Source organism: Strix aluco, chromosome 6 (assembly GCF_031877795.1).
Source record: "Strix aluco isolate bStrAlu1 chromosome 6, bStrAlu1.hap1, whole genome shotgun sequence".
NCBI classification, from domain to species: domain Eukaryota; kingdom Metazoa; phylum Chordata; class Aves; order Strigiformes; family Strigidae; genus Strix; species Strix aluco.
In genome coordinates, this window is record NC_133936.1 from 21,864,229 (window position 1) to 22,831,960 (window position 967,732).

At 38.4% G+C, this 967,732-nt stretch overlaps 13 protein-coding genes and 1 pseudogene across 41 annotated transcripts; 9 read left to right on the forward strand and 5 right to left on the reverse strand.

Moving 5' to 3' along the window:
• The first annotated feature begins 65,229 nt into the window (after positions 1-65,229).
• On the forward strand, positions 65,230-292,128 carry B3GALT1 (beta-1,3-galactosyltransferase 1). 4 transcript variants are annotated; one of them, XM_074829020.1, is made up of 7 exons: positions 65,245-65,390; positions 101,441-101,616; positions 111,662-111,725; positions 165,898-166,037; positions 226,995-227,098; positions 286,516-286,554; positions 287,121-292,128. In XM_074829020.1, exon 7 carries the CDS (start codon positions 287,350-287,352, stop codon positions 288,328-288,330), a length of 981 nt encoding a protein of 326 aa, XP_074685121.1. In that variant the 5' UTR covers positions 65,245-65,390; positions 101,441-101,616; positions 111,662-111,725; positions 165,898-166,037; positions 226,995-227,098; positions 286,516-286,554; positions 287,121-287,349; the 3' UTR covers positions 288,331-292,128. The 4 variants fall into 4 exon arrangements, with proteins under 4 accessions (XP_074685120.1, XP_074685121.1, XP_074685122.1 ...); XM_074829019.1 differs by lacking the exons at positions 101,441-101,616; positions 111,662-111,725 and having other exon boundaries at positions 65,230-65,390; XM_074829021.1 differs by lacking the exons at positions 65,245-65,390; positions 101,441-101,616; positions 111,662-111,725 and adding an exon at positions 163,440-163,504.
• A 17,069-nt stretch (positions 292,129-309,197) lies between these two features.
• Positions 309,198-415,275, reverse strand: STK39 (serine/threonine kinase 39). Of its 2 annotated transcripts, XM_074829029.1 has the most exons (17): positions 415,053-415,275; positions 392,324-392,436; positions 387,134-387,242; positions 385,677-385,818; positions 383,457-383,512; positions 378,489-378,598; positions 378,293-378,394; positions 377,967-378,100; positions 374,538-374,586; positions 374,366-374,431; positions 352,541-352,663; positions 352,380-352,412; positions 350,336-350,403; positions 331,461-331,513; positions 329,521-329,589; positions 314,775-314,839; positions 309,198-310,684 (listed from the first exon to the last, which is right to left on the reverse strand). In XM_074829029.1, the coding sequence occupies exons 1-17, from the start codon at positions 415,171-415,173 to the stop codon at positions 310,610-310,612; spliced, it is 1,488 nt and encodes a 495-aa protein (XP_074685130.1). In that variant the 5' UTR covers positions 415,174-415,275; the 3' UTR covers positions 309,198-310,609. The 2 variants fall into 2 exon arrangements, with proteins under 2 accessions (XP_074685130.1, XP_074685129.1); XM_074829028.1 differs by lacking the exon at positions 329,521-329,589 and having other exon boundaries at positions 415,053-415,256.
• A 42,033-nt stretch (positions 415,276-457,308) lies between these two features.
• CERS6 (ceramide synthase 6) lies at positions 457,309-592,976 on the forward strand. 3 transcript variants are annotated; one of them, XR_012623786.1, is made up of 12 exons: positions 457,309-457,705; positions 497,722-497,827; positions 500,292-500,422; positions 529,589-529,646; positions 552,741-552,791; positions 556,477-556,569; positions 562,726-562,854; positions 567,021-567,127; positions 583,640-583,796; positions 584,812-584,835; positions 587,708-588,778; positions 589,398-592,976. XR_012623786.1 is itself a non-coding variant. In XM_074829024.1 (11 exons), the coding sequence occupies exons 1-11, from the start codon at positions 457,536-457,538 to the stop codon at positions 587,867-587,869; spliced, it is 1,188 nt and encodes a 395-aa protein (XP_074685125.1). In that variant the 5' UTR covers positions 457,309-457,535; the 3' UTR covers positions 587,870-592,976. The 3 variants fall into 3 exon arrangements, 2 of the variants coding, with proteins under 2 accessions (XP_074685125.1, XP_074685126.1); XM_074829024.1 differs by having other exon boundaries at positions 587,708-592,976; XM_074829025.1 differs by lacking the exon at positions 584,812-584,835 and having other exon boundaries at positions 587,708-592,976.
• Positions 592,977-601,702: 8,726 nt separating this feature from the next.
• Positions 601,703-606,286, reverse strand: SPC25 (SPC25 component of NDC80 kinetochore complex). Of its 2 annotated transcripts, XM_074828278.1 has the most exons (7): positions 606,143-606,286; positions 605,463-605,620; positions 605,309-605,374; positions 604,354-604,500; positions 604,095-604,199; positions 603,770-603,868; positions 601,703-602,844 (listed from the first exon to the last, which is right to left on the reverse strand). In XM_074828278.1, exons 2-7 carry the CDS (start codon positions 605,614-605,616, stop codon positions 602,711-602,713), a joined length of 705 nt encoding a protein of 234 aa, XP_074684379.1. In that variant the 5' UTR covers positions 605,617-605,620; positions 606,143-606,286; the 3' UTR covers positions 601,703-602,710. The 2 variants fall into 2 exon arrangements, with proteins under 2 accessions (XP_074684379.1, XP_074684380.1); XM_074828279.1 differs by lacking the exon at positions 605,309-605,374.
• A 689-nt stretch (positions 606,287-606,975) lies between these two features.
• On the forward strand, positions 606,976-619,774 carry G6PC2 (glucose-6-phosphatase catalytic subunit 2). 2 transcript variants are annotated; one of them, XM_074829027.1, is made up of 6 exons: positions 606,976-608,663; positions 613,432-613,505; positions 613,831-613,940; positions 616,391-616,502; positions 617,347-617,462; positions 618,653-619,774. In XM_074829027.1, the coding sequence occupies exons 2-6, from the start codon at positions 613,456-613,458 to the stop codon at positions 619,162-619,164; spliced, it is 900 nt and encodes a 299-aa protein (XP_074685128.1). In that variant the 5' UTR covers positions 606,976-608,663; positions 613,432-613,455; the 3' UTR covers positions 619,165-619,774. The 2 variants fall into 2 exon arrangements, with proteins under 2 accessions (XP_074685128.1, XP_074685127.1); XM_074829026.1 differs by lacking the exon at positions 606,976-608,663 and having other exon boundaries at positions 613,288-613,505.
• Positions 619,775-622,994: 3,220 nt separating this feature from the next.
• ABCB11 (ATP binding cassette subfamily B member 11) lies at positions 622,995-669,996 on the reverse strand. Its single transcript, XM_074829967.1, has 28 exons — positions 669,921-669,996; positions 664,905-664,926; positions 663,454-663,501; positions 663,310-663,358; positions 661,124-661,365; positions 659,411-659,498; positions 658,343-658,476; positions 656,304-656,475; positions 654,464-654,588; positions 653,528-653,702; positions 650,213-650,326; positions 648,135-648,245; positions 647,085-647,210; positions 646,103-646,306; positions 644,670-644,840; positions 644,092-644,293; positions 643,289-643,367; positions 642,206-642,341; positions 640,502-640,663; positions 635,270-635,374; positions 635,010-635,171; positions 632,695-632,898; positions 629,276-629,517; positions 629,009-629,165; positions 627,781-627,978; positions 626,779-626,985; positions 625,759-625,905; positions 622,995-625,028 (listed from the first exon to the last, which is right to left on the reverse strand). The coding sequence occupies exons 1-28, from the start codon at positions 669,994-669,996 to the stop codon at positions 624,828-624,830; spliced, it is 4,059 nt and encodes a 1,352-aa protein (XP_074686068.1). The 3' UTR covers positions 622,995-624,827.
• On the forward strand, positions 655,889-688,300 carry DHRS9 (dehydrogenase/reductase 9). 2 transcript variants are annotated; one of them, XM_074829030.1, is made up of 6 exons: positions 655,889-655,927; positions 657,657-657,831; positions 682,318-682,666; positions 684,276-684,534; positions 685,551-685,714; positions 686,586-688,300. In XM_074829030.1, the coding sequence occupies exons 3-6, from the start codon at positions 682,348-682,350 to the stop codon at positions 686,810-686,812; spliced, it is 969 nt and encodes a 322-aa protein (XP_074685131.1). In that variant the 5' UTR covers positions 655,889-655,927; positions 657,657-657,831; positions 682,318-682,347; the 3' UTR covers positions 686,813-688,300. The 2 variants fall into 2 exon arrangements, with proteins under 2 accessions (XP_074685131.1, XP_074685133.1); XM_074829032.1 differs by lacking the exons at positions 655,889-655,927; positions 657,657-657,831 and having other exon boundaries at positions 682,301-682,666.
• A 2,849-nt stretch (positions 688,301-691,149) lies between these two features.
• Positions 691,150-700,101, forward strand: LOC141925242 (retinol dehydrogenase 7-like; annotated as a pseudogene).
• Positions 700,102-702,352: 2,251 nt separating this feature from the next.
• On the reverse strand, positions 702,353-829,447 carry LRP2 (LDL receptor related protein 2). The gene is made up of 79 exons (XM_074829033.1): positions 829,318-829,447; positions 810,200-810,307; positions 807,932-808,054; positions 805,315-805,431; positions 796,698-796,808; positions 796,401-796,514; positions 795,015-795,131; positions 794,076-794,219; positions 792,604-792,723; positions 790,167-790,295; positions 788,573-788,742; positions 786,134-786,357; positions 785,148-785,354; positions 783,454-783,656; positions 782,689-782,829; positions 781,550-781,753; positions 780,478-780,670; positions 779,171-779,296; positions 778,744-778,874; positions 777,846-777,983; positions 776,684-776,965; positions 775,274-775,513; positions 774,566-774,685; positions 774,059-774,175; positions 772,962-773,339; positions 771,813-772,061; positions 770,824-771,035; positions 770,166-770,350; positions 768,430-768,658; positions 766,796-766,973; positions 764,689-764,817; positions 760,548-760,714; positions 758,543-758,686; positions 757,493-757,602; positions 756,170-756,347; positions 755,624-755,837; positions 754,907-755,146; positions 754,585-754,773; positions 752,556-753,476; positions 751,862-752,027; positions 750,853-751,011; positions 748,726-749,015; positions 747,209-747,412; positions 746,580-746,822; positions 745,401-745,526; positions 743,584-743,703; positions 742,626-742,757; positions 741,487-741,688; positions 740,743-741,038; positions 739,715-740,231; positions 737,657-737,809; positions 737,004-737,174; positions 735,769-735,992; positions 735,184-735,361; positions 734,097-734,293; positions 732,307-732,552; positions 731,254-731,382; positions 730,436-730,555; positions 729,748-729,864; positions 729,360-729,476; positions 727,834-727,971; positions 726,965-727,087; positions 725,905-726,033; positions 723,705-723,836; positions 722,579-722,710; positions 720,387-720,530; positions 719,421-719,586; positions 716,826-716,954; positions 715,826-716,046; positions 715,201-715,377; positions 714,356-714,475; positions 712,003-712,093; positions 711,349-711,416; positions 711,069-711,189; positions 708,785-708,914; positions 706,449-706,568; positions 706,249-706,356; positions 704,981-705,052; positions 702,353-703,925 (listed from the first exon to the last, which is right to left on the reverse strand). Exons 1-79 carry the CDS (start codon positions 829,409-829,411, stop codon positions 703,764-703,766), a joined length of 13,986 nt encoding a protein of 4,661 aa, XP_074685134.1. The 5' UTR covers positions 829,412-829,447; the 3' UTR covers positions 702,353-703,763.
• Positions 829,448-856,453: 27,006 nt separating this feature from the next.
• LOC141925522 (uncharacterized) lies at positions 856,454-890,936 on the forward strand. The gene is made up of 35 exons (XM_074829968.1): positions 856,454-856,610; positions 857,403-857,971; positions 859,493-859,513; positions 860,977-861,036; positions 862,234-862,287; positions 862,588-862,632; positions 863,448-863,474; positions 863,784-863,828; positions 864,467-864,511; positions 865,163-865,216; positions 866,462-866,530; positions 867,202-867,270; positions 869,184-869,252; positions 871,389-871,457; positions 871,898-871,966; positions 872,058-872,126; positions 873,253-873,321; positions 874,499-874,570; positions 875,086-875,154; positions 876,438-876,509; positions 877,382-877,450; positions 877,862-877,930; positions 879,634-879,702; positions 880,855-880,923; positions 881,606-881,674; positions 883,127-883,195; positions 883,875-883,943; positions 884,802-884,882; positions 885,690-885,725; positions 886,850-886,886; positions 887,007-887,564; positions 888,229-888,470; positions 889,057-889,147; positions 889,228-889,317; positions 890,725-890,936. The coding sequence occupies exons 1-35, from the start codon at positions 856,454-856,456 to the stop codon at positions 890,934-890,936; spliced, it is 3,603 nt and encodes a 1,200-aa protein (XP_074686069.1).
• A 1,657-nt stretch (positions 890,937-892,593) lies between these two features.
• On the forward strand, positions 892,594-905,503 carry BBS5 (Bardet-Biedl syndrome 5). Of its 2 annotated transcripts, XM_074829059.1 has the most exons (13): positions 892,595-893,240; positions 894,879-894,961; positions 895,778-895,843; positions 897,672-897,721; positions 898,403-898,530; positions 899,416-899,551; positions 900,548-900,643; positions 901,145-901,207; positions 901,722-901,856; positions 901,971-902,054; positions 903,828-903,851; positions 903,967-904,069; positions 905,144-905,503. In XM_074829059.1, exons 1-12 carry the CDS (start codon positions 893,179-893,181, stop codon positions 904,066-904,068), a joined length of 1,029 nt encoding a protein of 342 aa, XP_074685160.1. In that variant the 5' UTR covers positions 892,595-893,178; the 3' UTR covers position 904,069; positions 905,144-905,503. The 2 variants fall into 2 exon arrangements, with proteins under 2 accessions (XP_074685161.1, XP_074685160.1); XM_074829060.1 differs by lacking the exon at positions 900,548-900,643 and having other exon boundaries at positions 892,594-893,240; positions 903,967-905,503.
• Positions 905,504-906,644: 1,141 nt separating this feature from the next.
• KLHL41 (kelch like family member 41) lies at positions 906,645-919,293 on the forward strand. 2 transcript variants are annotated; one of them, XM_074829056.1, is made up of 7 exons: positions 906,645-907,839; positions 910,567-910,724; positions 910,817-910,924; positions 911,760-911,945; positions 913,760-913,906; positions 914,769-914,905; positions 919,275-919,293. In XM_074829056.1, the coding sequence occupies exons 1-6, from the start codon at positions 906,730-906,732 to the stop codon at positions 914,878-914,880; spliced, it is 1,821 nt and encodes a 606-aa protein (XP_074685157.1). In that variant the 5' UTR covers positions 906,645-906,729; the 3' UTR covers positions 914,881-914,905; positions 919,275-919,293. The 2 variants fall into 2 exon arrangements, with proteins under 2 accessions (XP_074685157.1, XP_074685155.1); XM_074829054.1 differs by lacking the exon at positions 919,275-919,293 and having other exon boundaries at positions 906,646-907,839; positions 914,769-915,799.
• Positions 918,365-938,076, reverse strand: FASTKD1 (FAST kinase domains 1). Of its 18 annotated transcripts, none has more exons than XM_074829045.1 (16): positions 935,367-935,712; positions 933,307-933,396; positions 931,939-932,443; positions 931,501-931,569; positions 930,408-930,533; positions 928,838-929,233; positions 927,576-927,686; positions 926,313-926,444; positions 924,838-925,324; positions 923,991-924,105; positions 923,176-923,304; positions 922,288-922,419; positions 921,128-921,241; positions 920,712-920,853; positions 919,554-919,668; positions 918,365-918,522 (listed from the first exon to the last, which is right to left on the reverse strand). In XM_074829045.1, the coding sequence occupies exons 3-16, from the start codon at positions 932,271-932,273 to the stop codon at positions 918,433-918,435; spliced, it is 2,493 nt and encodes an 830-aa protein (XP_074685146.1). In that variant the 5' UTR covers positions 932,274-932,443; positions 933,307-933,396; positions 935,367-935,712; the 3' UTR covers positions 918,365-918,432. The 18 variants fall into 18 exon arrangements, with proteins under 18 accessions (XP_074685146.1, XP_074685144.1, XP_074685140.1 ...); XM_074829043.1 differs by having other exon boundaries at positions 935,263-935,712; XM_074829039.1 differs by having other exon boundaries at positions 933,307-933,393; positions 935,066-935,712.
• Positions 938,077-938,178: 102 nt separating this feature from the next.
• PPIG (peptidylprolyl isomerase G) lies at positions 938,179-967,113 on the forward strand. Its single transcript, XM_074829053.1, has 13 exons — positions 938,179-938,307; positions 946,713-946,792; positions 946,900-946,974; positions 949,081-949,188; positions 949,691-949,735; positions 951,676-951,763; positions 952,890-952,919; positions 953,008-953,147; positions 962,544-962,748; positions 963,793-963,960; positions 964,481-964,565; positions 965,403-965,539; positions 965,838-967,113. The coding sequence occupies exons 2-13, from the start codon at positions 946,732-946,734 to the stop codon at positions 966,955-966,957; spliced, it is 2,262 nt and encodes a 753-aa protein (XP_074685154.1). The 5' UTR covers positions 938,179-938,307; positions 946,713-946,731; the 3' UTR covers positions 966,958-967,113.
• The last annotated feature ends 619 nt before the right edge of the window (positions 967,114-967,732 follow it).

Consider the following 967,732-nt stretch of genomic DNA (forward strand, 5'->3'; position numbering starts at 1 on the left):
ACAAAAGCTGTTGCCTTCAGCCTTTGTCACCGCTAAGCAGTGTAAGGTGAGCACACACAGCACGGCCAGAGGTATGGCGGAAAGCATACTTTACCTTCATGCCTCACTAAATAATACATTGGCAAGGCAAGCACGTAAGAGATTTGGTGTCTTGTAACTACTATCAGACGTGCGTCTATCAAGCTTCATGTTCGTTAGTCAAATGAGACCAATGAATTAGAGAACATTTAAATTTGTCTTTCTTTAAACAGGCACACAATGAGTGCAGCAGAGTCACAACCAGAAAACTTGACTGAGAAGAACACAGCGGTAAGATAAGCTCAGTACAAATATGAAAATTAATGCTTTTTTTTTTTAAATAGGCTGTCTAGTGTGGGGCCTGATACTGCTCATGTAATAAATGAGAATGAGAGGATGAAAGGAAAAAAATAAGCATGTCTTTATTCAAGTCCCATGAATATGAATAATGCACTTTCTAGTCCTCTCTTATTTTGAGAACTATTCGATGAGAAAACCTGTTGATTTTGCTAGTAAGATATGAGAATTGTTGTCCCAGTGTGATTTACCTCAAAATACTGGAACCTTGTTACATTTGCTATAATAGGGGTCTGCCATAATTTAGAGTTGAAACAACATTTCTTAAAGTTTTATTATTTAGCTATACATATTTGTATCTTGATAAAGGCTGGCATGTTAACTGACAGCCCAAATTAATCTATTGTCTGAAAATACGACTAGGAATTTGGAAGTGCTTTACATTTTGTAGTAATCAAGAACTATTTTAGCTTTTTTCATAAACTTGTCTGAGCTGCTTTTGTTAAGTGTCTGAAATGTAAATGAAGAAATGTTACAGATACTTGAGGCTCTGCTTACCTGCAGAAAAAACTGCAAGCTTTTCAAGCAACAGTTTCAGAAGTGTGCACCTAGCTATCATGTGCACATTTAAAGAGTCCTTATGATAGAAGAGATCATTTAGTAAAGCAGCCAGTGAATACTGCAGTTGGACTAGATGATTGTTGTAGATCCCTTCCAACCGAAAAATTTTATTCTATTATTGACTAGATTTAGAGGAGAATTTAGGCAGCTAATAGTACTCTCCTCAATCCCCCTGCCTCCCTTCCCAGCATTGCCATAAACTAAGGGGTCAGCTGCTTTTTGTTCTGTAGCCTCCTCTGGATCCTGGGGGTTGTTCCTTAATGGTTTGGAAAATGCATTGGGTTGAATGATATACAGTCTTCATTTGCAACATGTTGGTTCTTCTCTCATAATTTATACCAAGATGGCCTGTGGATCCTCATGCCAGGGATCCCTGACAGTGCAGATTAACTGAAACCAGATGTCCAGAGTGCGATAGAAGGGGAGCTGTCACAAGCAAGAGCTGGATGAAGTAGCATGGTAGATCATGGAAAGGACTTCTCAAATCCTGTCCTCAAAAGATTTTTGGTTGGCTTTTTTTTGTTGTTGTTGTTGTTGGCTTTGGTTTTGTTTTTTTTTAATTGAGAAGGAAATCCAGCTCAATCTGCAATGGCAACTGGCAGCAGTTTGACAACAGACTGTTTTCTACTGTCAGGAAAGGACTCACCAGTATAATATGCATGATTATATCATCCCACAGGGATACAGCTAAATGAACAAAGCAACGTTATTCACAAATAGTTCTACAAATAAACTATCAGTTTAGTATTTTTACAGTTTCTATTTACTTGTTTGCTAGTGAAAAAATTACATGTAAGAAACATTTAAGATAGCGAGAATATGATGAAAATGCAGGTAGACATTTTGGCAAAGGAATACACAGCAGAACTGATGTAGTTTTTCTCAACAGCTCTTTTAATTACTTGCATGAATATATCCACCTACCAATTGAATAAATAGTCTGAACAGTAGAAAAGGGGTTATCTTATTTACAGTGCAAGAGAAAAAATACCATTTCAATGATCCTACTGTGAAGACAGATTTATCAACAACTTCAGGTTTAAGAAAACCCCTGAAATTTACTGGATATCTGCAATTCATGAGTCTACAAAATCTACAGGCCTTCCTATAGCTTTTTGCTCAGGAAAAGTGTACATTTATCAGATTTATTACATGCAATGAAGAATTACCATAGGCCTCTTACAAAATCACTGGGAAAGAAATCCAAAAGATCCCAGAGAAGAAACACAAAAAAAGCAAAACCTACAGTTTGATTGCAGTGTTTGAATGCTGTACTATCACTGGCATCATAAAACAAACACATTCATGTAAAAGGTTTATAGGTAGCATTCACAAAGACCCACTTTTGAAGGATATATAGCATTTTAGGTAGTTTCTTCACAAAAAATTCCACCATCAATTTCTGCTAGAATGACTGCTCACTAGCTAACTTAATTTGAAACTGCAATCTTCCTATCTCCAACACATCACTTTTGGCCACAGAGTCTCCCAAACCATGGAAAATGAGAGGGCAATGCTCCCTGCAGTTTCAACCTGGCTGAAACCTTTATCCTATCACATTGATAATTTTTGTTTTTAAATATATTGTTCATTTTCATGGGCTGTTGTTTGACCATTATGAGCAGGGGTTTGGTGCAATGGAACTGAAAATATAAGCGTAACAGATTAAGTTCTGCCTTGCCACAAGTCCCACACATGGGCAGGCTCCTATTCTGCAGCTCTTGGGAAGAGAACAGTCACAGACCCGCAGATGTGAATTTGCCCGCAATTTTAGCAAATTGGATAGTGCAATAAGTTTATTGTCGCTATGAGAAAATAAATCACGATAAGCTGGGGGGAGAAGTGAATAGGCCAGAGGACAAATATAACCAGACAGCTGAGAGCTAAAAATAGTGGAAAAAGAAAAGATACTTAATAAAAGCCATAATATCTGTTCTCCCCTTCACTTAAAAAAGATAATTTTAGAGATGGCCAGTAAAAGTTAAAAAGTACAGTCAGCAGAGACAGTATGAAATGATAATAGTGATTTAGATCAAAGTACAAATCTGCACTTTTCTTATTTCCTCTATTTTCTTCCTACATTTTCATAAAGGCTAAGGCTCTACAAAGCTCAGGAAACAATTAAAATAACTGACAATTTTAGATATTCAGTATTCATCAAATATTTTAGTTGAAATAAATTCCCGGTAGTATTCTACAGTGATTTAAACTACCATGAACAGGTAGGAAAGGAAATCAGAGGATCAGAGATCAGTTTCAGAGACAACAGTAATAAAATGTGAAAACATCAAATTACCTCTAGGACACACCAGATTCTGGTTTGGGTTTTCTAGTGATTTTGTTTGTTGTGTTTTTTTCTCCCCATGTTTTAGAGAGAGACTTCCATTAAAATATATCTTTAGGAAGTGGCTTAAAGTCAGATTTAGGCCTACATTCAAATTTATTCCTGATGCAGATGCTACAATGAAATACCTTTTTCAGGGCAGGCGTGTTTGTGTGCAGCAAATGACCAACTTTATAAACCATTGAATCTCCGCACAATTTCACTTCAAACAAGCCAATTCACACATGTGAACAAAGCAAATGTGTTTGTTTTACCTGTCAACTAGCAGCCATAAGTTCCACACTAGATGAGGGTAAAAGAAGCTACCATTCTTAAATCTATTTTGAGAGCTGCAAGGGAAAAGGAGGTGAACTCCAGACTATTTTTGAATGACAGCATAATACCTACTCTGAAAACCACTGAAACCAACAGAAGGACCCACTAGCAATGAAGCAAAATATAGGAGAATATGGATATTGCATAAGCACACTTACCTGAATTAGGAAAAACACACTTCACAGTCTAAAGTCAATCCTCAGATGCAGTGTAAATCAGGAACGTTTCTAACATACAGCTATGAGTTAGGCTGAAGATTCTTGTGACTGGTGAATTTAACAGCTGTTCTTCATTTTGGGTTAAAAGTCAGACCCATTTAGGATATTTGATGGAACCAGACAGCTTAGAACAACAGGTACATGTGGTAGGGGAAGGAAGGGTGTTGTGGAGTGCATCAAATACTTATTGTGCCTCCTGTGTTTTTTTTCCTCTTAAGCAAAATATTATAGACCATGCTAAATCTAGTTAAAAATTGACTCAAAAAAACCCACCACGCCCAACTCCCGGCAATGCAGATTTAAGCTCAATCAAGTGTAAGCATGTTAAAGGACAGTTAAACCATAACAAACTCTCTTGCTAAGAAGGGAGGGGCTAATGAATTGAGATCTTAGCTAGTAGTTGGGTCTCAGTTCCTGTTAACATTTCTTTCTCTTTACTGTTTTAAATGCATGTTCTTTCTACTCAAACTCATTTTGAATGAGAGATGAAAAATTACATTTGAGTATTTGCTACAGGGCAGAAGACCTCAAAATCAAACCTTTTACGAGCTGATTTCAGGAAATGGATAACAGATTTCAGCAACTGGTGCAAAATGATAGGATGGCAATTTTCCTTCCCAAATGTACTGTAAGAATGATGGAATAAGCCTTTGCGAAAACACAGTCAGCTGATCAGGAAGACTTGATATCAACACTTACTAATTTACCTGCCAGAAGAGTTATGGCACAATCAGGATCACTGTATTGGGATGTGTTTCCAGACTATCCAAGCACTTTCACAGCTAATGCAGTAGCCCTTCTGTCTCCTGGCTGCATTAAAATGCTGTGTCTCACTCTACAATACTGACAGCTGTATCAAATCTAAAAGAAACTAGCAGTCACCTGTCACAACACCTTTCAGTGCAGCACACACTGATTACCAGGCACTCATTCATTAGCCCCACTTTGTTTGAAATTCTCCCTAATTGTGTGCTTGCTGCTTTTCCATTCATGATAGACAGCAATTCTGCTGGCAAGTTTAATAATAAAATATCTGAACAGCACCCTTAATTCACTTTTTAATTAACATATTCTTGCTGTATGAACACACTGAACCCTGTCACTGATTCTTACTGGATCTGGTCTTACTGGATCGCACTTTCCACTGGGAAGTGGTTTCTGTCCCAGATGCCAGCCTGTGCCCCAGCCTGTCCCATGACCCACCAGGGCTCTCGAGCCACCCCGCAGTGGCCTCTGCTGGCACAGTGCTACCTGTCTCTGACCCCAGGTTCCTGTTGCATTGACAGGGCACGCTGGAGCTGGCAGACTTGCCCCTGCAGAAGGGCTCCGTGGAGCTCCTCAAGCAGAAATGGGAGTCCACCAATGCTACAAGACCTGGCCTGACACTCCAGTATTCACCAGCCCCCGGGTCCCTGGTGCCGGATAAGATCAGCTGCAGCAGCACCATGGAGAAGGTGCCGGCAGACAGCAGGAAGGCAGATGTGTTCAAGGAGACTCTAGGTGGCCCTCAGCAGATTGAGCACTTCCCCATCACTGTGGAGGAGCTGCGGAGCCACTTTGAGGCCCTGGGTGGCAAGAAGGTAAGTGCCTGGGCTGGGCAGATGCCTCGAGGGAATGGAGATGGGCCCTAGGGTGGTTTCCCCAGCCTCACACTGCCCTTCTCTTGTGCCCCACCAGGGATGGGCAGTGCCAGCCACAGCTCCTGTGGATGTCCTGGAGACAATTTGTATCAGTATGTTAATACTAAGTGTTCCATAGCTTTCTTTATTCTATAATGTTATTGGTCTGGGTCATTTTAATAGTTTCTGACTGGTGCCATCTGCCAACCTGTCAGGTAAGTTAGTGTGTAATTGTGTTTGGCCAATCTTTTTAGGGGGGGAGACAAACAAGATATTATGACCTGACAGAAGAGTTCCCAAATTAAACTATTTACAAATGTTCTAAAACATTCTGAAGCAATTGCTTCTTATTTGTAGAACATCACTGTCTACCTTTCAGCTGAGAATCCTGATGTCACTTCACCCATTGGCTTTCACTGGCATAACATGACAGGCCTGGACAAATTTCTACCTTTATTTGTCATCAGATTTTTGTCTGAGAAATGTCTGTAATTTCTTTGAACTATCTGGGGAGAAGCTAGGCTTTTTTGAAGTTTAAAAAATGCCTCAGAGAATTATAGCATACTGAAAAGGTTATTTGTAATCTTAATTAGGGCAACTTCACTAGTTTTTATGACTAAATGTCTTTTACCATGCTTTACTACTTCTGTATGAAAACTAAAATGTTCCTACAGGTTTTGGTTGCTGATGGAATATTTTATACCTTCCTCATCATAATTCCTCACTTGTTCAGTTACCAGGTTAAAAAAACCTATGTAAATAAATAAAAAATACCCTTTGAATAATTTTTACCCCACTTCTCAATCAAAGATATACTAAAACTTGATGTCACAACGCAGTGTTCTTCTAACAGTTAGTTACCTTCTAACCTTCTGACTGCTGCAGGATAACCCTGCCAGAACATGTAGTCAGTCATTTACTATTTAATTTTAATGCCCAGAGTGATTTAAACATGGTTTTCTGGTCCAGAAACTAGAGTTCAGAATAATGTATGCTGACTGTGATATAATTCATACACAAAATCCTGCTATTAAAAGATATCAGAAAGCTTTTTTTATGTGAATAGTAAAATAAAAATTCATGTGATTCATGAAAATCTTTTCATTGGCTTTAGACACATAACACAAAAAGTAGCAGGTACCAATAAAATAAAGGTTAAAACTTTATGGGCTTATTGAGCACTTTAAAGACCATATAAAATAGTCATAGACTACTGCTAAGTGGCATACTCAAATGATTTTAAGGTGGAGACCTTTTTGGTTGATCTAACTTAGTTATTTTTTAATAATAGCAAAATAAACTTTATTTTCCTATGAAGTACTACAGTATTGTAGACATGATCATTCTTGGTTCATTTTTAATCTTATTGATTCAAAGAGCTCCTTATTGAGTGAGAAAATAATTTTTTGGATTTAAACAGCATTCTTCACTTGACAGGATTGCAGACCTTTATTTAAACAATAATTACCAAGAAAGTAAAAGAACTCCTTACTCCCAATCTGAGAATTGTTACACCAATTAAATAGTACTTTGTTAGGGTTTCTTTGCAAAATTTGCTACTGCTCCACCTGCAAATGCTTTGAATTCACATGCAGCTTAGAATCTGACCATTAGTATTATTATTTCACTGATATACTTTATAAAAATTATTTCAAAGTATATGTCTTTTTCCTAGGTGTTCCTCCAAGTGAAAAACTATCATTTCTGATACCAAAGGGAAGCAAAGGCTTAGTAAAGAGTGGGAGGTGGGGAAAAAAGAGTCAAGGAGGTGTTACTTTCTTCTTCTTTATAATTTGTTTGCCAAGAGTGCTGCGTATGAAATGTATTTGAGTAGTGCTCTAGTTAAAATTATTTTTTTTCTCTGGCCAGCCAGAAATGAAAAAAGAGGTGTACTCTCTAGAGGGCATGCCCTCTTGCTAAGCCATTGAAACTCATGCAGGAATTGCAACTGTTAAGATCAGTATCTTGCAAAGAACATTGAAAAGCATATGGTGCTTATAAACTGGGAAGTGACAATGGGTGGAAAAGCACGAGAAACAGCCACTTTTTTCAGAATTCAAGTTGAAAAGCTTGAATTCTGTTATTCTGTTCAGGTAGCTGTCTTAGGAAGTAAGATTTATATTGCCTTTGAGGATTTATTTCCCCAGCATTGTAAAACATCTTGAGGTTTCCAAGATATAATCAATATAAAATGTAGAAAAATGGAACCCGCATCATAGAAGACTTTCACAATGTAAACATTACTTAAACATATTTACTTAAAAAGAAAAAATTGAAAGTGAGTCTACAAAAAAATGTAGGCATTCATACCAAGGGTTTCTGATGCTGAAGAAGTATGAATACTTAAACTCAGGTCATGCACTTACAAATCTTGGCAACACAGACCAAAAGCAGGACTGGCAAGATTTAAAAAAAATGTGTGAACTTCATAGGCACAGGAGTTCTGTGAAAGGATAGATTATTTCAGTAATATGGAAAGTTGGAGCCAGACTGGTGCTGGTGCTAACAGTGACATCAACATCTATGTCTAATGGCACAAAAACTATGTAGAAATTACTGATTCCTCCACTGGTAACAATGAATAAGCATGAAAAAAAAAAAATCATCTGAGATAAATATGATCCACAGCAATCTCAGGTTTTGCATATGTAAAGCCTGGACTTTGTATCATATTTTAAATTCATGTACTGAAGGTATTTAAAGGTGCATATTAAGCATTTGATCTGTATGTATCTGGTTAATAATAAGGACCCTAGATGTTAGAGATGACAAAGGCATTTATTAATAATAATGAATGTTAAGTATTTTAATAGTTAAATATTACACCATGAGATAAGATACTTGTCATGAAAAACAATAGCAATTTAGTATGCCTTTGAAAGATACATTTTGACTATAGTTCTATCAAATAATCAGTGATACCAGATACTTATATCACAATATAATGCAAGGCTGTGCAAAGGTTTTAGCAAACTGATTGCTTAAGATTCAATCTCTTTCAGCTATAGTACATTTCCATGGGCAGGAGGATTGAAGGATGGAGAATGAGCTGATGCATTTTCCTTGCATTTTTGTAGTGGTTTCACCCAGATAGAGAAGGTTAGAACAGTTAGAAATGGCTATATGTAAAACTAAGTCAAAGCCATAGAAATCACAGTGGAATTTTTAAAATTTAAACAAAATGTCTTTTAAGGCTTAGTGCCAGCTAACTATATTACAGTTACATTATGCATAAATGAACATGCTTATTAGCCTTATGCTTAGAAAAAGACTGACAACTGTTGTAACCCTGCTTAAAGTCTGACTAATCAGGCTTTCAAGACCAGGTCCCATCTTATTACATTATTCCATATGAAAACCAGATTTTATTCTAAGAAGGCAAAATACTGCTGATTAAAAATTCTAAAACCTCTCATTCAGGTTGCATTTCCATTGCAGTGCTGTTATTTGTATATGTAGAAAATCAATAGAGAAAAATCAGGGCAATTAAATAATGCTAAACCATGAAGTGACTTCTAAACAATTAGATGGATAATATAAAGAACCCTCTGCTAGTTCAAAAGTGAAAGACATTATTATAGGCAGCTGCAAATGTATTTAGACTTTTGGCATACTTTTCTTCCTGGTGGCTACATGATGAACTATACCCAATCCTAATTATTTGAATGGAATTAACACTTCATATTGCAGTAAGAGAATACAAAAAAGAGTAAATACAGTCAGGGACTAAGTTTAATAATTTTGAAGCTAAAGCACTTGGTAAAGTCAAATTACTTTTGCCTGAGTTTATCCAAGTGGAACTTAGATGTATTTCCTTCTTGGGAGTATTAATAAGTTAATAATTAAGTCTGTTGCTGGAGCCTTTTAATGAAAGCCTATAGTATCAGGCCTGTCCATGTCTTTCCATTATTTAGAAATAAACTGATGTCCCATTCTGATAAAATGAAAAGTGTTTTCCCATTTCCTATAGGAAAAAGCTGTTTCTTAGGAAGTAATAATATATTAAAACATTGATTTACTCCACTGACTTATCACTCCCATGAAACCACTACTTTAGTTTATTAGCACTCAGAGACATTGGAATGTTAAAGCAACTAAGGCCTGTGTTCACAGAAAAGTGATTACGTATGCTTTGTCTTAAAAGATGTTAAAGTATCCCAACTGAGAAAGTAATTCCATACTTACTTTTTAGAGAAACCTATTCAAAGAACTCATTAAAACCATTCATTTAAATAATCTGCTATATGTTCATTAAACTGTGTCCTTTACAGAAAACATATGAACTGCTGCCAGAAAGTAAATGAAGGGAACAGATGTTTAATGCAAAAGGTTAGACCTTCATTAACATTGTTTAAACAAGGAGCATCTTTTTTCCCTTAACACTCTCAGAAACATTTATATTAATTTAGCAAAGCCATGTAATGCAGAAAAGAATGGAAAAACCCCACAAAAACTCTAGGTCAGTTTTGTACCCTGTTAGCACTTGCATCATTTATATTTTTGTAAGGGATGAATGAAAGCAAATAGTGAGGAGTGCATGGGATGGCCAAATTATTACCCTTGCTGAAAAGCTTGTTATTGAAGAGAGTGCTATATGGTCAGCCTTCTGGATTTTGGCTTCATCATTTTCTTAGCTCATTCTTTTCGAGACACAATGCATTCCTCTGCTTTGTTTTCATTAACTTTTTTCTAATGGAACTTGAATTGTAGATCACGAAGAACATGTTTTGGTAAATATTCACATTCTTTTTTCTTCCTCAAAGGAAAACTTTTCTTCCATACTTTTACTTTCTCGGTAAATATATCAGCTTTTTACAGGTACATTACAAATTATCTGAAGAAACAATCCTCCTCCCACTTTGATTCTTATTTATTATTCTTATTTAACTCACCTCTGAACTGGAGTAGCTTTTCACAGTTTGGAAGATGTATTAAAAGATTGCCTTTCTAGAAACTGGACGTGTTGACAGAGTTCTCACTGATCTCTACAGTCTTTTATGCCTGGGAAAGCAGCTGTTCTGATGGTGGGAATGGAGCTTTCCAAAGCAAATTTGTTCACAAACAGTCCCATGAACTATTGCAGTATAGTATATATATGTATACACACACATACATATATAAAGGTCTTCTATAAAGTATTGCTGGTCCTTCCTGTTTAATCGGTGAATTGGCAGTGATTCACACTCCATCCTAGTGTATCAGTTCTTCAGTTCTGAACTATTTCCTCTGTGTTAATTACACTGTTATACTTTCATTGTATATACACCTAGAAGTAACTGTTTTCTGGAGAATGCACCTCCCCTCCTCAAGGTGTTACACAAAACTGGATTTGAAATCAGCACAAATGATTCACACTTGTGACAACCCCACATTTCAGACCTTCCCCTCCACCATGCACCTGTTAACTAGTTTCTCTAGCAGCCTGTGCCACTAGTTTCACTAGTTGACTAATTATTAAGTAACTATGCTTAGACATAGTTTTCCAATTAACAAGTTCTAGTTTATTCCCTTAACAGACCTTCAAGAGCTCTTTTATTCTTTTGCCTTCAATTCAGCTTTACCATCTTTTGGGCTTTATTTGGAGGTGTGTACAGCAGAGTAAACACTCTGTAATAGGATTTCACCTTAAAAGGGTAGAATCATCCACTTTTCCTCAGTGTGAGATGTTACTGTTTGAGCTACGGCAACAAGAAAGCTTGCTAGAAAAAAAGTAGGACAGATCAGTTGGAAAATTGAAATTTGTGTGTCACCAGTCTCTTGTAAGAAATTAAATTTGGGTTTAATCTCATTTACATATAAAATACTGTTGAGCAGGCTGCATTTTCATAAGGAACAGGATGGGATGGACTATAGTCCTATGCCCTCAACTAAACTTTGTGAAGGCCGTCTCCTTTGTGCTGAGATTTAATAGAAATGTTTTTTGCTTTGCAATGTTCTTGTTGCTTACTGCTTATTCAGAATCTACAAAGATTCATCATGCATCATGTGCTGCAGATGAGGGTGGCTTATTTTTAGAATCCCTTGTCCTCAACAAAATGCAATGATTCCAGGTGTGGGTCTCATTTTTCTCTGATTATTGTCTGGCTCTATTCTCTACATTCTTTCTGCTTCGCTCTTAGAAAGACTTCTTGCCTGTTTTTTTGGCTGTTCTAGTTTTAATTTAAAGAGGCACTTTTCATCTGTTATGATGAGTTGAGTCTTTTGTGGAGTACAGTTAGCTAATAGAAAAAATGATTTTGACAGTGCATCAAATGCTACTTCCTAGGATAACTGACTTTACTAGGAAGGCAGTCTAAAAATCTGAGAGCTCTTTCTGGAACAGAGAAACATTTAAAAAAAACACAAAGCACATTTTTCTCTACAAGATTAGGTCCAAATTTTCTTTTTATGCTGTTGAATACAGTCATACTTCATCATCCCATGGTATCAGTGTTGTGGTTTAAACCTGGCTGGCAGCTAGGCACCATGCAGCCCACTCACCCTTCCCCACTCTGGCGAATGGGGGAGCGATTTGGCGAGGTAAGAGTAAGGAGACTTGTAGGTTGAGATAAAAACAATTTAGTGATTGAAATAAAATTAAAATAATAATGATAATAATAATAGTAATAATAGAAAATACAAACAAGTAATGCACAGTGTGATTGCTCACCACTCACTGACCAATGCCCAGCCCATTCCCAGCTAGCAATCCCAGAGAAGAGAGAACCCTGAAACCACAGTCCCAGAAGCGAGAGTTATCAATCCTCATCTATACACTAAGCATGACATTACATGATGTGGAAGATTTAATTGGCCAGTTTTAGTCCATTGCTTTGGCTCTGCGCCCTCCCAGCTTCTTGTTCACCTGCACAAGGGCAGGACATGGGAAGTTGAAAAGTCCTTGATCTCTTAGCAACAACTAAAAACATCAGTGTATTATCAACATTCTTCTCATATCAAATCCCATACTGAATCCAAAACACAGCACTATTCTAGCTACTAAAAAGGGGGAGAAAAAAAAAAAAAAGCTCTATCCCAGCTGAAACCAGGACAAACAGATATGCCTACAAAGTTGCATATTTACACAGCAGTTTAACAGGTATTGTAAAAGTCTGGAGAGCGAGAAGAGGTGCATAGCCGAAAAAACCTTTTTAGTAAAACAGGGATTCTGACAGTTTTTGAGATATTTTCAGGACTTGCACCTGTATCACTGCACATATGACATTGTTTTGCCTTTAGTTCTTTCAGTAAAGACCAGTGAAGTTAAAGAGAACTGTGACTGTATTTTGTGCTAACCGAAATTCTACAGCTGAGCCTGTAATCTGGAAATGGAATAAACAGAGGAGAATCTCATTCACTTCAGGAAAACTGAAAGAACTAATAGCATCAGGTTGGGTGTTTCTTTCAAAGTGCTAATACCCTAATACGACTATTTGTAGTAGTAGAATAGACACGTCTATGTATGTTTCTATAAGCAGCACTGAAAATGGCACCAATGAAACAACACTAGCCTGTACGGAAAGAAATACAATGTTGCCTCATTTTGCTCTCCCTCCTTGTTTTTTGGTAGGATTTATGGGAGTGTGGGTTTTTGTTTGTTTGTTTTTTACTTTTCACAGTGCAGTGTAAACTGTGGTGGTTACAAGAAGAAATTAGATTTTGAAAGAACCTGACTAACTTCATTTTTTTTAAGCTGTTAATTTTATTCTGAACAGACAGGAGATTTGATATTTTTAATATTTTTTAGGGCCTGATTTAGCAGAAATGACCTTCTGTAAGTTGAGGACTATAGCAGACCAACTAGTCTTTGGCTCTAGTCTCCAGAAGGCAGAGAAAAGCAGAGAAGCTCTGCCTTCCATATGCAGATGCTATCTCTAATCTGACTGTGCTATGAAGCAAACACACCAAGAAAATGGAGAAATCAGGAAAATGACCCTTGGGGCTTCTTAGGAAGGGCACACACACACACAAAAAGTCATGAAAGGGTTGTTCTTTAAAGATATGATCGCTTAAAAATGACCCAGAAATTGAGTGTTTTAGTAAATCTTTAACATTTTAAAATCTGCGGAGATCAATAAAGTTAAAACCTTTTAATTTAGAGAGATGTTCACAGAATCACAGAATCATCTAGGTTGGAAAGGACCTTGAAGATCATCTAGTCCAACCGTTAACCTAGCACTGACAGTTTCCAACTACACCATATCCCGTTGTATGTGATGTCCACTGAATTTTGTACAGTTTGATCCTGAGGGTGAAGGACTGTGCTTTCTGGGTCATCCAAAAAATTACCTCTTTCCAGACACATAAGCCAGTAAATACCTCACCTTACCCAAGTCTATTTTTGTTGTATGGTTTCCAACCTATTAGCCAGCGGCATGAGAGCTTGATAACCTCTGTGGGAAACTGACCATAAAGCACTTGGAAAGGCACAGCTCCTTTCCACGGTCAGTGGCCAGAAAATGACATTTGGAAAAGTATGTTTCATTTATAACATGTTCTTTAACTTCATCTCCACATTTAGTTTAATTTTAGTTTGCAATATTTTATAGACAATACTTCTTAAGATAAGTAACTTCTTCTTAAGTATTTGTCACTTGTGGCAGAAAGTAACAAATCTTAAAACATTTTCACTGTCATTCTGTCTGCTGGTATTTGGAACAATTTACCAGCCTGTGGTATCTTAATCAGTTCTTGAAACATGAAAGTGATGTGGAAAGATGGGAAGTAAATACATCCATTACTAGCATGCCTTGGGAAACAGCACTTGGAAGGAAACATAACATCTGGGTTAAGTTGATTAGGAAGGAAATAAGCTTGTGACATAAAGTCTGAGAAATCCACAGATGTTGGTATGCAGGGGAGAGCAGATTCATAAAATAAACTGGAATGAAAGAGACGTTACTTGCTGTTGCAGAGTACAATGTGTAGTATGTCATATGAACTATTTCAAGTGAACAAACAAATAAGCACCTGCACCAAAACATACTCACAATTACTGGCTATTTCAATAGGCTATTAACTATGTAAAATAAAATCTCCAGTATGTCTATTCCTGTTATCTTTTCTCCAACCTGTATAAAGTTTGTGAGAACAAACTGTTAACAATTCTGTTATACTCTGACAGTATCCAGTAGAAAGAGAAATGGACTCACCATGTTTTCTGAAGTTGTTGTCTTGAGGTTGAAGTAAATGGGTCCAAAATAACCATACCCAGGAATTTCATGCTATTGTTCTGAATTTTCATGAAAGCAGAACAATTTCTGGGTTTTCGAAGAGAAGCACAGCATAGAATATTTTCCATCTTTGTATGCCCAAGGCACAGGTAGTACCAGTAGGTGGGTAGATGCCAACATGGGCCATTATAGTACAGAAGGTACAAATGACCTGCTAAATACACTTTACTACATTAGCTGTCTTAATAGATCCTTCAGGGATCCTTTTCACAAACAAGATCTCTCATGTGTGCTTCTGTTTGTGCTGCTTTAGCTCTGCATCTTCTCTCTTTTTGCTTCTTTTTGCTCTGTTGTATCTTTCAAAAAAAGTTCTGTAAAGATGGCATCCTTTTTTAGATGTTTGCTGCCTATATTTAAAGTAACATGGCCTGTTATCTTAAAGCTGAGCAATCTCTAGCCATTTAGCAAACGGCAAAGAAAAATTAAAAGAAAATACCATTGCCATACTTTAACCTTGTTTCTTGTGTCATGGTGTGATGGTATGTTTGATTCAACTGCAAGACTTGAATAATAACATTTGAATAGTAGATGTTACTCAGGATTAGACAGTTCGTGAACTGGGTATACCCAGGCATGTTCAAGCTATGCACTGTCTCTCTCTGAAGCTGTTTATATGAGATTGTGTCACAGATAATAAATATCATTGCTGACTATGGGTATGAAAATGGTCTAGCAATACTAGTTTTGAGAATCTCCCTAGTTATGCCTACTGTCTCATCATTTACCATAATTTATAGCTCATCTTGAATTCTCTGTAGCTACATCTCTTACATAATACCCTCTTTATACACTCATTTTTAATCTTCCATTGTAGAATATCTGTTTCATTTTCTCTCATTTTCAAACATCAGTTCAGTACCCGACCAAAGAAAATGCTATTTCTTAAAAATGTGGAATGTTGATAATACATAATCTCACTAGCTTTTATAGATAGTAATACTGTGGGGAAAAAAGTAATTTAAAAATATGCAATGAATATTAGACAAAAAAGCCTTTGCTTAAGATAATTAGTTGAGCCCATATAAGGATTGTGTTAAAAAACCAACCAAACAAACAGAAAAAACAGTGGGGTAAATCTTAATTAGCTCAGTGAGAAAAAATTTATACGGAATTTTAAATTCAGGAGTGCTGTAGACTTCACCCAAAGTTCCCAGCATGTATCTCTCTGGTGGCGTGCAGAGCAAACAACTTAGAAGGTTCACTTGAAGTGCCCTGTATTATTACTGAATAAATGAAAAGTTATGGGGACTTGAACACATATTTCTTACTGCAGTCTTGGAAGCAGTATCAGCGAGTACACCATGTGTTTAAGTTTTTAAAATTAGTATTTGTTTAATGGAAATAAACACATTTAAGACTAAATGTCTCACCTGGTTGGTTGGACCTCTTACTAAGGGAGAGATTGTGTTTTGTAAGACTAAGCCTGTGCATTTTTCTTTTTGCTCTTGACTACAACAGAGGGATCTGCCTCAGTTGCTCAAACAACTGAAGGAAAATGCTGCCTCTGTCCTGCTTCTACAAGTGGTATCAGTGGACTCTGGGAACTAGCATGCTCAGTATTACTGGAAAATTATCAGATCTTAGAAGCCCGGCAAAATTTTGGAAGGAAGCAAAGTGGAGGGTCGAGGGAGAAGATGGGTGTATGTGAGAATGTGCAGCTAAGGTAGAGTGCCTACTAAGAACTAGAAATATTAGTCATTTTGTAAGTCACTTGTTTCCCCACTCTGCTAGTGCTTTTGTTTCTGCTTTGTTATTTTTGTTTTGTTGCACACCACAACATACTTCTAATAATCTCCAGCTATTTAAAATAATTACAAAAATCATGAAGTAGCAAATGACTGTGGAAAATAACAACAGAAAGAATGTAAATCTCTGCAGCAATACCAGACACAAAATGATCGTGTTAGAAAACATCGCTTTCAAAATAATTATTTTGTTTTGCTTATAGGCAGAGGCACACACTGAGATATTTTAAGAACATTAAGAGGTCTAAACTGATACGCCTCTGAACCTAAGTAAATTTCAGCAAGAGAGTGTGCAAAGAAAAACACATATTGTCAGTGAATTTACAAGAAACAAACAAACAAAAAACTCAAGCCCACACATGCTCTCATGAAACCCCAAATAAATAACTTTGTTTTTTTCCAGTCCCATACCTGCAATTAACAGTAGCACTGATAAAATAACGGTACTTAAATTTCCACTATAAGGGTGAAAACACAGAGAGTTATAAAATTACATTCCCTAAATATGCATTGTAAGAAAAAAAAAAAGATAATAAAGAACAAAAGTATAAACTTAGAGCTGACACAGGAATTTAGTATACAGCACTGTTCCTTTCACAACTGCAATGAAAAGGGGGTACTAAGTTTATTGTGGAAGCTTTAAATAAAACTTTATTGTGCTAAAACAGAGTAGGATTATTTACAAAAAAGTGGGTTTTTTTTTTAAATGTGGTAAAACTTTTTTCCAATTACTTTAGAATTATTATTTAAATAAAAAGGACAAGTTATCATGTTTGATTGAAATGTTTGGTATATGTATGTAAATAAAAAAGTGAAAAAGCAAGAAGAGATAGAAGAGGAAAACTACTGTGTTTAATTTTTGCTGTTTCATTAATTTGTGCCTCCTATGTGGTGAGATTGAATTTTATGCTGCCCCAGCTCATGATTTTGGAAAAAGAACTCTGACATCATTCTTGGTTACTAATCACATTAGTTTAGAAAACAGTTTCCATGATTTGAATCAAGCCTGAAAATTGTAGCCTGTTAATGCTGGTTACAAAGTTATGCTGCCTGTACCCTCTCCGGTCTTTTCTTGCTGTTCTTTCTAATCCATATTAAACACAGCTGTCTCAGATCTGGACTTCTTATTCTGCATGTTTTGATGGTAATGTATTGCCAGTGATTTATATAGACTTCTAGTACCAACTTAGTATAATTTCTGTTTGAGATGTATATGATTTTCAATTTCAATTTGCTTTAAAAAGCTGTAGTAAGATTTATTTCTACCAAGTTTTTTACTTTACAGTTTTCATAAATTTTATCTTGATTTATTTTTTTACAGATATTGTAGCTGGCCTACTTTGAATGCTGTTACTCAATCACTGTAGTATCACATGCTTGAAAAAAGCTCGTTAAAACATGTTTGATCACTGTCAAATTACTTAACCATGGCCTCAGTTTCCTTATGTGCTTCTAAAACACACAACTATTTTGTCCTCCAAAAATGCCAGTAGAGATGATGGATCATTGCACAGTATTGGTTTAGTAAGGGAAGTTTCTGTAGCTACTGTATGTCATATAGTTGTCTATTTAATCCACTGTCCAGTTGCTGATTCAGCACAAATATTCATTATCATACTGTGGAAACTGCTATAACATTTCAAATCAGCATAATAACCATGAGCTGCATATAACTGATATTCCTTCTGTGGGATAGAGTCTGAACAGCTCAAATAATGTATGCCAAATGCTGTTAACAATTAAAAGAATTTCCCTTTTTAGCTCAAAGAATTAGTCCATTGCTTTTTAAGTAGTAAGTCCAGGGACACTGTATCAATTTTGCTATGCTGATAAATGGCAAATCAGTGGGAGTTTTGGTAATTAAGAGTGAAATCTATAGGCATTTCAAGGCAGAATTTACCCCCTCAATGTTTTTTCTAGTGTAGAGCCCCATTCTGAGATGGTGTTGTGGTTTAACCCCAGTCTGCAACTAAGCACCACACAGCTGCTCGCTCACTCACCCCCAGTGGGATGGAGGAGAGAATCAGAAGGGTAAAAGTGAGAAAACTTGTTGAGACAAAGACAGTTTAAGAGTTAAAGCAAAAGCCCTGCGCAAGCACAGCAAAACAAGGAATTCATTCACCACTTCCCACTGGCAGGCAGGTGTTCAGCCATCTCCAGGAAAGGAGGGCTCCATCATGCGTAATGGTTACTTGGGAAGACAAGCACCATCACTCCAAATGTTCCCCCCTTCCTTCTTCTTCCCCCAGATTTATATGCTGAGCATGACATCATATGGTATGGGATATCCCTTTGGACAGCTGGGGCAGCTGTCCTGGCTGCGTCTTCTCCCAACTTTTTGTGCACCCCCAGCCTACTCACTGGTGGGTCAATATGAGGAGCAGAAAAGGTCTTGACTCTATGTAAGCACTGCTCAGCAGTAGGGAAAACATCCCTGAATTATCAACACCGTTTCCAGCACAAATTCAAAACATAGCCCCATACTAGCTACTATGAAGAAAATTAACTCTATCCCAGCCAAAGCCAGAACAGATGGCAATTCTGCAAATAGATCTTTTTCCCCGGGTTCACAACAAGCTCTTTTCAGGGTCTCTGTTCCGTGTGTACCCAGAGTTATTTTGTACCCTTCCTCCAAATGAAAATACTGTCTTATTTTAAAACTGTCTGTAACAGCTGAAAAGGATAAGCATCTCTGGAGCTGGTCTGGGGACAAAATGAATGAGCAGCTTCCAGGCAGCCATAGGGGTTTTTTTAAAGCCTCTTGAGAAATTCTGTCTTAGTGAAGTGGTGCATTGCAGAGAATCAACTGAGAATCGTGGCTTTGTCTCAACAGTTTACTTACTGGCTTCATGGAGTTTATGCAGCAGGTGTTATTAGCACTCCTCTGTAATAGTCACTTTAGGGGGTTTGTCATCAATCTTAATAATGCCATCAGCATTCCAGCAGATGGTAGACATGATTCCATGCACTCCCTGCTTCTAAATTGCACCAGAATGGATTTCCATCATATTTTTAATTACAAATGAGAAATATATCAGAAACAGACTTGTCTCATGCTGGCATTTCCAAAGGCTTTTTAGAGGCAGGCCAGGACTATGTTGCTTTATCTTTTATTTTTTTATATTTCACTGAGACTGAGTGATTCATGGGAGATATTATCAGCTCGTTCAGCACTAGAATTAACCTCAAATCATTCCTGTGTACTCTCCAGTGAAGCAGTCTCTTGTTTTGAATTGGAATTTGAGATGCCAGCTTTTTGTAGGCAATAGTAAATGTTAGGATCCAGTCCAGCAAAGTGCTTAGATGTGAAGTATAACTTGAGTTGCTATTGAGAACAATTATTTGAATAGCAACCCTCAAATATTTAAAGTTACAATCACAATAAAATGCATTGATGAGTCAAGATTTTATGTGACTATTTTTAAAGCAAATATTTAATTTCTAAACATTTATCCTACTGCTCCACTCGTTTCCTACCTCAACATCCATTTATGAATTTATTATTTTCCTTTCAACTTATGCTTTTACCCCTTCTCTTTGGGCCTATTCCTTCTACCCCTTTTTGTATTTCTTACACACACATTCTTTTAGTGGAGACCATAAATAAAATGAAGTTAGGTGGTAACTAGCTTTCCTTTAGGTAGCACGTGTAACAGAAGTACTTAAGACATAATGTGATGGGGATGAGTGCATTTTTTGAACACACTTAAAGATGTCCTTTTAAAAAATATTAAATTCTTTGAACATTAATAGCAGCTTTTGGCAATCTATTTAATATACTGATTGCAAATTCCTCTTCCAACCCAAGGTAGTTCAATGTATGCAGAAAAGGTAGTAGTAATTTGGTAAATAGTTTTCCTCTATTTAAAACTTTATGTGTTCTGGCTTACTGACTTTTAGATTAGTGCAGGACTGGATAGCAAGTGGAAAATCCACTATCTAAATGAAGCATAGTCACTCAGTAGGCCACTGAAATTGGAATCTTTATCGTTGGCATTTCTAAATGTAATGACTGTATATTCCTTGAAATTTGGCACTCCAGTGCTTTATTCTTTTCATCATGTCTAGAGTATGAGATCAGAACATAAAAATAGCTTCTTGTGTCACCTTTTACTGAGCAGCCCATTCAAAAATAGAATATAACATCAGAGGCAGTACGTAAAACTGAAGTAATTACATGATAGAGAGTTACTTAAATATAGACAGATTTCAACAAACTATGTCCAACAAAAAATGGAATAAATTCTGTTAAACAGGGTGCTCCACACAACAGTCTATGTCCCAACCGAATAACTGCTCCCACCAAGAACACACATATAGTTACAAAAGCTTGACATGATTTGAACCATGCATTAATCAGAGAAAAATAAATAATTATTTTTCTTTTAGTTTTCATTTGGCAACTTTTGCAAGAGTTGCATATATTAGCCTCTAATTAAGCACCTCTTGGCACTACCTCTGTGCTTTTTCAATAAGTGTCATTTATGTTAATTCTATCATTAAGCAGATGTCTTTGCCATTCACTAGGTTATCTGGGTAGATGCCCCAATAAAACAGTATGCAAATTCAATTTATCCCGATTAAAAGGAATTTATGGTAATTGTAATACCTTCCAATAACTTTTTCACAGTAGGAAATAATCATTTTCTGAGAATAAATCTGTGCTCTAGCACTTCAGCTGGAGCAATAGTGCAAGAAAATCATCCTTCAGAGGCCCCACTAAGATAGGGATACTGTTTGCAAAATGGGGCTAGGGCAGGTGGAGACTGTCATGTGGGGGGCACTGTGCTAGTAAAAGGGAGGGACAGAAGAGAATGCATGTGGTTATAGAACTGGTTTGTTCAGAGCAAAAAGTTCTGCACAGTGCTGAGCACACAGTTCCTCTGTCCCAGACCATCATCACTATATATCAGAACAGTACCATCTTCACAGAGACCATTAAATGGACCATTCACCTATATAAGGATTCAACATATCAGGGATTTAAAGAATATGGATTACTGTGAAACAGTGTGGTAAAAGCTAAAACTAGCTATGAAAATAATTTAATTAGAAACAACTAAAAGAGAATCAACGTATTTAAAGTTATTGATCCACTACAGTGTAAGTATATTTTATGGACAAATATATTAGCAGACCCCCAAAATGTCTGTGTAATTATAGAAGAAAATATAGTTATTCTTTTCTGGGTACATTATTACAGGCAGCAGTGCACAGAAATCAAAAGACAAATTAACAAAGAGATTTGGAACAATAAACACCAGTGTCAAACTACTTAATATGAAGCTACAGTAAATTACATTCAGTCACCTATAACAAAATGCTTCACGGGACTAGGATGACAAATTAATACCATGGCATAAAACTGAAGAGAGTATTCCTAGAATTGGTAATTCACCCTGTTTACTGAAATCTCCAAATTACAAAAATACCAAATAAAAACCCCACTGCAGTCTTGAAAAATGGGAATAATGCTTACTACAAAACAAAACCTGAGATTTAGACAAGTTTGCAGGTGGAAAAATCAAATGTTAAAGAAAAATGGTAATATTTATGTCTAAGCAATTTGTAAGTATTATCCCAGATTGCCAGTTTTGACACATATGCTTTTTTGAACACAGGAAAATAAGGTGAATGAAAATACCTTCTGCCATAGTGGCCAACATCTCAGAAATCTGTCCATAAAAGAATTTACATGAAAATCTACATGAAGTAGGACCAATATTCCTGTAATTGAGATTTAAAATGGTCAGAAAAGATACATTAAATTTTTTTTAAATTCCTATTAAAATAAATGTTTGAAATACTAACTTATGTAAATTTTATACATAATGGAATTGTTAATGCAGAGATGAAAATTTGAAAAAACATTATAGAAATATGCTACAAGTTAATAAAATTGAGTTAAGAAAAATGCAAATCAAATTTATATTGGTCCCTAGCTTGCAAGAAAAGAATAAGAACCAGTAAATTCTGAAGTTTTTTAGCTGTTACTGGTAACTACAGAAAAATATAATAGGAATAAAGAAAACCCTAGATGAGTTTGTTCTCAAAGATGCCAATGGTAGTTGAAAACAGTATATTTTGAGTTTTCTATTTTGTTCTAACACTGCAGAAGTTAGAACATCATTAAGGTGATTGTCAGGTGTTGACTACTGACAGTACACACAATGCTGTGGCAATATGATCCCGAGGCTGTTCTCATTTATGCCAGCTACTGGCTGATAGCAGAACTGGAGAAGTAGGAGACAGACATGTTCAGGCTGATCTAACAACATGCACAGCTCCATTTTTTTAATTTCTCCTCTCCCTCCCCCGTCCTTCATTTCTCCTCTGCATAGCCATTTCTGCATCACAGATTGTCCATACCAGCTTTCAGACATAATGGTCAGCTCTTCAGCTGTTTTAAACCAAAATATCATAACTAATACTGGACTGTAATTGTAACTGATAACCATCTCTGAAAGAGGGTACAAAATGAATAGCAGTTTGAAGCCATAGCCCTTCCCACACAAAATACACTATTCATTTCAGCCACCTGCTGCCTCCGGATACCCTTGGCACATAAGTATCTCATTCCTCTCAGCATACCTATGTTCTGGCCAAGCTCTCTACCCTACCTGTGCTGCAACTGCCCACCTGCACTGTCATGCCTGTATCGTAACCCAGCCTGGTCAAAGGTTTATCTTACTGGCACTGTGCCACTGTGTCATTTCTGAGTGGGATGTACAACCTGAAACTAGTTTGGACTAGTGAGGAAGGGTAGAAGGAAGTGTTATGAAGCAGAAAGACAGCTACCTCCACTCCACAAATCTATCTCTTGCTATTACCCTCAAAAAATACTTTCCATAATAGCCAAGGAAAATATGCTGCTAACTGTAAAAGCAATTAGAGAATAATTCAAATTACTTTTAAACCAATTATGTCCTGTAAACCTGATAAATAAAAGGCAACAAACCCCACAGTATTGGTTAAGATCCCCTATGCCACCTTTAAATCTAGCCACATTTAGGTTTTCCAGTGTGTTGACTGTACCTCCTGGCCTAACTGCTAAAATTAGCCACTGCATTCAAGATTACCTTTCAAGTTCAATTCCATATAAACAGTAGCAGCAGTGCTCTTTTGGGGAAGGGGCAGGGGGAGAGACTGATGTGACAAGATAACTGACGATTGGTGATACCATAGGCATTTTTTGTGAAAAAAGGGGTTTACAATACTCATGGTAATAAAACATCTTTAGTGTCTATGGTCTAATCAGTCATGTGTTTCAATGCTGACACATCATGCAAAAATCTTTCAACTGATCTCAAGCAAAAGCTACCGTAACTCACAGAAGTAGACAGATTGTTATAAAATTATGAGTTCCCATAACACATAACCTATTGTACATGTACTGGAAGCAATAGTCTTGCAAAGAATGACTACATGTCAAGAAATGAAGTGCGACACATATTTAAGATAAAAGCTATCAGCAGATATGAGGAAAGTGGAAATTTATTAAAGATGGGTGAAGCACAATTGTCCTTGATTGATAATGATACACTCATTTTAAAAGTATATTTCCAATGCTTGTTCACTATTAGTTTCACAGAATTCAAGGTGAATGTATTAATTGATTATATGTTACTGTGAAAATGGCTTTTACAATTTATATTATTTTCTTTGTAAGAGCTCTATTTGAGGATTCATTAAATTGCATTGCATTAAAAAATATTTTATTTTTATTTTTTTAAATAGTTACTGGAAAATACTCTCCAGTCTATGATAATCACTTCAGGGGTCAAATTTCACTGCTTCTTACACACCATGCATAATATCTAAATCTAAAAGCAGTTAGGAGTTACTTCAGTGAGATCATATACAAGAGTAGCATTAAATTGGTATAAAATAATAAAGCTGTCTGCAAACAATAAAAAAGAAGTAGTCTAATGAAGGCAGTACATTTTAAGAATGTATGCCATTTAAGTAATTAATGGCTCTAGCAAATACATTCTGCAAAATCTTACTGGAGAGATTTATACAGTCACCAGAACAACTCTCTTTGGATATTGCCACCTCTTTTACAGGGACAGCGGCAGTGGACATGCAGTGGACCTTTCATATTATTCCCTTGCAAAAAAAGCATATTTTTGCTACTCCAGCTGTTTCAGTTATTTACCTAACAGAACAGCTGTAGTTGAGATTTTACAGCCTTTGTGTCCAACTCCATACCAAGTAGCATATTGCATGGAAGAAAGGAGAAGCACCCCAAAACACTGTCTTCAACACATTAAAGTCTTGCTTAGCAATAATTTACTTATTTTGCCTTGAAGGGCTGAGGCCACAGTGTGATGATGAGATACTAATGCTCTTGCGTAAACTATCTGTATGGAACATTGACCCACTACAGTGATAAGCTAAATTCAGTTGATAAGTCACAGCAGAATTGAAAAATCAAATTTCTGAAATACAAATGCCCATGTACATCTGGTCTCCAAGCCATCATTTGTTGTTTTTGTGTATCTTTACATACAATAAATGAAATAAATAAAATTTCCTCGGTCAACTTTTCTGTGTACAAATAGTGTTTAAATAAGAAATTGGTGTCTTTTATTGTGATCCTTACCACCACCACCACTCTTCTCTTGTGGAAGAAACCACTGCAAGAAATGGCAAAAGAAAACTTCTAAGGATCACCCTCTGTTGAATGATAAATTGGACAGCACACATGAATCCGCAGCCTGCAGTGCTACAGAAACTTACTCTATGGCATTCTGGAGAATGCATCCCCCAAAATAGCACCCCCTTCTAATCTGCTGCCTCTTCATATACTCTCATCCTCCCAAAACTCACATCTGTTTCCTACCAGTAGCTTTTAACACACATCCTCTTGATGTCTTCTAATAGGAAACAGAAAGTGAGAGAAGTTCACTTTCATCAATATCGAAGCGTCAGCCTGGGAGCCATTCTGTCATTTCTCTGAAGGAGTCTAGTGTGAAAAGAGGGAGAGCAATCTTTGAAAAGATGTCATCGGAAAATGGCCACAGCAACAGCTCTGAAGGTTAGCATTACCACCTTGATCTGATGTCTTGTTTTACTCTAAAGCAGTGGTCTCCAAACCTTTTTGATGGTGCAGCCCTATCATTAAAACATTTTTGAGCATGCACTCCCAATGTTTGTGTATGTATTTATTTACAAATTGGATACATGTACTACTCTACTAGTACATTATGTACATTGGGCAACATACACACCAATAGATATTAAAGAAGGACAATGGATGAAATAAATTTTTAAAAATCCCTTTAAAAACTGTTTATTTACAAAAAATATTTTCTTCTGCACCCCAATGGACTGTCTTGCACAACCCCTGGGGTGCACATGTCTCACTTTGGAGACCACTGCTTGATGGTATCAAAGAGTGTATGTATCTTTGTTTTGGTTTAACAGAGAAAGAACATGGATGATACAATTTTCTGAGAGATCACCTATTGACTTTTGAGTGTGTAGGACCTGACTTTACGTAAAACAACAGATTACCCAAATAAATAGCACAGAAAGACTTGTCCGCTCTGCTGATAAAATTAATAAGCCTTTTACATAGTATCAACCAATTACTGACTCCACTCTTTTTTTGATCAGAAAATGTTTAGCCTGCATGTTTAGTAATTCCAGACTCTAGCAGGTCAAAGACAAAAGGAAATTTCAGTGCACAACATCTTTTCTAGTTAATGATGCTATTATGCTCATTGTTCAAACTAAATACCCAATCTTTTATCAGGTTTAGCTTTCAGCCATTGGTTATCTTTTTCCCTCTTTTTCCTACCAAATTAAAGAGGTCTTTAACACCTGCTAATTTCTTCTTGGAAGGATGATTATACACTATGACCATATCATCCCATAACCTTCTCTTCCATCAACTAGATACAGCTGGAGTTCTCCATGTTGGAATATTTTTTTGTGACTCTTCTCTACATCTTCTGAAGTTTTTCAGGTATCTTTTTTATAATACGGTTGTAAGGACCTTTTTTTTTTCCCTTGTCCTTTTAGACCCTCCTAGTTCAAAGTTTTTCTTTTTCCTCTCTAACAAGAGAACGAAATCCTCCGTACATTTCAGAATCATTTTTTGGTCCACCGGGAATAACAAAGAATATGAACTATGTAAAAATGCACAGCCAACAATTTATGCCTCTTACAAATTAAGCTTTTCCTAAAAATGTGACAGACCCATAGGGGATAATGTTTTTCTGTGCTCCTGCGAGAGCCATAATACCCCATTTTGCATTCAGACAGTCTTATGAGAAGTAAATTCCCTATAGACTAATTTGAGTGTTTGAAAGCACTGGTGAAAACTCTTAAACTTCTAATAACTGAAGTTAAGCACTGAAATCTGCAACTCTGCACTTGAATAAATATTCAGGTCCTGAAAAATATATGATAATGCTGATCCATAGATTATTTCTCCCATCACCATGAGATCTGAGTTTTCTATAACCAGTGACAATATAAGTCAACTTGCTTCAATTTTTCAGCAAGAACAATACCCTCAAACCACTAAAGTGCTATGGAACATTTTGCTAAATGTTTCAATTATGGCAAAATTTTATTTTCCTAGAAGAGATATTGAGCAGCATTTACAGCAAGCTGTATGACTGAGTACCAACAACTTCTATTGGCTCCACTGGAAAACAATGAAGGCAATGCTCATACTGCAGTTCAACCTATTGTGAAAACCTGGAGAAGCCCGTAAGGGATAGCTAATGTAGTCATATAATTGGAAAAAACAGCAGAAAGCCAGAATTCACCAGTCCTACTATGCACAGAAGATTTGTCAAGCTCCGTTTACTTTATAGAATTGATGTAACTGATCATTAATAAAATAATTAAATTATCTGAAATAGATACTATTGTATGAGTCCCATATGATAAAGGCAAACAGCTTTATGTTGGCATACCTCACCTTGGTAAATATAAGGCTCTTCTTACAACTATTTCATCACAGGCACACATTTATCCCTGAAAGAATCAGAAGATACTACACCTTTAAGTTCTCCTGAATGAGCAAAAGCTTAGAGCAAAATGAATGAGCAAAAGCTTAGATCATATAATCGCTTATACCACCACGAAGAGTTTCACATTATGTTATAAAACAGCTAGCGTCTGAAGAGAGGGCATTTCCTGTTTTAAAAGCTAACAAGAGAATAGTTTCTATTACCTTCACTCCCCAGGTGGCTAATAATATCTATCTATTAAAATGTTTTTTAAAACAGTCCATTAAATTCATTGGCCCTGAATCAGCAAGGAATTAAATCACATGTCTAACTTTAAGCACATGAGTATTCCCATTGTGCTTAATGAAACTATTCACATTAAGTAGAATCCAAGAATCCCTTGTTCTATCAGAACAATACCAAGAAAGTTTTTAAACTCCTAAACATTCTTGAGAATTAAAGCAATGACTTATAAATATCAAAACTGACACTGTTTGGCTACAGTGGATTATCCCTCTGTGTTGCCAAAGCATACTTTCAATCTTTTCATTGTTTTGGCTAGATTTCATTTAATGTGCAGACTTCTTACTTGAAGAACAGCAATCTTCTCTCTCTTCTGATTTCTACTTTCTCTAAAACTTTTTTTTCCTTCCAGCTGACTTTTGTTTATTCTTACTGCTACTTATTCTTTCTTGAACTGTAGCAATTCTTTTGGTTATCATGATTACATGCAATATACAAATGTACTGCATGGGATAAGCGTAATAAAAATTATCCTCATGTAAGTTATGAGTAGAGTCATGTAAAAATACTAAGAAATTGAGTATGTTTACAATAAGACCTCTCTTCTATGCATGTCTGCATCTATGATTTTTACTGAAGATTAATGTTGCTTGTTATATTTGCTTGCTATATCTGGACCTTAACACCTATGCCAGCTAAAGAGTTTCACAGTGAACAGGCAGAAAGGCCAGATGTGCCTTTGAATTTTTCCCTGTTTGGCAGGATACCCCTTCCCTGGCACTCTGTTCCGTGCCAGGTGAACAGATAGTTTTTTGGAAAGTCTCTTTTGCTGCTGCATTTCATAATGTTAAAGGGAAAGCGTGGGTACGTCAAAAGAAAAGTGGGAATTTTTTTATCTGTATCTTTTGTGTTCTCATTCACTGCCTTGGTAAAACAATACAATAACCAAAAGTGAACCAATTTAGGTAAGAAGAAATGTGACTGACTGGGCACACGTTTTGTAATGCATATATGTATAACAATATGTATTACAGTTAGGCTTCCAGAGCAAGGAGTTGACTCTGGCAAATGCTATGCAGGCCTCAGGCCCTAAAAACAGCCACCAAGTTCCACCCTGTACACTTGGGGATAAACCAAAATCAGTTGTGCCCCTCTACTTCCTCCAGGAAGGGATTCAGTGGAGCTGGTCTCCACTGGGTAGTGTATTTCAGGAGACTGGGAAATTTGTCTTAAAAATCAACAACAAAAATTTCTTAGGAGAGGATTTTGAAGATTTTTTTTCTTTCTAAAGAGAAGACCAGTTCTGTAAATGGTGTTGGTTTGCACTGAATGGTAGAAAAGGTAAATGCACTCTAGTATGCCCTTGGTGTTTTATATGCACATTATGAGTTAGCCAACACCGTACAAAGAGAAGTTACTCATTTCTTAGCAAAATTATGGTAACTGAGTTGATTTGGTTAATTTAATAAGTGTGCAAATCATCAGCAAGATGAAAAAGTATAAAAGAATTGTACACAGTAAACATAAATATGTTAATGTGAAAAAAAACCAGCCCTGTGCTTCACTGAAGTGACAAAGCACATGCAGAATGAGGAAGACAGTGTCGGCAGTGCCAGAATATGTAAGAACACAAGTAAACTGCCAATGGCTTGCAGAAAGCACACATCCGCAGCTTCCTCTTTGACCTTCCTTACCTGTTTGGAAATGGATTTTAAGATTTTAGTTTAGGTAGCTACTGGCTTGAATTAAATACATAGAACAGAAGGACATATCTACACTGTCTCTTCCTGCCCCCTTCTCTCCTTTTTTAAGTCAGTAATTTCCTCAACTTTAAGAAATTCCTAGGTATGTGATGCTGGAGGCGGGGGGCAGGGTGGGTTTTGAAGGGTTTTTTTGAGATAATTCGGTTCAGCTACGGCCTGTTTCTGTAATTTCAGAAAATACAATTGTTTAAAAAAAAAGCAATGCAGGTTGCAACAAATTTATTCTGTCCTATTATGCAAGGACAAGGAGAAATATAGATGGATTTAGGGAAGATCAGGGTGCTCTGATATCTGCAGCACAAGCACAAGGATTAAAAAATTAGATTCTGGTGGATTTACTAAAATTATATCCTCTTGAAGTCTTAAAATTCTCTCCCCTCCCAAAAAGGAAGGGAGTGTCCTGCGTATAGAGATCCAGTGTCATTCAACCCAAATCTCCATGCACTGTTGAAAAACCCTGGCAGGACAAGAGGAACTTCCAGCCTGTGGGATTATATGAGATCTCTTCTGCCTCTGATCACAGACAAGAGAGGTGCTCACAACATACTTTTTTTCCCTTTGTATGAAACAAGAAGGAAAAATATCTTTACACTAAAGTTAAGGCAATTTTCTGGGTATATGGAATTTTTCTAATATAGTTATATGAATGTAGAAAGCAGCAACAAAAAAATTCCTAGTGCTAGTAACTCAGTGCTGTTCTTTCAGTGCTCTGAACTGTTGTCTCCACATTCACTATGGCTGAATTGCAGATGCTTATAGATAAGCCTATAACCTTCACACCTTGAAATAAGGTTAAAATGCAGTTAATAAATTAGACAATTTTCAATGAGGTTTTAGTAGTACTAAACCAACTAAAACATACTCTAATGCAATATCAGTAATCAACTGAAATCTACAATTAACTCAGAACAGACTCTCTGTTAAGCAAATGAATACTGTAGTGTATAAAGCTAATTAAAACATAATATATCTAATTATAATAGGTTATTTGTAGTACTTAAAAATGACTTTTTACAGTAAAAAATAATGCAAATGAAACACCATCAAGAAAAATATGCTATGCTTGCTGTTAAAATTGTATGGGTTTTTTTTAAAAAAAGCTTTTTGTTATTTCCCCAAGGAATTTCCCCCAGCTCCAAAACCTTCATTGAATTAAATTTTTCCATACTCAGTAAGTTCTAAAATGAAAATAAGATACAGTTGCTAAGAAGTTGATAATACCGCTTCTTTCTACTACTGTTTTTCTTCCAAGATCTGGAAAAAAGGTACCTGTTTCCTTCTTAGAAAATATGATGTCTGTTTGTCTTACAGTGGGTTCTCGCAAACTTGTAAGAGGACTACTTAAAGAGACCTCTCCCAGGACTGATAACACACTGCTGGATTTCCAGGAGACTGTCTCCTTGAAAGAAAGAATGGCAATGTACAAGGCTGCTGTGTCCAACAGAGAGAGTATCAACTCCTTTGTTCATGTAAGACATCAGTGGTTCCTTAACTTCTTAGCTCTGTGTTTGCTTTGCATAGTGACATATTCTACTTATTTATACAAGCTGACTGATGGACCACTATGGGGATCAAAATTTGAAACCTAAGTTACTAAATCTACTTAGCAAACATACTGATGCATCAGTCTCTGTCTCTACTGAATGAGATTTTTCATGCTATATCCCTTTGGTCATTTGGACAATTCCCTTTAATTCATTGGAAGGACTGCTCTTTTTATTCCACTGTTGCATGAACTGCATTTATTAGGACCACAGGCTTGAGACAGATTACCAACACAGTTATTCTTTCAGTTCATAATGACAAAACCCAGTGGTTTCCACATTATTAAAAATATTATCAAATAATAAAATCATATTCAGAAGCACATGAAGTTTTTTTGCTGTTCAAAGAATTTGAAATTGCCGCATTTTAAAATAGAAGCTCTATGAGACTTTCGAAAGTATTATTTTATAATAAAATTATTAAGAAATGGGCATTATATGAAAAATATTTAGGAAAAAAATTTAGTTTTGATTTACTCATCTCTCTACATGTCTATCAATAGGGATTAGGTATTTTACAGCAAAGTTTAATATTAATACCAAGTAGTACATAAAGTATTTGGCTAAAAGAACGTGTAATCTATTAAAATAGAGCAAGACCACTTTATCACACATTTAATTATCAGTCAGGAGTATCTGAGTATCAGGTCTTCAGATCTCAGCCAGGAAAATCAGGAAAATCTGCCTCAGTTCTGCAGAAATACTAAGGGGTAAAAAGTGTATTTTTACCATATCTTTAAATCCTACCTAGAAGTTGTAGCTCAACTCCCTTCTATCATGAAATGAAGGCATTATGCTGGTTTGCTACAATGTTAGAATGACAATGGTCTTCGTTTACGCTAAACTTTCAGCACATGGGAAGAACACCTTTTTCTAAAAAGGCCAGAGTAATCAGAAAGCGCATCTGGCAAAAGAAGGACTACAAATCAGTTCTCACCAGCCAGCATCTTTGTCCATATGCAGGAAGAGCTGTAGGAGGATTCCCAGTCTTACCTCCACTTTGGACTTGGGAGAAGCGGTCTGCAGCAGCCGAAGGGACCTTCTGGGTGCTTGCATAGCCCAGAAGCCACATAGTGAAAACAGTCACCAGCCAAACTTGCCGTGGTGAGTGTGGAACACTTTGGTGTTTTCCAACCACCAAATTCCCACTGGCTGACTTCCTTATTTCCTCATTGCTTGTGTGTATTTGGAGCAGATTCCTGCAGTTCACCTGGCTGAGAAGGTTCCAACTCCCTACTTTTGCAACTGGAAACATTGCTGAAGTTAGTACTCTCTCTCAAAAGGAAAATAACTGCTTGAAGCCTGACCCTACCTAACTGTGTTGAGCACATAGGAACTACTTGATTTACACTCTGGAACTCCTTGCAATTTCTTGCTGAAAAGAATGGTTACCTGAAAAAGGAACCGTGTATCTGGTTCTATTAAGGGGAATTAATACATTTCCTTAAAGGACCCGTAACTGCACTTACCCCCTCTAAATATCTCCAGATGGCTGGCAAGGTGTGCCTGAAATGTTCATTCACTAAAATAATTACTTTTCACATTCACACATCCATGTTCATAGAGAATTGTGCTGCCTTCATCACAGGGAAAAAAAAAAAAATGTTTTTTATGATCTGCTTACTTACTCATCAGGTGTAAGCACTAAACCTAAGTTTACTTAGTAACCTTCATTACAAGGGTATTTCTAATTAGTGGTGGTTTATTTTCTGCATGCTGATTAATAAGCTCAAATGCTGAAACCTTCATTCTAGTACATCTAAGAGGTGACACATATGGGACAGAACTAGAACAGGGAGCCTGAGGGTAAGGGCACTCTTGTGATCTTTGGCACTGTTAGTGAAGAAAGATCATCTCACAAAGGCCTGCCTGATGCTCTCTGCATGTTTTTCAACAATGCCTATTGAAACAATACAGAGAGGGCCAGGTGGCAACTCTGAATGCAACAGAACTCAAAACAGACAAGTAGAAGAGGGAAGAGCAGAGAAGAATTGTTCTGGAAAATGATTGCTACTGACAATCAAGTAGATGGAACCTACTCCTTTTGGTGCTAAAGATTCAGGCCAAACATGCATATTTTTCAAATATACATTGGCCTTAGTTCTCCAGATCACAATGTATGGCTCTTGTGCAGTGGTCTGTGAACTTGCCAAAAACAGCATTTACGATTCTGTGAGTCATTCCTGCAAAGACAGAGTATTACATGACTGATCCCCAAAAATACAGAGGACATCACTGAGTCCTCAGACACTAGTTTAGGCAGAGATGAATATGCAGTTACATCAGCAGGATCTATTTCACACAGGAACATTTATCAGCTAGTGTTAAATAAGTCCTAGATTGCAAAATTCCAAAATAACTTCATAATTTGCAGGTCCTAATTTTTGGTTGACAAGTTAAAGTTCTAAAATGGGCCAACGAGATTCAACAGTTAATGTTAACAGTATGTATATGTTTTGTATTTTGATGACAACATCTGAAAAACAACTGTATTATTACTGTATCTATTGTGAATGCTAATGTTAATTCATGTGTACTGTCAAAATAAGTAGGGTTTACAGATTACGTCAGTGGAGGTTGCCTATAAGAGGCTACAGACATAACCAAATATTTCCAGATTTTTCATGTGAAATTTATAAGCATTATAGCATAGTGTTATTAATGAGTTTTAAAAGAATCAACTCACAGAAGTATGTTCTTAGTGCAAATGGAAAACAACTGGCCTTATTTTATCACTCTAGACTTCAGAGAAAACCAAGTTCTGTACTGTGCCTGGTGGCCTGGCAGCAGTGAGGAAACAATTTGAGAAAGTGAAGATGACCTCTTCACGAAAGACCTTTGCTCAGTACCAGCATCGGCACAAATCTGTACAGGTAACAATAGCATTTTTAGTACTAACAAAAGAGGTATGCCCTGCTAGATAGCTTGAGGAAAAAGTATGACTGTTTGCTTTACTGAAGAATTTTCGTTATGACTAAGACAACATTTCCCTAATGTTCATACTCACAGAATTTTCTCTTTGAGATATACTACAGGAATCATATATTTTTTTATGCAGATGAACACTCAATATGGGCAATACTAGACTTCCAGCAAATAGATGAGTAAAGCATATTACTACCATATCAGTATTTTATGCTGAACCTTGTCTGTAAGACTGTAATTCATTATCAAGTATCATGGTGATGTTTTGCATTTACTGCACTTGACATGATGTTAAACCATCTCTTTCAAAAGGGATTTCCTGCTTCCATTGACTTGAATCTAATAAACTCCCCTAAACAGATCAAAAATTGCACAGAAGAACTCAGATGCTACATAAAAGTAGAACAAAGCATCAGCTAAGTGTTATTTTAGATAAAAAGTCTTTACATTTTATTACTTTATTAGCATATACCATGAAAAATTGTTGTAGGAGATAATGATTTTGGACTATGTGAAATCCTCTATAATAAAACACATTGCACAATCTGTCCTGTGCACTCTGAAAAACAGTAATGGCACAGTAAATTGCTTTACCATCCTGCACTTCTTGGAGAGATTTTTAAGCAATATTGCTCTCCAACTTTGTAGAATAGGTCACATCAACATTCTGCCATAGGTTCATTTTCATGTTAAATAAATAACATCATATCTACCAGTCATCTCTTATTTCTTACACATTAATACCAATATCAACAATTTGCACAGACAACAAGCAAAACTGCAGTGTGTAGGGGAGAAGACACAGTTTGCTGCAGATGTATTAAAGCATTCTTAACTAAACAGAAAAATCCCATATTTGGAAATAATCATATTGGAGCATAATCCCTGGTAATAGGAAGTGTTATGCACATACTTTTCTGATGATGTGGTCCAACTTAGCTGCCATTTATCTAGATGAAGAAATGCAGAACCGTGTACAGAAATTATGTGACTTTTTCTCTTACCCAGAACCAAGTAACTTCATTTCTATGATATGAAGGTGCATTTTCCCTGGCCTAACAGTGACGTCTAGCTCTCCACAAAGCCACTACAATGGTTCCATTTCTTCAACAAAGATGTGACCTCTAAGAATACTTATCCATGTATTTGTCCTCTGCGGCTAGTTGAGGAGGCTCTCTCAAATCTTCAGCAGAAATAGTCACGTTCACAGGAAATAAAATCACTCAGACTATATGGAACAATCTTTAAATTTAGGTTAAATAACTTACTGCAAGACCATAAAATCCCATTTCTATATAACATAACTGCACTCTCATGGAAAATGGGATTATACACTTAGGTAGCTGAAAGATTATTCAAGGTCACTGAATCAATCCTGGGGCAAAACAGAGAATTCATTTAGTTTCAGGACAGATCTCCAGATCTGGATAAATTCAAACTATTAATCCAAGCTAAAATATGGAAGCAATTCATTTTTTAAACAGTAATCTAAATAGCTGAACATTTTACTACATATTCAATTGTTGCATAAGGAGTGCATGGCTTTTCATTCAAAATATTGATATCAAATATGCAAATAATAACTATTTACCTTTCTGTTTTTCTCAGGCAGCAGTCATTACTCATAGCTCTCTTCAATGTAAGGGAGATTGGTTCCTTGTGAAAGGTGCCATATTACCAGTAGCATGCACTAAACTCTTGTCCAGAATGGTGAGCAGCAATGAAAACTGATTATAGAATTGCCATGTGCTCACAAACTCAACCAGTTTGTTTAGAGACCTGGTCTTTAATTGACCACAGGCATCATGAGCACCTTTTATCATCAGCCATCAAGCTGAGAAGAGGTCATGAGCTTCAGTGTTACTGTTCTGCAAATGTCAGCCTGGAATGATTTGCCACACCAGCTCAGCTAGCTAGATACTTAAAGTCTCACTAGCCAGTGTGAGAAACAAGCCATTTCTGGCAAGTGAGCTGAACCTCCTACATAGGAAGGATGAGTGGAATATATTGAAAGTATCTGATATTCACTCAACCCTATAGTATCATGTGTCAGGAATGACACAGGTATAGCTATACCTCCTTCACTGAGGGTCATTCCAGACAAATTTTCTAAGACTGACAGTGTAGCAATTGCCAATTTTCTAGTGATTGCACACGATAAGACTGAATAACAGGACAATGTTAGTGAATGGTGAAAACTTTAGCTTTTTATGAAAATATTCCACATGGTGCCCAAAACACCCTAAGTATATACATACAACTAAGCCAGGCTGACAAATCATAGAGATGAAGTGCAGGTAAGTGAAGTTCTTATAAGAAATTTCTTCAAGACTCTCACACTACTGATGAGCAGATGATACCTCAATAAGAACTTAAATAGGTAAAAAAGCATAGTTTTGAGGAAGAAATGAAGATCCACACCAAATAAATCATCAGTCAGTGATTCTACTGTTACTAATTTTGTAACTGAAACTCATCATGTACTTCCACTGCTGCCTAAAGGGAACCCCAAGTTCGTATACACTGATGATCATTTAGAACAGTAAGTTTTAAATCTGCCAATACATAAACGATATTGTATTAGCTAACTTCACACAGAGCTTATATGATGACCATAATGTACAGTTCAACTAAAAGCAACATGCTTCAAATGTGAGCAAGTAAAAGGCTTTCTTGTGCTTGGACAAGCTTTTGGGCCATTTGATCCCCTTGAACAATAAATACATACACAGATAGAGTTGTTTACATGTATTATGTACACATACAGCATACATATTCTGAGCCTCAAAGCAATTTTATTGTTGAAAGGGAAAGTATGTTTTGTCTGTTGTCAGAATAGAAGGAAACTGCAAAAATGTCAACACAAAAAAGCAAACCTTGGTCTAAAATACACAGAACAGTTACTGAAAATTCAAATCTTGGCACATTTTGCAATAAGAATTCTATCTAAATTATTTCAGCACAGAGGCACTAAAATTGATGTATGGGCCACTAACATATAAAACACGTGTAGCAATTACAGTTCTCTTCAGTAACAGAATCTGAATGCCCACATAAAAATGCACTCCTCTAACAAAACATATACAGACTTATTCTCAGATTTACAGCTTTATTTTTTTAATAGTATTGTTTTAGGTTAGAATGACTTTTTATTCAGACCACAACAGGACACTATAGCCCTCTGTATTATGTACCATACAGATACGCATGGGAAATCCAGCAGCCCCCATAAAAGGTGACTTGAAACCAACGGACAAGAATGGAGGGTGATGGAAGTCTGAATTAAAAATAAAATGACTGTAAGAAACTGTTCATGAGCTAGCAGTATGCTAACAATCATCCAGCTGACAGTGTTTTCTGAAGCTTGCTCATGATATGGCATTGAATAAACAAAAAGTAATTGAAAGGTGATCCTTGGGACATGGGAAAAGCAGCTGTGATAGTTGTCTTTTCACTCCTGCCACCAAAAATGACTTTGGGTTCTTTGTCTGTCCTCCCCTGCACAGCTGGAGGGGAGCTGTTTCCTCCTGACACCGTGATGTGAGATCTGGTTGATTAAACAACCTTCTTTGATTTACTAACACACAGTATAGCAGGAATTGTGTATTCCACAGAAACAAATAGAGGGATCAAGCTCCCACAAGCATAACTCTTAAACAGTATTAAATCTAGATCATGATCTTCAGCCACAGTCCTGCGTTGGAGGCAAGACCTATCCTGCTTAATAAGATAAGAGCAACCTTAATCCATACAGACCATCAAATAATTCAACAGAGTATTCTCCAAAATCTATGGGGTCTACAAAACATGCCACAGACTCTAATGGGGTAGACTAAACTAACCCTATCTACAGGATATCCCATTCTATATCCAACAGTTGGTTGTTACAGAGGAGGGATGAAATCATGGGTCTTCCTGCTCTCCACTTGTTTGGAATAATAAACAAGCAGCATTTTACCCTCTGTCACTGGAATTTCAATTAGCTATCTTGACAGACACACAAAATATGAAAACCTCCAAGTCCCTCTTCCTCCCTGCGTGCCCAGAGCAAGGCCATGTAATTATATTGTCAAAATCTGGCCCATAATGTTTAGGCTGCATTTTAGACAGCCATAGCTGTCGCATTAAACAATTATAATCTTTTGCAATATGGCAACTACTTCATAAGCTGTACCAAAGTTACAGCAATAAAGCAGTAGTGACATTCAGATTAGATTTGCTTCCTGACTACATTAAGCCTAATTATATTCGATTTTAATACCCCATACCATTCAAAGGACACATAATGACTATCATGAACATATTTTGTGTCTCATGAATGAGTTTCTGCAGTAATGAGAGCTTGACTTACATATCTAAAACATGCACATTTGAACAGAAAAGCATATCTTAAATGAAAAAAGCATATATATGCATAAATATATTGAAAAGTATATCCATATAAAATGAAAAGGCATATTATACATACACCTACACGTAATCATTAAACAGAGAATAGGTGGAAAAATTTACACTTCGTTTGCTTTGCACTGCCTCTTTTCAACTTGGTATGGGGTTAGCTCTGTGTCTCCCTCACAACTGTTACACATACAGAACTTGTGAGTGTAAACCATGCTCTGACTTGCTCTCCTCAGGCCTCACCTCATCTTTACAGTTCAAACTTTGAGGTAGGTAGGATTAATTTTGATACTGGTAACACATTAAATCACTTACTGGGCCAGTAATCAAAAAAATTATTCTATCTTTTGTTCATATGATTTTAATTCATGTTATAGTTGAAACAGATGATTTGGCAGCACAGAGGTGGAAGAGAATTCCTAAAGCCCACGAAGGTGATGCATGTTGTTTCTCTGCCATAGAACCTAAGAGCCCTTGCTTCCTATGTATGGCAGAATTTATGGGCCAGGCAGTGGATGCTCCCCTGTATTGATTCAGTAGGAATGTTAGTGGATATGCAAGCAGTGTAAGCATTCCTTAGTTTGAAGGTGTATTCCTTAGTTTGAAGGAATAAATCCCATAAAGATATGCTTTGTCATGGGATGACTAAGGGAGAGAGCTAATTTCTTGCCCCACAATTAGCTGGATTTCAGGAAGGTGCCAGGATTTGAGATGCAGTAAGTTTACAGCTCTCTGTTGCACCAGAGATATAGCAGCATTCTCAGAAACACTGTTGCCTCCATTCACATTACATTGAACGCTTGGGAAGCTCTTTCTGGAGGGACCAGAAGCTCCTTTCATCTGAAAGCTTATTATCAGTAGAAACAATAGGCAAGCTCCCTTCTTGCAAAGGAAGAAGAAAATTTAATTTGACATGAGTGAAATTATTTGTTAGATGTCTCTGTGTGCATGCTAGTGTGCATGAGAGAGGAAGCAAAGAACTGCTATCTTAATAATATTGGTCATTTGGATTTTTTTCTTCTAACCACTAAATCTCAAAGTATGCCATGGACACAGGGAATGTGATGTAACACAGGTTCTGTAACAGGCTTTAAATAAGAAAACAAATCACTGCCAGAATCTGGAGTCAAACTAAACATAGATAACCTCAGAAATCAGTCTACACAGACATCTCAGACAGTGGTTTAAACTCCAAATGATATGCTCGGTTTATTACACTGCAGTTGTCAGACTTTAGGTACAATGCTAGCCTGTATATTTTATAGGATCTTCTGGTTAGCCTATGGGTCATATTTTTCACAACTGCAATTCAGCATGATTTTTGCATCAGAAGAGCTGTGTAAAGCATATGCAGGAAGTCAGCATCTCTTACACAGACATATTATTATAGTTCATTTTACAAAGTTGCATTAGCCTCACGCCCACTGATAGGTAACAAGTCGATGGCACAGCATATAAAGCCAGAACCAGTCTTCCTAGTCAACTCTGTCCACCCTTCCAGTCTAATTATACATTGTATGTATTCATGCAGCTTTCCATATCTGCTGGTCAAAGTCTGGCTGTGGTAACAGAAACAACTTGACATCTTCTGTGTTATAAAAAAGCCTGTTTCAATTTCTATGGCAACAGATATCAATCATAATAACAATGGTACTATTCTGTAAAATGTCTATTCTAGTTACACCATTTACATTAGAATTTATTTGTGAAAGTCCTTCATAGGCAGAAAAAAAAAAAGAGAAATCCAATTTACTATTAGCTGTTAATGTATGATTATTTTTATTTGTCTTTAGGAAATGTCAAGTAGCCGGCGGCACACAGTATCAAGCAGCACCAGGGAAGCTAAGTGCAATGAAATGCCCTCCAAAGAAAGTCAAATGGAAGCCTCTCAGACACAAGAGGTAACTAGATCAATTAATAATCCTGTCACTGGACAATTATACTGATGCTGATACATATCTGCTTTGCTTCTTCCTCTTCTACCACTTGGTACAGTAAGATCTAGATGTTCTGCTGATAGTCTCCCTCATTAGGCAGTGCATAATAATTTTTTAAAGGTGTTTTATTAAGTGTTTTTAATTTGTTGTTGTTTTAACATGGTAATTAATTAGGTTTCCGTTCATATTTTTCTTTGATGTAGCATTTTAAATATGTTTTCAGAAGTATGGAAAATTCTTACATATCGCACTAAATCCTGTAGTAAAGTGAAGGTTTTGTGCACAGGTTTCTCATCGTGAGCAAGTTACTCATGAGATAAAAATGGCTTCTACATTCACTCAGCACACTGATGAAACAGGTAAGAAGTGGCATGAGAATAAAGGCTCACAAATGAGCAATGGCAAATGTCTTTACTTACACAGATGTACCGCTCTTAGCATACAAACATGAAAATGCACATTGCTCCGAACTCCCAGGAAAGCACACTCATTGACTTCAATGGGATTTAAGAAACAAGTTTAGAATTTGGTACAGAATTTGGCTTTTGCACAAGGAGGTGGTTTTACATACATGCTCAGTTGCTTGAAATAACTGGGGACTTGAAGAATTGTCTGAAAACACAGGCAAACACTTGCCCATGTATATACAAAATCATGGATCATAAAGGTTCAATTTATAGATAAACTGAACAGCCTTGCAGAATATGACCAGTGTTAAAACACTGATGGTGCTGGTGGTGGTATTAGAATTCACATGTTATATTCTCCTACAGACCCCAGCCAACCCTTAGCCCTTCCACACCACTCAGGTGTGGCAAAACAGTAGTTGATAACATATTCCTCAACAACTATTCAGTCATTCTCTCTATGAATTTCTGTTCATGATCAAGTGACTGTCTAGACTTCTGCAAGGCTAAATACAATTTTTATAATGTAACAATGTTTTATAATTCACTAACAAAGTCAATTTCATGATACGCAGGGTGGAGGAAAAATTATCTTTTTTATTCTTCTTCCCATTGCAGCAATCAATGCAGCTCAGAATGAAGAGCTCCCAAAAACTGTAACACAGATTTTAAAAGAGCAGATTGAAAGGACAGCTCAGGAGAAGGCTGTTTCCTCTGACAGAGTGACTGCAACACCTGCAAAAGAACTAAAGGTCTGTGCTTTTAGTAAGAGGGATCTTTATGCAAATTAGAAGTGGTGAAGTTGACATTGGTCCATCATGCAGTCTGAATTTTTATTTTAACTAATTGTGATTAAAAAGGTAGCCTATGAAAGTGGTGGGAATATATGGATTTTAGGAATTAAGTGCACATAACATAATATGAAGTACGTTAGAAGGCTCAACAAGTACTTAGACTATGTGACAAACTTTATAAAAACTTTTGCATTCCTGTCCTCTGAGGCTGAATACAGTCTCCTCTTTCCTTGGTTTGAATCTGTAACTATGTATAATTTCTGTCACCACACATTCTCAGAAGCACAGTAATTGTCACTTTCAGAAGAAATGAAAATGAGCATAAGCCACAGCGTAACTTTACATTATGCTTATAATGCAAACTTTGCATGTGTTGCAGCAAAAACTCCAAGACTGCTCAATCATCATTTTGCATTTTGTATGAATTCCACATTTCTTTTCACATACATTCTATGGTGCAAATAGCACAGCTCTTAGTTCAAAAGATTGGTTTTATGCATTCTGAGCAAGAGCTGATGGATTGTGTCTTTCCCGATCTTATTATAATCCTATTCCTTGGGTCCTTGTAGAACTAGCTTATGTGAAGAACAGAAAAATTGTTTTATATGGTACTATTCTTTAAAAAAAACCCAACTACTTTTGTTCCCTAAAGATGAAAAATACGTACCAGGAAATTACATTGCTTTCCACAGTTAGTTCATCTTCTGCTGCTACTACTTCAGCAAGCAGACTACAGGAAACTTCTACACCAAAGAAAAAAACAGGACAGAACGGCTACTTCTGCAATGATTTGCTCCAGATCCCATAAATATGGAAGCACAGAAAAGTTTTCCACTACTTATGCAAAAGCTCCATTGGAAATGACAGCAATTTCCCAGTCCACTAAATCATCCAGCTCTCCAGCAAAACCCACTGTCTCCACAGATCTGTACCCGAAGCAAAGCAATTTATGTGAACTAAGACATATATACAAATGCCTCCACCCACAGTTAAGAAAATGCTTAGAGAAACATTACCTGAATGAAACTTCTAATATTTTATCTGGTGAATGTGAAACATGGAATATGATGTCAGATGTGCAGCAGGCTAGATATGGCTTTGCCTTCATCATTCCAATGTTCACAGGACTAGAAAAACAATGCTTAGAGTGGCGTGAAATTTGGAGAGGAGAGGTCCTCTCTATAAGAGGGGTCTTTGAAAACTAGCCTTTCGTTCCAATTAAAGATGACCCTCCAGACCCAGACAAAGCTAGAAGCATTGCAGACTAGGAAACCATCGCAGGTGGAAATGTTAAATGCATAGCCTGCATGTTTCAGAACCAGCCTCCTGATGCACTGCGTGCACACGCTCCAGGCTCTGCAGGAACTATGGTCAAGGCTCCTGCATTAGTTAGATGAGATGTTCACGCTGTCACGTGGATGTTTGAAATGCAGACACTGGACTCTATGAATAAAAATTGTCACGATGAGGAACAAACATCAGATGAAACTCACATCCAAGAAGTTTCTAGTGGTGCTGTAAAGACTCTGAGGCACATGCTGGAAGCACAGAACCTGGATAAACTTGGGCAGATCAACCCAGTGGATGTCCTTAATTTGTTGCAGCTGAACTCTGAGCTGAAAGAGTTTAAAGGAAATGCGAAGAGAAGCATAAAATATTTTGAACCTCTGCTGCTGTCTGCTACCAGAGACAACTTTGGTCAAAGACTGGAGAGTGAAGCTGTCCACAGAGAAGACACTGAAAAGAGACATTTCCGAGTAGTACACTGAACATTTAAAACCTGTTGGAAATTAAAATGGTACATGGACTCTCAGTGGAGGAAAGCATGACTAGTGCTGTGCACAAGGCAAAACAGTTAGTTGAAACACAGCCTTGGCACACAGAGGATTCAGAGGAATTAAGTCCAGCTAAAACATCATCACAGAAATCAAACAAGCAAGATCAAGGTCCTGCACAAGATGCAGCAGCCCCTGTAGCACCAAGCAAAGCATACTTTCCAATTCCAAATTTGATGGCAATAATATGCGAGTAGTATAAAAGTACACGATAGGAATTCAAACAGTTGTCTATGAAGACCAGAAGGCTGAGAAGCTGAAGACGCAGGAACTGTTGTGAAAGCCTCTAGCTACTACGTCTTCCACCATTATGAGGATTAATGTGACAAGAGCTATTCTGAAGAATAATATAGAGCAAAATAAAAATTAAAAAGATACTAAAAATAGACATTAAAATTAAAATAGCATTACTGTTGTATTTGAGAAATATTAACATGATAGAAAATGTGCACAGAATGCACCTGACTTCTCATGCTTAAAATTAATGCAACATCCTCTTAACTGAGGTAAAATGTTGCCGGTATAAAATAACTGTAGAGATAAAATAATGGTCATGTTTTGTGCACATCTGGTTTTAGTTTACTAAAGCACAAGATGTGACTTAAGACAAAGTGAACTATGTTTTGGTGGGATTCCTGTTTGAGTAAAATTACTGAAACAGTTTACAAATTAATATGCAATTTAAAAATTTTTTCTGGTACTTCCTGCTGGGTGATTTTACCAGCTGATACAGCCCTAGTCTGAATTAAGGCAGCAAACCCATTTACCTGATGTCAGAGTCCAGGTTTCACATCACTAAGGAGTGTCCCTCAAAAAGCTGAGCCTGTTATTTCAGATTGATGTAAACTTTTAAAATATATGAAGTATGTGAACATATATATGAATATTTATATATGAATATGAAGTAAACATTGAAAATAAAACATGACTTCTTCCTCATGGTACATATGTTACTTAAAAAGTATATTAAAATAGTGTTTAGATTGCAAAGTTATGCATCTGAAACTTAGAAAATATCACATATGCTATTGCATGATGAACATCAATGTTCTCCTTTTGTGCATCTATTTTGGGCACTGAATATAGATGGGATCCTGTAGGAAAATGAGATGTTACCATAGCTTTAGCCATTTGAAACACACAAACAGAATGCTGATGCTTGAACAACACTGAAAATGGCAGAACAAGGCTACATGCTCCTGTACCTGCCTAACTCCTAAACAGAAAGCTCTGCTTTGAGTTTACCAACTCTGTGCACTAAGAAGAGAAGGATGCTACCTCTGTTCATGCTAGGAGCAGAATTAAACATGAGTAGCTTGTGATCCTGTAACATGAGGCACAGTCTGGTGGTGGTCCAGCAAAATAATTAATGTGGTGAGTTGGCCCCGGCTGGCAGCTAAGTCCACACCCAGTCGCTTGTTCGCTTGCTCACTTCCCCACAGCGGGGAAAGAATCAGAAGAGCAAAAAGCAAGACAACCTGTGGGCGGAGGTAGAAACAGTTTAATAGCTGAAGCAAAGCTGGGGGGGCAAGCAAAGCAAAATAAGGAACTGATTCACTGCTTCCCATTGGCAGGCAGATGTTTAGCCACTTCCTAGAAAGCAAGGCTTTAACATGCACAACAGTTACTTAGAAAGACATGCCATAGCTCTGAAACTCCCCTCTTCCTCCTCCTTTCTCTCAGCTTTTATTGCTGAACACAATGTCATACGGTATGGAATATCCCTCTGGTCAGTTGGGGTCAGCTGCCTTGGTTGTGTCCTCTCTCAACCTTGCGCATCGCCAACCTGCTTGCCTGGGGTGAGGAGGGGGATCAGAGTGGGAGGAAGAAAAGGCCTTGACACTGCAAGCATTGTTCATAAATAGCTAGAACACTGGTGTGTTATCAACACTTTAGCCACAAATCCAAAATGTAGCACCATGAGCTGCTATGAAGAAAATTAACAGCATCCTAGACAGACTCAGTATACTTAAGCATGTTAAAAGTGTGTAGAAATACCCAGAACCAATAGAATACTGAATTCTCTATATTGTCAAGCCTCTGGATTTCATTTGGAATCTCTTCTATCTGGTAAATACTGATGATCTCAACTACTAGACCAGTCTTTTCCCCGCTGATTTTGTAGGACTGTTCACATGTGGTGGGTTGACCTGCCTGACTCCCACTCTCACTCATTCCCCCTCATCAACAAGACAGGGAGAGAAAATAGGATGAAAAAGCTCATGGGACAAAATAAAAACAGGGACGTCACCAATTACTTTCACAGGCAAAATAGACTTGACTTGGGGAAAATTAGTTTAATTTATTACTAATTAAAATATATTTAGATGGTGAGAAACACAGACAAACACTAAAAGATCTCCCCTCCTGCACCCTTTTTGCCATGCTCAACTTTACTCCTTCACTCCTGACTCTTCTACTTCCTCCCCCCAACCCCAGCAACACAGAAGGGCTAAGGAAAGCGGGGCTGGGGTCAGTCCACACCGGCTCCTCTCTGATGCTCCTTCCTCCTACTACTTCTCCCCTGCTCCAGCACGGGCTCTCCACGGGCTGCAGGGAAATACCTGCTCCCCTGCTCTCCTCAACAGGCTGCAGGGGAATCTGCTGAGGCACCTCCTCCTCTCCTTGTTCTCTCACCTTGGTGTTTGCAGGGTTGTTTCTCACACTTTTTTCCCTCAGTCTTGCTGCATGTGCAGCATTTTGCCCCTTCCTGAATACGCTTTCCCAGAGGCACCAGTGTGGCTGAGGGGCTCAGCTGCAGCTGGGGTGGGCCTACTCGAGCTGGCTAGAACTTGCTGCATCCAGCACAGGGCTTTCCCCACCTCTCCTCACAGAGGCTGCCCCTGCAGTCGCCCAGCTACCAAAACTTTGCCACTGACACCCAATACATGATTCATTTTCATGAAGATGAATGTTGGCTCCACTATTCAGTCTTGGAAGTTGCTTTGGGATAAAATTCCCTTAAAGTTCCTCTTTGTTTTTCCTTTCTCTTGACTGTTGCCTTCTGAGGCACAACACTATCAACTGTCCAACTAAATGGAGCATAACCATCCAGTGATACAGTTTTCCAGGAGACAGGTCACCATTTTTTCTCCTCCCAATTACCTTATCTCTTCCTGTATCACAAAGCTTGTGCCTTTCCTCTCCTTCCTCTTTACGTTCAGAATACTTGCATACCTGAGAATTCTAAGCTGAGTCCGTATGTTTGGGTCACACCACCAGCTGAGCAGTCCATGCCTAGTGAGGCAGGAGGCACTCCACACCTGCCCAGCCTCACTTTGTCAGGCTGTTTGGAGACTAAGTTGAGGCTACACTTGAGGCTTTCTATTTCACCAGCAACAGTTCTTTGGGGGATTTTTTTTTTTGTTATTTTTTACTGGTGGTTTATACTTTTTGAAGTTCTACATGATTTTGAAGATATTTAATTTTCAGCATTTTTCACAGCTCTCATTAGAGGCACTAGAGATACACGACAACTAATGCTGTAGTTATAAAATCTACATCACTTTCTGTCTTGATCTGTGAATTGCTAAAAAACCAATACCAGCAGGCAAACCATAAACAGACACAATGCTGAAAGGGGCCAAATTTTCTGCTGATGTCAAGGGGCGTTACTATTGTCAATGGAGATATATTTATACAAGCAATTATTTGATCCACCCTATTTGTGTTTGTCTGCTAGTATGGTTTTCATAGCCATAGTTCAATTCAGAAATCAAGACAGAAGAGCATCATGCGTTATTCCAAGCCCAACAGATTGTCCATTATTTCCTTCTGCCCTTTACTGGTATGAACTAAACCTTCTATTCATACTTTACAGAGAACTAGTTCCCTTTATAATTAATTATACTTCATAAAATAAAGGACTTGATATAGTTAGTAATGTAATTGTAGCTAACTCAGTCTTAAAAATTAACTGAAGTATCAGTTCATGAAAATGAAATGAAAAATTTAAAAAACCACAAATAATTGTGTCCATAGCATATTTGGACCATATCAAGCGTACATTCTGCAGGTTACCACAGAAGTGGAACTCCCTGATGTGCTTTTGGCATTATTAAGCAAAACTTTATCAGAATTTCAAACATCTACCCCTGTTTATTGATCTCTAAATCACACTGTAGATTGAAAGATTATACATACATTATACTCAATTCCACTTTTACTAGAAACCTTTTATTATCCTATCTCATTTCACAAAATAAATAGTTATTACAAGTAAATGGGAAATATTGTACCTGGTGTAGCAAAATGAATAGTCCTTTCAAATGCATAGATTTCTGAAAAGGGAAAGGTGAGTAGTTTTTCACTTTCGAAGTATGACTGTTAGTTGAACAAAAATGAAGCCCTAAAATTGACAGCTGAGATACCAGTTAATGGCTAAAGAAAACTACAGTTTTAGCAAAACATATGGACTGATACAGTTAAAAATAAATCATAATATGTGGCTTACTTTAACTTGTAACTTTCTAATATGTGGTTTTAGAAACTGCAGATTCAGGAAAATGAAACGTGCAGACTATGTCAACAGAGAGTTTACCCAATGGAATGCCTAGTTGCCGACAAGCAGAATTTTCATAAATCATGTTTCCGATGTCATCACTGTGGCAGTCAATTAAGGTAAGAAGTAACTGCATGTTCACTCACAGAATTCTGCATTTGAATATAAATACAGACAGTGAAATTATTCAGCCTGTAGGATGTCGGGTTAACAGGGAGGTACCCTGGGTTCCCCTTTTCTTCTCTGCTACTGACATCTGTGCTGTGACATGGAACGAGTCCTTTAAATTCTCTTAAGAACAGCTTCACCCCCATATCTTCCAAATTCTTCTGCATATTACTTCCTACTGACTGTTTCAGACCTTCAGGTGAGCTCATGAACCAGAAGCAGCAGACACAGAAACTTGGGTGGAATTTAAGACATCTGAACACAAACCAAATTTCCTATCACTTTTCTTCATAAAATTAGTGATGATGGTTCTCCGCATTAGGAAACCACTCTTGTAACCTTTATATGAAATGCAGTATTTATTGCTCTATCAGACTGCAAAGGCCAACAGTTCTGATTTTAACACCTTTGAGGTTACACACATTTCCTTTACTTCATTTAAGAGCAGAATCCAAATATAATTAAACACAAATTTCTATAATTCTCACAAAGGCTAAAGAAAATTGGCACTGTATTTTTTCCACCTATTTTGTAGAAAAATAGAGGATTCAGTCTTTAATATGATGAAGAAAAAGGTCCCAACAACCCTGAAGTGCTGTGGAACATTCCTATTTGAAGCTTATGCTGTGCAACAACTGAATAATTTTATGTTCTTTCTTAAATCACAAATCATGGCTCTTCTCCTTCACTTTGACTTTGAAATTGTATGGGAATTTGCAATTAAAGGGTTTAGCTACTTTTTTTTTTTGTGTGTGTGTGTGGTCAAAATTGGCCAATACATTGGATTTGTTCTCTTTTTGCTCTTCCTTTCTTTATATACACTGCCATGTAGGGGTACCTGAAATACCAAGTAAAGTGTAAAATTCACAGTAGATTTATGATATATGAAAGTATAAAACAAATCTTCTTCCATTCGGCAGCTTGGGAAATTATGCATCTCTCCATGGAAAAATATATTGTAAACCCCATTTTAAGCAGCTTTTCAAATCAAAAGGAAATTATGATGAAGGTTTTGGACACAAGCAGCATAAAGAATTATGGAATTCTAAAGATCGACGTATCTCAGCTGGCAATATTCATGCTGAAGAAACAAATCCCATTAATAGTAAACCTGTTGATCCTAAACCAATTACAGAAATAGATCAAGACTTGTACTCAGGTTCTGAAGGTACTCGTCCTGATATTTTGGATAATAATTTGAAAAAATCCACAGAAAGAGGTAAATTAAAGATGACATGGCCTCCTTCAACACATGATGCAACACTTAAGAAAACATTTTCTATTGAAGAAGTGGCTAACATAAATAAGCCGAAGTGGCCCCCAGAAGGTTTGGCTCAAGAAGGTTCTAGTTCACATACAAATAAACCTCTGTGCAATAAAAACGGTCCTCAGGAAAAAAATCCTGTGAGAGAGCAAAATAAAAACAACACTGCAAATGCACAAAATCAACACTCATCCTTTAGCTCTCTGTCTGAAAAAGAAGATGCAAATATCTGTAAAGCAAAGAAAAATGAAACAGGCAATAAGGGAAAAGATGAGGAAGCTGGGAACGTGCAAGATAAGCTGAATAAAACAGGAGGATCACATAATAGGGAGGAAAGTGGAAAGGATATTAATGAAGGTGATAATGTGATTTTGCATAGTGCTGGGAAGAAGCAAGAGAAAAAAATTAATGAAAATGATGATTCAGAAGTTGTACAGGTTACTAACATTGATGATGTAACAGTACAAAAGAACCACAAAAAAATCAGCTTGAATAACAATAACAATAACAATTATGCCACTTTTTCACATCTAAACATTTGTAGGCAGGAAACAACTCTCTCAGCTATGTCTAACCCAATGACAGCATTAAGCCATGCAATTTGCACTGTATCACAGCATGCCTTTGCAAAGTTGGAAAATCGGTCAGGAAATGAAGAAGTATTTGAGATGTATGAATCTCATGAGAGCTATTCTAGCAATACAGTAACTGTTTCACAGGATGAACAGAACTCAAAAGACGAAAGTGCTGTTACCTCCAGTAGTCTTGCTCAATTTAATAAAGATGCCACTTGTCAGAAGTCCTGTACTAATAGCACATTAGTTTTAAAGGGGGCAACTAATGCAACATTCCCTGTTGATACTGAGTTGGTATGCATTGAAGAAACAACAAAATATGACAAAAACTTGAATACTATTTTATCTGACAGTCTGAAAACACCTTTTCTTAGAAAAGACAACCTGGTTTTAGTCTGTGGTCTAATAGACTCTGTAGACATAACTAAAAATTCCTGCAACCCATATTCAAAAGAACACAGGAATTACGATACAGAACTGAATGATATTAATACCTGTCAAGAAAGTGAAATAATCAAAGTGTCAAAGAATGACCTAAACACAAACTTACATTTACTGAGCTCAAGATATACAGCTGTTCCATCATTCCAAGGCGAGAAAGTCAAGTACAAACAGCTCACTGTAGAAGAACAAATTAAAAGAAATAGATACTATGATGAAAATGAATAAAACAGCTAAGTGATCAAATATGTCTGTCACTCATTATAAAGCATGTCATAAATGGGTATTTCTTCAGGCCAGTTATTTTAGTCCTTCTTGACAAATTTAATATCCACAGGTTACATATGAAAATTTGTATTATATACTGTCAATTACTTGGACTTTATTTACTTAGTTTATATTTAAGGCAATAAAGATGCATAAAATAGATTTTTTTTCAGTCTGTAATTAAAACAATTTGTCTCTCTATGTTCCTGATCATTGCAAGAAATATTTCACTATATGACTGTCCTGCAGAAACATAATAATTCAATTTTACTGTTTATCATTTGTAACAAATTAAGATGTGAAGCACCTGGTGTGCACAAAAGAAAATATATTTCCATAGTTTTTTTCCTTATGTATTGTTATTATTGTAACTGAGCTATTACTCCATGACATATTATGTACATTTGTTGTATTCGCTCATACTAGAAGATTTGGGGTTTGGTTGGGTTTTTTTGGGGTTGTTTTTTTTTCTTAATATTATGCAGTACTTGGTTTGAAATGGACCCATTACTGAGTAGTAATCACAACTAGTTGGTGAGTAGTACTGTTTTACTATATTCCTAGAGCTGCTACTAAGTCATTATACTGTATGACAGAAAAAGAAGTGTGTCAATTTTAACACATGATAAAAAGAAACATCCTAGGGAGAGCTGGAACAAGGTTCAGGAACACTGGGCAATTAAAACTAGTGGTTGTTTCAGTAACTAATTCAAAGTCATTTTAACTGAAGCAGCTCTCCAGTTTCATATTTCAACCTGTACAAACTTATTCAGATTTAGCACTTTTTTCCTTAACACATCTATGGATTAACATTTGCTCTCTTAACACTATTCCAGCTTGCATGAAACAGCAACATATTATTTAACTGTTGGCAATGCATAATAAAAAAGCAGTTTACAAAACAAGTATTTTGTGAAATTTTTTTAATATTAATTTATACATACTATTTTTATTAAATGGTTTGTGAAATTCTTCATGTGATAATTACTTTAAACCAAAGTGTTTGCCAGCATCAAAGGAAAGGATAATCAAAATAAAGTTTTCAAAATAATTTCTGAAGTATCTGACAGAGACAGGTGTTTGGAGTAATTTACAGGAAAGACAGGTTGATGTTAAAACATTTAAGAAATTATTGTGCAGAGTTCTAGAACAAAATATCTGCTGCACTACAACCCATTGCCCAAAGCAATGTGGGGTATCCACATATGACTCTTCTATACCTACACAGAAATAACTATAACATATACACACACACACGAGAAAAGCTATACATAGTATTTGTTCCACAAGTGAAGCCTCCTCTTTATGCATCATGCTTCACTCCTCCAAAGTATTCTCATGAAATGCAGAAATATAGAAAAGACCCCTTAAAATGAATGTTCTCAGAAGAATAATTAGCCTTCACACAAGGCACTCAGATACCACTGTATTTGATAACTTTGTTAAAAAGCATTAGCCTATAGGCCATTGTGAACATTTAAAAATTATTTTGACAAGATCTCTCTCTTATTCCTTCCCCTCCCCCATCCGTTTGTAACCATGATAAATTATTTTTAAAAACCCAAGAGATTAATAAATAGATCTAAATGACTTTGTTTGCTTTTTTGAATAGATAACAACTAAAAATAACATCAACAAAATTCCTGCTAAGACAACAAAAAACAATCTCAGAAAATGCAAGCCTGAAGAATATAAATGGCATTTGTCTAAAATACTTTGAGCTCTGCACGGACTAAACTTTAGGTCTCCCCCATTCCCCAAAATTTCTTATTAGGTATAAGATCAGTTTTGACTGTATTAGTTAGGCAAGAGGAATGATCTTGAGGGTGAAATGGTGGGTGTTTGTTTATGTGCACGTACATAGGTCTGATCGTATGCAAGTTAATAATTCAAGTGAAAAGCTAATATGGTTGTAACATTTGCACCTGAAGCACACTTCCATGCCAATTTTCATTCTCCTGCATATTCTGATGAATTCAAACTTGTATCCTACAATTTAGAGGAGTGACAGTTATCAGTTATGATAATAAAAACTCATTTACACCAAAAAATTAATGCCTGTGAAAATATCCTTACAAAATACAGACCTTTTGGCTTCCCCTAAACAAAATAAAAACACCACCAAAAATGAGTCACAGAAAAAGCATGTTCCTTTTGGCCAGCTAGAGATGACTGAAATAAAGGCTTTGATGAAATAGAAAAAAGCAGGACTACAGGAAAGTTTTTATTCCCAGAGGGAATAATATGTAAAGTCAACATACATAAATGACCTGCCATATGGGGCAAATCTCCTTGGATATTCCATGATCAGGATTCTGTTTAGAGCCTTCCTCTAGTGGACTCATTAGCTTTGCACTCTCTTCTCTCAGTGGGTGGCCTTTTTTCTTTCTCCAGTTGTGAGGATGAATGTTAAGGAAAAATTAAAGGATATTGCATAATTATTTCTTTGAAACACAAGCCAGGTCTCCCATCATACTGTCTCGGAGTTCTTATACAAATCATAAGGATGACACCCTGTAAACCTGTTCTATAAAACTAATAGCCACGGGTAATAAAAAATTGTAAAAGAATGTAAATTATCTGAAAAAAATTGAAGTAGAGGAGTTCTTCAGAACTTCAGCCAAAAGCTTAGAGCAGGAGTAATCAGAGACAAGATAAGGCTGGAACTCACTGAGATGAGTGTCTGTCTTAGCCCTTTTCCATAGAAGGCAAAAGAGATGGGAGATGGTGTATGCCTGAGTCACCCTAATGTATACATACATTACCACTACAAAATCCACACTCATATAGCAGCTGAAAGTAGAATTGGGATAAAAGCTTTAGCTAGAAAGTAGCAACCTTACAGATTTTCTTTAAATTAAATGCTAAATGAATAGTAACTTCGTAGCTGCCAGATAGCCTCATGCATTTTGGTGAAACCATACGGGTTTATTTACTGCAGCCAAGGAGCAGGTCTTTATGGTTTTAAAAGAACTAACGTCCATTAGAGCTGTACTTTTGTGAGAGGAAATTGTTATTCTAAGTTCAAATATCTTTAAGTTAACCTCTAGGATTTCTAAGTTTTAGCACCCAAGTTTAAATAATGGGTCATCAGTACCAAAACTCCCCTTCTCTCAGCAGGATAACTTCCTCTGGCTACTCCTAGGTTTAACCCCTTAGCTCATGGGCAGGATATTTAGCAATGCCTAGAAACGGGACCTCACAGTCATGGAGGGCAGAGCTGATCTATTTCCAGCACAGCTGCAGCCAAGCACTGTTCAACAGCAAAACCATACTGAGAAGCAGCAGTGAAATGAAACTTCTCCACATCATTATTTAGTACAGGAGATGTCCAGTCTCAGAAGTCTATTTTCACTAGGTATTACTGGCCAGTGAAGACGTCCTACTGCTTTTAGAACACAGCATGGTTCATGTATTCTTGTATACTCAAAAGCACCAATTAGAGAGATTAAAGAGCCTGATTTAATGTCTTGTTAAGGAGCTTCTGAACTGCTGGGCCAGCACTGGACTTTAGAGGACTTCTAAATTTGCAGTCCCTTTGCAGCTTTATTAACATAATTGGCACGAAGACTTACTTAGAGCTACTTAAATTGTTTTTATAGATGCAGCATATCAGCTGATCCCTTTGGAGTCTTTGTAGAGTCAGGGGCATCCTCAAAACTATAGAGGCACCTAAATAACACTTTTACTATACTGCTGAAGTGGACTCCTGCTAGGTAAAGGACTTGCTGAAAGCAAATGCTTGATTACTGCAAAAAGTGTACTTACCTTGTCTGTCTTCCGTTAAACATTTATATCCTTCATACATATTAATAGGCGTACCTACACTAGTATCTTAGAAGACATAGTGCTCAGCATGGACATCAAAACCATGCTAAGGATCTGCCTTATTCTAACAGAGCATTTCTTGCAATATCCCTCCCCTAAATAATTATAGTTCAGGCCTTATTTCCAAAGTGCAGGATAATCGTCAGAATTACTTATATAAGATTTGGGTCACTTCAGTCAAGTACACCTCCAATTGTTAGGTATAATTGCAAAAACATTAAGTACCCTGGGTATACTCACAAAAACAGGAAAACATGAAGTAAAAAAAGAGACAGATTAAAGCCTTTGTCTCTTTTCATGCTTTCATCCATTAAGAGGCATCTAAGTTAAATCCTTTGGGTGAACTTTACTGACTTTCACAAGCAGCATTTCACCTTGTATATGGGTTACATTTGATGATTTTGACATGAAAAGCATTTTTAAATGTTTTAAAGAGAGGAAATGTGTAAAAACGGGCTTAGGAACATAATCAGACTGACCTTACTTTTGGGCTTTCTAAAGCATGCAATGACAATTTAACCATGAAAGATCTGAATTTTCAGTATAGTCCTTAAACAAAAAATAAGGCAGCTGTGTACTGCTTCAGGAAAAGAGGTGAAAAATTCAGTCTTACCTCTCCATGGAACTATTTTTTATACCTTCCTCACCTCCTCTCTCTTAGGGTAAGGTGCAGGGAAGAGTAAAAGAGAATAAAGTCTTCACATGTATTATGAATGTGTTTTTCATTAACTGAGTACAATTTTATTAAAAACAGACATGAAAAATATACTACACATTTGGAGCAGGTGATTTTCAAAATCTCATAATCTGGTTATATAAAAAAAACCTCCTAGAAAAACCTCAAAGGGACATCCACATGATGACAGCTAATTTCAAACCCTTTTGGCTCTCGACACTGTCACCATCACTATCAGTATCCGTTTAAAATTACTTTTAAACTGATGTAATAATACACGTGACAGATGCTGACAAGGAGTAATATTCTATCACAACAGGTATTTATGAAAAAGCCATTCCTTCCCCACAGAAACAGCATATTCCAAACTGAAAAGAAGGCTTTTTTCTAGTCACCCTTACTGTAGAAAAAAAAAAAAAAAGACCAAATACTTCATTTCATGATAAAGAAAGTGACTTCTCAACAAAAAAGGAAGATGACTTCTCAGTACAAAAGGTGAAATAGTTAAAAACTTAGGGGTGAATGGAGGTATAGCTGTACCATGAGGGGATGGAAAAGTAGAGTACTTCAGTATACTGTTCGGTAAATTAGATTATGTCATCTTAACTGTAATATTGGTGCACATATTATTACAAAAAAGAATAATCTAAAAGAAATAGTCTCTTACCACTTAGAATATGCTTCCAGTTTCTCTCTGATCACAGTCAAGAGCTCTACAGGATATTAGATAAAAAGGAAGAAATAGAAACTATGAATTCAGCATGTATAGCTGGACACAAAAAGTAATTTTGCAGTTTCAATCTTAAGAGACTTTGTACGGCTTTTCATAAAGCAATATTAGAGTGGAAATAGCACATACAGAGTGTCATATACTGTTTAGAATCTCTTTATTGTGTCCTATAAGCTGCTATTCTAATTTGCCAGGACAGTACTCTTGTATCGAAGGCTACAGATTGAGTCTTGGTGGCTTTGACAGAGGAAACTATTTTGCCAGGGTGGGCAGTGGTTTTTATGTGCCTGGAAAGAAGGTAATGAAAAGTTGCTTTAACAGGCTCTGGCAGCTATCCATGCTGACAACATGCCATAAAACAGAAACAGTACGGACTCAGCTTCTTGGGCCAGAATGTGAAGCCTAAATCGTTTTCTTCAAAACACAGTATTATGACAACAACCAAGAATACCTTTATATGTTCCTGGAGGCATCATGATATGAAAAGCTGGCTAATAATATATGGCAAACTATACTTGAAAATGCTAATGTTATAAACTAAAATACTGCGGAGTACTCCAGTATGGGGCTTTTTTTGTTGTTAAAGAAAGTATATGTGCACTATAGACAGCAAGACAGGAAAATGAGGAAAAAAATGAATAGGGATAATTTACCTTATTTGTGAAAGTCTGTGTGAGAAAACTCAGCTTTATAAATTCTTCCAAATAGCTTCCAACAAATTCAGTGAGGCTGGGATTAGGTCTCCAAACATTTATGTTCTGTGATGACTTTCAACACTACTGCAGCACTCCAGAAAACAAACCATTTTCTTTAACCAGCTACAAAATTCATCATCACCTCTGAGAGACAGAGATGACATAGCAATAAACAGCATTATCAAATGGAAATAGCCAGAGCACAGAAACATAAAGTAAATTATTATGGTCAAATGTTGTGGAAGGAGTTGAAAGAAGCCATGAAGACAATCTGTATTTGGCAGTCCTCTGCCAGCCCCAAAACAGATACATACATTTCTTTATATGGTCACTCTTAAGTTCTGCACCAAGTTTATCCAAATGAAGGACTTCATCAACACCATCTCCCAAATACCCAAGATAAATAATGTATGAATCAAAAAAAAATTCCTTAAATTCATACAGCCACCCTAATCCAAACAATTTTTTAAATTTCTATTGTAACCACTGTAAAGACTAACCTCAATTTGTTTTTGTCTTAGGGAAAATTTCCTGTGCTAACTTCACATCGTCCACTAAACTTCTTGTAAAATACTAAGGAACTGCTGTTTCACTGGGGATGTTCGATGTCATCAAACTATCACTGTATGTTGACAAAGAGACATTCTGTAACACAGATCCTTGTATGCATTTGTTTGCAGCTGAAGTTCAGGTGCTCACATTGCACCTGTTAAGACACTAACAGGTGTCAATCTGGAACTTGTTCTATCTAGAAACTCAAAACCAGAAAGGCAGAAAATCGAATTAACCATGGGGAGTTTCTTTGTTGACACTAAGAGTATTGTGCTTATAATGTCCTGTCTAGAAAAGGCCTTCTGAACTGATAAACAACCTGCATGTGAATGGAAGAAACCTGCACTCAGTGCCAGAGTGGAATTACCACAATCCTGTTTAGTAGTTTCAAATTAACATTCAGTGAGAACTTCCTAGCAACGCTTTTTTTCAAATGAAGACTTGGCTACATAGAAAAGGTGGCTAGCAGATGAAACTCTGCACCTCCTGTACTGTTACCAAGTTTGTTCCACTTCTATGTACATGTATTACTGTATTTACTAATATATACTGTATTACTGATTATTATGTGACCATAATTTTTAAAAATTAATAATAATTCACAGGGTCATGAAATAAGGTCAAATGGACAACCTTAAACAACCTTCAGTGTTCCTTTAATATATTTACTGAGGACATACATACATATGTGCCAAATGTAATTACAATGGTTAAGTTCCGGAAGTTCAAAATCTGGATCCACTTAAAAGTTCTGAAAACTGTTAAGGCCAGCACCAAAATGTCATGCTTTACGGACTGCTGGACTTCTAAGTTTTGTCATATTGGAATAATTCCTAATATTAGGAATAATTCCTCATAATATTAGGAATAATTCAGGTCTTGGAATGATATAAAATTCTAGAGATTTCTATAATTATTCTTCTTTAAAACATATTAAGTGCTTTGGTGGAGCAGAAAAGACACCAATACCTATCTGGGGTGACTTCTGTAAATGACACGTTCCTACTCAAGTAATATTATCCTGCTAAGCTGTGATGCTAAAATCTATGCTTTATTCTATCCCACACTGTCATGTATCATAGAATCATAAAATCATAGAATGGTTTGGGTTGGAAGGGACCTTCAAGATCATCTAGTTCCAACCCCCTGCCATGGGCAGGGACACCTTCCACTAGACCAGGTTGTTCAAAGCCCCGTCCAACCTGGCCTGGAACACTGCCAGGGAGGGGGCAGCCACAGCTTCTCTGGGCAACCTGTTCCAGTGCCTCAACTGAGGCATGGACTCTCCATTGAAGTGCAGAAGGAAAATCCTTTATTATTAAAATGGTACATACTTACGCTCTCACTACCTTAGCTCTTACTTCATGATAAGCAAATCAACAGCTAGACAGTCATCAACACTCTTATCCCACAAACAGTTGCATACCACGCAGGCAGTCTCGGTGCTGCCATTTTCTTCACCACACTAGCACAGCCTGGTATCTCTCTTCGAAGGCCTGTTTCTCCTCCAAACCTTGCTGCTTCTCCAGGCTTGCACAGAGTAGAGTAGAGCTGGCGCTTCTCCAAGCAAGTGCAGGACAGAGCTCCTGCCTGGCTCACCAAGCAGAGTTCTCTCGAGCAGAGCTCTCCACCTTTGCTGAGCTCCCCAAACAGAACTCTCTAGCTGAGCTGACCAGCCAATGTCCATTTGGCTCTTGAGTATTGAATCTCCCACAGCTGTGAAGGGCTGACAGGCCAATGCCGACTTGCCTCTTAATCATTTACCAGTAACACATGATTTAACTCTTAACATATTGAATCTCCCACAGCTGCACAGAGCTGACACTCCCACACCTCACCACCCTCACAGTAAAGAATTTCTACCTTATACCTCATCTAAATCTGCCCCTTGTACCATCCCTACATTCTCTGATAAAGTGTCCCTTCCCACCTTTCCTGTGAAAGACATGTCTTAATTGTAGGAAAAGGTAATACTATTCTAGTAATAGTCTTGCACACTTGCTATTTAAAATTTTCTGGTTTCAATTGCTTATAATTTTGTTTGATGTTATCTATTTGGGTTGAAGCTTTCTGCACATAGGAAATGACAGACAGACTGATTTCTTTTTAAAACTTTACCAAAAAGGCTTCCTCCATTTCCAGGAAAAACATTTGGTAAGGGTATAGAATTTTGCCCATGCTAAAATATCTTTGAATAAACTTAAATCAATCTAGTGCCTCAATTTTTACATGGTTCTATTTTGACTATATTTACAATATAGATTTCAATTCCAACATCTCACATTATTTTTTTTATGGTCCAGATCATGTCCTGGTGAGATATAGCCAGCAGAATGTTTTTAGGACTTCTTTCTGAATTGCTGCAGCAGCTAGAAGATACACAGGAGACTGTAATCAATAAGGCCTGAGGTCATATTTTTAATAATTCAATAAATCAAAGTATTAAATAATTGTGCAAGTAGCAGGATTCATCCATTCTATGCTCTAAATAAGGTAAGAGTCCTAAGAAAAACACCATGCAATCACAAAATTAAAGACTATCAGACAGCTTTTGAGTTCAGGCATTCTCACTTTCAAACTTAATGTTCTTTTAATGTAATATGTCTGTATGTATATAAATAGATAGATACTCATGTATACATAAGTAGAACCACAAGCAATCAGCAAATTACTGTAACACCAGCAGTGTATATATAGAACTAGCAACCTCAGTACCACTAAATTGCTTCATAATCTGGTGGCTTCACTTTTTCCCTTCATTCTTTCTAACTATATACTTCATTTTTTCTTTTATCGTTCCTCTGCTTGCATTACAATCTCTTTGGGGCTGCAACTATGGACAACTTTTTCTTCCAGATGATAAGCAAAAGGACACAGCCTTCTTCTGTCTTTACTTTGAATAAATTTCGGCAGCAGTGTCCTCAAGCCCCTTTCTAGGCAGACATTCTTATCTACATGGATGCCACAAACAGAAACAGTAATTTTTCTTAAGATGCTCTTCAATGAAAATAAGGGTGACAGAACCAGGCCAGTGTGTTAATCATAAAATAGTACCAATGATGACAATTCCAACCTTTGCAGTGCTAGTACCAAGGGACGTGAATCCTGAATTCTGGGAGATGTGTCCTTTAAGAAAATGGAATTTAATGTCAAGTCACACTCATCTGCTGGTCACATCTCCTTGCTGGTTAGCAAATCAGATGACATCTTCATCAGATGACACAGAACCTAGCTCTCTGATTTCTGAATAGCAATTGCCAAATCATCCTGCAAGAGCCTGAAAAAGAAAATTGCATGCAAAATTATAAAATAAGTGAAAACATTAATCATGATTAAACAGAACCACACTGATTTTTGCCAGCTGGATTCAGCCACTGACTGTGATGTGAAGGCTCTTCTCTCTTGGTTAACCCAGTTGAGAGCTGGATTAATTTTTTAATAATTTCTTAGGTAATAGTGCAAATGTTTGTCAAAACAGATGATCCACCACAAAATTAAATATGGGGTGGGGAACAATAAAATATCTACTATATTAAAAACAAAGATAAAAATACCTAAATTGGCTGGACCAGTGGACAAAAAAAAAAAAAAAAAAAAAAATGTTCTTTCAATGTCCTGGTCACTCATGCAAAACAGAATTGCTTGGATCTGAAAAAATGCTCCACCGCTCATCCCTTCCTCAACACAAAAGGCCTATTTTACATCACTGTTCAAGGCAGTCGCAAAGAAATATGTATTTATGGAGTCTTTAAATATTTCTAAGTATATTCATTATGTTCATAGTGACATTGCTATGAAGGACACTATATAAATGGAAACTGCTACTTGCAACTGATTGCTTCAGATAAACAAACATCTTGAAGGACTCACCCAGAACACAAAGGAAGTTGCTTTGCTTTGTTTATGGGGAGATCAGCTCTCTCAGGCTGACATAATAGATGGTAGATAAAATAACAAAAGGAAAAACTTCTTTATGCAGTGTGAAATCGGATCACAATGCACTTCCAGAAGAGATCATGTGAGCAAACTCTTTGGGGCAAGAACTTTGTTTCCTTACTTGTCTACATAGCACCTAGCACATAACTGGGATTTGCATCTCACAACATACATCTACATAATATTAACAAATGGGTTACCAAACAAGGTTAAATAACAGTAGCAAACTGTAATGCATTTAAAAAGAATCAAATATTCCTCCCACAGATCTGTAAAGGCAGCGCTTCATCTATGCATCAGTTAAATATTCAAACCCTACCAAAAGGGAGGAGTGAAATAACGTTTATCTCTAAAAGCTTATTTTACAGTTTGATGTAAAACATCTGCTGATACCCTATGCCTCACAGAAGGGCTCAATTAATACTTTGTTTGCCTTCTAACACTAACTGCCAATACACAGCAGGGACAGTTGACCCCAACTGACCAAAGGGATATTCCATGCCATACGAGGTCCTGCTCAGCAATAAAAGCTGGGGAAAAGGAGGGGTGGAGGGCACATTCATGGTTACAAAGTTTGTCTTCCAAAGCAATCACGGCATGTACTGACGTCCTGCTTCCCAGGAAGTGGCTGGATGCCTGCTGATGGGAAATAGTGAAACAATTCCCTCTTTCAGTTTGCTTATGCACGTGGGCTTTGCTTTTCTTATTGAATTGCCTTTATCTCAACCCTCAAGCTTGTCCAAATTATCTTCTGCCCCTGTCCTGTTGAGGAGGTAGGGGAGAGAACACCTGGGTGGGCATCTGGCTGCTGGCCAAGGTCAACCCACCACAGCAGGGAATATCCACAGTATTTCATAATTTGGAGGTTTTGTCAGCCTGGAGATGATTTTGTTTTCTGGTACTCCTCCTGGACATCAAACCCATACTGTAGTTATTCCTCTTAGGAAGTTGGTCTGGGATAGACTCACCTATTTACTGCCCATACAGTTATTTCCTAGTAATCAAAAATGTGACTCATATCAGAGAACAGTAGCAGGTAATGATGTAATTTATGTATGTCTACAGGTAGAGCCTTCATCTGAAAAAAATGGGGGCAGGGCATCAAGAGACGAAGAAGGCAGATGAATCAGTGGAGAAATGACTAGATGAAGCATAAAAAATCTGAAGATTTGATGTTTAGTATAATCAGTCTCCAGCTGGATGCACAGTTAATATCAAAACATAACACTAAGACGCCACTTACTGCTACCTACATTAGCAAAATATCAACTCCCTGTGAGGTGATTCTCTCCAAAACCAATACATTTCTTATGTATAAAAAGATAGCAGAGATGAAAAAAGTAAAATGCCTGCATGAAGTCATGAACAGAACAGGTGAAAACATAATTGGGAGTGCAAACCACTTTCTTTAATTGGGGAACCACCTGGGGCCACAAAGACTTTCTGGATGGAGATGGAGTAATTTTTCAAAGCATGCACATTGTTAGTAGAAAGCAGAACCTCTCCTAAAACCTGAGGTTAAAGACCAAAGGATATACAGCAACTGCATTTCTTTTTTCGGAGTTGAATTTCAGCATAGTTCCTACTGCCTGCCAAGGTCCCCAATACCAGCACTTAGACCACAGTTCACACCTTGCTGGCAGTCTTAACAGCTAAAACCATGATTTAGTAGGTGTGATTCCTGACTTCTGCTGTCAACCCTAGAAGCCTGTTGATCCAGGACAGAATGGACTCCTGCTGACAGAGCTATATGGGGATTATATTTCTTATACTGTTTCTGCTGTGAATAAGAGTAGTTCAGCTCCTGTTAGTACTTTCCAAAAATACTATATTGTTTTCCAGAAAGAACTGTCAAACTCTTCTGCTTTATGAGAGTGAAGGCTAAATTACAGTTTTGTGGGCTAAACCAATCTATGCAATTTTACTGGGATACAAAAAAAAACCCCAGTTTACCAAAGTACTAAGAACCCCGCTAAATTTTAGAAAATGTTACGCATACTGTAAAGCACTTTAATGAACAGGCCCATATTTCAGGTGTGCTGCTTTCTCTTTCCCACGTTTTCCGCAATTACTCCACCAATTATTTGGTGGTTCTATGCCTGTAACAAGTCTCCCCCTGAGAAGTTTTGTCTCATCAACAGGATATTTAGCTGTTATGTGGTATGCTGTCTTTCTATTTGCAACAATTTTGTTTAGAGATCTTCAGCACTTTTGAAGAATTGTCTTAAGATATATTACTTGGTTTTTTTCGTTTTTAGCTAAACTGCTGGTTTATCCTGGCAAGTAATGATTAGTTACCTCACTAGCCGAGTTGCGTATACGCTTGCAAAAAGCTGCTGTTGAACCTTAAAGGCTACTCTTTTAACATGAAAATAATGTTCAGACAGGATATCTGAATTTATGTTTACATTTTTAGCTAAAGTTTAAAATATTAAAAATAATGACATTTATGTTCTAGTTACTATGAAAGAGCTTCACTTATAAGGATTATTTCTCATATTTCCTCCTTCTTTGCCAGAGTTATAGAGTTATAACTGTGCAATGCTTTAGTTAGTTCTGCAACATCTATAAAACTGTCAACAGTAAATAAAGTATATTTGTTGTTTGTTTTTTTCCAAGATAAAGATATGGCTGACATCAAATGTTAAAAAACCACCTGCTTTAACAAAGAGTAAAAAATCTCATACTTTCTGAGAAGTATAAAATACTAACAACACTGTACTTTCTCAAGGCTTGAAGTGGCTCCTGAACTAATAAAACCAATTTGCTAGAAGAAAGACATCTCTGACTGAGCTATTGCACAGTGTCTAAATTCATTAGCATTTAAAACATTTCTTATTTCCTTCCAAACAAAAGTGGCTGTATTCAGTGTTCACAGCGACACAGTAAACTCAAATGTATCATTGCCACCAAAAAAAAGGTAAACTGTTGAAGAGTGGGAGGAAAAGAAATCTGACGTTGTAGTGGATCAGTCTCACCAGAATAAAACTGGCATTAAACAGTTGCTATGAAAGGAAAGGGCATGACTTTCAGGTTGTTTAACAGTAGTAGCAGTTCTGAACTCAGCAAAGATGAGGGTACCCGCATGATGCTCATGTTTATTTTCTTCCTCCTCGAGGATCCACTTGAGGTAATTTTTATCTTTGTTAACATGTGTTTCTACCTTTCTCTTTCTTCACTGGTCTGCAGCTCCAATTCTACACCTGAATTTACTGTTACCTTTTAGATAATTTAGATACTATTTCTTTGCTACCCCAAACCCAGTTTTGTTCAGCTCCAGGGCTGCATTTCTTTAACTGATCACGGGTAAGCCACTTAGAGCCGTAAGGTCTCCAGTACCAACTCTGTGCCCCTTCCCTTATCACCTTATGCCAGGACTCCTCTGTGGTGCATCCCAGGTCTTCACTTCTGCAGGGCCTTTGCTACCCTGCCAGGCCTGCACACCTCTACACTACATCACTGTGGTTAGGGTGCAGAAGACCTCATTCCACATAGAATAACAGGGATGCAAAACTAGGATTGTGCCCCATAAACAACAGTTAGCCAGAGACACCTGGGCCACCGGCGAAATTTCTGCTATAGCTGAACTAAGTGAAACCCGGGTGCAGGCAGGTCAGGCACAGTCGGGGGCCAAGCCTCAGTTCTGAGGCCTTGTAAACTCGCTACACGCCTCGCAGCGCAGTGCCACCCGTGGCGGCAGAGGGCACCGGAGGGTCCACGCGGGGCGGCGCGGCACACCCACACCCACACCGCAGCGCGGCGCGGCAGCTGTTAAGGACGCGGTCCCCTGTCCGCCGCGGCGACGCCAAGGTCGGCGGCAGCCGGCCGCCGCGGGGATGTTGCCGGCGGACGCGGTTTCAGCCCCGCGGGATTCTGCCGGAAAAGATACATCCTCTCCCCCTTTCGTAATTTTTTTTTTTTTTTTTTAAACAAAGCGCCTCGGTGTGAAGTTCCGATGTTCCTGCACACGCGAGGGAAGGGCGACACGCTCTTCCCACCTGAAAGGCCGGCCCTCAGCCCCGCTCCCGTTTTCCGGAGCGGCTGGGGAAGGGCGAGACCGGCCCCGCCGCACACGTTACCGTTGCCGGTAGCCACCGCCGGGGCCAGAGCGAGCCCCGGAGAGGCCGAGGCCCTGCCCCAGCCCCAGCCCGCTCGGGCCCAGCCCGCCGATCCGCACGGCCCCGCCGCCGGCCCTGTTGGCGCGCCCCAACGCCTCACACCCGCGGCGACCCCCGCTGCCCGCCGCGGCCCCCCCTCCCGGAAACAGTGCTGCCGCAGCGGCGAGCTCCCATTGGCCCCTTTCCGTCACACCTTCCCGCCTCCTCGGTGCTGAGCGGGCGGCGATTGGCTACTAGACGTTGTCAGTCGGAGAGGGCGAGCCCCGCCGGTGCCCGGGCTGCGCTCTCCTGAGGCGGGCGCTGCTGCCGGGCGCCGCGGCGGCTGGTGCGGCTGCGGGCGGAGCAGTGATGCCGGCTGCGGGGCGGCGTATGGCAGCGGGAGCCCGGCACGGAGCGGCGTGCGCCCAGGCGGGCGAGGGCGGCGAGCGCGGCCGGTAAGGTCCGGCCGCGGGGAGGGCGGATGCCAGCATCCGTGCGCGTCCGATACGCCTCGTGCTGAAGGGGCCGGTGGCAGCGCCGGGCAGCGGTACCGGCACGGGCAGACCGGCGGGCGGGCAGGGTGCCTGGGGCGGGCGGCAGCGCTGGGCGGCGGTGGGCCGCGACGGGCCGGGGTCGCGGGCGGGCGCGGTCCTCCGCCGCCCCTTGCCGTGCCCGTCGGAGCGGTGGTCCTGGCCGTGCACCGTCCCGGTCCCCGGGCGGGACCGGCGGCGCAGCGGGAACTTCAGTGCCGCCGCCCGCTTGGCGGCGGCCGGCGGTGCCACGGCGGGGGGCGACACTAGCCCGCCAGTCGGGTCTGGCGGAGGGGCTGCCGCGCTGTCCCCTCCGCTCCTCCGTTGCCTCGGGAGGGCTGGGGGCGGGGGCGGCCGGAGCGCGGGGGCGCCGCCGAACGGCGTCGCCGGTGGCCCCGGCGCTGCCGGTGAGGGGTTGCCGGGGAGGTGGGGGTGGTCGCTGGGAAGGGGGGACGGCGCCGTGTCCCCGCACCCATCCGGCGGGGTGCTGCGTGTCCCGCTTGCCGCGGGGGGGAGCTGAGGGGGGCGGCAGGCGGGACTGCCCCGCGGCCCGGCTCGCGCGGGGATCTCGCGCGCGCGTGGGGAGCGGCAGCCGCCAGCGCGGGCGTGCGCGCGGCCCCGGGCCCGGTCGGTCCGTCGGTCGGTCCGTCCGCCGGCGGCGCTGGGGCTGAGCGGCTCGGCGGGGGCTTGAACTTCCCCTCGAGGAGGGTTGTACTCGACCGTGGTCCTGGACGCTCAGCTGGGTGATTCACACGCGGGGGAAGCTAACGAAGGTGGTGGTCTTGTTGTGACCGCTGACTGTGTCTCAAAGCTAAAACTGTTCAAAAAAAAGTTGTTTTAAAGTAAGTGTAACGGTGACGGTTGATATGTGACCACCGGCTGTTGAGACGGAGGAATTCCAAAGATTAAATCCCCTTTATCCATGCACACTTCATCATTATTCAACCTGCTGTACTTTTAGTGATAGAAGATGATATTGGAAGGCTTTGAAGTCTTGTCAAATCTTGTTGATTAAAAAACCCCAGCGTTTAGGTGCTCTTTATAGACGTTAAGGTAAACATTTGGAATCGTGATTATATAACATTTTAAGGAATCAGGATGCTGCCAGACTTTGTACTGATGGACCTGCTCCTTCAATCACAGAAATCAAGAGGAGTCTTGACACTGATTCAGTAGGAAGCAAGATAGCATCCACACTTCACAGTTGAAGAGAAAATAGTTTCTGTTTTCTCTTGATTATTTTGTGTGTGATGGGTTGGGCATTTTAAACATTAAGAAACACTGTCTGCAGAAAACACAAAAAGTGTTTAATTTGATTCGGTTTTTCCTTCTTTTGTGGCTGTAAGCTTCCTTCCCTACTTTCTAGAAGTGCTAGTAGATTTGGTTCTCTCTTTCTTGATACGGAGTATTCTGATCCATTAATTCAGTTATAAGGACACATTTGATCACGTGATGCATGACATGCTTTCAGAATTTTTTAGAGTCATGGGATAGATGGCAAAGATGAATAACCAGTGTAAGCACCGTTACAGATACATGCTCTGTTTTGGAGAGCTGAAGCCCAGTTTCACAGCTGAGGGGAAGGCACTAGTAAGTAGAGAAGATCTGAAGTGCGGAACATATAACTGATACAGGTTAATGTTGTTCCCTCCCTGCATACTTACCCACTAAATAACGTTTTTGACAGAACATATATTGCTACTGAAATTTGAGTTTCTTATACATTACAGATTCTGGATAGATCCAGATAGATCCAGCAAATGTCATATTGGCAAGCCAGTTTTTCAGAAACCTCATATAGTTAACTTGAATCAGTGTCTTCAGAGTATTTTAGGTTAATTTAGAGAGCAATCCTGATCCAAATAGACTGCATGTAGCTATGATGCAATGTCTGAGATGCACCCAGTTGTGCCAGACTGCCTCATACCTCACCTGTGTTTTCCTTATGTGGTTTCTTAGGAAAGAAACCCCTGAATTTTTGTGGTGGTTTTGTGGCACAGACCAGTGGAATTTTTGCGAAGATTATAGGCTGAAAACACTAAGCTTCCCCCCCCCCCCCCCCTTGTGAGTGACACCAAATTTTAATCTAAAAATCTAGTTTATGAGTGGGTAAACTGTATCATTTGTGGTACTCTTTTCACTGGGATTGTTCTCAGGAAGGCAGACATACAGGAGAATGTATGCAGTGTGTTCGCTACACAGCTTATCTTTGTCTTAACTACTTTTTTTCCTCAGAGTTCTTAGGAACCCTTTTTCTAAATGATCAAAATATTTCAATTGTATATCTTCAGAAGTGTGCTCGATTCAGTGTTGATTTCTCTCTTTGTCTGTTAATAAATAATGAAGTTTTTTGGAGCAGGGAGCATCCCACCACTAAAGTGAATATAGATGTATTAACTATTGTTAAAAAATATTTATCAGCTATAGACTTACTAATAATCATAATTATTATCATTATATAATGTTTATACCTGGTTAAAGCTAGAGGAGAACACAGAAGTTTTGGAGATTGTTAGCTTGCTTTTCATAGTTTTTTTCTGTAGAAAAGAAAATGAGTCCATCTGCATGCCTCCCAACTAAGGACACTCATTAAAAAACAAAAAAAATCTTGGATTTTTCTAAGCTGCTTTTGTAGTAGTAATTTTTACAGGGAAGTATTGCTGTATGCAATATAATAGGAAATCTGGAACTGAAGCAGTCAGTCCTGTCACATTCTCCAACCTGCTGCCAGTTTAGTTGCTTAAAGATGGATACTAAAATATTATTGATGTAATTTGCCACGAGTAGTAGTAAAATTATTTGTTTTGATACAGCTAGAGAAAACAAGTGGCATGCTTTTTTAGAAAGAAGTACATATGTACATTTAGTTGAACTGCTGAAGACTTGCAGAAGATCGTAGAAAAGATGAATGAATGATGGATCTCCTCGTTGTATTAGATCATGCAAACAGTACGCTGATCTTTTTGGAAAAGCTAATGCTGTTTTTGAACTGCAGTTAAAATACTGACTCGTAGCTGTTAGCACTGTCTCCAGCAAACACAGCGACTGTAAATGCTGATGTATGGAAGCTCTGCAGAATTCCAGATAAACAGAAGTATAAAATGTCTCTGCATTCAAGTGTTCCCTTTGTCACTTACTCACAGGCTTCAGATGTTTCCAAGCAGTGATAGTATCTGCTGCTGCCTAACGCTGCCATAGGCATATGTGAATGACCAAGATTGCTGTTCTTCAGCTCCTGTGTCTCCAGTGAATGTTTTCCAAGGAACTTAACAAAAGATGCTCTTAAACAGGACATGGGAATTCAGCTCCTGATGCTGAGGACACAGCTCTTCAACAGAGTAACAGAGGGAGAGAGGTGAAGATGGGCAAGTTGTTCTTTGATAGGCAGGCAGGCGTAAATTTCAGCAGAGCTGTGCAGACTGCAGATGTGTTGGTGGCTGAGATCAGCTTTCTAGAGTCCATCCAGGAGAAAGAAAGGATGCACAAGAGTCGCTCTGAGCCTTGGCCCTGCTTGTGGGTAGCATTAATACAGAGATAAATCAAGGTGTGATAAAGAATTACAAATGTAATTTACGACCACATCCTCCTTCTTGTATCACTACATAAAATGTAAAATTGCTAGGTATTTTGCAGGTGTAGTAGGGGGTGGACACTCTTCTTTAACCTTCCTGCATTCTGATTTTTCTGGCTCTCAATTTAACCTCCCAAACTATTGGGAGTAATCTAAATATCTGCAATAGTTACTCATCAAAACTGTACTGTATTATTAATTTAAGTGTATAACGTGTATATAAGTGTATAATTTATAACATAATGTATCACTATCCATATTTATGAAATACATAAGTATACATTCTTTTCTTCTGAATAACAAGAAGTTACCAAATACTGGAGAGGGAACTAATGGTTAAGAGTGAAGTGAATGAAGAATACGCTATACAACTGAAACCATGTGAGAATTCTGTTCAGCTATATTTATTAATTTCTGTGGAGTGTTGCCAGCATACCTTCTCCCTTTGCAGAAGGTGTTCTGTATTATCAGTAGCCTCAAAATATTTCAGTTATAATATGCATATTTCATGTATAAATACTTTCCATAGAAAGGAGGGCAGAAAATACCCTACAGATACTGGCTTTTGCACTCACTTTTTAAAGACTGCCATCTGAGTACCAGTAAACTTTAACTCTTACTATCTTTTGAGACTTGCTGTAGTATAAATGTGGATGACTTGCATGCCTAACCTTGCTTCCCTTTGAGCTGTTCTGCAGCTCTGCTCTTTGAGGGGGTGATGTTTGTTTCTTTTGTCCCTCAGCAGGTGGCTACATTTTCACTGAAATAGCTGATCCTGCTGTGGAACAACATCTGTGGCTTTGCAGGGGGTCATACTGGCTGGAGTAATTCATATATTTCCTCCTGGGTCTGACCCTTATTTTTGTTTAAAGATATAGTACTAATTTATTGCTTAACATAGGCTATTATATGTTAGACTTTATACTGAAGGTCTGCTGTTATTCAGATCTGATCTGTATCTTTCACAGTGGTTAAGAAGCAGGGGTGTAACCTTTTTTTCTGTTTTTTTCAGAGCTTAACAGAAGACATTAGAGGCATTGAAGTTAAGAATATCAGAAAAGCTCTGTTGGGTCAGATCAGTGGGCTTTCATACTCAGGTTTCAGTCTCCAACAGTGATGTTAAGGGATGCTATTTAGGGGCTGCACACAAATCTAGCCACCTTATGTATCTGTTCCCTTGTATTCTCCCAGCATACTTAGTTTTCATGTTAGGGATGGTAGGTATATATCTGCTCAGGGTTTTTAGAGCCTGTTTGTGGACCTGCCAACCAAGAACCTCTCTTTTTTCAAACTTGCTGATGCTCACTACCTTCACAATCTCCTGTGGTGGCACGTTTCAGAAGCTTACTGCTAGCTTTGTAAAGAAGCACTTTAATCTTTGGTAAACTGATGTCTTACTAGCTTTGTTAAATGTCCCTTAATTCTATTACTGGAGGATTTAGCTAGCAGAAGTTTTACATTAGTTTACTTACCACCTTCATGGTTCAATTGATCATATCTTGCTTCAGCCTTCTCTCCAACTGAAAAGACTCTTTAGTCTCTTTTTTCTAAGGCAGGCACTTCATCCTTTTGATGTTTTGTTTGCCCTTGGTCTGACTAGAGTCTGTCCTTGAGATGCAGAGACCAGAACTTCACACGCTACTTGAGATGTGGGTGGACTAAGTTTGTATAAATGTGCTCTATCTTGTTCTCAATGCCTTTCCTCATGATGCCCAATGTTTTGCTAGGTTTTTTGGTTGCTGTTGAACATAAAACTGTTAATTCCAGGGAATCTGTCAATAATCACTCCTAGATTTCTCTTCCTCGTTTCTCGGCATGGTGATTTAGATTATATTTCACTAGATGAATTAGCTTACATGTATCTAGACTGAAGCTCATTTGTCAACTCTTTGTCCACTCTGAGTTTTGCAAGGTGCTTCTGGAGTTCTTTGCCATCAGCATGGCATTAGTTCTGTGCTGGAAGGCAACTTCTTGTCTTTGTCCTAATTTTGCCAACAGTATAATTCCTTAAGAGTTTTTTTGTGTGTATGTCTGATGTTTGAGAGAGTTAAAAGTGTTGTGGCAAATCAGTCAACAGGTTCATAGAACTTAAAAATATCTTGTAGGTAACACAGGCTTTGCTTTTTGTTGTTGTTTTTTTTTTACTTTGAACCTCAGTAAACATGAACTCAGAAGAAGAACAGGTTAAGGCTGTGTCCACAAACCCGGAACAGATAAAAAAAGAAAGAAAACTCTGAAAGATTACATTCATAGCACTTAATCCAACTGCAGTGAATGGGAAAATAAGAATGATGGTACATGGTATTTGAGCTGCATTGATTGCTTTTAAAATTATGCTTAATTAAAACCAAAGAAGCTTTTAAAAATATCAGTGTGCAAAGTGATGTTTACTCAAATAACTTTAATGTTTTCCTAGCCCCTCTACAGATTGACTACACGACAGTCTTAACTCCAGTACCATCTAATTAATCACTTTCCATTTGTGAACTACATTTCATAGTAACATGAAAATAATAAGCAAAGCTTTTCCCTTCCTCCCTCCCAGTTTTATTAGAGGTTAGGCTGGAAGCCCACCATGTAGAAAGGATTTCTTCGTGTTCCTTGTTCAAAAACAGGCTGGTCATTTGATATTCAGAGCATGTAACTTAGAAGAGCTGCTGCATTGCAAACAGCATTAAGAGTGAGGTTTAAAGAAACATTAGAAATGTATTATTAGTGTGCTGCATTATTACTTGGTGTTATTTAGTAATAAATGTGGTTTCACAGCAGCATGACTCCAGCAGTGTGTCTGTATGATCCTGTCTTCCCTTCTCACAAACGCAATGACTCCATCCTTCCTAACCCTTTGCAGAACCACTTCAGCACATTAGTCTGGCAGAAGACAACTCCTCCCCCCTGGCCACTGGTTTAAAAAACAAAAACAGAACAGAAAACCACTTTCTGCTAGCTTGAATCTGCTTCACAATGGACCCTATGGAGGCTGATGCAAGGGACGACATAGAACTATGAAGGTAAATTCAAGAGGAGAGCAGGATGGTTGACAGGCAGCAGTTAAATTGCCTTATGTGCTTGTCAAACCCCAGCCTGAAGTGCTGTTCTGTTCCTTGATTTACTGTTGTTAAAGTACTTGGCAGAAGTACAGGACCATTTTAGCAGTCACCCTTTTGCTTTGTTAATTTAAATATTTAGCTTCAAAGAATGTAAAATGCAATTCTTTAAGGAAGGCCCCAGCTGTTCTACTATCCATTGATGAGGTCATCTCCTGTGTAAATCTGTCTTAAAGACTGTGATACCAACTGTAGTTACTTGCAGCAATAGGATTCTTCTTTCATTTTGTTTTGTACCATAAGACAGTTCACCAAAACAGCTTTTTCAAATTAGCATGTGTTCAAGTATGTAACAAATATAACATTTCTGCTATTTGAATTTAGTAATGGGTCATTTAAAGTCAGCTTCCTGATCTATTTCATGAGTGCTGTTTGCCAAAATCTGTAGCAACCAAGCCAAGGCAGTTATTTGCCATGGGAAAAAGTTTTGGTGTATCCCTTTTGCGTGATCTGCTTGAAACCCGCCTAATGCTACTATGACAAACAAGTCCTTGTGTACAGTAGCTGTGAAGCCATAGTCAGCTTTCTGTTAGCTGATGCAGCTTAAGATTAGTTTAATGGGGAACAGTGAGTTCATGGTAGCCTGCAAAGATGTCATGGATGGACGTGACCAGTGTTAGTGTATAGGCTGTATAGTCTTTCTACAGGCCATGGTAGTAGTAATTGATGAATCTGTGCTGTACATTTAGAAGCATAATGATAGAGCAGTGCCACTTGCACTGCTTATCTGCCTTAAACAGACTATCATTGTAAAAAGTGGAACTTGTCTTCCATTGTTTAATTATGACAATATCTTCTTGTGTTAAGATGTATGCAATCAGTCATCTTAACATTTTTATAAGATACTTCAGAATCATCAGTCAAATTTTAATATATTCTTTCCTAGAAAAATAGTTTCATGTAGGTAGGATGGTTCATGTAAAGGAATCCATGCTGCTGTGGGCACCCACAAAATATTCTAAACCAGTTAATTTCTTCTATGTACATTTTCTAAGATGACACTTTAAATCTCAAAAAATCATTTGGTCTGTTAGGCAGTTAGTAAGAGTGGCATTAGTACATTCATGGCATTGTACTGTAAAAAATTATTTTGTAAAAGTTAAAGCCTTCAGAATTTGAAAGATCTTTCCATGTAGAAAAATAATACATTTTGCTTGGATTTCAGACTTTGTAGTAAACCCACTAGGCTTTTTTTTTGCCAAGCTTTTGAGTATACTAGGTGTTTATTAATAGGCCTCAGAAAATGCATCTTATCTCAAATGTAATCATAACACAAATTCTGCTATATGTAGTTCACTACTGTATTTGCTTAAAATAAGCTAGGAAATAACATACCACTGCTAAAAGTTGGCTGAAAGATTCAAACGTATGAGCATAGCTGATCATACTACAGGTTTTCATCACATGAATTAAGCTTGAAATGAAAGTTTCTCACCAAGTTAGTGACAACGAGGCCAGGTTGAGTCTGATGTCTCAAGTTTATGTAAACTTGCTTGGGATTCACCTCTTATCTTACCTGTTTGTTAAAGAGCACATTACTACTGCTCTGTAATACCTATTACACAAATTTTTTTATGTTGCAGCTCAGGTGTAAAAATGTTCTGCAAACTCTGAAGAGACTGGCCTACTTGCTGGAAACTTTCATGTGCAGATTTCAGATTACTGTACAAAGTCAAACATTCCCATTGCTAAATTGGGTTGAAATAGACTATAATATAAAGTCTGGAAAAGAATCTGAGCATCTGCTACTGATGTTGCAAGTTGGAGCATATTAAACATTTCACATGGAAAATATACTGCTACTGCGACAAAATTGTTTTATCCATATCTTCTGTCTAGTTTATAGAATTAGAACTCAATGGGAATAGAATTCAACACATTATGTCCTAGTTACAAGTGAGGAGGAGATACTGAAATACCACATTATAGGTATCTTACTCTGAATATTTCTCTGGAGAAAATACAAAGTCTTTATAGGTGTGGGTATGAACAAAAGAAGCATATATAGAGGCATCAAAAAACTAGTTAAACTAAGAAATAACTTACAGAAGTTCTATACTGTTTATTCAGTAATATCCTCACTTAAAAGGGAAATGAAATACTATTGTTTGTTACTGGTGCAAATTCTAAACATAAACAGACAACTCTGTTGAAAAGTTCCAAACTAAAATGTTTGCTGTGAATTGTTTTTTATTTGTAGAGAAGGAACAGTAATTCTTACTCTTTAAGGTTTTATATTGATATCACCTGAAGTCTTCTGCAAAGTGAATTTGGTACTGCACCTCACTTTGTAAAATTGCTCTTTGTCATCTGACACAATTAGTGCTGTAATCTCAGGAATGGTCATGACAAAAGTGGGTGGCAAGAGAATTTTCTGGTAAAAGCAAAAAGCTCACCTGCAGGTTTTTGGAGAGGGAAGTCGTGCCATAGCATGAGCTGTCCACTTTCAGACATTTTGTCGTTCCAGTTTTCTGAAACAAAATTCATTAATTCTTTTAGAAAGTAAAACAGAAAATGACACACTGCAAAATGGCTCAATAAAAATTGCACAGGAGATAACTGAGTCCTAAGTAATAGGTTTTCCTCTAAAGATATTACACTGTACTAGGTATAAGACTATGCATCAAGTCATAGCAAAAATGTGTGAATGAATTGGATGACACAGCAGAAGCGGTGGATCTCATAACAGGAAGACTGTCAGGGTAGGCTTCTGCTAGGTTTTGTTTGCCCTGCAAGGATGTCTTGGAACAGTCACCCCACCTGGGGGTGGAAAACTTCCCTGAGCCTCTGCCTGTTGCTGCATTTCATCACTGACTTTTGACTGAGGCATCTGACTGTTGTTGGCTGGGTTATTGTAGATCGTTCTGGCTGGCTATCAGGGGATCACAGATCCACTTAGAGGTAGGTGCCAAGGCATAGGAGTTTGAGCCTGGGCCAGACAATATCCACTTTATATCATTTTAAACTATATATTACTATATTAACCACAGAGTCTGGGGATGCCATATACTGGTTAATGTGTCACAGCTGAGGTCACCTGGAAATCATCTCCTTCATAATTTGAAAACTCTGAGAAGGGAAGATTTCTTTATGACCCAATAAAAGTAAGCAACATACAAGTGCTAATGTGTCTTTTATAAAATATGTCCCTGTTTATATTGGACACACATATTCTTATATTTATATATAGATGTCCTGTGCACACACCTGCAGGGCTATGATCTTATTGGTATCACGGAGACATGGTGGGATGGCTTCTATCACTGGAGTGTTGGAATGGAAGGATATACAGGGCCTTTAAGAAAGACTGATAAGGGAGATGAGGAGTGGGGGTGCCCTTTATGTCAGTGACCAACTGGAGTGCATGGAATTCTGCCTGGGGATGGATGAGGAGCCAAGTGGGAGCTTATGGGTAAGGATTAAAGGGAAGGCATAGACAGGAGATGTTATACTGGGGGTCTGCTACAGGCCACCCGACCAGGAAGACCAAGTGGATGAGGTCCTCTCTAGAGAGATAGGAGCAGCCTCATGTTCACAAGCTGTGGTCTTCATGGGGGACATCAACCACCCTGATATCTGTTGGAGGAACAACACTTCAGGGCTTAAGCAATCCCTGAGATTCCTGGAATGCATTGATGATAACTTCCTTCTCCAAATGATAGCGGAGCCAACAAGGAGAGGTGCTATGCTGGACCTTGTTCTCACCAACAAGGAGGGGCTGGTGAGGAGTGTGAAGCTCAAGGGCAGCCTTGGTTGCAGCGACTGTGAAACAGTGGAGTTCAAGATCCTTAAGGCTGCAAGGAGGGTGTGCAGCAAGCTCACTACCCTGCACTTCAGGAGAGCAGGCTTTGGCCTCTTCAGGGATCTGCTTGGCAGAGTAACATGGGATAAAGTCCTGGAGGGAAGAGAGGCCCGAGAAATCTGGTTGATATTCAAGGATCACCACCTCCAAGCTTAAGAGCTATGCATCCTGACAAAGAAGTCGTCAGGTAAGACTGCCAGGAGGCCTGCATGGATGAACAAGGAGCTCCTGGACAAGATCAAACATAAAAAGGAAGTCTACAGAGGGTGGAAGCAAGGACAGGTAGCCAGGGAGGAGTACAGAGAAACTCTGGGTAGCCAGACATCAGGTTACGAAGGCCAAAGCCCTGACAGAATTAAATCTGGCTAGGGATGTCAAGGGCAACAAAAAAGCTTTTACAGGTATGTAGATGATAAAAGCAAGACTAGGGAAAGTGTGGGCACTCTCTGGAAGGAAAAGGGACACTTGGTCACCTGGGATATGGATAAGGCTGAGGTATGCAGTGACTTTTTGACTCAGTCTTCATTGAGGTGGGGACTGGGAGAAGGAAGAACCACCCACTGTAGGAGAATATCAGGTTCAAGACCACTAAGGAACCTGAAGGTGCACAAGTCCATGAGAACCAATGAGATGCATTCATGCGTCCTGAGAGAACTGGTGGATAAAGTAACTAAGCCAGTATCCATCATATTTGAGAAGTTGTGGCAGTCCAGTGAAGTTCTCACTGACTGGAAAAGGGGAAACATAACCCTCATTGTTAAAAAGAGAAATAAAGAGGACCTGGGGAACTACAGGCCAGTCAGTCTCACCTCTCTGTCCAGCAAGATCATGGAGCAGATCCTCCTGGAAACCATGCTAGGGCACATGGAAAATAAGGAGGTGATTGGTGACAGCCAACATGGCTTCAAATGCCCTGACAAATTTGGTGGCCTTCTACAGTGCGGTTACAGCACTGGTGAATAAGGGAAGAGCTACTGATGTCATCTACCTGGACTTGTGCAAAGCATTTGACACTGTCCCGCATGACATTCTTGTCTCTAAATTGGAGAGACATGGATTTGATGGATGGACCACTCGGTGGATAAGGAATGGGCTGGATTGTTGCAATCAAACAGTTGTGGTCAACGGCTCAATGTCCAAGTGGAGAGCAGTGACGAGTAGCGTTCCTCAGGGGTGGGTGTTGGGGCCAGCGCTGTTTAACATCTTTGTTGGTGACATGGACAGTGGGATTGAGTGCACCCTCAGCAAGTTTCCCAACGACACCAAGCTGTGGAGGGAAGAGATGCCATTCAGATGGACCTTGACAGGCTTGAGAGGTGGGTCCATGCAAACCTCATGAAGTTCAACAAGGCCAAGTGCAAGGTCCTGCACATGGGTCGAGGCAATCTCAAGCACAAATACAGGCTGGACGATGAGTGGTTTGAGAGTAGCCCTGTGGAGAGTAATAGTGGAGAGAAAACTGACTATGAGCCAGCAATATGCATTTGCAGCCCAGAAAGCCAACTGTATCCTGGGCTGCATCAAGAGAAGCATGACCAGCAGGTCGAGGGAGGGGATTCTCACCCTCTACTCCACTCTTGTGAGACCCCACCTGGAGCACTGTGTCCAGCTCTGGGGGCCCCAACATAAGAAGGACATGGACCTGCTCAAGTGGGTCCAGAGGAGGCCACAAAGATGATCAGGGGGCTGGAGCACCTCCCATGTGAGGACAGGCTGAGAGAGTTGGGGTTGTTCAGCCTGGAGAAGAGAAGGCTTCAGGGAGACCTTATAGTGACCTTCCAGTACTTAAAGGGGGCTACAGGAAAGATGGGGAAGGACTCTTCGTCAGGGAATGTAAGGATAGGATGAGGGATAATGGTTTTAAGCTGAAAGAGAGTAGGTTTAGATAAGATATAAGGAAGAAATTCTTTACTGTGAGTGTGGTGAGACTCTGGAACAGGTTGCCCAGAGAAGCTGTGGCTGCCCCCTCCCTGGCAGTGTTCCAGGCCAGGTTGGACGGGGCTTTGAGCAACCTGGTCTAGTGGAAGGTGTCCCTGCCCATGGCAGGGGGTTGGAACTAGATGATCTTGAAGGTCCCTTCCAACCCAAACCATTCTATGATTCTGTGATTTTCTGGGTGGTCACTCAGCCAAGTTACTGCATGCTTTCATTTCACTATTAGATCTTATTTGAGGTGATTGCCCTGTAGTGAGACTTCTGACATGAACCAAACAGGTCAATTATGACATCTGAGCAAGTCCTATGCACTTTGTACAGGTGTCAGTGAAATGAAAACTCAGACTGTGTAAGACCTTTTGAGCTCAGGTGGTTTTGACTCTGACTATAGGTTACCTGCTTTTTTGGAACTAACTTAGAGTGTGTACTGTTCAGAATTATTGTTAATGCAGTTCTTCCTAACAAAATACCAATAAGAATTCAGCATGGTTTTGCCAACTTTTATAGATCTACTCAAACGTTTTTAAAACATGTTTTTCTCATCTTTCAAACTGTCAGTTTTTATGTGCTTGGCCAATATGACCTATAAGCAAGGTTACGCTTGGGTACAACATGTAGTTGTTCGAAAGTAACTTTTAATCACAGTTTTAACAATGTGGCCTCAGGCAGCTGTATGATAAATATTACATGTTTTTACTTTTTAAAAGCTGTAATTAATTTTATAATAAAAAAAAGCATGTGTGTGCAGGTATAAAGAAGTGTCTACAATCCTGTATGTTGAAATGTCCTCTGAATAAAAAGTACAGTGATTAATCCCAGAAATCAGTTTTAGTATGTTACATTACAAATGCTTTTAGTAGTACTTGTTTCTTTATGTCTTTGAGACTAAGTTACCTGTAGAACAAGTTAAGAAGTTTCTACACAGTGCAGCAGAGACATGCTGTCAGTTTTGGCTCCTGGATTCCCTGTTGCTCTGAACACCAGAGCAGATCTGCTTAGGCCAGAGATGATCAAGAGTAGCAGTCTTGGCTGGATGTGGTGGATCAGTTTCCAAGTTACATTCTGGCCACTTGCATGCTGTAACGAATTAGTCCCAACCGCTAGAGAGCAGCTGGGAGAGCCAGATGAGATCTGCTGGGTCTGAAAGTACTCACAGATACATGGACATACCAGTGTATATGTACCTGGTGGCACTTGTAAATGCTTGGATGGGTGAAGCTCAAGGGTACTACAGTTAGATCCCCAAGGAGCCTTAGCCAGGTGGCCTAAGCCAAATCTGTGTTGGTGCTGAGGACACTACAGAATCAAGTAGCTGTTAATTGGCTTTGTGACAGCCTGCTTCTCTTGCAGAGTGGAAACTTCATGTACCTGAGGGCCTGGCCTAGCATTTCCACAGTGATGATAAAAATGCTGCTCAGAACTTTAGTTTCATCTTTTCTCAATGCAAAAGCTTTCTAAATATGCAGTACATACATATTTATTTATGCATGCCTAAATTGTTAATCTGTTATGTTGTCTTGGGTACTGCCTGTGAATTCTGTAATTACTTCAGTTTTGTACGTGTTATTCTTATGTGCCAGGATTTTGTAACTCACTGGATGACGTTTTTGCCTGATTTGCAAAGAAGAGCATAGTATTAATAAAGGTGGCTCTAGTTTGTCATCCGATGGACTATTTCCATGGAGAAAAATAAAATAATTTGTTTGACTTTCGTATATTTTCATTGGTGAAAAATAAAATCATGTCAAGCTTTTGAAGGTGACCATGGCTTTCCTATGTAAAACAATACAAATTGTTGTAGTCTTAGTTTCTTTTGCTATATAGTAGCTAGGTCAGAATATAGCTGTATTAGATGGATAAGAATGTAGTTACAGTACCACGTTATCTCACAGGATATTAAAATTTATGTGATTGTTCTTCTCTGTCTTGAAAGACAAAGATTTATAGTCTTTGAACAGTTCTGATAGGTGGTATTACAAAAGATAATTAAAGTATCGTGGAGATGACATGTGGGGTTTAGAAAATCTGTAGTGAACCCCAGACTGGTTGAATTGAGGACTCCAAACTGGAAAAACACTTTTTTTTTTTTCCACTAGTAAAACTTAGTTAGGCTAGACATTTTTTGATGAGATGCAGTGACATGCTTAAAGACAAATAGATTTTCTAACTGTATAAGTAATAAAACAATATATTGTAATGAAAATTCAGGAGGTGTTTCCTATGAAGCATAGCGCTAGTATTTCACGTATAACCAATACGGAAGTGATTAAATTGCTTTACAAGGAGAAGTTGGTACCACGGTAGCAAGGAATATTACAAGCTAATACTGCATCTATCTGAAGATGTATGCTTTTGTGGTTATGAAATATTATAATAACCTTGCGCACCTCTAGAGAAGAACCTTAGCTATAGCTCTCTGGAGTTATTCTTCAAACAGTATTATTATTCTACATAAATAATTTTTATGCAAAGAACATTTACAATAAACAGAACCATAAGAATGAAATGACCATATTCAATGTTAACAAATGCATAAAAGACAGGCCAATATACAAGTATGTAGATAGAAATAACATATTAAAGAAAAGTAAAAATAGTTGATTGCCAAGTGAGTTTCACATTAAAATCTTTATCCAATGCCCACTGGACTAACTAGAAAGTGATCTTGTAAGTCCTCAGTCAATTTCAGTGAACTTTGAGTCCTTTTCCTTCTTCCATGAGCGTGAAAAGCCAGGACTTCCCTGAATTTCAGTGAATCCACCTTTAAGGATTTAGGTAGTTAATACACCTTCAGTGCATTTAACAGCTTTCTCTTGAACACAGTGTTGTGAAGATTTATAGTCTCCTTTTCCCCAAAAACTGCAGCCTGTGGGTTCATCAGGGTAGTATCTGTACTGTTTCATAGTGGTTGTTTTATCAGGGTTTAGGAGGACTTTGCTTTCATAGTATTTGTTTACTGTCAGGAGCACCTTGCTCAGTTTTTGTCCTGTATTTGTTCTGGAAAGAGTGAGAGAGAGAAAACAGTGAAAACTGTATGAGTTTGGGCTAGAAATTTAAGTTGGCAGCATAGTTAATATTAAAGTTGACATGCATTTTAAGGTTTCAAAGGAGTTTTGAATTCTTAGAGGAAATGGAACTTTGTTGTTCAGCTCATTCAGTTGGTTGGGGTTTTTTTTCTGAAAATGGTGCCTTCCAAGCAAAACAATAGTCTCTTGTCCATGTAGCATTTCAGATATTTAACTTTAATTGGTATTAGTGGGAGTTTTGAATGTATATTCAAGACATAGTACAATTTGATATTCAAGAAAGTAAGAGAGAAATGATGACAAAGATAAGATGAATAATGTTTTTCTCAACCTGTGTTAAAATTTTTCTGGCTTTGTATAAGGGGTAAACCGTGACACTTACTGGTATCTTTATATTTAAATCTTCAAATATTTTTATTTTCTCTTTTGCACAGCAACTTGTGTACTGCACTTGGCTTTTTGAACCAGTTAAACCTTCTTTCTTTCCCAGGCTGCTTTTCTTTCTTTTTTAAATTTATTTTATTATTTTTAATTTAACAAAATGTAAACAGATTTGCGTTTTGGAAAAGGAAAAGTCAAATAAAAAAAATTGTATGCTCTGTTTTACAAGGATGGTTTGAGCACTCCTAGGAAGACTGTATATTATTTTTTGTTTTTCTCTGAGTGTAAACTATGAAAAACTATTTTTCAGTTTTTTCTCTTCTGATCCAAGTGGATTTTCATACATAGGAAGACATACCATATGCATAAGGTGCTTTGTTCCCTTCAGATATACAACTCTCTCATCATTTGGGGAGTAAGTATAACCCAGTTATATCTCGTTAGGAGGAAATACTGAACTGTATTGACAGGTGTTACCTAGAAATTTTTGTGCCTGTTTTTAGCTTAACAGGGAAACAGCTTTGCCTCTCTTCTTGCTATATTACACCTTGTTTATTGGTATGAAAATTGTTCTTTTGATTAGGTCATTAAGATATATACAGGAGACCTGACCTTGCAGACCTAAAGTACATGAAGCTCATAGAAAAGTCAGCAGGATGTTTGTTCATGAAATGAGAATCTTGCTGAACTAAAGACTGTACTGCTACTATTAAAACTTTGCATCAAGCTTAAATTCATAATACCATACCAGCTACACCATATTGAACTGTCGTGGAAATGCAGTTTGAACTCCAGTGTTCACCAAAGTGATGAATACATGGCTTTAATGGAAATGCCATTTTTTGGTGCCAGGTAGTTACCCAGTCACACTGAAGATGATTACTTTGGCTCAGGAATTGGAATGTCATTTAGCAGTGTTCTAGCTAGGATTCATTTCAGTGGCATTTTATTAAATATGCCCTTTTCTATATAGCATTTGCCTTCTGGTGGCAGTGACATATGACTTCTTAGAAGATGCATTTCTGCTTCACAAAGTCAGATGGTCTTCAGGACCCTGTTCTAGGGTCATGTCAAAACTTGACATAAACTTGTATGTGAATGTCATTTGCACTTCTTATTGGGGTCAGTTTCACAGAAGGGTATCAAGAAAGATGCTTAAGGTGTAGCCCCATGCAACACGTGCAGTGCTTTTTGTCAGAGAAGTATCAGTCAACAGAGGTGTTATTTATTGTCTTTTCCTGTTCTACTGAAAGGACAAATTTCATTCCCTCTAGAACTCTGTAACAGTTGCAGAGATAGCTAGAATTTCCCAAAGGGAAAGGGTAAGTTTGCTCTGCTTTTGCTGTTTGCTGTTTGAATTGCTGCTGACTGTGGCTAGCTAACAGGTGCTGTTTTCCATTCTGGAATTGCTATCTTTTTGACCATCCACAAGGCTGCATGCCAGTGGAAGCTGATGTAAATCCTAAATTCTTAAGCCTTTATAGGATTTCTCTTTTGAATCGATAAATCTGCATGCGTGTACTTATTTTTAGACCATTTGCAACTGAAGCACATATGTTTAACAGCATGATAGACAGGGTACAGGAGAACTAGTTAGGCATGATTAGCAATTTTGGAAGTATGAGGGCTATATGCCTTTTAGAAAATAATGTTGCATAATGGGTGTTTTTGAAAGTGCAGTAGGGGTTTTTCAGTTGAATTTGGTAGTGGTGACAGGTGTTGACATCTGTAAAACTTGAGCTCATCTCTTTATCCACAAAACAAACACAGCACAAGTAGCAGCAACTTAATCTCCTCTGTGCTAGTATTTTTATTTGTCTTTTATAATTTAGTATCAATGCCGAGTGACCAAATTTATACACATGCTTTATTTTTTGCTTAGCTACTGCCTTCAGTTAAAGGTTTTTCAGGGTTGATTTTAAATTGCCAACAAGTGTGACAGTAGCAGTGCTTTTATTTTTGATGTGGACAAAATACGCAGTAAACTACTCTAAATGAACACAACTACACTGAACTGAACTCTGCTCTCTCTGTGTGCAGAACAAAGATACCCAAATGTCTCCTGTAATAGAAGCAATATAATCACAATAGCATGAAGCACCTTATATGTTAATTGGCTCAGTTGAGAAAATATAATTGTGTAAGAATAGTGTAACACCTAAATCGAGTTGTCTACCTCTTCACTAAATCCAGAGTCAGTCATGTGACTTTTAAGGATCTTGTAATTTTTATGCTGAAGCAGAAAACAATAGTTCTTGTAGCAGAACTGCCTGTAAAATCTTAATTAAGATTTCTTCAGTGTGCACTGCTTTCTTGTATACCAGTATTATGTAAAGACAGCAAGAGAGATAATGCATTAATGAATGTAATTTGGAACAAAAGTTTCTCTAATGTTCCTTGAAATATTTGCTGTTCAGAAAAAAGAATTAGAGAGAATGGAGCTGTAATCTAATAAAGATGGCAGAAGTTAGTTTGGGAAAATTCTCTATCGTTTTGGAAAAGTCAGAAATTCACCTTACACATCACTATACACTGTACAGTACACTGTACAGCTCAATTTTCCAGAGGCTGGTGCCTGACAGGGGATGTGATATACCCACTCAGTGCTCAAGTGTCTATGAGGTTATTTCGGAAATGAGTCCCATTATCTGACTCAATTCTTTCTGGGGTACCATGCCACCACAAGACTTTCAAGGCCCAGGATACTGTTCCGGGCAGTGGCATGGGGCACGGCTTTTATTTCCAGCCATCTGGTGATTGCTTTCACCATTGTGGGCATGTAGCATTTGCCATGCCGAGTTTGTGGGAGCAGGATATAATCAATCTGCCAGGCCTCCCCATATCTATGTTTTAACCATCGTCCTCCATACCAAACAGTTACTTTTTGGCTTGATCACAGCCCATGTTTCACATTCATGGATAACTTGTGCAATAGTGTCCATGACAGATTGAATCACTAGGAAATATACTTTGCATAATGTAAGATCAGCACTGTGTTATACTCTGGCTATCCTTGTCTGCAGTGACTACCACCATGTTAAGTAATAAAGATAATCTAAACATGGAACCTAATCTAATCAACTGTAGAGATAGACCCATAGTACAAAGATGCATAAAGTTAGCTTGACATTTTTTGCTGAGAAGCCAAATGAATAGTCCGGATTCAAACACACTGTTACCAGAAGGTATCAAAATGCATTGTATGCTCCAGTCTTCCCCTTTTCAGCAATTCTCTCACAATTTTTTTGGTAATGGTTTTGGTTCACTAGTAGGGCCCTATACAGCAGCACAACAATACCAAACTAGCCATTGCCTGAATGTGCTAACCTCCTCAGCCTGGATACATCAGATTTGAAGGCTCGACTTTACCCTTTCCCATGGAGGAGGGGAAAAATTCCTAAATTTTGATGCTGTTTGGTGGAAGGTTCTATTCATGTGTGAAGTATTAATTAGCTGTTATTACTCAGTTATTTCCTTTAAAATATTTTACGGTGTGTTAAATGAATACCAGTCTCACAACAGTCACATCTTATTCACTAGGTGTGATTTAAGGATGAGGCTAGTATTTTTAAATAAGGAGTAGTAATTTCTGGGTTTCCGCAGATATTAATTAAGTTCATTTAAATAGATTTGGGGTAACATAGGAAGCAATAGCCTATTTAAAAGGCTTATAGTCCTATTCAGTATGTGAATGAAGTCCAACCAAAAGACCCTTTCTGGTGTTCCGCAAAATAAATCCAGTGTCTCTACTCTTGCGAGCATGCTAGGAGTTTCATTTCTCATATTAAATGGATTTCTAGCTCATGACATGGTTATAATTCTTGTATAAATGGTTAGCTTTTATTGGGAAGATATTTCTTGGTTTGGAAATTTTTTTTTCCTTGGTGCTAAAATTATTGAGGTAGGAGGTTTGCAAGAGAGAAGCTTCAGTATCAGAACCCAAACTAAGCAAAGGGCTAAAAATGCATCTTAAGGACCATTAGTCAGAATAATTTGAGCTGACAGTAGCCAAGATTGTTTTATATATGAAGTTCATAAAATAGCAAGTTGGTTTCTTTAGCTGGGAAAAATACTTAAAGGGGTACATTTTTGCTGTGGTTGCTAGGGAGCAGCTTATACTATATCTGTGGGATATAATGGGAGTCACGTGTGAAATGCACTATGCTGATAATTTATTTCAGAGTGGTTAGAGCTGAATATTACATTCACAGAGTACATCTCATTGTACAAAATAAGATGATGAGATGGATGCTGTTAGTAATGTTAGGTGACAGAACCACTGTGGTATACAAGGTACAGTACACATGTCAGTAGGCTGTCAAGGGCATGATTCATAGGTGGGGCTATGATTAGGTGAGCAGAAAACTAATACAGTGGCTAGATGGGTGGAAAGAACAGACCAGGTGAGAAGAAGGTAAACCTGTATTTTTATCTATTTGACAGATCTGGGAATGAACAAGGTCCTGAGAATCCCAGGTCATGTATTCTTTTTAAGACAAGCGCATTGACTGGGAGTCTGTGTTGCCAGTAGTATGTTGTTTAACAAAAGAAGGATGGGTAAATCGTAAGGGGATCTGACTGACCCTGCTACAAAGTGAAGTTGCCACTGCATTTGGAAAAACAGCTGCTTAGTTATGAAATGTCAACATCTTTAATAGAAACCTTTATAATTACTTGGTTATAGAACTTCATTATTTTCTTTCCAAATCTGTCTGATTGGAGTTATTTTTGTTGAAAACACAGCCTTAACAGTTTATTATTATAACTGTAAATGTAATACATAAGTTGTACAACCATAACACTGATTTCTTATTTTTGTAGCATTAAGCATTTCCAAAAATTATCCAAATATCGCTAAAAGTTTCCATTTTAATATCATATTTAAAATTTCACAAATATTTTTTCCTTATTGAATCAATACAGTGATACTGTCTTGAAGCTCAAATTAGTTGCTTCACTCCTTTGAGCACTGGTGCAAGTTTTTCTCACATACTATACACAGAGATTGAGTGTGTTTTCCTCAGCAATTACTACATTTGTTCAAAGTGAATTAGAAAATCAAAAACATTAGGAACTCTCTTTAATTAGATGATTAAAGAACCCAGCAAGCAGTGTGACATTCAGATGAAAATGAAAGGTATTTCTTAGCATTTTTAGGCCATGTTAGAATTCAGATAGAACACTAGTTGTGCTGTGCAGTTAAACTGCCAGAAAAAGGTTTGCAGTCTCTGGAAATGTTGTATGGCATATGTTCTCAACCAATTTTATCTTTCCAGGCTCAGCCGCCTCACCTTGAAGGATGCTTTCAATAAGCAATCTTACTGTAAGCAGTCTGAAGACATGCTGTAATTTCTAACAGCAATTTGAAACCCATTGGACTTGGCCTTCACAGAACTTTGTGAGCAGATTCTTGACTAATATATACTATCAAAATGCAGTTGAAGTTAGTGAAGTTATGACCGTGTACACTAGTCAAAGATTTTTCCCCCAAAAATCTTCATAATCTACTTTCACAGATTACTAGCTTCTCCATAATCTACTTTTGCAGATTACTAGCTTCTCCAACCTTTTCTAAATGTTAAGAGTTTTTTTTTCTTCTCTGCTCAACCTTTAGGTACTTGACTCTTCCTTTTAGCCTTCTTCCAACAGTTTAACTTCGGTAATTTTTTCATAACGGTCCAACATTTTTTTCCCCCAAGAGATCTTTTGGTATTGAAGCAACATCTCAAATTGATTTCAAAGGCTCTGTTCACTGTTCAGACTTTGTGTGATGCCTTCTTTTAAATACATTTGCCCCATGCACATTGTACTTAGAAAGCTATTTAATTTCAGAAATGGTCCTTATTAAATACAATTCAGAAGCCTTCTTCTGTAACATTTTATGTTTTTATATAATTGATTTCTGTGTGGCTTATATTATCATAAATTTTAATTATTGTTACGTACATTGACATGCTTTTCATTTAGCTGTTTGGGTTTGCTTTTATGAATGAAGCATGTAAAACTAATAATTCAAAAGAAGAAAGGACTAGACATTGTAGTTGCTGTTGTATATAGTTCTCTATTATCCCACCTTCGTTCTACTTTACTTCGGAAATAGCATAATAACATTTTCATTATTAATACAAAGAAGAATGTTTTATAAAGAAACAGTTTAACATCTGGAAAATCTTTTTTTTTTTTTTATATATCTCTTAAAAGATGAAGTACATTATTTCCTCCCAGTCAATTCAACTGTTCAGACCTGGACAATGAGCATGAGAAACACCAAGGCAGAGTCAAATACTTTTTCTTTCCTAGGTATAGTGAAAATCTCTATATGTTTTTTAAAGTATCTACTGTTGCAAATCTTCCTAAGATAATTTCTTTCAGTTGAAATGGTTGGTACTTCCAAGATTGTTGTTTTATTACCCATAATGATCCTAATATATAAACTGTTTCTTAAAATCCTTGAAAAGTCTGTTTAAAAGGTAGCTAGGACTAAGAGATTCTTACTATGCATTCTTTATGTAAAGCGTTAGAGCCGCTGGAGCAGTAAGAAAACCATTAATTGTAGTTGATTTTGTAGTTTGGCATTTTTCATGCCCTGGATAATGCCGATTTTATTTAAAATAGCAGATCAGAAGAGAAGTTTTGTGTCCCTGCTGCAGTCTTTTTGTATTAGATTTATAGTGTGCTCTCCAACTTCCGTAACTCTGTGGAAGGGGTTACAATTTGCTTTTATGAACCTGAAGCAGAAGATTTGGTGCAAAGTATTGGATCCAAATATCCAATGTCTTATGGGAAGAAGGGACAAAACTTGAAAAATAAATCTAGAACTGGATTATGAATATTTAAATGGCACTGCTATTTAGAAAGGGCAAAACCCATCCCATCTGGATCTTTTAGCCACTTAATAAAAATCTATCTATTTTTTGCTGAAGTCCAGCTCTAAATTCTTAGCATGTTTTTGTGAAACTAGATAAAATGTTGTTATATCTTGTTTAAAAAAACCCTTTCAATCTGCAAATGCCAAGTGAGTTGTCAGATGTTCCCAGAGATCATACTCAGTCTTTTATATTGAAATATTATTTTTCTTCTATGCCTGTGAAGGCAAATGTGATTTTTAGGTAAATATCTCTTCATGAGGGGTATTTATAGCAGATTGCAGTCAGTTGATACTCTGCTGGAGTTAGTCCTTGTAGTTATATTCACAGAAGTCTATTATAGCAATGTAGTTTAATTTCTGAGATAGCCATATAACATTGCAAAATGGAACATCTTTCAGAGAGTCACACGTCATTTTAGAGCCACCCTATTATTATTGGTAGTATTATAATAGTGTTACATATCATGTTGTTATTATTATAGTATTCTTCCTTACATGTATGTAACTTCAATGCCTTTGCATAAGGCAGAGTAAATGTAAAAAAGGACAACAACCTTTTCTCTGAAGCACTTGAAGTTTGCCATTAATGATTCAATCCACATTAGATATATGAATTATAGGGTATCTCTGACTTTGTAATTTTTGCTGTCAAGAAAAAACTTGTTTAAAGGAAGGGAAATATCTTCTAGTAAGCTAGAAGCCCATTATATATGAAGCTAACTAGAAGCTTGTTGACAACCCACTGATTTCTCTACCTTGGGAGATCTCTTAGGTCAACTGAGAATTCAGGGTTTCATCACAGATAACAAAATTTGTAAAGTCAAGATGATTAGCGATGTCTTTCAGACTGTCTGCAAATTGTCTTTGCGCTTCCAGTATTTTTTCGTTTTTAGATACCACTTCAAGTTGATTTGAGGAGAAATATTCTAAAACATTACTAGCAGAAAAAGGATGTAACAAATAAGCACATTAGCAGTAACCTGTTTTATACAGTAGCTACCTATTAAATTGATATTTGCATATGCTAGTAAAGTATATTTATATTTTGTGGACAGTGAAAAGGCTCATCATTTATCAGGCTTGCTTGTGGTTTTGTTTTGTTTTTAATAGGAATTACACTTTTCACAAGATTGGGATTTTCAGGACCTACAGAGGAAAAGCACATAGTAATAGTAGTGCATTCTAATTTTATCATTCACTGTACTTCTTGTTGATTTTGTTGGAAACAAAATCAAGTAGGCTTTGGCAGATATTTATAGGAGGCAAAATGAACATCTGTGAAATCTCTATTTCCAGAGCAGCAGTCACCCAAAGTGTAGGCACTTGTATGTAAATCCTGAGCCCTCTTAGGGAAATGTTCAGGAATTTGAGGTGTGGCATAGGGAAAATAACTGGAATACTGCTTCTGCTCCTTTAATCCTTATAAATACCTACCAATACAAATATGTAGCTTGTTTGGCTGGAAGGGTACACTGAACAGTGTTGGGCTGATAAAACCTGAATTAGCAGTAATAGTCCTGGAGGCAATAACAGTCAAGAGTTGACATAGTGTCATTACGCCACTGGCATAACTCCTGTGTCTGAGCGAGGGCTGGCGTTCAGTTAGTTTGTTGGTTTACACAACATATATACAATTCTTAAAAGTCCAGAGAGGGCAATTTTGTGATTAGTAGACTAATTTCAAGGTTAAATTCTGACTCCTTGTCTTTAATGCCACATATTCTATTTTCTTAACGCTACACTCTTCCTGATGAACTTACAAAGTTTGCAATCAAAGTGTATTCTTAGTGCAGACAGCAGCCAAACTGCAAACAAAATCACATGAGTTTGTATGAGTGTACTGGTGGATGGTATTCAAAATATATATAAAAAAAAAAAAATTGCACGAGTTTGGTTTTGTCTGACTTTGCTGGTGGGATAAGGTTATGTACCTTTTTAGAAGCACTGGTATTCAGGCTGACAGCACATTTCATCATTCATCATGGGCATCAAGTTGATGGAAACAAAATAGATCTTCAAGTGCTCATTTTTGTAATATGCTCATAATCAAGATGTTAACTCTTTTCTCATGGGCTAACCACACATACAAAATTACTCACTTTGTCAGTATTTTACTAAAGACATCTTTCTTATGCCAGTACATTTAAAATGTTTTTATTAGATGGTAAAGTCCTCATACTTTCTGTATGATTTAAGTATGTGACGTGTCAAAATTAGATATCGCAACTGAAGCTGGATATGAACAATTCTGATAATGCCAGTTATTAACAAACAGTTTTTCAAAATAAAATAGTTTTGGGTTGGGTTTTTTTGAGAGACACATCTAAGGAAAGTAAAATAACAAGAAAGGGATTTCTGGGATTTAAAGAAACAGAAATAAAGGCTCAATTAGCATGAACAAAAAATGCATGCTAAGTTTCTCATAACCTCTGTTGAAGTGCCTTTCCCTGAAATATGATCATAAAATGCTTATTTTTATCTTCTGGTCGTATTGCATGATAACCAATTTCTGTATTTCAAGTCTTTAGCCATATAAAGCTGTACAAATCCTAGTGTATCTAGGGAAGAAACCTGCAGTACCAAAAATCTGAATGTAAGAGAACTATAAAAAGAAATTAAATATTAGTCCTCAAAGGGATTTTTGAAGCCATAGTGGATAGCTAGCTTTAGTCTCTTTGAAAGATAAATATTATATAAGAACAAAATTCATAACAGGGAAGAGTAATTTGAAAGCATGTATTGTCCATTTATGAATTATGTTTATGTGTACAGATCCAAATTAGGGAAAGCAGTACAATGAATGTTCATTGGAAGAACTGCAGTGTAATTAATCTTCAAACAAGCTTCCTCCTTCCCAATCATGTATTTGTTCCTCTCTCCTGCTTGGGATAGTTTGGGGTGCAGTAGACCCAGATAACACCTGCATGTTTGCAAAAGGCTGAATGAACTATGGGCTGCTCAGAGACATGGGCTGGGGGAGCGAGGATTCTTCTCTGCTGTTCATGGGCTAGGGCTAGGAGCTGTTTCAAGCAGACAGCACTGTAGCTACTCGAGGAGGTAGCCTAAGGTGGTGTACCTGTAATTAAACAGTTTGGCATTGTTGTGCAGAAGTGATCCAGAGATTCTGAACAGTAGTGAATCATCTTATTCTGCCGTTGCACCCTTAATTTTCACTGCAGTGTTTACCCCATGTATTGTATTTCCACCCAACTTTGGAATGGCTATAAATTGCTTATGCAAGCTGTAAGGCAAAGAAAAGGATCTATAGGAGTGAGACAAAATAGAAACTTGAGTGAATTACAGCCAAGGTCCAACAATCCTTCTCCTAGTAAAGACTCCACTATTGCTGCTCAGCAGGCAAATATTAAATTTCAAACATTAGTTTTGACTCATTAAAATCCCTTGGTCCCTCTCACCCTCTCTGTTTGCTGACAGAAAAGGTGGTTCTGCAGTGTAGTTCATTTGATAATCCTAGCAAATGGTTGGACTGTTCAAGACCAACTGCTACTGTTGCTAGACATTTTTATCATGTTTGTGGATAGTTTCATATTACATTAGCAGAGATATTTTTCTGGATCATTCAGCCAAGCCAAAATCAACAATATAACAGAATGGGGAATATTACTTAGAATTAAATTTTTGGCATAGTTGAACATAACTTAAAAAATGCTTCTATCATAGTACGTCTAAATGTGATGTATTTAACGTGATATTTTAAATACTAGCAATTCAACGGTTAATGTACTGAATCTTGAGATGTGCTCTGAAAACTGCTTTCCATCAGGGGTTCTCAGGGAATCACCTATGAACTTGTTACAGTCCACAGTAACTTTGCATATGACTAGCAAAAGGTCTCTGCCGTCAATCTGTCCTGACTAGACCCAGCTGGTGAGTGTGGCTGTAGGAACTACAGGTTGTCTCCAACTGTTTGAGGATTGAGGTGAGGTCAGCCAAAGCAGGTAGTTGCATTCCAGTCTGTGAAGAAGAATTCAAGCTGAATTCTTTTAGAGCTGACTAGTATCAGTCTACCCTGGGAGTTACCATCTCTTCCTCCCTACCCACATACTACCTACTCTTTTTAGAGCCACAGACTTACATAAGAAAATCTTTCAGTGATGATTATTGTAAGTCTGAGCAGAGACCAACTGATGAGCAGCTTCCTTCAGCTTGCTACAGTGTGGCGTCAAGTTTTGAACCACCCTTGACTCCAGTCACCAGCTATAAGGACAGTCAGTCAGGCATGAATTAAGTGATGTTACCGAGTTCTCTTCAATGCAACTCTCTACATGTAAATAAAGTTGCAGGAGTTGCACTGCAAGCTAGTTTTGTTATGATAGTGCCCTTTGGTAGATGTTCTAACTTCCTCTGGGAAAGAAGCTGAGAACTCCGGGTTTTTTTAACTGATGAAGGTACCTAAATCAGTAACAATTACTGTCTTCTTAATTTAACAGTTGCTTTTAAAAGGAAAGTAAGAAGGCCCACTCAGCAACTACATCATTTGTTATTTTTGCAGATTCTGGAGATGCTGAACAGGCATCACGTCCTCCATGTGGGTTATGCTTGCTTAGTGCAGACTTGGTTTTGTTGTTGGGGTTTTTTTTAGCTGCCAACTAATTTTAAGAAAACTTGTGATCAGCATTTCCTCGATGATAAATGAAGCAGGTAAACAACTAAGACAGAGCTCTTTGTCTGCTATTCTGAAGTATGGGACCAGTCAGATTGATAGCATCCGCAGAACAGCACAGTCACTTGCACTTTCCTACTCTCCTGCTGCTGTGTTTGGTATCATAAGGTATGGGGTCAGGATGGAACACCAAAATTAATCATTCCAAGACCTTGATGAATGGGGAAGGAGTTTTTGTTCACCCGTTTTCTAAATAGAATGTGATGCAGTACAAGGATCTTTCAATAGCACTGTATAGAGGATCCTTTCTATGCCTGCATTAGACAACCAGAAGGGTAAATGACAGAGTTCATGCTTCCCTTTCCTAGGAAAGAAGATTGGCGTGATACATTGACTAAAATGGCGAGAGCTTGTAGTCAAAAGAGAGGCCTCTAATGCCACAAGCTTGTCATATACATTTGTCTGTACCATATCCTTTGTGTCCATGTGTCTGGCTTGTGGACAGCCTGCAGACCACCTACATGCATGAATTTAATGCCCTAATGTTTTTGGGTTTTTTTGGCTACACCTGACAGGCAGATAGTAGCCTTCTTAGAAGGTGATTTGTCCGAAACATTACAGGAAGTTTCTGTGATCTAATCTGGTATGTTCTAGATATGCAAAACGTAACAGAAGAACTGCATTAAGTATATATTCTATAGTTTTCATGAATCTTTGGATTCAGAGCTCCCTGGAATTAAAAAAAAGTATATGTAATAAAGATACTTCTCTCTGATAATAGCAGTTTAATTTTGCATTGTTTTTCACCAAAATCAGTGGTCCTCCAGATAATTGCCTCTAATTTAAATTCTAAATCACTGTTAATACCAATTAAGATTACTCTCATTTGTAGTCTTTGTTACACATCTGATGACAGAAAAGATGGTTATGAAATATTGGTATGGTACAGGAGTCCTTAGCCTTGCTACCAGTCCTTTATCAACTGAAGTGCAAAACTTTGAGGGGAGCAGTTGGGCTTCTGACACTTTGAGAAGGGCATCTCCCTTTGACAGACCAAGCTGTTTCAAACCACGAGTCAAGAAACAGGGTTAATAGGTGTGAAAATCAGTTGCCTGCAGACCATAGCCAACAAGAAAAAGGTTAAGGCAAGATTCAGACAAGCAGTAAGGCCAAGAAGGTAAGAAGTGAAGAAACAGTGATGCAGCTGCCATTTGTTTACTAGTAACCACACCTAAAACTATTTGTCCTGTACAGAAAACCAAAGGAATTAGTCATTAGATTATTTTGGAAATCTTCAAAAAACCCCTTGGAAAAGCTATTGCTTTCTACCTGTGCATTTAACATGTGAATTATTTTAATGTAATTCTTTTTATTTTTCCTGAACACTGGAGTGCTTTGTTGAGAACAGACATCGTCATACAGCAGAGATGTACTTGCAGTTGACACATAGATAAATGTCTAAATTATGCTGTATGATGATAAGCATTCAGAGGCTATAGTATGTCCACACCGTTTTTTCATACAGAATGTCAAGAACCTAGTAGACAGAAACTGTAATGATGATTGGCACCTATAGGAGGTAGAATAATGCAGGCAGCAAATAAGAAGAATGATCCTGTTCGAGCCAAAGGAATACCTAGCCTGACTAATTGGGTGGGGGAAAGTTTGTACCATTTTTATAATTATGTTCTTCATATGTATGTCCTGGCCTATCAGTCAGCTTTCTTTATCTGAAGCCAGCTGGCAGGTGACAGTGCAGTTTATCAACGACTAGTAAATAAAATGTTACGCTCCAGAAAAATTCAATTCTCAAAGCCCAGCCCTAAAAATCAATAAAGCTTCTCCTCCAGCTGAAGCATCTTATAAACATTAAGCTTTCAAATACAGCATTTTTCCTCACCTTTCTTAAAAACACAGATAAAAACTAAAATCAAATTCAAACCAAATAAAAATTAAAAGCTACAGAAACTATGGAACTAGAAACTACAAACCTGGTTTTAATTTTCATAGACTTTAAACTTTTTTTTTCATTGGGGTTGACAAATAAACTATGGATGCAAAGATTTATTATACAAGTCCTTATAAATTAAAACTATGTTTTGAGTTTTGAACAGTTACAGTAAACCCTTAGTTTCAGTTTCTGAAGCTCCTGTTCCCAAGTAGAACATAACAAGACCAGTTACTCAGTTGTATAAGATTTTACTGCATTAAGGTGTATCATAATACACCTAATAGTGTCATCTCAGTACCCAGCTGTGGTTTAGTTTGGAGTATCAAACTATAAAGAACTAATAAAATCCAAGTTAATCTTCATTAGTATTTACATTGTTCCCTTTAAATATTTTGATGCGATCTCATTCAGGAGACGGCAGAGAAGGAGTATGAGCAGTCCAGTCATGGAGGCAAAAGGGTCTTGTGTGCAAAGAATCTGAAGCCCACATAAGCTGCCAGACAGTGCAAACACCTTTTCCACCTCCCTTCCAGCACCTTCTCTTGTTCTGAAATATTTTCTTAATAGGGTCAGTTTAGTTATCCAAATACTTATCTGGATCAAACCGAAACCCAATTCTGCTATCTTATAGCAGAGAAAAATTTAATTGGTCTCTGAACAACCTAAACTTTTGAAGACTTTTATGTCTTTGAGCTCTCGTTTAAATGGTTACATTCTAGCTAAGTCTTCTAATGAAAAGAACTTGCTTTTCTATCTAAGAAATCCAAGAAGAATCGGTGTATCAAAGCTGAAAATGCTTTAACAGATTATATAAACTTCCCTGGCATTGTGGTTTTATAAAATGAAACCTCCGGGAATTCTTTGTGTCACGCTGTATTTCTGTAGTCTACAGTGTTGCAGTTTTGCTCTCAAAATGACTGAAGTAGTCAGGCTGCCTTCTGTTAACTTTTAGGATATTAATCATTTGATGCATTCCCCTTCTTTCTGATCTTTTCCAGAGCCTCTGGAGCTCTCTACCTCAAAGAGGTTCCTACAGATTGCTGTTGGTGCAAACTAAAGCATTCAGCCCTTCATGGAATCAATGGAGTCTGATAACTTTATTGTATAAACATCCTTAAAAAGATTCTGGGACCTTCATTGATTGACACTATATGATTAATTGTCCGTTTGCTCTGTATTCTGTGTACAGAGTGACTTGTATTATTTTCTAATCCCATGATCCTCTTCAGAGAAGCCTGTGCAGATCTCTGAGGAAATACCTATTCAGACCCGATTGCTTCAACCCTCCTCCGAGATGAACCACCACACTTTTAAGGTGAATCTCGAATGTAATCAAAATATTACAAAAAATAGAAAAATATCCGTATGGAATTCTAACAAATTGATATGTTGGAGAGCTCATGTTCACTAACATATGTTTTTGCTCCAAAAAATGTTACACAATAGAGAAAGGAAAGAGTTTATTTTGTTCGTGATTATGCAAAGAAAAAACATGCTTGAATTTGGGGGGTTTTGTTTGGGTGGGTTTTTTGGTGTTTTTGTTTGGGTTTTTTTTGTTTGTTTGTTTTTAAACTGGGCTGCTTGAGTGCTCATAGGTTTCTGGACAGGAATACTACTAGTACTCCTAATACTTTAGAGGGTTGTGTGGCACACTTTCAATGGGGAAGAATTACCATCCCCCAACTTGAATATAAATCACATGGATAAATTTACTTGATCAAAAATAATAAATAAAAATATTTCCAAAAGAAGAGGAAATACAAAGAAATCATCATCAGATAAGACCCAGAAGTAAGCTCAGACCTGTGTACTAGAATTGAGCCCATTCACTAAATTAAAAAATTAGGCATAACATTCATGTATTTCTGATAGTTACATTTTCTTATCTTACAGCTGAACATCAAGAAGGACATTATATTCTGATATATTTGGTAACGTTATCATCTTCAATAACTAGAAATCCATTGAGGCTTGTATTTCTAAGTAGCATTAACAAGGAGATAACTGCTAAAAATTCTGCCCAGTGTGTGGAACAGGCATTTTGGGGGTTTGTTTTGTGTCAGCTCACTCTTTATGCTATAGCTGTAAAAAAGTTTTCACTAAGGGGAATACAGAAATATAAGAAAGAACCTGAAAGTCAAGAGAACTTTTTGCCCAGTTTTTGCTTGTCTTGGTAGTAGAATTTATTTTTCTCTACTGAGTAAAGTTTTACAGGCACTGGGAATAAAGTACTGCATGTTTTGTGATCCCACTCAGAAGATCAGTCTGTGTGCTGAGAGAGTCTATCACTGGCCCTTTTTTCCACTCAAACTGGAGCTTTCCTGGTTTTGGCTTGCTCCCCTGCTAGCACGCAGCAGGCCTCCGTGCAGTCTGTGACTGAATGGCTGTCCATGCCTTATGCAGCAGCAGAAGGAACTCCTGTCCTCAAACACACCTGCAAATTACCAATCTATGTTAAGAATGTGTCTTTTCTGTAAATAGTTGTTTTCATTTCAAAGCCATTTTCATCACTGAAAGTCTTTGACTTTTATTGATAGTAGCTAATTGTTATGGCAGATGAACTTGCTGTTGGGAACAAATAGTGTTCCAGCACCTCTGGAAACAATACCATGTGACACTGTGATGCGACTGGGTAAATTCAGGACACCAGGTTGAGGCTCTGTCTGGTTCTAGCTAGCTTCCTAGGATAAAGATTCCCTAGTTCTTTGGCTTTCTAAAAAATTATTTGCCTACATTGAAAAAAGAAAAAGCTACTGGGAAAACATATACAGCTTGCCATTTTGAAAGCCTATGGAGAAAGTGAAACTAATTTGCTTCGCTTTGTCATCTGGATGATAAAATAAATACTGTAATATATTTTTTTAAAAAATCATTCTTCACCAAATGATAATATTGGTGCACAGAAAAGAGGAGAGCTGTGTTGTGCATGGCTCTCCCCTGATACTACATTTGCTTTATTCTATTGTAATTCCCATGTAAATGCAATTACTTGTATGTTAACAATAAGCAGAAAAGTCAGGACCCTTCTACCATTAGAAAATCTATATCATCTTCTAACAAGATCTTTTTTCTTCCTCTCACTCAGCTGAGAGGGAGTTCATCTGTGATGAGGCTTGTAGTTTTTACATTTCCTAAAAAACAATGTGGATAGAAGGTTCAACTTAATGAGCTTGAAACCACACGTGACCAAAAACATTGCCACAGCAACCTTCCTAACATTACTTATGGATGTAACAGGGACAGTCAACACCTATTATGTCATCTTCCTCATTGGCCCCCACCCCAGGCCTGCTGAGGTTTAGAGCTGGAAACACAGAGCCCAGCATTCAGCTACATTCTTACGATGAGGTGTGAGAGTCCTGACCAAAGCCAGCACAAACAGTGAAAAAAGGGGGAATTTGTAATAATGGTGAGAGAGATGGTACTGACAGTCTGACATGGCAAATCCTTGTTTGCAGTGGGAATGACTTGCAGTTAGCAGATAAGGTCAGACAGAGGATGTTTCCTATCCAAGTCATCAGCTACAAAAAATGTTGCTACTTCACCCCTAGGCAATCGGCCTTGTCATCTACACCTGCCTTTACCATTTTTCCCTGATACAAACCTGACCTTTTTATTTTTGAAGCCTGTATGCTAACTATGCACATGTGTATCCTGGGTGAAGAAGGTAAAGGGAGGAAATCTATTATCTAAACAAACATTTAAATACATAAACAAAGCAGCCAGTTCCTTAGTTTGTTCCATAAGGTATTCTGGTAAGTAAATACCTTATTCTTGACTGTATTCATAGCTGTTTTGCCAAGGAAGGTTCTACATTAAGATCTAAAAGACTTGTATAAATATATCACCCTCCAATATTTATTCTTGGTTTTACTTTTGTGCTATTCCTGAATCATTCCATCCATGGTCTGCATCTACGTGTGCACAGATGTACCAAAGGTCACTGATCCCCAGGGGAAAGTCAGACAGTGCTGCACTGAGTAGGGAAAACAGCTGCTTCTGTTATGCACACCCCAAGGATAATCCCTCTCAGAGGAGGCATGGAAGAGGCTCGTGGGTTTCTTGGCATTAATTTCTAACAAAGATGTGAAGTTTTTGATGCTCCTTTTCAGCCTTGAATTGGCTAGCTAAAGAAGCATGGTGGTTTGAACCCTCCCCAAAATCACTTGAGGTGATCCACTCCAATCTGTAGAGAAATGTCATAACCTCTTTGGGTATATGAAAACCCAACTCTCTCTATTAATTACATGAAAGTGGCACTTTTTTTACTCCACTTTTACCAAACCTGTTGCCTGATATTCATGTGAAAGAAACATTTTTACACCTTTTAATTCCAATTATACTCTGAAGAGTGAAGCATGGCAGAAGTTTAATTCAGTGTCACCTTTTTTTCTCCCTGAAAGCATCAGTGAGCATGCAGAGAATGCAGGGAGACTGTGCAAGTTCTTACTGTACCTTTAATCTACTAAAAGAATCCTTTTCTTAATAATAATATATGTGAAAGAATGAGCTTCAATGGACTGATTGGTTCCAGGTGCTCTAACCATATACCTCAAATGATAACAGTGAAAGCAGAGGTTTTAGGGATAGGAGTAAGAAAAGAACATATTTAATATGTTCTTTTAAAAATAACTTCATATCCATTCATTTCTTGGGAACTAATCTAACCACACACTTTTAATACGTATTCAGTTTCTGCACTAATCTAGGATTTTCAGTTTTTGTCAAAGCATCCCTGCTGTACTTTTGTCAAGCAGAGTTTGAATAAAATGCCTGAATAGAAAGTAGAAGACACTAAGGAAGAAATCAAGCAATACAAAAAAAAAAATCATCTATTGTAATAACTACATAATATATTGCGCAATGAAACAAAGGGAAAGCTCAGTGATTTTCCAGTGCGCTCTACTGGCATTCAACCTTCATCTGTGTCATACCTGCTATAATAGTGAATTAAAATAAATTAATTTTCAGCTTTCATTGTTTGTTGTGCCCTCTCTCCTTCTACTTAACTTACTTATTGTTATTGAGTTGACTTCCATAAGGCTTTCATCAATTTTTGTGGAAAAGACAGCATACGTTCAGGCTTCTAATCTTTTAAAATAGGGAACAGATTGCTAGATAAAATGGGAAAATTATTAAATATAAATTGACATAGCTGGAAATGGAATCTTTAAGCTCTGAGTTATGTCTTATTATCAGTTGAATTTTGTGTAACGAATCAAAACACATGGAAATAAAAGTACAAAGGGAAAATTAAATCATTCTGTTTTTCAGCTTTTCTTTAATAAATGTTTCGTTTTTAGTAGAGAAGCAGAGCATCTTCCCTTCATAATTATAAGCAAAAAACAATGAGTTTGAGCTTGAATGAGGATCCTGGTAAAGTAGTCTGGAACCAGAGGGGTAGAGGGCAGGAGGGTACACAGGAGGGTGACAACTCCTGGAAATAAAGTGTGTGTGTGTGTGTGTGTGTACATTCATATACTCTGAAGGGAGGACAGAGATGAAACAGGAGAGGGTGACAAGAGATCAGGAAAAATTGATGGAATACAAGCATCTAGGATATAGAATGAAGAGTAACTCAGCAAGGAGGTTAAGAATGGAGGTGTCGGGATGTGTTTCCTAAGCAGACTGCTCCTACTCTGCAGGCAAGAGCTATGTGACTGCAATGAGAAGATGGGAGTGAGACCAAGGAGGAAACAAAGCAGAAGTGGGCAGTTAACCCACAAAAGTGGGTTATTTTTGAAAAGGACAAAAGTCAGATTTGCAAGCTGAGTCAGCATTATCACTAAATATCACCTAAATATATACTCTGAAAGCTCCCAGGAACCTGACATTAAGCTTTTAACTTTCCTGTTGCATCAATATAAGCAATAACTCACACTTTTAAATGTTTATTTTACAATCAGCATTTCAGCTAAGCCAAGTGGATCCCACAGACATGTAAGCAATTCAGTTGGCTTTCACAATACAAACGTTTTATACTTGCACACTATTATTAATCACTGTTTATGGTCTTAACACTATTTATAGTAGTCATATGCTTCTGGATAGTAGTTTTGTTAGCCAGAACTGATGCAAACACTGACAACGTATTCTGTCCTTTTTAGGTTTTTTTCTTTAGTAACAGTATAGCAATACCTGCTAAAGATGAAGTCTATAGCATGTTTGCCAGAGAAATAATTTGAAATGGCTACTTTTGATGGCTTTCTTTGCACCACAACATAAAACCACAATTTATTATTTTGTTGGCAGACTAAGTAACTGCAATTCAATAACTCAGAAGCTGAGCACAGGCTGATGTAGGACACTGTGCATGTGCACTGCTAAAGAGAGCGACGGGGCCCCAGAGCATCCCCCGTGATGGAGTGCAGCACAGGGCTCTGAGTCATTGCCCGTCCCGGCTGCCTTGTGCTACCGCTGCTGTGTTGCTGCCAAACCTGAGCTGCCTCTGTGCAGCCACATTTGTGCCTTTCACTTCTCATTCCAGGATTGGACTGTATGAAACCCATAGAAATAATTGAGGTGTACAGAATATAAAGATCTCACAACAGTGTATTAAAACAAATGATTGTATCACTAAATCCTCCCCTGTGATTTTGAAGACATACAGAACCCATGTGTTTCTGTGTGCATCAGGAGAACTTGTAGAGTTAAATTTATATAATCTGACAATATGCAACATTAGTAGAATTGCTTCTGGCTTTCCACAGGTATTCTCCAAACATAAACTATTTTATGTGCTGAAAATCCTGAGATGGAGCTGTTGAGAGTAATTGTGGAAATACAACTTTCCCCAGGAGTGATATGCTTTTGGAATCAGATTTTGAATCCTTTTTGTTATGAAGAAGATAACCTACTGTTTAAAGACAACTTTACAGTTTCTCAGGTTTGCATAATTATACCTTCATCTTACCAGCTCACTGTGGAAAGTATCATTATGGAAGATGAGAAAATGTTTTAAGGGTGATGGAAGTCTTTTTATCCACAAAAATCATTGGTAGTCCTCAGCTATTCTTTTAAAGTATCTGTCTAGACATACAGAAAAATGCTCTCGTAGCTTGTCATTTTAATTTTATCACAATCAGGATAACATTTCTTTCATATTCACATACAATTATTACCTTAAGAGAACACTAAGGTCATGAAAGAAGAAAACACAACCATAGCAAACTTGGGTATCCTAGTAGCTGTGTTTTCCTCTATTATTCACTGAGCTATCTTTGGTTCAAAAGCAGCGTACAGTGTTAAAAACACGCATTTTCTGAACTTGGAGTTCAGAAGGATTTCCAAAGGCTTCCTGATCAAAATGTGCCTTTTTCCAATGAAAGCTGCAAAATTGCCTACTCATTGCAAGGCTACTAAAGACACAGAGATGGATGACTTTGGATCAGTGATATGCTTTCTCTATGTTATTATTTTAGTGATAAAGCAGAGCAAGAGGAAAAGCACAACCTCTCAGTGCCGACATATGACCGAAGTATGCAGACACATTTGAAAAGAATTAATTAAAAAACTGAACACATGGCAAGAGAGATTTGAGAAGTTTGTCTTCCAAAGATTTTAAAAAGTTGACTTCCGAGAACAGTCTAAGTCGTGAGGCAGCCTATTCCCAGTTAAGAACTTTACACCTAACGTCTATTAACGTAATGAAAAAAGATTCCCTTGGACCTGGATGATTGTTCAATTAAGTGTTCGTCTGCCTAATGGCAGATTCCTCACCTTGCAATGCTGACCTTTGTATGAGATCACTCTGGATCAGCGTGGGCTGGGCAGTAGGGAGAAACACAACAGAAGGGAAAAATAACTGGAATGTGATTCAGAGCAAAGCTTTTGTCTTCCTTTGCAACATGTGATCTTATTTAGAGTTTTAAGAAGGGGATGCAAAAAATACTTTCCTGTAACGCGGTTATGCTTTTGTGATGCAAATTGATCTCATGTTTCACAGACCATAGGAAATGCTACACTATACAGCAGACTACTAAAGAGTGACCAGTCACTGATTAGTTCTTTTTATATCAGTGTTTTGACTGTGGAACAGTCTTGTTGGGTCTACTAACACCTTAAACCGTAGTGGAAGGCAATCAAGTCAGACTGAGAACTCAAATTCTCATTATAGGAAACAGCATATAGTACATAATAGATTAAGATACACATTCAGTGAAGTAAAGGTCAAGTACCACTAAGACAAGAGAAAAATGTACTGCACATTCTGCTTATATTATGCTTAAATTATAAAGCAGGTTCTTTGTCAAATGTGTATTCTGGTATTCCCAGAAAAGAACTTCATGGTACTGAGGATTTAGATTATTTATCTTTTTAAAAATCAAAATATTTATCATACTAAACTCACTTGAAGTAAACAAATTTGGTGTAAAGATAGTTATTTAAAGAGAGATAATATTTTATCTCTGCCAGTAGTAGCAGTATATGTGAAAAAGCCAATCAATTCTGTCATGGACCAGGATGGTGGTTAAGAAATGGAAAACATTTCTCCTGGCAGGTTCACTATTCATTTCTGACACCTGGCTGGTACAATATTGAGCACTTAAATTTATGGAAGATGATAGTCTGAAAATAAAGCATTATGCTTTCATCCACAGAACCCCCTTCTGAATTTCTTCACAGCTGATTTGTACAACTTTTTTTTTTTAGTAAAGGATTTACTTCAGAAAGTTTCCTTGTAACTGCTTGGTTATACATGGATAGCCATTCGCCTTTCATGCTTGTAAAAATTGTATGAGATCTACCTAGAAGCCTTCTGCATCTGTTACAAGACTAGGTTGTTTTTGTTTTCCTTTGTATTTGATGGGTAATTTAATCTACAAGCAGAAAGCATATTTTGCTTGCATATTGTTTGTAGCAAAGGCTGACATTTTACTAAAGTTTTTTGGCACTGAAACTTGCAAGTCTACTGTTGGCAAGAAAACACTCTCCCACCTACTGAAAGAACAATAGGAACCTGATTTTTTAAATGACGCTCAACAGATGAAACAGGTAGACTCCTTCCACAACCCTACATTTATTCATTTTTCTATATTGCAGTTGCCTTTAAAATGCTAGAATTGTATAAAATTGGTCATACAGCCCCTACTGGAAACAAGCTTCCTTTTTTTACTCGCTATATAAACACACAATTGCAGAAATCCCAGAAGTGTTTATTTTCATGTTCCATAGCCTGTGTCCAGAAGTTTTTATTTGTTTTACTAGCTGTAGTGAAAACTAACCTACATGTGTTTTTCTGTAGATTAGCAAACCTATACAGAAAATAAGTGCTCAAAGACAACAAAACACCCCACATTTCTTGCAAATGCCAGAATTCGATATATTTCAAAACTGGTCAGCTACAGTGCCACAGTGAAATAGCCTGATACTAAGAACTGTACAATATTTGCATCTCCATTTAACCTTGATTTTCTGTCTGGGTGCTGAGCCCTGAAAAATCAAAGCTGGTTTGTTTAAATGCTTTCATACTATTCTTGCTTATGGGATCGACTGCAGGATTTGGGGAAAAAAAAATCTGTGTGATTTCAAGCTGAAATCTCATGGGAATTGAAGTCATTTGAGTAATGGCCAAGATTTTCAAAGAGACCTAGAGTATCTCTGATTCCTCCTTCTGAGAAAGGCAGAATCAATATGCTGTAGACACATTAATTAGCTAGTCTAATTAAGGTTTTATAAAAATTTGCAAATAAATGACTTTATCTTCTTTTGTATGAAACGTTCTTTGTTATACTCTGTTATGTGTGCTTGTTAAAAGACCACCCACAGTGGCAGTATAGAAGGATTTTACTACTTGGGCATAGATTGAAGTGCATGAAATGCAGAAAATCTGCAATCACTTTGCAGTTGTGCTACAGGCCTTTGGTGCAGTACAGCACATGCACCAACTTGGGAGCAAAGGCACTTGCTCTGTTGGCAGTCCAGAAGGGCAAGTCCTGAGAAGAGTTAAATTAGAGGGGATCTGTAAAGCTGCTTTGGGTGAAAATCAAAGCTATACGGGGGGAAAAGACTTTCAGGGACACATCTTTAATACAAATTTTGAGAAATATTTGACTCTGTAGTTTTAAATGAACATTTAATTTAGCTGGACCAATGCACTGACTCCATTTGATTGCATTTTTTCTAACAGATAAATTTGAAATGTCTTTATGTGGTAAAGGAGAGCCGTACTCAATACAAAGTGTTTTAATATCTGGGCAAAATTTATAGCAATAAAGATGGGTTGTGTAGATGGTCCACATTTAACATTGTTAAAAACAGTTGTGAAATCCCTATCTTATCCATTCTGTATTACAGTTTATTCTTCAGAAAGTAGAGGGAGAGAATTAACAGGGGGAAAAAAAAGAAAAAAAATGACAACTAAATTAGCTGGTTTACAGAGATTACTAAAATGTTATAATTGCATACAATTATCTGTAACTAGATAGAAAAATATGTGCCAGTGGAGATGTAACATGCAGTTACTTCAGACAGCTGTTATTTTCTACCAGAACAGTCTGTGCTCAAATACGTAAAATCAGAGTAATATGAAGGGATATTTTTATTTTTTATATTTTAAGGCTATAAATTAGCTCTCTCAATTTGTTGAGATACAATCTATATTTCTACACAGTACTGATCATTGTGGGAGAAAGTGTTTTGAAGAAACTTATAAGAACTAGATTTATTGTCCTTAATTCCCTGCTAATTCTGTGCAATTATATTTCAAGTGGGGGGTGCACAGGACCATTGCCATTTAGTGTAGTGGTCTGGTCAAGACCTAGATGTTCAGCCATGGCTGAGGAAGCAGGCAAAGCAACTGTGGTGAGTGACTGTTAGTAATTTCTGTAGAAGTTTTAAGCTAATTTGTAAGAGGGGTCTTGTCTAGCTTCCTTTCCTCCTCAGCTTTACATAATGACTCTGACCTAAAGAGTCTGATGAAGTCTGTAAATCTGGACTTGACAGGGCTGATCAGGACAGCCTGCAGACACTCTGAGCTAGTACAATTCATTCTTCATAAACACTGAATTCACTTTTGAGAGAAAGTGTGGGAAAACTCATTTGTTCTATAAAAAACATTGCCTCAGCAATGCACCCCATAGATTTACAATAACTTTTTCTTCTAGTAGCTTGCATATTGATCTTTGGTGACTACACTGTACAGTAGCCCATCTTCAGTGAACTGTTAAACTGTCATTTCCCTTTTAGAACGAGTTAACAGTGAAGTTCCAGCTCATTAATATGAGTTTTCCTATTGATTTCTGTAGCACCTGGACTTTGTGTAGTATGAAAAAGTTTTACAGCCTAGAATAGCTGTATGTTAATTACTTTGTGATACCTACACATTTGTAGAAACAGAACGTGTAATTCATATAATTTCAGTTTTTGAATAATCGAGGGCATTTTCTGAAGAGGAAAACATGAATAAGTAGGTAAAAAGATGAATAAATCCAAGTAAGTGCACAAGACAAGAAATACATGTCTCTCACTGATGGTAAAGTTATAGAAGATTATTTTAAAAAACAAGTTGGAAGAATAAGGAATGTGATCATCAGATCTTTAACACAAGAAGAATGAATGACAGTGAAAAGAGGAACAGCTGAATATGAATGTAAAAGTATGCATATGTTTTGGGGTTTTTTTAAACATGTGTGACACATAGTGCCATAACAGAGGTTTCAGTAACTTGGAGTTAGCCCCCATTTAAAGGTAAATGATGTTGTCTCTCAAAATAAACACACCAAAATGTAGAAAGAGACTGAGTCTTTGTCTTTAAGAAACACAAGTGTGAAGGTGGTGTAGCCAAATATTTTTTATACCTAATACAAATAGCAATTATTTCTAATGCAGGTGAGGGAAAAGAAAATGTTAAAAGTGAAAAACATGAGTATTCACTATGAAGTTAAACGTAGTACAAGCAAATCAGAAGGCCTTTTCAGAGTTTCACATCTGTCTTATAAAACAAACATTGTTCCTGTAAGGCCCATGTCAGGCTAAAGAAAGAAGAATAGAAGATTTGTCTAAAGTGCTTCTCAGTTACACAGAGACAGACAATAAGTAGTACAGTATCATTTCGAAAGATAAACCTGTTTCTCAGAGAAAGTCACAGATGTCTACATTATTAAATTGCCTTTTATGGAAAGTTTTGAAAAAGTTCTTAATCTTCATTGTGCGCTAGCTATCTCATTTTGGAACTGGCAGGATTTGTACATCCAAGTTGGCTTAAACGTTGTACAATATAATATTATTTACAGTGTTTCCAGTAAGAGGAAAAAATATTTTCTGAAGCATTAAAATCAAGTCAACACTCCATTACCTGCAATGAAAACAGACTGGAAGAAGCTCTCCCAGATTGAGGAAGAATTTATTTGCACTGCTTCTGAGGCTTGGTGTGCCACCTGTGACTGGCTCTCCCAGAACTGCTGAATGCGCACACTGCGCAAACACATAGAGCCAGGTCAGGTGCTGCATCTGGGTCTGCCTGACCCAGTAAGACATGTTGGAACCAGCAGGGCATGGCAGGCATGTTCAAACTGGCTTTGCTTCAGCACATTACCACACAAGTTGTGTCCTATTTGACCTCTCCAGGAGCCACATTCCGGGAGTACCCCAGAGCTGGTATCACCTTGTTGGACCTGAGCTGGCCTGGACTGTATCAATTTTTTTTTTCCTCTGGTCATAGTACCCATAACCCAGGCACTTGCATACAAAACCAAGGCTGCACACAATGCATGCACAATTCTTTCTTATTTACAGAATGTTTTAGCAGGTAACCCCAAGTGTATTGTCTAAAGTATTTAATTCCTCTGAAATAAGGAGGAGCTTATTCATTCTTTATTGAAGTAAGCTCCAGAACTTGCAAAAAGAAAAAAGTCCTATTCTGCAGAAACAGAAAGAACTATGCCGGGAAGCAACACCTGAGAATAACCACTGGACAACCGTTGCATGTCTGAGTAGCTGGAATCTTGTCTCAAAGAAGGTTTAGTTCCTTTGTACCAATGTGTTAGTCTTAAGTGACATGCAGAACAGGCCTAGAAAGTAAGGCATAATACTTTTCTCCAGCTGCTGTCAGTGAGGCATGTGAAAAAGAAAACATCACAAAACCTAAACAGATAGCACCAAAAATTTAAGTCAACTCCAATTCTATTTTTGTTAGCTTTGTCATTTGCTGGCATCATAAGGCACACATAGATAACATTGCCTGTCTTTTTGTATATTAGAATATTTTTAATTGCTATGTCATTAAAAATTGTGGGAGGGAAACGGGAATTTGTCTTCAGTTGACCTTGCCTTTTTGATCCCTTCAATTTCAGCTAAACCTGAAGGTAGGAGGAGAGCCATGAAAAGCATGGCAGCAGACATGGCTACAGACCTCAAATTTCAGGAAAAGAAGCATTTTGGTAAAGGAGAAATATAGGGGTTAGGATCACTACTGAGTGAAAAGATGCAGTATGGACTTTACTATATTGCCAGGGCGTCCACGCAGAGCAGAGATACTACAAATGAAAATCCAGAATATAGTAGGGCTCATAAGATTTGCAGGTTGCAGGACTGCTTGTTTTTGCAGAACTCTTTCGTTTTCTGTCAAGATAGCATATTCTTAGTTTACATCTATTTGTTGGGCGTGTCTGCTGCCTCCAGTCACTGCAGTGATGGGAACCTCATCTACCTCTAATGAATCAGCAGATACCGTGTATTGGAGAAAAGAAAGGGGAGGAAAAATTGCTTTCTTAACGACATCCTTGTAAGATGGTTGTAAACTGGCTCCATCACAATCTAGGCTAGACTAGCACTGATGTTTTCCAAAAATAAACTTCTTAAATACACAGATTTTAATTTTGTTGTACTTAGAAACGTTAAATAGTCATTTACCTCGACTTCTGCTGTTTTTTCTGATTATCAGTAGTTACTCAGAAACTCAGAACTGCCCTTGCAAGGCAGTTCCACCTTCTCCTGACTTGAGTAGTGTATTTTGCAACCAACATCATTATTCTGGATTTTTTTCTTCTAACCTTTTTTACTAGGTCACCATCTGTTACAGCAGCTGCATATTTTGTGTGAAGTAGATAGGATACTGATTTTGTATTTAGGAGCATGCACCTATGAGAACCCAGTGTCCCCCGCTGAGCAAAGACCTTAGCTGAGCATGGAGCCAGTGAGGAGGACCTCCTGAACCACCGCTATTACTCCCTGCAACCCCGGGGCGTTTTATTGTTCTTGAGACCCACTGGCATCAACTGTAGGAAGGACATTAGAAATAATGGTAAGCAGTATTGAAATATTTACAAATGTGTAATTTGGACAGGGATGTTCAGCACAATAGGCATGCCAAAGTGCTTCCAGTTTTGGAATCATTAAGATTAATCAAGTATGAGGTTTGACTCTGCAGTTGTTACTGAGTAAAGACTACAGATGTTTTTCCTTAAAGGTTACCATAGGAGTCATCTTGAATATCTTAGAATAGATGCACAGAATGATCTGAAAAAAGTAAAAGAATTAAATAGCTGATGCCAATATGCAGCTTTCAGTAAGAAGCACAGATTTAACAATATCTGTAAAATACACATGCTGAAGGAATGCTTTGCATTTAACAGATTATAGTAGAATAAATCTGTGCGAAGCCTACCGGGAAGGCAGCAGTAATACCACTGATTTAGGATGTACTGGACATATCTTTGCAGCAAGTGTCCGTAAGGAAGGCAATAACTAATCTAATTTTTGTGCGAATAAGGTGATGGGAAGTGAATTGATTGCTACTTCTTCATTATATAAAATTATGACTTGTTTGAGAAGATAGCAGTTTGGGATTTGATGTACCATTTAAAAGTACTTTTTGCTGACAATACCTTGTGATATAGTTGGAAGGATTTACTTTTTAGAAACATTGCAAAATTAAAACCAGCCAGCCACAAAAACATCTCCTTCTCCCTGCCCTTCTTTTAACTTGAAATAGCAAGTGTGTAACAGACTTCACCAGCAGTTTACACTCTTAACCACTTCCTCAATGAACCTGACCAACAAGTAGATACAGTTATGGCTGTATATGCCAGCCATATATATGGAGAATGAGTTAGTCTTATGCAGAAGTCTGTCTCCTCTATTTTTTATAGATCCATAAATAATGTGTATTTATGAAAAAGTATATATTTCCAAAGATATATACATAGAAAATAGATATACAATTATCTACATTTGTATATATTACTAATAGCAGTTAACTTTTAAGCAGTTCAGGAAATCAACTTGACTCTACAGCACCTCATGATATGCCAACCTGCTTTTAATAATAGAAAAAAAATGCAGATTTCCACTCACATGTACAAATTAAGAGGACTTCCCTGCATCTGGAAGCATTTATGTGACTGCTCGGAGAGCTAGTTGCAAGTGTGTCAAACAAATACCATGCAGCAAGGGAACTAGTTCTGCTTCAGGCACCTATGGACCACATGCAGTGCCAAGTCTGGAACCTTTTGATAGCTGCAGTTTTTTCATAGAAACTGTCTATTCACATGAATAATCAGTTTCCTTAGTGATACTCCTTTTTTTTTTTAGTAAGAACTCATCAGAAGAAAGCCCCTTTTTGTTTTAGCTGCTTTTTCAAATAGTTTCAAATTAGTTCATGACTCCATGCAGACTTAGTTCATCTGCAGGATGACAAAAAGCTTTCTTGATCACATGAATGTAATTTTCTGTTAATGAGAACTCTTGAGATTTCTAACATCAGCAGTGAATTTACAAAAATGGCTTTTTTTTTTTTTAAGATTCATTTAATGAAATACTACTAAATTAGGTCAGGCATGAAAGTTTATGGCTCATATCTCTAGAAAGAACATAACTGTTATCATTCACTAGTAATAATGTATTTTAATAACATTCATGTTAAATCTCTAAGCATCCCCATTTGCCTCTATTTAAAACTACTGTAGTATAAATGAAATACCGGTCCCATGTTTCAGATAAAGCTAAAAGTGAGTCCTGTGACTAAACTATGCTGGATGTGATTTAAAGAAAAGTTTCACTATGCTATATAGAGCTATTAATAAAATTATTTAAAAAATCAATAATGGGATTTATTCTGCTTCTTAATACTATTGATTTTTTTTTTTAGTGCAAAGAGTAGATCATATTAAGCACAATATATATTTTCTAGTTTCATTACTGAAAATGGCCTTTTTCTGTCTTTGAATAGCCAATGCTCCAAAAAGAAAAGAAAAAAGATATTTTGTTCAATGTATTACTTTCCTATCACAGTTTTGATTTTCATTTAGAGACCTGAAGAGTTTATATGGTGCATCTAATCATAATTTCTCTCTATTTCACATACCTTGCAAAAATTGTTCAACAAACTTATTTTTCTATAAAAGAAATAATAAAAGTCTGTCATTATTTGCCCATTATGCTATGAAGATTGCAAACAGACTGCATATAGCAGCTTTGTGATCATAATCACTGTCAATGGTAAACAGAAAAATTATGTTTAAAAAAAGCCAACCCTTATTTGTAATACGTAACCAGTGTTAGATTGATTTTCCTCTGGTGGGTTAATATTTAAAATAGGGTTTACAAGATTTCATTGACCAGCTGGCATTTTCTTTGCCATCCACAGGGGTTTTTTCCTCTGTCTTCAAGTGTAACAGAAGTTATTTTAATTAGTATTTCATTAGTATTAGTAATTTAATCTTTATGAGATAATTGCAGGATGGCTCTCAGGATGACTGATAAGAATTCAGGTGTAAACCTGGTATCATTGGAGCAGAGATGGTTTGACTCTGCTGGAGTTTGAGCTGTCAAATTCCTCCATGGAGAAGTAGAGACTACTAGAAAATATTTTTCTGCTCCTAGAAAATTATGGGAAATAATTTAAAAAGCAAAAAGAAATGCCCTTGTTAGGTAATTTCTGTTTCATATAACTTTTTTAACTCTAGATTAATTTAAGCTGTTTGTTATTTCAGGATGCAGAAGACTTGGTGATGGGGGAAGGCATGTGAAAGAGAAACTAACCAACAAAAGGCAAAGGTCAGGTAGAATGAATTGTTAGACTTACTAAGAAAGAATGCTGAATTCCCTTGTGCAGGTTGTTCCTCTAAAGTAAATTCTTTCTTCAGTTTGGTTTTGTGGTGCTGCAGTACTGGGCTAGACTCTAGACTAGAGACCAGTAGCATCAAGAAATCTAGTGGTAACTCTTGAAAGTTACTGAATTACAGTGTCCTACTTATGAATATTTGGAGAATATATATCCAATCTTTATTATATAAACTCCTTTGTATCAACCCTTGTGTTTCTCAGAGTGAAAGCTGCAGCATCATTCAGGGCTAGTAGGTGGTACTGGATTTTGTAAAATCCAGTTGTAAAACGCGAAAGTTTAGTGCCAGAGCTTCAGGTGGCTGTCCTTGTACTTATCAAAGAACATTCTAGCAGACCTTGATACAAACCAGGAAACCTCTTACTACAGTTTTCCACTCATTAATGGTTTTCCCAGTTGGCAGTATGGGAATAAAAGCTCTTATAAATGGATTGAAGGGGTGCGGGGAGAAATACAAGGAGAAAATAGTTATAGGAATTAATGAAGAGAGGATGAAATTTATCAGTTTTAACATAGTTGACATGCTGAATAAATGTATTTAAGGAAACATGCTGTCTTCCAAGGGATAGGAGGATCAGAATATAACATAGCACGTGTAAAAACAGCTATTGAAATAATACAAATAAAGAAATGCTTGAGAAATTTTAATATTCAATATATTGTCAACATTTGCGCTCATTTTAAGATGCTAAAATAAATTGTTAATGAATTTTCTGAACTTCTGAGAATTAGTTTCGTAAAGGCATGGACATATTTCCATGAAATCTCTGAAAAGTGCAGGTAGAGAGAAAATGAAAGCAGCAGCATCAATCTTTGTTCTAAATTTTAAACCTGAACAGTTTAGTGCTACCTGCCATTGTCCATACGTTTGCACCAGCTGGTGGTATTGTTCAGGCTTACACTATGATTCATACGCAGAGCACACTCAAAAACTGTGTATGTCAAAGATACTGTTAATTCTCTTGTAGTTTCCTACTAAGAAACTAGGGGAAAGATGGCATACGTAATGTTATCTCTGTGTTATGCCAGAGGTGTCAACTGAACAAATTGATGATTTATTTCTGTGCTGAATTAGAACAGTGTTATCACCACAATTGTCTGCTACTTACACAAAGGCAGAAAGTGCTGGCAACTATTTGGGACTTTTAAATTGTGATTTACAAGAAAGTTACCTAGACTGCTTGGTTGGGAATTTCTTCACAGCTTTGTTCCCCAGTCTCCTGTGTTTGTTATTCATCATATTTCAACTCATTCTTCTTTACCAGTTATCATCTCCTAATAGTCCAGTTTGTGGGTATGTGAGTAGGCAAGAACATTTGTCATTTTGGCTCCTTCTTTTAGTTTTAGTCTTTTTCCCTTTGTTTTCATCCTTTAAGGTCTTACCAGAAAATGCTTTAAATCTGTTCAGGTCAACAACAGAAAAAGAATATCTCTCATTTGAATAGTTTTGGCTGAATGAAAAGTAAGGGACATTTATACCATAACAAGACTGTAAGTGGTCTACATGCTAGTCCATAGTTATTAATGTAGAGCTGCAGTTCAGTGTTTACAAGTTGTAACTACCCAAATTAAATTATATCAATTAAATACATTTTAATTTAAGAAACTTGTAAGAGTTGAAAAAAAATCACTCATACACTGCAAAAGTAGGTCTGGCCATGATTAATGCAATGCTGTGTTTGTGAATGGATAAATAATTCATTATTCCATGAAATAAGTAGTCTGACTGAATATTCACAGATATTCTGTTACATGCAAATTAAGTAAATACCAATTGATCCTTGGGGTAATGTTACCAATATGGCTATGTTTTATAGTGTCTACGTGAGAAGATAAATTTGTGAGGAAAAGAGTAAGGTGAGGTCAAGCTGTGAAAAAGGCAGTCAAAACCTCTGAGGGGGCAAATGAAATGGAATTTAAACGTTCTCACACCCTGACAAGAAGGAAATATTTTGTTTATCTTTTTGTTGATAAGTTGCCTGAAAATGTGGTTGTTAATGGTACCTGAATATGATGGTGACAACGATGCTATCTCAGATCAACACATCAACAGTTTAGGGTGGTATATGAGGAGCTCAGATGCCTTGGAATCCGTTGATTACTGAAATATCGCTTGTTCATATGTCAGAAAGAAGTCATATTATATGCATCCTTTGACTCTTTAGGAACTTTCTTATGTTGGCTAACTTCATTATTTTACACAGACAAATGTGATTTTTTTTTTCTCTTTCGTCCCTTAATGCAATTGTATGAACAGAAAGATTACATGTGTACACAGTTTTTATGGTTTGCTTCTGAAGGTCCTATTTTTTTTGTCTATATACAGCTGATAATGAATCACATAAGACACATTACCAAGCATGAAACCATTGCTTTTGACATGATAAAACTGGGGAAGGGGGGAATCTGGCATTAATTTTTTTTTTTGTCTTTTTGTCTTCTTTTGACACTAATACTAATTTAATATACAGTGCTCAGTATTCCTTAGTTATTCTACGGATAACATCTGTGAAAATCCCAGATCACTCCTGGATGACCCAAAGAGGACAGAACACAGAAGATTTCATATTCCAGATCTTTTTAAACCAAAGCCTGAGGTTTTAGACTGAAATGAAATGTGGCACCTTCTGTGAACTGCATGAGAAGTAAGGGGGGAGGGCAAAGCCTCCTGCTTTCTTTAGTATCTCCTTTTTATGACATATTTCTCCTACTGTAACAAGCATTTACATTTTGAGAAGCCAGAAGTCAAGTCATTTTCTATAAACACATACTGGTAGGGAGGTGTGAACTCCTTTGACATCATTCTGATCCTGTTTGAATGTCAGTGGTTAAAAGTTCACTGCTACCATTCTGAATCCTTTAAGGAAAATTAAAGTCAAAGAGAAGCAGACAGAAAAGTTCAAAGGGGGAAAAAAAGGGGAAGGGAGAATGAGGGGAAGCAGTAGAGAGCTCTCAAGTAAAGCATGGTCAGTGGGAAGACTCAGGAAGAAATGGGGAGGTAACAAGGTGGTAATAACTGACATTCTCAATTTTCAGTGAAATGTGGATACCTGCTATATAGGTTATCCTTCTATTCCTGTCTGTTCATATAGGTCACCTCCTATGCCGGTCTACCTTCCCTGTGAATAGGATAGAGAAGTTTTTGCCTCCCTAGGAAGTAGCAAAGTTTTCTCTTAAAGAGAATCTTTAAATAGTGTATTTTTTGTTTTTAATTTTTTATATATATATGTATGCATATACATATACACATCTATATTATATGTATATGTGTACAGAATCATAGAATCATTTAGGTTGGAAAAGACCCTTAAGGTCATCGAGTCCAACTGTTCACCTAACACTGCCAAGTCCACCACCACTAAACCATGTCCCTAAGTGCCACATGTACATGTCCTTAAATATCTCCAGGGTACCAATTCCCTGGGCAGCCTGTTCCAATGCTTGACAAGCCCTTTCAACAAAGAAATTTTTCCTAATACCCAATCTAAACCTCCCCTGGCGCAACTTGAGGCCTTTTCCTCTCTATCACTTGTTACTTGGGAAAAGACAGTGACACCCACCTTGCTGTAACCTCCTTTCAGGCCGTTAGAGAGAGCGATAAGGTCTCCCCTGAGCCTCCTTCTCTCCAGGCTAAACAGTCCCACTTCCCTCAGCTGCTCCTCATAAGACTTGCATATATGTGCATACATATATGTAATATGTATATGCTATGTATTTTTAGTATGTACATATATATGCATATATATGTATAAAAGCCCCCAGATATTCTTACTTTTATTAACTGGTGCCCTTTTAGAATGCTGAGTCGTTGCCTAGGACTATTGCCCTGTTTCAGGGCCTATTTTTTAAGACAATGTCTAGATAACAAATAACAGGCAACAACTTCTATGTATGTATGCTGGCAGTTTTAGGGAAATGTAGAGCTAAAGAAAAGTTTGTACTTTGCAGACTTTATTCTGAAAACCATGCAAATGCAAGTCTAAAACAAACTGCTGGAATTCACATGCTAATTACATACTATTTTATGATATAATACATTAGTATATATTTAGTGTGATAATTATATTATGTTCGTTATGGTTCACATGTTCTATAAATAGCAATTTCTAGTACTACAGAGGTGATACATTTTACAAGCTTAAAAGAGACCATAATTTCTGCAAGCTAACAAAATAATGTCAATTTAAAATAAATAGTCTATTATTTTATAACAAAAAGTGGACCCCTATGATGGGTAAATCACTTTTCTATATACATTTCCAAGACAGTATGTAGCTCTGAGAGTGCCTAGTGAGGGTAACACTGCCAGCTCCTGGTTATCAGAATTATTTCTTCAGGTAAATTAGCAGGGAAGTGAAAAAATCTCTTGCAGTTCTGTGTCCTCTGTTTGGCACTAAGTGTAACAATTCTATTTACCATGGATTTTATGACTCCACCTAATAATCAGCAAAACTGAATTCTCAAATGGCTAAGTCAGGCTGAAAGAAGGGGTCTTTCAAAGCACTGAGCTCCCTCTAGTTGTTGGATATGCACTCAACTGTGTTTTCATCCACACTAGCGGCTAACTGGCTAACTGGAAACCACAAAAAAACCCCATCATGTCTCAAAGGCTTTTAGTCCAAAGAGTCATAATGCTCGATGGAGTGGTAAACTAGTGTCAGGGTATTAGGGTGATTTTATGCTTTCCATATTTCAAAGGGGAGTGGAGTTCTTTGCTTGACTGAAGAGACAAGACCACTCAAGCTGAAAAAGGAGATCTCAGTAGAGACAAAGTTGAGAACATCAGCTATATGTCATTGGAACTGATCGAAACCCTGTCTTGTTTTAGCTTGGTTTAAAGAGAGTACAATGCCATCCAAAAGCAGTGTTGTACTTACAAAAACTATGGAGGGTTAAATCATGTTGCAATCAGCTGACTTACTATTTAGGTGGGAGACAGTAATGTTATTTTTCATTGTATCCTGTAAAGTATGTGAACTGATCCATCACTTGTCTAATTTCTTAAATTATTTTAGAGATTGAGACTAGCATTTTAATTACATTCCTCATTTACCTAATTTAGTTAATCAAATATTAAAATATTACTGTGACTGATACTGCAACAATATGAAAGCATTTAGCATCAAATATCACCTCATTAAAAGCAAGATTTAATTTTTCATACTCCTTCTGTGTCTCACAGTAAGCAACAAAAATACTAGAGAATCAGTAACAACAAAAGGTACTCATTCAGGTTTCACATTTTCTTCCAGCACGTGGCAAATGCTACTGCATCATATAATACCAGAAGACAAGAAGTAAAACAAATGTAGTTTCTTCATATTTAGCTCTGTCAGTCTAAAATAAATTATTTTTAGAAAAAAAATAGCATTAGACAAAGTCGCTTAATACCGAAGCCTCAAGCTGACATTCACCATCCCCTACCAGAAAGAAAGGTAATTCTAGCTATCTCTGCTTACTGTTGAAAGTTTGCAGCACCATCCAATGGCTACGTCTACTGTTAGAGCTTGTAATACTTCTCAGACTCCAAAAACGCCTTAGTAATCTTTGCATCTATTCTAGAATTTCTAGACCTAGATGAGTTTGGCCTTTTGGGAAATTTGGCCCTGTAATTATGTTGCTTTCATGCGAGAGTGATTCTTGGAATCCATATATCCCCCCTCTGTCTTGTCTAATGTTGTACATGACCCAAACTCTCTCTCTTCAGAGGCCTTCCTGTGAATGGTTTCTAGGTCTGCCTTTACACTATTGACAATTACTTTTCTGTCACTCATTTATTCTAAAACAAAGCCTAAAAATTAAATGTTCCTGTCTATGTAGAGACTCCTCAGGATTCTGATGATGAACAGCAGTTTCTTTCATTTTCATTACTCTAGCACATAAAGCTGTTGAGAGTGACAATGGAAAGAGAATTGGCTGGCAGGTTGGTTAGAGAACCCCTGCGATACATACAGCAGTGATTTTGTCAAATGTTGTATAAAAAGTAGAGAGAGGCATGTAGCAGTGAAGATGAGATAATGATACACGTTCATATCAGGATGTCAATTTACTTAATTAAAAGAGAATAATTTGAAGTGACTGGAAAAACTGATGGAGTATGTGAAGTTGTGTGTGAAGTCTTTTTTCCTGTTTCTTAACTGAGACAGCATTGACTGGCTAGACATAATACAGCACTGTATATGCCAGCAAGGTACAAGATTGTAGCTAACTGGAAAACTGCTTGTTCTGCAGCAGGAAAGCTAGATGATAAGCTCTGTAGTGTGTTATGAATTTAGCTGCTTGAAAAATGAAAACCGGTTTGAGAACTCTGATACACAGATTTTAGGATAGCCAATGAAGAAAAAATTATGGTAGCTGTCTAGATGTCTTGATTTAAACTTGGCTTATCTGGCAAAACTGGTAGTGGCATTATTGTATCATGATTTCACTCAATAAATGCATAACAAGAGTGTTATTAGGAAATAAGCTGAAGCATTTTGGAACAGAATAGTTCAATGAGGCCGGAGAGGGAAGAATAACCTTAGGTAGAAGAGTTAGTAATAGTTGCAAGTAACTTCTTACTGGCCAGTCTAAAGTTTGAAATATTTGCCTGTCTCATTCATCTTGGGAGAGATATAGGACATAAAATCTACTATTTTTTGACATTGTGCTAACACTCAAGTATCAGGTAATGTACATGAGGATTTAAACAATAAATGCTGGCTTTTGATACTGGTTGTAGGGGGCTGAGGTTTTCCTCACAAAAATAATTATCAAAAAAATACAACAGGCATAAAAGAAAGAGATTAATCATTTAAATCACATTTTTTAAAAGTAATTCACAATAAACTGCTACTTAGAACACTAACATGCCAGTTAAATATAACTCCTTACTGTAGAATCATAGAATCACAGAATGGTTTGGGTTGAAAGGGACCTTCAAGATCATCTAGTTCCAACCCCCTGCCATGGGCAGGGACACCTTCCACTAGACCAGGTTGCTCAAAGCCCCGTCCAACCTGGCCTGGAACACTGCCAGGGAGGGGGCAGCCACAGCTTCTCTGGGCAACCTGTTCCAGTGCCTCACCACCCTCACAGTAAAGAATTTCTTCCTTATATCTCATCTAAATCTTCCCTCTTTCAGCCTAAAACCATTACCCCTCATCGTATCCCTACACTCCCTGATAAAGAGTCCCTCCCCATCTTTCCTGTAGCCCCCTTTAAGTACTGGAAGGTCACTATAAGGTCTCCCTGAAGCCTTCTCTTCTCCAGGCTGAACAACCCCAACTCTCTCAGCCTGTCCTCATAAGGGAGGTGCTCCAGCCCCTGATCATCTTTTGGGCTTCCTCTGGACCCACTTGAGCAGGTCCATGTCCTTCTTATGTTGGGGCCCCCAGAGCTGGACACAGTGCTCCGGGTGGGGTCTCATGAGAGCAGAGTAGAGGATGAGAATCCACGTCCTTGACCAGAAGGCTGGCTTTCTGGGCTGCAAATGCACATTTCCAGGTCATTTTACTTCTTGTCAACCAACATCCCCAAGTCCTTCTCCTCGGGGCTGCTCTCAATCCACTCATCGTCCAGCCTGTATTTGTGCTTGAGATTGCCTCGACCCATGTGCAGGACCTTGCACTTGGCCTTGTTGAATTTCATGAGGTTTGCATGGACCCACCTCTCAAGCCTGTCAAGGTCCATCTGAATGGCATCCCTTCCTTCCACAGCTTGGTGTCGTTGGGAAACTTGCTGAGGGTGCACTCAATCCCACTGTCCATGTCACCAACAAAGATGTTAAACAGCGCTGGTCCCAACACCCACCCCTGAGGAACGCCACTCGTCACTGCTCTCCACTTGGACATTGAGCCGTTGACCACAACTGTTTGAGTGCAACCATCCAGCCCGTTCCTTATCCACCGAGTGGTCCATCCATCAAATCCATCTCTCTCCAATTTAGAGACAAGGATGTCATGCGGGACAGTGTGAAATGCTTTGCACAAGTCCAGGTAGATGACATCAGTAGCTCTTCCCTTATCCACCAGCGCTATAACCACATTGTAGAAGGCCACCAAATTTGTCAGGCACTATTTGTCCTTAGTGAAGCTATGTTGGCTGTCACCAGTCACCTCCTTATTTTCCATGTGCCCTAGCATGGTTTCCAGGAGGATCTGCTCCGTGATCTTGCTGGGCAGAGAGGTGAGACTGACTGGCCTGTAGTTCCCCAGGTCCTCTTTATTTCTCTTTTTAACAATGAGGGTTATGTTTCCCTTTTTCCAATCAGTGAGAACTTCACTGGACTGTCACAACTTCTCAAATATGATGGTAATCCCTTATATTAACCTGATGACTACATGTTTTGTAATAAACAGATCTAAAAGTAGTGAGAATGCCAGAAGAGTCTTTGCCAGTAAAATAAGAACTCATGCTCAGAATCCATAAAGCTTGTCTTTAGTTAAGTGGTAATTTTCTGATAATATGCACGTTTTACAGCATGTATATGTCAGTGTCCTGATACATCTTAATTTTTCGTGTAATTATACCTTAGTTCATTTAGCACAGGGATGCTTTGTGTATGGAATGAAATATATTGATGAAATGTCACTGTAGAAAACCTGCAATCTCAAGATTCAACTGCATAAATAATACTGGCAGCTTTGCTACTAGTCTACTTTCAACATCTTCCGTCCAAAAAATACATGGCAATGTATTTCCCATATAGAAATACTCCATGATGCTATCAGAAAAACAAGACCAAAATCCCAAAACATCTACCTATTAAGCTCTGTCTGTATAACTGTATGCCTTCCTCTGCTTCTTTTTACTAGCCGTTATTGTACTTTTACCTCTTAAGAGAAATTATCCAAAGGCTTATTTTCACAGAATCACAGAATTGTCTAGGTTGGAAAAGACCTTGAAGATCATCCAGTCCAACCATTGACCTAACATTGACAGTTCCCAACTACACCATATCCCTCAGCGCTATGTTGACCCTACTCTTAAACACCTCCAGGGATGGGGACTCCACCACCTCCCTGGGCAGCCCATTCCAACGCCTAACAACCCGTTCTGTAAAGAAATGCTTCCTAATATCTAAACCTTCCCTGGCGCAACTTGAGGCCATTCCCTCTTGTCCTATCGCTTATTACTTGGTTAAAGAGGCTCATCCCCAGCTCTCTGCAACCTCCTTTCAGGTAGTTGTAGAGGGCGATGAGGTCTCCCCTCAGCCTCCTCTTCTCCAGACTAAACAACCCCAGTTCCCTCAGCTATTCTTCATACAACATGTGCTCCAGACCCTTCACCAGCTTCGTTGCCCTTCTTTGGACACGCTCGAGTAATTCAATGTCCTTTTTGTAGTGAGGTGCCCAAAAACTGAACACAGTAATCAAGGTGTGGCCAGGTACAGGGGTAAGATCACTTCCCTGTCCCTGCTGGCCACGCTATTTCTGATACAGGCCAGCATGCCATTGGCCTTTATGGCCACCTGGGCACACTGCTGGATCATGTTCAGCCGGCTGTCAATCAACACCCCCAGGTCCCTCTCTGACTGGCAGCTCCCCAGCCACTCCTCCCCAAGCCTGTAGCGCTGCTGGGGGTTGTTGTGGCCGAAGTGCAGCACCCGGCATTTGGCCTTATTGAAGCTCATACAGTTGGCCTTAGCCCATCGCTCCAGCCTGTCCAGGTCTCTCTGCAGAGCCTCCCTACCCTCGAGCAGATCAACACTCCCACCCAACTTGGTGTCATCTGCAAACTTACTGAGGGTGCACTCGATCCCCTCGTCTAGATCATCAATAAAAATGTTAAACATTTCTTGCACCCTGAGTTTTAACTGTTACTTGAACCATTGCACTAGTCCCAGTTCTAAACCCAAATTTTGATGTTCTTTAAAATAATCAAAATGCAGTGGATTTTCCTGTTTAGAGACACTTCATAGGAGACACCAAAACGGGTACCAATTTAGGCTACAATTTCATGATGGGGTCAGTGCATGTAAATTGTGTGTCAGCTTTGTTTGAGTACCGAAGTCATCCACAGTCATGCATTGCTTGAATATGTATCACAAGGCAGTTTGATACAATGTGGCTTTTTGATGGCAGAGGTGGCTATTCAGGAGCAAATGACACTGATTTGTTCCAAATGCCGCTGAAGTCCACATGTTGTGTGTACATACCACAGCCTCAGGATTAGACTCAGAGAGCTGTGGGATTCACTAGTGTCCCTGCTAGGCTGACATCTAAAATGTTTCTCTGCCCTACTGTCTACTAATAAAATCCTTAAGTGCTTGAGTATTTTTCAGAAGGAAGATGAGAATACTAAATACCCTGAAGCTTGGAGGATTCGCATCGAAACAACCAAGTTCTAACTCTGTCTTCAGTTGATATTTCACTATTAATGCAAAGTCTACCAGCTTCCACAAGTCCATTTCAGAATACTAATGCTACAGTACACTGGCAGGAGTCTGATATTTGGGCAGATACAAAATACACATTTCAAGCCTCGTAGGGATTAGGCAGGGAGCTAAATCCTAAATTTGGACCTATTTTTTCTGACGCCTTCTTAATGGCTCTGAACATTGGATGAATCGATATGAAGCTTCTCAGCTGTTTTTTGAGAGAGTACAATATCTGGCTTAGACCCAGCTTGGGGTCAGTGCTCATCACTCTGACTCCTTGGTGGAAATGGGCACCTTTCTTAAGTATCAGCGTGACAGGCCTCCGTTTCCATCCCGTGAATGCAAGTGGCTACCTACTGACTGGTTACTGTAGCAATCATTTCTAAGCATCTTGCAATCCCTGTGGATACCACAGAGGAAACTTGGTACTTATTTCAGGACTGTGATTTCCGCTAGAGATCAGGGACCTAATGAATATATGCTCCCTGCAATTTAGTCTGTGTTTTAGTAATCCCCAAAACAGTCTATATTTCATTTCTCTGTGTTTTTCAGAGGATATTTTGCATGCCAGAATTTCTTTGTCTGTTCATGACCTTCTAATATCTGTTATGTGAAATTGCTGAGTACAAAACTGGAAATATTTCTTGTAACATTTAGTAGGACTGAGCAAATACTTCACAAAAATGAATAATTTAATAGCTTTTAATCTCTTTGCTCACAATTGTCTGTGAATATATTACCTTCCTCAAAATATAGTTTTTATTAATTTTTCTGCCAAGATACAGCTATACAGTGTAGTATAAGATGTAACTAACATATGTTTACATTGATTTATCTGCTTGATGTTACTCCATTTGACTATGCAGAGCTAATTTTAAAAAGAAGGTAGTAGAAAAAGTAATATGGAAACAAATCAGTGGTTGGAGATATGAAAATGTTTTGTGACTTTGTAATATTAAGAAAATAACAACTGGGCAGGTAGAAGGAAAACATCGAGAATTGGAAATAAACGTTTTAGTGAACTGACTAGCCAGTGTGCAGATATTTAAGTTGGCAGGGCAAAAAGTAGTACTTGTAAAAAAAGCTATCCTAATCGTACAGAGGTTGCATGGTAATGTGGGATCCACGTAAACACGGGGAAAACAAATGTCGTAGAGCAACCTACAAGATCTGTCTCTTGTGAGAGCAAGGTAACACGGAAGATCTAGCTCAGGTACGTAGGCTGGACAGTGTATCTTGGCATATAGAGGAAAGGTAAAAAGTACTATTACAAAACTGATACGCACTCAAAGGAGATTGCAGTAAGAAGTCTCTCTTAGCACAACAGTACAGCGAGGATAGGGTGCCTCACAAATTATGAATTTCAGCTGCATCACAAAGTGTAAATTTTCCTGGAGGGGGAAAATTGAAAGGTAGAGAGATCACAAGTGCAGCTTGTCTCTGAACTATGACAGAAGTTATGGTTAGAACTAGAAATAAATCTGAATTTGCCTTTGAATATTATTTAGGTGACAAAAGTGATGAATGAATAGGAGCATGAAGGTGCATCCTCATCTCAGAATTTTATATTGATGGTTTCTAAATCTAGGAGTGTTTTTCTCTAATATGAACAGAGTGCCTGTGCATACTGCCTGTATAGTACAGACAAATGTAACTGAGAGGCAAAAGACAGTGGGTTTTTAACCCCTAGAGGTTGTATTATTTGTTAAACACAATAGGAATTTATTGTCAAACTAAAAAAAGTATACTGACTGCATTAGGAGGATGTATAGGTCTTGGGAGCTAGAGGAAGAATATACAGATTGTAATAACAGCATAATGATTGTAAAGTCATAATGTTGGAGACTCATTATATATAGATGAGGGTTCAGTATAGTTAGGAATACCTATGTATTTGTGACCTTTCTCTGAAATATAGAAATGGTGCTTAGATGTGAAATTCATTATGGTCTCCAGTGAGACACAGCTATTAATTTTTGAACTGATTAATTTAGGTTAGTTTTGATGAAAGACTTCATAGGACTAAGTATAGAGATACCATGGGCAAGTGTACTGTTTTATAAGTAGGTATCACTGGCCTAACTAAGCTTTTAAAGGTAGCCATTTTGTCAAGTTTTTCTATATACAAAATTACAATTAAGTAGAAAACGTAAAAATAAAATTCATTGTGTTATTCCATACATGGAACATGGTTTTTAGTCTTTGTAATGAAACGTGCTTCACTAGAAGCACAGATATGATTAAAGAACCATAATCTTGAAGAAGAAATGGACAGAAGCATGCAGGCTGTTCTTCAGTATATGAAGAACTGCAAAGAAAATGGCACCTATAGGTTTATCTAATAAATTGTTTCTTGTAAACTGTAGAAGGTAGGAATATGTAATCATCATCTGGGCAGTCCTTCAGGAAGATTATCTGGATTTGCACAGACTGGGAACATCATTGGGAGTTTCAGCCTAAACAACAGAGTTTGGAAATTACAGGGAATGGAACAGGTGTTAAATCCTAGAGATAAGGCATGGAGTTTAGATCATTTAGTGAAAACTTTTATGCTGTGTTTATTTTGTGCCTATTGGGTGAATAAATTGAGAAAAATAGCCATCAGAGATACCTGGTATTATCACAAAGACTGAAAATCACTGCAAAATTAAAGCATGAAGAGAACATGTTATGTTAAGTCATTCTCTGGGTAGCAAGTGTAAATCAAATTGCATACACCTCCACTGAGAAGAGACAGTACATTCCTCATGTTTGTGTGTTACATGCTCTTAAATTTGCTGATTAATGAAGAACCGGTCCCCTTGACTAAGTCTCAGCTGTAAATCTCAAAGGATTAATGTGCACATCTAATGGACACTCACCATCATAACTGACTTGTTATGGCTAATAATATCTGTAGTTCCATAGCACTATTGCCTTTATTAAATGCATTTACTGAATATTGAACACCCACAAAAGTTAGTCTTGAGAGAGCTTTTCTAAACAAAAAAACCAGAAATAAAATGGCCTCTTGGCTGTGCCAGCAGGTTGTTTTAAAATGATAGAGTAATAATGTTTTGCAGTTTTCTGTACACTTTTTCTAGTGAAGTGATATATACAAAATATAATAAATTTAAAATTTTAGCTTACAATTGGTTTACTGTATAGACAGAATTAAAAAATAACAGATAATGTGTTTATAATATGGAACTCTACAATTAACTTGAGTGTTTAGAAAAATGATGAAAATTATTCACTCTAAAATTATTACTTCATTTACACTATGTCTCTTGAAGCATCTAGCATCCAACCAGATGTCTCGAATTAATTTGAGTGCACAGGAGTGATAAACTTTCAAAGCTCTGCTGACCTGTAGTAGCTATCACAAATTGCTGTACCTGATGATCTTATCCTTTTGCTTTTATGAATAATTTTATCTTTGGCTAAAGGTCAAAATTAGTCCATTCAATAAGCAATTTAAAATTAAAAGCTGTAATAATGGTTCAGTAAAGTTCTGTCATTCTGCTGCATAAAGTTATTAAATACGTAATTTTATGATTAAATTTTCTACTTACTAGTCTTCATGTGTTAAAGGAGTCTGAAAATACCCCATGCCATTGTCTGAATAGTGTATACAAGTACATTTTTTACATAGATTTACTTATGCCTGTAAGTTCTGGGCTGTGTTTGGTTTTAAACATATTATTTTTCACGGGACTTGCCTCAGAAGTCTTAACTGTGACTTAATGAAATACTTGTTCTGAAGCAATAAGATAATTTTTTAAAAGAGAGGTGTTCATCTTTTCATGCATGTTGAACTAAGGTTTCTGAGTACTTCCAATAGAATAATCTACCCTGCAGGGTTTACTTTTATTATACTGGTTTATATCACATAATTGTCTAAGCACTACTGTTACAAGATATGGATATAACAGTATCATCTCAAAGAAAAGATAAATTTACTCATAATAAACTACACTAAGAAAGCTAAAATAAAATTTTTTTGAAAAGCAAATTTTGTACAGTAAGAATTTTTTAGTATAAATACGGAACTGTATCTTATTGCTAGTAACAGTGTATAAATCTTGAAAGTAAAACCTAATTTCTGAATGGATAGAACAGAAGAAAATCTGACAGATTTGTTCATGTATTCCTTTTTGCAAGGGGAAGAATCAGGAACAGGAATCAGAAATTACAGTTAAAAATTAATCTAATCAAATTTGACTTAAATCTACCCAGTTTTCTTAGAGCATTGTGTAAAGGTTTTACTTGAGTATGAACTCACATTTATTTCATGGTCAAATACATACAGGTTTTATATTTGCTGAAGTTTTCCAGGGAAAGCTTAGTCCTTACTGTGAGGGTCTATGTGCAGGCAACAACTCATGTTGTGAATCAAACACTGCAACTCAGTTATAAAGTACAACTTTACTTGGAGAGATAAGACCATAGAACCATAGAATGGTTTGGGTTGGAAGGGACCTTCAAGATCATCTAGTTCCAACCCCCTGCCATGGGCAGGGACACCTTCCACTAGCCCAGGTTGCTCAAAGCCCCGTCCAACCTGGCCTGGAACACTGCCAGGGAGGGGGCAGCCACAGCTTCTCTGGGCAACCTGTTCCAGTGCCTCACCACCCTCACAGTAAAGAATTTCTTCCTTATATCTCATCTAAATCTTCCCTCTTTCAGCCTAAAACCATTACCCCTCATCATATCCCTATGCTTCCCGATGAAGAGTCGCTTCCCATCTTTCCTGTAGCCCCCTTTAAGTACTGGAAGGTCACTATAAGGTCTCCCCAGAGCCTTCTCTTCTCCAGGCTGAACAATACCAGCTCTCTCAAGATTAGGAAGACTTCTTTAGTTTGGCTGCACTTTTACGTATTCTGCCTTGTTGAGATTGTTGAATAAACTGAATTTATTCCATATTTAATATGGAATGTAATTTCCTGGGAAAGTCAAACTGGAAGACAAAACTCCATGAACCTGGACAATGTAAATTATTTATATAAAGACTATATTACTAGAAGCTAAGCTGAACTAAAAAAAAACAATTCCAGGGGCAGGGGAGTGGGGGAGAGAGGAAGGAAGGGTTGAGCTGTTTATTAAAAAATAGTGATCAAGAATCACAAGTAATTGTTAATGTTTTAAAAGATCATCTGAACAGTTTCCTAAAGACAGAGATTTAGAGACAGTGAATGTCTCCAGAGAGCCTTTATTATCACAACTGCTTTAAAAAAAAAAAAAAATAATACATGCAGGGAAAAAAATAATCCTGAGTTCCCCATTGTATGCTTCATTTTGTGAAAAGTTATTTTCTATCTTCCACCCAAGAAAAGGTATTACAACTCCTGCTGTACACATAAGATTGCTTCAAGCCCAAAGTACCTGAATCTCCAGATTTTCTTGTTGAAATCCATTTAATCAATTGCTGAGATGCAGCATACTAGTGCTTACTAGTTTAAAGGTATAATATAAGCTTCAGTACAAGTTTACGAGGTGACACTTGTTCAGCCTCAAAAAAAGTCTTTGAGTTTCAGCTCGCTGTGCCTTTTCACTTGGCCTAAATCCCTTGATCTGCTCTTACCTGGGATGCTACAGAGAAGCACAACAGTGCACTTACTAGGAGGGCTGAGGCCACTGCATTTGAGGCATTTGCAGCTTTCTCTAGCCCAAAGACTTCAGGAAGAAAACTTGGTATTTCCTATAGTTGCCTGGAACATGAACAACAGGAACAGCAATACATGAAAGGAACCTTTATAACACTGACAATATACACAGTAAAAGCATTCAAAAGCATGATATGGGTTAAAAGAAAGTATTGTATTTGGGAAGCTGGGGCAAAGAAACAAACCTATCAGGCCTAAACAATGACTCCTGCCAACTTTTTTCTTGTGTTCATATATTCACTTCTATTCAGGTTTCTTTGCTGTGCCCTTTACTGATGGTTGAGTGCTTGGCATAAGCCCTGCCAGCACATTCAAATCTGTGAGGGAGCAACACTGAGCCTCTCTGTCAGAAATCCTGCTTCTTCAATGCCCCAGGCAGGCCATGAGCAAGTCTGATAGCTGCCCAAGCAGTGCGGGCACAGATTAATGATTACCTTGTCCAGTTTCTGGCCATTCTAACACAGCCCTGGGCGGCTGCTGGATGCCATCCAGTCAGCAGTTTTCCAGTCCAGGAAGCTGTGGGTAGCTGTGAAGAAGCACAAACCACAGCTATCTGTCCTTGGCCTGTGCAATAACAGCCCATGGTCAAAACCCAGTCAAAGATAAAAGAAACCCAGGGATTTGGCAACGCTGTTTACACTGGTGTATGACATCTCTCCTGTTTATAAGGGCACTTGGCTAAACTTGCTGTTCATTTTTGGGATCACAGCATGGTATTTTAGTCATATTAATGAGCCAAGATTATGCTGTGTGGCAATCTACTGTACCAAAAAATTAAAACCATATTGCAGTGTCTATTAATTAATATTATTCCAGCTACTAATTTAGTTGCTGTTTCATTGATATAATCTGCCCAAATTCTTAACTGATGATGCGTAACAAATCCAACTCATTTGTTGTGACTGATGACATCAGGGGCTTTGTAATAGTAACAAATGTCAGCTATTAGATTTGAACCCCTGTCCTTCCATTTGAATTTTGTGGGAGGTTCTTTAAACTCAAGGCTTCAGTGGGGAAAGAAAAAACCCTCCCAAAGTAATATGAAGATGGATGCAACCTGTACAGTTCTGCACACTCTTTGCTTTTAATCTTCTTTATCACTATGCTGTCAGAATATATTTAATATCATTTAAATTCTGATCTAAGAGAATTAGGTTAGTTCCATATCCAGTGAATGACTTCATTGTTTTGGAATAGTGAAGTCTTTATCTTGTAGAATTAAGTTGCTGGCCCAGCATTCCATTAGCTTCAGATTATTAATGCAAATTTAAGTACATTAGCACAGTATTTAATATAATGGGTCCTAGCCTTCTTCAGAATTCCTGGGACCTTGATGAAGAAAGCTGTCAAACAAAAAGAGCCTGGTAGTCACTGGTAATGGCATATATTTAAGTTTACATCCTCCTACACAGCAAATCAGTTTGTTACTTATTGACTGCTGGATTGGGCAAAGTTGGCTTTAGAGACAAGGTGGGGGTCAGCTGGCCCAACAATTCCTGGCATACATCAGTGTGGTAAACAGATGGCTAATGGGCATGCACACATGGTTTCCTATACCCTCACATAGGCAAGGGAGAGTCCATAGGTACAAGGATTTTGTTCGGAAGAGGCTTAAGCTTATCCATCCATTTCCATTCGCTGCTCCTGCTAAGGGACATTCACGTTCCAACTGCAATGCTGTGGCTCATCTGAAGAACCGGGAAGAGGGCAGTGTTGCACAGCGTATCAGTAATATCAGCACCATGACAGGGCAACAGAGGATGGGAATTAAAGGAAGATGGCTGATTTAAGATTTACAGTCTTCTGTATAAGTCTTCACCTTAATCCTTGCTATTTTTTTGCCCTCTTAATAGGATAGCTTTGGGTGTGGGGAAGAAATCTTCAAGAGTGACATAAACTGTAGTTTTGACCTGTGCCAAATACAGCAATATGACATAACTTTGGCAGAGATGATTTCTAAATCTGAAAATTACTTGAGTGCTAAAACGACAAAATAAAAGATGAAAAGGCTGCTGTATATCAGATTCAAAGTTTATATTTTAAACATGCCAGTAAGAAATATGAAAACATCAGTTGCACAAAACTGAGTTATCAGACCAATGCAGCTCAAAACTGAGAATCAAACATGACAGACTTATGGACATACATTTTTTGTGGCTGAAGGAATAATTTCTAGGATAGAGAAACAGAATATGATCTAGTCATATGATATACCAAGGATCTATGATCTCCAGAAGAATATTTTTTATATGCGTGTTTATCTGAGGTGCTAGTTGAGAGTAAAATCAGAGATTATTGTGGTTGATTGACTAGAATCAGAACAGGCTTTAGCAATTACAAATGCCAGAAATACAAGAGGTGAGATATTTGTACATACATATTTTTTGGACATTCAGGGCATATCTAATACCAAATAAAACTAGCTCTAAGGTCATGCATCAGTCTGGAGATTACGATATTAGTGGTTTTCATGAATACAAGGTCACAATATTTTAAGTAAATCATCTGACATCAAATGTAGTTTGACAGAACCCAGTAATATGAAACCCACAACTGCACTGAATGCTTGTCTAATTTTGCTGATAATTAAAACTTACCCAATGACCTGCACTAACAGAAGTGAAATATGATAAAGCAGTTAGTTTGACTGCTGCAAGTAATGCTAAACAGTCTAGATTTGATCCATGCCAATCTTGTAAACAAACAGTTATTTTTGTTACTTACTGAGATTGGGGAAACAGACTTATTTCATGTAGATGCTCAATTTGCTGTTATTTTTTCTCAGTCCTATCTCCAGAGATAGTTGTCTCAAATTGTATTGTGCTGTTGCTCTATGTGATGACATTTGAAGAAAGTTTTCTCAGGCAAACATACATATCCAAGGCCCAAGAGTGAAATGGTGATGAAAAAAGGCAGCAGCAGCCTCACACCAACCCCAGCACTGACAAGTTTGATCCCGAAGATCAATACTAAGAACTACACAGAATATAGACACAGCTCCAAACATCATTTCAGATAATTCTTGAAAGGAAGGACCTAGAAGCAAGTCTCTAGAGAAAAAAACATTTGGGTCCTGCCTTGCTTCAGGAGGCAGGACGCACGGACACCTGAATCTCTGAGGGAAGGAGCAGCCTGCTATCCTGTATTAGGACCGGAGGCCGTTATGTCACTTCAAGCACTTGACATTCCAAAAGAAGTAAAAAGTACCATGAATATTGAATTATGAGCAACTGAAAAGAACAACTTTACTCCCCTAAGATTCTGCAGTAATACCACAGTCATTTAAATCAGCTGTCTAGCAGATGTGGTATCTGGAGTATGCTCTGTTAGAAGAAGCCTCATAAGCATTGGGGTGACTTTATGTACTCTTTTCTCCTGCATGTCACTGCAAGACCTAGCAAAAGCAGAAGGTTTGATGATATGTGAGGAATCCAGAAGGAGAACAATTTTTGTACACAAAGATGCCTTGGACTCCAAAGTCAGTTTTGATGACACATTTTGGAGAGCACTCCTATAATCCGAGTTTGACAGATACAGCCAGCATCCTCTCTCTGAAGAGGACATAATCTCTCTGCTAATCAGTTACTTGCAGGAGGATTCAGTAGCACATGGGAAAAGAGGAGATAAAAGATACTCACTCCAATGGTAGTTGTTGTTCTTTGAGAATGTTATGTTTAGAATAGATTCCAGAATCTTCTCCCCGATTCATTAGGATGTAGGCGGTAAGGGAAACCTGGAAGATTTTGGCTTTCGAGACTTTTATATCTTTGCATGGAAGCAGAAACTGGCACAAGGTACTTCTGTGTGCTTATGTTGCTGTTCCGGGGTCTCCAAGCTTGCTCAGATGACAGGTAGAGGTCCTGTATAGTAAAAATTATATTGGCAGCAAGATCTTCAACCACTATAGCTTTTCTAATGGAAATGATGATAAAAAAATGTGGAGCATGAGGCAACATATTTTCACGAGGGAAATGGGATACTAGAAATCATCTGCAATAGCTAAGGCAAACACAACATTTATTCATTTACCATTAGGTGAAGGCAGTGATGCACCTACAAGCTTCATTCTGTACTTGACCAGTTATTACTGAAGGAACCCAAGTATAGAGAATAACCATGAATGGGTTTCAGATTTTATTTGCTTTGCCAGAGACATCCTGAATAGCAAAGACCTGATGCAGCAAATATCCTCTGAAAGGGTGTACAAGGATTATGTTTGCATGATAGCCTGATATTAAAATAAGGATAAAAATAGAGAATAATAATAGCCACACTTTGAAAAAAAATTATTTTAGTATGCCAAGTGTGTCTAAGCCCATATTTAGTGCTAAAACATTTGTTTTCTTTATAGGTGTCTATGAATAAAAGAGGTATAACTTTCAGAAAACAATGACAATGTTAAGCTCTCCTAAGGAAATGACTAATTCCATCATACATTCACAGAATCATCTAGGTTGGAAAAGACCTTGAAGATCACCCAGTCCAACCCTTAACCTAACAATGACAGTTCTCAACTACACCATATCCCTCAGCGCTGTGTCAATTAGCACTGAATTATTTATATTTTCTTTTTTAAAATTAACTTCAAGTAGAAGGAGATTAAAACTACGGTTGCAATATTTCTGTGACTGTAAATGCAGTGTGTTAGTGTGAAGCAAATTGTATGTTAAGGCTGTTCAAATCTGTGGCTGAGGCCACTCCAGGCAGAGCTAAAGTGGAAAGCCACAAGGATGTTCTGTGGACAACAGTAATCCCAGATACTGTTCTGTCTGTTCAGAGTTATACAGGAGAATTCACAGGTATGAGGTGTATGAAAAACATACCTTTTTGAAAACTCATTCGTGCCTCTGATCTTTCAAGATGATAAATGCACTTTCAGTTTCAATAAGGAGATTTTAGAGAAAAATAGAAAAAGGAGAACGAAGATGATGAACTCACAGGGGAACATTTTAAGTGAACAGACATTCCAATACCATATTCTAAGACAAATGTTAATTTTTCATTTTATGACTCTTTCTGGAAAAGTTTATGCCAATTTAATACATATAGAGGCTGGGAAGGATAGTATTACTTGGGAAAAATTTATAAATGAACTTTTTTTTAATTATTACAAATTATTGCAGTATGTTATCCAGAGGTTCTCAACTTTAAATGCCAGTGCACAGACACAGAACACAGGACTTACAAAAACAAATTATGGTACTGTAACACAATTTAACTTTTCTAGGTAGGCTGGATATGTAAACTCCCTTCTATGTAGGGTCAGAGTAATGTATTTATTGAGGTTTGGTTCTAGATTCTCTGTCTTTCTAAGTTTTCTTTTCTCTTTTTGCTTCTTTTGCTAGACATCTCAAAACATTAGCATCAGCAGCAGAAAACAGATCTGTAAATCAGCTTTACAGAGCAAACACAGAAATACCGGAGGAAGTAAACTTAGGGATAAATTCTACTACTCCTGCATTTTTCCACATATTGCAGAAATGTGGTTTTGTGCCTTCTATAGACAATCTTGTTACTATGCAAGCTACTGGAAATGGCTGAAATCATTGTGCCATTGTATAAAGGTAGGGAATATTTTTTTTCTTTGATGAATGGAAAGCAACAGTTAGAGGTAAAATTGTGTCAAAATTGTGACAAAGCTGAGGAAACAAGTCTTAGCCCACGAAAACTAATATTTTAGGTTTTGAAGATGAATTATAAGACAAGGAATCCCAAAGCTCTTCACACAGGGAGAATATTGCCTACTGCCAAAGCATTCGTACTCTGTAGATTTCACTGAAAGCTCCTCTTAAATCATTATTAAAATGACCAGAATGCAATACTTCTAGCCAATCAGTGAGAACAATCCTAGACATGTTATCAAAATACTGAAAAAAGACAAAGAGCAAAAATGAGTTGGATGCACTGTTACATCCTAAGCAACGTGTTTATAGAGAAAATTATTCATTATGTCAAAATGAAGTACAGTAATTTAAAAAATATAAGTATATGCATAAATATATTAGCAAACAAGGAATCTTGTAAACATTAACTGAAGAAGTGTACCCATTTTCTGTCACACTGGAAAGAGCCCTCCTCATTTCTATAATCTTGCAGTCAGGTTGTTAAGAACATATAATGCTACATGTATGTAATTTGAAAGCCAAATCATATCAAATTGTTTCAATAATGGAAACTGTACGTGCATCGAAACCGAAAGTACCATCATTAAAGGTGCTTAAACATATTCTGAACAGAAATTTGCATTTCTGAGTATGAAAACCTGTGCAAAAGCATGTAGAGCAAAAAATGTAGGAGATTGCTATGGAAGTGTTAGCTTTAGGTTACTTTTCTCCCCATTTATCTTGAGAATGAGGGTGCTAGCTAGAGGTGTGAAGCAGGCCCTGCCTCTTCCTGCTTATATAGCAGTTGGGTTTTTTTTCTTTTGTGAAGTTTTAACCTGACATTTCAATCTAAGTAAATCACACCAAGAACAGAGGTGAGACTTTTTTCAAATGCCTGTATCTTGCACAAATCCTTCAGTGTTTTAAAATGACACTACATTCTGTGATAGCTTTTTCTTCTCAAATTGCTTTATTCCATTTCTGTTGCAAGGGGAGGTATTCAAGTCTGTGGATAAACATAGGTCAAAGTCTCGTATGGTGTCATACATTCTTCTGGGCAGCTGCAGCTGAGCACATTTCATAACCTGGTTTTAGGTTTGCATATGAAGAATCGTAGACAGTCTCAAGGCTACAAAATTCACCTAAGCCCCAGACAGCCCCATTCACTAATTAAGATGTGAATTTTGTTTCCTTTTAAGCTTGTTCTTTTCACTGTCCTGACCTCTGTCTTGTTAGGGTTCAGCTGTAGCCTATCTTCCTTCCTCTGTATATATATATTTTAGCTAGATATTATAGCTATATATTTAGCTAGATAGCCTGTCATCTGTGTCTAGCTGGCAGGTCTACATCTCCCCATGTAAAAAGATTATCAGTATATATCAACTCAGAAGATCAGTGTGGATTTCTACTGGTTGTCTTTGTCTGCATTTGTCTCTTCCTCTTTTCAATGGGATAAGTGACAAGGTCTTAAATTTTCCGCTATAAATCTTCCTACAATTTCCATGCTATCAAGGCTGGTTTCCCCCTCTGCTCTCCCCAAAATGATAACTTGGGTCAGGAAATCCATGAAGAAATCCTTGTAGGACTTGTGTTAGGAATCCAACCTGAAGAACACAACATTGTGAAAAGGGCTACAACAGTTAATTTTTCTGTGCTTCAGAACAGTCAGTAATCTGGTGCTGAATCAGCCCTCTAATTGATACAAACTGCATATACTCCAGTATTAAAGTAGAAATAATTCTTATTTATAAATAATGTGCTAATATTATGTTTAAGACACTAGTTTGGAAAATCCTTTAATCACTCCCATGAATTTTAATACATAGTTCATGTTAATGCAGTTTCTGTAAATAATTTTGACATCAGGTGCTAAAAAGAAGAGAATTGCTAATTAATTCCAAAACATGTATGAGCAAATCCTGAAATTTCTTTAACTGTAGAAATCCTAGCATGGGTTAGTTATTGATGAATAATGTATAAATGGTGAAAAAAAAAGTTATTTATGGTAGGAAATGTTTATTTAATTTTGTCCTTAATGAAAAATTTACATGATTTTGAATGTTTTTCTCCCCTGGAACCTGAGTACTTGTATGGAATCTTAATCTTTGTTATGGTGAAAAAGAATCCACACTGTCTATGTAATACTTGAATTAATTTTTAACTATGGTTAAGAAAGCATGATGTAGCTTTACTTTTAACGACCCTGTTGCAACTGGAATAGCTCCATCAAGTGAAGTAACTCCATGAAGTGAACTGCACAATTCTAGGATAACTGATAGCAGAATCTGGCACTTGTGCTTCTGTGAATATTAATGTAATGAAGCATTTCAATGCACACAAGAATTTAAAAAATATTATTAATCAAATAAAAATATTAGAGTTACTAAGATTCATGATATGGGCTTGACTTACGTAACTAGAAAATAATGCTACAAAATGTAAATAAATAACTAAAATGCTCAAATATTTCACAAGGTTAAAAATTTGCATGTTTCTGTTCCTGCTATCTATCAGATAGATATCCAGAAATATTCCATAGGACCCCATTCTGAAATCCTTTCCCCAAGGGTAATATTGCATTACCATTCCTTAATATTCTTTATTTCTCCTGGTCCTTTTACCCCTTTAGTTACCTAGATGTTAGTCTTTTGTTCTGACTGCTGATTGCTTTTTGGTTCCAAAGAACAGAATTAGTCTGGCTGCTGCTCCTAAGTTACGCTGTTTTACCATCAGATTTAGTGTTGTCTTTGTTCTTTCTCCAAAGGAAGCGCACAATAGACTGTGCAATGCTTAAACAAGGATCCTTGTAGTATGGATGATTTAGCGTCAACATTCCAAGTGATCTAAGAAAACATACTGTCTTTGTTTGAAATAATTATAACTACATAAATATTCCATAAGCCAACAGATACAAATATTGCCAAATAAGCTGCATCGTTCAGTTTTCATTGCCAAGAGTACATTTTGAACTGGCCAAGTTGAAGTGACTTTCTTTTTGTTTCTGAAAACACAGTGTGGGAAAAGTTGTGTACAGCTTTTTTGAAAGCATACAGGTGCAAATCATAAAATGTTCGATTTATGATTATTTGATTAAACTAATGCACTGCATATTGTCATCACTTTCAAGCCTTATGGAAAATTTGAGCTCTAGCAACAATTATTTATTGTTAGGAAGGAAATGAGTAGATACAGTCATTGGGTATTCACTTTAAAAACAGGCTATCTGGTATCAAAAGCAATGTTCAGTGTACTGCTCACAGGGCTGGCATGACATCTCGAGAGCTCCAGAAACCAATTCATTTCAACCTCTAGCAGCTCATTTCCCCTCCTACTGTTTCAAGAACTCGGAGCCAAATTCCTTCCCCCATGTAGTTTTGCTGAAACTGTTTGTGTTACTGTAAGCTAAGATGAGTTTAGTACTGTCTCTCTCCTTTCTCTTACATGTTAAATCTTTTGGGACAGATTTTCTTTTATCTTATGCTGGTGTTTCTCTGTTGACCTGAGTAAGGGGTGCTGATTACTTTTGTCTAAGTGAAAAAACCTGGGATCTTTGCAGTATTGTGTTGGAAATTGTCATTTGATGAGTAACTCTTTCATTCAAGTCAGATGTTTCTTGATGCCATCCTGAGTTAACATGGAGACAACTCAACTTGTGAAAATGGGAGCCCTGATCCTCTATTTCAAACAGTCAACAGGGCTTTTTTCCTCCCATTGGCTTCCAGGTTGAGCAGGGCTTACTGCCTGATTGACACTACAACTCCATGGCTGCTTTAATGCAAGATACGTACGGGCAGCTGCTGAAAAGGGTGACAGCACCTTCCCTTCCCAGATTTGCACGTTGGTGCAGTGAGTCTGACTGAGCCAACTGAAAACTAATCTTTTTTTTTTTTTCTAGATTAGTTTTTAGCCAGATTAGCCCATGATCCGATTCATTGCCTGGCTGTGCAAATTTTAGCCTGGTGATGTAGGGTTGGTCATGAGTAGAAAGACCAATGGGAATCACACCTCCAGTGAGGGGCTGCACTCAAATCAGGTAAAGGTGACTGTACAACTACAGCTGAATTACAGCACCTTGTCTTGACAAAGCAAAGGAAGAAAGGAGGATGTGATGATCTGCTGTTAACTGACCATGAAGCAATCCCATATTTTCACCAAACGCATAGGAAGTGCACAATGAATTCGGTTTCTTACTGGCCTGGGTACAACTGTGTCCTGGTTTCGGCTGGGATAGAGCTAATTTTTATTTTTATTTTCCTTCCTTCTTAGCAGCTAGAATGGTGCTGTGTTTTGGATTCAGTATGGGATTTGATATGAGAAGAATGTTGATAATGTACTGATGTTTTTAGTTGTTGCTAAAAGATCAAGGACTTTCCAACTCCTCGTGTCCTGCCCGTGTGCAGGTACAAGAAGCAGCTGGGAAGGAGCATAGCCAAAACAACGGACACAAATTGGCTAGTGGAATATTCCATATCACCTAACGTCATGCTCAGTATATAGATAAGGATGGCTCGGGAAGCTCCTCTGGCTTCTGAGATTGTGGTTTCAGGATTCTCTCTTCTCTGGGATCAGTAGCTGGGAACAGGATGGGCATTGGTCACGGCGTGGTGAGCAATCACGCTGTGCGTTACTTGTTTGCATTTTCTATTATTACTATTATTATTATAATAATTTATTTTATTTCAATTTTTAAATCGTTTTTATCTCAACCTACAAGTCCCCTTACCCTTACCCCTCCAATTGCCTCCCCCATTTCCCAGGGTGGGGGAGGGTGAGCGAGTGGCTGTGGTGTTCGGCTGCCAGCTGGGTTTAAATCACAACTAACTGTAACACACTATCTGTCCTGTTTCTGATGTGACAGAATTCATTTGTGTCCTGTGTTTTTCCCTTTTGCTCAAATGTATGAAGTTTAATTAATGACTTCTGTTAAATAAAAGAGGTAGAACAATAATGGAGCAGAGTAGCAGGATTACAATGACAGAAATGCTCACATTCAGAAAGGCAGAAAGCAATTCTAATATTGAAAGAGATATATATAAAGGGGTAGAAAATGGAAACAGCAGAGCATATCTATAAATAACTTCCAAATGAGTATGCAGTATATGGATGAGATGAAAACATTTTTACTCATGCAGAGCTCCTAACCTATCCTCTAGGCAGAACAAGTACTCAGCTAACAGATACTCTGTATTTCAGGTCAGGATTTCTAGTAAACTGCATGGAGTTCTTATAATCTGTCTTTCTATTAACATTTTAAGTGCACAAAAAAAGCATTAGAAGGAATACAGAAATCAGAAAGTATGGTGGAAAAGAACAACAAACCGAGAAAAAAAGGAATACAATCAGGCATGGGCAAAAGAGCATTAAATTAATCATGTGGGGAATAGTCCCAAAGTAAATCCATAATATGTATCATTGTGGGTTAATCTCTGTTGTAAATTACTAGTGTAAGTTATAGAGTATAATGCCACTACTAAAAGCTAAAGGAACAAATAGAGCACACTAAAATTAGTACTGTCTTAGCCATTAAGACAAAGATATTAACAGCGTTTGACAATGTATTTTTTTTAAACTCATGCCTTACTACATTCTGCAAGCATCTATGTCTTAAATGCACTAGATGATTGTTTCATCTATTTCTGTTATCTAGTAACTAATTCAAAAGACCTTATAAATATTCAGAGCATTTTAAAAATGCTAGAGTAAATAATAGTTTAAAAACAAATAATACATAAATATGACTGGTTTGCAATACAGGTGTTTTAATGTAATTATAAGTAATTGATTTCATATGTACAGCATATACCCAACATGACTTGTAGAAGTGTTGAGCTTTTGTCATTCTTTTAGTAACATTTATCTTTTGTAAGGTAGAGGCACTTGTGAACACAGACTATGTAACTTTATGGTAGAGTACTCTAGTACAGGTAAGCAAAAGTGAGACACCAAGTCTCTTGGTATTGTTCCTTTTTTAGCCAACTCCTAACCCTGATGTCTCTTGTTCACACACTGATCCAGTATGCCTTTGCAGAACTCCTGCTGTTGGCCCTTCCCCATATTACTGATAAATACTAGGGTGACATTTCTTAACTCCTCTATAAATGGAGACAACATTCACAAGACTGGTAAATGACTGAATAACACAACAAAAAAAGAAGACTAATGCTATTAATATTTGGAGAAGTTGCAAATCTTGGCTGTGGCACACAAACTTCCAGTTTTCCCATGACCTGACCACTCAGAGACGAGAGACAAAATCTGAAGCAGTAGCAAAATCCTGTTATTTATGGGATACTATTTGCTGCTTGTGCAGAGCTTATATCTATTAACTCTACAATTTCAATTCAACTTCCTTAAAAGCTTGAGTCCATGTTTTATTATCATGCTGCAGCAGCAAGAACAGGGCAGAAAACAGTCTGAATTCCAACATTACTGAAATGAGAATTTTCTCAATAAATAATATATCAAAAACTGGAGGACTGGATGAAAGAAAAAACTTGAAAATATGCCGTGCAGAGTTTAAAATACCATAAGCGTACACTTGGAACACAATTATTATAATTTTTTTATGACCCTGTGATAGAAGGCTGTAGAGGGTGCAGCCATTCACTAAAGCATGGGTCCTTACTTGCCAAGTAGTCCAACATGAAAATACTTCATACTTTTTTAAGGAGGAGTAAATTCTAACAGGTGGCTTATTCTGACTTCATATGGTTTGATTCAAATTAGATTTAACTGTCTCTATAAGGACAGAAGATGTCTGGGCAGATACAAATAAGTGTATCTTTGCTGGTATCATCATGATTGTGTCAAAGCTTCCTGGTATACTGTGAATGAGCTGCTCTTCCCCTTAGCTGACCTAAACTCTGTTGAAGGAAATACCAAACTTTGAAGAGGTAGTTGAGAATACAGTTCAACACCGCATTGTCTTGGCAAAGCCATAACCCAGCACTGTAAGGACACATACTTAGCCAATTCCTTTACAGAGTTCATAATACTACTAAGTAAATAACAGTACCATAACACAAAGGCTATGGTGAGGTTTCTTGCTATGGTAAAATCTCCTAGAAAGTTTAAGTCCAATGGGTGAAACACAACCCTTCTGCCAATTCAGTACTTGAAATAAGCATCAAAAGTATACAGAGCACTTACACAATTTATAACTTGTTCCAGAATTACCCAAAACCTAATTTACTTAATCATGATTAAGAGAGGTCTTGTTATTTACAGTATAATATTGAAAAAAGTCATAAAAAGAAAACTACCAAGTAGTAACTTAAAAACTACATATATTTGCATGTGACTCAGGAGTCTTCATTCTTTGTAAGGATTGTTAATTAGGAAAAAAAAAAGTCTTGTTATGATTTTTGTTTCCTGGAGGCAACAGGAGAAAACCAGCTTCTGTCAGCTGGCAGCCTAATGTGTACAACCATAGTGACAACCTGGTTAGAAGGTCGTGACACAGCCTGTCTGTCATCTCTTCTTTTTGGCACAGTTACTTGCATAGCCTGAATGCTAGAGAAAAAAACGAGAATGCTAAAGACATTGTCCTTGTCTCAGTAAGGATGTTTTCTGTCCTCTTGATGAGCTTGTGCATGCTGGTCTAGCATACCTGTGTGTTCAGCAACATCTTAAATCAGTTGGGTTCTCAACAGAGCTGATTAAAGCTTTTTGTCAAAATGTTCTGCTCATCATTATCAAAATCTGTTGAACAATAAATACTTGCAAAATATTGTTTATAAAAACAAACTGATGCTTCTTGAAATTTAAGTTTAGGATTTAACTACTCCAGCTAGGAATATGTCCTAGTTTGACATTTTGAAAAGAACAAAGAAGATCCTGTGTAGTCTTTGTTTTGAAACAGCTTTTTTGAATGAAATTTGTACATTAACCAAGTCATAAAGAGGGTCAAAATTCTTTTGAGCTTATTGATAGAAAATGCTTTGATTAAACCCAACTGATTTTGGTATGGATAAAGATTCATTCAGTTAAAAATTTCAGAATGCTTTGTTTTCCATTTTGTACCTGAAAAACTGAAGTAGGAGAGTTTCTAATGAAACAGAAAATCTGGTTCCTCTATTCAAATTTTAGCTCAGTATTAAATGTAGTTAAGTTGCAGTTCAACCTAGAATTAATTACTGGCTTTATCAGCTACATATAATGCATTTGTATTGCTACTTTAGACAAGAAGATACCTGAATGCGTATGAAACCCACTGTTCCTGCAATTTGGGGATGAATCAGTAGGAGGACTGAACAAAGAAAGATAGTACAGTCAGTCTTCACATGACAGAACAAACGAAAATTCTTATCTCTACCAGAATACTGTGCAACATAAATCACAAGAGAGAAAATAAATATGAAAGACCAAAGAAAAGAGAGGCAGCACACTGAGCTTACATGTACAACTGAAGAAACGAAAGGGAACAGAGAGCTAAGTATCACACCAGTATAATGGTGAAAAACAAAATATGCAAAAAATCTGCAGAAAGATTCAAAGCATTGGAATATACCAACAGGCATGACTTCACTACAGAAGCAAAATCTCAGAATTTGTTCATACCATTTAAAGAATTTTCAAGCATTCTGTAACATGTCTCCCATGGCCACTTGCAGAAATTAAAAATTACTGTATTTTGTAATTTAAAAATCCCCCAAATCTATGGGAATTATAAGATGACTGTCTGTGGAAACTTAAAAACACCAGTGTTTTATTTTTCTCCCTAGTGAATTTTATATTCTTTAGAAGGCACTAATCTGATAGCTGCATGCTGTTTATACACTGAACGCGCTGTCACATTCTACCAGCATCCCTAAAATCTCAAGCTGGAGGAATCAATTCTAATGTAAATGAGGGTAGTTCGATTTCCCTGAATACTGAAGTCCTTGTTGAATCTGCTGAGACTGACAACATGGTTGCCATCTGTCCAGCTTGGAATGTGGCAAAGATAAGCAACACAGTCAGAAAAAACCCTATTAGCTGCCTAGCTGTTCTTCTCTTCTCAGTGCACTCAGAGTCTAATTATCAGGAGGTGAAGTGCTCTGCATTTCAGCCAGCACAGTCATCTTCAGAAGCATGCAATGCTGCCTGCATTTCATTTCATATATTAGAATGAATATGAGGAAATTTTTGCAGGTGACGTTCCCAAAACGTTCAATATCAGACCTGTTCTGCTGCAAATGAAAGCAATAAGAGGCTGACCCCAGATGATAATGACATTGAGCCGATAGTGCGTGTGACACTCCTGCCCCAAACGTGCCGTGAGGCACAATCCCTACTTGGGGATTTTGTGACCTTACAAAAAAGTTAGAAGAAATTCGCAGCTTTCTTCAATGCATTGAACTTCAACACTGGCTCTCACAACAGAATGTGTATCTGTTAGCTTTCACTACAAGTTGGATGCAGGCATTCGATCACGTGAATCAGAAATACTCGGAATCTACCTTGTCACATAAGGAAGAAGGGCTAGCAGCATTAGGAGTGTGCCTTTTAGCAGGGCACTGTTTGGAGGCTGCAAAGTTGCACTGGTCTTTCAGCCTGGAAGCTGATGTGGTTGACAGATCAGAAATAAAACTGCAGATCACAGATAAACCCTGGTGCAGGATTCAAGCTGTGCTATGCATGTATGGTATTCGTAACTCACTGCAGAAGGTATGATATGGGAATGAAGGGGAGAGGCTCGTGTTCAGTCTATGAGATTTCATATAAAAGACTCAAGAAAAGAGCAGTAACCGCTATTTCCTGTAGATGAGTTTCTTTATTCTTTCTCTCCTTTTTTAATTTTTGGGGTTTTTTGTCCCCTTCAACCTTTTAATTTTTTTTCCATAGGATTTGTCCACTTCTGTTTAATTTGCCCACAAGTTTCAAAAACAATAGGGATGGTGAGTCAAAAGAGAAGGATGCAATCTAGTCATTCTCCTTGCTGTCCAATGTAAATAGAATACAACACAGTTGAAACTCAGAGCAATAAAAAACCTCTTAGCTAAAATGTTAGTATTTGGAATTTTGTAGCTTTAATGATGGGTTTTTTCCTAGTAGAAAATCACACTTAGATGCAAGAAATCATGGAAAAGATAATGCTCTGCTAAGGCCTGTGAAAATGGATTCAGCGCATCATAGAAAGCTATGCTTTGTTCCCAGAGATAGCTGACTTTCCTTGCTAGGTTTAAAAGATAATGTCTTTAACTTTCACCAATGGGAAGATATTTTAGAGAAATTTTTGGCCCGTTTCAGTTTGGCAGTGACCAAAGTTAGTATTCTAACAGACCTGCAGCCCTTAGTAGTATGCATTGAAAAAAATTGGGTATAAACAGCTAAAGACAAACACATACTCATAAATTAATGTAACAGTGTAGTAGAGGAGCAAACTGGTAAGAAGAACGTATAAGAGAACCTACCATGTACTGCTGCTAATATGCCTGAAGGTTAAATTGTAGTACAGAAAGAGCAGGCAAGTTACTGTCAAAAGGCATCATTTCATCTTGAGAAGACAGTGTTAAATTAATAAGAATGTCAAACAGAAACATATTTGGCCATCAAAAACATGAAGAAAGACAACTCATATCTAGCAAGACTAAACAGAATTACCTCACTAAAAATGTGTTCTGAACAAAAGACAATGATTATTCTCATTATTGCAAGTAAACAGACAAAAGGAAAAAACTATGTGAAAATAGCAGACAAGGTAGCTATATCAAATACTTAGGACTGAAGAGTAAGGAAATATGTGCCTGGATAACAAGATTACAATAACCTGTTCATAACCTTTAACTTTCTAATATGATTCACTATAAAGCTACATTTCACAGTTCCAATTTAGTTTGTAGTTGCAAGCATTTTGTCTATTTGAGAATACAGCATGAAATAAAAAGGAAGACCGCGAAGGACATCCTTAATTTCATATGAAACTGGATCAAGCTCCTAAGCTTTTTCCTACATTTATCAACATGAGATGGGGAATAAAAATATTGTCTATGCGCGTTCTGTTGAATTTAAGCTACTAAATGTGCTGGGGGAAAAAAAAAAAGTTCTTTCTCTTCCTTGCTATATTGTTTATTAATTTTGTGATCTTGCAGACTCCTCTGATAGCATCCTTATCAGCATTAACTGCATACTGTACTGTGTGCTCCCAAGAGAGAATACTGAGATAAAGGCTTTGCAGGGGTAGTAAACTGTGCTACCACAGGAATCAGGAAAGCCACGGCGAGATGACTTAGATACCTGAAATGACTACCACTGACTCAAATTCTTGGCCAGTTTCATGGCAATCTCTCAATAGAATATGTCAGTTCTCAGTTTGTCTTTCTTCCCTATAGGGACAGTGAACATTATGGCCCTTTTAAAGCCTTGTATTTCATTTATATTACCAAAATCCTACTGTACATGCAAACCTATCATCCCTAATGTTCAGTATGTCCAAGTCAGACACCTGAATTAGAATTCTGACTTTGATGGAGCATCTATCGTATATTTTCTCATTGTGTGTATTTGCCCAAACTTTTCCAAAAGTTTTTTCCATACTATCTTGTAGAGCAACATATATGGAATTTAAGTTATAATTGTGATACAAGAGTGAAATTCAAGTTTGTACTGTGGTTATAATTGTGTAGCTGTCTATCAGGACCGTGCCTGTGTGCCCACCCAGCACACAGCCATCAAATTCCAGCATTGGTCCAGGAACTTCCCAGCTTGTCTCTGTAGAGGTGAGCCCAGCAAAAGACAAGGGGATTGACTGAACATTTGACTGTCTTCACAACAAAGTATTTAATTGTTGCAGGTCTACAGGTGGGAATTTCAGACTGTCCTGGAGACTCCCAAAAGCAGCCTCTGCTGTGCATAAGGCACTTGATAGACACTGTATTAATGCTTGAATTTGTTAATTAACACACTGGATAGAGAATCTGTCAGTCTGAAGGAGTCCCCAAAACAATCTCTGCAGCATTTTCCTGCAGATGCAAGAACAATAACACAAGACAGTCTCTTGTATGTAAATAAGATACTAGGAGATGGTTTGTACATAGTTTAAGATGATTGATAGAAACGTATCATACATAGGCTGGAATGGTCACCTAAGACCCTATGTAAAAGATTTCAATAAACAGATTTTCTCTGTAAATAAATACTCAGTGAGTGTCTGTGCAACACCACTAGTATATGTGCTGAAATGGACAACTCTTAGCCAGTTTTGTTATTTTTGGGAGGCACTTTCATTTCTCAAACTGTACTCCTTTAGCATGCAACCGTGTTCTGCTCAGCAGCTGTTTCAAGTGGTAGGATTCACTGTCAAGTGATAAAGCTGAAGAAATTCTAAATCTAGAACTTATAATACTTGTAAAGGATACTTTTTTGTACTGTTTATATCAGGAAAGGGAGGTCGGCTTTTTCTTGTATTTTAAGAGAAAATTCAAAGTAGATTTTGGGTGTCTTTGACAAAGAACATCTATCAAAGCAATTAATTACCAAGTTTGGGAAACGAGATGAAGTGAGTTGCTGGAAATATCTAGAAATATTTTTCTAGCAGTGTTTATGTGCAGACTTCACAGTTGCACTTTGACATTTGATTTTAATTTCTTACTGTACATTAAGGGAAATTGCTTATTCCTCTAATTGAACCATGATAAAAGAAAGGATAGCTTCTTCTAATTAATCTTCCTTTACTTTTAAATATGTTTGTTGAGTTGTTAACTAATGCTGAAGGATACTTAGTACTAACAGGTTTAAAAGGGAAAGTAGTGCTGTGTAATCTCTGTGAGACAAACAGCATATTTGACAGAGCGAGAGTTTAAATTGCTATGTCTTACTGGAGGTGTAAAAACACAAGGAGCAGTGCTTTCAATGGATTCTTTGGCACTTGCATATAGTATTTCAAAAAGTATGATCCTTAGAATTCCATATTCAAAAATTATGCGTAAAAAAACAAGCTATCTGACTGTTTGGAACAAAAATAATACCATCACTTTGTTTTATTTGAATTATTGTTTACTCACCAAAAGTCATGAAATATTTTTGAAATCCTACAAAGCACTGTGTGGATACTTATTATTTATCTATGAATAGTCATTCCATCAAGAGTCATTTCAATTTAGAATCCTATCTGAAAGACTTTCCACTGCTTCTCTCTACATTTTGAAGTGATATCCTTTCCTATCACTTGATTTTGTAAAAATAGTTGTAGCATTTGATTTTAGATCACAGAAAAGCTTTGTTACTGGTTAAAACTGAGTCTGCATTTCCAGTGTATCAGAGAAACAAAATGAATGGTTGAGATAAAAATATACTGGTTCAAATATTAAGGTAGGGAGGATAAATTTGTTTTGCAAAAGAGTACTTCAAGTCTCTTTGCTAGCATCAGCGTAGAATTTTAGTACTGTCCAGCAGTAAAGGAGAAAAGAGATCAGGTGTTCCTCCCATTCCTATCTAGATGTGTATATAGACAGTATAATTTTGATTAACTGAGTTTCGCAAGAGCTGGAACTTTTTAGCATCCCCGTGAACCAAGACTGCAAATCAAAGCTTTTTTCAGTACTTGCTTATATCAGAATAATTGCATATATCACTTAGGCACCAAGTTTGAAAATATTTCAGAAGTGTCTCACGTTTTTAATGTTGGAAGGTATCACAGGAATCAGCTACAGATATTGCACAAAGAAGAAATAACCTTTGGCAAGATGACTTATAGACCAAACTCACGATATTCTGGGACTTGATCATAAAATTGAATTTTAGAAACTGTTCTACAGTTTCTAAAGATCTACAGTTTGTATTGTTTGTGCAGCTGTTAATGACACTAAATCATTATAAAACACTAAAACATAAAGTTCATTAGAACTTTATGATGAATTGTCTGATATATGGTAGATTGAAAAAACAGTGAAGGATCATAAATAAAACTACTTTTAATAACCTAGCATGAATGGTCAGTGAAGGATCTTAACACGACTTTCCTTCACAACTTGTGAATCATTTGTACCTCAGTGAGTTTCAGGTGGCAGGACAATAGCATTCTTATATAGGGACAAAGCAGCAACTCTAGACATACTCTAATTCTGTTTTTTTCTTCTAGGCTTTGAAGCAGTAGTCTGGTTTTATTAGTTGCAATGGAGGTATTCATGTTTTGGTTACCTTATTGCTGCCGACTGTGCTGATGAGGCCACAGTGAATCCCACAACTTTGTGTTCCACTCTCTTTCCACACAGACACCACAGATTTGTGCTTTATAAAAATAGGAAATATCTGGCTCTTAAAGCAAGCTGCCACCACAACCATTGTCAGTCTCTTTCTTGGCCTAAAACTGTATTGGCATAGATGGAAATGTCCTTGTGGACCACAACACACTATGGATTCAGGGAACAGGCACAGGCACAGGTCAGAGGGTACAACAGGAATGACATACAGCATGTTCCTACTGAAATACTGTGCTCTATTGCAGGCCACTGCTGTGTAACTTTTCCACTGCGTTTTTCCTGAGCCACAGAAACCTTGTTCAGACTCATAGGCAGAATAAAAAGAGAAGTGCAAGTATGCAGAAGATAAGACACAGTTTAGGATCTCTGCAAGAATGTCCTTGATTTCTTTCTGATTCTCCAAAATCTACAACCTCTGTGTGCCAGCATGGAAAGATGACACCACATGGTTAATTGATGCAAGTGAAATGTCACAAAGAGCTCTTTCCTTTACAAAATCTTCCCTTGATATAGAAACAAGAGGACTGGCTCCCTGTTTTGATCTGTATTTCTCCAAGTAATTATGCATATATTGGTTTAGGATTCTGAATTACCTGAAGGTGTCCTCTAAATGTTAATTCCCTTTTACTGGTATGATAGGATATATTTTGAAACAATATGATCAAAGATTCCTAAGACAAGCTGAAATAGCTTTGAAGATCATAAACAGACTTCTGGGAGGTAAAACCTACATGGAAATTATTTAGTTAGATTAAGATGCAGAATTTGAGACAGCTCTTATTATTTCTGGTAGGAGGATGACAAATATAAGGGCAGAGATGAGTAAGAGTTCAGGGATCTATATTCTGCACGGCTTCTGAAATTTATTGCAATGGAATAAAGCCAGATTTTTAAGGAGCAGCTACTTCAGAATTCAAATGCCATTTTTTTTCCACTCAAAGGTGAATAACTTCAGGGAACTTTATCTCAAATCTAATGTTTAGGTATATGAAGTACTCCCTCACTTCATCTTGGGAAAATCAGTTGCACACTGTTAAGGAATCTGTAGTCTAGCTCTAATGCCTCTCTTTTTTTTCTTTTTTTTTTTTTTTTTTTTTTCTAAATTTCACAGGATTTTGCTTGCATTTGTCATGCTTAAACGTTTTATGTTATAAATATTTAAAGGATCACTTGAAGGTGACACAACTAAGGGAGATAATGACTGTTGAGATTAGACTCTGACTGAATTGTTAGATACATGCTAAGAGAAACACTTGGAAGCTTCTTAGTTCAGGTGAACTGCTGGTAACCTCAGGCAGATACAGAATCATAGACATCTATTTTAAGCATACTCCAATGCAGTTCTTCATGTAAGGCAAAACCGATCCTCACGAAAGAAATCCTTTCATCATTGTTTCACCTGCATGCTGTCATCATAATTAAAAAAGCTTTTCATAGGAATTTCGTATTTCCTCACTATTCAACACTAAACAGTAGTTCCTTCTTCTTGTCAGGGGGTTCTTAGATGGCAACAAATAATACCACCACACAGAAGATATATGAGCTAACTCAAGCTGATGAAAGCTCAGTTATTAAGAAATTAAAATTTCAAAACTATTGTGTTATCATATAAAATATTAAGGTCGACTTTCTGATTAAAGTTTTAACAGATAATTTTGACTGGTTTTTTTGTCCTAAACATTCCATATTTTGGTAGAATTCATTTCACATCATGGACAACCAATTATGCCTTTGCAATTAATGGCTTGAAACATTTTAATTTCATTGAGGCTTAGGAGGCAGGAAGAGGCGTACATAGGAGAAATAGTTTGGGAAAAACAGTTGGAACTGGCAAAGGCAGCAAGAGGTAGAGAGTTGGAATTGAGAATGTGAGACCTGATGATTAGTAGTTTTCTTAAGATGTCTTCTGCTTGGGCCTTGTAGCTAAAGATAGGGGCCTGGCCTTCTTCCCTGCCAACCCCTTATAACGATGCATATAGTTCTTGTCTCATTGACACATGACTGTTGTCATCATCCACCTTGCTGCCCCTGCAGGACTGAAAGGATTTTGCTGCTAGTCTACAATTTGCTAAAGTCTCCATATAAGCCCAAACATTATCATTAAACATCCTAGACAGTTATGAAGTACACACATTAAATTAAATGAGTCACGGAGATAGAAGTACTCAGAGTCTGTTTATGAAAGATTCTTGCGGAATTTTAAAACTAGAATTTGGACTAGATTTTTTTCAGTACAGGTTTGGAACACAGTCACAAAGTTTGGGCTCTTCTAGCTTCCCAGACAACAAAGTTGTCTTATCATAGCAACTACAAGGTTGGGGAAATGTTGGTTCTCAACAAAACCTATTAATATTTTACTCCAAATTAAATCATGTGTTGGAAGGTAGAAACCACCTTTATTGCATCATGTGACAATAGTTAAAAAAGACCTACACACCCTCTGCCAACAAATAAGAAACAGCCTTATGTTTGATCAGGAACATCATTAAAACTAGGAAGGCAACCCAATTTATGCTTTACTGTCCAAAATCCCACTTGGTTTCCTCTAGGAGCAACACATCATGTACTACTACCCAGCTGATGCCTCTCCACATTAATACAGGAAGCTATTCACAGTGTTAAAGGAAGAATTCTTTAGACCACAGAAGAAACAAAAATCATTGAGTGTTCCCTCTGCACAGGTAAAGGGAAAAAAGCTGGGGAAGAGCTAGGAGAATTGTAAGTTGGTGCTGCGCTTTTGTTTGTCAGCAGGCACTGTTATATCTTCCAGTTTGCAAAGGAAGTCTAAATAGCAAATCATGTTGGAAAAGAGGTTGCTAGAGACAGTGGATTTGCTGCAGTGGGCAAGCTGCAGACTTTTTTGTTGTAATTGCAGTCACAGAACTCTTCTGATTTTCCTTTCTACTGAAATTTGGTCATTCCACAGTGCTCTATCATAAAACCTCTGGTTGTTTGGCGGTGTCCCGGTGCCAAGATTTGATAACTTATTTTAAAACTCTGGCTTACTTGGCCATGTACTAGCAGCACGATTTGATAACTCATTTCAGAGTAGCATGAAATAGGACCATCTGGCCATTAGCATTTCCAAGGCAAGTATCGTGCATTAAGCCTGGGAAAGGCTACAGGTCACCAGTGTGCTCTACTTTTGACAAATCTTCGTGGGCTGTTTTTCTGAGATTGAGTTTGTACTTTTATTTCCTCCTGTGGAAGCCTAGTTATTTTTTATTGATTTCCATTAAAGTAAGAAGAGCACTGATCCAGAAACAGTTCATGAATTGCATTATCCAGTTTAATTAGAATGAACAGAAAGTTTCTCCACAGACAGAAGAATCAGCATACAGCCTAAAATGCAACTTTGGACAGTGATGACTGAGGCTGACGATGAACTGAAGTCACAGCCAGTGCCAATTACTCCTTCCACTCATGATGCTACAGCACATAATGTTTTAATATTTAGAAATACATAGTAAATATGTCTGTTTAAATTTCTTTCTCAATTCTAAACCATGTCAGAATCAGTCCAATAATGAGTTTGAATTAAGTCAAATTCTTGTTTGGCTTTTTCTATTTGCCTTTAAAACAATATTTTTACATCAAACCAGTTAAACATTTGTAGTAGCAAAAAGCTTATAAGCTGTATACACTGTTGTTACCATGCACCTGCAATAATTTTATGGACAGGATGTGAAATCTTAAAGATCACTGGTAAACCTGCACTTGGGAGAACATAAAGATACACACCAGCTGAGAACTGTGCCAGGGAAGTTAAGGGAAAAAGAGCATGCAGAATCTTTCCCAGAACCATGTAAGCTTAAATTCTGTGATTGTAGCATGATGATACCCAAAAACTTGCAAGAGATAAAATGCTGTCAGGTGGAGGCAGATACCATACAAGCAGTTCTCAGATTCTGGCAATAAATACCTTGCGTCTCCTTCTCAGTACAGGCACAATGTTCAGGGAGGGCAGGGTTTGATAGACTCAGGCCATTCTGGGAACTGTCATAGCTCAGTTTCACCATGTTGATGCTATATTGTCAAAAAATTCAAAAGGAAACTAGAGATTGAAAATACACCATAGAACTCATCTTTCACTTTGAAATGGTGGGAAAACTACTGTGTGATTAGAGAGTATGAGGGTACGGCCAAGCCAACAGTTAGGTCTCCAGAGATATTCCAAATGTGATATTAACTTTTTTTACTTCTTTGACTTGAAGGATAACTTAGTCTCAACAGATCATACCTAGAGTATTGGGTCACATACTACACTAACTGATGAATTACAACTAGCTGTTACTAACCTTTGGCTTTTTATACATAATGGATACAGAACCCATAAAGCATATTCTGGATTCACTGCTAAAGTCTATATCTTACCTTTGTAAAATGGAGTCTTTGTTTCATAGAAAGGAATGAAATATCAAAAAGTCTACATGTACTTTCCACTGGATTTGGATCCTCCGGCAGTGGGACACAGAAACTAGATGCTTCTCAACAGAAGAGAATTTCTGACAGTTTGTTCCTCAACACGGAGGCCTAAAACATAGTTGCAACTCTGGTACACCATCTTAGCTAACTAAGAATACCTGAGTTTTGCCAATACAGATTTATACTGTGGCCACTTCCAGCTTCATATTATGCTTGTTTGGGTTGTCTCTTCCACCTGAGAATTGAGCTGGAAATTTTTCTAGCCATTAATCACATATGATAAACACCTCAAAAGTACTAAGAGAGAGTGCTACATCATACACCGTAAGTAAAGACAAAAAAATATGCTGGATTCTGTGGATTAGTACTAACCTGAAATGTAGTTTCTTCCAACAGGCATTACTACAGCATTTTAGAGCTGAAAACTACTTTACCAGTGAAGGTACTTTTTATCCCTATAAGATAATGTCACGGTAGCATGTGAGGCATGAGAGAAACATTACCATTCAGATTTTCAAATTTTGAGTTTGTTTTGTTATGAAAGGTTTACTACTGAGGCCATGTCTGCAAGGTGGTTAAAAGTAGGGTTGCAGCTTGCATAAACATATCCAAGCAAAGCATCATTTTGCCAAGGCATAGGCGGTAGTTTAGGCAAGGCCACACAGAGTTCAGTGCAAGCTGACCACCTGTATTATAGGCTCCTGTGTAGATTGTGCATCCCATGTAAAGTTCTTTTCTGCAGCAGATGCAGAGTCAGTGTTTGAGTTGTCAAACATAAAGTTACTCCAGCTACAAACACAGTACACAAGAGGACACAAGAGATCATGGGCAGGATAAAAATGGAGTAGCTAGTGAGTAGATTGCTTTACATTATTTTCATTGTTAAATAGTAAGAATGTAATTTTAAAATAATATTGGCAGAGCTTAAATTCCGCATAGCACTCTCCTTTGATTTGCAAATCCGATCAGTGAAGTTAGTGACGGCAGGGGAGTAACATCCCTCTGTGTGGAGAGAATCCATGGCTGGAAGGGAGGTGGCACAAACCCCTCCATAGCTAGCAACATTTTTCCCATCGAAATGTAATGTTGGTGCCTCGGTCCTGTTCCAGGACATTATACTGCAGGCAAAACTAGTTGACACATCTGCTGATCCACTACCTCCAGCATGTGTGGTCCAGGATCAGGAGAGGAGCTGCCCAGCAAATACATGACATGCTACCACCATGGCCAAGGAGCATGAAACTGGACGGGAGGTGGAAGAGTGAATCTGTACTAAATGAATGAGACCTAGCAGGCATCTGAAATCAAATCAAAGTAAGATGAAGTAGAATGGATGGATTAAGAGAGTTGATAGAGAGATAGAGGTTTTCTTAATACAGTCTATGTAGAAATAAAAAAAATCATAGGATCATAAGGTATTCTGTCACTTTAGAGCACCATTCTTATCTCTTCAAGAATTTACAGCAACTCCTCACAGTTTATTTCTTAAAACCCCCACCTTTTACCTTTTCAAATGCAGGTTGCTTACATGCATAATATACAGTATGTGCTTAGTATTCATGTAGGGTTTATGCTGGTGAGAATTTTGTCTTCTACTTTGATAACACTTTCTTAATTTGGAAATAAACCCAGCTTTAAATCTTTTCAAACAGAAAAACACAGTTCATTTACTTGATTGTCCTCCCTATGAATCATATAATATATACTGAGAATCCGCTGTGGGGGAAAAGTATTCTCTCTTTTCCTTTGTGCACTATAATGTATCTGTTTCTGCAGCAATAATTTAAAACTCCTAAATGTTGCTAATGAAATCCTCTGTTATTACAGTTCTGGGAAAGAGATATTTAAATACACAATTTCTGAAATCTATGGCCTTGGGAAATGTTAAAAAGGTGGCACTGAATTCTTTGAATTAGGAGAAACAGTATTAAAAAAGAATATTATGCATGAATTCTGCATGTGGGATTTTTTTTTTAACTAAATGCTCCCAAGATATAATTATTTTCTTAGATGTGGTAGAATTCTCATAAGCAAAAAGATCTCCAAAATTAGACAGTTTTGCCATCACAAATATATCCTCGTCTTAGTTATTCAGTTGACATTTCTACTTCTAGCACTGGACATGTAGAGGCAATGTAAATAAAGCAGATATTTAAGCACAGGTAGGTCTGACAGGCCTATGAATGTGCATGGCTAAGATGCGCATACTTCTGCTGGAGATGGGAAGCTCAGCACAGTGCAGTGATGCTTTGAGAGTTTAAGAGACACCTTACGGTCTGCAACTAGAGCATCGTGGTTACATGCTCAAGGTTAATCAATAATCAGAGTTAGGTGAAGAAGTTACCACAGAATCAGACAGGCAGGAGCTCTTGATTTTCATTTGCCTCCTTTTACAGCATGTGGTACATCTCTTTCTCAGTCATGTAAGCACTTTTACCAGGTAACCTTCCTTCTATTCTAGATGCGGGATGTGCTGATGTTGCACAATGCCTTTTGCTCCCTTCCTATGCCACGTAACAGTTTACAAGGATTTGTGTGTTTTCAGTAAGTACTTAAGTTTGTGAGTAACTAAGTCTCTCTCTAGGGAGAGAGAGATACTTTTGTTTGTTGGTGTACAGGAAGGTGGAATTAAAAAGAGCAACTATTCATGTGGATTACTCTTGACAATGTCATTAGGTAATTGTCTGAGGTCCAGGGAAATTTATTTTCTTTACCCTGATGGTCCCGTGAATTAAAAAATTAGGTATTCTCGTAGAATTCACCACATAGTTGGATGAAAATCAGATCTGCTATTCAATCTAGCATTGTACATGGGCCTAACCCTAATATTTTTCTCAGCTGTTCCATTTTCTGTACTCCATTATCATTGGTTCCTTAATGTGAGGCACTAAAGGCTGACTCTGCCCTGATATTTTGCATAGATAAGTACCTTCTCTCAAAGAAAATGACATGAACTGGTATCGTGATGACATTCCTTGAGAAAAAAACTTCATTGCGATTTTCTAGTTACATATAAACAAATTTATAAATTGCTTATATTAATTTTGCTCCAAAATGTTTTCTCAGAGATGTCTAAATGTATTTCCACTTAATAATATTTCTACTTAATAAGTTGACTTAGTTTTCTACCAGAAAAACTTGGTACAATGAGACATGCTAATAAGCACAGCTGTATGTTCCTTTCTTACTTACAGCTTTTTTGCGTGTTAAAGAATATACTTCTGACTTGTTGGTTTAGCATCTTAAAAAATGTAAAAAGAAAAATAGCACTTATGACATGCCAGTTTGAGTATGCATAGTGTTGTAAGAATCAGCTAGTGTATTTTTCTTCAAAAATACTGGAAGTTTTGTAAGAGAATTTGAGGATACAGAAAGAAAACTTTATAGTGAAACAATTAAAGTCCCTTTGTCAGATTCCTCTGTGAATTGCAAATATATTGCACATATAGCAGAACTGGCCATTGTAATTCCCATGTCATTTGAGAAATCATTCTAACACCAGTTATTAAAAGCATCTCTGAAATATTATCTTGAAAAACTGAAGACCAATGTTTATGTCCCTGAAATACATGAAAGGCAGAGTAGATAGATTAGATATCTAATTGTGCTGTGGCTGCAGGGTTGCAGCTGGTAGGCCTGGAAATGAACCTGAAAAACTCTTTTTTTTTTTTCCCCCCAGAATATCCACCATTAGAAAGCCAATATATAACAACTTATGATCCAATAGTTCTCCCACCTTTAGTATAATTGTTTTACGAGCTGAAACACACCATGTAATTGTCACACATACTTAGGACTGTCTCACAAAGCTACCAGAATAACTGTTTCATTATGGACGGAATATTCAAGAATGTATTCTCATTACCGGACTTCCCAATCAGATGTCTAATGCTTCAGGAAAACATCAGCTGATAAAAGAGATTTTGAGTGGGAAAATGCCTGACTGAATTTTAAAGTCTGTTCATTGCCAGTGAGAAACCCATAGTATCTCATTCAACAGTAATGGACACTGGGCTTAGAGGGAAAGTAAAGATAAGAAAGAATTAAGTCATCTGAATCTAGTCAAGGAGAGAGTGAATTTTTTCTTACATTAATTCTACTATACATATTCCCTATGGCAAGCATAATGGAAAATAAAGGTAAAATAAGATTAGTTTGTGTAAAGTCTTCTAAATATAGAAAAGAGATAAATGCTGGCTTATCTAATTGTTAAAGACACTGCTAAAAGATAATCATTAACCAATGCAGCGTGGTGGGAGTAATATAAAGTAGGTTAATCATCTGAAGCTCATGCAAGCCATGTCAGCCTCTAGTTAGTCTTTTCCCTAAGGTATAAACATAATTTGAATTTCAAAAAAGAGTTTAACAGAACATTCTTTCTTTTCTGAAAAATAAGGATTCGGAGCATAAGGAAATCAACTTTACCTTTTCTAAATTTCTGTGTAATCATCTGATCTGAGCTAGTAGCCTAAAATTGGGAAGTATGAATACTCCTCATTACCTCCCCAGAAGGCATTGGTAAAGCTCCCACCAAGTTCTGAGTCATTGGTCCAGGATACTAAGTACTTTGAAATTCTCATGCAGATATATAATCTCTGCTAAATGAGAAAGCTTTTATGCTATGCTATGTTACATGTACATGCTCTCTATTCCATGGGGATATAAAACCATACTACATCAGTGAAGTCAATGTAGGTAATTTATACCATCTGGGCACCTGACACAAAAAAAATAGCTATTTCCCAGTGTAATATTCATAGAGATGAAAAGCAAACCTAAGAGGAAAAAAAACCCCATAATTCAATCCATGACCATATGTATAGAAAAGCAGCATTTGTTTTAATAATTTTTCTTTTTTACTTCTAGATTTCAAGAATTCTAAAACTCAGTTTTTCTTCTCACAATTGTTAATAAAATGTAGTACTGTAGGACTGAGGAGCTGAAATTTAGTGAGGAATAAGAGACTACATTAAATCTAACTGATCTTAGGCAGCCATCAGTGATATTAATAACAGTGAGAAGTGACCTTAAAAATACTGAGCTCTTGCATTGTATTTGTAGGATAGGTGAATGTTCTCTCTCAACCTGCCCTCCTCAGCACTCTAATTTTAAAAATCTAACTTTTGCATTGCTGAGAATATTACATCCTTCATTTGGAAATGAAAAAGAGCCTATCTATTAAAAAAATATATTATTTTAGTTGTTTTTAAGTCCGGCATGGCTGGTTTTGCTTAATTTTAATGGCTTCAAAAATTACTGGTTTTGTAAATTTTAGAGTAGTAAAGAAAGTACTGAACTCACATGAGTGACTAAGCTTCTTGAGTCAAAATATTTGTCTTGCAACTTCTGTTCCTCAAAATCAAACTCAACAAAAATGACAAAAAAATCTAATCACAGTTGAACAAAAAGTCCCACTGCTATGCTACTATTGAAACAAAATTGCTAAAAAAATATCCACATTTTTATGTTTGCCTATTAGATTTAAATTTCTCCATCAAACAGTTAAGTTTGGGTAGTAACTGAGAGAGCTTTTGATTGAGTAAGTACTAACTAGTGACTTCCTAATGAAAGTCACACATAAAGAAGTTACTTAGCTGTTGAAGCTTATGAATATGGAGAATAAAGGACTGGGCAGTTTAATAGCATAAAAGAGATGCTATAAAGATAATTTTATATGTATTAAAAGCAGTGTTAGAGATTTTTTGGGGGGGGGGGGGGGGGGAAGGTAGGGTAGAAAAATTCTGCTGGGAAAACACCTGAACATCACAAAGATGAAAACGTCTATACAAATGACTGTTACTTACTTTAGAGGTTTTTTTTCTTTTTTTAACTGTTTTTACTAGACTCAGATTAGCTAGCCAGCTCCTCAGCATGTGGTTTGGATTCTGCTTTTCTGGAGAGCCTTACCACAACTTTCTCACGGGCTTTTTTTTTTTTTCTACTTTTTAAAGCTGAACTGCTTTAAATGTTACAGGTTACACTGTCTTAAATAAGTCTTGATTTTATACTTGTGTTCTTGGGGGCCGTGGAGGGAAATACAGGTGGCTTGGGAAGCTTACAAGTTTTTCTTGGAATATTTGTGAAAATCTTTTTGTATCATCCCAATACTATTTTTCTAAGAAATGTTCTGATTACCTAAACTGACATCTTAGCAAAAATTAACAAACCTATTTCCCATTGAGCATTAGTTCTAGTTTAAAAGCACATCCATCTGTAAGGCACTGTGGACTTCAAAGCTGCTGAATCAGCCACATACCTATGGCATACGTAACCTTGGAATTCACAGTATTCTCTATATTAGATTAATATTTGCCCCATTTTCTAGAACAATGCCAGACCCAGACTGATGATATCACCTTGTTGATTGACCCTGCTTTTTTTGTTTTAGCTGCCCTATTCCTTACATTATATTTAGAATAATCAAAACCTGACGTATTTATAAAACGTATTCAAGACATACGCCTCCGTAGCTGATTCTTTTCACACCTGTAATTTAGAAAAGATTAATTCTTTTCCCTTTGTAAAAGGAAATGTAATTGCCATATATTCTCAAGAGCCCAAACTGAGTTCTTCCATCTGATTTTGTGCTTCCTTCAAATTGTACTTTTTTAAAGAAGGAAAGGAAGATGGAAAATCAAACAAGCTAGTTTGGATTTTATGAATAAACCCCCAAACCCCAGATTCTCAGCACACAGATGAAAATGAATTGTTTATACAATACTTCTAAAATTAATACAGGAAGCTTTCATTTCTCTCTAGAAATGGAGTGATCAGGGAACTGATACAAACTTTTCAAGAATGATACGTTGAGCTAGGTTCTTTTATGTAACATCTTTGAAAAGCTTCACATTGGAAGATGCAAATCTTTGAGTAAATCAAGATAAAATTATGACAGTTAACCAGAAAATAAGCCTGATTTATTTTCTATTTTCTGTTTAGGTATACTGCAACTCTCTCATTCTTCCTTATAATAGTTGGGAATCATAGAGTCTGGAATGTATTTCTTACCATTGCACAAATTAAGGAAGTCTCATGGTCTCCATTTTATAGAAGAGGGAGAAAAGCCCAGAAGCTATGCAAGGAACGTGGGTTTTACCAAGTCCTACTCACTGGCCTAACTCTGTTATAATCCAGACCTAATAGGTAACTACATCTTTGTCACTTTGAGAGAGCAAACTCATTTTGAAAATATACGCGCCTACTTAGTGCTATTAGTTAACATGAAAATATTATGTTTTGGCTTATTATTTTCAGTGATACTGGTTATCTTCCAAGTAAGGTGGAACTTTTATGATTAATTTTAGTGTGACCTGAATGTGTGGTTTTTAAAAACAGTTCTACTAAAAAAAAAATTACTGATCAGAGTAGTCCCATGTGTCAATTGTGATCACAAGAGTTTCTAGAGACAAGAATCTCTTAATTAAATTGAGAGGGTATGACCTTAGTTTAAAATTAACTTCTTCACAACCTTTTGGCCTTCCAGAACAGAACAGGGTTTGGTGGTCTCTGAAGTGTGCCTGAAGGCTTGGTTTGAGCTCTTAGCTTTTCTGTCCATTGCATCTATTTGCTCTTTCCTATCCCGCATCAGTGTAAAACAAATCTTATTTACTACTTGCCACAATAAAGATTGGGAGCATTTAGTGCAACAAGTTTTACTGCCAGATAAGCCAGTGCCTCTGTCAGGAGGAGGCCTGGAGGCAAGAGAACAGAAGTGAGAGTGTGACTATTCACGTGGTGTGGTTTGGACTGAAACAAAACGCATATGCTCATTCAGTTTTCTGAGCCTTTCTACCTTGTTAATTTGGTTAGCAAGCAACTTAATAATCCTGATAAACTTGCTTTCAAACTCCTGTCTTGGCTGTGCTACTTACAGGAGGAGCAGGCAGAGAGAAGAAACAAAGCACTGCTTCCTTCCTTCACACCCTGCAAACTCTCTCTCTTTGCACCTTCAGTTCCTCTCCTGTAACTTTCACGATGGTATTCCTCTGTTGATGTGTTTCTGTGTAGCATACTTCAAAACATGATTTCTTGCATGTAACCGGGGAGAGGGGATAATTTTGCATAAGAAGAGTAAAATCAGAGAGATATCTTGAATGTAAGTTTAGGACATAATGGAGAAGTTTGGAGGATCCATCATGTATGAGATACCAGGACCAGAGGGACCAGGAAAGAGGTAGATTGAGGTTCAGATTACCATTGCAAAGTTCATCCAACTCAAAAACACAGATGGCAGCAAACTGGTAATGCAGGCACAGTTAAATTCTTATAAGCTGCTGATTCTCATTTTGCATGCTTGTTTATACATAGCCCATTTGGCCTCCATCAGCAGAGGTGTCTGAGATTTGTAACGTGAAGGTTCACAGATGCATGAATATCTGAGCATTTATTATTTTATCCAACCAGGTTTGTTCTACTTTAATCACAATATAATTAGCTTTCAAAATAAGATATATGTCTTCAAAAAGCACAGTGGGGGGGTAAAATAGGTACTAAATAAAATCTTATTAACTGTATGTAAAATGAAAAAAAAAATCATATAAAGCAGCACATAAGGCTAGTCATAGTTATAAAGGGGGGAAAAAATAACAATTATTTAAGGAACAGAGATTAACTATTTGGAATTCCTATCAGCAATCAACTAAATTAGTAATAGATACTGGTATTTCTCAAATACTTGATAATAATTAATGAGATGATAAAAGACATTTCAAAATAAAAAGAAATAAAGGACTTTTTTTTTAAAGTATAAATCAGCATAATGAGCTAAAAATTAAGAAATAAGACCCTCTTAATTTAACAGTAATTTTTAATCTACTTAAAAAGAGGCAGAAATATCAAATGATACATTTGAGATAGTTTTGCAGTTAACAGTTGATCTGTTGTACATATGAACAGTATTCAGGGCAAAAGAAAATACAGCCTGTTGTACCACACCGTAATTAGCAGAGTAATTAAATAAACTATGATCTGTATTAAAGTCCATGTCTAAGAAGACATTTCCCATCTCAAGTGGCGAACTAGTATGATCAGTTTTCACATCAAACTACAGTATTTCTGGAGCACAGATTAGCATCAGGATGGAATCAGTAATGCTACAATGATGAAAAGAGGCACAGAATCAGTCCTCCTTTTTATACAAAGGATTATGAAAGGAATAAAAAACCATGGAAAGTGTAAGCATATTTAATTGTTCAATTGAGTTAAAAGAGGTTAAATGGATTAAAAATAAGTAACTACTTTTTTTCAGTTGACAAAGCATCAGCTGTTATTTATTTCATCTGGAAACTGGAGACCAGTTGGTTGGACTAGTTGGTGAACTATTGAAAAAATAATTGTGAGAAAGTTAAAGTGCCCACTGGGAAAAACATAGTTCAATTAAGCACAGTCTGCACAGGTCAGTCAGAGGAGGTCACACTTTACTCTCACGCAGCAGTACGGTGAAGATGTTATTGCCATGACTGATGAAAAGAATTCAGTAGATTTATGATACCCTGATTTGACAATGCCCTTCCCTCAGAAATTAATGTCTATAGGACAGTGTTAGGACATAGGGGGTAAATGAAACTGCTAGGTAAAATAAGATGTGGAAAAAATGCATTTGAAAGCCTGTTTTTTCAAGTTATTTTGGGAGGAATTATGTAGGTCTAAATCAAACTTCTAGTACACCCATACTATTTGGTTTGGGACAAGGATGCTTATTCTTTCCTTTGAAATTGCAACTGAATTTCAAGGTGATCATATTATCTAGATGAATCAGTAGATGACAATCAAAGTTTAGTCTATACAAAAGTAAACCAATATAAAGGGTATGACATGCATACACCTTGCATAGTAGTGCCATTCAGAAATGAGAAGGTGTGAAAAATCACTGAGCAGTGCACTTCTGTGTATTGTTAAGGACAAGGCGGCAGTATCTCAGACTATCCAAACTATGAAACACCGTGCAAACATGGACTTGTTTCTGTTATTTAAGATGCTTAATAGGGACCAGCTGGGCAACCACTTATCATGGGAAAATAATATTGTTTTGTCCCATGCCAAAACATGAGATCTTTACCAAGTCTTTTTGGAATGCCTGCCTGGAAGATATAGCAGTGTAAAATTATTTTTCATAAATTCTATCAGTGCCTCCTATAGAACAAAAACATTCCTATACAAATATTAAGCTACCTGATACAACTTAGAAGAGCAGATCTAGTACAGAAGTTGTAAGAGTTTTTGGTATCACAGGGAAGGTGTCATCTTCTGTGAAACGCACTAAGTTTTCAGAGTACTTGCTGAAGAGTTCTATCAGATCCACATTAGAAGTTCTCTTAAGATTTTGCTGTAACTGAAACTTGTAACATAAAAAAAAGAATAATTGATTTTTTCCTAGATGAAATTTGAGACAGTATAAAGAAGTAATCAGAATTATGAAAAAGACAGTCAAAGTCAAACTGGGCCAGAGAATCAGAAATTATGAGTACAAGAGATGAGCTGGGATAAGGGATAACTAAAGGTTGGATAAAACATACATATCCACAGTGATGGGACAGTATCTCAAGATTCTTAGAATCAATTAAAAATTTCATTTGTTTTTTCTGAACTTTTATTCCCCCTTGTTCTGGCCTGAAGGGAAGGGTTTTTTCCTACCTTTGTGAAAAGTGTTTTCTAGAAGGGAGACACTCTGCCTCTTCTGGTTCATTTCTTAAAAGATGCTATGGTCCTTGGAGCATTCAGCCCCACTGTAGGTACTGTTCACACAGAGGGATCCTTCTCCAGTGAACTCAAGACTCCAGACATTAACATGATTTACTCCACAGCATGCAATGTGTAAACACTAGTCAGTACTCTGAACCCTATACATCTCTGAAAACTGAGATTTCCAGATGGCAAAGAATCTGATCTAACTTGGTTAGTGAGACAGTGTTGTAGAAGCTAAAGGAACTAAAGCAAATGGAGTGACACCGCTATCCGATTATTTTTGAGCAATGGGAAAGGTGTAGTTCAGGTATGGGCAAGCACTCCAGCTTATTAGCATTTTAACCAAGCCATTTTTATGTAAAGGTTTTAAAACAGAACCAAGTTACCATGGAAACTGATTGAAGCAGAGACTTACTGTAAATTCTTTTCTATACAAGGATAACAGGACTGACAGGTGGGCTGTAAAAGGAAAATGAGTGCAATATAGAGTTCGGCATGATGGTCTGTTTTCTCTTCCTAGAAGTGTGTCTTTTATAGCTCTGCTTTATCTCTACTGTTTTCTACAGTGATATATTGAACATATTTTAAAAGACACTCCCACCCAAATGAACCTTTTATTTTGTCATAATCCTATTTGCAAGGGGATATGCATGCTCTAGAGAAAAGAGCTGAAGGGCAGGGCACTTCACTTATTTTCCCAAATTATTATGTCTTGCCAGAATCATCAGGGAGGAAGAGCCATCACTCAGGAAACGCATTTGCATAAAGTGCCCTTTGCTGCCAATGTTTATATTTTGCTCCTGAAATATGCTCTAGGTACGTTCACACCATAGCAAGTGCTCTCCTTGTACAATATGAAAGAAGGTAACAATAGTGTTTTTAGTGAAGAAATACCCCTTTTCGCTTTCTCAAAAATTTTGAAAATACACCTATTTGCGGCAATCCTATGCAAAGTCAAAATGATTCAGCTCTGTAAATATCTTTCTGAGTCTGATGGATGATGGTAAGAATAACAGATTAGAGTACACAGCCCCCAATATATGGTGCCAGAGTTTTGGCAGAGAGTGAACAACAGCAGAGCAAGTACCTTTTCCACTTTAAATAGATAGCTGTCAGCACTGGAAAACATTTCAGCATGTGAATATGCAATATCTTTTAAAATCTGTGCTGGTTGTTTCTACCTGCTGTGCTTAATTTCAGAATCTTGTGTTATCATTAGAGAAAAATAGTTCTCTTTTCCAATATAATTTTCTACCAAAAGAACGGCAGGAGAAGGGGGAGATCCTTACTTGAACTCGTCCTGATACTCTTCTAGCCTGAAGTTTCTGCTTCTTGGTTCAAGCTCCCAGCTGGAGCTGTGTTTGTACATGCCCTCCTGACATAAGCCATAAAGCAATTTTCCTCCGGATTTTAAGAGGTTTGCTGTCATCAACACTCATAGCTGGTCCCAGTGCACTAGAATCACAATAGATAGTCACCTTTTCCAGCATGTTTGCCTTACAGCTAAAAGTAATGGCAACAGCTGGTTTTGTTGTCAAAAGTAAATATACTTCTCACCTTCAGCTTCTGCCTTCCTCAGCACTGTGGGGGTGGGGACATGACAGATGGTTCCTGCTAACTAATCACAGAAAACATGGTATTTGGTGTATAGCATGAATTTCCAGACAAATTAGAATGCTTTTCATTTAATATCCTCCCTGTGAAAAGCTGGACACCTTAATAAAATGTGGCATGCTCTAAGGAAACACATATGACATGTTAAAAGTGTATGATGATGTGACTAATGGCAGAACTCTGCAGTAAATGATGCACAAGCTAACTTACTTGTCGTAACTGAATTTTGATGACTGTGTTTATTATATGTAAAGCTATTTGGCAGTGAGACAAAGGGAAACATGGAGGAAGGTTCTGCTGGTTTTAGGCTAAGTTCATCTTTGATTCAGGGCTCAGTCCACCATACTATATTTGTGTGTCTCTGGGCCACAGAAGGCTGCTGGTCCAGGCTCAGTGGCAGGCAGGCTTATGCAGAAGCTTGTGCAGTCCTTGACACTGAACACTCAAGGGCTCCATGCATTAAAGAGTAGAACCATTTTTGTCATTTAAAGGAAGCCATTTTAAGTATTCCTATGCTTTTTGTCTTCATTCTGACATAAATCCTACTGCAAAAGGGCCAACAAATATGGCTGTTGTCCTTCTTGAGAAAATACGTTCCCCATGAATATAGAAATTATTTTAAAGATATGCTTTTAATTTTAGAAAAAATGTCCCTAGAGTCTACAGTTAATTCAATTAAAATTCCTTAGCACCATTATATGTTCCCAAATTGCAATTATTTTTCATACCTGCTTGTATGACAAAAATATGTCATTTCAAATAATCATGATCAGATTCCCCATACAGGTATTTATAGCTGTCTTGGACTTAATTATGTCAGAGGATTAGAAATGAGAATGTTGGGAATAGCTAAGTTCATAAAACAGGACAAATTTTAATTTACAAACTCTTGCCTAAAGGCATGATTGCTCAAAAACAAAGGTGGGGAAAAGAGACACAAGAGATGAAGTGTTGTTAGGAATTGGGGAAAAGCCAGGAAATAAGATCTGGCAAAAAAACCCACAAAGAGTGATAAAACAGAAAAGGAAACAGGCAAACCTCCTTTAAATTGCAATTTAGAAAACTGCCATTTACAATACAAGGATAATTCTTGCAAGCCTCATCAGTATTCTGTGAAGATCACTGAACCCTGCAAAAGTGTCTCAGATAGGCACCTTGTTGTAAACTTCAAGATCAGACCTAAAAGAAAATAGATACATGCTGCAACTAAACTAGTCTGTGGCACTTCTAAATACGACTGGTCGCTCTGAAGGTGTTGCTTGGGCTTGCAAAGGACAACTTGCCAAATAGTAGTAGTTTCTGTTTCTCATACGCCCACATGTTTTGTGTTGTAAGACACTTATATTATTTTTGTGTTTGTGTTGCCACATATTTTTTCTGAAAAAAAGAATTATGTAACTAGATTTTGTGTGTGGATTTAAGTGGTTAGCAGTATAAAAATATGGCAGTATTCACATGTGCAAATTGATTACATCAGAACTTGACTCCAACGCTCTCATTGTTCTATCTCTGTTTTCATGGAAGACAGAAAGAAGAGTAATTTTAAAAAGTCTTTTATTTACCCATATGTAACTCACGGATATTTGTCAATGCAGGTTTATCAATATACAGTCCGCACTGGTTTCATATGTGACAAGGAGGCAAGCAAACAGTGGAGAATGGCCGTAGATATGATGCAGATAAGCAAGAAAGAAAAATTAAGGACAAAAAGACAGAGCAGTTTCTAAAAAATCAGGTAAGGAATTCAGGTGATTCTGTATGAAGTGTGAATGTTACAAAGAATCGTATCAAATAGTTTATGCTTATCTTGCACTTCCTAGTATTTCTGAGAATTACTGCTATATGCGTTTATGGACATACATACACACACACACATATATACCCTACTTACACCCGCTCGTACAATGAATTTCCTTTTTGAGCAAAATTGCCGTTACCCTCAGTGCAAATATTTACTATACTGGTTTTTTACATTTCTTTTAATAAAATCAATTTTCTGTATTTCATTCTATTTTGTTTAAATAAAACATTGTACAAACAAGTCATATTTTTACAAAGGAGTAAAAGAGAGTTATGCTCTGTGTGTTACTGTTCTTTCTCAACCAATCAGTTCAAAGTTCTCACACCTTACATTATCGTATCCTAGTACTCATCTCTCAGGGCATTACATGTGTGCTGCAGAAAAGCAGCATGTGTTATGATCTACCTCTCCCTTCTTACACTGCTGACAGGTGGAAAGTTCATTTAGAGCCCGAGCACACTTCTATTTCCTAAGCCTGACTAGAGAGGAGTAAAAATATATTTGCCAAAAAGCAAAGCTGGAGGAACAGTGAACAACAATTCATCCTCTGCTCCTCTGCTCCCCTGCTTGGGAGAAAAGTTGCTGTACCACTTGTAGTGACACAGTGGGAGCAGTAAATGTGGTGGAGACTGTACATTCTCTACAGCCTAAAACAAGCTGGGAAGCTAAGCTAACTGCATGCTACATGATGCAATTGTTCATGACAGAAACATTCTCTTAACTTCTTAGATATACTCACTTTTAGAATAGACTGAAATTACATTTTTGCCACAAGCATAAGATGGAAACAAATACTCATAACTAAACATTACATATCCATCATTTGCCTCTCTGTCTGATTAATCCTTACCTCTCCCTTCTCCTCACAAAAGCAAAGCTAACATGAGATCCTGGTATACCAATACACGTCAACTATTAAGAAATGGTTACTTACAGGGTTTCGCATTCCTGAGTAACATCATCAGCTTATTGCATCCGTTTAGTATATCCACAAAAGAGTTCCCTTTAGAGTCTAGACTTGTAGAAGTGCTTTAACCCTTCTCCAAAATGCCTATGTTATGCTTACATTTAACTTCCACAGAACAGCACCTAATGCTTCCAGACAGCATGTTTCAGATGACTGACTCTAAACCTACAGAAATTCACTACAGAAATAACACACTCTGTGAATTCCCAGAAGCTCTACAGACATTAAAAACAAGCAAACAAAAAACCCCAGTCAAGCTTCCCAAACTACATAAAACTCATTATTACTGTTACATCATATCAATTATATATTGCACGATTCATGATAATGCAATATTGTGTTTATGCTAACTTTTTGCAGTTTGGTAAGATTACCACACATTGAGACATTCTGCCTCTTCCTTTGTACTTTGTTGATTCTTGCAAAATGACAGCTGCTGCATTTATGTTAAAAAAAAGGCTCAGAGTATCAGCAAGGATGCCTCTAATGGGAGAAGCAGCATAATACAGCTAGAGTTTCTCTAGGACATGCAATATTCATCAGTTACAAACTTGGGAATGTCATATTGTAAAAGCTACATGATAAAAGATACTGTGTGGTGTTACAGCTGATTCCATTTGCCATATGGCATGTTATTACTTTATATTACCTTGGGGAGTGCACTAAAAGTGAAAGGAGAACAGAACTCTCTCAAGGTATACAGAATAATAAGCACAAGTTGTATAGTTCTTAATTATAGCAATAAGGTCTGTAACTGAAATGGAGATGGAACTAAATACGGGAGTCAAATGTACGCTATACTACTCTCCAGCAACTGAGAAGTAATAAACTTGTATCAGGAATATGCAAACAGGAAGAAATTGCCAGCCACCATATGTAAAACCCTAAAGACAACCTCAAAGCAGGTTGCCTCAAAAGTCAGCAAATGCTATGTGCAATACTACACACATTACCACAGTATGGTTTTACATCAAAAATACAGTTTTACATGGTGTAGGCTGGAGAAAACATTAAATCAGTGATCTCTAAAAATGAGAGTCCATATGCACAGCTATAATAAAATCGAATGAATCATTAGAACAATAAAGTGTGAGGGAGTATTTGCTGAAAACAATTCAAGTAAAAGAATCCTAAATTAATTGTGTCAATTTGATATCAGGGTGAGCTGTTTACAGGGCCTAAGAAATCCCAAAACAAACAACATCTCCAAATTTAAAAAGGCTCTCCTTTTACAATATATCATAGTTCACAAGCAGATTGTTATTAACATGGCCAAAACTTAGCCAATATTTCAGGAAAGTAGGTGCAATGAAAAAATTCTTCATAATTTCATGTGGCAGTATTTGCCTGCAAATTCAATTCTTCCCATGCCAGTACATTGAGCTTCACCCCTCCCACCATGCAGTACCATCTTTGGAAGTGTGTTCTGACTCTGAAGCAAAATCCAGCCAAGGTTAGATCATCCTTTGGGAGCTATTATTCAGTCACCACTTAAATTTTAAATGACAATTTTTGTGATACCAAATAATGGAAATGTACAGGCTCGATGGTTTTTGGAACAGTTTGGCTCTAAACACCATAGTCCATTAGATGAGGCATTTCAAGATCTGTTACAGGAACAGAATATTTTAAAATTATTCATGTTAATTGCGCAATACTTCAGATTACATCTTCAAAACTATCATTTATTCAAGTGTTCAGTTTGGGCAGCCAAAAAGTAGATCATTCCCTTTAGCCAGATCTTTAGCAGGAATAAATCAGAGAAATTCTAGCAACTCAGTATTTCCTATAATGGGTTATGCATTTTGCTTTCCTGTTAGTTTTTACTGGCTGTTAGGAAGATAACTTCTTTTTTAAGTCAGCTAAGTGACTCAATGCCATTTAAAGATAACAGAACTTCACAGTAAAATGAGTAGAGGATCATGGCTGTATGCCCTTGTAAGCTTTGCCCTCCTTGCCATCACTACCAAAACCCACTGGGTACAGTTTACCCGTCTCAAGGTTTGACACTGCACTGGTTTACATTTGTAAATACTTGCAGACCAGTGATGGCGGGAGGGGCTGAACTGCAATTGCTGTGCAAATTACTGCATCCATTTCCATTTCTCAGCTAATGTTAACACAAACTCATGACACATTTTCCACTGTATTATCAGAATCTATGAAGTTTTCACACATTTCAGTCTGAATGCTACTCATGCTTATTCCACGCATAATCTTCTGTTCCAGCCATAAAAAAGGCTGATGCAAAAATGACTGATGTCACTAAATGAGGGTTATTATTCAGTGAGAGATCAAAAGAGGGAGGAAGGGAGGAATGGGAAAAGCCAGTTCTCACTATTGTACTCAAGGGTGTTCTTCCCTTTTTAATTAGCAGGAACTTTGAATATGTGTTAAATGACAGCTCAAGTTTAAAGACTCCATGTTGTAAACATACTTGCTGAATTAGCAAACATTTGTCTATTATTATCTTCTTTAAAGGAAAGCTATGTATTATTACAAGCGAGAATAATATTTGTATATTTTTTCCTTTAAAGAATGCATTCAATTCCATACTCATGAAAGATAACTAGTGTTTGACAAAATCGGTGTTGACCTTACTCTAATAAACTGACAATTTACAACTACATTTTAAATACTTTGATTTCTCTTATTCTGGTAAACTGTTACCTTGAAAACAAGCATAAATGTATGCATTATTTCATGATAAATTTTCAGTGCAGCAGTTTTAAATTGGTAATGTAAAAAAAACTTTTTTAAAAATACTTAGTAATTTCTTCTGAAAAGATAAAAATGTTTAAGTAAATATCAGAAATGGAATATCAGTATGAATTCTTCAACCTAAAATCTTATCATAACATGGTAATTATTACTACTCTTATTTTTTAATAAATTGACAACCTATTCAAGTTTCACATTGAACAACTCAGGAAAACATCAAGAAAATAATAAACAGAAGAGTTTAGGAGTTGAATTCAAGGAAAGAATCATGTTCCAAAGTTTTCTCATTACAAAGTTTTTTGTGCTAGTTCAGTTAATTTAGGTGGTTAATTTTTTTGATTAATTGATCATGACAGTATTATAATATAATATTGATTGTATTAGATGTATATACTTTCAAAGTCTTCAATTAGTTTAAGAAAATGCAGATAGGCCAAAAATTTGCTATGCTTCAGAGGAAGAACATCCAAATACATTTAGCAGGAAAATCACAAGTATCTAACCACAGTTTTTAAGTAACCAGGGGGTGAACGGTGACAATATCTTAAGAGAATTTCAGAGAAGACAGACTCTTAAAGAGATGACCTATTTAAGTAGTATATTGTGCGTTATAAAACCATACTGTCAGCTATGCACGCCAATTTTAGTGAAAATGCAGTATTTAAAAATTTGGAACACTGATTATATAAACTAGAATAATAAAATTGTTAGTATGGTCAACCTCTGACTTTCATTTCCAGAGGCACTAATATGCTCAATTTCATAGATACACCTCTACTTGTAAAAACGAGCAACTGCCCTGTGCTTTGGAGGTGCCTAGGACCTAGCTAAATACAATTTCTGTATCTATTTTAGGGCTTCTTTTGATATGTATTCAACTATCAATTCTCATATGTTTCTTCCAAAAAGATACTCTGCTGGATATTTGCAGGATATTATGAACAGATGTTACTCCTGCTCTGCTGATTCATGGTAGAGGATTTATATCTTTTGATGGATTATGAAAAGTGGATGAAACCATAAGTGAACAACACAGTATAGTAAACAAAATATTTAGGATTTCACTGCTTTTTCTAAATGAATTTATTCACAGGAGATTATAGACCAGTGCTTTCATACTATTCTAAATCTTAAGTCTTTTTAGGACATCAAAAGCTGACACTCTCAAGGTGAATCACTGGTGAAGTCTCACATCCTGATCACCCAGCGTGATCTGTATTTGCTGTAGGCCAGAAGATACCTCAATATCATTTGAGAGAAAGGACCACAATATGCCCTTAACGGTCCAACGTTATTTCAATATCAAGAATTTTCAGGGGTATAGTAAGCAGATCCTGTTTTGCAAGCATGGCTTCTTAACTGCAGTGCCTGCATTGCATGTTTGGCCAATCCAGTCACTAGTAAAGTACTGAATGGTTTCCTATCCTTCTGCTCACATATATGTTTTTGATATACTGTATAGATTAAAAAAAAATAAAACAATTATTTGAAGTAAACAACAGAATCTGAAAAAATAACAAGATTAAAAGTATATAACAATATGTTCTGAGTGAGTCCATTTTATTTGAATGCTCAAGTACCACAGTGGAGTCTCTGCCACCGTATTTACACCCTCATCTCCAAGAACACTTCATCTTCTGCTCAAGCCTGCATCCTAAAAGTAACATTAAGTGCTTTCCTGCAATACACTAATGAACTACATGTGCAGATGATCTCTATAATTTCTTATTTTTAAGCCATGTGACTGCAATAATATGCTGGCAACATATTATGTTATAAATTATACATAACTGTATAGAAATAAACCTTCAAGCTATGTAAGTCTCCGTCAAAATGGAATAAAGTGGGAGAGTTTTTTTATAAACTGAAAAATACAAGACTGAACATTGTGCTTACAATAAAAATAGCCTTTTGTAATTCCTTGCTTACACCACCAAAGGACCACCTGATTTCTATGAAGTGAGTTAAAACAGAAGAGGTATAAATTCCTTTTTGCTGTTTAGAATGTTATTGAAATTTTTTTTGACCTCACAGATTACAGTAAATGTGATTAATGGCTGCTGATAATTGGAGTTTCTTTCCAGTGGTTACTGCTTGTCAGTAACAATTAATAGCTCCACAAAACCTCCATTCATTTCACAATATTAAAGAATGATGGCTTATGGGAATTATGCTAAACTAGCACTTTCAGTCAGATTTTGAATTTTATAGTATATTGAATAACAGTTTATGGTTTTATAATAGCAGTGATGGTTTACTGTTGTATGGTAATCACTCTCATTACGTGTATGTTTATCTAGAGAATTACAATGTTTATAGTCATATTAAAAATAGTCAATTGTATGTTACCATTTCTTTAAAAGTATAAAGTGTGTTGGTATTTATCAGTAAAGATGATTTTGAATGTCAGTGACATAGGTTTTGTCCCAGTATTTGATAGGGAAGATGCAATGGTTAAGGGATGCAATAACAGTTTAAGTTCCTCAGTATCAAGCACCAGCTGGTATGGCATGTGGCACAGCCACTCATTTGTAAGTCTCCTGCCTACAGTTGGCTGGGCTGTAGATGTAAGGCAGTAACTGTCTCATCTGATCATTTCCAGAACTGTAGGAAGAGAGGAGGGGAAATCATCAATAAAGGGAAAGATACTTATTTTGGAGAGACATTGAGAAGCATCTTCACCTTTGGCCTTTTCTCCAGTAAATAACTTCCTGCAGTCAGAAGGAAAAAAATAAAATACCAAACCACAACAGGAAAGGTGAAGGAATCAAGGACTGGCATGGAGAGAGAGAGAATGAGTTGTGTAAGATAAAGTTGATTGAAAACGTCATCTGAATTAGGACAAAACAGTGCATAGAGTTTGATGTGAGAAACTGAAAAGGGTATAGTTCTTTTCTGTGACAACATTAAACTTAACAGATCAGATTTTTAAAGTTTCTTAACGGAGAAACCAGCAGGCTCTGAAATTTAACATGCTTATAAAATAAATCTTCAAAATATAAGTATACTAATAAAAATTCTGGCCCTTATGAAGTCACTGCATTTTTAACATTGACATCTGTATTGTCAGGATCCGAGTCATAGATCATCTAATAAAGTTCAACAAAGTGAAAAAAGGAGCAATGTGGAGAAAGTTTTATAAAGTTAAGTTCTTAGCAAGGCACATACTGATTTCACTTGCATAAGTGTTTTTGCCTAGGACTCTCCTTGACTTCAATTTTTTGATGCTGAGAATACATTTTCTATGAGAATACTCTAAATAAATGTTTCTTCTACTTTGTATATTTATTTCAATATGCTCTTAAAATTTACTGATAATTTTGATTATTTTTCTAATTTTACTTATGCAAATTATCTAATGAATCTCCCAAATAAGGAAAATTCTTGTAATTCAATCTTGTAATATTCTTCCAGACAATTAAGTTATCCTTGTGTAAAACAAGATAAGATGAGAATCTGTCCCATGAAGCACTGAATTATTTTAGCAAACAAGGTTAAGGAAAAAGTCAACAATGAAAATGACTGTGTTATTTCTAATGAAATTCCAAGTCAAAACTGCAGCCATTGCACATTCTATTTCCACCAGTAATGATAATTTCGAAGTCAATGCCAAACTCTGAAGTCAGTGAGAAGAGGAGCAAGACCTTTTTATTACTATTTGATTAGTTTGTGCAAGTTTGCAAAAGCAGAAAATTACTGCTGGTGATAGGGGAACCTCAAAAGAAGTACTTGTTCATTTCATTGGAACAATCATAATGTAGAAGTTTGGATGATTATACAGAGATATGTAAACCTGTTTGATTTATTTTAATCCTGGCCTTCAGACCATCTGTTGAGAAGTATTTTTCTTACAGTTTCATGATACTACTATTAGTTATTTGTTGTATACTAGCACCTAACAGCCCTAATTAGTAGTTGTTCTACTGTGGCAGGTGCTGTATAGACCATGGTGAAATCAAGTGCAGAATAAGATGGGACTAAATACAAAAATTAAGTACCTTATGGAACTAAATACAAGAAATAACTAGTTTTGCAATTCCCAAGGTAAATTTTGGCTAAGTGTACACAAGGTGTTATTTTAGAACAATTATTTTTCTTATAATTTCTTTTCAATTTCCAGTGTTTATTTGGAAAATAAAACACACCAAAAAAAATGCCATTGAATGAATTAACAATTATGATGTAAAACATCATGATTAAAGAGAACAAAGTACACAGTATGTATGTCAGGAATCTGATACAAAAGGACAATAGAGTTCAAAAATGCAAATCAGTTCTATTCTTTGATCTAATCTAATAAACCCTTAATCTTTCTATTGTAGAACACAAATTCAGGCATTGCAATGCCTGTAGATCCAATTCTAATCTCTTATTCAGACAAATCATTTTCACTTCTCAGTAACTCTCAGGTTTATAATACCAACAAAAAGAGTTCCACAATGTATGTCCCATATCCAGTACTGAATTTATTGGTTGGGGGTTACTTATTTTATGATTGAAGAATTCCTTTTGCAAGAGAAAAATGAAGCTTTTTCTTCTTCTTTTTTTTTTTTTCTGAACGCTTAAATATTGAACTTTTATTTCTTTTTCCAAAAATCCATACTTCTCATTCCTTCTGTGACATTCTTAATAATTTTTTAACAGCAATGGTAAAATATGCTGCTCAGTGTCTTGAAGCCACAATGATATTCAGCCTTCTCTGGAAAAGAGACCTTTTCACTTGCACTCTGGTTTTAGTTCAGTTCAGCTACAATACAGGAAAACTGAGCAATAAACCATAAAGTCAAGAATAGACTTCTTTTTCTATATGTATGTAAAGGTAATGTTACTTGAAGTCAGCAAAAGCAGTGGTTACTCAGCACCTGAGAAGACTAGATATTGCTAAGATTCTCCAGCCAAAGATCTCAAGGTCAGTTAAATATAAATTAAGATCCTAAGAAATGGCTGTATCCTCATTTTCTTCAGCACACTGTTGTCATTATGAGTATGTGAAGTATTTATAAGCTTCTTAATAAATTCAGTTACTTCTGAATGGTGACTCTTAAAAAACGTATAGCAAGAAAGACCTCCAAGTACAGAAACGTCAACTATGAAGTAAGTTTCTCTAATGGGAGAAAGATTATATTCTACCTGCTTCAGGTTATACAAGCATTTCTAAACTCAGTCAATTTTGAGTGATAAACAAAGGGAAATTTCTTAAGCTGCACACACAACAGCCATAGCCACCTCAGGTCTCTGACTGAATTTAAGCGTCTGGCCCAAAAAAGAACAACATGAATAACCTTTTATTAGTGTTCTTCCTTAAAAGAAGATGTAAAATTTATGCTCTGCAATCAGCAAGGGGCAGCATATTCCTTTGTGGAGGAAGTAATTCAGTCACAGTTTCCACAATCCTGATCCTGGTAGTCTTGTTCTTGCTGCTTCCCACATCCTCATGGCCACCTGCACAGAAAGAGGAGTGCAGTGGACATGCAGAGTCTGCTCTGCTTTGGTGCCATGACAGTGGGCCATGTAGGACAGCTACCCAAACAAGGACCAGAGGGAACCTCTCCTCCCTGGTAACTGCCCCACCATAAATGAAAGGTGCCTTACTTCTCTCTTACAGAGTGATGAACAATTAGTAGTACCACTGGATAAACTTAAGTGCTTGCTACAGGATAGCTAGGCATGCTATATGATTGCGTGCCATCCTACCTCCAGGTCTCCTTGTCCTTCTACCCATCCCATGTCAAAAGGATGGCTATGAACCCATGCTTAAGGAATGGTTTGGACTGTACACCACCTCCCCGAGTCCTCCCAGTGCTATATCACATGAGGAAGCTGGCCTCCCAGCACACACGTGCGTATTTCCATATACCCACACTATATAGTCTCCTGGCTGCTGGACAGAAATCCATATGGTTTTATTAAATGGTACTTCCTCTAACGTTATGCTTCATCCAGCCGTTCAGTGTATTTGATAATGAACCCAAACAGTAATGAGAGACTTGAAATAAGTATCCTGAGTAAAAGCCAGTGCCTTGAAGTCAATTGAAATTTTGCCATTGACGTAAATGAGGCCAGAATTTCTGCCATGGTCCTAAAACTGTTCCCCCTTAAGAAATGCAGCCTATTTCGGTAGAGGATTCCTTACCAACCCCCTACTCCTATGCATGATAAACCTACAATAATTTTACTTGAGTTTAGTATCACAGTTATGCGCAGTGTCATTTCAGTTACATCATTGCAATCATTTGCAGTTAAGATGCAACTGATAAAGAAGTTTATCCAGAGTCTTCTGAAAACATCATGTAACTGCAGGTCTTCTTCCTTAATACTGCTTCATAGCTGTGATCTCCACAGAGCACACCTTGATTTCCAAATGACGTCAGTTTGCTTTCAGTGTCTGAGACAGAACACTAATGGCTATTCAGTGGTGTGGGAGACACCTTTATAGTTGTGTGACTTTAAAGGCACCTCTTTAAAAGAGACATTATTACTACAACTTGGCGCATTAGAAGGGTACTTTTCATTACAAGTGAAAGTTTCACCTTGAAAATTCAGTTTTTCATGCTCATTTAGAATCCGTAGATATGGACTGAAGTTCAGACTTCGTGTTCTGTCTAGCTGTTAACCATAGTAAGGTTGTGCATATGGCACTTTGATGTGAAACTGGGATTATATTTCATCCTCCATATTGTATTTGGACTTCTTCTGGCTGCAGTTATAGTATCTAATGTATGTGTTTGCGGTGCGGGGGAGAAATATTGGAACACCTATGTTAGTGAGTCATCAAAGTTTTAAGTTATTGTTAAATGATTCTATTGTTGGACAGGAGTCTTTTGATTAGGGTTCTTTAGAGATACTCCACCTTCTGATAGTCTTAATAATTGTTGTGAGTAGAAGTTACTTTTTCATTGCCATCCTTTTCTCATAGAATCTCAAATGTTGGATACAGAGCCTTTCAAAGACAGATTTTCTGAATGATGATGCATGGGAATACTTTCTTAATTAGTTCAGATGTTTTGGGTACAAATGGTTTTTAACAAAGTATGCTGCAAAATCCACATTGGTAATTCAATCACTGTTTTCAAAATGTAGTATTTTACAAAACGCCTAGGGGAACTAGACATTTCCTCTAAGAAAACTCCAGGGGAATGGGAAAGCCAATACATCTGGGCAGAATGTCAGAGCCTCATTAGCTGTCCTTTTTTGGGTGTAGCTTCTGCCTGCCTTTCTTGTTCTCAAGTGCCCAGAAGTTTTAGTGTGCCTTGGGTCATCAGATAATTAAAATATGCATACATGCAATAGCATAAAACTCATCAGAACATGCATGTAAAAATTTAGAAGCTCAGGCCCAGATGTTTGCTGCTTTGAAGAATTGTTTCCTTCTTATTTTTTTTACTAAGAGTAGCACCTGTAAGTCCTGAGAACAGCAAAGCTAAGTGGAACAAAAGCTATAAGCAGAAAGGAGGAATAGGCCATGCAAATACTGTTTTGTTACAATGAAATTGAGGTTGTCTACGTATGCTCTCTAAACTCAGCCAGAACTTCTGCTGGAAGACCTCTCACTAAAGCATTAGCTACTCCATCTTTTCAGGGATGCTGTCTATTCTAGTGGTTCTGTCCAGAAAACTACTGCAGTGAAGTGGGAATAAATTCCCTAACACACTGTACGGTGCTCAGGAAGACTGTATTTAACATCAGAGATTAAGATCATCTTTTACCTTTACTCTAAAAGTAAAGGCTTTTAAGAGTTTTGGGATTTTTCTGCTTATTTACTAATTATGTGTATGTTATGACTCTAGTGCTGGAGACTTTAATCTGATTAATAGAGGAAATAAAAAACTTAAGGTTTTACTGCTGCTATGTTCACTCTTGCACTTTGTAATTTAATTCCTGAACTTCAGGAGAAGCAGGATTGTTTTAGTCTACATTGCCTTTGTTAAAAATTCTCGTCTACTCCTGCCTTACACACAAAAAAATAAACTCAAAGAGTTTGGCTACAATTTTCAATAGAAGACTCATCAGTATTTGCTATAATTTCACCGCAGGAAAGACCACACAATTATACTAAGAAGTTTCCCACAGAGGTCTATATCAGAGCTTCTATATTCACATCATTGTTATGCTTATCAGGTGCATGGATTTCAGGCACTTACCTTCTCTGACTTGTCCTTCTTACCTTCTATAACTTATGTTTAATAAGCAGGGAAGAGCTCCTCTGAGCTTTACTAGCAGGAGATAATTGTTCTATACTCTCTGCAGTTTCCTCTCCAGCACTATAACATACATCAGTTGCTAATGGTTAATTACTTTGTGCACTTGCAGTTCAGTCTCCCGAGGAGTGAAATTAAATTTTGTGGTTTTAGCCTAGGAGAACATGGACTCAAAACACACACACATTTAAAAGTTTTTCTAAACACTAGTCAAAGCAGTTCCTTGGCACACAGGACGGGGAGTTGCAGGCCTGAGTTTTATTCCAGGTGGCACGTGACTTGATGTTCACTGATGGCATCAATGGCCAGAACTATTTCTTTGCGCCTAACACTGAGTATGCCCTTTCCTCTCGGTGAAAGACTGTTTATCCACTCCTGCAAGAGTCTGTACATACCACTATAACTAAATGATTCAGTAATTCAAGAAATTACTCATTCTATCTGAATTTTGCTTACATTTGCCTGAAACTAACAGTTGTCTTGGCAAGAGACAACCAACCAGCCTTGGAGCACTGTCAATGTTAGGAATGTAACACTTGAATTCATTCATCCTGGAAAGTTGAGGAGTGCATTGTCATCCTCTGCTCAGACTTAATTGGATAGCTAGTATTTAAATGTGTGCACTGAAGAGAACAATTGTGTTTTGCCCATTTTTACTAGAAATATTGCTGATCCCTATGTGCATTGTGTAAATTATGCCCAGATATCTTTGAAAACATGATAAACAGAACTGGTTAGAAATATTTCAGTGAAAAGGTTGTCTCAAGATCTGTTTTCATAAACTGGAAGTATTTTCCTTCAGCATTTTGGATTTTATGAATTTTCACTGAATGAAAATCAGATTCATAGGATCCTTTGTCTGCACTCCTGACAGGTTGTCCCAAGAGATCCAGAAATTTTTCAGATTTTTTTAGTTTTGAGCAAATATGATGTTCTGAGAAAAATTGGAATCAATTCTTGCAAAATGGAAATCCTCTTTTAATAAGCTTTTTAAGGCATATTATTTTCCCTTTTCATATCTCGTTCCCAAAGTATGACCTCTAAGAAGTACTTGCAATTTCCAAAACTCCTGATGGCCACTTAAAGCCTTTATAAGACTTCAGGCAACTGCAGTTATGTCAGCATACAACCAAAAAAAAAAACCAACCTCCCAAAAAAAGGCCAGACAAAAGAAGTCCCAGATGCTTTTTCAGGTACAGAACTGGTGCAACTTTCAAGAAATAATTTTTGCCGGAGTTTTTTGTCTGCTTTGATAAGTTTACCTGATATGCCTATATCAGCTACAAATTGTTTCTACTAGAGAGCAGGCTTTATCTTATGATTTGTATGACTATCAGTGATGATAAAAACCCAGCAAAATAAAAGGCTTTTCTCAGGCTAGATAGGGAGCTTAATTAGCATTAATTTAATTGAAAGCAACTCTCACTTTGTCTCGCTTATTTCATAGAAGAGCTGCTGCTATGTTGCCATCTTTTTCCTTCCTATAGGACAAACACACCTTGACCTCCTCCTTCTGTCTTTTTCAGTACAAACAATTTGTATGAAGTATTTATATTGTTCTGAGGTAAAAACAAACAAACAAACAAAAAAACCCAAACTTGTCTATAGTTCATTTGGATTTGACTTTGATGAGGGCTCTTCTTCTTGAATTCACAAGAAGGCAAGCTGACCCAAAACTTATTTTCTTCATAAAAGAAGCAAGCAAACAGCAACCCAAAAACATGAAAAAAAAAACCTCCAAAAAAACAAAGGACATTGGGTTTTTTTCAATTAAGAAGAGGAATATATTTGAAGGAAATAGACAAGTTCTGAAATCTTTTAAGGAATTTTTTAGCCAGCTGTAATAAAAGAACTGACTTCTAATATTTTTGTTTCTTTGAAGCAAAGTTCTTTATCTTCTCTAATGCTAGGTTGCAAATACCAGCAGGAGAACTGCACAGTAATTTATTAGTGCCTGGAAACACCTGAGTTCACCGTATGGTTCTTCTGTAGACAGTTACAGTTCTGAGTTTAAGCTATGCAGCATTTCAGAGTGAACTACATCAATTTACATAACAGTGCTATCTGAGATTTCCCCTCAGCTAGTTTTAGTAGGACTAGGCATCCTAGACAAAGTATGTGTAAACTCTGGGCTACTGTCTGGCAGCTCCACAAAAAAGACAGAATTCCTCATAAATGTGCATTTCTCAGAATCACCACCTTTAAATTAGTCATTTAAGAATAAGGTTGGCTGCTTTCAGTTCTTTCAGCATATAAACAACTGAGCTGAGCTTACTCCACTGACAGATGGGGAGGCTGCACCACAGTTCAACAGAGTAACACATAGCTTTTTGTTGTACAATCCTCCTAACTATCTGCTCGGCCTGGCATCCCACTTCCTTGGGGGCCTGAACACATTTGGACTGATACTGTATAAAAAAAGCATAGAATTAAGTGCTGTCAGACTGGCTGGTTGTCTTTGATTACTTCCTCTTGGAAGCAAGAATTAGAAAATAAACCCTTTAATACTACCATATTACTTTGAAAGAAGAATTTCTTCATGCGAAACCTCTCCTGCAAATACTATCAGATAGACCTATATTTTTCGTATTTTTCTACTGTGGCTACTTTAGAAAGGGCAGTATTCTGACGTTCTCTGCAATTTATTTCAGCCATTCAGCACAACTAAAACATTTTGTAAACTCGGAGCTTGACTATAGATTAATGTGATAAATTATGCAGAAAACAATTGATGAAGAAATGGTTAAATGGGCAAAAAGATCTGAAAACTGAGTGAATGTGCACCAAATTCTAAACACTTCTATTATCCTTTATTTTGTTTCTTTGAGAGGGAAGAAGACAGAGCATATATTGCTTGGATAACCTTCTCTTATATTTAAAATTAGAGTCAGTACTCTTAAATTGTGAGACTTCATTTTCTAGAACATTTACAAAGATTAAGTTTCCTAAGTACTTCAAGTTTTTGGCTATAAAAAACTTCATATATTCATACTGATGAAGAAAACAATCACAACTCTGGGCCCAAAATCATGCAGACTTTGTAATCCTCTGAATCACAGCAAAGTGGCACTCATCTTAAATTTCAGTGAAACTAGGTTTTTTGTTTGGTTTAGAGAGTATAATTTCATTGGAAAATACTTCTGGTTAAAAACATTTCTGACTTTTTAGTGTAGAAGTTGTAGCATTTGTGTTGGAAAATCATTCTTTGGTAAGAATGCTTCCTGAGCAAAAAGACATCATCACTTTAAAAGATGACAAATACAGTAACTGTTTTTCATTTGGAAATAAGTAAGCTGACATAAAGCACAAGAGAAATGTGCTTTAACTGTTTCCCAACATTTTCTTCAAATAAGAAACAGTAACAAAGAGCTCTGGGGATTTTTTTTTTTTTTTTACATTCTTTCTAATTGATTCTTAGTGGCAAAAACTGGTAGACAACCTGTGTGATGAAAGACAGAATGTTTCCCCAGAAAATGTCAAGGTGGAGCTGAATGCTTGTAATATATTTTGTGTGTGTGTATTATAGTCTCATTTACTCATTTTACATCTTCCAGTTGGAAAAACAGTTAAAAATATTTGAAAAAAAAAAAAAACTAATGAGAAATATAATTTTAAAATAGATACATTTGGAATACATAAATATATATTGCAGTCACCACCAAGTTGGGTGGGAATGTTGATCTATTTGAGGGTAGGAAGGGTCTACAGAGGATCTGGACAGGCTGTATCGATGGGCCAGGGCCAACTGTATGAGGTTCAACAAGGCTAAGTGCCTGGTCCTGCACTTGTGTCACAACAACCCCATGCAACACTGCAGGCCTGGGGAAGAGTGGCTGGAAAGCTGCCTGGTGGAAAATGGCCTAGGGGAGTTGGTGTACAGCCAGTTGAATATGAGCCAGCAGTGTGCCCAGGTGGCCAAGACCAACAGCATCCTGGCTTGTGTCAGAAATAGTGTTGCCAGCAGGACTAGGGAAGTGATCATCCCCCTGTACTCAGCACTGGTGAGGCCACACTTTGAATACTGTGTTCAGTTTTGGGCCCCTCACTACAGGAAAGACATTGAGGTGCTGGAGCGTGTCCAAAGAAGGGCAGTGAAGCTGGTGAAGGTCTAGACAACAAGTAGTATGAGGAGTGGCTGAGGAAACTGGGGTTGTTTAGCCTGGAGAAAAGGAGGCTCAGGGAAGACCTTATCAGTCTCTACAACTGCCTGAAAGGAGATTGCAGTGAGGTGGGTGTTGCTCTCTGTTCCCAAGCAACAAGTGACAGGATGAGAGGAAACAGCCTGAAGTTGCACCAGGGGAGGTTTAGATTGGATATTAGGAAAAATTTCTTCACTGAAAGCACTGTCAAGCATTGGAACAGGCTGCCCAGGGAAATGGTTGAGTCACCATCCCTGGAGGTATTTAAAGACATGTAGATGTGGCACTTAGGGACATGGTTTAGTGGTGGACTTGCCAGTGCTAGGTTTGTAGTTGAACTCCACAACCTTAAAGGTGTTTTCCAACCTAAATGATTATAATTTTATGCTATAACCCTTGCCATAAAAAAAAAAAAAAAAAGCATTTACATTTCAGAAAAAAACCATCAGAAATTTAATGATGACTGCAAAAGGCTTCTCTACTGCTATTGTATTTTACTTGAAAGGTAACAGAAAAAACTAAAATTTCAAGATCCAACGCTGTAATGTCCTACACTGCAGTTTTACTAAGACAGAAGGGTCTTCTTCATTGACTTGGTTAGTTGTATTTAACTAATAATTCTAGATGAAATTATTATATCAATAAATTATTTGTTAAATTAAGTCAAATTACTGAAAGAAGATTTTCAAATGAGGACTAAATTCTGGAACTTCTATGTTACAGTGTCTGGGTGCTATATATGCAGGTTTTTGCTGGGTTTTTTTTAAAAAAAACCTTTAAAGCTGTGTGTTTCATGAATTCCTTGTTGTGCTCCATTCTGCTGTATACTTTACTTACAAGTTAAATTCTCTGTGAAGAAAAACCAAAATTGTTCATGAGCTCGGCAATAAAAGTTTATTTTTTTGTATGAGCCAACAATTTTCAAGTGAATAGAGACTTTATAAAACATATTTTAACACTCCTGTAGATTAATAACATGTTAGAAAAAGACATGTTGAGCTTAGCTCAATTATCCTTCCATCCCAATTATACTGTGACATTAAATCTTGTGACATTTAATAAGAAAGGCCATTTCACCCATGGCTGCCTCAACTGCTGACAATTTATGCAACAGTGTTCCCTCCTAAGAAACTATTCTAAAAGAAGGTGGCTTTCTCACATGCTGATATGTCTAACTGCCCATATAAATTAAATAAGATGCAGCAAAATATATAAAAATGTTCATCTTACAATTACCTGGTGCCTTTGACTACAGAAAGAGGAATTAACCAGGCTGGCATAAATTCTTTTTGGGATTGAAGTAGCGTTAATGAGTTAAGACTAAAATAAGAAAGAACCAGGGTACAAAGTAACAAAGTATTTGCATGTAGATATCTCTCATTTCTTTATTGTGTTTCACATTTGTGAATATGAATTCACAGGTTTAAATATCTTCAGTTTTTTATTAAAAAACTGCCGTTAAACAAAACTTTTAGTGACACCACTAAATAAGCCACTGGAGTAAACCTAGTGTTGTCTCCCTCAAGGCAGAACTGAGTGACAGTCTTTAGGACCAGCTCAAGATTCTTTCCAGGACAACAAGCATACACACTCCTTATCACAGATTGTAAGCAAAGAAATCTCAGCCAGCTGTTCATCTGGCTCCAAACTGGCTGTTGCATAGCTTGGTCCGTATCTGAAATAACTACCCTTGCTGATAGGCAACTGGCTTCAGGATTTGAGCTACAATGTCCATGCAGCACCAAGCAACAACATATGAATGCATCAGCTGGCTTTGTAGATGTCTTGAGGATTTTTGCAGCAAGTCCCACTGCGTGGTGGTGTAAAACAATGCTCATACCATTTCAAATTAACCTCTAAAAGTTACAAGTATATCGAGTCAGGTGTATTTAAGACCATCATTTTCATATTTTCAGATAACTATGGAGTCACACACTTCAGTGAATGGCTTGGCTTTCAAAGAGTCTGAGTTCATATGGCAATTTATTTTACTCCATTATAAAATAGAATTTTATGGTAACGTGGCACATCTGGTCTACTGTTTAGGTAGGACAGATGTTTCAAATCACATATCCAAGCATTGTAGAGCAGGCTGTTTGCTGCGCATAAAACCTCTGTGATAGTCACAAGGACTAAAGGATTGCATCCTGCCTCATTAAGACTGGGTAAACTAATTCATGTTCATGCTCATGGTAGAAATGTTATTTTTTTCTGTGGCTCTATTCTGCCCAGCAATAGCTATTCTGCAGTTTTTCTGTAATGTTACAACAACATAAAGTATAGGAAAATTTGGTAACAAAAAGCAAAATTAAAAGCTTGATCTTATCAATCTTTTTAAAGGGTAAAAAAAAGCAGCTAAATTTTAACTACTCCATGCTATGAAAATCACATGCTTTTACGGATTTGTGGGTGAAGAGAACAGCGTGTGTCTTCATGTATATTGCCAAAAGTTAATCCAGCTGCTCCAGCTTCAGGGCATGCCACAAACTGCTGTGCAGGATGGATAAATGAGTGAATCATTGAGCCATGATCTTCATCCTTCTTTGAAAATCATAGTTATTTTTGGAACCAACTTATAAAAAGTTATTTTTTTGTAGAAAATGCCTTTGCAGGAATAAGCACTGTATAACATCTTCTGAAAATATGAATTATAGAAAACACAGTGCTTTCACTGAAGATGCCCCTGGCAAGGACGTTATGGCAATATCAGATTTCATGCACCTTTTCACAGAATAAAGCATTCATGCCTAATACAGAAGAAGACAAAGTGTTTACATTTGTGGCAGAAGTAGATAAAACCACAACCAGCAAAACACACTAACCAAAAAAAACCTGGTGGGAAACCAAAACAATTAAACTAAGGTCTGCTTCTTAATTGTGGTAGTTCTAAGGACAAGAGAGAAGGAAGAGAAATATTCCAAAGCCCAAGCCCATTTTTCTCTTTTAATTTCTGTTTCTTGGGGATAAATTTATGTTTATAAGAAGAGTCAGATTTTTCTGCACATTGAGTACTGAAGCTAAATACCACCAAAATTTCTTTGGCACAGCTCTAACACTTGTGAGCATTTTAATGACAGCATAATAGATTTACAAGCTTCCCCAGCATAAAAAGCCACAGGGACAGGTCTAGGTGTTGGCACAGAGCAGTGAGCTGCTCACTTGAAAGCTTGTTGCCTTTGCATGTGCTGGGTGAAATGGATGCTGTCTTTGAACGCTTGCTCCCTACTTGCACAACCCTCCTCTGCTGACGTTTGGGCCCTTGTGTCCTTTCAGCCAGGAGGAGCCAGTTACCCATGGTGGTGGCACACAGATACTGTCCCTAACTCCCTCTTCTCTTAGGGTTGGTGGCAGAAGCAGAAGGCCCTGCTTCCTGAGGCCTTCTCACCATGCTCTGTGGTCCCTTTGCCCCCGCACCCCACAGGGGCAGCCTGGGTGCAGAAAATTGTGTCCATAGGAATGGATTTTGTAATGGTATTTTGTTTCTTCTGCTACGGCAGAAAGTTGATTAAAGTTCTCTGGCTCGCACTAACAGCTATAGTAACTAAGCCTGACTCATGCTAACTGCTGTGGGGTGAGATCCAGCCTGCCTGGGGGGAAGGAAGGAAGAAGAGGTTCTCAGAAACAGGGGGGACTGCAGTCTCTGTACAGAGAAAGGGAGAAGGGGAAGCCATGCCAATGAGCCCCCTTTCACTTGTCCAGACATTCACTGACCTCTCCTAGCCAGGTTCCCAAATCTTTGCTTCCCTTCCAAGCCTTCCCCTCTCTTCTCACTGACTGAGCCCTGCTCTGCCAGTGTTGCAAAACTGACCTTTGCCATTCCAAGACAACAGCCTGTTTTCCTCCATTGCCGAAGGGCCTCAGGCTGGGTTTTGCTGTATTTCTCCATCATTCTTTAACCACATATGCACATTAAAAAAACATTTTTAGAACTGCATCAGCTACAAATGAAGACCAGTAGGGGGTTTTGGGGGATTTTCTCCTGTGCACTATTGCTCCTTCAGTAATTACACTAGAAGTCAGAGATAATAATAAAAAACATGTACATAAACCCTTTACACCACCAACCTTTCTTCTATTACATAGGAGAACAGGGCACAAGGATTAGCTACTTCTTGTTTATGCATCTAGAGATGCAACAGAATCTTCACCCCAAAAAGGTATGTTTTTTATTATTTCAATTCAAGAAATAATTAGAAATCGTTCGGAGCCTTGGCGTAGTATATTTGACTCTCTGCCAGATAACAACAACCTTTTTTGAGAAATATCAAAGCTCACATCGAAGGTTTCAGTTGAGGGCTGGTGTTGCTATGTCCTTTGAACAAGGGCAGTAAAATATTTTGATTTTTGAATGCGTATTGATACAGCAAGTATTCAATTAAAATGAAAATTCAAGATTTGATTCTACCTCTATGAAAGCCACTGGGAAATTTCCCTACAGTTTTTATGTTTTGCAATTATAGCTCTGATTTCTGTTTTGGCTTCTAGAGGTCCAAAACTAGTTCATTAATTATATTCCAGAATTATAACAGAACTCTCCAGATGCAACATTTTGTTAAATTCTGCTTTCTTTTCAAAAGTTATTCTTCCACTGTGATCATAAATGTTATTTACACCAGGATTCTAGAATCATTTGCAAAACTGGAAAATAAAATCTGTCATTTTTCCTGTTCTGCATGGAAATTAATATAACAGATTGCTTAATTTGAAAGAGCGTATAAGCAGTGTTGATGAATTGCTTTAACTATCAACATGACTGGGAGATAGTAATAAAACTTCCTTGATATGTAACCATCAACAATGCAATTTTTGAAGGAGATGATGATTATCTGTGGATAAAAAAGAAATTCCATCTCTACCATGCATTGGTCTGCAAATGTAAAATTTATTATAATTTGTGCTGGAGCTGAAGAATGGTACCTTTGAGGTAGGTGCCATAAAAACTCAAAAAAATCCCCATAGTTATGGCACACACAGTGTAAAATAAAATCACAGGTCTTGGTAAGAAAATAATTGTAATTACTTTGAGTAGCCTTGCATTACTTTTCTGTTCACTAAAACCTAATTACTGATAAATAACTTGAAGTAAGTCCATTTTCTCCTCATTGTAGCTGAATTACATTAATGGACATTATGGGTCTGATTGTGCTTCTTACAAAGTCTATTGCAGCTTGTCAGCTTTCGTTTAAATTCTAAGCTCTAGAAAACTTTTCTCATGATATCTAGCACAGCACCTTTTACTGTATCCCTATTATTATCAGTCTAATAACATGACATAAGGCATGCTCAGAGAGTCAAAACACTACCCTTTGCTTTAAATTAATGTATACCACTGGGACTTCTCCTTATCAAACATTGAGTTGTGAGTGACATAATTGTTACAAGTGAAGCAAAGTTTGTAGGCAGAGAGAATATATTTTATTGGACCAACTGACATAGCTAGGAAAAACAATCAACAAACCCAGAAAATTTTCTGTTCCCAAAAGCATATTTCATCCAGCCATAGCAGCTGGTTTTAGCAAAATTCTCCCTTCCTACAACCTTGCCTTGGATTGTCACAAATAAAATGCAACCAGTACAAACATTTTCAAGTAGTGATGATGCCATGGTAACATGCATAAATATTGGGTTTTGCCTGTACTGAGGCAACATACACCTACTGGGAGGGTTAAGAGAGAGTATTCCACACGAAAAACAGTTCCTGCAAATACTAGTCCCCTGCTCAAGTTCCCCTGCAAAATTGTACTGGTTTATATTTAAAAATTTGAATAAAGTCTCTCTTGAGATAAAGTCTGTCTTGATCTCTCTTGTTTAACACAAAGAAAATAGTGTTTTATTCACCATATAGGAAAACTGGGAAATAAGGTACACTAAGCGTTGTCAACTGCTTACTGAAAACAAACCCACTTTGACCCATTCAACTATTCTAATCCTAGATGATAAACATCAGATTTCCCTGTGTGAAGGCGATGTGAAGAATACAAGGAAATGCACTTTAAATGGCTAGACTAGTATATAGCAACTGAAACAATAGAAAGGGTACACATTTTGAGCCTTTAATTGGTGGTTTTCTTTAAGTAGCTTTATTTCCTAGATAGTAAAATAGACTCCTGAAAGTATTGCAGTACAACTTTCCATAACCCTTTCCTATAGGTATACTGTCTCCCTTCTTACAACAGTAGAATTTGCCATAGGCTTACTGTATCCATAAACATTGATAAGTGTTTTCACATATGAAGGAAGGTGCAAGTGATTGCTTTTCAATAGCCCTCAGCTGTGCAAGCAAACAATTATTTGTCACAAGCAGGAAGGCCTGTTTGTGTGGAACAGGCAGGCAGCTGCAAGTGTTTGGAGTCACACTGACTATCCTTTGAAAACATGTTCCTTAAAGCTTCAAATGAAGCAACAGTGGTAATAATTATCAAATGCTTCAAGATAATGCTAAACAGAGTTCCGAGGCTATGACAATGCAGAAATAATTCACTATAAACATACATCCCTGATCCTAATGCCTGAAGTTGGAAAATATTTATGACAAAGTAGAGCTAAGGTCTGATTCCACTGCCATTAAAATTGATGGGAATTTTACCCCTAGCTTCCATGGTAGCAGTTCATAAAAATGTATTTACTGGGGAAGGCAGAAGTAATTCATATGTATGACTGCATGAATGCTTATACATATGCATACAGATATTATAGCTCAGTACATTCCTTTTTTTCAAAGTCAAGGTACTTGGAAAAAAACCCAACTCTGTCCTTTGTCTAATTTTATGTTCCTACATTCTTATGATATATTTTAGTATCATGTCTTCATGTTTCCTATAAGCTTTCTTTTATGTCTAAAAACACACCAGTAATAATATCTTCAAGCTCTTCTATTTCTGCTATGAGTTAAATTTATATATATATATTATGGCCAAGTTTCTGTTTAAAAAACCCTTATCTTTGAAATAGGATTTGAATTTCCTTACTGTATTTAAATGCCAGCAGTAATTACAATGCAGGACTTTCTCTCATGCAATTTCTTTGGCTTTTTAAAAGCAAGAATTAGAAGTTTGATAGTAAATTCAAATGAGCATATTACATGGTTTATCTGAAAATGCAGAGTCAGATTCAATTAAACACGATTAACCTCAAAAACTGCCAACACTTCTGAGGGTGAATCATATCCCTCCCAGCAGTCGAACCTTCATGGGATGAGAGTCTCTCATAAGGCACATAACGTCCTTCAGCCCAGAGGGACTGACTCTGCTGAGCTCCTGAATGCCCACGTTGTCCAGTTAACATCACTGCAGGTAATTTGTGCAAATGAAGCACAAGGATTCTTCATCTTTACAAGAGTTTCTTGTGCTTAATGGGTGGAGGAATTGAAGGACCAGTGAACTCTAAGTTGTATGGGACTGATTAGCTGTATCTCGGAAGAAGGGAGGCAAGAGATGCAGACTAACCACTTCAGTACAAAAATAGTAATCATAGAGCAGTTCTTTACCTTAGAAAAGGATTAATTTTATTCTCTACAAAGACAGAAGTAACAAATCCAATAGCTCAGTCAGCTGGAAGATCCTGATAGGATTTGGCCAGAACTAAATCAATAAGACTTAACAGAAATATAGCAATACACCTATAGAAGCTACTTTGTTGCTCATAAATAAGTCAGTAGTTAATGACATCTTGGCCTCCTTCACGTGCTCCAGCAGTGTAAGTAAGACCTTGTACTGACTAAAAATAGCTATCTTAGGATTCCTTTGCACTCAGGGTCCTCCAGAGGGAAGACTGAACAGACTGGCCCTGCAGAATATCTCAAGAACAAACATTTTTCAGGATGCAACTGTAGTGGTATCCTGGCTTTTCTAACTGGACGGTTAGGAGTTGGGAGCTGGAGAAATAATTTGTCTCTGTAGATCATCTCCATTTGCTGATTTCCTAGAATCGTGCATTAAGTTCAAGATGTATGAATTTTTACATCTCATTCTATATCAGCCTGCAGCAGGTACACATTTATGTGAAGTTATAGTCCAAACATTCAATTTAACAGAGCCACATGGTCACAGAAAACCCATTCTGTTACTTATGGCTGTCTATCCATTGAATAATTGGCCTAACCTACCTCTCTGAGTGCCATGCTGAATTTTCCAGCTTTTATTCTAAAATTGATTTCTTCAGACTCATCAAAAAATCTTTGTTCTTCTGTAAAATCGTTTTTCTTTTATCTGGAAGCCAATTAAAATATTCAGAAGTGTATGTAGTGAATGGAATGAGGAGAAATGGATTTTGGCTATCCCCATGCTATCTGAGGAGAAGAGATGGAGTTAAGAAGCCTTAAGCCACCCTGCTTGTGAGCGGAAAGATGGAAAATTTAAAAATTCAGAGTAACATTTTACTGACAGAAAGATTTTAAGTGCCTGAAAGGAGATGATCTTTTAACACAAAGTGCCTTCTCAGTGACAGCTGTAGTGTTAGTTCCATGACTATAATTAATCAGTAGCACAACATATACTGTTAGGCCAACTAGAAAGGATTTCTGAAAAGATGTAACACATCCAAAACACCATCTAACTTCACTAATCTCCAGTTTAATAATATGCTCTAATAAGCTTTAATGCTAGTGCTCTTTCAACAAATAGATTTAACTAGGGAGTCAAGACTGAAACACATTATTAATATGGGGGAAGATTATTTACATTCAGAAAGGAAAAACAGGGCATATATCTGATGGAGTAGTTGATAAAAAAAGTCAAAAAATCACATCAAGGTCAAGAGGAAAATTTTAAAAGGATCTATACAGACAAACTATAAAAAACACTGATGTGTTGCATATTCAGTGGTTCTCAGTAAAGTGGGGTAAGAAGTTTCAGACAAATTAGAAACTTTATTCTAGTCCCTCTGACCACATCTGAATTGTAACCTAAAAATCATCGCATTGTTTTTGAAAGAAAAACAGAACTACTGATAGGTCAGCTTCATGACTGTCAACCCCCCTGCCCAACACCTCCTCCCCCGTGCCCTCCCCGAACAAACACCTGAATGTCTTTGAACTGGGCAACTCATTACTTAGATGTCAGCCAAACAATAGGAAAAAATTGGTCAGTTCTCTCCACTACCTTAATTTGACCGCACCTCTTTCCCTCCCAGACATCACCATAGCCACCATGCTAGGGGCTATTTTAAAACAGTGTCTCTCTTTTTTGTCTGTTAATACTCATTTCACTTTGAAGGGGTAATTTCATGCCCATTCCATATTCCAGTTCCCAGATATGACAGTCATCCTCTGTCTCCTGCCCTCTGTCACAGTGCAAGTATTTAAAAGTAAAATGCTAAAAGAGGGGTTGAAATGATCTCTATGGCTCCATCCCTTCCAAAATATTATCGCAAGTATTCTTAAAATTCAGTCTGTCATGTCTACAATTTTCTAATAAATACCAGTCTTGTTTGTATCAAAAGTTTTCATTTTCTGTTTTGTGGGAATAAAAGCATAGAATCTAAACCAAGTTGTTCTCTCCTTTGGACCTCCACTTACAGCTGTGAAAAATTAATTTTTCACATAGCTTTAGTTTTCAGATATTTCATTCTGTGATTTTTTCAGCTCACAACAAAAAAGGGTGTATCCATTTGTCCTCTGCATTTCAAATACACAGAATGATGCATAAGTTTATCAGGTAAAGAATATAACACATTCTTTGTTTTATATTGGTTTCTTTAGAGATGATCTTTCAATGAAGCAATTGCCAGAGCATGCTATAACCAAGTATTCTGTGGCAAACACAAAACTCTTTGTCTTGCACTAAAAGACTAAGACTTAGGCATATCTTCACCTACAGTAAACATTAGCATTTCCATTCCTCTCTTCAAAGGGTGTCAAGAATCACATTGTTAAACAATCACCCTTTCCATTATCCCTTTGAAAAAAAATGAAAAATTATGAAATAGGAAAGTACTACTGTGAGGTAGCTGAAACTGCTAATGTAAAAAGTGACTTGTACTAGAATGACATAGAAAATGTTCATAACTGGCATTTGAGGAAGGGCAGTGATGGTACTACTTCTTTCACAGAGTAATTTGCACTGTGAAGTGAAATTCTGTTCCAATATGGTAACCCAAGGCCCCTAACAAGATAGTAAACAGATGCATCACAACTGGTCACCCTTAAGGTAGTAGGTACGTCGTACGCCAAGTACCAAATGAGACTGAATGCTGTGTGAAATGCAGCTGTGTTTGTAGAGCATAGTGCTGTTGCAGAAAGATGCAAAGTAATTGTAGCTGCCTCAGAGACCAGAAGCTTTACAGTTGTATCAGTGTGGCCATGCATCCAAGACACCGGTTAAGAAACCTCCTTTTCCCTTTTCTCCCTCCTGCTTAAGCCCATGTGACCTGAGGTATAGTCACAATCTCAGCACGTTATTAAGTGAGGGTGGTACACAGAATCAGATGGCTGGATCTCCCACAGGCAGCCTTGGGCTCATTCTGCCTGTGCTCTGAGCTAGCTGGATGTAAGTCTACCTTGATTAGGCAATACTCTGCTCTTGCCATGTCTCGCTGTATTAGCTTGAGTACAGGCCCTTCAGACAAGCATCAACTAGCTCCACTTCCTGTGATCCAGGAATGTCTATTTTAAGAGACTGAAAAGTCATTTGAATACGTGGAAATTTTTTTGTCCTATATTGAGGAACCCTTTGAAGGTTGTGGCTGTTCCATGAGCCAGCCTTTTTCGAGCAAATACAAGAGGTACTGGTAAAGTAGCCATGCTTGCATGAGGCTTAGTCCAAGCTACACTGCAACCGGTTGTGCAAGGCACTGCATCTAACCAACTCTAGCATCTTTTCTTGATATTGTATTGGGTTTTGTTGCACTGCACGGCGGTCTAATAGTGCGCTGATGTACCTCACGAGAGGCAAATTCTTCCGTACTGACTAAAATATGTTATTAATTACAGGCCTCTTTGGGTTATGTTAGCGCTTGCTATATGGCACTTTACGATGCATATACAAATCGAGTGCAAACAGAACACAGCAATATCTAAATTTCCCCCTGATATGTAGAGAGGCATGCATATGTTGTCTTCTTTTTCAGTGGTACTTTTAAAACATTATTAATTTTAGCTGTCAGGAAGACATTTTAATAGTATTTAAGGGTGTAGTATATAAATTCTACATTTAGATTCTAAAATGCTGCAGGATAAACAAAATCTAAAACAGTTTATATAAATATGCTTTTACGATAATATCTAGGGTTCCAGAATTGTACACTTGGCAAAGAAAAAAAATCTATTATCCAGCAACTTCTTTGCAAGTGTTTTCTAAACATAGTAGCTACATACATGACAAATACAGCTTTATCACCAAAATGTTGCATTTCTGTGTTGATACTACTACAAAGTGTTTTTATTTAATTGTAAAAGCAAAAGTTGTCTGTATATTCTGGTGTTGAGTAATAAAGACATTTTAAAAGTGTAAGAGAGACACAATAACTCACAGTCTAATGAAAGGGAAAAAGAACATAGCAAAAAAAATATTCAGAGGGGAACAGAGAAAGAACCACAGAAGAATAGTTTTAGAACAGATAGAAAGAAAAAAGGGGCACAGGAGATAAATATGTGTAGTTAGTAATCAGGAAATTTAATTCTGACAAGATATAAGGAGAAGTATTAATGAAGACATCATTTGTCTAGTTTGGAGAAAAGGAGGCTGAGGGGAGACCTCATCGCTCTCTAAAGCTTCCTGAGGAGGGGAGGTACCCAGTGATAGGATGCATGGGAATTGTTCAAATCTGCACCAGAGGAGGTTTAGACTGGACATTAGGAAGCATTTCTTTACTGAGAAGGTGATCAAACACTGGAACAGGCTTCCTAGAGAGGTGGTTGATGCCCCAAGCCTGTCAGTGTTTAAGAGGCATTTGGAGAATGCCCTTAATAACATGCTTAAACTTTTGGTCAGCCGTTAATCGGTCAGGCAGTTGGACTAGATCATTATAGGTTCTTTCCAACTGAAATAGTCTATTCTATTCTATTATAAAACAAACAAAAAATAGAAAAATCAAAGAAGCGGGAAAGAGAAAGGACTGACAAGCAGCGAGAAGAGCAGGAGAGGAAAACTAAGGCAAATACAACTGTTCAAGACAGGTATGATGTGGTGAGGGGAGGGAGTTAGAAAAGAGCTTGATCTTCAAGAAGTGTCGTGGTTTAAACCCAGCTGGCAGCCAAACACCACACAGCTGCTTGCTCACCCTCCCCCATCCGGGGGGTGGGGGTGAATTGGAGGGGTAAAGGAAGGCTCGTAGATTGTGATAAAAACAGTTTAATAATTGAAATAAAATAAAACAATAGCAACAAAAGAAAGTACAGATGGGTAATGCACAATGTGATTGCTCACCACCCACCGACTGATACCCAGCCCATTCCTGGCTAGTGATCCTGAAATACCAAGATCCCACAATTGCAATCCCGGAAGCAAGAGAGAAGCCCCTCCTTCCCAGATGCCCCTCCTTTATATACTAAGCATGATGTTACATGATATGGAATATTTCATTGGCCAGTTTGGGTCCAGTGCTCTGGCTCTGCTCCCTCACAGCTTGTACACTTGTGCACGGGCAGGACATGGGGAGTTGGAGAGTCCTTGATCTCTTAGCAACAACTGAAAACGTCAGTGTATTATCAACGTTCTTCTCATACCAAATCCCATACTGGATCCAAAGCACAGCACTGTTCTAACTACTAAGAAGAAAAATTAACTCTATCCCAGCCGAAACCAGGACAAGAAGTCAGAGAGGACATAAGTGAGAACAATTAGAAAAGGAAGTTTCAGTTCCCCATTACCATATGATATTCAAGAATCAGATTTCTTACAGTTTGTTCCTGCCCAGGAAACAGACCTGCCTCTCCATGTCCTGATCTGGACACCATCAGCATAATCTCATGGGGATGAACTTGGTAAGATACAACTACTTAGATAGAAGCTAGGAAGACCAAGATGCCCTAAGTCAAGAGGCTCCTCCCACATCTCCTTTTCCCTGGTGCTTATATAAGCTTTTCATTTATCTGTTGGTTTAGGAGGAAAAATTACTTTTTCTGTTTGTTGAGTTTGCACTCAGGCTTCTGTGCCTCCATATGCTGCACTCATGCTTGTACCCCAAGCAAACTCAACTCCCTGAAACCCTAGATAAATATGGGGGGAGGCCATCAGACACATAGAACAACTGTTATCATTTTCAGCTTCCAGTGGTCTGTAACCTCACCCACCATCGTGCTGGGGAAGGGGGCCAAATAGGATCAGAGAGCACCTAACACAACAGATTTATACAGGCTGCTAGTACTCACTGCCTTTTTCTGCCATGCAGTGTAACTACAGCATTCATCCAAGGAATGACAATAAATGGCCTTTCAAAAAGTGCCCTAAAAAAAAAATATATATATAAGTGCAACATTTATCTAGGAAAAAGATTCAAATTTTGGGTCCCTAGTGACATGCAAGGCAGAGATAATATCAGCTAGGAAAAAAAAGAAGCAAAAGCAAAGATGTTCTTAATGATACACAAAATTCTAATTAAAATGTCTCAGCAAGCATCGAAATTTATTTGCCACTGATATTATGACATGCATACTGGATTGAATGTGTAATCAGTGCTGATCCATTCCAAGCTTTGCAGTATCAGCAACATTTAGGGCAGACCACAACTGGAATTACACAAATAATGAGGACAGCTCAGAAAGAGAGTTTGGAAAGGTCCTCTAAATATCATTCAAGACAACAGCGAGATTGCAAGAAATTCTGTGACCTCAGAAAACTGTCGGTCTCACTTCTTTTCTGTCTTGTTCTCCTTCAGGCCTAATTGAGATCTCTGCAGCTGGGTGCAGTATCTGTTCCTTTTAACAAAATGTCAATACTGGGGAATTATGTGTCAACATAACTGCTATAATTCTTTAAATCTTAACAATAAAGATTCTTTATTCCTGCCTACAGTCCAGATCAGGACTTGTGTGACTGTGGAAGCCTAATCCAATTGTTCTTCTGGAAAGGACAGCATACATATTTTTAAAGGACTTTTTGACCTTTCTTGGTCCTGTTGCTTCATTTGTTCTTTATAAACTGATACACACATACACTTTTTAATATCTCTTAGGATGAATACGTTGTTTAGTATGATCATTTGCTTATAATTTAATTACTGCTTTTCTTCTGAAAAGCCAAAGCAGAAGCATCTACAATCGTTTATAATGATCCAACTTGAAGTGATCTACAGTTACTCATATGGCTTTATTTTAAAAAATAAATCTCAGTAGTTTTCTTAAGGACTGTGAGGCCTAGTTGAACAACCACTGAATGATTTTTAATTGTTTTAAAGGATTTAGTGTCTGCTGGACCACAACCTGCTTCCCGGATTACATAAGGCCTGACCCTGACTGGAAAATAAATCTCAAGTTGCAATCATGAAAATTATAATTTCTTCCTTTTCTACAAAAAGCTTGCCAAGAAAGTCCAATGAATTTCAGAAGTATGTAGGGGCACTGCTGTTAAATTACATGGAAATCTGAATACTCCTTCATCATCTTCTTCCAAAGTATTCTAAAATCTAAGTCAAGTGTATTTGAATGTTGCACCGGTACAAACCTGCTTGCTTCTCTAAAAGGCCACCAAAATGTCACTGAAGTTAAAATGGATGAGTTAACCTTTTGAGAAGTACTCACAGCACCACAATTATTCTGACCTTTGACTGTACAATCCTTTAACTTTGCTAGCTATTCATTTAATGCCCATTTGTATTTTTTAAAATTATTATTACATGATTGAAAACATTTGTTTGCCAATCCATCACTATGACATGTAGCAGTTTGCAACAATGAAGTATTTTGGTACAGACAGTTTTAATTATTTAACCAGTAACAAGTAAGGCACGGAGCTAGATGTGGGGGAGACAAAAACTATGGGAGAGGCAGAAGCCCACAGAGTATTGGCATGAATTATTTTTACAATCATCTTAATACATAAAGCTGTTTTGGTGGATAGATAGGTGTTGAGATTAAAAAAACCAAAAACACCCCCCCACCCTCCAAAAAAAAGCTGATGCTGGTTATGGCTCATCCTTCAGCAAGAAGCACAGATGACAGGCTCATCTCCACAGCCTTGGTGGCTTCATTTCAGCTGTGAGAGGAGGGGAAGAGGCCACATCCCACTTAATCCTGTAGGGCTAAGGTAGAACAGGGATTCTCACCTTGATTTTGTTCATAATAAAAAGGTACTTGCATTGCCTATCAGTAAAATATTATCAACAGTCATGTAACAACAGCCTATCCCCAGACTCCTTCCAAGTCTGGTGACTGCTAAACCTTACCAGTAAATCTGTCTCCTCCACTGATAACAATTAAGCTGTTGAACTTGATCTGCAGCCTACTAGTTGAAGCACTGGTGACAGTACATTTTGGCCAGCAAAGTGACTTCACAGCCCAAGTGATCTCTTGGGCACTTCTGCATGTCCAGAACAGTTTTTCTACATGCCCCCCCTGTCTCTGAGTGTAGAGGATCTAAGTTTGTAACACCATTTCAGAAAGAAAACGTCCAGTCCAGAAGCTTGAGAAAGTCAGAACACAGGTCTGCCCAAACCCCATGTATGAAACATAATCATAATGGGGGAGGGAACAGACTCTGATACCTAAAGGAAATATAAAATTCAGATGTAAAATCATCACATCAGCCAGTATAAGAGCATAACAGCAGCAACAAAACAAAACTAGTACTTATATTGAGTTCCACTAGCCATGGCAGTACTTTTTAACCTGTTTTCCTGCTCAATACCAACCAGTGTGTAATCAACATGAGGTCTTAAAAGTCACTCAGGTGCACTGATATATATAAAGGCCAGAAGGCAAAAGCATCCAGACCTCAGCAGTTCAGTTACCTACACTTCTGTCAGCACTTCCTTATCAACTGGAAATTTTTAATGCCATTTGAAGCAGAAAAATTGAGAAATGTCAGTTTGAAAAGAAGGCAAATTAGACAACTAAAGCAAAGACAAAAAAAATCTATCATGAGCCAACTCATAGATATTAAGTATCTCAGCAACTGCAATGCACCAAACTTGAAGGCAACAACAAAAACCAATTTAAACCACAACCAGTGCATGTAGCTCTGTTTAAGAAAGTACAATATTCAAAAAAGTGTACTTTTTATTAACAAAATTATCATTTTAACTGTTTTATAGGAATCTTAGAATAGCTCACAATGTCTGTCACAGCAAGCTAAAAGGACAGTATTGTAGCCTGACCTTCCTATACAAAGGAGGTCTATACATCATTTTAAGTTATTTTGCTGCTACTATATTATTTACTGCAACTGTAATGTCTCTCATTTATCTAACATTCTCAAGATATGTATTAAGAAAGAAATCTGGGAGTTGACAGTGAATATTGTTCCAGCATTGATGATTCTTTCAGCACACGAGAACTGTGACAAGTCAGTCTTGCACTTCAACCTTGAGGAAATTTTAATGAGTAAAGAAGCAATGAATCTTCCAAGAAGTTCGCTAGAAACATGCCAACTTAAACAAGAATAAAAAAAAAAAAAAAAAAAAAGCCAACCTAGAAACAAGAAGTTTTAGTGGAAGGGAAAAAGCCATCACTGAAGTTTCTAAAGAGGTGAGGAAAATGACATGTTAGCAGGTTTAAATCACAGAGGAAATAAAGTAAATATCAAAAGAGAAAAGCTGACTGCTGCATTCCCAGTGGAAATGCCTTAAATTAAAGCAGAGAGATGCAACAGTGAGATCTTACAACGCTAACCTTTTGAGATCATGTCTGCATTGCAAAACTATTCGCAAAGGATAACTAAACCGTCATCCTCCTGTCTCATCCTGTGTACAGGGTTCAGAATTAAAGGCTAGATATTGAGACAATCCCTTCTCTGGCTGTTCTCATAATCGGAACAGCAGGAATCTAATGCAGTCATTCGTGAACATGAAGAGCTAGACTGGAAAGTGATTATGTCACAACAAAAAATGTCCATTAAATATGTTATTAAATTATCAGATTAAATATATAAGAAAAAAGCTATAACGTTAAATATCATATCCTACGAAGTCAAGTCATAGCATTTTCCTTTTAATGGAACCTTGAAAATGTGTCAATTATATCCCCATATCTTATTCATCCAATTGACACCTTGGCTGGCCGGCAATTTTATAGTTTTCAGGCAGAAACTGTAAACCTGGAAATATGTATACCTTATTTCTTACAATTGTTTTTTTAAAAAAGGCTTTATTGAGTGTGCACTGATGAAAACAAGTATCACCTGTATATTTACTCCTGTGTACAGTAGAGGCAGTGGTATGCAGGACTGCAGAATGCCACAGCCATGCTATCCCATGAAAATGCATCAAAGAAACCAAAGGGAAAGAGCACCACAAATCATTTTAATAATTTTTTTCATGAGAATTTGCCAATTTGTCAAAATCACACCATTATGTAGAGAACTGAATTATTTCAGTAAAAATATAGCAGAACTCAAAAGCAGATCTCCAGTAGAAGAGAACCAGCCTCTCAAAAAGAAGTCTGCCTGGTTTTCTGTCAGCACATTATCCACTTAGCCGTCAACCTGCTGAAGGCTAAAATGTAGAAACTAGCACAGTCTGAAACATGCACGTGTTGCACTTACCTTCTCTTCACACGGTTTATCAAGCATAAGCCTGAATAACTTAATTCTTACAGTTCTGCAACTAAAAATGCCTGAAGTATAGTATTTCCAAAATGAAAGTTCTTCAGATTTCTCACATTGTCCATCAGGCTAGATTTAAGTTGAGTTAGGCCACTGGAAATCCATTTCCAAAATTAAAATCGTCATACATTTTTACAGTTTCATTGGGTACAACAGCTAAATGTCAGTGGTAACATTGGGAGTAGCATCACCATTTCACTTGGCAAGTAACTACTAATTAGGTAGCTGGGCCTTATGTATGGAGACATAACGATGGGAACATAAGTAATCACCAATATCCAGAATTGACAGATCGTATAGTTTTTTATAAGTTTACAATTCAATATAACTTGGCATTTTAATCTTCCATGTTGGAAACCGTGTTACTCCTGGTCTAAAATGATGCTTACCATTATCGGCAAATGTGGGTAAACTGTTCAATTTCTTCAGAAGCAAGGATGACTGTCTCAAAGCAGGCAATGAAATAGTTCTCCAACTGCCAAGATCTGGGCCAGAAATTTAAGATGTCACCTCGAGATTTCCTGATAAACTATGAACAGATCTGCATTTAACTTTACATCTAATGTTTGTTTGGTGATCAAGGTGAAAAAGGTACAAAGTTCAACCATCTTCTCACTGTTTCAGTGTAGGAACAGTATGGTTCAACATTGAAAAGATCAGCATTCAGGAATTACCAGATAAGAAGTGAAAACTTGCCAGGTACTCCAGACATCAGTTTCTGTTACCCAGAGCTGCGAAGCTTTTATCTCATTCTGTGTTGCAGTCAAAGAGGTGATTGCTTCTGCTGCTCACTAATGTTGCAGTGGTTCCAGGAATTAGTTAAAAATACATTAAATTGAAGTCCTTTTTTTCTTGGCTATACATATTTAAAAGCAAAGAGTTTATAGTTGTCTGTTCACACATTCTATGTATACTGCAGAACCTGGTCTTGTATGAACATTACCTGTACTATGTTTTCATGCACAAGCTTTTCCATTAGAAGAAAGGAATTTTGATGCAGTCCATTGTGACAGATTAAAAATATCTGAACAGTTTTTCAGGGATAGAATTCTCATTTGCTAATAACAACATGCATCCTTTCTATTAAACACCAAATTTAACCAGCCCTAATCTAACACTCACTGGCATAACAGCAGGAAGAAGGTACAATAAGGTCTGAAGTAATACTGCTATTTCCTTCTTAAACAGTGTAGAGACATGAAACCCAAAGCATTAGACGTGGAACACATTCATCTAGGAATCTAAAGTATTTGTGTCTTAAAAATGGGAAGATATAAAACCAAAAAGCATAAGAAAGGAAACCTTTCAAATAAGCCTTTTGGGGACTGGAGTGGAATAAATGCTTCTGGAAGTTGAGAAAAAAATAGTTCTCAAGGACACGTGGTAAACTATCATTTATCACTCTCTCTAAATGCATGATATAGATGTATGGTTAATAATGCTCACATTTACTCTCAATAGTGTACAAACTAGGGTCTGAAAGTAACACAATCATTTGTAAAGCCAGCATATGTTCCTGTGATATGTAGGAAGAAATATCTTCTCAAAACTACATTTTTGCTTTATTGGATATAAAACTGTGAGCAAATCCCTAAAATCTGCCAGTTGTTGATAAGCACAGACAAATTTATAGACTCTTGCACAACTTAAATATTCTGTAAGTTTCCACAGGAACGTTATTTTACTATTTATTAATTTTTGTAAAGCTCCAATTCCTAAATAGTTTATTCCAGTAAGACATTTTTGAAATAATTTCTACTGATAAACATTGTATAGCATTTTTAGCTATATATGTGCAGTGTTTTTCAAACCCTAATTTGGATCTGATACCCTGATCAGGATGCTATGTAAGATATTGGAAAAATTATAATCAGGTAGATGGGATTTCTGCTTCACTGAGCTTACATTCATTATGTGTGACTCAAATAATGTAATTCTTTTACTGTTCTGCTTAAAAGTGTGGTTTTGTGTAATAAATAGTAATACATATCTTCCTAATTTCCAGAATGATTTCCCACAAAAACTTTATAAACAATGAGAAATTATTACAACACAGATGTGTACTCACTGCATTCACAGATAACTAAGTAAAAGCCCATAAGGCCTAAAGCAATTTCCTTAGAACACAAAAGTTCTGATTTCCCTGCAATGGTCTTGAACCAATAAACATCACTGTATTTACTCTGTAGCACATAAGTAGGATATAACCACCTAGGATAGTTAGGGATCCACCAAAGATCCCTATTACCAGCATGGTAATCCAGCAGCAGCATTTACCCCTCTGGCCTAAAAACCCAACTGCATTTGAAGTAGAATCTCCACCCTTGGAGATACCCAGAAGCTGTCTGGACATAGTCCTGAGCAAACAGCTCTAAGTGACCCTGCTTGAGAAAGGAGGTTGGACCAGATGACCTCCAGAGGTCCTTTCCAACCTCAACCATTCTGTGAAAATGGGAGCTGTAAGCCCATGTTGTTACCGCACACTGTAACATGCAGCTACACATGCTATTATTACCAGAAATTAATATATCATGCTATGTGGCACTTCAAAAATAAGTACCCAGGCCATGCCTTTCCCATTCATTGCCTGCGACTAGCCAGCCTGTTCCACCTACCTATCTATGGTCTAACCTAGGATCCAGCAAACCCTTGGTGGTATGCTTACCTTCAGATACATAAACAGTCCAGCACAGTCAACCAGCACTTTTATATGTTTGAAGGCAAATAGACCCATTCATTTATATTAGATAAATGCCTTTACATATGGTTGCCTTTAGTAGAGCAATATGGTGCTTAGGATTTATGATTTACTAGGGTTTATTACTCCTGTGAATAGTATCTGTATTTTGAACTCAGAACCTGTCATGTTAAAATAATACAAAACCAGTGAGAAGAAATCACATACCTACTCTGAGTCATTTCAAAGTCAGCACATGATCTCTCAACAGTAGAAATTATTAATAATTTACTTGCCATTCATAATTTAGTTGACAAGTTTTGCCTTTTTTACTTCCTAATGAAATGCCTATGAGTGGATCACAATTTTCTCATATTTATTATTAATTACAACTATTTGCTGAATAATTTCTGCAAACAGTTCCTCTTTTGTAGCTCACTCCCATTGTGAATGTTTATTATTCAAAATTTAGTCTGTGAAACTACTTACCTAAGCCATATATTATATTTTTTCAGTGTTTGCCTGAACATTGCTCTTATAACCAGTATGTGTTCTCCCAATACCCTCTCCTTTGGTATAAACTTAAATTTTATTCTTCTGTGAACATTCCTTCTGCAAAGTTTATTTGCTAGAATGTTCATAAAAAGCAAACACCTCGAAACAGTTGAATTTTAAAATCTGTACAAATATTGGGGGATATTTTTCTTCAGGACCAACTAAGTCTACCAATAAAAGAGTACAATCTCAGTTATTGAGCTGTTAAACAAATGGCCAAACATGAATCACAGAATCACAGAATCATCTAGGTTGGAAAAGACCTTGAAGATCATCTAGTCCAGCCATTAACAGAACACTGACAGTTCCCAACTACACCATATCCCTCAGTGCTATGTCAGCCCGACTCTTAAACACCTCCAGGGATGGGGACTCCACCACTGCCCTGGGAAGCCCATTCCAAAGCCTAACAACCCGTTCTGTAAAGAAATGCTTCCTAATATCCAGTCTAAACACTCCCTGATGCAACTTGAGGCCATTCCCTCTTGTCCTATTGCTTGTTACGTGGTTACAGAGACTCATCCCCAGTTCTCTGCAACCTCCTTTCAGGTAGTTGTAGAGGGTGATGAGGTCTCCCCTCAGCCTCCTCTTCTCCAGACTGAACAACCCCAGTTCCCTCAGCTGCTCCTCGTACGACATGTGCTCCAGACCCTTCACCAGCTTCGTTGCCCTTCTTTGGACACACTTGAGTAATTCAATGTCCTTTTTGTAGTGAGGTGCCCAAAACTGAACACAGTAATCGAGGTGCGGCCTCACCAGTGCCGAGTACAGGGGTAAGATCACTTCCCTGTCCCTGCTGGCCACGCTATTTCTGATACAAGCCAGGATACCATTGGCCTTCTTGGCCACCTGGGCACACTGCTGGCTCATGTTCAGCCGGCTGTCAGTCAACACCCCCAGGTCCCTCTCTGACTGGCAGCTCCCCAGCCACTCCTCCCCAAGCCTGTAGCACTGCTGGGGGTTGTTGTGGCCGAAGTGCAGCACCCGGCATTTGGCCTTATTGAAACTCCTACAGTTGGCCTTAGCCCATCGCTCCAGCCTGTCCAGGTCTCTCTGCAGAGCCTCCCTACCCTCGAGCAGATCAACACTCCCACCCAACTTGGTGTCATCTGCAAACTTACTGAGGGTGCACTCGATCCCCTCGTCTAGATCATCAATAAAGATGTTAAACAGGAGTGGCCCCAAAACCGAGACCTGGGGGACACCACTCATGACCGGCTGCCAACCGGATTTAACTCTGTTCACCACAACCCTTTGGGCCCGGCCATCCAGCCAGTTTTTTACCCAGCAAAGCGTGTGCCCATCCAAGCCACAAGCAGCCAGTTTTGCCAGGAGAATGCTGTGGGAAACGGTGTCAAAAGCCTCACTGAAGTCAAGGTAGACAACATCCACAGCCCTTCCCTCATCCAATAAGCAGGTCGCCCTGTCATAGAAGGAGATGAGGTTTGTCAAGCAGGACCTGCCTTTCATAAACCCATGCTGACTGGGCCTGATCATCTGGTTGTCCTGCATGTGTTGTGTGATGGTACTCAGGATGAGCTGCTCCATCAGCTTCCCAGGCACCGTAGTCGAGCTGACAGGCCTGTAATTTCCCAGATCATCCTTCTGACCCTTCTTAAATATGGGTGTCACATTGGCCAATTTCCAATCTGTCAGAACCTCCCCCGTCAGCCAGGACTGCTGGTAAATGATGGAAAGTGGCTTGGCGAGCACCCCAGCCAGCTCCTTCAGCACCCTCGGGTGTATCCCATCCGGTCCCATAGACTTGTGTATGTCTACGTGATGCAGTAGGTCACTGACTGTCTCCTCCTGGATTGCAGGGGGGTCGTTCTCCCAGTCTCTGTCTTCTGGCTCAGGAGACTGGATTCCCTCAGTACAACTGGTCTTGTTATTAAAGATTGAGGCAGAGGCGGCATTAAGCACCTCAGTCTTTTCCTCATCACTTGTTACCATGTTTCCTCCTGCGTCTAGCAGGGGATGGAGGCTCTCCCTGGTCTTTCTTTTGCTGTTGATATACTTATAGAAACATTATAGAAACATGGGCACCTCAATGCAAGAGAGATATCGAGGTTCTGGAACAAGTGCAGAGGAGGGCAACGAAGCTGGTGAAGGGCCTGGAGAACAGATCCTATGAGGAGCATTGAAGGAGCTAGTACTGTTTAGTTTGAGGAAGAGAAGGCTGAGGGGAGACCTCATCACTCTATACAACTACCTGAAAGGACATTGTAGAGAGGTTGGTGCTGGTCTCTTCTCACAGGTCATTAGTGACAGAACAAGAGGGAATGGCTTTAAACTCCAGCAGGGGAGGTTTAGACTGGATATTAGGAAAAAAATTTTCACAGAAAGAGTGGTCAGACTGTGGAATAGGCTGCCCAGGGAGGTGGAGGAGTCACTATCCCTGTATGTGTTTAAGGGTCATTTAGATGAGATGTTGGGGGATATGGTGTAGGGGAGAACTTTGTAGAGTAGAGCTGATGGTTGGACTCGATGATCCCAAGGGTCTTTTCCAACCTGAATGATTCTGTGTGATTCTGTGATTTCTTGTTGTCCTTGATTGCTGAAGCCAGATTAATTTCTAGCTGGGCTTTAGACCTCCTGATTTCTGCCCTGCATAGCCTCACAGAATCTTTGTAATCACTGTGAGTGGCTAGCCCCTTCTTCCAAAGGCTGTAAACTCTCCTTTTCTCCCTGAGTTGCATCCAAAGCTCCCTGTTTAGCCAGGGTGGTCTTCTCTGGCACCGGCTTCTCTTACAGCACCTGGGGACAGCCTGCTCCTGTGCCATTAAGACTCTTCTTAAAGAGTGCCCAGCCTTCCTGGACCCCTTTATCCTTCAGGACCTTCTCTCAAGGGATTCTCTCAAAGAAGATCCCATTTTTGAAGATCCCATTGTTCTCAGACAGTGAAAACAAGAACCATTGTAGCATCAAAATTTGCACATTTCTTGTACCCAGTTTTTCCAAGTACTCCAAGAACTGCTTAGAGCAATATGGCAATCATCTTAATTGGTACATCATTGCAGGGCCACTCTAAAACCACTATGTTTACTGGGAAGGAGAAGAGTAAATGGGAATATGCAAAAAGGAAGTGCATACATCACACACCTCTCCTATAGCCTTAGAAATTTCATTTAACTGACCTCCAGGTGTTTGTAGAGATCCTCTTCACATGCCAAGAACTTAAAGCTTTTTCACTTTGTTTTTCTGGTTTTATTTGATTTCAGATTTTTGAGACTTGGCATACATTTGCTCATGTTTTCAGACGTCTTTCAGTAACCATTGGGACCCAACAATTTTTTGAGACTCTGATTTAGCAGCTGGGATTTTAAGGAAAACATCAACTATTGTGAGATATGTAATAAATCTGAGAGACCTGGCATTGTTGAAAGGCACTAGTGTTGCAGAGTGCCTTTACAAATTTAAGAGAGGTAGAATATTTGCCCAAATTCAAACAGCTACCCAGCAACACACATCAAACTACTGCTCAACACAGTAGCATTAAGATTTAGAACTGAAGTAAGATCTAAGTGACACACAAATTCATAAAGGCCTGTCTGCAGAGGGATGAATTTTACACTGACTCACCTGTCAAAGGTTATTAATTTCATCAGAACTCAGAGGCACTAATACTATTAATACTAGCAACGATTTGATTCAACATTCAATGATGGCTAGAATTAATAGTTCCACTGTATTCTAATGAAATCATTTAGAATTTGACTCTTTAGGAAACAACTCTAGAAAATGGTACAACTGCAAAACAATTTTTTTAAATTTGGTCCATTTCCACTAGTGGGTACTAAGACAACTCAGCCATATCTTTCTTTCAAAGAAAGATCTCACATTTTACTCAGGGAATTGCTACTTACATTCTCTTACCAGTGTGCTCTGATCTTTGTGCTGGTGCTGCTATTGTTTAAAAATGAAAATGGTGCAATGGAAAGAGTGCTTTAGAATGAAAAAGCATTTGGAGCACAAGACTGATTCAGAACAGTAGAAAAATATAGTAATTAGGATATGTTTTAATCAGAAAAAATATCAGGAGGGAAGGATTGGGGGTTTTTTTCTTGACTTGTCAAAATCTCTATTGACAGCATTTCATATTCCTTTCACAAATTTTACATATTCTCTAGCTATTATCTCTCCAATTTATTGCCCCCAATAATATGGATAATTATCCTAGGATCATCACTGCTCACAAGTCTCCTAAAGGTTAATGCTTTTTTCCAGCTGGAAATCTATTCACTGGTTACGTTTCCAACTATCTCTTCAGAGGTAAATTGCGTGTAGACAATTGTGGGTCTTTCTCCTTCCAGGTTAGGAGCTGAGATTTTCCCTTTATTACGCAGCGTCTTGGTGTGGGTGAATCCACAGACCAAGCCATATGTACCAAATGCAGCACTCACATAGGGAAGTGTAATACATTTCATGTCACAGTACCAGCCACAGTTAAGAAACCATACTCTGCCAGCTACATTACAAATTATTCCAAGTATTAGTTGCTGCATTTTCTGAAAATTCAAAATTTTTACAGCCTCATCAAGAAAGCTTGGTTGCCTAACTTGGGTGTTTTTATCTCAACTTTAATGTTAGCTCCCAAGTCATAGCAAGGCACCACAGCTAGAACTGAGCACAGCAAATTAGCTCCAGATTCTGCTGCCATTGATTTCAGTGTTCATACCACATTTTTTAAGACACTGCGATTGCTAATGAGTCTTGTAACAAATTTCTGAGATGCTTTGAAGAGGCACATCACTGTTCCATTTCCTAAGGAAGAAAAAGGTTTAGTGAGTGCTTACCTATGGTCAAGAAATTTTTCTTAAAGTACTCTAATGTGGTTACCCTTTAAACTAAAAGACAAAAAACCCAACCAACCAGGCTTCTAGGACAAATATAGTTGTTAGGTCACAAGATGTCAGAATTTGCATCTCCTTCCCAAATAAATTATATACTATGTGTACCTGATGGCCTACTAGCTTAGATTTCTTCAGGTGCATTTGCTGGCCACTTCATGTCATCAGGCAGTGGAGATAAAAAGATAATTAAAAAAAAATTTAAAACGAAAAACCAAATACCAAGGGATTATTCCTTTTGTTCCCATTTATGATTCCCTTTAGAAATATAGGAGTTAGCTATGAAAACTGACACTAATATCTCTGAAATAAATTCTGGAGGTCCAGCGAATTGAACTTCCTTGAGGTGCATTTTTCTCTTTGTTGCCAGGATAGGTTCATCAGGACAATCTAAATCTGTCAGTAGTCCTTCAAAAACCTTTTAGCAAGCCTGCAGTAACACTGCCATAGAGACATAGATAAGTGACATTGATTATAGAAAGAAAATTCTACCTAGCTTACTAATAATTGCTGGCAAAGAATACACACAGAATGCATGTGCATGCTTCACTGGAATAAAGAAGAATTCTATTTTATTTATTAAGAATCTCAAAGATAATTTGGGATTTTAATCTTATAGGGCAGAGTTATTTTTCCTTGGGTTATCAAAATACAGAATAATTTTGCAACCAGTCATATGTTTTCAATTTTGCAGCCTTCTTTCCTCAGATTTAAAGCAAGCTTCCATGAACTTAACAAAATTTAGTAATATCTAACTAGCTGACACTGCTGTAGGTCTATAATTGCGTCTCACCTTGCAACACTACTTTGTCTAAATGATTTCTTTTCCCTTTCGTCAAGCTACTGAATAATTCCAAACACGGCTGCTGAAGAATTACTTCTACACAAATATTTCTTATTAAAATATCATACAGAAAATAAGATTTCTTATTCAGATGTAGACAACATTTGCTGAAAGACATTTAATATTAATTTAGAACCTTCTTACTGACAGCTGCTCAGCAGGACAAAATCTCTTCATTTGATTAGAGTCTTGAGGCAGTCTCATGAAGGTTGTTACTGAGAAAGAGTCATTAGGGTTCTCCCTCTTTTTCACCTTCAGTTATGGGATATCTAAATGTGCAACAAGGTTTCTTCTTTTTTTTTAATATATATATTAAGAGTATGGTTATATTCATATAAAAGCTGACTAAGGATGAATAAAAAACAAAAAGGCAAAGTTTTATAAAACTAAGGAGCTACATAAAATTTAAAAACAGTAGAAATTTTGAATGGTGGACTGAAAGACAATGTTAGTAAAATAGTTGCTTGAGGGTGCAGGGTGGTATGATTTTCTGATTTATTTTCTATATCACTGTCTCCATTTAGCTATAATAAACCACAAAGTATAGTTCTGCTATTTAAAGAATAAGGGAAAACTGTTAATTCTGCCTAACACTTGAGGCTTCTCTAATCATTGCTTCCTACTGATAATTAATGTTTAGAACATCCTTTGTACTTATTTAACTTACTGCCTTTCCCCAGTGACCTAGACCTGAATGAATCAGACCTAGAAGATGGCAAAGGCCATATGAGGTACAAATGAACAAAACAAATTAGCCACTTAGCCACTAAAAAAAGGTAATTTTGAAGTCTTCCATCCATCCACTGTGCCCACCCATTAATAATGAAATGTCAGGTTCTAAGGAGATATGGCTCAATTTATCCACAGAGTACTGAACAACCTGTCCATGACCACAGTCGTGCCTCCCTGTGGTATTGTGGTTCATAATGAAGTAAGTGTAGGATGCAGCCTTATTCCTGGCTCTTGTGGAACTACTTCAAAGATGAATTACATGTACATTTAGGGAAGTTTCAAAAAAAACAGATCACACACAAAACTAGTTTGCTCACTTTTATCTCCTGGATCACTTGGATCACAGCTGACTACATATCCGTATGGTCCCAATGATAGTGCATAAAAAATTCTTCATTCTGTTCTTGACACTCATTCTCCTGAAGCTTAATTTAGGTTAATGTAATATCTTGGGTATATGGTTTTATGTCCCTAAATGTACATGTCCTCAATCTAATACACTGTTCTGCTGAAAAAAACCTGCAGCATACTGTCTGTGAATTTATTCAATGCCTTATCTCCATCCTCTCCCATTCTATACACAAAAGCTGAGCAAGACAGCTCAGTTTTGCTGCCATAAACACAGATTCCATCTAAGTGGATTTGGATAAGACAAAATGTTAATCCTGACCTGAACTGGCATTTATAACTAACCACACAGGTAGACAGGATTTAGGATGTTAATTAGGTGTCATACTGCAATGCTTAACTCGTAATTCCACAATCAATGGACTTCAGTGAAAAGCTGGCTTAAAAAGTTCCTGACTTTCCTTTCTAGCACCATAACTCCTTGTGAAATTCTGCTATAAACCATGCCATGAACTGATCTCAGTTAAAAATACCTCTCTGGAAAAGACTGTTCCGAAGTTAGTATGCCTATGCCATAGAAATATGTAGTTCTACCAACACAGTTGAGAGACCTATCTTTCACCACATGAGGGCAGGACGACGTGGTCACAGGTGTTTAAACCAGCCTCAGCACCAAAGTCACCATGCCCTGACTTTTAGCCCCCAGAGCAGGCTTGTCCACCTTACCACCTTGTGAGAGAAGTCCTTGACTCTGTACTTCCAAATTTTCAAAAGTGGGCTTCTTGCATTTTTTTTTTTCAAAACAGATTTATTCACAATCTCCACCCTCTTCCCAGCAATCTCTGAAAACAACTTCTAATATAATGACATTAAAGAAGATGCCCATTTGAAAATCTAGCCTTAAAAGAATGGTACAAAATAAGTCAATTTACTCAGGAATTCCCAGCTTCTTCTATCAAACCAATTTTTCAGTAAAGATGTGTTGAAGATATCACCAGAGAAGAATTCTGAAATGTATCATTAGGTCAATCCAGTGTATCTCACTGTGGACCTGAAATACTGATATAATTATAAAATAAACAGTGGCATGGGCTGCATCATGTAGATCCCAAGCATGTGCATTTTGCAAGTGACAGGAGTGAAAATGCCAATGGAGGTTTTAAGCTAAGCTCAAGAACAAAGATTGTTCTTGTTACTACTTAAATAAGATGACTTCTTTTATGGGCATAAGAGGGAAAACAAAAAATAATTTAACATATATCTTGCTAACTCCTACTTCTCTGTGAAATATTAAGCATCAGCATTTTTTTAACGTGAAAAGAAAATCTTGTCACTGCAGTGCACAGGAAAGGTGACGTTCAGAGGATAAAAGCCAGCTGTATAGAGAATGACCTTGATGTTTGTAAACGCACCTTCCTTTGGTACAGAAATTGAAAGGAGGCCCAGGTCTTACGCTAAAGAAAGTAGAGTGGAGAACTGAATTTTCCTCTTAGTTCTGCTGCTGATTCCTGCATGATCCCAGTCAAATTGTTTCAGTCAAAATTTTCACAAGCAGCTGCTGTGTATTCTGAGCACTCAGTCTGACACACAACAGATTAGGTTTGCAGAAGTTTTAAGAATTCATAGCTACAAGTAAAGTGAATTGACTTGCTAGTTTTAAAAACTCCAGCTCTGGACAAATATTAAGTATGTACTTTGAGAAATAAGGTAATGATCATTTTGCATTAGGCACCCAACTGGTCTGTGGTTTGAGGATATATTACCGTGCCATAGTACCATGTTGTAAAAAACATGATAATAATAAGCACTCATTTCACAAGAGTATTATAAAATGGAGACACTAACATTTGTGAACTCTGAGATATTGTAGTTTCAATGGAGCCCATGACTCTTATGAAGAAATCAATAGTGTCGTATTCAGAGAAAGATTTGAGTGTTGCAGCAGGCAGGGGGGCCACAAACTGAATGAAGCAGATTTTTAAATGACATATTGGAAAACTGCCCATTAAATGAGTACTATCCATCTTGTGACCTGAATGAGGCAGCCAGGGAATGAGTTGAAGAATAGTGTGCTCTCACATAATTAAATGGTGTATCATAATGCAAACCCACATTTTAGCCCAAATACTTTAAAAGTTTGGCTAAGCTCCTAGCAACTGAATGTGAACTCTTGTAATGAGAAATTCTGGGAAGCTTAATTATAGTCTTGTTTCCTGTGTCACATCTAACATACACTTATTAGCAAAGTCCTCATGAAACTAATGAAACACTTGGCAGACTAACACAAGAACATTTTGGAATAACATTGCAATGCTGGAAGATCAAATCCTTCAAAATACTTGGTTTTATGTTGTAAGAACTTGAAGATGGAAATCCTCTTTGGAAGGAGTATGTTTCTTAGCTATTTTTATGCAAGACAAGAATTATGAATGCAACAAAACCTTACTTGGACAGGATCTGTTCATGAACTGAGTCTAGTTATAATCACTCAGATTATGATCTCAGAGTCAGTGCTATTTAATTAGTATTTAAGTACATGTACTGTAGCTACATTTAATTACAATCCCAGATTCTTATCTATTATCTGACAGATGATTGCTACTATTTAGCATTCAAACAGCCTCCAAAAAATAGGAAGTGAAAAACCTAATATGAATAACAATAAGCAATACAGCATGCTGTTACACAAAAGAAGCCTACAATAAATGCTAGATCACACACACACAAAAAATTAGTCACCGAATCATTATCAAAGTATTAAAGAAAAAGGCAGCCCTAAACAAAGGTTTTCTCTTCTTTCTCTGGTGGTATTTTGTGTTTTCTCTTTGTTTAGATTCTGATCTTACATTTCAGTCTTACAGATTACAAGCTTGTGTGGTGGTGCCCATAAGACCCTAATATCACAGATAAATCTAAAGAATCAGAACCTTCAGATACATATTTCCAAGGATAAACTTGAGCACTGCCTCCGTACTGATGCTGTACACTATATACTGCTATACACTATACTGTATGTTGTCAGGCTTTGTGATACTATAGTGTTACTGCCTCCATTTGTAAAATTGAAGAATGCCATGGTATCAACTGGTATCAAAGACAGGACAGTGATGTTTGTAATTAAAAAGTAATATTGCAGTCGAGTTATCCTCATCTCCAACTTCACATACTTTCCAAATTTCAAATATCTCCTCCCAGTTCCTCCACACAGGGACAAGTAGGGAAAAAAAGTATGAATAATGCATAGCAAATCCTGCAAAATTTCTTCTCATTTAAAACTGAGCTTTAAGCTAAGTTTCCTAAATACCTTTAAGATATAGTTTAAGTGAAAAAATAACTTGAACCACATAGTAGTAAAGGTAACAGAAAAGAAAGGTCAACCTTCACAGAGATTATACTGATATAATAAGTAATGCTTCTGCACCCCATAGGAATATCACAGAAATATCTTCAAAAGCAACATCCTTAGCTGTCCCACTGCCCCAAGAGACTCTCCCCATCTGTGCAACTACAGTGTTCAGTATGTATATTAAAATTTACCAGCTAGCTGCTAGCAAACAGAAGGTATAAAGACTGAGTTGTTCTTTTCATTCTCTTAGCAGGGAAAGTAATTTTGGTCTCTCTCTATTCATGCTGATGATTTTCACAAAATGTGTGTGGGATCTTTAGGACATCTATCATTCTTTCAAATTTGGCTGAATTTACCACTGAAAAGTTATGGTTAAATATTTGTCAAATGTGCAATTAAAAGTTAAAAAGAGATAGATGATGTGATTGTATAAGACTCATTTCTTTGAAAGGGTAGATAAAAAATGAAGGCTGAATTCTGCTATTGTGCATAATCATTGGGAAGGAATTTGAGGAAAAACTATGGGATCAGTTTTTTAAGCAACAGAAGCAATTGTGGTAGAGTAAGACAGAGGTACGGGTTGCCAAATGGGAAGGAACAGTTTGGTAGGGAAGGATGTTATGTTTTCAAACTTATTAAAATGCATTACAAACAATCATAATGCACAAAAATAAACACATTGGCAAGTGTCTTTCTGTTGACCAGCACTTCCTAGTTTTAAAAGCACCAGCTGCTAAACCTGGTATAGTTTCAAAAGCATATGTAAAAAGGTAAGTGACAAATACACATAAGTATGAAAGCTGTATACTGAAATCATATGTTCCAGATAGATTTCAGCTCTTTGATGGGACTAAGATTACTTCTGCGTACACAAAAAAATGTGAAAAGGATTTACAGGGGCAGAAGGTGGGAAGATTAAACAAGGGGAAAAATTAGTTTAGCTCATGGACCTAAAGAGCCAAAAGCTAACTTCTTCACATGCAACACTAGTGCTAAAATCACAGCACAGCTCAGTAATATGAAAATCCTGATTTAGCCTACGTACACAAAAGCCCTTTATTTTCATCTATCTAAATAACTCCCTTTGCTGACAGGATTACAGTCCTGCGCGTTAGAAGTGAGTACAAGATTAGACTGAACTGTTCTTTACATACAACATTTCCCTATTCAGAGCTTCTGACCTAGAATTTTGTCTTTTAATTTAGTTATCCATTGACTATTTTATTATTTTACAACCAGAAAATCAGTGAGTACAGCAGTTCAATTAAAAGCTCTGCATCATTTCACTGGTTCTTTGAACAGCTTGTAACTACAACATACATCAGTGGTATTGCTGTAAGACAAAATTCCATAGGATTTTGCCTAATATTCTGGAAAAGGAAATTTAAAAAGATCAATAAACAAGAAATGATCTAGTACCCCTATCATGAAACAATAGAGTTCTCTATTCTTAGAGAGGCCAGGAGAGGGGGAAGCAGAACTGACATCCTGGACTTCCAAAGGGCTGACTTTGTCTTGTTTAGTCACCTGCTTGACAGGATCCCTTGGGAGACAATCCTGAAGGGTATAGGGGTCCAGGAAGGCTGGGCACTCTTTAAGAAGAAAGTCTTAATGGCTCAGGAGAAGGTGGTCCCCAGGTGCTGTAAGAGAAGCTGGCAACAGAGAAGACCACCCTGGCTAAACAGGGAGCTTTGGCTGCAACTCAGGGAGAAAAGGAGAGTTTACAGCCTTTGGAAGAAGGGGCTAGCCACTCACAGTGATTACAAAGATGCTGTGAGGCTATGCAGGGCAGAAATCAGGAGGTCTAAAGCCCAGCTGGAAATTAATCTGGCTTCAGCAATCAAGGACAACAAGAAAAGTTTCTATAAGTATGTGAGCAGCAAAAGAAAGACCAGGGAGAAACTCCATCCCCTGCTAGACACAGGAGGAAACATGGTAACAAGCGATGAGGAAAAGGCTGAGGTGCTTAATGCCGCCTCTGCCTCAATCTTTAATAACAAGACCAGTTGTACTGAGGGAATCCAGTCTCCTGAGCCAGAAGACAGAGACTGGGAGAACGACCCCCCTGCAATCCAGGAGGAGACAGTCAGTGACCTACTGCATCTCGTAGACATACACAAGTCTATGGGACCGGATGGGATACACTCAAGGGTGCTGAAGGAGCTGGCTGGGGTGCTCGCCAAGCCACTTTCCATCATTTACCAGCAGTCCTGGCTGCCTGGGGAGGTTCTGACAGCTTGGAAATTGGTCAGTGTGACACCCATATTTAAGAAGGGTCGGAAGGATAATCCAGGAAATTACAGGCCTGTCAGCTTGACTTCGGTGCCCGGGAAGCTGATGGAGCAGCTCATCCTGAGAACGATCACACAACACATGCGGGACAACCAGATGATCAGGCCCAGTCAGCATGGGTTTATGAAAGGCAGGTCCTGCTTGACAAACCTCATCTCCTTCTACGACAGGGCGACCTGCTTATTGGATGAGGGAAGGGCTGTGGATGTTGTCTACCTTGACTTTAGTAAGGCCTTTGACACCGTTTCCCACAGCATTCTCCTGGCAAAACTGGCTGCTTGTGGCTTGGATGGGCACACGCTTTGCTGGGTAAAAAACTGCCTGGATGGCCGGGCCCAAAGAGTTGTGGTGAACAGAGTTAAATCCGGTTGGCAGCCGGTCATTAGTGGTGTCCCCCAGGTCTCGGTTTTGGGGCCACTCCTGTTTAACATCTTTATTGATGATCTAGACGAGGGGATCAAGTGCACCCTCAGTAAGTTTGCAGATGACAGCAAGTTGGGTGGGAGGTTGATCTGCTCAAGGGTAGGGAGGCTCTGCAGAGAGACCTGGACAGGCTGGAGCGATGGGCTAAGGCCAACTGTAGGAGTTTCAATAAGGCCAAATGCCGGGTGCTGCACTTGGGCCACAACAACCCCCAGCAGCGCTACAGGCTTGGGGAGGAGTGGCTGGGGAGCTGCCAGTCAGAGAGGGACCTGGGGGTGTTGACTGACAGCCGGCTGAACATGAGCCAGCAGTGTGCCCAGGTGGCCAAGAAGGCCAATGGTATCCTGGCTTGCATCAGAAATAGCGTGGCCAGCAGGGACAGGGAAGGGATCTTACCCCTGTACTCGGCACTGGTGAGGCCGCACCTCGATTACTGTGTTCAGTTTTTGGGCACCTCACTTCAAAAAGGACATTGAATTACTCAAGTGTGTCCAAAGAAGGGCAACGAAGCTGGTGAAGGGTCTGGAGCACATGTCGTACGAGGAGCGGCTGAGGGAACTGGGGTTGTTTAGTCTGGAGAAGAGGAGGCTGAGGGGAGACCTCATCACCCTCTACAACTACCTGAAAGGAGGTTGCAGAGAGCTGGGGATGAGTCTCTTTAACCAAGTAACAAGCAATAGGACAAGAGAGAATGGCCTCAAGTTGCACCAGGGAGTGTTTAGACTGGATATTAGGAAGCATTTCTTTACAGAACGGGTTGTTAGGCTTTGGAATGGGCTTCCCAGGGCAGTGGTGGAGCCCCCACCCCTGGAGGTGTTTAAGAGTTGGGCTGACATAGCGCTGAGGGATATGGTGTAGTTGAGAACTGTCAGTGTTAGGTTAATGGTTGGACTAGGTGATCTTCAAGATCTTTTCAGATGTGTGTGATTCTGTAAAGAAGTGATTGTTACCACTTAAAGGCATGCTGATTTACCTCACTGTTGGGGATTCTTCATGGGCTTTCTCTTCATCCTCTCATATGACACCATGTATTTTTAATGTTGACACATTTACATTTTAGAACAACCCAGAGACCCAGCTTTACTTGTATATCTTGCTAAATGTAAATAAAATTCAATCTGAAATGTATCAACTATTTCTGCTCACACCCAAGGTATCTATTCCTTTCCCTGAATTCTCCATAACACTTCACTTGGATTTATAAATCATATAGCATGTTTGGTGTAGCAGACTGTATTGTTACCATAATTTGTGATTATGTTAAAAATCTCACAATATTTTATAAGGTATTTGTCTTAGGTTTTCAGGTCCCTCAATCAAAAGTGTTTATGAGGAAGTCTTAATCTGTCCTGCTTTCAGTTTATTTGCTGGCTGGAGTTAAACCATGACATAATATCTTTTGGTTGTAAATTAAAACTGCACTTTTAAGTGTTACAGGGCTTAAAGATTATTTTTTTAAAGCCCAGAATTATTTAAAAAATGCATGAATAAACAACATTAACAGGGAACATCAGAGATTGACAGATCGCTTTACAACAGTAACCTGAGATAAGCGTTAAGTCTAGCTTCATACTGACTAAAATTGTCATCAAAGTCTCTGCTCAACTTCCCATTTTGCATAATAGACGAAAGATCTACTCTAAAATGATCCTAAGTCAAGAACTGGAGAAATAGAATCCAAGACCTGGAGTATTGCCAGTAAGGAAGCTAAGTGAACATATCCCAGAGGGGGTTGTACTGCAAGTGGGAGATCTAGGGGTAAGAGCAGGTATCAGGGGCTAAAGAGCCAGGCTAATGAGCAAGCCACAAGACAAGGTTGAGGTACAGTAATATACAGTGTGAGTAAAAAGAAAAGCAACCTGCTGAGTGTCCTAGAGCAATTAGTGTGATTTTTTCCTATGCCAGATTGGTAGGCAGCTATCAGTCAGGCTGAGAGACCAGTCTTCAATCCTGGTAGACCAGCCAGGTGGCTGGCTAGAGTTGAGTCTTGGAAAAAGACAACACAAATTTCCAGCTGAATTCTATAAACACAGGATAATTTCCATACACAAGTATAACGTGAAGACTTAAAATAGATACTGCTACAGACAGTATGTAATAAGTGGCCTGATTAGATCATTGAGAGCTTTGAGTTGCCAATGATCTCAGCCCATTGTTGCCTTCTGCTTTTATCCTTGCCTTCATTTCAGACACAGATTTTAATGAGATCCACAACTTTCTCCTTATATGTAGATATATTTTTTGAAATAAGCAGTACTTTATATGTGTGAAAGCAAATGTACATGGCTGTAGACAGTTTATTTTATATGCCTTGGCAGAAAAAGTGTCTGCAATGCCTGTTTTGAACCCATCAGCACAGCGGTAGACATAGTGAAGAGAGTAATGGTGTATTCTTCATCTGCAGCTGAAGTCTCTTGTCAATTGCCAGAAAAGGGAAAGAGGAACATGGGAAATACAGAGAGGTGATAAAGAGACAGAAGTTTAATAGCAAGTATACCAGGAAAAAGGGTATGAAATACATTTGATATGGGTGAAAGATGTCAGCTTATTGCTTTTTATTTATAGACCTGCACAGATGTGTATAGCGCTTTGTCATACAAAAATTAAATTGATGCAGATGGGTCAAGCAGTAGAGATGTGAGATCAGAATTGGTATGAAGAGAGTATTAGAATGAACTAAATTATTAGGGAATAGGAACTGCTTTATCCTCTGGTCATCACAATAAATATTCAATACATTATTCTGAAGAAATGTTAAGTATCTTACTAATGAGGCCTAGGGTGTCATTGTACAATGTAGGGTGCTCAGACAGAAACTAGTGATAAGCAGATAAGCCTTTGGTAAAAAAAAAGGTGTAAGACTTCAAAATACGTAATAGCAAAGGCCACACCATGCACAGACATACCCAAAGAAGAGGTCTAATATCCTAAGCAGAAATTATTTCCTGAATGAAGTCCTCTCAAAGACCACCCTTTTCTACAAACTACAGAAACGATACAAACTTCACAAACAGAACTGCTTCTGAAGTCCAGAAGAAACACCAGTTAATTTCTGCTCCCAAAATACACCATAAAGGTATCAGAGTCGAGAAACTTTGTCTCAGAATACATCTTTCATATTTGTACACACTTAATTGTTCTGAGTGATGCAAGACTTTTTTATTTACTTCATTAATACTTGAATTCATTTACTTCATGAATACATGAAATAAATGGGGGAAGAATTCAAAGATTCAAGAGCAATTAAGGGACTGATTGAGAGCTAGATCTAGAATAATGCTCAGCTAGCACCAGTTTCTCACATTCTGACCCAAAAATGCGAGTGCATTGTAATAGTTATGACTACCCACCAGGAGGTGCCATTTGGGGTGCCACCACCTACGATCTTCTTTGTGGAAAGGAAGTAAGTTCTGTGAAGGTTGAAGTAACAGAACGAATCAGATTAGTTTTCTGTGAAGTTAATTATTTACTTCGTTCTTCTGAAAAATTATCACAAGGCTTGTATGAGGATAGTGAAAACATGTATTGTATATATATAAATTTATATAAATATATAAATGGCATAAGTCACTGTAGCAATGCTTTGAAGTTAATGAACCTTCTCAGTTCATTATAGATAAAATACCGTGTTTCCACCTATGATATAATATGAATGAACTATTAGTTGTGTAAGCAACTTTTGAATTTAATTTCTGGTACTGCAGAAGCAGCAACAGTGATTTCATACATTTGAGATATATATAAAGGTAGGGCAGCAAACACTAACTCTTCAAAAACTCCCCAAACTCTTTTTAATTACTTTTCTAAATTTTTTAAAATGAAGACATAAGAACTTTCTTTTTCATAACACATAGCAGATCTTATTTTTATTTCTAGCACTGTGAAACAGTAATGGTTTATTACTTAGTACTTGATAGGAGAATGAGTGTTATTTACAACTCTAAATGATTCTGAATTTTCAAAGTCTTTGATTCAATTTCACAAAGCAGCAAAATTATGTTTTAGATTGCATGCATGAGAGAATGTGAACTTGCTGGAAAACAGACAACTCGAGAATATCTCTAATGGGAAATGTTTCAGCTGAGAGAAAAAATAAAATGCATTTCTTAAAGCACAATGAGTTATTTTTACCTGTCTTTCTTCTTATGTTTAAGTGCTTTCTTTTTTTCTTTTAATGAAGGTGCTATGGCAGAGAATTTATGTTTTGGTTGAACACAGAGCAAGCAGCAAACTAAATTATATACTCAATACAAATCTCATGCAATAATGATGAAATAAGTGTAAAATGACTGTAACCAAAGCAGACGCTTTATGAAGTAAAGTATCCTCTAAATTCACTATGTGTAAGCAATATAGAGAAAATGGAAATGCATTAAAAAAAAGATGAAATTGTAGACTAGACTGGCTGAAAGTTTTAATGAGACTGTAAAATATTATGATAAGCCTCTGTTTAAAATATACCCGGCCTTTGTCATTGCCATATAAAACAGATAAAAACTTAGCAAGATGTCAGGGAACATAATTAGAAGTCAAGCTGGCATGGAATTATGGTGCTCAACGAACACAAGGAGCCAGTTCTGAGCCCCTGGCCTGTGATGAGAATTTCTGCTGACTTCAGCACTGAGAAAAAAAAAACCTCAAGTAATTGTGGGCTGCAGGACTGGACCTTGGTCATTATTTAATCTAAAACCAGAAGAGCTTTAGTTTAGTAAGGGTGGCGTGAACTTTGCAACGAACAGCTATTTAACAAAGATGTCAAAAGTCTGCTGCTGCTACTAACTAAAGAAGCAACCGCTTAATCTCACGCAGCATACAGATGCCCTGCTTAAAATATAAGGCAGTCTTTACAAAAGAAATGGATATTTATAGTCAAACTTATCATCCTTACATTGTCATATACAGACACACACAATACTCTTTATTAGATTTGTTTAGTTTCAGGGTGGTTTTTTTCCTAACTCAGAGGCTGTATTTTAATAGAGGCATTTCACAAAAGGTTTAAGGTTTAGAATTGGATAAATTCCATTCAGCTTTCTAAGGATAAAATATGCATAACAGGGCTGCAATTCAAGATCTTCTAGGAATAAAATTTCTCCTGAAATATCTGACATTTCCAAATGGAAATACAATCAGAACAAATCAACACTTGAGATTCAATTCTAAGTTTACAGAAACAGCTATAGAAAATAAGAATGACAAAACATTTCATTCTAAAATATGAAAGTTTTGAGCATAGCCAGTGGTTTCTAGTTCATCAACAGTTCATCAGTCTTTATCTTAAAGCAGGTATGATAGTGGTCGTAATTGTTTTCTGTTTGCTTAAAAATATTAGTAGTGAAGCTTACTGAACTAGTCTGGCTTGATTAAATGCATGGCAAAAGTCAAGCAATGCCTATTTTCCCATGCAAAGGTATGCAATGACAGATGATCCTACACCTTTCCTTTCAGATGGAGTCAAAGAAACAAGGTAGCACAAATGCCTGTGAAAGATAGGGGGAATGAAACAAGTCATACACCAGACATCATCCTCTGCAGGGATAAATTCTTCAGTGATCTGGATGTCTGGGGAAAAAAAGAGGGCTGAGGAAAAAGAACATGCCTTAAACATGATCTTCATCATTCTAATGAGTTAGTTACACATCCCTCTCCTATTGCTAAGTAGAAGGATCTATGATGATAGCCATTCTGCGGAATAGTCACCATCACAACATCAGATTCCTTACACAAGCTTGTCTGCTTAACACCTTCTTATTTGTGCACATACCCAGTATTTTCTATTTGTACCTGTCTGAGGAAGTTTTATATATACAAATTTTAAAAGTATTCAAAGAAAAACAACATAATCTACTGCTAAAATGGTTGTCAAGAGTCAGAAGAAAGTATTATCAGAAACTCAGAACTGGATATTTTTAAAATTATCTCATTCACAGGTCATCCTATACTAACCATATACAGACAACAAGGTGCTTTGATTCCTGTTTCTATCACTCAAAATTATTAATACTAAATATTCTAAAAAATGTCTCCAGACTCCCCACCCTATTTCTTCTTCTGTGTTCTAGAAATCATTTTATATGCTGCCCCCACTCTCCCCTGTCCCCCTAAAAAGCTTGACATTACATGCTTTACTGAAAGATTCATGATTAATCACAGCAACGTTTCATGTGACTATTTAGTGAAAAATAAAATTAAAATGATTTTTTTAAAAGGCTTATTTACGAGTGTGGAAAGAACAGTTAAATTAATAAGAGCAAATAAGGACCTAGTATACTGAAAGCATACATTTTCTTTATAGCAGATGAGATTCATGTTCACATCTAAACATTTTACAGACCTCTATACATAGTTACACATGCAGTAATATAAACTCACTGCTAGAATAATTAAAGCCACATATATACTGTTTGGGGGGGCTATGGAAGAAACCAGCATCAGTTCCTAGGGCAGTTAGTGAGCAGCAGCTCATACCCACAGTGCTCAGACCTAGCAGGAATAAATTTGACATGTTCTTACCACATCTAGCTGGTTTGCTTGGGAAAGAAGCCTACAAGTCAACAGGATATGAAAGATGCGGGGGATCATGGAATCAGAATCTGGAACAAAAGAAGTCAGACACATTGACCAATAGGTGTTATCTTCAGAAAACTTTCCTCTTAGTCCTAACCTTTTTACACTTGCTCTTTCTCTGTCTTCTTGCTATGTTCTCCTCTGGTTTTTTGCTATCCTATTTCAAGTTTTGTTTCTAATAATCACTGTTGTCTCTCCAATCTTTAAGTTCCTTCATACCTTCATTTGCTCTTTCCTTCATCATATTCCTTGCTATATTTTTCCTGTTTGTCTATGTTTATTTTTCATTTTCCTGACCACCTCCCCTCAGCTTGTCCCTACATTCGCTCAAGCCCTTGCTAACTAATCTAAATTGGCTTTAGTCATGGCTTGAAAATGTTAAAACCTCCCTCAAGTCTTTATACTTCTTTCTTCCCCCTCACAAAGAAGCGGTTGCAATTTCAGTAAGAATAATAAGTGTCAGGAGGAAAAACTGCTTGCCCAGAACCTTTTTATTTTTTTAAAGATTTTGGAATAAGTAACTAAGAATAGTAGATGAGAATCCCCAAAGATACAAGAAGAAATGTTAACAGCCACCAGTTACACCGAGTTTTATGTTTCTTTGTTAATCTACTACTTAACAGTGAAACAGCAAAGCAGAGACCAAGGTTATTACTAATCACTAGTTTGAACTTTGAAATTAAGCAAAGACATATTCAGACAATTCAATAGCAGCATTTTTGTGCAAAGACACATACGAGGTGAAACGAAAGTGTTATTTACAGACCATTCAATTCATCTGCGGTGGAAAGAAGAATAATAACTTTTTTTTTTTTAATACTACAATACCTAGTATTCTGTAATTACTTTCTACCAGTAAAAGTATTAGGGCCTTCTGACTGCTGGCTAGCATGGTTCTGGTGGGGAGGATGGCTGAAACACACACAGCACACTCCCCATAGTCAGTCACACCTGGATTAGGGCACACAAAGTTAAGGTGGGGATCCTGAACTCCCATGCCCCCCAAAATCTTTCTGGCATATTCCTTTACCAATTATATGAGTTATACTGTTGTCTTCATAATCCACTCTCTCATTTGTGGTCATTTACATTGTTGAAAACTAAACTGAAGTAACTCATTTGAAAGGTTTATCATTATCTGAAATAATGAAACCTACTTAAACTTAAGATTCTAATTTCATATATAGAATGGAATCTGCTGTTTGGTTGATCTTAGTAACTGAACTAATCCATTAGACTAATTCATACATATTGCATATACATAGAGAACAGAATACATTTGTTTCAACTTGCAGCTTAGATGATGAAGCTCAACTCATTTGCAAATGATTGTCTGACTGACAAAAATACAGAAAGAAACAATTTCTTGGTAAGAATAATTTCCTGTATGGGAATCTTGCTGGATACTCAGTTCTTGATAGATGCTCCAAAAGCAGCAAATATACCGGGCATTTATTCCCATTTGTACTTGTACAGAAGATTATGACCTTTCTTTTCACATTATGCCCCACAGCTGTTTCACAGTCACCTTATATTACTTTAATAAGCTAACTTGTACAGATGTTTCCTCCAAGCAGAACAGTGGAACCAAAACCACAGAGATGATAGCACAAGGAAGCATTTAAACTAGCGTACCATCTTTTGTAGTGGGTATAAACAAGACCGAACACTTGCATTTTGACCACTTCAGAGATATTTTCCATTTGCTGCAACTTAGGTTAGCCTTAGCACTTGGGTAACAGTCTCCAGCACATAATTGCTGAGGACTGCCAGGCAATTTTTAAAGGGCTCTCTTCTCTGCAGTGCATACACGTTCTTTCTCTCTCCACTTAAGGGCAAGAAGCCCCACATTTAGTGATCAGCAAGACCCTTGTACAAGATTGCTCTCTTTTCTAAAAGCATTCTCTAGGGAATTAAAAGCGATCAAGCCATTTGAGAAAGGGCAATCTCAGTCTGGGCTGAATACAAATCAAATATATAAACAAAGTTGCACATCATTTAGAGTTACTGCTGATAAGTTTTGACAGCAGCATGGCCTTTTCCTTTTCCTTGGACTATCTTCTCTTCGTGTCTAACTTACATAGATCAAAATAATTATACTGCTCTTCTGTACTACTATCAAGATGTTCCTGACACTACATGCTGCCAGGTTTCAAGGGGCTGAAGAGTTATCTATTAGGGCAGACTTATTAGTGACCATTACTTTTAATAAGGATTTAAGAGTGCCTACTTTGTGTGTTGCAAGCTTGTTTGTTTTCAAAAGAATTGTAGTAGTAAATAGTAAAATTCAGTCTGAGTTTAATTTCCAAGGCAATTCTATGCTTTCAAAATGATTAAGTTATAATTCCTTTCCATCTTTAAATTACAAAAATCAGAAAGAGTTCCTCACTGTTTTGATCCTGGTTAAGATTTTAAACTGTCTCTTTCAGACAGACGGCTTAAGAAAGCTGGATAGTTTATCTCCTACCTGCTTAAAGGAAACATTATTCCATGTCTATTTTATACCAAACTTAGACTGGAAAAGGAGCAATTGGTAGGGGAGGGGAAGAAGTTCAATGACTACGGAGATATGGAATTTTCTAGTAAGTCCCAGTGGAAAAAAAATAATGGCAATCATATTAATGTTTCTGCAACTCAAAAAAAAAAAAGAAAAAAAAAGTAGCGTATTTGTATCTGCATAAGTAGAACTGTTCTGAAACTAGATTCAGATCGCTAATGTTTTCTAATTGAAGGAAACCGAACAGTGATTTTTCTTCCACTTTAGTTATGAAACCAAGACAAACCATTTCCTTCCTGTTTATCCCACCACACCCCTTCTGAGCTATTTGCCTTATTCATAGGCTACATCCCAATTGAACAGAGATTTGTTTAAAGCTAGGAGAAGATGATGAGTTTTGAATGGGACTTGTTTATGGCTGAAGACTGTACACCAGCCTCTAGCACTCATGATAGCCAGCACTGCAATGCCCACTCTGAATGAGATAATATAAGGAAGGTAATCTACAGTCAGCTAACAAAGCTAAAAAATTCAGGTTTTGCCACATTAAGCCCTAAATTGCATTTTATAGATTGATGGATAAAGTCTAACCAATCTTTTTTCCTATGAAGACAAAACACCATATTTGATTTATGTTTTATTACAGAAGTAGTGAGCCTAACCCCTAAAATGAATATTTTTAATTAGAAAATTATTTTGAAAAATTTAAGACAATTGTGAACTTTTAATTTGAACTATTAATAGGAAACTTTAAAAGGAACTGAGAGAAAATCAGACAGAAAGCCAATTCCAAGATATTTGAGTTACAGACTTTTTCATATTTTTGCGTTGCTGCACCAAAATATAGTGGCTATTCATGCAATGCCTCTATGCAAGAAAACTTCCTGTTATAAATTCAACAAGAATGAGAGCAATTACATATTCTGACCTATATTTCTTCATTTCTCAAATATTTTGAATACAAGAGTGATTTCTATTGTATTCTACAATTTTGCAAGTCCACTAATTGCAAGACATTCTGAAAGAACTGTAAATTGTCTGGATGGGCATCATCCAATTTCTAACAGACAGGTGTTCATATAAAAATTCAACAGTATCAGCAACAAGCTGGCAGTTACTGGTGGGGTGAGGGGTGTTAAGAAATTATTTGGCTCACAGCTGAACTTCCTATTTAAACACAGGGATGATCAAATTAAGTCAAGGTCAAGTATGCAACAGAGCAGCTGTGCCATGCAACAGATAAGGACTGCTGGTATATATATAGTAAATTTGTTCTGATTTTCTAATCTGCCATTTTTGTCTTGCAATTCAAGGCTGCTGCAGGAGAGAAAGTGGCCTCCTGCACTCTCAACATTTACTTCGGACTCTCCAGGCTCAGCTCCTTCCCAGTCTGCTTGGAGCCTTCATGGTGGAGCAGCCCCTTAGCACTCACTGCACCACTTCAGTAGCCCACCTCTGGTCTATGAGCAAAGCTTTACAGCTGTCCAATATGGCAGAATAACCAATAAACCCTCCCCCCATGAGAGATGTTTAAATCTCCCTAACAGAATGAAATGGCTGGACTGGGGGTGAGGTTCTTGCCTGCAGAAAATTTTACTCTCACATGTAGCCCATCTAGAACTCTTATTAACCAGTATAAATATGCTTTCAACATAGAGCGGTTTGGGGCCCTGTAGTGCTTTGGCTTCATAATCTATGATTTTCCTGTTTCAGTAAATGAAAATAAATTGCTTTATGGCAGTTAATGCACAGGTACTGAAAACGATAGCTGTAATTTTTTGGTACCCATCTGTCCTCCTCTTACTCCATCTGTTTCCTTCACTCATTGCACTGGAATCCGGCTTCACAAAATGGAATCCAAACCTGTTCGTGTAGCACAGTGTAAGTTACCTAGTTACCCAGCTGAAAGACATTTTTGAAATAAATCACTCTCCTTGTACTCTGTAGAAGGCAACAGACATTGATTTTGTTGTTAATACATGTCTGAGCAATCCTTCTTTCAAAAAAAGATACAACTGTCAGTAAATTTCCTCTAATTTCAGATTGTGCACTTCAAAAGAATACCATAAAGGCTCATCATCTTAATCAATTATTGATTACACCTTGGGACTTTCCACCGATTCCATTTGATGCTGCTTTTAAAATGGTAAGTACCTACATAACTGTACAATATTATAAACTGGTTTAGATTTTTATAGCTAATACAACAGTATAAATGCACAGTATTATATGATTTCATTGGATAGTACAGCTTTTATTAAACTGTGTTGACTGACTCTTTATTGTTTAACAGCTCTTTGGGCTGTTAATGATTAAAGATTTTGATTTGACTCTTTACACTAAATGTAAGTATTTAAAGGGAAAAGAAAACCTAAGAAAGTTCTCCCCCCTTTACAATCCAAGATGGAGGATACAATATAAAGGCTGAAATTAATTATTTGAGAAATTTTGTGTAGCACAAATACAAAAGCCGCTACTAAAAAACATTTGTTCTATACGATACTTCCATAGAACAAAGGATACTTCCATTATTATGTCATCTTAAGGCAGTGTGATAAATGAAGTCATTCGAAGATTGAGAAAGGGGGGGTTTGCTGTTGCTCTATAAAAGGACTCTCACTTTAAACATAAGTTTCTCATTATTCATGGTGTCTTTCTTTTCTATACTAACATGGTATCTAGAACATCTACACGCTTTAAATACTTTGTTTTATGCATTTACCACTTCATTATTAGCATCATATTAAAAGGGAATAGTTACATTTTATTTGAAGCTACAAAGGACTTCTGACTGATAATGAATTCATACAGAATAGAACATACAACAATACTAGCATACAGAATACAGTTCACAGGAACATGCATTTAAACACACAACCTGTGACTAGGGTGATAGTAACTCTACTCATCACTTTTTTTTTTTTAATCTCACATGGTATTTTATCAAAATTTCAGTAGCATTTTTTGAGTAGAATTTATTGAGTCAAAAGCAGTACATTACCTAACGTCTTGAGACACAGAAGGTGTATTTATAATATCTGGGAACTGAAAAATATGTAGTGAGAACTTAAGTTGGAAATTAAATGTTTTTCCAAGATGAAAAATGGAAACAAGTGTTGATAATAGCACTTTGTAAAATAGAACTTTCACGTTAGAGATCCATTACAGTGATGTAGGTGACTAAAAAAAATGAAGACTGCAATTCTTTTAATCTTTATGTGTACATTTAAATACATATAGCCCATTTCTCCTTTCTATGGCAGAGTTTGAATTACTTACAAATGAAAGCAAAAAACAAATGGCTGGTATTAATAATACAGAAAAAAATAAAGTCTATATACCTCCTGTGGTCTTTTAAAAAGCACTAATAACAAAGTATTTGCATAAAGTTAAAGCAAAAAACCACTTATATGTGAGAAAACATGCGTCTTTTTGACATCTGCGAGGTACTTCTCTTGATCTGCTCTATAAATAGAAACTAATTATGGAGAGACTAAAAACAAGACAATGCCCTAGAAAATAAGAGAGACTGTCTTTTTAAAATATACTCAAAATAGCGTGAGTAAATCTGTATCATACAGATACACAACCATGAAACACATCTGAATTATAAATCCTTTTCGCTCTAGTCTTCCTCCTTTTACAAGCAATGCTTAAACTGCCACCAACTCCATTCAAAACAGAATCAGCCTTGATGCATTCTTTCTCTAGTAATATTTTCTGGCCTACAGAGTATCAATATTAACTGTGAATGTCAGAAGAAATGTACAGGCTCTAGTGAAAAGAAAAAAGTATTCAGTCCTCTAAATGAATGCCTGAGCTCTGACTTTTAAGTGAAAACAGAGATCAGCAAGTCAGCTGCTGTTCATATTGCTTTCTTACTCATAATCAAAAACCAGAGGCTTGCGGAGTGCTTAGTAACATAAACCATTCCTTCCAAGGAATTTGATATGAGGGGTTTTTTTTAAATAACTTTATTTTCCTGCTTTGGTTATAAATATAATTTCAGAAACAACTATGATCCAAGGCTAAATTCCAAACCCAAAAGCTGACACAATATAGGGGTCAGCAGTGAGATTGAAATTTCAAATTAAATGCTGAGTCAAGCCTGTCAAGGTGGGTGTTAGGGCTTCTCAGTTTCAAAGAGTACCTCAGCTGCTGTCTTTGGACAGTAATGTTTCCCAGGCTCACTGCAGAAGTGCATATCAAGTTGTTTCCTAGAGTAAATATATGTTTATATATTGGCAAAAGGAGGCTAGCAAGGGACAAAATAGAAAGCATTTCAGCCACCCAGAGCTGGAGAGCACCATTAGAGGGTCTGAAATGGAAAGTTACCCATTTAACTGTGAGGAAAGTTTTCTTTCTTGGGAGCTGGGGGGAGGAGGTGGCTGGATGGAGCTGCAGAGCTCAGCCAAGTTAAAAGCTGCGTGCTGGATTTCACAAAATTAAATACAACCATGGCCTTTATTTTTAGACATCTGCACTAAGAGAAGGGAGATTAAGATGCCAGAAATTATTATCCTTCACAGGCAGAGTCACTCAGGAATCCGATCTGTATGATTGCAGATACTTGCAAACATTGATTCGCCAGGATACAGCACTGAGCTACAATTCACACAGTTTTAGCGCCATGCAACAACCCAGCAGTCAAAAAATTTGTCCCATTAGAACAGTGTACAAACTGACAATCTGCTATGCTGATTTACAAAATCATCATGGGAGGGAATATCTTTAGGTTTGCCTTAACCTACCATCTGTCCACACAAAAAGTCAAAATGCATTAATTTACATACAACATTTTGCCAGCCAGTAGCAGCCATTAAGCATTATTCCTTTCCCTCACCCTTCACCTTAAAAGGGATTATTCTGTATCCCCCTTCAGTCACAGCATATATATTTTCTGTGACGAAAATAAACCAAAGCAACTGGATATGTATCAGTGTGCAAAAAAGCACAATCTAGGGTGGAATACAGTGCAGTGCATACACTCTCTATTTGCTATATACTGCTACCCTGAAGTGCAGAATATTTGCACAAACAGAGGGAACGTTCAATGGCAGCAGGAGGCAGCACTTGTACCCTAGACCAGTCCTAGTCTGTGCCTTCAGAGACCTATTTCAAACCAGCTGGACATTAACCTAAATAGCATTTACTTGAGTTTCAAATAAATTACACATTCTTAGTCCTAACTTCCTGTTTCAAGAGTGCAACAACATTTTAATCTATCCTAAAGTGAAGACAAAATGAATCATGTAAGTCTAAGTGGATGTATTGGGCATGCTAAATGAGGAATGGGCATAATCATTTAAAGCAAAAGCAATTAGATCACAGGGAATGCATTTAAATAGTTACAGCAGCAATTATTCCATTTCCAGCTACTTGACACTATAAGACCATAACCTGAAAATTTAGTCAATGACTTTTAGTTTGCAGACAAGTGTTAAACAGCAGGATTTTAGCTTTCCATGGTTAACTGATCAGAACATGCTTTTCATTCATTCTTGTTTTTCAGATTTTATTGTTAATGCATAAAATCTGGATAATACTGAAAGCTGAAAGTGCAATGTCAAATAAATGGAACATAATATCAAACTAACAGGGCCTGTTGCACTTTTTGATTATTTTTCATATTTAATTAACTGAAAACTTCACTTCTGAATTTTAATTCACTGACAAATAACGTCATTAACACAAAATTATGATTGCCTGTGGTGTTTCATGTCCTTCCAGAAGGTTGACTTCAAAAACATACAAACTTTGGAGGGGGATGGTGGCAAGAAGGAAACACACTGGAACAACCTTAGCTTGCAAAATTCCCCTGTACAAACTCAAACTGAATGGGATCGTGGAGGTGAGAATAGAGCAGGGATTACATAAAGCAAGTTGTGGGAATGATGACTGGAGGAACCTGGCAAAGAAAAAGGGAGGATCCTTAAGGCAGGAGATACAACAAAATAACTATCTGCATTAATTTAAAGAAAAAAAGGAAGATGTTGATGATGTGTTCACATAGCCTTTTGAAAGAGAGGGAAATAAATTGGAAGAATTAAATAGGACTTCTCAATTGTTGGAGGGATATGCCTCCTTCTTTTCTCCCTTCCACCTCCTGCATCAAGTCCATCGCTATCAGTAGAACATTTTTCACCTTCTCAAATAAAGTTACGAACAACAGTTACGAACATGGCAAAAGTTGCTCAGTTGTGCCTGGTTCTCTCTGCTACTGAATAATCTATTGTAATCAATGTTTTAAAGAATAAACCCAATACAATTTTCATGAAGTCAACCTGAGGAGCTATACTAAAATTACAGTTAATTATGTATGTATACACTGAGTTTAGCCCTCTGTAGAGGACCCCAGGCTTGGCATGAAATTGCTCATCAGCTTGATAGACTGACAAGAACAAACTGCACTGGTGTTCAGCTCACCACAATGGTGATATCTACATTGCAAAGCAAAGAGGTGAAAATTCACTTTACTCAAACATCATATCTCGTAGAAAGAAATAGCATTTACCTCTTTTATTTATACAATTTAGAGGACACTGACATGCATGCATACAAAAAGGAGCACTGAGTACTGTTCTGTTATTACTACAGGAGAAGCTGCAGAAGAAATGTGTGAAAGAGAACCATATATATGCCCAGTCCTCAATAGGTTGCATATTTGTCCAGAATAACCACTGAAGGTGTGCCAAAACACACCATGCTAGTGGCCAGTCTATTACTTGCTTTATTGTGCCAAATCATTTATAGATAAGTCACAACTGCTTGGTAGCTCACACAGGAACTTTTGATCTCTTCTGGTCAGGCTATTGCAGCCACCTATTCTCCATTTCTTGCATTAATCCTTTGTCCCTTCCTTTCAGACACTACAGCTTTTGGCTGGGATAGAGCTAGTTTTCTTCATAGCAGTTCATATGGTGCTGTGTTTTGGACTTGTGACCAGAACTGTGTGGATAACACACCAACGTTTGAGCTATTGCTGAACAGTGCTTGCACAGCATCAGAGCTGTCGCTGTTTCTCATGCTGCCCTGCCACTCAGTACGCTGGGAGTGCACAAGAAGTTGGGAGGGGACACAGCCAGGACAGCTGACCCCAAACGACCAGAGGGATATCCCATACCATATTATGTCATGCTCAGCACTGAAGCTGCAGCAAAGGAGGAGGAAGCGGGAACATTTGGAATTATGGCATTTGTCTTCCCAAGTAACTGTTATGCACCATGATGCCCTACTTTCCTGGAAATGGATAAATAGCTGCCCACTGGGGTTAACCCTCAACTGACACAAAATACCCAGTTATTCTAATTAGTAGCAAAATAGCCATGTCCACTGTTTTCTTTGTACCTCTCTTCAGTTATTAACAGAAAACTCAATGCATTTACTAAGCACTAGAATGGAAAGAATACAAATGTCAGGGTTTTACAAGGTCACAAAATACTCATGTTTAACTCTGGCAAGTTTGTGTAGAGAAAAAGTACCATGAATGGAAGAGGTCTAGACGGCATCATCTATCTAATTTTATCAGTATTTCCTTTACTCCTCTGCTTCTATTTCATTCCTACAGACCGTGTCATCTAATTAGTCTTTGTTTTATAAGTTTATTGAAATAGAGTTCTGTAGCCAGGCCTATTAGTCGTGCTTAGTTTATCTGTTACTAACATAAGACATTCACAGAGGCAGATAGCTCTTACTTTAAATCCTGTCCTAAGAGACATAAGCTAATCTACTGCACTGATAAAATAAGATTGGTTTAGATTCACATATACCATAAAAATCCTCTCAAATAATATTTCATATGCAGACCAAATCCAAACCAAAAAATAAATTACATTACATAGTTTGACACAGAAATACAATTGTTAAAATTGCATAAGCCTAAGTAGGTCAGAACACCCACCGACTTTCGTATGAAGTTGTGGAGTTCTGTACTTGTCCTCTCTCTGAAAATATTTATCTATGTGAAATAAAGTATTTTGCAAAATGTTTTTGATTTCCTAACTTTATTTTCACAGGGTCATAAGAATTTTCTGTCTAAAAGACTGTGTTAGAACATCAGGAAAATACGTGCAAAAATAAATATGTTCTGTTTTCAGAAATTATTCAGTTAAGAGTAACTGCCATATTAGTGAATAACAAACATTTCAGGTAGACTAAAAACCATTTTTCTGCTAGAAATGCATTAAAGATGTAATCATAGATTTTGCTAATACATCAAGAGTTAAGCTCAGGAAAAGATCAAAATGTGTTATTGACTGCAAAATAAAAAAAAAAAAAGTTAACAGCCATGTCTACGATTGGAATTTTCATTAAAACAATGTAAGACCTCTGGAATGTTTCTCTGTAGATGGCCTGACTGTCTTCTATAATGACATAATTTTGCAGAGAATAATCTTTTGATGAATGATTAAAATACAGAAGCAAAAACACATTGAGAAAGAGGTAGCAAATGTTTTACATTTCTCTCGATTTATTTTTCCTCCAGGAGTAAAAAATGCTTCACAAAAGGAATTTAAATCTTTGAAGAGTAAAATATGCTAATAAAAAACAATCTCCCTTATGTAAAATAATACTATATACACATGACTTCTTCAGAGGCAAAGCAGGCAAGCTGACTAGGTAACATATTTGGCACAATGTCAGTATAGAATATCAGAGGGAAAGAAGTAAGAGAAAGAAGAGTTACATTTTGAAATTATATTACTATCACAGCAAAAAAAGATGTAGATCTTTACCTGATACCATTGTCTCTCAAAGAACACTAATCCCATTTATCAACCAAAAATAACATTTACCCTCCTTCAAAAGCAATCTGGGAAATGGATCTTTGTGCTATGTATAAAGAGCACACAGCCTGGATACAGCTTTTTTAGTTAGTCATCATAGCTGATCTAAAAGCTATGTGAACATTGCTACTCAGACATTATTATGGACCAAATGACCACTCTTTCAACCTCCTCTTATCTGAGCTCAGAGTGCTTGTCATCAGAGAGATATGAAAACACACTCTCTGCTTCAGTAGGTTCTTAGTTGTTCTGCACTGAAAGCACTAGGGGATTCCTATAACATGAATTTAATTTGGGTAGCAATGATATTATGAGGCATCACTTTACATGCACAGTGCAACTCATCACATGGTAACAGTCTGAACATTCATAAACATCAAAACAAGTGTGAACATTTTTAATGCTGGGGATTCAACATACCAGTGATGCTTCTCTCACCACCATGTTTTTTCTGGTACTAATACGCACACACAGATAGTCTCATATCCTCATCATTTGCCTTAACATGATGTTCTAAACATTTTTTAATATGCCCATAAATCTTTCTAAATCTTGTTGCTTAATCTTCAGTTACCTTGTTATTATCTAACTTCCCAAACAGTAGTAAATTCTAAACATTTTCAGCTACCGAATAATCATTATCTTAATCTAGAATTTGTAGTCAGAGGAGCATAACTCATTTTTTCCACCAAGTACTTCAAAAAGTAGCAGCCAATAACAAATTTTAACCTTTCATTTCCATATTGTGCTGAATGTCACAGTGAGCAGAATGAGTTTTGTCACTGATTTTAATGAGACTAATCTTCTATCTAATTAATATATTTCCTCTTAACAAGACAAAAGTTGCTAAACTTCCAGGCTTTAAATCTCCACTTGAAAACTCTAGTTTCTTCATCAGAGACTTCTCTAGGAAGTATTTTTGACTTGTACCCAGACAAGTGACCCAGAGTGCTGCAGGACAGGGCTAGCATAGTGTTATACTTGTCACCCAAAAATAGAACAGATTGTTTTGGAATCTTACCCTTAAGCATATTTAAGCATAGATTCCAGAGACTATGGACTAAAATACAGCACCCTGAATTCCATCTCATATCTTCAAAATCATCTGTTTTCCTACCTTCTCCATCTGGATGACTCTACTGAAGAGCATATATTGGTCTTTGTTTCAGAAGGAGCTAAAGTGTACTTGTCACAGCTAGAAGACACAAAACAAAACACAAGAAAAGTCTTTTGTGGTATACACCTTCTAATACTAGTCTGGGCAAAGGGCCAGGACTAAGCATTGTACGCGTTTGTGTATCCAGAGCGCAAGGAATTTGACAAGTTTTCACAAAGGAGAGCTTATAGCATTGTGCTCCTGATCAAAAAAGTTTGCAGCAACTCCAGCTTTAAGCAAAATAAAAACAAACTAGATTCTAGTACTCAAGGGTGTCAAAGCCTGAAAGAAATCTGGGGAAGAACAATATTTAGGCAGTCTAAGTGTCCAATTCCACCTTGAATACAATTCTAACATGATCGTGCAGATGAATTTTAATTCATTAAATTCTGTGTAGAAAAAAAGTCTGTTTACAAAAACAAAAATTGTATGACACAAATATTTGAAACAAAACCCTTTCCTCCAGCATAATGGAAAATGGATGAGAATTAAGGATTCTTTCTCCAACAGGTATTTAGCAGAAGTTTTACTCATCTAACTACTTTTGCAATGACAAAAATCAGTCAAGTATTTTTTTCAAAATAGGGATGAACAAAAGTTATCTCGTGATGAGACTTTAATTCCTCCTCTTCAGAATTTTATTATGAAAGAGATTTAAGAAGAGGTTCAGCTGTGCCAAATTAAGCTTGTAATGACTGATCAATAGATAGGATATCAGATTCAAAACCAGAATCTCTTCTATCGAAGGAAAAAAGGTGCTCCTGAGTACAAAAGCAGTATGCTTGTTGTCTGGCTATACATAATACGGCCATTATCGTTTCTTACTAGACAGCATATCAGGTAAGAGCTTCAATTACTGTCCTGCTCTCTTTTTGTTCACTGATCATAGCATAGGGATGTGGATAAGACCCAAGAGTCATTCTGGGGAAAAAGAAATTAAAAGAATGCAACTCAAACTCACCAGTTAAGCTACATTCCAGCTTGAAAACTGCTTTTAGTCACAGAATGGTAAACATATGCACCTTGCCTCTGAAGATGATGAAGTGGGCTTCAAATACATATCAACAAGAAAAGTATATGGTAACATTAGGAAGTCTCTTGTTTCTTTTTAATTGATAGCTCTTGAGTTTTGTTCATAAGCAATACTAGCACATTTTTGTGTTCAAATAGAAAGAAAGACCTGCCTTTGTAAAACTTTGGTTCTGCAGGAACACCAATGATATTTCTGAAAACAACAAGATGACCTTGGATCTTTAAACTGGACACATGACGTCTGTCTTTCAGATCAGTGTCTGCTCAGCTTTGGAAAAAACAGCAGCCAGGTCATCATGAGTTAAGGAAGTTGTTTGAAGCTTTAATAATGCACTAGTACTTCTATTTCAGTTAACACATATTTATTTTGAACTTTATAATACATTAGTTTGTCTGGTTTTGAAGTTACAGATGAGTGAATTTATGATTTTTTTTTTTAAAGGTAACTTTAATTCTTTCAGCCAAGATGTCCTGCCTATACAGAACTGATAACCATAATAAGCATCAGCAAAGATGTTACTCGCTTTCACCATTTTGCTATAATGCACCTAGATATAGAAACAATGCTTACTAATGACAAATTCAGAGCAAAACTCAAGCCCATGAAAATATATATAATTCATACGTTAGAATCTTCTTGCATATATATGGATTTTCTTGACAATCAATTCACAAGAAGAAGGAAGCTTGGGACCTAGAGGGTACATTTTCCAAGCTTTATACAGGAGGTACACTTATTAATCCTATTAATGAATAATAGGTTTAGTGTATACACCACTTATATGTGGCTTTCAAAAAGGTCCATATTTAGACCAAATTTAAGGAAGCAGATGAAATAAAAAAAAAATCCTAGTAACGTCAGCCAGTGATTATTCCATTCTATTCGTGTATAAGCTGCTCAACAGTACTTTTATCTCTTTGTTGGAATTACCACTGCTGGAAAGCAGTAATTCTAAGGCAGATTTTATTGTTTTGACTACTAACATAGAAATGTTCTTGTCCTGCTGAATCTTCCATTTCTTCTTTCCACATTGTAAAAACAGGCACCCTGATGTTTCTATACAAGATACTACACAGCATAACTGTGTCCTCTATGTTAAAGAGGACATACAGGTTAATGAAATGTAGGATCAGCATTTCTCTGACAGTGTCTGCACATCTTCTGGTTGCCAAGCTAAAAGATACTTTCAAACTTTTTGGTTTTTCATATATGAAAACAGCTTTTGGGGAAAGTGTCCAAACAAATATCTGTGGATGAGAGTTTTTTATTTGCTCACAGAACAGACACTACATCATGAGGATAAAAACTTATCCACTTCATCTCTCACAAGCAATCTAAAAAACTCCATGTTTAGTTGCCTGAGAATTTGCCTTTCTTATTTCTTTAATCTTGACAAAAGGACCATAAAAGGCATCAGGTAAAGTCAGTTTTCACAGTTACTATGCTAGATCATCTTATTAGGAAACAAATCAAAACCACAAGCTCATTACACAAAAGCTGCAAAACAATTTCCTTACAAAAGTGATTTTGGCCAGAGTAAAGCGACACAAAAGGATTATCATCAAAAATTAAAATCAGCTATGCATCAGCTCAGATATAAACTAGCTGACATTCCTTCCAGGTGTCTGTGTATCCATCATACCCTGTAGAATATTTTCAGGTTGAGCTTTGTTGGACTATTAACTGTTTCCACTTAGAAGAATATACATCAGAAATAGCTGATAAAAGCCTTTGAAGAAAAATAATTGAAGCAAAAGTTGGATACATTAATTTTCTTTAACTTTATCTTGGAAAGAGTACTATGGTGAAATAAATTGCATAGGGCTACTTCTGCTGTTAATTTTCAGCAAAACATGAGCATTTCTACCGCTGCCGTTAAATATTCTGAAATCCAAACACAGGGACTTTACATGAAAACCAAGTATTTCCCAAGGTACATGGCAAAATCCTATTTACAGAAAAATTCTAGAAAAACAAAAAAAGAGAGGAAGTTTAAACCAACTGAACAGTGACAGACAAAGGCACATTTTAGATGCAGTAATAAGTTCACACCCTTGAAGCTTTTCAGTTTCATAGATGACTGAAATTTAATATTCTTAATTCTATGCAGGTGATTATTTTTACTCCTATAAAGCTAGCACAAAAATGGCCTAAACTATCACAGAACTAGTATCTTCTGGTTTATTCTATAATTTTCTGTGCATGGTAAAGGAGTGAGACTATCACTTAGGAATTCTAGTGAAAGGTATGGAGTGAACCTTCATCACAGTGTTCTGAATGTCTCCTACCATATAAGTTCAAAGCTGAAGTCTGAAACCTAAGTATTTTGGACAGTGATCCTGAAACACAAAAATAAGCTGATTTTGAATTAATTAATGCCCAATTACACAACAATCTTCGTAAAATACCACAAAAAGATAGCTCCTCCCCCAGAATATCATCAAACACTCTGGGAAATGAAGTGTTTCGTAAAACAGAAGTGTTTAGCAATTCCCTTTTTCTGCTCTGTGCATCTGGTGTAATTCTGAATGCAGAGCCTATATATAGCCTCTCTGGATGAAATAACCAAAGGGCAGAGCAATGACAAACTCACTGAGTCGCCCAAGCAGAATCATTCCTCAGACTCCCACACACAGGCAACAAGTTGATACATACAGTGGCCAAGGATGGGTACTACCATTCACCAATGATACCCTCAGTTTCAAGCTACCTTTTATTAATAATAAAGTAACATTCAAAGCACAAACCTTGCCTATTCCCAGTTTCCTATGGGAGTTATCATGTTGTTTCAATCACTAGTCAAAGCACTGAAGCTACCAAGCAGGTATGTTGGACCATACAAACCCTTCTTGCCAAAATACAGAAATGGTTTAAGGTCATATCCCAGTTCTGAATATTTCTGAAGAAGAAAACAGAATCTGACTTATTAGCTTTAAAGGACAGATGACAACTGTAGAATTAAAATTGCATCAGGGCATGACAGGCAAGGAAGGGAAACATTTCCCATTATAGTGACTGAACATGCTGAGGGTGCTGCTGAGACACTGACCTTTGTGAGGAGGGAGATTAGGGATGGGAAGCATTACACATCTCTCATCTTTCTTCCCCAGTAACAGCCAGTCACTGCAAGAAAGGGTACACTGCACATATATAAGGTGCCATATTTCTGTTAGGAGGGAGATTTTTCTTTTTTTCCCCTCCATGTTCTGCTGTAATTCATTTCCACTTGGCATTCTACCTGTAAAGCTTGACCAGTATGGGCTTTTGTACAGAAAAAGCAATAGCTGCCCTACAGCAGAGAAGTGGAACTAGAATGCAAAAAAAAAAAAAAGGGTATTTTAATGCTCTACTTTAACAAGGATTCAACAAGGTCTGCCTGATTACCTTGTTATAATAATTTATTTTGTTTGGTATTTTCTAGTAATTTTAAACTTGCAGTGCTACTTCATGTCTCCATAGAGCAAATATTCCTGTTTTGCACAGATTATTAATTGGTCGGAAAGGTATTTGGAACCTTAAGGTCTGCACAGGCTCCTTGGGTTGGATTAGTGTTACACATCACTAATGGAAATGTGACTAAAAGTATTGATTAAAAATAGCTTAATGACATTGTGGTTAAGCATCATTTGAGAGTCCTATCTCAGGGCAAGTAGCTTCTGACATATGCTTGATCATATTGGAAAAGTTATCATTTTTATCCTTAGATATATTTATATTTTACAAACAGACTAGAAAAAGAGATGAGGGAAAATGTAAATCTAAAGGAACATAAACCAACTAGAATAATATATGCAGAGCAGTGTAATTGGCAAGTTACTTAAGCACACACTAGCCAACACTTCTGGGGATAATAATAATCTTTTCACTTACTTCAGAGCTATGTGAATATTAGGTTTCAGTCTTACTGCACTTGTATGCAACTTAAAATAACACAATATCCATGAAAGTCTTTGTACTTGTTATTAGAGAAAAGGTCTTTCTTTTCATGCCATATGTAGTATCAAGGTATTAATATGAAAGCTCTGTTTATCTAAAGAGGCCATCTGGAGCTCTGCATCATATTGTCATCACACAATGCATTTATTGTACCTCTAGCTACATAGTTATGCATAAGTAGCGCATGCAAATCAGATAGATGGTTCCAAGGATCAAACTTTGCCCACTGCATGTCAGGATTATGTCAATCAAGTGCTAAGAACCAGCCATTATACATCTATTCTATTAAAATGCAAACGACACAGAACTTGAAGGTTCTGTGTACATTTCAGGAGGATCGTAGTGTTCAAAAGAATTAAACATTAAGAGGTACCAACATGCAAGTGAGTGGATGTTTAGGCTACTCAATGTGCTTTTATTTTCTAGCATTTTCTGCTCTTACAGGTCATAAAGATTGTCTAAATGCATACAGATTAGAAATTTCATTACAAAAATCTGCTCTAATGCACAAGGACATTTGCTTCAACTGACAAAGAATGCAGAAGGTATTTGAAAAAGACTTTTAGTTGACTTAGCAAACATGTCAAAGGCATAGTGAGGTTGCATGGTAGCTGGTCAAGACTGTCTAACTCCATGTAACAGGATGGATCATAATACAAAGTAACAGTCTGTTCTAACCTCCTTAAGAAGTCCATGAAAAGTACAGTTTGGCCTCACACACGCTGTAGTTGAGAACTATGACTAGCTAGAGCTGGGAAAATCTAGCTCAACTATAAATCGAGACTGTCAAGAGGAATGAGTGGCATATCTGATTTATAATGCATAAATGAGAAAGGAAGAAGGAGTAAAAGACTATGGACAATTGTTAACAAAAGACACTCTATAAACATAATAAAAAGGCATAGTAGGACACTCTGTGGTACAAGAAGAAAGTATCACTGCACTTTGTTTTCCCGTAGTAGCTGAGCATCCAGGATGCATGTTGCTTTTTCAAGGGAGCAGTGAGAGGCCTCAAGCAACAGAACAGATGATTCTTTTAAATTCTGGTTTCTGTGACAGCATAGACAGTCAGTGTATACATAATGAGAAGTGCCCCAGCCTCCTCCTTTTTCCTCCTATGGCTGAGCTGCACTAGACTCCTACTGACTTCAATGGTTTCAGTGTGGACCACATTCATTCTGGAATTTTGTAGCATTTTACAGTCCACTGTAAGATGTTGATTTACCTTTATTGTTCCTCTTCTTGATTTTTACTTAAAGCTGTTCACTTAATTAAATCCAAGCATTTAAATGGTCTTTATGACATTACTCTTAAGATATTAGAGTGCTATTTTTGCTATCATTACAAACCCAATTATTTGTCTACTTGGAATTTAAAAAGTAAAAAACCAAACACAACTCATCTGTTCTCTCCTGCTCTCAATGTATGGCTAAACATTTCTCAGATCCTTGTAATTATGTAGATACAAACTTTAATTTTCACAGAATAAAACATCAGGATATTTCTAACAACACACAAAGAATAAAATGGCTCTGTCAGAATTCTGCTTTTCCTTCTATGAGGATTTTTCTCAGTGGTCTGAAGAGTGTACCGTGAAGAATCATGCATGCCAAGATAGGAAGCATCTTGGGTGTTTATATAAATATCTATGCCGAAACTGATATACATGGAGTTTTCTGGACATCACCAAATGTAACCCAACCGTCAAATTTTGCAGAAGATTAAGAGTACCTCAGAAAAACTTCTGATAAGTAGAAAGCTCTGTTAGATTACTTTCAGGTTAATGGTTGCCTGATATTCCATGTAAATATGAAACTATTTGTAACTATAGGATTCAAAAGCTAATAATCATCTAATCTTGCCAAAGAAAGACTCTAGTAAAGGGTTTAAAAATAGATTTTTACTTCCCATAGAGCACTCCCCATCCTAAACAACCTAAAACCTCACAACCACACCTATGACAGTAATCTGAAACTATCACTATATTGTTAAAAAAGATTTGGGAAATTCTGTCATGTGACATAAGCATATATATGTAGTAGGGTGGAAAGAAAAGACAGCTCATGTCAGTCAAACTATGTATAATGTAAAATTTGACAAGCAGATATTTCTGTAACCAATGCTACTGCTTAAACATAAGCGGTGCTAAAGGCTTGAACTAAAGCAAATGCATCTTTCAGTTCACTTCAAGTTGTAGAAAAAGAAGAGGTAAAGGACATCTGTTGGGATCACTGAACCTGAAAAAGATGTCCTCTGTGACATCCCAGTCTTCAAGCAACTATAGTACTCATTGCATGATCAAACCCAGATTTTAAGACCACTGATGATAATAAAAAGCAAAACTGAGGAGCTAATTTTTAGATGCCTGGAGCACCATTCACTTGAGGATAATAACAATCATGGTACTCTGCAACTGAGCTGTTCTGAAGTTTTTCACACTAGTCACCACACAATTTGGCCATCCAAAAGTCAGACTTTAATTTTCTAGAAGTGTCCTTCACTAATGGCTGTGTACAGCTGGGAGCAGCTCAGTGTAAAATAGAATTTATGTACAACTGGGTAGGAAACTATTGTTTACTTTTTAGAAATTGAAAATACTGTCCTAAATAAAATTCAACCTAGCATATTTCTACTAACAAAAAAGTCAAAATTCAAGCTATTCCAAGTGTTTAGTTTGAGCACTTACTCTTGCCATGCTGAGGTCTGAATTTTAAAAATCAATAAAAAAAGCTCATTTTTTACCAAAAAGATCCAGTTTTGAACCTGGAAACCAGGATACCATGTATGAAGAATTTTAAATCAAAACCAAATCATTCTAAGAAAAATATGTGTTGCATGCATATGTAAAACAGAATTTCTTTATGCAATATTTATTCAGAAAAAAAAAATATGTTTCAGATTGTAATATTTTCAGAAAGATAAAAGTGATTAAATTTGTGGTAGCTACATACAACATTCCTTTCTGACTAAAAGGACAGAAAGGTAGTATTGTATGGTGACTGGTTAAAGGTATTATCTTTCCATATACTCAGTATTAATATATGCCCACATGTACTCAGTCTTAATTAATATAAAATACTTGTAAACTTAGTTTGGTGTTTTTCTAGTGCAAATATTTCAGCACTGATTCAGCATTCCCCAAATTTGTCACCCTTGTTGTTTTCTATAGGACAGTTGATGGAAAGGATCCTCAAAATCTTAGTAATCCTATTACTAATAAAGCTGTAGCCTTCATAGGTTCTTAGTATTTTATACTCTCAGTCGGGTATATAACTGCTGATTATTTGATTGTAATGAAATCAAGGAATGACAGATCTTTTTACAGATGTTCAAAGAATTATTCATTCTTATTAAGAGATTTGTGACATATGCAGACCTTGTAGTCTTAGTAACGCTTAGCTTAAAAATAATCAACAAAATATTAATCCGTATCTAAATGTCATTGGGAATGTCAGAGAAGCCTTTGAACAGCAAAAGCACAAGCTGCCTTAAATGTACCTGAAATCCCAGGCAGGGTTGAAAAAACATAACACAAGAGTATATTTTTCATCTTCCTGTGAAAGTGCCGCACATTTAAAACCATCACTCATAACAGTAAATCAAAATCTCTCAGTATTGCTTGTTGAAACTGGCTTTCAAGATAGAGGGTGAACAAAAAGACCTTTCAAAATCAGTTTTAGGGAATATATAAATTGTCTGAACACTGCCACGGACAATCAGTTTTAATAGCATATGTCCAACAGCCTAGTATGGTTACTTGCTGTTCTGGGAACCTGCCAAAGAAAGGGACCCATCCAGAAATTATGAGGAAAAAAACACTCAAGAGAAAACTGATAATAACCCATAATTTATATTCTTCTTTATCTATTCTAAAGCCTTTCATTCAGTATCCATCATCATAAAATCAGTGTTCCTGACACAGCATGGATTAAATCTTCATTTTAATAGAGAAATACTTTTTTTAAAAAGCCTGAAATTCCCTATCTGTTGACAAACTGTACAGTAACACATTCAAGATTTATCCTACTGTGCAACTTTCCAGAAGAGGATCTGAGAATTATTAATGACAAAAGCATCACTGAACCACTGAATGATATAAGACCACCTGAGTCTTGTAGATAGAGAACAGCTAAACAGCAGAGGCCATACACCAAATCAGCAGGAAACCTTATAGCACAATTAATATCTCCTAAAATATACTGCTGTTCTAACTTCTAGAAAATGTTTCTACCGGAGGAGAATATTTGTTAAAGCAGTAATTACCTCTCTTTTTCTAAATAATTTAAGTGAACCTTATTTCTGACAGACTGGCAACTCTACTTACCAAGGGTTCATTTTACTATTTAATGTAGAGCTTTGGTGAGACCAGCTTGATAAGCACTACCTATCTGGACTCTTTGTAAATAAAGCTGTATCTGCCCTGAGAAAGCATGGCACGGGTTTGTGCTAACAAGCAGTGTTCTGTTCAACCACTAAGAAAATCTTCAATAGCTAATAACAACAGGCCTTGATAGCATTTCAGATGCTGAGCCCAGAGCCCAAGAACCCAGAGCACGGCTGGCAGACAGCTTGGCTTTAACAGGGAGTTCTAATTCTTACTTCCAGGTCTATTTGGTCTATTTCATTCTTTTGTATTCAGAATAGCAAGAATGAGATTAATACCTTAACTTGGAAGGGCTCAAATACAGAACAGATATGAGATCTGTAGCTTTGCTTTTCTGCAGTGACTCCTACTTTACCAGTTTGAGACAGGCCCCCAACCACCACTGTGAAGCACTGAATTCAGTGCACGTGCCTGGAGGCAATTTTGGGGTGCCACACTGCACAGCAATAGACTAACATACTTTATTTGTAGCTGCCTATACCCCCTTACCGAATCTACAAGTTAGGACTGCAGCTAAAGTTGAGACTGAAGAAGCCTCTGAGCTTCTTACAAAAGGAGAATTTATCAAGGAATTTTAAAAAATATTTTGACATAGTCTGTGACATAAAAATCAACCTGCCTCTCACAGGATCTAAACATTTAAGACTCTCTTCTTTCTTGGCTTTTTTTGCCAGACTTCTGATTTTTTTTGTCTCTGCAATTTATGTCGATACTGCAACATTTTCAGGAACAATGGCACGTGAAATTTTAAACCTCTATTTCCTTTTCTATAACACTTCTCATATTCCAACCTGTGCTTTTTTTCCACTGTAGCTGAACACACTTTAATTTCTTTTCCACACCTCTTTTCAGATTTTCCAGTAGTCAGTGGCTGCAGTTATCAAAGCAATGCATTATAAATATCTGCAACAGTAGGAAAGGCTCTGCTAACATGTGTTCTTAGGCAAAAACCATACAGGAATACTGAAGTATCATTTTAAAATAACATTAGTTTCTGGACAGATGTGAAAGAGTTTACTTTCATATTAGTCCGTGTAAGCCTACATAATCTAACAATCCAGGATCTAAAATACATGCTTTGTGCATCACTGCATACTCATCTGACAAGTTTGATAACATGCTTTGGCTTGCTATGGATGACTGGAATTTTGAAGAAACTGTGACTGTGTACCCCAACAAGCTCACAGAAATGTACAACTTCTGGTGAGATTTGAGAAGTGCTCTGTACTCATCTGACTGCTTTTACAGCACAGTGGATATCAGCGTAGTGGATATGAGTGGTAAAATGCCTGTTGATTTTAATAAAATCTAAGTTATGCAAATGATGGATGCATTGAATCTCTAACCCTTACTGGGTACCAGTTACTCTGGGCACTGTCATTTCCTGGTGTTTCGTGTACTTCCAGATGTAAAAGCCCCATAAACTGAAATGTTTATATTTTAGTTTTTATAAATTATGCTTTCACAAGTCCAGCTACTCAAATCTACATTAATACAGCTCTGTTTTTATGTAGCAGATGGTTCAATGGGACTGACCTTCTCAGTCTGCCTAATTTCTCCCCTTAAGCCAAAGGTTCATTTATAACTGTCGAATATCACATCCTTTAGATGTCAAGCACACTGAATAGAGGCATGCTTTTCCTAGAGGACAGAGAAGTGGTAAAAGATCTCAATAAATGAAAGAAATTACTATGAACTTTCAGGCAATAGCAGACATTTTCTATCAGTTCAAACTACTTATGCCACTATTTATAGAAGCTACTTTGATGGTAAGGACTTTTCAAGGCTGATACGCTCTTGTCTGGAGCAGGATAGGCAGGATAGAAGGATATGCATTTTACACAGAGCCTGGAATCCGGCCCTAAGTTACAGTGAAGCTGGAGTGAGTCAAACTTTCACAATTTATATTTTACAGAACAATGACAGTTTAAAAAAAATTTAAAAAATCTCAAAATCACATTAGCTTATATAAACAACACAGAAAAGCAAAATTCTAGCAAAATCAAGCCACCTCTGTATCTCTTATTCTCCCTGCCTAGCATAAATAATATTAAATACAAAATACCTGGTTGAATGAAGAAATATTTCCTTTTTGTTATTACTGCTCACTGTTAAAGCTGAATATAAAACATTTCATTACTTTATCACTCACTTTAGGCTTCAAAACCCAGTGCATTTAAAATAAACCTTTGCTGGAAGCTTTGTTCAATGTTTCGATTGTAACAAAGTCTATTACAATAACATGCATGAGATCTAGAGGTTCAGTACAAAGATGAGTGTATCTTTCATATCCACAGCAGGGAGATGGTTATTTCCTCTCCTGTCAGGATGATTTATTCAATAAAAAGAGAGAATATAAATTTTAAAATGCACCAATTTTCTTCTGCACCTCAAGAAATACCAGAGATCTTACAAAATTAAGAAAATGGATTCCACCATAGATATTACAGCAAACTGCAACCTGGGAGGAAAAAAAAAATATATATATTGCAAAGACTTTTATACTTTAGGGAGTTAACTCAAGACAGTCTGTCCTCTGTGTTCCCTAAGGTTTTGTGCTCCCTCCCAAATTTTTATTTCTCTTACTCTTAAGGAGAAGTTTATGAAATTTTCTGTATAGACATGTATTCTGTATAGACCAGTCCCGGAGATTTCTGGAATGTGTGGCAGATAACTTCCTGATGCAGCTGGTGAGTGAACCGACCAGAGAAGGTGCCCTGCTGGATCTCCTCTTTGTGAACAGAGAAGGACTGGTGGATGATGTGGCGGTTGGAGGTCGACTAGGGCACAGTGATCATGAAATAATAGCGTTCTCTATTTTTAGAGAGGCCAGGAGAGGGGGAAGCAGAACTGACATCCTGGACTTCCAAAGGGCTGACTTTGTCTTGTTTAGTCACCTGCTTGACAGGATCCCTTGGGAGACAATCCTGAAGGGTATAGGGGTCCAGGAAGGCTGGGCACTCTTTAAGAAGAAAGTCTTAATGGCTCAGGAGCAGGCAGTCCCCAGGTGCTGTAAGAGAAGCTGGCGACAGAGAAGACCACCCTGGCTAAACAGGGAGCTTTGGCTGCAACTCAGGGAGAAAAGGACAGTTTACAGCCTTTGGAAGAAGGGGCTAGCCACTCACAGTGATTACAGATGCTGTGAGGCTATGCAGGGCAGAAATCAGGAGGTCTAAAGCCCAGCTGGAAATTAATCTGGCTTCAGCAATCAAGGACAACAAGAAATGTTTCTATAAGTATGTGAGCAGCAAAAGAAAGACCAGGGAGAGCCTCCATCCCCTGCTAGACACAGGAGGAAACATGGTAACAAGTGATGAGGAAAAGGCTGAGGTGCTTAACGCCGCCTTTGCCTCAATCTTTAATAACAAGACCAGTTGTACTGAGGGAATCCAGTCTCCTCAGCCAAAAGACAGAGACTGGGAGAATGACCCCCCTGCAATCCAAGAGGATATAGTCAGTGACCTACTGCATCACATAGACATACACAGGTCTATGGGACCGGATGGGATACACTCAAGGGTGCTGAAGGAGCTGGCTGGGGTGCTCGCCAAGCCACTTTCCATCATTTACCAGCAGTCCTGGCTGCCTGGGGAGGTTCTGACAGCTTGGAAATTGGTCAGTGTGACACCCATATTTAAGAAGGGTCGGAAGGATAATCCAGGAAATTACAGGCCTGTCAGCTTGACTTCGGTGCCCGGGAAGCTGATGGAGCAGCTCATCCTGAGTACCATCACACAACACATGCGGGACAACCAGATGATCAGGTCCAGTCAGCATGGGTTTATGAAAGGCAGGTCCTGCTTGACAAACCTCATCTCCTTCTACGACAGGGCGACCTGCTTATTGGATGAGGGAAAGGATGTGGATGTTGTCTACCTTGACTTCAGTAAGGCCTTTGACACCGTTTCCCACAGCATTCTCCTGGCAAAAGTGGCTGCTTGTGGCTTGGATGGGCACACGCTTTGCTGGGTAAAAAACTGGCTGGATGGCCGGGCCCAAAGAGTTGTGGTGAACAGAGTTAAATCCAGTTGGCAGCCGGTTATGAGTGGTGTCCCCCAGGACTCAGTTTTGGGGCCACTCCTGTTTAACATCTTTATTGATGATCTAGATGAGGGGATCAAGTGCACCCTCAGTAAGTTTGCAGATGACACCAAGTTGGGTGGGAGTGTTGATCTGCTCGAGGGTAGGGAGGCTCTGCAGAGAGATCTGGACAGGCTGGAGCGATGGGCTAAGGCCAACTGTAGGAGTTTCAATAAGGCCAAATGCTGGGTGCTGCACTTCGGCCACAACAACCCCCAGCAGCGCTACAGGCTTGGGGAGGAGTGGCTGGAGAGCTGCCAGTCAGAGAGGGACCTGGGGGTGTTGATTGACAGCCGGCTGAATATGAGCCAGCAGTGTGCCCAGGTGGCCAAGAAGGCCAATGGTATCCCGGCTTGTATCAGAAATAGCGTGGCCAGCAGGGACAGGGAAGTGATCTTACCCCTGTACTTGGCACTGGTGAGGCCGCACCTTGATTACTGTGTTCAGTTTTGGGCACCTCACTACAAAAAGGACATTGAATTACTCAAGTGTGTCCAAAGAAGGGCAACGAAGCTGGTGAAGGGTCTGGAGCACATGTCGTACGAGGAGCGGCTGAGGGAACTGGGGTTGTTTAGTCTGGAGAAGAAGAGGCTGAGGGGAGCCCTCATCGCCCTCTACAACTACCTGAAAGGAGGTTGCAGAGAACTGGGGATGAGTCTCTTTAACCACGTAACAAGCAATAGGACAAGAGGGAATGGCCTCAAATTGCTCCAGGGAAGTTTTAGACTAGATATTAGGAAGCATTTCTTTACAGAACGGGTTGTTAGGCTTTGGAATGGGCTTCCCAGGGCAGTGGTGGAGTCCCCATCCCTGGAGGTGTTTAAGAGTAGGGTCAACATAGTGCTGAGGGATATGGTGTATTTGGGAACTGTTAATGTTGGGTTAATGGTTGGACTGGATGATCTTCAAGGTCTTTTCCAATATAGACAATTCTGTCATTCTGTATTCATGTAGCTTATATCCAAAGACATAAAACAATCTGCTTTCAGTGCATTAATTAACAGAAGAAATTATCTACAGGGAATTTTAAAAGCTGAAGTTTAAGCAGGAGGGTTTTGAAAGCATGAAGTATGAGGAATAAAGAAGGAAAAGACACACAGTGTTAAAAAATAATCAGGTCATTCTCTGTATTATGCTTCTTCATAAGATATAGGGGATAGTACAGTTAGTCCCAGCAATAGAAATGGACTATCTCTAAGGGTCAACACTCTCTTTTACGGGTTCAGAGCCCAAATTTTTGTATTTCATTCCCATCTGACATGTTATCTGAATCACTTGCTCAATCTCTTTCCTTGAATGTATTTTCCTAAATCATGACAGGAAGAGTGGAAGTAGTTTAAAACTTATAAAATCTTAAATTTTCCCTAGAAAGTTTTGTCTTCTTAATTGCAGGAAATGCAATTGCAGCAGGAAAGGAACAGAAGAGAAAGAAATGGAACTTGGTCTCTGACAGCTTTCTAGAGCCAGCACTACTGTGGTGACTAGTACTGGCACTATGAATACTTTCAGGAGGTTCTCGTTCACTGTAAAATTTTGCAGCAATATTGGAAAACAGCAAACAACAGTGTCAGGAGAGGTCACAGTAACCACATCCTCTAATGAAGTTTTGTTTCATACTCTAAAATCAGGGAGTCTGGCAAAGCAAAACTCACAAAAGACTATGATCACTAACTCTCACTTTCATGTTTACACCTTCTGAATTCGATTTTTAAAAAAGAGATTTTTCACCCAGAATAATAGCCTTTGGCAGCATCTAGAAGAATGACACTGCAGTGAAATCCATAACACAGACTGTGAGCAGATGTCATGACAAGATGAGAACAGAGTCTTGCAACAAAGGAAAGTGACCACACACAGTGATAGTTTGTGAGGATGAAGCAAGCATTGTTAAGAACAAAAGAACAATGAAACCATAAAATGATACTATTTCCTCATCCAAATTTCTCAACAGCTTCATTCAGTGCCCCTTCTTATAAGCTGGTAATTAGGAACATTTTAATTATATGATTGTAAGATGAAGACAGCCATGATAAAAGGAATCACAAGGCCAAACTTAGACGATGTAGATTCTGCTAACATGGGATATATTTACTTGCTCATTTTAGACAGACCTCTTTTCGCATTACCCTGAACCGATGTGGATTTAAGATCTCTGTAATCACATCTAGCAAGGTATTGTGTTCAAAGTAACAAGAGCAGTTATTCAGTAGGGTTTACTAGGCATACAGGACTTCTGGGTCACATCTGGTTGATGTCTTCTATTTTTTATTTTTTTTTTTCAACTTTATAGACCTACATGTAAGTACATATAAATTCACATTCTCTACATTGTTTTATATTGTTTGAAAGGCCAGCATAGGTCCTCAATTTTCCCCTCTCTTTACACATATGTGTATCTCATAACATATGCTCCATGTTTCTACTAAGATAGATAGACGAGTGAATCCAACTACCTTCCATCAGCTGTATTTCTTCATGGTCATCCAAAGAGGGGTCTCTAGTCCCTACAACTAACAGCACAGTCCTCTTCTTCCATCATCATTTATTATTACATGTAGGCAAGGGACACACATGTTCAGATACTGACCTGCATATCTGAGGCATGATCCTAATGAGTTATAAATACATTCTGGGGAGTCATCAAGAGGAAATCAGAAAGGTGCATTATCCAATAAAGCGAGAACAATCGTAAAACCATCCACATTTAGTCACTTTGAAGAAATTAATGCATTTCCCCAGACTCCTTTTTTAAAATCCCAATCATCCAAATAAATGACCTGTGAAATAAACTTCTATCTAAATTAGTCCATAACCTTCAAGTCTTTCCCCCACCAAAATCTCTTGAGTCTTTAACAGGACCACATCTCACTTATAAAGCAACCTTTAAGCTTCATAGTTTTATTCCTCAAGGAACATATCACAGAGAAACAGTGCAATTTCCCCTTTATTTCCCTTAGTTCTAGAAAATATATCACAGGAATGTCCAAAGCACCATTAGACTGTTGACAATTGGTTACCATTGCAAAATGCAGCAATCTGATACTGCAAACATCTTGTCAAGAACATGCCCTATGTTCTTTATGTAAATTGACTTTTCTATTGTCTGCATTTTTTCATTGTGTAATTACTGAGTCAGCTTATCCCCAGACTTATCAGAAGTTATGAAACTGCAGTCAGTATCCATAACGTACACCACTAAAGGCCTTGATGTATATTGTTCAGTGTGGAAAACAACATGAAGTGGAAGAAAAAGCACCACTTCTCTACTACATTTCTCATATGCCATTTCTTTACAACATGGTATATTGTTATTCCAGATATGTATTTAAGTACTCATAATAAATTCTTCTGTAATTTACATGGATAGGAATCACACTGTGCTAGAATATGTAAAATAAATAGCAGTATTTTACTTTTGTACCACAGACATAAGTCACTTGCTAATTGGATTCTCACATTTGGACATCATCCTTTAATCTCATGCTTCATTGACCAGGAAACAGTTGCATTTGTTCTGGACTTCCTAATTGTGATATATATCTCTCTGATAGTATAATAGTCAGTTAGACTCACCTGATGCTTAAGAAGTGGGGCCTGAGGAAATTACAGGCACCCTGTCTGTGAAACATCCTCCTCCTCACTGTGTCCTTTAGATGACATTCACAGGAAAAGTAGGAGTGATCATTGTGTCTCATGGCTCCATGTGAGACACATAGAATTGCTGATCCGTATTACACCTGAGTGGATAATAAAAATGTTAACTTCCTTGAATTTTTGCATGGCAAATAAATATTTAATGAAATATTTGGCAAGAAGTATCAGAAATTTCTAAAGCAGGTAGAATAGTTTTGGTTTAAAAACACAGGGTAAAATCCCACAAGCAGAGCCACCTGTAAGTCTACCTATAAGTAAACACAGCTGCAGATCAAAAATGTCCCAGCAGATCCATTTGCAAGCTATTGTCAAACAACATTGCAAGATCCACTGTAATGAGGACCCTCTGCAAAAACAAAATAATCTTGTTACCTGTAATAACAGATATTGCAGATGTAATAGCTTTTTTTTTTTTCTTTTAATCTCTAATTTAGTTAAGGATACCTAATTCAAAGCAAAGCAAACACACAAAAAAAAAAAAAAAAACCAAAAAAAAACCCACAACAATCTCATTCTACTTCTTCAACTGTTAAATATATTATTGGTACCATACTGTGAAGTTGTTCAAATTTATCAGGGTTGTGTCAGAGACCCAACTGCTAAATTGCACAAGATAAGAATACAAAAACATCCTCTCCTAAGAAGGAAAGTCACCAGACAAGGTAGAGAGAGCAGCAGAATCACCCTTGTACTCAACAGAGAATTTGTAATCAATTTATAAAATGCACTTAATAATCTGTCAAATTTGTAAGGGTTACAATAATTCATCCTTTTTTCAATTCACATTTTCTGTATTAGGTCTCCAGAATTTCTTCACTTTTAATACTAATTAGGAGATGACTAAATAAATGCTTAGTCTCCAGTATTATGTTTATTGCCCCCTTTTTTTTTTTTCTTTCTTAATTTCACAAAAAAAGTCTCAGTTCTTTATTTTAGATTCTAAATCACTTACTTGATTTTCTCCAGACTCCTTAGCATTTCCTTTTTAGAATATTCAGGTACTTGGGTTTTGTTAGCACAAATAGAAAACAAATTTCAAAACTGAATGTATGAGAATTCATAGAAATAGAATGGTAAATTCGCACACACATGAACCTGTTCTAGAAACACTTGTAAACTTATCCAATGAATAAAATAAAGGTCTACTGTTTTGCTTATCTGAACAGGCACAACTAGTAGCACAGCATAATTTTTAAAAATTTGCAGTCCTTATTTGAGATAAAAGCTCAGAAGACATTTTGGCAAATAAACATGAACACTGAGAAGAAATCAGGATCTAATTATTGATACTGCACAAACAGAAAAAGACTACATTAATCATATAAATTATTCATTCCACAAGCTATAGGCACAACTGGGATGATACATATTGATGAATTTTACTTTTAGCTACTTTTTAGGCAAACTAAAATGTCAGGTTTTAGTACTTATATATAATTTCATGTAATGCTACAACTAACATCTCTTTAGAACATTAAAAGTATAGTCACCACTACCAAAAAAGGAGAATGTGATAGCAGTTAGCACCCCAAAATTATTAAGAGAACAGGGAGCAAACCCACTAATAATTTAGCAAATAATATATTGCTAAATGTCAACTTTTACATGGTATCCATCTCACTTAAAAAAAGTGACATGGAAGCAAAAGAAGTGGCTCACTTCAGTTATGAAGTCCCTGTAGCAAGATAGTCCATACATGAATTGGTTTGCTTTTGATCTTAAACGTTCATTTAAGTTGTTTCATATGTATCAGTCAGCAGGTTCACAAAACAAATAAAGAGACAGGCACAAGGATCCATTTTGGAAAACAGACCACAGCAATACTAACTTTTCAACAAGCTGAAGGGTTGCCACAGGCTTTTTGAGGCCTCAGGCAAGTGCATACCGCTGCATGTATATAGGAAGTCCAACATACCACTGTTATACGTGTGGGGCAACAAAAGGCTTCCTACACCTGCCTGGCAGACCTCCCTGCACGCAGCCGTGTGCAGGGTGGCCCAGCTCACGGCTCTCCCTCTATCTCACATGTCCATTAACAGGTTCACTGTTCTGGGGCTGATGAGCTGAGCAGGGGAGTGAAAATAGGGAAGGATGCTTTCTTGCATGTAAATTCATGGTTATTTCTTCTGAATAATCTAAGTGTTTCTTGCCTTAAAATGACACTGTGGTCTATCACCTCACCTGCTCTCAAGTACTGGCTCTGTACAGCCCATCTGCAGCACTGGGCGTTACACCAGACAGCTGGGCGGGCAGGGAGAGACGGCAGTGTCATATAACCTGCATATATGTGAGTCCCTGATCACAGACTTCCATTCGGAGATGGTATTTTGATATAGGAATGCAACTTGAAAATACAAATCTTCAGACCTCCACTGTAAGTACAGGAGAGTGACTTCAGTGGGGCAACAAAAACTTTTTATCAGCTGACGTCCTGCCTTGTAACTCCTACAGGATTTATAGGATTACATTCCTAGTGTCTTTTGAAAGTCTCACTGCCATATAATTCTTTACTTTTAAGCCTCTTTTTCACCTTCTTTTAATCACAAAAGTTCTCTCAAACCCATGCAAATATATTTTGAAACACAGATTCTTTCATGTTTAATAAAAGATTACTTAAATTATTTTCAGCTTTGTTATCACTGAATATTGTGAAGTCTTCCAACGAACTGAACGAATCTCCCTTCTGTTCAAACAAATCCACTTCAATGTTAACATTGTAAGGACTTATTTAGAATATAAACAGTATCTGTACTGAACATGCAGACTTTCTTCCACAGAAGCAAAACAAAACAGGATTCTTTGATATATTCCCTGTTGTATTGCAAATCATAAACATACTTCAGTTCTTTCATTGTGTTTTGCATAATATTATCCATAACACTTTCCCTGTTTATTTTTCATGATTATTACAGTCAGGCCTTACTCAAAACTAGAATCAGCCTGTCTCACAGGGCACCAATTTCTCTGGCTATGGAAAGGGCTGAATAACTCAAAGGACCCCAAGCCTCATTTTCAGTCCTAAACTTGCATCACAAATCTGGAAATGATTTCACATGCGAGTAACTTTATAAACCTTTATAACTTAATTAACCTGGTGAGATGGGACTTGCTGTGCTGGCATCCAAGCAAGGCTGCTTGTGCAGCAATGGCTAATCTGGCCCAAAAACCGTGGGCCCTTGGCTCTTCGCTGGGCTCCCAAGATGGCTGCCACCACCAGCGCCCGCCAGCGCCTGCCTTCCTCCTGACTGGCCAACCGCCTGACACAGACCTCCGAAGAGGTGAGCGGTGTGCCCTGACTGGCTCTCCAGTGAACAGGTAGAGGCAAAACTCCTGCCAGATTAGTTGGCAGGGTCTCGCCTGCCAGGAACCCTGTGGAGGGAGCGGAGCAGAGGCTGCTCCATCCTCAGCCATTAGGGGAGCTTTTCCAGAGAGCAGCTCACCCCTGGGGAGTTGCCTGAATTCAAGGCGATGCTATCAAGATTAAAATATCTTTTTTTTCCCCTCCCATCTTTGTGTGTGAGCACTGTGCTATCAGCCTTTCAAATTATCCTTCAATTGCGTTCCCAATTCACTTTTTGACAGCAATGCCACTCATATTTTGCATTTAGTCAGCACAGAAGCACAGCATTAAACATTTTCTAGTTAATGTCACATTCTAGTTCTGGTTTTATTTCCAGCTCTGTCGGAGAGATCTTAAATTCTAATCAATCTGCCTTGATGGGATTTTATTTTCAATTCAGGAATATATTCTTAATCGGTCTTATAAACCAGCTTCCACTTTTTTATATCTACAGGGTCTATATTTAGAGCCTTAAATACTTGATTATCATCCTATTAAAACAAATCTATAATCGTTTAAAGACCAGTCAAAGAAAAAGAAAAATCCTCACTGTTCTGGACTGCTAAAATCTGTGTACAGCTACACAACTTCTCTCTGTCTCTCAAAAAATTGATTTTCAGGGCTTTGCCATGAGCCTTTGCAGTGTTTAAGACAAATGGATTGTATTATTGAATCCAGCCCTCAGGAGTCTTACTTCAAAATAAATCAAACCCAGAACAATTCTTTCCTGCAGGCCCACTAAAAACCTGGATAGAAAAATAATTAACAGCTTTACAAAAATAAAATAAAATCTACATTTTATATGACTAGAGCAGTATATAGAACACTATTAGCATGTTTATAACAATTAAATGAAAAATGCAGATAACAGTAAAAAAAATAACAACCCTAAGGTACAAGGACAGTCATCACCAAGTAGGCAAAATTAACTAATAAATTATTGTGCGAAGTTGTCATTTAATATGTAGCTGTCAACTGCTTCAGTTTCATTTTGTCCAAGGTCTGGAAAATGAGGTCAAGATCAGTTTCTGCAGATTAATTCAGAGAAAACTGTTGTAATAGTCACAGACTTTCTGAAAGGTGAGCATTTTCTGTGGGCTCATTAAAATCCTAGGTAGAAAAAAAAAAACCCAGTTTCAAAGTTCAAAATAAAGTGTAACATTCAGACAACTAACCATGTATATTTATATACTTAGAGAGTTCTCTATATAGGTACATACATACACATTCACACTTAAATATGTTATACAAGTAATTAACCATAGGTTTAGTGACTCATGTTTTCCTCCCACACATACATGTGGGTAATTAATGTGCATGGGCTAATCTTTTACTCTCTTTTATCCTTGTGCAGTTTACAAGCTCGGGTTAGTATAACTGATTCTTCCCTCCCTTGCATTACTGATTTATTGCTGTGCAAAGCAGCTACCTGTTAGGTGAAATCTGAGGCTGCTGACACCTTAGGGGCTGACATTGCTGAGGTTTCCCTGCAGCTACACTGCCATTGGGTGGGCTCTGATTTTCTGCCCCATCTCTGGAACTGTTTGCTCTAATTTGTTCCAGGTGGCTGTGGTCCTCCCACAAGATCTTAAATGGGGACTATAACTCATCATACATATAACCACCCTGCTCACCTGCCAGTGTCCCATGACCAATACAACTTGTTTACTAGCAACTGCAAGAGGCAACTGCATCGATTTCTGACTGCCAGAGGAATCCTATTGGGGACTTGAATCTGAGCACTTGTAGGAAAAAATATAAACATTAGTATGGGAAGGAGGGACATAAAGGGCATACTCGGTATTATGGGCATAGTAACTGATTTTAGATTTTTTCCTTATATCATCAACAATGTCCTAGGTTGCTCTTTGTGCATGAAGAATATATTGTTCAGTTACCTTTGCAGAATGCAGCTGTAAGAATGTAAGAGCTTTCCCTGAAAACTGCAAATTTAACCCACACTTTTCTGTATTTCTAATGCATAGGAGGATGTGGCTGATTTTTTTGTAGTTGCTTCACATGTCCTCGCAAATTCATAATCATTTCAATTAATGATGGCCAACAAATCAGTCCAGGAGCCTGATCTGACCTATGAGCCTGCCAGATTTGGCTGCTGGGTGGGGGGGTCAGATAAAAAGCCAGCCAGAGAAACAGAGAATTTGGCTGTATCAAGCAGGGTTTCCTAGAAAAAGCTGCTGTTCACAGGAAATGTAACTATAGTGGTTTGGCCTATCTACCCGCCTGGGAATGAACATGTGCCCCAAGAATACAAAGGCTGGCCCTTCACAGCTTAAGCTATTCACATTTGCCTCTAACTTTAGTTTCAACTTGCATCTCTGAGACTTCTGAGTTGTTTTAGCCTTGTTAGATCAGATTTCCTGTCTCTGCTGCAAATGCCATTCCATTTTCATCTAAGCAGGTGTCCCTGAGTTCCTCTTGACCCAGTCAATTATAGAACTTATTTTTCTTGTGGCCAAGCTACATTTTTCCTCTAATCCATTTAACCAGCCTACATTCGCTCTCTGTGAGGTGAAAAGCAGATCTGTAGCTGGGGGCATTTATTTGTTCCATGACTCTCTGAAAGAAAATAAATTGCCAGTACAAAACCATACTTCTCTAGAATGCATTCAGAAAGGCCCACACAGCTTCTGAGAGTGCAGGAGAAAGCGATTGGAGCCAAAGGGCGCCATGTTCCACTTCTTGTATATGCAAAACCTGGGGCAATGCCACACACCCACCCACTCACCGAAAGGTCCCACAGTGTGGTATTAGTAGTAGTTGGTTATGAAGGGGTCAGTCAGTGCAGATGATCTGTCCAAGTTTTTCTATGCATGATATTGACTTCTGCAGAAATATTACACTGATATTTAAAACCAGTTATTTTTTTTTCTTATGTAAAACTAAACTCATGAAGAAGAGGAGATAATCATGACTTCCTATTGAGAATCAACATTTATGCCAGTAACTTTTGGCACACCACCAATCCATCTTCATATCTCAGGTTTTTTTACCATAAGTTATACCTTAGACCAAATTCTCCAAGTTTCTGAAATCTGCACAAAATCCTCGTCTCACCACTTCCCTCGTTATATGTCACACAAGCTCCAGAGCATTATTTGTCCCTTGGAGGCTGCCAGCACCATACTACTGCCAAGCACCACTTAGAGGCTGTCTAAGCCTCCTTCAATTTATCATAAGGATATTGTCTTCACTGCCCCAGTGACAGGATGCAGCATCTACCCCACTAAATTAAAACTTTAGCAATAGTCTAAGATCAAGCTCTGACCCAGGACAGACAGGTCTAGTGGGTTTAAAAAACTAGTCCCTTCTCTGGAGTGCCTGATAAATAACAACTGCTGCTGGTGCTCTGTACTTCTGGAGAAAGAAAAAGGTAGTAGATACCCTAGAAGCTGGTCTTCAAAACATACATGTAGGTGATTTTTCACACTTGGATAGGGTGTTAGAATCTGAGGATGTAATCTTCCTTTTTTTTCAATGTGTAACATCAGACAGTACCACAGTATGAACAGAAAAAGCTGAGAGAGGAAAAAGCCAAGTCTTGTGTGCTCATCTAATGCAGATGAACATGTACTGACTTGTATAAATCACAACCCTCTTTATTCTGAGTTAAAAAATAATAATGATGATAATGTCACTGTTCTGATATTTTATTTTGAAATGTTGTTAACTTCAACCCATATCTGCGTTCAAAAAGAAACAATCTTACAAAAATAATTTTACTCCCTTCAACTATTTTTTTTTCATTCTCTCTGGTAAACATGAGTCCAACACTCTTTTACTTTGGTCATTAGAGAAAAACTGCTTTCTTCTTGTGTGAGAAGCAGTACCAGATCTCAAGTTCTGTAATGAGCTGTAATGAGGTGATGAAGATGCAATGAAGAAACACGCCCAAAATTGCAACACTAGTAGCTGCAATTTTCTGTAAAATTCCTGAGTGCTCAGTTTCCTATTTCAGATCAATGCATAAATTATAATTTAATTTTATTGCAACTTCCACTATGTTCCCAGAAGCACTCAGAGCTGTAATTTGCCATTTTAGTCTAAATGGAAGGAGTACTTTCTGCTCTCGCTTAACCACATAACCTGATTGACTTCAGTGAAACAAGGCGGCATAAGACCAAGTCAAGTCTAACTGCAATTATAGTGTGTATAAAGCACACTACATTTGCTATTTACAATACAATGTCAATGTTTTCAAGTGAGAGGTCAAGGCTGATGGCATCACATTACTGCATAAAGATAAATTTGGTCAAAGGAGCAGGAATAATACATTGCGTGTAACTTGAGTTCTGCTTTAGTGTATTTCATTTGTTAACACTTCCATTTGGTATTCACCAAACTATCAAGTTAATGAAAAATAATAATACGTTACCATAGTGCTGTGTTTTAGGTTAAAAGATGGCTACAGCATGTTATGGTTCTGCTGTTTAATTTAAATTAGGTAATATAACAGGAAATCTTACAACCTTTCTTGAAGACACTTTCTATATAGAGAGAACATTAAAGGCATGACATATAATTAACCAATAAAGGAGTGTTTCAAAGCAAATGTTAGAATACTAAATAATGAGTGAAATTCAGGCTTGCTGCAACTCCAGTGAAAGGATATAACTGCTTCAAGCTCTGCAGGCAATCTTTAGAGGTTGAATTTTCACATCCCCACACCCATGTTTTGAAGAGCATGCCCAGCAGCCATTTCACCTCCTCCTCACCCAGCCCTTAGTCCTGTTCTGAGAGGCATGACACTGCCTTAACAGCATATCATGGATCACATCCATATCAAAGCATTCACAATACAACGGTCTCATAAAAATCACAGAATTCACAAGTTCCAGCTATACAAAGCCCCCAACTGCCAGACAATACTGTAAATGTATAAAAATATCTGCATAGCCATTTTGCATTACAACTTGGCAACACAAAATTACAGTAATTATCAATAATGAAGTCTCTGTCAGGCTTCGGTGATGGGAAATCTGAAAAAAACCACTCACAGGGAACATGCCTCTGCCTTCCCCACACAGGCATCTGTTTAGCTGGTGCTTTCCAACAAGGGCACAGGATTGCACAGCCTGAGAGTGAGGAAAAGCAAGGAACAAGCCATTCTACCCACCACACTTTTCAGTCACTGCAAGGTGAAGACCCCTTTGGGAACCAAACTTTAGGAGGGGCTCAAAGCAACAGTAGTTTCTGCTCTGTAAGCCAATGGCAACAGTGCAGAGGACAGCTGCAGGCTTGACAGCTTCTGCTGCTCCAGCATGCACAAGGCTAGTCCTGTAATTGGGGATCCACAGCTTTCGGGATTTGTCCTTTGCCTATACTACATCACTGATGCAAATCCACATAGAGATTTAGATTACTTTGTTCTCTTCCCTATGCTTTCTATTAAATCATGTTTACAGAGGATTAAAACCAGCTGATAAGTAAGGCTCCAGTGATAATGTGAAACAAACATTCAAAGTACTTTAGATAATACATGCAGAATTTAGACATATTTTCCTCAGACAGAATCAGAGGAATAAAGCAGGTCACAGTAAGGGCAAGTCAACTGGCAGACACAACCTCAGCTGGTTAGGGCAAAAGAGCATTTTGCTGGCAGATGTTAAGCTTTCCCTGCCCATCCTCTATGTTGGAGTCACATGGTTGTGGCTGGCCACAAAGAGGAAACAGAGGAAGTCCAGGACTGTCTGAGAAATGCTAAATAAACATACTCCACAGCTTCCACAAGTCTCCAACTTTTCAGCCTTCACCAAAAAAAAAAGCATTGTTGTATATTCTGAAAAGAAATGAGTTTCTTACTAGCAAGTTAGAAAGTAAGAACAATTAACTACATAGCCATACCCTCCTGTCTCTCTATCCTGCAAAATTACCTGGCCTTGAAGAGAAAGACAAAGTTTTTTAAATTATGAAGACTTTAAAAATGTGAAAAGTTACATCTCAAATCTGGACTATAAATAATACTGAAATGTCATTATTTATCAGAAAGTTTAAACGAAACAGGTACCCAGTGGCTTACTGAATTGGGAAGAACACTTGGTGAGGGTTGTTCACTGAATTTTGCTCCAGCATAGTTCTGATTGGTTTGAGGTGCAAAAACAGTTTGCAGTTTGATAATGTAGGACTCTGATTTTGATTATTGAGAAAATGAACGTTGTTCTATGCCTCTTTGACAGAGATAGCAAACATCGTCAGCATAGTTGGGGAAGACTGTAGAATGGCCTGGCATATCTCTTCCCAAATTCATGACCAAAGAATAAAAGTGATCCAAAAGATTGTAGCAGGAGGAAATGCCTGTCAACTCACTCACTACAGCTGACTACGATTGCATGATAAATTACGTTTTGTGATGTTTTTTCAGACTAGCTTTAAAATCCTGAAGTGTCTAGACATAATATATTATTGGAATAACAATATGAGCATCATTAGAGAAATGTATTTCACAAAATTTAAAGGTTTGAAAAGCACTGCTACTGTATAGAGTTTTACTACTTTATTTGGCAATCTGTGTGCAGATTTGTCACTTGTACAGCTGTTCCTAATAGGGTCATTTCTGTAACAAGTGTATGGTAGTTTGTGTTTGAGGATGATACAAAGTTTGCAATAGTAGAATCACACAATCATCTAGGTTGGAAAAGACCTTGAAGATCATCTAGTCCAACCATTAACCTAACACTCCAAAAGCATTCCACATTATAAAATCACTCAGCAGAGTGATTCTTCACTATGAATGTCCCCTCCCTCAAAGTGTTCCAGGCCAGGCTGGACAGGGCTTTGAGCAACCTGGTCTAGTGGAAGGTGTCCCTGCCCATGGCAGGGGGTTGCAACTAGATGGTCTTGAAGGTCACTTCCAACTCAAACCATTCTATGATTCTATGATTTGCTTGCTATGTGAGGTGATTGGGTAGTCTGCTCTGAAAAGCTCAATTTCACTTCTGTTGAAATGCCTTGGCTTTCAAAGTGCTTAATCTTATTTCTTGTATGGAGGATGTGTCATCTGGTCTGTCAATGTTCTGGAGAGGGTAGAACTTCTTTTCTCTTTAATCATTGTCATAAAGTTCACAAAATCATTTGTTTCGAACTACCTCAAGTTTGAGATTCTAAACTGAAACTTGATTGCAGAAATGTCAGTGCTCTGTTCAGAGATGGCAAGGACATCTGGTAGCTAGGGAACATTAAACAAATGTCCTATTACACCTGTCCTGTATGGAGGTTCATTGAATTAGTAGCTTGTAGGAACTAAAACCACTCAGCTTGACTTTTAGCTGGTGACACATCTCTCCTGAAATTCCTGGCAGCAGCAGAACTTTCAGTGCTTAACTTCATAGGCTAGATGAGCAAAGAGTCTAATACAAAGAGAACTTTTAGATCAAAATAGAAAATTTGAAATAAAATGCTCTAAGTAGCGGAGCTATATTTGCATTAATAAGCATTTATGGACAATTATTTCTGCTGTTTATATCCTGTACTACCTGCTGGCATCTTATCAAATGAGATCCTATTAAATCAGGTTATATCCCTGAACTTAAAAGCTCACAGTCTAATGAAAAAAAACAAAGCCAAGCAAAGCAAATTACATAAAACTATAAGTAGAGAGGAAAATGTGCAAGGTAGGAAGGATAATAGGAACTAATTCATGAATTTTCTAAGTAAGAATCACTTTGTAGGGAGAGATAACACTTTTTCTGAGACAATATTATATAGCAGACAAAAGAACAGACATGGTTTTAGGCATGCAACACCAGCAAGGCCTGAAAAACAAACCACAGACTTCAGCCTAAGGGCAGCTTGCAAACAAATCTCCATGTTTAAATTAATTATGGTAATCATTTATAAAATTGAAAAAAAAAAAAAGCACCTTTAGAGAAAAAGGGAATGTTAGCAAAAAGGGAGATGATTAGGTCCTGGGGGATAAGCTTGACAGATAACCAATTAATTGTTGTCCTTGGAACACCAATGGTGTCTTACACAGAAAACTGCAATGTGCCATAAAAAACAATATTTATTGAATAAATTATTTGTATCCAAGAGTCCTAAGAAATTTCTTTTCCAAGCTCATCTTCCATGCAAGGATGATGTCAGAGATGAAGCTGTATTCTCACAACTATACACTTTTATCTGTTCTCACATACTTGAATGAATTCTCTCAGTGCACAGGAGTTATTACATTTTCTCTGAAGAGCTTTCCCAGGGTCATCTGATGCACTGGGTGAAGTTTGTTGCACGCTAGAAATCCTGTGTGTATGAGCCACTCCACAATAGGGAGCATTTATTGTAGTGGCTTTTGCATCTATTTCTTGGCTAACATCTACTTTATTTAGTATATTTCTGTCTGTAAGAACTTTCTGATGACAACAGTGGCAAGAAACAGCAGGTTGTTAGAAGGCAGGGAGAAGCATGTCTGGAAAAATTATTTCACTGTATGATCTACTGCCAGGAGAAATTATAATTTAAATATACTCAGCATCTAGTTAATTTGCATGCTGTTTTATACCAATGTAAAAGTCAAACGAATTATGTTCTTGTTAATGGACTTGCTTAAAACAGATTGGGTCAAAATACAGATATTTATACACCATAGTCCACTGAAAATGTAGCTCAGGTTTTATTTTATTGCAGTTTTTCAAGGAACTTTTAAAAGGAAGTATTCCCTGAGACACAAATATTCATTTCATTTGATACAAAGATTTTTCCCCTCTATTTTTGTTCTCTTAAAAAAGAATGGTTAGATTTTTGGAACAAAAGAAAAATGGGCAGTAGTTTTACCACAATAAAGGAGGAATGGAATGGAATGGAAGATACAGCAAAGCATAAAAACTGTAACAATGAACCTCCTGGAAATCTCAGCATCTCATTCAAACTCATACTAGTCATAGAAGCAAAGTTCAGGATGATTCCAATGGGAGTTGTGTCTGCATAAGGATAATGAGACCAGAGATGTCTTTGAATAAGAAATAGCCCAACTTTTAGATAATTACCTGATACCAGAGCTTTTAAGAATAAAATGAGATATTTTCTTTTGAAGTTTTAAAATAATTCTAAATATAAACTGTATCTGTCAACTTAAGCAATGTTCTGTTTATTTTATCTCAAAGTTTTGTTATGAAGAAACCAAACAAAAGACGCTTTTGGTCAGTATTGCTTGAAGACTGAACTTGATCTCACGTTTTTAAACATAGATCTTTGAAATCAACATTCAAATTTCCAAGTTTTATTTATATCCCCTTTTGAAAAGTGGAGGAAAAATGATTCCCAGAAAGATAACTTTTCCAAAAGAAACTTAAATGAGCGAAGTGATGAGGAGACCTTCATTCTCATTCCAGTGACCCTGATTGTCCTTGAATACTGCCTGAGCAATAAATAATGGCAAGAAGCGCATATTAGTAGTCTTGCATTTTAAGTGTCTGGATATAGCATTAACAAAAAAAAAAAAAAAAAAAAAAAATCTGTGTTCCTCAACTCAATTTGGAAAAATACTAATAGTAATTCCAAATAATTGAACATATTACATAAAACACTGAAAAAGGATTCTGCATTCATAGTTACCCATAAAGAACAGGCTCTTCTGATGGTATCAGAGGTTGAAGGAGACAATGTTCCCTGGTGGTGTGGCTTTGGGGAGGCTGAAGAATCTAGAAAAGTTGTCCAAACACACTGACTAGTTCACAGCAGAAGTCTGCTTCAGCTTGTACCGTGTCCATGGCTTTTCAAACCTCGTATGCAAAAACCCTGTGTGGGAAGCATGTGCAGGTATGTCCAAATAATTGCCTGGAATTTACAGTCTTATATTAGAGTTCAACATGTATGTATAGTTTTGTGAATTTTGTCCAGAATAGCTTAGCTAAAATGTAAGCCTTCAGTATTTTTAGTATTTATCATGGTTATTACTGAAAACAAATAAGCAAAATAAAGTAGCTTTTATAGGCTGGCTTTTTCTGATTTATTTTTCAAGCAAATGGAAACAACTGTTAATTCAGAGCTCAGACAAACTGGTCCTGACAACTATGCTACAGAAATTTGAAAGGGGAACTTTTTGTCTAAAAGAAAAGGGCAAGAACTCTGGCTGTGTGGTTGACAATATGATTAGGGCTTCTACTTTACATAACGTGTGCCAGCATCATCAGCATTAGAACACCAGTGTGGGTGATTTTCTGACAGAAAATAGTATTGTCATGAACATTTGCATTAGACAACTGCTTGGTACATTTCTTTTGATAACTTCAGCAGCAACTTTATCTCAAATCTCAATTTTAAAATCTGGAGCTGTCGTTCATCAGAGGGGTGTTTAGGCTTCCTTTAAAACCATTACACTTTTAATGCTAACCTGCTGGTGTTAAGAAGCATTGCCACTGCATGTTTTATTCGACAAGACTTAAGAGAACGTTTTGTCAGATGTGCTTTCTGTCACCCTTTATTACACTAGATCTTTTGATATTTGAACAGAAAAGCTAGAAATAAGGATGAAGGTCAGTGAAACGGGAGGAATATAAAAGTTTTCTTCACTATTCCTGTTTTCATATAGTCCATCAAAACCACAATTTGAAAATGTCAGATAACATGAGTTTCATTTTTATTTTGATCACTTAACTGTGTGATAATATAACGTAATGGCTATGCAGCATATTTATCATGAGGAACAGGGAATATAGTCTGACAATTCTAGATTACTGTTCTTTATACAGGGAATTTAGTGCTAATTATGCAGTTTATGTGATCTGGTATTTTCAAAGGAATGTCCCTATATATTAGAAGACAAAAGCAAATATTTAAAGGTTTGGAGCTCAGATGAGCATCTTAATTTCTGAGACTGCAATAGCAAGCTGTAAATCTCAAGTGAACATGCACTCTTTCTTCAGCTATTTAGTGTTTACATTTCTAATCATGATAAGAAGTCAAAATTAAGATATATTTAATTATCTTAAAGCTTTTAATATGATTAATTTTAAAAATTAAATCAACATTTTCACATCTAAACGTGTTCAAATCTAAATTAGTATGACTTTTGGGGTTCCATTCATATCAAAATTCTGATCATTAATTTTCCCACCACTGTAAGCAATATCCTTATTAAAGGAGATGCAGATTTTTAGCTAAAGCCTGAAAACATGAAAGTTGCACAGATCAATAGCTAGTGCAACTATCTAATGAGACGTTATATTGGACTGTACATATTTACTCTTACATAAGTCTCAGCATCTCCACTACCGACACCATTGATTTTAAAGAGTCATTTCATCAGAAACAGATTACTTCTCTTCCCACTGCAGACTAGATGTAGCAGTTGGCACATAGGAGCTGTACACACAGTGGCTGCTGCAGCTTAGTTGTCATTTAGGAGAACCTGAGAGTTACTTTATCTTGACTACTTTAGGTTCATTTCTGCACTGCTTGTAAAGCATAACAGATAATAAAGCACAAAACAAGCGGAGTTGTATGTGAGACCATCAGAAGTCCATCATCAGGATTTTAAAAATTTTGTTTGGCTTGTAGTCTACTTGTTTTTTATACTGTTGTTTTTCTAATGCAGAGTAAAGACTCTAAAGGCCATATTTATTTTGAAAATAATGGTGTTTATATTAAAGTGCTTGAGAGCATGAAAATCTTGATCTGGGCACAGCCCAGTTCCTTACTGCCATTTGTTGCTAAGTTTAGCTCCTACCATAGTGCCAACAGAAGAGGAATGCAACATTTTGCTCCTAAAAAAAAAGTCTTATAGAAGTGATAAGCAGACATGCTGGATGTGGATGAGGCTTGAAGTCATGACGGGACAGAGGTGATAATGAGAATTTTTAAAGTAGCAGACATGCTACTTTAATCATTTGTGAGTTGAAAAGCACAGGTTCTCTTTGAGTTAGCCACTGGTTCTTTCAATGTTTACTAGATATGATACAGTATACCAGGAATATATAAAATTTCCATCTGGTATTTAAAATCCCAGAAGCCTGACTGCCTCTTTAAATGTTATCACGTGTTAAAATAGGAAAAGTCAGATGTCACATTCACAAAGTCAATGTGCTGCATCTTAAAATGCAAGAGCTGCCACTGCTAAATCTAGTCTGTCAGCACTGAACAATTAATCAGTTAAACAGCATAAACTTTAGCAGAGAAATAAAGCATTGCATGTTGTGAGATACAAACAGGCATTCGTAGACCAGGACAATTATAGGCACAGGAGACAGAAAAGCAGACATCAGCAGGACTTTGAAATGACCTCGGTAAATTAGCCTTTCCTCAGAAGACATACTGGATTTCTCATATTTGGAGTCTGTGGCCATGCAGTTGCTGCTGATCAGATGTTGCTATAGCTATACATCCTTGGTAGGAAGCTGCAGATGTTCAGCAGTTAACTAGCTTTCCATGAGGCAACACAGGGCTCATAGTAAAGAGCTCTGTTTCTTAGAACTTGTCCTGGTTTGAGTGAGTGGCAGGGGTTTTTGGTAGCAGGGGAGGGGGCCAGAGCAATGGCCTGCATAGCAGTAGCACAGCAGGCTACATAGCAGTCTAGGCTCTATTCAAAATACTTTAAAAAACCAAATATCATAACAGGCCTGAAAACATACTAGAAACATACTGTGGAGCCATTTCAGAAGTATTTAAGTATTTTGGGTGCCCTTCAAGAAGAGACTAAGCAACAAAAAGAACGCAAACATCACAAGATCCATCCCAGTAGAGAAGAAACTGAAATGACAGCAAAAACAGTAGCACATGAAGAATCTTGAGACTCATTTATAAATTTAAATGTCAAAACTGTAACTGGAAACCATATCTGTATGTGCACGTGATCTTGGAGCAGAGAGAAGAACGAGCAGCAGAAAGGAAGAATCTCTCCTCAAGTAACCTCTGGCAGCACTGGTTGTGTAAATGCTATTTACACTGGAAGGCCCAGGCAGATTGCAATATCCCTCACAAAAGCAAGAGGAAAGACAACCACAGTCTTGGCCAAAAAACCTTTCGTTAGCCACTGAGAAAGCACTGCACTCCAAGCTGCGTGCAAGTCGTGGGTCCTTCTGCTGACTTCAGCAATAGATACCTGGGCTAGGTTTGCTCCCTGAAGGTCTTTTCTTATGCACTGGGATACAAACAGCTACACTGTTCAGGCAAACCCTCAGGCAAGGTCTTTGTGATAACATTCAATACAAGATGCATCTGTTCAGGGCATAAGAAGAAAACTCCAGATGACATTATCAGGCATCCACTGTAAACCAAAGAACTCCTCACAAATGCGATGCCTATAATTAAATGCCCCATTTAGACAGAACGCAGAACAGCAAAATGAGCTGCATGTTCAGTTTTAGCTGGCTGAGAGTACTTCTGCAATCACCTTGTTCTTGCTCATCAAGTCATTAAATTGCTTAATATCCAGTGGACATCAAGAAAAAGTTCCATCAAGCAGGAGAACAGAAAGTGTATTATTAGGCTGCATACAATCACAATTAATCACACCTCACGAGCACCTCTTCTAGCACTCATTGCCCTTGAAAGTTTGGGATTGTTTCAGATCATGAAAAAACACTGAAAAAGTTTAACTTACATGTATGTGTTCCCTACCACTTCTAAAAGTGAGACACAGAACTGGAAAATTTTATTTCATGAAGCATACCAAAATATAATACTATCTGCATTCACATTCATGCTACCCTAAACCTGTAGCAACTAAAATCATTACTGACTTCTGAAATCTTAGCACAATTATTGTGCTACAACTGCTTCCATCATTATTTAAATATTTCATCCACCATTGAAATCAAGCACATGGCCATTCCTGGGGAGCTTTAAAGATACCAATCCAGAATAGTTTTACATGGCCAGCTTGGAAGTAATGGTCAAGTTACAGTAAAAAAGAGCAGGGAGGAAAGAATTGCAATGACATACCTGAAACAAATAGTGCCGTGTATGGTGTTCTCTGATATCTTCAGTCTAACGAGACAAACCAACATATTCTGTGAAGCAGATGCAAGCTGCAGTGATCTATTATGCAGCAGGTAACAGTGAAAGGTGTAGTTTATTCTGGAATAAGAATTGTTCAACTCCAATTAAAAAAGTGATAGTGCTGGGGATAATGATAGCAAGAAGCTGTTTTCTGTAAGTGCTTTGTTTGATTAAGTCTGCAAAAGCATCTGATCACACAGGGGCAGTTTTAAGATACAAAATTAAGTGATTCTTGTCGTCTCCAGAATAGTTTTGATGAAAATTCTTTCATCTAGATGAATTGAGCTCTAAATTACTGTTAGAATAACACTAGGCTTGCAAATCACTCTCAACTCTTCACTAAATCCATAATATCTGCAAATGACTTTAGCTCTGTCCTTTACTGTCATAATTTCAGAGAAAATACCAAGTATTTAAAAGGCAATTCTAGGATGCACTGGATCAGAATATTCTGTCTATTGAGAGTTAAAAATAGAGTTTACAGGGTTTTACATTTCTGCCACCTGAAAATATTGAAAAAATAGTAATCTGTATGGTACATCTCTAGTTTGCCAACAGCTACCAAATCCAGTGTGAGCTTTCCATGGATTGTCCCGGATTTTTTGGTAGAAAGTTACAGAACTAGGTTCCCAGGCCTTAACACAGAACTTCTGGGATGCTGTCCCAGAGCCAACACAAGAGGCAAAACCACTAAGCGCTGGCTCTGAAGCAGACCCGGCCACACAGGGCTTTTGTGCTCACCACCACTGCTGGCCGCGGGGAGGGCAGTCCAGGCGGGCACTCTCAGGCCGGCCTCTAGAGCATCTCAGGTCTCTGGCCTCCATCTTTTTCATGCTGAATGAGGATTGGGTAGATAAGAATTGCATGTGTAAAGCATTGTTTTAGCACCAAAAAGATTCTTTACTGTGGGGTTGTAGCGCCAAGATTCACCACTGCTTTCGTAAAAGAGTTATCCTGCTTTGTAGCTTATCGGATCAAGAAGATAAGAGAGCACTGCAAACAGGAACAAGATAGTGCCAAGCATTCACAGCTCCCATTAAGTTCAATTGTATTAACACTGACAAATTTTGTATAAACCTTGTAACGAAGGGATAGTAGCTGTGCTAATCAAAGGTATTTTTCCTAGGTAGAAAGAAATGATTGAAATAACACACTACAGCAGGCTGTTACAGTCTTGTGGTCCTGACAAAGTTTTATTGAAACAAAAAGTCAAAATCCTTAAAAAAAAATTTCTTTCATCCCCTGGCATTTAATCCCAAATGTCAGTAGTAAAGCTATAACAAAATGAGTTTAATAGGCTATGTGGGCACCCAAGATCAATGGCCAAATGGAGAAGAAAGGCTGAATTGAAATACCTTGCTATATTCCTTTTCTGCATGTATCAGGTAAAGTTACAGCTAAACAACATCTAAATAATACTGCAAAAGTAAATTCACATCTCTCAGCAGGTTTTCAGGGACTTAAAGGAGGTCTGCCAACAGAGATGATTTAATTGGTTTGGTACCTATTTTTCAGACTGGTTTCTTATGAGGACTGTAAAATGCATAATCCATCCTACAGAAAATTGCCCATTCCCTCTGAAGGGCAGTTTTTAAACGGCAGATGCCTAGGGGCACTGTTATTTGATAGGGGCCTAATTTATGGATGGCATTCGAGGCTACAGATGTCAGCTGTATAAAGACAACTCTCTGCAATATCTCTCTCCCTCCAGAACTTGAGATGCTGGAGCATGCTGAAATTTAAGACCCTCTTCGGTTTCTCTAGAGGTGTACACAGAGAGACGTAAATGCCTTAGAATACATAATCTTGTGCTGCAGTCTCTGGCTTTGTATTACAAAGCAAACTTTTTTGTCTTCCATTTTATTTTATCTACAGGGGTGGCTGACAAATGACCTACCTCTCAATTCAATATATCTACTTTTAGAAACTTACAGTTTTGTTCTTGTCACTGCTGGTTTCATCATTCCTCAAATTAAAAGATGATACGTCTAAACTTTTAGTTACTTGACCAAGGCAACCAAGAAACCATTTCTCATGTATGATACCATCTGATGGCTCTTCTTCCTTATGTGCCAGATAGAGCTATAATTTACAGGTTGTTTCCTGCCAGCCAGGATAATAATCTGGTATTGTTTGAGGCAGAAAATCCTTTTGGTGGTCCAAATGCAGCATATAGGGCACCTAAGGAATGTTTGTAGATTTTGTTTGTTGTCATATCACTCAGATGCTGAAAATCTCATCTACACTCCTTCCAGACAGCCTAAATTAGCAAGCCTACTCTTATTTAGCTTGTCAGATCACTCTTAAAAACAGTTCTTGTTTTTTGGAGGATTTTTGCTTTGCTTTATAGCTCATGGCAAAGCAATCTTCTTACATGTGTTTTTCACACAAGCTGTCATTCTCAAGTATTTAAAAAATATTATATAATACTGAGTATCCTGCTCTCTCCCGCTACATGTCAGAGACTATTTGTAGTAGCTTATTAAAAAGGCAGTATATCACCATATTAAAATTGCTTTTATTATTATAAATGTCAGTGCATTAATTTTAAGTCACCACCACTTTGACTATCTTGGATTGCTGGGAGATTGAATGAACACAGTCCCTATAACAAAAAGTGTTTGTGACAAATAAAGTTAAAGCTGAAAGTTGATGGAGATGATTGACTTCCCCCAACTGTTTTTGTCTCTAAAGCTCTCTATATTGGAAGCTTTCTAGATTACAGTGACTAAACTGTGTCTACATGCCACTCTCAGGGGGTAACTTTTTTCCTAGATGTGTTTAATCATTCTCAAACACCCAAGAGCCAGAAGGTAGATTACTCTGCCATTTTGTGACCTAGTGAAGGTGCAATTCATATCAGGTTTATTTTGAAGACAAGTACCTACAGGAGGAAGAATCAGATATCAAGGTGTTGAAAAACTATACACCCTTTAGTTGGAAAACTATTCTATCTCATTTTTAGCTCTATTTATTATTATAACTTCATTTAGATGCAAGAAGTTATTTTTTAAAGTTTCCTGGGAAATTCCAAACTCAAAGTGCATTTCAAAAGCTAATAAATTACTTAATCACATCCATGGAAGAAGATCATTTGTGACACCAAATACTTCTTGCTTTTACTTTAGATGTACTATAGAGAAAATCACAGGCAAACCCAAAGCATTATTATTTTTAGCTGACCTGAGGGATTTAGTGACTTAGGTTTGAGGTACAGAAGAAAAAAGGGATCAGCTGCATATTGGCTCTTACCATCCTAACAGTGGACACTTTAACCAACATTTGGACTGAAAACATACTAAATTTCATCACTCTCAAAACATTGGATGAAACTTGTTGACAGGTTTGGCCTGATGACAGAGATTTGACCCTACATGCAAGAAGTGTAGGAACCTGATGAGTAAGTGATTGATATGCTACTTTCAAAATTGCAGCTTGGGATTACATTTTGCCATAGTATTATACAATGCTTGGCAAGCAACGAGCAGTCTATCCCTCGTTACACCATCTGGAGAAAAAAACAACAGCAAAAAAGCCCTCGCACATGAACACTGTTTTGGCAAAGGCACGTGTGGGAGAATAGCCTACCTGAGCCAAGAGCTGTCTTCGGCTTCTAAAAAGAATCTGGCTGATTCAGAGGCTTGTGACAGCCCCTCACTATGTTTTCATTTTACGTCAAAATCAGAAAATCACATCAATCTTTCAAAGAGCAGCACGTTCTCAAACACTATACTATTCATGCCCTTTAAAGCTGCTATATGCATGAACAAGTTTCCTGTTAAAATCCAATTAAGTTTCCAGTTTAAGTTCAAAGGGATCTCAGGAGAGTCAAAGGATACAAAGATTCATTAGGTATTGAGAAAACAAATGAAAAAAGGGAGAGCTGTTTTTTTAATTCTCAAGAAGTGCTTGAATTGATTTTCAAAATATTCCAGTCATCACTGAAACGTAAACCTAATATTTAATAGGCAAGCAAAGGCTTTTTAGTTTATTACTTGTTTGCAATTGATACAAGAGGAAGAAAGGAACTCTTTTCTTGGTCTTATTCTAGTGTAAGGAAAACTTGGGGCTACTGCAACAGTCCCCGGAGGAAAAAGGGGAGCCCTCAGCTCTCTGATGATCATTTAAAGCAGGAGCATGACCATGAAAACAGGTCTGCCCGTTTTGCCCCATCCTCCCACTTCAGGCTGATGATGGTCCTTAGCTGTACTGATCCAGGCTTTTGTTGGGACCATGAGGCAGATCTGACTCGGGAACTGATCTGACTAAAATTAATCATAAAGTATTAATGAATGCATGGATATTTTTTGTGGCAGTGCCAGTTTACATACACACTGTGGCTCTGATGTCCCAGGTGCAGATGCAAAGATATATTTTCCATCTTGATCTCATGTAGTATTTCTCAGCTCCTGAAGCACCCGTCTCCAAAGACAAAGCGCAAACAGCCAAGGAGGGGCAAAACAACCCCCTTTCTCTTCCTCTCACTCCCCCCTGCCCGCAGGCCGGGACTGTTAATCCCCCTCAGCCACTAAGGGGTTCCTGACTGCTGGGAGGGCTGTGCCCTGGCTGGAGGCGAGGGGCTGCCTCCTGGCAGCCTTGGCCCTGCCATCACCCAGCAGCATTCTCTACTTCTCCCCCCGTCTTCTGCAGGAGGCATGTGTAGCAAGGGGTTGAGAGGCAGGGAAGACGATCAGGAATAAGGGTTAGGAAAAGTAAAAAAAAAAAATAATTTGACTTAAATCATCTCAAAAACTTGCCATTTGGAGTTTAATTGATCCAGCCAGTGGACAGGGAGAGATGGAGATTTTACCCAGTTTGTGCATATTTTTCACAGAATAAATTAATGCCTCACTGAAAAGGTGGCATTTCAGGCAGCCTTACTGCATGGCTCTGGAATTATTCCCATTGTTGTTCACACAAAGAGAAAATAAACTCAACCACTCGGCTTCCTTTTCCCCGAAATATATGTCTAAGATCACAGCTTAGAAAGGAAACTAAATGGCAGATGGCAGCATCTTTGCAAAATATGTTCACTCTGAGCTATACAGACTGGCAAATTAATTTGTTCAAAGAAAAAGACAGAGAAAGAGACAGCTTTTCTTCGAGCAAGGAAGAATAATAAAACACTGAAGTTATCTTTAAAAGTACTGGGGCAGCTCTTAGTTATGTTGTTACCACATAACTAAAAGAAATTATTAAGAAATTACTTACATCCCTTTGCTTTGGGGCATTAGTCTTCATTGCATCAGTAGCAAGAAGAGCTTTTAGAGAATAATTTGAAGTTTTATGCATTTAGATTTTTTTGTCCTCCCCTCACCTTGAACCACACAGTATGGGGAGACTTCACTCTGCACACCCCAGGCAGGATTGCCTGTTCCTCCTTTACGTACCCAGCAGGGTTTAGCCAGATACCCCCTGCCTCTCCAGCAGCTCTTACGCCGCTTTGCATGAGCGTGCCAGGAAATCAATTATTTTCTCCCGAGCAGCAGGGCAAAGCATTACTGATGTTTGCATCAACCCTCATGTTTCCTGGCTTTTTCCATATGAGGAGAGTGAGTCAGAGCACACCTTCTTCCTCGCCACATAGAAGGCGCCAGAAGAGACACTGGCTGTGTCATCTGATGGACTCCCACATCAAGCATTCGGTCACACAGCAGAGCAGTGTTCCTCCCATGGCCTGTGTGATCCCACAACAGTTGGCCCGCCAGCTGCTTTATTGCATTTCATATCATTTTTGCTTTGTGCTGCCTTTGATATCAGAATAGCTGGGAAATAAATGGAACCACAGATTGCAGACTGCTTTAAAATCTCTTTTCTTCAAGAGATCTCTCGGATTAAAATAATGCTGAAAGGAGACTGCTGAAAGCAAGGGAAGGGTGTAGGATGTTGAGGGAGACCTGCACAGAGTTTAAACATGCTCAGGAGAATCCCTGTTGTTTCCAGCCACGCTATAAGCCAAACACCTTCCTCCAGAGAAGGTCTGAGTTCATGTTATTTATATAGCAATCTCTTCTGATTCTACTCAAAGACTAAGGACCCCCAAAGTTTGGAAAGTGATCAAAAGGGGGGTTTGATCTTTTGTTGCTTTTATAAGAAAAAGAGTCTCCCAGAAGAATGTCTCTCTGTGAAACAGCTCTATTTAATCCTTTCAACCCTGAGGTATGTATCAAGATTTGGACCCTTAACTTGCTTGGCAGATTTTATTACCGTATCACCTGCCTCCTTGGGGTATACAAGTGCTCAGTGAGCTTGTGTTTATAAAGCTCTTGAAGGTCCACAGATAGAGAGCTAAGAGAAGCAATCTATATTTTTACACTGTATATTCATGTACCCTCTTTCTCCTTAAGGCTTGGCCTTGAATACATGGATAACTAAGGTATGGTATGATTCCCCTTGGGCAGTGACAGAACATGTTTACTGTTTATTGCTTCACAAAGTTGATTACTATCAGTAGTGCATTATATTCCTATCCAAGCAGAAGTCAACATACACCAAAGAAAAGTGGGTGATAAAAAGAGAATTTTGTCTGTTGAGCTGCGTCAGAATCAAGGCAGACAGCCGTCCTCGGCGTCAGCAATGCTAATGGCACAATGCACCAAAGCAGAGCAACAGAAAGCACTGAGTAACACTGCGTACAAGTTGCTGCATAATATCTCTGGAGTGGCACTGTAATTGCATGCTTTATCCATGCCACAGTAGAGTCTCAGTAAAAGTCGAGCTGGGAGGTGGAGGAAGACTGCTTTCCCTGGTTTTCAACTCTGAATATGCTTGCGGCCATCCTTTACATAACACTACTTTGCCTGTGTTTTGATAAATCCTTCAATATAGACAATGAGTCTACATTTACACCTACATCAGCCCACTAGGGACAACACAATTACAGGTGGAGAAGCCAATTGGAGAGTTTCCAATTACTCTGAGAAGTCGCAATTGCAATGGTTATGCTTCCCTAGTCACAATAGGAAAAAGAGAAAGCAAAATGTGCTGGCAGCATAATGAGCCCACAGAAATGGACCCTGTTATGTTTAGGGAAAGAAAGACAAACACACATGCACACATATTAGGAAGAAGTTTGCTTAGCTATTTTCCTAGTCACCAGTCACTGCAAATACCCCTAATTAGGAAAGCTCACAGACAAAATATGTAAAAAATCAGAGTTTGCATTCCTGACTACTCACACAGTTCTCCAGGATTTGAAATTTATGCTCCCTAGTGAAAACTTTAAAAGTACACATGAAGGACATCTCTAATGACTTAAGTGATAAAAGTGAGTTGAAACAGGAATTCAGATTTACTCTTTACCAGAATGCAGTTCTTCCTGCAGCTGTATTAGATACCAGAGATTATCAGCCATATTCTGCCCAGCTGGGAGATAAGAGTTATTAACTGAGAAATTCTCACGAGCTGTTCATCAATAACAGTTTGTGAGAAAACTTCCTCAATTTTTACCTAAAACAATTCTCACAGGGCTCAAGTTAAACTCCGATCTGAGCAGAAATGGAAAACCTGTTAACTGGCTGCTTTCTCCAGAGACACCCGGGTTTCTTTCACTGAGACTAATAGACAATGTTCACAACTTTCGTAAAGGGAATAAAGTGGAAAAATAAAGAAACATTCTTTGGGGAAATAGGGTGGACTAAGTAGGCATAGCTGATAACCCAGAATGGGTTTACAGTTAGCTAAGGAGGCAGCAACCCATTTACGATCCCAAACAGTATTTTTCAAACTTGCGTCAGCTGAGAGCACAATTTGCTGCACTTTTGAAATATCGTAGAAGAATGAGGACAAATTTACTCCTGTGAATTCACAAGGATATATATTTACCAATTTACTACAGCATGCACTCCTTTATTTGATTCATCCAAAAAACTCCAGTTACTATGAGCCCATTTTTAAATCCTTACCACAAGAGATAAGCCTCTTGTGTTGAGTGTATGTTCTGTGAATGTGTAAGTGTAAGGTTGTGCAATAGTCCTTTCAACCGCCAGCTTCAGAAAACTAAATGCTGACAAATTGTCTGGGGTCATGTCTGTGAAATGCTCCATAGTGCTAGCTGAAAGAGCCTGACACCACCTTGTTCTCAAATGTTAATAGCTTTGCAAAAAATGCCATCTTCTGCAGCTGAAATTTTTCTTGTTCAATCCCCAGTAAAAGTAGGTTTTCATTTAAGTTCAAGCAAAACCCCATCTACCATTTAGTTATGACAAAGCGAAAAGAAACACGTTTCTAGTCTTTGTTGTAAAGGCAATTATATATAGCTAACAGCCAAAAGTGCTGGCCCTCAGCTGGATGAAGCTGAGCGGAGGTCAGTGGGCCAGTGAGCATGTACACCAGCTGATGGTTACACCAGCTCCTTAGGGGGAAAGCACCACTCCCTGTATTTAAGGCAAACAGCCAAGCCAATAAAATGTCATTCCAGCTCCTTTCAGTGCAAAGGAGGTGGCAAATCCAACTTTTCCAAGAAGACTATCCCTTCTCTGCAAAGTAACTTGTTTGGAAAGCCCAGCCGGCAGTGCTGCAGCTGGAGAGGCACCAGCGGAGCACCCAGGAACACCTACCCACTGGAGGGAGGGGAGGGGGCCCAGCCACCCACCACCTGGCTGCCTTACAGCTGCAGGTTTGTGCCTCTGCCAGATTTAAGGCAGTGCTATCAGAAAACCGTGCCCAGAAAAGTTCCTATAAACTGAGGAATCTCAATCATGACTAACCAATTACCCAAAAAAAAAAAAAAAAAAAAGAAAAGAAAAAGAAAAAAGTGTATGCCTAGGAAATGTTTTTCACATATTTGAGAATAAGTCATCTGGCTGAAGTATGGGCCATATTTTCCAAGTTGAAGACAAAAGTCATTTGTTTAGTTGGGGTTTTTTTTCATGGTACAGTTCTGTGAGAGACAAGTGCAATTTTGAAAGCAACAGCTTGTGTTAAATGTATCAAAACTACTTCACAAAGAGAATTAGAAACTTGACGCTTGGCTTATAAACAGCTTACGGTGACAAATGCTTCAGAACATAGCTTCACATTAATTACTGTAATGCAAACATGAAAAAAACTGAACGGCGACCTGTTCCTGGATGGACAGAGCAAGGCTCTGGGAAACTTCAACATGGGGAATATTTCCAGGGAAAAGAAAAAAAAAAAAAATGCCCATGTAGCCACAGTGTCACAACATCCAACAATTTCCCTGGACATCTGATAATATCTACTGTTTTTTCTTAAGCACAAAAAGTTGGAGCTATTCTACTATATGATCACCAAAGTTCACTGTTTACAAAATTTTCTAGCCTCATTGCTTTGGAAGAAATGAGAAAATAATGTGAATTCTAGCTATGTTTCAGCCCTTTAAAAAAATCTGTCTCCATTATTCACAGGTAAAAGACATATAACAATTACAATAAATACAGGTATCATACAGATATGCCTGAGATATGGAAGAAAGCCTCCAGTAACTGTCTATCAGTAAGAGCTATGCTCTGAGGTTATAAAAATGTATTTATACATAGCAATAATCAATGTTTCCAGCCTGAGGTGCCCACAGTTTTGATGAGGTTAAAAGCAAAGTTCCCCAAGGATCATGACCCATACCTTAATGGGCAGGTTCAAAACTGTTTTAGAACTTTTCCCAGTAAATCCAAGAGTTTTAATTGTTTGTACTTTTCCTCCAATGCCCCTGATAGCATGTGAATTATGGGAAGTAGGTTCATTATCCAGTTCAATGAGTTATCATCACCACAGACACTGTGATTTCAGGTGTCCACATAATTGTTGCTCCTCTTTTTTGTGACAAAGATTAATTGAGAATGGCAGTGCTGCTAGGTTAAGCATCTATATAATCAAGGCCATTGTAATCTATTCTTGGTATCATAACCCAGACCAGCATTTCACAAGCATTGCTGTGAATACAAAGGAAATCAAATAGTGAAATTTAAGTTTAAGGCAAGAACAGCAGTATATTTGATTTCAAACACTATTACTTGAAGGTAATTTAACCTATTGACTCTGGTAATAAATTATGTAAAATTCTTTCATGAGTAATAAAGATTTTGTTAAAGCAGTTCTAAAGGTTTTCCCCTTCATTTTTTCTTTTTTTTAAAGAACTTAAAGCCTCTTTTTTTTTGTCCTAAACTTTCATTAGATGCAAAATATTGTAACCAATTGGTGGTGACATGAGCTAAGGAACCTTGCTGTGAGATTTCACAATAGAGCACAGCACAATAGCTAAAGAAAATAATGGCTGTGGCTATGGTAACCCAAAGTGAAATACATTATTTGCATCAGTTTATAACCATACTGAGATGCAATTTATATGTTACTGCTCTAACAGGACACAATTGATGTAATCAGAAATGACCTATCACAACATGAAGTCACAAAGTATTTTTCAAAATTGTTTCTGAAAAGCATTCATGGGAAAAAATGCACAGATCTGACACTTGACATCTCCTGGGCAATTTTAAAAGAAAAAAAAAAAAAAAGAAAAGAAAAATGAAAACTATTTCTGCTTAAAATTATTCTGCTCTTTCATTTTATGTTCTTCATTTCTTTTCTCTCCCCTTTAGTTAGCGCAAAGGATATACGCTTAACATGCCTGCTACTGAAGTCAGCAGCAAAACTGCCATTAAAAGCAGCATGTACTGGCTCCAGGTAAACCACTTGCAATCAACAATACAGCAAGACAGAACTGCCGATTGGCATGTCCCAAGTTCTAATAGTATTTTGAGTTGAGTAAAATCTAGCTATTAACCATTCTAGATTAATATCTGACCAAGCATAGCTGGTTTGCTAAAACTTGAGAAACCCATCCATCGTACAGACAGTCCTCAGGGTCTTGTCTGTCCTTTCATCTCCTTCCCCATGGAGTCAGCTGTGTGGTACCACTATTGGAGACTTTGGAGAAGACTAGGCTGTCACAAACATACAATGACTACGACCAAGAGACTTGTTTTCAGAAAATGACCAAAACAATAAGAAGGCTACTGAAAATACAATGTTCAGACATGCCCCATGGGATAAAGAAAAAAATTCCGTTTCCTATGAATCTTACAAAAATCGTACTTTTTTTCTTCTTAGCAAACCAACTGTGTATGTTTTGCTTTTATAAAATACCCAAACCCAGACAGCCACAGCGTCCAGTTTAAAATCAAGATTCAAGCTTGTGCATCACCACTTTGTCCTCCACCACCAGCACAGTGGGTTCTCCAAGGCCAGTTTTATTCGTAGTCAGATTTACTAGGAAGAAAATGCAGCTACAGAAGCCCCACATAGCACATCTGGTGCAGACCAGGCTCCTAGTCACCACAAGAGAAGGCAGCTACTCGCCAGTCATGCTGAGACCAATTGCTATCACCCAAATCCCTGAGGAGTGCTCTGTGTATATGAAAATCACTGAAGAGTGTGTGTGGCCAACCTAGCAGCTCTTAAGTCACTGCTCAGAGAAAGCAGGGAAATATCTTCTGCATAGAAAATACTTCCTGAGCTGCAAAACTTGGGTGGGAATTTATAGCTACAAAGCTCTTGATGTACAAACCAAGCCAGAAAGAAAAGCTGCTCAAACCAACACTGAGATCCTACCTCTGTACATTGCCAGCAAAGGAATGGTCCTTCATGCCAAACTCACGTTTCCTAACCAGTAGCTTATCCCACTCTCCTCATCCATGTTAATTCTGACACTGATGTTGATCAAAATATTCTTAAATATTTCTTTCAACTGTTTGATCTTCTCCAACTGAAAAATTGCACTTCACAGCTTAGTCATGGTGGAAAGTGTTTACTTTTTAACTTGCAAATTATTTTGTGGAGAAAAACTAGGTGCATAATTCATTCTTAAGCATGAGAAAAAAGCAATGAAAATACAGTTTAATTGTTTTAAATAGGCTGTCTCAACACTTCTTGAAAAAGAACAGAAAATCCTGTTTATTTTATAGAGATACATTCACTGAAAAAATATGAAGTGGAAAATACAAAAAAAGTCACTGATACGCAGATTTGCTTTCATGTAGAGTTAACTTTTAACTCTTTTTAGAAGACTCAGCAGTAGCTCTTTAAAGGTTAGAGAAGTTTCAGTAGCATGGGCACATTTACTGGAAATTCTAAAACTTGCATTTTCCCTATATAAGACTTAGAAGCTTTACATAAAATTCCCTGATGCATAGTCATTCTTACCTTTCTTTCACATTAAGAGCATGTAGTAAATATTGAAAAATTATTTATAAATCCCAAAATTATTTCCAGAGATCAGCTCTTCAATTCAGTGATGAAACACAGCATAAACCATCTGCAAATCAACTTTCATGAAGAGAACTGTTAGTATGAAAGAATCACTTGTACAAATGCTTGCTTTCACATTCAGTTACTGCTTAGGGTAAAGCCCATCATCAATATTGCTGTGAACAAGGAATGATTCTCTATGTACAAATAGCATATCTTAAAACAGCCTCATTTTCAGAAAATACTTGTCCTTGTTGTCTTTGAAGGAAGAGAAGGGAAGACAGCCTCTTTTAAGGTACACCTTACCTTACCTTACTGATTCTTCTAAAAAACATGGATATGAAATGAATGCTTGTACTTTCCTCCCCTCAACTCAAGACTGTGGCTCCTACATCTATTACAATTCCTTTCCATATATATTCTGGAGAGGAAGGTCTTTGTAGCACTGATTTGGTTTCAGGTCCATTACACCCAGGCACAGCAAAAGCATTTGGAACATTTAAGAAACCTTCAAATGAAGTTGCCAGAGAAGAGCTTGCAATCTCCTGTTAAATCACCTATGCCATCTGTCCAGAATTTCCTCAAGAAATTACTATGAAAACATAAAGCCAAGAACACAACAGCATCCCCAGATTTCTTTGTAGATGTGTTCTTAATGTTCAGGATAATTATCTTCTCAACAAGCTTCAGTAATAATCACAGACTTTTCCTGAGGCAATTTAAGGACTTCATAAATGGTGAAGATATTTCAGTGTCTTGGTCTACATACAGATGAAAGCCATGATCATAGAAAACTCTTACAAAAATGTCTCTTCAGGGAAAATGAGAAGAGTTTGCTACATTTGCTAAATAATTTAGCAGCTGCATTCCTTTTTTTTTTTTTTTTTTTTTCCCAGGGAAAGGAATAGGTACATTTTGGCAGAGATGCACAGTGCTAATTGGACTCAGTCATGCTCTGCCTAACAGGCTCCTGGGTGTCAGAATGAGCAGCTGCGGCCTCCCTCAGCTTCTCACCCGGCATCATCCCAGGGGCTCAGCATCCTGACTGCCTCCATTCAGCACCTACGTTATGCCTCAGCAGTAGATAGTGACACGGTCTGGATTACAACTATGGCAACACACCAGGCTTCAAGACCTGTGGTTTCTATCATGTGCGTCCACCATGATCTAGTTATATTAATGCAACTGCACTTACATAGGATGGGATTTCTTGAAAGAAAAAGATCAACAACCTCTCAGCAGACACAGCAGCATTCCAAAATATTGGCAAAATATTGCAGTTGGCGAGTAACATTTGCTGAACTCATTTCACGTCTGCCTGAAAATTGCCCATGAACAGTTAGCAAGATTCTGAAATGTGCTCATTATCTGGAGGATTATTCTTGATGTGCAGTCAGCTCGTAAAAGGTTTGCTGCAAATATTCAGTCTCCATCAGGTCAATTACTTACAGAAGTTACACAGTACTGCTTTCTGTGCTCTGACCCGGTGGCTTCTCTGGCTCACACAGCATGAGCTGTGAATAGTGCAATTAAGTGCAGAACTTTGAGTCACAGTATGGAAACATGATGCTAAACATTTGCTTTTTACAATCATCTAACCCTAGCAAAGCTTGAGCCTTTGATTACTTATAGTATGACAGCCAGGTTGGGAAAAGGGTCAGATTGAATTAAAACATTTTTAAAAACAAGAATCCAAGAGCTTAACGTTGCTGCTGCCCTGCTAAAAAGCTTTCTTTTACCCCACAGAACAAAGGAAAGGAGGTGACATTTCCCTTTACCTGTGCCAATGTCCCCAAACGTGACATACCCTATCCCAACAAACAAAAATATCCGAAGCTGATGAAGCTTTCTGCTCTCCCTGTGACAACCTATATCCTGCTGTAAGAGGGTCTCCAAATTTCAACACCAAATTCAAGAATATCATGGCAAAACTAAAAAAAAAAAAAAAAAAAAAAAAAAGTCATCCTTATAGTGGCAATATACCGAATCCAGTAGCAGGACTAGAAACACAATACATTAATTAATTTGCTCCTTAAGGCAGCTATTGATATATGTACTATTGACTAGGTTAAAAATGTTCTGAAGAACTTCTGGGCAAACCGGTAAGGGAACCACAATAACATGAAGATATTGAAGTGCTTTCCATTGTTATTTAGACGAAAGTAGTGACCTTAGTTCACATACCTTATTCTTCCTCTTTTCCAAATGAGTAATTAACACAAATTTTACACTCTGATCTCATTCCTTGTAATTCACATCCTTGATATACAAGTCCCGCATTTTGCATGGTGGCAGAGTTTAGTTTCAGGTCACAACACATGACAAAGAAAAGGTTTGCTGTCACAGACTGAATAATTATGCAAGATACCTGCAACACAGGAGTAATTCTAGGAAAGCCTGAGTTAGGCACTTGTTTAAGTCCTTGATGAATTAGCATCATTTTTAATAACAGAATTTGGCAACCTCTGAAATTCTTGACTGCTAAGTCATCACAAAATATGTATTTCACTGCTTAGTTCATGTTTCCTTGCCTAATCAAGCTATGTATTTTCTTGCTTGTGCAAGCTAAACATTACTGGAATTACTGTGCAGGAACAATGTCGCCAGAAATAATTTCTAGGAGCATTTGCCATATGGCCAAAAAAATACACACAACATAGCTACTTATCTAACCCCCTCTGCGATCCTACAAAGAGTGAGAGAGAGATCAGTCCTGAAGGTGACAATAATCCCAGCTAAAATAGCAGACCAAGACTCCTCAGTAAATTTTGTTTTGTATTTGCACTATTTGCTAATTTTGTTTGTGCTGTTTTCTTCCAAATCTGTTCCCCATATAGAGCAAAAAGCTCAGGTACAGCAGGAACGTGAACTTTAATCTTCACATCTTCACCTCACAGCAGAGTGGAAATAGCAGTTACCCATCTCAGGAAAGCAGGGAGCTCTCTTTTTGTTTTTCCCCTCAATCTTCCTAAAAAAGAATTAAATCTAAAATTTTGCTTGTCAGGAAAACTACAGCCAGTTTACTTTTAACCACTTCACCTACACTTTGCTCAAAAATTACCACAGGAATGGTATAAACCGCTCCAAACTGAAGAACACCATCTAAACCTCTTATTTTTCTTTGAAAAAAGGCAAAACAAACAAACAAAAAACCCAAACCAAACACAACAGAAAAAGCTAAATGTATTTCAAGAGACAGCAATCCAAGGGCCAGTATAAGAAATATTCATCCTGGACAGTTATCTGTCGATTTCATAACTGAGCAAAAAATTCCCTACAATAGCTTGGAAGCTTTCTTCAAAATGGTGTAAGGCTTTTGTTGCTTCTAATGCTTTCAGAGCACACAAGATTGGATATCACAGCCATGACATTGCTGAACTGAAAAGCTATTTTATGTAATTTTGCAGTTTGTAAGAAGCACTGGTTACAGTTTTCCTTTCCCTCAGATATCTTCACAGTATTCATGGTAACTAATGCACCTACCTTTATTACAGAAAAGATGTAGAAGAATGTACATGTTTAGAGAGTGCAATATATAGTTTCCTAAAATAATTCATCATATGCAGAATATTAGAAGTATTTGTGAGACCTTAATGCTGGAGTCCATTAAGAACACTGACCTACATGGTATGAGATATCAGAGATTCACAACAAAGCCAGAAAGAAGACAAACCTACCAGATCAGGGATGCATTTTGCCTTTCTCAGAACTGTATCCCGCTGACCCCAGTGAGTTGTTACAGCAGGACAGATCCCCTCTCCAGACATTACAGTAGCATTTGTGTATATATTTGTCATAACTGTATTTGTTTACAAGGATGTACGTGTGTGCACCAAGATCATTGTGTTCTGCAGCCCTGTGGGGCAATTAAAGGCCTCACTTAAATATACTGCTACTGCTTGGTGGAAAAAGATCACAAACCCCAATTCCTGACAAGTAAAAAGGAGATCACACTCAACCTATGCCTCATCAAATTGCCCCAGTTATAGGGCAAAACCAATTGAAACTGATGAAGCTCTGAAACAGGCCACAAATTCACATTATCCTATTTTGTGGAGGGGAGAGGAGTATGTGGGTTCTGGTCATAACTAAAAGTGCATGTCATGAAGACGAGCAGGAGAGCGTTAGCTATAAGAATCTGTGAGGAGATTATAGTCTGTACATATTTAGCAGAAGTTCTGATTGTTTCTCTGTACACCTCAGCATGAAATAGTGACACAGGATAACAGTCCTTTAACTCTGATAGCCTGCCTAGAGGGGGGGAGCTCTGACTGCACAAACCCTAAGCAACAGGCCATGGGGCCACCTCCAAGGCTACACACTCATCTGCTTTTGGAGAAAGGGAAAAAGAGACCGTACATATCCACGAGGGGTGGGGGGAACCACAGCTCCTTAAAAAGCATTCTGATGGAATCCAAGCAATGTGTCAAAGCAGTGTGGAAACAAAGTATGTTTCTAAGACAGGGCTTCTATCTTTTATCTGAATACATGTATGTTTTGTTCTATCCAAAGTAAATATTAAATATTTCAAAGACTCTTGTGTAAAGCTCATCTGTTGCATGCTTCTACTATCCTTTAGCTCTGAAGCAATGCAATGGTAAAACCCAGCAACATGGAGCCTAGAGGCACTCTCCAGCTACTGGCGTGCCTTGGAGGAATCAGCACTGATCCAGCAGGCTTAACGCAGCTTGTCTCGTTTCCATGAAATGATGATAAACAGAACTGGTTCCCAGAAAACACACTAAGAGCAAAGGAAGCTTCAGGGCTGGCACATTCCCTGGATCCAGGGAAGCCTCCCAGCTCCCCGGTGCCGGAGGCAGGACGGGTGCAGCAGCGGGGAAGGGCTGCCGGCACACGAACCCTGGCCCGGCAGGCAAGTGCTCTGCACGCCGGCCAGCAAAGTGACAGTGTTAACAGGCTGCCACTGTGATTTATCTTACGTGGTATACAAATGATGTTTCCTCATGAAAAGTAAAGACTAGTTTGGGGGGAGAGGAGAAGGAAGCCAACAAGAATAACTGAATTGTGTTAATTTATTTCTAGACTTTTATGGAGTCTACTCCGATGCTGATCTTTTCATGGGTAAGACTATGCTTATCTCTCTCTCTCCTGTACCTTTACCAATCAGTCCCATTCTGTCTGATTTTCACCGAAGCGTGCTCTTGTTAGCAGGACAGACATTAACAACATTTAGATCAAATGAGATTTGTAGGTATTCATGTGCATAGTTGCCACTAACGCTATTAATCCTAAAATATATTATTTTTCATTCTTTAAATAATTTTAAAATGTTCCATGGCATATTTTTGAAAGATTGTTCATAAAAAATGCTAGGAAGTAAGAAAATGCTAAAAAAGAGAAAATTATTTTCATATACCTTTAAAATTATCTTAATAGACAACATGCTATGCATGCTTAAATTTTTTTATGTATTACTATCTATGAGAAATTATCAATCATTACTTCAGTTATATAGCTATATTCTAGTATACTATCTTCTATTGTGGTACTTCATGAGAAAAAAAAGGCTGTCCGAGAAATGCATTAAGATGCTTAGCTTATTAATGGCCAGTCATATTTAACCTTCAATTTTCTTGCCCTAGGCTTTTATGATTTAGCAATGGAAAATTTTCCTTCATATTTTTCAGAAATAACAGAAAATTCCAAGAAATGGAAGCTGCTGCTAGTAAAAGAAGAAAAGCTGAGTATCATCAGGGTTAATAGCTCCAATTTGAGATCCATGAATGATTACAGAGTTACTTTTGTATATCGAACTTTCAAGTTTCATTAATAATATGGTGCCTCTCCAGGACATAAGTGTACTCATGGTACGAAGGCTATTTATTCATCACATGAAATAGAAGAGCTAGAGGAACAATGGCTTCAAAGGTCTCATGCTTATACATTTTGACAGTAGTTTGTTGGGCAAGCGCTCTTTGGTACTTAAGTATAACTCGTCCTACTTCTTCCTACACTGGCCACAGACAGCTCAGCAGCATATCCATAGCCAGAAAAAACGTTTCATTTGGCAACATAAGAACTCGACCTATAAATCCACATTCCTTTGACTTTCTTATCAATGAACCCAACAAATGTGAGAAGAGTGCCCCTTTCTTGGTCATTCTTATCAGTACAACTCACAAAGAGTTTGATGCAAGGCAAGCCATCCGAGAAACATGGGGAGACGAAAACAACTTTAAAGGAATTAAAATTGCCACACTATTTCTTCTCGGAAAAAATGCAGATCCTGTGTTAAATCAAATGGTAGAGCAAGAAAGCCAAATTTTTCACGACATTATTGTGGAGGATTTTATCGACTCTTATCATAACCTCACTCTGAAAACGTTAATGGGGATGAGGTGGGTAGCAACATTTTGTTCAAAAGCAAAGTATGTTATGAAGACAGACAGTGATATTTTTGTAAATATGGATAATCTTATTTATAAGCTGCTCAAACCTAACACCAAGCCAAGGAGAAGGTACTTCACTGGTTACGTTATAAATGGAGGACCAATAAGAGATGTTCGCAGTAAGTGGTATATGCCAAGAGATTTGTATCCTGACAGCAATTACCCACCCTTCTGTTCAGGCACCGGCTACATTTTTTCAGCTGACGTAGCAGAACTGATTTACAAAACCTCCCTTCATACCAGACTACTTCATCTTGAAGATGTGTACGTTGGACTCTGTCTTCGGAAGCTGGGCATTCACCCCTTCCAAAACAGTGGCTTCAACCACTGGAAAATGGCCTACAGCTTGTGCAGGTACCGCAGGGTGATCACAGTGCACCAGATAACACCAGAAGAAATGCACAGAATTTGGAATGACATGTCCAGCAAGAAACATCTTAGATGTTAAGATTTTTACAGATGTAAATACCTTTTTTTAAAAATTTTGGTTTAGTCTGGTTATTTTTTGACAAAGTGATCTGCTGATTTACAGGTTAAACTGTGGGATATTAACTGTGAGAGGATTTTTAATGACTGATTTTTCATTCTCGTTTTGACTACTGGTTTACAGACTTCAGGCTCTTTTCATAAGGACATTACACCAACCAAAAGGATCTAGAGTCAAATCTCAGATTTTGTATATTATCCTCTATTACATATATCAGCTCCTACACCTGTACGTAAAAGGACAGTAATAAACTATTATGAGCTGCTTAACAGTTCATGCCCCAGCCTCTGAGATAAGATTCAGGCCCTAAGCAATGAAGAATTACAAGCATACTTTTATTCCTTTTTGACACATAACAACCATCTCTATTTAGAGCTTTGTTAATAAATTGAGCGGTATACATCCGCACTGACCTTATACACCTATCTTGACATATATATTTTATAGTACAACGTGTGTAATTCCCAAACAGCTTACTGAGGTATATAGCAGAATTTAGACAGGTAAGACCATCAAAGTCTCATAGGCCTTAGAAACAAACCCACACACTGAAGTATGTTTTTATGAACCAAATGGTATTCCTTTAAATTATTTCAGAAGATACCCTATTTCTTTCCACTCCCTAAAGTAGTCCCTAAAAGATCTTATACGAATTTAAAATGAAGTAGAATCTGTAGGTGAAATAAGACAGGGGAGATGTATGAACAACTATCTTAAAAATACATGAAAAAATTATTAATATCCTTTAACTTTTACTTTCAAAGCAAGTGCAATGTTTCTCATTAGTATCTGTGGATCTCTCCATTAAGCATCTTGCATAGCAATATATAATTATATTGAATGATAACAGTGTCAATAAGCAGCATTTCTTTAACATCAGTCAGTGCACTATTTACCTAAAAAGAGTAACACAAAAGCAGCTTTTTAAGGGTAAGCTCTACTTTTTGCTACAGTACATATATGAATGAGATTCTACCAGATTTTTAATGGTGTAGAAAAGTAGAATTTTGTCCAATAAAAGAATGCAATCAATTTTCTGTTGATTGTGCAGAGGACATTAACAGTTACATACAACTTTCACAAAAAAAAATACAGGGCTTTTAAGAATCACCTATTAAACAAATTCTAGCCTTTTTCCAAATCTGCAGCTCCCAGGTTACTCATTACAGAGCCAATACTCACTGAAGTCCTTCTTAAGAGATCTGCAGAGCATGCAACAGAAATCAAATACACAAGATTTTATTCAAGTTTCATAATGTGCTTATGTGTTTTGAATATGAATGTTAATGAAATGTCATGAAAATTATTTCCTGGAAAATTCTTCAATAAGTTCAAGCCATCTCTATTCAGCACCATCTTCTAACAAAGAGCTAAAATATGACATTGCTCAGCAAATAACTTGGAATGAAGAATTCACAGTCAAGTTACAAAGATATAAAACTCACCAAATATACTATTAGCTATAGATTACTCACACTGCCCACAGCACACACAAAAGTCTCATTCACTTCAGCTGGCATTATGTGTAACATATAAAAACTGTTAAGTCTGTACGTTATTCAGGACATCTATAAAGTTGTCAGAAATTAACTGAATAAGAATTTAAAGGAAAACTCTGACCTGATTTTGCCATAGGTGTACATAGCACTTTAGACCAGTCACAGAGGAATGAAGATGCTATCCCAAAAGGTTTGCTGTTTCATAACAAATTTTTAGTCTTATTCACAGATGTAGCACTACTGTTTCGAAAGGAACTACTTGTAAGTAAGGTAAAGTGTACCTGGCCTTCAAGTCACAAGCAGTAATTGTCTCAAATCTAGTTCAGATCTAAAGGTGAAGTTACACAACAGACAGCCCAGGAGTTACTGCTCATCAACAGGAGCTGGTGCACCCTTCATAAATGAAAGTTGGTAATTTTATTTAAAAATACTGAATCTCTTGCAGCATAATTAAGATTTATCCTTCCCTAGTTGACCTAGTCCTTATTAAAGTTGCTCTTGCTTCCTGTCAAACTCAGAACTCTAGCTAAACAAGGTCTAACTAATTGCATAGATGAATATAACACACAGATTGGGCGAACTTCAGCTTTCCTTACCCAAGCCCCAGAATATGCTTGTTTAGGAAGGAAAATGAGAGAGGAATTCATCCCCAACCCTGTGGTAAATCAGACAGTATAGATGCCATCCTACCGGAAACACACTTTGTAGTAATTTCAACCCACAGGCTGCAATCACTGCTGCTATCCCTCTGCACTGTGCAGCAATTTGGGGTTTCTGAATTTACAGCTGAGTGGATTTGGTGGCCTTACTTCTCCTGCTGATGCCTCTGTGGCCTTTGGTTAGTAACCAAGGGGACAGCAGGGCTCCCAATCCAGATACTTCAGGGCTCAAGTAGCGTGATAGCCTTGAATTTCTCCTAGTACAAGTAGACTGCATTAGTGATTGGAAGGTACACCTTGAAAATAGTATGTGAAAAAATGTATTTCCTGCCATTTAGAGATAGATCTTCAACAGAAATGTAAATGTTCATCTTGAAACCGATGTACATATTTCTAAGGCATTTTCTTCTGTATTCAGCTGTATATATGTGTAGAGTCTGCTTGCTATGTAGTATTCTGTTATGCATGGAGCTGGGTTAGGCATTATATTTGTCCAGTGTTTCAAAAGCCTTAAGCATGTGTGCCCTAACTTCTGAATGTACAAGATTTTTTCTTTTATTGTCAAGTGAATTTAAAAGAACACAACAAAAGCCTAATTTTCTACTTCTATTAATTTTCTGATACTAGATTTCACTAGCTTGTTACACTTACATAACAGATTTTATTATTTAATATTGCAGTATTGCAACCTGGAGCTAGAAAGGGAGCAATACGTCCACTCATAGGGGCAGTTTACTGTCCCTTCCACTCAGTATTTGTGCCACATGGGGTAAACACTGTTAACAAACAAGTGTTTGCATTAGGTTTCCTTTAGTCAAAAGAAATATTTGTGTTATTTAAGGGTCATTTTGTTTCACAAACAGGCATGGGACAAATGACAACTTGGTTAACTGCTAGCTTCTAGTCACTTCAAAAGTGTGACTATAATCACATTTCGATTCCAAAACCTATGTGAATAAATCACATTGAGCAAAGAAGGTAGTGGAAAAATGCCTCTCTAAGGAGGAGTTTTTCACAAAAGCATTTTTTTGCTAAAACTGTGAGAGTATTTAAACAGAAGTCTCAAGGTTCATTTTCCATCTTTCCTAATAATAATGTTAACTATCAATTTTTATTCTTTACAGGGGATTTTTTTTGTCTTTACAATGTAGATGGCAATGGCAATTTGTAAATGAAGAGTGTAATTAACTAGAAAAGCTTGTCAACAGTAACCGAACTTTTGGTGTATCATTATATATGACTGGCTGTACTTATGTATTTATTTGTTTAAATTGTATATATTGTTTTATCTATAGTGTCTGTAGGAGTGCATTCTTTTAGATTAAAGTATTATTTACAGTTTTGTGGGATTGCCAGCAAAGCTGCTAATCAAGATACTATTTTTTTGTATCAATGTCAAATAATAAAAAAAATTAAGAACAAAATCAAATGAAAAATTGAAGGTGTCCTATAAGTTCTCTTCACTTCTTTCTAGAAATGTAAATATTATTATCTGAAAAATACAGTATCAGTGAATAGGCTCATTTGTCATAGGGAAAAGTATTGTGCTGTAAAAGCAGATTTTTAAAAAATAATTTGAAAAAATAAACACAACAAAAATATTACTTTTATTCATTATTTGTGCAACAACTTCATCAAGCTGATGTCTATACTGATGAGGCATACTACTTCATTTGACACCAAAGACTTAAGTCTTAAAACAGCCTTGGCAATATCTGGCAAATTAGCAGATGGGTTCATCATCTGTTTTGCCCTATTCAGCTGCTTTGGAGTCCCCAGCTAATGAGACTGAAGTTCAGCAGTTCTAAGGCAGCAAAGCTGTTTGACTGCCTTGGCCTTGCAACATAATTCTTCCGCTGCCTCCTTGCTACCTTAATGCATGTGCTTATAGCCATTAAAGCTACACACAGGAGAAAAAGAGAAAGCGCGAATGTCCCAAAAAACACATCTTGGAAAACCACAATAACCTCACTTTGAGTTGCCGTGTGACTGCTGAGGGGGGGATCCATGCAGAGGGTGGGGATCCTCCCCTGGCTTCTTAGAGCCAGACACTGACCCTGACAAAGCCTTTTGATTCCCCAGGCCCCCAAAAAGCACCAGGAAAGAAATGAAGCAACACAATCTGAATAATCCCAGATTATCCAGTTAGACTCATGTAGTGCTTGTCTCCCAACACAAATATATTAACATGCTGTTTTGTCCGGTAGGAAAGCCTGAGCGACCTTTGAGTCTTCACATCAAAATACAAACACAAACCAGAAGCATATAAAAGCAGGACAAAGTCCCTTGTATTTTAAGAGCTAGTCAGAGTAATTCCTCTCTCTCCATTCTGCCCTTTGCAGTTTCCTATCCACAATGAAGTATCTAACCTCTGACTACTGGTTTTAGAGCTCAGTAACCCAAACTCATTCATGAAATTGAGGAGAAAATAACACACACTCCTGAGAAGAAACATAGCTTTTGCAAACCGAAGTGTATTTATTTTGGGTCACCTGTTTCTGTAGCAAGCTTCAACTGCTTCTGAGTCCTCAGGCATCCCAGGAGCGTCTGCAGCAAATTATAACAAGATGCCTTAAAACAACTAAGAGTTTCACATACAGTAAAATCCTCTCCAATCATTTTAATTTTTCTTTCGTTTTCACCACAGCAGCCTAATTGCAACACTTACATAGTGTTTAATATACAGCTTGGAGATACACAGATATTAGCACTAGTAGGGTGGATTTCATGTAGTTTGATTATCTTAATTACAAGCATTCTATTTTCTCATTTACTTAATTGATTGTTATAGATTTCCATAGAAATATGCACTGCCCTAAGTGAAAACAATATGTAAAAAAACTTAAGAGAGCTGAAGCTGACCTATTCAAGCATCAACATGCCAGAAAAGGAGATCTGTATGACATGAAACATTGTACTGAATAATATCTGCTTACTTTCCTCTTGTTAAAAATAGGAATTTATGAAATGGAAGAAGAGGAGTCTTCTGGGGAAAACAATGAATATGCCTTATTGATTCAACTGCACCTGTAATAGAGTTGTCTCAAGTATCTCCTCTGATGACATGCCTAATGCAGGAAAAGATCCATTTTTCTGCTAGGTCTGCATGTTAGCTGACTCTACATTATATCTCTGCCTCACCTGAAAGAGCTAAGGAGAGCAAGAGGCGATTTATTTGTCATGCAAGATTTATCCTTGAGCATTTATTCTGCAAAGGCAGTGTTACATATCAAGCTGTGCAGAATTATGTGCAATGGTTTTGTAATCCAGACAACTTTTATTTAAGGGAAGAAAATATCCCAAACTTGAGGTGTGCTGGGTAACACCTAAAATATCTGCAGCTAAGTCAAGACTATCAAGAATAATTTCAATCCTTATGTCCCTTTTTTCTTTAGGAGTTCCTTTCTCTGGCCTATTTACTAGCATGCCCTCTTTCTTCAAACAGAAAGCAGACCTCTCGGGCACCTTAGTATAGCAGGAAAAGCAAGGGGGAAGCAGAGAGCTCCCTACAGTATCATTAGGGAAGCGCTAGCAGGCCCAGAGTGCAAAATTATTTAGCAGGACATCCATCCTCTTTTGGCAATAAAGATAGCAGCAACATAAGTGAGATAAGCCACAACCTGCGCCTGGACTCATCCATCTTGATACACCAGCCATTGGGATCTAAGTGCATCATGCTCAGATCATGCATTGATTCTTGCTTAGCATAAGACATTTATAGGAACATCTTAAAAGAAAAGCAGTGCAAAAGTGTAGCAAGAGCTGAAAGGAATAAAACATTTTGAAACATTCTAAAATTTTTTATTATTTATTCAACTGCATTAAAATCCCCTCAAAAAGAATCTTCTATTGCGAGAATTTTCACCAGTTATCCATTATCCATCAGATTTTATCCTCATACATATTCAAGGAGCAATAAAGTAAAACACTGGTCTCAACTACCTGCTGTACTGCAGACTGCGTTTGGATTGAGCTGTGTGAGGCGAATCAGATTTGATTCAAGTCAGAAGCCCCATCAGTTTCAATGGATTTATGTCTGTTTACAAAGAGCTTACTTTCATTCTCTGTGTCCAACCCAGGTCTTACTCCTACTCACAGTGACATCAACTGGGATATCATCAAGGTTTCTGGGGAAGAACACTGTATTCCAGACAGTACTTCACTCACCAGAAACTTAAACTCTTACCAAACACAAGCAGGAAGACAAAGCAAGTAGCAATCTCTCCAATTTCCCATTAAGCCTACTCCTTATGAAGACAAAGTAGAACATGGGACCTACTGGTTTGTAATCTGTGCCATGAAAGCAGGCATATCACATTAACTCTTGACAGGAGAGGGATCTATGTTATCTACCACTTGGCGCTCTGCCAGTTCACAAACATGTTATATTCTGCTCATAAAAAGTCTGTTTGGCAGCACTAAGAAATACATGCCACTGGTGAAAGCAAGAGCCCCAGAGGGCCATACCTACCTCTTGCAATCACTCCTTTTTCATTCCCTACACCGCTCTCATTTTTGCAGTCATTGCATTGGAGAAAAAATGGTGGTATAATGATGCCTTTCCTAAACTTCATTCATCTGGAAGAATCCAAACAATCTAATGTATCTATTCAAACCAGACACAAAAATAAGAATACAGAGTTTATGACGAGATGGTCCCTGCCTGAAAGGTTTACAGTCCTACCCTGTCCAATACCCGGCCAAGTGAATTCAGTGAGTTTCAGAGAACAAGTACCCCTTGAACTAGATTCTTCGAGAACCTTTTCTTTGGTATCATCTGGTATAGTTTTAGGTATATGGAAAACACAGGTCCATCATCTTTCATCTTGCCTCTGCCTGCAGAGATCATTGCACAGCCTGACAGATCTTGCTATCACACACTTTCTATGGTTTTTTTTTCCTTATTCCTTTTACATTCCTTCCTCACATAACCTTGAATTCAAACTAACATTTTTTCACATCTCATTTTCACTTCCATTTAATCAAGTATACCTTATTCCATAATTTCAATGTTTTAATCTTTTTATCTGCTTCTGCTCACTATGTTGCTTCCACTTTCCTCATATCTTTCTAATAGTCAGACATCCAGCATTGAACCTATTGCAAGAGTATTTTCATGAAGGCTGAGCACAGCAGTGCTTTTCTCTGTCCCTGTTTTTGAGGTATCAACGACTGCATTATTGGATTAGTTTCACCAGACAGGACAGCTTGTCTTACCACATTTAAAACACAAAACTAACTTTTGCTAGCATCTGGAAATACATGGCTAGAGTAGCTACACACATGGCAGGTGTCAACATACCCACACTATTTTTAAAAGTATCTAGTTAATAAACTTTCCTTATATAGAACACCGTTTCCCCTCACAAAGGCCACTAAAAGGTCCAGATCATTCAGGATAAAGTCAGCGAGATGCACTGAGGCTTGGTGTTATGGTTGCCATCACTTTGGAACCACTTATTTAGCTCCCAGTTTTATCAAGTTTTGGTTGCAGGATGGTTTAAGAAATGAAGTATTGCTGCCTCTCGGGAGTGGTATCCTGTACTGACGAGGCTGACTTTACACTTCCCAAGCACCATTTTATTCTAACCAATTACAGCATATCTGTACTTTGAATTACAAACTCTGCTGATGCCAAGGTTGATGATGGGCTGCTTTAATTGGTCATTAAAAGCCAGTATTATTTACTGCCTTGTTGCTTGGATTCAGCATTTCTACACATGGGGATAAAAACTAATGGTCTAGAATAAAGAATATATACAGCATGTAATTAAAATTACATTTTTTAATAGAGGAACATACATGCACACAATGCAAGTGCTGGCATATACTTAGAAGCACAGGTTATGGAAATATACATTTTAATTTGTATTATACTGCAATTTAGCTGTTACTTGAAACAGATGGGTGAGTCGTGCAACATTTTAAAATTGATTTAATTACTTGTAAAAGTATTGGCTTGTGTTAATTAGGTGCAATAAATTACACAATGGTTCACAGATTCTTTAAAAGGGGGTTTGAACATGTAGTATCTATAGGAAAACAAACTGAGCCTTGCAAGCCAGTATTTGATGAAATAGTTATTGGCTATTTGTTTTATCAATACAGAAACAAGATCAAAAACACTCACCATTCACACAAGACAAAAATGTGCCTAACATGACAGGTATTACTATATATTTGTACCTCAGAGATAGGTGAACGTCAGAAATATCATGTAGAAAATATATCCATCCATATGCTTAGAAGAATGATCAGACTAAGTAAATGTAACTGATTACCCTTACCCTCCCCCCCAAAAAACTAGTTAAGTGTGCAGTTGAGGTAGCTAGTGTGAGATTACTACTGTTGTCCTTGTTTAGGGCAAATTCATTTGCTAAAACAAGTCATATGGAAGAAGGTCCACAGGTTAATCTGAACATGTATTAGCCTATGAAATATCGAGATGTCTACTCTATTCATTTTCAGGTTTAAGCTCTAGATGTTGCTTGTTGTCTTGAACTTCAGGGATACCCTGTAACAAAAACCTTCATGCCCAAGAAACACCAACTCTATGAAAATAAACTACAAACAAAAACAATGCATCAAATAATAAGTCTAAGTAGACAAGTAGAAAAACATCTTGCCCAGTAAGTACCACAGAGGAGTGCACCCCAATTAGATAACGAAACAAAATCTGTAGGGCAAGAACAGTTATTAAACTCCCTGGTTGCAATATTAGGAAAGCAGATACTAGCAAGGAAGGTCCTTTGTGACTGATGAGGCTGGCAGGTCCTTCTCACCTCTAAGATCTGCCCTCATAGCATGGTTACTAAAGAGCACAAATGAAACATATCCTGACCCACTGAGATCCTACATCCTGGAGACCCACATCAGCGCCAGGACTGGGTGCTTTCTAGCATAACCAGGCAGAAAACTTGCAGGATCCTTGGTTACACCTTGGCACAAAGTTTCCACTTGGGAACAGCACATTTTACCTTGGAGAATAAATCATGGTGTCCCCAAACATTACTTTTTAGGATTTCTAGGCTGTAAATAGAGTGAATCCTTAGCAGATAAATTTGTCTCATTTGTGATAGATCATCTATTTCCTGGACATTTTAGATGATGAAATGCTTTAAATTTTTTTATAATTTTGAAATTGCTGTGCTGGAAATGTCACTGAAAACAAGCTTCCACTTTTATCTTCGGCTAAGCCCAAGAGAAATACCTCTTCAGAGGAGTATATTACATTTAATTTGAATGCTAGGACAGCCACATCAGTAAGTAAACTAAAAACCATATGGATCGTCAGTCTTAATACTGCCACCTGCCCATGTTTTCCCTTTCCAGCTCTGATCATCAATCATATTTCATTCTCTTTTCCATGCCCTTCAGTTCAAAAGTACCTAACAGTTTGGGGGAGGGGCGTGGTTTATGCATCTCAATTTCAGTAAGGCTGCATTTTAAGGGGAAAAAAGATGCTTAATGCTATTCAAACGTTTTTAAAGACAAATGGAAAAAACCTGCACCTATAAAGCTGTACTTGTATGTGCAGAGCGGCTGGCAACATGTACATGAAATATTGAAGTAAAATTGTAAACATTTTGTTGTTCTTTGACATGTGCTATGAGGATGGGTTTCAGCTCATGAGGAGAGATTAGAGCAAACAGGACTGTCCTTTCCCAGATTTTACTTCTACTAATTATGCTATTGTTTGAGAGCAAGCAAACCTGAGCTAGTCAAAGATTGCAGGTTGGACTAGATGACCTTTTAAGGTGCCTTCCAACCCAAACTATTCTATGACTCTATGTTCCTGCTCATTGCAGGGGGCATTGGACTAGATAACCTTTTAAATTCCCTTTCAAACCAAACCCTTCTAAGACTCTATGAAAGGAAGGAAAAACAACATTACTGCCCATAGGAGAAGAAACTTTACACAGGAGACAGAACAAGCGAGCCTTACATATAAGGACTGGACACAAAAAAACTTGGAAGCTGCAGAAGTTTTAGTGGAAGTGATACACTACAGGTGACAAAACTACTCATATCTTTGAAGCGTATGTCAGGTAGTGACGAAACTTTAGAAAAACACACGTTTTGAAATTTTGTGTAGACCACCTGTCTCCAATCTGCAAGTTTCTTTTCAGTTTTCTGTATTGCCAAGAAATGTATTTACTTTAAGCAGTAATTCACAATAGGTGAGGCAACATCATCTGTGGGATTTGCAGCTGCCTGGAATGCATCAGACAATTGGCAACAGATTTATCTCAAGTATGTATTCGTGAAACTTCAGTTTGAATCATATCAGTATCCACATGATGACAAAAAGCAGCATTTTCAAGAGGAGCAGTATGCGGTCTTCTTCCCACAACTCATTCTAAGACATCTTCCAATAAATTCCGTTCTAACAGTGCATTTAAGCCAAAAATATGTATTTGATACCTCAAATTTAAATTACAACATAGACTTAATTTAGCTATAAACCATGTTTTCTATTTCCTCAACACAATATGTCACCCATAGGTAAAATTACTAACATTTACTTCAACTTAAAAACTTTTTTTTTTTGGTCGAAAAATTTCTTCCGTGCTAGTTTGAAAGCATATCTAAACCAGAAAGAAGTCGATAATATAAACTTAAGTGGTATACACCAAGAACTTACTTAGTGTCATCTGCCTGACTGAAAATGGAATTTATATAGGTACAAATTTTGTATCTTATATCCTTGTTCCTAAATTTGCCGATAACTTCACTAAGAGGCATTACATACAAAAAATCTTTCTTTGTATTAACTTACTATAAATTCAGACAGTAATATTGCTCAGTTCTATGAGAACAGATAATCTTTGAAATCCTCTCCAGAAAGCAATAATTTTACCTTTAATGATAAAAATTATTTTCACAGACATTTCTTTTGTGACTAAGACAATGATTATGATCTTTGTTAGATAAGCAGAAAAAGCCTTAATTTCCACTGTTTGTTATGTATTTATATTAGCTAGTGTTAACATGAACTCATATTTGTCTCCAACAGAAATTTTTAGAGTGTTCTCACTGAGAACTGAGCACATAAGCAATTGAAATGGTATCTGTTTGGTTTTTTTTTTCAAACACCTTTGAAAGTAGTAACAAATTGTTTAAGTGCACAGATTTATTTTGTCAAGCATTAGTAATGCTCCATTAGCTTAATTTGTGTTGACATATAAACAGAACCCAAGACTAGTCAGAAAAATGCAAGTTCACAGAAGAAAAACACAGTGTGTACATACCAATGTACATCACAGAAGAGAAACACAGTACGTACATTGAAAGAAAGGACCAGTTAGGTATACATCTGAAATACCAGCTACAAAACAGGTTTGGATTTTTCCCCCACATTACACAACTGCACAGACAAAGCTGTGGTTTGGTTTTGTTGGCAATTATAGTGGTAGCTTTTAAAAACCGCAAACGACTGCTGGAATAAATCAAACCTGGAGGAGTTCATATTACAGAACATTTAGAAATTGCTCAACAGTTACTGTGGCTGCATCTTGGTCTCCAGTGATGACTGTCAAGAACTAAATCAAGGAAAGCTGCAAGCAAGCTCTGAAATGGTTTACTGGAAGGGGCAGTTCCCAAGTAACAGCAGTTATAACTTCTGAACAGTCTTCACATTCATCGTACACTTCCACATGAACCACAATGCATCTGTGGGGCTCGGAGATTTCCGCATTAGGCAGCAAGTTGTCCACGGAAAGGGCAAAGGGGAGGGAGGAGGAGGGAGACTGAACAAGGGGCCTGAGACCTCTCACACCAAGTTAAGTGCTGTGACACTGGGACCCACCTGAAGAGATAAATCCTCTTGTAAAAAAGAAAATTTCAGAACAGAGGGAAAGGAAAATAGATTATTTTGTGAACTGCAAGGTTCACAACTGTTTCATATAAATATATGTGTGTGTATATATATAAATTTGGAATGAAAAATAAACACTTTGGAAAACTGAACAGTTACTGATGTGATTTTTGGAAAAATCAAATGCCACTAGTAAAATTAAATTGGTATGTGAAGTAGTGGAGTTTTGTTTGTTTAAGAAATTGCTACCACGTACTTTCTAGGTAGGAATCAAGGGTGACATATGAACAAAGAAGAGCAACACAAAAGCATGCATGCTCCTCCAGGATGGATTAAATACTTTATCAGTAACTCTGTCCTCATTCTGAATTTTTTATAGTCATGTAACTCAGTATAAAGCAAGCACTAAAACCACCAAGTGAAAATAACTGAATTCACAGGAGAGATGTGCTGGTGCAGGGTGAGATAACCAGAGCCGAGGTACTTGCTTTCAGGCGCTTATAATTTACATATACACTATGATGTAACAAAATACACCGTATCTACTGGCAATGCTGCACTCACCATCCTGCTCCACAGAATTTTCTCCTCTTCTCTTTGACTGTATGATAGGTATAACTAATAAGCACAGACTGAGCACTGAGACTATATACAGGCAATGTTCTGGAGGTCCACACATGCTCATCCTGCTTGCACTCCATGCACACACAGGCTTGCTCCCCTCTGTGCTCTGCAGTGACCAAATACCAACCTAGTCTCGATAGGAAAAGATGCTTCAAGCCACAAGGACAACATGTCACAGCAGAACTGCTTCTCATGTCACTGTCTGCTCTCATAGTCCATGGCTTTTACACACCACTCTGTGATGATTTCCAGGCAGCTGCACTAACAAACACACTCTCCAAGGGCTGTGGCCTGTGTGCTGCCTTGGAACGGCAATCTGCAAAGTGAACTGCATCCCAAATGCAGTGGGTGCAGGGGAAGCATCACTTCTCAAATTCAAGTATGGCTTAAAAAAAATTTAAAAAAAAAATTTGTTTTCATGGACTATTTTTGCAAAAGTTGCTTTCTTCTTCCAGTTGCACCTAGGGAGGATGCACCAGAGCCAGCACAGGGACCAGCATAATTCCAGCTTCAGCAGCACAAGCTGAGCGCAGGGCCATCCCCAGTGCTCAGCAGCGCTCAGCTCCCCAGTCTGGGAAGACCTCTGTGCAGCTTTGTCCATATCCCAGCCTGCTAGCTGTGTTACAGCTGCTTCACATTTGCAAGGATCACAGCACTATCCTAAGCTGATTCTCTATAAAGCTTCTACAAAACCATGCTGACTTTTAATAGCATTTGGAGCCTCTGTTTTAGGTGAGATTTTTCTGGTAAATACAAGTTAATATAAGTTAACATACTACCTGGTTAATACAAGTTTAGTTCTAGGAGAACATGAATGATGATGACTGTTCAGTGTAGAAAAAAAACTATGAGATAAACATATGGGGATATACAGAGTTACAAAATATTATAGTACAAATAATTTTTTTCTATGCATTGCCTTGGCAGTAATTAGCTTAAATAAATATATTAAAAGGTATATTTGATAGGTGGTAGCCCCACGGATACCTGGCATATGCAACAAAACAGGCCTTTTGCAATTATTAACCAGTCAAAATTTTATCTGAGGCTAAAAAGCACTTTTTGTCTCAGCTGAATTTCAGAATACATTATCTGCAGGTTCCAGTATTTCAAAGTATATCCCTCGTTAAACCAAAACAGTACCAAACATTTTCAGGATGCCAATTTTACAGCAAGTAAAACACTGTCAATTTTCTGTAACACCAAAAGCATACATCTAACATACCATAAATGGAAAACAAATCTGTTTACTCTCCTGGACTAAAACTGAATGTTTAATTCACTTTGTTGTAATTTTTTGCATCTAACAGCTGTCTTCCATTTAAACTGACATCAATTTGATTTGCCACAAGGTCACTGAAGTACTCTTCCAAAAGGTATTTTTAGGCCTTTGGCTTGTACCAGAAGAGAGAAGAATATTAGATTTACTTCAGTACTGTTACTCTTCGCATAAACTCTTATGTTGTCTAAAACAATTTATAGGGCATATACACATGTAACAGCCCCAGATGTCTTTGGATTTAAATACATATAGCCTTACTATAAGATATTATCTGCAATTACTTTATTAAAAAATAGTACCTTTGCCTATGAAGACCCTGCTCACCGATGCTGACAATGGAATATAATGATAAAAAAAAAGGAGCAAAGTAATACTTATTTGCTTGAACACAGCCCTGCTTTGATTTCTGCAGATCGATCCAAGCTACGCTGAAGGACAGACCTCGGAGATTCAGACTTTTTTGGCCTTGTAAATCCAACAAGGAAGCACTGTTATACAATACATATAAATCCATGAACATAAAGTAGTTTTAAATAATAGTAATTTATACAATGCTAAATTGTAGCTCAATCGCTCTCATCCAAAAGTCTAGATTTATCTTTATGAAAATCCTTCTGGAGAAGAAAAAAGGTATCAGGCAACACACAAGTACAGGAGTCTCCTCACCCTTTCAATCTTTTGTGAAGCATCAGGTTTACGGATGACTTGACTGTGCCCTATCTGACAGACAGATTTACAAGGTTAGCACTGAACCTAATCAGAAACAATCAGAAAACTCTTTCTCTCTGGTGTCATTTTCTGCTTGGATGGCTCTGCTGTGCTATTATAAATAGGAAAAGCTTGCAGCACAAGCAGGGTGGAAGACTTCAGGGAGATTTTAGTAATCACCTTCCATTCAAATCACACCTACTCTTTAATCACGATTGGATCCTTTTCCATTTTATAGCCCCAGGAGTAAACTGAGGAGCTCATAATCCAAACAGATAGGGAGTGAAATTTTAGTCCCACTGAAGCTATTGTAAAATATTATTAATTCATGGGGCCGAGATTTCAATAATGGTCTTTCCCTCTGGATTCTCTGTTCTATTTTAAGGTGTTTTTCTCCACCCTCTTATTTCTCATAATATAGAGTAAGTGCTCCAGTGAAGTTAAAGTTTGTTTTAATCAGAGGTGCTCTACCAAAAAAAAAAAAAAAAAAAAATATATAGAATTCTGAATTTAACAAGATTCTCAGCTGAGTTTCTGAGATGCTGGGAACAGTTCCAGGTTCAACCCCAATCACATATCTATTGCGCTTTTTCTCAGCATGAACACTTCACAAAAACCACAGCCACCAAAACCTTTCCACAGAGCTGAAAAAAATGGTTAGGAATTTTATTTAGTATCACAAATTGCACATCTTGCTCTGTCAGAAAGATACAGCTTTCAGCTTATGCTAAAAACTCTGCAAACAGCAACCTAGAAAACCATCCAGTGTATTTCTTGGTTTAAGTAAAATCCTTTGTCTCTATTGCAAAAAGAGACATAGGAAGTTTACCTGTAAGAAGGTAGGTACTTTTTGCATCAGAATGGCACACTGCTGACTTCTTGCTTCGGCAACATACAGGGCCAAAGGCATTGCTCACTGTTCACCATGAGAGCGACGAGCAGCCTCACCAAGGCCGCGACGTCCCGCTGTGCTCTCGCACAGGAACCGCGTCCCACCAGACAGGGTAGGAAGGGAGCACTGGCCAACGGGACTGACTGATCCGTGGGGAAGCTTGGGAGAAGAGGGAGCATTGTCATCCACACCTCTCTGGTTCTGAACAAGCTCATGTTTGCCAACCATTTGATTTTATACTCCTTTCTTTAATTTAGTTCTTTTTGTTCTTTCTTGGTCAATAATAGAGCACTAGCACAATGCAGGGCATTAGCAAAAGATACTCATTTGTCAGAACAAAACAACCAAACTTTCAGCAACCTTAGTAATACAAGTAACAACAGGTTAAGGTTAACATAATCATGGCTTACTTGGGTCCCTCAACCTTCTTTGATATATTGGAGAGAATAGTAACTGTTGGAGATATAAGGAGTTTTCCTGGTAACAGTCTTCATAAACTTTCCTTGCCCTTTGCATTATGAAACAGCACAGCTACAGGCTCTAACATCAAAGTGCCTCAGCATTGGGTTTTTTTGCCTTTCTTCACCACCCCCCCACCCCCCACTGAACAAGTTCCAAGCTTTCAAAAACATGCAGGCAGAAACACAGGCCTCTTCCTTAAAGAGGCTTTCCAATTTAGCACTGCACAGTCCATCTTCCAGAATACATAAGTCTTCCTACTGGGAGATATAATCTTTTTGCCTATTTATGTGTTTTTATATGACATGAGTAGCACTGAGTCCACCTCCTCAAAACCATTGGACACACTCTGGTTCATTACTTATAATTGCCTGTTGATGACAGCCACATGCTCTACTTTATGTGAAATGACAGTTGTGTAACCAAAATTACCTTAAATTCCTTTACATTTTGAGATGTCATACCTTGATTGTTCTCAAAGGAAACAAAGCTAGATCTATAGGGTCTACAGATGCAGAGTGAACATGACAAAACTAGAAAAGCCTTTTGCTCTAAGTAAATCTGAAGAACCCCAGCATTCCTATGCATGAGCAATGTCTTTCCTTAATGAATCTGAACTACTACATGGATTAAAAAGAACCAAACAACCATTTAGTTTCTTTCCAAAATAATAAATAACTAAGAAGTTCCATATTTGAAAGATAGCTGGTTTTCATTAATTATTAAAATTTGTACCTACGGGAAAAAACAAAAAAGGAGAGGCGTGTGTTTTCCATCTACTCCAATTCTATTTCTCATAGCTGTCCCTCTACATAAACACATCCACTTGCACAAGTGATTTTCTACACCCTACTGAGTCAACAAACAAGCAGAGCCTTTCAAATTCACATTTGAAAACTAGATGGCAAAATATTCATACTCTGAGAAAGGACAAGATTGCCTCCCTATTGGTTTATGCAGTGAAAATTAAAAATTTCTCCTTCTTACCAAACACTCTTCCGAGTCCCTGTAATTGCTCATTGATCCACCATTGACCATATTCTGAACGTTATTAGAAGCAGACAACTTTACAACATCTCAGATTACAATGACTATGCAAGCATCTTGATGAGCATCAATCTAACAATCATAAAGCAGCTATAAAACCACATTTTTATGTGCACTGTAATGTTACTCTTAGTCATTGAGAGAAAATTAATAACTAAAATGTCACAATGCTCAACTAATATGCCTGGATATTTTATCAGTTGGATCACTGTGTAATAAAACACAAGTAAACCAGAATTTGTTGGAGTTTTCCTGGTTTGAGTAAATCCAACTGCTCCATCAGCTCATTAGCGGAGCACATGCCCAGGGAACTAGAATGATGTAGGCTTCTGCTGCTTTTCCAACTTCTCATTTTAAAGTAATTAGCATTCTTAAGAGCATGCACATGCATGAGTACCTTGCAAGAGGGTGGAAAGGCTGCCCACTTGATGCAGTGGAAAAACCCACAGCAGTTGACTGAATAATTATATCACAACTGATCCAGAAAAAAAAAAAAAACACCACACAACTGCTATTTGTTATCAACAAGGTTGCATATTTTTTTTCTGCTCTGAAGAAACACTGGGGGGGGTGGGAGCATCCTCTGCTCCATGCTAAACAAAAATCAGCATTTTCAATGCACTCAATTAGCAGTGTTTTAGGTCTGTGTCAGATTTCTCATCAGAACTAATTGATTTCAGGCACAGGCCAATATCACCATCCAACCTCATTATGCAGAGGTAGGTGGTGAAAAGGAAAACAAATCTCTGATTAAGAAAAGCATGAGGGGGAGGCACACCATTTACAAGCTGCACACAGCGTTCCCTCTCAGAGAAATAACAGTGTTTAAAAACATTCTGAAGGGATGCCCCACAATCAAATTTTATAGGACTGCTCTGGAAGCCCCCAAATTGGAGATTTTAAAATAGACCAAGCTGGCTGAAAAGCCACACATTCCATCTTTATCTCAGGAGAGAACATGGGGGAGAGAAAATTCAATGATGTTTCCTGGCTTATTTCCCTGCTCCCCCTTCCACCTCCACGCACAAAGCAGAAGCGTGCTCTGGGGCAGGGAGGTTTATACAGGAAACTGCGGTAGCACACAGGATAATATTTCCAGAAAGCAAAAATATTTATCACAACTAGCTAGCTGCATTGCAGTTTGAATGCAATTCTCTGTATGTGTCAGTGGGAATATCTGAGGTCAGCACTTGTCAGAGGAAAGGGACATGCGCTCCTGTTCTCTTGGTGTGAAAAGCATATGTTGCCAAAGTGGGAGGCAGCTTTCCTGGCCTGAAGCCCACACTAGAGTCCCAGGAGATAAAAGGCTGGAAATGTCCCTCCCTCTCCCACTCCTTTATACATGCACAAACCAGTTATTCTCCAGACCTGGTTTTGTGCAGAGCTAAATTCTATGTTTATATTCATCCTTTTTAACACTTTGAAAATAATGAATACAGAACTGTGTTTCATCAAGTGACTTCCATCTCAGTCCACCGCACAGAGCTACTTTCAGCACACTGGCAGGGCTGGCTCCACAGACATTGACATTCATCAGCCCACAGAGCCTCTAAGTGCCCAGCTGCAAGCACTGGCATATAATCATCACTATAGATTATTATATTTTTAGAACCATCTAATTAAGCCCTATTTTCCTGGCCTCAGAGACAGCTATATGGTAGCTCACCTGTTAGAGCTTCACCTCGTTAATTAGAGACCTCTTCCTTCAAACACAGCCAGGTGCTCCAGCCAGCAACAGACCCAAGATATTAAGGTACAACATCTTTCTAACAGGAGCACCACAACTGCATTGGGGCAAATCATGTCTTACATATGACAACTGTACCCATATCCTAAATGCTTTTCATGTAAACATGAATAAATGGATAGTTGATGGTTTTCTTTTTTCCATTGTTATTCAACAGATGATGTTGAATGTTAATACAGTATTATAGCTAATATAGTATATAGTATAGTTAATATAGTATATTATAGTTAATATAGTATAGTTGGATGTTAATATAGTATTCAGAAAGCAAATTCCTATCTATTTCTATTCAGTTTCTCCTTCCATCAGTTGCACACTACTTTCTACTGCAACCTACTGTATATTTTTTTTACCTTCTTTATATAGCTGCAAGAATATACTACTTATGAACTTCGTTTTAACAGTCACTAAAACTTTAACTACCTTTTCTTTCAGGTCATTGTCCTTCTGAACTTATTTTGCTTACATTGTATTTATTCACAATACCTTAGTGACAGCAAATAAAATTTAAAAAAACAAACACAGCTGTGATAAATAACACTGCTGCATGAATTTGCTGTCTCACTGAACCAAGGAAGCTCAGTGAAGCTTTGGCATGTTTCTGCATCAGACTGCAAGTGAGCAACAACTGTTAACAGCTTTATCTTGGTACAATACTGCTGACTGCTTCAATTAAAGTATTACATTCTTCTTTATTTAGATACCTCCTGCAGCCCCAAGCAGTACAGCAGATGAGCACTTTTGACAGTTGCTACTCATACCCCAACACCTTTTCCCCAGCCTTCAGGGAGGCGGATAGTGAGTAGAACACAATTTTCATCCAATTATATATTCCCACTTCTTTTCTAGATCTGTGAAAGCAAGCTTCCCTGAACGTTCACTTCTTTGCCTGAAAGCTAACCAGCTAACTACTTTGAAGGTGGATTAGTCAGTACTGGTGCAACATTTGGAGAAGCATCCATTAATGTACATAAAAATAATCTAACAGCAATGCTCTTAACTCCTTTGGATCCTGCTCAGTAGCCACCCCATCAGAGCTTTGCGGGTTATCAACTGTATCACTGGTAGATGTACATTTAAGGTACCTTTTAATTTACTCTTACTCCCACACAAAGGTTGCTAATGAATAATTAGCTGCCAAATTGCAGCCTTCCCCCCAGATCAGACACAAAGCAGTGCCCTCTGTTCTCACCCAGCACAGCCGAGGCAGACGCTCCCCGGCCACAGATGGGTGCAAGCCCAGTGGCACAGCCTTCGCCCCATGGCTGTCACAAGTCCCCTGCCCAGCTCCTCCTCCGGCTGGCCCCAGGGAGCTGGGCACAAAGCGTGCACAAGCTAAGCGAAGCAAAGCATCAACCAAAGTAAGGCAAGAGATAAATGGCAGATTACAGGCCAAGCTAAAATACTGTTGATGTGGAAGAGATACCGAGCAGATTATCAATAATGCCACACCTGCACCTGCAAAGACCCCCCAAAGCTAAGGAAAGGCACACCATTTTTGTCACTGAGGAAAGGCACACTTACCGTTCTTGTTTGCTGCCTTCAGCTGGCTGCAGGTCAGGCCAGGCCTGGTCCCACCACAGCACAGGGCCCTTCCACCCCACAGTGCAGCACCCAGACCCTGTGCACTGCCAAAACCCCGGCCCTGGGGTGGGGAGGTCCTCACACTAATGGCCCTGAGAGCACCAACTGCCCGAGGAGGGCCTGAACTGCCCCAACGAGCCTCAGCTGTGGCCACCAGCCCTGCAGCTGGGCTGGGGCAGCAGGTGTCAGCCCCGGCCCTGCCCTGGGCCCCTCTCACCCTCTTCTCCACATAAACCAGCACCCCACAGGCATACAGGTCCTCCCCCAAATAACCAAATGATTTCCTGAAGTACAAACCCCTCAGGAGTCTTAAAAATGGCTTCTCCAAAGCACTGGAAAGCAAGCAGTCAAGAGCAATCCTCTCCCACGAGCAAGTAAGAAGTGTTTTCTCCCCTTCTCCTCCCCCAGGTGCTGCTTGTAAACTAAATAAAGGCAGCAGACATTTATAACACCACCCTGCCACACAACCATCGAAATGCACACAGAGCATGGAAATTCAACATACGAACATGTTTGTGCAATACACTTTTATTTTTTTAACCTTTGCAGTCATCTTGGAGTAATCATCATGTAAACAGTAGGATGGGATGGGATTACATTGAGTCATACGCAAATGGCTCTAGAACACCTCAACAATTATGACAAGGCATTATAAATAACTTCTCTTAATAATATATATTTGCCATTTTCGGTACATTAAAGAGCTGCCGCTTATCTAGGATTATCTAGGAAGTAGTTTAAATTATAACCTCTGAGAAACACATCTCCAAATTTGAAAGTCTTTCTAAGCTTTGCTAGCTCCATAACATCTATGTCACAGGTTAAGCATAAGACTACTTGGGTCAGAAGTGTTTTCTTTGTAACAGTTTTACTTGATCATTGCACAAAGCCCTATTATTTTTATTCCACCTTGGTATTTTGCAGAACTTCAAGTAAGGTTCAGTTCTGTTCTTCAAGTTTTTATCACCTGTATGAAACTGGTTTCTATCATTAAGGATAAGTTGGATCAGAGATGGACACAGTAAGCAGTCTACCTTAACGACAACAGTTCAAAGTAGTTCTAGCTCATAGACTACCCAATAAAGCATAGTCAAAATACTCTTAACACCTTTGCTACTGTATATCCCCTCCTTGCTCAGATAACTATATATATTCATATATATTGTACCAAATGTATGGTACTTCTAGAAAATGGAGATTATTTATTTAAGCAGCCTCAGGCACATTCTTAAAACATTAATGTCTGCAAGGCACCTCCCACTCCCTCGACAATCAGTTTGTGGACTGGTTTTTAGACACACAACCAACAAAAGCTTGCTAATGCCTAATTAATTAATTTCAAAAAAAACCCCCTAGAAGTTACCAAATACTTCAAAGATATACCTGAAACTTTTTTAAATAATGGGAGATTAACTGCAAATAGCACATAATCAAGTCAAATCATTTTCTTATTACTAGGATGTGTAATGCATAAATATATGAAAAATAAAATTCACAGTCAGTTTTAAAACTAGAATTCAAGTTTGGCTAATAATTCTTAACTTTTATATTTATGTTAATTTCTAAATAGAACAGAACAGAAGCAGTATTATCAACCACAAGTACAGGTAAAATTGTATCACTCGAAGTTTATGAAAGAAGTAAGCTTGATAGAAAATTCCTTTTGTAACCAATAAATACAGCCACCTGAGTGCATTTCCACAGGCTTTTCACTTAGGGGGAATCCAAATCAACTGCTAAGAGACATTTAGTAGCATTTTGAATGTTAGCAGCAGCGGTATAGCTGTGGGCTTTGCTTTTTCTGACTTTGTGAATTGCTAGAGAATGAAGCAGAACTCAGTGTGTGGTGCATTAATTTTCCTTTGCATCTAAGCTGGCCTCTTCGCAATCTCACAATTCGGCTTAGGGTCAAGGGACAGACATCAGCTGACACTTAACTGAGCAAATCCAATCAGTTTCACTTCATCAGGAATCTCAGTGCCGTCACAGCCAGAGGCCTGCAAGTACAAACAGAAATGTTTAGTATATCATGCTACAAAGGAGGATTTGACAGCCAGGCTATAAGTTTTCCCTGTATCGCCTAGTCAGCAAACACCTTACTTGAAGGAAAGCTTCCAGAGTGCTTGGTGTATCCTCTGTCAGTGTCAGCCAGCTGCATCTTTAATTGTAGCAAAGTCTTTTAATCAGTATTAAAAATTATGAAAAAAATACTAGGAAATGAACACTTAAAGACCCAAATTCTTTAACCCAAACTTTTCAGACTGGAGCCAAATTTGCTTTTTCATGTGAGCATGCTGATTTCACTCATGAAGAGCAAATAATCTACATGTATAGAATCCACCTTTTACTGCTGTGCCATAGACACCAAATATCTCATGAGTCCAGCTATCAAGTCTGCTTGGAATACCAATCCACTGAATTTTTAAACAAGAGATTAAAGCAGTCTATGAAGAGTAAATACTAATACTTGCAAAAGGACAGGTCCTTTCTGTCAGTACAATCTCGTACTTAAAATTGTATAGTTGAGATTCTTCAGTAAAGTCTGTCACAGTACAAACTGGCACAAGTGATCAGTTCATTTTTCACAAATAACAGCAAGAATATAAAACCACGTTGTTCTGGACTGAACTGTTACTTTAAATCTGCTTTAAAAAAATTACACACGCTGTAGGCAAAATATTTTTATATTTTGATTTTTAAATACAAATTTGCTTCTGTAGGACAGAAGTGGCTACATTTTAAATAAAGTTTTTTATGCATTCTTTGCCTGTGTGGTAAATCAAAATAATAATACAATTGTACGAACAGTGTGTAATGGCAAATTACTTATGACAGATGCCTTCAGACTCTTTGGCATATCCCCCCAAAAAATGTCAGAACAATTGGTTCACCCTATAAAAATGCTCTTGATCCTTTTATGCCTTAGTAGCAGTTGAACCCTTTAGTAGCACTGGTTCATGTATGTGCAATATAAGGAAAAGAGCTCTCAGACTGTGCACACAAGGTGTACTGTGTGACATTATCCATTGAGTTTTCATGACCAAAAATAAAATCCCTTTATACTTGTGGAAGCATTACATCAGGCTACTCCTTCAAATTTACTTTGATCAGACACAGAGAACAGAAGTTCTCTCTTCAGAGATTATTTCACAGGTCTTATGCCAGTGAAACAGCAAGTTAAAGGTCTGAGCTCATCACCATTGGTTACTATTAAGATATCACAATGGTTTCTGGATTGGGAATTTACTAAATAAATGGCATTTGAATTTTGCACTTAAAATATCATGATAAAAAGAGCTACTACTACTTAACATCATTCTACACTCTAGCTAGCTATCAATCTCCTCAAAGCCATGCTAAGTAACATATCTAGATGCATATAAAATTTTAAATGCCTACCTTATCAATAAATATTGTCTAATATTTAATGCACCTGGAACCTATTAGCTTATATTTTGTGCTTAGTGTAAGTGCAACTACTATACACAAACTGCAACATAAAAGCTCAGCTCTCAGTATTTGCAATTCACTGTTTAGTGACTGAACGCATTCTTTCACATTAATTTTTTTTTTCTCCCTTTTTCATATGAAAAATCCTTACATAAAATGCAAATTATGCTGTGCAATAATTTTGTGTTTCCTTGAGTGTTGCCAAGATTACTTGTGTATTAAAGCAGCCTCCTTCCCAAAGTGTGGACAGCTGGATCCTGTAGGGAAGTCATTCTGTGTTAGCCCAGACAACTAAGGGAGGTTTAATATAGAATGACATCACTGTAAGATCAAAGATGCACTGTTAAAAAAAATATGCAAGATGGAGATCCAACCTTAAAGACAGATTTGTCCAGGCACCTCACTTTAATAACTTTCTTTACCATTTTGGCAATTTAAAGACAAAAATGGTTAAGACATAAGTTGTTCTTTTTTCCCCCGAGATCAAAATAATTGCTGTTTGAATAGAAATATACCAGCAAAAGCAATCTGCAAGCAGCAAAATACTAACCAGATTCTTGTCCACAAACAGTAACTAATTCTAGACTAAAGAGCACATTTCAATTAAATTCTCTGAATGGATATAGGATTAGCTACATGTAGACTTTGAAACCCCATGAAATATTTACCAACAAAATGTGTTTCGATCAAGTCGTATACAAGTGCTCTCAAATTCAGTGAGACCTTGCTAAGAGGTAACAAAGACTCAGTAGGGCATACAAACAAATGACAGAGTTCTCCTAGGCAACAATTCATTTAGCAACTCCACTACACAATATAGAAACAGGCAGAAATGGGACATATATAAAATTAATCCAAGAATAGGAATAAATTTGGATACTTCCTGTGGTTATGTTCTTTTCCCGGGAAGTAGGGAACTAATGCAGGAAACCTAGGTTAAAAATGTCAGGAAGAAACATAGGTTAAAAATTAACCTCAGGAATTGTTACCTAGCCAACGGAGCCTACCTTGAGAAGGAAGAAACACACTGATTTTGGATTGTCTATTAATTCTCATTATGGTAGGCAGTAGGTTTATAACAGCACTCACTCACTGGAATCTGAAATACCATGTGACACTGACTGCACCCCAGCAATAAATCTAACTGAACCACAGAAATAGCCTAATCTAAATTTTCAAGGGAATTTGTTTTCAACGTATATAAACATTAACTGAATACCATGGGATATTACATTTTGGAATCTCAAGCCTATATTTTATGTGTGCGAACTAGAAACCCAGACTTCTACAGAGTCTCTGGAGTATCTACGTATCTAAATGCTCTTGGTGAGATGACCCTGACTACACGATAAAGCTAAATCAGATGTTTAGGCAGCAAGAGCACAGATCAGCTGCAAAAAGAGAAACATTTGCCTTTAAGCTATATTTAGACAGTAAGGGCCACAGAAACAAAACAATTTGAGTCAGATGTCCTTATTCCCTCACGCCAACCCCTTCTCAAAAGAAATGTGTAAGTCTGCTTTTACTGGACTTCAGAGGAAAAATGAGTCCAAATTATTTGGCCAGTTAAAAGTATTCAAATCTATATTTAACATGTGACATGGGAAGAACAATCCTGAATTAATACATTATCATAAACTAGGTCACTTACTCTCTAAAAATGGCTCTCTACAGCCCATGTGAAGCAGCTGCTTTTATAAACAAAGCTGTGATTCTGGAGACCTGCTTATCTAACAGACATTCAGTCTAGTCTTTCATACACAGCTGAGTCACTCTCAGCAAGGGGTGTTGAAAGCTAATTGGTAAGAGTTTGGTATTTACATAGCTAATAATTCAATAGCTTTAGGTATGTAAATTTTTCAACTTAATTTTAGCAAGAAATAAAAACAAATAGAGCACACCAATTCTGAATTAAGTGTTTGCAATGTAGATTTATTAAATTAGATCTATCGTGATAGCATCAATATCGACCAAAATTAAGACCCATGATCCAGGGCACAGAATGCAGCACAGAAAACAGTCCCATGCCCAAAACCAGGGTCTGATGTTGTACATATACAGAAGACAGAAAGACATGGGGAGGGAGAAACAGTAATGAAATACAGTGGGAGCACGATCAACAAGTGTGGATGGTCAACTGAAAGAAGGTTGAAAGGAAGAACTACAGAGAAGCAAGCAACGGAGAGGGAGACCTACATGCAAGAAAAACAGTGGCAGGTGTTGGAAAAAACGAGATTGGAACAAAACATCCATTAGCAGAGGACACTTCAGCCAGGGCAGAGCTGATGGAGTGAATGAGAGTTAACCTAACAACTACAGTCTTCTCTGCTTTACTTGTTTCTGCAATTCTTCCCAAAGGTTTTCTCCCTGCAGTTTCTCACCTAAACCTCAGGCTTCCTCAGAACTCATCTGAATGAACCTCCTTCCCCTTGCACAGTTATGGAGCTGTGTGACTGTACATATCCCTAATGTCCTGTCAAAACAGGATTTAGGTTTTTTCTCTCACACATGGCAATTTCAATCATCTTATCTGTCAACACATTTACTCAGCAAAATAGCTGTAAATGAGAGAAAATCCAGACTCTGTGTGAATACCATGATAATTAGTTTGTTTCTTCCCTTCATGCTTATACTTACCAACTTAAAAGTCAATGTTTTCAAGGCCTTTGGATCATCTACTATCTTCTGTAAGTTAGCAGCAACTGTAAAATAAAGTATGAAAAAAATATGATTTACAGAAAATTGCATTCGACATGACATCAAGCCTCATGTTGAATCTTCTACACACACACACGTCTGTAAATTACCACTTGAATCATTTAAGCTGTCATTTGAAAGTCAGAGGGCAGTTGGACTGCCATAAATTCTGCCTCCTTTCTTTTGCAGTCACTAATCTATGTGACCTGATTTAGGGGAAAAAAAATCTGCCTGAAAACCAAATGACAGAAGAAAATAACTACTGATTTTCAGTTTAGTCTATTCCATAAACAATTAACAATCACACAAATGCAAGTGCAAGGCAAATGGGAAAATCATGCAGCCAAAGGTAAGCTGATGGCTGTCATGATGTATATCATGTTTCTACTATAGTCAGGGCCACCATCAGCACAAGTTTTCAGGAGAAGGCTGAGCTCACTGTCCCCTCTAACTTCTCTTTCTCCTGGCTCTATGTGTGCGCTTCTGTCCTTTTTTTTGGGCTGGCATTAGTACCCACATAGACTCTTGGTGATCTGTTACAGCTCACTACCAAAAGAAAAATGAGCAAAAATAGGAGAGTGATAAAAAAGAGCTGATCTTTAAACTACTCTCTCAGTAAGCATGACCGAGATTTGTGATGTAACAGCAATAAACAGCTTAACTAGATCTACAGAGCCCAAGTGTCCAGAGAAGGAAGCTGTATGCCATAACAGAAGTAGCAGGAAGGGAAAAATTTACTCCCTGAAAACAGGAGGGGGCAGGAAAATAATAAATCCTTTTTCTGTCAAAACATTTAAGTCACACTTTTACTTCGTCTAGTCTTTTACAATATTGCTACTATTAACCTTGACCAGAAAATTCACTGCTTTCAGTTTTGTACGTTTACTAAACTTGCTCCCCAGCTTTGTACAGTCATAGATCCCGAGCTAACTCAGACCAAATCGTTGAGGGCCTTTGTTCAAGACTGACTTATGAGAAAAAGATGTCATCAACAGGACCTCTGCATGAGATAAAGACTCCATACTTGGCAGAGCTGTTTAGACAAGATTTTAAAATGGAAATAAACAGGTATTAAGTAGCGAACATTTCTTAGTACACTGAGTAGGTAAGTACCATAAAGCAGAGAAGCAAGAAACCCAATGTTGTCCATAAGTAATACTTTCCACAGAATTCATAAGGTGGAAGATATACAGCAAATGTTTGCATGTTGAATGCCCTATTGCTACAAACTCAGGTTCCTACTTCCTCCATCTAACATCACAATGATAAAAATTTCACTCCTACCATGCCTGATCATATAAGATTCACTGTGTAGTAACAGAAATTGGCCCCACAGAAGAAGTATAGTATTTGGCAAAGGAATTTAGAGAAGTAAACAATTAGGCCAAGCTACCTCTGTTAAAGGTAAGGATTGTTTATACACTTGTAACAAATTTGACTGGGGATGAAAGGGTGTTTGAAACTAAAAACAAGCGTTAAAAGCAAGCACAAGATACATTTTGTAGAGAACACTTTCTGGGAATAAAAAAATTAACCTTCACAGTTAAATGAACTCAACTACAGGCACTACAACAGAAAGTCTTTAAGTTTTTAAAGCTTCATTATTCATAATCTTCTTTACTCTAGTCATTACAAACAGTTATTATTTTAATCGCACAACTCACTTCCACAATCAGTAAGTCAATTTTATTCCAATACCTCCTACCTGATAAAATACATGCAAATACAGATAATGCTTTTCCTTACAATTAATACTTAGAACCTCATAAGCAGGCAAAAAAGGAGTGTTCAGTCTCATAGCTCCTAAAGCCAGGAAGCCAGCTTCAATTTTTTATGTCTTAAAAATCTCTAAAATAGGATCATGTACTCAAGAGCAGCTCTGGCTTATCCAAATCCCCGTAAAACATGTTTTCAAAAAAAAAAAAAAATTTAAAAAAAGGACAAATTCTCCAGCTAGTGTTAGCTGGCTTCACTGAAATGGAGACAAAGTGCTACAAAACCAGATGAGAGTTGGGTCCTCAATCCAAAGATATTTAAGTTCACCTATTATAAAATGCTACAACCAGATGAGCTTCAAATGCACACTCGTCTTCATGAGGGGCAGCCTTCCATTTAATGTTGAGCAGCTGTAGAACAACTAAGGCAAGTTAGCATGCTGCTTGGTTATTTCGCCTGAACGCAAAAACTTCCAGCTGCCCTTAGGCAAAGTTAAGTGGCAGTTATTATTACTGCACTTGCAAACAGCAGCCCATTATCGGCAAGTGTTTAAATACAGTGGAAAGCAGCACTGAGGACTGCCCAAGTAATATCAAAGTCTTAAAAAACCCTAACCTTCCTGCTGATTCTTTAACAGGGAAGAAATTAAAATTTTCAAAGCAAAAAGAGCAAAAGATAAACTAGCAATATATGTAAATAGTTAATTCTAATTACGTTTTTTTTTTGTTAATTAAACACCATAACAGATAGGACTGATATTTTAGATGGATATCCTTCTTCAAGAAAACTGCTTTTCAAAGAACGGTGCTCATTGAAAGGCTACAGGGACAGTTTCATTTGTTCACTTGTCTTTACTTTTAATAGGAACACAAGGCAAAAACTTTTACACACAAAATGCTAGAGAAACATCTGAAGCCAGCATATGAAATATGTTTTATTTTTCCTTCTCTGACAGGCTATAACTGGAGTGGGACATGTTCAATCAAACAAAAGATTAGGAAGATTTAAGGGAATAATGCCAGATGTTTTCAGGCTACGCTTGAAAATGAGAAGGCAGACCTGCAAAGAGTCCATAACATTAGAATACAAGTTTACATAAACAATAGTCACACCTGAAGTTTCCTACAGAGAGATCTTTTCAATTTTGATTATACACATTCAGCATTTTTCAAGTAAAACTAGCATTTCACCTGTGACTTTCGGTATTCTGTGTTTTACATTTTCTGGTCTTTACAGAATGGCAATAAAAATGATTTTGCCAAAATATTGTCATTAATGCTATTCAATCAAGCCACTGTGAATGTGAATCCCTCAAAGGCCTGCTCTTTCTGCAACATCTGAAAGCATAAGTAATTAACATCCACTAAGAATCAAATTTGTGAGTGTAATTACCTAGCAAAACCATACGGTCCTGTTGGTATCTCTCTTATTTTTCTAACTCCTTGCTTTTGTTTTGCTAGGTCTTGTCCTTATTTAGGCTGCAAGGCCAACAATTAGAGCCAGCTGTCTGAATTTGGATACCTAACTCCACATTTCAGGAAACTACTTAAAACATGGTTCTTCTTTTCTTAGAGATGAGACAATCACCCTGTTCACCTTAGTGCAAGCCAAGGGTTCTAGGACCTCAGAAGTACGTAGCTCTGCACCTAAACACCTTGAAGATCTGGGGTCAGCTGGTAACTGGAATCTTTTGGGGCCTGATATAGTCATCTAGGAAAAACAGCAATAACCCATGAACTGCAGGTATCCATGGCCTCTTTAGTTTAGTTAATTTATTTTAGAAATAGAGCCAGCAGCACAGGCAGCAGAAGCCATGCAAGCAGTTGACAGTACTTTCGGAAACCCAGCCTGCAGTGCCTTCCAGTTATTTCTCCAGAAAGTCTGGGAATCCTGTCTTAATTACAGTAAAGACATTCTCAAAATTGGAATACTCATACTACTTTAAATGCAATTAAATTAAGCTATCAGTTGCATTAAATATAACTGACTTGCCACTCTTAGGAATATACTTCTAAAAATTTACTAAACCTACACAGTTTGGACCACTAAGTAAGCAGTCTCCTGAAAGACACCAAGAAATTCATGCCAGACATATGCTCACAACACTAAACAATGTTCTCACACACAAGCAGTTGCTGCTACTGTTCAGCCCTATTCAGAATTACTGATCGCAGCAGGCAAGAAAGAAAAGCAATTATTTTAAGTAGAACTGCTATTAGACTTTACTGATGAGCCTTTCCCCCAGCTACTAAATTTAGGCTCTTTTCGTCAAGGAAAATGATTTACTAGGTTGAAACTCACTAACCGTCCTAGTACAGTTCATATACAAAGTTTTAATAAGCCTAAATAGAAAAATAAGCTTAAATTTTCTAAATGCAGATGAACCCAACCACATCTGCCAACACTAGGGAGGAAAACAACCATTCCACTCTCACCATGTCTCCCTCTCACATGCTCCCAAGCAAGTCAGTGTACAAAGTAAATTTAATACAGTAACACTCTCCCTCAGGTGAAAAGGAGTTTCATATTAGGAGTTTCTAGAGAGGTGGGAATTGTTCTCTCCACTGATACTTAAATTATTTGGAAAAGTGGAGAGCACTGTAAAATATACGTCTCTGGATTCTACTTTACACTTTATCTCCAAGTTAAGTATACTACAGTTCCTATTGACAAAGCCATTTTTCTCTGAAGTACTCTGAAGTCATGCCTTGGATGTTGTACTTCTGGAATTCATAGTAGACAGTTTCCCTGGAAGCAGCACTAACTGACAATTTCAAATCCTGCTGGGAATTCACTGTTTCTACAAGGCCTGGATACACTAGACTCAACTTTATTTTGCAGAGTGTTTTCTCAAGATGTTATGGCCATACTCCTATAAAAGTCAGAAGAAGAAACATGACCAAGATAACTGCAAGAAAAAATTAAGTGGTGATGGAAAAACCTTTGCCAGCAGTAACCTCAAGTAAATAGAGTATACTTCAAATCATGCCTTGGAGCAAAAGTCCTCTTCAAATGTTAGCAGCAGTTAGCACAATAGGCTTTTTGTTGTTTACAACAATAAATGAGGTGCCGTTCTGCTTTTTTCAGAAAGGTTCTGAAGGACATATAATCAACCTATGTACCACAAATCATTCCAGGTTCTTTTGCAGGTTTTGCTCAGTGACAAATGGTTGTGCCACTGCCAAAGTAAGTGTCTGCACTTGCAGAACACGCAATAGGATAAAAGGTCAAACCCAGCATACAAATATACACAACATAGGCTGCTAATTGCAGATGTAATAAATAAAAAAAACCCATGTAACTACAGTCCTCTAGCATGCATATTTATGTACTACACTTTTTGATATATGACAATTTTGGCCAACCACATCAGTTGTAATTCTTAAGTAAGTGATCAATATAAACTGAGGTAACAACAACAAAAAAAGACCATTTTCAAAATCACCAATAAATATAACAGAATAACCACACTTTGGGCAGTCTTAAATAGCTGTTTTGCTCCTGTAATGCGACAGGACTCTGCCTGGTTATTTAGAATTCTTAACACAGCATGAAACCTAACCCTAATGGCTTCTGAAGAGGGAAAACTTCTGGAAAAGTTAAAATTAATGAGACAGTAAATAAAGCTATATGAACTACAGTAGAACTATTTCCAGCACAATAACGACCCAGCCAACTGAGCCAGAGCCATCTGGCATAAACAGAGACACAAGTAGAATCTAAAGCTTGAGATAATATTTCTGGGGTGCTCTCAAAAGAATAATGACTCATCTGCTTTTCCATTTTGAAAAGAATGCATGGGGAACCTCTGACAGTATGCTTAGGTTCAACAGTTTGCAAAGCTATTGCATATTGTAACCCTGAAATTCAGATATGAGGAAAGGGAAAACGTTATTCAGGCACAAAATCACTGTCATAAAAAACCCCTGAAAAATTATAAGCTCTGAGAAAATGAAAAATATTTTTAATAAGTGAAAAGTGAAATAATGTTTATGTAGTCCAAAACTCAGTCTATAAGAAACAGCCACCTTCAACTGCTCCCTACTTCATCAAGGGTATTGCTGTTAGAGAGACCAAACTCAAAGCTCCACAGATCTTTCCTGCTGGTTGTTTCAAATACTACCTCTTCCCCAACTATAGGCAGTTGTTTTGCCATTTTCATGTGATACATAGAGTTCTACATAACTAAGTGCCTTGGGAGTCTGATGATTTGAGGATTAATGCTGTATTCTCATGCATGGGTCTTAGGAAGGAGGATGCCTGAGTGACACAGGATACTTTTCAATGGAATTATCACTCCCAAAAATTCAGCTGCTAGTAGAGCTTTCCTCCAAAGGGCTGAATTTATTATGCGTGCTCTTGAGGCAGTTTCACACATTGCAAGAGGTTCATTGCAATATATACATTCATTTATATTTCATACTACACAGTGGTTTTCATGCATTTGCAAGTTCATAACAAAATCAAAACCAAGTTTTAAAAGCTAGCTAGCACTGGATTATAATACATTATGCAAAACAATCAGAGCAATCAATCTTTAGAGTTTTCGGTAACAATTCCTCCAGATCTCTGACTTTCTTACTATTGTCTAATATTATCTAATAGTGCACAAACGGTCTGCCTGAAAGGCTTTTCAAAGAGAGGTCAAAAAGGTCTTTTAAGTGTAGCATGATTCCATTAGTTCACCCATTCAGAATGCTAGTCATAAAAATCCCTTTTGTTTATGTTGCTTGAGAACAGTAGTAAGGGAAATATTAAAGCATTTTGAGATATGTGACAGCTAACTAACAAGTGTATATTGCTAGAGGACTGCAAGGAGCTAGACATGATTCTTGTAAGCAAGAAATAAAAGAAAATAGAAAGATTAACAGCAAGCCTGGCTTCTCTTCTGAGGAAGCTATTGGACACTGATAAGGCAGAAACATTAAAAACATTCAGAAATGTATTATTTATGAAGAGGCTGTCATTAGGAATTTATCAAAGGAAGATTAAGGCTCACAAATTTGTCTGAATTCTCAAAGTACATTGCTGAATCAGTAGATGTAGATAAAGACAGTGGCAACTATCTCCATTTCAACATTTGATACTTTAATATCTAACAGCTTGATTTGCAGCCTCACAATCAGAAAACACAGCTTAAAGAGGACAGCTACAGGACAACAGAAGGCCAAAGCAGTTCTGCCTTGAAAGGAACACTGGGAGACTGAAAAAGGTCTACAGCACCCTTATGAACAGTACTACAATTTCCATAGCTTAAAGTAATTATTAAAACCACTTGAGCCTTGTGGTTCATATGGGTTCTGAGCAATACTGTAAACATGATAAACCCAGCAATGTATGCTGCTTCATGTGTGTATAAAGTACCAAGCATGAGGAAGAACTGCAGTAAGTAAAACCATCCTCACCTCCCGAAGAATGGCCCAACATACAGAACTAGTAGAAAGGAGGCAAGCAATACTTCCAATTATGCACAGAATACTCATAGGCACAGGTTGTACGACCCCTAGTGAGTACCAAAATCTGTGCTGATTTAACGTGGATATTAATTAATTTATTCTATACAGACAACCAAGGTTTAGGCTAGTTCACATCTTTTGAGACATTTTTGAGGACATTAACTAGTAGTTTGGCATCAGGGTATCTTGTTCCAAAAAAGGAGGTGGGGGAAGGGAAGTGGGACCAAAGCTTTAACAACTAACCAGTTATGCCATGTTATGCAAGAGTGGAACAGGCAAAGGCATGGAAGAGACATCAGGGTCAACATTCCTCATTGACAGACAAAAAAAGACTTAAATATTTATCCTTGCTCAAACTGAAAAAATTAAAGGGTTTATGGAATAATAGTAAACCTCAAATGTCTTCACATTAAGATCCATTAAGCTGGGGTATTAATACCAAGGGGTTACAGACAAAAACTGGAAAACCAAGGACTGATAAAGTAATATATAAGATTTCATTTTTCTTTAGGTAGATAATGGAAAAATTCTCACCCAACAGAAACAGTATATTTTATGAAACAGAACCACTGTATCAAAATGGAACATGAAATAAGTTAGGCTATAAATCTACCTATTTCAATTCCAATAACACATTATTAAACTCCCAAACTCTCAACTATTTAGTATGGATATCTGATCCTAAGGTAATGTTATACATTCTACAATCTGTGAGAGGGGAAAAAAAAAAAAAAAAAAAAAAGAAAAGAGACTGAAATTGTGATAACTGTTTTTATTGATTAAATTAAAATATAACTGGCAAATTGTACGCTTTTTCCAGAAACTTATGAAAAAATAGAAGGTTAATATTTCAGATTGATTTTTTTTTCCCCCCAGAGTATGTGAAGAACACTCAGGCAAACCACTGCACGTTTAAAACAAAGTGCTATAAAAAGGTAGGTAGAATATATTTGGGTACTTAAATGCTTATCTATTTCAGACCTTGATTCTTTGTGTGTCTAATGGAGTAGATTATCCAGGAAGATGAGGGAGGAGTATATACAGATTTCACAATTTCCCCTTCATTTTGAGAGAAGCATTTTGATGATCCTGAGCATTCTAAACCTCAGTCTAGTCTCAAATGAACATTTAAAATAAAAATTTAGAACTGCTGCCCAACATTGCTAGTAGGAATATTTAACAAGCCTGGGATATTACGGTAAATTGTGCTCATAAATTCTCTATACAAAAGAATGAGTCAGAGTACAAGGTTGAAAAAATCATTTGCCAGTGACTGAATGTAAAAAGGAAGTGCTAGCTTTCAGACAAAGGTTTTGACAACAGTTTGATAGTCATCAATATATTGAAGACAGCTCTAACAAATACCTTCATCATGCTGCATTAAAGTTGAAATGTAGGTCTACGCAGAAATAAGGCAGGTCACATTCTGCTATGCATATTATTACTTTGTAATCTCCTCTCCCCATCAGATCTTCACAACTCCTCCTGTCCTGAGTTCTGCTATGAATTATAGATATTGTTCTGACAAAACTATTAAGAAGATGAAATAGCAGCCAGACTACTTCAATACCTTATATCTGAAACTTGAAACAAGGAAAAATATATTTAGAAAAGACTCCCTGATGTGCAGGAGTTAGGTTCTCAAATAGACTACCTCTAGTTTGAAGAACCTCGATAAATCCTTATTTTGACATACTAACCACTTGCAGAGAAGTGAATGCCAAGGAAACAAATAACAGCAACTAAATTACTACTGAGAAGAGGAACATTACTTACATTGCTGTCTTTGCAATTTCTGATTCAAATTCACAGTTATCTTTTTTTAATTATTATTTATTTAACTAGAAAGAAAAGACCTCAAAACACAATTCAGACCTATAAGGGCAGGGAATACACTTCAGGCCTAAGAGTTTATCACCTACTGTATCAGGCGAAACCCAAACTAATCCCACTAATAAACAGATGGATTTATTCCTCATTTACACAGTTAAGTAGGAAATGGTGGGCTGCATGCTAAAAAAAGGAACTTTCTTTCAAGGCAACTGCCAATTTACCTTTTATTTCTCGTAAAGTAACTAAAAATTATTATTTACATGATCATGGCTATAATATTAGCACACTTACTGTGACACATGAGTATGTTTTAAGAATAATTTGCACACTTGGAGAATTTCTTACGTCACATATTTATAGTTCTGCCACAAACACCATTACAGCAGCAGCAATTATCCACCTAACACAATATTGTTTTTTTCACCTTGAACCTCTAAGTTTCTACCACACTGAAAAAATCAGCAAGGTGGGAACTTGCACGAACCCAGCGAGTTTCACACAATATGCTTTCTCAAGTGCACCTTTTATGTACAACACATACAGATAAAATAACTTTGAAGGTGCAATTAGATGCAAAGCTTGATTACCTGCGGGTGTACCTCAAGCTTCCAAAATTCCCAGCAGTCTAGTCATTATGAGTCACCCTTCAATGCATTAGCTCTAAATGAGCCAGATGTGTTGAAATATTTAAGTCCTTAGTTAAACCCTGGGGATTTTAGAGATATTCTCCTATCTGTAATGCATGTGCATATCTTGCTAAAGAGATAAGAAGTTATGTGCACACATTGAAGGCACAAGAATTTCTACAAAATGCCTTAAAATACAGTCAGGTTTTCATTAAATCTGTAAATTTCCTTTCTGGATAATACATTAAAAAGCAAACACATAGTATTTAGTCTATCATTTGAAATTAATTGTTAGGGTCTTTAACAGGATTTTCTCATTACAAAGTTTATGGGTACACTGAGCTTTGGAACATATAAAAACATGATTCTTTTAACTAAAAATTCATAACTATTTTACTCAGTTTGAACCACAAGAATAAACAGACACATGAAAAAACAAAACTTCTAATAAATTCCCTCAAAGGTTACAAAGATCAGTGCATCTCAAAACATTACTGATACTAAATAACAAACCAATGCTGCTTTTAAATGGTAGTGCTACCCAAGTCACCTACCCATAGCAACATTACTGCTCTTTGAGGACATAAATTAATGCAGTATATTTTCTACTTGTGCAGTACTATCCCATTTTCTGATTACAGGAAGATGATAAGCCAGAATTAGCTGAACAAAAGGCATCACTTTCCATTTCAAAGATGATTAATCTAACAAGACAGCAAAGTAAACTAGATATAAGCAAATGCAGAGCCAAACCAAGGAAAGCAAAAGGATATTCACTGTGTAACTCTGTGGCTTTTCTATGAATTGGATTATCAGTGCCACTATGAGTTAAGATGTTGTTACAGACAGTATACCAACAAACTGGTTGGTTGGTTCTGCTGTTTCATCTTTCCATTTTAGTATGAAAGTACCTTTGACATCAGCAGACGTGGTACCATAAGACAGTCAGCTGTTTCAATTTGAAATGGTTTAATACTGTGATTAATTGGGAACCATACATATTACTTACTGTTTAACATCCCTTGAAATAATGTCATCCTGGATATGGTCAGATACACTTTCTCTGCACTTGTGGCCAAATAACCCATCCACAGCCATGACTTTTTTTCTTCTAGATGACAATTTAAGTCCAGTCTACTTACCACAATAACTGCACCAAATAAAAAGTCTATTACGTGCCTCACGCAGCCCCCCCCAAATAATCCAACCCCAAAACTCTTAGTCAAACTATTATGTATTCATATTTCTAAGAAAACATTCCCTATGTTGAAGAAACAGCTTGCTACTTTCAAAATATGATCTCATTTCAAAATATGATCTATTGGGTTTTCAGCTGGTTCTTCTAAACACATTAGGCATTTAAGCAGGAAGCTTTTGTTTTGACTGACTAAAAGCTGTTCCTCTGGTTACTAAGTGGATACCTGGATCTGGCTCCAACACCAAAGACATATATGCATTTATTAGTAGTTAATGTCTGGTATATTTAAAAGTGAAGGTACATTTTCCATGATGCTCAAGGTATTCACAGATACTTTTTGACAAAAATAACCTAAAGGTACATTAATAAAGTGAAGGGTAACTGCACATTTCTTGATGGCATGGATATCAAGGTTTTTATTTAGGCAGTATTCAGGAAGGGAAGTATTTTTTTTTAATATATACTGCAATTTAATAACTGCAAATACACCTTTAGGTTCTGAAATTTAAGAAAGCCTCTAGAAGATTAACTATAGCCTAAGGCTTCGCTGAAATTATATGCACATTGTATACACCAATGACATAGCATTGCAACTGTGTGATTTTCAACAGAACTGACTGTTGATATGATTTGAGTTTCCTTTATGGTATCAAAAATATAATAAAGCATTACTAGATGAATGTTTACTAGCTAATATACATATATTGCATATACACACACAGATATATTTCAACTCAAGATGTATTTTGAAAATATTCCACACCTTTCATATGATTTAACATCGCTATTTCAGTACTGCATAAAAATACCTTACCAGCTAGATACCAATGGCTACATATAAGCTCCAAGACTCATTCCCCTCTGCAAATGCAAACTCTAGTCTGCTTTTAAACAAAACTCTCTGCACTGATTCCCTTGATCTGGGGACCTCCTGCAAAACAATGCTACTGTCAATAAGAACAGAAACCAGCCAATTGCAGCCAGAATTGAACATGCAAGATGGGATTTTTGCTTCTCTGCAGAACAGGTAGCTGAACTTATTGCTTATCAGAATGGACGTCTTCCTGGGAAGCCTGGGTTAAGTGAAGCAAATCCGGCAAGCCTCAAAAGGTGAAGTATGTTGATGCTTCGCAGCAAATTCTGTAGAACCTACATGTCAGCTGATCCCCACTAACTGCTTCAGCTCACATATGCCATGACTGTACTTTCCACAACAGCTTTTGCTGACTCCTATTCAAGTGTCCTTTCAGAAAATCAGCTGTTAAGCCAACAAATTGTCGAGTTCAACGTAAGCACAAGTATTTTCCCCCTTCTTTTTTCTCCCAGCCTCTGCATGTTCCAAGATCCATTAAAAGAAACTACAGGAACAACTTTTATGAGACTATCTATCTCAGAACTTCATTTTCATTCATGTTATAGAGGCTGAATTTCTGCATGCTTCAGCTGAAAAGTGAAAGGTAATTTATCAGCTGCTTTCAATCTGGAAGCTAATGGAATCAGTTCTTCTGGTGAAGAAGGTTAACCAAGCTCTTCTATACTATTCCCCCTCTTCCTATATAGGAAGATTTTAAACCTTTTAATTTTGAGTGAACAAGGTGGCAAAATCATTTTACACAGAAAATTAATTTTGTAAGCAGATTTATCTTTTCAGCACCATCTGGTCTCTTACATGACCTACCGCTTTAAACTAAGGGAATGAAATATTTCTTAGGACTGCACTGCTACAGTGAAATTCTGAAATGTGAAATAATCTGCTTGCATGTAAGTTGTTTTATTCCATGCTCATACAACATTTAGCCAGTTTTCCCAAAGCAAATCACAAACGTATTCTAACTTAAGTCCAACTTTGGGGTTTTTTTTAAATTGAAAGTAAAATCACATTTAGCAGAACTTGTCTTTCAGTAAAGCATGAAATCTAAAGTCATTTTTTAGGAAGATAACTTGAAAACTTGAACAACTTCACAGGTGAAGCAGACACAAGTGAAAATTATAGTACAGTGTCATGCAAGAATTTGTGCCTGTGGAACTTGACGTAAGTTACAACATTACAGAAAAATGAACATACACACTGATTATAATTAATGAAACCTAATTTAAGGTCAATGCTTTCATTATATACAAGAAAATTTATTTCCTTACTTTAATAACACAGTAAAAAGATACACAGGAAAGAACAGAAGGGACATCATCATAGTACTAAAAAATCAAAGTCTGATGCAATTCAAAGCAGGAACTAAGCAAGGAAATAAACTTTTACTATTAACTAGACCATATCTCTAATCAAGCCTGCTAAGGAAAACCTTATTTATTTAAATATTCGTGCTTCTCCAGGGACAAAAGTCCCATCACTAAAGCCATGAGGGGTATCTGTCTTCATTTGCCCTTCCCCCATCACTCCCTCTGAAAGATAACTAATCCCATTCACCGTGCCATTTCCATAGAAGTACTGGCATTTTGCATTGGAAGAGAGCTTTGCAGCAAAAGGAAAAGGGGTCTCACTGGGTCCTAGCAGGACTTGCACTGTAGCATCGGCAGCTGTGACTGACTTCTGTGCAACACAGAGTGCCAGCTGACTGCCAGACAGGTGGGATAACCAACAGATAACAGTTCTTCTCTTAGCCAGGAAAAAAAAAAAAAGTTATTTCTAAATGAAGTAAGGTATCTTGTGGCAATGAAAATTCTAACAAAAATATCATCAGCAGTATGGTAGTAACATTTTTCATACTGGATGTTTAAAAGGCAACAAACTAAGGCCAAACTACCCCTCTCGCCCAAACCCTTATAATAACAGTACAATAGAATTGGCTTTAAGAGAAGAGTGCATGCTAGCCTGGACCATCTGCAAACCTCCCCTAGATACTTCTTTAGAAATTAAAATAAAAGCATAGGTAAGGCTTTTGTTTCTTAGATGAGCTAGAATCAACCTGTATTCTGAACATACAAAAGAAAAAAAGTATTGGCTTCTCTCTGAAACACTTCAGCTACCCTACAAATGCACTGAGAATGTATTTAGTTAATCTTCCAGGCAAGTCACATGAACTTACAGATTTGTAAAACACTTTCCATACCACTGAGTTTGGTAATGACATCTGAACCAATTGATATGAACTTCTTTGACTGCAACACAAAGACTGATTTGCTAGTATTCCTCAATTCAGTTCTCAGGCATCTAGCATCTACTAGCCTCCCCTCTGATTTTGGTAACTATGTATCTACTGGTCTTGAGCAACCAGAAGAAAAGAAGGATCTGCAGGGAAATAAGCACTTCCAAATTAAACATCTTTGTCAGGCACTGAATTTCATTTTTTAAAAAAATTTAAAAATTACTGAAGCACAGAATAGAAAAATAGAGAAATATATTTCCTCTCAGAAGCCAGAAAATATTTCTGGGTTTTTTTTGTTGTTTTGTTTTGGGTTTTTTACCATAGAAATAATCTCCAGGTGCAATTTCCATAGATCCTAAACTCTGGCTCGCTTCTAGTTCCATGAACCCAAGCAGAACACTTACTAACTTCAGAGCTGCCAAAGCATACTTTGCAAAATCCTACTAAAAAATCATTTTATTGTTAAACAAAAAAAAAAAAGTTAGCACAAAAATGATGAATCATTGAATTGTAAATAATCCTTCAGGAGATCTACATTATATCATGCCTCTCAGACCACTGAAGAGTTCTGACTTCCAAAAGCAATCCTTGGACTGGTATCAAAATTGGCTAGTTGATTGAACTATGCACACATGAGAGCAAAATTAGGACAAAAAGGATTTTGTGAAAATCAGCATTAGAGAAAACATTTTTCACATCCATTTAACACAAACTTGTCACAAGAGCGTAATTGCAAACAAAAATGTAATTTACCTATAACTACATCATGGCCATCAACCAGGCCTGCAGAGAACAGCTCCTGAGAAACGCCATCTGCTGTGTCTGTCCAAAAGGTGAAATGAATAAGTATGAGAGCCCACAAAAACAACAAAAAGTATCAGTCATCCAATGCAATTTAACAAAAATATATTTTAGTTCCAAAACACCCATGGAGGCAGGCTTGAATTCAAAATTATCTTTAATTAGGAGGAAAAAAAGATAATTATCTTATCAGCCTCTGCACAGCAAATCGCATGAAGTGATGATTTGATACATTGCAAACCCCCTACAGACCTTTCCTGGCCACTAGCATTTCTCCTTGATTATCTAACTACATACCACTACCCAGTTTACAAGTTCAGTATTTTCATAACCATGAAAATAAACTGTTTTATTGTGGTTTTCACTGTTTTCTTTATCCCCTCCATTGTTCTGGGTATCTAGACAAAGACATGCTATATGGGCTTTCTTGTTTGTTACCAGCGGGGCAAAGGAGTTACATGAACAGTCATTACTTTGAGCTTTAGGCTTAAAATAGCTTTTAAGTACTGTGACCCAGGAAATTCAGAGCTTTGGATCAATTTTCTATCAGTTGTTGTACCTGAGTGGGTTGGTCCTGGTTAAAGGCTTTAGAAGGCTTAGAGGTAAGTAGGAGGAAAACAGCAGGAACAAGCCTAAATTCCAGCTAAGTCTCAACTGTAATATGGCCTCAAAACCAAATATCTGCATGGAGCGCATGCTTTGAGGCAGTTACACAAAGTTGCATCATTTCCTCAAGAAACACACACAGGTGAAAACAACATAGCGAGCTAGTTGCCATTTCTGGAGAGCTCTGAAGATGAGAATCATAGCCACCTTCTGGCTGCCTCAGTGACCGACTACTACGAACAGTCCCGGTATGGCATATCCTCTATTTTTTGACCAAGTAAAAATTCTCAAATGGCTTATGTAACTGCTTAGAGAGTATTTAAGTAATTCTTTTGACAAGTGACTAAACCAGGATGCTCTGTGCCCAATTAAGTAAGAGATCTCTTTCATTATTACCCATTGCCAATGCAGGTAAGACAACGGAGAGTATAACCATACACAGTACTACTGCACATGAAAGATACTATAATTTACAGGAAAAGAGACACCTCTTCTAATCTGGGATCATTTTTAGGTGGAAGCTCTTTGAAGGCTATTCTAAATATAGTGAATACTGACATCTGAGAAATACGAAATGTGTTCACAGTTCAAAGGGTTGCTATTTAACAAGGATGATACGTTCTTACTCAACGTACCAGTCTCCTGTGCATTTTATCCCAGTAATATTTGGTTTTCCTCAAATAGAATTAACTTTACAAGTTCTTACAACTCTTAGCACTGGACAGTCAATACAGTTCTACAAGCATGCAGTAGAGTTTAAAGTTTCAATGCCAGAATTTCGTTCTGGTGACGATAACAAAGCTAGAAGTGTAACTCAACTTTCAGTTGAAGACAGCATTTGAAAAACGGTGTGCATTTCATACTTGTTAACACAACTTCTTTTATTACAAAGGGGAAAGAAACTTAAATATTACCACCATCACCACAAACACTTTTATGGCTACTATATTCTGTTTCCTATAATGTTTTCCAAATGTGAAAATGGAAATTCCAAAGCTGTAAATATTGCTATGCAAGATCTTATATACCACATAGATCACTTCAGTAAGACATGAAATTGATAAAGTATACTGTGGATCAAGACTTCTAATGTACACTATATATTATGGAACCTTGTCACTATAATTTACATACATCTGCTATTCTTGTTCAAGTGAAGTTCAATATAAAGCTCTGCACAGTAGGAAACATTCCAGAGAAGTAGTTTGTGTTAACCATAAGCAGTAATCAATTTCTGAAATACTTTTTTGAGCAGTAAGAGAATAATTCAATTGAAGGAGCCTTACCTCTGCCTGGAGTAAACTCAAACCGTATGTCATTAAGTTCCTTCCTGGAGTTCCTGAAAAACATTCAGTGTATACATTAAAATGTAATGAAGAACTGAACAACTATTCAGTTCCTACACCCAAAGAATACCTCTGGCATTGACAACTGCATTTTGTTTTCCTCAACTTGAAAAACACTGCTCTCCCAAAGCACCCAGACTGGAGAGACTCCACTGCATTTTCATGGCAGTATTTTGGGGAAAACCAACAGAAATATACGCTTAAGCTGAAAAATGCCTTTGGTAACCTAAAGGATAAAATAAGGTCCTCTGAAAAATATTTTCCTTTTCATCTTCAAAAGACACTCTGCTATACTGACTACTAGTTCAACATAGTCTGAATCATATGTATTACCCCTTCTCCTCCAGGAGTAACAATATTTTCACTTAGACTTAAAGCTCCTTATCTGAGATCACATGTACACAGAGATGTTCGTTTAAAAGACAAAGTATCTAGCAAACATTACATGCTGAAAAGCAGTGTTTGATGCACCGTGTTTATAAAGCTGTTTTGAAATGAGTAACTTCTTTCACTGACCACTATTGTCTCAGCAGCGAGGTTGTATATACACATAAAATAAGCAGCAGAGTATGAAAGTCAGAGGTTTTCTGCCTTCCTGTTTGCCATGAGGAATGCTTTAACCAGTTCAGTGTACAACACAGTCATAAGGGACTTAATACCTATGTTAAAGAATTCCTTTACAGTCTCACACTATGCTTCAAAACCCTTCCTTGCACATTTCCAGCTTCAGTTTTAGTTACTAATTTCTACCATCAATAAAACATTAGCCCCTTTGCAAAACAGACGTCCATCTCATTTTTGGAAATGGCAAGCCAACTGAGCATAGGGATGAACTTAATTGCTGTAGCACACTCCTTTTCCAATGAATAGCTCAATCCACTTGAAAAGCTAATAGCAACAGAACGTGTTTTGTAGTCCATTATTCTCCTCCTCAGCAAGGAAACTGTATGCAAGCTCATATTTCAGCGTATCAGGACATGAAGTCTTGCTGTGGGAAAACTAAATCCAACAGGCAGGCATACTCAGCTGTGACTTACAGCTATTATCACTTGCTAAACACTTATAAAAATATTACAGAGTCAAAACACAACAACATGCAGGAACTCAAAAACCAAAATGATTGGCAACACAGACAAAAGCAAGATAGCAAACCCTGAAAAATAAGCATGCCACATGCAGTGCTTAAAATGAAAAGTACTCATTTACTGAATATACTGAATGCTTCAAAGCTGAAGGAGTTTGAGATTCCCAAAATTCTATTTTAAATAAGGAACTATGGAAGTTTAAGATCACTAATACAAAGCTGCAGATAATGTAGCTAGCCAGGTACAGATTTATGAGGCTTATTCACTTCTGTTGTAGAAATCTGCTGCCATTATATGGAATATTGAACTGTCTATTTTTATTCAACAGAGAATTAGTATGAATTACAGTTCTCTCCTTTTTTCCCCCTTCCCAGAAAAACCTGGATGTCTTCCTGCTTTAAAAAAAAAACAAAAAACAAAAAAAACAAACCAAAAACCTTTAAAAAAAAAAAATCAACATATGACCCATCTCTGAGTTCCCTTTCGACAATCTGCTTCCCTTTGCTGAAATTTATTGTATCTAATAAGCTTGTTAAAACTGCCGTTTTCCAAAAATGGGAAGTTGCACAGAAATTTAGCATTCTTCTTAAATGAGTTATGTTTTGACAGGATGTGGGATGCAGCTCAGACTTAGATACTCATTTCCTGCACACACTTTTGAAGCAGCAAATCAAGGGAATAAAAACTTTATCTCACACTTTTGTAGAGGTAAACCAGAAAGTTTTGCTTCTCATTAGCAGCTATACTGAATTGCTCCAGCCTGCCTATTTTTTTCCACTGAGTCAAACACTAAAATCAGCTCAGAAGTAATTCTGTAGATCTTGCACTCTTACAGTTATCTAGTAATAAAGTAACTTTAGGCTCTTAGATTATATCTTTCCACAGACCTCACATAAGTAGAACATCTACCATATAAAAAGGCAGTAAGTAATTATGAACTTTCATTAAAATTACCAGCTTTCTAACAGACTGATACAGCTATGTGAAAGACCAGCTGCCCCTGAAACAGACTCTTTTCTCAAACAGGATGTAAATGGGGTGTAATTTACTTTGTCTCCAAATTGCAGAATGTCCCAAATAGAAAGTTAATGAGTCAAATCAATTTAAGTGAAAGTGAAAATTCAAGGAAGGTTGATATGTACTCAGCCATCCAACTTTGCTATCTGGAACTGTTACACTCTGAACTGTTTTGAACTTAGGACGCTGCTGCTTTCTCTTTAATGGTACACTACTCTTCAGGAAAGCAAAACAAAGGAAGTTTGGGAAGATTAATTTGCTAGAAGCCTGTAAGTGCTTTTGCTTATGGTTCCATTACCTTCCAGACATTTACTGATTTCCATAAATTATTTATGCCATTATATATTCCACCAAATAGAAGATGCACTCGAGTTCTGCCCTAAAAGCTGCTCACGCTCTTCTCCTGTCTTCAGACACTTCTCTGGTGCTAGTCAGTGTCACTGTTACTGCAAATAGTTTGTTAGTTCCCTTGATACACTTTAGTGACAACTGTTTGGATTTGTTGATTTATTTGTAGGCAGAGTTTCCAAACAGAGTTTCATTTGTTCCACTGGAATTCCTTTTTAGTTACATTCATTACACTCTTATCATGCAGCAGCACACACAGACTTTATTTCTGCTAAATAGAAATAGGATTTGAAGAAAGGCACTTAGTATCTTTGTGATTAATAATTTTATCTTTTTCATCCTTTCTTAATGGTCCCTAGTTTCTCTAATGCATTTGTAAAAAGTTATTTCTATTTTACCATGCAAACTCAGACCTTTTTGCCATCTCTTATAAAACCTCTTATTTCCTTCTTGCTCTGTGCCATTACAGACTAATATACCTTGATTATCATGGATAAAAACATCCCATCTCTTTCAAAAAGCAGTAAATTTTAAATACTTTTGTAGACCAATGCAGTTTATTAATTTCCTGCAGGTTGTTTTTCATTATGCAGTCACCTCCAACAGGAGGAATTCCTCAGAACTGCTTTGAATAAGGGTGACACCAAAGCATGTTATGCTAAGATGTTTTCAGACATCTTTCTTGCAAAGTAGTTTCAGAATTTAAAACTTTACACTTTATGAAAGCATATTTTGCCAACTATTTGCAGAACAATGCAAATATTTACAAAAATCGGGATTAGAGAGTAAACACATTATGCATCTGTTCAGATTGACATGGTTCTACTGAAGAAATCCTGAAACATGAAAGAGATTTCAAGCATTCACATTTAAAGACAAAGCCTTCCAAATAATTACCTAACGATAGCGTAATTCCTGCTATAGTCAATTAGCTATGTTCCACACGCTTGACAAAAGATCTACATTGTTGAATTAAAATAGGTAATCGTGTTTGTGTAATGATGCAACTGTAAATTGGAGACATTAAATGTCATTTCTTTTGTCCTTAAATGCAGAATGTCTATCTGAGATTCAAGAAAATTAGATGTTTTGGAATTAAACTTAAAGTCTAAATCATGCTGGGATAGCTTTATATGTATCAAGCAGTAGAATTTCATTCTTTTTCACTAGTGCTTTTTTTGTTTTCCACAAATTTATCTACCACTTCTTATGCAGAGTTACCTGAAACATCAACTTCTATTTCCCACAAGCTTCAGCATCTTCCATATAGCCCTTAAGGAGAGTGTATTCCTGGATGAAATGCACCTTACCATAACTAAGTAACTGTATATTCTTTCTTCCCAAAATAAGAAAAAAATTCTCAGATAAGGTAAACCAAAAGAAGAGAGTATGCAAGTGTGTAAGAACACACAGGTTTTGTCTCTGCATCGCTTGATGAATTTTCAGACTTCAGCTACTCAATAATCACGCATGGTTTACAAAGACTGATATACAGAGCTGAGTGCCCAAGAACACAGGTGATAACAGAATGGTAATCAACAAAGCTGACTTGTGAAACAGTACAGACTACATATCCATCACATGGAAACTGCATCATTTATGGCTTTTGATTAATTACAGCAGAAGCAAGATTCCCTGATTTTTTTCATTCTCTTCTTTCAGATGGAGTTAGAAACCATAAATCACAGGCACTTTCCCTCACCACCTCCATTACTATGTCATATAGACAGCAAGCACTGTCTAGACTGTACTACAGGCAGTGTAGATATCCATGTTTCCAACCAATGATCACTTACTTCTACTGGCATTTCACAAATACATCCCCTTCCATGAAACTTTATTTTCTTAATCAAATGCTACTTTTTAATTCAACTGTTTAATCATCCTTTCCTATCCCTCCAATGGAAAAGCAATCCAAAAATCTTAGTTCTCATCATCTTCGTTCTTGTTCACTTGCATATGTAAAAGTACATTGCTCTCCACCAACGTTACCGATCTTGGATGCTAGCCATTCTTTTCCTTAGTATATCATTTTTCTGTATTATGGTTATCCAGTCCTAACAAGGCACAGGAATATTCTCTACCATTTCTATGGACTGATGAGTGGAAGCAACAAAAGACAGACCTCTTGTGGAGCTCCAAGTATTCACTATTAGCCCATTTCCTCGCTACAGAACCTATTTTAACAGACTGCTGTTATACAGATGCTGAAGCTCTGGCCTGGGGCACATTCTACCTTCTCTTTCACTTATTTTTCCATATTTCTGCATGATTAAAATTAAATATATATATTCTATATATATGAAAGAAGAGATCTTTATCTATATCCATCCATCTCTATATATCTTTTATCTATATAGATATATATAGATGTAAGAAGGAAGATGTATCTGTATGTCCTCTTTTTCCTGAGCTCCAGCTGAACTTGGAGGACATCACCAGTCAAGAAGAAAGTGTGAACATTAAAAAAACAAACAAACAAACAACACACACACCCCACCCCCCAAAAAAACCCCCCACCAAACTATGAAAAACCAAATGCTATGCTTTATGGTATGGTCAACAAAACACAAGCTCTGCCCAAGCAAGGGTCCTTGGTTTGCCCACATGGGAAGGCAGTTAAGAGGCCAGAGCAGCTGCATCATTTGCTGCCTCGTGAAAGGGACGCTCCCTGCACTTTCAGGGCCTGACCAGCATGGAGGAGGGCCATGGTCCAGTTAACCAAATCATAAGCAAGTAAGCACTCTCAGAAGAAAATCAGAAGATCGCTTATTTCTTCCATCCTCTTTTCAGATCCTGACTAGTTTTAACTCAACAACAGAACTGATCTACATGTTAAAAAATCTGCATCAAGTGTGTGCTCCCTAAAATTGAGAAGTGTGTCCATGGCTAGTCTTGTGAAACCCTAACAACTCTGGCTAGTGGAAGTGACAACAGCAGAATACATATTCTTCTCTGGAACCAGAAATAAATTAGTCTTCAGCTAAAACTGTGCGAACTTTATTATGAATGGCACCACAACACATGGTGCCACATGGCACCCTTCACCAACCAGCCTTTCCCCTCCCCATACTCCTACAGGCCCTATTCCCTCCAGACAGAATTTCCCCCACCATCAGGGATCAGTGACACTGGCCAAGTCTAAGTCAGCGTGCTTTAACAAAAAACACACACTGAAAATAAACATCACACTTGTACAAAATTTAGGTCTCCACAGATGCTCCTCCCTTTCAAAATCTGAACGGCATTGAAACTACCACAAAAGCAAACTAAGTTAGAATGGGAAAAAAAAGACAGCATAGCTTAAGCAAGGGCAAGCAGTATGGTATTTGCAGTTGCTTGTATAATTAAAACCACAAAAGCATTTAAATGACTTGCTCATTTAGGCTGCAGAGAAAGCAGTAGTTCACATCAAAATGGAGTAGACTAATCAGAGTGATAGGTAGGTTGTACATCCTAGAGCGGTATTCATCCAATTTTCATTCTACATCTCTCGGGCAAGATATTTGTGTGTACAGTGCAAGAAATATAATTGAGGGGAAAACACAGAAGATTAGGGGTTTTAGGTCTTTTTTAAATAAATTTTGCTTACATTTTTTTTCCTTGCTATTCAAATGCTGGAGAGACAAGTGTTAGTTGGCCACACCAAATTCGAAAGGGCATCTTCCGTCTCACAGTAACTTGGCACCCATTTCTCACTTTCACATGCTTAAAGCATAATGCACAAGTTAAACATGGTTCCCTTTGTGACCTAGCTTTTAGAGCATTAGTTTATTCCACAAATGTGTTTTTCAGTCAATGCCCTGTATTACACATGGAGAAAAGCGGTCATAGTAGCAATGAAAGAGATGGAGACAGCACCACTCCATGAAAACAACTGTGAGTTTACTTTCTCAGTGGGCAATAATTTGCTGGGGGTTTTTTGGGTGGTGGGTTTTGTTGGGTTTTTTTGGTTTGGGGTTTGGTTTGGGTTTTTTTTAATTACAGCAGAATTTACTTTGTGACAAGCTATAGAGCTTGATTCAACAAAAATCCTGATTAAGTGTTGCAGTATCCCTTTTTAAGTATTGTCTATTAAATAGCTGCACTTAAGATATGTAGTACCTGTTTCTAATCTCAATTTTGATTAATTAAAACTTTGTTTCAACCGTATTTACAGAACACAATTAATATACACAAAACAGTGAAATGCAAACTGGCACTTTACTTGCAGTATTGCAGAGAGGATGTGGGAGCAGAATCTTTGAAGGTGAATGTATCCATTGGTCCCAAATTCGAGGTTTGGCCTGGCATCTACATCTTCTATCCCTTTACTTTCCTTGCCTTACAATTTTCATATGGTTCAGCTGTGGGAATTTATCCATTCAGCTAGGGCAAGGAAAGCAAGAACCCCCTCCTACCCCTACAAAAATCACAGCTCAGTGTTTCCATGCCCCCTCCCACTTTTTTTTTTTTTTTCTTCATCTGAAGTCATGGTACCTTGCATGCAGCAGAACCAAAACAATAATAAGACGAAGTCTGTTTATTAAAGCAATTTTGTGAATCAAAACTTGAAAGCTCCTGTAGGATCACATAAACACAACAGAAGAGAGCATTTACTGTAAAGAAGCATTAGCCTCCTGAGGATTCATCACACGTTTATGTAAATCCCTTTCTCTTTAACAATTCCATGCTCAGTTGTCGTTTACTGATCAATATCCAGGCTCCTCTCTTACATGCTATCATACTATCAAAAGCAGATCATGTCTGTTCAGCACTGTGGACAGAGGTGATTCTTCTCAACTTATTTTTAATGACTTCAGGTCAATTCTAGATTAAATGGAAGGGCATTTCTGTTAACTTCTAGTAGGAGCAAAATGGTTTGAAGTCTGCTCTGCTTCCACATTGCCACCAAGTAGAATGGGACTAAAATTCTCTATATTAGTAAAACGTAGTCCTGAAATATACAGTTCTTTAAAACTTTATGATTTAATTCAGTGGTTCTGCAAAAACTCCATGGATTTAAAACTTATCCCCCTCCATATACATTACTGAAAGAAGGAAACATGTTTAGCGTATGATGATTTAAGATCGAGTTAGACTAAAAAGTTAAATATTCAAAACTGCCACTACCATTTAATCTTTATATGTTCTTAGGTAAAGAGCAGATCCCTTAAAATGATGCAACACACTTGTTAGTCACTATACTTCAAGCAGCAGCAGCAATACTAATGGCAAAATAGCCAAATGATGCTTTCAAGACTAAGAAACAGTCAATGTCCAATGAAACACTGTCATCTGGCTGTTAAACTGTTGGAATGAGACAGCAGTACCTGTTAAAAGATTTACCATGTGTATGCCATCTACTGTACAGTAAAGGCAAGTGTACATTACAAAAAGCAGCCACCAAGTGAATTGTTATGGTCACAATTAGATCAGCTGAGAACACTCCAGGGTAGCTGACAGCTCCTCCAGCAGGAAAGGACTTTATAACAGTTCTATCCATAGCTGAACTGTCTCAAGTTGCTTAAGACTTAAAAGAAATTAGAGTGTTTTCAATGCAGTAAAAATGGATGGGATATGACAGTAAAACTAAGAAAATGCACAAGTTGTGCAATAGAAGAAACACAAGAAAACTAGCTGATACACACAAGTACCACCAGGCAAGTCTGCAAAACCGTGTTTATCATTTTAGAAGTGACATATGAACACTAAGTCCTTCCCCTCCATCCTCTGGTTTACAGCCCAAGTCTTCATTCGTTGACATAGAAGCATTAGAACTAGAGATATTTCAGATATATATATATACCTAAATGTGCTTTTAAATAGGGTCTTCTCTCTTTCTGCCACTGCTGATGCCAGAAGCTAAATCAAAAGAATGTTACAAGCCCTTCCATTTTTTTTCCTTGTTATATTCATTCCCAGGTAAGTCAAACATCAAACTCTGGAACAAACAGTATTTTTCCTACCTCAATTCTCAGGGATGCATTTCTCTGTATAGGCAGTGAAAAGTATATTCACTTGCATCATCTCTTCTAAGGCTCACACTTCCTACCTGCTCTCATGTATCGGTAGGTGGAAACAACTTAGGCAAAGAGCTATCAGTTTTGTTGCTGCAGGGAGGGCAATAGTAATCATAAGGTTTTTCCTTAAAATTATTCCTGAATGACAACAAAAGGTCTTTTTAAAAAGCAGAGGTAAAGATTCAACTTGTGAAAAGCATCAATATTTTTAACAAGTACTTGAAATACAATGAAGAGCAGTACACAGTGATGTGATACTGAGAACTTGTTAATGTGGTAGAAGCTCAATACTTGGTCAAAACTAGAACTGATCTAAAACTGACCAATAATGTTAAAAAACAATGACCCTGAAGTATTCAGTGGGAGCATTTCAATAACAAAGATGACAAGTGCCATGCACATAATTTGATCACTTTGTTAAACATTACAGCACACTGTGATTATAGTTGCCTTGCATGGATTTGCCAACAGTTTAACTTTCCCCCTCCAAGTATACCTCTGAAAGATCTCTGTGTTTCTTGACACCAAACATTATTGATCAGCGCACAGTTTAAGGAAGTCAAACCTGTATTAGCTGCATGACTGAAGCAATACAGCATCTGCCTGACTGATAAGAGATACCAGAGCATCTAACAGATTAAACACATGAAGGCTTACTTTGTATGCCTCTGCATGCCTGGTGCACAAGAAGAGAGATCATAACCTGTTAGTCCAGTGACAAATTCCCCAAATACAGTGTTGTAAAATGGCCACACTGCTTGAAGCAAAATTTCAGTTCTTTAAATCAGAAAGTATGAAAGGCAGATCATTGCCAGGAGGCTAGAGGTACTTCAGAATAGAGCTCTAGAAAAGTGATTTCGTTTATGAAATCAAGACAAAAGACTTGCAGCAAGTTCTACAGGAATATGTATTTTCTTTAATAGAGATGTGTAAGTCCCCAGTGCACAAAACAGGCTTTGAGGGAAGGCTCCGAGAAACCTTTTGCCTTATCCAAACCAAACAGTGTTTTAAATATATTGAATCAAAAACTCCCTGGATGTGTGCATACTTTTAATGCCATTGGCTCAGAGTTTTTCACTCCTGCTGATCTATCAGTACATTACCACCACAACCAAAGGAGACTTGTAAGTAAACCAGAAAGACATCTGAGTTGCCATAAAATTATAACAATCACAGAATCATCTAGGTTGGAAAAGACCTTGAAGAGCATCTAGTCCAACCATTAACCCAACATTGACAGTTCCCAACTACACCATATCCCTCAGTGCTATGTCAGCCCGACTCTTAAAACACCTCCAGGGATGGGGACTCCACCACCTCCCTGGGCAGCCCATTCCAATGCCTAACAACCCGTTCTGTAAAGAAATGCTTCCTAATATCCAGTCTAAACCTTCCCTGGTGCAACTTGAGGCCATTCCCTCTTGTCCTATCGCTTGTTACTTGGTTAAAGAGACTCATCCCCAGCTCTCTGCAACCTCCTTTCAGGTAGTTGTAGAGGGTGATGAGGTCACCCCTCAGCCTCCTCTTCTCCAGACTAAACAACTCCAGTTACCTCAGCTGCTCCTCCTAAGACTTGTCTTCCAGACCCTTCACCAGCTTCGTTGCCCTTCTTTGGACACGCTCAAGTAATTCAATGTCCTTTTTGAAGTGAGGGGCTCAAAACTGAATGCAGTCATTGAGGTGCGGCCTCACCAGTGCCGAGTACAGAGGTAAGATCCCTTCCCTGTCCCTGCTGGCCATGCTATTTCTGATGCAAGCCAGGATACCATTGGCCTTCTTGGCCACCTAGGCACACTGCTGGCTCATGTTCAGCCGGCTGTCAATCAACACCCCCAGGTCCCTCTCTGACTGGCAGCTCTCCAGCCACTCCTCCCCAAGCCTATAGCACTGCTGGGGGTTGTTGTGGCCAAAGTGCAGCACCCGGCATTTGGCCTTATTGAAACTCCTACAGTTGGCCTTAGTCCATCGCTCCAGCCTGTCCAGGTCTCTCTGCAGAGCCTCCCTACCCTCGAGCCGATCAACACTCCCACCCAACTTGGTGTCGTCTGCAAACTTACTGAGGGGGCACTCGATCCCCTCGTCTAGATCATCAATAAAGATGTTAAACAGGAGTGGCCCCAAAACCGAGCCCTGGGGGACACCACTCGTGACCAGCCGCCAAATGGATTTAACTCCATTCACCACAACTCTTTGGGCCCGGCCATCCAGCTCGTTTTTTACCCAGTGAAACGTATGCCCATCATCCGTCTAAAATCATGGAGCCCAACTAGCTAATCAAGAAGAGTGGGAAGAACAGCAAAAAGTCTAAGCTTTGTTTTAAAATCTTCAAAGGTTTCATCTAGTTTTTCTGCCATTGGCCAAGCTTTCTCAAAAGTAGCTTTACAATAAATAGCCTTCACTAGCAAAGCCTGCTCATATGTTAAATTCTTGTCCCCCCTGTGTTCCTGTGCACCTCTTGTGGCCGTTCACTGGCCCCACTACAGCAGCAATGACAATTGCTTTGTGCAGCAAAACAGGATCAATGAAATGAGTTCAGTTAAAATTTTGCCTTCCCCGCAAAAATACCAGACATCACAAACCAACCAACCAAAACCTGACTGCTTTACAGTGACCTGCTACAGTCCCAGAAACACCCCTACCAGTGCAAAGTGGAAAGACAGAGAATCAGAACACTAAGTGGGAACAAGCAGCCAACACAGACAAAATTATTTAAAATGGTTTCAACCCCACCACATGTGCTATGTCACCACATTCATAGACAACTCTAAAGCAGATGGATGAAGATGAAACAGTGTGGCTTCTCAAGGTAAATGCGATGTCTTTATAACTATTAGAAAAATACCTGATTAGAATTAAATTTTGAATTACCAAAATATAAGCCATATTACAGTTGACCATTAACATACATGCCATTAATAATACAAATAAAATTACTTTTAACTCTGAGGTCAATCAAGCTTTAAATTATTTCCTTTAACATAAAGGTGGTTGGGCGTGGTGTTTGTTGTTTTTTGTTCCCCCTCTTTCTTTTGTAAATAATACAATAAAAAGTCAGAATGGAATAAAAGAGCTCTAGTGATTTTAAAATTTCAGTATCAGCAACATCCCCAAATGCAATTGCCTGCATAATTTAAAGCCACAGCTGTGCAGGTTAAATGCCTAATTCCTCATCATCTAAATATTTAGACATGCAAATCTTCTTGATAACCAGAATTTAATAAGCAGAAGCAATATATTGATTCCTTGGCTCAATAATTATCAATTCTACATACAAAAGTTCTTTTGATAAACAAATATACCAGCTCTCTATTAAATAAGTGATGGTATAGAAATTGCATGTGGAATTATTTAAGTTGTAATTAAAATAAATTTTTTAATGTTTTATTTTCAGTAAAAATACAGCAAGGCATGTCCTTAAGTAGTGAACAAGAAATGCATAATTTACCATTTTTAAAGAGCAAGCTTTGAAGAAAATAACATAGAGGTACAAATGGAAAGTAGGATTAGAATCAATAGTTTAATCAAGGGTTCCTGCTTACTGATTTCAATCATGATATAATCCTGATTAAACAAGGTTATTTAAATGAAGTCTCCATGCTGTGAAAATAAAATTCAGTTCAGTAACCATGTTCCCACACCTCCACAATTCCCAGGGCAAAGCTTTAGATGTGATGGCAAAATAAAATATAGGACAGTGCTCAATACTGTAATCACAGGTACATTTATTTCAAGTATTCTACAAATGGCTTTGTTTATGATGGTTGTTACTGGATCAATTCCCAGCCTATAGAGAAGTTCTGTTACTTTCCAGTTGTAAATCCACCACACAGCTGGGAGTTTGTTTGTGGATTTTGTCATTAAATACACTGCAGAAGAGAAGACACTCTATATAGCAAAAATGATGAGAAATACCTGTCCTTGGTGAAGGATACATATCAGCCCCACTTAGAAAAGAGACTGGAATGATAAGAGTTTTTTAAGATACCAAAAAACTGGAAGAAAAAGATAAAAAGATAACTGAGAACTCTGGGTTACAGTACTGAGCCAATTATCAAACTCATTCCACCTCTATCCAGAACACATTTCGGGGTTTGCTTGTTTATAAGGTGAGGTTTATTTCTCCTAAAAATCTAAGCCTCAAACTTAAATATTTACAACATTAGGAGCAGCTCTACTAGGTACCTCCAGCCAAGTACTTTTTTTCTGTAACTTTACATGTAATGAACTTTGTAAGAAAGAGGTCAAAAAAACAGGCCTACATGAAAGCAGGAAGATGAGCACTTGAGCTTCAGCTCAGACTAGGGAGTGATATCTTACTGGCTATGCCCTGGCACGCAGAGGAAATCACATTTTACTTACGTCCTAACAACTCTTCTGCTGTAGTGTGGCATAGGCAACTGCCTGCTACTAGCTACTCCTTGGACTCATCATTCTGAATTGTATCTGTCTGTCCAGCTCCCCGGAATATATATTCCTCAAAGGATCAAATGACACACAGTTTCAAAATGTGATAAACCAGCTATATTAGCTGAAGAAATTTTTTTGTAATAAATGCAGACACGCACATATGTTTATCTGTAAGTAACACTATCACAGTGCCATTACATACAATTCTGCCTTAGCATTTTCTCTACATGCTATTTTAAATAAGATACACAGTAATATAACAGAAGCATCTCACTTGCCAGTGCATCAAGTAAAAATTTTCCATTCGCCCCTTTTGTTCTTCAACAGGCTTAATTCATCTAGTGCACAGGAACTGTATTAAATTAGGTCCTGGGACATTCCAAATTACCATCAGTAAATTATCTTCCTGTCATAGGAGCTAATTTAACCATCTTAGATTGCTTCAGATAATTTGCAATTCTTAACTATTAACCATTAACAAGTCTCCTAATTTAACATGAAATGTCTCTGTTATTAATCTAAATAGTCAAACTCTCTGACAGTGACCTTCCTAAATCTGTAACTGTAACAGCTTGGTGGTTAAACTGGAAATTTCAGATCAAGGGTGATAATTCCTCCCCACCCCCTTTCCCCAGTGGTATGAACAGTCCCATCAGAGGGCTAAATCACAGACAATTGCCTTAAAACTCTCTTTGCAGAGTTCCTGCCAGGGTCCACTGCCAAGACATGGTATGCACAGCCTCACAGGAGAAAATCTAGGTTACAGATTTCATTCCTCCTCACTCTCAAATTCCTCTGTGAGGCTGAGGATACAGAAGCACCAGCATTTCAACATAACGATTGCTCAGAAAGTCTGGGTCATAGTTACACACCATGGCAACAGATCAAGCAACAACTGACAACCACTATTTCCAGTTCATTGCAAAAATCAAGCACAATCTCTTAATTAAACTTGAGTTTTAAAATACTAATGGTCAAGTATTTAATACTAGAGCCTTTCAACAGCTTCGCATGGAATTACCTAGAACACACTGCTGCTAATTTCACTTCTAGGGCAACATACTCCAAGACACAACACTGCAAAATAAATTGGAAATTGCTGTCTCCAACTAAAGATGCAACTCTGACAGTAGAGAATATTTTTACAAGTTAGTCCCACTGAGAAAACTACTAAAACAAAAAGGTATTAAGTACAAGTTAAGGACAGAAAAATGAGATCCTCAAGTTGGAAACCATCCAGACTAACAGAGTTAAATACCAGCACTTGTATAAAGACTGCCATGGGATTCTTTAAAGATTATTTCAGAATGTGAGTTGTGCTTCTCATCCACAACAAGGTATTTCCACTAAAGTGAGGCTGGTGTTAATTTGGCATTCCCTACTCAATTACTGAATGAGTCCAGCCCTGTTCCGCTTGGGAAAAATAACAGAACCTGACCAACCAGTAAAAGAATTACTGAAATGCATTATTCTTCTGCCAGAATTCCTCCTTTGGGAAGGTAATTTTTAATTTTTATGGGTACCATTAAACTTTTTTGGAACATACTACTAGGAAAAAAATGGAAAACAATCATCTAAAATTTGATGGGTTTTGGTGTACCATAGCCTCACTGTAAAAGGGGAAAAAAAAAATAAGCCAGAGAGGCTCTTACTTTCTTCTATGTTTTTCCTTCCCCTTCATTCCTGTTGAAGGTTGCCCACCTCTCTAGGTTTTGCCCTGTCCAAACGTTCAGGCACTACTCTTCAAACCTTTCAGCCCAAACTCCCAAACCTCATATTAAGTTGTTTCTGCCCATCAGGCTCTAAATCAACTTCCATAACAAACTCTCTGCAACCAAAGTAGTTCCCCAGCCAAAGACTCAGCAGTACCGCAAGTGCCATCTAAGTTTTCCCTCCACCATCCCTTGTTGTCTGAGGACCCTGAGGAAATGCCTTCTCCCCTCAGATCCTAGCCCAGCCAGACTGCATCACACAGGAAAGGGTCCTTCCCATCTGAGATGCTCACCTTCTGCTGTCCCCTTACCCCAGGTCCCTCTTCTGGGGAAGCAAAAGGAAAACAATGAAGAATGAGACCTTACCAAGCCTTCTATTGATGTGTTTACTTCCTTTTCCTTCTCATCTTCCCCATCAGTCAATTCATTTCTCTTGTATTTTGCCAGTATTTACATTTTTACCCACATCAGTACTGAACTTTTTTTTTAAACAGTAATTCTCAGCATCTAAAATCTAGTATGTTCTGAACTCATCGAGCTACTGCAGTTTATATAATTTGATTGCCTCAAGTGAACTATTTTAAAAGAAAAAGCTTCCAACATTTTTGATGATATACTGAGCTTTGAGTTTTCAAGTCTGGCATCTAATGTTCACAATGTTTATCTGAGTATCAAGCCATACTTTAAAAGCTATATAATAGTAGCAGATGAAGCAGAGGAAATTGTTTCTATCCTCATACTGTAGCTAACTTGCTCCATAATAATATGGTTCACGACTTATGGTTCATTTTAACAAATCCCATAAAAATCCTCTGATGGGCTTAAGTCTCTATCAGCTATATGACTTAATGATCAATTCACCAGAAGACATCAACAGAATAGTTTAAAATCTGCAGTGGAGGTAGATAAATTCAGAAATCCCTGTGAGGATATTAGCTGTTTACTACCTTACAATCCCAAGGGAATGCTGCATGACACAAAGCAAGCCATCTACACTGCTTTTATTCACTACAAATGCCAAAACTAGCAGTATTTTTACTTTCAGATGCTCAAAAAACATTTAGTCAGTAAGTTAATTATAACAGAAGAGAGCAGTTAGGGGCCAGAGCATGTTTCTCCACATACAGCTGCCCTATATGTAAGCTCATTCACCCTGCAATGATCCCAGCCTAAGAACAGCTGTGTATAGCTGGAATGCAGAAGGCGGCTTCTTCTGTAACCCAGGACTGACCATGAGTGACTGAGGGCCTCCAGGTTTACATCCTATGACACAGGAAATTTGATTTTCAGACTTTTATGAAAGATCCCCATACACTGCCTTTCTGCTAACAAAAGAGAAAGAACAGTTGAATTAGCGTAAAACAGATTACAGCAATAGTTCAAGCACTAACACTTTAATATTCTGAACATTACTGTCTTCCCCAAAACAGCATCTCTGTAGCTTGTCACTTACACTACCTGGTGCGGTACAGGCTTGTCAATACTTCACTGCGATGCCAGCCTCAAACCTACTCTGGCCTTTGTTTTGCAGAGTGGTAAGGTTCAAGTACCAAGACTCTTTGGGGCTGGGGAGGAAGACTCCTAATCCTATGCCCATAAAGCAGCACAATACCATTACCATAGTTGCTATTTCTACAGAGCTGGCTTTTCTGAATTTACTCACTACAACTAGACCTAGACACAAAAATGCAGAATCCAGGAGTCCTCTACTCTCAGGCGCAACCACTCACTGCCAGGCCAGGGCCGCTATTAATGTGCCTACAGTAAGGTCAAAGATGAAATGCTTTTAACAGAATATACTGAGATACTTGACACTGACAGGCAAATGAGCGGTGCTAACTCCCCACAGGTAATCCAATAATGGAAGCACCATAAGAATTTTGTTAAAAATTAACAAATAACCATCAGCTCATTTCCCCAAGTAAGATTTCTGTTCATTTACTGAAGAACAAGACATCTGAATATAATTTTTGACAAGTATTCAGTAGACTACACAGCCCTGCCATGCTCACAGCAGCCTCAGCTGTTCCTCTCCTGGGGTCAACAGTGAAGAGGAAGCACAACTATTCAAATGCCATCAGAGGTACCTTGCTAAACACAACATACGTAGGAGCCAGCCAGTGGCTGCTCTGAATTTCTGTGAATGTTCCATAAACAAAGTAACTCCTGCCTTTAAAGTAGCAAATACAAAGAAATACTTAAGTACTAACTCTGAATCTACACCACTGGGCAGAGGTATAGGGAGCTTGTAGCCCTCTTTCTCAGATACCCACTTTGCAAAGCCCCAACTAAAGGAGAAGAGTGCTGCTTGGTATACCCTACACTCCTTTATTCCCCCAACCATACACACACACACACACAGATTACGTGCTAGCTCTGACCCTGCTTACATGCTCAGGTTTCCATCAGAAGGAAACTCAGACACACAGTGCAAAGATGTGTAACAGCCCACCTCCTACCACTGAGGCAAGACACAGGCAGAGCTCACATGGGGTGAGAAGTTTGCACCACAGAGCATTCTTCCCTTGAAAGTAGGTCAGCTTAAATTAACAAAATTCACTCTGCAAAATTATACATCAGATTTTTGTTTTTTTCCAAGGCACCGCTAACAGTGTTCCCAGGCCCCAGAGCGTATCTGCTGTTCAAGACTATTTTGTTTTGTTTAAAGGAAAACTTCTGGTTCCTAAAATTGAAATTCTTGTTTCTTCTCTCTCTACCAATAACCATCTAAACCTTCATAATTGCAACACATTAATCTAGCTACTACAGACTTGCTTTTAGGGAGGGTAGGGGTAGGGAATTTTTTCACCCACAAAATAAGAGGATCCTTAACAAGAATAAAAGTTCATCATGCAAATAGGAGTTTGGAAACTCAAGTCTCCTAGGATCAATCTTCCTTCACTTCTGGTTTAAGAGCTGCAGAAAACTGAAAGCATAATCCCTGACATTTCACTGCACTTGCAGAACTAAAATGTTTGCCCTGTGGATATGCCAACACTGCAAGTAACTGGATAGAAGCTAATCACTCTGCAGGTTTCATTGTAATTTAAAAATACCCAAAGCACCTCACTAGTACATCCACATAGCAGTATAAATTGGACTGTTTTGTAAATGGTTTCATCTACCTGTCTGTCAGCAGAGAGATGAAAAAGAATATTGATAGCATAACTGGGCAGCTATGTAAATGGGACAACTAAACCAATTCCAAATAATCTCTAAGTCTTTTCTCTCCACTTAGTAAAATTTATTGCTCCTCCCTTCAGTAAACAACCTTTGGCAGCCACGCAATTTTTTTGCACCTGTCACTAAAAAAGTAGTCAAAGAAAAGAGAAGATAATGGATTTTGGAACTTGGCATTCATTCTGTGTAATTTTTTTTTTCTGATTAATAACAGTTTCTGATGACACTGTTTTAAAGCTACTTGTGTTATACATAAATCTGCTATTTGTTTCTAACATACTGCTTGTAATTCTGTAAACATTTCTATTTGACTTTTTATCTTTTCATTAGCATAAAAAACCCCTAACATTTAACTTTTCCCCATAGCAATAATTAAGAGTTTACAGCCTCTCATAGATATCCCTGTCAATACAAACTGGATGTAAACAAGTTTCAAAGTGAGTGGTAGTAAGTTTTTTAACTAAGTTAGCAATTTAAGGAAAATGGCTGTAAATCCATAAAAAGTTATCAAAGATTCTTATGAAAAAATACTTTCATCCAAGAACTAGACTGCATAATTAAACAGTTCAAATCTTAGTTATAAACTGATTTTAATTAAAGGTAATCTGACTCATTTTAACTATGTATAAATTTAAGCCAGACAACATATTTGTATCTATTTTCTAAAATATCTGTCACTTCTCCACAGCGGCTGATCAAACTTGCCAGTGAAAAAACGTTTTGGGTAGGCAACTTGTAATACAGCTATGGTTTATTTCTGTCAGAGGCTGACTGCTGAAGTGTGAAAGAAACTCATTAAAAATCTCTCACTGTGATCCTGCATTGCAAGGAAAAAAAGAAAGAAAATACTTAATGAAGGGTACACTTAGCCTGAAGCCACATTCATATTCTGCTTTTCATTTTACGCTATTTCAGTAAGCAATTAAAAGACAGCAATTAGTCACAGAAACACTATTCATACTGGTCATACTGGGAGATTAAAGAGGTTAACACTTATTTTATGTTAATATTATGAAAGTAATGAGGGAGATCAAGAACAATACAGTCAACTAAAAATCTCTTACCTTAATCTTAAAACAAGATTCACTGCACATGGAACTTCACTATACTCGTCACTAACGGCAGGCTGAGACTGTTAAAGAAAAAAGCAAAAAGTCTTATAAAGAATGCCAAAGGAAAAAAAAAAAAAGAATCCCTAAATACTTGCCATGCTAACAGTTTGAAGTTAGCACAGATTATTTTACACATCCTCTTAACTTTCAAAAACCTTCTAAATGCTTTCAGTAACACAATCTAAAATATAGCTGATAACAGTAAAACTGCCATATTTCAATTACAGAGATACAAATGATAAGGCCTGCATTAAAGCACTGAGTGTAAGAGCTTTTAATCCACCTTGCATCAAAACTCCAATAACCTATTAAATAATACGCACACAGTGAGAATACCAAGCTACTACTCACATTATTTTTGTGTAACAGTTTTGGTTGTTAAGCAAGTCTTGCATCTACCCATCTGCAAAGAACTAGTAGTATATCAAAGAGGCATCACAGCTCAGAGAATGTCCTTCACAAAGTAAAATCAAGAATAGGGATATCTTTCACACTATCACTCCTCCCTCACACTATGATACCCTCCCCAGCCCTCAACTAACATTTATATGAAGTCTCAAGCAAAAGTGTATCCTACATACAGAGTAGTACCTCAGGGTCCTCTACGCTACTGTGATTTCATACCCAGCTAGGCACATTGTCACCACTCACAGAAGCCTGTTCAAAGGTTACAGTCAAGTCCTCCCAAAATAAAGACTTGCATCACAAATCTCATTTGATTGTTTTTCAACAGTTTTTCACATTAAAGCTACTTTTAAAAAAAAAAAAAAAAAAGTGTTACACAAGATCTGTATTTTATTACCTGTGTATTTTAAACAAATGCTAATGAATATTTGGAAAATTATTTATTCACTAAAAGGGAAGCAGATTCTTTTTCTACTTAATTAAGTTCCTTCCATTCATATATATACCACTACTATTATTTCTGCATCTTCTACAGACCTGTTATTTCAGTGTATAGGAATGTGCAGCCCAAAGACCAACAGGTGCACACCAACAGTGACAAGCTGCATTAGTCTCAGTTCTAAGGCATCTTCTGGAGCATTTAGGAAAACAAAAATTAACAGAAGACTTCAAGCAGAAGCTTTTTTCTCTTTCATAAACTAAACTCATAATAAAAGAGTTACCTGTATAAACTGAGTTACAAACTGCAGAGCTCTCAATTTCTAAGACATAAAAAGACTGTACGGTAAAAGTCCTTTTTTTAATACTCAGCTTACATAAGACACCTCAGATGCTGAAGTGCTATGTAAACTAGCTCTGCAATGGAAAGACTGGGGTCATCACAGGAGCTAACAGGACCAAACCTGGCAGAAAGCTGTTAGTCTTTTAGAAGATTTCTACGACACCAATGAAAATCAGAGAATCTAAAATTGCAGGTGAAGCGGCAAGGGTCACCCACCCAAGGAGCAGACATTTTTAAAAGAGCACTTTGGCTGTAAGCCAGTAATCCTATTAAGCAATTATTTATAGCAGCAATGCTTCCCACACTCTCAGCACAGGGCCATGAAACTCAATATGGTATTTTATTCCTCTGAATTAATCTACTATGCCATGGTACTGAACTATTTTACTGTATATGGGATGAAGCTTTTTAATTATAAGCTACATGTCATGATACAAATCATGAGAATGAAAAATTACTTGGAGATCTTCTGGCTACTCCAAAACAGCCATCATTACTCTGACAATTAGACAGCAATTATTGTGATCCAGTTATGAGGATTCATTAAAAACAGCCAAATTACCTATCTTAACCAATTCTCCTGGGCAGGAACATAACATGACTTTAAATTTCCTATCCATTTATCCACTATGTGCTCAAGTTAATTGTTACAGTCCCAACTGCATACAGCTCTATCCTCACAAGTACTTGCCATACAAGGCTGCAGAACAGCACTCCCACCTCAATTCACATTTTTAAAAACAGAAATGAAAAATAAATCCCTTCACTCAAACACTTGGAAGAAAAAAAAAAGATAAAAGAGATTTTTACCTCTGGGTTCTCCTCCTCTTTTACTCTTCGTGACTGGAAAACAAATGCAGTGAGATATGAGTTATGCAGCTTTATGTATTAAAGATCCAGAAATACTAATAATTAACATTACAACACAATATCTTGCAGAGTGTAAATGTCTTGGCACAAACAAAAGTCACCTTTTCCTGAGAAACAGCAGCTTTGCCTTCCTCGCTCTTCTCATCCATTTCATCATCACTCCATTCCCAGTCCCCATCTTCTGTTTTATGGAGGTGACCACTGGAACCTGGTACTCGTCTGACCTACCAAAATGTTAAGCGTTCACCATTACACAGACATCTTCAGCCTTTATCAGTGTCCTGGTTAATCAGCAATTCTCCTTTATTTGTTTTATATATGTTTTCATTAGTTTGCTGGAGGAGTCACTGGCATACTGGAATAATGTCTGACCTCAGGAGTCATCTTTGAGCCAGTGGAAATAGCTAAGCTATGCAAAATTCTTAAAGGAAAATGGGGTTTGGATGCATTTTACAACTGCTTAGGGACAAGCTCAAGTAGATGACAACCACTTACTATGAACTAACCCTTGAAATGAAAGGAAGCTATTCAAGAAAGCAGAGTTACACAGACAAGGTTGTTCTTGGGACACAAGTCTTAAAAACTTTAACTGTTCTGCTAAAAAGCTTTAAAATGTATAAAGGCGTTAAAGATACTTTTAAAGTAAATTTATCCTTATTAAAAAAAAAAAAAAAAAGCAGCTGTATGAAGACTGAGAAGGTAGGCAGGCATGCACCACACCAAACTAGTTGGGCAAACTCCTGTAGATCAAACAGTCTAACAAGGCTTAATAGGAGTATCCAGCAGCTAAATCTGAAAATCAAATACTCTTCCAATGCCATCTTGCTCTTTTTCAGAGCCTGACAACGGTCTTGTTTTCCCCCAGACCATGTTTAGCCTATTTGAGCAAAACAAAAGAACATCCAACAATTCTTCCCACACCTTGGTATGCATTTATGAGACCCATGAGATGGCTGGAAGCACAGCACAATAAGCAGCAGACCCACTGGTGTTTAGATTAGAATTGATTTCTCTAATTATTTCACATTACTGAACCAATATACAGTTCCCACTGCACAACTTCAAATGCTTGTACAGGTAAGCTCCCCAGCACTATAAATTTGTAAAGCTTAAAGCATATCTTTTTGAATTATAAAAAAGGCAAAAGTTATTCAGAAAAACAGCCTGTACATTGGTAAGAGAATGAAAGGAACAAACCATTAAGTATTCACAGGATATAAAACAGGGAACTAACTTGACAGAAAAGCAGTTTCAGGCCAAGAACTGCTGGAGAAGACATCTAATAAAAGTAACTTTGTAAAAAAATTATGAACTAGATTATCTTAGCTCAGAATTGTTATATCTTGTTTGTCAGTATCCACAGTAACATACACAGCCTGGTTCAACTTTGGTTTCAGATTCCTGTCTGTGGTGTTTTGATGTCTTGCACTGAACTATACTGAGCACTGATTAACTTGGTTCTACCATCTGACAGTTGGTGGTGGTGATTGAAACCCACTGTGCCACCACAGCTACCTCACAAAACAGCAAGATGTTAAAACAACAAACAACAAAAAACCCCAAACACCCCAACTAAAAAAAGTCTGATTTCTAACTAGAAAAATTACTGTTTTTCCAACTTAATGAAAATTACATAAAGACTAAACTCATATTAACCTTGCTCTAAACCCCTTCTGCTGCTGCAGAACATAATGTGAGGAGAGGTGCAGCATGTGACAGATTTCAGCTGCTTCCAAATCCCATCAGGTAGTACTTCAGCAAAATATGCATGGCATGAAAACAGTATACGACACTAGAAGTCTGAGCTCATGAGCTTCTAGAAAATTTTCCAAAATGGCTTTTCATAGAGAGCTGGGCACTTAAGCTGTTTCTCTACTGGATTTGGACCAAACAAAATTTGGAGCTGGCTGGCCTGACACCACAACAGCAAGAGCAAGTATGAACTTAGGAGTCTACTTCCAAAACCTTGTGCATACACAAGCAGGTATCCTGGTGTCTGTCTGCACTGTTTACCTCTTTCTCCCTTCACTCCCCAAACACCCATGTGCTCCTCTCCCTTCCCTTTTGCACATACAAGACTAAACTAGAGGAAAGGGTGAAGTTTCTAGAACCTCAGCACACTTCTGTACCTTCTTCAGTCCTTATGATATTCTTCCCTTACATTTTTCCCCTGCATTTGTACTCCTTTGTAACCGAGAAGAGGGGAAACCTATGCAGGACACCAGGGGAATATCCTACTCCATCACTTGAGGGACAAATTCTACGCTATTTTCCCTGTTTCCCATATCACGCTCCTAATGTACCAGTTTTAGCTCTAGCTGTCTCAAAGCTTGGTACAAGCAGCTTATGTGTGTTTGGGAGGGAAGACCAAGCAAAAGACAACAGAAGCAGTAGCACAGCAATTTCTTACTAAACTGCTACCAGCTCAGGCACAATCAGTGAGCTCTTAAAGTCTACATCATCAGGGATTAGCACAGATACAAGGTAATCTAGCAGGCAATTTGCCCAGTGCTTGTGGATGTAATTTATTATCCTTCAATGAACAGCCCTGACATATGCTTTTGTTTAACAGCACAAGTATTCTCCCAACAGCTATACACATACCTATGAGAGGACATCAACCACAACCAGAAGCCAGCTTTTCAAACAGAATAGGATGGTGTACAGACACATTCGCACACTACATCGTGCACTAATCAAAATCTCTTCTGCATCCACTTTCATTGTTCTGAAGACTTATTCTAACTAGAATGATTTAAATGGAGCTTAATGATGCTGGCAGAGAGTTACGGAAAAAACTTGACTGATGAAGATGGAGTGCATTTCAAGTTTTTTTTTAATAGATTGCCTTTTAATAAGCAATAAACAAATGGCTCAAGGAAAAGAAAATAAGTTACTGAAAAATAAAATACTGTGTTAAATTAAATTATTTTCTTGAAAGGTGTCTGAAGGCAGAAAAACAAAAGTTCAGACTTACACTCTGTTTCAATCAGACTGATTCCCACCAATACACATATTCACAGGAAGGAAATCATTATTTCAGATAGAGCAAAAGTACCCAAACTGTTCAACCTTCAAAAATGTGAAGTTGTTGTTTATGACATTTTTTTATTGATGGGTGTGCTTAACACTTGCATTACTTAGCAAATGAATTTGTACAATTTTTGATTAACAGTGGCTTTGCTCAGGCTCAGTTCTGGTTAAAGCCACAAAGACTCAGTCACATAGGAAGGGCATGTACCCTAGGTGCAGGACAGAGCAAAAGCGGTGCACCACATCTAAAAATAAATTCATTGTCTCTTCATTCATCATAAAACTATATAATTCTAATAATCACATAGTGGATGGAAAGATATTAGCTTAAATTTCTGTTGTAATTTATCGTAACAGACTTGATACTAGTATAGTGCTGCTTCTCCTCAGATCTTCTGTCTTTTCCAGAGCACATGCCTTAAAATGCATATAGGTAGTAACACATGTGAAGTATTCTAGGAGACAGCTAGCATTTTACCGTATTCAACTCACATTAATAAAAAGCAAAACCACACCAGAAGTAGTAAAGGAATAAAACCTATATTGTACAACTAAAGCTTTTTAGGCTTTGAATTCGGCACAGAGAACCACTTTAAAGGGCTAAGATAAGACAACTGAGACAACCTACTAGTTTGCTGCCATGGGAAGAGACAATCCTGAGACATCCATCAGGGCTGCCCCGGGACCTACCTGGTGGTACAGTGAGCACATTCAACCCACCAGCCTGGAAGAAAAACTAGTCCTTTTTTTCTTTCCTGATCAAGTTTTTTTGCAAGATTTTTAAGCAGCCTATCTTGAGGTAAAATAGCGAAGACTGTAAGCAAAGAAGCAAAAACAAAAGGGGCAGTGAAAGGGAAGCTGGATCATCTTGTTTTGGCAGCAGCAATCCCTCAGGACCCTCAAAATCACGTACTCCAAAACCCTTACAATGCAGCATCATGACTGGAGTGCACAATCTGTCACACCAAGTCTCCTCAAGCTTTCATTTGTGCTCCTACAGCTGTGCAGATGACCCAACTGAAAAATTAACATGGAACACAGTTAGCTTGCAGTCAAATCAACTTTTTAATTTAACTGATCATGAGCTAGTACAAGTGCTAGAGCTTGCACAAGAGGAGGAGCTGAAATATAATTTTCAGTAGTTGCCCCAATCATCTGTGGTAAGAAATCATTGTAAATTCCCAAAAAGTGATACAGACATAAACATGAACAGGGAGCAAGTATACCCAGACACAGCATACATATGTCTCCATTCCCTTTCATGAGCATGCTCACTGAAGTTCTTTAAACGTCACACGATCTTTTGTCATTCCTTCTTGTTTTATTCAGCCCAAATACTAGGCTTTCAGTATTAGACTTAGTAATTTTTCTTCCCTTCCTACATGCACTATAAACATATTGTTGGCTTTTCAGTATAAAAAAAACCCTTTTCCTAAGTATCTTTGCAGCTTTTTCATCACGAATTAATTTATACAATTAACATTACACATCAGCAGACATTGGAGGGGAGTAGGACAGGGAAGCACACTTAAGTCAAACTACCTGCTTTTGGTATCTTTTTTTTTATGCTACTTTCTCACATAAATAGCTTTTTTTTCATGGGGAAAAAAATCATGAATAGCATAATGCTGTTATTTTATGTTCTGAAACAGAAACAGTAGCCTTAAAGAAACATTTTACAGTGTAGATACACACTTCATTGGTATCAAATATTCAACTAAAAAGGACAATTTTACCTCAGGAAAAACTAATTTGGTATTTTCTCATATCAACATATTATTTGTACTTTCAGAAGGAATGCATCTAGGATAAGCATTTAAGCATTACAATGACAATTGCAGAGTTTGGAGACTACAGTAGCCCTGCATTAGACATGAATCAGTTGTAGGGGTCAGCACCCAATGCAATCTTCATACAGTTTATTAGACTATGATCATCTGTACGAAATTATGAACGGTCATAATCAATCCAACCAATAAGCTCTAGCATTGACCAGTTGTATTTTTGCTTCAAAAAGAAACAGTAAGGGTGAAGGCAACCCTTCAGCACTTTATGTATTTCCCTAATTTCTAGTAATCATCTTTTCATATTATGCTTGCTTTATCAAGACAAAGATATTTTAAATAACATTAAAAGTTCTAAGACTGTTTGATAACCACAGGATAAAATTAAACCAATTCTGTCCCTTAAAGAAACAAATTCTTTTTAAACACTTGTCTTTGGCCACCAAACACTCGTCTTTTGTGCTACCCTCAGTCCTAGTTTGCTAGGATGCAAAACGTATCTTCTGCTCTAACCTTTCTTTCCCATCTCACAAAATACCACAGAATTATAGTGAGCACATTTTTATAAAGGTATACCAAGTCGCTATACTAAAATCTTCAGAAGATTTTCACTTCATCACAATCAGGTCTTTCCGACCTTTTGGATTACTCTTGAAGTGTTCATCACAGAGTATGGTAAAGCTCTATATCCCTTTTGTCCTTACAGGCCTAAACAACCTTCAACACAGGAAAAGCCTTTTCCAGCAACTACACTAAGGGCCATTATAACAGGCCTGTGAGGAGATGAAAAGAAAAAAAGGAAAGAAAGGAACAAAGATAAGCAATCACTGAGCCTCACTGGTGCTAGAATTTTTCTGTTACAAATGCATCTTCATTAGGGTGGAAACAAAATGCGTTTCTCTAGATGACAGTCTCACATATTTTACTGTGTTGATTGTTTCCTTTCAATTTACAAGAACAGATGTGCAATACACAGAAGTATTTTGCTGAAGAATAGTTGTATACATACATGTACTGAACTGTAGCCTGTTAAGCACTCACATTACACAATACAACAGGAATCTGTGCCTCAGGTGTCAAGCATTTGTAGCAAAAACATCATGGTCTGCCCATCAGGGGAGAAGAAGGGAAACGATTATCCCATTTTCTCCCATCAAACTGTAGTCCTCTATGGCAAAGCTTACAAATTCTCTCCTCTGGTGGTGGGCAGCTTAAGCTACTCTTTGAAATGCTGCAGCTTGTAAAAGTTAATGAAAACGCTGCAATGGGCCAACAAAAAAATCACTACATAGAAATGATGAGGAGAGTTCATGGGGAATTGATGGCCTACATAACACTCAACTGTTAGCTAAAAAATAAACTAGATGGCTACTGACGGAAGGTTATAGAAAGCTGTATTCACCACTGCACAAAGTACTCATCTGTGCTTTGCCAATAATCTCACCCTCACTGGGTCACTGCAAGAACCCATTGAAAAACTGATAGAAACAGCAGCACATCAGAAGAGATCACACAGACAGCAATAACATCAAGACATTTTCAAACAGCAAATTCAGAGAGACATTGCAACATGATGAACGCCTCAGAGGGCATCTCAAGTCCCACTTAAAGGATCTCTTTTATCTCTGACAGAGTTTGACTCCCAGTTCTGCTCAACAGAAGTGTTTTTTGAAACGTATGTTGAAGATAAACTTCACAAATATGGACATTAAGAGTTTTTCTACCCTCAAAATAAAGTACTAAAGAAAACTAATGTGAATAAACAATGTCAAGTGTATGCAAGACTTACAGTATTACCCTGGGAAGGAAAAGAATTACCTGAAGACAAGAAGGAAGGAAATTCAAACCATGCTTATCTTGGAGACTTGAAAACATAACTTAGGAATGAGTACTGCATAGCTCACAAAGGACGTCATACAACGATGAAGAAACAAAGACAGACCAGACTTCCTGCCCTATTTATCAACTTTCGATGAGATTCAATGACGCATTACCCTTGAGAGAACAGATAAACCTCTCTTCTCATTTTATTTTACAATCAAGTATAGCATTTCCCTCTGTTCTGGTTTTGGCTGGGATACAGTTAATTTCCTTCACAGTAGATAGTATGGGGTTATGTTTTGGATTTGTGCTGGAAACAGCATTGATAACACAGGGATGTTTTCATTAATGCTGAGCAGTGCTTAGAGTCAAAGCCTTTTCTGGTCCTCACACTGCTCCACCAGCGAGAAGGCTTGGGGTGCCCAAGACGTTGGGAGGGGACACAGCCGGGACAGCTGACCCCAACTGACCAAAGGGATATTCCATACCATATGACATCATGCTCAGCATATAAAGCTGGGGGAAGAAGAAGGAAGGGAGTGATGGCATTTGTCTTCCCAAGTACCATTACGCATGATGAAGCCCTGCTTTCCTGGAGATGGCTGAACACCTGCCTGCCAATGGGAAATGGTGAACGAATTCCTTGTTTTGCTTTGCTTGTGTATACAGCTTTTGCTTTCTCTATTAAACTGTCTTTATCTCAAACCCACAAGTTTTCTCACTTTTACTCTTCAGATTCTCTCCCCCATTCCACTGGGGTAAAGTGAGGGAGGAGCTGCGTGGTGCTTAGTTACTGGCTGGGGTTAAACCACAACACCCTTGTATGAACTGTCCTTCAAAGAATGCACTATGTTCTTCCTGATTCATGCTATCTCAAACTCCTGTTGATTACATACAAACAGCTAAAGTGTCTTCTTTCTATGTCCTCCTTTTCTTTCTATGGGGGATTTTTAAGACAGTAAACATTATTTGGCAACTGCACCCATGGTTTCTATCATAATGACATACTGATTGCAAATTCATGAATCAGCCTGCTGGAGAGAAGACATCGCTGCAGACCTCCATATGCAAGCCTAAAATTGTCAGCGGACTTCAGTCCAACTTCCCAGTCTCTCATGTGTCAGTGCTGAAATTGGCAGGAAAGTCCAGCAACATGAGAATGGATGCTTATCCTCAAATGACATTAGCAATTAGTGCTACAGGTAGTTTGAATTCCATATTCTCATTCAGATCCAGTTTGCTCCAGACTGACTTGTTCCAACCAAATGTTAAATGACCTTTCATTAGTCTTCTTACAAGCTAGCTTAAGAACGCTTGTCTTGAGCGATACTAGTCTAGGACCAAAATTACTTTCTGAAGTGCCGGATGAACAGAGAAGAAAAGGCAAATGGAAGGTAAGCACAATTGTGTTAACACTGATCCTAGCATGACTTACAACAGGGGTTTGTATTTGGAATATTGTAAGTATTTGGATTTCATTCCTGGTTATCATTTGAGATACTACTAGAAGACTGATACCAAAGGCAACATGCTTGCATTTCACCCCAATGATTACAGCATTACAGCAGTTGAGAATATGCTTATATATCTTCTGATATCTGCTACAGGCCTCCCATTTTACAGAAGGAAATAAAGCAGTGGACAAATGAAGTAATTTATCCAAGGCCACAAATCAAATCTGAGACAGAGCATGGAACTTAAACTTCTCATCTCTACAAAAATAAGGAGGAAGTTCTGTTACACTGCATGCAGTAGTTATACAAATGCAATTTCTCCATCAGCTTTAGTCAAAATACACAGCATTCATAGTTCTTTATTCTAGGATTATATCTCTCTCCGTAAATATTTCAGAAGGAAAGGGAAACAAGTTAAGATATGCTCAATTCTAATTTGGGTTTTATTGTTTTAAAAACCTAAATCCTCCTTCCAAAATAGGAACTAAACTGAATCATAACTTTAGCTAATAAAGAAAACAATGAAAGCCTTCAGTCTTACAAAGACAAATTAACACATATTAGAAAACATATTTCGCATAATTCAGAAGAGCAGGGAATAAAAATGAATTTGAATGACTAGCATTTAAACTGCACCCAACACAAAAACAGCTTAGAATATTGTAATCTATAACGAAAAGCAGTTGTAGGAGGAAAAACTTAACAAAACACTGCCAACATTACCACAGCTGTGGAAGAAAGACATTATGAACACCAGCTACAATAGAGAATGCTTGGACAATTTAGTCAGTGAAAAAATCATGACTACCACAAAAATATTAAGCATCGTATTATTATTGTTGTATATGTTGCTGCTGGTTCAAGCTTATTCCACTATACACCAGAGTCACAAAGATTTGAAAATAAATTAGGCTGCTGACAGAACTATTTGTCCTCACCCTTCTAAAGTAGGATACAGATAATTTAACATTCCCAGCCAACAACAGCATGCATAAGGTTTCCAGGAGAATGTGTGCTTAACCACATGAACAGGGCAACTGTAAATCCTGTCCATCAAAGGTTAGCCCAAATCAGCCTGACAGAGAGAGAACTCCAGCATCAGAATACAGAAGCTGTCCACATTTCCCAAAGCTTGATGAAAAGCAGGCTACAGCATAAGGAAGCAAAACATAAATTGTTGTCTTTTAGGCACTGACGTGCTTGCTATATGTAGATGTTAGAGACTGGGGAAAGAAAAATCTATTATTCATCACTGATTCGTTTGCTTCTGCAATCTCTTTACAAGTTTATTTTTGTAGGGTGACAAGGAAGGGAATGAGCATTTTCTGAATATTAAGATCTTTCTACTTCCTTATTCACAACTACTCAAAACAGAACTGGGCTCACTTACAGATTTAGTATTTTATTTCAGTGTCAAATTCTAAAAAAACATAGAAAGGACACACTGTGGGATACCAGTGCATACAGGCATAAACATTACTGCAGTTCATACAGGGTACAGCATATGATCTAGACCACATTAAAAATCCATTCTTTCAGTAAGAGTAACATTATGCATCTACTGTCTTTTTCTCATTATACAAGAAGATGACTGAACTTGTAATCTTGATTTTCCCACTATCTCAATTATTTAAGCTATTCCTATTAAAGTCTCTGGCAACTGAATATTTGGGACAAAGTCCTGGGTAGATTTAATAAATTTTTAACTCTGCTCCACAAAAGAGTATGGTGACCTGACAGTATGAGAAATAAGATGCATTTGTGTAAGCAAAATTGATGGCATTAACGAGCATTAAACATTTCAGTAATATGGCAGGTGCCCTGCTGCCCTCCATATATAGGTAACTTACATTTGGGCTCTAATTTGTTCCTAAATTCCTGAAGAGAGGCAAATGTATAGACCCCACCCATTTAAAACACATCTGCAAAAGTCTTTGTGGAACCCTGACACTGCTCCCTATTAATTTCTAACTAGAGAACAGTCAGCACTGTTCTCCATATTTTGCATTTGCATATTTACAGAAAGCAATCCTTTTCTTTTTTTTTTTTTTCTCTCTCCTTTTTTTAAACACACATCCTTCTGGAAATACTGCAGTCCAACAAATCAACTAGCTTAGCTTTTTCTAGAGATAAAATTGTCTTTTATTTTACCACTGATGCCCTTCAGCTATATCTGCGAGTACAGTATTCAAGATACACACAATCCCACGTGCCCCAGAGAGCAGGATTGACAAGGTGGTTATTTAAACACCTCACCTTTTTAATTTTCTGCAGTCTGTCCCAGATTTGACTTTCAGGCAGAAAAGAAAGACCAGTCAACTGATGCTATATATCTTCACCTTTCCCTAAGACTGTGGTAATGGTTGTTACAGGAGACAGGACACCCTTGTTACACAGATCCCAGAAGTTTTTATAGAACAGATATGCTGAATTATTCTTCAAAGTGCCAGTATCACTTGGTAATTGATAAGGTGAGGTTTTCTGGATCCCCAACATCCTCCCCCTTCCCTTTTTTTTTTCTTTTCCATCTTTTTGTTCTTAATCAGAAGTCCTAAAAGCTTCACTTCTCATATAACTTCATGAGATGTATTTATAATGCCAGTTACCATGCCAGTTTTTTTATATGAAGAACGATAATGAGAAATAGGATGTTATTGAACACAGTTTTGGTTTTAGCACATTTTGCTCTGTGTATTTTTCTCTCAAAAAAACCCCAGACCAGTTTTTTTCCACACACATCTTAAGCCTGTAGAGCAATCAGATTGTATAATTTTTACCTTTAGCCATCTTGCAAACCTTTCCTAAATGTTTCCTAAAATACAAAAGCAAATTTCAATCCCCACCCCTATGCATTTATTTGCATCCCAATGCAATGAAGGAAATCAGCATATTATCACACTTATCCAATCATGGCACAAGCCTTTTGCTTAAAACAGTTACACATTTAATCACATCTTAACACTTGAGGTAAAAAGCAAACCATGGAGAAGTCACTTTCTACAATATATATATTCATGCAAAAGAACATCAGTCTTTCTGCATAAGAACACCTACACTGTAATCCCCTTTTTGAAAAAAAAAAAAAAAAATTCTTAGGTCCAAGACAGAGCATGAATTCTCACATGTACACACCATCTTTTGTTCAAGAGCTGAGGCACTTCCTCAAGAGGCGGGCAGTCCCCATCCAACCCAGTCTCACAGGTCATGTGAACACCTTAATCCCTTTGCTGCTGGCTATTCTTAAATTCCCCTGAGTTCATTACAATGCAAAGTCTCATTTTTATTCTGATGCAAGCCACAAAAATTCTGCAACTCAAATGTGCTTTATGCAATTGGGGACCTTGTTTTTTCTCACCACGACTTATGCAGACTATTGTTATTAATGGGATGTGTCACTACCTTTCTAAAATAACAGCCTGGCATTTCTGCTTTATAGGACCAAAAGGTGTTAAGATATCACAGCAATTTGATGTTAGCATCCCTTCCTCTTAAGCCACTCTGCATATTGCAAATATAATCATGGGAAAAAACCCTTCCTCTTAGTCTTTTGCTGTTTTTCCTCCTACTTGGAAAAGAAGTTAGACAGAACTTTAAGTGTTTCATATACAGGAACAGGGCAGGTTTTGGTTTTTTTGGTAACTTTTTTTGTTCAGATGGGTTTTTTGGTTTGGTTTTGGGTTTTTTGGGGGTTTTTTGATTGTTTTGGTTTTTTGGTTTTTTTTTTTTTAAAGTGCAGGCAGGCCTAAGACACTGCTTTGACAGCAAGAATTTAATCTGGCATAGAAACTAGTTCTGGGATAACTGCAACTGGCCTTTCAGGACCAGACACTAATCTTAAACTCCCTTCTCAGAATAAAAATTGAGATGTGCAAGTCATCACTCAGGACTGCATAAGACCCTTCCCTTTGCAAGAACTGTGGAGGTTTGTTGCATTACACCTTTTGTGGTATATGAAGAGATTCAAGTCCTCTACTTCACTGTCCACAACTACACGACACAGAAACTTACCTGGGGGAAAAAATTCACGTATGCAGAAAAGAATAGATAAGGCTGAACCCTGAAAGTTTGCAAAAGTTACCTTTCATATTCCACATCAAATTAATTGCTATTGCTTCTCTACACTGTACAAGCATGCTTAGGTTTTGTCCAAATTGCTGACTGAAAGGACACAAATGATTTAAGGCTTTGCAGTTCATGAAAAATGTCTTTAGACATTTCTGGTATGTATATTCCCTATGTGAAACAACAGAACTTTTTGTCTAAAGAACACAGGGAAGCACTGAGGAGGCAAACACATTATTTGGTGTACACATCTCCCACGCCCTAAAGTCTCAGTCTGAAGGGTTTGAAGCTCAGTACTCAAAGGTGACCCTTCTGTGGGAAGAGATGTCATTAGCACTTCAGGTGGTACATCCTGAGTCAGTAAAAACAAGAGCAGAGAATATTCTTGCATATATGTATGTTATCCCACTAGAAAGATCTAGGAACATCAAATCCTTCAACTCCAAGTCAATCGCAACTGAATTCTTCAATTCCAGGTCAAATGCAACTGGTGCCTGCAAAATATGGCAACACTAAGAGAAACCGTTATGCCATTTAAAATTTCGCATGAGAATAATGGTCAAAAAATATTTCATTTACATCAGGTTCAAGCTTTCATAAATCATGTTTTGATCTCATAATAATTTTCTTCAAAAATTTAAACTGCACCTCTGTTAGAATTAAAATATACATTCACAGCTATCCAGCACATCCTTCCAAAGCAGTTATTTATTCTTTGCTCTGAAGTGTGCAACGTCATGTTTATAGAACATTTATAATTACCTTCAATGAAATAAGTCAATATAGAAAATTCGAGTCACTGATGCAAACTTGCAAATACTTGTTTCTTCCTTAATGCAGCACAAAGTATCGCAAAAACTGAAAAAGCACCAAAGTTAGATAAGAATTGGAAATACAGGAATCTTCAGCATTTTTGTTTAAATTACCACTTCTACTCACTATTGGAATAAATTATACTGCCTATTTAAAGTAAAGAAATGCAAGATCATTACGTTTTCTTTCATGAAAGAGTACTGCATAAAGGAGACTGGTAATTCTGAATTGAATAGGACTTCTTCAGCTCTCTTAACAGGTTCATGAAGAGCACCCTTTTTTAAGGGATAACACAGCACAAGTCAACAAAGAACAGAAATCTGTTTAAAAAAAAAAAAAAAAGAAAAACAAAAGACCATTTGCTTTAAGTATTTATGATGCTGGTTTGCTTTAATAGCCAAACACAAACAGTGTCGTGCTCACATGATGATAAGTGTGACATCCGAGAGCAGGGCCATCAATTCAGAAGACTGCCATGAAATCTTACCTACACTCACAGTTTAGGAATGGAATGGAATGGAATGGAATGGAATGGAATGGAATGGAATGGAATGGAATGGAATGGAATGGAATGGAATGGAATGGAATGGGCGATCAGTGGGAGGAAAACAAAGCTATTAAAAGCTGAAGGGAGAGGGGAAGAGGGAGAACATTTCTCCATCTCTAGAGGAAATGCTGAAAAATAGGTACAGATGTTCAGTGTACCAATTCCCCACCTCCTTTCACTCTTTCATCGAGTCTTCTCTTCCTAGGATAATGCTGCTTAGAAACAGCAGAATGTAGCAGCTCAAACTAGAGACACTATTTTGTCACATAAATATCTTGTAAACAAGTGCAGGTAATTCCCTGCACTCCTAATTCTGCTTTCCAAAACCATGAGGTTTTACATATCTCTGGCCCAAAATTTAAACCTGATTTTGATTTGAGAAACTGCAGTGTTTTGTAGAAATCCCAGTAACATGGCAAATGTGCAAGTTTACTAATTCACTATGATTTTTGGTTTTCAGATGTTATTTCTGCATTTATTAGTTCCACTACATAAATTTCATTACTGAATGTTATTAACTGCAAATAATTCTTTAATTCACGTTTTAACAATAGTCCTTTCAGGCATAAATGTGTACCTGTGCTGAGGAAAATGTTTTCAATTAATTGTGCAGAGGAGTTGCACTGTTTCTCAAAAGCAACACTTCACCTCAAAACCAAGGAATCTCAAATGGGCTATCAGGCATGACACACAGAGAGAGGCTCTTTTCTTTCTCTTCCCTGCCTGGCCCTCTCTGCCCCCAATTAAATTAAGGTGCCAAGGCCAAGAAGGTACCTGCAGGAATCAAAGGAAGCCAATCAGAAATACATCAAATTGGCAAAGTAACTTGATACTCTCAAAGATGAAGAAGAAAGATAACCTGAAGCTCTAAAGATCTGGATCTTTATCTTCCCTGGCTGCTCAGATTCACAATGGTGAATCACTACTAAAAGGCTTTCTGTTTGAGGGATCACTGGATGCTCCTTTTATAAATAGCATCTTCCAGTTCCACCATCCTTTTCTATCATCCAAGCTGTTTACTTAAAATGACCAGAAGGCAAAGGAAAGAAGGCAAATAAAGCCTCATGCAGAGCTTTCATTACCCAGTAACAGAAGACTTATTGTAAGGTGGGTATTCTGGGCTGCATCAAGAGAAGTGTGGCCAGCAGGTCGAGGGAGGGGATTCTCCCCCTCTACTCCACTCTCGTGAGACCCCACCTGGAGCACTGTGTCCAGCTGTAGGGCCCCCAACATAAGAAGGACATGGACCTGATCAAGCGGGTCCAGAGGAGGCCATGAAGATGATCAGGGGGCTGGAGCACCTCCCCTCTGAGGACAGGCTGAGAGAGTTGGGGTTGTTCAGCCTGGAGAAGAGAAGGCTCCAGGGAGCAGCCTTGTACTTAAAGGGGGCTACAGGAAAGATGGGGAGGGACTCTCTATCAGGGAGTATAGTGATACGATGAGGGGTAATGGTTTTAAACTGAAAGAGGGAAGATTTAGATGAGATATGAGGAAGAAATTCTTCACTGTGGGGGTGGTGAGACACTGGAACAGGTTGCCCAGAGAAGCTGTGGCTGCCCCCTCCCTGGCAGTGTTCAAGGCCAGGTTGGACGGGGCTTTGAGCAACCTGGTCTAGTGGAAGGTGTCCCTGCCCATGGCAGGGGGGTTGGAACTAGATGATCTTGAAGGTCCCTTCCAACCCAAACCAGTCTATGATTCTATCATTTCACTGCCAGCAATATGGTCACTGAAGATTATTTAGGAAAATAGTCTACTACTGCAGAATTCAAAGAAGAATTTACTATGATTTTGACTTACTTTCAATCTCAAAGCCTTGAAAATACCATTTCAAGGTGAAATTCTGATTTCTTTCCTTTTCTATTTTCTACAAGGTTTCCATCTATTTATGCACATAAGAAAAATTACTGTAATATACATTCTTAATTCCACACAGATTTTAGAGACCTAAGCTTATTCAAAACATTTTAAAATAAAGGCAATCAAAATGAAAATTTGAGTGCAGTTCTCCAAAAAGTTACATACGAACTATGAAAATAACAAACAGAAATCTGAGATTTTCATAAAATCCGATTTTATAAAACCCCAGTGCTTATATGTTAGTTAGATATCAAGAAGCAGCATGCATTCAATCAGGCCATAACATTTAAAATCACTGACCTAGAGCCGCTCCTAAGTAAGCAATGCTCTCCCAGCGTGGGTGACTTTACGGTTCAGGAAGGACTGAACCCTGCTCACTGCACTGTGTGTTAGATGCAGCTGCCCTCTGCTGTCTATGACCCACACAGCACAGCTGGGATGCATACATCTTTGTCATCCTGTTGATGTTTTCCCCCTTTCACTTCATATACTATGCAACTTTACGTTTACCTGCAGATGCACAGTTTGAATAATCTCGTGAAGCTGCTTTTCAGTGCTAAACAGAAACCAGACTCTGCATACCATTACTATTCCAGTCCATCTTCCTATTTAAACAGGAAGCTTTAAACTACCTCAAAGTTTTCATAAAGCCAGAAAATTTTAATTTCTTGAGCCAAGAGCACTTTTCAGCTAAATTAAGTTCCCCATAAAGCCACAGGGCAGCAGAATCTCAAGGATGTCCTGCTTCACCTGTACTTCCCTTGCAGTTCTCCCCACAAACTTCAAGAATATCACCAACATCAAGCACAAGTGCGGGAAGGGAGGGCAAGTGCCAAAACAAATGGCAAGCGATTTTTTTTGTGTTGTACATCCAAAAGCTTTACAAGGCCTAAGCAGGAAAACTTACTTACTTTTCACTTTCTGCAGAGTGTTGGGCCCATGCTCATTTTTTTCTTCTTCCCTTCATTTTTTTTTAGAACTAGGAAGTCTAAAGATTTAACTTCTCCATGCAAAAGCAAGACTTCCCAACATAGCTACTCCATTAGTCTTTCAGCAAATGATAACAGATGGCAACACTGCTTCTGAGCCACCCTGCATTTACCGAATCCTCTTTGGAATTTGTCTCCCCGCATTATCTTCCTGACAAACTTCCCAAAAACGTACAAAATCAGAAGTAATACACACTTCCACATCCCCCCAGAACTCCTCGTTACTTTTATGAACTAAGACAGGCAGAAAGGCTTCTTCTACCACCTTGCTAAAGAGACCACAGTGGGAAGTGTTGTGACACTAAGGTGACCCTAGCAAGCCAGCTGTGGCTGCCTGCATTGATAAAATACTGATTTGGCCTATAGACCGAGAACAGATTTAATAACAACTAATTCCATTGAGTTTCTTTCACTTAGAACACCGTTTCAAATCCAACAGAGGCAATCTGGTTTTGGGTGTCATGCAAGTGAAGTGTTTGAGGCTTCATTTCTCAGAAGGCAAACAGGTAAAACCAGTACCTTCCTGCACATTCTCAGCAGGAGACAGAAAACTAAAACATTAAAAACCAGAACAATAAAATAGAATTATCTTCTGGTTAGTTACAAGACTTACTTGCTAATCAAAGAATCTACCACCAGCATCATACGTGCCTGGACTTCCTTTATCCTGTCTTGAGTCTTTAACCAGGACTCCTTCAACAGCACCTTTAAGAATACACTACACTTGTATTTCACAGTAATGAAATCATCCCCCAGTACTGAAAGTTTCAAGAGCTTAGACAAATGTCAAATATTTAAAGCTACGGTCTAATCAGAAAAGTTGTCTCATTATACACCAACCTCGTGTTAGTCCATGCCCTAGACATTTTTGAACAAGTCAACAGGTCACGAAAACAACATTAGCTAATGAGCAGATCAATGTTGTTACACGAGACAGTGACTCATTCGCCGCACTAATGAATTCTGAAATTGAGCCATGATAGCCCATGAACTGGAAAGCACTATCCAGTATGGAAAGCATTATTTTTTAATGATTAAGATGAATCACGTGTGAACTTTTAAACCCTGCCAAAACAAGTAATAAGTTACTGTAGAGATGCTTATGGCCATCTGAAGTACAAAAGACACTCGAGTCAACTATTCCATAGTTTGTTTTAAAGCTCATCTATTCTGTACTAGATTAGCTCCATTTGAGAGGGCACAAAATCCAACCTCATGAACTCCATACAGATGGTAAAAGCACCCTATGAAAGGACGGACAAACCCATATACTGTATGAAGTTCCTTGTATCTTATGGCACAACTGCACTTAAGTACACCTGGCAGAAATGCTGATGGCAATATTTTCTTTATCTGAAATGTTAAAACAAAGCTGATGCAACTGCATGTTTCTGCCCCTTAAAAGACCTTGCACTTCTACTACCCACTAACGCAGACGCTACTTTCTGATTACGTGAATTTTTGTCAAATTTACATTTTATGGAAAAAGTGTTTCCATTAATTTTTACTTGGAACGACGTCTTAAAAATAAACAAAAAACCCCAACATGGTCTGAATGCCAATTTCTCCTTTATTTTTTCTAGTAATATCCAACAGTATAAAAACAGTTGCACTGTTTTTTTCATTTGTAGCAGTGTTCTGGATAAACTGAACAATTAATCCTCTGCGATAGAGGGGCCTCCCACACGCAAAGTCTTGCCAAATACATACTTAATAGTTCAGCTGCTGTTTTCCAGAAAAAGTGTTCCAGTAGAGCATCTGTCCCTCCTCTTTATACATCACCATAATGAAATAAGTATTTCTTAAAATGTAAAGAATCATAGCAACGAATATACATTTTTATAAATAACCTGAGCTCAAACTAATGTTGCTCTCTGCTTTTCAGAAGGTCTGGAGTTCCACTGCACTAACACCCATCACTGGTGAGGTGTATTTTTATCAGATTAAATCCATTACTGAAACAAGGAAATGTATGTCTGCTGAGGGCCGCTGTTAGAGGTGTCCAAGAAATCTAGGATCTAATGATATTTTCCTCATTAAATGCAGGGGATTGTTAATTTCTTCTATAGGGTAACATGATGGTTTCCCTAAATTAGCTGTACTACAGAGGTAGAATTCCAACCCATCAGTAAGGGTATTTCTACTAAGGGCTTAATAAAAACTGGTATTACTCACCCTAATCATCTCTTTACACTGTCACAGGTTTTTCCCAGTAACTTACAACTCTAAGCTCTAAAGAGCTTCTATTAACAGTGCAGAGCAATACCACCTTCCCAAAAATAGAATTCAAGCCCAATTATTACTCAGATTTTTTTTTTTTTTTTTACTAGCAGCACTTCAGACAGCAATAAAATGAAATGCAGATACGTGTTTTTCCCTGTTCACTTCATAGAAGTGGCAGTCATGCAGGAGATTTTCAAAATTAAAGAAACAGGATTATAAAACCACAAAATTGACCCAGGGCCTTTGGGCATACAGAGTACTTACAGTTATAATTAATTTTTTCGTGTGACAAGATTGCAAAACTGACTGTGGAACTGGAAGCTGTTTCCAATTTTCTCTATTCCAATATGGCAATTCTAATCACAAATGAAATGACTTAGTATTCAGTTTAAAATTAAAACTACTTCAACATGTGTTAATAAGTAGCGTATCCAAACTCTTGCTAAACTGTTGTATACACAGACCTCATCCAAGCAGAACAGGGCAGGCTGCTCTACCATCACACCACCTAACAAGGCAGAGGCTGCAAGCAGGGCTTCCACATTTCTATCAATGACAAAAGTGCAGCCTCAGAGCACATCCCTGCTTACCATACCACACTGAGCTTGGACCATTCACCACAGCCTTTTTTCCAGTTCTTCCTGACACCAGAAATGCTCTCACAAATGAGAGGTCACATTAATGAAACCCAGAATTGCCAGGAAGAAGTTGCATGGTGTAACACTGATTTCTGTGGATCAGTACCAGTATATCTCTAAGCAGGTTCTGCACAGGAAGAGGCCAGACATGTTCCTATTGGGCAAGTCAATTCCAGAAGTGTTTCAGAGTTATCCTTAACTACTAGGATAGGGTCAAGAAGGGCATCATTTCAAAATTAGCAGAATTGAAAACAAATAAAGAAACACTAGGACAGGGAAAATATGTGCACAAAGATGTAGTGCGTAACTCTGATATTAAACAGTATTTTAAACACAGAATGTAGGTGTTGTTTAATTATCAAATTGGGTTTTAAAACAGGACACAGCTTTACAGGATCAAATGTTTTCCTCACACATACAAGACCATGTGAACCTCCCTTCAGGATTTCACAAACAGACCTGAACTCATATTTAGTCAAAATAGTTGCCAGGTATAACCTTAAAGGCAGAAGCAAAACATGAGGACACTATGTAAAGAGAAAAGAATTTAAAGTTAAAACTAAACTAAGGCTAGATCTCTGGGCAACAAGGCAAAGTAATTATACATGTGGTAAATGCAAGAAAAATTAAATTACTGCATTACAGATTGGACATCTGTGCTAGCAGCGGTGTTACAGATCATTAGTTATAGGCATTTCACACCAAGTGCTCCAGAAGATAATTTAAGCAGTGATGACACCAGCTCCTTCCCATCTGTTGCTCTAGTGACATTCTTTTTTCCATTACAGGAGTTACTTCTTCCAAGAGTGACCTCTTAGACATTTTACATGTTCATGTTTGAGCAACCAAACTCTACTCACACAAGCTTTTTTAAAAGAAAACCCAGTTTTAATATTAAAATATATTTATATTTTATGGTATCTTATAACAACAGCTACATGCAAAGTTGTAACAAGTGAATTAAATTTTAAATCCCTAATGAATTTTAATATTGTGTCCTTTTAAAATATGAATGATTTAGCATCTTCACTAGCTAAAACCTAAATATTTTTTCCATTTATGCTGTAATTAAAAGACCTATTGCCTCTAGCACCGTACAGCTTCGATTTCTTAAGCATCACTCATCTTCCAAATTAGAAAGAATTGTCTAAAAAGTCATTCAGAAAACTATTTTTGATGGTGTATGGGAGGCTACCCCGCATTTATTTTGCAATTCCAGATGCTAAGTTATTAAAGAAATAAGTATATGTACATGTATATATGAGTTAACATGCAGTACCTAAAGTTGACCCGAGGACACAGCTGGGAGGCTAATCTCATGAGGCACATGCTTTCTCAGAACCTAGCTGGTACTGGAACATGTCTACATTACTCCTCTAGGGCCCAAGATGTGAAACGGAAAACAAACGACTTAGAGTCTCTGCCCCGCCTTAGACAATTTTTTTATGTGGGCATTGCTGCCACCACATGGCCAAATAACTGAATTACTCCTACCTTTCCTCTGCACCTTGCAGACGCTAACCTGCTCCACACGCTACCCCTTCTACGAGCCCTTTTATTCCAGGTTTTTACTCCAACCTCTCCCAAAGCTCCATCATTGCCACTGATTTCCCAAATTACTTCCATCTAAAAGAAGATTAGAAGGAACTTAAAGCATTCAGATCTTGTGGACAGTCTCTTCCAAGTATAAAGCCACCAGATGTAGGAACATTTCAGTGGCCAAACTGATACTCACAAAAACAACAGAAAATATTACAAGTGCCAGTCCAGGTAACTGAAGCCTAACTGATGGCCAATAAAGACAGTTCCTTTCCTGAAGCACGGTCCCCAAAACATCCTCCCAGAAAGCATGCTTTTAGAAAGCTGGACTCAGCACACTACCCTGACACCTGCAGAGGCTCAGCAATCTCCAACCAGGTTCCTCATATTGAAGAGACATAGTGAGTTAAGTCACCACAGAAAGGGAGTTACACAATTTCTCACACACAATAAGCAGGAGTCTACATTCATTCCTGTTTATTAGCTCTTGTGAACAATAGCTTGCTTCATACTTAAGTTTTAAAATACTTACCTGTTAAGTCTATTAAGAATTTTATTTTTTTTAGTTCTGCTGCACATCACCTGGTAAGCTCATTACCCAAGTGCCAAAGACACCACAGAAACACCAGCATATGCCCCAGCTGTGGGTTTAACTCTTATCACCTGTGGGATGAGGCTCCACTGGTCTGAATAACTCAGCAGCACTCTTGCAGAGTTTGGACCCAACTTCCATGCATTTGGACGTCACATTTGAAATAACCCAGAGAACCGGATAGTCCTCAATAAGTACCATTTATAGTATCTTCACCTTCTCGAGGTGATCAATGAAGATATGAATCCTGCGGTTTATCAACCTATATGCTCGCAGGTCACTTTTTATTTGCACAACCATTTCACCTGTAGCTTTCTAAAAAAGGAGTGGGAAAAAACTGCATCATGTATGATGACAAATACCATGTATCATTTTGGCAAAGCCAGAAAGGAAGTCAAAATGCCCTAAGGCTTCCTGGAGAAAGATAGGCTGCAGAAACCATTCATTCAACAGTCACCATCTTTGAAGGGCTGCATAAGAGAATGGCTTAGACATTCAATGAAAATATAAGGCAACTGAACAGTCCCTGCTTTGTCTTGCATACCAGTCATGAAAAAGATCTGAATACACTCACCTTTTTTGCTCTTTGTGCTATATTAGGCGTTCTAGTGAGAAGCTTTTCAATCAGGTATTCTCTATTCTGCAAAACCAACATTTGGTAAGTTAAAAATCAATACAAGGAAAGAAGGAATTTCATGTAGATTTTAAGGCAGAGCAAAATTTACTCATAGGGTTAAACGTTTTACCTTGGCTTTCTGGAAAAATTTGCATTTTAAAAGTTCTGCTGCTGTGGGCCTGAAAGATCAATAATAAATTAGAACAGAAAACAAAGATCCCCTCTCAGTGAATACAGTACAAGACGTTAGTTAAATGGTACGTCTCTAATACTTTTGAATTAGTACTGTATGAATGGGGAATGAATGATAATAGCTACGGAATTAATTCACACGTACTCACTTACCACACATGAAAAAATTAAGCCTCTCTACAGCAAAAATACAAAAAAAAAAAAAAAAAGAAAAAAAATCAGTCTCTAAGTTGCCAATTTTCCCCCCCTTTTTCTTTCAACACAAATGCATTTTACCCTTAAAACAAACAGCAAAAAGAGTCAGGTATCATGTTCTTCCCCAAGTGACTCTATGAATGCAACTGAACTTTGCTCCACAGCAATAAAAGAATAATTACAGTTTCCAAACAGTAGCATCAATACCTGCTACTGGCATTCTTTTACTTCACTGATGTCAGCAGGTGTTCACAAGAGATTATAGTGATACAATTAACATGATGCATAAACCAAAAACAAGAGTCATCAGGAGCATCTTGCAACCAAATGGACAAATAAAAATCAAAGCAACAGTTGTGAGGTCAAAACCTAGACATTTCACTTTTACTTGCAGTTCTGTTCAAGTCTCTTTCTTCCCATCATCATCAAGTTTGTATTTTTGATGTTTTCAACAGATAATCACAATCTCACAGCTACTGAAGTTATTCCAACAGCAGGATTTGTCTCCCCTAGCTTCAGGGATCTAAAAAGCTACTTATCTAGCCAAAGCCAGACTCTGGTACTGAAGCAGTCTCTGGAGAAAAAGCAAAGCATCTCTTGGGATGAAATAAAATCCTCCAGGTTCTTTTCATCCTTTCCATTATAAGCCCATACCACTATCCAAGACTAATTCTGACATGGCTAAATTTACTGAAGCCAATGAATCCAAGATTCATCATTTCCAAATGAACAGAAGCAACATTTGCTATAGTTTTCCATTTGAATTAAAGCAAGAGATTGGATATAGCACAAACTAGATAAGACAGTGGAAAGCTTCAATTTGGAAAATTTCAGTCTCAAAAAAAAAACCCCAACCCAAATCTGAACTACTTCATTTCTCTGAGGACACATCTGAAGAGTAAGTGGAGTAGTAAGTAGCGTGTATGCACATATCAGTTCACTCCCACTAGAAATAATGAAACAACTCCTGACATCAACAAAAAGCATCCAATTTAGACACAGACAGTAATTCCATAGAGCACTTATTTTTCTTCCCCTCCAAAGCACCAAACTCTACAATAAAGGTGTTATTATTAGTGGTACTGTAGACTCCACTAGGCTTAGCAGTAGTTCACACATAAACCTTGGATGAGCAAAAAGGAAGGGGAACATTTTAAAATAAATAAATAAATAGAATCCATTTCTGTGTCAAAGCTTTAAAGTTCTATCTCAAATTACCTCTTAACTTTAAGACAAGTTTCAGTGATCCAGTACCATCACATCTCTTAACAGGGATATGCACAGTTAAAAGCCAGATTATTAGTAAAGTTTTATCCAAACTAATGTCCTCCATTCCTCTACCATTAATTACGCCAGACACTTCTGAACTGGTCTGGACATGTTTTCTGGGCCTGTTTTCCACACAGGCTGTGGCAGTGAACTGCAGCTGAGGGCTGTAAGCAGCATCCTTGACACTGGGGAGAAAGAGAAACACCCACACACAGATTCCCAAAAGAAAAACATCACGGTCTGAGACAACAACAGTGCAATGCCAGTCTTAAAATCTGCCACGAAGAGCAGGCACTTCTCCCGCCACTGACATGATGACTATGGAGGCATCTCTGTGCAAAAATAAATCCTGGCTTGGGAGAAACATAAAAAAATAGCGATGACCCCACAATATACAGACAACTGCTCCTTGGTTTGAGTAACTGGCCCACAGATCTAATCACCTATCTGCTGTTCTAATTGTTCGATTCAAGGCAATTTTGAGCATGAAGATATTGCACGTGTTTAAATATCAGCGCAATAAATTAGCATAATTTGTTTAAACACTAATGTTTCAACACTGATGTCATAACTACAGATCGGGTAACAGCATTATGTATTCAAGGAGAGAAGGAAAACCATTTAAATTATTTACTTCTCATGTTTTCACATCAATTTAATCCTGCCCTGAAAATTGCTTGACACTGGAAACTAAAAGAAGCCTGATTATCCAGAACACATTTCATTCTTATCTGTAAGCAGCCAAACTGCAGTGCTAAGCTTAAAGAAAGCATCAGGACTTGCTACCAAGACCACCAACTGTAAGGGGTTTGGGAATCTGAAAACAGTACGCAAGTGACCCTTCAGTGAAAAAAAAGAATTTGAAAGATTTCAAGAATAAAGATGTTGCCACAATCTTTTTTCATAATTATACTTGTTCTCTAGTGTTGCTGCTGTCACCTTTTTGACTTGACTCCCTACAACAATATCCTGGACGTAAGCTAGCGTAACATCAGTGAAAAGTACACACCATAAAAGACCCACACAGCACTCAATCAGGATTGCTGTCTCAGAACAATCTTTTCTTCCTAGAAATACCGGCTCTGAAACTCTTCAAAAAAGTGATATATTAAATACCCATAGGAAACAATATTAAAATGTGCTTCCTCCAACTCTTCAGCAAAAGAAACCTACAAAAATGGGTCTGCATAAAAATGAATAAAGGATAAATAAATTAATTGTTCCAGGAACTTGGGAGCTCAGCAATAGTTTTGAAATAGATGTTTAACATTTTCATCACCTTGGCTAGCTCATTCACAAAACATAGCAAGAAAGAACAAATTACAAAGATACTATGACATGCAATTGCCTTCATAATTATGAGGGAAACTCTGAACATCTGGAGCATCTAACTTTAGAGTAAAAAATAAATACCTAATAAGTAATCTTCTCTGGAAATATCCAAGTTAAAGGTAATACTAAGCTTATGTCACAAAAAGAGAAAAAATTAACACAAAATTATTTATGTATTTTTAATTTATTTTAAAGGCCAAGAGACTGATATGTTTGGTTACCAACAGTTCTGCCTGATCAATCTGAACAGTCTTGTTAGACTTATGCACAATATCAAGATTTGTATCTTGCCTCAGATGAGAAATTAAGATGTAAAGCAAGGACTTTTGTTTGATCAGAGTTTAATTCAACAGTATATTTAAGTATAAATAAACTAGGTTAACAACCCTGAAGAAGAAAACTTCTGTGACAATTAAGCAGCAATTTCTTCTCCCCAGATGAAGATGACTGAAGGCTGCTATTTACAAAATTCAAATCATACACTTAAAGATCATGTTTAAACAGCAGAACTTTAAGCAGTCTGTGTATTTAAAAAAAATCAATTTCACTGCACACAGCTATAATGACCTACCTTTTGGAAGGATCTTTCTGAAGGCATAATGAAATTAGTTTTCTAAAGGATTTGCCATACTTTTTCATCATCTCCTTGTCCTCTACACCTGTCTCTAAAGTGGGAGGGTCATTTTGAAGCGTCAGCATTAGCACCTGCAGTAAACCCAAAAAAGAGGTAGTGTAAGCAAAATCAGTTCAAAACGTGTAGAAATTTAAAGAGTAAATATTCCACAGAATACATATATTTAGATATCTTGAGTTGCTATTGAAAATGAAGTCATGCTAACTATCTAGCAGCATTAACAATACAGTTAACAGCATTAAGTAATATAAAGAGATTGTTACTTTCATAGGAGGGTATTTGTGATAAGGTGCTGCTCCTGTTGCTAACTCAATGGCTGTTATCCCAAAACTCCACATATCAGCCTTGAAGTCATAACCTCGCACCTGGAATAGAACCAGAAAGGAAAAACAAGGTGGTGATGTCTGAAGTTCCAAAAATCAAAGACTTAAAATATTACTTTATTAACATTAGGAATACCTGCTCCATTACTTCAGGGGCCATCCAACATGGAGTACCAACGAATGTTTTCCTTACTTTGTTACGAGTAACATCACCTCCTGTTGCTAAAAATGCACTAACACCAAAATCTGGGAAGAGGGAAAAAAAAGTCAAAATCTGTTAAACTACCAATAATAAAGCAAAAGCTTTACATTTTAGAAATGAAATCAGTTCATAAAACTCTGCTTATAGAAACTCTCCATTGCAGAGCTTCCCTTTGCTTCATGACACACTGTTCTTGAAATGCTACGGAATAGATAGTATAGTTTTATCTCTGAGATCTGCACTAGGACACCCTGAAGTTTAACTCCTTAGTACGTGTCTTCCTGAATAAGGTTACAAAGGACTCCAGTATGTCTGTCACTTAAGGTTTTCAAATAGGCACTTTGAGCCAAGGTTTGAAAGGTTTGCATCTGCTGTTGTTCAAAGATAAGGAGCTACTTCTGCATGTATAGCTACTAAATTTGAATGCAATTTGAACAAGAGGGAATACAATATACAATTTAAATAATTATGGATATTTGACAAGTCAAAGATAATCAGCAAAGTGATCAACAATATATATTTAATAGTAGACCCTGACATGAATAGTTTTTTCCAAATTCCAGAGTAGCAAAAAACCTTAGTGTTCTGTTAACCTGTTACTATGGCAATGACAGCTGTACGGGAGAGGTACGGGATAAATGGAAGAAAGAAGAGCAGATTACCAACATATGGAGAAATACTGTCATTTTGAATAAAGAGTATTTTAGACTGTGCTATTTACAATCCAGGTATTCTAAAATCAAGTAGTTTACTATAGACCTACTGCAATTTTTATTTTCCTATTGTTTTCCTATTGTACCCTGATTTTAACATTGAAAAAAAAAATATCAGTAACTACAGAAAATGTAGTTTTACCACTACTTTCCACTAAACAACTGTTAAGCATCACAGACTCAAATTCTGGACCTCTTCTATGTCACTCAAATACACAGAAATATAGTAGACAAGTAAGAAGCAAGCTTCAAGCAATATTCTCTAATTTTCCCTGCAGCTTGCCTGATGAATAAAAACCCTTTTTTTTTTTCCCTAAATCTGTAAGTTATAGAATAGACAGGTTTTGTTTGCATTTCTGAAAAGCATGAACAGCCTCAGACACACCTGCTTCTAAGTTTTTAATGTCCTAAAAATCAATGCTGGTATTAGTGAGTTTTCTGAAGAGGAACTATTGCATATAAGGAGAGGCTGGATAGGCAGAAATGAAAAATAAATAAATAAATGCATAAATAAAGGAAAGGTATGGCAAATAACTTAAGTCCTTTCAGTATCAAAGACAAATAGTTTGTATTGGACAATTGTTTACAGTTCCTTCCAGGAACTGCGATACACAGGTAAAACCCTGACTTAACCTTTTCTCCCCTACTGCTGTTTTTCCCTATTAACATAACATTTAATTTTTAAAAGGACAACAATCAATAAATATAAATGGGTGAGGGAGGACAATGAAAAAACCCAAAAAACTCAAAAACTAAGTAAAAATCTCTTCTTGCAAAAGCTTCAGAATGAAATATGGCAACACCTCACTGAGAAAGATGTGATGAGTATTTAATTAAGTCAAGTGAACATTTCACTGTAATACTAGTCAGACACCGTTGTATGTTTACAGACAGAAAGAGCACTTTGATAGCTACTCAATAAAAACAAGACATTAATTTCCCATCCCAGATATAGCTTTCACAAATACCAGTTAAGAAAAGACATGACCTACAGTGGTAAGCTTCCTATCACAGAGGAGACAAGTATTCTTGAGAACAAGTTACATAAAGAGGAAAGGGAAATGTATTACAAGGAAAGAGCTGAACAATTCAACAGTGTTAGGCACAAAAAGTCACAGCTAATACCAAAGAAAAAACGAATTTAACGAAAAGCCCTGATTTAACTGTATTAATAAAGCATTCTGAAATTAAAGGAAAAAGAGCTGCCCAAATAAGCACAGCCTACAAATCACTTATTCCCTAACATATTTTTTACCTCAGCCAAGGCTGGGCACTTGGCCAAGACTCAGCCAAGGCCAACATCCAGAGTTAGTGTTAGGCGGAAGGCTGAGACAAAGTCTATGGCCTCCAAGGGAGCTGGGCTGCAAGGACCCCACTAAGGAAAGGCACAGGCTGCAAAAACATTTCTTCCCTACATTTCTTACCTTGACAGTGGCTGTAGACTTTAGCCTAAGGCTCGGACAAGGTCATGTGTAGGGCTACAGTTAAGACTGAAAGAGAAATAAAGCAGCAAGCTCCTGTGAGAATGGGGCTGGCCAAGGAAAGCTTGGGCTGCCAAACAACTGTCCCTGATAAAGCTTTCTCCTCCATCCGGCTTGAGTACCTGAGACATAAGCTCTGCCTATTTTTAACCAAATCTTTTCCAAACATTTCTGTGGGTATAGATTACCATGGAAGTGAACACCCCGAGAACCACTGGTGCAACAGGTAATTTCACACAGCCACCTATGCACAAAACCGAAGAGCAAGATCTTCTGCCTAGACTCCTCAATGCATGTTCCTTTTCTGAAACTTTTATTTAAACTGTCATTTCTTATATGGACCAAATGCATCATACAGCCCCACATTCAACACTTCCAACAATTTCTGTATGATTGCTCTTTGCAATATGCTACTCACCCTACCTCACCTATCTGTTCCTTTACTGGTTTCTTTGATATTTTGACCTTCGCCAGTCAATTCAGACATAGAAGGCTGAAACCCTAATGAAGTACCAACCATCTTGTTTGTCCAAAGCACCAGATGTTACAATCCTAATAGTTTTAAGAATGTTGGAGCTGAGGAACTGCAGTGACTATTTAAGACTGTATTTGTAAGTCCAAAGTTTCCTGCTCTGTTAAAAATAAGTTTCCCCAAATAAAACAAAACAAAATGATGTGTATTTTCCTCTTTCCCACCAAAGACTGATCAGATTCTCTGTGCAGAACCTCCAAGGTCCATAATCAGAGGTCTCTGTAGAGCTATCCTAATTCTTTGAAGAAACTACACTCTTCTATATCTGCACAAAATCTTTTACCAGAGAAACACTGGACTGAGCTTCATTTGTGAGCCACAGCCCCTTAGAACCCAGAAATGCTAATGGACAATTGTGTCCTCAAATATTACACCTGATATTTATTAGCAGCGTGTGCTATGGATACATCTTTTCATTATAGAAGCTTGGGGTGCAGGAGAATGAGGAGTCAAAAGAATCTAAGTTCTTCTAACTTAGAAGAAGCAAAATGATCAGGTATCTGTTCTCCAAAGATGAAAAGAGATTTTACTTTGTCAAGGCAAAAAGTTGTAAAAAGGATGAATTCCAGCCTCTCTGACATTCAAAATTGGATTTCTGTTAATGTGCAATGTTCAGCTGTCCCAAACAGAACATACCCACACCAACAAAGAAACAAGTTTGACACTGCTGTACTTTTCACCTGAAGATCAGAAATAACCTGGTATTGAAATAATGCATCGCAGAAAAGACACTTTCCACATATCTATTCAGCCACTGAACTTCCTCACTCCCACATGCACTGAATAACCTAGCAGCACGATCAAAGCCTTACTCACTAAGATGCCCTCAGCAAAAAGGAGGAAAAGGTCAAGAAATCAAGCCCTGGAGTTGACCTAGAAAAATATAAATAAGGGTGTTGTTTGAATGTTATCTGATTACTGGGAGAATAGATTTGATTATGTGTGAAAATAATAATCTAAAGTCAACAGATTTATTTCAGATGGCTCATGAGATTTTATCTTTCAACTTTTTAGTTATTATCACTTTTAATTAAGTTGGTTGGCTGGACATCTACTCCTTTACAATATAAAAAGATCTAAAAAATATTTGAACAACACAGACCTAGAATCTCAGCAGGTATCTCAAGCACTATACAAAATGAAGACAACTATAGGGTATAATCAAGTGAATAAATAAATATTAAGTATCTTATTAAAATTCAAGTCTGTAAAATTGACTACCAATTGAAGAAGTCTTGAACTCAAAACAGAAGACTTAAAATTGCTCCAATTAGTAAATGGTTCACCTGCCAGCCAATCTTCTTCCATCCAGTTTCACAGACTTCAGACACTGGCATATTAAAGCCTTCAAAATATACATCTACACAGTACTCTGAAAGCATTGTTTACATAAAAAAGAACTTCTGGCTATAGCCATTTTTATTACTGAGGGCTACTAAACACAAAGCTTTCACCACTGGGCCACCAGCTATAATCTGAAAGGCCTGGAAATATGCTGGGAGGTGGGGGGAGGTATCACCACGTGCTCACTCTATTTTCCTGATACTTGATACTAACTTGAGAGATGGTATATGATGTCTTGTTCAGTACTTAAGCTCTTATGAAGACCAAATAATTTGATTCTTACAGACTATCACTCAGGAAGCATATAGATACATTCAGAGAGTATTTAAGATGTTAAACTGTATCCAACCAATACCATTGCAAGACAAATGGCAGAAACACCAAAAATAATTCTCAGTGAGATGTATCTCATGCATCTCTGTGACTAGTTAAGTTATACCCAAGGTCCTCATGAAGGGCAGCACATACAGATTTTTGAATCACCAAGAACTATTACAATTACTTGCAGAAATAAATGAAATAATCTTGAACAGAAATATGAGTTGCTACCATTTGCAAGCTGTTTAAGGTACATGGGTGATTCAAAAGGAAACATTTAGACGACGTTAAAAAGTTTCCTTATATATTTGATGGGACATAGAGAAATACTGAATAATTTTTAACTCATGTATCATTAACCAAGAGTCCTGAAATCTGAAACTCGGTAACTTGAAGCCACAGCATTCCAAAAGCAACAGTTAAAAGCCAACAAAAGAACTTGTATCTGTTGCTCCTAATGCAGCTGCAATTACCTTTTTCTTTTATTTAGCCATTACTCTACAACTGCCATTACCTGCTATTTGTACAGAGCCATCTTCACCCAGAAGAATGTTGCCAGCCTTCAAATCTCTAGAATGCACAAACAGAGGTTAGTATGAAAGTACATATGTGCACATTTTATGTAAACAAATAAATATTGCATACTAATCAGTTTCACGAGATAGCATTTCAAAGTTTAAAAGACAGAAACAGGAACTGACGTATAAAATGTAACTAATTTACAATAAAACCATTGCAGAACTCAAACTCTCACAAACTCTCTCATATAAAAAGACCCAAATTCAGCTTTGGCATAAAATGTGCAGAATTCTTCAGGGGTAGAGTTTGAGAACAGAAATATTTAGGTCCAAAGTCTGTTTTACCACCTTTTATAAATATTATCTCACAAACTGTGAGCTTTCAGAGCTTTAAAGCAAGAATTAATGCTCACATCCAACTGCACCACTAATGAAGGAGTTGAAAAAAAGTTCTCTTTAATCTCTTCAGAGAACAGACCCATCTTCAAGAAAGGTAAATAATACTGTAGATTTCTACTCAATGAAGCTATTAAAGCTCAGGAATAGCAACCATGTTTTGCTATAGGGTACCATGATGAAAAGTTACTTGACACTGAATCTGTCAAAAATTCAGCCTCCGCTTAACAGTCAACTATATCCATTTAACACACTATTCACACATAACGTTAAGAAGAAACCTTTCTGGCTGTTTTGCCGGGGGCTTTTTTTATGGAAATGTGCATCCCATTCTTAATGTATAGGATAAATCTTTCATACAGAATATATAACAAACATTAAGAATTTGAGCTAATCAATCTTTCCAAGATTTACTGAAAATAACTAATACATTGCTACTGAAAGTTAACATAACCTGTTTCCTGATACATAAACAAGAATGCACTGAAACAACAGAACAAAATCCCTGAACAATTGGAAACATCTCTAACTGGCAAATACCACCTGACACAGCATTCCCTGAACTACCACAGCTTTGACCTACAACATACATGGGAAAAGAAACACACACTGTATTGTCTTGAACAGGTCTTCTGTGGTACTGCACAGTTTACAAACTAGATGTTATGAAAAAGAAGAAATCTCAGATGTAACAGAGATCTCTCTTTTTATCTTTTTTAAGGTCCTTCAAGAATAGGCAAAGGGAATTCCCAAATCCATCCTCAAAGGGTCCTGTTATCCTTAAAAGCTAATGAGTGTTCCTTCCGCAACAGTATCAGCTTAATAGAAGACAATGAATTAAGGTTTGAGGCAAGTCTTTGGCATTCCAGACCAGAAGTCAAGATAATTGTTCTTTATTTCTCCATTTATCTCAATTTTCTCTCTGCAAAAGGAGGATATAGTTCTTGATTTGTATCAGAGGCAGTTCATTTAGAAGATGACACATAAGAAGTACACATAAGGAACAGTTACTGTGTTACATCTGCACTACCTCCATTCTCAAGAGTTCTGTCTGCAGCAAATCTGGGTTTTGTTTAAAAAATTACCTTATAAAAGGTTAATGCTTGAAACAGACAGAGAGCCTGTTGTAGGTACCTTCCTTTAAAAGGCAAATTCACCTCAGTAAAATTAATTAGGGAGCCCTGAGTAGAGCACTTAAAACATCCAAACAGTGCAAGCAACCTGTGAGTTGCTACAGCAGGTATGTATAGACCGCAGGGGATTTTCACAATTTACACTGAGGAAGTCAGTGGAGAAAGACTATATGGAAGACAACAATCACTAGATACATACACACCAAGATGCAGTTCCACAGTACCAATCCCTGCTTCACTTGTGGTCATAAAGAGAGGTCTGTAGAGTTGTAATAGACATTACTGATTGCCAAGAAGAATTAAATTTCACATTTATACAGGAGTGCCTGAGTGCCCAAGATTACAGGTTTACTGTGCAACACAATAACCAAGTCACAGACCAGATATTTGGAGGACCAGCAGGCACAGGAGTATAGACCACAGTTCTGGCATACTTAGTGCAGCACAGAGCTATCCTAATTATGAAACAGACAATAAGGACCAGGCAAGTACCAAGTATTATTAGTGACAAACTGCAGTCAAGATTACAGCATCTGCCTGAGCATTATCATTTGATAATTACTGATCGCATTTACAGTACATGGAAGAGGCAATACAATTTGTTTAGCCAAACAACTGCAGCTGACCAGTATCAACAAACTATACACACAACTTTGAAAATGCTCTTCACTGTGTATATGCTCCTACCTGTGAATTTGCCCATTCCTGTGCAGATAGTCTAAGCCCTCCAAAACTTCTTTAAGAATTGTTGCTATTATGGGTTCTTCAAGGACACCATTTTTGTGCTCTCCTCTGTTGACAATATACTTTATTATATCAAGCATTGAACCTATAATGCAGATCCAGGAAAGAAAAAAGCGTATATAAAGCATTACTGTACCAGATTCTTGAGAAAGTTTTATTTCTTCATTCTTTCTACGCTACTGCAATTTAAATCTTTGCATGTACGTGTAAAGACCTCATCTAACTAGCTCCCAAAATAAAGCACACCACTACCTCATTCACATGAGAAACAAACCACTGGTTTTTGTCAAGAATACTGTTAACACTGGATCCATTAGAAAGATCTGCTAACAGCTTGCTAAACTACCATTTATTAAAAATCCAGGAGTATCCCACATTTAAACAGATATGTACAGCAAAGGTTTTGGTTTGTTATCTAGCTCAGATTATGGTTCATGTGTTCATGACAGAGTAAACATGCAGCTGCAAGACTGAAAGGAGAGATTCTCTGCAAATGATGACAACATTTCTAGTGACACCCAGCTTGACATTGAACTAGTTATCGTAAATTCCAAGGAATGTAATACCAACATTTTCTTTTTATCCAACCATTTTTCAACAGCTCACAGTAAATTCCTGTCATGAATCACTGGTTTCTCTCAGGGTCTATGCTTGCTTTTGATTGAACCGAACAATTCAGCCAAATGTGACATAACGACTGGTTTTATGAGCATTTTGCGTCCTTGCTTTCTAGCACAATGGTGCAGTAGTCTGCTACCATGAAGACTAACCTTGAAGAACATCATGTAGCAACCAGGAGTACCACATCTTATTTTGAAGCCTCACTTTTCTAAGCTACAAGCACATTCAGTTCAGCCCCTTTTCCTCTCACAGAACCAAATAAGATTTTTACATCATTAACCATCATCATAAAAACTGTAGCAAGTGTTTAGTCAGTTTAAGCAATAAAAAGGATTCACCATGTATAATGCCTGTCCTAGGAATAATCTTCCCTGAATAAGGAATGAGAAACACTCATTATGAAATCAGAAATACATGTGTTTTTACAAAAAATAGAGTGAATACTAGGGAAACTCAAAAGAAGGCCACACAGAATGGACTTAAATCTCATCAGTTTTCCCTACACAGCCTTAACAGAGAATTTTAATATATTGATTCAGAATAAAAAATTATAGTTAAACAGAATTTATATTGGTAATATCTAGCCTGTACTATCAATTTACATACACAAACTTTTTATGCTTGCACATTCCTGCTATAAACACACCTATGTCTCAAGGTTCATCCTACGTAGTGTCTCTCTCCCCCCACCTTAATTGGTTTAGGTCAATTAACTCAAAGAAGGTACATTAGAAATATAAGATTTCCTTGCAGCTAAACAAGTAAAACCAGTAACTTACCCCCACTTAACAGCTTCATAACCAGCCAAAGTTCATCCTTCACCACAAAAGATGTGTAATAGGTCACCACATTGGGGTGATTGCATTGACTCATTGCTTGAATTTCTTTCTGTAAGAAATACAAAGCCCAACATAACACAGCCAGCTATCAGTTGTGCTTGAAAGAGAGTAGAGAGAAAGCTTGATTTGCAAAGTGAAATACTATAATAGAACTGAAGTATGCACAGAATATGCATGAAGGCACCAAAACATTTCCATTTACCTATAGATCTGCATGCAAGACAAAACATTATTGCTAAGAACACAAGGGAGGTTTGGCCAGGAGATACTGGCATAGCTACATCAATTTTCTTCTGACAGCAGCAAAGAAATTACTGTTAAAGTCCCAAATTCAGAGTGAGTAATGAAGAATGAGCAGTCTCCAGTCTCCAAGAGCTGAAGGTATGGGTACAGGCTGGACAAAAAAAAAAAAAAAAAAAACCCACAAGGAAAGATCAAAACCTAATGCCTTTCCTATTCAAAAGGGATATGAAAAAAGTAGAACGGGAGCAGGTGGGAAAGGAGGAAGGAAGCTGTTGGACAAAAGACACAGCACCACTGGCTCTGCTACTGTGGGATGGACGGGTAGACACCAGAGCCATACAATAAAACAGAAGTGGAAGAGGAAAAAGCAGTGTTACAGACCAAAGGTCAGAGGAAACAATTGACTAGAGGAGCACACAGTCACCAACAGATGCACAATGTGGCACTACCAAGTAACACCATCTATGACACGCCACAGCTGTACACATTAAGAATGACTGCCTTGTATCTGTTATTTCAAGCAGAGTCCTTTTTCTGTTCGCTCTTTCACATAACTGTTGTGTAACACCTTTCTTGCAGCTCTCATCATCCTGCCAATCCTTTACATAGAAGCATTTGGGCCTCCTTTGCACCAGAGGGTTTGGTCTCACACCGACTTAAACTCCCACAAGCCTACTTCTCCCTCTCCACCTTCAGCCACACAGCCCTGATCCATCCGTGGTGCTAGACAACATGCTCCTGCAGGGTGAGCCTGTCAGGGAGACAATCCAGCTAAAAACCAAACTCTTCCACCTCCCCTCCCTCCCTGAAAAGCAACTGCTTTCAGTTGGACCTGTGTTACAAGCTGACTCACCAGCACTGGCACAAGGCAGGCACTATGGCAGTCCCACTTAGATTGATTAAAGCTGACACTGATGCCATTTTCATCTTTCAACTTCAATTCAGTAAGTGTTTGAAAGAGGAGGTTTTTTGTTGTTGTTATTTGCAATGCACTTGAGATCACAGCCACTTTCTAATAAAAAGTTAATTATATGCATTAAAGACTGTTATTTAATCTCATAATGCCTGTTGGTGACTATTAAGTCAGGACGTAGCTTGACACATATTTCAGCTAGTCCTCTTGTCAAAAGCCCTCCTCCCTAGACAACTTCTGAGCCCTGAACCACAGAAGGATGAACGCCTGGATAGTCGTGCAATGAGCCTGAATAACTCAGCAATTTGGAAAATAGATTTCCCCCCTCCTCGGGAGACACTAGGTAGAAAACAGAAGAAAGATATGTGGGGCATATTTCACTTTCCCAGAAGACATGTCATCTTAAACGCAAGTCAGATTACTGCCTCAGGTTCTTAATTCAGATATCCATACTAAACCTTAACTGTAATTCTCCCAACTCTTGATTACTATTTCTTATATTATTTTATTGTTTTCCTATGCTGATAATATAACAATGGCTCAAAAAGTCTACCTGCCACTACTGGGCAAAAATACACCTCATCTATTGTACTCACACATTAATAGTGCAGAAATGTAACTAACTGACTGTGGTAAGTTACACTATCTTTAACTGAAAAGTGCTTCGAATGCTTTGTCTACCTGCACCAACACGTTGGCAAAAATTGAGCTATCACAGTAACCATGGCCAAAGGCACCTTGTGTCACCAGCTTTGGTGACTTCTTCCAAAAAGAGTCTTTGCAAAACAAAAATAAACAAACAGAAAGCACCCCATGAGAGATAAGGAATTAAGTTTTAGTCAGGAAAGTATTAATTTCAGACTTGCAGTTCTGGAGAGCCCCTATCACACAGAGAATGGTAAGCCTCTACAAACTTCAGTTATTTGGCTGAGGCCCATGATACGCACAGGTGAGAGAGAAAAGCATTCACTTAAAACACACTGTCAGAGGAAAAGCTTGCAGCAGGGCATCCAGGAGAATGCCCTGGAACCTTCTTCACTTTCACATCACTTTAGACATCTGACAGCACCAAAGCTGTAACAGCACTTAAAATTTAAAGTCTCTGCCTCATGCCTCTGCTTCTCTCTCCCTTGTGCTAGTGCTTGTGCACTGCATCAGGAAGTATGTCCAGGTTAAAAGCTAATTTCTTTTCAGCCAGGTTATTCCTGATCCAGTTTTACTGAGCAGCTGCACAAAAATGTTGTGTCTGCCTAAGGGCAGGTGGGTGACGCAGTTAATAAGCAACTGTGAGATGGCTCCTTTCAGTGCCCAGCTGCAGCGCCCACAGGGCCGAGTCCAGCTCCCAGTGACCAGGCAGGAGCCGCAGCTCTGTGGGTGCTTCCCCAGGGCCTCCTCCATGGACACCCAGGATACAGCTGTTTGAGGGGTTGGGCATAACACGTGACAGGCTCCTCCAGAAAGCCTGACTCAAAAGGCTATCCCAGAGCAGAATTGCTAACAGTTTAGAAAATCTATATTCTTTAGTTTGTAGTGTTGAGGTTTTTGCTTGTTTTAAAAAACTGGAGGTAAGGGGATGGGGGAAGATATCCAGTCAGGACAATGCTAAGGACAGGAACTTTTTCCTTGGCTCTGGGGTTAAGTTACATTTAGCTTACAATAGTGAGAACGCAGGACATTGCAGGAAACAAAGTATTGAATTTCAGAAGTTTGGCAGTTTGTGTAACCTTAGTATTATTTAAACTCCCTCCCACACTGCTGTTCTATTTTAATTGACACTGGCCCAAATCCTAAGTCTGCTTATGTGGGCACTAGGCTTGCTGCATTTTCCAGTTCTCTGAAGGCCACACAGCTGAGAATTTGTGAAGTGTGACTTTGCACACCACCCGTAAGCACTCAGCAGCAGGATTTTACAAAACAGCATGTTCAGAGGGCAGTTTTAGAACATCCCTGTGACAATGGAAGCTGTTTGATCAGAAAAATTGGTAACTGAAAACTGAGCAGACTCAAAAACAGTGTTAAAAAACCCAAAATGCAAGAGCATTCTAAGTATTATCAACTGAAATAAAAATGTTAGTACAGTTGTAACAAGAGTTTTGAAGGTCAGCAATGCCCTTTTCCAGAATAACATCTCTATTTTTTAAACAAAATTTTAGAATCTATTAGAACTGAGTCAGAGTAAGTATACTTCCCCTCACAGAAAAATAAAAAACATTAATTATGTATGTATATGTATGCACATGTATGTATGCACATTTAAAAATAAAAGTAATCATACATGGCGCTTTTTTTTTAACCCCTCTAACGAGGAACTCAGCCAGAATTTATGTTCAGATCAAAACAGATCAACAAATAAAAGAAACACAAAATCTCAACACAGAAAAGCAGAAATTGACTAATGTTAAAAAAATAAAAAACATGGTATGGACAGTTGTCTTCATACCGAAAGCAAGGAATATGGGACCAAAAATTCAAGACCTATTGCCTCATTTGGCAGACAGTGGAGACATGTCAGCAGTAAAGAATCTCAAGCACTTCCTAAGGTAGCTTTGCACAAGCTGGTAACTAACTGCAATCATTTCTCTAGACCACCTGAATATCTCTTGCACATTTTGGGCAGCTTTGTCTGGTTTTATATGTTGTAACTTTTTAATTCTTATTTCCCATTATTAGTTCAAATTCTAATCAAAAAAGATCAAATTTTGACCATTTTCTATTACAATGATTAGTATTTTCAGTTTTATAGAAAAGTACTTTATGGGCTGTAGATGTTAATACATCATGCACAGCATCTCACCTTGGGCTGTTCTCTTTCTAAACATACTTCAGAATATATCTTTAGAGTTTTTAGTTGACACAAGTCTCACTACCAGAGAGGTAGCTTCCACTACCACAATCCTCTTTTAAAAAACACAACCATGTCCCACACAAGCTGTTATATAAACTGAAGGCAAATGCTATCAATCACCAGGGGAAGAGCATTTTGGGTCCTCCACTGTAAAAAAGCCATTTTATCTGAAGAAACTGGATGGACCATACCCTCTGTATCAAATTCAAGATATCTTTTGCACTGGCAATTCCCTGCTGAGGAGACCATTTCCTTCAGAGGCAGGAATTTCTGCATTAGAAAAAGCCCACAGTCTCTAGGCAGTAGTATAACCTGTGGAACAGAAGAGAGTGTTCTCACTTTTAGAATGGTTTTGTGTCCTCCAACTCTTGTTATGCTGCCTAGATATAAGTACGCATTAGTCTCATAAGCACTTGACTAGGAGCATTAGCAAGCAACAGGTTGATTGGGTTTTTTTAACAGTTCTTTGCAACTTTGTCTGGATTGCCGTAACCAGTGCGGAGGAAAAACTCTTCAAGTCCCTTTTACAAAGGGCCTCTTACAAGTCCCTTCCTCCTCTGATCAATGACCCTAACAGCATTCCTCAAAAGGCTTGTTATGGCCTATCGGATAAATCGAGTGTTATTAGCTTTAACAAGAGTTTCCTTGTGTAGATGGCAGTGTAGTCATTCCTACTTTTCCCCTCAAAAGTTATTACAAAATGATCCAACAATCAGTTTTTGCCATGTTTTGGTGCTTTAGACGTTTTAAGGAGACCTAGTAAATTTTACCATTATATTTTTAATCAATGTTTAACCAAAGGAAAATGTATCTTTCCTCAGCATTAGGAAAAGTCAGGCAACCAGACAGTAATCTCTTCCAAATCGAGTCTCCAGAAAGCAAGGGGTAAGGTTCTTCCCACAGTTCTCAACAAAATTTAACTTTGCACTTCTTGATTTTGCGGCATTAGAAAATATACATTAGTAAAATATATTTTTAGGGGAAGGGCATACTTCTTTCAGATTATTTTCAAATCCTTTTCTTGCTATTATCCTGCATAAAATTCTACCCTTACTCTTGGACCAAGCAAAAACCAAAATCAAAACAGAAGATAGTCTCCATGTAAAATGTTCCACTCTGATTTACTTACAAGTAATTCATCCATACTGGTTTGGCATTTTTCTAAGTTGATCCTCTTTATTGCTACACGTTCTTGCCTGGGTTTGCATAGCGCTGCCTGGACAACTGCTGTAGCACCACTACCTGAAAAGGGGAAGAAAAGGAACACAGTCTTAATATAGTAATTTAAACCAGTGACCAACATAAGAATTCCACACTGAGAAAGAACTTAAAATCTTCTGGGTTTTTTATCCTTTTTTAATGCTTTCTCAAATGGAGAAGAAAAACCTCCAAGTTTTTGTTCAATACTCCACAAAAAGTTCCCAAGATGACAGCTTAAAACGATGTGCCCATTTACCAAGTCACACCCATCACCTCAATGCATTTCATAGTTTGGAAACCATTACACTTTTGCCTTTGGACACATCTGTTTTAATCAAGAACATGACTTGTACAGTTAACACAATTTAAAACATTATGTGGAAGGGCAGGGAGTGTGTGCTTTATCAATTGTTATTTCTTTCTGTTCTTTCAGGTCAGTCCCTGTTTAACCAGGTTTTTGTTCCCACTATGCAATGGACAGAAAAGTATCAGTAAAATTGTACATGCCAAATCTCCTACAGTTTCCCCTGCATTCGTGCTCATTCATCGTGATTAGGGTACATTCCTACAAAAAGCATGCTTATTCTTGTAAAGAGCACGGGAGGCACAAGTATCACACCAACAGTAAGAACATGCACATTGCTGAATGGCCCAGCACAGAAAGTCAGTCATGCTTATTTGACATGCAGATCACATGCAGTTATACAACTACACTGATAACAAAGCTTGGTGGAATTGAACAAATTTCAGGTAAAGCATTAGAATAATTTTCTTTAGTATGCTTTATTTGCAAACAGCAGCAGTAAAAGGTCTCGTTGCTTCTTTTATCAAGCACCCACTTGCTTTGTCCCAGTCAGTATTGCCTCACTAAATTAATGAAATGACTGCAAGTAATATTCATAAAGTTTTCCCCAGGTTGCACATCTTGCTGCCACATCAAATACAGCAGTGTGTGCTTCCTCAAAGTAATTACATCATGCTCATTCATGCAGAAATCTAAAATCCCCCAACTAGTAGCTTCCACCTGTAATTCTAAATATTTTAATATAAATTATGGATTTCTGGTAAGTCACAAATTGAGCAACATGTTATACAGGCCTGTTCATACACTATGTTCTATTTATGCTCAGTAATTGACATGTTCTACATGAATACAAATAGTGAACAAAAAGCCTTTTGTTGTCAAGCTCTACAAATGTGGATTCAGTTACTAGTGACTTAAGAACAATTGAGAGCTTTTCCCTCTGCACATCTGAAAACAGCACCGACTATACCTCATGACTGAAAGTTATTGTCCATGTTTTAATTGCTATTTGCTTAGCTATTTTCATGTATTGTTTGTTCACATGATGTTTTCACTCAAATCACAAAGCTTTTTAACTCAGTGTATGAACTTCATTACAAAATTCTGAGCTCATCTTAAAAAAAAGTCTGAACAGGACTAACTAGTCATGTTTTTGCAGGATGCGGTCACAGACAAATATTGACGTGTCCTGTTCTGTCTGCTTAGAGAACAAAGCCTTTAAAAATTCTAATAATGTAAGTAATAAAAGAATTAAGAGAGATTTTGAAAATTAAATAAGACATCCCAAGGAAGGAACCACCACGTCAGCACAATTCAGCTCAAGTAAGACTCTTCTGTATCACTTTAATGAAGTTCTCATTCAGTAGACATCCGAGACACAAATCCTCTGGCTACACAACTGTAGGTCAAGGCAGGGGGAAGAAACCAAACTTTTAGCTATTAATGATACAGGAACGAAGACCAAGATTTTCCTTGATGTATTTTTTTCATCTATGCCAGTAGTTTTATCTACTTGTAGGAAACAACCAGATCTTCACTTTCAAAATAGATTTATATACAAAGGCCACATAAAGGACAAACAGAAAAAGCACATAGAAAAATTATTCAGCCGGTGACAGGATGAAATCCTGACTGCTTCCTCAAGTTAAAGTAAAATGACAGCAAGTAACACTTCAAAACATTTTGGAAAAATTAGATTACAAAAAAAGGCCCTGTCACATACCTGACCCCACCCCATTATGGTTGAGTTCTGTGAGACACCAAACCAAAGACTATGTGCTTACTACTATTTAAAAATTCTTAACTGCAAAATTAATCCTGAGCTATCCTTATCCACAAGTTGAAGATCTGTTCCTCTCTTGCCTACTGAAAAGATAAGATGCCAGGTTTTAGGATATAAACTAGAGTTTGAAGTTTACTTATATGAAAAGCCTTTCAGTGCATTTCCCTGTGTTTTCTCCTCAAACAGAGATGAGTTGCAATGGGATATTCTTCACCATAAGAATATCACGCACTGACAATGCAAAAAAAGCTTTCTACATTTAGAATAAAGCCAATCTACTTGCTTTCTTCTTCCTCCTGCCTTCTGAATACTCTACACAATACAGTATTTTGATAGTAAAGGCAATCTGTGCAGTCTGCATTCTCAGTGGGACCTACATATAAAACCAGTTTGAAAAAGCAGTTTCGAGTACTGAAGTAGGAGCCAGGCACTTAGTGGCTATATGCCTCCTTCCTTTTAAAAGATATTCCCCTCTCCTCCTCTGCCTCACAAGGTGAACAACTGAGGATAAAGATGAGGAAAATCTGCAGCTTTTCCATCTGATCAGAAGACTGCTTTTATGTCAATAAACAGATGTCCTTCTCCAGTCTACTAACAAGCAGAAATGCTAAATATTCCAGAGGAGTAGATGTTACAAACAGGACTACCCAATAAGCATTTTGGTCGAGAAACAACAGACTACATGAGTTACGCACTATCATACAGTTAAAGAAAATCGTCACAGACAACCATTTAACACAACAAATTAGGGTCACAGAAAAAGATTGCATAGAATAGATTAAAGTCAACCACTCCTTGTCAGAAAGCATGACTTCTTCAGGTATGCTCAGCCTTACAAGTCTTCCAAAACCCTCACAGTGGAGAACATACTAACTACACCACAACCAAAGCACAGACCGGTTTTAGCACCCAGTCTCTATTTAGGAAACTGATCTAGTATATTGAAAGCTCAGGCTGGATAAACCATGAAGACTTTACATCCAGGAGCCTCCCGCAGAAGAACAAAACAAAGGATTACCAGAGGTCAGACTCAAAAAAACAACTCTGTAAGAATGATGGGGTTTTTCCACTACTAGAAAAGTCATTCTCCTGCTACATCCAAGTTCTCTTTACCAAATTCAAAAGTTAGCAGTGAAATAATGTCATTTCCATATCAAGATGCCTTCTACTCCCATTTCACAACAAGCAACAAGTCAGAGAGTTTCATCCTGTCCTCACATTTTTGCTGCCATCCTTCTATCTAGTGTAAGCATGCCCTTACAGCCAATCTGTTCCTTCATGCTATGAACCATGCATGCCCTACAGTCTTGCCCTCAGTGTAGCAGAGCCATTAGAATTGCTTTTAACTAGTTGGATTCATGCAATAGAAACCTTCAAGAGCTATTACATATGGCCACATTTCACTACTTTTGAAAGGACATAACCTAAAAGCTGTTTTCTGCATTTCACTTTATACATGCTTCACAGAAAGCATATGAAAGCCCCACAAACACTAGTACTCATCCAAGATTTAAGCTTATCCGAATAAGTTCATTCAGTTGTTCTAAATCTGACATAAAGGTATTTTTTTTTATCTTTTTTTTTTTTTTTTTAAACAGGAATTTAATCCACACAGAACTTGTCTCCAGCTGGCAGAGAAGGATCTTTGAACAAGTGTAATCAACAATTGACATTAATATTTTAGTTTTATCTACCCTCCACTAGTCAAGTCTCAAAAAGACAGACAGTGGGGTGAGATGGCTGGATCATATCATTTGCACATTGCACATGCACACGTCCTTCTTCATACAAGCACATGACACTTCATTTATTCCCCATTAGGTATAAAGTTCTGACACTTTCCACTCATCACTGTACAGTAACTCTATTCAACATAGATCTAGAACTATTCCTTTCAATTTTCTTCTCAAAAACAAAAGTCAGTAACCTCATTACCCTGTAATGATGATTTACCAAGTCTTTTTTTAGTACTTCAGTGTTACTCTACAGTATTCCAACACAAACCTCTTCTAAAGATTTCCCTTCAGACACACTAGCCAGAGACACCTTCCCCAACACTATGGTGGTTCTATGTAATCTCTGAAGAGAACGATGTAATTTGCTAGTAATGGCAAATTTTCTTGTTGGGTAGGTAGCCGCAGGGTTAGACAGCAGTCGTAATTAGAGAACGCTAAATACCTTATCTCAGAGTCTATACAAACTCTTACAAACCAAACTACACCATCTCCATTTTTACACACCCCTTCTGCTCCCCCAATATATAGAAACCTCCTATTCAATGTAGCTGGTTAGTGCAGCAAAATTTGAAGTCAGCCTCAAATCCAAGACTAAACTCTGTCTGTAAAAGGAACCAGTACTAAATAGAATAAAATCTATGAAAATTGATGAAGCAGCTATGAAAGTATTCTTATTTAATCTCTCAAGACAGTCCAGTTCTGAAGAACAGAGTCCCCTAAGTAATTCTTAAATACAGCTCACATGCAGTATAACTGCAGGATTCCTTCTGCATAGACCAGAATGCACTTGTGCATGCAAACCATGCCTGACAAATGCAATCTAGCTTAGGTTTCCACTCCAAAATGTGGGGGTTTTTACATAACATACAAAGCATCTGTACTTATATACAAGCTGTGAAAGCTATGTTGTATATTGCATGCAATATTGTATAGCCTATTTCCAGCATTACTACATATGTGTTATGAACTGATCAGTACTTCAACATATTCTATGGCAGCACAGTGCAGAACTAGTCTCTCCAGTCTTGCAAGAATCAATTCTGTTGGTGGAAAAGCAATGCTTTTGGTTAAGAAACAGAACAAAGAACTTTGAACTTCTTTTGGTTTCTAGCTTTTACCCAACAATATTCTAGAGATCTTTACTCATTTTCTTCCATATTACTGCCATTGATTAAAAATCAGCTCATTAAAGCTCATGTAGACCACCGTACTAAACTCTTAATTCTTTCCGAAACTTCTTCAAAGAAAATGAACTCATGATTTCTCTCCACATCTTCAGATGACATAAATGCTTCTGTTCTTAAGAACTCCACTATAATCACATAAACACAATTTACTAACAATTCCTGCCCATTTTGTGTTCTTAATTCATGCTGGGATGAAATCTCTCCCCTTTTAACTCACTTGGATACTAGTTTGTTTATCCTAGCCATTAGGCTTATGACATAATTCACTTAAAATACAGTAACTGTTCTATGAAATCTATGCCCATATATAGAACTGCTACTTCTGCATTTTCAACATTCAACAACTAATCTCATTGATTCTGCAGTTAGACTTTTCAAAACATCACCATTATGGCTACAGAATCACCAGGTTATTCAATTGTTGTATTTACCTTTTTGTGTAAGCTACTCTTCCACAAAGTCTCTGAGGTCTAGCTTATCCCATACTACTTTTCAAAAGCACGTTGCATAAATAATCCTGAAAAAACTCTCCAAGATGACAAAGGTCTACAAAGACTTCTGTGATCCCACTGAAGTCTTAGAGAGGTAGCCTAAATGTCCATGTCAAAATTATGATGCATTATAGAAAATCTACAAGAGAATTTCTACGCAAGCATTAAGCCAACCTGTACAAAGGGTAAGACAGAGCAAGCCTGAGCATTAACCAGACATATACTCCATGCAGAGAAAAAAAGGCAGGGGGATTCACAATCAGCAATAAAACCCCACATACCAAAAAAAAAAAAAAAAAAACCACCAAAAAAAAAACCACCAAAAAACCACCCAAAAAAAAAAAACCACAGGGAAAGGAGGGCATAACTAGGCTTTTTGAACTATTCTATTTCCCACCACCATCACTAAAATAGTAAAAGGACTGGTTATATCAGATGTTTCAGCTAGATAAATTACAGGAAATATTTTGAGGTTTGCTATGCAGTACTATGTTACAACACCCTGTCAAAGCAGCAGAACAGAATAAAGAAATTCTTCTGCCAAAAGCACATGAGAACAGGAATCTGCTTTCTTGAACATAGAGGCTTCTAGCATCACAGTACAGCAAATAACTATCAATCACAAACTAATTTTTCAGGAAATAAGACAAATCAATACTGCACAAGAAAGTGGAGAACCTATACCAATGATCTGGAAAATGTAGAAGTCTTCCTTCCCTCCACCGATGAGCTCAGACACACTATATTGCTGGAACTCTTCTGAAATGTCTGTCTTATCTGAAGAATAAGCAGCTATCACCAGCCATGGCTAAAATAATTTTAAAAGAGCTCTACTCTTACTGACAAAGGCGTTAAAGAAATTGCAGCTAGAAAGTGAAACGGGATATATATAGATTAGATACAGGTTTATTTAATAGTGACTGTGTTCAGCTTTGAAATCAAGCATCAGACTAAGTGATGGCTTTTTGCTTTCAGACACTTTCTTGGTAAGGAGACTTTTGCCTAGGACCACACAGAGCTCAGCACTTGTCAGCTTGGTACAATGCCACCAACACACTAAGATCAGACTGGAAAGTCCAAGGGTGACTATTAAACATGTTGGGGGCATTCAAGTAAACCTGGCAATAAGTGCAGTTTGAAAAGGGAAGAAAGAAAAACAGAGACTATGCTCATTACCTTCTTCTACCTCAAGACTGCCTCCTCCCTCTGTTCCCATCCCAGCTCTCCCAACAGAGACCGACAGGTGCTGATGTTAAACCCCAGGCTGAGAGAATTTTTTTTTTTTTTTGACAGAGAGGCTTTATTTAGTGCAACTCTATTGAAACAAGTAAAATAAATGAACCACCAAAAATATTGCCACTGCATTTGTTAGGCACATGGGAGAAAAAATAACTTGTAGGTGGATCAAGATCACACATTCTGTTGAAGCTCGGTAGAAATAAAGTCACGCCTCATTACTAGAGAAATACATCCTGTTACCCCATACAGTCATATCACATATTGCACAGAGTCTTGTCTTTGAAGCTACCGTAGTAAGACAGTCAGTATACCAGCTCCCTTAACAGTTTTCCAATCCAATATAATGTATTTAGTGCAGAACATGGTTTTACTCCCCTGTGCTATCATGATTTGTGTTTAAAGTGACAACAACACAGGAAAAGACACAGTTAGCAACCAAACTGACAGCCCCACATTTCAACACTGGAAAACTTTTAGCCCTATCAATCACAAAAATAAGATAAGGCACATCAAAACACATTCTTGCTCTTTTAAGAGGGTACCTGCAAAGGAATTCAAGTCTTTTGGGTAAGATAAGGTGCTAACGAAGTTGAGGATCAACTTTTAGAAGTGCAGCAGAAATAGACAGCCAACACGATGCTTCTACTTTTGCCTGTCTTTGAATAGGAAGCTGCACACACTCCAAACACACCTTGGTACTTCACACTGAAAGAAAGTGTCACAAAGCAAAGTGGAATGCTGCCAAACATCCAGGCAGTTTAATGCCCATCTGTGTGTGTCATCACCAAAATTATCTTTTAACGAAATACTCTATGGCCTTGAGTCCTCTCACATGCTAGTCACAGAGCTCACAGGGAGCCTGGTACATTTCCAGATCTGGTATGAGAATATCTCCCCATTCATTAGTAATCCACGCCAAAGAAATGTCAGCATGACGGCAGGTAAAGAAAACCTCAACAAAAGCAGTCCACTTTCAGCAGGTGTTATCTTCTCCCTGACTTGTCATTTAAAATAGATGAGTTGTCTAAATAAAGAAGTTGAAAGGGAACTATAGCAACTCAAATTAGGCTGTCTAGGCAAACCCTGTATTATAAATACTACCCAAGATTAAATTCCTTTTGCTCTCCTCCACATCTCAAATATCTTCATAAGAAGTCTTATTTATAAGTGAAAAATGTTTATATAAAAAAACCCCACAATCACCACTATTTCAGAATTTGCAGTCATCAGAACTGATATTTACCTCATGAAGGTGTCAGGGTAAGACTGGTGTGACAAGTACCCCCTGCTGCCAACCCCTCATAATGGGGTTAGCATAAATAACAGTACTTTATAAGGCAAGCAGCCATTCTTTGTAGCTGAGCAGGTCACATATTCTTTCCCTTTCTCCTTATTATCAGGCCCTGAACGTCGTGTAAACCAAGTAGACAAATCAAACAGATTTCTTCTTCTCCTCCCTACTGGCCTCAACATTCCTGGGTGCCAGGCTAATTACTCCCTCCCTTACCGGCCTTCAAGGTCCCTGGCACCCAGCCAAGCCAGTGGTGGTGATGACCCCATCACAGAACAGTGAAGCATAACAGCACACAGAGCATTATCCATAAAGCCAAGCAGTTACAAGTCCTGAGTGGGGAACCTGGACTGGAGCTGATGCTGGACAGTGAGATCCATGACTTCCAGCAGCCAGGGACACCACCACCACCATCTGCTTCCTCCGAGGATCGAGTGACTTGTATGCTTTCATATAATTTTCAAGTCTGGATTATTATTGTTACACTGATACAGCAAACCATGTACTAAAATTTGACCCAATCTGCACAGGGTCTAAGTGATTAGAATAATAAGTCAAATTGTAGTATAAATTCTGTATCACAGGTGATTAGAAATCATAAGTTAGGATCTAGGTGATTACAAATTGTAAATTAAGTCTTATAAATTCTGTACTACACTACTTATAAATTGTACTATACTGATTCTGCTTGTAGAAATCCTGGGCCATTCTAATAATAAGTTCTGTGCTATACTAATCATAATATCTTGCTAAGAAAATAAAGCTTTAATAGTAACTACATTTCAATGCCATCATCATTCTGGCAAAGATCCTGCCTGTCCCCTTAGTGTTGTGTGACAACTGGTAAGCCTGATTAACAGAGTCTTCTGAGTAAATAAATGTTATTCTCTGATGCAGAATTTACTTCTCACACACTGCAAAATTATCCTGTTCATGTGTCTAAAAAAGAAGGGTATGGAGAGGAACAACCAACACACGGACTCAGTAAATACAGATGAACATAAACAAACAAGTAAACAAGCTAAAAACATTCAGTTCTGACCCAAAACCACATCAAATCTCTTGTAAAATATGCTACTTAAAACCTACAATACATCAATTTGAATGGGCATCAAATGTGAAATGCAAACAAAGTATCTCTGTTTCAGTTTACAGAACTTGCATCTTCCTCACAAGTCCCACTGCTTTCAAGCCTGCTTGGGGTATATCTTATCATTACTTTATATACCTAGTCCACTTATACTCCCTTCACTATCATTTTTTTTAAGGTTGTGATTATGAAGTAATATAAAGTACTGCATTGTAAGAGCTTAACAAACTAAAGAGTATGAAACTGAACTTCACAGTGAAAATTCAAGTTCTATACCTGGAATGATCTCTCCTGTCAATCACATTACCTTCCACATGAGCTGCCATTGTTAAAAAGAAACGAAGTGAAACAAAGTGTTATGCTTAAGGGGAAAATAAACTATATTCTGTTTCAATATTAACATAATTTACAAAAGTTGTGGAACAGAAATTGGGAATTCAATGCCACCAAGAAATAGCATGTATCAGGTCAGAGAACAGAGGTTGATTAGCTATACTCACCTAACAAACACCTAAAATGCCTCCATTTCATATCAGTATATAAAGGTAACTTGTGAACTCACCAAACTTATGGTCTAGAAGATATGTGTGCCATTGAACAATGAGTACCATTACACATAACAGTCCATTACTTAAAGAGATTTAAAGCAATACTTTTATTTGGGCATGATGAAAAATAACTAAATAAATAAATAAATCCATTTGAGTCCAGCACCTAGGGGAAAAAAGGGAAGATCCACACTGTTAGGTTGTCATTAGGTTAGATTATGTAAAAGAATATGCTGGCAGGACTGTGGATCATCTATAAAGGTTCTCTGAAAGGACTCTTGAAAAGACCAAAACAAAGAACTGAGCCACAGGTAATAACAGCACATCTGTAAGAGGTATTATCTGTTAAACTAACTCACAAGACAGAAGAGGGGGAAGAAAAGCTCTGAGGCGCCTGAGTCCTCCAGTTAACATTAGGTTCGTAATCAGATCTGCACTCGCTTCCTGTAAAATGAAAAAGAATCCAACTTCACTCACACTGTAAATTTGTTAAGGAAGAAGAAACAGAAAAAGTAGCAGCAAAGAACTTGCAGCAGGCTTTTTCACCCACGCTTCCGCTGCTCTTGCGGCATCGTCGGCAGCACAGCTGTGCTGCACAGCCACCCGGCTGGCACACTGCAGGCAGGAGTCGGCTCCTGTTGTACAATCACACTGGGGCCATCGTGTGATAAGGAGAAACGTGGATGCACTGTACTCGACGTGAATGAATCCAACAAATCCCTATTCATTCTGCACTTTCCCAACAAAAGGCATGAAAAAGAGTTGAAGCGAAGGATATGACTTGGTTTAAGAATTTATTACAAACACTGAAATGGATTTTGTCTGTCGTGTTATTATCCATTCATCCTCACAACGTAGGTCAGATTTTCAGGCAGTAACATAAACCTCTTTATTTGGATTTTTGTTAGTTACAGTTGTACAAAAACTTGCAATCAAATTCACGGAACCAAAAGCCATACAAAAGAACACCTGTATAAAACAGAGATAGTTTCTTGCTGGTTTAATATGCTGTGGTTAGGTCAAATGATGAGGTCTCACTTTTTTTTAATTTAAACTTTTTCTTGTCATTCCTACAGTGTTACACAGAAATAAAACCAAACTTGAAATATGTGTAAGGGGCCTTGACAGTTTCTGTTTTTACAGGGTTTGATAAAAATTTTGCTCACGTTTTGGGAGAATAATAAATTTCTTCTTACCAGGTTAATCCAAAAGTGTATTTTTCATATCACTGCTTACAGTATACTTTTTAAACACTTTTTTTTTTTTTTTTAAATCATGGACTTCAAACTATCTGTTATCAAAAAGAAAAAGTCAAATCTCCAGGGCTTATTGTCGATGAGGGGGTTTCTACAAGTAACATTAGAGAGGCTCCTCTACCTAATTAGCCCTCCAGAAAGCATATCAGCAGGGGCATTTCATTTTTCCTTCATTGATCTGAAGAAGCATAAACACTTCACTCAGACACATACACCACAAAGAGTAGCTTTTTTTTTTTTTCTACATTCATTTGAAAAGCTGCTAAAATAAACTTCCTTATTCAGTCAGCTGCACAACAAAAGAACATCGGGTAATAAATCTCAATTTAAGCCAAAGAAGCTTATCTAGAAGGGAAAGGGAAAGCTGACATCATTCTTCCCTTAAAAATTTGTTGTTTCAAATGTCTAGTTTTATTCTAGACTGAACAGTCAACATGAGTTTCACAGGAAAATCCTGACAGTAATACTTCAAGTACTAAAAAGACCAACAAAGCAATTCAGAAATACATGTATCAGGATGTAGTTCTTACTCATGGGCAAAGCCTCTCATCAGACACAAGATAAATTAATAATTTCAAGAGAGTAGAAAAAACAGAAATAGTGGACAGAGAATTAAGTAATTTAAGTTAGAGGGAAATTCAAAAAAGACCACCAATCTTCACTTAGTACTCTTTGGTTGCCTGCACATTTGCATTTTTAGATCAAACAGGCCTGTTTTGAAGTTAATACCCTCTCTTGATCCTCCTCACAGAACTTTAGTTTGCTTTGCAGAGTGGCTCTTGTGTGTGCAAAATAAACTCCTTTTGGAGGAACCTGAACTGGAAGTTCTGCTCCAGCAGAAACATGCTCTAACCCTTGAAAGATGTAATGGCTCAGACCAGTCTTCGGGTATTTTCAAAAAACAAGGACAGCAAGGATGCTTGGTCCAAGTAACTAGTGTATAACTTGTTCGAAGTAAAGCTCCAAACCCAAATTCATTGTAGACGTCTCAACATTAACTGATTCACTCCCCTTATCTGCTCCTGTTTCACCAGAAACTTACAGATGTAGACACAACTAAGATACTAATGAAATTCCAACGTGGAACCAATTTGTAATCCACAAATATTCTCCAAATCTACCTTTCTGTTAGCAGGGACACTTTTGTCAGAGTTGTTTCCTAAATTTAAGATGCTCTTTAAAAGAACAAAGCCCCAACCAAGTATTGTTCTGCTGTTTCACACAAAGATACCACCAAAACTTGTTTCAAACTATGGAATCATAGAATCATCTAGGTTGAAAGTGTCTTCTAGAGATCATTTAGTCCAATCCCCCTGCTCCAACAGGGTCAGCTAAGCAGGTTGCCCAGACAGGTTTTGAGTATCTCCACAGATGGAGACCTCCACAACCTCTCCAGGCAACCTGCTGTAGTGTTTGATCACCCTCACAGTAAAAGTTTTCCTGTGTTGAGATGAGATTCATCATTTTTAATCTGTGTCTATTGCCTCATGTTGTCTGTGGGCACTACTGAGAAAAGTCTGCCTCCCTTTTTCTTCATTCCCTCTCACTGTTTATTTCTACAGATTGATAAGACCCCCCGAGCCTTCTTTTCTCCAGACTGCATAGTCCCAGCTCTCAGCCTCAAACGAAAGATGCTCCAGTCCCTTAATCACCTCTGTGGCCATGGACATGCTGAAGTTTTGCAGGCTCACACCTGAAGTACAAAGCTGAGGAAAATCTCTGTTAAGAAAGACTCCCTGAACAGGTTTAGTTTGTCCAAGCTGAGACACTACCAGCAGGGCTAAAATTTCTACTCTTTCCCATCTCCTTCTTACTTGCCTGTCCACACCTCATTCAGCTGAGAGCTTTCAGAACATCACAAAGAAAAGCCCTACTCTGAATAACATATCTGGAAGAAACAGCTATTTTGAGATACAGCTGTCTACACAACAAAGATCTATATGGAAAAAAAAAAATCAAAATAAATTACCTTTTCATATTAAGGAAGAAAAAAGCAGTTAATTTGAATCATATTCTACAACAGCAATGCCATCTTATCATACCAAATATAGGTGCATGACACTCAGAAACAAAGCTTTTCATTCAAAGTTCACAGATGTAAGGAAACTTCTTTCTCTACCACTCTTCTAATACAGAACCACTTCTTCCTAATAAAATGCAAAATAAAAACAAACCCCTTTTCCTATCATATGTTCTACTACAATCTTAAACACTCTATTATGTTACATGGCCAGACATTTTTGCCCCTAAGATAAACTGCAAGATCTAATTCTTAGTTAAAATATTTTCAGAAAAGAAACATGGATTGCGATCATTTCATTCTCCCTGTTGCTTCATCATCAATACAGAAACCATTATTCAATATGCATACAAATCTTGACATCTGGAAGGCAAAAGTCACACTGGAAATGGCTCTGCATAACTACATGAGTACTTGATATCTGGTATTCACTGTGGGACCAAAAGTTACCTTACCAGAGTACCATCTGAACACCACAGAACTCTGCTTAACTCCACTTCACCTTATAAAAGCAGGGCAAATTGAAGATTTGCTATGCTGAACCAGATTTTCTGCCTAGAAAAAAAACTGTTAAAAGAGAATTACTGTTCATTTTTGAAGTAGCACTATAAACAAATGCTGGTGTTGATTTAGCTGGCATATTTTATTGTTTCTCATTTAGTTTGAAAGTAAACACTTGGAACAATTCTAATACCATGAATGCAGTATTTTCCAAGTCTTCCAGATGTCACCACATAGTGTATCATTCTCTCCCGAGAATGAAGAACAGCAATCTACCAAAATAAAGGCAGTATTGCTACTAAACTGTCATGAAGATCTCAAATTAATACCACAGTGTTGAACTACAAAGCATCTTCAGCTAGTGCACCCCATCAGAATGTGCCTGCTAGAATGTGAGTCCATCATGGCCAGACACTACATGAAAACAACTTACCTATTTCTCATCCTGTTTCTCATGAAACAATTGGAAGAGCTGGAGCAATACAAATGCTATCATATCATTAAATGTTCATCAGGTGATTCTAACGTAATTTAATGAAGTTCCTATTATTAGTCTGAAGTGGGTCAGAAGCTGGAAGCATAAGACACTAACAGGAATAAATTATGTTTAAATTCAGTCCCTATAATAAAATGTCTTCAAAGCAAAGTAGTGGAAGGAAAAAGCAACTTTACAATGGAACTGTGATCCTTCTGAACATGAATATGTTTCTTCTCAGAAGTCTAAAGCAATAGCTCAAGCTTATGATCTTGTCCATATTACTCCTACAGGACAGAAACCATGATCAACAGGTAAATACACAACATTTTTCTGGTCTGTTAAATTAACTATTTTTGTGCCACTACCCTGAAGCAGATATACTTGGCACATAGTTTGCTTACATCTATAGCAATTATTTGTTCCTATTAAGCAAACCCTCAGACATTCAATATTGACCTTGACTGTCAAGACCTGTAAATTCACACTGCTTCTGAAAGCATGACTAGGAACAAAGAAAAGCTGCCAATTTTCCATCTGCTTCTCATCCTCATTTATCTTTAAGTGTGTTAGCATAGCTCAGCTTAAAAGCTATGTAACATAATCATTACATCAGCCTTACAGGGCATCCTCAAGTTTCACCTGTATTTTACTTCTGATCAGAATACCTCTGAGGCAGTTAGACATCCACAGGAATAATTAGGCTAATAAAATGATTCAGAAATTGTTAATCATAAAGACAAAGGATTAATGGAGACACCTAATTTATCATACTGGGGGCTCACCAAACTGTTGAGAAAAGTCACATATCTAGTCAAACACCGAGGGGGCAAAGGACTGAAATTATTAACTTCACCAATGCCACAAACTTAATACTTCAGCTAACAAATGAAGAACACTGTTCAAACTTTTCACTGAGCTTCTCTCAGGAGCAAACTGCGGGACTGTCACAAGCAGCCCTGGAAAATCGCACCTGGGAATTGTTCAGAGGAACTCCTAAAAAACCCACCACCTTCATCAGCATTGTCAGCATCTCAGCACTGCCATGGAAACTTTCTACAAAACAGTCACCAGTCAACTGAAGTCTACCTAAATGCCAGGAAGCATGCACGCTTCTCCATGAAGATTAAGCTGCTTCCCCTTTACTGACATCCCCCAACCATACACCTCTCCTGAAAGGCAACCAACACCCATAAAGTAACTGACTCACAAGTTTCAGGAAAAATTAGGTTCCTCCTGCACTGTCAGGTACCACATGATTGCTTGTTTCTCCCGGTATACTCTCCCTGTTTTTTCTCATTACTAAGTTTTCTATCCCAGGGCAGGGGCGGGGTTTCACATCTTCTTAGTCTAGCACTCCTAGTCCCCCAGGCGTATGTTAAATACCACAGCATGATCTCCAGCCAGAAGCACAGCGCAGGAGGAAGCAGGTGACAAAGAGATGGAAGAGCTGCATCGCCACCTCACTACGTGAGGGTAGGCAAGGGAGGACAGCAACCAAACCCCACAAAAGAAGGCAGAAGATAAGCATTCAACATGTACTGGTTGCTTCAGTGACACAGTTATCACACAACCACAGAGAACCTAGTACAGTGCATATAGAGACCGGTACAAGAAGGAAAAAGAAAAGTTTTAAAGCAAATTCTTCTCTCAAGGATTTCATCCCAGCATTGCTTCATTCTGCCACTGCTGGACGGTAACGTTCTCACATCCACAAACTGCTACCCTTATGCACAGCCAAAGACCTTCAAATTTAGCAAGAAACAGTGAAATGTGACAGAGCTGCCAGGATTTCATCCTATCAGCAAGGCTGTGCTGCAAAAGGCAGAAATAAGGAAAAATCCACTCATTCAAAAAAGCTAATTATTTATTTACACAGGGTAAGCAGTATCAACTTCTGTTGAGTGTGATTTCCTTTAGGGGGAAAAAAAAAATTTAGAAAAAGTCTCGCCTTTATTTTGGACACCAGTAAATTTCCTAGTGACACACTTATCTTCCAAGTTCTGCAAGCAGATTGCTCCTCTGCTACTGTGGCTCAGCAGTATCCCAGTGACTTGAACAAACCCCAGAAATTAATGAGAGTAACTAACTTAACTTGATTTCTAAGGTCCATTCTTTAAACGCCAAGAATTGCTGTTATTACTGGAGATAAAAACCAGCTTCTATATACTGCTGCCTTATAGTTCTGAATTATTTTGGAAGGTGGGAAGGGAGAAGAAAGAGAGAATCAAAAGGGTCACACAAAAATGAAGTATGACCTACACACGTAGCTGCTGTATGAGCCACCCACATCTCCTTTGCAAGGAGAGCTCACTGTTTTTTCCCCTCAAGCTGATCAGAACAGATGTGGTTTTGTTTCCATTTAAGAGAAGCTCCATTTGACAAGCAGATTCTGGAAAAAAAACAACCGGTCTCTGACCTAAGAGAAAGTGATTCTTCACTGAAAGAAAAAAAAAAAAGTAAACCAGTTTTAATGTTGTTTCAAAGCAAGACATGACCCAACCTAAAATTGCTCTCCCAGGTCTGAACTTGGCCCCTGCTATCAAAGTACAATTCTGGTTACAAGCAGTGGTTCCCCTTTGAAGATGCAAAGCCTTGCAGTTTTAAGCCTAAGTGAAAATCCAAATCATGCAACCCCTTCATTTTCCACATGCTCACCAGCAGAACTGCTTCTCTTTCTATCACTCAAGCAACTCCTGCGGAGCCAGGACTTTCCAGGTCTCAGAGGCTTTGGACCTTATCTATAGGAAGAACTTGGATGGGGGAGAGAGAAAGCATAGGGACAGGAGAGCCAAGCATAGAGGAGGTAGGTAGATTCCAAGAACAGGAAAACACAGCACACTTTCTGTAAATTATCATTACATAACACCAGCCAACTGCCTGATGTGTTGATTATGTGCTCCTTTACCCTTCCAGTTAACAAATTCACTTTAAAACAAGTTTTATTTACTGGTTACTTGCAGTTGTGGGAAACCCAAAGCAAGTTATGCATAATTTTTTTTTTGCTATTTTCACACCATTCAGGTTCTTGTAAAAATAAATAATTTTCTTCCTGACAAGTCTGAATTCCAGTTGCATAAGTTAAATTCTTTTTAAAAGTCACTAAATTATATGACAAATTTGATCACTGAATCACTTACAAAGCCTAACCTCTTTGAAGCAATGAAAACTATAGACTTGTCTCCAATCTGGGTATTTCTAATGCAGAAAGTCCATTTTCATTCAAAAAAGCCAAGACAGAGCTCCCTTCCCCAACACTATTACTATCATGTGGAGACAAGGCAAATAATTAAGAACTACCAGCCCTGCACAGCCTCATTAGCAGCACAGCACTGAAAGTGTTCTACAAGGTATTTTTAAATTGTACCACGACAATCTTTACTCTGACAATTCAGTTAAAAGCCACTCCTTTTAAAATACTAAATGGGGATTTAACATTTCTACAGTTTCTTCAAATTAGCTGACAGAAAATCTTGACCAATTATTTCCCAAAACGTAAAATTTTAATTTTCAAAATAATAAACTCTTCCTGTCAAGCTACAGTTGTATTAAGTTATGATTAACGTTATGAAGGCTATATTTAATATGTGCATGTACAATATGCTTAGGCTGCTGTGGTAACTTTTAAGATTTATTGGTAAGGAATAGAATTTGCTTTGGAGCATAATTAAGGCAGGCACATCTTTCTTTTACACAAAGTTTTAGTATAAAGATCTTCAGTAGTGTTAAGTATTACTTACCAAATTATGCAGCTTATGCAAGAATTTCAGGGCTATTAGAAATAAATCTCTGCAAGAGCAAATATCAAAGTTTACTACAGCTTTAGTTGCTAGTGTGGTATTTCACTGAGCAGTCTGATCTGATTTGCAGCATATATATAAAAACTACTGCAAAAGAAAGCCCTTAACTGTTTTTTCCAGTCAGAAAAAATACTCCTTAAGTACAGGGGTAAGAAAATTTGGAAAGTGTGAATGAGACACAAGCGTCTGATTAACAGAACAACACAGAACTGTAATGTTACCTCTAACTACAGAGAGGCTTTTCAAAACAGCATACACCATGCTTACAAACTTGAACATCAGTTCCTGAGCAACATAATCAGAGACCTCCCTACAGAGTCAAAGATCTCTGATTGCAACAAATGTAGGAGAGTCTCATTCTCTGTGAGACAAAGAGCCATTAGCAATACACAGGGGGGGGGGGGGGGGGGGGGGGGAAGAGTAAATAACATTCCACAGAAACACCAACAAAGACCCCAGAGCTATTAACACCAGAGTGCCTCACAGGTTGCTTACAATAAGAGCTATAAAATCAGCATCAGCAGAACAGTCTCGAATGATAACCTGTTCTACTCAAAATCCGAACACATTTGACTTAGCAACACTGCGCCTTATGAGGCAACAAACCACAAGATATTTTTGAGCTCAAAGTTAGAAAGGCAAAACCAGATGAAAGCCTCAGTTCAACTAAGGTAACTTTTTTAATGAGTTGCAGCCAATATAGATAATCCATCATGTAGCAGTAACCCTTTATTTTCCAATTAATTCTGGCTGCTTTCTAGCCAAATTAATTTTCCAAGGCAGTTGCAGCAGGAGACATGAAAACATAATTTTATAAGGAAAGCTAGCATCCAGCCTAATCCACTGCTTCTATGTAACAAAATCTTCCTTCCACAATAATCAACGCAGGCTGACAAACATTAAGTTATATCTAGCAGAAGAGCATCAACTCCAATGTAGTTTTCCAAAAACAAGGCAAAGACACTTGTTCATATCACTTTCTGAAACCTTTTTAAAAACAAAAAAAACCAAAACACAAACCAAACCACAAATAAAAAACAAACAAAACCCCTAGATTTAATGCTGCTTTGTCTCATCCGTGTGATGCAGGGGGCTCATTACAATTTGAAAGGTACAAATACAATTTTAACACTACTCAATTTTCAGGTTTTTTTACCTTGAGTACCATTTAAGCGTTTGTTCTGTGAGGATTTCTATTGCTTCTGAGGAGGAAAAAACCTCACATATGTAAGTGACATAAATTCAGAGAAATGTATTTCAGAATACTTGGTTATAAACTCAAACTGAGTAAGAACATCTCTCACAGTATTGCTTTTATTAGCTTTTTTTAAAAAATCTAAGTCATATCCATCTTACAAAAAAACCCCAGCACATACATTAAAATCCACTGCACATTCTAACAATGCATTAAAATCATAGACAGAGATCTCCCAGGTCTTCACTAAATTAAATCTGGCTCTCCCTTATTAGCAATTACTGTTCTTATCTCTGTAACTCCTACCAGAAGGTTGCTTTGGATCCTCCTGTCCTAAGTTAGGAATCCACTTCTAACTTCCGAATGGGTACGTGTATGGACAGCCTGTATCTATCTGAATTAATGATGTAAGAATTTCCTCTCAACTCTCTAACCTATACATTTACAAATAGCAACCAGAACGGTTTCTTCCTGCTCCAAAAAAGATTTGTACATAGCCATTAACAGGAAGAACCTCTTCCCTTGCATCAGATCTATCAATCACGCAGCCATGCAGCAAGTCAAACAAGGAACCTGATCCGACAGAAAACTAACCCAGCAGAAGAACTAGTTCTCTGTCAGATCAATGCGATCCTTTCAACAGCTGCCTGTTAGAGCAGATTAAATGTATCATGAAACCACACACCAAGAATTTACAAAGAACCGGCTAGCCACCTTAAAAATAAAGCAAACATGGAATAACATCTCACAAGAAGCACTCCTTAAAGCCAGCATTTTCTTTTTAACAGGCACTTGAATCTCCCAACCAGCACAAAGGAAGCAACAGACAGAGAAGGGAAAAAAGCTGAAATCTGTATCATGTGGACTTGGTTTTCAACATAGCATTTGGCTAGACACAGATGAGCAATAAGGAAAGTTCACATTCTCACACAGAAAAAGAACAGAACTCCTCCAACCTGCCAAACCCATGGCATGAAGACAGCCCACATGACTAAATGATCTTCATTTTACGATCACCACCAAAAGTTTTAAATGCCCCCTAACACAGGCCATTGCAGTCATTCCACATCTGTGTTTTAGTTACCATACAATATAAAGCCTCATCTGTTGGGAAGTGTTGTGATCAACCATCCTGGTATACCTCACCCTCTGTACCTTTCTTCCTACAAAGCCCACGAAGATGCTTCAATATGTTGTTATTTTTCTCATTTAACTGGCAAAGGGCTGTTGAAACTGAACCCTTCCCTGAAGATGCTACCCAGCTCCTCAGGGAGGGGTATGTAGTGCTTTCCAGAAGTGAAGGGCTCTGTTTCAGCAAGTGGTAACTACTCACCTTCACAATGCAATTAACCCTGGCATGGCCGATGCAAAGGGATATAAAATGCTGCTGAACCAGACTGTATCATTTTCCCCTCCCTCAGGTATAAAAAAGATGCTTTAAGAGTCCCTCACTGGGTTCACTAAAAGCAACAACATTCATCCAACATCTCCAAAATTATGTCCACATTTGGTCAAAAGCACAAAATTTATACAGGGGTGGGGGGTTTTTGCAGGAAGTGGGGTAGGGTGTGTTTGGTTTTTTGCTATTTTTGATAGTAGCAAGACTAAATCTCATAGTGGGTCTCTAAGTTAAGACAACAAATACAAGGTGTTAATAAAAAAAAAAAAGACATATTTAACTAAGCAAAAAATTTTTAAGTGGCACAAAATAAATCTCAGTGAGTTTGAAAGTAATGTAAGCAACCTAAGCTTAATTGAAGTCAGACAAGTTCAGTGTGTCCAGGAATCTGATTCAGTATAACCTGACCTCTATTTCCTCACAAGGCATTTACTTTAGTTAAATAAATAGTATCAACATTTAACAGCACCAGTAGGTAACTAGTAATAAAGTTTCTCTACAGATAGGTATCTGCTACTCCAGTTTAGTATGCACTTGTACAATGGATGTATGCTTATACATAAATATTTATAAAGACATTTTACATATCAAAAGATACAAGCTTTTAAGTGGAAAGGAGTTTCTAAATGAAACTCTCACCTAGGCATTCTACAGGTACTGCAACAGAAAATAACTATTATTTAAATAACTCATATGACACATGTCACACCCTAGACAAGGATTAATCTAACACCTTTGAGGCCTTTTTTACCTTAGAAGAGGGATTCACTCCTCAGCAAGATACAGTTTATGCTAGTAGAATTGCTTCCATTTGGCTAATTTAGATACATTCCCCAGACCGAGTAAGACAAAGTCCTCTGGCCAGTAAACCCACGCCCTTGGCAGGGCCCCCACTGGCAGCACTCACTTCATGCCGAGCACCAGTCTGGTCCAAGCCAGCCACCTCCAGGGACCTGAGCACCTGAACCCTCATCCCTCTTCGGTCCCTTTCCGTAGCCCAAGAAGTACAAACAGAAACGCAAAGGCACCACCTGGGTCAACAGAAAGCCATCCCATTTTAAGGAAGAAGTACTTGTCTCAACTATTTTGTTTCTGCCTGTGAAAAATAAAAAGTTTAATGACAAAGCTGAGTACACACTATTTGCAACCCAGATCAATAACATGAACTTCTGGTTGTCATCAGCCTGACACCAATTAGCAGTTGGTGTGTAATACTGAAGATAACCAACAGCATGAGCAGGCAAGACTCCTGGATTTTTTTCATTTAAGTGGTCTCATTCATAAGAAATAGCAATCAGAGTCTTACAGCTGGTATTTGCCATCTGCAGTATTTGCTGGAGGTTTAAAATGTTACATACAAATAAAAGCAAATTTTTCCAAAGTAATTCATTAGCAACAAGCAACATCTAGGTCAGGAGACAAAAAACTTTCCATCACCCGTACTGTCAACAGTCACCTTTTCACACAGTAAAATTCAAAATAATCCAATCCAAACATAGAGGATGGAGGCTGAACACATCTGATCTGCATTAGCTGGACACGCAAATGAAGCACTGAAGAGCGCTACCAGAAAGCCCCCTACCCACAGGGCCGTGGGGAGGGGGACGGCAGACCCGTTAAACCTCACACGGCAAACCGGGACAAAAGCAGGTTGGCTGAGGTGAAACGAAGCTGTAATCCCCCACTGGCCTTATGTGCCACCGACTGGCACGGGGAGCTCGGCCAAGGGGCACAAGGAGATGGGGACAAGATTAAACAGCGAGGGAGAAGAGGGGGGGGTTTAAAAATACATATTTTTAAAAAAAAATTTAAAGGGAAGTCACCACAACAGTAGCAGATCTAGGGGTGAGATTTACCTCCCCCATGAAACCACCGGAAAAATGCAGAGTAATCTAAGCGGATGCATGCACATGTGTGCATCCACAGACACACACAAAGCACTGAGAGCGTATTTGCAGAGTTGCCGAGGTCCCGGTGCAAACCGGCAGGTCGGGGCTCGGGCGGCGGCTGCAGCCACCGGTGCAGCGGGTGACGATGCGCCGCAGAGGAGCGGCGCGGCGGCACCCTCAGCCGGGCCGGGCCGCACCGGGCGGGGCGCGGCGGGTTCTAGAAGGAGCCGCCGCCCCCCGGGGCCGCGCCGCCCGCCCGCTGCCGGGCGGATAAAGTTTGCAGCAGCCGGCGGCGGCGCCACTGCAGTGCCGGGCGCATCCGCCGCAGTGAGCGAGCCCCAGCCTGCGGGAGGCGGAACGCCGGTAGGCCCGGAGCCGGCCGGCCGCCGCGGCATCCCCTGCCGCCGCCCCGCAGCACCCTCCGCCGCCCTCCCCGCTCTCCCGCTCCACTGACCGATAACCTCCTGCAGCTCGTAGGCGTCCCTGCAGATGGGCCAGCCGACAGCCGGGGCGGCGGGCGCGGGCGCCGGCTGGGGCTGCTGGACGTGGACCGGCGACTCGCCCTGCTCCGCCATGATGCTGCCGGAGCGCTCAGGCACCCGACGACCTTCTTCAAACTTCCCTTCCAGCAACACCTTTCGGCCGCGCTCCCTCCCCGCGCAGCCGGCCGCCCGGCGGAGGGAGGAGGCAGGGCACCGAGGGGGAGGAGGCAGAGGCGGGCGCCGCCGCCAGCCCCGGCCGCTCGCCCCGCACCGCTGAGGGGAGAGGGAGAGCGGCGGTCGGGGCCGGCGGCCCCCGGCCGGTGTCGGTGCGCGGCGCCGGCAGAGCGCGGTGGTCGCCCCCCTCACACACCTCCGCCTGAGGGGGAAGCGCGGGCTCTCCGGCGGGGGCGGCCCCGCTAACCCCGGGGGTCGCCGCCTTCCCCAGTGCCTCGTCACCTGCCCGCCGGCTGGCAGCGTCTCCGGCCATCTTCCTTCCGCGCCCCTCCCGCGCCTCCGTGTGATGCTCTCCGCGGCTGGAAGCATGGCGAGGTCCTGTGAAGGGCGGCGGGCTGAGCGTGTGCGGGCCGCGGCCCTGGCGGCAGACCCCCAGGCGCCCCGCCGGACCCCGCCGGGGCTGAGCGGGGCGGCCGGGGAAGGGCCCAAAGGCAGGCGCGTCGCACGGCGGGCATGCTGGAACCCACCTGTCAGGCCGGTGACAGGAGCACGCGGGCGGCTCTGGAGCACTGCTCTCAAGCATACAAGCGTTACTGCCGAGAGCACTGCTGCTGCAAGGTTACACATGTTTAAATTCGAGGGCATGAAAAGAGCATTTGTTTTCATCAATGATGGGGGCTGCAGTCCTGCAAAGCAGTTAAGTCTCCACTTGACGTGAGTGGCCCTTTCCAGGGAGTAGCAGGGCCACTCCAGGGCAGCTCAGCGTGCACACCGCCTTGGTTCATGGCACCGTGAAGGGCTCTGCACAGCTGAGAAAGGCTCCCCTTGGCTAGCCAGAACCAAGTGATCTAAACAAATATTCAAGACAAGAATCATAATTCAACCCCTCTACTGCTTCCCATTATACAAGATGAGATTAAAAAAAAAAAAAAAATCTGTTAGATGAAACTCTGTTGTTAATATTAGTACAGAATTTTTTTTTTCTTTCCACCCTCTCAGTAGTGCCAGTGTCTGTATAATAGCAGGATTTTTCTTGCTATGAAATAATTTGTGCAGTCTACAGTCTCACTCCTACTTTGAATGCTTTGTGTTTTAAGATTTATGGAGATCTAGAAGAATGGTAAGAAGATTTCCATAGATTTTTAAAATCTCAGTTCGTACTTCAGCAGGAACTTAAGGGTACATAGAACTAATAATGAAAATATATCAGCAGGAAAGCTTTCAACGTCATCGCTGATTAAAAGTAGAACTGAATCTCATAATTTGTTAGGAAGTATGATGAAGTGTGATTTAAAGTCAAGAAGATACACATAACAAAACCTGTTAGGTACTGTATTGAGTCCTAGTTCAGTTTAGGATAACGCTCTTCTACTAGCTAAACTTTTTTGTGTAGCTTATTCAGTGAAGGCTTTGAGTTAGTAGAAGGTTATTCCAAGAAGGAAAGCAAGTTACTTCTGTTTTGCCATCTTGCTGAGAAAGCTACTGCTTAACATTTCGTCAGAAGGTGTATCAGCAACTTGCAAATACAGAATCATTTGTGTGCTGGACTTCCATTTTCTCACATGCAACAGTTAAGCTCAGTATAGAGGCTCCTAGTAATAGAAAAAAATACCACACATTTTTGTGCTAAACTAATGATTCCTCTCAATCTCGTTTTTAAAAGCCAGGTGATTAAAATATTTTCATATACACACATTAGAAATTATCTGCCACAAAACTAAAGGTCAGCAAGAGTTGGAAGAGGAAGTATTAAATTGTCATTCAATATTAAGCTTAACACCAAGACTAGACAAACTTGTTATTAGTAGAGAAGACCTTTCTGCCAGCAATAGCATGAAAAAAATGAGTAAGACAGCAACAGCACAGGCCAGATCAATCAGCACAGAAAAATGGGTTACTCACTATTGATGGAAAACAGCCAACTTCTCCATCTGTACTCAGTTGTGGGTGAGTTTAGTTCCTAAGCCATGAATTTCTGTGATGCTCCTGCCATATCACCATCTAAACTGCTGGTTTACATCTGATACCATTATAGTAATTTTTGTCCCAGTTTGTCCCACTAATCCTGCAACTTTGGGGATTTCTAGGGTGTACCTGTACTCTGCAATTTGTTGAAATGAGCAGCTTTTACAGGAAGAACTTTGCAGGATAGCAATTTTATAAACAGTGGGAGCTGTAGAAAATGTTCCGCACATTCAGGGTACAACTCAAGAAACATATCAGAGCCTCAGAGTCGGGTAAGATAATAGAAAAGAAAGCAACAGCAAGCCCTTGAAGCTGTTGGCAGGTGCAGGTAGGCCAAGCTGCCTTTGGAAAGCAGGTCCCCTGCTGGGGACGTAGGAGAAGAGCCCTGCAGTACCTAAGGCTCTGCTGTTCGGAGCGTTACAGGCAGTCGTTCTTCCACAAGACTTTTCAGACACTGAAAAGAACAGCAATCTGCAGATATTGGAGGTTCTAGAGAAAGAGCTAGGTCTTACTTAAAATCACAATTCTCTGAACTGAAGACCATTCAGAACGGTCCTGTCTGAAAATGATTTGGCCTTTCCTAGTGCGTGAAGACATAGGACTCCAGGAAATTGTATGGATCACTGAGTCCAGTCACCAAATGATTGATTCCAAAGTGAAAAAAGGCTTTACATAGCTAGGCTACAATCAAAACTGGCAATATTTAAAACCTGTAGGCCACCATGGGAGAAGAGTTAGTCAATGCTCAGATCTTTCAACAGTCCCCAGCAGTACCCTCTGAAGATGGGGGGGGGGGGCGGAGTTTAGAGCAAAGTAACTCAGACTTCATTTCCAGGTTTGAAGGATTTAGACAAGAATAACATTGGTCCTTGCAATAACATTTCAGAGCAATTAATTAACTTTAAACATAAACATACCTATATAAAGTCAAAGACAAGCATGAGGATGGGGGTTCATAAACAATGGTACATACACTAGTAGCATGCACAAGGGATAACATCCACCCACTCCTCTTTTTCTGAGTATAAAGGCAGCAGATGCAACCTAAACAGCCATATAACCTAGCATAGATTAAACCAGAGTGAGAAGGAACTATTCTCTCTACTGTCACTTCTACCTCAGAGAAACAAGTGAAGTAAAACCATCCTCTCTCCCCAAAAATGGCCTAATATTTCAGTTATGACCATCACATGGTGTAGCACAGCTCTCTGCAATCATGTACATAATGTTTGAAAGCCTCTAATTTGGTAGCGGTGAGGGACGGCTGTGCTTTAAACAACATCATGAGATATGAAGGCTGACACAACAGCAGCTGGTGCTGATGGGAGTAGACTAAATGCTTTCAACCTCCCTTTCTCTTCTAGTGAATGCACAGTTAAATAGGTAACATGCCCATTATTGTCACTAGAATGCTTGCTTTCATCAAAGCTTGCAGCTTAGATTAGTTTCTGTTCACACAGAAGACATGAGAAACTTCTTAACAATTCACATTGCAAAAAACATCTTAATACACTGGAAAATCTTTGATTCAGAAGCCATTGTCAGCTGTGTTCTTACTAAGTCTCACTGAAGTTAATGGCTATCGGAGCATAGTGACCTTACAAAATAAACCACTTTTCTTTTTTTCCTAGGTTGAAGGCCTTGATGCCCTTGTATCTTTTCTTCTCTCCTCCTTGTAAACCTTTGCAAGCTGTTCCTCTCAGCAAATTTACTCCTTAAACTCAGATAGGAAGATTTTGTGTTCTGGATATTAATGATTGTTGAACCAGTAACCATTAAGCTAGAGTTTATTGTTATATAATCAAATGAACTTTTTAATTATTTCCTCATATGTCATAGCCCAAGCTGTTATCAGTCCTTGCAATAGAAACTTCCATTGCCTTTCTGGTAAGTACGGTCAGTGCCACAATACATGCCACTGTGATTAGTGACTGTTTCTATTAGAAACAGAATAAAGTACTGTTCTCTTTCATGTGAACACCAAACTTTTTTCTTAAGTATTTTCTTGTTTGACCATCCTATTTTTCAGGCCACAGATACAGGAAATGCTCACATCTTTGTCTCAACCACTCTGAATGTGAGTGGCCTTGACAGACATATTGAAGATGTCACTTAAAAGAATAATGGAGCCTATGTGAGCTTCTCCGCAGAGCTGGAGAGCAGAGGCAGCCTCAGTCTCGATAGAGCTCATTCCTCAACATTAGCATTGCATGGTAGGAACCACTGTTAAGGTAGTTAAGTCTTCACATCCTCCCCATCCAGTTTTTCAGAGAACACATTTTGCAGTTAACTTGCTGTTGCTACTAAACCAGCCAAAACTTGAAAGTCATCAGCTTAAAAACAACTAGCTCATTCCAGCGCCAGAAGTACCAGTGGCTCATCACCTAAATCGTGATGGCACACCAATGATTATACATTTCAAACATTCAAAATTCAGAACTGTGCATGCATTTAGAATATTTACACAGTAGCCATTCTTGTATTTGCAACAAATGCCTTTTGGAACCTGCAGGAATCACAATTTCCTCTATGATGATTTGAATTAATTTAGGATACAGTCACCATGAAGATGACAATGGACTATTGTTGCTTTTGAACTCCAGTTTAATATCATTAAGATGTGAAGGTGTCTGGCTTACTGAGGCTTTTAGCAGGAATGAACTCTCTGTAGCTGTGAATGGATAAAACTCAAACATATAAAAGAGTTGATCTAGGAACTTCCATGGCTTTCATCACTGTAGGATATGAACATCTCATGCATATTAATAAATTAATCTTCACATACCAAAAGGCTGGAGAATATAATTATCTCAATTTCACAACTGGAAACAGAGAAAGCTTAAGGTCATACAAGAAGTCTGTAGCAAAACTGGAAATAGAACATATATTTTCTAAGGATGGGATTTCACACAGCCTCTCAGCAAGATCAGAGAACTAATCTGACTGACAGCTAATTCCTGGTTTGGTTCAGTTGAAAACATTAGCTAGTTCACCGGGCAGCCAAGAGAGGATAAACAGGAGAGACATGAGAAAAATGTGGCCAATAGTGGGGAATGAGATATGCCACCATTTAAGCAGGAGCACAGTTTTAGCTTTGTTAGATGGTCATGAAATGCACTAAGTCCAAAACAAATACCTTAATTATAAAAGGCTATTCATCATTTGAGTAAATGACCCTACCCTTTCCTTGTTTTCTGTTTATAGCATCAGGGAAGGAATGGTTCACACTTTACTGGAAAGTTACAAACTTCAATTCAGCAATGTTTATAAAGTGTTTGAATTCTTGGGATTGACACACTTTAAAATGTTTTCTTTCTAGTTTTGGCGATGTAAGCTGAAATAATTTTCTAACCTAAATGCCGTAAGTGTGCCTGTATATGAAACCCAAACATTAAACAACAATTTCTGATTACATTTAAAATTTCCAAATTTTTTTTGTGATGGAAAACCTGGGGTCTGATGAGTAGCACTTCCTGGGAAATCAAAATGGCAGTTAAAAACAAAATTAACCTTGCTCATATTTTATGCTTTCTTTCCAGCATTATGATTTGCAAATGAGAAATCAAACTGTCCAGAGCTGCTGGCTAAATTTCCCCTCGAATAATTCAACAAGATTCCCTATCCAACTTGAGAATTATAAAAAGCTCAGGCTCCTATCTCTCAGGGCAGCTTGCTCTGCTTTCACAGGACTGGCAGAGGTCCTCAACCTAGGTCACCCTTGGAGAAGACAGCTGTTTAATGAAGAGCTCCTGCTTGAGCAAGCCACATCAAGAAGCAGCAAGGGCTGGGCTGCCCTGCGAGGGCAGGTGAGCCGGTAGCCATGGGTTCCAGCGAGGCAGCAGGGGCCATGGCTGCACCGAGCAAGGACATCCTGGCAGGACCCCAGCCAGGTGAGGGGGACAGGCCCAGGGATGGCAGCCAGGGTCAGTGACAGCTCAATGACCACCAGGTGAGTCTGTAGGGACAGGGCACCTGCAAGCTGCAGCTAGGAAGTTCAGTCAGCAAGGCAAGGTCAGGATCAGCAGGGTGCAAGAGTGGGCACTGCTACAGTGTAGTAGGCTCAGGCAAGGACCAAATATAGCTACAGCATAGCTCAGGCGAGGAGCACCGGCAAGGGCCTGAGCTTGAACACAGCAGAGGACCCAGGCAAGGCTTCTCACAGCTCTGTCTTGCAACTTGGCTGTTTCACCCTGATCCAAGGTTACAGAGTGGTACCATGTCTGAGCTGTTCTTGAGTACAGACAGTGAAACTCCTAAAAGTAGGGAAAGAAGTTTCAAATCCAGTTGGTGTGCTCAGAGCCCTGGCAACATGGGCTTTGCATCAAGAAGTCTCGAGTGTTTCTCTTGTTGGGAGTGCTTGCCATACCCACCATTATTTTCCAGAGTCGCAGGGCAGAGCAAAAGTACTGTCAGCATAGCTTCAGATTTGGATGCAGAAAACTGCCTATTGCTCTAATTCCCTCTACTCTAACAAAGTGCTGAAACATGGCGATCTACCCAAAGGGGAAAGGTCAGAAGTTGCTATCCCTTCCTATTTATCAAATAAAGCTCACAAAGCTTCCTGGTACCAAGAGAAGCTATAGAATAATATCTGAAACAAAAATGTGGTAACAAATGAGTAGTCTCTAGGAAGATTAAAATGCCAGTTAAGGCATTAAAAATAGAACTCAAATCTAAAGAAAAATCTCCTCCTCAGAACAATGAGGTGCTTTAAAATTCCTAAACACTCTAATTACTTTCTCTCTTATCTCTAAGAAAAGCTAAAATGTACAGTAATAATCTTCTTGAATGTTCACAGTATTAAAAAAAAATTGTTGACTCAAATATTTAGATTTTAGTCTTCTTTAAAAGGCCTTTAACAATTGCTTTGGGTCTCACACCATTTGTGTAATTGAAGAAAAGAAGGCTTTAAATGTAGTGATATAAACAACATTATTTTCTAATGCATCCCTTACTATTTTTATGATTTCTATAAAAATCTAATTTATCCACAAATGACAGAAACCTAAACTCATCAACACTCTGCTTTTAATAGACAAAAAATAGAAATTAGGCAGTTTAGGCACAACCTATTTTTAAGTTTTACTGGCATATCATTAAAACAAACAAAACGCCCCCAGCAGACATCATTATTCACAGATGCTGTACCCATAAAAGCCTTGCATTTAGTATATACCACTAGGTATAACATGTCAAGAAAGCACTTCTAATTTTGTTTCAGTCATTACCAATAGTAGAATCAATGAAAGTCAGATATCCTGGTATAAACAGGTTTTGCTGTTATAGCCTGTAATGCGTCCTCTGCAAATACAGTGATCAAAGTCAGAGCTCTGACCCAATACTCTGGGCAGTATGATTGCACCTACAAAGCCAGTTATAGCAGCAGAAACCACACCTTGACTAGTTCTGTTTGCTATGCTTATGTAAGGGTGGTTATCATACTAATATAAAAGCCTAATTTTGCCAATATACAGGAGAACATATTTGGAAATGCTGCCAGTAAAATAAGGTTTTATCTCCGTCGGTAAACAAGTCCTAGGGTAGGCACAGCTTTGTCTTACCAGGGATTACTCACTGATATAGGTCATACTAACTACACAAAGCATCAGCTGAAGTGGTGTAATTCTGGGATGTGATCTTTGAGTGGCACCAGAGAGAGCTGTATGGAAAGAGGATGCTACAAGCAAGGGGAGCAGGCACAGCTCGCTCTGGGATGTGTAGGGCCTAGGGTGAATATTGCTGGGTAAAAACCAAAAGGCAAGAATAGTATTTGATGGGAAGAATGGGGCAGCTGGAAGCTCTGGGACAACTGAATATCTGACAGTGCAAAAGACAACAGGAAGATACTTAAAATGGAACTTTAATCTGAATCTGCAGTGTCAGTTTTAAAAAAAAAATCCTCTTGGAGTATCACCTCATTTCCTATAGTATCTAAAAACTCTTTAACACATCATGCACATCAGACATTGTTTATTTGGAATAAGTTTAATACACAGCTTTATTACAAAGTCTTGAGCAATGCGCTATACATATATTTGAAATGTATGAGCGCAATGTCTTTTAACCAAAGCAAAGTAGAACTGTAAGTGAATACGCAACTTGTCTAAGCTGTGTGCCTTTATGAACTTACTCTGGTTTCCTACAGCACATTGGGTTGTGGCTGAAACTGTGAATAAAACCTTCATTCCCAGTCTCTCAGCAGTCCAAAATCTTGGCTAGCTTGCTAACATGCTGAGACAACTGAATTTGCCCACTCCAGGAAGAAATCTGCAGAGGTAGAAAACACCACGATGTTCCACATGAGACTGAGAACCAGCACAGCCCTGAGCAGAGAAAGGTGGCAAAGCTCGAAATCCAGGAAGACCTGCAGGTAGTTCTAATAACAGCAGCACAAATGAGGGCAATACCTAATACACAGAAACCAAAGAAATGCCATGAAAGCCTTTGCTTCTGTGAGCAAACAAAAGTGAAAGGCTGGCAGATAAATAATGATTAGATCAAAAAAACCAGATGATTGACTTGAATAAAACATGAACTGTGATTGCCGAAAATATATGTGAAGAGCAGAGCCTGCAAAGTTAAGGCCATTAGCACAGGTTGGGACAGGAGGTGCCCAGCTCCACTGACCAATTCTGGAGCAAGACCCCACCCCTATGTCAACTTTTTTTTAAAAGACAGCAGAGTGCTGATCTTTAAGATGTTAGAGAAAAATGTATTAAAAATTATAGGCTATGTGTGGATTTAAAAAGCAAACAAAAGAGTTAGTAAGATTTTATGTTGGCCTCATTGTAGCTTCTATGATATAGATTAACTATGGAGACTTGTGATATGCTATGGACAGAACTTAAGTGGAGACAAAAGAGTATATCCTGTTGATAAAAAAAAGGGCATGGGTAAAATCTTTCGTAGACTTGTTTATGTTGATGGCAAAAGTATATAATTTAATATTCTCAATTTGCTGGAACAGATATGCAAAAGGAGTATCTCAGCTAGGCAGCTTATTGACAAAGTCAGACTTGTTTAGCAAGATAAATATTCTAGGTTGTAGTTTAAGTGGCACAAGTTTGAGCAGGTCACAGTAAAGTTGGTCATCTTTTTCCCTTAATTCATTTTAAAGTAATACCATCCATACTGAAAGGGATTGTAGTGAACCAGTGTCAGATTCATTTTCATTGATGCCTTATCCTGTTATTTAATAGTGCAAAGTATAATTTAACAATTCTAACAATTAATCATTGTTGGTAACCTGTGGATGTTTTTGATAGAAAACTCCAAACAAAAATACTAATAATGGAAGAATCTGAAGGCAGAATAAAAGATGGGATGTGCAAACCTATAAAGAAATAGAAAACCTCAAATAACAAAGGTGGTGAGTACCTGGGAATTAATGCCTCTTTGAAAAAACAAAAAAATGGAAATAAGTCATCACAGATATCAAAGATAACAGTTAAGGTCATCTCCAGTCAGAGACAGTGAGAGGAACATATGGCACCTTACCCAGCTCCCAGAAAGGAGGGAGACCAGACACATACAGAATGAGATGTAAGAGTGATAGTTTGCTGCAGAACTAAGGCAAGACCACCAAATCCTCTAATATAAAACAAGCAGAACAAATTAATTTTCTATATCAACAGTGGCAGTAATATTTCAACTGAGAACCACTGACATTTTAAAGTTGTAAGCCATCTAAGTAGGCTCCATTTATCACCTGGCAATTTTAGAAATACCCATATATTTTTAAATGTTGTCTATAAAGAAAGTTGAAGCACTAAAATCAGCTAAGGACTTTCCTGTGGTCGTTTACACAACCTCAGCTGAAGGGTGGGAACTCCTTTCTCTGCTACAAGCTTTTTAGCAAACAGATATCTGAATGTATTCCAAGAATCTATTAATACCATGGTTAAGGAAGACCGAACAGGTTTTGTACTTGCTTTTACATCTGATAGCTTTTCTTTAATATGCAGAAACATGGTAGCCTTTAATAATGGGAAAGGAAATGAGTATTTCCTCTGCTGCATTGTCAGACAAGGAATAAAGTACTAGTTCTTTTTCGTTAATTCTCCCAAGACTCCCAGAGAGTGACAATACATAAAGGGCTTTTTCTCATCTCTCCCTTAAAGGGACAGGTTTATGTTGTCTCTTTGTTGTACTTCTAAAGTCATATAAGACTATTTTTCACTGTTTGAAACAGTGCAATATGTAAACTCAAAATATGTAGGAGTTATAACATTTTCAAGACATTTCTTCTGCTGCAGTAAAATGTTACTATTTTAATGAAGCAAACAGGTTTCTTTTCACACTAATTGTGTCCATATTTATTGATATTATCTCTTAGAGTTCACTATATGAATGCTGTATTGAACAATTAAACAACAGCATACATATAGAAACAGAGAGAGAAATTAGAAAATATGTTTATTTTTTAGATTCAGATCTTGTCTGCCAGATGTCTTAAATCAAATAATAAAGACTTATACTTTTAATTAGTGCCTTATATTCTGGTCTGGAAAGTAAATTAACTACTCTGGGCTTACACAAGATTTTCCTGCAATATGAATAAAACAGTTTTGGTTTTGTTTGCTTAAATTAGCATTTGCACTGCAGATAGTACTAGTCCTCTTCAAAGCTGCTTAGAAATTCTGACAAAGTATTTATCCAACTCTGTAACTTCTGTGAGGCACTGGTATATGAACTAGTCCAAAAGCAGAAGGAAGAATTTAAATCAGTTTAAATGTTTTTTACCCCCAACTGACCAAAATTTCAGATTTAAAAAAAAAACAAAACAAAAAACCAAAACAAAAACCAAAAACATTTGCCAGGTATATTTGCAGAGAACATAAAGGTGACTCACAAGAGGAGCAAGGCTCAGCCCTAGTGTCTAAGGCTCACTGGCATCAGTACAAGTGAAGCATCAGCATATGAATGATGAGACCCTACAAGAAGCTGCCCCTGCTGACTGTGATGGACCCCAAGATGGAAATAGTGCTGCTTACTCACCATCATCATTAGGACTGTTTTCTTAGGGCACATATCCAACCATGTTTAAACATCTATGCACCCCAATGACAATGTGAGATCTCTGAACAAGCCTCAGGGTTCAAAACTCACTAATACTTTTAAATAGAAATCTTATATTCCGCAGAGCTGGGCACTGAGTCAAGTACTAGATAAATATATCATGCAGGCTGCCTTCAGCCAGGGGAATTGCAACCTGACACACATTATGAACAGGAAAGTAACCTGTATTGATTTGTATTAGCACTGATCTCATATTCCTCAGCAAGGTTCAGGTGGCATTTCCACTCTCTTGATGAATTAGAAGTCCATATCATTTGCAGGGGCAAGCCAGACAAACCCAAAGAACTATTACTTTCAAATGAGAGATTTCATAACAGAAAGAGCCTATGTTTTCTCAAGTTTTGAAGTATTTTTAACCTTGTGCCCCTGAAAGTTGCCAAGCTGGCTAGCCTGGATGCTAGAACCACTTGCTTAATGGAAGAAGAGTAATACCACAGGCAGACAGACAGGCTTCCTCCAGCTGCAGAGTCAACACGGTCTTGTACTCCACCACCCCATCAGTCTTCAGTCTCTCTGCACAAAATGCCACCAAGCATCATTTAGCAGCAGCCCCAAAGTGCAAGGAGACAATTAACTGATTTCAAAGCAGCTGCCACTCACTCAACCAGGTGACAGGGCCAGGTACACTGTATAATCAGAGGCAAATGCACCATCAGTTTCTAGATTTGTAGATTAATTTTTAATTCCCACTCTTGCCTACTCTTTGCTTGTAAGTTCAGCTATCTAAGCAATCTGCAGAAGCTTGAATTATTTTTAGCGGGTGGATGTGAACATCCTTCTGCTAATTAAAGTCTGTTCAGAGTCAGAGACGTTTTGTTAGACTATAGCTTATATATATCTTTATACTGTCAGAAATAAGATTGTGGGAGGGAGTAATCTTTTATCATTCTAATTGATACTGTTGGGGGGATGAAGAGGAAAAACAAGTTTTTAGGTGACCAGTTCTTTAGTTCTGAAACAGAAGCAGCAAGCTTGGAGATGGGTACAGATCTGAAGCAGAGACAGCTGGCAAGGACAGAAACAGCCTTTAGGAGAACATTTTTAGGGAACAGTGGCTGCAGCTCTGGCCTCTCAGTCTCATCCCAGGCTGCTTTCCAGAGATGAGTCTAGGAAGAGCAAAACATAATTTCAGTACCTATTAAAATTAATAAATTCAGTACAGATAATTTTTGCCATACCATGCCTGCTGTTGTTCCAGAGATGCTGACTCTCTACATCCTACAGCCCTGATAGCTTCTCTGCCTCGCTTCTTGCTGTCAGGCATCTGTGCCTCACAGGTGCCAATTACACTTTTCCCTCAACTTGTTTAAAGGGTTTAAACTCTGAGTAGTTGCTCCCTACCTGTATTTTGCCTGAGGTTTAGTGACTCTGTTCCAGGACTGAAGAAAGTCCGTGTATTCAAGTGCTCATTTATTCTCTCCAGCAGTATCAGTGCTCTACAGAAGATGTGATCTCTCATCTTTATCCCACCATAGCTTTATGATACCACTCCTTACTCTTCCATATACCTCGCTTATTTTTCCTATGGGCTCTTTCTGGAATTTATCACAGAGCAGGGGGACGACCGCATATGCAGTTAGGTGCATGCAAGGGAGAATACATCCTGTGTTTGGTTTTAACATTGGCTGTATTCCCAGACTTGGAGCTTTCTGGAAGGTGACTGTGTACGAGCTGTGTCTATCAGGGAGCAGCAAGGGCTGGGCTGCCCTGCGAGGGCAGGTGAGTCAGGAGCCACAGGTGCCAGTGAGGCAGCAGGGCCAGTTGCTGCTCTGAGCAGGGAATAGTCTGGCAGGACCCCAGCCAGGCGAGGGGGACAGGCCCAGGGATGACAGCCAGGGTCAGTGACAGCCCAATGACCAACCGCCAGGCGAGTCTGTAGGGCAAGGCAGGTCAAAGGTTGAGTCAGGAAGCCCAGGCCACAAGGCAGTGTCAGGATGGGGAAGGCACAAGCTTGGCACAGGTGAAATCTGCATCTTAGGCAAGGGCTTGAGGTTAGGTGCAGTCTCCAAGCTGAGGACCAGAGGCCCCAGGCAAGGTGACTCACAGCTCTTTACAGCAGGCTGGTCCAGGTCACCAAGCCACACTGTATTGGAGCAGGCCTTGAGCACAGGCAGTGAAACCTCTGCAAGAGGACATTGCCTGGTCAGGTACTCGGGGTCCTGACAGTCCTATGGCCTTGTTTTAACTCAGTTTTGTCCATTGGGCGTTCAGCTTTGCAAAGGATAGGGGCCACTGGTGGGACCCGCAGTCAAAGGTTGATATGAGTCCATCACATCTAACAGAGCTCTAAAGTTTAGGAGCAGGACCTCACAAGTGCTGTAATATTTGAAGAGAATCTGATGCAGGTTAACATTTTGTACTATGTTGTTGTGCTTTATGGTGATAAAACTGAAAAACTCAGTGGTCATTTCTGTAATTATAGTGAATTTTTCAAAATTTTTATCACACACGGGGATCCAGACAGTTCACAGCTGTATCTGGCTCTTCCTAGCTCTGGAACATGACCAGGTGAGATGGGAAGGGCAGCCAGAAATTGTGTGTCAATGTAATGTTTCTCCCAGTGTGTATTCACTCCACTGCTGTTTTGTTTATTTATACTCTTTATCCTATTCTCATCATGTTGCCAGTTTTTTAAGCTATCTTTCCTTGTCTTTTCCTTGGCTTTAAAAAAAAAAAAAAAAAAAAAGCTGGAGATTAACAGCAGAATCTGAGTGCTGAGAACTACCATCTAAAACATTTTCCTTTAATCAGAAAGGACATCTAAAATTTACATGTCTTTTAAACAAGTCTTATAAAAGTCTAAATTCAAATGGACAGGAAGGGAGAACAGAGGGAGAGAGAATCACTGAAGATTTACTTGTTCAAGGAAGTTGACAGTGTATTCATTTGCATCAGTTTTATTCCCTGGTGTATATGTGCACACATAATGAATGTGCAACATAATTTGGTTGGTATACACTGCAGTAAACAAAGGTCTTTGTAAGAGAACTATGAAACCAGGTGGATTGCTAACGTGAAGGCACTCAGAGAAGTTTCAAGTTGCTGGAATTACCCTATCAGCTTCTAACATTCACTTTGGAGGGTCAAATAGTTGTTTTGCACAGCTCTTTGGAAGTGTGAAAAAAGCCACACCACTATCATGCTGGCATACCAAGAAGATAAATCCTTCCACAGTTTATCTTTCTTCAAATACAGTATTTGGCATGAAAAGTGATTTGTTTAAATTATTTCTAATGCTTTGATTTTCCCTTCAAAAAGATACACCAGTCTAGAGCCTACCCTGTCTTCAAACACTCCCCAGAGTCCAGAGGGCTGGAGAACAGAGACCTGGTCTTCCCAGAAGACCCCACTCCTCCTGCCATTGTGGGGAAGGTGAAAGCTGAGGCACAGGGAAGTGAGACAAATATAAAACAGATTCACAAAAAAAAATATGCCCTGTCCTATGGTATGCTTGCTGAGATATGCCAATGGTCATGGCACCTACTGCTCAGGACATAGGGGGACTGAAATTTGCTGCTACTGAATGCCCTTGCCTAGAGTCAGCTTGTTCACTGTCTTTGAGACAGGGATGTCAGCACTGCACCAGGCACTGCCACGAGCAGGAAAGTCTTCCAGCCTGGCACTATCAAATAGAGCAGGGCTGTGATTTTCTCTGATTGTACCAATAGTCCCTTGGCAAAGCAACTAATTAAATTAGGATGATGGAGCTGAAATTTATATCCTCTTCTTCATTATTAAGTGACTTAATAAAATCCTCTATAAGAAGGCAGAAACTGTGGACCATGGAACACTTGAAGTGATAAACTATTGAAATAGGAGCTGAGAATGAAGTAGCAACTTTTAATTAAGTACCAACTCTGAAAATTATGTCCCCAGTTTTTCATTGTGGTGTATGTTTTCAGTCTGTTTATGGCTTTTACTGTAAGAAGTGCTTTGACATAGTTATCATATGCCACAAATCTTAGAATCAACCAGGTAATCTCTGCAATGTCATTATGGCAACTTAATTGAGTGCCATAAAATTTAAAAAGAAAAAAGACTTCCCTTTCTGTTCCAATCATCATTATTATGATTCAAGTCTTGGAAAGAGTGAGGGAAAGAAAAGAAATTGGAAATCACTTAATTTTCCAAAACAGTAGAGTTGAAGGTGTGTATTTATTTTAATCATCATTATTATAACTTCCACCAACATTATCTAAAACCTGTCACTTGCCATTTGTCTGCATTTTGGAATGCAATTTTTTGGGGTGGGATGTCCCAGGAATTTGTGGAGGGAATCCCAGGTTCTAAGTCATGTCCTGAACCAATTCTTTCGTTCCTGACCATCACTGGTCCTGTTTGGGATGGCAAACAGAAAGTAACCCTCGGGATGGACGCTGCTCTGCATAGCACAGTTATTTTAAAAAGGCAGATAGGATCACAGCAGATCAAAGTGTGATACCAGAGTGAGGTTCTTATACAAGATGCACATGCACCCTCTTCAGCAGTAATGTAATTCCCCTACTCAACACCCAGGTAACAGAATAATGCTCTCTAACTCAATTAATCGTTCTAGTTCTACTTTTCTAACCTCACTATGTCCTGTACAGTGACAGTCAAGCTTCCAGCTATTGAATTTCCCATTAAAATCCTGAGACCTGATTCCTGCTGCCTAAACACCCTTTCCCCCATTGCCACTTAGGTATTTGTATTTCCCCAGCCTCTTACCCCTTCCAAACCTCAGTCTAGTCATCTTTGGTTCAGGTGGCACCCAAATGCCTTCAGATGCTCTCCTCACCTGAAATCTACCATGTCACAACAGTCTTTTTCAGGTATTCTTCTCCCAGACTAATCCAAGGCTCCAGATTACTTTTAGGACCAATACTCATTTTGCCTCTGCAATGAAAATCAAACCATTGGGAGTCAATCAACTGATTCCTTAGAGGAAGGCTGAAGGTGGCAGTCAGATGGCTGTCACCTGCCTGACCTCCACAGCAATGGAGAGGGATCTTCAGGGAACTCAAGCAGGTAATTCCCTCCCTCCTTCTCCGCTCCTCTGGGCAACCAAGATGTGTAAGGGTTGATCCCTGTCATTTTTCCTGACCTTTTCCCTATGGTACTGGAGAGATAATTGCTTGTATGAACTTGATGTATTAAATTAATTTTACAAGTATGTAATATTTTTATTTTGTGGATAAAAGTATCCAGTAAATAAATTTTACATATAAACTTTACATTTTGATGTTGAAATTGCAGAGGGAATTTAGGGAGGCACAATGACAGAGTGGCTAAGGCACAGAAAGAAACAGACAGTAGGGTAGCCACCTCTTCTCCTGAATTTGCCATAAAATTGGATTTTATAATCCTATTTTAGTCTCTTTGGTGATCAGATATACCATAGTACTTTTCATAAGCACTGCAATTTTAGCAAACCTCTATAGCTGCATGTAAGGAAGAGAAGAATCTACCCAGTCTCTTGACTATCAAAGTACTTTCAGATTGCATTTCAGAATCCTTTATTGAATCAACTTTTTTTTTATTTGGTGTTTGATCCTGGTCTTTTTCTGCAAAGCCCACTAACAGTCCTTGTATTCTACTAACCCTATTCCAGCAGTTCAAAAGTCCTATCATACTTGTATTACAACCTTTGTGGATTACTTGTTTTCTTCAGTGAGTTCTCCAGGCTGGGTGATGAGTGGATTGAGAGCAGCCCTGCAGAGGAGGACTTGGGAGTAGTAGTGGATGGAAAACTGACCATGAGCCAGCAATGTGTGCTCACAGCCCAGAAAACCAACTTTATCCTGGGCTGCATCAAGAGAAGTGTGGCCAGCAGGTTGAGGGAGGGTATTCTCCCCCTCTACTTCACTCTCATGAGACCCCACCTGGAGCACTGTGTCCAGCTCTGGGGCCCCCAACATAAGAATGACAAGCAGGTCCAGAGGAGGCCATGAAGATGATCAGGGGGCTGGAGCACCTCCCCTCTGAGGACAGGCTGAGACAGTTGGGGTTGTTCAGCCTGGAGAAGAGAAGGCTCCAGGGAGACCTTATAGTGACCTTCCAGTACTTAAAGGGGGCTACAGGAAAGATGGGGAGGGACTCTTTATCAGGGGGTGTAGTGATACGATGAGGGGTAATGGTTTTAAACTGAAAGAGGGAAGATTTAGATGAGATATAAGGAAGAAATTCTTCACTGTGTGGGTGGTGAGGCACTGGAACAGGTTGCCCAGAGAAGCTGTGGCTGCCCCCTCCCTGGCAGTGTTCCAGGCCAGGTTGGACGGGGCTTTGAGCAACCTGGTCTAGTGGAAGGTGTCCCTGCCCATGGCAGGGGGTTGGAACTAGATGATCTTGAAGGTCCCTTCCAACCCAAACCAGTCTATGCAAGTGCTAAAATTTAGAGAGTTAATGCTGAGATTGGAGCTGAAGAGTGATTCTCAGCTCTATGTTCAGATGACAGCTCTATGCAGTTAAAATCAGTGGTCTCAAAGGAATAGCAGTGCAAAACTGCTTGAGACAAATCTACAATCAATAAGACATCTTATTTGGTTACTGACAAAATATCAGTTCTTACAGTGCAGTGGATAGGATACTTTATCACAAGAGTTCCTACGTGCAAAACATGCAGATTATTTTAATGCATGATCTTTGAAATCACAGAGGAAAAATTCAATAGATTTTTCTTGCATTACATTATAGCAGGTAGTTCGCCAACTGATGCAGTCATCATATACCGCAAATCACTTATGTCCTGGCAGTTAACATTACCCGTGTGATTGCTTGTGCAAGCTTTTGACTGTTTTAACTGATTTGGTCCTATCTGATCCATGGTAACATGCCAAGGAGACAGTGCTATGCTTTTCCACTCTGTCTTAAATGTCCTGCTTTTCTATGCTTTGATCAATCTTTATGTCTCTGGTAATGAATTGGCAGATTAAGTGAGCTTTCACTTTTCCTAGAAAACATCATTCAAATGTAAAAGGTGGAAATTTTTCTCTTCCCTCATAGTGAAAAGTGATCAACCAGCCTAGAAAAGTTAAGTGGTGCTACTGGATTCTTAATTATCTATGCCCCGATTAACTGTCATTTCTATCTCTTATTTTGTCTTCCTGCTCTTGATTGGGTACTTATTATGGTGGCTTTATAGAGACAGCAAATCTCTGCAGTTCCACTAATAATTAAAATATTTTAACTGTTTCAGGGAAGAAGGAAAACATCCACGAGGAAAAAAATTGTGAGACCTGATTTTTTTTGAGAGCTGTTCCTCCTCTTTCTACACTTGAAGCTCTCCCTTACGTAAATAAATAACTTTTGCAGATGCCTGGCAAAATCAAATTGTAGTGACAATTTAATCTGATACATCCATCATTGGGACTGCAGTCTGTCCTTAAAAGAGAATAGATTTTTTCTGTCTCCCTTTCCTATGATTATCCACTTTATATGCCTCAATACAGTTAGAAAAGGTCATCCTAGTTCAGAAAATGTTGGGTAATAACAATGTAGACAGAGAGGCTGCAGAAAATGCTGTCCTCCATGTTTGAGCCAACAACTTGAACCAGTGCCTGATCTGTATAGAGGAATAGATTTGTCTGAAAGAACCCAAAAAACGAGACTGTATATCCGAATGCATATTTCTTGAGGATTTTAAAATTATTTTTTCAGGTATTGGAGGCTCCATCTTGTGCCCAAACTATAGCTGAAAACAGAGTTCACAGTGAGTAAATTAAGCTAAGAAAGAGCAGCATTCAGTGTTTTGCAGTGGATTTACAAGCTCTACTTAATTACTATGTAAAGAATTATTTGCAAGAAGTCCTCCTTTAGACCATGTGATCTAAAACTCTACCTGACAAAGCATGTAAGTTGTAGGACTGTTATTTACTTGTTGCATAGTTTTTGTTATTAATTTAATGAATTACAGTTCTCCAGGAAACTTCCCAGTGAGATGTAAAAGTACACCTCACTAAAGATGATTTAGCCACCTCTGTTGCTAGTTCTCCTTAGCAGCCCCGCCTGTGATCATCTGCCCTCTCACCTCTTTCCCACCTTGTTTTCAAAACTCTGCTCCAAGCAACAGAAGTTAAATCTTCTGATATCTTGCCCTACATTTTTCAGGCATTCCATGTCTTGATATATAAGCTTCTTAGTGGTGACTTTCCAAGCTGTACAGTGGCACCAAGAAATGAAAAAAGAATTCTTGATGAGCAGTAACAGCAGCACATCAGCAGCTAAAGAAACAAAATTAGCCTCCTGTCTGTCCCTGTCCTGTTGATCCTACCATGTAAAGTTAATGTTATGTAGGAGTTTGTATCAATAAGATTAGAACAATATTCGTGAAAAAGTCAAATTCTGTCTTGGTGAGAAAATATTTCTGTATTAAAAAACTAATCTATTACAGAAAGTATCAATGGTTTATTGTGTCTTGATTTCCATGAAAGGAAACAGAGGGGTACAAGATGTCTTAGTCCCTTACACAGTCCTCTTACACTACAAAATAGAAGGAAACTAGCTGATACCTCACCCTCTCTTCCTAAGGTGTCCAGAAAATGCCAGGTCCCAGGAAGAGTCTGTGCAAATGCATCTTGAACTTCCCATGTACTTCAGTCTTCCCAATGTAAGTCATCAAGTCCTCCTATATGAAGACAATATTTGGTGGGAGGGAGACTGCGGTTTGGTATCTGCTCTACTCAAAATTTATTTGCTATAAAGAGCCTAAGATAAACACAGACATTCCAGATGGACGGCCAAATGCAAGTAGTGCCGCTGACCATAGGTCAGACCTGGCAAGTAGTAATTTCAAAGGCTCGAATGTGAAAAGAATAGAAAATTTCCTCCCTAGAATTTTTTATAAATGGGTGAAGTCAAACACATCATGTTGTAAGTTCCTTCTCAAATACAGTGGAAGATGCTGTTCCTTCAGGATAACTAGTTGCTTGTAACAAGGTGTAAGTTCCCCTTCCATGTGCATGTGGGCTTCTCAGCACCATGAAGAAGGTACTCATTGTGAAAACTAATTCAACAGGATAGATACAAGAGGAACTCACCCACAGCTATTAGACAGCACCATTCACATTTCTGTGTTTTTACTAGCTGTTCCCAGCAGTATGGTCCATTTCGTATCTGGATGAGGATGTATCCTGCTGAATTTAGATCCTAGTTAAAAATATTAAACATTGAATATAGATCAAATATTGCAATGCCACAGAAAAGAGAATATAGAGAATTTCCCAATATTATGTTAAGTGTTTTTCCAGTCAAATACATTTTCAGGTTGTATATCTATATTGAGATCAATGAGCTTATTTTATGATGGGAAAAAAAGAGTCATTTTCCTTAAATAGCAGTTTGCCATTGTAGGACATAATAACCTTGAATATTCAAGATGGTGGGAGTTTTTTTTTCATTTGACCCAAATGGCATTGTTCAAGCTCTTACTCAGATACATATTCACCAAAATCAAAAACCATTAGGTTTTTAATGCATAGATAATAAGGCTCAATCTTGCATCTATTGAAGTTGACAAGATGTTTCTGCCATCATGAAAATACAGCTTTTAGTGCACACATGAATTAACATAGGTGTCCTTGGTACATATTTATACATGAACTGTATGACAAGTATGGCAGTCCAGCATCTCTAATTTTTTGCAAATGAAAGGACCTGTGTCAGTTCCAAAAGAACATTTATATTCAGCCACGAGAGCATAGACATCCTCCCTAGCTCTTGAAAAAGATAGATATATGTAATAAAGCACATGAACTACTGAATTAGATTGTCAGTAATGTGCATTTTGAAAGGACCCTGAATATGCATTGTAACATGGTCTATAAAATATATTTGTAAGAATCTGTCAGTAAATAGGAAAAATTCACACATCAGAAAATATGGAGGGTGTCTGCCTCAAGTATTCAAGGTTAACTATTCCATTTTCATTTCAGAGATTATTTTTGTCTTGATGTATGAGCATTAGTATAAGTGGATGCATGTCAACGCACAAATACTTCAGAGAGGAAGTGCTGATTGTTACAACAAAATATTAAAACAATAGTGGCTGAAGATACTTCTTTCTAAACATCTCTTATGGTACACTGGAACTGGTTTCATAGTACTGAGCTATCCTAAAGGGGTGCACTGAGACCTAATTAATATTTGCAGCACATCATGTCTGGGTGAAAAAAGCTAATAGAATCCTAAATTATTAGTGCCCACGTCTTCTGTACTCTGACTTATGAGGAAGTGTTCAGGTCGTCATAAAGCATTACTTGGAAACATGGGGATATGGGCTGATACACCATCTCATCAATTTGTACCCAAGTCTTGTTTTTAATAACAGTTTTCTTTCAAATTACTGACAATCAAAAAATGCATCTGGAACCAGTATTGTATCTCTGGAGTTCCTGACTTTTCGACACGATGATCAAACCTGAGACAGTTTTATTACATGAAAAGCAAGCACTCTTCATACAAATAAACAAACCAAATGAACAAACAAGAAGATGAAGGGATGTTAAAAGTCAGCTCAGGTGTATTTGTCCTGTAGTTTATGAAGGAAGGAAAAACTAACTATAATTGGTTTCCCATGTTAATAGGTTGCAAAAGGTTGGTGTTGCTTCCTGCTAAAATACTTTAAAAATAGTATAAATAGCTGTAAAGTTGGTATCAACACACTTAGAGATGAAGAATCAACACATTAGTGATAAAGAAGTCACGTCCATCTGCGTGTGGTATACCACAGGTGCAGGACCTGAAGCTGCAGCTTGTTGATGAGTATTTGACATCTTACAGTTGAACAACATCAGTTTTGCAAATCAATGATTAAGGTCCTGAGTGACTTTTGGCAGCAACACCACAACTACATTGCCTGCAGCTGCTGTAGGAAGACTGTGAGAAAGAAAAAAGGGAAGGATGTGAAACAGCTCCTTCTGAACGAATTATTTTTGATTCAAAATCACTTTGTTTGGTGTCAGTTCCAACAAGCATCAAATGGCAGAGAGGAATGTGCTGCACACCTGGAAGTCTCAGCAGTGGCAGCAGGACCAATACCACCTTTCTAGAGATCTCTGCAGAGCTCCTCTCTTCTCCCCTAAAACCGTGCAAGAGAAGCACAGGGCAGTGAGACCCCCCGTAGTTCTTTCATGGTTCCCTTTGCTACTGTTGACTATGTAAGTTCTGAGGTACTCAGAATCGCAGTTGCTTTTATTTCACCCTTGGTCTGAGCACTTAGACATGCACAAACATGTACTAAATTAGGCTGCAGGAAGCTAAAATTCCCTTTGTTAGTTGGTGTAGAGCAGGTGATAACTGGCTTGCATAAGGATACGTTCGCAGAGATACGTTTCTTCTTCGTAGCTGATTGCTGCTGGGCGGTGTCAGGAGTTTGCTCATCTAAGACAATCAGTAGATCCAGCTCACAAAGAAGGTAAGCGCAGACTGACTGGAGTACGTGCTTCTGGAGGAGTGTGGGGGATTGATTTGAATCAATTTCACTTGGTGTCATGGTGCTTCTAACAAGTGTCCTGGGGGACCACTATTCTCCATGATCCATGAATCTGGTATGACTGAGGGTTACAAGTTACTATGTGGGGCTCATATTGCAGGAAGTCAAACCTATCAAGCAGCTTGCCAGTCAGAGGAAGATGTCTAAGGGCCATCCTGGCAGGTCCCAGGCATGGTTTAAGAACACAGAAGAGCTGAGCTGTCAGGTCCTGTCTCCTCTGAAAATGCCAGAGACTGAGCTAGAAACAGTGCCTGAACTCTGCCCTGACCAAGATGGTTTGGATGCACATGGGATCCAAAGTTCAGGCCTAATTACCAATAATCCTGATGACAATTAATTGAAGGACTCTGTCAGTTTTGTAATACTATACACTACCACACTATCCATTTACTGTGGAAATGACTCTATTTTCATGATTTTTTTCCTGTCCTTCAGACTAAAATTATCTCTGTTTAACAGCTGGAGAGGAAGCAGAACTACAGCAATGTGAAATGATTTGCCTAAGGCCATGTAATGTTTCTTTCAGAGATATAAGTATATGAATTCTTATTTCTTGGCTCTCAAGCTAGTTCTGGACCCCATTTGTATTCTCAGACCTTAATCAAGTGACCATTTTTCTATGTTTTTACAGATTTTCCTCCTGACACAGCAATAAATGGGTGCAAGCATTTAAGTAGCTCGCTAATCTTCAGGTTTGAGACACCAGTGGAACATAGTTGAAATAAAAGCCAAAGTAATTTTTTAAAAAACAAAATTAACATAAAGAAGAAACTCACTCTTCTGATACAAGTACTTCTGTGGCCAGCTGTTAGGCAGCCCTGCTAACCCTGTTTCACAAAAGTATTTCAAAGAGTATTCATGATGAGAAGTGCTGCCGAATGGTCCAGTCTGTGTAGAGCAAAGCACTTAATTCTCAACTTCAAAGAAATCTTTGATCAGATTGTTCACACAAGCATTACTGAAGACTTGTCATGGCTGATGAGTCCAGGAAGTATCAAACAAGGAGAGTATGCATAGATGATCTGGTGGTACTGAAATCATGAGAATCTTCCCATTAATGTATTAATAAAGCGACATCATTATGTTTAATTTAGGTAACTAATAAAGAGTTATTTGCCATATGCTTTTAAAGAAAGGCTGAAGTACCTTCACTTAATTGAATATACTTGACTTGCTGGGGTCCCTAAATACATTTTAAAATAAGGTTCTAAAAAACTTACAGCAAAGAGACTTGTTCCGTAGTTGCCAGAAGAGACTATATTAAAACAGCTTTAAAAACTTATCCAACAATCCCCCCAAACTCATAATTTTCTTGCACTTTTCATACCATGAAACTGTAGCATAAAGGTGAATAGAGGAGTATTTAAGAAACTGATGTTTGCTTTTTATCATCCCAGTTTACTTCCACAGTAGAAAAGAAGCTGAAATTATCTAGGAGGCTGTCATTTAGGAAATTATCCATAAGAATAAAGCACACTTTATGTAGAGAGAGGGGAATTTTTAGAAATGGTCTCTTTGAAGCTCCTCAGATTAGATAGAACAGATTTTTCAGGGCTGAGAAATGCAATCTACTGTAGATTGGAAGGGAAAAATTAACTAATCATATGTCTCATAGGAGTCCAAACTAATTTAAAGCTTAAAATGAAGCATCACTGCAGGTTTCTCAATGGGCATCTGTGTCCAAAAGAGCAAACAAGTCATTACAGGGAATGGAAAGAATAGCAGATACAGTGTGATAGAAAAAAATCTGTCATTGTTTATACTGACACTGCAGCATCAGCTGCATGGTCTTGGTAACTCCATGTCAAAAAGGATACCACAGGGCTAATTAGAGTGGTTTCAGGAAAAGCGGTGAATCAGAAAATGATGATCAATCAAGGGAATGGAAAAAACTCTCCCATGGAGGCAAATGAAAAAGACAAGAATTGTTTGCTTTAATGAGGAGATAAAAATATTATGAACTAGCTTGAAGCTTTCTGTCTGCACTACTTTTATAGACAAGAACAAGACAACATTCAATTAAATTAAAGGATGGGCATACAAAAGTAATGAGTCTCTACACTGGACATCTAATATAACCTTTCTATTCACCAGCATGAGGAAAATGATGAAGGCTGACAAATGATAGTTGGAGTGTCACTAGATAACAAGCATCCAGAGTTGCAACTTTGTACAAAAGTCTCTGAAAGATACTTTTTGGGGATTCACAAGATCTCCATTACATCAGGAAGAAATCTAAAGCGTGTGTAGGAGGAGAGTGGAAGACGCAAGGTTTCCCTCGTCTGCTGTCTGCAGAGGTCTTACATGTTCTGAAATACCTTGTCCTGACTGATAGCTAAATTGAATCCTAGGTCTGATTCAGCTGCCATGTTCTTGGTTTGTTCTGGAACACATCAAAATACTAAACTCTTGACCTTGCCTTTGCCTCAAATACATTAGCAATCAATCATCATGATGCAAAATACTAAAGTAGCATGTGCCCGATGATGAATTTCAGACATGAAATTACAAGGCTAGAACTCTCCTTCAAGTCCTGCTTGCTATGACCTGCACTGTGTGTCAGGAGAAGAGCTGCAGAGCCTCCTCCCAGGCCACCTGCAAAGGCTGTACCTGCTCCAAAACCTCTGGGCTGGATTCTGAGCAGGTCTGACTCAACCTATGTTCCTTCAGCCTCCTGTAGTCATCAGCTCTGACCAAAGCTTCCGCTCTGTCCTCCTACAGGCTCTGCAGTACAGTGAGCATAAGGATTACAGGAGGTTCTCCCAGCAAAGAAGGATTTGTTGTGCAGTAAATGTCTTGAAGCTTCAAACAGGAGAGGCTTCTGTAAAACCTTGTCAGAGGGAAGTGTCCTCTGGCTGTAGGTGCTTGAATTTTGGAGGTATCTTTGCTCTTTTTCCGCAGGGAGATTGCTTCATATCTGGGACAAGGGCAGGGTGCTGGGATAGTCCATTTTAGTGAGGAGCATGTTAGCTGAGGGTAGAAGGAAGTAGTCTGAAACCATTTGTGTTTCTGGTGTCTTGGATTAAAACACATCAGAATACAAATTGCTCTATGTACAATAGTATTTCAAAATAAAGCAGTTATTTAAAAACAAGTACAGTTATTCCAGATATAATTATTCCTAATGTGGCATTTAAATGGTGGACAATCACCCAATAACTGCTTTTGTTCTAGTGCAATTACAGTCTGGTTTATCACCTGTTAGCTTCTCAAGCTAGACCCTGGGCTTTATGCTAGGGTTAATTTTAACCAGCTCATGACTGCAAACATTTAACAGCTTGGTTTACAGTAGGATTTGAAAAGGTGTTAGTAAACAGTGCATGTTAAATTAAAGCTTTCTCTAACAGAGTCTCGGTGGAGTAAGCACAGCCACAGGGTACATAAGGATAACAGCTGCCAAGTGAGCTGAAAGATTTTTCACAGTGGGGTATCCCTTTCTCCCGGTTCCCAGCCTGGCAAGATGGATATGATCTGGCTGCCAGCATGTGCCACTGCCTGAAACTCTTACATGTCAGAAAGCTGACTATTTGCAGCACCCAGTTTCCACACAGCATGTGCACAAGGAGGCCAGATTTTCAAAGAGCAAGAGTTTGTCTCACAGGTGGGGCCACATCACTCAGACTTCCAGGGATTTATGCAATATCAAGGATTCATTTCCAGCCTGCTACCTTCCTGCCAGAACATGGTCACCAGACTCCCTAGGGATGATGGTTTGGCTTTTCTTTAATTGTGGCTTCAATTTTGCATAATACACTCCTAGACATCTGGCCCTTGGGTTAACTTTAACATATGGTAGATGTTGCACATTCCTTAGTAAATTGTCTGCTAGTGTGAAGCCAGGAAGAATGCCCCAGGAGAAGATTGTGTCTTTGCTACATGAATGTATGCAAAGCAGTTGTAGTAAAACAGCTTCTCCTCAGTGGAATCTGTCTCAGAAAAGAACATACCCATGTAAAGACAGCTTCAAGAGCCCACCCAAGTGAATGACCATGGGACGCTCCCATTGTGCCTTCCAGAACCATGGGACAGGGTGGCAGCACGTGGGCTGCAGCCCCTGCTCATCCCTATGGCAAGTTTCCCTCCTGGCATGTTTGCACAGGTGGCATTGCAGTCTGCAGTTTTCTTTGGAAGGGTGTGACTAATTGTTTACATCTAATTGCTGTGTTACTCTTTTGTCATCAGTTGCAAAAGCGGGCAGACCTTGCATCTCGCACCTTGCCCCTGCTGGTGTATCTGCCATTAGTGTGGGAGGCAACAAGGCGACACCCACGGGAGCCCAGGCATAGCCAGGAGGACATGGCAGTGTGGGCAGCCCTGCACTGAAGCCATCTTACCTGATGCTCCCCCAGGGCCACTCCTGCTGTGGGGCACCGGGCACCCTCGTGCAGCGCCAGGTAGAAGTCAATCAGGAGACTGTTTCAGGAGATTGTTTCTGTCTGTCCCGGCCACCCAGTGAGCCACAGCCTGCTATCTCCCAGGTTATGGCATGAGAAGACAAAGAATTCAAAAGCAGTGTTAAACAGATTTTTCTCCAAGTAAACCCCAGTCCTAGGAGCCTGAAGCATAATGGCGCGGCAAGGCAATTATTTTTTCCTCCAACTGCTAATCTTTCTTAGCTTCTGGCCTGTCTTTTTGCTGATTCGCAGAAAGGGTGATTTGTAGGTGTTTATTGCTGAAATTTGAAGTGATTTAAAATGAATGCTTAAATGTAGTATGACTTGCAGAACTAAGTTATTCATACATTACTAGTTTTCTAAGCAGTTAATACTTTTTAAGGACTCTTATAATTTATTAGCACACTTCATATCTTATAGTTTATGCAGAAATGCCAATTAAGCCACACAATATGCAGTCAAGATAGATGAGGATTAAGTCCCTACAGCCATGGGAATAGCTGAGATGCAATGACCTGAAAATTGTATCCTTAGCTCCTTTGCCTGTAATTAACATAAATTCACCAGTAGAGTGCCTTTCCTCTTTTTATTAATCCCTTATCTCCAGTCCTGGATCTCTGTTGCTCAAACAATTAGGACAGATAGCTTATGCTTTCTTGGTTCTTTCAGATTTGACTTCAGATTTGCAAGGACTGCCTGACCAGGCTTGATAAGCTGGGGAGCACGGAGGACAGGATATGACCATCCTGCATATGTGCAGTAAATTTCCAGTTATGCAGAAAATGCCAAAGCATGTAACCAACCAGCTCTTCAACTCATATTTCTTGTGCATTCATTTTCCTTGCACGTTTCTGAATATGCTTTATGTTTCCTCTTCTTACTCGGTGTCAGCCCTTCCGCACTTTGTTTAGTTCTTTGCTGCCTGCTGGCCCACAGGTACAAGACGCAGTGTAGGACTATGGAGGACGCCCTTTTGTGCGTGGAGCAGAAGCTGAGAAGGAAGGACTCATGTCCTTGTCTGCAGTAACACAGGCATGGTTCAAGATAGGATGACCAAAATATTTTAACATGGAACAGAAGTGATTGCTTCAATGCTGTGCCCCTGGTTTCCAGAGGCACATAGTAAAAATAAGAGTCCTGTTCTGAATCCAGTTGCTGTTCATTGACATAAATTTTCATGCATCTTTTGCTTCTGGTTTGCATTTCAGAGCTGTCAGTGGAGCCAGACAAATGAGCGGAGCTACAAATGCCTGTGCTTAGCTGACTAGGAGGATATTTGAAATTGCTCAAGTCCTGATGTGGCTACCAGCATCACCACACAACTCAAGATTATCAGAGAAAAAGGGATGTTTAACAGAGGCTTTGAGAGACTTTAGAGCCAGCATTAGATGGCTGTGGCCCATGCTGTGAGTAATGCAGGGTTCAGGTTGGTAAAGAAAGAAGTTCATTACAATATTCTTTTTCCTCTGTGAAATTACTTAAGATATTTTCTCAAAGAGGAATGCAGACCTTTGTGCATCCTTGAAAACAAAAAATGCAGTATACTATTTCTGATATTTTAAAAGTGTAAAAATTAAGGTTAAGGGAGGCAGCAGGGCTTCACTGAGACAACAGGAAAACTTCAAAAGCAGTAGGATGCTTACACTGCTTCTCAGAGTTGCAGGAAGACTAAGCTGTGTTTTGGCTTAGAAATCTTGTCCCACCAGCTGAGATATTTATAATGTTATGCTCCTTTGTGCACCTCTTTGAATGCAGCTCATTTGTTAAGCAGGAGGGGTCTTAAAATTGGTAAAACATTCCCTTAACAGGTTCTGACATCAAGGAGAACTAGAAACCTACAGCTAAATGAAATGATGGAGAAGGTAAGAATCAGTGTGCTGGGAAATAAGGCCATGAGTCACTGTGACAAAAGGATCTCTAGGAGTCACCAGCTGACAATGCCATAGCAGGTCTATGGAAGGAAATACATCTAGTGACTTAATGGGCAAAACTGATAGGATTAGAGGGGTGCTGAGAAGCAGTTGATTAGAGTCATCTGTTTAAGATGGAATGACATTAAAGTAGAAGGTCATAGAATTTAAGGATTAGGAATATTAAGCTTAGAAAAACAGCAAACTCAGAAGTCAAAGCTGCTAGACAATTGTCTTTGGCACAATATCAGTTACTGCATCAGGGGAAGAATAGTGGCATGTGATTGGCATAGGTATGTAGTTTGAATTTTGAGCCATGTATGGAGATGTGTTTGTTCTACTTGTAAAATGACCAAAATATCTTCAATTTATACATGCTTTTTTTTTTTTTTTTTTTTTTTTTTGAAAGGCCTTTAATAGCTAGCCTGGGAAGGCAAAGATTGTTAAAGAATCTTTTTCTCAACATCCATCTTGATATGTGTCATCAGCAACAGACAAGATGAGAAGAAAACAGAATTTGCTATTCAAAGATTGCTGGAAAATGCCATGGTACTCATCTGAAACATGTTACCATTTATGCAGTGACAGGGGAACAATTAACTGCTAATCTAAGGTGGATCTTGTTTCTGATTACAGTACTTTCAAACAGCTAACATAGACATACTGTCAGCTGGATCTATGTAGTCTTGGCATAAAGAGAGAGGTGAAGGTAGGAGCAGATTATTTTTGGTCTTTCCAGCAACCCTTGGGTCCCAGTTTCTATTAACGTAGGAGTTCCCGTGTCATGATGTCGTGTCTCTAACCCAATGTTATGGCATGGCCAGCCCAAGAAGGGGCAACTGGTAGTTGCTGTAGTAGCAAATCTCACAAGTGATGGTAAAGTAAGATATTTTTCTGTTTTGAACTACTAGATTGGGAAATAGCACATGAAGTGGCCCTTAAGGTAACTGATGTGCTGTGGACAAGACACTGATCTCTACTCCTGCCAGGCAGACCATAAATCATCCTTAAATCATCCATCACTAGGTGCAGTTCCCTTCATAGCTGCTTCACCTGATCCCCAAGTCAGTGAGAGTTGCTGTTGGAGCTCAGACTTCTGCTAGTGCTGTTCCCTGCTCCTCTGAAGCCAGCAGCAACAGAGTTCTGCTGCTGGTAGCCTTTCTGATGGTCCTTTCAGTCACTTTTTTCTCTGTTACCTGAGCCTTTTGCAGAATAAATAGCAAGTTCTGAGGTAGATGAAAGATGAGGTTTTAAAAGTACAAATCCATTTATCTCCTTGGCAGTATGCACTCCTTATGGCTGGGACCTTTTTTCATTCTAAAGTTGAAAAATCTGGCAGTGTTGTTCCAAGTCCAATTGGTATTGGTGAAATCCTTGCTTGTGCTTGTATTTGCTTTGCTCCATGCTGTGTTTCACTAGGTGACTAAACATGCTGAGAATGTTGTGGTAAACATGCCAACTATCTTCAATATTTGTGACTGAGTGCCTTCCTAATTCCTATTTGAAACAGCTTCTGCCTATATACTCTTCGCTGGTTTCTCTCAGTTCCTAGGTTGATTTTGTAATCAAATCAGCATGAAATCAAACAGAACATTATAATTCTGTGAGTGCACTAATAAACAAACACATTAACCATCTCAAATAATACTGTGGTAAAAATATACATATTTTCACAGCTTAAATTTAGTGAACATTGAGTTTGAATAATAAGTGAGTGGAAAAATTACCACATACACAGGAAAGGACAGAAGAGAGGCAGTCAGGTAAGAAAGAAAAATGTCTTGGAAAGCAGTAAAAAATCTTCAAAAGGAAAACATTAAAGAATTGTTGATGCAGAAAGTCAAAGAAATAAACAACAATTAGGGATTTAAATACCTATTCAATATTATCTTGTTACAAAAGAACACCTGCAAAGCATTGACTACTGAGTCTTTTTACAGTTATTTATTGGTAGAATTAAAAAAAAAAAAAAAAAAAGAGAAAATTGCTACTGCCAACTGCGGTTAAAAGGAGTTGACAAATTGACACTAAGCGCTCCCTCACATGGCGACTATCCACACTGTTATTAAGTCAGCCCATCCTTGCAGATGCTTGTTCAGTGTTACAATTCTTAATTTCTCCTCAGTTTGTTCTATATTGCTCTGTACAGATGCAGTAAAACACAATTCAACACAATAGACTGAATTTACCAAAGGGAAAGCAGTATTTTCCTAACATTAATTTTAAAAGTCATTAAAACTTAAGTGTATATGTGCTGACACTTCTCATGCTGACAAAGTAGTAGTATTTATGAAGTGGGGTTTTTCTACTTTTTATAATACTACAGAGCCTGAGTCAATATACTGTAAAGTGTAAAACCTTACAAGATGTTTGTTGAAGATTTAATCCCAAGACTTTGTTTGGACCCTCTGTTGTCAGACTGACTTACAAAATATTATTGTAGTGAAATAAGTACATCAAACATCCTGCTATGGCAGAAGGAAATCTTACATACATATTGCAACAAGCAGAGGATTATAGCTGTTGTATTGTGACTTCACCTGCTGACTGACTTCAAATGAGATCTAAATGCCCATGTAGCAGAAGGCAGAGTGTATGACCCAAAATAACATGCCAGGGAGTGTTTATTTTGTCTTACAGTGGAAATTCAAGCTAGGAACTATGCAATATTTTCATAAAAATGGTAGAACCATCCCCATCTTGTTGTCCCCATCCTTCCCCCCACAAAGCTGTGCTCTGGAGAACTTGAAAAACATAACCCAGGGGACTTAATGTGCTTTAAAGAAGTGGCATTTATTTAAAGACAAGCCAATTGGGGGGTGGGGGGTGTATTTTGGAATGCAATGCAGCTGTGTGTGTCTGGCTCTGCTTAACCACAGCTCGTGTGAAGAGTTTTTGTGTGTTTGAAATTGTACAGCTACAGCGTGCTGCCTGTCTTCCTCTACGGTTTCCTGAAAAAGCTTGTTACAGTGTTGCTTTGCTGCAGGAAAATTTCACTCCGTAAGTGAGGCAGCAGAATATAACCCATCCCAGCTCTGTTCCCCATTTATAAGGGCGGCAGCTTTTCTTCTGCTCTGAACCGCAGCTGTGAGATTTCATGAGCCACAGAAACAGCTCCAAAGAAAAAGACTGAAGAACCTGAACTTGTGGCAAGACCACAGGGCACCAGCCTCATCCAAATGATTCAGGTTCAGCTGGAATCATGTCAGAGCATTTCTCTCCATCCCCCTTCTTCCCCTGAGGGCAGAACAAAAATATGTTGTACTTGGTGATCAAATCCACTGGAAGGTGCAACAGGATAAAGAAAGATAATCTTTTCCTTACTTTAAACTGTGTCCCTTTAACTCCCTTTCCTACTTCCCCCCCCCCCCCCCCCCCAACACTTTGAGCCCCAGCCAGCTGGATCATCATCCTCTGTTGATATCCTAAATGCATAGTTAGAAATGAGTGCATTGTGGTTTGCATTATTTCATTTGTTTGTTTCTGTGATGAGTTCTTATTTCTAGAAGCAGCATTTTCTTCCTGGGGTTTAATTACTTGGGGTTTTAGTAAATGAAAACCTCTTTTATCGATAAACAATAGCAAATAATGACAGTGAGAAGCATATTAAAATATTACATTTAACATTAAGTGATACCATTTTTTTTTTCCCAATGGACTATCCTTTCCAAAAAAAAAGCCATTGTTTTGACTGAAACTTTGGGAATTTTTTTTTTTTTTTTTTTTAAAGCCTGCCAATGTTAATTGATGTTATTCAGCTACCCTCATTTGCTTGGTTTGGAGTTCTATTTAATTTAGCTGTCTTGATAAAGACCTCACCCACCAGGGAAGCTCCTGAGCTTTTGCAGCTGTATTTATTCTGGTCTTTTATAAAGTGGCTTATCTAACAAAAAGTAGTTTCCAACATACAATTTATGTTTGTGAAGTTCCCAAATTACAGCCTGGCCCCCTTCATTGTGCAGAAGGAAAGGCTTCCTCAGCACTGTAACAAAAACCAGAGTGTAAGGAGGCAGCACTAGCACAAAAAGTGTTTTGCAGCAGTGCTGATCAGCATGTAGTTTGATACCTGAATTTGGTTACTCTGAAACGGTGAAGGCCACCAACCTCAACAGTATCTACTGTTAACTGGTGAAAGGATGCCCCCTGCAAAAATTCTCTTAACAGAAAGTTTTCATTGATGTACTTGATTTGTTCAAGTCAGTTTTATAGAAATTCTTCGGATAGTACCTCTAATCAGTTAAAATAGCCTTCTCCTTTGTTTTGTTTCTGATTTGTACGAAGTTCAAATGTACATTAGTTAAAGCAAAATAGCAACAACCTGATGACAGTCAGACAGAAAGTAATAAGCTCGGCCACCTGCCTTTTCTATCAGTCTGATAGATTTCCTTTGAAGCCAGAGACAAAACTGCCACTGACTTCAGAGATGGATTGTACACAAATGATAGAAAACCACAAAATTAGTAATACATAGGGTTTTTTCTTATCTCAACACTATATAATTTTAGGAACTCTGGCTTCTAGGTCGAAAGAGACAAAGGTCTCACAGGTTTGGAATCTTTTCTAAAAAAATTATCTCAGCTCTATATATATGTAGAATACAATTAGTTATGCTAAAAATATGTTTCTAACAACCATTTTTAATCCTGTTTGGTGGAGTGCTTGTATAGTTAGATCATGTTATGCAGATTGTAAGCTTAGAGCTGTATGTCTTTGCAAGTACTTCTTGTGGGGTTCAGTAAGCTGACTTAAAATATTGCAGTCTTCCGTGCCATTCCATGAGGATGTCTGTCTGTCTGTGATGCACCCGCTTTGCAATCAGCCTCACTTTACAGGGCAGGAGCATTGATCACACCTGGGTTTTCCCTACACAAGAGAGAAGTAAGCACTCAAGGCAAAATTGCCAGCATCTCTTTCTTTCTCTTGGTATGAAATGCAATGGCAAAAAACCCACAAAGTAATCACCAAGCAATGGAGCCAATTCAACCTTTTCAAGACTAAGTGTTACTTCAGAAAATGTAGTCTTTCTTACAAATAAGAAAACTTTTAGTAACAAAGGTCCAGGAAAAATCATTCCTGTTGGTTGATGTTCTCTCGATCTTTTTTATAAATTGGTGTTTTGAGCATATAAAAAGCCAGCATTGCAAATACCTTTTTGACAAATTAATTCTTGGTGAAGTTGCCATAAAACAATTTTAGTCGTTCATTTGGTGTCCTGTGAAATGTAAAATCCTTGACAAAACTTCTCTGTTTGCCTTGTCCTTGTGGTAAATATCCCCCAAACAGCATCATGGTATTTTTCCTTGAGCCTTTGGAGATATATGATTAGTGTTGAGATGTCATGCAGCATCAGTATGAGTATACCAGCTTATTTGCTATGAATTTTTGTAGTCTAGTAACAAACTGGCAATCCAGCTCTTCTGGCTGAGGACCTTCTGTACTCATTTGGTTCCTCAGTATTCAATTTATACATCAAACAGTGAGGCAGTAGTTACTGTATGGATTTTTCAGGCATGTCCAACATTAATTGTACTAATTACACTAAACTCTATGCAAATTCTCTCCCTTACTGCAAACAAAAGGACAGTGAGGTCAGCTCTGAGGCTCTGCAAATCACACCCATCATGTTCAGTGGGTACAGGAGGGATGGCTGAGGTTATGCCCTCTTTTACTTGCACAACTCGGGACAAATTCACTTGGATTCCTCCGCATCTCTACTTCCACATGAGGAGGCTTACTGGTCTACTGCACAAACCAACATACTCACTCTTACTCTGTATTTATATTACATTACTTGTGCAGCCTTCCTGTTTCTGTATGAAGCAAGACTGATGTGTGGGTGAACAAACACCCTCGTCTCCTCTTCTGGATGCTGGGAGTGACATTTATAAATCTTTAGACTTTTTAATCAAAAAGACAGTTTAAACAAGCCACTGCTTATCCCAAAAGGCACTGTGGATGAGAATAAATTGAAGGAATGATAAATCCCTGGATAGATCTTGCTGCTGTGTCCATGTTACTGTGACTGGACACAAAGCAGCTATTAGCCTGGGCTGACTAGCCGACTCGGCAGGGCAGGTGGCAGCTATGGGAGTCAAGAGGGAGATCAAGGCTCTGGAGAATACAAATGGGCTGCAGCCACTAATTTGTATAAGAGTGTAGCCCACTATGAAAAGTAAAATGATTACACTGGCCAAAGATTAAATATAACATTTAAATCAAGGTATTTAAATATTTTATATAATAATATAACACCTACATACCACAATCTGGCAGACAAAGTATGTTGGTGTTTTTGTTCTCATAGGAGGAATAAAAGCAATCCCTTTTTTAAAATTGGAGTGAAGAAAATCCTCTTATTTTTCTGTTGATTAGTTACCTAGCATGAACTTGCGAAAGAGAGCACACTGGGGCTGAAACAAAGCTGGGAATGCTTGAAGTGTTGTTTTCTGGGGTTTTTTGCATCTCCACAACTCCAGAGAAAACAGAGAAATAGAGTATTATATTTCCAATTCAGAAAATGCTTAAAGCCATACCTAACTAATTTACTGTGTCGGTGCCCATAATAGCTGTGCTCTGTAACAGAGGGAGGAGACAAGATGATGCATCAGCTTCCTTTCGTGGAGTTATGACTGTATTTACAGCACGCATTATGTTATGTTCACTACAGAGCATAAGCAGGGCTAGAGTTACCCCACCAGGGAGTGTGGTCCATTGAGTTATCGGTTCAGTTTTTGGGTACCTTTTCCACTTAACTGATTTAAGTGCATGCCCTGTAGTCCTGAGGGCCTTGACACTGTCAGTATAGCTAAGGGAATCTTTAACGACTATCTAGAGCTTTAAAGATATATTTGTATCATACAATATGATGTGTCTGATTTTATCCAATCCTTTGATTTATATTTTACTTCCAATTCACTTAAAAAGAGAAATAACCTTACTCTTGCAATGTTATTACAAAATAAAAAATAGATGCTTTGGTTTGAAAATGTCAGAATAATATATTTGATGATTAAGGGAAATTAAAATGTTAATTTGATAAATTCATACTGAATTTAGTGATAGTTTCAGTCAACTCTAACATACATTTTTGGTGAAAAAAAAATTATGTCCAGCACTCCCTGTACAGGTCTGAAGTAAGTACAGTGAAATTTATACAGAGGATGTTTAAAACCATGTAATAAGAAAATAAAAATATATTGCCAACAAGTTACATGTCCTCTAGCTCCTAGGCAAATAATAATTTACATTCTTGTGGGGTCTTTAAACCAAATACCAAATAGCATTGGCTTTATTCATGTGTGAACACAATGTGTTACCAGATGACTAACAGATGACATTGTGACAGTGATATTAAAAGAGCTTTGAAGAAAAAGCTGAGATGTTCAGGTGAATGTTCTTCCAGGCAAAATATAATTACCTTGAAAGCTGTCTTAAGATGATTGGTAAATAAGTGAGTTTAGTTCTGACAGTAATTTCTGGAGTTCTCAGGACTGTGGATTGATAAGACAGTAAATAACTCCCAGGCTGCCAGGACTGGAGCACAGCTTGCAGCCATGAGATGCGAGGTACTCATCCCACAGAAGCTCACACTGGCAATGCAAATTCCCTGTAAACAGCGTGACGGGTCAGCATTGTAGTAGCTGACTTTTTATGCTAGATTAGCTCTCTCATTGCATGAAGGGTCAGGCATTGTCTGTTCCCTCACAGCTGACATAAAGCTGGCAGAGACTCCAGATTGCATGTTCATTGTTGAGTCGGGCACAACAATGTGGTTGGTTAGTGCCCAGATTTTACTGAGTGTGGAAACAAGGCCTAGCTACTGAAAGTCGGCAGTCCCCCAGAGCATCTCCGGATGCTGGGGAGACAAGATCCATACAGCTCCACACTGGCCAATACCCCGAACAGTAAATTTTGACCACCTGAAGGTTTGAAAAGTCCCTTTGTGAAGTAAATTATAATGTGACTCTATAGCCCAGAGCTGGCCACATGAGTAGGCATGAAGTAGATGTTTCTGAAATGCCAGTTGAAGTGTAAGGTAGTGTGTCTAGTTTGAGATAAAACCGGCACTTTTTCCAGCTGCCTGTCTATGCTAAGAGCTGTGTAAACCTCCTTAGAAGTTTTTTCAGGGTAATTTAGTAAAAAATGGTACAGCAGATTCTGACTACTCTTACTGTAGTTTGAATTGAGTCTAGCTCAATTTATCATAAGCTTGGGTAGTTAAGCAACACTGAAATCAAGTGAACTATGACTATTTCATAATTAGGATGTACACTTTGGCACGCTTTCTTTAAATCTAGAGCAAGAAGCCAAATCAAAGTGAACAATGGAGACAGATGAAGCAAGGAGACATACAGTGACTCAGGTGATCCCTGCTTCCTCCTCTCCTTCTGACCAGTCCTCATAGAGCAGTTCTGCTTCAGGTCTTGATTTTAATTGGAGACCAGCACAAAGCGCAAACTCTCCTGAGGCTTGCAAACCTCTCTTTCAGCTAGAGCTACTTGTCCACTCATCTCTTCACGACAGCCAAACTAATTACCATTGCATGTCTTCCCAAGTGACAAAAATTGCTTGTCTGCCAAGATAAAAAATTTGGAAGGCTGTGTAGTGATATAACCTGGGGACACCTACTGTACTGATGTATTTTAAGCACAGAACTCTGCTAGTGATTTGAATTCAGAGTACATCATTTGGTAATTGGGTAAAACCAAACTGGTCTCTTCGGACTAATACAACCCCGTGCAGGAGTCAGGACTGATTTGACTGGCCCTGCATAGCTTTTGTAATGAAGACTGCTGTTCTGTTACTGTGATTTTACTTCTTAGGGGAAATTATTAGAGAAGCTGGCAAAACGAGCAGCACTAGAAACTGGAAGTCACCAGAGCTGCTGGGACCAGCAGGTAGAAGACATGTTAGAAGAATGACAGCTCAGGGCTATGCCTCGCACTGCCATTTCCCCCATCCCCGTGATCCCCCACCCTCCCAAGGAGAGTGCAGAGTGGTCCTGTAACACCCAAGCAGTTCTTGGCCCTTCTGCTAGGCACATCGTTAGTGGCCTAATGATGTGGACCCATGGAAATGGGACTGGCACCACTGCTTTTACATGGGTCAGTCATAGCCATCTCTTCTGCTCAGGAAAAACCTGTTTCAGATTTGGATAACAAAAAGTCTCAGTGAATTGCATTATTGGCACCTGTACTATCCAGTCCATTAAATGGACTGGCCCAGAGTCTGATTGCAGTTCCCTGCATATAAGCCTGGCGCTACTCCAGAATTACAGCAGACTAAATGAGATAAAAAATTTGGCTGGTTGCTTTCAATTCTTCAGCAGTCCTCTAAAATCAAGAGGTTTTGCTGCAGCTTTTCCTGTTTTGGTGGAGGAACTCCTCCAGGTGGCCCGCAGTATGGCACAGACACATTGGTTCTAAAAAACACACATTACCAAACTCACTCAAAGCGGTTTAGAGATGTGTTACACCCTCCTGTTGACGGCAGATAGATAAATAAACGATGACAGGTAAATAAAAATAGTGGGCTATAACCCACTGTAATCTAGTAAAGGTGCTTTTGAGACATCCCCCCTGTAGGAAAGATTGCTGTCAATATCCTTCAAGGAAGCCTCCAAGGTTTTGTTACGAGCTTGTAACTCGAGCCATATCTGAATGTCGTGCTGGAAAACTTTAAATGGCATTTCTGTGCTAAATAGCTGAGTTTAAACAGCATGCTGCTTTTCTATGCAAGTTTTGCAGTACCTGTTGGAACACTGTCCTGATCAACTGAAATCTACGTGTTCTATTACTTAAAGCAACTCTCTTAATGTCTAAATACTGCTCATTTTTAATCTTTGCTTTGTGTGTGTGTGTGTTTATATCTGTGTGGAAGCCTAAAACAGCATAAAGCACTGCCTATTTTAAGCAGTTTAATATTGATAGAAAACAAATTTAAATTTTACAGAAAACTTTCTGAATTTTCATGCATTAAAACATATCAAAGTGTCACACTGTTTATTCAGATCTGTGAGGAAGTAAGTACTAGCAATGTCCTAATCTGATGTGAAGAGGCGACTGGGAAGTGAGGCTGGTGGGAAAAGGAAGTCGTCTGCTGTGTGAAAATGCATTTAATACACTTGTTCTAAGCTTGAAGGAGGATCAACTTCCTTAGACTAAGAACAATAATTTTTCCTAAAGCTAAGGAACCTTTTCTTTTGTGCCCGAGATCTAACCTGGCTTCTTGATGCTAAACAAACAAACAAGACATAAACGATGAAGTCCTTTGTTTTAGAGTGGCGACACTGTTGGTTGCTCAGGGTCTTGAACTAGTGATGTGCAGTCTATCAGTTTTCTCTTTTCCTTTTGGAGTAGAAACAGAGGTTCGGTAACTTTGGGGGAATTTGTGTATGTGTGTTTGTTTCATTATTACTAATTCTTGTGTATCACAAGGAATGCCCAGGCTGGGCTTTTGGGTTTTTGAGAAAACAGACTCACTTTCAGCCCTTTACATTTTTCTGACCAGGTTCTAGCACTATCTTGGAATAAGTTGCTTCAGGATATGAGACCACATACGAAACAAGTTTTTAAAGTTCTGTTGGGCTCCCTTTTGTGATATAACAGCTTTAGGGGGCAGAAAAACAAATCCTGGTAATACCTCCCTCCAAAGCAGGGCATCCTTATTCCATAGTCCTGTCTTGGCTATGTCTATGTAATTGCTGCTACAATTTGAATTCAGTTAAAAGCTGGTCAACCTCCCAAATGTTTCAGAAATGTCATTCATTTTCAGATACGCTTAGAGATCTGTCATCCTAATATAATTTTAGTCTGACACAAAAGTCCATTACACTAATTTTTCAGCAGGAATCAACCTCTTATGCATCATCAGATTATTACTGTTCCTAGGTTCATTTTGCAAAGATCTGTTCCTTTTCTGTATCTGTACATAAGCAGCCATGCTGAGCACTAGCACCTGCGAGCCTCAGTACTGGCTGGGAAAGAACTTCTTCACTGTATTGGAAACAGCCATAAATATTGAATATACTTCTAAACTGATTGGAATATTGGAATATGCTGCAAAAAGACAGGTCACCTTCAGGTGCAGAGTAATGATACCAATTTTCTGATTAAAATTAACTTTGCCTGAAACACAATTATCATTAATGGAGAAAATGGTTATCTGTGTATTGTCAGCTATTGAAATGATATCTAAAGGTCTTTTCATCAACAGATTTCAAAGTTTATGCTTCTGAGGTCATTCTGAGGACTTGCACTTGTACCTCCGTTTAAGTTTATGCAAGTCCATTCAGAAAACAGAGTGATCTGGACGATTTAGGTATTGTAAGTGGAGAGGTGTATGTATATGTGCAAGAGCGAGCTCAGGTGTTAGTGAGAGTGCTGGAAGATGAGCTCTCAGGGGAAGTTCTATGGGGGTTCTAGGTCAGCTGGAAGAGGGGTGAAATCTGGCCACGAGAACAAGGCAGAGAGGTTGGAAGGAGGAAGGGGATATTAGCCACTTATGCTTTTGGCACTGGCTAAAAGAAGTCTTGCTGAAGTCTTGCTGATTTGAGTAAATAAATGTTTTCTTCTGCTCAGAAAATCACTATTTGTAAGTGAAGAAGGCTGCATTAGAGGCATGCAACTCCCATGGTCAGTTTTCCCTCTGACCTGAAATCACAGCAAACCCCTGGGTTTTGACAGATGGCTCACGTCAGAGACTCACAGTAGGATCCTGAGATGATTATGCACAGGGCTGGAGCCAGTGGGGAGCTGAGGGCCCAGACGGACACAGGCAGTGAGCACTGTGCTAACTGCTGGGAGCAGGCAGATCTGGCAGTGATGCTAGAGCCCACACTTTTTTTTCAGGATTTGAAGGACTAGGTGTCCATGGAGCAGCCTCCAGCTACCAGCATTTTTCTCCCTCCCCAAGAAGCAACCACAAGAAATGAATCAGAATATTTACAGACACTTAGGATGTTAGCTCAGCAATAAAACAGAAGCATCCAGTGGCAGATTTACCCGCATGGCTCCTCAGCCATCCCGCCACAGTATTCCCTGAAACTTCCCCAAAATGTCCTAGATGGAAATTCTCTCCGTATACAGAAATGGTTTGTTTTGTTTAAATTGGTACAGCATTTTTCACAGCATCAGGGTCATGTGTTTAACTTAGAATTTTCTTCAGTACAGAAATGTCAGCACAGACATGAGGAGCTGTGCAATTGATTTTTCAGGAAGGGCAAGTAGAGTCAGTGGGGGGCAAAGAGCAAGTTAGCAGAAAACCTAAAGGCAGGATGATAAAACTCTGGAGTATGCCATATGCAGAAATCAGTGTCTCTTAGTATTCAGTAGCCAGCTGGAGAGTGTGATGATACAGGGGAGAAAACTCTAGCCATCTAAAATTAAGTGAGGCAGGGCAGACAAAATAGTGACATTACAAGAGCAGTATACCTCCTATTTGAAGTGATTTTACGTGTGTGAAGACCACAATGTAGTCCAGCGACTATGCTAAAGCCTGCTAGCCACCTTTGCTGTAAAGTGTAGTGAAGACAGTTTTCCTCTTGCAGCTTGTCTTTAGCGGGACCGGGCTGCGAGATAACGAACCGAAAGTAAAAACCTACGTACAAACAAAAAGGTTTCATTTAGCTGGGAGCGCAAAGCCAAAGTCCTAACCTCAGTTTTGTTGCTGGGGAGTGTTGTGCTCTCAGACACGTTTCCACGCCTCGTTTACTGCACACGCATGCAGCGTTAAGTCACTGAACGTTTCAGAGGGTCCTTTCAGCCGGGACAGTCCCGCTCCCAGGGGGGAGGGCAGGGAGCTGCGCTCCGGGCAGCGGTTCCCCGCGCGGGGACCCGGCTGGGGCAGCCGCTGCCGGTCCGTGTGGCTGCGCAGAGCTCGGGAAAGGAGCGCTCTTCCTTGCTGCCATCTGCCTGGTTAAACCAGGCGACAGCCGTCCCAGGCTCGCCGGGAGCCCGGCGGTACCGCACGGCGGGTCAGCCCGGCTCAGCCCCGGGAGGAAGGGGAGGAGGGAGGGGGCCGGCCCGGCCGGCCGCGGGGGTGACAAGGCGTGGGGCCGCGATCGGTGGGGGGGCTTTCTGGCGGGGCAGAGGGGCGGGGGAAGGCTGGGGCTGCCCGCCCGGCGGGGCCGGCCCCGGGGCCGCCTAAGGAGCGCGGCGGGCGCCGGGGCAGCCGCGCGGCGGGGCGCGAGCGGGAGCCAATGGGGGCCGGCGCGGCCGTGTGACAGGCGGGGCGGCCGCTGCCCCCGCCGGGCGGCCGGGGCGGGGAGCCGGCTCGGCTCGGCTCGGCTCAGCACGGCACAGCGCGCCGCGCCGCCCGGCAGCAGCGGCAGCATCCGCGGCTGCGGGGCTGACACACGCTTCCATCCTCCTCTCCCCCGGCAGCCGCTCGCACACGCCTCGCCGCGGCGAGGGAGGCCGGCGGGTGGAGCGGAGCGGAGCGGGGGGCGCCGCGGCAGACAAAGCAAAGATGGCAGGGATCCTCGCCTGGTTCTGGAACGAGCGGTTCTGGCTGCCGCACAACGTCACCTGGGCGGACCTGCAGAGCACGGAGGAAGCCGCCTTCCCGCAGGCGGAGGACCTCTACCTCGCCTTCCCCCTGGCCTTCTGCATCTTCATGATCCGGCTGCTCTTCGAAAGGTAACGCCGAGCCGCCCGCGCCGCCCCGGGCTCGGCGGAGCTGGGCGGGCCGCGCGGCTTGCGGCGGCCGCTCACCGAGAGGCAGCCGGGGAGCGCTGGCTGCCCGGCGTCCCCCTCCTGCCGCCGCTTCTCTCCCGGCCTTGCCGGGCTCTTACGTTTTCCCTCCCCCCTCGGCCGGTCACGTAGCGGGCCCGGCGCAGGAAGGTGGAGGGGCTCGGCGGCAGCCGGCGCTCCGCTCCCGCTGCCCGCCGCGGGCGCTAGGAGGCGAGGTCTCCCCGGGAATGGGCGCAGCCCTCGCTCCACCTGCGGCGGCCGCGGCGCCCTGGCCCGGCAGTGGTGGCGGGGTGAGTGGAAGAGGAGCAGGGCCCTCCGGCACCGATGCGAGCCGGGGCCCGCCCGCCCGCGGGCCGCTGCCCACGGGCTGCGGCGGCGTCCTGCCCGCCCCCCTCAGGGAAGCGCCGCAGTGAAGCGCTGCGGGGCCAGGGCGGGCAATTGTCCCGGTAGGAGAGTTTGCCCGCACCGCACCGCAGGGCTCCCGCCGCAGGGTCACTCTCTAGCGAGCAAAGCACGGAGGGGGCGGTGCCGCGCGCACCCTGCGCGGCCGCGGGGCTCGGCGTGACTCCCGCCGGCTGGCCCCGGGCCTCAGCGGGGAGCGGACGGCGAGCGCCGGCCCGGGGTGAGCCCTGCGCGGCCCAGCAGGGCCGGCGCGCGCGGTGGCGGCGTGGACGGCCCGTGCCATGGAAGTACCGTCGGGAGCGGCAGCTCGGTGGAGAAGCGCTCCGGGCGCCGTTCATCACCGAACCAAACTCGCCGTTCTTTGAGACTGCTGAATTCAAAGTACACGTTTCACAGCCATATAAATGCATATATATGCGTATTTAAGCACAAGACGTCAAACTAGCGATTGGTCAGCAGCGACTATTGTCTGTGGGTGCTTCCTTACGGGTATTCGACAGAGGCCGCCTGTCACGGGGAGGCAGCCGAAGCGGAGCGGGTTGCTCACTTGCGCCGGCTTCTGTGCCGCCCGACAAAGGTGGTGTTCCCTCCTTCTGCAGAGAACAAAAGCACGATTCTCTCTGCCAACACCTACGTGTTCTCAGTGCTGTCTTCCTAGGCAATGCTAATAGCCTAGGGTAGTCAAGGAAGATAAAGGAAGACCAGTAGTTACCACGTGCCAGAGAAAGGCCATAAAGATGCTTTAAAAATTCTAAAATAGCTGATTTGCAAGGTAACACTCTGCATCTCCTAAGCATTCTACTGCCCTGATTAGAATATGGCACCTGTGACGTTGGTTTGTGAAAAACTTGGCTGTTTTCATGACTCAGTTGAGAGGACCATATTTGTTTTAAAAAATAAGCAGTCGTGGGCTGTTGTTAACTTCTGTGTTGCTTTACTGATTTACCGAAAATGACAGCAAAACTTGTGGTCTGCCTGAAAATCTGAGGTTATCAAAAGTTAATTTAAACCCTTATCCTGAGTTAAATACTGCAATATAGTTACAATTTGAGTGCCAAGTATTATTTAGATAAGGTCAAGTCTTTAGTAGTTTCTCCTTTGCAGTCTGTACAATGCGTACTTCTGAGCACTAAAAGTGGGTGCATGATGTTGCATCTCTTGCCATCTGAACTGCAATATGTATCGCAGCAGGGCTGCGTTTAGATGGAGGAACAGTTAGTCAGGGAGACAATTTCAGCCTAAACTTAGAATCGTGTTGTTTCTGGTAGTTCTGATGCGGCTGTTCACATCACCAGAAGCTACTGTAATTATTTAGTAGTTTGTATCCACTCCCTCTGGTTAATTTTCTTCATTCAATTAAAGTACTTTTAAATTTTTCAGTACATTATATTTTTAAGTGTTAGTTACACAGACAATCAGTACGTTTCCATAATCTCTTATATTCATTAGGCTAATTTTGAAATTTAGATCTGGAAATGTGTTCTGCTAGCCTGGTAGTAGGTGAGAGACCTCCAAAGAGGTTTTATTAACAATTATTTAAGTATTTTCCTTTTTAATTTCATATCAGTTGCAAAACTCTACTGTGAGAGTAGAATCAGGCTGTGTGGGATTAATCCACTCAGCATGGTACAATTGTGATTTTTCATGTAGAGTGTTTTATGAAAGCAGATTGAGTAAAAGTGACTGGACCTGCTTCCACTGATCAAAGCAGGGGGATTGTCTTTGACTTGAATGGGGGAAAGATCAAGCCTTATTATTGCTCATTAGTAATTCATTTTGTCAGACCTCTGTGCTTTGTTGGGAGCCACAGAAATGCATCATGCGCATCATGCCAACTGTAGGAGTTTCAATAAGGCCAAATGCCGGGTGCTGCACTTCGGCCACAACAACCCCCAGCAGCGCTACAGGCTTGGGGAGGAGTGGCTGGAGAGCTGCCAGTCAGAGAGGGACCTGGGGGTGTTGACTGACAGCCGGCTGAACATGAGCCAGCAGTGTGCCCAGGTGGCCATAAAGGCCAATGGCATCCTGGCTTGCATCAGAAATAGCGTGGCCAGCAGGGACAGGGAAGTGATCTTACCCCTGTACTCGGCACTGGTGAGGCCGCACCTCGATTACTGTGTTCATTTTTGGGCCCCTCACTACAAAAAGGACATTGAATTACTTGAGCGTGTCCAAAGAAGGGCAACGAAGCTGGTGAAGGGTCTGGAGCACATGACGGGAGACCTCATCGCCCTCTACAACTATCTGAAAGGAGGTTGCAGAGAGCTGGGGATGAGTCTCTTTAACCAAGTAACAAGCGATAGGACAAGAGGGAATGGCCTCAAGTTGCACCAGGGAAGGTTTAGACTGGATATTAGGAAGCATTTCTTTACAGAACGGGTTGTTAGGCGTTGGAATGGGCTGCCCAGGGCAGTGGTGGAGTCCCCATCCCTGGAGGTGTTTAAGAGTAGGGTCGACATAGCGCTGAGGGATATGGTGTAGTTGGGAACTGTCAGTGTTAGGTTAATGGTTGGACTGGATGATCTTCAAGGTCTTTTCCAACCTAGACGGTTCTGTGATTCTGTGATTAAAGGCTTGCAATTATTTCAATTGATAAAGCTATACAAGATCTGGAAGGAAAAAGGGAGGACTATCTGTTAAACTGATAATTTTTCATTCTTTTGTGTATTAAAACAGCTATATTTTTTTCCTTTCAAAACTCAAGTTGTGGATGACTGATGCTGTACATGTTACATCCTGGAACGAGCTTTTGCAGATGTGTAACAGTTCTCTGTTTTTTCAATGGTAGTAACTAAAGAAAAAATAAAAATAGATGCTGTAATACATTTTAAAAAAAACCCAGATCTACTTTAAATCCATGGTTGTACTGCAGTATTTGTAACCAATGTATTCTCTATTTTGTGTTGTAAGATACCTAATACAGGTGCTCTTGTGAATCTTTACACTGGTAGGTAAGCAGCCACAAGGTGTTAAGAATCTGATTACTTATTTTATAGCCATTATTTTCAGACTCCTTCACAGCAGCTGAGTGCTAGGCTGCTGGAGCAGTATGGTTTTACTTACCTTGCTATGAAGGGTGACTAACTTTATGGATCTTTACAGTAGTAAGAAATAGGTACAGGGGGAGCTGTGATATGGACTTTATGTGTCTTTGCTTACAAAGTTCTTGGTATGTCTAGGGGATAAAACTTGCCATGCTAAGGGTTAAAAGTTGACTTTATATATATTTATATTATATTTGTGTGTACATATTAGCAGGTGGAATTGAAATGACTGAACTTGGAAATCTTGTTCTATGCATATTCACAGAGTTTATCCTACTGGGATATTTTTTTGTTACTGGCTTGGTGAGTCAACTAACCAAGCAGGAAGAGAATCTAGCTACCTCTGAATATTTTTTCTTTTTTTTTTTTTTTTTCTTTTCAGATAAACTACTTTTTGTTGATTTCCTTGTCCTGCCATCCCTGACCAGCACTCTTGAATGAAAGGAAAAAGTAGATTAGAACATTAAGTGTATGCTGAATCGCTTCGACAATTGGATCTGATGATGATGAGTGCTCTTGAAATAAGCTTTGCTCTGAGGTATAATCTCATAACCATGAGATTTAGTGGATCTATCTACTGAGGCCATCATAGTTATGGATGAGGTGCTAAAATACCTTAACAGCCTTTTCTCCTTTCGCTTCCTTCTCATTCATCTCTTTCTTTAAACACAAAGTACATTTTAGAAAACTATAATAACTAAGCACGAAGATAGCGTTACCTACTATTTTGGAAGATGGCAGGAGTTTAGCAATGCCGTGGTAATGTGGGGACATATTTCTTCATAGTATCCATCCATTTTGTGTGTCTTACCACTTTTTAAAGGCATGTAAGCAATTAAGGATCCCCTCCTGTACTATGCAATGCCTTCACCTCTAAGGAGATAAGTGCTCAATAATACCAGTCTCTGTCTCCCCGGATCCTTTCCAGACCCTTTCTAGTGTGGGCAAGACAGGTGAAAGCTGAATTGAAACTGGTCTTAGTAATAGCAGGGTGTTTGGCCTAAAAAGATAAAGAAACATCTGTTATTCTGGGCAAATACAATTTTTCTTCTTTATTTTATGGGATCATATAGCTCTCCTCCCTCTGTGCTAGACCTCACTGCTCAGAAGCAGCAGCCTTTCCTATCCTCCCAAACATGTCATCTGTGAGAGGTGTGTGGTTATATGGAAACAATGTTCACTCAGCAACCAGTGTGTCTGTTGGACTCAAAACAAGAGAGTAACACACCGCTGCTTTAGAGACTTCTCTCAAGGGAGAAGTTGGCTGAATCCTCTGAAAGAAGTGCTAACCAAACATTTCCGACGTGGTCCAGCAATTATCTGAGTCCAGTAGTCTGATATTACTGCTTTCTTTACAACTTGACTCATCTACTGAAGTTTTTCATATCTCATCTTTGCACTGTAGTTGCAGTATATTTATTTCCCTCACCTTGTAAGCAGCAGTTTGGGCTCAGATCTAATGAGATTGCTCTATAAATCAGCAAACTAGGCTTATAATGCCTTTAGTGTCCTCTGGCATTGACAGGTGGGGGGTGGGCAGTTCTCAAAGATGAAGCTGATATTCCTCAGTTGACGGAATGGCTCATGTGGTCAGGGATAGCTTGATTATATATAGGAACAGCCCTCCAGCTGCCCTGATTTAAACTGAGCCAGCCTCATCATTTACTATCAGTGAGATCAAGATACTCTAGACATCGAGTGTATGGAAATTCATGGCTTTTGTATGTCATTTTGCTTTTATAATGTTAATTCAGCCCCAAAGGTAACCTCAGCTGACTCTTATTTAGTATGACACAGTAGAATTCCTAGTGGATCAGGGTGACATAATACAATGACTCTGTGTGTGCATGTATATGTGTGTATATACATATATTTTGCTAACTGTAAAAATTAGTTCAGGTGACAATATGTTAAAGCCTTGCAAGTGTTTCTGGTATGTGGTGTACACATACAAATTTGATTTTTGTAATCCCTAAGTAATCATCTAGTATCAGTGATTTCTTACAATAACAAGGAGGCTAGACAGGATACAGAATTTGGGAGAGGATGTATAAACTTGGTGCATTTGCAGCAGCCTGGAGCCTTATCTGGGGAGGTTCGGTGGTGCAGTGGGCATTATTTCTGTCAAAATTTGTTTGTAGGCTGTGATATTTGTATATGTCTTGCATAGTTTCCAGTGTGTTAGGTGAAATTTGATTGTTCAGATATAATTCACTTGTATGTAAGTGCATGCACATGTTCACTGACAATAACTTTCTCAGGTATTTTTTCTCTATTTTGCTTTATAATTTTTTTTTTTTCATAAGATTACCTGTAAGGTCTTTTTTTACTTGATTACTATCTAATAAATGCTTAATTCAGCTAAAATTGAATAGGACATTGAAATTGATAACTTTCTAAGAAAAGGCACAGTTGATGTAAAGAGAATAACCGAAAAAGTTATTTCTTTTAAACTTTAAACCGATTTCTTTTTAAAATAGTAACAATAGAGCATTAGCAGTAAATAGGTTTAGAATAAATTTATATCTCACTGACTGTGTTTTCCATCTTTCCATGTTTCTTTTCATTAGCTATTAATTTTCTGTCATTTATATTTTTATTTGTGTAACCAGTTTTTGTTTCCTAGGGTTGCAGTGTTTGATCTTCAGCTATTAACACAAGTAGATTCCTCACAATGAAATGATTGTTTTTACCTGGAGATCCATTGTCTGTCGTGGCGTGGGTGAAGCTCTGTCTTACCAGCTCTGACCAGTGCAGTGTACGCTCACGCACCTTGGCTGTGTCTATGTTGGCTGGTATGCATCTCTGTTGTGTAATGTAGTTGTGTGTTCAGATGTAAGCTGAGAGCGTTCCTTTAAAAGAAGGTGGAGTGGATAAAATGAATTCTATTTAAATGTCCTTCGTAAAGGACCATTTATAGATGCACAGTAGTGCCAATCTTAAAACTGGGAGTTAAATGGGAAATATATGTTGAGCTCTAGTAGAGAATGCCATTAAAACCAATTTCTAAAGTATCCAGGTGATGGAAGTATGACAGCCTAACCACAACTTGGCTGAGGGAAAGGTTTCAGTGACAGGTCACTAGTGTGTACTGGGCCAGAACTGCTGTTAGTGGGGTTTTGTCTTGAGTGCAGATTCCAGTTACTGTTCCTGCCTGGATTCTTGTAACTGTGCAGTTGGATGCAAATTGCCTGTGGCTCTTTCAGTTGCTCCTACTTCTGCCTCTGTAGCTGATTAACAGGCATTTGCTAAGAATTTGTTCTTGGAAAAAGAAAAGCTTCTGGTATGCTGCCTCTTCCTACACATCTGCAGACCAGTGTCTTACTAGTCCATGCAAAGTATTTAGTAAATTAACATTTGGGGAAATTTGTTCCCTTGACTCAATCTCTGTTATCTGCAGCAGGGTAGTGAGGAAGGGGATGCCTGAGCTCAACAGTGCTTACTTGACTGTATTTGTGTTTTGGTTTTGGTTTTGTTTTGTTTTTTTTCCCCCAACAGTTGTTAAATATCCCCATCCTACAGCAGTTTGACAATTCATATTTGCAGTTTCTGTGCCTGTCTTAAGGTGGTCTTGGAGTTTTGACAAGAAAGTTAAAATTACAGCATAAAAGTATGTAGCTTTCATAAGTGATGTAACCTTATATAATATTCAGTAGTATGTATATGATGTGTATCAACAGTTCCTTGGAAGTGTTTATCTAACACCTTGATTGTTCTGTGGTTTCCCACACCAGTGTCTCCACTCACTGGGCACTTACAGATTTTGGGGGTGCAGGAGGGATGGGCATCCACGTCAAGGGAAAGGGAGGGAAACGTGGGTTTCTGATCACTTGAAAGAGAAGGAATTACTAAAGTCTTGCTTAAGGTGAGCAAAGTTTCTGACAATCAGATGGGCTGAGATCTTCCATCCTCTGTGAGGAAGTCAGTCTGTTTAGCACACGGTCCTTACAAAAGACTAACTCTGCAACATTGGGTGTCCATCAATTTCTCACAATGGTGATACCTTTTTGCTTATTCGGAAGTAGTCAAATTGTGGCGGAGGTGGGAGAGCTGGAATATTTAGCATAGCCAGTTGCAATCTTAGAGGCAGTTTTCATAATGCCAGTGGACCTGTAACACAAAGCTGTGACTTCTGTAGCAAAACCAGAGAGTAAACTGTAACAATTTTTTTTTCCTATATAGTTACTAACTCTCATAATTGCAGATTTTGCCTTTGGAAAGCTTTCGTACTGCTGAGCAATTGTGAAGCCTCATGTAACTGTTATTGATGTAGCATAATCAAATTTTAACTCCCAAGGTAACTGTCTGTACAATTACTAAGAATGTCTAAGAGCTGTAAAGAAGCATAACATCCAGTTAGCCATGTTGTGTATTTTATAGTATGTAAGATACGTATATGTTTGTGTATTGGCTATTAATCCAGGTTACCTTTTGCACAGGTAGGAACAGAACGCTAAGGTTCTCCAGACTACCTTGTATTAATGAAGTATCTTTCAGGTTCACTAACCTAAACCTTATTTCACTAATATAAATGATGCACTTTAAAGTTTGGTCTGGAATGATGAAAAGCCTTCTTTGCCCTCACAGGTCACGCTAAGATGGTTAAAGTAGTATTTCTAAATCACTTGCATTTTTTGTCTGTGTGAGTGCAGTGAAAGCTTCCTTTTAATAGTATCTTCCCTGTCTTGGTTTCTCCTGTAGGGATTGGGAGGAATAACCTGTAGTACTGTATTAAAAAAAATAAATCTAGCTGACATAATTACACTGGTGCATAAAACAGAGGTTAGAGCCTGGAGGGTGTTCATTGGCATAAAATCTTAGATTCCTGGGGCTGTTTGAGTATATGTGCATGCATATATTTGTCTATCCTTTGTAACAAGCTAGTTGCTCTATGTTTAACAGTAATGGAATGACCCAGAGGAAAAAAGTGGCCCTTTTATTTACTACATGTGTTGTCATCACATCTACTTGTTGCCTGTTTGCCATCCTCTGAGATAAAGTTTTTTAGTTCTGCAAGCACGAGAAGGTGGCTTGATAGAACTGATGCTGAAATCCTCACTTTGGAATTGGGATCTCTTCTCTCCCTTTTCTTTCCTGTTGCTGCCTGAATTCAGTTCTGTATGACGTTGTATAGATACCTGAACTTTCACTGGGACTGTCATTTACTGTGTCCCTGGGACTCTTATCCTTACTGAGAAGAGAGTGGAAGCGGAGGCCACTCTCAGTTTCTACTTTGCTATGATGTTTGGCATCCTGTAGTTAGACAGAACTTTAAACTGAGAGCTGTTTTTGGAATACTGTTTACCTGGATAGATGGTACAAACGAGCATAACTGCCTAGGCTAATGAGAGATGTCTTTGTGCGGTGGAGGGAATTGCTTATTTGGAAATAAGAGTGTGCTGTGCAGTGCAAAGTAAAGAGACACTGCTTACTCAAAAGCAGTTGCTGATCACAGAAGTGAGTAATGTGAAAAGATCATCAGAGTGGTAAATCGTAATATCCCTTGTGATTGCTTTTGCTTATGTCTGTTGTGACTGTGTGATGTATCTGTTGCAGAGAGAAATACAGTGGTCCACATAGCTATAGACATACTGCCTGGTGTGCTGTTGTGAAGGGGACAGTCTAAACAAGGTATGCTCTGTAAGAAGTACAGAAATGAGCCTTGATATAGCAACTGCTGAAACTTTGTAGCTAGGCAGCATAAACATGGAACCCTAGTCTAAACCTGCCGGCATTACAGCGTGACAAAGCAGACAAAATTAAATCTATGTGAAATGAAAGTGAGCTGAGAAATTTTGGGGGCGGTGGGTGATCTCAGGTGGTGGTGAGCTCCTCTGACACACTTCTCAACCAGGAGGAGACCTGCTCAGTTGGGGAGCTGGAGGGTTCCAGCCTCTCACCAGCTGATATCAGTGCTGTGGCTTTCCTGGGCACTGCTGTAGCAAATGAGACCAGTGAGTCATCATGACCAGAATCCCCCTTGCAACTGTTGAGACTAGTTGCTTCTGTTGAAAACAAAGTTTTAGATAATGAGTGGGTCATGGGTGGGAAGGTACCTGTTGACAAGCTTTTCTGCAGTTGTCCGTTAGACTTTCTTGAACTTCCTGCTGTTTACTACTTGCAGTTGTCCAAAACATGCTGCTGGACGAGATGATCGGGTCCAGTTGGGTGTATTTATTTCTCTTACGAGCATCATGTTGGAAAGAAGCCATTGAGAAAAAGAAAAGCATGTGGTTAGACCACAAGCAGGAGCGTGTTTTGCATATATTGAAGTAATAATTGGGTGGCTGATACTTATCTGTCAGCTTTTCCCACACATCTAGTATGAGAGAAGGGAGAGAACTGATATGATAAGAGAGTAGCCTGAAAATATGAACAGTTCCAGCGCTAAACACTTCCCAGGATTACAACACCTTTGTACTAAATTAACTTTGCAGTGATTGCATTGATGTGATTATGACAAATTGAACTGCAAATGGAGTCCTGGGAGTGCTGGTGGACAACAAACTGAACATGAGCCAGAAGTGCACCAGCAGGATTGGGGAAAGCATTGCCAGCAGGTCGAGGCAATGGATTATTCCTCTGTACTCGGCACTGGTGAGGCCATGTCTGGAGTGATTAGTCTGGTTTTGGTCTCCCCTTGACAAGACGTGAACATACTGGAGTGAGAGCAGTGAAGGGTTGCTAGGATGATTAAGGATTTGGAGCATCTGACATATGAGAAAAGGTTGAGAGAGCTCAGTCTGGAGAAGAGAAGGATTAGGGGGATCTTAGAAGTGTGTAAAACTACCTGATAGGGAGACTAAGGAAGGCAGAGCCAGACTTTTCTTAGTGGTGTCCAGTGAAAGGACAATAGGCAACAAGCAATTGATATGCAGGAAATTCTGTTTAAACATGCGAACAAACTTTTTACGGGGATGCTCATGGAATGCTGGGTCAGGTTATCCAGAGAGGTTGTAGAGTCTCCACTTGTGGAGATACTCAAAAACAAACTGAACACAGTCCTGCTCTAGTTGACCTGCTGTGAGTAGGGGGCTGGACTTGGTTATCTCCAGAGGATTCTTCCAACCTCAGTGATTCTGTAAAATCATAAACCTCACTAAATGGCATGCTTTCACAATGCAGGGCACCAGGGCGCTCCTGGGATCCTACATCTGTATGAAATTTGTATACTGTATTGGAAATCTGAATAGGTGAGGATTAGGTTGAAGTTCACTGTAAGCTTGCAGGAGAAACTTAATTAGGGCAGAGCACATAACACTTTATTGAATGGACATCTGGATTTTCCATTTGCTGTAGAATGGGTCTTTTGGTTTTATTGTAGTCTGGCATGTGAGCAGGCAGGACACAAATCAAGAAATAGATGTGGACCACCTCTACCTAAGACAGGAATTACCTTGTGGGTACCCAAAATGTAGTCTGAGTTGCTGTGGTATGAACACGTTCTGTTCCCTTCTAGGATCAATACGTTAAATCTCCTACAGCATTAAATTTGATTATAACAGGCAATTTTGAGGATAATTTTAGTTTTGTTCCCCTTAAGTTGATTCTTCTCCACACTGCAATATCTTCAGGATCATTTTGGTTTTGAAAAAATTCACAGAAAGAGTTGCTTAGAAGAGGAAACATTGATCGCATGCATTACTGGAAAAGCTTTTATTCCCTTTATGTTCAAGATAGTAAGAGTAAATCAGTCTTAGAAAAAAAAAAAAGAGAGAAGCCAGTCTTTAGTTCTACATTCACTAATTGTTCATATAGGTAATATACGTATAGTTGTAAATATATATTCATGTGTGTGACAGAGTAATTAATATACCACAGTGGCATCATATCAGTCTGAGGTAATACTTTTTTTTCCTTTTTTATTAAAAATCTTTAAATTAAAAAACCTTTCAGAGCAGCTATAAATTATTGACAGGTCTAGAAAATGAGATATTTCAAAATGTCAGTTGTTGGGATGATAATGAAACAGTTTGATATTTGACAGAAGAAACACACCTTATATCCTACTTAGAGGAGCTTTGTGTGTGCTAACCTGGAATTGTTATTTTCTAGAGCATTTATAGGAAATGTGAAAAATATTTGGTTTTCTTCCAGTTTGGAATGAAATGGAAATTCAGAAATGTCAAAATTTTGTCAGGAACAGATGTCCTGACTTTCAGCCAGCACTGATAAATGGGTCTGGTTACCAGACAACGATGTAGAGATAAAAATGAGATCTCTACAGCATTTTGTTGTGGTTTTTTGTTTTGTTTTGTATTTTTATTTTTTTAAAAAAATCTCTGAACAAGTTGATTTTCTTGAAAATAGGCTGATGGTTTGCTAGAATCATGGCAAGAGCTCAAACCTCTAGCCCGGCATTTACCTTCAGTTGTCAAGATGAAAAGTGCACTAGCAGAAATGGAAGAACACTACTTCATCTTGCTTACTCTTCCATTGAGAGCTGACTTCAGGGTTTGAAGAGAAAATAGCACTTTGTATCCATCACCATAGCACTACTTGTGTTTTGCCTTGTTTCCTGATGGGAATTAACTCAGGCGTAACACCAGAGTGTCTTAGACCTTTAAATAATAATGACAAATCTCTTAAGTAAGGTGCCTTAATGAATAGAAGTTACCTTGAAGCATCTGCTTTTGCACTTATTAAGTGCATTGTAGTTAAATAGTGCTCCCTATTCTGGAGGGTGGATTTAGTGGTGGTGTGGGGTTTTTTTGTGGGTTTGTTGTATTTTATTACCATGCTTTCATTTGAAACATGACAGCCATCACATCTTTGAAACACCAGGGATGTATGAATATAGAGCTAGAATTTAGGATTCTGATTGTTTCACATCTGCTATGGAAGCTGCCTGTTCATGATTTTAAAAGAATGCATTGTTCTGGGGCAAAGCATATGCTTCAATGACACTTTAAGTCTCTCTCTCACTTCTCATCTTACAGCTGTGCCCCCATCTCAGAATAAATTTCCCTTACATGTCTCATATTTAAATTAAAATTAATGTTTATTCCAGTATTTCTTGCTATGCATCTTTCTGATGTTCATCTCTTCTTCTGTATGCCCCATAAATGTTTTCTTGTCATGCATCTCCTCCCATCTTATTTTTTCTTTTATTTTCCCTCTTGTTGATCCAGCCTGCCTTTGAATAAAAGCTGTCTATCCTTGCATAATGTTCTGCAGAGCTGCTGGTGGCAAACAAAGGTAGATCTGAAGTTTCTGACTTGAGGTCTGTCCATTGCTGCCCAGCTCTGGTGTATGGGAGAGGTAGCAACTCAAATAGAGAGGAAGCAAAGTCTTTTGCCCCTCTTCAGTGCTGTTATAGTGTGTAGAGACTCTGTCATTCAGATGAGCGTCTCTTCCATTGCACCTTTATTGAAGAGCAGTGGTAAGACCATTACAGACTCCTAACATAGCTTTTAAAATGGCATTTAATTGTAAAAGCAGCCATAGGGGAAGGTCTGCTGAGTTCAGTCCTGTGTAGGAAGATGGGTTTAGGTTGGGGAAGGGTTTCAAGCTGATCCTAATTTTATCACGGATCTTTCTCAGTTCGGTGGAAGAAGAATATGTTGGTCATCTTAATCACAAAAACCTCAAAGTATTTATTAGGAAAAAGCATAATTTCTTTCACATTTTCTTTCTACAAAGTCCTGTATCCATACCAGGAAATATTCCCTGAAAAATGGCTTGGAAATAACCCAAGTGCATTGACTAAGAAAATGACATTATCTGCTAAATAATCTGCCATCCTTTCCCAGCTCTCAGACTAGAGCACAGCACAGTAAGAAACCATATACAGAGAAGGAGGTAGCTGTCAAAGCAAGGATGTTGCCAGCTATGTGGTCTGTAGAGTGATTCACAGAGCAAGGAGAAGGTGATGTTGATTTCAGTCCTCCATATTATCCAGTGCTTTGTGTGCAGTCTCCAAAGGACTTCTGCTTCACTTGAATAACAGGGACTGACTATAGACCTTGACCAGAATAGGAAGGTGTTAGTATGGACTGTTGTTCGATTTTAGTTTTGTTTATGGTGGTGGCCTCCTGTCTTGGGGAAGGCTTGTTGGAATGAAGAGCCAAGGCATTAGTTTCCAGTCTCTTAACTTTTCTTCTCATTGATATAATTCTATGTAGAGATTCCACATAAGAAACTAGATTAGTTCATCTTCATATGTAAAAATGGTCTTTGGAATCCAGGTGTTACCACTTGCATCTGGTCACCTCTTTCAGACTTGTATTAGCTTCACCTGGGGCTCCTGCAAATCTCTTCCAAAGCTTTAGGCCTGCCTGCTGCAGGTGGGCTAGTAAATCCTAAATCATACATGAAAAAATAAGATTGCAGTAGTCAGGGATTTTCATGCTCCCTGCCCAGTGACTTCCTACAGTTTTCTGTGAAACATCCTAGAGTCCATACATCAGACTAGCTTTCCCTCTTGGAACATTAGCATTTGCTTTCCTATATGAATTTTAATGTAAAGAGTGCATTAATTTTGTGAAACTGTATTACATGCATAAAGAGAGCTTTGTCACACAGTCTTATTTGATTATTTGCATATAGTAAGGTCTGCTGGTGGTGTAAATCAGTTTGTTTGAGGGTGGTCAGAGTTATTTATATCAGTTGAGGATCTATATTACTCTTCAGTATAATTTATTTACTCACAAAGGTTCTGAATCTGATCTTCTGCCAATATAAATTAGAAATTAGCTTCTGCTGAGTTCTGGTGTTATATCAGCATAAAACTTATGTGAAATACCAGAAATTGTATGTTACTATATATGGTCTTGTGTAGTCATCTGATTACTGTTTTAGTAATTAAGAAGCAGAAGCCATTCAACCTGTACACCTAGGTAGACATCAAGGAGATAGATAGAGATATATATATATACACACACACAATTTTTTTTTAAATTCCGTTTTTCTTGATAAAGTGCCACACTTCTACTCTCCCCCATTTTTTTCAGAACTAGTAGTATGTGTGCAGCCATGGAGTATTCTTCTGTCTGAAAATCTCACACGTAGGGGTTAGTTAACATCTGATATTAACTAGAAAGACTTAAGCTTTTTTGACAGAGTAAGATGTGGGCCTCTGCTCCTGCATGGTGTAAGGTCATCGGTCAGCCAGAGGGATTACATGATAGCCTTGCTACTCCTTCCCTCAGTCTGTTTTGAACAAGAGCATCTCTAATACTGACTAAAGGCATCAGGTCTGCAGCTCAACGATGGGCTGTTGGTAAGCACCTGGTGGACAGCTCTCTTGTGTCCTGCCCTGGTTCTGCTCTTGCACAAAGCTACTCCGTGGTGAAGAAGGTCTGACACATCTGTGCAGTGGTTGTAGCTCCTGTCAACACATGTAGGCTGGCCTGGAAGGCGTATCCTGGTGTTGCCCTAATAGGCACTGTGCTGCAACTGCGTTGCTGTCGGTCCATGTGGCAGGTAGCTTAGTGCGAACCCAGGTGTAAACTGTAATCACTGCCAGAGTTAAAATAGAAGCAGCTATTAAGAGTTCTGTTGAGTACACACAAACCGAAAAAGAATGATGATGATGATGTTTGTTCCACGTGTGATGATTTTGTGATTTAGAGAGTACAACTGAGGGGGGTGTGTGTACATGTGGATGTTAAGTAGGTTATAATGTTGACCTCCCCAGACTTTTTCAACAAGTCTCCCACTCTACTTCCCAGCAAGGTGCTCTTTTTGCCTTGCCTGGTAGTGCTGCGGGTATTTATTTATGTTGAATGACATGAAGAGGCCTCTGAATGAGTACACTTACATAATGAAAAACGCACTGGATCCATCCCGAATTTTCTTACAGTCCCCCTTTAACCAAGCTCTCTTCAAATGAAGGTTTGGCAAATGTCCCCTCTCAACTTTGCCCACAGAAGAGCAGTTATCGACCAGAAAGCTTAATTGCAGGAGTGGGTTCTGCATCCTCCAGAGCTGCCAGAACTCCAGCCTGTGGGACAGTGATTGGAAGTATACTGGTCTGGTTTTGCTGTTGACATTGAAAGAGCAAGGTTTCTGGCCTCAGGAGGTCTAACTCTTGAGTGTTAGAGTAAAGCAGAGGACTGAAAATTAGTGTGCTCCTTTCTCTGCTGCTGATTTTGAGTGATCTATTATGTAGTCTTAGGGCCTGGGATCCTTTTTTATAATATAAGCATAAAACCAGTAACTGCTCCTTGCTTCTAAAATTTTCACATTGTTTAATGAGAACTATCACGAATAGCAAAAAGTTTTCAGAACTTGCTGCAAGGTGAGCCATTCTGCTGAACTCCTAAACCTCCTTCCCCTTGGATACTTTACAGTCTTACAGGTGCAATTGCTTCTCTTCTGGAATAACTTCAAAACATGGCTGGGATATACGAGGGTAGAGGGGAAGAAGGAAGATGGAAAGTTTCATCTTCAAATTGAGTTTTCTGGGATATTTTTCTCCCCATCTCTTACATAAGATTAGGTATAAGGTCCCAGTGACTGACAGTTGCCATCAACTGTACCAAGCATCCTGTTGTGGTTTAAACCTGGCAGGCAGCCAAACGCCATGATCGCTCACCCTCCCCTGCTGGAGGATAAGGAAGCGAATTGGAGGAGTAAAGGGAGACTCGTAGGTTGAGATGAAAACAGTTTAATAATTGTAATAAAATAAAACAATAACGATAATAGAAAGTACAAATGGGTAATGCACAATGTGACTGCTCACCACCCACCGACTGATACTGAGCCCATTCCTGGCTAGTGATCCCAAAATACCAAGGTCCCACAACTGCAATCCCGGAAGCGAGGGAGAACCCTCTCCTTCCTGGCTGCCCTTCCTTTATATACTGAGCATGACATTACATGATATGGAATATTTCATTGACTAATTTGTGTCCAGTGCTCTGTCTGTGCTCCTTCACAGCTTCTTGTACACCTGCACAGAGGCAGGACACAGGGAGCTGGAAAGGCCTGGATCTCTTAGCAACAACTGAAAACATCAGTGTATTATCAGCATTCTTCTCATACCAAATCCCATACTGGATCCAAAGCACAGCACTATTCTAGCTGCTAAGAAGAAAAATTAACTCTATCCCAGCTGAAACCAGGACACATCCACTTCTAAAGAAATGCCATTAATCAGTCTCATTTCTGCTTTCATGAGGAGAGACCTGGAACAAGATAAAATTAACTACTAAACATGCAGAACTTGCAGGAATCCTTATTAAAAATCTGTTTTGGAGAACCCAGGTCTTTGATAAAAGGCACTTGCAGCTATAAGCTCTATCAGCCACTGAAGAGTTTGTTTTTTTTTACTTCTCAACACTTTCTTAAACATTGTCTTGCCTGGAAATTTTCCAGCGTATTACTTATAAGAAATAAAAGAAATACTCTTCATGGTAGCAAAGTGCAAACTGTCAGACTATCTTAATTTTAATGGTATCACTTTGTTTTGCCATCCCTTTACAGTGTGCCCAGAATAGTTATATGTAGGGTTGGGTTTTTTTTTTTTTCCTTCCTCATTCCTTACCTCTAAAGTTGTATTGAAAACATAATAATAGTGGTGATGATGATGATATAATATTTGCCTGTTCCAAAAGGGTGTTTTGAGATGCAGGTCTATAAACCATGACAGCGGCAGTACTCTATACCAAAGGGACGTGTCCTCTTTATTCAGCTAAAAAGAAACAAATTTTGGAACACATTAAAATCTGTATTTTAATAATGCTTTTGGACACCTGAATGCTATTTAGGACAGGGTATAAAAAGTTAGTATTTACAAAGTTATTGTCCTATAATTGCTGTAATTTTAATGAAAGACTTGGTTTACTTTTAGGCCTTATTTATGACAGTAGTACACTAGTGCAGTGTACTTAGGCTTTCAGCTCATAGTTTGAGGTTTAGAACTTAATCCTGCAGCTGGACTATTTGTGGTATAAATGAAATAGTGATAAAATGTAAGTTCTTTTGGTCTTACTGAGGAGCAGGCTGAGTGATTTTGGTGTTCCAAAGCCTCTTAACTAACAGTGTTAAAATAATGAGTAATAAAAACAAAAGTTGGAATACTTCTATGCCATCAATAAATATTTGCATCTGAAGTGACGGATCATGGCAAGTCAACCCCCTCATGCATGTGAGTAATACAAATAATTTTTGTGGAGATACAGTGCAGCAACCACATGGCTTGTGGTGTGACAGTCTGCTGCTCATCAGTATCTTGACACTTTGGTTGCTTACTCGGAATTTAAAGTTTAAGGAATTAATTACTCCCTAAATTCTTCCTGTACCAAAGGTGGGAACGGGACAGAGAAGTAGAACTGGAAGGAGCACACAGGTCTCTTCTGGAGCATGGGAGAGGGGAGTGAGACCAAAGATACAGCGTGAGGGGGAAAACATGACCATGACGTATGGGCATGCAGCTGGGAGGAACGTGGTGTAACCAGGCATACCCATTGGTTTGTGCTCGCCAGAAACAACTGCTCCCTTCAGACACACTTCTAAATTCAAAGGTGTATGATAACACTTGTATCCTAGGAAAGGAAGAGACTTGATGTCTGTGTGATTTGTCTGTCTCAAGTTGTGTATGGGACAGATCTGAAAATTCCTAAGAAGAATTAAAATTTTAGTTTTGTTTTTAAGTGGGCAGTAGAAAGCCATAGTGTTTGTATCATTGCAATCTCCTCCCACATGGAAGGGTGTAGCATGCCCAGAAGTCACCCCCACCTTCTTGCAGCATCTTTAATAAACACCGATTACAAATAAGAAAGAAAAGAAATGCCATCTAGCTAATGTGACACAAAATGATTATGGACTGATATCTGTTTGCCTCTGCTGGTGGCATCTGCCATTTGGGAGAGACAGAACCCTTGCTGCTGTTTCCAAATTAAGTCAAAAATAACCTTCCAGGTTTGGCTGGAAAATGTAGGTACTGTTACTTCTGGCAGGTCTTGGTGAGAGATTGGAGCCTCATCATTCACCAGAGCCCTGGATGGTCAGTGAGACTCGGAACACCGAAAGGAAATACAGGAGATTTGTATAAAACTTTTATTAGCATAGGTGAATTCCATCTCTAGAAGTTACAAATAGTATTAAAATGAGCCAATTTCACCGATTTCTGACTGCTGAACTGAGAGCTCCAAAGAATTGCAGCTGGGCATGAGATGAGGTGACACACGATAGCATGTCTGTATAGCCAGGAAGAATGGGAGATCTGGCAGATGGAGCAAATAGGTGAAATTTGAATCTGATGGGCCTTTTGTGGGAAAAGAAGAGAAATACTGTTACATGGAAAGAGTTCTCTAAAGTGGACTCTAGCCTTTTCTTTGAACTGGAAAGGGCCCATTGCAACTGCCTGCCAAACTCTGCTGTTGACAAACCAAGACTGATAGAAGAATTCTTGATTTCAAGGTAGAGAACATTTTCAATCAGCTAGGCGAGGCATCCTTCATATCCTTAGGCTACCACAGTACAAAAAGTACTGCTTAAAATCATCTAGGTCAATTTACAGTGTGCTGCTCTGATGACTTGATTAGCACTTAAAGGTTTATTTTATGACATTAAAAATAATGCCAAATAATTGTTCTTGCTTTATGCTATACTGTAAGGGAGTATGTGTTTGTGGATGTGTGCCTGTGCAAGAGAAAAATGGTAATGTTCTCTAGTAACCCAGAACAGCTATGATTGCCTGGATCATCTAGAAGCACAAGATGTTTTCAGCAATTAATTTATAGACTTAACAGATGTTCATTATGGCGAGAACCCAATAAAAGACTGGTAGTATGTTTTCCCAATAACTGAGGCTTAGGAAAGAAATCCACAAACTTTTATTTCCTTATTGAGAAACACTTATTTCATACAGGTGATCTTCTGTTAAGTGTCTAGTTAGACTATCAGTCATAAGATGTTTTAGTGATCTAACAGAAGAAATTTAAACAACTGAAAAATTTCTTTCTTTATTCAATACAATTTGACTGTTCTTGAGAGCTGCTGTTGAATTGTATAAAACATTGGTTTGAGTAGCTTTTTAAATAAATGAAGGAAAAAGTAATTTCCAGCTTGATCTTTGAGTGCACTGTAGTTTCAGCTGGTAGTTTAAAAGTAAAAATAAACTTTGTTTCAAATAGAAAGCAAACCTAGTTGACAATGCTGTTCTGCTAGACATATTTAAAGAACAATGCCAGTTTCTGATTGAATTGTGGAACAAGAAATCATACTTATGCAAATGAAGCTGATCAAATTATTGTACAATTTATGTATTGAACAGGATGCAGGGGAAAAAAAACCCTTTTGAATCTCAGACTGTATTTCTTATCGTTTAGGTAAATACAGGCATTCTATCTGACTTGTGTTAAAAGGATTAATATAAAATGAAGCTTTGAATTTTTATAGAAGCAAAATATCTGTATTAAACCATTATGCATGAGCACTGCTCAAGAAGAAATATTGAGCATTAAGGTACAGACTTCAAAACTGAATATTGACTTGGAGTAAGTCAAAGTATACTGCATGCTGCTACCTGATGGTGAGTGGTTTCAGAATGTTTTTAGCTTGGCAGTTTTCTCACAAATGCTTGTTTTCCCTACCTTGCTTTGTCCATCTCCTCATATCCACCTCAGTAACTCCAACACTGCCATTTCTTTACTTACGTTCTCATCCAGTAGACGTTAAGCAGAGCTTGTTAGATTGCATTTTGCATCTCATTTGGTCCAGATTCCAAGTGTCCTTCTGGGTTCAGGTCCAAGATGCCTCTCCCCTCTACATGTGTCGCTGTCAAAAAAACAAATGGTACAAACAAAAACCAACCAACCGAAAAGAAACCCCCAAACCTTCTCCTCAGGATTTCCATAGCTGTTTGTCTAAGGTACTGAGGCAATAACTGTTTATGGCTTGCTGAGTTAAGGGTGGAAAATTATCCAAAGCTGTGAAAGTTCAACAGTGACTGCTCAGAAACAAAGGCCTGATGGGGCTGATTTAGATGAGTTATGTGTAGAAGAGCCTTGGCTTCAAAAGAATTTAGCTAAAGGCAGGAAGGGCAAAGGTAAAGAAACATCAAAGACAAAGGCTCCCCATGCATGTTCTTGAATTTAGGATGCATTCTGTGTAGTCTGCTGCTCAGCTATATACTGTACTCCAAATGACTTTTTTGGGTGGTCTGTGATAGTCCTGGGTTTACTGGTGAGAGCAAAAGGCTTTAGTAGCATAATAAAAACTCCACTGAGCACCAGTGTGGAAAGAGAAATTATGACGTTTTGCATTAATTTGGGCTAAAATGGTTCAAGATGGGTTGTATATTTTGCCAGCCAGATCTGCAAGTGTCACATTCCACAATGGTTTTTATTTTCCATCAAAGCAAATGAATGATGCACTCTGCCTAACCGCAGCACATTCCCCCCTGTCCCCAGCACTCCTTTCCCACCACTGAAGTCCCTGGGCTGCTTGTGAGCAGGGTATCCCAGTCCTCGCAGGGGAGGCAGCAATACAAGCAGTCTCGAGGCCACTGTCACCTCATCATTAGAGGATGCACTTGCCACTAAGAATCGGGACTCGTTCCCTGCCTCCCCCAGCCCGTGGGGTATGCCAGCATTCCCCTAGCCTTCAGCTGTCAGCTGAACATCCTGTGGCACTCAGCCATATGAAGGTTGCAGTATGTGGCTTGTCAAACCGGTTAGGTTGGCCATCCCTGCAGTAAGTCAGGAAGTTGATTTCTTTGCCTCCTTGCAGTAACTTGTCAGGCAGCATATTGTGTGTGGTGGAAATGGAGTTCAAGAGTGATTTGTTTTAGTATTCAGCTGATACAGAATTGCATATAGTTTTTTTTTTTAAGTGATGAAACAGAATGCCTTCTGTCTGTGCAACAGAAGGAGAGAAATGAATAAAAATGAGTAAGCTGAAATTGGACTGGCTTGGTCCCTACATTTTATGAAGATTTAAAAAAAACACTTAATGCCTTTGTGACAGTGAATATATGAATTGCAGTATGTGAGTCCTTTTTTCCTAAAAGAGAATTATTCAAAGTATACACAAGGTGACTAGTAGATATAAAAACTAGTATTACAGCTACTCTTTGGATATCTAGTATCAAAATGGAGATATTTGAGGTTTCTAAAACTATTCACTCATGAAGCTGTACAAAATACACTAGCAAGATGTCATTAAAAGCAGCAGATGCTATAGTGGTTTTGCTGCAAGCACAGCAAAAGCAAAAGCACAGCAATTCCTCTATTTTTGCCTCTTTCTAGTCTATCTTTGTCTGCCTTTTGCCCCCCTCCCTCCTCATGCATGTTATTTTTTAACATGCATTGTTGTTTGGCTGCTTGCTCATGGACCGTAGTAGCATTGAGTACATACGCTCTAGGATTAGGATTTGTGAATTGGAAAGACTATAATGATTTACTTTTCCCCCTTCCATCTGTAGTTGCACAGATGACCCCCTCTGATATGTACCAGACAGAAGTAATTTGAGACCTGCATGACAGGTCTGTTGCATTTTCATTAATTGATCTATTCAATAACTACTGAAGGCGAAAGGGGAGGAGGGCCAGGGAGGAATAGCAGTGAGGTTGACTAGCAAAAGATTTGACCTAGTTTTTTTCAGTCCGCATGGCTCTGCAGGCAGATTCAGTTATAAATCTGCCTCTTTAGAAGAGCTTTTATTTAATTATTTTTGATCCCTGGATAAACAGCTGCCTTTGTTTTGAATGTTCAAATTTGGTGGATTAAAATGTAAAATTTTGTCATCATTGTCTAGTGTCATGGAAATGTGCATGTATGGTGAGGAAGTAAGGGGAGGCACCTACTTCTGCTGTATTGCTGTGGGGTTTTCTGCTTTCTGCCCTGCCCCTCCATTGTTCTCCTTTCTGTGTATTTGATAGCTGGGTGACATTACACGCTTGGTTTTTCATCCTGCCTGCAGTATTACTCTTCACTTTGTGCAGTTGTGATGCTGCTTTGTACACAAAGCTAAACAAGTCTGAAAGGCTTTTTTTTTTTTTGTAAAGTTTTTGATAACATCTCTAAGCTAATCATTTTGCCTTCTTATTTCTATTTATATCAAGTGATCCTGGCCTTTGCTTGATTTCCTTGTTTGTTTATTTTTCTTCCCTTATTTAGCAGTGAAGGACCAGGGATTAGTGCTAAATACTGTAACAGCATGGGGATTCATGACAGGCTGATGACCAGTGCTTTGACCCTCCAGATGCTCTGGATAAGTATTACAACAGACATCTGAAGGGGAATATTCAGCCGCTGAATAGGTATGTGTATAATGTTTGTCTTCTGACGTTTGATCACAGAGAAATTTCCTTCTAGAGCCATTTGTTAACTGAAGCACTGGGCTCTGTCATTGACTGATGAGGGTTTTACCTGTTCTGCAGTCTTTAATATCTGGTTTTGTTCTTGAACCACTTGCATCTGCTACAGGAAAGTCATACCCAACTGAAAGCCAGGCAACTGACTTCCGTTTCTGAAACTGCTCCCTTATGGCACTGACTGTGGCTCCAGTGTTGGTTCTTGCCAGCTGGAGAGGCTCTTAAAGAGGGCAAGAATTTCCAGCTCTCAGTTGGTAAGGAGCGGGCCGCAGTGATGGAGAAGGAGCAAAGCAAAGGTGGTGCTTGGACCAGGGGAGGTTCTGTAGGCTTCGTGGAAAGTCCTCAGAGGTTGTCTGTCTTTATCTGGCCTGTATGCGTCAGTCAACAATATTCACCTGCTTTAGGCCTGGAAAAGGATAGTTTCTGCATGCTGCTGTGACCTTGGTGTAACAGCATTCCTCAGACCTCCTTCTTTCATCCCTCTTTGGTTTTGCAAGTGCTTCTCTCTGAAGCTGAAAAGATACCCCTGTAGGTAGAAGCTGATGTTGCAGTGGAGTAAATTCATCACCGTTTTGTCTTCTAAAGTAAAATTTGTGATTATGCCGTAGTTCTGGGTATTCTGAAGACTTCTGCTTTTCTTTGTGTTCCTGGCTGTAGGCATGGAGGCAGCAGTCACGCTCTTTGGGAGCCAGCCTGTGTGAGTAACATTTGTTTAGAGGACGATGACTGATATGCATGTCAAGAAAGTGACTGTCAGCCCAGGAGCTGAAAGGAGGTTCCTGCCTACAGAAGCTGCTACAAGTATCCTTCTGAGGCATTAGATCTGCTGACCTGACGTTTCCAGTCCCACTCTAAGTGAGCTATGGTCTTGGGCTGTGATACTTCCTCGTGTATCCTGGACATAGATGTCATGTCTAATTTGTTCTCAAGGAAAGGCAGAGTTTGATCTATAATTCCATGTAAAATTGGTAATTACCAAGTGGTCTCAATGCTTGCAAAGCCTTGCTGCAATTCAAGCACTGTACAGATAATGGACTGATGTGCATGATGAATGTTTTGGAGTGTATGCAACAGGGAAGTGCAAGGGTCTTAGCAGCGCACTGGTTGAGGGCATGTGGTGGGCTATAAATGCTTGTATTTGCTTGGGCGAACAAGCTGTATGGGTAAGTCTTCAAAATGAGTCCTACAGTGATTCCTACCTAGGGGTTTCCCTACCCTCTTCCATCTTCTTGTACTTCCTCTTGCCAGCCATACAGCTCCCCACAGTTCAAGTGCAGCAATGTTACACGCGGCTAATCTCTAACCCAGCTAGGTGAGAGACTGGATGTCACTTCCATTTGCGTTGGCAGACCGACATACTAGATACCATACTAAATTGCTTTTGTGCTTTTTCCACCGAGCTGTCTCATAATTCTCTATGCACACCAGAATGCTCAGTTTACTGCAGTACCTGGAGCAATGGGACAAGCTCTAAAGACGTATGGAAGAGGTGATCCCCAACAGGGCAGCGTGTTTGTGTCTAAGTTCTGCTGGGTGGGTTTTGGTGGTTGGGCTAGGTGCCTTCAGGAGCATCCATGTTGCTTCTTTGCTCAAGTCACACCCTCACATTGCCTGGTCACAGCTTATTTTAAAGGCAGAATGTCTTTCCTTTTGACTTTTTAGTTACAGTCCTAAACAAGAATTACTTGATGACTTAGGAACCATGTTTCTTTTAATTGTAAAAATAAAACTTATGGTCTACAATTGTGTAAAAAATCTTCTGTAATGATGTGATTATAACTCCTATGGGTTCCCAATTTTGGTTATTAGTTTCTGGTTTTATATGCTAATAGAAAGTACTAAACAAATTCAGAGCAAGGTCCAGTTTCTCTGTAATGTGGTAGTGGTTGTGGTGTGTGGAAAAAGTTGCTTTTATCCCAAGCAGCGTGCGCTGTGGATTTGTTAAATTACAAATAAATAAGCAAGACAACTCTAATGATCCCAAGGAGATGAGAAGGCATATAGCACTCCTAAACAGAAATACAAAGAGTAACAAATACTTGCCACTTTAAAAGCTTTAAGTAACTGTTATCTTACAAGTATTTTGTGACCTGCCAGGTCAGGTAAGTGCTTTGCCTGGTTTACAGCACTGGGAATTTGTCTCCTCCTGTTTTTTCAAACTCTAATGAAAAAAAGCCACTTGTTGTGTTACCATCTCAGCATTACCTACTTGTGGCATCTAATACCAACGACTGGGGGACAACATTACAGTGTCAGGCTCCTTCAAATATTCACCTGCCCAAATGTTTTTTGTGGGTTGTTTTTTTTGGTTTTTTTTAAACCCTCTGCTGTAGAGGTGGACAGTTATATACCAATACTAGGAGGGAATCACGTTTGTCATGTGTCCTTTGTGGGATCATTTGAAGTTGGAATGTGCAAGTTGCTGACAAAAATCTTGTAACAAGCTAAAAGAAAATAGGATTGTAACAGTTTCTTGTGTGTTTTGATGTACAAAATACACTTGCTTATGGATCCAAGGTGTAAATGATTCACAAATACCCAAGATACAAGGTTACTTCTTTTCTTTTGTTTGACACATGCTGCAGCATTTTCAATTGCTGTCAAAGGCGGTGCGCCAAAGCTGATGTGGTGAGCTTCCGTGGCTGGCCAGTAGCCGTATGTGCAACTCACCAACTTACATCGTGCTGCAAGGCTCCCTTCCCCGTCTGCTGTTTCTGGCAGCATTTGGGTGATCCGCTAGCAAATCCTATTATTTGTTAATAGGATTTGTTCTTGCACTGCTTTGTCCGATGGCTAATTGTTTATCATGCATTAGGAGTACAATGAGATGCCAGTCAGCTGTGTTATGAGCCTTTTGTGTGCAAGACTCATTGTTTGCCTGTAATGGTGGGTTTTGCTTTGGGAAAGCTTCAGTATGGAAGGCAGAAAACAAAGGCTCCACATTTCAAACACTGCAGTATATCCCACACTCTGGTAGGCGCTAGTTTCCCCGGCTCCCCAATAGATGGTGGTGACGTGGAGGGTCAGTAAGCTCACCTGGAGGGCTGTGTGCTTTGCTGCAGCTGCTTTCCAGATTGCCTGTCTGACTCACTGAAAGAGTGCCCTGCGGAGGTGGCAATCAAACAGGAAAGCATTAAGAAAATTCAGAAATAATTTGAAATAGAATAGAAAGATGAAGGTGAAAAATGTACAGAAAAGCTTGGGAGCTAGTGAGAACTAGCTTTTTTTTCTTTGTTGAATGTTTTGATCAGTCTGGATGTTATTTAATGATCATACAATGCAGGTAGAAACTAATTCTCAAAAGGGGTCTGCCTGAGATGGTTTTTGAGGTTTCAGGCTTGGGCATTTGTAATCTTTTGCTGAAACACTTCTTTCAGAAAAACTAATCCATAATAATTCTTTTGAATTATAGCTATCCTAATAGGCTTTTTAAATCCCTTTTCTCAGAAAAGAATACTTTTTAAGAAATACTAAAGTCAGCTTTCCAAAGCAGAATCTGAATGTTGTCCTGTGATGGCTTAACTTGAGCTTCTAGAGAGTTCACACTCAGGTTTGCTTATGTCTCAGTTTAGTGATGCTGTGCTGATGGAGTGAGTTGGATCAGGTCACTGATCCAGCTGAAAACTTGATGCTTTTCTGGGGAGGTGGGCAGGGATAGTCTTCAGTTTCTCGAAGCTCTAATCTGCTCCTTCTGTGGCTGCAGTAGAGGTGGCAGGGTGGGACGAGTGTGAGGAAGCCTGAGCGGTTTGGGTGGCTGCCACTGCTCAGGGTGCTGTGCCTGGGCAGGTGGGGATGGCTCAGGGGAGCCTGCCCTGTCCTGGCTTAGTTGGATCTAGCTGGAAACTCTAGCTGTGAATTTTGAACAGTCCTTATGTTCTTAAGTAATCTCAATTTAAGGATAAAATAGGCAAAATAATTTCTTGTGTAGTATGGTTGCATGCTTCTTCAGAAATAGGCTTCCTGAATATCTACATGTATCTGTTATCTTTTTGTATTGGAAGCTAATTAGAAAGAAACTGAGGAACTAGGTTTTTGTACCAGTTAGGAACAGGGTTTTGTTCTGAGTTTGTGTGAAGCATCTGGAAAGAAATAAGGCTCTAATTCTTGTAGCTGAGCAGTTAGACTATATGCTGAAGTTTGATTGTATATACACACACATATATAACATGTACATATACATAAATATATAAATATATGTGTCATTACATATGCTTTATATGTGTATGCATGTTTCTGTGTACATATATACAGATGCTCACACACATATAAAAAATACAGTGAATGAATATCATTATGATTGTCTTGTGTGACTAATATCTGCCAGCCAGGATGAAAATTGGTTCATGTTGAAGTTCCCTCAAAAGGTTTGATGATTTTGTGACCTAGCTCTTGGAATGAAAGCTTAACCTCCAAGTCAAACCAACCATCTCTATTTCAAGTACTTGCAGAAGTACAACCATCCTACTGTGAGGTATCCATGACCTATTCCCTGTTCAAAGGGAACAGTCTTCACCAGAAGAAAGATTTAGTGTGAGCTTTCATCTCATAGCAGGCAAGTTCCTTAAACACATTCTACCTCCTGATATAGGGAGAAATAGGATTTGCACCAGAGCTACGGGTTTGTCAGTACAAGTGAGGGACATATTTAAATCCTCTCTGTCGTATGCCATGACAGCCCACCAGCAGTGGAGGAGCTAAACTCCCAAGAGGACAAAGAGGAAGCTTACAAATACTTAAATACTTTGTGGTGTGTGCTTTTCTTTCAAGACCTGAAGTTTGTGCCTCTCCCAGGTAGCCTGATGACAGTGTTCAGGAATAGAGCATGCCTCTAAATGGTGCAGGCAGGCTGGGTCAGTTATTCAAATACAAATGCACACTTGTAGCAGATGGGCGGAGGTTTGGGCATTGTGGTCATGCAGCATCTGCCCTTGCTCAGGGACTGGTTGCAGAACCCGTGGAGGAAGGCAGGAGGGTGGAATCCTGGAACCAGACAAGCACTGAAACATTTTGAGGATTTATATTATTTTTTTAATGTTCCATTGAATGTAAAGCATCTTCTTTCTTCTTTCAAAAAATGCATGTTAACCCAACATAACTTAATGAGTTCTTGTTCTAGGTGAACAATATAATTTCTCAACGTTTCAGTCACCTTTTAATATTTTCCAGGAAGGCATTGCTGAACTGTCCAGTTCTGTTCTGTGACTTGCTACAGTCTTTTGTGATAGTTATCAGATGGACTGATTGTTGTTAGAGTGATCACTAGGGATTTTTAGCTACATCCTTCATTATTTTGCCTCCTGGTAGTAAATAGATCAGAGTAAGAAAAATAAATTAGAATGGAAGAGGGCATTGATGAGACAAGCTATCACTTAATGACCAGAACTACCACAGAGGAACCTGAAGGAGTAGCATTGGCTTTCTAGTGGACAGAGTTATGTTATTTATCAAAATGATTGCTGAGGCTTTTACTTTTTTAGACAATTGCTTTGAGCCACTTAGCAACTTCTGGGTCATGTCCACGTGGCAGGTAACTGCAGCTTCCTTCTGCATCTTGGAAGCTGCCTTTGTGAATGAAGGAGAGCTCCATTAAGAGTGTGTGTACGTGCCAAGAGGACGGTGGATGGTGTGCCTTGGCTACAGCTTTAATGTAGACGTGGGTATTGCTCACAATTTTTATTTTTATTTTTTTTCTTGCTCCCATATTGAAAATGTGACCAAAGTAAAAGATGAAGTAATGGTGCAGGGCCTGGTGGGTTAGAACAGTCATTGTATTAGGGTGACCTACTGCGATTTAAAAATTAAATTGTCAATCTTCCCTTTCTATCTATGCTTTCTTCCTGCCCTTTTCTCTGTCCAGCATTTAATCCCATTTGGGCCATGCGTCTTTTCATATGTAGATGTTTTATGGCTGGCTCTTGGCTTTGTCCCAGATTTGCTGAAATAAAGGGACGTATCAGCTCTATATTTTAGAAGGTGGCAGAGGGGAGTAGGAAACAAATCTATAGGGTCAGGAGTGGCTGGGAAAGGATGCATTGGAATTGACTGTTTATTCTTACCCAGTGCAAGAAGTAAAGGACCAGAAATGAAACTGGCGAGTGACAAATTCAAAATGAAGGGCGATGGTTGTCTTCACAGAGTCTGAATTTACACTGGGGAGCTCTGCCACAGAATGTCAGAAGTGTATGCATGGGCTCAGTGAGCTACTAGTGTATCTTGGGGAGGCAGGGGCAGCTCTTTGGGGACTGCCGCATGCAAAGATGCCTTTTTTCAGTCTAGAGAGTCACTAAGCCATAGCTTTTTAAAAGTTGGGAGAATATTTTTATCTCCACTGACCTTTAGCAGTGGGCTAGAATTTTTGAGACCTGAATTTTTCAACTGACCCTGACTCATGTATCCTGATTTTACTGTGTGCAAAAAGGGTGAGAGTGATACCTTCAGCATTGTATCATCCATACCTTCTACAGCCTTGGTGATACTGGTGGAGGGCAGCTGAGAGGAGGCACTGTGTGTGAGACTTGGGGGGACTAGAGTGCATCTCCCCTTCCCTTCCCTTCCCTTCTCCCTCTGCTTCATCTGCGCTTGGAAAGTTACAGAGTGACTAAACCCTTTATTTTTAGACATTACAAAGAAAGAAAGCATTAGACAGCTGGCTGCAAAAATACTTATTTGTGACCTTTCTCTACACTTGTGCAGTTCTTGTTGCTATTCTGGAGAGAGCATGCAGTTCCTCCCCGTTTCATCTCTTTGGACTTACAGAGTTTCAGGAGAAACTGAAATGCTTATAACTTTATGCATATATAAAAGAAAAATAAATAAATAGTTTCTATGTTTGGAAAACATGGCTACTTCTGTTTATAAGCTGCTAGCCATGTTTGTGTCCCATTTTCATATTAACTAACTGGACAAGCAACAGGAGCGCTGCTGGTAGAGGCTGCCCTGGGGTATTTCCATATTGGTGGCTGAACATCGTCTGCTCCAGTCAGTCCTGTTATGAACTAACCTACAGCTTGAGCTGGACGCCTCCCTAACCTTTCCACTTGTGAGAGAAAGGATTAAATAGGTTTACCAGCTCAGTGAGGCAAAAAGGATTTAGCAGTATGTGTGAATAGGGGCTGAAATTGGGGCTGTGGTCAGTGGGGTCTGGCCTGCAGCTTGTGATGGGAGCTAGCAGGTGTGCAAAGGTAGCTCAAACCATACAGATGTTACTGGTTGTGATTTTTGTGATTGGAGCAAAATCTCAGGAAAAAAGGGGGTATTTTTGACTTTGCACAATGGGGAGATGTGACTTTTAGACATGTATGTTCAGTGCAAAAAAAAAAAAAAAAAGGCAGGACAATATAAATGTGAGAAATCCATCTACAAAAAAGAAAGTTTTACAATAACTGAATGGTATGGGTCAGTCATATTAATCGTGTTCCTTAAGAGTAACTGTAGGACAGAGCATTTTGTAATACTACTGTTGAGTGATGAGGATAATTAGTTTTATTTACTTAAAATGGTGTATGTTAGCACTGCACTAACTGGTAAGCCTGCAAGCTGAAATACAGGTACTAAATCCTTTTTTTATCACAGTTACCTTTCACTGTTGAGTGAAGTGAAACTTTCTATTACGTGAAAGTACTCTTAGATGGAAGCCCTTGAGTCCCTTATTTCCTTCAAGCAGATTACTGTGACCAAATATTCTCTAAAGCTGATCTGTATAAAATCATTTTTTACTTACAGAGCATCCAAAGTATGAAAAAACACTTGATGCTGAATGCAGTTTTGTTAGGATAGTATGCTGAATTTATAGGGCACTTTGTTTCCAAGCTGAAAAATTACTAAACCCTTTTTGAAGGTGAAGCATTGCGCTCGCAAGCAGAGATGGAGCAGTTTTATACAGCTGATAATGCGTATGTGTCAGTTCTCCTATTGCCTCGACTGTTACAGGTGTAGTGCTATTCTGTAGTTTGCCTTTTATGTCCATCTTTGATATATTAAAGAAAAGGCTGTTTTCTGTCAAAAAGCAAAAAAATGCATGGGAGTGGTACTGTAGCATTACAGGGGCTGTGGCAGTACTTGAGTACTAGCAACTGACATTCCAGCAGGTTATCTGGGCCGATGAGCAAGCCCGATAGAGCCTACATGTAGCGATGTGTTGGCTTCTGCCACCACTGGCTTCTAGGACTCTGCCCACGCTAGATCCTAGCAAATACCTTCACTCAGTAAAAGTATTGGATAGTGCTTCCTTATTTTAGATGAGCAGTTTCTCATTCCACACCATTAGTTCCATCAGCCCTCAGCGGCACTGCAGGCTGCTGCCAGCCGTGCTCCCCAAGGTCCAAGTATTGTAATAGATGTGTTTTCTACTGCCAGCTTGACATGTACTTTGATTTTTGTTATAAGGGATGAGCAATACCCTTTGTTGTAGGAAGGATTTCAAATAGACTCCCAGCTCTGTGTTTAAGAAATAGCAGGACATTGGTGATGGATGTGTGGGTTGGTTTGGGGTTTTTTTTTTTGGTTGGTTGGTTGGTTTTGGTTGTTTTTAAAGACTTTTAGTGAAATTTAGAATACTTTGTAGAAATGCCGAGGTCAAAAACATCTTTGCTTGTTGGTAAGGTTTCTCAAGTCAAAACATTAACAAAAAGCTTTCAAAACCTTGAGGAAAAAAAAAAGCAACCAAACCCAAAGTACTGATTTTCCAGCAATCTTTTTTTCCCCCTGTAAATGCTGTCTATTAATTTGAGCCAAAGAAAGACAAAACCTCACTAATTCAGTAAGCTGAATTCTCTCACAAGCTGCTTAGCTTTTATTTTTTGGAAACACATGTGGGTTCACACAGAATAGTGCTTAGTTTGTATAATTTGATGGGAGGTATGGGATAATGATGCTGGTGTGGAAATAGCAGCTAATGCATCTCTAACAAGAAAAGAAGGAAAAGCATTAGACCTCTCAGATGAAAGATAGATGCATATGGGTGCTTTTCTGCAGTCATTTCAGGAGGCTTGGGAATAGGTCCCCCTGAAAGGGTTGACTCTGAGCTCTCCTGCACGCTGTCCTCTTGAGACAGCACTTGTGATTTTCCCCAGCAGAAGGCTCTTGTACCAGGTTATGTGCTGGGCTTCTTGCTTGGGCCGGCAGGTTCTTACCTTTGGAAGGGTTTCATTGTGGGAGTTGTGACACATTTCCCAGCAAAAAATTTTAGTGAAGTTAGCTTTCCCATATAGCTACTGGATGAGGTTAACTGGGTTAAGACCCCGACTGTGCTTTGGATGTTACATTCTGATGGCCCTTCCATAGCAGAAGGTATTGGGAAACATAAAGCCAAAATCAGTGCTGGGATAGGTATACTGCAGTGACTACCCTACTTACCTACTGAATTTGTCCTAGGACTGTTAAGATTTTTCTTTTTTTGAATTAGTAATACAAGCAACTTCTGAATTAAGTAGGTCAGCTACAGAAAAATAACCAAACGAATTCAGCAATTGTTTTTGTGTGTCGTGGCAGTAGATCTGTTGAGCGTCTGCTCAGAAACAAGCCTCTTCTGTTTTCACTCATCCTTGTCGTTAGAGCAAATTTAGATTGTTTCTGTTTAAAACCAGCAAGCAATGTCCAACAAGATAGACAATTGTAATCATAAATCCCTGGAACAATCTGTGTTTAGAGTGCATAAAGTAGATGAGCTGGTAAAATTTGTTCTGGATCAATCTTTCAAAAAGGGAGCCAGACTCTTCAAAACAGATTTGGCCACCTCTTTAGCACAGAGAGGAATTTTTACTGGTTTTAAGTGCCTTCCCTGGTATTTGTAAATATACTGATAGGAAACTATGAGATTTGATGGACATACTTAATTTGCAGGAATAGCTTGCTTGGGGGTTTATTTGTTATGGAGCTCACAGTTGGCGGTGTTAGCAACATGAACAGTCTTTTATGCAAGGACTTTTTGAACTATGCTTGTGTCCAAGTGAGAGTTTTTACCAGGTTCACAGAGATGCTCTTTGTATGTAATCAGAGTATAGCACTTATCTTCAAGTATAATGAACTCTAGTTTGAGCTAACTCAGAGATGCTCTGCACACTTCACATTCACTGTAGTTTTCTCAGATTTCTCCATGTAGATGCATCCTCAGCACAAGAAGAGGAGATTCAAATTCTCGTTGTGCACTGGCAAGCAATTAACTCAAATCTCTTTGTGGACATGAAAGGCTAAAGCAAAAATGCATATTCTCAGTGTTCATGGGGCTTTGTAGCCAGGGTTCTGCCTGATGGCTTCATGAAATTTTTAATCTGTTAGCACAGATCATGTAGCAGAAGTCTTCAGGGTGATTTTATGCAGATGCTTTGTGCCAGGCTGAGATACCTTCTCAGAAAATACATTGTTGGTCAGGGGGTAGATGGGCTACTTAAGTTTTGGGCTGTAATAAGAGGCGTGTCTGTTGGTCTGTAACGTGACCTACTTTTGATAAAAATGAAAGACAAAAGGGAATGGTTCAAGCTGTGATCAACAAACATTTTAAAAAAAGTGTGAAAGGTACACTAGCTTAGCTCTTCTTTCTTGCACTGATGAAGATTTGCAAGTGGGCTTCCGTATTAAGTTGGCCACAACATAAAGTTGTTTAAGTGAGAGAAAAAGCTTTCTGTGCTTGAAACTTGTCAAGGAAAAAAAGATTTTCTAATTTGGGCAAAGATTTTACAGAGCCTGTTAGCTGTTAAAATGTGTTACACCTAGACAGAAAAAGTCATTGCTTTAACAGTGACTCAGGAGGAACAAGAAGGTTGATGCAAAACTAAGAAATTACAGTAATAGGGCAGAAACTGAAATGAATTCAGTCTTTGCTTGCAATCCTTTTGGAAGGGCTTCAAGGTCAAGGAGCAGACAGGTCCCTTGCCTCAGTGCATGTAGTTTGAAAGCTTTAAATTAAAAATTTAACAGATTTCAGAAACCTTGTTGACATACAACAGCATTTAAAACATACTGCATGTGAATGGCAGGACATCTTATTAAATCTGATAAATTAAAAAAACAATCTAAGCTTATTTCATTGGCAGTTATTCCTGGGTTTGGGGCCTAGTAAGACTTCTTGCAGCTCCATGCCTCATGATGGTGACCTATTTTAGGTATGCCAGTTTTAAATGCAGAAGTGTAAAACACCCTTTTTCATCTATGTCAAAGAACCTCGTCTTGATTTAGGTTCTCTTGAGCAGATAATCTTGTCCTTATCCTTTTGTAAAAACAGTTGGGCGTGAGTTCAGTAGCTTTTATTGCAGATTATATTGAGACAGTATAGTAAAATCAAGGATCAGATAGTAAGTTGTTATCCTTCTGCCGTAGGGAAAACAAAAAGAAAATTTATAGCAGACATTTTTGTTCATTCAGTCTGTTGCTTCCCCATTCCTGGGCCCCTTTCTTATCAGTTTATGGGGTTTGAGTTTGAGAGAGGGGAGAGAGTTGTGGAGTTTGGGTTTTTTGGTGGTGGTGGTGTTTGTGCATTTTTTTCTTTCTTTTGCTTATTTACCTCAGTAAAAATGCAGAAAGATTTATGGTTTTCAATTTCTGGATTCTTGCTGTCTTGTTCTACAGAGAATTTTGGTGAAATGAAGTGAGTTTCTAAATAAAGCAGAAACATCTGACAAATAAGCATTGCAAAGTAGTTACAATTTTATCACTTCAAAGGGCATGGAAAGGAATCCAAACCTGCTTTGAACTGGTTAATGTGTGACAGCTAACAGTATCAATTATTTTAAGACTGATACTTCTTAAATTGAAAGTTTAGAACAAGCCATTGAGTATTTTCTTAATATCTCCCCATAAGTTTTTTTTAAAAAGCATGTTTAATTGCATGAATCAAATATTCATTAGCTCTGTTAGCTTAATGTTTGGGGGGGAGGGGGGTTGGAGAGGTTTTGCCCTGTTTGGAAAGCCAATTCTTGCAGAATTTTTAGGCTGTTTAAAAAATTTGTAATCCCTATTTACTTGTTGTGGGCTCTGTGGTGGTTTGAGCATCTTCAAAGCTGCTGAGAAACTGTCAAACATGGATTTGCTAAAGGGCAGCCGCCGTGGTCAGCTCGGAAATGGCAAATGACCTGCTGGTATGGAAACACTACATTCATGTGCTATAGGAGGGCCCTTACAGGCATATTTCCAGTCCCCCAGATGATTCAAGAGTTGCTATATGTTAGTTTTTGACCAAATTCAGGGCAAAGATTATATGTTGCAGGTAGGACTGTTTGATTTGTAGTAAAATCCAGAGAATCCCACAAAAAAAAAAAAGGATCTTTTTACTTTTTTCCTCCTCCTTCATGTAATAATTTTTAAAAAAGTATTTATTTAATGCAGACTTTGCTAGTGCTAATGAACATCAGTGTCCAAGGATTATGAGGGTCAGTGCTAGCATTTCTAGTTAATTCTGGGATTAAAATGATGTAATTTGTCAAGATGAAAAGCAGTAAACTAAAAAGGTTACATGGTAATTAATTAGTAATGTTCAAATAGCCAGTAAAGGAGAACAGAAAGAGCTCTGTAAGTCAGTGGGGACATTTTCCTTACTCTTTTATTAGAGGCTATCTTATCAGCGATATTGCAGTTAAGTTTCCAGTTGATGTGCCCAGGACAGTGTGTGCTCATTGTGGATCTGACCTGTTCTTATTTCTAAAGAGAAACCTTTAACAGGGTGTTGAGTGCTCAGAAGGTGGAGCCAGCATATTTTTAAGCTGTAATTTTATGAACGTGAGGAATCGGACGTATAGTGTGGAGCAGTGGGAATGGCTTCTGAAGAGTCTGCGGATTTGGGGTTTTGTTTTCCCTGGGTTGATGGCCAGGTGGGATCCTTGTCTCCCTTTACGCAGCACTGTGCCCACTGCAATCACTGCAAAGAGCAAGTAGTGCCCAACTGATGTTTACTTTCCTCCACCAGGGCAAAGTTAATTTCTGTTTGGTTTTTTTTTTTTTTTTTTTTATTTTTACTTCTTCCTTTTCTACTTATTCACCTGTTGTAATAGTGGCTGTCTTTGCCTAGTTGGCCTTTGTTAAATGGCAAGTGGGAAACCCAAAATGGTACTTTTACTTGTTCAAATGTACATACTTCTGGTGAAATGGTGCGCTTTTTATGCTATAGGGGAGGTGGGGGATCGTTTTGCAAAGGATTTCTTGAACCTTTGTAGAGAAGAACTGATGTCTGAGTTTGGGGTGGAGTATGAGGGCTTGCTGTCACTGTTGTAAATAATCAATTCGAGAAAAACAGACAGGATGCAAAATGCAAACCAGCGCTCGCTTTCAAGGGGTATGGGACACTCAGAAATGCCTGTCATGGTCAGGCAGTCAGTGCAGTATTTATGGGCCTGCAAAGGCTGAGTGCTTTCCATTCTGGTGCTCTGCAGTAACCCACGTTATCTGAACTGGCTGGCTGTGGGCTTTTTGGTTTGGTTTTGTTTTTAAATGTGGCTTTAGACTGTGAATGAGGAAGCTGCCTTTAAAAAGGTTCTTGAATTCTGAGTTTAATTCCCTTGTTTATGTTGGTCTTTCATTTCTGGATCCAGAATAGATGGGGCTGCATTCGGCAAAAAATGCTTGTCCTTTAATTTCTGTGTAGTTGAATACCAGCTTTCAATTCAGCTGTACTGGAATCTGTTGAAAAAGAGATATTAGTGTGGTGTTTGTTCAGATTTACATGTTTTAAAGGGAAAAGCTGCCAATATACTTAATTCTGCTTTCCTTACTCTTTCACAATAGTTCTTCCCTCTTAATTGCAGTACCTTATGCAATAAATAGTCCCATGGGTTTCAGTAAGACTGCTTAGGGAATTGAATACCACAGCATTAGCAGAAATGGAAAAAATGAATAGTGCTTTTAAGAAGTGCAACATTTGGCAAAATGCTTATAGTTTGTACATGTATCAAACATTAATTCTGTTTTGTTTACTTATGAATCTATTTAAATTATTACAGAAAACTATCAGTGAGAACTATGTTAATGATGCTTTTTAGGGCACCTGGTGTGACATTTGGGATCCTATTGATTAAATTCTACTTTAAAATTCTATTTTAACTCTGAAAAACAATTTTTATACTGCAAAATAGAGTTTGAATTCATTAAATTTTTCTATGAAAAGTAAAAAAATATCTCTTAAATTTTACCAGTTCCACCAAAGGCAATCACATGGACATGTCTCATACACACTTGATTTGGTAGTCAGACCTGCTCAGTATTGCAAGCATATAAAACATTTCTGTTAAAATTGCTTTGTTTCTCCTGAGTGTCCTAATAGGAATTAATAATCCCTTGAGGGGATTTTTTTAAAGCTTTTTTCAAAAGTGGATAAAGACCACAAGAGAGTATCAGGAGAGAGACCTTTGAGTTTAAGCTTTTCTTGTCCCTTCCTCCCTGACATACCTGGCCAAGTTCATTCTGTGTTTTGCAGCTGTGTACCCCATACACATCCTTACTGTGGTTTTGCTGTCCTTGTGGACAAGCGCTGGTTTGGGTCACGTGCCCATTCCTCCAGTGCATGTGAAAAACATAAGCAGCAAAGGAGGAGAAATTTGTATTCCTGTTTAGAAAATACCAGATTGAAGCAGAAAATGTTTTGGTTTAGGTAATAGGTATAACATCAACATACAATTCTATTCTCTTTTTAAAATCTAGACAAACACTGTATCTGTGCTTTGTCCTGGATTTATCTAGGCTGTTCATTAGCAAGGCATGTCATTTGAAGAATGGCATTTAAGCAAGCCTAGCTGGTTTGCTTAGATAAATGAAGATCAGCTCAGCATGAAGCTTGTTGGAATTGCTCCTTGTGGAATTATTTTAACTGGGACTTTTTTTAATCTGCTTTTGAGTTTACTAAATTACTTTTATTTTTCTTTTAAGTTAGCATGTTTAGGGAACTGCCTTTCTATTGGAGTTATATCATGGCTATCTCATTCCTTCACTCAGCAGAAAAGCAAAACAGAAGTTGAAAGATACGTGTGTTTAAAAAAAAAAATCAACCAAACAAAAACCCCACACCCTCCAAACAAACAAACAAAACCTCCCAAATCAAGTCTTACTTCAAAGGAGATTGACTTTGCAAGTGCTCAGAAAATCCATCTGAAACTATTTTATTTTTATTTTTGTGTTTATTTAGTGAATGTTGCTTGATCTTGCTGTTGATGGTGAAGGCTGAGCTTGGGTTCCTCCGTGAATGCATGGAGCTGATGAAGAAGTTGTCTTTCTTTTATTTGTTTTTATTCCGCTTATAGCACTCCTCTGCCTTGCCTCTGCTTATAAGTGTTTCCCTATAGGGCCTTGTAAAATTAGGCCGAACACTGATTGACATCCCCTTCACTGTCTGTCTTAGGCTTGACTCTTGTCTGGCTCTATTTTCTTTTCAGGAAATTGTTCGAATTTCTTTAATGGAGAAGACTGGAATTTTGGGTGTTTTTCAGCTTTTTGATACAAAACATGGTCATAGATGTTAAGATTCTTAGCCCCTCTGTTACATGGCTAGAAGTGTTTTACAACTCCTTAGAATTAAAATCTAAATTTCTGAAATCAAACTCTATGAGCAGTTTGTTAGCTTCTTCAGCTACCTTTTTGGTTATCAGCTAACAGCGATGGCCAGCACTGTTTTGGTTATGTCAGTGTTGAACTAGAGAATACAATTCTCTCTTCTTTGTCATCTTATACTTTAAGTAATATACATGTTTCCAGTGTAGCTAGATTACAGTGTGTTTATATATAACATGTACAGAGCTTATATGCTTCTGTTTCATAAGCAGAAAACTGGACTGCTTTCTTCTCCAGCTCAGCAATGAAACTGGTATTGTCAAAGCTCTTAACCCTAAAGCAGGGATTTGACACCTGATGCAGTGCCATTGATGTAGTTGATGCTATGGAGCTAGCAGTGTGGTTGCAATCTGCAGCCAATCCAGATTGCGACCAAACTTTTACAGAATGTAGTAAGTTGTTTTTTTTTTTTTCTCTTACAACACACAAGGATCAAATAGTGAGTTCACTGAGACACTGCATGTGTCTTTGGATATATGGCTTCACACCCCCCTCGCAAATAGTCACCAAAATGATTTCAGGCTATTGAATTGTCTTTCATGGTATGGGATTGGTATCAATGTATGAAGAATGTTTCCTCGGAAAAACAGGGAAAACAAGGTGATCTGGCATCACCCATCTTTCTTTACCAAATGCTATTGCTATAACCACTGTAACTTTGCTTAGGACTTCTCTTTCATCAGCTGTGCTGTCTTAAACATAGTAGAAACAGCAGTTGTAGCTTAAAATGGTGCTTAAAATGGGGCTTGTATGTGGATAAGAATTCCATGATTTTTAGGAGCTTGTGGTCATTCACCTGTGTAAATGTGGAACTACTTCTTAACTACTCAATTAGTTGTTTTGGTCCCTGCTGGCAAATGAATTTTTAAGAAATGGAAGTTTTTTTAAGTGGAATCAAGAATTACATAGTTCAAAGATGGCAGAAGTTCATACTGTTCATATATGAATGTGATTCCTATACAGACTTTGTAGCTTTCATGGGGATTCCAGGGTTGAACTCATAGTTAATCATAGTTAGATTTAGTTTTTTATGAGTGGAATGGTGGTCTTTGAGTATGTAATACAAGCTCTGTAATTCATATCTAGAATGTATCAGAGACACCCAGTTTATAAACTGTATGAATTTATGGATTGGTGTTTGGATCTGTGACAGCTTCATGTTTTAGCAGAAGAGTTTGGAGGATGAGCAGTCTTTGAGGCATAGCTCAACACTGTTTAAACTTTATGGTTTAGAAAATTGTATTGACTGGGTAGCTTAAGTGCTTGCTGCCTTTAAGGACTTTGTTTGAATTTCCACTGTGCAAAAGGAGTCCTGAGGCAGTAGCTACTCTTGAAACTGATTTATGAAAAAGGCTCTATTTGGAGGAGAATATTATCTGCTCCTCATCTCTGCAAGCTGCCCTGCTCTTTTCATTAGTTGGTGCTTCTCTAGGAGGCATTCCTCTCATGTTTTTGTTCTATACTTATTTTTTTTTTCAACATGAAAGAAAATCCTCTGTTTTATGTGCTTGGAGGAGTTCCTTTCATCCTTCAGAGTGATGTTACTTATTTTGCAATGTAATTGCCTGTATGAGCTTGCTTTAGAGCTGTAAGGCTAAGTATTGTTTTTGTTGGCAGGGTTATAATGTTTGCGCATTTACCACATGTCATTGATTGATAACAGTAATGAAGTAAATAACCGAAGGATTTCACTTGTTTTCTTTTTTCATTCTTCTGTTTCTCACAGGTTCATTGCTAAACCATGTGCCTTAGGCCTTAAAGTCCAAGCCAATGGACCACAGAAAGCTCAACCTAATGCTATCCTGGAAAAAGTTTTCACAGCTATTACAAAGGTAGAGTATTTAACTAAAATATTTACCTTATAAAGTGGGATATGGCAATATAAATGATGTCTGAACATAACAAAGCTAGCTGTGAAAAGCAGTGCTGCATTCTTACAGCTAAAATCAGAACATACAAATGTCAAAGTTGTCATTGGTATGCCAGCTTGATCAGTTGTGCATCCCTTTGTGACGTCTCCTGTAAGCTTTTAATCAAAAAAAGTTGTTACAGAAACACGTTGTAGGTGCCATATGGCCACCTACTTTTTTTTGCTTCTTATCTTTTAGAAATTTCTACAAAATTGTTGGGGTTTTTTTGAAAAAAAGAGTGAATTGTGAGCCAGTAAGATTCGCCTTACTGTGTTTTCCATGAAACTGCAAGGCTACTCCTTCTAGGGGAACTGCCTGAGCACAGGGTGCTGATGGCTTGCTGGTGTCTCATCTTTTTACATTGTGATGAATGTCTTTTGAAATTGGGGGGTAGGGGAAGAAGCTAGAAAAGTGGGGTTAACTGCCTGAATAATGTTGTAGAGTTTACAGATTATTTCTGGTACAATACAAGTTTTTTCCCCCACCACTTAGGTTTCTGTCTCTACAGCTCTCACTGTATGACATCTCAACTATGTCATCCTGTCTGTGCTTTTGAAGCGTCCTATGCTTTCCTGTAGTAGTGAGGACTGATCATGTGTCCTTTAGCATCTCCTGAAGATCTTGGTGGTCAGCTGCTTTGTAGCAAAAAGGCCTGTAGGAACTTCCCAGTCCCACCTTGGCTTCAGGCTGCAGCTGGGCACACTGCAGGAAAGGCATCAGCATAAATTTCAGAGAGTATTAGAGTCATAGAGGGCAAACTTAGGTTCAGTGTCAAGGAGTGAATGTGCTGTGAATCTGTCTTGCTTGTGTGTCCTCCCTATTCTGAGATCACCATGGCACTTGGTGTGATTTTTGTCCTGTTTTCAGGGAGGGAATCACACATACCTTGTTTCTAAAAGCTGAGGCACATGTGCTCTTGCCCAGACTCAGCTGGAGGAAGAATGGGATTTTTGTTTGGTTGTTTTTTTTTTTTTTTTTTAATTTTTCCTTTCAGAATCTGCTAGTCTGACACAGTGCCTGAGTGTGTGAAGTGATCTAACTAATGCCCTGTGAGTCATGGTAGGAGCTGGCACACACATCTCCCAGTACCCAAGTGCACGGAGATGAGTGGGAAGAGCTCCAAAGGAAAGTATCTACTTTCCTGCAAGAGTTTGGTAGGGCTGTCTGGTAGCTGCTCTCAAAGAAACTGTCTAATTTAGCTAGCTGCCTTTTTTGAGTCACGTGCAGCAGTTCTCTCTAGTCAAATTCCCAAGAGCTGCATCAATCATTTAGTTTTTCTAAAGTTACAGAGAAATGGCTTTTCTTAACCTTCCATTGAGAAACTAATGGCTACTTTGGGTAACTAAAAAACTGGGGTTTTTAACATGGATGGCAAATATTTCACTCTTCTCTTGTCTCATCATTTCCCTTCCCCTTCCTTCTTGTCTTTTTCTGGAGGCTGATAGATGAAACTTCAGCCTGATGAAAGCTTTGCTGTTTTACCTCTTGCAACATTTAAAAAAGTCTTTATCATGACAGCTCTTGTATCTCATTCAATGTATGTAACTGGCTTGCAGAAATAAAGCTAAAGCTCCAGAAAACAGATTGTCCAAAAGCTTTTTCTGTTTCTTTAAAAGAGAATGTGATCAGGAGAAATATATAAATAGCCCTCATACAGTATTGTACATGTAGAAAACTGCTCTTCTCCGTAAAGTGGTCAGATTAAGGACAGACTCATCTTCTTTTGCCTTACCTCTGCACTGTTTTGCAGCCGCTCTAATGGAGTGAGAGTTCCACATTTGCTGCTTTTGGAGAATAATTGTGTGTAGCTAATTTTACAGAAAAAAATTCTCTCTCCCTGTTGTCAAGGTGATTTTCCTATTGCAGTTGTCACTTTGTTTAATGACCTCATTTTTAAACAGTAACATGCACAAACATGGGAATAGATCTTCTTTCCATGTCAGTCAAACAATCTTCACTGCTGCAGCAGTCAATAGGACAAAGATCCTGAATCAGGAGGATGGAACAGGCATAGCATGTGTCAGGCAGGGGGTTGTTTGTAAGCCCCACTGCTCAAGAAATTCATGGCATTCTATCCCTACTTATTATCACTTTACAAGTTTCAAGCAAGTTTTCATCCCATTTTCCCCTTTAAGTTTCTTATTAGTAATAACCTGCATGCAATATTACAGCATATGTCCTTCTATATTAATAATAGTCTCTGTAAATGTATTTTGATGTGGATCTGCCAGCAGAGATTTCTGTGAAAGTAATTTTATTTCTATGTATCCATGTGTCTAAAAGGTAGCCTCTAAGACACTGAGAGGCAATTACAGTGATTCTAAATTTAAAGTGAAGTTACTGCAGTTGGTCAAAGAAATAATTTTTATCCTTCTCTGTTATGTAGCATCCAGATGAGAAGAGGCTGGAGGGCCTCTCCAAACAGCTGGACTGGGATGTGCGCAGCATTCAACGCTGGTTTCGACAAAGACGCAACCAGGAAAAGCCCAGCACTCTTACGAAGTTCTGTGAGAGCATGTAAGGATGAACGTTCTCTTCTTGAGTCTTATTTAGTCTTTGTCCTTACCAGTTTTCCTCCTTGTTCTTCAGGAGTATTTTTGTAGAGGGGTAGAAGATGATATGAATTGGTAGAATATAACTTCTTGAATGAGAAAAACAATCATCTTTCTACTGAAGTAGTCAGATTGTACTTGTCTTGTACTTTCAATAGTGAAAAGCTTTCAGAAATCATGTGGTTGTGATTCTGTACTGTCAGGGTGCCAGCCTGATCCTTTGAGACAAATCACTTGGTGTTAGGGTGGGAAGCTGTCTTCACAACACAACTTTTAGCTATACAAACTGGCAGAGACCTGAGGTAGAGAAGTAAAGATAAAAGCCGATTGGGTTGTTAAACCCCTTTTTTGTTTTTTCTCGTCCCACGCTTATCCCCTTTACTAGCCCATTTCCTTGGGTGCACTGAACTCTGAGAAGCTGAAGGCTCCTATGCTTTCTTTAGAAAGTTATTTTTCACCTGGCAGGGTTTACTTCTAAGGAAACTTTCCCAGCACCCAGCTGCTCTTCAAACTGGTTATTTACGAAAAGGTCGTTTTTCTAATTAGACTCCATTGTTTCTAGTATCTGAGTTACATTTCCATGCCAGCTGGATGGAACATATTAATACTTAATCTGCATTGAAAGAGCATGGAAAATTAAATCTACTTCAAATGTTGATGTGTTTTTCTTAAAGGAGGACTGATAGACATTGAATTCGTAACAAAACACAAAAAACACCACTAGTTTATTTGAAAGACTCATTAATTCCAAGATATAGCCCTTTGGTATTGCTGGATGTTGTTCCTTTGATGTGGAAGGTCATGCATTTAAGGCAAATTTTACATGCTCCAAATCAAGAGACTTGGCAAATATTGCTGAGGTAGAATCACAGAACCGTCTAGGTTGGAAAAGACCTTGAAGATCACCTAGTCCAACCATTAACCTAACACTGACAGTTCCCAACTACACCATATCCCTCAGCGCTATGTCAACCCAACTCTTAAGCACCTCCAGGGATGGGGACTCCACCACTGCCCTGGGCAGCCCATTCCAATGCCTAACAACCCGTTCTGTAAAGAAATGCTTCCTAATATCCAGTCTAAACCTTCCCTGGTGCAACTTGAGGCCATTCCCTCTTGTCCTATCGCTTGTTACTTGGTTAAAGAGACTCATCCCCAGCTCTCTGCAACCTCCTTCCAGGTAGTTGTAGAGGGCGATGAGGTCTCCGCTCAGCCTCCTCTTCTCCAGACTGAACAACCCCAGTTCCCTCAGCCGCTCCTCGTACGACGTGCTCCAGACCCTTCACCAGCTTCATTGCCCTTCTCTGGACACGCTCGAGTAATTCAATGTCCTTTTTGTAGTGAGGGGCCCAAAACTGAACACAGTAATCGAGATGTGGCCTCACCAGTACCGAGTACAGGGGTAAGATCATTTCCCTGTCCCTGCTGGCCACACTATTTCTGATACAAGCCAGGATACCATTGGCCTTCTTGGCCACCTGGGCACACTGCTGGCTCATATTCAGCCGGCTGTCAATCAACACCCCCAGGTCCCTCTCTGACTGGCAGCTCTCCAGCCACTCCTCCCCAAGCCTGTAGCGCTGCTGGGGGTTGTTGTGGCCGAAGTGCAGCACCCGGCATTTGGCCTTATTGAAACTCCTACAGTTGGCCTTAGCCCATCGCTCCAGCCTGTCCAGGTCTCTCTGCAGAGCCTCCCTACCCTTGAGCAGATCAACACTCCCACCCAACTTGCTGTCATCTGCAAACTTACTGAGGGTGCACTCGATCCCCTCGTCTAGATCATCAATAAAGATGTTAAACAGGAGTGGCCCCAAAACCGAGCCCTGGGGGACACCACTTGTGACCGGCTGCCAACCAGATTTAACTCCATTCACCACAACTCTTTGGGCCCGGCCATCCAGGCAGTTTTTTATCCAGCAAAGCGTGTGCCCATCCAAGCCACAAGCAGCCAGTTTTGCCAGGAGAATGCTGTGGGAAACGGTGTCAAAGGCCTTACTGAAGTCAAGGTAGACAACATCCACCGCCCTTCCCTCATCCAATAAGCAGGTCACCCTGTCATAGAAGGAGATGAGGTTTGTCAAGTAGGACCTGCCTTTCATAAACCCATGCTGACTGGGCCTGATCATCTGGTTGTCCCCACATGTGTTGTGTGATGGTACTCAGGATGAGCTGCTCCATCAGCTTCCCGGGCACCGAAGTCAAGCTGACAGGCCTGTAATTTCCTGGATCATCCTTCTGACCCTTCTTATATATGGGCGTCACATTGGCCAATTTGCAATCTGTCAGGACCTCCCCAGTCAGCCAGGACTGCTGGTAAATGATGGAAAGCAGCTTGGCGAGCACCCCAGCCAGCTCCTTCAGCACCCTCGGGTGTATCCCATCCAGTCCCATAGACTTGTGTATGTCTACATGATGCAGTAGGTCACTGACTATCTCCTGGAATACGGGGGAGTTGTTCTCCCAGTATCTGTCTTCTAGCTGAGGAGACTGGATTCCCTCAGTACAACTGGTCTTGTTATTAAAGACTGAGGCAAAGGCGGCATTAAGCACCTCAGCCTTTTCCTCATCACTTGTTACCATGTTTCCTCCTGTGTCTAGCAGAGGATGGAGGTTCTCCCTGGTCTTTCTTTTGCTGCTCACATACTTATAGAAACATTTCTTCTTGTCCTTGATTGCTGAAGCCAGATTAATTTCCAGCTGGGCTTTAGACCTCCTGATCGTCTCCCAAGGGATCCTGTCAAGCAGGTGCCTAATCAAGACAAAGTCAGCCCTTTGGAAGTCCAGGATGTGAGTTCTGCTTCCCCCTCTCCTGGCCTCTCTAAGAATAGAGGCTATTATTTCATGATCACTGTGCCCTTGTCGGCCTCCAACCGCCACATTGTCCACCAGTCCTTCTCTGTTCACAAAGAGGAGATTCAGCAGGGCACCTTCTCTGGTCGGATCACTCACCAGGTGCGTCAGGAAGTTGTCTCCCACGCATTCCAGGAATCTCCGGGACTGGTCCTGCTCTGCTGTGTTGTATTTCCAGCAGTTGTCTGGGAAGTTAAAATCTCCCACAAGAATAAGGGCAAGCGATCGTGAGATTTCTCCTAAATGCCTATAGAATATTTCATCCACCTCTCTGTCCTGGGTGGGTGGCCTATAGTAGACTCCTACTACAACATCTGCCCTTTTGGCCTTCCCCCTGATTCTAATGCAGATGCACTCCACCCTGTCTTCACTGCACTTGTACTGAAAGCAATCATAACAGTCCTTAACACACAGCGCCACCCCACCACCTCTCCTTCATTGTCTATCCCTCCTAAAGAGCTTGTAGCCATCAATTGGAGCACTCCAGTCATGGGGGACATCCCACCATGTTTCTGTAATAACCACTACATCATAATTTTCCTGTTTCATCATGGCTGTTTGTTACCCATGCTGTGTTCATTGGTATACATGCACTTCAGATGGGCTGATGTTTTGCCCCCTTCCCCCTTCAAATCTAGTTTAAATCTCTGTCAATGAGCCCAGCTACCTCCTGCCCCAAGATCCTTTTCCCCCTTTGGGACAGGTGCATCCCATCTAATGCCAAAAGGTCTGGCGTCCTCTATACTAACCCATGATTGAAAAATCCGAAGCCCTGACGGTAACACCAGTCTTGGAGCCACAAGTTCATCTGCTGAGTTCTCCTGTATTCTTCTTCATCCATCCCCACAACTGAAGGGATGGAGGAGAACACAATTTGTGCCCCCGGCCCCTTAATCAGTTTCCCCGAGGCCCTGAAATGTCTCTTCATTGCTTTAGGACTTCTGGTAATATCGTCGCTACCTACCTGAAAAACCAAGAGAGGGTAGTAGTGGGTCGCACTAGTGCAGGGAGTTTTGCTATGAGGTCCTTGACCCGGGCCCCAGGGAGGCAGCAGGCTTCCCTATGAAGCAGGTCTGGTCTGCATATTGGGCCTTCGACACCCCTCAGAATGGAGTCATTCATCCCCTCTCCTCAGCAACTCATAAACAAGTATTGGCTTTATTACACACTGCTGGTCAAGTAGTTGTGTTACTGCTGGCTTAAAACTCTAGTTACACTTTTTGTTAGCTGGGAAAGAAGTGTTAGGTGGAAATGTCAGCAGAAATAGAGGAAGCCTATCTAAGTTAGAAAGCAAATCCTACTTAATCTTGTTTTCTAAAGTTTCTCTTTTTTTTATTCCTAACAATTCTTAAATTATGTTTTTAAGAAATTGCAAGTAAAGAAATCACAAAAACATTGCAGACCATCCAGAGAGAGAGAGAGAGGATTATGTGTGTGTGTGTGTGTATACATATAAAAAACCCCAACTTTTGGAATATACTGTTGTATCACTCATGCAGGTTTCCTAAATATATTTCATACTTTTTCCTTTTGTAGGTTTACTAAGTATTTTCCTTAAACTTTATTTTCCTGTTCACAATATGGTCCTGAATAAATAATGTGTTAAGGCATTTTTTTCTAAAGCCAAACCATAGATGAAGTGTTATTCAAGTAGCAACTGATACTTTCAACTAAGGACTGAATAGGAGAGAAATCAGAAGAATTACCGTTCAGCATATTGCCTCTCTGGCTCAGAGAATTAGAGTCCTTTATTTTAGAAGAAGGAAGATGAATTGTCTGAAGATAATTGCCCTTTAATAAACAGAGGAACTTAACTGTCAGAATGCTTAAGTCCTTTCCTTGGTATTTGCAGCTAAAATCCACCCTACTTAATATTTAATAAAGCCAGGCAGGGTAAGATTATGGATAAACCTAGTCATCCTGTTGCCAGCAGCTGGTGGTCTTAGGGTTGCTAATTTCTGAGATCAGTGAAGAACAACCTTTTTTCTGCAAGGGTTCTAGCTCTTAATGTACACATTTGACTGCTTAACTTGTAGGAAAGGCTGTGAAATCTTGGAAGAAAAGTAAAACTGTATTACTGCTAGAGCTAGCGTATTTGGGTGGTATATTTGGCTGCTTCTATAAGTCAGGTCAAAGACTTAACTCTCTTGCGTTAGTGCCAGCAGATTTGGGCTAGAGGTAGAAAGAACTTAAACGTACCATGAAATACAGGCACAGATAGGAAAGTTATGGGTGCTGAACTTGCTCCTTCATGGCATACATTATGGAAAAAGCGTACAGATGAGAGCTATGGATGCAAACTGGAAGGTAAGGTGAAGCTGTAATGAATGCCATTAACTTACACTGACAGAATTAAGGGCCAGCTTCATTTAGAGAGTGCCACTGGGCATTACTGCAATATGTGTACTTAATAGAGATGATAATACTCGTCCAAAAAGAAGCAAGGTGGTGTAAATATAATAAGTGGATAGTTCAGGTTCTCTCTGCTTGTGGTTTGCAGAAGGTGCAGTGGGAGTTGCCTCTCCATCTCGATATGTACATGCTGCTGTGAGAATGTGGTGTTATCCAACTGACCATGTGTGCATTGCCCTGATAGCATTTGCAGTGGTGCAGTGTGTGCCACCAGCTGTTCTGTCACACATGCTGGATGGAGTTGTTGGCAGGTAGTCAGAATAGCACAGGGAAGCCAAGGATACCCTTTTCTCCCTTCAGTGTGGGTGTTAAACAGTTGTCTAGTTAAATCTATCCATCAGGGCACTAAGTGAGGTTCTTCAGTATGTTTGGAGCAAAGAAATCCTTCTGTATGAGGTCTATAGCCTTTTAACAGCTATTGAATTAATGGGCTGGCTTTTTGGATGAAGAGTACATCTATGGCAGCTGCTTTGGAGCTCCAGACTGCATAAAGCACATGTTCCCTTGACAGTTGTGGGAAGGGGAGCGCTCCAAGTCTTCAGTAACTGGGGTACCCGTGGAGAATTTCATAGCCCTTACAGAGAACAAAATGTGCCCTTATGTAATAAGCAGGCACAGAGCAAGCAAAATGACAGTGATCACCACCTACACTTTCAACTGTTGAGCTGCTGTTGTCCTTCCAGAGAAGACTTCAGTTTTGCTGGCAACTGCATTGATTGACTGTAACTTGGGAAGAAAAGTGACAGAACCCACAGCAAATGTGGAGCTGCTTAAAAAGAGCTCCAACTCTTTTTACATGGAGACGATTCAGTTTACTGCTAGAAGTGTTCCTTGGGCCCAGAGTGGCTTTTCCATGATGCAAAGGAGAAGGCAGCTATGCCAGAAGGGCTGTAGGCCATTTCTGACTGCCTTATCTTTCTTGCCAAATGAGTAGTGTGGGTACTATCTAAGGTAGAGGAGCTTCAGTAGGACAAAGGCTGAGAGTGAAACTCAATGATAAACATGCTTGGCTGGGATGAATGACACCCAGGATCCAGGCCCAAACAGACTAAAACAGTGACTTAATCATTAGGTTCTTGTTCCAGATTACTCACTTTCTCTACCCCTTCCCTTCTTTTTCTTTTCAAGCAACTTCAATTCTGGTCCTAAACAGAGTACAGAGAAACTCCAAAACCTACACATTTTCTGTTTTCAAAATGGAACAATTTCTTTTCTGCCAGCCTTTGTCAGATGTCCTGGGCATTAGCAGATGATGGCTATATGAAGAAAAAGGCAATAATAAAATCTCTTGTCTCTAGACACTGTTTGTGCCACAGCATTGTAGTAAAAATAGATTACTTCTCAGGGATTTTAACCAGAAATCGCCCCATAGAGTTTTGTATGTCAGTCTGAAAGAGAAGGCACCATTTGATTGTCAGAGCTGTGGAGACCACTAATGGTGAGACTTCAGTGGTATCATGTCCCTGCTTAAGATTTCAGATGTTATAGTGATAAGTACCTATATGAAATATGAAATAAATAATTTCACCAAGTGATGATTCATGATCCAGTATTAGTCAGAAAGACAGTAATAAATGGGGTGCTGAGGATTATTTTGCTAGCAAGTCAATGAGTTGTTTCTCAGGGATTTGGTGATTCCGAGATGAAACTTGGAGTTAACAGCAGAGTGTTTGTAGTCACTAGGAAAGACATCCACCTAGTATAACCTCGAATTGTAATGCTCAGGCACTTAGCTTACTCTATTAGCTGCAGGGGAGAGTCTGTCCATAGCTTTTCTTCCTCTTGTGGGAATTCAGGCAGTTTTGCTCCTTTCCTCAACTTGGAAGATGCAAGGTGGATAAAGGAGAAGAACAAGTAGTGAACTGAGTGTGCGAAGTGGACTTTTTCTACTGCCACGCGTTTCTGTTGCTTTTTATTCCTTTCTCTCTGTCCCCATGTCACAGTCTATCATCAAGACAAGCTTTCTCCCAAACCAGAGTAGGATAAGGACCTTGTGCTCAGCACTGTGAGTATGCAGCACATGAGGAAACACAGAAAGTGGATTACCTTGAATCTTTTCTGAAGCTTGTGAGGTTTCTGTGTTATTCACAGAGAGTATCTGCAGTACTTTACAAGGCTAAAAGTTGTTTCTGCAGAGGACTATCAATCTATTTATAGCCAGGTGATATAAATTGGATCAAATCCTCTACTGACTCTGCTGGAGTACAGTTCTAGCACAGAAATGTATTTTTTTAAAAAGATTTAAAAGGGAAAAAAAAGGCACCTGACCACAAATCAGTTCCCAAAAATGTCTTAAGGAAGAATGTTGTATCTGAGTATAGTGGAATGGGAATTCCAGGTGTGGAATATCCCCCACAGTAGTGGGGAAAGGCCTCCAAGGTATGCTGGGGATGGCTGGGAGGATGTAACTCTTAGAAGACCATGAATGGTGACTTTGCTGATTGCCAGACAGAATACAGGATCCAAGAATGTCTTTATTAATGTCTGATGTGTCAGAAAGCCAATGCAGTGGTGATTCCCAAACCACTTCCAGTTTCTTCCCAGTTTTAGTGTATTGCACTGCTGCTTACACTACCAGTGCGCAGGCATGTCTGCTTTTCTCTTAGGCTAAATAGTATCGAAAGAGCAAACATCCTGTCCTCCTCCCTTGTTGACCAGAGCAAAGGGAAAGAACTTGTGATACCCTAAGTTACTAGCCTGGAACTTTGGAATGTCATCAGGCTTATGACTTGCCTGTCCTAGTAAGCAAGATGTTTATTGGAGACATTTACATAGTTTTCAAGGTGTGGCTGGCAGAAACATATGGCCGAGAGAGTTTTTTGAGTTTATGCAGTGGTCTGCATGTGAAAACATGGAAATGTGCAGACTGAAGAGCAAAAGATTTTTTTTCTCCTCATTCTTCTCTAGAATAAGCTTGGATACTAAAGTATTTGTAAGTGGGGTTTTGATGTAGGGAAGAGAAGAGTCTCTGTCTCATCTTTGAGCCAGAACATACTCTTTCTCCTAAGGAATTGAAACTGTGTTTATGCTCCTTGCTTTTGGGGAGATTTTATCTATCTATAGGTGTATATATATGTGTGTGCACGTGTATGTGTATAGATAGAGACAGATATATACAGAATATATTTTTTGTCATGCACATTTGTGTGAAAATTTTATGGGCAGTTTGCAACTTCTTGGCCATACTGCTTTTCTCAACTAGCAGAGAAATTCTCTTCTACAAAATTGTACTGAAAAATAACTATGCAAGGGAAAGAAATTGAGACAGCTGCTTGGTTGTTGAAAATCTGAACTGTGCTGATACAAATCTTAACAAAGTGCACAAAATGATTCATCAGTCTGTGCTTTGTGTGTAGCAGTAAAGCACTAGAAAGTAAATAGGCATCAAAAAGCTTCTAGCTCTGAATTTTTAATAGCCTCAGGCCTTCTTAAGTCAGCTTCTAAAACACTGCTAAATACAATGATCTTTGAGATGCAAGCAAAAATATGTGGTAAATGGTATTATAGTTCCATTTAATTCTGATTTGTGACTACAGGTTTTCCGTGCCTCAGTGCTACATGCAACAGAGGATCAACCAGTGTTTCACAACCAGAAAAGAGAACAAGGGCATGGGTCTGTAAAGCTGTGCTATGTGCTCTGGGGCGGGTGTGATAGTTACTGTTCAATGGCCATAGAATTACCAAATCTCCCTTGTTTTCCTTTGCTTTTTTCAGTGGGACAGGAATGGCTGTTCCTCCTTGCTCTCTCACAGGTATGAGGCATGACCTCTCCTCTGCTGCTCTGGTCTGCTCAGGAGATCTAAAGCACTGGTAACTCAACCAGCTGCTTGATGGTAGGGAAACTGCACACCTAACTGGTATGCTGATAAAAAGTTAGAGGTTCTTTTGCTATGATAATTCTGGATTTTTTTTTTTTTTTTTTTTTAACTGGGCAGATACTTAGTTCTGCCACTCCTTCTTGTAACATCCTGCAGTGGGCTGTGTCCTGCTGTGGGCTGTGTGCTGCCTCTGGGTGCTCCTGGGACAGGTGCTTCTGTTGACAGATGAGCATGGGACAGCAGTCTTGTCTGAAAGAGAAAGCATCAAGGAAAATCCAAAGTTTCTGCAAGTCACCGTGAAATAGCTGCAAACTCTGCAATGAGGCATAGTACTGGAAGCCTCTAAGCAATTATTATGGTTTCTTTTGCTGGAACACTTTGTAGTGAAACAGTTAATAGGAATGATAAGTGTTTATGCAGGTGAAAAAAGTGAGTAATTTTCATATTTTTCATGCTGATCCTTAACTTCCTTACTTCTTTTCAGTATTTAAATTAGCTTTCTGTGACCTTGAGTGAAATATTAATCAGTGCTTCACAGAAACCATTATGATACTGGAGCAGCTACTTTACATTTCTGTTAGTGGTGTCTGAACACAGTATTGTGTGATAATCATTGAGGAGTAGGAAGTGTATATTTGTCTATGCCTTTCTGTGTCTGGATGTAGATTTTTGATTTTTTTTTTTTTTTTCCCTTGCTCCCTGTTATGGCCTTGAAATAAAGGGAGTTGGGCAGGAAGAATAAGACGAGGAGTATTCCTTCAAACACAATAGCTGGGTTTATAACCACAAGGTGGTTTCCCCAAAGCTGCTAACTCAAAAAAAAACCCTCAAAACACCACCATGTTAAAACAGACCTGTAAAGGGAAAGCTGGGGAAGTTGTCAGCTGCTGTGATTGACCCAGTTTCTCCGAGTGCCAGTGTCAAGCTGAGAAGTTGCCCAAGCTAACTTCTTTTAATGTATGGTAGCATGAAGTAGAGGCTAGACGGTGTGAACACAGATTTTTCTTTAAACCCACTCAACAAAGTATAGCACTTTGCAGAATAAATTTTGAGGCATCCTACTTTGAAGAAATTTTTCAGTGTCACTGTTCGCTGCTCCTGTCTGTATGCTGTGCCAAGCTTATTATATCAAGAGGAAAGAGGAGCAACCACCACATGATCTGTCTTTGTAAAACAGTGTACCCTTTTCAAATTAATTATCTGAGAAATTACTCTCACTTAATGTAAATCTTCAGGGCTGGCAGGATTTTTTTGTTGTTGGAACCAACAATTTTATTTTTATTTTTTTATTATAACACATGTACACAGAGCCCCCATCTACAGTTTTGATTTTTTTTCCATCTGAAGTCCTTATTGTTTTATACTAGTTGCACTTGAAAAGACAGTAAAGGTTGAGTCTGACAGCTTTCATCAGAAGTAAAGACCACTTTAATGGTGTTTTCCGAAGATCTTTATTGATTACTTTATTTATTTTTTCTTTACTGAATGCCATATAACTAAGTAATGTGTATCTTTCCATTAAAAGATATGGGAACTTCATGTCAATGAATCCTGATAGCAGTATGTCATAAAATGGCTGGTGAAAGTAAATTAGTGGCTCTTAAATAGCCATAAATTGCTTGTAGAGCAAGAAGTGGTCAATCAGATGATCAGGCCCAGTCAGCATGGGTTTATGAAAGGCAGGTCCTGCTTGACAAACCTGATCTCCTTCTACGACAGGGCGACCTGCTTATTGGATGAGGGAAGGGCTGTTGTGGATGTTGTTTGCCTTGACTTCAGTAAGGCCTTTGACACCGTTTCCCACAGCATTCTCCTCGCAAAACTGGCTGCTTGTGGCTTGGATGGGCACACGCTTTGCTGGGTTAAAAACTGCCTGGATGGCCGGGCCCAAAGAGTTGTGGTGAATGGAGTTAAATCCGGTTGGCGGCCGGTCACGAGTGGTGTCCCCCAGGGCTCGGTTTTGGGGCCACTCCTGTTTAACATCTTTATTGATGATCTAGACGAGGGGATCGAGTGCACCCTCAGTAAGTTTGCAGATGACAGCAAGTTGGGTGGGAGTATTGATCAGCTCGAGGGTAGGGAGGCTCTGCAGAGAGACCTGGACAGGCTGGAGCGATGGGCTAAGGCCAACTGTAGGAGTTTCAATAAGGCCAAATGCCGGGTGCTGCACTTCGGCCACAACAACCCCCAGCAGCGCTACAGGCTTGGGGAGGAGTGGCTGGAGAGCTGCCAGTCAGAGAGGGACCTGGGGGTGTTGATTGACAGCCGGCTGAATATGAGCCAGCAGTGTGCCCAGGTGGCCAAGAAGGCCAATGGCATCCTGGCTTGTATCAGAAATAGCGTGGCCAGCAGGGACAGGGAAGTGATCTTACCCCTGTACTCGGTAGTGGTGAGGCTGCACCTCGATTACTGTGTTCATTTTTGGGCCCCTCACTACAAAAAGGACATTGAATTACTCGAGCGTGTCCAAAGAAGGGCAACGAAGCTGGTGAAGGGTCTGGAGCACATGTCGTACGAGGAGCAGCTGAGGGAACTGGGGTTGTTCAGTCTGGAGAAGAGGAGGCTGAGGGGAGACCTCATCGCCCTCTACAACTACCTGAAAGGAGGTTGCAGAGAGCTGGGGATGAATCTCTTTAACCAAGTAACAAGCGATAGAACAAGAGGGAATGGCCTCAGCTGTGCCAGGAAAGGTTTAGACTGGATATTAGGAAGCATTTCTTTACAGAACAGGTTGTTAGGCATTGCAATGGGCTGCCCAGGGCAGTGGTGGAGTCCCCATCCCTGGAGGTTTAAGAGTTGGGTCGACATAGCGCTGAGGGACATGGTGTAGTTGGGAACTGTCAGTGTTAGGTTAATGGTTGGACTAGGTGATCTTCAAGGTCTTTTCCAACCTAGATTATTCTGTGATTCTGTGAAGTGGGTTCTTGTTTGGTTTGTTTTTTAACCACTAGAAGAAGGGAGTCATAAACCTGCTGTGTAATTTCTAAGGTAGAAATGCTAGAGAAAGAACAACTAATAACAAAAATGAATTCTTGGTATTATCAAACTTCTGAGGTTCTGTTATTGTTTTCATTATCTTAAATGTCTCTCTAAAAACAGCAACTTGAAGATCTCAGCTCTCATTTATGTGAAAAAGAAATGTCTAAAAAAGTCACCTTTGCCTTCACAATGGAACCAAAACTGGAAAAAAAGGGTCACTGTCATGCTCCATTTTGCCCCAGGTGGTCTCATCTCCCATGGGCTGCACTTCATGAATACTGATTTGCTACTGGACTCCCTTCTGTGGTGATGTTGCCACCTCTTGCCAAAAGGGAATGCAGGCAGTATTGAAAGGGTAGTTCATTGAAAAGATAATTCACTCCAGGGGTTCCTCCAGATGGATGATACGGATATAAAATTTGTCAAATCTCACTCTTCCAGCTGGGATAGTCTTGTTATCCAAGCAGAGCTAGTGCCTCTACATTGTGTCATAGGGCAACCAGCACATGCTTGGTGTCAGGCTATAAAAACACCATTCTGGCAAGATGCAATACATCAGTCTTAGTAATTCAGAAGTGTGGATTCTTCTTGCAGGGACAGAAGAAAAGAAAGGGGGGGACAACAAAGAAAACCACAAACCCAAAAATCCTTATGATGTTTCAGAGCTACATTTCATATAAATATAAAGTAGATCAGGCATGTGCTATCCAGTGTTCCAGCCCTCAGCACTGTGCATATGAGCCTATCCAAACTAGTTGGTCTCTTGCAATCTTGAACTCTGTGAAATGTCTGGGTAAGGATTTATACATCAGGTGATAAAGATTTAATGATGGTGTTAGAGTAAGGCAAGGGGCAACAGCAAAGTCTAACTCTTAGACTACTCAGGGAATGCTGTCTTTGAAGGGAATAGAACTGTGACTGGTGAAGCCTACAGAGCTGGGTTGCCTGTCACTAGTTCCCATTGTGCTGCTAGACTGGTAGGAGGATAAACTGTTCCACGGCCATTTTTAATTAAAATTTTCATTAAATGTTATGTGAAATTATGGTCTTTGCAGATGCAAATAGCACAGTGACTGTAGATGCTACAAGGATTGTGCAGGAGATCAGAGACAATGGAAGAAGAGAGAGGGTCGCCTTAGTACAAGATAAAAACATATGGTAATGATGACTTGTATAAAGAAAATAAATGGAGAATAGCAACTGCCTATCTCATTGTGCAAGAACCAGGAGGTATTAAATGAAAAAGAAAAGGAGCATATTAAAAACTGAATAGTTTTTCACACTCTGAGTGATTAAACAGGATTTCATGTTCTTTCATGGAATTCATTGCTGTCCTGAGGCAATAATTCACCAGTAATTTGTAATTAAAGATTGTTTTATTTATTTAGGCAACCAGATTATTTGGTATTGTGCTGATAAATAGATTGCATCCATAGTTTGCTTAGAAAACTGTTGTGAAGACTAATCTTAATTCTTTAACTGTAAAGTGTCATGCACACTGAAACTGGAGTACAGAGGTAAGGAAGAGAAGAGCCATGTGAGCAAATGGCGTTTGTGGCATGACAGGCGTAGCAGGGAGTAGGGGCTCAGGTGTTGGCAGAGTCAGATTTGTGAGGCAGCTTGGCGAGGGAGGACATAGGTTTTCAATGAGATGTGAAGGGAGTTGGAGTCTGTGAAATTGTTCCAGAACAGGGAAGATGCGACCTTTGCTGAGTGCAAGAAGAGTTTATTATAGCTGCAGGTAGTAGGGAAGTTGGGATGAGTCACAGATGCCAAAAAGGATACTCTAATTGAAGTCATCTATCAAGTGACAGCTGGAGTGTAGAAAGTAGGAGATACGGTCTGGCAATTGTTATCTATAGCAAGCATGTAAAATACTGCAATTTTATCACAGTACTGTAAGAGTTACATCTGGACTCTGGGATTGATACATTCAAGGACCTATTGTTCTCTTAAGAGTATTATATCTAATAACATCATAGAAAAGGAAGAGAGATGTGCTTGAATGCAAGGCCTCAGTAGAAGGTAAAAGAGAATGAGGCATTTATACTGAGACTCATGCCAGGGAAACTAGTGCTGTGCAAAAAGGCTGGGAATCATGTTTGGGTATATAAAGCTAAGACAGAAATCCTGCTTCATTTTACATCAGGGTGAGACGTTGCTTCTTGAGAGTAGCACTCAGTAGCTCTGTACATTACTGATTCCTTTGTCTGATACCAAGGTAGGCTGAGTTGGATTTATGTTTCTCTCTAAGCCACATGTGAAGTCAGTGCAGAAGAGTATTGATGAAGCTTTTTATTTAGTGTAAATACACTTTTTTATATGATGTCATTCAGAGCTTGTTCACTGATGGCTTCTCTGCTCCAAGAGAAATCTGAGTCACTTGTCTCCCTCATCTGAGCGGGACGTGACAGAGGGTAAGACAGTACTGGTTGCCTTGAGTTACATAAAATATAGTAATTTGGACACATGAATAAGTTAATGGCTGACAAACGGTCCTAATTTTAAAGTTGTGAGAACACAGTGCAATGACTGACAGCAATTTTAATTCAGCCCTAACACCGGCTCTCTGATGAATCAGGACTGAACACCTTGTACATACCACCTGTCCAACGCAGAGCTTGCTCAGCACTCGCACTTCCAACGGCAGAGTCTGGGCAATCACTCCCAGCTGCTACAGTGTGGTTTGCTGTGGGTTTTTGCCTTTAGCTTCTCCTCTTGGGCGAGCTGTATTAGGCTCTGGTCTATTCACATTTCCTTGGTGTTGAGGCTGGATAGGTAGCTTAATTATACATCCTTTATGATTTTATTATGTGCTTTTGTGCAGGCTACAGTTGCAGCTCTAGTAAGCAGTAAGGGCCGCCTCCCTGACCTCTGCATCCTTGCCTGTCACAAGGTGGTCATGTAAGCATGCTGGAGTACTGTTGTTTGTGGTGGTGGTGAATATGTATGCATCCGAGTTACAGAAGGGAAACTGGGGATGCATGGGCAGTACTTGCATCCAGTGTGAAAGCTCAGGTTTTGGTGTGGCAGAGGGGAGAAGGTGGGGGAAATTGCTGCAGTCATCTGGCCCCTTCTGATGTGGCAGGGTGGGAGGACATGGTATGGTGGAGCAGGGCATGGTGTGCCGTGCGGTGCTCTAAGTGCATCTCTTCTGCTGCCAGCTCTATACGAGTGCTTAGATTAACATTGGCTGAGAGAATGAATGCTTTTCTGCTGAACAGCTGCTCCTATGGCTGTGTTTATACCCTTTATCTAACTCTTCCTATCACTATTTCTCAATTTTGAATAGTAAAATGCTGGGTCTGACTCTGCTCTTGTTGCCCTTCTATCCCACTGAATTAGAAAGCTGAACCATCTGGTGAAGGGGAAGGTGGGAGAAGACTTCTTGCTACTCTGTAGTATGCTGCTCAAGAGGTTTCAGTTAGTTTGGGAGTGGTATGAAACAGACCCCAGGATTGGACAAGGTTGGCAGTTTCCCTCATGATTCCTTTCCTACTATATCTGCTACAGTCATGTGTGAATCTGGTCTGTGATCCCTGTTTTCTCTTTTTAAGATGGACCTCAGGAAGTCTCTGTGCCCAAACATGGGATTAGGGGGAATTAAAACATTGGTTAAATGTCAGGAATTGTCAGCCCTCTTCCCATGCTATTCTGCTGGAGCAGACAGGCAAAGATGTCCATGCCATGTCCTCAGACTATGCTCACCATATTTTTAGACTGTGCTGTAACCACTCTTCATTTTGCATCTTCTGAAATTCCCCCCTTCCCTCAAATTGGATTACTTAAAACTTTGAATTCCCTGCCCTTACTGCCTTCTGTGACACAGTTTTTAATACAATTAATAAATTTAAATTAACTTGTATGCTGGTCCTGCAAAGACACCATCACTTAACATTATCATTGCACATTAAGCAAGGTTATAATAAATTAACTAGGTTTCCATTCTCTTGTGGTTTGTGTGTGCTCATTATTATTTTATGTTATGGAAATTAAATAATTCTTCCCTAAGTTCTAGTTAATGTGAAAACTAGTTGAAAATTACAGTCACAGTGTAACAATTAAAGACAACTAAAGAAGACTGCAAATATTGCAGTAGCTGCTGCTTTCTTGTGTTCCACACACCTTGAATTGTCTAGCTTTTGGTTATGGAAGAGACCAACTGCCTTCTTCAATCAGTCTCGGTTTTAAGTGAAGTTGCCATACACTGCAGACGAGTGGCTTGAAAGTGAAGGAACATGGAGACAAAGCTGGTATTTTTCAGAAGAGCCATAGGGGATATACAGCCAAGAAGGCAAGGGGTCAGTCTGGGATGCTACAGACTTCAAGACTACTTTTGATACTTAGTAGATGGAATTCACAGGGCTTAAAAACTGACTTTTTATGGTTTGGGGAGGATCTTCTGTGAATTCTGCACGGGGTTTTCTCCCAGTTTATCTCTTTTGTTCTACTTGATGCATTGGGCTTCTCCTTCTTCACCATTTGTTAGTGTTTGTCAGTGATACTGATCTCTCCTAAGTGGTAAATTTCTGATATCTCTTGTTAAAAATATTTTATTGCTGCCAAAATTTGAGGGCTTTTTTTATTACTCTTAAATGAAACTTTCCAGTAATAAAAGCATTCTTGCCCAAGTAGTATAAATAGTGTAAAATAGTGTAAAAGAATAGTGTAAAAATAGTTATTATCTATTAATAGTGAAGGTTGCATTTACTTCTAAAATCTGTGATGGTGCTGATCAGTTCTTTATTTCATCTGTGACACTAGATTTAAAAGCTGAGCCAAAGAGGAGAAAGACAGCAAAAACATTTCTCTTCTTCCCTTTCACAACATTTTCTGCTCTTTTCATTGCTTTTATCCTGTAGGTTTGGTGTTTGCCTCCTTTATATGCCTTCATGGCTGTGCAATTTTTGCCTTGCACTTTTTACCTCCTTACCACTTTGTCTTTTCCTAGAAAGTTCTCTTTTCTGTTTCTAAGATGTTCATTTTGTTACCAGTCCAAACTATGCTTTTGTTCAACCTGTTATGTATTTGCAGTATGAAAGCAACATGAGCAATGTTCGCTTAGGCTGTAATAACTTTATGAAACACATTACAAGCAAGTATTTATTCATTAAGAGTTACCATCAGATTCAGAATAAATTCCCCATTCTTATGTATGCAAATTTTTGGATCTTCAGTAAATGCAGATATCCCCCGAGTTCCACTCTTATTTTCATTTAAAAAAGAAAGACAAACGTGAACAAAATGCTAATTTAAAAGGATACCCTTCTTACTCCGATTTCTGCTGTCTTCAGAGTTGTTAGCTGTTCTGCATGTGTAGCACTAGCAAAGGGTGTTTGCTAAATTCACACTGAATCCATACAGGTTTGGTCCAACGGGTGCTCCCCAGGGATGCCTTTTGTAGCAGGTTGTTCTCTTCCACAGGAGACTGCAAACCACACAGACTCAGTAGTCCAAAACTACTTGTTACCTTTCCTTATTTCAGTCTCTACCAAAAGAAACAAACTTGAGTATGACCTGTTCTCTACAGGTTGCTGGTCACAATCAACACGTATCAAAATACTCACTGAAAGGTAGTGGCAGTAAGGTTTTATTTCATACACAGCAATGAATGAATTGGCTTGCAAGTCCTTACTCCTGTCTTCTCCCTTACATTTATGTTGTTACACAGTTTTATGTGACATTTGATTGCCCTTCATTTTATAGATACACGGACTGTATGCATCACTTCACGGAGACACAGAGTTACAGAGGAAAATTAGCTTACTCATTAACGTTTTTCCCTTACAGGCATTTAACTACATTGTATTCTGCATTAGTATGTTGTCCAATATGTACTTTCATGCTCTTTAGAGAAAGCTGAACTGAGTATTTTCTTCAGATGTAAACATTTTGTAAGCTAAAGGGGCAGCTTGTCATATGCTATTCTCATTGATTTTTTTTTTCTCTTCCATTTTCTTTGCTGGGAGCTGAAAGCTATAAACTAACCTGGGTCAAGATGATGCTTGCCTAATGCTGCATTTGTACAGCTGTCTATCAAAATTATTTTGTGGAAAGATTTTCCCTGTACCTACGTGGAAACAAATTTTTGATTGGCAGAATAGTTTTTGTGATATTTGGGCATAACATCATATGTATGTTCAGGACAGCAAGGTAGGTGTCACTGGAATATTGTTAGACTCAAAAGAGACAGACGGTGGCCTGTGACTGTATAGATGGCAGTGGCCTCAGCAAGAACATGTACACAGTGCTGGTGGAGGTGAGAAACTTGCTAGTTCCCCTAATGCTTTTTGGGATGATGCTGTGGTAGTTGATAGTGTAGCGACAGGCCTATGGTAACCCAATGTTCAGTATAGCCTCTGTCTTCTGCTGCTTCAGTGTCTCACCAGGGCAGTTACACAGAGACGTGCTCTGGCAGAACACAGAGCGCAGGCTGCAATGGAGACCCTTCTGGTAACTTCCTCTGTACACTACACGTTTTGCATTTCATGTGCGTCCATGTAATTCCACTCATTCCATTTTACTGATATCATTAATGTGACAAGCCCTTCTGTTTGTACTGACTGATGACCAGCATTTGCTCATTCAGGGATGCTTTGTTTTTCACTTCCCTACAGTTCAAGAAACTGACAGATGAAAAAAAATGAGTATGTGAGAGTTAAATTTTTTTGTGGATTTCTCCAGAGTAATGCATGAGCTCATGTAGTCCCAATTACTTGCAGGTTAAATTTTCTATGATCAGGCCTTGAGACAGGCTGAAATTGTGACTATCAGGCAGGAAATATTCAGTACAAGGTGCTGCAGAAACAGTGACTTGCAATATTTAATATTATCTCTTATAGGTAGTTATTTAAATACTTTCAGACTAATGAGTATAGTTTGTTTAGATGGTGCTTCTTGGTAAATTTGTGTTTCTGGCTTCGGTAGTTTTATTCTCGCTGCACTGATAACTTTTGCACTGAGCACTTTTGCATGAAAAATAGTACAAAAATTTCCTGTTTCTTTGTAGTGTGCTTGGATAGTAGGATAGACTGAAGGATAATATATTAAATCTTTAAAAATAAAATACACACCAAAAAACCCAACTTTAATTGTAACGAGCACCTTGTGGTTTTTCTAAAGTTTCAGTGGTACAACAATATGACTGGAAGGTAAGGAAGAGAGAGGAATATAAATGACTAAGTAAATGTACTTCTTCAGGATGGAAAAGGGAAAATAAAGTTGAGGGCAAGGTGAAGTTTGAATGTGCTGCTACAAACTGCTTATCCTCCTATCTCAATTATGACAGTACTGCAACTCCTGCTTAGAAGATGGTGAAGCTTATCACCTGAAATGGAAGTACAGAATGTGAAGAAACAGCAAACCCTCCCCAGAAGATGGATCTATAAGCATGTAATATCAAGGGTGTATGGTTGCTGTGCACAAACTCAGTGTGTGCTGCATGGATCAAAGTATGCTCCACAGCTGGGCAGAAGAAACGGAGAAACAACCCTAATGCCTAGCCTAGTTCTGTAAAGATCAATATAAAAAAGGGATCAGCACTGCTTTAGAAGGCTAAAAACCAATCTGAGGCAGATGATTTCATGCTACAGGAAAGTAACATTCAGCATGAGAAAAAATGGAAACAGCTAATACTAGTTGGTCTAAGAAGATAATTACCTGTCACAGAAGTTGCCTTACGCATGTATTTTGGCTATTATGGCTACGACAACGTTGCTAGGTGAAAAGCTATGTGGAAGATTTTTTGTTCCTCTAGAACTGGAAAAGAGTGGGACTGTGAGCAGCTATTGTGATATCCACAGGGGAGCTGAAAGGCCATGTTTGGCAACAGGTGACTTGCGAGATCACTAGTAAGAATGGAGACTAGAGGTCCAGGCTGGAAAGCCTTTGGGTCATTTTTTCTCTCCAAGACTTGTCAGCTGTGTGCATTGAACATCACTGATGAGAAACCAGTTCTGTTGATCAGACACAGGAGAGGGTGTGTGGCAACGACATCTGTTTTTTCTGTGTGTTCTTCCCGTGAGCTTTCGAGATCGTAGCACCTCTCTGCAAGGCAAGATTTGGCAGTGCTAATAGATCTCTAAGGTCTCATCGGAGCTTTATTTCATGTAGTCCTGGAAGCACTCAGAAGAGAACAGTTGCATAACCATTAAACAGAAGCTATGTAACCTAGAAGGAATTGCTAAAACACCTATTGTATTATGCATCTTTTCTGCTCTAATTATATAAACATGCTTTATTATTTATAAAATTGCATCACTTCAAAATTTAGTACTGTGTTTCCTTTCCTTTTTTCTGCACTACTAAATTTTGCTCTTAAGACTTTCAGAGCTGTGTTTTGAGCATACAGATTTAGGACAGGACTGGTCTCAAGTGGCAGCGTAACATTAAATATTAAATAACTGATTCAAACTGCGACCAAGAGGAAAATCAGATGACAGTCAAATCTTAAGCCAGAAAATTGAAGAGGAGAGCAATAAAGATTTCTCAATTTATCATGCCTGCTATTTTGCATATCTTGGTGAGCTGTGCGTAACTGTCTCCTTCCTCAAATATCTTCTGCTTAACCATAGTGCAGGAACTATTTACCATTTGCATGGTTGCTCCAGTCTAACTCAACAGCAGTACCATGCCAAAAAGGGCAAGAAGATTGACTTTATTTAATTATTTTTAATTAACATTCTTTAGATTCACTTGCATCTGCCAGGCGTTGCAGAAATGCAGCAAATTATTATTATTATAGAAATCTTAGGAGGCAGCAAGTTCGAGCAGTGGGGCTACTGCCATCTACTATTGTCACACGTGTAGCTTTGTATAAGAGTAGTTATCAGGAATGAAGATAAGTAAAGATTTAGTGGAGGGTACAGACTATTTGAAGCAGAGTTGCACTTCTATCTGGTTTCTGAACCAATTGAAGGTATGTCATGGGGCTGTCCTACATGCTAATTGTGTTTCTGATCTGCTCAGTGTTTGGGTTTTCAGTGTATAGGTTTGTCATGATCTAAGCACAGGATTTAATAAAGCTCTTAGTTTATTTTATAAAAGAGCTTTATTAGGTGAAAGAGATTGTAAGATTGGAATTAAGAGTAGAAGTTCTTTAGAGAGATGTCTGAAAATTTGCAAGTGAAAACATACGTCCATGTGTACCAGGCCAAAGGCTGAGAGTATGCCACCTGGGTTATCAAATTACTTTCACCCTGTCTTATTTTGCGTTCTGCCTGAAAAAGAGTTGGAACTCTGATTTTTCTAAATTCTTTAAAAAGCTGATGTGTCAAAAGAAGGTGGCAATTTGTTCGTTTAATCTTCTAGGCAGTGATGCAGGCTGTGAAGTATTAATAGTCATCCACCACAATTCCCTAACCATGCTGTGGGATAGCCCTGCTCACTGCTTGTGTGTATTAGGGCTTTGATCAGGAAAGACAGAAAATCCAAAAAGATTGCTCAGAGTTAAACACAGTAGCACCTGAATTGTCATGTGCCTGATATAAAAAGCACAGTTTTGTGCAACTTAACGGCTGTAAGATTGAAGTCTTAGTATTGTAAGATCAACACTTGTGATACAATACAAAAGGTCTTAAGTCTGAATTTGTGAGACCATGTTTGAGGTGCTAGTAGTCCTCCTATGTTTTGGATGGATGAAGTGTTATTTTTCTGTGCTCTGTCTCGTATTTCTACATGGTTTGTTGCCTAGAAAAATATGTTTGTGGGGATTTTTTGTTGTTTTAGGGGAGAAGGGTTGTTGTTTGTTTGTTGTTGGGTTTTTTTTTTGGTTTTAACCTAAAATGGGAGCTATAATAGGTCGGTAGACAGTGTCACAAATATTTAAGAAGTTGATCCAGAAGTTCAGAGTCTGTTGGCTTTGGAATCATCTGCTGAATATCTCTCCTTAGACATAACCACCTAGAAGGAACGCATACCTCGGACTATGCCAGAAGCAGCATTAATTGGATTAAGTCCCCTTGCCGCACCTTGATTACTGTGTTCAGTTTTGGGCCCCTCACTACAAAAAGGGCATTGAATCACTCGAGCATGTCCAAAGAAGGGCAACGAAGCTGGTGAAGGGTCTGGAGCACATGTCGTACGAGGAACGGCTGAGGGAACTGGGGTCGTTCAGTCTGGAGAAGAGGAGGCTGAGGGGAGACCTCATCACCCTCTACAACTACCTGAAAGGAGGTTGCAGAGAGCTGGGGATGAGTCTCTTTAACCAAGTAACAAGCGATAGGACAAGAGGGAATGGCCTCAAGTTGCACCAGGGAAGGTTTAGACTGGATATTAGGAAGCATTTCTTTACAGAACGGGTTGTTAGGCGTTGGAATGGGCTGCCCAGGGCAGTGGTGGAGTCCCCATCCCTGGAGGTGTTTAAGAGTTGGGTCGACATAGCGCTGAGGGATATGGTGTAGTTGGGAACTGTCAGTGCTATGTTAACAGTTGGACTAGGTGATCTTCAAGGTCCTTTCCAACCTAGATGATTCTGTGATTCTGTGAGTGAATCAGAAGTTTGAAGGCTCTGGTACTGTGTTTGGGGGAGCAGAAAAATGCAATGCGAGGATAAAACATGAACTGCTTTAAGTCACAGTGGGCATGTAGGGAACTTAGCAATGCTTCCTGTTTAAAATAAATAAACATTCAGTATTGTTTGAACTCAGCCTCAGAAATGCTCCTTTGAGCACTCTCACGGTGAACATAGTCTTCACAGCCACAGGAAATCATTGCAGCAAAAATAGCTTTCAGTCTCAGCTAACGATTGCAATAGCCCAGCTACATGCTTGCCCAGTTCAGTCAGATGGTGGGGATTAAAATGGAGAACAAGCTGTGTGATGGCAGTTCAAGCCTTCTCATCTTCTCCAGAACCAAGGCTTGCACCTGTGGATTTTGCATTAGGCTTGGTTTGGCTCTCAGACCAAAGCCTGAGCCCAGAGGTCTGTTAGCCACTGCCAGGAGCTGAGCAGCAGGTGGCTGGAACAGCAAATCTGAAATTTTACTGAAGTAAATTTCCATGGGCAAAACTTCAGGAGTCTGCAGTTTCTCTGAAAATAGTTTTCAGAGCCAGAAAGACAGTTTCTTCCATGGCAGGCAATGTGGTGAGCCCATGGCTAGTTGCTAAATATGAGGGGGTTTTTAATGTTAACCGTTTTGAAGTGTGGCATTCTTACATTTCTGGTTGTGGCCCTGACTGTAGCAAATCAGTGGGAAAAGCATCTCTGTAAATAACAGCTACAAGTCTGGAAGCAAATGGCTGTTATGTTTTTAACATTGTGCATTTATTATGTTTTGTGTTTGCTTGTCAAAAGTCAAATGGATAACTTTGAATCCTTGCACACCATTCTGGGCAGCAGGCACTGGTTTGGCATTGGAGCCATAAGGGGTGTGTGCTTACGGTGGGGAGGGCTGGGCGCTGCTGGGGGCATGCTGCAAAGCTGGGGGCTCTGCGAGAGGGCCTGTGCTCAAAGCTCAGCTGGCCAGTCTTCCTGCAAAAGAAATGCAACAAAGGGAAAACTGCAGGAGCAGAGAGGCCTTGTGCCTGGAGAAGCAGCCCATTTCCTGGGAGAGCAGACATGCTGAGCTCACTCTTCTGGACAGCAGGTCCATGGGGAGAATGGCATCTTTCTGACACAGAGCACGAACCCCATGTGGTGGGCTCTGCAAAATATGAGTGTGTGTATATGGGGTAGGGGGATGCTTTGCTTGAACATTGCTTGAACAATTTGTTTTCATTACTCGAAGTTTAATTTCCAATTCCAGAGCAGAAATTTGGAGTGAAGTTTTAAGGACAAAATTAATCAGTGTGATGAAGGGAACCTGGTTAGACATATGCATGAAATCAGTGAATTGCTTGCTCAAGTCTGCACTTAAATAGTTTTTGCTGAATTGAGCACAATGGGGTATACCAGATTAGTTGGCAGAGGCTCTCCAACTTTTCCATCTTCTTAGTGTTATGGGTCGTGCTGAAGCATCTTTAAAATTTCATTAGCAGCTCGAAGTTAAAAGGGTTGAGAGGTTAAGAAACTGGCTGTGCTTTGTATCAGGAATGCACTCACATGTTGAACAAGAATAGTCAGATCTGTTGCTGCACTCTTGAGGGGCTCTGGAGCATTCATTTTAAGACTATGTTAGAAAAGAATTTGTTTTTGTTACTGAAGACTCACTTTTTAGCTTGAGTCTTCACTGCAGTGTGTCACATCCATATTTGAAACACTGGCCTGGTAAGCACCAGCACAACCTGCAGGATTTGCCAGAAGGACCATATGTAAACAGGTTTGATCTCCCTCATTCTGAGCTCAAGCAGAACCATGCAAGCCTGGTTCAATCTGTAAGTCTTGTAGGTATGTTAGTGCAGGACTAAAGTGTGAATCTCATAAACCTTATCGTGAGCAGGCAGATCAAGTCTTCCAGAACACTTGTTCCTTGAGTGCTTTCATCTGGGTTTGCTGGATGTAAATTAACCTAAAAAGTCTTTCAAGCAGCACACTTCGCATGCGTGTAGGTCATTCAAATTTTGTGTGTCTGTACAAGTGACTGGAGGAGTGTTTCAAGTCTGAGGGCCAGAGTAAATGCTCACAAAACAGCAGCTTCAGCTGTCCTCATCCTTCAGTTAAATGTGAATTGATGTGGCGGTCACCCACAATGGGGTGCTTCACCTAGTGGCCTCCATTGTGTTGCTTTAATAGGGCAGTGAGTATTGCGGGGGGGAAAGGTGAACAAAAGATATCTTAGTACAGGTCTTGCCTTGCTTTTCCTAGTCTGTTGGGCTCTGCTACTGCCTCTTTAGAAGAGTTCATTGCTTTCCCTGTTGCACACAACCATCTGTGACCCAAACAACTGTCCCCAGTGATTTGGGGATGTTCAGCGTGAGCTGCTGATGCTTAAGAAGGACCTTGAACAGGATATCAGAAAGGGTACTAGAGAGGGTTTATACCACTGGCCAGACATCTTCCCTTCCCTGGGGTCTGTGGCTATTCAGACTGCTCAAGCAAAGGGCTTTACCAGACCATGAGAGTTGGGACTATTACCTAGGACAAATTAAAAACCTCTCTTAATCAACGACTATTTTGTGAATTCAGTTGGAAATCTTGATAACCTCAAACTTAAGAAAGATGTCCTTCTCTTCTATGATGTCCTGTGCAGAGAGAAAGAACATTTTGCCTAAGTTCCCAAAATACTAAGGTGGTCTGGACACTGGGCTATACTGTGAGTGGACATGATTCCAACTTATACCCATTTCCCTCCACTTGCATCTCTTCATCAGTGGATTGCAGTGAGACACAAAAAGAAGGATAAAGAAGTAGATGCTGTAGATTGTGAATGATTGATTTCCTTAGAGTACTTGTTGCAAGAGAATTGAATTGAGAGCTCACCTTTGGAAGAATCTTGCTGGACAAATTTGCATTGCTTGAAACATATTTATCTCATACCTTCTGGCCTTGTCTGCATGATTTTGAGTGAATAATGCAGCTTCACAAACTAGTTCCTGTCCCTTTCTTTCCTGTCCTTCATCCCAAGCTATGGAATATTTTTTGCTACATAGAACAGCTTCACAAGAAGAGCTGGTCCTACATGCAATGACTTTGTGGCTAATAAACCCTTCAGGAGTGTGGGAGAGATGTGACAGAGGAGAAAATTGAACCTAGGTTTTCCAAAGCCTGGCAGATATTCTTACTGCTAGGCTACCAAGTAAAAGGGACGGCTGAGGGTGGGTGAGGACTTCTCATATGCCAATAAAGCATCAACAGGGTTTTAGGTTACTGGCTCCCTGCAGCAAGGGAGGAAACCAGGCAGAGAACTGAGTGCTAATTCAATTCCTGGTGCATTCAGAGGTATAGTGATCTATGTGTGACCGTGTGCAAAGGATTATTGGTTTATCTACCATTACATTTCTGATAGCACGTAGCTGACAGCTACAGACTGACTCCGTGCCTTTTTTTTTACTCTACAGCTGAAGCTGATGGGAACATCCATTAATTTTGGCCATTTGTTGTATGTATAGTTCTTCTGACTATAATGCCTCATAAATGTCACTCATTCTGTAAATGGTTTTAACTGTTGATTTAGTTTAATGTGGATTTTATGGATCTCAATCTATGTTAATATGTAGGTAACAAGCATCTAGTTACATCTTTTTCTTTTTTTAAAATTTATTTTATTTTATTTAAAAAGACAGTTACAAATGAAGTATCTCCAGTTGTTAAGGTCATTGGTGTTAGCAGTTAATGTGCAACATTTACTAAAATAACAGTTACTTAGCTAGTTAGACCAGATATATTCACATACTATATAATGATAAATACTTTAATAAAATTATTTTTCTTCCAAGCCTCCTTGTGTTCATCTATTTGACCTTGTCCAGAGAATGTTTTGCTGTTAATTGCAGCAATAAGCCATCTACAAGTAGTGCTAAAACAATGTGGGAAACTCCTTGGATTTCCTTGTATGGGATCGAGATGCCAGTCAGGGTATTGAGCTGACAGAATTTCCCTTTGAAGCCCACAGAAAAGCCAGCTAGCTGCCTGGTACAGAGCAGTGGAAAGTCCTTTGTAGCTCTGCTCCCACCAGAGTTAGCTGATTAGTGGTGATAAACATGCTGGGGCCAATTCTGATTTTGCTTTGAATTTTTCTTTATTGCAGTTTGACCAAGACAGAAGTCTGTTGAATAGCTTTTGTGGATTTTGTTTAGCAGGCACGAGCAATTTTTTCTACCAATATTACTTATTTTTTAAAGTAGTTAGCACTTTGACCAGCTTTGTCTATCACCCAGTTCTGAGCCTTCCTTTATCTTCTGATGCTCAATCCAAGTAGACTTGTTTGGCAGGTTAGGGAAAAAGAAGAAAGAAGACCATATATGCATACATTATCACATACTTGTATGCATGTATCACCTTTGTAGCATTCAAACAGTTGGAGCAAGTTGATTGTCTTTGGCAGACCTGAATAATATGTGGTGGCTCTTGGCTCTGAGCATTTTCCATAGCTCCAGGAATTGTCCTACAGGGCGATCCATGGCTTTAGTGCAGATCTGCAGCAGTGGCAGAGCTTTGGGAAGTGGGTGGAAAGTTAGACAGGGAAATTGGTGTTTCTGATTTTGCTTGTTTCAGGAAAGTGCCGCCTTATTTCCTCTCAGGTGATAGCTGCAGGAAATGCTGCAACCAGAGCCTTCCAGACATCTGTGCAGACTGGAAAATCCCTGAGACCCACCATCTAAAACTTAACCATTAACATATTTCAAATACTTTAGACTGCCTTTGGACTCCTCTGTGGAATATTGCATCTCCCAACAGAAGCTACAAATATCCTCAAATATGTTACAAATTATTCTTTGTGAGGAATTTATCATAACTGCTCACACTTAGGAATGAAAGAGGGGCACTGTGAGTGGTCAGCAGTGAGATTAGATTAGACAGTTTTGCCCTCCTAATATTTTTATTTTCAGTGATAGCCTTCAGACATTCACTAGATGAGGCATGTAACCTTAAGTTAAATGACAGGTTTCCTAGCCATAGGACTGACCTAATGAGAAAATTTGCCCAAATAAAACCTTCCTTCATATTGCTGTCCTTGCTGTTTCTTCCATGTGTGTGATCTTAAGGTTTCTACCAGTACAACTAACATTTTGACTCGGAGTACTCTATTTTTGCAGTATCTTGGGGAAACTGCCAGCATGAAAGCTTCAAGCCATGTTGCTTAGTGTGACTGAACCCTTGAAGGGATTGGTATTTGTATCATATCAATTGAATAAATTAATCTCTGCAGGATAAGAGGCTACAGGATAAGAGTGTGCTTCTATTCAGCTGAGGTATCACACTTTAAATCTCATTGATGTTCTTACACTCTCCTGTACTCAACTTGTCAGAGGGTTATGTATGACAACTTTCTTTCTAAATACTTGTAAAAGTAGCTTTGAAGAGGAAAGTTTGGATTAACTTTCTTTTGCATAGGAGCATTGTCAGTTTTGAGACCATTCCAGTAAAGGCTGAATACACTTCAATGCCAGTTAAACGTAAGCTAATAGTTTTGCCAGTAGAGAGAAAGTTTTAAGTGCTGTAAAATATGTAATTGAAGATGATTCATGCTGCAGTATTGCCTCACACTAAGGAAGCTAAATCTCATTCTGCTATAAACATTATGAATAGTACCTCACTGGTGTATGTCAAACATATTTGTGTAGTCACTCCAACCATTGGAAAAAAACCCAGGTATTCCTCTAAATTTACACTGCATGAGAGTTTGATTTTGTTTCCTCATGCTTCCATTGACTCTTTTTCCTAAGTCAGTAATGGGTCCAAAAGATAGGAAGATACTCTCTGTCTTCTTTTACTGGGGAAGGGAGAGAGACATAGAGGAGAGGATGATTTTGTATTAAATCTCCTGCTGGTTTCTGTCTTATTTTCCATGGCGTCTAGATCCTAGCCTCTAGTTTGCCTCTATCTGAAAAGAAAAACTAGAAGTTCAGCAATTATTTCATGTGTACTTGGGAAAATGTAGAATCATCTTTATCAAGTAAACTCTTTGGAAGCAGACATAAATTGTGGATATATATCTCTGTATCCAGTATATCTCTCTGACACAAATGCACTCCCTAAAACCAAGTATGAAGTGCTGGAATCTGCTAAGAGAATTTCCAGCTCACTGTGGGTGAGACTTTTCATTACTAAAGACTGTATTTGATGTGCAGCACTCTAAAGCCACCTGCTGAAACCTTAACAAAATTTCTTATTATCATCATCCTGGTGTCTAATAACACGTGAACTTCCCTTCAGTAGGAGTGTGAATTGTCCTCTGTCCTGCTAGTTTTCATGAAACTTTTAAAAACTTAATTATCCTTGATTTTTTTTTTTTCCTGTCATGTTCAGGTGAAATTAACCAGTATTTTCAGAGGTCTAATGGTAGGGCTGGGAAAAGCAGGCAGATGGGCACAAATCTTGATAACAAAGTTGTAGAAAACCAGACCAAAATTTTGCTTCAGCTTCTGTTAATGTGACCAGGGTGTGGTGGTTTGACAGTGCTGTAAGAAATCATGTGTTGAACTGTAAAGTATGTAAACCTGGTATCCTAGAGTTAATTTCTTGTACCTTTTGCAGGTGGAGATTTACATTTTACCTTTATATATTTACCTATGGAGTACGGTTCCTGAAAAAGGTAGGCACTTATATTATGATTTCATAACTCATCACAGATTTTTTGAAGTCTTGTATAGATATAATATAAAGCACAGGCATAAAACTTATGTTTACAAAGAATAAAAATAACTTTTAATTTGCATTCATAAAAGGAGTTGCTACTGGCATTGGTAAGGAATATAAGTTCCTATCAATATTTAATGGGGGGGTGGAAATAAATTGGTATAGCAACATGCCTACTTCACTTTATTACTTTTATAGGCATTAAGCTGGCAGTAAGACTTACCAAAGTATTCATCTCAATTTCTGCATCATCCTTGTTTAAATGCCTCTGGCAGAGGTTGCTTTTCATTAACAAACAAAATCCATTAATGTTTTATAATATGCTATTTTTTTGCCCATTCTTTGATGTACTGTGAAAAGAAGTTTCCATGGAGTTACTCATCAATGCTGTGTTTCTGGTGATTTAAGCAGAAGAGTGTATCTGTAGCTTCTAAATGCCCTGGCATAGGTCTGTTAACCCTGCCATAGACAGTAATATGGATTTATGGTGCAAGTTGTTTTTACAGTGTGACTAGCTTTTGTGCAAGTTGGGCCATATTTCTGTAATCCTGAGAGGTGAAATTAGGGGAATGTGTGGTCTCAGTGCATTCATGTAATCTTATCTTCTTCATTTTGGACAAAAATTTGACATGAGAAAATGTATCCCAAACGTTTATGGTGCTTTGTAAGTAACAGTGGCTATTTTAAAAAGTCCTTATCACTTTTAGGGTTGTAATTCTTGAGGCTGTCCCAGGTGCCAGGCAGCTTGGTGCCAGCAGGGCTGATGATGTGCCTGTGCAAAGAGGGGACATTAGAACTTCTTCTCAGCTATTTAGAACTAGTCAGCCCCAGAGGAAGTGTGTGCAGCAATCCTCCAAATGGACCAGAGCAGCATTAATGTGGAACCTCTCCCTGCTTCCTTGAACGCTTATACTTTGTGTGTACTTCATCTATTAACATGCTGTAAGGTCACAATCTGATACTCTGTTTTCTGCCTTTGATTCTGTCTATGTCTGTGGTATGAAATACAAGAATAGTTTTAATAAGCAATTGTCACAACCTAAAAGGTTACTTGGCCTGCTGGTATGTAGCGATCACGACTGTGGGTTCACAGGATTCTGTAATACGCAAGGACATGGAGGCTTTATCCTCTGAATTTTTCTAATTTATCACAGATTACCACAAATACCACAAAAAACACCATTAGCAAGTATCACAAAATCGCTACTAGAAAGCATACCTATGATTAATAAAGTGAATCTCTCTCAGCACAGAGAAAGTATCTGTTCTAGGAAAAACTCTGACAGCATTTCTAAAGACTAAGGAGAATACAGTAAATGCATTAAACTTACAAGTCACTGTGAGCTGTTTTGAGTTGACATGCAAAGTGCAGAATGTCTTCCTCCCAATTCAGCAGTTTGAGGAGGACTGGCTGACATAGCATGGTTGTTTGAACAAGGTATACCACTGCTTGCTTAACAAGCTTAACAAGGATAGGTTGTGTAATTTTAACTTTCAACACGTTTAATTTTTACAAAGAGAACTTACTCGTTATGTAATTGTGTATGTATTTTTAATTACTCATTTTTACACAGTGCGGTAACTGCGTTTTGAAATATTTTATGCTATTGTCATTGTTCCAGTGTTCTGCTTCATATACTCAGGTCTTTCACATAGGAATGTATGTAAATTAACAAAATTATGATTGTGATTATATTTACAACATCTCCCTAGTAACATTGTGTAACTGAAAGAAAACACAGGCTTTTTGCTGTTTATCCAAAGATTTTGCTGGGTCCACTTAGGCAGGGAAATCTAGGTTTGCAAGGAATAAAATCCAGACCCCAAAATCTGGAGGGAGACACTTCTTTCAGAGCTTCACTACAGTACCAAAGTGGATAATCCTTTTTAATTTGTCTTGGTTTTCTTAATGGAGTAATTGCAAAGAAACACTTAATTGCTTCCTTAGGAAGCTAATAAAAAAAGGTAAGCATAATAAATTCTCTTACAAATGTGATAGAAAGATCTTTCCTTCCAAAAGCTGTTTTGCCTGGAGAGAAAGTTCATTTCATAGTCAGCAGTGTCTTGCTGTGCTAATACTACAGTAGAGATCAACATCCTTTTAAATAACAAGCTCCCTAAGACCATCCCTAAGATACCTAGCCCGGAAGACTGATAAGCATGGTGAGTGAAACCAGGTGCAGCAGCAGTCCGGACAGGTGCTGTTCGATCACAGCAACACGTGCTGCCTTACTGGGAGAAGGTGAGAAAGAGTAAACACTACAGGTGTTCCTGTTTTGAAGAATAGAATATGCCACCAGAATAGCACCACGTTGGAAATACTAATTTTGACGTTTCAGCTAATGCTTAGTTCATACATAACTTTGGCTAGTTGGATAAGACATTTTGATACAGTATGTCTTTCAAACATCCAAAGGTAGTAAGAATATATTTTTAAAAGGGAGACTGCATTTTGATGCTTCATTCAAGGTTGGTTGGTTTGTCCATTTCTGAATAGTTAAGATCCCTGATTTGAGAAAGCTTTTTTGCCATCTTGAGTGGGAAGTTGGTCTTATAGGTACCCCCCTTAGAAAAGTGAGCCAACTCAATTGTAGCCACCTCTTTTTTATAGTTTCTTTGTTGGCTCTTGAATTGCTAGGCAGCAAAGTACTCTGACTTGTATGTTACTGTCCTTCCCTTCCAACTTGACCTAGTCTCCTTGCAACCTGCTGCTCCTTTGCTTTGCTGCATATGTTGCTGACCTGATGATTTTTTTGTTCACAGTTGGCTGTCTTAAATGTCCCTTTCTTAGTTTGAGGGTGAAATTCATCTTTACCTATGAGACTGGCATGGAGCCCATCAATTACTTAAACACCGCTTTGAGCTAGTTTTGAGGTCCTTTGCTTTGTGCTGGCCCTTTGCCTAGAAGTGAACTTCACCTTTTGGATTTTTTCTGAAAACACCTTTGTCTTAATGCCCACAGCACATGAATCATTGCTGCTTTGTCTTCTACTGTCACCTTCTTTATTTGCTGCATAAAGTGGTGTTACTGCAGCAGTGCAGTATCAGCAGAAGGGTGGATGTCTCTGTTGCCTTGTGCCCACCAAACTGCCTGAGTAAGATCTAACCAGGATCTTCTGGCAAACCACCATTCTTGCAAAGAATGTCATTAGGTCTTTGGTGGCTTTGTAGAGCTGACAAGCTTATCTGGCTTTTTGGGGAGATGTGCCCAAGCTTTAATAAACAGTAATTAGTTAGCAAACTTATCGGATCTGTTCGTTTTAGTTCTGGAAGTGTGATACTGTCAGCGTGGCGACGTTAATTTATTTTTAGAATGGTAATAACTAACTGCATTGAAGTTTTACATCTGCCTGGCTAGAGCATCTCACAAGGAGAAAGAGGCCTGCAGTTTCAGCTTTGATTTTCACTTTTCTACAGAAGCACATGAAAGCTAATAAAGCTGTCATTCAGAGCAACTGTAGCTCTCTCTATAATGCTGTGGAAAGCTTGTCTTTGTTACTGTCCATGACTGCCGTTAATGGCTGATCTAGACAAAAGAAATTTCTGCACCCAATAAAGCAACCTGTATGTGATATGGTATATCAATTCTTTTGCCATGCTATAATTGCCTCGTATGCTGCTGGAGATTTAAAAACTTTCTTCTCACTGAAAGCTGTCTCTTTATCAAACTGTTCTCTTGGGTTTTGTCTTTTTCCAGTGACAGATGTTTGCTGTTAAGTCATAAATAAAGTAAAAAATCTTACTTTTGTTGAACAGTATTTTGAGAGTTTCAGCTCACAGGGAAAAAATGCCTGACATGAAGCTTTGTCTTCAAAATTTGCTTTGTTGCAACAGGACCTATCAGCCTATATGTTTTAAATAAGTTTTTGTCTTAGTGGTGTCTGCAGGGCACTTAGATTGGGCCGTTTTGCTGAATAAAGTTCACTGTGAAGTCAGTAAAATCCTTTAAGTTGGGAAGGCAGTGGATTGGCAATAGGGTGTCCTGCATGTGGCCGTTTGTTGTAGGACATGGTATCATGGTCAGGCACTGATATTGTGTACAATGGGTTTTAGCAATGCACTAAAACCTCTCTGCCTCCCTCTATCCATGTGGACATCTTTCCACAGCCTCTGCATCATGCAACAGCTGCATCAGAGCACTTTCCCCCGCCTCCTGCCAACTCCACCCCTGAACTTTCAAGGCAGGAGACCTTTACGGAGTTTGCACTGGTCTTGTCCTCCGTGCCTCCTAACTCAAGTGGGTGTATGTTGTCAACTTTGCCGTTGTTATGATAACACATCACTCATGAAGTGACATTGTCTTGTAACATGTACTGTTGATGGCATACACCAGATCCAGCTGCCTTGATTGTTTCCCTTTTCTTGGGCCTAAAGAAACAGTAAAAGTGCAACTTCTACCATTGGTGGCTGCTTCTTCAGTCAAGAGGTGATTTTAACTGCAGGGTGCAGCTGTGTGGTACCTCTTACAAACATTTGCAATGTCAAGGAAATACGTGCCCCTTTCAAGACTTACAGTGAAATGAGAGAATTAAGTCTTTGGTAAGAGAGTAGAGAAGGCAGGGCAGTTGCTTTCTTGCTCACAAATGGACCACACAGGGAGGAATAGCTCACAGCCTTACAGATACTCAGCCAAACCATTGCATCAGACCAACAGACTTCAGTAAAATTTTTGCTGTAGAATTTTTAGTATTTAATTATCATATTAGACATTACTCCCTTCCCCAGCTCCTGTGTGCCTTCAGCCTTTTTTTTCTCTCCTTTTTATCAAAAAAAGTAAATGAATATTACAGAGTTGCAAGTTTTAATTTTATTAGGGGTTTTGCTGTCATTGTCTGTAACTAGTGAAGTAATTAATGACATTTCAATGTCAAACTATCTCAAAGATGAAATCGTTTCCTTAGTCTTGGTTTCTTTTTTAAATGTTCCTTCTAAATTTTTGCTTCTTCTTAAAGCCCCCTTAACACTTTCAATCATAGCTATCTTATATTACCAAGTGGTATAATAGTGGAATGAGACTTTCTGCTTCCCAAAGAATCTCTCATTGTTGAAGTGAAACTTGTTTGTCTCTGTTCTTCCAAACCAGAACTTTCAATTTGATGGAAATGAACTGTTAACTTTCTAGGTAATGAATATGAAGCAGATGTTGGGAGATTGACGGGTTTGTCACTCCACCCCAGCACCCCATAGCACTGTGTGTTTCAGGATGTGCCCTGCAGTGTCATGGCTAATGCACTGAGGGGGTGAAATAGGTCATCGTAGTTAGGATTTGAAGCCACCTCTGTCATTTCTAATACTTCATGAGAAGAGGGGATTGATGTAAATGTAGGTTAGAGTTCAAGCCAGTTCGTTTTCTGCCTCAAATACTACCATTTTCAAGGACAGATTTGGTGATGAATATTCTATGTGAGGAAACAGAGTGAAACACCAGCTTTCAAAGAGAAGGTGAAGCTTTCTTTCATTACTCACTGCCAAATCCATTACTTACTACTTCCCATAGCAGATTTCAATGATTTGGGGCTAAAGAATGGGTGGCCCACAAAATCCTTTAATGCAAAGCATTCACCTTCCTGTCTACTCCTCATTGGCCCCGTTGGCAAAATGGCAAATGCTAGATGTGACTGTCCCATCCTAGTTTTCAACCTTCTGAAAGAGATGTTAAGTCAAGCCTCAATACGTTTTGGCAGTATAGACTGAAGCCAGTCCTTTCACCTAAGAGCTTCAGTGCTTCATCTGAAGTGCAGCCCAAATTAAAATAGCTTTGTATTTCTTTTAGAGCACCCACAGACTCTCCCCAGAGTAAATGTTTGCTTTGATTTTTTTTTCCCCCCCCTATTTCACACTTTTCCTGTAGTTTATACCTATGAAACCAGAGTGTGGGGTTTGGTTTTAGTTTTACTTTTTAAACTAATTTCTGTGGTTCTTGTTTTTAAATTAAGTGGTGAAAAAGGTGATTTTATTTTGTTCCATGTGGTATTTAGATATATACATATAAGATATAGAACCTAAATGCCTAGAGTGGGTGATCTTAAATGTAGATCTTTCAAGTTCTATATTTACTCTTTTGTTAGCCTGACAGTAATCCAGAGTAAAGACAATTATGAGAAATTATCTAATACAAAGCTGGCATTCTTGTGTGAGCGGTACCAGAGCCCTAGTAGTGTTGGAAAGATTTTAATCTTCATAGGTAATGCATGATGTGGTAGTGCTAGTTAGTGGCTTAGAAGACCAACAGCCAAGTCGATCTGTGATATAATAACATAATAAACACATAGGTATTTGGCCTCAAATGCCATCATCACTGTGAAGTATGATTATGAAAATAGGATATGGCCCTAGGTCTTCCTAGGAGTTGGCATCATAACCTGCATGCCCAGAAGCATGTTCCTTTACCCTGGTAATAAATATACTACAGCATTCATTGTATCTTTATAAATCACTAACGTTTGAAGCATAAAAGATAACTAACCAATTATATTTCCACTCTGGTCATGTATATGCAAATTCTTCCCCTTTCTGACTGCAGCTGAGAATTTTCAGCACTACCATTTGTTTCATTTGCATGTTTACAAAACAATTCCTTGCAGAGCACCACACCAGTATTGATGCCAACAAGACATTAAGTTCCAGTGACATTAAACTGACTGCTTTGCTTATCACTAATATAGGAACAAGATAATGTTTTTGTTTTCTTCAGTAATATTTGCAATTAAATCAATGGTGGCTTGGCTCATTAAGAGTTAATGGTCTGATTGTGCTTCCATTAAATGGAAAAATTAGCATTATCTTCAGTGATAAAGAAACAGAGTGAGGAATTCAGAATTGGCTTGTTACCTCTTGCTGATCCTTGGTGCTAAGGAGTATCTGTATAATGCTGTAGAATGAAAAACCTTTACAAACATCTGGAAGCAAAGCTTCCAGGTGACATATGGTGACTTTTCACATTCAATTTCCTTCCTTTAATTGCCCACGAGAATTACAAACTCACAAAAGAGCATGAATTCCCTGCAGTAAGAGTCTTGTGAAGCCTATATTGAGACTTAAGAACCCAAAGTTGTATGTGGATATCCTACTGGGAAAAGGACCATCTGCCTGGATAAGCAAATAACTTTTGACTTGCTCTTTTTCAAATTTAGTGTTGAGTTAAGGCTGATGATACAAGGGTGCTGTGGCTACGTTTTAAAAATGCTAGGTGCAACAAGCTTCTGTATGTATGCAGCTGATGGAGTGTCAGTAGTGCATTTCCCTTCCTAAGGAGTCATCCCCTACAGCAGAACTGTCATGTAATTGCAACTGCTAGTGGTGCAGATAGATTGCCAAATAACAGGAAAGCCATATTGAAGTGTAAATTTGACTCCAAAACCCTACTCAAATGACATAAATGTATAGAAGGCAGCTAGAAAAATAGCAGTGTAGTATAGAGGGGGAAAAAAAAAAAATCCAACCGGTAGATCTCCATTTCTGCTGTTGTGAAAGTTCCTCTTTCTTGAAACTATAGGATATTTCAAATGAAGAAAATGAAGGGCTTATCTTTGGGTGTGCACTGACAGCTGAGCTAGCCAATTACTGGGTGACGGCTGGAGATGCTCTGTTAGTGGCCTACAGTTCTATGCGCACTTTGAGAGAACCTGGCTTCCTGATGCTTTTTTGTGAGTGAGGGTGCTTTGTTCTGCTGCTCAGCTGAGTTGGCATGTTCTTTGCCTCTTTTTGGAATAAAAGAGCAACAGTGATACATGCAGGTGTTACAGCCCTGGGAGACTAGTGTAGCATTTGTAAATGACATTTTGGATTGCTTATAGTCAAGAATTTTAGAGCCTAAAGTCAGACCACCTTCATTTGAAATACAAAAAAAAGAACTTGTCACTTCATGGTATGGTGACTGGTTGACATAATTTCTGTATTACAGTTTACCTATCTCTCTTGATGATTGAGATTGTTAACCTTAGAGGAAGTAAATAATTGTTGATACACACATCAACCTAATAGAATTGTTATGTTTGGGGAAACAGGCATCTCTGTGATGAAGACTGTGAGTTTGTATCCCTGTGGGAAATAAGACTGGGACACAGGAACAATGGGATGTTTACCTGGAGTGATGTCTAATTTGCCATTCTGGTTTTAGAAATTTCTTGCTATTTATCTTAATATCAAAATAGCTGCAAAATTGGTAATAAGCAATGTAATGGCTTCCCTGTATGCTGTGTCTTGCATCTCTTCTATCACTGATACTTAATCTTCAGTTTTCTTCAGAACATACTGAGGTCTGTTCTGGATGCGATCATATGTTCAGATGTCATCAAATGCATCTCCATTTATTTTAGCTGTTAAATAAACCAATTTTGGAAACACTAGCATACACTCCCTCCTTAAAGGAAATGTGTGTCTCAGTTTCTGGTCACTAAGCTGATAAGTTGAGTCAGGTTCAGGACCTAATAAAATGCAACTGCTGTCACTCTGTTTGCTCTGGTTAGTCATGGTAAGATGCTTTGAAGAACCTCCAAGAGGGGGTGGATTCTTACTTTTGGCTGAAGTAATAGTATAGCTCAGGTGCTCCCAGAAAAGTAAGGAGTTACTATTCATGTAAAATCACTACAGCACTTCTGTGTGCATTTATACCATTTAATCTTTCCTTTAAATGGAAACTTTTCTTAAAAGACAGATGAATGAAAACCACACACTGCCAGTATTATCCCAAAGTTATTTCCAGAATTGGAGAATTAAGGTTGAATTAAGTCACTCTTACTATTTTAAAGAGCAAGGTATATGTTTTCTCTATTATAAAAGACATATTTCATTGTACTCTGTTCACCTGTTTCTTTCTCAGCCATATAGGGTCTCAGCAGGCTTATGGGATGCTCAGCATACATCATAAACACTTCCCTACACTGACTTAAGAAAGCAACTTAATTCGGTTGCGAATTACTTTGTCTAATAAACAAGGAAGGTTCCAATTTCACAGCTGTAACATGAGGCTTTTTTGACACTGATGCTGGTTTTTCTTAATTGTTCCCCTAAGAGATAAGTTGTTATCTGCATGGAACAATGGAAGGTACAGGTTTGGTTGGTTACTTGTTTCTTTCTTTTCCTGGCCTGTTTTGTGTAGCCTTGCAAAGAATGACCTGAGCTTGGAAAGGCTGACATGCGTGAGATCACTGGTAGTTTTCTACCTGCTGTACAGCATTTGTTTTCTGGCCTCTCTATCTCAAGAATGGCCATGGAAATCTCATGGATTATCTGAAGATGAGTAGTTGGGAGGAGGTGCAGCTTTATCCTCGCAGTTCTCTTGGAAAGGCTGGTGTGTCATAGGAGCCAGTTTCCCTGTGGTCAATTCTGTTTTGTGCAGCTCAGGGCTTGTTGGCACTGGGAGTGGTAGAGCTGTTCTGGGGAGAAACTAGATGTTATATAATTCTATATAGTCTTTCCTTTCCCATATACTCCTCAGCTACCTCTTATGTCAGTATTTTCTACTTTTATCTTTTTTTTTCAGATTGCTACACTGCTTCTCCCCACTTCCTGAACTGATTTATTATTTTGGGGAGTGGATTTGAGAATCCTGTACGTCTGCAGGTTTGGTATGTTCCTGTGGACTACAGAAAGGCTACCTTGTTTCATTCCCCTCTTGTTGCCATCTTTTTACCATGATCATTTTATCCACTATCAACACGTTTTCCCAAAGAAACAGATAGCAGTGACCTTGATTTAGCTCTCAGGGTCAGTTGTGGTTCAGAAGGCATCAGGGTCTTTCATCTTTCTAGAGGTTATTTGTTCCTGTCAGTTCTCTAAAACAGGAAGAGAATAAATAAGGAGCTCTATCTTTGTACACTGCAATTTCCAAAGTGCTAGTGAGAACGGGGTGCTTCTGCCTCCCCTTCTGATACCATGCCCTGTCACCTGGCGGTTCAGTAAGACAGGGCAGCCAAGACTGTGACTGATCAGCTCTGGAGGTGCAGGGGAAGCAAGCCAGGGTACAGCTGCTTTGAAGCCAACTGGTCTTTCTCAGTTGTCCAGTAACTCTTCACTGTAGTCACGCTACGGGAGGTACACATGGTAGCCTTTTCAAAAGCCTCATGCTGGTTGCAATGTTTTACTGAACCGTGATTTTTAAGAATGCTTTTGAAGTCATCCCGCCGGTTTCATGAGAGAGCAGTTGTGTTGTAGCAAAGGTGTCTGTATCTGCAAAGAGCTGTTCAGACACTCAAGCAGAGTATGACCATGAGCAGTTTTCTTAATGTCACTGATTCTGTATAGACATTGTTGAAAAGGAATCTTTCGAGCTTGATGACAAGTTTCGAAGTTGACATTTTAACTGCTATACTTACTTGGGAAGCTGTGCCGTATTTGTGGTTACTGTGCACACTAGGTCATGATACCATGAGGTCTGCAGTGGAATGAAGCTGCTAATAGAGGAGATCCCTGACTGTGCTTTCAAACAAGCTTATGTTACTCCTTTAGTTGGTATTGCATTGAGAAATGAAGAAATAAATGGGAAATAATTTTGAAAATTACCCTGTTTGAAATGAAACCTGCAGTCACTGGGTCATCAGTGTTCTGCTCTGGGATTCGTGCATTGTTGCAAGTTAGATTGCAGGTAAATAAATATAACTATATATTCCTATAACATGTATAAGTATAACCAACCAGTATATAGTGCTGATACTGTGCTTCCAAAAAGCCCTGTGTTTTACAAGTATGATAACTTAGAAATGTCCTGTTGAATAAAAGCACTTAGACTTTGAGATCGCTCTCATGGGATTCCTGTATAGGGTCTTCCCCTCCACTCCAGCTGGACTGATCACTTGCTTCTGATTCATGAGGAATGCACAATTTCCGAAACCAACAGATACAGAGGTGTCAAGTGGTTTACTTGGACTTCTAGATCTTCATTTGGCTCAGGATTGTGAAATTACCTTTTCATCATTTCAAAACAAAGGTCATGCTGCAGTTTAATGGGGTTTTAGTTAGAATATTAATGATACTATACTGGAGGAAATAAAAGAGTTTGAATACAGAAAGTAATAGTTTCAAATTTTTCACACAAAGTTTCTGCAGTGCATAGAGAACATCCTTCATGGGCACTCTGAGCAACTACTGTCATTAGAAAGAAAGAATAAATTCATTTTTCCTCAGTCTTGTATGGGAATCATAAGAGGACATCATGCATGCTTAAAGTACTGACAACAACTCTTCCCACTGGAAGCTATCCTACACCAAAGATCACCTGTAATAGCTGAGTTCCCCAGGGCAGCAGTTGGTAGCTGTGGTTTTTGTAACTTTTGGATTAATGTTGCTGTAAAGATTCATCACAGATAGGAATCAGTTTTGGTAGATCTAAACTGTATAAAAAAATGTACTGCAGAACACCAGCGGCAGCCAAATTGAAAAATAAATTGCTGTATTGAAAATGTCCAACACCCTAGACAGTTTTTAGTCTTTCTAGCAGTAGAACAGACTTGATTCTGTTGTGAAAGTTTCTCAGCTATTGGAAAGCTATTTGGAGAACATGTTGTGTGTTACTTAGGTCATTCGGAGCAGAAAAAAATTAGATGCATCAGAATGGTCAGTATTTCAATTATCATTTCCATCTCCTCTTGCTATACCTGCTGCATCTACTTTTTCATGAAGCTAATGCTTCTGGATATTTTGCAGAACAGAAGAATACAAGAAACACAGTATCTTGGAAATACACCGCTTTTTGGAATACTTTACCGTCTGATTCTTAGAATGAGACTACTTAAACCAGACAAAATTTTTCTGGTTTAATGATGAGATACCAAAGCATGAGTTTGTGAAATATCTACTACCGAGGTAAACCAGAACTGACTAGGAAACGATGATGTGGCAAGAGCTTGAAGCAAGAGGTTTGCCTCCAGAGCCCTTGCTGCTGCCCTCTTGTCTCCTCCATTCTTGAATTATTTGAAGCAGGCATTCAGTTGGGCACTTTTTCTAGTCTAGTCTGCATCTGTTGTGATGTTTCCTTCCCATGTTATATCTGAAAGGTTATCTATTACTGAAACCTTGTAATTACTTTTGTTCAGTGAGCTTATCTGCCTGATACTGGATAAATACCCTAATTTAAATGAGGAATGTCAGAGGCCACTCTGCAGCCCTTTTAACACAGTGCTGATATTTGATATTTTACTGTGCTATTAACAGAGTGATAATGTGATACGTATGCCACTCAGGGAGGAAATCAAGCCTGCTTTTGGCAGATTGTACTTGCTTTAAAATTGATTTGGGTTCTCTGGCATTTTTTTATTACTTTTTTTTTTTTTAATTGGAAAACAAATTGATGAGTATCTGTAAGTGATGGAAATTGTTAAGCTAAAATAATTTTGGATGTTAAAATCTAATCATACTCTTATTCCTTTCCGTGAAAGTAGGGCTGAGAATTAGGTGTTGAATAAAACAATTTCTAATTCACTGTGCAAGCAGGAAAGAGCACTCATGCCAGAATCTCCTGAAGAATGCTGTTGTGAAAAAGGGGAAATGCATGGCATCATGAGTGGAAAAGGTTTCCAGTAAGACCAAAGTTAGATTCCATCTAATGGAAAAGGAATTTGTTTCAGATATCTCTTCAAAAGGGCATAAAAATTGTTGAGGGCATTTAGGAGAGATTAATAGAGTGCTTTGGATGTCTGAGATATAAATCATGAGTCATGCTGTGAGAAAGATCAAAGTCAGTGGAAAAACTTAATTTTAAATGACTCCAACATTTCAGTGTACGTCAACAAGGAAAATTAATGCATTTTGGACAATGAGGATTCATAAGAGAAGACCAGTCAGCATAGGAAATAATTTATTGTGTAAGCTGTTGGAAGTTAAGATAATAGCTGGATCAGGCAAAAGAGGACAAAGCTAAGCCGTCTGGCAGAATTTATTTGTGGCTGAAAGGAAACAGAAGGTTTTTGAAAGAAACAAGCAAAAGGAAATATTAATGATATCCTAATTCAGTAATAGGACACTGATGGCAACAGGACTTTCAAATGTAGACAGTGGGGACAAATTTGACATAAGCATGGGGAGGAAAAGAAACGCCCTAATTTAAAAAATATATTTAGAATTGAATTTCACTTTATCTGCTTGGAATCCAACTGGGGGTATTTAATAACATCAGAGTAAAAAATAAATGCTCTGTAATCAGCAATTTGGAGAGTTAAACTGGTACTAAGCCATACACAGCATCTTTACTACTTTACTACTACACTATCTTTACTACTTTACTACTTGAACTGTTGTTCAGGGCAATGAAAGAGAGGCCACCAGACCTTGTGTCCCCCTGTGGACTGATTACTAGTTTTGACTTCAGCACAGTATGCATCTTACTGGTAGCCCAGCTTTCTGAAAGATAGAAATTTTTCAGTGTCCTATATATAAAAATGACAGATCTGGAGGAAATACTTCCTGAAGTGTCTTATTTGGGGCAATTTTATGATAAAAATAGTCCTAATTCATCTGGAAACTAAGGTGGCTCATTCATACCTGTAGCAAAGTATCTTGCACAGCACTTTTCCACTGCCAGGAGCTTTTCATGTTTTGCTATTCAGATGAATGAAGCAGTCCAGTTTTCCACAGCTAATTAAACCCAAGCAAAGAGTACATTTTTGGATGTAAAAGCAGGTTATTAATAATCTGACTAGTGCTTTGTGTTGCCATTATTGAGTTGAACTCAATATTGAGGCAGTGACTTGGAGCAGAATAGCTATACCTTCATTTAGCTAGTATAACCTGTACAATAATACATATTTTTACACTATAAGGGGTTCAAGTCATAAAGCTGCTTCACTTTACTCTTAAAGTAGCAGGGAAAAGAAGTTTGCCAGTTAAATAAATATATTATTGGTGAGCTTTTTTTTTTTTTTTCCATATTATATTCCCTTCCAGTGTTACCCTGTTATACCTCTCAGAGTTTTCTCATTTCTCCTGATGGTCTCAGCTACTTGCCATTGAACAATGACATAAAGCAGTATTTCTCCATGCTAACTTAAGTTCAAATCTAATTCAGAGTTTTGCTTCTGTTTTTTAACTGCTATTATCTCACATGTGACTTAGGAAGTTTCACCAGGGATTTTTGATTTCTGTTTGTTGTTGTCCCATCCCATCCCCAAGATTTGTAGACTGAAGAAACTGGGGGAGAGTAAACTCTCTCCTCTTGCCCAGTTACTCTAGGTTTTTGCTGCACCCAAAATTTACTGTTTATGGTTTTATACTAAAACTTAATATAAATTTAGCAGTTATAAAACAGAATCATAGTTCCTCTGTTCTCATCCCTACCAGCCACTCTTATTGATTGTTGTTTTAATAGATCAGTTGCAGAAAAACACCACAAGAATGGAAACAACAAAAAGTTTGTATCTCTACATTTCCTCAGCCTGAGGGGGAAGGTGAAAACCAAAGAGGAAATGGACATAAAATTGTATGTAGGTTTAGACATTTTTAAAGGTTTGGGAAATTATTTTGGTTGTCTTCCTTTGCTCTAGTGAAGTAAATGTTATCATGGCCACTGATTCAGTGAACAGGAAATAATTCCTTGCAAACTGTGTTTTTATGTTAAAATCAATTAACATTTCCCCCCACTCTAATTCTGTTAGAAGAAAATGCAATATGAGAGAGATTTCTCACCAGGCTTTTTCCAGGCAGTACTTAATACTTGTGGCATTATTAAATACACCAAGAAGTAGTTCTGTAGTAAAGACACCTGCAGGACCATGGGTGAATTGCCCTGATGCAATACATAGGCACTAACCTCAGAAAAATACAGCAGTTGCAGGAGTGGGAAGGGAAGAGGTTGCTTTAGTCTGTCCTTACTCATTGTTGCTTACGGTTATGCCTCATTTTAGCTGTGCCCAGTGACTGAAGTGCTTAGAAATGGGTCCCTATCTAGTGACCATCATGCTGGTATGCTGGAGATGGGGTGCTTTTGGCCCACCTGTTCCAGCAACCTGTCTGAAAGAGCTCTGCTCCCTCAGTCATTGCTCCCTCAGTCATCAGGTGGAACTTGGTGGTGTCTCTGTTTAGAAACAGTCAGCTCTTCTGACAAGGTTTTGGTGACAGCACTGAGAATGAGGAGTTCACTGCCAAAAGGCTTCCTCACCAGCTGCCTGTAATGGCACTGTGATTCAAACCACTCTTGCCTCTCTGGAGATAAATCTTGGCCTTGAGAACTAGAGAAGGTTTGGTTTACCAAGTGTAAACCTCAGCACTCTCTCTTTACAAACTAATTCCATACCATACAGTTGCATGTTGTCTCTTTTAATAAAATAAATTCATAAATATCCTCTTGGATGAAAATTCTAGGCTAACCAATATGGTCTGGCTCTGCGATCAAAAAATACAAGGCAGCTGTAAAGCTAATGGGTTTACAGCCACTTTGTTTCACCAAAGTGTTACCAGGCATCTGGAGTGCTCGGCTGAATGTGTCTGCTACTTTTTATGCACTCTTATTACTGTGCAGATAGAGCAACTACAAAATATGTTGAGTAGTGTCACTGGGAAACCTGTTACCTTCAAACAAGTAGAACTTTAGTCTGACTTCTACAACATTTGTATAGACCTTCAGCTGCTCTAAACTGTCATAGCACCACTGGCTGCCCAACTTGCTCATGACAAAACAGTCCTTGAAAATGTTACCATTACACATGAAGGCAAAAGTTTTTGCTTACTACAAAGCAACTAGCAAAGGAAGTGTCAGAGGAAGAAGGTGTGCACATAAGAGTAAATATTTTGATGGCTAGAACTGGTAAAGGGACTGGTGACTGGCTGGTCAGAGCAAGGGCGGGAGATGCAACACCTTCTCCAGCTGGAGTGTTCTTCACTTCTGTTCAGTGCATGTGATGCCTCAGTATTAGGACCCTTTCAGATTTTCTAGGATTATCTGTTCTTTTTTGCAATCTTCACTTTCCACATCATTTGGAAATTGAATATGTGTTTATCAGCACAAGACATAAACACCAGATTTCTGTACATCATATTTTTAAAGGGAAAAGTGGATGTATGTGGTGCATGGAACTTACTCTGCCTTTCCAGAGATCGTTTTATGTAAATAAATCCAAACCTGAATTCATTTTTCTTCTAAAAATATTTTTGTGCACACACATATATTTGCATTTGAAATGTCAAGTGCATCTTCAAGTGATTGTTGTTAATCTTGTCCTTTTATGCGTCCTTCCGTATATTTTACAGTTTCCGATTAGTAGAAGTATAATTTTTAATTACATTTGGAAATCAGCAGTGCAGATTGCTGAGAGGAAAGGCTGAACGCTCTTCATTGCAGAAGCATTTTTCCCCCTAACACCTTGTTTCTGCAGACACAGAGCACTAAGCTCTAGAGAAAAAAACAGTTCTGCAGAAACTTGTAACAGCTTGCTTAGTCACAATATATGAGAAGAGAACCTAGGAGGTTCATCGGCAGTGTGTCACATTGTCTTCACTTCCATTGTCGGCTGTGCCAAGAAATATGAACGACTGCTTGGGTCTGTGAAGAATTTATGAAAATGCTATTTCTGGTGTGAGAAGCAACTGCATCCCAAACCAAATCACCGGTCACTGGAAGGAAGAACACACAGCAGTTGATGTAAAATAGTAGCCACAGATTTTGTCATTTTGCTGAATTCTCTTTGTTCCTAGCATGGTGTTTTGTCAGAACTCAGTGACTTTGTGGGTAGAGGAAGGATACTTAATTTTGATGTGTAGGTGACTAAACACTGATGTTTCCAGAGAATGAGTTTATTCCAAAGTTCAACCTGCTGTAAACAACACCAGCCAGTGCTGTTGGCATCATTTGCTGCTAAGGTTGTGCCCTCAGTGCCTGCTGTCACAGGTGGCCTGTAGACACTGGAAACTGATGTATTTTTTAAATCAGTGAGACTTTAATATGAGAAGTGCTTAAGTAGTAGCTTAAGTAGTACATGGTTCAGATCCTGTCTTATCCAGGGTAATTTTTCTAAGGATAACAAGAAAAAACACATTTTTAGGTAACCAGAGAAAGTTTCCAGGACATCATAAATCTGAAGTCCTTGGAGGCCAGGCAAGCTTAGTGGAAGGTGATAGAAACTTTGAAAGGCTGACTCAGAATGTTCTGATTGTTCCCTTATAAATCTTCTTCTAAAAATCAAGGAAAATGAGGAAGAGTTTAATTTTCTTTCTGCTGGAGAGAAAAATGCTGCAAAATATTGGTACTTGTGAAAAAGGAAAGATCACTTTCTGTGACTTGTAAAACTCTGACAACAATTAATACCAGAGTTTTTCTGTAGTTAAGAGGAAAAAAAGTGTATTAGTTTGTACGTTATACGCAGAAGCAACTGTTTTCATGGGTATATACTCTCCTTAAGAGAGAAAGGCTGCAGTAGTCTACACTTACACGGATCCCTATTGAGCCAAGTAAGAAGATGATGAAGGAAACCCAGCGTCACTGTGGAATTTGCATCTAAGAGATAAATTTATTGAAAAATCTCTTGGTTTTACCGTAAATGGGTGGAGTCATTTTTACACTAGAACATATTGCCCCTGGCATGGGAAACTACAGAAGGATGCTTTTTGTACTGCCTGGTAATCTGACTTTTTCTCTAACGTCAGCAGCCATTCAGCACACCGTGCCAAGAGGATGCAGGTGTTGCAAAAAGAAAAAGAAAGCAAGCAATTTAAGTAATTCCCCTCTAAGTGAGTGCTTATTCAACCAAGTGATGTGCAAGAGGACTGCTTATTAATATATTGAAAAAAAATTGCTATAATCCCTAGCCATAATTGGGAAAAAAAGTGAACACTGAGATACTATTTAATTTACAAAATGTAGAAGATCAAATGCAAAAAAAACAACCCACAACCTAACACCCCAAAACAACAGTTAGTTATGAATAATTGTCCTTCTGCTGATGTTATGAAAGGTGCTGTTTGCTGAAAGCCTGTAATTTTCAGTTCCTGGATAATAAAAGACGTGAGAAGTGTTAAATATTTCTGTATTTTGCAGTCAACCGAGAGATTGTAGTCTCCTCCTTCCCTGCTGTTACAATTGCACTCTTAGGTAGATAAACTGTAAAGCTCAGAATATGGCAAGATGTCGGACCACATGAGCAGGAGATGGTGTTTTGCCTGCGGTGGGAAAAGGCAGCTGCTGTTGAGGAAAAGAGTACGTATATGTCATATGTCATACGTGTGCATCAGATAACGAATGTTAAGTCTAGGGGTAAGAGCAAATTGCACACAGCATTTGGGGACCTAAGTAAACACTAATCAAGAGGAAATCTTCTGGCCTCAGTTGTACCACTTGTTTCCATGAAGAGCAAGAGATGAAAATGCCGTGAAACATCTTTGCCCATATCAGCCCAAAATAAATGAGGTGGGTAGAACTTTGCCAGAAGTATTATCTTGACTTTAATTAATAGTGCTAATTTCTGTTCCACTTAATATTGCTTGTAGCTGTCGGAGACAAATTATGTAAAGCTGTATCCAAATACATTAACCAAGCCAGATAAAATCTGCCTTTTGAGATTGCAGAGACACAGCGAATGCTCAGGATTTCTATATTGTGCTGGGTTTTTTTTACACGGTCAAAAGTTTTCTAACTTCAAAAGCAACTCAAAATATTTTTTTTTGGACTGACGATGTCTCGTTCTGGTTTGAAATGTGGTTTTGAGCATTTTGTGAGATGTGGGGTTTCTGTCACGTGTTCCTGGATTTTTACATGCTGTATTCTGATAAAAACAGTAGACAGATTGTATTTCTTTATCTGCAGGAAAAGTCAGAAGATTTTTCTTACTTATCTGGGAATTTAGGAAGAACCCCTTTGGGAGTTACAATATGCCTCTGTGGTTAGGAGTAAATCGGGTGTGTAACAGCTCTTTCTAGTACTCCAGACTGCTAGGGCAGAAGCCTGCTCTGTGGAGAGCTGGGTTTTGCTGTCATGAGTCTTAGTGGTGTACTTCTGAAAGTGTTTCTTCAGTATGTTCCTTGTTTCAAGTGTATAGACTACAAAAAGAAAAAAATGAGTGCCAGCAACAGTGTATTTGTTTTTTGCACATCTCTTATTTATCTATAGGCTCAGGCTTCCAAGGACAAAGCAACACTAGTGCTTGTGGGTACAACTTGCATATTGGGATTTCTAGTTGTGCCGGGTACGAGCGAAAGTGACTCAGTTGCTGATACAGCAACTTGCAGTGAGACGAGCTGTGGAAGTAACTTTAGCTGCTGAAAAGCAGTTATCATGCAAATTTATGTAATCTACATGTATATATATTTAAATTTACAGACACAAGCTAATTCTATAAAATGTGGGTGGAATTCACTCACACCTGTGACATGCCTGATACACACACATCTGATGGCTGGCTTGCTGACAGTATGGAAAGTACTTGTTCGTGACATGCGGCTCTCATCCGTCTCTTAGAACCTAGCCTGTGGCCTTCATGTGTTTCCTGTACTCAGTGGGTTCTGCTGAGTACATGTGGATGATAGAGGGGTATTCTTACTTATTTTTATTACTGTATGCTGAACCAAAATTTACCTTGTTGTTTTAAAGTAATACTTCATCAGATGCATTTGTTGCCTCCCTGATAAAATACACACAAAAATACCTTTCAGTCAAATCAGCTGTCTAGGGAACTGATCACAAATGGAAGGTTTTTTTAGTGTACTTCTTTTTTTTTTCTCCATTTACTATCAAAAAACTGACCTTTCACATACTAGGTACTAGTAGCACTTTGAGAAGGACATGCAGATTTTCATTGCTTTGGGGCTTCTGAAAGCCAGGGCCTAATTAGAAGCTTTCTCTAAAAATAAGTGAACAGGACAAGGGATGCAGAACAACCTGAGGCTTCTGTCTAAGCTTACAGACATCTCAAATCATTTGTTCTTTTTTTTTTTTTTCCCCAAAATCCTCAGTCATTCCCTTGTCTCAAGAGAAATTTTATTTCTGAAGGAGTTCTTCAAAGTTACTCCCTTTAATCACAGAGTTGGAGAGAGGTTTGATGGAGCTTCTGACAGATACTCCTGTAAGGAAACGAAAATAATAGAGATTTGTTCCTTAATACTGTAAATGACAGCAGATTCAACAGCTGTTTATCATCCTCCTCTGTCATTGATACTGTACTGATTAGGCACTGCACCGAAGTGTGGTAAAGCTTAAGTTTCCATCTGAACTCCTTTATGTTCTGTAAGGGAGGGTGCCAGCTTTGTAGGACTGGTGCTTTGTGCCTGACATAATTGGTACTGAAGTTTTTAATATTCTGTTTCCAACTTAAGGATGCCTTTTTTTGTTACCAGGATCTTTGCATTTCCTCTCATCTCCAGTCCCCTCAGGCTCCTCCCTTCCTTAGAGATTATATACTGAAAACAAGAAGTAAAATGGAAATTTGGGTATTCAACAGGCAGTGAAAGCAATAGCATAATTTTCATGTTCATCAAAAAAGGATCTGTTGCAAAGCCAAGTCACTGACCTTTACTCCCCATCCATCATGGGACTTTTCAGGAAGAGCTGGGCTCTGCTCCACGGTGAGCTTACGTGGTGTGAGGAAGTTCACTGATGTATCCTGTGAGCACACACAGGGCTCAGCTGAGGCCTGAGAATGCCGGTATTAGGTCCTTTCTGATTAATCCATGCTGTCACACTGTGGACTGTGTGGGCTTTTTTAGGATTCTCTCCTTCCTGCTGAAGCCTGCACAGAATATCCTGCAGCTGTGAGGTTCACAGAGGACTAAACAAGATGCTTCTTGCTCCAACGATAATGATGGTCTACATGGAGAAGTTAGGTTCAGTCTTATGTGGCTCAGAAGAGGCAGATGTTCTGCAGTGTGTTGGTCTTTGAGGCTCAATGCATATATTATATTGTTTGTCAGTTTGTGGTATCCTTTCAGGCTTTCTGGTTATGGGTTCCTCCAGTGAAGTTTATTTTATTTAGCATTCAGCATTTTAGCTGCACATAAACCTCTGTATCTGCAGCTCCTACAGCAGGCTTCTCTCTGAAGAAGCCTTAAGATGTCATAATATTTGAAAGAGAAAAATGAGCATTTTTTGCTAGCACCTGTAATTTAGGTAGCAAAATAATGGGGTAGGAAGCACCTCTTATCTCTTGATGAATCTGATATGAAAGACAGTTACAGCTTTTCAAACCTGGCTAAAACTATGAATTATCATACAATATTTGAATGGATCTAATTTTTGCAGCTGTCACACAGAAATATTTTACATTATATTAGTAACACTTGCAGAGGGGCTGTGGACCTTTTTTGTTGCGTGAAATGAGGGAAACTCAGTACTACTGTGGAGATGTTTGAACAAATAAATTGCTTGCATGAAATAATTATTCCTAATAGAGAAAAGGAGAAGTTTGGATGGGTGGACTTTAGTCATTCTTACAGCATCCTTGTGAGAGGCATATCAGAAACTGTAGCAGGTCTGTTACTTTAATGTTGGTATACTGCTTAGGTTACTGTAAAAATTATTCCTTGTCATTTCAGGAGCACTGGGAGTATGAGTGTGCAAGTTTTATCTCATTTTCTGTGTGAAGGACACATTCAAAAAAACTAGGAAGAGCCTTGAGTAATCATATTACATCACTGTTAACCAACAAAGGCTATAAGGACCTTCTGTAAGACAAATCACAATTAGAGCTTAAGTATCAGTTGGGAATTGGGCTATAATTCTAGCATTTATCCTGTTTTTTGATACGGTAAAAATCCTTCCTACCTAGCCTGATTCTCAGCCTGACGCTTTAACATTCTGCTTAGTGTTTATTTGGTTTGACACTACCCATTGTATTTTGCATGACTTTGTTATTATGCTTTGCCTGAGCTGAACTGCGCCACCTGATGGTGTAAACGAGAAAATGCCGTCTCTCATGCAATGAGGATTTATGTGAAAAAATGTAATCTAGTGGAAGCATTTAATGCTGTAAGGGTCTGTGTGCCTTAATCCAGGACACTTGCTAATGATGTTCTGCCTCCTTTATATTTGGATGTGGAGCAGTTAAGGTTATGTAAAGGAGTTGCATAAAGATCTTCGATCGACAGTTTTCTTTCATGTTTCTAGTGAGATACCCAGTGGATGGGTACTTGTATTCGAGATATGTGCTTCTCAAAGTCCAGACCTGAGATGCAGCTGTGCTTTGGAAGACATGCATATCTGAAAGGTGTAGTTCCTGCTCGTGAACAAAAAGGGAAGTGTGATTGCTTGGTAGCTGTTGATTTGGTCATGTTCCTATTATGCAATGTGGAAATACTTAATGGTTGAGTATATTGGGTAGAAGAGCTTGTCCATATGGTATTTTCTATCTTGAGTTCATTTAGTTGCCCAGAAAAGGAGGTAAAAACTAAAGAACTCTGAAAAAAACAACCTACTTACAAGAAAAGATTTAAAAGGCTCTCTTGTGGCATTGAAAGTTAAATAATCACATAAATCTTGTGCAAGCAGCAAAGAAACAGGAAGTATAACAGAGCTGCATATTCCCAAGTCTTTTAGTTTGCCCAGCTTTTTGCAATGCAAGAGTCTGTAGGTGCATGCTACAATAAATTTGTGTCTGACACCTTTCATGTTGCCCTAAAATATCAGAGTATTTTATGTGTGATAGCGATATCTATCATCTCAGGACAGTCGTGTCTTCAGCCAGCAAAGTAAAAGGTATGATTTGCTATCTTGAGCTGATGTGTCTGGGATGAAGGATACATCCATGGAGCCTATGTGGAAGGATGCATATATGTAACAGCACATGCAAGGAATGTTCTTTAAAATATTTGAGCAGCCTAAGGTCAAGATTCAATGTACTATTGACACAGTAATGTGAGATCTGACCACCTGAGAACAAGCTGATTACATTCAGCCTGCCCTCCTGCAAAAGTAAGGTCATGTTGCGCCCACCAAAAGTCTCTGTGAACAGTCAAGTTGCTTCTAATTCATGCTGTGAAATTTTGAGGAATCTCCTTGTTGTATTCAGTTTTCATATACTCTATCAAAAATTGCAAATTTTAAGCTGTTGCTGTAGCTTTGTCCTTCACTTATATTAACCATATACAGTTATATTGCCCAAAATGGTGTGTACAGACCTTTTTTTTTTCCTTTCTCTCTCAGACACCCTGGCTCTGGAATACCAGACAGTGCTGGAACGGGTATCCGTATCAGGTAAAAGTTACAGTGCTGCCTAAAAAGAAACATGACACCTCTGCAGAGCTCTGTTTTTATTACGGTTGGAGATTTGTGTCAGTATGAGTGGGCTACTCAGCATTTCAGAACATTGCTAGATGCTCCCCGTCTTGCTTGAGTTCAAGATGGGGAAGATGAACATTGCTGTCACACCTGTTTTGAAATGAAGCACAAGATCTGAAAACAGATCTGGGAGATCTAACCGTGAAAGCAGACATCTGCAATGGCAGTAGAATGGTCATTTTTTTGCAAAGTTCTGAGGATACTGTAAGTTTTAGCAAAGCCTCAGATTTGACAGGTTGAGAAAATCCAGTATAGTTCTCGTAGTTGTTATACTGCATACAGCGTGAGACTTAATCCCTGGCAGTCGGTGTGATCAAAGAGGAGACTGAAGAGAGAAGGTGTGTTTCTCCTTTAGGTACTTAAATAGCAGCTATCCAGTCCTTGGCTCATGGAAGCTTACAACGATAGAAGGAAAAATTAATGAGAGAATTGAGAATGGTTTCAAGTCTCTATTTTCAGCAATGTCTGTATTTTCATGAATTCCAAAAGCATCAGCGTTTCTCTCTGATCTAGGTCAAAGTATATAACTTAACTTCAAAGAAAGGACTTAAGTCATTTATCTCCTTTACTAAGGAGAAAAACGCCACTGTTGAAGTAAAAATGGCCTTTTGGGCTGTGTCCTGATGCACTCATTCCCTCTTTCAGTCCTCAAATAAAATTTTGCTCAAGTTTGAAATTTGGTTTCCTCAAAACAATCGTCAAAAGAACGGTAACAGTATACTCCTTACTGCACTGCTAAGGTTTTAACTAGTTCCAGGAATATTTAATTCCGAGGTTCAAGATCTGGCCATCTTTCACAGCAACACAGTTGCTCCAACAATGTGCAGAAGCTGCAATAACACCAGGATTAACATGTAGTCCTACAACTCCCAACAACTATTCTCTGCCAGGGGAAGAAGGAGCAGGACAAGTGAAAGGAGGAGGGTAAAAACTTTATCATTATCTGGTTGAACAGCGGCTTCCAAAGTTTGCAAACCCAAAAAGCTTTGAGAAATCTCTCCTGTACTTTCTATTAGTCTGTGCTACTGGACAAGTATGGGATGTATTTAAAGAGAGCAGTCAACCTGCTCTAAAGGATTCAATGTATTTTTCAGAAAAGATAACTCCTGAACTCTGTCTTGGCTGTACCACTGCCTCATTTTGCCTCCTGGTCTGATAGAAGTAACTTTCAACATGAATGTTGTGAGGATCAGTGATTTAATTAAATGTTCCCTTTTATTATTATCAATAATAAGAGTAAAGTAGCCCTTTCGAGGAAAAAGTATCATCAGGCATATGGGCTGGGAATAGACTTTGGAAACCCTTTTGGGAAAGCTAAGAGCCACCTGTTCCCTTAATACCCTTTGTATAACAGGATGCAACAAGAGATTAAAGTTGTGAGGTATAATTTTTCCTTTTGTTATAAATCAGAGGTAACAAAAGTTTCTAATGTGACCTAGTAAGATGGTCTTAAAAATTTTAATAACTTTTGAGGATGACTTTTGGTAGCTTTTTAATTAGTCTGAATTCTAATTCTAAACATGATCTTCTTTAAAATTTTTTTATTTTTAAAAAAATTCAGCATCCAGGAGTCACAGTAGGGATCATTGAGGCATTGTACTAGCTGTTATCCAAATATAATTGACATTGAATTCCAAGAGCTCCAGCAAAGAGTTTGCAATTTAAGGAGTCTAACCTGTCTAGGGCATATTGTTTGGGGTTTTTTTCCTTTTTTTTTTTTTTTTTTTTTCCCTAAAGGACAGGGAGGGAAAAAAGAAGTCATTTCCAAACTGGAAAGTATGAAGAAGAGTATTGTCTGAAAGACTCGTGAATTCCTTGTGACAGTGAACAGCCCTGAACAGGCTGAACAGGAGAACTGTGTTTAGGTTTGCGTGCTACTGTTCTTGAAGGTTGTGTATCTGTTGGAAGTAGTTCAGTGGAGATAATTCAGCAAGAATGACCAGAAATCTTGATCTCTGAGAAAGGTTGAAGGAATTTGGTCATTTAGTCTCAAGAAATATTGACATCGATTCTACCCAAGGGCTGGAGGGTGAACTGAATAACATCAAGGAAGCAGCAGAAGAAATTCAGTGGGGCAAGTGTTGACTCTTCGTCCCTCAGAGATTTTAGGAACAGTTCTTTGTCAGAATTGATATGGCTGCAGTCACTGATGCCTTTCAGTCCTGTTTTCTGTTTGGCAACAAAACTTACTGTATCTAAAATCATGCTACTAGTGGAGAGGGTTCATCAGAAAGCAAATCATCAAATATTAAGTAATTATCAAAATCATTGTCTTGGGGATAAAAATGTCTACTGGGTGCTAATCAGGATTAAGTGCTGGGTTTTCAATTTGTTTTTTTTTTTTTCCTTAGGTAGATAAAATTTCCTATCTCGTTTGCTACAAATCCTTTGTAAATTACTCAACACAGCATTGCAGAAATCCAGCTGAATTTGCTATAGATATAGTCACACAGATCATTTGGATGACAATTTACTCATAAGCACAGAGTAGTCCTACTGGAACTGAAACCTAACATTTAAATGAAGTTAGACACACACTATTGATCCTTTCATGCAAGGAAACCGTGATATATTTAGAATCACCCTACGTTATCATTACATATGGGTTTAGAAATACTAATGCTATTGTTAATAAAGCAGCTGACAATCTTAATTGTTTTACTAGAAATTTTCCCCAGTGAGTTCTCTTGCAATAATGAGTATAATAGTTGTGGTTCGTTGCTAGCTCGTGTTCTCTTCCCTTTTTTTAATTACACCTAATTAAAAGCTTACTGGCAGTCTCACTAAAACAGAAAAGGATTCTATTGGCCCAAGAAATGGCTTTAAAAGATTGGTTTTGAGTGTACACATTTTTCATAAAGCATAAGCATATGTCTATATTTAAATAACCTACACAGAGCATTCAGTGGGCACCTAAGGACTGTTTTTCAGCTGCAAAGAACTGGTCTGCAAAAGGGAATGGGAATAAAAGAGGCAACTGAAACGCCTCTTGCCAGTGGAAACAGCTCATGCCCTGCTTGGGTGCATGGTTGTGCCAGTGCGAACTGCTCTAGAGATGGTTTATTTAATCCCTCAGGAGATGCCCTCTGGAGCTTCTCCTGTGCTGGTGCCCCTCTATCACTGCAATGGAACACATAACTAGCGGGGAGGCACAGTTGCATGGAAATTAGAGTAGTTGCTAGGACTGACTCTCTTACATACTAGCATTACTTTTCTCTAATCTGCTCTAGCATTGTTTCTTTTGCTGTGCTTTAAACCCACATTACTGATGTATAGCAAGAGGTTTCAAGTAATCTTTCAAAACAGACTTATGTGTACTTAGAATTTAGTTTGTTCTAGGTTCCAAACGGACAACATAATAATTTTTTTTGTATTATTACAATACTGTCAAGATTAAAACATAAGAGGAGGGTAGGTTGGGGAGCTTTATTTTTCTAGAGCCTTCAAAGTTTGAAAGAGGCAACCATCACCATTTTGTTTACATAGGATGCTCATGTATAATTCAGTAATTCCCCTGTGATTAACCACATCTCCTGTAGACCTCAGCTGCCTTGTGATATCAGTTAGACTCTATTAACCTTTTCTCATCTCCATCTTTCAGCCACTGATGCCTGACCTTCATTATTACTACATAGTTGAATTGTCATTCTACTGGTCCTTAATGTTTTCTCAATTCATTGACATCAAAAGAAAGGTAAGAACAATGAGACTAAAAACATTGAAAGCTTTAAGCACATATCTTTCTTGCCTTGAGGAATATCTGTATTACCCGTGCAGTGAACTGGAAATGCAGTTCTTTCTAGTCACCACCTCTTGCAGATATTCGTCCCTGAGAAACTGGTGTTGAAGTCCTTGTCTTACTCTATTCCTCGTTACTATGATATGGGTTTATTCTGTGCATGGAAAGAAGAGCCTGGAGTAATCAAATATTCAAGGAGAAGTAGCATCACCAAAAAAACCTTCAGCTGTCGTACAGTGACTTGAATGGAATTGGAACACAAAGTAGCTAGTAGATGTACTGTTTATTCTAAGAGTTAAATGATGAAATATCAATGACAGAGCAAGACTGCCTCATCACTTCGGTAAGATCTGTGAGGGCTTTCAATTTTACAAAGGGATGGTAAAAACAGGGATACATTTAATATTAAAAAGTGATGTTACATTTAATCTTACCTTTACGGTTATGAAATTTCAAGTAACTGAGCATTGCTATTAAGGGGCTATTAATCAAGAAAATAAAACTGGCCGGATAAAAACATTTTTCCAGTATCAGTAGCAACATGTTCCATATTCCTTCATCCAAGTTCTCTCCTCCAAGGAGAGTGCTAGTCCATAGCAGAACAGGCAGCGCGACAGTCATTCTGTAATAACAGTCCATTGAGCTATTCTTGCAGGGTTTTTTAATGTTGCAGAATTACTTGTTTAAAACATTGGGAAGGATTTTATAATATTTTTATGTGTCTCCTGCTGTTATTTAATTAATTGATTGTAGACTATGCTAATGAAAAAATCCCTGTTTACTAGAATTTTAGCAGGAGCATAACTCTGAAAAGATAAATAAAGGATCTTGTATGTCCTGAATAAATTTATCTGCTATTTGGAACACAGTGTGCTCCTGGGAGTCTTGTGTCAGAGCTACATATATAGAAAAACACCCCTCTATTTGAATTTCCAAATTTTCCTAGAAGTAGAAATCTCAAGAAATTGAATTAGAGGGTAAATTGTAAACAAAACCGATTTAGGATGAAGGCATGTAAATCCCGTGCTTGCATTGTCTGTAGATGCTAAACATTCTGTTAATCGTGAGCTTGAAATGAGTATAACTCACTGTTTCAAAAAACAGAGATACAGAAAAACAGTGCTCAATGGAGCTGTATGATAGTGGAGGTGAATGTATATCAAGAGTAACATTGACTAATACACATAAGCTGCAGGTGCCAGCAGTACTGAATAGCCATTTGTCAATATATCAACCAAAGCCAAACCTCTGCAACAACGTTACAGATATGTTCAGGTTATTGCTGCAGAAATGTATTGTGTCTAATTAGCCTCCCTACATTCATATTCAGCCCTCTGCATTGTGCCATTGGTTATATTTTATTTTCTTTGTGTACCTCTTGAGGGAGAGGAAAATGTAACACTGCAATTGCAACAGTACTGCTATTTTGCAGTACAATACATCTTTAAAGAATATTGAATTGATTCCTGACTAGTTGCTTTGTTCATGTGAAAAGTAGTTGGAGGCTACCTGAACAGCACCTAGGTTTAATGCGGAAGTACGCTTCTGAAAATGGCCACTGGGAGGGTCAGTAATACCTTTCTCATTTAAGATATTTCAGGAGCAAATGCTGTAGCTTTTTCCCTCATGACTTGGAGAGTTTGTTCCCATTGGTGAACTGAGCACAGACCTAAAGCTTGATCCTGTCCATAATATAGGTGCAAGTAAACAAATTTTTTGCAAGTCTGTTTCTCAGTTACATATAAATGACTTTGCAGAAGTCTACTGTGGAAATAGAATGGAAGATGGGGAAGTGATTCTCTGACAGCTAAGTAACACCCCTGCTGCAGATATGCAGTGCTTAAACCCAGAGCACCTGGTCAGAGCAGTGTCCCATGCATCTGCTGTGTCTGAGAACATCCAGTGTCCAGCAGAGAGCAGGAGCACAATATGTGCAGTGCAGTGATAGCAAGTCAAAAGCCTTTCATTATAAGCACCCTGCAGGAGACAGTAGAGATGCCATATTTATAAATAACCTATTAGATCACTGACCAATTTGGAGTGTGAAGACAGTTCTTTTTGTAGTGTAAGCAAAAATGCTAACTAGGAAGATCAGACAGAAGAAATGTGACCGTGTGCTGGTGTCACACAGTAAAACTGTTCTGTGGCCTGGGGCGAGTGCAAGCTGCCAAGGAAACCCACAGGTTGAAAAATGTTAGCACCAGGAGCTTACAGCTGTTGACAAAAAGTACTACAAGCTTGACAGAGACATCAGCTCTTGCAGCACCATAATAGTTCTCTTTTAAAGATTAGGTTTAGTGTAAAAAATGTGGAAACCTCATGCAATGTGTGAAATGGTGCCCATATTAAATAAGGCTGTTTAACTGGAAGAAGCAGGAAATTTGCCAGCTAATATCAGATGCTATCATAATACCTCACGACAGCTTATATAGAGCAGATTAACAGTTCTCAGCCTGAGAACTGTTCTCAGCCTTAGCAACCTGTTGATGTTTTCATGTTACAATGAGAGGAATACTTTTATCTAAGTCTTGGTTATCATTTTAGATACTTTACATTCAGCAGTGACTGTGTTGTAGTCTGGGATGATCAAAAGTGCCCTGGCAGCCTCATGCACTGCAGGAATTCAGCCAACGCTTTTATGTAGCCGGGTTTCTCTCAAGGTGAGGTGCAGTAGGCCTTCTCTGAAAGCACCAGCACTCAGCACTGGCCTAACTCCAACACTGGTCTTTTACTCACTGTAGCTCAAGACAAGTGTACTTGCTGTTTTCCAACTTTGTTTTATTCTTCTCCTCTAATAGTAAATTCATGACTTTAAAATTACTTCCACTTGGTTTGCTGACTTTCAAATACATGTTTATCTTTATTTAGGTGTTACAAATTCTACCAGATTATCTTTGCCTGGTTGAAGAGGTGTAAGCAAACTATTGAGGCTGTTGCACATACCTACCATTGACATTAAGACAGCGAACTGAATAGATTAACTTTTATAGTTTTGTAATGGCATGTTTTTTGCTTCATAAATATCTACTGTGTTGCTGTCATGATGTTCTACCCTTAAGGGTTTTCATTTTCAAAGACTGCAACATAGTATGATTTGGTTTTTTATCATCTCTGTCCAGTTTCTCATACCCCTCTTCTGTAAAACACAGAAGAAAAATTAGGTCAGGGAACTCTGTTACTCTCACAAGCCCCTGATGAGCTGTGAGGCTTATTTACATGCTTTCTGGATACCTGAAGTATTGTTTGACAGAAAAATATTTGACAGGTGTATTTAAAGGAATGTATAAAATTTCTAGTCAATCAGTGTGTTATCTGGGAGACCTTTCTGTATATTCACACCTTTTAGTTCCAAGCATTTGGCAATTCCTAGAGCTTCTGTGTTTTGCTTTTTTAAAAAAATGACAGTCATTCACTCATTCCCAAAATAAAATAATCTGTAGCTGCTAATTTTCTTGAATATTCCATTTTGATTCTAGAAAATTTATGCTGTATTTCACTAAATCTGGATCCTGGATCTCTTTCTTCAAACTCAGTAAAAAAAAGAGTCATAGAGCTGATTTATTTTGTTTCAGAGGAAAGGAATTTAGACTGTGTACATTTTGCAGACCTTTACTAGAAGTGTAATGGTTGAAACCTTTAGCTGGTGATATTTGCTTTCCTTGTTGATCTATAACATAGCCCGTTTCCAGAAGCTGAAGTGACTAATGAAGATGATGTTTTGCTCTTCAGTGGCACTAATGCTGCATAGCCACTTGGCAGTTTAGTCAGTGTGACATGTTAAACAAACACGGGTAGCAGAAGCCTTGATTCCACAGGGCCTGTCTAAAGTTGAGGCCCATGGTGTTTCTCTGTTGTCTGCCCTGTGTTATTCCCACTGATGGTATCACAAGTAGGTTCTTTTCTCCTCAGCCACATATTTTCATGACACAGGCACATGACATCTTTCAGCAGTTACAACTGGAGGCTACAAATCTGCTGTAAATAAATGCATCTTGCGCAAACATGCATACAGTTTGAAATACATTAAAAAAAAGGAAAAGCCCATTCCTGTACAGCTGCTCTTCTGCAGTGCATGGGTAAAAGTGCTTGAGTAAACTGGGAACACAAGTACCACTTGACATTAATGAGGACTTGTACCGTTAGTTTCTTTGTGTTCATTACCCTTATGTATAATTAAAATCTAACAGGTAGCATCTTCAAAGCATAGTATTAATTACTAACATAAAGAAGTGTCACAAACAGGAAAGAAAGGACCAGAATAACAAAAGTAGTCTTATTTATATCATTGCTACTTTTTTCTAACAATTTTCAGTAGGTCAGTCCAGCTTCTCTGTTTCAGAGCTGGCAAAGTTAGATAACTGTCTCTTTTAAGAAACATTATTAGAGGAGTTCCCTGGGCAGCATTTCTGTAAGGAGACTCGTGCAGAAGTGCAGAAGACTGCTGCCCAAGAGCATCAGGGCTGCTTAGGAATAATCCATATTGTCAGGAATGCCTTGAAGAGTTCCTAAGAGGGACTAGAAATCTCGTATTTGTAGAACATGAATGTGTCAGCTATAAAAACAGAGGAAATTTTCTACTTGGCTTCTTCCCCCATTTGGACTGCCTATGTACTAACATAATTACAGTTAGAAGAAAAATGAAGAACAGTGCCATAACATTTGCAGCTGAAGCAGGTAAAGAGCTAGGCTGCAGTATGGCCATGTGGCAGTGCTAGTAGTTTACCTCTAATCCCAGTGAATAAGGTAGGTGCTTTGTTGTTTTGATTATGGTATGGTCAAATGGTCCATACGTGTGGGTTTGTAGTTACTGAAATTACTAAGATGTCGTACCCCTGTTTTCCCTTAAGACCTGTAGAATGGGAAACAGCCTTTAATTCTCTTTTTGTTCAACCTGCTTTAAGAAAATGGATTTAAAGCAATGGCTTGATATGACTGCTGAAGAATACCACAGCTCAGCAGGACTGGCCCACAAAAGCTGCCAGAAAGCTAAATTCCACCTGCCAAGATGCTTGGCAAGCAGGCTGCTTCGAGGAGCTGCTGCTTCTGGCTGCCTGGATCACTCTCACTTCAGACAGCCCTGCATGAGAGCCACTACATCTGCTGAGAGCTGTGGTAGTAACTTTGCACCTGGTGCATGGAGAAACTCCCCAGTCAAATGATGCCTGAGATCTTTTCTTCAGGGTTTTGATACCACTTTCTCAAAGCTGTGCGAGTAGTTCTGCAAACTCCAGCAAGACTATTTTTTTGACTGACTTGGTACCTTGCAGAGAAGAGTCTCATCTCTGTGGGTCCTGTTCTCTCAGTAATCAGTCTGGGAGTCTATGCCAGGCAGATGGATCATTCCCTCTGCTTTGCCTGCCCCTTGGCATGTGTCTAGGAATGTGATGTTACAGGAGCTTCACCGCTCCCGGTATTTTTCAGTAGTAACAGTTACTTGCTGTCCGAATAACTCAAGAGTTACTGATCTGGAGACCAGCCTAAACTGCATCATTTGGGAGGCAACAGATTAGATCTGAGTAGGAGGAGCTGTACCAGCTCATTTGAAGACTTTTCTGACCCTGTCACAGTGTGAAGAGAAAGCAGCTTCATTAAAAACAAACAAATGAAAAACTGAAACTGGAATTCTCAGCTGTGTGAAAGCTCTCAGTTGTGCTTGGCAGGTGACTGTTGATAACTCCTAGTGCGGTGGAAATGTGTTTCTCATTCCTTTGTAGCTGTTTGAACTCTTGTGAATGGTGCATTATTTTGCGTATTGTATGTTGCTTGGTGTATAAAAAAATATGGTGTAATTTGATTTGTATGTACATATGCCTTTTCAGAGTAACTTCAGCCACAAGTGTTTACTTCATTAGGTTAAATTACTATGAACTGAGAAGTGTAGATATTACCTAGCTTTTAATAACATTTTTGCATTTTCTTAGCATACAATGATTATTTTATTCAAAGTGAAATATGTAACAAAGTATTTAATGCACTTATGTAGCAGGATCTTTATGTAACATAACCATAGTGCTGGGTTTAAAAAAACATCCATCCATTTTTGTATGAGTACTGAATCTCACTGTTTACTTCATTGTTTTTTGTTTTTTTCCCTGCTTCTTGCTGCTCTAGGATTTTGGCATCATGTTTACACATCACATTCTAGCAGTCACTCTGCTAAGCTTCTCATATGTAACCAATCTGATACGAGTGGGAACCTTGATGTTATGTCTCCATGATGCATCCGATATTGTCCTAGAGGTGAGATAATACATATGTCGTGTCTGTATACAGTATTCACTATTCAGAGGGCTAGCATGTCAGTAGGTAGAATCTATTTGCTATGCAGAACAAGTATTTCCTAAGCAAAGAATCCAATTCAAGATGGTAATGGTGATTAATGTAGTGTATATCCGTTCTGAAATATATTACACTTGTGGCAGTACATGTTTGTGACTTCAGGCTGGTTTATCCCTTGATAAGTTGCTTGTACAGAGCAGAGACTGGTAATGCATTGCATGCCCGGGAGGGTTACACACGGATTTTAAATATAACATGGTAAAGTCAAAAGCTCAAAGTTGCAAAATCTGGAAAGTGGTGACTGCAGGATAGAAGCTCCTGGTTCTTGACCCCTCTGACGTGGTGTGTGGGGTAAGAACCCTGTCTCCAAAAGAATCAAGGTGTCACGGTTTGTTTGTGCTGTGCTTTGCTGGGAAGAGGGTGGTGGACAATTTAGTGGCTGTATGCAGGCAGTGAGCTCACCTGGTCCCCAGGTTTTTCCAGGTTCCTGTGCCTCTGCATCCAGATGCCAGTATTAAGTAGCTGGCTTTGGAAAAGAAGGGGTGATGGAAATTCTTTTAAGTCAAGATGGTCTGTAGCTTCTGTAGTGGCAATTAAGAAATGTTTCCATCCTGTATCGGCATCAGTTTTTAGACAGCACTGGGTGATGGTGGGATTGGGCTGTCTGTGAACTCTCCATCAGGATCAAACCAAAGTTAATAACTATATTCTCTGAAATTATTTTTTTTATTAAAGTAGTTGCAAGGATCCTGTTATGAAAGAATATAGTCTCACTGTGTGAGTCACCTATCGCAGAATCAAAATCCTGCCATTCTGATTCAATAGTGCTGTAAATCTGGTTTTATTTTTTAATCTTTTTTTAATCTAGAAGGCACATGACTGCCTGAGATAGAAAGCAACAGATAATCTGGATTTCTCCTGTTAGAAATAATTACATCTTTACAAGTTCATTTTTCTGTTTTAGCAATGTATGTAGATCCATTCTGCTGGTTGTGGGTTCACCCAGACTTTCTTAATTACTCTTTTCTCACCACCAGGACATACTTGAAGGTGTTCATTCCAGATCAGAGTCTGTGGAACTATAAAACCACTGGAGAGCAGCTGTAATAGGCTAGTCAAAACCTTACCTTGAACACAGTGAGATACATATTTTTGCTCAATTCCTCTGTTCATTCATTGGCTAAGACAAAGAGAAATTGCTGGTATTCTCATATGATTTACAGACATTCAGCAAATACACTTCCCCATGGGGCACATACTTCAGTGGTCTTTCTAGTCAATTCGTTCAGTCTGTTCTGACTGGAAATACTAAAGCTACTCTGAAGTGTAGGAAGGATAATCACAAGCCCTGAGCAGCATTTCCTAGGAGGACCGTTACAACTCGCTCAGCAGATTTTTTTCTGCTAGGACAGTGGGTCACAGCCCTGGTGCCATATGAGAGAATATGGACTCTTACACACTGCTGACATTACTGAGGGGAAAGTCAGTGCAGAGGAAGAAAATTATCAAACTGCAAAAGAAGCTGATAAAATATCTTGCCATGACGGGTCAGTTGTGCACCTGGCCTGTTTTACATATTATGTATTTGTAAAAATGAAAAAGTATTTTCAGAAGCCACTAGACTCTTTCCACCTACCTTTTCATAATGAAACATGTCCAGTGGAAAGCTGGAATGCAACATTTTCGCTGTTCTTATTGCAGAAAGTAGTATATTCTGGAGGTGAGGTTTTTTTCCATAGGTCCTAAGGCATGTGCACGTACAGAAGAGTCATAGTAGGATTTTCAGGAATACATAGCTATTCTCTTAGGTCTGAATGAAAGTTGTCTTGGATACTCAAAGCAGCCTAGCCGTGGCAGGACAGACTTAACATAGAGTAATTTGCTTACCTAGGAAGCCGTTAAATTAGCTTAAACTGAAATCTAGGCTACTGAGAGGCAACTTTCAGAATCCCAAGCTGAGTTGTTTATGGGGTTTTGGTTATCTTTGCACTGCAGTACAGCTTGTGGGTTGGAAACGCTGTGACCTAACCTGCTGAAGCACTTAAAATCACACCTATTCAGGGACCTTGAGACTTTTCAGCGTCGGTTAATGAACACTATGACAGTTTTGATGCCACTGGATGGATGTGAGTAGTTGGCAATTTGGTAGGCTTCTAGTGTGTGAGCCTCACATAGCTGACAGTTCAGCCTGAATCCTTTCTGTCAGGTTCCAGCTATCTCCTAGTACACTTTTCTAAAAAAGCAGGGAATGGGCACTTCAGACCGAGGCAAATAGCTGCACTGTAAAATAAATGCATTTAGATAGACTAGTAAGAGTATGTGGAAGAGCTCTGTTATTCAGTTGTAGTTGTGGTTTTCAAGCTTTGAAAATTGTGTTGTCTTAGGTGGCCAAATTCCATCCAACAACTACATACTCTTTCCCTTTTTTTGTAGTCCTTCCTTATCAATATCATTTGTAGATTTGTTATTTGAGAACTGATGACCCAACAGCTGTACTGTTTCGACAAATGGCATGATACTGCTACAAGTTGCTGTAGCAGTATCAGCTCCACAGACTATGAAAGCAGCTTTTTTAGACTGCCACCATGGAAATACATCCAAAATTCCTGTCTGAACTTTCAGTCATCTGAAAATCAAGGCGTTAGTAACTTCTCTGCTTTGCATGTTGGCACCGAAGTGTTCTCGTTTACTTAAACCAGACTATGAGTACAAACTGCTAGGAAACTCATTTGTGTCCACTAGAATATAGGGCTAATTTGGAAGGGTTATGTTTTCTTTGCAGCAGTGATGGCTTTCCTCATGTTTTGTTGAGCTTCCTAGCTTGTTTTCTGTTCTCTGTTAGTGAGGAATATGCTTTATATTCAGGTGTTGAGTGAAAACATTGCAGAAGTTAGGTAACATCCAAAAGTGCAGGTTGGTTTGGGTACCCAGATTGTCTGAGGTTTGGTGTGTTCATGCCAAAAAAATCAGACAGAATGCAAGAGTGCTTCTCACTATTTTAGGCAATTCTCTAGTTTGAATTCTGCAATCAGGATAGTATTCTGTGTACATAGTTGTGGTAATTTTGCTCCCTCTTAGCCCTCTGGAAAGTCTGCACAAGTAAGCATCTTCTCAATATGGGAGCTGGACACAGGTCCCCTCAGACGCAGGGCTTTAAAATGGTTCCCAGTGACTTAAGTGGACACAAAATCAGGCTCTTCATGTACTTCATTGTGCAGTGACTCTCTGGATACATTTGACAGAAAGCATAAAGACAGACTGTCCCTGCCTTGGAGCAGATGTTTTAAAACTAGTAAGTGCTTACGCACATGAACGTTGTGGAAACAGCATCGATGTCTTAAAACAATCTTGCTTGTACATGCTGTTTTTTTCCAGGAGAAGAGGACAAAGAAACTTCAGGGAAGATCAGTGTTTTAATGAGCAGTTTGAGTGAAGATAGTTAGTGAGTTCTTCAATGAGTAGGAGTCAGAAAACTGCTTGAAGACAAATGAGAGAAGCATGTAAAAATAGGCATAGGGCAACAAGTTAGAAAGCAAAAGTTGGAAAGAAGAGGGGAAGAGAGGCTTGGAAAACATTTGAAGGGGAGGGGTGTAATCTTTGAGGTGGAAACTGTTCTGTATAGGCCAGGAAGGGAAAAGCTGTAGGAGAACGTAGGACATGGGGCATAGTAGAGGATTGGGACAAAGTTTATATGTAGTGAACACTAGAAGGTCAGAGAGCACGGGACAGGTGGAAGATGAATGGATGCTGAAAATGCAAGTGGAGCATATTGGAAAGGTGAGAGACAGGTAGGTAAAGAGGTTGGGGACAAGGACAGCATAAACACAATGGGGTTCAATAAAAGGTTTAGAAGAGTTTTGTGAATCTGAACTTGTAGGATTTCAAAAAGGAAATTGAATAGGGAAGGAAGAAATGAGAGATGTACTGTGGTTTTATTCAGTCTGGGTGTTTTCTGAGAAGACATTTTCCAGCTGCTTGGTGGAGAGGAGTTACGAGGTCACTGTGAGATGGCCCAATGAAAATGTTAGCAATTTCATAAAAAATTGATTTCTTCTTACAATTTACACACAATACAAGAGAACTCAGTTATCCTCACAGAAGTAAACATACATTTCTTTCTTTTACAGGCTGCCAAAATGGCAAACTATTGCAAGTGTCAAAAACTGAGTGACCTTCTGTTCGTTACATTTGCCATTGTCTTCATTGTCAGTAGGCTTGGCATATATCCCTTATGGTGAGTAAGCATATCGTTTTCCTCAAATGCTAAGCATCAAACAAGCTTGGAACTATGTTGCAATTGAACATGATTCATTGACATTACTCTGTTTCCCAAAGCACCAAGGAGAGTTCCAGACATAACCAGGTGCTGAAATAGCCTGTTTGCTAGAGTCACATTGTGTTTACTGTGTGCTAGGCAAGAAACATATGTGGCTTCTGCTGGTTTTAATGTACAAGTGGGTTGGAGACCACATAACTTCAGGTTAGCAGTTGATTGCCTGTGTTGGCAAGAAGTTAGAGGAGAAGTAAAATATTAGTCACCGAAGACACTGACCAGAGGCTAAGCTTGAAGCTAGGATCTTCTCATTAGCTTTCAGTGCACCCTTTGTGAACATGTTCAGCTTAAAGAAAAGCACAGTGAGATAAGGAAAGTCTGGCCTGCTGAAATCAGTATAAGGATGTTGCCATGCAGATTGCAATACTGCAGGCTACTCGTTTTCCTCCCCATCTTTGAACTGGGGGTCCTGGGGAAGGTGTGTAATACATACATCTATAAGGTAGTTATACAGGTGTTACTGTAATCTCACCTCTTCCCAGACAAAGGCAGCTGCTTACATGTGCACATACTCTCTCTAGATACACACATGTGCATGCACACAGGCAGGACATAGATGTTCGATTCTTTAGCCAGGGACTTCAACATCCAGAAGTCAGCTGGCTAGGTAGGAAATACACTGATGTTCTTCAGTTTAGAAACCCATTCAACTTTCTCTGTAACCTGTGCCCTATATATGAGGAGAGCTGAGAGAAGGCGTTGGCCTCACTCTTTTGTGTTCTGGGACTTCCTTTCTCTTGTATGAACAGAACTTACCCAAATCTCTGTATCCCTGTGAAAGCAAGAGTAGCCTGTCATTGCATCAGAAGTTAACAGTGACAGTTTGGGTTTTGGGAAGCACCAAGAATGCCAGAAATGTTACCCTTTGCAGAGTTTTATTTAGAGAGATTACCACCAAGCTCCTTATTTAAGCATGCAGAGGATTTACAGATGCCAATATCAACCTCTCTGCCACAGTTTCCTTTCAAATCCTCTATAATGGTATCTCTTTGGTGTTTTGTTAATGCAAACAGGATAGACCAAGGTGCCCCTAAGAAGCTGTGGCACCAGCTCTGCTTAACAGTCCAATGTAGAAGTCTCATTTAGCATTTAATGGCTGCAAAGATAATGTGACAATGCGTGGTCCCTACTGTGCTGTGAGTTGGTGAAGGACCATGACAAAAGGAGCAAATGGATAGACACACAAACTGCATGTTTGAAAATGCTTGTTATTTTTTCTAAGGAGCAATTATTTGTTTCTTCAACAGCTTTGCTTCGCTCTCCTCAGTTCTTTCTTGAAGCTAACTTGGCCATTCACTGAATTTCTGTAAATGAAGTAAACTAGTTTTTCTACTTGCATGATCTCAGATAGGAAAAATGGTGGCAGTCCTGTTCATAGGATTTCATCTGCCTGTTGCATTCTGTTTTATATTGAGAAATGGAGGGATGACCCAATTCCATCAGTGCAGTTCTGCCACTAGACTGCTACAGGGAAAGCTCAGTCAGATGACAACTGGATGAGTTCACAAAGGGGAAGGCAAAGCGGAAGTGGTACTTGACCAACCTGATAACCTTCTATGGTGAAATGACTGGCTTGGTAAATGAGGAGAGAGCAATGGATATAGTCTGCCTTGACATCAATAAGGCTTTCGACACTGCTTCCCAGAAGATCCTGAGAGAGAAGCTGATAACTTATGGGCTAGATGAGCAAACAGTGAGGTGGATTGAAAACTGGCTGAGCAGGCAGACCCAGAGGGTAGTGATCAGTGGTCTGAAGTCTAGTTGGGGGCCAGTAACTAGCAGTGTACCCCAGAGGTCAATGCTGAGTCCAGTCCCATTCAACACCTTCATTGATGATCTGGATGATGGGGCAGAGTGCACCCTCAGCACGTTTGCTCACGTTCCAACCTGGGAGGAGCGGCTGATACACCAGAGGGCTGTGCAGCCATCCAGAAGGAAGGAACCTCAACAGGCTGGAGAAATGGGCCGACAGGAACCTCGGGAAGTTCAGCAAAGGGAAGTGCGAAGCCCTGCACCAGTGTATGCTGGGGGCTGACCGGCTGGAAAGCAGCTTTGCATAAAAGCAACTGGGGGTCCCAGTGGACACCAAGTTGAACATGAGCCAGCAATGTGCCCTTGCGGCAAAGAAGGATAATGGTATCCTGGGCTGTATTAGGAGGCGTGTTGCCAGCAGGTTGAGGAAGGTGATCCTTCCCCTCTACTCAGCACTGGTGAGGCCACACCTGCAGTACTGTGTCCAGTTCTGGGCAGGTGAGATACCAGAGAGATACAGTCCAGCAAAGAATCACTACGATTGATTAAGGGACTGGAGCACCTCTCAGCTGAGGAAAGGCTGAGACAGATGGGACTGTTTAGCATAGAAAATGGAATCAGGATGGATATTGTCAATATATACAAATATATGAAGGGAAAGTGTAAAGAAGACTAAGCCAGCCTTTCAGTGGTGCCCAGTGCCAGGACCAGAGGCCGTGAACACGAACTGAAACACAGGAGGTTCCATCTGAACATAAGGAAACACTTTTTCACTGTGAGGGTGACGGAGCACTGGCACAGGTTGCCCAGCAAGGTTGTGGAGTCTCCATCCTTAGAGATACTCAAGAACTGTCTGGACATGGTCCTGGGCAGCCTGCTACAGGTGACCAAGTTAAGCAGAGCAATTGAACAGGATAACGTCCAGAGGTCCTTTCCAACCTTAGCCATTCTGTGATTCTGTGAGCTGCCTTATGTGTTCAGCTGTGATTCCAGCATTTAAACCTCCCTCTATTATTTGAAATGACAAAGAAAGCAGTGCTGACTTGAAATTTTTTGTTCTTCAAACACAAACTTTACCAGATCACTGCTATGTGCTTGCTTTGCTGAACAGTCAACAAAGAGCAGATTAATCTTGTCCAGAGTGCATGGTTTTGAAGGAGGTCATTAGTCTTCACACATTTAACTAGAAGCAGCTGCCCAATATGCTTTTTTCTCTTGAGACATCTGAAAATAGCAAGGTCCAGATTTTCTCATCCTTTACATCCTTACTATGGTAGTCAAGTTTTGGAATGTCCACACTTTTCAACCTGAAGTGTTTAAAATAACACTGTGTGTTTATAACTGGAACTGAAGCTCAGAAACCAGAGGTTCACATTGTCTCCAGTGATTTCTGTGAAGTGTTGCAGCCAAGTGTCACACTGTGCAGGAAGCCCTTGCTAGGACTAGGCAAATTATAAATTAAAGATTGACATGGCTAGTGGGAATCAGGCATCATAGAGCTGAAGTCTGTGTAAATGTCACTAATACACACCTCATGCTGTCTGACTGTCAGAGTCCCAGAAGAGATTACCAGCACAGTGATAAGTTATCTAGCAAGTGTCAAAACTTGAGCCCTGCTTTACAGCTGTGGCATTTTGTGCTGTGTTCTGGATGTGCCCTTTCATTCCTGTATACGTTAGGTGACAGCAGCACTTCCATGCCACTGTAGATTGAACTTTGTCTGAATCCTGTATTATAGAGTATCACTGGCCCAGTGAGCTTAAAGCAGGGTAAAAATCAAAGCCAGTAGGTCTGGGAAAGAGGGAAAGGGAAGAGAGCTGCACAGTAGCTTCTGTTGTTGATGTTGGCTCCCTTGGTATGGAATATTGGGCTGATGAGGGCAGCAGGTTACAGCTGTGGGTGAGGTTTGCTGCTGGGATGGAAAATATCAGCATAGACTCATGAAGGCAGGGGGATTGTGTATTATGGGAATGCAGCGGTCGACAGTGTGCTGTGTGCTCCTGTGTCAAGATGGAGTGGTTACACTGGCAATCCCTCTGCCTCTCCTCTCCCTTAATCAGCAAAAGAACATATTTATTTGTTTGAATATGCAAGTAGTTCAGTGTGATGTATATGATATTTGATTTTTAAGACCATCCTATTTCCAGACCAAAGCATTCATGTATGTACTCCTAATGGTTACCCTTACATACACCTATAATCACAGAGCCCGGAGGCGGTTTCATAATTCTCAGCTGTACTGTGGGCATTGCGTGTGGGAGTCAGGGTTAGCAGAGATGGAGCATGGGACCTGTGATGTCTTCCAAATCCTTTTTCTCTATGAAACGGCAACTCTAAATCTTCACTCCCATTAGCTTGCATGTCAGCAAAGATGAGTCATTGGAGTGGCAGCAGGCCAGGAAGCATAGTTTTGCTCTTCTTTGCTGAATATTCAAAATAGCAAAATTTGGTGCCTGATTAATATTACATAAATATGCAAATTTTTCTATCATAAAAACTGAGAGGTATAAAATTGGTGTGCATGTAATGTAAAAGGAAGACTGTAATTTATAAGAAAACTTCCCCCACACAGGAAGGTGAATACCCAAGGCAGGCTTCCAGAGACGTTGCTTATGAAGCACTGCCATGCTGTTGTGCTCCAGCTTTGCACAAGTGCCATTTAATTTTGCATAAAGGTGTTAATAAAGAATTCAGCTGTTGTTTAGCAGCAGGGCTAAGGCAAAAGAAACTGGCAATTAGGTATATATTTAGCAGTCTTTCTGCAGGCATCTGGAGTTCATTTCAGCAATAATTCAAAAACCCCAGGACACTTTCAGCCTCCTGCTGCTAAGTGAATGTAGGAGTAAAGCTGCTATTTTCACTGACAAGACATTTTGCTTGTGAAATTCTCCCACTTGCGCATAATCACTGTTCTAGCAAATTACAACATAAAACACAACTCTCCATGAGTCAGGGGGAACATGATGCCTTCTCAGGTGATACAGGAGTGTAGGGAGAATGAAAGCAATCTCAGACCAAAGAATTGATACAAATTATGTGAGCCCTTGGCTAGTCTAATCAGGCTGTGCAAAGTAGTTACATCAAGTCTTTATTTCAGTAAGCCTTGCGATTCATCTTCCCCAGGCCTCAAATGCTTGTTTTTGCTGTAGTTACATGGACATAGTCTTGTCTCTGTTGATAAAGGAATGGTTTGCTTTTTGCTGTTGTTTTGTTTTTCTTTCAATATCCAGCATGGAAACTCTGGGGGGTCGTAATATTTATTAATCATTTTTTGAGGTATATGGAGGACAAACAGACATCTTCTATTCCAGGAGACCTGAGTGAAGAAGATGTTGCACTGCCTTTTCCAGTCTTAGCTCATTGCCAGCTGCAGAGTTCATGTTGTGAGAACTGTGAAACTCCCCAAGTCTGGGCTGTACAGGACACCCAAGAGTACTCACTTGCTTTGCTTATTCTTCTGGAATACACACTTTTTTTGACAGGGCAGTTTGAATAAATCTCCTAATGCTGTGAAGAGTTTGGTATATGAAACTAGTTTCATGGAGTGACCATTGAATCAGGGTGTTTCCAAGAGCTTCAGTGGAAGAAGGGTAGTCAGCGTGGAGGGAGATACAAGGTTACTAAACATGTTCATCGCCTTAAAAGATAGCTTAAGGTAACTGCGGTTAAAGGTGTAATTTTTGCGTTTGAAAGGAGAAGGCTCCCAGGAAAGCTAGGGTGATGTTTACCGCGTGAAGACACCAAGCTGGGTAAATTCAGGTTCTTTCAGGTTGCTCTGTCTAGTACTAGTATGCAGTTGTTTTTCATTACTTTTGATTATTTTTATAATCAATTACATTGTATGAGAGGTAGAACACAGTGGGTTTCAGGGAAGTGTTACTGACAAGTACTGCTGTCAAAAGGTGAGGAAGCAGGGAAACAGCATTGGCATTCATGCAACCTGTGAGGTCTCAGCATGCACATATTACATATACGCACTGACAAATGTAAAATAGTGGCTTAACTGTACAAACGTAAGTGAAAGCCTGATTTAAGCTGATTATAAAGAACACAGGTCATGTTCTGCATGTGCTGTCCCCCAAATTCTCCTGTAGTGCCTTCCTGTCCTTGATCTCTTCAGACACTGTCAGTGCCTGGATTACTGTACCACGTTAAAAACTGTGAAGACAGTCAACCACTTTGGTTAGTTGGAATGGTCTTGTTTAATGTTGGTACATAGTCTTAACTGAATCTTCCATTTGTGAGTCTGTTTGGAAAGGTTCTGTCAAAAAAAAGATGGCAAAAATAATTCTTATTGTTAAAACTCAAAGCTGTTTCAGGTGCATGTCTCCTCATCAGCTGCAATGTACAGTTGCTAAATGGGATTTTATGCCAACGTATCCTATATAAGCATGGGTCTGCTAGTCCTCAGAAGAACAACTTTATTCCTTGTTATTCTTTCCCTTTTAAAGCTCATGAGAGTACATACAGTCTGGCTCATGGCTGATTTCTAATTGACTTTTCATGGCAATGAGTATCTGCATGAACCAGGCAAGCATGGCGTGATCCTCATTGAGTTAAAATTAACTTCTGTCCACCATGGTGTGCTGTAATGAACCCTGGTTACTTATTACCAGTCTTTCTCTTATCTCTGCATGGCTGACTGAGTAGCTCTTCCCGAGTTTCATCACTGGTTGAACAACAACATGGGATATAGCCATGCTGTTAATACATACACTGGGTCTCCAGATAGTGATCCTATTGCCAGTTTGCACTGTTCTCTCATTTCTTTTATTCTGGAATCAGCTCCTCTCTGGACAAAATTGCAGCTTGAGTCATGAATAGGGTAGCGCAGAGCCCCCATGAGAAGCAGCTGCTGCAAAAATTTGCTGAACCTCTTTTTCCTAGCTTTGTTCTTTTTCTAGCTGATATTGACTGGTTTTGTGCAGCTCTTAGCATTCAGGGAAGTTGAGTCGTCATCTGGTTTTCTTTCCTGGCACATTTTCTCCTGTTTGGCCCTTGGAGCATGTGTATTGTGGGAAGGCAGCATGTGGACCCCAGCAGAGTCACCCTGCTTCATTCCTCTGAACATATTGGTAAAACAAAGCTCAAACCTACCCTTAAAAAGCATCCTACTACATTAAAGCAATACATAGGCACTAGTTAAAGCAAGAATCTTGGTCAGTTACATGCCATGGAAAGAATTTAGGTAGCCAGATAAATTCCAGCTGCCCAGACCTTGTCCAGACTCTGAATGAACACAGTGTTCTGTGATGATTTTAGTTACTCTCACTGGATCCTAAAGTCAATGACAACATTTCTAGCCTGGCTAGTGTTATGTATAGAGCTGGATTAACATCTCTGATTGTTCTAGAGTAAAATAACTTACTTTTTTAAAAGAAAACAAATCTCTTCTGACACTTTTTCAAGCTCATTTTGCTCAGAATATTGTCTAAACCAGAGTACAATAGAAGTTGTTTGTGGGTAGCAGATACTGAAGCAATAAATTATGATTTTGATACTTGATTGCTGATGTTATTTATGCTGTCACTGAGTGGATGCTGTAGAACTAACAAAAATTACCTAATGTGCTTATATTTCAGGCTGTTTGTAATTTCAGAAGGCAATTTATAACCCATCAGTTTATCAAGAACATTTAAAGTTTTTGGCAAGCTAACTACAGTATATTTGAAGAACTCATAAACTTCCATTTATGGATTAAGAAGGTTTTATTAACTAAGTCTCCATAAATTTACTCACAACTCTTGTCTTAGCTCTTTAGCAGAGCATGTATAATGTTGTCATCCCATCTGCTTTTGACAAAGCATTACCTGATGTTGTCCTTTCTAATGCCTGGTTATTTTATTTCCTCAAATTGTTTACAGTGTTTGTGAACTCAGGCCTCTGAGTCTACATGAAGCAAAGCTGAAGTCTCTGCAGTGCTGGGTTAATACTGATCAAGCTATTTGCAGGGAAGCTATAAGAAATGGAAAGGTTACAGGTGTCATTCACCATTGTGGGTTTGCAGTGTAAATAACAAGAAGTGGCATTTGCTCAGTATTTTCATTTTTAAGATTTTCATGTGATCACAACAGGAAAAAATTATATGAAAAAGGATTTCATCAGATTTCCAAAGCTGATTTGTATCCTCACTTTTAGTTTCTACAGACTGTACCCTTTGGCAGCAATAATGCTTTCTGTTGTCAAGGATAGGCTGTTCAGTCAGTGTTCTAACTTTTCTCCTTTTATTATTAAATATGTCCTTTCTAAAACTTGTGTTCTGATTGGAAACAGGACAGAAACCTGTGCTGTGGCACTTACTTTGCTCAGAATTATTCTGATGAGTGTGAATGTCTCAGGGGAAGGGAAGCAGCATTGGTGTTTTTCTTGTGGCCAGACACGTTAGCCACTTCTAAATAAGCTCAACAAGGCATGGTGACTGGAGAGTATGGATGACCTTAAGAGGCTGAACTGAGGGCTGCTTTCCACCATGGTAGTCAGCTTCCCGTGTAAGGTGCTCTGTAGTCAGCTGAAGTTCTCCAAGTCTCCTCTGAAGTTGCATCACTTGCAGGAAGGAGGGGAGAAAAATAGAGGCTGACCATGGGAATTTGCAGTTTGATTTTTTTTTTTTCCTAAAAGAGAGGGATGCGCAGAAACTTTGCCTGAAAGTACATCTTTAAGTATTGCCCATTCTGTGAAGGGGAGAGCTGTGCTAATATGGTAGTACCACAGACAGGCCATATGAGTGCTGACAGTCTAGGTGGCTGTGGGTAGTTGGAGCATGTGCAAACATTCTGCCTCTTCTCAACCCCTTTTCTCTTAGAGGCTGTATCTGTAGCACCAGGGTTTGCTGTTAGTGAAGCATATTTTGTGGTGCTACAGAGTCGATATAAAAGCAGAACAATGCTATTGGTTCACTGTGAGCTGCTGATGTATGTGGGACATAAAAATCATACCTGTACAAAAGCATGGGAGTATGATAGTTAACTAACCAGCTTGAACTAGTACGTGGCTTTTGAATGCCATTATCAACAGCTGTGATGCAGCTCAGGTCTCATTAATGCTCAGCTAGGAGGAGGTCGTGGCTAAACACTTTGGAGATGAACCCAGCACCCTTGTAAGTGAGCACGTTCTGTTGTTTTCGTCAGTGTTGCATGATGGCAGAGTCTGACCCATAATAGCTATGAAAGTAGAGATTATTATTAAGAAAATTAGATTAAACTGAAAACTGTTTAAGGCTGATTTCCCAGACTTTGGTGTGGAGAAAATTCTTATGATGCATGTGGGGGCAAAGGTACAGTTGATTGGGTTTTTGGTGGTGGGTTTTTTCCCTCCCCATCCACATCTTTTGGCATTTCTTCCACAACTGGGCCATTAATATTTGAGTCATTTGTTTGAAACGTGAGTCCTTGGCAGACACTGCGCCACCACACTTCCTTAAGCTGTGTGATTTTTATGGATTTTAAAATTATTCCATTACTTTAGGGCCATGTTCTCAGGACTAGACCAAAGTGTGGTACTCCTGCTATTGATGGTATGTAAGCCACCTGAAAGACATTGGGTACCTGGCAGAGAACTGGCTGCAGCTGTTCTGCGATGTTTTGTGGGCTTTTGAACTTGTTCTGTTTAGTTCCTGTGTTTACAGAAAGTTTGGGTAGTCTTTTTCCCCTAAAATGTCTACTGTGACATAGCTAAACACGAGGCGGTGTGAATATTCCTTGAGCAGAGGTACTGCACTTGTTTTTGTCAACAGAAGGAGGCATGGGGAAGGCTTTTTTGTTCTCTGATACCTTGTTTTGCAAAGATTGGAAACTGGCCTCCTATAGTTTACAAGAAATACCTTTCCTATTTGGAGAATAACATGAAATCCAGGAAAATGGATCTTGATATGTATTCTCTGTTGCTCATATAAAAGTTTTATGTGAGCCTGGAGATTTTCGGATTTGGAAGTGTCATTCTTAGCATAACGTAGTTTCTCTGTGCCAGTGTATTATGATCAGAAGCCTTTACACAAGCCTTTTGCCAGAACACATTACTGATATAACATTTTGCTGAGTATAATTACATTCTGCTAGGAAATTTGAATTCTCTCCATATCCTAATGTCTATTGAAAGACTCTCCTGAGATTTGAGCTTGGATTGTGAAGGTGTCTCTGACTTTGTATTCTTGGTTTTTTCTATCCACAAGAGTGGAAATACTATTATTCATATCAGTGGCTGCAAAATCAGTTAATGGGCAATAACTGTTGATGAGGAGGAATTGAGGAAAGAGAAAAGCACAGCTGAACCCAGGACAGTGACAGCTTGATCAGAATGGTCTCTTCTACAGTACATCAAACATGAATAATTTCCTGCCTGTTCCATCATTTTACTTAAGTAATTGGAAATCCTGTTGATCTATGCTGGGCTTAAAATAACACAGTCTCAGTGGCAGTGCTGTGAGTTCTGCAAAGAGGTATTGTTCATGATTAGTATTAGGACAGGAGTCACCCATCTCTACAGCAGCTAAGCTTGTATTAGCACCATGTCAGGAAATCCTGTGATGTTGGGCTAGTATGGGTGAGCAGAACTCCACGTGGTGCTCAGCTCACTGATAAAATTGAAGTGTGGATTTAATGTTGCTCTGAATACTGACTCAAGAGTTTATATTCCTTCTGTTGCTGCATTTTGCAGAGATCTTTCATCAACTTACTGTCTAAAAGAAGAGGGTAAAGGGTATCACCAACCAAGAAATCTGAGGAATCAGTCTGAGATGCTGTTGAAAGATCATCTCTCTCTCACCCCATCCTTCCTTTCCTGTTTCATTGATGCTGTATGAGTGACTGGTTCATCTGACTCTTCTCAGTTCACAGTGGGTCTCTGCTGTTCCCCTCATATTTGCCATGCACTGATTAGTAGCATAAATCCTACTCTGGGGGACTGAAAACCTAAGAGACAGCAGGATCTGAAAAGGGAAACCAGCTTGTTTTTCCACTCAGCAAGAACCAAGAGCATCTGTTCAGAGCAGAACAGTGATAGAGACACAGCAGCTGGCCGAGCTGAAACTCAAAGAGGAACAAGTTGGCAGTACAGCCCTTTATGTACTGGATTTGCTATAATTAAATATTTAGCTGTGCTGCAGCTTGAGGGCTCCAGGACATGCAAGTGGTGTAGACAAAAGTTTCTTCAATTTAATGACTATTTTGCATATCATTTCATACCCTTCTCAGGTGAAAAGTTGGGTAACTCATCTGAAGTCTCATGCAGAAACATCTGTGTGTCAGGTCACTTGTTGTGTAAAGTCAGCTTAGCTTTGTCATAATAAGTAGGACAGCCTGGGATATGAAGTTGTATTAGATTTCAGTCAAGGTCTAAATCCCAGAGATAAATCTTGACTACTGATGAAATGTAGCTGATTTATCATCCTATGGCTGATCAACATGTACACATATGTGTGCTTTCACACTCCACTGCATCTTCATTTATCTGTGAATCTCAGTGATTATTTTTTTATCTGTCAGTTTTATGGCATCTTTTAAGCAAGTAGTCCATGGTGTTTTATAAACAAGCTAATGAATTAATTCTCCCAGCATCTTTATGAGGCCACAGCTTGTGCCTATCTTAAACGAAAAGTAAACTATGTAAAGAAATTTGAAAATTCTTTTGATCATATAATAAGTTAATAGAACAGCTAAATCCAGAATTTAGGACTCCTGACTCTTTGTTCTCTGGTCTTGGGTCACTTTTTACTGTGCTTAATGGAGAATAAACTACTATGTTTTGGGGCAGAAGTAAGTGCAATTGTTTATTTTTTAAAGGAAAAAATCAAAAAAGCAGAAACTTTGAAGCATTGCTGGCAGTAGTATCGTCGGATTACTTGCACTAAATAAGATCTGAATTTCATTAATGCCCACCTAGAGGTAATTATCTATTAGCTCTGTAATGAATGCAGTATTAAAGGATGTCCCAGTGCAGCTGGTTATGTTCCAACATAGAATACTGTTGTCTAATATACACTTGGTAAAGGAGATAAAGACATTTATTCCTAATTATTTAGACAAGCTGGTACCATGTTTTGCTGTCCTTGGCTATACTTTGAGACTTCTGGCTATTGCACTGTAGTAACAACATGCCTTTCATTCAGCATGTTGCACACACTGTATGTTGGTCACTGGACAATGCTGCAGAAGTTAAGGCAACTTGCAGTAGCACTCATTTCAGCTGCACACTTTCTGCTCCCATTGGATGTGATAATAGTGCCCATCACCCTGCTGTGCTTCACTCTTCAGAGTTTATCATTAATTTCCTGCCTGTCTGGAAGAATGCCTACTCTTTCCACGTGGCCTTCTTTCTAACCTCCTTTCATTGCCTTCAGGATCCTTTCAGAAGCAAACACAGCACATTTTTGCCAGTTCTCAGACAAATGTAAATAAGCATTTTACTCTTCCACCCATCCTGCTCTTTCTTTATCTCTCTTCCTTCATCTCCCTTTTCTTCTTCCATCCCTGGGACAAGATAAGTGATCAACTTGCCAGGAATTAGTAACTGTTATCCAAGAGCCTGGACTTGTGCCCACTGAGTTGAGGGGAGGGAGTGTAATCTTACCTGAGTCAGTGTATGTGCCTGTTGCCAATAGCCTCCCAAGTACTACTTCATTGGCTAGATAGAGAGCTAGACATCAGAGGAAAAAACCGTGTTACTGTTGATGTGCTGCAACTGATTGTTTAGTAGTTGTTGAAAATGTATTATTTTTATTCTGAGTGTTCAATTAGAGCAGTAAGTACAGAATTACCTCTCCCAGTGGCTCAGATATTGTGGCAGCATTCCTGAAAGTCTACCACAGATTTCTCTAAGAGTGGATTGGATCTTAAGTGGTGAATTTGTTTTCATTTGCCTTCATCAGCCACATTATTTAATTCAAGATGCTAAACTGAGAGCTTCACACTGCCAGGTGCACAACCCTGCTTGGGATGCATTTAAGAAGAGAAGAATCCCTTCCATGAGATTGTGTTCTTTTGTCCAGCTATCAAAATCTTTCAGGGCCTCAGAAAAATTGCTACAGTCTAGAACCTGTTTTCAAAAACAGAAGTTAACATTTTGTTTCAAATTGCAGAGACCTGAGAAATGCTGTCCAAAGTTTTCAGAGAGGTAGAGCACTTGCAGCTTAAAGTAGTTCCTCCCTGTGAGATCAAGTCCAGCTGTTTCAAGTCAGATAGCCAAGAATCAAAGTGTCCACCATTCACTATGAAAAGCTGGGATTTAACCACCGGAGAGCTTTGAAAAATTCCAGGAAGCATGTTTGCAGATTTAAGTGCCAGAATGCCTTTTTGAGTATTTGAACCTAAGATATATTTTCATATGTATCCTATAGGCACTTTCTTCTTGATGTAACCCATTCTCATGCTGCTTTTTCCAGTCCCTGTTCCTTGTGTAGTTGGTTAAAATGCTTCTATTGAATCCTTTCAGCAGTAGAAATGGTGAAGATCTGTCTAACCTTTCTTCACTCTCTCCCTTCCTCAGTGTCTACAAGTAGAATTTGTATTCTGCCCACTAAACCTTTTAAGATTTCCCCCCCCCCCTTTTAGACTTTTGATGTGAAATAATTGATATATTCTAAGAAAGTTTATTTGCTTTCCTCCATTTTTTCTGTAGTTTTCTGTATTTTTCATTCAGCTTCTGCTCAGCCCTATGTGCTTAGGCATAGCCTTAGCTTCATCTGCACACCTAGCCTACACATCAGGTCACTGACCCCTCTTAGCATTGCTGAGCAATTAGTGAGATCCTTTATGCAGCTTTAAAGGACTGTTCCAGTCCTGTCCTCAGTTTGCCAGACACAGCAGGTTAGAAAGAGGTCTGCTTTTTCAATGAAGGCTTATTTCCTATATCTAATACACAGTGGATGACTCATTTGCACGGTGAAACTGCTTTTGGAACCAGAAGCACTCTTTTTGGCCTTGCTGTCTTCCTGATATTTTGGATTTCGGCAAGTGGACCATCTGCATCTCTAATGCTGCTTTTTTGACTTGATCCCTGTGGAAGTCCCCAGAGGTGAATTTGGTCCAGTGAATGAAAATATAAACAGAAGCCTGTAGAAACTGCATTTACAATTCTGGAGCATATGAAAGTACAGACATAAAAAAAAAAAAGACAGTTGGATGTAAACAATGGTAGATTTACATATATGAGTTGTTGATTTCAAATTTGAATTTGGTATAGTGGTTAGAATGGAAATAACTACTGATGAAGTAAAACAGTGCTGACTACATCTGTGTTTTGATATGCATGAGAGCGTCTCCTTGAATTATAAAATGGAGTATTGCTGTGCCGTGTAGAGCTACTAAAGCTGAGACTGAAGAATTTTAGCTGACAGAAGCAATAATATGACGGGGTTTTTGCAAACTGGAAAACAGTTTCTTTTTCTGATGTTCACTCCATAAACAGAAGACAGTGCAAAACCACAGCTGTATAATAAAGTTATAAAACATCCACTTCTCAATAAATATGAAGCAAACGTGCAGTTTAGTGTAAGAAGGCAAAACTAAAAAGGTAGAAAATTTATCATGAAATGCCCTGCAGTATTAAGGCCAGTGTATTAGAAACCACTAGTTGATTTTTGACCAATGCTGTTTATACACATAAATCATTACCACTAAATGTTGTATTCTGGGTTTGCTGACTGTACATTCTTTTTATTAATACTGTTTGAGCCGACTTTTATGTTGTTGGAAAGGATTGTGGCAAATGTGATTGCTTATTAAACAGCTGAGCCCAGTATCTCTAACTTTCCAAATGAGACCTTGTGCTGTTCTGCAGCTCTTACAGGACCTCAGTTGTCTTCTGCCTTCAGACAAAGCTGGTACAGTCCAAGAGCTGTGCAGTCCTTTGCTTGATTAAATGTGCCATCTAGTGGCTAGCGGATGATAGTTAATTGAGAAAAAGAAAAATAACATAAGGCAAATGCACTCTTTAATGATTTTTTACACCAGCAGGGAAAATGAATGGAGGTTGACAAACCCTTATATTGCTTCCCCCCCCCCCCCCCCCCCTAATTAACAGGCATTCATAGATCATTATTTGTTTCCAAAAATGCCATTGTTTCTACTGTCTGTTGTCCACTCTCTGCTCTCAGGCTGTTTGCTGAAATCGTCTGCTATGGCAGAGTATTTGGGCAGAATAATTAGTACTGTATTCACAAAGCTTCAGAAGTCATATTGTAACATCACTGTTACTGCCTGCATCTGAAATGTTGATTCTCAAAAACTTGGTTCAAATGTCTAGAACTGCCCAAATTTCATAGAATCATAGAATTATAGAATGGTTTGGGTTGGAAGGGACCTTTAAAGGTCATCTAGTCCAACCCCCCCTGCAACGAACAGGGACATCTTCAAGTATATTAGGTTGCTCAGACCCCATCCAACCTGACCTTGAATGTTTCCAGGGATGGGGCATCTACAACCTCTCTGGGCAATCTGTTCCAGTGTTTCACCACCCTCACTGTAAAAACTTTTCTTCCTTACATGTAGTCTAAATCTACCCTCTTCCAGTTTAAAACGATTAGTCCTTGTCCTATCACAACAGGCCCTGATAAAAAGTTTGTCCCCATCTTTCTTATAAGCCCCCTTTAAGTATTGAAAGGCTGCAATAAGGTCTCCCACCCCTTGCCACCCCTAAGTATCCCTGTTGTCCACCTGTCCTTTATGTAACCACTAAACCTTACTCTTGCTTGTACATAAGTGGTGCGCAAATTGAATTTCATGCAAAAAGTGACCACTGGAGCTACCCAGTACCTTAGTGGTTAGTGCCGGCACCCAGGATGTTCAAGACACAGGGTTAAGCCTCTTGACTGGCTGACTATTTTGACTTTGGATTCCTACTAGTGCTGAGGTTTCCACTAAATAAGAGTTTATGTTGGGACACTCAGCCAAAGCCCACCCCCATTCTTAGAAAATCCAGGAAGAGGCTGAATCCTGCCACACATGTGCCATTGTTTTACATTCTGCTGAAGTCTCACTTTAATTAAACGGTCTCAGACTGTTTACAGTTCCACATAGTACATCACTCATGTTGCTCATACCAAGAGAGCAAAGACATCCATAGCTGTGTACACTGAAACAAACCCACTGGCTTTGAGAGAGAGGGCTTCAGATGGGAATACCTAGGGAATGTTGCCTGGCTCTTGGTACAGGTCTGTCTCGTGTAACATGGGAGAGATTGCAGCTCACTGTCACAGCATGGGAACATGGTTTGTAGAACATACTGGGTAGCACTGTAGCATAACAGTCCTCATACATGCTCCTACCCTATGCTAATACAGGGGCACCAAACCCCTACCAGAGGCAGTTGACATGGAAAAGCTTTATTTAAGAAAATGGAGTAAAGTAATCTTTGTTACTAAGAAGGGAAGGAGTTATTTGAGACAATCAACACCTGCCAGCTTTATAAGAGAAGAAAGGAATACTGAGGATCTTTGTTTTCTATATGTGGTGTTTGCAAGATGAAGTTAAACACTGAGAGCAACATTTTGATGTTGTTTCTCTCTGGAGACACCTGTGTGGTTCAGTCCAAGTCACTATTACTCTGAGAACCGACTATCCGTGTGGATAACATCTAATCAAGTACTTGTCATCTTGATTTAAAAAGGGCTTCTTTTAGATTGTTGGCTTAAGGAAAGTGTTACTATTTTTCTGACCCTTTCTCTTCTAGGATATTAAACACAACATTGTTTGAACTGTATGAAGCTCTGGGCAATTTTCCTGCCTTGTGGGTCTTCAACGTGCTGCTTGTGATTCTTCAAATTCTGAACTGTTTTTGGTCTTACCTAATCATAAAGGTAGCCTACAAAGCTGTTTCAAAGGGCAAGGTAAGACGGCATGCTTCTGTTTAGGATTTTAACTTTTTCAGTATCAATACAAGGTCACTGACTTTTTGGTTACTTTTTCTTTCTAATCCGTAACACGTTACTGAAGACACATGTTGTTTTATGTAAACTCTTCTTTCCTTTCATGGAGATTTTTTTCCACTCCTCGTAACAAATGTCACATAAATTAATATACTCTTTATAGTGATTGTAATTATATGTGCTTCCACACTTCTTTTTTATAATCTGGTACACTGAACCAAACTGCATTAGGGAATTTGGATTAAAAAAAAAACAACAGGCAAACTGCTTTCTTGGGGCTGCCAGTTCTGGTTTTCTTCTTTATAGTAGTTGTTAGCAAAGTGTTCATTTCCCAGCTGGTAGTGATAGTAGTAATAATACAAATTGAAATTCTGCTGCCTTTGCTAGTGGCAAAGTTACAAATCACAACCTCTTTTGAGTTTTGGTATTAATGAGGTTCTGCAGAGGTCTATGTACTTTCTTTCTAGGATTCCCACAGCAAGACCCGTTGGGATAAAATTTAGTGTCTTGCTGCTGTTGTTACATTTGACAGAAAGATATAATTCACAGAAATGCTAGCCCCATTGCACTTGCCATGCAGATACGGCACTCAGATTTAAGTGACAGAACTAACACTTACAGATCATGTAAAGTACAGGGCATTTTGCCCTTCAAGAGTAGAGCACATAAGTAGATGTTTTAGACATGTGACCACCCCCAAAGTGAATGGGATTGTTCAGCAGAAAACTGCTTTCTATGAATGTATGGGAGAGCTCAGCCTTGCGCTGAATGGAGCCCAGAATCTGCCACTTGCTATGTATGAAAGACAGTGCATTCATGAACTGTATTTTGCCTGGAAGCCACACTTCAGTCTCCTCTGCTTTTAGCAATTATTAGCCTCAGCTGTCCTGTCTGAATTACACCCGTGACTTCAAAGAGTGCTTCATACTCTTTCTTACTCTGCTTGTTTATCCTTTCCCTTGTGCTGTGCTGGAAGGCTGGAAAGTGGAACCCCCTGCATGTAAGTTTCTTTAAATTTACTATGCAAAAGATTTATTCTGAGCAATACTGGTGTTTGTGGGTTTTTTTTTTTTCTTAAATTGTAGTTTCTGCTTGGTATTTTTATCCATTGTTTGTGTTTATGTATTTAAATTAAGGGTATCTTTAAAGGCCATTTTTACTTCTTGCCTATGCATTGCCTAACGCCATTCAAACCCACTTCTATCTGTAGTATCGGGGTACTATTATGTTACAAACTTTTTTACACATATCAGCAGGATAAGCAGCTGCTCTGTCACCATTCAGGAAGCAGACTTGAGAGCATAAGTTCTTTGCCTTCTAGTTCAAACAATTGCACAAGAGAAAATTTAGATTGTGCGAGAGTAGGGTTAGACACTAGCAGTAAGACAGTGACCAGGTTAGAGATGCATATGTGTGAGATACACAGAGGATTCTTCTTCCTTCAGATCTTAACTTACTTTTTCACTTGCAACCCTGTTCTTTTCATTTCTGCAGTAAAATAAGCAGTTTTTTACAGCACATTACAGATATCTTACAGTAGATCTTCATCCTTAATTATTGTTTTGGTTTTGTATTACTAGTATCCACCTTTGGAACAGCTCAGCTGATAAAGCAATTTATTATCCTTAAATTTGTAACTAATCCTGATCATCTATTTCTTACTCGCTGGTATGTTTAGGAGTTTTAGAAACCTACATATGTATTTTCCAGACTTCTGTAGAAATTACTCCAGTGGGTTCTTTTGGGGATAAACAAAGAGAACTAAGTATTGCAAGAAGTGTTGGATTTTTATCAGGTTTTAAGTGCAAAGACCCTAGTATGTTGCTGTGTTTTGAAAATAAAGAGAGCGGATCACATGTTTAACAGAAGTGGCTGTAGCATAGAATCTTCTTTTGATTGTTTGGCTTTGGGGCAGGACCCTAGCAGAAGAAATCGCAGTGAATCTAAATATATTAAGAGAATTTAAGATGACGCAGAATTTTTCGATCATCTGGCCTGCCCTCATGTTGATCACAGGCACTCAGTACCCTGTGCTGGGCCCATTCTCTTCTGGCTGATAAAAGTATAATTCTAAGGGTATTTTTATATCTGCAACAGCTTTAATATAAAAGTCCCTTTATATAAAAGAGACTGAAGTAATCTGTTAATTGAAGCTGTGTCAGTATGGAATCAAATTTCTCACCTCAGCTGAAGTCCAGTTTCATGGGTGTCAGAACTACAGGCTTGCTTGACATTAAAAATTTTACTTATTAGGAGGTATATGGGAACTGTGTGTTTCTTTTTTTTCCCTGTTCCCAAGCAGAATAGTGTCACTCAGATGTTATGATATTGCAAGGATGGTAGCAACACTGGGAGCCCCAGAGGCAAATGGCTGTTCCTGAGGCAAGACTTAGAGAGCCGAATTGTCATAAGGGCTTTCTGGAGTAGAGGAGGATTACTGTTAAGTAAAAAAATTACATGCAGTGACCCTGTTCTTTTAATTGTTTTGATTTCTTTGGGGAAAAGACTTGCCATGTGTTTTGCCCCCTTTATGTCCATTCGCTATAGTAAAGTCAATTGTAATAGCCCAGTGTAGCAACCAGAACAGCATGGATAGATTCTGAATGGATTAGGAGGCTCAGCTATACAAACAGGAGTAGAAGCAGGCATGGAAAGCTGCATCTTTAAAGCTGTATTCAGACCTCTTTCCTTTGATGCTTTTTTTAACTTCATCTAATGCACTCTTACCAGTTTTGGAGATTTTCAAGATCAGACTGGGTAGAGCTCTGGGTGACATTACCTGAGTCCACAGCTGACCCTAGTTTGAGCAGGAGGTTGGGCATAGACTTCTTGAGGTCTCTTTTGACCTGAAGAGTTATCCTATGATCCTACACAGCAGGCAGGGCCTTTTATTTGCAGGATTTTCTTTTCTGTTGCCTTTGTTTGTTCTCCTTAACCTGCCTGTTGTTGACTTCCTCATGTTTTCAATTGTTTTGGGTGCACCTGACTAGCAAATTCACCTCAGGGATTCTGAAGAGACTCATCTCTCAGATTTAGTGATCTTCCTCTACGACCTTCAAGAGCTCTATAAAGGAGGAGAGCGGACTCCTTAACCTAAGGAACAGCATTCACACAGTAAATGGATATAAACTGTCAGGAAAGAAGTCAGCTGGAAATTAGCAGGAAATTTCTAGCAGTTAAAGTCAGTCTGATTCTGAAACAGCTTTCCAGTGGCATGATGGGGCAGACAGTTGAACTGCTCAAGTACGTTTGTGGTTCCGGTGATAGGGACTGAAGTGGACTATGTCCACAGTTTCCAAGCCCCATTCTCACCACTTGTCTGAAATCAGAGACTGGAGTTACCTGGTGCAGTGAGTTATGTTTCAGCCAGTACTCCTGTCTCCTACTGTCAGCCCCATATCAGTTTCCTGGAGCCATGAGGCCTCTAGAGAATGAGCTGGGAGGTGGGGGGGGGGGGGGGGGGGGGCGGGGGAAGTTGGATTGAATATTTTGTACTATCAGGTCAAAGATAAGCACCCCAAAGGAAGCACAGGAAGTAAAGTTGTGGTAGGAAGGCAGAGGGACTTTGGGCTAGGTTGAACCTGGGAGCTTGGATTGTTGGTTACTTCAGTCTGTGCACTCACTTGGACATACTACCTTCAGTGTGCCCATGCAAAGTTCTCACTCTGCTTTTGCACATGGTGTATGTGTGTACAGTCACCCGTGTCTGAAGTGAGTCCAGGCAGGCAATGGCAGAGAAGTGTGCCAGAGCTGAGATTGCCTTCAAAGCTCAAATTGAAAAATGTTTTAATTCTCTGATTCCCTTGAACAAAAAAAAGCTCAGTTGTTTCCTTACAATCACCTACTGCTTGCTTCGTTTTCAAATTCTACAGGTAACAAAGGATGACCGAAGTGACATTGAGTCAAGCTCAGATGAGGAAGAAACAGTACCTCGTTCAAAGACCCTGCACAGCACTATCACCACTAATGGGACCAGTGGTGCCAATGGGACAAATGGGTATCTTACTGGTGGCACTTGCTCAGAGGAGCATTAATCCTTGAGTTCAATCATGAGACATGAACAGAATGAACTGTTTGCTACTGGAAGTAAATTATAAGTTGTGAATGCGGTTTCTTCATATATCTTGGCATCAGAAAAAGTTAGGAGTATCAAAGCATTCTGATAGCGCACTGCCATATTTCCTGTTTGTGAATGAAGACAACACACCATTCTGTATACGTAGGCATGCTGTATGTGTATGTAACTGACACAATGGGAGCAGTATTTTCACTTGTACTGTCTTTGAAATATTATTTATTTTGTATTCTTTTGGGAACTTCTGGACAAAAGGGAATATCCTTTCTCAAACTTTATCTCTTGGGATTCTCAGTGGTGGAGAGCATCGTGCTCAGATCTCTTCTGTCCATCCCTGTTGCTTTTGCTGAGTCTGATATAAATAATAGTTGCCTGATTTGTTACTTACAGTAAGATAGAGCATAGCTTTATAGATTCTAGATCTGCTTCAGATATTTTTGCAATCTTTGTGTTTTAAAGTGCTGGTTTTAAAATTGCCTATCAAATCACAGCGGCTGTTCCTCCAACATAAAGTTTTAAAACACTGGATTGATATTTTAAATAGTAGGTGATGTGGTCAATTAGCAATTCAGGGAAAAAAACGTGGTAATTTTGGGATATTTTAGCATAATTTAAAATACAATTTGGTGGTTAATTGCATTAGAAGTAGACTTGATTTGTTGTGCAAATACCCAAAAGCATTGATGTCAACAGTTAGGATAAACTCATTCTCACTTTTTTTTTTTTGCCTTGCAAATTTTGACCTCTACAGCTTTTAGCTTTTTGCAGAGATTCCGTGTTGAAAGGTGTTTGTTCAAGTGCACCATTGTGAATCCAGACCTCACTCCTGAAACTGTTCTTGCACATTCAGATGGATGAGAGCAGGCCTGTAATGGAAAAAACAGCAGATGAAAAGTTCATTGCTTCCTCATACATGGTTCAGTCTAGGTATCATTCTTATAATTGCTGCCACTTTCTTGGTAGGGTGAAGAGAGAGAATGCAGAATGTCATACATTGCTACAAGTAGTTTATTTTAAATGCATGAGAACTTGAGCAAAATTCACTTAACATAATTCACAGCAAACTTTGAAGGCTCAGCAGTATTTCATGACCTCTACAAATAAAATTAAGGGTGTCTAAAATAATTTTGCACTCCTTTTTCATTCAAGATTTACAAACTGTGTCCCAAAGAAGACAAAGTAACACCCAAAATAAACATCTTTTTCAACATTATATACACAATTCTTCCAGTCTCTTGGTCAAAGTCTGATGTAGGATGCTAAGGATCATACAGCTCTTGAAAGACACTTCTCTGTGATTTGTGAAGGCAGTGCCAAAAGTAGGCGAGGTTCTTGGGTAGCAGACTCTATGCAACCTACTGTTCAACAGTATTGTGTATGTGCACACAGAACCAATGTGCTTATAGACCAAAGAGTTATATATATATATATATATATATTTAAAAAAAAAAAAAAAAAAAAGTTTAAAAAAAGAAGGAACAAACCAGGAAAAAAAATGTTAACAGTGTGTCTTCTATATTCAAAGGGATTGGAGTGCCGTGTTCAGCTGGAACTCTAAGCCAGGAAATCTTTGATTCCTTCCACCTATGCAAATAGCAAAATATAGATCATTTCCAATGCCATAAAACATGTTTAAAGGCTCTATTTTATACAGATTCCACTGAAGAAAGTTGTGCTGCAGCTTCTTTCTTTTGAAAAACTGAGATTTCTCTCATCCTGTTTGTCACTCTTGAAAACTTCTGAAACCTTTATTATCCATAGGGACCCTTGTGTGTTCGCAAAAACTGTACTAAAAGGGCGGAATGGCATGAACGAAAATAGTACCTCCACTTAGTAGACAATAAAGAAAACTGAAAAATTGTAAATTGTGGAAGAAGAGCTGTCAGTTTTACTACCTACAGAGCATCTTTTGAAAAAGCCAGATAACCTTGTGATTCAGCAGCTGCATAGCTTATATGTCCATGAGTATATCTGATGGAGCAAGGGAGTCTTATTTAAATCTCCTTCTCCCCCTAAAGTTTCTCTGACTCTTAATTTTTCTCATCTGTCTCCTGTGCCCCTGATTTCATACAGTTATCTGCAGAGCAGGTTACACATGTGAAAATACACTTACTGCAATAGAAAGTATCTCATCCACAGTATTTGAAGTGGCAGTTGTTTAGTAATTACTGTCAAGATGATACAAAGATTTTAAAACAAAACTGTTGTGGGATATATTGAATGAACATTATCATTTCTGAAATCTGACCTGCTAAGATGGTAATTTGAGAATAGCAGTTTAAACACACCTTTTTTCTGGTGTTCATTACTACATCCACTGGACCATTTGCCTTCTGCAAAGATGGTTACAAAAATGGCATTCTGACAAAATATTTTGTCTTACATGGGGACAGAACATTGCTCCGAACTATCAACGTACACAACTTAGACAACATACAATAGTACTGTAAGGTTGTTGATACCAGGACAGAGAGCAGTTCCCAATAACTATCCCTGCACAAGAGGCAGGAGACCTCTGGTCCCTGTTGGTCCTCCCCACCTGTGCTCTATAGTGTTGATTCAGATGTACAGTCAAAGTTACAACCCTTGAGATGAGATGATTTACCATTGCTGGTTATGTATGCTCTTAGTGTATCCCCACTGTTAAATAATGCAACTTGTATTGAAACTCTTCCTTTGAGGTTTAAAGTCAGTTGCATCTATGATGCACTAAAGCATATACACAGTTACCATGGTTCAGCTGACTCCCAGTGACATACTTACCTCCTATAAACCTGGCTTGTTGGAGTCCATTCTTAGCAGTCTAGAATAAACTTAATACAGATATGTCTAGAAAATAGGTGAGCTGAGTTACATAACACATTTGGTGAAATGGGATAAGAGTAAGGAAGCATTGAAAACTTCACTAAACTGTGCGAAACAGTCACTAAACTTTCAAGCTACAGTTTTTTAATGATTCACACAATTTTTTCTGTCTTTAGTGGGAAGGACCAAGTGTTTTAATGATCATACGTGACTGTGTTTTGATTCCTTACTTTAACCAATGGATTTTGGCTTCATCTTCCACTCTGCAGAGAGAATGTCATGCAATTATTTCCTTTTTCATTTGAATTTGTTTGCTTCTCTGCCGAAGAGCTTTGCAAGGTGCTTTTGGAGGCCATCAGGTATTTAGAGTATAATTGCATATATTCCAGGAAGTTGAAATTATTCACATGGCTCATGGTAAATGCGAGATCTTAAAAGGTTCTGTATATTCATACCTTTTGTAGAATTGTCATTTTAGTAATTTTAGAAATGAGGCTTTGTACTCTATAACCTATTTGTCTTCAACTTTATGCTCCCTTTTTATAGTACAGTACATGACACAGTGGTTGAGATGTTGAAGTAGAAAAATGAGGAAATGATATGTAGAGTTTATTAGTAAATAGTAAGAACTTGTCTTCCCTCCCTAGCCAGCCCAGAATATAGTAAAATAAGATTCAGGTCTCCCTTTGTTTACTGTTTCCCATATTGGCATATTTTGTATTAAAAGAACATTTTTTTCATAAAAAACTAAAACATTGCAGAAAACGGTAGAAATATCTGATCAAACAGCAAGGGTGGACGTTGGAATCTTTTGGATCTTGATCAATGTTCAATAGTGCTAGTTCTAAAATACCAAAGTGTCCCATGTTGTTTCCTTGTTGCCATTTTGTAGTTTTTTCTATGTGTTATTTATTTAATGATTCTGGCAGGATTGGAACAGGTGTCACAGTTTCATATGCTCCTGTCTCAGCCTGTGACCATTCTGTGTGATTGCCAATGTCAAATCCTTTTTCTGAGACCCAGGTACATGCACTAAAGTGTGGCTTACAGTGAAGTGATTCTTGTCTTAAATCTATATCTGTTTCAGGTGAAATCACTTTCTGGTTCTGAACGGGACATGACGGCAAAAGCCGTTACCCTGCAGCAACCGTCAATGATGATCAACACTGGTTGATTTAGACACTGCGTGTGTTTTATGCAGAGTATTCTAGTAGGAAACCTAATGCCTGTTTCATTCACCTTCTCATTACTGCAGCCTTCCGTATCTCAGAGAAATAGGGGCTACCATTGGTTTTCTACAGTTGATGCTTTGGTATTTTTTTAATCTCTTTGCTACAACTCATTTTTGTATGTCTCCTATTGTCTACTTCTTGTGACATTTGTGCAAGAGGAGCTATCGAATACTTTTTACCCTTCCTATAATGTAGACCCTACTGGGCCTAATTTCAGTGTTCTGCAAACTACAGTTGCCTTTAAACCATAAAGCAAAACCAGTTTGTATTACTTGTTTTGACTGGTTTTGATTTGGAACAGGGACCCAATGGGAACTTCAGTAAGACAACCTTATTCTTTTTTATTTTCTTTTTAAAAAGCACTAATGGAAGTTTGGAAAAGTGGCGTACGTGTATAACCTTTAAATTGTAAAGATTTCTGATCGTAGTTGCAATGAAAACACAGTGTTTGAGCGTGTCTGTACAAAATTCTCAGTCTTTAAAACTTCTTTCAATTAAAAAACTCAAGGAAATACTATGAAATGATGTTTTGGAGCCATGTCAATGATCACACGTCAGACAAAAGACAAAAATGATTGTCTTACATGACCTAAAATGATCTGTGCAACAAAACACATTTTCTGGCTTCTGTTGAGCTTCAGCTTCTTGCAGTCCTGGGATTAACTTTTATACACAAGCTCTCATACTGTACTGTGCATGTTGACTGCCTGTTGCAAGTCAGGGTGAGGCAGATGACACTATTTTGCCTGTGTTTTCATGACAATCCTGTGCTTGAGCAACTCTTTCAGAAATGCAGTGATGTGTAGGAACTCCACTGTCCCAGACACAGTGATGTGCTAGCTAGAAGTCCTTTCATGTATAGCTGTTGTGTAGAAATTTGGGAGTTACTTTGTGTTTAACTCAGTTGGTTTGGGTTTTTTTTAATATGGAAAATAATTATTCCTCATAAAATCTCTGGAACCAGTCAGTATTGTGGGCTATTTTAATTTGGAGACACTTTCATAATAAACATAAGTATTAGGAATGTAGTGTCGGTTTTCTTCTCTTTTCTGTGAAATGCAATGTTTTCCTTTGTTTTAGCTCAAAGACTGTTATCCACGCTGCAGGCTCCAGCACTTTTAGAGCAGATCCGTGTATGTCTTTGCTGAGCTCATCACTGTGGTATTTTATGTTATTTCTCGTATGAAACATTTGTAACAGTAAGCGTTAGGAGGACAAGTTCTCTCTATAGAAATTAAGATATTTTTATTTTAATTAAATATTAAGTTAAAAAAGACATTTTGCTAGGATTTAAAAAGTAAAATTTTGCATGTGAATAATTTCTGAATGTCCAGCTGGACCCACTTTGGAAAAGCTGTGTTTTTTCAGTCTAGGTCAGTTTCTTAAAAGTAGTTGTTCATTCAGATGTTTCGAGCTAAACTGTCAGTTAGCAAAGCAACACTTCTGGAAGTGAGAGAAGAGGGCCACTCTTGCGCAGTGGTTCTCCTAAGAAGAAGCTGCAGCTCTTGATTTTGCCAAGGAAGCTGCATCTTTCAGGCCTCTTCTGTTAGAGCAGACCAAATCTGCTTGTTTATTTATGATAGAATTCTATGTTTTTCGTTACTGTTGAAAAGAAGAGGGGTAAAGGGTTTTGCTTTTTTTTTTTTAAACAAGGAGTTATCTGTGTATAGCAATGCACTGAGCTGGAATTGCTTTCATACACTCACCAAAGTAAAGCCTACAAAATACCATTGTCAGGCAGGCTCTGGTACAGCATTAAAAGATGATGAGGAAGTGCTTAGAAATGGGATACGTGAAAACATTGCAACTTCAGCAGAAAATTGAGGCAACACTTCTCACAACACAAATACCAATTATATAGGAAACTCCACACATCAGTTGACGTATTGTCTCCAGAAGAGAAGTAAACCTGGGGATTTGCATTGTGTTTAAACAACTAATTATTGTAGTTGTTTTTATGTCTCCATGATAATATATAGAGAGAATCTTGAATTTAATACAGCATTTAAATTCTTGTTCATTGAAGAGATTTATGAAGAGATTTAATTATGTGAAAATTTGTCCAGTTGTATTTCTAATGTCTTTTGCTTCCTATTCCACATATACCCCTCAGCATATACCACACAAGGGAGCCTCAGCATATACCACACAAGGGAGAGCCACTGTGTACAGAAAATGGCTCAGGATAATGTGAAAAGAGCAAGAATTTTTTGACATACTGCCTTTAGGTCTTCTTTAAGTCTGTAAAGGTCCCTCTATACAAGAAGCACAGTGGTTCTCAGAAGAAGAAAGGAGGTCTGTGCTGATTTAGAAGAGCTAAAAGGTGGAGACACAGTCTCCTGTGGTACAGAAGGTGAGTGGAAGGAATCCAAATGTGTAACTGCCAAATGGGCAAATTGCCACAGTAGCTCATCATGCTGTGATGGACAGAGGCTGGGAGCCTGTATGGAGGGATTCCCGCTCCATGCCGTTAGTCCCGGCTCTGCAAATTTACACTGTCTACCCTTGTCAGTGGGTTACCTTCTTAAGTGGATTTCACAGAGCAGGATGCCAATTTGTGCTCAGTAATGGAAGAATACAGGATGGTTGTCATGTGGTCATCATAGTCTGTTTTCCACAGAGTTCCCATGCTGGGGAATTTTAAAATGCGAACACAGTCAAGATTAAAAAGTATCAGTGATACCAAATGAATGCTGGTATTGAGTATCCTGACTTCTCACCGGTGACTGCCCTCTCTCCTGGACTGTAAAATCCAGAGATCGCAGCTCTGTGAAAAGTTAATTATCCAAAACCTATTTGTGCAAAGCAAATGAATAGAATAATAACTAGGCAGAATAATGGCATGCCTAAGGCACATGCCATGCCAGGCCTAACTGCAGAGCTCTGCCAGTCGAAGACAACAGCAGTGCCCACAGGAGGCCTCTCTGCTGTGCAGTGAAGCAGGGAGCAGGGGTAAGGCTCGCATGCCTTCTGGCTTTACCTTAGAAGGCGACTTTATTGCTGTAGGATAAAGCACACTTGAGGTAAGTGTTTCATACCTGTCTTTTTCAGCCCTGAGTCTGCCAAGCCATTGTAGAGGGACTGCTTAAATGCAGAGTTGTGTGCAACACTGAGGTGTTTGTAAGGTTCTGACTTTCAAACGTAGTTGTTTAGATGTGACTCAGAACCGTTAGCTTTTAGTTGCTAGAAAGTGCAATATAAAATAAGTATTACAAGATAGTTGAGTATTGTAGTGTTTATCTGTAAGAGCAGCATGACCAACTTGTAATGTTAGTGCTATAGTTCACTAATTAGATGAAGAGATAATGTACTTTTTAAAGCTACTTGCTGGCAACATATGTTTATATTCCCAAATTAATACCTTTTCCTAAACATCTGAGAAACACCATTGTACCTCTTTTAAACATTTCCAAGTGTAAGGTCCCCTCCTTAGAAAATACTACGCAGCTTATTTTTCACTCTTTCCAAAATATGACTGAGCAAGACTCCCATACAACAGCATGACAGTAGCATTTCTTAGCATATTTAGGCAACTTTTTGCAATCTCCCTACATGAAAAAGTAATCCTGAAATTCAGAGATGGAATGTGATCCTTCCTTAATTAAGATTGCATCAGCTCCCTCCTGCATTAACCTAAGTGGCAACTTTCTGTCCTATTTCTGAGCTTGTTTTAAAGACAACCTCCCCTTTTACCTACCAGTAATAGTAATTTTAATTACTGTTGCTATCCTAAGGTATCTTTGAAAGAGCTGTTTCCTACCAGAAAGGCATGCTGTTTTACAGTTATATTTGTGTAGTCTCTCATCTAATTTTAATTGAAACTTGATTCAGCCAAAGCACTTAGGTGTTACTGTATCTCATTTTTATATGTGGTGTCTCTCTGAACAATATCCAAGTGAGATCAGTGCCCATAGCTGTTATTTTATGGGACAACCTAATCCCTATGCCAGCTCCAGAAAAGGATTTGCACATTAGTAGTCTAGATCACTTAAAGGTCCAACATGTCCTTCAGCAATGTTGAGAAAGTGGTGACCCAAATTGTGGTACTCCCTGGACCAGGTGGATATAAAGAGCAGCCAGGATTGCTGTCTAGACTAGAAGCAGCTTCCTCTTCACACGAAGTTCTTTAAATAGGTGTTCCCCTTTCATAGCAATTCCCTACTAATTGAATCAATTTTTTCAAATAAATTAATTTTGTCAAATAAAAGAGCATGTGAACCATCAAAATTGCTCATACTTAAGCTATGACGGTCTGTGCTATTCTTGCAACTAGTCCAAGCATCCAGCACAAATGGAGCTGTTTTGTACGGGAGAATTCTTATATAAGAACTCATCTGTAAGATTTGACAGGTAACTACTATAAAATGCTAACTATATTATATGGGAGAGGACGAATGGATTGCTAACAGTGATACCAGCTGCCATCTGGATAGGATTAATGCACAAACAAGAACAAGATTGGATGAAAATTTTTAATGCTTGTTCTGTACCAAACAATATAGTTGAGAAATTATAGTTGAGGGAAACTTCAGCAGGAACACCTGAGAAAAGTAAACCAGCTTTCTCATGTAAATTGCATGAACACTGACTGTAAATTTTCTATTTTGATTCATTGCAATGTCATTAGCAGACAGGTGGTCCCTACTGTAATACAGTCCCAAGCAGACTGTCAGAATTATGGACTAACCTTAGAGAAGGCTGAAGCCTAAAATGACAGGTAATTGCTGCAGAGTTGCAGTTGACAGCATTGAGGATTGCATGTCAGAAGAGGCTTTCCCTCTTTCCTTTAGAAACATGATTTTATCAGATGGCTTGTCTGCCTTTGCACTACGTATAGGAAAATACAGGCCAGTAAGTCATGCTGATAGTGATGACTAACTAAAAGAATACAATTACCAATTTGCTTCATTGTCTTTCGATTAATGGGGCTATGTCAGACATGGAGCTAGTCAAGCAAATTTATCTCTTGCTAGCTTCATTTGGAAAGTTATGTATTAGTTACTTGCCTCTTTCTTAACCTGTGAGGTAAGCATTTACATGAATGTATTGTGCTTTAACTTAGACAGCTTCTACACCACCCACGAGGTCACTCCTCTGTCACTTCTACCTACTCCTTGCTTAGCCAAAAAATTAATGTATGCAGTCTGCTCTTAAATGCCTGGAATCCTTTATGGTAATTGCCATCAGTGTAAAGTAAGTGTAGCATGCTGCTAAATCAAAACAATAATGATACATAGCTGGTATGCATTCAACAGATCTGTTTTGTCTGCCAAGCCAGTTATTTCAGATGAAGCTCTGGTGCAGAAGATACTGGATAATGGAGATCTGAGCCCATGCTCCAGTAGCCAGTGCAAAGAATCCATCGAGGCAAGTCAGTCAAAGAGCATGTTTCCCTGTAGAGTTATCCATCAAACAGTCACAAAACAGGTGAGTCAATAGCAATTAGCATTGTTCAATATGCTGTGACTGAAGAGGAAGGAAATCAACACTAATTGTATCTTTTTTCAATTCATCATTTCAGTGCATAGCTACTTTAAAATATGTATAAGGTCATATAAAAAAATGCTACACACTTGCATGATTAAACACTGGTTTTAGCATAGTCTGTCAGTCTTCCTAACAACTTTGGAACCTGTTGCTCAATTAGCCCAAATTTGAAAAGGAAATTGTGTTGCAGCTATCACTGTTCTTACAGTGTACTAAAAGTCAGCAACCAGGTAAAGGAAAAAACCACAAATCAATGCTCTGCACTGGAGGAAGGGTAGGCAGAGTGCAACCAGTGTCCTGTGGCTTTAGCAGCAGCCAAGCAGAGGCTAAACTACTGTAACTTAGGAGTGGCACTGGCTCTCATCCACTAGGGAGGCTGTAAGGAAGAGCTGGGATATTGCAGTGAAGAGAATGGCACCATTTAAGGGGAAAGCCACAGATCTGTAGGAAATCAGGCTTCATTACCTCTGCTTCTGCTGGAACAACTTGTTTAGAAGATCAAGATTCTACGGGGTTCTTTGTGTATAATTGTTAGAGGGATGAGGGGTAATGAGAAGGACAGAAGGAATGGAGTCTCGCTGTCTGGCAGTCAGAGCAATTCCGCCCAACCCTTCAGGCATTCAATCTTATTTCAGCAGTAAAGCCTGATGTAATTGGATTGCAACTATTGCTTTCAAAAAGGTAAGAGTATTACCATAATTATTTAGTACAATTTATTCATACAGTTAAAAAATATACTGTAATCTGCCTGTGGGACTGTGATTTATGTGTGCATATGGTTTTTATATTGGGTTCGGCGGGGCTTTTAGAAAGTTATAAATCACTCACAAATGAGTTCACTATTATAGACTATTATAATGACTTTATTTAGACAATTCCAGGGTACTGAATAAATTCACAGTTTATTGAAGCATTAGGGAAGACAGTAAGTAATAAACAATTGGAATATGACAGAAGCACAGCATTACTTCCACATCTGTCTTAATTTTCACAAGTGTAGCCAATACTTGTTTGTTTGCTTTTCAAAATATGTCTAGCAACATCCAAGAGAGTTTATGAAAAATGTCAACAAACTCAGCTAAACCACCTCCACTCTTGATTGCGTAGGTGTGTAATAAAACTGTTCTGTTAGCCAGGACTCCTACAGTAATTCAATTTCTTTTCAAATCGGACCTCCAGCTAACATACAAACACCAATTGGACTTAATACGTTATTAATGTTTAATATTATTTTGTCTTCCCAGCAGTCCTTAAATTTACAGTGTATTTCCAATATCTAATAAATTCCACACCTTTTTTTCCAAATTTTTACATTATATTATGAGATAAATTTGATGAGGTGCTGAGCACTGGTACATCAGCAGTTTTCTGTATGGTCAGCATTAGTTGATGGTCCACACATTTCAGGCTTGACCCTTCGTAGCTAAGTACAGGTCAGCAGTTTGAAAGGGTTGGGCAAACTGATTTATAAAAAAATAAAAGCCTTTACTGACCTTCACTAAGTGAAGTCTATGTCTGCCTTAATGACATGCTACCTATGATCCTGCTAATAGGTAGAGCACTAGCACCAACTGGAGGGGGCTGGCTGATTGCATTATAGTTCCTAAGCTGCATATTGCTTTTGGGCTCAAGAGCTTTTCCATATGCTCTTTGGGGCATTTCTGTCTGTATTTGTGTGCTGTCCAGTACACTGAGGTCCCAATAGTTGTATCTGTTCGTTCAGTATATAGTATTATCCTAGTTGTCCTTACTGTTATTGAAGATTGCTGTATTATGCAGCTTCATAACAAATAGAAAATTCCAAATTGCCACAGATCCAGGTGTGTGAAATTCTGTAAGCACTAAGTGCATTTGATAAAGGCACAAAGGTTTTAAGATTTTAAGACAGTTTTACTTCATAATTTGTAATAAGCAAAGAAACAAATCTATTGTATACACTTTCCTAGCTTTTACCTGCTTTTGGAATGCCTGGCTCTGTTTTAGAGGAAGATCTGCATCTGATTTGCCTTGGCAAATATAAGCAGGTTTGTTATTCAAACTCCAGAAAGAGTTGTAAAGGTTTAAATTACACACAATAAACATTTCAGACTTCACTTCTTGCTTTAGGTGTATGCACAGAACGTGTACAACCAGGCACATCATCTTTTCTAGCAAATAATTCCTAGGAGTGTAAATTCCAATGCAGTGGTTGTTATATACTTTATGTTCTGTGCATGGTAATCTTGGCAAATTTTGTTAGAAGCAATAAACCAACTACTCATGCCTGGGATGAACATGAAAAGAAAATGCCAGTAAGTCTGATCATTTGTCTTTGTTACTCAGGGTGTGTTTCAATTTTTTTCTCCTGTGAAGATGATGATCAAATCAGATATGCTACAGAGTGCATCTGATCAATACGTACACCCTTAATGAATAAGTAGCTCCATTTGAAAACATGGAAGTGAGGTAGCTCCATACTGCCCGTCTTTTTGCTTTCATACAACAGCTGTTAAGTATTTGGTTGAGCATCCTGAAGTTCTTACTTTCCAGAGCAACTGAGAGCTGCACAGACAGGTGGAAAAGGGCAGGAGTATGCTTCAAAATGAATACAGTCATTCTGGATACAGGGGCGATGCCATTAGTGAGAAGCCAGAAGGGACAGGCTCTCTAACATGAAAGGTGAGGGCTTCTGTACAAGGACGGGAGAAGAGATGCCAACAAAGCGGGGTAATACAGCAGTCCTAGTTCCTGGGAGAGAAGATAGCAGTGGGAAGTGCAGAGCTGGCTGAATGCATTTGTTTTAATTACTGGCTAGTCTGTTGGATTACATAAAAGTGCCTACAGCATTCTTCTGGTGGTAGAAGCAATTAATTGAAAGAAATACCTGCTATTTAAATGTTCCTGATAGTATGGTGGAAAAGGAGGCAAAATCTGGTAATGAACAACTAGACCCAGTACCTGAAGGTAGTCTCCCAGCCTACACCTGTTCGTTCCATTGTCGGTTACAAAATTCTGAGTTTATGTACATGGAGTTTATGGACAGGGCGGAAATTGAGGAGGTATTTCATTTGAGATGTCATTGTAGAAACGCCTAGTAATCTCTGCTGCCATTCTCTTCTAAAATTGTAATGTATTCAGTTGGCACCTTTACCATGCTCACTGCTCTTGTTTTGGTATAGCTGGCTGTAACACATGGGAAAAAAAAGGGCATACCAAGGAAAATGATGCATTATTTAGAAAATAGCAAATTATGCCCTATAGGGAAGAAGAAATGGAAGGTTATCTGGTTTTGGAGCCAACATAGATTACTGGTTTTTGTTAAGATGCACTTCAGCTATCTTGTAGAAGGTTGAGTGCACAGTCTGTGCTGTCTCCAGCAAGTTGTACTGTTAAGTTTAGACAAACCAAGTGATTTAAAATACAGTTCACATCTGACTGGGCAATATTCTCAACTGTAGTAAGAGTATCTTGTCAGCATCACTAGCTTTAAACATGTTTAAAGGGCCAGGTCTTATATATTAAGAAGCTGATAAAGACACAGGAATAAAGGGCAAGGGGGGTATGTTTTAGTTTTTTGCCCAAGCATAAGATTATAGGCTGGGGCAAGAACAGTGAGTGCTGCTATAGTTGCATTACTAAATGGGAAGACCAACATCTGCACCAAATGCTGGTTTGGACAAGCTCTGGTCTGTCCTATGGACTACATAACGTTAACAGCAGGAACGCATTATGTATGCATCTCAGTTTCCTTCCAAAAGGAATGCAATTTGCATTTGAGATGTGAACCAAAGTGGAGATTCACTCCAGAAGTCCACTCCTGATAAAAAAATTAAATGCTAATGTAGGTACATGCTACATAAAGAAATGAACTAGCATCTCACAGGAAAAACAGGGTTCAAAACACCTGTAAATAAGAGTGTCATTTTAAATGAATTTTCACTTCACAGAAAACATTCTGAGGTTTTATTTTTATTGAAAAACAAATTGGAACATTCTTCAAAAAGATATTTTAAGGGGTTGTTTTCATTATTTAGGAAATGCTAGAATTCCAAATACTTGTTGAATATTTTTACTCTTTACACTGTGTTTCATTTTTATGTAGATATTTGTGTTTTAAGAGGGATCATCATCAGTTTTCAATTCAAGTGGTCTTTTACTTCACTAGAATTTCCAGGACTGAATTTAGTAAGATTTTATTTGCACTACATTTTATTATCAAATGAGAGAACTTTTATTAGTTTTTTATTATTTAAATATTTTGTGAAAAGGAAAAGGCTTTACAAATAAGATCAAAAAAGAATAACTTTAATCAAAGCCAAGTACTGCGGCAGGAATAGTCTTGATAAACTGGAAGATACACAGATGATTTATCTGTAACTACCATATTTCATACTTTAATACATTGTATTTCAGGCTTTGCTATGTCTTAAGATTTCCAGTGACAATGACAAATAGTCCTTCACTGCAACACTCTTTATGTAATAAAGCAAAATGACTAGTCTGTTCTAAAACATACCCAGTAAAGCACTAAAGCTGGAAATCTTATCAGTGTTACTCATTCACCACTGCAGTTCACGTTCCAGGCCAGCGTTTCTGCCCAGCTGGGTGTTCTGGGAGACAGAGTTCTAGTTCAGGTCTCCAGGATTTCTCATCAAAACAACACAAAGTTCCTACTTGCTCCTATTAAGAGTTTTATTCGAGAACAGCATGCATGTCAAATGGTTTTGTTACTAATAACAGAAATAGGCATCTAGGCAAGAATCTGAAATAGGCAGTAAAATACACAGTTTAACAGACCAAAACAACAATTTACATGTGTGAAAATGAGTGATAGCACTGGAGAGTACAAGACAGGGTAAAAATTAAGATAGTGACCTGTAACATGGGTAACTGAAGTAATTGCTAAGCTCCAGTGGATTATTTTGGTAGGCTTCAGGCCTATTCCAACCCCATACAATCTGAAAGACACTTCTATACTTTTGGGAGACATAAGTTACAGAAAATACTTTATTTTTTATATCTTCCTGGGGTTCATTACAAATAGAGATCATTACATCATTAAGCTGCTTGCTACTGGATCAAAATTACATGTCTGGAGACATTCAGTTAAGGAAGTAGTTGATTATACTGTCAGAAGAATGATCCAAAATGTCTCTATGACAGTGGACTAAAACACTGTTTTCATTTTTTTCCTTAACTTAGAAATTAGAGTAAGACATGAATAAATACATACTGTCACAATACAGGAAGGAAAGAAGAGAGTGCTCTACAGCTAGAAAGAGAGATATAAGCTAGTTTTATGCAGACTGTTTGTAAGTTAAAGCAGTGAAAGCTTTTCTGATGTTGGCAACAAACGCAGAAAAATTGTTAGTTTCTCTCACTTTGAGCTGGAACTCTGCTATACAGTCCAGAGGAGGGGTACAGGAAGTCACTAAAATGATACAAATTTTCAAAAGATTAGACTATATAAAAAAATGAATATTAGTGGTTTTCCAGGCTTATGAAACAAGCGTAGTGTTATCTTTGTATGTTTTAGCTTCCTCCAGTATTGTTTTTGACTAGCCTATTAAATCATTTTCTTTCAGCAAAGACAAAACCTCAAAGAATACACATTTTTTTTGATTTCCAGACCTACTCAGTGGTGTGCTCCTGCTTGAATTGTTACAGCAATTCCCAGTAATACATAGCCTGCTCAAAAATTGAAACACATTCCTAAACATTTTTGTTGCTCAGCAGGTTGGCAGATTGAAAACTGATGTAGACCAGCAACTTTTAACTTCAGCACAGTTCAGATTTGAATTAGTAAAAACAGAAATGTATTCAGTCCATACTTAGAAGCAGAGCAGAGCAACAGCAGCATCCGTCTAGAAGCTACTCAGCACAGTGCTCAGATTACCACTGCTGTTCTTCATAACCAAAGATCTGTATTGCAAAACCAGCTTTAAGATCTGAAAGGCTGTATGCCCGTACAAAAGAGAACGCTGGATTTCAAGTTTTAATCTTTCTCTTATGTTACTCAACTAGTTTCTACCCTCTAGGCCTCTCAACCAGATTGAATTATGACTGTCAGCATAAACACTCACTCTAGCATAAAGGGAAGAAGCAACAAACTACAGACTGAAGCATCTATCTCTGTACATCTCTCTCAGCTGCTTGGCTGCATACAACTCCACAAATGGAGTGAAGATAAGCACCTGTATTTTCATACAAAAAATATATTACCATTGCAAGATTTTTCATTCAGAAATTGGAAGAAAAACATTACAACTGAACTGCACTTCACACCTCTTCCCCCTTTTCAAAGGGGGCATCAGATTCTGTCCTCTTGCTTAATTAAGTATTCAAAATTCACATACCTTCATAATCTCCCTGTTCATTTATGGAGAGGGTAAACACATACGGCTTGTCAGGATCTTTGTGGTCAATGTGTCTGAATATAAACTGTAATTGTTCATCTAAAGCAAACACAAACAATTAACACCATTAACCTCTGCTGGAGTCACAATGATGACTAAAATCACAATATGAAGCTACAGTTTCAATTACTATTCTTAGTGCACTTAAAATTAAGCAACCCTGGTCTCTTTGAAAGACAAATGCATTTTAACATACCATATTTTGCCATTTGAGACAACACGTGACACACTGCATACGGAAACTGTGGAAACTACAGAAACTTACTGTGAATTCTGCGTATCTCCAATCCAAGCCTCTCTTCAAACAGTACTTTAGACTTGCACAGTCGTTCCACTCTCTCCTTAGTGGCTTTGTTTTTTGAAGATATTACTAGAATTTTAAAAGTCAACATAAATGTCAAAGTAAAAAGGTGAAACAAGCACATTTTAAAGAAAATTAGAACAGTAAAAAAGGCCATCAGGAGCAAGTGTTGAAAACAATTCCTCCTCTAGTTCAGAAAATCTACTTATTATCCTTTGCTTACTTTCCTTTTTCTTCATCAACTCTTCTTTAAGCTCTTGGATGCTGTCAGTCAAGTCCTTCTTTTGCTCTTGTTCTTGATTTAGGTTAGATTTTATTTCTGTCAAATGCTCTTGATTTTCTGATATGCGTTGGCTCTGCAGCAGAATCTCTGAAAGGAGGCAACAAAATATGAACATATACAGTTGATTGATTAGGTCCCTGCTGTTTAGTACTTACCTACATAGTTTAAGATTACTTATTTGAATAAAACCTAGTGAAATACATGCTATCTCAGCTGAACAGAGAAGTTAGCATAACTATACTAAGAGCATCAAATAAAAGCTTACAGTGAAAGCTATTCAAAAGAGAAACTACAAAGTAGGGAGCTCCTCTGATGCATCATTCAGATGTAATTTGTTTCTGGTGCCAGCACTATATACATCTTCAAAGCAGGAAGATGTTGGATCCTGTCCAGACAAATAATTTGACAAAGCGAGGAATAAAAACACTGACTGATAGTAGAATTGCAATTATTTTTACTTGATATTCTGAAGTTTAACTGCAAAATCCAGAGAAGTTAATCCTAGATTGATAGGCTAACTGTATTCTATTACTAATATGGAAGAGACATAAGTAACCTCACAATGTTTAACTTTACGAAGCACTTTAACTTACGTTTCCGATTGCAGTCAGCAAGTTCTGATATTTTGTTGTTTTAAATACTTAAGCACCAAAACCACTATACAGAAAACTTTTACTAGACCTTTATCTTTTTGCACCGTCAGTGAAGTTTTCCAACAAATTGCTTTTGACTTGCAACTTACATCCTGTAACCAACCAAGTAAGTTTGGTTTTAATTGTCTTCATTCTGATGCTGTTATTTACCCTTTAAAATGTAAAGTTAAATATATTATTCAGCTGTATTAAGTTAATTTTAGAAATGTTAGACACACTAAAAAAAAACCACCATACTGTACCATTGCTATACTCCTGAATTTTATCAATCATCAGGTCCCCTTCTTTCAGCTTCTTGGACCATTTCTCTGTAATTGAAAGTTATTTCAGTTATCTGAAGAAGTTTGATGATACCTTGGAAAAAGCAGAGGTAACAGGAACATAGAGCATTTTTACCTGAAAGTGCTTTTATGGATTCCTTGCATGAATCTCTCAGTGCTAAAGTCTGACTGATCTGTTCTGTGCCATAAATGCTTTTTATTTTGGTCCAAAAGTCTTTCATTTCTTTTTCAAATAGGATTATTTCATCTTCTGTCTTTACATTAGCCATAGCACTGCAAGAGACATGCAGGTGAATAAACACAGTGTCAAGACACACACGGCAGTCACAGCAGTTATAACTCACAGTTACAGGATAAACCTTCAGGGCTTCTTTTTATCCCCTTGGGTTGTTGTTAAAACCTCTTCCCACAAGTTGTTTTTGTTGCTACATTACCACGACAAGCAGTAACAGCAGGAGGTATGCTTCTTTCGCTACTTCACCAGCGATGGGTGAGCTGTGTCAGGAGGGTGCCCGGCGCTGCACCGGGCGCGGGACCGCCGCGCTCCCCACAGCCCTTCCCAGGGGCCCGGCAGCCCCCCGCCCTCCTGCCGCCGGGGCACCCCCACCCCTTCGCCGTCCTCCCACGGGGCTCCCACCCAGCTGGGGCCCTCTCCCCACGCTCGCAGCCCGGGCCGAGGGGCGGATGGGGAGCTTCCCCCTTCCCCGCCCGGCGAGACGCTGACGGTGCCCGCCGAGCCCGACCCGGGCAGCGGGACAGGGCGAGAAGCGGCGCACCGAGGCCACCCGTACCCACCAGCTTTCAAACCGCCGGCGCCTTCCCGCCTCCCCAACGGCCGCTTTCTAACTGGGCACCCCCGCTCGGCCGCCTCGCAACAAGCGCGCCGCTGATTGGCTCGGCCGTGCTTCCTGCCGCGCCTGGAGCCGCAGGGCGCGCCGGGAGCTGCCGGCGCCGTCACTGCGGTAACGGTTCCCCCGGGGCGAGGCGGAGCCGCCGTGATGGGCGAAGGCGGGCGGCGCTCCGGGATACCTCGGGGCTTGCGGGGGCGGCCGGTGCCGGTGCCGCGAGAGAGAGGCGGCTGCGGGCCGCTCTCCCTGCGCTGGGAAGTGCCTGTTGGGATCCAGACGCTTTCCCAGGGCCCGTTGAGAGGGTGACAGCGGGGCTGTGCGCAGCCTTGGGAGCGGGGCCCCCGGGCCGCGCGGACGGGCGTGGGGCGCTTTGTGCCACTCACTGTTGCGGGCTGAGTGAAAGCTAGGCAGCAGGAGAGCTCCTTTACGCTCCTCTGGCGCAAGAACATGTTTCCAATATCTGCTTTATTCACGGAGATTCCCTTTTCATTCCCCAAGCCTGAATTCTCTCGTGAGTGTGGAGCTATTTACCTGTCTTTACGATAGGTAAATCATAAAATTTTACCTTTTACGGGAGATCTGTGTGATGGGAGACTGACATGCAGAGGTAATTGCAGCCCTTTTTGCTATGAACAAAAAGACAATACAGCAGCTCCGCCTGTGCTCAGTCAAACAATTGCCATAGCCTCTGTCATCATGGATGTCCTTACAATGCTCTGCCTAATTTTTCTCCAGTTGGGTATATTCCCTTTTGGCTCCGTATAAGCACTAGCTTGTGATCCCAGGTGCCAGCCTTCAGTTTGTCATGGAAGCTACTCACTAATAATTTTGTTACTAGAGCTAAGGAATTTATGCTAGCTTTAGTTTACTTCAGTGCTATTTAGATGATTTCAGAGCAATGTAAACTTGGTAAAGCTTGAGAATTGCTGTCAGGCCATTAATTACTTTTCTTCCCCACACCGGACCCAAAGCAAAGTCTGAGCTGAGACCACCAAGTATTAGTTGCATTATTCTTGTATAAACTGTTACTCCTGGTGGGTAGCACTTCTACCCAGCTGTATTTTTATCTCATTTGACTGGGACACCTCCAGATTTCACAGTTTCCTCAACTTTAGTTGTAAAACTAATTGTTAGATCACTGGTTTTTATCTGCTTCAGATTGAAATGTACAGAAGTTGGGCTGGTTCAAGAATGATTACCTAGCCACATATAAATTTGGGCATTATGGAGCCTATACCTTATAGCCTTTTTTAACTAGGACCATTTCTGTCTTTTTCCCAATCAGACCTCAAACCTAGGTGAACGCTGCCAGTATAAAGTTTAAAAGTTGCCCCTGACATTGCTAGCCTTTGTTATTTGAGCTCATAACTTTTTGAATACACAATTTTCTCAGCCCTTGGAGTTTAGCAAATACAAGTTCAGCTAATTTAAACAAATCCTGAATTCTAATCTGTAATCTTTTGGTGGGTTGTGCAATCTGGTTTCTTTTGAATCCGTCTGTTAGCATAGATAATAGGCTCACCCCACAGTAGCTGGCACTAGCTCCAAAATGTTAGGTTTTTTTCATCAGTAAAATTTCTCTAGATTTCCTTTGGTTTAGACTTTCACCAGCCAAAGACTAAATATAGCCCATGACACTTACTAGCACAATCCATACCTTAATTGATCTTTTTTTTTCCTGACTGATTTGGGAGTCCTTTCTCAGAGTTTTCTAGAGACATGAGCTTACAGTATAACCTATCCTCAACCTTACTTTCCCACTACAAACTCTCCCCATAATCAGCTTACCAACTGTATGTTTAAATGAAGCATGGTGTTTTTAGCAGGTACTAGTTTTCTGTTCAAACTCACAGCCCTTACTAACCACAAACAGAAATGCGGCCTTATGACCCAAACTAGCGCAGGTCATATGTTTCTTAAATCCTCTGTTACGTCTGAGTTGAGAGGTTCCATAGTGAGAAATGCTGGCACCTGACCTTACCGTACAGCCCAGACACTTATTCTGAAATGTTTTTTTCTAAGTGTCTGTCATAGCAAGACACAGGGTAGTCATGATTGGAAGTAAGTTTCAACAGCAATTTACCTTGTTTCTAGCACTATGAGCTTTGCTGGAGACAATGTAATTGTACCAGGTACCCCTTTTCTGCATTTGCCAGCTCGTCATGGGTTTCTTTGTAACCCTAGGCTACTGGGTTAAACTTAAGGTTCTGAGATGTACAACGACAGCAGCACGGTGACCGTTAACCAGCAATGAAACTGAAGGGCAGGCTGTTGCCAACAAAGGTCTGTTGCTTTATTTATTGCTAGCTCAAAGTCCGTACTGGGCTATTCCAGTGCCGGGTTAATGGGTAGTGCAGAGCTCTATTTCAGGGTTAGAGAGCTACTGCAGCTTTGGTGGAAACTGCTAAGGGAAGGAACACAAAATTGAAGAGCTGGTGCTGATAAACAGACTGGGCTTCTCTTGGCAGGTTTCTAACTTCACTGCGCTATGGTTGGTGTGGGGCTGGTTTCAGTGATTAGAGAATGGCAATAAATAAAGCAGTGATCTTATTGGAAAGGGAACAAAAAAAATGCAGTGGAGATTGTTGCCCTTATGTGTCCAGACTCCATTTCTGCTTGCAGTTTATGGAACTTGGCGGATTTTTATTCACTGTTAAACTCTAGGTTGCTTGTAATTTCTAAAATGTAGCTCCTCATACTTAAAATTGTAATAACTAGAATTCTTTAGATGTGCTTTTGTCATTAACATGCCAGAATTATATTCCATGCATTGTTCGTATCGTTTACACTGTTACACATACAAACACACACGAATACAAACAAGTACTAAGATCTGGCAGTTATTGTTATATTGCAAATGTGAGGTTTGTTAGTTTCCTGTATGTGCGTAGTTAACTTTATAGCAAGAAATAACAACAGTGTAGTAACTATGAAAGATTAGATTAATAAAGTGGCAGAACCAAGAGAAAGTAACTGGTTCATGTTAGCATTTGCTAAACATCTATTCCTCAGTCCAGCACTAAAGAAGCCTGACCTTAGCTAGGGCTGCCTGGGTGCAGTGAGGAATGCCTAAGGGGATGAAATATGGAAAGAAAGAAAGAAAGAGCTTCTTGAAAGATTCTCCTCCTCCTAAACCTAAAATTTAGATGTATCTTTTCAGTTTTCCATTTGGAAAATATTCATACCTAAGAGAATAGCTGTCGGTTGTTGTACACAGTGTCTACTTGTGAACTGACTAAATTGCTAGTTAATCCTTGTAGCTGGTCCACTGCCAGTGAAAACACTGATGTGGAAATTAATCTTATTGTTCAATTAACTAAGCATAATGTACCAGAAAGTTAGGCCCAGTACATAGGCCTCCATTAACAGTGTTCTAGAAAATGTTTGCTTTGATGGCTTTTCTTTCCCTTGCAAACATTTGCTTAACAACATCTGATATCCGTTATGTAATATTTGCTCTAATATGTAGGTGTAAAGTAGGTGTAAACATTTTATCCTCCCTTCAGCATGATTCTCATTTCTACATTATTGCAAAGAATATATAAAGTTTTGAATGGTCTCTGGTTTTGTATGTCTTGTAAAATAAAATAAATCTTGAAAATATAAATAAATTTAAAACTTTATAAGAACAGATAGCCTTTTAAAGGTTTTTGCTTTGCACTAAGAACTCATTTGATCATGTGAAGGCCAAACCTTGGTTCTATAATATCAAAACAAGACAGAACTTTGATTAAAAAACTTAATTGCGTACACATTCTGACCATTTTGTACAGATAACTAGTTTTCCTTGCAATTCCACATATTAAAATACAGCAAATAGTTTTATTTCATATATTATCTCAAGCGACTTTGAAATACTAAGCACATTACAGAAGAATTTTGCAGTACTTTGCATAGAAAAAGAGGGGAAAAAATTATTGAGGAAGTAGTTCTCCTTTGTTAGTTTAAATGAGTTATTAAACATAGTATTTCAAGCGATGTTTTGCCATCTTTTCTCTGCTGGCTACTAGACCTAGGAAAGTTTTAGCGTCTCTGACTTTTATAGGTTGCCAAATATCACAGGCAGGACAAGAGGTGACTCACATGTCAACTGTTGATTGTCTTTTGGATGAAGCAGGATCATGAGTGGTCCCAGGCACAATGAGAACATCCCCTGAACTGCCTCTCTCACAGAAACCTGCTTACCAGTTCCAAAAACTTCCCGTTTTCTGTTTTGTAGACTGTGGATTTGTGGTTGGGTTTTTTTTTTTTTTGAAACATCTTTTAGAAATATGACTCCTCAGGTATGTCTAAGATGTGGATGTAGGAGCTTCTGAAACAGTCAGAAAGAATGTAGGAGAAAATTAAAGCTTATTGATGCTTGCTGTTAGCTGTTATCTTCATCAAGTCTAAGGTGCTTATCTTTCTATCTAAGCAGAAAGATAATTAGCAGCATATGAATCAGCAGCAAAATCTTTAAAAGGAAAATTAATATCAGGAGGCCTTTAACATTTATACTAAAAGAGGTTACTTTACTGAAATGTTGCCAAGACATACCTTCAAACATTGTATTAACAAGGTTTCTGGAGAACCAAAGTGTGCCTGAGTGGTTCTGTCTGAAGAAGAGTTCAGCCTGAGCAGATGCAGCACTATCCCAGTGGGTAACATGGGTGGGTGTTTTTATATTTATAAATAAAATAAACATACAAAAAGTTATTACAATGGTTCTTACATCCCACCTCAGAGAGGCAATTTTTCTGATACAATTGAATAACAATGGTGACATTAAAGAGGGACTGAAAGGTGATTTATTTTATTACTCGGTAGACTCTCCTGAGGACATTAAATTGTATCTTGTTGGAAACTTACTTATTGCTAAATATTTTTATCGTAATAGAACAATACTTATATCAATTTAACCTCATTTCAATTGCTGATCCAACTAAATACTAGGAGATGGCTGTTACTCAGCCCCTAACTGACTTGACATTTACACTCATGTTTAAAGCTAATTATTCTTTATAAACTAGACTGAAAAACAGAAGAAAACCTCAGATTCTTCACATTTTTGCATACTAAATCGAGACATGTATAGAAGAGTGATTTTTATTGTTGTTATTGTAAGTCCTACTTATCTTTAAAAGAGAGATACTTTTGAAAGAAAAAAAAAGGTGTAGCAAAAGGACATTTTCTTTAGTAAAAAGGTATAGTAAGTTATTTGAGATGTTTAGGGAGATGTTTCTAAACAAGTAAGTTTTGGGGAAAGAACTGGGAGAGGGAAAATTAATTCCATCAGTTCATTTATATGTCCTTACTGGACACCCTGAAAAGCTATAAGCTACATGGCTTAGCAAGAAACAAACCTCCCCAGATATTTGCAGCTAAAAAGCTAGGAAATATTTATCATTGTAATATCCTGAAATTCTGGTTTTGGAAGGGGTTTTTTTGAAATCAGGTGAGACCAGTTGAAGTGAATAATTCAGTTAATGTACAGAAAAATATTATAGTTGTTATTCAAGAAACAGTGCATAGAATTTTAAATCTCTCTTTAAGGTTTTCTGCATGGCTCAATGCAACTGGTAGCAATAAACATGCAGGATTTAAATCTGCTAAAAAGTTTCTAAAAACAAACTATTAATAGCTAAAGTAAATGTGAGTAGCTAAAGTAAATGTGAGATTGTGTCAGGAAGAGAGGTCTTCTAAGTCCATTTAATTGTCATGCCTTATTTGTTGAATTTATTTAATGTTTCCATGTGACTTCCCTGACCACACAGCATAAAGCCCTGTTAAGCCGTTAAGTCTCTCTTCAGCAAAAACAGTTAAGTAGTTCATATCTTTGTCTCCACAGCTTGTATAGTTTAGCTTTAAGTGCCATGAAGAAAGCAGAAATGCATATATACAGCTGCTTTTGTTTTCTGATTTTAATTGTTTCAGGTACATAGATAATCTTTAATAGAAGATATGAATATGTCTGAATATTAGAGCCTGATAAAGAACTGAAGTTTTCCTCTTGCTGCTCTGATGATGTCAGATGATGGCATCATCAGACTTTTGGTATCCATTTAATCTCTTGTGGAAAAAAGTTTTCCTTGTAGCCAGCTCACAAATGAACATCATTTTTTCCTATGCTCAATAACTAGTACTCTTAGCATCCTGTTACCTAGCAGAATCTTGGTTTCCTCTTGGCTGTTTGCCCTGGGGAACCCAAGTGCTTTACTTGGGAATACTTCAGGGAAATATTCGCAATCAACCTTGCTTTGGTTTGTGAAGCAGGTCTCATTTCTGCTAGGCTGGGGAGCAAGAAGGGGGCTGCAGCAGGTCAGGCTTCAGCTCCTCCCGGCAGAGGTGTGTAGGACTTGCCTCATGTAAGTAATGCATGAGAATGGCAGTGCTGAATGAGATGACTCGGAGACTAAGCTTCATCTGCCTTATGCTCTGGATTAACATGGCCTCTTGTATGAAGGAAACAATTGTTTTCCAGTGCTTTGAGAATATCGCTGCTTTAAAAATGAATCTAGAGCTCAACAGCAATGTTGATGTATGGTTGCATTTTCCATGACTGAAAATGTGTTGTGCAAAGTATTAGATGCAGCATGGTAGCCAAATTCTATTTCAAAGTGAAATGCACAGCTTTAATGACAGTTCTGCAAAGACCAATTATTTGTGTATTCTTTCTATCCTTTATACAGGCAACACTTAATGAAGTATACACATTACTAATGTCCATCCTGCAGAGAAATGAACTGTGAAAAAATTCAAGCAAACATGTTCCAACTGTTCATACAAAGGATTGCATAAGTCACACGCTGTGTTTCCACAAAACTTTCCCCACAATTTGCTGCTGCTCAGCATGTACTTCACTTAGTTTCCTCCAATTAAAATTTGCAAACAGAAAAGCTTTCCAGTGCTAAGAGACTCGTGTGCTTTCCTGGAGATTTGGAGCCACGTGTTCCAGGAATGGCTGGGTACACCACACCGATACAATATAAAGGCAACGTCAATCACCTTCTCTCACTTTTTAATAGCTCCTCTCCATGGTTCTCAGTCTCCATCACTAGAAATTTAAGATTAAAGGAACTTTACTATCTTTCAAGTACAGTTTAATCCATTAAGATGGATCTCCTTCATAGCAATGGCGTGCTTATCATTCAGCATTTACAGAGGGACTACAGGGCTTACCAGGATTTCCTTAATTTTATGTCACATGTTGGCGATCCCCGGAATATATTCTCAATTTATTTTCCTCTTTGGTTTCAGCTCAACCAAGTGGTTGGTACTAAAATGATATGGGTGGCAGTCATTGGTGATTGGTTCAACCTCATATTTAAATGGTAAGAAGTTGGATTTATTTTAAAATTTGGTATTTTTAATGATGGTTACTATATGTGCCTCAGGTTTAGAAAACTTTCTTTGAAAAATGTGCTAGTAGACTTTCCCCTGTAATTATAAAACAGGAATTCAGAATGAAGATATTTAAGATATGTTTGAAATGACATTTTGATAAGACAAGAACCTATAGAACTATTATAGAATAGTTTTGGTAATATAGCTCTTCATATTCATCGTAAGATTATTTATCATGCTTTGCTGAGGCCTTCTTACATAAAAATATTTTTATTGCATTTCTGCTTCATTTTATTTTGTTTTTTTTGTCAGGATTTTATTTGGCCATCGCCCATACTGGTGGGTGCAAGAAACAATGATATATCCCAATCAGTCAAGCCCATGCCTTGAACAGTTTCCTATAACATGTGAAACTGGACCAGGTAAGAAACATCGGAGATTACGTTGGTACATTTAATAAAGATAGTGGCTTTTGGGGGAAGAGGATGTGACCTATGAAGATCTTATATGATACGTGAATGTCAGAGCTCATGTTTAAAATAACACCAAAACACAGGAAGAGAAAAAGGAAGAAATAAAATGTGACAGTTATTTGATTGCTGTATGGCAAGAATGTTTACTTCATTGCCTTTAAACTGTGCAAGGGAGGAGAATTTGCTATAAAATAACTCCTACTAGAATGAACCAGCATATTGGAGAGGAATTCTCACAAAACTTGTGTCACAGGTTCAGAATGTGATTCACCTGCTCTGTGAGGTCACTTTTAAGAACAGTTGCAGTGTCAATGACATCAGCTTGGGGAGAGAAATTCCACATTGTTTAAGAGTGTTCCAAAACAGAGCAGGGGGCTGTTGAGTTTGCAGGCTTGTGCACTATTGCAAGAATTATTCAAACCACAAAAGCTAGTAGGTGGTTCAGTGTAAATAACAATAGTATCAACAATTGATCATGTAATGTATCACAAGTGGAAAATGGAACCTCTCTTCCCAGAACCAGACACTGACACTGAATGTGTGGGAGGGGTATGTGTACAAATATATGGAAAAATAGTTTTCCTTAAAAAAATATACCTTATCAATGTATTTTCACTTTTTTATCTCACTGTCTTCTCTGTGGAACTCAAATGCAATACTACTGAAGTTAAACAAGCTTATGCAACCCTAATATGTGAGATAAGGTAAACTTGCTTGGAGCTAACTGACTGAATTTAGTTTAATTCATCCTACAAGAAAATATTGACTGTGGAAATGAATGTGCTTTGTGCCTCGTCAATGTCGCTGCAAGTTTTTAAGTGGTTTGCAGAGCTGTATTTTGTGAACAATTTGTGCATTATATCCCATTGTAATTTTGAACGAAAAGCTTAAGCCCTTGTATCAGGCAGGATTTAATAATGGCTGGTCTATATGTGATCTGCAGTCTGTTTCAAGTGAATTCATTTGGGACCTAACCCAAAGTATTAAAGTCCTTCAGATCTTTTCAAAGGCCTTCAGAACTGAGCCTGTTCAGCACCATGTAGTTCCAAGCCCTGGCTAAGGAACTAGTCCATGTGTTTCATTTTGATTCATTGAACCAGAAGGCCTTTCTTCCTGTTACTTTCTTCGTGAAGTAACAAGTCATTCCTGTTTCTGTCCAGTGGATACCACTGTCATATTGGTTCCATATTTGCACTTATAATTACCACATTTTCTCCTACCTCCAGATTTGCCCTTGACCATCAACAATATCTGTCACTCACCTGTTTCTCATTAACAAGAGGCGGTGCAGTCAGTGCAGCTGTTAGGTGCACACAGTCATTGTGTGAGCTTACGTGCTACTTCACACACTTTTAAAATATGCAGTTTATGTGCAAAGATTAGCGAAGCAGCCACAGACATGAGAAAGGCATATCCAGATATAGCTAGGATAGCCTGAACCCCAAATTCTGTGGCTCAACAAAAGGGAAAGCTGAGGGAACTGTTTATATGATACATGGCAAGCAATCTAGGACCTGAATTTGATTTTTACTACTGGAATGAACTGAACTAAAACCCTGCAACCATCTTTTCTTTGGTATTTGTAAGGTTTTAAGAACACAAACCTTAAGGTGGAATTTATGCTGTTTCTAGTAGGTAGTTTGCAGATGAACTATGAAACATTTTTCCTAGATGACAACAAAGAGAAGCTTTTCCAATACTGATATACAAAATTATGGTTTCCTTATCAGTGACATTTGTTCTGTTATGAGGTTTAGAAGTGTACATCTGTTACAAAATTAACAAAAAAGTTGGTAGTGTGACTACTGACGATACTGCCAAGCAGAATATGGAAAATGAGTGCAGGGAGACAGAAGACATTGTGTTTGTCCTCCCCAGACATTTCTGCTTTGCTGCTTCACTGAAATATTCTTTTGTCTTGCAAACTACTGTATAGTGCTGGGTCATAACACACTCTTCAGACAAAATTATTTCTGCCAGCGAAATAATCCTGTCCCTTTTACTTCTCTTCTGTCTCATCTGATCCTCATATATATGGTCTACATTACATGCTACAGCCCTAAGAGAGCCCTAGATGCTCTATTTTTAAAATCACAATCCAAATCTAAGTAATGGAAAAATACTATGTTTTCCAGTCAAGATACTAGCTCACACCAATATAAGATGGTTAAGCTGTTACCTACTTGATTTCAGACAAATATTCTGGATTCCGTATAGATGAGTCTTCTGAAAAATTCATATTGAGAAAATTAACTTTTGAGAAGCAGTTGACATTCTTTCAGCCTTTGTTAACCATTTCTTTTTAAATGATTAGGTGTCTGAGTGACTGCCAGTAGACATTTTCTATACGACAAATGTTACAGTCATAAGTTTGAATATTTCCTTTTTGTTTTTACTAGGAAGCCCATCTGGACATGCCATGGGATCTTCCTGTGTCTGGTATGTAATGGTCACAGCAGCTCTTAGCTACACAGTTAGATGGAAAGATAAATCAGCAGTTACCCTTCACAGGTCAGTATCTTTCCATTATTCTAATTCATACAGATATTTCTTTATATACATGCTATGTTTTTAATGGGCTTATTTTAACCAAATATTCATAGTCTGTTCTGTCCAGTTTGTAAAAAAACTCCACCCTTTATTATGATCTACTTCAGCTGAAGAAAAAGAGTATTAAGAGGATTTATCCGTTTGTATGGGTTGATATTTTAACTTACAGTCATTGCATACAATATCTCTCATTCTGCTCCTATTAAAGGTCATGTCACGTCTTCAGTGTTGGAAATTTTGAGTTCTATTAATTGTCTTTATGAGTTGGATCTTGTGCTTAGCACATAAATTTACTGCTTTGATGATAGTCTTTGCCCCCTTTTTAAAACAAATGCGCATAATGTTGGCAAAGTTCAGTGTAAGATGTTACCAAGCTCTGTGGGGAAGTCTTATAATTGCTTTGATGGCTGTTCTTTTCAAGCCTGACAAGGCTGTTTCCATACTATGTGAATTTTTTCACCAAATAATGGAACTTTTGCATTTAAATCTGACTTCATGATAAGAAATATGTTTAAGGTACTAGTGCTATTTTAACTTGCCACTGATGATTTTCATCGCTAAAACCAGGGTGATGTCTTGGACGTGAAACTACTGAGGTCTGTTCCTACAGCCCTAGATGTGGCTGCAAGAGCAACCACTCTTGCTAATGTTGTAGTACTGACTTCCAGTTTTTAATCATCTGAATCTAAACTTCTCTCCTTGTAAACCTCTGCTTGTTAAAAATACAAGCCTGACATGAAGGGGCCTGGTGTAAATAACTGGGTGAAATGTCTTAATTTTTAATCATCTTCCTTTTCCTTCTTAGACTGACATGGTCATTCCTCTGGAGTATTTTTTGGATTATCCAGATCAGTGTGTGCATCTCGAGAGTATTCATAGCAACACATTTCCCTCATCAAGTTATTCTCGGAGTATTTGCTGGTAATGCTGCTATTTTTTCTTTTCAACATATATGCAAAATCTGAAAAAAGTGAAATACGAGAAAAGGCAAGAGATTTTTAGTAGTGCTACTCAGCTTGCAGCTCTAGTGGTGCTCTCACTCTCTGGAAGATCAAGGATTTGATGATAATCCAAAGGTAAAATTTGCAAGGTAGTATGTATCTGCTGTCTTTGTAATTCACACAGGGAGTGAGCCCTTGTCCATGTGCCACTTGGCACTGACTGCATTACAGCTGCACTGCCACAGACTAGTGCTATCAGGTTTTTACTGACTGCATCTGGTCTTTATCTGTGCTGCCTGTGTGGAAGAGATCAGAGAGGAAGTTGCCTCTGTATGGCCCTGACCTGTCTTCTCAGGAGGAAGCTATTTGGTTGACTTCAAATGGTGTCCAGGTGCAAACTAGTATGTGTGCAGTGTGAACAGACATGGGGCCAGAGACCTGGGGCAACACAGAGAAAAAGACACATTAGCAGTGCAAACTCCCCAGGGTGACTTAAGAAGCTAAAGTACATTTTTCAGAGTTACTTAAGCATGTTACAAACTGGTATTTAGGGAGTTCAAACTCTGAACAATCTCTCTAGTATCTATCTGGTTTTAAGGAGGGTGACCAGAGTGTTGAGTGGGGGCTGCCTGCTCCCATTCTCTTTCACGGATGCAGAGCAGCCTGGGCAGCACTGGCTAACAGCTTGCTGTCCAGCTCTCCCTTTCACAACCAGGATAAAATGAGTTAGAAAGAAGCTAAGTGTGTTCTGTGTCTTTTCCTTCAACACTCAAAGCTTGTGTGGGAACTGGTATTGAATTCTGCGTTGCTGGGGCCAGTCTTTGAGTGAGGGACTCTTTTGGAAAAGGAATGTTCTAGTTTACATCTAATCTTTGATAGGTTATCATCTGGGTGATGCAGTCAGGCCTAAGGTATGCCTCATATCAAAACCATGTAGTGCTTGGTATTTAATTTATTTTTTCCCAAATTAGCAGTTCTGAGCGGGACAAAAGGTTTTGTAATGTACTACAGAAGTTGTAAATTGTGTGTGCGTATGTGTATAAATATATATATTTTATATAGACACATTTTTCTGTCTTCAAAAGTCAAATTCCACGGGGGCACTGTAAAAAGTGATTCTTCTAAGTACGAGTGTGTTATCCTTTGTAACACTGAGTTTCTAATCCGCAGGCATTCTTGTGGCAGCAGCATTTGAGCACACCCCTGCTATTCAGACAGCCAGCTTGAGAATGTACATCAAGACAAACTTGTTTCTTTTCATCTTTGCCCTTGGCTTTTATCTAGTCCTCAAACTTCTTGACATTGACTTGCTGTGGTCTGTTCCGAAGGCCAAGAAGTGGTGTGCCAACCCAGACTGGATAAACATTGACACAACTCCCTTTGCTGGACTGGTGAGGAATTTAGGTGCACTCTTTGGCTTAGGTCTCGGAATTAATTCTGAAATGTTCATCACAAGCTGCAAAGGTAAAAATAGCTGTAAGATAAGTTTTCGCATATTGTGTATAGCTGCTTCTTTAGCTACACTGCAGCTGTATAATTTCATTAAGATACCTACTCATACTGAGTATTTGTTCTACATTTTCTCTTTTTGTAAGAGTGCAGCTATGCCTCTGACTGTAGTTGCCTTGGTTCCATACTGTGTTCACTCGTTAATGAGGACAACTGAAAAGAAACTTAATTAGATAAAAGTTCCAAATGGTTAGTGATGTGGGGATGGATATGAACTGTTCAAGAACCCTTCGCAAAGGCAGTTTTGCTAACTCATTTTAACCAAGGGGGATGCCACTGCATCTTTGATGTGCTCCTGGTAAGTAACCAGTACATCCAAAATCAGTACATTCAAGAATGAGTTTGGCAGCTCAGAAATATTAATTGTTGATTTTATTCCTAGAAATATTGCAACCACTCTGCAGTATGGTTAGAAATGACCCAATACTCTGGGTCATAACAAAGTTTTAAAGTATAATCAACCCATTTTATTTAGCTACTTGGTGGTTTTTTAGTTCTGTCCATCTCCAGCTAGATGGTGCTTCAAGCCTCAGTTGTACATAGTGATAGTCAATATTTAATTTTTTTATATATAGATACTGTGTGTTAAACTGCTAGATAATGGTGTGACAGTATCACACCACCTACAACTGTACAGCTGTACCCAGGCACTGTGAAAAAGGCCAGCATAGTTATAAAGAAGGCTTTAGATTTAACTTATTGAGCTTCCTGAGCAAAACAGCTTCTGATTAGGCCAGATGAGAAAAAAATAAAAGTTTATTTCAATTACACTCTGTAGAATATATTTTTGCATTTCTGTGTGGTTTTTGTCATTTTTTTGGAAAGTGGTCACATAAATCATGAATGATACAGATTACCCCTTTGATAATGAAAAGGCATAAATATGGTGTAACAAATCTTTGGGTTCTGTACATCTACACAGAGCAACAAATGAAGGAAGTTGTCAATGATGAAATTATCTCAGCATATCACCTCAAGAATGTTGTTCATGTTCCTGTATTGCAAAGGTAAATGAGTCTAATTCTCTCAGGTCAAGAGTCACAAGCCTGAATCACTGTTAGTAGTTGTATAAATTGTGAAAATGTGATTGCAGACGAAGTCATTGCAAGCTTATATTCTTGTCAGCTTCGTTTACCTAAGCACACAAGTAACTAATATGTTAAATGTATGTTTGCTACATAAAATGGATGCTCTAAATAGGCAAAGGCAGGCATTTTCCCCTTCTATTCATTATTTAGCACTTACTGTTGCATATTCCCTTTTAGTGCACAATCTTTAAGCAATATTTTGCTGATACCATCTCATAATACTTATTATACAAGCAGCATAAGGCTATAATATGGGTAATGAGGGCTGTGTATGTATGATCTGACAGCAATAAGGCTTAGAAGATGTAAACATGATATTGCTTCTAGACTTCCAATTAGTTGTGGGATAATTGAAATGGAAAGAATCTTATTTAATTGGGAAAACAAGGTGAATAGTTTGAGTTGTCCCTTGGGAATGAACATGATACAAATTACAGAAGCAAACCTAAAACAGGCATCCTTATTTTAGAGCCTACTAAGACTACCTTGACAAGAAAATTAATCATCTGGTTTTAACAGTCTGAGGAGTATGCATCTCCTGATATCTTCTTTAATGGTTCTCTCGACCTTTTTTCCCACAGCGGCTGGCCTGAAGCCAGTCTTTTCTGTAATTGTGACTCCTTAAGCAAAATTACTAATCTAATGGGACTAGAAACAAATAATGACGAACAAAGACAGCTATGACAAAGATTTCTCCTGTGTTCAAGTTGCTCTGTGCTGTGTTACTCCCTACCAGTGAGGTGAGCTACAGAGGCATCACAACGCTAGGAGGTCGGTCTAGCTGTCCTTCTGTGCCTCCCTCCTTCTGGCCAACTTCTGAATCCTTCTGGGGATTCTTTGTGCGCAGCCGTGTTTGCGCCTACTGGCAATGTTGGCTGTTTTACGCTGGAACACCACATTTCTAAGCTCTTACCACATGAGGGACTGGGCTTCCGGGTACTGACAAAGAATCTTGGTGCCTCTGCTGAGATAGACACAACCACAAATGTAGGCTGACAACTCGTATTTCTGCAGTGTTCTTCTAAGTGCTGTGCAGAGACGTAAGAAGACATGGGCTCTCACTCACTTTCTTGGAGTGTCCTATTAATTCAGCCTGCAACTTCGGTGCTTCAGGGCAAGGGGCAAAGACCAGCTTCCTTTCTGAACCACCTCTTATTCTTTCTGCAACTATTAAAACATTACTAAAACCAAGAATGGTGGGAAAACTGAATAAATTGTTACTTTAATTTTACCTGTAACTTCAGAAATTAACCTATTGATAAAGTAATGGCAGTAGAATGAGACAGTTTCTGAGCAGCTGAGTGTGTTGGGCTATAGAGTTTTGTACAACTGCCTGAAGAATCTCCAAAGAGGGCTCCCAAAACTTCAAACAGAGTTAGCCTTTTCCAGAGTGGTGGGATAAACAAGTGTTATAAGTGATACAATCTTGATATTTTGGTAGAATTAGAACTGTAAATCAGGAGTCAGCCATTTAGGTGATACAGTGAAATAAGCCTACTTGTCCCTTAGTCAGGCTTTAGTGAATTTATCACAGCTGAAAATTATACTTCAAGCCTTACTTAATAAGATTGTGTGGCACCTTAACTAAGAGCTATCAAATTGTTAAACATTTAAACTGTAACACTATCAGCCTTTTGCAGCAATTTTGCAAATATTGTTAATATTTGGAACAGATACAGAACATATACACTTGTATGATGATGAGGTGAACGGCTCAATCTAGTTTGAGCCACAAGGCCCCCTTTTGAATTAAGCTTTTCCTGTGTAATAAGGATGGTGGAAAGTGCTTGACTGATCCCCTTGCTCCCATTAATGGGATCCCAGGAGAAAGCTAATCTTTTATTCTTGACTTAGAGAGGCCCAAATTGGCATAATGCAATTCCAAAAGTCCTTCTAGCTGTCTGCAGAAAGAGCCTCATGAGCCAGGAGTCATATGAAGTGAAGGTGTCCCTCGCTCCTCATACAAACTAGCTGACACACTCACTTTTGCTAATATGCAGCTTTTATTTTCATCCTCCCCATTCCCCGTTCTGCCTTCCTGATGGAAGGACTCTGGCTGTTGTCTAGACTGGCTGTTCCTGCTCAGAGTAGCCTAGTTGGAGCAGGGGCTGTATTTGCAGAGCAGCTACTCAGGTGCCATCCTAAAACAGTATCATGGTCGTATTTATCCAGAGGAATAGAGTGGTTGGAAAACCAGTTAATGCAGCTGCCATGGACCATGCAGAGAAACATACAGCAGGACACACCGAATGACACTGTCAGCTACTTCTGTCAAGACTAATAACTTAGGGCTGGCTCTGAAAGACATAAGCAAATGCCATTGGGTCTGCTCAGGGGTCTTGTCACCAAGCTCCAGGGCTGGGAGGTCTTACCGGTGGGGGAGCTGCAGAGGAAAGGCCAGTCCAGCTCCGCGCTGGGCCATCCATCAAGGCTCAGTGCTCATGCCCAGACACACCCTGTAGCTCCACTTGCACTTTAATCCCTTCACACAGGTACTGAAGGGCTTTATAATCAACTGGTTGATGAGAGCACACAGGTACAAAGTGGCAGGAGATGGCACCCAAGAATGTGTAAGACCAATGCGACTGTGCACACCACGAGTGCTTTCTGTTCTACCGATGTACTTCCCGATACATGACTCCCCATCTCTACCAGCTGCCTCAAAACAGGCTGAGGTTATGCTGCAGAGCAGTAGTACCGTTCAGCTGGGCCGTGCCACTGTGCTCCCACAAAGAGGTGGCAGGCTCCCTTGCAGGCAGGGCTAGTGTAGGTGCATTGGCCTTCTCAACAGCTCCATCCTGCACGGCAGGCCCTTGTTACAGACATGATCTAAATACACAGAAATACTTGTTATCTGCTGCAGAATACTCATGCACTTGTCTAAAGGCTAAGAGATGAAGTGCTAAAGCACAAGAGCAAGTAAAATATACAATTTATTGGTATAATTTGGACCATGAAAGTGGTGTCCTTTAGGCAAAAGAATTATGGAATAAGAACACATAGTCACCATAGTTTTTAATAAAGAATCATCATTTTTCCATGGCCTTAAATACTAATATATATTAAGTATCATGTAGGTATGTCAATAGGTTATCAGTAGTCTCTCTGTCAATAGTTTCAGTCCTGAGCCATGCAAACTAATTATTGCTCTGAAACATAAAAAAGCTAAAAAGATTAAAACAGAAGGCAAATAATGCAACTTTCTTTTTCATTTTCAGTTAAGGATTAAAATACAGACTTCCTTGGGAAAATAGCATTTCAGTGTCAATGATGTGATTTCAGTGCAGTTTGTTGAAGTAATTCTATTAATGGAGTTGTACAAAAGTTGAAACTGTTTTTTGCTGCCTGGAATTAAGGGATGTATCCTAATAAAGTTTTCATCCTTACAGCTCTATTCAAGTTTCAGCAGTTGGTACTGTTGCATAGTTTTATGAAAAACTCCATTGTGGTTTGATTTGTTGTAAAGTGGGTGAACCCACCTGCCCCCAGCTGCAGATTTTAGGACATGGAGAATGACTTTTCCAGTTACTGCTCTATTATTCAAAATCAAGATCTAAATTTTGAAACCGTAGTTTAGACCTTCTGTCTATCTGCTTTGTCTCCAAGATCCCAGTCACTAAAGGAAAGTCCTGTTGTCCTGCAGACAATAACCAATAACCTGTTTCAGAGAAACATGCAATAGACCTTATAATACAGTTACAGATACAAGCTTCTGCCAGAAGAAGCTACTTCTCGACCTTTGTAATTTCTGAGTGAATTGTTGCTCTGTTTATCAATGCTGCTTAATACAAAGAGCTAATTATGGCTTGCTTTTTTTTTTCCACCTTTACTGAAAATATTTAGGATTTCTGTAAAAAGGCTCATCATTGTCTTGCCTTCTGAAAAATAGAGAACATATTATCCATCACTATCTCAATAGAAGTCTTTTAAATAACTGTGATGATTAACTGTAGGATTTTACTTTGATTTAACTAAAGCATTTATTCCTATTCAAAATCTATTTGGCAGCTTTGATCAGAGTGGTGAGTGTAGGGGAAATGATCCTCAGCAGCTTCTGTTCCTCTTCTTGATTGCTTTCCTTACTGTTGTGGATCTGCCTTCTTTGTAAGCAGTTAACAGTTTTGTGGCAGGGACAGCATGATGCCAGGCTCAGGGTGCCGCTGTGTTAGTGCCGTAGCTGCATGCAGTGGAGCCCAGCCTCCCCCGGCAGCACAGCCGGCGTGTATGGCATGGAGGGGTGGAAGGGTGGGGGTTGGGTACCCGCAGTAAGGGTATCTTGTAATCCTCTGCAGACCGAGCATTAGGAGAGATTTGATCCCTTCAGATGTACAGCATCATTCTTGGGATTGTTTTTTATTCTTACAGCTTACCTAGAGAAGTGGCAGTTTCCAGAACACCAGAGCAGAGTCTTCCTTGATTGCTAGTTGAGGAATGACAGGACTGTGCAGGCAGAGTGCAGGGGGTGGCAATTTCCCAGCTCACCAGCACAGATCTTTCTCCTTTTCAGGTGTTCTTTCCCTTAGCAGTGGGCTAAGCTACTTCTTGAATGCATCAGCCTGTGCTTAGTCCCTTGCGTGTGCCTGACAAGTGTGCTTGATGCAGAAAGCTACATACATTCAGGGTGCCACAGCACTCACAATATCGTAGAGCACTTTGTAGCACGATGGGATACCAACATACATACACAAATCTACCGCAGAGCATTGGCTTACAAAAAGGAAACCTTTCAAATTTAGAATCACAGTAATTCAGCTAACTGGGGCTCCAGTGGTAACAAGCTTGTAATAAGCTCCTTCCATGGCCATCAATTCATCATGAGTGCCCCTTTCAATGACGAGTCCTTGCGACATCACAGCGATGATGTCGGCATTCTGGATGGTGGACAAGCGATGGGCAATGACGATGCAGGTACGTCCTTCTCTGGCCTTATCCAGCGCTGCCTGCACAGTCTAAAGGCAACAGACAAAATGTCAGAGTGAAAATATGCAAACTAAACTGGGGCTGAGAGCTGGAGAAATCTGATTGCTTCAGATTAATTAACCATATTGTGCAACACTTGCAAAAGTGACTGTGAGGCTAAATCAGAGGTTATGTTACTGGTGTGCTTAGCAGGGTCCTGAACTCAGTCTGTTAGCCGTACAAAGAAGGGACGGGTAAACATAGACAGCAGTAGAAATGAAGGCCTTTGTTCAGCTGACATGCTTTTAAATAGCCACTGTTTCTCTAGTCTCTGAGTGTAACCAAGCTACACAAATTATTGCCCAAGTTCTTAGGCCCCTCACTGCTGTTTTTATTGGGTATTCAGGCAGCTCATTCATATGCTTGCATACACTTTGGGGTGGTTGGTTGGTTAGTTTTTTAGTCTGCAGAAGCTATATTTATGAAACATTCCTACTGAATGCTTTGAAACCCACAGAATTAGTATGTACGTTTTTGAAAAAGTGCTGCCTCTCATTGGCAGTCTAAGAGCCCTTGTAGCTGGCTGCTTTTTTTTATAGCTGTGCTTCCTGGATCTTTCAAAAAGATCATTAAAGGTGTAACTGCTGGATTAACAATGTGGAATAATGTTGCAGTCATGTAGTGGAGTATGTTGGGGTGTCTCTATAGAACAGAAAAAGGCATTGTACATTGTCAGTCGTCACATTAACCTTCCTTTAGTGCCTACCACGGCACATATACCTTTTCACTTTCTGTGTCTAAGGCAGATGTAGCTTCATCCAGTAATAGAATTTTAGGATCTCGTATGATGGCCCTCGCTATAGCAATGCGTTGTTTTTGCCCACGAGACAGCTGGGATCCTTGAGCACCAACATTACTTTCATACTTCTGAAAAATATACAAAAGGAAGATTTTATTCAGGTGTAAGTAAACACACCAGGACACAACTTAAAGGAAGAGCAGGAGGAGAGGAGCAATAGTGCTGACCATTGCTGCCTCCCCCTTAAAAAACCCAGCAATGCAAAAATGCTGTACGAATGATACACGCATTCAGGGAGAGGTTTCCAAGCCATGCTTTGCAGTGTGCATGGCCCAGGCAGTATGGTGATGGGCCTGCAAGAAAAATCTGATAGAAAGATGTTCGCCGATTTGTCTGAAGCAAAGACAGATCCACCCTAGATTTGGGAGAAGAGGCTAAAAGTGATTTAACAGCTTTCTGGACAAGTGGGGTTTTTGGGTGCCTAAATTGTATCCATACCTTTTATGTTCTTCTGATTTATATTTATATGATTTCAGTACATTTAAATACTTCTTAAGTGCATGTAAGCAGCCAGCTTCAAATATTTTTGTCTAAGTATCATGCCCTATTCACAAGTCATATCTCCCACAGCTGCAAACAGGATTTGTATTTCCTGACTCAGTGTAATGCTTTGACAGCTGAACTGTGCTGCTGCTTCTTTCTTGTCCATGGGTTTGAAAAAAATCTTTCCTTTTCTCCTAGTTCAGAGTTGTAACTGCTGGTTTCAGTTATATAAATATTTGCCTACTGTGTCAAAATCCAGTAGCAACTCAACACCCAAGCTCTCAGGAACATAATGAATGGTCATGACACCCTCTTTGCTCCTACTGTTACAGCTGTAAAAGTAAATAAAAGGTATACGTGTGTAGCAACTCAAACTGGGTTTGGACCAACTCCCGCTGCAATGAACACCGGGCAGCCTGTATCCGTAGTCCCACAGCCAAGGCCTTGCAGGTACTTACATCAGGCAATGACATGACAAAATCGTGCAGCTGAGCCTTCTGGGCTGCTTCTATGACTTTTTCCATCGTCGCCTCTTTGGTGTTACTGCCATATTTAATATTATCAGCAATGCTGCAGTCAAATAGCACAGGCTCCTGGGACACTATTCCAATTTTTGATCTAAGAAACTGTACATTTATTTTCTTGGTGTCGTGTCCATCTATGAACTACCAAGAAATAGGAGAAAACTTGAAACATCATTCCAAAACAACAGCCTGCAAAACCCAAATAGTTTATAGCAAAATTAAATTATTTGGCCATATTACTAAAATGCAAACACAGCTGATTGAAAGTGATTTGAAGAATCTGCTTATATTTGATTCCTTTTTGCATGATATTTATTTTCTGGATATGTCTGTGATCCAGCAAAACACTAGACCATTTGCTTAATCTTAAGTTCAAGTGAACTATTTAACTGCTTAAGGTTAGGCACATGCTTTGTTACCTTCCTGGAATAGTGATCACCACAGTTATTTTTTCCAAAGAAAGATAAATCAAACTAGATGGTTAAGGCTTTACATGAGGAAAAGATATAAAAGCTTTTAAAGCTATCAGTAATTGAGTAACTGGATGTTAAATCTAGACAAATTCAACCCGCAAAGAAGCTGCGTGTTGAAGCTATATATTTAGGGATGTTCCAGACTCTTTGTTGCTCCATTCAGACTTGATTTTTGCTACTGCTCCCACAATTTACACCACACATTATATGTTTCATACAGGAGCTGCCAAGGTGAATACCTATGGCCTACATGAGGCTTGTAGTATTCTGATCATGTCTGAATACATCTGAGATGATACTTTGAAATTGTCTGAACAGTCCATATGTGTTAGAGAAGGAGCTGAAGCCCCAAGCTGCATCTGTACATGGCACCACAGCTAGGCTGCACAGTAAGACACATTCAGAAGGGTCCTTGTAGCATTGCTGAAAATAACAGCACACAAACCACGTTTCCTTTGCTTACCACGTTTCCTTTCTCAGGGTCATAGAAACGCTCCAGAAGCTGGACACTGGTGCTCTTACCACAGCCACTACTTCCAACAAATGCCAAAGTCTGTCCAGGCTTAACAGCTACAGAGAGTCCATTCAGGACCTGAATATCAGGCCGAGAAGGGTATGTGAATTTACAGTTAAGAAATTCAATGCTTCCCTTGAAATCATCCTGGTGAAAAAAAAAAAAAAAAAAAAAGAGAAAGGTGCTACAATGAGCTTGAGCTCAAAACTGAGTTGTAAAGTACAAAGTAACTCTTCCTCAGATTCTGTTCTTGCATCTCTTATTTAAAATATGACATTTGTGCTTGTGAAATTAGCCCAGAGAGAGGGATAAAAACCATACTGGAGTATCTGTCCTACAGATGAAGCCATTAGTCATAACACTATTGCTCTGCTTATACTTCCCCATACTGCAGTGGTCAGAGGCATCAGTTGGAAACAGAATTGCCTTGGAAATGGGTAAGTTTTTTATTTTAATACAGACACTGTTTAAGTATAAATTTGGTGATAGTCCAAATACATTTGTGCAAAAATCTGGATTTGGTAAAAAAAAAAAAAAATTGAACTTCACAACGTTAAAACAATACATGAATTCAGGTCAGTTTTCCTAGAACTCTTAAAAAACTCTTTTACAAAACTCTGAAGGAAATCAGGATACTTTATTTTCATAGTTTGAAGCAAAATACTTAATGTATTTATGTCATAACAATTACTTCAAGTTTTTGTTTAATTCTGAAAAAAAAATATATGAAAAATAAACTATTTGTATTTCCTGGGTCTGACTTTTCAGTTCACCAAAAATTGAGCATTTTCATTTTGTCTCACTCAAAGATGATTCACCTCCTCATGAATACCCCCAACATTTTGATGTGAATGGAAAAAAAGCCTCCATTACAAGGTAGTGATAGGTTTATGTGTGAATGGTAGAGCAGAAAGAAAAAAGATGCTATTCTGTGAGTCACCCAAATTGGTCCTATTCCAATTTACAGGAGTTTTACACTGACAAATTCCTAATAGCCACACTTATATTACTCTTGCTGTCTTGTACAGAGCTCGCTGCTTCCAAAAGAGCAAAGACGAGTAACAATTATACAATCAGCATAACCTCCTTGTAAAGCAGTGATCCTCATTGACATAAATCCACTTCAATGCTTATATTGAGCTGAATGACATCACAAATTACTCATCTCTGCTCTTACCCATTTTTCCCCTTTTTCACTGTAAACACTGATTTTAGGAAGCCGATCAACCAGTTGAAAAAAGCGTGCAGCAGATGTTTTGGCTTTGGCATAGTTTGGGGTATAGGAAGAAGCTCTTCCCAAAGCAGTTCCACTGGTCACAATAGCAGAGATGACCCTGTGGGTAAGGGGGACACGGTCACTCTTGGGAAGCCATCGGGAAGCAGTGCTACACCAAGACCAGCGCTTCTGGAGAGGAGCCAGTTTCTGGCTCCAGCAGGGACTCACCTGAACACAAAGCTGTAATGGAGTCCTTCAGTGTCAACTAGAAACCCTCCATATCTGTAAGAGACAGCATTGGCAATGAACACTATGCTCTGGGCAAAGCCAAAACATAGTCCGTAAACATGTGCTTTTTTGACTGCAGCTCTATAGGGCATATCCAGATGCTTCTCAAAATTGTCGATAAACATTTTCTCTTTCCCTATCCCAGCTACAGTCCTGATGTTAGAGAGGGCTTCACTGGAAATCTGGAGGAGAAAAAAAAAAGGGGGGGGTAAAAGCTCATATTTTTTACTTGGAAAATAGAGTGTGCTCTTTCACAAATGCACGAGTCTTTCGTGAACACAGGTCACTAATGCCATACATAAATTGAGTCAGATATGGTACAGACTGGCCCAAATATCATCCAACTTAAAGAGAAACCTTCCTACAAGCAGTTATCTACTAACATCCTCAATAGTAATACTCTGTCTGCTCCACTAGAGCTAAGTTACTGTAAGCACGCTTAGGAAATTGGGCACACACTCTCACTTGTTACTTATTTCACATAATGTGACTAAATGGGACATCCACAAAAGCAAAACTGGTTTTAGGCACACTGTTATTTTCTTGATTGCATGCATTAATTAAAGATGTTTATTTCAATTTTTTTAGTTTTACTTATAGCAGTAGTCAGGGAAAGCGTTAGAAGTGATGCTTTCTTTCTCTTGTTTGTGTCCAAAAAGCCCGATGAGATGGAATATATAAATGGAGGTTGACACCTTGTTTCCTCTAACATCAGTTACACAATCTCCAGGATTTTTACCTATGTACATAGGCAGAGAGTAAGCAAATGCTTGCCTATGTACATAGAAAAATGCAACACAAAATTATGGGATAATCCCCATGGAAACTTCTCTGGAGCTTTAATTAATTGTTGGTTTCATATTGTGCTTTGTTGCCAGTCAAAATTCAGGTTTCTGTCCCAAAAAAATAGCACTACAATTTCATCTATAGAAGTAAGTTGACAGTTTGTTTGATCCTAATTTCACCCTACTTATCCCAAGTGATTTTATTAAGAAATTGGTTTAAAATGCTGTAGTTTGCCTGGAATTTGATAGAAGCTTCGTAGTGTGACATTTTGCCCTGGGAAGGAATAATCCAGCATATGTTTTATGGATGTTTTCAGCATGTAGGAAGAGATATGAATATAAATCATTAAAAATATTCCATCAAATTTCAGGTTTTTTCTTGGCCTAAATTAAGAGTTAAATCTCTTGCATCATCATACAATGTGAAGGAGCAGATGAGTCAGTACTGTGAGTTGGATTGTTCAGACTGTGCTTTTCCCTGTTTAGCATGGCTGATGAGCAATCACTGTGGAAGAACTCAGAGTGTTTAGCATTTGGATGCAGTGCTGGCAAATAAATTAGAAAATAACACCAGACATAATCAGTCATTGCCAAAACTGCTGAAGCATTGAGTGACCTTTTCATCCCAACCTCTGGGTAATGACAGAATGCTGTTGAATAAAAGCTGATGCTTTGACTCATTGGTCACGTTTCCTTGTCAAGACAGTATTTTGATTTATTACTTTTTGTAAATAATTAAACCATTCTGAATGTGGGCAATTGATCAGGTCTTAATTCTTCCTTGGCTTTTTGGAATTGAAGATTGCTCCTAACAGCATTCAACAGTGGCCTGTAAATGTATTCATTTGGTTAGTGGTACCAAAGTCAAGTGATACTAGTTCACATAATACCTTTTGTGCCTTTAAAAAAATAATAATTCCAGAAGTCTTCATGTGTAGGTAGTCAACATGTTTTAAGTTCTATGCCCCCAGTCACGACACACTTCTTTAAATCACACACAGAAATGGGAATTGGAAACTGAAGATTTGCTTCTTTGGGAGAAGTGGAAAAGGGGGGTGGCAGGCTGAGCTAGCTGCAGCAGTCAATGGGAAAGAAACAGCCAGTAGATGCAGAGCTGAGCAGGGCAAAGGGCTCCAGTCCCTGTGTTTGCTGCATAGATTGAGGTCAAGAGGAGGCTGAAGATGGTTGAGAGCTCAGATGGGTAGAGGGAAGGTTCAGATGAGGCAGGGTGGAAGGTGGGACAGGTTAAGATGTTTGGTGGGCAGGACTTTAATCTAGGAAAGAGGAGGATTAGGAGGAGTGGGAACTCTGCAAGAGTCGGTTTAGGATGGGCTAAAGTAGCTCTGCAGAAGGAAAATCTGAGGCTTTGAAAGGGCCTGCAAAGCTGACTTTTACTGATGCTAGGAATATGGCAGCCTAAAATGGGGGAGAAGGCTTGGCATTACTCTGACCGGGGTAACCTGAGGTAGTCTTCTTCATGTTGCCTGCCTTCTAAATCCCTGGTGTTTCTGAGGCAGTTCAGTTTCTGCACAGTTAAAAAGTATCAGGTTCTGGGTCATGTGCCAGATCTTGGTGACCCAGGACTAAAGTCAAAGGAGTTTGAGTATTTTGAAGGCAGCAAACCTGCATCGGAGTGAACTCACGGGAAAGTGGCATTCCTTTCTTCTATGTCCCTGTCTTCTCCTTGTTTGGTATATGGACTGAAGTCTGCTCAGCCAGTGCAAACTACATAAACCTATTCTCAGCTTTCAAGGTGAGGCAGTTCACAGGGTCTTGCCGCCAATGGAGCATGGGATGCTGCTAACTGTGATACTGGAGCTAGAGTAACAAGGAGGAGGTCTTAAGCCAGGGGTCACTGAACACTGGACACATTCTTTCCAAGGAAAGGAATTTCCTTCCTCGTGTCCCATGCTGGCTGGTTTTCACAATGGAGCAAAATTTAAAGTATTATGAGAAAGTGCTATCTCTCCTGTTACAAATTATCAGAAAAAGGGTTAATGCTTATCTGAATTTAAAATATATATATATATACACACTATCTGAGAAATGAGAATTGATAGAATTTTGACCCTTAAACTACATACATAAAAGTAAAGTGGTGCCTGTGACCTAGCAGCACACATTGATGGAGAAGATGGTAAGCTCGTAGGGGCCACCGAAGGAACAAGTCTGCTCCCTCTAAAACCAATATACTATCTGTGGTTCAGTGCTGAATTCTCAGATGTGAGGATTTCTAGGTGTACAAGTATCACTGCTTTCTGAGGACAGCATAATCACTGGCCATCAACAAATCGGTATTTAAATAAAACCCAACAAAGGTGAAACAGACTGCTGAGAGATCTGTGTCTACCAATTAGTTCAAATAACTTTTGAAAACTCAGTTACATTCCATGCAGCAAGAGCTTTTGTAGTTAGGAATTTCCCAATGCTGTTTCCAATGGTTTGACAAGCTGAAATATTTCAACTTATTTGCAAAACATTGTTAGTTTTGCATTTGAATTCCTGATGGTCCCAATGCCTGATTTTTCAACTACCCGTGACTGCAAATATAAATTAGTTTTTAAATAACGTTACCCGTCCAGTAGCTTCCAGCGCTTTCTTGTCCTGAGAGGCAAATCCTGTCAGCATTTTAGCCTGCACAGCTCCAGATAAGGTCAAAAATGGCAAGAAACACAGTATAACTAAGCTCAGTTTCCAGCTGAAGTAGAAAGCAATGATCATGGCCACCCCAATGTTGGTAAAGGAATTGACAATCATTCCTATCTGTGATCCAGTTGCCTTCAAAGAAAAGAAACAGAGATGATTGACTCGTACTTCAATAGTAACTTCAATAATCTTTAAAAAGATTTTCCTATAAAACTTTAGAAAGCTCTAAATCATATTAAAATATCATAAGGCACCAAAGGCTGCTGACTGAACTGCATTTTAGCCAGTTTTAATATACTGTTTGCAATTAATTGTATCAAGGACTGCAAATGTCAAATATTCCTTTCACTCACAAAATTTTTAATTGAGAACCCAGAAAATTGTTTCTAATGATTGTGAGAAAGATAATCTATTGAAATTAGTTCCTTTGTTTCCCTGGGGAATCACTCATCTGAACACTCTGTTTAGACCCTACATTTATCCATCTAGATTTAAATAATAAACAGAACACTTTTGCAACTTAACTATTAACAACAAAGTCTCAGCTGTGCTAAAATCAGTAAGAAACATCACTGAGAAGGGATGAATTAAAGTTGCATTTCTGCCTGTCTCTTTAAGGAAAAATTTTAAATACGCCTTTGACATCACCTTTATGGAATGCATTCATCTTCTCCTTATGCACTTCAAGAACACTATTCTTTGTAATAAACTTGATTTATTTACTCAAAAGTTATTTTCTTTCCTAGCAGTAAACAGTAGCCCTAGATAGGAACTAGGTTGCTATATATTAGAAAAAAAATATACATTTGATATCCTTGATCATTTTCAGTTGAATTCATTTGGAGGATGTGAACTTGCAGCACAAAATGCTCATCATCTACTCCTCCTCTGACCTGCAGCAATAGGGCAAGGTGCCTCAGGCTGACCACAGTAGAAGGTACACCTCCCAGCTCCGCACAGGCTACCAAAAGGAGCAGCCATAGGGCTGCTCGTACCTGGATCCTGCAGTTCTAACACCCCACACACACTCCAAGAGTCCACTTCTTACTCCTGGTGCAGGTGTAGACATTTTCAGACCTTCTCACCTTCAGCTTGCTCTGCAATAGCAGCAGCTGGCTAAGCTCTGTGTCAGGCAATGAAAGGTGGAGGACACTGCTGCTCAAGTAGCTCTGTTTTTTCACCCCAGAGCTGTGGGTTGAATGGCTGTGCACAGCTGCTCTACTGCTGCTTAGAACAAAATGTCCCTTAGGAGGCTATTAAATGGTTCAGTCAGCGTTTTGCAAGTTTGTTTATTTTAATTAAAATGTTTCCCTGTAAGTGCCTGTAAGGGATGAAGAGGTTTGCAGGTGGTTTCTCTGATTCTGTAGAAGCTGCTGCTGACAGGGGTTTCGGGAACCTCTTCTCTCATTTGTCTTTTAAATTCTTTAAACCTCCATTAATAGTTTTTAAAAACTAACCTACCATCTTCAGTCAAGCTGAATTAGGACAATTTTTGTAACAAAGAAATTTGTATGTTTCCGTCTTTGTTTCTAGAAAATTGCTTGCATTGGAGCCAAGTAAAATGGCATCTGACTCACTTCTACCAAAGCATTAATTCAGATAGGTAACATTTATAGCTCAGCATGATTTAACCTTCACCCACCAGGGAACACAGTGCATGGAGTTAGTGGTTCATTCTCCCAAACAAGAAGTCACGCTGAAACTGACTTCATGACTCCCCGGCTGGAGCACCAGCCAGTACTGTAAACTGTTTTTTGAAGTGGACTGTCAGATTAAATCAAAACTGTCACAACAAGCCCAATACCGTGCTAAAAACTTGAAAACATGATTAATGATGAATGTCACTAAAATACTAGTCTGACATGGTTTTAAAATAAACACTGAAGCATTGTGGCAAAAACCTAATTCATCTCCAGAAAAAAGAAATTAAAACTTTTGCACTGGATGCTCCTTCCCATTCCATTGATGGTTGGTATTTTATTGATTTTTGTGTTCTTGTTCTGGTAATACAAGCAGGAATAATGGGCAGTAAATTGTGACCCTGTTTGTGCTTTTAGATAAATACAGCAATAATAGTTCCACGTTGACAGTCTATGATGAACAGAAATAGTTTAATTGACTGACCAAGGACTGATCTACACTGACCTTGCTGGTTGCATGCTAGCTGATTTCTGTGACAATGTGCCAAAATAGGCCTTCAATCAGTGCTTATAGTAAACAATTCTTAAGCTACCAGGTCTTACCCCCTGGACCTGTGAGGCATCTGTTGCAAGTCTCGTAGTCAAAGCACCAGGGCTGTTCTTCCGGTCATCAAACCAACCAATGTCTTGTCCTAGCATAGCCTGGAAACCAATTTTCCTTAACCGTCTTGTAAGCAGCTCTCCAGACTTGGCAAAGGTGTATCCCTGGGGTGCATAAGAATAAATATAAATATTGTACAGAAAGAGATACCCACAGAATAAAGGATCAGAAAGAAAATTTACCCATATTGGACTGCTATTACCTGTAGAAACTGTGTCAAAAATGAAAGAATTCCAACAAAGACAAAGAGCAGGCAGACACCATTGATCTGGATTCTTTGTTCTTTTTCATCAAGAATGGAGAAGGTCTTTGGAAAAGAAAAAAAAAAAAAAAAGGTAACATCATATTAGAAGTGTCAGTTTTGCTGTGTGTGAAGTTTGTTCATGACTCCCTATTGCCAAGTGCAGAAGTCCATGCTAGAACACAGAGCTCTCCCTCACCCCTTGCAAAGGCCTGATTCTGTCTTTTTCCTAAGGTGAGCCTGGGTACAACACAATGCTTTTTACTTCTGTTAAACAACAAGTTTGTTATACTCAGTGTCTGCACATACTGCTATTACTTGTTGCCCATCCCTAGTTATAATTAATCAACCATCCCCCCACTCTAAATAAGATCCAGTGTGATAACCAGAGAATAACAATGAAATAAATAGCACAGTGACAAAGCAACAGTACAGCAGCTCCCTCACTTCCTCTCTAATCTAAGCCAATTGCAACTTTATTGGGCCATACAAAATGAAGTCTATGTAAATAATTATAACCTAGCATGACTTTCCTTGCACAACACTAATGGACGCTATAATTGCTATAGGTAGGCTTCAAGACGAACCTACTGTCTTTTACTGAAGGAGTGTGGGTACGAGCTATTCGCTTACTGCTGGTACTCGAGAAAAAGCGTTAGTGCTTAAAGTACAGCCCCTTCACCCCATTCTGCTCTAGTCTCCATGGTATTTTCCTTTTATCTCTTGTTCTTAATATCTGGTCTTTTTCAACATCTGCCAGCATTACTGGCTGCTGCTGAAGTAGTGATCCAAATCTAAGTAGCCATCCTTTAGCAATTCCTTTCAGTCAGAACGGTTGATATGCAGGTCAGTTAACCTGCCTGAAGTTGTTAAACTACTTCTGCTACTTGCAGGTATAAGCCACAGCTCATGTTTGCACTTCTCCACTAACCTTAAATAAATTCTAATTGGATTTCACACGTAAAAATTACTATAAATTGACTAATGTCTCCATCTGTTATCTGTAAGGTATAATTAAAAATAAATTGTGCATTCGACTTTTACTTATATTGAAACCAGCTTAAATTCTTCTTGGTAAGTAACAGTAGAAAGAGAAGAAGGAATTTTCATTACAGCTACAAAATACAAAAATTCCACAAAAATCAAAAGTACTAGTCCTAAAAACTCATCCTAAGTTATTTACAGTTCAAAATGAGCTATGCATCAAAGTAACAGAGAGGAATTACAGCACGAATTTAAGAAAAAGAAATAGCTGTTCTCTAGTGGGAATTCCACTTCAAGTACTTTAACTTTCAACATCAGTACCTTGGCAACAAAATAAATCCTGCAAAATCCAAAATGATAGTATCAAAAAGGCACTTAGTGTTTCAAGAAAAGAGCTGTTCCAATGCCATGCTGTCTTATCAGTAGCAAGGCATGTTACATTCTCAGATTAATCTCTGGTTTTTTAAAAAAATCACCAGGTAAGGTTTAAGCTGTCATAATAAGAACAAAACATATAATGGTCTGCTGCTGTTCCTATCCCCTTAATGAAATCCACTGTACATTCATGTCTGATCCTGTATTGAACAGGCTGTAAGTAGATTTCATCTATCTTTGTAACTTATGCATCTAGAAAAGATACTGCTGGTTTTTGTTTGTTTGTTTTTTCTGTGGGAAATATTCTAGTTAAACACTTGGACCGAATGAGATACAAGGTGAACTCTGATCATGCATAAACTGTGTGCTATGGGGTGTCTAGATTTTAGAATTGCTGTGATGGTGTTTTCTGTCTCATCATGGTGTGCAATATCTAGACATGAATGGGAAAATGCAATTCATAGCAGTGGTCATGCATAGCCAGCCTAAAACATAACCAGGGGAATAACTAACTACTCAGCATTGTGAACATTTGTTAACATGAATGTCATGCTAATTACAGTGCTCTGGTACATTTTCATATGAAAAAAAAATCAGCAAAATCTCTGTTGAAATTAATAGGAAGTCTAACGAGTAAAACTAATAAAACAGTATGATAAACACAGTATGTGATGGATCATAATAAATATGTAGTTGTGAACTGGAATGAAAAACACTACTCTCCAGAGATGCTGATGGCTTTTTCACAAGTGATTTGTGTGCTGGCTCTTGCACAGTCATCCAGAAACACTCAGATGGACCCATACATGGGTTGAACTAAACATTTTTTCTTTTCACACTTTGAAATTTTTCTCTCTAATTGAATAAATAAATATCAAATATAAGACTGAGCATTGAAAAGAGAGATAAACTCTTGCCCTAGGACCCTACAGTGAGTCCCAGTAAGTATTTATGCTTGTTATAAATAAACTTTTGTTCATTGCTTCTGTATGGCTAGATGGTAGGCAAGATTAAGTAGGAGTCTTCATTTCAAGAAAGCCAAAGGCAACACAGTTCCTGATTTCAGGGAGGCTGGATCCATATCCATGTTTATGAATGAAAAGGGAGAGTGATATGAGCCTTTGCTTTAATATTCTATCCATATAACCCACATTCAAACCAGTTCCCCTGCTTTCACTTAAGCAAGAAAATGTGAAACGCCTTCCCAGTTCCTGTGGCCAGGCTCTCCATTGCGTCTAGATAAAGGCTGAGAGAACTGCGAAGTCTGCAAGACACCCTGAGGGTTTCTGGTGAAGTCCGTTATTGGTCAGTCTGGGATTCCTATTGCAAGCTCTAAATTCAAGGAAGCATTCCAGCTCAAGAAAAGCAATGGGCTGAAGTATGTGTTTACACTCTTCCTAAACTGAGCGCAAGAGCACGTTACAGTACTACAGAAGGAAATGTGGATAGCATTCATTGGGAAGAGATCTCCATATTGCAAACAGAGGATTTTTTTTTCCCCTTGCAAATCTGTACTGTAAAGTTCAATGATCCCATTCTGCAGCTAGCCCAACATGCTCAGCTATAATTTTGACCTATGTTCTTGATTTTAAAAAATAACACTGATTACAGTAACATGTAGCATGGACAATAGCATCAGGTCTATAAAAGGAAAGAGTTGTGGCTGAGGTGTCCATGTGATTATACAAGTTTCAGCAGTTTTAGAGTTGACTGTCTTTTATCTGGGGCCATGGGCTACATGCCCAATAGCAGTTGGAGCACACCTTCCAGTTGAGTTTCACTGGGAAGGATCCATTCCCCTACTCTGAGACAGTTCCACAGTGGGAACCAAAGCATACTAAACTACTATGAAATTAGTTCCAAAGTTACACTTCTGATATGAACTGATCAGAAGACATATCCAGTTCTTCATTCTTATCCAGTTCTTCATTCACTTTTGGGGATTAATTTCTGAGAACCTTCAAGGCATATGTTGCTAAATTTATCCTTTCATAGCTGTGGGGATTTTTTCCCCTCACTTCCCCAGCATATTGGTCCCAGAGTACAAGCCCACGTGTCTGTCACAACATCATTGCAGATATTCAGACAGCTTGGAAAGCAGATGCATATTCCATCTGCCTGGCTGTCTTAAATTTATGAATAATGAAACACAGATGTTGGACTTTGCTCATGTTCGTTACGGCTTGTTTTTTTCTTGCAGTGTCTCTCCTTTGATGAACTGAAACCTTCAAGAGAAGGAATTCATCCTTGCCAATGAAGACATTTAACAACTTGCAGGATGATGTCAGCCCCAAATCTCCCATTGTCTAGAAAACCTCTCTCAAAAGGAATCACAGGTGAGATTCACTGCAGAATGCACATAGCAGTGCCTCACCTGCTGGCTAGTGAAAGCCACAGTCCTTGGCATGAGGTCTAGACACAAAAGTCTTTGGAGGTGGCACACCTATGGCTAAAAGGCCAAGCACATTGGCCAGAAGCCACTAAGTGGATCAACAGGGACTGGAATGTCTTTTGCTCTGCCCCTCCCTGGATCTTAGCTAGCAAACATCAAGCTGCAAGTAAATGTGATTCAAAGTCCTGAGTAACTTCCCAGGGAGAAATGCCTAAGCCAAAACAACTCCCCCCAAAAAACCCAGCAAAAGGTCAATCTTTCTTTTGGTAGATTGCTGGCACTGCTATTAGAAGCATTTTCTCAACATTTTCTAATCAGTAGCTCAGATGCTGGGGCATTCACTCTTTCCTGCCTAAAAGGTTTCCAGCCTCCAGTTCCTAGAAGAGTGTCTGCCCTTTAGGTAATATATTCTTTGCACACATAGACCTACAAGTACCTACCATGACCTAAACAAGTAAGTAGGAATCACAACACAAGTTTTATCCTATTTCAGGTGGGTATCCAAATGACAAAACAATAGTGGCATTACCATTTTCTTCCCAGTGACTGTGTCATTACTTTAACCAACAAGAAACAGCATCAACAGAGGGGTTTTCTCTATCTTAATTCTTGAAAATTTAGGACACTTTCCTAGTCATTAGTTAGAGCCGCACTGAATTTCTTCAGGCAGCCCTCCAGTTTCCCACTAATTTGGAAAATGTTTCCCCAAAAAGCTGTTTTGCAAAAGGGGAAGCATCCTCTTTCTATTACAGCAAGTTTTTGAAGGAAAAGACAGTCATGGTTGAACTCTTGAAAAGTTTCAAGTGAGGCTGTGGATTTTGATGGTAATACATCCTTTAGTGAATGCCAAGGTTTAAAGCAAATTCCTATCTCCTGCTTGTCTTCCAAACTTGTTGATGCAAGTCTGCTTTTTGCTGACAGCTATGAACCCTGTTACAATTATCTACCTCTCCCTGGGCATTCTGCAGGGAGCAGGCAGCAAAGAGCTGCCTGAAATATATGAACAAGAAAGTAAAGTAGTTTTTGGATCTGATCCAAAGCTTTCTCAAAGGCTTGGCCAAGTCTGTAGAATAAAATTCTGCAGGGAAGGACCTCTGCATGTCTCTCTCTCCACTGTACCTGCACGTGAGGTACATCTTGTTTCATCTAAAATAAAATGTATGCAAGTGTGGAAACCCAACAGTTCCTGGAAAGTGAACAAGAGAGATAATGAAGAACACATGACAAATGTTAATGAGCCTACCCTTCAAAGAGCTCAAATGATAGTGTGATGACAGTGATATAAATATCTCCACTGAATAATTGTTTATAGGCAAGAAGGCTAACCCCATTTACCTGATGAGATCTAAAAATTTGCCTAAAACATGTCAAGTTCTGCATCGTACATTCACTCCCCTCTGCTTCAGAGCTAAAATACACTTTAAAATGTTAGCATAACATACCCCGAGAATCTGACTGAATAACAAAGCATAGAGTGGACTGACTGCTCCATTCACAGCTGCTGCCAGAGATCCAAGCACCATGTATGGCCATTCAGAAGCATTGTATTTCAAAATTCTGGTAAATGGCACAGGCTTGACATCTTCCTCCACAGCAACAGATTCCTAAAAAACAGGTTGGATTTATGAAGCAAATGCATTCCCCCAGGGATGTTCTCCTTTGACAGTGAGATAAATGGTTAGCCTACTCTGTTAAGTGGCCATCTAGTGCCCAAACAGCTGCTCTAGCTTTGTACAGGAAGGGACAGTGATGGGTCTTGACTGTTGTCTGGAGCTCCTTTGTGGGGCTAGGGAGTCATGAGTGGGTTTCATAGATGACTACCTTTACTGTCCCTGGAGAAAAAGAGAAAGATTCATGCTTTGTGCAGCTCTACTGATTCCAACTTAAGAGGTTAATTACGACCAGTTCACGATTTTCTGCCACTGAAACTCAGGCTGTTCCCTTTTTGCTGCCTCCAGATGAGGTGTGATGTAATACTCGGTGCCAAAACTTAAACTTCTCCCTCACAAGTGGCTTTTTGTGTCACTCCTGGAATCTTCTTAAATATTATTTTAAAGTATTGTGGATGAACACACTGATCAGACACTGCATCAAATTAACAGGTATGCCATATAATTAAAACAAGGGAGATTTTGGAGTGATAGCTGGATTCAGGCTTTATACATGATAATTATGCCTCCCTTCTGTGAAACATCCCCAGACTATATGCTGAATTCCCATAATGATTCCCAGTAAGAGCAGAATATTTATCATCAAATTATAACTTACCCTGCAGTTTGATTTGTGCACAATTTTTGTAACACTCAGTGTGCTGAGCCCTGCTCATGTCCCTCAGTTCATATGGTTGGAAATTCCCAGACAAAACAGACTTTGGGAAGACCTATCTGCTGGAAATGTGCAAGGATGAATGGGTGGAAACATCTTGCATTTTCTCTTCCTTCTGACCCAGTGCCAGAGTGACAGCACTGAAGTCCTCTCTTTATCCACAGAATAGGCTTAGCAATAACAAGAACAGTGACTTCTAACTGCTGCTTTCTGCACTGAACAACCGTAGGCATGCAAATTGGTGCAAGGATCTTCATAAGCACTTTGGAAACCCACTGTGTATATTCCTACATATTCAGCATAATTTTAAGACCTGCTGTCTTTATTTTCTATGCTAGTTGATTTCACAAAGACACTGTCAGTGAAAGGATTTTGGGTTGGGTTGCAGTGAGGGTCTCTTTACTCAAGTCTCCAGATGATTTTGAGATGAAAGTAAATTTACTCTTTATTGAACAAGAGGCAGTGTCATTTGCATCATTGAGTGACTATTACATTTCAAAAACTGAGCATTTTGCTTTTTTTCAGTTAATTCAGCTTTTAGGAATATGTCTTTTTCAATTTAATCTACAACATATATCAACAGGTCATGCTCTGCTATTTTATATGGACCAATAAGCATAAGAGCCATCAAAATGCAGCCTAGGCTTTACACAGAGGGTAAGAACTGAAGCTGTGGTTTTGTTTAAGTAAAGAGAAAGATCAATCCAAGAAGACATATCTGCCAACAACCCCTATAACAGAGGCACATATCTACAGGCTATCATTACCGAGTAATATAACCTGTTCGGTTGAAAATTTAGTAACAAACTATTGGACTGGACCTTTTTTACTTGTCCATCATCTTCTTCATAAGAAGGCATAAGATACATAGACTCTGCATGATCTCTTGTGATGGATAATGGAGGGTCAGGGACCACATTAGAGAGCTGAGATCTGGAGCGCTGCCGAAGTGAAGCTCTGTAAAGAGGACAGAAATAGTCTGTTCTTCCCAGCTCAGTAACACAATACTTGCAAAGCAGGTGTAGTTTTCATACCAACTAAATCAGGATTCACAGAAGCAAATAATAGGAATCCCACAAACTTTTTCTTTCTTTTTCTATGTTCTCTTAATTTCTTGAGAAGGAAATATCCCACTACAGGGACAAATAATTTTCAGAATCATATTCCAGCCCCACCACTCAGACATTGTCTTATATGTACCCTGCACTGTGTATTTGTTAAGTAAAATTGTGGTGTATCCTACCACATTTGCACATGCTATTAAGACATCAAGTCAATCCATCGTTATCACCATAAAGTAATTCAGTCCAGCAAAAATAGGATGCTGAAACAATCCACCTCTATCCCTGACAAAACATAACCCTGTAATGTAGGAGACGTATTAATTTGCATATGTCTGACATGGGTTTACCTGAAAGAAATAATAAGTGCCTAGCTACAAGACAATCTGGCTTGTAAAATGTTTTAACTTTCACCAAGTAAAAGCCATAATAAAAATGTCCTTGTACATTGCATTGATTTCTCAAGTAATTGCACAGCAAGTCATTTTTCAAGTGACTGGACTGAAAGTGCATTAGGTAATGCAAATGTATGTCTGTATGGTAGCATTAAAAATGGAACATTAACACAGTAGACCAGAATGGGAGAGAAGATACTATGGATAGAAAGGGGAGTAATATTAAGAGTCATGCTATTTATCCATGGGCCTTCAATCAGTAATGTATTACCCAAGCTACTTCTTTCCAAGTAAACTCTGTCTTAGCAAAGTCCTTGCAGCCCTTCCACCCCCTTTTATGCAACACACAAAGAAGTGATTCATTAGCACTATTGGGAATTTGGAATAGTGGGACAAAGTATAGCATTCTGGAAACATATTGAGATTTACAATCGTTTTTAAGACTCACCGCAAACTGGCCTGATAGCTTCCTCTGCTGAATGACTGGACTTTCTCAAGACTTGGCTCAACAACGTTATTTTCTGCTGCTGTAAAATACAGTGCATAGAGCTCTTTAGTTTCTGCGATAATTGAATACAACCCAAGTCCACTGTGGATCTGCAAAAAAGTGCAGTGTCTCTAAGTCATAACTGGAATACTTTGTAGAAGGCAAGGAATGTAATACAACCTTGCTTCTCAACCTGCATGTACCACAAGTTTTATATTTGTATTTGACATGATGAAGTTAACTGAATATTAACCCAAGGACCATCTCACTTGGGATGTCACTGCTAAAGGCTGTTTCCCTATTTTAGCACTGTAATTGTTCTCTTAAGATAATCATATCCAAGGTATGATGCTTCACAAAAATACAACAGATCATTCTATTAGACCTCCAATTCCAGAAGCTTTGATTCAAATTTGCCTCTAGTAAAATAAATAGGGTGGTTTCAGCATACTCTGTAATTTGCTTGCATTTCAAGTGCAGCAGAACTGGACTGTCAGCACTAAATGGAGTTACAAAATTATGGGTATTGCAGGTCAGGGTTAATGTTTCAGGGCAGATCTATATTAGGAAGGTCACTCAGTGCATATGCAGTAAAAACACTTTGGTCAGGGCAATCAATATATTACTTCTATGAATGCTAAAATTTAGCCATAAAGGCGGAAGAAAAAATAAAGAAGCAACTAGCCCTCATTAAAAAAAAAAAAAATCTGCATTCTGTGGAATTTTACATCATTTTATAAAACAAAACAAAACAAAACGCTTACTTTCTGTTTCTTCTCTATTGAGTGCTGTGTCTCCTTTGCTTTGCAAGGTCACCAACATGAAATAAACCCCTTTCCTCTTCAAGAGTTCCTCGTGAGTTCCTCTCTCCACAGCCCTTCCATGCTCAAACCCAATGATGACGTCGGCAGCTTTGATGGCTGACAGGCGGTGAGCTATTGAGATTGCTGTGCGGCCAAGGCGAGCCTGACAGGGAACAACAACAGCCCCATTCCCAGGACAGCAAACAAAAATGCTTGGAACCAGCGCTATGTAATCTAAAGTTTGGTCAAATCAGCAGGAGTCTTTCTACTGGTTTCAGCTGACTTTGACTTGAACTCCATCCATAGCCCATAGGTGAGCATCTGTTTCTGAGCAAAGGGAGCCATAGATTTCTGTTAATGTCCCAATGTAAGAAAAAATTATTTTCTGTCAATAATACTAAGGTTCTACTTGTGCATGTAAAACAGATATTAAGAAAAGCTTCTCACTGCTTTGTTGCAATTCAGCAGCACTCTCTGCAGAGTGCATTAAAAATAATTTCTGCCCTTTTAAGTCTGATTTATGCTATGCTATAGCAAACCTTATGAAGTGCTTCTTGGACAGTAGCTTCACTTTCATTATCAAGTGCTGATGTAGCCATATCTAGTAGCAGGATTTTTGGGTTTCGCACAAGAGCTCGAGCAATAGCTATCCTCTGTTTTTGACCTCCACTCATCTGGCTTCCACCCTCTCCAACATGAGTGTCAAATTGCTGTGTGAAGGGAAAAAAATGAAAATGAAACAGATAACAAAAAGGCCTGTTAAGTTTCTTGTGAAGACAATGGTAAAATGTAAAAAGGTAAAAATATTTGTCCTGAGAGTAGACTTAAAAATTTATTGTCTTTGAAAGACCAAAACATTGTTAGTGCATCAGAATCAAAGGAGAGCTGAAGAAATAACTTCCTTCATAATGAATAATACAATTTTGCTTGAACTGGAGTTCCAACTCCAAGCCAAAAGTATGTACTGATAAAAAGGTGAAATGTTCTGGTGTGACTCAAAACTACTATATCAACAAAAGCTGAAATGGAGAGGAAACACCTCCCACTCTCCATCAGATGACTCATTAGCAAAATTTCCATAGAGCTGGACTTCTCTGCTGATGGCCTGTGACTCAAGAACACTGTGTCTGTGATTCATGGACATCATACTCTGGTGGCATTGGGTTCAGACAGAGAATTAAATAAACACATAAAGCCTAGCATCTCAAGAGCCAGGTTAATTATATTCACCTAGAGTTAAATCTTGGTCATTCCTCCATTTCCAGGAAATAAACAGGGGCCTTTACACAGTTTTGCTATGAAGAGTTTCCTAGAAGTCTGGAAATGCATAGACTGAGGCTAAAAAGTATGTACTGACATTAATTAAAGGTACTTGAATCCTGTCAATCATGTTGTAACATGTCCCTTTCAGAAGCTACTTGGCAAAATAACACTCCAGAAAAGTAAACAGCCCAGTACTATCAAATACGGACTTTGTAAGGAGGACACCATAGGATTGATCAAAGCCCTGTCATCATAAGGGAAGGAACTGGTGAAGAGGGAACTTCTAGCTAACATAGAGAGCTCGCACAAGGAGATGAAGTTGTGAGGATCAATACAGACTACTCAAAAACATATGCAGGCTAATGAGAGTCTGGGCTCTAAATTGCTTCAGGCCTGAGCAGAAACAGATCTCCATACCATGAAAAATACATATTTTAAAATCATACTATGATTATTACCATGATATTGAATGCTGTGCATATGATTCCTGAGGAACTAATTATTTTCTTTTTTTTTTTTTTTTTTAACTTCATGGCATACACGTAGTAAGACCTAGTTAACTCTAGTCAAAGGAAAGGTTGCTGCCTACTATCTATATTAATCTTCTGCCCTTCCACCTGAGTACAAATGGCTGCATAGAGGAAGGGACAAAAGGATTATCTATTTTTTCCATCAAATTCTGCCAAACATTTTATAAGGTACAGCATACCTGTGGCAAATCCATGATGAAATTGTAAGCATTGGCCTGTTTGGCTGCTTTGATTATGTCTTCCATGGTAGCTTCATCCCAACCATAGCGAATGTTCTCTGCAATCGTGGTGGCAAACAGCACTGGCTCTTGTTCAACAATACCAATCTGTGACCGCAGCCACTGGATATTAAGAGAACGAATGTCATGGCCATCCAGGGTAATCTACAGAAGCCAATTAAACATGGATTTAAAAAAAAAAAGAAAAAATGTCAGGGACATTATCCCCTCCAGTTCAAAGACAAAGACAGGGTGGAAATGAAGGGCCTATGATACTGTGTTTCCAATGACCAGTGTAAAAAACAGCTTTCCTACATAAAAGAATGCAATGCAGTGGTAGTAGTATACACTAGTTCTTGGGTCTAGAAGATGTGCTTTTTTATTTCATTTCCCAATACCTCTTTTTGCTTGGTCTCAAATATAAAACCAGGTGGAAAGTAATAATCAAAATTACAATTATATGTTTACAATAAATTGGTTCTTTGTCTTTCATACATTCATATATAGGTCAATATGTATGTGATTTGTGCCAGCTAGGAACACATAAATGGAATGAGACTGTTAATTCTTAGCCAATCCATTACTAAATGGTAATTGTATATACTAAAGCAATGTTATGGGATAATGATTAAATGTTCAATATTGTGTTTTCCAGAATGGAAAATGATTTGTTACTCCTGAATTATTGTATCTATAGGTATAATTTTTACTCAGATTTAGCACTGAATTTTTATTTTCTCTTAACAACTTTTCTCTTTCACATAATTATTTTTTAATAAGACTGTTCAGTATTCCCCTGAAATGCAGAAGAGGATCTTTCACTCATTTAAAAAAAAAAAAGAAAATAAAGTTTGGAGTCTTCCTTCCCACCTTGGAGAAGAAACCATGGCATTCTTTCAAGTCCCTAAGGCTAGAGAAACACATTCTAGGCTGGTACACTCACCATGCCATCAGTGGGGTCATAGAAACGCTGGATGAGCTGTATTGTTGTACTTTTTCCAGCTCCACTAGCTCCAACAAAAGCTGTTGTCTCCCCTGCTTTAACAACCATATTAAGGTTATCCATAATCTGGACAGGAACAAAAAAAGAAACAGAATCTATCCGTTCTAATTCTCTCACAGTCATACAACTAAGTGGGTATATTCTGTATCTTAAAATGGAGATTCAAAGCAGTTTTACAAAATTCAGAAAAATATTATGAAGAAAGACAAAAAAGAAAGCCAAATATTTTACATTGTTTGAAGAAATTTATAAATGCAGAACACTGTTTTCCATGACAGACAGGCAGATTTTGATCTTTCATCCTGTTGTTCATCATTATGAACTAGTCAAGTTAATACCATTGGAGAACTTGGCAATAAGTCCCCTTTTAAGAACACTGTACATGTATTATGAGTGCCTGTTAAAGCATAAATATTAAGAATGTGACAGTGAAATTATGTAGAAAAATCTGTTACTTTGTATGCTTCTGTCTTTAGAAGCAATAGCACTCATTTGCTTGTCCAATAATATGCTTTTCCAAGGAGAATTTCTCAGTTCAAACACAGTAGTAGAGAAATAATGGGGTATACAGCCAATGCTCCTGTACCTTTTCCCAGAATTTTAATGGGTCACATGGCACATCCCCAACATAATGGAAGAGTTTATAAAATCTCCTTGCACCATTCAGTTTATTATTTTGTGACCTATTCTAGCACCTGTTAATAGAAGTGTATAATTGATTGTAAGAGAAGCTGTATGCAGGTGAATTTGTCTGAAATTCCTACGAGTGTATGTTCAGCAGCAAGGAATATGTATGGCAATGGATATGTCAGAATGGTAAACTAAACAGAATGGTAAGTAGAAGAACCCTTTAATAGAACAATTATTTTGTCTACTTTTAAACAGAGGGTCTGGACTTCTGGAAAACAAACTCTACTGAAAATCTAGAAATTGCTGGCAGAACTGTGATATTTTGATTGTTTACAGTAAATATGTTCACAGAATAATTACCTTTACATCTGGTCTGGAGGGATAATAGAATGTTACATTATGAAATTCAATTTCACCTCGTAGTTTATCCAGCTTGTAGCCATCTTCTGACATGCAGTCAATGGCCGGTTTCTAGGACAGAATTTATTGCATTATTTATTTGCTGTTAAACAGCCAATACTGATGCAGTACATAAATATTCTCAATACCATACAAAGCCATGGCACTTCTGTTTGAACAGCACTTGGCTGCACTGAGCCAGCAGACAGCTCTGTCCCAGGGCTAGCAGGCAAGTGCCATGAAATTGAAGACCAAAGTGACAGGGAAGTTGTCACCAGTGAGTAGTACAGGCAAGATGAATGCACCCTCTTCTCATTTTAGGCTTACTGCAACTACCATAGTCAACCACTCAGCTAGTTTTTGCTGGAACAGAATAGCTGACTGAGTGAGGCATTTTGACTAAGTTAATTTAGCCATCTTCTCAGGGGTAAAATGGCACTACTTCGCTCATATAAACACTCTCCCACAGCACTGAACAACCAATTAATTGCTGAAAATCTGCACACTTCACCACTTTGCATTTAAAACATTCATCCTTGCACACCCAGTCCTAAGAGCTGGAATCATGATTTGAAGTTTTCCCATGAGGTGATTTGGATCTCACATACTTTTGGACAGGCCTTGGGTACTGTGGACTGCTAGACATGAGCAGAGAACTAAAAATAAGTTGAGGAATCCCAAAGAAATCAAATTTTCTAAGGATACATTTTTGAAGCATGGAATACAGTGTGAATTAAAACTGTAACACCACCAATATTTGATAACTGAAACGTGCATGATTTATTATGTAGCCTAAGAGATTGAATGTGTATGTTCTAAGATGCTAAGAACAGCTACAAGATTGGTTCCTCTTTAGGAATATATCTTACTTAAATTCAGATACTAAGCTATGAAGAAAAGTTTCACTGATGCTGCAAATGGTAACCTCAGCATGGTTATAATTTTAGTGCCAGAAAAAAGTCTGTATGAGGGAAGAGCTGTGCTTTTTCTGTCTAAGCACAAATCTACAACTGCAGCAAGTAGATGGATCTAATTTTTTCACCCTTTTTCTAGACAGATGAAATCTCACTTTAGTTTGCTTTTTTAGCCTTATTTTCAGCCTTATTTTGAATTTTGTGATTTAATTCTTACTGTTGCAACTCTTTGTACTTTTAAATTTTTTTCCTAAAAACCACTTCTCTTATTCATCTCTTTTTCAGTTTATCTTAGATCATTAGCTTATGAAGTGCATTTGTAAGGCATATGTGATATTGTTATTAGAGAACATTGAAGGGTTACTAAAAAGTCCATTAGCATTACCACAGTGCCTCTAGCCTTTTTTATATACCATTATGTGCTCTGTAAAAGACAAGCAGTATTTTAATGTGTTTACACAGCTTTTAGCACAGTAAAGCTTGTCAATGACCAAAGATACTACATACTGCTAAGAAATAAGCAGTATTTTGCCAACCGCTAAATTTATACAGATACAGAAAGGAATCCTCATGAGTAAATGCCAGTGGCTCTAGACTTTCTCATACAACCTTTTTTGAAATATCTATCTATCTAGAAAATATTGTGATTAACATTTCTGACTGCTGCGTGACCAGTACCTGTGCTCATTTGGTCCCATTTTAACTCAGAGTAGCTCTGGGACAGGTGACAGAGGCCACAGAAGAACCACATCTGTTGATGCCATCTGGAGGCTGGGAGCTAGATTCTTACTGCAAGTTTGGCTTCAAGGTGAATATTACTGTCTGCCTGTACACTTACCATGGGCCAGCACTGATCAGTAATTGCACGTAAGGTGAAATGGGAGTAAGAAGCAGCAGTAGCTGAGGTAAAGCTTCATTATTCAGGAACAGGTCACTTAAGAAATCTGTTCAACCCTGTCTCTGAGCCTGTGTGCATGCCACTAGACCTTTCTATTACACAGTCAATTTTTTTTTTATTGCACTCATTTTTCCTCATTTACACAGTAGATTAAGCTACTACCACGTGAGGCTTATTTAATTATTTTTTCACTACAAAATGACACAGCTTAGAAATGCATTACTTACTTTATCTATTGTCTCAAAAATGTTTGCTGCAGCCCCACGGCCAGTGGCAAAGGCTTCCAGACATGGAGATGCCTGGCCAAGATTTAAAGCTCCTACTAAAACACCAAAAAAAACCTGAAGTGGAAAAAGAAATTAACAAAATATGTCATCATATTTTTATTACAGTTTAGAGCTTAGACAGACAAATCAAACTACAGTGGCTTAATGACTTCTTGTGCAAGAGCTGAGCTGCAGTGATTCACTGTATGAACATAATTAGCCCACAAAAAGCAAACAAATGCATCTTAGAAGGGATTTGCACTATCTTTCGCAACTTATCTTGAAAAACATGTGCACCCAGCTATTTACTGAGGTACCACTGATGTATTTTTAAGCCACTTCAATTTCACTCAGTACCTGTGACTTGAAACAAGGGCTGGAACTGAACGTCGGTGGCTAGTAGATTATTTTGGAGATGACTTTTACCAGTAAGCAGATGTGAGGCAACAACAATTCAGAAACAGAAAAATAGCCTGAACACTGTATTACAACTTTTGTATATTGCAGTTCCTGTCTCCTCCAGTACTTGCAAAACATACTTCTGGAGCAGGTACCAGCTACAAAGAATACTTTTTCTCCATCTCACACAGAAATTAACTGTAAGGGTTGCTACCAACACTGGATAAGCCACTATTGGAGGTGAGATTATTTTATCAGTGCAGGTAGACAGTTTCTGCAGGTAGCACATACCCAGTACGCTCACTGTTTCAAGTCCTTTTCCATGAACCAAAGGGAAGAGTTACTCACTAGCGACCCTCTGCTGAAAGCCCTAGGATGCCCTTTTGGTCTAAGCCTAAGACAACATGAGACAAAATGAGTGACAGCATCCACTCTTCCTGGAAGGACCAACAGATAATAAAGGAAGCTGGATAGAATATCGCAGATCAGAGGGCACTTCCAAGAATTCAGCCTTGGAGTCTGGCCTTGCAGATGAGAAGCAAGTGAAGCTGGAGCACATCAACCAAAATGCCAAAAACATTTGTTCAAAATCTCCTAACTGCTGCTAATACTTCACTCCCTATGAAGGGGTTTTTATCAAGGTTCTTAAGTGTAGACAGGAACCATCCAAGGCTGAAAAAGTTGGCAATTCTGATAAGAGACAAGGGCTTCAAAGAACAGGACACTAGAAGATGGTGAACATCAAAAGATAAAGGCTCATTTACCACTTATATACCACACACATGCAAATTCATTCATTGTCTATTCTTACAATAAGGAGTGAGCTGCACTGTATTGTAAGTATAGCTTATCCTTCTCAGTGCTAATATACCAGGGTGTGTTTGTCAGAATGAACATTTTTTTCCTAGAATTTAATCTCGTTTATTCCTCCTTAGTTTTTCAGTTACAGAGGTGGTTTGTCAGAACAGATTATAAATATTTGGATAATGTCTTCATTGTAGGCTTGTGGTCCATTTTTTGATTTATTGTGGCTGATAATTTGAACATTCACTCTGAGCATTAGGAGAACTGGTATGTAATCCTTTGTTGTAGTCTGGCAATACCTGAGAATTCTGCTAAGAAGCAATCAAGGACTCAGACAACCTTTTGAATACAACACAAACAGTAGTCAGGATAAATGGGCAAAGTGTATAAGGAAACACTACTGTTGAGAAAGAAATAAAAGTACACAGGATTCTGTTGTCCCTTGCACCATAGTGATGTTTATTGAGAATAACCCCATAGCTAAAGTGGAAGACTCTAATGTACATGTACTGTGCACTGCAAACATCTACGCTGTGATGCACAGATCATGCCACAAGTTCATACTCAGCTTTACTACAAACAAATATTCTTGTGTGAACAAGTCCCAAAGCAAGTAGGTTATATGCATGTCAGAATCCATCACGAACATGAGGGAACAGGTTCTGTACATCTGATAGAAGGAAAGGCTTAGTTTATCTCAATGAAGTATGGCTGGTGTATGACCATTTTTTCAAAGACCAGGAAAAGCATATTTAAATGTTTTGTATCTATAAATCCTCCCCTCCTCCCCCCTGCCAGACTAGGAGTGTATGGTAGAAAACAGGAAGGACAAGGAAGATGACTGGAAACTGAGAGGAAGGGGAGCATAAGGGAGAGTCTCTCCATTGACACCTACAATTTTTCAGATACAGTGTATCTCCCCACTGTTTGCCATTTATCATTTGGAAGCACTGAATTATAGTTATCATTTGCAAGGCAAGGAAATTGCTTACTTTGTTTTTCACAGCACTACCTTGTATCAACTACTGATGTCAAGATCAGTTGCAAATGATTTCCTGTGAGTGATCCTCTTTGAACAGAATGATTCAATTTTCTGCTACTTAAAGGGGGCCTACAGGAAAGATGGGGAGGGAGTCTTCATCAGGGAGTGCAGAGATAGGACCAGGGGTAACGGTTTTAAACTGACAGAGGGTAGGTTTAGACGAGGTGTAAGGAAGAAATTCTTTACTGTGAGGGTGTTGAGACACTGGCACAGGTTGCCCAGAGAAGCTGTGGCTGCCCCCTCCCTGGCAGTGTTCCAGGCCAGGTTGGACGGGGCTTTGAGCAACCTGGTCTAGTGGAAGGTGTCCCTGCCCATGGCAGGGGGTTGGAACTAGATCTTTAAGGTCCCTTCAAACCCAAACCGTTTTATGATTTTATGATTTTACAATGTCCTCAGAGTAATTTATCAATTTGTCAGTGTCTATAGCATCTACTATGCAGAAGTGGATGCATGAGTGCCGTGCAGGTTAATATGTTTTTTGTACACACTGCAGGAGCCACAGCCATGTGTGTTTTTATTAGCATATATGTTTACATCTTCTTTGTCATCTACAGAGCTGGATAGGCAATTAGCAACAGAAAATGGTGATTCAAAGGAACAGAAACTGTTCATGAGAGAGAGCTTAGATTTGATAAAACTTTCTTTGGTTAAGTTTCTCTCTACTACATTGGTGTTTTCCATCACAAAATAAGTTCTTCAGAGAAGCCAATACCCAGAAGCCACATGCTGACCCACAAAATGGGAAAGCTAGTTTCATGCCTCCATCAATTGTGTAGCAGGCTCTCAAACAAAAGTATTATTCTGATCACAGTAAGCAGCATTTCAAAACTTTAAAATAAACAGATTATTTTTTTAATCTTATCCAATTTTGCCATATGCTTTCATACATATACTGAGTAATGATCTTTAAAAGACACATACAGTCTTTGTTACCACTAAGCCACGAGATACCAGAACACTACAAATACATGTTCCAGAATTAATGTTTTAAGAAGCAGTCCAGAAAAGTTGCATCAAGCTAAAATGGGTACCTGCAGAAGAGTGCCAGGTGAATACTCTTCTTCTTCAAGGACAAGTTTAGAGCCGTACCAAAAGGCTAATGCATAACACAGGAAAATTATAAGCCACATGTAACCAGTGAATAATCCCATTATTATTCCTTTTCGAATTCCCCAGTGCTGAGCAAACACCAGATTCTTATCATATCTGTAGAAAGAGAGAAAAATGAAAGGGGATGAAATTATTTTGATATAAAATTCACAATGAGCAAAGACCAACAAAATGAGGCATCTTCAATGGCTGGCTGTGCTACAGTCAACAGAGGGTCCACATAAGGTTGATACCTCTCACTCTGAAGTGAGACACCACTGCTGAAGCCATCAGTGCTCACAGATCATGAAATCCCTGAAAGTTCTAGTGTAATAAGCGCAAGAAAAGCCACACTCACTGCAGATACCTTGCCAGGGGGGGCTGGGGTTTTAGCAGACTGACACAGGATTTGAGAATTTGGCCAACACTCCAGAGCATGTCCTACACCCATGTTATGTTTTGAATGAATTTAAAAGAAATTTGCAGTTTAGCACCATCAAATCATTATGTCTTGCTGGAACTAGTTCTCTTAGCTTGAAAGCACTCAAAGTTTTCAGATGTGCTGCAAAAGTGATATATCATACAATGTACATACAATGTGAAAATTTGCCAGTATGTTCCTGCTAGTGGGAATGACTTGAAGATAGTATTGCTGATGTTTTATTTCACTGATTGACTGAATTATGAAACTGGTTTTGCATATGTAATGTTATTTGACACCTAGATTTCTGTAACATGCCTGCACGTAGTTCTCAAAGCTAACAGATGCTCATTGTTGTAGAATTTGGAGACTAATTGCCATGACTCTGAAGCGCATTACAACATTACGTTGCTACAGGAAAAAGAAATCAGAGACCTTGCAATTTGTCCAAACAAACCTTTCAACTTCTTTCTTCTCCCCACCAAAAGCAGCCACTGTTCTGATGGATGAGAGCACTTCATCAGCCACAGCTCCAGCTTTTGCATAAGCCTTTAATTCTCGGCCTGTTAGTTTTGCCACAGCCTAAAAAAGCATAAGAAATGCTGGTTAAACCTGAACTGTAGATGCAGACAAGGGCAGCAGTAAGCAGTGCTGGCTGTCACACTGTGCTGTCTGCTCTGCATGAGGTCACCCCCTCCACTCTGAGCAGGCTTTTACTAGGCACACTGCACACTCACAGACTTCTGTCTTCCAATATTAGGGCATATACCTCTGTAACATATGTTTTGCAGAATAGTTATCCCCTTGGTCAACAGCTTTGCTCCAGGTAGCTAGAAAGAGCCACTGACAACACCTGCTTTCCCTCTCTCCCTCCCTCTCTGCTGCTAATGGGACTTAAGTAGGCTGCAGACTGAGGGTCTGTACATGGTGGGAGGAAGGGTGAGCTTAAGTGGCAAAAGCAGCCCTTTAGACACTGTGGCAGAGCCCAGCTTCAGGAAGAAGGATACTGATGGAGAAGGTTGCAAAGAGATGTTGCCCACCGCTGTGCTTTGTTTCTTGGGCTGACAGCAAATAGATCCCTACACAGCAGCTCAGAGCACATTGGATGCCCAAAGCTTACCTAGGCTCAAAAAAATGCTTAAATTAATGTAATAAAATGTAGTCATGTACAACTCTACATGAAGGTACCACACTGGCTTGGGAATGACATACCACTAGAAATTGTAAAGTGTCATTATTTGCTTTCTCTCTTCAAATACCCTAGCCCAGGCATCTATTAGCCACTTTTGGAGACAGGAAACCAAACTAGATTGACCTTGGGTCTGTTTTCTTTATGGTAAAAACCAAAGACTTGGGCTGGAAAGGTTGTAAGGAGGAAACACTTAACAGTGGGTATGTGAAAGGAAAGAGACAGGGGCAGAGAAATAAGAATGGAAAGGGGGAAAATTACAAACATAAAGGGGGATGAACTCAGAAAGAAATTGCAGATGAAAGAAAGAGGCGTTTTGGAGTTTATTTAATTCCCTGCCATGATTCTTCACACTGAGTCATTATTCATGTCGTCTACTTGCAGCCAGCACAAGGTGCTAAAGGAGAGCAGGAAGATGAGAAATTAGTCAGTTACATTAGAGGTTTGATAGCAAAACCATAGCAAACTGTTCCTGGCATGGAAGAAGTGAGATACGCAAAGGGCTGAACTAAACCAAAGAGCAGAGTGTGAGAGAGTGCAGAGGAGGAGCAGGAACCGCCCAGCCCAGCTGGGTGTGGGAAAGGAGGTGAAAAGGCAGAAGATACTGAAGTTTTCCTCTTCACTGTCCTTCCTCTGCACAGTGACGGGGAGTTTGTAGGGAGCCGATGGAGGAGCAGAACAGGAGCAACTGAGAGAGGACACAGCAGCTTCCAGGAGCAGGGACAGCTTGAGGTAAGTTTGAGTAGTTGTTTTCAACTATTTTATAGCTCCAGAACTTGATCATCTCTAAAAGCACCTAATCTACATAGAGATGATCGAGCCCCATGTCTAGTGACCATCTAAACCAGGTGTGTAGTAATAGAAAGAAGGTGTAGGCCAGGTTCTGATCTCAGCAACCATAATATCCATCCACAGGACCCAGTAGAAGTTATGCTTACTCTCTCATCTTAGAAGCAGGATACATTATTCTGGGAATCAAAGCCTGCCCTTCCCCTGCCTGCACCCCTGGTGCTGCTGTGACCATAATCTGCCTCTCTTGACTTTAAAGGGGTGTAATAGTCTTCTCTTTCACCAGCACCTCAACACGAACCTCTCACAATTCACTTACCAAGCCATAGACAGCTGCTCCAACACCAAGCAGAGGGCTGACTGCTATGATAACCAAGGTTAATTTCCAGCCACTGACAAATCCCAGTAGGAATCCACACACAAAGGTGGTTAAGCGCTGGATAAAGATTGCTGCTTGGTCAGCAATAGCCTCATTAATTTTGTTAACATCACTGGAAAAAAAAACAAAATCCAATAGAAGATTGGTGAGCATATCTTTTGTTTGTGTTGCAGGTCTTGGCGACATTTGCGTTAGTTGCTTTCCCTTGGAGGGGGCCCTTCCTCACCCCTATTCTTTCCACCGTCACCCCTTCCAGAGCTCCTGGACTACACTGAGAAACTCTGGTGCCTTTGCAATGGCAGAAGGCTTTTACACATGAATACTCAGAGATGATATTTTCTTTTCCCAGGAAAAGTCATCCTGCTAGCAGACTCATTCACTAGCTGCTTCTTACTACTGTGCCCCAGCTGTTTCAAGGGAGGGGGCAGAGACATCCCAGCTGGATGTGGCTATCTGATAATGGAAAAACAGTATAGCTGATATGACATTCCTCCCATCATGGGGCACTGAGAATGTACCATACCACCTTGCTGAGGGGGCAGGAAAAGGGAGGAGGGCTATAACTCTCTTCTAGTTCCACCTTCCACGACCTCCTGGTTCTTCTCCCCAGCCTACCAGGTAGTTTGTTATCTAAACGAGAGGAAGAATGGGAAAACTGAGGAGGGCCACTTTAACACTGGAGGCAGTGGAAAAAATGACAGCTCTATCACATGGGGGACAGTGGTGCAGCGGTTAACATCATTTGACCCCTAGGCAGCTGCAGTTAATTTATTTTCTCTTATGCATTGCCAACACACAAAAAATGTCTTAAAGCCAAACAGTCATTATACTTCTGCCACTCTTGGCTACTACCCCAGCCCTGAGATTAGAAGAACTGGGAACTCCTGGAATAAATGGGAGCAAGTGGCATTGAAGTTTAAAGTGCAAAGTTGTCAACTCATTGATATATCAGGTAAAATTACAGTCCTCTACTGAAACATTTAAGAGTGTTGATTTGAAGAACATGTTTATATTTGTTCTGGATAATTTTTTTTGCAGTCAGGAAGCTCTTTGTAAGCACAGGACGATATTGTTCAAAAAAACAGGGAACTAAGTGTTATTTATTAGACAAATATGTGCTCAGTCCTATTTTTTGCCAAAGAAACTCTTCACAGTGACTTACACTTGGCATTTATTCTTCATGAAAAGAACACAACAGAAGGTCATAGATACCACTGGGCAGTAAGTAAAGGCAAATAAAATCCCCTTCAACTACGGAAAAAATCTTTTACAAATTTGACTACTATTACGCAGGCACAACTGAGAACAGGGAGCCATCTAGAGTCAGCATATTCACCTCGCAGCTGCCTTCAGCCTGTAAACAGGAACCATTACCAAAAGGAGCAAGCCTTAAACCGTGCTTTTCTCAGGGCTAGATGTTTACCCGGGATAAGAAGGTTTCTTCGTCTCCTTGGGTCCCTTTCTAAAGGTAGGTGCTTGTACCTTCTTTAGCAGAAGATTAAGCAAGGGTCACTCTTTTTTTTAAAAAAAAAGCCAACAAAAGCAAAGTGTGCTCGTAATGTAATTTTCCTTTCTGGAAAGTAACAGTGAGTTCAAACCCACATCTCCAGCCTCAGGGAGTGTGGCACTAGCAGCCAAATTACAGATCACTCTGAAAGGACTGGACATAGGAGGAGAAGGGAAGGATAGGACAAGCTGGCAAAAAAAAAAAAAAAAAAAAAAAAAAAAGCAAAACCCAACCAAAAAACCCCTATCTACTGACAGTTAAGGCACAAAAGGGAAATAATAGTGGCTTAACAGTTATGACACTCAGTTCAAAGGTGGGGGAGATAATCAGACTGGTCCCTGCTCCCGGGAACATAGCTGTATTTTATATTCTTAGAAGGTGTTTGTCAAATGCCTAGTTATTGCTATTCTGTTGTGTTTGGAAGGAAGTGCAAAGTGTTCTCTGTAGCATATGTTTTTTCTAGATTACTTACTCAGAAATTCGGGTGTTCAATTCTCCTACAGATGTACAGTCAAACCAGCCTATATCCATTCGCATTACTTTCCTGAAATAAGCTTTCCTGATTTTCTGTATCTGACGAGCTGCAGCCATAACCCAAAAGCAGATCTGGGAAGAGCATAATGTGGCTGATAAATTGTAGTTAAAAGTCTTTCTACTCCCAACAAATAGAAAAAAGCAATTTGGCTAAAATGGGAAAGAGCAATTTGGCTATTGATAAAATTACTATTCAGGTAAAATACATTCTAGCTATACAGACATGATAGTTGTTTTATGCCTTTGTTCTTTAAAGAATCCAACGATTTTACGAAGCCTCTGGATCAAACCTTTGTCTCAGTTCTCATAGGCTGAGAGGAGATGCAAGTTAAATCACTTGTGCTGTTACATGAATGTCATACAGACAAAAATTTTTCCATCTATAGCTGTAAGTAATATAGGGATGGCAGCCATCCTACCTCAGCAAAACTCTAGTTTTCAGGAAGGAGAATGACAAGTGATTTTTGCGATTATAAAAAGCTTCAAAAGCAGTGGACCCTTTAGCAGATTATGCAGGAATCGTCCAAGTTTGTGGCTCATCTGTGTCATAAGGATTGAACCATTACTACAGAATAGGTAGGGTGTGATTCTTCTTCAGCACTGGTTTTACACTATTATCACTCTGTAATATCTCTATAATGGAAACACAGCGCTCAATGCAGCTGAGATGCCTACTGGGAATTTGCATGCCTTTCAGCTTTTTTGGGAGGGCATGTGGATTCCATAGTAACCACACTTGAGCAAGTATTTCCGGTGGTGCGGAAGAAGCAGCATCCATTCATCTCACTGGGTAGAACATATCCTTGTACAAAGGGTATGCTTGCACAAATCCAAGGAGGGCTCAGATTGCCAGAGCTAACCTATTTCAGCTGATAGAATGAGAACTGAAAGCATCTGCTTTGCTTAAATGGGCAGCTGATTAAGCAGTTAAAAGGAACATAATTAATATAAACTTATTATTTAGTGATTTAAACTTTGAAATCAAAATAGAAAACAAAATACTGACTTGGAGGTATCCTAACATAAGTACGGCACAACCAATTCCTGCATAGTAACCTGCAAATTTGGTCATTTCTTGTTCAATGTCCAGCAGCCTGGGGGAAAAAAAAAAAAAAAAAAAAAAAGTTAGCAATACTGTTTTAAGTTTCTCACAAATTTCTAGGCTGCTGTTTCTTCACGTTAGAGTCACATCAGCTGGCAAGTCAGCTTATTTTGCTAACGGCTAGCACTAGCAGTGGCTTGTTTGCTTGCTCTGCCTATTGCACAGGGATAGGGCGCTGGCAGGTACCAGAAAATGCGCTGCCGTCCTGGAGCAACCCTGCAGTCTCGGAGAAACCCCACCAGACTGCATGTCCTGAAACAGCACAGGTGAGAGGGTATTTCAGGGAAGAGCTGCCCAACAAGTTTTCATTAGAAGTTGAATGCGCTTGCTTTGTGCCATTATACCAACTAATAACACTCAGATTTAAAAAGTGTTTTACGGGGAGAAATGAGGACTGTTAAAGTCAATTCGAGTATTACTTTGTACCATAAGCTTGCTAATCTGATCTTTTTTTTAGCTCAGGTGGGAGTATTAAATTACTCCTAATATCAGTGAAGGGCATTAAGTTGCTGCTATTGCATTTAGATTGCTTTGAAATAGGCATTTCAGGTCATTATCAGTTATGCTTTTAGATAACTTTTTTAAACCATCCTGCAGACAGCAAATTTTGTTCTGTTTACCCAGAATTTGGTACACTGAAGTTTTAAGCCAAAAGGAAACACTATGCACCTGACCTGATCTCTTGCAAAATACAATCATGGAAACAACTCGGGTGCCTGACACAGATATCCAATACCATTTTTAATGCTTCAATGTATCCTGCCTGATGTATAGTTGTTGCTTCAGAGGAACAGAGGTCTGTAGCAAATCGTGTATTCTATCTGCCAGACCCATCTCAGAGGGCTGGCTTGGACAGCCTGGAGCAAATAATTTGGCCCTAATCACCTACATGTAGGAATGTGAATCTCTTCCCATGTGCTCTGAATTTCAGAGACCTTCAGACAACCAACTCTTAATTCTAATTAAATATCTAATTAAATGTCACTCAGAGATTAAAAAACCCTTGGAATGATGCACTGAAAAAGAACCTTAGGAAAGGTTACAGGTTCAAATTTGGCTTTGACAGATATCTGTATCTGAATGAATCATCTAGACTCCATTTACTTTGGTTAATGGAAAGAAACAGGCACCCTTAAGGGCAGTTCATCTGACCTGCCTTAGACATCTCCCATAAGCTAGATGAATTGCATCCTAGAAGCACTCATTTCTCTTCAATGGCTAAAGTTTAGCTAACTAGCTCAGAAGTCAGCAGGCACCTATAGGTACCTAAGTCCTGACCAGAAGGACCAGAAGTCGGTATTACCTACAGTGTCATCAGAGAAAACAGATTAATGAACTCAGATGTGTAGCAGGTACATCTGTTATCAGAACAATCATCATCAAAATATATCCTTGTTGACATCTATAGCTGAAAGGTCAAGACCCAAGCTGACCTTCTGTCCCTCCAGGTAATATCTCCAACTCAGGAACAGAACTCTCTAACAAGAACCATGCCCCTTTTCTGCCTTATGGATAGAAAATGTAAGGTTTAAAGGCTGAACTGGACCTTCACTAGGAATACGTTCTCTGACAAGCCATGATAACAAAGGAAAAGAAACAAATACATCTACTACTTACCCACATGTTATTGTGGCGTTCTTTTCATTCTGATGAATAGTACCATTAATCCACACTATGGTGTTATTTACACATGTCTTGCCTGGGTCTTTAAGCTCTTGCATTTCAATGTCATATTCAATAAATGTGTCTGCCATTGCACCAAACACAAGCAACACAGCTGGCTGGGCTGCTCCATGAACAATAGCACAGAAACTACCAAGAGCCATCATTAAAATTTCCATAGATGAAGAAAATCGAAACTAAAGAGACAGGAAAAAAATATGGTCTCTGCTGTGAGGCCGTCATCATGCTGGTTATATACTGATAAATCGTTAATCAGTTGAGTCAGATACAAAATCACTCTCTTTAAATTTCAGAATTATCTTCAATACAGAAAGAAGACAAATCTCTCTCTCTCCAATCTAATCTAATCGCACCTGTGATTACAGCCTCATAAATTATTATGAGCTCCCTTTTAGTTAACAGCAGAATCTGACCATGTGAATGAATGTATTATCATATAACATTAATAGCTCAATATCATTCCACATTATCATCATTCCAGAAACTGGCTAAAAGATTAATAGTAATTATAATTCATATATATAGTCTGCTTTGCAGTTTTCCTGTGGGGACAGAGAGAGAAGGAAGGGAGGAAAAAACCTTAGGGCATTATGCAGAGCCTCTGAAGAGAGTTGGCCAATTTCTCAAAATTGGGGTGCTGTGGTCAAAAGCCACATAAACATCTCAGAGCAAGTTCTCCTAGTTAATATTCTAAAATGTGTTGGCTGAGCCAGCCAATTGTGCATTGGCTCTTAATCTGGGAGAAATGTATAGAAATATGACATAGTATGCAATAAAAAAAGGATTGAGCTAAATCCTAGTACCTTACATTTGCTCTGGGCCAAGAGCATTCACACATGCAGCTGGTGACTCAGCTAAGATACAGCGACTTGTTACCTTTGTCATGATTGTGTTAAATTTGATTCTCAGACTGAAGTTATGCGTAAATATATAGATCAAATTGTCCATATAGAATATCAGTATCAAATGCTATATGTTTTGAAATGGGAGTGTAAAGAGGAATCATAACCTGCTGAAGAACCTGTCCAGGTTCTATAGGTGCTATAATGTGTCTAAGAGAAGAAAGGGGGGGAATTTGTAGCATATATGGAAAAGGGACATTAGGGCAGAGATGAGATAAAGGGGAAAAAAAAGTCAGTTAATGTAAAAGAGAAATAAATAAAAGGTCTTTCTACAAGAAAAATAATAAGAAAACTGTAGCACTACTAGTGTTTTGCAAACCTTGCTCATAAGAAGTCTAAGAATTCCCTTGATTTAAAAAAAGAATTCCCTTGATTTAAAAAAAAAAACACACAAAATGCACAGATATGTGATACCTAATCTCTCAGCACATCTGATGCAAACACACTCTGTTTACCAGCTGCACTTTAGGAGTTAAACATCTGTGCAAAACAGGCTATAGAATTCAAAGCCCTCTGTGTGGACAGGCTGTTCTCCCCACCCAACCAAGGGTTGAGATACTTAGCCAGGTAAAGAACAAGCCATATGGATGTAACTACACTAGCCCAGTACTACACTCAGCACCATATCTGGACACATTACAAGCTAACTGCCTAGACTACATGCAAAGCAGAAGTAATAAAACCTCCTAGATGCATGCTGCTAGGTTGGACATCTCTCTACTACATTAATTTTAAAATTTAGATGCACCCTATGGGATTCCAAGACCCATCAAAAGCTAGACATACCATACAGTATTGTCCATTCCCAAGTTTCTATAGTTACCAGATCTTCTAATACCCATGGAGCAATTACAACAGAGGTAAATTATCTGCCAGATATCGCACAGCAAATTTTTGGCAGAAATAAGAATGAACCAAGTCACTTAGGTCCCTGCTGTGCATCTTGACTCTTTTCCCCACATCTTACCTGTAGGTTCAATATAATGTGCTTAATAGACAATTATGACACAAATATCTATAACTGATACCCAGCTGATAAAATGACAAAGGGTTCTATTAAATTCCCATTGACTTTAATGGCAGGATTTCATGCCAAATGGTTTAATCCTTAGAAGTTTGGCTTAGTCACAGCTTTTCCCCAAAACAACCATATAGATTATTGTCTCTTATTCTGCAGCACAATACAGATAAAATATTTGTAGCCATTGCTTTCATTACCAGCTGAAAGAATCCAACACGAATACTGTTTTCTTTCTTTTCTGATGACCTTCAAGAACAGAAAACATAAATTTATAAACATGTATTTTAGCACATATTTTCTTCTATATGCAAAGTTAGTGCACAGAATTGAACTTAACTCACTTTTCACTTTTCTTCTCTATAAAAGGTTCTTCATATGTATAGAAATCCCTAGGAAAAAGGATAAGATTCTACATTAATTCTTTTATTCTCTTTGTTACTTCTCTGAAATTACATTTTATTTGAGATATTTTCCCAGAATTTTAAGAGACAAGCTGTTTCTTTCAGATTTCTTTGGAACCAATGATTGATGGTTCTTTTAAATTTTAGACAGGGGCTAGAATGGAGGTTAGGTTAAAATAATCTGAAGGTTTATGCTTTGTTTCATAAGCAGCTCCTCAAAACACTGTTGCTATAATGTAGATTGTGGGTTCTTTGAGGTCAGTTAGAAAAAAACCTACCATCCAAATTTTTGGCTAGTCCTTTCTTTAAGACAGAGAAAGGTCCTGTTCCCATTCCCTCTTACATTGCCTGTATGTTCATATGTCCATAGTGGCAGTAGAATCTCTCACCCTACCATACAGGGTTTTTTCCAGTGCTCACATTATGTGTTGCTCTTCTCTATGATCATTTAAAATCTAAAGGACTAGTTGTACCATTATGGATGGGATCCATACTATAGCAAGTAATCATCAGCTGTGTACATTCAGTGATGAATGAGTAGGGATTTTCAATTTGGATAGGGTTTTTTAATGAAACAAATTAATTCAAACTATATTTGTCATGAACAGTTTTCAGAAACCAGATCCTAGAAATTCTAAAGGAAGCTTCATATGTGTAGTAGGTAGGACCATATGTGTGTTACATGTCCAAGAGAACCCAGGTTTCAAGATATGTGCAAGGACCATGGTAGACCTTGAATACTGGGCTGGTTCTCTCTGAGATAGGCAACCTGACAAAGACAAAAATTAAGAGATGCTCTTGCTTCCTCATTCTAGGACTAGTTCTTAGACTGTGTCCACTGTGTCAAAAAGAGTTGGCATAAATTACAGCACCCATTAGGATGTCCAGTCTGCTACAGAGTTGTCTCAAGATCTAGGAATAGGGAGGCTCTTAACCCTATTCAAATCTCAGATTATAGCTGAAGTTGAAGGTCTCTAAATAATTTCATCTTTTAACTATCTAGAATTCTACATTTAAATCTTAATATCTCAAGAACTCAAATGAAGTGAGATAATTCCTTTTATTTTAAAGTCTCACAGTTAAGCTTTAAGAGAAATTAATCAAGATTGATTAAAATTCCTTGAAAAACTCATTTATCAAACTAAAAGCACTGAAGAAAGATAAATTTGAATATCAAAAACATTTTCAGAAGAACACCATATTTTGCTGCCGTTTTTCTTTTTCTAAGACTGTTTTGGTCTACCTGTACCAAATAAGGCAGTTCAACTCCTAGAGAACAGCGTTTCATTAAATACCATATATTCTATAAATACATCAATTTGATCCGATGACATTAACATCTTTGAATATTCCTAGAAATATTGATTGTTCCATTTGTGTACATGACTTACTCTGATTTCTTGAAGCTGTTACCTGTTAGAGAAAATAAATGCACAGTCTAGTTAATAATTATTATTAAAGTACATAATCTTCTGTAGACATGTGAAACATAAACCCTAGAACCCCATGGGACCTGATCATTCCTGAGTTATCAGCATATTATTCCCACTGATACATCTAGCCAGGAACATGAACTGACATGGGTCCACAAATTCACTGGTACATTTATATCAATTTATGCATGTCTTCTCTTGAAGAAGTAGTCTCAAGTTTTCAGTCCCCCAGATGACAAAATGGTTTTCACTAAATACATTATTCAGGACATTTGCCAAAAGTCAACTCATTTTCATTGTAAACTATTTGCTAGTATTCAAGTACTTCTCTTGGACACTGTCTCATTGAGGAACGCTACTCTACAGCAGTCCATGCACACTACCTGAAAGGAGGAGTGGCAGCTCCTCACTCTTGCCTTCCAACAATTTAGAGACTGCAAATCCTGTGGAAGAGAGGCAGCTGTGCTCCTGGAGGGTAAGATGAACTTGTCACAGTGATGTCTGTTATTGGGATACTCTCTAAGGAACCACAGCTTAGAGAAATGGAATTATACTACAAGATACAATTATGCTATAGGGCAACTCCTTAGTCCCTGGAACAGGTCTGGATTTAGCTCCCTTTCAAGGGATGTTGTTAAATGTGTCATACCTAAAGCATAGCTTGTGTTGGCAGGGGCCCCAAAGAATTGTCATCATAAGGGCTGGTGTAGAAAATATTTGCTGTGCATCACTTGGGATGACAATGAATAAAGAGCTAGTTTTATGTATACAGCACACTTTGGATTATCTAAGGGCACTGGGCATATGCACCTTGCTCGTTTACAATGCAGTTGGCAGCTCAGCATCAGGTTCAGAACTATGGTATGCTTTTCAAGCAGTGCCTTCCTTTCTTCACATCTAGTGACACAACACTGGGCATGCACAGGCTTGTCTCACAGAGCAAACACAGAGGAATGTTGCATCACAATTCACAGAGGGTGCAAAGAAGTCACTGCAACCACAAATTTTGCCTTCATCATTTTCCTACCCAAGGGAAGAAGGCTTTTCCACTGTCTCTAGGGTTCTGCATTTCCAGTGTTAGATGGAAGCAGTCTGAGTTTGGGACTGAAGGAACAGCTGATTACATCTCCTTTCTGGGGTTAATAAGATAATTATTTAGCTTTAACTAACAGTGACTCTATTGGTTTTATTCTGTTCTGTTTGTAACTTGGGGATGGTGAAAATAAAATTCTTTCAATAAGACCATATGTGTATTCGAAGAATCCCAGACATTTTCCAGGAAGGTTCTAGTTTGTAAAATTATCATTACAAAGAATCATTTGGTGTTAGAAAAGATCTGGTTGTGAAGGAAAAAGAAACATCTGTTTGCAGTTTTTTGAAGTTTGGTGGCTGGTAACAGCTGTAGTTGTTTGAAACCATTCCTGGAAGATTCTCCAGGGTTTGTTGAAAAAGTTCAGGTTTAGAGAAAGCTTCCTCTGCAGGCTGGTAATGCAAAGTGTTTTTCAAAAAATGAAGGAATTGGTTACTGGTTTAATAATGGGAGGAACAAGAGTCTGGTGGAACAGCTTTCTGAGTCATATCAATTTAGAGAGCAAAATAAGCATTCTCCAAAGGTGAAGAAATCCTTATCTATGAACTTGAAGAGGGAAACAAGAGTATATCAATGCTATTCAAGAGTGTGAGGGAACTGCGGGCCAGCTCTTGTGGACCAGCAGTTTTTAAGAAGAGGAGAATTTGAAATTATGTTACCTATGCTTAATTTGAGAGAAAGAAAGAAACAGGTGAATAACAGTTCACACTGCTACAATTGAAAAAGTAGAAAAGAGGACAGAACATGATTTTTATAGAAAAGAATGTAGAGAAGATGAGAAAATTTATTAACTCTAAAGAAGAAAGCTATAGTAATCTTCAAATGCTCAAAAAATTTTGAAAGAGGAATTAAGGGATGTAAGAAAGAAATTTTATAATTTGAAGAAAAAACAGAATCAGAGAAAAGTGGAAGAGCATTGCCAAGAATTTGAGTTTTTACTGGTATTGTGAGAACACAGTAAAAGTTAAGGAAATCTGAGGAAATCAGATACTTGATTCAAGTGATGAAAAATTGTACTCAAAAGGCTTCCAACTAAAGCTGGCTCTTAACTACACCTACAGATGTAGTGTTCAAAGTTTGATCCAGAGATGGCTAATTCTTACTAATATGTATAAAAGATGGTTATTGAAACAAACCTCACCGATCAATCAACAGAATGCCAGTAAATTTTTGAAGCAATGATGTTTGCTTTGGGAAAGGTTCTCTAGCAGTTCAACAAACTGCTCACTACATTAAGCAGAAAACACAGTGCATTTCCAAGGAAACTGAGAAATCAGAGGCAAACTCACCTCTTAGGCCAAAAAAACCCCCAATTGTGAAAAGAGGAATAGCTTTGGTCCCCATAGAAAGTCTTCTGCCAAAATCCCATAACAAGTAAAAGCGACAAGTAGGTAAGACAAACCAGCAGACGAAAAACAACCCCCTAAACCAGCTAGATAAATCTGGGCAATCTAGGGGTTCTAAGTAAGTTGCTGGAGCAAAGTCTTCTGTCCCAGAAGTCAAATGACATATACCCTTAACCTATTCACTCCCTTTTCTCATCATTCCTCCTGCCTCTCCACCAATATTAGAGTCCACAATGCCCCATGCATTGAAACTGCCTTTAGTTAGCAGCCTAAGTGAGAAGTTTTAAAAACAAAACAAAACAGCTGGGGCGGGGAGTAAGGAGATCTGTACTGCTTCAGCATGAAAATGGCTGCTCATTCCAGCAGGATGCAGAGCAGTGTGCTGGGGTAACAATATACTGGGGAGAGAGCAGACTTTCAGAGAACATTAACATTGGTTTCTTTCACAGTCTTGGAGCTGAGGTTGCTGTTGCTGTGTTGCAGACTTTAAAATCAGCTCCAAAATCTAGCATGCCAGCTTTGATTTTAAGAATACATTTGAGCTATTCGGAGGATAATTTCCTACACTATCTTCTTACCAGCTGTAGCAATAGATTTGAAGTTCCTAACAAAAACAGACCTTTGAATCTGTTGAATAGGAGATTATCTAGTCTATCAGAATAATCCCAACACAGTGAAAGAAATTTGATGAGGGTGGTTAAAACCAAAGGAATTATCTGGCTAACACAGAGAGACAGAAGATGGTAATATAACACCTTCTGCACATGAAGCTCTTGTTCAGTTTCTGATGTCAGAGCAATAAACAAGCACATGTACAGTCTTCTGATGGAACAGCTGCTTTTATGTTTCCAGGTATCAGTGAATCTCTACGAAGATAACCAGGCAAGGCGTAGCCCAAACTCAGACTGAATACTCCAAATGTGTTCAGACTCTACTGCTACGCCCACAGTCCTATGAGACACCCTATTATAGATAAAGATTGGAAGGAAATCCCAAACCCAAACAATGAATTATACTAGATTTGATAATACAGACTTAGCATCAATCAGCAACTACTAAGTTTTAAAAAAAACAACTGACACCACAGATCAAGTTATAGCTGGGACACTGTGGGAGAGAGGCTTGAAGAGGGCTCTTATATTAAACAAAGTCTTGAAAAAGTTTGATTATTGTCTGGAATTTCATTATATACATGGTTATGTGAAGAATTTTGCTGCATGCCACAAGTTTTAACAAAAGTTAGATGTATGTTTCCTATGGAATGAAAGAGGCTGAGGCCGGACTGCCTTAAACCTGAGCTGTTGTCTAGGCAGGGGGGAAAAAAAAAAATCACTGTAACTCAGTCTAGTATGGTTTGCGTTGGTTTCTTTTGTTGGTGAAAAATAGTTCTGAGAGAGGGACTGTCTTTCAACGTGATTCTCCAGTTTTCTGGAGGTAATCTGTCATAAAGTATTTCAAGTGAAATAAAACTGCATAGTCTTTATCAGTATCCAGCTTGATTGTTCTAACAAGACATCTGATGAATTAAAAGAAAAAAAGAGAACCCAAGATAAAAAAGCATCCCTCCTCCTCAAGCTGTGTTTTGCTCAGAGCCAACCTGAGAGCACCTATTTTTGTGATGAAGCAGGTGAAACTGGGAGTGAATGCCACATTTGTAAATCCCTATAAGGCCTGTGTTTAGAACGGCTATTTCATGCATGGTCTGAAGCATTTCATTGGGTCCTAGGAGAATGTTTTTAATGAAAGCTTAAACACTTCCAGGATTAGGCCACAGCTGTCAGAGAATTTGAAAATATAAGATGTATGTATGCTTAGAGAATCTGGTGATATCTGAGTGCTGGAATACTTTTGTGAACCTTTTTGCTCTATGTGAGGAGCATGTACATTGCACTGTATTGCAATTTGTCTTTCATTATGTGCTACTCTTTTGCTTTCCTTTGTATATTACATTCAGTATAAATATTTAATGCCCATCTCATAGTCAGTTTTACTCGTCTTATAAATAGAACTCAAAATATTTAGCAGTTTCTCTGATGTTTCACCTTGAGTCTTGCTGCCTTTGGATTGGCAAAATGAAAAAGTGTACATTGCAAAGGAAAAATGGAAGAAAAGAGGAAAAGCTCTGATGAGGAGAAGTAATGCAGATCTTCGCATAGCAAGAGCTGATAAGAATTCTGCCAAATAAAAGTATTACTACAGATATATGTTTGTTGAAAGAAGCTGTAGAAACTATAGAACTTTTTTTTTTCCCCAGTAAAGGCCTTTTACTTGTACATCAAAGTGATGAGTATAAAACCCTAGGTAGATAGTAGGCTGATAAGTAAAGGTTATCCATGAGTATGGATTGTTATATGTAGTTTTTACAGAAAAGTTTTTTGCAAGCAGTATACCCATAACAGCAGGTACCACATAACTCTATATTTATTCCACAGATTATTTGCTTTGTATTCTGTAGACTATTTGCTCCACTTAGGCCACCCACCACCTATTTTACATGCTTTATAAAATAAGGAGTTGACTGAAGAATAAACTTCTTACATTTGCCATCCAAGTCAAAAGCATAGTTATCCTCTCCCAATCTCTTGATGCTACGTAGAACGACAGGGTCAGACATGATGATTAGTTACTTAAATCAGAAGTCCTAAAGAGAGGGGAGGGGGGAAAAAGAAAGAGTATCAGCATACATTTGTCTGTGAACATACAACAATATTACGTTAAACTACTGCTTACCTCAGTTTTGCCCTCATTATCCCAGGGCAGTGCCACTGCTCACAACACAAGTTATAACAGAATATATATCCCAGACACAGTGAAACAACAGAGTAGAAAAACACCTCAGAGAAGCCTGCCTGACTCACACCTAAGTGCAAGGCCTCTGAAAGGCTTCAGTGCCTCGAATGAGGGCTGCTCTGCAGGGCTTTGCAGCCCACTGCAAACAGCCCTGTCCCCATTAATGGCTCTATTAAAATAAACTACCAGTTCTGTGCAGGTCATATCCGTAGGTTATAGACTGAGATATTAATATGACAGATCTTGCCTCAGTTACAAGGGAGCGGCAGGCAGGAGACCCGCCCCTGCCTTGTCCTGTCCCAGCTGGCAGTGGCCATCAGGACCATGACAGGGGGACAATCGGGGAACAGGAGGGGTGACCAGGGGAAGACCCCCAGGCCACACCAACATCTGCAGAATCACCACCACCAGCTGCACTCCCACAGCTCTTGGCTGGGATGAGTTACACAGCAGACCTGATCCTCTGAACAGCTTTATTCCTAATTGGTCACACTGACATGCTAAGCTGATGTCATACACGAGAAGAAATAAGGAGACAAAGTTAACACTTTTTTGTGAGGCAAAATGTGCCAGTAACACTAGTTTTGGCCGGGCAGGCCTAGCATCCGAGATGGCACCTGGGGAATAGTGCTGCAGAAGCCCTCTCCAAAACATGTTCTTTTATAACCAAAGTTATCTCATCCACACCTTTGTTTAATGTAATGTATCCCAAAGCATAGTTATAACGCCTTATTCCAGTCATTAAACATCAACATTTGTATGTTTATACTTCTGTATAAACCTCTGACAACCTCTCATTTCAAGCATATTACAACACATTCAGATAACAAAGCTTTAACAACTTTTACCTAAATAATACAAGACATAAGACTGTAAAAGACACATTTCCACAGTTTATTTGTGTTACACACCTGACTTCCCAGCCAGCTGAGTTTAGCCCTCTAAAGGAACCACTTCTTTTCTGCTAATAGTAGTATAACTACCAAAATCCTTCATATTGGCAACAGCAGTGTGATTAGCTATAGCTGGGCAGCTCCTCACAAGTGGGAAGAGCTGAGAAGCAGCTTGGCTCTGAAATTACCAGAGGATGAAGGAAATACGCCTATTCCTGGATTGAAATGGGGCAACATAATAGGAGCCAGACCAGTGGTTCAGGGTGCATGTGTGACTTTTAATAATTTCAGTTCCCATAAAGTCCCAACCTTTCATTTTTGTTACTTTTCCCTCCAAACTAGCTTTCAAGAAGTGCTGATTCCCAACAAAACCCTTCTCTTTTTTATCTTCTTCACCTGAATTTTTTGTGTACATCTCTTGGCGCATCACTGAATCATCAGGCTGGAAAGTCCAAAGTCTCTTGATTAAATCTACGCATCCAAGGCAAAGTTCATTTATTCTTGTTTCATTTTAACTGATGTTTATCAAAGATGTCTGAAGAACTCCCCAGGCAATTAGTGCTTCACTATTCTTTTTCCTAAAATAGTTTTTCCCTAATGTCTACTCTGAATCTTACCTGTCATAATTTAAACCCCTTACTTCTTGTGCAATCCACCAAGGATATGGAATATAATATTCCTTTCCACTTTATAACTAGTCTGTATTTATTTGAATAATAATAGAAAGTCTTCCTCTTCAGATGAAGCAAGCAACTCATTCAGTTTTCCTTGGTAGGGTGTATTTCCTAAACTTCTGATAATTTCCACTAGTGTCCTTTGGATTCTAGCACATCTTTCCTGAAGTGATGAGTGCATAACACCACTACAGCACCAGTTTTACCAACACTGAGCAAAGGAGAAATATTATTTCATGTTTCACAGATTATATTCCTGTTTATACGACCCAATATGACATTTGTTTTTTTAACTGAAGTATCACATCATTGATTCACATTCAGTTTGTAATCCACCAAAGCCACTCACTTTTTGCAAACAATTGCTACAGAGCCAGTTGCTTTCCAAACTACATTTTCACAGTTGATTAATCCTGCCTGCTATTGTCCATATTTAATAGCACCTTACATTCTTCAGCCCATTTTACCTGTTCGTTAAGGGGATTTTGACTTCTAGTTCTGTTCTTCAGCATATCTGCAGTCTGTCCTATGTCATGATCGAATTTAATAAGGATGTTCTCCATTGTGTAATCCACATCATTATCAATATTACTGGATTATACCAGAAGCAAGACAGACCTCTGCAGAACTTCATTCAGTGCATCCATTCATTTGGACATTGGTTCATTAATTGCTACTCTATAGATGTAGGTTTTTCTTGTCTAAAAGTTTCTGATGAGCAGAGATGATTTAGTCATCCTCTGGTTGGTAAATTCTAATCCCTTCACATTCTGTGACCCAAATTCTCTCCTTAGGTAAATGTGTAAAGCCAAATTACCACTGCAATAGCAAAATGTCTGGCCAGGACTAGAATAGTCACTTACAACATAAAATCACAGGAGCCTTTAATTAATCCCCACATAATCACAGGAGCTTTTAATTAATCCCCACATAGAGTGAAAAAATTTACAATTTTAATCGTAATTTTTCCATTCTCTGAGACAGATGGCAAACGGGCTGAACAAATTATAGTACTTCCTTAGTTAAAGTCTCTACCATGTGCACATTTCCAAGTTCTCTTTCTGCTCTTTTATACAACAGAGAAAGCACATAACACCTGCTTCTGACCAGAAAAAGGAAAGCATCATATTCCTATCACTGTTTCACATGGGACCTATCTACAAATCATTAAATTTCACTTCAGCTGGATTTGCATCAGGCATATGGAAGAGGATTTAACAAGGGCTTAATTTCCAGATGACATTATTAAATTTATATTGAAATAAACATAGCTTCCCAAGAAAAGCAAGCATATATTCCTGGCAGCTTTCAGTCCCTTGAGATTGTTTTCACTGAAGAGGAGAGTGACAATTTTCCTCAAGTAGGGAAAAAATTTTCACTCCTGCAGTGAAAACATAGATCTTATTCTGCTCCTTCCCTTTTGCTGTGTCTGATAGATTGAAATAGTCTCAAACAGAAGACCTCCAACATCTCCTAAAGTTCCAGAAGTTTCTTAAGAAAATAAAAGTTTCTCAGCTCATTTTTGGCAGTTCTGTCAGTGATCACATTCTCAAGACAGTATTTTTTAATATGTCAATTCAGTTGTGAGGTTGGAGCTGGATATCTGAAAACAGATTTTTGGTCCATTTACAAAGAAGTTTGATAGTGGTGGCACAGATCCTTCACAGTGACGTGAGTCTAAGGAAAATACAACTAAGGAAAATACAACTTAAATACGCAATTGGCCTGAGGTGGGCCAGTTTTTTATCTTAAGTATATGTTTTCAGGAAGGACACGGTTAAAAAAAAAAAAAAGAATTAAAAATTTTAAAGAAAGCCATCAGTGTGAGAAAAATGATCAAATCACAATGTTTGTATCTTTGTTAAAGCTTCTTTTTGGTTCAAATGATTAAAGCACCATTGGCTGAATGAATAATTTCCAGAAGATACCAACTGCAACTATGCACTCATATTTTCTTCTGCATAAAATAGTTCACCACAATGGTAATTCTATTAGCAACTTGTCCTTAAACATAAAGACATCATTTGCTTCTAGATCTAGTACTGACTCCTTTGCACTGCTTAGCATGCGAGTAGTGGAACTGTATAAAGAAAGCTAATAGACAAACTGCTGGTTTTACACTGAAATTACTATAATTGGAAATGTCACCTGGATTATGAAAATGTGTTCTGCTGGAGTAAAGAAGCGAAGTTCCTACCTGTTCTGCTGTCAGACTAAATCTAAACTTCAAGGGTGGTATTTATACACACACATTCCGTCAGCTTTAAAATACTTTACAACTTCACAAATGTAGAAACCTATTTAAATGGATATAAACCATTTGAACCGTACTACTGAATGTGGCTCCCAGTGAAAAGCTATGAAGTGGTTAAAAAACCACCCCCACTGCATTTCTGCTTCAGAAAGATAATGGATAATGTCATACTGTAAATTGATGAAGAAGACAGAAGTAAAGCAAAGCAAAGTCACTCTCTGCCTGTCCTCTTTCAGCTATTTATTATTTGACTTTGCAACCATAACTTCTATATGAAATTTTGTAATAGAACACTGTAAAAATAAATCTGTCCTTTAAATGCTGGTATAAAACATCATGCTGGGAAATCTCATTTCAGCGCTTCCTCTGACACTGTATTTTAATGCTATGAAATGTATTTTGCAACTGATTTTTTTAAGCCTGAATGCTGATGCAGTTTTAAATAATAGGAAAAGTGGAAAAAAACCCGATGATTGATAGACTTGAATAAGAATTCTAGTTACAAACACTTGCTAGAGCTAAACTTTCTGGAATGATGTCACTTTTCCAATAAAATTGTGACTGTCCCACATTTTTTAAAGGAAACTCATTTTTCCTATATTTTCTAAAGCTCAATACATCAAATACTATACCCATACTATCCTGTCCAGCAGACATCATCCATTAGCTGATTTAAACAGATTAGTATAGCAGATTAGTATGTTGTACAAGAATATAATAATTATTAATAATAATAATAACAATAATAATAATAACCTTCCTCAGAGTCTGAATGTTTAACTGGGGATCACTTCCAACATCTTGAAAAAAACTGTTGCTGATAGCTGCATTAAAAATTATTTAGATAATAGAAATCAAAGATAATAGAAGGCATTAGATCATCCCATCTACCTGTGTGTGTGCAAAATACAAACTAGGAGCAGAGAATACCTCAGAAACTGCACTAAAGTGAAACAGCATTTTACTCTAGCCAGTTAAAGTATGGCTGCTGGATTTTTGATAAAGAAAAATCTTTAAGGAACTCAAAATCCAGATTTAAACAAGTAATACTTGGAAAACACTAACAAAGGAACATATCCTATAGAATGAAGTAACATTGGGACCTCATCCAAAGCCCTTTGGAATCTTTTTCAAATCACATCTTTATTCAGATCAGATATTAACTTAACATAAATGGGGTGGGGAAACCCAATGAAAATTGGTCCTGAAAGCACTAGCCTTCATTTTCTTTAAAACTAGGTTCCTCAGATATTGATAGCATACATGCAGAAAGACTTTTTGCTTCAAAATAGAACTTGAATGTCTTGTTCTTCAAACAGTCCCATTCAGAAGAAACCAAAAAATCCCCCAAAAATCCAAGTAAACAAACAAAAGAAAAACAATCAAACAAAACCAAAAAAAAAAACCCCAAACACTAACTGTGCAAAGGGAATTTAGCATTTAGCTTAAATTGTTCTGAAGGAAAAATACAGGTACATTTCAGTTCAGGAAATTCCATCAGTTAACTCTGAAACATTAAACATTATAGATTTTTTACTCACCTGTGGCTTTGAAAAATCATGTATCATAGAACAAATTGCAAGAATCCTGTTCAATTAGTCAGTGAAGCACCCAACCATGTCTCATCATGTTTTCATTATTCTAGACCATTTGTCAGAACTGAATCTTTAAATTGGGCATTGGCTATTTGCACCTGGGTCAATAACCATGCGGTCACAATGGTTACAGTTCATTGACATTTAATGGAGGGTTTAAATTTGACTAATGTAATCTCACAACATAAAGTCAGGGCACTTGGAAACCAATTATACACGAGGAGACCAGATGGTTCTCTGAAAAAAAAAAAACCTCACAATGAATGTATGGGAAGAGATTATTGTAGCATTATTTTATCAGCTTTAATATAGAACTACTTTATTAGCCATGCAATAATTCAGTTACACTACTGTCCCTGCAGTAAATAGCTGAATAATATGGAAACTATCAGCTGAATAATATGAAAACTGGTTCAGAGATCAAGCTAAATTCAGATTAAAAACTTGCTCAAAAGCTTTGTTTTCTAACCTATAACTTGTCCCTCTCCCTATGGCTTTTAATATTTTACCACTCTTCCTTTAAAATGAAGATTTTTACAACCTGGAAGCTCCTGAATAGTAGTGAATTCTCGTTGGAGATGAGCCCTCCATAGATTTTTCAATAAGAGGCACAGGTGAGGACAATGCTATGACCTCAGCCAATGTCACCACAGTTTAGAGGGAAATGGCAAACATGGTTTAGTTCCCCTCTGAAATCACTTCTCACTTCGAAGAGCCCTGACTGATAGGACAAGATAGAAAGGCAATGCCTTAATCTTAGTGACTGTCAGCTCTCCTAAAGCCTTCTGTGCTCTCAAATTTTCCATCATAAAGCCTCATGCACAAAAGTGCATCACGATTAAATGTAGTTAACCAGAAGTCCATTTTCTTTGTATAGCATCATTACTGAGTTCACAGTGACAGCATAACCAATCACAAACCCGGTGCCTTCTCCCATTTTCTTAACAAAAAGAAGTCTACATCTATACTAATGTACACAGCATAGCTTTGAGAATAACACTATCTGAGATAATGTCACAGTGCTAATCATCTTGTCCACCACATGATAGAGCCAGAGAAAAAAAAAATAGTTATTTGCAGTGCAGAGCACAGGAGTGGAAAGGCTGGAGGAAAAATTATATGGTGGAGCAGAACTCTGCTTTGTTTCATTCTCCTCTGACAGCTTCTTCGGGAGCAACATGCCCAAAGGTCATGCAATGCCTTTGCTTTTCAAGGTACTTGAGCAGAGCTCACACTTAGCATACAAGGAAGTCCAGCATCTCCAGACAAGGCCTGGCTTGCCAGAGACAGAATATAATTTTAGTTTTACACAAATTACTTCAGTCTTTTCACTTACAGACTTTGCTCATCTAAGCATTGGAAAAGTGCGTGCAGAGCCCGTTTCACAGTGCTAATGAAGTAGAATAAGGCAGTGATGATGGGAGCTGAGACCACAGCCTATCCCAACCTTTTTGAAGGTCTCTGCTCCCTTCTAAACCTCCTCTTCTCTCAATTCATCCTTACAAAAAATCCTGAAGAATAATAAATTCTGACCTGACTTTATGACATGGGCCATAAAAATGAATCTATGTTGAAAAATCATCTGTCTGTGTTGAGCAGAGCACATAAAGCACTCAGTTTTGGTCCTACTCCCAGAGTCACCTTCCCCTTTTACAGCTGCTAGTAGAAAAACTAGCCAAATCCACTCCATCTCCTCAAGCCTTCTTGTACTTTGTTTCCTTCTGATATCCTGGGAAGGGAAAACTCAGTCTCTGTTGCTAGAGTCAGCCCTCCAGTGAATGAAGAATTAGCCACTGAACTAAAACTACAGGGAGCAGGACTTCTGCCGAGGAGGCAGAGGACAGATTCATTGCTGAATTCTCATAGGGGACACACGCAGAATCTCTGAATTTTGCTAGGTTATAGATACTATTTAGTTCACAAAAGATGAGCCATACTGTCAGGATAATTCCCCTCAGCTGTGGTCTGAGTTGAAGGGAAACATTTTGCTTACAGCTCACATCATTTTAACACCTCTTTGCACAGGAAGAAAAAGATCACAATTCATTGAGCCAAATGCAGTAAAATAACTGCTTCTTCCCTCAATCTGAATAGCTGTTTATTTCAGCATATTACCACTCCAAATGAGTTTATCCTCTCTTCCCTGTATTTTTTCCTACAGTTCATAAGAGGACTTGAATAAAAATGAATCTTAGTTATTTCCATACACATCATTTCTCAGTAAGAAAGGAAAGCCCATGCGCTCTTTTGGCACAGGACTCCTTGGCATTAAGCTGTATCTTATAATCTATTGATCTTTATTCCAGGATTGAAAACAGCTAGTAGCAGCAATCAAATAAAATGCTTCCAAAGCTTCCTAAAGATAGCCAGAAATTTACCAATAAGTGCTTACAGCTATGGAGGAGTAGGGGGTCACAATTTTCAACCAGGTGAATACACTGTCTGCCACTTTAGGCTGAGACTCCAGATGAGCAGCTTGTTTCTGTGTTTGGCTTTAAAGTCTGTATGCAAATACAGCAGTCTGGACTCTCTTGCCTGACAGAAGGCATGGAGCAGACAGCTTTTATGCTTCATTAATTTATTTTTTAAGCATTCATAGCCAAATTTATTTCTGTAGCTAGCACACAGTGGTTCCGGGGCCAAGAATCCAGACACTGGATTTTTCACTTGAGTGCAATCCCTATCTTGATTGTGCCACTTATAGTGATAGCACCTCAGAGTGTCAAAAGTGTAAGGCAGATCTCAATATTGTAGTATATGTCTGCTTCTGCATGATGCTTTTATTTTCCTGTTCTTTGATCCTTTGAAAAACAAAGGAAAACACTTTGTTCACTTTTTATTTCTCCTGGTTTTTAAAAATAATTTTTGTTATTTTGCTCCACATGCCATCACAATTTTTTCATCTAAATAGTGTGAAGGTGAAAGTAAAGTGAACTCTAAATAAAAGCAAGTTGCAGTTCTCTTTAGGTACCCTGATTTAAGGTAAGGGACATTTGAAAGAAAGTAGATACCGTTTGCAGCTTGAACTATTAGACAGATGACCCACATTTATTCTTGGAGTGTCACTTGTTAAATACTGTTTATGAAATTATTCTAAAAAAAAAATCAGTTATAAAGGTATCTAGACAACAAAACCAGCAAAACTGGGCTGGAAGAGAATAAGTTCCTCTGCGGGACTCTGATCAGGGCAGAGACTGGAGGAAGCTGCAGGAAAGGTCAGTACACACACAGTTGGTCAGGTTGGCAAGTACCCACATGCTGTGTCTTCATTATTTTCTTGGCACCACAGCAGTTATACAAACATGACTATTCACTTTGTACAACGCAAAGTAAATTTTACACTGAGCTTACAGATTTGTGATTTATGCTATTAAAAGTGAAATTTTGTCAATCCCATGAGGTGCATATGTACATTATTTCCTTCAATGCAGCATGACTTTTGAAAAAGTTACTGTCCTTTCCAAAGATCTTCAGCAAGTGTTCTACACAGAAACCGCCTTTTTTGCACCTAAGAGCAAGACTTCTGATGGCTGGGTTTTATCATTTTTACTTCAAGCAAAAAGCTGTTCAAGTCAATTAAGGTCAATTTCCTTTTTTTTTACAATCAAACTACATTTCTTCATACTGAAATGGGGAATAGCAGATACTTTTCTTACAGTGAAATAAGGAAAGTACCTCTGGGCACAATGGGGACGTTTCTGTGAACGTGACTTACTCTTGTGATGGAAAGTAAAAAGTCCAGGTTGGTGATTGTTGGGAGCAGATACCACCAGGTGCGAGGCTAACACAAAGAAAGAAATAAAATTATTTCTTCTCCCATGGTCTAAATCACAATCAGAGACATTAAGTCATGGTATATTTATTTCTTGGTCACAAAAACTGGTATACTGAAACTGCAAAATACCGTCTGGAGTGGGTCCAGCAGGGAGGCTGGGAGGCAGGCAGCAAGGGACTTACCTCTAGTAACTGGTCTCATTTCTATAATTAGCCTCTCACCATCTGCTCTTGGGAAGTACCAGAAGCAGTTGATCCTACCTAAGTCTGGCAGCTGTTAAGGATTTTTTCTCCATTTCAAATACTGGTGCAAATAAAAATAGCAGAGATAGCAACAAAACTTCTAAAAAACAAAACCAAACAAAACTACCTCTGTAAATTTTAAACGCAAGCTATAACTTTAATATCAAAATTAAGTGACTCAACCTGTTAAAATTAAAAAAAAAAAAAATTTCAGAAAGAAATCTCTGAGAGTGTCTGCCCCAGCCTCTGGGCAACCGGTCCCTCGGTCACCTTGCCTGTTCCTGTCAGAAGGTGGCACATCCACATGAGCCTGCCTGTACCCTCCACCTCCACTTTCCCAAATACTCTCAGGTGCCACCACTCAAATGCCTTTGGGGCTTCTGACTGAGAGCCTCTTATCGCTCTCCCTGATGGAAACTAGATAAAAATACATTTTTTTCTTGATGAGCCCTTAGGGTTTTTTCTTTTTTGGTTTGTGGCCCCTATAAAAAATTGGAGGTAGATCTTTACAATGCAAAGCTGGGCCACTGTGGGCAGCACTGGACCTGTCAGTCTCCTTAGCAGGCTGGAGCTGGAAACACAGCCTGTACAAAGCACTCTACCTGAAAACCTTGTAGTTTCAGCACTTTATTAATTTGATATGAAGTCCCACTGACCCACTGATTAAGGATCACAGGGACCAGAAGTTAACTCTGATCATCCAAGTCCCCTGTTTATAGACATGCCTATTGCCATGACAAAAACAGGCTTTTTCCCTCATTCTAGCTAAATTGGCTTTAATTTTTATTTATTGACCAGATTACGGGCCAAAACTCTGTTCTGTTTATGTTAATTTACTAATTATACTTTATATCTACTTTATAGTTGACATAGGGCACGATGAAACACAGTTCTGTCTCTTTCTTCTCTACAGGGGCTCTTCTCAAACCTTCTCCATCCCTGGGCCCCCCTGGTTTGCCGCCATGGCCAGACCCTGCACAGACTTTAGCATGCACGAGGTGTAGTTACCCGGCATGGCCAAGGTCCAGGGGCACGTAGCTGTGGGAGGGCAGGAGTGGCAGTGAAACAGTGCCTCTGTGCCAAGGAGGGCAGGTCTCCTCGCAGCCTGCGGGAGCAAGCCTGGCCCTGGCTCTGATGTGTAACAGCCAGGGACTGCCCAGGCTGCTACTCAGCTGCAGGTGAATGAAGGCTGTGAAGGAACATGACAACTCCAAGCAGAGCAAGGGACCTTATAAAGAGAATGGTAATTTTAATAAGGGTTGCAAGAGAAGGAGAGCCAGCCGCTGTGCTGAGTCTGATACACATGTGTACATATGCCAAGAGAAAAATTTCCTTGTCTTAAAGGAACTTTGAAATACTACACAGAGAAGGCAGTTATCTAACCACTTCTTCATACTTTCTTCACTACTGATGCTGCAGAGGAAGTTAGGCAACAAAAACTATCATCTCAGCATTGCAACGTTTGCAACCCACTGGGTAACTTCCAGCCAACACAAGAAGCTGCACTTCACCAGCATACATGTTTCTGTAAATGAGCACCATTAGCAGCCACGGAGCTTGCAATAAAAATGGAGATATATTGAATATCCCATGTCAGAGCAGTAAGCAGTTCTATGTGCAGAAAATAAAAGAACTGTTCCTGTTCGTATTATGATGCTTTAAAACTTGACAGGTGTTTGCAATTTCCTTTTAAATTAAGTTTTGCCAGAGGAAAATTTGGCCATAGTAAATGCAACTTCATTGCATCTTACCCTGCAGAGATGGATTATCTGTAAACAACCTCTAAAAAGATCTGTACTCCTTTACATCTACTTAGAATTATTTTTTTAGTTGATTGTATTAGGCATCTCTTGTTTTCTGGGCCATGAGTACTCATGAAGAAGTATAACTGCATTGTTTTCTCTAAGCAGAATTTCATTCATCATCAATAGTTACTTATAAATTCACCATTAAGTCAATTGGAGTATAATCCAGATATGCAGGCTCTTTCCAAACATATTTTGTAGTACCAATGTTTTCACACTGCCTGAGCTTCACTCTGGCAGGTGAAGTGCTCCAACCTGCACCCTTCTTCCTATGCTCAGGGACCACATGCACACTCCCACAGCCTAGCTGGTGGGAATTTATTTCTTGAGAGACAGAGTGGCAGTACTTGCTACCCTCTTTTTGAGACTGGCACTGGCAACCAAAGGTTTTAGTAAAATGAAGTAAATCATTATTCCTGGCTAGCACTGATTAAGTATCCACAGTAACGAGAAACATTCTGGGTCCTGCTGATCTTGCTTGACCTGTTGTTGCCAGCTGGCCCCAGTCTTACTCTTTAATTTTCTATGAACTGACACTAAGTTCAGACATTTCTGTTGGTTTCCATGCAAATATTTAATATTTGCTACTGTTTTTCCTTTTCATTTTTGCTACTCAGTGTTTCTCCCAGATATGTTCAATGGGAGCTTGCTGACCTGGCAGCAGTAACCTAATACGCATTATTCTTTGTAATCTTAATACAATATATCTCCAGTTCTCATTTCTGCTCAAGGAAGGACTTTTTTGTTTTGTTTGTTTTAGCACAAGGAGGCCATTGCTCTGAATTGTGCCTGCTTCTCTGAATAGTTGCAGCTAACCATCACAAGACAAAAAGAAAGAAACCCAACAAACCCAACCAACTAACAATCCCTTAAAATCTAGCAGCTTTTTTTTTTTTTTTTTTTTCAGGAGAACATCTCTGGAAGACTTCAGTAAAAAATGCTTTTCTATGTATTACTCTTTCTTGTCATTGTCTCTCTATGGTGGCATTGGAAGGCAAGAGACAGGATGAAGGTTACAAATCTCACTGGAAAATATATATTCATCACTGGATGTGACACAGGATTTGGAAATATGGCAGCAAAGATTTTTGATATAAAGGGATTCCGTGTTTTTGCCAGCTGTCTGACTGAAACAGGAGCCAAAGAGTTAAAAGCTGTGACCTCAAATCAGCTTCAGACAGTGCTGCTAGATGTGAGAGATTCAGACAATGTTAAGAAAGTGGCTGCATGGGTCAAAGCTGAAGTTCAGGCAGAAGGTAAGTGCCAGGATACCTTTAAAATAAAAAAGTGGTAGAGTTTTACTGAAAATACCATGCTAGGTTCACAGCTCATTTTAATTTACAAGTGTATGCAGATGTCTTGTCACCCTCCAGAAACATGGAAGAAGATGTCACTAGAGGGGTGTTTTATACATCTAGGCAAATATTTGGGAATGTGCTCAAGAAGTCGGGCTTATTGATACATCATTGTCACAATAGGAATCCAGTTCCTGAAACCTTCATTGGGAATGTTTGCACCCACATGCTTATCTGGGTTATGGCATGAGTGCTCAGCACCTCCCACGCTGTGCTACCCAGCTAGGGAACAAATTATATGAATTCCGTTTAGAAAGCTTAAAGTTTTTATTTTAAAAATTGAATATACGTAATAAATGACTTGTAAGGAATGACTCATTCTATCAAAAGCAAAAGTTACATATGAACTCTATTGAATAAATCTGAGTATACCTATTTTAGAATATTGCTTACAGACCATGGGAAAAATAGAAAAATCCCATATCTCTAACCCAACAAGTTGTGTAGGACAAGATGCTGCTGCCATTACTGATGCTAATTGATTTCAGTAAGAGTGGTATTGCAGTAGATTTTACAAAGGCCCAAGATCCTATGGGCTGGATTCTGCCACTTTTGAGTCTTAAATCTCATCTAGTATGACGTGCCAATTATACTTAGTGCTAAATTCCAATCTTCATTTGACCTTTCATCTCCATAAAGTTGTTTATAAGTTGCCAAATTGCTTTTATTTGAAAATGTGCTTAGTTTCAGGCCAAAAGTGATTTTTTCCCCAAGAAAAACTGAGTAAGGTCAGACTAGCAAAAGTATTCATTCACACAACTCTAACAGCTGATGCAAGAGAATAACTGGTTTTACATTTTTCTATTTTCTCCTCCCACTTCTGAGTGCTCAGAAATGTTTTTCAAATCAATCCAGTGATTTTTTCCTGCCTCCACCTCATTTTTTGGAGCTGGTTGTTCATTTAAAAAAAAAATCCTTCCCATCCAGTTGGGGGATCCAGTCAGTCAATATGAGTCATAAGTGTTCTACAACAAAAACATGAGTGAGGGGAAAAGAATAGCAAAAGCCTTCTCTATCACACAGTTCCCATGTTGTTTTCAAACTTTTGAGAAGGATTTTTAAAATTTTTTTTGTTATCAAGAGTTGTTCTTTATTGTCCTGGCACCTCACCCATCTCAGAACCAGGGCACACTTACCTGTGTTTCAGGACACCGTACCTGTACCAAGGACCAGATCTATTTCTTACACATTTTCTGTCACCCAATACAGTTGCTCTTTGCCATACCTGGTCTTCCTCTACTGCTTTTTCTCCCACAAAATGCCAACACCACCCCCTGCCAAAATGCTGTGGCAGGGGAAGACTACACAAAGGGTGATGGAAAGCATGGTGATAAAACCTGGATACTGAGAATAAAGCTAATACTGCAGGACATTCTTGAGCAATTCCTCCAAACCTTCATTGCCTTCTTGGTCCCTTACTGATTTTCTGTGAAGTCTCACCCAGTTCAATTAATCTGACACATCAGGTGAATATTTGCTTCCTGACTTTCTTCTTCTGTTTTCCCTGCAGGTCTCTGGGGACTTGTCAATAATGCTGGGATTATGGGGCCATCAGTTCCTACAGACTGGTTGGATATTGAGCACTTCAGAGAACCAATTGAAGTTAATTTAATTGGACTCATAAATGTTACAATAAATATGCTTCCCTTGATAAAAAAAGCAAAAGGAAGGATAGTGAATGTATCCAGTGTTGGAGGTCGCCTAGCATTCAGTGGTGGAGGCTATTTTCCTTCCAAGTTTGGGGTAGAAGGATTTAATGACAGCTTAAGGTATGACACTCACTAGGAGGAAAGACCGCTCTTTTTTTCCTAAGATCATGCAAAACAGGAGGTGATTTACAATCCTGGCACATGGTATAAAATTGAAAAATATTAGATGCTTTAGACTAATTCTTCTTAAAAGTTCTTTTGCTCAACAAGATTATGCCAGTTTTGAAATGGTACAAAGCCTGTTGGGCACACAAGCTGTCCTCAGGTATTATCACAGTGTAGCTGGTACTCTTATAGATTCACAACTAACCTTTCTTAGTGTGCACAGAGGCCTTGTTGCAGAGGAAGCTTCACTTAAGCGTACTGAAATGTCTTTGCAATATGAATCTAATTCTCCTAATTAAAAAGTGCACCTAGAAACTTCCAGCAGCCACCCATCCAGAAAAAATACATAGCATGAGTTATTACACAATTATAACTTTTGTCCAAGCTTTGTTCTCCAAAGTGTCTTCGCCTAATTATACTGACCATTAGCGAGATCTAGAGAACATAGCAAACTAATCCTGGAGACCGCCATGGCTTCTTCTTGTAAAACAGACAGGGAGTGCTTTGTGTGCCTAAATATATAGTGACATTTTAGATACCAGGACACTCACACAGGGCTGACAGATGTGAGAAGGGGCCAGAAGGAACTGTACGTATCTGGAGCATCAGCCAGAGGTCAAGAGGGAATCACCAAGACATAAAATGGCTCTACATACTTGCATTTAGGCAGCCAGCTAGTCTTACAGACAAGTCAACTAATGAGCTAGTGCAAGGTGAACTGGGCTGTGAAATACACTATGCCAGCTGCTGCACAGTCACTGCCCCTGCATGTTCTCACACTGAGAAGCAGGTTAAGATAGTTCATCCCTCTCATTTAGGGTTAACAAGCTGAAACTTCACAACCATGAACAAACCTCACAGTATCTGTGTGCTGGTGTGCCATGTAAAGACAGAAATAAAAGTGTTAGTACAGCAAAAAATCCCACAGTATTAATATCTAACGCAAATAAATCATTGGGCTGTCTTTGCAGGAGAGATATGGCGGCTTTTGGAGTTAAGGTTTGTTGCATTCAACCTGGACTGTTTGAAACAGCATTATCCAATCCAGCAAAAGTTATGAAGGAGAAAGAGGTTATTTGGAATAAACTTCCCCCTGATATTAAAATGCAATATGGAGAAGACTATTTTCAGAAAGGTGAGGCAATTTCCAGATATTTGTGTCAAAAGAAGCAGTGCATTTCTTGCTGAGAAAGCCTTGCAAAGTAGCATTATATCTTCTAATCATTCTGACTTTTTGGAAGGACTGTGATGTGAAAAGTTACTCTTCAAATGCATCTGCATCACAATATGTCTATTCGCACAAAAGACTTGTTCTGGAAAGATTTATTCAAATCTCAGTTAAAGATTATTCGTGTTGGCATGAAGCTTTTGAGCAAACTCCCAAACAGAAAAACTTTAATCTGATGATGCAATCAATGTACTCGATGTGGTTTTCTGTCATTATTGTTTATTTATTTAGTAATCAAATAGGGATCAATTCCCTTTGCTTCTGCTAGCCCCAGTGCCGATGAAGCCATTCAGGACCGGTCTGACAGACACTTGCTAAGCCTGCTTGAACAGGGGCTACTTGTCTTTTGATCCTTGGACTTTCTTGTCCCTGAAATTTATTCTTTATAATTGTGTTTTCCAACTTTCCACAAAGGAATTTCCTTACTACAAGAGACTCATTTGCAACTACAGCATTTCTGTTTCCCTTTGCCTTTTATATAGTTATGTTTTTTCTGAGCTACTGTCAATGCTGGTTGCCTCTCCTCAGACCGTAGAGGCCCAGTTTTGTCATGACTGTTCCACAATTAGGGGTAACTAGACTGTTCTTGGTGTCAACTATATCACTAGGTCATTATAGATGGGCACTTGTTTCTCAGAAACTGCTACAAATTCTTGTGTAGGGAGAAACAAGAAATACCAATTTCTTAGTGAAATTGCACAGATCAGTGTGTGGGGAAGAGTTAAAAGTCACCTTGCCTGTCTGTCACTAAATGATCTTCTTTTTTTGAGCTTTACAGATGCAGCAAAGAAACAAAAGCTCTCCAAGATCTGTCTTAACAAGGACATCTCTCTGGTTGTTCAGTGCATGGAGCATGCCCTAACAAGCCTTCATCCACGTGCTCATTACGTTGTTGGGCAGGATGCTAAGTTGTTTTGGAATCCCCTCTCAAGAATGCCAGCAGTTATACAAGACTTCCTACTGCTGCGGAACAGAGCAGAGCTTGCAGTTTCCCATGCAAAGTAAATATTTGCCAGTATATCCCCCATCACATACAAGGCTGATTCTATAAGAGCTTATCCTTTATACCAGCATGATACAAACTATACATGAAATACACATTTAAATGTAAGAAATATATCTATTTCTCCAATATCTGCTACTATGAAAAAAACCATTACATTATTTCATTTTTAACATGTAAACCAAAAAGAACAAATGAACTATTAAACTTTCATAAATGACTGGGATTTTTCGGTTTCTTCATCTTTAAGATGCTTAGTTAGAGAACCCCTGAAGGCTCCAGTTGTCACAAAGACAAAATTATCCCAGGAAAATAGGGAATGTGCCTTTAAGTCCCTACAGCAGGAAGAGTTCATCTTAGGTGGAGGAGGGAAGGGAAACAGGGCCTTCCTCTGGGAGAAGTTGAATTCTTGCTACAATATAAACTAGGAAGGAGGGCAGAAAATCCTCTTCCTGCTTCTTTAGCAGACATCCCTATTCAGTTTTGAGGTCAAGGAAACTGTGGTTGCCTTTACCTGGTACAGTCCTAACAGGAAAGCAAAATAAAGTACCCAAGTGATTGAGCTGGTTGGGGTTCAAACCCCTTCTGACTCACAGGACTTTGCAAGGTTTAGATGACACATTTTCCTGGTCAGCATGCTAAATCTTGAGGATCAGAAGTCCAGATCTACCCCTCTGTTGTAAAGGATCTGTAGCTACAAACATAGACTGTGGATCCAATTACAGGGGCCCAATACCTGCAATTAAGGTAGTGAAGAGCTAAGGGGTTTTTTTAATTTAAAAAAACCCAAAAAACCGACCAACCAAACAAACAAACAAAAAAAAAACAAAAAACAACAACAAAAAAAACAACACAAAAACAAAACAAACCAAAAACAAAAACAAAAAAAACCCCAATTGATCTTGCAAGACTTCAAGTTTGGGAGCTATTTCTTGGAATAAAAATAATAGCACTGCATTTTGTGAGATGCTGAGTAATCCCTGTGGAGAGGTGCTGCTCTTGTTCAATTCCTGACACAATTGCCTGTTAAGACCCAGCTCCACTGGAATTAATCATAGCAAAGTGCTTGAGAACTGCAGAGACCCCACATCGAGTCTGCAACTGCACATTGCTCAGGAAGCCATTTCGCACTGCCATGGAAACTACTCAGCAATGAAACAAATGCTTTTCTCATGATGGTGAATTTGCTGTGACATGGATCAGGCTAAAGAGCAAGTTACCCAGTGGCTATCCAAATAGTGCTGGTTTCCAATTTAGTTTCTATGGAGCATGCAAAGCATCAATTGTATTTTTCTCAGTGCAGCTTATGCTTAGGCTTTAGTGGGGTCATTTAACTTGTATCTAAGTTATCTGAAAAAGTTATTCCTTCTAGAGCAGGTTTGGGGTGAATACCTCTTACCTGACTACTCTTACTGAAGTATCGATGGCATTGTTGTAGTAGCTTTCATTTTAAAACCAACTTTCTGGAAATAAAAGTGACTGAAAACCAAGTTTTCTTTATTTGACATTTAATCCAAAGGCTGTTGTGTGGCTGTCTGGTGAGCTAGTAGCTTCCCTGTCACAGTCTGCATGAGCTGTCAGCTTTCCAGGCAAGATATCGGTCCATCCCAGTCAGTGAAATTCTTGGCTTCTGCAGAGCAGGCAGCACTGGGCCTTAGGGATGTGAATATTGTCCTCTGAACTTAGCAGACAGCCCTGGTGTCATTTCACACAGAGCCTTTCTAGAAACTAAAGCTTTTTTTCTCCCCTACAAAGATTACTCAGCCAAAAGTGATTAGGGAAACAAAGAAAACATGAAATGACACTACCTAGTCTGATCTTTATCTTTAGAAATTACAGTTTGGCTGGTTTAATTCAGTCCCTGTCAGACCACAGGTATATTGTCAGCTGCACCGAGACCCTAGCACTGTGAAGGTTAATATTTAAAGGAAAATACAAACAGAATTTGGGACAGGGCACGCTAGCTGTAAATATATTATTTAAGTTAGAAATGCAGGAAAAACATCAGCTGCTCAATGTATTACTTCTCACTGTATGGAGGGACAGATTCTGCTGGAATTTTCTCTCCTGGAACCAGATGCCTCATTTACTCAAATGCCAGCAACAAAAGCCTTCTGGAAATGAGCAAACCACAGTGTGCTCTGCTATGGCTATCAAAACCTGTCCTGCTCACAGGACTGTATGAGGCACATGAATATTTAGACATATGTTTTTAGGGACTGGAAGGGACTTGTTCAGGAGAAGACCCATGACTTCCATAAGGTCAGAACATCCTGGGGGACTGCACCCATAGGGCCTGGCTTCAGTTAGCTTGTTAGAGCCAGCACACAAAGGTGCACTTCAAAATCTTCACTCGTCCAGCAGGAATAATGTTAGCTTCTCACTTTTCACTTGAGAGCCAAATTTTCTTCCCTGGTGTTATGATTCAAGCACAGTAATTTTTCCACACCCTTTCTAGGAGTAGGGGATCTCATTAGGAAATACACCTAAGGAGTCAATGGGAAATCAGTCAAGTGCTGCTCTCATGCCCAGCTCTCTAAAGGAAAGTCACATATGGAGTTCATATTTTGCTTATGTGATTTCCCTTCCGGTAAGCTCCCTTGCATGCTGTGCTCTGAGCAAGTCAGAGGATCCCCTGTGAGAAAGGGAACTTGTTGGAAAAATTCCCCATTTCCATGTTTTCTGAGATGTTAAGCAGGATCTATTCAACTTTCTGAAATTATTTTCTACAGTTCAAAAGCAGTTTGCTGAGAAAAAAAAAATCAGCAGTAAAGAGAACCGGAAACTCCTTTTATGTTTTTCTCTCCTACGTTTGAGCGGTAAAGGATTGCTACCTACAATAGCAGGACTCCAGACCTGACACTGCTGGAGGAATGTTCCCCTGTGTCGGGCTTTGCGTGCTGGTGGAGTGCTGGTTTTGGTCATTTCAACCACGCTGCAGAGCCTGCTGTTAGAATCAGGCCAGACAGGACTAGGCAGGCCCAGCAGGCATGTCTGCCAGGCTTGTGCTGGAGACAAAATTTCTGCCAGCCACCTGTTGAATCCTCAAGTCTCCAGCAAGCTGCACACATCTCCTGACTGCCCCGAGAGTGCTGAAAGTGCAGTAACAACCAACACAGCAGCTCGGACTGGTGTGGCACTCAGAGTGGCAAAAGAAGCAAGGATTTCCAGGCCCAAGCTAAAATGAGCAGAGAGAGAAACTGGAGGGGGAAGAGCTGCCCACCAAGCAGAGGATGAACTAACAACTCTACAGCTCCTGGCAGGGAGCAGCCGGACAGGTGTCACCGGCCCGTCTGGGACGGGCTGCCATTGCCGTGGTCCGCTCAACTGAACGGGCCCAGATCACTTCCAGCTTCATCCTACCACCTTGCTTGGTTTCCCCAGTTGTAATTTCCTTCCCATTCAGTTAGTTTCAAATAATTTTTCATAAAAAGCTTATTCATTCATTCTGCTGGTGGGAACAGTCTTTGCCCAAGTCTCCTCGCTTCCTGCAGCATCCAGCAGCGCACAGGGCTGTGAATGGGGAGTTCTGCTTACATGTTTATGCAATAGCACCCAGAGCTGGATCAGAAGTGCTCAGCAGGCCAGGAACTCTGGGCCAGGGAGCAAGCAAACAAGCAGCCTAGCAGTCATATGTTAGAGTTTTTTCCAATGCAAACTGTAGAGCTTCTGTTTGCACAGTTTGTAGAATTTAAGATTTTATTTGAAAAACATTGCTTAGTTACTCAGGCAGTTTCTAGTATCAAAAAGCTTTCCCTAGACTAGAAAAAAATAATTTAATCCCTGAAAGTTTTCACACACAATGATGCATCTTAAAAGATTAAGTCATACCAATAACAACTCGCTTATATGCAGGAGAAAAGGTGGAGGTCTGAACCAAGCTCTGTTAAATCAGTGGAAAGACTCCTGATGGTTTCAAGACAAAGCACAGATCAGTCCTTCCCAGCTGAGTAGATTAGTTCTCCCTAACAAGTCTCAACAGTCCCCCAGGCTCTGTAGATTACTATATACAGCCAGCAATGCTTATACAACATAGGTAGGATAGGCAGGCACGGAGCATATACAGAAGACTAATACCGAGTAAGTCCCTAAGGTAGAAGAATCAAAGCACAAGTCATTATCAACAGCAGGGAGAGGGACCATGCTTGTCAGCCAATGTACAGCTATCAGAAAGCACCACCAGATGCAGAATTTACAGTGAGATTTTTGGAAACTATCACCATGCAGGTCTTGGTGCACAAGCTTCTGAGTTTGTCTTGGGCTGTTTCTATGTTCTGACACTGGAAATAACTGGTGAAGGCAACTCGTGAGCACCTGGAGGTATAGACTGAGCTTGCAGATGTCTCCCTAGAATGTGAGTAATGGCACAAAGACAGAACTCACGTCTATTGTTACAGTGAGCAGTACCCATTCTATGAATTTGCAGGGTATCTAAGAGAACAAATTAAGCAGTTGCTTTTGAGTGCACAGGCAAGAGAACATGCAGTCGCTTCCTTTCCAGGGTGATTTTAACAACTGTTGCTTATCTACGCACATGCAGGGTCTGAATAAAATGCTAACTCAGAAATGTTCTTCCCAACATCTGGAATCTTTCTCTACTCCTTTAATTTCAGTTACTGGGTCAGTAACCTAAGAGTTTACAGGGTTTTATTTTCCTGGGTCTTTTACCAATGCTGTGGTAAAAATCTGAAGTGCAAGCCATACAAGGAAAGATACAATTATGCAGAGAAATCAGCCCCCATTGTACCAGACTACATTCATCTCCCTGCAAAATGCTGAGCAGGAGAGTTTGAAGATGTATTTCTTTTACGGTGGCATATTAATGAAGATCTTAAGTTATCTCTTGACCACCAAATTGAATTACCACACTGACATTTTTACACAGCATATGAAAAAGCATTCCTTTTCCATGAAACAAAAGTGCAAAGCCCTGCACGTGCAGGAATAGCCCACCTAAGAGTGGGAGATGGGATGTGTTTGTGCCTGCATGTTTGTTCAATTTGTTAACTGAAGACCAGGGGTTTTGTAGCTCTGGCAGGATGACCGATCATTAAAGTTTGTACTTCCTAGACTCTGGAGAGCTCTCAGGTGATCTGTCAGAGTGTTGTCTGATACATCTAAACTCTCCACTGAGTGCTGCATGAGTGCTGTTGCTGAAGAACCTCAGTCTCTAAATTTCCCCTTGGTAGTTCTTCCTCAGCATGCCTGGCAAGTCACTCTAACCCATTGCTGAGCACTGACTTCTGGAGGTTTGCACTGCCAGCGCAGTGGTGAATGAAGGAATCCAAAGCACACCCAAACCCCAAACTTCACCCCAGTCTGAGGTTCTTTGGCTCAACTACCAAAGCAGACTTGCTGTGGGAGAAAAACAGTAACACTCTGCTTCAATACAGTCTAATGTGCTTCAGTTTCTTTTAGTGCAGAGAAGCAGAGGGATGCTGTATTTTGCAGTCATCTAAGGAACTTAAAGGGCTCTTGGTGTAGTCATGCTGCTTTTCTCTAAAATCAATTGCTTTTAGAATGGCACTTGTCCAGGCGTAAGAAGCCAAGTGCTATCCCAAGAGTTCTCAATTTGCCAGATAAATATCAAAGTTTTAATGGAAAGTAGAATTTGCCTTTAGCTATTTACTGGCTATATTAGTAATCAGAATTCAATATTTATGAAGATATATCAATACTCTTGAAATATCATGCTGACATTTTCTCTGGAAACACTCTGTCACTCCAGGCAGCTATTTCAAAATCGATATGCCTCTGGAAGACAAGTGGCTTTTTTAGTGCTCCACAACTATCAAACAAGAAATATTTTGCATAACATTGTACATTCACAGAACTAGACAATTTTCTTGGAAGAAAACTTTAACTGAGAGTAGTCCCTTTGATTCTGACCCCAGACTCCTTCCAGCAGCAATATCATCTAGCAGAATAAATACTGGCAGGAGGCTCCAGCAGAGCAAAACCCATGATGCTCAGCACTGCATGCCCATGTGTTATCAAAGGAGGAGCACTGGTACTCGGGGAGAACTAGACGGTTAGGGATTACAGGCTGAAGAACACTGGCCCAGGGCTGGTAGTGGAGAGAGGAGCAGTGGAGGCTCCGCATGCAGTGCTGTCTTCTCAGCTGTCGCCCCTTGTCTTACAGCACTTCTGTGCTAATTATTGCTGCCAAAACAAAGGGACTCTCACTAACCAGAGCAGTTCCAGGTGTTTCTCTTACAGGAGCCAAGTAGGCATCCTGGTCAGACACTCCAGGACTTCACAGAGCCAAGTTTCAAATTTAACCTGCTTTCCAGTAGTGCAAGATTACTGCCTGCTGCTTCCTCCCTAAAGCACAGCCAAGGAAGAAAGGTGTGATTTACAGCTCCTGTTTCCAATTAGGTTAATCTTTTCCCTAAATATCTGATTATTTCATTTAATTTTGCATTGGGAAAAAGGTGAATTGAGTCCTAAAATGATATATCACAGCACTAGTTTGCTGAGTGGCTTGCTGACATTTATGGGCATGGGGTTACAAAAGCCTGCTGGTAGCAACTTTTCTCTCTGTGTGTGTCTAGCTCAGCTCTAAATTCTAAATCAGCAGTCAAAGGAAATGTCATTGCCTGGCACATCGTTGCAAATGGACTGGGGGTATCTATGACCGGCTACTGCAGCATCCTGTTTTCAGACTTTATTCTACAGCATGAAAGCCTGAATTAGCCCGAGCTCTTTCACACAGTTTTAATGGCACTTTGTCAGAGCACACTCTGTGAGTCCTCTCAGAAAATAAATGTCACCAACTCAGTGAAACATTACAAAGATGATTCCAAAGTGCACACATTCAGGAACACTGCAATCCTTGACAGACTGAACAGGGACATTCACAGCAAAAAAAGCCAAGTATCTAAGCGAAGTACCTGAACTAGAGGGCCAAATACATCAGCTTCAAAACAGCAGTGAGATGGGCTGCAAAAACAACCACTGCAGCCCAAGAACCAATCTAACACCCCAAAAATTCAGTGGGAGCCTCCCTGTAGATTGTAGTGGAAGTAGAAGAAAACTCTTATCTGTATATATTTACTTAACATTTTAAAATCAGAGAGCGTTAATCAGTAGCTCACAAGTCCATGCTGATGGCTACAGAGGCACCCAACTACATAAAATTAGATCATTAAGTGGCCACTAATGTTGTCACTTGTTATCATTTATCAGCTATGTGACTGGTTTAATTATTTAATGAGAGTCCAACATTCATTCACTATCAGATTCTGAGATTCCTTCCATTCCTACTTGGTGAGGTGACAGCAAAATTTAGAATCAGAATAAATCCAAATCACTTCATGAACTCAGCAAGAACAAGAACACCAGACAGGCTCTAGCAACCAAGGCTTCCTTTAATATTCATGTCTTAAGGTAGCAAGGATGTTGTTACACAAAAATCAGCCAAATGAATACTTAACTTCAGACAGCTATGAGTTAGAGAAGAAAGACCCCTTCGTCTTTGAGTTTTAAATCTTCTGGGATTTAAAAATAATCACAAATTCTTTTTTTTTAGTATCACAATTCTTTGAATACAATCACATTTTAAAGGCCAGATATCTACACCTCTACACATATGTAGGTAACTAGAGCCTAGATGAATGCTTAGCACCTGTAAAAATATTTCTCTAACAGGATGTCTGGAAAACGCTTACCAGCCTTCCCATAAATATTGGTTTTAATTATTTTGGTTTAGTTCTTGCACAAACCAAAAATACAAATAGAAAAACAGTAATTAATCATGAAGATTTTAGATATTAAAAAATGTATTTTACATTTATCAAAAATTTTTGTAATAAACAGTATCCTCCCTACCAGAGTTAGGAAATATTGTGTTCCCTCAGTGCTTTTTTTTTTTTTTTTTGAGGGCAACATCTCCATGCATTTCCCCATTTCTTTATGCAAACACACTTCCTACATAATATATTCTACTGTGCTGTGTATCAGTGCTAAACAGGCAATGAGGAAGGAGACAGAAGACTTAGGCACTGCCCCAAAGTCTACCTTGTCTAAGGAGCAGAGAGCAGATCACTCACCATCACACAACACAAATCAGACAACAAATTAGTCATCAGACCCACCACTACAGCTCAGGCTTTTCTGGTTGTTCTTGGGGTTACTCTGCTTCTGTGCTACAGACTAGAGGAGCAGCCTGGGTGGTATCATACAGGCAAAGAGAATCATCCTTCTTCCCAGAGTCCTCCTTCCTCTCTCTAGTATTAGCACAGATAATCACCAATTTCCACAAAAAAAACCCCAGGTGCTACCATGAGAACTGATGCAGTCATTCCTTTCAGTCTGACACATCCTGAAAGGACAGGGCTGACTAGAAAGATAGGCCAGCAAAGCTTGAAAACAGTGGAAATCTATTGAAAAAGAAGATAGGGAAGGTTTTTGCCAAGGCATGTATTATTCATTTTTCCTGATCACATTGTGCCAAAGCTTCCACCCCTACTCTCCGCTAACTTACAATGAGCTGGAAGGGCTGAAACCAGAAACAAAGTCTCTTATGGGAATTCTGTCTGAGGCAGTTTTGGAGTTGGCTGAGTGCATTTGCTTCATCGCACTTCTAGATCATTAACTTACTTGCTTGTAGCTCTCACTTTCAGACTCACTGCACACAGCAGTTTTGGCTTCCGTACTTTTTCTTATCACTTACTGGCTCATCAGAGTCACAGAATGAGAAACCTGAGCGGAAAGCATGTCTTCATAACAAGCTGTAACACCAGACTTGGAAACTCACTGGCTAAATGGCTTGACAAAAGGGGATTCTGTGTCACTGACGCATGTGCCACAGAAAAAGGAGGCCAAGAGCTACGATCCTGCTCCTCACTCTCACTGGAAACAGTGAACCTGAACTTAGCTGACTCCAACAGCATTGCCAGGGCTGTGGTGTTTGTGACCAAATAGGCAGCTGGCAAGGGTAAGTAGCAAGGTAATTTCCCAGAAAAATTATTCAATATAACCAAATCTGGTCTAGCTACAAATTCTGGTGCCTCTCTGCAGAAGCATTTTTTGTCTTACTGATGAAATGCATTCACTCTTCAGTTCTGTCATTTCTTAGTTCAGAGAGACTCCTCCAGCATTGCTTTTGGGCTCCCCCTTGCTTTCACCAACAGGGTGCCTAAAAATCTAGTTGCTCAGTCTATTAAAACCAGATCATTCCCAAGTGTGTTTTTCAGATATTTTTTTTTTTTTTGTGCAAAGAATCTCAGTGGGGGGAAGGTGCTAACTGGTACCAGAAAGAGCTTTCTTGACAATAAAACCAGCCCACCCAATTAAAAATGGCTCACGCAGGACTTCGTCAGTCCGCCTCTAGTAAGCAGAAGAGTGTTTTTGCATGGCTGAGTAATTCTGACTTTTGCAATGCGCACAACAACAATTGCACTGAATGCAACAGTTAAACACTTCCCATTTCAGCCAGTTTCCTTAGAATTGTTATACAGGTAGCTCTTACTACTGCTATCATACACCTCTGAGCATTTGTCCAAAAGAGGAAGAGTTTTTCCTTGGATACCTATGAGTGGAGTTAAAAAACAAGACTTAAATGATGGTTTTGGCAAAGAGTGATAAAAAGATCTGCATGGTGAATAATATTCAACTGTGACAATACAGGTTTCTTTCTCAGCACCAATAGCTCAGACTAGACATTGTTGAGGGCTGCCAAAGGGGATCACAGCACTGCAACTACCAGCTGTAACACACAGTCATACCAAATATTCAATAAGCTTGTTAATTAATTAACTAGCTAAAACAGCAAAACACCTATCTTCTACCAGTAGGACTTTCTCCTCAAAGCTCGTAAAACACATTGTGAGGGTTCCAGACCATTCATGGATGCAGAGATTGAAGGCAAGGGCAACATAATTATTAGCACTTACCTCCTCCAGCAGGCCCCTGCTTCCAGCTTGTGAAAAGCCGCACGTTCTTGGCCAGGGTAACCACTGCTAATGCTGTCACCTCAGTCTGAGAAACTTTATAGAGGCTGAGTGCTGGACTTTCAGCCTCTACCTTCAGGTGCAGGCTGTCCTCAGCAAACTCTTGAAAGTGTCACTATTTATCTAAAGTTCCTCAAGTAGTTTATAAGGTAGTAAATCAGTATTATCAATACACAGGGTTAAGCTAATATTTTTAGAAGCATTGACTAATTCCACACGTGTGGTTCAGACCTTTAGACCGCAACCCAGAAAAATCAGTGTCTCCACTTTTATGTAGACTATCTGATTTTCACAAGAATGTAAATGCATACTAGGAGCCCACATACTTGAGCAGATCTGAATAATAAAGCCCTGTGTGGTGGCCCATATTTCCAACTGAAATAGTTTTCCTTTAACACTTTACCCATGCTCTTCTAGAGTCATTGCCTAAGGCCTTCAGCAAATTTTGCCAGGTGTGCAGAGTAGATCATACAAGGAAACCCCAGACAACTGCATTCATCTTACTGAAGTTTTTGCAGACTGTGTACTTGGTTCCCAATGCTACATATGAAACTCTAGGGTAAGGTATTGTCACATACTGAAATAATTGATTTTGTAATCCTCTTAGGGATTTTTGGCTTGGTGAGCAATGCTGAAGGAACAATACCTGTAGCACCCACTGACTGGCTGAGAATTGAAGACTTCCACTCAGTGATGGATGTTAGTCACTGGGATTGATCAAAATCACGCTCAAGCTTCTGCCACTTCTGAGGAAACTAAGGGAAGAGTAGTCAATCTAATTAATGACAAAAGCTTCATGGCTTTTGTAGGGGGTGGCTACAGACTGTCCAAATGGGGCATGGAAGCTTTCTCTGACACCTTACAGTGAGTAGCTAGAAATACATGCATGTATCCAAGAACAGATTCCAGATGTGCTGAGGAAGGGTGACTGCCCCTCTCATTTTCTCTCTGGAAATCTTGCCTAAAGGGGGAAAGGAAAATAAGAGGCTGGATTTCAATTGCCAGTACTATGAACAGACCCACAAGGAAACTGCACTGGGAAAAATCTTCATATCCTGGACAAACGGCTACCATGAAGCTTTCAGGAACGTGAATCCACTGCATACATGAAAGTAAATCAACAGTATAGCCTGGTCAGACTCCCAGAGTTTCCTGGGCAGGTTGTACCTCATACTTGCCCATTTACAACCCATTTTATTTTGCTCTAATGCTCCAGAACAATCTGAGCTGGGTGATTCCAGGCAGCAACCACATTACCAGAGATACTCATAACTTCACAAAATTAAGCTGAGCACCCTTCACTGTGTTGTAATGCCTTGAGAAGGCTAAGGCCTAGCCCAGCAAGTCAGGTCTTCACAAGGACTAGGAAAGTTGTTTGCAGACCATCATGAATGCTTATATAAAGTATATGCCCCAAGGAAATATAATAAAAACTAATGGTTAATGTACACATGGTCCATTTCTTTGCATACTTTGGAATGCAGCTGCCTGGGTCTCTTGAGCTATCCAGAAGTACAAAGAGGCCATTTTCATCCCAAAGGAGTTGCATTGTAACTCAAAATTACACCAAGGGAACCACACTACCAGAAAACACACTTACCTTTATTGCACTAACATTTAATCACTTAACCATAGCCATTTAACCATACGATGGAGAATAAAGTTGTAATCCGATTGAAAATTTTTGCTCACTTTTACTTTTTCCCAGGAACTTTAATAATCTGTTCCTGCTGGAAGTTGAAATGATGCAACACTATTTGAAATAGTCAAAAGTTTTAATTTGATAATACATGGCTAAGATGCAGTTGGTTGTTGCATCCTTTGCATCAGTCCAACATAAACCACACAGAAAACTGTGAATCTGCCTGATACTGCTTTTCTTTTTCCTCAGAGTTAATTGCCTGCTGTGCTTTTACAGGACAGGTACACTACTATGAAGCTAATTTGAATATCTCAAAATTATTCTGACATTCAAAGATCAGAATCAAAGTCTCAAATATTATGTCACAGACTTCCAACTTACTCATGTTTAACAGTTATGCCATCATTGGGGGCATCAGGTATGGTTACTGTGGTTTTTTTCTTCTAGGATAGAGGTGCAGCATTTTGGAGTGAAAGTAAGCATTGTCGAGCATGATTTCCTTAATGCAGGAGTACTTAATTCAGATGTCATCGAGAAATATCTCTTAAGACTTTGGAAGAGACTGACTCCTGAGATCAGGGACTCCTAGGGAGAAAAATACTTTCTTGAATGTAAGTGGAAAAAGGACTGTATGAAAGCTCAATGTATATAAAAACCTGAAGTAAGTGAGGCTGTAAAGACAACAGAGCCAGGCTCTTTTCAGTGGTGCCCAGGGACAGGACTCAAGGCAATGGGCACACACTGAAATACAGGATATTCCTGCTGAACATCAGGAAACATATTTTTACTGTGAGGGTGACTAAGCATTGGCACAGGTTGCCCAGGGAGGTTGTGAAGTCTCCATCCTTGGAGATATTCATGCACTGTCTGGACATGGCCCTGGGCAACCTGGTCTAGGTGACCCAGCTGGAGAAGGGGGGGTTGGACCAGAGGTCCCTTCTACCTCAACCAATCTGTGATTCTGTGAACATTTGCTGGACTTCATTAACGTTCATTAAGAGGCCATTGCTGACTGTTCTGGACTATGTGTATGTTAGGTGAGGCCTGTGCTATTAGTTCTCATATGAGATTGGTGAGATGTGATGTCATGCTACCATCCCTAGTCCCTCCATACTTAGAGGTAAAATGACCAGGAGGAATGAATTGCTATGACCATATGCTAAGTTTATGGCTTACTGATATCTGAAAAGTTGTGCTGCGTGACACTGAACTTACTGTAGGGAACATCTGGCTCAGAATATGGGCCAGGGAGGTTTCTGTTTACCGGGCTTTTGGGTGTTCTGCAGCCTTTCTGGTCTCCACTCTGCTGTAGCTATGCTGCTCTCAGTACTTGCAACACTAGTTTAAAGCAAGCCTGAAGCTGTAGACAAACCTTTGGGTATAAAGAATCCTTTCACAGATAATGTTGTAAGTAAATTATTTCAGGTTTATTTTCTTCATTGCAGATATAAAAGCTCAAAGATCATCAGTGAAAAGACTGTGTGACACTGATATTTCTACGGTCATAAAATGCATGGAACATGCCCTGATAGCAAAGTACCCCAGGACACGATACAGAGCTGGATGGGATGCAAAGTTCTTTCGGCTGTTTCTCTCCTATGCCCCAAGCTGTTTATCTGACATGCAGCTGTGTATGACATTCCCAGCTCCAGCAGCTAGTGGGAGATCAGTTCCTGGAGTTTTAATTAACATTTAATATTAAACCAGTATCAAGTTTGTAGAAATAAATATTAATTCTGTCAAAACCAGATGTCCTCCTCTTTACCAGTTACTAGACTGCTTAAACTCCTTTCAGAAGACACTTTTTCCACCCCCTACCCCCCACCCCTCCTTACCTGGAATTTCTCAGTTTGCAGATAGGCTTGTAAATCCAGCATGGTTTTGAAGGTCATTTGGTATGCTCACAAATGATACCTCTATAGGATCTGCATTCATAAAATATTCAGCTACAAAGCTAGTTAATACTACTCACTCAATAAAAAAATTTTAAATAAGAAAAATAAAATCACTAAAAGAAACAGTTTTACAAGTAGACTTCATCAACATATAGGCTTCTAGTGAACTTGTAATAAAACAATGGCCTTTCAGAACATGTATCTTACACATGCACCTTACAGAATGTATTTAGTCATCTATTCCATGGGCAGTTTGCTCATGGTCAACATTCAGGAGTTGCTAAGCTTCACGAGCTTCTGAACACAAGACATGAAATCAATGCAACATATCTGAAAAATTATAACTTGAAAAATTATATAATTATAAACAAATTATATTTGACCACATCTAATCACCTGACTATTCAACTGTGTAGAGAAAAAACACAAGCTATTTTACAAATACGCAATTACAGGGAAAATCAAAACCACATTGTACTTTGTTATTATGCAAACAGAGCATCCCAACTTACAAACTTTCTTCTTAATATTAGTATAGTTTATGAAGAAAATATTAAAAATAATATGCATTCACATTTCTTTCATTCTCAGTGTGCTTTGCAAGTTAAAAGGATGATTACTTCACTCATCCTACAGCAAATTAGTTCGACTGTGCAAAGAGTGTGTTCAGAATGGCAAAGTGTTAGCTGAGGTTACTGTGCCTCTTGTACACTATTTCTATCTGTTAAGCTGTTGGCCAGAGGCTCACAAACTGGTGTTCCTAGCAATATTAAAACTGAAGGGGTAAAGGTTTTACTTGCTAAAGAGCTGTGCTGGTGATTAATCATTAATGTGCTTAAAAAAATACCATGTGCAGGTCAGAACTCCAAATGTAAGAAAAGGAGTTTCAACACTCTGTGTGTGTGAGAGGGGGCATGTATGAGTGTTTGTACATGAGTAAGAAAGAGACAGAATGTGTTTAGTAACCTTTAAGTATTTCATTGAGGTTCTATTCTCTGGAAAATGGCTTCAAGAATAAATTTATTTTAACCCATCTCATGATAAATACCTGCAGAGGAATAGTTCTCTCTATCTGGCCTGGCAGCTGTAAAGAGAATGTACATGAAAAAACTTAATGGTATAATGTATCAGCCCTATAGTGGCAGATTATAGAGATGTGCCGAAATCTCTAAAAATCAGCCTTCTCTGAAACAGAATGAGTCCAGAATTCAACAATCCAAGCAGGGACTGTCCTCATAAGGGAAAAAGAGTACAAGTGAAAAACTAAGGAGTAGAATCTAAAGCTTCTGTTGAACAAAGTACCAAAAATTAAATTTTACATACTCAGAAAGGTACATTGTGGTATGCTACTGAGAGGAAGAGGCCTGGTTGAAGCTTAGAAATCCTTCACCATAAGGTAAGTTAAACTATCCCAGGGATGGTTTTCTTCCACATCTGAACAGTTAAAATTATTATAGGGGTGAAAAAAAAAAGAAGTATCTCATAGGCAGCTGACATATTAGCAGTTTACTCCAAAACTGGTTCCAAATCTTTCTGTTGACAAAGACTATTCACAAAACCGATGCTACTTTTTCTTGTGGTATGCAACTGGAGGCGAGTCTTGTGGAAATATTAGTCCTGCCTTCTCTAAAACATGTTGTGAACTCTTTCCTTAAGAACAGTAACCTGCCTTTAAAAGAAATCCTTTCTCATAGCCTTACAGATGTGTATGCTGTGTCCCAGATTCTAAGGAATTTTCTACATTAAAGCACTCATATATGAAAGTTCACTAAACTAAGGTTTTAATCGCTTATGCTCATACTACCTTGATAGTCAGTCTCTTACAATCAATAATAAGAGTTTCCTGTTTCAAGGGCCAGTTTAAAGTGTGTAATGGGGCAGTTTTCACATTTACAGTGATACAATGGCAGTGCTATTATATCAAGAACTTTAGAAAGTTGTGTGAAGCAGTAAGCACTATTCTCATTTGACTTTATCTAAAGCAGTTGTTTTCATCTCAGAGTGCACTGAAGCCTCCACAACTGCAAAAAGTACATAGAGCCTTGACACAAATTATGGAATAAGGATGTGATAAAATAATACATTTATTAGATTTATTCAGCAGCATCATCTTCCAGTTGTCTTTTCTAATCAAAGTACGTTACAAAGTAATTATAAGCATTCTAATTAGAAATAGTATACATTTTGAGAACTCAGATATAAAACAATCAAATAGCAGAAGTCTCAGTGATTATAACTCTAGGAATCTTTAAATTATCTGAGTAGCTAGCCAGGAATGCTGAATAACATGTTCCTGCAGTGGTACTCAGTTTCCTCAAATGGTTCATGTTGTGGAAACTACCTTGGCTAATTAATAGAAAAGCTAATAAGATATACAGTATATTCTGATGGAAGGTTATAGAAATAACCACATAACTACAAAGACTGCATTAGTAGAAATTGTTTCCCTTTCTATTAATGTCCACCTCAGGAAATAAATAGTCAATAAAATTAAATTTTCACATTAAAAAACCTGAATAATTTCTTAAATGAACCAATATCTTCCATATTTCACTGTTTGGAAATAAGCTGTTATAGAAATCTAGCTACTTCATTTAATAGTACAAATTATTTCCAGAGACTCCAGCCAAGAACACAGCTATTCCATTGATGAGCAAGAGAAAATCTCATTAAATTAAGTACTCATGGCACTAAAATCTAAATACATCAGATCTTTTTAAGAACACTATTAATGGAATAGTGTTAATTGGAACCTAGTGGAAAAGTATGTGTCTTATGGATTGAGAGGAAATTACTTTATCTCAGGCAGTTACAATATTGTAAGAACAACATTTTGCACCAGTTACTATTCAGCATAATGATGTCGCATTCACTCTTCCATCTTTTGTTTAACACAAGATAGAGACACCCATTTTTACATACAGTAGTATATAAAATAGGTGATAAAGATGCCCAATGCACCAACAGAAGTTTTAAAAGGTGCTGTTATAAATATATACTCTCAAGATCCTGTAAATCAGTAATGTTCCTATATTCGCCTTATTTGGTTCTTTTTTTCGTTTAAGCATTTATATACTGAATTTGTTCCTAAAGAAACAACCAATTCCATACAGATTCCTACTAGTAACATCACCAAACAAGATAATCTTTCAAAAATTTACAAATGTACAATATATTTATAACATTACTTTCAGACAGCTTCAGTGCAAAGATATACATATAGTACATCACGATAATTGTTCATAAAAATAGAAATTGGCATTTGTCAAAAAACAAGGCATAGTTTCAACATACATCTCTAGCCACTGACTAAGAGAGGCATAGTTTCAACATACATCTCCAGCCACTGACTAAGATATGTACGTATTTTTATAAAGCATTTGAATGTGAACCTTACTCTTCTGTTTATAAAAAATATATGTGCAAATGGATGTGTCTAATTTTCCCTAAATCAGTTACCTAGTTATACCACAGAGTCCTCTTTAACAAGATTGGCGGTGTCTTTAAATGTATCCTCTGTTGCTGTATAAGCTAATGGTTGGTCTCTCTTCAGAGTAATCTTGGGAGGCAGTGAAGGAGAAGGGGTAGGGACATTTTCTGTGTCCTGTTGCTGTTCTTTTTCCATCTGAAACAATAATCATAAAATCCAAGTTTACATTCTAATGTACAAAACACCCAACCTTAACTTTCAGAAATGCTAAATAAATTCAAGTGTCATGGTATAAGTTATTTCTGCAAATCACCAGCTGTAACAAAATTAAATACTAATTTCACCTGATATGGTACAGCTGAGTACACTACTACAAACTTACTCCACACATTGGCACTTCTATTGTAATTCTTCATGTGAGGAGTAGATTGATATGTCTATATACACATATATGAATGTAGATAGCATTGGCACTACTACTGTTTGTAAATAGTTACATTCATTAGTGTTGGGGAAATGAACCTCTGCCCTCCTGAACTCTCTCTCACCTTGTTCAAGCATTAGAAACCTAAATTCTTCACAAAAGGCAGCTAATATCAGGTTAAGTCAGTTAGACCACCTGGAAATTTTAAACTGTAAGATGAAAAGGGCTGGAATTACTGGCTCAAGTTAGCAGAACTCTAAACTTTCATACCCAAGCCAGGGGAGAATTCCTCCAGCACACATACTACCCGCTGGCACACCATCTTAAAAGAACTGTCTCATCCAGCTGTATGGATGAGAAAAATAGGGCTGGTATAGAAACAGGGCTGCAGTACATAGAGCTATTGAATTTCTGTGCAGTGCTGAAGCCAAGACTAAGAGGGCAGAAATAGACACTTCACTTCTAGTCCAGTACAATAGCCTCCCACTTGCGCTGGGTCCCTGAGCTGTTCCAGAATGCACCAGCAAGCTGAAACCAGCACCTGAGATCCAGAGCAGGAGTGGGCTGCAGTGCTTTTGCTGGTAGAGCAGAGATGTGGGCAATGCAGCTGTGCTGCCGAAGCTGGATGCCTGCTGAACACCTCATTCTGCACAAGACTTTATAACTTTTCTCAAAACCATTTCAGTCCTACCTTGACCTGGGCTGGAATTTCTTTGCTGCTTCACTTAGCAGCAGAACCTACCCATAATCTTTATCATATGAAAGCAAGAACAAAGTCCAGCAGTACATTAGCTGAAAAATAGAATTATACAATATTAAGCAATACCTCCGCATATATTGGGTTTTCAAAATTAGTGTTTTGTTTCATTTTTCTCTTGAAGAAACTCCACTTTGATTCCTGAAACATAAAGATTAATAGAACTTTACACGTTTTTTTCACAACTTCTCTGGAAACTAACATCACTGTTGGATTTCATTTGCACCTTCCTTACTGCTAGATAACCAGTTATGGTTCTTTTACGCAAAGCAGTATTCCATGAGGCTAGGCCAGAAGGCAATAAAAGTGACTACATTAATTCACAGAAGCCTATCATTCCAGACAAATAGGTCAAAGAGGAAAACACTGTCTTGAAAACACCACAGGAGAAATTACTAAGGGACACAAAACTACAACAGGTTGACAGAGCTGTCATTTCAAAGCTTATCAGAGGCACTTTTTAGTGCAAAATGTGTGCAAATAGTCCTGTAAACAAGTCACCATCAGCTCATTCAGATGGATTTTAAGACATAAAAATGTATCTTCCATGAATCATGAATAATCTAGATGAGGTAATACTTCGATCTTGATTGTTTAAATGCCCTGCAAGAACACATAGAACAAGTGTGTCTTAAATGTCCTTGCTAGCATTTTTAAATATGGATAAAATTACAAATAAATGTGAAAAAATGATGACAGTACACTGACTAAATGTCTTATTTCAATTTTCCATACCAAAACCCCTCGGTTTTTCACTGTTTTAAACCAAACTGTAATTTTTCTTGGGTTTTATTTTCATACTGGGGGGGGGGGGGGGGGGGGGCGAGGAAAAAACACACAGTCTGCTCCTTCTATCAAGGTATAATTCATTAGGGGTTTACACATAATTGTTAAAAGCCCAAAGTAAAGCCTTAGTTCTAATGATTTCTGCTGGGGAGCAATGACAATTTACAGCAGTTATATTATAATGTTCAGACTAGTATCTGCCCTCAAAATGAAGCACAATAAATAATGAAAGGAAACTCTCTGTTCCAATGTATTCACTTCAAAGTAACTGGGTGGGCCAGGAAGAAGAGGGGGTTTAATCCAAATAGATCTTTACTGTGTGCCCTGGGCAATTCTGTGCTTGCGCTGCTTTTCTCTTATCAAACTGTTCCTGAGCAGCTCTTGTAAATCTTGTAAATATGGTCCAGTTAGTTGGACTTGATGCAGACTATATGCCAGCTCCATGGCATTAAAGAGAATTGAGACTAAATTACAGCTTCCCTAACAATTCAATTTCTCCACTTTGGAGCAGAAAACAAACAAGGCAACCTTAGAGCATTTCTGTGTCCTACCTGAGGTGCATCTGTACTCTGAGGGGTTTCCTTCAGACTAGCAGATATCACAGAGGCATACACAGGATTTTCAAAATTTTCATTTTCCTCACTACCAGCTGCTGCTACCTGTAGAAGATGGACAATCAGTGTTCTTCAAAGAAGAAAAGAAGGTCTTAAAGGAAAATGAAAGGTGAAAGTCAAGCCTAAGTTTCTCTTACACGTGTTGGCTGAATTACTGTAGCTGCACTGGCTGTGCTGGCTCCACCATCTCTGGTTGCATACATTGGATTTTCAAATGTGATTGGCTGTTTCCCTGACTCCACTGCAAAGTTTTCATTCTATGAAGGAAAAAAAACCAAACCAACAATTGCAGTGCAATACACAACTCCAGACTCCTAGCAATAAATTAATAGTTCAATTCATCATCTCGGGAACAATGCATGTTTACTCCCACATAGGCTTTGACAAAATCTGTTAAAATTGTAATGTTAGTTTACCGTCCATTATTTTACTCCCTGACTTAGCAGCCTGGACCACCTATTGTTTCAATATTACCCCATTTTCTAGCTGGACAAAAAAACCCCACATTTCAATAACTGACTCAAAGTATTTTATGATGAGGAAAGATGACTCTCACAAATCACACCTTCAACACGGAAGAGTTATCAAAGAAAGCATAATCCCAAAATAAATATTTCATTTTAGAGATTTCAAAATGACATACAAATTAATAAGATCTCTGTGACATATAAGAGAATGGGGTTCATTCATTTTGTCCCAGCAGGGAGATTGCTATATTTTTTAACACAAAGCAGTAAGTGCATTCCCTTAGTTATAATACAAGTTATGTCAGAAATAAAATGTTTCACAGTTTTTAGCGTATCCCTCATAAATCATTATTTTGCCCATACATGAAGACCACTATGTGGATAGCAGCTGCTTCACACATATTGTGCCAATCCCTGACATACAGCTACAGTGCTCACAGCAGGTGGGCAAAGGTGCTGAGTTAAGTATTTCTTAATAAAATATCTAGTCCCACGTAAGGATAGCCACCCAGGGCTAGCCAGCTAAGCACCAACAGGTACAAGGGTAATGAAAGCAAATCCCCACCCAGACTCACTTGTCCTGCTCCTTGTCACAGGCCCATCACAAGAATAGTGAGAAATAACAGGGGAATAGTACATCAGATAGTTCTTTAAACCTGCCTCATTTCTACAAACCACTGCTTCATGCCATAAGGATTCACGCTTTGTACTATCAGAGTATAGCTCTTTACCACATAGTGAACTCTTGTCAGCTCCCTCAAATTGGCCTAGCTTGACTAAGAACAGCCACACTGAAAAATGTCCCTCTAACATCTACTCATTCATATGTGATGTTAAAATTTTAGGAGGTACATCCCACAGTTCTTCGCTGCCATAAACCAAACCCTTTGAATTCTTTCCCAGTGAACTATGCAATTTTTTGTTTATACTCTGAATACACAGGGAGACTTAACATCACTTAATTAGAAATAGCCTGTATCCAGACCTGTTATTAGCAATGTAAAAACTGCATCAGTTGGAGTTCAGTATGTCAATATTAGGCCAGAAAATGGAAAGTACCGTAAAGTTTTTCATGCACAAAAAAGATTTGACGTAATATTCAAGCCTAAAGCTATTTCCTCAGTATTTACTGAAATGTTCATATGGTTCTTTCATTACACAAGCTGCCTAATTTCAACAAAGGGTGTGTTTCTTCATCTAGAAAATGGTCATATACATATATTACGAGCTTATCTTCACTAGCTGTTTCATTTCATATTAATTTGCTGTCAGTTAAGTCTGTAATTTACCTTTAACTTTGAAAGTTTGGAGAGTTTCCAGCACAGACTTTGCAGCAAGTGCTTATTATTCAAATATACCTGTGATCTGTTTCCTATAAGTAAAATCTTTTGTACATTGTACTTCTTGTGATAAACAGGAATATTTTCCCCATGGAAAAACTATACAGTATAGGAAAGACGAGAATGCACTCTCAGATGTGCATAACAAAACATGGATGAAGCAGAGTTACACTTTATGATGTCCCCAAAACTATTAAACATGATTTGTTTGAACTTGCTAAAGTAAGAAACTGTCCCATTTATAATTTGTTGTGCAAAGTAGTGTATCCTGTGGCTAGGCCTGAGTTTTACCTTTGAAGTTTCTAACATACAGTCTAGATTTGAAAACCACACATTTTAACCTGTTCTATGGAACACTAAGGCCCTCAGAAAATTCCTTGTTACAATATTTTAATTTGCCTATTCATTCCCCTTATATTCCATGAATATGCTGAAATAGGAAAAGGAGAAATTGACTTAATTTCTACCATATAAATCTTGAGAAAGGTCACATTATTTTGAAGAACAGCCTACATTTGTCCTTGCCTTCAATTTACAAAAATCTATTCCAGGAAACCATCACTGTTCACTTCTTTTTCTAGAACACATTTATCATAGACTTCTATCTGCTAAAAATTATATTAAAAGAACACAATTTTAAAAAATTATTTCAGAACTAAACTTTACCATTTGCATTGCTCTGTCTATAGCAGAGTCTCCTCCAAAGCCAGAGACTCCTATGTCCATATTCACATCTGTTCCAGATCGGAAAGTTACCCCATTGCCATTTTCAGTAGATTTTACAAGACTGCTTAAACTAAGAAAAACAAACAAACAAACAAACAAACAGATTATACAAGAAGAGATCTTACAACACAGATTTTTTCTAGTAGTTCTTCTAAGCATAGTTATCACTTGGAATTTTTGCTGGCTATAAGCAAGCTATCAAGGGCACCAGAAGTAGTACTCCCGCATTAGTTCAACAGTTTTTTTAACCTAAGTTAGCCCATTCAGAATGATTTTAGCTATCTTTATGTGTGCCCATGTTGACATCAAATGAACTCAATGAATTACAATTTCCACAAATTTACCTACGTTTTGACTACCCCTCAGTGTTGATTTACAGACAAATACACAAGTCTGCTCAGTTATTCAAATTAATTGAAACTGATTTTAAAAGAATGCTGATGAAGTAGCATAAAAATTTGTGGATAATTCCAACACCACCTATACTAAAGATGGTTGTGCATGCAAATCATGAAGATACCTATAGGATACTGTTTTCATATAAGCAATTGTTCAATCTGCATATAGATTTATAGTAACCACAAGTTCACATTAGATTTGCATAAAAAATACTGGAAATGGGCTGAAAGAACACTGTCAGGCTCAAAATAATAGGAGCAGTGAAAGACAGTAGGGAGTAGCCAAATACAGGACCTTCCACACAGAAATCTGAGCATGCAACTCCCCAAAAACGTGCAACTACAAATCGACTGTAGAGTTAACCTTTGAGTTCATTTTTTCAAATTTGCTTAACTTGAAGGAAGACAAAAGCATTGATATAATCTTTCCATTTGTGTGTCCTCATTGGAGCTGGCTTGTGCTAAAACTCTTGCCTACAGCTGGTACGTTATGCACAGACTTTATCAGTTGGCCCTATAGGCATCAGCTGATTCAATTTAAAAAATGTCAATCTTAGCTATGATTCCTGTGCATAGACAAGTCCCATGTTAAGGGCAACAGCCAAGCTACAGCTTGAGTTAACTCTGCAGTAAAGGTACGAGTTAACAGTTGAAAGAGGGATTAAGCAATAGCAGCACTAAGGCATGTTCATGGCATAAATGAAAACTGTGAATCAAGCCTCACAGACAAGTAAACCTGACATCTCCATTTCACATGGCCTCATAATTCATATCAGAAGGATTGTTGAACAGTAAAGTTCGAGTCAGTACATTAAAGATTCTACTTGTTCACTATCTGATGATGCAGAAATTTTCCATTCAAGAAAGCAAGAAACAGGGAATTTCAGTGAGCAGCTTGGAGATCTCTTACAAACTCATTGTCTTGCAGGATTGATCTGCACAAAAATTTTGCTCCAATGTCACTACATCAAGTCATTAATAAATTTAATTAGTTCAGTGTAATCCTCCAATGAGGAAGCAGTTACAGCTACATCCACATTACTGATTACAGTTATTTAACTACATTGATTTAAGAGCTACAGCTGTGAAATTGGTGCAAAGACTATGAAGATGCAGCTTTATGCCTTTAAAAACATATAATTTGTTTAAAGCTAAAAAAATTTCAAAGCATCATATTCTGGCACCTTTTTTAAAAAATAATTTAAAATAATTACAAATATTTTTTCTTTATCTTCCTTTGATTTAAAACATCAAATATTTTTGAATGATATTTCACAAAGCTGGTTTTCACCGGGCAGTGTGACTGTCAGGAGAGCAGGAACCTACAAAAAGCCCAAATTTCTCAGGCACTTGAAACAGTTCAAAAAAAAAAAAAAAAGAAAAAGTTCACTATACATGCCCCGTATTATTTTTAAACAGATGAATACAGTGTGGCAGATATGCTCAGCCTTTCAGTGTTAAAAATATCTCTTTGCCAGAATCATCTTCTGACAAGTTTTATAAAAACATATGTACCATGGTCTTTTGTATCTTTTTGAACTGAATATCCAGTTCTAGATCTGGGAAACAGTCTTCTATATTACTCATCACTTAAAAGCTAACTTAGAATGCAGAAGAGTTTTACAATAGTCCTATGTTACAAAATAATGATCAGCTATGATATTGCTTGGAATCAAAAATCCACTGGAATTGCTGCAACACTGGACTTCTCATATTCCAACAGAACGGCCATATGGCAAGCAAACTGGGTTTCTCAGAAAGAGTTAGGAACAAACATACATTTTCAGCGCACAAACATTCAAGCTATGAAACCCTTTGAAACATACCTTGGTAGTTTGGGAAGTGTTGGTAAAAGGGAGCCTGTTCGCCTGTAGTTAAAAAAGCCTCCAGCTGCTAGCACTCCAATTATTATGATTAGTATGACTGTCAGCAACACTGCTACTGCTGCTATCAAAGACAGAAGAATAAGCAAACATTCAAGCAAGCATAATTCAGCGTAAAAAAGAGCCTAGAGAATTATAAGCTTGACCCTGAACAGGTATCATAGTGAGGTATTATATAATCTGTAGCTCAAAATATCAAGTGTAATATATACTTGAAGCTTACTTGTTCCAGGAGGCACTCCCTTTGACAATCCTATTTCACAATAATTCCCAGTGTATCCATAAGAACACCTGTAAATATAAGGACAGCTAACTCAATGGCTTTTATTAAGTCTACGATCTCAGCACTATTTTTATATTCTGTAATGTTCATCTACATGCCATAAATTTTACCTCCATGCTCAGTAATTATATATTTCACTTACTGTAAATGTAGTATGTCTGCTATCTTCACAGAATTAAAATGGAAATAAAAAATGCTGAGTCAGAAAACTAGTCACTGAAGTAAAAATATTTGGTTTCAGCAGAGCATCGGTGGCACCTACTGGCTGTTCCAAGCTACATTTACTGAGCATTACTTCATTGTTACAATTTTTTGGTATAGCCTTTCACTGGAATCTTCAGAGCTTTGCATTTCTGGGTTTTTTGTTGGTTTGTTGTTTGGTTGGGGTTTTTTCTTCCCAAACTGATGTCTTTGCATTGCTTATTTGCTGATATTTTTATGCATATATGAGTTTTCCTGTGATTGTTACAAATATGCTACTGCAGATGTATGACATCTGAAGCTTTTCCAACACATTTCAAAGAGTTTAATTGTTTTGTGAAACTAAATCAGCATGATCTGACTCAGGACTACCCTAACAACATCCTGACTTACTTGCATTTCGGAAGACCGCTTTCATCTATATAGCATGTTCCTCCATACATGCACCTGCATGCTGGTGGCATTGTGGGAGGGGATTCAATAGCTGCAAAATTCAAAAGCAACATACGTGTTATCAAGACATCTTCAACAAAAGAAATACCACCATAGAGCATTTTATTTATCTCCACAGAACTTGCATATGCAAACTCACAGGCTACTTTTCAGAAGCTTTGCTTTTAACAGCACATGCATTTGTTGCTCTTACATTTATTTCTCTGACAAATGAGCTTAAAACATGTTTTCAAAAAATAACAACTTATTCAGTAAAAGTAGGCATAGATAACAAAAGCTGTATGTCCCATCACTTTCTTTTGCCCGTGCAATGCAGCCCACCACCACTCTTCAAACCTCTCCATTAGAAAGCAGCAATACTTTATTTCCTTTGCTCAGACTCTTCCATCCAGTTGCTGGGCCAAACTGTGATGCATTTACTTATGAAGAAAAGCAGTGGATGGGAATGCACATACAGGAGGGCCCTCTAAAGTCTCATACATCCTGACAGTGAGAACGAGAGAGAAACCCAAATTCCTCAGAGCTTTCTGTCAGTACATAGCACAGACTGATGGCTTGGCACCAAGTAGCTCAGAAGCCTTTATCATGCCAGTGTCTCAGCTGTACACCAGGAGCCCTGAGGTGCCCAAGTGGCAGTGCTGCCTGAGCTGGACCAAACACAGAGCTATAAAGGTTCTGATGTTATTCAAATGCTGAGTCAAATAAAAAAAAAAAAAAGGAAAAAAGTGAAACTACGTACTAGTCTACTAGCCTTCAGTAAGAGCTCACAATATGCTGTCAGAAAACTGTAGTTCACATAGGAAAAGCTCTGGATCTTAGACATTATTATAGGCTATAAATTAAGGATTAACTTTGACAGTCTGTCTTACACTGATAAGTTAGATTGTAATACTTTTGTCATCAAATTTTTATCAGCCAGAGGTAGAGGAAGTCTGTTGCTACAATGTTTCTTACAGATAAAACTCCCTTCAAGAAAATGGGATACAAAAAGGGGAAATGCAGAGGTCTTACAGGCTGTGTTTCTCAGTAGCTGCAATATGGGGAAAGGACCAAATAAACCAAATGTATATACAAAAGCTATGTGAGTTATGGCAGTCACAGTTCAATGGCTAAAAAATTTGTTTGAAGTCAAGATAAAAACCGAAGTTCAAAAATTGAGACAGTACTGTATATCCTATTTGCTGTCTCCTCTTTTTCCTCAAAATAAGGTCAAGCACAGTCTTCTTAATTCCTGAACATTTTATGTAAATCAGTTTCAACAAAGAATAACAAATGCAGTGTCCTCAGAGCAATCAACAGCAAATAGCAAATGCAATCGATGGTGCTACTGATCCCAAATTTAAACACGTATTGCACACTTCCATTCACTATTACATCATATCACTAGCTTCTTTTTCTGCAGCTCACACCAGGTGGCAATAGGAAGGAGCATTAACAATTATTAACAATGTACTGTAGAGGTAAGGCAGTGTAAAAAATTAAGACATTTTCTCTTTTAATGCAAAAATAAAAGCATTCAGAGAAAATTAACCACAGAAAAGATGCCTGACAATGTTATAAAGCATAATTTATATGAGATATGTTTCAAGGACAACTACAAGGACATCTGGCTACCACCCACATCACTGTAAGCTAAGAATGCAGACTCTCAGCTAGAGAAATAGAAATTCTGCAGTGGTATGCTCTTTTTCTCAGGAAAGGCTGAGCAATTCTGTTTTATCGGTGCTCCTGGAAGCACTATGGGGGCTCCACTGCAATGCAACAACAAAGCATTAAATTCTAGTGCTTAAAAGGCTTTCCAGCAGATGATAATTATCTAGAAGTTATCTCTGTTCACATTGTGAGTTCAGTAAGCTTTGTTTCAAGTTTCTATTGTATTCTATTATACTGATCAAACAACACCTTGCACAGAATTGTAAACAATTGTTACCATAATTTGTAAGAAATTCTCTAGTTCTGAAATCAATGCCTTTGAAAAAAGTTAAAATAAAATTTTTTAGAATTTTCAAAACAAAAATCAGAAACTGTGACCAACTTTGCAGGTGGGTCTGGACTGGTTGGAGTGATATATCTATATCCATTTTATAAATGACATGCAAAGAGATTAAATGAAATGCACAAGGTGACAACAAATCAGTGATGGCTGAGAATAAAAGCCAGATGTCCTGCCTTACCAACATCATCTATGATATCAGTTAGCTCATCCCTCCATATTTCTAATTCAGTAATGTATTGGCATTCTTAAAGAAAAGCTTCCTTTGCTTTCTGTTTCCAGTTTGACAAATTATTCTACCTGCATCACACACTGTGCTGCTGCCTTCTATGAATCGAGCTCCTTGAGGACAGGTGCAGGTGTACCCTCCTGGTCTCAGCAAGCAGAGGTGGCTGCAAACATCTTTACAAGGATTAGGCACTGAAAAAAAAGTGGTAAAGGCAGTTGAATAAGCAATGCAGCACATTCCTGAGGGTAAGGCAGGACAGTTCCATTGTCAGTAGTGTACCTCAGCGATATTGCACACCCAAAATCTAAACAAGTCTAGATCCACTTTTTAAAACAAGTGATGGCCAAATACCATATTTATATCAAAACCTTCTCTCTGCCTTTTCTTACATTCTTAAAGAAGAGACCATAGCTGTTGGGACCCAGCATAGCACCAAGAAGAAACTGAACATCTCCAAGCAACATGAAGCTTGCTGATTCTGAAAGCTGAAACACCTTTAAAAAGGGATATGCTGGATGTTTCTCTGGACATCCTCCTCTGTGATTACTGTGGATGTGTCATAACTGAAATATCCCCCTTGGAGGCAGTATTAAATGGCCAGCACTTTCTTTGTTACCAAGATAAATTCGTATTGTGACTGCCACTTCTATGACAGCTCCATGATGGAGGGGAAGAGAAAGGACAGGGTCATAACTTAGAACTAAGAGACTCTAAAGAGCAGTGTGTGGTATTCCATTGTTGTTTTCACTTTGGGTGTAGAGAAAATACTTACCAGCCTCTGTTCCAATTTTTCAGAAATTAATATTATCACATACTGATAGACGCATTATCAGAAGATTACCAAGGTCTTTGAAGACATCAATACCAATTTTAATCTCATAGCAAGGAATGGCTCACCAGGATGCTGATTACCTACCTGACTGATTGTATCTGTGCTGATGATAGATGCGCACTTGAGTAAGCCACGGATTTACAGTCAGCACTTTCACTTTTTCTCCACTTCCAAATTTATCTTTCTTCCAGACCTCTCCTCGTTCTTTAGCTATCCAATATAAATGGCCTTCAAAGACATCAAGGCTGTATGGACTGCCTACTTCTCAAAGGAACCAGACAATAGACTGTCAGCAAGCAAATCTCTAGCAGGGGCAATAAAACTACTGTTCTCCTTCAGCTTAAATATATCATCTAATCCTTTCATTTTAAGACATTTGCAGCTATATATATATACACATCCTCATGTGACTGACCCACTTCATGTTACAGTACCTGCAGACTGCTTAATAATATACGTAAAAAAACAAGAATCCAGTTTCCCACATTGTCCCCTATTTCGGTCATGTAAATTACCCTCAGGGAATCTAGTTACCAGGCATAATGAGCTCTGAACCTGGTGTGCCATTTATCCCTGTATAAAGGAGGAGAAAAGACTACCAAGATTTACTCTTTGAAAAGCTCCTGAATCTAGCCCCACTTGTGAAGCCCAAGTGCTTGTTAGCATACATGTTGGTTACTATTATATTAATTCCACAGTAAGTTCTTACCTCCATGTAATACTATGGTTCTGTCTGTCCCATCAGGTCTCATGGATTCAATAATATTTTCTTTAGAATCACTCCAATAGATCCTATCATTGTTCAAATAATCAATAGAAAGACCTGTTGGCCAGCCAAGGTCTTCAGAGACCAGAGTTTGTCTTTGTTGTCCATCCATCCAGGCACATTCAATCTTTGGCTGCCTTCCCCAGTCAGTCCAATACATGAGACTGAAAGGACAGAACCAGAATTTAATATGGTTCAGAATTTGGTCACCATGATTATCCTTTGGAGTTTCATGGAACATAAAGCTGTTCAGCAACCTATGCTTTGCAGATGTGATCAGGAAAGTCACAGAGAGTTCCCTGAAAGCTTTCAAGTACAGAAGACAAATACCAAAAGAAGAATGTTTGGTTGCATCTTGTGTCCTGATTTGGAGAGTGTGGTTTTAATGACAGTTTCTCATTCTCAGTGGAAGAAAAATGACTGTGAACACCGAACACCCATCAGTCACAATAAAGCTGCAGAGCCCAGGTGACTTCAGGGAGCTGTGCTGCTTTACTCCAGCTGAGAGAAACACATATTGCAATATCTGGTGATCCATCACATAATATAAGATGTAGCAAGCACAGCTGTTGAATGTACCAGTGCATTTACATTGCTTTCCACTGTGAAGGAGGGTATGTCTGTATTGCTTGGAACCGGTAAAGAGACATTCCCATCACTTTCTCTATTTCAGTAGTAACAGAGAAATTCAGTAGGCACACAGTACTCTGTGTGTAGACAGGAGAAGGAGATTTTATTTGACCTACCTGATGTTGTCACCTATGCAAGCACCCATATGAAATCTAATCCTAAAATACTTTCCCATGTACACAAATTTCCTAATATTAGTAAAGGGAAACTTCAGAAAGCAGTCCCTCAGTCTTTCCTGTAAAGTTTACCATTGCAGGGGTTTTTGGTACTGAATAGCATTCAGAATAATTCTGGGAAGTCTTGTAATACTTACCCACGTTTTGGATTGACAGCAATAGCTGCTGGTTGATCCAGTAGAGAAAAGATAAGCCATTTTCTGTACCGTCCATCTAATTTTGCCACCTCTATGCGATTAGTCCCTGCATCAGTCCAGTAAAGATGTCTGAATTACATAAAACACAAAACATTCAAAAGTAAATACTTTATACTTGGGAGAGGAATAAAAGATATTTTTAAGAAGAAAAGCTATATCAAACCCAAACAAAGTTAATATAATGAAGCTGCATTGATTACATCTGAACTTTTTCAGTCTGGAACATGCAGACCCTAAATACAGGTGAGTTTAGCAAATGTGCTCTATTGGTTCACTGGTTTCCTCCTCTGACAAAGTTTCTGCAGCTGCCTCTGTTCCCTGTCAAATAATCTTTACTAAAGGGCTACTGAGAACTTTCATTGTCACTTTTAAGCACCAGAGGTGGCTAATAAGCATCTTTAAAGATTCAGTTTTCCAGGAGACGATGAGGTTCATTAGAAATAAAAATGTATTTACCATGTAATTTATATGGCAACTCTGAAGTATCCAGTTTATTAGTCCAGAGCTCCTCTGTAGACTTTTGTCTTCTGATAGAGATGTTAATGAATAAATTGTTACCACATCAGACACAAATGCTTTTAGTCCTTACAAACAGGGCATTCAGCCTACTCTTCCTTGAATTTTGCTTATCTTTATCATCACAGCTTTATTACTTTTTGACATTTGATAATAAACATATGCATTATTATGCACTCACTAATCACAAAGTGTCTTCTGATGGAATAAATTAGCTCCATAACTGGCTTGGAAATGTGAGAAAATACTGTAATTCTTACTTTGCAGATGGGCATAAGGACTAAGTGTCTCAAACCACGCGTATCAGTTTTTATATCATACGCAGACACTTAAATATGTTTTTTTTAAATATGTTTCAACACTGTTCTGGAATCAGTGTAACACTATGTTTAAAGTGTTGAAGATGCCAGCCTCACCAGAATGCTGATGACATATATCCTTTATCCTTGGTCTCATGACCATATAGAGTTTGAATAGAAATTCAGACACTCCCTTCCACCCTCAGAAACATTTTGTTTTCCGGACGGCCTGCATTTCACAAAGCAAACAGCAAAATAACCTGAAGGCTGAAAGTTAGCCCAGGCCTTCATATATCTGTCTCATATTTTAAAACTGCTGGAAGAAAAGATACAATATTCCACTTCTTTTTTTCCATCATGACTGGCACAATTTTTCAGGGTAGTGAATCACTTCAGCCAGCCAGACTGGCTTTATCCTGCTCTAGAAATCAGGGTGACGTACTGCATGAGCAACTCCAAAACTATTTCAAAGGACAGAACACCTAACATAGCATACATCACCTAACACAAAGAGTCAGATAATGAAAGCTATATCAGGCCCCAAACTGGAGTAAGTCTTTTCCCAATCTTTACCTACTTGTACAATAGCTTTTTGGATCATTAGGGAAAAAACAAAAAATCTTTGTTGCCACAAACACAATTCAGAGTTAAGTGCTACCTAGCCACAATCCAGATCTTAAGCACCTTCCAACTATATTTTGATTGAGGACATAAAAGGTAAAGTATTCACCCACTTAGTTGATAACCATGTGACAGAAGGGAAGCAGATAGCTAAATTCCTCCTTCTATTTTTCAGCTTTTCAGAAATGTCATGTTTTACTATGATCTTAACACCCTTCTTCACGCTACTGACTGCATTACCAGGAACACCCAAAATTTGTCAACAGTGTTCAGAAGATTGACTCAACTCTGTAACCTCTGTCCATCCAACTTCAAACAGAATCCTGACTACATTTCATCGTGTCTATCTACAAACATGAGGATCCTCTCAACCTTATAGCAAATGAACTACAGCTATGCCTGTCCACCACATCCTTTAACAGTTACATTGCAAATAAGAAATGACACCATTAGCATCAAACTCCCAAAAGTTATGCCCAGCTTTCCTACAGCTCTTCTCCACGCAGTGATCTCATGATTTCTAGGACTAAGTTAAAAAATTGCCGTGTTTTAACCTAAAAAAATCCACAGCCAACAGGAGGGAGGAAAAAGTCCGAGACACAATTACAGAAATGTCACCATTTTCTGAGAACACACATATATTCATCAGACTTCAGAGCTGCTTATGCTTTGGGACTAGCTCATATACCACAAAGCTTGTAAGAAAGGAGCAAGGATAAAAGACAAATTCCATTATGGATTGGGGAGGTCTTCCAACAACAGAGAGAGCTTGTTCCCTGGAGCTTACCTGAGTCCTTGAATAAGAACCCATCTGACAGGAAGGCCAGTGTATTATCACTTTACTGATGCACAACTGATCTGCCAGTTGTGGAGTAAAGCAAATTTCATCAGAGAATATGTGACACAGTCAGAAACGTGCATTTGACCCATTAACCTTCTGTCTGGGAAAACAGAGCTTACTATATTCTTCTGAACTACCTTGAGAATAGATATCTTCAGAGACAGTTCATAAGGAAGAAAAAAGTGGATTTTGCACTGCCTGAGCAGACTCTTGACACATTCAATGTACAGCATTTTTCTTGCTTTTCGGTACACTTACCTTCCAACCCAGTCAACAGCTAACCCATCAGGATTAACTATGTATTTGAGATTCAAGTCAACTTCCTTTGTAGGATTGTTCCTACTGCTGTCAAATGTGGGCAGATAAGCACGTTTGATGGCTCCAAACTCAGAACCCTGTCCCAGAATGCTGAAGTACACAATACCTTCAAAAAAGATGACAAAGATAATTTTTCATGTCTAGTTATTCCATATTTTTGGAAAATTCTAATCTTCTTGAGGCTCTTATGTGAAGACACCAGACCCACTTATTTATGAAAAACATGGAGATGTCTGTTCAATTAAATTACATTGTATTAATGTGTAAATTTTTAAGCCATGCATCATAGGTAAAATGCACATCTAAAAACATCTTGATCCAGATTATCAAGAAATAGGTATCACATTTTTCAAGAGTAGAGGATCTCAGCTCTGAAGCCTTTGCACATGATTTTGAGAGTAATTTAGACTCTCATGACCCTAAGGAGCAAGTATGGCCCAGGATAGTGGCCCTGTGAGAAAGGCAAAAGCAGGGAAGCTGATAAAGAGGCAAAGATATAAGCTAATATAGGGATCTACTGGCCATTCCTGCTTAGTATAAGGATTAGTTCTTGCAAGACTTCAGTCAGGTTTGGGGACTGGTGGAGGCAGAAGAAAAGGAAGGGGTTCATTTATAGCAATACTTCACTACTGCATAACGCTAAAGAGCTACAATTCCACAGTTGAGTTCACAACAAAACAAATGGAAAAACAGAACAAAACCTAGCTAAACTAAATTAAAGAATTAAAAGGAACCACACTGATGCCGAAGATTGAGTAGAGGGGAGGGACACAATCAACCAAGACCTGGCCAGTTAATATAATTTGATTTTGATTTCTAGCCTAAATTAAATACCTGTGCTGCAGAAATGCATCTTTTTAAACCAACCATTGCATGGTTGAGTATTAATGTTCTACACATACTCACTCAGGCCTATCCCTTCAGGATCCCAGTCATAATCCAGAGCTTGGATGCGCTCCTGGTTATCAATATAGTCAGAGTACTGTTCTGATGAGATATTGTATCTTCGAATCCGCACATTATCTGGCAGCAGTAGCAATGGAGGATTACCTGGGAAACGATCATAAATTTTACTTCCATGTATTTCTTATTTTAGAAGAAACAGATGACAGTCACTTCTAGTTAAAAATAAACTGGGGTTTTCACAAGTTCTGTCTGCATAAGAAGCAGAAGGGACACAAGGCCACTTCTAAAGCTTTAGAGTTATTCAAACTTAAGGATAATTCCTTAAAAATTTTTAAACATTACAGTGTTGGCATATCACCACCTCACATCTCAAAAATAGAATGCTGCTATACACTATGCAGTTCAGCTCCCCTCCTCAAAGTATAGGAAACCATTCTGAAAGTACAAATAAATTGCTGGTACCTTGAGCCATGACTTGTGTGAGTTCTTCTACCTGGAAGTCTTTATATCCTAATGTCTCCATATTCAGATGAATGTTCTCCTACCCACAGGTTAATATGGGGTTAGCCTCAATATTCTATTAACTTGACTATAGGGAGTATCAGTCTCACCTGGCTGATTTTGCTGTTGAGAAAATGTATTTGTTCAGCCTTTTTGGTAAGGACAAAGACCAGCTGGGAGTCATGGACTTAAACCCTAGGCCTTCTTCCAGAGAAGAAGTTCTCCTACATTAATCACATCTTCACAAAGTCAATGAGAAATGACAAGGCATTCAGCTAGGAAAAGAAAATCTCATCTACCAGTGCTTTTTCCAACTAATAATGCTCAGTTTCCTAGAAAGCATTCATTTGAACACAATCTGTTTACCTCTAAGTCATACCCAACTACAGGAGAATAAGACAAGTGACTGTTCTCCAATGAACATACAATTCAGTGTAGAAATTGACAGCATTGCCAATATATGTGCTATCACAGGAAAAAGGGGACCTAATATTCTACGTGTTTTCTGAAAATGCCTACTGATCAGGCCTGCAGTAGACACATGCAAATGAAGCCCTCATTTATAAGTGCTGTGAGCTTGTATTACAGAGTGGTAGAGTTCTGAGCATACATAGAGATAGAACTTTAGGTATGACAAATTTCATGATGTTATCAGCTACAATCATTTTATTTTCTATCACTTAGCCTTGAAAACTTTGGGTGTCTAGATGCTTCCTGAATAAAGCCTATGAAGAAGGGTTTCAAAGAACTAGGTTTCTGACACAGGCACATAAAGAGGCAGCCAGACAGAAGCTCAGGTGCAAATGCCCTTCTGTATTTCCAGTCTCATGCTCAACAGTAAATATTTGCTGAATTAGGTCCCTGGACTGGAAATCTGAAGACCTTGTTTACTTGTATCATTTCTCATATACAAATAATTTTTAGTTTTTGAAACCTCCACAGCGTGCAGTTTTGGTCACAGGCATTCTGTCCTGAAAACTACTGTTTGACAAGGCATACCACATTTCTATCATGTATTTCTTAAAGCTGTTAAAGTGTAAGTATCTTCTAAATACAATATTGTTTCTGTCTTTTAATATAATACTGCTGCATTGTCATTTTTCTTATTTTCCTCAGCTCTTTATTATTACTATTGTATTACTATTATTTTCTGAATCAACTCTCTACCTATTCTATGACTGTCACACACTGTAGCTACTGCACTGAGGTATGATAAAAAGCTAGTGATTGACATAAAACATTGGCCAAAGTCCTTCTGTTTGTGTGCATCAGTCCATGAAAAAATGATTGGCAATCTGTCATCAAACTGCCTTTGATTTGTACTAGTTTAATGCAGCTTTCTTCTGATGCATCATTTTGTTGAGAAAACCTAAACTTCAGGAATAGGCAACGCTAATTTCTTTTTGATGACAACCACAGGATAAGCAGGTTTTTGTTTGCAGAAAATTTCAGGAGAAAAGAAGGCAGGCATCCAAATCAAGATATTATTTTTAATGTTTACAATTGGAAGCAGAGATGGGCACTTCTATTCCTGATTATGGAATGGGTGGAATAAATTACAGAAAAAATTACAGAATAAAGTTCGGTTTTCATTGTCGCCTTCCTAAAAAAGGGAGGATTATATTCATTAAGTTGCTATACTCTGCTTGCTCTTTACAAGTAGCAATCAATCTTGCTATCAGTTAACATACCATTAGCTGCACACTGTTTCCCTTGTTGATCACCCACAGACCTGAAGCCATCTGCACAGAAACATTCATAGCTTCCTTTGGAATTCTTGCAGTCCTGGGTGCATGTTCCAAAGATCTCACATTCATTGATATCTAGACATAAGTTGAGAAAAAAAAAAAAAAGAGCTTAATCTCTTTTTTCCACATGCTGGTCACCTTTACTCCAGAACAGACTTTCCCTTCCGCACATACTCTAAAAGACCAGGAACCTAATAAGTGATCTTTAACATCAGCATCTGTTATCTAACAGAACTCCTCATCGCTCATCTACTGTTTAACATGTCTTAACTACAGATTACTAATAAATGCGTTGCTTCTGCTTATCAGATTGCTTCCCAGAGAGACACTTTTGGTCATGTATTTTTATGTTAAATCACCAAGGAAAGACAAAAGATGAGGCATTACTACAGGAGATGCAAGAGCAAAGCCTTCTTGAAATGCTGAAGCAAAGATACCTAGTCCTCAGAAAAAAGTATCAGCAGGAAGGAAAGGGAAGGTTGGCCTCAGATCACATTTAATAAAACTACACAAATTGTCCACAAGAGGTGGCAACAAACAGAAGTGTTCTCGTCAAAATGTACTGAAATGGTAACTGTGAAAGTACTATATTGCATGACCACAAACAACAGCCTTTGGGTAGACTCCTCACCATATTTTATCAGCATATAACCAGGGCAAAAATATGGCACAATACACCTTTTACTGAAGGTCTGTTCTGGAGCAGAACAAGAGAGTATAACCTTCAGGAAGTTTTCTTTCAATAAGAAAAAAAAAAAAAAAAATCAGCAAATCAGCAAATTCCTGTGCCTCAGATTGCAAAGATATGACAAAACCTATATATTAAAGCAAAACCATATACCTACAGCCACCGAATTCTTAAAACAAGTCTGAACTGTGGAGCCAGTTCTCTGTTGAATGAGGCCTGCATGTTAGAAAATACGATTTGGCAGCAAAACTTTTTAGGAAGCATCTGCTAAATGTATAAAAATCCTGTTAGAATGCAAAAATGGGTAATCACATTAGAATGATGAAGTGACAGGTCACTGAACACTTATCAGTGAGAAGATGTTTAGAAGATTGAATATACCATCACAGGAGTTTCGGTTAGTTTCACTGGCCTTGTACCCTGGCCTACAGGAACAGATAAAGCCTCCTTCATTCAGGTTGGTACAGTTATGTTCACAAATGTTTTCTGCACAAGTTCGCTCTGTTCCAGGATCTGGGGGGGGGGGAAAAAAAGGTAAATTCTACAATTATAATCAAAAAATAAAGTGATAAGTGGGAGAGGGGTGTCATAATTTTGATCATTATTATAATTGAAAATGGTTTTCAGTTAGACAATGTTAGTTTCCTTTTTATCTAACTGAAACTCAATGTAAACATCTATTCTCTAACGCATAGAAGAGGGTGGTAAACACTGGTCAAGACAGCTGTCAACTAAGAACTTCAAGCTCTAGAAGTGAACAGGGTCAGGATAAGAGCCATAACCATCAAAGCTCAACTTCTTTAAGAGAAATGGCATTCTACATTACCACCAATCTGCAGCAACTGCAGAAACTTGACTCTAACTCCTACCTTTGCCAAGCTATCTCTTTCTTACCCAGTCCTTTCTTACCAACTAAGCAAAAAATGTTCTCAATTACTATCATGCATAACACAGGTCCTACATTATTTATATCTGGAAATTAGAGAGCAGATGACAACTTGTTCATGCCGTGCCTAATCTAAAGCCTACTGAAGGCAATAGAGGTTATTGCACAGAATGCACCGCCCTTTAAAACATGCCTGTAATGGAAAAGGCAAGTCAGGGATAATAGACACTCTGTAACAGATAATGAAAATTATACTCTTCTCAAAGTACATATAGAATTCTATTGATTCTGACATACTTTACATATACATAGAGTACTTTCAAACTCAAATCTGTTCTATAAATAGAAAAGATAAATAATATATGTTTATTGACAAAGCATGAGAAAAGATACAGATGTACGGCAAAGATATTACATTAAGCTGATTATCTCCTTTATACATATGCATTCAGTGCTGATTAAATTAAGTTTGAACAGCTTAATTTCATATACATGTAGAAGCATAGATTCATTGTGTACACACACACACACACACACAGATATTCTATTTTCTCTATAACACAGGTATTTGATGTTGGGAAGGCTGCAAATGTTACCATCTGATCTGCATCCACGGCTATCCCCAAACAGTAGAATGCTGACTGCCAGAAGGTGTCTGTTTTGCACTGTTTCATATCCTTTCTATACTTTTACCTTTTCATCAAGTCATTGCATTATGTTATATTACCTAAAGACCATTGGGATGGTATGTGAAATGGAGAAACCAGCTGCCTCAAAATGGACTGCACTATAGGCTTCTGAGTTATTTGTGTTTTGCAAGCATGCTGGATTGTAAATCACCAGTTCATCACTTGGCACATTTTCACTTGAAGCCATCAGAGCCTGACAAATTGAAATTGCAAGTACATGCTCATATTATCACTCTGCAGCTGTCCATATATTGATGTAAAAAGTTAGGTTGGCTTTTTTTTCCAGATTCCATGAGAATACCTTTTCTTGCCTCAAAGTTCAAGTCAAAGCTTTTGTATCTAAATGGATGCTAGTAAATTTATAATGTATAGTTAATAAACGTTGTGCAGAGGATCTAAGAGGGCCTTCAGCCTGAGGACTGGCTGTCCCTATAGAATTCTGTGGTCATGTCTGTAAACAGGAAAATAAAAGCATTTCAATATACTTTTGTTTTTAGCAGGGCTAGAGCAACCTATGCCAGTTCAGAGTTTGCCCATGAAAATTCCATAGGTTGGTCTATTGCAATTATCATTGAAATATCTGGATGTTCTTGCCTCTATAATGCAATTCATTTCAAAACAAGATCAAAAATAAGATCAAACCCTTTTTTGTGATGCATCAATACCATAAGCCTAAAAAGGACTGTTCAGATTGCTGAATTTCATAGAATCATAGAATAACTTAGGTTGGAAAAGACCTTTAAGATCAAGTACTACCATAAATCTAACACTGCCAAGTCCCACTAAACCATGTCCCAAAGTGCCACTTCTACATGTCTTTTAAATAGCCCAAAAGAAAGAGAACAGAAGATATTGTCATGGCTAATCGGATAATCCTAGCACAGGCTAATTAAAAATCAGTACTTCTTAGTGTGGTCTTCAGGAAGAAACATGTATTATTATCAGTTTCAGAAATTTTTATTACAATAGAATTATAATTTTGTATTCTATTGATATTATTACTTACTGCAGCCTATTTCATCAAAATGGTCTCCACAGTCATCATAATTGTCACAGACATAATGTAGAGGAATGCAATTTCCATTACTGCATTTGAATTCTTCAGTTGTACAAGGTCTTGGGGTTGGTTCTCTACCTACAGTCGAGAAGAGAAACACTCATTCCTCTGTCACAGTTTCAGCTACACAGTACCAACAGATAACCAATATTCGACATTGCTAATGAGGAAGCTGATGTAATCTGGTAAAATAATTACTAGAGTGACTTTGGAAGTCTGTAGTAAAGCTCAAACTTTACCCGGGGCCTCCTGGCTTCTAGTCACATCCCCATGAACTCAAAGAAGCCCCCCTATTTCATAAAGATGGAAGGTAAATTATTCTTGTTAATAGTCGATTGAACTTTTTTTTTAATAGTGCAAATCTATTAGTATCCTTCAATGATATACTTCATACATCTACCGAAGACTTCAAGAGATTGAGGCATTAGTAAGCTACTAACTTCAAGAACATTGCACAATAAAGCTAGCAAATAATATCATTAAACAACAAACAATATGATTAAACTTGATAATATAAAAATCAACATAGTCAATGAGAACTACATAAGATATCCAAGGGTAAAAACCTATTGAATATTAACAGAGCTTCAGCAGGATTTGGGCCTAAGTATCAACACTGCTGCTATGTGCATAACAGTGCCACAAATTCAGAAGTACCTGTTTCTCTATTTTAAAAGTCCCAGCTATCCATCCCATCCTTATTTTACGATACAGACAAAGTCCTTCCTTCTTTTAAGTGGAGTTCATAATAAGTTGACACAATTTAGCTGCTGCTCATAATAAAATACAACATGATTGTACTTTTCAGACAAATGTTTTCTGATTTTTGCTACTTCTATGGAGAGCTGCAAATAAGTAGTACCAATAATCATAGTTCAAATTATTTCATACTGAAATCTAGTTTTCATAATTTATGTTTAATTTTGACATTTCTGTAGTCCTTTGGCATTATTAAACATTAAGCACATCACAATTACTGAATTTGTTGCTCAAGTTTGTGTAAACATACAGTGTTCCTCTTTCTCATCACTTCCATCTCCACAGTCATCCTCCTGGTTGCACAGCTCATGACTATATATACAGCGATTGTTTTCACATCGGAAACGGAATGGAGATTCACAAGCAATATCCACTGAAACACAGAGATCAAGTCAGTCACACTTTGATACTTCATGTCATTGGGTCACAAATGATCCCCATCACTTTTATCTGGTAATATTTACATGTTTCCTATATTTTAAAAGGTGTGGAGGCATTCAGACCCAAAAGAATATTTTCTCCACATTTTGGCAATTGTATCTTAGGACAATTTTTGTCAGAAGACATCATCTTTGGCCAAAGGCAAACACTGAGGTTTCTAGATTTGTTTATGAAGTAAACTGATTGAAAATGCAACATGCTATTTAAGTGGATATACAGCACATAACTGACAAAAATTGTTTAAGTAGCACCTCCAACACTTCATTTTTAGAGCTAAAGTCAGGACTCCTCAACCATATTCACGAAGATGTCCCAACTATACTGATCACTTCAAAAGCTCAGCAGCTTTAAGAATATATGTTATCTGAATTAATCTTTAATTGCAAACTGTTGCTCTTATTTTAGATAATAGTGTCCTTATCTCTTTGATAAGGATAATATCTCCCTACTTTTATAACCACATATACAAACATCTGCAAAGTAGTGAGAAACATACTGTAGGAGGATGAACTGAACTTGCATATGAAGCAGAATTCTCAGCACCCATCCTGAATTAAGTCTGTGAGAATCTCCAGTGAAAATAAAATATGTAAAATTTATTTTCTAATTGTTCTCTCTATTGTAATTAGAGATTTTATTATGCATATTGCTCATTTTAATATAATTTTTCTCTCTTACAGCAAAGGTGAAGTTCTTCATCAGAGTCATCTCCACAGTCATTATCACCATCACATTTCCAGTATGGCTGGATACAGACATGGTTTTTACATTCAAACAGCATGGGTAGACAGTATGTACCATTAGGATACCGTGTTGCTGAAGAAAAGAAACATATTACGACATTTTCATTTACAATGAAGATTTTACTTTTTTCTGAAAAATATTCAGCCCAACCCTGTATTATTTTTTCAATACCCTTCTCTCCATAGTAGGAGATATAATATGAGGCACTGCAAAGATCTACAGCAACAACAGACTGCCAGGACTGATGACTTCTTGGCAGCTATAATGTAATTAATTGGGTTTGAATGAATAGTGAAAAACACAAGTTACTCCCTGAAGCTTCTGAAAATAAACTGTCATTAATTTAACAAATGTTACTTGAATTTGTTACTGTCAAATCTAGTTCAGTAATAAAGGTAAATAATGTCACTGGCACCAAACGTGAATGACTGAAGAACCTAAGACCTAAGATACCTAATTCTAAAAGGACTCATGTTGGTATAGTAAAATAAATACACAGATTCTGTAATAAAAGCTGTGAAAAAAACTGAACTAGAGCAAAGAGAAACATGACTCTTCCAACCTCCATAAATCAATCATACTCCTCCCCTTTCAATGGCTTCTCATACGCTTTTTCTTCCCTTTAAGAACAGACAAATGTTGTGTAACTCAGGTTCTGAAAGATTAACTGTTGCAATGTTCATTCCAGGATATGGTCACCATCAGAAAAATAAAGGTCCTACTGTGCAGATGCCCATTCTAACTGAAAGCACAGCTGTTTAAGTACATGGGAAGATGAACTGATACCAACATGAAGAGAAAGAAATTCTCCCAAGTACTGAAGCCTAAAATAATTTGAACACATAAGTCAGAAGCGACACTTCAATATCACCTAAAAAGCCAATGTCAGTCAGCACAGATGGAGCACAGAGGTGATATTTTCATCCCAACTGGGAACAATACTTTCAGGGTAAACAGCTGGAGCTGGAGCTCCATACAAGCTACAGTGTACAGACATTTTTTCACAGTAGATCAATATACAGAAGGAAGACAGAATCAGAAAAGCATTTTATTTCCTTGGCTTCACTGATACTTTAGGAAACTATACACATCTTTGAGCATTGTAAAAAACAATCCCATTACAGAACTTTGTTAGAATATGGTATGACTGAAACAGTGGATCTTGCAGTGTCTGTGGGATAGTCAAAAATTTTAATTTGATCACATATGTATCTTCTGCTGGACCTTGTAAACACATTAATTTCCTAGCATTAGGAATGTGTTTACAATCAGTGTAAGAGGTAGCAACCCATTATTATATTAAAAAGCTGATTCAAAATATTATGCTGAATTTTTACTAACATCACTGAGCATTGCAGAAGTCTGTACCTCTAAGGAGTCATCTCACTTAAAGAGAGAAAAAGTGCAAATCTTTCTGGAAGTGAGCTCAATGAGCAGCAATTGCAAAGCTTGACACTCACGACAAGTTGCTTCATCAGAGAAATCAAGGCAGTCTGCATTTCCATCACATCTGAAGCGTTCTGCAACACAGTGTCCACTATCACACTGGAAATAACCTGGGTGGCAGGTCCTCAGCTCTGAAAAGATTCACAAGTAACTGTTGAAATGTCTTCTTGTTCAAATCCAAATAAAGTACTTATTTTTTGAGAACAACATCCTAAAAAAGACTGCAAAATCCCAGACCATTAAAACTGTGGTATCCTCTACTTTTGATGGAATAACTAAAGTGATCTGGTCAACATTATTCCATTAAAGATGCTTCCCATAAAAGATTGATTTGCAGAATAATTTAACACATTAGAAACAAAAGTGTGAACATGTAAGAGGTAGCATCCAGACAATACGCACCGCAGTCACGTTCATCTGAATTGTCTTCACAGTCATCATCGTGATCACAGATCCACCGGGAAGGTATGCAGCGTAAATTGTCACAACGGTATTCACTTTCTGTGCATTCACGAGGACCTTAATTTAAAATGAATGTACAAATATGAAAAGTTTCCTGGATGTAAACATCCACATCTGTCTCATTAGACCAGACAAAAGTAATATGGGCAGATAATGTGGTATAATCCTTAAAACTAAATGATGTTAAAACAGCATTCCCCCCAATAATCTTTAACTGTGTTAAATGTTCGATGTCCCTCTTGACATAGAAAAAAGGAAATTCATTGTGAATTTTGTTTCATCACAGAATTATACAGGAATTTTTATTCCATATCAGAAAAAAGGGATCCACTCTCATTGTTTAAGGAACTATATAATACTACATCTGCACACAGGGCAGAATTCAAATATCACTTCTTAGTGGAAAACAGGAATTTGTGTTATTGTAATGACAAAAATTTATCAATGTTTTTATGTATCCAAAATGCTTACTTGTGATATCACTGTGGTATATCAGCAAAGAAAAGACAGCCTATAGAGTAAAACAATGGAATGGTTGCAATTAAGAGCTATCTGTCCCATTCTCATAAGAAATAGGATAGTTAAGTCAGAAGCTGGACTATATCATGACAGTCAAAAAAGAACTCACTGCAGTTGTGCTCATCAGAGTTATCTCCACAGTCATTATCTCCATCACACTTCCAACGCAGTGGGATACATCGATGATTGTCACAACGGAAATCTCCAAAAGGACTGCAAGTCATCTCCTCTGCAGTATAGACAGTTTGCCAACAAAACAGCACACATTAGCATAGTCTTGGATAAGATGGAATGCACAGAAGATAATGAGAATAGATAGATGTTCGTGTCACAGACTGGGCTAAGTAACAGAGAAGTGATTATGAAACAGCTGAAATAACTATATAGAACTGAGATGGAAACACAAAGAGATAAACTTTGTACTGTCAAAGGAGGGTATCTTGACCTGATGGCATGTTACAGCTTCAAGTCTTTTCTGGTTCTGATACAGTGATCTGATGTCCTCTAAGCTTTGTGTATAAGAGGTTTCAACACAAATGCAAGGGTCTGGGAAAGCATCATCATACTTCCCATACTGATAGTTTTACCAGCACAGGAGGTAAGTTAAGTAAATGTACAAACCTAACAGTTTCAATTGTCTAAAATAGTTCGGCTCAAGTAAAAGTATTTCCTGTTTCATTTGATGACATATTGGGCAAAAATAATAAAATCCCGATCTTTGGAGCTCATAAACATGTGAGCTGCACAATGAGTTGCTGCACATAAAATTTTTCCTGAAGACAAATAACTACCAGGGTAATTAATTGATATCAAACAAAATATGCCCAGGTACATTATTACTGAAGACTTTCAGAAAATCAAAGTGTAAATTGAAGAAATATTGTAGGTACAAAGTTATGTTGAAATGACTTCCTTCTCCAAACATACCACATCCTTGTTCGTCACTGTTGTCTCTGCAGTCATCATTCCCATTGCACACTGCCCACAACGGTATGCAACGGTAGTTGGTTCGACAGCTGAACTGTGTGTGATTGTCACACCTATAGGCAGGACCCACTGAAAGAGGCAGTTGTCAAAGTTAGTTTTGTAACTTAGCCATTAAACTGTCCTCCTTGCTATTCTGCCTTTCATAATCTGTTACGATTTATAGTCAATAATTCCTACTAAAAAAAGATATCTGCTAACTTCAGTGTTGTAAAAGAGAATGCATTAAATGTATCTGATTTTACTATCTTTTCCAAACTATGCTGCTTGTATTCTGCATATGCTACAAACCCATGACAGGTTCAGACAACATTCAGTGTGTTTTGCTCTGAAGTATTTAGAGTCAGTAACAGTGCTAACAGAAGCCCCAAACCTGGAAGCCAGAGGCAGCTTGTCCTCAGGTGGCAAAACTTGGTCACAAGTTCTTACAGATGGCCAGTGACTTAAAGAAACATGCTGGAGCACATAGGAAAAACCTGCTGTTAAACATATGCTAGACTGTGCTCTGTGCTTGTTCTCCTTGTAAGTTTTTGTTTCCAAATCATGTCTCTTATCATGGGAAACTTCAGGTTCGAGAAATCAAACTTTTCAGAAAGTATGACATATGTCATACTCCAAATTAGACCAAGGTAAAAATTGGTGAACTGGCATTCACTGCTTCCACACAAGCAAGGGATCAGCATATATCCTTTTTACTAAATGTTGTTAGGGGCCAAGCAAAGGATGCTGCTAGCATCAAGCAAGTCAGAGTGAGACACTGCCAGTTCTTGATAATCTGGCCAGCATAAAGAAGCTTCCTCCCTTTCAAGAATAAATAAGTAGTAAATCATCACATAGCCTCTATCTTTTCTAACACTCTTTACTACATGATTGCAATTAGCTTGAAGAAAATATTCCTTTCCAATAAATGTTCCTGAGTTTGAAAATTAAGTAATGCAGTTTGCTCTGCTTTTGGTGCACTATAACATAGGCAGCTTACTACAGTTGTGTGCTTACTGCATTCATGAAAGGGCTCATCAGAGTTATCACCACAATCATCATCCACATCACACTTCCAGGACTGTGGGATGCAGCGGCCATTGTCACATTTAAATTGGCCTGGGGGACAGGTTCTACTGGCACAGTGAGTACTATCTTCATCCGAGTTGTCACCACAGTCATCCTCTCTATCACACTGCCAGGCTTCTGGGATACATCGTTTGTTGGCACACTGCCACTGATGAGTTTCACACTGGTGATTAGCTGAAAGAATACAAATTGGCTATTAGGATACTGAAACTTACAGGAATGGTCTGCTGCTGTTATGTCAATTGAGCAGTTATATCTACACTAAAAGCTAAAAAGAAAGCCAGTTATACTTTAAAACATCCCATTTACTTGCCCAGTTAAGGCACAGATTTCTAATGTCACATGACACATTTCCCACAGGCATCTTCAGACAAGCTCACTGAGGCTCTACATTTTTCTAGGAGTGAGACAGATACTATCTTCTCCTAAAGCAGAGGGGAGTAAACCCAGCATTCAAACATGATTGAGCCAGGAGCTCCCAGTCACTTTGCAGAGGAGCTAAGTGACATTGTGGCTCTGGCCACGCTACCAACTTAGATGTACGTTACCCAATGACCTTGTTCCTCTGCCTATGAATGAACATGTCAGAAAACTTAGCAGAAAATCATGCTAATATTAGCTCCACAACCTAAAAATGTTCAGCTTCTGTTTCTAAAGGGCAAAGCACTGGAAGCTGATGTTAGCAATGCTGGCAAACTGGGGTTGCTCTGAAGGTCTATGAAAATAGGAGTCAACAGTGATCTCTGCTTCCAGACTTTGTCCGTCTCACTGGACACCACCCTACTACTTTTTTTACATATACTGCCAAACTGTTCAAGAGAAAAGAGTGGAAGGAATTATATAGACCTAAACTGACTTTTGTTGTACCTGGTACGTTAAAACTGGTGACACATTATGCAGCTGCCACATTTCTACTCACTTAACATTCCCCTGTGCCACACCTAAGATCTTAGCTATTTGAAACTCAGGTAAAATTGACATTTCATTTAATTCTGTCATTCTTAGAAACACTTTGCTAATGGAAGGCAATGAAACTATCAATTATACAACCACACTGCTTTCCCCCCCTTCCCTTCCCTTTATATTACTAAGGTCGCAACTGCCAGAACTACATTATTTACAAAAAGAGAACTAAGGATGTGTTTTTAAAAACTGACATAAGTATCTGGAATAAGAAAGGCTTATAAAGAAATAACATTATTCCACAAGCATAATTAGGCTACATTTCTAAAATACCACCATCCCAAACAGCTCTCCAAAACAAACATTCCCACATGCTGTGGATTTTGTGCAGTGCAGAGTGTGAAATAATTCTGTCTCATCACACAAAGATCTAGAATACAGGGAAAATTAGCACACCTGGTAGATTGACCTGGGCATTAGGAAGCCTTAGATTCTTCATACTCATCATGGCTTTACTTAGAACAAAACAAAGTGCGTCCTGCTTCTAGTATTTTATACCTCAGACTGTAATTTATACCAGTTCAAATATGACTTAGAGGTATAGAAAATGTTTATGTTTTGATATAGTACATTTTTACTCTTCTTTACACTGCTTTTTCACTTAGGTAAATTGCTCTAGCAGGTGCAAGACTAGAAAAGACTGCATGTCTACCTCACTTTTTCATCTGTAAAAAAGGGATAACGATTCTGAAATTTACATATAGTTTACACATTTTGTACTGGCAAGACACTTAATTTTATTAGTTGTAACATACCACAAAGTACAGGATCTTCATCTGATCTGTCATGGCAATCTGGCTGGGTATTGCACAAGAAATGTGGGCTTGTGCAGTTCCCATCATTACACTGGAACTGACCGACAGGACAGTATCGGTGCGGACAGGTAGGGGGCTCATCAGAGCCATCTCGACAGTCCCTCTGTCCATCACATTTCCACCAGATGGGAATACACCTACAAAGAGAAAACAGTGTTTTCTTTGTTGAGGATACGTCTCTACAGACATACAACCATCCTTTCAAAGCACAAAAGACAGTGTTATCTCAGTATTATTTCTTGAAACTTGAATTTCATGTCTTCCATCTCATATGTCAAATGCTAACAAAATATGCCAGAATGCTTTCACCAGAAACAGATGATATTGGTGGGCCTCTAGAAGGAAGTTCACAGCAGATTAATAAGGACTTAATTTTTATGCATATTTGTGGTAACCATCTCTCATGCTTTTTAACTCAATTTTCAAACGGATTTTTAATGAGGTAACATTTTGATAAATCACCTGAACTTTAGCACAAGGAGTTCACTAGGGAGTATCATTGTAACACTGCTTCAGAAGGCCACCCAATAAGCACACTCGCCTCAATATCAGCACAGGAGCCCTTATGTCACCATTCCTCTCCCTCCACTGCTGCTGTCTCAGAAAAAGAGTTAGAAACATGCCCCCACTAGCTAAATGGCTTTCCTGGGCCACTGGCAGAGAGCATATATTTGGCAGAAACAGACACATTGTAAAAGATGTACAAAAAATAAAAGAAGGTTCCATGTTTAATTCAACTGGAAATAGTTTCTGGAGGTATATGTTTCTAACAATCCAAACTTTGCTGCTACATTAACAGTCTTATATAACAAGAATAAAAGTAAAAAAATACTATTCAAACAATGAGTCTAAAAGTATTTTTCCAAAATGGAAGCCTGTCTGGTCCTGGCTTTGTCTTTGCAAGCACACCACAAACTCATAGCAAGAGCAGAAGGAATCCCTAATTTCATGCCCTTTTGAAGAGACTAAACTGTAAAATAGATCCTTAAAAAGACATTGAAAGAAAGATGATGAGCAGTGGACTTACCTCTCCGTGTCTGCACAGAGAAACTGGGTGCTAGAGCACATTGGAAGGCAGTGGGCGGTATTGCCGAACTGTACTATCATGAAGTTATCAGGACATTCACAGGAATAACCCTGACCACCAGCTTTTATTAGACAAAGATGGGAACAACCACCATTGTTGGTGCCACAAGGATTGTTAACTGGTAAAACAGAAGAATAAATATTACCATACTTTGCAAATCCCAGGACACAAAGGTCTCAATCTACAATAGATTCCTCTAATACTCTATTGAAAGCTTAACTGTAATAAATTGAAAACCAAACCATAGAGAAGTAGGCACTTTGTGAGAGAAATATGTATGTTTTCATATACAGGATATGTATGTTATTAACCCATGACATTTTATAAACTAATTTAAAATTATTCATTTCCAGTCATTGCTATTCAAAGAAAAGGCAATTTATAAATGTAAAGTAGAGGTCTACATTTACTCCACGCATTTTATTCCCCTCAGCAAAGGCAAAAGCTGAGTGCACACAGGACCCTTCACAACTAGCCTCAAGACAACAGCTGACCCTCTAAATGCAAATTTAAATGTTTTCTCACCAAATGGCTGCCTGTATGGATGGTAAACATGGATGTCAAATGGCCTGTGTGTAGTGTTCACAAGAACAGTCCTGTCTGATCCATCATATTTATTTCCCTTTTCAACTGTTCTTGTATTCCAGTCAGTCCAATATATCGTGTCTTCAAAAATTGTTATCGCAAATGGATGAGGTAAAGTCCCATCATACACTGTGTGACGATGATGTCCATCCAGGTCAGAGTACCTACAAAAATGTGCCAAACATTCAGATAAATGCTGAAAAATCTTCATATCTTTATTATATATGCTTATGGTACTTCATTACTGGTGACCAGGATCATGCAATGTGGGCTCCTATACTCCCAAATTTTACAGGTCTTTCTGATTTGGAGCCCTCTCTGATGAGATATCTTTAATAAGATTTTATATATTTACTATCACCTTGCTATAGGGGGAAATTATGAAATACAAGAGAGAAAAAGAGAGATTATAATTAATTATAATTATAATTAATACACATTTTTAAAAAGACATTTTTAACACTTCAGCATAGAAAAGGCTGCCAGAATAATCAATGTAAAGAATAATAGAAGTAAATATAAATCTAAATGTATATGCAAATATGAACACAAATATAAATACTAATATAAATACAAAGGATTATTTTTAAAGTATTTCAATGCCTTGACAAGAACCAAAACACTAATCATTCATTTTTACTGATATTTAAGTGAAAATTTTCTAACACTAGAAGCAATTAATAGCTTTTTCTTGATTAACAAAAAAACCCCATATGCTAACAGGAAATTTCATGTCATACTATGGACAAACATTTAGAGATCTTGTAATGATTTGCATGCTATTTTATTAGCACATAACTAGTTTAGTTACAGTTCAACTCTTATCTATAGAAGAAACAAGAGAATCAGAAAATATAGTGATTTTGTACTCAGTTTTGCTTTGGTTCAGATTGTACACCTAGATATAGAGAAGATGCATATTCGAGTACAGACTGTGAATCTTTTCACAATAATTTTCAGACTACTTCTAGTGGGACCTAGGATGCAAATATAGGAACTAGGTTACTGTGTCATCTAGTGATTTATATTGCCTACTACTCCAGACTTTGTGACTCTGGTTGCCTATAGAGTCAGTGGGTAGAAATATGTACAACACTTACAGCATCTATAAATGCTACCACCGCAATCTGACATGAGCAATTATTCAACTGTTTTTTTCTTTTCTGCATACGTACTCAATGTAATTTAGATGGGCATCTGCCCAGTAGAGCTTGTCATTGGTGTAATCTATGGTGAGTCCATTGGGCCACTCTAACTTTGTAGAGATAATCACTGTCTTCTCCTTGCCATCCATGCCTGCTCGTCCAATATAGGCTCGATCTGCCCAGTCTGTCCAGTAAATCTGTCTGTTCAAATAAATGCTTATAGTTAGGATTGTAGTAAAAATATGATGAAGTAAATATTAGAAGCCACACCTCAAATATAGTATTTCCTGCAACAGAACTAAAACAGAGATTGAGGAAGATAGGAAAAAGGTTAATATATTTGTTACTTTAATCGATACAGCAGATAACTGTGTGATCACAAATGTCTTCAAAGAATGCAACTGGCAGCCCCACCATCCATCAAACCACACACACTTCTCTCAACCTTTTTAGCCCTGCAATCAAAACTTCCTTGTCCACATGGAACTAAATTCCACTTTCAATGATATCTGACAGCCCTGCATATATACCTAGGAAAGGCAAGCTACTATTTTTTCTACATTGGAACTAAGATCTAAAGCCACACAAATCTAAGTGCAGGCAGCCAAAATTTATTTCAGATTTTCAGAGACAGTGCAAGACTATTTGTAAAAGAAAGGAAAAGCATTCTTGAAATGTCATACCCATATTTTGGATGAACAACAATTGCTCTGGGGTACTGAAAGCAGAAAGTGTTGTTGGCATCCACACACCGATCCACCAGTTTTTTCCGGAATCTTCCATCAAGTTCAGAGACATAGAGACAATCTTTGTAGGCATCCACCCAATACAATTTTCTGAAATGTTTTAGAGTTAATTTATTTACTCTTATATACTTCTTTTGGCTTATTTTGCTTCATAGCATCTTAAATTTCACAGGGTTTTTTTTCCTAAAAGCAATATATCCAATGTAAAGGAAGAATACACATATTGTACTGACATCTCTCCATTCCCCAGACTGCCCTTTTCACTCCTGCTGTTCCAGCAGTCACGGTCATTGGTGCCAAATTCAAACTTGCAGTTGCCCAGTTGAGTAATAATATGCCATTTGCCTATAAATTCCTAAACTCCCCTTCTCTTCCCTTCCTCTCCTATCAACAATAGCCAACGAAGAGGAGCAGGAAAAGAGACATGCAGTGCAATGGATTGTGACCAGGGCTGTAAAGTATTGGAGAGAATCATCATCTGTTCCATGCTGCCACCTTGCTCTCATCAAACAGGTAGAACAGTTGCCAGATTCTCCTTTGAAAATTCCTAAGCACTTCGACGGCCTAATTTAAACTTCACCTAGAATTTTCTAACACTTCTATTACTTTGCCTAGGAATTATACACAGCTGTAATCAAAGAAATCATGCAAGCTGAAGCAATAATTTTTAAAAGCCTGTAACAAAGCAAAACTTTTAATTTAATTAGATCTACAGCAGGCTACTTCAAAATTGTCTGCACAGCTGGTCAGCTCCAGCGTCCACAGGGCCGTTCCAGAAACAGTCTGACAGCTACAATCTCTGTCTACACCACCCCGAGCAGTACCATTCCCACCAGGGAGGAGGAGAAGGTAGCCTTCCCTACTCTGCACTTCATGGCATCCTCCAGTCCTCCCCCTGTACTGAAAATGAGCAGAAAAACTCATCAACCATTGTATGGTCCTTTCTGAAACACCTAAACAAAAACTCACTGAAGACATAACTAATGGTAGCTGAAATAATTCAGCAACTGTATTAGTAATGGAGCAGTAGGACCACTTTGGCTAAAATTAAGCTTTTCCTTCCTCACCTCTCCATGAATCATAAAGTATTTGGGACTGCTGACAGCATTAATTATCATTAGGTTTAGAGACAAAGTCGTTTAAAAATAAAAACTATTATATTGACATATTCATATAAACACTCTCATATAAGCTCCGAATGTGACTTTTTGAACGTTTCTCTTTATTTTGCAGAGTCTGATCCATGATGTAAACCTTTCATACTGATAGTACTGCACTCAGAAAGCAAAACCTGATGAAACAGCCAAGAGCACTGTCAGAGAGGGCACCACATAAAGACAGTTTCTGTGGGAGCAGATCAGACTACTTTTTGACACACAACTACCTCACCCTTATACTGTGCTCCTTACAGCAAATGATGTGGATCATATTGTCTGATTGTCAGTTAAAGATGCATTTTTCAAGAGCAAAAGAAACATGCTCTTCACATTGGTACAGGAGCTAAATTTCATTAATGTTTACTGCTACTTACAACAGGTAACAATTCCATTGAAGTAACATGCTGTTTATGCATAGAGTGAAGCCTGTATTCCAACACCAACAACTGCTAGCAAAGGAATAAGGAGCCCAACCTCAAAATCCCTACTCCGCAGCCACATGCAACATTCCACCTGCCTGCTTGCTCAGTCTGTTCATTAATGGGTTCCTAACGGAGTTTTTCCCAAGGGTCATACGCACTACTTTATTACTGATGAGAGAGCAACTCTGATATAACCTCAGTACACTAGATATGAGAACAATTAAAGAAAAGTGTAATGTAGTGTATTAGATGCTGATAAACAATTCCAGAGCAGTTGTGTAGACTGCATCCACAATTCAGAACTATTTCAGCACTCATCAGGAATTTCATATGGAGTGGGAGAAAAACCCTAAGATAAACTCCCTCACACATCATTTCCTTAGTAGCCCAGAAAGACAGAAAACATATTTTCTTACCTGCCAACCCAGTCAACAGCGATACCTTCCCCGTTGGGCACATCATCACTTATCACTGCCTCCTTATTTGTTCCATTTAGGAACATGCGTTCAATGACCTTCCTCCCCACATCAATCCAGTACAACCTCTTTTCCACCCTGTCAAAGTCCAGTGCCACCACATTTCTCAGTCCTTGCAAAATGAGAGAGTAAGACTGGCCATCTGCTGTGAGATTTCTCAGATAGTAACGGTTGCTAAAAATAAGGTATGGGGAGATATTACTATTTTGCCGGCAACTTTTTCCATCAGGCTCCCGGATATAGCCTGGAGCACACTTACAGATGTAGGAGCCAGCTGTGTTCTCACAAATCTGGCTACATACTGATGGAGTTTCATTGCACTCATCAATATCATCACAAGTCCGTTTATCAGACATAAGTTTGTATCCGGGATGACAAGAACAGTAGAAACTTGTCTGTGTGTCTGTACAGTCATGATCACATCCACTGATTGAAGGGTCACTGCATTCATTTATACCTGGGGAAGGAAAGGAGTTCTGTTCAGGGAACTGGCTAGCAGCGAAAATAGTGCAGTCACTTTCCAGTGTACACTCCCTGTCTCTCTCTCCCCCTGCTAACCCCTGAAAATGCTGAATATGAATCTGGGCTGCTGTAATAAAGGAGCAAGGAAAAGAATCTAATCTAATCTAAAATTATTTTAGCACCTTTGAGGTCTGTCACCAAATACACTGAGTGCAAAATACACACTTATGAATGTTGTATTTTGGAAATGTAAGGGCAATACATAACAATGTATAAACTATATTTTGTTTATATAATTAGCTAATTTTCATGGTTTATTAAACCAGTATGTAATAATTATTATTTAATTAAAACAAAAAATCAGATATATAAATTTCTTACAATCCTTCTGAGAGACAACTATGGAATAGATATGATTGTAATTAAGCAATTGTCTTACAGGTTGTGTTTTTTTAAAGCTGCCTAAGCATTTTAAATTAAGACAGTACAAATAAATCTACACATACCACATCCTTTTTCATCACTGTTATCTAAGCAATCATCCAACCGATTGCAGACTTTAACCATTTCAATGCAGTTTCCATTGTCACATTTAAAATGATGAGGAGAGCAGGTCGCTTCTGGTGTACTACAGAGATGTTCCAGCTCATCAGATTCATCACCACAGTCATTATCCCCATCACAGATGTAGGCCTTAGAAATGCAGCGCCCATTCTGACAAGTAAACTGGTGCTGTTGACATGGTTCATAGATGCATCCCCTTTCATCACTGCTGTCACCACAGTCATTCCGCCTGTCACACCTGAAGAAGAATGAACACTTTCAAACATAAGAAGGCAATCACTGTCTTTAGGGCAGATGGGTAGATATGCTCTCCTGATTTCCGAAGAAGGTCAGATATTATTGGCTCCAATGGAAGAGACTTTCAGAAATCAGGGTCATATTATATAGAGTCTGATCCTGTGAGTCCTGCTTGTATTCCCCATGTGCATTACAAGCTCACCCCAGGTGAGGTTACTAGGCACAGTAAAAAGGATAAAAGCTAATGGTGAGCACTGGGGATATTAACATAGAAAATTCCAGAGTATTTTCAAGTTAAAACTAATGCATGAATGCAGAGCAGATTAATAGTTTCGTTACAATATGCAGATCTACTTAACAGCTAAATAGTGGAAGAAAAAAGGTTGAATCTGCTCCTTCACTTTAAGCAAATTTTGACAATTTCTGCAGCAGCTCAGGTAGTTACAAACCTGTATGTGTTTCGGATGCACAAGCCATTACTACAAGTAAACTCATTTTCTGTGCAAGATCTTCGTGTACAGTTCTGGTGTTCATCAAGTGCATCACTGCAGTCAGCATCACCATCACAGATCCATGCCCGAGGAATGCACCTCCTGAGTGGGGGTCTATTGTTGGCACATGTGAACTCTGCTGCTGTGCAGTTGCGGTTTGCTGAAAGAAAAGCATGTTCACTGACACACCAAGTTATACTCTGTGTATGTAACACCCTCCCCCACCACACACATGCAGGCTGGATATCCACCCGTAATTCACAACAGAGCCATGATCTGCTGCACACGCAGAGACAGATACCACTGCACCTTCTCATATACAAAGCTCATATGCATTTCCACTAATTTTCACTGAGCATTGCTCTTCATGGAGGCTGACTGGGAGCCAAAGCACTTTAGGATTCCTTAGGCAATGCTGGCATATGCAGAACTCTGGATCTTGTTGGATTCTCAGTATAAGCTTTTCATGTGTCTGACCAGATTTTCTGGGAGCTGAACCGGTAGAAGGTCTAGGCGCTCTATTCCCTGCTTTCTTCAAGGTATTCTGTGTTCCAAGGAGCAAACAGAGGGAGCACCATTGCAGTTAAAAAGGGCAAGGACTGCAAGTGTATCCAGCTGCTGTTAAAAGAATCAAGGAGCAGGACCAGGCTTGGTGAACCTTCTTCCTTTTGTTAGCCCTCTAAACAGCCATGCTTATTTTGTTTGCTAATTTTTAAAGAAATTACACAAAAACCATGTGGTTATTAACATGCACAAGATGTAGTGCATGACGATCAGGGAGTATCTCTGCTGGAGCTGCTATTGCTGTACAGATCATACCAAGAACCCAGGTTAATTATATCTCCATTTGAATTCAACAATTCAAAAAGGAGTAATCGCAAAATTAGAACAACTTTTTTTTTTAACCAGTAAAATATTCAATTTTAATTCAATGTAATGAAAATGAAGGTACAGGAAGAGTGTAACTCATGATTACTGTGCACATTTATGGACAGAAAAATTGGCAGAGGCTGGGAGTTTGGGGGTTGGTTGGTTGTTTCCTAAAAAATGCCTGCAGGACAAAGAAAGTGCAGTATCTATTTGCATTAAACACCTACCACAATTATGTCTTTGATCCTCATCACTCATATCCCCACAGTCATTATCACCATCACAGATCCATGTTGCTGGGATACATCTGCCATCATCACATCTGAACTGGTCGCTTGAACAAGTCCGCACTTGGGGCACTTAAAAATGAACACAATCACTCTGCTTGTTAAACTAACCTGCACTGCCATGAAAATCTACTGAGAAGGTTATTTTAGGGAAATGTAAAATAGAAGCTTAAGTTTAAAACAGTTAAGGTATAAGCTATAAGACATTATCTTATGCTAAAGGTGCAACTCCAACAATGTGCAAAATGAGCTATCAGCCCTGCTTAAATCATAGAAGAATCTGTTCTGCCTTGTTTTATGACACCTTTTACAGTGAGAATGACGACATATGTTGTAGTATCAACTCTCAGTGACCTCAGTTAGCCTCTCCTCTTCCTCCCTGGAGATTACTCTATTTCTTTTCACCTTCTTCCCCCTTCTGTTGCTTATTACCATCAGTTTCTATTGGACATACAGGGTTCGTTTACTGTAATACTATGATACTGTAGCTCATACTGTGTCAACAATGTTCCTCCGCATCCCACATTCCTTTTTTGCCCAAATGCAGTATTGCACACATGCACTTCCTGTACAGCATAACATCTGCTTTTACATCCAAAACAATATCTAAATGCTTTGCTACTTGATTCACCACCACAGTCTTTATTTATAAAGAGACATTACATTTGGTTATATATTAGGAGTAATCACATCAAGAGCAATCAACTGTGGCAATTAAAAGCCTTCAGATTCGATACACAGCTTTAAGACTTGAATCACTCAGTTACTCACATTCTTTAGAGTCAATGAATAAACCTCAGAAGATACTTTCTACTTAGTTTGGATTCAAGCTGCTGCCTACAAGAAACTACTGATTTCCCATAACCCATCTTATCGTATCTTTTGAGTGTAAACTTACCACAAGAGGCAGGTTCATCAGAGCCATCAGCACAGTCTATCCCTTGATCACAGTACCAATGAGCAGGAATACAACGTCCCGATGTACAACGAAACTCACTATTTGTGCAAGTCAGTGAGACTGGAAGAAAAAACCTATGCATGACTTCTTTCTTTCTGTTACCTTTCCAACTTGTTTTAAGTTGCTTTTGAGTCCATGTTACGCAAAAATATTACAGACCCCAAAAAAGAAAGAGAAAAAATTATGCTAGGAAGGATGTCTTTTCACAGCCTATCTGCAAAGAGTTCATTGTACAAACTAGCTTGATCTTTCTATGCAAAAAATGGGCTTAATTCTCTCCTTATGAATATGTATCAGCTAATAAGTAACAGAATTTGCCCTGGAAATAGGATTGCATACAACAACTGTAAATATGTTCTACGTTTATACTTGAGGTTTTTGCACAAGAAAATGACCGCAATCCAACATACTCATTTCTCCAGCACCCAAACCAGGTGGCAGCAGACTCCATGCTTTTCAGGGAGTCAAAATGTGCAGTAAGGAAGTAATATCTCAACATAGGTAATGCTTTCCCTGTTCCCCACAGATTTTTTTCTTCACTTGCAGGTAGGAATCTTTTCTTAATGGCAGTGAAGAACAAACCGCAACACTGAATAGTTCCAGCTAAGCACACTGCAAATATTCCTTCTGCACTTTGGCTGAGCCCCTTGATCCTGGCATGTATAGCAGGTTTGATAATTTCTTCAGTAGTTACTGATACTTCCCTGTACCCTCTGATGGTTTCAAGATACCAAAAAGGACCCCATCTGGCCCTTTAACTTGCTCTATGTGCCTTTAATGATGGAAATCAAAGGCAATTAACATATTGTTCATTATGTTGGGGCTTCTTTCATCTCCCTTTCTCCCTCTCTCTCTCTCTTTCTTGCCCTTCACCACTTCTCAATTTAAGTAACTCAGCAGTGCTGCCAGGACATAAACAGTAGAAGGGACAAAGCACACCTTTCATGAGCAGCACAAGACTCACTAATGTCTGTATATATAGCCACAATTTTTGACATGTAGGGGTCCATAGATAAAAGTGGCCACATTCTGGCTAGAAAAATTGAATTCATATTTTAGAAAAATTGTGGCATAGGTAATTCAAGGCAGGTACCTTTAGGAAAACTAGTGAAAGCAAAAATAATCCACTCAAGCAATACTAAAAATAAATTATTATCTGAAAATATACATTATGTTTTATAAACTGATCCAAAACATTTTATATGGGAAAAGTACTACCCAACTGCTACCTAATACAAATGTCTGTACTAGCAAAGATAAGCTGGTTTGTAATTAAGGCTGATTGAGAACTAGACACTTTTATACACTAACTGGAAGCTACAACAAGTAATAGATCATACCCTAAGGCATCTATAGCTACATGAAAGAACTAAAAGAAATTACATTTGAGACTGTATACAATTTCATTTGATTAGAAGGAAAAATATTCTAATGTTAAAATTCCAGAAAAAGCCAACTTGCTATAATACTTAAGTGCCAATTACTTTGTAAAACCATAAAGGATAGAGAGCAGAATAAGCAAAAGGAATGATCCCTCAAAGTGCTGTATACAAATGCTGAAAAAAATTATGATCTTTTTTCTTAGATAAAAGCATGATTTAGATAACTGAGAGCTAATAATACAATGCACATACCTTAAACTCTTCAGTATTACAAGAGTAGATGTTTTGAGAACAGTTGGAGTTACGTCAAAGGTGAAGAGCAGTGGAATAAATTACTGAAGTACAAGAAAAGCAATCGAGGCCCTATTAACTTACCACAGTGAGTAGGGCTCTCATCACTCATATCTCCACAGTCGTTATCACCATCACACAAATACGTTCGAGGAATGCAAATATTTGTGCTTTGACATTTTGTAAAACCAGACTGGCAAGTACGCTCCGCTTTAAGGAGGGAGGGAAAAAAAAGCAAAAGTTCTTTAGCGCTTTTTTTAACACCGTTACACTGTATCTCAAAGATACACAGTATTGTTAAAAAGAGTCCCATGTCACTCACTAAAGTGCACTCATACTGCTCGTGTTATATGGAAACAATTAGACAATTGCTTTTATTGACAAAAATCCTGAAAAAAACCACGACCAAAGAAACACAGGCCAATACTTGAGGGTTAGGGAATGTAAATTGACATGTATTGAAACCATAATGCCTGCGCTTGCCACCAGATAGTATGGTATGAATCATCAGGCCAACTACAAATGACTAACAGACCAGGTATTTTAAATATTCAGATTTCACGGAGAACAAAAAAATTGTCACAAATAATATGTTTCAAAAAAAAAAAAATCAGTGTGCACATAAAAATATTTTAAAAAAAAATCTCTAAATACATTTTCATCAATTTCTCTAACTCCAGATATGTTTTCCACTGAAGAATGTAATCTTAGTGCAAAGACATGATTTGTTTGATTAACTGCAATAGTAGTCAATATTGAACTAATCACAGTTTACATCTTAAGGAAAACAACAATAACTGGTAACTTATTGAGAGCTAAGGCATATAATTTGAAACAGAATAAATATAAACTATGTCTGTATAAGAGTGACAATATACATTCCTGATGATTAAGCTAACTCTCAAACTTCAGGCTAATCCTGCAAAAATATAAGTCCTCCATCCAAGTCATCTGAAATAATCTTTTTTAAATCCACGGGATTACTCACAAGACCTAAAATTAAGCACTGCATGAACATTTGTTGCATCAAGACAGACTATTTAAAGCAATAGTTATCAAGTAATACCTTAGGGTACTCCAGAATATCTTTTAACAATTTTATTTGCTTTAAATAACACAGAGCAGAATCTGTAATGTAAATAAAGAAATCTTTTATCCTCTTAGCTGATTTTGTCATAATTCTTCACACACAAAAACATTTGCCTCTTCTTTGGTCTAAAGAGTCAGACTCAAATAGGCACTAGGTAATTAGGATAAACTTACGGCAATTTCTCTCATCAGATGTGCCATTATCGTAACAGTTGTTTACTCCATTGCAGACGTACTGAAGAGATATACACCTTCCATTATTGCAAGTAAATTCTGTGTGGGAGTCACAAGTTCGGAACAAGCAGCCAACCTCATCACTGTTATCTCCACAGTCATTGTAGTGATCACAGCGGTAATGATAGGGTACGCATCGCCCATTACCACAGGTAAAAGCTGTTGGTTGACAAGTATGGAAAGCTGCAGGAAATAAAAAAAAAAAATTAAAAAAATATACATGGATAATACATAATCTAAGTTCTCTGACAAATTAACAAGTAAAATCACAATATTTTTACCTGCCAGGGCAAACACAGCTGCAAAACGGACTGCATGAAAAGTAAAATACATATTTGAATTAAACAAAGCAGAAATTTGCTATACATGATAAAAAATTCAATATTATAGTGCTTTGGGATTCTAGAGCAAATCAGTAGCCATTCAGACCTCAAATCTGTGAGCAAGCAAGGGATCGTTTCCAAACAACAACCATTAGATCCATGATCATAAAGCCATAAAAGTGATCGAAAATACAGTACAGGCAAGAGTCTACATCACTATCTCAGGTAGTTATTTTAAATGCTTACCACACACACTTTCCAATTCATCACTGCCATCGCCACAATCATTGTCATTGTCGCATTTCCATCGCTCAGAGATACATTGCCCATTAAGGCATGTGAAGAAACCGGTATCACACCTGGTACCATTATCCACAATACAGTGCTTGTTATTATTTGCTAAATACCAGCGACCTTCAGAGGGGCACTGACATTCTGCACCAGCTGGACCTAAATTTATGTTGGATAGTTTAAAAAAAAAAAAAAAGAGGAGACAAAAAATGAAACAAATTTAACATTTATGCTTTAGATAGGGTTCTATGAAACTGTTCACAGCTGTGACACTGGAAAATGCAATGCAATTCTCACAACTCCTGTGAGATGTATCTGCTTCGATAGAAGTGTGGTGACTTAGCCACACTTAAGCATATGCAAACCCATTAAAACCCACAAGAGCTATTTCAGAGCTCCCTAGAGGAACTGAGATCAGAACTTGGAGTATCTTAGTATTTGCTTGTTGTCCAAATAGGTTTTGGGTGGCAGCGAGATGGCATCTGATGCTTTCAAATATCAGAGCTACACCAACTGAGGCTTTATCCCTCGAAATCAAAACATGATTTTCAAAACTTTTTGTACTAGACTAGCTGCTCTTCTCAAAATTAATGAGAAGTTTGAGTTGTTTTCAGGCAAGACAGATTTTTAAAGGCATTTAAGATGCTACAAATGAAAGCAGGCACTGAATGAATTTTTCAAAGTCAAGGATCATAACTTCCAAAATCCATAACACACAAAACATCTCTGTAACCGAGGTATGTTCTTTGGGGTATACTGCCATTCTGGTTTGCTGGCCATCTGGACTGGTGACCTGTTAAAGCACAACTCTCTCCTTACATGTGCACAAGGAGAGATACAAGGTGGGATACATATGTCATTCAGGCCTCACACCAATATGCAGCTGACGATACAGAGTATGTTTCTGCAGCCCATTGACTCAAAAGAACACCTGCCCCACAGTGTGGATAGAAATCAGTTTGTGCTATCTTCTTAGTAATTGTCCAACATTTAAAATGAGGCAGTAGAAAGGTTTATTTTGGAAATTAATCATTAGAGAAAGACTTCATAATATCATGCGATAAAGAAACAGTGACTGTAAAGGTTTTTTAAATATGTAGCAGGAAACACCTGTTCAGTATACAGCATATCAGTATGTATTCCTAAGGTAACCATATGCTGCAGAGCTCAATTCAAGTCTCATCCCAGAGGAAAAAAAAGTTAAAACCCCAGTAAACAATGTTTTGGTTCAAATTAGAGAAATCTATAATTTTTATTTGTGAGGATTATCAGACACAATCTTCAGGTGTGTCAGTAGAATACCATGACCTTGAATGGCAATCATTTTGATTGCATTTATAAATAAAATAAATATTAAACATTTAGGAACACTAAGAAATATTTCAGCTGTCCCCATCTGACTAAAATTGTTATACTATGAACTCTAATACGGCAACACAAATAGCTTGCAGTCATCAAGCATAACAGCTTACCTGGTGCACAGATGTGACTGCAGCCACCATTGAACTGGTTGCAAGGGTTGGTACACTGCTGCTGCTTACTTTTTGCCCAGACATGAATATCCATTGGTCTTTGTGGAAGATTCATGATCATTACAATCTGATCTGAGCCGTCATATTTATTAGCTCGGTAAATGCTTCGTGTGTTCCAGTCTGTCCAATATATGTGCTGATCAAACAACGTCATTGCAAATGGATGCAGAGCAGTGCTAACAATTACCTCACGATTTGTACCAGTGAGAGTGCATCGCTCAATCTTCTGCCTAAAATAACCAAAAAAATATTAAAATTAATACAATTACTAAAAGAAAGCTTTTAGCTTATGTGTAAAGCCATGCCCTAATTAGCCCAGCAACTAGTATCCACCATTTCAGTAATGTGCACCAATATGTAGAGTGCCGTTATGAGTTAAAAATCTCAAATTTTCTGATCTCTGGCTTCAGTAGTGATGCAGAGTAGTGGCTCTGTAATACTGACACAATAATGTATGGGAATAATCAGGCTGAAAATTGAAATGTTTAAACAACTATGCTACTGAGAGCTAAAAATGAATGCAAAACTTCATGAGCGAATACACTTTTGGAGTGGGTGTGATATTAATGACTTCTTGTACCAGGAGAAAAAACAACAGTCGCATGAAATGGGACATGTTTTCATTTCAGTTTTATCTTCTGCAGATCCAAATTTACACAAACAGGAAGTACAAGCAAATTCATGAGACTATAAACATGCATTTTCTGCTGTTTCTCACATAAGAATACAGGAGGAAAAAACAGTTCTAATACGTAATAACCACCACATATATACCATCTAATAGCCACAAATACATAGTGTACAATAAACATTTATTTTAGTTGATCTAGCAGGTTTTATTCTACCTTAGAAATAGTGTTTGCGATGGTAACAAAATTCCAACAAACAAGACTTCAAGGAGCCCCAGAAAATCAGGGTTCAACTCCAAGTTCTGCGATAGACATGTTCGGCTGTATGCAAACTATTCCTTACTCACACTGACAGCACTGCTGACCCACAGCTACCCTGTCACTGCTTCTCCCCTTCAGCCATTCCCACCCTTAACGACCACTTCAGCAAAGGTCAGTGGGGAAGCAGGAGAAGACGTGCTGATGCCAAGAGACTCATGCAAGGACATTATTTCTAAGCATTGTTTATAAAATGATGATAAATGTTAGAGATTCCTTTTACCACACAGATTCCTGTCTGAGATAGGCAGACTATGCAAGAATAAAGCATGAAAGAAGAGAAAATAAAGGATGTTCAAAAGTTATTTGCATTGAGGATAAAAGGATTAACAAGAAATAGATGGAGTTATTCAAAGGAACAGAAAGAGTTTGACAGAAAAACATCAAGATGTAAGTAAATGATCAAAACAAGATGAGGTACTGTCAGCAAGTTGAAGATAGAACAAGAATGAGCATGGATAAAGGCTGTTCCTTGCCTCCAGCTCCCAGCATCTTGCTATTCAGTCACACTGTGCATGGTCACATGGCAAGGCTGCCAGCCACTTAGTAACAGAAAGAACACACTTTGGGTTGTCTCTGCTCCACCAAGTATGGCATCATGCAACTGCGCTGTGCTTGCCATGAGTAAATTTGAATGGATACAAACTAAATTATTTTTAAAAACTTTTCTGCTGATGGCAGAAATTCTGGTGGCATAAACTGAAGGGCAGAATTCTGTCTGGTAGGCAACAGCAACAACATCATGCCAAATTTCACAGGTGGCAGGCATTAATCATGAGCAATGAATGATGTAAAACATGCACTAGGATTGTATTTGTTAGAGAAGATGCTTGCAGAAGTCCTGAGTTGCATGCAAGATTAACAAACTGCCAGTGGGTATAAATGTCATAATGCAGTGGACTAAATCTACAATGTGGCATAACAAAACTTCTTATTGCTATTAGTTCCACATCAATATCAAGACTTGGCATTGCATTGCTATTAAGTAACTCTTAACATTCTGTAATAAAAAGTACCTAATTCAATTTAAATGCTGAAAAACAGATTTAACAAATGAGGAAAGTAGATCTATTTTAAAATTAACCAAATGTAATCCAACAAGAATGTTATCAATACATACAGATTTGCATCAGCCCAGTATAGCTGCTGTTCTTCATAGTCCAGGGTAAGCCCATTTGGCCATACCAAATTGGTGCTCACAATAGGTGTTCTGAAGTTTCCTCCAAGTGTAGCTCTTTCTATCTTTGCATTTGAACTCCAGTCAGTCCAGTACATATACCTGTGAATAACATGATTACAAGGTTATATTTTCAGCAAATAAAGCTCACAGAGCTTTTATCTGCTCCAGGGTATTTCCACCCTGATGTCCCTCACTGAAGTGTTCAGCGCAAAACTAGTGGAAAAGAACTTCTTCCCCTATTTTGGCCCACACTGACAAGGGAATCGTCTAGCAGGGATCACTGAGGTCCACAGGAGCGAACTTCAGAAAAGTTTTTCCAGCCCTCATGAGAATCCAGTAAAGTTAATTAATCTCTTTCATATCTTTCTTCATTTGAAATACAACATAATTAGTAATGGAATTAGAAATACAGTATAATACAGTAATGTCCCAAGCCTCTCAGGGAATGTTTTGATACTGAAACAAGAATTCTTCTGAGGCACTCAGAAAATACAACAGAAAAAAGGAAAGATCATATGAGACTCTAAATAGAGAGATCTCTTGACAGCACCACCTGATTATCATGATATGATACTCTTGAAGAAATCTTGTTTTCAACAAATACCCTTTGTTTTTCTGCCTTACACTGCAAATTGAGGATGGCTACTTTCTTGACAAACACCTGCTTTGAACATCATTCTCATTTACTCCCAGTACCTGGCTCCCACCCTCACTAAGTGGAGCTGCACGCACTACACATTCATAAATATTCTAAGAATCTCTGAAGAAAATTCAAATCTCTGAGGCCGAGATGAGCTTAGAAAACTTAAACCTAAAGAGTTAGATCTAGGACAGTTATGCACAGCTAGAACTTAGTGCTCAGAACAGGAAGTATCTGTCAGTCTTTGTCAAAGTCTAACTTGTAGTTTCACCTGCAGTCAAAATAAAGTATACAAAGTGCAACACATACCCTCTGCAGGGATCTAATACAACAGCTCTTGGTCGCGGAACCCGGGCAATCACTGTGCGGTTAGATCCATCCACAGCCATTGAGCTGATAGTCTGATTGAGGTAGTCACTGTAGTAAACTCTGTTGTTGATCCAGTCAAAGGCTATGCCATCTGGAGTCCCCAGGTCTTAGACACAAGCAAACACACACATATTCAGTATGGTTTCCTGAGATACTGCAATACTCTTTGCCTATTATAATGTGGCAACACCAAATAGCTCTTTGAAATGCCTTTGGTATCAATGCAAATCTGTCCATTTAAAAATCTGAATAACTAATACTTAGGACTCAGGCAGTCCAGTGTATGCAGCAGGGTTACAAAGACCTTTTCTTCACATAGACCTAAGTTCTGGTTGCTATTCTCCAAGTAGCAGGAATCAACCCTCACTCCATAATATTAATTTATTACATATAATTTTATACACATAATAATACTTACAGAGTTTTATATTTCCATTTAATTGTGATCAAGATGAAATAAGAATCTCAGAAGAGGAAAAAACTGAGAAGAGTCAAAAGCAGCATTTCATAAGATATCTTAACTAAATAGTCTACATTGCCATTAGCATAAAAATACCCACTGAACTTGTGGTAGGTGCTGCAGTCCATTTTTTTCAATACCCAATTACTTTGTATCACATTTCAGTGCACTTACCAGATGCAACTACTGTTGGAGAGCCAATTCCTGAGTAAATACTAACATAACTGATTCTTCCTGACCCTGAAGGATAACTCTGTGTAAAATATATTCGGTTGTTTATGCTGTCAAAATCCAGGGCCACTGCAGTTCTTAACACATTGACTGTGCGGAAGGGAGGACTGTGATTTTCAGGATCTAGGTGAATACTTCTGAGGGCATTCTCAAGAGCAAAAATCAGGTAATCGTCAGTTGAAATGGAACATCTCTTGCCATCACTGCCTAGCGTTCCAAAGGCACAACCACATTTGGGTGTCTGCACGTCAGGCAGGGCAAAACACAGATGAGAACAGCCTCCATTGTTGTCCAAACAAGGATTGTTGTTGACATCAAGGGGTGAACGTGACTGGAAATGACTGTTGTAAATGGTAACATCCCTTAGCCAATTAATGTTGTCTCGTATTACTGTTGGCTGATCAGTACTGCCTGGCTCCTTGCTGGCTTGGAAGACTTTTTTCAGGTTCCGATCCACCCAAATCATAGAATTTTCAAAGACAGTGATACCATAGGGTGTTGGATAGCGACTGCCATAACGTACAATTTCAACATCACCACCATCAGGCTGAATTCTTGCAATCATATCCAAGGAATCATCCACCCAGTAAATGTAGCCATTGCTGTGATCTATGGCCAACCCACGAGGTGTGACAATGCCCTCAGACACAAGAACTGTTCTGTTGGTGCAGTCAAGAAATGCACGTTCGATCTTCGGATTTTGCCCATAGTCTGCCCAGAACAGGTATCTGTTTTTTGGGTCGACTACTATGTGCCTTGGCATATCTATGGTAGTTTTAAGCAGAACACGGCGATAAGTTGTGTTTAAACGCAAAATTTCTATAAAAGTCTCTGTCAGAAATGCATTTGTAAAATAAAGATTTCCTGTATTTAAAGAAGAAAAAAAAAAAGGCAGAAAAAAACAAAACAGAAAGTTAATATATAGCATCAACATCTGAGAAACACGATCTGATAAAATACTAAACCATGAATATCCATAAACATCTTAGTAGTTGGAAGCATAAAATACTTGCCTACACTTTGAAGAATTAGAAAGACGACACCCAAACTGACAATAGTCAATTAACTTCTAAATTCTCATTGATTGTCATGTGGAAAATCAGTGGTATAAGATCAAAAGTGCATTAACTGCAGTTGTTCTTTAGGCGTACTTTTTTTTTTTTAATCTAAGCCTTTGGCTTGCCCTTCCATACTCTTATCCCTTTAGCTTTTACAACACACAACTATAAAATCCATGTTGCAGTATAGCACTGTATACAGTAACTAAATTAAGTGTATACAGCAGATGACTACTCTAAAACTAATCCTAACAAGCCAATCAATCAACAGAAGAACTTTTGTAAAACATACATATAGTGTGTATACATATAAAATAAAGGTATTAATGGCAACAGTCAGACACTTAAGAGTTGATGAACACTTTCTGAAGAGTTAATATTTTAATTAATCTCTAATATGTTTAAATAGGACCAGGAAGAGCAAGTGGGGAGATTAAAGTTCAAAGATAAAGTGTTTCCTTTGTTTTCTTTACTTTTCATTATAATTTATAGGATTTGTACAAAGCAATCTGAGGGTAGATGAAGGGTCCTTCTTTCTTATTAACATTGTCATCAGACAACTTTTGTGCACTCTTCTCTGGTACATGTTTTTCACTATGGTAGTAAAGTATAGTAGTACACTGGATAACAGCTACTTATGAAGGCTCAGACAAGAAAAGAGACCTAAGACAAATATGAAAGCATCATGAGAGAAAAGGTGCAATACATATGCTGTGATAAACTTTATTTTTACACATATATATAAACATAGGAGCCATTCACTACTTCCTCTTGTTTTAAAGTCAGTCCACAGACATACAAATTAGATTCATAGGATTTCCATTCAAAATAGTTCCACTAGGATCTGCTTATGTTAGCCTAAAAATTTTACAATTTGTGAAGAATAACGTTCTTCTAAATTCAGCTATGCTTACCTGCTACCCAGTCAATTGCAATGCCACGGATTCCATTTCGTCCTATTCCATTTGTAACAACATTTCTAAAATAAGAACCATCAGGTTTAATTTTACGTATTGCGTTCTGAGAAGAAACTGTGCTACTGAAGTCACACCAGTAAATGAAACCAGAAGGCATGTGAACATCCACGTGAAGTGCATTTCGTCCTGAAATTTTTGAAAAGTAATAATTATTTATCTTTCATATAAACTAACTTACTTAAAACACCTGCTATGCCAGCAAGAAATGCCAAAATATTAGGCATTATAAGGTTTTTTTCCTACTATAATACTCACATACCTCTTCCTGCCAGTGGTACCATGGCTTCAGAGTGATCAGATGTCTCTAAACTAAATCCTTTAATTGCAGAAAGCATAGAAACAATTACAAATGAACTGTACGGGGAACAGGTTCTGTTATCAGGATTTAGCTGAAAGCCAGTAGCACAGGCACAGGAGAATAATCCCCCAGGTACAGGCAGGCAAAGCTGTTGGCAAACTCCAATATTATTACTGCAGCCATTTGAGGAACCAGCAGAATCTGTGAAAGACACACATGGCAAGACAAAAATCTGAACTTCACAAATTCCCACGGATATATAACCAAATTCATATACTTGCAATAGTATTAAAAAACAGCTGACAAAAATAAAGATCTTAATCACTGTACATTTTAGCCCATAAGTGTTAGCAATGAATTTGCTGGTTTCTCTCCATCTAAGATCAATGGGGCCAAAAATCAGATAAAATTGACATATAAATTTGAAGCCAAAGTAACAAAAAATTGTTATTTAGTCAATATCACATTGATAACATTTTAGTAAAACTACATGTGCCAATTAGATGCTTTAACTGTAAGGCAGAATATCTCTTTACCAAAACCAGGTAAAATGCTTCTGACACTTTTCCTGAAAGCCTAAATCAACCATTTCCTTTGAAAGAGTATGCATTCTGTCTGAGGGAAGTTCAAGTTTCCACAAGTTGGATATCCTGAAACACCTCTTTAGCAAATACTCACTGTCTCTGTAATACACACGTAGGCACTTCAGTCTTGGGACATTATCTCTCAGTACTACTTTGTTTGCTCCAGTGGACTTGTCAACTCGTTCAATAACTTCATAATCTCGATCAGTATAGTACAGAAAGGTATCATACACAGCAATTCCCCATGGATGAGAAAGATGAACCACCAGAGTCACACGATTTGTACCATCCACATTGCCTTTCTCAATCTAAGAAATCAGTTTAAAGCTTAATATTACATTTTTTATAATAGAAGTTCAAGGTTACAATACAAAATTAAAATGCAACATATGCTGCCAAAAACTCTTCATGCATGAGATCTTTATGTACAAGGTAGGAAGGAAAGGGTCAGCAGGATTCCGATAATGATTTTTGGGTTTTCATTCAAATTCATCATATATTTTTAATGGTAATTAGTAACAACGGTTATTTGGATTTTGCTCAATCTGGCAGCTCCCAGTAACTGAATTACTCATGTGAACCACAGATGCAGAGATAGCGGAACAGGTAAAAAAGCTATTCTTAAAAAAATATCTCTTACCACTCCTGTGCTTGTGACAGCCCAGTACAATTTTTGTTCCTTAATGTCAATGGTAATGAACTCTACATGGTCAAGGTTGCCAGTGAAGAGAGTTTGTATGCCTGATCCATCCATGTTTGCACTGGCAATCTTTGCTGGGACTCCAGTGTCAGTTCCTTGGTCTGTCCAGTACAGCTTCCTGTAACACAAATTATCACATCTGTTAGCAAAGCTGGTAACAGACATCAATGGACCAGAGTCACTTGGCATATGCTTAAATCCATCTCCTTCGTCAGCCAAATACTTCAGTACATGCTGAACAGAGATCACTTTGAACCAGGCCACAATGAAAAAGAGATCTTGCTTGAAAAAAGAGAAAAAATCTTGTTCTCTTGAAAAAGAAAAATGCCTGTTTCTCTTGGAAAAGAGAACAATGCCTATTAAGTAATTTTTAGAAATCCATAAACTCCCTCGTATCATCCCACAACACCATCAGCAGGTAAACTCAGTAGAGTATTAGGACAAGAAAGCAGAAGAGTAATTTTTAATTTTTTTTTTTTTCACACATGGCTGCAAGGTTTCAGTAGTGAGTTTGGTTCCAATTTGGAATTAAAACTACAAGTTAAAAAAAAAATCTATATGAAACAGAATTCCATTATCTGGCTCTGGGGAATACGTGCACCACTTTGGCCTCAGTTGCTGAAGAACACCTAGGGCACATGGCTGCCAGACTCACGGCTAGGGACAAAAAGTCAGGCATCAATTCATCTGAAAGCCTGCCAAGTCACCAGCAGAACTGTCTCATTATTAATATGGTCCTATGGACACTGTGGTTTTGGTTTGGTTTTTTTTTTTGAAGGCATCATATTGCAATTTTGAGTACTCTGTTGGAAAAAAGCAAATTACAGCTCTTTTGGGGAGAAAGTAGTAAAATTGTATTTAGTGGTGTGCTATTTAACATGTGACAGTCTTCCCATGTAGTGTGTCTTTCTACAATAGATAGGCCTCAAGAGAGCCATCACAAGACATTATAAAGAAAGACTTTAGAGTTCTGTTTACTCTCGGTTCCCATTTTTTTCACAATCATAATATTCTGAGATCCTTTTTAATTAAAAAAAATACCATATAATTATATGGTAAGTTAAGGAGAATGAATATCTATGCAACAGTTTATGAAGACATGAAACAATTTTCCAGGGCTTAAAAAAGGTAAATAAATTCTGCACAAATATGAAAAAAACAAAACCATGTCAAATCCAGGATGGAAGCTGAAGACCCTAAAAATCAAGAAAAATGTGGAAAATATAGTCGTGTGCAAAGACAACAGCAATTTTGGAAATTTACCCTCTTGCTGGATCAACTGTCAAACCAATCGGTGTGCCAGCTCCCAGAGAGGTGCCATCATTGGTAATCAGTGTTTTCCTGTACATTACGTCACCATGCAGCTTCAGGACCTATGCAAACATTGAACTCATCAGAGCATGTAATATAGAACTTATGATAGATTTTCAAATTAAAGGAAGGAAGCCTAAATCCATAGGGAGCTGAAATTGCAGAAGACTCTCTCAAATACTATGAAGAGAAAGCACATTTTTCTGTACTCTAACCATCTCCCTTCTCTAACATGCACCCTTTGAATGAGCTGCTTGCAGCTCAGAACCTGCTTGTGTTAACAACTAAGCATCCTAGGTATAAAAATAGTTAATCCTTCAGCTTCCATAAGATCTTGAAATATTACAGGTTGAACAGGTTGATGGAATGCTGATTTAGAAAGTATTCAATTTTATTTGTTTAAATTAGTTGCCTTTTAATTTAATAGTATGTATTCATATTTTGAAACAAGAACATTAGTGGGCTTATTCACAGTAATTACTGTATTATTACATATTGCTTATCCTCTATTTCCCTATACTAAGTAGCATTTTTATCCTTCACACACCATCAGACCGCTAGTCTCCAGAAAGCTACATAATATGATACCAAAGCACTTGGGAGTGGATCTTACTGCATTTGATGGCAATATTCCTTTACTGTGAGAGGCACTGCATTGGGATAACTGATTTCAAGTGAGAACGGTAATAATAATAGTAACTCTAGTGATCAGAGAGGTTGTGTGTCAAACAACAGAAGCCTAATGACTTGAAGGGAGGCAGGCGGGGAGGAAATCTATGCACAAAGTTCCCAGGATATATAGTGCTTTCAATCTTTTTGACTATGCTCACATTTAGGTTTGTATCTTCAAGTTTGTAAAGTATTTTTCTACAGATTGTTTGCATTTTAAAATAAATCTGATTTCAGTTTTTCACTAAAAAAAGTATTACTAATTTCACTGTGTATACATTGTAGTGAAAATTCTGGGCTCTTACTTTCCAATTATCCCTCTTAAATAACTACCTCAATTGACTGTGTCCCTGGGTTACTGTAATACAGGTTTGCAGATATCCAGTCCAATGCCAGACCAATAGGAGCACCAATAACAGCTGCTGGAGCAAAAACTGTCCTGTTGGCTCCATCTGACCTCACTCTGTGAATTTCACCCTTGGGAAAAAAGATAACAAAAGTGAAAAAATGTCAAGAGCAGAAAACACCGTTCTATTCCAACCACATGAGCACTTACTTTATATTACAATCTTTTCTTAGGAAAATGAAAATCCAGTAGAGGGAAATGTATTTGTATATGGTCAATGCATAAACATGGTTAAAATATTATTGTAAATCATAATTATCTAGTGTGGAGAGGCATTACTGTTCACCAACCAAAACCTGATTGACAGAAATAAAACTACTATATTTTATAAGGTTGAACTGTATATATTTAAGCTATATACAGTCACACTCTGTAATTTGTATTTCATTATCAAAAGATTTTTACCAGGATACCCCATTTAACCATCTTAAATATACCTGAAATCTAGTAAACGAAAATAGTGTTCTCTCCATGCATAAATATTTAAGAACCACCACATTTTTTGTAAACTGTAACAGCAAGAATCAAGACTAATTATCCTTGCAGGTTTCTTCGTAAGGGTAACAATTGAAATAATAACTTATAACTTACAGCTCAATACCCAGCTGAAATACAGCACTCATCCACACTCAACCTGCAGAGTCACCTGGCATCTCACTTGTCAGCTCTGTTAATGGATGTATCAGCCCATGACCTACAGAACTGTTCAACCTCTTGTGAATGTCAGCTGTATCTGCTGGCTGAGATTTGTCAAGAACATTTTTTCAGACTGCAAGGCAGTTCAAATAGATTCCTGAGTATTTATCTAGTTCCCTGGGCAAAGGTTTGCTTAAATAGGTCTTTTTAAATACTTCCTGGGAACTAAGTATTCTAACTTTAAAAGAATAAATAATTAAATAAATTATGAGTGACACAGAAAAGGCTTTAAAATGAGTGACTTTTAAACTTATTTTTACTTCAAACCTGCAAAATGTAAGGGAACTGGGTAGCGAAAAAAACCCATAAATCTTGTGTGAAAGAAAGGTAACAAGTTAGTATGAATTGTTTCTGTAAAACACAACTATGGAAGTCTCCTTATCTACAATTACATTTTTCCAGGACCTAAGCACTGCTTTTCTTGAAAAAATAATTGCTTTTAAGTTTCCAAGAGTGAACACATATTGCTGAATCAGCAGTTTCCCTACCACATACATCTCCCAGACTGTCACAGGTTTGGGTTTTTTTAAGTCTCCATCCTGCAAAAATTGGGAATTTTTTTGTGGCGTCAGCTTTAGGGAACACATATCGTTTCTTAGTTCAGAACAAGCATTAAAAATGCTTAGTCAAACAATTATAATCAACTATTAAAAACTAGTTCAAATTATTTTTTAGATCTATAAGCCCCATATGGGCCACCTGGAAATTGTTGTGACTTTGGAACCATTTTCTACTGTTTAAAGAAAAAGATGACCCTCTACTATGTGACTTCATTAAGTGCTCAGACTAGATGCATGTATTTTCATTCTAATTTTTAGTGCCACTGTGTTCAATGTACAGCTCCCATGGAGAACTGTTCTGGCTGTGTTTGAGAATTAAGACCTAAGTCAAGAGAGAGGAGAAAGAGTGGACTACAGCAAATGGGGGCTGAGAGTATGGTTCTGTCAATGCTTTCTGATATTTCATGTTCATGTGTCTAGCTGAAGCAGAAATAGCACTGATCAAATATTTCAGTTGACAAAGATGAAATCTAATTTACAAAAGAGATAAAGCTTCTTTATCTTATCCTAGGGGGCAAAAAAAAAACCCCAAAATACCAAAAAAACCCCTTTCATTCCTTTCAATTATATTTATCAAAATTCTTACCTGCAATGCTAATATATTTCAGTCAAAAACATTATTTTAAAATAAAAAGTCTTATTTTAGTGCACACTTTGAACACAAATACTAACTTACCGGATTTTCAACCCAATAAATCATCTGTTCGGAGTCATCAAAGTCAACATCAACACCATTCTGAACTCCTGCTATTGGAACCATAGCATCATTTGTTTTCTCCTCAGGGTTCAGAGAAATTCCATAAATTATATTATCTCTTACAGCAATAAGGAAAGGGTGTTCAACTGTGAAAACATATAATGTAATTCAGAGTTGTTTCTGATCACAAAAATGGCACTATGATATGCCTCCCCTCTCCCACCCATAAGTTCCCTGAAGCTGAGAATGGCTGAATGTCACCAGTGATGTTTTGCAACCGCTTACCGATAAGTTTGTTCCCTCACTAGGAGTGAGGTTATCCATTATTTTAATTATTGTAACATTTAAAGTTTCAGTCCTGTGCAATCACAATGCATGTGCAAGCAAATTCTGAGAAGGAGGAATTAAATAAAGCAGGATCACTCATTGCTGGCCAAGGGAAGAAGAATATTCACGCAGCTGCTCCGAGTAACTTTTTCAAATCTCTGAGAGTGGCAACCAGCAGGACAAATCTCTGAGGGCTCTCCAGGACATGCCTGAGATGGGTTCTAACACCTAATGAGAAGGCCTCACAAGCAAGGTACATGTCACAGCAGCAATTGCTGATCTTTATTATTCAATATAACTGCAGTACTGTGTTTTCTTGTTTTATCTCCAAGGGAGTAGACACACTCTGTTGTGGTATATTTACTTTTAGGTAAACTTGTACCCTTACGTTTAAATCTTATTAACAAAGGACATCTAGTCAGGTGATCTGAGAAAATGCACTGGAGACCTGTAGAGTGTGAGTCAGCAACTTCATTTCTCATCTACTAGGAAGCAGGGGAAGAGAATCTCCTGAACACTAATTCCCCCCTTCCTTGTGCTTTTGCCTTTGGAGAACAAATTCTAGACCCTTCTCTCCATAGGCACAAGCTACCACTTGATAGGAAACTGAGCTGCTGCTGCACAGAGGGTAGTGTAACCCATTTCCTCTTATAGATCAAAGACTTGTTTTGTTTTGATTTTCTTCACTGGCTGCTTAATACATTTATATAAATTTTGCAGTGAAAATTTTGACATGAAAAACCACAAATCACAGCATCATTGCACATCTCAAAAATTATTCTCCATACATCTCTCTGGCAAGCTGGAACTATTTCTCAAATTTGACATAAGCTTAGATATCGTTTGTCTCAGCACAAAAATCACATTTTGGCAAATAATTGCCTGAAGGCATATCTCTGCCTGTGAAATTCTTGGACTTCTTCCATTTTTTTTTTTCCCCCTTAAGAATGTGGCATGCCAGAGTTCTTCTATAAAACATTTGCAAAGAACAGCTAAATTCATGTGAAATTGTTCCAATGCATACAAGACCCTGGAGTCATCATTCCCTTTCTAACTGTACACAACACTACTGAATCTTGCTGAAATACAGATATGTGAATTCTCTAGGCTAGACTGTTTGCATTTTACAAGTTCAACAGTCTCATTTAAACCAACTATATTCTACAGAAAATTTTTTGCTGATTACTTCATTTAATTTTAAGACCTATGCAAATGATTATTTCTCATTCGTATAATGGACAACAGAGCAAATTTGCTGAGCTATACAGATCTTAAATCTGTGTAGTTTCATCAGACATTAATATAACTTCTGCAATATTTAAACTTAACACAGGTTTACATGAAAAATGATAATCCATATAAAATTCATGTACTGTTATATTAAATATGCAAATTTACCATATTAATACAATATTTTAATATACAGGGTCCTTGCTTTGTTTCCATGCCAGCTCGCTACATTACCATCTTTAACATCAACCTGAAATGCAGTTTAAAGTAAAATAAGTGCAAAGGCAATCTTATAATATTAGCATTCTTCATCTTATGTAAAACTAGAAATAGTGCAATCCTAGAATCAATGCCTTTCCATCAACATGAAGTTAGCAGCATTTGATATGCGAACTAGGCAGAGATCAGCAATATCATTGTTTTGCAGAGACACCAGGCAACCAAATGCATGCAGCTCAGTTTAATATTTCCTCTGAAAGTTTGTGCTGGCCTATTAAAGTAAACAATGACAGCAAGGATGAGGATAATAGTAAATATTATAAAAGAAATGACAAATGTCTATTTCTTTGTTATCATCAGCAATAATTAAAACCTTTTACCATGACAGGAATCAGCATATTTTTAAGTAACTTTTTCTGATGTGTTGACCTTCAGCAAATACATTTTAAAAAGTTCCCAGAATCTATAGATGTTTTTTACATACCATTTTAAATGTATAAATTCAATCTAAAAAGAAAAAATAAGCCCATAGTTTAAAAGAATTGTGCTTCACAGAAGGATATTTCTATTACTTTCTTACACAATTTATATTGAGCAATTATGTAATTTATAAAAGGGTCACAGCTGTACCTAAGTAGACACAGGGAACTTTGCAACACGTGGGAAATAAAGATAAGAATTATGAATAGCTTGATTCAGTGGCAGAACTGGGTCAACCTCCACACATGCATGTGCTTCATCACTGCCATGTTCCATTTCTTTCATCATACTCCCTCTATAAGCCTGCACATACTAAAACCAGTACAGGTTTCTAAAAGAAACTCTCTTTTTAAGAGATTAAACAAACTTGCACTTCATTTCAGATTGTATAAATTGGTAATGCTCTTACTGCTAAGAAAAACATGAATGCATACAGCTCTTTACAGAACACACTTCTAAGTATCAAGCAGGAAAAGAGTGTGACCTGGCTTTTAAAATTTACATAGTTTTAAAAGGGTCTTATGACTGACAAGAGATTTCTAGTGTTAGCTCATCCCAAAGATAATTTCTACATAAATTTCAGTGATTTGAAGCTTCCTTATTAGGAAGGCACCAAAGCACACTTTATATCTGTACAACTGATGGAAAAATTAATAATGAATGCTTCATCTGACAAAATTAATCTGGTCAAATTTCTGGTCACAAACCTCCTGCCAGTAATTTGAACTTTTATGACTTTTTTTTTTTAATTATTTGGCTAAAATATTTTTACAAATCATTGAGGTCTGTGGACTGTTCAAAGAAAGTTCAGTGGTACTTTTTGATATGAAGTTTTGTTTGCAAAGGTTCTCTCTGATACAGCTGCATCACCTGTAGCATCTGTCATTTTAGGCTGTGTTTCTAGACCTCCTGCATTTGGCATACTAATTTTTTATACTGGGGAGGGAAAAAGATTAAGCTGTGAAATTTTTATCTGAATTCCAAAATGCATTATTTCAGACAGGCTGAAGAGAGTGGTGAGGAACAGGGAGAGCATCTCTCCTGATCAGATGGAACCAGAAGATTGTGACTTACTTCTTAGCAAAATACAGGCTGAGAAAGAAAGTGATAGTTGCTTCAAATTTATACAACAGAATATATACCAGGAATGAAGAACTACTGATGTTATTTACCCTAATGAACAAAAATGGCATAAGAAATGAGTATAAACTGGGGAAAGACTGTATTTGAACAGAAAATCAGAAGGTTTCCAAATATCAAAATTGTGAGGTTCAGTGAGTTTTAGGGGCAAGAAACTAAATTCATCTTAAACTGGAGCTTGACTGGTGAAAGGAGACATATGATATGGTAGTCAAGGACAAGAAGGAAACAGATTTGAGTGACCAAGAAAGTCACTTCTAGTCCTGCATGCTGACTTTCTTACAATTGCAACTCTTAAAAACAGGTTTTCAGGCTGAATATTTATAATAAGAAGGACAACATTCTGCCAGAGTATGTTTTCATTTTTAACTGATACTAAGTTCCTTCCAGATGTATTCCAACAGCAAAACATTCAATGTGTCGAGAAATTTTAAAACGTGGCTTATTTAAAGTGGGGGAAAAAAAAAAAAAAAAAAAAAAAGAGTTCATCCATTTACCCCAAATGATGAAGCATCTGAATCTCTGAGTTCCTTCCAGAACCTGGCTCCAAACCTTTAGGCCAAGTACATTCCATGCATCCTAAATGAAGTCTGCCTGGAATGGCCCCAGATTTTGATTTCATGAGCACCAGCTCACAAATATGAAGTATGCTTTTTGCCTGACAAATGGATGGATTTGACAGTGTCAGGTGTTTTTTTTTCATCTCTCCTTATTAGTGCCCTACCTCTCATGCAGTTCCTGTTATCAGGAGAAAGCATCCATCCTGAAGGACAAGCACAGGAAAAAAAAAGCGGTCCTGATGAAGAAAGCAAGCAGAGGTGGCTACAGGGGGACGATGCACAAGAATTGATACCTGATAAGAAAAAAGAAAGTATTAGCAACTGTAAGAACATTAGCGACTGGAAAGAATATTCAATCTCATTGCTACTGATAATATCAACCCAGCACTTAATGAGTTTTGCTATTTTCTTAAAATTAAAAAATTATTTCCAAGAACCACAAGCAATACAATACACTTGTAATAGGATATAATTTTTCATGTGAAATCAGTGCTACTATCACAGGGGTCTTTTTCAATTTTTCTGCATCACAGAAAATCTTTCAAACTCTTTTCAAACTTTTCTTACCTGCACCAGGAGGCCTGAGGAATTTTCAGTCTTTAATCATTATAACCTTTCTAGATGGGGGATTTAAATTATTTACTGAAGTTTCTTGGAGAAAACTAAAGTTGCCTACATCTCATTCAAAGGTAGTGGGAGTTCAATGCATAATTTCTTGGATCACTTTGAAACTGTCAGTCTGAGCTTGTAAAATGTAAAAAAGACAGTGAAGAAGGTCTCTACTGATTGCTATTATTATTATTATACACTAAAATTCAACCATTTAGATTACTTCCACAAACTTGCTACTAAAGAGGATTTCTCAGGATGAGCCATCTTTATAAGAAAATTAAAATCAGATTTTGAGTATATCCTTAGCAATTGCAGCAGGCCTGGAAGTTCCAGGAAACAACACAGTTGTTCCTAACAAGAACTGAAAATAAAATAACAAGACAACAATAAAACAACAGCATAAACTCAGAACTCAAACTGTAAGAAAATTATTCATCCTATCAGCATAACAAATCTAAACTCTAGTTGGTGTAAGACCTAATGATTTACAAAAAAGGAGAGTGGATGACAGTTTTAATACTGCATCTTGAATTTCAATCAGCAAATAATTATTTCTTCATTTGTAAACATCAGCATGTTTTGCTATTTTGCAAGTGCTTTATTTCCTTCTTCTCTGTCTGGCCACATAAAAAAAAAAAATCACAAAATGTACTAATTTAATACAATGAAGAAAAGTAAACAATTTTCTCCACCAGTGGTAGAAAGTTTTTTAAACCCTGGTTTGCAAAATAAAACCTCTTAAACCAGAACTATGATGTACAAATTAATGGCAACCTCTGGTGACTAAACAATTTGCAGTGAGCATGCTAAGTGGCTTTAGCTCTGAACATGATTGAGGAAGGTTTTGTTCCAAAACAAATATAGCACTGAAATTACTAGAGTCTTACAGTCTCTGCCCTCCCCTGTATGAAAGTTTTCAAGGTAAAAAGAAAAGTAATTGTAATATTTATTAATAAGAAACATTCCATACACAAGAAATATAGCAGAAAATGAAAGACAACGTTCATGTCAATATATTTCCCACTCTTAAAGTCATGCCATGAAACGACGAAAAGTCTGATTTGGAAGATAACTTTACCTAACAAAGAACCAAAAAAAAATTTTTTTTTACAGTCTTTCAGCTGCAAAAGATTACCTGCACATGATCTCAGAGGGAATCTTGAATGCAATGAAGGGGGTTATTTATTATTATTATTATTTCATTAAGTAAAACAATGCAAAAGGGCTTTCAGAGAAGGTTGATGACAGTAATCTTGTCTAAAAGAACAATAGTATTAACATACACGGAACTGAGTCTGGTATGCCAGAGACACAAATTTTTAAAATTAAAATGCTTTCCAAAAATGCTTCAATTTTCTTATAAAAACATTCAAAAACAAAGTGCAAGAAAATGGCATATACTAGTTCCCTATTATTCTTTTGGGCTAGTCATTATGCTTACATGCTGCCTAGGTTACCTCCCTAAACACCAGTTTTGGACAGACTGGTTCAGCAGGTTGGACAGGCTGAAATGACCTTCAGTTGCAAGTTAATAGGATGAATTATTTGCTTGTTTTAACACAGGCCATTTGCTGACAAGACTGATACCAGGAGTGCCTATGCATGACATTATTGCATGGCTTATTTTTGTAATTACCAAAGTTGTTTTGCTGAGCTTACCATTAGGTTGCTTTACAGGATGGACTGCCACAAGCCCCAATGGCTGGTGAATGTTATAAATCATAACTGTCTGGTTTCCTCCATGCCATTTATTGGCTCGAATTACTCGATTAGTATAGCGGTCGCTCCAGTACACAAAATCTTCAAATACAGTTAGAGCATGTGGATGCTGCAATATCTAAAAGGCAAGGATGTTTATCAATTTAGTTCTGGAGATTTGCATATGTAAAGCTTGCAATGAAGTAACAACAGAGCTGAGCATAAAATAAAAAAAAAAAAAGACAAGAAAAAAAGCAGCATCAAAAGATATTTTTCAGAAAAAGAACATGAAATATCATCTATTGTCTGAAAACAAGACATTGATTATGGGAGAAACACATATTTTTTAAAAAATTAAATGCTAAATAGACCCTGTGAGATGTACAGCATGAGGAATTAACAAAGCAGTTTGTGGTGGTTTAGTTCCTGCCGGGGTTCAAGACCATGCGGCCGCTGCCCCTCCCCCACAAAGGGAGTGAAATACAAAGCCCCTGGGCTGAGATAAGGAGAGGTTTAATACAACAGTGCAACAGCAACACAACAAACAATAACAATAACAGTAACAGTAATAACAATGAACAGAGCAAGATATCTACCGATACAGCAGTGAGAGCAGAGAGATCGCATAACACACGCGTTCACAGATCCTCCCGCGCTTGGGCGCCAGGAGGTGACTTCAGCATGGTATTGAATAACCTGGCTAGAGCTTCCCCCCCACTGCTGCTGGGGAAAATTAACCCTATCCTAGCTAAATCAGGACACAGTCTAAGGCAGAACACAGAGAACCAACAGATAAAGACCTAACTGTAGATTTTCAAGGGCATAAGAGGAAATTTCAAGTGAGAGTTATGGACCTGTCAAGACCTTGCATCTCTGATAATTTACCAGAGGTTTGAAGAAGGTGGCTTATCTAAATTTCAGAAAACTAGGAGTGGGGCAAGAAAGACTGCACTGGCTCCTATTTCAGAAGAATTGTCTTTCTAGCCAAAAATAAAATCCCAAGGTTCAATTCTTGAAAATATAATGTGGTTATTTATACCAGCTTACATGTACCAACTGAACATCTGAACTATTGCGCTGGTACAGGGACACTGCTACAAGCTGCCAGCAGCACTTCATTGCCAGATAGCCTGTAAAAGCCATGGTCTTCATGAAGTGCCCTGCACACAGAAACTCCTTGCAGCACAAAACCCTTCACTGCTGTCAAGAATAGTAGCAATAATCACTCATGGAAGGTCACCGGGGAAAGTTCTTCCAGTTTTTTTGTACTGTATTTGCCTACAGCAAATGCACCAGCTAGTATCAGCAGTTTCAGATACTGCCTCTAGTCTTTATGCATGCAGACAGAACAAATGAGAATGATCTAAAGCACTAAGTCTACACTCAACTCCAGGTTCTGTTGAAGATCTCCTGAGAGACTGTGAATAGGATATGCAATTCTTTTTCCATCTGTAGCAAGCAGCTAAAATACTTCATATGTGTTTCACCCAAGTATTCTGAAGAAAAATACATCCAAGTCTATGACAATGCAAATACATTTTTAAGTACTATCAGCAAGGACATGGGAAAACAATAGTTTCTTATTAAAGTCTTACCAGATCGCTTGCAACCACCTGTCGTCTGTTGTTTCCATTGTAATCACAAAAATCGATATAATCAAGATAAGCATCAGCAAAATAGAGAAGTTTATTTGGGTAATCAATGGAGAGTCCATTGGGCCAGTAAATTTTATTGTTAATAATCACTGTTCGCATTTTGCCATCCATGCTGGCTTTTTCAATTCGAGGGTTTTGGCCCCAGTCAGTCCAGAACATTACATGAGCACTGAAAAAAGTAACTTGTGGTTACCAATCTGAAAAAAAACCTAGCTGCTTCTTAAGAAACATTACATGAAGACTCACTAACCAAAAAATAGAAACAACCTTTTTAAGAAAAGTCCTACACAATGATACTGAAATTATTCATTTCAGCAATACACTTAAGATACTAATATCATTTTTGTTTTAAAAATTCTTTTAATACTTCTACTGCTGTTTTCATTTGTCAATAATAGCAGTACCTAGAAACTACTGTTATCACTGTTTTTCAGTGTTGATCATAATCTGATTCTCCAGTTGCTAAATAATAATTTGATATGGGTTTGTACTTTTACAAGCATGCATTGATAAAGTTAACAGTACTATAACCAGAGAGCCCCACATGCCTGGCAGTAAAAAGAGTTCAAGGCACCGAAGAGCTCAAAAAACAGTAAAAGTTTGTACATGAGCAGTTCAAATCATAACATTCCATTTATTCTATGCCACTTGCTGTCTGAAATGGGAAGGTGATTTTTCATAACTATCTATACGATATTAATGTTATTTTAGACTTGGAGCTACGAAGGAACTTGTTCCTTCCCAGGTAGGCATACCACATTATATTACATAGAATCATAGAATCATTCAGGTTGGAAAAGACCCTTGGGATCATCGAGTCCAACCATCAGCCCTACTCTACAAAGTTCTCCCCTACACCATATCCCCCAACATCTCATCTAAATGACCCTTAAACACATCCAGGGATGGTGACTCCACCACCTCCCTGGGCAGCCTATTCCACTGTCTGACCACTCTTTCTGTGAAAAATTTTTTCCTAATGTCCAGTCTAAACCTCCCCTGTTGCAGTTTAAAGCCATTCCCCCTTGTTCTGTCACTAATGACCTGTGAGAAGAGACCAGCACCAACCTCTCTACTATGTCCTTTCAGGTAGTTGTAGAGAGTGATGAGGTCTCCCCTCAGCCTTCTCTTCCTCAAGCTAAACAGTCCCAGCTCCCTCAGTCTCTCCTCATAGGATTTGTTCTCCAGGCCCTTCACCAGCTTCGTTGCCCTCCTCTCCACTTGCTCCAGCACCTCGATATCTCTCTCGTATTGAGGTGCCCAAAACTGGACATAATACTCAAGGTGTGGCCTCACCAGTGCAGTGTACCGGGGGACTGTCACCTCCCTACTTCTGCTGTTAAGTAGGTAAGTTTGTGGTGTATCACCAACTGATAATGATATATCAAAATTTTGAATTAATAGTTCTTAACTAAGAAGCAAATGTAGGAAAATCTATTTTACAGGGAAAAAACATCTTGTTACAGCGAAACAAAGCAAGAGATTACAAATAATCACCATATGACTTTAAATATTATATTAACTCTGCAACACTATTTTAAAAAATTGTCTTAAGTTTTCTCTTCCACTTGTCATTTACAATTACAATACGGTTTGGGCATTTCTTAAATTTTAACACTGTTACATCACAAAAATATCCATCTTTTCAAAACAAGACATAAAAAATAAAATCTTACTCAATTCTGGGATCTAATACTAGTCCCCTCGGGTTTGTTATATTTTCACTAATCAGAACAGTCCTGTGGCTCCCATCCATTTTAGAGACTTCAATAGTTTCCAGAACAAAGTCTGTCCAGTAAAGATTGCGACCTACCCAATCCACCGCTATACTTTCAGTCACGGTGACACCACTGTCAAACACCTGTTTAATAACAAGAATTTAAAAAAAAAAAAAAAAAGGAAAGAGAGAGAACAAACTAATTGATATTAAATTTTTACCCTTTCTATTTCTATAGATATGGAAAATGGGGAACCAAATGTCCAACATTTTCTAGGTCTCTTATGCAAAATGAGTCACAATGTACACATTCAAAGTGCTGACAAAGCATATACTCCTACTAACTTCAGTGGGTCTACTGAAAAAGTTAGCATCTACTAATATGAAATACACTTATAGCCTGATGTTAAAAATGTCCCTCTTGAAAGCCTTCAGTTTTCTTTTTCAAAAAGCTATATGAAAGGCTGGCTTAGTATCTACAAAATTGTTTCACTTTGTCTATGTTATCTCTCTTCTTACAATGTTGGGATTTCCCTCTTCCCCTTTGTTAACTGGAGATACAGTGTCTTCATTTTCTCTCTGCAACAAAGAGACAGGAATAATTCAGCAAAACTTACTATTTTTCGGTCAGTCCCATTTTGAAAAGCACTCCAAATTTTATCCTGTGTTGTATCAGACCAAAAGATACGATCTGTGACTGAATCAAAATCAATAGCCACAATATTCCTCCCATCCCGAATCAGAGAATAAATACTGTGTGACTGAGAGGTGATGTTGTCCACAACAATTTGGTTACGACTTGCCACCAGCAAAAGAAGATTCCCAGACTCTGTCAAATGAAAAGAAATTAAAATAAACCAATAAGCTATCCAACAGTAATTCTGTAAGAAAAAGAAACACGGAGTTAATTTGGCATGGCTGTATAGCCTCGAAGCTGTTGTATCTAGATATACATATTGAAAGAACAAATTCAAATCAATTCTCAGGCCAAGCTATTTTATTATATCCAGGCTGTCACCCTGACTTTTGGACCTACCTTGGCTTTTCTCCACCCTTTCTCCATCATTTACTCTTTCTACAAGATTCCCCTTCCAGTCTCACATCTGGACCTCAGGTCCTTTTCCCCACTGTCCAACCAGTTTGCTGCTGACATATCCAACCCTTATTCCTCCATAAGCCACTCTCAGCTACCAGTCCTGATTCAAACCCCCAAGTTCTTCGTACCACCAGTTACTCTACTCAGCCTGGCTTTTCCTCCTGTTTAGCTAGTCTGCTCTTTTCTCCCTCTTTCAGACTGCATGGGGACCAGGGAGGAGAATAAAGAGATTACAGAAGAGCAAATTTTAACCTATGGCTTACAGGTGCCTGGCATTTCTTTTCTCCAGAATATTATTTTTGACCACTCCAGGGTTAATTTAAATATATTATTTCAAGGAAATAATAGTTTCCAGTTAACCCCTCAGCTGAGAGTTTTAATACTGAAGGTCATCTGCCATGAACAACTTTAAGTGGCTGTTTACATCAGCTCTTTTAAAAGATAACAATATGAAAATGGCAAAGCTGGACATTTTCCAGACACCGTTAGGTTGACATCAATGTTCCTCACCTGCTGCTTTACAAGTCTTCCCATTGGTTTCTAGAATGTATCCTTCATCACAGTAACACCTAAAAGACCCTCTCTCATTGTAACAATGCTGACTACAAAAGCCGGGAGGGTCACATTCATTAATATCTTCACATGTCTTGGAGTCATTTGCAAGCTGGTATCCAATAGGACAGGTACACTGAGCTCCAAAGGGTCCTTGAATACATTCATGAGTGCAGCCAGCATTATTGTCAGAGCAGCTCTCCTGATCTGAAATGGGGTTGGGGCAGGAAATTAGCAAATAGTTAACAAAAGTTTCTTATGCTAAATTTAATACTTTGTAATTGCATTACTAACTGAAGACTGCTGCTAAAACATAACTGCACAATCATCAGTTATGCAACATGAGACTGGACTGAGGCCCTTATGCAAAATGTAACACACACAATGCACGTGAAGACAGGTAACAACATAGTATGTACTACTGAATCCCATTAAATGAATGCTAAACAGAATGCTGTCTAAGCATTCAACAAATTTTTCAAAGCTAGACAGAAATATACAAAAATTTACTGTATCACTCTAAACCTAAAATTGTATTAATAAACAATAATTTAAAATCATTTATGATCATACCTGGCTGGGGTTCATCTGAGAATGTCATTGATTAAAGAGAAGAAGGAGGAAAGAAGGAAAGAAAGAAAAAGATTATGCTTAAATCAGTTCATAATCAATGTACATACAAATTCTGGCTACATGTGAGCTTTTAGATTTTTTTCATGATTTTTGAAGTTAGAAATTTAAAAGAAAATATTAAGGACTGAATCACATTTCATCTGAACTTAAAGCATACCATGCTTTAGTGAATGTGTTCACAGGAACACAAAGCGCATTCCCATATTGCTATATAAAAACCTATATTGAAGACAGTGGAAGTCACATCTGAATTCAGAGCACAAGATTGGACATAGCTAATGAATTCATCAGTGATCTTCGTAGTCTCCTTTCACTGCAAGCAAGTTCCACTTAGTAATTTGAGTTTTAATTTCAGCATGCTTACAATTTCTGCTAGAAACATTGCTGCATTAAATACAGCATGCTGAATATTTCATTTCTTTCTGAAGCCATAGCACATAGTAGGCTATAGTAGATGCTTGAACAGTAACTTACTGCACAATGGGGATTCATCAGCTCCATTAGGGCAATCGGCAGAATTATCACATACTTTGCTCAGATTCACACAGATACTGTGCCCTGGACATTGCCACTGCCAGCTGGGGCACCGGAAGGGTTGAGTAGGACAATCTCTCTCGTCACTCATATCCCTGCAGTCATTATCACCATCACAGATCCATGCTCGATAGACACAGTTGCCATTATCACAGCGGAAAAGAGATGGAGGACAGGTCCTGGCAGGACATCTATGATGTTCATCTGAGCCATCTGCACAGTCAAGATGGCCATCACATTCCCAGTTAGCAGGAACACAGTTGCCATCTGATTGACACTGGAATTCATTCTGGTGGCACATCCCTGGTGGTCTTGTAGCTAAAACAGTGACATTCAACAGTTCAGAAGCTGTTTCAATTTTAGACAGAGAAGCAAAATCACTATGTTCAGTTCATCTCTTGCATAAGTAGTTACAATACTATTAAGAACTGTGTTGCTTTTAGATTAGGCCATAGAATCAGTCAGTCAATCTACATGACATTTCAGAATCTCACCAATTTAACTCCTACTTTATAATATGGTGAACAAGGCAATTCAACTATTGTTATATTTTGAGCAAGCACATATTAATATCTACGTATTTTGATATCTATGTACATGACCAAAGCAATATGAAATTACTTGCTGAAACTAGTTTTCACCGCCCTGCAATGCAACCTTTTAACTAACTTAAATGTAAAAATTACTCAAGGAAAAATGTCAATCTAATTCTCATGGATAAAGGTTTTCAGTTTTCTAGATGAACAGATTTCTTAATTTTACTTTTAAACCCTGAGACTGAAGTGCCAAGTAAAACAAAACATTAGACCCAAAAAGGAAGGCAAACTCTCCTCTTTGCCAGAAAAATCTACTCTTGAGCTGGAACCTACTGTGTTTGAAATTTCTGCTCAGAAAAACGATTTATAGACAAGTTTCCCTAAAAAGAATTTTGAGGTTTTAAGGACAGTAGTGCCAATTATTTGATATGGCAGATAAAGAAAATTTTCAGAAGCATCACCTAATAATTGAAGCCTTTCTTTCAGCATCAATATACTTACGGCAATCAGTCTCATCTGAGTGATCATTACAGTCAAAAACACCATCACACTGGTAGTAAGTGCTGATACATTGGTCTCCACTTAGACATTTAAACTCTGTGGCACTGCAGTTATATACTACAAAATGAAAAAATATTATTTATTATGTTATTTATTTATTTTACAAGCTAGACTGCACCCAATTTTTCTACAGGTGCCCAAGTCAGATATGGTATCAGGAGTCCAAGTTCCACTGAAGCCCATGATCTCCCTGGGATACAGAAAACACAGTGACCCTGGAATCTACAGAAAACAGAGGAAACAGATTTCAGTCCTCTGCAACAAGCCTAGAGATCAAAGGGCTTACTAAAATTCTAAAACAACCATCACAAACAGGGTTAATTTATGGATAGGTTTATTATGCATTCTGCTATCTTGGAGCTGGTAATATAAGGTCACCAAAGACAGCTCAGGGGGCAAGAGTGAGGAAACAATAAAGAGGCATTCAACACACTAAGTTACACTTACTGCAGTCATGCTCATCAGCACCATCTATACAGTCTTTGTCTCCATCACAGACATAGAATGGGTCAATGCAGCGATGGTCTGGACACTGAAATTGCCTGGGTTCACAAGTACCTGTGAAAGCTATTAAGAATGGCAATAAATGCAGATGTGTTTCTTTTCTCTCTTCGGAAATCAGCATAATCCTGAGACAGTAGAAGGACACTATTGCTAACTTGCAGCATGTAATGCAGCAACTAGTTATCATACAGATTACAAGCACTAATAATTGTTTATTCATATGTAGGCTTGGACTCATGCAAAACAAACAGAAGATTCCACTCAGTGGTAAATAACACTAAAGAAAGTATATGGAAAAACTACTGTCTTACTTCTGCTTAAAACTTCCAGACTAGATTAGCTGACTACACCATTAGTCATTACTGAGAAATTACTCATGAAATAAGTGCTTAGAACATCCAAGCTTTAGCTGCAGTGGGTGACATTATGCAGCACCATGACTATAACTAGAACAGTTGCCCCCCCCCCCCTTTTTTTTTTTTTTTTAAATTATTCTTCTGCATTCTACTTGGCTCTGGTAGTTCAAAATATTAGTCTAACTTAGATATTAGTTCTTTCTTCTTAATTTCATTTATCATCCTTATACCAACAGCCATATCTATGTAGACATACACAGTTGTTTAAAAAACAACAGACAGTTGTGATACTCACTGCAGTTTTTTTCATCTGATCCATCACCACAGTCATTATCAGTATCACATAGCCAGATCCTAGGAATACATCTTCTATTATCACAGGTGAACAGGGTTACAGGGCATGAAGTGGGTCCTTGTGTAGGACAATGTAATTCATCACTACCATCAAAACAGTCATTATGTTTATCACAACGCCAGCGACCTGGAATACACTGTCCACTGGCACAGGTAAAAGCTGATGAAGCACAAGTATTGTCTAAATAAAAAACAAAACAGGAGGACACTTTATAAAGATCTCCAAAACTTGCTTTCCCTGCCTGAGCATTCAGTGCATTTGGTACACTTACAGAATGTCTAAAATACGCAAGTTCTAAAACACGTATTGCTTAAAATGAAAACATCTGTCATGCCAACATGCTGCAGGACTGAACAGAATACTTTTTTAAACTGAAAGAATCAATAAAAAGCTACATTGTTATGCACTTCAAAACAACCTAAAGAACAAGAAAAATAACTTATTCAAGTAGCTGTTTGTTCTCTACTTTCCTTTTCCCCAAAAGACATTCTAGTTATTCTAAAATAGGCCACTAAGAAGAAATAGAGTTTATATCTTAGTCATACTAGTTACTCCTATGCATTAAGGAGCATATTTTACTAATATGTCCTATTTTCTGGTTTGCAATTTAAAAGAAAGAATTAACTGTGAAGAAAGAAGCACCAAATAAGCCATAAAAGCCAAGAACCCTTCAATATCTTATCAATTATAATTATCCCACTGTTCTCTCAATTTACTTGATCAACAAAATATTTTGTGCAAGACACTTTACAGTAAAACCAGGAAATAAACCAATGTGTTTTTAACCCACTTCACTGTAAAAATCCAGATGTAACAAATAGATCAGAAGCACCCAAATGTAATAAAAGCCATAACATTTCTTTTCAGATGTTAAATGAAATAAAAGGTGCTGCTTTAATCTTAGAGGAAGGTTAGACAATGCATATGGTTTTGTTATTTTTCTTATGGTGCTATTTTTAAAATGTCTTCATCTTTAAGACGTTTGTTCCTCCCCATGCATCAAAATAAGACAAGCAAGTAATATTCCAGTATCTTTCAAAATTTACAAACAATTAAGAATAAAGACAACCTTTTTCTTTAGAAAATAAGTTTTTGTTACTCTGTAAATTTTGAGAACTAGTGAGATATTAATATTTTTGTGCATTCTTTAGGTGGCCAGTATTGAATCCCATATTCCCATGAGTTATATGGATAATTTCCAAAGTAACTAATCTCCAAGCTACATTTCAGGATTTATCCACAGATGCCACCCTAAAAAAAACTGGTTTATTCTAACAAAATCAGACTGACTCATCAAAATTTTGAACTGCAAACAACAAATACTAACTGTAAATTACAGGGATTACTTACTTAAAGAACCACAGTTTTGCTCATCACTGTTATCATGGCAATCATCAACACCATCACACTGATAGTATCGAGGCACGCATCTTCCATTACCACAGGAAAACGAGTAGGAACCACACTGCAAAGTGGGTGGCTCATTGGATGGATCTTCAACACATGTCAGCTGATTTGAAGCCAGCTTCATACCATAAGGACAACCACAAACTCTCTGAAAATTTGGTACTGGGAAGCAGAAATGGCTGCAGTCTCCATTGGGATTTGCTCCTCTATTACAGTAGTTAGAGCCTTCAAAAGTGATAGAGATCAATGTATACACTACTAATAGCAGCTTGGGAACTATTACAAGTGCATAGTAACTGTAAAAGAATGTTTTATAAAAAAAGATGCTGTAGCAAATCCTGGTTTTGCATACACTGCAAAACAGGTTCAAGTTCACTGACAGTAATAGTAGTAGTAAGTTGTAATAATAAATCCCACACTCCATATACTCTTCATTGACACAAATGTTTATGGAAGCCAAGAATATACTATTAAATTCCGTTCAATTTTCAGCAACTGTCTGAAAATAAGTATACTCCCACAAATGAGGACCTTTGTCTGAGCAAGGCTGGGAGCCCAGATCCAATCTTTGGACACCAAATAAGTGGTGAGCCTTAGCACACAGTTTGATCATATGTTTGATAAGTGCTTTGGGTGTTTTACTAAATTAACTACAATACCAAATCCTTGTCTTAGATCATAAAATTGCATAGAATTCAGCAGTGAAAAGAAGGAAAAATTAGAGACTTATGCACAGTGATTACTTTAAGAATAGTAGGTTGATTAATAAACATTTACCCAATTCCTCAAAATAAATAGTTCAGTTTAACTAAAACTTCTACCAGAAAAAGAGAAATACAAGGTTGTAATTGGTGATACAATGGAATCATAATTTAATTTTACAAGGTTGATTTAATAAAGTAACAGAAGTGGTGGAGGACAACTGAACACAGTCGCAAAACAGTGAAATACACCATGTGTGATTGCAAGTGCCTGTGCTGCCTCCCCTGCACGTCAGTTATGATTCAGTAAAGCCATTTCTAATGGAAGTGGAAATCTGCTGTCCTGATATTTTGTCTCTTATTCCCTATTTCATGTCTTTCATCTGTACAACAAAAGAGCTCACCTATTTGGGAATGAGCATCGTATGCTTTAACATGCATAATGTTATTAATACCCCTCCTAATAATAGTCATTTCTCCTCCATCAGACTTCCTCACTCGGACAATGCCACCAAGTCTCCAATCAGTGAAATATGCATAACCTGTTTTGAAAGGCATTTAACATATAACAATTACAGAAGAATATGACATAAAAGAACAAGCATCATGAAAAAAATCTGCAAGGCTTTTCATGTAAATTTAATAATTTTTCATAACTGTTTCATGAAAAAGACAAAAGGACTTTTATCACTAATGCAAAGTGAGTCCTTCAGTCATAGATAGACATAACATAGAAAAACAAGCCCTCTCAGATTTCACTTAAATTGAGATATTAGGCACTCAACTGACATTTCAAATTCCAAAGCAATTTTAAAAAGTCATACATTAAGACAACTTTCCAGAAAATTTTAGAATATTTTTGAAGATATTTTTCACAAAATCAAAAGGGGTCAGATGCTTACATCTTTCTTCACACACAACATAAAATCAGTGATAAATTCTCTGTACAAGTAATAAAATCCTGAAATTGCTGATCACCCCTAGGGAGGTGATTTACCTTGTTTGTCCAGCATGAGTAGCCCACTTTGGAAGCTATAATTAGTACAGCATATCTGCCTTGTTGCACTAAAAGAGTTACCTGAATTGCCTCAAATTATTTAAACACAAATATACATAAAACCAGTCCTAAAAACAAGCAAGTACTAAATACGTGTTTTTAATAGAAACTTTCAACAGTGCTGTTTATAGAAAAAGCAGTATTACAAAGGCCATGTTATTTTATCTCACATACTCACAGATCATCATAGGAAAAAAAAAAAATCTGTGGTAACATTAGATAATATTTTTCAATGCCAGACTTACCTCCAAAAATAGTAAGACCAAATGGGTGAGTCATCTGAGTAATATGTTCAAGAGTTCGTCTGTCCAGCCCATCAAAGGTGCTGTGCTCAATTTTATCAAAAAAGGCATCCACCCAGTACAACCTTAGAGAACTATAAATAATGAAAATGTCATATCTCTTCAAATGGCATTATGTCCATTACTAAGCGTTAACATTTCCTCAGATAATAATCTTAAACCTGACAGGAGGCTAACTGGGGTGTGTGGGGAGGGCTTCTGAGAAAAATCTTAGATTATACAGGCTTTTCAACAAATTGAAAAATAAGGTCTTCGATACAAAAGTTCCAATCCACACAATCTGACACAATTCCTTTATTTTTGATCCCTAACAGTTCAAAGAAACAAACATACTTGCTCAAAAAGCTTCTCTCTTCTGTGTTGCCCTTACCTCCAGTCAATGGCTAGGCCATTAGGCCAGCCTAGTGTTGTATTCACAATTGGCAAGGCATGGGATCCATCACTCCAGGCCCTCATGATTTTTGCAGGACGGAACCAATCTGTCCAGAATATATACCTGAAAGGACACATGTCAGAAGACACATAAACCCAATGATATAACACAATTAAACAGAGCAAATGTTTGCAGCATTAACATTCTTCTTTGTACCACATCTTCACATACCTTAAAAAAATACAATTTTATGTTGACCTTCTCCCTTTCCTCAATTGGTAGAGGTACCAACAATTAATATTTATCCTGTGTACAACAACTTCCAAAATCTTTGGAAGTAGTTTGTCCCTTTAGACATAAAATATCCGTAACTTTGTTAAAATTGTTAAGGATTTCATTTAAGTACTGACCGGGAGGCAGAATCAAGCAAAAAATGCATCTTCCAGGTAATACTTACAAGTAAGCATGAATATTACAAGGAATTTTCTCCTGATCCTTCTGACTTATGCCTACAGTAAAAGACTTGAAGCTAGTGTTAAATAACTTTACAAAGCAGCGAACAAAAAAAGGTTGGGACACCCAAGGATCTGAGTTCAACATTATTCTTATGATATTACTTCCAAAACAGTATATCTGGTTACTAAATAGGAAAATTCAATATCCAAGAATTAAGAAATTCAGTAGTATGGCAGTAGAAGCTGAACTATGCTGTAAAAGAAACACTGTTTTGGCTTGGCCAAATAACACAGAGTATTGAGTTTGAAGTTAAGCATTTCCATGAAAGAAAAGCAGGTCTTCATTTTATGTACACAGAATCACATATTGTAAGGTCTGTATCAAATATAGCCAGTAGTATCTAATATGTTTCAAATAAAGAAATTCAGATAGAAAAAAAACAGGAATCAAGGTTAGCATTCTGGGAACTGAAAATATGTTAAAAATAATTTAGAAAACTATTTTTCAACTATGAGAAATATCTTTCTGATCTGAGTGATACAACAAAACAAAGTTCTTTTGCCTGTTTATCAACAGCAGTAAAAGAAAAAAACCTGGTGTTTTTAAAGAGAATGCTTTTGAGTGCTTTTCATGTGCAATCTGTATCATCTTGCCCTTTCCTCTGGGTGCTGAATCCTAGGCCAGAATAAAACAAATAAAGACAAGAGGACTGAAAAGAGATGGTATTTTGGAAAAGAACACAAATTCAAACAGAAATTCAGAATTGGATGTAAATCTAACCTCACCAATTCTGCTTAAACCATAAATTTATTTGTATAGTTTCAAATGAGAATCAAAGCTAAATTTACCCAATAACAGGATGAACCACTATTGATCGAGGATTATTTAAATTCTGAACAATAGCTCTCCTAGATTTATCTGCCAGCCTCATCACACTAATGCTCCTGTATCGAGGGTCTGTCCAGTATAGATTCTTTGATATCCAGTCAAAGGCCAAATCTTCAACACTTTCCACTCTATTAGCCGTCAGGATTTCTCTTCCTAGAATTTATAACACACATAATGATTGTAAATGTTTAGGAACAGAGGAAATAACATGAATTCAGTATTCTGTTCACAAAACTAGTGGTTTCCCTTGGTAAAAATGCTGCCTCTGTGTTACTTAATATTAAGACTAACCACCAAGGGGAGGGGGGGTGCACTCCAGGCAAAGGAGTTATATGTTCAGGAGCACAAACCCAGAAGAGGAGAAAAAAAGACTAGCCAAAGACAAGAGAAAAATCTGTCACTAAGTTTACACTGAAAGGAGTTTTATGGATGAAGGTCAGTGAGGTCAGTGCAGTGAGGACATCTTGCTCAACAGTCAGACCTTACCTACTCTTTGCCTAGTAATGGTCAGCTGCAGTCTGCCATTACTCTGACCCAAGCCAACAAGCAAGCTCAGAAGACTATATGCTGACTTAATATATATTTGATCATTATTATAAATTGGCAAGAAACATTCTTCACACTACCACAAATAGAAGTTCCAAAAATCTCACAACCATAATGTTCTTTTTTTCTGTATTACAGTATCATGACAAACATCCTGCTTTCCAGATAGGGAAATTAAAAAGAGAAACTCAAGTTTCATACTACTGAAAGCCATACTAGTCTGCATAAGCAGACCAGTGATGACAACCAGTTGTGAAAAGTGCTACAAATAGTTTATTCCCAAACATATTCAGCAAGTTTGTCAAAGAACAGGAGACTTCAATGAGCTTAATATGAGTTGAACAAACATTCTGGACAAGCACTTTCCACATTATTGGGGTGACACTGAGATTTATCTGTATATCTCACAGTGTGACTTTTTGTGATTCTTTTTAGAAAAAGAAACCTTACCACAATTACTCTACAGTTCGTAAGAATGATTCTCACCTGAACCATCTGTTTTCTGTTTATAGATCATGTCTTTACTTGTGTCTGAAAAAAAAATGGTGTCATCCTGAGCACAGAAGTCAATTCCAACAAAGTATGATGGGCTCCCTGTTACAGGTATGATCACATCCTCCTGGGTGGAGAGATTGAATGGGATCCCTCGCACTGCCAGCTGGGATGAAAACAGCAGGAACTGTTGCACAGCTGCAAAAGAAAAGATCAGACACAGTCTACGTATTCACAAGGTGAGACAATTGATCATTAATTAACTGTAAAGCTTTATTTTCCTTTGGCAACACTAATAGCCTGGAAATAGAAAAAAGAAGAATGAGACAATAGGAATTTAAATATACACAGACCTAAAAGCTGAAGAAGAAAACCAAAACCCAATCCAGAATATTAGGTGATGTGGTCAGGTATTCCTCTTGCATTGTTACTGTGGTCCTAACACACCTTTACAGAAAATATTATCCCTATGGAAGCAGAAATCATCTTCTGTGCTCACCTGTTTACAATCATCTATAAAAAAAAAAGTGCTCACAGGCTTTGTGGAGCCACCATATAACCAGACCATATCTGAGCTAGTCAGATAAATGCATGGTCAAGCAGTAAAACTATAGACAACGTATCTGGCTTAATTTGCCAATAGATACACATGGCAAACCTCCCATCAGTGACAATTCTGCATTCAATCACAAAGCAGCAGGTTGCTGATGGAAGGCCAAGCTCCAAAACTGAATCTCTTATTCTTGCCATATGTGTTCAAAGGGAGAAGACCTGCACATTACCACACAGGAAAGCAGGTTTATAATGCAAATAATGCAAAACCTGCATATTAGCAAGCATCTGTGCTCGAATTCAGAATTAAGAGCTTAATCGTATGGCTGTCTACACATATGCCATACTTACCTCTCTTAAAATGCTCATAAAAGGTGGTAAGTTTAAGTTGTTGTAGCTTGAAATGAACATCAGCAGAAATTATTACATTTAAATCTGTCAACAAGAGTTGTGATTCAAAAACATGAAGTCCTTGGCATACTGAACCCACAAAGCTATTGAAGAGAGGAAGGATGTTCTAGAAATAATGCTAGAACTAATGGAATAGTGCTATTTACAAAAATCATAAGGCATTTTCTTACCAACACAATGTCGTCCATCTACATGTAGATCAAAGCCCAGTATACATCTGCAGCGATAACCTAGTCCATCATTATCTGTTTTGTGGCTGAGAACACAGATCTGTTCACATCCCCCATTATTACTTCCACAAGGGTTTCTGACTGGAAAATAATACAGATAGGATTATAACTTCATCTATTAACCTAATGGCATCATTATCTTGATTTTTCAGGAGTTTTTTTCAACATCCACATAAATCATGTGGACTTTGTGGGAATTACATCACATGGATATCATACACCACCAGTTCTACCCTGGAATGCACTAAAATCACATCAGGGCTAACGAGCATTCAAGGTATTCAGCTCTCTACAGAGATACTCAGCACACAGCATTGAGGCCATAATCTGGGCTGTAGTTTTCTGCATATAGATCTACCTCAGAATTATATCTCACAGAATTCATTCACACTAGTAGCCTTTTCCAACTGCACCCTCATTGCAGTGTTGAGGAAAAAAATCTCAAACACCAATACTGCTCATAAGCACAAGTTTGACTCAATACATTCAATAACCACCCCCCCTCTTAAATGTTGCATTTGACAGTTCATTAGCTACAGGAGCTGGATGAAATCACTGTATGATAAAAACCAGTCCAGTTTTACAATACAGATTTATGTATAGTAATTATTAGTTCTTTACACCAAAATAAGTCTTTCATAATTTTTACCAACTTTTGGTAAGATAGTTCTTAAACATCCCTTAATAACCTACTTACTGTCTTACCATATGGTTGCCTGGCAGCATGGTAAACTGTCACTCCGTAAGGTCTCAGTGAAGACTGATAGATCACTTGAGGGTTAGATTCTGAAAACTTGTTAGCTTTCACCACTGCCATTTTGGTCCAATCAGTGAAATAAACGTTGTGTTCAAATAAAGTGATTCCATATGGATGAGGAATCAGTGAGCCTCCATGAGCTATTGTTCTCCTGTTATAAAGATGGTTTTCAAATTACTTACAAAATATTATCTAGAAAATAACTTTATTAACAGAGGAAAGGACACAGGATTATTAATGCATTCACTGGCTTTTGCTTCTACTTAGAAGCTGCCAAAGTACAAATGAAAAAGACCAAATGAACCAAAGAGATGAAGCTAAACATACAGGGTACATAAACATAAAAGATGCAGCAGTGAAAACAGAGCAATCAAAAGCGCTAGCAATTTCCAAGAAAACACAGTGAGTAAAGACAATGACTCAAAAATGTAGGAAAATATTCGTAATTACTGAGAGAAAATTAGAGAAAGAGGCCAAATGGAGGAACTCAAAGACATCACCCATGCAAAACCAAAGAAAACCAAATGCTAACAAATGTATCTATTCAATGCAAGAAATTCTCACAATGTTTTTCTGGATAAATATTAGGAGAGAAAGACAAATTTAAGTCCTCACACAATACATAATAGCACTATAATATTATTTTCAGGGAGTCATGAAGAAAGGTCTACAAAATCAGATGAATTCTACAGGTCTAACAGTTTCCCACGTGATTCAGGTTCACGCTGCAGGCATGCAAGATGTGACACAAAGTGGACAGTAAGCTCTGTATTTTAACATTCTTTGCAGACTAAGCCATTGCCTCTTGCCCACTTGAACAACATCTACAAGATTTTTCATGTTGCTTGTGTGATAAAACTGATAGGCTTTTAGCTCTTATCTCTAAAACCCAGAGTTACTAAACCTGATAAAGAAGCAAAGATACCAACATTATTTTTATAATTTTGTAAGTGAGAAAATACATTGAGCAATAAACCTGTCAAATGAGCAGAGGACTGTTTTTCAAGTCAATATGTAGGAAGTATGCTAAAAGGGGACAATTTTTTTTCTTGTGCTTGACTAACAGAGACTAATCACATAGGCAGAAATAAGCAGGTTTCTAAACACTATACTATAAGACACAGTCCCATAAAAACTCAAGGACTCCTTTCTTGCATGCTGTGATATAGTTTCCCCAGCATCACAATAGGGTGAGTGATGACAATTTCTGACAGCAAAGATTTATAAAATGCAAGAGCAGCACTTAATACCCATTACACAAAGTGGTGCTTTGGAGTAGAATATTTCAAATAAATTAATTCATGGAAAAGATACAAAGAAGTGATGATGGAAGACAGTGTATATAATTCAAAAATAATAAAAAGCAAATGCTATAAAAATGTGTACTGTAGTGATGGACTACAAAAATTATGTTATAAAAGAACTGCAATAGGTATTCAAGGTAGAAAAATAACAAAGAATTAGGGAGGAATTACAGATAGTCTAGAAGTAGCATGACACCATAGATAACAAGGTGCATCACATTCATTATGTTGTAAATTTCATCCTTTGTGTATCTTATTTTGCTAGACAAATCTTTCTTTGAACTAAATACAAAATAATCAGTGTATCTGTAACCTCCAAGGAATACTATTTCTCCTACCTTTGAAGTCCATCATAAGTTACAGTCTCAATGTAATCAAACCGGCTGTCAACCCAGTAAAGTCTCTTTGATACAATATCCAGAGTTATTCCAGCAGGCCAGCCTAATTTTGTTTTTATCAAATCCTGACGGTTTGTGCCATCCATGAAGGCCCTTTCCACTTTAGGATCACCAGACAGACTATCCCAGTCTGAGAAAAACAAATAACTATAAAGGAGAAAAAAAAAAAAGTCCCATAATTCCTTGAGATTTTACATAAAAATGACACTTTACATGGAATTTAAAACCAGCACCCTTTCAGGACAGAGCTTGATTCTCAGCTGGCATACTACGAAAGCACACTTCATACCTCCTGCCCAAGAAGTAATTTGTATTTTCTTTTATAGAAAGGACCTAGAAAGAAACATGCTTTCACTCAGAAGACCTCAGAAATACTGGGTTTCCTTAGTAAAATACAGACTTAAATGTACTGCCAGAAATAAACTGGTGACAAATAGATGCATCATAAAAGCAGCATCCATCATTACAAGTTGCATGAAATTTCTCTTTACATTCTCTGAGGATCCAAGTTTTCATAGCTCACATACATTTTTGAAGCCTGTTGGGTGAAGAGATACTACCTTCCCTGGCTTCACCACTTTATTTGAGATAGTAGGAGAACTGTGGATGGTATCACAAGAGAAATCTTTCAGGAAAACTTCTACGCTTCTGTAGGGCAATTCCACAATTCCCCTGTTTTCAGAGCTGCTCATGCACATACAACTCCAGCCACAAAACGAATTCCGTGGATTGGGAATAAAAGCAGTGCACAGCCTTCCCATAACAATTTAAGGTGTAGAATAGATTAGGGTTGAATGTAAATGTTTAAAACATTTTATATCTGATTCTAAAATGACTACCCAAGCTATTTCTTAGTTCTCTTCCTTTTGCATGGGAATAAAGGAATTTCTGACATCTGTTACCATTGCCTGACACATATCACTTACCCAACAGTTGGATCAAGTGCTATTCCTCTAGGATTTCCAAGATTTTCAGCAATAAGAGTCACACGGTTTGTTCCATCCAAGTTAACCATATCTATTCTGTTCACACTGGTCTCAACCACGTACAGTTTATTGTTAATCCAATCCACTGCTAGATTTTCAGGTGTGTCAACTGAAACATTTAAAACTTCTTGGAGATCAGAGCCATCAATATTAATAGAAAAAACCTGAAAGCAATACAAATATTGTCAGTGTCCACATGATGTTTTGCTAATCACAAGACACATGGCACTTGTCCTTTACCATCACATTGAGCAGAGATCCACAGTTGGCCACGAGATACAACCAAGTTACTCACTAAACCATTCCTTAGGTTAGGGGGTTTTGCAAAAATTTGGAAAACAATGCAAAAACTACAGGAAGCTTGCCTTCAACTAGCATTTCTGCAAAATGGACAAAGTAACAGTCTAAAACAGCCTTGTGCTTTAGCAGATTGCTGGACTAAAAACAAACAGATGAGGAAAGTGCATCTAGCCTTCCTGGAATCTAGCAAACCCCAGTATTTTCATTAATTGAAAACAAATGAACATGCTTTAGCAAAGCTCTCATCAGTAACCAGAACAACAGGGGGAGCTCTTGCTGCACCAACCACTAAGGGGAAATTGCAAAGTGAAGAAACGGAAAGCTATCCACCCTGACAGAAAGGAGAAAGCTCAGCATTGCTTCTGGTCTCCTTTATTTAACGCTAATTTTAACAGCATCATGCTCAAGAAGAAATAGTGTTATCACCTTACAAGCAAGCTCAGAGCTGCATGAAGCAAACAATATAAACATGGTAATTTTATATATACAGTAATCATGTGATTATCAGTAATATGAAAAGCTAGGATCATTATCCCTTTTTTGGAACAACAGCATGAGGTTTGGAATGTTTTTAAATGAAAATACAGATTGCCACAAGTAAATATATGCAAGAAAAATAAAAGCTAAAATAGTTGTATCATTTTAAATATTATTCAGGTCCAGGTAACAATAATCAAGCAAACCATTTAACTGTCTGTTCTGCTCTTTGGAAACCTTGTTGATGGAAGAGCTTATAAGCATTAGGTTATCAGGCAGTACACTAAGAGATAAAGATGACACAGAACACAACCCACAATTTTCTGGTTTAGTTTACATCTTAATCTTAGGAAAAAAAAAAAAAAAGACAACCAAAACAAAGACCCTAATACTACTCTTTTTTAAGACATCAGGTGAAAATATGCATCATATAAGAAAATTCTTAATGTCATTGTCTTCATCTGGGTATTCCAGCTAGGACTTAATTAGATTAATTAATCCTAATTAATTAATTAGGATTTAACTATACTGGGGACAGATAAAAAGGCAATCCTGGCCATCTGGGGTATGCAGTGAAAAAACCCATATTATCTTTTGTTTATATCTTTTACAGAGATAGCATAAATCTCCTGTCTCATGAAAGTTCAGATTTGACCCTGACTTAATTCAGCCATTGTCAATGCAATTGCAGTAATGGTAACCCACTGCAGTGAAAATAAAAATACCAGAATGGTGAACAAGTCAAAAATTGTGCATACAAATCCTGCCCTACTTGACAGCCATGTAGTGTGCTTTCCAACAGAACCAACGTGGCACTGTCGTAGAAATTATAGTTTAGAGCTTATATGTAGGTTCAGAATAAAGACAGTGACATCAAATTGATCCATTTGTGGTATCAGCAGGAGGAAGGCCATGGATTCTCCTTCACTCTGCATGACAACCAACACGGGGATGAAGATTGTGGAGTTTCAACATTTGACCTAGAAATTTTTTTGTTTCAGTAAGTTATGTGCAGAGAAAAAGAACAAGGGCAAAGTCCAATTTTCACAAGGGTCTCCAGACTTTTTTAAAAAATTACTCTGTTTTACTGTATCTTGAAGCGAAAATATTGCCTCTTCAAAAAAAAAGTAATAAAATATTGTCCATTACACAAAATACTGTCAATATTTGTTATCCAAGCTCAATTACAGTGTCATTTGAAGTATACGAAGAAATCTGATTTTTATCATCTTGGAAGGCACACAGCTTTTACATTTTAAATGATCATGTTTCAAAAAATTGCCAAGAAAAATTTGTTCAGTTTTGAAAGAATGTCTACTATTTCTCTTAATTAGTTTTTTGGACTCCATCTCAACTAAAATTAAAAGTTGCTCAAGACATTCCCATATAATAGGATTCTTTGTTTAGTATGTCACATGTAATAGTATAGCTTGAAAAATGCAGTCATTAACATAAAACATTTCAAGGAGCTCTTCTATTAGAAAACAAAAATACAGCCAGCTTCTGCTCTCAAAAAATGAAGGCTTATCAACACATTCTGCCTCTTGCAGTTCTCTACTTCCACATACACAAAAATATATTCTCCTTGAAATTTCTACCCACCTTATCTTGCACTGTATCAGTCCAAAAGATTCTGTGCAGGTAAAAGTGAAAGTCCACTCCAACTGCAACCCCACGATTCTGTGACTGCACCAAAGTACGAAAACTTCTTCCATGAAGATCTCCAATCAGTAAATCACGGCCATTGGAAAAAATAATTGATGCAACACCAGCTGAAAGCAGGGGTGACAAATACATGACTACTCTGCAGACAAGCTATTTTGCAAAGGGGCATTGAAATATATACATCCTGCTTCACACACAGAGGTTTAAATAGCTGCTCAGAATACAATCTGTATAAATGTTTCTACATGAGTACTAACTTGCTTTGATTTGCCTTTGGTTTCTAGACTTGGAGCAAGACAGGCAGGAATATGCATTTAAAGCCCTACCAGGTAAAACGTCTACAAAACCCCTGTGCATCTAAACTCCGAAAGACTAGTTCTACTCTTCTATTTCCTTGCTTTAGCTCCCTTAATCAAAGTATAAACTTTCTTAAGATTTTTCTACCCCATGAGACTTAGATATTCCTTGATTCTAGCAGGCAGGCCATATTTCTTATCTTTTTATGTACTGTCCTATCCATCTTCTTCATTCTCTCATCTCATTAGAAGATCTCTGCTGCATCTTATGATAGAAGAGAGATTCCAGCAAGTCTTTGAAGGAAAGCTCTCTTTCAAAGTAGATGCCTGTTGAAAAGCTTGGTGTAAGTCTGACAAGTATATATTTCAGTCCAAATCCTATTCACCATACACATAAAACCCTCCCCAATTAAAGCCAAAATTAATCCAGAGAAATTGACTTAGAGCAGGTATGAAATTCCCCCATTAATAAGATAGAAAATCAGCACTTTACAAACAATGCACTGGCCCAAAAGTCACACTAATTTGAAGAGAAAGCTTCTTGTGAAAGATACAGAATTTTTCTGGAAACAGAACAGTCTTTCCCAGTGCAGGGATATCCATGTCTTAATACAGTCAAGCATATTTCATTATCTAAAAAAATTCCCTATTTTTTGAGGACATACTTAGAAAATTGCGAGATGATGACTACTCTGCAGATGTGGCTGAAGAAAGAAGGAAGGGGGAGGGAACTGGAGAAGTTCATGCTTTTCTAAGAAGCAAGACTGTTAATCAGCTATGCCAAGCAGGGACTCCCATTCCCACTGAGTCCCTGCAGGCAGGAACACCTGCCTCACACAAAAGCCTGTTAGGCTATTACATCTCCACAAAGAAGGGCTTCCCAGGGCCTGCTTTCAGAACAGAGCGGGAGGTGAACATCCAGGAGCAGCTGCCTACTGTTGATGGGGAACCACACTCTGTGGAAGTCTGGAATGCTGAGAAAGCACTGGAGCCCAGAAGACACCGTTTTGAGGAGAAGCAGCCCTGATGAGGCAGTCAGCTCCACCAGCCTACAGGTGCCAGCAGATGCAGTGTCTCTTGATATTTGTTCTAAATGCTGTCCTGACCTTAAGTCCTTAAGGCCAAAGGTAAAATCAAACACAGTTGTATGGCATAGCCATGCAAACTGCTTCATTTTATCTAGCTCTATCTGTTAGTCCAACATCAGCAAGAGAATTGCACTGCAGCACACTAACCTGAAGTGTTGGCCCGACAATGTCGATGATGCTCTAGGAAATAACCTTCCACACAGTGGCACTGGTGATGTCCCACACGATCTTCACACAGCTGGTCACAGACACCCCACATTTTGCAATCATCAAAATCTGTCAAGTAAATAGGACATATTTATCAACAATGCTTTGTATAAAAAGGATGTCATTATATTTGGGAAGCTACAAGTTTGTCCTCTCTGCTTGCTTTATATCTGTTTGCAAAACTGTGGCATGGGAAAAGAGGTTTTGTCTGGTTTTCCACAAATGTTTCAATTTTCTATTTCTGAATAACAAAACACCTGATATTTGCTGCCCAGGGACCTACCCACCCCCACCTCCGCCCCCTGCCCCCCCAAAAAACACCACACCTGTCAGGAGAAGAGGAAACATCATTGGAAGGGATGTCATTGCCTACTTTCCACAATGCAGAATATGTCTATGCAGTATTCTTCCTGCAAAAGATCTGTACACTTCGCACACACATGCTTGGCTGGATTTAAGCCTACTCTGAAGAGCCCTACCTTTATGTTAGTGCAGTGCTGAAGCTAATAGGTCCTGTTAAAAGGCAGGGTTTATTAGCTCAGACTTGGTACCATGCTAACAGGTGTCTGATTTCCAATTAAAAGCTGGCTGTGCACCAGAACCAGCCAGCAAAAAGTACAAAGAAGTTCACTTTGGTATGCAAAACACCGTGGAGTCTGCAGCTAGGATGACCCAGCAAGTTCTCGCAGATGTACTCTACAAGCAATTTCCAGGGTTGCTGTAGAATCTTTTACTTCTAAAATTGTGACATATCCTTTAAAAACAAGGATTTTTAAAATTCTGATTTTCTTAAAAAAAAAAAAATTAAAAATATCAGATCTGAATACTGTCTGGTGTTTCATCCTATCTGTAGTTATTTAAAGCCCAGGAGATTTCTGACACTACTTAACACATAGTTTTGACATTAAAAGTCTGACCTCCTTCACCTGAAAACCTGAGAAGAATCAGTACATTACATTGTTGGAAACTCGTAGTTCTACTGTTAAGCCAAAAAAAGGATAAAATGAGATCTCAAATACTCTTCCAACTGGAACTTCTGGTTTTAAGCATTTATTAACACATAAAGGAAAATGAAATATTCCCTAGATAGTACATTTTGGTACTGAAAGAACATTCTCAGTAGCTTTTCAGCTTCCGTATGTGTTAAAAGCCTTCAGTATATAGTGAGCCAGAAACAAAGACAAATTGAAAATATTATTGTTTCAAAAAGTAATACACTTTGCTAATACTATAGTTTCATTCTTCTGGCCTTAAACCAACAACATTGATTTAAACGAAGATCTGGAATTATACACTATTGACTGTGAGCCATTCCCCCACGACAAGTCTTGCTCCCACTACAAATACACACCTAGATCTCAGCAAACCAAAATACACAGAGACTCAGATTTACAAGTGAGAGTCAGATAGCTAGGTTTACAGGGTAGATAAAGAACAACAGAAGACTCACTGAGACTGCACCAGGTTTATGAATGTATCCTTGATATATTTCCCACACAGGAGTGAAAGAACAGAGTAAATTTTGTGCCTGGAGCCAGTGCATTGATTCCTCCTCTCTATCAAGAGCAACCATGCTGTCGCTGCAGCTCATACAGCCCTAGGCCACCCAGTGTTCTCGAAAATACAGAAATCTCATTAGAGACTGAGCACCTGGAATACTTTTAATAGCACAAACACTATAACTTGGGTTGAAAACCCATAACAGATATTTACCCAGTTTCTTTAGCAGTGCTAAACTTCTTGATTTTGAGGTTACTCTATTTCCAACTACCAACATAAATAATTTGTACTACCAAGTTACAGCAGCTACAGAATAGAAATGCCACACCAGAATACCTCATTTATCTTTACATTCTTGCAAATATTCTTCATTTTCATGTAAATAATGTATGTACTGAAATGTCATAGGAGATACAGCCATTCCATAGCACAAATACAAACCACCCTTTTCATTTTAAAGTACAATGTTCTACCGTCTTCATATACCGCCACTTTCAAAAAGTACCAAACACTTCAATATTATTAACTGTTTTTCCAGGCATACAACTCCACACATCAAACTCTCTCCATCTAACCACTAAAAGACCTGTAAAAAAACCTGATTATAAAACAGCCATCCAAAAGTAAATCTTATAATCATGCCCTCATTATGTCTTTAACAGTCTTATTGAAAGAGATCTTTATGATATCTCTCTGGGTTTATTCTATGTCACCATGTTGCCATTGTACTACTTAGATTTTCATTCTTTTGCTGACTCTGGAGATTTGCTATTTGTCAGTACATCCACCCATTTGGAACTTACATTCCTGGAATTCAAACTTTCCCAATGAGCTGTGAGAAGGTACTAGATATCTGCAAACACTGTACTTCACTTACCAATACAAGTACGACTGTCATTGCTACTTATTGTATACCCTGCAGGGCAATAACACATCCCTCCTGACGGAGAAGAATGACAGTGATACTGGCAACTCAGAGCAGCGCAGTGTGATATATCTAAAAAGGCAATAAAATAGTTCAGAAATACAGTTACACATATTACCAGTAGAACAGCTTTTTGCCTTACAGCAGTTACAAAGCTACAGTCTTTTCTATGATGAGTCTACAGTTTCAGGAACAGCTTCTTACAACAAATTTGCACAATAAATTATGTCTAAAGTTCCACAAAATCACATATGCTTACATACATAAATGGAAGACAGAAGTTAAGGTACTGTTTATAATAGGTTTTCAGAAGGGAGTTAAAGGATAAGCATCAGTCTTGTATGAACCACCGGTAAGTGCCACGTAAAAAGCTGCACATAGGAAGATATCTGCAATGCACCATAACTTTCTCTGGTTCCACAAGACCTACTTGTGAACAACACATCCTCGAGCTCCATCTATTGGCACGTAACCTCATCATTTACTCTTTTATGCAGAAAAAACCCTACTACATTATATTAAGAAGAATATGTATATTGCTCCAATATATTAGAATATATTGGTTGGGTTGTGACCATGAAGAAACTCTTCTTTATCTTTTCTTCACCACTTCTCCCTTTCCTTGTACTACTACCTAATAAACAATTCAGTGATAGGTGATCAAATTGTGATTGTAAAGCACTTGCTGAATTCTACCTCTTTCCTTTTCATCTTCTTTTTCCTCAGTTTCTTCTGTTAAATGCCTGCTTTGCAGCCCACCTCTGGTGTTACTACTAAACTACTCAGCAAAGCAAAAGATGCTTTTTTACAATACGGTTTAATTTCCTATATCTGCCCTCCTATTCCAAAAGGCATGATATTAGTAACATGAATTTTCCTCTTCCTAGAAATTAAAAATGTAAAATATCCTAGTCCTGATTCTCAGAGGGAATCAGTGTTCATAAGAGTGAAATTAACAGGAACTACATGTGCCCATTGCCTCCAAAGGAGAAAACCCAGTATACCACTAACTGGAGAACCAGACATCCCAGGTGAAGTGGGGACTTAGCCAAGGCTCAGGATACACTGATTCAGCCCTGTGTTCCAATCGGTACACAACATTCTCTTACTTATAAAAAGGGAAACACACAGGTATTTAAACAAAAAAGGTATATAGCACACCTTTCCCTGTCTTCTTGAAGACATTTTAGGATATGGAGAGTGAGTTAAATCCCTTATTTGTGAAACCTCAGTACAGATTTACAAAAGGAATGGTCTGTTCGCAGCATATATGCCTCTTTCAAACCACCCAGTCAAAACAGTGCCAACAAAAATAGCGAGCTTCCAAAATTCCAGCGTCGTTTAGGAGACAAAAGGTGAATGTAAAAAGATACCAGTGCTGATCTTTCTGCTATTCTGTGTATGCTTTCGATTCTAATACATACTGCAATGTCTGCCCGCAGTGATGTTAGTTTCATCTTCTCCTGCAGGGCAGTCTGCAGCCCCATCACACACTTTCCCAATTGGAATGCAATGCCCTGACCCAGGGCAGGCCCACTCTCCCGGGTAGCATTCATGGCGACCACTTTCTATAGAAAAGAAAAACAAGAATAATTGAGGAGTATGTTTCAAATAATACTTAGAACTTCTTCCCTAACAGTTTCCCAAAGCATCTCTATCCTTCATTATTCAGTTTCTGGTTCTTGCACACAGCTGGGAAAGACTATAAAAGAAACATCATCTGTACTTCCTTGTCATGCTTTCTTTTACCTTCAAAGTACAATGCAAACAATACTTGTGCAGACACATGAATCCTTTTAGTTTTCTGTGTTGTTAGAAACAGTAAAACCATTTAGCTTTAGGCTAACTGGTGCACCAGAAGTAGAACTACAGTTTTGTGGTTTCAAAACATCCTGTCTGGACAAAGAGAATAATGCTCATCATAGAAAAGGCCAATGAAACAGAAGAAAGCCCACATTTATTCATTAAAATTTCTGTTTCTCGCATGAAAAAATCTTGTCAGGAACTGAGTTACTTTCATTTTCAACCAATTCATTTAGGTTATTAGGAGCCTCATGTCTCTTAAGAGATGACCTGAAAAAACTCCACTGAAAAAAAAACAAAACATGTAAAGAGAAGATGTAAAAGAAAAAAAGATGTTGCTATATGTCAAACTTAGTTTGCATCATACTCAGTATAGCAGCAGTAACTCTCAAACACACACCAATAACAAATATTGCATAAGTTAAAAAAAATAAACAGGTGAAGATGGAATTCTAAGGTTTTCACAGAATTATAATGGATTCAGACATCTTGATTGGTCAAAATTTCATAGAAGTAGCTTAGTGAGGTCTTCCTCTGAAAATGTCATCATTAGTATATACCACATCCTCTTTCATCTTCATTATCTTCACAATCATCATCTCCATCACATATCCAGCTCTGATGAATGCAACGGCCACTTGGACAAGTGAAGAAGTTGCCTCTGCAAGTTGCATAAGCTAAGGAAAGAAACATGAGAAAATCAAACTACTTTAAGTGACTAAAAGGTTAGAAATAGTAATATTGTCTCATAGATGAATAGTCATTCATAATCTCTCCTGAAAAACTGAGCCAGTTCCATATCTTGTATAAATTGTAAACACTGCTGGTTTGCTCTTTATGAGGTATGAACTTTATTTTAGAATACTCTGGTTCTTTACAGAAATTAAAGGGAAGGCTATATTTCTTAATTAATTGTGCAACTAGATGCAGAGTACCTTATTAACAAGGTTCCTCTGAAGGTGCACATGACAAGGAGATTATACTCAAGACATTGGGAGGTAAAATATTTGTATGCCTTGTACTCAGAGAAACAGAGAAAAAAACCCAACAATGAACATTTATGTGAATGACCTCCATGGTTGGGAATCATTCCCCGCTAAGAGTTCAGAAACATTTGTGGATCTTCCAAAGGACAGGCATTGCCAAAGACATAAAAGCAAAATATTCAGAAGGGTAGGGGGGAGGGTGGAATCATACTGGTGTGAGGTCCTTGGTAGGATAGAGCAACTTAATAGCAACATGTGGCCTTCCTGCAATGCAGAATATAAAACTAACTTGGATCCTATAATCAGTGGGAGACCTTTTCAAATATATAGCTCACACAAGTGATAATTCTACAGCCATGATTCTGGCTGGAGATACAGTACTTTGGGATACCCTGATCACAAGAAAAGAATGAGCAAGAAATTTCCAAAAATGGAACAGTCAATTAAAAACCTTACATGAACATCTAAAGGACAACTATCTATACAGCTATTTGTCTGTAAAGTTGTACATTATAGTCACTGGGAATAATTCTAGAAGATCCATTCCATCCATTGGAAAATAAAAATGTGACAAAGAGCCAAACAAATTTGGACAAAAACACAGCATGCTGTATCTAACTGAGATTTCAAAGTGAAGGAATTACCTTTGGGTCATGCTGAAATGAAGAAAATTACAACATGAAGAAGTAAAACTATATGTGTTAAGAAGCAAACTGTCACTGAATCCAGCAAATTCAAATAGTAACCATACATGCAGGCACTTAGCAGCAAAGACAACCTGAAAAAAGTCTATCAAAGTAGCACTGCAATTTTCATCCTTCCATACAAAAAAGTCCTTGTAGAACAGTGGCTAGGTTTTGATGGCTGTATAGCCAGGCAAGCTACTTCCTGCTATCTGCTTGAACTAGTTCTTAGTACAACAGTTAAAGAAAGTGGGGAAAAAAACCAAAAACATCATACTGCAAGAGTTTTCATCACTCCTATCTCCACAGTCATCATCATGGTCACAGATAAAGGCTCGTGGGATGCATTCTCCATTAGCACACTGAAACTGCGTACTGGTACATCCATGTGCTGAAAGAAATTTTAGCACAGAAAGAAAATCTGTCAGAAAACTACAGTCTTTAACTTTAAAATCATAGAATCATAGAATACCAATTTGGAAGGGACCTCAAGGATCATCTGGTCCAACCTTTCTTGGCAAAATAGGGTTTATAAAGCCTATTTGTTTGGGATCACTCTGCATATGGTACTTACTGCAATTAGCTTCATCAGAAGAATCTCTGCAATCAACTTTGCCATCACATCGCTGGCTTGCATTAAAACATGCCCCATTTGCACATGATAACTGTTCACATCTTGGGTAGTCTACAATAAGAAATCCTTCAGTATTAGCATGAATGTTAGACTATAGAGTATAACGAGTCATATATATCCAGTGTCAACAGAATACCTTGATTTATAGGAAAACAAAAAATACAAAACTTCCCATACTACTACTACTGACAAAGAATCCATTTATCCATATACTGTCTCCTCCAACAGATATTTAAGAATATCCTCTAGATAGATGCTACAAAACCTTGTAACAAACAAGGGAAAATTAGATGCCCACACACACCCCAAAAAGCTTTGCAACCCAAACAGTTTATAATATCATAGAAAACAATGCAACACAAAAGGAGAGCAAGCAGTGAACATTTAGTTTATTTACTTGTACCTCAGTTTTACACTTTATTGATCTTAATAGAAGTGCTTAGGTAGAAAAGAGGTTCCTGAAATTTACAGTTTCTAGGTCTTAGAACGACATGAGTTCTCAAACTCAAAGACTTCAGGGTTTTATGGTTTTATTCTAATTAAGCCAAGTACGTTAAATTTCCAAGTCCATGATCAACTTTAGGACCTCTGTTTTTAATACTTGTTTTCCCCCTCCCAAAACAAAAAAGATCCTGCAGAATGAATGGGTTTTCAGTTTCTGGCTGTTCTACTTATGTAGATGACCTACAGGCCAACAGAAGGGATTATTTCAAACAACCTAAAACCAATTCTGAAAATACTTATGCATACAAACAGTCAGTGAGTTCAGTAGAACTATCCAACAAATTAAGCATGTGCACGTGCTAGAGTTAGGTAGGAGAATATGAGCTTAGTTTAACTCATTGCCATGTAGACAAAAATTACTTATTTCTGGCAAATGAAAGCAAATAGTTGCCATTTTTAGAAGTGAGATTTGTTGAACCTTTACCTCTATACGGAAATACAGGTAGATAAATGAACTCAAGAAATAGAATAACCAAATTTCATTTGCACCTTTAAGATTTCCAGTTTGAATTCTTATCCCATTTTACTTCCATACTAGTTAATAAAGTAGATGGAGCGGCTCTCACTTAAGCACATTTTCATTCATAATCTTGGAATTCAAAACATGGATTATAAAATTACTCAAGCAAAACTCAGAAAAGCTGCAGTTTTTCCAGGCAGTGGCAAACTGCTTTGCTTGCTTCTGCTGTTCTGTATGTCATCACATTCCCACTAAACTTCAATCACCTATGCAATAAGCTTACGTGATTTTAACTGTTAAGTTGATATATGAGAGCATAATCAGCTGCGTTGACGTCCACTACAAGTCTAGCCAGACTATCTCCCTGACTGATTCATTTACTTTTCTTTCATTTTCGGTGCAATTAATATAAGTCCACAACTGGCAGGTAGGAACAGTATGTGCCTAATCAGATAACAGTAGTTGTAATTACCAGGGTTCCAGCTACAGCATTCCTACCTGTGGCCTTCTGATGATAGGTCCCAGACCTTCCATTCCAAAAGTCTGCACTGACAATGCCAACACATGCCCTAAACATGATTAGCATCCTTTAGCCCCACTTCTCAATCAAACAAACTCCCTTCTAACACAGACATCTCATCCATTGCTTGCTTGGGTTAGGCTTATGAACAACTCAAAGCTTTGGAAACAACATGGATTCTGAAGTCTTAACTCTGCCTACAGAAAGGCAGGCCTGACCTGGGGCCACATTTTATGCTCACTGTGGAATCAATGCTTCTTCACTGTCTGGAAGCAGAGAAGCCATCGCGGGGAGGAGCCATCAAGAGTTCTACAGTATAGCAGGAAATAGCTATGGCAGTACAAGAGTACTGTATGGGGCACATATAAGGAAAAGAACAATAAAAGGTATTTGTTTTGTAACTGTACTGAAGTGGGAAAGCTTATAAGGGATTTTATAATGGACAGTTTTGTAATTTTCCTCATCTTTCTTCATATCCCACAGAAATACCTCCAGTGATATTTCAAACGGTTTCTGATGGACTGAATGTCAAACTAATAGGAAGTTGAACCCATTGCCTTGCCCTGCCCATTTCTTCAAGAATGCCCAGGCAAACTAAAGAGCTAGTGTGGTGGTTTAGGCCCTGCCAGGACACGAGACCACGATGCCACTGCCCCTCCCCCACCTTTGGACCAGACGGGGCAGGGAGTGAAATACAAACCCCGGGGTTGAGATAAGGAAAAATTTAATACAACAGTTAACAACAACAAACCGAACAACAACAATAACAATAATAACAATGAAGAGAACAAGAGATATACCGCACGGATACAGCAGTGAGGGGACCAAAGCAGACAAAAGCCATCCCTGCTCTTCCCACGGGTGCCCCACATGACCTCAGCATGGTATCGAATAACCCCGCGAGAGCTCCCTCCCCACTACTGGGGAAACTTAACCCTATCCTAGCTGAACCAGGACAGCTAGTCAGTAATAAGACTTTCTCAAACTCATATTAAACTCCCTTAGAGGAAGGGACACTTTGTCAAAGTTGTATCTCCTGCAGCAAACCTGGAGAAGTTCTCAGCCTGGAAAAATCTTTTTTATATAATTTAGTGTATAAATGCAAGTCATTATAAAAATACCAAGCAAGGCAATAAGAAAAGATATTTTGAAGACACTTCAAAATACAAATTCTGACTACATTGGTGGTTTACTAGAATGTGAACAAATGCTGCTTTTTCCTTATTTTCTTTTCAAATGTGCTTGGTGTACAGATTCTTTATTTTAATTGTAGTTGCAGAAGCAAGAACATTCTTTGAAAAGCCCAATGGAGATTAATTTAACTTTTAAACTCTCTACATGTAATCCCATTCCCAATCTCCTGTCTAAAGACCAAGCTTAGTAAATTATAGTTCTGATCACAGCTTTCTCACTGATCTGAAAGATATTTTTCATTGCATTGTGCATTGTACATTGTACTCTTTGTACGTTCTAGAACATTATTTTAATAAAATGGTTTTAATTATTTGGGGCATGAAGAACTAATCCTCATGAATAATGGCAAAACTGTGAGTTACACCAAAGGCTGTAGCCAATACACTGCAGGGTTCAGAAGCATCCGTGCCATCAGGACAGTTGCATAGTAGCTGGGATAGCCATCTGCTACTCCTGGGAGGAGAAATAGCAAAGATACAAGAATCAAGGAAGAAATACTGGCTTCTTTGAGGGCCAGCCACTGTGCTACACTTTCCAACAGCTTCTAGCTACGCCCTGTGAAAATCTTACAGAAGATGCACCTATGGCATTGTGTTTCTGGTGGACTGTCAATGTTGAGAGAAGGAAGGAAGCCAAAACAGAACTTCATAACAATACTAGGATATCTGAAAATGGAGGAGCGCCTGTCCTTGCAGTTGTGAAAAAACCAGGACTTAAACTCCCTTTCTTTCTCTCCAAAATTTAGGAAACATTAGCAATGAGTGAGCTGAGTTCTACTCCCTATCACTAAATGGAAAGTTATGGATAGAAAAAGAATAATCTGGACCTTGACAGTGGGAGGGTAGGAATGAAGACCTATACAGTCTATCTTAATGAAAAGCTCTCCAGCAAAAAAAGTCTGAAAAGTGAGTATCGTGACATTTTGAATTTAAGTGGGAAGGTCTTACATAAGTCACTGCATTTGGGGCTTGCACAATAAACACTTCCTAGCTTTTATTTGACTTTTTTTTTTTTTTAAAAAAACAAAGATTTCTCTGTATGCACCTGATCCCAGAGCAACGCATCTGGGTATAAAAAACCCACAGCTATGCAAGAACTGATACTGATCAGAGCAGCTGATCACACTGTCTCTGTTCTAGGGGGAACATGGAAAAAGTGTCAGTGCTCTGTGAGTGACCTGCAACTATATAAAAACCAAAGGAAGGTTTTTCTTCCCAGGACATGGACATGTTGGGTTTTTTTCTAGATCAGTGACAGATGGATTAGAAAGAGCTAAAAAGGAAGGATAAAGTTCTGAGTTAAAGGACAACAAGGTAGGTAGTTTGCATCTAAGGACGCCTGAAAATACAGCTGTACAAGAGGAGAGAGTGAAAGAAGATAGTATAAAACTGAACATGGGATTAAGAGAGAAAAGTGAAGGGACATAAAAATATAAACACTGCTTTCTTTCACCTTGCTTTTAATTGTGAAGAGCCTCCAACATGAACATTGTTTCCTTTATCTTTTCCTCCCAAGAACTTCTGGCTAATTACAGAAAACTGAAGAGATCTTTTCCTAGTGATCACAATTCTCAGAAGATAATACAAGCTTTGTGAAAACAGAGGGAAATCTAGCTACATTCATTCCAGTGCTCAGGAAGAAAGGGAGTTCTTTCTCTCTGCTTCCTCTCAGACATCTCTTTCTTAGCCAGAATACTTCTCCACAATCTGTCTCCCCATGGTATGCCAGCACTTGGGTTGCAAAATATAAACAACTGGCAAATGCCAGCACAAATGGCAGATGAGGCACCTTGCTCCTTGTAACCCACAAACTATTTTGGGGCAACAGTTGCAAACACATTTAAATGGCATGTTTCAATGTACACACGTGGAAGATGCTTGAAAGCTATGTCACAGGAATTGCTAAACCTACATTATTTTGCTCTCTGCTTAACACTTTTATTCTGCAAGCTGGAAAGACATCCATACAAAACCACTAACAGGAAACAGTTGCAACCGGTACTTGATTCAGCAGACACTGATTTCTGTCACACAGTCAGGATTTGTAACCTTCTGTAACCCTAACCCATGTTACAAGGAGGAGAAAGAAAGAAAAGGGATTATTTCCTACTTCCAAGTGTCATCCTTTTATTGCAGCAACATTTCAAAACATTTTAAAAATAAAATTAAAATCCTTGACTCACTGCCATGAGTCACCATCTCACAGTGGGCAAATCATTGCCCAGACAGCTCACAGCCTATCAGAGACACCAGGAGGAGGACTTACCCCAAGCCTAAGAGTCCTATGAGCTACAGGATATCAGATAGTGTTCATAGCTGAGATGCTTTGAGCGCTGGCAGACTGACCAGACCCTCACTCCTGGCCTTAATTCCTGATTTTGATCCCTGCCACTCTAGTCTTTGGCTGCCTTCCTTACCTTGTTCCAGTTTTGCTTCTTCCCCATCCCAAACTCTCCCTGGTGGAGATATTTCCTTCAGCCTGAACTTCTGCCTTGTCCTGTAGCTGTTACATGTGAATTGTCCAACATCAAGAACTGTCCAACATCAAGCCTCTGACCATGGCCATTTTCTTCCTTCTTGGACTACATCCCTTATGATCTCTTCAGTTCTTGATCTTTGTTCACTTTCACCCTGATCTCCACAAATTCATCCTAGACCTGGCTGCTCACTTCCTGACCACAACAGCTATTTAGTGTAGCAAACAAGAGGCAGGAATTCACAGGTTAGGCAGTTGATCCATGGCAGCAACTCAACATCAAAATTAGAATCAAAAATCCAGAGTTTCTGAGCCTGCACTCAGTCTATCAGCCTCAAACAAGACATCTTTAAAATACTTCCCCTTTCTCCCTCATGGCCTTAGTGCAGTGCTCAGCTGCCAGAGCTGTATCTAGGAAAGTTATTTTGTCAGTCACAGCAAAGCAAAATGGACATGGCTGGGTCTTTAATTTTTCAACTAAGAAGCTGAGGCAGGAGAGAGAATTCTACCTTTAACTGAAAGAAATAAAGCATGTAACACAGAAAAATGACACCGGTATCAGCTGCCTACTCCCAAAAAGTATTTGCTACCTCAAATAGTCTGCCATTTCATTGTACATTACTAAAATATAGAATTAAATTAATTTAAATTAATTTAATTAAATTAATAGTTAAATAAATAATTAAATAAAATTAATTTAATTAAAATTAAAGTATTTGCTAGCTGCTGACTACTAAAAAAACTGGAAAAACAACCTGATATATTTTTAAAGAAAATAAAACCCCACAATTTTAGGAAATTAAAACAGCTTCAGTGCACTAATTACATGACCTGTAGCTGAAACATTGTTCTGATGTTTATCTTAGCCTCTGCATGGGTAGTTTTCCCTTGCTGTTAATCCCATTAGCAGTAAAATGGACTAAGGCTTTGAATTCCTTTGTTCTATTTTTTTACATGTTTAATTACTAAGTTACTTCATATTGGTGACATTTTGCATTTGACTAGTTTCTTAAATAATGTAACTTATTCAGCAACAAAACTTTATCTTCTTTACAATCTAAATCTGCTTCCAGACAGATCAGTGAGTGCAAGGCATAAGTAAACGGGCATGGTAAGTCTGCATTTTTTTATGCACCATGAAATAACAGAAACAATTCTAAATAACTCTTTTCTTTCATTTATTTATGAAACCTTTTAGTGTAAATTAAAGAAAAATAATGACAAAGGAAAAGGCCAAAATACTGATATTCCTCTTATATTTGTTTATATCAGATAGTGTAGTGTGTAAAAGAAAATGGATGAAAGAGTGGGAAAAATTAACATCCAAAGCAAGTATTAGAATCTGCTTCAAAACAGTAAAATCTAACACTTACACTAATCCCTATTGTATAGTTAATCATAACATCACCAAATTGTTCATTTTATCTTATGGCTTCTGTTTAAAGTTCCAGGCCTTGCAAAGACAGAGAGGCAATAAAATTAACCTGTCTTTCTGGAAGGGTCTTGTCATTACATTCTTCTTGATTCTCTTGTCTTCAGCACCACCACATTTCTTTAAACTAGTGCAACACTCCTACTTTCAATGTTTCAAGTCACAGTTACTCTTCTGTCTTAGAGGGACTGTCAGCACATATTCTAATAAATCAAAGTAGAGGCTGTTGAATGATGTGAGGCAGTCCCTCTCCCTGGGGCTAAATACGCTGCCTTCACAACAGTTATGGGGCCTACTGGCTGATGCAGCAATGACTGGGTTTCCCACACAGCAGTAGAGCGCTACTGTTAAGGTATTTAGAGGCCCCTTTCCAAACTGGCTTTTTAATTTACTTAATTGAGAATGTTAAACATGAAATAAAATGTGCACTTCTATTTTCAAACATCATGGCAGCTTCTAGCCTGAAGAAAGAATTGTGAGTATTGTCTTTAGGACTCTGCTCCCAGTCTGCCAGATTTACTGCATTATAACGATCACACCATTTCATCAGGCTATTCCACACTGTATTCAATGACTACTCACAGATTTCTCAGAGATCCTGACCAGTTCCTCTTTTTTAATTCACAGGTAATGCATTTTTTTAAACAAATATATTTTCTTCAGGATTTTTTTTTAATGTGTCATGATTTGCTAAATTAAGTTACCAATCTCTTTTTTCTTCCTCTAAACTTTTAAGAGAAAAAACACCAAGCTACAGAAGATATTCTTCCAGCAATGATATGAGGTACTCTGGATCTTGGCTTTCAGCCACTTGTGTTGGTGATTTCAGAATTGGCTGTGGGTCTATCACATGGAAAAGTTCCAAGCTGGCTGTCTCAGCAACCTTTTAGTCCAGAGTACCATATAGTTCTAAATCACCTTTCATTCTACAGAGTGTACATTTTAGCCACTTCCGAGTCAGGGATAAAATGCAGTAGCAGTTGGCTGACCGTGTAATACGCTGGTTTTCCTTTACACAGGATATGCATATGCCCTTTTTTCCTCTACGTGCACCCATTAACAACATTTTATTTCTTGCTTCTTTATCCATTCCTTAGCATCCCAGCCTCTTCCTTCACCTCCCACCCCGGGGTTAGGTCTGAGCAAAGTTTACAGTTATATTTTTTTCCCAAAGGTACACTAAGTTCTAACAGCTAGAATAGCAGCTCATATGTTACAAGTCATTCACGACATGTGTAAAGCTTTTCCTTAATACTAACAATGAACAGACAAGCTGTTACACACTGTTGTGTAGGTATTTGGCAAAAACATCTGCGAAAAACATGGCCTCTATTCTGTGGCCAGCTGTCCTTCCATCAGTATTCAACCTAGGCCAGGACCTAAGGAGGTAGCCTCAAATCTGGGGAAGTTAGACTGAAAAAAACTACTTGTCCATCTGCAGTTTTTTGGCACAATATAAACAGCTTATCTAAATACAATATGACCCAATGCCACTTTATCTCCACAGGAAACTGCAGTCTAGAATACAAATGTTTTTGAAAGGGTCAAAGTCCCTCAAAGAAGTGATTTGGGGTCAAATTCTGCTTTTCTTCAGGTTATATTACCACTGATTTCATAAGGAGTATGCAAAATGAATATGAAAAAATTTGGCAAAGTTAGCTCTGAGCCTCCCAAGGCTTTAAGCCATTTAAACGTGGTTGATTTTTTCCAATGCAATATTAATTATATTTCAGACAATGACAAACAAGAAGCCCTGATCCTATGGCAGCAGTTCGTATTTGAGTTCTACAATAATGGATCTGTATGAGAGCATCAGCTCTAATACACAAAAGAATCTGAAATTAAACTCTTGTTACAAGAAGCATATTGCGGTCATCCTGTCCATCAACAAGCCCTTTAATCTTACAAATTTATTAAAAAGCCACAGAGAGAGGAGATGAAACCAGATCTAGTGCTAGGAGTTAAGACTCACGGCAAACTCCTTCATCTGTTCCATCCGTGCAGTCCTTTACTCGATCGCACCAGTATGCACTCGGGATACACTGTCCATTTGAACATGTGAACTGCTGACTTGAGCATGTCCTTCCCGCTGCAAGAAACAGACACTCAATCGGTCTTTTCCATCAAACAAGATTTTTTATTTGGAAAAATATTTTTCCTCTTTAACTACTCCATCCTTCTCACAAATATTAGTACAAGACTTTCTCCCCCTGTACCTTTGTGTACTCCATGAGATTAAAGGACACTTGACAAGCATATGGCAGATAACATAGCTCTATGAGGCCTTCTGTAGCCTGCAAGGTCACTGCTTTTCTCCACTGAAGGGGTTGACCTCTAGGTTAAAAATTACCTTCCTTTAATTGTTCTGCCTAAAAGATTAAACTACCAGTTCTCACCATTTTAAAGTGTTCTCTATTATTTTGTTTACTGGGTCAAAATCTGTCAGTAACCAAGTTATTTGGTCAACTAGAATGCCACAATGTAAACACAGCAGACCTGGAGGTAAGGCACTGCTTTCTAATACAGCCAGGAATATTTGACATTCATAACTAACAGAGGATCAAGAATTATTACCTCTCTTCTCATGACAGCTGTGTCACTGAAAAGGAACCACATAAAACTCTGCAATTCCACCTTGTTTCCACTACAGCTAAATTAAGCTCTCTGTTCTTCTGAGACAAATTAATTGAATCTGTGAAGATATAGCCAAAGGGTGAAATTACTGTTAACTTTTCCTCCCTTGTGCCACCCGCACATTTGTTTCTTTCAAACTCATGCTATATCTCAACACCATTCCAGTCTGTACACTGGCATCAGGTCTGCTGCTTTACAGGGGCTCTCTATTCCTTCTTCCAGCAGCAGTGTTCCCAAAGTCAGATCAGCTACTGGAATACTAGTGTCATGAGAAAAAACAAAACCATGACAGTAAAGTAAAACAAATTTGTTTTAATTCTGCATGTGTGACTTTCAGAGCTGCCGGCCATTTTTCTCAGGAAAAATTTTTAACATTTCAAGAAGAAAAATCTCCTCCAGGATTCCCAAGCACAGAGATAAAAAGTCCCTTTAGGAGAATAAGGACAAATGCTGGGAGATGGCTCAAAAACAAACTGCAGCACAGTGCCACTGCATAGTTACTAACACTCATGATTAACCAGTACATGGAGCACAATGTTACAGTGACCAGTTCAAAAGTCAACTCAGAACTGTTGCTCATTTTGCATTTTGTATCTACAGATTCCTTAGTTAAAACATAACCAGCAGTTGTGTTGACACTTTCTCAGAGGAAGAGAGGAGCAAAAAGGCAGTTAACCTTAGTTCTAATTTTTCCATCCTCAGTCAGAACAAGTATCAAGATATAAAAGTACACACCAAGTCTGTGAGCAAAATCATTCCAAAACTTAAACCTGTGAACTTCTCCAGAATCAAGGGGGTTAGTGAGTAGCTCCAGAGCTGTTCAGTTTAAAAAGTTATCCAAAAATTATGCACAGAATCAAAAAGAAAATAAATAAATCTTATCCTCATCACTTAAAGTAACTTCTAAGACTAGAAGTAGCAGAAAATCAGTTCTTTAGAACACTGCAACACATGTTCTTCCCATCTTATGCAATAACACAGAGAATGTAATTTGGTGTATTAATCATCTCTGTTCGGCACATACTTAACTGTACGTAGCCCTTAAACTGCTTAGTCATGAAATTTGACAATCAGAGTAACGTATTTTATTATTATCAGTATTTATCTTGCTATCAGTACTGAAAAAAGAAAGAGCCTATGGCTATGGCAGTTAGGCTGCTAAATTATTTCTTTGCTCTAAAATATACAGAGAACATTAAACACTTTCGTTTAAAACAGAAATTCAAACATGATTAATACACTGTTTAGAATATTAAAGTGAAATACTAATAGGAATTATGTGGTAAGTTTAAGCTGTCCAAACGATAACGAAAGACTAGACTTTCATCCCATACCAGGACTTTTGGTATTCCTCCTGTCTGAATATGAGAAAGAACAACTCTGGTCATTTTAAATAATAATGACATTAAATAACATTGATGAAGATGGTACAAGAATCTGTAGCAATCTAGTTTACTTCAACTGACTGATAATTCCTCCTTTTTTATATACATAAAATTCTCAAAATTTTCTAGAAAAAAATGATTTTTTTTTTTATATATATAATTCTGAGACACCGGTGTGAATTTTGTTATGCAATGAATAAAGCAGCTGCTTCTGTGACTGAGACAGTGAACATCAGAGTATTATATATATTTCACCATTTTTGGCACTACTAAATTTTGTATCAACTATAAAACTAATACGCACTGTACATTTTTCTCCTGTTTTCTCTTTTTAATTAACTAAAACATCAGTAATTTTCAGATTTCAAGACCCAGAGATGTCTTTTTGGACATGTTTTCTGTACTTTTATCTATTTCAGCTTTCAGATCATTTCTAGAAACTACTTTAGAGACACTCTTCTGGTAAAACCTGTACTTACAGCAGGCTTGTTTCTGTATGTTCTCAATATGTGGCTATGTGAATTACATTATTTCACAAAGTTGGTGTTACATTAGAACTTAAATACTTACGACATTGTTGATGCTCATCTGAGCCATCTTCACAGTCTTCCTCATCATCACAAACCCATGACTGTGGGATACATTCGCCATCAGTCTGACACTGAAACTGATTTCCCTCACAGGTAGGTTGTGCTAGTGTAAGCAATGAAAACAATTGTTATTTCACAGACATCTGGGAAAGCACTTTCAAATAAAACAAGTAAACAAGGGAAAAGAAGATTTAAGGTTCAAGTGTTGATTGACTGTAACTTCCACTGAACACATGGAGCATTTGCCAAACCAAAGGAAATGGACGGAGCAGGGAGGGGAAAGTGGACCAGCAGAAGGACGCTCAAAAGCAAAGTTTAGTTTAGAGAACTCCTGTGTATGACTCTTCAATTTTTTATCCTCCCCTGGAGGACAGGTCACAGCAAAAGCTTAAGGCTCTTAACTGCCCTCTAGGAGAGCCTCTTTTTCACTTATATATGGAGTCATGCTAGCTTGCCTAGTCTCACAGGGGTCTGTTCAATTGCTCTCACTCCACCTCAGGTGCTCTAACCCTGGCAGGAAAAAGGTCTTTCAAAAGAAGCTCATGATTCTTCTCTGTGAATTTGTGAGGCAAATGCGAAGGTCAGGCCTGAATCTGTTGTCCCAGCTCCACTCTGTGCTTTTCAAATAGCCAAACAACAGGGAGCTATTAGAGAGAAAGATGAAAATAAATGTTTGAAACTGTGTTACAGCTTGCTCCATCCCTAGTTAATACTCCTGGGAAGAATCACTAGCACAGCACAGTCCAATAGAGAAGACTCTGGTCTTAACAATCTTTTTTCTGAGGTTCATGTTTTTGCAGCACTGTGAAGTCAACTAGAAACACTTTGTGTTCATGGGATGATAGGCAAGAACATCTACCAATGTAAACAAAGCATCAAGGGAGAAAATTAAATCACTGTGTAGATTTACAGTTGAGAAGTACAAAATTACATTAGAGTGAAAGTAATTAGAGGGATAAAATTGATCACATACTACAGACAATGCACTTCATGCATACTTTTTTCGATCCTTGTTTTAAGAACCAAAGAATAATCTTGCAATATGATTTTAACCTTAGGCCAGTTTTAAAGAGTTTAAAGCTATGTTCCTAGACGCTTACGTGCCCCACTACCTATAGCACATTAACATACTGTTTTTAAAAGCACAATTAACTGAAAACACCTGAAAGTTTAGTCTTCATCTTCCTAATTCATCACATGTATGAAAATGAGAACAACTCAACTTCATGCTTATAGCTATGACAAATGTACTAAGTGTCAGGGGGCTTTTTCAATCTTTCACAAAGTCAACGTGAATTTTACCCACTCCTTGTTCAAAACCCAACTACTTCTTTCCAGCTGCAGTTCAGATCTAAGCTGAAATAGCAAGCTATAGGACAACACCATTTTGTTTTGTCTGTTTAAGGCATTCTTCATCCAGAGCTGCACTAGGTTTTGGAGATAACTAAAGTGCTAATCAACAAATCAGACTGCCAAGCTGTGAGAATGACCTCCAATTATTATATGGGTCAAGCAGCAAAGAAACAATCCAGTGTGAAAACCACCAACATAAATTAGTCTTTCTCACTCCCCATCAGCCAAGGGTAAAAACTGGCATAACCTATAAGCGGGCTGATAACTGCACCAGCCTGCAAGACCTCGAAGAACACTAGAACCAGTAAGGTAAAATGCAGGTGAGTTCCTGAAAACAGATTGTGGAATAAATTTCTTAATTTTCACAACTTTTTAACATTCCGCTTGAGAGAATCTTTGTGCATGGGTATTACAGCCCATCTGAATGCAACTGAGTTGCTGGCACCGACGACATGACCAACTCTAGACAACTAAGCAAGACTCTACTTAAGATGCAGTAGGTACAGCTTGTTGTCTAGGGCCTGAAAGATTCAAAGATTGGGAGCTCAAGTGATGCTGGTGGTGTACATCCAATATTCAGGATTACTGCAATAATAGAATACAATACATTTCTACATCTACTTAGAACATTAGTCATCAATTGAAATGGCATGATTGGACACTCAGATTTTTCAGAGAAGGCTAAGTCATGTTACAAGTTCAGCACTACTTGATTTTCTGACTACCAAAGTCAAGGGACTCAAGAAATATGATTCTTAAGCAGATTCCACAATCACCTCAAGGCAGCTATGAGTTTTCTCCTACTTCATTCTTGTACCACAGGTACAGTTGAGCACATTGGGATCTCAGTATTTCTTATATTACAAAAAAGTTGCTCTATGGTTGTTTCACTTACGACAACCAGCTTCATCTGTATCATCTGAGCAGTCTCTAGCCCCATCACACCTCCAATCTGCAGGAATACAGCGACCATTTCCACAGCGAAACTGCCCCCGCTCACACCCTGGGGTAAAGCAGAGTAACAAGCAGGTTAGCAGTAGCAGTACATAAAAAGCAGAGTGCTTCTCTATCAAACAACTGTAATCTATCCATCATATTACAGCACGAAAAGGAGAGAAAATAACATTACGATAATACAAAAATATAAATAAGAATATATATATATAAAAAAAAAAATCTCTACAACCGCTTAAACAAAAAAAGAAAAGAACCACCTCTACATCTTACAGGACATTTCCCAACTAAAGTGCTAGAAAATTCCCACAATTTTAATATTTGTATATTATACAAACAAACAACAAAAAAAGAAAAATAACCCAAACAAGTCTCAGAAGAGGACCTACACTACAGAAACCTATTTAGCAGGAATATATCAATCTTAAATTCAGAAGCAGTATAGACTTAAATAAAGGTAAGGCATCATTTTCCACATTATTTCTAAGGGCTAAACATTAGTCCTCCCCAGAGCCTCTGAGGATTTAAAATAATAATAATAATAATAATACCCTTAGCTGATGTGGAAATCTTGTTTCAGCAGTGACTGCTTAAAAGTATAGAAAGACCTCAGTTTTGTTTTGTTTAATAATGGCCTAATATTTAAAATCTTTCCTCTGAAGTACAGGAAAGCACGTCTTCAGTCAACATTTGAATAGCAAATAATTTTAAAAGAAATTAAGCTTTCAGACATTTATGACTGATCAAAAACTATCCTGCTGTCATACCCTCCTGCTTGAACTACTGAGGATTAAGACCTAAAGATAAAGAAGTATTCATTCCCAGGTGTAAATGCAGCTGGATCAGGCCTTTATTAGAGTTGACTAATGAAATCTCCAGTCCCATAGGAAAGAGAAAATGCACTGTTTATGGCCTTTCGTTGTGACTACAGCCTCATAAAAAGGGAGTGAACAGTTTTATAGGTCCCCAAAACAATGAGCTATAACATAATTAGGTTCGACAGAGCTCTGTTTCATGTTAATCTGTTGTCAGCACCTCAGAGAAGGGAACACTGAAAAAAAATGAGGTAGTAGCAAAGCCCAACTCTGAAGAAAAAAAATCCTGTTTCCTGATTTAATTAATAGCCATATGATAAAACTACATCTTTCAATTATTCTGAGTGATTTGTTCAGAGAAGATAACCTCAAGTATACATAAAGCACAACCACCTACTTTTTGAATTCATGATGACATAAATAACACGCTACCCTAACTTTCATGTAAAACCAGGCATATCAACACTGTCACATAAACATAGTTAAGTGATGTATTCCTAAGGGATATAGGCAAGCTACTTTATGCAAGGAATGTTCAAATCTGATTGTCTGGTAGTGACATCCTGATTTATAATGTATCCTGCAAATGGTCAAAAATTTCACTTGGATAAATGGTGGTACGGAGTGGTACAGGAGTATGTTCACCCAAATACCTTCTATAGACTAATGCATGATGGTGGTTGGTGGTGCAGGTCTGGGGTTGGTGGTGCAGGTCTCTTATCAACTACCTTTAAAACACAACAACCTCCCTTGCAAAAATGCCCTGAAGGAATGTACAAGTTCACTCTGGAATCCCAGGCCCTCTCGCTGAATTTTGCCCTACAAAGCAACATTTCCATATGAGATTAGCAGTTAAGGCTCTAATGAACACAACACATAAACCACCATTTATCAATTGGAATTACTATGCAAAGCAAATACTAAATCTTCTTATATATTTAGTATATTATTGCTATTCAAAACCACTGGAATATTCATAGCCACTTATTTTAAAAGAATTTACAATACAGAATTAAATCTGCATCCACATGATTAGAATTTCTAATGAAACAGATGTCTATAAACAAGCAATATGAACAATTTGTACATTATTTCTAAACAGTAAGCCAAAAAATTTTCAAGCACTATGTACAACACTGCTAATTTATTTTGCCTATCTTGTATTAAGTTACTATAGTTAAACATACCCTTATAGTGATAAAAATGAGGAGATAACACTGATAAAGTTTTTAGAAAGCATTATAAACATAGCAGCCTTCATACGCTATGAGAAACAGTAACTGAATATTAACAGAAAACTTGCAAATCATGCAGATCTACACTCTGTAATACTTTGCAGAATTACAGTTTAAGTTGCTTACATCTACATACATGCTGTATCAATGTCCGTTTATACAATTCTTCAGCAGACCTGTTATAATTCATTTAATTATGGCATTAGGCTTTTCAAATTATATCCTCCATGCTTACTTATAACTGAAGGCAAAGAGCTCTGAAACACCTATAAAAAATAGGAAAGACTGATAGCTCACTTATCACTGTTTTATATTATCTTTAGAACAAAGAAAATTATATAGCAGATAATTATGTTAATTCACTAAAAAGGCAATCTTTGAAAATAAGTAATATGGAAGAAGTAAAAGTGATCTGCAGTATCAAGGGAACTTCTCACCAAGGTTCTAAAAAGCTTGTTTCAACGGTGAACAAAACCAATTCTAACTTGATAAAGGAGAAAGTAACCAGGGAAAAAATGCATCATTACAAAATTACTGCTATAAATACCCAGGAGAAATACCCAGAATGAAAGAAAAATAACCATGTCAGCAATAACCAGGTTTGTTACTATAGACAACTACAGAGGCCATTTTCTCAAAACTTAACTGCGCATACTCTGATAAAAACAAGAACTGGAAACTTATGAGATATGAAGAACTGTGATTTAGTTACTAAGAATTTAGTTATACATTTTAAACAGTTATTAATTTAAGTAAAATGTTGCGGGCATTACTCACACTGACTAATAATAATCCACAAAGGAAGCATATGGAGTCCAAAAGGACTATTTGCAGTGGTATATGCTATGCAATGTGAGCCTGCAGCAACGGGGTTTCAGCAAGAGCAGGGACTGTCAGAAGACAAGTGGTATCTTCTTATTTATTGCCATTATTTGAAGTCTCGATTCACTGAAGTCATTCGTAATTTTATGGAAGGTTTTGCTCTCAATAAGAGGTTTTTTTTTTTAAAATGGCAAGGCAGCTCATGTATCAGTCAGGCATCGCCAAAAATGAATACTAATGAGCTAATTTCCATAGAAATTCTGATTTACTCTGACAGATGCTGATAAAACCAGACACCTCTTTCAGGCAAAGAGAATCCTGTTCACAGGATTCCTAGAGGAAATAACCACCAAGTTTAAAAACAAGCAGTAAAACAATTAGTCTTCATTGTCATGCTTAAAATTTGCTAATAGAAAAGAATCTAGGTGACTTTTGAAAGTTCAACATTCAGAAATTATTCAATTTTTGTTGTTTCTCTACTTTTACTATAATTCAGCTTTAGTCTTCTGATGGTAACTAAAGCACTACCAAAATACAGACTAAAAAATGCATGGCAGATCTTATGAATCACACCAGAACATATACAAAGAAGCAGCTCTGGGCGTTACCAAAAATCATTTTGAAAGATAAGATCTGTTTCAACTGCTCAGTATACAGGAAAACATCAAGGAAAAATATATGATATCATATTTAATATAAACCAGTCTAGTACTGAAAAATGCAAACCAAAGATCAGAAGTATCACTGGAAAAATATAGCCCAAAGCACTATTTCTAAACTTCTTGCTATACTTACTATTTTTGGGCTTTACGCTAAATTTGTCACTGGACTTTCCATGGTTCTTTGTGTCTGGGATTCTCTTACAAGAGAGTGGATGTTTAAGATTCACATTTTGCTCAGGTAAAAACACGAAGGCTAATATTACTGGCTCTGGGTAAGCTACTTGCACAAAGATTATGCCAGGTAGTTATTTTCCACTGGAATAAAACAACATAATAGTGATCTTGTCAGACCAAAGACTGAACAAAAAGTTAACCAAAGAAAGTACCTTTTTTTGCTTTTAATTTATTAAAAATAATTGTATTTCTTACCGAAGGAAATAATGCAATACAAGCACTATTCAATACAACTACCTTATGTTCTGCAAGACAAGTTTTGCCCAACAAGTGTTGCATGCATAGGAATGAAGTATCCTAAGGTAAACCACTGCCAAAGACAAACTCCATTGCCACTAGAGGATGGCAGTCAACCCTCACACCACTAATGATTGTTACTCAATGTCACATTAAGTCATATGGAACTCCAGCAGAAGAGAGAGCTTAATAGCTTCAGGCATTTCACAGCACAATGGTTTAACCCATAGGGCTACAGTCTTTAATAGGAAGGCAGCCCATTACACCCTCTCAATCTCTTCTGTGCTTCATTCACTCCAATATATTTGTGTAGAAATATTTAGACTGAGAATTAAAACTTAAATTCAATCCTCTTGTATTAAAACCAGAACAATATGTTTGGCTTATAATGGAAACCAATACTGCCTTACTCTGTCACCTTTTGCATTACTTTAGTCTCCTTTCAGTTCCTCTCTGAACAGTTCTAGTCTTTTCTAATTATTTTCATACATTTTCTACCTGCCCATTCAACCTCAAGGTCCCTCATACTTTTAACTTTGACTACAAATCATGTGTCATCCACAGATTAAGGTCACCATGACTGACTATTCTGACTATACAGAATAGGCCAAAACCCCTCATTCATTTTCTTCCTCATGCTCACAATACCATTGAGAACTGCTAACACTTCTTTAACAGTTAAGCTTGAATGAAAGATTTAAAGTAATGAAGAATGTATTAAGCCCAAGGTAGACTATACCATTCCCAAACTGTCCACTCAGAAATGAAACTTACACTGCTGCAATTACTTTACACTTCAGGAATCATTTTTCTGAACAGATTTGTTGCATTTAAGAGTAACATTCTTCAAGGCAGTATTTTTTCAACTAACAGTTCCACCTTTAATACATCTACAGTTTTTCAACAAATAAGTGCAAATGAACTATACATTATAAGCCTCTTCCACATAAATTTTACAAAAAGAAAAGTGACAAGCTCTCTTTTCTCCCTTTCTGTCTTCCAACAAAGGGCACTCTTTGTTCCCATTCGGCCCCCAAACAGAGCAGCCCACTCCAGTGGCCTTGCAGGTAGAAGAATCCTGGAGAATCACCCTCCATATACTCTGATTTCAGATTTTTGCCTAGTTTAATTCCATGTCAAACATCCTGGGGTTTTGGAATGCTCAGGGAGGGTAAGCTGAACCTCTGGAAATTCCATCTCTGTTCCCCCACACTAATGAAGAAAAAAGTAAAATCCATAGTTCAGGAAAAAACTTTGCTTATTATTGTAAAATGCCCTGTGATACTGAAAAGTAGTATTCTGCTAGCAATTATAATAGTTAAATGAACAAAGACTTTTTTAAAACATAAAGAGTCTGATAAAATTATGCTAAATTTCATATACCTTGAGACAATACTTAATTTTCAGCCTTTCTACACTCTGCAAACTCCATTATATTTAATACAATCCATTCAGATTAAAAAAACACAGACCACATGAGCATTTATAGGTATTACAGAAAGCACTACAAGATTTATCTTCAGTCTTCAAGTCTTTGCAACAAAGAACATCTTTTGTACCCGCGTCTCTAAACCAGATTATATTAGAGAAATAAGTTTAACTGACAATATCAACAAAAGACAGTACAAATGTGAGTCTGCACCCACTTCATATGACTGCAAGATCTCTGTATACAGATTGATAGGTTGACAGGGGACAATCTGAAGCAGAAGAGCTGCAGTGCCAGAGAGACAAAGTTACAATGTTAATAGGGAAGTATAGGATTTCTATTACTGAATTATCATCCAATTACATATTATAACTTGGTAGTTGATCAAGGACTCTTTGTGCCTTGCACTGTACAAACACTTAACAAAAAGCAGGGTCATGCCCTAGATAGCTTGCAGCATAAAGATAGGCACTTGAACTCACCTGGATGCCCCAATGTCAACAAGCAAAGGCCAAACGGTGCTGTTCTTCCCTTCACCAGTGCATATTCATAATCTACTGTTTTTCCAGTAGCACTCCAGGAAGTCACAGTACATGAAAGTCACACTCAGTTTTGCTGGTATATTTATTAGACAGCACAAGAAACAAGGCACCTTGATCCTTCCTATGGAGGGGCCTCCAACCTTCTACCAACCAGTGCTGGAAGGATTCCTTGCCAGAGACTCCATCTCTAACTCTGGTGTGTTTAATAGTGATCAGTGCACTACTCTTCACAAAAGATGTCTACTCTGTTTTTGAGTCCATTTATTCTTCTGAATGCCAACAACATTATGTGATGCATATGCAGAAGTCCTTTATTTAATTTGATTGTTTTATTATGCACTCCCTAGCCCCCAAGCAAAGATGCAGACATTTTAGAAAACTTTCTCGTACACAAATCATACAGATTACTTCAGATTATTTTACGGGGGGTGGGGAATGTGAAAATTATAAAGGACTGAACTTGAAGCAACAGATCTGGTTCTCCACTGACACTGACTGGACTAAGTGATTTAGTTCCCAAGTCCCAGTTGCACAGCTTCCTCAAAAACTAGCAGAAACCCATTGATGACAATAATAAAAAAGCTTTTGTTCCACCAAACAGCAGAAGATGATACTTCTAGCCCTTCTCCCTAAAAATCCACTCACATATAGAACTTTATATATTATGGGATTATAAATAGAACTGATATCAGGAGGGTGAGAGGAATGAAAATGGAAGAGAAACTGAAGTTTAATCTTTCCTCATTTGTTTCTTTCTGTAAGCCTACCTGGATATGAAAAGTCTATTTCCATCTCAGATGAATGAGCTAGATATTCCATACTCACAGGTGAGGACATTTTGAGTAAACCACGTCCTGAGTTCAGTGAAATGATGAGTATCAGAACCCATAATAAGTGGGTCTTGCTTGTCAGAGTAGAACCCAATACCTACATTTTAAATTTTTGCTCACTGATTTTTAATAAAAAGCACCTTAAAACTCAAGAACAAAAGTGAAAATTTTGTCATTCAGTATGGACTTAGAAATACCGTGTTTCACTTCAGCAACAGCACATTTTTAGAGTTTCACTTTCAAAGCCACTTGCCAACTAGTTAAAAAAAAAAGGAAGTCCGGAGACAGCAAAGTCTACATGATATTCTGTGCGTTGTGTCTGCATGCTCTTACACATACAGACACTTGTCAACTAAAACCATTGTTAAAACTAAAGCATCAAATCTCATTTTAATAATGCTCATATACAAAATCTTTTTAAAAAAATACTTAAAATTAGTGTATTCTATGTTAAACTATTTGTTTTGAGTTAATACAGTTACAAAAGGACTACAGATTCATTCCTGCTAATGCCTCAACATAAATCCAAGAATTAAAGAAATTCAGGATTTTAATCTACTGAAACTAAGCAGGAAAGCTTTCCTGCAAAGAAAAAAGGGTTCAAGTCTCCTGCAGACATCAAGTTCAAAGGAATGACACTGTAAATGCCTCCTAGCAACGTTAAAGATATTCATAATCCTCATCCTCTCTACCTTACTTTAGCTTTATTAATTGAAAAAGCAACAAATGCAACCAGCCTGATGAAAATGGAAATGGTTTATAAACTAATTTTGAACAAATCTATGCAATTTTATTTTTTTCAAGTATAAGCCTAAACTAATAATACAGTGAACAAGCTCCTCATTTTCTGAGAAAGCACATACAGACTTCTTAGAAAAAACTCTCAGTTTTAAATTTTTTTTTCTTCTTAAAGCTCTGATATTTGGAACAAAATAACTGTGGTTTCTACATTATCACTTTAAAATCAGCCATTCTGTACAAAGTAAAATACATATATATACACACAATATTTTAAAATTATTCATCCTAAATGTAAAAAAAATAAACTTCTTAAATTTCAAATCATGACAGTTAATTTATCATACATGCTCACAAACAGCACATGTCCATACTATGTATCTTTACCATCACACAGTACTATAAGCAAATAATAATCTTGCTTCAACTCACACACTTTTTAAAAAGCAATGAATAAACTCTTACTATCTTCTTAGTCCTATAACAAGGCAGGAATAAGAAATAATCCTTTTAAGCAAGGGCTAATTCTGATAGACAGGAGGTGATACTCCTTTCTACTGATAAAGTAAATATTCCTTATATTGAACAGACCAGGTTCTTTCTTCCATTTAAGTCACTGTCAAATTTCTCGTACTTCAGTGATAACTGAGAATCAGCCTTTAATTTTTGTTAGACACTTTTTTTAGCCCCGACTGTATATAAAGTATTTTCCAAGGTGAGACTAATAAAAACTATATGTACTCCTTTCTTAGAGAATTTACTAAAGTTATTATCTGTATGGCCAAATTCAAGAGAACAGTATTTTCAGTACTGAAAGATTAGCCTTCACAATATAAAAATATGTTTCAGACACATTACATGTAAAGAACATGTTCTGAACTAAACTGGATAACCTCAACCAGTTTTCTTGACATTAGGTGTCTTAATCCACATAAATCAATTATGATTGTGTTAGCTGGGTAAGCAAAGCAAGCACTGTGGATCTCTGGGGAAGCATACACATCTGAGCTCTCCTAAATCCCAGAAGATTCTTCTTCATGAATGGCACATTAAATATGCAAAAATCTGTTCTAATTGACCAAATGACATAAAGAGGAAGAAGAACAAGCAAACACAGTAGAAATAAAGACACCCCCAGTTACTCACAGAAGGAAGCATCCCAAGTATTTTCATAAGAATGAAGCTTGCTAATGGCCCCAAGGCTGCTGTAGAATAACAACTGGGTAACAGAGTGAGGGGGGGGTATATGATCAAACGAGGAAAATCTTCAAGACTAGGAAGTATTTACAACTCCACAGGGTGTGGAAAATGAAAAAAAAAAGGGGGCTTAAACAACTTTGAGAGAACATGTACAGTACATATCACTGAGAAAGTCTGATAGATGTAGTAGCAGATCATAAAACAACCTTCTCAGGAAGCTATTCTCATTTTGAGAGCTGTACTGGTTTTTAAATAAATTTTTCAACCGATGTGCTGTTTGTTCTCAAAATTACACCCCATGCTGAGATGGTGAGCTGCATTCAATACAGTCATGCTCTCTTGAAAGCTGATGAGTCATTGTAGCACTAGGAATCAGCCTCAGTAAGAGCCTTCCAATCCCGTTTGTGAAGGTACAATTGTGTAATTTCTCATAATTCTTTTATGTATTATTGCTAGACTGAAATTGCTATGCAACATATAACACTTTGCCAAACCATAAACCTTACTGGCATATTATATCACAAGTTATTAAATGAAAAATTAAACTTGTCATGCAAAAAATAAACCACTTTCCCTTACAGACAATAAACACAGCAAGCACATAAAGCGAAAGCTACTTCTCCCGTATCTTCACTGCTTGAATAATGCCATCATACCTAGTAGGACTCCAGATTTAAGCTGTGTCACCATGCTTCACAGTCACCATTTTGCACTTCAAAAACAGTGACTGTTACTTGTTGCAAATTAAACATGTAAGAACATTTTCAGAAAAACAGAAAAACTGAAGTGTCAATACAGAATAGATAGATCACATGCCACAAGCATCTAGTGTGTCTATCTAGATGTTCTAATGCTACTTACTACTGATTGTGAGATTAGGAACTACATATGTTTCTTTGGATGCATTGACACTCATCACATTTCTCCCTTATTCAGCAGTGACTCAATTTCACCTAGCAGCTAAGAGCTATGGCTGGTCACTCCTTATCAAGCTTCTTAAAAAGGAAATTCCATGTGCTAAGGCAGGCCTGAGTAAAGGAAGGATCACCTGAACCGAAACAACAAGGTTGTCCAATGTGCTCATACAAAACACAATTTTATCTTAATAGACCTGAAAATTAACAATAAGAATTAAATCATCGTTTAGCTATTTCATTTCTAAATGTGCTATATTGTCTTTATAGTTTTCAGTTTAAAAAATAAATTACAAAAAAAATCCTTTCACCCAAATAGTAATACTAATGAGTTTGTCAAATTAAAAAGACAGTCCTTGAATTTATTAGAAGAGGATAATTACAAGAAATATCATCTCCCACTGAAACATTACATGTCCTGTAAGCCCCAATGGAAGTATTTTATTTAGATCTCCCCTAATCAGCCAAACTCTACCACTGTCAGATTTACTCACCCATTTGGATTTCTTAAGGATGCTTGATTCTGCTGCTACTGCCCTTCGTTGGTGGCTGCTAAGCATAATATCTTAAGCAATTCTTTAAATCAGATAAATTAGATTAGCTAGCTACTCTAAGCAGCATTCCAGGCACAGAGGTGAATAGCAGGGAAGAAGGCTCTCCTGCTCTAGGTTGTGTAGCTGGAAAAGCCCTACACTTGCTGCACCCTTAGAAACACAAGAGCATACAAGTCCTGCATCCTATGTACTTACATCCAGAAGCAAGTGCACAAAACCACAGGAAAGGTGCCATTGTCTCCCAAGTTTCACAGTGGTAGTACACAACATATAAATAACATTGCTCAAAGAACTGCAGGCATTTGCCTATAGACTTGCAACCTTTAAATCATAATCCCTTTCTCATAGCAATAGTTTCCACCAGTCTTTCAAAATGCCTGCTAGGAAGATGACTTCAACCACACCTGGTATATTGCTGGCCACAGAGGCAATATCTTCATAGGGAACATTTAATGACCAAGATTTTCCCTTAACAGGGTGATAATTTGGGTCTCTCTCTCTCTCTCTACTACTGCCTTATGATATTTCTTGGGATTTAAGTCCAAGAATTCTTGACTCCTATTAGAAAAAGTTAAATAGGCCAACAAGTTAAAAAGTACTGCACACCTGAAAAAAAGAACCCAATCAATTACTAAAGTGTCTTTTCTTTAAGAAACCAAACAAAAACGAGAAATGGTTCTGTTACCTGAATAGTAACCTAAATGGTTTCTGTTACCTAATAGGTGACAAAGCCTTAATACGGACAAAGTACTTCATCAAGGTTGGAGCTTTTGCCTCAGTCTTAATTTAATTGTGTTGAATTTAACTATTTGTCTTTTCATTCCTTTTTTCCTCAAACAAATCCAAGAGATACCCAAATTTCTAAAGGATTTAAAGTTCGGCTTTAAAGTTTGATTATTTTTTTTTATTTTCACTGTAAAATAACCATTTTAGAATGCATTCTGTGGCAGGCTTAATAAAGTTTAAAATTGCAAAACTAATAAAAGCTAGTAATAACAGCATTTTTGCATTTCCACTGTTAAATCATCATATTTTTCAACTGCCTACAGATAAAACACAAATTCCACAACAGGATATCACTTCTGTCGGTGCCAAAGGAGCCCGATTGCCGTTGCTGCCCTCTTTACTCGGGCAGAGCTCCTCCCAGTGAAGCAGATGGCCAGCCTGCCTGAGCAAAAAGACAGGCCGCAACTGAGCTATGTCTGAGGCTCTGTTCAGATTTCCCACTGGTTCAGCCAACAGAAATTTTTCAAGGCTCAGATTAACAACTGAAGTAGATGCAGTTTAATTACTTCACTAAATACCTTTCATGTACTGCAGAGGTAACAAAGGGAATTTTAGTACTTTGCTACATTTACAGAATGCTAGGAACAAACATTAATTTTCAGTGAGGCTTTAAAATGCATTCTGTGGCTGACTTCATACAGAAAAGCAAAAACTGGAAAGCTAATAAAAACAGCTCGTATATGCATACAGAAGAGCAACAAACTTTGTCACTCATTTCAGACACAAACTGGAGCTCGTTTGTTTCACATGAAATGGTTTAAAAACCTATTAGATCTCGCAGTAGTAAAAGTTATTTTATTAACACAGCTAGAAGGCCAACAAACACTGCAGCAGCATTCCATGTGCTTGGTTATCGTCCAACTCATTTATTGCCTTGCAGGTTGAGAACAACCCTACAATCCTGCTCAAAAGTGAACACGTGAGCAGTCCCATTCAAGTCAAGCCATCTGTTTACACTAGACAACTTTACAAAAGGGTTTCCCGCAGTGCTAACATGGTTCACTATAGCCCTGATGGGACCACTCTTGTAACTAGCATGCTAGCCAAGCATTTCCTGTATGTTCTTAGCAGTAGCATTAAGCAGTGTTTGCATGGACAGCTGAGCCAACCCACTGACTTACCATAGGAAAAAGGGTCTCTCTCTCCCTTTTTCCAACTCCTCCTCTTCTCCCTCTTGATGCCAAGATTCACCTTCTCTTCCAAACTCCAGTAACTACCAGACCTTTCTGCATGCTGCTCTAAATCACTAAACCACCAGGAAACCACCTAATTCCCTAGGCCTGGTTTAGTTTTCCTCCAGGTTAGTACATGAAAGCAGATCACAGAGAGGTCCGATGAGCAGTGGTGCTAGTGCCAAGCAAGCAGCAAGAATTCAAGGCTGGCAGCAACATGGGAATGGGACATTGGAGGAGAGAGGGAAGGAGAGTGGGGCCTCCTGCTTCCAGCAGCAGAAAACTGTTCAGTTGGCTCATCACTTTTCATGAAACCGGACCCTTAATGGCAACGTATGACAAGGGCTTGATCAGATCTAAATAGGGTCTCCCACTGGTGTTGAATGATGGAGACTTTACATAGCAAACTTCCCTCTTCTGGGCAAACCTTGGGAGGATTATAGAGATATTTATGTACTCCAGTTCTGCAAGCTCTGCACTTCCTTAAACTAAACTAAACTGTTTATCTGAGTTGATAATGTGCACAATGTTTTCTGAAGGTAAAAACCATTACCTAGATTCTATATATATTGGTGAATGTATCAGTTCCTGGAATATCTTGTGGACTATGCCTTTTTTTCTTTCAGAGATGCCACAGAACACAACTAAAATCCCCGTCCTTCTTGCTCCACAAAAGCATGAGCCTGCAATCCCCAAAGGGAATCCCTGTTTGAACGCACCCTTATTCTTCGACTCAGCTCAGCAGGGTGTATTATCATGATCCGCTTGTGCAAGAAAATAATTGGGCAGACACACGGTTGCTGTAAACAGTGTCCTTTTGCTGAATATCTGGCTTCTTGATTGTAAAACAAAGGCAACTTATTTATGTTAAAGGCATAAAATAGAACAGGTTATAAAAGTAGAACAATTTCAGTCAACTCTTATATGTCACATTTCATTAATCCAAAACAAAACTTGTAACAGTGATCCTTAGATCTCTAATCCACTTTAAGCATTGCACAACAAAGAAAACATTAAAAGCCTTGAAACCAACAGTAAAAGCTTATGGAATCCACTAAAGGCTATCCATTCCATTAAACATTTCTATGCTCACTGATTAAACTTCATTTTCTTAAACTGTTCTAAAAGTGTGCTGAGTTAAGGAAGCAAAAAGCAGTTAATAAAATTAACATTATCGTAAGAAAGTGGACTTCAAAATGGATCTCAAACAATGATAAGCTATTAAGAGATGTTTACTCTTCACTGAATCCTATTTTCTATCTCTCAGATCAGTACAACGCAGGGATAATTTCTCTGAAATTAATGGAATTGCACCAAGTTGACTCAGAAGAAACCTCATTATTCCTTCATCTAAAAACAGCTCAAGGTATCTTTAAGAATAAAGTATAATCAATTCAAATTCTACAAAAATGCACTTTAGTTTTAAATAATTTGAAAAACAGCTCTGCCTTTCGTTTGCCACATTCAGTGTAAACTATTAAAAAGAAGTTGACAAATTATCTGATTATCATTGCTAATTAGCCACAGTAGAATAAAATCATCAACTTCTCTAAATAGATGTCAACCTGTAGATCATTAATTAGAAGGAGCATTTAATGTTTTTCAACAATGACAACTTCTAGAAAGTGTCATTTCCTTTGAAACATCCGAAGTGCTATATGGTTCGAGCACTTTTTAAGCAGAGCTCTAAAAGAGGAGAAACAATTATAAACTCCTACTTAAAGTGATAGTACAATGTGATTCAAAGTTACATATTTGTCTATCTGAAGAGTTTTCACAAGCTCTCAGATCTAAAAGTAAGTATTGTACGAAGACTGAATGACATTTGATCCAATATTCGTAAAGATAAAATAAACTACCTCTACAATGTGCCTGCTTACCTCTCAGTTAAAAATAAGATCATGCAGATTAAAAAAAAATCTCGACAGAAGAACCTCCAGGTTCAATGCTAAATAATGAGAAGTTAAAAAAAACCACCACTGGGCTTTGATCTGGCAGTAATCTCACAGTGCAAGAAGGCATACAGAGGGGGAAAGGCTCCAAACAGTGTGACTGATTTCATGTCAATCCAGGAAGCCCAAAAGGAAAAGAATTAAAAGGCTTTAATGAAATTGCATTCTACCTTTCCCCCAAATGAATCTTTGCTCATTTCCTGCAAAACACAGGGAAAGTAAATCTGGATTAAAGCAGGATTTCATTGCTCAAATTTCCAATCAGCTCAATATATGAAAGAAGGTTTTAGTTTGTCTTACAGGGAAATAGAAGCATCACATACATCACACATTTATCTTAGTTTAAATCTCCTTAGATGCTCTGTCTCTATTTGTCTTGACTCCTGTAGCTTAATTATTTACTGTAATTCTAGCATTTGGCATAGAACCTAAATCTAACCAGGTGTCATCCAATTACTGTTTTCAATTTTTAACTAAAATTCTGGGGGTTGTCCCATTCTTCACTTTAGCTGATTACTTTGCAAATTCCTGATATGCTTTGCTGAACACAATACAGAAAAAGAGTAAATTATTAAGAACATTCAAGAGATGTACTAAAAGAGGGCTACTCATTAAAATGAACCATCTAAAAAAAAAAAAAAAAAGCATGTCAGTGCACAGAAATACCTCTCATTAATTAAAATGTGAGATGATTATAAGTACTGGTAAGTAATTTTAAATTGTCAGCCCTCAGGAAATGAACTAGTTCAGAGCCAGGTAGATAGACACTCGGTGGCATTTTTGCTCTTGATTTTGTGTGAGTACATCTCCAAGAGAAACCAAGAAAATTATACTAGTGCAGGATTATGAACACTGTAGCTCATAGGTCATGCACAATACCTATTAAATTCTACATCAAGATTGCATTGGTATATTCATTTTCTTTGCCATCCTTTCTGCCTTCTCATTACTCCCAAATCCTCAGTCCCCAAGGAATGTCTCACTCAAGGTCTTCAAACACTAGGTCTTGGCAGGAGCATAATCTTACAGACAGGCTTCTCTGTAATTTAAACGTGCACAACGCTGTACAAAGGAGTATGAATACTGACTCTGGCCTGTCGCCTACAGCAATGTCACTGTACATCATCCTACAGACAGATTAAGTAGATTTGAGTGAAGGCAATGTCTAAAACCCACTGAATTATTAATTTGGAGATTGAACTATTACAATGGTTGATGGAAAAGCATGTTTCTCCATGCCATTCTGGAAATAGCTGCTGTAGCTCTTCTCTACTTGGTCTTATCGTGCCTATTCATTACTGGCCTCACTTCATGCAAATGTTCACTGTGATTTTTGAGATATGATCTCTCACCATATAGGTTCATTCTTAGAACAGCCTTCATTCTCAGACTAATAGAGACCTTACAAAGGCAACAAATTTTAGTCATATTGGCCAGGGATGCATTTAAACTGATGATTTATCCTTGCAGAGATTTAGCATGTAAATCAAATTTGATGCACTAACTTTTGTGTTACAGAAAAGTTTCTGCACAAATCATGTTTTGCCAAGATGCATAAATAAACAGCTTTCCTAAAAAAAAAAAATAATTAAAAGTCTTCTGATTTTGAGATCAACAACAGAAACCTTAAAAAAATGTCAGTAAACTATTAGTTATTGAAAAGAGGAGCAAAAAATAAATACTAGAAGACAATCTAGCTGTGATCTTCTGGCCTCTTAACTCAATATAGAATCCAAACATTAAAAAAAATTAGCATATATGTAGAGAGAAAGACCATTAATGGAGATGCTTGCACTTCCAGCTACATTTTCTAAAATTCAAAACTTTACACAAATATTATGATTATCAGCAACGAAAATACACAGCCTGGCTAAGCAATCACTGATCTCATAATTCACAGCAATATGTCATCTTTGATTCCATACATGAAGAGTGTTGAAGAAATAAAAAGATCCTCAAAAGTATCAATCAGAAAGATGCAGAAGGCAAACAGCAACTTAAACATTGTAAACTACACAATACAGTGAAATCCTGGCCTTTACATAGCAATTTGGTACTTTGCAAGAAATTGCAGCAAAGCCAGAATTTCAGTTTAAGAACACACAAGCCTGAAAAAAGATTATACTGGCATGGTTTTGTAACTTGCACTAATTTAACAGAACTGGTGACAAAAATCAATTCCAATATTTAATAAATAATTCATATTATTTTAATACATTTATTTTCTGGAAGATTTCCATAATCTCTGTTCAAAGTAGGTCATCAGGACCTAAGGGACACCAAAAATCAACAAAGGAAATTTAAGTGATCTGAAATATATAGGTTACAGAAATATTAACTATATTAGATTTGTGAAGAATGTTCTTAATACTTTGTATCTAGAAAGAAAACTTCTTTTTTATAAAGACAGCAGGTTTCTATGAATTTCTATGAATGATCTTATAAAGCAACTAAACTATCAGTCCCTCTGGTGCTGAACCATTAAGAACAGAAAAAAAAAATCAAACACTCTCAGGTACTAAATCCTCATCAAAAAAAGTACAGCAGGCCTTCCATGTTAGATAAGGTGAGCCCGATAACAGATACTACATGGAATATTGCATGAGTATGTAGATCTGGTATGCTTTGCAGTAACATTAAAGAACTCATTGTTCAAATGCGAAGTTGCCCTAGTGATCTCATTTGCCCTTTGCAAAACTGCTGAGAGTACAACATCCATCCAATGTGTCTAGTTTATGACATGAAGCATGAAGCACTTTGAGATTCCTCAAAACAATCATTAATGTTAGTCCCGTGATGCTCCTTCTTGACACTACCTTCACTTAGGTAGTTTTTTAGATTCCAGCTGCAATTTTTGCTGATAACAGTTACCCCGCAGGCAACAAGGCTTATAGAGTAAAGGTTGGAGATCCAGGCCCTGTACTACTGGCAGTTACAAGAGGCAGTATTTTTATTCCATTTTTAAGTGGCATGTTTAATTCCAGTAAATCCAGAATTAGATAATCAAGGAAGAATCACGATACTATCATTTGAGCAAGTGCTCAGGTGAAACTACTTTTAGAAACATTCAGTTTATACTGGGAACACTCAGGTATTGCTAACAAAAACCTTCTAAAACATCATGGAAGCATGTTTGAAAATACTGAGGATCAGGCAAAATAATATGATTTTCACCATTTTCCTTCTGAGCCTTGGAATTGCTTTCATGATCTCTTAATGTTTTTTTTGAAATGAGAGTCTCACATGATCTCAACGTTCAAGGAGCTGAAACTTAAGGATACCAAATATTTCACAATAATCACAGTGTGGCCAAGATTTCTAACCTGAGGTTTTACTAGTATTGGTTACCCGTTACTAAAACTATACTGTTTCATCTGCAGTTATTCTGCTCTGAAGGGGACACACACACAGAGGACACCATCAAAGTAAAAAACTTCTGTGCTTCCACTGCCTATGGGTGCTTGTTCAAAGCTTCCCTCTGCTTATTCTGCCATGTCATTTACTGGGCATGTCCTGAACAGTCAAAAGTGGCTGTAGAGCAGAGAAATAAACTTTTAGGCAGTTTCCATTCTATCCAATGTAAAATAATAGTGCATAGGATTAACTCTGCCCAGTGTGACCTCCTTGCCTAGAGGTTTTGCAGGTCTCCTGCTGCACATTAGCTATCTCCTATTTCCCTGCTCCTAAGTGGGAGCTGCTAGCAGCAGTTGCTGTATAATTACTTACTTGATTCGGTCTAAGGAGCTTAAACTAAGAGTTGAGCAAAGAAAGCAGATTAACAATTTGAACGCACACGTAATACACAGACACACACACAACCAGCATGACTGCCAGGTCAATACATGGGGCTGAGGAAATGCACTTCAGCCACTCTTGATCCAACAAGATAAGCTTCATTTTTACTGCAGGGCAATTAAACTGTGAGAAGAGGGGGAGACAGGAAGAGATGGGCTGCAGTCACAGGCTGGGGAGAGGACTGGAGACACGGCTACTCCATCCCTAGCAGCCAGATTAGTACCAGAGGAGCGGCACTCAGCCTGCGCTGCCCGTCACATGCTCTCACATGTCGCCTAGCAACAGCAAAGCCCAGAGAAAAAGTTCTCCCTCTCTCAACTTCAAATCTGCGTCTGAGACCGACTGAGGGGAGCTTATTGTGCGCCAGACTAAGCATCTGTTTCTTTCTTATAGCCTTCTGTAAAACGACTGCATATACCACACGTACGCAAGCCTGTCCACGCATAACCCACAGACAGAGGCACAACCTGTCTACGTGCAAGTGCCACAGCCTGTGCACTTCTCACCAAAAACAACTCTGGGTACAATTTTAGTGGTCACCAAACCTGCTCTTGGAATGCAGGTGAACTCTGCTCTGCAAAACCACCCACACTTCAGAAGCAAGAAGGGCACAAAGATCACAAGGAAAAAATGCAAAAACTCTGGGGTGATTGGTTTTTTTTACCTTATCCACAGCCAATTAGCAGTACTCTCTACACGATAAGCTGCCCACTTGCAGGTCTGTAAAACTCTGAGTTTAGACCATGGAGTTGCAAAGTCTGAACTGTCCCTCCAAATCTAGCAACATTTGTGTGTTGCTGTATTGTACAACCAGAAAAAAAGTTTGTACAAACCAGAAAAACAATCAGAAAAAACATCCTGGGATAATTTAAAACCAAGATGAAGTGAAGCAAAAGAGCCGGTGGTGGTTTGCAGTGTTTTCTAAGGCACTACCTCCTTTTCCACAACAGAAATCGACTCCATCAAATGCCTCCTGGAAAGAGCCAACTGTCTCCCCTAGCTATTAGAAAGAACTTGAATCGGCTCCCGTTAACCCTCTACTTTCAGGCACTTTGGTGTTTTTCTCATAGAAGTCCCCAGGACAGGGATGTGCTCCTTGCGGTGCAAGTCCCATTCCGGAGAGGCTGGAGCATAGCGCTTACCTTGGCAACTGCCCTGCATTATGCATGCAGTGAATAATATGAGCAGTTTGCAAGCAGTTGCTGCTCTTCCATCCATCCGATGGTGAGGTCCCATCTGGGCTGGGATGCTCCAGCTCCCTCGGAAGCTGGCTCCTCCACTCCGGGGTGCTGATCTGCACAGCAGCAGCACAAGGAGCCTGGTGTCTTTTTCTTATCCCGCTAGTTGCAGAAAAAAGGCGTGTTCGCCTGTTGAGACATCGCGTTTTCTATAAACTCCCACCCTCCAGACATTGCATAAAGCTCTTTATACCCGGCGGCCCCGGAACTAGCATGAGGGAATCAGGCACTGCTCCAGGCCCTGCAGCCACAGGCTGCCTCTGCCCCTCCTTCCACACTGGGCAGGGTAGGCAGGATGCTTCCCAGTGCCTGCACTTTGCAGAGTCCATTGGTGCTACCTTGCGTATTTTGAGTAGATCAGGGGAATTTCAGATTGCAAGAGAAATATGTCCTAGGTTTTAGTGTCCCAAAGGCACACTCCAAACACAAAAAGTATTTTTGACAACTCTGAAAAGTGTCACAACACCTACTTACCAATGCAGGGGATAAAGCTTAGAACTTTTTATTATTGTTATTCCTCACATAAACATTGTGAAAGAAAAACTGTAGGGATGAAACTTACTTCTGCACTTTCCCAGCAGATAGAATCAGTTTGGTAAAGTGCTTTGGCTATGAATGCTTAAGATACCAGCTGAAGGCACCTTACTCTGGTTCTAACTCTCAACAGTGTGTGCAGCACACATGAAATGTCTGCCTGTGTTTTACTGCTGCCATTTCAGGAATCAGATACCTACTAACAAGGGTAGAACAGTGCATAGTAGCACAGGGGAAAGATAAAGATACTGTAGTACTTCAGGCTGGAATGCACTCTTGGGAAAAGGGCAAACATTTTGGAGGCTTTGCTTGCAGGATCAGAAGCATCATGCATAAACGGTGTGAAGTTAAACCATTATTTTGTTTTATATTAGTAAGAAATAGTCTTCCATATAGAAAATTTAGTTATGCCAAGCTGTTCCTTCCTCTGTATGTGTGTATCCACACATATGCATGCAAACAATTACTACTGTGCATACGTACCATGGGAAAAAGATGGGTCTATTTGTCTTGCAAGATGATTTGTCAGATTCATTTTAATGACACGACCTTTGTAAATCCCTTTATAAATATTGTTTACGTTAGCTTCATGTCATGTTCATTATACTGCAATGGGTGTTTGCTGATGCTGCAAAACTTAAGCGATATCTCAAAGCATTAACTCTTCTTTTCGCCATGGACTGCAATTTCAGTTAAGGGGTAGAGGTGCCTGCATTATTCTTGCAAAAGTTGTGGAGGAATATATGGTAGTTTATTAGCAGACTGTGATTTTTCTCGAGATCCTGTAGGATGCTAACCCCCCTAAACATCTCCATAGAGCTTTTCTAGCTATCGAGATAGGAAAAAAAAAAAAAGGGGGGGGGGGGGGGAGAAGGGGGAGAAGATGTGGCGCGTAGGCTTTTGCAAGGTTGTGATTTATGCAGGTTCAGGGCTGTTTGGTGTAGTGGTACGACACAGCACCGGGGTCAAGCCACAAGAAACACTGGGGGCAGATCAGAATATTCAATTAGCTTCCTGGCACCTCTGAATCACAAAGAGAGGATAAGATCTCTCCATCACAAGATCCAGAGCTGCTGGGGGAAGGGGGGGACCTGCCCTCTTCAAATCTCTCTCCTCCCTCCCACCCTCTCTCCTTTCACTGTAGGAGAACAGTGCTTGAAACATTCCTTTCTGCACGGAAGGACTTTTCCTATTGTTGTTTTCTTTGTGTTTCAGTGTTGCCAACTTACTGGAATTCTTGTCGTAGTTTCACAGCAAGGCTCAGGCTGACCAAACGGAACCAGCTGCGTTTGTGTATGGGGCCACTGCTGCTTTAATCCCCCAACAACGCTGATGGGGAGGGAAGGAAGGGATCCTCAGAGGGGAGCAAGCAGATCCGCTCTGTACAGATGGGTGCCTGAAAAGCCAACACACAGATTGACCGTACTTAATTAGAAGGGGAATTGTTTAAAGCAGTTCACACCCCAGCAACACGCAGGCAGGGCAAACAGTGCTGGGAAGCTGCAACCCCAGATTGAGAGCTATGTGAACTCTTCTGTCACGGCATTTTTGAGGTGACCTGGATATAAGCTTTGGGAGGCACCTACCTATGCTTCACTCCCACACAGCTGGCAGCCAGAAGGTGTGCTCCTGACCCGTTCACCATTACTATTTCTATACATCTATAGTTCCCACAGAGTGGTGAGCAAGAGGGTTTCTCAAACAGGAATGGTGGGGACGCTGCTGATAGCGAGGGGAAGCCCTGTGCTGAGACAGTGGGTCAAGCCCTCCCTACCCATTATTCTTTGCACTCGGAAGACAAAATTTGCATTCAGAGACAAATTAACTGATCAGCCTGGATGCTTCACTGCTGAAGAATGATAGTCACTAAGGAGCCAGCACAGGACAATGCTGTTCTCTATTTAGTTAATCTAAAATTTTCTCCTCTCACTTTACCATCATCCAACCAAAGGGACCCTTGTCCTGCTGGACACCATCAAATGGGACTTCAGCAAGACTAGAGCTGCAAGATCAGATTTTAAACACCTCAAGGCTTTCCCATAACTACATTCAAAATCACCCACACCAGTGTAACACACCTCTCTCTCTCAGCTTCCTGTTGACTAAAATTTCAGCTGATTGTTTTCTGACTGAACCAGATTTAAGGACTTTTAATTGATTATTTCAGGTTTAAGAAGATGCAGATGACTCTGTTTGAAGGTTAGAGGGAGAAAACATGGGCAATGTAGTTGTTCACTAAACTCTGCTTTTAATTCAAAATACGGTTTGGGATGTGTTTGCTTGCCTGGTTTTTGCTGTAAGCAAACAACCAGAAAAGCTGTTAAAGGTGTAATTTAGAATGAACAACCACATTGCTTACACATTAAAGATGCATGCTAAGCACAGAAGTTAAAAATTAAAAGGCTTGATTTTTGACCAGGGTTCAGTTCTAATTTAGTGTCCAAACTCATCCAATTCTTAACAGACAGACAGAAACACCAGGGTTGATGTATGACTAGATAAAGATACAAAGTTGATGGCTAATTTAAAAACAAAAAAACAAAAAAAAACCAAAAAACCAAAAAACCAAACACATTTACTAAAAGAAACAGTGGGTCAGATCTGCACCTGTAAATTTGTCTTTTCTGAACTTCTCAGGGCTAGGACCATTTACAGAGGCTGAGGATCTGCCCAGTGCATTATCCAACAAAGTTGTAATTGCCACTGGCATTTGGTAATCTTGTGGTCAGTCTGTCCTTGGATGAACCCCAGTTTTTCCGCATAGAAAACATTTTACATTACAAGCTGCGTTTCCAATTTCACATTTAAGTTTCATCATTAAATCCTATGCCTTTATCATGACAAGGTTTATTGTATTTTTTGTTTAATCATACTAAAGCAAGGCTACCTGTAGCCATGCTCATTTTTTAAGAGAACACTGGTAATGACAAGTCATACATATCTAACCCAAAAACTCTCTCTGTCTAAATAATAATATATACCCAACAGCAGCAGTTAATTCTTCAGATTTCATCTATCTTTGCTGTTCTACAATTTAAAGTGTCCCATTCTGTAACTTAACCTCTGTTTTACAGCAAGCAACAATATTTGCGTGTGTTACAGGCTTCTTTTCTTAACAGGCTATTAATGGCAGGAGGGTCCCTTTAGAGGTAATACTCTTGAGGCATTTCCTTCACCTCAGGCCCAAATCAGTTTGCATCAAAGCCATCAGATATCAGGGAGAGCATACTTAGTTGTTTTCATGGGGGTCCACAGTAGCAATGTGAATTTAGACTTCACCACTTAATCCTTACAAGTACATGTAGTGTGTGCAGGAGTTTCCACAAATAGGAAGGTCATGTTTTAGGGAACTGAGCTGCATCTTGTACAGAGAACTGGCATTGATTTCAACTCTACAACATATGGAAGAGAAAAGCAGAAAACAGCTCCAAGTTCACCAAAGTCACATCACATTTCACAGTACCTAAAACAATGGCAGTTATTTGCCAGGGAGGTATTTTTTTCCAAGGATTTAAAGAACAAAACCCACCTAATCTCAAACTAAGAAAAATAGGGCCTTAGTTGATATGGTTCCCAAACATCTAATGCATATTCATAACTGGAGCACAGATTTCCAGAAGACTGGATCAAAGGTGGATCCCCACATGAATGTGAGAAACATTAAACTGAGGAGATGTAAATCAGGCCAGAACAGAAATTGCAGAGTCAGGATTGCACATGCAGCTGGCACGTGGTGAGAAGTTTCCTCAAGGTCTCCTGGTTAGTGACACATTACAACTTCTCTCTTTCAACCTGGAATTTTATCATTGTGCCCTGGATCAAGAAGTAGTGCATGGGAACAGCACACTTTTTGGTAACTGTCACTGAACAAGTGAGACTAACAGAGAAACAGTGACTAAGTGAGCTTCCAAACACCCCGTGTATTTCACCAGCAGAACTGGGCCTGTGATGGGAGTTTAACAATAACAGTATAGAGATGAGAGAGTTTATTTACCTGGAATGCAGAAGGAAGCAGAGAAAGACTAAACAGCTTCCAGTTGTCCCCTCCACCCTTTGGTCAGCACTGTCTGGTTCAGCCTGCAAGTCCCTGTGCCCTGTCCTGGAGTCACAGTCACAAAGGAAGGTCAAGTATGCTTTATCCCAGTTATATCTCTAGTTACCAAAGTTCTTGGTACTTGCCTTACTGCAAGAAGATTTCTTTGGCACTTTCTCTGTCCCTGAGGAACAGAGGTCCTCATTTTTGCTCCAGTTCACTGGCCCTTCAGTGCCTGCTCTGCCCTGCAAGAAAGCAACATATGGAATTTGTACTTGAAAAGGAATAGGAGGTAAAGAGGCATTTCCAAATTACTTATGTTCTAAAAACTTTTGAGGGTACTAACAAGGGAAATAGGATAGGTTGGAATAACTCTGAACACCCTTTACAAGGGCAGATTGAGCTATGCTGAAAAAAAGCAAGACTGGAGTCCTTGTCTTCCTGACGTTTTTCCAGCCACACTTCACTCTACCAACCAAGCCTGGGCAAAATTGCAACACCACAATGCACATCCCAAGAGTGCTCATAGGGTAGAAAATAGTTACTCTGTGAATATCTATCCTGGGTTTCACTGCAGTCGCGTATAAAACAAAAACAATAGAATCATCAGCATTTTCCACATTTATTTAGGTATTCTGAATAATAATATTATCTTTTAATGTTATGCATCTCAACACAGTATTCAGCGAGACACAGAGAGAAACACACAGCATGTCTTTCAAAATAAGAGCCAATGTATCTTCACATCTGAAGCCAGTAACTCAGAAACAGCTTAAATACACAAGGACCTGCTGTTTTTCATAGCATGCCCACTCATTCAGTATACTAGCAGACTGCTTTTGGGTGATCAATGAGGATAAAATAGTGAAGGAAAGCCCCTGTCTCGTATATTGCAGAAATGTAATAGTAAATGAAACAAGAAAGAAGGAAAGACAGTTTACTACACTAGGGAACACTACTCTAGCTCTGCCTATGCCATAGCCTTTTTTTTTTTATATAATAGGAATTCACTTAAAACTTCTGAAGCATTCATTATTTTCTGATTTAAGTCACCTGGGCTTATTTAGCAAAACATGAAGCATTCATTGCCATAACCGAAGTTGATGAGAGTTGTGCTTTAAAGGTGTAATACCAAGAACTCTGAAACTCTAAGCCCTTCAGGTCTTAATTAAGGTACCAAAAAAAACCCACCCAAAACCAAAGCATATTTTAACCACCGATTCTGTGCATCAATTCCCTATGCATAAAACTAGATTAATCTCTCAGGCACTTTGCAGGTGAGAACTAGAAAAAAATCTGAGAGGAAATTAGTAAAATGCTTCTCAGTGAAAAAAATATAAAAGGCAGTGGGAGAACATAGTATACCATCTATCTCAGCTACTGTTACAACTAAATACAGATGTGTGTTATGAGAGATAACACTGAGTGAACCTAGTATGAGACAAGATTACTCTTCTTTTATATATCATTCAAGCTACAATGTTCTACAAATTTCTTTTGCTCTCACTTCCCACCGAGTTAGTTTTAAAACTTAATTATCGAATAGGCAACAGTATCTACCATGTATCCTATGTTAAATTATCTATTTTCACTGGTACACTTCCCTATTAATAATAGATTTGAGGTCTGTTCAGGATAAACACATTTGTAAGTGGAACTCTCACATACACTAAGAACTCATTCCTCCAACAGTCAGGATGAAATCCTTGAGATCTCACAAAAGCAGTCCATCAAAAACACCTGAGAAAAGATAAATAATAAGCTTCAGATCAGTAGTATTAATGAGAATTTCAAGCCAAAGCCAGGGTAATAACAGTAAGCAAATGAGAACATGGTTTATCAGTATAATGGTTGCAGGTGACAGATTCTCATAGTTTTGATATTTATTTCAGAGTGTCAGAGATCAACCTCTGCCTACTTAATAGAAAAGCTGAAAATATGGTCTTACTACATGAATTTTGTGAACAAGCCTTTGTGCTTATTGAAAAAGAGGACTAGACAGCAATAGGCCTATGAAACACAGTCTGAGAAAAAAGTTACTCTGTGTATGACCAAAATCTAGCTACCCTGCAACACCCTGTGCATGCCATTGATTTATATACCGAGATATTTATAGTATAAATATATTTTGTAATATTAAATTAAATGGAAAAATATGAAGAAAACAATACCTCAAGATAAGCCACATTTTAGCAATTCTTAACTGATTACTAAGGAGCAATACCCAAAATACTTGCTTTGAAAATAGTACCTGATTCAGCCAACCTGCAAAACTACTTTGACAAGAAGAGACCAAACTCATGAATGCAGGAGGTCAAAAGGATTACAATAATTGAAAAAAAACCCAACCTCTCCTCCTTGGGGGACTTGTTCACAGGAATGAGATATAGGACAGTTCAGTGAGCACAGACTTTGGTAAGCAGGGTAACTGCCTTGAGAAGTCCACCCTTCCCCCTTTATCCATCTTCACTCGGAGCTGCAGCACTGCAATTCACCCTCCTTTTTGTCCCCTCAGTTGTGCAGGTCCTCAAAAGAGCGCTGACCACCATGCCTGCCTCACAGCACAGTCCCACAAGCGCAGGATAGAGCTGCAAATGGCAGTAGGGAGCTCAACACCCTTAAACTGACTTTACCGCTCATGCCAACATCTCATCAGATTGCGCTTTACAACCCAGGAGGAACAGGCTAACACGCCTGGAGATGCTAGATCCACCTGAGCTACCATCAGGAGAGCACAGAATGTTATTTTTATAGCCACTTCACAGAATAGAGAATTGTGAGGTGAAAGTTTGCCATCAAAAAACAGCTTAATGGTACGTTTTGTATTTTGCAAGATATCTAACTGAATCTCTCCTTCCTCTCAGCATTTATTCTTGCATACAGAAGTTATTATTGTATAATCCAGTTCCAAAATTTAAGAATTTTCCTGATACTTCTAAAGACCTCAGCACAGTAAAGGGTACCTCCTGCTGTTTTACTGTTTTGAATACAGAGTGATCAACATTATTCAGGATGAGATCTTAAATTAAAACCAACAGGAAAGTTACTTTTCTGGTGCTTATCTTAAGAAATTTCAGATACGTAACACTTGAGTTTCTAGTGTAGCTGCACTGCACCATAAGCTGAAGGGTATATTCAACAAACTGGAACACATTCTTTACTCATTTTGCCTAAATTTCCACTGGAACAGTAGTTTGTGAGTCTGAAAAAAATGTACGAGAACAAAGTTATGCAACATATCCATCGTAATTACTGATGTCTTAGAAGGCTTTGTGGGGGGTGTTCATTGCTTTTTTTCCTCTTTAAGATAAACAACTGTGCTTAAGTGTCATTGTAAGTCAGAGCCACAAGCTATTATAAGTAAATAGGAGGTTACATACCACATTCCCCTAGATATTAAAACTCCTTTTGTTCCTTAAGAATGACTGTTTAATGTTTAACCTTTCCAGAAAAACTGGAGCTATGTCACATTGTGTCAGACACTTTAAGAGATACTAATGAAAATGCCCTAGGTCCCCATAATCCTCTGTGGCTGATTAAGTACAGTAAAAGAAGTTGTTTCATTAATTTGAAGGCCATGAGCTTGAACACTCATATTGACCTGAAAGTGATGTTTTATTCATATTGTAGTCAAAACTCCAGAAATAATTAAGAGGACAAGCCTCAAACCTTAGACCTTTGAATTATGAAGCCAGATACCCAGTTAACTATTGCACAATGGAAAAAGGGGAGTGGGGACTCAGCAGTCCTGATATTGCCATCTACCTGTAAAAAGCTGACGGGTGATCAAGCACATACCATAAGTATGTCTTCAATTCCTAAAACGTTCAGATGATTTCCACAGGTCACAGTTAAAAAACTTTCTTCTGTATTAAAAAAAAAAAAAAAATAGACATTAGGTTAAATTCTGGCTCCATTAAACTAACAAGGGAAAACTCCAAAGTTCAGTAGTTTCAGCTAAGACTCATCAGCAGTCAGTGACCAGCTCCCCATAGCCATTATTCAGAAGAAACACAAGATGCCTGGATCTACTGCAGGAAGGAAAGAGGGTATTTTTCAAGAAAGATGACAAAAACCCATATCTGACTTTAGAAACTAGATATCTAGTTGTTCTAGATATGAGCAGGAACTCATAGTAATCAGCAGCCAGTTCTTCCAGTCAACCTTTCAGACAATCAGTCCCCTGAATTTTTATTAGCTGTTGTTTGAGTAGTCTTCAAGGCTTGTTACCTTTCAAGCATAATAAAGTGATTCAACCTGAAGAGCGAAGGCACATATATATGAATGGTGAAGTTCTCATTTAAAAAGCTGTCATCATCTAACAGGCAGATGATGGTATTAAGAAATGTTGAAGTAAAGACTAATGAATAGAAACTCTGCTGATCCATGTTTAGCTTTTCCAGCAGAAATAGATGTCTCTCTCCTTACATTCAGCAATCAAAGAAACGTAGTGAAAATTCAAGACAAACATTTACGTCCTCAGTAATCAACACAGGCATCCTACACCATCCTTGTAATATGATTTAGTCATATCTGTTCCTTTATGCACCTCATTGCCCATAATCACTGTTGATTCCACCTTGCTTGGGCTTTGATAAGTCTCATGAATGTAGTAATACATTAGCTTTAGATGAGTTTTTTCATGTTTTAAATCAATCCAGATAAGAAGTTTCATGTATTTTGAATGTGTTCTGTAAGTTTTATTGAAGTTCACTTATGTTTTACTATCATCCAACTTTTCCAAATGTCATCAGACTACAACTGTTTCAAATACTGAAGCACTGACTACAATCAGCAGAGATTCAAATTATATATAATGATATTGCCAGCACTCTTCCATGTCTGCACCAAGGTCTTTTTGATGAAACAGAGCATTAAAGCCAAATCCTGCTCTTAGAGCTACAGCACCAAGAACAATTTACTGTTCTCTTAATGGACATCATGCTCCTCCCTTTGTTCGTTTCTGTTGCTATACCCTCGCTTATCCCAGTATGGATCACATACTCTTCTAAATTGTCATTTACTTTTCCTTACTTCCCAATATATTCTTGTCTTCCTAATACCTCCTTGCAGGCATTGATCTGCCTCTTTAAAGATTAAGTTACAAGAGACAGCAAACAGGGTTGCAAACAAAAAGAATGTAATCAATATGTGCAGTAGTTCTTACTACTCTTCATATAGCACAACACAATTACTTCTTCTGCAAACTGACATATTGATCAAGTTGCAGTTCAAGATATAAGGTCAGATTCACAACTATGAAGGGGCTGGTTTGAACTAACTTACGAGTATAAATACTTCATACAAACTGAATATGGTTTAGGGTCACATGAGCAGATCCTACTTCAGACCACAATTAAAGTGCATACCAGGAAGAGATGAAGGTACAACAGTATTGCCTCTATATTTCCCTAGTTCCCAGTGATCTCTGGACAACTATGTAGGAGATAGAGCAGTCTGTCGACTACTTACTATGCCCGTGATGTTTAAATCCCCATAAACCAGGATTAGGAAAGGACAAAAGGTACTTTAAAGCCACCTGTCATCATCTCACACTCATCCAGAGTTAAACACAGTGAAAGACTAAGGATTTGTGGGCAGTTTTCCATTTTAGTTTGACCTTTAGGTTTTAACAGTATAATAATCAGGTTAAATTAGAAGAACACTATTGAAAATACCATTCTCTCTGGGATTCAGTTAAGGGTTAAAATACAAGAATAAGGGATTTCCCATACTCTAGAATACCAAAGAGAACCATTATTATTTTTGAGATTAAAAAACGTGTCATAGCTGACCATTTTCCACAGGGACAAGATTGTACTCCATGCCCTCATTCACATGCTGCAGGAGATGCCTTTTTTTTCCCACAGCAAAAGGTAGTTTTCCATGGGTCACATTCCCAAAATCAGGCTAAAGAATCTATCATCCCTGCTCATGTTTCATTGTTTCTAAATATAGAGGACATAAGGATATTTCAAGTAATGCTTTTCATTAAAACTTCATATGTAGGAGCCTAATGATACTTTTACACAGCTCCATCCAATTAACTCTTCATCCTAATTGAACCTTTGGGTGCCACTATTAAATAAGCATGTAAAATTATTCTCATAAGTGTTCTATTACTAAAGCCTGGATAATAGCTGCACTGGACACCAGTACCTTTTTAAGTAGTTTAGATATTAATATATACTTTGATTTTTATGTATGGACACGCACAGATTCTAAATACAAAATTTAAATGCTACCTCCTGCTCTGGAAAACACAGTAATATATTAACTGATGCTTGCAACCTGCTTACACAGATTTCTGATAAAACCATTCTGCTATTCATAGCAACTGCTAGCTAGCTAAGTTCTATCTATTGCTTTCAAAATTTCAAAAGCCAGTACTACATTTTAAAGAATTATTAGCAGTGCCTAAAAACCAGATAAGCATTTGTAGGAAAAGAAAATCCAGTCCACACACTAAGATTTAATTCTGGTATCAAATCACTACTAGAAAACTAGCCTCCAGTATACAAGATACTGGGATGATTTACAGGAGCTATGGGAGTCAGAGACACTTTTTCCCTTCCCTCCTCTTTCTACCTTTCTTCCATGACATTCCCCCACCCAGCTGTTAGGCAGGGCACAATCATAAGCAGCTCTTACTATGTGCACTATGGCTACAGACAACCCAGGAACACAGCTATATTTCATGCAGTTTAACTGAAAATATCTTCACTGGGTTCGATCCATTTTGTATTTGTGAAGAACGAGAGTAGACAAATGTGATTTGTCTACTCTCAAAAGTTCAACTATACCAGAAAATTTTACAGAAAAGACATAGAACTAATTCAGTGTTATTTTAGATGATGTGAGGAGAGGACTAAGGAAGAAGAAAAAAATGTGGACACATCTTACAGTGTCTCTACCACATACCATTCTCTCAGATGTGCTCAGTCTGAACATGCTGTATAACCACAGAGACTCTCATGTCAGATTCCCAAACAGAAGTTTTGCCCTTGATTTAAACACCTACAGGAATATGGTATTTGTCATATATTCAATACATTGCTGGCACACATGCTTGCTGAAGCACAAAATCAGTTAACAGCAGGCTGTATTGAGCCTTCTGTACAAAACAGTTCAATATTTTTAGGGACTTCATCACACACTATTGCTCTTGTAGCATTGCTCAGTTTAAAATCCAGTCACAGAAGGGAGAGGCCAAAAATAAATGCAAATCACTATAAACAATTTGAGTACACTAAATATTGGCTTGCTCATTTTACCCTACAAGAGAATAAAATATTCCCATTTAGTTTTAATGTCATTTTGATCTTTACGTCTGCATTTCCCTACCTGCCAAACAAAACTACTGTCACTTTTTTCCTTAAGATAAAAAAAAAAATAAAACAACGTTGGTGAGAAGGATCAGAGGTAAAGTTTTGTGGGCAATAGTAGCATTTACATTTTCAGACTACTTTGCAACTAAGTTTGTTGAATTTAGTTTTAGTTTATTTAATCTGGCAAAATCCACTCAGATTTGGATTTGCAGTTCTTTTAGTATTTGGTTTACACAATTTTCCACAGGGAATAAGTGAGAAAAATGAGTCAACAGAATCTATCAATTCAATTGCAACATCAAAAAAGAGCTGTTTCATGTGCAAATTTGCAGAAATGAGCCCTATTTTCCCTGAATTTGAATCTGTGTTGTGACATGCTAGAAGCTGACTCAAATTCTGCAGCTAGAGTCCACTCCTTTTCTCAGCAGATTTCTTCAGGTGAAAAAGTGGGAGATGGTTGGAAGGAAGCCTGGTTCTTTTAATCTTATCTAAGCACTCCTGAAAAGAGTTACAGCTGAAGATAAGGGATGTTGAGTCACATGCCTTTTCTGCCTTAGAGTTCTTATCACATATGGGGAATGATCCCATTTCTACAACACCAATTTTAAGCTACTGCAATTCCAGCATCTTTACAAGAGATGTTCCTGATATGCACAAATATGAAGAGAATCAGACATAGTCATAACATTTAACTGTGACAATAAAATTAGGGCTACCATCTACTGCCACTGCAATGCCAAGTAAAAAAAAAAAAAAAAAAGCCATGCTTGGCCTTTGAAGTGATCTTTACTTCAGCTGCCCCTGGCTAAAAGGGTTTAAGGGGAGGAGGAGAAATTTTTCCTGATCTCTGAGGTGACATTTAACAGACCTGGGAAACAGACATGGACTGAGAGGGTCTACTCAGGAAGGCCTGTGGCATGAATGACTTCTAAAAGCAAATAAAATAGTAATGCACTCAGTCCACTTAACGTCTCATTCTTTGACAAAGGACTTCTTCCTTCTTATCTTCCTCTTGATAGTAACCAACAGGACCAAGATGGCCTGACACAGTGAAGACTGCAGGAAAGAAACACACAATACTCAAAGAATCTTACATCAAAACCCTTGTAAACTCTGCAAGTTCCTCCTGCTTGCATTTGGCAGAGTAACTGTCTTAACTATGCTACAGCATGCTTCGTAATATACAGTGATCAGAACCAGAAGCAACTACTTCTCGTTCAGGCAACTTCAATTTTTTTTATTATTTTCAAATCTTTCCACTAGAACTTCATATAATTAGAGTGGGGTAAGAAGTTCTACTCCAGATCAGAGTTCTCAAGAGGTTCTCAAGCCAAGAAGGCATGAAGGTCTAAGATCCACTGCTTTGCACCACACTACAAGCACCAAGCACCGCAGGTGTAAGTGGTTGCTGCTTTGTCTAGGTCAGGCTTCATGAGCATGCAGAGGAAAAAAAAAAAAAATGTACCACTGTTTCCTTCAACTCAACCCTACTGTATCACCCATCTTCTTCCAATTCCAAGTTACAGCTTAGAAGCATCATCCCAGAACTCAGCAACCTCTGCAGGCATGTGGTAGTTGTCATTATATAATTCATGGCAGTGAGTTTTGAACCATATTTTGGGCAGTTCTGTCCCACAACGCCCCCAACATCTCTAATCTCTACAAGCCGTGAAGCAATTAAAGATACTCCACAAAAAAAAAAAAGTCATTAATCTGTAAGATATGTATCTGCAGCTGACATGTCCACATAAAAAATTGCCTTGTTAGAACATAAAAGACACAATGAAGATGCTTCAGGATCCTGCTCACAGAAAGTACTGCAACATCCTAATATTCAGCTAGCATGTATCTGAAGTTATCTTGGTTCAACATACAGTCTCAGAAATATAAGAAATCCAGTACTAAAAGATTTCTTAAACTTTAACTGTGAGGAACATTCCTTCCCAGTTATGTCAGCTTTGTCAGTACTACTGCCTCACTCCTGAAAAGCAGTTTAATCAGGAAAAAAACTTCCTGAAAACATAAGCAATAAATGCAAGTAATTAGAAGTGGAGGAAGGAGCAGACTGTTAGGTGACCTTTGGATCTCCAAAAAGACAGGAAAGATGATCTTGTAATTTGCTCATTTTGGAAAGCTTCTGAAATTAATTTTGCTTCACTAGTATTATATCTTTATACATTCCCTTGAACTTGATTATACTTTTCTGAAAGTCTTCATACTCTGAGATGATCCAAAACAGAATTAATTTTAACCATGAAAACATTACAAAATATTTTGAATCAGCATTTTCATTTCAGCTGAATCACTAATAGTCTGAGCCCCATTCACAAAGAGAGCTTGGCAAAACTCATTTACTACTATTTGATGTTCCCTAAGTAATTTTTTTATCTCCCTGTCTGTCAGGTGGAGATATGGACAACATAAGGAAAGGTAATATAGTCTTAGACATTTATTTTATATGCAATATCCAAAGCTCAATTAAAATACTTTTGGGAAGAGTGTGTAGAAATGCTATCTTTAAAAAAACCACTTTATTTTCTGCAGTGCAGAACAACTGAAGCTTTTCAAGTGGTTTTCAGAAGAGAAGGCTGAAGGTCTGTCACATGAGATTAACTCTGAAAAGGACTAAGTTCTTATATAAAGGAAAAGTGCATGCAAAGGGCAGTAATATACTAAGCAGGCTAGGTTAACTAACAAAGCCTGTATCTCAGTCATTCCAGCAGGCAGTGCTATTCACACAAAAGATCTTACCCAGCCCCACCTTTTTCTCTACTTCAAGGACACCTCTGGTAGCCCACACTCCATTACAGGCCAGTTCTTGCTCCGCAGTTATTTATGACAACATTCCACGGGTCAGGAAGGAGGAAAGATCAGCTATTCCCATCTACGTATTTCAGATCCATAGGTAAAGCGCAATGCCCAACCAGACCATTCAACAGAAAAACAAAACTATAAAACCACCACATTACATGTTTTGGTCTCTTTTTGAAGCAAAGTGGCTATAGTCATAGCACTGTTACTCCTACATGACAGATAATTTTCCTGAAGTTTTAAAAAAAAGAAGTACGTTAGTCGTAGTACTGATATTAATAGCCTTGCTCTATCAGTCATCTCAAAGCAAATCTCTGCAGTCAGCAATGCCCACAAAACGTTCATACTTGAGTCAAGACTGTCACCCAGTGGCTATATCTTTTAACCGATTATTTTTTTGTATGCCAACCTGATTTTTAAGAACAGATTCCACAGTGAGATTCTACTCCAGACCTTCAGCCTTCTCTTCTGAAAACCACTTGAAAAGCTTCAGTTGTTCTATAGCATGTATAATATAAAAATAAATCAGCTGAAAACTCACACTATATACAGACTTGTTTCCTAAAGGGCCTCTAACAAGTCAAGATGTTTTGTAGCACTATGCATATGTATTTCACAAGTTTAGAATACCACAGGCTTTAAAAAATTGTAGAGAATCTAGTCCCACCTCTCTAATCATTACAGTTAATAGATGATACCAGAAAGAGAGGAGAAAGATGTTATGATATTAAAGCATGGTGGTAGGTTAACTACTTCAGAAATGGACATCTATTTCCTATATTTCCACATAATCTTTTTACAAGGATTACAAACTGTAAGCATGGGATTAGATTCAATTATTAGTTATTAATAAGTGACTGATTTCACTTGATTCAGTATTAATATACAGGTTCTAGACACTGAACTTCAATCTAACACCAAAGGAAGTAATTTTTTGTGGAAGTAGAATACAGAACACAAGTAAAATGATCTCATACATGGAAAAAAATGAGTTTACTTTCTATATCTCTTGCTTCATTTATTTCAAAAGCATCAATACCATAACAGATAGATCTATTTTGACTGGGTGAGTATCATTAAATCTGAGAGACAGATAAGTCATGTACTTGTTTGTGAGATACTTCAGAATAAAAAGGCTTATTTTATTCCGTCACAGACACCAGCTGTTATGATTTTGTCCATGCGTGGTACCTTGGCAGGTGTAACTACATAGACTTAAGGTTTCAGCTCATCCAAAGATGGTATAGTGGAGTTTTGCCATACTAGCAACCAGTGCCACCTTTATCATACGCCCCATCTTTGCTAAACGCTTAGCAGCACAACCCTTCAATGTAGTCAACAAAATTTGGCAGAATGATGCCAATATCACTAGGCTATCATGCTAAGGTAGCACATATCAGGCTAACAGAATGAGGTTCTCCACTAAACGGTGGGAGAGTAGCATCAATCCAGCAAAATCATGTTTTATCTGGTAAAACACAACTTTGCTGGATAGGTGTTACTGTTTTACCAGCTAAAAATACCCCAGAATCATTTCTTTCAGCGGCCACTAGGTTTTCCATCATAATCAATGAACTTCAATACTCTTAAAAATCTGAGTCAAAAGTCTCTGAATTTTGAGTCTGATCTACAGTTAATCTTCCTCAAACAGTATATCCATTTCAAGAATAGTAATATCATCTTGAAATTATTTGTAATCCTATTTGGAGATGATGCAAATTAAATCCTCTCTCAAAATCATTTTAGATGGAATATGAATGCTGCACATGATGCCAATTATGAAATGTCAGTTGCTCAATCTGAAGCATTTCAGCTTCCCATTTGAATAGGAATAGGAGAAAGTAGCAAGGGCACAAACAAGCTACCAGGAGGATTTTCTTTATAGCACAAGGCACATCGTAGTATTCTGAGTCTATAGGATTAGGAAACATGACTTGCAGTGCAGAATTCAGAAGAGCTATTGTTGAAAAGATACCCAGTTCAGCAATAGCACAGGATAGTACTGTGGTAGCATCTATGATTTCAATTAATATCCACAAGCAGGTCAATCAGATCACCTGCTGAAACACAAACCACTCTGAAACAAGTCATTCAGAGTACCAGTAGTTTTTGTCAAAAATTTTTTCTACTGCTCCTTAAAAGGTGTAGAATAACACTTAGCATGCACATTTATAAAATACTAGCCGTCACAGAAGACTGGCGTCTACAATTTAGTGACCATACCATCTATATTTGGTGCAAAATGTTACATTCACTTTTGCTCTATGTAAACTGAGTTAGAAGCTTGCTACTAATACCAGTAAAGATCTTTTTTGTGTAGCAGCTATTCTTTCCTGCATTGGGCTCATGCCTGTAGCCAGCGGTGGCTGATAACGTACAGGAGAGATGATATGAGTCAGAAGTACATATACCTGGAAAAGTGCAAGGACACAAAACTATGAGCTCAGTAAAACAGAAGGTTTTCTCAAAGGTATTCCTTTTGTCTTCTCTGTTCTTGGAGTAATGTACACAGCTGAAAGCTTCTTACTGCTGTCCCACATTCATTCAGTGATTACATGTAAAGATAACGCAAATAATTTTGAACCCCTAGACCATTTTCATTCAGGAGCCAAATAACCTCATCTTCCATAACCACACAAGCCATCGATATTTTCAAGGCACCTTATAACTGCTCTGGTACTAATCTCTGCACAGCTCTGGAGACAGGGAACATCCTACTGTCCCCTTCTGGTATCCAACAAGGCCTCCATAGCCTGATTTGAGGGAGGAAACACTCCTTTAAGAGCGATGCGCCAATCATTTGTACAAAGAACATGAGAAAGTACTTGAAGTACTTGGAAAAATTACTTCCAAGTTTTCTTTCCTACCTCTATACTTCAAGGGTAAAGCAGCTGAGTTGCACTATGAGGTAAGACCTTGGAGTTAAGTAAATATTATTCTGACTACAGTTGACAATAATATGGTTCATGTGGCAATTAAAGTATCTAAAGTCATGCTAACCTTCACACTTCTTGGTATTTTGTATTTTTAGTAATGAAAAAGAAGGTGTAGGCGAAACTTCTTCAAGTTGTGCTTGCAAACATTATTTAACAATGGACTTAAGTACTTGTAAAGCCATGCCATCCCATTTTAAATTTCGCTTAAACCAACATTTATATGGTTTTATGTATTGTTAAAGAAAGACAATGCACCAGTTTATTGTAAGGAAGAGCCTTACCAATTTTTTTGTTCTCTGGCATATGGAGCTAACAAGTTCTCAACTAGTTTAACATATTTCTTTGAATTCAGGAGCTTCACCATGGATAGCTGCAAACCTAACCAACATAAATTTAAAAATTTCTTACTGAAACAAAAATATTGTTGAAACAAACCCCATCATCATTAATAGCTTAGTTTCTATATTAACCCTCAGAGCCAGAAAAGGTGGTCTACCTGGATTTTTGCTAGGCTAGGTACAAAGGATTACAGCAGAACAGTAATTCTATCTACCAGCTGAAATATAATGTCCTTCAATAAGACTATTCTTACCTAAAGGAACCAATACTTTTCTTCACTACACTAGCACTGAATGAGTTACACCACTTTTCTTAATATTTAAGCATTTAAAAGCACAGCCTCCCTCCCTGAGCTTCACACAGCAGACTGTATTGCTTCACACCTACAGAGGATTTTATGGCTATATCTAATGCTTAAGCAATTTAATGTCAACTCTGCAGTAGGAACCAAATCTCTACAGCAGAAAGCCAGCAGCCATTTTGTCCCTCACACTATTTATTGTCTCCACTCCTGGGAAAACATTCCTCTCGGGTTAAATGGACTTCTGCCCCCAAACTCAGGAGGCCTTGACAGTAGCTGCTGAGAAGGGCCAAGCTGCTTGCCCTCAGAAGAGGAGTTGTGTGTATGTAGAGGTGCTGCAGCACCGGCAATCAGACTTCGTTTTCAAAAATTTTTGCATGTTTCCTCTTAGGCAGAGCTGCAGAGGCCGAGGCAGCAGCCGCAGCCTCTGGGCAGGCCGCGGGGCCTGGCCGCAGGGAGCCGGCGGAGCAGCGCCCACTCGCCCGCCCGCCCGCCAGGGCTGCAAACTTCCCGGCATGCACTGCTTCGGCCGCCGCCCCCGGCCCTGCCCAGCCCGGCAGTAAGGGTCCTGTTGGGCAAGTCCTGAACTTCGTCCCATCTAACGCAATTTAGCTTTTACCAAGTTTCATTTTATCCCTACACATCTTAACTCACCTTCTATAATGACTCTACTGCTTCCTAAAGCTCTGTATCAGTCAGATACAAAATCAGGTACTGAGCTTAAAGACATTTTTTAGGGCTAAACAGCAAGATTCAGCTGGCTTGGTGCTCCACATATTTAAGAATAGACAGGATTAAACACGGTCTACTGCTGTCAGTTGTATCTGTGCAATACCATTCAATAATAATTGTGTTTCATTAAGATCTTAACTCACCAAGCCATAATACAGATGACTGCTGCAGGTAATGTGTACCTACATGTAAAAACATACCTATGGAGTGTGCTACAGGCACAGCTAAAGGGAAGAGCTGTTCAAACACCATATAAAATGAATTAATAGATAGTTCCTCCTAACATTGCTCCACAGAAGCAACTCTATGCTGTTTATATTCTACAAGTTTTCATGTACATATACGTTTAAACATACTCATCTCTTCTAAAACCTCTGAATGAGGTAGAGTTTTGCTGGTTTATGAGACTGAAGACCTACTCCCAGCTCCAGTAATGTAGCATTTAGCCACAAGCAAACACCATGTAATAGGGCTGATGTTTCACCTGGGGCTCACCAAGGGTTTTATGAAGAGCCACAGATGCCCACTGGTGTTCAGATACCTACCAGTGTTCATGCTAAGCCGTAAATAATGGCACCAGCTCTGCCAGGAGCAGCAATAGCCAGCTGCATCCCCAGGGTAGGGGGCACAGGGGCTCTCAGCCAGGACCCACCCCACTGCCCCCAGCAAGGCAGCTGGGGGCAGCCCCAGCCCAGGGTATCAGGAACCTCTGTGGGGACAGGATGGGATATCAGCCACAGGTCAGCATGTCCAGGCAAGGTTGCAATAGAGCCAGTGACCAACACTCCATAGCTCCCCAAGGGCCAGGACTAGTGGCTCATGCTGAGCTGAAATAGAGGCCCCAGAGCCATGGGCAGGAGTGTGGGTGGGGGTATCAGGTGAGGATGATCAGGACCATTAAGGCTTATTAGTGCATTAAGGGCTCTGAGACCTAGTTTACTAGCACAATTACTGCTATAAGCTCAGTCTAATGTATACTTTTATACACACTTCAAAAAATCTGTAGGTCAGAAGATGCAAGGTTTATGCAAGTTTAGAGTTATAATGACAAAAATGGTTGTAAGACAAATGTTTGTCTTTTTATAACACTATAAATAATCACCTCTCTGAAAGACAAAATCTATTCCCAATATTAAAAGATTACAACTTTAGAAGTGTATGGAACTTGACTTTTTCTACCAGATCTCTATCACTTTCATTTGCAACATGCTTTAACTTGCTAAATATATTTCCAGCAGAGTAATTCCTTTTCCAGTTATCAGACAATATCTTCTCTAAATGTGCAAGGTGAGATTAAAGCATCTGCTTTTTACTGCAACTCCATCATGAGTTTTCACTCCTGAAAAATGTAATTATTGTACTTAAATAGGAATAGTGTAAAAGAGTTTTGTGTTGCTAATTACAGTTATCATGCTGTTGAAAATCAGACAGGTGGAAGAAAATAGCTGTGCAAAGTATACTATAAGAAGTAACTGAGAAGCAACAGCAAATTCAAAATTACTTGTCAAAGTACGTTTTCAATGGCACCAATGCACCAATGTGGCAAATCAAATCTTTAAGATTTGGTTTAGTTTTCATTTTAAGAGTATTCTTGATCTAGTTAAATGTTCAATATCATCAAATGTTCAGTCAAATATTTAGTATGTTAAAAATGTATCTGTACTCTTTTATTTATATCTCTTCTTAGGCTGAATGCTACAAATACTTTTGAAAATAACTATTATTCATGTATATTATTCATGTATTATTCATAAATACTTAGGCTGCAAGGTAGAAAACACCTCTTAGTGAGAGAAACTAAAAATGAAAGTAGAACTATTAGAATAAAAGTAGAAATAAGCAAATATCTTCAAAACAAAAGCTAATATTGTGATATTACACACAGATGATCAGTATTTACTTACCACCAAAATGCTCAGAGTGAGCTTTTAGCTGTATTGTATAGTGATAAAATGGGAAAGTACTGAAGACAGCCTCCTTCTTTCTATGCCTCATTAAAGTTTTCTCACTGCCCCTCCTGAAAAATGTTGCAGAAGAACAATATTAACAAAGGGGGAAATGGAGAGCCTGGTTCATACCAGCTGCAAAAGAGAAGGCCATCTTTGCCACTCCAGCCCCAAAGAATCATTAAAATCTGTTGGGAGCTATACAAAAAGTAACTCTTTGCCATCAGAGACCTTCCTTACAGCATTTTCTGTGACAGTAGGTTTAGATGAAAACACAGTAAAGCCGATTCGCTTTCATCAGCTCTTTCAGACTACGGGCTCAAGATTTCTACCAAAAAGCAAAGACAAAATTCTGGCCTCACAGGAATCAATAATTCTGCCACTACCTTCGTGTATGCCAAGATTTCATTATAGGTTTTTATAAAGCTGTGCCATTAAGAGATCATTTTTCATATAGAACAATCAGGTTTTGTCACAGAACATAGGTCCACATTAAAAAAATTTTAAAACTGCAGCCACAACAGTTGGCAAATAGAAGTCAATTTGTCAAGACTTACCATACTCAGCTGACTATTCAGCCTGAATCCTGAGCTGTCAAATCCACTAAAACACATTTTGCAGTCAAAAGTTAAAATACAGGTTTCTGTTTTATCCTTCTTCAGGTACAATCTTCAGTGAAGTTAAGTTCTGATTTTTTTAATTTTCTTGTTCAATTACTTTGAGTATTTGAACTTTTGAACTGTTTTTTCCTAAAATTCACATGTGTGATACAACTTATGGGACTGTGAACCACATTCTTTATAACATTGTTCTTTAATATCAGGATTCAAAATATTGTAAATGGTGTGCTTTCATTATTTTATGAGTTCAAGTCAGGTAGGTTTTTGTTTCTTCTGGGCATTTTGATCATGTACTGACATGTATAGTATAATGAAATAAACACTCTTGAAATACCATTACAGCATGATGCAGTCAGGTTAAATGGTCAAGACTATCCTGAGGCCATGAAACGTTAGAAGAAGATGCTGTGAAATGTGCGTATTTTTAACAGTTCACAGCAGACAAGATATGTACACTGAGGTGGGAAAAAAATGGAAACACATTTCAGAAGCATCATGTCAAGGTCTTTGGGACAAAAATATTACCATCAGAGCAGAGGAAAATTGGAAGCATGTTCTGTCTGCTCCATGCTGCTCCCAAAAACTGGCCTCCCTGGTGGTTGAGTATTCCTCTAGCATATAGAAATATACAGATGGTATTTTGCCAGCTATGCTGGCTCATGATTACTCCAGTCCTGACACAGGCTTGTTGGATAGCTGAAGAAGGACTAGTCAGGGCTCTGTCACATTCTAGTGACATGATATCATGCTACAAGACATTAGTTAATCCAGTTTAACAGAAATTACCCAAGGCTTCTCAATAATGTACTAATTTTGCTAAAGAGTGGATGAAGTGGTCACAGTTGAGGCAGACCAGGCGGTAAGAGAGGTACCCACAGACAGAGGGGAAGGACAGATGAAGAAGAGAGCACCAGAAAAGATGTTTTGAACAGTCAAGCCTGCTACTACTTCTGCCTATTGGGAAGTGATAGTGAGGGCTGTTGCTGACACAAGAGGTCATGCTACACCACAGCAACTGGCATCTCTAAGCCCCAGTTCTTCATTCGGTGTTCCTTCAAAGTGGCCTTGCAACCTCATGTAGCTGTGAAGCTGTCATCACCTGCGCAATGGTAATGGCAGTGCAGTGACAAAGGGGTGTAATATCATTTTGCTTTCCCCTCTTAATGGTGCTTAAACACACTCACTTGCAGAAAGAGTGTATCTTTCTTCATGATATCTCTCCTCATGGTTCTAAAATGATAAGGAATTTCCTTTGACTGAGTATATCCAATTTAGCTGTGGTTTTAAATAGCTTTCATATACCCCTTTATTCTTTGAAAAAAATGTTAGGCCTCATTTCTCAGATTGAAATACTGAGATCAGACAGCTGAGAACTCTCGGATTTCAAGCAGTGGTGGAAAAACTCCCAAAGATCTGGATATGCAGCAACATTTTGACCTCAGCTTCAGTTGGTGCAATTGTAACATAGCCCTTATATTCATTTCAGTCTTTGACTCCTGCAAAAATTACCAATCTTAATGCCAACACACATCCACATATTGGAAGTATATGTGAGCTGGGGTAGCTGGGCCCAACTTAGTCAACTGCATATGCAAATCTGTAGTATCATCTCCCAGAGATGTTAAAGATAATTAAATATGTTTAAATAGTAGGTGAATAGAAATGTAATTAATTGTGTGTTGAAGCATCCAGTGTCTAGATTCCTTAAGATAAAATATGAAACTTTTTTATTCCTTTACAAAAAAATTTGAATTCTAGCAATGAATTTATAACATTTAAATGGCAGGATGAATATTCCTAATCATAGCTTTTAAGACACTTATGCCATTTTAAAAATAAATACAGTGTAATGCCGCTAAAATGTTAAATAAGCACTTGGTAAAGTTTGTAGTAAATGAGGCAAGATGCTGTTAATTTTTATTTTTAAGAGTTATCTCAGATGCATCGATGTATACTTATTTTACATTGATATCATTTAAGTTTTGATAAACTAACATAAAAATAGTGTGGGTATTGAGAACATCACAACTTCAGAAGACTGCAAGTCTAGAAGTGTACTGTATGCTATGTCACATAGCTGGAATTCTGGACTGAATAATACCATGCATCCCATGCAAACAGGTATAAAAATGTGGAGGCCCCACTAAGCTTTTAAAGTTGCACCTGGAAAAATAAAAAAAGAAAAATTTGTCCTGAGGGTAAACATCATTCATTAATAAAAGGAAATATCCTGAAGCCAAGAACTAGTTACTAAACATACAAGCAGAATAGTTACTTAATGAAGAAATTATTTGCCAGCTATGTTTTAAGGTAAGAATTAGCAGTGAAAATGAAAGAATGACAATGTTTTGCTTATGGGAGGCTTACAATCCCAACGATAGTTAACATGCTTTTTCTTGCTAGAATTAGATTTTTTTCTCAGTAAGATTTAGGGGCTATGTGAGATTTATTATATCTATTTCAGTTAAACACCATATTATTTGTATTCCCTAAAGGGCAAAAAATTGCCTTTTCATTCCTTGCCTTATTCAAAATCTAAATATGTCAGTGTAAGCATAGAAAAAGTGGCTGAAGAGAAATAAACATCAATTCTCTCCAGTCTTGAAAGAAGATTCTTTCTTAGCTGTATCTGAGCTAGTTTCAGCTTAGGTAAGGATAAGCAGCTATACAATATGTAGAGTTGCACTTCAGCCATCACAGATTTTGCACTAATTACTGGCAAAGATGGAAAATAGAAAACCATAGCAAATGGCTTCAGCATCCAGCTGCATTATCCTACCAGTCCCTCCTGCCTATTCAATTTGGAGCCAAAGCTGCATCTTTTCCCCAGTCCCCTCAGCCTCAGCTGTATCGTAAGTGGGCTGAGCTGGTGGACACTTAAGATGGAAAGGAGGACAGCAGTTAGTACTGGATCTTCTTTATGTGCATGTAGGTAGAAAATGATGGGTCCACAGGAAAAAAAAAAAAAAAAAAAAAGGCATGTATTTCTGTGGAAAAGAGCTACTTGTTTAATATGTCCGTTTGTAATGCAAAAGCTTTCTGAGGATATTTGAAGAATTAGGTGACAAGCTGCAATCACGGGTAGGATATAGCCTTCAGGATCCATAGCCACCTAGCTTAGGTTTTGAAGGCATCATACTATGTGTCAGTCCTCAGTCTTTGAAGGGATAGGTGTGACAGACAAGCCTGGAGAAACTGTACAGCTTTCAAATTAGTCTGTCTTTTTTACCTCCTCATGCTGGGCAATCTCACCAGCAACTGAAATTTCACTTGGCCCAGTCCATGGGACAGTAAATATTTTTCTACTACAGCAGTAACTGGAATCCCTCATTATGAGATTCATTTAGGTCTGAAAGGGATGCTACAGACATGGACTGCTATGATGATGTTGAAAACACGATGCCCAGTACCAAAAGCTGCCTTGCCAAAGCATGACAGATGTGCAGAAGTATGGGGATGAAAGGTTGTACTGGGTCTGGCTGAGCCAGAATTGGTTTTCCCCTGTAGCAGCCCTCATGGTGCTGTGTTTTATGTTGGGAGCTGGCAGGGTGTTGATAGCACACTGGTGTTGTGGCTACTGCTGAGTAGTGCTTACACAGCACCAAGGCTCTTTCTGACATTTCCCCCCCCACAGTGGGACGGGGTGGGCAAGATCTTGGGAGGGGACACAACCAGGACAGCTGACCCGAACTGACCAAAGCGATATTCCATACCATCTGACATCTGCTCAGTATAAAGCTGGGAGAAAGGAGGAAGGGGGTGGGGTCACCCTTGGTCCTCCAAGGCATATCGGATACGCGTATCGGAGCCCTGCTTCCTGAGAAGGCCTGACATCGCCTGTTAATGGGAAGTAGAGAATAAATCTGTTTTCTTTTTTTTTGCTTCCGCGCACGGACCTTTGCTTTGCTTTGCTTATATTAAAACTGCTGTTGTTTTACCCACAAGGGTTGTTTTGTTTTTCTATCTTATTTTCTTTCCCTTCTTTGCCCTATTGAGAAAAAAGGGGGAAAGGCGGGGAAGTGATAGAGCGACTTGGTGGGTACCTGGCATTTAGCCAAGGTCAAACCACCACAAAGGTATGTGGTAGCAACGGGAGAAGAGAGAGAACAGAACTGGGCTGGTGTGTCGGGAAGTGTGTTGGGGTGAGAACAGTCCTCTTTCCAACATGTGCAAGTATAGATGAGGATTTATGTGTGGAAATGGCTGTGGGGGACTAAACCCAGGATGCATGTGCATAGCCTGGGGCAAGGAGAGGAGTAGGTGGGTGCCGAGAAGGGGGAGCCAAGATTGCTGTTCTTCCCCTTTCTCCTTGCCTCTGTCTGCTGGCCCCTCCTGACACATGACACCGATTCTCACAGGAGGTTGCAGCCCAAGTTCTCCCTCCTTTCCTCACAGAACATCCAGCACACAGAGGACAGCGCAGCTGCCAGCAAGCCCAGGGCAGCGTCCTGCATCTCTGCAGAGCCTTTTGCTTAGAAACATCGAGGTAAGGACCCCCTTGTCCTTCTGTGTCTGTGGGCACCAGAATTCCTGCCTTAAACTGACAGGAGCTGAGAAACCCTACAGACATGGCTGTGTTAGGGACTTCTGTGAGATGCTCAGTCCTGGCAGGTTCATTCTTGCGACTGAGCTTTTGCTACGTGTTGTGCCTACCTGGGAAGAGCTTGCAGGGAGATGACAATGAAACTGAAGTGGGGCAGGACTGACTTTTCAGTCCCTGAGCAGCCAGTGAGCTCCATGTGTGTCTGTGAGCCCAGGACAAACAGCTCTGGTCCCTGCAGAAGGAAAAAGTCCTATCAATAGGTAGCTGTCAAGCCTGGGCTCAGCACTCTGGGCCCACATGTCCCCAGAGTAACACAGCAGCTACATTCATGCCTGGACAGCACCCTCAGGCCATGACTGTTCCTCTGTAGGACTGCTGAGATGGGGGGCTGTGATAGCAAGGAGAAGTATGCGTGACCCTCAGTTCATAAGTAAAGAGAACAGGGAAAAACTTGGATCTGCCTCTGTACTTCCTTCTCTCCATGCCAGCTCTCGAAAAAGCAGGTTTAAAAAAAACACCCCTGTGAATTGCACTTGGGATTCACACTGAATCCACAGGGGTACAGCCAAGGTTAGGGTTTCTGAGAAGTGCTGATGGTGCAAACACTAGCAGGCAGTGAGAGAGAACTGAAGTATGTTTGTAAAATGTCTGTCTCCAGTTTGTCATATATTTGTCACTATATGCACTATGCTTGAAAATCACTCCAGTATGTCTCTGTTTATTATTTATTACATATTTTGGAGAAGATCTTACTGGGGGGGAAAAAAAAAATCAGCTCATTTTTAGGAACTATATTTTAAAATACTGCCTGCTAAGCAACCTGTTAAAGCAAAATTGAATAATGTTTTATTGTCCTCCTACTGCTATACTTCTGTATTATTATTTGTGTTGTTTAGGAAACAGAAACCAAACAAATTATGTTCTTCAGATTCTGGTGGCTTTTGTGGATACTTGAACACCATGAGTTTTTGGCAGAAAATCTCAGGGAAGAAAAAAGATATGGATTGAGAAGACCAAAACCTAAACACATTCTGTCAAATACAGTAGAAAAATATCCCAGGCCAAGTGATCAAGGTGAATATTGTGATTTTAAAACAGATATGGGGTTTTTTTCCTGATTCATTTATTTGAATTCTGGACTACATGGCTAACTTGCTCTCTAAGGTATTGCTTATAATCAGCCAGGCTTGCCTCATCCTGCATTTTCACATGCCTTATTTTTGCACTTTCATCCTTTTACTCCCATCTTTCCCCTCCTCTTTTGTGTATTTCAGAAAAGGAGATTACTTCTGGGCTTTTTTATGATATGGCTGATAGCCTGTTACTGTCACAACAGGAATAATAGCCCATATAAGGTATTTCTGTAGAAGTAATGTAATCAGTAGTTTGGTAAATTAATATTCTGCAGATCCTGCTTTTGGAAACTCTTATGTGACTGGATATGAGTGTCAGTACCAGGGACAAAATCTAGCTCTGTCAAATCACATACCAGTGTCTTATTCAGTAAGACTCATTTTCCTGTAGATGACTTCCACCTTCCCAGTCCTCATCCTGGTAGGATATTCGTGAAATACCAGGCAAGAGGACAGAATGAACGTATAAAACCACTACAGCATTCCTCATTTCATACTACAGGACATCACCTCACCTTCAGTTTCTTATTCCTTGGGGCACCTGTTCTGGAGCAAATTCCTCAGCTTCTATATGCTGTATCTTCATGACGGTCTCACACTTGTCATCACAGATGTTTTCAAAAATTTCCATAACTGCACTCCCACTTTTGAAGTCTGAAATGCATGTAAGTGTAAGGGTAGAATGAGATTTAGTATGAAATCACTCACTCACCTACCTACCTATTTATTCTAGATGAAGACTGCATTCTGGAAATTGCTTTTTTACTGGACAGCTCCGAAAGTGCTAAGGACTATAATCATGAACAGCAGAAAAAATTTGTCCTGGAAACAGTAGACAGAATGAAAAGTTTGCAGCTTAGTTCTGGACGTACCCTTAGCTGGAGGATGGCCTTACTTCAGTACAGCAGCACTGTTTTCATAGAGAAAACCTTCCATGACTGGAAAGGTCCTGAAGCATTCAAATCTCACATTGGTCCTATCTCCTACATAGGTCATGGCACTTACACAACTTATGCTATAACTAACCTCACACAACTCTACATGACTGAAGGGACTCCAGGTAGTGTGAAAGTAGCCATGCTCTTCACTGATGGGGTGGACCATCCAAGAAACCCAGATATTTTTGCAGCTACAGCTGATGCTAAACACCAAGGAATTGTATTTTTCATAATGGGAATGACCAGAGTGGCTGAGGAGGTTAGCAATGCTGCCAAGCTCCGGCTCCTGGCCAGTGTCCCAGCATCCAGGTTCATTTTCAACCTCCAGGAGAAAGAAACTGTGGAAAAGGTTCTCAAAGAAATGGTATGTATGAGAAAGAATTTGAAATAGTTATAGGAACATATGTAAAAAATGGTCTTATTTCCAATATTTTGAAGCGCTTATGCTATTGAAGACACCCATACTTTTACATGTTAAAGCAGACCACTTATTAATAAGACCACTATGTCAAAGTACAGGTTTTCTTTCTCTCCCCACCATTCAGATCTTGCCAGCCAAAATATTTGAAGTTGAAAATTGAATCAGACTTAGAGAGACCTGTTGTGAAGTTATTTTTATCTCTGTTTTTCCTCCTAAGAAAGGTATTTTAAACCTCCTTTCTTAAAAAAACAATCAATTTTTGACATTCTAGTGCTTTCTTCTGTGGTAAGAAGAATGTGACATCACCTGTTGTACCAAAAAGGTTGCAGCTCTTGCAGAAGTGAAAATAAATTTGTTGACCTTAATGGAGATACGTCAATTTAGGTAAAATCTGAGCTTGGCCATAGACATCTTTAAATTTCCATGGAAAACCTACCACATAATCAAGAGGGAATGTGTAAATTGAGCTTGAAGTTTTGCTTGGGTGCGTCTTTTCTGCATGTGAACTTAATTTATAAAAAACATTCCCTGCCAAGTATGGAAAATAAAGCCATTATCTAGCCTATAAATCTGGTGACACAAGCTGTGGATGAAGTCCTGATCTGAGCACGTACAAAGATATAAAATAGAACTATGAATAACAGCCAGGAGACTTCTGCAGTGAAACTGACACTGAAGTGATCTCGTACAGGCCTAGAGCATGTACAAAAGCTGGCCTTCCTCTCTGTCTGTCCTTCACCTTGACAGCTTGCCACTCTGCATTAGTTTCCCTGCATATCACCCCGTTTTATCTGGTATTACCATTGCTTTCTATACCATAGCAATGACCTCTCAAGTTCCAAACAGGCAGCCATCCTCAGGTGCCTTCTTTGCAGAACATGGCTGCTGTCTGACTTAAAACATGGCTTTGGCATAATTATATGTGCGTACATGTGAATTTTAGAGATGAGCATTACTGCTCATCAACACATTTATGTCCTCTCAAGAGAATACATCAGTTGTGAAAAGTAGGAGGAATGCATTGTATGTGGGTGTTTCAGCTGTAGAGATCTTCTAAAAAATAACTCATTCACTCCTACTAGAGAGCTGCTGCTATTCAGCACACTGGAAACAGTGTAGTTTCTGAATGCATTGTTCCCACATACCTATCTAATTATGTTGGTTTAGGTCTGTTTACCATTGTAATTTTAGCAAATTATGGCTGGACAAGGAGAGTCAGTGGTTTGTGCAGTCAACCGTCTATAATGGGAATTGAAAATATTTAAATTATTTTTTTAGAATGGAGAGATTGCTATAATGTTTCTCAGAAATTAAAGCTTAATTAATGTTAGTTAATATGTTAATTGCATAATTTCATTAGCTAACTGCTGAAGCAATTTATTTTAACATCTTTCAGTGTCCATCCTGTAGAGCTGGATTATGACTTTAAGTTTCTAATGTTGTTTTGAATATCTCTCTTTACAGAAAGATCTATCTGAGGAAGAGGTAAGTTTTGTGAGAGTTTTTTTCCTGTACAGAACTACTGCTTAACACAGACATTTACAATTATATGGAAACATAAGTCAAGAAAACTGACAGCTCAGGAAGTTGGTTAAATATTTAGTCTAATGGGATTGCCTTCAGGTAAAACATCTTTTGTATTTGCAGGACAGAGCTTTAATTTGCTAGCCTAATGTCTTTACTTTCCCTCCTTACTTTCAAAGTTTAAAAAGAACAATGTGTCAGTATTCAGGTTAGTAAGAGTTTTCTGATACATCTCAGCATGTCATCCAACAGACTCAGTGGATAAGAAGGCATAACACAGAGCTGAATGTGGTGCAGTTCTAGACCTTAATGCTCTTCCTATGTAATAGAGTTAAAAAAGGGAAGGAACTCGAACAAAGCTCCACCGTTGCACCTCTCCAGTTTCTCCACACTGTGTCACCCTGACTGCAGGCATTGGTAGGTCCGGCTGCCATTTTGAGGGGAATAAAGTTAGTTTTCCTTTTAAAGATGTTAGTCCTACTTAGGTACAGTTATCTCAGGCAAACACTGTTCTGATGAGCAGCTCAAGGAAACTGCTAAGTATTAGGAGTGTCTGCAAAACTTGAAGCATTTTATTTTTCACTAATTTCCACTGGCATGTTGATTTTTCTCTGTCAAAATAAATCCTGAATTAGTAAGACATTCAATGTTATCCTTGGAAAACATATTATTACTAACTGGGATATTCAGATAGCAATGATATTTAAACCCTTCACTTCTAGACATCTCCAAGCTGAGTGGAGGTTTAATAAACAATAAAACCAAAAATAAAAACAACATTCCTTATTCCTCCTCCAAAAATAACCCCAGTATCTGTAATAATTCTGTATTATGTAATGGTTTTAAAGTTTCAAAAATATTCTAAAAACCACGTAACTACATACCATAATGATGATTGACTGGGACATGTGACGGTAGAGATGATGGAAGAAAAAGAAAGATTAGAAAATGAATTGCATTAACTAGATAAAAGTATACATCCATAACATGTTTTGTTTACAGATCAAGCTAGAGCTAAACTGTGATCTACATATAGTGGAGTAAAGTGAAAAAAGGATATAAGATGTTTTCTTACCCCACTGTCTTGACTATCTCTACAGTGAGTAGTAATCAAATTCTACAGTCATAGACACAGCATACCAATAAACCGACCTTGTGAAGAGTTTGGAGGTAAAGCCATTATCAAGATGATTGAAATTTGAGGAGTAGGAATTATATGGATTTTTGGATCGAGTGTAGGAGGCCACACTCCTGATGAGTGGTAAACTGACAGTTAAAAGATTTCTGTAAAACTTGTAAATATAACTGGCTTCTTATAATTACTGGTGTACTCAGACTAGCCATACAGTAACTTAAAAGCAACATTCGTGTGTTTTCTATCTCTTCTATTAAAATGTGCTGATTTGGACTATTTTCATTCAAAGTGTCCCCAGGCTGCCACATGTAACTGTGAGAAGGGGGAAAGAGGCCCTCCTGGCCCTGCTGTAAGTAGCTGTCATTTCTCAAATAACTGATATACAGTATAAATCAAGATTTATTTCATTGTTGGAATTTTTTTAGGAAATTATTTGAACCCAGATCCTGAGACAACAAAAGTTCAAGGTTCAATACATAGTCCCCCATAGTTACATTGCATGGAAATGTCACACCAGTAGGAAATGCACCAAGAGGCCTGAGAATGCCGTGAGACACTCCCTCTGAAAAAAGAACCGTGTCATTTGGTGAGGCTCTCCTTTTAGCCACAGCAGTTTAAAAGGCAGGAACTTTCCTGTGTGGAACAATAATTCATCTGTTAAAATCAGACAACCAGACCAGCTGGATCTAACTAGCGCCAAATCATACACTAATATCTGAAAAGTTCTCTGAAACCAAGAGAGAGTGCAAGAGGCTGAAGCATTAGCAACAACTGAGATAAGGGACTTGTAAAGAGGGTAAAATAGGCTGGACTTCTTTCAGAATAGGCTCACAACTAGAACCCCTAAGCAAATCTAGGGGCTTGCTTCATACAAGGGTTGGTGATCTAAACTGCAGGGTTTATGTTTCAAAAAGAACTCTCGGAGTTGAATGGTCTGATGTTATATCCCTAACATTGAACTAAAGCACCATAGTACCTTATAACCCTTGCTCAAGGTGAAGGGACAGTGTCAGAATTTGAAAGAGAAACTAGAGATCTGGCCATCCTCATCCTTTCGACATGAACATCCTATACATACATAAACAGAAATACACACTGGTTTTATCCCACATAGTACAGCACACTTTCATTGCAAACATAGCTTCTTGTGTGCAAACAGTAGTTTTGATTGGGTTAGTATTGGATGTCTACTTGGAGAGTGCAAATACCTCTTAAACAAAATCATACACCTCAAAGAGTTCAAAAGAAAACAAAATACCTGCTTGGCAAGCTGGGTAGCTACAAAAACATCTGATGACCTCTCTTCTTCGGAGGAGACCTGAACAATTTTTGTTTACAGCAAAGACAAAAGAGAAAAATGGCTGCCTATTGAGTTGGTCGTCCTGCTCCCAGAAATTCAATTTCAAGGTTATGGTAAATGCCGAGATTTTAAAAAATAAATCTATAGGAAGCAAATATCCTAAACATATAAAAAAAATACTGTATATATTGTAAAATAAAATCATTTGACTAACATATTATAAGAATTTTATTTTGCTGTTTTCAGGGTAAAAAGGGTCGCACTGGGGATGATGGAGCTCCAGGCCTGAAAGGAGCAAAGGTGATGTGATTTTTCGGATTTAGGAGAAAGATTTGGTACTTCATTAATATGGAAAGACTATCCTAATAGTGCCCATGTACTTTCCACCTGTGAATTTCTTAAACTTCATCCACCCCCTTTTGCTGTAGTAAAGACTAAGATTCTTTACAAATTAAAATCTTATATCTAACATATAAAATCATCAGTGTAAAAAGAGGGAGCTGGTATGCTTCCTGTATTGCACTGAGATACCTACTCAGATAATCAGGACAATGCTAGCTTATCCTGATTTCACTGATCTTAATGTTGGATTATTCATAGGGGGAGCCAGGTCTTAATGGAATCCCAGGACGAGATGGAATAGAGGTAAAAAAAAATTTTTTCCGCTTCTTCTCCAATGAGCAGTGTTCCTTCAAGGCAAAACACCACGGTTTTTAAAAATTTTTAATTATAATAGTGAATTCCAATTCTGGTTTACCAGTTAATGATTCATTAACACTAGAAAAAATGAAAACATTATCATTGCTCAAAGAAAGGGAATAATTCCTTCTTATAAGGGTGATCTAGAAAACACTCTAATAATCCGTAGTCCCTCCAAAAAAGTGTGAAAAGCTCTGATATGATAATCTAAGAACATTACAGAAATTGACATTGCCTGCATCTTTATGGGTCAGTTTAAATTTTTCATTTGGCAAAGGAAGGATCCAGTGTGTAATAGCAATGAAAAAGTTAAATGAAATACATATAGGAAGTATCTGTAGGACTAGCCTCTTAGTGCTTAACTCTGAATTCATTCACATATGAATCACTCTACTTTATATTTTCTTATTTATTCAGTACATCCTTTTCAATTAGTGACTTTTTTCTTGCTTTTGTATTTTAGCACGTTTCTCACTAAGATAGAAATATGAACTCTAGTTGATCTGCTTTTACATCATCAAAATCCCAGTCTAAAAAATGACACATGTTCACACATACAACAGCATCTACCATGACCAGTAGGTGCAGTATTTAGAGTTATATTGCCATATTTATCAGAGATCACCTTTTCTACCTAATTGTTCATTATAACCTGAAATGTTTTTTTCTATAGAGATTAGAATGTTAACAGCGCCAATACTCACATTCTTACATTTGGGTTATATATCCTCACAACCTGCTTTGCTTTTTCATTTTTCCAGGGGAAATCTGGATATAAAGGAGAGAAGGTACTATTTTTAGTCAGAACTTCTACTTACATATAGACATTAGAACTTCTACTTACATATAGACATTTGATGTTATTATTATTTATTATGTATAGTTCCATATTTCTTATAAATGAACAATAACATCATCTTACTAGCTGCTGCACAAGTTCTAATAGAAGATGTGTCCCTTCCCCAATGAACTTACAGCACAACTACTGCAATATGTCATGGATAGAATAACATTTAGGTTTTCAACTAAACCACCCAAAGAACAAGGATTATATGCTCAAATATACCTCATAAATATTTGTTCCTGTTCCTTTCCAGGGTGAAAGAGGTGAATGTGGAATCCCAGGGATAAAAGGAGATAGAGTAAGTATCCACAAAGTTTTTATGCTTTCAGGAAACAGCTAAAATGCAGAAAAACTACAACTCCCTGAATAACAACCATGGTGATGGATTTAAGGCAAATATTAATTCTAAGGCTGAGGGACATTAACAACTGACAGTTTTAAAAAATGAAGTGAGCAAGGATACCATTTTCAGTAACTTTCTCAGCTCCTTCTATATTTTCATGCAATTTGTCTTAAGGCCCAAGCCTAAGCCTGTTTATAACAATGGTAAAACTCGACTTAAACAGAGGCAGAAGGCCTTGAAGCAGTAAGCAAATGGAATGAGAGGTGAAAATTAAATCAAGGTTTCTAATACCAATCTGCAAGATTTGCTGTGTAATTGCTGTGAATACTTTAAGTGAAACAAACAGAGTTTAATCCTGGATTACCAGTCCTTGATAATTAACTCTGTTCATTCTTACTCTGTATTCTGATTACCATAGTCCATTTAAAAAATATTTACTTAATACTTGCTGGCTGCTGAGCTTCTCTTGATTTTATTTTTTATTTTAATGTAAAGATATCCAAATAAGATACCTTAGTAAAAAGTTACCTAGAAGTGTTTTTGACCAAATCTAAATACACATAAATGTACCCTTTTTTTGACTTGCCTTTCAGGGTCCTGAAGGCCCAGTAGGCCCCAGAGGAACAAGAGGGCTACAGGTAAAAAAAAAAAAAAACAAAAAAAACCCCAAACAAACTATAAAAACAACAATACCTGGTTCCCCGGGATTCAAAGCTCTCAAATAATATCATACCACAACTGTCATGGAATCTTTGAGTCACTGAGTTCAAGGCATCCAAAACCTATCTTCTTAAACAGCAAAATTAACAAGAATTTGGAGGAGCAGTCTAGACAAATAAATCATCCTTAGAATTCATTCAGTCTCAAAGACCACAGCAAATACAGTTCCATAAAAACCAAAATCACTCGCTTCCCATTCAGTGTCTTAACTATTTTATTACCTCACAGAAGTACATGGAAACACCTTAGTCTCTTTTCATCACAATACTCTTGGACAGAAGGCCAAGAAGCTTAGCCCATCATAGATGATTCAGTAAATCTTGACTATAGATTAGCTTTAATTGTATTCAGATAAAGGCAGACCAAATTTCTCTCCACTGATTACCAGACCCAGCTCCAATTGAATTGAGTAGTTGAATCTATACATGCATCAGAAAGCAAAGCTTCAGTTCTGAAATGTTTGTAATTTATATTTTCATGCAGACTACAGCAAATTAGAGACTGTTTTTCAAGCCACCATTGTTCTGAAAGCTTGAAAAATCTCATTTAAACCACTCCTGTTTTAATAGGGTCCACAAGGACATTCTGGAGATCAAGGGCCTGAAGGTCTGCAAGGATCAAAGGCAAGAACTGCATTATTTCTTCTCTTTCTTAATTTTAAAAGGTATTAATACAGCATCACAACAATAATGCTTTTATCCTTATACCCCATACCCTTCTTGTAGGGGATGCAGTTTAATGTGACATTGCTAGCAAATCATATACTCTTTGTATTCTACGAGGTTCCTAAGAAAGGTCTTCATTTACTCTTTGTATTGGATTCAGATCCCAATCACACTCCAATCTTTTCTCACAAACAGTTAAAACATGGCAGCATCACTGAATATTACTTAGCAGCATTGCATTTCTCCAGTTTTCAGTTTAAAACTATTTTTTTCCCTTAGTGCCAATCAGGAATTCTGTTTGGGATCTCAAACAAACTCTTCTCTTGAAACTGTACATTCTCAAGAAGAATTCTATAGCTCAAAATTAGTAGTCCCACTGTTTACTGATGCTCAGCAGAAAATATCCAAAAGTCACAAGGATAAGAGCAATTCAGGACACAGTCTTGCAATGGGCCCTCTGAAGGTCAGCCACAGAAATCACCCAATGCTTCACTGGAAGATCCAGTCCCCTCTGTAAACATAAAATACCTTTTTTGTGTTTGAAAAATGTATGATTTACATTTATTAAATCCTTAAGGTTTGATGGGTTTACTTGTAAATGCCAGGTATACCAATGAAGATTACTTCATTCTGTGGTTCTGTGATGACTTACTATCTTTATCATAGTAGTTTAATGGAAGATGCAAATAGCACTGGGTATTATAGACAACTATGCAAACTGTTTTAACTTCATTAAGAGAGACCACAGTTACACTTTGCTTCTTAGAAAAACCTTAAACTGAGTAATTCAGCCAAAGCTAATGGGTTCTTCAGCTACTGAAGGGAATATTGCTGTGGAGAAAAACTTGAAGATAAGTTTATAAAGGACATTATCTCTTTTGATATCTCTCTTGATATCTTCTTTGCACCATATTAAGAGCACCTGCTCACCAACAGTGAGGCATAGTGCAGTGTCAAAACTCTTATAACCCACATGAAATGAAACATTCTTCCTTTTGTTTAATCTGGTATCACTCTGTACAGGAAATATCTATGATCTTAATAAAGGGAATTTTGAAGCACTGAAAGGGTGAATGTACTATGTAAGACAATTCCAATGGCCTGAAATTCGGGTTATACAAAAAATGAACTTACTGAGTTAAACTGATTTCCCTAGACACCAATTTATAAGCAGAACTGTTTCTTTTTTCATTCTTTGAAAAGGGTGAAAGAGGTCTCCCTGGGCCACCTGGCTTGCCTGGAGAGACTGGAATAGGACTGCCAGGCCCAAAGGTACAAGCATCTCTCATCTTCTATATTACATATATTGTAGGATAAGAATGAAGACCAAGACAATATACTTGCTGGTACATGAGAAACTTCAAGACCCAAAATGCTGGTTTTATGGTACTTGAAAGGTATTTTGTATGTTGATCAAAACTGGGGAAAAGAAAAAAAAAAGTACATTTTAAGTATGTACTTTAAAGGATTTTTTTACAGTAGTTCTTACGCTTGATATAACTCAGTCCAAGCAGTGTATGGCTGAGTGAAAATGCACACATAGTCTTAAAGAAAAATTATCCTGTGAAAAACAGGCATGTTGGTTTGGATGACCGGCATAAAGAGAACAGAAACATTATGATAGAAATACTGACTTCTTGGAAAAGGACGATACGTGATACATAATGTACTAGGAATATGATGGGAATAATTATCTGTTTAGATTCAACATTGTCTTCTCCCAAATGCAGAATTGAGGCTGTCCCTTAATGCTGTGAAACTGCACCAGTTCAATGTCTGTTGGGCCTTGTATGCTGTATGACTCTGAGGACACTCAGATTTTCTCAGTCATTCCTGTATTCTCCATCAAGTATTTCAAGCACAGGATGTCTGAAGAGTTGTTATATGCTGCACACATACAGATACCCAAATCAGGTGTTTTCAAAATACATCTTTGTTTGAAGGGTGACAGCGGTTTGACAGGAAGACCGGGCCCTGTTGGCCCACCCGGAGTTGGTGAGCCAGGACTTATGGTATGTCTATTTTTCATTTGGGGAGAGGGAAGCGGGACAGAAAGAAAAAATTCTCCATGCTTCCCTGTTAAAAGGGATATATATGTGTTAAATGATACCATCTCTTTTCTTTTTTCCACTAGTTCTCACTCTCATACATACTATGTTGTCTGACTTCCATTTCCCTCAATAAAATGGAAATGTTTCCAATTCCTTAACTTTTCTAATTATCTTAGTCTCCAAAACAGCTATGGAAAAATAAGACCTTATGCAAAACCACATAAATATTTAAATAAATCTGTCCCCTGATATATTCAAATCCACGTGGGGTAACTTCAAAGCTGACTGCTTTTCAGTATCATTACAACATTAACATCAGCATGGCTTTGAGGTAGAAACTCAATTTCAACCACTGTAACATTAGAAACAGTCATACCTAAACAACCTCCATAAAGACATTCAGATTGCATAAGTGGTCCCAGATAACAATTACCTTCACTGGAGATAACAGAGGGAGAAATTAAAAAAAAAGGTTTTACTTTCAGAATTTATAGTAGCTTTGGCTCTGAAGTCTCTTCCTTCTTTTCCTTCCTTTGCTCCTCCTGGTAGTTGTAAACGCAATCTCTTTGTGGTGATTCAGAAAATCAGTACACCAATTTTATGGTTGCTTTTTTTCAAAGCATCAGCACCTTCTACTAAGCTATTTACGATACAGCAGACTCAAATTCATATCTCATCACCTGGATGAAAGACCCCTAGTGCAACCATGAGGGAGATTTTGTGCAACTTTTTCACAAGTAGCTTTTGCCCATTGAGAAGGAAAGATCTGTAATAATCACTTCAAAAGAGGTGCTCACATGAAAAACAGAAAGATGGTTTGGTAACTGAACTGACTGATCTCAAACTTGCTTGAAAATACACTGCTGGAGAGGAAGGACTTCTCACTGAAGAGCCCAAAGAAAAGAGCATTACTAATAAGGCCAGTGGTGACAGGCTATCGAAGTGGGGCAGCAATGCTTCCTGAGTCTCTTCAGTGACAGCATAGAGAGAAGAGCCCCTTTGTGGGGGAAGAGGTAGGTGCCTGTGATGTGCACCTTTGTTAGCCACAACAGCTGTACTGGTATAACAAAAGATTCTGATTTTAAAAAATATACTCAAGGTGTTTTTTAAATTTACTTTAAAGTGTATTTGCTTCAAAAGTGTTTTCTTTTTATGGCTGAATGCAGTGTAATTAGCTTTACCTAAGAACTAGGCAAAATTCTAAAGCTCTGTGCAGAAGAAGCAGAAGCATATTTAAGCTATGCAGAGCCATATCCACCAGCATTCTGTGATGTGTGTGTAATCTCAAGGAATAAATCAGAGGGAAAAAAACCAGATGCGGGAAAACACTGTGAAGTAGGCTCAATATGTACAGGTTTTGGACTTGCATTTAGTGAAAGGTTTTAGTTGTCTTACTTGCCCCTTGTGTTCCTATCAAATCTCATTTCACAAAGAGAAGGGCATGGTGTTATTCTCTTCACCAATTACAGTCAAATCTCTCTACCGCTACATCTTCAATACTACTCTGCATGGTCTTTCGTCTAGTTCTCCCTATCTCTCATGATTATACTGATACATTCATAAAGATTAGTAACAATTTGTAAGCCAAACTAAAGTTTAGGGAGTGAAGATTTCAAAAGTATAAAGAATAGGAATTTCAGCTACATAACCTGTGATTCATAAGTAACCAGAAAAGTAAAACTGTCTGCCTTGTTATTGCTACAGGCCTGAATGTTCATCATTTATTCACTGAGAATATCGTATTACTGTATTAACAGGTTATAACTACACCAACATTTAAAGATGTGCTTAAAACTGACAATGATATAGAACATGCTGCTGTCGATTTGAGTGATTAATACGTATTCTAGGCCATTTTAAACTTATGTTAACAGGGGCCTCAAGGACCACAAGGTGTTCAAGGAGAAAGAGGTTCACCAGGAGAAGGGCTTCCAGGAGCAAAGGTACAGCAGTCGAAGGGTTTTAAGACCAGAGCAGCACCATTAAATGAGTGCATGCCAAAACAAGTTCATAGCAGCCATGGGAATCTGAGAAACTAGCTTGTAAATTAATATTAAAATTTGGCATCAATTAACCTGATATATTTTCATAGAATTCAGTTGGTCCAAACATGACTTCTAGTCACAGCTAGCCTTTGGGGCCTGTAAAGCTGATATTTAATTCTCCTGATGCTTGATTTGTGGGATCTAAGCCTGGAAAGAATTCCAGCTATAATTTTAAAACAGCCTCAAGCATCTGAATTTAAATAAAATATAAAAGTGATTCCTAGATGAAAAATTTAGCTTTTTGTTGTTGCTTTTTTCTAAATCCTTATATAGAGATCTTTGCTGTCACTAAAGACAGGCTGCTAAGCTTCTTAAATACCTCAGCCACAGGCTTATGCATTTTAGCAGAAGTCTGAGTTGTTTGTGGGAAAAGAAAGCTGCTGTCGCTAATTTTCAGATCCAATGGAAGTAATGACAGTAGTAGTTGCACCTACATGGCACTAAAGCCACTGCTAGCTCCTTTTGCTGCCCGCTGAAAACCAACTCCCAGGCTGAGTTGTCACTTTGACCTTTGGTTACAATAACAAAATGACACAGCTTGTACATGAGCTAAATAAATAACTAAATGGTTCGCTCATTTTTATGTATGCACCAAGGGAGTTTGGGGAAAACAATAAAAAATTGTTTTGCAGATGCAGGCCCCAACTATCCCTTTACTAAAAATCTTATGATTTTTGCTTAGCACAGTACTATAGTCAGCTAGGTTTAAATCTGACTGCTGCTAGCAACATAATATCTTCAAACTGCCAGTATATATTTTATGATGAATAATATAAATTGTCTAACCTCACTGTTGTATTTACTTAGCACATCTCATGCATTAAAACAAACAAAAAAATGATTTGAAGAAAATGCATTTAGAAATCATTCCACTGCCACTGAAATACCAATTCATGTGGGAAGAAACACAACAAATAAGTAAAGCACAGCAACGATGCACAGTGGGAACAAGTAAAGAAGAATGCATAATCTAACCAAAACTATTGAGCAATTGAGATAGGCAGAATAAAATAATCAAAGTTCAATTCTGCCAGCATTATTGGAACTCTTGATTCTATAAAAAATGTACAACTTTTTACTGCCAGGTCTGACCTGGAGCCAAGCATGTATCAACAGAGTCTATACGTATCTCTAATCCTATTTATGGTTGCCAAGTATGTCAGCTTTCTGGTTTTAAACACATTTTAAACAGGTGATTTGTTAATCTAAATCAAATTTTACAGTTACTTTCTTCAGAACGTTTTTACTACAAGCTCACAGTTCAGTAAAAAGGAAGGCATGTATTCTAAAGCATCAGGAGTAAAGAATGTTATTTTAAACAGAAATCCACATAATGTATTTCAGTCAAAGTTAAAATGATGGAATTGGTTACTAGGGAGAGAAAAGACCTGTCTGAGGCATAACTTTATTGCCTTGGGTGATTCTGTGACAATTTACACAAGCTAACAATCTGTCTCTACATGTTTTATTAACAGAAGTACAAGAAAGCACAATATTCATGTCCTTATTAGTAACCTGCATTTTCCCCAAGACCACCGTTTTGTAAATAAACATTTAGAAAGACAATGACATTGACAAATAGACTTCTACAACAATACAGTTTGGCCTGGTCTTTATTCTGGCAAAATTCTTAGTGAGAGCCAGATCCTCATTGCCACACTTTAATGAGATTAACGCATGAGACAAACAAGCAGAATTCAGCTTTCAGTTAGTCTCATTACTCAGCTCTGCTGACATTTAAAACAGTTGTGGTTTTGCCATTGATTTTAGGGAAAGCAGGACAGGACATTAAGCAATCAAGGTGAGCAGAAAGATAAAAAGAAGCTTGTTCAGCTCTTTCATCAACAATTTCAAACTGCAGAGCAAGCTCATTTGAAAAGGTGACCTCTTTGGTATCCTGGAAAACAGATCCAGGAGCTATTTTCTGGTTCTTCTCGTTTTGATTTTCATGATGACAGAGCAAACAGTGTCTCTAGTTACTTCAGAGGGAACAGCTGTGTGTTTCTACAGTTAACATATTATTTTTTCATATAGGGAGACCGTGGTTTTGATGGACCAAAAGGCCCTCGTGGGCTTCCAGGCATCAGCATAAAAGGTGAAAAGGTGAGCAGTAAATACACCAGGGGATTAACAAAGTGCAGATAAACCTACATAACACAGGGAATACAGGGTTGATATTCACGACAAAAGGTGTAATGAGGCAAGGAATCTACAATAGGCCCTGGATAATAAGGTATTTTGTAGGGAGATTTATGCCCAATAAACTCTCCCAACCTATTTTAACATCTCTTCATATTAAAATAGGAAATGTTACAAAAAACATCTGATTCTGTGGGAAAGTTAAGGTTGAGAAAGGGAAAAAGAGACTAGCAGTTGTTTGCAACTGAACCAGCAGGGAACAAATGCACGTATGAAAGATAAAAGGTCAGATCCCCAGCTTCACTGACTTCAGGAGAGAGTAAGTCAACGTGCACTAGCATGGGAGCTGTCCCAGATTGTTTCTGTATCTTTACCCAACTAAGTATTTGTACTTTGTTTGCCAGGGTGAATTTGGTCCTCCTGGTTTACCTGGGCCAATTGGATTACCTGGAATTGGAATTCAAGGAGAGAAGGTGCAGTTTTCACTTCCCCCTCACCCCACACTTAAATGTGTAGTAACAAAGAATATTTTATTTTTAATAATTACTTAACTAATCTTTTCAGGGAGTGGAAGGCCCAAAAGGACCACCTGGCTCTAGAGGGCTACCAGGACAGGGAGTACCTGGACCAAAGGTTAGGGCATTTTCTGAAGTATAAGCTACTGTGCTGTTTTTACTGTTATGTTTCCTGACTAAGAAATGGTGTGTCTCTATCCTTATGCTTGTTAAAGTGCTGAACACCAATCTAAGTATTGACATAGCTGCAGGAAATTATTCTCTTTATTAATATTATTAAACTGTACAGCAGATCCTTCTCCACTGAAAAGCCTTGATAAATCGCTGCCATAGCTATCTAGTTAGGTTTTGGCTTGGCTCACCACAGAACCTTTGAGTTACTACATATCAGACAGTGAGCTGCACTTTGATACATTTCCATAAAAAGGGTTGTCTGCCTTGAACTTGCAGTTTCATCATATCAGGTGCAGGTGCAGTGAATCACTTCCAAAAAGTAGTTGCACTTAACAGAGAAGACCAAAATTTCAGTCTCATCTTTTATCCTCACTGTACTGTTTCCATTCCAGAAAAATACATACATACCTTACAGATTGGCTGACTTCCTTGTTACTTCTGCCTGTTGTCTCACCTGAGTCTGTGTATTTACTGTATCTAGCAGTTAAGAATGGTCCACAGTATAATGAAGATTACCTTTGCTGAAGGAAAACTGTTAGAATAATATAGCCTTGACTGATTCACAAAATACAGAACTGTTAATGAAAGATGTCACCCTTGAAGTGTTTGGAATGGAGATATAAAGCGATTTTCTGAAAGTGGTGACAGATAAAGTTCTGAATGAGTGAAGGCTATTAAAGCATAGTATAAAGGAACTAGAGGTGTAAGTAGGTCAAGGATCCATGACAGGTAAAGTATTCTGCAGCATCAGAGATCACCTCTTACATATTAAGTGATTGTGCAAGGATATGCTTCACCACCGGTAAAAAGACAGTGGGTGTCAGATATCAGCTACTTTGGTGGGAAATACAGGGACATATAATTATAGATTTACAGCATTAATAATTTCCACCGACAACTTTTTGGTGACAGTTGAAAACATGCTGCAGATTCCCAATCTTTGTGACCAAGGGTTTAACACGTCATACTAAAGCCAATATCACACTAATCTTTCTTTAAATATAAGCAACCAAGAATATGCTTTTCTATTCTTCCATGATAACACTGTTAAAAAATAATTCCTACTTAAGGGTGAACAAGGCTTGCCAGGAGAGACTGGAGTGCCAGGAGAAAGAGGTATTGGAGAACCTGGTTCTAAGGTACATTGTTAATAGAGGAATTTATTTATTTATTTATTTATTTGGATTTGAAATTTGTGTTTCCTGAGTATCCTTTTTGTAGGCACTTAAAAATATGTTTAGACATAAAATTTAGGTTCTTAGTGTTTAAAATTTTTAACACAGACTTTCAATAACCTCCAGAAATGGGAACATTTTAAATACAGCAGTTATGTACAAAAGTAGTAAGATTTTATTGTTACTGAATATTTCCATGTGCCAGACCCATGTTCAAGTCACTGTTGCATACAGCTCACCTACAGCTCTGTGCAGAAAACAATCCAGAATACTAAACAATTGCCAGAACTCACAGTCCCCAGCATAAGCTAAACTATAGGCAGAGCTGGTGAAAAAAAGCACTGAATAATGCTTATTGTGCTGCTCCTTCCCTTGTCACACAGGATAGGATGTAAACAAAGCAGCAGCTACATACTCACACCTTCACACGGGAAACAAGCTGTGCTACTAGGCAGAAAGCACACTTGCTTAGAGAAGAGGAAGCTGTAACCACATTATCTTAGTGACAAAGTGACCAAAATATTAACCAGTCTCTATGTCATTAACAGCCAGATTATCATAAAAAATGGGAATAGATGAAAAAGTACTTTTGTGATAGTGGAAAGGCACAGGGCTGTCCTGGTTTTACTCTTTTGTTAGGGATCTGGGACAGGGGTTGGAAAAGGAAAGAAATTGTTCGATTTCTTTAATTTCACAAAATATGGTAATGCTGAGTAAACCCATTTGAGTCCACATGATCCCATTTCATCTAAAACCAGGTCAAGCCTTATGTAAATGAGAACCTTATATAAATATGTCAATTGTCATGTTACAGTCAGCTCTATCTGATATTTACTTCAAATGCTGCCACTTAATGAAATGATGGTATTATTTTTTAAGAATGAGCTGGAGCATTAATAGCTAATAATATTAATTGCATAGATAAAATGCACAGATCAAACAATGAGATGCAGGATAGTTCCAGATACATGAGAGTTGTCTTTATAAAAAAAGGCAAGATACGGGTTCATATGCATCAATGTTTGCTACAAATACACATACAGTTTAGTAAACATTTTAAAATAGATATCCTTGATTCCTTGATTCAAAAATAGTACCAAGTCTGCATTTAATAGAAGGACTTACTTTTTATTGATGTCAGGGTGAGCCAGGCCCTTCAGGACTGGCAGGTTTGCCTGGTCTTCCAGGAGAAGATGGAGCCCCTGGACAAAAGGTTGGTTCATGTCTGTCTGCAGTCTACCTGCTTCCCACCAAACATTCCTATTGGTCTCTCTACTGATACCCATAACCTAGAAAAGAGTGTTCGTGGACAAGGGGAAAAGTAGCACATTTTTTAGTGAAAAAAATTCTCTTTCAAACACACCTTTTTAGGGAAAATTTATTTGGGGGGGGGGGGGGGCGTGTCTTATCTTATTTACAATTGTTGGCTTTTTTTAATCCACCAAACACCCTGCAACTCAGAAGGGAAACCACTGAAATGGCTACAGGTAACCTTTCATAGCCTTCCTAGAATCAGAAACCCCATATTATATTTAAAAATTATATACTCAGAGTTTTACAATGGTTGCTTCTGAATATGGGAAGAAAATCCTGGGCCCACTGACATCAGTGGGAGTTTTGCCTTGACTCTAAAAGGTGTATGATTTTAATGAGCAAGTGAATGCAGAGTTGATCTTGCACCACGTCTGTGCAGTACTCTGAAACGCTGCTTTGATTTTTCTATTCAAGGGTGAACCAGGGTTACCTGGTCTTAGGGGTCCAGAAGGTGCTCCAGGGATTGGAATACAGGGGGAAAAGGTGAGTGCTTCTTACTAAAGGTGACATTCAAAACTGTAATGTTCCAGGAATAGGTTTGTCAAAGCCTTCTCTTGTTTGGTCTATTAAAAGTAACAAAAAAATATACCTCAAGGAGTAGGTTTCTAAACTATTAGTTTAGTGCTTCTAAAAGTGGTTAACTGCAGAGTATAATTCAGCCCCAGCCTAAAACAATTTTTAAAATAGCAAAGTTAATAAAAGACAGCCCAAGACATTTTTTTTCATGCTTTTTTTTTAAAAATGACAGCACAACAGTTCGATAGCTCACATTTTCCAGTACCTGTGGTAGTCTGGTCCAAGAAGTTCACAAAGAGCTAACTGGGAATACTACTCCTCTTAGTAGGAATAACTGGGTCGATCTTTTAGGTTCTGGATCTTGTACTGGTCTTCTGTACTGATTCACAGACGGAGAAGTAATTCTGGTTCCTCCTATCAGCATCTGCATCCTGTGAAATAAAGACACTGGAAATTGCTGGAATAGTTGTCCAAGACATTGGACAAGACACACAGAGATTAAATGTCACAATACAAGACAAATAAAGATATTAAGTATCACAACTGCGAGCAGCTGGAAGGGCTAAAAAATAGTGTTGGAAGGGAAATCAAGGTATCCATCTTTTCAGATTACTTTGGTAGGAAATACATGCAGATGACATGATACAGCAATAAAATTAATTACTGTATTGGAACTTTTTCAGAATGATTCATAGCTGTTTCATTTTTGTTGTAATTATTACAGGTTAATAATATGCTTAAATAGCAGTCATCCCTTTACAAACTTTACACTATCTATTCTTAGCTTTTTCTGCCCGGAATTATAAGCTGATTAACCAGAGAGGGCATCATGGTCAATTGACTGGCCCTATTTGCCTTTGAATTTTAAAAAAGTATCTCTGAGTGAATGATCTTTTTCTGTTTTGATTATTTCTCTTAGATAGTATCAAGTATTACTTAACTTGATTTTGCAGCTGCAAGGATGCAATCTTTAAGACTCCTTTTGGTTCTTTTTTTTTCCACACTATTCACTGGTAAGTCAGTTAATTTAATTTCAGATGAAATCTACATAGTTTTAACTGTACAAATCCAAAACTGGACAATTACTGAGCACAGTTAACTGACTTGCCAATGAAGGCAATAGGAACAGCTCCTGTGTACCAGCTACGACATAGAACTTCACTATCTTTCACTGATACTTGCAATTCACTTTGGTTAACACATTCTTAATATTATTTGGTATGTGTGACATGTCTTCTCCATTTTTGTAGGGAGATCAAGGTCAGAGAGGAATACGTGGATTAACTGGACCAACAGGAGTGCCTGGACCTGCTGGAGCTAAAGTAGGTTTATTACCACGTTATGTGTGTAAAACAGCCCCCCAAAGCTGTGCTTTCTTCTAGATCTCAGAAACAACTGTCCCAGAATGAACTTGCTTCTTAAAAATTAATTTTTAAAAAAAAGAAGTTCAGCTAAGGCTTCTCTTAGCAAGACACACCATGATCCCTATAAACATCTGGAAGCATTTTCTTAAAAAAGCTTTGCATTCAACATATTGCTTCCCTGTCTGTTTGGAAAAAGTTAAGGGACACTGATACTGGTATTTTTATGCTGAAATGTTTGGGAAGATAGTACATATGTAACAGGACTTTATTTGCCCTTACACTGACTCATGGCTGATATTATTTATGGATTTGGAGGTTCTATTCAAATACTCAGTACTCAGTGAAAGTGAGAGAAGGGCTCCTCCAGGTTTCTCCTCCAGTTTCTGATTAAGTCTTTTGCTCTTTATACACACAACAGTGTGTATTTCCACATAAGAGGAAAAATAAAAAGGGGTAAAAAAGTACACTGAAAGGACTATTTAAAAAATCTACTCTAACAGAAAAATATACATGTTTTCAGTATACCTACACAGCTGAGCAGGAAGCCTTGAATGCTGGACTAAGTCTCGAATACACTAAGAGAGGGATTTCTAATAGCATATATTTGTTCAGTGACTGAGAAGAATCTCATTTCCAATGAGAAATCAGAACTATGCCTGTTATCAGTTCTTCAAATAGTTAGATTTCACTCCACATACAATAGAATATTAGAAATTCTAATAGAATTTTAATGGAATATCATAAATTGTTGCATAAATGTTTTCTCTATGAGATGCTCATGCCCACTTTCAGAAGAATCCATCATTTTTGCTGTCCCTCCTTCACTGCAGGGAGAGCCTGGTGCACCAGGACGTCTTGGAATGCCAGGCCCTCCTGGAAGAGCTGTGCCTGGACCAAAGGTAACATCCACACTCCAGCTCCTAGTGCTTATAAACACAGGGTGAAAACTGTTAAGTAGGCCATGCATTATTCACGTCAATAATTTCAGCCTTATGAGGTCAAATAAAACTTCTTTCCTGTTAACAGAGTTATGGTTTGTATCCAGTCTAGTTACCACCATGCCCCAGTATTAACTGTATGCCAGCTTGAGGTGTGGCCTACCTATGTTCATTTCTTTGTTTTGGATAACCTTGGATATCAAAATACTTTTCTTTCTTCTGCTTTTGGTGTTTAATGCTTGCAATAGCAATAAATAGAATTAGCTGTTATGTTTGATATATATAAATTTGTATAATAGAAATCAAAAAACACAGTCTGTGATTGGTGTTTAATGAAATACATAACTAGAGTATATATTTTCTTCATTGCAGGGTGACATTGGGTTACCTGGTCTTGCTGGACCAATTGGAGAACCAGGTTTTGGGCTTCCTGGGGCAAAGGTAACTCCTAAATTGGTAAACTAATTTCTGATAGAACTGTAAAATAAAGCAGGATTCCAGTGAAACCACAGTAAATCACTTAGGATGGCCAAGTGTTCCACAGTTCTTAACATGTCTGTCATACAACACTGACAGAGTATAAGGATTTGCAGAGCCAGAAAACCATGGATGGTCAGTCTCCCAGGCTTCATGAACCATAAGCTTTCACATGGCAGAGAACCAGGAGAAAAATGACTGGTTTTAACTGATGAGGAGTGAATACAGAAAGAACACCTGATTTATGTGCTTACAACAGCCTACCTGTCAAGCATAGTTAATTTTTCTCAGCCAGGCTCCTTTGCTTCATTCCTGATTTTGACACAGAGTAATTCAGACTCCAAAAAGATCTCAGAACATTGGCCAGAGTGGCAATGTGAGAAGAGGTGCCTTAAGTAGTGTAAGAAGAACAAGTAGCTAATCTCTAAGGACTTCTCTCTAGCACTTCTCTACTATTGCCTCAGTGTTACCTAGATTCAACTTTTGTAAGCCAGTCTTCATTCCAGGGCTGATTTTGTCTGAACACCAAGAAACTTAGGACATACAAACCTGTGCTTCTTAAAAAAGAGACGGATGCTGCCCCCTCACTTTTTTTTTTTACTTAATGAATTTGACAGTACTTTTGAGAATAGCCCTTATCCCTTGTTCTTTGAATAAACTGAACACAGTTAACAGAAGCATGAGAAACATGTAACAATCTCTATCCCTTTTTGATCAGTTAGTGGTTTTCAAGATCCTTAAATTTATTTTCATCAGGAGAGGATGATAATGGAATTATGTACTTTTCTGGTACAGTCCAGTTAATTCAGAGAACTGTATGTTGTCCTATTTCTGGGAATCCATTAGGAATCAACCAACAGGAAGCAGGTCTTTTGCTCAGAGTTGCAAGTCTCTCTCCCTCAGCCTTGAGCACCCAGAGCTCTTTCAATCAGCCGACACTGCATGTTTCTGTTACTGTGTTCTTCACTTTTTGCTGTGTTTCTCAGTATTAGTGGTTTTGCTGTTGCTTCACTCTCAGACACACATCTGCACTAAGCTGTACATGGTAAAACCCTTTACAATCTCATTTTTTTAAATTATTTTTGCATGGGGCTTTGCTCACCACTGTTATTCATGCCCATATTTTGGGTCGCCACATAAACCACTGTTGTCCCCTCCCCTACATCCTTTGTCTCACCACACAAACATACAGCATGTGCAGAAGCTCTAGAGCTTTCCCAATGGTCTGCAGCAGTTTATCTATCTTCAGTTATAAGAATTACGTAAAGTAGCTATGGAGTAATTCGGTTTCCATGCTAGTCTTTTGGCTGTCTGTCAATTTGGACTCATTCCCCCAAAGCTGGAATAATAGTAATCATGATAAAAATATGGTGAATGCGACTGAAGTAATTCCTTCTTACATGTAGGCCTCAAATTACAACACAGCTTTTGAAAAAGTTTCAAATTACTGACTTAGAAGTGAAGGGTCCTGTAAATCCTCAGCACTATTAAATATCCCAGTTTTAGACCAGGATTAATAACCTACAATCATAATTCACACAGTAAAACACATTAGCAGATAAAACCAATTTACAGGATATTTGCCAAAGAAGTTTCACTTTCATTGAAAATTTCCTGCTAGCAATTGTATTGGCATTCACCTCAGCTGTTTTTCCTGCCTTTATCAGGGTGACCGAGGTCTTCCAGGACCGCCCGGGCCCTTTGGGCCAAAAGGAGATGGTTATCCCGGCCCACCTGTAAGTTTATAGTCAATTTTTTTAATATGAATTGGGAACAAATAGGTGCTACACCAAAGTGATTAGCCTCCATGGCTGACATGCTAGGAAAGATTTGCTGGTCTAAAAGCCTAAAAACGCTCCTCAACTGTGAAAATGCATTTCAGCATAGAAGGAAAAAGAAATCTCCCTCTGAAATAGTCCCAAGACTTTACATGTTCTCCACTCATCCTGATTACACAATGTAACGTATTACAAGTGGGACTTCCTTTTTTTCTATAGTATCACTGATGTTTCAATCAGTTCCCTCAATATCTTGATGTAGGATACTGTCTTCTGCCTCACCATACAAAATTTATTCCCAAACAGAAGAATATAGCCCAGCTAAGCAGCTGTGTCCATGTACATTGGTGTGAACTCAGGGTAATGCTATCTTCCAGAACCACTAAAAAAGCACCTACTGTCCAAAGAGCCAGAAGAGCAAACCATCCTCAGCTCTGTTCATCAGGTTGTTGAAGGTGTGGCAAAGAATTGGTTGATCCACTTTACAGTCCTTTACAGAGGTCTCTACTGGTAGATATGACCAATCCCTGCAAAAAGGATACAAAGAGAAAAGGCTCCTTCATCTCCATTCCTTGCACATGTATGCAGCACTGGCCTTACAGATCTAGTCTGCTCAACACTGTGCTCCACCAGCCCTGGCCATTACATGCCTGTGCAGTGAGGAAGCCCCAGGAAGATTGCTGGCTGGAGTCAGGGAGTTTGGTGATATACTAGCATTTACTTGTGCTAAAGACAACAGTAAAAGTGCATGCAATTGCCACACTGAGGCACAAAAAGTAATGAATGTCAACATGGAAATTGGAATTTGATTTATAATACTTCCAGATACTTTTGTGCAATCCAATGCAGAATTGCTTCTGCACCTGCCTCTCTGGATCAGACTCCTCTGTCTTCAAATGCATGCAAGCCTCCTGCATGACACGCAACACACATGCAAATGCCACTGACACCATTTCTGGCTTATCAGAGTAGAATTTAACCAGTTGTAGACCACAGTGATCCCACTAAGAGGCAGTACATTCAAGATACTACAATATTAATGATAACAAAAGCATGTAGTCAATATAGCGGTAAACTAAATTAATATTTTGTCTGTGCATATAATTTCAGGGCTTGCCAGGCCTTCCTGGGATTCCTGGTGAACAAGGCCCAGATGGAGTTGGACTACCAGGACCTAAGGTAGAGACTTTAACTTCTAGAAGAGTAAATGCATGTGTGTACTCTACTTCATGCAGATATAATTCCTACCCATAAATCATAGTCAAAATACCTTTTTAATCCAGCTTTAACTTATTTGTCAATATAAAAAAGGTAGATCCCATAGAAGATCTTCAAGCTTCACTTCAGAACTCATCCTGATGCTGATTGCAGGATTGCTGGAATTTTACAGGCAATTGAAGGATTGACTACAGCTATTTAAATATGCTTAGTGTCTCTTAAAAGGACATACCCCTTTTTTCCATTCATCTCAAACCCGTAGCTGTCTGAAGGCATTAATAGGGAAAAAGCTAGAACAGTGCCAGTGTGAACATAGAGTCTGATTCAACAGACGGGCAGCAAGCAAAATAATTTTTTTTTGGTTTGGGGAACCTGGAGTTAATTTTACAATATAGGAATTGTAATTCCTGTGTAATTTACTGTACATGTCTTGAATATGCTTAGACCACTAGCCACTGTTTATCCCAAATAACTTTCTTGTCCTGCCTGCAATTTTTCACGGGTTAGCATTGTTTAGACTTGCACTGTGCTGTTCAGTAATCCTCCTCAATTTGTCCCATTTGAGTACAGCAGATGCTGGAAATTCTAGAGATAAATTAAACTTCGGTATTCACTACTTATTTTTTGAAGTATCAACTTTCAGGGTGATCCCGGTAGTAGAGGACCAATTGGTCTCCCAGGTCCCCCAGGAGAAGGCCTGCCAGGACCAAAAGTAAGCATTTAAACAATTACGTCTCCCATTGTCTATTTTCTAAAAAAGAAAAAGAAAAGTATAGTATAAAAATGTGTGACCATGCACACACATCTACGTGTTCTCTGTCTTCACTCTTCCCTAGAAACAACTAATCCAACAAACAAGATAACTAAGGAATACAGTGTCTTTTGTAGAAAATAAAAAATGTTTCTGCTGACTAGCCATAAACCATGGCCTTCTTCCTATTGCATACAATAAATTATAAAGTGATAATCTTGCAGTGAAGATCAGTGACAAAACATTTAGCTCCTGCAGACATTAGCTGCAACTGAGTGGCAAAAATTTATTCAGACCTAGCATTGATTAGAATTAATGGCCTGGCAAGCACATTATCATGTCTTGCCTATACTACTGTTACAGTGACAGGCATACTGTTGAGTTATTCTAGAATTAATTCCCCTTTTTTACTGTATAAAGTAAATATATAATCATCCAATTATGATTATTGACCAATATGATGACCAATCCCTGCAAAAAGAATTACATGTATAATTATAATATACACTGTGACAAAGGTCTGGAAATAATTGTAACTATAAAAACCCATTTTCACTATGAAACCTCCCAAACTGGAAATTCTTATGCTCCTACAGCTCAGCTTTGTAAGTCTATTAATACAAAAGAACTGTTTTAGAATGTAAATGTTAAATGAACTGAACAAGGTCAAATGCAAAGATTTTGCAACATAATAATGTATTACCTGCACAATGTGGCTTATTGGTCCCAGAGATTCAGTTCGTGTTGGCATGAAGGCTAGGTCCAGAGCTAAGCAGTGGTGAAGCGCTTCCCCAGCCAGTGCTAGTCCCAAGGACTGGCATGTGCACAGGATCCCTACAAATGACAAAATTGAAAATTTAATGCAGGAATACTGGAATAGCAACATAGGTATAAAATTAATATTGTACTATGTAGGTTTTGATTGCTTCCTATGAATAACATATGGAACTGAAATATTTTCTCTAGAGTTCTTTTAAAAGCTAGCTTATAAATTAGCAACAAGTGTTTATTGCAATGCCACATTAGTATGATTGTCTATAGGTCTTACTGTGTAAACTTAGTAGTGATGAAAGATAACACAACGATAATAATCCTCTCTTAAATCTTAATTCAGTCCCCAATGTCCCACCAATATAATCCATCTTTCAATGCAATGTATATCTCTGTCAGCAAGGTGATTCATGTTCAGTGAGCATTAAGCCCATGTGTGACTCCTTTGAAGTATAAACTGGATTTTAGTAATCTGATAAAGGATAAAAAGATTCTTTGTCAGCTAGAGCAATCTTATCCACACTACTTATAAAAGGACACCAATTTGATATGAATGGACAGGAAATTACATGGTGGTATAACAATTTATTGTGTATTTTTATTATGAATATTGTATTTAACATATGCAGGGTTTCTCTCTAGGGAACCATAGGACGCCCAGGGCCACCTGGCCCTCTGGGACCTCCTGGTGAAGGTATTCAAGGAATTAAGGTAAAAAGACCCAGTGTTGGGTCGTCAATCTGACCATCACGGTGTTAAGGAGATTTCACATTGTTTCTAATATGAGAAAGCCTCAGGCTAGAAAATGAGGATAACATGAGCACCTACAAAGTATGTTCTCTCTCTACTGCTGTAAACAACAAGCCCAAGGGTGTGTGTATCGAGGGAGGAGGAAGCAGGGGCGTCTTTTATCAGTGAAAGATAGCCTTACAAAATTAAAAATACCATTCCCTCTTCCCCAACTCTCATGCTCACGGAGACAGTCTGAAGTGGTTATGTGAACTACGACCTGTGGTAGAGAAGGAGTCTCCATCCTGAATCTGTGTAATATTAATTTTTCCCTATAATATGCTCTTTTACCCAAAGCATAGATCAGATGAGACAGACTCAAAAGACAGAAATAAGAAAGGGGAAATAAGAAGGAATAAAATGGGATGGAAAGGGGAAACAGGAGAATTAGAACAAATAATGATCATGTAGTTTTTCAATATTATATATCTTTAGAGCAGATATCCTGATGAAGTATTTGAGAAATATTAGCTAGCTACTACTCAAGTGCCTCAAGATACTTCTTAAAATGCAGTTTGAAACACTTTCTCTTTGAACATTTAAAATTAATGCATGATGAATGATTACAAAGGGTTAATATCACTACCTGGATTATCATTAGGGGGAACAAGGAATTCAAGGAATGCCAGGACCACGAGGCCCCTCTGGAGAAGGGCTTTTGGGACAGAAGGTATGATATCTAAATCAGAGATAATGTCCTAGACCAAAGCCAACATACAGAAAATGCTCATTACAGTCAGTTCTCACTGAAGACATGTGAATGCTGTGAAAAGGGAATGGGGATTTGGGAAAACCCCGGTCATTCACGTGATTGTTTTAATATTTTATACAAACATCTCTTTCAGTGTTGCTTATTTTAATATCATATGAGGCTTATCTTCTACTGCAATTAGAAGACATACAGATACTAGATTTAATAACACTGCCTTTCTTTTACCCACACACTATGCAAAATTTGGGGACTACATCAATGTTAAGAAAAAGAGAAATGTGCGTTGGAATCAGATTTTGGATGTGATCACATCAGCTCAGAAAAGGCTGTGCAAAGTCCCATAGCCTGCTCAAAATCAAATCAGGAGGCACTAATTCATCTGTTTGCTATTCCAAACACCTTCTCTGGGCCAAAAGGTTTCTGAGAGTGATATTCCCACTATTCATTCCAACTACGTCCTTGCTTTGCTTCTCAGTTTCCCTACTGTTACCTTATTTTTCTCAGACACAGGTAATAATTTCCATCGTGCAATATCCCATGAAACGCCTCTGTCTGCATGTACTTGTTCATCCATCAGGATGGTTCATTGTTCAAACTGCTTCAGCTATTTTTTCCCGTAAAAATGCTTAGCCAATACTACAAGTTGTTAATGAAATTCACAAATACCAATTGATTTAAATGATCTCTAACAAAGATTTCTAACTCATGTCAGAAGCTGAAGGTGAATTCAAGCTGAAAGACAGCTAGAGAGAAACGTGAAAAGTGTAATAAAAACTGACATACACTTTCTGTCTGCTTACCAACATGGTTTTAAAGGGAGATCGAGGAGCTACAGGTGAAAAGGGGAAAAAAGGAGAAAAAGGTGATGTGGGTGACCCTGGTTTATCTGGAGAACCTGTGAGTAACTCGGGTTTATCATGTCAGTTTTCTTAAACTGCTTAAAAATAAAGCTCGGTTATGTGTTCTTCTTGCTATTTAACTCTATATAATCTGAAAAATTTAAGAAACCAAAACTATGGAAACCTTTAAAAGCATAAAGAAGACATTTCCATGCTGAATATCCCACTTCCCACTGATGTGGTTTCTTTCTTAAGACAATTGCCATGTTTTAAGACAAAACCATGCAATTCTGTTCTATGGCTACCAAGTACCTGTAGCTCAGACGTTCCCTCAGAGCTGATGAAAAGATGAAGGGAGGCCAAACGGTAACTTTTGCTGATGGGCAGGTCCCCAAAAGCTGGAAAGCAAAATGTGGTCCCCTCTACTCTGACATTTGCATACCATGAATTAGGGATACATAAACACCACTGCCGTTCTTGCCCTGACACTGGCCCTATTAGACTCACACATGATGATGCAGAATTCTGATCATTCCAGGGTGTCAGGCAGGTATACAGTCTCTTAAGAAAGGAAACAAACACAACATGGTAGACAGGAAAGCTTTGCACAGATTCTCCCTTTCTAATGTAAACTGACAATCAGTGATCCAGTGGGAGACTTGTCACCCAATTCCCATAAAAACCTCACCACCTTAGGAGGTTGTAGATACTGCACGCACTAGGTAATATCACCAGAACACTGTTTTTTGTAGCTAAAGTTCTTACAGGCCAAATATTGTTCTAATAATGGTATTGATGAAGTCATATTCTGAATTACAATATTACTAACTAATTGCAGTAACTTAATTAACAATCACTGTTACAGGGCAAAACTGGACCAAAGGGAGAGCAAGGCCTAACAGTAAGCAAATTCCATTATTTAAATCCCATTACGGCAAGATATGAACAATACAAGATACTATCAGATTAAATGTTTCCTGTGTTAATTACTTTGGAAAGAGCTTTCTGACTAGAAGTGGTCTCAGTAATAATATAGGAAGAAACCACGCAAAGGTTTCTGATTTTTTCTCATCTACTTTCCGCTGCAATGGAATTTAAAGTTCCTGGTGATTTTAAGTATTTTTCTGCTACATGTTCTTTTACAGTTAGTGTTAGATGACCCAGGTGTGTACCTGCTGCAGGAAAGTTTTTTTTAAAAGTATTTAAGAGTCTAAAGAGCAAAGATCTTCAAACCTGTCATGGTCTATCATGCTATAAACTTGATTATATTTCTGCTAAGCCTGAACTGCACTAGACCCAAATCTAGTAAAGCATGTCAGTGAGTATATAAATACTACTGAGTTTCATGATGGAAGCTGAGTAGCAAAAGGTTGTATTTGAAAGGCTGACTCAATGCCAAATGAGTCCTGTCCTGCACTTCAAAAAATGTAACAAATAACGAGAAAGTTTGTTTGCATGTCATGGAAGCTATCACTTCTCTGAACAGACAGCTCTGAAGGCAGCAGCTCTTTTTTTGCTGCTGAAAGCTGGGTAATACAGGAGGCCAGGTACACTGGACAAATCCCAGTTCCATTCTGTATTGGCGCTTTCTGTCATATGCCAGCTCACTACAAGCAATACGATTCCTGAAGTTGGGTCTATTTCTCCACTCCCAGTAGATTTAAAAGGGATATCCATATTATTCAGATGCAAAAATATGAATGCATTTTGACTTGAAGTTTTAATGAGAACCAAATCATCACAAAACATTCTTTACAATAACAGTTGTTAAGTGTTTTAGATAGAGGTGTTACTGTGTTGTCAAGTTAATGATTCTTATATGCCATAACAAACAGTCCATTGTAAAATGTGGGACTCATTCCAAGTTTGGAAGGTCAGGTTTGAGTTAAACAGTAAGATTTTTCATAAATCCCTGTAGGACACAGATATTCATTATAAACAAAATCTTTGGTAGTGTCAATATTATACCTCATTTGAAAGAGGCAAATTGTAAAATATTTTTATATTTATTTTCTTCATATCCAGAGAGAAGATATAATTAAATTAATTAAAGAGATATGTGGTATGTACTCAGGAAATCTTTCATTTCAGATTCTATTTTTTCTTCATTACATTTACATTCTTCTCCTTTCCAAAAGCATACCAAATCATCATGATCTGTTTTTTTATTTTTCCTTTGCAGGTTGCGGTATTAAATGTAAGGAAATTCCCATGGAGCTTGTATTTGTGATTGACAGCTCTGAGAGTGTGGGACCAGAAAACTTTGAGATTATCAAAGACTTTGTAACCGCTTTAGTAGACAGAGTAACTGTAGGCAGAAACGCTACCAGAATTGGCCTTGTGTTATACAGTTTAGAAGTTCGGCTAGAATTTAGTCTCAACAAATATACAACTCAACAGGATGTTAAGCAAGCAATTAGAAAAATGCAATACATGGGAGAAGGGACTTACACTGGAACTGCTATCCGTAAAGCAACCCAGGAAGGATTTTTTGGTGCTCGAACAGGAGTGCGAAAAGTAGCTATTGTGCTAACAGATGGCCAAGCAGACAAGAGAGAAGCTGTAAAACTAGATATTGTCGTTCGAGAGGCTCATGCAGCAAACATCGAAATGTATGCAATAGGAATTGTAAATACTTCAGATCCCACACAGGCTGAGTTTGTGCGTGAACTAAATCTGATTGCTTCAGATCCAGACAGAGAACACATGTATCTCATTGATGACTTTAATACCCTTCCAGGTGCGTTCATTGCAGTTTTATTCTTCATTGTATCTGATGCTTCTCAGAACGGGGTGGGGGAAGCATTATCTTTGTGGATATGTTATATTTTGATGCTGATCAGTATTAATTACAAGGTGCAAGGTAGAGGGAACTTAAGAGATAGAGATTCCCTTCTTTTAAGGAGTCACGTTATAGGGCAATGATTCATCATGCCAGCAGGGGATGTTGTCTACAGTGTAGGAAAACAGCTGCTTAAACTAGCTTCCCAAGCTGAGTAACTGCTCACTGTAAATCTGCTGGAGTGAAAACCAGAAACAAACCCAGTGGGGTAAATTCTGCTTATCCACTTCCATTGGGAAATAACCCATTTTCACTGGGTTATTCACATGAGCAAGGTAAGCAGTTATTTTCCCGCTACCAACTGGTAGTTGTTACTAAGCTCAGATGAACACATTTAGGTGAGTTCATTGTATTTTGTACCATGCAGAGGATTTACAGGCTAACAAATTTGTGACAAATAAAAGCCATAGTCCAGAGAGCCTGAAATAATCTTCTTAGATGCATATAAATAATCCAAAGGAGTACTGGATTGCATGTGCATTATTTATGTATATAAATAATCCAAATTCAAAAAATACATTTAATTTCTCAATATGATGAGGTTTTTATTTTTTTTAAACAGCTCTGGAGTCCAAATTAGTCAACCAATTCTGTGAAGATGAATATGGTACCTTAATATACAACCGTAATGGAAATGGTGCGAGCATAAATGGACCATCTTTCCATTCAGTATCTTCAAGTTCTTTACATTACATACTTCAGAACAACAATGTTAATAGACAATCACTTGCAGTACAGACACCTGGAGTATCTACAGTAGAAAGTCCTCTGAGTCTTGGTGATCTTCCTCAACCATTAGCCCCGGTATGAAAATTCAGCAGGCTTTAATGAGGAGAAGTTTATATATATCTCCTTCTCTGTTGCTTGATATAATACGTGACTTTCCCCCTACTTTTCTACAGGACAGGTACTGTAACACAGGCCCCTTTAACTTGGTATGCTCAGAGCTGGTTGTTCCACATTCTGTTGTTGCATGCAGTCAGTTAGTTATCTAATGGCTATAATTTATTCCTGATACTGTTACAAGGATTATGATTCATGTGTTTAACACAGTAATATTTGTGCCACAGTGTGAAACATGTTATTAAAATGCAATTACACTGTAATAATTAAGTCTAAGAATAGAAATTAAACTCAATTGTAGTCTATATTTTTAAGTTTATAAATAAAATTATGTAAAGGTCCACTAAAAAAATATATATCCCAGGTTTAGGATTGACAACCCTCCTGGTAAACCAACCAGGTGAGGTTAAAATTCTGATTCTTAGCACTGAAGTCAGGGTAAATGGGAAGGAAAAACATTAGAAAAACTCTAAGTGGTGAAGGGCCTGTTCATTCTGAGACTCTTCACAATAACTGAAAAGCAAAGAAAATCAAATGCTTATTTCAGACCAAAGTACCTCCTGTGGTAGTATATGAAGCCCATGAAGAGGAACAAGAGGAGGAGGAACAGTCATCCTTGCTAACAGTGGACACTAGAGGTATTTTTATCATCATTCATTTCTTTTCATTTTTGGCTGATCAAAAATCACTGTCTCATTCTGTTTCTTTTCACCTGCAGCTATGGTACCATTATTGCCATCTAAACCATCACCATCAGATAAAGTGATTACATCATCTCTTTCAACTGCAGCACTCACACCAAGACCAGGTTATAGATCATAACTAGTTTTACATTTTGTTCCCTCTTATCCTGATTCTGACTTTTCATAAAGCTTTAAATCAGACTAATTTTGTTCCACTCTCTGAAGATTTCATGAGCCCATGCTGTAAAAGAGAATCCATTTCAGGATTTTATAACAGATTTAGTTGTAGTTCCTGTCCAGCCTGTTCACCAGTTCTTGTCTTGCCAAATTCCAAATCCCACTGCTCCACTTACAGCAGAAGCACGGTCAGCTATAACCTGAGACAGAGCTCATAAACGGCATCAAAAAAAGAACATAGGGCTAGCTGAGGTGGGCCAGTGAGCAGGTAATTTGTCAGCCAAGAAGGGGCAGTCTATGGAGATGGGAGGCTTCATTAAAGACAATGATTTCAGAATTGGACAGAAAAAGCAGATTTCTCCTTCAGAGAAGAAATAGGAAAAAATGGTGTTTAGTCTTTTGAAGGAAAGTATAGTAATTAGCTGACTGTTCAAGGATTGATTCTTTTCCTATGAAATGTCCAAATGTATTCTGTTCATTATTTGGGTGATTCACACTTCTGAGTTCCAGTAATAGTGCATTATGATGGGAGTAACAGAAGAGAGCAATAGAAACACATTCCCATGCTTTCTGGGAACATGGGCATGACTATTATTCCGCCTCTGGCAATAACTTTTTTTTTTTTTAAAGTGTCAAGATACCAGTTGCCAAAGACAGAATATGAATGTGACAACACTAAACTTGAAGTATTTTCTCTCTCGTGGTATTACTGAATGAGACTAGATTAGTATGTTGCAGTCCTCTAACACGTATCTGTAGGAATCATTATGCCAACAAGCTTTGCATTCCAACTTAACCTAATCAGTATGTACATAATTACTACCATTTTATTAGATAAGTAGCACAAACATCTTACAAGAGAAAGACTAAAGTTTTATATTCTTCTCACTATTCTAATGCCTCTTCCCCCACACCACAAAGAGAACTAATGGACTGAAGCAATGTACTGTAGATGGATGATGGTCATACTTGTGGTTCAAAAATAGCAGATGCAACTAGCTTACAGCTCTTTGGCTTACAGTTTTGGGTTGCTCACAAAACTGGTTGCTGATAATTAGATTTTACAACTTAGATTTCAAAATTATCAGATTCATATTGTTTGCTCTTCTTGTATGTGAAGCCATAATACTATTATTTCTGGCGTTACTAGAACCATGCTAGTAATGGAACAGTTTACTTGACCTACTAAGATGCACTTTTAACTTGCCTTCAATGCTAACATCTTCAGAAGTAAAAGTGAATCTTAAACTGCTCTATAACAATAGCAGAAACAATAAAATCAGAGTTAAAATCTATGCAATATATTTGACTTTGACGAACTGAATTGTTTCTATTACTTTCTTTCTTTATTTTAGAAAGTATCCTGGACCCCCGATGCAAGTTAAGGCTGGATCAAGGGTCATGCCGTGTTTATATCATAAAATGGTATTATGATAAACAAGCCAATGCTTGTGCTCAGTTTTGGTATGGTGGCTGTGATGGAAATGCAAACCGCTTTGAGAGTGAAGAGGAATGTAGAGAGGCTTGTGTATTTTTTTCTGGAGGTAGGAATTTATCTCTACATTAATAACGAGCAAGTTGAAGCTATTGATTGTTTGGGTTTGTTATCAAGTATCCAGCATTGTATGTAAAACCAAATCCACTAATTTAAATAATGTTAACATTATGAATTCATATGTTCACTCATTAAAAAAACTGTACCTATGCAAGTTCACTTTCATTCTTTTTGCATATATTGTATGATGTAGTCCTTGTGTAACAAAATAGCAATTTTTCAGCAGCGTCAAGAGTACAAAATTTCCTTTTTACTATAGTAAGACCAATATAGCATTTGCCATAGTAATTGCCCTTCCTTCATCTAGATCTTTAAATATTATCATTGTACAATCACTAACTATACCTCATTTTAAATAATATATATGGCTTTGGAAAGCAGTCTTTGGTCATTAAAATTATGTAATTTCTTTTCTCTCTGTTACAGAAATCTGATATTTGGCATGGATTCTGCAATGAAGACTTCACTTTTTTAAGCAAAAGCATTCCCACAAATCCTATTTTAATATTTCAAGCATAAAATATCAATTTCCAAATTACATGCAGAGCACTACTCAGTACAGATAAATACAGCAAGTGCATCAGCTTGTGGCCTATGTGCTCTCCAGGTCAGAAGACAGGGAGGTGACTCAACTACCCACTTTTCCCAGCCACATCACAGTTACATTTAGTCCTTTTTTCTGTAAATTTTCCTCCATTTCCATTAGCTAGCAAGATACATGACAAGTACAGTTAAAATACATCCACAGATTTATATGAGTAACTATGCTAATAGCTGGCATCACTAAATTAGGTTAGTTCCATGTCTAAAGTGGTCTTTGACATGTGTTTCTCTTCTGAAAGCCAAGTCTAACTTTTAAATGCATTTTAGTATTTTCATCTCTCTTAAAAATTTTTTTAAACTTATGTCCAAAACACCAAACGCAGCATAGAGTTTATTCTTTATTGCCCATCACTACCATATTGCTTTTTACTTTTATGTCTGCTTGTATATGATGTATTTCCTATTACTTGACTTATATACTTAAAAGCTTGTTTCTAATAAAAGATTTCTGGTTTTATTGCCAGGACAGAGAACAGATAATGGTACCTTTACAGGACTAAAACCTTAACCTCAGAGCTAAATCACACTTACTGTGTAATGTGCTCCTGATGATGTAACTGGATTTCTGCCACAGCCCTTAACATGACTTAACATCTCACATTACAGACTCCTCCGTATGAAACCCGACGATCATTTTTGGCTGGGTTTGTGCGTTTTTTCCCTAAACAAATGGTAAACTCAGCATATCAACAAAAGATGGAATTTGGCCTCAAGCTAAACACCCGCTACGCGTCCTACTTCTAGAGCCCCCCCCCCGGCGTGGCCTTCCCCCCGGCGCCGCCGCAGAGCCCCTCCGGTGACCGCTGGCACGGCGCTCTGCCCGCCAGCGCGGGAAGCAGCGGGGCGGAGGGAGAGGAGGACGGAGGGAGAGGAGGAGGAGGGAGGAAAGGAGGAAGAAGGAGAGGAGGAGGGAGGAGAAAGAGGAGGAAGGACGGGCGGCACCGTCGACGTTTTTTACTTCATCGGGTTTGTATCGACTTCTCGGTGGGTGGCAGCGGGCTCCTCGCCAATTCAGGGACCAGCTCCAGGGAAAGAACTGCCAAAGGACAAGTTTCTTCCTATGATTCGTACTTATTTATTTTTTTAGTTGAAAGTGGGAGCATACTACATTTAAAATCCCGCTAGATACAATTTTCAAGTTATTCCAAATTAAAAATGATACATCCCACCTAGTTTAAAAAAAAAAAAAACAAACAAAAAACCACAACAAAACCAAAAAACACTGGACTTAAAGGCTGTAATTTACCGAGTAAGCGAGGGTTTCAGAGGTTTGAGGTTTACCGACCGTCCAGGGGCCCGGTTTAACGATCGCCCACGGCAATACAGCTGTTACCTTGTACCAGACAAAACTAAAACGTGAGGAAAAGCTGCAACTACCACATGTTCCGACGGCTCAGAGCACTCCGCTCCCCCTCAAAAACTCTCACCAGCGCTGGGCCCCTTCCGCGGCCGAGGCTGCGCTGCCGAGCCTCTACAGCCGCGCCCCGCGCCAGGCACGCGCGCCCGCCACCTCAGCCGAGCCGGGGGCGGGGCTAGGGCCGGCGGGACAGCGGGCGCCCCACCCCCGGCCAGCGCCGCAGCCAATCCCGATCGCTGCGCGAGCGCGAGACACCAGTCCCGTCGCCACGGCGGCGCGCCGCGGTCAGCAGCCATGAGCGCGGTGCTGGACGTGCTGTGGGAGGACAGAGATGTCCGCTTCGACATCTCCCCGCAGTGAGTGTCGTCGCCCTGCCCTGCCCTGCCCTGCCCCGCCCCGCCCCGCCCTTACAGCAGGGCTCTCGGGCCCGTCCGGCGCCTGTCAGTAGGCTGAGCGCTGTCTCTCAGTAGGCTGAACATGGCGGCCATTAGTGGCGCGTTGCATGCTGGGAGCCTTCCCAGAGTGGTGGCGCGGGGCGAGCGTGTTTTCCTGTCAGGGCGGGAAAAGGCTTGTGTGGCCACTGAGACTCAGGCGGGTAGGGGGAGTCGAGTCACCGTTTACAATCTATAAAACAAAAGGAAAAAAAAAAAGTTGCACACTGGAGAACTGAGGGAAGGGTGTTCTTTTCACAGCCGCCTGTAGCGTTACCTGGCGCTGAGAAGTAAAAACAAACTTAAGGTGTGTCTGAGGGGGCGGTACCAGTCACTGGTAACACGGACTGAGCTCACGGGAACGGGCAGTGGCTGCGCAGCCTCTGAGGGGCCGGAGCTGGAGGGTTGTCACGTCCGTCCTCGTGGCGGCAGTGCTTCCTCACTCCTGTGGGCCTTGACCTCTGATGAGCTGTCAGCCTTATCTGAGACATAAAACTTATGCTCTGGCTTCTGTGGCCTGACCCTGCATAGCTTTTGTAATATAAAGCTAGGAATTAGCAGCTGGTTGGTGATGGTTTTTGGGGGTGGAGGCTGAAAGTGTACTATCATGCTTCATCTCCCTCCTACTCCCCTCAGACGTGCTGCCTGCAGTAATTTTAGAAACATGAAATTGTATCTTGTATGTTTAAGCAGTTCTGTCTTATTTTCTTGTAGAATTGTCATGTAGACAGGGGCTGCTTCCATATTTTCTTTAATGCTAATGTTACTATTCTTGCTACCTCCTGTCTAGTATCTTTTGTGCTGTTCTGGTGATGTATTAAGTCCATACCTAGTGTCTCAATCCTGATCTCCAGTGATATCTCATGAAATTCCCCTCCTGATAATGCATTTTGTTTCTGTCATGCCAATACACTGAAGAGTTTTGGCAGCTTTACACAATACGATTAAAATACAGCAAAATTTCACACTACATCTGTTGTTATGTAATTAAGTGGTTAGACCAGTTAAATGAAGCAAAATAAAAAAAAAAAAAAAACAAACCAAAAAACAACCAAACAAAACCCTACACCCTTTGTGGAAAATTTAACAGAGCATTTCACATGTCAGTATACATCTGATATTTCATTTGCCAGCATCTATTCTTTCCTGAGTCTAGTTCCACTCCTTATGACATAAATGAACAGCAAGAGGCAAGAAACTATCCATTAAAAATCATGTGAATGCAACTTTTTTGCTTTTCCCTCCCATTTTCACACACTTTCTCCCTATTTGGGGTATAGTTTGCTTGGTCCCACTTGCTACATAATTTTTTATTTACCATTATAATGTAGTAATAAAGGCATTAATATTTTTCATATGCCAGATGTAGTGATAACAATTTCAGGTATATAATGTTGATTTGTGTATATGTGTGCATATGTGGATTTTTCATTATATGATGCACTAAGCAAAAAAAGGAGAAAGGAAAGTGAAGAGAGGAAATAGAAATGGCCACCTTTTGGAGGATAAATCTAATCTGTTTTTCACTAGGTAATTTTTTTCTTCTTGTATTTTTTCTTTTAGACAAATGAAAATGAGACCTGGAGAGGTCCTTATAGACTGCTTAGAGTCTGTTGAAGATACCAAAGGAAACAATGGAGACAGAGGTAACTGCATATTCAGGGAGATTGTAATTTTTCTAATATTTAACCTGTGTAGGTTCATGAAAGTCTTGTCTGGTTTCCCTTGAACTTGGTGTCCGTGGTCTGTTGCAGAAAACAGATCCTGCCTGTTTCACAGATCTCTCCCCTTGGAGTATTTTCAAATAGGATCCCTTGTTCAAAGTTATAGGAAAGTGATAATCTTGTCTCAGAATTTGTTTAGAATTGAAAGCCTTGCGAGAATAATCCATTTATAATGATCACATTTTGGTGATCTTTTGCTGTAATCATGTTTAATGCTTAGTTTTTCCTAACCTGGTTTAAACCGAATCAGTAATGAATAGAGTGTGCAAGGGCATGAAGCTGCCAGCATGATGAGATGACCCTTCCTGGCGTTGGATGTGCTGCTGTACAGGGTACAGAATCGAAGAAATTTGCATGTGACAAAGGGGTGAGGTTATTCATGAAGACAGCTGCGATAGTTAATTCACTGCCTTCCTCTTCTCCCCAGAGCAGTTCTGCACTGATTGTGTCTCCGCATTTTTACCATAGGCAGATGGATGTGAAATCAGTAACTGTTCTTGGTTTGGTTTTGAGGAATTTTGGTATATATTAGAGGTTGTTTCATTTGTTCCTCGCTGGATTTTCTCTCCTAACATTCAAAACAAAAAACCCTGTTTAGTCATTTTTCTGCTTTTTCCCATCAAGGCGAAGGAATATTCTGGTGTTTCAAAACTAGAGGTAAAATATGTACTGCAGAATGGAACATCTAATTTTATGGAAGTTATTCAGATTAAAAATATCTACACTCTTTATTTCCAGGTAGACTGCTTGTGACAAATTTGCGGATTATTTGGCGTTCATTGTCACTGCCCAGAGTCAATCTCTGTAAGTATCATCTCCTGTTAAACAGCGGCAAATTCTGTGTTTCCTTTGTGGTTGCATGCTATTCTTTGACAATAGTATTGATTACAGTACAGAATAGTATAGCTCTGTTGCTCTGTACAGTCTGAAATAAACTGTTACTAATAGAATCTATTTGTAATATAGGAACTGTTATAATAATTCATCGTAAAATATTAATATTCAATGTTAATTTCTCAGAACAGAAGTTGAAGAGTACTTCAGACATATTTTTTGTTTGGCCTATGTGGGATTCATTTGTTTTTCTGGAAAGAAACAAAGTTTGAGTTTTTTCATGCTTTGCTTTATTTGTACCTCTTGTTGTCACCTGTTTATTCACATTCTGTATTGTCCGATAGTTTTTATTCCCCACCAGTACCTACCTTTCTGAATTTACTACTGTAAGCTCTAAATAAGCTTCTGATTTTAACTGTATGAGTAACTAGCAAGTCTACTCATATTTAATTTAATTAGCTGAAAAAGGGGCAGGATGTACTTACTTGTACCCAAATTATTTCCAGTGCTCAGTTCCCAAAAGCCAGTCAACACTGAAAATCTGTATTCTGTTCATAATGTATATACTTCGCCTGCTTGCTGTTCTGCATTTGCTAACTCATATAAGTGCATGCACACACACTGCTACTTTTACATGCATTTATAAAATTTTAAAAAATAATTGTTTGCTCGTGTATTTAAGTTTTAGAATAGACCTTTTTAGAGGAGATCACAAAGAAACTTACAGAGTAGTTCAGCCCTATAGAAGCTCAAGGAAGTCTAACCTGTGGCTTTTAGAGTTTAAAATACTCTCTAGCTTTCATGATAAGGCATTATTTCTTACATGAAGGTGTAATTATTTTAAGGTGCAATTGCATTATTATAAAATAAAATAAAAATTATTTGATGCCATTTTTGAACATTGCTGTTTCTTTTAGTTTTAGAAAATTTCTTGTAAGCAACTGAGGAAATAGTCTTTTTCTAGTATTTTCATAAGTATTAATTCTGTAAAGACTGAATATTCTTACCTACAGAACTGCTGCTACATCTGAGCTTTTGGAGAAGCAGAATCTTCCCAAAGCAAATTCTAGTTCTCCTGTGATTATTTTTTTTGTAACAGTATCAGTAGCAAGATTGTCATCTACAGTCAGATTTAGCCCAGGACCATTTCAGTGCATCCGTTTGTTTTGGAAAGAATGGCTAGGATGGTTTGATTTTATTTGCTATCTGAGCACTACTGTAGAAGAGGCAAAGTGAAATTTATAACTGTTTTTTCTTCTTTTAGTTTCTTCTCCACTTATGCTTTACATTTTGCTGCTTTTTTTTCTTTGTCATGTCCTTAGCTCTTCTTCTATAAAGTACTATATCGATGTAGAAAGTTTTATTTATACGGGTAAAATTTACAGGCAACATCACAATGAAACAGACCTTCTTGAGGCAACAAACACTGAAACAAGGGAAATTCTGATTAGATATTAGAAAAAAATATTCACAAATGGTGGCAATCAAACAGTGGAACAGGGTCCCAGAGTGGCTGTGGAATCTCCTTCTTTGGAAGTATTCAAAACTCAACTGGACAGTACCCTGAGCAGCCAGATGGAGTTGGTCCCACTCTGAAAAGAGCATTGGACCAGGCAACCTCCCAAGGTCCTTTCCTGCTTAAATTAGTCTTTGATTTTATGATGAGGACCCAGACCATTAACCACAAATAGCATCCAAAGCTGTGCTACAAAATTCAGTATTGTACTTTGTAGTTTTGACTATTATTTTTTCTTGTTCTCAAAACTGTTCTTTTTTTTTTTTCTCCCCTAACTTGTAGCTGTTGGTTACAACTGCATTATAAATATAACTACAAGAACTGCCAACTCAGTAAGTTTCAAAAAATACTTTTTAAAATAACAAAAGAAGCTGTAATTCATTGTTTATACTTACTGCACTATATTAACAATAATCTGCAAGTCTGCTTGCAAGGTCAGTAGTAGAATAGTAATGGAAGTTTAGTTTTAAAAGTTGAGAGAGTTTTACGGTTCTATAGGAGTGTGTTTTTAGTCAGTTTCCTAAGGCAGTAAAACTCATGTAATCACACTCTTTGGTGATTCTTCTGCCCTCTAAGTCAAGCACATGTTGGCTCATTGTGTCTAAATTTAACAAAGGTCTAGAGAGGCACTAATTTTGTGCAAGAAAGATCTCAAATACATGGCCTGAATTACATGCAACTGTAAAGCCATTTGTTTGACTTGCAGCAAAGAACTAGCAGGGAGATTATGTAGGTTCCCAGGGCAGCCACAAAACCAAAAATAATGTTTCAGTCATGATACTGCAAACACGTAGCAGGCAGGCTTCATTAGTTCTACTGTTGATGGAACTGCTAGTTTCTCAAAAAAAAATGAGTTCTGTTGAAGACAGCAGTAGATCAGTGGTAGAATCAGGATTACACCTTCAGATACACTATTTAGAACAAAAATTCAGAAAATATGTCAAGATTATTTATTGTCTTTACAGTCAAGCTACTATATTGTCAAAATTTTAAATTTCATTTTTTCCTTACAGAAATTACGAGGGCAGGCAGAAGCTCTGTATATATTGACCAAGTGTAACAATACACGGTTTGAGTTCATATTTACCAATGTTGTCCCTGGGAGTCCCAGACTCTTCACTTCGGTTATTGCTGTACACAGGTAGCATACCTAAAATAGTGTTTCTTTATTTACAAAACTCAATGAATCAAATATGTGGGATTACTACTGCTGATAGACCAGTATGTAACTGCCCACATTTAACATTCAGAAAACTTTCCTAAAACAGGAGAACACGATCTCTGGAAGGAAGGGAGAGAACGATCACAAATTCCAGTAGATAACTGAGCATAATGAAAATTAACATGTATTAATACCAGTCATTGATCACAGTTTATACACCTTGTGTGTATAAACTATCTGAACAAATAAAAGTACAGAAGAGCTACTTTCAGTGTGCATTTTCTATCTATAATTTCTATCTATAATCATTTCCCATCATTTTGGACCACGTAACGGAAATGAGGAGTTAAATCCTGGTCAAAACTCCAATTGACTACAAAACAGTAGATGTTTCCCACCTAAAGATAAGTCATCTGAAGGAGTGTGTGTATAATACATTACCATAGGTTTCTATTTAAGAGTATGGAGTACTGATGTATGTATATTGGATGTTTCTGACTTAACCAGCACTGAAAAATAAAGGATTCTTGATGTCCATACTATATATAATATGGGACTCAGAAGACTTATGCTTTGCAATAGATTCTGGGAGATTACTATCTTAAGGAAAAGAAAGAATTAGTATACACATGAACAATACAGGAGATCAAAACAGATGTCAAAAAAACCCTTTTGAGTTTAAAGATAACTTCCTTAAGGAAAGCTGAATTATGTAACGGTTTACATTGATGAAGTTTTAATAGTACACATTTTTGTGTGACGTGGTGATAAGAAAAGTTGAAAATACACATTTCATATTGGTGCTAAAACAGTAAAGACAATAGAAAACACTGAAATGGTAATGTGGTTTGTTTTTTTTTTCAGAGCTTATGAAACTTCGAAAATGTATCGTGATCTCAAGCTGAGAAGTGCATTGATTCAAAACAAGCAACTGAGATTATTACCACAAGAACAAATATATGATAAAATCAATGGAGTTTGGAATTTATCAAGTGACCAGGTACAGTGAAAAATGAGACTACGTTGACTATAGCAAGGTTAAAATGTTTTGGCTTTCATCTAGCAATTATGCTACTATAGTTTTGTAACCTCAGAGGAATTACCCTTAATTTGGTTCATCAGCTGATGCATGTGGAGAAGCTGATCCCATGTATTTGCTACTCAGTACAACAAAGTCTCTTTTTGGCAACCTGAAGTCTACGTGACTTGGCTAATATGCAAGGAACTAGATACACAGTTCCTGTTAAAAAGATGAGTCTAAAGCTCTCTATCATCCTGAGAGACAATCGTGTTGTTTCCAAAGTGCTCTGCTGAATATTTGTATGTTTACATGCAGCTTTGACTACAGTGTAAGACTATATTGTTTTTTGATTACTGGAAATTGAAAATATTGGAATAGGAATCTATGTCTTAAAACATGGAAAAATAAAGACTTTAAGGAAAAAATAGAAAACATTTGTATTACTTTACAGGGCATTAGTTGCAAGTATTTCCAAAGACATGAAACAAAATGGGAGCTGTTATTTCTGTCTGTGCAATTTTAGTCCAGAATGGAAATAGGATCCATCCAGACAAGCTAAAAAGTTCTTTCCTCTACATTCCCTTGGCACACATCTCCACAATTCCCTAAGTTTAACCCGCATGCCATTATACTTACGCTATATGCCAATTCCAGATCTGTACAGTTAAGAACACTCAGATGCTTCATGTACTCCCATGAGGCCTGCCGTGCTGTGATTTGATCCTGCTTTGCTGCAGTGATAGGTACTCCCAGCTATTTTCACTACTTGGGTGCTGTATCCTTTAAAGATTGGGTCTTGCTTCCTTGCAATCAGTAGAAGCATTTCAACTGGTTTTGGTGGGAAAGAATCAGGCTTTTATTGAATTAAATATGCGGGTGCATCCCACTTGTGTTTAAATGGATAGCAATAATCATCATGTTTGGAAAAAAGACTCTATACTTCAAAGCAGTTCTAACATACTTTTTCTTTAACAGGGAAATTTGGGAACATTTTTTGTTACTAATGTGAGAATAGTTTGGCATGCAAATATGAATGATAGCTTTAATGTCAGCATACCATATCTACAAATTGTAAGTATCTTAAAACAACCATTTTCAAAATGAAATGGCATAAGTTCAAGTCTTCAGTTAAAACTCCCAGCTTACTAAAACTAGTATTTCCTGTCCCGTAGTCAGGGAGGAATTTAGACTTACCGGCATGAACCACAGCATAGATTTTTTTTCTGTCCAGATTAATCGGGGGCTTTCATGAGCAGGTGCAGATGTTGAAAATGGCTTGTATTTCCAATTTTCAAACTGTTTACTATGATGCTTCATGCCACCTATGTACATTGGGATTAATGATCTGTGAACCTGATGTTCAGAAATGAACTGTTACCACTCACCACTTCTGATGAAAACACTTTTCCCTGAGGTTCAGGGGTTCAGATTTGTAATGGTAAATGGGAAGGAATGCTGGTAGCCAGCCTTCCAGAACCAGTTATTAGTACAGGATGAGAAAAAAGATAAAGCAGATTTTTGTCAAGTAATTCCAAAATTTTTAACACCAGATTTTTACCTCTTTACCATTAGCATTCAATAAAAATAAGAGACTCAAAGTTTGGCTTGGCACTTGTGATAGAGAGTTCGCAGCAGGTAAGAAGCTTTAATAGCCTTTTTTCATTGGTTACATTTTTATATATAATAGTTCTCTAATTCTGAAATGTTATAGGGTTACTGTAAGGTACTCAGAGTGTTCCTTCTGTGTGGCCTTTTGAACATAACTTTTAAAAAGTCGTACTTATTTACTGTATCTGAAAGCTTCTTTAATAATAAACATTTGCTGAGTAGCTAGAAATAAATCATTAGTATCACTTCTGAATTTCTCTCACCCTTGTTTGTTTTTGTTTTTCTGTGTAAGAAGTTTTTTCCTCACTTATATAATGGGCTAACAGTTAAAAGCTTATTTACCTCATAGACAAGCTTTGTCATTGTTTTTATTTCACCCATGGTTTTGGTATTATAAGATAATACCAAAATACAGATAATGTTTTATCAGAAAACTAGAATTTGCTATCATTAAATTGAAAATCCCTATGAAGGGGAAAAAGTTGTTTAAATAATAAACAACACCAATAAATACATGTCTTCTTTTTTCTTTGTTATATAGAGTGGAGGATATGTACTTGGTTTTAAAATAGACCCTGTGGAGAAACTACAGGAGGCAGTGAAAGAAATTAATTCACTTCACAGAGTTTATTCAGCTAACCCTATATTTGGAGTGGATTATGAAATGGAAGAAAAGGTAATTCACTCATTTATTTTAAATTAGATACAATATTGTGTTAACAGCAGTAATAAAAATATATTAAACATATTAGATGTATGGATTTACTTACATCAGTGTTTTCATTTGCAGCCTCAACCTCTTGAAGACTTAACAGTGGAGCAGGTTCAAGATGATGTAGAAATAGAAGCTGATGAACATACAGATGCTTTTGTGGTAAGCTGCTCCACAGAAAACTAAAAACTAAAATAGTTCTTGTTTGGTTATTCAAATGTAAGCAATGTACAGCTGTAATCCTCTGTTAAAAGATATGCTACAACTGAACTTCCTATATTTAAAACATACCTACATGCCTTTTATTCAAAATCCTGATTACTACAGGTATTTATTTTGTGTATGGATTTTTAACTTAAGACAAACTATTACTCATAGTTTGTAGTAGATATTTAAAGTAATAGTTGTATGTAGTTTCTTAATACATTAAGGTCAGGAATAGCTTGAAAACCAACAGTAGAATATAATCAAATACATTATATTAAAACAAGTCTTCATGCTCTTGGAGCAGATTAATACATACTGACATCTGTACACTCAACATTCATCCAAGATTCAATCTTGAAAGATTTTTAGAAAGGCAGCGATAATTTTGAGTCACTTCTGACAATCTTTGCACTCCTGACAATACCAGTTTAGAAAATCGTATTAGTATCTGTCTCCCAGTATTTCAGGAGAATTTATTTTTTAATGCATTAGGTTGCTTGATGACCTTCTTTCTAGGAATTTCCAAATTTACTGTGCAACCCAGTAACACCTGTCTGTACGATTGACTGCACAAGTTTTTAACTGCTAGCCTTGACACATCAACAATTTACATGTTTCCTTAATTCATCTCTGAAATTTGGTAGATTAGCAGTGCTAGCACCAGTCTTATTTCCACCTTCTTTTCTTTTGCTGTCATTTACTGTTGCAGATAAGCTCTAATCTCTTCCTTTCCCTCCTTTTTCCTCACTTTTTGCCTTTTTTTCTTTTCATTTTTGCACATTTTTACCTTTTCCTTAAAGGTAGATTCTGTTTGCTCTGTTGGTGCCTTTGTCACCTGGATTAAATAACTGTGCTGTGCATATTCTAAAACAAAAAATGGAAGCTGTAAATGATTAGAAGGTGGTTGCTATAGGAGGCAGATTGTCCAGGACCCAAGGAGTGGCTCCACACCAATATTCCATGACACTTGATGACTGCAGTGTAGAGTCTTGTATACCATGAGATCCAGCTGAGAAGGAAAATGCTTTCTTTGCTGCCCCTCGCCAGTCCATAGGGGCAGCTGAAACAAGACCAGGCTCTTCTAGTAAATAAGAAGATCTAAAGCCCGCTGGTCCAGAGACTTCTAGAGCTGGGGATATTTTCAGAGATCTGGTTTCCTGAGGGGTTTGAGCCTGAATTTCCACACACACAGAATAAGAAAAATTGTATCTCTTTCCCAGATCTCTGTCTAAGAATAGAAAAATTTGGTTAATTGTTCAGTTACTCTGTGTTCATTTCTGAGATTGAGTATGATGTTAACGGAATTTTGATACTACTAATACATTTTAAGTTAGTTTTTGAAATTGAATAATAAATGCTGCTGCACATGAGGCAGAAAATGCTAGGATGCTGTCTTAACATTTTATTACCTATAAGGTATTTGTCAATGTAACAGATGTAATATGAAAATTTTACCATTTAAAATTTTTTGTTTATTATGATGGAAAATTCAAAGATTGGTATTTAGTGGAAAACAACGTAATCTCCAACTTCTGTTAGAACCCTTTTGTAAATTATTTCAACATAGAAAAAACTGATCTTGTTTACAAAACAAAAATAAAAACCATACAGACTGGTTTGCTGAAGACGATTTATCAAATACGGTTTTTACCCCAAGGAATTAGCAGATTTGGTTTTAGACTTGTTTTTTCCCTGCGATTGTGAGTTCTTTCTTTCTTTCTTTTCCAGGCTTACTTTGCTGATGAAAACAAGGTAAGAACATCTTTTTTCATACTACCAAATTCATGTTGTTAAAACGGGATAGTAAAATTAAAAAGTACCTTCTGCTTTATTTTATTTCCTCCCTTACATCGTGCATTCAAAAAAGCAACATGATCGGGAGCCTGTTTTTTCAGAAGAACTAGGACTTGCAATAGAGAAGCTAAAGGATGGATTCACGCTCCAGGGACTCTGGGAAGTAATGACCTGAGGTAGAGTGGCATGCGTTTGTTTCCTAAAGCGAGGAAAGACCCTCAGTTCTTACTGGGCTTGTGAGATCTGTAGAAGATAATTTAGAAATATTAGAGTAGCAGAGAAAGAACATGCCAAAGCTAAAGAGCAAGCAAATATTAGATAGTATGGCCTCAGGATATGTCATAAAGGAAAGATTATTCAAAACCCTCATATGTGTAAAAGCTTTGTATTTATTACATTGTTTCTGTAAGTAGTGGGAGGACAACCAGTAGCTGAGAAGGGGCGGGGCCCCAGCTGCTGGTGGAAGCCCCGGCCGCAGGCAGGGCCCTGTTCCAACCGTTTTCTGGTCAGGTGGTGTAAGGACCCGAGAAGACTCCTGTTTCAGGCCCTGTAAGGACCTGGAAGTCTCTCTCCACCACATGTGTGATGGCTGCCATTTTATTTCAGCCGCCATTATGTAAAATGTCATACCCCACGTTTTCATAGTGCTTTGTGATTGGCTGACTGTGGGTTTTGACACACTCACACCCCAGGTGTTTTCAGGAGTGTGACTGACAGGACCGGCCACCCCATCCTGCTTTGCCCAGAAGGTGGTCAGAGCAGGAAGTGCCCTCCCCTAACAACACAGGGTCTGCCATGGTGTTTCAGCCACCATTTATGGCGGGTAGCCACCATTTTTTTTGCCATTTTACCTGGAAGTATGTCAGAAAAGGCAGCCTCTTCCTATGTACATGGAGACCACCATTTGGGATAGGGCAGTGCGTGGTGTATAGTGTGATGCTCAGTATACACAGTGATGTACTTTCCCATAATGATTATATCCAAATCAAATTTCCATAACTTGTTTAATGTTGTGCAACATAGAAATATCATCATATGCAGAACATTTTGTATCTAGGCATGTTGGCTCTGTCATTGCAGCAGTGCTGTGTTACCGATAGCTTTAACGAAAAGCAATACTGTTCCAAATATTAGTTTTCATGTCTTATAATTTTGTTAAATGTTCAGCACATATTATTCCAGGTACTTAATTGTAATCCAGGTATCCTCGTACAGTTTTTTTCTTTTTTTTTTCCCTTTTCTTTTTCTAGAGCACTCTTTTAAAGGAATGATCCAGAAAAAAAGTGTACACACAAATAGCTTCTGTGTCTGAGTCATTAGACCTTTATGATGTTATGTGTTAGAGAGAAATGAGTCATTTATTGTTTAAAGGAAGATGCAGCTGTTACGTTTTCTAGTGAGATAAGACCTCTGCGCTATTTTCTATAAGTGGAAAAAGTCAAATGAGCTCTCCTCCCAGCTGTTGTTTTAGCAGCTGACTGTTATAGTAAAGTAACTGTGGTGTGAATATAATTGTGGTGTTTGTAGAAAATCTTTCAAAGTATATATTTTAATGAAATATTACCTATATTAAAAAGCAATCATGATTTCAATAAAATTTGATAATATTATACCTTGTTGTAGTTCTTGCATTCAAATAGTTGTGTTTTCATCCTGTTTCCATTACACTCAAAGAATGTACCATATGGCTAAAAAGCATCCTCTATATGGGCAAAATACAGTCCTCCATCAAGGTACATTAAACAACTTAAAGTTGCAAATTTGTTTTGGATGTGTATGACAACCTTTAATAAAAATATAAATGTTCCCAGTCTAAATTGTGAAACCTTCAACATATGCATAATTTTTCTAAATTCACATTCACTTTTCAAACTAGTCTGATTTGGGGCTTTTTTAGTTTTTAAATACAGAAATTTTTTAGGTTTTTTAAATAACACATCCATTAAATAATGTTAATATGGTGAATTACATGTTTTTCATTCTCTGTTCTACCTTTCCTATGTACTGTTTTTGTTTTTGTTTAACAGCAGTTAACACCATTTCCAGTACAGTTGAATTTAAAAGGGTTGATAATGTCTGCAGATTATCTGAAATTAAGAATGGTGTTTATTAAGGGGGAGTGGAGACTTAATTTTAAATTCTTTTTGAAAGCAGAACTTTACCTGAATATTTTATGTCTAAACAGTAGGGGTTTGTTTACAAATAAATACAACCAAATGGATATTAAGAAGCTCAAAATTAATTTCATAGTCTTATTATCAATATCTGAAGAAACTGCAGATGTGATAGGGGTATGTAAAAAAATAATCTTAGAGTATAGATAATTGATGCAAAGATCTGGATTTTTTTAACATCTTTATGACTGCAGCAATGAGAAGTATTAAGCAGCTCTGAAAAAGTGAACAGTAGTTGCAGCTGACAACTTGATTAATATTTCTATTTCAGAATATTTGGTAACATGTATATTTACAATCTTGCTCATAGCTGTCTCACTGAGGGTCAGATTCTGCTGTCCTTACTCAAGTCAAATAATTTCTTACACTGCACGTAATCTCATTGATTCATTGTGGAGAATGATGGCAAAACCTGACCATAGTGACTAAAATCAACAGTTGCTTCTTTCAGTCTTTGACAGCTGCAAGAGCAACTCTTTTTCCAAACCATCCACCCTAAATTCCGACCTGTAAGAGTATGTACCTATATTTAGCTGATGAGATTAAGTTGCAGAGGCTCCAGGCCGGGCAAAGCACATTGGTCTGCCTTTTTTACAGACAGACCTTTGGGCAGACAACAGCTAAAGCTTTCTGCTCCCTCCCCTTTCCCAAGTATTTGCAAAATGGATTCCCAAAGGGAACTCACTGAAGAGCTCAGACTTTACCAATCCACCCTTCTTCAGGATGGCCTCAAGGAACTCCTTGAAGAGAAGAAGTTTATAGATTGCTCTCTAAAAGCTGGTGACAGAAGCCTGCCTTGCCACAGATTGATTCTGTCGGCATGTAGCCCTTATTTTCGTGAGTATTTCTTATCTGAGCAAAATGAAGAGAAAAAGAAGGAGGTAGTTCTAGATAATGTTGACCCCAACATCCTGGATATGATTGTCAAATACCTTTACTCAGCAAGTATTGATCTTAATGATTCTAATGTGCAAGATATTTTTGCTTTGGCCAGTCGCTTTCAGATCCCTTCTGTATTCACTGTGTGCGTCTCCTATCTTCAGAAGAGGCTTGCTGTTGGTAACTGCCTGGCCATCCTCCGACTGGGTGTTCTGCTTGATTGCCCAAGACTTGCATTTTCTGCCCGTGATTTTGTTTCAGATCATTTTGTGCAGATCTGCAAAGAAGAGGACTTCATGCAGCTTGCCCCGCATGAACTTATCTCAGTTATTTCACCTGACAGCTTAAATGTAGAGAAGGAAGAACTGGTATTTGAAGCAGTAATGAGATGGGTCCGAACAGACAAGGAGAACAGAGTGAAGAGCCTGGGGGAAATTTTTGACTGCATACGTTTTCGTCTTATGCCAGAAAAATATTTCAAAGAACACGTTGAGAAGGATGATATAATTAAAAGCAACTCAGACCTTCAGAAAAAAGTAAAGATTATTAAGGATGCTTTTGCTGGAAAACTGCCCGACTCTAGCAAAAGTACAGAAAAGTCAACCAAAGGGGAGGTGAATGGTGATGTAGGAGATGAAGATTTACTGCCTGGCTACCTAAATGACCTTCCCAGGCACGGCATGTTTGTCAAAGACCTAATTCTTCTGGTTAATGACACTGCTGCAGTAGCTTATGATCCTCTTGAAAACGAATGCTACCTAGCAGCCCTGGCAGAACAGATTCCCAGAAATCATTCCAGTATAGTCACCAAACAAAATCAGGTCTACATTGTTGGAGGACTTTATGTGGAAGAGGAGAACAAGGATCAGCCTTTCCAGTCATATTTCTTCCAGGTATAAGCTTTGTAATTGGTGGTGCAATACTAGGTGCCTGTAAGAGTTACTGAAAAGTATTCTGAGTCTGTGCAAGTGAGTTGTCTAGTCTCTGTATGGTCGCTGGAGAGAACTACCTATAGAGAGCTATTCCTGTCTCAGAGAGATAAAAGAAACCAAGGGACTTGCATCTTCTCTTTCAAGATCAAGCCCCTGATGAGATCTCAGAAAAGGTTAAAAGGATTAATATATCTAGGCACTGGCTGTCATTGTTTAAGGCCCAGATTTTTCATGGTACAGGTGCCAAAGTTTAAGCCTAATCATATTTTTGTAAAATACCTTTTGTGAATTTCTCTTAACTTCCATGAAAGTTGAGTGCTTAGCTGCTTCAGATCTAATGAGATGTCTCTTTTTTTTGCATCTGAAATATTTTTATTACAGCAGTAATGTGCATATTTTAAATGCCACTTTTTTGTCACGAAAATTCCAGAAGTCCTTTTGTCACATCTACATTTGAAAACCTAAGGGCATTCTGAAATACATAATTTAGAGGTAGAAGGTTGTTCTTTCTCTTGGCAAACTGTCAATGTCAGTACAGTAAATACTGTGTTTCAACCAAGAGTGTAATTTTATATCTTTGTGAATCTGTATAAATATAAGGCCAATTAATACAAACTGTATTCTGCAACATATATCAGAAAAATTAGCAAAAATACAATATAGCAGGTTTACACCATAAACTAATGTTGTGGTGTTTTTAGCTACCTGGCTACGTGCTTTGAGGGATATTTAAACTATCTTGTGATGAATTATGCAATATGCTGCTGGCCATGTCCTGTCTTTAGGCACATTGGCCTAAAAGAGTGAAAGTAGGTCCTGTTTCAATATGAAATAAAGCAGAGTGATAAGCAGTGACAGAATTTTAAAGCCTTCAGATATTTGAAAATGCAAATATTAAGTGTTTATATGAGTATGGCTCACTGTGATTTCACACACAGTGAAAGAGTTGGTTTCAGGCGTTTGTTCTATTTATGAGAGAGAAGTCTTAGCTTGCTAGAGAGGGATTAGCACTATTATGTAGGTGTAAAACACTAATCACTAAAGTGCAAAACTTGTTACAGAAATATTATTCTAATAGAAATACTGTGTTGATGTCATAATATATTGAATCCAGAACTGAATAGTCTAAGTCTCAGGCTACTGGAAAGGGGTCTCTGAAAAACTAAACCTTGAGATTCATATTAAAAATTGATGAAGTTTTCAGAATCCTACTTTATATGTCTACATCTATTTCCTGATATCCTGCTCTCTTGCTTGTCATCTTTAACCTTGCTTGCTGCTGCTACTGCCTATAGTTAAAATACTTGTCTCTGTTACCCGTGGGACTGTTGTTCCCTCTAAAATGTGAATATGGTGCCAAACTGATTTTCACTTAGTGATCTCCATTTCTTCACCAGCGAGGCACCTGTTACCATTTTATTTGGTAGCTAGCAACCCAGGAGAAAACAAGGCTGCCATGGGCTCAAAAATGCATGACTAGTTTATGCCCTATCATCAGTAGATAAGTCATCATCAAGACTGATTCACTAAGCATGCTGTGATCTGTGATGGGTACATCTTCTCCCCATTACGCCACCCAGATCCAGCTACTGGGGCAATGAATCTAAATTTCACTGTTGCAATAAAACTCCCTGTCCAATAGGGCTGGTCTATCAAATCTGGGAGATGCATTTCAGCATGGAGACCTTGACTGTGGAACATACTTCTGGAAAAAGGATGTCACTGAGCTATACCCAGATCTGATTACTTTGACTGAACTTTCTCTTGCCTTTAAGCTCACGCAAACTCACATTTTACCTTCCCTTCCTGTACATCGTGAAGCAAATCTCTATGCAATAGAAGAGAGAAAATACTCTTTTTGAATGTTAGAGAGCATTCAGGTTCAATTGTAAGTTCTCAGATCAAAACAAAAACTAAGCACCACAGTTCTAGGAAAATACTGGTTTGGTTTGTTTGTTTTTCTTCTGTCCTCCTTCTGCTGCTTCTCCTTAGGTGTTTTCAGCATACTGGATGTGACTTGAGACAGCCGTGAGAGCACCTCAGTAGGGATGACATCAGTATTGTTGCCAGTGGAGCTGCACTGCCTGCCTTTTTTGCTTAGGAGTGAAGTCTTTATTCATTGTGCCATCAGAGATCTGAGGAGCTTTTGAGGGTATTTGTGATGAAACACCACCTCTTTTGCTCTAGGGATTGCAGAAGAAACATCTGTGCCATTTGCCATGTAATATTTCCTGATCATGAAGAGGAACGGTGTGAGCATGTCTGGCATCTCTCGTAGCGATGAGCACAACAGGCTAAATGTGTAGGTGTGGAATGGCAGGAGTGTCTGCTCCCTTCAGGCGGGAAGAACAACTTGTTCTTTCCAACATGTTATAGGGAACCCAGAGAGTGAGGGACCTTTGAACAAGGAAGAAGAGCTTAATAAAGAGGCAAAGAAACTCTGTGAGGCTGAGTGAGGTGGAGCAGACGCAAAGAGAGCTGTGTGGCATTGACTCTGCTAGGTCTCAGCACCATGAAGCATGGGTGGGTAGAAGTCATCACTCATGAGCTGCACTGAGGGAAGGGCAGGTTGCAGTCAAGCAGATGAGTTGTTGAGAGACACTGAGTGCAATTTTGTGGAACAATGTTTGTTGTGTGGATTTTTACTATTTGCCTTTCCTAACACTTCCTGTTCTGATGCTCTTTCAGCTGGATAGCGTCGCTGGTGAGTGGGTTGCGCTTCCTCCACTGCCGTCAGCCAGGTGTCTCTTTGGCCTGGGAGAGTCAGACAACAAGATCTATGTAATTGCAGGCAAGGACCTTCGCACTGAGGAGTCTCTAGATTCAGTATTGTGCTATGATCCTGTGTATGTTTAAAATTTAATTATGCCCACTGAGGACACATAAATAGCCCATTGTTAGTTGAAAGAGCCTAACAGGGTTACTCTTCTTGTTCCAGAGCAATGAAATGGGGTGAGATCAAAAAACTACCCATCAAAGTATATGGCCATGCTACTATCTCAAACAATGGATTGATATATTGCCTTGGAGGAAAAACTGATGATAAGTGAGTCTCTGAGTCTTTTCATGACAATTTATCACATTATTTGGTTGGTCCTTTAGAGGTTACTTCCCCTCACACTCAGAAATGAGGGTCTCCCTTTTTTAAATCTCTGGATTAAGGTTGCTAACAATTTGGCAGAGGGGAACACATTATGGTATATAGGGTATCTTTTCCATTATAAGGTAAAATTGCATATAAATTGTAATCCCAACTAGTTATTTTAATGACCATACTTATTTCCAAGGCAAATTTTACTTACATTGGAGACACATTAGTAATATATAGCTATGAGGACCCTCACTGAAAGTATTATTGCCTTCCAGATAGAAATATTTAGCTGCCATGGAATTACTGTGTCAGTTTTTCAAACTTTCTGACCTGTGATGCCTATTGTATCTTAATGGGTATAACGTTAGGAAAATCAAAGTTTTTACTCACACTGAGCATGTGGTGGTAATTTTTCAGTGTTTGTATAGTGGACACTTAAGATACAAGCTTGACAAATCAGCCAAAACAGTAGTATAATCTTTCTTTTATAACCTTTGTCATCCATTTCTTCACAAAACCATCTGAATAGAATACACTGGGAAAGGACATTGTTATTCTCCTGTAAGGTACAGTGAAATTGCTGCCCTGTGTAAGCAGCGTTTAACATTTGATGTAGTTCTATGGATGTGGTTAGTGTGCTGTAGACATGCAAAGATTCCCAGATTAGATACAAGAAAGGTTCTCATGGAGAGGAAAGAGGTGTTACACAAACCCAAACAATTCACCTCAACTAGGTCTCACTTGGAACAAGCCAAAAGAAGTGATCACAAGTTTTCTTTTTCCTCCCCAGGAAGTGCACTAATAGACTATTTGTATACAATCCCAAGAAAGGAGACTGGAGAGACCTGGCTCCAATGAAAGTGGCTCGCTCGATGTTTGGAACAGCTATCCATAAGGGCAAGATTGTCATTGCAGGTGGCGTCACTGAAGAAGGCCTTACAGCATCTGTTGAAGCTTTTGATCTGACCACCAATAAGTGAGTGCAATATTCAAGCCGTTTTTCAGCAAATGTTTTATCATCTAGGCTTTTAGGAGCGCTGAGATAAGAGTCACAAAGGTGTTCAGGTGCCTGTACTCCCGCTGAGACACTTGGTCTACATTCACATCTTTAGCCACAGCAGCAGCATCTTAAAGAGCCTGCATCTCTGGCCATTTTTCCTGTCCCCCCCACCATTTTCTATGCTAGCACAGCTATATTGCAAACATGATCAAAGAGCTCATGTAGTGAAAATAACCCACCCCCTAATCTTTTTTTTTTAAGTCTGATTACTTTCCCACTTCACTTGGCCACACAGCCACAGAAACAGCTGTGCTGGCATAAGAGGGGAGAAGTGGGAGGGATGGGCAAGGGCTGCACAATCTAGTTGAAACAGCACTGGCACTGAACGTGAAACCCCAGCAAGAGAAATCTGGTGCCAGAACAGGACTAGCTGAATGTCCTTCGGGTATGTGGCCTTGTGATGTCTTGCTGTTCACTTAACTTGTCACAGCAAATACCATTTACCACTAGTTAGTAACAGGCAGATAGTTCTGCTTATTTATTTAATATGAAAACTCCAGGAAGACTTTCAGTTTTAAGTGTGTGCTCTGAAATACGATAAAGAAAAAGTAATGACAAAAGAGAGTAAGTCACACCTGGAATTAGTTTACTTTTTTGGTCCAGATATGTTCCAGTGTTCTTCCTCACAGTCAGAATCTTTTGCAGCCAACATCCCTCAAATGTTTATTCTTTTCCAGGAGTTTATACCCTCTGTATTTGTGTCTTTCTACTATTAATTTTCCTTTCTGTTACTTTTGTTACTTTTCCTTCCTATGATCCTATTTACAAACTTTCATTTAAAATAATATCAGCAAAGCTTTATTATGATAGCTTAAACTTGTAAATGGTCCTGGATGCACCTTTATTTTATTAATAAGCACTTCTATTGTATATAAACACATTTGGCTGTGCTGTCTTCACTGACAGGTGGCATTGCAGCCATCAACCTCACAACAAAAGCTTTAACTTGAATATATGCTATCCCAAAGAAACTTGCTTAGAAAAATTAACAATACAAAATGTGAATTATGCACATTTTCTATATGCATAATTCTATGAGGGAACTTTGGACTTTACGCCTTCCATAGGAAGCAAAGGAAAGTAAAGGTCATTTTGCTACCGTGACGCTTGGCACATTCTTCTCTTCCATTGTTCAGAAACACATGCAACTTGTGTTCTGAAAAATCTGCGGGTTCTTGTCATGGTTTACTCTGTTTTGTTACAGTCAAGTCACAAGTGGGAGAGACAAATTAGCCCATTAGTTTTGATGTTGACATTATCCAGAAGTGGGATGTCTGTATGTTTTCTATGTTCATAGGTGTGAGCTGGCAGAAATTTTGAAATTATGCTAATGAACTCCAGTGACCTTTTTTAAATTCAAATTATTATGTCAATGCCACTTGAAATGAATAGTTTCCAAAATGCATATAGGGAAAAAATGAGAGCAGCTGGGGAACAATACATCTGTATAAAGCATATTACTGATGATGGGACCAGGTGACCTGTAAGAAGTGGTCTCTGGGAAGAGTTGTCATCACGGTGTAATTCGGTCACTTAAGACTTGCAGGAAGTCCCTGTGGGGATGGAGACACTGCAACTCACTGCTGATAAATCTCAGAATTTTTTCCTTTTACTAAACCATTCACTCAAGAGGTCCTTGGTGCCTGAATTGATGTCACCCAGAGGTGTATTTTAGTGCATTCACTTTTCTCATGTGTTTATTTAATTTAGGTTTTTCTTTTCATCTTTAGGTGGGAGATTATGCCTGAATTTCCCCAAGAGAGAAGTTCCATCAGTTTAGTCACCTTAGGTGGAGCCTTGTATGCTATTGGAGGCTTTGCAATGATTCAGCTTGAATCTAAAGAATTTGCACCCAGCGAAGTCACTGACATATGGAAGTAAGTTTAATTTTAATCACACTTTCCTGGTGAAAAGCCGTATCTAAAATTGAGGTTTGTAGACACTGGAGGGTAAAATTAGTTTTCTGTTTAACTCTGGAAATGAACCATAGCACAGGTTGTAAAGCACTTGCTGACAGACAGAAATGTTTGTCAGAAAGTAACAAATAAACATGAGATTTGGATCTAATGACTACTTCCACCTACTAATAATTTGAACACTCTGAGTCATGATCTTCAGTTCTTTTACTCTTTTAAAGAGAGTAAGTTGCCGTATCTCTTGCAGGTTTAGCCTTGTAAGTGTACTATAAAAACATTCTGTTTCGTGACATTCTTAGGCAGAAAAGCCTGTATACACAGAAGTTTGTACATATTCATGTGTTAATAGTCAAAGAAGTAATTGTTCCAAGAGAATCAGAAATCCCTGTCTCCTAGATTATTTTTTTTTATCTGAATCACTGTAGCAGTGATGAAACATCCCATCTCTGCTGTGACTCTTCAGTTGCTAAGGTAATTCAGGAGTTTTAACTGGCAGAAGGATTCCCAGAAAAAACACCTTTGTACGTCAGAATCCGAAGAAATTCCAAAGGGATACTTAAGACAAGGAGGAAGCTTTTATAGGAGTAATTAAAGTATGACACAGGCCAGCAACAAGCTTTAGGGACGAGGAAAAGGACAACTCACATGCACAAAAACATCTTTCTGTTCTGTTCTAGAGAACAAAAGCAGTCTTTTGTAGCATCCTTCAGCACATGGTTGCAACAGGCCTTTGTTGGACTATCCTCCTTTTCATGTATGTGTGATGAAGCATCAAACTCAAATTTTAAGAAGCTATGTTCTGACCTTATTTTGTTAAACGCAGGTATGATGATGAAAAGAAGGAATGGATTGGCATACTGAAAGAGATCCGATATGCTACTGGAGCATCCTGCCTGGCTACACGTTTAAACCTCTTCAAGTTATCAAAACTGTAAACAAAATGCTGGAAAATGTGATATGGTGAGGGAGTTTCAATAGGCTCTTCCCGTTTTGTTGCATGAAAACATCCCCAAATTGTACAGAGTTTTGTAGCAGCATACTAGTTATACTGTTAACTGTTAAACAGTTCGTCTGTCTGTCCAAGTCTTAAGATATTTACTAGCTAACCAACAACTGAATTGTTGCCAGCGTTTAAAATCCTGAAAAATTCTAATCAACAACGTTGATTAGAATAAATTAAGATTTCAGAGAGAACTCCATTTTTTCACTCTGTGAAGTTGCCAGTAAAAATAATGAGACTTCCTTACACTTAGACAATCCAGGGTATTGGTGCCCTATCCTCCAAACAATGCCCATGCATTAATTGTTAAGTTCAATACAACCCGTAGGTAGCTAATTTTATTCTAACTGGCTGTACAGCCTGATTTCCCTCTTTAGCAATGTATGTAGATCCTGCATTCTTCAGCCATATTTTAAAAATATTTTCAGTAGACCCTTCTAAAAATAACTTAGTCTGGAATGGAAGTGCTTATTGAAAACAAAAGTGGCCTAATACCATGTGGCCTAGGAAATGCCAATCATCTCAGCCAAAGCTGTACTAGTAGCCAGATGTGAGGAGAGACAGACAGACATTCAAAGGTTAATAGCTCTACTGTTTCACCTACGACATTTAGGCTTCTGGAAACAAGGATATTCCACTTTTTTTATGCTTTTATATTTATTTCCAAAGCAAATATTTTATGGAAGTTTTTCTCAGAGATCTGAGGCCATTAACAAGAATTCATGAAAAAGTCCTAGAAGAATCGATCATCAGCAAATACCTACGGCAGAGGAAACTTTTCCATCTCATAAAACGTTGATGCATTTTAATGTTGAAACTTTTAACAATTAAACTTTGTTTTTAAAACTATAAAAGTATCACTTGATGGTGTCTCTTTTAGAGATCAGCTCATCATCACTGTTATATTGACAGGACACACATTTCTTAGTACAGCCTTTGCCCAAAACAGAGCACTCAGTTTTCTTAAAGTAGAGAATGCCCACTATTTTTAAGAGTAACTCTTCAAAGGATTTCTCCATTGAATAAAGAGGGTATCATAAATCTAAATCTAATTACAACTGATGTAGCAGGAAAACTGGAAAAGAAGCCCACCACACCTGCCTGAATAGCAATTCCAACTATCAAATGACCCCTTGCATTGCCTTCCTAGGAGACAGAGGTAAACATATGGCAAGGGCCCAGCCATCATAGCTCATTTCAGGATGTTACTGTACCCCAATACTTAATCTGTGGGACATCTTTTCTGTTTTCCCTTTTAGTACCCAAATCTTCAGCTGCTCTTGGCATCTTTTCATTGGCTCCAGTTAAATCACTGGTTTACACCAGCCCATCTGCTCTAACACTTGCTGATTTAATTTAGAAGGAATGACTGCAAAGGATCAAAAGCAGCACATTTTACTGAAATACTTATTTCGGTAAATAAGTATTTCAGGACTTATTTAAATAATTAAACTTATATTTACTGAAATTACTTATATTTTGCTTTTCTTAGAGGCCCTTTCAGAATCCACTCTTAGCAAGTTTTAATCCTCTTCCCAGTCCATACTCATAACTTTATCCATATATAACTTGACGATACCTGCCTGGGCACAGTGACAGCTGGATACCTGAAAAGCAGGGTTCAGCTCAAACACATGACCACCCATGACTGATCACTTCAGCTGCAGCCACTACCCCCTTTCTTACGTTCCAAGGTTGCACCTTGAAGGCCTCTGACTTGTAGCTCACCTTCTGAGATCCTAACCTGTATTTATGATTGTCTTCTCCATTTTATACAAAACGTAACGTGCATAGCCTTTCTATGTGCTGTGCCTTCAACGACATTTCCTCAAAGCGCTTGTCTCCTACGTCTTGGAGCCCTTGTCCATTTGATACCAGAAGCAGATAACCATCTGCTAGCTTTTTCAGTCATCCCACAAATGTGAGGGAGGGCTGCCTCAGGAGGAAAGCGCCTTGCAGCTTAGATCAGTTCTGTTGTTTTTTCCTGGCTTTTCATTAGTGTCCTGATTTGTATTCAGTCAATAAAAATATTTTCTTCTACTACTGAGGCGTAAAAAAGTAAGTGACAGCCAGGTGCCTAACAGTCCATTCAGAAATGCAGTTGCTTACCTCTGCCAGGTTTCAAAGGAAGTGGTAAAAAGAAAGTGCATTGCTTCTACTAAAAGGCAAGAAAACATATCTACACTGTGTGTGTGAAGGAGATGAGCACAGCTGGCAGTCGTCACGAGGTAATGGCAGCTGTAGTCACAACATGGCTGCCTCTGAAAATGGGCAGGTTTGCAGAAGTATGAGCACTCAATAGTTACTGCTCTACGATGAACATTCTCCTGGCTATTCCACTTTTTCCTTCTACATCTCAGTATCTTATGCCTCCCGACAGAAACCCTGGCTGAGGATGATCACAGGAAGCCTGGTAACTGGCAGATGGCTTTGAAACATGATAAATAAGCCAGTAATGTTTTTCACCACCAGTAACCAAGGTGGTTGTCGCTCTCTGAAGACTTTTCTTCATCTTGATTCCTGGTTTCAATTTTCATCCTAATTTTGCTCTTTTGTACACAGCCTTATTTACAGAACAGGCAAGTTTGTCTCATTTTGGTTTATTTCTATTAGAAGGGCCAGTCAAATGCATAATGCCGTAATAGTAAATTTCATGAATGATCCAGTTGCTAATAAGTGCCTATGTCTGACATAAGTATTATTTTCTCCTTACCTTGTATAAATCTTTCAGGTATCCCTTCCAAGCTGCATTTAACTGGAGTACAGGTGTTTCAAGTGTCTGGGTGGCTGCCAGACCTCTAGAACTAGTCTACCTTTTAAGTATGTGAAGGTGTTCCAGAAGGCTCAAGCCTTACTTCTTCTGCACATGCCACATGACAGGGTAGGAGAAGCAGCTGGAGGTTCCTCACAGCACAGCACCCTCCCCCGGCACAGTCACCCACAGTGCCTCTGTTCTGGAAGATGGAAACAGAATGGCTGTAATAGCAGTCCTATTCTTAGTAAATCTGCATTTCGGTTTCTTGGTTTCACAGTACAGATACTGTTTGATCCCTATTGCTCATTCTGTCACATGCTGGAAGACAGACATAGTTTCCAGTAGATCTGCTGCCTCTTCTCACAGTCAAGAGTATTTCCAATTTTTCTTTGGACAGTTTTATGTCTGGCTAAGCCTCTGTGCTATTTATTTAGGAGACAATAATGTAATTTTACGGCAAAACTGTCACAGACTCATGTAATTAAGGAATAGCTTCCAGATAATGGGAGATTTTTAAGCATCCTTATCACATCTTCATGGCCCACTGTGACCTGCCTTTTGCAATCCCTAACAAATTGAGGATTAAATCTCTTGACACCTGATGCCCCATGACAAGCCTTGGTCCAGCTGACTCACAAATAAAGAGATTTCTAAAACTAAGTAGTGCAGGATTACAAGAAGTTTAATGGTACATAAAGCGTATAAAAAGTACTTTTGATTGCATGTCTGACATCAGTGTATTCCATATAGATGCCTTCTCAGATACTCTAGCTGTTCACCTTTTGTTGACAGAACCATAGAATTCCATTCAAAGTGAGGAATCTGTAGAGCAGAATTATACAAACTGGGTGTTAACGTTGGTATAAGCCACACGTCATCTTACAGCAAAGAAAAGGCTCTCTGATATCTGTTGTTCTCCACTTGAAGATATTTTATCACCTGTGTCCTTCTAAAAGCTAGGCTTATTCTAATATTAAAAAGATTAATTTCTCAATGCAAGATTCTTCTTCATGTAAGTACAGTCAGTTTGCTTCCAAAAAACAACATAGTTGCAGAGATGTAAAGCAGATGCCCAGGCAATACAGGCTATGACAACGCCATTACACCATCTCCCACCTTTTGAAACCCAAATCAAGAGAAAAATCCCAGCTCACTATAGTTTGTAATGTTAACGTATCAAACTGGAACGGTGTATCAGTAGCATAACATTTACTGTCAGGGCAATATGAGAAAGGATGATTATCCCGTTAAAAAAACCCAAAAACCAAACCTAAGCTTAAAGAAGGATTCTAGCTAAAATTAGAGTAGGTGAGTAATTATATATACAGGAGAATCTGCATTCATGAGCCTCCATTACCCAAATGTTTCTATGCTGGTGGCTGTGAATTATCTCTGGCCACTAGTCTTCCCTGTCACAGCACGATCACTGCAGCAGACAAACAGCATCCATATCCCATCTCGCAGCTGCCATAACTGTCTATCACTCAAGGAGGGTATGCTCAATCTTTTTCTGGTGTCGAAATCTTTGGTGAATTGAACTGAAACTCTCGTTTCTCTTTTTCTCCTTTACTCAGGCTACTTCAACATTGCTACTTAGCCTGCAGCAAGGTAAGGACTGAGACATTTTGACTTCAGTTTTGCTGCAGCCACTTTCAGAGAAGGTGCAAGTTCTATGAAGTCCTTACACCATCTTGAGAACAGCTTGGAATTTCCCCCCTTAATACAAAAATTGCTCTCACCCAGTAGGTGCTTATAACTATTAAAACTGTCTTTAAATCTGTTGCAAGGAAAATGTATCAATCTGCACTATCGATACAACTCAGAAAGGACATAAAATACTCCTGACTGCTCACCTGAACTACGCGGTACCCCAGCATTTCCAGGTGCCGTTTTTTCACAGCAGGTTCTCCCTTCAGGTGATGTGAATGTTTGCTAAAAGCTTTTGAATCAAGAAATTCCAAAGCAATTCTGCAAACAACAAAAATGTGCATTTACTTTCAGGTCCTACCAGAATAGTAAAAAGTGGTGGTTTTAGTTCAGTATTGATGCAGCAAGACTATTACTAGATAAACCTGAAAATTCATAGAAAAAGAAAATTAAACAACTCCCTGAAACTAGGTATTTTCCTCATATTTATCTAGAGATACTTGAACTTCACATGATTTAGAAAAAGCAGCTCCTCCCTGCACCTGTTTTTGTCCAAATGGCAAAAAAGCTAACCAGCATTTTCAAGGCTAATATTTGAAGAGGTGGGAGGAAAACAGTATTCCAATCTCATGAAACACATTTCAAGAATTCCCTGTCTGCCCTAGTGAACTGGGTCTGGCTGGGATGGAGTTACTTTTCTTCATAGCAGCCCATGTGGAGCTGTGATTTGGATCTGTGACCAAAACAGTGTTGATAACACACCAATATTTTGGCTATTGTTGAAGAGTGCTTGCATAGCATCAAGGCCTTCTGTTTCTCACTCTGCACCCACAGTGTATAGGCTGGCACTGACAAGAGGTTGGGAGGGGACCCAGCTGGAACCTCAACTGACCAAAGTGATATTCCACATCGTACAACATCATGCTCAGCAGTAAAACGGGGGAGTTTTTCCAAAGCAGCCACTGCTCTGGTGCTGGTCTGCTGGTGGTGAGTGACTGCATTTGCATTGCTTGTTTTGTTTCCCCCCCTTTTTTTTTTTCCCTTCTTTCTTCTCTTCACTTATTTAAACTGTCTTAATTGCAACCCAGGAGTTATTTTTCCTTGCTTTTTCCCTCCAGTTTCTCTCCCCCATGACACTGTAGGGAAGCGAGCGAGCCACTGGGTGGGAGTTTAGTTACCAGCTGGGGTCAACCCACCACACCTAGCAAGGCTAAACCTCATAAGGCTTTGGAAAAAGGAACACAAAAATAAATAGCCTAGGGGCTACAACAAGCATTTAGGACATAAGCATCAAAACCTGGCCTAAACTTGAACTAAACTTGGAAGCTTGGAAGAGCTAACGTGCAAGAATTCAATGTACTAACCTCTGAGCTCCTGGTGGCAGAGCCTTTCTCCCTTCATCCTTGATGTCATGACTCAAGTGTATTCGCTTCATATCATCCAAAGGTATATTCTGAGCCATACAGGAAAAAGGCTTTTTATTTTCATCCAGAACACACTCAAAATCTGTGAGAAAACACAACAAACCTGTTTACTGACCAAAAAAAAAGTGAAAGAATTTTATCTGTACAGTGTTTACTTCTAGAAAAACCAAGTCATAACCATAATTAGAGATACACAATATTATTTATATTATGCAGAACTTTTTAGGAACTGTATTTTATACAGCAATCTCTTCTTTGCAGTATCTTGTGGCCACATGCCCAGGGGCTTCCTAATATTGGTGATAATCGTGGTATCAGAGGTCTCCATAGCAATCCTTAGCGGATTAACTTCTCACCTATTTCATAGTAGTATGGCGTGAGAACAGATATTCTTGCATAATGGCTCCCTCCTAAGATCTCTGTCAGCATTCTGTGAACATGCTGTCGCAGTGGATTTATTCGGCTCCTGCCTACAAAGACAAAATAAAGTATTCACACATCAAAACTTCCACAGCCAAAGTTTTGAAAATAGCACTTTGTGACACTGCATTTTTAACAGCCAGCCTACTGAATTAAAGCTTTTTCTTAAATTCCTGCTGTTATTCTATCATAATTCAGAGACCATGGGATCATCTTTTGGTGGAAAGTGCCAGGTGCCTATTAAGCATGAATTTCAAAACCAGACTTTCCATCCCAGGATTTTCCCATTCACATACAGACACTTTAGTTTCAGGTTTCACCTGTTGGATTTTGTTTGCTTTTAATCGTGCTTACACACTTAAAGTATTTACTTTGCATCTATTACAGGCACACCACACTATCTGTCACTTCTCTGTCTGTTGCAGATTGTTTAATACCTTACTCCATTAAGCATCTTCAGTCTCAGAGATAAAGTAGCTGAGCTCAATGGATAGCAAAGCAGATCTTCCCCATGAGAATTAGTGGAGGAGATACTGAGTTTGCATTAGCTGGATTTTCTGAACTGATCACTATTCTGAAAGATCTCAGCTGCTGTACTTGATCACTAGCCTACTTCTCCATCTCTCATACTTGATGGATCTTGATTCTTCTGCGGAAGGTAACAGCAGTGAGTTCAAGAGGAGGCAGCAAAAAAGTTCACCCTGAAAAATTTAAGTCAAATGTTCAGTCTTGTAAGTGAAGCAGGGATCAAAGTGACTCATCTCCTCCAGCAGACAATCCTAATGATCCTCTTCCTGCCTCTCCATCGTCCATGTCATATACAGTTTCTGTGTATTTAAATTTATTTCTTATGAAAAAATATCCCATCTCTATTACATTAATTTTCACAGGGAAAACACTGCTTTGCTATCTGTCGCACTACTAAGTGGTTGCACTTTTCAAGAACACATCCTCAGCAGACAGTGGGGTGCGCCTTTCTGAGCTTCTATTGTGTGCTAGTGTCAACATGACAGTTTTAGAAGAAGCATCTAGCAGACTGTTGAAAATAGACCATTACTAGTAACAAGGGCAGTCTTTCCTCTCCTAAACTACTTACTGTTATGAAAGATATGTTGGCAGTAGTGCTCATGAAACCAAGGGATCTGAAACTCCGGACATTCCAGACAGACTGCTCTGTTTAATTTCATGAGGTGCAAACGGACCCTCTGCTTTAGGGTATCGGGCAGGACTGAGTTAAACAAAATAAGAAGGTGTGAACTGAAATGTAAAAAATGCAACACGTTGAACTAAATGGCTACCTCTGAATTCTTTACTAGAGATGCAAATATCTATATACTATGGTGTTTATAAAATTCATGCTGCAGAATCTTAGAAAGGTTCTCAAAATCTCTGAGGAAAAAATGAAAAATAACCATTTTGCTCAATATTAAGAACAACAGCAAGTCAAAAGAAAGAAGCAATTTAAACTCTCTTCTACCATTTAACTTTTAATGAAGTGGTTGAAGGCCAAATGGCAACAGTACATTGATAGTGAACAACGTACAGGTAGAGAGGAAGGAAACGGTCAAACACAGACCCTTATTTAGAGAAAAGAGACTGGCAGGATTCATTTCTTACAGACAAGAATCCCACATTATTTCTTGAGCTTTGTGACTATTTCTAGTAATAAATGCCACACTCGGGTAATTTTATTTTCAATAAAATTGGAGAATTATTAAATACTGAGTGCAGTAAGTTGACTATAAAATTTATTTTAAAGGAGCTTCTCCCATCTTCAATACAAGTCTGTACTTTTAAAACAAACCACAAACTTTTGTTCATTCCTTCCCTTTTAGCACTCAAATAATTACTAGATTATATAGAGGGGTCTTTCAAGAAAATGAAATCATTTAAAGAGTAACTACTTCTTAAGTCATATACAGGTCCACAATTCCATTTTATGCCAAATACTACATAATCAAATTCATCAGTGAGCTAGACCTACCTTCAAGTTGAGCATCCAATTTGCTTAGGAAAAAAACATTAAATATCTTCATTATCAGAACTGGAGGAAAATACCCAGCCACTGCCAAAACATGACCAAGCAGCACCAAGTGGTGAGTTTCAAAACAACCTTTAAAAAACAGACAGAAATCCATATTCACATGACATAAAGTTGAAAGGATTTGCAATGCCCTCCCCATGGCCTCCCAAATCATCCAGGTTCCTCTCTTAGTGTACTAAATGAACACAAAGGCAGATTAAGGACTACCTCTGCTAACTGCACCAAGGCATAAGGTAACTCTTGCCAGGTCTTTGCAGGAGGAAACTAGTTAGTCTTAAAAAAAGGTAACTCCACAATATCTCAGTAGAAAGCAAATTTTCACAGTTCTGTGAATCTGTATCATCAATCAAATAAAACTGTCTCTACACATTTCCTCTACAACTCGGCCATTTCTTTGTAATGAAAATCACAAAGTGTATCCTGTCCCCAAATGATGATTCCTTGGGGAACACCGCAACAACTCTATCCAAGAACAACACAGCAAATTAATCCGAATTACCTTGCTAGTCCCTTATCAACAGTAATTTTTAAAGGGTGAAATGAATCTAGAAAACCCAACAGAAGCATACACTGAATCTTCGCCGTGGTTTAAGCCCAGTAGGCAGAGTATTAGCAGTAACATACAGACACACTTTTTTCTTTGCTTAAAAATAAAAAAGCCATTCTATTCCCACCCATTTTTACTCAGTACAAATAATATCTTCCAATGATACTCATTTATTTGGTGTCAGAATATCTTCATCAAATGCACTTACTCAAGTTAGAAGTAAGATGTCGGATACAACTCTCAAAGAACTCTTCATTGGCAGGAGGGTCATAGTTCAGAGCAGAGAACAGGAAGAGAATAGAATAGATTTCAAAGGGGTGGATCTGGAAAAAAGACATCCTAAATTAAGTCACGGCAAAATATCCTAATACTGCTTCACAATAAAAAAGGGTTTTATAATTCATTCAGAATTGGGACATTTAATGAGCTATTTTCTGTCACCTTTTCCTGGAGAAAAATATTAAAAAATTAAAATGCAGAAATCATTAAAATTGCAGCTATGGCTAAAACTTAAAATCTATTTCATGTAGATAATCCAAGTGTTTCTGTATACTTACTTTAAGAAGCTTTTAAAAAGGTTTCCCATTAAATTCTCTTAAAGAAACTAAACTGTCCTAGAATAAAATCAAAGATCTATATAAATACCAGATTGAGAAGGAGAAAAAAAAGATAGCAAGAAAACACAGTAATTTTGACAAAAAAGACAGGCTATTGAGGAAATTCCCACAAGAATGAGTAATGTAAAAATATACACTGTGTGATGTGACTATTTGTAAAGAAGTTTAAAAAAATTATTTAAGATGGTCAAATTTAAAGCTGAATGCAAAGGATTATGGTTGACCTAACACTGACTGACAGAACAATAAAATAAGAAAGGAAAATTAAAGACAAGTAAGTGCAAAACAACTTTGAGTGAACACAGAAAAAGATGAGCTCCAAATCAGGTACACTGAAGAAAAGTCTTAGGAACACTGTTGTGGATTGTGTTCTGAAACACATTAACTACTTTCTTATTGAGTAACTTACACAGCAGATAGAAGGAAAAACTGTAATACCTTGTCTATATTTTCAACAGTCACTGAAGCTATTCTGTCAAGTAATGAAGGACAATGGTGGTTTGTTTTCATGAGAAAAGAAGACAACTGTAATACATTTGCCCACGTTATTTGGTCTATCAAGTGTTGACACATGGCCATAGTTTCCTCATTCATGACTTCTTCAAACCACTCTCCATTCACATGTGTAAGTTCTTCCAACAGAAGATTTAAGTTGTTGGCTTTCTGAAGCCTCTGAAATCCACAGTCATTTAGTTTTTGCAGAAGCTTTACACATAGCTCAGAACTGTTTTGCCAGTGCAACTGGTCACAATGATTCCATTTGACAAGAGCTGTAGCAATGCAATTCAAATGATGGAGCCTGCATTGAGGCAGAACTGCTGCTGCTTTGTTTATAATGATTTCCTCCACTTGAAAGGGAGGAAGCATAGCCAGAACATGAATTATTGCAGCAGTATCAGCAGGTACGACACTAGATTTTAAAAAACTGGGAGAGAGCAATAAAAACAAAACATTAGTATTGACAAAGTGAAAATGTTTAAAAAAACAAATTAATTACATGCATGAAAAATTATTTTAAACTTCAAAAGCTGCACACCAAATATAAAGCAAGTAGAATATTAATGACACAGTAGAAATTCACAGTGACTACCATTTCATTGAGATTAACTTCTTCCTTATAATTTATTCAAAACTGAAAAAGGGAAGAAGACAAGGGAGCATCTCAGTCAGCTGGTGAAGCTTCAAGTGTTACTGGTCAACACAGAAGTCCTTACTAAGGGGCAGAAGATCCACCTTTGTTAATGGATTGTGCGGGTTTCTGGGCCTGGATAATTTCTGTGATTCCTGTCCTGGGGAGCACCAGGTTCTGAGGTGCCTGAGGAACATGAAGGCATCATCCACAAAAAACACGTACGGCCAGGGCACTGCATTCCTACAGCGGCTCAGCAATGGAAGCAACAGTGGCAGATCCCTTCTCCCACAATTCCAGAAATGGTTTCCCTTTCTGTGTTGCAACTGTACAACCCTGAGAACTAACTAGATGGTTCTTCAATCAAAAGAAGAGTACTTCTTCTTCACACTTTCACTTTTCCCAAGCATGGCATTCTTACCATATATTTTTCATTACTTGTTTCTTCAAACATCAGAGATGACACTAATACCTGCCCTTCCTATAAAGTACCACTCAAAATTTCCTGTTCCATTATATTGCAGCGGCCAAGGGGGAAAAAAAAAAAAGTATCTATTTTTAAAAGATATCTATTAGCAGACATTAACGGGTCTATAATCAAGACAATATCCACTTCCTATCCTCTGATTTACGTGTTTAATAGAATTAAAAACTTTTAACAGTTTGCTACTTCTTCGTATTTTATGGAACCAAAACAACTGAACATCTTAGCTTGTTACTTAAAATATTAAGTAGACAACTGTTTAATACTTAAATAGCTACATTTCCAAGAATACACACTTACCCAAATAGCAACATTTTTAGTTTGGCAAACAGCTCCAGATTGTGGCAACGCAACACCACCAAGTACTGTGTTAACTTTACCAACTGTAATACATGATAGCTATCCAAGTGTTTGTGCAGAACAGAAGTCATTCTGAATGCAAAGAGAAAAAGATGACATGGTATTATGCTAATACAGAAGATATTACAAAACCCAACATCCCACATGAAGAAGGGGTGTCCTGTGGTGCACACTACCTAGGTGGAGGGTTACACACACCCATGCTCCTCTTCACCCCAGTTTTGACGGTGTTCCACTGAGACATAGCAGCCTCTCTCTACTTAGTGAGCTGCAAAATTAAAGCCCTTATCACAGCAAAATGGCTATTTCACTCTAATAATGGTCAGAGTGGACCAAGAATGGGATAAATTAGAACAGCATCACCAGCTTCAGCACCACTGTACTCACTCACATAATAGTGGTTGCTACAGCTATGTTTGTCTAAAGCTGCAAGAGGTGGCTAGGTTTGTAGGGAAAGAGAATACCTTAAGACCTTTAGACAGTGAGATTCAAGGAGAAGCATCATGAATTCACCTGGTCTTCCCTTTAATACCACTCTGCTCCACCATACTATTTGCTCTTTTTCTTCCAAGGATCTATTTGCTTCATACAACTACATTCAATCCAGTTATTGCTCTCAACTTGCATTTAACTCTGTTGCATCTGTGACATATCTGATACTACATCTTCTGTGCCCAAAACCTCACCTGCTTGTCCATTCTTTGTGTGAAATATATTACCTCTCCCTACAAACAATGTTCAGTGCACAACTGCAGAAAATCTGGCCCAGGTTCTTAAAGACACAAGACTTAATAGCTCAAAGTAGGGCACAATGACTTTTGAAGAAACAATGCACATCAGTAACAGGATCACCTAGATAGGACACATCGATTTACTATATGCTTAATTGTCTTACAGTAATTGTTAGAGGCTAATTTTACTCAAAGAGGATCACATATTTTTAAATAAGCAAAAATTATATTACATTAACATGGTAGGGTTGAAATGTCCTTCTATGAAATTTCTAAACTGCCTCAATTATTTCTGGGTCAAGCTGTGATATTCTAAACTACGTAACAGGCAATTATATATAGTGTACATGCATTTGTGTGCAAGTGACATGCTCTCCACTTCCAACATACTAGATATTATATAGTTTTCCATACTAAATGGAAATAGTTTACCCAGAGAATACAACCTCTTAGTAGTATAAAAAAAAAATACTTTTTGAGTAGATGAGAATCTCTGCATTTCATTTTCTGCATCGTCTTCAGTATTACCAATACTTGGTGACAGCTAAATTCTTCTGCCATGCGCACTGCAGTTACTAGCAATCTAAACAGGAAAAGAAAAGATCTGTTTTCCAGAGAAAAGCAGTGAAAATCTCCAGCAAAGACTGCAGCCATTTTATTTGTTTAGGAGGGAAAAAACCAATAGACTACTTCAGGAAATACAGGAAAACAAATTCCCCCCAAACTAGAGACCTTTGTTCTGTGGACTCTTCTTCTAAACAGTTGATCTGTACAGCACAGACAGAGATGTGTGTCAGATCAGTACATATTGCTCTGATGTTAGAAAACAGCAAGTCCAACAATTCTCAAAGTTGACAAGAAGTAGGGAAGGAACTCTAAGACACGAAACAATTCACAGATAACAAAACCAAACATGAGTTGACCAGGTTCTGTGGCAAATAAAGCCAATGACTTTTTCTACATCAAACTGATTGTCACTAAAAATCAAATAAATTTAGAAAAAAATCTAGGAAAAGCTTTTGGAACTAAGTCAGCTATGGCAAAACCAACATAGGCTTGCAGTATATCCATATCTCCAAATAGAGGCAAACGTTCATGAAGAAAAGTCTGAAAATATGACTAATTGTAATTAATACAGTAAATTCTGCCTAAAACTGCAGACTTTGAGAGACCCATGACTAATACCACCCCCAAACAGGATTCTGTAGCACAAGAAAAACAAGCAGAGAAAAATCTGGCACACAATACTGTGTAATACTAAATAAATGCTGAAGCGTTCCCTGCTGATGACCTTTCATACAGAATAGGATGTACAGCAAACTGGGATAGGGCAAGACTCAGTCTGTTTCAGCTACTGCCAGTCTTAAAAAGGAAAAAGCAACACACACCACTGCATACATTTCTCAGCAGAAAGAGAAAAGTTTTTTACTACCATCCACTGTGAAAGGAGGGCCATAGTCTAAGAGACAGATCTGAAAGATGGCCTTGCCTAACAGCGTTCACATGTCCCTTGATTACTGGATCCAGCTTTCTATGCAACTGTTTCAAGGCAAACTGCTATGAATGACAGTGTTTCCAGAATGAAATAATACATTGCTACAAAGTTACAACTAGGAAACCTACTGCTCAGCTCACAGATAGGCTCGGAAATTCCTCCAAAACACGGTACATTTTTAATTTCTGTGCAAGACTACGAATATATCATAAAAAAGACAAATTTGTTAACAAACTTACCTTTCTCTTACTGTGGATCCTGCAAGAGGCGCAAGAGTAAAAAATAATTTTGCAAAGGTTTCAGGATCATAATAATCATCTATAGCTCCAGACAGCAGCTGTTTAGCAACCAAGCGGAATTCAGCACTGTCAAAACCCAGCTGCTCATAGAGTCCAAAAATAAGACTAATACTGTGTACATCAAGACGGGAGGTATTTTTAAGGAAAATCTTGTTACATCTTTCTAGCAATGGATGATATCTCAGTTTAACATTTTGAAGAAATTGTAGTATTCTTTTGGCATAGTTGAAGTGGACTTCCTTTTCTTCCAAGAGCTGTCCAGCCTTCTGTAGCAATCGATCTCGAAAACTCTGTGAGATAACATCAGATATGCTGATCATCAAAACTGACAAGGTCCTAAAAAATTCAAAAGATTTTACACTTACACATTGAACATGGTAAGTAATAAATTTTAGATTTCTTAAATAAACTACGCAAAGAAAGGAACATTAGTCAGGGTGTTGCTGGCTTCTGCCTGAAAAGGAATTTTAAATCTAACGCAGAGAAAACAGCTGAGCAAAAACCATTTCTCCTACTAAAGTCAAAATTCTGCTTTCAGTGAATTTCTGAAACGATTGGGATTTTGCAACCATCCCTTACGATGAAAGCATTTGCCTAAGGCAAGACCCTGACTTGCCTGATTCAAATTTGTAAAAAGATCTTTAATGTTCAATGGAAACTAAAGAAACTCAAAAAATTCTCAAGTGACAGATGGGGAGAAAGAGTCATTGTCACTCCTAAAGAAAGAATCCCTTCCTTGGGGAATAAAACTTATGACCACAGGGAGAGTCATTTCTGTGAAGAAATGCAGTCCCATTCAATGAGTTTCATAAGCAGACTCCTCACATCCACAAAAATAAGTGTTGGGACTGCTGGTGCTGTACAAAGCAGAAAAAAAGAGCAGCCTTTGCTTATAATGGCCCAGGGGAAACAGAGGCAAGAAAAGGAAGCTTGGATTTCTTTGACTAGGGCCAGGTTTTAAGTAATTTTAATATTAGGGTAATGCATTAATATGCTAGCATGACATGCTAGCAAAAGAACTGATTCATTCAACTTGACCAAAAAAAACCCCACCTCTTAAGTTAAATAAAAATAACATTGCTTTAAGACTCCTTATTGCTATTCACAATAGCAAACTAAATCCATGTCATAGTAGAGAAACTATCAATGTCAAGGAAGAAAAACACCTTCTGATGAGTCAGTAGCCTCTAAATTCACAAAAAAGTCCATGCAAAATTTAGAATCAGGATAAAGCAATATCTGCCATTTTTCCACTATAAGTAGAACATTAGTTTTAATTGTTTAAATTGCTTATAAATAAATTATTTGCAAAATCATTGGGAAAATGCATTCCCCTAAGCAAACCTGTCCATGAAAATCAATGCACAAATACAAATCACATCCTTCCCACAAAGCCCAAACTGAAGAAAAGCCACCTTCAGTTGAGAAAAAAGGAAAGTGTTCAGCAAAGGCAGCCCAGTAATTGTGACATACTGCTTCTCCTGCTACTCAAATTCTTTCTGACACTTACCTTATATCCTGTATGGAATCCAGTTTCATGTCCACAACCTGAGCTACTTTGCCCATTACGGGACTGAAACGTCTGTGTTGCCTGTATAAACACAGTGCGAATTTAGACAGAGCTGGCCAACTAAGCCTGTCAAGACATCAAAGAAAAATATGAGTATTCACCTTTTATTTCTAGTGAATAACTAAAGAAAAAAATCTACTTCAACAATTATATAAAAGACAAGATTATATTCAAATTACAAAACAAGGGAACAAAATATCTAAGCATTTTTTATTTGGTCACCTGTAGTGATAACTTGGACTTAGTCAAAACACCTAGGTATTTCATATTAAAGCATATTGTGCATATGGAGCTCTACAAAAATCAGTTCTTCATTTAATCAGACCAGTGTAAGAAACATAGAAAGATCACATTCTCAAGCAACGATGTGAAATAGCTAAAATGAATGTGAGCTATTTATTACCTGAATGTCATTTTGTGTTCAAGCTACACTGAACTTATTTACTTCTCAAGATGCTCCAGGTGTTAAGCTGGGAGAGGCAATTCTGTGATGCTGGTGCCAAGACTGACACTAGCTTCTGCCATTAATCTGAGATTAAAGAATGAAAATTGCAATATCCAAAAAAAAAAAAAAAAAATCAAAACAACCCAACAAACAACAACCACGACAAACCGCACAAAGGAAAAATGTTGATGTTTTAATACAAGAGGTTTTTACTAAAATTGAGATGAGCAGGATTCTAACAACCATTTACGAGTTAGATAGCAAGCACCAAGATAAAACCATAAATATTAAACCTGCAATTTACTTCAAACGCATAAATCTACATGGACAACAAATTTCAAAATCTTAAGTGTTGGTTCCTGTTGTTGCAGTATCTGAATCTCTGAAGTATTTGTGTACCAAAGCCCCTTAATACTCAAAGCCACCACATGTATATTTCCAAAACCTTCAAAAACACAACTGACATTTAAAATACCTAATGTTTAAAACATCTTGTAAATACTCTTTGAGAACTCAGTGTAGCCTCACATGAAGCAAATCATTCTTGCAACTTATACTTTTCACAAAGCATAGTAGAACAGTACTTGCCTGTCTAATCTCTTCCATGCTTCTGTAACAAGCACTTCTGCTAGAGAATTGTGGTCTTCAACATTGAGCCTTCAGAAGAAAGACATAATAGTTTGAAGTTTGCTTCAAAAGTTATAAAGAAATAAGACATGTCCTTTCACTATTTATCATAATGTTTTGCTTTTCTATCGCTCCTTCCATTCAAACTGATTATAAACATTTGTGTATTAATAACCGTAACTCAATTTACTGGGAGAGCAAAACAGATCAGTTCTGCCTGCATCTCAAAAACTGAGGCACAGGACATTAAGTTGTCTGTGTCACACAGTCAGAATACAGAAGGTGGGACAGGGCAGCCTCCCAATCTCCTTGTAAGATGGCTTTGTAATCAAAATTCCATCTCTTTTTATTACCAAATACAAAATGTATAGATGTGGAATTCAACATAATCCTGCTTACCTCAGAATACTATATAGGATGTCCACTATGGTCTCATCTTCTATGTGTTCCACTGTTTTTTCTGCTAAAATGCAAAGGGTAAGAAACTGGGAGTGATTTCTTACATAGTCATTAGTCCTTAAGAGAAGAGGTCTCTTCTTTTGCAATTGCCACAACAGGTTCAATGCAATTCCCACATGTTTTTCAGAAAGCCTGGCCTTGTTCCTTCCAACAAGGCTGAACACTTCATCTTCGTGGGTGCAGCTATTTATCTGGCTCAAAAGCAGATCACTACTCAGAGTCCGAGCTTGGTAATGTCTCAGCATAAACAAGCAAACCTGCCTCAAACAAAGCATTTTGCTATGTCTACCAGCTATCTTTGAAATGTCCAGAAAGTTTCCTCTTTCACTTTTCACAGTAAAGCATGTTGTTAAAAAGAACAAACTCAAGTAACTGAAAAACAGAAGATCATTTTTCTTTCATCCTGTATGGTCACTGTATTAAGAAGAATTCAATTCTGAGGCACCTGTAATGAGACAGAATTAAAGCAGTTAGGTACGGTCATAACTCTAGCTACAAATCAACATCTATACCTTTTAATGTTCTGAATAAGGTAAACTTGAGAAGATCTTACAACCTGGATTAGTCTCAGAGAAGCTCCCAACAATGAACACTGACATGCCCAGAAGCACTAAGAAAAGTTAGTCCACTTGGTCAGTTTTCAAATTTAGAAGCCTGCCTTTAAAAGGCAGATGTGCTATCATGCCACTACTGAGACGGCAAAGCTGAGCTTTGCAATACAACTATTGGTTGTAAAAGGAAGTGAGGCAGCAAGACTGAGCTGGCATCACTGGACTCCTCTGGCTCTGTATCTGCACCCATCCCACAGCGGTATCTAGTGTATCCTGTCTATAAGTCTCTCCCAGAGTTTCCTTTCCACACTCCTCTCTTTAGTATGTGGTCTTCATCTTGCAAACGCATGAAAACTTTGGTATGTGGCTTCTAGTCAGGAAGGCTGACCACCTTTGTAATACAGGATATCAACCAGTCACAACACGTCAGCTGAAATCAGCCACTGTACAAAAGAAAAGCAACCTAATTTCCCAAATTATAGTGGAAGCTACAGCCCTATCTATTGAAATTTGCTAAGTATTCATTTGTTTTCTTAACATATCCCCCAATTTGTACACAGTGCTAACAACTATGTATTTATTTTACAACCTGCGAAACTGGTTCCAAGCTGTGGAACACAAACCACTGGTGGTAAATGTCATGGTACACGAAAAAAGACCTCTCAAACTCCCTTAACTCAGGAGATCAAGGGAAAGTCTAGAAGTCTTGCTTTAGGAGATATAATTATTAACAACAAAAATTATCAACATGCCATACTGTCAACAAAATTGAATGCTCTTCAGCTGTAGGCATGAATCCATCGGTGTAACATTATCAAGGTGATGGCAGCAGCAGGCACTAGGTCTACTGAGAAAGAAAAAACCTTATTTGAGCAGTCTAAGTAAAGTACCGAAATCATTCTATGAAATTGGATATAGCTGGATTTCTTTTGATGTCTTCCCAATCAGCTTCAGAGAATAAAAAGTCATATGACATATTGTACTACACTGCTGTTGCTGACACTAGGGCAGATACGAGGAAAGCTAAAATGAAGTAATTTTAATTTATGATGTTATAACATGAAATGTTTTCTTCCTTATGCAAAATGAAAGTATCCAAAGATAGGACAATTTTTCCAGATATTATGTATTGAGTATCTTTTACAATAATGAGTTGCTTTGTAGTCCCTTTTCAGAGATTGCTTTTATTGCTTCTATTTCTTCCATACAGTAGTTGTCTCTACAAAGAATTTATTCCACTGTATCACTGAGAAAAGTTGTGTGACAGTATTTATTTCACGTAATCTCCATAAAAAGTATTTCTGGCTTTTCCCTTAGTACGCAGACACATGCTTTTAGAAGTAGCTGGGACTTCTTATGAAATTGTATAATGTGTATTAAACAAGCTAAAATACAGATCAAAGGATGGTCAAGTCACTGTTAAATCACGATGTAGTAATATTCCACAAAGTCTCAAGTACTAAATTAACTACATTTACCAGACCATTTGACAATTTTTTTACCCACAGATTTTCCAGTTAATTAAAAATACTTTTTCTGTTCCCTTTTGCCATGTAGATGGAGCAAATCAGATACAGTGACAATAATGAAAAGCAGAAGTGTTTGACTGTTCCACCAACAGCTTCTAAGCAAAGCAGCAACACAAAGTTACCAGAATTATTGAACTATACAAACTACCCAAAGAGGAAAAAAAAAAAGCATTTCTCCTCTAATGATGTGATAGTAAAGTACAGCTTGAAAGCCAGCACAAATATTTAACCTTTTTGTATGCTCATGTCTGGAGTCCTAGCTGCAAACAAACAGCTTTTTTTCCCTTAATCCTGTTTTAGAGAACTAAGACAGCATCAGACAAATACCTTTAAGAGAAGACTGATATATTTAAACTTGGTTTTAAGATTTCATGTGCTGTACTACAGAATATTAAGCAAAGGCATTTTATTAGTTTATTTTTGTCTTGCTTACTGTTCCTCTATTTTCATATGTCCATCTGATGGAAAAAATAATTACAGTATCAATTCACACTTATTCCCCACAGTACTGGCAAGCTAAGATGCCAGAAGATAGGATGAAGTAGATACCTGAAGAGAATATAAAAACTTCAGGCTCAGATAATTTCCTTGTAAGCCTAGGTAACACATCCTTTCCCCCTCATGCTGCAGTGGACCTTGCATCCCCCTTGTCCTAATGCCCGGGAACCAGGAGATGTATCTACAACAGTCTGCTGGAAGTTTCCAAATATTTCTCTTTCCGGAAGGTATTTAGCAGATACCAATGATTTACCACAAACTTGTATGCAATTTTTAATTGTAATTAATTATAATATCTTATAAAATCAGTAGGAAATGTTGGATGTTTTGAAACTTACATAGATTAAAAATAGACAATTTGTATCTACTTGAAGAATTATTTCTAAAGCGTTCTGGTTAGCATGCAAAATATACACTAAAAGGATAAGAAATTCTTTAATTTCCTATCAGTTGAGATACAATAAGCATTTTCAAGGCTGTATTACAAACCCCAGTGAGCCAGGAAGTCTTCCACAAAGGAGAAAATGTGGACACCCGTCACTCCCCAAGCATAAACGGTATTAACGATTTTACGTAACGCAGTGTTAAGGTGCGGTATAGCGTGGTTTTCCCCCGTCTGCCAGAGCCACCTCAGTTTCCGTGGGCAGCACGACATCCCTGTCACAGGGCTTCCACCAGCGGCCTACCTCCAGTCCTCTCCTGTCCCGCCCTTGCCTTGCCCCTCAGCGCCGGGGCTGCCTCCGCGCCGGCCTGCTGCCGGCCCACCCGCGGGAAACCCGCCTGCTCCCACCTGCGAGCCGCCGCCTCCTTTCCCGCGGGGAGACGCTGACCCAGAAGGACGCGCAGCAGGAGCGGGAGAAGGGGCCGAACCGCCACACAGGCCTCAAGGCGGCGGCGGCGGCCGGGGCCCCGCTGCCCCCACCCGCACACAGGCGCAAAGCGCAGGTTAGGCTCGTTTCCCGCCACCGCCCGGCGCTCCCGCGGCCACGTCTGGCCTAACTAACGGTGACTGCCTGAAGCGCGAACGCTCTGCGAGGAAGAGGGCACGGCCATGCTCGGCGGGAGGAAGCGCCGAGCCCGGCCCCCCGGAACCGCCTCGCCCCGCCGCGGGAGGGCTCCTGGGCCGCGGCCCCAGCCCGCCCGTACCGGCAGCCGCCGCCGCAGTACAGCAGGAGGGCGGCGCTGCCCCGGCCGTGCCCCGGCCCGCCCTCTCCTCACGCCTGCGGAGGGGAGGCTCGCGGAGCTCCCCGCGCGCCCGCGGAGGGGCGGCGGCGGGCGCGGCCCAGCTGCCGGCAGCCCAAAGCTGCGGCGCCGGCGGGGCGCTGGGTGTCTGCCAGGAGGGCTACCGAGACGGCCAAGTGCAGCCCCCAGCCAGGTTGAGTAAGAAAACAAAGGACTCGGTGTCGGCTGCGCAACTTCTGAGAGCTCCCTGCGGCCGCAGAACGCAACTCGAGAAGTCTTCCGCTTACTTTCCTGTAAGACCCTTCCTGCGTTCAAGCCGCAGATGGATACTGCTCACTCAAAACAAGCGCGAGGTTTAGCCTCGGCCCTCCATGTGCCTCTGCCCCAAAACCGAGCATTTCCCGTGAGCCGAGATGTCAGGGAGGAAGGGGAAAGTCCAGCCAGTTAGACCTTCCAAAGGAAATAAAAATAATAATTAAAAAAAGTTCCAAGGTCATCCAGATTGTTGAGGTCATATTAATAAAACCAACATTTACAGAACACATTCTGAGGGGAAAAAAAGTCTTCCCTGCCTAGAAAAATCACAAAGGGACTGAAGTTCAGGAAGGGTGAAGAGTTTGGCTTTGCAATACTAGAAATAATGTTAATTTTACATTATATTTTTTTTTGTTTTGAAAAAAAAAAAAGTAAAAATGTATGAGTTCTAGAACACAAATCTAACATATGTTGCAACATGTATATTGCTTATGTTGTATACGTATAGCTCCGGATCATCTTTCTAGACCTTTTCTCACCGCCATTGATAATAACAAAGACACTTAGCTAGAACAGTAACCATCTCAGACTGTTCTAATATTCTGTCTAAAATCACAACCAGGACTATTACCACGACCGATTTTGACTAGCTGTTTTGCAGCTATCAAAGGTTTGGGTTTTTTTACTTTTTGTCTGTTGTTGACTGTATGCCTACATCATATATTGGATGCTTGTGAATACAGAACTCAAACTAATAAAATAGCCCCTATTTTATTAATTGTAGGTCTGTAGTGTTTTAGAAAAACAGCATGTAAAATTTTTAACTGGACTTGTAACAATTTCTCTCACTGTAAAATTGTTAACTGGAACAGCTCCTGTACCTTCTGCTAGCAAATCCAGATCACCATAGTTATGGTCTACACAGGCATGCAAGGAACAAAGTCAGACCCAAACCCTGTCAGGTGATCTCAAAGGGTGGCACTTAGGTCTTTCAAGAAACTCAGGCCTTGTGCAAACTCATACAAGAACTCCAAGGCACCTGATCTCCCACTTTAGAGGAGAACTATTCCATGTTCATATGAAGGGAACTTCTGCAAATCATAACGTTTTTTCATCAACAAGATGCTGAACTTTTTACTTTTGACCTGTCAAGTACAATTGGATGCAATCAATAATGCCTAAAACAAATTTAAAATGCTAGATAAAATTACTTTAAATTTTAAGTTAGACACATAGAGGAAGAAAGTAAGATTTATCAAAGCATGCTGTACTGAAGCCAGTGTTGATATACTGAAGACCAGTCACCAGCTTCATCGGGATTTCAGAACTCACAGGGGTCAAATTTTAATTTTTTTTTGCAGAAATTCATAAGGAGAATATTTATTTTCCTTTCAGCTTTCAACAGACTTCTCAAAGCCAGTCCCAGGACTTCCATTACCTCCTGTTGCGACTACTAACCCCAATACCCACTGGTCTGAATCAAAACCCTTCAAAGGAGGTATGTACTTCTGTGTAAAGCTTCGTTAATTTTGAAGGTGCTCACAGCTTTATGCATTTTCATAAACTTTCATGTCCCTATTTTTAAGATAAACTGCAATTAACTTTGAATGGCAATACAGACACATGGGATAGGATTACCAGGAACTTTTTTTTCATACAGTTGTTCTAAACTCCCATTTTAGCTCTTCACGACCCCGAACGACGTGTGCCAGGTACTGCTGGAGTAACCCGAAGCCCTTCCAGTACTGTTTCGGACGTCTCATTTACCAATCCCTTGGCCGTTTTCCGGGCTCTTCGCTGAGCCACCCACCCGCGTCCCGCGGCAGGGAAGGCCGGTACAAGGCCGGACACGACCGGTTGGAAAGCACCCGGGTACCTGCAGACGCCTTCCCGCGCAGCGCCCAGCTCCCCTCAGGCGGCGGGGCGAGGGAGCCGGCGCCGGCGGCGGGGCCGGGGCTGCAGCCGCCCCGGCAGGCCGGGCGGCGGGAGGGGGCGGAGCGCCTCTGACGAGCTCGAGGAGGCGGGCGCCCCCCCTTCCCCCAACCGCCTCGGCTCCTTCCGAGGGGCCCTCGCCGCCGGGCAGGGTTGTACCGCGGCCGGCGAGCCCCGCCACCCTTCCCGGGCCGGGGTGCCGCTTCTCCAGTCTCCGCGCCCCCCCTCCCCACCCCCCGCCGCGCCGCCCCCGGGGTCGCCCCCTCCCGCCCTTCCCTTCCACTGACGCAGTCTGTGCCGCACCAGCTCTAACATGGCGGCGAGGCGCTGAGGAGCGCGGGGCGACGCGGGCCGCGAGCGGGGTGAGTGCCGGCGCCGCAGCCGGGCGTCGCTGGGGTCCGGCGCGGTCGCCATGCGGCCGAGCGAGGGCCGCGGCCCAGGCCACGGCGTGGGGAGCCGAGGGCTCGGGGCGGGTAGAGGTCGTAGCGCCGCGGGGCCTGAACCTCGGTCACGGACGGGGGTGGGAGCCCCGGCCCCTCCCCGGCCCGCCGAGGGGACTGTCCCGGCCCGGCCTGGCCGCCGCTCCGGGGCGGGCGTGGGGCAGCGGCGGCCGCCCGCGCCGGCTCCCCGCGCACACACGCCCCCTCACAAGGCCCGGTGGCCCATGTGCGGGGGGCGGGCGGGCCGCGGCCGGGGCGTCCGGCGCTTCCCTGAGGGGGCGCCGGGGGCATCCCAGGTGAGGGTCACCCCCGAGAGGAACGGGGGGCTGTGCGAAGCTGCGAGCGGGGCCCGAAGGCAGGCGGGAGCAGGAGGGGTAGGTGAGGCGGCGGACGGGGCCTGGCGAAAATTGGGCCAGGTGGTAGGGTCCGGGAGGGCGGGTATCGCCTCTCCGCAGCCGCCCGATCCGCGGGTCTGCCTGCCCGCTGCCAGCGCCCTGGTCGGTCGCTCGGGTGCTGCTTGGTGCCTGCTCGGGAGTTTGAATGAGTCCTTCCTCCTCCCCTAGAAGGCGAAGTAACCGGGCTGTCTGCGTGCCACATGTTCTCCTCCCCTCTGCAGGCCTCTCCTAGGGTAGTGGAGCCTACAGGAGCTTCCATGGCTGGCAGGAGGGTCCTCTGCCTCTCTCTCGTAAGGATTTCTTACGGCACTTCAGAGATTTTTACGAGTGATGAGTTTCAGGCTCATTTTGTTTGCAGCCACGACCAAACTCTTGTGTATATATGATCGTACTTGGAGTCGTTGAGGAGGCTTTGAAGGAGAGAGGCTTAGGAGAAAAATAGTTTATTGAAACTGTGGACAAAATAATCTATTGTAGTGCTAAATGTTGCCGTACAACTGAGTCACAATTAGAAAAGTGTCTTCTATAATGATGATAAAGAAGTCACTTTTGCTGGTAGTTGCCTAATAGTTGACTGGTTAGGTTAATTATATTTTAGTAATCATCTGAGACCTGTTTTAAGAGGAACATGAGACCATTTCTTTTGCATAAAATCCCTTTTCTAAGATGTATCCTTTCTTCTGAGAGAAGATTTTGTTTTTCATGGTTTTGGTCTATATTGCATGCAGAAGAGGCGGTTCTTCAGACAGGGATAAATGTTTTTAGTTTTGGTTGGGCTTTTTTTCTTTATCTATTCTCCCCCATTTTGTTTCACTAGTCTCATCTGTTAATGCATTAGGGTCCAGCATGACTCAAATTCTTAGTTGCTACCATGATAAAAATGGGATAAAAATGTGGAAATAGCATGATTTATGAAGCATTAGTTTATCTAAACTCACAGACCTTGATTTATAAATTTTTTAAAATTACTTATAAAGATTTTGGAAAAAGCATAGTTTCCTGTATATGAAGTAGATCTGAAGGGGAACATATATAGGATACCAACATCAATAATCGTTTGAGAGCACCCTTTGGGACTGTATTTCTTAATAAGACTGCCCATTTTTCCAGTCCTCTTCTGTGAAACAGAAACTTTTTTTTTTAAGTTAGCTAACTAGTCATCCAAGCTGTTATCAAAAGAAGATTTCCCCCCCCCTCCCCCTTAGGATCACAGAAGATCTGTGGATTATGAGGGAACTGGGAGTGAATAATACGTACTGCAGTGGAGGATTTTACTGTGCTGCAGTATGGTGTCTCAACTACCAGTTCATTCCTCCATGCCATGTGCATTTAGGAGCCATTTTCCATTTGGAAGCAGAGTCAGTGAATGCCAGGGAGCAAACCTGGCCATTTTTTAATGGAGTGAGTTTTAGGTAGGAGGCAGGGAAGGGATCTAGAGCTAAAGTAATAGAGAAAGGAGAACAGGAGAATAAAAGATGGTAGAACAGGTGATTTTTGGTTGTGGTTGGCAAATACAGGTCAGCATTAAGAACTGGTTGCATGGTCTGTTGCATTCTCATCTTCATGGTCCCTTGCATTCTCGTCTTCACCAACAGGGGTAGGAAGGGATTCCACTTCTGAAACTTAGTTTGGGGATCCTAATGGGTAAATGGCTTGGAGATTACACTAGACTCTTTAAAAGTTTTTTTTCTTTTCATACAATGTTAGAACTTGCCTTTTCTTAGCATTTATAAGTTTCAGAATATAATTTCATGGTTTCAGACCTATACTAATCCACTTTCTGGTTACAAATAGTAGAATCGAAATGGACACATTTCTCTGCTGCTTCCGGGAGAGCCATCTGGGCAAGTGCCATCAAAGGCACTTGTGCACAGACCTGAGAGAAAACACCTGTATTTTTTCACAAATCTTAACAGAAAAAAGTACTTTCTGTGTAAATTAGATAATAGAAAATTGTTATTGACACGTGACAACAAAGTTTTTTACTTGCTATTGACAGTAGCTGGTTAGATATTTTAACATTTTTTTCATTGTAGGTGTCTCTTTCCTAGGAAAATAAAGGACGTGATCTAGTAGGAAGCTGTGTTTCTGTTTAAATAGTTTAAGAGAATGTTGCTGTCTTGTCAGACGAACGTTATGTTCTCTCAGCTGAGATGTTGTAACTAGATGTGCATTCCTTATATGCTTGAGTACAGGAAGACTAAATTCATGTTAATAATTGAAAAAAATCATACTGAAAGTGATGTAAATGAACTATACAGTGTAGTAGTGTTAGTATTAATGCATATTTAGTCAGGACTTGCCTGAGGATGGTATTTTCTTAAATCTCCCTAAGAGAGGGCTCTTGCTTCATGTTCCTGGAAGACAGTGGTTGATATTGCCAGATATCTCAAGATTTATTTTTTTAAGGGGGGAAAAATACTTTATCTATAGTCCAAAAAAGACTTGTAGCATTATTCTAGAGAAAGAGACCTGATGGAAAGTGGCATCAGTTACTTTTTGTGTGGCAAAAAAGTTGAAAGTCTTTTTTGTGGTTAGCTTTTTCCCTCTATATACCATTAGAAGGAGCAGTCACATTGAAAACCTGTAATGTGTGATTTCTGATGATGAGTAGAAAGTCTTCGTGCATAAATTTCATAGACCTGTGTAGAACGCAGGTGTTCTCTTTTCTTAGAGATGTGTTAAGTCCGCGTGATTGCAGAGACAGCATCCAAAACCTGAAATGTGTTCCAAGTGTAGTACCTTATTCCTAAATCTGCTGGCAACAAAAATCCTGTGCTGCTGATTAGTAAAATGAAAAAAAAAAAAATTCTTAGTTGTCACTGTTGCTAATTCAGAGGTTTTTTTTATGGGGAAGGACAGAGGAGAAGGTGGTGGTGTTTGGAGAAAATGCTGAGGAAATGATGGAGATTGAAGGTTGGGCTGATTGGATTTTAGTTGTTCACACCTTCAGCATCATCCTAACACAAGTGGAAGCTCTGACACAGAAATGGAACTAGGAACAAAATTTCATGTCTCCTATTTTACAATCACAAATTCATTTCCAGTCTAATCCATACTGGAATGAGCATATAACATTTTTAGTCTGTGGCTCCACCATCACTTTAAGCTGATATGTGCTGCTGCCAAATCTTTTCTTGGAGGGGGGAGGAAAGGGTAGTTTTTATGCAACTAGGTGGCTACCTGCATGAAAGCTAAACACGTGGATGTATGAGCCCTCAGTTCTGGTATCAGCCCACATTTATATTGGCTTCAAGTGACTGGAACAACAGCCTTAGTGAATGTGATACATGTTCAGGATTCACTTTGTGCATTTGCATTTTCTGGACTCAAAAGTTTTGCTTAAAAATATATTTCTGAAGATTGCAGATGGCTATCTTTGCAATATAAATCAATGTAGTTTTGTCTTCCTGCATTTGTAGATGGCCTAAAACAAAATGCTAGTAATGTGAATTTATGTACTTCATGTCATTTGGACATTGAATGAAGACCATTGCAGAAGATAATTGTAAATTGATGCAAGGAAACAAATACAAAGACAAGGTCAAGGAGAAATTAAAAATAGGGGAGAGCTGATGATGATAGAGAATGAAGTGAAGGAATAGGACACAATATATATTTTTCCTACTGAATCTATGTTTGCTCCAGATCTGTTCTGTCCTTTGCAGGGACTGAAACAAATAGGTAGTCCCATGACCCATTCAGCATAGTTACAAATAAAGGGGTTTTTTTTCCCCTCATAAAACTGGGAAATGCTGCTGTATTGCTGCTTCCCATCTGCTCTTGTGAGATGCTCGACACGTTGATTCTTCAGTTGGTGTGTGTCTGTGAGTGCTTTCTAGCCTGTCTCAGTCAAAAGGAGATAGTTTGTATTAAACAGTATTACCAGATTCTTGCTAGCACAGGTAATTTTGAAAAAAATTCCCCAAGATGTATTTTTAAGCATGTCAACACATGTGAGTGATAATCTCTGGCAGAGAGATGCTTGTGAACAGTTTGGGATGGTTATCTTTTTCCATTGGCACAGATCATTTTGAAGGAGAACAGCTGTCTGCAGCCTGGCCATGAATTGGCCAGCTTTATCCTGCACGTATTTGAATGAAATAATGAGGCTGATGGAGGTGTGAAGGGATGTGAACCCTGACGGACACAGCTGGTGATGCATTGGTTATGGATGCAGCTGTTCTGATAAGACTTAAGTATTTTTTGTGTATTTGTCAGTAAATACAAATATGTTCTAAGCTGAACTGTAATCCCACTTTCAGAGATAAAACAAACAGGCCTCTTTTGTTAGATATATTGAAGTGGTGTTTTGGTTGGTTGGGGTTTTTTTTTTTTTTGACATAGTTTCTACTTAGACTTAATAAAAGGCTCCTCAGACAGGAGGTGGTTGAGAATGATGAATGGCTTGAACATTTCAGAATAGTACTTGGGGTTGTTATATTGTCCTTTCTTACAGAGTTTTGGAAGGCAGACATGAGCTGACTTTTCAAGATTGCCCTTCTGCATAGCACATTTTTGTGTGTATGTATAGTGGGCATTTTTGGGGTTGACCTTTAAGTGATACTCCCTTCACTACTAGTAGAATTCCATCAAGTTCACAGTTAAAAAATGCAAAGTATTGTGGGTTAAGAGTATTCACATTCTAATTGAAAATAAATTTGGATAAATACACAAGTCAGGTAAGCCCTGTTGTTAGCAGATGTATACTACTATTGAGCTTTACTTGTGATTTCCTGATTTTTTTTTTTTTTGTATTTTCAAATTGTTTGTTGGTTCTGTGTTTAACATTCATACCCCACATACTTGCTTTTAATACAGACAAGTTTTAAATTATCAGTATGTACAAGATTGTGTTTGGTATTAAATACTACAAATTAATAGTTTATGGATCATTTGTAACTTCATAGTTTTCCCTGTAACACTTCAGGAGATTGTCTGTCTGAATAACTGTGCAAAGGATACTTAAGTATATTGGAGAGGAAACACTCACTTGACTTCTACGTAGGTAAGATAAATGTCACTGATATTTTAGCCTGGTTTACTGGGCAACATCATCTTGAGAGTTAGGTATATTCACTTGGCCTGGTGTTTGTCCAGTCAGGGTGTTCGTACTGACCAGTTGACATAACTGTAATTTAGAACCAAATGCAGCTGGTGCTTAGGGGATATTATTGGAGGATTTAGGTAGAGTGCAGGGGACATAGGAGGTAACATTTAGAACAAGGGCTTATCTTAATTTGTTCCACTGTTCATGAGACAGTGTAGAGGTAGAAAACAAGTTGAGCAAAATTGGTGAGAATAGGGATTTTGGTAGAATTCTTCCTTCTCTCTCCCACCCCGTTCTCTACAAAACCAAGTTTAAAATTGACTGACGTAGGTATACTGACATTTATTTTACAATTTAGCTTTAGTCATTATCAATGTTTGAAATAAAAAGTGTCACATATTAAGATAGTTTGCATTTATTTTGGCTAAAATACAGTATATAAATGTTAAGGCAAACCTCTACATTTCTCAAGCAAATTGCCTGTAAGGCAGGAGTTAAATCCCTCCTCACTCAAGCCCTACAGCTAAATGTTTAAAGTTTGGGTACAATCGATCCATCAGTTGTGGTACTATTGGGCCTTAGATGTCTCAGTTCAGTTAAAACTCTCAGTTCTACCACCAAGCAATATTTATTGTAGCATTTATTCTGAGAGGTTTCCTTGGGGAAAAAAAATCCCCCCCGCCCCTCCGTGCAGCTGTATAGTCTATTGTGCTGCTGACAGTGGGAGCTGATGCTGTCCGTTGGCCGGTCTCGGTTCTGAAGGCAGTCTGTCCCCTCCCACCGGGCTCAGCTCCCTTCCTTTGCCCACGCTGCCACCTTCCTTGTGCTGCCCCAGAGTTTGTGCAGCAGCGTGGTGAGCTGGTCAGACTTCTGCTAACCCGGCAACATCAAAGTTCTCGGCTAAGGTGTTTCCTCTATTTGTTTGTCTGTGTGGCTACAAAATTTGTTGTACTAATAGAATTGAAATGGTACTTCAGGGAGAGGAGCAAGCAGACCCAGGCAAGGCTGCTGCTTTTGATGAATCTGGCTTGTGTGAATTAATGTATTCGTTACACAGCTAAGAGGATATCTAGTGAGATTCTGAATGTTTGCAAAGTCGCCTCATGCTAAAAATCACATGAATGATAAACTACCGAGTGGTGTTTAATTTAAATCAGTCCTGCATTGTTCTTGTGATTTTCACTGTGTAATCTTGGCAAAATGTTAGGAGTGACACTGAGCACAAGTAGAGAGAATATAGACTAACATGATTACACTGCTGTCTCTTGATTTCTTATAGCCTCTTGTTCATAAGCTGAGAGTGACAGATGGTGACAATTGAATTTTTTGAGGCTGTTCTGTGGCACAGCTATGAGCGAAGCTCTAAGAGAGATGTATGCAGTATGTCAGCTAGATTTGAGTAGTGTTTTCTGGCAATAAAAAATAATTAGAACTGAAAATTTATGGATTATATTTGAAATTCTGGAAAAGGTACTCCAGTCTTAAAGATCCTTTTGCCATCACTGTTTTTTTTCCCTTTCTGAAGTAATTCAGAGAGGATGGGGCTTCAGAAAAGGAAAAGAATATTGTGATTGTACATAATGTTGGAAGGCTGGGGATGCAAATGGGATTAAGACATTGCTTGGTACACAAAACTAAAGGGATTTAAATGCTCAAAGATAATGGAAAACTTGCATTAAAATTCTCAATAAAGATTCATAGAATCATTTACACTGGAAAAGACCCTTAAGATCATTGAGGCAAACCATAAACCTAACACTACCAAGTCTACCACTAAACTATGTCCCCAAGCACCACGTATCTCTTAAATACCTGCAGGGATGGTGACTCAAAAGCAATGACATAAAAGGAAGAGAAACTATAAAAAGCCAAAATAATTTCACTTAGCAGTAATTGTGGAAGAACTACATATTCGTATTTTTTTTCACATAGAATGGTTTGGATCCTAATTAGAGCAGCTCCTGATAATTGCAGTGACAGGAATCAAGGAAATGTATTCCTAAGACATTGAATGCTTGTCTTAACATGACAATATGTTGGTGATTTGTCAAGTTGTAACCATCATAAGTGATTTTCCACTCTTTGACCATTCTCTTTATTTGTGTCAAAAGTTCTGGTACTTCTGACTTGTGCAGTTACTACTCACCTATAGCAGCTGAAGTTCATCATCCTGGGCTATTCACCTTTCTGTGCTCCTAAACAAGCAGTATGTGCTCTCTTGAGCAGCTGTAGCTCATGTCCCAGGTAATTAATAGTAACGGAGATGAATTGAACTGAGTTGTGGACTGCAGCAGCTGATGTATTCCTGAGGAGAACAGGCCTGATCTGAAGCTGGTAACCCTGACCAGAGGGGTGGGTTGGCACGTGGAGATGGCAGCCTCCTCAGCCACTGAGCCTAACAGAGATTGCAAACGAATCTTTTTAAACAGTTGAAAGGCAGTTGTAAAAAGTTGTTTGAGAGCACTCAAGTTGTTTGATCTCAAAGCTGATTTGTTTTTTTCTTCTCTGAAGCTCATTTTACTTGGATATAGAATTCTAGGAGCAGACAACTTCTAAAAATAAGTATGTAAAACATTAGCAAGAAGACTTCCAAGCTTTATTATCCCCATACCTTACAGTATCTTTTCTTTCTGTATTTCCTCATCTGAAGTATGGCACTCAAGTTTATATTTAATACTATTGCAGTAAACATGAATAAATCACTCATTTGGGTCTACAAAACATGAAAATGACCTAAAATAGTTTGTGTTTTCTGAACCTTTAGAAATACTTATGTTTGCTTTTCTGCAGTTTTTGTTGTCTTTGTAAAATCTCCTATATTGACTTACACATAGTTTCACTACACAAAAGGAAAAACTAAATTTTATTTTCATTACTTACAGTATTGAAACTTTTGAAGCCATGGGAGTAAAGGTCCAGAGACCTCGTTGCTTTTTTGACATAGCCATCAACAATGTACCTGGTAAGAAAATTAAAATATCCATTCAGTAACATGATATTCGTATAAGATATATAAGAATAATACAAATACCAGTTAACTTCATAATAAGTATGGCTCTTTTTTTCTAGCTGGAAGAGTTGTCTTTGAACTGTTTTCAGATGTGTGTCCAAAGACATGTGAGAATTTTCGCTGCCTTTGCACAGGTTTGTAGATTTTTAATTTTATTTACAATTTTTAATGTAATACCATGTTAGCTAGCTTGATGTCTGTGTTATTTTTGCTGACGTTTTCTTACATATAAGTACGTAAAACATTAGTTCTTGGTATCTCTAGAGATTTAGCTGATTTCTCATATACATCTGATGTAGAATCAAAGCAGTTAGAGCTTTGGCTTAGTATGTCGCAGGGAGTATATACTAATCAACTTTAAATACGGACACGCTAAGCTGATTTTCTGTTACTAGCATAGATATTACTGTTCACATTATATAACATCATCCAGTCTTGAAAGGTGGCCAGTAAGAGGTCAACCCATGCAGACTTAACTTTTCAATCTTATGATACTTGGAGGTATTTGAAAGATATTGGTGGTATTCATTAGGTTTTGGGGTGGATTTTTTACTTCATTGTAATTTTTCTTTGGTGATGGAGACTGGCAATTTCCACTTCTATTGAAAGTCACATTATTTCTTGAACAAAATACTGAGAAGATTCTCTCCTGGAAGCATTTCCAAACAGAATTATTGTCCTGTGGACTGCATGCTTTTGTTGAAAATGCTGGCAGTTTAGCAAAGCTTAAATTTATTATCACAAGAACAATTTTGTGAATACATAAGTAGCATACATGCTTTCTGTCTTCAGCATTTTCTGCTTCCTTTCCTTCCAGCTCTGTTGTTTTTCAGGTCAAGGCTCTGTAGCTGTTGATACTGAATCACTCAGCAGTACTAACATGATCTGAATCAGGTGTGGGTACATAATTACATTCATGTCAAGTTAGCGAGAACACTTAGAGCACCATTCATGATGTCTGCAGGAATGTAGGTATTATCTGATATGACATTAGGTTTACTGGCACAAAATCAGGTTATCAAAATTTGTTAACAAATTTGAACCTTAAAGTGATTCTTTTTAATGGCTGTGAGTGTGTTACCATGTGACCATGGCATTCCTGATCTGCTATCAACTGCCCAGAAGATACTTTGCTGCTTTGATGTAGTATTTAAGAGTAATGAGGAAAATATATGGACAGTGTTTATGATACTGATCATCAGCAAATTAATCCAAATTCAAGTTTTGGTTTTGTTTTCCTTACTCATTTTTTGGGGGCAGTTTTGCAAAGTATACGATGTCATCTTTAAACAGGGATCAACAGCTCTGTGTTTTCCTGACATATCTATGTTAGGTATATGCCAAGTTAGTGGAACAAATACAGCTTCACATTTATTAAAGTTCCTATCAAAAGTGTTTTTTCTAGCTAGTCAGATCCATATGGAAACACCAGTCTGTTACAGGTAAGTTCAGAGGCAACTGCCCTTGACAAAAAGCTGCCAGTTTAATAGCCCAGAATAAGATTATAGGAAGATACAGTCCAGTTGTTTGCCAGCATTGAGAGGAAGAGATCCTTTTCCTTCCAGCATACTCCCACTGATTACCTTACTGATACCTTGAGGTTGGCTCTGCCATTCACAGGACCCACCATGAGCCATTCATCTTGCTAACTCAGCAGAGACCTTATCTATTTGAAGGTAGCAGGGAAAGTGAATAGTGTTGTAGCTGAAGCACAGAGTCTGCTTATGGGTCTTGAGCACCAGAGCTGATGTAAGAGAGAAAGATGGCAGTTGTAATCATGAGCAGGGGAGGGAATGAGATTCCTTCTCCTTCCCCCGCCTCTTTGTTTGTTTGTTTGTTTCTGTTATGAGCTTTTATGGTACCTTAACCTTACCATGTTGTAATTGAAGATCTGAGTGTTTCTTGCATGCTTCTGAGCAGTGCCGGTTATCTTAAACCTAAACTGGCTGTTTAATTTCAGTCAATCTGCATGGAAGAGCCCAGAGTTGTGTGCTGATGTCAGTAAGGAGTTCCTTTGGTATGCTGTATATATTCTGGTATACTGTAGAGACAGAAGGTAGTTTCTGCTCTGCTTTCTTAAATGCTAGTTTCTTGTTGGTATTACAGGTATGCATCTGCCTCACAAGCTGATTTTTCAGAACTTAGTAGATGATTAAGTGCTTATGTAGCACTTTTTTGTAGGGGAGATTGTACAGGTACAAAGAGTAATTTTGGTTTTTGTTCCTCCTCTTCTCCTTTAGGTGAAAAGGGTACAGGAAAATCCACCCAAAAGCCATTGCATTACAAAAGTTGTCTGTTTCACAGGGTTGTGAAAGATTTTATGATCCAAGGAGGTGACTTCAGTGAAGGTATGATGTGAATCTTTGAAGAAGACTTTAATGCTTATGTAATAGAGCATTGCAGTTCTGTGTAGCATCATTTCCTTATATTATTCTGTGATTCAGCTGCTTTTTCCCTTTTTTCTGCGTAAGAACCTTTACATGGAAACTTACATAATTAATAAACGTGAACTTATACACATGTGTGCACATACACATACTTTAGCTCTGTTATCTCAGTACTAAGTATTTTGAAAGGTTTAGATGTGAGTGTAAAATACTATATCTGCTGTTGGGAAATGAAGAAAAAAGGGACACTATAGCAGAATACATGGGAGAATACTTTCTTGTTTTCCAAGTTTGCTTTGGGACTACAAAGATGCATCTTGATCTTCTTTGCATATCCTGAAGAGTAAAGTCAGTGACCTCAGTGCAGTTGGATCAGTATTTCATATTATGAAACACCTTCCACATAATGTGACTATTTTAATCACTACTTTTAAGTTGTAACTGTCACTTTTCCTCTTTCAAGGAAATGGCAGGGGAGGAGAATCCATTTATGGTGGCTTTTTTGAAGGTAAGTTTTACCAGTCTGCCCTATTCTGGTGTTAAGCAATAACCTTTACATTCTGTAGTCTCTGTTCTGTAAACTTGAACTCCATTGTTTTTGTTAAAATTTTGTCTAGTCTTAGAGGCTTTTAACTGTCCAATTTAGATTATTTTACTTTTAACCTTTTTAATGAAAAATTAATTATTAATAAAATTACAAATTCCTTTGTACCTCTGTTCTACCAGATTTACATTTTATAACTGTTTTTAAACATACATTTTTGGCTTAGGGAGCTAGCTAAAGAAAACTCTTTTCCTTCCAGTGGGAAAGGAGAAAGGCATGATGGAGTCAGGTTTCCTTGCAAATGTTTATTTAAAAGAAAGCATAAAGCCCTGCTTTCCTCAACCCAAGAGGAATTAATGATAGAGGCCATTGGTTTTCTCACAGTCCTGGTTCTTTTTCAGTCAGTGTTGCAGAAGTACCTCTTCTGCACTCCAGTGTGTTTCTCGGCCTGTGTTTGTCCAGAATATATAGGATAATCTCGTGTGCTGCTTGGAGCAGTTTTTATATTACACCTAAAGCCATGTGATATCTAGCTGCCACCAGCTCCTCTCCTCGTCCCTACCACTCTTTCTTTTAACATTGGTTCTTGTCTGAGTTTGCAGCAAGCAATCAAAAGAATTATTCACAATTTTAGTAGGGCTAGGCTGCAATTTTATATCAGACCTTGAGTTGAATCAACAGTTTGCAACTACCAAAAGAGGGAGGAGGTCTTACCTTGCACTGATTTTCATTCAGATCAAACTTCCAGCTGATTCAGCTTGTTAAAATTCCCAAAGACTATTGCAGAAAAAAAAAAAATATTTATTTCCATATTAGTGAGTGGACCCAATTCAAGCAAGCATCAGAACCAACACAAGTGAGTAGCTGGGTTTGAGGAAATGCATGGTTGGGGGAGGTGGAAGAAGGAGCAAAATCTCTGTTTACCTTCTGGCAGTTGCATCTGTCTGACTCAGCCACAGTACAAAACAATCTGTGGGAGTTTTTTGCTTTTGTGAATCTCTTAACTAACTCACCAAGGATTAGATTGACACTTGATGCTATACCAGATAGCAACTGTACAGGTGACTAGAGAGCAAGTGGGACTGTCCTTTTACTGCCAGTGACACGGTATGATATGAAACGGCGTACAGATAGCATACTTTTCTTCTTTGTTAATGCTTGGTCCTGCCATCTGTATCTAAACAACATTCAGCAAACTTCCTGTCTGAAGAGTTTGGATCCCCCAACAGCCTTTACGAAGGTTTGCGAAAGGAGGGAGATCAGATAATCTCTTACAGATGTCTTAAATAAAGAGTAGTGATTACATTTCACAGCTTCATTGGGATTTAGCTTGAGCTGTTATAATGATTTGCTCATCAGAAGTAGAATTCATTCAAGTTAAACTTATTTTCTTAATGGCAAGCTTGATAAGTTCATTTGTGTGTCTGACAGACAAACAGAAGTTGTTTGGGATTGCTATCAAACTGGATACCCATGTGTATTAAAGAATAATAAACCACCAAAACTGCCTGAAAATGAGGCATTTCTTAATAGTTAATGTACAGCTAAAAAACTTCTGTTCCAAGGAGACAATGATCAGTATATGTAGAATAGAAAGAACAGCTTAAAATTATGTCTGTGCTAATGTTGGTAGGAAACAATCTCTTGAACAAGAATACTTTTTTTCTTTAGTATTTTTTTCCTCAGGCTGCAAACCATTAATTCATATTTCTCCTTATTAAACTGCATTATCTAGAATGGAAGGAATAATGTATTTTTAAAAACAGCTATTACTTTGAATCTTTTTAATACAAGTTTCTACTGAAGTGATTAGCAGATTTATTTAATAAGCATGTTTACTTAGATTATAGCATTTATCTAAGCATATGTGGTGTATTCAGAGTAACTGAAAACACTTTCTTTAGATGAAAGCTTTGCTGTAAAGCACAACAAAGAATTTCTCCTTTCAATGGCCAACCGAGGGAAAGATACAAATGGTTCACAGTTCTTTATGTAAGTATTGTACTGTCCTGAAACGTGTGGGTGCCTTGCCATTTGTAAGCTGTAAAGGTAATCCTTTTAAATGCTGAAGACTAGCTCCTGTGCAAACACTAAGTTGATGGTTTTTCACAAAGTTGCATGGAAGTAGCCATTTTCCTAACGAGCTGTTTAGAGAGCCTGACTATTTTTATCACTTTTGTGTTTAGTCCTTATTGTCTGTGTAGAGGAGCTTTTGGTAGCTTTCAGTAGCTGTGTTCTAACTTGGGCAGTAAAGCAAACCTGTTAGTTCCTTGTGGAATTCTTTATCAATTTCTTCTAATAAGTGTTGTCTGTGAGGAAGCCAAACAGCTTTGGGGTTTCTTAAAAGTAGTAGAGGGTTGTTTGGGGTTTTTTGTCACAAAATAACTTCCCAGTGCAATCTCATTTACAATTAAAACTTAAATTCTTAAAATCCATTGCAGTAGACTCTTCTTAAATCTAATTTATCTACAGAAAAAACATTATTGAAATACATCACTCTTACCCATGTTTCATGACCTTGATTAACATGGTGAGTTGTGGATGTCACTTAATCATTAGACCCTTATTTTGGGATTCCTGACTGTAATTATTCCAGTCTTTCACTTCTGCCATGGCTGTATTTGTATGCCTTAGTAACGCTAGTTCAGGGGAAAGCTGAGAGAAAGTCAGTTCTATGTCAAATAATCTGTACGTAGATATTTTTTTCTTCCTTTGATTTCTGATTATTTACTGATGTATAGAAGATTACTTGCAGTTTTCTTGCTCTGAAACAGTAGCCTTAATTTTTATATCTGTTTCTGGTAGTGTATATATATTTTTTAATAAGTAGAATACTCGTCCTATATGAGGATGCTGTCTAAAAATTTATGTGCATTTTTGTTCAGTAAAATGTGATATTGAAAGTAGTGAATCAAATAGGGTAGTTTACTGTATAAAACATACATATATTATTCTAAGTTTGTGTGCAGTTAAAAGTACCTCAGGTTTGTTCAGTTTTATTAGTTCCCTTAAAATGACTTTAACCTTTATATGTGTATATGACATGCTTCAAATGCTGACTGTTTTCCACTAATACTGACTTTGTTCTTCTCTTTAAATTAAAATCTGGAAACAACAGAACAACTAAACCTACACCTCACTTAGATGGGTAAATATATTTTTCTTTTATGTTTCTTTGGGAACTGCCTCGAGAAAATTAAGTACTAAGAATTCTTACTTTTGTTTAAATTCTTCAGACATCATGTTGTTTTTGGACAAGTCATCTCAGGTCAGGAAGTTGTGAGAGAAATAGAAAACCAGAAAACAGATGCATCTAGTAAACCATATGCTGAAGTACGCATACTGAGTTGTGGAGAGTTAATTCCAAAATCCAAAGGTAAAGTTGAACTGTACATTTACGTAGATGTAAAACTATAGATGCAAAATATGAGGTAATTTTGTTTGTTTTCTTCCCTGCTGGTTGCTTATAAAAATACCTAGAAACTTATTTGTGATGGATGGAGGGGCAATTGGTGAAAAGGTGAATAACATTGCAGTACAGTTTGTCTTCGAAAAAACTTAAAAGGTGTCAATGCAGAAGACGTTAAAGAAACGTCATACATGCTTTCTTCAAAGCTTCTCCTGTACTTGTTCTTTGTACTAGCTAAATTTTCGTACAAAGCTGGCAAGCACTTGTCCCGTAGAAAGTAGTGTGCTATGTTAAGATTGATGGCAGTCTGACTTTATTTGATAACTCCTGCTTTTTTTACAGGTATTGAACTTACTTCAAGTTTCTTTCAAGTAAATCTTCAGAACAGGCACTTAGGGTAGAAAAGCTTGGAATTGCCCTTTAGCAGATATCCTTTTTAAGTTACTATAAACTAGATTCTTAAACAGGAATATGACAGAACCTGCTTTTCTTTCTGGAAGGGATGCCCTGCTCTGCCATTGCAGAGCTGAACATGGTATTTGAGATGGGATGCTGCTTCTCCTACAGAATAAGGCTCAATCTGAGGTGTTGCTGTCACTCTGGAGAACCTCATTAGAGGAAGCCCAGAATGCATGTTTGGCAGGAACTATAATAGGGATCATCATGCTTTTTCATTCGTAGCGCCTTCTGCTGGTATGTACTGTGAAGGGTTGCACCAAGGAAATTGAAGCACAAGACAAGAATAATTGTTTCTTTGGCCTAAGGAAAATACAGACATTCAAGCCTGAGTTTCATAGTTTTTCCTCTCCTTTTTGATGCACTTCTGTGTTCACCTGTTGTGGTGTCTAGCAGAATGACTTTGGAGTCTGAAGTGATCTCTTCAATACCTCAGAACTCCAAGCAAAGTTATCTTACGGCTCCTGACTTCTCATAGGTTTCTAGAACTTCTTAGATTAAGTCACCCTGTGTGTTAGAACGTAATTTTGTTTCTCTGGGCAGTGCTCAGGAGTGTGGTACCTGTTAGAAAATGCACAGGTGGTGTAGATTAGAAAATAAAATAAATCAGTGCGGATACAGAATGGGTGAAGCTAGTGGGTGAGATACCCACTGTATATATGTCTTCCATGGTTTGCCACACTCTCTTTTTAGTCCACTCTAGAACACTTGAAATTGAATGACTAAATGAAAGTTTTGGCACTGAGCAGACTGATGACTTAAAGCCATTAGGCAGTGCTTTAAGGTACTTGTTATCAAAAGAGTGAATAAAATAAATAGAAAATGTTTTTTTTTCTTTAAGTTCTCCTGAAAGAGAATAGGCTTCTTGAAAGATCTGTCTGGTCCTACCCATTTCTCGGTGTACTTGTAACTCTTTGGCTCAGTACTGCTGAAATCCTGGAGGCTGCTTCCTGTGACTGGTCTGGTGTGCCACAGAGGGAAATTGATGCCAGGGTGATGGGTTAGCCCACTCAACTGACCGTAATGCACAGTACCAGAGAGTGGTGGGCAGCAGGAGCGTTTGGAGAACAAGAGGCCTTAGGCACCAGCATCAGGCAGGTGGAGAGCAGAGCTGAGTGTGGGGAGATGTGGGCCCTAGTGGGCACTAACGCAGAGCCAGCCTGATGAAGGTGCTGGCTGACAGACCATGATGGAGATCCTGGTGAGTGGAGAATCCTGCTATTGAAAGGAAAAGGCTGTCTGTAGCACCTGCGAAGGGAAATCCGCCGCTACCGTGAGAGGTTATAGTATGGCTGGAACTGTTTGCTAAATGCACAACATGGAACCACTGATGAGCCGTTCTGACCTGAGGCAGTGGAGATAGGAGGAACACTTTGTCATCACATCAGCAAGGAAATGTGTCAAGCTGCAGGCCAAAGCTGACAAGTGGAGAGGCCCTTGGACCTATCAATATATGGAAGAGGTCAGGGAATCCGTATAGGAGGAGCAGTTTCTGGGAGGTGAGCAGTGTCATGGAAGATCATCAACAGTCAGCTAACAGTGGAGCTGTTTGTAGCACATTATTATGGGAGGCAAAAGGGAACTGAATCTGTGAAATGTAAGGCAGTTACCAGAGGAGACTGCTTCTAAGAATTTGCTGTTAAGACAAAGAAATAAGGAGGTTGCCAGTGAGAGAAATAATGGTGAATTTCTGTGGGAGGGCACATTATGATAGCAGGGAAGGCTTAAACCACAATATTTATTGTATGAACTTGTCTGGTAGGTAACACGAAGGATTAGACAAGTCTTTATGGAATGAAAATAGAACTGATACTTCTTGAGTTTAGCAGGAAAGTCAAGATGGCACAAGCAGAAGGAATCACAGTAGAAGTTAGGTGCTTGGTATGAATGTTCTTTTATGTTAAAGTTGAGGAAAGGCAATTGGATTTTTGGGTATCATGATGAATATCCAGACGAAGTGGTTTTTGAAGGAAGCAAATCTACCTCTTTTGTATAGAAGAATTGGATTTATTTAGGGATGAGTAGATGATGACTTAACTGAGCCAACTTACTGGATGCTGTGAGAATTGAATGGTACAGTGATCACAATTATAATATTGCAGAGGCCTAGATTGGAAGCTTTCGCCTGGGATTTGAGAGGATAATCACCTAGGAAAGCGAAATACTTGTCATCTTTTCCTGTGTTGGTTTTTTTTTTGTTGTTTTATTTATTAAAGTTGGAGGAGTTAGTGAAAATGTACAAGAGAAGCTAAATTATAAAAAAGAATCTCTGGCCAAGTGGTATTATTTTTAGAAAATTTAGAAAAGTTCCAGGGAAAATCCTGAAAGCTCGGGGTGGGGAGGGGGGAAGAAGAAAGCTAAGTATTAAGATAGTGTTTAGAAAGGTCATTATGAAATAGCTAAGCTAATATAATTATCAAGAAAAACCATGGAACAAGTAGCTTTTTTCTTAAAGACAAATGAGAGTTTTATAGCAATTGACAAAGTTGCAGAAGGGGATCTAGTCAAACAAGCCTGCTTGTATTGTTTGAGATCGGGACTCTTTGGTTAATCAAAGGTATATCTGGGATGTTCAAGACTGTAGGACACTGACATTCTGATTCAAAAACAAACAAACAAACTGGCTTCATGCATTGGGCAGTTTTTAACAAGAGTCTCTAATGAAGATTTCTCATGAAAAGAGTGTTTCTAGGGGATTCTGTGCAGAGCCGTGCTAGGCTTGATTTATGATCTTCATTGATGTTATAGATGTCCCTGTAGAATCACTGTTCCTAAAAGTGTGCTTTCTGCAATTAAGGCAGATTATGGCTGCCATCATAATTCATCAAAGAATAGTTTTGTAATTAGGTCATTCTATCAGTGCAATTTCTTAAAAAAAAAAAAGGTATCAGTACAGATTATCAAGCACTGATACAGAGGACAAAGTTACACATTTAGGAATCATGAAATATATATGGAATAAGAGCAGTCTTAGAAAGTGGTGATTCTGGTAAGTAATGTCTTACCTGGACTTTTGATTCATGTATCCTCCCTTTCCCCTAGAGTACTCATTTTTTTTCTGCCAGCTTGTTGCACATTGTTGTTAGCCCTCTTTCCACAAGGGGGTTGCTATGAGCAGTTGTTTCAGACTTTTCTGTTCCAGATTATTTTTTTTCTTGGCGAACTGGCCACTACATACAAACTACTTTGGCTTCAGCCAAAACTGTTCAAAGTGAGGCTGGAGGTGGCTTGTTTTCCCTCTCTCCCCCCCCCCCCCCCCCTTTTTATTTTTCTTTTTTTCCCTTCCTTTTTCTTTCCCCCTTCCTCTGCTGTTGCAGTTGTGTGGTAGGTTGCTTGTCTACAAAACCATCTATGTCCAGAGACATTTGTGATACAGGACTTCTCACAATAACAATGTCATCTGATCAACAAGAATCAAATATGGTAGTGTTCCCTAATGCATATCTCTGAGGACTTAACTACTGTGTATAATTTTTGTTGTAAGAAACAGTGGGTCCTTAATCAAGCAGTGAAAGACATAATAATGGCAAATAATTGAAGCAAAATGCATGCAAAATATAAAAAAGACCAGATACTCTGAACAGCAGAGTGATTAAACACTGGAAAAAAGTATCAGAGGAAATACCTGTCTAAATGTCCTGAAGACTGAGACTGAGACTGCTGTAGTCCAACACAGGTTACTGAACTTGATATAAGGTAACTATTTGAGTGTCACTGCTGTGAATGACAAGATGACATAATCTGTTCTGACTTTTGTGCCTGAGCCTGAGTGCTTTCTGGCCAGGTCACTTCTTCATTTCAAGTCCAGGAGTCTGACATCGGGGGGCTAACGTAAGGCTTGCTCAGTCCATAACAAGCTGAGTTGTGGAGAGTGCTTGGCTGTACCATGCAGCATGACCATGTAATTCATGAAGTCTGACAAATACTATAGGTCACAGTGAATGGAGTAGGAAGTGATGTATCTATTTCAGATGTGGTCATAAGTTGAAACCTGATCCTGAACTTAATGAGCTGGAACAGTTGGACTGTAAATAAAAGTCTGTTTCCTTCTTGCTGACCTTCATGCTGCAGGATTGGTTTCATTTGTTGTTGTGATCTGTAATTGGCCAGCACTGGGTTGGTTCAGTATTCAAAATAGCACTTGCTGCTGGACAGAGATAGTTAGATGTCACCAGAAACTATATTCAATACCTCTTGCTAGATATTCTACCTTTGCCGTGTAAACAGTTCTGGGCTTTTTGGTTGGGTTTTTTCCTCCCCCTCATCGTTTCACTCCCTACCTGCCACATGATCTCCCAAATACATCTGCCATTGATGTTATTTGCTGCATGTTAAGAACCACATTATGATTGTTGAGGTAGTTGCTCGCTAACTCATCTCCATTTCTATCGATTACTTACTCATTTTAAAGTAGTAATGTACCTAAACTTGTTACAATAATGCAGTTAAAACTGTCACAATAGTTTTTGACACACTTAAAACAGATGCAGGAGGGAGAAAATAAGAGGAAATAACTGCATTATTGATGCCTTATTCAGACATTTCTGAAATTGAGCTTGGAGACATCTTGTTTTGTGTTGTGGTTTAAACCCGGCCAGCAGCCAGACACCATACAGGTGCGTACTCCTCCTCCCCTGCCTGGGCAATAGAACTGGAGGGGTAAAGGAGGACTCGTAGATTGAGAAAAGCAGTTTAATAATTGAAATAAAATAGTAACAGTAATAGAAAGTACAAATGAGTAGTGCACAATGTAATTCCTCACCACCTGCCAACTGATACCCAGCCAGTTCCCAGCTAGCGATCCCAAAGAAAACCAAGATCCCGCAGCCGCAGTTCTGGAAGTTAACCGCAATCCTGCATCCTCAAGGCATGTAGGAAACAGTATAGTGGCATATAGTGGTTTTTTGGAATGGCCAAAACCAAAAGTGTTGAATGGATGAGAAGCATTTGAAAGTGACTTGGGACATAGAAATTAGTTAACTTTTTTAGTATTTTTTGTGTTCATGGAATTTAGAGCTCAGGTGAAATTCCTCTTTTTGTTTGGGTGTTACCAGGCCTATATGACAGCAGGGTCCTTTGACTGAAATTAATTTGGAAACTGTTCAGTTTTCTTTTATAAATATGTACTTGTTACACTCTGTGAATGTATATATATTTAGACAATTTAAAACTGATATAAAACATTACCAAGATTTTTTTAATTAAATATAGTGTTTTAGTAAGGACATTGAGCAAAAGTTTGAGAAAAGGGACCAGGTACCTTGGTCTGGACTAACAAGGGAAGTAAAAAATATAAGACATCTGTCTTTTGGAAGCATTTTGCAAGAAGCTCTAAAAACATCTGATGAGAACCAGCTGATTTCAATCAGCCAGCTGTCCTAAGTAGATAAGACAACTTGTTAGTTTATACTGCACCCAGAAATGACCAGAAGAGTAATATAATCTACAAAGTACAAAGGTTGTGTTTGGGTTGGTTGTCAAGCTTTCATTAGTGTGTATCAAATGAGGCTTGTGAATAAAACACATAGAAGATGGCATGAAAAAAGTCACTGTAGAAGTCATACAGGTATGACTTGTGTCTGTGATGCTGATTTGAAAAGTTAATGCTATGGGATTAAATTTCATCCACTGTGCCAGTGAGGAGATTCAGTAATGTTAGAAGGAGAAAAAAGTATGCATAAGTGTATGACCACAAAAGGAGATATGAAGATTGTTTCTGCTGAGATTTTTCTGCACCATGTGTCTGATCTACTGTTACCTGAATTAAGTCCCAGCTAGTGTGCTGTCATCCAGGTCTTTTATCTCAGTCAATTCTTTAAGAAGCAAGTGTTCTGCATCACTCTGAAGAGGAAATCTTTCACCACTGTAGATTGACAGGAGTAAAATATGACAACTTCATGTATTTGAGATTTCCCTGTTTTACATTCAAGAACTATATACAGAACAAAAGTTACTATTAAGAGATGATGCTGTGAATGAGAGCTGAACTGTTGCTTTTCTGAGAAACGCTGACTCTTGTCCATTAGGAATCCATAACTGTCTGTCTCTGCAGTTGGTATAATACGTCCACACTTAACTTTGCTACTCTCAAGCATACCCAGTTATGTCCAGTTTCCAAGAGGCAATACTAAGTTCCCACAGCACATCATCTGTCATAAAGAAGCTGCCTGAAGTGCAACTAGAAGTGTGTTTTGGGCAACTATGGATCTGTCCCCACTGATTTTTATCATTCTAACCTAAATGAGATTTTTTTTTTCCCCATTAAAAGTTAAATTGGTAGGAAGTACTTGCTTACTATTACAAATAATGTATCCCTAAGTATTATATTAAGACTCATTATCCCCAAGACTCATTTTTATTCTCTGATCAGTTTAGCAAGGAATTTTATGTAAGTTTTCTTGGGTTTGATCATCCTTGAAAAATTGCTACCTCCCATCATGCAGTTTTGCAAAAATGAGAATTTGAGAATTTCCGCATTGAGCTCACATGATTACAGTCACATGATTGCAGTTACAGATACCTACTTCTAACTCTCAAGAGTCAGTCAACTCTAATATCCACAGCTGGAGAATATAGTATTGATAATTTCAAGAACTGATACACTGTTCCATTAAATAGCTGCTTGTGTTTTCAGAGGGGCATTTACCAGATCTGCTCTTCATAGAAGTGTTTCCTCTGCCTCAAGTTCTCTACATGAGTATCACCTTTTTTTTTTCCCTTCAGATCTCAAATCTGTTTATACAGAATTAAAAGAATTCACTTTCCAAATAACTGCATGCTAGAAGTTGAATAGCTGTTAATAGATACTTCTTAGTATTTGGTACTGCTGCCACTTTTAACTTTTTTTTCTGGACACCTGTAAGTGTGGTATTTGATCAGAAATTGCTAGCAGGGAATCCTGAAGTGGAATTTTTCTTCCCATCCATGTGCACAAAGTCAAGGCTGTTCAACAAGTAAAAAGCTTGATAATAACCTGTAATTCTTTGAAGTTCTTGAAATCATTCATCTTCTGACACTTGAGTTATAAATTATAATACCCAAGAGGACTGACTTTCTGTAGAGCAAGGACAAAAACAACCTAGTAGGATACCACATTTTTACCTTTTTTTTTTTAACAAGAGTTTCTCTAGTTAGTTGCCTTAATTATTTTATAACAATGATACACAATAGCTAAGTACAAATCACATCATCTTGTTGGGCACAAGTGGAAGCCGATAGAAGAAATGCTTGTCTAGACTAAACAGTTGAATTTCTCCATCTCTAATAGAAAAGAAAAAGATTTAGTCTATTCAGGGAGGCATCTTTATGTTTTCTGCTATGTGAAAACATTGTGTTCTCTGTCTGAATAGTTTTCAGATGCAGACAGACTGCATAGTCATAATCCTGTCTTCAGTGCCTAATGTTTTCCCTTACCTGTTTTGTGCAGAAGAGAGGGTGGGAGGTTGCATTTAAACTGCGTGTTATATTGATGTAGGTCAGATAATATCTCTGTAAACCATGAATTCTTTGTATACAGCAAGCTATTAAAAGCTTTGCAAAATAGGCTGATACTTTCAGCTAGGATTCATATGCAGTTTTAAAATTAATTTCTGTCTCTGATCCGAAGCCTGTTCTAAGGTCTTAAAAGGTGTTCTCCTAAAATATGGATTGTTTGTTGTGACGAGAAAAGAGCCTGTTTGGACATCAGTATTTATTTTTGGTATATTTTTCTTCTGTTTAACAATGAAGGTTCTGGTTTTTCTGTCTATGAGTGTAAGTGTGTCGTGTAATGAATGATGGGCTGTCTTTGCAATTTGCAATGGCAAAGTAAAATTATATTTGATGCTGATTAGAAAAGTTAACTACAGCAGTCTGAAGACAACCAGTGTGCTCTTCTGGATTTTCTGGATAGACCTTTTAATTTTCTGGACAATAGTCTGATAGGAATTTCATGACACATTTGAGGAGTACTCATACCATTTAACTGATTTACCCAAAGCGTCATAACTCAGAAACCTAGACTTCGCTTCCTTTAGTGAAGTTTTTATAGTACTTTTTTTATTTGCATACATTTTTTTCAAATTAGTGTGACTGAAATAATACTTACATCACTTTTAATAGTTTAAGTAGGTCTCAGATCAGTTAAAGGGCAAAGAGGTGTTTGTTCTTGGATTGTTTCCTGTCAGACTAATGTCAGATTGCCAGTAAGTTGCTGATTTCCAGCTCCAGCAGCCACATGAGAAATGGTGAAATACGTAATTAAGGACTAGTCTGCTATTTAGTGGGGTTCCTTTTCATACCAGATGGTTAGTAAGTTATTTGTATATTTCTGTTAAAACGAAAAAAATCCAAAACAAAAAAACCCCAACACATGATGAGCTGGAGGATTAGAGCTGTTCTCTGAGCATGGTTTCACTTAGCAGGAAGGTTGGTTATTTGAGTCTTCCCTCAGACCTAAATTCAATGAGTAGTCAGTTTACTCTGTGCCACTTATTTTCTGTTTCAAAACTACTCTTGTTTGTGATTTGAATAGACTTTATATGAAGTTAAACCTGAAGCCAAGGAAAAATTTTTATAAACACTTTCTAAATAAATTTTAAATAATTCTTCATATGTAGCTTATGTTGTATAAAACGTAATCTGAAAACTTTGACAGTTCTATAAGTTCTTAACAGTATAAATTTGGTACTTTAGAGCTTCATAAATGCAAAATGTTGGGAATTTCTTACGTATTTCTAGACATACCCTTTATTGTACTTGGGAGAAACTCTTTTCTCCAAATTTTTGATTTGTTCTTAAGTATTTTGATGAAGTGTAGTCTCAAGAATCTTATAAGAAGCTCAGGCAGATACTAGATAAATTGATTTTTCTGACATTTATTTAGAAGTGTTTGATATTAAAATGTGTCTTTGCTATTCTGACTTAAAGCCAAGAAAGAAGAAAAGAAAAGACACAAGTCGTCTTCCTCATCCAGTGACTCTGAAAGTTCAAGTGATTCAGAATCATCTTCTGATTCATCATCGGATTCTGAGAGTGCTTCAGAAGAGAAATCTAAAAAACGGAAAAAGAAACACAAGAAAAATTCCAAGAAACATAAGAAAGAAAAGAAGAAGAGAAAGAAAAGCAAGAAAAGGTGAATTTTGAGATTTGTTTTGATTTGTTACATGTACACCATGCAGTACCATTTTCTTGTCCTATAACTACAGAATAGTATTCTGTAACTAGTGAAGTAGGTATTTTGAAGTTTGGGAGACAGTTGGTTTCCATATACAAGCTTAAATGTTTCTGATATGATGGCAAAGGACAGTGTCCATGTGCATGTGTGCTGCAGCTTGCAGAGGAGTGAAGGAATGGACTAAGACTTGCATGTAAGTGACTTGAAAAGCTGCAGGAGTGTGTGGTTTGAGATGGGTGGTGATAGCTTGTTTCCCTAAATTCAATTCTGTACAATTCAATTTAAATTATATGCAGTGGGACTTAATGAAAATGTAGCATGCAGGGATAAAAGCAAAACTAAACAAAAAATTAATAAATGAACATACTTAACGATGTTATTGCTGTCTGATATGCCAAAAGTCTTGCAATTTCACTGGAAGATAATAAAACTCAAAAGGCACTCCTGCTTCTGAAAATGTTGTTTCTAATCTAAGTTTTGCTTATACTTCAATGTGAGATACAAGCTGTGTCAGTGCAAGTCACATTTTTCTAAGCTAGCAGTAAAATGTAAGAAATGTTCAATGCTGCCTAAACATTGTTTCTGTGGGACTAAGTCTATTTCACGCAAGTTTGTATATACCAACTGTTTGGAATTACAGTAGTTTGTAGCCAGTTATAGATACTAGTGTAAAATCTGAATTTGACTTTCCCGATAGTGTTTTTAAAAGAAAAAAATCTTTTTTAAAAAAGCTGTATCTAAATAGAGGGTAAATGTATGTTCAGTGTTACACCACTGGAATTCATAAATAGTGTTGGTCAGAAATCTTAACTGCAGTTGCACATTTTGGAGCAAAGATACTGGGGGGGGAAGAAAAGTTGCTTCTGTAATAGCTCTTGTTTCTTATGGTATCACTGTGTATTGAATTAAGAGAATTTCTGAATTATTTAAATAGATTGAAAGGTCTTCCTTCATACAAATAACTGACTTTAAGTACAAATATTTTTTTATGCAAAAATAAAGCTCATCCAGTGAAAGTGAAGATGAAAACCCTGAAGCACAGCCGTTATCTACTGTCCGTCCTGAAGAAATTCCTCCTGTACCTGAAAACCGGTTCCTGATGAGGAAAAGTCCTCCTAAAGTAGATGAAAAAGAAAAAGAGAGGAAAAGCAGAGAGAAGGAAAGAGAAAGGTAATACATCTGGCTTGAGTCTGACTACATGCTGACAGTGGTATGATCACGTTACTGTTTTAGGACTCTAATGTTAAGTGAGTCCTTTCTCTATTAAACAGTTCCATGTTGTGAGCGCTGCTGGGTGAAAAAATGGATTTTTCCATTTGTTGGCAACTGTTGTCTTTGTCCTAGAACAAAGGATTCAAACATCTTTGAAGATGATTGTAGTGAATGAAAAATTGAAAATGACTGATTCAGGAAAAAGAAAGTAAAATGAATTGCAGTTGCATTTAGAATGTATTGTAACTGTCCAATATGAATCTATAATTTATTCTTTCAAAAATGGAAAGGCCTGGAAATCTTGTAAAATATTTTATGGTCACAAAATCTGAAGTTTTTACCGTGTGGTTATTACTGTCTGCACTGATAATAAAATGTTTTCATTTAGTGTAATTTCTGAAGAGGTTTTAAAATTGGTTTTATTTTCTCTTCTTTCTTTGATGTTATAAACAATATCACTTCTTAAAATTATTTTTAGTAATCTGTCGAATTCACAGTCAACATATCAGAGGAGGCTGTTAGTGACCAGATCTGGAAGGAAAATAAAAGGAAGAGGACCAAGGGTAAATGTTTACAATCTGTTCCCCAAAACAAACAAGGTGGTAGCACAGTCTTACTGCTGGTGTTACTAACCATTTTCATTAGGGTGGTTGATTTAAAAAAAACCAAAAGGCAGGATTTATGGTGCATCATAATTGATTTGGGACTGAGGCTTGAAGGAAGACAAGGAAAATTAAATTAATTTTCTGTTTGCATACTGAGTTTATTTGAAGGAGGGGGTGGAAAAAAAGAAAGCTTTCTTTATATTACTGTAGTATTCTGTGAATTAGTGAATGAAATTAGCTCAAAAATTGAGCATGAGAACTAGTATGACATCAGTGTCAACAGTGTGGGGAAGATTTCCTCATTTTGGAAGAGGGGGAGCTATCAGATGGGTTCTTCCAATTTTGTGAGGCCATATGCTACACACTGTTTGTAGCAAAGATTTTTAGTAACAGAAGTCTCTATCCCTCAAATTTTTGGTAAAAAGCTTAAAGAAAAAGTGTGAAGTATTGTTTTCATGTTGCTTGTCAAAGCCAAGAATTTTCATTGTTAGAAAAGTGAGTTGTATCTGTGCTAATTAAAAGAACAGGAGAAGACTTCTCAGCAGAGTACAAAAATCCTGAAATAGAATTTAACTTAAAAATAGTTACTTGATCAGACATTCTGTATTCCAGTTAGTTGAATGTCAAATACATTTTTCAGTAAATTAATAACTTGTCAATGTAAACTTGGTATATACATGTGAAGTGTCACGTCAGGTGCTATGTAGAATTGACTGCCAGGGATAAAAATCTTGCTTAGTTATCACAGCACATGAAATTCAAACTTATATTAAATTTTCTCTTCTTCCCTTCAAGCGTTACCGGACACCTTCCAGATCGAGGTCAAGAGATCGATTCCGACGCAGTGAAACTCCTCCACATTGGAGGCAAGAAATGCAAAGAGCTCAAAGAATGAGAGTGTCTAGTGGAGAAAGATGGATAAAAGGGGACAAGTAAGATTATTTCTCTCTGGAGTGTATGCATTGAAATTTTTTTTATATATAAAAAGTAATACCTGTTGTCTTAGATTTTTCAATTACAGTTACTTCCAAAAAACCAGGGCACTGACTTGGTTATCCCATTACTTAACTGTGTCTGATTTTAATCATGCTACTGTAAATATATAGTTATTAATATAGATGACTTAATGTGATTTAAGTTTCAGTTGTGAAGCTGTCTTACTTCTGACTTAATTTTTCAGAGTGGAGGGGATTCATAATATTTAAAAAATCCTGTCTTTCTCTCTCCAAGGAGTGAAATAAATGAAAACAAGAAAGATAATCAAAAAAGCCCAGGAAGAGGAAAGGAGAGAAAAATATCAGACCACAGACAAGTTTCTGAAAGTCCAAGCAGAAGAGGGGAAAAAGAGAAGAAAAAAGATCACAAATCCAGCAGTAAAGACAGGGAGACAAGAAGGAATTCGGAAAAAGATGACAAGCATAACAAAAACAAGGCCAAGAAAAGAGCTAAATCTAGAAGCCATAGTAAAAGCCGAGAGAAATCAAAAAGTAAAGAAAGAGACTCTAAGCACAGTAGACATGATGAAAAGAGAATAAGATCAAGAAGCAGAGAGAGAGACCATGAGAAAGGTAGAGAAAAAGAAAAGCGCTATGATTCTAGAGGGAGAGATAAAGAAAGAAGTAGGAGCAAAGAGAGAAGTAAAAGGGCAGGCTCAAGAAGTAATGAACAAGACCATAGGAAGAGTAAAGACAGGGAGAAACGTAAGTCAAGAAGCAAAGAGCGTGACCATGCTAGAGGAAAACATAGTTCCAGCAGTAGAACAAGGGATCGAAGCAAAAGCCGGGATAGGGGTAGGAGAGGAAGATCGAGAAGCAGAGACAGAGATCGCAGTAGAAGTAAAGACTATTCAAGGAATAGAGATAGAGAAACAAGAAGAAGAGGAAGATCAAGGAGCAGAGAAAGGAGAGGTACACCAGATAAATACAGAGGAAGAGAAAACAGGAGGAGGAGAGAATCGAGGAGCTCAGAGAGGGAGGAAAGTCAAAGCAGAAACAGAGAGAGGTATTCAAATAGAGACAGTAGAAGCTCACATAAGAGGAATGATACTGAAAGCCAAAGGAAGAGGCGTTCCAAAAGCCGTGAAAGTAGCAGTCCTGAATCCAGTAAAGATAAGAAGTCTAGTAGAGATCAGGATAGAAGTCCAGACTCAAAAAAGAGACCAAGTAGCAAAGAGAGAGAATCAAAAAAATCATATTCACGCAGCAGTAAAGAAAAGGAAAAGACCAGATCCTCAGCAGAAAAAGAAATAAACCAAAAATCAAAGAGTCAGGAAAGAGATCATGCCCCTAGTAAGGATAAAAAGTCTGATCATGAAACAAGTCCTGGGACAGATGACGACAGGAACGGATGAGTTTGTGGACTTAATGTTTCCATTGTCTCAAAGTTTTAGAGACATTTTGGGGAACGCCTTTTTTTAAGATGTGGACTTCAGTTTGGTCTTTTGATAATCTAAAACCTGGATCATTTGTACTGCTAAAGTTTTAATAAACTTGAAATGAAAAACGAATTATATGTGTAATACAGTGTGCTGTGTTTGAAATACTTCATTGATTTATGTATCCTTCTTGTGTGTTGGCAGCTAGAAAGGTAACTTACATGCCGCATTTATTTTTTACCTGATGAACTTAGTTTAGTGCAAACAATAGCTGCCTGTGAAGACGCTTGTTTCATGAGTGAAGAAGAGAGCTGCAAGTATACTACATGTCATCTTAAGCTAAGGGAATGTTGCAAGGTGTCCATCACTCCAGTGTTGCTACATCTGTATTTCAGTAGGTATAAATCCTAAGGAAATTAATTTATAGAGGAAAATTACTATTTTTTTTTTTTTGTAATCACAAAGCGAATTAATTTAAGTAGATCTTCACTGTTTGTACTTCTGTCACTGCCAACAGCAGAACTCATTCATGCTGTAAGGCAGTCATCTGTGTTTGTCAGTTACTTCTTTGTCCTAAAAAAAATATTTTGAAGTGCTCATCAGTGTAATATTTTTTTCCTGTAACCTCCTTTTTCTGTTCCATGCTTTCATGTTTGTCTACTGCAGAAAATTCAGCTTGGATGCTTCAGATTGCCCTGCCTCAGTTGCTAATTAATGGATGCACAGTGATGAACAGATTACCAGAGTTCAC

What these genes read in the sequence shown, in the direction of transcription:
- B3GALT1 (XM_074829019.1), top strand. Translation starts at nt 287,350, where the DNA reads ATGGCTTCAAAGGTCTCATGCTTATACATTTTGACAGTAGTTTGTTGG.
- STK39 (XM_074829029.1), bottom strand. Translation starts at nt 415,173, where the DNA reads ATGGCGGAGCAGGGCGAGTCGCCGGTCCACGTCCAGCAGCCCCAGCCG. An exon ending in ACAAATACCCTCCTATGAAA is followed by an intron (nt 378,101 to 378,292) that starts GTAACAATCTCT and finishes GGTTTACTGCAG; the next exon opens with GTGCTAATGCTGACGCTTCA. An exon ending in TAGCACAAAGAGCAAAAAAG is followed by an intron (nt 352,664 to 374,365) that starts GTGAGTGTATTC and finishes ACATTTTGGTAG; the next exon opens with GTCAGACGAGTACCAGGTTC.
- CERS6 (XM_074829024.1), top strand. Translation starts at nt 457,536, where the DNA reads ATGGCAGGGATCCTCGCCTGGTTCTGGAACGAGCGGTTCTGGCTGCCG. An exon ending in ATCCGGCTGCTCTTCGAAAG is followed by an intron (nt 457,706 to 497,721) that starts GTAACGCCGAGC and finishes TGTTTCTCACAG; the next exon opens with GTTCATTGCTAAACCATGTG. An exon ending in TCATTGACATCAAAAGAAAG is followed by an intron (nt 556,570 to 562,725) that starts GTAAGAACAATG and finishes TTGCTGCTCTAG; the next exon opens with GATTTTGGCATCATGTTTAC.
- SPC25 (XM_074828278.1), bottom strand. Translation starts at nt 605,616, where the DNA reads ATGGCTAATGTAAAGACAGAAGATGAAATAATCCTATTTGAAAAAGAA. An exon ending in GTTGATGAAGAAAAAGGAAA is followed by an intron (nt 604,200 to 604,353) that starts GTAAGCAAAGGA and finishes TTAAAATTCTAG; the next exon opens with TAATATCTTCAAAAAACAAA. An exon ending in TGAACAGGGAGATTATGAAG is followed by an intron (nt 602,845 to 603,769) that starts GTATGTGAATTT and finishes GTATCATTTTAG; the next exon opens with TGACTTCCTGTACCCCTCCT.
- G6PC2 (XM_074829026.1), top strand. Translation starts at nt 613,288, where the DNA reads ATGGATCTCCTTCATAGCAATGGCGTGCTTATCATTCAGCATTTACAG. An exon ending in AACATGTGAAACTGGACCAG is followed by an intron (nt 613,941 to 616,390) that starts GTAAGAAACATC and finishes TGTTTTTACTAG; the next exon opens with GAAGCCCATCTGGACATGCC. An exon ending in TCAGCAGTTACCCTTCACAG is followed by an intron (nt 616,503 to 617,346) that starts GTCAGTATCTTT and finishes TTTCCTTCTTAG; the next exon opens with ACTGACATGGTCATTCCTCT.
- ABCB11 (XM_074829967.1), bottom strand. Translation starts at nt 669,996, where the DNA reads ATGTCTGACCCTGTCGTTCTACGTAGCATCAAGAGATTGGGAGAGGAT. An exon ending in ATAGAGAAGAAAAGTGAAAA is followed by an intron (nt 663,359 to 663,453) that starts GTGAGTTAAGTT and finishes CTGTTCTTGAAG; the next exon opens with GTCATCAGAAAAGAAAGAAA. An exon ending in GTGAAAAAGGGGAAAAATGG is followed by an intron (nt 627,979 to 629,008) that starts GTAAGAGCAGAG and finishes TTTTTTCACCAG; the next exon opens with GATGATTTCAAGGGAAGCAT.
- DHRS9 (XM_074829030.1), top strand. Translation starts at nt 682,348, where the DNA reads ATGCTTTTCTATGTATTACTCTTTCTTGTCATTGTCTCTCTATGGTGG. An exon ending in AGCTGAAGTTCAGGCAGAAG is followed by an intron (nt 682,667 to 684,275) that starts GTAAGTGCCAGG and finishes TTTTCCCTGCAG; the next exon opens with GTCTCTGGGGACTTGTCAAT. An exon ending in GGATTTAATGACAGCTTAAG is followed by an intron (nt 684,535 to 685,550) that starts GTATGACACTCA and finishes CTGTCTTTGCAG; the next exon opens with GAGAGATATGGCGGCTTTTG.
- LRP2 (XM_074829033.1), bottom strand. Translation starts at nt 829,411, where the DNA reads ATGGGACCTCACCATCGGATGGATGGAAGAGCAGCAACTGCTTGCAAA. An exon ending in AACAGATGAAGGAGTTTGCC is followed by an intron (nt 796,809 to 805,314) that starts GTGAGTCTTAAC and finishes TTCTTATTGTAG; the next exon opens with ACTACCCAAGATGTGAACAG. An exon ending in GTATTAGATCCCAGAATTGA is followed by an intron (nt 768,659 to 770,165) that starts GTAAGATTTTAT and finishes TACTTTTTTCAG; the next exon opens with TGCTCATGTAATGTTCTGGA.
- LOC141925522 (XM_074829968.1), top strand. Translation starts at nt 856,454, where the DNA reads ATGTTCTTCAGATTCTGGTGGCTTTTGTGGATACTTGAACACCATGAG. An exon ending in TTGGAATTCAAGGAGAGAAG is followed by an intron (nt 871,967 to 872,057) that starts GTGCAGTTTTCA and finishes TAATCTTTTCAG; the next exon opens with GGAGTGGAAGGCCCAAAAGG. An exon ending in TTCCTCAACCATTAGCCCCG is followed by an intron (nt 888,471 to 889,056) that starts GTATGAAAATTC and finishes TGCTTATTTCAG; the next exon opens with ACCAAAGTACCTCCTGTGGT.
- BBS5 (XM_074829059.1), top strand. Translation starts at nt 893,179, where the DNA reads ATGAGCGCGGTGCTGGACGTGCTGTGGGAGGACAGAGATGTCCGCTTC. An exon ending in CTACAAGAACTGCCAACTCA is followed by an intron (nt 897,722 to 898,402) that starts GTAAGTTTCAAA and finishes TTTTCCTTACAG; the next exon opens with AAATTACGAGGGCAGGCAGA. An exon ending in ACTTTGCTGATGAAAACAAG is followed by an intron (nt 903,852 to 903,966) that starts GTAAGAACATCT and finishes CATTCAAAAAAG; the next exon opens with CAACATGATCGGGAGCCTGT.
- KLHL41 (XM_074829056.1), top strand. Translation starts at nt 906,730, where the DNA reads ATGGATTCCCAAAGGGAACTCACTGAAGAGCTCAGACTTTACCAATCC. An exon ending in TCCAGTCATATTTCTTCCAG is followed by an intron (nt 907,840 to 910,566) that starts GTATAAGCTTTG and finishes ATGCTCTTTCAG; the next exon opens with CTGGATAGCGTCGCTGGTGA. An exon ending in GGAGGAAAAACTGATGATAA is followed by an intron (nt 910,925 to 911,759) that starts GTGAGTCTCTGA and finishes TTTCCTCCCCAG; the next exon opens with GAAGTGCACTAATAGACTAT.
- FASTKD1 (XM_074829047.1), bottom strand. Translation starts at nt 932,273, where the DNA reads ATGCTTTGTTTGAGGCAGGTTTGCTTGTTTATGCTGAGACATTACCAA. An exon ending in GGATCCACAGTAAGAGAAAG is followed by an intron (nt 927,687 to 928,837) that starts GTAAGTTTGTTA and finishes TTTCCTGTTTAG; the next exon opens with ATTGCTAGTAACTGCAGTGC. An exon ending in GATTCTCATCTACTCAAAAA is followed by an intron (nt 926,445 to 927,575) that starts GTATTTTTTTTT and finishes CTTTGCATTCAG; the next exon opens with AATGACTTCTGTTCTGCACA.
- PPIG (XM_074829053.1), top strand. Translation starts at nt 946,732, where the DNA reads ATGGGAGTAAAGGTCCAGAGACCTCGTTGCTTTTTTGACATAGCCATC. An exon ending in CCTACACCTCACTTAGATGG is followed by an intron (nt 952,920 to 953,007) that starts GTAAATATATTT and finishes TAAATTCTTCAG; the next exon opens with ACATCATGTTGTTTTTGGAC. An exon ending in GTTAATTCCAAAATCCAAAG is followed by an intron (nt 953,148 to 962,543) that starts GTAAAGTTGAAC and finishes TCTGACTTAAAG; the next exon opens with CCAAGAAAGAAGAAAAGAAA.